Here is a 1,153,433-nt window from a genome sequence, read left to right on the forward strand (position 1 = left end):
ATGAAATGAGTTGGGTATGAGGAAAGTACTTGAATATGCATATCCCAATATCTTCCTTTGGCCAGCATTAGCCTAGCAGCAACAAGGAGCTTGTCTTGTTTGTTTCCTATTGTTCTGGGAGATCAGGGAAAGCCTGGGCCAAAAGAGTCAGGCATGGAACAACTGGCAATAAGATGTTTCAGGTAGTGCTCGATACATAAACCAAAACCGGTCTGAAGTCCATATTGTGATATCCGTTTCATAATTTTCTGGGCTGGCCATATAATGCAAATCATGATGCGTGTGTGCTATGCAAAAATCTGAATGTGGGAAAAACCATGATGCCAGCCAATGCCTCCACACAGTTCCATCCTTATATCAGTATATTGTGACATTTAGCTGGTGATGTGTCACAATGTTGAACACCAGATACAGTGGTGCCCCGCAAGACGAATGCCTCGCAAGACGGAAAACTCACTAGATGAAAGAGTTTTCCTTTTCGGAGGTGCTTCGCAAAACAAATCTCCTATGGGCTTGCTTCGCAAGACGACAATGTCTTGCGAGTTCCTGCTGGTTCCCCCCCCCCTTTTCTAAGCCGCTAAGCCGCTTATCAGCTGATCCAATCAGCAGATAAGCCGCTAAAAGCCGCTAATCCGCTAATCCTTCAATGGGCTTGCTTCGCAAGACGAAAAAACCGCTAGACGAAGAGAATCACAGAACGGATTCTTTTCGTCTTGCGAGGCACCACTGTATTGCCCAATCCTCGTTTTGGGTATGGCAGGAGGAACAACGTACTTCAGTATTGGGGCAACAGCAATGGAGACAGTCTCCCTTTGGGGAACCTTTTATTTTTTTACAATCAAGCGGTATGAAAATGTAAATAAGATAGCCTTCCAGTAAAGCACATACGTTCTATGCCAGCCTACAATGATAACAGACAATCCTTACACTCTAGCTTAGCTGGGCTTCCAGTGCCAAAGACAGGTCTGTAAACAACACAGTTTCTGGCCCTCGAAATGAATCTCTCGCAGGGTCTCTCTTCTCTTCTTAGAGGTGCACTCCTCTTAAGAGAAGAGTTTGGATTTGATATCCGGCTTTATCACTACCCGAAGGAGTCTGAAAGCGGTTAACATTCTCCTTTCCCTTCCTCCCCCACTACAAACTCTCTGTGAGGTGAGTGGGGCTGAGAGACTTCACAGAAGTGTGACTGGCCCAAGGTCACCCAGCAGCTGCATGTGGAGGAGCGGAGATGTGAACCCAGTTCACCAGATTACGAGTCTACCGCTCTTAACCACTACACTACGCTGGCTCTCTTAAGAGGGGCAAGTGCCCTGCAACATTCAGATGTGGGGTCACGATGGCTTCCCTCTCATTTCTGACCCTCCGGCAGCTAAGTGAGAAAGGCAGCCTCCAGGAGGTCTAGCAACTTGTTTGAAAACAAAAGCAAAAGGGACCCTTAGAATGAGAGGGCACGGCAACCAGAACTCATCCAATGCTGCCACCTCATGATGCACACTTACCTGGTCGTAAACGCCACTGAACACAGCTGGGCTTACTTGTGAGTAAATATGCATAAGGACACACTGCAAATAGCGCACACTATTGCAGGGCGGCCCTAGCCCTACCTCTAGGCCCCTCAACATCACATTTAGGCGGCTGCATTGAGATGAAAACGAGAGCAAAGCTAACGCCTGGTGAGAAAGCTAAGTGGAGATCTTGGGCAAAGACGCAAGCGAGTGATGGAGACTTTTTTTCAGGGGCGGCGGCTAGATGGGCGCGCGCGGCGGCGCCTCTCCCCTTTGTCCTCCCGCCCATTGTTCATTCATCTCGCACGACGCGCGTTCACACAAACAGTCTGCGGCGAAGGAGCCGCCGAGCGCAAAGCAGGGCGCAAAGCGAGGGTGGCACAGCCCAAGCAAGCAAGCAAGCAAGCAGGCAGGCAGGAAGACACCGGCCCGCTCCGGCAGGACTTCCTCTCCCCAACCCCGCTTAGCTCACGCCCCTTCCCCGATTTCCCCGCTCTCAGCGCCCCCCCGCGCGCCTTCCCGACGTGCCAGCTGACCCAGCCTCCCTGCTCCTCTGTGCGCAAGCGTGGCGAGGGAGGGGCGGACCATCTTCGCCCCATCTCCACGCTCCTCTGGCTCGCTCGCACTCTCCTTCCTTCCTTCCTCGTCTCCCACCAGCGAACTTTAAGACAGTGTGGCACAATTGGGCAAGCCTCCCCTTCTCCTTTCGTGGCCAGCGGCCGTTGCCTTTCCAGCAGCCATCTCTGCCGGAGGGGAGAGCGAGAGCCAGCGACCCTCTGTGCCAAGGGAGCTCTGCTGCTTCTCCCCTTCCTCCCCACCACCACCACCATCATCTTCATCATCCTCAGTACCACCACTATATGACTCCTGCCTGCCCGTCCTCCCACCCCCCAGAGTTGCGTCCTGTGCACCAGCCCAGTTCGGATTATAAACTAACCAAACCCAACACCTTTCCTTGTCTCCGGAGGCGCCGGTGAATATCTCGGCGAACCCAGCGGATGGGGGGTCGCTCCTGACACCCAGATGGCTGGCTGATGGTGAGTCCTTCGGTCTTCCCTCCCCTCTGCAGCTCGGGGTGACGCGTGTCTTGGAAGGGTTCCCGCAAAACCCCTGTCTGAAGCCAGGGGTGGCCACGGGTTTCTGCAAGCTGTGTGTGTGTGGTCGGGGGGGGGGGAGAGAGAATCAGGAGGGGCATTAAGTTTTTTCTTCCCCCCCCCCCGCGCATCCCTATTTTTTTGCAAATAGCTGCAGAATTGGTGTGTGTGTGTCCTTCACAAGAGGTGGTTGGGGTGGTTTATTTCTCGTTTGCTTATTTAATTATCTCCCCCCCGCCGCCGCCGCCCACCTTTGCAGCGGAGCTAAAAATACAATTTCGAAAAAAGGGCAAGCGGATTTAGAGGCTGTAAAAAGACAGCGGCGAGCCTGGCTTTACTCCTTTGTCTTAACTCTGCCTCCTTCTGTGTCTCCCAGAGCGCATCTGCACCCGGAGCAGCCTGTTGGGTCTCCAAATGTGTTTGAACTTGCAGCTTCCTTTGCCTCTCTCTGCTTTTCTCCCTCTCCGTCTCTCTCCCCACATCTTAAAAACCTTAATTAGAAGACGAGCTGGAGAGGCAAACTCTCTTGCCGAGTTCTTTTGATGGTGCCTTAAGGGGGCAATTGGTTAGTTGGTTGGGTTAAAAGAAGAAGAAGAATTCTCTGGAGGCATCCTAGCTCAGCAGAAAAAAAAAAACTTTGAGCTTGGCATAGTTTCAAATTAGAGAGAAAGTGTAATGTGGTGGCATCTTCTTAACCCCTTGGCGTGTGTGGCACAACTGGTTTTTCAGTTAAGATCTGGAGCGTGGGAAGCTGCCACATATATATACTCAGTTAGTCCCACCTCTTGATCCCAACCCTGAATGGCAAGGGTTTGCCAGGGTTACAGGCAGGGAATATGCTTGCTGGGTGACCTTGGGCCAGTTACGGTTTCTCAGCCTGTTGAGCATCTTGGAGGAAAGTTAGGGGACAAATGGGATGGCTAAATAAATATCCAGCCCTAGCTGGAGATGGTGGAGATTGCACCAGAGGACCTTCTGCGGGCAAAGTGTCTGCTCTTCCACTGAGCTACAGCCCTTTCCCTGAAAGCAAAGGCCTTAAACGAGTTGTGAAGCAAGGGCCTGACATGCCTTGTCCTGTACAGAATCCATGCACCTATGATGGCAGGAGGTGGTGGACCTCCAGATGGTGTTGGAACTGCAGTTCTCATCCAACCAGCATAGCCAATGGTCAGAGAATGATGGGAGTTACAGTCAACAATTTCTAGAGGACTGCTGGCTCCCCATACTTGCCACAGTTTTTGCATGCACTCTTTTATCATCCAAGATAGTTCAAGGCCTTGCTTCATAACTAGTTTAAGGTCTTTACCTTCAGGAAAAGGGACACAGCTCAGTGGTAAAAGGTAAAGGGACCCCTGACCATTAGGTCCAGTCGGGACCGACTCTGGGGTTGCAGCGCTCATCTCGCTTTACTGGCCAAGGGAGCTGGCGTACAGCTTCAGGGTCCTGTGGCCAGCATGACTAAGCCGCTTCTGGCGAACCAGAGCAGCGCACGGAAACGGTGTTTACCTTCCCGCCAGAGCGGTACCTATTTATCTACTTGCACTTTGACATGCTTTTGAACTGCTAGGTTGGCAGGAGCGGGGACCGAGCAACGGGAGCTCACCCCGTCGCGAGGATTCGAACCACTGACCTTCTGATCGGCAAGCCCTAGGCTCTGTGGTTTAACCCACAGCGCCACCTGCGTCCCTTACCAGCTCAGTGGTAGAGGCCAGCTTTTTGGCTTTTGAGTTTGGCTCTTGCACTAGCAAGTGAGTTTTGATTTTGTGCAACAGAGCAATCCAATGCAGCTGTTGCACTAGTGGAAACCCATGTGCAACAGATTGTGCAACACAGTTACTTTATGCATGTTTGCTTATGCATATATATTTTTTGCACAGCGGGACTTTATAATGCTTGACTTCCTAGAGCCCTCCTTCAAAGTTGGATCAGCTTCTAGTAGTGTAAGAAGACCACTCATCAGACTCATTGCAAGAATTGGGAGACAAGATGCATCACACACTTATTTGAAGTGCTGGAGAACGTGAGGTAATATGGTTGGGGGCTTTCCCTGCTGCTTCCTTGAACTTTGTAACAGGGAACAGCTGTAGCTTAGTGGAGGAGCACATTCTGTGCATGCAAAAGGGCCCATGTTCTCAGTCCCTGGTGTCTCCAGGTGGGGCTCTGGGACTTGTATTTCAAACCTTGAGATCTGCCAGAAGTCATCATAGAGCTGTCTTCTTCAAACCTAGTGTCTAGGATAATGGGAGTTATAGACAGCATCTAGAGCCATGGTTCCTAGAGTGGGGCACACGTCCCATGGGGGGCAATTTGATTTTTAAGGGGGGCAATTCGAGAACAAGTTATTAACAGTTAATGGCCTTTTAGGCTTTCTCCATGTGAATGGGAGTTCACTTTTTGAATAATAAGAATTATATGTCACAAGAGGGGGAGGGCAGCAGGATTTTAGAGATGCTTAGGTGGGGCATGGCCAAAAAAAAAGGTTGGGATCTAGAGCAATGGTTCCCCATTCCATTGCCCCCAATGAACTACAGTGGTACCTCTGGTTACATACGCTTCAGGTTACATACGCTTCAGGTTACAGACTCCACTAACCCAGAAATAGTACCTCGGGTTAAGAACTTTGCTTCAGGATGAGAACAGAAATCACACAGTGGTAGCGGGAGGCCCCATTAGCTAAAGTGGTGCTTCAGGTATTTTATCCCTATATATTGTATTTTATTGTGTTACTGTTTGAATCCCATAGAAATCAAACTGTAATGCAATAAAATACAATATTAGGGATAAACTAAGCAATTAAAAAGCAATGTGAATATTGAATGTGGACATGCCATGGATCTCCTGAACGAAGCTTGCAGACCTCTGGTTATCCATGGACCACTTTTTGGGACCTCTGGTCTAAAGGGTCGTGGCTTCCTCAGGTTTGAAGTAGAGAGACTGGTGGTCTGACTTGGCAGCTTCTTCTGTTCCTACTGTTTCAAGTGCTTCTTGTTATCTGATCTTGACTGGAAAGCACTTTCATCCTCTTGAGTTTCTCTGCTCTCCTCTCTCCCCCAGTCAGCGCTCCCAACCATCAGGATTCCGCCACACATTCTTCAAACTCTCCAGGGTCACTTCAAGCTACCATGCTTACAACTTTGTCATTTTTATTAATTTACAACACAGGTATACAATTTTATCCAATTTTTAACAAATACCGTATTTTTTGCACCATAACACTCACTTTTTTCCTCCTAGAAAGTAAGGGGAAATGTCTGTGCGTGTTATGGAGCGAATGCCTGCGGGTGGCGGGGGGGATCTGCTGCAGTCATGAGCAGAGGATCCATGGTTCCCCTTCCTTCCCTCCTCCATGGTTACAAAGCATGGATCCACATGGATCCTCAGGATTTTTGCATTGGGCTACTCCAAACTCACTGTCAGATCACATGTCTGTGGCCACAGCATGAACCACAAAAATCATATATCCACTATTTTGTTTAGAATATTTTTTTTCTTGTTTTCCTCCTCTAAAAACTACGTGCGTGTTATGGTCTGGTGCGTGTTATAGAGCGAAAAATACGGTAATTTCTCTCTTTTTGGACTTCCTTCAGCTTCTCTGACAATCATCCATCTTTACCTCTTGATTACGCATTCCTTCTCTTTAGTATTGCCATTAGTCTTCCCTCCCACTTCTATTATTTTTAATAACAATACTTCTCAAATTTCACAGTTAGCTAAAGTGGTGCTTCAGGTTAAGAACAGTTTCAGATTAAGAAATCTGGAGGTCCTTTCTTAATCTGAAACTGTTCTTAACCTGAAGCACCACTTTAGCTAATGGGGCCTCCTGCTGCCGCTGCGCCGCCGGAGCACGATTTCTGTTCTCGTCCTGAAGCAAAGTTCTTAACCTGAAGCACTATTTCTGGGTTATGGGAGTCTGTAACCTGAAGCGTATGTAACCTGAGGTACCACTGTATTGGGATTTTCTTTTTATCCTTGTGAATTGTGGGAACATTCCTCCACTTTAATTCCGGGGCATATTTGTATGATCTTTGAAAGCTGTTGCTTTTTAAAAAATTTTAAAGCACTAATAAAAGTTTAAATTCTTTTTGTTCAGCAAAGGCAGGCAATCACTACAAAAACAGACTAGGGAAGGGGAGTTCAGGGGAAATTAGGAATCATTCACACGAGTGCTCATATATTTATGAAGTTTGTGGGTTGAAATCTGATAGATCGCACCCAAAAGGGATGCTTTGTTGGGCTTGAATGTACTGATTTCCTCTAGTTCTGCACTAGTTCACACTTGAGGGAATTACTGCTGACTCCATCCCGTATGTAGAACATTTTGTCCATGTTTCTAAAGAGTGGAGCTTAATTTGCCCCAGAGGGTCTCTGGCAAATCTTGTTACTTGAAGTAAAGAGGAGGACGAGGAGTTCTAAGAAACTGTCGTTGGTGCGCATTTGGGTATCACTGAAAGGCTTTGGGGATACATGCAGGCCTTAATCTGATCTGTAGCTCAGTATTTGAACCTGCCTTCAGGGCCAGTGCTGATCTGTGAAGGGCACCTCTGAGCATGTTATGAGTGCATTTCCCTCACCCATAAAAAAGACCACCACCTTCACATCTGGAATGCAGAAGGCCAAGCAAAGTCGGTGGTACCTCAGGTTACATACTCTTCAGGTTACAGACTCCGCTAACCCAGAAATAGTACCTCGGGTTAAGAACTTTGCTTCAGGATGAGAACAGAAATCGTGCTCCGGTGGCGCGGTAGCAGCGGGAGGCTCCATTAGCTAAAGTGGTGCTTCAGGTTAAGAAAAGTTTCAGGTTAAGTACGGACCTCCAGAACGAATTAAGTACTTAACCCCAGGTACCACTGTAAAATGCTGTGTTAAATGCATGATTGCAGTGAATGTATCTGTGCTTTAGTAGCACCTAGGGAAAGGGACACGGGTGGCACTGTGGGTTAAACCACAGAGCCTAGGACTTGCCAATCACAAGGTCAGCGGTTTGAATGGGGTGAGCTCCCATTGCTCGGTCCCTGCTCCTGCCAACCTAGCAGTTCGAAAGCATGTCAAAATGCAAGTAGATAAATAGGTACTGCTCCGGCGGGAAGGTAAACGGCGTTTCCGTGCGCTGCTTTGGTTCGCCAGAAGTGGTTTAGTCATGCTGGCCACATGACCCAGAAGCTGTACGCCGGCTCCCTCGGCCAATAAAGCAAGATGAGTGCCGCAACCCCAGAGTCGGCCACAACTGGACCTAATAGTCAGGGGTCCCTTTACCTTTAGGGAAAGGGAAGGAGTTGGAGCCATGGAATGCTGGAAGACAGGGTTTAACCTTACACGGAAGTCCTAATGAAAATCTCCCCACCACACTTATTGGAGGTGGTACTTGCCATGGGCAAGAACCTGCTATTGGTTTCTGTTTTTCAGGGTTTTGCTATTAGAGGTTTTATTTAACTCCCCCGCCCTCCCGCCCCCAAAAATTGTTTGTGTATGTGCTAGATTAATCATATGGGGTAGGTAGCCTCACACACACTGGAACTGTTGGTTTAGGAAACTCTAAGGAGCAGGTGGGCAGTGTTTTGTTTTCCTTGCACCTTGAGCAGCGTTAAGTCACCCAGATAGCAACAGATAGTTATAGCTCTCTTAAAACCTTTTAATTTGCATTGTAAACTGCTGTTAAGATGAATGAGTATCTTGAGGATCAAGGATGAGAAGTCTTGTTGCTAATGCTTTGAGAGTCTTAGCTGCACCTGAAATTTCAGACTTACTGGGAAGTTAAACTTTTGAAACCTTTTAATTTGTCTTCTGTCTTGTGGTGATTGTGTGTGTGTGTGTGTGTGTGTGTGTGTGTGTGTGTGTGAGAGAGAGAGAGAGAGAGAGAGAGAGAGAGAGAGAGAGAGAGAGAGAAGTTTGCTCTTCATTTATTCCAAGTTGCCTGAGAAGTGTGTGATGAATGAATAAGAAATGGGAGGGAATTACCTGGGAGGGAATTTTACTGAGGTAAAACCTCAGCGCCCAGGACTTGCTGATCGCATGGTCGGCGGTTCGAATCCCCGCGGTGGGGTGCGCTCCCGTCGTTCGGTCCCAGTGCCTGCCAACCTAGCAGTTCGAAAGCACCCCCGGGTGCAAGTAGATAAATAGGGACCGCTTACCAGCGGGAAGGTAAATGGGGTTTCCGTGTGCTGTGCTGGCTCGCCAGATGCAGCTTGTCACGCTGGCCACGTGACCCGGAAGTGTCTGCGGACAGCGCTGGCGCCCGGCCTCTAGAATGAGATGAGCGCCCAACCCTAGAGTCTGTCAAGACTGGCCCGTACGGGCAGGGGTACCTTTACCTTTACCTTTAGTGGCAGTGCAGATGTTTTGCATAGAGACGGGCCAGGGTTCCTTCAATGCCTGATAAAGTGATCTTGCTTGAAACCCTGGAAACCTGCTGCCAGTACAGTGGTACCTCGGGTTAAGAACTTAATTCGTTCTGGAGGTCTTTTCTTAACCTGAAACTGTTCTTAACCTGAGGTACCATTTTAGCTAATAGGGCCTCCCGCTGCCACTGTGCCGCCCGATTTCTGTTCTCATAACCCAAGGTACTATTTCTAGGTTACTGGAGTCTGTAACATGAAGCGTCTGTAACCCGTGGTACCATTGTATTAATAGACGGCACCAGTAGACACTGTCACAACACACAACCTGCTGTGTTCCAGTCCAGTGCTGGATACCACAGAGAAGGCCTTAAGGCTGGAGGTGAAGCAAAGGAAGAGGAGGCTGGGGGTTGAGGCCAGGCAAGTCAGAAATTACAGGACCTTGGATAACTCAGGGTGAAGCACTTGCACCAATGAAGCTTAGGAGCAAATGGAGGCCTCTCTCACCAGGCTACCTCCTCCAGGCTCCACCCCTTCTTGGAGAAGGATAGAGCCTTAGAGGTCCAACGCCCCTGACCTGGAGACGGGTTCTCCTCCTCTCTTCTCTAGCCTTCCTCCAGATGCACTTGAACTGGTGAAGTGTGGTTGGAGGCAACTGGTTCCTCAGATTCAGGTGCCTGTGAAGGTCCCAGTTATGGCCCTGGTGGTTCCCCTGGGAGCTTCTGTCTGCCATCCTTGGTCATAGTGGTCCCTGATCTCCAGAAGCTGACTCAAAGCCCTGAGTATGATCTGATGCCTTAGCTGGTTCTTCTGTGCAGTGCCATAGCTTTGGTGGGGCTAGCCAGTTTTGTTTTGTTTTGACCCAGGTGAAGCCTCCAGAGGGGTGCCATTAAGGCTCCCAGCCTGTGTGTATGTACAGTGGTGCCTCGCAAGACGAAATTAATTCGTTCCGCAAATCTCTTCGTCTTGCGGTTTTTTCGTCTTGCGATGCAGGGTTTCCCATAGGAATGCATTGAAAATCAATTAATGCGTTCCTAGGGAAACCGCCTTCAGACCAGGTCCAGGGACAGTCTGTCCCCAGACCTCTTCTGAAGGCTGGGGGGGGGGGACAAGGGCTTTTCTTCTCACCCCCAGCATTTTAAAAAACCCTGGGACAGCGGAGGACTTCTCCGCTGTCCGGGCGATCTTAAAATGCTGGCGGGCGGCATTTTAAAATCGCCCCGGACAGCGGAGGACTTCTCCGCTGTCCGGGGCGATTTAAAAGCCCCTGGGAAGGCAGGCAGGGGGGACAAAGACTTTCGTCCCCCGCCCGCCTTCAGAAGGTGTTCCCACCCCCCCCCCGCCCGGCTTCGCAGCAGCGTTCCGAAGCGGGGTGGCTGGGGCAGGTGTTCCCACCCCCCGCCCGGCTTCGCAGCAGCGCTACGAAGCCCGGCGGCTGGGGCAGGTGCTCCCGCCCCCCCCACCCCGCTTCGGAGCAGCGTTCCGAAGCGGGGTGGCTGGGGCAGGTGTTCCCACCCCCCCGCCCGGCTTCGGAGCACGGGGAGATCGCTTCTCCCCACCGCCCCTTGCTTCAAAAGAGGTCCGGGGGCAGCGGGAAGCGCTCCCGCTGCCCCCGGACCTCTTTTGAAGCAAGCGGCTGCGGGGAGATCCCTTCTCTCCGCAGCCGCTTGCTTCAAAAGAGGTCCGGGACCTCTTTTGAAGCAAGCGGCTGCGGAGAGATCCCTTCTCTCCGCAGCCGCTTGCTTCAAAAGAGGTCCGGGGGCAGCGGGAGCGCTTCCCGCTGCCCCTGGACCTCTTTTGAAGCAAGCGGCGGTGGGGAGAAGCGATCTCCCCCAGCCGCTTGCTTCAAAAGAGAAGACCCGCTGTCCCCGGGGCAAGCTTCGTTTTGCGAAGCAAGCCCATAGGGAAATTCGTCTTGCGAGGCAACTCGAAAACGAAAAAACCTTTCGTTTTGCGAGTTTTTCGTCTCGCGAGGCGTTCGTCTTGCGGGGTACCACTGTACACAAATGCAAGTTGGGTGTTTGCCAAACTGAGTCTTTGACCTGGGTGAAATAAAGCCCAGTTTCACCCTTTCTCTTTCTGTCTGGATTGCTGCTGATTCAGGAGTCATGATACAACCCTTTCCCGGTGCTCCACTGCAGTCTCCCCCATCCTGGTTCCTTTTGGACTACAACTCCCATCATCTCTGACTATTGGCCATGCTGGCTGGGCCTGCTGAGACAATGCCGGGCTGGGGAAGGCTGCACTATTTTGTAATCAACAACGTGAAAGTGAAATGAGCTCCTTATTTGCACTCTGCCTCCATCTCCCTCCCCTTCCTCTGCTGTCTCCCCTGGGTTGAATTGTAGATTGGAAACTCCTTGGGGCAAGGACCTGACATCGTGTACTTTCTAATCTTCCATGCACATTGATAGCTCGCTGTAATAAAAGGAATATCTCTGGAATCAGACCCATTTGTCTAAGGTGCTTGTCATATTGGATTGGATATTGCATAGCCTTATTCAGTCCTTTTCAACTCTTCCAGTTATTGTTGTGCTAGCAGAAAGAAGAAGAGTTTGGATTCAATATCCAGCTTTATCACTACCTGAAGGAGTCTCAAAGCGGCTAACATTCTCCTTTCCCTTCCTCCCCCACAACAAACACTCTGTGAGGTGAGTGGGGCTGAGAGACTTCAAAGAAGTGTGACTAGCCCAAGGTCACCCAGCAGCTGCATGTGGAGGAGCGGAGATGCGAACCCAGTTCCCCAGATTACAAGTCTAACGCTCTTAACCACTACACCACACTGGCCCCTTCCATATGCTGTCATTCCTATAGCACAACATATCTTGGGTGCTGAATGTCTGCAGTGTGCAGCCTACTCAACTTAAGGCCTGAAGTGATTAAGGGCCCCCTCCACTGGCGGAGGAACAGGGGTGCGGGGGGAGCGCACCGCCCCCGGCGGCATGATCCTGGTGGGGTGTCATCGCGGCTGCCCCCCACGCTGGGTGCTATGCCCCCGGAGGCGGCGCACCACGCCCCAGAACGCGTACCACACCCCTGCGGGCGGCATGCTGCACCACCAGGATGCACAGCCCACCCCTGCAGGCGGTTGTCACGCCCCTGGGATGCGCACCAGCCATGCCCCCGCCTGCTCTCTGCCCCCTCCGCCGGAGCTTGAAGCTCCGCCACTGGCCCCCTCAGACAACCTTTTTATTATGTGTTCATGACAATCTGTGGTCCTGTTTTGAACCCTGTTCGTGCTTGCAAAGGTTTTGGGGCAGGTGTACTGCTTGTTTCTAACTGGGGCATGTGTCAGACCTTCCAGATGAAGCCCTGTAACTTTCCATCCCAAAACTGTTTCATTGGTGTCCTTCCAGCTGCCAGTAATGTTATAACAGGGATGTCCAACTGGTCGACCGCGATTGACAGGTCAGTCCCCGGCTGATTGTGGTCGATCACGGTTTCCTTTCCTTCTTCTGGGGAAGAATAGCTGTTTCCAGCCTTGGCCCCTTCCAGAGTCCTTCACTTGCGCATGCTTGCTAAGACGGAAGACAGAGCTTTTGCTGGCGGGTTTTTTGGTGACCGGTTTTCCTCCCTAAAAATAGATCTGCAAATGTGGTGTGTCCCCAAAGTAAAGCTTTGTAATTTTGGGTTCCCCCCTAAGGAAAGCTCAACAACTTTGACTTGCCCCCCTAAAAAAAGTTCAGCAAAATGGGTAGATTACTGCCATTTTTTCCCTGGCAGTAGATCACAGTCTCTTGGGAGTTGGATGCCCCTGTGTTGTAACACTGGGGAAGCATCATAGAATTACTGATTGTGTGGTTGGCCCAGTATAAATCCCCCGCTAATGTGCTATCATGGTGTCGATGGCATGTTGCAGAATATACCTGCAGAAAAACCAACATCAGTAGCCTAGTGGGGCCCTAAGATTTCTGGGAGGTCAAGTTTCTGAATTCCTGGAAAATCAAGGTTTTAAATTGCACAGGGAACCTACTTGAGTAGACCCAGCTACAGTCATTCAGCCCCCAGCACTTAGGGCAGGGTGCAGGAAAAGGGCCAGCTGCACTCCGTATCTGAATAGGATAATGTGTGGTCCACACATTGATAACCTCAAGGCTGGATTACTGCAGTACATTTTACGTGGGACTGCCCTTGGGGTCTAGTCAGGAAGCTCCAGATGGTGCAGAATGCAGTGCCTAGACGTCTGATGGGGGCAGACAGCTGGCAGCATGCGACACTTCTGCTAAAACATCTACACTGGACAGGTTCAAGGTTTTTGTGTTGATATACAGAGACTGGAATACCTTAAGGACCTCTTGAGCCCTTCATCCCAGTCCAGTCAGTGAAATCATCCAGAGGAGCATTGTTACAGAGGCCTCACTGCCCTCAACCAGAAACCAGACATTTCGTGTTGTTGGTCCAGTGCTTTGGAACACTCTTCCAGCATCGTCACTTTTACCTCTTGAAGACGTTTTTATGCCAGCAGTCCTGTGAACTTGTTTAACATTTTATTGGGAAGCCAGAAACTATAGTTTGTGGTGTGTTGGAGGATGAATGAGCACTCTCTCTGAACAAGAGAGCAGCGCTTGTTCCTGTGTTCACTTCCTTTGCAGCATCCGGTTATGGGTTACTTTCACCACAGGGTGGAACGCTAGATAGAAGTTTAGCCAGATCACAACCACTGTGCTTTTTAGAGAGCTTCAGGAAGTTCTGTTACCTTCGGAGGTGAGTGTATGTTTAACTTACAGTAAGCATTCTAGGATGCAGGGCTTGGGGCCTGCTCACCTGGTCAGATATCCTAGGATGATGACAACTGATTTTGCTTCATCCTCTGAATTGTTGATATGTTCAGGAATTAATTGGAAGCTGAAGTGGGTTGAATGTTGAAAATACATGGTAAGATTTACTACATTTCTGTCTTGCCTTTCCTACAAGGAGTTTTACATTCCCCCCCCCCCCGACCCATTTTATTTTTACAACAACCCTGTGAGGTAGATTGACTAGTGTTTGGAAAGTTAATTTTAAAAAGGAACTGCTTTTTCCAGTTTATTCTGTGCAAAAAGTTCCAGTCATACACTTGTAGTATAAAATGAATTCATGAAAACCTCATCCATGACAATATCCCCCAGCGCTCAGAATGTTACAAGCTGCTGTGCTGAAGTGTAGGATCTAAAAATAAATCAGGGGCAACACATAAGTAAGAAAATGTCTGACAGATGACTGTCAGCAGGTGCAGCTTTCCCCATAATTGTATTTTCAGACTAAAAAAGGTTTACCCTGTTTAATTTCTGCCTGCCACACAGCTGTTAGAGGCACAAGGCATCACTTGGTTCTTGTACCTGTATTTCCTGCTACAAACTGCTCCTGTGGGAAAAGAACAAATATCCTCATAGGGGAATATACAGTCATACCTCAGGTTACAGCCGCTTCAGGTTGCGTTTTTTTGGGTTACAGACAGCCAAAACCCCAAAGTACCGGAACGGGTTAATTCTGGGTTTCGGTGGTTGTGCATGTGCAGGTGCTAAATTGCTCTTTGCGCATGCGCAGAAGTACCGAATTGCAACCTGCACGTGCGCAGACGCGGGTTGCGAACACTGCGGGTTGCGAATGTGCATCCCGCACGGATCACGTTCGCGACCCGAGTGTCCACTGTACAGGGAATGCCTCACAGTCCTTCCTGGTCTCCCAAGTCCTAGTTCAACCACTATGTCACACGGGCCACTTCTATGGACCTCTCATTGCATGAAATTGGGCTGAAACTTCAAAAGTGTTTGTTGACAACCATATTCTTGGGTGCCTGGGACAGGGAAGGAGGGAGAGATTTCCAGAAGGCAAATAGGGGAATGTAGGAAGAGCCCTGCCGGATTGGATCAAAGGCCTAAGAAAAGCAACAGTCCCAGTACAAAATCCACATCTTACATCCCTCCATGGTGAGAAGTGTCCGTTTATTTCCACTCTGGTGGTTCATAAAAAACTGACAAGGGAAATGGTTAACCTTATGGCTTTCATGGTTGATGTTCATTCAAGAAAATGAATGCAGGAGGTGGACAGACCAGGGAGCTGCTTCCCTTGAGATGGTGTTAAAGTAGTGGTACAGGAGGAATTTATAGTTCGTTATTACTCTGAGATGTGGGCAGCTCATTATATGAAATAATTTATCTTCAGTCTTGTCCGGGCTCATCTCCCATGCAGGAGGAGTGTTCTTAATAACTGCTTTGAGTTAAGTTCTCCAGTGGCTGTGCTGTATCTTGGAGTTTGGGCTGGGCCTGGAATTAGTTTTTAAGTTTATTATTTTATTTCATTTCTTTGCACATTTATCACCCACAATTTCATACAAAATTATCAACGCGGTGTACATCAGACAGTAATAAAATCAGCAAAAAGCATTAATAGGAACATCACTGAAAATCAACCAATGTTGATTAGTTAAAAAGAGAAAATTCATATTGCAAATGGCCTGTCAAAAAAAATAGAGGTTTCATAAATTGTCTGAAAGTAGGGGGAAATGGTTCCCGTTGAATTTCTATTAGCAGGAAGTTGCACAGGGAAGGGCGTGCCACATTAGAAGTTCAGTTTCTTGTGGAGGCCAACAGAACCTCAGAGGTGTAGGGATCAAACAATCCTGAAAGTACTTTAGGGCTTTGTGAATTAACACAAGAACCTGCCGCATAGGTATTGCTGGGGGTCAGCTGTGGATCGAGTGAGACAACTGCAAAGAGTGCCTTTGAACATATGAAGAGTGCATATGAAGAGTGTCTGCTGTTCACATAATGCTAAGCCATGGTTTATTAAAGCAGGGTTGATTGGATTATCCTAACCATGCCTGTGGTTTGTTTACTTCCAACAAACCACAATCTGAAACCGTGATTTGTTGCTGGCCTATGAACCTTGGCTTGTTTTAACAATGGCTTGCCATTACAGCTCATTACCACAAAGTTATGAGGCAAGAGCAGCTGGATAACAAGCCAAACTTTGTAGAAACAGGACATAGCTTGTTTGAGCTGTGGAACAATATTTCAATATTTGTGGTGTGGTAAAACTGTGATTTAGCATTCTGGGTGAACCAGGTCACTGTATAATACATCCACCCAGGTCCCTGGGTACATTTCCCAGGCAAGCTAGAGTCTCTTTCAGGATGTACTGACTCTCTCCCATATCACACCTTGTGGGGAGCTCCCTTTCAGTTCTGCAGGATTTCCCCCAGATAAATCTGGCCATACCATCCCTTTTCAACAGATCCATACTGTATAGTTTGTTCTAAAGACCTGTGAGTGGAAACAAAAGTGGACACTAGCATTGCTGTGCAAACACCAAAGATGTCACAAGTGCTAGCAAAGGTGAATTCTGCCGGTGTCCCTGTGTGCTTCTGATTATGCAAGGAGAGTGAAATCTTTGGATCAGTTGTACTTTTTCCACACATTTATTATTATTATTATTATTAATTAATTAATTAATTAATTAATTAAATTTATATTCTGCCCATCTTGCTGGGTTTCCCCAGCCACTCTGGGCAGCTTACAACATACCGTATTTTTTGCTCTATAAGACTCACTTTTTCCCTCCTAAAAAGTAAGGGGGAAAGTGTGTGCGTCTTATGGAGCGAATGCAGGCTGCGCAGCTATCACAGAGGCCAGAACAGCAAGAGGGATTGCTGCTTTCACTGCACAGCGATCCCTTTTGCTGTTCTGGCTTCTGAGATTCAGAATATTTTTTTTCTTGTTTTCCTCCTCCAAAAACTAGGTGCGTCTTGTGGTACGGTGCGTCTTATAGAGCAGAAAATACAGTATATAAAAACACAAAAAGCATCAAGCATTAAAGAACAAAATATCCTATACGAGCAACAGACAAATCAATAAATCAATAGTAACCAATAACAACAGCAACAGTTTGCAGTTATAACCAAATTAAAATAACCGCCAACCCCAGATAAACATTTAACTAACATCAACCCGACAAAAACAAAACAGAGGAACCAAAATTGGAACCGTTTAAGACCCACCCCAAGAGTGCATGCATGAGAAAGTAATGTGGGGTTTTTCTAGATCTGAATAAGGAATGATCTGACTTCTAGCTTTGATGATGTTGTGTCCTGATGGCACATGTCCTGATAAATACTTGGTGCCTATATCTTCCCCCTACTATAATATGTGCCTCCGGTGTTATTTCCTTATTCTTTGAGAATATCACAAGTAGCGACAGAACATATCAATGCTGGTTAATGCAGGAAACAACCCTGTACTACAGCAGAGGGGGCCTTTGGATCCCTTCTCACTTTGATGCATCTATGATCCAGGGAACTTTTGGGATGTTTTGGGAAACCAGCGCTGTGTAATCATCTTCTGAGAAGCCTGGCTTGCAAGTGGGTCTGACTGTAAGTTCTCCATTGAGGGCCCGGGCGAAGCCCCCGCAGCAAAAGAGCAAGATTCTAGCGCAGGAGTCACCAACCTTTTTCAGCCGTGGGCCGGTCCACCATCCCTCAGACCACGTGGGGGGCCGGACTATATTTTGAAGGGGGGAAAATATGAACAAATTCCTATGCCCCACAAATAACCCAGAGATGCGTTTTAAATAAAAGGACACATACTACTCATGTAAAAACACACAGATTCCCAGACTGTACGCGGGCCAGATTGAGAAGGCGATTGGGCCACATCTGGCCCCTAGGCTTTAGGTTGCCTACCCCTGTTCTAGCATAATCTTTCCCGACCTGATGCCCTCCAGATGTTACCAAACTATGTAGAAGTTGCCATGTTTTAATCTGTTTTTATCTTAACAGTTGGTCTTAGTTGTATTTTGATTTTCTTAAAATATCTGTTTTTAACTTGGCATTTGATTGGCCATATGAATGCTTTCTTTCTTTTATTTCTTGTAAAGTGTTTAGAGGTTCTGTTTACAACCAAGCAGTGTATAGTACATTCTGTTAAAATAAAATGAAGCTGCCATCTTCCTTGACCATTGACCAGGCCGCTTGGGGTTGATGAGAGTTGGAGTCAAACATGTGGCTGGCACCATGTTGCGAAAGATTGTTCTAGTGAGGGGTGTGTCCAAGATGTTTTCGGCGAGGAGAAGATGTCCCTGGCACAGAGATGAAACGATGGAGGACAGGTACACCAATTTAATGTCTAGAAATGTAGCAAGCCGCTTTATGCAAGGTCAGATCATTGGTCCACACTGACTGACAGCTGCTCACCAGGGTTTTAGATAGGGAGCACCTCTGGTCTTGATTGAACCTGGACGCCTTCCTCAGGTAAAACATGAGTTTTGCTACTGAGCAACCGTCTCTCCCCAAGAGTCATTTCTGTTATTGCCGTTGGCTCTTGCAGAAGACACAAAAGCAAAGCCAGCCTTATTGTTGTTGCCCTGTTCTTCTTCTGAGTCAACAGCAGATAGAAAAAGTGAGATGTGAAACCACATGCTGCATGGTAGAGTCATCTGTTGAAGGTGCCAGCTAGACACACCCCTTCCTGGGTTCCTCCATTCTCTTTCCATTCCTCTTTTTCCTCCTTCTAGCAACGGTTCTCAACCTGTGAGTTCCCAGATGTTGTTGGACTACAACTCCCATCATCCCTGAGCGCTCTGGCCTTGCTAACTAGGGGTGATGGGAGTTGTAGTTCAACAATATCTGGGGACCCACAGATTGAGAAAGGCTGCTCTAGAGACTTCTTGGGGTTCTGTGGTCACTTGAGCATGCTTAGTCCTCATTGGACCATTTTGAGTTTTCTCTCCCTCCCATAATTGTCTGCATGTTTCTGATAGATCATAATGTCCTTCCTTCTCTCTCTCTTAATTGTTTTTAAATTATTGGTTCCCCGATATAATATCTGTAAGCTGCCTTGAGTCTCTTGTCAGGGGAAAAGGCAGGGTATAAATAAATGTACCGTATTTTTGCGGCGGGAATTGCCCAAACTTGTTTAGCTTCTTTTGGGGGGAGATTGCCCAGAGTTGTTGAGCCCGCAACTGAAAATCGCATGCATCACCTTGACCACCAATCGCCTGCATGCTCACAGCCAAGAGCCCACTTGCCCACTCGACGCAACCACAGCCAATTGCACACACGCCTTGCCACTGATGTAAATCACCCACCCAATTGCCGCAGCCAATCAGCAGCAGGCCTTGCTGCAGCAAACAATCACATGCCCAATCACCGCTGACAATCTCCTGCTGGCTGCTGCCACCAATCGCCTATCCCCGCTCTGCTTTCCATGTAGAAGATGACCCGCCATTTTCCCCTATTATTTCTAAGGAAAAAACATCATCTTATTCACAGAAATATACAGTGTAATTATAAGTATTTTTGGTATAAAATGAAAGATTTTGGCAAGAAAAGATAACTTGCTTGGGGTTTCCCTAAGCCTGTAGATATCTCCTTTTTTGTGCATGCATGTTGATATTTTGGCTACATACAAATGGGCACTTGGGAGACTGAATTTATCATTAATGCATCGGATGTTGAGCTAGTTGGACCATACAGTCCAGCCAAGCATGGATGCCTCTTATAAAAGGGGAATACAGGAAAAACCTGTTGGGTCTGCAAATAAGCTTTTACTTGCTAATACTCATAAATGTCTGAGTTTGGGGGAAAGGTTGTAATTGCAAGGAGATGTTCAACTAAGTTTTACTCAGAGTAAGCCCATCAAAATCAATGAATCTGACTGTTAGGTCCGTTAGTTTCAGTGGGTCTACTCTGAGTAAAATTTAGTTGAATACAACCCCTGCCCTGGTATCTGAAGATACATAAATTTGTTTAGTTTAGTTTGCATTTTCTGAAGGGAAGGATTTTGTCCATTATCCAATATGACCTTCAGCCTAGTGGTGTAACCTCTAGCTCTTGAGTAGCAGCTGCTACAGATGTTGCATTATTATTATTATTATTATTATTATTATTATTACTACTACTACTATTATTATTCACCTTCCATGTATGTCCCAAGGCAATGTACAAAATATAATAAAAGAAGATAAGTTTATGAACACCCATGGCAGAGACAGCAAAGATTGTTGGAGCAAAAATATTTCCCAAGTGTTTCTGATGCGTGCCATATCTCAACAGGAATGCAGTCCTACAGGTCAGGGGCTTTACAGAACAGGATCATCAGTTACTTAGGGATTTGGTTCCCCACTACCACTACATTACTGCACCATCATAAAGGGCCTATCTGTCATTAAAGCAGACAAAACCAGACTCAACAATGGGGATGACACATCACAGAGTTCATGTAGGCCTTCAGGTGTCTTCCGAAATGTTTTAATGTGCCGACTGCAAAATGAGAGATTGCTGGGTAGGCCATTTTGAATGAATAATTCCACAACGAGGGTGCCACCACTGAAAAAAGCCCTGCTTCCACTTGCTGTGGCACCAAACCAGATCTTCAAATTGTTACCTAATCAATTTGAAGTGGTGAAGAGGTCCTCAGAGAAGATGCCTTTTCCTCTTTCCCCCTCTTCATGAACTATGTGTTATCTATTCATTGTGGAAATTAAGAGAGGAATGTGCCTCCACACCTTTTATTTTCATTTCCCTCACCTTATTCTTCTATTCTTCATTTATTTGTGTTTCTGTTGGGGCTTTTTTTTTAACTAACTGGAAACTGCTCTGTAGGTGGGTTGCCCACCATTTCTTTACTGAGGAAACAATGAGTAATTCTACTGTATCGTTGTTTGCAGTCGTCCTCCTAGGCCCCATTTGCACTATACATTTAGAGCAGTATCATACCACTTTAAACAGTCATGGCTGCTCCCCCCAAATCAAGGGAACTGTAAACTAGCTTATTAAGGTCACTAAGAGTTGTTAGGAGACCACCTATTCCCCTCACACAGCGACAGTTCCCAAGAGTTTCCTAGGAAGAGGGATTAATTGTTAAACCACTCTGGGAATTGTAGCTGATGGGAGTTGTAGTCCACAACATACGGAGGGCATCACATTGGCTACTTTGGGTGTAGAGAATTTTGAGAAGTCAGACCTTTGTCTCTGACTTTGACAAACCATATTAACCCCTCTCCTTTTTAGAAATGATATATCTCTTTGTATCTCCCTGGGGTTCTTTGAGTGCTGGATCAATGTTTTTTCTACTGCTCAAATGTCTGCCCATTTTCATTGAGTTCTGTTTGAAAAATGAAGCAACCATAATGTTTAGTTGATTTATATATGGCTTTTCTATAACATCCTTTGTTCAAGGGGCTCAAATCGATGTACGTAGCGTTGGAGCAGTGTTTCACAACCGGTGTTCCGCGGCACACTAGTGTGCCACCGGACGTTGCCTAGTGTGCCGTGGGAGGGAGGCGGGCGAGTCGGGCTACTCCTCCGACGAGCTCCACCTCCAGACCCATTGCTCAAATCCTTTAACCCAGGAGGGCGGGGAGGGGGGGGAGAAAGAGAAAAAAGAAAGGGTGGAAAAAAAGAAGGGGAAGAGAAAATATTTTTTTAAAAAAAGGAAAGAGAGGGGAAAAAAGCGAGGGATGGAGGAAGGGGAATAAACAGAAGGGGAGGACAATGAAGAGGGGCGGGGCTTGGCAGGCAGCAGATAACTGGGGAGGGGGGCGTGGCTGGCGGCGGCTCAAGGCAGGAAGGGAGGAGCTGCCTCGCGGAGAGTCTTGGGCTGCAGAGATTTCCCGTTCAGGAGCGCGGGAGGCCACGCCGTGGATGGGAATCTCCTCCTCCTCTTCCTCCTCCTCCTCCAGGAGAGAGGGTGGTCCGCCCCACCGAGTCGGGCCTGCTCAAGCGTGGGAGCCTATAGTTAGAGCTCAGCTCCTTTTCTTGCCTTCCCCGCCCCCCCACGGAGCACATTTTCCTCGCCCCCCCAACCCCCGCATGTAGAATAGAAGCCCTCCAGCCTCCACGGTGCACAAACTCTCCCCTCTGCAACGAAGCGCTTTGTTGTATATCTTTGGTGAGGTTTTTAGGCAGTCTTGGTGCACCTTAAATCAGCGCTAATTGCGCCTGGACGCAGTATTTACTTCCGAGTAGGCCCCCTTCTCCCCCCCCCCCCCCGGTAGCACCTGACGTTGCTATTCGTATCATCAGGTTTGTTTGTTGATAATTTAATTGTTTTAAAAGCATCATGCTAAAGAGCTCTCTCCCACCCCCAGACCCTTGGGCAAAACAGAAACACACACATACACAAACACAGAGATTGAGCCCTGCAGGTTTTATGAAATGAATGGATGATTCTGAATGCCTGTTTCAGTGGCTTGTCCGCCTTAGGCTGCTGGGCCAGACACCTGTTACACGGTGCAGTCCGTAAGCTGTGAGCGCTGCTACCTGCCGCTGAGACCACTTAACGACAGTCTTGAAAGACCTACATTGGCTCCCAGTACCTTTCCGAGCACAATTCAAAGTGTTGGTGCTGACCTTTAAAGCCCTAAGCGGTTTCGGTCCAGTATACCTGAAGTAGCGTCTCCGCCACCATCGTTCAGCCCAGACACTGAGATCCAGTGCCAAGGGCCTTCTGGCAATTCCCTCACTGTGAAAAGTGAGGTTACAGGGAACCAGGCAGAGGGCCTTCTCGGTAGTGGCGCCCGCCCTGTGGAATGCCCTCCCATCAGACATCAAAGAGATAACCATTACCTTCTATGCTGTTACTATTTTTTAAATTTTTTTTACATAAGTAAAAAGTGACCTTTCCCCATCTGGCATGGTGGTGTGCCTCGAGATTTTTTTCATGAAACAAGTGTGCCTTTGCCCAAAAAAGGTTGGGAAACACTGCGTTGGAGAACCTGTGGCCCTCCCGCTGTATTGGACTTCAATTCCCATCAGCCCCAGCCAACATGGCTGATGCTCAGGGATGATGGGAGTTGTGGCCGAACAGCTACTGAAGGGCACCATGATTCCCTGGCATACATGATTCCCTCTATTTTAGCCACACACAGCCTTGTAAGGTCATTTAGGTAATTGGTCCAAAGTCACACAATGGGTTTTGTAGCTAAATGCAGATTTCTCTAAAGTCAGTTCTATTTAAGAGACTGAGACTGGTACAGTGTAGGTCAAGAGTACAGAGTCCTATATCAGCTCAGGACTGCATTCCCTCAGTGCCCTGAAATAATTTACGTAACTGAAATCAGAGAAATGAGAATTCCAACTCAAATGAATAACCTAATATTGAAACCATGTCATATTATAGCTATGGAGACCACTTCCCTATTGAGGGTTCACATCTAAGGTTATTACTGGACAATATGGATCTAAATTTAGTTAAGAGGATCAGAGATAATGGGCAATCCCAGAGAATTCTTCTCACTTTTGAAACTAAAAAGATTTTGTCCCATCATAGGAATGAAAACTGAATTGATTGAGAAGGGGGTATTTCCTATTGGACATTTTGAAGACACACCAGTTGGATCTCTGCTGTCGGTCAGAAAAGGAGGTCTGGGTGGGAAAGCATCCTGAAATTCAAACTTAGCAGGTCACAGATCTTATTCATGGGGATGAACCAATCATAGCACCTCCCAAAAAGAACACTGATAACCTACAAAAATTGTAAGTTGGCCACTCAGTTATTTGCAGATGAAAGCAAGTCAGTACCTAAGAATTTAGCTATGGATTTGCCAAATTGGTCAGAGCTAGCAGAAGAAGATTTGATCCAGCAAGTGAACAACAGGATATTATAAGTAGATTAACTAAGCTGCTGGAAAAGCTGGCAGAATAGTCATGCTAAAGTACAGGAAACAGTTGTAAATCAGTCTTGACAAGAAGCTGTCACACCCAAATGTACACGGAGGGGAGGGTTATATTGGTGCATTCAATCTCCTAGATGTAGAACTGCAAATTCGGCCTCTTTGGAATATTCTGGGCAAAGCATAAACATACAATGCAATTTCAAATGACTGGCTGACCTATCAAATCCTAAACTCTCTAGAATTATGTAGTTCTTTACCACACAATGAATGGCAAATGAAATGGCAAATAGTGGCACAAATTATTCATTAGGAAAGCTCTCCTTTTTTTGTTCTTAAAATTGTATAGTGTAGGTGAAAGTTAGGGAGCTGTTTTCAGAATCAGGGCATCATTCCTTCATGGACAACCTCCTGAGCAGGCATAGGCAAACTCCGGCCCTCCAGATGTTTGGGACTACAATTCCCATCATCCCTGACCACTGGTCCTGTTAGCTAGGGATGATGGAGGGCCGGAGTTTGCCTATGCCTGCTCTTGAGAATGAGTGGGTTTCGCATGGCTTTTGTACAGTAGGCTACAATCCAGGCATACACATTTTTCCATCTATGCAACATTATCATAGTTCAAGAATGCACTTCAGCCAGGCCAAAGCACCCGAGGTGGGCAGGGGGATTGGAACTGGTGGGCAGAGATCCAAGGTTGCAGGATGAGGGGTTGAAGATCTGCTGCTACTTCTGCTGCAGTGTCCACAGCATCCTAGAACCGCTCAATCAGCATACAAGGGAACCCTTTAGCCAATGAGAAAAAGTCATTTCGCCCTTTGTGCTGATTGGAGCCAATTACCGTATTTTTCGTCCCATAGGACGCTCCGTCCCATAGGACGCACCTAGTTTTTTTGGGGGGAAATAAAGGGGAAAAAAATTCCCTTTATTTCCCCCCCAAAAGCAGGTCGGGGAAACAGAACCAGGTCGAGGAACAGCGGGATGGCGGCGCTGCGCCTCCCTGCTGTCCCCCGAGCTTGTGGGGCTGGCCAATGTCTGCCTCGCGCGAGGGGCGCTCTGCATCAGGGCGCCCCCCCCCCTGCGGGGCGGCAGGCTGCTATCCGCAGTGTGGGGAGCCTTGTGGGGAACTCCTGCAAGGCTCCCCACGCTGCGGATGTCTGCCTGGCGCGGGGGGCGCTCTGCTTCAGGGCGCCCCGCCCGCCGGGCGGCAGGCTGCTATCCGCAGCATGGGGTGCCTTGCGGGGAACTCCTGCAAGGCTCCCCACACTGCGGATGTCTGCCTGGCGCGGGGGGCACTCTGCTTCAGGGCGCCTCTCGCGCTGGGCAGCAGGCTGCTTTCCGCAGCCTAGACATCCCTGCGGGACCTCCCGCAGGGCTGCCTAGGCTGCGGATGTGTTCCTGAAGCCTGGAGAGCGAGAGGGGTCGGTGCGCACCGACCCCTCTCGCTCTCCAAGCTTCAGCAAAAGCCTGCATTCGCCCCATAGGACGCACCCAGATTTCCCCTTCATTTTTGGAGGGGAAAAAGTGCGTCCTATAGGGCGAAAAATACGGTAGAGTGAACGGAGGCAAGTTCGCAACTGTGGATTGGCTCCTAGGGTCACTCTGGAGAAGGCACATAAGAAGCACACCGAGTTGGTGTTGGTATTCCATATGCTCCAAACTAAGCCCTTAGGAACACTGCAAACACAAGGTGCTTCAGTTTCAAGGGAATGGTGTGCAGGTTCTGTTATGCACAAAAGGGAAATGCAACTTAAGTCACTCTGCAGTAAGATATTGGAGCTCTCCATGTAATTTGTCCATGTGCATGTACAGAAATTACCAGATCTAGCTGAATGGCCACACTTTGAGATCTTTATTGATCATGGCAATGCATTCCTAATTATTATTATTGTATAATTAGAAGATTGTTGCATAATCTTAGAAGGGGGCATGGCTGTGAGGGTGTGTGTCTGTGACTGTCATGAAAGGGACCCTGAACTTCTGAATTTGCCACTACACTAGTGCTGGTGAGTACTGATGGCATTCTGGGGTGGCAGGAGTCTCAAGAGTTAAGATATCAAGCTTTGAAGGCTGTATTCACCCAGTGGATTCTCACCTCTGGTGCAGGTACTTCTGTGCCAAGGCTCAACAACAGCATCATCAGTGTGGGATTTATGTATAAGCTAAACAAGCTATAGCTTAGGGCCTCACTCTCTTGGGGCCTCCCAAAAAAAATTAAAGGAAAAAAAAACTGGATGTACATTTCCGAAATATAAGATAAAAAAACAAATAAAATAAAACCTACATACAGTTTGAGCCCTAAACGGCCTCGGTCCTGTATACCTAAAGGAGCGTCTCCACCCCCATCGTTCAGCCCGGACACTGAGATCCAGCGCTGAGGGCCTTCTGGCGGTTCCCTCATTGCAAGAAGTGAGGCTACAGGGAACCAGGCAGAGGGCCTTCTCGGTAGTGGTGCCCGCCCTGTGGAACGCCCTCCCATCAGATGTCAAAGAGATAAAAAAACTACCTGACATTCAGAAGACATCTTAAGGCAGCCCTGTTCAGGGAAGTTTTTAATATTTAACGCTGTACTGGTTTTAACACTTGATTGGGAGCCGCCCAGAGTGGCTGGGGAAACTCAGCCAGATGGGCGGGGTATAAATAATAAATTATTATTATTATTATTATTATTATTATTATTATTATTATTATTATTTCACTGTTAATATACTTCTTCTTAGTTATATTTCAGTTCAACAATTACTTTGATAAAATACCTATTTTGTTTTGTGAAAATGGCTTTAGATACCTATTATGTTCATAAATTACCATATAGCATATATTTAACATAAAAAACACCGACAATTTGTTGTTGACAAAGGACAGCTGGACATATAAAGGGCCACACTACCTTCAGTAGCATAGGGCCTCATCAAACCTAAATGCGGCCCTGAGCATCATACAGATAATTTTAACTCTGGATTTTTCAAGCTGGTCTTTGACCGTAATAAATTCCATGTTTCAACCCTAGATTTCCAAAGGTTCTCAGTTTGCCCCTTTCTCCCTGTGGGCAACTTAGAGGGGCTTTCATTGTATCTTGCTGTGTGTTCTTCATAGCTCATTTTCAGAAAGCAATGACTTGTTTTGCGATTAAGCAACCCCTCTGATAAGAAAATGGTAAACGGTAAACTCTTAACAAAGGCCACCCCCACCCCAACAAAACCAGCATATGTGGTGATGGTAGGAAAATTAAGTTTATTGGGAGGACAGTTTCAGCCCCACTCTTTACCTAAATGAATCATCACTCGGTGTTTTGGAAAGTCCTCCTGGCTCATTGACTGTATGACAGAAAAGAATGGATGCCTATTCTGGATTACATAAAGAAATACTATAGTATGATGAACTCGTGAGCAGGATTTGAGCTATGAACAGCAAAATTAATTAGATTCTAATATCATGGTTATGATTGAATAGATAGAAGATAGGATGCCACAGAAGGGAAGAAACAACAACATCTCCATGGAAAATGGGATAGGAAGTTGATGTCTACCCAAATGATGTCTACTCAGAAATAAGCCCTGCTCACTTCAGTGGGGCTTCCTCCTGGGTTAAGTGGGGTTGAGGATCGCAGCCTTAAAACCGTATTTGTAAACCTATTTCCTTGTAATTGGAAATGTATCTTATTTCGTCTTTACAACATTTTATTTGCTTTTCCTCGCTGTAATGAACTGTGTTAGCCTTGGGGATTCCCTGGATAACATTCTTCAGAATGGCAGACTTGACACTGGCAATTGGATTTAAAGAGAGAGTCTTTTTAAACTTAAAATATGTATATATATTCATTGGGGAAAGAGGTCCCTGAGTGGTTCTTTCAACTTCTCATCTGAGTCCTGATTATTTGTAAGGGTGTTTTAAAAAGTCTCGTCCTGACCTGCCGCGCTTCTGGAAGTCTATTTGGTTTGTCAGCTCATTAATTTTCAGGGCTTTAAAAAAAACCCCAAACCACCACTCCCATCCTCTGAAGGGAGGGAAAAAGTATTACTGAACTAGTTGTCATGCTTAAAAATTGAAACTCACATATGAACTCCTTCTATGAGTGTTGTTATGGAACTATCCTTGCAAGTGTTGATAGTGTGGTAACATTCTCATTGTTGTAAGCTGTTTTGAGCGTAATGGTTTTGTGATAAGCTGTTATTGCAAAGGGATCATGGCCACGGTGTTCTGATAAGGAATACAATTGAATGACTTTGCCATTCCTTCAGTCTTCCTTTCCTCTTGGCAGGTTTGACTTCCCCCAAAACATTATTTTCTTCAGAAGCTGACTTTAAATGGAACATTACGCTTCCTGCTGTGTTCCTTAAGCTTTGCACAATGAAATTAGGACATTACACTGATGGTCTTTGCAAAGAAGGGTTGCTTTTCCTTCCGTGAAATTCCTGTTGCCGCCCTGGACTCCTTGGGGAGGAAGAAGGCAGGGTTTAAATATAATGAATAAATAAGACAGGGAGTGTTCCAGTGAAATAAGAAAAAGGATGAGGTCAGTGGGATGTGCCCCCCGCTCCACATGCCGTACAACGCTTGGGTCTTAGGCAACCTTGGTTTTCAGAGGACAAATGGGTTCTGAAGTAATGTACTTTTTAAGTGCAGGGGCAAGGAAGACATCTTAACTGGATGTAGGACAAGTTATGAAACATCTTTCCATGCCCAATAGCATTTAGTTCTTGTAGGACCCTAACGAAACAGAGCAGTTGTTAAATCAGCAGACCTGGAGGTAAATTTGGAAACGACGGTAGATACAGAGTCCTTTTGGGTTACATTGCCACACGGTAACCAATATGAAGTGGAACAGGTGTGGGGAACTTGGGCCCCCAGATATTGATGAACTGCAACTCCCATCAGTCCCAGAAAGCATGGCCAATGGGCAGTTCTGATGGGACTTGTAGTCCAGTAACATCTGAAGGGCCGGTGGTTCCCTCACACTTGGTGTTGGGAGTGTGAAGCAGATCATGGACCTGTTTAGCCCAGGCTTCCTCAACATCAGCCCTCCAGATGTTTTTTGGCCTACAACTCCCATGATCCCTAGCTAGCAGGACCAGTGGTCAGGGATGATGGGAATTGTAGTCTCAAAACATCTGGAGGACCAAGGTTGAGGAAGCCTGGTTTAGCTTTACACTGATTGGTCTCAACTATCCGGGGTTTTAGATAGGAGCTTTTCTCAGCCAAAGATAGAACATGGGCCTATTTGCATGCAAGGTCTGTGCTCCGCTAGTAGTTGTGTCCTCCGAGGTATTCCTCAATGTGTTGGATCTCTGTGATTCTCACACAAAGGACCGTCATATTCTGTGGAACTTACCCTTTGGGTGGAAAAATATGCTGTGCTTCAAAGAAGCTGTGCAGAACAAAGAGAATAATATCAGCTTCTAAACTATAATTTTTGCCCTCTGGAAGTACACAGAAAAGTTACTAGGAAAGTAGCACATAACAATTAATACTTTTTTGTATCAGTCCATTAGCACTGTTAGTTCGTGACTTATTTTCCATAGGAACTTAACTGTGTCCTTAAATCAATGACCCTGATTATTTTTCAAAGCCAACTTTGGAATTTGGTGACTCTACCAGCTTCTTATAAAAAGCAGCTAAAAATAAGGGAAGACGATCCACAGGTAACATAGTGTACACAAGTGGTTCTCACTGAGAAAACCAGTGATGGCTCGAAAGCTTCCCTGCTTCTAAGTTTTCCTTGCAATGAGCAGGTGAATGCTAAGTCCTCTCTAGTGCACTGATTCTCATTGTGAATTGAACATCTCTCTTAAAGCATGCCCCAGAATCCCAATCATTGTACAGACAGCTCAGTAGCTCATTTCAGATGTAATTATCTCAGTCCAATAAACTGGTTTATTAGATCAAGATCAAATGTTGTGTCTGCACACACCTCCTTTCATTAGTGGAAAACTTTTGCAGTTCATTAACTCAGTTTCCTGTTGCATTTGAACCAGGAAACTGTGGTTTGACCATTTCCCCGATTCAGATGTAATGAGAAACTGGCTTAATAAATAGTCTATGTTTTACATTAAGCATGTGAGAGAAGGGAGGGGGATGATGGAGTGTGTGGACACAATGCTTGATTTTGGTCCAGTAAACCGTGGTTTATTACGCAGAGTTCATGATGACTGAGCCAGTCTGATGCGGAAAGTGATTTGTGAAAGTGGAAAGCTGGGAAATTAGGGGCACGTCACTCACAGTTGTTTTGTCTTGCATGTAGAAAACAAGCGGGAGCTGAAGCCTTTTCAAAACAGTCACTCATTGCACTCAGATGCAGGTAAATGATAAAGAATTAGATTGTTCGACTGTCTCTTCCATCTTAGATGATGTATGTATCTGCCACCTGGGGCTTGTGAAATGTAATACATTATTGCTTGTAATGCATTTGCGATACTTAGATGGAAAGTGCTATTGAAGAGCATATTATTGCATTGCCCACGTTCCCAAGAGGCAAAGTTTAGAAATAGAAGTCGAATTTCCTGGCTTATATTGCCTCCTGCTAGGCACTCGTCATTCAAAGAGGCCTTGCCCAAGATAGCTTTTAAATGACCCAGCCATCAATAGCAATCTTTTTGCTGCTTGCTAGTTTAACTTGTTTCCATCCTGGAGATGGTTTCAGAATGGGAATGCATTGATTTCCACCTTCCTTGCTTTCAGGCTTGGCGTCTGAGAACTTTTCTTTCTCCTGACACCTGTCCTATTATAATAAGGAGCAGCAGCGGCTTTTTGCTGGGGTAATTGAACAGTTCGAAAAATTACATAGCCTCACACACGACTTTCTTTTCTGGTGCTTGTGGCAGCAGATGTGCTTGCTTTGGGGCTGTACAAATTGTTGGCAGGAATGGAGAGGCTTTGACCCTCAGGAAGTTGCTGAATTACAACTCCCACCAGCCTTAGGAAGCATGGCCAATGGCTAGGGGTAATGAAAATTGTTGTTCATCAACATCTGGTGGCAGGGACGCGGACTTATAAAAAATATTGGGGGGCCCCGGGAAAGCTCATGAATAATAAATAAGCTCATGAATATGCAGATAAAGTGGCGCCGCCTCCTCGTGAGCGAATAGGGGAGAGCGTGCTGCTCCTATTAATCAGCTCCGAAGGTGGAGCTTTTGCTCGGGAGGGAGGGCAGGAGGCATGCATTATGGGCTGGGGGAGGGGCGGCGATGGCGCTCTGCTGGAGGGGCGCCGGAGATTATTGGGGGGGCAGAGCCCCCCCAAACGAATTTTTGAGGGGGCTCGGGCCCCCTCAAGCCCCATGGAGTCGGCGCCTATGTCTGGTGGAGTAAAGGTTAACAAACTAGCAATTACTTCTTCCCTGAGAAGATTTTGATAATTATTTCAGAGATATATTCACATGTAGCGCTAAGCCAAAGCATAGTTTAGCAAGAACGAACAAGTGTTCGGGGAACCGAGACGAAAAATAGTGTCTGCTTCGCTCCTCCTCTTGTTCTGCTGCTTCTGTGCTTCTGCAGCTATAACTTGCCTTATCAGAGTTATAAGCCACCACAGCCTGTGGTTTGTTTCCTGCAGAGAACAAACCTTATGTTACAGCTTTTGGGTTTTGGTCGAGTAGGGATGGGCTAAACTGTCAGTTTCTGTTTGTCTCGTTCCCTTTCTCCCATGTTAATTTCAGTTCCCCACATTTCTACATCAGTTTGCATTAAACAACAACAACCAAAAAAACCAACCTTCGACAATTCACCAGCATTTTAGTGCAAATTTCTCCAATATTCAGCTGTTCGTATGCAATTTTGCCTAATGAACACATTTTTTGCAATAATATTCTCTAACATATTGCATTTTTGTATGCAATTTTCACTAATATATATGCATTTTTAGGCATACTTTATACCCATGTTTGTACCTTGCAAAATTTGTGAATTTTGAAGGATGGCTGTGTTTTGGTTTGTGTCTTGTTTTGGAAAGTGTACATTATGTATGTTTGCCCTCAGTGTGAACTGAATCCCATCCCTAGTTAGGAGTGAGAGGCAGTGTGGTGCAGCAGTTAGAGTGTTGGAGTTCAAGTCACCACACAAGACCAGAGTTCAAGTCACCACACAGCCATGAAGCTCACCGGGTGATCTTGGGCCAGTCAGTGCCTCTCAGCTTAACCTACCTCACAGGGTTGTTGTGGGGAATTAAATGAGGAAGGAGAAAACCATTCATACCACTTTGAGCTCCCTGGAGAAAGAAGTGGGATATAAATGCAATAATATTTCAGTCTGCAACCGAAATAAAGTCTGATACTGATACTGAAGTAAGCAAGTGAGTGAGCTTATTTGGCTAAGTGGTCAGAAGGCTAGGCTGCATAAGGGCTATGAAAAGGAGCAACTCCTAGCTGCAGGCTGTCTGGGGTCAGAGAGAGTCCTGGATAGAGGCTTGAGCCTTTCAAGAGAGCCAGTGTGATGTAGTGGTTAAGAGCGGTAGTCTCGTAATCTGGTGAACCAGATTCGCGTCTCCGCTCCTCCACATGCAGCTGCTGGGTGACCTTGGGCTAGTCACACTTCTCTGAAGTCTCTCAGCCCCACTCACCTCACAGAGTGTTTGTTGTGGGGGAGGAAGGGAAAGGAGAATGTTAGCCGCTTTGAGACTCCTTAAAGGGAGTGAAAGGCGGGATATCAAATCCAAACTCTTCTCTTCTTCTTCTTCTTCTTCAGTCAGGCCAGGAAGCAGGGGATTCAAGTGTCTTAGCTAGGCTTTCATTCTGAGACCCATTGCTGCAGCTCTCAGGGGTGGGCAGATCTCAAGTGTGCAAAGGATCAATTTTTGTTGACATGGCATACTTGGAGTCTTAAGATCCACCAAAGGGACTCAGTTTAAAACGGTGTGCTTTTGGGGAGAGAAGGGGTGATCATAGCCTAGGAACAGGGTACCTTTTTATTCTCAGTAGCAGAACTGAATTTCACAGTTCTCTCTCACAGAAAAGGCACTCCTGGCTCTCTTGATTCTAGCAGACTAATTTAATGTGGCTGTTGCTGCTTTTAAGCAAGTGTAAGTCAAGAAAAGGGGACGCCGGTGCCGCTGTGGTATAAACCACTGAGCCTTGGGCTTGCCGATCGGAAGGTTGGCAGTTCAAATCCCCGCAACGGGGTGAGCTCCCATTGTTCAATCCCAGCTCCTGCCAACCTAGCAGTCTGAAAGCATGTCAAAATGCAAGTAGATAAATAGGTACCGCTCCGGCAGGAAGGTAAACGGCATTTCCGTGTGCTGCTCTGGTTTCTCCAGAAGCGGCTTAGTCATGCTGGCCACATGACCCGGAAAAACTGTCTGCAGACAAACGTTGGCTCCCTTAGCCAGTAAAGCGAGATGAGCGCCGCAACCCCACAGTCGTTCGCGACTGGACTTAACTGTCCTTTACCTTTAGCTTTAAGTCAAGAAAAACTCCATCTGCCAGAGATCCCCAGAGATCTGGAAGCCAGTCTCGTTTCTGCCTTCCCCTGATATGGCTGTGAAGTAAGGCAATGTGGCTATCGTGGGAGATCCCCTTGGCCATCATCGCAGCTTTCTGTTTCAGAGAAAGAAACTCAGCTTCTCATCCTGACAAACGCTTTTTAGTTCTGTCCAGCTACCCTAAGGAGTGCTAGGCTGTGATCTGTCCAGCTCTAGCACTGAGTCTGACATAATGCTTGAAAGGAAGCGGCCTCTCTCCTCTTGGGAGTGAAACTCTAAGCTGTTTTGCTCTTTTCCGTATCTGGTGAGACCTGCCAGATCCCTTGATCTGGGTCCAGCTCCAGGCAGGAGAGAGGAGTACTCCCTAGCACTTTCAAACATTTGCATCCCTTAAAAGCAGGCAGAGAATGTTAGATACCCAGCTAGCGAGGGATGGCCATTGGCCATGGCAGTGTCATCACCGGGAGTGTGAAGTTTTTGCCGTATTTAACCGCCCAGCAAGCAAGTTTTGCAGGAGGGAGGCTCAGCAAAAACTTAGGCATGTGTTTATGCAAAAACCTGAAGCTATGGGCAAAGATTCCAAGTAGCTTGGTTTGTGCAGGTTTCCGCTGGGAGGTATAGCCAGAAAATCTGCTTAGTTTAAGAAGTTGTGTGATGGTTGATTGCATTCCTGGATTTGCCCACCCTCCCAACACACAAACACACACCCCTTTCTCAGAAATACTGGCTCTAATGAAGGTATAAATTGACATCCTGCTCTTCCAAGAACCACTTCCTCTGGTTTCTTTTCTTTTTTAACGTTACAATATTCTTAAATTCCAGTGGCTGCAAACAAGTTTCTCCCACAGTGGTTACAGTTAGTGCCACCTTCTGGCATGAAACCTGAGGTGTATAACTGGCGCAAGAGGCTAAGTGTGTGTGTGTGTGTGTGTGTGTGTGTTTAAAGACTAGATTGGAGAGGATCAATAGGTAGGAGTGTTGCAGTAGGAGTGTTGCAGCAGTAGATTCCCCCATCGGCATCAACAGTATTTGCAAGCAGTGAGGCTGAAAAGTTCTGTTGCTGTTAATGAAGCTCTTTCTAGAGAGTCAGTGGTGTGGTTGTGGCTAGATTTCACCTTGAGGTGTTTTTGGTTTCATTCCTTATTTGGGGCATGGTAGGTAGGGAGGAGGCAGTTGCATGTACTTTGGCAGTTCAGCTTTCTTCAAGCATGCAAATAATTTTGTGGTTTAGCTGAGGAGGGCCAGGCACTGTCTCAACACCATTCAAACCCTCTTAACTCTGATTTACTTGGACTCTAAGGGAGATCTCTCAACCCTCTGCATGTCTAACTAGTCCCAAAGCAGATGAGAATCTGAGAATGGGAGGGATCCTAAACTATTGTTTCCCAACAATGGAGGGTCAGGGGAGAGGGCTGGCAGATCTGTTTTGTCTTCTCTATCATCTAGAGACAGAAGGGGAGGACCTCTCCCCTCCATCTTGGGAGGGGGGGGGCATCGTCAGGCCCCACATCTATTCCTTCTTCTTCCACTAACCAGGATTTATTTTGGGCCAGCCAGAAGACAGCTTTAATACCACATTGTTTAGTGTGACTTTTCTGAAGCATTTGGCTTTGTTAGTAGTTGGGACTTTTGGGGGGAGAATCAATTGATGCAATTGTCTTGGATGATCACCTTAATGACTCACCTGCCACTATGCTTGAATGTGGTAAATGTCAGGTGCAGTGTAGCCAAGTCTCAGCACAACAGCCCTCTAACACATTATTATTTTATTTGTAAATGAAGTCCTTGTGGAAAATGAGCAAGTTCCTCTTTCCAGCCAATTCATGCACGTATGGGTCCAAATTGATTTTGCATGAAAATAAAGATGTGTTCAGGGTGGTTCTGAGCCAACAGGGGACAGATAAATGCCCTGAAATTTCCAGGACACATGGGACAATGCTCTCTTTATCTTCTTCTTCCTTGCGACAGCTGGTTTTTATCTTACGCTTTTCAGTTTTGTACACAGGGTGATGAGGGAGGGAAGTAAATCCAGCACCTTCACCTCTGGAGAGCTGTTAAGCATAGAGTGCTCTGCAGCTGCAGTTTCTCCTCCAAAAAGAAAGCATTGTATGAGATGCTGGGGTGAGTGCTTGGTGGTATACTGCAGCCTGTGTGGTGTACAGTGGTGCCCCGCAAGACGAATGCCTCGCAAGACGGAAAACTCGCTAGACGAAAGAGTTTTCCGTTTTGGAGGTGCTTCGCAAAACGAATTTCCTATGGGCTTGCTTCGCAAGACTACAATGTCTTGCGAGTTCCTGCTGGTTTTTTCCCCTTCCCCCCCCTTTTTTCTAAGCTGCTAAGCCGCTTATCAGCTGATCTGATCAGCAGATAAGCCGCTAATAGCGCTAATCCGCTAATCCGTCAATGGGCTTGCTTCGCAAGACGAAAAAACCGCTAGGCGAAGAGAATCACAGAACGTATTCTTTCCGTCTTGCGAGGCACCACTGTAATGGTTAGTGTCGAACTAAGACCTGGGAAACCCAGGTTCAGATCATTCCTTCAGCTATGAACCCCCCCCCCTCTCTCTATAATATATGGGGATGGATGATGACAATGAACTGAACACCCCCGCCCCTTTCCTCTACATAGAGGCACAGTTCAGATGCAAACAGTAAAGTTCAGACAAGCCCTGAAGTGGAAAGAGGCTGAAAGTTGCTAATATGAACATGAAGGAAAATGTTAGCAGAACCATATGGTATGGAATATGCCAGGTACAATTTGTCCTGTGGAATCACTGTTGTGTGCTGGATGAATGGCCACCTGCCATGAACATATTATTATTATTATTATTATTATTATTATTATTATTATTATTATTATTATTATTATTATTGCCCTTTAGTTGCAAAACGTTTTTGTGAACTTATCAGAAAGTGCTGTTTCTCAAATGGCATGATATCACTTTTGTACATTTAATTTCCAATTTTTAAGTAGCCAATTAAATGTTTCTATAAAACAACTCTTGGCTGTCTCCACTGAATGTACTCAACAATGCCATTCAGGGTTCTTTCTTTCTTTACAGGTTTCCCCAATATTTTTGTTCCCCAAAACATCTCATCCCAGAACTGGGCAACTTTGAGATAGCCCCACCACATTTGTGTGAAGGGACCTACAAATCCCTTCCAGCGAGCTTCAGCTTGTAAAGGATGCTGAGAGTTGTTAGGAGACCCCCCTGTTCCCATCCCAAAGTAGCTTAACAGTCAATCCCTCTTCCCAGGGAACTCTTGGAATTGTTGCTCTGTGAGGGGAACCGAGATCTCCTAAGAACTCCCAACACCATTCAGAAACTATAGTTCCCAAGATTCCTTGAGGGAAGCCATGCTTGTTTAAAGTGGTATGATAACTGCTTTAAATGCATAGTGCAGTTGGGGGCCTAACCTAACTTTCAGGGTTATTGTGAGGCGAAAAGAATTCCTCTGTGAATTAGGCATGGCTGAGATGAGGAAGGGGAACTTGACACATCATTCTGAGCTCCTTAACGTACCAAATGCACTAAACGCACTAGCGTACCAAATGCACTAAATAAATACAGTTTAAATTAAATGAATATAAAAAATAAATGCCCTGCCCATCCTGCATGGGGAGGGAGAATATGCAAACTCAGCTGTTCACAGGCTGCTGCTTTCCCTTAATGGTGAGAGAGATCGTGCTAAATCCATTTGGATACAGTGGTACCTTGGGTTAAGTACTTAATTCGTTCCGGAGGTCCGTTCTTAACCTGAAACTGTTCTTAACCTGAGGTACCACTTAAGCTAATGGGGCCTCCCGCTGCCGTCGTGCTACCGGAGCACGATTTCTGTTCTCATCCTGAAGCAAAGTTCTTAACCCGAGGTACTATTTCTGGGTTACTGGAGTCTGTAACCTGAAGCACATGTAACCTGAAGCGTATGTAACCCGAGGTACCACTGTATTATTTGGCTAGAGAAGCTCAATTGATTTTATTTTGTCCCTTCTTCTTTCCTGCTTCCTGATTAAAATTGACCCCAGTTCTGAAAATATTCAAGGACTTACTGGGAATATCATTCATGCAGAATTGTAGAGTTGGAAGGGACCACAGGGGTCATCTAGTCTAACCCCTGCAGTTCAGCAGTCTTTTGCCCAGTGTGGGACCTGAACCCGTGTCCCTGAGATTAAGAGTCTCATGCGTACTGACTGAGGAAGTACGTTGTATGCTGCTGGATTCTCTGCATGCTAATTCCTAAGGATTTGTAAATAGGGAAACAAAAATAAAAGCACATTTTAGAAAAAAATATTTGGCTCTAAAGCAAAAAGAAACTGTATCTCCTTTGGCCCCGCTTGCAATGTTTTGCAATAAGTTTTCCTTTTGCTGGAGTCTTAGAAAGCCATGAAAAATTATTGAGAATTGCACTCTGAAATGGTTGTTTTTACAGTATTCAGGAAGGAGTTTTTTTCTTTTTTACATTGTTTTATTTTATTTTTTGGTATTTTTAAAAAAGCATTTCTCCCCTTTCCCCTCTAAAGCTGTCATTTTAACTTGAGCTCATCATATTGGTATCCTGCTCTCTCTATGGGTGAGGCTATTGCACCATAATTATTAACATCTGTAGCTTTCATTTGGACGTTGTTCTTGCACAGCCGCTCCCTTTGAAGGCATCCTCCTTACACTCAAAATATTAAGGTCCACTGGTTTTGTTGTGCAAATTGATCAGATCTCTTTGGGCTGGCGGGTGGTTCAGATAAACCAGTGTTCTCGTCATGCTTGTCTTGAGGCGTGTGCTTGTGTGAGTGTTCCTTTTTTTCTCAGCACTTATCCAGACACATCCAAGACAACATTGGCTCTCAGCGGCTGCCTAATACATCATAAAACAATTTGTCCAGTCATGTATACAGACCCTTCAAGTGACCCTATTTTCCAGGGTCAGTCCTGGATTTACAGAAGCCGTCCCAGTTTCTGATTTGATCCCGGAACATCCCCTTTTTCCTTGGGACGTCCCTATTTTCATTGGAGAAATGTTGGAAGGGATGGAGTTATGCAGTCCCTGAGCCAAGGAGATAAGTAACTATGCAACCTTTTAGAAGGCATCTGTATAGGAAAGTTTTTAATATTTAATATTTTATTATGTTTTTCAATATGTTGGAAGCTGCCCAAGGTGGCTGGGCCAACCCAGTCAGATGGGCAAGATAATATATACATACATACATGCATAAATGAATGGATGGAATAGCACGTCCCTATTTTCATTGGAGAAATGTTGGAGGGTATGTGTATATAACCTGAAATGTCAGTGGTCTTAGCCAGATACCTTTCTTGTGACTTAATTTTTTTGGGGATTGGTTTTTAAACAAATACAGTAACCATTAAAAACTTATCCAGCAGTACAACTAATAGGGTTTGTTTCCTCCATTGCCGATAACCAGCAAAAACTGTAGCCCGTGGTGGCCAGAGCCCATTTAGACTGGTGGAGCAGAACACTGCTGGGAGCCCAAACACTAGGCAGAGCCTGAGCCGTTGATAGGCAGAGCCAAATAATTGTCATTTCCTCTCCCTGCATGGTTCTACAAAGGCAAGACTAAAGAGGAGGAAGCTAACAGGTTGTGCCACCTTCTAGATTGGTTGTAAATAAGGCAGGCAGGTGGGGGCAGACTGAGGTGGGTGGGGGAAGACTTCATTTGCCCTAATGACCTAGCCTCCACTGGCTGTAGTCATCAATCACTCTGCTCAACTTTTTTTTTTGGAACGACTTTTGTATTAGTTCACAAAAATGTGTTAGATTAGTAGATTAATATCAAAGACAACATAGTTCCTAACTATCATACATGTAGTTTCTTAATCTGTTAATGAAAACAGAACAAAACGTATCGGTGACAAACATTTCAGATTCTTAGTTGCACCTTGCACCAGGACATGTGTTGTGGAGTACAGTGGACCCTCTGGATACATAACTTTTGGGTTATGAACGCAGCAAACCCGGAAGTGTATACTTCCAGGTTTCATTGCATGTGCAGAAGCGCTCAATCACGCTGCGTGCGTGCACAGAAGTGGCGGATCTGCCTACGGGCTTTTTGGGCTGCGGACGGACCCCTGGAACGAATTAAATTCGTATCTGGAGGGTCCACTGTATAGCTCTGCTTGTTTCTCCTTGTTGTTTGCTGCTGTTCTACTCTGTTGTCCTTGGTGGTTCTGCAGTTTTATTTTATTATTTTAATGCAAATTGTTTCTAATCCTGACATTTTTGTAACCTGCTCTGGGAACGTTTGGTGGAAGGGTGGACTGTAAGTGCCGATATAATAAAGTGTAAGTGAAGGTTGACAGAATCTTCCGTGTACTTGGGAATTTATTAGGTGTACTCTATCGTCCTTTTTACCAGCATGCAGAGGTCTGAAGTGGCTTCCCGTAGAGTCTCTCTTGACTGACTGTCTTTCTCCTTCGTCAGCGCTCATGATGTCCTAATCTAACCCCGCTTGCAACAGGATCAGCAAGGAGGAGAATAACCCTCTCTGTGGTGTGTGTGTGTGTAAGGCATCAGGGGAAACTGTAAAAACAATGACATCAAGGCTATAGTTTTCCATAGACTCTCAACCCCTAGGCTTATAACGTCATTATAGTAGAGCTTATTGGCCCGCCGGCTAATCCCACGCCTTTGAAAAGCAGCAGATAGCATTAAATATAGGCCACGGAATCATGTCAAAGACTTTGCACCAGCCGCATGAGCACACGAGTGCATTTTCTGCAGATTGCGCTTTCTAATCTTACAGGGCAGGCAGAATGGAGTGGAGGGAGGGAGGCGTGGAGAGAGAGAAAAATGCTGACCTGCATTCAAAGCTACCTAAAGAAGTTCAACAGCCACTTTGCCAAATGGACTGGAGACCGTGGGAGGAGAATAGCTGCGGCATCTTTTACCGGGGTGGCAGCACAGTAATCGCTGTAGCAGCAAGCGAGGGGCTGGCAGGGTTCAGAAACTGCGGTGACGGATGCTGCGGCAAGGCCCAAGGCGGTTTCCCTTTATTCGAGCAAATAGCCAGAAACCAAGGTTGCCCCATAAATAGATGCTTCTTCCTGAATGGCCGGTGCAAGGATACATCATAGCTTTCCTGCTAGTGCTGAAGCCACAGGTGTGTGTCACCGTAGCAGGCAAAAAACTAGTGTTCTGTGGTTATCACTTGGGATGTTTCCGAACAGAGCTGGTGGTGTTAGATTCAGTATGCACATCGGAAAAAACTGGCTGGGTGTTTGTGTGGTTTGAGCTTTCCCAGGCTCAACTCTTGAAACATAATAATAATAATAATAATAATAATAATAATAATAATTTTGAGCTTTGTTGCCTAGTGGGCATAGCTTGCTTACCAAAGACACCTAGCCCTGATAACTCTTGTTGGAGGTAGCCATGAGGCAAGGTGAGGCGATTACCCCATGGACATAGTGGAGGTTTTTTGTGTGGAGGGAGGATGAGGGGCAACGACTTTAAAAGGCAGCAGAGCTAGTGTCACACAGACCTAAGTTTAGTGAAGGGATGGCCCTCCAAGCCTTCTGCCTGGCCCTCAGGACTCCCCCCAGACTACTTTCTCCCCAGCCCTTCCTCCATGGCCTCCTTGAGTGCTTCTGCCACACCTAGATGTGTCCTTGAACTTTGATATTGCCTCTTGCTTGGCAGGATGGAGAGACAGATACAGAAGCCTTGGGCTTTTGTGTGACTGGAATATAGCCCAGTTTACAAAAGGTCAAGAGTTACATCTGTTTCTCTTCCTACTTTTGCTTCTGGCCTATGGACACTTTCACTACTAGCATGTGGTCCTCAGAAGAAGGCCTGTGAAGGAATGTGATCCTTGAACGAAGAAAGGTTCCTCTCCCCTTGCTGAGTGGATTGAGTGAGAGATATGACAGTGCGGTGTAGTGGTAAGAGAGCTTGACTAGGGCTTGAGAGACCAGGGTTCAAATCTCCACTTGGCCATGAAGCTCAGTGGATGAACTTTGGCCAGCCGCTGGCTCTCAACATAACCTACCTCATAGGGGTTGTTGTTGGGAGAATTGATGAGGGGGAGAACGATATATATGCTACCTTGAGAGCCTTAGGAAAAAAAGGTGGAATATAAATGCAATCAATCAATCAATCAATCAGAAAGAACAAGGCCTGAGGAAAAGCTGCTTAAAGTCTCGATTCATCCATGAACATTACCTGGTGACCTTGAGTTAAGCGTCACTTTTACCTCGCAGGCCTGCTTTGTTGTTTTATTAGGAATATTTATAAACCACTAAACAATAAAATATAAATAGAGGTGCAGAGCGGGCACGGACACACACATTCTTTTTTCAAAAAATTAAAATCAGATACTGCCCATGAGTAAACTCATCTTTCTGGGAAAACCTCAGATTTTTATTTTTTAAAAAGCTTTCAATAAAATGTGTACAATGCTGGGGCCTGCCTAAGGCCCCATCTACAGCATAAATTTAAAGCAGTGTGATACAGCTTTAAAGAGGCTTTGTTTTCCCCAAAGAATCCTTGGAATTATAATTTGTTAAGGGCGCTGAGCGTTATTGGGAGACCCCTATTCCTCTCATAGAGCTACCATTCCAAGAGTTCCCTGAGCAATGAGTTCCACAAGGCAGGTGACAGTAGCCTGAGCTGCCGTGGAATAAATCTCCAGTTCATTTTGCACCGCAAGGAGATGACTCCAGTGCATGGACAGGTATACAAGGGGTGTGAAGGAAGAGAGTTTGATAATTTTGGGTTTTGATAAGATGGGGTTAATTGCTTTTTCGTATGTGTGAAAATCTAAAGGTCAGTTCGTTGGCACTGCAGTGTCTGAGGAAGGGGGAAAACGTTTTAGCTTTGATGCTTTTTTCAGTTTTGCAGAAAGAGCTCGGCAGAAGGAATGCAGGAGGGAAGCTGAATGTCCGGGAACCCTGAGAACTCTGACACTAAGATGTCGCTGGGAAGAACTTGAATAAGTTGCAGTCTAGGTAGGAATAGCTGTATGCCGTTAACCTTCTTATTTTCTTATCCTTTTGCTCTTTCGTTTTGGGTGTGGGTGCTGCAATTTATTCAGATGTTAAAATTCTTCCCCCCTCGCTGCCATGATAATACTTTTCCAGTAAACACTTTAAATTGTTTCTGTGAGGAGAATCAGAACTTACAGGGTTAAACAGTTCTGTGTGACGTCTCACATTCTGAGGCGTGGTTTGGTTCACATAGTCTTATTGCACTTTCTTCCACTGAGGCTGAGTTCAGTGCGTTGTCGGATTTGTGCAGGGAGTTGGACTTCTACCGGTGCTTGATCCAAGAGATCTGTGGGGATTGTTACTTGCCCATAACGGTTTGGGGAGACAATCAACCTTGTCTTAGGTTGGCAGAATCTGGACAGTTCAAGTCCAGAACCAAGCATTTGGACATACGTTTCCAGAATGTATGTCAGAGTGTCCAAGCAGGTTGGATACGGCTCAAGTATTGTTCGAGCTGGGAGAACCTAGCTGATGGGTTTACCAAACCCTTGACCTTCCAGCGACATGGGGAGTTCTGTGAAGGGTTGTGTTTGGGGTGAGTTGTACTCACAGTTTCCCTCAGGATGCGAGACGAGAGGGGGTGTGAGGAGAATCAGAACTTACAGGGTTAAACAGTTCTGTGTGACGTCTCACATTCTGAGGCGTGGTTTGGTTCACATACGGGAATCTTTCTTTGTGTGTGAGTTTTCCTTTCGTTTTTGGCTGAGAGACGAAAGAATGTCTGCTCTCTCACCGGGACTGATTTATGATGTTTTTCTTCACATTAAAGGCTGTTAGAGATTAGCAAGAAGCCTGCATTCAGTCTGATTTATTATCCACACACAAGGCAACGCTTTCTACCACTGCTTAAGAACTCTGCTGAGAGCTGCAAAGAGCTCAAGATTTCTATCGGCACGAGCGTCCAAAGGCACAGAGGAAGTGTGCCGGGCGCCATCTTATCTCACAGTTTCAGCGTTATGACCTTTTTGTGTGGTTTACATGCCACACACCTGAAAGCCAACCCTCACAGTAGCTGAAGATTCTTTTTAAGAGAGCCAGAAGGTTTGGGGCTCTTTGGTGGAGGCCGCCAGGGCCAGGTAGAGAGAGTAAGACTTCCAGGTGTCAACGGAAACATCATGGGTGTGAGGTGTGGAAAAGGGCAGTTAGGACCGGGACACTTGGTCATGGGAGGGGGAGGACCAGGTACATCACATCTCATGCTCCTGAAAAGAAAGGCAAACATATGTCAAATGAATAAATAAAACCTAAAGAATTAATTCACTTCTGAAATAAATGCGTTTGGAGAGGCCATGGGGACCCTTCTTGGCCTAGTCAAATGCACAATGCTTTTCCCCTGCAGATACACACGTGTGCACACGCACACACAAAAAATGGTGGCTGTGGATATGTTTGTTTAGCACTGGGGTGGGGCCATAGCTCGGTGAAGGCCACATGCATTCAAACCACCCCAGGTTCAGTAACAGCCATTCATGTATCTATTTAGAAAATTAGTTAATCGCTCGGTCAGCAAGGGCCTCTGGGTGGGTGAGACGGAACTCAAGCAGTATACAATTAGAACATTAAATAAGCCAATCAATTCAATTTCGTGCCTAAAAAACCAGCACAGACAGCATTTTAAACCCAGTAATCTTTTTACAAAGGCAAAATGTCATTCTAAATGCCTGGGGAAATGAAAAGGTCTCTCTACCTGGTGTTGAAAGGCTCTTAATGTAAGTGCCATTTGAGCCTCGGTGCACCCCATAATCAAGTTGCCTATACTGAAAAGGCCCTCTCTGTAGCACCCGTATGACAAATTGGTGGAATGTAAGAGCTATCAGTAGCTACTGGCTGTGATTACTTCCTGTTGTACGCCTCTGAATACCACAAGGTTTCCCAAACACGGGTCTCCTCCTGGTTTTGGATTACAACTCCCATCATCCCTAGCTATCAGGACCAGTGGTCAGGGATGATGGGAGTTGTAGTCCAAAAACAGCTGGAGACCCAAGTTTGGGAAACCCTGGAATACCAGTTTATGGGAATTCAAATGGGGAGATTGCTGTTGTGCTCATGGCCTGCTTGTGGACTGCCCAGGAACATCTGGCTGGCCACTGGGAGAAGAAGATGCTGGAGTGGATGCCCCTGACCTGATCCAGCAGCATTCTTCTGCTTGTATGTACCTTATCTGTTTAGGTGGGGGACTTGGAGAAGATCCAGATAGGGCTTGGAAATCCAGGCTCCTGCCAGTCCGTGTAGACAACGCTGAGCTTGATGGGCCAGTGGGCTGACTTGACTTAAATGGAACTTGCACCTTGGATGTTGACTTTGACTGCCCACAGCCCAAGAAGAGCTGTGCATTAGCAGAGCCCAAGTCCTCTGCTGGCAAGTGACCGTGGAGGGGAGGATATTAAAGGGATATAAATAAACAGATGCAACTCAGAGCTGTCTCTCATGGCCTGGCCAGAAGTGACAAGACAAAGCAGCCCTTTCTGTGGCTTCATCAGACACCCTTCTCTCCTTGCTGTGGAAAACAGTATGTAAATAGACAGTGATTTGTCCAGGCGTAGAAAGGGAATCCCATGAACGGCGAATAAAGGGCCTTATCCAACTAACTTCTACTCAGAACAGACCCATTGAAATTAATGCACCCATCTATTACTTTTAGTAGGTCTGGCATTAGATACATCCCAGTTTCTCTCCTCCAGTGGCATCATCACTGATTGTGGCTGGTGCAAGGTTAGGAAGCAAATGTTACTCGAGAACACCCTGCAGTTGTTTTTGGACTGCAACTCCTGTCAACTCCAACCAACTTGGCCACACTGAACAGGAACTGATGGGAGTTCCAGTCAGATATAGATTCTTTATTACGCAGTCAAAGATTTTAAAAAACCCACCCCTAAAACCAGCAACTGTACAAGTGAAATATCGCAACATGCAAAATACCTGAAAGTGGGTTGTAATATATAAATGATATAAAATATCAGGAATATAAAAAGCATGCCTAAAATTAGATAAACAATAGGATACCATAAAATATGAAAGTTAAGAGTGAGTTGGGGGATGAACGGATGGACACAACCAGATTAGAAATTGTAATTAATGTATGATATGTTTAGTTGGGGGGAGATTTCCTTTTGTGTTTTTGCAGCCCAAAAGACAAATCTAGCAATTGTCTCTGCTAATAATTTAGCAGAAACATAGCAGTGCGAGACAGATCTTTGGTGGGAAGAGGTAATTCAAATCATAGAGCTGGCAGGGACCCTGGGGATCATCTAGTCCAACCCCCTGCAGAGCAGGACTATGCCGCTGTGGGGATCAAACCTGCAACATTGGCATTTTCAGCACCACAGTCTAACCAACTGAGCTATTTGTTCTAATCTGCGAAAAAGTAGGCAAGATACTTATTCAGAAGTCCTAGCTGGAAATTTTGAAATTTCCACTCTAAAAAGGGGTGAGGCACTTGATTTGTTTGCCAGGCTGGATCCTTATTTCCCCCACCGTCCCACAGGCAAGGTTTGATGGATGGGTTGTCAGGGCTTGCATAGAAGCCCCAACCATCAGCTGATCATTGATGCCTTGCACTGCTCTCTGCAACCCTGAAGACCGCGCTGTGCATGGAAGCTCTCATGATCAGCTGAAACATCTGGAGGACATTGAGCTGGGAAAGGCTGCCCAAGATATTTGGTCAGTGCTCTCCTTGTGCACATTGAATATTGATACATGCAATTAAATGGGCATTTATTACATTCAGAGGTGACAGTTCCTCCTGTGTTCATAAGGGCTTGTTGTGGGTTGGTAAGACTATTTTCCATATCTCATAATAGCTTTGCTGTCCCTGGTTGGACACAGCCACTGCTTGTTTGCCTGTGAAGTGTTAGATAGAATCACATCTGGGCTGCCAGGGAAGAGAAGCTTTTGTCTTTTGGAAGAAAGCCAATGTAGCTGTTGGAGTGCTGGGCGGAGCTTTATTTTTTCCAATGTAACATTTCTGTTTCATAATCCATTAGTAACAATGAATGGATGCCAGTGGTGAAGACAACAACTGGCACACTTGGCAGTTTTCAAAGTTTTTAGCTTTGGTTATGAAATGTAAGTGAAACATGCCAAATTGGATCACTTGCCCAGGAAATTTCCCTGCACAAGTTATTCTAATTTTCTTAGGAATTGTTTTCCAGAAAACCCAGATCACTGGTGCTGGATTTGGGCCTTGGAGGCCCGGGTTCAAGTTACGATTCATGCACAAAGCTTACTGTTTGGCTGTGAGCGGATTACCATTTCTCAGCCTAACCTATTTCACAGGGTGCTGAGGAGGCAAAAAAGGGGTGTGTGTGTTTGTGTAGCTGTGTAAGGTTGGGTGCTCAACACCTGTCACTCTGAGCTCTTTGGAGGAATATGAGTGGATGAAAACATAAGTGTTATGCTTGTGAAAAGGAAGAACACTAACATCCTTTCCGTGAATCTGTTTCACAAGGCCGATAATAAGCACAACAGGTAAAGGACCCCTGGACGGTTAAGTCCAGTCAAAGGCGACTATGGGGTTGCAGCGCTCATCTCGTTTTCAGGCCGAGGAAGCCGGTGTTTGTCCACAGACAGCTTTCCGGGTTGTGTGGCCAGCATGACTAAACCGCTTCTGGAGCAACGGAACACTGTGACGAAAACCAGAGCGCACGGAAACGCCGTACACCTTCCCACCTGTTTATCTACTTGCACTGGTGTGCTTTCAAACTGCTAGGTTGGCAGGAGCTGAGACAGAGCAACAGAAACTCACCCTGTCACAGGGATTCGAACTGCCAACCTTCTGATCGGCAAGACCAAGAACTCTGTGGCTTAGACCACAGTGCCACCCACTCTCATTAATAAGCACAACAAATGGTGTTGAAAATACGCTGCCATGCTTTGGTTTTGGTTGTTGACCTTTTGGGCTGTTGAATCTATCCAAGGATCTCCCTCTGGACTCCGCTGTGAGTCTTGCCCTACTGCTCTGTTCCAAAATCTCTTTGCTTTCACTTCCTCACTGAGGAGGCACCCTGGGGCTCTTGCTGCTGTCACGCTTGGCACTAGGTTTTCCCCTCTGCACTCATCTCAGTGGCATTTAAAGCTGCCTTTGCAATCTTGCTCTCTCTCCTCTGCTTCCCCCCCCCCCCACTCTTCAGTTAAGCTTTGCAGCCACTGATTGGCTTCCTTGGACATGAAGCTTTTCAGATAAACAGGGCTGCACACCTGCTGTTTAAACCCCAAACAGCTTGCTTGGGTTTAGTGCTATTTTGGGATCTGCAGGGGAGGGAAACACTTCCCCTTGGTGTGCTCCTTTCTTTGCTTTGATCCAAACCAGTTCCATGTTACAAGGCGGACTTGTTTTCGTTTTGTTCTGTAATTTTGGGATGAGCTGCCTAAGAAGTCTATAAGTGGCAAATTATGAGATCAGCCTGCCAATCATTTCTGATCAAAGAGAGTAAGGTGTGTAGGACGGGCATGAAATAAGGGGACATGCAGATGTGATCAAAGAAGCATATTTTAAACTGGGTAAGTGAGGGTCCATTCATAGGAAAAGAGAGTGCTTCCTAAACAGACCCAAGTTTGTGATGTAATTCTCAACATAGAGAGAATAGAGAAAGTGTTCAAGCTATCACATTTAAAATGGGCAGATTGGGTGCATAATCCAGCATGATCTGCATCTATAATTTTTCTAGACTTTGGTTCAGTTCTCCACAATTCTGCACCAGTTCAGATCTTTCTTCTTTTAAATTGTCACGAAAATTCACCCGCGAATTTCTCTGGATATACCATTTTTGCAAGATTCCTCCCCCCCCCCCATATATTGGATTTCCCTATGCTATTTTCACTACTATATGCACTTCTTAGACACACTTTCCTGTAATATATGGCGTTCTTATACACATTTTTGGTAGGCAAGCTGTGTTTTCTGTTTGCATATTTTTTTTCAGGTAGTGCAGATTAGGGAGCTTTGCATTGAAATGCACACAGAAAAAGCGCTTGAAACTGTGATACAGTACAATATACAGGTATATAAGTAGTACGGTTATTCTATAATAATAATAATAATAATAATAATAATAATAATAATAATATTTATACGCTGCCCGTCTGGCTGGGTTTCCCCAGACACTCTGGGCGGCTTCCAGCACATATAAAAATAAAGTCAAACATTATTCTAACAAGTATAAAATTATTAAGAAGTCATTGCACTTTTTACAAATGCAGCCAAATAACATTAGAATTTTCCATACACAAACTACATCTAAAAGCCATCATTCCAAGTGGGGCATGGTTTTGTCTTTTCAATGACTCAATATCAGTCTTTTAGCAGAAGTAAGGGCATGAAGAGTTTTTTTATGTTGACCCACTGTTAAACCACATATTGTTGGTATGTGATTTTTGATAATATTATCACCTGGCAATTTTAATCCTCCCCCCGGCCCCCCGCGTAGGATTTATACATCTTAATACTCCGAAAATTTGTAAGCATCAGACACTGCAGAAACATATGTTTCAAAGAAGCATTATCCTTATTCCATCTCCTGCAGCTTCTTGTCATAGATTGCCCCTTTCTGTACAAGTGGGTGGTCGGGACGTGGGTGGGGCTGTGGTCTAAACCACTGAGCCTCTGGGGTTTGCTGATTGCAAAGTCGGCAGTTCTAATCCACGCAATGGGGTGAGCTTCCGTTGCTCTGTCCCAGCTCCTGCCAACCTAGCAGTTCGAAAGCATGCCGGTGCGAGTAGATAAATTGGTACCGCTGTGGCGGGAATGTAAATAGTGTTTCCGTGCACTCTGGCACTCATCCTGGTATCTCGTCATGCCAGAAGAGGTTTAGTCATGCTGGCCACATGATCTCGAAAGCTGTCTGTGGACAAATGCTGGTTCCCTTGGCCTGAAGTGAGATGAGTGCCGTACCCCATAGTCAAGTTTGACTGGACTTAATCATCTAGGGGTTCTTTACCTTTACCGTTTACCTTTATGGTCAACGTTGGATACAACCAGTGGCTTGCAAGCAGGCTTAGTGATACGGTGGTACCTTGGGTTAAGAACTTAATTCGTTCTGGAGGTCTGTTCTTAACCTGAAACTGTTCTTAACCTGAAGCACCACTTTAGCTAATGGGGCCTCCTGCTGCCGCCACGCCACCGGAGCACGATTTCTGTTCCCATCCTGAAGCAAAGTTCTTAACCCGAGGTAATATTTCTGGGTTAGCGGAGTCTGTAACCTGAAGCGTATGTAACCCGAGGTACCACTGTATATAAAATGCAGTGGTACCTCAGTCTACGAACAGCCCTGTTAACGAACGCTTCGGACACCAAACTCCGCAAAACCGGAAGTAAGTGCTCCGGTTAGCGAACTTTGCCTTGGAAGACGAACGGAAGCCAAACACTGGCGGTGAGAGGCCTCATTAGGGAATGTGCACACCTTGGTTTAAGAATGCTTTGGTTTAAGAACGGACCTCCGGAACGGATTAAGTTCGTAACCCGAGGTACCACTATATTTCAATGGCGCTTGTGGGTTGCAAGCTCCTTCCTTTATTATTATTATTACTGTCCTGGCAGGGCTCCTGTGCCTTTTAACATCTGACCAGCCTTGGTAAGTAGGGTAGGGGAAATGCAACAGCTGAAGATCCCTTTTTCAGAACTAAAAGTAATAAGCTTCTCAACAGCTGCGGGTTGAAAAGAGAACATTCTCTCTCCCAGATTGCAGACAGTGGAAATCCCTAGCTTTTAGGGACCAGGCATTCTTTCCAGACCAATTGCCCGTTCCGCTCCATCCATCCTGCACAATGGCTGCATAGAACCATGCTGATTGTATCGCCCTTGCACATGTCGAGCTCCCAAATGTCCCCGCGCACGTGTGTCACAATGGAGTTAATGTGGCAGTGTGCAAGAAGTGCACTGTGAAATTGACTTCATTGTGAGCTCTCAGAGGCATATAATCGGCAGCAGGTGTTTACTCCCATTGTCCCTTACTTCGTATCTGTGAGGTGAAGCAGTGCAGGAACTTGAGGCAAGAAGCAGGGAGGCAGAGAAACAAGCTCCTTTTGCTTGGGGATCCTTTGGGGTTTGGGAAAGGCCGCTGAATAGGCAGGCAGAGAAAAACACAAAAGCAATACAGTGGTACCTCGGGTTAAGCATTTAATTCGTTCTGGAGGTCCGTTCTTAACCTGAAACTGTTCTTAACCTGAAGCACCACTTTAGTTAATGGGGTCTCCTGCTGCTGCCGTGCCGCCGGAGCACGATTTCTATTCTCATCCTGAAGCAAAGTTCTTAACCCGAGTTACTATTTCTGGTTTAGCGGAGTCTGGATCCTGAAGCGTATGTAACCCGAGGTACTACTGTACCTTTGTCTCTTGCGTCCTGTTTTTCTATTCAGATAGGCAGTTGTGAGATACGTCAGACTCTAAAATCACAGGGTAGCAAAACAGCTGTGCAGCTGTGTCTGAACAGAATGGCTCTGATGTCTTGGAAGCTGTGCAAGGAGGGGTTCTGTTTGGGCATCTTTTTTTGGGGGGGGTATTCCACAGTGCAGGGCAGCCTTCCAAGAAGGTTCTTCTCTACTTCCCAGCAAGTTTTGCTTTGCAAAGCTTTCCTATGTTTGCTTTTGACACACAGTGCAGGGGGAGCAGGGGTGAGATCTGCAAGCGGGTGGGAGGGATTAATATATTTTATAAAACTTGCTTCACAACTCTCGAAGCAGCATGCAAAAATTATAACTCTTAAAAAACATAAACATAAGGCAGCTTATGCTACAGAATTTCGTAAAATGGCACAGTAGTTCGCTGATATTAGCAATTCAAGAAGGCACGAAAAACACACCATGGAGTCGGCACCTGTCTGTTCTTCAAGAGTTAAGAGTATTTATCTCTGTCCATTAATTTTACTTTGCAACTACTCCACCGACCTCCCTCATTTTACAGGTTCATTTTGTATCCAGGTTTCTGCTGGCTGAAGAGAAGGGAAACAGTGGGTGAGAGTGAGAAGGGGAAGGTAGTGTTGTATACTGGTTAGAGTGTTGGACAGACTGGGTAGATCTGGGTATAACCCCTGCCCCCACTTGGCCGTGAAGTTAACTGGGGGGCCTTGGGCCAGTCTTTCTTTCTCATCCTAATCTACTTCCTGGGAGGAAAGGGTAGTTGGGGAAGGCCCCTATCCGCTGCTTTTGAGTTTCTTAGAGGAAAGGCTGATGTTACAAGAAATAGGCACTTGCTACCACTTTCCCCTTGCAAATACCCTCTTTTGCCCCAAACTCTGTAGAGATAATTGTTTGCTTAACAACAACAGCCTGCTTAGATGTTTAGGGATCTGTAGAGAATCTGCATTTTCACAGTTCCTGCTAGAAGAGAACAAGAGAGGCATATTCTAAATCCAGCCAAGATGGCCTTTTCCTTTTCTAATGCATTAGCAACCTCACAACCCATAAATATGAATGTGCGGCGGCGGCAGCAAGCCTGCGCCATTGTCGAATGTTATCAGAGTGAACAAGAACTCCCAGTGTGTTTCTAAGGCAGTGGAAAGGACAGCACTGGTTTCTCAAGGGTAGTCAGGGGAGGAAGTGGATTAAAGGGAAAGTAGAGAGAGCTGCCTATCAGCAGCAGGACTAGGGAAGGGAGTTTTTAAAAACAAAAAGAAAAAATCAGGTACAGTGGTGCCTCGCAAGACGAAAAGAATCCGTTCTGTGATTCTCTTCGTCTAGCGGTCTTTTCGTCTTGCGAAGCAAGCCCATTGACGGATTAGCGGATTAGCGCTATTAGCGGCTTTTAGCGGCTTATCTGCTGATCGGATCAGCTGATAAGCGGCTTAGCGGCTTAGAAAAGGGGGGGGAGGAAAAACCCCGCAGGAACTCGCAAGGCATTGTCGTCTTGCGAAGCAAGCCCATAGGAAAATCGTCTTGCGAAGCACCTCCAAAACGGAAAACTCTTTCGTCTAGCGAGTTTTCCGTCTTGTGAGGCATTCGTCTTGCGGGGCACCACTGTACTTGGGCAGGGTTGAGTGTGGCAGAAGAAACAGGACACACACGTTTCTGTTGGAAAGTTTGCAGTGATGACAGTCCCCATACAAACATTTCGCACAAAGGACTCAGAAATCTTTGGTCATCCTTAAAGATGGAAATCCAGCCATCCATTATTATTATTATTATTATTATTATTATTATTATTATTATTATTATTATTATTAAGATTTTCAGAAATCCAGCCATCCTTGATACACATTTGCTTATTTGTTTAAATCTGGTTTGCAAACTGTCCAGCAGATGAGAGGAAGAAAGGGTGCCATTCTGATGCTTGTCTCGGAATAACACTTCACAAAAAGAAGCAGCTGGGCTGCCAGTTGCACCTGTAATTTAGGTAGATGTGCTTTCTTTGACTTTGCTGAGCTCAAGAGGAAAGATTCACAAAAAGGTGGGTATTTTGAGGAGGGATTTGATGGAAGTGAATGAGGTATCATAAAATCGGATGGCCTCCCCCAACCTTGGGACTCTAGCTCCCATCATGCCTGACTTTTGACCTTAGCGGCTGAGGCTCATGGAACTTGTAGTCCAAAATGTCAACGTTGAGGACGGATGACGACGGAGTTATGAGAAGGCTATTTCAGTTATAAGGGGCAGTAAGAGTGGATGGGCAGAGGCATTTAAATGCACCTGGCAAGGGGTGATTTAAAACCAGAAAGCTGAACCAGAAAGGTCTCACTCTGTCTCCAAAGAACACTTTGAATTTTGCAGAATGCAGAGCTCGTAATTGGATTATCTTGCTAATCCTTTCTGAAGGCTGGAAAACCTGAATATTGTTGCACTTGCGGAGGGGAATGAAGAGAAAAAAATTCAGGTGGCATCCCAGAGCAGGCTGGTTTTTCCTCCCAGTGGACTTACTTTAGGGTGTGAAACCAGTAAAAGCAGTTCACCTGCTACACTCCCACCGCTTCCCCAGACAGGTGCAAAGCAACCTTAGCTTCAGAAAAAAATATTTCTTAAGATAAGAGATGATGCTGTTCAGTGTTGCGAAACATAAATTACCTGCTCCTTCCCCATTTTCTTGAAGGTTATCGTGCGCATCTCCTCTCTTGTCTGTTCCATCACAGGTTTTCACTGGCCACTTGTAAATTAGGAAGTTAAGGATACATCATATTTGCCTTGCCCTCTGCTCTCAAGGGCCTCTAGCGTAAAAGTAACTTGATGACGTTTGCCCTAGTGGTGGGAGTTACTAGGTCAGCAATAACCTTTCTATCACCAATGTGGGTGATAATTTGTTTCCAGATGCTGGAAATTATTTGTTTTCTGCAGCTTTAATGGAGGAGGAAGGTCACATCTTTCAGTGGCTCTGCTTGGCACCCCAGACATTTTTGCCAGTCCAGAATGGGTCCTTAAACTCTGGTAACATCCCTTGTTTGTTTGGATGGATGGATGGAAGCTAGCGAGTGTGTAAAAATTGGCCAGCTGTAGCGAGGTAAAATTTACATTTATTGCTCCTCCTACTTTTGCCTCTGGTCTTGACCACCACTGGAATGTGGCCCCAGGCTGGGGGGTGGGTGGGAATCCATAACCTTGCATCCTTCTTGCACATCCTTCTACTAAGGGGATGTGGCCAGACATGACGACACTGGTAGAGGAAGGACCTGACGCTGCTGGATTTTGGGATTTCATGGAACAAGGAAAGAAAAGTAGTTTGTTTTAAAAAGACCAATTAGACAACATAGAGTGTTTGTTTACTGAATCTAATTTCAAAGTTTCCAGAGGTTTTAACGGCTAGGAAGAGAGCACTTGATATGCTATTATGAACTTCCTCGGATCCGGCAATTATTTGGATCTGGTAGCTATTCGTGACAGAAATCTGGGCTGGGCAGACCATTTGCCTCATAAGAAATCAGGTGTTGTTGTTTGTTTGTTTTTTAAAAAAATAACGATTTCCGCAACTAGATGTTGTTTTGGAAAACTTAAGTGAAAAATTCAGCAAACATTTTTTCGGTAACGAAATGGGGCTGCTTTTGTTATGATGTTGAATGTTGAAGAGGCAGAGTGTGAAGAAAACCAGATGGCGGAGGGGAAAGGTTTGTATACCTCTCCTTTCTTTTTTTAAAAAGAAAAAAAGTAAAAGGCCTTGAGCTCTGCTTTTGATGGAGAAGCTGTCTGGAATCACTTTAAGCAAATAACAGGGAACGATGCTTGGGTGGTAACACTGGCTAAATGAATATTCCTGTGTGGTATAGTCATTAGAGTGCTGGAGCTAAGAGATCAGGGTTCAATTGCCCACTCAGCTATGAAGCCCACTGGGTAACCTTGGCTTAGCCACCGTCTCTCAGCCTAATCTACCTCACAGGGTTGTCGTGAGGATAAAATGGAGAGAGGGGAAATTGTTGTTGTTATATAGTGCGTCAGATTTCTTATTATTGCCCACATCAACCCACAGGCATTATAGGTTCTGAAAACTGTTTACAGTGGTGCCTCGCAAGACGAAAAGAATCCGTTCTGTGATTCTCTTCGTCTAGCGGTTTTTTCGTCTTGCGAAGCAAGCCCATTGACGGATTAGTGGATTAGTGGATTTTAGCGGTTTTTAGCGGCTTATCGGATCAGCTGATAAGCGGTTTATCGGCTTAGAAAAAGGGGGAACCCCGCAGGAACTCGTAAGACATTTTCGTCTTGCGAAGCAGCCCATAGGAGATTCGTTTTGCGAAGCACCTCCAAAACGGAAAACTCTTTCGTCTAGCGAGTTTTCCGTCTTGCGAGGCATTCGTCTTGCGGGGCACCACTGTATGTGGGTTCTTATCCAACGCTGGGACAAAGTCCTGTCCTGAATGCCCTCTTCATTGCAGAATTCACACAGAAGTAGACCTGTAACTATCAAGGAATATACTCACACAGTATATAATATGTCATGTTAAAATGGTACAGAAGCTGCCAAACTAGGGTGTTTTTATTTAACTGGAACTCACTGGAACTCTTGGCGAAGAGTTCTGGCCCCTCTTTTTCTAGCACTGGGGTGTACCCATTCCATGGCCAAAAGGATACTTGTGCAATTGTGGACTGTGACAATATACTTGCTCTTTCTCTCGCTGCCTGCTCCCTCAGATTCCTTAAAAAAATTTAAATTATTAATTTTCAATAAACATAACAAACAAACAAACAAACAAGAATATACAACAACACAACAGCATAACAACAGTATAGAAAAAAGGGGAGAAGAAGAATAACAGATTTGACGTACCTAAACAGAAAAAAAGAATCAATTAATTAATTAAGATCCATTTTCATAAACATTTTAGTTGACTTCCTCTAATCTCCTTCATCTGAATTTCCTCTTAAATTGAATGTAGCAGTTTCCAATATAATTATTTCAAAAAACAATATTACAGTTATATTCCACTTTCTTTACCTTTCTTATTGTGCATTTTCTTAATTATACATATAAATCTAATTTTGTCCTAGGCCTAGTTGGTTCTTTCAAGTGGTTACATAACTTTAATGTTAGAATATTTATTCAAATAGTCTTTAAATTTCTTCCAATCTTCTTGGTAGTCCTCTTCTTTCTGGTCGCGGATTCTCCCAGTGAGATCTGCCAGCTCCATGTATTCCATCATCTTCATCTGCCATTCTTCTACCATTGGTAATTCTTGTGTTTTCCATTTACTGGTTAGTAAAATCCTAGCAGCTGTTGTGGCATACAAAAATACATTCACATCTTTTTTGGGCAGTTCAGTACCAACTATCCCAAGGAGAAAGGACTCTGGTTTCTTAATAAATGTATATTTCATCATTTTTTTTTAATTCATTATAAATTTCCCCCCAGAAGTCCTTTACCTTGGGACAGGTCCACCACATATGATAGAAGGTACCTTCTTTTTCTTTACATTTCCAACATACATTGTCACAGTTATGATACATCTTTGCTAATTTGACAGGGGTTAGGTACCATCTATACATCATTTTCATAATATTTTCCTTTAGCAAACTACATGCGGTAAACTTAACCCCTTTCTTCCAAAGTCTCTCCCAATCCTCTATCATTATGTTGTGTCCCACATCTTGTGCCCAAGCAATCATAACCGACTTGACTTGTTCATCTTTCGTGTGCCACTCCAATAGTAAGCTATACATCCTAGACATATTCTTAACATTAGTATCTAACAACTCCGTTTCCAATTTGGTTTTTTCTGTTGCAAAACCTTTTTTTTGTCAATCTTAAATAGCTCATTAATTTGATAATATTGAAGCCAATTTATTTTATCTTTAACTAAATCAAATGGTTTTAATTTAAATCTCTCAGCATCCTCTATCAGTAAATCAGAGTATCTCAACCACTTATTCTCCATATTTAACTTTTTTTGTGTCTGGGCTGCTCCCTCAGATTCCTGCAGTGAAAATGCCCTCTCCGAAGCAAACTTTATTGCAGGGGTAGCTAAACTTTTGTGTGTGTGTGTCCTGAGGGCAGTGGTAGGTGTGGTCAGTGTTTGTGAAGGCACACACACACACACGTATACCCTCAGCACACATGCAACATATACACACACACAGAGCACATGAACACTCACCCGACAGACAGTCACACAGCCCTCCTTCCCACTCATGCACTTACACGCAGTCACACTTGGAAATGCGCAGGTACGTGTGCAGCATTTCCAACAGGTGGGCAGGAGGCTGGAATCTCTTCCTTTTATTGTACACCGATCATTTAATAAGGGGCGCAAGTGCATTAGGTGCTTCACACCAGTGCTCAAGATTTTGCCAGACACTGCCAGTGTTGAGGTACAAAATAAAACGAAGCATCCGCAGTGTTCTCAATAAGCAGAGGGCTCAAATGGCACCTTGCCTCGGTAGGGTGTCAGCTAACATTTCTGCGTTTTTCAAGTGCTCCCTGTCTTTCTTTCTCTCCACCCTCCACCCCCGCACCCCCAGCCTGGTAACCCGCTTCACTGACTCCAGCAGAGCCTCACAGCTCATTTGGCCTCGGTTCTGAACTACAAAGGCATTGGCTGCCTTTCAGTTTTCTATATCTCTGCAGATTCCTCCCTGTTTTGTCTCTAGAGACTATATATCATCTTAATTAAAAGTTGCCTATGCGGATCTGGCAGGGCATGTCGGCCTCCGTCTGAGAGGCAAGCCCTCCCACTTGGCTTTTGGAGACGGACGGATCAAATAGGAAGCCTTCCTGAGGCGGCAGGACTCCTGTTCACTTTTTAACTCAAGTGGTTGGAACAAATACAAAAGCACACAGTTATCTGTTCGGAGCCAGGAGCCGATGGTAATGGGAAGACGTTGATGCTGCCAGATACACTTTGTCTCCTTTGTAAAGCTGTATGCGGAGATGATTTGGCTTTGTCTTGTATAGATGCCGGGCTGAGGAAATTAATGTTTTTGGATAATGGAGTTGTCACTGTTCGGACCGCTGCCTGTGGAGGTCTTTTGTCAGGGTTCAAGGAATATCGCCTATGCCAGGGATCGCCAACATTTTTAGCCCGTGAACGTTTGGAAATTTGAGTGCATGCCTTTCTAATCGTTTCTGTCCCCCAGGTGAATTCCTTTACATTTTCTGATATCCATGCAATTTTAAACTATTTCCCTGGGATATGAGGATCGACAGCAGGGCAACAAAAGTGGGTTTTGGAAACCTCTAGGGATGCCCAGAGTCTTCTGCTTTGAGTCTAGACAGACAAACACCCACCATTATGATCCGAAGACATTGCTGCCCTTGCTACACTGAAAGCATTTATTACAAATGCAATAAGTGTGGAATTTGTTTGGGTATCTTTGGGGACATTTGGGTGGCATATACAGTGGCACCTCGGGTTACATACGCTTCAGGTTACAGACTCCACTAACCCAGAAATATTGCTTCAGGTTAAGAACTTTGCTTCAGGATGAGAACAGAAATTGTGCTCCGGCGGTGCAGCAACAGCAGGAGGCCCCATTAGCTAAAGTAGTGCTTCAGGCTAAGAGCAGTTTCAGCTTAAGTATGGACCTCCGGAACGAATTAAGTACTTAATCCGAGGTACCACTGTAAACTGAGGTGGTTGATGGTAATTGTCTTATTAATGTGAGCTGCTATTTTTCTCTTTTCTTTTTCTTCTTAAACTTGCTTGAATGAATGAATGAATGAAAGTCTCCCCTCCCCCCATCACCTCCACCTGCAAAGAGTGACAGAGAGAATGCATTTGCATACACACTTAGGTTTTCCAAGAGTAGCAGGCAGATTCAGCAAAATTAATCTGAGCCAAGAATAGTACATAGAGCTGAAAGAGGAAGTGGGAAAGAGCAGCACTCTTTCCACTTCCTCCTTTTGCTCTATGTATTTTTCAAGTGAAAGAAAGGCAACCACCATCTCCGCCTCATGGGAAAGTGGGCTGTGAGGGGGAAGGCTCAAAGGCTTTGTGGACAACCAGGGGAAGACCTCAAGGACGCCATTGTGCCACAGATGCCACATGGGCAAACCCAGGCCTTGGCTTTTGGTCTTCTTGTAGTTCCCATCTTTCATCTCAGCCAAATAGCCACGTATAGGCCTGATTTTCTTCAGATATTGGGACTCCTTGTTGCCTTGAGTGCTTCCACCCAGGACCACAGCATGTTTTGAGAGCAATTAGATAGGGTTGCCATATTCTGAAGAGCGAAAAAGAGGACGCATTTGCCAACTTTTAACTATGGATCACTATGAGGACTCTCATTTTACATACCCATGAAAAGGAGGGTGTGTCCTGGAAAAAGAGGACATATGGCAACTCTTAAACTCTTCCTAATACTCAGTCAGACCATTACACTCCATTTAATGCAGTCCTGCCTGTGCTGGCTGGCAGTAGCTCTCCAAGATTCCAGAAAGGAATCTTTCCCAGTGCTACTTGCAGGTGCTGAGGATGGAACATGGGACCTTTTGCGTGCAAAGCATGTTCTCTACTGCTGAGCTACGACTCTTTTCCTGGAAGATATGCATGGCTGGGCTTTCCGAGAATGAGCTAGCTGCTTGCTTGGATGAAAACCACCCCATTACTACTCTGAGGTTCTTAGATGGATGGTGGAATACAGCTGTGACACAGATTAAAGGGGCACATCCTTTCAGGAGTGCTTGGACAGCAAATGCAGTGTAAACTGTAAAGCACTTGGGAAAATGTAATGCTTCTAGAAGGATGCAATAATTTTTTTTAGGAAACTCCCCCCATTGCATGTAAATAATGCCGGTTGCTGAATTGAAAGTGTCCCTGGGCTTCACTTGCTATAGCTGGGAGACAGTCGCTGTGTTCTGCACACAATGTGTGCAATATTCCTCTTGGCATTTGCAAAAGATTTTATCCAAAAGGAATTTCAACAGTTGCTCAGAGGTTAAGCAAAGATGCTATAATGCTGTAGAGTCTGTTATCTTTTAGAACAGGAGAGCAAAGCTTGTTTGTTTTCTCTCGCTTTTAAATTCAAGGGTTTTCAACAGCAGGAATGAGAAACAGTTGGCCCTTCAGATATTGCTGTAATTCTGATTTCCATCATCTCTCACCATTGGCTGGGTCTGATGAGAGTTGGACTGTTCAGAAGGCCACATGTTTCTCCTAGGTGCTGCAGACAGACTCAGCATATAGGTTCCCAATCCTTGGCTAATGCTCCCCCTTCCCTTTTGCAAAAACAACATTGAAAGCTTGAAGCTCTGCCAAGGACAGCTAGGATGATAATTGTTAATTGAAGATCATTAATCATGGCAACACTTGGGAGGTGATTTATTTACTTAGCTCTGTATTCTGGCCAAACAACTAGAAAACACACCATTACTGTGCAATTGGACCCTTCCACTTTCACAGGACTCTGGCCTAATATCTTTGAGAGAGCTCCTGCTTGCTATACAGTTATTAAAGTTGCACCTTTTTAAATGGCCTGTAAAATTGCACCTTTTTAAGTGTACTGTAGCTTCCAGGGACGTGGGTGGCGCTGTGGGTTAAACCACAGAGCCTAGGACTTGCTGATCAGAAGGTCGGCAGTTCGAATCCCCGCAATGGGGTGAGCTCCCATTGCTCGGTCCCAGCTCCTGCCAACCTAGCAGTTTGAAAACACCTCAAAGTGCAAGTAGATAAATAGGTACTGCTCTGGTTCGCCAGAAGCAGCTTAGTCATGCTGGCCACATGACCCGGAAGTTGTACGCTGGCTCCTTTGGCCAATAAAGCGAGATGAGCGCCACAACCCCAGAGTCGGCCACAACTGGACCTAATGGTCAGGGGTCCCTTTACCTTTACCTTAGCTTCCAGGGCACCTTGGGGAAGCACATGATAGTTACATTGGCTTGAAACTGATTTAAATTCCTGGTACAGCTGCAATCAAAATAGGATGGGAAATTGCAGACCCTCTCAACTTTCCTTTTTGCACAATGCAATCTTTTCCGCATCTTTACACTTTTCTGCTGGAGAATCTCTCCTAACGTGTGCCCCTAAAATTTCATTTAGCAGAAATTATGGTGTTTTTGATCTGATCTGAGTTCACTAGGACTGTTTCCTAGGATGGCTACAAGAGTGATCAGGAAACTATTTATCTTTGCAAGTTGCTCGCAGGCTATTCCATGTGCAGAAATGTGTTTCTCTAAAAAGGGAGGTTGTTATTGCTCAGTGGCAGAGTACAGAATTTGCATGCACCAATAATAGAAACATAATAAGCACATTTTAAAAGCATAATAACAGACAGAACAACAGCAGCAGCAACAATAACAATGATAACAGCCCCCTCCACCAGGCCATAGATTATTTAATGGCCAAAGGCCTGGAAAGATGAATGCTTTTGCCTGGTGCCTAAAGACATGTAATGATGGTGCTAGGCAGGCCTTTCAGAAAAGAACATTCCATAGTTGGGGAGCCACCACAGAGAAGGCCCATTCTCTTGTGTCCCCCCCCCTCCGGGGACATAGAGAAGGGCCTCAGATGATGAGCACAGGGTCCGGGTCTGTATGGGGAGAGGTGGTCCTTAAGGTATTGAGGTCTTGAGCTATATAAGGCTTTATAGGTCAACACCAGCACTCAAAAACTAATTGGCAGCCAGTGCATAGAGCTCCCATTTTTCTTCAATGTATGGTATGGATGTTCTGCTGCTTCTCATGACGTACTGTCTGGCCTTTTCAGGACATAGCTACACTGCAAAAATCAAGGCAATCTCTAGAGAACCCTTCAGATTCATTATTACTATTCACAATAGTAGTAGTAGTATTAAAATCATTCTTATACTGCTTGATTTTTTTAAAAAAAATCTCAAAATTGTTTATAACCAAATTTAAAGAATATGACATAACAGTACAAAATATCAAAATAAAACTTTAGAAAAGAAGGTCAAAATCAGAGGAAAATAAAATATTCTCTTAAGCGTGATAGAGAGATAGATATAGATGATAGATAGATAGATAGATAGATAGATAGATAGATAGATAGATGATAGATACAAATTCAAAAATACAATGAAACCCTACAAAACGATATAATTCGCAACGAAACCAAATAGTTGAAATGGAAGTTGCACTCAGCTCCCTGCCTCATAACCTCTCCCATGTAATGGTGATTGTAGGACTGTGAGCCAACAGTGGGGTAGGCGGCACAGCAGTAATTTCCAATTAGGCTTCTTAGCACCTGCACTAAGCTACAGTTCCCAGATTTATAATTTTTTTGGTGGGGGAGAGAACTGATGCATCCTCTTTTCTTGCCCTCTTTCTGTTTCCTTGGGCACTGGTTCAGCTGGAATGTTAATTTATTGGGTCTTGATTAGGTGTGAAAGAATAAACAGCTGAGCTCTTGGAAGAAGGCTTCTGGCAAGGAAAATGCTGTCTCAGTTTGGTGACTGAGGAGAATTGTGTCAGTGTTTAGCAGATCCAAGATTATGATGCTAGACTCCTGCTGTTCATCACCTTTGAGCCATGCCAGGTTGCGTGCTCTCTCTCTCTCTCTCTCTCTCTCTCTCTCTCTCTCTCTCTGTGTGTGTGTGTGTGTGTGTGTGTGTAGTTTCTGGTTACTGTGAGTAACTGAGGCTGTAACCCTAATCCCACAATTTTGAGTAAGCCCCACTGAATTCAGTAGGGATTATTTCTGAGTAGACGTGCTTGTGATTGTACTGTTAGTTACAGGTCAAGGATGAGACTGCTATATAAAACCTAAACTGGTCAAGAAGAGCTGCTCATGTTTTTAGGCTGCAGAGAATCTAGCATCAGGTTTCAGATTCTGGGTCTTGGAAAATTGCAGCTTTCACTTCTGTTAAAACTTGTACCCCTTAAGTTTATACGGGTTGATTAGTGTGATTACTTTTATTTACATACGCAAATGATAGCTTGCCTTCTGCATACTTGGCTTTTGATAGCACCAGGGAAGATTTCACATGATTCCCAGCTCTGTGACGTTTGCTTATTGAAACATTTCTACCCGGAAAGACTGGTTTTTCTTCAGGGCTTGCCTGGAAAACAAGAAGGGTTTCTTCTTCCTCTTTGCCCCCCCCCCGCCCCCCGCCGCTTGCTTCCTCCAGTTTTGCTCACCATGAGTTGTCAGATTCAATCTTGCCTTGAGCACTCCTGAAACACATCTTTGGAGCCTGTGGGTTAAAGGGGACGCTCAGAAATGCAGTCAGGTGGGTCTGCCTAACATAAGTGAGTGTTGCACCAGAGTGGCAGCTTTTGGAATGCAACTAGACAAAGCACATATTGTAACAGGTACAGCAGGCATCCGAATCAGCCTTGTAACCACCAGAACCGCACTGTTCCACCTTGTATTTCCTGGGTGTCTCCTGCCGTCGTTCTGCCTTCACCCCCTTGTTCTTCTGACATTTGAAGCCTGCAATGGGAAGAAAGGAGAGACATGTCTACCCCTCCAATACTTCCCTCCAGCCCCAGAATGGAAAGCCCAAAAGAAGCTTTATTTAGATGCTCTGTAATGACATTGGGCGGAAGCCTCCTTTAGGAATTCAGTGGCACAGTGCTGCAGTCCATTGCAGGCAGTGGTGCTATCAACATTGGGCTTTGGGGCAGGCCCCCGGGGTGCTCCTGCTGGACCACCGCTGGCATTAAATGCAGCAGGGCTGGTTTACCACATTGTACTTAGTAAACACAAGTATGTAGGAGCTGCCTTATACTGAATCAGACCATTGGGCTACAAGGATACTCCTGGCTCAAAAATGGAAACAGCAGGAACTCCCAAGACTGGAAGATTGGCAGGTTAAGATGGTGGAGTATGTAGAGCTGGCCAAGTTGACGGGGAAGATCTGGAATCAGCATGACAAACTGTTTCAAAAGGACTGGAACAAATTTATACTTTATATGAAAGAAAATTATAAACATCTGAAAACGTTTGTAGGTTCGAACTGAAATGTTTTGTAATGTAAATATAAGGAACTGATTTACTGATCAGTACTGGAATATTATAATAAGATAGAAGGTAAACATGTGATTATAGAAATGCGGAGAATCTAGAAAAGTGTGTGGAAGTCAGAAAGAGGGAGGGAAGGAGGTCGATGCTCTTACAGAGTAATGTGTTTAAGTTATAGAATTATGTAACAAAATGTGATTATGATAAAAGTGGGAAATTTAATAAATATCATTTTTTTTAAAAAAATCAGACCGTTGGGCCACCTGTCAATGCCTACTAACCATGATAGATGGCTATATTCTACCTCCACTGCCAGAGGTATCAACTGGTAGGAATAGCAGGTGAGCAATGTCCAACTTACAGGCTTCCCACAGGCCAGCCACTGTAAGAACAGCATGCTGGAGTAGATGAGCCTTTGGCCTAATCCAACAGGTTTGTCTTATGGTCATAGGTTATTATCTCAGAGGCTGGGATAGCTCAGTCCGTAAAGCATGAGGCTCTTAATCTCAGGGTTGTGGGTTTGAGCCCCACATCAGGTAAAAGATTCTTCCAACTCTACAATGATCTGATTCTATACGGCACACTCTGAAACAGGCAGATGCCGACCATGAACTGCCTGTCAGTGGCTCTCCAGGGACTCAGCTGGAGGTATCTCTCAGCTCTACCTGAAGATGCCAGGGATTGTTCTGCATGTGACACAGGTGTTCCACCTCTGAGCAGCAGCTACAGATAATGTAAAATAATATACATTCTCATTTAAATAGCCTCTCTTCCTTAAGCCCATTAAGTCCAGAGTCTTAAAATTACCTAATTGCAGCATAGATTGCAGGGAAACAAATATTAGAAAATTGGGAGTATATATAATTTGCCCTCCACCCAAAGGCTGCAGGGTGGCAATATACACACCCTAGACTAAAATGAAAGAATAAAATGAACACACTTTTAGGCCACCTGCCCAAGTTTCTGGCATTTCCTACATTTTAAGGCACCTTGTATTTTCCAGAAGATTGTTCATTCAACTGAGAGCTTAAGTGACGTAAGAAGTGAACTTCTAGTATGCTTTCTTAATTAGCATAATTGTCCTTTGGGCATGACATCTTGCACATTTTGCTACGATTAAGCCTTCTAGCACATTACTAGCATTCTCTACTTAACCATGGACTATGGGATAGATGAGGAGAACCTCATCAAGGGAGAACCATGGACTTGGGATAGATGAGGATAATTTAATACAGTGCGTTTTCAGTATCCACAGGGCTTGATGTAATTATCTTAATACTCTTAAGTTTCATTAAAATATTTATTATCCCACCTTTTTTCTTAAAAAAAGAAAACATTTCCTGCTGACACAGTGAAATAAAATAATAATAAATACACATAAATCTGCTTCTCAGATCTGAAACAGCACGTGACATAAGAGTGTAAGGATCAGCATAGAAGGTGAAACATTTACTTAAGAGGTCTGGGAAAATAGAATTGCAGACTTGGAAGGGATCCCAAGGATCGTCTATCTAGTCCAACCCTCTGCAATTCAAGAATCTTAACACATGGCCCCCCTATCCAATTTGAAAGCTTAGCTTTGCTGGTGTGCTAGCAGTTTTACTGCTGCACCACTAGGAATCCCTCACCTGGCACTAACTTCACCAACAATCCTATCAGGGTAGGCCTGTTTTATTGCACTATTAGCATGGTGGGAACGCAGAGGCTGAAAAGAACAGTTGCTACCCTAAGGTCACCTTGTGAATGTGTAGCAAATGGGATATCACAGTTCATATCCTTAGCCACCTTTGCTATGCCAACTTCTAGAATCGCCTCTACACCATACATTTAAAGCACTCTTCTTAGTATAGCAATGCTTGCCCCCAAAGAGTCCTGGGAACTGTAGTCTGCTAAGGGTGCCGAGACCCTCCACAGAGCTACGATTCCCAGGCCCTCTAAACTACAGTTCCCACAATCCTTTGTGGGGGGGGGAGCCATGACTGTTATAGAGTACTTGAAGTGTGTGATGGGGGGCATGAACTGGAAAATGAAGGTGTTTGCATCAGTGGTATGATACTGTACTGGTCTGTGGGAACAAGTATCTGTAAAGGTTTGAGTATGGACAGAGCCTCACAAAACTCCCCGGGTGGAATGGAAAAATCTTGTAGTGCCCCACCTCCATCTGTCTCTGTATCCTTTCTCCAAGTCTTAAGACAGGTCAGGGAGTGGCTTGGAGAGAACACTTAAGTAAGGGCTTGGTCATTTACAGCCAGAGGGGAATTCACCTCTCCTCTTCCAAGTCTCACTCCTGCAAAGTAAAAGCCTGTGCAGCACCTGCAATAGGCACCAAAGTGAGTATTTAGCATTTTGCAGTCTTTTATCTGGAGGATTAATTGGAAATGTGATTAGTTGGGTGGCCGGCGGGGGGGGGGGGGGACAGGGTGGAGTTTATGAGCTGAAAATTCCTCTCGCAAATGGGGTCTTCTCCATTTCTGTCTCCATATTTCGGTGTGTGAGTTTGAAAGTCTTCCTCTCCCCACGTGAAACCTGTGGCCCATGCAAAGATTGTTCTACATCAGGGGTCAGCAACCTAAGGCCCATGGGCCGGAAGCGACCTGCGGGGGTCGTTTGACCGGTCCACGAGCCACCCCCGAACCAAGCTGCCAACTCTGGCGCTAAACCGGTGGTGCGGGGACTCACTTCCGCAGTGCCAGAAATTGTGTCTGCGCAGACGCTGAAAATTGCGGGTGCAATCCAGCCCACAGAAGGATCTCTGTGGGACCCATCTGGCCCAGGCAAGATAAACCTTGCTGACCCCTATTCTACATCAAGGGAGAACCCTTCATGTGGGGGAAAATATGCCCACTTCAGTGCCCTGCAGGTTTAGCAAGTGTGATTAGCCATCTCCTTTTGAGATAGGAAAACAACAACAACAACAACAATATCTAGATGTGTGATCCTCAAACTACTCTTAGATGCCCTCTCAATTTCTCCTGATTTGCAGACCCTTCCTCTTTTTCCACTTGTTTAACATCTGCAGAGTGGGATATATTGCATTTGGCATCTCAGCAGGGTCATACTTCCCAGCAGCTTTTGTCCATGGTGTAGGGGTAGAGAAGCGCAGGAAGAGTATTAATGCTTCTTGTTTACTCCAGCAGCTGCCTTCCATTGCCCTCCCTGCCCATCCGTTTCCTGCCTACCTGCTTCGATTTCTTCCTCTTTGCTTTTAGTGGCTCCTTGACGAGACCTTAGTGTTCTCATGAGGGAAACCATGGTGTAAACATGCCTAAACAAGATTGGAGTCCTTGTGTCATTGATGGTGGACGGTAGCTGTTTGTATGAACTGTTCAGTTTCTTCCGTCATGCTGTTGACTCGTATTCGGGGAGTAGTTTAGATAGATTGGCTGGATTTCAATTAACCCAGATTGTCAATATGCAGAGCTAATGGGTGCTTCAGCGATGAAACTTCTGTTGATGCAGTACAAATATTAAACCGTAGTGGTGAGTTAGAAATACTGGTTACCGGTATTAAAATGTTGAAAACGTATACAGAAAATTCTACCTAGCGGTGGACGGATCTCCCACCTTCTCCATAGCCATCTCACAGTCAGGTGTTTGTGTGGCCAGCCCCTCTACATCCTTTGGTATGACCCTATCAAGGCTTACCCTTGTTTCTGTCCACAAACTTTGGAAGCAGTTTGTAGCTTTGCAACTAATGCTTAAGCTCCTGAACATGACACTTATTTATTTTTTTGTATATTCAGCACTGACAAGTGAACTATTGGATTCTCTCTCTATGTAAACTGATTTCTAAAAATGTAGTTGTCCAGCTGTCCCTGGTGTTTGCAAATCACTTATTGCAGAGGCGTTCAGCGTGACAGTTAATCTCCCGCTGTTTACACAGTCTTTAATGGATGTAGGCGTCTTCTCTGTGAATTTAAGCACATTAGTAAGATTATTATTTTTCTCCCCTTCATAGAAATAACCATGTGTTTAACCCTGGCTGAAAGCCAGTCTGGGTAATTGCTTTTAGTGCTATATAAGTGGTCCCCTGCTGTGTCAGTGGGGTTTAAGTGAGTGGGTGGGGAAGGGGAGGTTTTCTTTTTCCTCTTTCTTTCTTTCTTTCTTAACAAGTTGTGACCTCCTTTTAAAGGTGGTTGCATTTCAGAAGCTAGTTGGAGTATTGTATGTTTCTCAAACATTGAAGCAATAGCATTGTCTCTCTTTTTGGGACTCTCTTGCTGGTGCAAAACTTGAGTTATTGTAGTTCAAAAATTCTAACAGCCTACCGGTAATTTAGATTTAGGAAAGCCTTTTTGTAGCTGCTGTTGCTAAACCATTGGGAGATAGAAAGCCTTTCAGAGCTACAAATAAATCATTCACTCCTTACCGGTAGATCCTGATCTGCCTCATGTCTTGCTCAGGGTATAATTGGGAAATTTGCCTGGGGTAATGGCCCCTTAGGTGTTCCCTGAAATTCCAGGCCTTCTTTTCTTCTGTTTTATCAGCTGCACAATCACCCACAATGGCTTATCCTTTCCCCCCAATGGAAAAGCAGGTCCACTTCCTTTAATTTTATGTGAAAAAACACCTCCACTTAATAAACACAAATGGGCTCTGGGTGTACAACCATATTAAGGTTTTTCTTTTTAAAATCTTATTCAGGTTTTAAATATTCAGTTACTCAGAATATATAGGTTTCAAAGAAACAACTCTTGTTATATGGGAGGGGCAGCTAACCTGTAGCCCTCCAGATCATAGTACACTGGTACCTCAGGTTACATGCGCTTCAGGTTACATACGCTTCAGGTTACAGACTCCGCTAACCCAGAAGTAGTACCTCGGGTTAAGAACTTTGCTTCAGGATGAGAACAGAAATTGTGCGGCAGCGGGAGGCCCCATTAGCTAAAGTGGTACCTCAGGTTAAGAATGGTTTCAGGTTAAGAACGGACCTCTGGAACGAATTAAGTACTTAACCCGAGGTACCACTCTATTGTAAAGTTGGGAGGGTCATATAGTCCATCCCTGCAATGCAGGGATCTTTTTGCCCAGCCTGGGGCTCAAACCCATAACCCTGAGATTAAGAGTCTCATGTTCTATGGACTGAGCTATCCCTGGCTGCTGTACATGCTGACTGAGGCTAATGGGAGTTGTCGTTCACTAACATTGGGAGGACAACGACACAGGTTTCTTGTGGAGACTGTAGTGTAAACTTCCTTGTAGTGTCATGAAAATATTCTCCATCACGCCTTCTTATCCTTGTTTTTCACACTCGGTTGGCTGTGCCCACCACCCACAACTTCAGTTTCGATTGCAAGTTCCTTGGCAAAGCCTGGGACTCTCTTTTTTAAAAAAACATTTTTGTTACGTGGGCTATAACTAAGTTATACCCAGAGTAAATTGGAATTAATAGACTGAACCTGAGTATGACTAGAATTGAAGACAACCCTGTGTGCATCGATGGCATTATGTTATCAGTAATACGACTATAACTTTCTGTAATACTATGGCTTCAGAACTCAACATATGCCAGAAAAATATTCTGAATGCCACCAGACTAATAAGGACTGTACGGTAGAAAGATCTGCTCCAGAATTTGGTACAGGCCTGGTGCATGTTAGAAACTGAGTTATAAAACAGGATACAGTACTTGTTAAATAGAAACAATTGTTGTGTGTGTTGGCAACCTGTTCCTTCAGTCTTAGTCTAACTGCTTTGATGGTTCTTTTTTCAAAAATTCATTTTATAATGTATATGAAGCAGAAAGAAAATGCATAACAACAGGTGGAGATAAAACCATTAAACTGTAAAACAAGTACATTTACATATGGGAAAAGTAACAAAATCCAGGTTATGAAACACGGGGGGAAAGTAAGAATAAAAGTTGTCTTCACATCAGGAGTGGATATTAGTGCTATTTGATTGCAAAGTATAGTCCCAGATTTGTCAGGTTTATGTCGATGGGTTTCTTGAAAATGACAGTCCTGCTGTATAATAATAAAGGAATGCCAAATCTGTATGTTCTAGTTCAGGGGTCAGCAAACTTTTTCAGCAGGGGGCCGGTCCACTGTCCCTCAGACCTTGCGGGGAGGCAGACTATATTTTTGGGGGGGAAGAAAAAAAGAATGAATTCCTATGCCCCACAAATAATCCAGAGATGCATTTTAAATAAAAGCACACATTCTACTCATGTAAAAACATGCTGATTCCTGGACCGTTCGAGGGCCAGATTTAGAAGGCTATTGGGCTGGATCTGGCCCCCAGGCCTTAGTTTGCCTATCCATGTTCTAGTCCTTCTTGGTGCTGAATCTATTGCAGTCAAAACCAGGGCCACTTTCCAACAAGAACATATTTATATTGATATGACAACCTGGATAGCTCAGTTGGTTAGAGCGCAGTGCTGATAACACCAAGGTCACAGGTTTGATCCCCATATGGGACAGCTGCATATTCCTGCAACTCAACAGTTTTATGATTGTGTTAAATAGTTACTACACTGACCGTGCAGCAGGGTCCATAGCTTGTACTACTCTCCAGATCAATCCATCCCTCATCCAGTTCAGCAACTTAACTTCTATGGAAAGTGAAAAAGAACCTTTGAAATGTGAGGCAAAGCCATTAAAAGCCCGATCGCTTTTCTCCAAAATCATTAATGCATTTGAAAAGATGCTTTATCTCCGCCTCCCTTTCCCTCCAAAAGGCTAAGGACAAAGGCTGCCTTTTGCATCAGGGGACCGGGCCGCACATCCCAGGGAGGAAATGTGACAAGCGTTCTCTGTTCAGCATTCCGAGACTTCTGCATTTTGCAGCCTGCCCTGAAAGCTCCAGAACTGCTAGTTTGGTCAGGCCTATGTGGGGCAGGGTGATTCTATGCACTGCCTAATGAGGGATGCCAACTTCCTTTGTGCCTCATCCAAAATGGATGACCTAAATGGAGCCGGGACACAATGGAGGATTCCTTTCGCCTCTCTCCCATCCTTTTCATGGCTGGGCTACCAAGTGAACTGATGGGCAAGAATTGGTTGGTGCCAACTCCCCGTGGTGGCTATACTATGATTAGGACCCTCTCCCCTCTCTCCTTTAACAATTAATAGCAATAATAAACAAAACTGCTCCAGGAAAAAAAAAATTCAGGTCATAATACTCTGCAACAAAATATGACTTAACATAAAATCACAATGTTTCTGCTTTAAAAACCCCTCAATACCTGCTTGAAGTTGCTTTTGAGGGAGATAACTTTTCTTGGGGGAAAAAAACATATAAAGGGTAACCAGTTTTCTCAGAATTTATTTCCACATTCACTTGCAGTTCTTGCTCTTAGGTAATATGTTATTTATGCCATTACAGCCAAATCTCAAAGTTTATTAAGCCACACATTCCAAGCTATGTAACTTCCCAGTTTTGAGCAATTAACATTCTTGCTGCTGTTAATAGACACAATGTAAGTTCTTTATGTTCTTTCCTTAGGATATGCAATTTATAGATCAGCAATATCAACACTGTATCTAAGGGAACTTCACATTTCAATATTTTTGTTACTTTTCTAATAATCCTCTTCCAGTATTTTTGTACATAACTACAGGTACATGTCAACCAAATAGGATAATTTGCTCCATTCTTCTCTTCAATATGCTCCATTCTTCTCTTTAACATTCTTACATGGCTTCTTTTCATAAGGAACATTAAAAAACAAAACAAAAAACCCTACAATGAATGGGAGGAACTGCTAGCCCTACTCAGAGTAGACCCATTTAAAGTAATAGGCGTGGCTAACTTAGTTTCATTAATTTCCGTGTGTCTACCATGAGAATAAGTGAGTTGGATAAAACTTGGCATCAGTTTCCAGCTGTTCTTAAGGAAGGGTGCTTTAAGATGGTAAATCCTCACCATCAGTTATGAGATCCTTCTGTTTTTTTGTCGTAGTACAGTGGTACCTTGGTTCTCAAACTTAATCTGTTCCATAAGTCGGTTCGATTCCCGAAACCATTCAGAAACCAAGGCATGGCTTCTGATTGGCTGCAGGAGCTTCCTGCACTCAAGTGGAAGCCGCTTCGGACATTTGGCTTCCAAAAAATGTTCGAAAACCAGAACACTTACTTCCGGGTTTGTGGCGTTCGGTAGCCGATTTGTTCGTCAACTAAACCACTGGAGAAACAAGGCTCCACTGTAAATTAGCATCCTTCTAATACTCATTACTTTTGGAAAAGCGTGCACAATTCCAAAGTATAAGATTGTGTCATTCCCCACTCTCATGGAGAAAGCCTGTGTGGTGTAGTGATTTGAGGGTTGGACTAGAACTAGAGAGAGCCAGCGTCAGAAGCAGTTTTCTAGGGTAGCACAACCGATGCGGTCGCACTGGCCACTACCCTGCAAGGGGCGCTGAAACAATGCTGTAGAATGGAGTACAAGCGCTGAATTTTAGTGTCGCGCCATGCGCTGCTGAAATTTGAGAGCTCAAATTCCGCCGCTGCCAGTATCAAATACTGCTTGTCCACAAAGTTCAGTGTGGGGGCTTGAGCTAGTCCCTATCATCTAGTGTGAGGTGCCTGATGGGGGTTGTTGGGATAAAAACTGGGGTGGGGAAAAAGAGAGAGATGCCACCCTAAACTCCTTGAATGAAGAACAGGCTATAAAAGTAATAAATGGTAAAGATTGGTGTAAAACATTTGCAGGTCCCCTTGCTTTGGTAATACAGTCATACCTCGGGTTACGGACACTTCAGGTTGTGTTTTTTCAGGCTGCAGACTGCTGAAACCCGGAAGTACCAGAATGGATTACTTCCAGGTTTCAGCGGTCGCACATGCGCAGAAGCGCTAAACCACGCTTTGCGCATGCGCGGAAGCACAAAATCACAACTCGCGCATGCACAGACGTGGGTTGCGAATGCTGCAGGTTGCAAATGTGAATCCCGCATGGATCACGTTCGCAACCCAAGCGTCCACTGTAGATGTGCTCCAGGCCAGGGATGGGGAACTTGCCTCCCTCCAGATGTTCTTGGGACTACAACTCGCATTAGGCCTGCCCCATTAGCATTGCTCCTGCCACAGCCACCTGTTGGCTCTGCCATGCGCCGTAGGTTGGCCAACCACAATCTCAGCAGTCATTAGATCATGCAAGCGCCGAGCATTGGCCACGCTCCCAAGAGAAGGGCACACCTGGCAGTCCAGGTGCTGTGCAAGTAAACAAGGATCAAAAGGGTCAGAGGCCGATGGTGTGTTTGCAGGTAGGCTGATGGCCAGAGTCTGGAAAAGATGAGGCAAGGGATTCTGCCTGGCTGTTGAAACAAGATAAATTGGTCAGACTTGGCAGCTGATTTGGATGCAAATGCATGTCTCTATTGGTCCGTGGGCTCAGTCAACACAGGCTAATACTGCAGCGTAGAGGGTATTTTTTGATCCGCGTATCCTAAACTGCCTAGTTTACTGAGCGACCAATGCTAGAAACTAGTTGGCAGAGTGCCTGGTTCTTGAACCCCGTCAGGGCTTATTAGTAATGTCCTACATTTGGTGGCACTGTGGGTTAAACCACAGACCCTAGGACTTGTTGATCAGAAGGTCGGCGGTTCGAATCCCCACGACGGGGTGAGCTCCTTTAGCTCTGTCTCAGCTCCTGCCAACCTAGCAGTTTGAAAGCACATCAAAGTGCAAGTAGATAAATAGGTACCACTCTAGCAGGAAGGTAAACAGCGTTTCCGTGCACTGCTCTGGTTCGCCAGAAGCGGCTTAGTCATGCTGGCCACATGACCCGGAAGCTGTACATCGGCTCCCTTGGCCAGTAAAGCGAGATGAGCACTGCAACCCCAGAGTCGGTCACAACTGGACCTAATGGTCAGGGGTCCCCTTACCTTATCCTTACATTTGGTTGCTTCCTGCAAGGACAGATTTATTTAAACCTGTTTGTGACAACATAAGAGCCTGTTGAATCAGACTAATAGCCCATCTAGTCCAGCATGCTTATCTCACGGTGGTCAACCAGATGGCAGTGGAAACTCTCAAGCATGGCCTAACCACAAGAGCACTTTCTGCTCCTGCAATTTCCAGGGGATCCCTGGAATATTATGCTTCATTGGATATCCCTGAGTTCTGGTGTTAATGAGAGAGGGAGAAGAACCTTTCTCTGTCCACAGGTGCCAATAATGGAATCATTTCTTGACTATGGTAAAAGGTAATGGTAAAAGACCCCTGGATGGTTAAGTCCAGTTAACCTTGACTATAGGGAGTAAAACCTGACTATAGGGTACAGCGCTCATCTCACATCAGGCTGAGGGAGCCAGCATTTGTCCGCAGACAGCTTTCCAGATCATCTGACGCAATGGGACACCGTGACGAGTGCCAGAGCGCACGGAAACACTGTTTACCTTCCTGCCGGAGCGGTACCTATTTATCTATTCAGACTGGTATGCTTTCGAACTGCTAGGTTGGCAGGAGCTGGGACAGAGCAACAGCCTGTCGTGCAGATTTGAACTGCCGACTTTCTGATCGGCAACCCCAAGAGGCTTGATGGTTTAGACCACAGTGCCACCCGCTTCCTGCTGTTGCCTGAGTATAAACCGCAGGTAGCTGATGTGGTGCCCCCCCAGGTGTCATTGCTGGACTACAATTCCCATCATCTGACAGTTGGCCATGCTGCCTGGGACTCATGGGAACTGTAGTCCAGCAATTCCTGAGGGCACCATGTGGGCAAGCCCTGCCTAGGACGACAGTAGTGCCCTGTCCCAGCCCCCTTGCACCTGTTTATATTTTACTCCATCCTTGTGAATAATACAGAAGTCACAAGCTTATCCCCTGCATCAGACAAGAGAGCCCAGAGGGCAAGATTAATGGGTGTACCCAGGGGAGAACAATTGCCTTTATTATCCCAACAAAAAGCCATGGCCATCTGTTTTCAGAGGGAGGAAACAAAACTGCCAAATCACATTTGAGGGAAAATCCTTTCTGGCTCCTGTGTGGGCTAATTCTGGAGCATTATATGAAGATCCCTTCATTAGCATTTGAATCTCAGTTTTAAAACCAAACCAGAGGCAGCCTAAAAAAATCTGAAGTTTACTTGGGCTTTGAATTCCTTGCCTCAGAGATGTGGAATAGAGGTGGCCTGAGCAGAAGCAGGCTAGCTCTGCAGCTTTGGCGCAGCTTGGGACATTGGAAAGGCTTCTGGTGTTTGTTTATTTACCTAATTGGCGGGATTTTGGTAACCTCCAAGCTCTCTCTAATGCCAGGCAGAGAGGGTTAGATGCAGGCATAGTTGTGACAGACAGCTCTAGCTTCCAATCAGGGAATGACATTTATCAACAGCCTTTACTTCTAAGCACAATGTTTTGGGAAGGGGAAGTAGAAAATCTTGTGACTCTTTAGTGCAAATTGAGTAGAAAATAAAATGTATTCATAAGTGTTAAAGCTCCAGAGACTTTTAAATGCATACATTGCCCACACAACATATGGGAAGGACATTAACTGTTTTAGAAGGAAGGAAGGCTCAACATTTAACTGCACCTTTTTGTCTGAGTTCTTCGTTCCCTCTGAAAGGGCTGTGATGCCTGTAAATTTCACTGAAATCTTCCACACACACAAAAGCGTAGGTGTTTGTTTTCCCATTGCAGTCAGTGGGGAAGACATTCAGTGCTTTGGAAAAGAAGGCAAAGCAACCCTCTGCCTTGAATCTGAGACCATATACTATAAAAAGAAACTGGTGCCTGGAAGGAATTTGCATCACTTGTTGCTCCAAGCAATGCTGGATTCTCATGTTTTGAAACCCCCTTCACCTTCCCACAGATTTTAATTTCATGGGAACATTGTCCAATGTTCTCTCTCTCTCTCTCTCTCTCCAGTGGTACCTCAAGTTAAGTACTTAATTCATTCCGGAGGTCTGTTCTTAACCTGAAACTGTTCTTAACCTGAAGCACCACTTTAGCTAATGGGGCCTCCTGCTGCTGCCATGCCGCCGGAGCATGATTTCTGTTCTCATCCTGAAGCAAAGTTCTTAACCTGAAGCACTATTTCTGGGTTAGCGGAGTCTGTAACCTGAAGCGTATGTAACCCGAGGTACCACTGTAAAAAATAACGTAATTCTTGAATGAAAATAATATTATTTCCAGGCACATCCTTCATTAAAGTTCAAGGGCTTTAATGATCACGAAGGACTGGTGATTCAGTGGGGGAGCATCTTCAAAAAGTCCTAGGTTCAATTTGCAGCACCCCTCCTCATGATCTGGAAATGTCCCCCATCTGGGTTTCAGAGAGAGCAACAGCCAGTCAGAGTAAACTGTGCTGAGCTAGACAGAACAATGGTCTGACTCAGTATAAGGTAGCTGTCTAGGATGCTGTGCTCCTAGCGTTATTTTGTTCATCGAGATTCGCACAGCTGACTTTGGGCTGCAGGCTGTTAGCTAGAAGACAGTTGTAGTTCCTGGAACAAACATGGCAAAACAGATTGTAAGAGAGGATGGAGGCTTTATATTCCCAGCTTTTACAGGAATCCCACTGCTGTTTCTCACATGGGAGCTGCACATATTTGCCGTACCAGTGAAGAATAATCGTACGAAGTTTACAATCGTGCTGGTAGGCGCAGCATTGCAAGCTCTGGAGAGGATTCACAACCACTTGCTATGCCTTCTCTGTGAAACTTGTTTGATATTCCATCTCATGGCTGCGAAGAAAGAGTTTAAAATGCATGGGCAGTGTCTGAAAAGGATTCAGAAACCAGTGTAAGGCAGAGCAGTGCTCTCCTCCCCAGCAACCTGAATACAGAGCTTCTGATCTCTTTGCAATTTGTAATTCTCCTAACATAGCTTCGTTTCCGTGTTGTTTGCTACCCTCCTGGCCCTTTCCATTGGCAATCCAACCTCAGTTCACCTCCCTCCCATTCAACTCTTGTCAACAATACCTTCTTAATTTTTCTTGTAAACTTCCAATCTTTTTGTAGAATAATACATGCAGAAGGGGGAAATAATACAGACAAGTGTACTTCATTTGCATGCTTTGATTCTAAGTGGGGATTGAGGGTACTTTGATCTAGAAGTGGGATTTGATTATTATTTGTCTGTTTGTTTGTTGATTGACTGGCCGTGTGCAAGTTAACTGCAATGCGTTCTGGTCTTTGTTCAGATTGCTTTTCTGAAGGCTGTTGACAAACCTAAAACTATAAAGCAGCATATCTTATGCTGTGCAGCTTGCATAACTAATAAGTAATAAAGGAATGATTGCAATAAACGGTTGCAGTTTTGTTTATGATTTTGAGATTACAGCCAGTGTCAGTGGTCATTTGAATTGCCCTCCCTTGTTCTTCTAAATAACCTCTCCTTCTGGGATTTAGCCACAAAGTCTTGTTGTGACATCCTTAAAGACTTACAGATTTATTGTGGAGGAAGTATGGACTACAGCCAACTTCATCAGATGTTTGCTGTTTATTCTCAGTTGATAGATGCATATGTGTTCATAAGGAAATATGCATATCCTTCCCTAAAACCATCTTGGGTGCTAGATCAGCAGACAATGTCCTCTTGGTTGTTCTATCGCCTTCAGAAATTTGAGGGGGGTGGCTTGGGAGAGGGAATTTTCTGTGGCAACCCCTAAGTTGTAGAACTCTCTTCCCACAGAGGTGTGTCTGTATAGGGAAGCTTTTTAAAGTTTAGTGTTTCGCTATGTTTTTATATGCAAATAATAAATTATTAGTATTAGTATTTGAGATGAAAATTTAGGACCCCCCCTATTTTGTAATTTTAAGTTGTTTTAAACTGTTTTTAATATTGTGTGATATTGTGTTTCAACATTTATGTTGTGTTTTAATTGTTGCAACCCATCGTGGGACCTTAGGGTGAAGGGCAGGTAACCGCCACCACCATCACCACCACAATATCATCAATAAGTTTGAGTTTGAGTGGTTCACAAAAGCTTACACTGCAATAAAATTCATCTTAAACTGCTACAAGACTGTTGGTTTTGCTGCAAGGGATTAACAAGGTTACCTCTATGGAAGACACAAGATTTACCCACTCTGGAAGAATGGCAGATGAAGGTGATTGACTACATGGAATTGGCAGAAATGACTGGCAGAATCCGAGACCAGGGAGAAGAGTTGGTGAAAGAAGACTGGAAGAAATTTAAAGACTATTTACAGAAATATTGTAAAATTAATGAATGTTAGAAGGATGTTGGATAGAAATTAAGGGGTTTCCAGCTGTAATGCTTTAGGAGATACAAAAAAAAAGGTTTATAAATGGGTAAAAGCTTAACGGGAAGGATTTGCTGAACTAACAAATTGAAGTGGAATACAAAGAAGGGAGGTATGAGGAGGTCTGGGGAAATAAGCGTAAGGAAGATATGTTATGGAAAATTATTTGTTTTTAAACTGTTTTTATGTTGTATTTTGTATTTTGTTTCTTTTTATATATTTTTTTTCATTGTTATATTTTAAAAAACTTTAATAAATATCTTTTGGGGGGAAAAACAAGGCTACCTCTATGGAAATAGGTATATAACAGCAATAACAAACAAATAACAATTAGTAAAACCTCATAACTACATATCCTAGTATTCTGCTCATGAAACTCAAATGTACTGCATGAATTGCTCACAGGCAGAGCCTGGTTTGTATTGCTTTCCCCTGTCTCATGTTGTTCTTATAAGGCATTTATACACGGGTGAATTAATATATAATTTCCAAGCATTTGTAATAATTCCACATGGTCACATTTTGGGGGGAAACTGTCTTTCTCAAAAATTTTGGAACACTTTCTCTGGTGTGTGTAGATATTCCCCCACAGATCTAACTGGCAATAAGCTTGAGAAGTATGCAGTTGTTGTTGTTTTAAATGAAGGTAGAGTTCAAATGGTTATAAAGAGAGGCAAAATACTCTGGGGAAGGAGGAAAAAACCAACCGCGAACCCACCCCTATCATGGATATCGTAATTTGGTAAGAAGAAACCATCCATTTAAGAAAGAAATCTACCGTATTTTTTTTGTTATGGAGTCCTTGTTTTCTTCCCTGTAAGCCTTCTTAACTGTTTCTGACACTTTCCTCCCTGTATGTGCTCCTGTTTCATAAGGAAACTTGCTATCTTCCTCAAAGGGCAATCTGCCAGCCTTGCCAGCATCTGGCATCTCTCAAAAAGTTGTCAGAAAGTTGCTATAACAACCGTTGCCTGATTGGTGGAAGTATATTGTATTTTGTGTATGTGATTTATAACTGGCAATACACCAGTCTTTGCTAAACTGCAGAGTTAACTGTCATGCATTTTTAAAGGTGCTTCCTTGTGATGATGTAATGCTGTTTGGTCCTAATGCACTTGAATTGCCTTTCGACACTCAGAATCTGGAGTAAAAGAACAGATTTCTCCATTTGTCTGATATTTATGTGAAGTGGCTCCCATAATCTGTGGTAATGTGTACAAAAACAGAAGGCAATACTTAATGTGTGTTACGATGTCTTAAGAGGCTCTTAACTTAGTTCTCTTCCCCTATGCTGCACTTGAGAAGCAATAGCTTTTAAAAAATGTTTTTAAAAATTCATGCTGGCATAAGCAATACCTATAAATATGTTGGCTTTCCAGCAAGCCATTCATCTAAATATTCTGGTGTGTTGCAGGGTAAACAACCAGATATTCTAATTTTACTAAAATGCAAATAGTTTGAAATGTGTATGTTGTAGATTAGGTTTGTGTTTATGGGGAAGAAACCACATACTTACTGCTTTAGTTTTATATTAAGTTTTAAAAAATATAAAATGGTAGAAAATCTTTTTTCTTTTTTTTAGTGTTATTTCTGTTCCCAGACTTTGGTACTAGGGAAGTTGAGCCAAAATTAGAAAAGGCTTTACAAAGAAAACTAAGTGTTTTTCTTTGAATTGCCCATGCTGCTCTGTTTCTGTATTACTCAGAATATATTATGTTTATTGTGGAACTCAATGGCATGTTGCAGAATATACTTGCAGAACACACACACAACCCATTCCGTAGGAGCCCTTACATAATTCACCCTCCTTTAAGAGCCTCATTTCTGAAAATAAGCGAGGGCTCTGTGCGTCATGTGAATTCTGTTGTCCTTTCCCCCCACCCTGCATATTTCTTGAGATGAAGTTGTCCTCAAAACGGACCTTCTCCTCTGAACTGCAACCCTGTCTGCAGTTTGCTCAAGCAGATGAGAGCTGGAGTCATGTGCCTGCACGGGTTTCGCTATGAATGCACACATTGCCTTCATGAAATGCCTCTTGCTCTGTTGAAAGCACCAGCATCCAATTGTATCCTCACTCCAGAGAGAATTTTAGCCTCATTAAAGAATTCTATAATTCATGTTTTTTAAACAACAACAATAAAGCTTCATTTGTTGCCAGTGACTTTGATCTAACCAATCCTTGCATTTTTAGAGGATTATCTTGGCCACATCCTGGTTCCTTTCTGCTTTAGGGAATAACCTTATGCTCTTGCCTCTTGTTTACTGGACCAGCTGATGTGTTAAGTACCAAATGGTCCCGTCTCTCCCCCGCCCCCTTGGCCTTCTGCCTGGCTCAGTGCTGTGGCCTTGTCTTGAACTCATAAGTAGAAATAAAGTTTGCCGTTCTCTCTTTGGGTTTATTTTATCCTTAATTGTGGCAATGAATGTGTCAGCTCCGCAGCTATAGGCATTTTTTCTTTTTAACGTGACTTATGTCATCTTGCTCTTCTGAGGCTCAGGGAAGGTTACGGTATGAAAAGCATACAGTAAAATATTAATTAAAAGTGAAGCAAAGCAAAACACACAAGCTAATCAATGTGATGGATGGTGACTTTCCTGCACTTCTGAGCTCTTGGTTTCTGCATGTGCTTCTTAACTCTCTGACCTTCTGCAAGCCTCTTTACGTCACAGTGGCTTTTTCTGATGTCACAACAGGTCTCTACAAACAGAGAGGTTGTGTCTTCCCTCGGTTTGCCATTGACTTTGCTTTTTTGTTGTGGACAGAGCAGCTTCTCTGCTTAGAACAAGTAGTAATGGGATTTGGAAAAGGTTAGAATTTTCTGAAGTCAGTGGCGTAGCATGGGGGCGGACACAGGGCCAGTTGCCCTGGGCGCAAAATTGCTAGGGGGCACAAAAATTCAACAGCTGGCGATGCCTCGGTATAGCTACATGCTTCCATTGCTGGGCTCTATTGAAAGTGGCTTCTCCATGAGAACCAGGAAGTGAGCTCTTCAGAAAATGGAACGACTCTTCTTTTCTTATCTCTGCAGCTGCAATCTCCTGGGTGATGTGGACACTATTACACAGTTGAATGTGCATGTGTACTCCATCCATTTCCCTCCCTTCAACTCCCCCTCCACTTTGCCCCAGGCACTGGCAACCCACGCTATGCCACTGCCTGAATTCCTTGAATGCTACACAAGTATTGCTCAGACTTTTGTATGACGTCTTTTGGGATTCTGTAGGAACATAGGACTATAATGTTTGGCAGTTTTTCTATGTTTTTGGTGTTCTTATTTTTATCTGTAAGCCTCCTTGATTCTTTATCAAGGAAAAGAGCAGGATATAAATAAATATATAAGATGACAATGACAAGAAGCTGTCTTATACTGAATCAAACCTTTGGTCCATCTAGGTCACAGTTGTCTATGCTGACTAGAAGGAGTTCTCCAGGGTTTGGGGCAGGCAGGAGTCTCTTCCAACTCTGCCTGGAGATGTTGGGCAAGATGCTCTGCAACAGAGTTACGTCCTTTCCCCATTGTAAGTAAGCAAGGTAGATAAGAAAATGTAGCCAACTTGCTCGAGAGGAGCTTTGAGACATCTATGGAGCTTGAAAGTTGTATTCACTTAGTATAAAGTTGTATTCACTGAGTATAAAGTTGTATTCACTGAGAGCCAGTGTGGTGTAGTGGTTAAGAGCAGTAGACTCGTAATCTGGGGAACCGGGTTCGCGTCTCTGCTCCTCCACATGCAGCTGCTGGGTGACCTTGGGCCATTCATGCTTCTCTGAAGTCTCTCAGCCCCACTCACCTCACAGAGTGTTTCTTGTGGGGGAGGAAGGGAAAGGAGAATGTTAGCCGCTTTGAGACTCCTTCGGGTAGTGATAAAGCGGGATATCAAATCCAAACTACTACTACTACTACTATTCTTCTTCTTCTTCTTCTTCTTCTTCTTCTTCTTCTTCTTCTTCTTCTTCTTCTTCTTCAAGAGCTTTTCCAGATCCTTATCCCATATTTCCAGGCACATCTTGTTTTTGTTTTAAACATATTTTTTATTAAAGATTTCTTAGTTTACAAAAGTATGTGCAATGTCTCTTTTTTCAAGTTACGTTTTCTACAGATCAGGTTCATTTGTTGAGACATTAGTGTTACATTAGGAAGAAAGGGGGGGAGAGGTGGAGGGGCCCATGGTGAGTTGGGGTGGAGTCCGGGTGGCGATGTTTCTATTTTACTTAACGTATGTGTGGGGTTTTGTGTCAGCGTCGCTTGTGTGGGTTCTCTTTACTATTCGCTTGTGTTCCTTTGGTGGTGAGAGAGGTTGGGGCTGGCCTAGGGTGTGGTTGTTCGTTTGTGATTGGCTGTGGTGAACTTTGTTATCATGTGTGAGTGGGGTTGGTGGATGTTTTTGAATCAGGTTAGCCCTATTGATTCGTATGCTATTGGTGGATTCTTGTCGTCGTCTTGTCAGGCTGTGCATGTGATAAAAGGGAGCCATACCGGGGTGAAGGTGCCTTCTTCCATTTGTCCCCGTGTCAGTTTCAGTTTATTGGTTATTTTTTTCTAATAAGGCTGTTTCCCATACTGTTTGGTACCATTGGTCCATGCTTACTCCACAACTTGTTAAAAAAGGAAAGGAAAAAAGAGCATTCCTCTTGATTCGTGAGGGACTAGAAACCTTAAGAAAATTTGAGATCCACAGTAATACTAATGTTGTGCCCATGACATCACAAGACAAAGCACTCTGGCAGTGGCCAGACGACCTTTTAGTATTCTTACATGGAACTTTTACCTACCTTGTTATAATTTATTTCCTCTGCTATTTATGCAAGTTGCTCCATAAAGGACAAATGGGTTACTTTGAAGTTTTTGCTTGAGTAACTGCCCAGAAAATTAAAAGGAATTATGTACAACCAACCGCAGTATCATTTCGTGGAGGTAATTTGACAGGAGAAAGTTTCACACTGTTTAATAATAAGTAGCACCTGCACTGGAGTTGGGAGTTTGTATTTTACTGACTGAAAGTAACCACTGACGTATGGGAAGTTATTTCCCAAGATACATAGCTGTAATTATATTCATGCTGGGAGTCCCATTATTTTGCATCAGCCCGTGGTTTTCAGCAGGTGGAATATACCCAAAACTTCTTCCTGGTTTTTGTAGATATCAAAGGATCAGACAAATGCCAGGTCCCAGAACAAAAGTGCTGTATATTACAGTACTCGCTGTCTTTCCATTGGTGCTGAGTGAGTCAGAGCCCTCTAATAAGGTAGCTCTTATTAGATATCTCTGGTAAGAAGGAACAGATGGATCTTGCTCAGGGCATTTGATCTGGCAAGGGACTATTGCATGAGTGGAACTGCTGGGAAACAGCTTAATTGTTATGGTAAAACGTTTCCAATGTGCTGTACAGTGGTACCTTAGGTTAAGTACTTAATTCGTTCCGGAGGTCCGTTCTTAACATGAAACTGTTCTTAACTTGAAGCACCACTTTAGCTAATGGGGCCTCCCGCTGCTGCCGCGCCGCCACCGCACGATTACTGTTCTCATCCTGAAGCAAAGTTCTTAACCCAAGGTACTATTTCTGGGTTAGTGGAGTCTGTAACCTGAAGCATATGTAACCCGAGGTACCACTGTACAGTGGTGCCCCGCAAGACGAATGCCTCGCAAAACGGAAAACCCGCTAGACGAAAGGGTTTTCCGTTTTTGAGCTGCTTCGCAAGACGATTTTCCCTATGGGCTTGCTTTGCAAGACGAAAACGTCTTGCGAGTGTTCCGATTTCCCCCCGCTTCCTCCCCCTTTTTCTAAGCCGCTAAGCCTTTAATAGCCTTTTAGCCGCTAATCCGCTAAGCCTTTAATAGCCGCTAAGCCTTTAATAGCTGCTAAACCGCTAATAGCGCTAAGCCGCTAATAGGGTTGCTTCGCAAGACGAAAAAACCGCTAGACGAAGAGACTCGCGGAACGGATTAATTTCGTCTTGCGAGGCACCACTGTATTGTTTTTTCCCTTTGGAAATCTGATAAATTCTTTCTCGGCTTGTGAAGCATGTTGGGATGTGGACATGGAGCAAAATGTGAACTACAGTGGTACCTCAGGTTAAGAACTTAATTCGTTCTGGAGGTCTGTTCTTAACCTGAAACTGTCCTTAACCTGAAGCACCACTTTAGCTAATGGGGCCTCCTGCTGCCGCGCAATTTCTGTTCTCATCCTGAGGTAAAGTTCTTAACCTGAGGTACTATTTCTGGGCTAGCAGAGTCTGTAACCTGAAGCATCTGTAACCTGAAGCGTCTGTAACCCGAGGTACCACTGTATACTGTGCACCATGAACAATGCTCTCAAGTGACATCAATTACAGGGACAGAAGCTATTTTATTCTGAAATAAATTAATATTTTATATCCTGACATTAGTGTGCTTGTGTAGACACATGTTGGATCACGGATACACACGGAGTGAATACAGCAAAAAAACAAGGGGGGGGTCTGATAATTGTGGATTAGTTTAATGCAGCAAACATCAACTCAGATAGACAGAAAGTCTGATGGCTGGAACCCAAATCCCGTGAACCGAGTTAAGTCAGAGAAATAAAGAACTGTGTGTATTGCATGGTGACCGCAGGCACACAATGTGCCTGCATAGTTCTGCATAGATACCCACAAGGTCTCCTCACCCTACTTCTTCTCATATTGAAAGAAGGCTTGGCCCACTGGATGCTGGTCCATTCGGGCAAGTGGGATACTTCCCTACCAACCTGTCTGCCTCCATCTGTCTGCCTTCTTACTTACAGACAGTCCAGGCCATGGCAGCAGAACAGCTGAGGATGGGGACAAGACTAGTTAACCCTGCCTGCTGTTGGCTTGGGCACTGCCTACTGCTTGGGCTCCCTGTGTTCTGCTCCAACAGTCTTGATGGGCACCAGCTACCACTGGCTTGAAAGAAGCACTTGCTGCGGTCAGTTGGGTGTGGGGTGGTGTCCACGACAATTCCTCTGGTTTGTGAATGTGCTGCAGCGCTTAAGATAATGTTTGTAAGTGCATTAACTGATCTAGAAGTTCTAGCCTTTAGTTCTTCCTCCACCACCACCTTGGATGTAATTCTGAAAAGCTCAATAAAACAGAATGCTGGAGAGCGGTGTGAGTGTACAGAAGGTTGCACTGATCCTAAATGTATTGCGGAAGTGCATTCAAGGGACTGTCAAGTTTGAAGCCACAACGAAAACCATGTGGCTGAGAGCCACAATGACTTCCCCCCACTTTTCACTCCCCACCAGCCCTGCTTCTTTCCTCCAGTTCTTGCTGCTGTTTTGCATTCCCCCCCCCATCCTCTTTCAACAAGGATTCACCACTTCTTTCCAGTACTGGGCAGCTATCTGCCTAACTCTTATTTCACCTATCTCACCCATTATAAGACCCACAACTGCTCTTTGTCCCTGCACCTCCTCCTTAAAATGCAATGATGCTTAAGGAGTGCATAGTGCTTTATCATGTTCAAAGGAAGTTGCATTTTCTAGCTGTAAACCTTACAAAAACTTTTATGAGATAAACCAGTATTACTAGCCACTCTCCCCTTCATTGCAAGGTGTTGTGCTCTGTGGCGCAGCAAGGCTCTAAGAGGGTATAGGGCAAGGCGAGATTCACAAGGAAAGGTGAAAGAAGGTTCAGGGGGGATAACAAGGCAAAGTGAAGCAAGGCAGAGTTCACGCTGAATGCAAGGCAGAGATCAGGGTGGCAGGAAGGCAAGGATCAGGCTGTGTTCCAGGGGAGACAGAGCTCTAAAGTTGCCCCAGCAAGGAACAAGCTGAAACTGATCCCTGCAAAGCAGATGTTCTGCCACTAAGCTTATGGCCCTTCCCTAGTTTGAGCTTGAGACTTCCAGATGTGTAGCTCAGTCTCTATGCCACTGCACTGTGCCCTGTGTCAGCTTTAGCTGGGTATAAAGCATATCTTTAAAGCAATTTGCCCCTCAAAGATTCTTGGGAACTGTAGTTTACTCCTAGCCTTGCTGCTAGTCCCATTGTGCAACCCAGCCTTTCCCAACCAGGTGCCCACCAGATGTTTTGAACTGCAGCATTCATCACTGATGGATGTTGACCTCCAAAACAGACCAGGAGGCAGCAGGCGGCTGTTGTGACCCATGAATTCAGAAGACTTAGGTTTGCTTTGACTGCACTGGAACTAACTGGAGATTGCAGTTTGGACTCAAGGTTGAGAAATTCTGTAAACCGAGATATGCTTCCTTTGGTTTGCTTTGAATTGGCCTTGTAATTATATGGAATGTTTTTAAAAAGCCCGTTCCAGGTTCCAGGTCTCACAGTTGCATTCCCTCCCTTTTAACATATCTAAATGAATCAGGCCTGTCCACCTTGGAAAACATGGATTGTAAATGTCAGTGTCAGTCTTATCCTTGCACTGCTTCTCAGAAGATAGAGCTTGGCAGGATGTGTGCCTATGAGCAGATCTTGGTGTTCCAACAGTTTAGCTAATTCTATTGCAGATTGATAGGGGTGTTTATAGGTGGCCATTCATTTTGGACCATAAAGAAGGCTGATCGCCAAAGAATTGATGCTTTTGAATTATGGTGCTGGAGGAGACTCTTGAGAGACCCATGGACTGCAAGAAGATCAAACCTATCCATTCTTAAGGAAATCAGCCCTGAGTGCTCACTGGAAGGACAGATCCTGAAGCTGAGGCTCCAATACTTTGGCCACCTCATGAGAAGAGAAGTCTCCCTGGAAAAGACCCTGATGCTGGGAAAGATGGAGGGCACAAGGAGAAGGGGATGACAGAGGACGAGATGGCTGGACAGTATTCTCGAAGCTACTAACATGAGTTTGACCAAACTGCGGGAAGCAGTTGAAGACAGGAGTGCCTGGCGTGCTCTGGTCCATGGGGTCATGAAGAGTCGGACCACGACTAAACGACTAAACAACAACAACACCATTCATTTTGGATGGCTTCTGGAGTGGGGAAGAAGTGACAACAGTAAATGCCTCTGAAAAAAAATTCTTTCCAACACCCTAAGTGCCTTGAGACTTTCTTTTGTCCCCTAAATACATTTGTGCTGCTGTTTGTGCTGACCAATGTAAAACTATGTTGAATGCAAAGCTGAATTACCGTATCTCCCTATTCCTCAATATTTATATATCTAGAAATATCATCCATGGTTTTGCTCCCTCGGTTGCTTGCAGCTGGTCTGTTGCAGATCTCTGTCCCCAGTGTTGTAAGGCTCACGACATATTCAGAACTTGAGTTAATTCAGGTTCAGAGTTTCAGTTTGCAGCCCGCTGCTCATCTCCCCATAGTTCTTTCCTCATACATCTCTGCCCAAGACCTATACTCTGAGATTTTCCTGTTCACTCGAAGTCTCTGCCCTGCCACCATGGTCTGTATGCTGTCTCTGAAGCTGTCTACCTGTGTGACGCAGCCTCTTTTCCTCCTCAAAACTCAGCTCTTCTGTGGTATAAACCTCCAAGTTTCCATGCCCAGTTGTAACTTGGCCCATAGCTAAACTTAAGCAGGCACAATGGAAACAGCCACAAATTGCTTCTTTGTTCATCCCATTTCTGCCTTCCTCCTCTCCTGGTGAAATTTGGATTGTAAACTCCTTGGGGCATGGACTTTTCCTGTAGTACATACTGATGGCACTACACAAATTCTACCACTGTAGCTACTACCAATAATTGTAGTTAATAATGATTAGTTCACAAGACCATGGTGCATCTGTATGTGTGTGTGTAGATTTGTTAGTGTCTTCTCCAACACTGGTGCTCACAATCCCTGACCATTAGGCATGCTGGCTGGGGATGATGGCAGTTGTAGCCGAACAACATGTGGAGGACACCAGGTTGAGGAAGGTGGCAGTGGGGAACCGTCCATTGGGTCACATTATTTAAAATGTTATTGAAAGTGAGAAGAAAGATAACAGTAACAACAGACATAAAAATCCTGATTCTCCCTTCCGTCCACCCTTTTCCATGAGCATTATGACTATAATTTTCTTTCCTTAGCAGCAGTGCTGCTACTTATCACAGTGTTTTCAGGAAGCGTAACTGTAATCTTGTCATTTGCGCAGGCACGTTTTCCTTAATTTTTGTTATCTCTTTTCTTTCAGCTGGGCCTCAAAAGCTTGGTGTGGCCTTTCAGATATTTTCCAGGAAGGGAGGTGCATATTTCAAGAGGTCTTGAACTTCTGGGAAATGAGCCTGGAGGAAAGGGGAAGGGCCTGACGGCCGCCACCCCTGGTGTAAAGCATTTCCTGAGGGATACGGCAAAACTGGTAAGTCCGGAAATAAGGATTGCACGTGAGACTGGCACACTAAAGGTTGTCTCCACTTCTTCAGTGGAGTTTCCTGTTCAGGGGAAGGGGTGGCAGCATAGCTGTCAACGTTTTCCCTTTTTTAAGGGAAATTCCCTTATTCCGAATAGGATTCCTCGCAAGGAAAGGGAAAAGTTGACAGCTATGGGTGGCAGCCATGTCCCAGGAGCACGGCCGGATTTACATATAAGCTAAATAAGCTATAGCTTAGGGCCCCACTCTAGGGCCCCCCTAAAAAATTAAAGGAAAAAAAGATGTACATTTCCAAAATATAAGATAAAAAACAAAAATAAAACCTACATACAGTAACAGTTTTTTGTGTTGTGTAGGCTCCTGTGATGTAAGCAATGGGCCCTGCCTGCTAGCCTGCTCCCTAAAATATCACTGGTTTGCTCATTTCTATATATAGGGTGCCTACATTCTGCATGTGCAAATGGCTTTAGATACCTATTAGGTCCATAAATTACCATATAGCATTTATTCAACACATAAAACAGCGACCATTTGTTGTTGACAAAGGACAGCTGGACATATAAAGGGCCCCATTACCTTCAGTAGCTATGGGCCTCATCAAACCTAAATCCGGCCCTGGCCAGGACGCTTCCCCTCCTGTGTCCAGACCAGTGGAAGGGAGGTGATTCTGGAGGCAGGAAAATACACTCCTTTCCTTTGCCTTCCTCCTGAAACATCCATATATAGCACAGGGAATTGAGCTGTCCCCCCCTTTTTTTAACCTCATGACTACCCCCAAATCCTGTCCTTCTACAGGACGCTTACTGCAAGCTGTTAGGGGCTGGAGCAAGACAATTTGCTACCCTGGGCTCCTTTTGAGGAATGGCAGGATATAAATTTAACATACAAAAAAATCAGTTCCTTTTATCCTTGTTCCCCCAACTTCACGTCTGCAGGGCTTTGTTACCTTTCTGTTTACGCTTTTTCAGAAGTGTTCACACCTTGGCAAGAGATAAATTAGAAACAGCTTAAGGAGGCCAGTTAGCGTGAAGCTGGTTTGAGAAGCAGCACCTCAAACAGTAGCATTTCATAACAAAGGGCATGATGTATTTGCATTTTTGTTATGTGATCATGGATTAAAAACCCAGTGAGTGTGCAGTACATTGGAGTGTGAGCACAGCCTAATTGTTCTTGCTGCCTTCTGTTATTTTACATTTATTTGCACTCCACACACCATGCAGTTATTCCTCCCTCCTCCATCCCTGCAGCTGAATGGACACACTCTTTTAAGTCTTTGGAAATCTTCTGGCATGTATGAGAACTTTAAATCTCTATTATCCTTTTGCCTAGTACATTCTGGGGGGGAGTAGGAGTCGAACTTGCCAACCACAACTTTAACCTTGGCGAATTCCTTTCTTTTTGCTCATCTTTTTGCTATTGTGTATATGTAAATGTTTAGCCTTGGTCAATGTGGAGTTGTGCCAATTTGTGGTGTTATATGCACAACATAAAAAGAAAATAAAAAATTTGGGTGGGGAGGGGGTGTTGAGGAGAAGCAGATGATGGCAACTTTGAAGATGGTTATGAATCTTATTTCGTACTAAAGCTTTGTTTTGAAATAGAGAGGCTTGGTAAATCTTTAGCTCCATGGAAGGAACAGGTGTCATAGTAGCTTTGTGGCAGAGTACCTCTTTTACATGCAGAAGGTATGAGGTCCAATCCTGGCAGCCCCAGTTAAGTGGATTAGGTACTGTAGAGGTTCCGAGAAATACCCCTGCCTCTGAGATAGAGATGGGCCTCCACCGGTCAGTATTTGGGCTAAAAGACCAGTTATTTGTGTCATGGACAAAGAAGGAAGGAAGAAACCAAACATTACACATTTATTTATTTTGTCTCTCCTCTCCTCGGCTGCAGCTGCATTCAGCTGCAGGATGTATAGTGTATGCATTTGTGTGTGCGTGCGTGCGTGTGTGTGTGTGTGTGTGTGTGTGATAATTATATTGCCCATGATGTTCTTGAGCAGCTGAACAAACGCAAGAAATTGCCAGCAAAACTGCCTTGCTGGCTCAGCCAGGATTCTGTAATACTGCATATCATAAAGCATGAGAAAGATCCCACAAATCCCCCCCCCCTTTTTTTGAATTAGCAACACAGCTGGTGCAAACCTCTTGGTAGCAAGGAGGACTTTTCACCTGCAGGACTGTTTATTTTGAATGCATGCAATCCATGTAAAATAGTCGTTGCCAGCCTACTCAGACCTTGGGGCCCCTGGATAGTTCAGGATTTGCTGCCCTCTTCCTCCTTCTTTACCGTTTGTTTGTGGCCATGCTGTCAGGGCCTAATGGGAGTTGTTGTCCAAAACATCTGGAAGGCACCAGTCGTGAGTTCCACCCCAACTGGACAAAGGCCAACGATGAAGAATTAAGTTACAGTGGTACCTCTGGTTAAGAACTTAATTCGTTCCAGAGGTCCGTTCTTAACCTGAAACTGTTCTTAACCTGAGGTACCACTTTAGCTAATGGGGCCTCCCACTGCTGCCAAAATTCTGTTCTCATCCTGAAGCAAAGTTAGGTACTACTTCCAGGTTAGCAGAGTCTGTAACCTGAAGCATTTGTAGCCCAAAGCGTTTGTAACCCGAGGTACCACTGTATATCTATTGTACAATTTGTAAAGGATAGATCTGGGCTCACCCAACTTTTTGAGGCTGGGGGCACACTTGGAAATCTGAGACATGCCATACAAAACACCCCTTTCATTGAAGAAAACGGTTTCATGTTCATATCCTGCCCACAACAAACAAAGCAGAGACCAAAAGAAGTCGGCACACCTCACCCTGAAAAAACAGGAAAACCCTGTTTGCAAAAAAACAAAACAAAAAAGAAGAAAACCCCAACAACCTCATTAAAACTAAATAAATAATGGGAGGGACTTGGGAGCTTGAAAAGCACCAAGGGGATATGAGGGCACCATATTGCAATGTCAAGAAGCTTATAGTTGGATAGGGCTTAAGAGTACTCAAAGTGGTGTTCAGAGCCAGTTCAGTCTGCCAATATCTAGTCAAACATTGAGCAATTTCTTTTGAAATAGGACTCTTTCGTTTGTGGATGTACTTGTTTACTTGATTCCTTCATGCCTGTGGGTCTGTTTGGTTTGGGCCATGCGGGGCTATTGATAAGGGACATTACTTTGTACCTTGGCCAATACCTGTACAGCGCTTCGTTTGCACAAAACTGAGCAACTGGAGGACTAGTGTCATGTTTACAGTAGGTGTGTGCGTGTGAACACGTCACATTGTTGAAAGCCAAATAAATGCAGGGCATTACCTAACTAAACTTGAGGCAGCACAATAAAGAACTGTGCTAAAGTATATTTCAAGTAGGTTTAACATAATTGCTGTATGATTCGGAGCCATGCTGCATAATGCCCATTAGTTTCCATAGCCTAGAGCAGGGCTCCCCAAACAGTGATCTGCTGGCTGACAGTGATCTGTGAGCTTCGTTCAGGTGATCCTTGGTGCCTTGTGCTTGGAGACGGGAGACGTCACATCCCTCACGCTTAATAGTCATATTGATTTTAATTTCTTTTATATTTTGCTTACTGTCAGGGCTGCCTCAGGTCTCAGCTCACAAAAGACCAACGCCAAGTTCTTCTTATATACAAGGATGTTTATTGCAGTTCATTATTGGTTCCACAACCGAGGCGTGCAGCCCCACGTCTGTTACGCTTAGACCGCTGAAGTCCCCTCTGAATCAGTCCCTCCCCTGCACCAGTTTAATAGGCTTACGCTGCTCCACCTCTTCCTTTCTTTCCTTTTCCGCAGGGTCTTCCTGCCCGCTGGGGTTTCGCCCCTCCTGGATTCCCCTGCCGTGGAATCCCCAGACTGCTCTCCCTCCCTCCTGCGGGCTTTGGGACTTGGCTCCTCCTCCGGGCTCCCTGTTCTTCCGCGCGCCTCCACATTTGAACTTGGCGCGCGCGCCCAACCTCTAACCTTCCTTTTGACAGTTACACTACTCCCTTCACTACTCCCCTCCCCTTCCGGGAGGGTGGCTTGCTCCGACCCCCCTTCCCTTTCTGCTGCCAGAGCTGCTTCTCCTGATACACTGGAACCTCCTCCCCCTTCGCTGCACTCTGGCGGGGAGGCTGGTCCAGACGCCCAGCTGCCACTTTGGGATCTCCCACTGGCCCCCTGCTCCTGACACGTCCCCCCTGGGGCTCCCCTTGCCTTGACCACCGGCGCCCCCTTCTGGGAATCCTCTGATTCGCTGGAAAGACTCATGGAATGCCTTGAGTCATTGTCATCCTCTTCCTCGCTGTCCTGCGATTCATCCCCATCGCTCTCCATCTCCTGCCTCCCCTGTACCTCTGTCCCTGAACCCCTGACACTTACATTTCTTGATTCTGTGGAGTACAATATGTAAGAAATAAAAGATGCAATAAAAATGCAATTTTTTTAAAAATAACAGTAACAGGAGGTTCTCATGTAAAGAGAGTCCTTTCATGCAATCGGCAGCATAGCACTGGTTGCTGGTGCCTGGGGCAGGCACACATGCACTGGGTGGGTGGGGCATCAGCCCAGCCCTTGATGCTGCCAGAGCGACCCCATCCTCTCCTCCACTGGTGCAAAGTGGGGCCATGCTGCTGGGGGAGCCCAATCAGCTGATGTGGTCTTTGGTGGGTGGAGAGGAGCACCGGGCTGGGATGCGTTGCGGCACCTGCCTGGGGGCTCCTGGTTTGTGCCCCCTCAAAAATTGTGTGCCTGGGGCTACAGCACCCCCGCACACACCGCCCCCCACGCTACGCCCCTGTGTGCAGTACTTTTCTGTCCGTGGAATAAGGCCAGCCACTTTATATGTGCTGATTGTGATGAGACATATATGTTTGCTTTTTAGCCCAGGGCTGTTTGCTCCAGGACCCAGGACACAGCGCGGCATCCAGCTAAATCATTGTGCGTGCGTGATGGCTTCTGTGAGCACAATGGAACTTCTCCTTCCCTCTCATATCCCTGTCCCCAAATCTGCTCCGGAGGGTTAGGGGGGAAAAATGCCTAGAGGGCATTTGGGTAGTGCAGGGGTGGGGGAGGGAGAGAGAGAGAGGGAGGGGAAGTTACGTTGTGATTGCAAAAGCATTCAGCACGTGGGATGGTTTAGCCGAAAGCAACCCATAGGCCACATTAACACCATGCATTTATAGCAGTATCATGCTTTCTCCAGAGAATTCTGGGAGCTGTAGTTAGTTAGGGGTGCTGAGAGTTGTTAGTAGACCCCTATTGTCCCTGTAATATTATTACATAGTGGCTTAGCAATCAGTCCCTCTTCACAGGGAACTCTGGTACAGTAATTATAGTTCTGGGAGGAGAATAGGGGCGCCTTACAATTCTCAGCACCATCATCAAACTACAGCTCCCAGAACTCTTTGGAGAAAGCCATGGCTGTTAAAAGTGACATGATAGCACTTTAAATGTATGTTGTGAATGTGGTCATAGTCTGAAGGTATGCAATTATCTTACTTCTGAATCAAAGGGCAAATAGGAATTTCGTCACTGCCCGGAAAGGGAACTCCCCTAGATCCTTATGCTGTGAGTAAAATGCCTTGCCTTCCATGGAGGAAAGGTAGGATGAAAATATAATAAGTCATATCTGGTACATTGTTTCTCCTTGTCATCATTTGTAAGGATGCGTAATCCTTAATTCTCAAACCCCTTATGTGGATTCAAGGTAAATAATCTTAACTCCTGTTCTTGTCTGAAGCTGTCTTCTAGCCTAGTACACTAGTTATTTCTCAGTTTTTTTTTCTAAACCAGCCATGTAACAAAATAGAACACATTTCACAGTTCAGTGAATTGACATCTGCAACAGGATGCTATTCCCCCCCCCCTTGTCTTAATTTGTTGTTGGTTTTTTAATTGAATTCGGTTTGAATTCCATTTTTAATTGGGTTGGTTCACGCAGAGTTTTCTTTTTTGAAAGCAACAACAGCGATATTGCACCATGTTTCCCATTTCTGCTCCTGGCAGATCAGCTTCCATCTCAGAGTCTTTCCTACTTAAAGCATTTGCAGAATTCTGTTGCACTTCTCCTTCGTACCAGCAGCTGGGCAGGTGGCCTGAGGATTTGTCAGTGTTGGCGACTGTGTGCAGAATTTTAAGTTTTGGAAACCAGGCTGCAGGAAGGACCAGGAAGGTCAAAATCTCTGGGTGCACTACCCATGCTGCTACTTCCCAGCCCCCCCCCCCCAAAAAAAAAGACGGGGGGAAAGGGAAGAAGAAAAGAGCAAATCAGCTTAATCTGGCTAGCCTGTTATCAGTTAGTTAGACAAAACAGACTGTGCTAAGTAGAGTCTAGGGAGACCTGTATTTTAGATGAAGATGACTCTGGTTTACACATGCTATTATATGCATTAGTGACCTCTACTGGAGAAGGACAGAGCAGAGTGTGCCTTAGCAAGTGTGTTGTGTTTAGCTTAGTGATAGCTTTTGCTAGCACATGGCTGCTGCTGCCTAATTGGACAGATTGAGCACTTCAGTGGTCTGGGCTGGAGGGGGAGGTGGGACTGCCTACAATAGCTGCACAGCAGTTGGAGCAAATGTAAGATTCCTTCTAATCCCAGCACACTCCTATGCAACAAAGTTAATGTAACAAGGATATAGGAAGGAAATTCTATAGATGCAAGAAGTACAGGGCTGAACAGCTTGGAGCTTTCTGCACTGTGTTGTGGGATGCCTTAGGTTGTCTCTTAACTGTGACCTTGAATAGGATTGGTCTAGACTAGGGGTAGCCAACATGGTGCCCCCCCAGATGTTGCTGGACTCCCAACTTTACATGAGCTCCAGTCGGCATGGCCAATACAGTCGTACCTTGGTTTTTGAACAGCTTAGTTCTCAAACGTTTTGGCTCCCGAATGCCGCAAGCCCAGAAGTGATTGTTCCGGTTTGCGAACTATTTTTGGCAGCCAAACATCCGACGGGGCTTCCGCGGCTTCCAATTGGCTGCAGGAGCTTCTTATAGCCAATCAGAAGCCGCACTTTGGTTTCCGAATGTTTTGGAAGTCAAACAGACTTCCAAAACGGATTCCGTTTGACTTCCAAGTTACGACTGTATTAAGAGAGGATGGCAGTTAATACTCTGACAACATCTGGTTGGGGAAGCCTTTTAGACCATTCTCCTCCTCCTCCTTCCTCATAAGATACACAACAAAAAACTATAATACAGCACATTAGTGAGCAGTTTCAAGCTGTTGTGATGACCCTACATAGAGAACATCATATAAAACTCTTTGAAAGCTATTCATCCCTGCAGTCTCTAACTACTGGGAAATAAATATTTAAGAATAAATATTATGTCACACCATAGCATTGCTAAGTGAACCTCTTGGGTCAGAGATTTTGTTGGATCATAACATTTATGTCTAGACATTTCAGCAATGTGCCACCCTAGACAGCCCATAGTGGGAAAGCGGAGAAACCTCGTGACATCCCTCCAGTCTTCTTCCAACATGTAGTCCACACAAATATAAACTTCAATAGTACTTTGGCACAGAATCACTTGTTAACTCTCGGGAAAACAGATGTATGTGGGGACGCCAACTCATAAAGTGCCGTTCAGAATTGGTAAACATTGTAAAAATATAAAACAGAAAATAAAAGTGGAAATCCTAGTTAAACATTACTTACAGTATGGGTGCAGGGCATGAGATAGGAGATTTTGCTTTGCTGAGCAAGTTGTTCCTATAAAGAAGGAATATATTTAGATATAAACTCCTCTATGTGGATTACGAGGCTTCATACTAGAGAAGGCTTAACGACAAAGCATAATATTTGTTTCTGTTAAGATAAGAGTATGAGTTTCCTTCGGAAACATGATAGTAATACGTTCCTTCACAATGGGGTCACCTCAGTAATTAGGGGTGCTGCATTTTGGGGGTATCTGTACTGCTTTTGATTACAGTGCAGTGGCTGTCAGTCAAGTCATAGCATGATAAATGTGAGATTTGTGGTGTGGTATGTGAGTTATAATAGAATAAAAATTTACCAGATTATCAACCTGTTATTTTAAAAAGCTGGAACAAGGCCTTTTGAAGTTACCGGTAGTTAGGGTTAGCTGTTTTAGGATACAGTGGGTTATATTTATATCTGTGTATGAAACAAAATGTGAACCAATTTTGCTTGGATATGCTGCATCAGAAAAATTTGTCATAAGCAGTTTTTATCAGGAAGCACTACACAAGTTTTGAGTTTTATTGTACTGTGTGTGTACAGTATATAGGCTGTTGGGCTGGGGGGACGAATCGGTGTTTATTTTTATATGCCTTTGAGGCTTATCTGATTCTCTGTAGTTTATTGCAGAGTGTGTTGAATATTGCTTACAAGTTGAGGGTTTAAACCGTATATATTGTGAAAATTATGGTTTGAGACTGAAGTATTTGTTCATGACAGCTTATTAGGTGTTATACACTTCCTAGAGTGTGTAATTTTGTATGCTTTTACAACCCCCCCCCCCGATAAAGAGTTTCGTGAAATTGTGTTGGGACCACATCTACTTGCACAGTTATTTTTGTTTTGTCTTTGACTGTGTACCCATGCTTATACCCTGTAACTTGTAAGGCAAGTGTTTGCATTTTGAGACCCAGCATGGCATACCATCCAAACACTGATGAAAATAGGGCTGTCCTATTCCATAATTAACTATTTATACCCTGCCCATCTGACTGGGTTTCCCCAGACGCTCTTGGCAGCTTCCAACATATATAAAACACATAAGAAAGCATTAAACATTGAAAAACTTCCCTGAACAGAGCTTCATTCAGATGGTTTAGTGGTTGGATAACTCCATACCCTTCAACATTTCTCCGATGAAAATAGGGACATCCTACCATACCCTCCAGCATTTCTCTGAGGGAAGTAGGGATGTCCTAAGGAAAAGCGGGACATTCCAGGATCAAATCAGAAACTGGGACAACTTCTGTAAATCCGGGACTGTCCCTGGAAAATAGGAACACTTGGAGGAGCTGGTGTGGTGTTCTGCTGGGATGAGGAACCTGTGGCCTTCCAGATGTTGAAGGACTCCAGCTCCAGCTTCCATCAGCTTCAGAGTAGCATGGCCAATAGTCAGGGATAATGGCCCTCGGATTCCTGGAATGCCACAGGTTCCCCATCCCTGGTATAGTGGGTAGGGTATGTGTCTGGGAGGGGGACCCCTGTCTGAAACCCAAGAGAGTGACTGCTGGTCAGTGCTGACAACAATGAGTTAGATGGTCTGACTTTATATAAGGCAGCTTCCTATGTTCTTTTGACCCCTCCTTTCCGCTTCTCTTTGATCAAGGTGGCCCAACTTTCCATACCAAGTGGGCCGCAAGAGTACTTCAACACAGAACCCGTGGGCCACAAACTGAATTAAAATTCCATATCGTAGATTAAAGTGTTTGCAATATATTTAAGATGATTTAAAATACACAGGTAATATATGCCCTCAAAGACACAATTAATTATTAAACAAACACTTTCGATAACAATGCACTACACAATAAATAAATTTCAAAGGCTTTAATATGTTTTTTTCTTGAATGTTGAAGACGGCCGCGAAAAAAAGGGCCGCAGGTTGGATTACCCTGTCTTCGATATATTTATTCTATTATTTCTACAGCCAGGGTGGAGAACCTCTGGCCTTCCAGATGTTGTTGTTCCAGATGGTCCTTGACCATTTGGGCTGTGGCTGATGGGACTTGGAGGATGGCAGCTTCCTCATCCCCTGCTCTGCAATCTTGCAGGCATTAGCTAGGCTGTGCTTCCCTTCAAGAGGATCACTGTGTTTCTGTTTGCTAGCTAAAAGGACAACTATAGTGGTTACAGGTGAGAAGGCATTGCAGGCAGACAGGTGGGCAGACTCTGCGCCCAGCATCGAAATGCCACAGAATTCTGCAGGAGGGATAGTCCCATTTTGATTCTTCTTTTGCCAGCCCTCAGCAGGCTAGTATTTCATTTTCGCAGGCTACATAAGTTTTGTGGGCTTATTTGTAACCTTAGCAGCTGTCATCACTTTCCAACTCACTCCATGCTGTTTCACAATCACAAAATCCGTCCATATAGCCAGAGAAGAAAGAAGAAGATGTCGGTGGTATAACATATCCAATCACATTTTCAATAACGTGCAGTCTCTCTCTACTCTCCCTTAATTTTTATTTTTCATTTTTGAATATGTCCACTAAATGTGGAAAATGTTGCCTTTTTATTTTTAACATCTCCAGCAGGCTTTTATTGCTGCAAAAATGCTGTTATTTAACATGAGCAGTGATCATGTACTAGACACAGATTCAAACAGATAGATGGGGTTTAGACAGATTAGAGGGCCAGTTGTTCTTAGGAATTGATAGCTAAGGCTCCCTCTGCTTCTCACCTGTATTGAAATTGTTCCTCAGAGGCAGTTGTACATTTTTGCCTATATCTATCTATCTATCTATCTATCTATCTATCTATCTATCTATCTATCTAATTTGTATTTGTTTCAAACATCAGTATTTGTTTCAAACCCTATGCCCAGGTTTCAGTGTTTGAAACTCCCATTGTTCTAGGTCAGGGGTCAGCAAACTTTTTCAGCAAGGGGCTGGTCCACTGTCCCTCAGACCTTGTTGGGGGCTGGACTATATTTTTTTTTTGGGTGGGGAAATGAATGAATTCCTATTCCCCACAAATAACCCAGAGATGCCTTTTAAATAAAAGCACACATTCTACTCATATAAAAACACACTGATTCCCAGACCGTCCGCAGGCCAGATTTAGAGGTGATTGGGCCAGATCCGGCCCCCGGGCCTTAGTTTGCCTACCCATGTTCTAGGTGCATTTTGCGACAGGGAATTTCATTAGTGCGAGCAGCTTCTGAGCTCTGGACACAATACTGTGCTTAAGATTTCAGATTAAAACTGCAGAGTGGAAGGAAAGGCAGACCTTTTTCTGCCTCCCCACTTCCAGCTACTCTCTGAAGACTGGAGAAGAGGCCCCCTTAAGAATATTAGAGGGGTGGACAGGCGAAGGACTACCACCCCATGTGAAAAATGAACATAATATTTTAGCTGCAGCTCATTCATTTTCAGGTTTGTATTCTTGTTATAAAAAAGCGCCCCTAGACATTTCATTGTTGCACCCATAACCTCGGTTTAAGGTGTCATTTAGCTCCTGGCTTTCATATCTCAGTTTTTAACCCTGCCAGGTTTTCACAGAGCGTACAAGTAGATAAAAATAAATGTAAAATATCTCCAGTAACTCAATAGACATAGAACCCAGATAGACATAGAGCCCAGATAGAATGAATGTAAAATGAAGGGAAACATTCCCTTTGGGCCGTTACACTACCTAAACGCTTTATTTGGGCTGGAGGTCACCAGCCAGCTGCCTCTCGTTGTGACCCGGCATTATAATTTGGTGACTTATTAGGATGTCAGGATCCACCTGAGCCTCTTTTAAACTGAGTAGGACTTAGCATGCAGTTTGCACAAAGTGTGAGTGCGGCTGGGGCAATGAGCCGTTCTGTGTCCTGCCATTCCTGGAGTCCTGGAGCCGTCGAGCCGTGCTGTGCTCTTGAGATTGCTTTGGCTGACTGCCTTTGATGCAGCAAACCTTAGCAGAACCCGCCAAAGGCATTTCTGCATGAAGCCGTGTCACTTCTCTCCTCAGGATTTGGAGAGAGCATGCTTGTTTTCTTTGGTTGCAGCTCGGTGATTCACTGGGCGGTGAGTGAGCTACTTATCACACATTAAGCCCGGGGACTTTCAGAATAGTTGACGTTTTTATAAACATCAACTAATAGCAACAGCAGTGTGGCATAGTGTCAGAGCAAAATTGTAAGGAGACCAAAAAGTTGATCAGGCCTGGGTGGAAGAAGGAGGACTTCGCTGGCTGGCCCTGGAACAAAACTGGGAGTGGTACCTAGCAAGGCTCCTTGGGGAAAATGTTCCACAGCTGGCGCACCGCAGCAGAAAAAGGCCCTTTCTCCTGCCACCACCCACTTCAGAAGGTGTTGGGGAGAGATTATAAAACTTCGGCAGGTTCTTGTGGGTAAACTTCAGCAGTAGACATGAGGGAGAGCAGGACTCCTCTTTCAGGTATCGGGAAACATTGTTGGTAGCCTTGTTGTTTTTAAATCTATCCACCTTTCTGCTTAAAAGCTTCTGAGGTAGCTGACAACTTTAAAAACAAATGAAAACGATACCTCCGCCTTTAAAACAACATTTCAAACCAACAAAACCAGGCATTCCGCCTTGGTCTCCTTTGACAGAATTAAAGCAGCACGAGCTTATGGTTTTAGTGTGTTTCTTATGCTTGTTCAGGTATGTGCCCTCTCTGCCATGGCTGCAAGGAGATCGGAAACTTTTGCTACCAATTTCAACTAGCCACAGTTTAGTGTTATGCCTGGATCCTAAACTGTGGTTTATTATAAATTATGATTAGTTCAGACAAGCCAGGTTTATAACCTATTGGTTGAATCAATTAGTCATAATTAAGGCGGACCGTTGCCTGTGTGAGTTTAGAAATAATGCCGCGCTATGTTTGAAGTTGTGGTAAGGCTTTGCTGTTGTTGTTAAATAAGGTTATTTGAGGGGGGGCACTCTTGGCACTCTCGCTTTAAAATTCTTCAAATTGGCTGCCCCCCTGAAAATCTACAAATACCCCCCCCCCAAGAAAATAGATAGAAGACACATGGTCCTGTGGAAGCGGACATGCTCCTTTCCATTCCTTCCCCTACCTCCCTTTTCCATTTTTCTTTTCACCAGTTCACACTTAACATTTTGTAGTTATTGAACATGCCCCTTCCTCATTGGACTATAAAATAATAATAATTATTTAATCTTTTAAATCATTATTTTGCACCTCAGGTGTGTTTTTCTAAACACTTTTTTAATGCTTCTGCAAACCTTGGAGTTCCCTTTAGCATGTTGATATTCCTCCCCCCCACCCCCGCTTGGTAGTCCTGTTTTGGCTACAATATTCTCAGGCTGCTATTGAAGGAACAAGATGGAGCAGGACCCATTGGAAAGGGTGGCAATCCCAGTCAGTGTGTCACTGTTATTAGTCTAGGCTGACTCCCCCCCTCTTCACCTTATGACAGCTGATCTGTGCCCATGCAATAAGCAGATCTTATTTGCTTTCTGTTTAATGTACTCCAAAGTATGCAGCGAATGTAATAGCCATCTGAGTATGTGAAAATATGGCTTCCTCCTAATGAAGTTGGAAGCAACTACGGTACGTAATGAAGCCTTGCAGCATCCCTTTGAACTACATAGCATTGTTATTGTTTTTCTTTTACAGATGGGGAACCTGAGGCACAGAGAGTCTAATAATCTTGCCCAAAGTTTCCCACTAGCCCAGCTGGAAGGAGAAATCAGGAGTCCTGCAGCTGCTCGACACCACTGCATTGCATAGTGTGCAAGGAGGGGTAAGCAGAGCATTGTTGGTAGTGACTGGAATGAATGGACTTATTTCCAATGACAACTGCATTGGATATGCTTTATTAAATGTTGTCTGCCTGTCTGCCTCATCTGGACGATGTCTACTAGGGTGTTGGCAGGAAAAAAACCTCGCAGAGAGAAAGGTTTCACCGTGGCTCTTTGAGTTGGAATTGGTAGGAATAGACAGGGAGACTCAGTAGGCTACCTAGATATATGTAGACCTTGACTGCTTCCTTGGTTCATCTAGTAGAAGCTATTTTCACCCTTTCCCCCAGTCAACCATGCGGACCAAAGTATAACAAAAGCTGTGATTCTCTGATTAAAACCACCATATCCCTTGTTCCAGAGGCCAGGCCAAGTGATGACTGATAGGATTGCAGCTATGTAGAGTTTTAGTGCCTTATCAGGATATAAACATTCCTGTTTACAATACAAAGAAATCCTTTATGCAGTCTTTGCAGCTAATTGCACAGTGGCCTCAGAGGGAATGGTTGAAGAAGAGGTTGTCATCATAGCTGATACTTTAAAATGTGCTACACAGACAGTGGTTATTGGGGTGCAGTCTACAGGCTATCAAGGGCTACTAGCAAGGATGGCTATTTTCCACGTCCACTGTCAGAGGCAGGATGCCCCAGAACGCTAATGCTTAGAGAGCTGAAGCTCTCAGGTACTGCTTTTGGGCTTCTCGTGAGCATCTGTTGAGCCACTGTGAGAACAGGATGCTGGATAAGAGGGGTTGTTGGTCTGATCCAGTGGGTTCTACTCATGGTCTTACAACAGTTATGGAATCTGGCATCTTGAGCTCTGCTCTGGTAAACTTATGCTGTGTGGCAGAACTTCTCAATCCAGGTCAGAATCTGGTAGGTGCAAATTCCATAAGCATCCCAATTTCCCCCTCTTCTCTCATTTTTTTTGTGGCACGCTGAGACCAGTTCCCACAAGCTTTTCAGCATGGCAGGATATGAGTTATCACAAAACATGGGTTGAATTGCAACTGGCTGTTTGGGCAAGCAGTTACCTATCCTTTTGTCTTTTATCCAGATTTGTGACTTAACCCATGAGAAACTCTTCTACCTGTGGTGAGATTCATGTTCTGTCTCCATTTCTGGAGCCTCTCTGGGAATGTTTTAAACAAAAGAAGAAACAAGAAACACAGATTCCTTTGTGTTTCCTGTCCCTTCTGCCTCCTCCCCACTTGTTTAAGCCCATTTCTACAAAGGGGTATTCTCCTTGTGTCCAGTTGCAACCCCCCAAAAGCCATCAAACGCCAGGACTTATTGAAAGGTTTATGTAAATTCAACCTTAGCTTGAATGTGTACTGTGCTAAGGGACGGAGCTTAGTGGTAGAACATTTGACTTGCATGCAGAAGGTTGTAGGTTCAATCCCTGGCATCCCCCAGTAGGACTGGGAGAAAGACTTTTGCTTGAAGCCCTGGAGAGCTGCTGCCAGTCAGTGTAGGAAATGCTGAACTAGATTGACCAATGGTTCTGACTCAGTATGAGGCAGATTCCTAAAGCAACACTCAGCTGCCCATTTCATTTATTTACTGTATTTTACTGCCTGCCCAATTCATTTGCATTTTTCTTTGTTTATTTCTCCACAGACAAAAAAAATGGGATTGTAGATTCCCAGCCCATGGAGGTGATGCTGTCTTGGTTTGGGAAGGAGAGGACTGTAAGTAAGTAAAGTTTTAAAGTTGCGTTATATGGTAGCTCGAAGGTGATTAGGAAGCATGGAGACGTGTGAAATGGGACAGCAATGTGTTTCTCTCTCCCAATTTTATTTCTCTCTACGATGGGCATGTGGTGTGCTTTGGAAGCAGATCACAGTTCACCTCTGTGTCATATATTTCGCTGTACTGAGGTGATAACCAAGTGTCTCTCCATTGCAAATATAGCCAGGTTTCTTAAAGCCAGTTGGGACCCTGTTTGGAATTAACACGTACTAAGTGGGAACCGCAATAAAAGTGTCCTACATTTATAGGACATGACTCCCCACCCCCTAAAGAATTCTGGGAACTGTAGTTTGTTAAGGGTGCTGAGATTTGTAACTGTGTAAGTGGTGAACAACAGTTCCCAGGATTCTTTGGGGGAAGCAATGTGTTTTAAGCATGCCCTAGATGTATGGTGCATATACAGCTCCTGTTCAGGATTCCATTCAACTCCATTCTAATCCCCTCCCCAAAAACCAGCCCTCATGGGGTTGTTTTACCCCCCCCCTTAAGAGTCTCCCCCCCACCCTGCAAGCCTTGGGGTTTTCACCAAGAGTGCTCGTACCTTCCACTTGGTTGGTGGGTGGTGCTGTTTTCACTACTTAAAGAGCAGCATTCACAGCTTGAACGTTAGAAACCAGAAGACAATGAATGTTGTGTCCTTCCTTGCTTAATTTGGAGCCAGGTTGATGGCAAAAGAGTCCCTCTCCATGCTTCTTCTCCCTGCTAGAGAAATGTACATATGCAGGCTGCGTACATAGAGGTTTCCCACACTGTGGCAAATATTAGTGGGGATGGGGATTCCCTCCGCGCACTCTTGGAAGTTGCTATTTGCCAAAATTAAAAGAGACCCAGGAGATCAAATCTGACATCTCAGCTGCCTTACAGAGTTTATCCCTTACTGTGCCCATTTTACAGATTGAGGGATTGAGGCTGGAAGAGGAAAGAACAGCTTGCTTAAGGCTACGTAGTGAGTTCATAGCAGAAGTGATTTCTAAACCAGGAACTTCCTAACAGCTTGGTCTCTTCTCTTCTCTATTGTACCAGTTGTTGTCTTTTTAAAGTGGTCAGTGGTTATTCAGGTATCTTCACATCCCTTAGTATTCACGTCATTGGATTTTAAAAACAGTAGCATTTTAGACTACTTTTTAAAGTATATGTCTGATACTCCTGTTAAAGATTGGATAGGCACCACCTCAGTTGTTTTTTCCAGCACCTAATAAAGACCTTCCTCTTTCAGCAAGCATTTTAAAGTAGAGATCATTCCCAGTCTGTATTGGCATTGTTTTAAAATGTTTTGATTGTTTTATCACCTGTGTATTTGCCACCCTGGGCTCATTTGGGAGGAAGGGTGGGATATAAATAAATAAAGTATTAGTAGCATGCGTTGCAAGAAAAAAATGTTTGTGGAATGTCCTGGGTTTAAATGTAAGAATATTAGAACTTTATTCACAACTTACACTTGCAAACAAAGGTTTTGTGCTTAGAAATAGGTAGCCTTGAAGCTCTGACCTCTTGATCCAGACATAGCCATGGTCATGAGGCTGGAAGCTTGTTGCAGACTCAGCAACGATGCTTAGGAAATAGGAAGCTTGCTGCTGGAGTTAGTAGTTATGGTGATGCTGCACTATCTACAGCAATATTTAGGATTGTTGGCTTTTAAACCAGTGGTTGAAACCAGAGTTCAAAGCTGCTGGCTTGCACTAACCATGGCTAGTGCCCATTCAGGTAATGCTGCACCATAATTAACCCTAACGAGAGAAGGGAAGGTGGAATTAGCACAGGTAAGAGAATGGAGATCTGTGTGAGCCTGGCTTACGCTCCCAATATCCTAACTCTGCTTGGGAGATTATTAGTGTTTACATCAGTACTAGGGTTGTATTTGGAATCCAATAACAAGAGCTTCCAACATGTGATTGTTATCGCTTCAGAGCTTTGGCACAGAATTAGCATTCCTGTGTTGTTGCGATGTAGATCCTTGAAACACCCGCCTATTCAATGTTGACTTGGCATATGATACCTTTTGGTTTCTTTATTGCATGGTAATGGGTACATATTGCTGTTGGAACAATGACCCTTATTAACGATCACTTAATGATTATTTTGTTACCACTTAACACCTTTTAGCTAACATGTTGGTAAAAAGTAAACACACTTTTATTCCTTCGTTTGGTGCATGCTTATGGATGCATTGAAAACACGAAATTTTGTTAGTTATTGGTATTTTACCCTGCCCGTGACCCATTTTTTTTGTCATGTTGCATTATTTATGTGTGTACGATTTTGTAACAAGAAAATAAAAAACCAACTTAAAAAAAAATAGTAATGTTATGAGTCTTGAACTAAGTGCTGCTGTTTATCCCAAGTATTTTAAGATGCAGTCCAAGAATAAGCATATTTAATTTTCCTTCTGCCGAATAAGTGGCACCAATGTAGCTCGTTTCCTCCCTGTCCTCTCCTAGTGACTCTTTTGATGGCTCTGTGTGAAACATCTGAGCAAAATTGCAGCTGATTTAGGTTTGATGAGACCCTAAGCTACTGAAGGTAATGGGGCCCTTTATATGTCCAGCTGTCCTTTGTCAACAACAAATTGTCGCTTTTTTGTGTTGAATATATGCTATATGCTATTTATGGACCTAATAGGTATCTAAAGCCATTTGCACATAACAGAATAGGACCCTATACAACACAAAACACTATTGCTGTATGCAGGTTTTATTTTATTTGTTTCTTATATTTTGGAAATGTACATCCAGTTTTTTCCCCCTTTAATTTTTTGGGGGGCCCCCAGTAGAGTGGGGCCCTAAGCTATAGCTTGTTTAGCTTATATGTAAATCTGGCACTGGGTGTAGGGCATTATTAGTTGTGGTATTAGCACCTAAACTTACATATATTGCATAGTTTCAAAGACTTTTTTATGCTGACAGCCCTGTGCAGTTTTTTTTATGCTGCTTTATTGTGTTCTTATACAGTTATACCTCGGGCTACAGATGCTTCAGGTTGTGTTTTTTCAAGTTATGGATGTGCCAAAACCCGGAAGTACCGGAATGGGTTACTTCCGGGTTTTGGCGGTCGCGCATGCGCAGAAGCACTAAATCGTGCTTTGCGCATGTGCAGAAGCGCCGAATCGCAACCCATACGTGTGCAGATGCGGCACTGCGGGTTGCGGACACTGCAGGTTGCGAACGTGCTCCCCACACGGATCACGTTCACATCCTGAGCGCCCACTGTATTTCTGTACTCCACCCTAATATGAGAGGGAAGTAATTAAAAGCTTTTATAGCACTGCTAGATAAGATATTCTGGGTGTATTCAAGCTAAGCCATTTGCATATGTGAACATGCTCTTTTCTCGAGGGCGTTTGAGCCAGAGGACATTGGTACAGGTGTGGCTGTTGAATGCCAGAAGTGCATGTTAAAAAAAAGGCACTTGTCAGCAAGATAAGTTCTCAAAGCAAAAGTTAGCTTCACCATATGAAAAGGTGTTTACAGTGTGAATCAGAAGAATGGCTTTGCCTTGGCTCTTGAGGAGATTCAATTGCTCTGCATGTGTGCACCTTTCTTGGTAATTTGGTGGCAGAGCTTTTCTTGGTTCACATGCTCTGCAATGTTACACTGCTTGAAAATCCACCCATGAAAATAGACACAGCTGTCATCAAAAGCCGTTAACAGGTATGTGCACACCCATTTTTAATACATTGGACACAGGACAGGAAGTAAAGAGTCTGTCAGCTTAAATAATGCTTCTTGAGAGTGAATAGCAAAGGTTCATGCATGTGATGAGGAACCCTTGTTGGTTGATGTGGCTTTCATTCCCCCTTCTATGTTACCTCCAGGCAAGTGGCGCAAGTAGCAAATAAAGATTAAATTAATTTCAGGAGGGCAGTGGGACTCTAGAATTCTCTTCCTAACTCAAGCTTGCTTGCAAATCTATGAAAATATCTTCTAAATTCAGTCCTTTTTGTTAAAGTTCTTAGATAACAGATGCTGTTTACTTGAAGGTGCTGAAGACAAAGATACTGATTTGGGTTGTTGTTGTTTTTAAAAAAGAAGCTATTATTACAATTTGTAAGTGTCTCAAAAACTCAGTGAATTTACTATTCAAAAAAATAACAAGAGCTGTTGCAAATGATAGAAGAAGCTGCACCTGTAGAATTTCTGCCTAGATGTCCCCCCCTCCACTTGTTGAGCTGAATAACCAAGATGTGAGGGGGCATGGAATCTAATCTGTAAGCAAGCGTAATGTTTAAGACCGTACTAAAGTCTTGGCTGCTGATGTGGCATGGGAGTTTGTTCTTTACTTTACCATTTCCGTATTTACTGAAGCTCAGCTGGAAATTGTCAGCCTTAACCTTCATCTTGAACCAAAGCTGCTGTTGTTGTTTTTTTAAAAACACATTTTTAAAATGACACAAATACTTAAATGCCAACACTGCTAATGCATGAGCTTTAACAGGGGTTGGGCACCTCAAGCCAGGAGCCAATTGTGTCATTCCAAACTCTTTTGTCTTGTCCTTGGGACTCTTCCCCAGGCCCCAGCTCTGACTGGCCCTGTTTTGCATCTTGCATAAATGGGTTTTTGTTTCTGTTTTTGCCTGGCTGGAATGTGTCCTTCCGGTCTGACAATGCCTCTTGCTTGCTTGCCTGAATGAATGAAAGGCAGAGAGCACTGTGCGAGTGTAAGCGGAAACTAGCCTACTGTACGAAGATAGTATTTCCATTCGTTGCTCCACTCATTTTTGCCTCTGCACCACCAGCCTACACTGATGACAAAAGGTTCCTCACCTTTGAGTTAGAAGGAGAAACTATTTTAAAGGCCATCTGATTTGGTGTACAGGGGTGAGAGCTCATGGGTTCCTGTGGCTTGCAGGGAAGGCAGTCTTTTAATGTCACAATTTTTTCCTTAAACCTTTGTGGCTTTTTGCTTATGGCCACCCCTGCTGCCAACAAATTGCAAGGGGCAGGTTTCAGAGCTTTCTTTATTTAACCACACCAGTTAATCAATTAAAGTTTTCAGCCTTTGGCTTACTACACCCACAGATCCCTGGTCAGATAACTGCCTGTATTAGCATATCTTTGTAGCCATTGCAAACGTGGTGTCCAAAAGCAGCCTTTACAGTGCTGCTATGAGTGTGTTGTGTGTGTGCGCACGTGTGTGCGTCCCTCGGCTGTGAAATTTTCCCCAGTTGCTGACTCCCAGTGGAAAGGTTGCAGCTGTAAACAAGGTAACTATGATAAACACAAGGAGGGGGTATCCAGCAAGCAGTCAGGCTGCAGGTGTAGCTGGACCGCTGAAAAGATCACCTGCACGCAGATTAGCACAGCTAAGACACCTCAGGTAAGGCAGAAGCCAATTTTGTGTGAAAGTGGCCTTTTGCAGTGTGTGGGAGGTGTCTTGTTAAGGTAGTGATTTGTGCAGAAAACTATGGCAGATACAAGACATTTTAGTAGCTGCTTGGGAATAGGGGAAACTTGTTTGTTTGAGATTACAGTGCTGGTAGTCACAAAGGGTGGCCAGCTTGTGGCGGGAGAACGGTCACTTTTCTTGTGATGAAGGTCTGGAATCCATGGGAGTAAGTTGTAACCCTACCCATTGGCAAGCAGTCAGGCTCTGTAATAAAACTTGGTACAAGCTGACAGTTGAGTCAGAGTTACAGAGCATGTGTATATAGGGGGCACTGCGTGTTAAGCAGTGTATCAGAACATGTGGGATTTTTTGGTCTACTTGACAAAACTTTTCTATTCCTTATCCTCAGCAATTTTTTCTCAACCATGCCTAAATTACCATTGGTTACAGTTTTCAGAGATCAAGTAAAATTGCACACGGGAGGGAGCAATGCAGCCCACGGACTAGCCTTCTGAAGAGGAAAGTGAACTTACCTGCAAGCTGTTGAGATTCTGTTATAGTTTTGTTGATTAGAAGGATCTCACTTTTGGCACTGATCTGATCTGTCATCTTGACCATACAGGATCTTTGGCTGATCCTTCCTTTCTCAAAAAAGGGGAATATCTATTTATTTAAAATATTTTAGAAGTGCCCTTCATACAAATGGATTCCTTCAGTCCAAGGGGCAATAATAAAACAGCATAACATTCTGTTTAACATGTGTTGCTGGAAAAGTGGTTGCAATCTGCTCAACAGGAGCCTGCATGTTTGCACTAACATTGTGTGCAAACTCAGTCTGTTCTTATGGGAACATTACTTAAATACTCCCAGCCTTATTGTGGATTACATTTTAGATAAGCATAAAGTGGGGGGATTAGTACCACTTCACCCAATTCACAGTTAACCTGCAACATTAATAGCTTAAAGAGGCTATGACAGCCAATCACTAGCATGAATTAGATATATTTGTGGAAGGTATATTTATCATTGTTTATAGCCATAATAGCTAGAAATGCAATATCCCTGTGTTCAGAGGGCAATAACCTGCATATTACCAGATTATATTATAATATTACCTTATTAATAGGACCCTGATGCATGTGTCAAAATTTGCTACATGCTACATATCTGAAGCACATTTTAAACCAGCTCACCTCTTTCATGGATTCACCCATGTAATTATCATCGACTGTAGTTTTGTAGGAGTGCTTAGACACTTCTTGGGAGTCACAGAATAATTACCTACAGTATTTTAGTTTTGTAGAATATTTATACTTTGATTACCATACAAATTTCTTATTATTCATGGGGTATTACAACATTTAGGGTAGAAACTAGATAGGAAGCCATTTACACAATTAGCAATTTGTTTTTTTGTTTGTTTTTTAAAGTGAATAGCAAGCACAAAGGTCTGATCCAGATCAGGACCTGGGCTTGCAGGGCAGGTTGCTGGGGAGTTAACCCCTTTCCCCCAGTTGTAGCCTAGATCAGGCCAGTCACAACTGCTATTTACTTTTTTCTATTTAATTAGCCATTGTCTTTTGTTATATTCTGTTGGAAGCCACCCAGAGTGGCTGAGACAGCCCAGTCAGATGGGTGGGGGACAAGTCATAAATAATAATAATTACTATTATTAAATCACTATTATTATTATTGGGAGCTGCAATAGGGAACTGATGGGTTCTGAGGGGATTCTGAGGAGACTGGACAGAGAACAGAGACTGGGGAGATTGCAGGACAGGGGGGAGAAGGAGCTGTCCAGAGAATATCATGATGGGGAGGGTATCATCATCATCATTTTATTTGTATGCCGCCTTTCCATAGCTGAAACTATGCTGAAGGCGGCTTACAACACGGCAAGATTTTCATAATTACAAACATAACAGAAGCCAAACAATAAATAAAACACATCAAAAAGTGTACAACCAAATGGAAACAATTTCCACATAAATCATAAGATCCAAAACAACAAAAATATCAATAACAGCAACATGCTCTCTCTCTCTTTTTAAAAACATTTTTATTAGATAATTTCAACAAAACAAATTATCAATCCAAATAATCAACTACTGTACATTATTTTACCCCTTTTTATTCCCCCCCCCATCCCTCCCTCTCCTCCCCACAAAGACTTCCCTCAGATCCCCTCTCTGGTTTGTTTGCACATTCCTCTTCTCAGCATGTTAAAAATGGTACATATCATTACCTTGTCTATCGTATATTCTATTCTATTAAAAAAATTGTGGATGTTTATTAGCAACAAGCTCTCTCAACCCCCCCCCCCCCGTAAACAATACTCCAGCCCAAGGATCTGTTCGACAGCCTCAGATTTTGTAGCTGGAGTCAGTCACCACTCCACTCTCCCAGGCCAGATGGGAAAAGGCCGGCAAGGCAGGGTGCAGGCCTTCCAGGGCTCACAGCTGACACAGATAAAAATTTAAAACAATACAGATAAAAATTAAAAAAAAACAATTTAATAGAGGAGCCCTCTCTGCTGAGCAGCAGCTGCAGGCCTTGTGAAACCTGTCAGGCCCCACCCCAAGCCAGGTGGAGAGAGGCAAGGGCAGGGCCCTTCAAGCCCTCAGCAGACAGCCCTCCATCACACAGCTGTGCCCATTCAGTACCCTGCCAGGGTGTATGGCCGAGCCAAAGCTTACACCAGCGTGTATCCCAGGACTATGTCAGGTCTGCCAGACTCTGAATGCTCTCTTGTGTCAAACTTGGCTATTAGATTGCATTTCCTGTTTGCTTGGGGTTAGTCCATATTTTTGTTTGTTTGTTTGTTTGTTTTAATTTCTATACCGCTTTATATTTTTAATAAAAATCTCAAAGCGGTTTACAGCATATTAAAATCAATAAACATTAGCCGGGCTATGTTCCTCCAGCCTCATGAGGAGCCTCTTCAGTGGGGATGGGTGAGTGTGGGCCTGGCCCCCCTAGGCCAGGTGGAAAGGGCCTTGCGGGCAGCGGCCTCCACGCCTCACAATCAATCAAAATGTTTATTCGGCTTTACGCCCATCATAAAGCACAACACACAAAACAAATCAAATAAAATAGCGGTCTCGTACAAGCCACAAGTAATATAACACAATTCACAGCTCACAAGGACAAATATTGGCAATTCAAAAGCAAAATTTAAGATTAAGATTAAAAATTTAGGCACTACGCTAAAAGCACGCCTCACAAGCATTAATTGTGCCTTTAATTCCATTGTTCTCATATTAAGTATAGTTTCACACACGCAAACACGAATGGCCAGTGGTGTGCATGTGGGGGGTCCATATTGGGACTCTAGTGCTAGGGTAGGGTGGGGCTTTATTTAAATGCCCCTCCCATACAGTGGCTGAAACAGATTGAACCTTGGTTTTTGTTTTTGTTTTGCAATGCAGATTGCAGTAATAGGCTCCTCAATATGGATTGGGACCATAGGGTTAAAGCCCCCAACCCCTCTATAGAAGGGGCCTGATATGGACTCATGCTGGCAGCTTGTAGAAACAGCACACTTTGCTCAGTGACCCAGTTAAGTTCACTGCGTAGCTTGAAAGGGACTTTAAATTATATACCTACCTGAGTTGTTCCTCTTGCTTTGCGTCCTCTATTTTCCTGACTGTTAAATGAGTCCTAGGTTTGTTCCCCCACTTCTCTGTGAAGCTGTCCATTAGTCTCTCCCCCCCCCCCATTCTGGAATCATGGAGGCTGATAGGCCAGGAGGCACTGTGTATTATTTGGGAGAAGACGTGCTGGCACTCCATCTCACTGTAGTTTGAATTCCTATCCCATGGTTCCCTCCACCAAAAAAACCCCAAGCAGAGCAACAAATAAATGTCACCATGTCTCATTCTGCCCTTGCTTGTACCCTTAAGGAAGCAAGATGGCAATATAGAATTAAAGTGTCCGCCACTTCATTAAAAAAAAATATGCAAAAATATTAATATTTTTGTTCTTTGAATTTGGCTCGTCTTGACGTTGTAGGAAGGGATGGTGACTTCATCCAAACAAAACCCCAATAGAGGTCTGGTTCTGACATGCAACTTATATGGTGGTGTTGGTGAAGTCGTGTGTGTGTGTGTGTTTTAAATAAACAGATAAATTTTAAAAAGCCTAATTAATCAAACAGGAGCTGCCACCTTGACATTCCGCTGTTATAATTTATAATCCGAAGGATAACATTTGAAAGAATGGAAGAGACAGAAGAAAAGCACAGTGCTCTTGAGGTAAGAAGTTGCACATTTTTCCAGGAGGTAATTTGTGTTCAAGATAGGTGGTTCTGCACAATTTTGCACATGGGTGTGGCTTATATGTGTCATTAAAAACCGGCCCAGATTTCTAACCCAGGAACTGCACACATGCTATCAAATCCTTACGGACAAGTGTATAGTGACGCTGGGCAGTTTGGTGCAGGAAGTTTGAGGCGTGTGCTTGCTCCCCATAATCAACCATTATACAACATCCTTGTGTTGTCTGTGCTTGACATATTTCTGAGAGCAAACCTTGGAGCCCTACTTTTTCCATTAAATCTATGCCAGTTTCCTGCTAAATGAACATTTCCCTTTGAAACCCATCTTTCAGTGTCATTTAGACAACAGCTGAATTAGTACTTGCCAGCAAGAGCTTGCTCTGTTTATCTTTAGAAGTTTTTCCCTCTTTACAACAGTGCTTCTTAGCACTTAAGTAACATGTCCTTTCTTCTTCTTTCAGTGCATGCAATGAATCAGTCAAACTCACTGGGCTGTAAAAATGAACTGCAGTCATGACTTGATTGATATCTCTCTAGATATTTGTTATTATTATGAAGTGAACATGTTCTCTGGAAGGGTTTCTAGATATAATTTCTGCCACTCCTAGCTACGACTCAGTCTCATGGAAAATGCTATTTGCAAAGCCTATTTGCTTGATTACACAAATCTCTTTCCCCGAAATCATGTGCTGATGTGACCACAGGTTCAAATAAAGGGAATAATGTCCAGTATATTGTAATGTGCACTGTTGAAATTACTGCATAACACTCATCCTGACATCTTGCTACTAGAGTTTTGTATTTTTGGAGTGCCCTTTAACAGCTCTCCCACACTTTGCCAGCATGAACCAGTCAGCTGTTTGTAAACATTTCGGGTAACAAAATAGGCTGCAGGGACCATGAGATGATGTTCATAGGCACACATTTCTTATACCAGTTTCAGGACCTGCTTGGGATATTTTAAGACATCACAGGATTTTGCTAACCGGCGCTCAAGCCGCATGAAGGGTGTTTGCAATGGTGTGCAATGTTGCGAATTGTCTGACACCTCAGTCACTGTGGACAGAAGTAGAAAGTGGACTGCGCATCTTCATTGTGATTCTGGCTTTTAAAAAACCGGCTGCATATTTTGCATGCTAAGTTCCAGCTTCATGATGTTGAACACCCAGTTTACTAGGTTTCATTGGCCTTGTCCAGACATCATTCTTCTTGTACAATGGGGGGGGGGGCTAGCAGGGGTGTGCCTCATGGCCCCACTGCTGACCCTGCTGCCCTCTACTCATTAGAAGGCCAGATACCTGCAGCATGGAAACTCTTTTACCTTGGAGAACTTCCAGTGTGATTCAGAACTCATATGTTCAAGGTTCTAAACAGGGTGGGGATTCTCCAGAAGTGCTGCATTTTTCCCTGTTGCAGACATTTGCTCTCCAACCAGTGCAGGAAACCTGGGACAGTGCTAGGGACGTGACGGAGGGAACTGACTGAGCCAGCACGTCCCCTTTCTCCCCTCCTAGAATTCTAGTTCAACAAGGGGAAAGGACACTTGCCATAAAGCTGAACTCTCCCATCAAAGTCAACTTCTGCACTGTTGTAGCTGAGTTTGCTAATTTGCAGTCTTTAAAATACATGCTAAAAGGGTTTTTTTTAAAAAATTGGGCATGTATAAGAATGAGAATATAATGGCAAAGGGCCCTTCCCCATGCATCTCTGATGGTATGGTAAGTGTTTGCTGATGTGCTCTGTAATCTGTATTCTTGCTCATGTGGCTGTGGTAAGCATGACTGTACTAGAACTGTGGGGAGCAGGGCAAGGACAGCCCCATAGGCATATTTAATTTAATAGGCAATCAGATCTGATTTCATAAGGGGGTGGAATTGAATGAGAATCAACACGTTGTAAGATTTTCACTTGCATCCACACACTGCAGTATTTATCCACTCATATGCTGAGTTGTACATTTGGGACACCTCTCTGGGCACCCCCACAACTGGAAGCAAGGCAGGTGGCAACCAAGGAGAGAGAGCTTTGTTGGTGGTGGCACCAAAATCTGTGCTTTATCATGTGCCTTGTTGTCTTTGTTGCTGTTTGTTAGGTATAATATTTGTATTTTGAAAGACGCTTTCAAGCTACCCTAAGAGTGCTAAGTTGTTATTGAAGGGTGGGATATATATATCAGAAATAAATAAGGGTCCTCTTCATTAGCTGATAATACTACACTTGCGGGACTGTAACACTGAAATATATTCAGAGGGTCAGGGGAAGAATGATGTCTTCCTACTCACTGGCAGGCTCTTGCATCTTGGTGATGGGTAGATAGCTTAAGTTAGGCTAAAAGCTGGTATCACTAAATTGTGGAGCTATCACTCAAGGAATTAGTTACTCCCTGCAAAAAAAAACATTGCTGTGAAGGTAGTGGCATTAATTTGGAGATGTAAGTGCTCAGAAGTTCAAGAAAAGTTTCCCTACTGAGTGAATTTGGCTCCTGTGTGTTTCAGATGACACTGCACCCATGCTGAAGGAATGCGTAAGGATGGTGTTTGGGGCTATAGTGCCTAGCTCTGCATGTTCAGAGCACATTGGAAGGAGCTGTTCATGTTTACCTGTAATGCTGTGCGGGATGGGGGGATACGACTCTGATTGAGCCAGGATCTGCCCTCAGGTAGAGAAAATCCATGCACTTATACATAGATATGTGCATAGAGTCTCTTCTAATGCACTTGGAAGCCATGTAGTGTGGGCTGTAACTAGCCAGCATGTTCCCCTCACATAAGTGTTGTGGGGAGGTCACATAACAGCCCCCACAACATTAGTCAGTAATGGATCCCTATTGGGTAATGGATTCCAAATGTGCTGTTAAGAATGAGCTCAGGTTCAGGAGAACAGCTTACTGGTGGAGTAGCCAAACCACATTGGTAAGTATGACGTATTGTTATTTGTCATCACTCAGCGAAATTAAGTTTGCTCATTACTGGGCAGTACAGCCCTATAGAATTTCTTTTTTTTAATGAAACAGGATGTCAGGATGACTTACAGTGCTATATATATATATATATGTCTGTAACAAATGTCAAGCTTTAAAATAATTTGAGTCATATAATTAATAGACCAAATGCCGTTTGTGTTAGCTGCTGCCCTGGGTAAATCCACAAGTGACCTAATGACGCATGTTTTATTGCAACATAGTAAAATGTCACAATGCTTGGAACCTTTCCAAGTGCTGGTGAATAAATCAGAAATGTGAAGTTAGAATGCTCTTTGCAGAGTTCATCATAATTATTTTATCATTGTTACAGGACATAGTTCGATCCCTTAATGGAGCTGGAATATTTTTTTTTTATAGTGTGTCTATTTGCATATGTTGTACATACTCCTCACCCCAGCCCGGCACATTTCCAAAAACAAATCTTTCCCTAAGCGATCTGCCCAACCCTTTCATCTTTACATAGAAATATTTTTTTGGAAGGCTTCCATTCATTTTAAACCTTGAAATGCCTCCTATATCTGGCTTCATTTGATGTTACTTTTTCAGTCTCAGGGAAGCTGTCTTAGAGACACTGTGGCTTTTAAAAACTTGTGTTGGCTGAGAAAAAAACAATCTGTAATCCTACACTTTTTTCGTAGACAGGTGTAGATACATCAAACCTGTAATGTAATATGGCCAGGAAAGAAACACCCTTTGTTGATATCAATCTCCACAAGGTAAGGACCTTGCCAGTCAGGCCTGCGGATCAGCAGAGCTTTTCTTGCTTCCGTTACCTTGTTTCTCAGGCTGGGGTTAAACTTTCAGTTCTGAATGTCAAGGATGGAGGTGGTATCAATGTGCGGCAGCTGAGGAAAAGGTGAATTATATGCTCGGGATCGTTAGGAAAGGAACTGAAAATAAAACTACCAGTAGAATCATAGAACTGTAGAGTTGGAAAGGACCATGAGGGTCATCTAGTCCAACCCTGCAATGCAGGGATCTTTTGCCCAGTGTGGTTCTCGAACCCATGGCCTTGAGATAAGAGTCTCGTGCTTTACCAAGAGAGCTATCCCAGCTGTTACACAAATTTATTGTCTGACCAAAATTGGAATAAAGTTCACGGTTCCTATCACCTCACCTCGAAAAAGGATATTGTAGAGCTGGAAGAAGTTCCAAAAAAGGCAACCAAAGTGATCAAGCGTGTGGAACAACTCCCCTTTGAGGACAGATGACAACATTTGGGGCTTTTCAATTTAGAGAGGCAACATGATAAAAGTGTATGGAGTTATACATGGTATGGGGAAAATGGACAGAGCAAAAAATGTTCTCGCTCATAACCTGACATCATGGACATCCAGCAAAGGTGAATGTTGTAAGCTTTTCTTTTTATGGGGGACTTATTTTTATGTGGAATAGCACTGGAAACTGGGATCCACTCCTCAGCTGCAATTGGCTCTACGCTCTCATCCTCATCCCCGTCTGCATTATCCTGTGTGTATAGGTTTGACTTAGGGTTTGATCTGCACAGGTGTTGTTGTTTGAGGGAGCCTGTTATTTGAGGAGGCATAACTTTCTGGCACAAAAATCAGCTTGGAGTGAGTGTAAAACTAGAACACAGGATGGTCTCACTATGACTGGGGTTGCCACTTGTCCTGTATAATACAGGACTGCCCCGTATGTCAATGTAAAATGCTACATCCTACATTGATTTCATACGAGATGCAGTTTGTCCTGTATCTCTGCTTCTCTTTCCCTATCTCTCTCTCTCTGCCAAATGTGTGAAAGTGATCATGTATTAAAGCTCTGGGCAGCAAAGTACAGTGGTACCTCGGGTTACATATGCTTCAGGTTACAGACTCCACTAACCCAGAAATATTACCTCAGGTTAAGAACTTTTCTTCAGGATAAGAACAGAAATCGTGCAGCAACGGCACAGTGGCAGCGGGAGGCCCCGTTCCTTCATTTCAGCCTAAAAATTTCCTCTACTCTTATTTCCTCTCCACGGTTCCTGAGTTCACCCTTGTGTACCGCATGGTATTTTTTCTCCAATCACTCCTTCATTGAGAGATTAGGGAACTCAAAAAGATTGTCTCGCTCAAACTGGCTTGCCAGTGTCTCTTTGATCAGAGGAAGGTAATCAAAGCAAAACATGTAGACTGGTGGACTGGTAAGAAAGGCTCATGCTGATTTTGAGGACAGGCTGTAGTTAAATCATTCAGTGGTTTGGATGAGAGAATATGAAATGAGACAGAGAGCGAGAAGACAGACTATTGCACCTAAATAGTTATTCATACCTGTGTTTTCTCTCTCTACACATCCTGTGTCTCAGCCTTGTGCACAGAAAACTTGTGTTGCAGTGGTTTTTGACAGCTGGAGGCTATAAGTAATGCTCTGCTCTCCCTTTTATCTACAGTGGTGCCTCGCAAGACGAAATTAATTCGTTCTGCAAGTTTTTTCTTCTTGCGAGTTTTTCGTCTTGCGATGCACGGTTTCCCATAGGAATGCATTGAAAATCAATTAATGCGTTCCTAGGGAAACCGCCTTCAGACCAGGTCCGGGGACAGTCTGTCCCCCGACCTCTTCTGAAGGCTGGGGGGGGGGGGACAAGGGCTTTTCTTTTTTATGGAGGCTCCTGCCATAGGCGCGCGTCACCTCTCCAGCCGGGAGAGGGTCGCAGGGGGCTGCTTCTCTGCTTTAGCCCCGCGCGCGCTCTCCCAGCTGGAGAGGTGACGCGCGCCTATAGAGGCTCCTGCCATAGGCGCACGTCACCTCTCCAGCCGGGAGAGGGTCGCAGGGGGCTGCTTCTCTGCTGTCCCGGGGAGATTTTAAAATGCTGGGGGTCGGCAGCGAACGCTTCGCTCCCGCCCGCCAGCATTTTAAGATCGCCCGGGGCAGCGGAGAAGTCTCCGCTGTCCCGGGAAGGCAGGCGGGGGGAGCAAAGACTTTTGCCCCCCGCCGGCTGTGGGCGAAAGTCTTTGCTCCCGACCGCCAGCAATTTAAAACAGGTCCCCGGAGATTTCCCTATGGGCTTTCGTCTTGCGAAGCAAGCCCATAGGGAAATTCGTCTTGCGAAGCGCCTCCAAAATAGAAAACCCTTTCGTCTTGCGGGTTTTCCGTCTTGCGAGGCATTCGTCTTGCGGGGTACCACTGTATCTTATTTCTAGCAACATATATTCCCCTCTGCTGTTTCTTCAAAACTCTGTTTAAAAATGAAGGCAAGACCCAGCAGTTAACAGTCCTAGATATTGCACAGATTCACAGCAAACCCTGACATATACTCTCCTGTTCCCACTTGCAAATGCAGAGATCTTTGATTATCAAAATGTACCCATCAAAGACAAGACGAGCTTCTCTTTCACTGTTCCCGTCAGCCAATTCTGTATTCATGTGTTGACCTCTATGCATGTTTTATTGGCCAAGTGTAGTGAGACTTTTGGTTTAATCTGCAGATTTGATATCTTTCTCATATATAAAAAAATTTCTATTGAAAATTTATTGCAACATAAAAATACAATAGAAGTCAAAGTAATCTAAAGAAAATAAATTTTACAAAAGCCAAAATAAAGAAAGATCAAGAGATAGAAAGAAAAACAAAGAAGAAAGAGGAGCTTCCAATTCTCTATCCGCCAATTATATATATAATACTTCGGGTTACAGATACTTCAGGTTGCACATTTTCGGTTTGCGCACCATGCCGAACCCGGAAGTACCGGAACAGGTTACTTCTGGGTTTCGGCGCATGCGCAGTAGTGCTAAAGCATGCTTTCCACATGCGCAGAAGCACCGGATCGCTACCCGCACATGCGCAGACACGGCACTGCAGGTTGCGTACGCTGTGGGTTGCAAATGTGCCTCCCGGACGGATCACGTTTGCAACCTGAGCGTCCACTGTATTCAAAGCATTCACTAGTAAGATACCATCTAGCTATATCATATCATATATAGGTGCTTATCAGTCTGCCAGACATAATTCTTCTCAGGCACCACAAATTAATATTTTGTCACTCAAAAACTCCAAAAGTAGTTCTTGATTTTTTAATTTTTTTTCATTATTTCCATTTACAGTCCAGCTCAATAAATCCTTTCCAAGGATTCCATCAGATCTTAATATTATAATCCTGTCATTTGTTTTGTAACAATATCTACCTTGAAGACTGAGATTTCAGAATGGTGTACCCAGTCGGAACAGAATTCTGCATATTATGCATATGTATACATTGGGATTTCTGTTATGGGGCAGTGCTACTTAAAAAGAAACAACAACAACAATAAAGCAATTTTAAAAAGAAGAAATGGCAATAATCTTCCAGTAAAGAGTTAGCCTTGAAGCTGCTAGTATGCCGCTTCTGTTTGTTTTTCTCATTCTCTGATTTCCCCTGTGCTAATCTATTAGAAACATTTTTAAAGCCACATTATCAGGTTGTCGGGAGTACTCAGGCAGATAACATAATTGCTCCTGTTCTGGAAAAAGTCTGAGAGCTGTGTTCCCATGTTCCCTGTCCGCTGCGTCACCCCGATGGTGTGGGTGTTCAGCATCTCAGAACTGTGATAATGCACTAAATGGCTATTTGGTTGCTTTTTAGGCCCTAACAAGACATGACAAAGGACACGTGGTTGTTGGTGGCCCATGTCACTCATTAATATATGTGTGTATCTCTATATGTATCTCTATTCCACCTGCTCTATGCAATGGACAGTGAATTTGAGCACAGGTAGAGAAATGGTGAAAGCCATTTTGGGTAATGTCTTTTGCTAGACATTACCTGAGAGATGCATAACCTACATGTGATCAGCCGCCGCCATGCATTTCTACAACATACACTTTGATCCTAATTGTCAAAGATTTTTCCAGATTTCTAAACTCTCATTGCCGTGCATAGATCATGGGTTGCGGTTTGGCTTCTTTTGCTGAGTGCATTTGAAGTCACGTGGTTTCAATGCTAATAGTGAGAAACCTCCAGCCAAGCCGGCTTGCGTGATTTACAAATAAAATTGATTTTATTGCATTGCAGTCCATTGATCACACTATTTGTACATACTCACGGTGTAGCCGGCTAAGACTTCTCCAGTCAAGTGAAGTATGAGGCTGCGTGAAGGGATCTGGCACGTCGGGGTCACCAGATGTAGGAATGAAAAATCACGGGAGACGAGAGAGGCAGGTATAACATGAGGTGTCTGTCAGGGCGGGCCATGGGAGCCTATTTTATTGAACATTGCAAGCATTGCCACAGGTGGGCCTGTGGCTGATTGGTTGATACATACACAAAGAAACTTGTGATTGGTTAACATAAGTACTAAGGCGGGAATTACATGCGAGAGGTGGGATTTACATATGATCATTTATTACTGATACATTAAAGGCTGAGAATCGGAGCTATAACTAGACAGGCATGAAGCCTCCTAATTAAATTGTAACTAGAGATTAATATGGCACAAACAATTACTAATGATTGATCATAACATGAAACAATATAACAATCAAGTTCTGTAGATGTGGTCAGCTAGGCATGAAGAGCAGGTACAGTTTGTTTTCCATGAGCTTAGGATGTCTGTTACTAATGATTGATCATAGCATGAAACAATATAACAATCAAGTTCTGTAGATGTGGTCAGCTAGGCATGAAGAGCAGGTTCGTACAGTGTGTGCAAAGCAGAGAAAAGCCTACAAGCAAGGCTTCCCAGAATGCAAGAGAAAAGAGGAGCAAGGCTTCCCCATAATGGAGCAGTTTTGTGCAGAAAGAGAACTAACAGTTATATGCAGAAAGAGGACTTCCCTTTAGCTAACCAGCGCTCAAGCCGCATGAAGGGTGTTTGCAATGGTGTGCAATGTTGCGAATTGTCTGACACCTCAGTCACTGTGGACAGAAGTAGAAAGTGGACTGCGCATCTTCATTGTGATTCTGGCTTTTAAAAAACCGGCTGCATATTTTGAATCCTAAGTTCCAGCTTCATGATGTTAAACACCCAGTTTACTAGGTTTCATTGGCCTTGTCCAGACATCATTCTTCTTGTACAATGGGGGGGGGGGTTAGCAGGGGGGTGCCTCATGGCCCCACTGCTGACCCTGCTGCCCTCTACTCATTAGAAGGCCAGATACCTGCAGCATGGAAACTCTTTTACCTTGAAGAACTTCCAGTGTGATTCAGAACCCATATGTTCAAGGTTCTAAACTGGGTGGGGATTCTCCAGAAGTGCTGCATTTTTCCCTGTTGCAGACATTTGCTCTCCAACCAGTGCAGGAAACCTGGGACAGTGCTAGGGACGTGACGGAGGGAACTGACTGAGCCGGCACGTCCCCTTTCTCCCCTCCTACAATTCTAGTTCAACAAGGGGAAAGGACACTTGCCATAGAGCTGAACTCTCCCATCAAAGTCAACTTCTGCAATGCTGTAGCTGAGTTTGCTAACTTGCAGTCTTTAAAATACATGCTAAAAGGGTTTTTTTAAAAAAATTGGGCATGTATAAGAATGAGAATATAATGGCAAAGGGCCCTTCCCCATGCATCTCTGATGGTATGGTAAGTGTTTGCTGATGTGCTCTGTAATCTGTATTCTTGCTCATGTGGCTGTGGTAAGCATGACTGTACTAGAACTGTGGGGAGCAGGGCAAGGACAACCCCATAGGCATATTTAATTTAATAGGCAATCAGATCTGATTTCATAAGGGGGTGGAATTGAATGAGAATCAACACGTTGTAAGATTTTCACTTGCATCCACACACTGCAGTATTTATCCACTCATATGCTGAGTTGTACATTTGGGACACCTCTCTGGGCACCCCCACAACTGGAAGCAAGGCAGGTGGCAACCAAGGAGAGAGAGCTTTGTTGGTGGTGGCACCAAAATCTGTGCCTTGTTGTCTTTGTTGCTGTTTGTTAGGTATAATATTTGTATTTTTAATAATAATAATAATAATAATAATAATATATTATTTATACCCCGCCCATCTGGCTGGGTGTCCCCAGCCACTCTGGGCGGCTTCCATAAAAACCAAAAATACAGTAAAATATCACACGTTAAAAACTTCCCTGAACAGGGCTGCCTTAAGATGTCTTCTGAATGTTAGGTAGTTGTTTATCGTTTTGACATCTGCTGGAAGGGCGTTCCACAGGGCGGGCGCCACTACCGAGAAGGCCCTCTGCCTGGTTCCCTGTAGCTTTGCTTCTCGCAATGAGGGAACCGCCAGAAGGCCCTCGGCGCTGGACCTCAGCGTCCGGGCAGAATGATGGGGGTGGAGACGCTCCTTCAGGTATACTGGACCGAGGCCGTTTAGGGCTTTAAAGGTCAGCACCAACACTTTGAATTGTGCTCGGAAACGAACTGGGAGCCAATGTAGGTCTTTCAAGACCGGTGTTATATGGTCTCGGCGGCCGCCCCCAGTCACCAGTCTAGCTGCCGCATTCTGGATTAGTTGTAGTTTCCGAGTCACCTTCAAAGGTTGCCCCACGTAGAGTGCATTGCAGTAGTCCAAGCGGGAGATAACCAGAGCATGCACCACTCTGGCGAGACAGTCCGCAGGCAGATAGGGTCTCAGCCTACGTACCAGATGGAGCTGGTAAACAGCTGCCCTGGATACAGATTTAACCTGTGCCTCCATGGACAGCTGTGAGTCCAAAATGACTCCCAGGCTGCGCACCTGGTCCTTCAGGGGCACAGTTACCCCATTCAGGACCAGGGCATCCTCCACACCTGCCCGCCTCCTGCCCCCAAAAACAGTACTTCTGTCTTGTCAGGATTCAACCTCAATCTGTTAGCCGCCATCCATCTTCCAACCGCCTCCAGACACTCATGCAGGACCTTCACCGCCTTCACTGGTTCTGATTTAAAAGAGAGGTAGAGCTCTTTAAAGACGCTTTCAAGCTACCCTAAGAGTACTAAGTTGTTATTGAAGGGTGGGATATAAATATCAGAAATAAATAAGGGTCCTCTTCATTAGCTGATAATACTACACTTGCGGGACTGTAACACTGAAGTATATTCAGAGGGTCAGGGGAAGAATGATGTCTTCCTACTCACTGGCAGGCTCTTGCATCTTGGTGATGGGTAGATAGCTTAAGTTAGGCTAAAAGCTGGTATCACTAAATTGTGGAGCTATCACTCAAGGAATTAGTTACTCCCTGCAAAAAAAAACCTTGCTGTGAAGGTAGTGGCATTAATTTGGAGATGTAAGTGCTCAGAAGTTCAAGAAAAGTTTCCCTACTGAGTGAATTTGGCTCCTGTGTGTTTCAGATGACACTGCACCCATGCTGAAGGAATGCGTAAGGATGGTGTTTGGGGCTATAGTGCCTAGCTCTGCATGTTCAGAGCACATTGGAAGGAGCTGTTCATGTTTACCTGTAATGCTGTGCGGGATGGGGGGATACAACTCTGATTGGAGCCAGGATCTGCCCTCAGGTAGAGAAAATCCATGCACTTATACATAGATATGTGCATAGAGTCTCTTCTAATGCACTTGGAAGCCATGTAGTGTGGGCTGTAACTAGCCAGCATGTTCCCCTCACATAAGTGTTGTGGGGAGGTCACATAACAGCCCCCACAACATTAGTCAGTAATGGATCCCTATTGGGTAATGGATTCCAAATGTGCTGTTAAGAATGAGCTCAGGTTCAGGAGAACAGCTTACTGGTGGAATAGCCAAACCACATTGGTAAGTATGACGTATTGGTATTTGTCATCACTCAGCGAAATTAAGTTTGCTCATTACTGGGCAGTACAGCCCTATAGAATTTTTTTTTTTAATGAAACAGGATGTCAGGATGACTTACAGTGCTATATATATATATATATATATATATATATATATATATATATATATCCAGCGGTGTAGCGTGGGTTATCAGCACCCGGGGCAAGGCAAGTAATTTGCGCCCCCTAACCCGGGGCAAGGCAAGTAATTTGCGCCCCCTAACCCCTAACCATGGTCATTAATACTGACGGCTCTACTCTGGGGCAAACGTCGTGGTGACTACTGCCCTCCGTGGTGTTGTTTTTGCAATTAAAGGACCCCTGCCACAAATAAAGCATCTTGGGGATTGGGGACTGGAATTTGCCAAGGGAGCTGGAAATTGCAGTTCAGTGGCGGGTCAGGGGGAGAGGGTCCCTTCCGCGTCTGGGTGCCACGGGCCCCTTTGCGCCAAGACGCGCGTCTTTGGGCGTCGCGGTGCAGCCTTCTCGGTCTCCCTCCCCGGCCCGGCTAGTCCCGACGCGGCTTATTTCTGGCGCGGGGAGGGGGCAGCTCTGGGGCCAGTGCGTCGGCCGGCCTCCGGGTGGGGGGGGCCGTCGGGGCGGGTGGGCGGTCTTGGCGCACAGGCGCTAGAGTGCCGCCGATGGCGCGTTTGGCGGGCTGCGCGCGTCCAGACAGCAATCCGAGCCTGGGCGGCGTGGCGCTTGGTGCCGGAGCCTCCGCCCGCAGTGCCCCGTCGGGAGACCCGGCCGGAAGGAGCCTCGAGCCGGCTATCGGACGCGGTTGAAGCAGCCAGGGCGGCATGGCAGGCGGCGGCGGTTCCTCGGCGACTCCACGCGGCCAGCCCAGCGCGCTGGCCGAGCCCCGCAGGCGAACGCTGCCCGTTGGTGAGGAGGGGCTGCCTGGCGCGCCCTCCGCGGCCCTGACGCGCCGGTTCCATGAGACATGGGGCTCTGCTACAGCCTGCGCCCGAGGCTCTTTGGCGACTCCGGAGGCAGCGAGCGCGCCCCCCCAGAAGTTGCGCCCGGTGCGGCTGGCCCCCCCCTGCACCCCCCCACGCTATGCCACTGTATATATCTGTAACAAATGTCAAGCTTTAAAATAATTTGAGTCATATAATTAATAGACCAAATGCCGTTTGTGTTAGCTGCTGCCCTGGGTAAATCCACAAGTGACCTAATGACGCATGTTTTATTGCAACATAGTAAAATGTCACAATGCTTGGAACCTTTCCAAGTGCTGGTGAATAAATCAGAAATGTGAAGTTAGAATGCTCTTTGCAGAGTTCATCATAATTATTTTATCATTGTTACAGGACATAGTTCGATCCCTTAATGGAGCTGGAATATATTTTTTTTATAGTGTGTCTATTTGCATATGTTGTACATACTCCTCACCCCAGCCCGGCACATTTCCAAAAACAAATCTTTCCCTAAGCGATCTGCCCAACCCTTTCATCTTTACATAGAAATATTTTTTTGGAAGGCTTCCATTCATTTTAAACCTTGAAATGCCTCCTATATCTGGCTTCATTTGATGTTACTTTTTCAGTCTCAGGGAAGCTGTCTTAGAGACACTGTGGCTTTTAAAAACTTGTGTTGGCTGAGAAAAAAACAATCTGTAATCCTACACTTTTTTCGTAGACAGGTGTAGATACATCAAACCTGTAATGTAATATGGCCAGGAAAGAAACACCCTTTGTTGATATCAATCTCCACAAGGTAAGGACCTTGCCAGTCAGGCCTGCGGATCAGCAGAGCTTTTCTTGCTTCCGTTACCTTGTTTCTCAGGCTGGGGTTAAACTTTCAGTTCTGAATGTCAAGGATGGAGGTGGTATCAATGTGCGGCAGCTGAGGAAAAGGTGAATTATATGCTCGGGATCGTTAGGAAAGGAACTGAAAATAAAACTACCAGTAGAATCATAGAACTGTAGAGTTGGAAAGGACCATGAGGGTCATCTAGTCCAGCCCTGCAATGCAGGGATCTTTTGCCCAGTGTGATTCTCGAACCCATGGCCTTGAGATAAGAGTCTCGTGCTTTACCAAGAGAGCTATCCCAGCTGTTACACAAATTTATGGTCTGACCAAAATTGGAATAAAGTTCACGGTTCCTATCACCTCACCTCGAAAAAGGATATTGTAGAGCTGGAAGAAGTTCCAAAAAAGGCAACCAAAGTGATCAAGCGTGTGGAACAACTCCCCTTTGAGGACAGATGACAACATTTGGGGCTTTTCAATTTAGAGAGGCAACATGATAAAAGTGTATGGAGTTATACATGGTATGGGGAAAATGGACAGAGCAAAAAATGTTCTCGCTCATAACCTGACATCATGGACATCCAGCAAAGGTGAATGTTGTAAGCTTAAGGACAGGAAAAAGAGTGTAGTGTATTATTCAACTATGGAATTTGTTTCCGCAAGAGACAATGATGGATGGCCACCAACTTGGATGGCCTTAAAGGAGGATTAGGCAAATTTATGGAGGATAAAGCTAAGTTCTGCCTCTACTGGTTTTGGGTGTGAGGAATTCAAATCTGCTGTTATTTTTGGGATTGAACAACATTTAGCTTGGTAAGCCTACATTTGATGAAGAAGGAAATAAACTTTGTGGAAAACCAAATAATTTTAATTTTACCTTTTGAAAATGTCAGGTAATGCTAAATAATAATATAATAATAATGTATAATTGCAAGTACCTGGCAGTCATTTTAAATTACTTCTATGAAATTGTACACACATTTTACTCACTAAGCAAAACTAGATTATATTAATATAGCCAAAATATTTTTTTGAAATCCCAAGTCATGTTACAACTTTTTAAGCGTCCCTCATTTTTGGAATTTGAAAGGTGAAAAATTCAATGCGCCCTATTGGGTCATGAAGAAGAAGAAGAAGAAGAAGAAGAAGAAGAAGAAGAAGAAGAAGAAGAGGAGTGAGCTCAATTGGTAGAGCATGAGACTCAATCTCTGGGTTGTGGGTTTGAGCCCCATGTTGGTCAAAAGATTCTTGCATTGCAGGGGGGTTGGACCCTTGTGGTCCTTTACAGTTCTATGATTTTATGCTTGCTGGGGCTGATGGGACTTGTAGTTCAGCAACGCCTGGAGGGCCAAAGGTTCCCCACACCTGCTTTAAGTATTGAAGGAATGCCTCTGCGCAAGGGGAGCTTCCATTAACTGCCTGAGTCAAAGAAGCATCCAACCTGTCCCATCATTGGTCTATCTAGTCCCGTGTATTATCTGTTCTGGCTATTAGTACCTTTCTAGGGCTTGAGGTAGCAAGGTACTTTTCCCATCATCTGCTGCTTTTGATTTAAGGTACCAGGGACTGAACCTGAGATCATTTGCGTTCCAGATCTATAGCACATTCCCACAGCTCCCATGTAACTTGAGAGACTGAGCTCTCAATCCAAGCAAAATTTATTTACTTAGCAATAAAACTTCTGAAAGGAAAAGGTAAGCTACCTACATACCTGACACACCCACAGGACATTAAATTTGCATCACTGTAAAAATTTACTGAGGTGATATAACTATTTCCTTATTGGATTGAATGGTAAACCTGGTAAAGTGGAGGAAAGAACATATATTTGCATATGTCAAAGGGCAAAATATCTGCTTTTATTGCTTAACAATAACTTTTAAATATTGAACCTGGTACAAGACAATAAAAAGAAGTTTATTCAGCCCTCATTGGGTGAGATTGTATGTCTTCCTGATGCACTGTGAAAGAGCTTTCCATGGCTTTCAAAATATGTGCTACAGCAGGGCAAGGATGACAGTGTCCCTTGCACTCCTACTGTTCTGCTAAATATCTTCCCACTTTCTAAAACCACACCTGCAGAATCCTGTGCCTCTGCTGTTCTGCTATAGTAATGTCCCGTTAAGGCCAGTGGCTTGAGAACAGACTTTTGAACTGTTGGAGCTAAATGCAGTCAAGTTGTCTTGCCCTTTGCCTACAGAGCTAAGGACAGTAAATATAATGCAAAACTAGGATTGAGCCAAGATTCCCAGAAGCTGTGTCTTGCAAAATACACTTCCATGAACCAATGTCCCCCCTCCCTTCCTGTTTTGACCAGGATTTATTTGTTTGTTTCACCTCTAAAATGGAAAGCGACTATTCTCTCATTCAGTAGCCAAGACCTCATACTGATCTGGCATTGTGACATCCCACTGTCACATGTGAGTCATGATCATGAATCCATAATCCTTGATTGGCTGGATCATTAGCCAACTTGAAGAGCCTGAAAGCATCTGCCAAGAGGGATGGTGAACAGGAGAAAAATATTGAGGGGCCATCAGAATATTTGGGAAGGGTCAGACTCCCTTTTTCCTATCCAAATTCTATCAGCCCTACCTCAGAGCAAGCAATATAATTTACTTTCATGTGTTCTTAACTAAGTTACTTAATTTTCTATTAAAATTTTACTTGGTCAGTAGAGAGCAGCAAGGCTGAATACTCAATGGATTCAAATAGTAAGCCAACATGGCCAAAAACGATCTGGGATTGAACCTTTTCTTTTTATGGGGACTTATTTTTATGTGGAATAGCACTGAAAACTGGAACCCACTCCTCAGCTGCAATTGGCTCTACGCTCTCATCCTCATCTCCGTCTGCATTATCCTGTGTGTATAGGTTTGACTTAGGGTTTGATCTGCACAGGTGGTGGTGTTTGAGGGAGCCTGTTGTTTGAGGAGGCATAACTTTCTGGCACAAAAATCAGCTTGGAGTGAGTGTAAAACTAGAACACAGGATGGTCTTACTATGACTAGGGTTGCCACTTGTCCTGTATAATACAGGACTGCCCCGTATGTCAATGTAAAATGCTATTACCTCAGGTTAAGAACTTTTCTTCAGGATAAGAACAGAAATCGTGCAGCAACGGCACAGTGGCAGCGGGAGGCCCCGTTAGCTAAAGTGGTGCTTCAGGTTAAGAACAGTTTCAGGTTAAGAACAGACCTCCAGAACAAATTAAGTACTTAACCCGAGGTACCACTATACAGACAGATTTACAAATTTGTGTGTGTGTGTGTGTGTGTGTGCGTGCGCGTGTGACAGATTCCAGAGAGGCCGTCCTGTTAGGCTCCAAAAGATTGTGATGGATTGTTTTGAAGTCATTTCAGCACTGCACCCTGCCCTGTATTATGCCAGAACAAAGGTGACAACCCTACATGAGTCAGATTATGGGTACATCTATCACAGCGTTGCCTCCACCAGGGGCAGTGAACTTGTGGCTTTCCGGATACTGCTGCACTACCCATCTCTGACCATTGAACATTTGAACATGCTATGTGCTATTCTGGAAATACACAGTTTCACCAACCCTGGTCTGCACTGAAGAGCAGCAACTTTCAAGGGTTTCAGACAGGAGTCTTTTCCAGTGTTACCATAGAGATGCAGGGGATACAAATCTGGGACCTTCTATATGCAATGTATTTATTATACTATTGAGCTTTGGCCCAATAGATGCCCAATGTATTTATTATACTATTGAGCTTTGGCCCAATAAAAGGTGTTGGAAAATAGTTGCATTAATCCACCCACAGTGAAGTACAGATAGCACTAAATGCAAAGACTTGTTGATGGAGAAATTAGCAGGGAGTAAGGATAGTGATGCAATTTTACCAGAGGCCCTCTGAATGATTGAAACAGAGAGAGATGGCCAGCCCTGGATTCTATAAAGGATGTTGTTCTGGAATGTTGGAGAACTATGGAGGCTTGAAGGGAAAAATGTCTAGGCAGTGAAAAAAGTCTATCCTTTGGATATAAGATATTCAAGAGCCCATGACTCTACCATGTCACTATTCTTTTTTAATTTCCCTCTTCCGAATTCCCTTATCTTACAAAGTATTTTAACTGGGTCTCTAATTTGTGTTTGATACAGGCATTTCACCATTTTGCTTTCAGCAGTCAGAATGCACCAATGCGATTGGGCATCTATCTCTGTCCCTCTATCATCCCATTGATGTTTCTTGCTGTCAGGACACCTACCGTTCCTTCATTTCAGCCTAAAAATTTCCTCTACTCTTATTTCCTCTCCTGTTCTCCAATCATTGAGAGATTAGGGAACTCAAAAAGATTGTCTCGCTCAAACTGGCTTGCCAGTGTCTCTTTGATCAGAGCAATGTAATCAAAGCAAAACATGTAGACTGGTGGACTGGTAAGAAAGGCTCATGCTGATTTTGAGGACAGGCTGTAGTTAAACCATTCAGTGGTTTGGATGAGGGAATATGAAATGAGACAGAGAGCGAGAAGAGAGACTATTGCACCTAAATAGTTATTCATACCTGTGTTTTCTCTACACCTACTGTGTCTCAGCCTTGTGCACAGAAAACTTGTGTTGCAGTGGTTTTTGACAGCTGGAGGCTATAACTAATGCTCTGCTCTCCCTTTTATCTATCTTATTTCTAGCAACATATATTCCCCTCTGCTGTTTCTTCAAAACTCTGTTTAAAAATGAAGGCAAGACCCAGCAGTTAACAGTCCTAGATATTGTACAGATTCACAGTAAACACCGACATATACTCTCCCGTTCCCACTTGCAAATGCAGAGATCTTTGATTATCAAAATGTACCCATCAAAGACATGACAAGCTTTTCTTTCACTGTTCCCGTCAGCCGATTTTGTATGCATGTGTTAACCTCTATGCATGTTTTATTGGCCAAGTGAAGTGAGACTTTTGGTTTAATCTGCAGATTTGATATCCTTTTCATATATAAAAAATATTTTTATTGAAAATTTATTGCAACATAAAAATACAATAGAAGTCAAAGTAATCTAAAGAAAATAAATTTTACAAAAACCAAAATAAAGAAAGATCAAGAGATAGAAAGAAAAACAAAGAAGAAAGAGGAGCTTCCAATTCTCTATCCACCCATTATATATATAATAATCATTCAAATTACAGTCATACCTCAGGTTACAGACGCTTCAGGTTGCATGTTTTTGGGTTGCGCACTGTGCCGAACCTGAAAGTATCAGAACGGGTTACTTCTGGGTTTCCGCGCATGCGCAGTAGCGCTAAATCACGCTTTGCACATGCACAGAAGCGCCGGATTGCGACCCGCACGTGCGTAGATGCAGCGCTACAGGTTGCGAATGCTGCAGGTTGCGAACGTGCCTCCCGCACGGATCACGTTCGCAACCCGAGCGTCCACTGTATTCAAAGCTTTCACTAGTAAGATACCATCTAGCTATATCATATCATATATAGGTGCTTATCAGTCTGCCAGACATAATTCTTCTCAGGCACCACAAATTAATATTTTTTCACTCAAGAAGTCCAAAAGTAGTTCTTGATTTTTTATTTTTTTCCCATTATTTCCATTTACAGTCCAGCTCAATAAATTCTTTCCAAGGATTCCATCAGATCTTAATATTATAATCCTGTCATTTGTTTTGTAACGATATCTACCTTGAAGACTGAGATTTCAGAATGGTGTACCCAGTCGGAACAGAATTCTGCATATTATGCATATGTATACATTGGGATTTCTGTTACGGGGCAGTGCTACTTAAAAAGAAAACAACAACAATAAAGCAATTTTAAAAAGAAGAAATGACAATAATCTTCCAGTAAAGTGTTAGCCTTGAAGCTGCTAGTATGCCGCTTCTGTTTGTTTTTCTCATTCTCTGATTTCATCTGTGCTAATCTGTTAGAAACATTTTTAAAGCACATTATCAGGGTGTCGGGAGTACTCTGGCAGATAACATAATTGCTCCTGCTCTGGAAAAAGTCTGAGAGCTGTTCCCTGTCCACTGCGTCACCCCGATGGTGTGGGTGTTCAGCATCTCAGAACTGTGATAATGCACTAAATGGCTATTTGGTTGCTTTTTAGGCCCTAACAAGACATGACAAAGGACACGTGGTTGTTGGTGGCCCATGCCACTCATTAATATATATGTGTATATCTCTATATGCATTTATGAATGATGCGATCATTCACCATTTCTCCACCTGCTCTGTGCAATGGACAGTGAATTTGAGCACAGGTAGAGAAATGGTGAAAGCCATTTTGGGTAATGTCTTTTGCTAGACATTACCTGAGAGATGCATAACCTACATGTGATCAGCCGCCGCCATGCATTTCTACAACATACACTTTGATCCTAATTGTTAAAGATTTTTCCAGATTTCTAAACTCTCATTGCCGTGCATAGAACGTGGGTTGCGGTTTGGCTTCTTTTGCTGAGTGCATTTGAAGTCACGTGGTTTCAGTGCTAATAGTGAGAAACCTCCAGCCAAGCCGGCTTGCGTGATTTACTAATAACATTGATTTTATTGCATTGCACTCCATTGATCACGTTGTGCTTCTGCACTACTGAAGAGATCATGGCAGCAGTTAGCTTTTGCAAGTGTGAATGACAGATCCTCGATCGGCAAAATTCCAAAGTAACCCTAACTAATAATATAGACTTGCCTTGTAGGGTTGCTGTAAACTCAATGCATTTGAATAAGCAGGGGTCACATAACTGTTAAGGTGTATAAGCATATTTCAAAATTTGAGGAACTCTCAAATTGGCCAATTTCTCTTCCCTTCCAACGTCTTCAAACAACATCCAGGCATTATTTTAATATACACACAGGCAATGCATTTGCCTCTGCTCCAAAGCACAAAATCGCCCTCCCACAAAATTTAAATAAGCCACAATCCCCTCCCAGGCATTCCAGCACTCCTTCTCTCCTCAGACCCTTAAGAAGCAACCATGTGACATATTTCTCTTTTTATTTAGTTCAGTGCATACATAAATAGATACATACAGGCACCTTGGCTGAGCACAAGCAAAGCGCTAGCTTGGTCTGTCCCTGGTGGAGTTCAGATGCATTCTGGGGATAAGAAAGCAAGATGGCTGAGTTGGCTGCAAGCTAGAGCTTGTCTCCTAAAGGTGAAAAAACTAAGCAAAACCACCTCCCTCCAAACTTCCAAAAATTAGAAGAGGCCTTGGGAGGGTGCCAGGGGAGACTTTGGGGGCACTAGGGAGCATGCAGACAGCCACCATGTTGGCTGCTATAGCAGTATTATTATCTGCAGCTTAGGTTCTCTAGTTCCTTTGGAAGTTAGACTCCTCTGTCAGTGCAAATTGACTTTAGGATGCTGTCCATGAATATATCAGCTTAGGGCCAGATGAAAGCTGTGTTTACGTAAAAGCAAGCTTTGGGTAGAATTTAACTGCATGTAGTTTTATAATAATGTGGCTAATTCTGCTGATTTCTGTTGGGAGGGGGATTTTAGTTAGACTGATTTATTTTGTGTGTGATTGGGGTTTTTTAAGAAATCTTTTTTTTTTAAAGAAGGCTTGAATTTCAATCAGTAGGAAAGGAAGGTATTTTAAGCAGCTGAATGTTCCTGCAAAAAAGCTCTAGAAGTGGTGCTCAGGGGGTGATTACCAAGCAGAACCAGTGGCTATTTCTATAGCACTCCTATCTGTAGTTTGCTGTAGAGCCTTGAATGCTAATCATTGCCTTCCTTCCTTTTATTGTTATTTCAAAGACTCACTTTTTCTATTTTAATTTGGATGTTCCAAAGTGGTGTGGAATAACATGCAGTTAAAACATCCAATTAAAAAAAATCAGTATCCCAAAGCAAACTGTAAAAGCAATGGTGGTAGTAAAAGTTATATAAAATACCAGGTAAAACAATTGAGTTTTACAGCAGGCAACATCAAATAAAAAAGGTCTTGTCCCGGCATCTGAATCATAACAGGGCAATCCCTGGGTGGGCCTTGTTAGGAGTGAAGTTGCATAATTGGAGTGGCACCATTAAAGTCCATCTGAAAGCAGATGGATTCTTAAAAGGGACTCTGAAGAAGATCTTGGATCTCTGAAGATTCCTAGGAGAGGGAGCAGTCCTTTGGACTGTGTGGAAAGGAAGAGCACCTCATCATAACTCACCCTTACTACTTGGTCTCTGAGCGGGGGTGCATAATTAAAGCTATAATTCATTGCATAAAGTAACACACCTAAAGCAAAATAAAAATAATTCCTGTGGCACCTTACAGGCCAACTAAATTTGTTATTGGTATGAGCTTTCGCGTGCATGCACACTTCTTCAGATACCTAAATTACTAGATTACTAAAGCAGTAAGCCGGTTCGTATTGATAGCCCGTAAACTTAACAGCAGTCAAGTACCTGAGCTCATAACCAGTTCTTGACATGAAGCCTGAAACAAATTCGGAGCTGGTGCCAGGTGGGCTCAGAGGGGAGGGTGTTCCATAGCTGGGGTGCCACCATAAAGGAGGCCTTGTCTTGTGTCTCCACATAATGTTTAGCTCCCAAAGAAAGGGTGCGGAGAACTTTCCTTACTTAATATTCGTTCAGGACAATTGTGAGTGTTGGAGAGGAGGAGAGAGAGATTTCTTCAGGTCCCTAGATCCAAAGTATGCTCAAGAACACACACAAATTGCAGCACCGCCTTATTGGTACCACTTAAAATATTACCGTGTGTGTTTTCTGCAGAGTATTACACTACCAACTTTCAAGAGGAGTGCAACTTGATGGCAGCCATTTTGCACCCGTCCCCATGGTCAGGCTGGTATTAAGACCCAAGGGTGTGGCATTGTTTCAGAAGTTTATACAGATATGTTCCTTAGAGGTCACCTGGCATCATTTCCCATCCACGCCCTGTACAATTGCCTAAAGAAGCAAGCAGTGCCCTAACAACCCAGGTGGAAGGATTTGTTGATTTATGCCTTAAGTTATATCACACGGGGCATGTTCAAAATCCAGCCTGCCATGGTAAAATTAATCATTTTTCTTTCTTTCTCGCAAGATGGGCTTTTTTTTTAAACTAAAGGATCTGCCAAGGGTAACTAAAAATAACCACTGCACTCCTCCCTAGCTCTGATTCTCAGATCTACCTATTCCCAGCATGCACTTTTCTGGGATACATAAATGAGACTCCCATGTTCCTGTGAATTAAGAAGCATTCGGAAGTTAACTTCAAGAAGGCTGATGGATTTTCAACAGTGCTTCCGTGCAAGAACTTGCTCCCAGGTAATGGCAGGGATGGTTTGCTATTTTTAATGGAGAGGTCAAAACTGAAGGAGTCTTGAGATTGATTTAAAAATAAATAAATACAGAGAACATTTTGCAGGTGCCTGGTGACACACCAAAACCTATGCATTCTATCACTCCTGCATTTGAATACACACTGCACATTGAAACCCCACCCCCTTGATCCTGAAAACTGTAGTTTGTTAAGGTTGCTGGGAACTGTAGCTCTGTGGTGGGTATATTACAGCTCCTATGATTCTTTGTGCTTTAAATGTATGGTGTGTACACGTTCTTTAGCACTTGTGCCTAGATCTAAAAGGCTGCTAAAGACAATAGTGATCCTTTCACATTTGTGGTGTTTTTTAAATGGACTTTTTAAGCAAATGGGAGATTTATTATAATGACACCGAGGGTCTTCTGAGTAAGCATGCATAGGATTCCACAGTTTAAACCCGTCCCCCGCGTATCCTTCTCTGTCTTTTGTTAGCCATCTTTTCTTGAAACTCCCAAATCAGATTTATAAGAAGACAGTATCGTATAGGTTGCACATTGTCTTGGTATTTATTATTCCAAACCATAAGGAACACAGTAGTAGATAGGTAGCCGTGTTGGTCTGCCATAGTCAAAATAAAAAAAATTTTCTTCCAGTAGCACCTTAAAGACCAACTAAGTTAGTTCTTGGTATGAGCTTTCGTGTGCATGCACGTCTTTAAGGTGCTACTGGAAGAAAAATTTTTTTATTTTGACATAAGGAACACAGTCCATTTTCCTGTAAACATTTCCCCCCTTATTTATGCATATTCTCTTAATAGTAAGTTAATTTTATCATTGTTACAGTGGATCACATTTTCCCAATCCAGTTGATTAAGGATGGTGCATTACTGTTTACCCAGTTCTTTGCCATACTTATTTTTACAGCTGTTAATGAATTGATTACTACCTTCAAATAATTGTTATCTACCTTGAGTCTTTGGGGTACAGTTGGGCAGAAATGCATATCAGTCAGAAGGTGTGAACAGATCTGTATGGGTTTCTGTCTTTCCATGTCAATATATGCATTCAGCATATAGTATTTCTGAAGGAATGCCTATTATTTTATCCAGTCTCTAAGATCTGCTTCTGTTACTATCCTGTGGCTAGAATGACATCTGGCAGTGCCTTCAGGATAGATCTGTTTCCATCATGGGGCTGAGATTGTGGAACATTTTTTCCAGAGAGAGAATCTATCAGACTCTTGTCACTGCTTAGTTTTTAAAAAGTACGGGTGGTATTTTCTTTCTTTCTTTCTTTCTTTCTTTCTTTCTTTCTTTCTTTCTTTCTTTCTTTCTTTCTTCCTACAAGATTTCTCATCCCTGTGTTTTTAATAGCAACTTGATTTTTTAAAATTACTTATTGATACCCACTGTGCATTTATTATTATTACTCACAATATTTCGTATGCTGTAGTCGAGATTTTGTTTTAACACAAATAGCGTTGGGAAGTGCTGTACTCACAAAGTACATTGGCGTTGATTGTGGCTTGCTGTGGTTTCACTTCGCTGAAGTCTGGGATCGGTGTATATCAGCTTGGAAGATCAGATCCTGTTTTTAAAAAGTTCAAAGTTATTTTGAGCTTCTGTATCTCTTGCCACACTGGTCTCTTCACCCAGTTTCTCATTCCACCTGTTGTGAGACAAAAGGCTAAAGTCTGGCAGGAGGGGAGACTGAATAAAAGCACCTTTGTGATGGGCGTTGCAGCAACTATCAATGCTCTGTCTTTGCACTATGCTGCACAAGGCTGTGATCTTTAATGTGCATTTGTTCTTTAGGTTTGCTTGGCGATGTTTCAGGTCATAGCCTTTCTGAATAGCTCTCAGAGTGAGCAGGTAAAATTGTGGGATCTACCACAATTTAGTCTACAGCTCTTGTGCTGGTATTCTTCTCTGAAAAGAAAATTCTGTCTGAAGGTGATCAGCAAAACCAGGTAAAGGCTATGTTCAGCTTCTCTCCTGAGTATGCTAGCTCACAACATGCAGGAATCTGTTTTATTTTACTGTGTTGGGGACTATTAAATAAATGCAGTGCTCCATCTGTTTTGTACAGAAGCGCATCCCAGAATTGTTATAGCACCTCACTCCTCATTTGCCACAAAGTGTTAACTGTCCATTAATTCTCAGCTTAGTCTCCCACCTAAGTTTTTCTTCTTTTCTCTTCCCATCAGTTATTTGAGTTCAGTTCTTTGACATAAATGTGCAGGCACCTGTAAAACGTCTTCACAAAATCAGAATTGGGGAAGGCTATATTCCTCCTTCAAGGTTAGTGGCAATCCCTTTGTCTTTGGCCTTGAATCAAAACTGCCTTGGCATGTGGGAAGCAAAACTTTGTTAATCCTGAATGGAGGAAAGAATCACAAAAGAAAACTCTTTACTCTGAATCAGTTTGCTCAGTTAAATACAGCTTAATTGTTTTCCTCCTGGTGACTTTGTGCTGAGTTTCCCTGTGAATTCTGCCAGATTGGTTCTGGTTTTATCCAAACCAGATGGCATAATGTTTACATAAACTCAATTTCTCTGTCTTTTTCTCCCTGCCTCCCCAAAGCCATGTCTATTTTATTTGGGTCCTGCAGCTTAAGCAACCACAAGATTTTCTAGCCCCACTACTATTTATGTCTATTTGAAAATAAATTAATTACTCTCTGTTATTTACATAGGTTTTTTTTTAAATACAGCCTGAATTCTAGCCAGTCTTAGTCTTACAGTGTTGTAAAGCAAGCCACTATTATAGCTGTTGGACAGTGGTGACTGAGTAATCATGACTTGTCTGAGGCCATATAATGTCTTGCAAACTGATTTTATTATGGTCAAGTGCCATGTACATTTTGTTAAATATTTTTTGTTAAATAACCAAGAAGGACCTTGCATATGGAAAAGAATATGAAACCTATATGTCAAACTTATTAAGTACCGTAGTGTATTAAGTAGATAGCAGTTTCCTGGTTCAGAGAAAACCTTCAATCCTGGTTTATTTTCCATTAACCCAGTGGAACGTCGCTTTCCCATTGATATTAATTTTTTACCCATAAGCATTGTTTGGAGCCCAAGTTGTAAGTGGGTCTTTCAGTGGTGTCTTAAATATATCTTACCTTTTTTTTCTTTTTTGCCGGATCATACTTAAATATTTTAACTTGTTTGCGATCTTCTTGCATAGGCTGAAACCTCTACCTGTAGCATCACACAAGCTGTTAAAAGGTCAGGCCAAGGAAGTCTTATATTGCTTCTAGGAGACACCTGGGTTTGAGTTTTGATGAATATCCAAATGAAGGGACATAATCTGGCTGGGAAGCAGCCACCTTGAACCTCTCTCAACTTGCCCTTACTGGAGTGGGCAGATGGATTTACCGTACTGTTATCTACAGTCCCATGTAGTTCCGTAAGCTATTTTATATTTACAGGCTATGGGGCAGACTACACATGTTGTTATTCACGCTCTCCCCCTTTTCTTTTTTTAATCTCATACCACCACATGATTGCTGGACTGGGAGTCAAGTCCCATTTTAAGCTTAATATAGCTTAAGTTTTTTTTTACAGGTCTAAAGAAAAACAGTTTCCCTCCAATATTATGAGCTGTGAAGTTCCCTTTGTTCAAAACTCTACTCCTCCATTGTCCTCATTTTAATAGGCAAATAAACCACTAACTTCAAGCCACAGCATTCCTCTTAAAAATGGGGTATAATCATGTTGACTTGACTTACAAGAATTACTGAGGTCGTGTATGCAAAGTGCTCTTAAGAACGTTAATGTTTGGATCAGCCATTTGCAACCTGGTGCCCTCTAGATGTTTTGGACTACAATTCCTATCATACCTGGCATTTGGCTGGCTGGGATTAATGGGATCTGGAGTCCAGCAACATCTGGATGGCACCAGGTTGGGAAAGACTGGCTTAGATGCTTATTATTATTATTCTTAGGGATGGCTGAATGTGTAATACTGAGTGCCTCTGGTTTTGAATTTCCAGAAAAGTTGGCTGCATTGTATCTTACTCACCTTTCCCTCTGCCCAAGGTCCACCCTGGAGTGGTAAATCTTCTTGATTAAAAGTGACAGCTGGCATTCATCCTTTCAGAAGGGGAGGGTGTGGTGGACAAAGTGATTGAGTTCAGGGGTTGAGGGTGGAGTAGTGTTTAGATTGAGACTAGAGCCTGAAAGTTTCAATTTGCTAAAGAAACCCTGATATACTTCGCCGCTGAGGAAGCTAGGCAGGTTTCCCTGTTTCATTGGTGTATAGAGAAAAAGGATACTGGTAGATTGGTTTTCATTCGTTTTTAAAATAAATAGCAAGCAACACAGGTAATCCATCTCATTTGTTTTCATTATGAAAATGAAGGGGGTTCAAATGAATAAATGCTGATTTTTAAAAAAAATAAATGATTTGGCTTCTGTTTGATTTATTTTTAAATCATTTCTATTTTTTGGGGGGGGGGGTTATCAATGCCTCTGGAGACCACAGAAAGGCTGCAGGGCTGTATGCAAAGAGGAAGCACAAAGATATCAACCAATATCAAATGGGCTCTTTAAAATGAGAATCATTTGTTCGATCTATATTTGACAGGTGGCATGATGCCTGGTTTATGAGGCTGGAGTTCACGTAGAATGCCTGAAACGTCATGCTATTTAGATGCAAGGCATGGAAATTACGGGTAGCAGAAGATTAGTAGGGAGCTCCTGTTGAAATAAATGGGGGAAAGCAATGAATGCAATTCCTATTCATGGAAAACAAAATGAACGAGACTTTACCAGTGAACATGCCCCCACTCTTAGGTTTGTATAAATGTAAAACCTGTCTCAGCTGCAGCAGTTTGTGCACGTTTACATCCAGACAGAGGTGCCAAGGTGGTGCCACACATGATGTGGTGTGGCTGTTAAGAAGTGAGGGAAGTGAACTGTTCTATCTATAGCGCCCACTCCCCAAAGTCAGCTCAGCCCAAGTCTCTTCTTTGCCTAATAACAGCAATGTAAAAAATCCAGCACCGCATAATTTAAGCTGCTGTGTTATCATTACAGTGGTACCTTGGGTTATGTACGCTTCAGGCTACATGCTTCACCAAGCCAGAAATAGTGCTTCAGGTTAAGAACTTTGCTTCAGGATAAGAATAGAAATCGGGCTCCGTCGGCGTGGTGGCAGCAGGAGGCCCCATTAGCTAAAGTGGTGCTTCAGGTTAAGAACAGTTTCAGGTTAAGTACGGACCTCCGGAACGAATTAAGTACTTAACCCGAGGTACCACTGTACTGTTATTTGCTATTCTTTTATCCATGTTCTTCTCTAAGGAATTTGGTGGTGTGTTGGCCTCAAATCTGCAATGAAGGTCAGGTGGAGAGATGGTTACACTTTTCACCAAGTGTGGGCAAAGGCTTGTTTCCAATATGTGTGTCCTTGGGAGAGTGACCATCCACTTCTTTTATATCTGGGTTGACTCGTGCTTCAGTGGCAAAGAGGTCATCTGATATTTCATCACAGGTACGATAAAGCTTGCCATGGCAAGCAACCTTAAAGTGGGTTGGCTGGTGGTTTGCTGGAGCTTATGCTTGTAACAGGGCTCTCTGGCATACTCCGCATCCCAGGTACAAATTAATGAACCACTCGAAAGATGCATGAATCAACCCTGATTTTGCTAACCTGCACGGTGGCTGTTAAACCCAGTGGTAGTTATTCTGTTTCAGGATTCTCTTTGCAGGGGACCCTTGTTAACACACATCAGGGTCATAGCAATTTCACTGTAGTTCAGTTTGTCTGTCATTGCATCACATGTTGCCTTATGTTGCTTTCCACTATTCTGCTTGGTACAGAATATTATCATGAACCAGTTTTCTTCCATTTTCATGGTATGCGGCAGGTGTGGGGGGCACACACTTTCAATAGTTGTAGCACAGGTTTCTGCATACCATAGCTGTCAACGTTTCCCTTTTTTTAAGGGGAATTCCCTTATTCCGAATAGGATCCCTCGCAAGAAAGGGAAAAGTTAACAGCTATGCTTCATACTCACTTCTGATAGTGTGGTAGAAGTGCATAACTAAATATATCTGAGAGGTTTTAGAAAATTAAGAACAGAGGTGGCAGAACAGTACTGGCTACGAGAATGCCATTGGGCAAACTACGTTGATGAACCCTGAAAGGAGCCGTTTTGGCAGAGGATAACCCACATAGGATTCGCTCCTGATTTAGCAGCAGTCAAAGGAGTGGAAGGTGAGGCAGTGCTGCTTAAGCATAAGCCATCAAAGTTGGCAGGCCTTTGTGCTTAAGGAATAATTGAAATGGAAGTGCTTGATGGGACCTGAGAAAAGCTTTGTCAGGTGGTTGATGGATGGGGCTTCTGGGGATCTTACGCAGTGTTTGGATTTGTTATATTTTTGAGGCTTAGGGTAATTCAGACATGCATGAATTAGTACCTTTGGGTTTATACTGGGCATAGATTAATTTTTGTTTGCTTGTTTAGTGCTTTGTATTTTTAAATGTTAACAAGCGAGTGATGCAGTGGAAAAAGGAAGTGTGGTTGCTAGCATATTTACCTGCGTCCACAGCTGCTGCTCATTAAACTGATCAACATCTTTCTGTTTGTTAATATCCAGTCGGCGTGTGCAAGCTATTACTGTATGCAGAACTTGTACATTCTTTATAAATGATGCATGTTTGTAGTGTCTGTGCATGAACAATTAGTTTGCTTTTCAGGTCTTTGATCCATGTTGACTGTTCCTGTGTTTCCAAAACCCTATTGGCTACCATCCTCTAAATCTTGAGCTGCTAAACTCTTTTTTTAAAAAATGTCAGTCCTCTTCCTGATGTTGCTCTGCATGTTTCTCAATTAGCCTGTGGGAATGGAAACTTACCATTTTGCCCTATGATGTACTTTGCTTACCTAGCTGAGTTCAGCTCAGGTTGCCTTATTCCCCCTCCCATGCCTGCTTTCACAAGAGATATTTCACCATTCCTCTTCTCCTCTTCTGATCAACCCCTCACCAGGCTGCATTTCTTTTTCAACTACCATATATTTGATGATGTTTTAAAAATGTTTTAGGGGTCGCCAACACTCTCCACTGTTTCCCATTAAGCCTGTGTGTAAATATCCCCTCAAAAACCCACAATACCGTACTGTTTCCTCTTCCTGCTCAGTACTTGGTTTGTACTGGCTTGTCCTCTCCTAACAGAGTCGGAAGGGACCCAAGGGTCATCTAGTCCAACCCCCTGCAATGCAGGAATCTCAGCTAAAGCATCCATGACATATGGCCATCCAACATTGAACTTGCCCTCTTAAGCATGCCCACTTGCCATTGGATGCCAGGATTAGACACACGTCCCCTTTCATTCTGAATAGAGGGTAGTTACAAGAGTGATGGTGGCTGATGTCTTTTTTTCTCCATTGATGGGGAGGCATGCCTGCACAATTTTATGTTACAGCACCTTTTTATGTTGTTTAGGACGTGGCAGCCATTTTGTGTTATGCCACGTCCTCCATAGCCCACATGGTCAGCTTTCTGGAAAGCACTGTATGGGTAAACTTGTGAGTGAGGTCAAGGAGCAACCCTGGATAAAGGGGAGCTTGCCTCTGAGAAAATACAGTAGTACCTCGGGTTAATAACTTAATTCATTCTGGAGGTCTGTTCTTAACCTGAAACTGTTCTTAACCTGAAGCACCACTTTAGCTAATGGGGCCTCCCGCTGCTGCTGTGCCGCCAGAGCACGATTTCTGTTCTCATCCTGAAGCAAAGTTCTTAACCCGAGGTAATATTCTGGGTTAGCGGAGTCTGTAACCTGAAGCGTATGTAACCTGAAGCATATGTAACCCGAGGTACCACTGTAACCTGGTCCAGGGAGGAGGTCCAGCCTGAGTTGTCTGGCTTAATCCAGGGATGTGGAACCTGTGGCTTTTCAGATGTTGTTGGCAATGCAGGCTGATGGAGATGGAGTCCTGAAGCAACTGAAGGACCACAGATTCCCCAACATTGGCTTAAGCCTTCAGCGAGGCTAGGAGGGAGATGTGAAGTGACTTCCAGTGAAGTGACTGGGCTTTCATTCAAGGACCTTTCCTATGTGTACATCCATCTGCTTGTTTATTAAGACCAATATTCAAGGCTGGAATCCATGTGCCCTTGCCTTCTGAAGTGGTCCTCTTTAGAGAGGACCTTTTTGGTTGTTTTGCCTAATATCTTGGCACCAGATTTGCTGTTTTAGGAACCAAGTTTAAATTATGTATTTTTAAAATGGTTTCAAGATTGGCTTCCAGCTGCACTTGAAGCGATAGCTCCTATTAATAATAACAGTTTTCATTTCATTCAGTGTGAGGTTTTGCCTTTTTTTTAAGGTGGACTTGTCTCAGCCAAAGATAACAGTATGAGTAGAAGAAAAGTTGTTTTCTGGATCCGTGGCTTCAATCCTCAGTGGTGAAGAGCTGTTTTGTATATAAATGTTATCATTTGAAATAATACGCTTCGGTTCATTGAAATATGTCAAAGGAGGCACATACTTCCTCTAAGCTATACACCCACTTTGGCAAAACCAGAAGCAGAATTGAAACTGAGGTTTTTGGCTCACGTGGGTGACCCAAGTAAGCCAAAATGAAACTCTTAAGCAGGAGGAGACCCAACCACAACAAAACTAATGAGGTCTGATCTCCCCTTTCTCTGTCTCAGCTTCCTTGCTTGATAGAATCCTGTGTACCTAAATTGCTTAAGTATCAAATCCATAGCCTCTAGTTCTGCCTGTAGTACACTTTCATATTGCTGTAGACTGGATCCAACACAACAGTCAACCATATGGTGTCTCTCAACCCCCTTGAATATTCAGCTATTCACTGTTTTTGAAGTCTTTGTTAAGACATGAATGCCTTAAATAGCAGATAATGGGCATCCAGCTTCTATGTGTTTTGCTTAGGGCAATATGGCAGTACAGCAAAATGTGGTCTTTTATTTACCAGCAGACATACGATTGGATCTTGCATGCCTTCTGAACCATGTTATATTCTGTATTTAGATTTTTGTATTTTTAAGCAGATACAGTTCCAAAGTACTTGCCTTCCACACCCCTCTCACAGGACAAAAAACCCTGCCATTCTCTACTTGCCGTTTCTTTATCCATCTATTTTTGTTGCCAGCTAATTGCACATCCCATGCTTTATATGCTGCCATACTAGGACTTGTAACTTAAATAGAAGAAGGGAGAAGTTGCAGTTGAAGATTGCAGTAGCAGCCATTGGGAAGATCAGTCTTTGGATATGTGTGTGATATAATGCCATGTGTTGTGGTGGGGACAAGAGGAACAGAACCTCTTAGGTTGCTGAAAAAAATATTTTTTTACAGGATCATTGCAATTTCAAGCAAACACTTTTATTCAAGGCAAAAATAATAGTTCCTAATGTTTAGGTGTATCCCAATCCCTGATAACTCCCAAGTTCCCAGGATCTTCTTTTTTTGCTAGTTTGACGGTGTTCCCCTTTTTCTTTTTCCACTGCCACTTGATGGTATGTATTTTTGAACTCACAAATACAACATTTCTCTAGTTTTTACAGGCTTGATAGTGGAAGAAGGTGTTAGATTCTGTAATTGAAATGGGCTGAGGAATCTGGAGGTCTTTCCATAATTGTATCCTCCCAATCTTGAATTGGATTATAATTCTCTTAGCCATGTAATCAGCATGACATCTGGGTTCTTCTTCTATCTGTGGGAAGATTTTGAGCCTCTTCCAGACTCCCGTTAACTTTGGTTGTCTATTAGCTCCAATAGCCAATCTGTCCTTAATTAGTCCAAGTTCTAAGAATTGTGCTTCTAATGTAAAGCAGACAAGAGATGGTGATGTGGAATATTCTGAACTTGCAGGATATCAGAATTTCAGCAGATGCTGAGGAAATCAGCTGTCAGGCCAGTTTTGCTATGATGGAAGACCAAGGTTAGACTGAGCCCTGGTATGTTTCCTTGAGCTTCAGTTATTATGAGGGGAGATAGAAAAACAGAAGGGGAATTACAGAACATTGTGGAAGGAGGTAGGGAACGGGAGCCAAGGAGTAGAGCAATCTAGCCTAGGAGAGATCCATTGAAGACAGAACACAGAGGACTTAGAGGAAAAACGTCAATTGATTTGGTCTCTATTAGCTTGCACAGGGAGCAAGCAAACTCTGCACTGGTGGAATCAGAGAGGGGTCCCAGGTTTCCCCATTGGAGCCTTCTGCCTGTTGGCCCATGCTGGCTTTGCACAGTATTCACCCATACTGACTAATTTTATCCAGTCCATGCTGCTGCATGGATTGATTTCACCACACCACTGAGGGTGTTTTGGTGGATGAAGAGGAAGCACAAACGGTTGCTGCCCAGGGCATATGGAGAAGGAAGTGGGGTCTCATGGTCAATAACACAACCACTGCACTCTTGCTCTCGCTCTTGCTGTGCCACATGGATTTAGTGATGGAATTTGACCTTTCATCCTCAGGTTCCTTATTTTGTGTGCACACAGAACTATAAACTGTGGAGGCTTGCAAGCTGTTAGGAATCCCAAAAGACAAACCTTGTTCTTATTTTAAACCCTTTGCATTGCCCTGCCTCCAGCCAGTGTGTTTCTTTTTCCATGATTTTATCGTAAATGCCTGGTGCAGCTGTTGTGGTTGACTTGCCCCGGTATCAAAGAGAGCCGTGAGCAAGTCAGCATAGGAAGGGAGTGGCTTGCCTTTTGGCTAACTGTGCAGATCTGAGCTGAGAACTGACTTCCGTCTTTTCCATATATCGTATTTTTCGCCCTATAGGACGCACTTTTCCCCCTCCAAAAATGAAGGGGAAATGTGTGTGCGTCCTATGGGGCGAATGCAGGCTTTCGCTGAAGCCTGGAGAGCGAGAGGTATCGGTGCGCACCGATCCCTCTCGCGCTCCAGGCTTCAGGAAGCTATCTGCAAGCCTCGCAAGGCTTGGGGCGGCAGCCCAAAGCAGGGGGCCAGCTGCAGAGCCTGCCCCCTGCTTCGGGCAGATGTCCATAAGCCTCGCGCGCCCGGCGGGAGGTCCCGCCGGGCGAGCAAGGCTTGGGGCAGCAGCCTGCAGCCCGAAGCAGGGGGCCAGCTGCGGAGCCCGCCCCCTGCTTCGGGCAGATGTCCGCAAGTCTCGCGTGCCCTGCAGGAGATCCCGCCGGGCGCGCAAGGCTTGGGGTGGCAGCCTGCTCTGGGGGCTGGGGTTGGGGGAAGTTCAGGCTTCCCCCGCGCTAGCCCCTGCGCCTGGGGAGGAAATAAAAAAATTTCCCTTTATTCCCCCCCCCCAAAAAACCCCTAGGTGCATCCTATGGGGCGGTGCGTCCTATGGGGCGAAAAATACGGTATTTGCTATCTGCATTTCCTTTTCATGCAGAACATCCCAGGTTCAATCCCCAGTATCTCCAGGTAGTGCTGCGAATATTCCTTGTCTGAAACTCTGGAAAGCCGCTGCCAGCCAGTGTAGACAATACTGACCTAGATGGACTGATGGCCTGACTTTCCCAAGAAACTTAATTTTATGACTTAAAAACTTTTGAACCTTCTATTCAGTTTCCTTTATGTCTTTTTTGTTGTTGTATATTATGTCTTTATTCTGTTCTTTTCCATTTTTACTCTGGAATAAGGTGAGTTAGATGCATTATATCTTTCAAGTCCATTGTGTCATCATATGGCATGTTAAGATTGCATTCCCCAAATCAAAAGTAGTTCCCTTCACTTTCCCCATACTACCTTGGAGGGGGTAAATGACTCAAGGATTGTGGCTAGCATTTGTACTTGACTTCCAAGAAGTTCTTAATAGATTTGGTGTGAACAGCAGTTTTGGTGCGAACAGCAAAAGTTGCTTCTCTTCACCCCACTCCCAGCAAAGGTTGCAACATAAAGAGGGGCAGAAACTGTGGTGGGAAAATCCGGAACGAATGAAGTACTTAACCTGAGGTACCACTGTAGTTTTTAAAGGTTGATTGATTCACCCTTAAGAGCTTGGAAAAACTAATTCTTAAGTAAATAATGCAACACTCTGTTGAACTGTGATGTAATTCAGAAACACTATGGTTGTTGCCATATATAAATACAGTGGTACTTAATTCTTTCCGGAGGTCCGTACTTAACCTGAAATTGTTCTTAACCTGAAGCACCACTTTAGCTAATGGGGCCTCCTGCTGCCACTGCACCACCGGAGCACGATTTCTGTTCTCAACCTGAACCAAAGTCCTTAACCTGAAGCACTATTTCTGGGTTAGCGGAGTCTGTAACCTGAAGCGTATGTAACCTGAGGTACCACTGTAAAGCAAAAACAGGAAAATACCACGTATTATTATCCTTCTCCAACCTGATGCCTTCCAGATGTTTTGAATTACAGCATCCCATCAGTTGTAGCCAGTGTGGTTGATGGTCAGCTGTGATGGGAGAAGTTCAGAACATCTGGAGGGCACCAGGTGGGGAAGAGACTGTTTTTGGTTATAATCCTAGCCCTACTTACTTCTGAGTAGATATAGGTCAGATAGTGCTGTTAGTTTTTCACCCCCTGGCTAATCTCTTTTGATGTCATAGAGGAGCTTTGGGGGAAGAGATGTCATATATTTAGCAACTTCACTGTTACAGAAGAGCTGGGCAGCCTGTGACTGTTAGGAGACCTTGAAGCTGATGCCTTTGAGCCACTGGTTAGATCTAACCACTCCCTTCATTACTTAGATGCCATGGGCGGTTTTGGAGCCTTTTGATCAAAGACCCAGGTGGTACTTGCTGTTTATGTGTTACACACTTTTGAAAAGTGTAGGTAAGTCTATGTAAATGTTAGAATAACAGAACAGGACATAAATCTAATATTTAGAATCTCATATTTAAGTCCACGAGATTCTTTTACATCTCTACAAATACTCGAAAATCTTTGGTGGCATTTAACATTCTAAGATTTATAAAACAAGGTTTTAATGCATCTTTGGAAGGAATATTGCAGTTCACTTTGTTTCTGGAATTTTGGTTGCATTCTGAGAAGGTTATTGAAGTAAATGGGGAAGGATTTTCTTCCTGGGCAACTAGATTCGGAACCCAGCCCACATGCTCACACTTTCATTCTCAGTCATTCTTTACCAGGTTCTGCAAACCAGGCCAAATTAAGTTAATATCTTGGGTGGTGTCAGCTGATTATAGCCCAGAACTTTTGGAGGGCACCATGTGGGTAAAGGCTGCTCTGCACTCAGTGGTAGCTGCTTTCCAAGACTTCAGGCAGGTGTCTTCTTTGGTCCAAGGTGCAGATGTGGGGAATTAAAACTGAGACCTTCCTCACGCACAGCATGTACTTTGCCATACTTCCCCTCTGTTATAGCCAGTTTCTCCATACCTGGCTACAAATAGTTCTAGATCAGGAATGCATCTCACCACGCATGACTGCCAGGTTCTTATCTTGTGTGCTTTGCTACTTTCTTAGTGCCTTTTAAAATACATGCAGCCTCCCCAGCTTTCCTTCCTCAGTCAGTAGAATATGAGACTCTTTAATCTGAAGGTTGTGGGTTCGAGCCCCACGTTGGGCAAAAAGATTCATTCATTGCAGAGGTTGGGACTAGATGACCCTCATGGCCCCGTACAAGTCTATATGATTCCTCAGTTTCTCTGGCTGCTTTCCCCCGACGTGTCTCTAGGCTTTCTCAAAAGTCCTGCTACTGCAGCCAGTTCTAATCTTGAGTCATCTGCTGGGGCTGATACCTCCTGGCTGCTCTAGTACTTGGTGGTTGTTGTGTAGAAAAGAGTTGACACAATTTGTTCCAGAAAATGATTGATCTGAACTAGGCATGGGGATGCCTTCCATTAAAGCAACCCCACAATGGTTTACTTAGCAACACTAACAATCTGTTTCTGTTTATCCTCAGCCTCTGTTCTATGTGCTCTTAGTGGTTAGCTGCACTGCTTTGTTCAGGATGGGTGTATACATTTCTCCTTTTGATTCCCGTCACATCCACCCATAATGCCCCATATCTTATTATACAGATTTGTGCCCTCAACTATTTCAAATTATTTACCTTCCCTATCAGAATGCTTAAATTCATTAAAATAGTTCCCAGGCAGCACCTTTGTAAACCTTATAAAGCATGCACCTGAATGTGAAGACTAATTCAAAGTCCGGGTCCTTTGCCCAATAGTTTCCATGGTGTTTCTGCCATACTCCACTACTGTCGTTCTTGGTCCATTTAACGTCGTCTACCAGATTGTAGCATCTCTACAAGGTTTCAAGCAGAAATCGTTCTCAGTCTATGCTACTATTCATTTCCGCCAGCAAAGCAGGGATTGGATGTGAGATCTTCTCACTTAAAACATCTTCTGGAATGTTTTACTGTGTTTCATGTTTTTATTTGTTGGAAGCTTCCCAGAGTGGCTGGGGCCATCCAGTCAAGATGGGTTGGCATATAAATAAATGAAGTATTTTTATTTTTATTCATTCAAAGTGTATGCTCTCCCACTATGCTACCATTTAGGGTACCATTTGTGAGTAGTCTATAGTATTAACTGCAATAGAATTATGATAATGACAATAATAATTTATTTATACCCCACCCATCTGGCTGGGTTTCCCCGCCACTCTGGGCAGCTCACAGCAGAATATTAAAAGCACACAAAACATCAAACATTAAAAACTTCCCTAAACAGGGTTGCCTTCAGATGTCTCCTAAAAGTCAGATTGTTTATTTTCTTGACATCTGATGGGAAGGTGTTCCATAGGGCGGGCGCCACTATCGAGAGGGCCCTCTTCCTGGTTACAAGCCTACTATCAATGGGGTGGGGGGAGGAGATGGCCCTATGGGAAGGGCTCAATAGCTTTTATCTGCTGGACCAGTTTCCATTATTGTATTTTTATTTTAGTATTGTTGGTTGTTAATAATAATAATACTAATAATTGTTGGAGGGGATGCACAGTCAAAGGTACATATTTCCATATGTGGTGGCGTTGTGACATCATCAAACACTTCTGGAATGTTGTCTTCAAAGAAATAAGCTTGATATACAACAAAGCAATTGAAATATCCCTTGCACTAAGCACTGCTTGGGCTTAAGATAAGGTCTGCTCATGATTATCCTAAAGATGACCTCTTAGCCCTTCTGTTGACTGCTGCTCGTATGGAGATAGCCAGATGTTGGAATATGAACATTGATTCTTCTTATAGCAGAGTATGGTCAGTAGCACTGGCTGAGAAACTAATGTGCCAGGTGAGAGTGGAAAAGGGCAAACACAATCCATATTCCTTTTATAACATACGACAAATGCTTATTGAATACATAAATAGTTCAGACTGTGGTAGCAATCCACCCAGCACTCATGGGAAAATTTGGTGTGATACTTTAGAGTTATCAAATGAAACTTTAACACATGGCATGGTAAAAGTCTGTAAGTTTATCAGACAAGTTACTTGTTGTTTACTGTTGTAACAATTGTTTTCTCAAAATTTATCTTCTGTACTGTGAAAATAAAAACATTATTATTATTATTATTATTATTATTATTACAGTGGTGCCTCGCAAGACGAAAATAATTCGTTCCGCGAGTCTTTTCGTCTTGCGATGTTTTTCGTCTTGCGAAGCACGGTCCGTCGCAACTGCGCCTCTTCAAGCGGCTTTAAAAAAAAAGCGCAAGACGTTTTCGTCTTGCGAAGCAAGCCCATAGGGAAATTCGTCTAGCGAAGCAACGCAAAACCGAAAAACCCTTTCGTCTAGCGAGTTTTTCATCTTGTGAGGCATTCGTCTTGCGGGGCACCACTGTATTTCCTGCCCATCTGGCTGGGTTTTCCCAGCCACTCTGGGCGGCTTACAGCATATCATCATCATCATCATCATCATTAGATTGTGATATTTTGATTGCTGTAAGCCGTGCTTTAGTAATGTGAATGCATTTGAAGGGTAGGTTATAAATATTTGAACTGAATAATAAGTAAAATATTTTTGGCAAGAAGATGAGAGGATGAGATATCAGCTCGATAGGCTTAGGAAACTGACACGGGGATCTAATAGTAAAAAACGTGAGTGCTGTTGTTTTACTATTGCAAAATAGGAACTTGGCCATTCATTTTGAACTGCTTCTGGAAGAAAGAGGCATGTGTTGCCCCAAAGTAAATTAACATCCCTTTGGATCAAGACAGGCGGCTAAAAGTGCTGTTCCTGTTTTGCTTAGGGTTGTAGTATTTCTATAATTTATTGCCATAATAACAGCTATACAGAGATTCATAGTTTATGTGCGTCTGGGAGCTTAGAACACCTGCTGTATACAAATAAATTGCACTGAGTTAGGGACAATCCCAGGGACTTTATTTTATTTTATTTATTTACGGCTATTAGCCCATAAAATATGTACAAACATAAAAACACAGAGGCATAAGGACCGATATATTCGACACCAAAGGGTGAACATCACGGTACTAGGGTGGGTCAATGAGCAGAGCCAAATAACAGCTTGGGGCCCAGAGAGCTCCAAGGGACGGATCACAGAAAAAGAAACTGAAGACGAGGTCCGACATGCACTCTCATCGTAACTGTCCGATTAGTTTTGGTGTTGTTGTTGTTTTTTAGTTGTTTTTGTGTGTGAGATAACCGCGTTCAGGAATCTCGCCACCTGCAGAGTTACCGAGGGATCTGTATCCTGCAAAAGTAGTGCGGCGTGTGACTCAACAGGCCGGCCCACCAAGCACAGTAGAGCAGGACCTAGGAATTTAGTCCTGGCTATGCTATGTAGGGGGCAGTTGAACATTATATGTGGAAGAGATTCAACAGTTTTCCCGTCACACACGCATAACGGAGACACCAAACCCTTAGAAAATCTGTGGCTCAGCAGGTTCGATGGAAGGACATTGAACCTTGCACGAATAAATGCAAGTCGGTGTGGAACAGATGAAAGAGATGACATGTATGATGGAAGGCCAAGTGGTGGGGTTATTCCATGATACCTGGGGGAGCAAACACCCCCACCCCAAGCCAGGTTGTGTTGATATTCAATGTCTGCTAATCTTTGCTCTATAAGGCTTTTGGCTGAGCATAAGTTCATCTTTAGGGAGTCCGCTGGAGAAATTCCGATGCTCAGGAGTTTGGCATGGATTTTTCCTACCCACGGATTGACAAAGTCGTCTCGCCAGAGGCACTGAAAAAGGTAATGGTCGGGAAGCCTATGCCAGCTGGACAGCCAGTAGCCAAAGACTCGCTTCCAGATGACTGTCTCCAATGATGCAATCCTTAACTCCAAACGTATGGCTGCGTTGCTCACACACATGGGGAGTTTCAGGAGGCGACGGAGAAACTGATTCTGCAATGTCCCAAGCGATGTTAAATTGGACCCTGGGGCCCAGAGCGGGGCAGCATAACAGAGGGTGGAAACCACTTTTGCGTGGTATACCTTCAAAGCAGAAGGGATGTGGGAGGCTCCGTCGGCCGCAAAAAATTGGAGCAGAGAATAGAGTATTGTTTTCCCTTTGTTTAGTAGATACTGAATCTGTGGCTTCCAGCTTAGGTTGTAATGAAAAAAGACTCCTAGGTATTTAAATTTGAAAACCTGTTCTAGTTGGACTCCATCTAACTTCCAGCTGTAAGTTTTCCGAGACCTGGTAAAGACCAGGACTTTAGATTTCCCATGATTAATAGTCAGATGGTTAAGTTTGCAGTAAGCCGCAAAAATCTTTAGAGCTCTGCATAGACCGACTCTAGAGTAGGAGAGGAGCGCTGCATCATCGGCATATAGAAGCAGAGGGCAACGAAAATCAGCTAGGCGGGGGGCATGGATGTTGGCTTGAGACTCATTCAGAAAGAGCCTCATATCGCTAATAAACAAGTTAAAGAGGAGTGGGGCCAAAATGCAGCCTTGGCGCACACCTCTATTTATTGGGACCTCGTTGGATAGGTTTCCCGCCGGTGTGAGTCTCACTCTAGCTGACGACCCGTGGTGTAATTGAATTATAAGCCATAACAGCCTTCTATCTATGCCCCATCTCTCTAATTTCTTCCATAGACAGTTTCTTGGGATACTGTCAAAGGCGGCCTTTAGGTCTATGAAAGCGACACATAGGCGCCCCCGACTCGGGGCAGAATATTTTCTGGCAAGATGATACATAATTACCATATGGTCAGTGGTCGAATAGTTGTTCCTAAAGCCCGCTTGCTCATGGCCAATCAAATTTGAGTCGTTTGCCCAATGGGACAGCTTAGACAGCAAAAATTTTGCATAGATTTTCCCGATGATAGACAAAAGGCTGATGTTCCGATAGTTCTCCGGGTCAGCAGGGGGACCTTTTTTATGGACTGGCACGATCACGGCCATCTTCCGTGACCTAGGGATAAGCCCCGTAGAATTAATCGCATCAAAGACTTTGGCCAGGATTTCAGCCCACCACCTCGGTTGCGCAACAATAGCCTCAGCAGGGACTAGATCCGGCCCGGGGGCTTTGCCCGTTTTCAGATCTAATATCAAGTTCATTATCAGGTCTGGGTCGGTAGAGGGCCACAAAGGTAGATGGTCAGCTCGGAATTCCGTGGATGAGTTGGATTCCTCTGCCAAGGAGAAATATTTACTCAAGAATTGTTCCCATGTGGGCGCAGGGATAATCGTCAGTGGGTACTTCCTTCCTCTTTTGTTTATCAAGGCCCAAAATTCCTGTGGTCTGCGGGATCTAGAGGCCGCTATCAAGGCTCGCCAACGCTTTAGATACCACTCACGTTTGGCCAGCTTTAAAGTCTGTTTGTATGCTCTTTTGGCTTGTAAATAGGAGGATGGTAAAGCCTGGGCATTTGAGTTTTTATATTCATTATAGATGGAGCGAAGAAGGGATCTTGCTAGCTTGCAAGAGGTGTTAAACCAAGGGGCCCCAGCACTGCAATGCGCCACTTTCGCCTTCTGAGGAGGTGATGTAAAAAAAATGGTGAGGTTTGTTATAAGAAGGTTAAAAAGATTCAAAACCGAACTGGAATCTCCCAGGGACTGATGAGCTGTACTGACTGGTAAGGGATGAATGGTAACAGTTGGGCTGTGGGAAGAAGTCTTCAACTCCTGGAAGCTATATCAGATCAAAGAATGAAAGCATATAATTGAAAGTACATCAACATAATGTATTGTCAATATGACCTGACATCAGGTGTACAGTCCAGAATAATTGAGTAGTATTTCGCTGAGTTTGCATATGTACAAATTTTCTGCTTTATAGCACCTGCTGGAAGCTGTACAAGCTCATTTTGCATATATTTTCCAATGAAGTGAACCATAGTTTCTTGATCTTTAACTCTGTTTAAATGTTCATAAGAATTATAGAGTTGGAAGGGACTCGAGGGTCATCTAGTTTTCTGCTGATTAATATCAATTGTTTTTTCCTTTAGATAAGCACAATTCTCTCCAATGTCCTTTCAGTCTTTTGAACCTGCAACAAAACAAAAACAAATCTTTTGAGGTTGGATATATCAGCCACTGATGGCGCACCTCTTCACCATTTGCTAGCTTCTTCTTGTAGTGTAGATGGGTTTTTTTTAGTCTTTGGGGAAATCTTATGATACAGCCAGCTGTGGTCCATCTTGCATTATTAGCTACCACAAATTATCACTGTCATAGGCCAGTTAGCAGAGTCTTCTCTCACCTGCCTTTGGCTTTATTAGTGGCTCAGCAGGGAGAGGTCTTAGAGGTCTTGGGTCTGTGTTTGCCTTAGACACACCTGCCCTCTATCTAGGATGAATTGGTGACAACTAGTGGAATGTGTCTTGACTATTTCTCATTCCTAACCTTTTTCTTTTTTTGAACAACATTGTGATGAGTGAGTGGCACACCTGGTTTGGCGTGGTATGTAAGTGGCATGAGGCTTTCCCCCTCCTTATTCAATGAACTCGGGTGGAGTCATCTCCAGCATATTAGAATGACTCTGACTTAGGGCAGATTACTCCTGCCAGTGGTGATACCCAGTCCTTTTTTTCTAGAAAAAGAAGTGCCAGAACCCACCATGAATGCCTCCCTTGTTCTCTTATAATGACAATGCCACCCGCCTGAGAGGCGCTGGAACCGAGTTCTGGTGCGTTTCAGGCTGGAAAATGGCCTTGGTGATACCATTATGTTGTTTGTGGCGTCTTTATTTCCCTTTGCTGGAAATGCTGGACTCCTGTCATATTGGCTCCAGCTTAAGGCAGTTGCCAAAGGGCTAAATCAGGGGTCACCAACCTATGGTCCGGGGGCCAGATAAGGCCCAAGGGACTCGTTTATCTGGCCCACAGCAACCCACTTCCAGGTCGGAGGAGCATCGGAAATAGCTTGTGCGCACACGCACGGGCCTCCTCCGGCCCGGAAGTGCGCCAGAAATAGCGTGGGCGCGTGCTATCCCGCCCTCCGGCCCACCATGCAATTGTCACTGGAGACACCGGCCCGAGGCAAGGAAAGCTTGGAGACCCCTGGACTAAATCCTCCTTTCTTTCCCCTGATTTTCAATCAATTTTTCCCCAAGGTGGCTTACAACAAATACAAACAATGTAAAGCATTAAGAATAAGAATAAGAACACCCCACCTTTTCCCCTGATGATACTCAAGGCGGCTCACAGATTAGAAAAGCAATAGCTAAAAACATCGGAAAAAAGCAATACAGTGGTACCGTGGGTTACATACGCTTCAGGTTACATACGCTTCAGGTTACAGACTCTGCTAACCCAGAAATAGTGCTTCAGGTTAAGAACTTTGCTTCAGGATGAGAACAAAATCGTGCAGCGGCAGCAGGAGGCCCCATAGGCTAAAGTGGTGCTTCAGGTTAAGAACAGTTTCAGATTAAGTACGGACCTCTGGAACGAATTAAGTACTTAATAAAGTACTTATGACAATAAATATATTATTATTCTTATTATTATTCTTGTTCTTAACCTGAGGTACCACTGTAATTAAAAACCAATTGAACATTAATGGAATTAAAAATATATGCATATATAAAAGGTACTTAAAACTGCCAAACACCCTTGTTCCTCTGGTTTGAGGTAGAGATCAGTGTCCTTTTAGTCTGGCTTCTGCAGTCTTGGGACAGTTGGAGTTAGAGTATGCTTTCTGACAGAGATGAGAGAAGGGATGCTTTCTATAGCTTTCCCTTCTCTTGCTGGTGGATGGGGCAGGACTGGATAAGGTGCCTTATGTGTTTGCATAAGAGTAACAGAAAGGTTCTATCAATGAATGGAACTAAAAAGAGAAAGAAAGGGCTCTCTGTGACAGGGAAATAAAAACTTTCAGAGTTTATTGCACTCTGCCGACGGATGTTTAGTAACTGTTTAGTATTGGCTAGTGTTCTTTTGTTTGCCCAATGACTTTTGATCCTGTATTTATCTACCCTGTGTCCCTGCTGCCGTTTAAATAGACAAAATTATTATGTTGACGGCAGCTGGCTGGGGGAGCTAGCAAGATGGTATCTGTAAGTAACCATGAACTGCAGTTTAATACAATGTAGATACCGTAGATTCTGGCATATAAGATGACTTTTTAACCCCAAAAAGGAGGTTAAAAAGTTGGGGGTCGTCTTATACGCAGGGTGTGGGTGGCGCGGCACGGAGCCCGTCCACTGTTGCTTCAGAAGCAGTTGGCAGCGGGCGGCGGGCTGCGCTCCGCCCCGGGTGGCTTTCTCCTGGCATGGAGCTGCCCAACGTATTAGGCGACTGGGCTTATAAGATGAAACCCCAAATTGCAGCTGCCAATTTGGGGGAGTCATCTAAAACGCCCAGTTGCCTAATACGCCAGAATCTTCGGTATTCATCTCCCACCCTCCTCATGTGCAGCTGGTAGGAGGACCTCTGCTCAGTTAGTTTCACCTTTAAATAATCTTGCTTTGCCTTGGTATAAACCATGGGTCCCGATTTAAATAAAATTCTAGTCAGTTTCAGGACTAGTTTTCTTGCACTTGCAAAGTTCATAAGTTAGTTGCATTTCAGGTCTCTCTTTATTATGGTATTGATTTATTACAGCTATTGTTTTTATAAAAGCTTACTAAGCATGTGTACACAAGAACCACCTTGTTAAACATACATATGAAATACTTAATGAACTATATTCATTTAGATAAATATGCACACAATGCTGCTTCTTAGCAAGTGGATTAGAAGTTTACCTTCCAGCAAAAAGGTTTGCAGGCCATTTATCAGTTTGATTGCTTGCCCTGAATCTGAACCGAATGTCAAAGTTTATTTACTTATTTTTGTCTGGTGGAACTGACGGTGGGGTTTAGTAGGGCTCCTGGGTGACTTTCCACCTAGGCACCAACCAAAGGCAGTCCCTGCTCAGCTTCAGCCCATGCCCGGGGATTAGAATAAATTGCATGACTGTGTCTTGGCAGTTTATCTGCCAACTCTACAATTTGTATGTCTTATCAGAATAGCCCCCATGGAATTAGACCTTCCATCAGCATCTCATTCCATAGCCCTTTTTAGTTGTTCCGAGTACTGGGGCAGTATCATAGTAACAGACTCTGGGTTGTATCCAGCTTAGTTCTTTTCAGAGTAGACCCATTGGAATTAATGAAGTCCATTAACTTCAGTGGGTAGAGTAGAATTAGCAATGGATGCAACCCTCTGATTCTACTCCATATGCATATTCACCATATGGAGGGAGCTCTCTATGTGTACAACTGTGGGACTGTGTCTTGCAACGCCCTTTCTAATGAATGTGCATAGGTTGGAAGCAGAAACCATTATCATTGCACGCACCTAGAATTAGGGATGGGGGAGAAATGCAGTTTTGTTTGCATTTTAATGAGAGACTACCTGATGCACTCTTTTCGAACCAATACGTACATGAACTGAAGCACAGTTGTCCTTTGAAATTTGCAGTTCTCAGAACTTTGCAATGCCTTTCCCCAGCCCATGTTTGCAACAATGCATATATTGGAGGACACTGCGCATAAAATGTGCGCAAGAGTGAAGGTAATGTTCTAAAGAGCATCAGAATAGGGGAAATTGGTATTTTTTTGGGGGGGGAATGTGACTATTTGTCGAAGCTGCATACAAAAACGTGTACTGTATTTTTCGCCCCATAGGACGCGCCGCCCTATAGGACACACCTAGGGTTTTTTTTTGGGGGGGGGAATTATCCCCCCCCCCCAGGCACGGGACTGGCGATGGGGAAGCCCAAGCTTCCCCCGCCCCCAGAACAGCCTGCTATCCGCAAGCCTAGGGAACCGTGCCGGTCTCCCCATGCTTGCGGAGGGCTGTGCGAAGCCCGGGCGCACTCTTCAGCGCGTCCGAGGCTTCAGAATGCAGGCAGCTCTGTGCAACCCTCCGGAGCCCGGCGCAGCTTTGCACTGGGCTCCCGAGGGTTGCGCACAGCTGCCTGGAGAGCGAGAGGGGTCGGTGTGCACCGACCCCTCTCACTCTCCAGGCTTCAGCGAAAGCCTGTATTCGCCCCATAGATAACACACACATTTCCCCTTCATTTTTGGAGGGGAAAAAGTGCGTCCTATAGGGCGAAAAATACGGTATACTGTGAGAAAATTGCACTAAGATGCAATTTGCTGTGGAAATGTGTGGAACTGGATATGTGAGAAACTGAAATGGACATATTTGCCGATCCCTACTTAAAACAATTGAAAAGGGCAGTGGATCCTGTTGATCTAGTGAGTTCTGAAACTGGGTGAGTTTCCTATTACACTGTACACATTCTTTGTCGAAAAGATGTCAGATGACAGGTAAAGCTTTCTATTGTGTGCAGGTTTCTGAATGTCAAGCAGCTTTTAGAAATGTTTTGTAGTTTCGTGTGGTTTGCAGTAGATGTTAAATGCTTCTGCCAAACGAGCCCCACTCCAGCCCTCATACCAGACTCTTCAATCCTATGGAGGTTAAAGTCAGCAAAATAAGCCTTCTAAGTCGGCACTACAGTCAGCACCCTTGTTTTGGTTCTGACGGCACTAATAAACCTGCCCTTCCAAGGGAAAGATACTTGCCTCTGCTCTGCTAGTTGGCTGAAGTAATACTCCTCAATGAGAAAGAATGACCTTCTGGATTTTATTGATGTGTTTATAGCCTGCATCAAAACCGAAGGACTATAAAAAGTCGAGAGAGAGAGAGAAGTAGTTGCTAAAGGGGTTATTTGAACATGCTGAAAGTCTATTGATTGCCCATGAATCTATTGACAGCTAGCCTCTATGGGAAAATGAATTCAAAGGCTGCTTTCTAGTTAAACAAGAAAAAGAATTGTGATCTGTTATTTTTTTAAAGCATTTTATAGTTAATAACAGTTTGATTTATAGCTGTACTTTTAAAGTGACATATTCAGATTATGCTTGTTGGTTATTCACCCCACCTCCTCCACACATTGAAGTGATTTATTTTTGTGTATCTCACTTCATTATATGAATTTATGAGCTTGTATAAGTGCTATTTTGGTGAATGGCTATGGAATCCTTACTTACTTTGCAAAGCTATAAACGTTGATATGCTTATTAGGTACCGAGCTTGTTGTCTTTTCAATGCCAGTCAAAAAACCTTTTCTTTTTTCCAGGCCTTTTAGATTATTGTTTTTAACTTGGATTTGAACTGGTCAGATAATTATTGCTTCTTTGTCATAGGGCACCAATTTTCAAATGAAAAGCTCTGCTGAAACGGAGTCTTGTATTGAAAGAAGCTCACAGGCAACTTAATGTTCCCCTTAAGCACTTGGAAATGAAGAACAAAATTGTGGTTTTTAATTTGCAAAGACAAATGTCTTGTCCCTGCCTTCTTGGAACATTTCTCTTGAGTCTCAGTGGTTGATAGCTGCTGCACAGGAACCTCTGCTTTTTCCTGTCTCCATGTTCATGCATTTCAGACGGCGTGTTTATACAAAATGGGATGTGAGGGGACCCCAACAGCACTTTAGATGTATCGTATAGATGTGACTAACTACATTAACATTTCACCAAAACAGACAATATACCACACCGTTTATGAATGTATTGTATATCCAGCCATAAAGAAAGCACAATTTCTGTCAACCCCAAGGGAACGCAGTAGTTCCATACATTATCCCTCATGACTAGGCCACTGGAAATATGTGGGTCCCTAAGGCTTTTCTGTAGGCCTAAAAGGATGCTAATTTTGTGATGTTCAACTGGCAGTGAGTTCCAGAGTTTTGAGGAGTTTTGATGGTGGCAGTGAAATGAAGAGAGCTGAAGAAGGGTGCATGGAGCTTTTTTCTGAGCTGCTATTTCACCCCTCGCAATCACACCCCTCCCAACCTGTTCTTCATTCTCTCCCAGTTTTAAGTCCACTTTTTCCTGCATTTAAAAATCCTAGCATATAATAAATGGTCAGCAGAGAAAGGGTTAAGCGCCCAGTTCTTACTACTTCTCTATTTACCATGCTTTACCCCCCAAAAAACTTTAACAAGCCTTGTACTGATGGCAGGGGATAACACACAGGTAAGGAAGGAGACTATCTTCGTGGTTTGGAGTGAGCTTTGTTCAAATTTGGGCAGGCTCATTTGGTTTTGGGGAGAGGAAGTAACCTGTCTTGTTAGCAAGCCAAGCCCAGCTAAGCTAAGCATAATGAGCCCACCAGTCACTAACCAAAGCCAGTGTTTTGCTTTAATCAAAAAGACCCGTGGTCTCCTTTAGCATGCATTTGGGTGCAATGTGTGGTTTAGGCTTAAGATGTGCTGGACATCACTCGAGTCATCATAGGTGTGTTTGAAAGTAAACATTGAATGTGGGCAGGGAAACTTCCTTGTACATTTTCTGAGCCGCATGGCAATGCAGTGTTGAAAACCCTTAGTGGGAGACTGGGCATACAAGAGGCAAGTTCCACTTTTGCTCAGTCATGTTGGGTGCACCCACTAAGGAAGGAAAGCAGCAAACATAAACCCAGAGGCCCTTTTGAGAGACTGACTTCTTCGCTCTGATTGAGATGACCGAGCTGGAGCAATTTGATTCTTTCCAAGTATGTTGAGTGTCACCTTTTATCCCTGCTTCTTTGTCTGCTTTATGAGGGATCCTGTCTGAGGTGTTCAGCGGCTACAAAGCGTACTGAGCTGTCTTGTCTGGTGTTGGATGAGGGCTTGGTGACGTTTCTGGGTATTTGGGGTTGCGTCAAAACAGAATGTTTTTGAATATGAACAGTAATGAATACGTGGATGTCTCTCCTTTAATTGCCCTTGCATGCTTTACATTTGGAAAACGAAACACTGGACTCTTTCTTTTGTAATGTGTTTGCATATCAGTTGCCAGCCAATTCCTTCCAGTGAGAAGCCTCCAGCAGATGGGGGCAACAGGTCTCCAATATTTTTTGTCCCTGGCACCTCTGAAGCAAGACGTTGGCAGGGATGAACTCTTGGACTGATGTAGGGACAGCCAACATGGTACCCTCCAGATACTGTTGAACTCCCATTCCCATCAGCCCCAGCCAGTTTAACCAGTGGCCGGGGATGATGGAGGCTCTGTACCCCAATAGCACTCAGAGGGCACACTATGTGTGTAAATACATGCATTCACATATTAAACTAAGATGAGATATGTAAACTATATAACTTTATAAAATTGCCGAAATAGTTGCAGAAGAAAGCAAGTTACAAACTGAAATCAGAGCTGGAACAAACAGTGCTTTTAAAAATATAACTTAAATGTAGCTTTCTTAAGTATTTGATTAGGGGTTGGGTTGTTGTTGTTTTTTTGAGAAGTTTTATTCTGAGTTCAGTCTACATGAATTTAAATGATCTTGCATTAACATCTGTTTTGATTTTCAATGAACATTTATGATTATGCATATTTAGAAAACAAAACACAATTCAGAAACGTTTTCACATATTCAAGATTCATTGAAATCAAAGGAGCTCAAGAGCTTTCTTTTTTAAAAAACAACAAACCTATGTAAACCTGTTATTTTTAATTCCGTGCCAGAGACAAGAAGAGTTTCCCCAACCATAGAATAAATCATCATCAAACCTTTTATTGGCATCGCATACAAACATCCAAAACAAATCAAGACAGAATTACCACTTCCCCAGTGGCACAAAACATTTGCTAAAAGAAAGGAGGCAGAGCAGTAGAACGAGTGCAGGCAGCTTTCCTCTTCAAGATTTTTACTTTCCCACGCTGTGTACCCTATGCAGCCTTGTGTCTAGAGGGAGGTCAACACAGGGTAGAGACTGTCGCCTGGGCGAGATTTCTTCTATGCTAGTTAAACATCTGCCTTACATCAGATAAAGATCCTCTCCTCAGTGAAGTTTTGTTAGATCCCTTTCTTTCCCCAGGGCTACAACAGTTTAACAAGAAGGTACAGCAACTTGTGCTGTCTGTGGAACTTTTGTGATTGATGTCCCTACCATCTGCCAAGGCTATAATAAAAACTAGGTTGTGGGATATTGACAGTAGCAGCAGAGAAAAAATGTTCCCCTCTTTATTTTCAACTTTCTTGGGCACATGAAACTAACCATATTTACCTTGAATTTCCTCCTTTGGGGAAGGTTCTCAGGCAGGGTGGAAGGAGAAAGAATTTGCCCATGTGAAGACCACCTGGTGGAAACTCTTACACATATGGCTCTCAGTTGTAAACCTTAGAATAAAAGACAAAAAGATGAAAACTCAGGAAACAATTGCTGGGATTAAGCTTGCATTTTTTGCCTGGTTTGGGTATGATTTTAACCAGTTTATTAAAGTGTGTGTTTTATCATCTGAACCTAGCCCATCAGCTTAACTATGGTTTGTTGTTGTCTTACAAACCCTGGTTTGCTTTATTCATGGTTTGGTATTCTAAATAAAAGCAGCACTCTTATTTAACCATGGCTTGTCCCCCCCCCCTCATCCCACAAGACAAGAGAAGTTGAAACTAAACTTTGGAGAAAGAATCATCAGTTGTTTGATTGTTTGTGGGGCAAACCATGGCTTATTAAACAAACCATGGCTTAACATTTTGTGTGAGACAGGCCTTGGTTGGAAAAACAGCCTTTTAGGGGGCAACAACTTGTAGAACAATGTATACTCCCTTGAATAAAGTACATTTTATATATTAAAGTCTTTCTCTTGTAAACAGTGATATTTGAATAGTGAACTGTTGCTGTCTGTCTCCTTGTTTGTTCATGAAACTTCTCGTGTTGGGAGGGAAAATGCAGTCACAACATCTCACAGTTATTTGAGCTACCCTACATTCTGCAACGTGAGATTCTTAACATTCTTATCAGGAGAGTCTATGAAAGCTCTAGATACGGTGTCTGAATGCTGTGGTGGAGTGGATGAGGGCCAGTAAACTGCTTAAATCCTGAAAATACAGGGACTTTTCAGTGGGTGGTTCCCATATGCAGGAAAATGGCAAGTTACCTGTTCTGGATGGGGTTGCTCTCCCTCTGAAGGAACAGGTGTGTAGCTTTGGAGGTACTCCTGGATATATATTTGTCACTAGAGGCCCACAAATATCCTCTGTGGCTCAGAGTACCTTTTACCAGCTTCGTCTGGTTTGCCAGCTACGGCCATTCCTGGGCAGGGATATCCTCACCACTATAGTCCACATGTTGGTAGCTTCAAGGCTGGATAACTGTAATGTGCTCCATGTGGGGCTGTCTTTGGCTCTGGTTTGGAAGCTCCAATGCTCCTATATGGAATGCGATGGCCATATAGAACATGTGATGCCATTGTTAACACAGCTGCGCTGGCTGCCCATCTATTACTGAGCCAGGTTCAAGATCCTTGTATTAATTACAAAGCCCTTAACAACTTAAGTCTAGGGTAGTTCAGGGATTGCCTGAACCTTAGATCTCACCTCGATCACTGAGATCATCCGCAGAAGCATCGTTGGTTGTTCCCTGAGTTGGCGAGGCTCACTTGATAACAACAAGAAATGGGAGTCTTCATTGTCATTGGTCCAGTATTGTGGAATACAGTGGTACCTCATGTAACGTACCGCCCCCCCCTTACGGAAGCTTCGGGTTACGCGCTCCACTAACCCAGAAGTAGGTCCCCTTGTTGCGAACTTTTCCCACGGGATGCGAGCGGGATGCGGGCAGCAGCAGGAGGCGCCATTAGCGAAAGTGCGCCTCATGTTATGAGCGGTTTCCGGTTACGAACGGACCTCCGGAACAGATTACGTTTGTAACCGGAGGTACTACTGTACTCTGCCAGTGGAGACTCAGTGGGCACTTTCTGTTTCAATTCTTAAATGCCTGCTGGAAACTTTTCTATTCCACCAGACCTATGCAGGCAACTAAGACTTTATCTTTCTGCAATGGTTAGTTGAGGTCTGTTTTTAACTTTCGTGGGTATGGTTTTCTGCATTTTGTGACAAACGGCTTTGATATTTTTAATCATGTAGCTGTGTGTGCATATCTTTATTAATAAATAACTCAAATAAGCATGTCTTCTTTGTTTTCCAGGTGGCTGATAGCAGTTGCAATGAGAGCAAAAGCCACAAGACGATTCTTCATCTGCTGATAAAAATGATCAACAAGTCTCGTAAGTCCAAGTGTTGTGCCATTCCCCTTTCTTATGCTACACATATCTGGAAGCAAGTGTACTTGTGATCTGGACAAGTAAGGGTGGGGTATGTGATAGTGCAGTAGAAAATTATGTTTTAAAAAATGGTGGGTATAAGATTGGCTAAGGACTGTGGCTTGCTAGGAAACAAGAAAACATGTTCCCTGGTCAGATGTGATACAAAGCCAAGAAAGAGTTCCTAGTTTGTTTATCCCACCTGTTTCAGGGGATGAGCAAAGTGGGAACTATCAGTAATCATATCAGTGTGTTGCTCTTTCCAGATAAACCATTCTAAATCTTAGCTTATCATTATATGAGAATGCGGCTGATACAGTGACTTTTGTCTTCTGGGTTTCTGGGGTTTTTCCTGTTGTTATTCTGTCTCTCACAGCTACAGTAAAATTTACCTACTAGTAAAATTATGGATTGGTCATTTCTTCGTCAGAGGGCAAATGGGCAAATTTAGCAGGGGATCAAATACTTTCCCCCCTCACTGTAACAGATGTCACCACCAAGGTTTACAGTCATTAAGAAATACCCACCGTGCAGGATTGGGAATGTTAAAGAAGAAGAAAAAAGTCAACCTTGACTTTAGCAAAAGTGATTGTGGGCAATGGGCCTTGGAAGCTTCTTTCACAAATGGATGCCCAGAAAATGATTTCTCGGCATTGGATAATGGTGTGGATTCAACTAAAAAGCACCCTGTCTGAGGTCATATGGAAAGGCTTGTTGTAGGTTGAAAGAAGGAGGTGCCTTTAGAAAATGAAGATACAGGTTCCAAAGAGGGAAAGGATGCATTTGGAGGACAATGCCAAATGAGCGGTGGCAAGGGGGAAGGGTTCCCCAATGTACTGTTCTCCAAGGACCCATGAAAACCTATAGCCTCCCTGAGGAGACTGCAATCTCAGCAAAGCAAATTATTCCACACACACACACACCCCCGACACCTGTAACCTGGCCTCTGCCACCGCTTGAGATCCCATCCACACTAAACATGGCTTGCCCCAAAGAATTCTGGGAATTGCAGTTTAAGGGGTGCTGGGAATTGTTGCTCTGTTGATGGTAAATGACAGTTCCTGGGATTCTTTGTGGGGAAATCATTTGCTTTAAATGTATGGTGTGGGTGGGATCAGAAAGGTTTGTAAATGCTTTTAGGTTGTTTATTACAACTTTGTGCTCTTAGGCTTCTATCTTCAGAATCCATTGATTTAGTCTGTATAGGATTGCTGTTTCACTATGCTTTGCCCTTGTACTCTTATTCAGGTCTTCACCTGAAAAACTGTTGAGGGAGAAGCAGGGTTGCACATCCCCGTTGGTTGCAACCTCAGACCTTTGTGGATTGGGTCAAAGGTCTGATTCTCTTGTTTGTTCAGCTGAATGCACACTGAATTCTCTCTGCAAGGACATTGGGAATGTGGGCTAGAACAGTACACCTGTACCCCTTTCATACATTATTATGCCCACATGTTCTTCAAATGCCCCAGATACGACCTAAAATATGTCCCGCCTTCCTTTGTAGAAGATGATGACATCTCCGTACTTGACCATCTTAGCCTTAGGACAGGTGGCTGGGGCTGATGGAAGCTGGAGTACAGCAACACCTGGAGAGCCATAGGTTCCCCTACCCCTGATGTACAGTGGTGCCTCGCAAGACGAAAAGAATCCGTTCCGCGAGTCTCTTCGTCTTGCGGTTTTTTTGTCTTGCGAAGCAAGCCCATTAGCGGCTTAGCGGGCTTAGCGGATCAGCTGACAAGCGGTTTAGCGGCTTAGCGGATCAGCTGATAAGCGGCTTAGCGGCTTGGGAAAAAGGGGGGGGAGGAAAAAACCCCTGCAGGAACTCGCAAGACATTTTCGTCTTGCGAAGCAAGCCCATAGGAAATTCGTTTTGCGAAGCACCTCCAAAACGGAAAACCCTTTCGTCTAGCGGGTTTTCCGTCTTGCGAGGCATTCGTCTTGTGGGGCACCACTGTACAGGTGTCTGCCTTCTTGTTACATCCCAGGTCCTAAGTTTGCAGGTTGGCTTCGAAAGAGGCCCCAGAGCTGAGCCCTAGTGAATCCAGGCTCAAGTTAAACCTCTCTCTCACTCTGCACTCTGGCATTCCACCACATGTGTTTTAGGTGTTGTGTGGCTACACTTGACTGGCTCAGTGTTAACAGTATTCTGTCTTTTTTTTTTGTTCAGGATGGAAGATACTTGGAGTATTGGCTATATTTTTGGTGATGGTGTGGTATACAAAATCCCGGGAGGAAAGGTACATGCAGCTGTGAGATGGTTTTTCTTTTTTCTTTTAAATGGGGGCACATGGGGTGTTTTGGGTCGTTATCCCTGCCGTCTTATTAAGGTCAGATATATTACCTGAATCGGGCCTTAACTGATTAATAGCCGTTGTTCAGAAACATCGGCTAGTTCAAAATGGACCCTCAGGGCTTTTAACTGGGAACAATAGGTGAGAACATCTCTCACTTATTCATATGGGTGACAAGTCCATTCCTAAGCGTTGTTCAACTGCTTTCCTTGCAAGTAGTGGTGAGGAGTCTGTAGACCTCCAGTTACTGCTAGACTTCCAACTCCTGTCATCCCAGTATAGCCAGTGGCCAGGGATAATGGGAGCTGGAATCCAACAGCAAGGCTACAAGTTCCTTGTCCCCAATTTAAAGCCTTGGATGGCTTGGAAGAAGTGTGTGTCAAAGCAGTGCCTTATCTTACATCTACCAAAGAAACCAAGTGGGCTGCCAGAGGAGGGAACCGCCCGCCCCCCCTTACCCAGTGTAGAAAAACAGCAGGAACCCAGAGTAAAGACTGAGGTCTCAGTCCATCCTTTGCCATTCCCTAGCAGGCTAGTAAAAACTTCCACAGGCTATTTACTTTTGTGGGCGTCTTTAACCTAGCCAAGTTAAACTGTGACATTTTCATGGCCACTAGTTATTTACAAGTTTCCTGCTTTTGAATTGTTGCTCTTATCTTCTTAAAGTCAAAGTCTCTCTCTCGCTCTGTGTGTGTGTGTGTGTGTGTGTGTGTAAGCCATCCATATAATATTTATTTTGGCTCTGGCGCAGACATTTTAAAAATAAATAAAGCAAAGTGAGATAAAGGTTTGGCAATGCTGCTCTTTGATTTAGGGACCCTTTCTCCTAATCTCGAATGCATGTGGACGTCATGTAGTATGAATCAGTGGCCAGAAAAGTGCACTCTGCACCTGCTCATAGGCTCGCCCATCTTTTCATAGGTTCCAGGAAGGAGTCCTGGCATTGAAAACACCTCCCATGGGTACAAATGAAGCCAGGAAACTGGGAATGAAAAGTTTGCTTGAAGGGGGAAACCAGATTATAGATAGTGGTGTTCTGGACAAATGAACTGAGCATGCTTTCAAATCCATATCTCTGGAGAGAGGAATATTTGTCAAAATGTTTCTTGGACTGTTTTTATCCTGGCAACTCAACCAGAAGCCATTGTGAGCTTTGGGCCAAACCAGGGCTGGGCAGTATCTGGTTTTCAACATTGCATTATATCACCAGCTAAACATCACGATATACTGATATATCAGAATGTCTGAAATAAGGATGGAACTATGTAGAGGCATTGGCTGGCTTCACAGATTTTCCTGCATTGCAATTTTTGCATAGCGCGAGCAAACGCGCACACCCCATGATTCGCAATATATTGCCAGGTCAAAAATATCATGATATGGACTTCAAACTGGTTTAGGATGATGCATCGATATATCGCCCAGACTGCACATTAAATTAGTCCCACTTTTTAAAAAGCTTGCTTAAACTTGCTCATTTCAAGAGGAGTCCAGATTGGGGCTAGTGCCTGTTTCTCACTCAACGCCCCCCCCCCCCTATTTCCCACCAGTGGTTTTGATACCACATTTGGGGACAAATAAGAGAAGTTGGTGGTGTTGATGTTTGGTAGTAAAGCAACATGGGGCTTCGATCCATGTAGAAAGCATGTTCCCTGCATGATCAGGGCCCCAGCATGGTTGCTTTTCTTTTGAAATAAAAGTGGCCAGCTTAAAAATATTTTCTTTGAAAGTGTAAGTAATGTGGCATGACGTTTGGCATTTTGAACCAAATAAACATGGATTCCCGCTTTTCCTTGCCATGTCTTGGGGAGCCACGTAATAAGCTATAGACTGTAAGCAATTAACAAAGACCAACCACAAAAAGTGGTTGTGCAGGTGACAGAGAGCTCTTTTCACCCCTTTCCACCCTGTGGCAGCTGAAAGGTCATCATCCCTGACCATTGGCAATGCTGCCTGGGGCTGAATTGGACCCAGAGACGGTAGATCCCCTCTCTCTGGTTTGCAACAGTAAAGAAGATTTAGCAACAAAAGCAAAGGCTATACAAAAACACACTTATCAATAAAACTTACGAGCCCTGCTCACTTCTGTCCTGCTTGCAGCCATTTGAGGAAGGGTGCTTGCCTATGTAAGCACCTCTTCTCTAATGCTTAAGACACTTTTATCTCCCATTACCTTCCAAATGCTTGGAGCATCACTTTTCATGCTCTGTTAGTGCACTGGCTGGTCCACCACTCTTGGAAGTGTAATCCTGGGCTAGGAAGGTGCCTTTTACTTAGGCACACATGTAAAGCACATTACCTCCCCCGAGAATCCTGGGAACTGTAGCTTACTCCTCCCAGACTTGCATTTCCTAGGTCCCTTAACAAACTACAGTTCCCAGGATTTTTCAGGGCATGTTGTGCTTTCAGTGTATGGCGTGTATGAATATTGAGGCCACCTATCTCAGTAATGTCTGCACATTTAAGTTGACAGGCTGTGACTCTCCAGGGATTTAGGCTGCAGTCTTTCCCATCCCTCCCTAACTGGAAATGCTAGGGATTGAACCTGCAACTGTCTGTATAAAGCGCATGTTGACTACTGCTGAGCTGCAGCCCCTTTCCAATAATGTGGGTCTTAGGAGAAGCTGTCATTTCTGCACAGCCTTGCTGATCCATGCTGAGGACTTGTGCCCCACACATCAGCCAAAATGCTGCTCAGTGTGGCTTACACACAGTCAGTTAAGATGAAACAGTCCTTGCCCGGAGGCTTACAATCTAAAAAAGCATGATACACAAGGAGAAAAGGACAGAAAGGGAAGAGGAAAAAAGCAAACTCAGGCATTGGTTCTTAAATAGTAGTCCTTATCTGGCATAGAAACAGTTCACGGGCAAGACATGCCTGATGGACTCAACCTTTGGCAAATCTGATGGAATGAGCCCTGCTTCTCGTCTGTCCCATGGAGGCACCCTGATGGAGTGGTGGTTTGTTTCACTTGTGGCTAGCAGGTGATGTCCCAAACCAAACCTCTTTATTGCAAGTCCCTAGAGCGTGGGTGGACTATGGACCTTCAAATTTCAGCAGTGGCCAAAATTTGGTGCACCTCCTCCTCTTGTCTTCTGTTCTGCTCAGATCACTATGTCATAGTTGCGATGCCCTGCGGCATCCCCTAGGCTCAGCGCCCAGGGCAGCGGAACCGGTCGCAGTGCCCTAAATCTGCCCCTAGCCTAGAGGCTTGGATTGCACAAGCACCCACTCTTAAATTGTGCATCACTGAGACAACTTGGGGGGGGGGGTAAGGAAACAACAGCAACAACACTTAACTCCCCCACCCCATTTCCCTTTGTTGTTTGTCTTACAGTTTTTATTTCCCAGTACAAAAGATGACTTGTCCTCTGGGAGAGGTGGAGAAGAAAGCTGCACAGCTCATTGCAAAGTAAGTAACGGGACTAGTTGTATACTGTGTGAATGGGGTCTCTCAGATCTCATCAACCTGTTTCTCCTAAGCTTGGGGGGGATAGGAGGAATGGGGTGGGATGAGATAGAGTGAGTCTAACAGGAGAGGGAGGCTCTGAATATATAAAACGCCAGATTTGCATGATCTTCTCCTCTGCATTCATTGCAGTTACACACGGGAACATCCACTATTTTTACAGCTAAAGGATTACTTCTGGGTAAAGACCCCTTCACCCTACGAGCTGCCATATGGTACTAAAGGAAGCGGTAAGCAAACCAGCTGTCTCTTTTCTTCTAGCAAGCATCTTCTGTATTTATCTCTCTATTCCATGCTTTCCCTCTCATTTTTCTTGTGGAAAGTTTGCTCTGATTTAGTAGCCATCTGTTGGACTATTTTTCTAAGATCATATATATCGTTCTTCACACAAAGGTAAGTCAGGTGTTTCCACTCTTTCTCCAAGGAGCTCTGAACATCTTAAGTTTCCAGGTGGTCTCCCATCGAGACAGCATATAGGGCCCATGCCTCATGGCTTCTTTCACCGCAAAAGTACACCCAATAGAATACCTTATCTTTGCAGTGTGCTCAGTTACTGAAGGCAACTTTCACCAGATCATCTAGTTTGGGTTCCTTATCCACACAGCATATTTTCTAGCCCTACTTTCTCCTCCTATTACAGCTCCCATCATCCATAACTATTGGCTATGCAGCCTGGGGCTGATGGGAGTTGTAGTCGAAGAACATCTGGAAGTCACTACTATCCCTGCTGTAGCCACATGTTTGTTCGGCCAGTTGTGATTGCTAAGGGCCAATATCAGCAAAGTTGTTGTTTCCTTAGCCTCTTATCCACAGTATAAACTATAAGGAAGTGGCAACTGTGGAGACACACAAGAGCCACAGGCAGTAAAATAGCAGAATTCATAGCTGTAGCCACTGATTCCCTCCTTCCTTATAGTTTATGGATGTTGTTGGGAACCTCACCAACAACATCCGTAAACCATCAGTTTGTTATCAAGGAAAAATATAAAATTAGCACATAGTTAGAAAACAGTAATAAGGAGCTCTCTTTGCGCCTTTGTGGAGGAAGAGAGGGGAGCATGTCAACCTGAGACTCATCACATCTCAGTCTCGTCACACTAAACTTTGATTTAGTGTGGTGCTAAAACTGAGCCAGAGATAAGGAAAGACATCTGTGGTAGGTCCAGCAGAATGTGTTCATCAATCATACACTTTGTAATCTATAGTTCAGCAGATAAATAGGTTGGCTCATGAGAACTTCATCATATCAGGTAACTTTGGCATTATTTTGAGACAATGGACTTCATTCCAAGAGGCAAAAGTATAAATTGGCAGGTGTTCATCCTCCTTTAAATGGCTCTCTCATAACTGTTGCTGTTGGTTGAAAGTTGACTGACTTTAATAATACAAAGGACTGCATTCTACTTCTGTTGAGTGACTGGCTGTACCATCGCATTTGTTAACAATTGGCCGTCAGATTCTTTTTAATGCCTCTCATTTTCCCAAGGAGTTCAGCAAGGTGGAGGTTCCCAAAATAAGCACAGTTCAATGACTTTATGTACAAAGCTGGAACTCTTCCTTCCCCCTCCTTTCCTTGTTCCAGACAGAACCACTATTGTGTGCAAGGTGCAGTCAAAGGGTCTGTTGTTCCAAGATGTGTTGGGTTCTGCTTATGAACTGATAACATCTCGTCTGCATCTATCCGTAGAGGGATCTGACTGTTGTCTTTCCTAATCCGCTAGTACATGACAGCGAGAAAAACACACCGTGAACACGCAACGCGAGTTGAGTTGTGTTGCCTCATGTCATGGCCGAACATTAAAAAAAATTATTGGTAAAGTATAATAGGCTGAGCCCTTTTAAAAAACTTTTAAAATTTCTGCACACCCACAGCAGACATTCAGGAGGAGTTAGAGCACTTCATTCCTTGTTGGTGTGAACTAGGCCTGTGGTGCACCAACCCAACCAAGAGCAGGACTCAGTCTGTACTCTACGGAACCAATAAGGGCAAGCTGAAATTGAGCATTTACATAGTAGCAGCAGCAGGTGCAGCCTAATTGTTAGCACCACCTGCGCTGCAAGATGCTGCTCTGTTAAAGGACCCAGCCTTCTCCTCTTATCTCCAGCCACAAAGGAGCAGGGAGCCTCAAATCTTTTGGGGTCTTCTGCAGCTGAGTCCTCCAAGTCAGAGGATGGTAGCACTGCATCCTCAGGCCAGACGGTAGCATTAGTCCAGCAGGTCCACCTAAGAGCACTTTGGGGCCAGCCCTGCATAGCCTTCCCCTTCTGCTTCAGAGTCCCCTCCCTCATCACCTGAAGATGAGAAATCCAACTCCAGGGTTGTGACATGAGTCTTGTCAAGACCCTGGTCAACAGTGGACTTTGGAATTTTCAAGATACGTCTAGATTTATGTAATTTTAGCAGAGAGCCTGCTGTGGAAACACACTTATTGCACTGTGCATGCTGCTTTCTCTCCCACATTGAGTTTAGCAGGCACCATTTTATTTACTTTCCCCACAGAATTTGTATTTAGGGTTAAAGCTTTCCCAGGGCTAATCTTCGTATTTGTGGCTGTGCTGAGTGGCTTTCCCCCTTCCTTGCCAGAGTAATTTTTCTACATAAAAAAAATTACTCCTTTTTTAATAGGTTAGGAGACTGTACCTACGGTACTTAAGAATGTAAAAAGAAAAGAAAAAAGGGTGGTTTGCTTGAAGCATGATGGGTTGGCCACGGTGATTAAACCTTTGATTCGATGTTCATTCTGTCTGTCAAATGCAGTTAAAAACTTTCCTAGTTTGGGTGTTGTCAGTATTCTTTGCAAGAGGGAGGGCTGGGTCACCCCAACACATTTTGCTGCCTGAGTTGGATAAGATGAGGTGAGCAAAATATGTAAGCTGCTTCCCTGCAGTTAGGTGTCAAACTACCAATTTTTTTTTTTTGAGAAACTCATTTGGAAACAAATATTTAAAAAACAAGGTTGTTGGGTTTTTAAAAACCTTGTCTTTCCACACAGAGCTTTCCAAGGCAGTTAACAAGAATAAGGAACAAATATAAAACATCAAAAGAATGATTGTAAAGATTACTATATAAACTAAACACTATGCGGCATAAAAAACCAAACAATCAAGCTATAAAGCAGTAAGAAAAGAAAAACCCACAAAAAACACAAACCAATAAAGTTGTAAAAGCAGAAGACAATATAATATATGAGCCCACAAATGCATTCTCCAGGTTGCAAGTGGTGACTGTAGATGGTATTCAACTAAGTTTTATTCAGAGTAGACTGGCTAAAACTAATAAATATAACCAAGTTAGGCCAATTCATTTCAGTGGGTCTGCCCTGAGTAAAACTCAGTTGAATACGTCGCTGTATCTTTCCATCTGGTGACAGCTCTCTCCAGTGCTGAGTGGAATACAGAAGGCTTGTCCAGTCCTAATGCCAGTTGGATGCACTTGGATGCTGTGAGAGCTCTGATAAGTCCATGCCCTTCTCCTGTGTCTGGAACACAGGAGAAAAGTGGGACCTTTAAAACCAGAGAGTCCTCTCTTCTGAGTTCCTCTGGAGTTAGCATGGCGTCAGGCAAGAGGCAGGTTATATAGTAATGCTGCCTGCACAATTCTGCTCTCCACTCACCCTAAGTAAGTTGTAAGAATTGCTTTGCTACGTCAGAACAAAATTCCATCGAGTTCATCATTCTGTTTCCAGCACTTTCGTCCTTTGGGCTGATCCATCGGGGCAGCTCTTACGTTCTTAATGTCTGAACCGAGGCAGCATGGACTAAGCCGGTTAACTGCCTACATTTTCCTTTGCAGAGGAAATTCTCTTGCGAGTTCTGGCGATCACAAGTTATGCTCTGCCTGAAAGCTTACAAAGGTAATGCCAGTTCATTCAGAAAACGGGTGGGTTCAGTTCTTTGGGCTTTTCTCTCCCATTTATGGAATTGGTAGCTGCAGAGCATGGAGTATCTCTTTTCTCCACCATAGTTACTCAGGGCAAGTTCATACATGTGTATTACAGAATGAAAATTTTACAGGAAATATGTGTATCCATGTGTTTTGGAAAGTTGATTGTTGGCTGTATATATCAACACCTCATAAGATACCATATCCAGATTTTGCATGATGGGTCCCGAGATTAAGGAGCAGGTCTATGTTGTCTATGTTGGCATACAGTTGAACACTGCCTTGAATCAAGATGGCAGACAGAGCTTTACAAAACTGTTGGTGTTAACCGCTGATTTCAAAACTGCGCCGATATTTTAGTTTCTTAAGAGTTCCCAAGCAATGATGGAATGAGAATTTCTCTCTTTCTGTAAAGTCACAAAGAGGTCAATTCAGCGGTAAAAGAATTCAGAGAACCCAGAGTCCTGACCCTGCAATCAGAGTCAATGGTCAGGGGAGGATACTCAGAAACTTGCCATTTTTACGGAGATTTGATGGCATGAGCATGAGTGGAGCTTGTGGTTTGTGTGGGAGGTCCCTCTTTCAGTCCACAGCATCTCCAGTTAAAACAAACAAAAAACTCTTAAGGTGACAGTGCTTTTGAGAGCACCGCTGTTTGGAAGGTTTCATTCCCCTTGGAACAATTTTTTCACGCTTCAGCCTGTGCTGCAGGTATAGTTTTTAAACTTAAATCCTGCAAAACCTGATTACCAGAGGTGAAACTGTGTGTGAGTCTGCACTGTACAGTCACATCAACACCACTATGCATCTAAAGCAGGGGCTGTCAAAGTTTTTGTGGCTTGGGCCGGTTCACAGTCCCGCAGACACCGCGGTGGGCTGGAGTGTGTGTGCACGCACGTGTGCGCAAACGCATTTCCTGCACGCCTTCTAGCGCAGAGGAGGTGTGCGCAGCTTCCCATTGGCTGCAGAAGCTTCCTGTAGCCAATGGGAAGCTGGCCAGTGTCACGGAAGGCAGTCCCCGCTCTGCTCTGCACCGATTTAGCATGGCACACAGCAGCTGACTGAGTGGGCGGCAGGGGTCCATAGGCCAGTTAAACGACCCCCATGGGCCTTAGGTTGCCGACCCCTGATCTAAAGCATATTTACAGCATATATAAAGCACATAGCTTCCCCCAAAGAATCCCGGGAGCAGTAGTTGGTTATGGGTGCTGGCAATTGCAGCTGTGTGAGAGGTAAACTCAGGGTTCTTTGTGGGAAACCATGTTTGTTAAGTGTGCCTTAGATGTATGGTATAGAATGCGACCTAAGAGTGGCAATCCCTCTTTCAAATCTTAACGTGGGGAACCTAGAAAGTTGCTTTAACCCATGTCAGGCTATTAGTCCATCTAGCTCATTTACAGGCAGTGTGACTCTCCAGTATTTCAGAGTGCCAATCTTGATCAAGTCTCTGATGCGTGGTTCCATCCCTTGCTTCGGGACATGAAATCGTGGCACTGAGTCACAGCCAGAAGTCTGACGTCTGCCTGGAAATGAAGTCAGTGCTCTGGAAGTCAGTCTGGGTATTTAAAGTGAAAAGTAAGAAATCCACAGGAGAGTAAAGGAAATGTTGGTTTTGGCAGAGGTGTGAGAAGCTGAGCTTCCAATCAGCCAAAGCTAGGATGAAATAGCTAATGTAGGTGTGTGCAAATTTGTGGCTTAATCTATCAAGCTGCTGGCCTAGTGTATTAGCATGTCGGTAAACCAGGTAGACCTGTGCCTTAAATCCCCATTCAAGATAGAAATTAATTGTATTGGCCTAGCACCTGGTTTCCCATCTACAAAATAGTATTGAAGTTGCATATAATAACTGGATAAAAGCACCATATAAATCTCTGCCAGCAACCATTAGGGAATGTTCACTAAAAATTGTGCATGGTGTATAACACTGATGTGCCTATCGTCTATAAAGCCCAGTAGATTCCCATTATGTTGCAGAGGATGCCAAATTATGGGTACTTACCGCCATTTGTGGTGGGAATGTCCACACATTAACCTCTGGTGTAATATAGTCTGGCAAACAGCCATAATGGAAACGCCACAGAAATTGAAGGTGGCAAGGGGAGAGAAAAAAACAAGATGATTTATACACTTGATGGTATACTTTTATTAAATATACAAATGAAGCAACACAGAGACAAGAAATGCCTACAACATATATTGTGATATGGTGTAGATAAGTGGGTAATAATACTCTTACTATTCTGTGTTTTTCCAAGTTAATTTACTGAAGTTGGTTTACTGCAATCAGCTCATTACGATTTACTGTAAAATGATGTGCTGTATTTTACCCTCCTAGTGACCCATTTTTTTTGTCAGTCGTATCATGTTTTATTATGCTTGTATGATGTAACATAAATTTAAAAAATAACAACAGAACATGCAAAAACCTGGCTGTGTTACCAAAAAGCCGGTATTAAAGACCCTATGGGAATATTTGAAGTGGGTAACTTAACAACACTTAAAACAAGCTTCTTCAAACTTGGCCCTCCAGATGTTTTTGGCCTACAAATCCCTAATTAAAGGGAGAGTGCTGTTGCACCCATGCCTTGCTTGCAGGCTTCCCATGGGCACCTGGTTGGTTACTGTGAGAATAAGGTGCTGGATTAGATGGGCTTTTGGCCCGACCTAGCAAGGCTTCTCTTATGTTCTTAAATTCATAAGGGATTATTTACCGTATTTTTCGCTCTATAACACGCACCCGACCATAACACGCATGTAGTTTTTAGAGGAGGAAAATCCGTAGGCATGCCACCCGTAGGCATTCCTTCCATAACACGCACAGACATTTCCCCTTACTTTCTAGGAGGAAAAAAGTGAGTGTTATGGTGCAAAAAATACGGTAAATCGATGTTAATGGAAAAATGCAAACAAATTTAAGCAAATCAGTACTGTAAAAGACTGAGATATAAGAATACTTTGTGTAAAAATATAGTTTCTTACAAATGGTTAGTATACTCTGCCATTGTGCTCTGGTCCCCCCCCCCCTTTAGTGTACAACTAGTCTACCCCTGCAAACCCCACCCTACTGGCACTTCATATATTGTCAGGTGGAGTGCTTAAAATAGCGTGTGTCCCCGCTTTCCAGTAAGTGGTCGTAGCATTTAGGGAAGGGCCGTAGCTTGGAAGAACCTTTGTTTTGCATGTAGACAGTTCTATCCCCGGCGTTTCCAGGTAGAGCCCGAAGCCCTGAATAGCTGCTGCCAGTCAGTGTAGACAATACTGAGCTACGTGGACCAAGGCAGCTTCCTATGTTCTTCTCTGATTAGCCAGAGACGTTTCTTCCCTGTCTAGGAGTGTATAATGGAGTCTCCCTTTTCTCTTTCGCAGTTTGAAGTGCCGGAGATGTGCAGTAGTAGGAAATGGACACCGGCTCAGAAACAGCTCTATGGGAGAAGCTATTAACAGATACGATGTTGTGATCAGGTACTTAGATGCATCGGGGTCTGTGATCTTTCACGGCAGTGCAGCCAGTTTCTCTGAACGTAGCATGGTCCTGTTTTGCCACGTGGAACTGAATGGGGCTGTTTGCAACAGCTGCATCCTCCCAGTGGATCCTTCCTCTCTGCAAGTCCTACTTACCTCAACTACTCACATCACCACCTTCCACTTTTCCACCTTGCTACCCCCAGCAGCAGCAGCAAATAATGTGAAGGAGGAGATGGGGAAATGCACAGCATGATAACATCAGAGCACTAAGCACACACACACCCTACTGTATTACAGAGCAAGAAGAATATGACTAAGTGATGTTATTTTTACTGGCAGCCCAGTGCTTTTCCGTAACATATACGTGTTCTTGGGAAGAGACCCATAAATGTCCTCCGGGTTTGGTTGTGCATTATGGTTTCCCTCTGAATTGATGGATCAGCAGATAAAGTAAATGCTGAGTTGCACTCTAGCTGAGACGTGTTCTTGGACTCCAGCTCCCTTCCTCCTTGAGCTTTGGCCACTCTCACTGGAGCTGATAGGTGTAGTTGAACAACATTTGGAGGATACTCCTCTTGGCTGCTTCTGCTCTAGCTTGTTCCAAGTCAAAGCAGCGGCTAAGCATAAGAGAAGAGGTTAACTGAAGCCACCCTGTAGTATATAACGTGGACATGTGGCAGATACCCATCGGTCAAACTCCTGCACATAGGTTCGTTCTCATAAAACGACGAAATGCCTGCCTATGTTCTGCCAAGGGTGCAAACTCCTTTTCCTCCTCTCTGCCCCACTGCAGATTGAACAATGCACCAGTTTATGGTTATGAGAGCGACGTGGGCTCCAAGACCACTATGCGGCTCTTCTACCCGGAGTCAGCACATTTCAACCCCCAAAGAGAAAACAATCCAGACACATTGCTGGTGCTGGTGCCATTCAAACCCATGGATTTCCAGTGGATGGAAACAATATTGCACGACAAGAAAAGGGTAAGTTACTGGGAGATGAAGACTAGTGCAACTCCTGGTCCCCTTCCTCTGATCCAGAAGCCATTTCTTTTACCCCCAGGGACACAGGAAGCTGCCTTATTATTGAGCCAGGCCATTGGTCCATCTAGTTCTCAGCATTTTCTGGAATGAGTGGCAGCAGCTCTTTAGGGTTTCATGCAGGAGCTTTTCCCAACCCCAGCTGGGAACACCAGGGATTGAGCCTAGGACCTTCTACAAGTGAGGCAGATGCTCTACCACTGAGTTTCATTCCTCCCCCTGAGTATATTCTTCAGAAGCATGGCAACTGATTTTGTTTGTCCATGCGACTCTGCAGGCAGTGTATTGGACTCAGCTCTGGAAGACCTGCTTTTGCCATGGTCTTCTATGGTAGACTTGAACAAACACTAAATTCTCAGCTTATAAAAAATGGGAATAGCAACCTACCTCCCAGAGTAGTGGTGTGGGTAAACATGAGAACCAAGGCAATTGAAGTAGGTATGGAAGAGCGTGCTGGTCTTGCTCAGAGATACTGTGATCTCCAGGCGGCCTAAAGATACAGAGAGAGTGTCCCATCTGAAGCACAGATATCAGATCCTGATCTGGGTATATAGGGTATAACACCAGAAAGCCACCAATGGGAAAAGACTGCTTTTGCTTCTCCACTTTTTCCTCCTCCTTAAACCCAGTTCAGCTCTCTTGCTTTGATTCTGCTCTTGAGAGTAAAGAGCCCCTGGCTAACCTTTCTTATTCCTCTTTTCCAGGTTCGGAAGGGCTTTTGGAAACAGCCTCCCTTAATTTGGGATGCGAATCCTGAGCAAGTGCGAATCCTGAACCCGTATTTTATGGAAATAACCGCTGCCAAATTGCTTAAGCTTCCAATGAAGCAGCTGAAGAAGTTAAAACAGGTAAGAGTGGTAAGCATGAGAGAGAGGGAGAGAGAAGGGACAAGTTACAGGAGTTGAGGTTTATTCCTAAAAGGAGCAAAGCACTCTTTCTCTTGAAATTCTCAAGATGATATGGTGCTTGGTCGTCTCCAAGCTGTGATCTCTCCTGTAATGTGGCACCTGGATATCTTGGGACCCAAATACACATGATGTGGGTGGTCTGTGAGTGGATCTCCAGGCGGCTGTCTTTAAAGCTTAAAATCAGTGGTGAGAGTAGAGTGTAAATGGCCTCAGAACAGTGGTGCCAGGTGTATGTCTCTGTGTTAATCCTCCCCCCATGTTATATTTCCTTTAACGTATTTCCCCCTGCCCCCAAATCTGTTAGACCGGTGGGACAAGGGGGTGGGGAAGTGATACAATATGGATGCCTGTATCTCTTTCCCCTGCCCTCTAGCAGGATTTTGATTTTGATTGGGGAAAACAGCACAGGAGGCAAAGTGTTAATTGTGACCCTTTCCCAGCGCTGGTGTCCTGAGACATTTCACTTCTCAACTTGTAACTGCCACTTATTTTAAGCATTTAAACACACTGTCTGTGTGTCTGTCTGTCTGTCTGTCTCTCTCTCACACTGTGTGTGTGTGTGTGTCTGTCTGCCCTCCCCCTACCTCTCTAAACACAGATCATCTGTATCCCATGCTCCTAGGAGCATCCTTTAGCCTGGAAAGTAGCAGATATGAATGTTGTCCATGCAGGGCAGAAAGCTAATTTTTGAATCAGAAGTATGTTCAATTAACTGACATTTCAGGTGCAGATGTATTTATTTTTTTAGTCACAGTTTAAATGTCACTTGGGTGGGGAAAGCACCTCAGCTCAGCCTGCACTGCTTTTCCAAATCAGGGTGAGGCGACTTGTAAGATCTTTCAGCCTAGTTCTCACTGAGGTGGTAAAGTCTCAGGCTGCAGGTGGGGGCTTGCATGATGAAATGCTTCTTTGTGCTAAATTTATTTAAATACATCCCTGCAAATAGAAGACGAGTGTGTTAAAGGCTAGGATAGAACCCTTCCCCCCAGATGTGCTAGTTGTCCCTCAAATGAGCTGTTTTTGTGTGGAGGAGCATTTACTCATGGGAGTCCCAACCTGTAGTCTGAAGTGGTACAGCCCAGGAAGATGTTTACCACTTCAAAGACACCTGGGCCTTAGTTCATGTCATCTCAGGACACACTGCTTTTTACGTTCAGTGTTGTTTGCTATCCTGTTGGCAACTTCTACATTGGACAGGCTGTACGTCTGCCAGTGTTTGCAAAGGTGGGGTGTCTTGTTTTTTACCACTGCCTTGACAACTTTAGAACTACTTTTTTATGTGCATGGCAGTTGTCAGGAAGCATTTCTATGGCTGACGTTTCAAAGCCGATGAGAAACGCTTCTACCAAGGTTTCGAAGCTACACTTTATCTAAGATGCTGCCATCACACCTGTGCAAACACAGACATTGTTTTGGGACACTAAAGCTGAGCCCGCTGATATTCTTTGTTTTATTGTTTTAAGAAAGTCTGCAGTCTAGGGATGGGGAAAGCCTCTGGAATGAATAGGAACTTCCCCCTCAATACTAATTACAGGCAAAAGGTGTGTGCGTGTGAAAATGTATAGATTAAGAGCATAAGGAGAGCCTGCTGGATCAGGCCAGTGGCCCATATAGTCCAGTATTCTGTTCTTACAGTGGGCTGAACAGTTGCCTGTGAGAAACCAGCAGGCAGGATTCAAGCACAAGCGCACTCTCCCCTCCTGTGGTTTCTAGCAACTGATATTCAGAAGCATTGCTGCCTCCCTGCTGTGGTCAGAGGCAGGGACCGGCCAAGGGTCACCCAGTAAACTTTGTAGTTGGGAGGGGATTTGAACCTGGGTGTCCCCCCTGATCAGGGTCAAGCCTTCTGGCCCAGCCTTCCTCAATCTGGTGCCCTCCATATGTTTTGGGCTGTAACTCCCATCAGTCGAAGGCTGCTCCAACCACTAAACCATCCTGGCTTCTCAAGGTACGCTTTGTGCCAAGAGAAAGTCAACCCAGCATCATGTTCCTCTCTCTTCCTCTAGAAACCAACCACAGGATTAGTGGCTATCACCCTAGCATTGCACTTCTGTGACATAGTTCATATTGCGGGCTTTGGATACCCTGACTCCAAGAAGCAGACCATTCACTACTACGAGCAAGTCACATTGAAGTCGATGACTGTGAGTAACCATTGCGTCTCTTGTCAGATGAATATAATATAAGAAGCTGCTTGTATAGGGAAAGTCCACCGACTTAATAAACTGAGATGTGAACAAGACTTTAGCCACTTTATACGAGCCAACGAACAAATCAGAAAGTCTGCAGCTAACTGTAGTTTCACATTTTGTCTGGATTGGGAAATTACAGCCTCAGAACAAGCCAGGATGTCAAACCAGGTTTGAACCTAGTTTAATATTCTGGCTTGTAAAACAACAACAACTATTAACCATTCACAGATGAAAGAAAGAAAGAAACTTTTTCATTAAAAAAAACCCAACATTGTGACTAACCAGTTTTCTTAGGGCATTAACCTTTCATGGACTAGCTTTAATCAGATTTATGAGTGGCATGTCCTATGTATATATACAGATGAGCATAAATTAGGGACAGGGAATCTGTGGTCCTCCGGATGTTTTTGGACTCCATCAGCTCCAGCCACTATGGCCAGTAAATGATGGCGACAGGAGTTGTAGTCTGACAGTGCCTGGAGGGCCACAGGTTGCCCATCCCTGGTGCAAAAGAAAAACAGGTTGGAAGTAAATAGCAAGTATGCAAGATGACCCTTCACAGCAGGAGTAGAGAACCCTTTTTCAACCTGAGGCTAAACTAATGATTAGCCACATGCCACAAGCAGGTGTGGTTATTCTGTACTTCCGTGTGAGGGCATGCATGCATGCACACCCACTGCACATCCGGAGAACACATACAGCACACAAACCACATGTACAAGGACATAGCATTGGAGTGTGATGTGCATGTGAAATGTTTGACTTTTACACTTCACAGACAGATTTTATCTCCCCATCTCTGTGCTGATCACCACAGTGCTGAGATGGAAGAGTTTTTTTATGCTGTTTAACAGATTGCTCTTTAAAGAGCAGGCAGAGTGCTTTATCTCCTGATCTCAGTTCTGAGCACCAGGAAACAAGGGTTGGCAGTCTCCATCCTCTTGGCTTGGCAGACTGGCTCCATCCATCACGGCATACATTTGAGCTCCAGTTCCCAGTTGTCACAGATTTTACTTTTTTTTGCATATCACTGAGGTTTCACTCCAACCTTTAATTCCTCTCCCCTCTCCCTGCCTCCCTTTACACCTAGGCTGGGAGTATCTTTCTCAGTTACCAGGTTTGCACCGCATGATAAGCCAGCTATGGCTTGGTGAGAATATGCGGGCTTCCAGAAAGATGATTGAACAGCTTGAAAAGAGGTTTAGAGATAAGACTGGGAAAGAGGGAGAGAAGGGAGAGGTGGTGGCATGCCTCTGAATACCAGTTGTAGGGGAACATGTGTGTGGAAGCATTCTTGTGGGCTTCCCTTGGGCATGTGGTTGGTCATTGTGAGAACAGAATGCTGGACTGGATGGGTCCTTCTTGGTCTGATCCCAGCAGCTGGGCTCTTGTTTTCATTCTGCTTGCTCCTCTCCCGAGATGGCAAAACAGCCCTAGGCAGGGAGTGGCAGATGGGTGAAGAGCAGAGATTAAAACCCGCTTTGTGGACGTTTGTGGCATTGTGGTTTCCATTGCCTCTTAAGGATGTAAGAAGCCAGCTGGATAAAACAAAAGTTCCAGTCTGGTTCAGCCTCTTATTTCCTACCATGGCTAACCAGATGCCTTTTGGACACACACAGGCAAGGCAGCAGCATGAGCCCTCTGAGGCTGTCCATATGCCATTCTGAGTCGAGTCTGTATACAGTGGTGCCTCGCAAGACGAAAAGAATCCGTTCTGTGATTCTCTTCGTCTAGCGGTTTTTTCGTCTTGCAAAGCAAGCCCATTGACGGATTAGCGCTTTTAGCGGCTTTTAGCGGCTTATCGGATCAGCTGATAAGCGGCTTAGCGGCTTAGAAAAAGGGGGGAAAGGAAAAAACCCCGCAGGAACTCGCAAGACATTTTCGTCTTGCGAAGCAAGCCCATAGGAGATTCGTTTTGCGAAGCACCTCCAAAACCGAAAACTCTTTCGTCTAGCAAGTTTTCCGTCTTGCGAGGCATTCGTCTTGCGGGGCACCACTGTAATTAGTACCATCTTGGTTCTTCCTCTTGACCCTCATGCAAGTATAGCTGCATCCTGCATTGTAGGTCCCGTATTAAGCAGGTAGTTGGACTGGATGAGCTTCTCAGTAGTTTAATTTGTCTTAGAATACAAACTTTCTCCTTTAGGGACTCTTGAAAAGCTGAAAACCAGCGAACTGCATGGTAGGGCTGGGCGATAACCTGTTTTGGGTATCTCGATATATCACCAGCTAAACATCGTGATATATCAATATTCTGTGATATCTGAAATAAGGAAGGAACTAAGCAGAGGCAAACAGGACAGTGTCCTGGCAACTGCTACTACTTAAGGGTCTAAAACTGATAAATGATGATATTATTAATCATCTCACTTGCAGCAGCAGGCAAGCCAAAATGCATCCAAATGAGACTTTTGGTTTTGGGCTTGCTACTTACTTTTCTTCTGAGGTAGCTGAGTGTTGGGGACGCAGGTGGCGCTGTGGGTTAAACCACAGAGCCTAGGACTTGCCGATCAGAAGGTCGGTGGTTCGAATCCCTGCGATGGGGTGAGCTCCCGTTGCTCGGTCCCTGCTCCTGCCAACCTAGCAGTTCGAAAGCACGTCGGAGTGCAAGTAGATAAATAGGTATCGCTCCAGCGGGAAGGTAAATGGCGTTTCTGTGCGCTGCTCTGGTTCGCCAGAAGCGGCTTAGTCATGCTGGCCACATGACCCGGAAGCTGTACACCGGCTCCCTCGGCCAATAAAGCGAGATGAGTGCTGCAACCCCACAGTCGGTCACGACTGGACCTAATGGTCAGGGGTCCTTTTACCTACCAAATGGTGGTATTCAGAACAATCCAAAGTGTGGGGATGAGTCATAGTGAATACAAATAATCTGGGACTGACAGCAAGCCTTCTAGGTGGCAGCAGCTTGGATGTGGCATGGACAGTGGTGGCCTGCAAGGCTCTGTGGCGGTGATAAGAGTGACAGAAGTAGCAGCAGCAGCTGCCTCTGTATAGTTCCATCCTTATTTCAGACATCGTGGTAGATTGCAATGTTTAGCTTGTGAGTTGTGATATTGATAAGCAGGTATCGCCTAGCCCTTACACACATTGTGATTTGGGATGTATTGCTAGCTCAAATATTATGAAACAATTATCACGATGTGAACTTCAAACCAGTTTTGGATGATTTATCAATATATCGCCCAGCCCTACTGCATGGCCTAATGTGTTTCTCATTGCCTTCTCTTACAGGGTTCAGAACACAATATCTCACATGAGGCATTAGCAATAAAAAAGATGCTTGAACTGGGTGTCATCAAGAACCTCACCTACTTCTGATGGAAAATGGACTGCCGTTTTGAGGGGTTTTTTCTGAGCCAGCTGCTGGTCCAACACAGCTTCCCATGGCTAGCTGTCCCTTGCCCCCCCCCAACATTGACTGGTGTGGAGACCCTGTAGCTTCACTTGAAACACTGGGGTGGAAGTGTGTGACCCCTAGATGTATTGGCAGCAAGGGATGGAGATGGTCTGGGAAGTGGTTGGTTGATGGCAGCAGCTGGAAGCAGGGTGGATGCTGCCTTCTACAGAGTCCTCTTTGCACGGACTGTTGCAGGATTTTCCCTGCATCAAGTTGAGACTTTGAGAAACAGAAGTTCCCGAAATCTTCACTCGTGGCAGAGAAGAGCCTTTGGGAGGCCAATGACTGAGCTGCCTGTGGGCCTCAAGTGACATTCCCGTGGGGGTGGGGGTGTCAAATTATCACCCCTGTGGCACCTTGAGATCTTAATCCCTTTTGCCTTCTGACTCTGGGAAGTGCAGTGGCAGCTGCTGTTTCTGTTGAAACGATGTTAGGTGTCACCGGACGGAGCAGGGGGGTAATTGAATGAAGGATTATTAGCTGCCTGCCATATTTAATGTTTCTGTTTGAATGAGACAAAAGTGTACTGGTTCAAGTCCTCCGTGCAGTGAAGGAGTTTGGAATACCCAGGAGAAAGCTGTTAGGGATGGTGGGAGTTGATAATGTTGATTTCTCTCTCTCATCCAGTTCTTATTTTTTGGAGTCTGTGACATAAGGGGAGGATACCCTACAGTATTTGATAAATGGTTTTTTTTACTTAAAAAAAGGTGCCGAGCTGAACATGGGTGTTTCTGGGCACTTCGTTGGAAGTAAATCCTCCTTCTGTGAAGGGTGTGTGTTTGTGTATGTGTGTGTGTGTGAGAGAGAGAGAGAGAATGAGAGTATGTCCGTCCAGTATACGAAGTCTGTTCTTAAATATAAGCTGTAGGCTTTTTTCCCCTCTAGCATTTGGGAGTTACTTCCCATCAGACATAAGACTCCAGTACAAAGGAAATGGCATAACCAAAGCTGAATGTTGAAGGAAAAAAGGAGGGGGGGGGGAGACAGTTGGGAATTGTGTATCCGTTTTGTAGGGGGGGGGGAGGAAAAAATGTTTTATTATTCCTTGCTCACAAAACCTAAATTCTGCACTACACCTTTGTCTTTTCTAGTAGCAGGATGAGTGTTCTGGTCATTTAGAACAAAGGCTTTTCTCATGCGCCTAAAAATGGGGCAAATTTTGAAGTAAGCTGCCAGTTTAAGTAGGCAGAAAATTAGGGGGAGTGGTCCAGACATTTCAGAAATGGGCCTCGGGTCAAATGTTCTGGTCTTGCCTGACAAGTGCTTGGAAGAGACTCTCCTCCAAATATTGTTTGGGGCTAGTTGTGCAAGAATCAATACTTTAACCCCCCCTTCTTTTAATTTCAGCTTTGAGATCAAAGTATATCTCTTAAATTTGCTTACTGTTGGTTAAAGGGTCTGAATTGATTGCTGCACAGTTTGGAACCTTGTATTTCATCCATGAGGGGAAGAAGAAGACGACAAAGGGAGGAAGGTGACAATATAATTTCCCTGTCCACCACCCGCTACACCTTGTGTGCACAACCACCGTGCCTTAGCTGTGATTGCAAGTGCCCAACTTTGAAGGGCCTGCTGGGAATGTAACCTCCTTATGGCTTAGGCCATCACACCTATTGCCAAGAAGGCAACTGACTGAATTGAGTTGCTCATGTTATGTCCCTTTGAGAATGCACATAGAGCTTCAACTTGGGAACTGGTTTGTTGCGGAAATCCAGACTGATCCCCGGAAGAAAAAGAGTTCTTAAATGTTGTTATTTCAAAGGAGTTTGAATCCTACAGAGAATGTTGGAAGTATCTTTCCTGGTTAAGCAATTACTGCAGTTCAGTGTTAAATAATTTAATAAATTAAATTTAAAAATACCCTTTGCAAATCATGCATCTTTTGTAGAATAAGCTTGATATTTATTACCAATGAAGTTTTCCTTGCGGTTTAGGATAATCGAGCAATTTCATGCAGTGTGGTGGTGATTTGGGACCATCTCTTAGAGGTGGAAGAGGATTTTTCACCTACAGCTGGTTTCTAGCCCCATAAAGGGTGACAACAATGATGGATTGTTCCATGTCATATCCATACAAAGCAGGAATGAAACTATGGAGCAAAGCACAATTCATTGCATTGTTGGAACTATCAATACAGTCATACCTCGGAATGTTCGACTTCCAAAACATTCGGAAACCAAAGTGTGGCTTCTGATTGACTGCAGGAAGCTCCTGCAGCCAGTCGGAAGCCCTGGAGGACATTCAGGTTCCAAAGAACGTTCGCAAACCAGAACACCAACTTTGGGTTTGCGGCATTCAGCAGCCAAAACGTCTGAGTACCAAGGCATTCAGGATCCAAGGTACGGCTGTATTGTTAGGGTTTTTTTTAAATTATAAGTTGCCTTGAGGGTCCTTTTTGGTCTGAAAGGCAACTCCTAAATTCTTTTAGAAATAGATTCCCTGGGGATTGAAGGGAATTAGTACTCTTTGCTGGAGTGGCAAGTATGGACAGACTTCAACCTTTGGCAAGAGTGCCACCACATGGGAACCAAAGGATCAGCTGAAAGAATGACTTCTCTGTTGCAAGGCTCAGCTGCATACACCATGGGATACAGCTTATGACTGGATGTCTTAGGATTTGACTCTTGAGGGCTCATAAGTTGGAATAGTCTTACGGGCCTATTGGAATTGCAGTCTCCCTGGATATTACATCTTGAAAGTTTTAAAGTTTTAAATGCTTTGCTATTTATTTAAGTTATATTCTGCTTCTTCTCCCGAAGGAGCCCAGGGTGGCCAGTTCACACTTTTCTCTGCAATCATGATGTGCACTGATTGGTTTTCATCACAAAAAAGCCATAGGTTCTGAAGGGGAGACACATTTCTCTGTACACTTGTAAAGATGAGTGGATTTAATTCCTAGTTTATGCTGCAAACACAACTTGGCCATGGGGCTGGTGGCTTCAAGAGCCCTTTCTCAAAACACATCTGACATAAACAACTGGAGGATCAGCTTTGAGGAACTTTTTCAGTTGTGTATACCAAGCTTCCTGCCCAACCAGTCTGTCAGTTTGGAGACCTATGAAATTGGATTGGGTCTGAAATACCATAGCCTCCTCATCCTTTATGTATGTATTTATTTGAAAACATGTATGGACGTCTGATAACAAAAGGTTTCAAAACGGTATACAACATATTAAAAACAACATGAAATAACTAATATTCAGAACTCTCTACCATATAGAACTACAAAAGCAAACAAAGCAGCGTTGCTACTCCTAGAAGGCTTGAAAGCAGCCAACTGTTGACTAGGAAGTGTGTGCCATCATGCTAAATGCTTTTTCTGGCTGCCAAATGAACTTTGGATGTACGTGGCACCACCAGATGACCTCCGTGACCAAGTCCTGCATGGTTTAGGGCCTTACAACCTTTCTCTCTAGTAGGTATAAAGCCAAAAGGAAACAGGACTGGCAGGTTTCTACAGGCAGGTAATTACGAAGCAGAGAATAAACATGGGGTATTCCTCAGCCCTCCAGATGTTGCTGGTCTTCAACACACACCATCCCTAACGGATGGGAGTCTGAACATCTGGAAGGCACCAAATTGCTGAAGTCTGATTAAAATGTTTTCAGACTAGCCAATTGTCAAGCTCTTAAAATTCAGGGCTTTTGTTTTTTATGTTGTTCACCAACCTTAGAGTGCTACATTGGAAATTCAGATTTTCATATATCCTCCATGTATGAAGACAGTGTCTTCAAACACAGCAGATGTGTTGAAAATTTTTGATATTTGGGTGAATTTTCACTACTTTTGACTAATTGAAACAATATCGCCTGTACTAGAGATGCATATTATATATTTCTTTAGAGCAATTTTATCTCACTGTTTAGCCAAAAACAGCTTACAGGCAATCAATTAAAACAAGACAGGTTGTGCCCATAGGGTTACACTGTAAAAAACCCAACACTCAATGAGAAAGGGATATGGAAGAAAGAGGGAGGGTAAAAGAATTCAAGCGCCAATCATTAAAAGTTAAACATTCTTATAATGATCAACTGCTAGGGAAAGAACAATGGAGCTGTTTTTTCAGCAGAGCGGATTGAATGGGCTTTGTTCACCATCTGTCCCACAGAGACAACCTGCTGTAATGGCTACTACCAGGTGAAGAAGAGAAGGCCCAGGGATGCTACTTATTGTCTCACATATATCATTCCACCCCATTTAGTCCTGTCACTGTAATGGACTTCTGTAGGAAAGTAAATATTGATGACCATTTCCACTTGGATGACATAGAAGGCATAGTGTGGAACTAAAAGAAGGGTAGACTTCACGTGCAGGTTGACACAAGTCTGCAGTTTCCAAAATCCTGCATGTGCAATGGGCCAAAGCTGCTTATGGGGTGTGTCCCCATTATTCATTATTCTCATTTTTAAAAAATAATAGGATAATAGCCTGGGCTCACATTCTTGGCAGCATCCTGTGTTCAAACAAAACATTGGGTTTGCTAAGAGTGTTGAATCTAGAGCAGGCATGTCCAAAGTCCGTTTCGGGGGCCTAATCCAGTCTCTGTGGCAGTTTATTCCTGGGGTTGTAGGGTAAAATCCTTAAGAAAGCTCAACAACTTCAGTCCTAAAAAAAGAGGTTAACAACTTTGGTCGGCCCTCACGGCCCTTCACTTCATCAAATCTGTCCCTCTGAAAAAAGTTTGGACACCACTGCTAAGGATTAAAGCGTTCAAGAGAAGCAGAGAAGGGGTGCTGGATACTGACCCCCCCCATGCCGCTTCCGTTGGGAAAGGGGTGTGGTTTAAGCAGTCTGGTCGCCCCACCCCTTTCCATTGTGCCCTGCCCCTTTCCCTGCAAGGGTTCAGGTGAGTGCAAAACGCCTTGGGGTGCAGCAAGCTTTTTGGGGGGCTGGGGGGAGGATGCAATGCCAGTGGGACAGTAGGTGGGGGAGGGAGAGAGAACCTCCCCCCCCCAAAATGAAGGGAGGTGGGTGTGCAGCTGAGGTCCGTCCCCCCATTTAGCGTATTCTGATAAGCAATATGGATACTGTACTATAAACACATGCAGAAATACAAACGTTTCCTAAATTTCATCTGAGTTTCCTGCATTCCGGGGGGTTGGACAACCTATTTCTTAATAGGTTTAATTGGATTTGGTGCTTTCTCTCTGCATGTCATTCCTTGAACAGCTTCCTGTGCAAAGGTAAGGCTTGCTTTCATTGCTCTGTTCATTTGTACATTTGACTAGTGTTGTGTGGAGAGAAATGCAGCCCCTGGGCTGAAAAATGTCCCCCTCCTGCCCTCCTTGTGTTTGAAATTCTAGAATAAGACACTGCCTCTTTCCCTCAGTTGCTATGTCTGCTTGTGACATCACAGGAGACCATACATAGACATGGCGGGGGAAACTAGGCCTTGTTAATAAAGAAATGATGACTGAGGGACCCCCCCCCTTGTGACACGTGTGGCATGTGGACTCCATGGCACCTTCAGAAACTCTGCCTGGCCCTCCCATTTTTAAAGAGTTTCCCCAAAATCTGTTAGTTTTTACAGTGCTGCAAGACCGTTTGTTTTGGCAGTTGAGGGATTGGTATTATTTATTCATTTTGCCCTTTGTGAGAGATAAACAAACTGGTTCCTTTGACTTAAGGTCTCTGGATCCTTTTAAATAAAGTGATCTGGACAAAATGGGTGAATTAGGAAAACTTTTTATTATACACACTTGCAAGTGGGGTAACCCAAGATCAGGCACATCTTCATCAGGAAAAACACATCCTATAAAGTCACTTGTCCGGCCACAAGTCCCTCCTTCCATGCCCACAAGAAGGGCGTTTGCCTCATTAACATTTTACCATTCCACTTCCCATGTTAATCATAATACAATACAATACAGTACAGTACAGTACAGTACAGTACAAATACCTTCATTGGCATTTCAAGTTAAGACATTTCAAAATGGCATGAGATACAAAGTCTTTCTTCTTCCTTTTCCCGAGAGTTTTGAATAGGGAAATAATAACAATAATAATAATTTATTATCCTGCCATTTGGCTGGGCTTCCCCAGCCTCTCTGGGCGGCTTCCCAAGGGGAAGCATTCCTGTTCAAAGTGTCTTCATAGCACTTCCAATGGATGGTGCACCTAATGTGGCCTAATGTTTTCTCCCTTGTTTTCCTCTCTCCCACTGCCCCATCACTTGCAATGCAGCACATGTCCGCCTGCAGTCTCCCTTCAAAGCTCCTTCTCTCAGGTATGGCCACGGCCTTGTCCATTGCTCACTGCCAGTATTTGGCGTTCATTTCTCTGAAGTAAATAGGGACGTCCTGCAGTTCTCTTAATGACTTTGAAGGCTGGACTTGGGGAAAACCTCACCGGCTCCAGACATCCCAGTAAGGCAAAGGCAAACAGGTGAGTGGGATGGCCACCACCCGACAGCGTCCCCCCAGACTCCTCCTCTGTTTGGCTGCCTGTTAACAAACAAGGCTTCCAAACCAGTCTGCATCCATCTCAGCCAGCGTAGCCTCGTGGCATCCACTAGCCTGAATGCAAACTCTTCTGACAACCATCCACCAACTGCAGCTTCGCCAGGTCCATTGCCAGACATCAGCCAGCTTCAGAGCTGAGTATCAGTTGCCTTCAAATAGCAATCCCACCAGCAAGTAAATTTTGTACTTGCCTTCTCCTTGCTCCACAGCATCCCAGCACTGGGTGATTGCCTCCTTCCGCTTGCCAACTTGCCGCCACAGAGCAGGAGACCACCAGTGCTGACTGCCACCGAGCTGCCCATTTCATTCTGGGGAGGCCAGCTGCCGAGGCTTACGCTTTGGCCCACATTTATACCCACTCAGCTGCCAAATGTTTTTGTGACATCACAGTCAACCCACAGACAATGGCAGCAGCTGGGGAGGCATCACCATCACCCCCCCCCAGCCCTCACAATGGTGAGCACAGCTTAGCAGCCAAAACACCTCCCCCCCCAAGTTGTGCCAATATCTGTGAAGGCCACACTGGAAACCCAAGGGGGCAGGAGGGGGATATTTTTCAGCCCAGTGATTGCATTTCCCTCCAGTAGCTGGGGATAAGTAATAAAATATTATTTATTTAACTAAGAGAAAAGTTATGAACTAAGTGCATGAACAAGATGTAGGTGTGCACCATTTCATGTTCTACAGTGGTACCTCGGGTTAAGTACTTAATTTGTTCCGGAGATCCATTCTTAACCTGAGGTACCACTTTAGCTAATGGGGCCTCCCGCTGCCGCCATGTCGCTGCCGCACGATTTCTGTTGTCATCTTGAAGCAAAGTTCTTAGCCCGAGGTACTATTTCTGGGTTAGCGGAGTCTGTAACCTGAAGCGTCTGTAACCCAAGGTACCACTGTACAATGGTACCTCGGGTTACATACACTTCAGGTTACATACGCTTCAGGTTACAGACTCCGCTAACCCATAAATAGTACCTCGGGTTAAGAACTTTGCTTCAAGATGAGAACAGAAATCGTGCTCCAGTGGCAGCAGGAGGCCCCATTAGCTAAAGGGGTGTTTCAGGTTAAGAACGGACCTCTGGAACGAATTAAGTACTTAACCCGAGGTACCACTGTACTGGAAAACCTAAGGTCACTGTTAAGTGGCAGGCATTCCCCTTTGAATCTGCCTTATGACTTCAGCACTGCCACTACAGAGTGACAGTGTCATCATAATTTCACCATGGCAACCAGCTGCTTCATTTCCACTTATTTGAAAGGCAGGTCATTGAGTATTTATTTTATTTATTTCTTTTTGTACATAATATTTATTAAGTTTTCCATTTTAATAATCCAAAAAGAACCACATTAAAACATTCCAAATTACAATACAATCAAAAAGCCAAGTATAAATGCCAAATTCTGTATCTTTGGGTGGCTTCCCAAGCTCTGAATTTCACAGAGTGCTAATAATCTAATATCACATTGCATTTCTTAATTAGTGAACAAACCATTCTGATGTTAATGCTTCACTTAATTTTCATTTATGTTTACAACCACTGGTCTGCTCAAACTTCCGTCTTCATAGTTCTGTGTGAAATATTTTTGCCAACAGGAGCCATAATACGCCAGAGTCCCAGACAAAAAGACACCATTAGCTCTGGGCAGCCATCCAGAGTTCCCTTCCGTAGTCTCGCACCATCTCCCAAAATGCTGGTACCTCTGCAAAAACAAAGTAGCTCCAGTCCAGAATTTTTTCCTTCCACCGAGGAGATAGCAGCAGTGTTCTTTCAACCCCCCTTGCGTATTTCAAACCATTACCTTTCGGGAGAGGTTTGTCAGGTAAAACTGCAAATACATACATTTCAAAAGAGAATAAAAAAGACTCACTTCCCCCTGGGGTATACAATTAATCCATCAATTAATTCAGCGAGTGGGTCAGTCCTTTGTACTGTTGTTTCTGCTCCTCAGCGATCTTTAGTTTCATTTTCTACATGCAGAGATATTTTAACTGCATCATAAAAAAAGGTAAAGGACCCCCGTCCAGTTGCAGACAACTCTCGGGTTGCGGTGCTTATCTCGCTTTACAGGCCGAATACCATCTTCTAGGTAGCCACCCCTTGGAACTTCAGAGGGTTAGGAAAACTAACCAGAGGGCCCCTTCTGCTCAGCGTCTGAGAGGGCCTGTAGGGAAGGAGGTGACTTTAGATGCGTGGTGGGCAAACTTGGCCCTCCAGATGTTTTGAGACTACAACTCCCATCATCCCTAGCTAACAGAACCAGTGGTCAGGGATGATGGGAATTGTAGTCCCAAACATCTGGAGGGCCAAGTTTGGCCACCACTGCTTTAGATATTTGTGGGCTAAGGCTTTATGTACTAATGTGAGGGCCTGGAAGTGAACTGACAACCAGGGCAGCTGGCCATTAATCCAGTTGTCGCCTTTTGGACAAGTTGAAGTGTATGGCTATAGGTGCTACAAGGCATATGAGGGAGGTTCTGAAGGAGGATGGTTGGTGGCTATTTGGGAAAATGGCTTCCATAGACATACGCAAACCTGCATATACCTACTCAATCTCTCCACCCCAGGTTGAAATGAAACCAGGTTGAAGCACAACAATACTTAAGGAGATCACCACTCCTTTAAGATGATTATAGGCTGTGTAAAAATGTTGAATTTCAGTTTCTCTAGGATGTGTTTCGGTTGCTCATAAAATGTGTGATTCAACAGAGCTGCAAAGGGTGTCCTTATTGAAGCTAGGCAGATGCAGCAACTATTTTAATTACGTTCGTGATATCGCAACACTATTAAAAGAAACAAAAGAACAGTCACATTAGCTCTTTTATAGGACAGTGATGAGGCTACATTCTCTAATTAAAGACCTGGCCGCCTTATGCTAGCTGATAAATAAAGCAGACAGCATAAATGAATGCCAACAACCCCACAGACAATCTCAACTTGTTTCTCAAAGGCCCTTTTTAGCACTCCCCCCCCCCAACCTCCCGGAGCTACAAGACCAAATAAAGTCTTAGATCTCACCTCAGCACCGATGATCTCAGACACATTCAGACACACAATGCTCCTATTCTAGTCATTTCCCCTTCCTGTTCCTGCAGTAGAAAGATATTAATAAGTTTGTTATGATTACAGGAAGACTATATGTGCCCACAATCCTCTAAAGCACAATAAGACTGCTAAGAACTGATTAAAGAAAATGTTTTTAATATCTAAACATACATCACAATGCTTTGGATCCTGTGTTTGAAGACTGGTGTGTCCATTAAAACGCAAGCGTGAGGAATCTTTCTTCAGCCCAAGGGACACATTCCCTTCTGTGCAATCTTGTGGGGGCCACATGTCAGTGGTGGGAAGGGCCAGAGGCCAAAGTGGGCCTACTTTTTATACTTTTTTTAAAAAAATACAGTAAGCTGGTTTCTACATTCATACACCCTCCATATCGTCAATCTAGTAAAGCAAGAAGCATGATCAAGTGTTCAAGGCAGGCTCATTCCAGCCCGGCAAAAAACACACAAAGAGGCTGCGAAGTCGGGACACTGAGGGGGTGAGGCCTGGAGAGATGGGGCGTGGCTTGGGGAGAGTCCCAAGGGCCACATAGAAAGGCCTGGGGAGCCGCATTCTGCTACTGGGCCTGAGGTTCCCCACTCCTGCAAGGTAGCCATGGCAACCGTGGTGGCTGGTGCCCAGTGAGCCAGTGTGGTGTAGTGGTTAAGAGCGGTGGACTCGTAATCTGGTGAACCGGGTTCGCTTCCCCGCTCCTCCACATGCAGCTGCTGGGTGACCTTGGGCCAGTCACACTTCTTTGAAGTCTCTCAGCCCCACTCACCTCACAGAGTGTTTGTTGTGGGGGAGGAAGGGAAAGGAGATGGTTAGCCGCTTTGAGACTCCTTCGGGTAGTGATAAAGTGGGATATCAAATCCAGACTCCTCTTCTTCTTCCCACGGAGAGAGGCAGGCCAAGAGGAAGTGGAGCCAGAACCAAGAACAGGCAGAACCAACTTATTTCAGTTCTGCTTCCACACTGTTCTTCTGCCCAGTTGAGTTTATAATGGCACCATTGAGATAGAGGAAGATGACTGCCATGCCCCTGCACCCACCGCCCTTGACTGACTGTAAAAAAGAAGACAGGCAGGTGGGGGGGGCAAGCTGGGCCCCATTCATATTAACGGACCACTCTTCCAAGGAGTGGAAAACATGGCTGCCGTATCAGGAGTGAAGTGACCCTTCAGATGGTGGCTGCTGAAGGATGGAGAGACTGGGGAGGAAGAATGGCTGCTCCCTGGACTGGCTGTTAAGTAAGAAGGCATGCAGGTGGGGGTGGGCTAGCTGGGGTGGGCTGAGTTTTTTTGTGGGGCGGTGCCCCATTTGCCCTACAAAGTAGCCATCAATTGATTTCAATGGCTTCAAGTTGCAAGAAAGGAGATTGTGGAGGAATAAACTGTCTGACAGTAAGAGCTGTTTGGCAGTGGAACAGTCTCCCACGAGGGGAGGTGGGAGGTGGGAGGTGGGTGGACTCTCCTTCCTTGGAGGCTTTTAAGCAAAAGTTGGATAGCTATCTGTCATGGATGCCTTTAGCTGAGATGGCTGCATTTGCAGCGGGTTAGACTAGATGACCCTTGGTTCCCTTCGAACTCGAAGATTCTATGATTCCTGCACCCTATGAGCTCTGTGGGCTGTTTTAGTCCTCACATTGCCTGAGGCTCCAGACACATGAAAACAACACCATATATATATATATATATATATATATATATATATATATATATATAGTGGTGCCTCGCAAGACGGAAAGAATCCGTTCTGTGATTCTCTTTGTCTAGCGGTTTTTTCATCTTGCGAAGCAAGCCCATTGACGGATTAGCGGATTAGCGCTATTAGCGGCTTTTAGCGGCTTATCGGCTTATCGGATCAGCTGATAAGTGGCTTAGTGGCTTAGAAAAAGCGGGGGGGGGGGGGGGAACCCCGCAGGAACTCGCAAGACATTTTTGTCTTGCGAAGCAAGCCCATAGGAGATTCGTTTTGCGAAGCACCTCCAAAACGGAAAACTCTTTTGTCTAGCGAGTTTTCCGTCTTGCGAGGCATTCGTCTTGCGGGGCACCACTGTATATATATATATATATATAACAACTAAATGTAATTTTATGTCTGTACTTTATTATTAAAAATACCCCACTCTTTCATGAGTCCTCCATTTAGCATAATCATAAGAAGTCTTTGAGAATGGGTTGACAGTGACTGGACCAAGATCTCCCTCTGGGCTGTCATTGAGTTGAGATTTAAACCTGGATTCCCCCCCACCCCACCTTTTTATATTCTAACTGCTAAACCTCATTGGCCTGCAAATTTTCCACAAAGTAGTACCAAAAACTACATTGTTTCTACCCAGTGTGCAATAAATATTTTGGTATTTGTACTTGACATTGCTTTATAAGCAATACGCTTCCATTTACTTTTCATAACATGTTTTATATTTTGTGGGATTTTGGTGTCTTTTGGCGACAAAATTCTCAATATTATCAGACCTAATAAACTACACTGATGTGTTAATAATGAAAAATTAAATTAAATTAATAAAATAAAATAAAATAAATAATAATATTTAGGAGCAAGGTTAATTTGCCCTCATTCTGTCCAAGGACAAGCTGCCTGCTTGTCTTACACTTCTCACACAGGTAGAATTGCAGTGGAAAATTTACTCAAATAGTTATGTGGATTTATTTGTTGTGAGGGCAAATTTATTAATGCCTCTCTCATGTGAAGGAAATGTCTTCAATTTTAGCAAATCCTGTGCAGCGCCACCCTGTGGCTGGATAGAGTATGGAATGATGGCTTCCAAAAGGAAAGTTATCAGGCAACAGCTGTCTTTTCATGCATAAACTGCGGATGATTAATTCAAACTTTTGTTCTCTGAATCCTAATAGAAAGAAATCTCCACAACTCAGTATAACTGATAGAGGTTTCTGGCTTACTTGGCTGTATGTCAAGCCCAAAGTACAAAGTCTGAGGCTCGATCCACACAAGCGAAGTCCAAAGTCCTAAATCCAAATGTCAGGAAACGAGGTTCAAGGCCAACCCAAGTAGCCAAGTCCAGCAGTCAGGAAACAGTCTAGAGTCAAACCCAAAGTGCAGTCCAGGCACATCCAGTTCAAGGTCCATCAACATGGATAGCTGAGCAGACACAGCTTCTCAGCTCTGCTGCCCTTTTATACTTTGCATGCCCCTTGTGGCATCTGGGCTTGATGAGGCAGATGACCCTCACCTGTCTACTCCAGCTGAGCAATCACACACCTCCTTCCAGAGCTAGTGAGCTCCACCTGGCCAGCTAGAGAGCTGGGCTGTGGGCCTTTGCCTGCCTCAGCTTCGTGGAGCACCCTTCCTGCTGCTTCCTACACCTCAGAGCCCACTGTGTTCAGGGAGACAGGGCCCCCCAGCTCTGGTGATGGGTCCTGCTGCTCTGGTTCCTGACCTCCACCCCCTCATCATCTTCTGTCACCCCGTGAGTACTTCCTACACTAACCTTTCCTTCCACATCCGCAGCTTGCCCTGATGTGTCCCAATCCTGGCTACACCCCTCGCCGGGATTCTCTTCCCCCAAGTCCTGCCAGCTCATGACACCTTGCTTCAGAACCACACAGTTTTTGTGGTGTTTCCTGCAAGCAGGACAAACAATTGAATGGAATACAATGAATGTATGTTACACCTTTCCCCCTCCCTCTCTTGAGTGGGATGTGAGACTAGGCCCTGCTTTGGACCCTAGAATGTTGAATTTAACCCTGAACCAAACTGCACGCTAGTAGCTCAGGATTTAAGGGATTATATTGTGTTGCAAAGAAGTTTCAAGCAGTTTCAAACAGCTGAGTATAGGCAAACCAAGGCTTTGCTTCATTTACATTGGTGCCAAAGCTCTATAGAGAAAGATACCCAAATCCTTAGAGCAGCTCCATTTTGCTGAGGAAATGTCCATAATTCTCTCAGAGCTGGAGCTGGCTGTGGCTCCCCGTGGAATGCACACCCAATGACAAACCTGGCTTGCTAAGGTGCAGTGTGTCAATGATCCTCACCCAGTCGTAGCTCCCTGGCAAACATGCCTGTCTGTAGTATTCATGCTTAGGCCTATACTCAAAATGTGTACGGGGGGGGGGGGACGGGACAGAATAACTCTAGAAGAGTCTGGACGTAATAAATACATGTAGCACAATATGTTTAGTTTTGTAATTGCGTTGCTACTTGGTGAACAATTGGATTGATTTACCTGCACATTTTTTTCTTAATCGCTCCCCCCCCCCCATGTAAAAAGGGTTATACAGTAGAGCAGTGTTTCCCAACCTTTTTTGGGCAAAGGCACACTTGTTTCATGAAAAAAATCTCGAGGCACACCACCATGCCAGATGGGGAAAGGTCACTTTTTACTTATGTAAAAAAAAAAAAAAATAGTAACAGCATAGAAGGTAATGGTTATCTCTTTGATGTCTGATGGGAGGGCATTCCACAGGGCGGGCGCCACTACCGAGAAGGCCTTCTGCCTGGTTCCCTGTAACCTCACTTTTCACAGTGAGGGAATTGCCAGAAGGCCCTTGGCACTGGATCTCAGTGTCTGGGCTGAACGATGATGGCGGAGAAGCTACTTCAGGTATACTGGACCGAAACCGCTTAGGGCTTTAAAGGTCAGCACCAACACTTTGAATTGTGCTCGGAAAGGTACTGGGAGCCAATGTAGGTCTTTCAAGACTGTCGTTACTGTTCAGTTTCTGTTAATTGGTTCTCGTGGGAAACTTGCAGATTCTAGCTTCACCAATTAACTCAAGCTGGTGTCAATTTACTCTTGGCAGAAAGCCCAGGTCTGCTTGACCTAGAAACTACTCACTCTGATTGGTTAACGAGCAGCACTCAACTCTGTTATCTAGGATTGCTAGCTCAGTTTGGTTTGAGGTGTGTTAGGAGTTAGAAGTGCTGTGTATGGTTTTGAGAGAGAGAGAGAGAAAGAGAGGATTTATTTTGCTTCTATTTGTATGCAGAAACTCTGCTGGTTTTATTTTTCCTTTTAATAAATCCTGTAAATAGTTCTTCTGAGTCTAGCTGACTAGTCATTACTGCCGCAACTAGCTTCCTCGCTGTGCAGGAAAACTCTGCTACGTTTGGGCTAAAGCCAATAGGGCTATGCCTGACACTTCAAAGTTCCATGAGGTTATGGGCATTGTGTTGCCGGCCTGAGTTGCGGTGGTGTCAGCAGCAACGGCGTTGGTTCCAGTAGTTCCAGAAGTTGTTGGACTCTGGCTGGTTCCTGACCGTGGTGAGCTGGTGACGCAGCGGATACAAGGACAACAGCTGCAGCGTGTGAGTGCTGGGTGCTGTGGTTCCTGTTTTCTCTCTCGGTGGTCGTGAGTAGCTGGTTCCGGGTTCCAGGGACATCGCTCTCAAGATGACCTCACAACCAGTTCAGATGGCTTTTGAGCGTCTGAATGACTCCAATTACTTGCTGTGGTCGGAACGCATGCAGGCAGTGCTGCAGAGGGATCGTCTCTGGCAAGTGGTGAGTAAGTTTCCTACGAAGCCTGATGATGAAGACCTCGATAAAGACCAAAGAGCAAGGGCCACAATTGTCTTGGGGCTGGAAGATTCCCAGTTGCCGTATGTGAGGGGAATCAAGACAGCTAGAGGTGTGTGGCAAGCACTTAAAGAACTCCATGTGCGTGAGACAGCGGTTTCCAAGCTGTTCATTCGCAAGGCATTGTACAAGGCAATGTTACAGCCCGGGGTTACAATGCAGGAACACCTACAGTTTACAGTTAAAGTTTGCTGCGCTACAGGAAAGAGACTGTGCGTTAGACCAGCAGGAGAAGGTGGCTATTATTTTGAGTTCTCTCCCGGAAAGCTGGGATAATTTAGTTTTGTCTCTAGAAGGCATGCAGGAGCATGATTTATCAGTCAGTTACGTTACTGGGCGTTTGATTGAAGAATGGCAGAAGAGGCAAGAAAGGTCGTTGGCTGCAGAGGCTTCTACTGGTGGGCGGTTTGGAAGGAGTTCTCATGCCGTGCCAGAGGTGAAGCAAAAGCAGCGTACCGGTGAGGAGTCAGCGTTTGCTGTTAGGCGTTGTTTTCGATGTGGGTCTTCAGCGCATCTAAAACGACAATGTCCGGAGTTGGTCAAGTCTCAATTGCCGGTGCAGGAGCAGAGACGAGATCAGCAGCAGCAGCAGTGTAAAAAGAAATTCTTCAAACAAAAACAGTCGGCTCAGCTGGTGACCGGCGAGGTCAAGAGTGCTGATGAGAAACAAGCGGTCTGGGTGGTCGATTCTGGAGCGTCTCGGCACATCGTGAATTCAGATGAATTGTTTGTTTCCAAGAACTCAGCACAGCGCAGCCAGGTGGCTCTAGCAGACGGAAGTACTTCCGAAGTGATTTCGGGGGGTGCAGTTTTTGTTCCTTGTCTTCGTGAATGCCTGCAAAATGTACTTTGTGTGCCGTCATTAAGGAGCAATCTGATGTCTGTAGATTGTTTGCTAAAAGCTGGGTTTAAAGTGTATTTTGAAGGAGACAGTTGCATTATTAAGAAGGCTGGTGAGATTTTAGGCACTGCTAAGTCAGAGGGAGGCTTGTTTTGGCTTAAAGCAGGATCTCATGTTGCAGCAGTAGTCAGTAAATCTCAGCCTGCAGTGAATAACAAAGCTATACATGACAACTGTGTGCACTTATTGCATAGGAAAATGGGGCATGCTTGCTGGAAAAGTGTACTAAAAATGTCTGAATTGGCTGATGGGGGTAATTTAAAGAGTTGTAACAAGTACCTTGATTGTAATGTGTGTAAAAAGGTTAAAGCCCACAGAGTCTCTTACCCCAGAAGTGACAGAGTTAGTGAGGCACCGCTACAGCTGGTTCACATGGACGTAATTGGTCCATTTGCTGTAAGCAGGGGTGGATCGCGTTTTTCACTAACAATTGTGGATGACGCCACGCGTTATTCTTGGGTTTTTCCCATGAAGAATAAGGGTGACGTGTTCACTAAGTTTAAAGGCTGGGTGGCATCTGTGGAAAGATTTCTGTCCATTAAACTCAGAAGGATTCAGACGGACAGAGGTGGCGAATTTATGTCAAATGCTTTTAGAGATTGGTTACAAAAGCGTGGCATTGGGCATAGAAAAACGAACGTTTTTTCCCCAGAGGAGAATGGCATTGCAGAGCGAAAAAACAGATCTTTACAAGATATGATGTTTGCCATGCTTGATGATGCTGATTTGCCCATGTCTTATTGGGGGGAGAGCATGCTCACCGCGTGTTATCTCCAAAATAGGCTCTTTCATCAAACAATAGGTACAACCCCGTACTTTAAATTGTTTCAGAAAAAACCTAAAATTGACCATTTGCATGTGTTTGGATCAAAAGCCTGGGTATTAATTCCGAAACAAATGAGAAAGAAGGGAGATCCTAAGACCAAACAGTTAGTGTTTGTGGGTTACCAGGAGCTGGGAAAAGGTTTCCGCTTTGCTGAAGGGACAAATGGCATTGTGATCTCCAGGAATGCCAGTTTTTGTGAACATAGTGGCTGGGAGAGACTACATGCCAATACTGAGGTTTGGTTTGAACCTTCCCAGGAGCTTTATGACTCTGAAGGTAGACACAGAGAATCAGAGTCTGAGGGGGAGGAAAGTTCAGATAAGAGCTCTCAAGAAAGTGGAGTTAGCCAAAGACCAGTTGCTAAGCAACAAAAGAGAGGTCGCAGTTCTGAGGAGGAAAGTGGGTCAGAAGAAAAATTTTCTCCCAGAAGATCTAAAAGACAAAACAAAGGAGTCCCTCCGGTGCGTTTTTCTCCTGATACTGCAAATGTGTTTAGTGTAATTGCAGAACCCAAGAGTTTTCAGGAGGTGTTAAAGTTACCAAAAGAGGAGGCAGAGCGCTGGAAACAGGCAATGGAGGAAGAGATGTCCTCTCTGAATGAGCACAAGGTCTTTACACCAGTAGCAGCGCCTGAGGGGGCAAAGATTGTAGGCTGCAGGTGGGTGTACAAACTTAAACCTCTGGTGACAGGAGAGTACAAATACAAAGCTCGTTTAGTCGCTCAAGGATATTCTCAGAGGCCTGGAAAAGATTATGACGAGACTTTTTCCCCTACTGCTAAGGGGGACAGTGTAAGGCTGATTTTAACGCTTGGAGCAAAGAGAAAACTCCTGTTAAACCATTTTGATATCCAGACTGCATATTTACATGCATCAATATCAGAAGACCTGTATCTAGCCGAACCGCCTGGTTATGAGACAGGTTCCAATAGAGTGTTAAAATTAAACAAAGCTCTATATGGTCTCAAACAGGCTGCAAGATCTTGGAACAAATGTTTCCATGAGGCCTTAGTGTCATTTGGTTTCAAGCAGAGTACAGCTGACAATTGTGTTTATGTACGTGGTACAGGCAGTGATCAAGAGTTTTGTCTGATTTATGTAGATGATGTTTTGTATGCTTGCAAAACAGATAAACAAACTAAAAGGTTTGCCAAGCAATTGTCCAGTAAGTTCAAAGTGAAGGACTTAGGCCCGGTTAGGACATATCTAGGGTTGGAAGTGTGCTGGGCCCAAGATGGCAGCTGCCTAATTAGTCAGCAGAACAAAGTTAAACAACTACTGACTACATACAGGATGCAGGATTGCAAAGGGGCAGCGGTGCCTATGGATCCAGGTTTCATAAAAACACTTCACATAGATGAGAGTCCTGAATTTGAACATCCTGATGTATATCACTCTGTAATTGGAAGTTTATTGTATCTAGCACAGTGGTCCAGACCTGATATTAGCTACGCAGTAGGCATATTAAGTAGATTAGTCTCAAAACCCACACTAAATGCCTGGAAAGGGGTAAAACAAGTTCTGAGATACCTTAAGCAGACAATTGGCTATATGTTACAATTAAATTCTTCAGAGGACGAAATGTTGAGTTGCTACTGTGATAGTGACTGGGGAAATTTGCCAGATAGAAAATCTGTCACAGGACTAGTTATAATGGTCGGTGGAGCTTTAATCAGCTGGCGGTCACGCAAGCAAGACGTTGTAAGTGTGTCATCAACGGAATCAGAGTACGCCGCATTGAGTGAATTGTGCAACGAGGTGATTTATTTCAAGCATTTGTTAGCAGATTTAAATGTAAATTGTGGAGAACCAGTACAAGTTTACATTGATAATCAAGCTTGTATAACCTTAAGTAAAACAGAGGGCTTCAAATCGCGTTCCAAACATATCTCTGTAAAATACCAAAATGTACGTTGCTGTGTACAAGACAATGTAATCACCTGTACTTATGTGTCAAGTGAAGAAAATGTAGCAGATGTGTTAACTAAACCATTGGCGAAGATAAAGAACAAGCGAATGTGCAAGGGTTTAGGTTTGCTGGAAAAATAATCTCCTACATAGGTGTATTTGGTGTTAATTGTTCAGCAGAATCTGTGAGGGGGTGTTCAGTTTCTGTTAATTGGTTCTCGTGGGAAACTTGCAGATTCTAGCTTCACCAATTAACTCAAGCTGGTGTCAATTTACTCTTGGCAGAAAGCCCAGGTCTGCTTGACCTAGAAACTACTCACTCTGATTGGTTAACGAGCAGCACTCAACTCTGTTATCTAGGATTGCTAGCTCAGTTTGGTTTGAGGTGTGTTAGGAGTTAGAAGTGCTGTGTATGGTTTTGAGAGAGAGAGAGAGAAAGAGAGGATTTATTTTGCTTCTATTTGTATGCAGAAACTCTGCTGGTTTTATTTTTCCTTTTAATAAATCCTGTAAATAGTTCTTCTGAGTCTAGCTGACTAGTCATTACTGCCGCAACTAGCTTCCTCGCTGTGCAGGAAAACTCTGCTACGTTTGGGCTAAAGCCAATAGGGCTATGCCTGACACTTCAAAGTTCCATGAGTTACGTGTTCTCGGCGGCAGGTAGCAGCGCTCACAGCTTACGGATTGCACCGTGTAACAGGTGTCTGGCCCAGCAGCCTAAGGCGGACAAGCCACTGAAACAGGCATTCAGAATCCATTCATTTCATAAAACCTGCAGGGCTCAATCTCTGTGTTTGTGTATGTGTGTGTTTCTGTTTTGCCCAAGGGTCTGGGGGTGGGAGAGAGCTCTTTAGCATGATGCTTTTAAAACAATTAAATTATCAACAAACAAACCTGATGATACGAATAGCAACGTCAGGTGCTACCGGGGGGGGGGGGGGAGAGAAGGGGGCCTACTCGGAAGTAAATACTGCATCCAGGCGCAATTAGCGCTGATTTAAGGTGCACCAAGACTGCCTAAAAACCTCACCAAAGATATGCAACAAAGCGCTTCGTTGCAGAGGGGAGAGTTTGTGCACCGTGGAGGCTGGAGGGCTTCTATTCTACATGCGGGGGTTGGGGGGGCGAGGAAAATGTGCTCCGTGGGGGGGCGGGGAAGGCAAGAAAAGGAGCTGAGCTCTAACTATAGGCTCCCACGCTTGAGCAGGCCCGACTCGGTGGGACGGACCACCCTCTCTCCTGGAGGAGGAGGAGGAAGAGGAGGAGGAGATTCCCATCCACGGCGTGGCCTCCCGCGCTCCTGAACGGGAAATCTCTGCAGCCCAAGACTCTCCGCGAGGCAGCTCCTCCCTTCCTGCCTTGAGCCGCCGCCAGCCGCGCCGCCCTCCCCAGTTATCTGCTGCCTGCCAAGCCCCGCCCCTCTTCATTGTCCTCCCCTTCTGTTTATTCCCCTTCCTCCATCCCTCGCTTTTTTCTCTCTCTTTCCTTTTTTTAAAAAAATATTTTCTCTTCCCCTTCTTTTTTTCCACCCTTTCTTTTTTCTCTTTCTCTTTCTCCCCCCCCCCTCCCCGCCCATTTGAGCAATGGGTCTGGAGGTGGAGCTCGTCGGAGGATTAGCCCGACTCGCCCGCCTCCCTCCCACGGCACACTAGGCAACGTCCGGCGGCACACTAGTGTGCTGCGGAACACCGGTTGGGAAACACTGCAGTAGAGTGGGGAGGCACATGTGGCTCTCCATAACTTGTTGGACTTTAACTTCCAACGTTTCCAGGCAGCATGGCCAATTTTACCTGCTATGACACCTATGCCCTGCCTCCATGGTTTGGGGGAAATATACCTCTCAATACCAGTTGGTGGGAATCGCAGGTGGGGAGTCACCTTGTCAGCCATTGTGATAACAGGAAGCTGGACTAGACCGTGTGTGTGTGTGTGTGTGTGTGTGTGTGTGTGTGTGTGAGAGAGAGAGAGTGAGTTTTGCAGTTCTGCCTCAAGAATCTTGTCTTGTGCTGGCTCTGCTCTCTGTCTGATAAACCTTTACAAGAAGGTAACGAACCTGTGCTTGCCTAGTTGCTGTTGAATTCCAGCTCCCACCAGTCTCTGCTAGCATGGCCCAAAGGTCAAGGACAATGAGCGCTGTGATCCACTAACATCATAGCAGTCAACTTTTCCCTTTTCTTGCGAGGAATCCTATTTGGAATAAGGGAATTCCCCTTTAAAAAAGGGAAATGTTGGCAGCTACGACTAACATCTGAAGGACCACAGGTTCCTCCTCCTGCTTTTGAGCATTGCAATGAGGACAAAAAGGAATAAACTCATGTCATGCCATCTCTAGGTCTGTTAAAGAACCACAGGAAATGGATATGGAGTGCTCAATGCCAAGACAGCAGAGATGGATCAGGGGCATAGCCAGGATTTATGTTGGGGAGGGGCAGGCTTCATGTTTGGGGGGGGGGGAGCAGAACCCCAGTTAATTAAGTTTTTTAAAAAATGATTTACTTGATTTAGCCCTACCCTTGGCTATGCTCCTGAGTTGGATCCTTGCTGGAATGAGGAGTTTGAGGGAAATGGGACAACGTGAGGATAAGCAGGGAAAAATAAGGGGTTCCGAGCACAGCTGAGCTGAGCTGGGCTGGGCAGATCCCACTTGAGGCCTCAGAGGTTGATGCCTAGCCACACTTGGTAGATTCCCCACCCCGGCACCCTGGCTGCTTTTGTAACCAGCACCCAAGGTCAGGAGGTAACAGAATTGGAGGCACCCTCCAGGCAACTGGGGGGGGGCAGCCTACCATGACTTTTAGGCTGGAAAGAAAGAAAGTCTCCTGTGCAGCTTACATATCTGGGCTGAATGGACATTTCTGCATTTTTGCTTACGGGAAGGGATCGTCTCCTCCCTACTTCCGAGAAAGATGCTGCAGCCTGGCTCTGAACGTGGCTCACGGCATTCCGTTCCTTTGGATTCCTGATGAATTTAAGGTTTAATGAAACAAACAAGCGCTCAAAAGGCTGCTCCCCAAGCAAATTGGTTAATTTGCAGCCAGTTTAATTGCTTATCACTGTTGCTTGTTACATATTAATGAACAGATGGTTGGAGAAGCTCCTGCCGTAGACAGTAAACTAAAGAAATATATATACTGGCAGGCAGCTGGGTCCCTGAACAAATCATTAACTGCTCGCGAGGGGTGATCGGCTGCCAAGTATTTGCATATTAATCAAGCTTCATGAATTATGTGTGAGGTAGAATAGCGAGGGCCCTACACCGTGGTTTCAGCCAGGGGACTTTGGGTGCTGTATGGATAGCAAGGATGTAAGGCAATTAGGAGTTTGCGATTCTTGCACATGACCAGTAGGTGGCAGCAACAGTATGTTTTCAGAAAAAGAGGGTGAGAGGAAGAAAAGTCACCCCTCCCTTTTCCTCCCTCCCTTTTGCAATAAATAATAGAATTAAAATTAAAAATCTCCTGTTCTGTATTGTTGAGTCCAAGCCTAATAATGTTTGGTTAGTGCAAATATACAATGTAAGCACCTGTCAAGTTTCTTTTGCCAAGGAGGGCTTGTCTTGTTTCCATGTTCAGTTTGCAAAACCAGAAGCAGCGCTGGCATGACAAATAATTAAAAATGCAACCTGCTATCCAGGGATTTTGAGTACTGTCGACCTAAATAGCTCACCCAGTGCCTGGTAAGCAACAGGAAAGCTGCTGTAAGATTGATGCACAGCCTGCTGGCTTAGTGAAGTGGAAGGTTCTTCAGCGTGAAGCATTTTACGAGCTGTTTAATTGTCTGCATTGTTAGCTGCCTGTTGGCCATGTGCTGTGGAGGTTAGCTAGCTTCACCTCTGACACTGCAAATGGCCCAGGGTTCACAGAATAATAGAATTGCAGAGTTGGAAGGGACCGCGAGGGTCATCTAGTCCAACCCCCTGCAATGCAAGAATCTCAGCTAAAGCATCCATTAACAGGTGGCCATCCAGTCGCTGCTCCAATGAAGGAGAGTCCCTAGCTTCCCAAAGGAGACCGTTCCACTGTTGAACAGCTCTTACTGTCAGAAAGTTCTTCCAGATGTTTGCAAATAATTTCCTTTCTTGAAACCATTGGTTCAGTCCTACCCTCCACAGCAGGAGAAAACAAGCCTTCTCCATCTTCCATGTGACAGCCCTTTAGATATTTGAAGATGGCTATCGTATCTCCTCTCACTCTCCTCTTTTCCAGACTAAATGTACCAAACTCCCTCAACTGTTTCTCATAAGGCTTGGTTTCCAGACCCTTGATAACCTTGGTCCCCTTCCTCTGCACACCTTCCAGCCTGTCAATATCCTTTATAGACTGTGGTGCCCAGAACTGGACACAGTACTCCAGGTTTGATCTGGCCAAGGCAGAATAGAGAGGGACTATTACTTCTCTTGATCAAGATACTGTACTTCTATTGGCAGGAACGCGGGTGGTGCTGTGGTCTAAACCACTGAGCCTCTTGGGATTGCCAATCGGAACGTTGGCAGTTTGAGCTTCCTTTGCACTGTCCCAGCTTCTGCAAACCTAGCAGTTTCGAAAGCATACCAGTGCGAGTAGATACATAGGTACCACTGCAGCGGGAAAGTAAACAGCGTTTCCATGCGCTCTGGCTTCCGTCATGGTGTTCCATTGCACCAGAAGCGGTTTAGTCATGCTGGCCACATAACCTGGAAAGCTCTCTGTGGACAAACGCCAGCTCCTTCGGCCAGAAGCGAGATGAGTACCACACCCCATAGTCGCCTTTGACTGGACCTAACCATCCAGGGGTCATTTACTTCTGTTGATGCAGCCTAAAATAGCATTCACTTTTTATTGCTGCTGCAGAACACATTTTTCATCTTCAGCTTGTGGTCTGCTAAGACGCCTAGATTCTTTTCACATGTACTTATGGCAAGCCAGGTATCCCCCATCTTATATTTGTGCAGCTGGTTATTCCTGCCTAAGTGCGGAACCTTACACTTGTCTTTATTGTACCCTTGAATTTGATCTAGAATCCTCGTTGTACTTTTCTCATGGCAGTGTGCATTAGGTAAGGGCGGGGCTGTAGTTTAATGGTAGAGCACATTTCACATGCCAAACATTTACACTTTTGCACACCTTGCATGTCAAAAGTTGCTTCCAGTGTGGACCAACAGGAATTCACATGGTGCCCTCCAGATGTTGTGAATTGTGGCTCCCATCAGCCCCAGCCAGTGTGGCCAAAGGTCAGGGATGATGTGAGTTACAGTCCACAACATCTGAAGGGCATTCTACGGGCTGCCCCTGCCATAGTCAAAGAGCAGCAAGATCTCTGTTGAGTCCTACACTGCTGGAACGGCTGTGTGGACCAAGTCTGTGGCTGGGGCCAGGCCTGGTGAGTCCCTTTGGGCTCTGCCAGAGTCCTTTCCCAAAGATAATGAAACTGAAATCTGTAGCTCAGCCCCAAAGAGTGGCGAACAATATGGAACTTCAGGGTAGGCCTGGTACAAATAACAGCAGCCGTGGTCTACTCAACAGGGCTGTCCTTTCTGTTTACTTCCCTTCAGTTTTCGTCTCCCACTGATCCAGCAGTGCTGTCAGGGCAGGACTTTGGGGCAGAAGTCCAGGCCTGACCCCTACTCACAGAAAGAGCAAGCAGGTCTTGAAGCACAGCAGATGTGGGCTGGCTTATCGCATTCTGAAGTGAAGTAAATTGCCCTTTATGTCTAACCTACCTCTCAGGGTTGATGTGAGGGTGAAATGAGGATGGGGAACCACTTTGTGCACCGCTCTCTGAGCTGCATGGTGGATGCACCTGCCCTCCGTAAGACCAGTAAGTCTAAAGAGTAAAGTTGCATCACTCACTGCCCCACTGCTCTGGCCACACTGGGTCCCTAACATTTAGGGGTTGGTATGCATCAGTACAGCTTTGCCCTGGCAGGCTGTGAGGGTATGCATCTGCTGCAAAAAGTGAACATGCATCTTCTTGGTCCCTAATTTCAAAAAAACAACGAAAGGAAGAAACCCTTTGTTATTTATGCAGGCTGCATTTTTTCTTTCTTTCTTTCTTTTTGCTGAGACACCCACCCTCCCCAAAAGCTCCTCAACTGCTTCCCATGTTATCTGTGTAAGCAGTAAAAGGTGACTGTGTCCTGTGTTGAAAAGGCTGTCAGAGGACAGTCCCATTTGAAGGGCTGTCCAGCTCATGTCTGAATTAAAGATAATGAAGGGGCCTCGGATTTGCCCTCAATCAAAATAGCAGGCTGAGAAGACACACAGGTCACCTGTTTAAAGTCTTGTTCCCTTCTATGGTATTTCTATTTCTAAACTTGCGTCTATATGTATAAATTAGCACATGCAAATTTCATGCAAATCTCTGCTGTTTCTGGCTGTCCAAAAGTGGCCTCTAAAGAAAGAGCATAGCATACTGGGCAACAGGGAAGAAAATAGTATTTCATGATACACATGGTGATAATCAGCGAAATGTGATGTGCTAGATCAGGCACCATCCCCCTCCCTTCTCTCTATATATGCCGTTCTTCCAGACATTAACAAATATGTTATCCCATGCTCACACCCTGCCCCCTTCCATCAAGAGGAAGTCAACCATCAGTCACTCCAGTTTGGATGTTTGTGGACTTCCATGTCTTGTGGACAGTCAATCTGAAGATACGCATTTCGTGGACCAATCTGTTTTTCAAAGTGATTATTATTAAAAAATTTTTTAGCTTTCCTGTACCAGACAGAGTTCTCATAAAATCAAGACACACCTCCTTATCTGCTGCACATTATGTGAAAATATAAACTTGTGCACAAATAAATTGTTCAAAGGCTAAAACCCTTAGTGAACAGCTGCTAGGAAGGAGGTCAGAGATATATTATGCATCTGATTCCCCCATAGTCACCCACCTGGGTGAAAGAATGCAGCAGAGAGGACAATCATGGCACAGGTGTGACTCTTTTACCCCACCTGGGCCCTGCTCTGTTTGCTGATGCATTGCCATTGAGGAGAATCCCAGCAAGAAGACCTGCTGCTTGAGTGTTACCTGCTGGCCTGAGAAGGCCAGAACTTCCCAGAAGCCAGGTGGGTATTTTTCTGGGTTGGGGGAGCCCCTACAGGAAGTGCCAGAAGTACATCTTTGCTAGTATTATTAGTAATGCTGGGTTGTTGATTTTTATTTTTGGCTGCTACAGTGTAGATTGTTAAAGCAGATTTATGGGCCTTGTTTTGCAGGTCTTTGGGTGGCCTTTTCTCATCTCCCGGTTGGTTCTGAGTGAATATTGTCACGCTTACTGCAGTTTCAGTGATAGATATTTGGGGATCATTGTTTTGCTACTATACCCGATGGTCATTTTATAACTGTGTGTGTAAGTCGTCTAGAAACATTTTGTATTAGGCAACAGTTGGTTACCGGGTGGTACTGATAATGCCAAGGTTGCAGGTTCAATCCCTGTATGGGACAACTGCAATTGCAAGGGGTTGGACTAGATGATACTCAGGGTCCCTTCTGACTCTACAATTCCATAAAATTAATTTTATAATAATAATACTTCTGGTACATTTTGATCACCTAGCCCATGGGTAGGCAAACTAAGGCCCGAGGGCTGGATCCGGCCCAATAGCCTTCTAAATCTGGCCCATGGACGGTCTGGGAACCAGCTTTTTTTTCATGAGTAGAATGTGTGCTTCTATTTAAAATGCATCTCTGGGTTATTTGTGGGGCTTAGGAATTCGTTCATTCCCCCTCCCCCCAAAAATATAGTCTGGCCCCACACAAGGTCTGAGGGACAGTGGACCGGCCCACGGCTGAAAAATTTTGTGACCCCTGACCTAGCCACTACTTGGCATTGAATGGAGGGCACTTCCAGACTTGCCCTTGTTGGGGGTGGGATACAATCACATACTGGTAAATTCAGGTTGTACAGTTATGGTTGGTTGGGAGTCCTTGTGCAGCAAACCAACTTCCCCCAAAGATTGGACTTTTTGCATTGAGGCGAGTGATGGTGAAATGTATAGGAAAGTGTCAGACAACACTTGCTTTGATGCAATGTCACCTTAACCCCTGTGCAAACAAATCAGAATGAATGTTCAGTGAATAGGGTATCTGGAAGAGCCCTGAGACCGTGGGGCATTCTGTAGGTACCCTTCACCCGAAAAGGTGTATGTAATTTCTCTTTCGCAATGGAAACCTTCTGTTTGACAAGCTTTCAAATGAATTCACTGCAAAGGCACTTGTAACAACTCTTGTATTAATTTTCCAGTTGTGCTATTGGGGGGGAGGGGGTAAGAGAATAGGGCGGGGGGAGGAAATACACAAGCAGCAGTAAGAAAATGCTCTATGTTCACTCGCAGTAGCCCCCACGGGAAGGGCCTTCTCTGTGATTGTCACACGTCACTCAGATTATGAGCTCAGTCCTCTGTCCACCAACAGTTCCTCTGCAGCTGATCCAGACCAGAGCGTTCCTGTTGTGCGTGTCTGTCTGTGTGTCTGTCTGTCTGTCTGTGTGTTCTGCTGAGAATCCACACTTTAAAAGTTTTCAACTCCAGGTTTTGTTTTGCTTTTATAGTCCAAAGACACACTGTAATATTATGAACACTCAACACCAAACAAAAAGAAAGTAAAAAAAAAGGACGACCAGAATTAAGCAGTCAGTGCACACTAAGTTACACTAATGACTGTTCCTCTCCCCCCTCTACGGAACTTCCTTAAAAGTAAGCCAAACTCTTTGAGGTTGCTTGAAGACATTTTTTTTTTGTGTGATTGCAGTTTGCAAATGGGGCTAAGCGGCAGGAAGGGCAGTAGACTGGCAAACTTGACAGCTTTGAAGGTGTGCCGTCTCCAAAATGTCCAGTCAGGAAGTGATGTCATGGAGGAAGAGGAAGCGGAGGGGAAAGACACCAGGAGCATTGGTCACTTTCTCTTTGTGAAGTGACCAAGAACAGAGGACTTGACAGGTAGCATGTATGTCCCTCCCCATCAAGTGAAAATGGGAGAGGTAATCTTCAGAGGAATCAGGAAATACAAAATTGCTGGTCAACAGGAAGACCATGTGTTGTCTCAAAACATCCTGCAGCCAGAAGAGCTCATATTTTATGGAATGAAAGAGGGTTCTCCTGTGGTTCTCCTGTGGTGTTGAGTCTAGAACCCCAACCCTTTCCCTGAAAGAGGATGCCGTTGTTACACATATGGAAAAGCAACCAACGAAGCTTATGGGTTTTGTTCCGACCTACAGATAATCAAACGAGTTGCCTGTCTTTGGGCCTTCCGTCGCTCCCATGGCCCCCTAAGCCCAGTCTGCTGCAGGAAGAAAACAGACTTTGTTGTGCTTAAAATTAGTTTGGGTTCAGCTGCCGTAGGTTCTCCCCACCTGCTCAGTAGGGTCAACAGATCCAGGAGGGGAAGATACATGTCTCTTTGTATGGACTATTTTACCTGCAACACAGACTCCTAGTCCTAGCTCCCGTCACCTTGTGTGTTGGGCTGCACTTTCTCCTCTTAAGTGAGGAAGAGGGGAGAAAGTGCCTTGAGGCCTTATAAAGAAAAAGTCACTAGAATGCAAATAAAACCACAAAACAACCTCCACCCACCCAGAACCTGCCGACCTCAGGAGGCCCCTCCACCTTGGCTGGCGGCAGGGCTGGGTTTCAGGCTGGGAGGGGAGCTTGCCTTCTTCCAACGTCCCAGCCTGCTGCTCCTCTTCCTCCTCCTCCTCCTCCCCACCACCGCTTCCATGTCCCAGTCCCATCCTCCTCACACATGGGTCTGCATTCTCCTCTGCAGGGGCCGGGAGGGGTCTGAGTTTTGAGAGGAGGACTGGGAGTGGTGGGAAGAGGAGGCCGAGGCCTTGCTGGCCTTGTCAAACTGTACGTAGCCATCCTGCTTGCCGCTGCTGCTGACGCTGCTGTCGCACTGCGTGTCCAGGAAGGAGCTGCTGTCGCTCATGGAGCCCCGCTGGAATTCCCGCTCGCACAGCTCGATGGAGCTGCTGCCCATGCCCAAGACGAAGCGCTGGCTGTAGTCGTAGAGGCGGTTCTGCCCGCTCAGGGTCGTGTAGATGTTGGTGAAGGACATGCCCGTGGGCACGCGCTGCTTGTTGGCTGGTCTTAGGTCCGGTTGGCAGCCTGAGAGGGAGATGGTGGGAGTGGAGTGGTGGTCCTTGAAGGTGTTCACACTGTAATAACCATTAGTGGGATCCTGGAAGAAAGGGGGGGGAGAGTTATTTCTTGGCTCAGGGTGCGTGTTTTGTGTTTTAGACTTCTTGGTTTATGTTATGAACTGAAGTTCTCACCCTGGGCCAGCAGGGGATACTTTAGATAGTTATGCAAATAAGGGATCGAAAGTGACGTTCAGTGATTGGATAGTTTTAGAAAATTGTTACAGTTACGTTGTACTGGAGCTCTATATAAGCAGGCTGACTGAACCCTTCAGTTCAGTTCTGTTCAGGCCTGTGGATAAACAAGAGCTGTTTGAAGAATCGCTGTATCGTCTGATATGTTCACCCACAACTTAACAGTTTATACTGTTGGCTGCGCCTTTATTTAAGAGTACAGTCATACCTTGGAAGTCGAACGGAATCTGTTCTGCAAGTCCATTCGACTTCCAAAACGTTCGGAAACCAAAGCACGGCTTCTGATTGGCTGCAGGAAGCTCCTGCACTCAATCGGGAGCCCCGTCGGACGTTCGGCTTCCAAAAGAACGTTCGAAAATGGGAACACTCACTTCCGGGTTTCGATCATTCGGGAGGCAAGGCATTTGAGATCCAAGGTACGACTGTATTTTTTTACCCCAGCATTCAGCCAGAGTGGCTTACACACAATAAATTTAAACAAGGCAGTTCCTGGCCTGCGGACTTGCAATCTAAAAAACACAACATACAAGGGGAAAAGGACAGCAAGGGAAGTGGGAGGGGAAGGAAATTCAGGTGCAAATTCTTAAATAGTAGTACAAGTAGGAGCCATTTTAGGAGTGTCCAAATGACATGTGATCACCGACACGCAGGTACTTTTGGACCTGGAAGAGGGAAATGGTCGCCGCCTGTATTTCAAATCATGCGGGCAGGGAAGAAAGGACACCAGATATCATTGCGGCATCAGGTGATTGACAAGCAAGTGGCCCCACCCACCTGTCACACTTGGCCTGCAGGGATGGTGGTGGCAGATAATTGTTAGGATATAGTTCCGTTCCACCTTAAAAGGGAACAGGCATGACTGTTGTGTCACATGCCTGTTTACTTCCAGTACAGTCTGCTGGGAACTTCTGTTTGTATATAGCTTTTGGGTTACTGCTGTTTTGCTGGAGACGAAGGGAAGCAGATATGTTTTCCTTTGTTCTTGAACTATGCTGAATAAAATGCTGTACATTATGCTTACACATTTCTCTGTGAGAAGATTTACACACTCTGCTGATAGAGCGTGCACGGGTCTCTAAACGTATATGAGGCTCGTGTCGCTGATTGATGCTGTTCCAAAGGAGACTGGCTGCTGGCCGGTGGCTGGAGCCAGTTGGGGGCCTGCCTGATGTCCCTGTCTTCCCAGCAGTATCCCAACAACAATAATCAGTTCCCTGCCTATGTTTTAGTATATCTTATCTACAATGAGTTTTGCATTACATGGTTTTAGCAGATATGCATTGAGTTTGGCACATTGTTCCCCAACCTGCCGCTGGAGGCATTTGAGCACTGCAGTAACTACCGATTTGAATACTAAACTGGGGGGCTGTTGATGTAACCACAGGATGATGCCATCACATGCTGAACTCCTCTGGGCTGCACTCTCACCCATGTTCTCAATATGATTGAGTCTGGCTCTGTGAATTGCCCCAAATTTCACTTTAATTGCTTTGTAAAAGGTGGCAGCGCTGGTGGTTACCAGCCTCTCAAGGTATAATGAAGAAACATGGCTACCTGCTGTGATAAGTACTTGAGCTTATTGTATTGATGTTGATTCTAGTGGCGCTTCATCAGCTTAAACCGGACTTGACTTGTTTTCCTTACCGCTTGCCAGATACAGGTGACTAAGGAATCCCTGGATCTGTTAACCCCAAGGTAGCATTGTTGCCTGCATGAGTAAAGTAGTAAGTATCCTGTTGCCCAGGAAAGGAGCCCCTGTGGCCTTACAGATGTTGTCTGGACTACAAGTCCCATCAACTCTGGGCACTGTGTCCACACTGATGGGAACTGAAGTCCAGGACCATTTCCAGGGCCACATGTTTCCTACCCCTGCTGTAGTCAATTACCTTCAAATTCTGAAACTCCTTCTCTTCCTCCTTGAGCACTTCCAGCTGCTTGAGGACTGAATCCTGCTGGAACTCGCTCCTGTCCATCTGCAAACAGGAGAGGCAGATTAGCAAATACTGTTGAAGCACCCATCCATGGAATTAATCTGGGTTCGTCTTTCAGCCTGCGGCAGCAGGAACATTGTCAGATACCTCAATGGCACTGCTGGTTGTGAAATGCCTTCTTCCCTCTCACCCCCATATCCAGCATTTTTGGCAGTTTGGACAGGGAGCAGGGTAGAAAGGAGGATGGAATCATCCAGCTGCTGTCAGCAAATCTCTTTCTCCTCCTCCTCTTAGATCTGGGTTGTAGCAGAAGCTCAGTAGCGCAACTCCTCTGCTCAAAACCACCCCTTCCTAATTGAAGTGAGTGTTGAGTTTTATATGCACATATTTGCAGAGCAGGTATGGTTTGGCTCTGAGCTTTTGCAAGGGGTCACCGATTCTCACCTGCACCGGTTGAGGGGTCTGAAGTCTTTAGCACCCAACTATTCAGAGAGCTTTTGTCTCATTTCCCTCCTCTCCTGCCCCAAATTAAAGACTGCTTTCTATTTTACTTTAGACAGACGGATCCACAAGGAAGAACCCATTCTCCCAGCCTCATTAGTTTTTCTGCAAAGGATGCTTCTGATTGGGGGCAAAGTACAAGTTAATTAGAATATGGCTTTAATTACCCTTCTTTCAGGAAGGTGGGATGCACGAGATCTGAATAGTTATCAGCCAATTTCTCTGTTGCCTTTTATCTCCTCTAGATATTGATCTCTTCTCTTCAGCATTCCCATTTTTCTCTTTGCCACTGAAGTCTGGGGCTTCTGGTGGAATTACCGCTGCTGAATGCAGAGGCTAATCACAATTCTAAATCTACAATACAGTCCTGATTGTTGCTTGGCGTCTAGCTTTTCCTTTCCTTTCTTTTCCTTTTTTTTAAAAAAAAGCTTGGCAAATGGTGGCAGAAATCCTTCCCCTGCAGCAGTTTCTCTTGATCTGTCAGAAAGTCTTTGATACAGCTATTTAATGCAATAAATTAAGGCACCTGTTTTTTTTGTTTTGCTCGGAGGTGGAAAAAAAAATGCTGGTAGCATCAATTGATTCAATAGAATAAATACATGTGTCAAAAGTATTAAATCTGGGGCGGGGGAGAAAAGAGAACACACCAGCCAAAATGAGCAATGTGGCCTCTCTGTGGGCTGAATTTCCAGTTGCACTGCAGTCCTGGCCTCTCAGTTTAAAAGGATAGGGGTAAGGGAATTTGCAACCTGCATTGTGTGTGCATATGCAGAGAGAGATCTCTAGGCTGCTAATTTTGAGGGTCACGAAAGGGCTGTAAATTGTTAGTTATTTAATTCAACACTATCTTACTGCCAGGGAGTAGGGAGAGGGGCTTGTGGAATTTTCTGCACCAGCTGTGGTTGGCCCTGGATACACTATAACCTGGCCTGGGATTAGGGTTGGACGGATCTGTCAGTTTTGGTTCTCTCAGTTTCCCATTTCCCTCCCATTTTAAATTGAGCTCTCCACATTTCAGCAGCAATTTGGGGATTTTTTAAAATAAAATTTGACAGCATTTCGGTGTGAATTTTCTCCAATAAACCTATTTTTGCATGCAATTTGACTCAGTGTACACATTTTTTGTTGCTATTTTCATTAATATGTGCATTTTGATGCACACTAACCATTGTACAGTAGTACTTTGGTTCTTGAACGTAATCCATTCCGGAAGTCTGTTCGACTTCTGAAACGTTCGAAAACCAAGGCGCAGCTTCCGATTGGTGCAGGCGCCCTGGAAACAATAGCCGACAACTGCATTGGACGTTCGGCATCTAAAAAACGCTTGAAAACCAGAACACTTCTGGGTTTTCTATGTTCGGGAGCCAAAATGTTCAAGTACCAAGGTGTTCAAGAACCAAGGTATATGCATTTTTATGCATGTTACTTGCTGGGTAACTGCACTGCAAAATGTGGAGATATGCAGATTTTGAAGGAAGCTGTTTTTTGGGGGGAGGGGATTGTTTTATAAAGTGTGAATTTGATAGATTTGTGTTTAAATGTAAACTTCATTGAATTTATCCCCCATCCCCCCCAGCCCAGCCCCCCCCCTCTCTCTCTCTCTGTGTGTGTGTGTATGTGTATTGGCATTGGCCATTTGATGCTGTCTCAGGCAGTACCCAGGTGACTACAATCTAAGGGGTTGTATCTGATGCTAGTCCTACTCAGAGTAGAGCCACTGAAGTTAATGAACATTATTAACATAGGTTCCTTAATTTCAGTGGGACTATTCTGAGTAGAATTTCGTTGGATACTACCCTGTGCCTTTAAATAGCTTGTGGTTTCCTTGTTAATCCTGAAGAATGTCATTTTGGTTCCTTTGTAAAAGGGCTGATGATAGTCAATCCCCTGCTGTCTTTGCAATTCAGATCCCAAAGCAGGGAAGGGGAATGTTTTTGTGTTTTTGAGGGGACCACATTCTGGCAGTGGGCTATCTCTCCTTTCAGCCAGCCTAGTGATGCTCAGGACTGAATCTGAGATCTTCTGCATGCAAAACATGTACTATGTCTATGAGCTGTGGTCCCGTCTTAAAACTTAATTGTGTTGAAGTCAGCAGCTCTGCGTGCTCAGGTTCAAGCCTACAGTAAATCTTGGGCTGATCACTTGAGGAATGAGAAGCAGGGATTTAACCCTTGTGCCACCACCATCCAACACTAGGAGGTGCTGTAGTGTGGGTTAGGAAGTCCACTCAGTGGTGGCTGTTGCTCCATGGAACTGATGGGGTGTAAGGCAGGGAGACCAACAGTAGGTGGAGCCAGAGCCTATGAGAGACAGAACCATCTCCTGATTGGTTGTAAGAAGGCAGGCTGGTGGGGATTGGTTTAGCGTAGATTAAGGTGGCTGGGGCAGTGCCTGATTTGCCTGAATGGATCTGCCTCCATTGAGTCCACTGCTTCAGAGCTCATCCCAGCCTAGGTGGTCTTCGGCAAGGACTTATCTTTGTGGCTCCAGACAGTAGTTTTGAAAGCTTCTCTTCCTTTTGGAAGCTGAAGTGAACAAGCATGTATGCAATTTTCACACAAGGCAATGTACTTGGGCACACTCCCCACTCCCTTCACTTTCAGTAAGCTTATCTCTCTGCACATCCATCTCTGGAGCAGTTCTGAGATGTAAATAGTGGCATTAATCAGCAGGTGGCAGTATAACCATATCAGCTCAACACACTGTGTGTATGTTAGAGAGCTGGTTAGCTCCAGAAAAGCACAGTTGTTCACAAAGGAAAAGCCACATGAGTTAATTTATAATTCTAGAATTAAGCCATTCATTAGTGTGACCTTTAATAAAGTTTACACTGCGGTTTAGTTCAATATGATCTCACTCCAGCAACTAACAGCTGGAGGCTCATTCCCCCCTCCTTTCCTTTATACTCTCTTCCATTTCCACCTATTCCCCAGACCTGCCCCTTAAATTCAGTGGGTTGATATAGGTATATATATTTTTAAAGCCCCGCTGGGTGCAAAAGAGGGTCTTCCTCTCAGCTGATCTGCCTTAGCAACCTGATACACCTTGAGGGTTTGGGCACGGCAATTAGAAGACTTGATTTTAGTACGGACAGGGGAGACTGGATAAATCAAAGACAATGGAACTGTGATTCCCCCTTCACCTATTAACTATGGAGCACATGGCTTATGGAATAAGTGCTATGTATTATCTTGCATACTAGTAGCAAATCCATTCTCTGAGTGTCAGTACGTGACTCAGCCAAACCAGCACTATCCACAGGCTAAAGGGAGGTATCAACAGGCTCAGAAGATGGGCAGCTGGGAGTGCATCTTGCTGCAGCAAAGGAGCAACCAAGAGCCCACTTTGAGCTGCCAACTGTCCCTTGGAAGCCTTTCCCCACCCACCCCTGATGTGGTTCAGTGTGGTACCTGAATTTCAAGCCTTGTGCAAAGCTCTGTAAGTGTATACAGTCATACCTCGGGTTACAGACGCTTCAGGCTGCGCATTTCAGGATACGGACGTGCCAAAACCTGGAAGTACTGGATTGGGTTACTTTCGGGTTTTGGCACTCACACATGCACAGAAGCACTAAATTGCGCTTTGCACATGCGCAGAAGACCAAATCACAACAGACGGGATGCAGACGCTGCGGGTTGAGAACGTGCCTCCAGCACAGATCACGTTCACAACCCAAGCGTCCACTGTATTCTGAAAAGGATTGCAATGGGAAAGCTCTGAATTAAAGAAGGTGGACGCACGTGTGAATTTGGAGAGCAGGGACAAAAGCTAATGTTGTTAATAATAATAATAGGACTTCTGGATGCACAGAGGAATAAAATGTGTGTGTGTACACGCTCAGGTTTAGTTACTATCTACATTAGTGCTCAAATAGTGGGGAAAGCTGGTGTGTGTGTGTATTTCCCTTAACGTTACTGATGAGCCTTACCCTGATTCTCCACAATTTTGGTCAAATTGTCACACACACACACACACACACACACACAGCTGCTTTGAGAGGAAGAGCACAATATATATTTACTAAGTAAAAACAATAAATTCATAGTGAAAGGATTTGTTGTAAAACAGGGTAAGGGAAGGAACAAAATAAAAATTCGGGGACATGGATACAGTGTAGTATCTTGATGAAACCACAGAAAAGAACAGCAGTAGAGAGTTCTTCCTGTTCTACACAGATGCATTATGGGAGAAATGAGGGAATCCATTCAAGTCTCTGAAACTTAGTCCACTGATAACTAAGCATGTGGCTGGTTAAGCTAAGAATGTGACTGACAACTCAGATGCCTTCCAGCCTCTTGGCCTGCAGCTTTGGGACGATGAATCATGTTAGAAAGGATCCACTGCAGCCTCAGATCACAGCTGGGTGTGCCATACATAACAAAGCACACTCTTGGGAAACTTTGCTTTGAGGAACACATGCAGAGTCCAGGGCCATACTGGTGGAGCTCTCACTTGAATCTGTTCACAGCAAGCAAACTCCAGTCTCAATTAGCAAAACCACAATGGCAACAATGCAAAATGGATTCAAAAGGTGACATGACCTGGCAGGATTAGCAAGTATCAGGGAAATGCAGCCAACCTCTTCTTACTCTCTTGCCAAAATACTTGAAATTGGCAGACTTCTTCCTTAGGCACCGAGTTTGTTGCACACAGACCCTGCCTTCTAGAATCATGGGGAGCTGTGTTCTACTGAGTCAGATCACAGATCCAATTGTATACAATGACCAACAGTGACTTTCTATATTTCAAGCGGAGTTTCTCTTGGTCCACCTGGTGATGCTGGCGATTGGACTTGAGACCACTGGTCAATGTCCCTTCCTGGCTTAAGGGGAATATTGATTTGATCAATGCCCTTTGTTCCCTTGCTTCAGGACCTCCTAGGATCTGTCCTGTCGCTCAGGGCCATGACAAGGCTATGAGTGGCCATCCTTGAATCTAAAGTGGTGCATCCATCTCAAGGCCACTGAAATCAGCAGCTTGAGCTGGAGAACTTGAAGTGCAGCAAGCATCAGCCCATTTTAGCGGGCAAAGGCAGAAGTCCTGACTCACTGCTATGATCATGCTATTTATACCATGTCTGGCCAATCCAGATGCTCCATACTGCCAGCCAATTACAGAGGGCAATGTTGGCCACCCCTATAATCCCTCCGTGCCTGAGCGTGCTGTGTGCCTGCAGCCCATAGCACCTCGCTAGGTTTCCTTCCCATCCCAGAGTTCAAGCCCAGAGATCCTGAAACTACACATGTTTATTTAGGAATAGATGTAGGTGCCTTATATCAGGCAATGACATTTGTCCATCGAGACCAAATCTGCTGTAACAGGGGCATGGCAGTTCCATACAGGGAACTCCGTCACCCACCTGATAACTTAAAATGCCTTTTCCTGGTTGTGATTGTGATGTACCTGCAAAATCCTATGAGCTGAATTGCTGCCTGTGCTGCTTTCTCATGAGGAAACTAACCAGGCGGTTTGTGGGCAAGTGGGTCAGGTAAGCAAAACCAGGAAGAGGAATCTTATTGCTACATGTCACACTGCTGACAAAAGCATCGATTTTGCTATTTAGATGTTGGTGAGATTTAATGAAAAGCATAAAATGGAAAGTGCTTGGCTAGATTATCCCCGTGAACAGAATACTCATCAGGAAGCACTCAAAGCACATGTTTGGAAGAAGGGTGTCAAAAAGAATGGGAGAGTTTTGGCCCAGCAGTCAACATGGAACTGGTCTACTGGCCAGGATGGTAAAAGGGACTAAGAAGTAAAGCCTTTTGTAGCATCAAGGGAACGGGAAGGTGTTGAGAGTGTTTTGCAGAATGGGGTGAGGAACAGGTTAGAGAGATTTATTGACTGATATTTTCTGAAAAGGCCTTCTCTAGTGCTTTAACCTCTAAGCACCTGACAGTAACGCATCTCAATAATAATAAAAAATTGCTGCAGTCATAATAAAACACCTAAAATCAGCATTAAATGGTTTTTAGCTTTGTATAAGTTATCACTGGCAGTTCCCTCGCTGCGAGAAGCCAAGTTACAGGGAACCAGGCAGAGGGCCTTCTCGGTAGTGGCGCCTGCCCTGTGGAACGCCCTCCCACCAGATGTCAAAGAGAAAAACAACTACCAAACTTTTAGAAGACATCTGAAGGCAGCCCTGTTTAGGGAAGCTTTGAATGTTTGACAGACTACAGTCATACCTCGGGTTGAATACACTTTGAGTTGAGCATGTTCGAGTTGTGCTCTGCGGCAACCCGGAAGTAACGGAGCACGTTACTTCCAGGTTTCGCTGCTCGCGCATGCGCAGACACTCAAAATGACATCACGTGCATGCGCAGAAGCAGCGAAAAGCTCTGGAACGGATCCCGTTCATATCTAGAGGTACCACTGTATTGTATTTTAATATTTTGTTGGAAGCCACCCAGAGTGGCTGGGAAAACCCAGCCAGATGGGTGGGGTGTAAATAGCAAATTATTATATCTATCTATCTATCTATCTATCTATCTATCTATCTATCTATCTATGACAGCCTTCATGGTTCTTCATGGTTCTAAAAGGAGATGATAATAAAGTCTGCATTGGCAAAGTGGAATGCCCTTAATAGAGTTGGCCGTGTGTTAATGATCTAGCTGGGAGTCCTGCGTTGAGATTCTTGCATTGCAGGGGGTTGGACTGGGTGGTCCTCAGATTCCCTTCTGACTCTGCAGTTCTATGATTCTGTGGAAACATGGCTCTCTTGTTGTGTATGGACCCCAAGGACAACCTTGTCCTGTTAGCTGTCAGGTAAGGGATGTGCCTCCCTCTCTGGGCACCTGCTTCTGTATATAATGCAAACTCTTCTCCTGGACTCATTGGCTCTCCCTTCCTGGCCGCCATATGGCCAAAGATTCCAATATGCTTTTGAGCTTTGGTTACGCTGCTGTCAACACAGATGGCTGGCGATAAAGCTACCCACAGACCTGTTAAAGTTGAGTAGCTGCCATTAACTTATTGCCAGGACCGTTGAATTCAAGGGCATGTCCAGATTTTGTGGGGAAGTGGAGGTGGAGGGAAAACAAGACAAATGGCTCCTAATTCCTTCTGGCACCGTCGCTCGCCAGCAAACAATGTCAGACTGGGAAGCGAGTGGTGGCCGAGTTGGGGATTAAGCCAGAGAGCCACTCTGTGGCTCAAACTCAGCAACCAAGTAGGGATTGTTTTGTTTTGGAAACTGCCGCTGCCTACCCCCCCCCCCCGTTCCTGGAGCAAACAAGGTCTTTGCTAATCAATTTAGCCAGTGTCCTCGAGTTACACCATGGCACAAGCTGGTGTTGTGAAGCCTGATGATCATACAAACTTCCACCATTGGAAGGCAGCAGTTGGCTGTTTTTAGAGAGGTTGACTGCTGCTGCTGGCTGTTTTGTAGTAACAACAACACTCACTGTGTGCTCCAAGTGCCTTGCCTTGCATTTATTAGCTCAGCAAACATTAAAAATAACTCTGTAAGAGAGGGGATAATCATCCTTACAGACTCTCTCTCTCTCTCTCTCTCTCTCTCTCTCTCTCTCTCTCTCTCTCTCACACACACACACACACACCCCTATGCAGGACATATGGGCAGGACACAACCCAAATATGCAGGATGTAACCAAAATGTGCAGCCAGAAAAGTGCACCACAAGCGATACCTGCAATAAAATGTTGTAGCGCCAAGTGCTCCTGTTCCCTCTACCAGCCAGCCTCCACCATACTCTGACAGATTCAAGCTCCCCGCTCCCTCTTCCTTGTGTGGGTTGAAATGTTTGAGATGGGGTGGGGAAGGAGCACAATTCATCCTTGCGTGTGAGTACTGGGTGGGAGACAGCAACCTGGGTGTGACTGACAGGTGGCAATCTGTATTATTTTATACAGTTCTGTCAGTGGATGGTATCATTGTTGTCTTGGTGTTTTTGTCATATATTTCAGGTTGAGTAGAAAGATTGATTGGTGATGTAGTGGGAGATAATTGGAACTCCTGGGTGGGATGGTGTGTTTGTGTGTACTGATGAATGCATGTGAGGTGTGGGAGTAGAATGGGTTGAGTGATATGGAACAAGCAGTTCGTACTGTGGTTTTGTGTAACTGTAAGGCAGAATTTGGGTGGGATGTCTTTGCGTTAGTGGGATGAGTGTTGTATAGTGAGGGTCAGGATGTGCCTTGCAAGAGGCGGGGTGAAGAGGGAAAGGATCTCTGATGCTAAAAGATGTTTCAAAATGTGCTGCTATGTTTTCGTTTGGGTTTTTAAAAGTTGTTTTATGCATTATGTTGTAGTTTTCTTTTATACTGCATTGTATTTTATTATACAGTAGTTTCTCTGTTGGAGATTATGCATACTGGCTGGAGAATGAACAAAATACAGTTAATATAAACACATTACTTACGTATATTGACCAGGAGATGTGCCCAATTCCTTCTTTACAGAAGGATTCTGGACATATACTTCCTGAAGCCTGGTGAGTGTGCACAGTGGCTGGTTATTATGCACATTAACTACTCAATAAGTGAAATAAGTGATGCTCAGGACTCGGCCACTTTGAAAAAAGCCACTGTTTCTTGTTCCATCAAAACAAAACAAAACAAAACTTTATGTGAGTGTGTGTTAACTGGGCACTTGGACTTTCACTGTGGTTTCCAGTACAGCAGCAAAAGTCACACCCTAAACTTGGCAAAAATGCTGGGGTGGCCCATCCTGCAAGCATTTAAAACCTGGTCTTGGTTCCACTTCTACATGCACTACTTTAGCATCCTGTCTGGCAAATTCCCATTACAATCAGGCACATTTAAGTCAAGCGTTTAATGGGCAATTGCAGTTGTTAATGTGTCAGCAGTGCAGCTGAGGTGATACCTTTTCATTCTCCACGTTGCATTTTTAGAGTTAGGTAACAAATTGAAAACTTTCTGCAATTCGCATAATCATGCCCTTTGACATTTTTTAAAAAACAATCATTTACATCAAACACTGACTGAGTGTCCTGATGGTGGTCACTGTATAGTTGTGGCTGGATCTATGATGCTAGTTCTGACCTGCAAGGATGGAAGGCTTCCTATCAGCAAAGTGACATGTAGAGGTAGCCTGTTCAATAAAGAAGCAGGAGCAGCTCATTTTTTCATAACAAAGTGAGAGGCTCAAGCATTCTTAAGCTAAAACTGGTGTGGAGCCTCAGGTCCAGAGGCCAGATGTGCCTCTAACTGGCCCTTGGGACTCCCTTCAGGGGAAACCACACCCTTTCTATCCAGACCACACCTCTCACCAGATTTGCTTCATACTCTCTGAGGTTTTCTGTTTACCTGGAAGGTATCATTGATTTGTGATAATGACTCTTGTTGCCTAGATGGAGGATAGGCTGTGTGTGTGTGTGCGCGTGTGCGTGCGTGTGCGTGCGTGTGCGTGTGTGCATAGGAACTAGCCTACAGTACAAAGGTAAAAGTTGCACTTGTTGCTCTACACAGTGATGCTCATGGTACTACTAGGCTCACATTGATCATAGCTCCCCACACAAATACCAACCAGCTTTCTATTGCACAGCCTGCTCCATTCTCTGCTGTTGGTTTAAACATGAAATATGTTGTGCACCAGTCACTGATCCTTCTCATCTCCTCTCCCTTCTTTTTCTCTCTCCCCACAAATTTGCAATAACTGTGGGGAAGCTTCTTAGAACACTTCCCACAGCTCCAAATGAGCAGTGTTTTGATCTAGAACACAGTTGATGGCTATCCAGGGTCGCTTTGGGTCATGTGAGATGATAAGGTTTCTGAAAAGATCCAGGCTATTAATGTGATTACTAGCATCTGCTGGGAAGATCCAGCTTTCCCAAAGAGGTAGACTTTCAGTGAGTGACAGCCTGATCCAAAGTAATTTCAGGACCTGGCACCTGAGGCTTGTAAAGGATGGCAAGATATGCAGTGTCAAAGGGAGGGGGTGAAGTTGGAGTCAATCCACTTTAACTGCACAAGATTATGAGGCAGACAGGCAGAGAATTCATTGACAAAGGCGGAAAGGATGAAATTAATTACAGCTCTAAAATCAATAAAGACTTGATCTCTTTCTCTCTGGTTTTTTTAAAAGTTCTTGACAATGAAAGTGAAAGAAAAATGGTGGGGTGAAAAGGACATAACACAGACTTGGGGTGTGTGTTGTGTGCAGGCATGGATGGTATTGCATGCGTGTTACGTGCATGTACAGTACACACACATGTATGGCACAAAGCAGAGTCTTTCAAAACGGGGGGAAATGGCAAAGATCAAGCTCTGACTTCCACAGTCAGAAGGAAAGAGAGGAGGTATATGAGAAGAGGAGACAGAAATTATCATCCCATCCTAAATATGAGAGTAGTTCTGTTGATGTGGAACAGCTCACCCTATTGTAACAGCAGCTTAATGTATTTCATCTGGCTTTAAGGCCCACATGCTTCCAAGCACAGCTTCACAATAATAAGGGCTAGAATAAGGGCTGTTGTTGTTTTTTTCATGTACAAAGGCTGAGATTTTCTGGAATCTGCTCCTCAGCAGTCAGTGGCGTTGACCTCCCAACAACTGAGCCACTGCTGCTTACCAGGAAGGAGAGGGATGAAGCAGCAGGGAGGTCAGTGCAGTACAAATGCACTGGCAGAGCCAGCTCCTGCCTCTGCCTCAGCCCCACACCAACCTCCCTACTGGCTCCCCACTTCTTCCTAGTAAGCAGCACCAATTCAGCTGCTGGGAGCACTGCTGTCCACTACTGCTGCTCCTGAAGTCACATCCTGCACTTTTACAAATTGCAAAATATGCACACAACCCAGTTACCAGAGGTCTGGTGAGTGTTCGTTTCTGATTTAGCTGGTGTTCTGTCTGCCATACTTCATTTGCAACTTATGCTACACCTAGGGATTTGAGATAAATTTGATTTCGTTTGCACTTAAAAGCAAACCTACCGAATTTGCACTTTCTGAAACAATGTGTGGAAAAACACACTCCCTGGAAAGTGTGTGTTTGTTTGTTTGTTTATGCATTTTAAACCCAGCTTTCTTCTGAGGAGCACAAGGTGGCATGCATGGTTCTTCTCCCTCTTTCCATTTTATTCTTACAATGACCCTGTGCATGGTAGGGTTAGGCTAAGAGACAGTAACTGGTCCATGGTCACCTGGCAAGCTTCAAGGTTAGTAGGGACTTGAACCCTCATCTCCCAAGTTCAATACTGTAACCACTACACTATACTGGCTGTCTTGGTGTTACTGCATGATGCTTTTGAATTATGGTGCTGGAGGAGACTCTTGAGAGTCCCACGGACTGCAAGAAGATCAAACCTATCCATTCTGAAGGAAATCAGCCCTGGGTGCTCACTGGAAGGACAGATCGTGAAGCTGAGACTCCAATACTTTGGCCACCTCATGAGAAGAGAAGACTCCCTGGAAAAGACCCTGATGTTGGGAAAGATTGAGGGCACAAGGAGAAGGGGCCGACAGAGGACGAGATGGTTGGACAGTGTTCTCGAAGCTACCAGCATGAGTTTTACCAAACTACAGGAGGCAGTGGAAGACAGGAGTGCCTGGCGTGCTCTGGTCCATGGAGTCACGAAGAGTTGGACACGACTAAATGGCTAAACAACAACAACAACAAACTACATCACCAGGGTCATCTTAAGCATATCCGGCACCATGGTGCAAAGATCCTTCCGGTGCCCCCCCCCATTTCCCAGAGTTGTCGACCTTTTCCCAAGCCTCTGCAGGGATCGCTCTCTTCCCGCGGAGGCTTGGGAGGCAAGCTGCATGCCCACCAGCCACATGGTTGATGGAGCACAGCTGGCAGGCGTGCAGGCAAAGGGGAAGCTGCCAGCAAAGCCATTCAGCTCCTCCCTCGCTGGGGCACCCCTGAGAGGCTAGTGCCCTGGCACAACAAGACAGTAAGCCCAATAGGAAAGACAGCTCTGTACATCACCCTGGGACTGCTTCTTGCATTTTCAGCCCTCCCTGCAGCTCCAGTTCCTTCTCAGCATGCCACATCTGGAGTTTGCTGAGCTTATGATACCCCTGAATCTGCTTGGTCAGACCACTCAGACTCTGACCTTTGTCTGCAGATCACTGCCACTTTCCCAGCTTACTTGTCCATGGACCCTGGAAACTGGATCTCTTGACCCCAGATTTTGCTGGTCTTGCTGTGACTGACTCCTCCTAATGTAGAGATGAGGAACTGGATCCATCCAGTGAGACCTACTCCACCTCTTGCAGGCCAAGTTTGACAGGTGGGTGGGGACTCCCAACTGTCAATCACCAGATGACACAGTAATTTCACATGGCTTGATTTTGCCCACACAGATTTGGCTGATCATTTGGGCTTGCAAAGCACTGTGCAGGATGCTGTGCGAAGCTCTGGTAGCCAGCTGGATCCCCACCCATAGTGGGCAGAACATTGTAAGCTGCTTTACTCCAAGGTTAGATGGCTGTCCATTGATTCCAGTATAGTCTACTCTAACTAGCAGCAGATCTCCATGGTCTCAAAGGTCTTCCCTCCTTCTTATTTGGCACTGGATCATTTGAACTGGCAATACCAGGGATCTTTTGCATGCTCCTAGCATGTCCTTTCCCACGGAGCGATGAACTGCCCCAGGAACCTATAAGTACCTCTTTATACAATTGTAGTGCAATTAAATACTTTAGGTAAAATATATATAAATATAATAAGGGAGGGAGGCTGACTTGAACAAATATGACTTGCATTTCAAGCAGGCAGCCTGAGCAGTAAGACTGCATCTAGGTGTGCTAACTATTAATTAGGAAAAGGGTTTGAGAACCGTCGTGCTGATTGCAAAAGCAGTGGAGAGGAATGAGCATGTGATACTGTTTTTTAAAAAAAATGAAGAAAAAGGGATCCTGGCAGTGTTTATCCAATAGGACCTCAATAGTGGAAAACATTAAGAGAAGTTTCCTAGGGGACAAAGAAAACATTAGCAACGGGCGACCCATCGTGTTGGGAAGGAGCAAATTACATAGCACAAACCTGATTGCTTTTCTGATGGAATTACAATATTAGCAGTTGAAGGGAGGTGCGGTTGCTATATGTAATACCTTTAGATTTTCAGCAAAGTTGTTTGGATGGTGTCTCGCCAAGCCTCCTGTAGGTAATTCAGGCTGGTTTGGAAGCGAGCCCTGTTGCGTGGATTGAGAAACGCGTGAAGGACAAGCAGAAAGGGTAATGGTGTTCTGTAATGCATTGAGTGCCGGGGAGGTGTCATCTAATGGAGCGCTGTGTTGGCTGATGTTCTGTCTGCTCCTATTTAACATTTGCATTATATGATCTCTATGTGAGAGGACTCGGCATGCTAATCATACTCACAGCTGATATTAAATGGCGAGGTGTTGTGAACATCGGAGAGGGCAGAGAGATAATTCAAAGGGACACAGAGAGGTTAGAAATGTGACCAGGAAATACAGGGAGTAATGAGATTTGGCTTGAAGGCAGCCTGCTAAGAATGGAGGCAGAGCATTTGGGTGCGCGATTTCCCTTTCTCTCTCTCTCTCTTTGGGTGGAAAACAAGTGTGAGAAGCAGTAGCAGCCCATGTGGCAGGGCAGAGACACCCTGCAGAGACCACTGTCACTGCAGCTTACCTGGAGAAGGATCATTATACTGGGCTCTGCTTTGGGCAGCTGTGGAATATCTTGGTCCAGAGTGGCTTTGGGAGGGGCCTTCCTAGCCATTTCAAACAAGCCGTGGTGGTTTGCCTGAACAGTTTGTGTCCAGAAAGTGTCTTGCATAGGGGAGTTGCATAGGCAACACCCATGTCTTCAGCTGCTGTAAATTTGCTATGCAAGTTCGTTTTTGAGATATTGCGAGCAAGTCGTGCCAGCCCGGCATAGAAGGTGGTGGCGGGAGCTTGCTTGCAACACCTAGAGATGCTAACTATGACAGGCAGCCGATGGGTGCAGATGACAGACCTCCAAGAAAGAAGGATTGGCGTGTGGTTGTTGAGTCATAGTCGTGATTGGAGTCACCGCCTCCCCACACTGCCATTTCCCCAGAACCCCTGGCTCAGTCTACCCACATCAGTTTGTTCTGCTACCTTTGTGCCATCATTGTACAGCTTGCTCCCTTGCCAGGAATTCATCATAGCTGCTCATTAATGAGGCTGGATTCTTTAACTTGATCTGTCAGCTCATTGACAAATTTTGGAGACTATTATTAGGCTCTTATTGAGGATGCACAGGACGGACGTTTTATTGCTGAAGGCAGCAGCTTGTGCGTGGCGTAGCGAGCAATGAGAAGGAAATGCACAGAGGCTTTTTAATGATCTGGAAGGAAATCTTCATTAGCACTGAGATCCTGCTATCAAGAGGGATAGTATCCCAAAGAGAGAAAAAGAGAGAACTTCGGGGCATCAAATCTTGCATAGAGCAAGGATGGACTCATCATCCTCTTTAAGAACAGAGTTCCAGCCAAACTTTTGCAGTGGAAGAATGTCTATTCTTGGGGAGAGTGCCTACTATTTAGGGACGGATGGATCTGTCAATTTTGGTTCTCAGTCTTTTGATCTTAAATTTAGTACTCCACATTACTGCAGATTTTTGTGACTTAAAAAAAAATCCTTCATGAACATGTTTTGGTGTTTTTTTTTTGCAAGAAAATTCCCCTAATAGAATGGCTTTTTGTCTGCCATTTTGTATGCCCATCAAATAGAAGGGGAAGAAATGGAGGCAGTGAGAGATTTTACTTTCTTGGGCTCCATGATCACTGCAGATGGTGACAGCAGTCACGAAATTAAAAGACGCCTGCTTCTTGGGAGGAAAACAATGACAAACCTACACAGCTTCTTAAAAAGCAGAGACATCACCTTGCCAACAAAGGTCCGTATAGTTAAAGCCATGGTTTTCCCAGTAGTGATGTATGGAAGTGAGAGCTGGACCATAAAGAAGGCTGATCGCCGAAGAATTGATGCTTTTGAATTATGGTGCTGGAGGAGACTCTTGAGAGTCCCATGGACTGCAAGGAGATCAAACCTCTCCATTCTGAAGGAAATCAGCCCTGAGTGCTCACTGGAAGGACAGATCGTGAAGCTGAGGCTCCAATACTTTGGCCACCTCATGAGAAGAGAAGACTCCCTGGAAAAGACCCTGATGTTGGGAAAGATGGAGGGCACAAGGAGAAGGGGATGACAGAGGCTGAGATGGTTGTACAGTGTTCTCGAAGCTACCAGCTTGAGTTGACTAAATTGCGGGAGGCAGTGGAAGACAGAAGTGCCTGGCATGCTCTGGTCCATGGGGTAATGAAGAGTCGGACACGACTAAACGACTAAACAACAACAGCTAAGTCCAGCATCCTGCTCTCACAGTGGCTGACCAAATGCCTACTGGAAACCTGCAAGCTGGACATGAGTGCATCAGCACTCTGCCCACCTGCAGTTCCCAGCCTCTCCCATATCGCCTGGCTCCGCTTGCCTCACTGCCACCAGCCCAACAGGGCCAGCATGTGGGCGCTGGGAAAGGGGGTACTGCTCAGTGCTCATGGGGTTTTCCTCTCCTCCCACTCCACGGCCAAGGGGACAGGAAGGAGGCCAGGAGTGGTGCTGGAGGGTGGAGGTTTCTGGGGGAGCCTATGCTGGGGTATACGCCAGGCTGAGGAGAGAGGCTCCTCCCGGTCCTTTCGGTGGCTTCTCTCGGGGGGGGGGGGCATCCACACTGACTTGGGGTAAGGAAGCGACAGCAGCTCAGCCTTCGAAGCTGCCTCCAGTTTCTTGCCCTCTCCAGCTCCTGGCTCAGAGCTCAGTGAGATGGGGCTGAAAGTTGGACCGTCTCCAACTTTGAATAACAAAAACAACCCCTGCATACCATTGCGTACTACCAGAAAAAAAGCACTGGGGATCAGCAAACCTGTCCATTTTGCTTTCTATCTGTTTCTCATTCTCCCCATCTCATGTTTATTTTGCCACTTCAGTTTGTGATTTCTTTTAATTGATTAATTAATTTCTCAGGCATCTATTGCTAAAATTAATCTCAGGGTGACTTGCAACATAAGTGTGTGTGTGTGTGTGTGTGTGTGTGTGTGTGTGTGTGTAAGTGTGTGTGTAAGTGGTTAAGAGTCCATAGCCCTTCTAAATACCTGAATATCTGAGGGTCAGTCAATGGTCTTTATCAGGAAGGCTGAACATGAATAGGGGGAGGCTTGTCTCTTCTCTCCCCTGACTGGAACACAGGTAGCAGCAGGCGTCTACATACCTAGCAATTGTCTAGTTCAGCCTCCCAAAAAACCATTGCAATTGGAATGATTTTATGGTTTTTTTAAATCTTGTAACTTGTAACTGCATGCTAGAAAACTATTCACTATTATTATTTTATTTGAATGTTGTCATGAAAATTCACCAGCAATTTAATGTGAATTTTGCCTAACATGCACCTTTTTAAAAATGCAATTTTAAAAATACAAAAAAGCAATGTTCCCTAATATAGTTTACTTTTGCACATTATTTTCACTAATATTTTCATCTTTGTACACACATTACCTTAGTGCATTTCTCTGCCCAGTACTTGGCTGAAGAACTGCACTGTGAAATTCATAAAAGTGAGAAACTTGAACGGCGGCTGTGGTTTTGGTTTATGTATCATTTCAGGAATTGCGGATTAGAAAAGTTTGCCTCTAAATGCAAACTGAACCGCAGCCCTCCAGCCGTAATGCAACACTAAAATATCTACTTTGCTTATTTATTTTTTTATCCTGGCCTTTTGCTCCAGGCTGAAACAATCTGGGTGTTTCTATTTACCAACTTCCATTTGGGTGTGGGGCAAACAACAGAGGAAGAAGGAGAAACGAGCATGTTGGTCTCTATCTTACGGGGACCTTTGAACTGAAACAAAACAGCAATTTCAGAAGCAGCACCAGCAGAATAACAAAGCAACGTGACGCCTCTGCCGTTTAGCTTCCTTTCAAACTGATTTCAAGGGCTCCACTCTGTACATGTGTACCATCTAAAATCGATTCTGCCCACCCCACAAAGCATCCCCTCTCAAACCAGGGATTTCATTGATCGTTCACAGAGCACCCTTTCCCAGCCCAAATGAATGAATGTTGACGAAAGGTGGCTGTAAGCCTGCGGTAGTAATGGTTGGAGGTGTGCTTAAAATCAGTCTGCTTGCTTCCTCTCTCCCTCCCGTCCTGTTTTTTTTTTTTTGCATCTGTTCTCTGCTTTTATGGCTGGATGGGTTTATTTTTTTACGGTTCAGTGTTCTTTCCATTTGTTTTGCTTGTATTAGTCATTTATAACGTGACATCGGCAGGCGGAAAGCAAAGCTGCCATTTGGATGCAGAACACAGCAGTCGCAGGGAGCTGGTGAAACAACAGTCTACAGCTCCATGTATTAGCAACAGTAGAGATCAGAGAAATCCTATGGGGCCAATTCTTCAGCCAGCTTTATGAGCATTTCTCCCTAACTCTTGTCAACTCTTGGAAGCTTGCATGTGTAAGTTTCATTTGCAGGCGGTAGCTCAGTGGTAGAGCACCTGCCTTGCAGGACAAAGGCCCCCGGTTCATTCACCGGCATCTCAGGTAGGGCTAGGGATGTCTCCTGTCTCAAACAGTGGAGAGCTTCTGCTAGCCAGAGTTGACGTAAGAAGAGCCTTCTATATCAGCCCAATGGCCAGTCTAGTCCAACATCCTCCTCTCACAGTAGCCAACCAAATGCCTGTCGGAAGCCCAAATGCAGGACACGGGCACAGCAGCTGTCCCGCCTCTTGTGGTTACCAGCAACTGGTACCGCTGGTTGCAAACGGGATCCGTTCCAGAGGTCCGTTCACAACCTGAAAAGAATGCAACCCGCGTCTGCGCGTGGCGATTTGCCGCTTCTGTGCATGCGCATGATGTCATTTTGAGCGTCTGTGCATGTGCGAGTGGCGAAATGCGGAAGTAACCCTTTCTGGTACTTCCGGGTCGCGCGGGATGCTACCTGAAAATGCACAACCTGAAGCTAACGTAACATGAGGTATGACTGTATTCAGAAGCAGGCTGACTCCAAAGGTGGAATACAATAATGAACTAGATGCATCAGTGGTCTGAGCTCAGTATAAGATGGCTAAGAAGAATTCACAGGAATTTACCCAAACATATCCTGGGATATAGCTGTGCCTGGAACCGGGTGCCTCAACATGGGACTCCCAGCGGTCAGGCCCTGGTGCCTTGCATCACCAGCAGTCTGTTTCCATATCAAGCCTGGAATACTGAGCTCTGTGCTTTGAAGGGGCAGTACCAGATCGCTTGAGTACTCTGTCAGCTGACTCCCAGGACCAATCCTGGTCCACCAGGCCCTATAAAAAGAGAGCAGGGCTGCCCTACCCCAGGTATGGTGAAGAAGCCCACCTCAGGAAGCAGATTTTGAAGCACAGAATTGGGGTGGGGTGCGGAGCAGAATTTGCCAACTTCTTAAATTTATTATATAATTTTTAACACCATGGGATTAAAATTTTCAGATTCCTTAGCACCAGGAACCAAACTGTCTTGGGTTATCTCTGAGAGAAAGGAGAGGGTGAGGTCATTGGGACTGCAGGCATCAACTGAATCTCCAAGAGGATTAGACAAACTTGTGGAGGATGAGGTTATCAGTGCATATTTTAGGATAAAATGCATTTAGAAATGCATACATTGAGAGAAAATACATATTTACATTTTGCGGGGGGTGATATTACATATTCATATATTAAAATATGAATTTGGGCCTGGATTAAAAAAATAAAATACAGATCAATGTGCATGGCAATGCAGCAAAACAGATTTATGAAGGGCCAAGCAGAAAATGACACATATAGGTAGTAGGGTGATCTGCCCACCCCTAAAAAATCACAAATCTGCCAGAAAGGCATTAAGTTGGGGCAAACTTTGCTACTGGCTGGCTACTGTCAATGACTGATAGTCCTAATGGCTTTGATTTGACCCCATTGCTGGAGGCAACATGCATCTGAATACCAGTGGCTGGGAATAGTGAGTGGAGAGAGTGCTGTGCGACTCAGGCTCTGCTTGTTGGAGCAGAGGGCTGCACTAGATGAGCCTTTGGTACTGATCCAACAAGGTTGTTGTTAAGTTCATCAACAATACCACTTTTTCAGCTGTGGTGATTTGACAGTAACGAGGCCAGAGATATATCCCATGAAAGACTCGCCATCTATCTATCTTGTACAGGAGGCCTTTTCAGTCTAGCTAAGCTATTAGTGCCTAATTAGTTGTTACTACTGTTACTACTACTACTACTACTACTACTACTACTACTACTACTACTATGTTGCTTAGCTTCCCCTTCTCTGTCCATTTGCAGCCACATCAATTTCCCTATTGAGGGCTTGGATAGGCCTTTCTGTTTATCAGAGACTGAAGGCTGTGGTGCTCTGTAGCAAACCTCTCCTGGCTTCTTGTCTTCATTAGCAAAGTTGCACTCTGGGAGTTTCCAACAGCGGTGTAACTTTAACAGCTCTGAGCGATGTGTGAGATTTCAGAAGAGCATACTTTGCCTTTGGTGGGCTTTTGCGCACTGAACCGCACTGCGCCCGTGCTCATTACTGTCAAAGGTTAGACAGAGCAACAGATTAAGGAAAGAGAGAATAAATCCTCACCATCAGCTGCTTGATCGTCGGGTGCTCCTCTGTTTCTCTGCCTGAGGCAGACTCCTTGTGAACAATCTCAACGCGGATATCGTTCTTGGCAGAAACCACACCTTTCAGATCTAAACAAAAGAGCAAGAGAGTAAAAGTTATCCCCCCACAAAGCTGCTCCATAACATTACACGGATCCTAGCAGAATAGCAGTAGTGTCTACCTCTGCCCGCATAGGTTCACACATTAAACTTTAACAAAAATATCTTCATTCAGCTAAAATGCAACCTTGACCTTTTGATTAGAAATGCAAACCACCTTGCAGAGAAATGCTGCTGTTTAAACTATTAGCCCGATGTAGGGACCCTATAAAGAAAAAAAAAAGCAAGGAAGTACCCAGCCTCTGATTATTTCCAAACATTATCCAGTTCCCTCTATGTTAGTTTATCACAAACAAAAGCCTAACTTCCACCTCATTCACTTGCCAGAGCATGGAGGCTCCCTCAGTTATCCTGGTGCTCTGGCAATGAGATTATTGCTCCTGCTTTGGGGAAAAAACCCCAGTATTGCACTCCTCCAAATTCTCCCTCTAACACATTCCTGCATGGCATGCTTTTCTCTGGAGCTTTGACTTAGTGCAACTTTCATCGTCTAGGAAACCGTTTTCTCACCTGCCATTGTACCCCAGTGTATTGGAGAGAATTCCTGGAGGAATTATAGGGCAGGGTTGGGGAAACTCAGAGTCAGGGGCCAAATGTGGCCCTCCAGGCATCTCTATCTGGTTCTCGGGACTCTCCCTGCACAACACCCCAGCCAGACCCCATGACTCCCAGGCCAGCCCTTGCTTTGCCTGGCGGAAATGTGTCATTGAGCTCTGATAATGCCTCTTGCCTGTGTGGGTGGAGAGCAGAGAGGGATTGCACAGAGGTAAAATTTACATGTGTTGCGCCATACATTTTTTATTTTGGCCTGACCCATTCATGGCATGTGGCTCCCAGAACTGGGAGAGAAAAAGTTCCCCATCTCTGTTCTATGGCACAGATGTGATTTATGTAGGGACTCTAGAAAACAGCTCAGTATTGCTCCCCTTGACTGGCCGTGGCTCTCCAGGGTTTCAGACAGGATTTGAATCTCACACCTTCTGCATGCAAAGCATGACTTGCTTAAGCTATTAAACCTCTTGAACGAAGAATACAACCAAGACCACACAGTCTATGAGACCCATAAAGACAGGTGAATCCCCATTCAACAATGTGTGCATTTTTTTTTTTAAAAAACCCTTTCCCTACAATATAACGAACATTGCAATAATAAGACAACAATCATAAACAAGTTTCAATTCTCATGACTCTAATATGTTTTAATTGTTTTCATTATGAATTTTTTAGCTGTTGTAACCTGTTCTGGGACTTGCTGATGAAGGGCAGGTAATAAATACAACAACAAAGACAACAACACACTAGCACATTCCAGGATTGCATAGGCATCTGATATCTAGGTGAATTATATGGGGATTTGTTAATCATTAAAATATTTCACTTTGCTACAGTTGTTAGTTTATTTCTTTATGCCTGTTTCCCCCCTTAGGTAATACAAACGTGCTGGGGTGTACGGGGTGTTAGGGGAGGGGAAAACTGTGTTCCTTCTGGGGTAGTTTGTCCACCTTTGGTCCCCAACCTGCGCTCAGCTCCTGTTAGTGGCTCCTTGAAGCTGTCAGCATGTGACAGTGGCCACACCCTGGGAAACAGCTTAGACTGGCCGGCTAACCCAGGTGAAGGTAGCTGATGGGTCTTAAATCCTTGGTGAGTAAGAGACTTCCCCCACATGTGAAGACAGGCTCTGGTGGACTGAGAAGATAAGGCCAATAGTGGGTCCACTGGTCAATAAGGTGTTTTCTGCATGCGCTGTAGAGGGAAATGGGACGCAGATGAGGCTCGTCAACCTGGGAAGCTAGGAGAAGGAACACTATGCCTTGTGGGATATCTTTGGGAGAAGAAAAGGCTAAAGAGCGAACCCTACACAAATCTGGAGTGGAGCCCCTCAGATAGCTTCTTGTATGCCTCTTTCTGGCAACTCCTACAGCTAAGTTAGTGACAAACATATTGCTCTGCTTTCCTTTGGACCATATCAGCAAGGCCAAGAGGGGAATCTTGTTTTCTGGGCAGCCCAGAACCTCCATACACGCTACCCAGGCTTGCGTCCCAGGGGGCAACTTTGTTGTTGCTAACACAGCAACCTGAAGGCACACTTGATTGTCTCTCAAGACAGATGGATGCCAACAACAAGGTTGGGGCTGATCAGAACTGTAGTCCAAACATCTGGAGGCTGCTAGGTTGGAGAAAGCTGTAATAGAACCTTTCCAAAATGAGGTGAGTGGCAGGGGGACAAAAGTTTAAAGGCCCTTTGCTTATTTATTTAAGTAATAAATGGATGCTTCTTATGCCCATCTTTGCAGTTCCTGCACATCCTGGTTTGAGCCAGACAGCCAAACTGGAAGCACAGAGTGTCCATATGTGCAACGTGCTCTTTGTTTGCTCAGCTATTGCATCTTAGTGAATCAGAGACATTATCTAATTAGTTATCTGCCCAGCAAAGTAGGTATGCTGGGTATTCTCAAGGAGAGCACTGCACAGTCAGCGGCAGATGCTGAGCTGGAAGGGGATGGCCTGCTTTCATGCAGCAGCTAAGAGAAAAGAAGGGCAGTGGGATTTAGCGACTTGCGTTCCAGCCCCAACATCTCCCGCCAGTTTCCCAGGAGGAGAATGATGCTCTTTGAAGAGACTGTTTTTGAAAAATTAAACCAAAGATACCAAACAGCAGGCCTGAAAGGAAAGAAAATGCTTCTCTCTGTGTGTGCCTAAGATTAAAGGCAGCAGAGGAGGTAAACCTAAACAGCTCCAGGCTTTGAAGAAACACATTGAGAAATGGGTCTGCAATTCATAACTGGCCTTTGTCTTTCTTAGGATCTCCCAAGCTAAACTCCAGAGCAGGAATGGGGAACCTACAGCCCTCCAGAACATTGTTGGACCCAGCTACCACCATCCCTGACTACCGGCCGTACTGGCTGGGGCTGATAGGAATTGGAGTCCAACAACATCTGGAAGGATATAAGAAGGCATCCTTTTCCATTCCTTCCTGCATTTGTCTCATGCAGCACTGTTTTCATTCCCCTGCAGTTCACCTTCTGCCCAAACCCACCTTATTTGTCTTGCTGCCTACTGTGGTGAAATCGCATAGCTTACACACTTGAGAATTGTAGCCATGCAGGAAGAAGCAGCTCTCACTTCAGGCAGAGGTTGTGGGTAGTATTAATGGGAGATGGAACTGGACACTGGTCCAAACAGAGGACCAGATTGCAATCAGGCAGCCCCTCACCACCTGCCTGCCTTCTTCTTTATAGCCAGTCCTGGGGGTAGCACTAGCCTACGTAGTCTCAATTTTGCCCTTGTAGAACTCAGCAGGGAGGAGGATGGGGCAAAAATAGAATGAGTTGGCTCTGCCTCTCATTTGTTCCATCTCTATCTGTCATTGGTTCTTTCTCCATGTACCATGTACCTTTCACCCTACAAGTCTCAGTGGGTACCAGCCACCACTGGAAAGTCTCAACCACGACTTTCAGCAACTTCTTCTGTTCAAGCCTTGTTGAAATGAATGGGAACTGTGGGGCTGGCACAGGAGAAGGTCTCCATGGGCTGTGCTCCATGCTAATTCGTGGGAGGAGAAGCCATTTGTGTTCGTCCTCTCAGGCAGTGATATACCTTGAGCCATTTCTGAATGCCGCCAGTCTGTTTGCTTAAAGGTGCATGCAAACTGGCATCCTATTAAGCTTTTGCAAACTGGCATCCTATTAAGCATGTATGGAATTGGGCTGAATTTAGTCATTTATGTTGGTGTCCTTGATTTCCTGTTTGATTGCAAAAAATAATAATCATCCTTAAAAAATGGGGTCAGGGGGAAAGAGAGACCTGAAAAGTCTTCAGCATTTTTCTCATCACATCCTGCAGATTGCAGCTGGGGGACTTAACAACTTGAGCGACTCGGCAAAAGGGGGCACTTTACAACCTAATCTGGAGACACATTGGAATGGGAGTTGTTTTGAAATCCCTATAAATAATGCATGCTTTCAAGTGACAGGCTATGAATCATCTCTTTGGCTGGTTTTTTGAAAGATGGAATACTTTATAGGAGGCACTAACTCAAGTGTTCATGTGTCTGCTGTTCAGTCTATCATCCAAACAAGAGGATGCTTGTGGCTTCCAAGAGGCAGAGAGATAGCAGAGATGTTGAAAGAGAGGGAAGGGTATGGGGCAGGACCCCGGTGCCAACTTGCACTTTCCATCTCATTATTGCTCCAAGGAGGCCCACACTCAAGACCTCCACAATGCTGCTTCCATTCATAAGCACCGAAACAAGCATGTAGGAAGAATTACTTGCAGTGAAAGAGGATTTAACACAGGTGGCAACAGTTGTGCACAGGGCAGCCTGCACAAAAGAATCTTCAGCAGATGGTCATACAGTATGGCTACCATCCCCAAGCTGGTGCACTCCAGATGTTTTGAACTACAACTCCCACCATTCCTGACCATTGGCCATGCTGTTTAGGGCTGATGGGAGTTGGAGTCCAACAGCATCAAGAGGCTGCCAGGTTGGGGAAGATTGATATGTGCTGTTTAGCATTTATAGTGCCTGAGGTGACAGCACATAATGGCTGCCATGGGCAGCAGAAAAAGAGGTACCCGTGCTCTGTACCAGTGAGTTTCATCACAATAAAAGCACTGCAGCCAGCCATTTTTGTTTTCATCCCAAAGGTGAAGAAAGGCATGCAAATGCTTGTCCAGCAAGGAAATGCAGAGGGGAAAAATATAGGTCCCTTAGTTGTCACAAGGTAAAAAAAAAATATCAAGGTTACTAGTACCTGGAGTGTGTCTGAATTAGCATCCCTTCCTCCAGGGCAAAGGCTCCTTAATTGATAACCTGGTGCCACCAGCCAAATCAATACTTAATTTACTGATTTTCTTATACCTTTTTCTTGATAATGTGTTCTGAGACCACTGTTGGCCTATCCTCCAGGCATCTACTAGTAATGGGTTTATGAACACATCAAGATGGAATTTTCCAAGCTTCATGATGCAGGAAAAGCATTTCTCCCTTCTGGTTTTGTCCCCTTTTTCTTTCTTGTAGTTTATTGCTTCTTCCTGTTCTCTGTCCAAGAGTAGAAATAATGTCCTGAGCGCCAAAAGCCTCAGCATTTAATCACAATGAAAAGCCAATTACGGCCTCATAGAGTCCTCTCTTAGGGACGTTACTCCTTAAATAACTTGTGGCTTGTAATGTCATCCAGGAAACAACAACAGATGTGTATTAAGCCCGTTAAAATATGTCCCCTGAGGAATCTCTCTGCTTACTGTATACATAATTTGCTTGTGATGCCTTTTGCTTCCTCTCATTAAAGCGGGAGTGAGAATCGCCTTCTGTGATACCTGCTCTACCGCCCGTGACCCGTCATTAGCTTAGTCAGGCTTTTCCTGATTCCTAGCCAAGAAATTGGAGGCTGTGAGCAAGCAGATTTCAAGAGTGTTTTTGCTTCAGGATGGAGGAGCCCCCAACCACTGACTGCTGAGTCACCTAGTAGGGGCTCTGGTAAACCTTTATTGAGGTGGTTCCCCATGGTACCTGCTAATGCATTTGCAGGGTCACCTAGTGGGACCCCTGGGAAATCAATGCACAATGCATTTGACCATAAAGAAGCTAGGCTGTGATTTGGAGCAGTTCCAAAAATAAAAAATAAAAATAAATAATTTCTCTGCTTCCCTTGGGAGTCAAATCCACACACTCTCCATAGCAGTTAATTCATTTTTTTCAAAAGTACATTAAGATTTCTAAAAGAATACACAATCCATAAAAGAGAGAGGAGGAGGGAAATCATACTATTCACTACCACAACACATTATCCCAAAAGTAGTTAAACTAGAAATAAATGGTTTTCTACATTATAATTGGCTAGGTACTTCATGCAGAAAGCAGATGATCTAAATTTCCATTAGTGCCAAAATAGCTATTTCAGAAAGTTACAAGCTTTGCCTATGTTAACTGAAACGTATCTGATCCCTCTCAGTTTTCCCAGGTCCTAACAAAATTTGCTAATTTAATTAATGGTGGAGTTTCTCCTCATCTATTGATCGGATTGCTGAGGCTTTCCATGACTTCACTAACTTCCATGACTGCACAGTTTTAAAAGGTGTCAAGTCTGGATTCTAAGGCTTGTTTGTCTGTTCAAGCATACCCCAACCTGGAGCCAACAGCAAAAAGGTATTATGTATGATGGAAATGGAGATCAAGAGCTCATTGGGGATAGCATTTGAGTGCGTTGCTGGGAGGAAAAAAAGTTGTTGTTTTTTTTTAAAAAAACCTTGGAATCTACAGCAGCAATATACATTATATGAGTTGAGTGCTTGCTCTACGTATCCTTCCAATTTTGAATCAGAAATATTGTGTACCTCTTTGAGAAATGCCACCCCAAGGTGTATTTACAAGTACAGCTCTATGGAAAAACTGTTGCACTGGAATTGGCCAATAGACAATAGACTGATGTTTTTGTTTACAAGTATATCCAGATTAGTCTACCCATCATTTTTCCTACGCAACATCTCTGGCTGCTTGAAAGCCAGAATTCTTTCATGCGGAACAAAGACTGCTGCACGGGGCGATTTCCAGCCCCAAACGCATCTTGTGTGCTGTTTGTTGAATGACAAATGCTTGTGTAGGTCTTCTCTGGAGAAGGGACAACATCTGCTGGCCAGGCAGGTGTCCCCCAGAAAGCTGCTTCTACAAACTGGACGGACTCTTTCCCTCCCTACTCTCGCCCAGAGAAGGGAACAGATAATGTTTGAGGAGGTTGCCAGGAAGAAGACGTTATGAGTGACAGATGGCCATATGGTGGCAAATGTGCCATGCTGAGCATTGGTATTCTATGTGTTTTCCTCATCTGAGCAGCATATTTTGCAAGCAGTGAGGGATGTAAGACAAAACACTTCTCTGAGGATATCCTCTGTGGGTTATGGAAGCATGGTTGCACACTCCTATTTTAGAGAAAAAGCCATTAAACTGCAGAGGGGTGGTGGGTGTCTCACACAACTCAAAAAGTTGTCTCAAAAAACTGCAGAGTTCAAAAGTCTGCTGAGGCCAAGCCTAGAACCTACAGGAGGTTTGAATGGGTGATGTGAGGTATCAGGCAATGACATCAGCTGTGTTTTCCCCTGTGCTAGCCATAAGACGTTTGCCAACAAAGGTCCGTATAGTTAAAGCTATGGTTTTCCCAGTAGTGATGTATGGAAGTGAGAGCTGGACCATAAAGAAGGCTGACTGCCGAAGAATTGATGCTTTTGAATTATGGTGCTGGAGGAGACTCTTGAGAGTCCCATGGACTGCAAGAAGATCAAACCTCTCCATTCTTAGGGAAATCAGCCCTGAGTGCTCACTGGAAGGACAGATCGTGAAGCTGAGGCTCCAGTACTTTGGCCACCTCATGAGAAGAGAAGACTCCCTGGAAAAGACCCTGATGTTGGGAAAGATGGAGGGCACAAGGAGAAGGGGACGACAGAGGATGAGATGGTTGGACAGTGTTCTCGAAGCTACCAGCATGAGTTTGACCAAACTGCAGGAGGCAGTGGAAGACAGAAGTGCCTGGCATGCTCTGGTCCATGGGGTCACGAAGAGTCAGACACGACTAAACGGCTAAACAACAACAGCCATAAGAGAGATTGGCTGGGAATGATGATCACTTGCCTAGGAAGAATCTATCCACCAATGAGGTTGCTTCCTCTGAGCCTGGCCTATGGATCTTTGATGACAAGTCTCTGATAGCAATGAAGATGACACAACTCTCCTGAGAATGGGGTCCGCTTTGCATCAACTCTGCTTTGACACATCCCACTGCTATTACACTAATGAGTTGGCACTCCAGTCTCAAGTCTTAGTGGTACTTGCTGGGCTTGTGGCACAAATCCTACTGTGGAGTCAGCTGGCCCATCAATGGATGCAGTTTTCTTCAGCAAAGTGCACACCTTCAATTTTCAGCTACTTTTAAATCGTAAACACATTTACTGGAAATGTGTGGGCTCAGTAAAACTCAGACCTTTTAAATGTAAGCGTGTTCATGTTTGTTTGTGAAATTCTTTCCCAAGGGAAAACCACCTGATTGGTTGAATTGACTCATTTTGGGAAAGCAGCAAAAACATGGGTTTTGTGTGTGTTTTTGCTACGCTTTGGGGGCTCAGTACTCATTTTTAGGAATTATCTCTTGCTTTTAGGGTGCTCTTGTTTTTATTGGTGGCTTTTACACATCTTTTAGTCTACCTTTTATCCCCCTGCCCCAACATATTCTTAGTTGCTACAGAGAGCTGATGCTAGCAATATAGAAGAAGAAGAAGAAGAAGAGTTTGGATTTGATATCCCGCTTTATCACTACCCGAAGGAGTCTCAAAGCGGCTAACATTCTCCTTTCCCTTCCTCCCCCACAACAAGCACTCTGTGAGGTGAGTGGGGCTGAGAGACTTCAGAGAAGTGTGACTGGCCCAAGGTCACCCAGCAGCTGCATGTGGAGGAGCGGAGACGCGAACCCGGTTCCCCAGATTACGAGTCTATCACTCTTAACCACTACACCACACTGGCTCTTATAGGAACTGATCTGTTCCTCAACTCTGCAACAAATGTGTGGTCCAGAAAAGAGTTGTCCTCTGCATTTTGCACTTCTCCTAATTTTTTTATTCTCAACTGCCTGGCGCTTTCACAAGGAACACTGCCACATAACTGCAAACCTGGACCAAAACTAACAAAATGAATTTCAATAGGGACAAATGTAAGGTTCCGCACTTAGGCAGGAACAACCAGCAGCACAAGTATAAGATGGAGGACACCTGTGAAAAGGATCTAGGGGTCTGAGTAGATCGCAAGCTTAAACTGAAAATCGTGTTATGCAACAGCAGCAAAACAAAGCAAAGCAAAACAAGCAAACAAAAAGCTAATGCTATTCTAGGCTGTATCAACAGAAGTATAAGTGTCCAGATCAAAGGAAATAATAGTACCACTCTATTCTGCCTTGGTCAGACCACACCAGGGATACTGTGTCCCATTCTGGGCACCACAATTTAAGAAGGGTATTGACAAGTTGGAACGTGTGCAGAGGGTGACCAAGATTATCAAGAGTCTGGAAACCAAGCCATTTGAGGAACAGTTGAGGAAGTTGGGTATGTTTAGCCTGGAAAAGAGACTGAGGGGAGATGTGATAGCCATCTTCAAATATCTAAAGATGGAAGATGGAGCAAGCTTGTTTTCTCCTGCTCCAGAGGGTAGAGCCCAAGCCAATGGATTCAAGTTACAAGAAATGAGATTCTGACTAAACAGGAAGGACTTTGACAGTAAGAGCTGTTCAACAGTGGAACAGACTCCCTTGGGAGGCGATGGGTTCTCCTTCATTTGGGTTTATAAGCAGAGGTTGGATGGGATGCTTTAGTTGAGATTCCTGCATTGCAGGGGGTTTTACTAAATGATTCTATCATAATGTTCATTCCACAATTGCAAGAAATTGGGATTTTAGGCCACCCCTGCACTATAAATTTAAAGCAGTATTGTATCACTTTAAGCAGTCCCCCAAAGTATCCTATAATTTGTTAAAGTGCTGGGAGTTGTTAGGAGACTCCACAGAGCTCCTTGGGAAGAAGGTTTGATAGTTAAACCAGTCTGAGAATTGAAGCCCTGTGGGGAATAGGGGTAACCTAACAACTCTCAGAACCCTTACAGTTCCAAGGACTTATTAGGGGCAAGCCATTACTGCTCAAAGTGGAATGATATTACTGTAACTGTCTAGTGCAGATGGGGCACTAGCATGGCAACACTTATGCTCTGAAATTCCCTGACTACAGTGGTACCTCTAGTTACGAACTTAATTCGTTCCAGAGGTCCGTTCTTAACCTGAAACCGTTCTTAACTAGAGGCGTGCTTTCACTATGGGGCCTCTTGCTGCTGCTGCGCCGCTGGCACACGATTTCCATTCTCATCATGAGGCAAAGTTCTCAACTCGAGGTAACTCTTCTAGGTTAGCGGAGTTTGTAACCTGAAGCATTTGTAACTTGAGGCACCACTGTATTGATATTAGGCAGGCACCTTTATGGCACAGTTTTCACCACCTACTTATTTTATTTTGTTTTGTTTAAGCATGCTTACTCAGATATGTCAGTATATTACATACATTTGCTTTTAGAAACTGTTGATTATCCTGTATTTTGGCAATTTCATTATTATTTTTTTACTGTTTTATCACTTGTTTTGAGTGCATTTTTAATGAACATTTTACACCACTTAGAGATTTCTTTTGATTAAGTGGTATAGATGCCTTGTTAAGTACAGTAAAATATATATTAGGATAAAATACATTTAGAATTGTGCATTTTATATCTTAAAAGTATGTATTTAAACAAGAATTTTCATGCAAATTGATGTAGAAATTGTTTGGGATGGACTTATGAATGAACACTTGCAAAAGTGATACAGCCTACAAATACACTGATCCCATGATACACAGACACATTTAATGGAGCAGATTCTCCTTTAACAAGGGCTCCTTTGCTGCATGGGAGACCCATGGAACTTGGCACTGCAGTTGTTAATATGTCTAGAGAGAATGAGAAAATACCTGTCAGCAAGGACTAAATCCAACCTGTATTGAATTCCAATGGAAACAGAAATGGGAGTAGAAATTGCCAATTTTTGTTTATTCATGCCATGTCTGTAGCAGAAATCTACTCAGCAAATATAATCAGTATTCACTGTTGTTCTGTTCAGTCTACAAATGATATGTAATTGGCTACACCTCTCTCAAATTCATGTGTTTAATTATTTAAGTAAATTACATAATTTTGCCACAGCAGCTAGCAGGAGGAATAGCATAATTTTTGGCAGAAGACAAACTGCAGCAGAATGGAGACAGCACTGCATGGGATTAACAAGAGGGCAGAACAGAAAGCAATGCTTTCTTACATCCATGTCAGTTAGCTCAGTTTGTTTTGAGTTCAGCATGCAGATCTGCTGAAGGAGATCAGCATGCAAATCAACACCAACACCACCTCATGCACACTGTTCATGGATGTTTGTAGCTTGTGAATCAAGACAGAGTAGACCCAAAGGTTTCATTTAGAGCCTTGGGAATGCCACTAGCTTGGCTCCAGCCTCCAAACATCCGGTGCTTTGAAACTCTGGCTTTGCTTCCTAATCCAAGCCTTGGCACCACTGCTGCACGCCTGATCTGTCATCATCACAAATATACCAATGTTAGATGTTGTGTGCCCTGCAAATAATCCAGAGCCATCTGGTTACATCAAATAAGGAGTAGGTAATGAGCCACATGTTCTCCCTCTGTCCCAGGATCACAGGAATGATACAGTGTGCTCACATCTATCTTAAAAGAAAAGAAAAGAAAGATGAGGGGAATGTGCAGACGAGACTGATTATGTCTGACCGTTGACACCGCAACGACGGGTTGGCCCGTTTTCTATTGAGCAAGCTTGAATGGTGCCATCATCGCTGAATGATTCCACTGAAATTGAATTGGCCTCTTCTCAGGTCTTAGCCGCGCGCCTGCCCATCAAAAAATACTTACCAAAATGCAAGATTAATGACTGCCAGATATTTAATTTGCTAATACCTGAAAGAGCCGCTTAATGGGGTTTGGGAGAGTCATAAAAGGGGGGGGGAGTGGGGGGAAGCAGACACAATTATTGCTGTTAAGAACAAACTAGTATGCAGGCCCAGCCATTCATTAAGCAAGTCCAGGGAGAGCTTCTGGCTCTTTGATTTCTTTGCAAACAATCCAGAAAGAACCAACTGGTTTTTTTATATATATTGGCACCGCAACACAGGGATTTTGCATAGCGTTTGGCTTATTTGTCTTTCACTATCCCTACAGTTAGAGGCATGGTTGAGGACTGCTTGTTCTCTCTTGCTGTCTCAGAAGCTCAGAACAATCACTCTTCCTTCCCCCGATGGTTTGATCCCTGTTCGCTCAGCCAACAATCATTCTTTAACTTCTATGCTTTTTTTCCTAATGAGCTGCTCCTGTTTACCTCCACAATCCTTTTCTTGCATTTGTGATGTTTATTTTAACATCTGCTTCGTCGACTCTGCAGCAAAGCCAACAGCATTACGGGCTCAGCAAGGGATTCGAGTATAGATTTCATTTTAAATGTATAGCCTTCCTGATCCCTGCAGGCTCAGAACGGGGAGCAATGTTCATAAAACCAAGACGTCTTTTAGTATAAGATAAAAGCAACACGTTAATACGAAGCTAATGCGTATTTCTGCTGTATTCTCCATACATTTGGTCAAATGCAAAAGAAGAAGTCTGATGTCACCTCCAGATGGGGTTGGTGCTGCAACTAGGGAGGAGCGGGCTGCCCAACCCAGGGCAGATATTGGGGTCCCATGAGAAAAGCAGTAAATGGCACTGTCTTCAGGTCTGAGAGCCACATTTTAAGAAGGAGATTGACTTGGCTGATGAGGAGGTCTGGAGAAGCCAAGTCTGTGGAAGAATGGTTGAAAGAGCTGGGTATGTTTGGTTTGGAGAAGAGAAATTTAAGAGGAGGCATGGTCAATGTCTTCAAACATCTGAAGAGTAACAGCAATGCTTGGTGGCTGGTGCAAATATTAATCTTATCTATCTATCTGGCTGTCAAAGAGAAGGCGCAAACTGATCATTTCTCCAGATGGCAAGATTAGCACCAATTGGGTGGAAATTCTAGGAAAGCAGATGACAGCTAAGATAAGAATAAATCTCCAAATGGCAAGAGCTGCTCGATGGTGGAGATGGAAGTATGGATGTCAGAGAATTCAGACAGAAACAGGAGCAGAAACTGCCAATGTCTGCTTATTTGTCCCATGTCCAGAACAGAACTCAATCTAGCAATTATAATCAGTGTTCACTATTGTTGTTCTTAGTCTGCAAATGATATGGAATAGTCTCTCTCTCTCTCCCCCACTCCCCTTTTTGCATTGTGGTTCCTTTGCATTGAAATGAATGGAGTGGGATAATGCAATGAAAATATAATTACATAATTTCACTACAGTGGACAGTGAGATGAATAATGCAACTTTTGGTGGAAGACAAACTGCAGCACAATGGAAACAGTGCTGCATGTGGCAAATACAGTACATGGCAGAATGGAAAGTTCCTTCGCAAGTGTATTCTGCAACATGCCATTGATACAATAATAGTGTGTGAGTGGTGGATTTATACTGGACCATGCACACATCATTCTGCTTTACTAGTTGTTCTGTGATTTCCCAATGTTGCTGTTTTATTTTCATCTGGAAGGGCACTCTTGTGCTATAGCACAACAAAAGTGGCACAAATAAACCAACAACCTAAAACATTTGCAGTATGAAAAGTTTCAGGATTTCAGCAGGGAGATACAGGACATGAACTGACTGCAAACAAAGAGTACATTTGCCTCAAAACTGCTGCAGGTGCAAATGGTGCTGAAAATGGGATCATGCATAACTGTCCCAGTACCATCATGAGCACAAATAATCATGAATGTACAATGAAAAGGACACCTGGAGAGGCCCTGAAATGCAGTGCTGCAACAGCATGCTGAAGTTTACATGGGATAACTCTACAATGTACTTCCTTCACATTACTTCCCATATTTATGGCATGGTTTAATGGTGGGTTGAAGAAGTCACAAGGACAACTTAAGCATGTGTACAAAGCAAGTTGGATTTAGTCAGCCAATAATATGGTGCATCCACATCATGTTCACCCTGGAGGCATGTGCAGCAAGAGCTCAGAGCTATTCTACACATTGCACTTAAGAGCACAGCATGTGTAAAATAGCTGGCACCTGATGGTCTGCCTTAGCACTGAGTCAGACCACTGGCCTATCTATCAGCAGCAAATCTTCAGGGTTTTAGGCACGGTATTTCCAAGCACAACCTGGAGATGTCAGGAACTGAACCTGGGCCTCTCTGCATGCAACACATGTGCTCTACCATTGGGTTACATTCCCTTCTCTTAATTACAGATAGAGCCATCAACCTAATCTAATGAAAGTTCCCTTCACTATAGACTTGACAAATGATTTTACCTAGCCGAAGTTGACTCCTCCCAAGCTGTCTCCATCCCAGCGTCATGACTGGAGGGATAAAATGTTTATCATAACCAGGGAATCAAGGCCAGACGGGTCTTTGAGGACGTCACAAGAAGAGGCAGCTTTGGATAAACTTGCATTACCTCTCCATGTGGTTTTCCTAGGCAGAGAAGAAGGGCTTCCAGACTTCCAGCATGATATGGTCAGAGAGTCAATTGAATAAAAAGAAAGTGACTTACTTCTCTGCGAGCGAGCACAGCAGAAGGCCACAATGGTGGCCATCAACACCAAAAACGCCACACCAGCTCCAACTGCCACGCCTATGATGACTGCCATTGGCACTGACTCTGGAAAAAACAAGAGAGCACATGAAGTGGAGATGGGCTCCGGATATCACCAACTTTTGTCCTTCCTCATTGCCCCCCATTCACTACCAGGGCCCTGGTTGTCTATTATCAGATCCTCCTACAGTCAAACATTAAGGCCACATCTGCACTATACATTTAAAGCAGCACAATACCACTTGAAACAGTCACGACTGCCTCCAAAGAATTACGGAAATTGTAGTTTCTTAGGGTGCTGAGAGATATTAGGAAACCCACTATTTCACCGCACAGTTATAGTTCCCAAAGTTTATTGGGAAGAGGGATTGAGAAACCACTCTATGAACCGCAGCTCTGTGAGGAGGTTTCCTAACAGCTCTCAGCACCCTTAAGGAACAACAGTTCCCAAGATTATTAGGTGATGAAAGTGGTAGGAAATTGCTTCAAATGTATGGTGCAGATTGGGCCTCAGATTAGTGCCGAACCAACAAAATGCAAGGGTAGCTTGGTGAATGACACATGGTATACTCAAATGAGTTGGTTGGGGACTTGTTTGTTCAGAGGGAAGACAAATGGAGATGTGTGGCTCATGTCACTGACCCCTGGATCTCTCACATTTGGCAAAACAAATGCAAACATTGCTGGTAGAGGCCAGGGAAGGGTGAATGTGGGTGATTTAGTCAGTTTAGTGCAGGTGAATTATTTGAAACATTAAGACTTTTGCAGAGGAGACAGGCTCGATGGGAAATATTATTAATAATAATAAAAAATCCAGGCAGCACACATTCTGGGCATGTGTAAATTTGCTGCACAGGTATGTAATTTTGATACTAAGCAAAGGATGTGGCACACTGGAAACCCCAGCTTTTGTTTCAAAATCATAAGGAAAGAAAGTTTATGGTTCTTACAAAAATCTGTGGCGATATAGTGAGCATGAGCCCAGGAGGTGGCGAGGGTCAAGCACACAGGACTAAATTCTGAGAACATCTTGACCTCCATCCATTCATCTTCTGGATGGACCATGTGTTGGCTTCCTATGGGCTTGGTGTTTGGTGACTAAAACAACATCATTTATACTCATTTAGCATGTCTGGTCACAAATCTGACCTACCAAACTGAAATACATTATGGTGGAAATGTGTAGTTTTCCTTTATGAATGGCTGGAGGCATCAGATGCTCCATACAGATTCAGTCGCCATGTAGAGAGTTTATAAGCAGATACCATCAGCACTGGCTGAGAGATGCAAGAACAGCATCCAGTAGGAGCAGCAGTTTTTCCAGTTCTTGCCCAAATCCTGTGGAACGCCTTTCCCAAGGAGAAGGCTCATTTGACTCGGGCATTTGCCTCCTCTCAGAGACAAGTAGGAACATTTTTTTTTCCTGGTATCAGGCCTTTGAAAACTAGATCCCTGCTTATCGATTGACATTGTGGATTGATCCTGCTGTTGACTGTTAATTAGGTTTCATTGGTTTTGTTGCTCTTAATAGATTGTGCTTAGTTTTTTTAAAAAAAATACTGTATGTTGTGTAATCCCCTTTGTAAGTTAGATAATTGAAAAGCAGTGTAAACAGATAGGAAACAAATTGTCATCGGAATCTATCTTGAAGGAGAGGTGGGTTTGCTTTTTTTAGCACTTTCTCTGGAAGCTGGAGTAGTGCGGCAGAATTATCTAGCACTGAAGCTTTTCCCACTCCAATCAGCAATCAGTCAGTGCACAGTTTCGATGTTATGGCTTGGTTGTTCATTAGCATGTAAGTCAAAACACAATCACCATCCCAAATCAAACTGTTCATTGTGTGGTCCAGTGCGCTTATGGTGACTAGAGCATTGGATGAAAACTGACGAGACCTGGGTTCAAATCCCCATTCAGTCCCAAAGCTCACTGGCTGGCCTTGGCCAAGTAGCTAACGAAAGCTTTGGCTTGGGATCCAAATATTTGAAGGTCTGTTTCCTTCCATATGGTCAAGGGTGGTGGATGTGCTTTTTATTTCCAGCAAGCAGTTCTCCAGCATTGTGCAGGCTCCCTGACTGCCCATGCCTCCTGATCTCAAACACTTCATGGGTAGAGCTACTGCATGATGAGTTTTGATTGGGGCATGGGCACCTGGGGAGGCTGCAGTGTGCAGCTCACTGGTGAGATGATTTGTAGAATGGAAGGAAGGACACTCCCAAACAACAGTTGGCTACCTAAAAAGCAAGGCAAGTACATAAGAAATCCTGCACCCCATTCATAAGAATTTCACTGAAATTTTATCATGCCTTAGGCAAAATTTTGAATGCAATTTCTTATCTCATTAATTGATGCATAATAACTGGGACGGGGGGAAATGCAGGAAGTATTTTTTTGACACAGCACGTATCCCACCACTTTTAGAAGCACAATTGGTTGGATGCAAGGCAGGGCCTTTTCCACTGTGGCACCCAGGTTGTAGAATTCCCTTCCTGGATATGTCTGGTTGCTTGGCACTTAGTTTTAAGCGTCAGGTGGAGTGGATAAGACCTTAGTGTGGCTTGAAGTTCTGTCTCCCATTTTTATGCTGAATTGTTTCACATGGCTTGTGGTTTTAATGTATGACAGATTTTAGCCATTTTATTACAATTTGGCAGAACTGGACACTAAATCCACCCCGATGCATACAACAGAACTTGGTTCAGGCTAGAACAGCAGGAGGGATGTGAATTAACATGAAGGGATGCTGCGTTAAAGATGTAGCAGATGAAGGGAATCAGGTAGAATGCTACCTTTATATAGTGTATACTATATACACTGTGCGAGGTGCTGCAAAGAATGCAGAAGCGACCTGAACTTCATGCTAACCTACTTTACCGCCAATGTGTTGTTGGCTTAAGTTTCTTCAATCCACCACTTCTCAGTTTGCAAAGCCAACCTGCTTTTTATGGTTTAGGGAAAACATTTTATCAATGAGGTTTATTTATTTTAATCACCATTGCAAGGATGAAGGAGTTTAAGCCCCAGCTATTCTCTTATTGAAATGACATTTTCCACTACAGCACAGTTTTGCTTGACTTTTACAGCAAACGGTGCTCTTTATTCCAATTAGTTTCTGCCTTGAACACTCTGGTGTTGTACCACACAGCCACAGAATGTGCTAACTGCCAAAAGAGGATATTCATTGGTTTTGGCAGATCCCACTTAAATTAGAGGGGAAGAAATGGAATATTTAAGAAAGGGAGTCTGTGAAATTGCTGTTCTGTTCTGTGAGCATGTGGTTCTTGTTTCCTTTCTCAGTACCTGTTTTCTGTTGTGTACTTAGCTGTTGTTGTTTTTTCACAAGACTGTCTGGTTCTGATTGACCTGGCAATTTTCTCCACTGGGGTTTTGTGTTTACAGTAAACGGTACCCCTGGCAGAAGCAATCTAGGCTTTATTTAACCCAGGTCAAAGACCCAGTTTGGCACACCCACACATACACTTTTGCGTACAGGCTGGGAGCCTCAGTGGTGCCTCTCTAAAGGCTTTCCAGCTATCTTTTATAAGCCAGGGTGGGCAAGGATCAAGGAGACAGGTGGTTGGTTTCACTCGTCCAAGCAGTCTGTCCACATCTTCAGGGGTAACAGATTGGAATTGATCCCACGCAACCTGACTAAACAGGGCTCTAGCACTCTCTCGCCCCGGCCCTGCTCCCACAGTGAAGTCTACCTCTTCCTGAATCTGAGCGACTTTATCTTTGCAAAAAAACTTTGCAAAATCATTGCAGGAGATCATGTGGCCTCTACTGGGCCCTGATGGAGCAGGTGGTTCCACTAAATTGCAAACCACCTGAAAGAGTCTCATGCCACTGTTTTCCGCAGATGCAATAGAGGCGGTGAAGAAGGTCTTCTTCACCATCACTGTTGCCATTTGGTAGGCTCGACACTGAGCTCTAACCCATGTCCAGTCAGATTCAGAATGAGTTATCCGCCACCGGTGCTCTAGCCGTCTCAGCGATTGTTTCATTGCCCTCAGATCCTTGAAGCCCACTTTCCATCTTGGGCCTGGGAGCGGGGCCATACTCCACCACAGATTACAAGGCTCCAAGGAGGCCTCGGGACATTGCTGCTGCTGCTCTGCCTGTGAGTATTGGGCCTAGGAACCAGGCAGAGGGCCTTCTCAGTAGTGGTACCCGCCCTGTGGAACGCCCTCCCACCAGATGTCAAAGAGAACAACAACTACCAGACTAGACGACATCTGAAGGCAGCCCTGTTTAGGGAAGCTTTTAATGTTTGAGGCATTACTGTATTTTAATATTGTGTTGGAAGCCGCCCAGAGTGGCTGGGGAAACCCAGCCAGATGGGCGGGGTATAAATAAATAAATATTATTATTATTATTATTATTATTATTATTATTATTATTATTAACCCTGCTAGTGGCACCCCCTACCCCCCATAGCTACAGCACTGCCTCTGGTGGCAAACAGTAGCTAGGAGGGGCACATTTTAAGTGGAAAACTGCTGTAGGTATGGAGTAAAGGTTTAAACCCCTTTCTCCACATGCTGTAGTACTGATCCCAATCAGTACCCTGTAATTGTTGCTTTTACCTCAGGGGAAAAGTTGCCTGAACTAAACACGTTTTTTTAAATAATAAAGAGGATGATGCCCTGAAATTGAATGACCGTGTGATGAATCAGCAGGTAGAGGGAAAATTGTTTCTGCAGTCAGCTCAAATGTGTAGAATTGCTTTCTGTTTGGAAGACTCACAATCCATTATTATGTGGATTGCATATACTGAAAAGGCTGCTGTTGTATATACCAGGGAGGAAGAGAAAAACAACCTCATAGATGCTATGTACCAGATCTGGGGGACTTCTGGGCCGACAGGTGTTGCTAGATTCCAATGGCCATAATTCCTGACCTTTGGCCGCACCTGCCAGGATTTAGTTGAAGTCCAGTAACGTCCAGAAGGCTACGGGTTCACCAACCCTGACATATACCTATCACAAAAAGGGTAAGAATTCTGTCTGCTAACTGTTGTGAGGGGTAGGTCTCAAAACTGTTCACATAGAGGTAGGGGGGCAAATATTGTTAAGGAGGATACAGTGGCAAGACCACCAACATTTGCAAGTGGCATGTAAGCTGGATGTCTTTGTTGACATAAAGGATGCAAAAGTATAGCACAAGATGATGGCTGTTTCGTAAAACTCTATCTTTCATTTGAGTTGATAATGGAAAGGGACTGGCAGCTACAGGCAAAGGATAGATCCTCTTAGATCTTGGGCAAGGATGGGTGCATCTGTCAGTTTTGGTTTCTCTCAATTTCTTATTTTTCCAATCTTAAATTCAGTTCTCTACATCAGTTTGCATTTTCTTTTAGAACATCTCCGCATGAAAATTCACCAGCATTTTAAGGAGAATCTATGCCAATCTATACATATTACATGCTGTTTTGCCTAATATACACATATATTTTTTTTGCAAAAAAGCTCCCTAATATAACACATCTTTGCATGCTCTTTTCATGTCTATATGCATTTATATGGGCACTTTAGTATATGCAATTTTTGTATGTATTTCTTGGCTGGAAAACTGCATTGGCAAACCCAGAGACGTGAGAATTTCTGTAGAGGTCTGTGTTTTGTTTGGTGAATTGTTTCAGAAATTGCAAATTAGGGAGGTTTGCCTTCAAATGAATCTACATTCTCTCCCATTCCTAACTTTAGGTTACTTTCTCCTGTTACAGATAGGTAGCCGTGTTGGTCTGCCATAGTCAAAATAAAAAAAATCCTTCCAGTAGCACCTTGAAGACCAACTAAGAACTAACTTAGTTGGTCTTAAAGGTGCTACTGGAAGGATTTTTTTTATTTCTCCTGTTGTTTTGGTTAACAAGAGGCCCAAGAGTATATAAGGGCTTGTCCTCTCTTGCCCAGCTCCCCATTCCCAGTTACTGGATTTGTAGTTCAAATCCATGCATGGGTTTATCATTACTGCTCATGGGGATAGACAGAATTATCCCAGCTGGAGTCCAAGGGAGACTGGGGGGGGGGGGGACACTCCCCAACCATTCCTTCACCCTCAGTGCAAACTGAGCCAATTTATTGTGGAATCATTAAGACAGAGTGAATATATGAAGTCCTACAATATCATTGCACACTGTCTTTTTCTCTGGGGGCTTCTTTCCAATCGGATTTTATTATTATTATTATTATTATTGGAAAAACCCCTACTGCTAGTGTCTCTGGGTGTGCTCTTGCTATTTATCCCCTATTGGCAAGGAAGGTATTGCAATGAAAGATTTCATTATCTGGGTCCAAGCTGTATGCTATATGGAGCTTGAAGTTCTGCAATGCCAGAGGCCTCATTTTTGAATTTGACAACACTAAATTGAGTTTGAAACCTGCTTTCCCTTGCAATCGAAGCCGACTCCCCTCCTTCCCAATGTAAGAATGTGTGATTAGTTATTGCAGCGGCATGACAGCAGCCATTCCTATTAAAATGCCCCATGCTGTGTTAAGGCTCAACAGGGAGCAGAAGCACAAATAGTACAGCATTTGGCCCTCGCTTGTCCCTGCCTGCCCACACTGCAGCTGGGGGTGCTTGTGAGATGGCGCCTGTACAATCTACATCACACAATTCATGTTTCTGGCAGCAGGCATGGAACTTACCTGCTGTGTCAATTTCCTGTCCCCCGTGCTAAAGCTCTGAACTGACAGTGGTGTGCAGATTTGCTTACATGGAGCCACTACCCAGCCCTTAAGATTATAGAGTGCATGATTTCTTCCTCTGTGTGTGTGTGTGTGTGTGTGTGTGTGTGTGTGTGTGTGTGTTGGCTCCTTGGGCTGGATCCAGATGGGCTAGTCACACTTGGAGTAGACCCGTTGAAATTAAAGGGTCTTCAGTGAGTCCTGGGTCTACTCTAACCTGGATCTGAATCCTTTGTTTGCATATATTTGCTGACAAATAGATTTGACAACAGTAACGAAAGGTCCTTGCCTTATAGAACCAAACCATTGGTTCATCTATTCCAGTTCCATTTATTGTGACTGTGGTGGAGGCTGGTACATTCAGGCAAACAAGGTATTGCCCCACCAACCTCAGCCTGCCCTCAGCCAGCTCCCACCCACCTGCCTTCTTACAATCAATCCCGGGCAGAAATGCCTACCCATTTGTTCATCCTTAGTCTCAGAGTTGCCCTCGCAGAACTCAGTGGGGAGAGGGGGACAAAATGAGAGTTGATTGGCTCTGGCTCTGCCTACTGTTTGCCTCTCTTCTTCCTGGCCTACCAGTCCCAGTGGGCTGACTGGCAGTAGATTTCTGGTCTCAGGCAGAAATTTCCCACATCTTTGTTAATTGAGATCCTTTAAGCGGAAATGCCAGGGATTGCATCTTTAGCCATTTACTGTCAAGCAAACACCCCACCAAAATTGCATCTAGATCAATACTGCTTAATAATAATGGCAGCAGCAGCAGCAACAAGAACAACAACAACAATAAGCCAGAGATTTGCTTAAAGAACCTGGGCAATAAAGATTTTGCCTTTCACACATTTATAGCATTGGCTCTCATCTTTTATTTTGGGAACAGATAGATAGACAGGAGTGCACAACAATGGGTGTTCCCAGGTGGACATGGGGCAGTTTAGTGGGTCTCAGAAGATCACTGCAATGAAGTTGCTCATCAACAATACACAGAGATCAGCGAGCTGGTCTATATTATGGAGGGATAAAGTAGGGTGCAAATGACACTGGAGGGGGTGCAGTACTCACCTGGGTGCAAATATTTAATTCAAGGCAAAGCTGAGGGTGAAAGTTCACCATGTTGAAAAGGTATTGGGTTGCATCCAATGGTAGTTCTAACTCAGAGTAGACCAACAGTACAGGGATAGCTAGCTAAGGTTCATTTATCTCAGTGGATCTACTCTAAGTAGGACTTGGCTGGATACAACCCTTTGACAAACCCTTTGCAATTCCTTGTCCATTCTAAAGAAGCAAGGAAGGCCTACTGACGAGGGATGAGTTGGCATGGGCAACATGCTGCTAGCTCTGAAACATCAGAGGAACACACAGAGAGATCCAGAGGCAAGTGAGAAGATGCTGATGGTGACAGGGTTGAGTCCTAGGTTGAGAAATGTGAATGGAAATAAGAGCCATAAAGAAAGATGGTGCATGATAGAGACAATGGTTTGTGACCAATGCTAGGCCTACTCAGAGTAGGCCCACTGAAGTTAATAGACAAAATGAACTTCGGTTCATTCATTTCAGTGGGTCTACTCTGAGCAGAACTTAGCTGGATGCAACCCAAATGTCCAGAGTGTGCTGTGTACAGTGCGGTAGGGTCAGCCAGATGGAGATAATTGCCGCATATACTGAAATTCAGGGAAATGAGAAGCCAAAGCCAAATGAGAAGTTAGCCAAATAAACCATGCAATGGAACTGACTAAAGAACATGGCCACCTTCATTTCCCTCGGGTGTCCAATCAAGGCCTTGTGGGAGGCACTTAGAGACTGGATGGATTTGGAATGGAGTCAGCAATAAACTGCTTCTAAGATTGATGGGCTCCCAAAACCTTTCCCTGGACCACAACAATTGGTGTCTTTTTCTAAGATGACCATTGCTAAATTATTCATTGTGGGATAAGGATAGGCTATACCAGGAATTTGACTTTGCTACTGGTTGCTGAACATTGGATTGAAATCCAGTTCTAGAGTACAACCGGCAATTTTAGGGCACCAGCATGAAACGGTTTAGGGGTCATGGGCAAATATATGACAGATTGCTACACAGCTGGATTAGCGAAGACATGGGTGTTTTCCAGCTTTAGATCTATGGATACTTTCTCTTCCTAATGTGTTGCCATTTCCCCCTTCATCAAAGCAGCAAGAGTGTTAATTTTATCACGACCCCGTTTAGAAAAATAGGAGGACCTGAGCTTGGAAGGCACCAAAAAGCCATTTCAATGGAATTTGAAAACCAATATGGTATTTCATTCAAATCATTCTCCCTTCCTAATGAGTCGTTTTACCTCCCACAAGCCTCCTTTTCAGGGGAGGGATAACCTAGATGGATACAGCTTCATTGTTTGGTTGGGGTGGTGGTGGTTATAGAACATAGCTCCGGGGCCAGTCATATAGTCACCTTCACTCATGATTCCATACCTGCTTCCATACCAGCTCCTGATTTCATTTCCGTACCTGTTTGAAAATAAAGCAAGTGTCTACAGCCTTGCCAAATCCCAACTGTGCAGTTATTTCTATTTAAAACTTTTGCCAGTTTCTTCTTTTTAAATCATACGATGTATATGGGAGTTCCTCACCCACCAATTCCAAGGGCAGCTGCTCGGGGGTATTTAGAGTTCTCCATTGCAACGTAGCCACTGGAGGCCGGGCAAGTTTCTAGCCAAGAGAGTTTCAAATATGTGCTTTGGTGGAAATCGCTGTGGGGACTTGGCGGCGTAGTCTGGCACCGAGGATTGTCCCTCTTCAGAGCCCCATGTTAAAAACAAAGGACTCCCTGCACATGGAATGTTAGCATATCAGGGGGAAGTGTTTTTAACTTCTCCCTTCAGTTATGCTTTTTAAACACAGGGGCATATCTAAATATGCACTGCCCATCTTGCATTCTGAAAAGGTACAGTCCTGGCTGGTCTGTACCATATGCTTTTATCTGGATGATTGGATTGACTATTAGAGAGGCAGTTGATAAGGTCTCTTGCCTACTCTCTTATTGGTTCAGTCATTAAAAATCAATGTTGATATTGTGTTAATTGTCAGTGATGCGGCACTTGCAGGTTTTCATCCCAGGATTAAATTTCCCCCTTTCCCAGCAGAGCTCCTCTGCAGTGGAGAGCCCCACTCTGCTGGTGGGCACTTGGCAGTCACCCTTTTCTTTATGAGGCGCCCGAAACAATGACCCTGAGTCAAACGGTCTTTAATTGTGCTTTTCTGCATTGTGATCGGCCGAGAACCCCGTGTAGAGCTGCTTGGCGGGAGCCACTCCCTCCACAACACAGAAACATCTGCTAACCCAGACACATTTCTGTGCTTAGGCAGGAGGCAGGAAAACAAACCAGGGAGTTGATCTGCCCTGGATAGAACCCAAGGCTAATTTTAAGAAGTTCATTTAGTTCCAATTTAATTTGGATGGCAGCCTTGCCTATAAATCAAAGCTTGATGAGAGCAATCTACCAGTCTGCCCTAGCATTTAATGGAGAAGGATGTAACTGGAGAGCCTCCAGATGAAGGTCCAGCCTTCCCTCTGGGACTCTCCCAGCCTCTACGCCCTTTTGAGGAGGGGAACATAACCAGGGTTCTAGTCAAAGGGACTGTGCTTTGGGGAGATGTTGGTTACTCTCACACTAAATAGGCTTCATTTGCCCCTAGGGACATCAACCAACAGCTAAGTCTGATTGGCTATACAGGGTCGTGATGTTATCACATCCAGTACATGATCCCTGATTGCTTGGGATCACTTGAGAGGGGGATGAAATGCAGGGAGGGAATGGCCACGAAAGCAGCAGCAAAGTGGGAGAAAGTGACTGCAAATAGTAGTGAACATTCATGAAAAAGACAGGATAAGGTATGTCCCAAACAACTATTTTCAAGCCAAAAAGCAAAGCTGAAATACGTTCAGCCCTAAATCATAACCCCAATGCCCTGAAGCCCTTCAATGTGAAACCATTTCTGCCCCTGTTAAGAGGGAGGTCCTCTCGTTTTCAGTGGTTAAAGCTTACTGTTGGGCGACTCAGCTTAACACTTTAATAAGCAGCTAAGCAGGGTACTCACTAAAGCAGCTATGCTAAGAGTGACATCCCATCGCTATGACATGCTCATGACAGCACAAAACAATGGGATGCAATGGCAGCAACTTGGAACTTCCCAGTCATTTTACTCTTCATTTGGCTTCTGCTGAACTAGTTCCTCCCACTCTGTTCCATTTTTCTGGCATGACAGCATTAAACCCTTCCCAGACACTGGTTACAGATCTGAGCTTGGACTGTAACTGTGCAATGTGCCAAAGGACAGATGAATTAACATGGTTTGGGTTTACTTTTTTCTTTTCATTTTTTGCAACAGGAGACATTAGGCTGGGTGAAATACTTTAAAGGCTTGTTTACTTCCAACCAAAATAACATTTCAGGGCTGAAGGGGGAACGGTTCTTCCCCTTTCCCCCAGTGCTACTGCTGAATTTGGGAGAAAGTATTAAAAAAAAGGAGTAATAGACGATGAGAGGTAAAGATAGCCAACTTGTTCACAAATTGCACAAAGTGCAGTGGTTGCTGCATGCCATGCATTTCCTTCCTTCAACTGCTCCCTCATTCAGATATCGCAATCCTGATCCTCCAGATGATTGTGGTTGAGAATGAGAGACTGTAATGAGTGCTCCTTCCTCCCTTTTCTCCAAAACACTTCCTCATTTCCTCAAACCTTAGTTTGCCATGTTGTCCTTACCAGCAAACTGTGGCTTGCATGATCTGTGCAAACTTTGTTTGAATGGGATTGCACAAACCACAGTTTGGCAGGTACAGTTTGAGGAAATGCTCTACCAAGCCAAGTGAGGGAGGCAGGGAGTGCTCAGATCTGCCACTTGTTCCTTGGTTTGGAGGACTGGCAGCAGGTTATCTGTAACACAGTCTTGTGTCTGCATATATAACTAGAAGTGGAAGAGCTCTGCCTAGTTGTGATTGCTTGTGTTGCTGCCAGTCAGAACAAGCTATTGCATGGGGAGCCAACATGGTGCCTTCCAGATGTTATTGGATCCAAACTCCCAGAAAGCCTCATATAGCATAGTCAAGGGTGATGGAGGTTGTAGTCCAACAACATCTGGAAGGCACCATGTTATTGACCCTAGACTATCCTCAATTGAAGGTGTACCCACTGCAGACCACAAGTTAGCAGCTTCAAAGCCCAGGTAATTTCTTTTCAATCAAAGAAAGGGTGGCTTGTATGGAAAAAAACCCCAATGCACATACTCAGGAAGTGATTGTTTCAGTGTTGTGGAGGTGCTAACCACGAACTGCAGGGTTTAGGGACAAGCCAATGCAGCAGGGAATTCGAAATTAAGCTAATCCTGGTTAAGTTTCTAAGACTGGTACCTTTGCTTCAGAAAGGAAGCAGCAGAAATAAACTTGGATTGAGGTTAACACCACTTAGAGTTGTGCAACATTTTCAAATGGTGCGAGGTTTCTCATGTTGCTGCTCTTCAACAAAGTGCCTCACTGCTTGACGTGAGCACTCAGACCCTCCTTACCATTCTTTGCTGTCTCTTTCTAAGGCCTCTGTCTGATAGATCTCAGCTGCACTGGAGTTGCTTTCATACCTGCTTCCTGTGCCACTCCTGTAATGTCTGAAGGTCAAGATCGCAAGAGAGGACCACATCATGTGGTTCCTTGTCCTTACCCAGCTATAAGTCCAAGCCACACTGGTCTTACATCCTATTTGACATTTACACACCTTCCAACCCCTTCTCTCCATTTCAGCAAGCGGCTCTTTCCCTTCCAAACATGAATGCCGTGATAGCAGTTCCCACCTTGTTCTTTCAGGCGTATGATCTCGGTGTCTGAACCAAAACTGTTCCAGGCAGTGCAGTTGTAAATGGTCTGGAAGTCAGCCCGCACGATGTTGCTGATGGTTAATGTGGAGATTACGCCTTCATCCGTGCTGACGGTCTCTACCGTGTAACGCCCTGAGGTACCTGACTCCAGGACATTCTCCTTCCAGGACCAGGCCTGCGCATCAAAGCAAGCGGGGATTAGCCACCCTCGGTAATGTTCTCTCGTGCTAGAAATTATTTATCAAGTTTTTGCCTTTTACTAACGAACAGAAACATAGAAATCTGATATGCAAAAGTGATTTAGGGGTGGGTTCTGGCATGCTCTGTGAGCAGTTTTTACTTATCCGAATCAGTATGTTCATACGCAAAGGTGAGAGATGAAGACTCTTTCCTGGTTGCCCCACTGAGGGAGGTGTGCTAAGTGGTGATCTGGGGAAGGAGCCTTCTCAGTGGTGGCTCCTCAACTATAGACCTGTCTACTGCCTACCAGGCTATTTTTCTTGTACACACAAACACACACAAATCCCCAGGCTGGGGGAAAAAATAGCCCTGAATCTGCAGTGAGTTTATTTATTTATTATCTGCTGGATCAGGCCAAAGGCTTATTCAGTCTGGCACTCTGCTCTTGCAGTGGCCATCCAGTTGCCCATGAGAAGGCTGCGAGCAGATCCTGAGTTCAGCAGAACTTGCCTCACTTGTGATTCCCACCAACTGGTATTTGAAGGCATACTGCCTCCAGCAGTGAAGAATATAGCCATCTTGGATAGTAACCATTGGAAAATAACAAAAATTAAAAAAATAATTCCCCCCTCCCTAAGATGTACATGGTAACATAAAAAGCTGAGACTGAGAACACAGAATACTGGTAGCCTGAAGAGTATTAGAAAATCATTAAAAACACAAATGAATAATATGAGAATTTAACAAAAACATAATTAGTAACACAGACAGTTATTAGAAATAAATTATTAGAAATTAACCTAAGTTATCTCCCCTCCCTTTTAAAAAAATAGGCAAATCAGAAGAAATCCTTACTGCAGCAAAAAAAAAAAAGGGAAGCATATGCTTGTAAATATGCATTGCTTTTTATGCTGGTTTTATCTGCTGTTTTATTTATTTGTTTACTTGTTTTCGTACATTTATACTCTGACTTCCACTATGGAACCCAAGGCAGCATACAGAGAGTGCTCAGGTGGTCACGCAGGCAGGCAGGCACTGCTCAGACCCAGACCTGTGTAGCTACAGCAAGAAGGTGGCCTCCTGTGCCTTCGGATGCTGTTGAACTACAGTTCCCATCAGCCTCACCCAGCATGGCCAATGGTCAAGGAAGATGGAACCTGCAGTCCCACGAGACCTTGGCTACCCTTGTTCTAGAGCGCCATTCATCCTCATGAAGTTGTACAAGCAAAAACCAAAAAAAGCAAAATAGGCGGTTTGGGTTTCAATTCCCCAAGGTGCCAAACAATCCTCCAAGAAGTGGAAGATGCCTTCCACATTATCCCTTACCTTATACTTTTCTGCTGGATGGAGCTCACAAATGCAGGAAGTCCAGTGTTGGAACCTTCCTGGCTGAAGAGGGGCAACATGGCACCCTCTAGGGGCTGTTGAACACCATCTCCCACCATTCCTGACCTTTGCTGGCCGAGGCTGATGGGAGTTGCTGTCCAGCACATGCCCTTTGATTTGTGCTTTGATTATGCTGTTCTAATATAATGCAACATAAGCTGTCCTAAACAATTTCTTTTGAAGGGCGGGATATAAATGAATGATTCATTTCCCTTGGGCTCTGGCTGCTATTTACGATGCTCAGGGAGGTGCCTACTTACAATTCGGTCCGGTGGGGGCGTGCTGCGGATGAAGCATTTGATCTGGCCTTTCTCCCCGTGAAGAGCGTGCTGCGTCTGGGTGCTGGAGATTATAGGTGGTCCTGTGGAAAGGGCAGAAACAGAGGAAAACGGGGAGTGACATAGTGTTGCATTCCTCCACCTGCCCCTCGCATACACAGGATAGAGCTCACAATCCCATACAGACAGGAACATGGGAGTCAGACCATTGTTCCATTTTGCTCAGTCTTGCCTACACTGACTGGCAGCACCTCTCCAGGCTTTTGTAGCAGGGGACTCTCCCAGTTCTACCTGGAGATGTCAGAGACTGAACATGGGACATCCTGCTTGCAAAGCAGATGCTCTACCACGGAGGCATAGACCATGCAACTGAGAGCAGCACAGAACTCCTTCCTGATGAGAGCTATAGGCTATAGTGGGTAGAGAGAGCTATAGAGGGTGAGATTGCAGGGCTGGCCCTTGCTGAGCTAAACTGAGCTGGCTGCCTCTTGCAAATAAATTTGGATTCTACTAGGTAAAGGTACCCCTGACCATTAGGTCCAGTCGTGACCGACTCTGGGGTTGTGCGCTCATCTCACTCTAGAGGCCGAGGGAGCCAGTGTTTGTCCGCAGACAGCTTCCAGGTCATGTGGCCAGCATGACTAAGCCACTTCTGGCAAACCAGAGCAGCACACGGAAACACTGTTTACCTTCCCGCCGGAGCGGTACCTATTTATCTACTTGCACTTTTGATGTGCTTTCGAACTGCTAAGTTGGCAGGAGCAGGGACCGAGCAATGGGAGCTCACCCCGTCACGGGGATTTGAACCGCCGACCTTCTGATCAGCAAGTCCTAGGCTTTGTAGTTTAACCCATAGCGCCACCTGGGACAATAAATTGATTCTTCTTCTCGTTCTTATTATTTCCCTTGGACAAGTGCCTTTTGGATTTTGCTTGCCTCGGGCTGCACAAGATCCCAGGAAGGGGTCTATAAGGCTGCATACACACCATACATTTAAAGCATAAGGCTTCTCTTAAAAAATAAATAAAAAACCATGGGAATTGTAGTTTACCGCTCACAGAGCTACAATTCCCAGCACACTTAACAAACGAGAGTTCCAACGATTATTGGGGGAAGTCATGTGCTTTAAATGTATGGTGTGTACGCAGCCTAAGAATCTTCCCCTTCTTCCTTCAAAGCATAACTAAGGCTCAAATTGACAGGTGATTTGCTGGGAGCCAGAAGAGGGTGCTCCTGCACAATGCAAGTGGGTCCTTCCACCCTACAGCTCAGGCTAAAAAGACTGCAAAAGATTACCGCTTCCCCAACCCAGTTCTGATCCAGCGTCTTTTGATTTTTGTGTGTGCTATTCGGCTTCTTTGCAGCGGCGGTCTATCTCTGATAAATGCCATGTGGCTGTGTTAATATTTCTATGACTAATTAATCTCATTAAAGGATCAACACTACTCCTCAGGATATTTCTCCTTCCTCCATTCTTAACATCCAACCACAGAATTTTAGTTTAGCAATCAGTTGCATGTTTTCTGCTCCCAGGGGAGGAAAAAAAAAAAAGATCTTCAGCCCCAGGAATGCAACTTCCACACAAGTTTTCTGATGTAAATTTCTTGAAGTTTCAAATATCACACCCACCCACCTGGCATGTTGCATTTGCAGTTGGTGTGGTTTTCCAGTACAGTGGTACCTCGGGTTAAGTACTTAATTCATTCCGGATGTCCGTTCTTAACCTGAAACTGTTCTTAACCTGAAGCGCCACTTTAGCTAATGGGGCCTCCCACTGCTGCCGCGCCGCTGAAGCACAATTTCTGTTCTCATCCTGAAGCAAAGTTCTTAACCCAAGGTACTATTTCTGGGTTAGCGGAGTTTGTAACCTGAAGCGTATGTAACCCAAGGTACCACTGTATACTGCCAATCCAGCCCACTCACTGGAAAAGGGCTAGCCTGCCTGGGCATGTTGCAAGAAGGGATGAATGAATCTGTCCCTTTTGGTTCTCCCAGTTTCTCCTTCCAATAGTAAATTTGGTTCTTCACGTTTGTGAGCAATTTGTGATTGTTATTATTTTTTAATCCCCATAAAATTCTCCAGCATTTTAGTGCAAATTTCTTCTTATAAGTACATTTTTGAATACAATCCATTATTTGCTAGCAATTTCTCCTAATACGGTGCAATTTTGTAAGTCACTTTCACTGGTAACTTCCCTTGGCATGCTCACTTTCCCCTGCTAACTTTCCCAGATCTATGAATTTTGTTTGGTTGCAGAGAATTGCACCACAAAATTTGGACCAGTGCAAATTTTGAAGGCCAGCTGGGGATTCAGTTCTATTGTTTTGGAAAGTAGGAATTTGATAAGTTAGGCCTTAAATGTGAACGGAATCAAATTTATCTCTCATCCCAAGCTGCAAGGGACGTTACCTTGGAGACTGGGAAGCTGTTGTTGCAAGAGGAGAAGGGAGGGGTAGTGGGGGGGGGGGAGTCATCCAAAAGTGGGAAAGAGGTGACAAGGGAAAGAACAAAGACCACTTCCCCAACCCCTTTAGAAAAGCATGTCAAGGGAAGGAATAGGACTACACTATTCTGCCTTGATCAGACCCCCCTGCCCTGGAGCACTCTGTCCAGTTTAAAGATACTGACAAGTTGGAATGTGTGAGGAAGATGATCAAGGGCAGACATAGGCAAACTTGGCCCTTTAGATGTTTTGGGACTACAATTCCCATCATCCCTGACCACTGGTCCTGTTAGCTAGGGATCATGGGAGTTGTAGTCCCAACACATCTAGAGGGCTGAGTTTGCCTATGCCTGATCAAGGGTCTGAATACACTGGTGGAGGAAGAGGAGTGCGGGAGGGGGGAGGGAGAGCGCACCACCCCCGACAGTGCAATCCTGTTGGGGTGCTATTGCGGCTGCTCCCCGCCTGCGCTGGGTGCCACACCTCTGCAGGCGGCATGCCCTGCCCCCAGGACACATGCCATGCTCCTGCGAGTGGTGTACCACACCCCCAGGATGCACGCCACGCCTCTGCAGGTGGTGTGCCCCGCCCCCAGGATGCGTGCCACACCCCTGCGGGTGGCGCGCTCTGCCCCCACCTGTTCTCCACCCCCCCCCGGTGCTGGAGCATGAAGCTCCGCCGCTGTCTGGATACCAAGCCTTATGAGAACAGTGGAGAGAGTTTAGCCTGGAGAAGACTGAGGGATTATCCTCACTTCCTCTTCTGCCACTGCTTTCCGCTGGAGAAAACTGCTCTTTAGTGCTCAGTTGGGGCAAACAGCAATTCAAGTTATTTTGACCACCTGGACTCGTGCTTTGTAGGCATGCCACAAGCGGAAGCATGAACAATCCCTGAGAGGTCATACGATAGCCACCTTCAGATATCTGAAAGTCTGTCACAAGCTTAGAATTGCAGAGTTGGGAGGGATTCCAAGTCTCATCTAGTCCAACCCCCTACAAAGGGGGAATGCTTGTTTTCTGCTGTTCCGGAAGGAAGGACGCAAACCACTATATTCAAATTACAGGAAACGAGATTCTGACTAAACGTTAGAATTTTCTGGTAGCAAGAGACAGTGAAAAGCTGGTGGGTTCTACTGAAGGCTTTTAAACAGAAGCTGCCTGGCTATTTGTTTGGGATCTTTTGTTGATGGATCTCAGCGAAAACTCTCTGCTACCGGCTGCTTAGTCTGTGTAGTCCAGGATGACGACTCAGGAACATAACTTGCTGAACAGTAACTTGATTTGTATTTGCTTTTATTATATACAGACTATAGCACAGCTTTTGTACAAGTTACTATATACACAGACTCGATTCAAACTCTACACTCCAACTCCAAACTACTGCGTCATGCTGCTTAAAAGGGAAAAGTTTTAGCCAATCGCCACCTGTTGCTAGGCTTCCCTATCTTCCAAGCAGACTTTCTCACGTACCCTAGCTTTACTTGGCATCTTGCCAACTCACTAATTGTCCACTTCAAAGCTGCAGTTTCTCACAAACCTCAACATCTTTAGCTGTGAATTCAGCACTGCAGGAGGTTAGACTAGATGACCCTTGGGTTTCCTTCTAACTCTACAATGCTGATTCTATGTCCCCCTTTTTTGGTATAAAAATGACCATGGAGAGAGATTTCTGTGGGGATGGGGGTGGCAACAGCACAAGTTTTGCCCATGTTTTGTCATGCCCCTACCACTAGGTTAAAAAGGAGAAAGTTGCAGGATTTTTATCAGGCTGATATTTTTTAAAAAATAATGTTTCTGCCTTATGTAACCATGATCTCTAGAGAGTGTCTGAGAACAGAAAAGGGATTAGGAATCAAAGAAGGATGCGAATCAGACCCTTGACCCCTTGAGAAAGCATTATCCAGATTTTGGGGGGAGGACCATTTTCAACCTGAGAGCCACCTTCCCTTCTGGGCAAATTCCTGGGGACCATGTGCTGTGGGTGGGCGGGGCCAGAGGCAAAAGTGGGTGGAGCAACAAATGTGAATTTCACCTTTATACAGTAGGCTAGGTTCTGCACACACTCCCACTCCCTCCTGTGTCCTCCACCTAGGCAAGCAAGAGGTCAAGGACACATTCTAGCCAGCAGAATGATTTAAGGAGGGCTTGGAGCAGGGCAGGCGAGGGGAGCAGCCTGTGGGATGTTGGGAGGTTTGGAGAGCTGCATTTGACCCCCCGAGCACCTCCATATTTAATCTAGGTGAAAAGGCTCTCCAGGGTTTCAGATGGGAGTCCTTATGGCCATTTCTGGAGATGCCAGCTGTGGAACCTGGGATCTTCCTGTGTACAAACCACATCCTCTGTCACTGAGATGCAGGCCCCTCCCTGTTAAGGGGAGCAAAGAGCAAACAGAGTAAGGAGAACCGGGTGCCTTCAATTTTGGTAGTTGAAAATATGTGGCTTATAGAAGCAGCGGGGAAGCTGTGGATCTCCAGATTTTGTTGTACTGCACCCCTTCTATTGCCCCTGACCATTGGCTGCACAGGCTTAGTTCAGCATCACCTGGAGGGCTGCAAGGGCCGCATCCTTGGCTTAAAGGGATAGGACAAATGAAACAAGTGTGTTCCTACTCCAGTGCAATCTTTGCATGCACACATTCTCCTCTCCCATCAGTGCTTCTGCTATACAAACCCTTCCACTCTGTTCCTCTGCGGACAGTCAGTGCGGGGCAGAGGTTAGTGTGTGTGTGTGTGTGTGTGTGTGTGTGTGTGTCCCAGGTTCAAATCTCCACCTGGCCATGAAGCTTTCATGAAGCCAGTCACTACCTGCCAGCTTAGCCTACCTCACAGGGTTGTGGTGAGGATAAATAGGTGTTGGAGAACCATGTACACTGCTGAGAGCTCATTGGAGGAAAGGCGGGCTGCAAGCAAATTAAATGAATGAAAAGCAGCATGCTGAGGGGTCCGAGGAAACATAGCTGGCAGTAATTCACCTGAAGGAACTCTGTGGAACAAATGAGATGAGAAAAAAACTACCAGTCAGGCAGCCTGAGTGCAATTATGTGCCCCCAGTAACTCTTGGCGCATGTGTGAATGCACATGGAGGGAGTATAGGTTGCCTCTGATGGAGAAACTAATTGTTGGAGCATTTGTGCATTGAAACCTCAGCTTCTCTCTTCCCAGGAGCGAATTGGCTGGGAGCTATCTCTGAGGGAAGGAAGGGGGAAATCCAGGAAGGAAATCATTTCAGGGGAACAACAAAATAGCTGGAGACATAATTGCTGTCTATTAGCCCCCTTCATTAAAATAGATTTGCATTTGCATGAGTGGCTGTGAGCAAGGAATGGAAAACAATGTGCTACCAACCCAAACTCTCTCTGTGTGTGTGTGCTGTATTTGGGAGGGCAAAGGCGGTTTGCTTGCTGGTATGAGGAATGAAACAAGGGGGGGCTGTGCACACCGTATCATGTCTCTCTATCCGCCCCCACTTTCTTCAATCTAATGTTCTACACAATTGTTTCATGCTAAACTGAGTGGGAAACAGACCTGGCTGACAGCCTAACATCCCTGCATGCCTAATACACTTGAAGGACTGGTGCAGCAGGGAATTACCAAGGTAAACATTTGTGTTGTGTGCCTCATTCATAATGAGGAGCGTTGGTCACAGAGCAAGAATGGAGTGAAAAGGGAAGCTGGCACGAGTGTGTGTGGCACACTCTCCTTGCTGCTTAAATGTTTAGGTCCTGCCCCTTAATCTTAAATGTCGGTGGGCTGCTGTGGTATATGAAATGGAGTAGGGGAAAGCCTTCTCTATGCAGTTAGAGGTGTTCCCATTCTCTATTTATTATGTCACACACTTGAGGGCTAAGAGTGCTGGCAACAGTAGGAAAATGGCTCAATCTGAATCCCTGCTTTCCTTCCAGAATCAGGGTGAGAACCTTCCTTGCTAAACAAAGCTGCAAACCTGAGTTGTATTCCTGACAGTGGTGACTGTTGCTCACTGGGACTGCAAGGGCAGAAGGCAGGAGGACCAACAGTAGGTGGCGCCAGAGCTAATGAAAAGAAGAGCCAGCTAATTCTTGCTTTGTCCCTCTCCTCCTCCCTGCTGAGTTCTACAAGAGGTGATGCTAAGGCTAAAGAGGAGGAAGCTGGTAGGCCTGGTCTTGTTGTCAGAAAGAAGGTAGACTGGTGAGGTTGGTGGGGAAATGCCCCCTTTGGCCTTCACTGATTCCATCCTGGACTGCACCCTTGTTTCTGATGTCTGTATTTTATGCAGTGATAAAACCTCATGCAATTCACCAGTCCTAAAGAATCAGACCATCTTCGGGATGTGCTGTCAGGGGCTCGATAAGAGTGAAAGAGCAGCACTCTCCATGCCAAGCCACAGCAATTTCAGTGATGTGGTGAGCATTTTCATAATCAAAAGGAAGGGATTCAATTCCACCCACACCCTGCTAACAAAGTAGATTTTAAATAGCACCAAAACAAATGGATTTGGGATGATTATATTGCCCCAGGAGTTCAGCATCTGTGAGGCTTATCACCATGATAACAGAATATGACATAAGAATGATTTCTGAGAAAATGAACAGCCCAGTGGAGGTAATAGACATTTTGCAATTCAGGACTGGAGTCTGATTCCTCAGTAGGCAGTGTTGGTTAGCAAAGGATGCCACTCCCCTCACTTGCCAATTCTGTGCTGAGTATTTGGGCAGTGTTGCTATGGATATAAATGGTGGCCGTATCGGCTGCAACTGTTTTTCGAGCTGCTGTGTGGATAGTGTCGTAATACAGCTCAGCCACAAGGTGGCACTGTTCTTAGTACGATTTGGGTGGGAACAAAAGTTCCCTGCTCAGTCTTGTTTAAGAGGCAGAGAGAGGAAAAGTTATTGTCTAGCTATTGTGTGTCTTTTAAGTCTTCCATGACAGCTTTGGTGCCAATTTATTTATGCAGCCCCAGAGGCTCAAACAAAATGAAAGGCAGGTTTCTGGTTTCAGGGACTTTTTCTGGAATCAAAGGGAGGGTAGAAAGTTCCAGGGAGAATGGGCATCTGACTGAAAAACATGTTTTCCTATGAAACAACTGCTAGCATCTTGAGGAAGGACATTCCTTTTCTTTAGTTGTTGTCATGCAGAAAAATATATATGCCACATCGGCACAATCTATTTAAAGCACTATGATAGCACTTGAACAGCCATGGCTTCCTTCAAAGAATCCTGGGAACTGTAGTTTGTTAAGCATGCTGAGAGTTGTTAGGAGAATGGGGATGCCGGGATCTCGATGCTTGAGATAAAAGGGGCAGCGCCAGTAAGGGGTTGTGAAGCAAGGTTTACAAATTAACTACTTCCCCCTTGCCAACTTTGGTAACATAAGGAGTCTATCATGCAACTGGGGATATGGGCTGAGTAATGAGACTGCAGCAGAAAGAGAATCTCCAAGAACCTGAGACTGAAGCATGGATGGCTCAGCTGGAGTGCTGATAACACCAAGGTTGAAGGTTCAATCCTTGTTTGGGACAGCTGCATATTTCTTCATTGCATTGATAATAAAAATAAAAATTATTTATACCCCGCCCTCCCCAGCCAAGACCGGGTTCAGGGCGGCTAACATCCAATATAAAACAATTGATCAAAATACAACTTAAAAAACAAGATTAAAATGCAACATTAAAACATTAAAATGCAGCCTCCTTTCAGTGGAAACTCAAATCAAAACTTTTTGGGGGATAAAAGCGTCACGTCTTCACCAAGGCCAGCTATCCAGACTGGTCCTACATGGGCCAGAAAAAAGCCAGGGAAGTCCCCAAATAGGAGTTCCATCACAGAAGGAGAAAGGAATAAGCAAAGAGGGGGAGGGAATCAAATTGATTCCAAGCCAAAGGCCATGCAGAACAACTCTGTCTTTCAGGCCCTGCGGAAAGAAATCAGATCCTGCAGGGCCCTGGTCTCATGAGACAGAGCGTTCCACCAGGCCAGTGTTGAAAAGGCCCTGGCTCTGGTTGAGGCTAATCTGACTTCCTTAGGGCCCGGGACCTCTAGGGTGTTGCTATTTATGGACCTTACGGTCCTCCGTGGGGCATACCGGGATAGGCGGTCCTTAGGGACCCTTCCAACTCTACAGCTCTATGAATCTCAAGTTTGATGGAAATATGCAGGCTGCTGGACATAGAGGTAGCTCAAAATAAAGCTTAGGGCAGATAAATGAACATTGGTGGCAGGTGGCCATTGGAACTGGCAGGAGCGGAAGGGAGGGATACCAACAGTAGATGCAGCCAGAGTCGGAGCCCGTGATAGGCAGAGCTAACTAACTGCAGTTTTGTCCCTGCCCTCCTCCCTGCTAAATCCTACACTATAAACGAACATCATTTCTGCCTGTTGGAGTATTCCTCCTGTGCTACCAAAGCAGCCCCCAGCCCCAGGCACTAATCTGGTTTGCTTGGTGGTACAATCACAGTTCCTTTTGTTAAGACCATTGTCTGGTTCTTGGGATTAAAAACAGGGAAAGAAGGATTCTGGATAGAGGGACTGCTTGACAAGATTAGCTGCAGCAAATTGGTTTGTGCTGTATCTTCCGTTCCAGGCAATCGGTCATTTATCCTTATTATTACATTGGTGAGGGCCCGGTGCCTGATAACATCGCCTCTGCACAATTGACAGGAATCTAGGTTTCTCTCTCTCTGTCTGTCCCCTCCTCCCCTTATCAGGGCAGGTGGAAGGCAGAAGAGAATCATTTTCTTCTCATATGCCAAGATGTGTTTTATTTCCATCCAGGGAGAGGATTCTCCCACAAACAGCCAGATGGGTGATCCGAACTGATGGGGACAATAGCTGCAGATTAAATGCAGAAGGGGAAAACAAACAAACAAACAAAACCCAGGAATTATCTTGGGCATTCTTCAGATGCCCTGTTGATAGAGCCATGGTTTGCTTGCACAAAATATAAGTGGAAGTTAGACTACATTCACTCTTCGTTGAACAGTCATTCTAGGTTGTTTGTGGCGAGGATACAGGGTGATGGGTTTTGCTTGCACAGGGGGTTATACGCCTTTCCAAAATATATTTGCTCATTTGCCCCCATCCTTTACAGTGCATTTCCCCTTCATGTTCCTAACAAAACAGTGTAGGGAAAAAATAACTGGAATTTGCTGAACTAGGGCAACAGAGTGCTGCAATCCACTTTTAATTTCTGGTAGCTGCTTCAATTCTTCTCACAAAACACTGATAGTCTGCAGCTGGCCTAATACCAGGGGGGTGTACCCAGTGCTAGCCCTGCTCAGAGGAGATCTACTGAAATTAATGGACATTACTATCTTTGTTCCATTAATTTCAGTGAATCTTCTCTGAGTAAAACTTAGTAGGACACAACCCAAGGGTTTTCCCCTCAAACCAACAGTAGTGGGTGTAGCAATGGATTAGACTCTTCATATTCTTAGTGGGCTACATTCCAACTATGCCAAAGTCAGGTCTAGGGCTGGCTGAGAGACAGTTGGGTGGAGTTCTATTGCACAAGCACAGCTCTTCACATTGATGGAGCAAGCTAGTTAGACACTGCCCATGAAGCTGAAATGTACCATTCCTCACAAGTCCCTCCTCTCATTTCCTCCTTTATCACTTTCCACTACATAGCAAGCAAAATCAAAACCTGGTGAGAAGCTGGGAGGCCACCATTTCCCGTCTTGCTGGCTTTAAACAGTGCTCCAGTAATTGACTCCTTTTACTCGGAAATTCCAGGAGGAGAGTGTGTGCGCGCACGCATAGCAAGGTTCTTTGTTTTCATCAAATGTATTGCTTTGCTTTCTGCAAGCTATTTGAATTGTAATTAAACTGCAGCAGCCAAGAGGGAAAAAGGGGACTGCAAGGGAAGGTGCTCTGAGCAGAAGGCAAGGGAGTGGTTGATTCCCGCCCCCCCCAATGGCCCTGCTGGGTTGCCCTTGGCTTCTCTCTTCTACATTATCTGCATTTAAAATTAAATGGTGCAAATGCCCAATGAATGAATATTAAATGGGGCTGCTTGAGGGAGAGGGTGCCTTCGAAAAGTAAAACAAAGTAAGCATAGATTCCCCCGCTTTTATTCTTTCATTCTTCGTATGCTCCTGGGAAGAGCTTTACTCTTTCTTTCTCACTGTCTGGCTCAAAGTCGGGGAGACCAGACAGAGAACCAAGAGACATGACTCTGCTTTGCAGCACTCCAGAAAGGGGAGCAGGCACTGTGCCTACACCCAACAATGAAGTCAGTTTTAAAGTTGTTTAACATTGTTATGGTGCCTGGCCTAGAAAACCTGGGAAGATGTCATGACTTTGAGAATGGAGTCTCCCCGTAGGACCATAATCACCACATCTCGTGGCCAAGAGCATAGAGGATTTGAACCCAGATGTGTAGGCACCAGCCTACTCTGCAGAGGGAATATTAATATTCATGGCCCCACCCACTTTTGCCACTGGCCCTACCCACCATGGGCATGTGGCCCTGGGAAGGTTGCCTTCCAAAGCAGTTATGCATACAAATGCATGGTTGGAAGTACCCTTCCTCTACATCTCTACTCCAGCACTTTAAGGCAAAGCTGCACATTATCTTGAGAAAGGCAGAGATAACAGGGAAAGAACAATGGGTTGGAGAAGTGTGCAATCATAGGTGGGATTCAGCGACAGTAGGGAAGGGCACTTAATCCTAAGAAGAGTCCTGCTGGAATAGCATCTGGCTCTAACAGTGGCCAATCAGATCCTATGGGAAGCCTGTATGAAGGACTTGAATGGAACAACACTCCCCTCACTTGTGCTTCACAGCATACAGTCTCCAATTGTGGAGGTAGAATACTACTGTTTCTTCCCTGCAAATACCCTGGGCCTCCCATTTTTAAACCCACTGAAAAGGGTGTTAGACAAATGCACAGGGATATATCAGGACCCTCCTTATTGATCCGAAGGGGCACTATTTTAGATGTCTGCAAAACAGTTTGCTTTGGGGATTCATCTTGGGGAGGGGGGTGGAAATAAAAGGAAGTGTTTTGCTTCTGAGACAATCACAGCTTTCTTAGGTAAAGGTAAAGGACCCCTGGACGGTTAAATCCAGGCAAAGTTGACTGGAGTGTGGCGCTTATCTCGCTTCAGGCCAAAGGAGCTGGAATGCTTTTGAACTGCTAGGTTGGCCACTGATTCGAATCCGCTTGACAGTGGTGAGCTCCCGTTGCTCTGTCCCATCTTCTGCCAACCTAGCAGTTCGAAAGCATACCAGTGTGAGTAGATAAATAGGTACCACTGTGGTGGGAAGTTAAACGGCGTTTCTGTGTGCTCTGGTTTCCGTCACGGTGATCCATTGTGCCAGAAGCATTTTAGTCATGCTGGCCGCATGACCCGAAAGCTGTCTTTGGACAATTGCCAGTTCCCTTGGCCTGAAAGCAATATGAGCACTGCAACCCCATAGTCACTTTTGACTGGACTTAACCATCCAGGGATCTTTTACCTTTACCTTTCTTAGCTACAGCATCTACCAATGGCTAATGTGGGACAAGGAAGAAATATGAAATCACAAGGTGATAATTCAGGGAAACTAGTTTTTTGGCCCAATACCTGCACTTCTGTAAACTTTTATTGGGAGAGAAGACCGGTGACTAAAGTTCAAGAAGTGTAAAGATGGATTAAGTTAAGTACCATTGACAGTCAGAGATACTTCCCGTTCTCCTGCACCCACACGTGGAACTACGGCTCGGCACACGTATTTCCCTGCATCCTCTTGGCGCACGTTCTTTAGCGTTAGTGTGTTCTCGTTGCTCAGGACCTGAAAAAGAAGAGAGTCAGTTTGCTCCATGTGTCAGTGGTCAAGTTAGAATGCCACCTATCTCTCAATACACATTCTAGGAGACAGTGACGTTACCTCCACAGCTATGAAGCTACCTTACTGTACATTGGTCCATCTACTTCATTTTTCCAAAACCTGGTTACCTCTGGATGTTGTTGGACTCTTAACTCCCACCAGTTCCATGGTCAATTGTCAGGGATGATGTGAGCTGTAGTCCAACATCTGGAGCTTGGACCAGGTTCGGAAAGCCCCATCAGAGTCTACTATGATGACAGCACCTCTTCTGGGTTTCAGACAGTCCTACCTGGAGATGTCCATGATTGAATCTGTGATCTTTTGTATCCATGCATGTGCTTTGCTCAACCACTAAGCTATGGTCCCATCCCAACAGGTAGATCAATAAGTGCTATATTCAATCAAATGGAGTTGAAAGGTTCCTTTCCATTTAGAAGCTCATCTCAACTTTGAAATACACCAAACCACAGCTGCTAATAAATTGATTTCGGCATATGAAGGAGAACAGCAAACACTGGCAATATGTTTCAATGTTTAAACTATAGATTATATTTGGGAAGGCTTTGGGACATTTGGTGGCAAATACAGGTCTGGGAACCCTGGAAAGTGGCTGCAAAGTGGATGGATATATTCATTTGCTGGGGAGAATACAGTATGTGAGCAGGGAGTGCTACATCCATAGCCCACCTGCTGCTTTCCCCTGAAACTCACTCCAATCACCTTCCCACCACTTTACATAAGAAACACGGTTTGGAAACCCAGCTTAGGAAGAGTAAGTTGCGGGTGTGTGTGTGTGTGTGTGCAGTGGAAGGCTGCGCTCCCTGTGTTCCCTGCAAACTTTATTCCCCGTGGCTTCAAGGTTGAGAATGGCATGCTGTGTTCTCACACCTACTGCATTATTGTCTGTCATTTCACCCTGAATTTTGTGAATAGCATCAGGAATGCATCTAAAAGATTCTACAGCAGTGTGGTTTTTCACATTACGTTTCCTGTGAAATATCTGAAACAGGTATTGCTTTGGAGACCACAACCACACCATTCAAATGCAACATGTAAAACAGCCCTGAGTCAGGTAGACTGATGTGGGAGATGGACACTCTGAGATTTGCTTACTCTCTGCAGTCGGTCCTGCCCTGGCAGAGATTTGCTGGCTCCCTGCCTCTTTGACCCCTCTGCAATCCACACTGCCAGGAACATGGCCCTCTTGCCCACATCGGGTGCAATCAGCAGCTTTATTAAAGCTTCCTAAGTGCTGAATCAGGGAACTTTAATGCAAACCAGTCAGAAAAATCCAAGCTCCTGTGGTATTTAGAAATATGATGAGTCTAAAACAAATATGGCCTTTAAGAGTCAACTCTTTCTAATTGCCTGCAGAAACAGTTGAGGCTCGATGGCTAATTTTCCACATATACAAGAACTGTCAGGATCTATTGGCAGCTACAGCAGGCAGACATTAACTTTCAGTGTTGGGATTTACATGTCGGGTGATGCTGCCCCTTCACCTTTCTGCACAGGGCAAAGCAGAGGCATCTGTCAACCTTCCCCTGCAGGAGTCTGGATGGTGTCCCGACAGGCCTGCTTCCTTTTGCCGTTCCAACATGTGCTTGCTATGTAAACACAAACCCACACGTTAGCTGTTGGCATTGCCGAGTGTCTGATCTTGCAGCCAATTCCTCTGCTCATTCTGGGAATTTACACTGATGCTTAGCAAACCACTTAATGCCCTTAGCAGTACTCAGAGATATTGCAAAGGCTGCTCATATCAGAACTACTGTGTTTGCAAAAGCATTGAAACTGAAAGAGTCTAGTTTTTTGTTCTTTTTAGAAGTGACAAATCTAGGGCTCTGCAAATGTCCCACTGCACTTTCCAACAAAGCAGGGAGCAGGGATTCAGGAACATCTATGTCGGTGATGGGGAGAAAGTAATTTGACACCTGGCCGCGGAGAGGTTGTTTAGGTAACTCCCAGACCTACCTGAAACCTTTTGCATGCTTGCTAAGTATGTGCTCTGTCACTCAGCTATGACCCTTTACAGTTGTAAAGTGATCCAAAGATTTTTTCCTCCATTTCACCCTGCTTTCCAAACTTCTTTAAGGGTAAAAGCCACATAAAGAGAACTGCATTGCAAAATTCAGAGAAAAGCCTTCCGCCGATGAATGGGGAATAAGATTGATGAGTGCAGAGGCTTTTTAAGGGGCCCCTGCCTACTACAGGGAGCAGCAAGACAGCATGAGAAGGAAATTGGGATGCTCTGCCTTGAGAGGAATTGAGCAGGCTCAGGATAAGGAATGGGGAGCAGGGCTATCTTTGGAGAACAGAGCCAGGACTGAAGCATGGACGTATAATTTCCTCAAGTGTGTTCAGGTGAGCTGATTATTCTCTCAGAACAGCATGGTTATTCTGCCTTCCCCTGGCAGAAATGGATCAGCACTAACGCCTTTTATCATTTCTGTGTAGGCTGTCATCTGGTCTAGAGCTATGTGGTCCTTGGAGTTGCACAGTGCAGTCATTTGTCAGCTAGAGGGAGCTAAAGGAAAGGCCATGAGGTCTGCACAGCTGCCTTTCCAAGGCAAGTCATTTGTAACACCTCCCAACACCCGAAAAGACAGACTTCTAACTTGATTTGCTCAAGGCTGAGAAGGAGATGCTGAGCAGGATGTTTCAGAACCCAAAAGAAAGAAACGAGATAAGGGTCATGAAGAGGGGTGGTGGTTCCCTTTACCCAATGAATACTGAAAAGAAAAAAGATAAATGATAAAATTAGAAGAAAACAAATGTCCAGTGCACTTTTTTGCACAGGGAAGGGACATTAGCTCTAACATTGAAAAGGGCATGAATTCTATGCTGTGGAGGTGATCTGAAGGACAGCAACAGTAGAACAGTTCTTCAAAGGCTAAGCAACACTTGGAAGGTTCTGTTCAATCACTATCCAAGATGCCTAAGACACAAAGTCTTAGGAGACCCAGCTCACTTGTCAGACCAGCTCAAGTGCTGTCCATGGCGCTAAGCGTAGAGGTGAGTTTTCAAGTCAGTTGCGGAGTGGCCCAACATCACAGGCCCAAGGCCAGGGAGTCCTTCCTGGCTTGTTAGTTTCAAAAGGGCTCTATCCTTCCTTCTGCAGCAGCAGAACACATGTCAAGTTATTGACGTACAGCTGGGGTGAGTGACTACTAGTGATATCCAATATATTCTGAAGCTTACTTCCAGGTAAATGTACATAGGAATGCAGCACAATTCCTCCCAAGGGTCCTAGTCAAGAGGAGGGAATGGATGAGAAATGAATGGCTTGGGGGAACTAAAAGAAAGGAACAAAAGTATGTAAAATGAAGGACTCTGTTCACTGTCCGCACCAAACTGTTTTGGTTCTGTTGGAGGCCTGATGCTCTTGTTTCTGTAAAATAAGTCTGATTTTATGGTCCACAGCCCCACAAGCCATTTGTAAATCAAACTGCCCATAGCACAGGAGTGCATTTATCTCCACATTCCACTTTGGGATTCCTGCATACCCAGATGAAGGCTGCAGAATGGATATGCCTGAATGAACCATGTATCTGAAGGTAACTCAGGCATTGTAAACAAGGGCTTTAGTTTTTTGTAAAACCTGCAAAGCTGAGTTCAACCTCATGAGTCCCCAATGCCTACTATTTAATATTATCTGTATTGTTTTTATATGTGCTCATATTGTTTACCACTTCTGGCAGACAGATTTGTATGCTTGAGGAGACCCTGAATCATGGGTTCTGAATTCCTGAAACTCCATAGGAACTTCTTCTTGTGCATGCATATTGTGTTCAAGGTGTTTGTTACACTATATCATGGGGTCAAAATAAACACAAACATAGAAGGTTTCTTGTTACCTGCTCTTTTAAGATCTGTTTGCCCACTCATTAATATTTAGGATGTAGATGGCCTTGTAGTATCATACTTTGAGCTCCCTTGCACCCCAAGAAGTACACGTGACTTCCCTCCATTAAGGTGTAATGTGACTTTCACCTGCTCTAGTTACTCACAGCACTTTCACTGAAACAGATGTACAGGTATAGATAGGATATTAATAAGTGAATGTGAAAATCCAAGTCCTGGGTTTTATCTCTAGCATGACCGGGGTTGGTTTATACTTGCATGCTAGACTCTTGATTTCTCAACACTTACTTCTACTCTACACTTGATGATTAGCCACCAGTTTGCGTGAATTAACTCCTGAAAACCACTGTATAAGGGGATATTGATGAATGCTTTCTCTGCAATATTCAGTGGAGGATGGTTAGTTCAGCGTAATGAGGCACTGCCCCACCAACCTCAACCTGTCTTCTTACTTACAACTAATCAGGGAGTGGCTCCACCAACTGTTGGTCTCTCTGCCTTCCACCATGCTAGTCTCAATGAGCACCAATGACTGCTGGTGATACAGCATCTGTGATGGACCATCCACACATGCAAGTTATCACTGCATTCTGAAACTCCTAGGTGATGAATAGGCAGGCACAGTCCTAGGAAACTGGATCCAGGACTGGGTTGATGCCAGGAGGCTATTTGTCCTTAAGCTTTAGCTGTGCAGTGCTCTGTAAGCAAGGACTGTTCACAAAAAGAGCCAAACGTGGAGATGGTTTACAAAGTTCCACCTGTCACAAAGAGGCAAAGCGGTTGCCTTGGCCTTTGGTTAACCCAGATGCTGCTCATAATGGGAATCAATTCAACTTCTATTAGGGTTACTTTGCAAAGATCCCCTTTGAGCAGCGGAAATGTGGAAAGTGCTGTGACTGCCATGGAAACGTACCTTTCATTTTTTTTTATTAGTCCAGTTATATAAATCAGCCTCCTTGACCTCTGCTCGGTCTAAAACTTCCCCTCTTTGCTTTGAAAGTGCTGAGAACATTCACTGCCATCTCTGGTCAGCCACCACTGCCTGCTGCCACCAGTGCAGTTTGCAACTAAGGAAGGTCGGCCTTTCCATTAGGCATGGCGAGGCAGGCACCTAGGGCGCCAGATGCTGGAGTGCAGGTTATGGTGGAGAGAGGTGGCAGTACTGTTTCTGCCAAATGGCTCCCTCACCTAGCTTGCTGACCCTTAATGCAGTGGAGGACACCACTCCACTGACAGTGTTGAATGCTAGCTCGATTAGCTTCTGTATGTGGAATGAATGGAAGGGGCACCATCTTGACCATCTCAGGCAGTCCAGTGTAATTGGACTGTTGCTCTTATCTAGAAGTCCAAAAGTGATCAAACACGTCCATACATTTGCCAGGCCCAGAACTCCAGGCAGTGAGATAATGAGCCTCTTCACCACACAGCAGCAGAATGGAAAGGGCAGGTGATTGCACAGTTCTCAACACTGGGATAAAATCCGGGGTGGTTCATCCCATTTCACTGGGGCAGAATGAGAAAACTGTCGCCTCCCCAGCCGCTAAAGCCTTGTTGACTGGGGTTCTACGGTGGCAGTTTCTGGTGAGATCTCATGAGATTTTGCCAGAAGATGCTGCCATGCGAACCTGGTAGCAGGGTGGGGTCCCTGTGGGGGTGCTTCCCTGCAGTATTCTGTTGTCCAAGGTGGCTGCTCTAGTTTGCCTCCTGGATGGGCCAGCCCTGGTTGTGAACACTGGGATAGAATCACACATCACATGAAAGCACAAAATGTGGAATTGACTACACAACATAAGTTTCCTCAGAATCCCAGCTCACCTCACAGAGTTGCCCCCCCCCTTAGGCTACAATAATGATGCTCTGAGTTAACTGCAGGATGCAACAGGCATGCCCAGTTTTCTATATTTCAAGGTGGGCCACAGATCGTTCACATGTTTGATCTACCAGCTCAGCAACAGCTTGTTGTCCCTTCTGAACTGCAAATAACACTGATATTTGATCCTGCTGCTGTGGGAATCGCCAGCAGAAAGCAAGAGCAGCGAGGCTGAGAGCAAAGGATTAATCCAATGAACAAATCCAAGAGTCCACTCCATGACTTAGACTTTGCTACTACTCAATATTTACTTTCACAGGCTTTCCACAACCACTCAAAGAACCTCACATGGGATGTAGTGATATGGTACACAACTATCTCCTGTACTGCTCAGTCTCCTGGCATTGTTATTATTAGTATTAGTATTGAGTCTTTAATGTGCTACAAAACAGCCCCCCCCCCCCGACTTCCTGCTGCAGATTATCTCTCTGGAACATTACAACTACAGTGAAGAGCAGCCCATTATCCTTATCCCTGCCTTGTAGATGGGCAGGTGGGGGAAGGGCTGGTGATGAGGCAGGAGATTATCAAAGGCTAACCCAGTCTTAGGGATGAGCTCAGATTTAAATTATGATTCATGTTCATAGCTGCTACACTTTGTGAGACGAGCATGATATCTACAATGCACAGAGCACCCACCTGCCAAAATACTCTAGGCAATAAAGGCAGAAAGAGAATGATGTCATGTGAGTTGAAGCCACCATTTGCGCCTGCAAGAACCAGTATTGAGGAGAGGCTATGCCTCAGTCGCAGAACACCTGCTTTTCATACAGAAGGTCCCAGGTTCAATCCCTGACATTTCCAGGTAGGACTGGAGGAGACGCCTTCCTGAAATCCTGGACAGTCACTGCCAACCAGTGTAGCCAGAACGGAGCTAGATGGACCAATGGTCTGACTCAGTAGAGCATCCCTTATATTTACGATATTTACATTTATGATGATTTGCACTCTTGATGCTATTGGGGTGGTCAAACTTGATCTTGCTTTCAATGCTGTTTGCACCTCCAGTAGTTTCAGGGTATTTATATGACTCCATTGTCAGTGCATATCCTGTAACTTCCTGCTGAAATCCTGTAACCTTTCCTACCACAAATATTATGGGGGCTTTTCTGTCCCACTTTTACTGTGCCATAGCCTTTCCAGACAGCAATCCTAGGAAGTGTAGTTTATTAAGGGTGCTGGGAGTTGTTAAAAGGTAAAGGGACCCGTGACCATTAGGTCCAGTTGTGGCCGACTCTGGGATTGCAGCGCTCAACTCACTTTATTGGCCGAGGGAGCTGGCGTACAGCTTCCGGGTCATGTGGCCAGCATGACTAAGTCGCTTCTGGTGAACCAGAGCAGCACACGGAAACACCTTTTACCTTCCCGTCAGAGCGGTACCTATTTATCTAATTGCACTTTGACGTGCCTTCGAACTGCTAGGTTGGCAGGGACTGAGCAACGGGAGCTCACCCCGTTGCGGGGATTCGAACCGCCAACCTTCTGATTGGCAAGTCCTAGGCTCTGTGGTTTAACCCACAGCGCCAGAAGACCCTATTCCCCTCCCAGAGCTACAATTCCCAGAGTTCCCTGTGAAGAGGGATTGATTATTAAACCACTCAGAATTGTAGCACTGTGAGGGGAATGGGGTCCCTTTACAACTCTCATCTCCCTCAGCAAACTACAGTTCCCAGGATACTTGGGGGGGCAAGATTGTTTAAATTTATATGAACCGCCCTGAAACCTCTGGATATAGGGTGGTATATAAATAATAATAATAATAATAATAATAATAATAATAATAATAATAGGTGTGATACTGCTTTAAATGTATAGTGCACGTGTGGTGGCACTAGGGAAGTATTGCAAAAAATAAAAATAAAAAATAAAGCAGAATGATGTGTGGACGACCCAATATAAATCCATCACAACATTGTGTCAAGAACATGTTGCAGAATATAATAGCAAAAACAACACAACACAACACAAAACACCAGTCTGGAGGGCACTCGGTCGTCAGCCCTCAAACTTCCCCTGAAATGTTGAGCTGTTTTTAAGCATCCTTACCACACCCGAGCCCCGCTTCATCCAGACGATGGTCAGCGACGGGTTTCCAATCCAAGCACAGTTAAACACAGCGTCCGAGCCAAGGTCAACAAGAAGGGACTGTGGTTCCGTCATCATGCGTGGCCCAACTATAATAACAGATATGTCACAGAATAGGTATCTGCAGAATAGGACAGCAGCGGAACGATTCTTCATAGCAGGTAAGGGAAGGAAAAGGTGATAAGGGACCATGCAATCACCCAAGGGGAGACATAATACATGAATTAGATCTCTCCCTTGTTGTGGCTTTGAATTCTTGACTAGAGGAAGAAATGGAGGCTTGAAGCCTAATCCAGAGACATTTATTCCATCTCTTCCAAAGTAGCTTTGAACATATGAACACATGAACTTCACAAAAACAGAAAATCATTCAGATAGGGTGACTAAGGCGTCACTTTCACAGTTCTGGAACTGTGGGTCCCTAGGAGTTACGAAAGAGTCCCAGGCTGTTGGCCTGAATGGCCATGGCAGTCTAGCCTGGAGCAGCCAACTTGCCACATGGGCAGGTGGTACATGCTGGGCATGGTCTGTGGTACAAAGGCACTGCCAAGCTACAATTCTGCCTGCCTCTCCAGTGCTGCATTAGTTCTGTGCACCCTGGCTCAACACACTGGGTACTGGGTAGGCATAGTAGACAAAATTGGATCAAAGCAGAGGGCAGGGGCGGAAAACTTCTGGCCTATGGGCCCCATTTGGCTCAGCAAGGTCATTTCCCCTGCCCACCTGCCCCACACCTGACAGGATATGCCTTGCAGGTGTGAGGAAAGTAGAGATGAGGCTAGATTGGCTTCCTCATGGGGAAGAAGCTTTGCAGTCCCTTGCTCAGCACTGACAAGCATAGGGCTGACCCCAAAGGCCTTGCAATGTGACTCCCAAGCACCTGGAAACCAGTCAGCTGGTGTGAGCTTGGGATGTGCAGTGCCAAGGACTTTGACAGGTAGGCAGGACAACCTGATGTCAGATGATTGACAGGTAGGTTGTCCCATCCACTTATTGAAGCTAGATTGCAGGGGTGGGGACAGATGAGGATCTGGTGCATTGAGCCAAAAAGAGTCCCCACCCCTGTTGTAGAGGGTTGCATCTGTCCCATTCAGAGCACTTCATGGTGACTTGCTACTGTGCAGGACAAAGCTTTTCCACCTTTAGCACAAAAGGCTGATGTGTGCCTGGTTTTCCAGGTGAAGGTTAACTAAAACAACAGCTGGACCATTATTATTTAGGTCCTTTCTCTGGCTTCCTTTTTTACCACGGATGGATCGATTGTCCATCTCATTCCCTTAAGAAACTGCACTGTTATCATCCACAAGGCAACTCCCAAATGACGAAGGATTAGCCCTATCACACAAACTCAGGAGTGTGGTGGAGTCTCCTTCTTTGGAGGTCTTTGGAGGCTTGACAACCGTATGTCAGGAGTGCTCTGATGGTGTTTCCTGCTTGGCAGGGGGTTGGACTCGATGGCCCTTGTGGTCTATTCCAACTCTATGATTCTATGATTCTATGATTCTATGATTCTATGATTCTATGATTCTATGATTCTATGATTCTATGATTCTATGATTATATGGTCCAGCAGCTGAGCTGTACTTACAATAGACATCGACTGTCCTGCTGATGTTGGTGCTGCCTAAAGCGTTGGTCACCTCGCAAGAGATTGGTTCAAAAAAATATGTATGGTCAACAATGGTCTCATAAGAGTCCCCCGATGCTTCCTTTATAATGTGTCCCTTTTTAGCCCACCTGCAGAAAGACAACAAGGAGAAGAGCAGGGCTGTGTTATAAAGGCATTGCCACGTAAAACAGGTTTCACTGTACAAGGACCATACAGGGAAGGAGATGTCAAAAGAAAACCAAGTTAAGGACACAGGGATAAAAGTCCAATTCAGGCCACTCCCCTGATACGCAAGCACAGGTTGTGATGTTGCACTCCGTGTGAAACACCATTGTGCAGAAGCTCCTCCAGCAAATTTCTCCATGCCACCAAATGCTGTTCATTTCTGGTGGCTTGCGGAGAGACGGATAAAAAATGCTGGATCAGCCGTCAGTCAGTCAATCACAGATTTGTTTAAACCCATGTCAACACAGAACTGCTGGTTCAGCATGGTGAGTCACTGCGTGCAAATTGCTTGCCCTTTATTTATTTATTTTATTTAGTACATTCACCCCCACCTTTCATCTTTTTCCAAATGGCAGATTCAGGAATCTATGACAGCCTCCCATCCAGACCTTGACTTGCTTAGCTTTCACAAAGCAGATGCACTATGCACTCGCTGACCATGCCATAGAAACTCAACATGTGAAGCAGCCTTCATGTCCGTGGCATTATGAGTATCCCTCAAAGAGCACCTTTAATGGCCCTCTATGAAAAATAATCAAGGGATTGCCTCCTACTCCTCACAATTGTTGAATAACAGTAGCCCCATCCAAGAGGTCCCTCTCATGTTTTCCCATCATGGGGGAGAGTGGGGGGGGGCAGGCATAGGCAAACTCGGCCCTCTAGATGTTTGGGGACTACAACTCCCATGATCCCTAGCTAACAGGACCAGTGGTCAGGGATGATAGGAATTGTAGTCCCAAAACATCTGGAGGGCTGAGTTTGCCTATGCCTGGTGTGGGGGGTGCTTGCTGCTCCTACACCTGGCAACCCAGCCCCACCAGCATCCATGCACTGGGGCTAAATGCCTGAAGCAGGAAGCCAGCACTGCATGTAGAGGATCCTCAGGTGACTTAGAGCCCTGATTGGTGCAGGGTTCTAAATGGTGCAGCCAGCCTCTAAAAGACTGGATCATCAGGAATGCAATGGAGGGGACAGAGGTCAGCAAGTGTGTCCTTCCTCTCCTGACACACATGATGGAAAACACCTGAGGGAGAATGTCTGGATAGGGATAGACAGTGCAGGGGTGCCAAGCCTTTTTCAGCCACATTCCCTTAAGGGCAACATTGTGAGGGCCACATAACAGCAGTGGGCAGGACCAGAGGAAAATGGGTAGAGCAACAAATGGTCCCTTTGTATAGTAGGCTACTCTCCCCCCCCCCCGCCATCTCCATCCAGACAAGCAGGAGGCATTGCAATAATTCAATGGCATTTTCCAGCTAGGCAAAAATGGTTGGAGTGCAAAGCAGGGTCAATAAGGGAGAGGGGCATGACCTGGAGAGACCAGGTCAGACAAAGAGAGGCAGACAAAGAAACTTGGAAGGTCGTGTTGGTCCCTGGCCTAGAGTTCCCTTCCCCTGGGCTCGTGAACCAGTGTGGTGCACTGGGTCAAAGTGTTGGGCATACAGCAGTCAGACTTGGGCTCCAATCCCTATTCATTCATGAAAGTCACTGGGTATCCTTAGGACACTCATTTCCCTTGCTGCTTAACTCATATTATTGGGTTGCACTGAGAATGAAATGGGATAACCCCATGTGAGCATGGAAACCACCCCACATTGAGAAGCAGCAGCAAACCAAACCAAAAGTGAAAAAGGACTAAGAAACAAAGAAATAAGTTGTTGAAAGAAATTGCAATTGCTTGTGCTGTAGGCCAGGTGATGCATGTAACGTGTAACGATTGCTCTTATATTGTATTTTTTTATAAGGGTTGGCCTACAGATAATGTAAATTAATGAACTGAACTTAATGAAACAGACCTTTTTAAAAAAGTATGCATTGCGTACTCGAGTCCAGTGTAACCCTTGGACATACGTGCTATTCTAAACCACTTGCATTCCAATCACATGTGGTCAACATCACCCAGATTCTTCTGCTGGGGATATTTTACCACGACAAACACCTTTTTCTCAGCCACAGATGGCTGAATCCGCAGACAATGTGGAATTGGAATATATCAGCAGTAGAAGATTTTGCTAAACTATCTCCTGGGGTTGAGACCATCTGTAATGCAGATTCCAACTAAGTCATCCTAGGATGTTCATCCATCTCTGCTAACTGAACAAGTTCTCTTATAATTGACTCTTTCTTGACCTACTTATATAACCTGTTGTTTCTGGCAATGTAGCAGAAAGCCACCAACTGTTATTTGTTATCCAAAAAAATGTGTGAATGGGGAAGGGGGCCGAATTGCAGGGTTTTCACATTTAAAAAGAGCAGTTCCTAAAATAAACTGGGTGAGACCTCAGCTCAGGGGTAGCACATGTGATTTACATACAGAGAGAGAAAGACCCAATCTTCAGCCTTTTGTGATAAAAAGATCTCAGTGTGTAAGGCTGTGGGAGATGTGGAATAGAGGAGAAATTCATTTGGTCCACATTGTAAAACAGAGTGACCTAATTTGTTGGTCCCAGGCTTATGCAGGGGCCAAGAAGCAGCTACCCATTGGATTATGCATCTTTCCTGATTTTGCAAAACAACTCCAGTTAAAAATGTGTCCCCAAATGGATATTTTACGGGACAATTGCATTTTGTATAAACTGTGTGATTTGGGGGAAAGTGTGAACAATTTAAATGTGATTTTTTTTTGGGGGGGGGTGTTTGTTGTGCATTTTTATAAACAATCCACAAAAGAAAGCATGGAACAGACCTACAATTGTGAAATTGACCCCAGATAGAAATAGGTTGGTTCATCCATTCCTAGGGGAAAAAACCTCTGCTTGGGACATTGGAAGAAAAAGTCATAGATACAACATACACATGCTCACTTCTCTCCATGTGCACAGATGTTTCATTTTCTGGAACCAACTTGCGGACATATGTTATCGCAACAAGAAATTTGTACATAAGAAGTCAGACAGACACCGTGACAATTGTAACTCTCACCACAAGTCGGCAGGAAAGCACACCCACTGACCTTCATAGCAGGTAAGTGCCTCAGGCTGTAACCGCACCATGCATTTAAACCCGTATCATGCTACTTTAAACAGACACGGCTTCCCTCAAAGAATCCTGGGAACTGTAGTCTGTTAAAGGTGCTGAGAATGGTTAGGAAACCTTTATTTCCCTCACAGAGCTACAGCTCTTAAGCATTCTTTCTTCCCAGAGAATGAGTCCCTCTTCCTGGAGAACTCTTCGAATGGTAGCTTTGTGAGGAGAATAGGAATCTCCTAACAACTCTCAGCACCCTTAAGAAACTACATTTCCCAGGTTTCTTTGGGGGAAGCCATGACTGTTTCAAGTGATACAATGCTGCTTTAAATGTACAGTGCAGATGAGTCCTCAATGTCAAAGTTAAGACATGGGGTAGCATGTCTCTCTACGTCAGCGATGGTGAAACACTGACCTAGGGGCCAAATTAGGACTCCTGTTGGTTCTTAATTTCACCCAGGAGGCCATTTTCCTTCAGCCATGCCCCTCTTCCCCACATCGGTTGTCATATGACAGGCTGCAGAGAGTCTTAGAATGCACTTGTGATTTTTCTACTGCAAGTCAGTGCCTTTTAAATTTGGTGCCAATAGAAAGTCCCACTGGGATGGGTTCAACTCAGGAGCTCCTGAATGGAGCCAACACCAGCCCAAAACTGGGTGTGCATTTGGCACTGAACTAACCCTCATTTCTGCAGCAATCTTTGCACCTGGGGCTTGAATTCAAGAACCTTCCTTCACAGCTGCAAAGGAAAAATAAAAGCACCAGGAGTGCACTTCATGAATTGGGCCGGGAAACAAAGCAGTGCTATGTGTTCACGCCTTCTTGTTCCTGTGAACTATCTATGTAGCTGCTGCCTTCTGCGCTAGCTGCCATTTCTGGACTGTCTCCAAAGGCAGCCCCATATACAGCACATTACAGTAGTCTAAGCTGGAGGCTACCAGAGAATAGGCAGCTGAAGCCAGGCTATGTTCTGTATGAATCACAAATAAAGGGCCAGAGGCCAGAATAGAGATTCAGCAAGTGAATATGCACATTTATAGCAGAAAGCAGTGCTCGTTTAATCATGATGCTTGCAACAGGGACAAACTGCAGGGTAGAAATGAGCCTAGCCATGCTTACCTGGATCCTGCCCTCAAACATTCTATCAAGGGCTTTCGCTAATATGAGCACCTGGTGCTTAAATGCTCACAACACCCGTACAATGGATTCCAGCAGCTCCTGGTTGCAAACCTGGCTGATACCGACACACACATCCTCTAAATCACTGCTAAGCGTAGAACAAACAGGGGAGAATTCTGCCAGTCATGATGATTATTGGACAGGCTGAGCTTCCAGGCTCATAAAAGCAAGAAGACCCGTAGCCAGCCCCAAAGCGCCTGGGAAAATCCAGTCCAAGGTTTGCCAGTTCATGCACTCAGGTCTGTCAACATCAAAACACACAGTTCAGTTCCCCTGGGCTCCCCCCTCCTCCTTTTTTTAATCAAAGGGAACTTTATCCCTTTAAGGCAGTTGAAATAACATTATACTAGAAAGCCAAGCTGGCATTTGAAACATTGCAATGTGAAAATTGTCTTTTGAGGACAAGCTGTCAACTCAGCACTTAAATTAAACTGCTGTTTACCAAACAATAAGCAAATGTGACCTAATGGGGCACCATCTGGCATCCTGCCACACTGGGGATGTCAGAGATGGATAGATGGAGGAACTGACAGTATACGAGAGATTAGATTAAGATGATCTGGGGGACAGGTGGGTGCGGGGCAGAAACCTAAAAAACATGGTGGCATCTGCAATCAATAATAATAATAATAATAATATGGATGCCACTTTTCTACATAATGTGCCTAAAGTAGCTCACAACACAAGAGGAACACCACATTACCAATACATCATTACAACACCAGATTAATGTACGATACATCAATGAATAATTCATTTCGACAATATGGGTGTCGTAAGATTTTGAGTTTAGTACAAAGTAAACTATCAGTCATATAAAAATCAACTGCCAATCTAACTTCATAAGTATCTGCTGGCTGAAACTCATCACTCAGTAACTTTTGTCTTATGGAAGACGACGACATGGTTCAATTAGGCCTGATACCCAAAGCAGCATGCATTAAGAGGCAGCACTGGTGGAGCACTGAAACACACACACACACACACACACACACACACACACACACACAGTATCACTGCTATCTGTGGGTCATAATCAGAAATGCAAATATCTAGCACAAGGCAGGATAGTGCATCACACATAGTTTCTTCCTGTTACATAAAGATGTAACCACATGAAGAAGGAGGGGAGAGGCACCTCCTGTCCTGACTCTTTGCCCCTGCAAACCCATCAGTGTAGCTAAGCTTTGAGCAATGGAACTGGAGCGTATTAAACCGACTTACTGTTGCTAAAAGCAATGTTTATTTATTAAGGACATTTTAAACCTGACTTCATCGATTGATCTCAGGGCAGGTTTACAAAACCACTTAAAAAATTTAAAACAATAAAAACCATCATCATAACAAAGTAACAGCAGTTAAAAATATAAAATTAAACTTCCAAACACACTGATTAGAGCAGTGGGCTAACATCCCAGAAATGCCCAGGGAAACAGGGAGGTTTTAACCTGGAGTTGAAACACCATACTTTCAGGGGGAGGGCACTCCATAATCAAGGGGCCACCATGGAGAAGTCCCAACTGGTGCTGGAAGGAAATGCACTGTGTTTGAGACTAGTTTCACACTTTATAGGGGTGCCAATTTGAATAAAATATTGTGGGGGGCCAATGTAAGCCCCGCCCCAGAGTGCACCCCCCTTTTGAATGGGAATGCTAATCGCGGCCCCTAGGAGTTGGCTCCTATGACGTTTGATGTATCAACTATGGCATACTGATGTTATTTGCAGCAAACACAGTAAGGGGAATGATACATGGTTGTTCTTATAACATGTGAGTGGTCCAACAAAGGTACCCGGGTTCTGATCGCATTGTTCCAACTGGTTAAAAAAAACCTGTTTTGATTGTCATGTTTCTTTCTTTTCTTTCTTTCTTTTTTACAACCAGCTTGTTTTATTATATATTTTAATTAAGGATATTTCAATGCCCTGATGGTGTTGTTATTGTCCATGTCGGCAGTGTCATTTTTGCCTATTTCCCTCAGAAATAGCCCAACAATTTTGGGGAAGAAGAAGCGCAACAACTTTTCTGGCCGGATTTTCACTTTTTGAACAGTGGCAACCCTAGCTTAGAAGCCATTTGGGCATATAAGTGGTATACAAATAAGTAAATAAAAATTGTACAGAGGTAGTTAAGTACATACACACCTGTCATTCCTCTGTTACAAGAGGAGTAACAGTACAAGGCAAGAGTGTAACAGTACTATACATAATTATCACATGAAGTGTGGATTCCCTGTTAGAATCAGGGTGTGGGCAATGGCGGAAGAAGGGGTGTGTGGTGGGTGCGGTTTGTCCTGGGTGTCATCCCTGAGGGGATGACATCCCCGTCCCGATCCCCCTGGATGCTCACCGTGGGCGGCACCCCCTTGGGATGCTAGCTCCGCCCCTGGGTGCACAGCATGTGACCTGTCTGGGTGCTGGAGCAGCGAGTTCCGCCTCTGGGTGTGGGGCCGGCTTTAGGGTTTGCCGAGCTTGGCATTTATCTTGGGCACCAAGCTGGGAGGGCCACCAACCTAAGCCTAGTGGCTCAATGTTCGGTGAGTCTACTGAATGAAGTGAGCTGCAGGTGGTGGGAAGAGGAGAGGGGAGGGGAGGAAAAGCCACTTCTGCCCTGCAGAGGAGGTGGGATTGTGGGCGTATTGGTATTGTTTTGTAGAAGGAAGAGGGGAGGAAGCGCCATCACCTGCCCCGCATATTGAAGGGTAGTCCGATAAAGGATTCTGTGGCGCGTGGCCCTGTCCGAAGCCTATGGAGGTGAGGGCCTAAGGCACGCCCCCCCAGCGGTGACCCCGGGGGAGTTCCTAGTAGTTGATGTGCAGCAGCAGGACTCCCCCTATTGGTGGTTAACCCTTTCCGGATTTCAAGCGGACAGGCTGAAGCCGGATAGTCTGTTAGGACCAATGCCTAAGCCAATACCGCTCATCACCTGTAACCAGTAAAGTTGTGGCCATATTTAGCCCATTAACCTTAAATAATTGTGTCATGTGTCTTTATTTCCACCGGGGGGGGGGACTCACCACGCAAGGGAAAGAAGGGAAAGGAAAGAACTAGCAGCAATTCTCAACACACTCCACACACACCCCGCCCCAGTTGTTTGAGTACTAACTCTGAAATAAATTTCCATCAATTAGCTTTTAAAGTACGCTTCCCTTTCAGTCTCTAGTTTGATGTCATTTGTTCCAGATAAAAATCAGCGGAATGCAGCTTCACTTTGAGGTGACATTATGAAGCCCTAAGCACTACAAATGTGAGCGCTATAAATAGGAATAATAATATTAACCTGTGAGCGGAAAGGGGTCAGTTTCAAATGTCGACAGCTTATTTATTCGTTTGTTTGTAACTTTCCTTTGTGTTTGCGCCTTTTTAAAAAAGAATGAATGCCTCACCCCGAAACGGAGCAGGAGAGCAGGGGTGGCAATGCAGCAAAAGAATGAAAGGAAACTCCGTCACCGTTGCTGGGAAAGCGGAGTTGAATCTGCTAGCAAGGCAAGGGCTTTCGCAGTCCTGCAGAAGCCATACAACATGGCAACACTGCAACCCCGTCTAACAGAAGATATGCCGGAGGGACTCTGCATCCGCCATCCAGGCAAGCAAGAGACCTTGCCAGAGTTCAAGGACACATTCCAGCTAGGCAAGAACTGCTGGGGTGCAAAGCAGGGCTGGTGATGAACATGGCCTGGGGTGAGTTCTGAGGCCCAGCCAGAAAGGCCTGGAGGGCCATGTGTCCCTAGGCTAGCAGGGTAGTAAGGCACATGCCTTGTAGGCAGGGGATTCCTGATCCAATCCCTGGTATCTCTGGTTAGGGCGCTCAAAGGAAACGTGCTGTGAAAGACCTCTGCCTAAGATCATAGAGAAGTGCTGTCAGTCAGATCAGAGCAGGGGTGGGAAATCTGTGGGCCTTCAGAAGTTGGTAGACATTGTTAAGACTCCAGCTCCCATCAGTTCCAGCCAGCCTGGCCACTGATCAAGGGTGAAGGGAGCTGAAGGCCACCAGTTCTCCAGAGTTGGAAGTAGACAATACTGGGCCAGATGGACAAATAGTTTGACCTGGAGGGCCCTGTAGCTTTCTCCATTATGAATAACAATTGAAGGGACAGAGGAATAAAAGAGAGACACAACAGAGAAATCTTCATGTTTATTTCAGAAAGTGAGGCTCAATTGGTGGTGCTCAATAGACCAGGGATGGGGACCTCTGGCCCACCAGATGTTGCTGGACTCCAGTAGTCATAAGCCCTATTCAGCATGACCTAGCCAGGGTTGATGAAATTGTAGCCCAGGAGTATCCGAAGGACAACAATTAGCCACCCCTGCTAGTGAGCCTTCCCCTAACCCAGATCTGCCCTTAACTGAATTCAGTTTAGACTTGGTTTTTTGGCACTTGGATGTAATTATGATCCACTGCTCTGGTCTAATGCTGCCATTCTAACTCTAACTCCAACCATGCCCACTTCTAGATGCATGATGCACCCAATTCCTACAGTCATCTTGCTTTCAGGCCGGGGGAGCCTGCGTTTGTCCACAGACAGCTTTCTGGGTCATATGGCCAGCATGACTAAACCGCTTCTGGTGCAACAGAGCACCGTGACATTTACACAGCATGGGTGGCACTGTGGTCTAGACCAATGAGCCTCTTGGGCTTGCCAATCAGAAGTTCAGCTGTTTGAATTCACACAATGGGTTGAGCTAACATTGCTCTGACCCAGTTTCTGCCAACCTAGCAGTTCGAAAGCATGCCAGGGCAAGTAGATAAATAGGTACTGCTGTGGCAGGAAAGTAAACAGCGATAACAAAATGGTGCACTGCTGTCCCCTGCTCCTGGACCTGCACAGCCACCCCACCCCCCCCCCCCAGTTTGTCAAAAAGGCTAGAGTCTGAGGCCTGTGATCTGTATGCACATATACTTGGCTTGTGCAAATGCCCTCTCTCAACAGTGTTTCTGACCATAAGGAGAGAGACTGTCCAAAAGCATGCAGAAGAACAAGTCTTGCTGAAGCAGAGCCAGAATGGCTTTTGCAAAGGTAAGTCCCTTTCACAGCAACAAGCATATAGATGGAGGTGATGCATATGACATTGCGTACTTAAGACTTTTAAAAAGCCTCTGACAGTGCTGCCTCAAAACTCTGGAGTAAGTAAGCTTAGCAGTCGTGGAACAAGAGAGGCAGAATGGGAATAAATGGAGAATTCTCCCAATGAGCAGATGTAGAAAGTGGAGTGTCCACCCACCAAAGAAAAAAACAGAACTTGCACTTTTTAACTTGTTACTTCTTAAGCTGTAGCCCTATCTGATGCTGATGGGAAGCCTGCAAGCAGAAACCGACTGCAATAGCACACCTTGCCCTTGTGATTCCCAGCAACTGGCATGCAAAAGTATACTGTCTCTGATGGGTAGAACATAGCCATTATTCAGCGCACACAAAGCCCAAGAATGCATGCAGGTTAGCAGTGGTGGTTGGTGCCCATTAGGACTGGTGGGTCGAGAGGCAGGGAGACAGAGCCATTGACAGCAATAGCCACCTAATCCTAGCTTGGTCCCCAACTTCCTCTCTGCTCAGTTCTACCAAAGCAACACTAAAAGAAGCTGGTAGGCAATGGTATCCTCTGGACTGGTTGTGGGCAAAGAGGCAGGGTAATGGGGGCTGATAGAGTAAACTGAAGTTGGTGGGGCAGTTCCCAATTTGTCCCAATGGATCAGCCCTCACTGCAGGTCAGGAGCAGGAACAGTGGGGTGTGATCCTGGTTCTCCACCTGCACAGCTTCAGCCTGTGTCTCTGACAATGTGAAAAGGGGTTGCAGAAGACCTGAGCTACCAATGGGGAAGGGAAGCGAGAGCCGCCAGATCCGGACTACTGCCAATCCTGTGGTTAAAAGTCCAAATCCGAAGGGTGGGGGGCTGGGGGGGTGGGTTGAACAGCAGGGCTCTGCACTCCAACTGATGACACGAGCTTTTCAAAAGAGATATATTAACGGTACAGATGTGAGCTCAATTTGTATGCATTTATCTCCTTTCTTCACTCATTTATCTTCACGCCTCCAACAGATGCTGACTAGCCATTTCAGCTTCTCCCCCCTGCTGGGTGATTGGGGTGTGCATAGAAGTAAATCAGCTCCCTCTCCGCCTCCCCCCTCCCCCGCTTCTTCCTTTAATAATTAATCCAGTGACTTTGCTTTTATTTTTGGCCTTGCATTCAACAAGCTCATGAGAGAAGCACTTTTTTGTGCTTTGAATGCCGCTCTCCTCGTCCTTGCTGTAAACCGGAGTGTCTACCTAAGTTTGGAATACTATGCATTCCCCACTTCCCTGAGAGGTGAGGCATTGCCAAGGTTTTTTAAACAATGGCAACAGCATCAACAACAACCCACTCAATTAAAAATAAATACAGTGGTACCTCGGGTTATGTACTTAATTCATTCCGGAGGTCCGTTCTTAACCTGAAACTGTTCTTAACCTGAAGCCCCACTTTAGCTAATGGGGCCTCCCACTGCTGCCACGCCGCCGGAGCACAATTTCTGTTCTCATCCTGAAGCAAAGTTCTTAACCCGAGGTACTATTTCTGGGTTAGCAGAGTCTGTAACCTGAAGCGTCTGTAACCCGAGGTACCACTGTAAACCGGGGGGGGGGGGAGAGAGAAATGTGGCCCTTCCAGGCTTTCTATCTGGCCCTTGGGTCTCTCCCCAGCCACATCCATCACCAGCCCTGCTTGGGGTTTATTGCATGGCTGGAATGTGCCCTTGAGCTCTGATAGTAACTCTTGCTCACCTAGACTGAGGATAGAGTGGTGTGTCTGAGTTTGTGTGGAAACTAGCTCACCGTAGAAACATTCTCGTTCTTCTCACTTTTGCCTCTGGCCCTGCTGACCACTGGCATGTGGCTCTTGGAATGTCGCCCAGAAGAAAATGTGCCCTCAGGCTGAAAATTGTCCCCCTCAGCTCCTATGTTCATGATTCTTCTCTAAAATGGATCTGGGTAGATGCCTAAAATCCAGTGGTCACCCAACTCTCCCTCATTTTGCCGTCTTTACCTCCCAGTTGAGTTTTCCCAGGTTAAAACAGAAAACAAACACCTTCCCCCTGTCCTTCTGTTTGTCTCTTCTAGGGCATTTGCAAAATGCCTCTCCTGCTGCTCTTCACCTTGCCTTAAACCCGCAAATGGGAAGAGTAAATGAGAAGCTCGAATCCATGAAATGAAAAGCCAAAGTTAATTAGTTCCTATCAGCATGATTACAGAATGCTTCGGGGACCGAGCACCTAATTGTGCAGAAAGTCCCATTTTGGGTGATTAAGTTAAAAGCAAGTCTTTTACGGGGCACAATAACTAGCCTCCCCGTGTCTCTTCCCTTCCTGGGCGTGGAGCACAATCAGCAAATAGGGCTGCTACCAGTCTGCGTGGGAAAGAACATTGTGGTCGTTCCAGCTAGCTTGTGATCCGATTGCAAAGCCCTCACTTTGCAAGAGGTGAAATGTGACAGGGCCTATGGGTGCCAGTGTTATGTGATGATAAGGAACTGTGCATTTTGATGAAGCACGCTTGGTAATCCACTTTGTCTAGCCTGCTGCAAGATTGACACCAGACACCTAAATGTAAGGACCAGAAATATCCCCTTAGAAACAGCCTTTCTAGAAAAGCTAACCAATAGACTGAAACTGACACGGGGAGAAATAGAAGAGGATGCCTTCACTCCAGTATGGCTCCCCTTCATCACATACACAGCCCAACAAGACAATAACACGAACCCACTGACAGCGTATGATTCAATATGACACATGCACAAACAAATCCCATTGCAGTCAACCAAAGACAATCAACCACACCCTAGGCCACCCCAACATCTCTCATCACCAAGGAAACATAACAAGGGAATAGAAAGAGAACCTATCTAAGTGATACTGACACAAAAAACCCATGTATACACTAAGTAAAAGAACACAGGCTTTACCACCCCACCCCCTCTCTCCCACCCCCCTTTTCTTCCCAACCCTATACTGCATATATCACCAATGTCTCACAACAAATGTAACTGATCTGTAGAAAAGAGATCTGAAGAAAGAGACAATGCATGTGCCACGCCACGCCCCCAGGTAGCCAACCAACCAGGTGGAGGCTTGGGGGCGGGGTTTAGCCACTCAAATGCAGCCGCAGCAGCACTTCCCTTCCATTCCGCTGCACGACCCCCAGTGACATCAGGGGGAGCTTTCAGTTGTATTTGCATCAACAGGCTCCTCCCACTGGTGGTTAACCCTTGTTAGACTCACCCCTCCCTGAGGGGGTGGAGTCACGCTCTGTTGTTTTATCCAATGCCTAAGCCAATACCTCTCACATGCTGTAATCAATAAAGTTGTGGCCTTTTTTAGCCCATTAACCTAATATACTGTGTCCATGTGTCTTTCCTATCCCCAAGCAGGTGGTGGGTCCTTGAATCACAACAAGTTGAGGGGCATCAAATTGGTTTGGACCACTACAAAAAGCAGATCAAGCCAATTCCTCCTCCATCTCCTGTAGTGATGGATCGGGATCCTGGTTCATTGGCCTGAACCAGCTGGCCTCTTCTAATGTTATTATCGCTGTGTTGGAATGGAGGATGCCTTGCTGAGTGCCAGCTCAGAGGTCACACAGAAGAACAGAAGCCAGACTCCTCTAAAGCCACTCCACACCTTCATTTGAATCTGTGTGAAGAATGTGTTTGGGTGCCTGTCATTTATTTATTTCCTCCATGCTGGATGATTATATGAATTAAAACCCATGGCAGGCTTTGTACCTGAACACAGTGAGATTCAATGAAGACATATCTGAGAATACAGAGCGGCCTTCCCCCTCCCCACCCCCAGCTCCAAAAGGAACACTCTGGAGAGGAAGCAAAGCCTTAAGAAGGCAGCTGCTGTGGGAGCTGCCAGCAGATGTTCTCCTTTATGGACAATGATGAACCAGTAATTAGAGCAAGGAAGAGTTTGCATCCGACAGCCGAGAAGTTAGTTATACTGACAGTTCTGTAAGGGATAATTCAAGGAAGACGCAAATGACTGCAAGGAATGCAGCCATTCCTGTTAACAGCCTTCACAAAGACCACCTGGGAGAATGGGAGTTTCTCATCTACTAGTCAAACCACAAGAGATCAGCACATGCCTTGCAAACAGGCCAAGCTGGAGTCCCATGTAGTTCTCAAGTGTGTATCGAAATATGGGTGAGTCTGAGAACCAGGGTGGATCAACCAAAGAGGAAGCAAAAATGTCAGAGGAGTTGTCAGAGCAGAAATGGTCCCGGTGGGGTTGGAGAGGAACAGAGATGGAGGAAGCAAGAGGAAGGGTTGGACAGGGCTGGAGTCTGTGGTCCAAAGCCTTAAGAGGGGAGAGTGTGGCCCATTCAAGGGAGGAGACAGTAGGGGGGGTAATGCAAATGTTTGCAGCAGAAGGTGGGGTTAAGGGTTTTGATTCTAGGAAAAGAACCTCAAGGAAGATCTCCTTGTAGGGGGAGAAAGTGGGCCAGTAGCTCAAAGCTTGATGGGGCAGAGAAATCCTAGAGAGCAAGCAAGGTAAGAAAGGGATCAGGCTGAAGTGACCACCGTACCTGCTCCTATGATGAGTAGTAAAGCTTGCTTTTCTGTGAGTGAAAACAGGGGACTTTATGACATGGCATTATCTCACACAAGTCTTGAGGGGACAGGATGTTTCCAACATTCTCCTCTTCCAACTTTCTCCACAGAGTTTGGAGTTCCAAATGGTCCGATCTGGTCAGGAAAGTGGAACTAATGCAGTAGAAATCCTCCATTGTTCTTTTCTTTTAAACTTTTCAAAATAGGGATACTTGAAAATGTGAACACCCTTGTTCATTTCCTTGTGGGTGCCCTACCAACACTCTTGAGCCTTTTGCAATTGCCCAAACTGAGTGCATGCAAAAGCCTGACTCTTTCTGATCAAACTAAAGTGATGTTCATGCACCAACTGGACACAACTCCCCGATCCTCTGTGCTTTTCCTCCCTCATGTTTACTGATTGCACACTGCTACAGCACCACAGAAAAACAATATTGCTGCACATGATTCTCTGCAAATTATTTTGTGTGCGATGTTTTACCAACCCACAACCCACCTTTCCTCCAGGGAACAAAAAGTGGGATACATTGTTCTCCCACACAAACATTTTTATTTCCCAAGAACCCAGTGTGGTAGTTAGGCTAAGAAACATCCAGTGAGATTTGAACCTGAGTCTCCCCAACACAACGCTCTACCCTCTCTACTGCAATGACTCTTGAGGAGGGGTGGGAAAAGCTACAAAGAGAAGACAATGATGTGCAGCAGCTAGAGATAAGAAGTATTGCTCTATGTAATAAAATAAATCCATTTGAAACAACAGCAAAATGAAAGGCTGAAGAAACAACCTCTCTCTCTATTTCTTCAAAAAACTGTATTATGCTGAGTCGGACCCTTGGCCCATCCAGTTCAGTGTTGTCCACATGTTTGCAGACAGTGAGTCTTTCCCAAATCTGCCTGTTGGGGATTGAAACTGGGACCTTCTGTATGCAAAGCGGATGTTCTAGCACTGAGCTGTGGTCCTTCCCTTCATGGCTAATGGCACCATAGACCTACCACCCCCACCTAATGCAACCAAAGTCCTCTCCATGATAGCCCTGCCTATAGACACCCCCCTTTTCTGGCTCCTAAACCTTTATTGTGACATTTCCTCTGTCACATCCCTTGGGAGTCCCTTACTGTTGCTCTTTCTACTATCCAGCCAGCTTCATTATCTCTCTCCTTGGCTTGAGGCCATTACTCTTTGTCCTATGATTTTCAGAGATCACGGGCAATTCCTTACTTTCATTTATATTGTTGCCTTGCAGGTATTTATAGATTGCGATGGTGTTGCCCAGGGCTGTTTCTGGACTATATAAATTTCCCTCTTGCAGCAGTTCTTGAGATGACTTACCCTGTAATCCTAGTGTCATTCCTCCCCTGCCTGCTGCCCCTGCGGCTGTTGCTACTTTCCCCTCTTTCCTCCTTAAACAAAGCAATATTTCAGGTGTGGAAGCTGCACGGCTGTGCTCCACACAGATTGTACAGTTCTCTTAAATGAATCAGAACCCTTATATAAATCAGTTGCAGGGCAAACATTTCCCAATCATTTGTCTCCCCTGTTGCTCCTTTCTGTCTGTTAAAATTACCAAGGGATAGTTCTGTCAGAAGAGCATGAGATTCTTAATCTCAGGGTTGAGGAATTGAGCCCCATGTTGGATGAAATATCCCTGTACTGTAGGTGGTTGGACTAGATCAGTCATTCTCAACCTGTGGGTCCCCAGATGTTGCTGAACTACAAATCCCATCACCCCTAGCTAGCAAGGCCAGAGCTCAGGGATGATGAGAGTTGCAGTCCAACAACATCTGGAGACCCTCAGAGAACCTCTAGACTAGACTATCCTCGTGGTCTCTTTCCAACTCTACAATTCTATGAATTGGGGAGGGGGAGGCACCCACAAGATTACGCAATGCCTTCATATGGAAAGTGGCTTAAAAGCCACATAGCTAGCAAAGAACACTATTTGAGAAGCCTTGCTGGATATCACATTACAATGTATGTTGCATTTTTCTCCTTCAACTTTTTCTTCTTATTTTTAATGCAGAGTTCAAGCTGAGGATCAGACTTGGAAGGTCAAATGATGTCCTGGACATGCCCATTACTGACTTTCATGCTGATATATCAGCCTTCAAGGCAGAATTTATCTTTTTGCTTCAAAATTTGGGGGGCACTGGAAGGGGAGGGTGAAAAGTTTACCAAAGCTGCTCCCTTAGCTGCCCCCCACTACTTGTTCAAAGGCAATGAAGGGAAGGGCTGAAGTTCAGTGGCAGAATATATGGTACCAGATTCAGTTCCTGCTGCCTCCTGGTAGGGCTAAGAGAGACCCCTGCCTGAAGCAACACAGTCAGTAAGTATAGACAATGCTCAGCTAGGTGGACCCATGATAGCTTCCAGTGTTCCTAACTTGTGTACAAAACTCACAACTATAACTCACAACACTATGTCCAAGCAAACTGCAGTTCTTCATTAGCACCACTACCAACAACACATCCAAGCTACTTGAGAGGCCATACCTTAGTGGTAGAGTGTTTGCTCTGCATGCAGAAAATCTCATGTTCAATCCCTGGCCTCTCCAGGTAGGTATGGGAGAGACTCCTGCCTGAAATCCTGGAGTGATGCTGCCAGTCATGTGGACTATACTGAGCTAATCTAAACCCTGATTTGGCATTGTGCAGTTTCCTATGTTCCTATGATGGCTAGAGATCTATGGGGTATAGGTAGGGCGGTATGCAAATACTACTACTACTACTACTACTACTACTACTACTACTACTACTAGTGATCTAGAGATACCCAGTGACTGGTAGTCTCTTCCACTCTGTTCTGTCCCCCTAGGTATCCTTAAAGCAGCCTTCCCCAACCTGTGCCCTTCCAGATATTGTTGGATTACAACTCTCATCATGGCTGATAGACATAGTAGTCCAAAATATCTGGGATGTACCAGGCTGAGAAAGACTGCCTTAGAGTGATGGCAGATTGCCCTTACTCTGTCATAAAGCCAATCTCCCTCTCTATCATCTATCTATCTATCTATCTATCTATCTATCTATCTATCTATCATCTGTTGATTGCATTTATATTCCACTTTTTCTCCAAGGAGTTCATGATTCTCATTTATTCCTCATTTATTCCCAACAACAACCCTGAGAGGTAGGTTGGGCTGGGAGGTAAAGACTGGTCCATGATCACCCCATGATTTTCGTAGCCAAGTGGGGGAATTGTTGACCACTTCACTCTCTTTCACAGTTCTCGCCGCAAATCACCAAATGACCATCCCTCACAACTTTACACCCAGAAAATGAGGTAGGGAAACTGGGGAACTGGTATTTAAGCAAGAGATGCAAAATTGCTTCCTGAACGTTTATATAAAATCTTATCTTGCTATTTTGAAGTGAATGAGCATTCTCGAGCAAGCAGAATAACAAGCAGACTAGTTAAACCACAGGCCTTTGCTTGGCCAATTAACTGAAGGAAATTCAGTACTGCAAGGCATAATGACAGATACTGGTTTAGGTGGCTTTCTAAAAGGATGAAACAATTTCATACAAGAAATTGAGTGAGTTTATAGTATTCCACAGAACACACTATAAAAAGGTTGGAGGCTAGTTCTGTGGCCTTGGGTGTAGCTGCAGGTAGTTGTGATCCTCTAGCTGCACCTGCATGATCCTAGACTGTCAACTGGAATAAGAAGGCATGGACATATTAATTCAGTAAGTAGTAAGAATAATAAATAATAACACTGGCTCTGGCACAACTGCCCAGACTCAGAGATCATCATCTGAGGCCCTTCTCAAGGTCTGGGCAGTTGTGCCACAACATGATGGGGAAAGGCAAGGCAGTGAGAGAGATGTGTGGGAATGTTGAGGGTGGAAGGAGATGATATATTGTTTATTAATATCTTTCCTAACTTGTGCTAGCAAGTTTCTTCACTTAGCAGAGTGCATTCCCTTTCTTACGCAGCAGAAAGCTGGTTGCAAACACGTGTGAGTTTCTTAAGACAATAAGCAATTCAATCTGGCTTTTCCAGATTGAGATATGTTCTAATATTCCTGGTAAGACCCCTTTTGAATCCCTCCTAAAAGAATAAAGACACCAAGCCTTATTCATAAGTAACAAAATGTAGTCTTACTCATGATCTGGCAGAGCACAGTGTGATCACTGAAGGCAGGCTTTAGGCTTAAAGTTACAAACATGTACAAACAGGTTTACCCCCATATGGGAGATAACCTGGGGGACTGCTGTGGCAGCCAGAAGTCCAGTCCAGGTGATGCAGGAAGCAGGCAGGACGTACAGGAAGGTCGAAAAAAAAGGGAAGAGGTAGCAGCATGACTTGGCCTTTTACCAGGTCTGGAAAGGTCACGCTCACCTAGTAGTCAACTGCAAGGAAGGATGCTCTAGGCCAGGAGGAACAGGAAGTTTCGACTGGCTGGATCAACATCCCCTGCATGACCACTCTAGCAAAACAGGTAATGTTGTACTTGACTGCTCCCAGTGGATTACATCCCACAAGATGGAATGCCAATCTAGTAGGAAGACCGTATGAGGCAGTTGCTCCAAATCCTGCCACCTCTGAGGGAGGTCTGGATGGTGACAATGAGAGAACAGGGCCTTTTCTGCAGTAGTTGCTTATCTATGGAATGTTCTCCCCAGGAAGGCCCTCCATCGTTTCAGCACCCGGCAAAGACCTTTTTGTTTTCCTGGGCATTTTGGGACAGCACCAATGCTGAGTAGTTTTTTTTATTTTGACCATGTTTTTAATATGTTTGTATATTTTTATTATTGCATTTTATTATTGCTTTGGGACTTTTTGTTGTTCAGTAAGGTTCAATAAACTTAGCCTATCTTGTTGTTCATACATCTTGCCGCACCACCTCTCTAATTATCCATCCATTTTTCTTTCTCTCTACATACACAAGATCAGGACAAGAAGCCACATTTCAACTGTTTTAGTTCATAGGGATCTCCTCCTGTGGTGTTAAAGGAAGGCCTTGCAGATCAAGGAGTTTTTGTGAAAGTTTCCCTATCAGGAGCTGATCAGCAGGCTGCCTTCCTTAATCAGCTACCCCTCCTTTGCTGTCACACAGTTTGAGGCTTTCTCCCATCTGACATCTGGGAGTTTAGCTTAGCAGAGGAAAAACCCCAAACCATTTCACACCTTTCAGTGCCTGCCTTCTGCGATGGAAATAGGTGTTTTCACAGTCCCCGAGTCTCTCACATTCTCAGGATTGCTTCTTGGGCTCTAATTCATGTGGCCAAAGAGTTGGAGATAAATATATCCTTTCCCTAGTCATAACACCAGAAAAAAAATTCAGCTACTGTCTCTCTGCTCAAACTGTCAGCTAGACAAGTTTCTCAAGGGCTAGAAAGTAACAGAGTGTGGTTGGTTTTTTCCCCTGGAAAGGGTGGTAAAAGGAGCACAGAGAGAAAAGCAGCAAAGAGATAACTCTATCTGCCCTCCCTCCCATCATGGCGAATTCATGAATGATTGCAGAATTCCACCTTTTGCTGTTGCAGGGTATCAGTTTTGTTGGCACAGAATTTAAATCTCTCTCACACACTTATGTACACTGCAGAGTGTACATAGCCCTGAATATAGAAGTATAAATCTCAGAATATCTTCTCATTATCCTTTAGCTCCTCCCTTTCAATACACATCACTCACAGTGCTATTTTAAATGCACCCTGCCAATAAATACAGATCTCAAATAAATTTTGATGAAAACGGAAACTAGAGTGGAAATCGCCGGTGTTCGCTTACACATCCCATGTCTCCAACAAAAATCAGTCTAGTGAATGCAATCAGTATTCACTGCTGTTTCTGTTACTGCTGCTGCTAATGTTTTCAGTCCACAAATGATATCTCTGGGCACCCTGTCCGGGATTGGGTCCTTGGCAAATGTCCAGTCATGTTGAACCTTGGCGTTGATCCTGTGGATATCCCAATCAATTTTCTATCAGCAATCATCCCAATTTCTTCAGAGTTTTCTTCTTTTCAGGTATGTCATACTGACCATAAAGTCTCTTGCAGTGCTTTTTCTCTCTCTTCATCCAAATTTCTGATGTGTCACCCTCACTCCTTTCTTTTCTGCTGCTTTTCTTGCCCACATTTCTAACCTTTCTCAGTCCCTATATATTAGTTTATTTGTTTTCCTCCTGTTCTCCCAGGGGCATCAGAGAAGCACCTCCCAACTCCATATTTTCTGCTAATCTAATTGGCGTGCATGATGGAGGAAGAAAACACATTTCTACCAGGAAACTGGTTTCTAGTTTCAGGCTTCAAAGGAGATTTTATAAGCAATAGTGTGAAAACGGTGATTAAAAATATGGGGCGGGGGGGCTTGGCTGAGCCTTTTTAAAGTATTCAACATTTATACATAAAGGTTGAAAAGGATTCTGATAAAAAGCCTTTCCTCCCAAGGAACAGCATTTTTTATGATTTGACGGATTACTTTTCAGAGAGTGCAAGTTGGAAAACAAACAAGAAAAAAATATGGCTTATGGCAGAGTGAGGAAACTTGTGGCCTTCTAGAGGCTGTCAGACTCCAACACCCATCAGCCTGAGCCAGCAAGGTCTAAGACCAAGGATGATGGGAGTTGTAGTTCAGTAAGAGCTGAAGGGCCACAAGTTCTCCACCCTGGCTTATGGAATCCATTGCCACAAGATGTGGCTTATAAAGGGTTAAAGAAATTCAAGGAGATTCCTAGCACATTCATATTATTTGATGTTTCAAACTGCCTTGAATAGCTGAGTGTTCCAGATCAGCCTCTTATAGAGTCAACAGGCCAAGCTCCACCAAAACTGGACTCTTGTTATTCCATCCTCAAGCAAAGTCTGTTATTCGGTCACCCAGGAGAGGGCCTTCTTGGTGGTGGTGTTGTGGCTCTGGAACACTTTCCTCTTCTAGTTCAATGACTGCCTTTTATACGTATAGCTGTGTTTTTAGATTTGCATTGGATGTTCTCAATTGCTTTTAAGTCGCTATGAGAAAAGGCACTACAGTGGTACCTCAGGTTAAGCACTTAATTCATTCCAGAGGTCCGTACTTAACCTGAAACTGTACTTAACCTGAAGCACCACTTTAGCTAATGGGGCCTCCTGCTGCTGCCGCACCACCGGAGCAAGATTTCTGTTCTCATCCTGAAGCAAAGTTCTTAACCTGAAGCACTATTTTTGGGTTAGCGGAGTCTGTAACCTGAAGCGTCTGTAACCCGAGGTACCACTGTACTAAATATTGTAAAATTATTATTACTGTCAATAATAATGCCACCGCCACCACCAGCATTAAGAACAACAACAACAATTTTAGGCACCATTGGAAGTGACATCTTTGGTAGGGAGGGGTCATGACTGAGGCGAGGTTAGCATTTTGGCAGGAACAGATTGAGTGTGAATCATTTGATGCGAATTGTAAATGGTTCTGGTTTTATTAGAACCCGCTCCCTTAGTATCACTGTGTGCTGGTGGGTGGGGTATAGATCAGGCAAATAAATCCCATGAAGATAAATGATGCAGCTGCCTCCATTAGGTAGTTTTTGGTGTTATGCAAGTGGCTAATTGTTGCTTATTTATTTGTTAGTTATTATTGCCATATGTTTATTATCAGAAATTGGGAGGGGCACTTGTGGGATTTGCTCAAAATAATCTGACTGCGGGGATGCCAGAAGACAGCAATTTCCATTCCAACCTGCCTTTGTCACAATTAGCCCTGTTTCTGTTCTGCTGCAGTTTGATTTCTGCCAAATACTATGTTATTTCTCTCACCACAAGACAGCATGATCTATGTAATCATTTCCAGAATTTATGTAAGTTGTGAAATGATACAACTATTTCCACACCATACATTTCAACGTCAATGAAATGCAAGTGGAATTTAAATGGGGGAAAGGTAATCAATTGCATATTGTTTGCAGGCTGAAAAGAAGATCAGCAGCAAATATTGATCAGTATTCACTGGATTTCCATCCTGCACATGGGATGGAATACATGAACAGTCACTGGCAGTTTCCACTAGTTTTCCATTAGAATTCTCTGACATCCCGACTTGACTGAAGCACCAAGACTAGGGGAGGCGATGTCAATGGGCCAGCCCTAAAGGTATGTGTTACTGGATGTCCTCTCTGGAAGATGGTTCATTTACAAATGCATAGGTTGAGCAGATAGGAAGCAAGCATTCACACAGACAGGAGTAATTCCAAAGCAATACCAGACCAACCTCCTAACATTCTCTCAAGCTGCTTCTTAGCCAGGAGCCTATTAGGAACCTTCCCCGCAGCAACTCCAAACTCAAATGATTTTCTTCTCTTAGTCTCCTTGCCATGAATGATCGGTCTGCTGCTCGCTTTGTTCTTCTCACCGAAATGCAACTTCTCAGTATGCAAAAAAAAGGGGGGAGGGGGGGAGCTGGTAATGTTGGTGGAGGCGATTCAACACAGCAATACAATTATTTGGCTCCCTTGCAATCTGTATGTTAATTTCTGCAACGTTTATAAATGGAGTTCATGTTAACGTACAATCACCTGGATTTCTTTGCCTCTTTGCCACTTTTATTTGGTGTGAGAGGTTTTCCATTATTATCAGCTCCTATTCTTTTGTCAATCCGCAGATTATATGTTGACAGAGCTGTTCCTGTCCAAAACCTAGCAATTACAAGTTTCCCAGCCAGAAGCAAAAATCATTGGGCATTAAATAAAATGTCAAAACCGTATTTAAAATTTCTTAGTTCTTGATTTCTCTCTCTCCAAACTAGTGGAGGAACACCAGCTGCATTATTTTTGGTACTTTAATGTATGAGATTAAGGGTGGGGGAGAAATTCTGTTTGTGTTTAAGGGTGTGTTTATGAAATTCTCACTTTTCAAAAGAATATAAGAGCTGAAACATAGCCACCCTTCAAAATTCGCACTTACCCAAATTTAGTTTTTCAATCAATGTTTACAAAAAGTGAACATATTAAGGATAGTGTGCGTAAAAGCGAATCTGTTATAAATGCATTGTAATGGGGTGAATGGCTAGCAAAAATGTGTACAATACGCAAAACTGCATACAAAAAAAATGTATCTACTAGGAGAAACTCACACTAAAATGCTGAAGAATTTTCAAGAGGATTTTTTTTACATAGCAAATTGCTGTAGAAATATGAGAAATGCATTTAAGATTAGAAAAATGATAAACTGGGAGTACTGACAACAGCTGTTGACATCCTTCCATTCCTGTTTGAGATATTCCCTGTGTGAGATATTCCAGAAAGGCTGCAGCTTCTCACACAGTCATTGCATAGGCAAGTACTTTTGAAAACACATGCCCTGTTTCCCCCCCCATTCCACCCTGATCAAGTGAACTAAGTTTGGAATGTGAACCAAGATGGAGCAGGAAGTTAGATAACTCCAGACTTCAGCAGGGCTTCCAGGACCACCACCATCCCACTTCACCACCCGTGCTGCCATGTACTCATTTCTAAAGAGCAGGGAGAGAGGTTTTATCTCCAGTCTCAGGCGGTGGGGCTAGCAGGACAATTTCCACAGCTTGCTGGGATGGCCCACAAGTTAGCAGCCTTGATTTCCATGTAAAAAGGGGCTGGGGTGGAGGCTAGGGACTTCTGTGTGTGTGTGTAGGCAAGTAGACATACCTGGCAACAGCCACAAGTAAGGCTATTCTATGGAAATCATTCTGCAGCTGTGGTGTGGAGAAGCTGACATGTCCATCTCTTGAATATTTATCCTTCCAGTCAGACACACCACATTTTCCAAAGGAAGATTTTGAATGCAGAATTTGTTTCAAACTCTTTCTCATCCTGGTCAGCTAGCCCTTTCTCTTCCTCCTGGGGTGCATCTCTAAGAACCCCCGGCCCCTTTTGCTCAGAAGCATCTGCATAGATTGCCCTGTCTGTCTGTCTGGCTCTGAACCTCTTTGTTTGAATGAGCAATCTTTAAATTTTTCATCATTATATCTATTATTCAGCACCATAGATTTTCCCCTTTCTCATAGGCAGGTGATATTCTTTTATTTAGGTTGGAGGTTGCAGTCAATGAACCCAGCCGTTTTACATTCCAGATTGGGTTATTGGGAATATATTCCACATGTCCAACTGAACTCTCACTATTCACCAAGAAGTTTAAGGTTAAATACCTGGTAAGTTGGACCCAGGAGTCATGTTCAAGTAAGAACTTAAAGAGATGTTTTGCTTGATTTAAGAGCAGCTTTGCAGATGAATTTTGCAAACCTACCTGTCTTTCTTCCTCTCTGGCCGCTACAAATTAGGAAAAGTATTGCAATCCTATCATAGCTACATAATATCTTCCTATATTTCCAGCTATACAAGATTGAACTGCAAGGCTTCGATACTATGCTCACCTGGGAGTAAGCACTGTTGAACACAGCGAAACTTACCTGCAACCCTGCCCTTTACCTGAAAGTCCCAGAGCAGGTTACAGAATATTGCTTTGAGTTTGGTGGGGTGGGTAGACAGTATGCTAAGACCCTTCCAATTCCTGGATCCAGCTAGTGTTAAAATCTTAGCAAGGATTCAAATTCCTGGAATAGTCAGGATAGCTTCCTGGTGAGGTGATGGCTTCAGTATGGGCCATTAAGTTAGCAAAGGAAGTGGCTCTATGCCAGACAGCAAATGGATGGGCCCTCTTCCCTCAACTTGCTGGTAGTTAGATAGACAAAGGCCAGGGGGAGAGTTGAGTTATGTGAGCAGGCTTCAGTAGCTATATTTGATTTCTTTCGAAATCCAAGGCTGTGGCTATGGGAGAAACCAAACCCTCTCCAGGTGTTAATGCTGTGAACCCTTTCATCTTAGGCTCAGGTTGTATATATGTGTAAATAAACCATATATCATAAAGATAACAGTCTGCACTGTACCTCATTCCAAAGGAAACATGCACCCTAGGGAAGTACCTGGAACCCCTGGAGCTTCTGAAGCCATGAGGGTCCCTTTGGTCTTAAGTGAGCAGTTCTTCTTCACACCAGCGCAAATTTCCAAAACCAGAACAGAGGTCTGAAAACATACCAAAAACCACTCAATCCACATGGCATCTTGCAAATATCTTAACATTTGTTGGAGTAGGGCAGGCATGGGGAATCACTGACTCTCCAGATGTTGCTGAACTACAGCTCCCATAATCCCTGGCCATTGGCTATGCTTGCTGAGACTGAAGGGAACTGCAGTTCAGCAACCTGAACTACACTTGAAGTAAGGCCTTTTCTGTGGTGGCACTGAACCTATCAGATAACTTCCTTGATGAACTCCATCTACTGAACTTGTCTCCAGGAATTTAAATAATTTAGGACAGGCATGTCCAAAGTCTGTTTTGGGGGCCTAATCCGGTCCATTGCTCAATTTAATCCGGCCCCCGTGGCAGTATATGTCCTGGGGTAAAATCCTAAAAAAAGCTCATTAACTTCAATCCTAAAAAAAGCTGAACAACTTTGGTTGGCCTTCATGCACATTCACTTCATCAAATCTGGCCCTCTTTGAAAAAAGTTTGGGCACCCCTGACTTAGGATATGATTCAGCCAAATGAAGCTTAAATATGCTTAATCCACAATCTTTAATCCTTTGATCTGTGGCTTTTTGTCAAGAGTTTAGCTTTAAATCTCTCAGCTTGTGTCAAATTATACTGAATTCTGTTTATTGGGCTGGCGGGGATTTTGCTGCACCCCTTTCTGTACAGTTCTTATCTGGGGCTTTCCCCACCCTGCAGATGTTTTGTTCCAGTGGTGGGAAACATTTCTGTCAAATCATGTGGTTACACTGACCAAAGTCAATGACATCAGAGAGCAGTGCACATTATTGCTGGCTCACGTTGGAGCCTCTACCTCTGTTTCCAAAACATCCTTTCTTAAATCTCTAAACTGGCTTCCTGTTTGCTCCTGGATCCAGCATAAGCACCTTCCCCTGACCTTGAAATCATCACATGGCCTTGTGGCTCCTTATTTTTCTGCTCTCCCCACTCCAATTTATTTGATTTCTGTATATTTTACTGTGCAATCCTCTGTATCAGAAAGGAGACTCACTGAGTTCAATGAGTCTTACCCCCAGGTAAGTGTGTATAGGATTGTAGTCAAATTGTCTTATTTTATCTTGTTTCATTTTCTTATCTCTTCACTTCCTTGATCGATGTGTTTGGAAAGACAATATATAAATAATAAAGTATCACAGACCCCCTAAAGAGTTGGTGACTCCATGTGGTGCCACTAAAACTTGTACTGAGCCAAAGTCATTCACAGTGTGCTGCAGTCAAGGGAATCATTGGAAGCAACCAATCTTTGTTCCCTGGAAAACTCAATCAAATATGCTTTGGGAATGCTTCTTGCTGGACAGTGGCCAATGAAGAAGAGTTTGGATTTGATATCCCGCTTTATCACTACCCGAAGGAGTCTCAAAGCGGCTAACATTCTCCTTTCTCTCCCCCCCCAACAAACACTCTGTGAGGTGAGTGGGTCTGAGGGACTTCAAAGAAGTGTGACTAGTCCAAGGTCACCCAGCAGCTGCATGTGGAGGAGCGGGGATGCGAACCCGGTACACCAGATTACGAGTCTACCGCTCTTAACCACTACACCACACTGGCTCTCTCACACAATGTAAGTTCTATGGCACATCATGAGTTAATAAAACGGTTTTCTAATGTTCTATCCATGAGGAAGAAATTGCAGGCGGCGGCGGGGGGGGGGGTATCATATAAAGCAATTTCCATCAATTTTGAACAGTGAGCGTAGAGTTTTGTTAAACTTTGTTACCTGCCTCCCTACACTCCTCTGACTTAAATATACAACAAGCCTCTGAGTCGCCTCATAATTGGATAATTCTATACAGAGGCAGATTTAGGGCAGTATGACTGATTCCTCCACAGAGGGCACAGAGGCCAAAAAGGTGCCTTCCTGCCTCCTTCCCAAAGCATAGTAAACACTGGGCTTTGGAAAGGAAGCAGAGGGGCTCTGACAGGCTCCTAGAGCCTCGTGCCTCCTTCCCAAAGCCCAGTGCCTCCCTTACCCAACTTTGGGAAGGCTGCTTTGGGCTGGTTGTGTGTGTCAACTTTTGGCCTTGCACAGGGCACCAGATCAGCAAGGTCCACCCTTCTTCTATGCCAAAGCTTTAAAACATGCCCACACACATCCAAAAAAACATAGCCTTTGACAGAATCTCCCTGTCCCTGTAGCTGAACCAGATATTCTTTTCTTCTGCGGCCTGAGTCGCTAGAGACTATCTTGCCCCTGACTTTGTAGCAACACGCCCCCCCCCCCCCCGGCTAGGTACTGATCCCTTGTGCAAATGAGGTCTAATTGGTACGTTCTTTGTAATTACTTCTTCCAGAGGTGCCCACTCCATCAACTGCTCGTTGGCAATTGCATCTATATTATTGATTTTAGTTTCCAGCCATCAATAGCGCAGCACAGATAAATGCAAATACAGTCCAGGGCCATCTTCCTGATTGCTTTGCATCACTTTGGTCGTACCTGGAGTCATTTTACTATTGTCCGTGTCCTTCCTCACAACAAAATGTTGCTTTTTAGCAGTTGATGCTAGTTAGACTAGACAATGATCAATCAATGCACAATTTATGAACCTAGACTCAGGCAAAGCTTGTGCAATGTGAAATGAACCTGATTCAAAAGTCTGGCTAAGGCAGGGGCAAACAAAGTAGTGCCCTCCAAATGTTGTAAACCACAACTCCTATCTGTTGGAAGTTTCAGTTCAATTCAGCTTGTTGAGAGGGGTTTTCATGGGGTTAAGAAAGGTAGAATAAGGGACCTCCAGATTCCCAGACTAAGCTGTCAGCTAACCTCCCTATCTTTTTGATAATTATCTTAGGTTGCATCCTTTTAACAACTTTCTCCTCCTTTTCTTCTTCTTCCTACTTCTCTCTCAGACCTCAGAATGTGAGATCACCTTGGATCTATCCATGGAGAACAAAGGAGCAAGCATGACTGCATTTGTCTTCTTTAGATCAGTTAGTTATGTAAAGGTAAAGGGACCCCTGACCATTAAGTCCAGTCGTGACCAACTCTGGAGTTGCGGCGCTCATCTCGCTTTATTGGCCGAGGGAGCCAGTGTATAGCTTCTGGGTCATGTGGCCAGCATGACTAAGCCGCTTCTGGCGAACCAGAGCAGCGCACGGAAATGCTGTTTACCTTCCTGCCAGAGCGGTACCTATTAATCTACTTGCACTTTGACGTGCTTTCGAACAGCTAGGTTGGCAGGAGCAGGGACCAAACAACAGGAGCTCGCCCCGTCGTGGGGATTCAAACTGCTGACCTTCTGATTGGCAAGTCCTAGGCTCTGTGGTTTAACCCACAGCGCCACCCGCATCCCTAGTTAGTTATGTACTTCCTATAATAAACTACTTCCTTATTTTCTTACTGGGCTCAGTGTCAATACTTTCTACCCTGACCATTGGCCATCATGCTGTCTTGGGCTGATGGGAGCTGTCATTCACAACATCTGGTGGGAAACACAGTGGCTAGCCCCGTGGAAACAAGACAAGCAACATAAGAAGAGCATTTTTTTAAAGGTTGACTGTGTTTCAGTTCATGTATTATTCTGGAAACTGTGAGTTAGGTAGGTTCTCTTATAAATGCCAACTGAACTGACTTTCTCCTCCATCCCTACTGTACACAAAGTCACATGGTTCACCACAGTCAATGGAATTAAATGAGGACAAAGGAGACCAAGGACTGTGAGGGCAAAGAGGGAGAAGGTAAATGGCAAAGAGAAGCAGCCATAACAGCAAGGGGAACACCATGGTGGCAAGCAAGTGAAATGTAACCTATGGAAGTTCAGACGGCAGCTTTTCAGCCTTGCTTTCATTTGCATTGAATATGCTGTTTTCCAGGCAAGTATCATAATTAAAGACTTACTGAATATCAAGATACTCTTTCATTAAAAAGTATCAAGGATACTCCTTGAGTGTCAACAATCAGTATTATTATTTATTAAATTTGTATATCACCCTTCATTCCTAGAGCTCAGGGTGATTCACAACATAAAATTAGAATTGCCTTGTTTTTTTAATCTTATTTTCAGCAGCAATGAATTATTTCTTTCCAAGCAAGCATCTAAATTAGCAAACAACTATTAGATATTTTTTTAATCACCTAGGAAGCATCTGCTCTTGTTCTAATCTCTATGCTTTCGTGTGATTGTTTTAATGCCTTTGCCTTCAGACGGAGATGAATATATAGTGTTTTTTGTGTGTAAAGAATTAATATATTCTGGGCACACACACATCCCAATGCCCAAATCTAAGCTCAATGTTTGATGAACGTCCCTATAGTCTGAAACAACGCCTGGCACAATTTCAGGAAACAGTCCGTAACAGGGTCAAAGGGAGACAAAGAATAAGCTAAAGTTCCCAGCACCATTTAGCTCCCAGGATGGTTTGGGGGAAGCCACACACTTTAAATGTATGATGCGGATGTAATCTTAGATCCAATTTAAATTTATTTATTTATTATTTTATTTAATTCATTTATTCATTTTTGCTGATAAAAAGGAACAGGGTACCTGTTAGGCAGGTCTCACGCCCAGTTTGAAAGCATCCTCAAATTCAAAATCTGCCAGTAGAGGTGGAACATACCTATCAGGGCTAGCAGTCATTGATAGCCTTACCCTCCAGTAATTTCCCTAATCCTCTTTTAAAGCCATCCCCCTTGGTGGCCATCACTGCCTCCCATGGGAATGAATTCAATAGTTTAACTATGCACCGCACGAAGGAGTAGTTTCTTCAGTCTGTCCTGAACATTCAGCTTAACTGGATGGCTCTGGCTTCTAATGGTATAAGAGAGTGAGAATTTTTCTCTCTGTCTACTCTCTCCATACATGCATAATTTAATACACTTCCATGCATTTTTGGGTGTGTGTGTGTGTGTCTGCAGCTCCTGAATCACTGCTCCACGAGTTTCCTCTTTGCAGACAGGCCCTCAATGCAAGATCAGTGTAGGGGCAGGGTCGAGCCAGGATGTGTTGGCGGAGCGTAAGACATCCTGCTTTCTCTCCACATGATGATAATCTTGTGGAGAATGACTGGCTGGTATTTAAGCCTGGTATGCAGTGGACATAATTGTACCCAGAAGCTACGCGCTAGGTGGGGTGGAGCTGATCCTTTTCCTACTGGGAGAGAGAGGGGAGGGAAGAGTGAGGAACTGGCAGGACTACCAAATTGGCTTTGCCAGTGCATTTTCATTGCTTCTAAAATCAAAGAGGAATTTATATCTAGGCTTGAGGGAAACCAAGTCAGCAAATATTAGATGGGTATGAACTTTGATGCAAATATCTGGTTTCAGTGGGACCTGTTTATTGATATTAATGTCAGCTCCCATTCACACAATTTCACGGTCACATTGGCAACAGCAAACAGCACCAGGGACAGCTCTTTTGCAGAGAAGTGACACCAGGTGCAAAGGATCTTGGGAGAAGCAGTAGCTGGGGAGAAAGTTATATGTAGGAAGCAGCACTGACAGCAGCCGGGCAAATATCTTTGTGGCTGAAAATGAACATCACATCACGTTCTATTTCTGTCTTTGCTGGAATGGAATTTTCTGAGAAGTTAAGCTAAGAGCAAAGCAGCAAGGTGGACGACATCTCAGGGCCACCACACATGACCTATTCTCTACACAGAAATAATGAGGAAGACAAACTGTACAGTGGTCTCCTGACCCATAAATTCATGGCAAAATATAGGCACTTGAACTGACTCCACACCACAATGTGCACGTGGTGGCGGCAGCTGTTTTTAGTCTGCCCTCCATTTTTTTCAAATACCATGCTTTCATTTTTCCACTCCTTTAGGAGTAAAAGAATGGGGGGGGGGAATACATAGCCCTCTAGATATTGTGGGACTCAAAGTCCCAACAGCCCCAGCCAGCATGGCCAATAGTAAGGAATGGTGGGAGTTAAAGTTCAGCTGTATCTGGAGGGCTACAGGTTAGCCACTCCTGAACTAGAGAAACATTGACAACACAGCTGTCTACAGTATTCAAGGCTGTTTAATGCAAATTACTTAGCCCCTGCCAATTCAATGCATGTGGTTATGAGGCCAGGGTATGGTCTCATTCCTGACCAAATTATAGTCAATCTCTCACGGAGAAAAGAGATCCACAATGTAATCTCTACACAATGCTTCTTTGCATGCCCTTGGTGGTGAAATTTTTTTGTGTCCATGTACAATTTCTAAACTATGCACTCTAAACACATTTTGGCATATTTCTCAAGCCAAGGCTGAGTTACAAAATTTGGAGCAGTGTGAAATCTTATGGATAATTATGTTCTAACCCACGCATTAGTTTGGGAGGTGCAGGTCAAGTCAATTTGCATTGGAGTTCACAGAAATTGAATTCCTCAAGTATCTTAACAACAACAGCAACAACATGTTTGGCCACTTTCCGTAGAAAGACCCTGGGAGAGACCCAATGTTAGTAATACTTAGATTAGACCTACTGAAATCAATAGATTTTACTGCGTCTGCTCTGAGTATGACTTGCTTGGATTATCACTCACTGCCAATTAAAAAGTCCTGACTTGTTAGGCCTGGTCTAGACAATTGGCAAAGTTGATCCTGGACCAAACCACTTCATGCTGTAAGGGAGATTTGTGCATTTCTTTGAATATTCTTCCATGGGATAAAAATGCTTACAAACATACAGATGGAGAAGCCCAGGTTTGAAGACCAGGCTAATTTTCTGTGAGAAGAGAGGGGTGCACATGGAAGAAAAAAAATCAGTTATGTAGTTCCTCACCCACTTTCTGAAATGGTACACTACAGGAACAGTCTTTGTATACTTGGCCTTAGGCAGTGAGGATTATCTTAGCCAGCCCTGCTTACTCAGAAGTAATCCCCACCAAATTCAACTGGACTAACTCCCCAGTGGTATTATAACTTGTTAATTAATTCAATCAGTTTATATCTGCACTAACTTGTTTATGACCAAAATGGTACTATTGAAAAGGGGAAAAATAACCTCCCTATTTTATCTAAGAGTAGACACTATCCTAGAAGAAACATTTCCTCCTATAATAAAATGATGGAGAGATGCCTCTTCTAGGATGGATGCGTGAATCTGAAAGTTTTTATAGTACTTCTGTTAAAAGTTATTAACTTTTCTTTTGGGGGAAAAAGGGTTGTATCAGTGGTGTTGTTGTTGTTGATTAGTCATTTAGTCATGTCCAACTCTTCATGACCCCATGGACCAGAGTACGCCAGGCATTCCTGTCTTCCATTGCCTCCCACAGTTTGGTCAAATTCATGTTAGTTGCTTCGAGAACACTATCCAACCATCTTGTCCTCTGTCATCCCCTTCTCCTTGTGCCCTCAATCTTTCCTAGCATCAGGGTCTTTTCCAGGGAGTCTTCTCTTCTCATGAGGTGGCCAAAGTATTGGAGCCTCAGCTTCAGGATCTGTCCAGGTGGTATTGAACCCCAAACCTCATCAGCCCCAGCCAGCATGGCCAATGGTCAGGGATCATGGGAGTTGTAGTCCAAAATTGGTTCTCCCATCAAGGCAGCAGTGGAAAGTGGAGACACTTGCACCAAGTGAGGCCTCCAGTTTCTGCCAACTCCCCTCCACCTACTGCATTCCTTTGTGTCACCACCCTACCCTACACTGTTCTGGAGGGTCCCCCAACCCTCAGGGGTAGCTTTTCATGAGATACAAGGGGTAAGAGGTTTAAATGGGTTGCCCTAACTTGCACCAAATCAAGTATTTTCTAAAGCCACTGTTGGATACAACTCCAAAATGGGTTGCCTGATTAATCAGGGATGCCATTTCAGTCAATTAATTTTTTAATCAATTAATCTCCCTGATAGATCAATTAAAGGTTGCATTCCCAGAGCCATGTATGTCTGCTAAGGACTGCAGCTCATGTTAATGAATCCAGAAAGCAATCCCCTCCTTGGCTCTGTGTTTCAAATTTATCAAGGCTGATTAGAAGCCTCACTTCACCCAGAAGCCTTTACTGCAAGGTTGGAGGGGTGGGGTGGGGGAAGAAATAGCCCTTTTACCTCTCTCCAGCCACCTGATTGTTAAGGAATAATAAGGTGGTTAAGGAAACCAAGAGGCAACACATCTGCATTAAGCAATATTATTTGGTATGCACCCTGAACATATTCACACCAAGCAGAGCTGTTGCATAATACAGTGCCTATTAAGCAGCAGTCATCTCTGTTTTAGGTCTTTGTGACAAAATTGCTCCCTTGGAAATGTCCCTGCACAGCAGCCATTTTGATTAAGCATGTGCCATTTAAATGGAAAAGGGCTGTACTTTTTAATGATTGAAACACACACACACACAAAATCCCTCGCTGTTTACGCTGAGCTCACTCAGAATGATCTAGAAGGAATAAATATTTTCTTGGACAAGGTTTTTTTTTTTTTTAAAAAAAATATCGCTCGATGAAAGCACCAAGAACACCCACAAATACTTCAAATAGACGCATGACTCACCCTGTGAATTCATTAGCATTTCCATCCTGGGAAAGGTCTATCAATTGCTGTGCAAAGTGCCTGTGGAATGGAGCTATTTGTACTCATAGTAATAATCACAACTGGTAATGTGGTGATTTGTGATCCCCCCCCACTTTCCCTCTCATGCAAGGATATAATCCACATGGGACTGTCAATATGTGTTCAGTTGGCGGTGGGCTACTTAGAGAACTTTGGCAGGCAAAAGATGACTCATGGGTTTGCTTTAAAGAAGCAAGGTTTCATACGGTTCTACAATGATGTTCATGTTTACATATCTCAGTACCACTTTTTACATTGAGCCTCCTTTATCTGTGATTCTACAAACTAGGGATGGACAAATCTCTCAGTTACAGTTTCTTTCCATTTTTAATTCCTCCCCCCCCCCCAGTTTTAAGTTCAATCCTCCACATTCCCACATTAGTTTGCTATTATTATTTTTTTAATCCCCATAAAAAGTCACCAGCATTTTAGTGTGCTTTTCTCATACTGTACACATTTTTTTTTGTATTAATAATACATTTTTGTATTTTTTCTAATACACACATTTTTTTGGCAAGCATTTTTCACAAGTGGAATGCATTTTGTGTGACATTTTCATTAATATATGCAACTTTATGCACACTTTATCCTTGTTTATGCATTTTTGTACACATTACTTGGCTGGGAAACTTCATTGCAAAATTTGGAGAAGTACAAATTTCAGAGGATGGTTGAGTGCCAGTTTGTACATTGTTTCAAAACGTGTAGGTTCTGAACTGCTAGCAGAATTGAATTTCTTCCCCATCCCTAGTGTAAACTGTCTTTTGAGCAAGAAATCTATGAAGGGCTGGCTCAAGTCATCAACACTTTATTCTGAATCTAACAGCTTCTCTTGTTAAGCTGGTGCTCCTGATAATGCCTTTTGCCATCTTTGTAAGCGAAACTGTTCTCAGAGTTTATCAATAGGGCAGCTTTATTTTACACATTTTCTATTTTGAAAAGTGGAGAATCTGCATTTTTCATCTCAGCATTCTCAGGTGCAAGATGAAGCTTGCATAGCATGGAAAATAGTCCGACCTATTAAATCTGCCACCTCTTCATTGACTCCATCTCAAGACACAAATCAAATGCAGACTTTATGGCTTTGACACTCAACCAACTTTTGTTCTTCCTTCCCTTTCCCCTCTGCTTTCTTTAACACCCAGCGTGGTGAAGAGCCCTGAAAAGCTTGAAAGCTTGCTCACAGTTGTGTCATTTTGGTTGGTCAAATTAAGGTATTTCCCAACTGTGGATTTTGGAATTATTCTCAGAGGAGGATGTTCAAAGATTGAAGGGCTGTAGGTCAGTGGTAGAGCATCTGCTTTGCATGCAGAAGGTTTAACCTCCAGCATTTCTAGGTAGGACTGGGAGAGACTCCTGTCCTGCCTGAACACTAAGACAGCCACTGCCTCTAAGTGTAGAAAGTTCTGACCTAAATGGAACCATTGGTTTTGTTCAGTACAAGGCAGCTTCCCATTTTCCTATGTCAATCTGACCCCAATGTATGAAATGTACACTTTGGAACAATTCAGTGAATTCATGAAAAGCGAAAGCAGTAATCATAGAATCATAGAGTTGGAAGAGACCACAAGGGCCATCGAGTCCAACCCCCTGCCTAGCCGGAAACACCATCAGAGCACTCCTGACATATGGTTGTCAAGCCTCTGCTTAAAGACCTCCAAAGAAGGAGACTCCACCACACTCCTTGGCAGCAAATTCCACTGTCAAACAGCTCTTACTGTCAGGAAGTTCTTCCTAATGTTTAGGTGGAATCTTCTTTCTTGTAGTTTGGATCCATTGCTCCGTGTCCGCTTCTCTGGAGCAGCAGAAAACAACCTTTCTCCCTCCTCTATGTGACATCCTTTTATATATTTGAACATGGCTATCATATCACCCCTTAACCCCCTCTTCTCCATGCTTTGAGCAAGAAGGGAAACCCAGCCAGATGGGCGGAGTATAAATAATAAAATTGTTGTTGTTGTTGTGGCAAGAGACTTCTCCAGAACAACACCAGGCCATCTGATCCAAAGTCTCATCTTCTGCACTGGGCTGAAGAAAAAAAGAGTGGAAGGGGTAGCCTTCCTCGGTTAATGGAGCTGTTTCCGAGGCTGGGGATACTTTGACCCCACCCCCCGCTGCTGTTGGACTACAACTCCCATCATCCCTTGACTACTGACTATGCTGGTTGAGAATGATGGGACACGGCCCAACAACACCCGGAGGGCCACAGGTTCCCTGTTCCAGGACCAGGCCATCAAGTCTCGGCTTCTTCCCTCCTTCTCTCACTCCTGTTGGTCCCAGAGCATGAGCTGAAGTTATATGATGCAGGATCTGCACTGGAATGGAATAGTTCTGGAGCCGATCAGTGTCTGAAATAGGGGACTACATTTATCCAGTCTTGAGTTCGTAAAAGAAAGACGGGATATAAATCTAACTAGAAGAAAAGGAAAAAATCCGGAGGGTTGCGCAGAGCTGCCTGCATTCCGAAGCCTTGGGACCGTTGAAGAGCGCGCCCGGGCTTCGCACAGCTGTCCGCAAGCCTGGGAAGACCGGCGTGGCTCCCTAGCCTTGCGGATAGCAGGCTGTTCTGGGGGCTGGGGTCGGGGGAAGCCTGAGCTTCCCCCGTGCCAGCCCCGTGCCTGGGGGGGAAAATATTTTTTCCTTTATCCCCCCCCCCAAAAAAAAACCTAGGTGCGTCCTATAGGGTGGTGCGTCCTATGGGGCGAAAAATACAGTAAGTGAGGAGAAATCCACACCTTACATTTAAAGCACATTTGAAACATGTCTTCCCCCAAAGAACCCTAGGAACTGTAGCTGACCCCTCACACAGCTACAGTTCCCAGTACCCTTAACAAACTAGTTCCCATAATTCTCTGGGGGTGAGCAAAATGTGCTTAAAATGTATTACGGTGTGTCCGTCACAGTCTGGCTGCTTTCTGACAACCTCTTCTTTCCCCACTTCTTCCTGTTATTTTCCACTGCCCAGGCCTAGCACCAATGCTGGCAGGAAGAGGTGGGGGTGAGTAGTGGAGAGCAGGGAGTCTGGCATGGCTGACAAGCAGCCACTGGGGTGCTTGTAATGTATAACAGTTTGCTAATACGGACGAAGGCAGTCAACTGTACTCTTGCCAAAGGCCCTCTTGTGAGTGACATGCTAACAGGAGATGATTGACTGGGCACCCGGGACCGAGTGTGCAGTGGGCTTCCTCTTGCATGAGCCCAGTATGATGTATTGAACAAATTATTTCTTTATTAAGAGTAAATTTCCATAATGGTGATGTATTGTGTTATTCTTCTCACCTTCCACCCGCTTTGCCTGCCTCCCTCCCTCCTAATGAAGACGTGTGGCCTACCGGAAAGCCAGGCGCGTTCCCTGAGCCACACGCTCTACTCTTTCGCTTAGCATGGGTACAGCTGGGTTCATTTATCAGATGGCACAGACCTTAATCTCCCTGCCATCTAAATTACATGGCTGGCCCTTTAAGATTGGGATCACCAGAGCTTTAATCATGTCCAGAAGGGTAAAGACCTAAACTAAGATTGCATGCATTCTTTGCTTTGCTGAGTTGCCCCAAGTGCAACTGGGCAAATGGAGCTGGGCAAGGGGATGGCCAGGATGCCTTCGGGGTTAAAATAGGGATGGTGTATTATTGCCGTTGTCATCATCATCATCGTCGTCGTCATCGTCATCATCATCATCATTAGTCTCTGCCCATCTGACTGGTTGCTCTAGCCATACTGGGTGGCTTCCAACATATATAAAACATAATAAACATTGAACATTAAAAAACTTCCTTATACAGGGCTGCCTTCAGTGTCTTTTAAAGGTTGTATAGTTACTTATCTCCTTGGCTCAGAGATCACAAAACTCCATACCCTCCAACATTTCTCCAATGAAGAGAGGGATGCCCTAAGGAAAAGCTAGGGACGCAGGTGGCACTGTGGGTTAAACCACAGAGCCTAGGACTTGCCCACGAAGGGGTGAGCTCTGAACACCAGTTGTTGGGGAACACAAGAGGGAGAGTGCTGTTGTGCTTGTGGGTTTCCCACAAATTGGCCACTGTGAGAACAGGATGTTGGAACAGATGGCCCATCCAGCTCTCCAGCTCTCATTATGTTCTTCCACCAAGCACTAATTAGCAGAAACCGTGGCTTGCCAATTGACATCTAACCATGGCTTCTTGCAATGGTCTTGCTTGCAGATAATGGTCTGTCTGTTCAGAAATCACAACAAACCATCATTATGCTCCCATAGTCATTGTTTGGTGTGAATACTGAACTGAGCCCTTATTACTATTGTTATGAACAATTAACCTCCTTCCTTGGAGGTTTATAAGCAGAGGCTGAACGGTCACCTGTCATGTATGATGTAGCTGAAATTCCTACACAGAAGGGAGTTGATGACCCTCAGGGCCCCTTCCAATTCTATGAGTCGAAGTAGTTCAGCATCCTATTATATATGCCAATGACTCAATTCTCTTTGCTTCAGGGGAAAAAAAGATTGTGTGGGTGATTGTCATATGGTGATAATATTGCTATAGCTATTATGAGGTATGAAAAAGTAACCTCAAAATGCTCTTTAAATTAGGGATGTTTACAAAATCGTTTTCCCGACTTGCACTGAGTGCAAGAATCATGAATTGGAAAAGGGTTGTCATATTTTGAAAAGCAAAAAAGAGGATCCATTTGCTGGTGCCTGGGGTGGGGTGGGGGCAAGGGTGTGGGAGTGGGTCGTGCCAGGGCAAGCCATGGGCGGAGGTGTGAGCTAGAGTGACATTTAGCTCCCATTAGCTGTTGACATGGCCATTGCCTTGGATGATGTTAAAAGAGGATTGGAGAAGATTGCTAATCATGTTGGCTGTTATACTCTCACTGTTGGAGGCAATATGTCTCTGAATACGATTTGCTGGGGAGAGCACTGTGATGCTTGTAGGTTTCCCATGAGTATGTGGTTGACGATCATGAAAACAGGACAGTGGAGTAGATGGGCATTTAATCTGATGCAGCAGTAGGGATCTTCTCATAGTCTTCAGTGGCTGCTAGTCATGATGGCTATATACTACCTCCATTGTAAGAGGAAGTACGCCTCTGAATGCCAGTTGCTGGGGATCACAATGGATGGGAGTGTTGCTGTACTCCTGTCCTGTTTGCAGGCTTCCCATAGGCGACTGCTTGGCCACAGGATGCTAGACAAGACAGGTCTTTGGTCTGCTCCAGCGTGGCTTTTCTTGTGCCCTTAAGTTCCAGCCCAAACTGCCAATGCACAGCATGCTCTCTGCACAGAACAGAGTGCCAAAAGAGTTCTTTTGGGTTTGCAGGCCAATTGCATTTCTGTTGCCTGACCCCCTCCTCACCAACTGCATGGCCGAGCCAGCAGCATCCCAGGCCTGATTACCAATTAGCACCTCTGATTCACAGCTTTGCAGATCTGCTTGTGAAGTTTAATTAAGAAGCCACAGCAGAGAAGCGGAGAAACTCTCTTCTTCCACTGCTTTTGCAAGAGGCGATGGGAGAAAAGGGAGGAAGCAGCCGAGGGGTGGGGGGTAGGGGGTGGGAAGGCTGCCTTGCTTTGTTAGAGGTGTCAGTGGCGAGGATTTATTGTGCTCATTTTCCTTTGCTTCAAACTTCATAGCCCAACTTCTAAAGTAATTGGATTATTAGTGTCAGTGGCTGGAGCCAGCAGCCCAGCTGGATGGATCAGAGAAAACAAAAGCCCCGGGGGGGGGGGAGGAGCATGTGGAAACAGGAGGTCAAACCCACAGGCTGCCACCTCTGGAGAAAAAGGGGTTCAAATGCAGTTACCCCTGGCAGGGAAATGGAAACTAGGAAGGGGATCCAGGAGCGGCTTTTGTGCCTCCCAGTTGCCTTAGAGACAGCTGATAAAAAGTCCTGCTTGCAGAACACTCTTTTAACTCACCTTTCCCTTGTGACTTTGATGAAGAAAAAGGCTTCATCAAACCTTCTCTGGACCAAACGTTCAGAGGGAAAGGTTGTCAGGAGTAAAACAGCAGTGCTTATAATAAATTACCTGAACCAGTGGGGGGCAATAAGACAGAAAGGCAACACCCTCTTCCATCATGTGTTGCTTCCTGAGAAACAGAATGTTGCTTCTAAGGCTTTGACTTCCTTCTTGCTGCTTCTCTAAGCCATTCAGGGTTAGATGTGGTGTGACCCTTGTGATGCTTACATGGAAGCTTGTACTCAGAATGGCTTTGTTTGCCAGGAGTAATGAAGTTTCTTTAGTAATGAACAGATTGAGGCGCAAATAAAGGCAAAAAAGGGAAAAGCCTGACAGCCTACCCATAACCAAATAGTTTGAAACTTGCATTGGATTAGATGATCAAAAGTCAGGCCAGCATAATGGTCCCAGAGGGATAATATTAGCATGCTGATTCTGTTCATGGAAGGAGAAACATTACATTAAAGATATGCTTCAATTTTATCTGGAAGGATTGCAAACAAAATACCCACCAGCCCAACTCCAAGCAACTCCTGAATTTCAAGAGCTTAGATTATCCAGCTAAAATTATAATGATATTTGACATGAACAGGCTGCTGCGTCGTACGCCAGTCCCATCCCATGCCTGATTGTTATAAAACAGACTCTGGCTTTGATGATAATCACTAATCCTTTCGATAGAGAAGCGACCACTGTCCTGATTTCCCATATAATTTGAACTTCATCATTCCCTTCCTCCCTACGAACAGTCAGAAACTCGTGTGCATTTGATTGCTCATCAGTGAGGAGGTCTTAAGGGACAAGTGTTTTAATAAACAGCCCCAGAACCTCTTTTTGCTTGATGGCGGAAAGTATGTATTTGGGATGAAGTATGGCAACTGTTCTCTATGTGTCCTTGAGGCCAAGGTCCTTCAGGGGACTGTCCCCTGAGAAATTGCCTATGCTTTCCCCAACATGAATGCAGCAGTATTCAGTTCAGTCCACACACTCTCTTGCCTAAATACCTGCAGATTCAGGCAAATTGACTGATGCAGTCCTAGGCAAACTGCACCAGGCCAGCAGGATTGACTTCTGAGAACATGCACTGGATTGTGCTGTAAAACTCTCCAGTGGGTTGGAAACTGTACCCCCCCCCCACTTTAATGTGTGAGGGCTTGAACCTGGAAGTGGCAGCCATAGGTGAAAACATGATGCACTTGCAGTTGCTTGATGGATCACACTTGAAATGCTTGGACTTAAGATGTCTTAAGGACATCCTTCTATTTTTTTATTGCATTTATATCCTACCTGTCCTCCACAGACCTCAAGGTGGTGTAGATAGTTCTCCCTGCTCTTCATTTAAGACCCACAACCACCCTGTGAAGCAGGTCAAGCTGAGAGGCAATGACTGGACCAAATTCACCCAGTGACCTTCAAGGCTGAGTGGGGATTTGAACCCTGGTCCCCCAGGCCTTTGTACAATGGAGTTTGGTTCCAGGGCACTAAATCAGTGGGGTGGCAGATGTCAGGGATTGGTTAAATGATGAGAAGTAGTTGGAGGCACCAGATGGGGAACCCTCAAGGGAAATCCCAGAGAAGGAATGCTCAGAGCCAGGGGATTGGTGGTGGGACACTGAGGAGAAGTAAGTGGGGAAAGATTGGGAGGAGATACTGGATACTGAAGGGGCAACAGGGTTTAGTGAGCAGGAGGAACCTGTGAGAGGGAGCAGTTCAGACTCCAAGGATGAAGCAGAGAAGATGAGTCAAGAGACTGCTGAAGAATCCCGGGACTGTACCTCTCCTGCTGCGATAAGCTCCCCTTCCTCCGGTCTCCAAGAACATGCAGGATAATGAGGAGAGCAGAACAGAGGTCAGAGGTGAGCAGACACAGTTTGAGGCTGCTTGGGAAACATCTGGGAGAGGAGGAGCCTTAGAAAGGGTGGGAGGCAGGGACCTTCAGTCCTGGCAACTGCTCTATAGGGGCAAGACCAACTGGGAAGTGTTGCTGAGTTGTATGCCATTTCCTTGAATTAACCTCACTGACAACTGATTGCTTCTTTATGTTGACTCTAGCCCTGACTCCATCTGACAGCAGCTTCCTTCTCCTTTGTCTCAGTGTTTCCCATGTAGAATTCAGCAGGCCGGAAGATGGGGACAAAGCTAGAATTAGCCTGCCATTGGCTTTAGCTCTACCTAGTGTTGGGCTCTCTGCCTTCCTACCAGTCCCAATGGGAAACAGCTACTACCACTGCGCTCCAGACAACCTGTTCATTCAGCATTTGTCTTGATTTGCTAGTACAAAGCCTATGCGGTGGTTTAGCATTCATTCTATGTTGATGAGCATTAATCTTGCATTCATCCTGATATGTTTGTGGGGTGTTTACACCTTTTCCTGTTAGTCATTTTTTCATCCCACACTTTCAGTGCATTCCCCTGTCCCTTCCCAAACCATATAATGTTCTTTTTTTTTTTTAAAAAAAGTGATTTTATTATGCTAGGGCAGCAGAGTGCTTTAATCCACTTTAAAGGTGCAATCTCAAGTTCCACAAAATAGTGTCAGTCTGGAGGCACCCAGAATGCTATATTACAAGCAAAGGCGGCATCAGGTGGGGGCAGATGGCTGCTTCCCCACTTAGCAGAATGATTAGGAGGGCCCTTGGGGCAGTATGGCTGGCTTACCGCATTTTGCAGTCAGTGAAGTAATACATGTTAACACTTGCCACCCCCCCGCAAATAACACAGTTAAGTCCAGGGTCTAAAATTACTTCACTACAACACTTTTTATACAGCTCTTTAGCCTAGTAGTTAAGATGGATCACCTCGCTGCTCGTATTGTATTGACTAAGACAGAATACAATAGATTCATTTAATAGGTTTACTTTTGTGTGTGCAAAAAAACCCCCCACAAAAAAACCCAACAGATGGGATAATCCAATTTCATTCACATCATGACTCTTCTTTTAAGAAATCATTTAACAGGATTATTCTCCAGTTAAAATCCCCCCTCCCAAATCTTAACACAATTTGCCTAGTCAGATTTACAATGATTGGCATATAAGACCACTAATTCTACTACTGTGGATTTGGGGTGCTTAGTGTCACTGAGGTGCATTTAATAATGCCAAGAACCTGATACATTTCTGCGGGTTCTTTCTCACACAGTACTGATGAATGGGAAAAGATTCCCACAGAGGAAAATATAAGAATGATAAAGGGATTATAGAAGGCAAGAGTTGAGTTGAAGGAACGTTTTAGAGGATGTCAAAAAGAACACAGAGGAGAATGGAACACCCGCAAAATAGAAAATAGGTAGCAGGAAGTCTTATAAACCACTCTGGAACAATGCACATTGCTGAATCTGGATATAGGTTCCAATTCTGGCATAGATTCCTGGGTTGCATATTCTCTTGGCCCCTCCCCACTAGGGTTTATTGTGGTTGAATTCTGCAACAGATCACTGATGCAATAATGGCACATTAGTGGTGGATTTTTGTAGGACTGTCCGCCAGTCCTTCCAGTTTCCTAGTTGTTCTCTGATGCTTCCCCAAAGTTACTGCATTATTGCCATCTGGAGGTGCACTCTTGCGCGACAGTGTGACAAAATAAGCTTGGAGCATCCGTAGCATAAAAAGTTACAGGATTTCAGCTGGAGGTTACAGGACTATGCACTGGTTGCAAATGAAGCAGTGTGTCCGCCCCAAAACTTTGCTAGGGCAAAGAGTATTGAAAGTGGAATCATGTATAAGCATCACAGTACCACCAAGAGTACAAATCTCCACGAACGAACAATAACAAGGACAGCTGGAGTGTCCTTCTGTTGCCACCATTGCAGTTTGCAACAGGCAGGTCTATGCTCTGTCCTGATCTCTGATGCATTTAGGCTAATACTGCTAGGCTGCACCTTCGCCCTATTTTCACAAATATCTTTGCTTCCCATGAAAAAGTGGGGTCTTTTCCTACCACACCTGAAGGGGAATGAGAAATTTGTTGATTTTGGGTGGCTGGGGGTGATGGGGGTCCATAGGCACCCAGGGCCACTCCTCTGCTGCTCTGGGCAACCAACATCTCCTTGCCAAGGGCTTAAGTGGTGGTGGTGGGGCACTGGCGTACAAAGGGGGGGCAGGGGGAAGGGTGCCAGTGTGGCCACTCCCCCGGGACGCACGCCGCATGCCACACAACCTCAGACGTGCACCAAACCCCCACCGGCAGCGTGCCATGCCCCCTGGGCAATGCGCCACGCCCCTGGGACATGTGCCACGCCCCCACATTGCTTGCCACGCCCCCGGGACATGCGCCACACTCCCACAGGCGATGCACCACACCCCCGGAATGTGCGCCAGCCATGCCCCCACCTGTTCTCTGCTCTGGGGGCTGCAGCATGTTGCTTCGCCACTGAGGGAGGCACCAATACAATTCCTTGCCTAGGGTGCAAGGCAGCCTAGTTATGCCTCTGGCCTCAATGTACCAGGAAGACTAAACTCTATGGATCAAGAGTGCCCTCTAGGCTGCAGTTCCGGCAAGGGTGGTCACTTGCACATTGAGAGAGAGAGAAGCAATGCATCACCAAATAAGATGAAAGAGGACAGGACTGCATATGCAAACTTATATATATGGATGCAAATTTAAAAATTATTGCTAGGTATTAAAGAGAAATGCAGTACATCTCACCCAAGCAGGGGAGGCTGCTGTCAAGGTTGGCTGTAACTCAGTGACAGAGGTTCTGCTATTCATGCAGAAGGTCCAATGTTTAATCCTTGGCATCTCCAGGTAGACGTGGGAAAAGTCCCTTGCCTGAAAGCCGAGGTATGGATAATACTGAGCTGGACCACTGGGCTGACGCAGTATAAGGCAACTCTCTGTGCTTCTGTGTGGCCTCCTTGAGGTTGTGGTTCAAGACCTCTCCCCCGCCTTGGCACATCGCCACAACTTCTAAAAATCCCTTTGCCCATCTGCACTTTCTTAATCCTGCCATCACTCCTTTCCCCCCTTCCCCAAACTGCCTTGTTACTATTCCTTCTGAAGAAAGAAAGGAAGAAAGAAAAAGAGCCAAGTCAAAGCCACCCCAAATCAATGTCTCATTTCAGCTCTTGAAGCGCTAAGAGGATTAATTATTTATATTGCAGAAACAAAAAAGCTTAGCATATTTAAAGCTGTCTGAAGTGACTTCAGTCCAACCTTTGTTCACTGTTTTTTTGAACAAAACACGTGGAGACATCTTGGAATTAAGAGGGGACAGGAAATTCTTCTGAAGCAGAAACAAAAGGAGGCTGTGTTGGCACATGAGAGAGAATCCCTTTTGACTTTCTCTTTTATTCTTTCTGGAAAACAATGTTTATATGGCTCTCCCCCAGTTCCATTCCTAGCCTGATGTATTCTCTGGGCAGCCAGGGTTTCCTGCTCGCAAGTGTCACTGTCACGCTTTTCCAGAGCTGCTCACCATCGTCTTAGAGCAACTTTACTTACGGAGGAGGTGAGAAGTTTGGAATGGAGTATTAACATGGGTGAATCAATAGTTTAGCTGCCAATATGCCATTATGACAGCTCTTTGCATGTTCCAGCTGTCATAATGTCTTCCCAAGGGTTTCACTGAGATCCATTCATTCATTGAGATGCAACGAGGTAACATGAAAGTGAGGAGGAGTGTTGTGTAGTGGGTACATAAGAGATACCTAGACTAATAAAAATCAATGAATTTTAGAGTTGGAGGGGATTTCAGTTCAGTTCTTAATTGGGATCCTATAGTATGAGAGAGCCAGTGTAGTGTAGTGGTTAAGAGCGGTAGTCTTGTAATCTGGTGAACTGGGTTCAAGTCTCCGCTCCTCCACATGCAGCTGCTGGGTGACCTTGGGCCAGTCACACTTCCTTGAAGTCTCTCAGCCCCACTCACCTCACAGAGTGTTTGTTGTGGGGGAGGAAGGGAAAGGAGAATGTTAGCCGCTTTGAGACTCCTGAAGGGGAGTGAAAGGCGGGATATCAAATCCAAACTCTTCTTCTTCTATGATAATACCCTAGCCTGTACTGGAGTTCACAATTTAGTGGTGTAGGATCTGTCTTTTTAAAATAATATAGTTGACTTTGCAATTTATGCACATTAAACTTGTGTGAATTCACCTTTATGTGCTTGGCTAAAAATCTGTTTCCAAAAAAATTAAAGGGTGGGGGATCTCCACAAAAACAAACAAACACACATTGCCATTCCCACCCACCATTGCATTCATTTGGGAGAGCATTTGGAGGTGCAGGGAGAGTGTGCGGTGGCCTTCATAGACTCGCCATATTTCAAAAAGTGAAAATCTGGACACAAAAGTTTTTGAGCTATTTTTAAGGAAAACCACCCAAAAGGACACTGCCGACATGGGTTGCCATATATCTGGATTTCCCTGGACATTTTAGTGATTCCCACCCAGATACTGCTTCCGATTGCAGTATTCCAGCTATATCCGGGAAATTCTAGTCCTATGGCAACCCTAACTTAGGACAGCATTCAGAGGTGCAGGGATTGTGTGTTTCGACAATACACAATTTTGGCTTTATGCAATATAGCCAGAATGTAACCTCAGCATAAATTGAGAGCCAACTGTATTGCAGAATGAGCACCTTTCATCAATAATGTTGTTTTATTTTTTTGATGTTTCAGGTTTCATAATCTTTATGTTTTTACAATTGCAAGCTGCTTTGAGACATTGTATAGGTGTTGAATAAAAGAAATAAACAATAATACTAATCACTTCTGCTAACGCAGAAGGTTGTCTGGTCCACTCTACTGTTATATTCAAGAAACCTGCCTCTTCAATGGCCATCAAAGCCTTTGCTTAAATGCTTCCAGTGAAGAAGATCCCAAGTTCTCCTGAGGCCATTTATTTCATTGTAAGTGTCACTTCACACACAAAAAAGGATGTCTCTAGATGACTTGCATTGCAAACAGCTTCTCCTTGCTGTTGTTCATCAACATCAACATTGAGTTGTTGCCATGTCCTCAACTATCTCCTACTTCTCATGACCGACTGATGGGAGTAGCCAACATGGTGTCCACCAGTTGTTGTTGGACTCCAGTTCCCAGCAGCCCCAGTCAGTGTGGCCAATAATCAGGGAGCATGGGAGAAGAAGTCCAGCAATGTCTGGAGAGCACTGTGTTAGCTACCCCTTCCATACAGAAACTAAGTTTGTAACCAAGTCTAGACATGTGTCACCGAAACATTTTCCTGTTTAGTCTTGACTCCACTTCCCTGCTTCTCTGTTTTCCCTGTCAACTTTCAATTGCTAATTCCATAGGGCAAGGACTTCTTTTGTCCTCAGTAAAGCATGGTGCACCCAGGTTCTGCTTGCAGGTGTCCTTGGGCATCTGGTTGGCTACTGTGAGAACAGGCCTTTGTTCTGATTCAGCAGAACTCTTATTATGTTCTTATGATGGAACTAAATGATGACGATGACAATACCAATAATTATGCAATTGCAATAAACTGAAGGAATGTTGACTTTTAGATTCATTTATTTGGTTTCATGTTCCCTCAACCCTTTTGTCGTTTATCACACAGATAATATGAACCAAATTGAAGATGATCATATCTCAGCATGACAATCTAAGAAATGAACATGGCCTTTGGACTCGCACACAGCTGCTTCCCTTCTTTCTTCATGTGAGCAAGTAAACAACCCAGGAAGTCTCCTATTAACTACAGTTTCCCATTTCTTCTGACTAAAGGAAACAGCTTCAGAACAAATCGGACTATTAAACCACAATTAGAAGTTGGCTTAATATCCTGGCTTCTTCTAGAGCTGCTAACCTTAACTTCTTAGTATAGATGAAACAGAAAGCAATAGTTTGTTTATTGCCTTGTTCATGTCAAGGGAGAAATGAAGGGTTTGCACACATGTCCAAAGGGCTGGTTCATATCACAGTTTTTAAAGCCAAGATATATGATTGCTTGAACTCTTATCTTGACAAATGAATAAGGAATTGCAAGGCAGTGTGTTCCCCTGCTAAGAAAAGGCACCTGGTGCCCTGCCCTAAGCACATCAGATTGCTCTAGGAGGCTTGCCCTGACTAGAAGCTGTTTCTACTGGACTTGGCCAAATCTGGTTCTACCCAAATCTGCCCTGTTTGGTTTGAGCTTCTGCCAAATCTGGTGCACAGCCCTGGAAAATGACCCGTGAAAATGTCTCTTCTGCTATACCAAACAAAGAGATCCTGGGTTTCTTTGTAAGGGCTACCAGGAGAGACTAGTGAAGGCTCCTTATCACAATCTACTGTATGCAAAACCTTGTGTTGTTCAGATGTAGAAGAGAAAGGTTTTCGTGAGTTTTTCTCTTACATTTTCAATTTAGTTACAGTAGCCTCTAATTTCCTTAAATAGGAGGCTGTCTTTTGAGACTGCTAGGAAATGACATGGGAAAAGGTAAGGGGAGAAAAAAAAGATGTGAAGAGAAAGAGGGGTGTGTGGGCAAAAAGTAGCACTCTTGTAAAAGTCAGTTTTGACGGGGGAAAAAAATCAATTTTCTTGTGTGACACGATTTGCTTAAGGCTTTTCCATCTATGAAATCAGCCCATCATCCTCTGGAAACTCATGAACGAGGTGGCAAGCATGGCTCAGAATAACTTCTATTAAAGGCCACTAAATTAGGCTTTAGGGGCCCCCTCTTGTGAAGAGTAAGGGAAGCTCACAACAGGACCTCTAATCCTGCCCTTAAGCCAAGCCGCTACGAATATATGTAGGAGGCTGATCTGGCGTGTCCCCCCCCCTTTTGCCTACTATAGATGGGTCACCTGCCCAGCAGAGAAGAGGGCTGAAGAAGCAGGAAGAAAATTGTCATTCCTGCTAGGTCTCCTCTTCTCCAAAGAGAAATTGGCAGTGCTGCTTGCTCTCAGATCTTAAAGATGCCTGTTACAAGCTTCCATTTAGAGGCAGTCAAGACATCATTAAAACCCATCATGTTAATGCAGCACTGATGAGAATCTTCTGCGAGTTTTAAACTGCAAGGCTATTAAGCCTGGGGGTAGGGATGTTGGAGAATTTTAACAAAAATGGAAAGGGAGCCAAAATTGTTGCAATTTGTGTGGTCAGTCAAGTGAATATGATTGGTATTAATCCACACTGTTGTGGTTGTTTTTAAGTCAGGAAATGACGTGTAATTAGTGATTTAAAAAACCACATTGTTCTGCCTTTCCTTGATATTGAAATCAACACAAGTTATGTAACTTATGTAAATGGTTATACAAATTACGTAACTTACAAGAAGCAGAAGACAGTGAGAAGGACAGGGTAGCATTTGACAGTAACTGAACTGCAGTGAAATGGAAACAGTGCTGATTGTCCTGAATACAGGTTGGAACTGAAATTGCCACCTTCTTACTCCCTTACCTAGGGGGAAATTGCATCCTCCATCTTGGGCATTGCTCATTCCAGGATTTTGTTGTTGTGGTTGGGGGAGGGTCTGTGTGTGTCCTTGGACAAGGTCAGCCCCTCTACTCAATACCAAGATACTTGCTTGCACTCTCCCTTGGGTCCAATTCATACAGCCTCCCAGAGGGAGAGCACAAAGGAGGTGGAGGTTGCTCCTGTAGTTCCTCACCCGCTGTTGATTGCATGCTTGAAAATGACAGGTGAACACAGTTAGTGAAGTATGGAGCCGTGAAGTGCACACCCTCCCATTTTATATACTGCTGTGCCTCCTTCTGAACAGTTGATAACAGAGTACAGGATAATTTTGTTTCTCTGCGGAGCGTACACCACCTTGGTTTTAAAACCACTTCAAGACGGGGCTAAAGGGTAAAGGGATCCCTGATCGTTAGGTCGTCGCGGACGACTCTGGGGTTGTGGCGCTCATCTTGCTTTACTGGCTGAGGGAGCTGGCGTTTGTCCGCAGACAGCTTCCGGGTCATGTGACCAGCATGACTAAGGCACTTCTGGTGAAACCAGAGCAGCGCATGGAAACGCCGTTTACCTTCCCACCGAGCGGTACCTATTTATCTACTTGCACTTTGACGTGCTTTCAAACTGCTAGGTTGGCAGGAGCAGGGACCAAGCAACGGGAGCTCACCCCGTCATGGGGATTCAAACCGCCGATCTTCTGATCAGCAAGCTCTAGGCTCTGTGGTTTAGACCACAGTGCCACCAACGTCCCTCAAGATGGGGCTAGTGAAGAGCAAATGGATGCAAATTTGGACCTGCAAAGTAATATGTAATGAGGGGGTGGACAATCTGAGAATACAGGTGTTATTTCCATCTGTGAAACAGTGGGCCAAACTACCACAACATGGTGCCCTCTAGAAGGACTACAGCTTCCATCATCCTCAACCACTGGGCATACTGTCTACGGATGATTGGAGAACACTAGGTTGAGGAAGGCTGCATTAGACAAGATGTCATCAATCTGGGGGTTCCTCTGGTCTGGAAGGGGGCAGAGCAGTAACTGGCAGTAGAATGCCATACACATCTACTAAGAAGAATGTCCCATTGAGGTCAAAGGAGTTTAGTCCCAGGCAAGTGCTTATAACAAGGGTAGCCAATGTGGTTCTCTCTAGGTAAGACTGGAGTACAGTTCCTACCACCCCTGACCATTAACCATGCTGGCCAGCGCTAGTAAAATACAACAGCATCTGGAGGGAACCAGAATGGCTTCCCCTGGTGCACAGGCATGCAGTCGCAAGCATCAGTACCTGGAGAAACCTCTTCCTGTATATGCTGGGGTAGGCACACACAAGCCATCCTTAACTGATTTATTTCCGATGGCACACAGCATGGAATACTGTTCTGCAGGCTAGCAGCCACCACAGCATCATCCGACATTGATAATTCCCTTGGCCCTGAGTTAAGGTGCCATGTCCTTGCCACCCCCACAAGCCAGCAGCCCACAATCTGCTGAGCTAGCCCAGACTGCCAGCTGCTGAGAGCTGCCTCTCTCTCTCTTTTGTATCTTTCTCCATGGCTGAGCGTTGGTATTTTCTTTTCCCCGTTCCATGCGGCTGCGCTGCGATGTAAAGCCAGCTGTTGCAGTGATTACATTTTAATGTCTCAAGCTGGGAGTTCGCATTTTGGCTATACACACTCAAAAAACTGTTAGCTGTTAATGGTTACAACTACCTTTTGAAGTCAATTCTCTCGTGTGTGTCTGTGTGGGTGGGTTAGGGAAGGGGGGTGGGGTGGGGTGTCGTGGAGGATATATGTGTGGCCCACACTTTTCCTGGTGCCGGCAGCTCCATCTGCTTTTGCTGAAGGCACCAGCGCCTTCCAAATCCTTGACAGCAACCCCCCCTTTAAAATATTAATATAGCTGTGATTGTGATTTTTTCTAAAAAGAGCTTAATATAGCAGATCCCTCTTAACTGGCACAGACTGCAAAGAGACACAAATGTGCCAGTTTTAATCAGGGTGCCAACGACACGAAGTTCTGGGAACACCATGCAAGGAGGCAGGCTGACTTTCACTTTGCAAGAGAAGGAACACAACTGTGAAATATGGAAGCATTCAAAATGTGTGGTTTTTTTAAAAAAAATCTGTTATTTGGAGAAACTAGACAGACTCTAAGAAATAGAGCTAGGCAGTCTGGGTGTTCTGTTGGGATGAAAGCAGATATCAGAAGGTTGAAACCCGTTTGCCAAGCACATCCTCTGGAGGCTCTGATGCCGAGTCCCAATTATTTGTGGCTGGTTGTTTAGACTTGTTGGCGCCAAAGAAGTGTTTTGTGCATGCTCAGAGAGACTCTTGTGTGTTCCAGAGCTAAGCACTGCCACTGGAAACAGGTTCTAGGATAAAGCCCTGGTAAGTTAATTTAAGACGGGGGGAGGGGGGGACCTGTGACACCAGATGGTGTTGGACTCCATCTCCCATTAGCCCCAGCCAGCATTGCCAATGGTTGGCATTCTGGCTAAGAACATGCCATTGGCATTGCTCATAAGTTGGCGGGGTTGGAATCTGTGCTACATGCTGCAACCATGCTTGCCCAGAAATAACCTAGGCCTCTACTTGATGCTGTACTTCAAAGAAGGGTTACTTGCCTATGCTTTTCCAGCCAGAGACACCTGTGCTCTGAAGAACAAGTTGAACAAGTGCAGCTCTCCTCTCTGGAGCTGCAGTGATGGGAAAACAAAGGAAAGATGCCTTATATCCACTGGTCCATCTTCTCAGTATTGACTACACTGATTTCAGTGTTTCAGGCAGGGCTCTCTCCTTGCCCTACCTGGAGATGCCAGGAATGGAACCTGAGATCTTCTGCATGCAGAATAGATGCTCTAACACGGAGCTACAGCCCTTCCTCAGATAGACAACACAAGTTCCTCACAATCATTGAGTCATTAGCAACACAGGAGCATTTGTCAGGGACATTTTTTAAAAAAGAGTGTCTGGGCTACTGCCAGATCCCATCCTCCTCAGAGGTTGCCAGGGTGCCCAAACCTTCTTTCCTACGCTAACAGGGCTCTATCAAATGGGATGAACAGACCGGAGGGCATTGTAGGAGACAGAAGCGGCGCTGTGATTTCCATTTGTTTCTGTTCCTTAACTAACAGCTGCCTGTTGTGTCTCTTTATTTTCCCCCAAGCAGATCAGAAAAGGAAGCAGGCAGCAATTTCCTTAGCTGTCACAGAGGCATATTCAAGACCCACTGACTTTAAAGGAAACCTCTTAAGCAGCAGCTGAATTGGTGTTAATATTTGATGAGCCAACCGTTCTGTTGGTTCAGAGATAAAAACAATGCTCCAGGAAAAAAAGACCTCTGCTGAACAAAGCCCCCTAAGCAAACAAACCCATAGAAACCCTTACCTCTCAATCTCCCCCTCCCAACCGCTGTTTGTATCCCTTGAGGTTGCTAGATGCAGCTGGGAGAAGCTGCAGCAAATAATGCAAGCACAGTACCAAGTATCCATGTGGTTGCATCAGAATGACCCTGACTCAGCTGAAGAAGCCAAGAGATGCATGAGCCTTTGGCTTACCTTCTCAGCATATACCATGATTAAGCCAATGGCTATGAGTCACAATGGCTAGGTTCTACCTTGGAGGCAGTATGCCTCTGCATGATGGGAATCTCAAGGGGAGAGAGTGCTCTCGCACGCAGGTCCTGCTTTGCGGCTTTCCACAGGCACCTGGTTGACCACTGGGAGAACAGGATGTTGGACTAGATGGGTCATTTGCCTGATTCATTGTTCAAAGGGCACCCTTGATCAATCTCAAGAGTCAATGATGACACAAAAGGATGAAGCTACAGTGTTTACTATTTATTTATTTATTTATTGCCCGCCCTTCACCCTGAGGTCCCAGAGTGGGTTACATTAAAACACAGTATTGAAAATGGTTTCTATGTGGGCAGCCATGTTTCCCCCTTATAATTCCTCCTGAGAGTGACAGAATATCATCAAGGGGAGCTTGATGTATTCACATTCAAAGGAAGTGGCTGGCAAGGACTCCCTGCGCTGGCATCTCTAGGTTGTGGGAGACTGGGTTGCCAATTTTTAAAGATGGAACCATTTTTATTTTTGGAAGGGAGAGAGGCAGCAATGAGGTTCTCAGACTGCCTCATACATACAAAAAGTAAAATAAAACCACCTTTGTGTTTCTGCACAGATTTTCAAGGATCTTCCAGTAAAAATCCCCACAGAAACAGGCTAGGATGAACTGAGGCTGTGCACATACTGCCATTTATTCTGGCTCCAGTGTGCTCCTGCAGCAGGTTTTGAAGCTGTGGACACATGACGTTAGCCACAGTCCATCAATTTCTGTAGTTTCTTGAGAAACGCTGCTGTTCAATGTATTTCCCCTCAAGCCAGCTTCCATCTCATTTGAAAACGTAAGCCACTTTCACTTTGCAGTTAAGCCAAGGTGTGTATGTTTGAGGCAGCCATGGTGCACGTACAGATGCCAACTTTATGATTAGGAGTTGCGGGGGCTGCAGGTGCGTAGAAACCAAATAGGTAATGCACATTGGCTGAAGACACCCACGCTCCTGCTCTGTGTCATTGTGACTTGAAATGCAGTGGGGGTGGGGAATTTGCTACTGTGTACATAGCCTAAGTCCTACAGAACTTGGATGCATGGGGCTTTAATGGGTCCACCCATCCCTAATTCAGTAGAAGTTACTTTTCTGTAGAGAAGCATAGGATTGTGCTGTTAGTCTTTAAGGTGGCACAAGAGTCTTGGTGCCCTATCCATCATCTGTCAATGGTCCCAGTGAACTTTGGTCTCTCCTCCCACCACTTCCTCTGCAGCTCATGGTGCCTCTTGCACCTTTGTCTCTACTGTCATGTTTCTTTGTGCTTCAGCACATGTGAGGGAAATACACTCTGTCCGTGGTCAGAGGCTCTCTTCATTATATAAATGGCATAGGCTTTGTGGCTAACTCCTGCAAGATTCACCCCCCCCCTGAAGTTGTAAGCTGAGCCCTAATTCAAACTAAGTGCTCGCTTAAGGAGACTGCTGTGTGAAAACCCATGGGCATGGCAAGTGGCCAGATGATTTGGCTAACACTAGCAGTGGTGGTAGCGGGGAAAGAATCAGGAGTGGAGCTTACAGAGTTTGTAGATTGTGGGGTTTGCAGATTTCATTAAATGCCCCCATTAGTTCAACCATGAATACTGACCCTAGAAGCTCCCACCCCTTAATATCCCCTCTGGCTTCACAAACCTTTTCACTTAATACCACCCCTCTCCTGTTATCATGAGGACTAGGAGCTGATTGTTGTAAACATAAGATTCTTGGTCACAGTTTGCTTCAAGGTGTGCACACGTCTCCTCTTACCCTTGCATGCAGCAGAGTCAAGAGCCCGCATCTCCAGCTGTGATAGATGATAGCACCCCCCCCCCAATCCAACGCTCTTTACTCCAATGGGTACAGGCAGTTGCTGCTCTTTGTAAAGGTCTTTTTGGAGCGGGAGACACTCTATCAATGTGAGAGCTGGAGGCATTTATTACTGTCCTCTCTCTAACCAACTCCCAAACGTTTCGCAAAAATAACACTAAGCAACACCAGCACACCCTGGGAAAGAAGGCGAAGAGGCTGGAGGACTGGCACAATATTAAAACTTCCCATTTTAGCCTTCCACTTTAAAGATTCTCTTTCTTACAGCGTGCAATAAATAATAACGGGGGAGGAACCCCGCCCCTCCCGACACATGGCTGACATCAAAAAGCCACCAGACAATCGGCAAATAGAGAGATCTGAAGAGAGGCAAAGGGAGGGACTAGTTGAAAGTCAGTTCACGTCGCTCTGACTTCTGTTGCTTCACATTAATTTTACCCACCATCACAGGTGGTGGAACGATGGCAGTAACTAATTACACACACTCACTCACTTGCGCGCTCTCTCTCTCTCTCTTTCTCTTGCTTACTCGCTTGTTTTGCATTGTTGGCTGGGAGCAACACGAAGCAGCTCCATTTCAATCCCCTAAATTTCAGCTCCATCCCATCCCTCAGGATATCCATGGATAGCCCTCCATGAATATGCCAGGGTGCAATCGTTTAGCATTCTCTGAAGCACAATAAACCACCCACCCACTCATCCAAGATAGTTCTCCAGATTTCAGGTCCTCCGATGAGGCACTTCTGGGAGTTCCCCTGGGGTTTGGTTGGCCTTCACTAGCCACTGACCCTCAAGCGTTAAGGCCTACTGGTAGAGATTCAGCAAGAACCACCCCTGTCTTCTTCCAGACGTCTTCTGAAAAATGGTATTGCTTAGAGAGACTTCACAACAGGATTTTCTGCTGCTGTTTTATTGATGTTTATAATTACATTTTATGGATATTTATAGACTGATATTCTTATTTTTTTGTATGTTGTAAGTTGCCTTGATATATTTTATGAAAGTGAGGATTATGAATATTTAAATCTACCATATATTTTGGAAAGTGGTTTGCCTGCCTGGCCATCTGTTCTTTATAGGCTCGGTTTCCTCTCATGCCAAACTTAGCATGAAGATTCTCAAAGTGGGGGTGGTGATTTTCATCACCATTGGGCCAGCAACAGCCTTTTTGAATCAAGACCTCTCCCATGTCACAATTCCCAGTTCCCTTGGGGAAAGGAATTGACTGTTAAACTACTCTATGAACTGTAGCCTGTGCACACAATAAAATACAATGTCTAGGTAGGCTTGCTTTTAAAAAGGAAGTTTTTAGTAGGTGGCAAAACACTACAGTGAGGGAGCCTGCCTAATATTTATTATTATGTTAAGCACCAATTAAGTGTAATTGGATATTATACACACCAGGGAAAGTGATCCAAGATGACAAACAATATAATAGAAAAAAGAGCTATCTAATTCTGTCATACATTTAACAATGAGGCAGACCAAAGAGGTCAGTGCTTAGATTGAACTAGTTCAGTTAAATGAAATTCACTGAACTAGTTCAAAAGTCTTTGAATGATGCCTGAAAGTAATTCCCATAATTGCAGGGTAACTAAAGATGAATTCAGTTCATTTTGGGGGCAGAATATTGAATGAGTCACATTCAGACTCATTTTCTGTCTCCCCCGCACCTGGAAGCCTAGACTATTATTTTTCAGTAAGTCAATCCGACATCTATAAAGAAAGTTACAAAGCAAAAGGTGGATGAAAAGTTCCAAGGTTTATTAGGCACTCCTGTTGCTAAGATCACTGTTGCAAAGCAGTTTGAAGGAAGGAACATGAGGCATTTCCTGTATCTTCCCTGCTGAAGAGATTCAAAGAAAGACGTTTAGGTACAGGAACAAAGCGAATGAAGCCTTGTTCCTTTAACAGATCTATGTCTGCCACAAATTAAAATGAGGCAAGCCTTTTCTAATGGGGCAATATAATTATGGGGAAAGCTTAACCTGTTGGTATTTTGTCTTTCTGACATCTTATTACTTGTGTGCACCCCAACTTACTTTTGGAACCTATACCTCAGCATACCTGCTTGGAACATTCTGAATGCAGAATTTGTGTGTCTGTGTGCGTGCGTGCCAAGGATGAACTTAAACATTCATCTGGATGAACTTGAAATGAACTAGTTCATTTTTTGACAGGATGAACCTGAACTAGAACTAATTCCATTTTAAAATGAACATTCCAAGTAGTGAAAAAGCAATCTCAATTTCCAAAGCAACTTTCTAAAAGAAGAACATGTGTACACACACACACACACACACACACACACACACACACACACACGGTTTATGGAAGTTGGAAGTGGAGGGAGGCATCCCATATCCACTGCCCATGTATTGCACCCCTCTTCTGCATTGGTATTCATAAAAGAATAGCTGTCTTTCTCTCTTCCTTTTTTAAAGAAACCTCATTCAAAAATTGTTTTTGTGCTGCTCCTTCTCCCATCTTTTGTGTGCTGAACTTGTGGTAGGAGCCGAAACACGTAGATACAGTAGATGCTTGGGACTACAACTGCAGCCATTCACTCCAAAATCAAAAGGCTCATTACCTTGAGCTAAAAGGGACAACATGCTTGGCTGGCGCTAATAGCAAGTCACACAGCTGGCTGAGCCCAGTCATTTGCACACAAGACAAATGGACCTCCTCTATTTTTACAGAAACTGAGACTCTCCTGGACTGCGCTATCATGTGCATGTCTACTCTCCAACTATTCCTTTAGAATGTGAGGACGTCTTATACTGAATCAGGCCTTTCATCCATCTAGTTCAGCATTGTCTACTTCGACCCGCAACAGCTCTTCAAGGTCTAGAATGGAGGAGACCTTGAGATGCCATCTTTACCCAACCTGCTGTCCTCCATGTGTTTCCAACTACAACTCCCACCGGAATGATGGGAGTTGTAGGCCAACAACATTTGGAGGACACCATTTTGGAGGAGGCTGGGTTAAAATGTCAGACAAGGGGTACATTCACACCCTACATTTAAAGCACTATGATACCACTTTAAACAATCATGGCTTCCCCCCAAAGAATTCTGGGAACTGTAGCTTGCTCAGGGTACTAAGAGTTGTTATAAGATCCCTTTTCCTCTCCCAGAGCTACCATTCCCCGAGTGGCTTAAGAACCAATCCCTCTTCCCAGGAAACTCTGGAAATAGTAGCTCAGTGAGGGGAGTAGGGGTCTCATAACAACTGTTAGCACCCTGAACAAACTGCAATTCCCAGAATTATATATCTGCTCAAAGTGGAATCACAGTGCTTTAAATGTAAGGCATGAATGTGTCCTAGAACCGCAGAGATCTAGAGTCAACTTCCCACTCAGCTATAAAGCTCATTACATGACTTTGGGTCATTCTCCATCCTTTGCACAGGGATTTTGTGAGGTTATACAGGGGGAAGAAGAATTATGCACACTGCTTTGGAGTAACTGTGTGATTTAAATGCTTTAAAAATGTATTTATCTGCTCACCTGCCTAATCATTTCTAACTAGAGATGTCAAGGTTGAAAAAAAAATTCAAGTTAAAAAAATCCTGTCTCTTCCATGTGCCTTTGGCCTAGCAATTATTTGGCTGAGTAGCATCTTTTGAGGATGGATTCAGCCCATGGACCACTGGGGAACTGGGTGTGGAAAATCTGAAAATTCTAGCATTTGGGAAATTCTAGTATGTGGAAATCCTGTTGGTGCGATGAACCTTTATGCAGCTATTCATGGTGTCTGAATCACATACTGCTTGTTTGCTTTTTAAGACAGCACAGAACAGTATTTGAATTTAGGTTTAAATTCCCAAAACCATTTGAAGAGCATGTCAATCTCATGGAAATAAAATGGCACACACTGTTTGTTTGCTGCTATCTCACAGGAAGCAAAGCAAGGGTATGGATTTTCATCAGAAAAATGTTGAAAGATACAGCTGATGTCCTGCACAAGTCTCTGCAATTCCTGTATAGGCATAAGCCATGAACTGTGCATTCCCGCCTTCCACCATTCACGGCTAGCATCCCCCAACTGCACCACTCCAAACAAACTCCTCCCTCCTCAACTTAACAGTATAAGCAGGAGGGGATGCTACAGAAAGCCCAAACTACCTCCTTATCTAGCAGCAGCAGCTGTCTTCAGTTCCTTGGGCCTGCCTTCTGCAATAAGCAGTTTGTAATCCAAGGAGTGGAAGAGAGTGCAAAGCTAGGAGCAGAAAATGAATTTGTCCCTGGCTGATGTGAATCAACAGCACGCAGATTCCAGCTCCATTCAGATGAAAAACCATGGAGATTAGCTAGCCACCGATAGCCGGGAGGCTCCACAGGCTACTGCACTTCCCGGCTAGCTAGTAAACTAAGCTCCTGTTTCTCTCGTCACTGACCACGCATGGATTAGCTGGATTATGTTGGAGAACCTCTCTAGATGCATTTTCATTTGCTGAGTGGTTCCTTCCTGCTTTCGTACAATCTCCTTATCTTCAATTGGGTAACTTTTCCCCCTACTTGTTCCTCACACACCAGCTCTTTTGAGAGGAATTTAATACCTTAAAAATAAATTAAGCCCTAAAGTCATCAGCTCAGTATCTGGGCTTCCCCCCACATTCCTGTCTGCCTTTGTTTTTGAAAGTTGCAAAGCTAGCTTGGATGGGAAGAGGTAACTGTTTTTTTGAATAAGAGGGAGCCCCAATGAGCCAAGGGAAAATGTACGTCTCAACTGTGCGAGGGGCGGGGCAAAGGAAGTGAGGGCCACACCACAAGTTTAGGGCAAAACTAGCACAGGCTGACAGAATAAACAGGAAGCTGATTGTTCAAATCTCATTTTTTTGTATGAATTCACGTAAGCAAGAATTCAGTACCACAATTGAACAGGGATTCCCTCCTAGGGGATACTTGAAGATTTCAATCTTTTTTATGTTCTGATATGAATTGCCCTGATCTGACTGGCATCTCCCAACCTAATGTGATTGGAACGTTCTTAACCACCTGCTCTTGAACCTTCTGAATGTGTGTGTGTGTGTGTGTGTGTGTATGGTCAAAAAGAGTGGAATGGACTTATGGGTGCAAACTTTGCAGAGTGGGAACATTCTCATCCTGAATTCCACATTCATTTCTAGACAACCTTCTAGGGACTACTGGCCAGTACAGTAGCAAAGGTGGGCAGAGCAATAAATGTGAATTTTACCCTTGTACAGTAGGCTAGATTCTTTGCACTCACACATTCCTCTCTATTTTCCTCCCAGGCAACCATAGGGTCATAGAAAGCTGCCTTAAACTGCATCAAAACATTGCCCTACCTGTCTACACTGAGTTCAAGGAGCTCTCCAAGGTTTCAGACACTGGATTTTCAGCCTTAGCTGGAGATGCTGGAGATAAAGCATGGGATCTTTTGTAAGGCTCTATCACTGAGCTACACCCCTTCCCCAGAGGCATTAGAAGAGTTCAAGGACACATTCCAGCCAGGCAAGAACGCTCACGGAGGGTGAAAAGCTCAGGAAGGTATGTAGACTAGGGAGAAGTCTGGAAGGTTACATTTGGTTCCAGAGCCTAAAGTACCCCATCCTTGCTAAAAAATAAAAAATAAAAAATTCTCCTCAGCAGCAAATTTATGCAGATGTCATTAGTCAATCAACTAACATTCATAAACATAATTGACTGGCATTTCTTTAATCAGCCCCCATAACAACACCCCTTAGCTGTCGTAACAATTGCTGAGCTAACACACTCTAAACCACTGCAATATATGAATGTTATATGAAGCCAGCCTGTTCAGAAACTGCGTAAGAATTTGCCATCCTTTTTGAATGCAGGACCTGATCTTCCACTGATTGGTCATGTTTATTGTGCGTGTTCACTTGGCTACTCTCGCCATGCTTGTGACACGCTTTGGACTTTTCCTCCTTCCCCCCTCCTTCTTTTGTGATAAATATGAAAACAGAGCTATTTGTATCTTTGACAGTAATTGACTCTTCAAATTAACAACACTTCTTTGTAACTCAAAATGCAATTATGACTTTATTGCGCGGAGGGCTAGATTTGCAGCCGGCAGGAATTGCTGCTACCAGCAGTAGTACCAGCATCCTAATTAAGCTGTAAAATTCTAACAGGAGGTAGGTCATGATAACCTGTCCCCAAAAGGTACAGAGTGTTGTAGATTCCCTACAATGTAAAAAATAAATAAAAATGCTTTGTGTAAGTGAATGTAACATTCAGTTGGTGATGATGAAGTGCAGTTTACAGATATAAACTTAATACCAAGTATTACTGGCCACAGTACCAGGATATGGTGGAGAGGAAGGGTCTTAAGTACATGGGGTAAGTGACTTAAAGGAACTGGTAGTTTCCCCCCACCTTGCCTTCTGCTTTGAGATTGGAAAGCTGTTGATGCAAAAAGCATGCCACTCTGATCCTCTTCTGTGATGTGGTTTGTCTTGTGTCATTTAGAAGATCACAATAATATCTGCACTATTTGGTATGCCAGCTATGGAAGATGCTAGTGCATTAAACAAGGAAAGTCAGAAAGTCACAGCTAATCAACTAACAGAGCAATCCTATGCATCGAAGTATAGGAATCCATGCCACTTGGAATAATGCGCAGAGAGAGAATGGGTTGTATCTAAGTACATTTTACTCAATGTATACCCATTGAAATGACTGGACCTAAGGAAATCATGCCTATTAATGATAAAGGTCTGCTCGGAGTAGGGATAGCATTGGCCACAACCCAAGATAACAACAACAACAACTTTTTATTTGTACCCTGCCCATCTGACTGGGTTGACTAAGGTGCTTTGAAATGCCTATTTTGAGATAAAATGTTGTTAGAAATGACTATTTAAATATGCGTTTACTGCAAGTTTTATTGCAGATTCTTTTTATGAAAAAGCATGGGAGATGAATGCAGGGAGAAATGTCACAGGATTTATATTGGACCTGCCTACAGAACTCCAAAAGGCAAACTATCATGGAAAATTGTGGGACTGGGACAGGGAGCAGGGGACATAATCTTAGCGGGAAGCATTTGACTGGTGGTGATCCATGCTTAGCAAAGTTGACTTTTCACTGAGGTTGAATGAGGCTTTGTACAACAGAGGTCCAGACTCAGCTGGATATTCCACTGCGTCAGCAATGACATTTGCAGAATTTGTGGAAGGGTCTTGACTCGAATGCAGGGTGGGCTGTTGCTACGAATGCTGCCTATTCATGTCACTTAGATGGCAGCAGATTTAAAGGCTCTGTCAACAGAACTATATCCTACCACATTGTGAAGCTGCTGGATTTCCACCGCTTGACCTACTTGAAATGTAGGCAAAAGAATGTGCAGGGAAGAACATGCTGGGGTACAATTCAGCCCCAGCAGGAGATGGAACAGAGAGCATAAGAATACTTTACCATAATGTCTCTGCAAATTCTCTGCTGAGAATTTGGTTAAGAGCTGATGCAGAAGATGCTGAATGCAAAGAACACAGAGGGCCTATGAGGAAACAGAGGTGTGTGAATTTGCCTCCCTTGGCTTTATTTTACTTGCCCATGTGATTCAGCACCATTGTTTTCAAATGGTAACCTAGGGATTTTTACTTTAAAAAAATTGTACATTATTTTTAATGCATGTTACTAGGCACAATAATTTGGTTTTTGAATATATTTTTTTAAAACACCCATATGGATGTTCCCTGTGAAGAGGGGCCGATTGTTAATCCACTCTGGCAACTGTAGCTCTAGGAGGGATATAGAGGTTTCCTGACAACAATTAGCACCCTTAACAAACTACAGCTCCCACAATTATTTGGAAGAAGCCATGACTGTTCAAAGTGGTATCACAGTGCTTTAAATGTACAATGTGAATATGATCTCAAAGCTAGATTCCTTGGAAGAGCTTGCTGGCTAGTTGCAGGACCCTCACTTTATTTTTCAGTGCTTGACTTCCACAAGGCTGAAGAACCAAGGGACCCACCCTCTTGAGTCTGAATACGGCGGTGGGTCTCCCTCTTCTATCCAGGAGGCTCCTGAATAAGAAACTGACAATTCTCCACCTATGGCAGCAGTCTGAACTTCATCAGAGTCCTCTGTTCCACAATGCATGGTCCCCAGGCCAAGAAGCATGGTAACTCCTCCCTTGTGTACTGTAAAGATTGGTACAGAACTACCAAATACAATTGTTTGACAGCAGCTCCTGATCAAAGCTCCCAGATGTGCTCCCCTTGTGAACTTATTAACTGTTTTTTTAAAAAACGTTTTGAATTGTTATGCTTTTTAATTGTTTTGTCTAATTGTATATTTTAATGTAAGATGGTTTAATGCCATTGTATATTTTAAGCATGGATTCATTTTATAGTTGTAAAGCGCTTAGAAGCCATTTTGGCATGTAAGTGGTTAATCAATCTGGGACATTTTCTGCAAACCTGCTTTGCACTTTCTGTCATCTACCTTCCATGTTGCTGATCGCCTGTTGATCGGTCTTGTGCTTGGGCCTGAGCAGCTGTATTAAATATCAGCAGCATTATCTATGCAGCACTTAGCAAAAGTTTGTGGGAAAGTTAGCCCCTTTGGCAGAACTTCAGCAGTCGAATGACTTTTTATAACATGCTTTTTTCCCTATTTTATTTTTGTCTGTGCCAACAAGATTTAAATTGTGCAGCTCATAGATTCAGCTCTTTAACAAGCCCCGACCTTTGGAGTTAATGCTCTGATACACTTGAATAAACTCAAATTAAGAACCTCAACCCTGATACAAACAGAAGCACAAACTCTCTCTGGGATGCTGCTGCATGGCAAACAGAAGGACACTGAGGGGAATGCATGACTACTGTGCTGTCAAGAGGGAAAGGCCTTGCGAGGAACTAAGTCGTCAACTGATGCAACAAGGACATGGGCAGGCCTTGCTGCTTCGCTAACTCAAATTTGCTAAATGTTGGGGTTTCTCAACTGGGATGGGGCTGTCTTGGCCAAGCAGCATCCTTGCCATTGGAAGAGCAGATCCATAGTCCTGGGATGGGGAGCCTGTGAACCACCTGTTGCAACTCCAGCCAGCATAGCTAATGGTCAGGGATGATAGGAGTTGTAATCCAACAGCATTTGGAGGGCCACGTGCTTCGTCTCCTTGCCTTATCTCTTGGTTGATGTTGCCTGATTTCATTTACTTCTGCTTCTTCAGAACGCCTTGTGCACAGAGCATGGCGTCAACCCAAGTTCCTGCCATCTTGGATTCTGCCACTAGTGCACATGCACTGCCTGATTTCACATAACTCCTCCAACTTGGAATACAAAACCAAAGGGAAACTACAGAACCTCATTTTTGACTGCTCAAAAAAATTAGATGTTCATTTAGTAGGAATGAACAGAAATACAAATAACTGCCTTGCTGGGTCAGACTAAGAACCATCTAGCCTGACATTCTGTTTCCAGCAGGGGCCAAACAGACACCTCTGGAAGTTGATGATATATTTAGTGGAGTTGTCGTACTCTGCTCTCCAGTTATTATGGGTTTAATTTGCCTCTCATTTTCTTATTTCTTTTATATTTATTTGTTAGTTTTATGTGATATCTGTATGGCAATTGAAACAGTTTTTATTCACACTATTGTACACCGCCCTAGAGTCTTTTAATGAAGGGCAGCTAAAAATATTTTGAATAAAAGTTGCATGGTATATTAAATACATTGTAGCCTTAATGCATCTAAACACTGAACTGTGCAAATTAGTTGGTTCAGCTTAGTTGAGGCAGCTGGCAGATTCACCAGATAGGCTCAGTCTATCTTTTATATCCATATACCGATAAGATTTAATGATCTTGTTATGCTACAACAGTATGCAGAACTCTTGAATATCTTCCCCTGCTTTCTCTTAGCTCATATGAAGACATGTGGTCAATGCAGCCTTCTGGTATTTCAAAAATTCCATTTAAGAACCTGGAGGAAATATTATTTCTACCCTCACCAATAACATAGATTATCTAGACCCTTTTGGCTTCAGCCAAACAGGCTTCAGGCCTGGTTTTGGCACTGAAATAGCCTTGCTTGCCCTGATTGATGACCTTTGTCAAAGTGGCGGGGGGACTGTGACCCTGTTGGTTTTCCTTGATATCTCAGTGGCTATGATGCATCATAGACTATGGCATCCTTCTGCAAAAACTCAGTGGGATGGCAGCTGAAGGCACTGTATTACAGTTGTGAGTAGAACATCTGCAGGCTCATCACCAGGAAGTGGAATTAGAAGACTGTTGCTGAGCCCAGTGGGTTTTGAGTTGTGGTGTCCCAAAAGGTCCATTCTGTCTCCTATGATATTCAACATCCATATGAAACTGTTGGGAGCTGTCAACTGGGGATTTGGAGCATGGTGCCATCAGTATGCTGACGACACACAGCTCTATCACTCCATTCCACCAGCATCAGGAAAGGCTGTGAAGATGTCAGATCAGTGTCTGGAAACAGTGAAGGGCTGGGTGTGGGCTAATAAAATGAGGCCGAATCCTGATTAGATGCAGGTGCTTTAGGTAGGTAGTTGCCTTACTCTGTGATTAAGGTGCTGGACCTGTTTGAGAAGAGGTTGCACTACCTCTGAAGTAAAAGGTTTGTAGTTTGGGAGTATTCCTAGATTCCATCTTGTCAGTGGAGTCTCAGGTGGCTTCTGTAGCCAGCTGTGCTTATGCCCATCTTTGCTACTGCTATTTCTGGACAGGAATAGCCTGGCCTTAGCTGTCTTTCTCCTTAGCTGACCTCCTGCTTTGACTTCAGATGCCTTAAATATACTTTATTTTATATGAAATTGTATTGTTTTAACATTTTGATGTTTGATGTCCTGTACTCCTTTGGGAGAAAGGATGGGATGCAGAATTTACAAACAAATAAATAAAACGCATGTAGCTTTGCAATTCTTTTGTGGTAGCCAAAAAACTCTGAGGCCACCCTTATGCTGCAGCTATACCACAGCAATCTGAACCCTCTGCCTTTTCTGCCATCTCTCTACCAACACTATAGCCCATTCTCTCCATTTCATCTGTCACTAGAAGTTCTTCTGAATTGTTCTTCCATTTATTTTTAATACTGTGGCTGGTAATGAGTACCAGAAGTCAAAGCATATGCTCTGTATTCGGAGGAACTCCAAAACTGAAAACCCAAGAGAAGGCTAGGCAACTGCTGCCCAGGATGGCTCTTTCCAAGAAAGGGTACATTATCCAAAAAACAGAGCCACTAAGACTGCTTCTAAAGAAAGATCTGCAAATGTTTTTCAGGGAAACAAGACACTCTTTGAAGTTTTGATCACCCCTCTGACTTCTTACTTTATAAATGTAGATTCTCTGGCTGCATGCATGCAACATTTTATTCCAGAATCAATGGAGACAGAGTACTTGTCTTTCCTACATAGTCCAAACACAATCTACTGTAGATGTATTGCATATTTTATTGCTTCTTGAGAAACTACTTTCATTCCAAAAATAAAAGCTCATTGCAGATTAATTCTTCATGACCCCCACAGTGTGTCCATATGAAAACAGATATAGGCGGTCCCAGTAATGAGGTATGTGTGCATCCACACTTACCCTATTACATTGTGGGTGGGTGCAAACCAAAACACAATCACCACTTCCTTCTTCATTCGCCTGGGAAGGAGGAAAAGGCATGGAGGACCTAATCAAGGGGAAGGTTTTCAGACATGTGTTGAATAACCATGCCCACCCTTGCGGACAGCAAATTCTAGAATCAATCTAGATTGAAAGCAGCATGTTGAGGATGGGCATGAACAATTCTGGATTGAGAAAAACTACGTTTTTGTGCTACAAATGGGTTAGCGTGTATACAGACTATGAATCATAGATCTGGGCGATCGGGTGGCAAATGTTGGAGCAACAGTGTTTGGCGGCTAGGAATAGCAACTGCTGTCTGCTAGAGACAGCTTGTCTGCTTTCTAAAGCCCATGATGCTATGGCTGCTGCCAGTTAGGATGGAGAAATGTGTGAAAACCACAGCAATTCCTCCTCACCTTAGCAGCACAGGGCCTGGCAAACAGTAAGGCAGTCTCCTCTCTACACTTCTGCTGGAGTGTGGTGGAAGGAAATATTCTCCTTTCCACAAGACTGCAAAGCATGCAGACAAACTGGATATTTCTTTGCAGATTTGGCCCAATGTTCAGAGAGGAACTAGCACATCCCTGGCTACATAGAAGGCCACCTCCACTGGCCCCCACCTGTACACATGAAGATGGATGGTCCAAATGATATCTACACAGATACAGTTCAATAAGCATAGGTCAAAATCACATGGTTGGTCCCCTGATTGAATTAGAAAGTCAACCATGTGATTTTTTGCCAAAGGCTGCCCTTACAGGTATGGGTAGAGCCAGAGCACCAGGTGAGCACCAGGGGAAAGCTGTGTATACTTGCTGCTCTGTTCGCATTGAGGCTGGATCAGGGGAGGTGGGGTGGCCCGGGCAGAGGGTGGCACAGATAGCACATGCTCCTTGTAGAACGCAAACCAATTCTTTATACTAAGCTCTTGCAAACCTGTAAACGTGGGACTCCCAGGCTGACGATAGCACCTAACAGCCTCTGAGAAAGAGTGCCAGCCGCCATGCAATTGTTAGAAGCAAGGCTGAAAGTTGTAATCAAATGAAGCTAATGAAGTTGTCTATTTCGGAATGTAAAAGATTATGCAGGAAACATGTAATAAAGCAAACCTCTCCATAACAGAATGCTCATTCGGCGTGTGTGTTCTGCTAGTGGCGTCCCCGAGCAGATGGTTCCGCTAGCTCACTGCCAGCGCTCTCTAAACAGCCGCCACATGCTGGATTGGGAAGGAGCTCCCGTGCATCTAACAGTGGCAGCTTCAACAAAATGCACAGACGGCTGCAATGCTGAGACAATTGGAGCCCATTACCATATAACAACATTATCAGCACAAAGGGTTTTCACTACAGTGTTTGGTGGGCCTATCGCTGGCTTCATCGGCTCAGCCTGAGGATAAAACTGAGAAGTTTGTGGAGGCCTGCTGCATTCTGGGTAGAGGGCAGAAGTGCTTCCACACCCCTGAGTCTGCACTGCAGTGAAGAAGAATGAAAGGGCTGTAATTTGGTTCAAAAGCCCTCAGCACTGCCTTGGTAAAAACAGTAACGAAGCCAATGAATACTAACAATGGCAGTGCAAGCCAACAGAGCATCTCCATGTTGCTTCTCAGATGTTCCAGAGAAACAATGAAAGGAACTACAAGGACCAGAACCAGGAATCCAACCACACTTCCTGCACTGCTGCCTCATGTGGCTGCTGGAACCACTGCTAAGATCTATAGAAGGGTTGGGCCATTTGGGCCAAGCCACACCCAAGTTCCCTGCACCTGGTGTCATATATGACAAGTGTGGAGCAGGGAAAGAAGCAGCTGGGTCAAAGTAGGTTTGCAGACATCACCAATCAGCTGGTGGGTGGTGCCTGCAATGCTCTGTGCACAGCTCTTTGTGGGCATCAGCAATCAACTGATCTTTGGGCTTGTAAAGTCCTCAACAGCCCCCATGATTAGCCCATTGCAGAGGCTTGCATAGCTCCATGTACAAAGACCCCATGCCCTAATTATCAGCTTACTGTCAAACGTGGCCTATAGAGGGGTGTGGGAAATAAAGCTCTGGCCCACTGGCTAGATCTAGTTCCTTAACTCTGCACTACAGGCTGCAGCATTCTCTAGACCAGCCTTTCTCAACCATGGGTTCCCAGATGTTGTTGGACTACAACTCCCATCATCCTTAGTTGGCAGCACCAGTGGCCAGGGATGATGGGAGCTGTAGTCCAATATCATCTGGGAGACCCATAATTGAGAAATGCTGCTCTATGTTATAAAGGGTTCCTGGGCTTTGGTATGGCTCTCCCTATCCATTCTGGGTGTTGGCAAACTCTCATAGGCTTCCTGTTCAGGCTGATTTGCAATGCAAATCTCTCTCTCTCTCTACAAAGAATAAAACAAGAAAAGTACATAAAGAGCACAGCAGATAAAATACACAACATTAAAATCTATTTAAAAGCAACAGGTAAAAATAACATCAGCAGGCAAAAACTTGCTGGAATAAAAATGTTTTTTGCCAGTTGGCAAAAAGACAACCAGAGAATACACCATCCATGCTTCAAGGAATAAAGTCTTCCACAATATCAGTGTAGCTACTGAAAGGCCATGCCTCTTATCATCAGTGGTGCCTCTACCTTTGGTGAGACACAGTCAAGAGCCCAAACTTCTGATCTCAGGGAGTGACTGGTACAATATTCTTACTGCTTTTCTGGAACATTTGAAGCAGCTCTAAGACAGGTTACTCCCTGACACATGCACCCAAATTCATTTTTTGAACCAGCCATGGCCTCCTGTTTCCCCACCAACTCATCACCCTCCATGCCTTACATTTGTAACGTAAGAACTGCAGCACTTGCATGTCAAATCTGCAATTTGGGACAGATGTTCCAAGTATGCAATGATTGAGCTGGCTCTGATTACTAATCATTTCGGCTGTGAGCAAAAGCAGTGACTATTTATTTATTATTATTATTTATATATTAAATTTAGATACCACTGTTGACCTGAAGATCTCAGGGTCGTTCACAAGATTAAAAATACAGGATAAGAGCACAAGATAAATGGTTAAAAGAAAAACAAAGCAAAACAAAACAATAACCCCGGCTCCCAAGCAGTTCTGTGACACATTCCAGATTATCTTACCTGTACTGGATAACAGCAGGGTTGGCCTTAGCAGAGCAGTGAAACTTTACGGTGTTGTCTTCAAGGACAGGCTGAGGTTCAACTGACAGATTGACGAGAGGTGGATCTGTAAAGAGACAACAGCCAATCTATTAGCTATCACACCTTTGTGTGAGGAACTGTATCTTTCTGCAGTATTGCTTCCCCATTTTGTCCGGCTGCTGTGATGGATGATTGTGTACTAACTAACCAGCATACCTGTTTGACCTTAGAGTGCCAGAAGTCTTGTGTCCCCAAAGTGAAATCCCTTTTTGTGAGCGAATGATGGCTTTAAGAGCAGAGCAAGTCTGGGAGCAATTATTTCTTGTTCTGCAATTTCTTTTCTGAGTGACTTTGTGAAGGTCACTTTGCTGCTATGTGTGCCTGCCTCTTTATAGGCCTGCGAACACAAAAGATCTGTTGATCCAAACAGTTAACGCAGTGGACCAAAGATTGTAACACATTCTTGATACTGTGTAAGAGCTAATCTTTCACATACTGTATCTAGGATTGGGGGAGAAATTGGAGTCAGTTCACATTTAAAGGCGAACCTACTGATTTTGCATTTTCTGAAACCATACACATACCAAAAGCCAGTTATCCTTTGAGCCTGTGATTTGAAATTTGCAGTCTTCCAAATTTTGAAATGCAGTTCTCTAGTCAAGTAATGGGTGCACAAATGCACAGTAGATTGGGGTGTGTGCATAAAAATGCATATATTAGTGAAAACAACATACAAGAAAGCATTATGTTGGGGAAATTGTCTTGCAAAAGGTGTAGAACTGTGTACAAAAATGGGCATATTAGGAGAGATTCACACTAAAATGTTGGTGAATTTTCATGAGGACTGTAGTCTGTGGCATAGTGGTATAGTCCAGGTACAGTTTTACCACCTCTCCTGCACCACCAGGCAGTGGTGGTTGGTGCCCACTGAGACTGGTGGGGTGGAAAGCAGAGAGACCAACAGTAGGGGGAGCCAGAGCCAAATGACTAGTGGAGCCAACTGATTCTTGTTTCATTGCCTGCTGAGTTCTACAAAGGAAACATGGAGACTAAGGAGGAGGACGAAGAACCTCCTGGACTGGTTGTAAGTTAGAATGCTGGCAGGTGGGGTCTGGCTCAGGGCAGACTGAGAGTAATGGGGCAGGGCCACTGAAGCTGCCTCCTCTGAGACCAGGATTTGCATCTGGCTTATGAAGTAGCAATTGACACATAGCCATAAGAATATAAGAAGAGCCCTGCTGGATCAGGCCAGTGGCCCAACTAGCCAAGCGCCCTCTTTTCCATTAAGGCCACTCAGATACACGTGGGAAGCCCACAAGGAGGACATGAATGCAACAGTGCTCTCCCACTCACGATCTCAAACAACTGGTACTCAAGAGCACGCTGCCTCTGATCCTGGTGGTATTAACGTCCGTAATAATCAGCAGCCATTGATAATATTACATGCGCTGACAGTCACATTTAGTCATTTGCTATGGAGTATTCCTTGCGTCAGAAAGCAATAACTGAATTGTCAGCAGATGGGCATTGTTTAAAGGTAAGATGCCTTCAACAGCTTCCAAGGGGGCTTCCTTAATTTGTGAATCAGTTAACAATTGTTTCAGTGTATGTATCGCCCTTCAGCCATTCTGGCCAGTTGTTGCAGGGGGGAAAAACCAGGCTGCTGGTGAAAAGGGAGTTAATTCCTGTGTGGCAAATTAAGTTGTCACACAGAAAATTTGAAACAGGAGGCTCTTGTCATCTCACAGATCTGTTCCCTCTCTGCTGTCTGAGCCAGATTGGCTCAATTTCCCAATTGTGTTCTGGCTGACACAACTGCTGGAGGCGGATGATCCATTATGCTCCACTTGGCACCTCATACCAACTGAGATATAATCCATGTGCCCTGCTGGTGGGCAGGTCAGGAAGAATCTCTCTCTCTCTCTTTCTCTCTCTCTCTTACACACACACACACACACACACACACACACACACTCCCCAAAAAACCCAACATGTTTTCCATTCCAACATAGGAGTATAAGGATTGAAGACTGGTGTCACTCTGAAGATGACAACACCGACACGACTAAGCTGGGATCAGAGGAGGCCACCCTGGCAATATTTCTCATATATCTGGAGTTCCTTTCCTCTTTATTGTACGGACTCAGATATTAGTTTTTAGAATGTCAAATCTGTGGGCTATTAATAATCTTGAACTTGAGGCCTTTGCATTAAGGCAAGGAAAATAACCTCAAGGTAAGAAGAGCATTGCCAGTGGCCCATCAAGTCCAGCATCGTGATTTCAGAGTGGTCAACTAGATAGCTATGATAAACCTGCGGTCAGGATGAGTGCAAGAAAAAGCTGTGGAACATGCAAGTGGCCAGGTAGAATCTAAAGCAGAGCTCTCCAAACTTTTCATGTTGGTGACACACTTTTTAGACATGCATCATTTCACAACAGAGTAATTCAGTTTTACTAGCAAACTTGAAGTTAAACTAACCCATTTCCAGCCCGGGGAGGAGTGCAGGGAACATTTGTGTGACACTGCAGCCAACACACTATTGTGTCACAACACAGAGTTTGGAAAGCTCTGATCTGGAGGATTGAGAAGGGTATTGGAGGGGAAGGTTGGACCACTGAGGATCAATGAAACCCACAGTATAAGGGGTGGGAAACCTGTGGCCCTCCAGATATGGTTGGACTGCAATGGCCAGTGATGATAATAGAATCACAGAATCATAGAATTGTAGAGTTGGAAATGACCACAAGAATCATCTAGTCCAACCCCCTGCAATGCAGGGCACAGACCCACAACCCTGAAATTAAGAGTACCATGCTCTACTGACTGAGCTATCAGGAGGACAAAACTTAGTGCAGGAACAACTGTAATTTGGAGTGACACAGGTTCTTCACCCCTACAGTATGGACAGGAAAACATCAGACTATAGGCACTTTATTGAGTTCTCCAATCCAGGGACTTAATATTCTCTGCCTATCAATGGTTATGATAGTATTTTTTGGGGTGTGTGTGTGTGTCTCCTACTGGGAATGAAGAAGGTTCAGTGCCATGGTTCACCAGGTTCTGAGGTCCTTTTCCCAATTCTGCATATTTATTCACTCTGATAACCCTGTCATAATCTGCACTGGTGGAATGAACCCTACTGAAGTAAAGAAAAATGCCAATATGTGCTGTGATTGCAGGATGCTGGGGTGAAAAGTAAGCAGTTCAAGGTGGCTTCACCAAGGTGATTGTGTATGGGCAGATTTCAGGTGAACATATATCCCTTGTACCAGAGGTGTAGGAAGCCCAGGTGGTACCCGGTGCAAAAGATTTTTTGTCACCCCCTTCCTACGCCTCTGCACCCCCACCTCTGTGACTCCTAAGTACCCTGAGCCGTTGGGGAAGGGGGGGAGCTATGCCGCTTTGCTGGGGCTCTGGCCAAGCTGCGCAGCTTGTCCTCTTGGGGGTCACAGCTCCCGTCCGTCCTCCTCCCTCCCTCCCTGGCTCGCTGTAAAGCGGCAATGCGGGATTTGCTTAAGGTGAGCCAGGGAGGAGGGATCCCACTGCTGTCCGTATGGTGCTCCAGTGGTGCCAGTGGCAAACCACTATGTACAGTGCATGTGTGGTGTTGCTATGCACAGCGCATGCGTGCAACAGAGCGCATACTTTGTACATGGCAGTTTGCCACTGGCGCGGCCTAAGAGTCGTATGGATGGTGGTGGGATCCTCAGCGACAGCGGATGGAATCCTCCGCTTGTGGCTGTAGCGGCGCCAGAGGCATCCCACCGCCATCCTTATGGTGCTCGGTAAGCGCTGGCGGCAAACTGCTATGTACAGTGCATGTGCGGCGTCACTACATACAGTGCATGTGTGCGACACCGCGCATGCGTTGTGCGTAGCTGTTTGCCGCTGATGCATAGCTGTTTGCCGCGCATGCGTTGTGCGTAGCTGTTTGCCGCCCCCCTGCCCCCCTTGTGACGCCACTGCCTTGTACCTTATGATCATTCAATAACTTGGCTTTCAGTGTGAACTGCCTCTTTTGAAAAGTATTTTAGGTGATGTGTAAGGAATCTTGAGGACTTTGGTTGTTCTGCATTTAAATGCAAACCAAATCGATTCACACACACTCAAACCACTGCACAGAATGGAGTGGATTCCATTGGGCATTTTGCCCAATTTTGTGATGCAAGTGTCTGTTCAATAATAAGCAACCTGCATTAAATACATGCAAATAGAGTATGGCTAAAATACATATACTTTTCTCGAATATGCAAATCATGTATTTTAAGTATATTTGAATGCAATTTTTGTCCATTTTTTTAAAAAAAGCTGTTCAATACAGGAATGGAATGGAATGAGTGAATGTGCGAAACAGAGCAAAATGGAAAAATACATACATGTTTATTTATTTACCACTTAATGCCAAAATAGATTTCTAAGTGGCTTACAAAGTGTAAGAACCAAAGTACATAGCGTACGTTACACTTTATATTTTGCTACATGGCATGATATTATTTCTTATATGAATAATGAGGGACACAGTGCCACCACCATATGGCTAAGAATGTATAGAACCTTTATACTCAATATTGATGGAACTCACAGGTGGGATGTGTATGTGTGTGTGTGTATGTGTGTGTTTGTGTGTGTATTCTACACGGAGTATTTGTACAATCTAACACTTTATTACCCCTTTGGAGGTGCACTGTATGTTTGTACTTTTGTCCTTCCCAGCTGTGACGCTTTACACTTTACATTTTTTATTCTTTCTTTTTGTTATTTTTAATTAAACAAACAAACAAATCAATAAAACATTTTAAAACAAGCTAAATTATACATATGAAAGTTCTGCCTCTAGCATTTGATATGTGATACCTGCCTCACACATCCAAGTAATCTCTTGAAACTGATGGCATAATGAATATGCAGATGGAGAAATTGGCCCTCCTATTAACTACTGAAATCCTTAATTCCAGGTGTGCGGTGCGATTGTATGCATGCTTACTCAGAAGTCCTATTCTGTTCAATGGTGCTTTCTCCCAGATAAGTGTGCATAGGTTTGTAGCCTGAGACTGCCTTACCCTAGCTTCAACTTCTGCAAACTGAGAATGCCAGTTAACCTTCTCTGATTCCTCTAGGTCAGGCTTCCTCAGTCACGGCCCTCCAGATGTTTTGAGACTACAATTCCCATCATCCCTGACCACTGGTTCTACTAGCTAGGGATTATGGGAGTTGTAGGTCAAAAGCATTGGAGGGTCGAGGTTGAGGAAGCCTGCTCTAGGTTTATCAAACCCATGCCCTCTAGATGTTTTGGACTACGACTTTCATCATGGCAATGCTGGTTGGGGCTGCTGGGAGGAGAAAAAGAGTCCAACAACATCTGAATGGCATCAGCATGGGGAAATGCCTAAAGCACCCTGCATTTAATGTGCATGTAACATTACACAATGAGGGATGCGGGTGGCGCTGTGGTCTAAACCACAGAGCCTAGGGCTTGCCGATCAGAAGGTTGGCGGTTCGAATCCCCGAGATGGGGTGAGCTCCTGTTGTTCAGTCCCAGCTCTTGTCCACCTAGCAGTTCAAAAGCACATCAAAGTGCAAGCAGATAAATAGGTACCGCTCCAGCGGGAAGGTAAACAGCGTATCCATGCGCTGCTCTGGTTCACCAGAAGTGGCTTTGTCATGCTGGCCACATGACCCGGAAGCTGTCTGCCGAGAAACGCTGGCTCCCTTGGCCAATAAAGCGAGATGAGTGCCACAACCCCAGAGTCATCCACGACTAGACCTAACGGTCAGGGGTACCTTTACCTTTAGCATTACACATGAAAATAGAGAGTGGCTATGAATCCTATTGAAGGGGGGGGGAATCACTGCTTCAAATTGCTCCCACTTAACACTGCAGTGCACAATGGTTTTGGGGGAGCACCTGCTAATTTGAAAAAAGGCATTTATTCTCGCTCATCAGCCTCAAAATCCCTGCCAAGCTCTTATTGGTGTCATATTCCTTTCAGGTTTTAAGGCTCTAGCTTGCCTTTGTTCCTTAAAAACAAAACAAAACCCTAACGTAATATAATGACAAACATCTAAGTTACAAGGGGTGCAGAGAAAGGGAAGACAAAGTTAAAAGGGTAAGAAAGGGAAATAAGAAAACAAACAAACCGCACCCTCTAATTTGTATGGATGGTTTGGCTTTCAGACAATGGAGCACTGCACAACATAGAATACTATGAGATCACTCCCATAAACCTGAGCCAGAATGGCCAGTGGACAATGGTTATGAGATTGGAGTCAAAACATATTGAGGGAACCTAGGTTTGGAAGGCAGGCATAGGCTATGAGGCTGAGTCCCTGAGCTGAGATGTAGTCCCCCAGCTCCCAACCCCGCTAGATGGTCCAGTAGGATACCATGGTCAATGGTATCAAAAGCCGCTGAAAGATCCAGCAGAACTAGGAAACAGCTTTCACCTCTGTCCCTAGCCCACCGAAGATCATCAACAAGCATGACCATGGCAGTTTCAGTCCCATGATGAGGCCTGAACCCTGATTGGAAGAAATCCAAATGGTCTGCATCCTCCATGTGTGCCTGGAGTTGGTCAGCGACCACCCGCTCAATTATCTTGGCCAAGAATGGAAGATTTGAGGCAGGGTGATAATTGGCTATGATGGCTGGGTCCAAAGATGGTTTTTTAAAGAAGCGGTTTAATAACCACTTCTTTAAGTGGGTCTGTGGAGATTCCCTCATAGAGGGAAGCATTCATCACCCAACAAAGCCTAGCCCTGCCTGGCTCCCTTTTATGAACCAGGATGGGCAAGGATCAAGGAGACAGGTGGTCGGTCTCACTCGTCCAAGCGGCCTGCCCACATCTGAACCAACTTTCACTGAGGGGAACCTGTTTTTATTGCTGGGGCTCAGCCTAAGTGCATGTGAAGTGAGAAGGAAGTTGGATGCACCACTGAGCACCTGCACTGTTATCTCCTTCACCAATGAGTGATCACAATCAGCCTCTGCACATTGGTGAAAAAGAGACAGACTAGAGTTCTCCAACCTGTCACTCTCCAGCTGCTTTGGACTACAATTCCCATCAGTCCCAGCCAGCATGGCATTAGGTTGGGGAAGAACTGTGATATAAGTTTTGTATCAGAGGGTACAAGTCCCAGGCAGTTTGGAGCCCCAGCACCTCTCATTTTTAGAAATTCTGCACTAATTATGGTGCAGATTGATTTGCTAGGCTGTGCTAATGACTGCTCTTCTGTTTGCAAGAATGTCTGTAATGGTTGTTTAGCAGAGAACAAGCACCCAATTCAACACTTCTACTGGCCAGATGGAAAAAGAACCTTTTCTGAATGGTCACCCGTCCATCTGCTTCTTATGAATATTAATCAGATGATTGGCAGAGCCGTCAGTGCAGAATGGAGTCGGTCCCTAAAGTTAGTGTGGCTCCTTGGAACGTGGCTGTAGAGGGAGAACGAGAGAGAGATGGTGGTGGGAGGAGTCTGACCGCTTAGACTTTTGGAGCCCTTCACTCAAAAGATTGCAGATTATTCATGATCCACCTGTTCTTCTGCTGACAAATTATCAGCTCTTAACCAGAGCAGAAGGGAGAAGGAGCCAGTAACTTCTGTTCATTTCTCCAGCAACTGGCCTTATTGTCACACCAGATCATTTGTGTATTGCTGAAATCAAAGCTGCCATAAGGGCAAGAAGGACTTTTGCAAAGCCTTGCTGAACAGAAGTGACAGTCAAGCTTCACAGCCCCATTTTGTCCCCACAATATCACCTCCGTTCAGTGTCTCCATTTTGTGTGGAAATGTTCACTGGCAAGAGCTAACAAAGGAGAGCAGAGTACATTTTCAGGTTCCATTGACACCCTCTACTGATGTGAAAAAGAAAATGTCCCACCAATATGTTCACTAGTTTGGGAACTCTACGAAGTGCCAAGCAGAATCTTCTCTGCTTCCTAATACAAGACAACACTGTACCACTTACCACTTATCAATTAGCAACTGAGCTATTGTGGCCAACCAATTAGTTCCAAGTCCACCCACATGCAGAAACCACCATCTAGTAAAAAACAATAATAATAATGCAGAGAACCACTCAAATTTATTGATTTTTTTGCTTATGCATCTGGAAATCTTCCTTTTAGTTGCCACCCTAGTCTTTGCAACCTTCTGCCTTTGTAATAATGTAAAAGGTCTTGGATAATTGAAACCAATACAGTGGTACCTTGGGTTAAGTACTTAATTCGTTCCGGAGGTCCGTTCTTAACCTGAAACTGTTCTTAACCTGAAGCACCACTTTAGCTAATGGGGCCTCCCACTGCCGCTGCGCTGCCAGAGCACGTTTTCTGTTCTCATCCTGAAGCAAAGTTCTTAACCCGAGGTACTATTTCTGGGTAGGTGGAGTCTGTAACCTGAAGCGTATGTAACCTGAAGCGTATGTAACCCGAGGTACCACTGTATTACTGGGCGATAAAGTCTGACTGATTCTTGAAGCTCAGGTTTTCAGTACCTTGATGGACTTGAGGAATGCCTGCTGGTCTTGCTTTCTTTTGGATTCACCTTGATATTGAAGACCCTCAGTCTCTCTCCTTCTGATGTTTGTTCAGGCAGATCATAAATCTAATTTCTTCTTTCTTGCTTTCCAGCACCCACTACTTCCCTTTTATCTCTCTCACTCACTGTTCCTCGTGAATCACTGCCATGCCAGCTCTCCTTGTGTCTCCCTCTCTTTCCCCTCCTTCTTGAGACAAGCCCATCAGCCCCAGCCAACATGGCCAATGATCAGGGATAATGGGAGTTGGAGGCCCCAAAACAGCTGAAAGGCCACAGGTTCTCTACATCTCTGTAAGATGACTTTTGCATCCTCATTTTTGTCTGGTTACCATAAGAAGCTGCTTCAACTGAGTCAGACCCATAAACAAACAAACAAAATAATAATAACTCTGAGCAGATAACAGCAAACCAATCTCTATTTCTGTCTTTATCCACTTTTTTACACCAAAAACGTTCAAAGTTTATTCCTTGAGGGGCCCCTTGGCCTGTTGATATGTCTGCTTTGGCTCTCCTGCTTGTTTGCTTTCAAGTTCTTGTCTGTTGCAAAGGATTCTAGGAAATATTCTATGGCACACACTCAACTCACAGGAGGCACTGCCTGCTGGGCTTCTCTGTTGCCATCTGTGAACTAAGAGCATTCCCTAGAAATAGTCCAACACTCCCTGCGCCTACATGTGAATCACAAGAGGCCCCATCTGTATTGGCACGCTGCTGGCTTTTGAAAATGCATGTGTTTACACAGACATACCCTTGATCTCTTAACCCAAGTATCCTGTTTTAATTGCTTTGCTGTTTTCATGATTTTGTTTTATTGCTTATGGTTTTTTTAAAATGGGTGCTTTTTAATTATGGATGTTTATATTTCAATGTTTGTGTAACTGGTTGTTATACTTTGCAAACCTCTTAGAAGCCTGTCAGTCAGTCTTTCATAGAAGCTCATCCACAATGATTGATATCCTCTTTAAAGAACCACAAGGGTCTCCAGAGCGCAGTGTGGAAACCCATGTTTTTACATGGAGGAAGGAAGCTTCAGCTGGCAATGGCGGCAGTAGCAAAGCTCCGAAAGGAAGCTAGATAGGAGGGAGAGAATAAATAACTGGACTGTGGTAGGCAGTGTGGCTTGTGATAGGCCATCCTTTGTTGGCTACAACTTCATCAAAGCTGCTGGTACTTTACCAAGATTCCTTCTTTGTTGGGAGTGCAGCCACCTGCCTTTTGGCTGGGAAATTATGATGAGAAATTATAGGTATTTTCAATTTAGCCTAATCTCATTTTAAAATGCGCAATCCAAACAACAATAAAGGCAGACACAGGTTGGAATATAAATGAGCTGTGCTCCCATAACATCCCTGAGATATATAGCACACTCCTAATTCATTTGCAGGCATCCTGACACTTCCCCATTGTTAGACAACAACAGCTAATCACCTTCCTTTGTTAAATATGAATCACATTTCTCTTTAGTAGCTTCCCCATTGTTTGATAGTTTAGTAGCTGTGGTTAGGATGTACAGGAGAATCCTCTTTGTATACTGAAGGAGAGCAAGCACCCTCTTACTCTGAAAGTTGTTCATTTTTTTTAAAAAAGCAAATTAACAATAAGAATGAATGAAAGTCTTTGAACTTTCCTTTGCAAATGGAATCATGATTTCTAATGATCTGGTAATGGCATGCCAAAGATTCCCCACCAGAAATAAAGTAACATTTACATAAGTGATCGTTCAACATAATGTAATTCCACTCGGTTGCAACTGATAATTCATGCCTGGCTTTTTGTAATTCATTTGAATTACCAAGTCTCCTTGGCTCATTTTCTTAGCTTGTGAAGAATGCACAACCTGAATGGCCGAATGTTATAAGCCACGAACAATTGTCTTCCAAAGTCCTAGTACTGAGAAACACATTTTTTCCTTGGGAACTATGATTCATTCCTCCAACCGTTTTAAGAAGGTGAAAAAGCTATTTACTCTTACAGTGCAATCCCATATATGTAAACGCAGAATTAAGTACAATTGTATCCAATAGGACTTACTCCCAGGTAACTGTGTCTAAGATTGTAGCCTTAGTGGTTCTGTGTGAGTCACAGTTCTGAACATGTCTCTTGATTGGGAGAAGACAGCCTTCTGTAACAATGGGTGACTCCTGTGACTTTGTGCAGGGAGTGATTGAATTATCTAATCACCTTCAGATTCAGATATGCAGAAAATAATTGCACCCAACTTCAGGGCTGATTGGAAGAATGCAAGGCTACATTCATGAATCATGCAGAGATCCAGTAGACAACCTCCCCTTTTGATGTATTTATGTTATAGACTTAAAAATAAAATAAAACCCTGCCCTTCTAATGCATATGCATTACTCAGGGGAGATTACGGTGAGTAAAATAACAATTGGTGGAATTCAACTGTGCACTAAAGTGATCTGTAAGTGCAACTATTTCTGCTTTCCTGACAAAACGCCTTTCCTTCTCCTCCCCCATGCCCTGTTCTGTGGGTTCTCAGAGCAGATTTGGGAAGGAGGTGAGAGTCACGTGGGGGGGAAGAGTAAAGTGCCTTTGGGTTAGCAGGACTCATTGTGCTAGCTTCTGCAACAACTTAGTTGAATCTGGCGCAGACTCATTAAAAAGCAATGCTACCAGTACAAAGTATAACTGAGGCGCAGTGGCTAAAATGCAATTTTGAAATAAAATCATAATCTGTGTCATGGCCAAAGTCTGTTGAAATAATGTCTTCAATAGTTGGCAGAAGACAACCCAAGAGGAGGCAAGTTGTTCTACAGTATAGCCACTGAGAAGGCACTGTCTCTTGTCACCACCAACCATGCATGGAAACCTTAGGTGGGACACAGGGACAGGCCTTTCCCTCTGAACTGGGTAGAAGTTGGTATGGGAGAAGGTGGTCCCTATAATTTCCTGGACCCAAGTCATTTAGGGCTTTAAAGGTCATCCACACATTGGACTTCGCCTGCAAATGAAGTGGTAATCAGCCCACCCTCACTAACATCCTTACTCTTGCATTCTAGACCAGGGTTTTCCAAGCTTGGAGCTGTTTTTGGACTACAACATCCCTAGCTAGCAGAAACAGTGGTCAGGGATGATGGGAATTGTGGTCCAAAAGCTGTTGGAGACCCAAGTTTGGGAAACCCTGTTCTAGACCACCTGAAGTTTAATTTATGCCATGGGGAAATTATTCAGGTGTAATTTGCCCCTATTCCAGACTCTGTTCAGGAGCTGGCTGAGCTAGCCTGAACCTGGCAGAGGGTCACATGACAGAACTAAATGGAGATTGGAATGCGGGCAAGTCTCCCCCACTACTCCATCACACCCCAACCACACTCGCCACTCCCCTTTGGGAGTGTCATTTCAGCTGGCTTTGGCTGAACTGGCTAAGTCCCAGCTGAGCAGGGATGAGAGACTTCAGTTTAGCTCAATATCCCTGTATTCCAAGTTTCCTCATGCTAGCAGATCTTGGATTGGACTGCACAGTAAAATACACATTACCACAGCCAATCTGTTTTCCTCCACAATGGACAGAGCTGATATATCCACCCCACACTGGATGAGTTCTTTGGGCTCATAGGACACAAGCATTTATTTTGTGGCCTGCTCCTCTGATTGGGGTAGATGAAACCACGTGCTACTGCTGCCATTTTAAAACTTCTGTTCTTGGCTGTTCCTTTTGCATTTTGTTCTGATTTTGGGTGTATGTTAAATGGTTTTATTATGCTTGTTTCATCCTGCTACTGTTAGCCGTACAGTGGTACCTCGGATTACAGATGCTTCAGGTTACAGACGGTTCAGGTTACAGACTCTGCTAACCCAGAAATAGTACCTCGGGTTAAGAACTTTGCTTCAGGATGAGAACAGAAATCGTGCAGTGGCGGTGCGGTGGCAGCGGGAGGCCCCATTAGCTAAAGTGGTACCTCAGGTTAAGAACAGTTTCAGGTTAAGAACGGACCTCCGGAACGAATTAAGTTCTTAACCTGAGGTACCACTGTATTTACAATCTCTGAACGGAAAGACTACCTCTCTTAACTGCTATCTTAGTCCCGCAAAGCCAAAAAAGTGTCCATCAAGCCTAGGGCAGAGGCTGAAAGCAGGTCTAAGGTAAAGGTAAAGGGACCCCTAGCCATTAGGTCCAGTCATGACCGACTCTGGTGTTGCAGCGCTCATCTCGCTCTATAGGCCGAGGGAGCCGGCGTACAGCTTCCGGGTCATGTGGCCAGCATGACTAAGCTGCTTCTGGCGAACCAGAACAGTACACGGAAATGCCGTTTACCTTCCCGCTGGAGTGGTACCTTTTTATCTACTTGCACTTCAACGTGCTTTCGAACTGCTAGGTGGGCAGGAGCTGGGACCAAGCAACAGGAGCTCACCCTGTCGCGTGGATTCGAACAGCCAACCTTCTGATCGGCAAGCCCTAGGCTCTGTGGTTTAACCCACAGTGCCACCTGCGTCCCTCAAAAGCAGGTCTACTAGCTGCCTAATGAATCCTCTGTGAGACAGGAGTGGTCTTGCAGTGGCCCTGAGGGCTAAAAATTCAGCAAATGGCAGGATTTTGAAAGTTACCTGATACATATTCTTGCAAAACCTGGCTCGCCTTCTTGAACTCCCATTTCCACCTCAAGCCTCCCCCACCACCTTCAGGCACATCTCCAACTCACCAACAGGCCTTGAACATTTCCTCCCCTCTCTCTTGCTTTTGGAAACAAGCCAAAGTTGCTAATGCAAACTCAGGAGTGTTAGCGTAGCAGGAGAAAGCTGTGAATGCTGGCGGAAGAGTCAGGAGTAACCTCGCGCTGCTCCTTCCTGGCACGCAGGATATGAATTTCCATACAGCCACTGGGTTCTGGCAGTATAAATAGTTTATGGCATATCAAACTATTAAACATGATTTTAATCCCACTTGTGATGTTCAGCACATAACTCACAGGAGGCCTGCTTTGATGTGGTTGGTGGAACGGAAATCACTTTGAACAGATGTTCCAACTGGAGTTGCTTAGTCTCTCTTTTTTTCTTACAAACCCCAGGTCTCTTTTTAGGGGTGTGGGGTGGAGAGCTGGATTGACTCTTCAGTTTAGTGACAGCTTAGGGCTGATTCTCACTACCTTCTGCTTGAGCACCAATGGTTCATCTTAACCAGGATTTTTTCCCTTATCATAAAAACGTGAGGTTTCGCTGAATTTATCTAACTAGAGGGATCCTAAAGTGAGGGACCCTTGTTGCCAGATATTTCTGATTGGCTTTTAAGCAGCAGAAACATTTTTTCTGCCAAGTCATTTATGGAGCAATTGATTCACAAAACGAATTCATTTCTTACACCTTTAATCTTAAAAGCAGAGACCACCAAGGTTTGATGTTGTGCGCACAGTGGAAGCTGGAACATGCACACTGCAGCTTCCTCACTTGGCCCAAACAGCAAAGGCCAACTTCTTAAGCATCAGCCAGTTGGACCAAGCTGCTTAAGAATTAGAGAGCTTCATGGCCCTAATGTCATGGGCAGTGTTTCTGAGGAACCATCCCCTTTCATGTCAGGAGAGAGTCCCTTGCCAGATCAGAAGTGCCTGGCATCTAGTGGGCTGCTTTTGCCTTAGGAAGAGACTTTGCCCAAGTTTTTTTAAAAAAATGTGGCAGTGCTTCTCATCCAGCTGTGCCACTTAAAGATATGCAACTGCTTTAGACAAAGCCAAAATATTGAACTATGTGCTTTGGTAGCTTTCTGGCTGCTGTCTGAAACAAAATGGGTCTTCTGGGAGGTGCTCTGAGTTCACATCCACTCCATACATTGAAAGCAGGTGACTTCCTCACAACAATCCTTGGAATAGTAGTTTGCTAAAGGTGCTGGTAAGTGCGGCTCTGTGGGAGATAAATGACAGTTTCCAGGATTCTTTGGGGCAAGCCACATATGGTTTAAATGTGCTTGTGGAGGTGGATGTGGCTGTGGATGTGGTGTTGTGAAGCAGGCGGTTCCCAAAGCTTTGCTTTCTCTTTGAAAAGGACAATCAGGTGAAGGTTGGTACCCTTTCTCTTAGGCTCTCCACAAAATAGAAATTGCTAAGCAGGCAGAAGATGGGATGGAGAGGATGAGAATAGCATGTGGCCCCTGGAAAGTTGCTTGTGAGGCTGGGCTGAAAAATGTTTTCACTCCATTACAGATATTGCACATACAGGCACAACCACTAGCTTATGTGAAGTTTGAACTGGCCCTTCAATTCCCCTTTGGAACTCCCTCCTGCTACAGGAGCTGCCTCTCTCATCCTTTTGGCACCTGCTGAAGACTTTCCTCTTTCAAAAAGTCTTCCAAGTGGAATTGTCCCCCCGCTCCCCATTTATTATCCTAGTCAGTACTTGTACTGGCTATGCAACTTTATTTATATATGAAATTCATGTATATATAATGCATTGTGAAATCAGTTTGAGAAGGGAGACATTAACTGAACGAACGAATAAACAAATAAATACATCTCAATCAAAGTGTCATTTCCACAATATAGTCAACGGGGAAACATGATGTTTCCAGCTATTCTGAAGCAGGACTCTGCTTTGGATCTTAACCAAAGTGAGAGGACAATTTGAAGAACTGGACCAAACTGGGCTGCTGCTAAAGACCTAAAGTGAATTCTAAAGTGACTCCTTCCCCCTACCGCCACACACACCTCTAATGCTGCTTTCACTTCAAAATTGAAATTTGCTCCAGAAAGGAAACTTTCCATTCTATATTCAGGGATGCACTGCTGGCTCAGAAGCAGCACATGAGGGTTAAATTTTTATTTTTAACACGGTACTTTTGGCCTGGGCAGTTCTGCTTCTCAGCTAGTCCCACCAAAGCCAAAAGCAGTGTGTGAAATGCTACTTTTTATTCATATTCCCTCTGAGGCCTGCTCTCCTTTCACAATGGGAGGGCAGCTGCCAGGTCAGGGCTGTCAGCAGAGACTCACATGCCACTTCCAATTAGAGGTGGGGAACAGAGGGAATTGCAAGTGGGGACCTTGAAACTTCGAGGTTGCCAAAGTTGCACAAACTGCGGCGGACATAGGCGCAGCCTCCCCCATCCCAACATGGAGCCGTAAGTTCTCACAAACAGCAACTCCATGCAAGTGGATCATGGTTGCAAGCCCATTAGCAGCCCTTGCCTATTTTCAAGGCGCTCTATCGTACCCACCATACATGTGAGCAGAGACCAAGAAAAAGACAATTAGTTCATCCCTGTCCATGGTGCTGAAGGAAACCACAAAGCTCCCACCTAGGGGTTGATGTCTGCTATCTCAAACCTCTTGCTGCTGCAGAGTGAAGAATTCATCCCTTTATTATTATACCCCTCTCCATCAACCAGCCACTGCTGCTAAACTGATAAGCCCATTAGAGACCATTAAAAGCAAAATTCTTTTAATAGCTGGATGGGATATTATTATTTCTTTCGCAGCGTGGTCTACCTAATGGTTTGGAGTAAAAATTGGTCTTTTATTGAATCTCCCCTTTCTGAATTGGTTTCTGCTGCCTTTGGGGATTCAGCTCACGTTGCTGGCCTTATACTGTACAGCACGCCATAATGATGCCTCAAGTTCTGTGTTGTTGTTTTCTCCCTGCGTTTGAAGCTGTTGTAACTGTTTGCTGGCTGCGAAATAACCCATACCATTATCTCATTTCATCTTGCCAGTTCTGTCAGGACATGCTAAAGAACAACCTGAGAGCCTGTTAATCTTGCAGTGAAATGGTTGGAAGTTTTAAGTGGTGAATTTTCTGCTGCACTCGAGTTTGTTCAGCCTGTTTTTAATTGGAACCAAGAAAGCAGCTGGCATGCTAATATTGAATGCCCCGCAATTGCAAATTGATGGCAAATACAGATGCAGGAATTTACGAATGTGGCTGATGATGGGCTGGGGGAGGGGAGGGAGAGGAGGGGAAGGTCGGGCCCAATTTGACAGCAGCAAATACAAAAAAAGAAAAAAGATGGATGGAAGGAAGGAAGATGTATATCTTATGGAATTCCTTGTGCTGCCTCTTAAGAAAGAAAGGCTTTAACGAATGAATCAGTAGACTTTGCACAAATGTCGCTGCTATTGGAGCCAGTCTGGATTGATTAAAAATGCATTCAGCACAATGTGCTGGAAAGCTTAACAAGACCGTGGAGGACATAGCAGCAAGGGAATGGCTGCTTTCTGACAATATCTTCACCATGTGGCAAACTGAGGACCAAAAAGTATATCAGCAGCGAACATCTGTTTGTTTGGAGGAGCTGTATATACCTCCTGTTAATATGGAAATACAAAAGCAGTGGTTTGCTGTTTCTTAGGATATCGAATTCTAGGGGCAGGCTGAAGAGCCCCAGCCTCTTGGTTGCAACTGTGGGATTTTAGTCCCTTCCTTAATATAACCTGTCAAGACCCTGAGATCTTCACTGGAGGCCCCTGTCCAGGTTCTCCTGCCTAATGAGGTAAAGTGGGTGACGATTACAGAAAGAGGTTTTTATTGTGGTGGCCTCCCAGTTGCAGAATGTTCTCCCCAGAGATGGTTACTTGGCATCAGTATAGTGTAATGACCTTTTTTAAAAAATAACAAAGGTATAGTTCATTATAATTCTTGTAACTATTTTGTTCGTTTTAATGCTGTGTTAGTTTTAGTGCTGATTTATATTATTTGTGTTTATCTTATGCAGTTTTGTGATGGTTTCATTCTGGCTTTATCTTGACATTTGTGCTGCCATAGGTGGGTTTTTTGTATCTTTTTTTGGTTTTTTAGGTTTGATTGTATTTTTTTATTTTATTTTACCAGTTTTAAATTTGTGAGACTACCCAGAGGACATACAATGGTTGAAGGCCATTGGATGATAAGAGCTGGGAGAGATCCCTGCCTGAAATCCTGGAGAGCCACTGCCTGCAGGCATTTAACCGAGTTAAATGGATTCTCCTGCATTGTAGGGGATTGGACTAAATGACCTTTGGGATACCTTCCAAATCTACAATTCTATGATTCCATGGCCAATCACCTGACTCTGTATATGAGCGCTTCCTATGTTCCAAATGTTCCTGTGTTCATTGTTTGAGCCTTATATGCCTACAACAGAGATTTAAACCAAGATCTAAGAAATATTTTCTCACAATTCAAATGCCTTCCACAGATCACCACCACTGGAAATGCCCTTGATCATCTTTTAAAAATTCCTTCCCACCTTCTGATTCACAACTTTACATTCAATAATACATCTAGGACTTCCCCACACATAATCCCCAGCTTTGCTTCTCTTGTTCCGGACTGGTTTCCTACTAACAACACTAAGAAGCTATTGTGCTTTTCTCTCTGAACAGTTGACAGGCGACATCCTGTCAGCAATTTAAGCTCATTCTAGCCAAATAACACTCTTAAACCCCCTCCATAAGTTTTCCTCACTTCAATCACAACAGACAACAACGCCATCAAGATTTGTAAACTCAGCATCACATCTTCACCTTTGCCCTTCACGTCTCTCTCCAGACCTTCATTTTCCGGCTGCTTCTGAATCTTGTCAATTCATCTGGCAATAACTGCTACTCATTCAGAGAGCTAAATCATTGAGACTATGACTGTCTTGCATTTCGATGACTACTGTGAACATATCTCTCTGGCCTTGACCAGTGGAAGACTGCCTCATTAATAAATACATTCTAAATGTTGCCACTAAGGTAATTTCTCTACGTCATCTCTATGCATACAACACCTTCACTTCTTCAATTAAAACAAACATAAACCACTTATCTCCCCCCCCCCCAAGGTCTTATGTGCTCCATTGATAACTCTTATAAGTCATTCACTGACACATTCCATTCTGGTGTCGCCACGGATGTCCACAGCAACATTGAGACTTTGGCTTGTGTGTTACATGATACAGTGGTATGGAAAACTTGTTCCCATGTATTTTAGTGCACACCATTCATGTTTACAAGGGAAAGATCTCACACTAGACAGAAATCCAGGGGCAACTGATTCCCATTAGCACAAGTGGGGCAGAAGACAGGAAGAGCAACAGTATGTGGAGCCAAATCTGATGGCAGACAGAGCCCTTTCTCCTTCCTACTGGGTTCTACAAGGACATCACTGGGACTTAGGAGGAGGAAGCTGACACTCAGTGCCACCACATGGACTGTATGTAAGTAAGAGGGCAGCAGGGGGCTGAATAAGAGCCGATGGAGGTTCATGGGGCACCACCCCATTTACCATAATGGACCAGCCTCCACTTCAGAAAAATGTCTTTATTTTCCATCAAGGCAATCACAAATTGGCCTATTTAGACTATCCACCTCTTAGAAATAATTTTTCTAATGATAGGTATGGCAGAGGGAGAGGGCAGTGATTGTCATCAGGATTACTGTGCATGTGGATGTGAGGTTTACCCCTTCCATTCCCAGCTGTGAGCCAGATGAAAATTATTCTGCCGCACAACAAGGAGCGTCAGAAAAAAAGCTACCATTGGCACCAAGGGGAGTCTCTCTCCTACCCGCAATAAGCCTCAGAGTGCACAGGAAGGTAATACAATTCAGTACAAGCTTAAAGGTAAAGGTACCCCTGCCCGTACGGGCCAGTCGTGTCCGACTCTGGTTGTGCGCCCATCTCACTTCAGAGGCTGGGGGCCAGCGCTGTCCGGAGACACGTCCGGGTCACGTGGCCAGCGTGACGAAGCTGTTCTGGTGAGCCAGCACCAGCACAGCACACGGAAACGCCATTTACCTTCCCACTATAAAGCGGTACCAATTTATCTACTTGCACTTAGGGGTGCATTCAAACTGCTAGGTGGGCAGGAGCTGGGACCGAAAGACGGGAGCTCACCCCGCCACGGGGATTCGAACCGCCGACCATACGATCGGCAAGTCCTAGGCACTGAGGTTTTACCCACAGCGCCACCCGCGTCCCTTTTTCAGTACAAGCTTAGAGTGATGTAAAATATCAGAAATGGCTACTGAGCACTAGCCCTGCGCCAGGTGACCTCTTCCTTATAGGAAGGGATTTTTTTCAACGAGTACAACAGCATACCCCAAGGCAGCAATATATTTTGTTGTTCTTAGTCTTGGCTTGTTTTTCACCCTCAAAGAAATAAATTGATTACTTCTATGTTGTTTTAAGAGTGGTAGGGCAACAGATTCTGTAAAATGAGGTTGCAGGTGCAGGTTGCAGAATGCATCCCAACAGGAAAAGGTCTTCCAGATAAAATGGCAAAGGATGACTGCAATGAGTTAACCTACGCTCAGGTGGCGCAATGGGTCAGTGCAGCTGGCTGTTAACCAGAAGGTTGGTGGTTCAAGCCCACCCAGGGATAGCTGTGGGCAGGATTCCTGCCTAGCAGGGGGTTGGAGTAGATGACTCTCTGGGTCCCTTCCAACTTACAATTCTGTGATACTCACGTTGAATGTCAATGGTGACAGAGGTCTCCTTTCCATTGGGAATGGCCTTGTTGGTAGCTCGACAGACGATGGTCTGGCCGTTCTCAATGTCGGATGGGGAGACAAAGAGTGTGCTCATAATGCTCTCTCTCTTGCCGTCACGAAGCACTGTCTGCAGAAGAAAACAGAAGTCAACAGTTACCACTTTGGGGAAGAGATGACCGATCTACAGCAACGTGTTGCAGGTTTTGGAACAGGACCAGCCTTTGGCTTTGGAACTGCACCTATTGATTGAAAGCCTATTTCCTTGCATTTTCATTAAAATAAATGCCCAAGGCAGCTAACAAACAGAACACTGTCAAACCCAACAATAAAATACACATGCACACAACTAGCTAACTATAAAAGAGACAAGAGGGAGCAGATAAAACATTTCAATTACCGAGACAAGAGATTAAAAGTGAAAGCTCAACATGCCAAATGCGTCTTGGAATGCCATCAGATTTTTTGGGGGGGGGATGGGGGTGGTTAGACAAACCTTCCTTGGCAGTTTCAAAGTCTACCTGTAACCTACTTAATTAGCAGTTTCTGCAACAATATACGAACCAAACCACAGGCATCCTTCAAAATCTGCACCACTCCAAATTTTGAGGCGCCCTTCTCCAACCAAGTAATGTTTACAGAAATGCATGTGCATTTAAAAAATGCATATATTTAAGAAAATAGCATACCAAAAAAATTGCCATCCTCTGGAGCCAGACCTGCCCTCTTGCATTAATTTTGAATGTTTGTCACTTATTCCAATGTGCACTTTCAGTCGGCACGTTTAATCCTGTCTAGTCAGACAGGCCAGGCATATGAATAAAATAGAATATTTAAAAGCTCATTAACACACCACACTGAAGGTGCTTCTTCACGCCTATCAAGAGGGCACCCGTGTCTGTGGTGCTCCAGAGCCAACCCTTCACACTTCCAAATACCAGAGGTTGCCCAGGTGTGCTCACTGGGGAGCTGGAATTCTAAAGCTTTGCCTTCCCTGTAATGCTTTATGAGAGGAGCAGGAACACGGCTTGGCACAGAATTAATCTGCTGTCAGATTTGATCTGAATCTTTCACTTGGCTTCCTGGTAGCTACATCGGGCTCTGGGAATTGAGATATATTCAGCCCAGACAGGTGCCCAAGTGCAGGCAGTAATGCTCACCTGCCTGGGCCTTTCGTAAAGCTAATCTCATCCCATGCTAAGAAGACAGTGGCAGACTTTGGGGTCTCAAATTTCAGTGGTGTCCTGTGCAATGCCAAAATTCAGTGCCTTCTTCTGCTTCTAAATCATAGTTGCTGTGTCCTCTGTGCAGCCCCAGAGGCTCAGCGCCCAGTGCAACCAAACTGGTTGCACTCCCGTAAATCCGTCTCTGACTGTGGGACCCTGCAGGGCTTGGTAAGGCCCCAGGGAGATTGCAACCACTGTGGTGCCCTCTAGAGGGTTTGGACTACAACTCCCATCATCCCCAAATGGGGGCTGGGAGCATTATAACATCTGGAGAGGCTCACACTAGCTACCCCAGCCTCTGAGAAGTTTGATTGCGACAGACATGCTTCTCTGTGGACACATGCAGTTTGGCTGGAGAAGTGAGTGTTTCTGGGCATGTGCAAAATGACAATAGCAGCAGCAGCAATTTTGATTTTATTTTTTTACTTGCCCTTCACCATGAGGTTCCAGGAAGGGTTGTTGCTATTGTTGTTGTTAATTTATTTATTAAAGTTGCCAGTCACTTTGTACAAAAGAAGAACTCTTAAAGCAACTTAACAAATAAAATCAATTTATTGTTTTAAAACAATGGTTTAACGATTTAAAACTGCACTATTTTTAAAAAATCCTTTCTGTTTGTTTGTTTCTGAGCCACTGCATATGCCCCCTGCCCCACAATAAGAACATAAGAACATCCTGGATGGATTAAAGCAAAGCAGCCTCTCTCTCCCATCAGTCCCAGACAGCATGGTTAATGGAAAGGGATGATGGGAGCTGGAGTCCCAAACATCTGGAGAGCACCAGGTTGGAAAAGGCTGGCCTAACAGTTCATTTAAACCAGGGATGGGGAACTGGTAGTCCTCCAGATCTTGATGGACTCCAACTCCCATTATCCTTGACCACTGAGCATCTTGGCTACGGTTCATGGAACTTGGAGTCCAACAGCATCTGGAAGGCCACGTATTAACCATCACTGATCTTGACCAAAATTCTGTTTCCAGCAGTGGCCAACCAATGGTTTGGGGGGAAGCTACAAGCAAGGCACCATGGCAGCTACTGTCCTTATCTAGCTCCTGGTATTTAGAGGCATACTGCCACTAAGCATGGAAGCTCCATCTCAATATCCTATCTAATAACCATTAATTTTGTTTCAGAAGCTTGGAAATCACAGGAAATCTTGATCAACTGCCCTTGCACACATCTTAATAAATTCCCTTTCTCTACCTTACGGACATACCCAACTGTGTACTTCCTGGCTGTTTATCCTTGCCATGGATAATCAGCAAAGTCTTCAAATCAGAACGATTTGAAGGCACTGAAAAACCAACCAGTCTGAGCTTCCTTGAGAAGTTCAGGGTTAAACCATCTGGAAGTGACTGACGTTCCATGCAATGGAATTTTACCATTCCATTCAGCGCCTTTTGGATTGACCCACCCATTGTGCATCCTTGTAAATGCAGCTACATAGATCTCAATGCATGGCATTATCTCAAAGGACTGGGGGGAAGCACATACAATAGGAACATAAAAACAAGCCTGAAGGAGGCCCCAACCCGCTCACAGGTCCTTGTATGATCAGTGGAAACAGTTGGTCCTGGCAATTATTAACCACTTTCAATTCCACTCTGATAATTGCCACCTGCCCAGATTTTAACTTGTCTGAATTAATTTTAAGATGTATTTTAATTAATTGATGTCTGTTTTTATGCTTATTGTGTTGTTTTTATGATGTTAGCCACTCTGAGCCTGGCCTCGGACGGGGAGGGTGGGATACAAACAAACAAACAAACAAACAAACAAACAAACAAATAAATAAAATAATAATAATAATAATAATAATAATAATAATAATAATAATAATAATAATAATAAAAAATAAAAAGCAGCCTTGTACTGAGTTAGTCTATCTAGCTCAGTATTGTCTACACAGACTGGCAGCAACTGGCAAGGGTTACAGAGAGCCTCTTCCAGGACATCCGGCAATGCAAGGGATTGAACCCAGGGCATTCTGCAAGCAAGGCAGATGCTCTACCACTGAGCTATGGCCCTTCCCCTAAACAGGCACTGGCTGGTGCTACTACACAAATCACATGCTACCCATTCCAACCTGCTGCCATTTTGACTCTGTCCTGATTCCCCCAAAGCCAGGAGGAATGTTTCTACCTGGGCTGGGTTTTAGCATGGTGGAGTTCAGGCAGTGGACTAACATCATGCTTATAGCTATTTAACTGGACTTTAATTGAATTTTAATAGATTTTTAACGGGACATGCAACATTTTATAATATTTATAGAGAATATTAATCTGTTGCCAACCCCCCCCCAAGCCTTTGGTAATGAGGAAACGGAGCACTGAAATAGGAAGGCGGTTTTAGGAGATGACAAGTGGATGCATATTCAAGCCTACAGGAAGAGGAACTTAGTAGGGGGCAAATACTGAGGAGTGTGTGAGCCACAGCTGCCCATACGAATATAAGAAGAGCGCTGCAGCATCAAGCCAAGGGCCCATCTAGTCCAGCGCTCCATTCAGAGGCCAACCAGATGTCTGCAAGCACAATTGGAGGGCGACAGCACTCTCCTCACCCACTGCAATTTCCAGCAACTGGTACTGAAAGGCATACTGGCTCAAACAGTGTAGGTGGAGCTATTCTTTTGGTCTTATGCTGGCTTCTTTCTCCATCCTCACTTTCATGCCTTGCTGCATTCCATTCTTCCTCCAGGAGGGAACAAGCCTACAAAAAGCGGAGGCGGGGAGCAGAGGAGCATCCAAATGCAAAATGCTCTACCAGAACCAGGGGAAGGAAAAAAAAACACCCCCTTTTCTTGACAGACTTGCATATTAATGGGCTAGACAGGAATTAATTCCATCCAAGCCAGAGGAGGGGGGAGGTCAGCCCTTTTGCGGTTCTAATTAGCATCGGCTGCTGCCCGAGATTCCGGGAGACAAGGTCAAGCTGTGGACTTAATTGTTCTGCTGTGTCCACATGGCATTTGGGGAAGAGGAAATGTGTGCTTGTTGTGTTGATCAAGATTACACAAGAAGGGGGTGGGGAGGAAATATTCTGTGAGAAACACAGGGAAGGGATTTGAAATCGCCACTGCACAAACAGTGCCATCATGCTGCGCTTTAAAAATCAGTGGTCCCCCACTCCCACCCCCACATCATCTCACATCCACCTTCTTTCTCCTGCAGCTTTGGTACACAGCAACCCGTTGGCCATTTCCTGAGAGATTGCTGATGGCAGGAGAAATGAAATGTCTTAGGATTTGGGTGCAATAAAGCAAGAATCCTCCTATAATACTGCAGGCAAATCAGATGGCGGTGAGAGAAAGGTCACGCCGCTTATGCAAATCAGATGCTGGATTCTCCGATAGCAAGCAGAAGGCCTGGAGGATGAGGCTGGCTAATGCAGATGAAGCTGCAGGCAGGCAACAGAGGCGGCCTGGACCAGAGCATGCTGCCGCTAGCCAAGGACTGAAATCCAAGAGACGGTTTGTGCATCTTATTTTGCAAAGGAAGGATATGGGATTTTGTTTCTGCCTTCCTCTCCTGCCCCTGATCCCTGGACAGTGTTAGTGTAAACTGATCAGCATGCAAATCAGCTTTTCGAACAACCTCCCTCCATCATGAGACTGAAAACCCACACTATGTTCACTAACAATATGATAACGTTGCTGGGCTTTAGTCATCATTCGCTCTGTGAAAATGCACTGAGTTCGTTCATGGCTGCTGCCCACATTCAAGATTCCTGTGCATTCATCAGAAGGTAAGAAGGTGTTAGGAAAGAATTGTGATTCAATAGCAGACACAAAAGGTCCCAGGGTCAATCCCTGGCATTTCCAGGTAGGGCTGGGAGACATCACTGTCTGAAATCCTGGAGAGCCGCTGCCAGCCAGTGTATTGAGCTATGGCTTTGACTCAGTGTAAGGCAGCTTACTATGTTCCTAACAGAACATGCACATGCACAAATGTATGCATCTAGGCTGGATAGCTCAGTTGGTAGAACATGAGACTCTTGATCCCAGGGTACCTGGGATCCTGCATTGTAGAAAGTTGGATTAGATGATCCTTGTGGCTCCTTCCAACTCTACAATTCTATGATTCTATGCATGTAGGGTCTCTGTGCGGTTGGAGACTCAATTCAGGGTCCCTAATTGCACGTGGTCATTTGAGCAAGACTCTTGTGACAGCCTAAACTGGGTTCTTAGATTATAGGTCAAAGTGCAACATGCTGCTGCAGAAGGGACCAGCACAATTAGGGATGTTTGAAGGCACTGCTTTCCTTTCTGCCCTGTATTAGCCGCATGCAGCACTGTTTCCATTTTGCTTCAGTTCGGCTTCTGACAAAAACTACTTTATGCACCTCACTGTCCTCTGTGACAAAATTACACAATTTGCATACCTTATGTAATGAAATATGCAAATTACATGAACTACATAAATTAAACTGTCGTTACATTATTCCACTCCATTTTAGTGCAAAAGAAACACATTGCAAATGGGGAGGGATGTGATCAATTACATATCTCTCAACTGTAGACTGAAAGCAACCATGGCAAGAGGATCTCAGCAGCTGAGATGGAAAATCAGGCAGTCTGTAAGGTACTTGGGGCCCAGATTGTGGGAAGAACATGGGACAAATAAGCCGACACTGGAAATCTTAGATTCTATTTCTGTTTTCGTTGGAATTCGCCAACATTCCTACCAGCCCTTTGGCTCATTTCTGCTTTGAAATCTGATGTTCATGAACGCTGAAACATCTGGAAATTGATGTCAGAATTAGTTATCCTTTTATCTTTCCCAGGAAGTAATCCATGTGCAGGATGAGACAGGAACATAGTACAGGAGGATATTAGCTTATTGAAATACGTTGTCTATTCCGTTCCATAGGCTCGAGGAAGGTCATCATTTTGTTAAATAAAAATACATATTAAAATGTGTGTGTGCTCCATTAAAGTATATGTAGTACAAATTAAAATCCAATTAAATAGGCATAAAAATAACATTAACTGGCCTACTCCTCTGCTGCCTTAACCTCAGAGATACCATAAATAACCCCTTTCACTTTGCCTCCTTGCAGTGCAGATGTGGCACATAGTTTCTACCAGCCCTACTTTCTTGGAAAGGCTGTACCCCAGAGCATCCACCCTGCATGTGGAAGATCTCAGCATCTCTAGGTAGGGCTGCTGAAATTCTGGAGAGCCATTGCCCATCAGTGCAGGCAGCACTGAGCTAGGTGGACCCATCTGACTTAGTTTGACTTCATCTAAGGCAGCTTCCAATGTTCCTCTGTCCTAGGAAAGGCCAGGTTAGTAGGTACCAAGGATAGGGCCTTTTCAGTTGTGATCCTACATCTTTGGAACTCCCTCCTCCAAAAGTTTCCTTTGGCCCCCTGTGGGTTTCAAACAGATCCTTTGAAGTTTTTTTATTCCATCAAGCTTTTCAAATATTTTGCCGCTGGCTCACTACATTTTAGCCAGGTGCTTTTTAATGGATTGTTTATAATACATGTCAAATTAATGTTTCAATCCCAGTTATTATTATTGTTTTTTAAACTGCCTTGTGAGGGCTTGGCCCTCAAAGGTGGGATGCAAAGAGGACAGGTAAAGGGTAAAGGGACCCTGACCATTAGGTCCAGTCGTGGATGACTCTGGGGTTGCAGCGCTCATCTCACTTTGCTGGCCAAGGGAGCAGGCATACAGCTTCCGGGTCATGTGGCCAGCATGACTAAGCTGCTTCTGGTGAACCAGAGCAGTGCACGGAAACGCCATTTACCTTCCTGCTGGAGCGGTACCTATTTATCTACTTGCACTTTGATGTGCTTTCGAACTGCTAGGTTGGCAGGAGCAGGGACCGAGGAATGGGAGCTCACCCCATCACGGGGATTTGCACCGCCGACCTTCTGATTGGCAAGCCCTAGGCTCTGTGCTTTAACCCATCCAGCAAAGAAGATGCTCTACCCCTAAACTAGGGGCTTTCTCCAAATATTTGGCAAAGGGATGTAAATATGCACTCAGACTGTAGCAAAAACTTCAAGATGGCCAAAGACAAAGTTGCGCTTGAAAGGTATGAAGGTGATATGGGCATCTCAGTGATTGTTACGTATAAATACAGAGAGATCACTGTGGTTTCTTTTGCTCCCTGTGCTCATGCACTTCTCACCTGCCTGAGAGGCACCTTAGTGGCATTTCCAGCAGAAGAATTTTCTTTTCAGTGGAAACAAACTCTTAGAAACTAATATAAATGCTGCACTTGGGCACAGAACACTCTTTGAGAAATTGTAGCCTGGTGTCAAGCTCACAGCAGGGGATGTAAGGAGGCTACACAGACTGGCTAAGGCCTCCACACCTGCACTGGAGACCATTTTGCCCTGAATAATGTTTATTTTGTCAAAATGCTTGCTTTAAAAATTCTGTTCCTGGGCTCGCTCACAATCCATTTCACCAAGCTGCCTGCCATCACCTCTGCCCATATGCAGAGGCAGTTTCAGGCCATCCGAGAAAGCTTGTAATGTTATTGCTGCAATTAAAATGCACTGGCAGCCTTATAACCAACGCTGCTCGCGAATTCTAAGAAACAAAGAAAGAAAGATGACAACAGTTTTGAAATTAGCGGTTTAAATCCGTACAGTATTGAAAGGTTCGGTCCACCATCTTGAGTCAAAATGGTATCCATTTATGTACCTAAACAAGGGTGAAAATACGCTCCTTGATCTCAAAAATCATGTTGCTAAATTTGGACAAGCTGTCCAAATGCACTGCGAACAGAGAAACAAAGCACTTTTCAAAATACATAGTAGAAGGGGAGTTTCTGATCATTAGGAAAATAATAATAATTTCCCTCTCTATACTGATTAATATAGAGTTCCCTTCTCTCTATACCAATTAGTTTCTGGGCTCAATTCAATGTGTTAGTTTTGACCTATAAAGCGTTATGTGGCTCAGGACCCCAATACCTCAAGGGCCTCTTTTCAATGGCTGGGCTTTTATATCTGTGTGTGTGTGTGTGTGTGTGTGTGTGTGTGTGTGTGTGTGTTTAATCATCATTTGTTATGACCTTGGAGATCTGATCTCCCTCCTCTACTTTTCCCCTCTCCTCTCCTTTTCTTTTTCAAGAGGGGTGACCCTGCTAACTTTTACTGTTTTTGGTGCAGTAGAATCTAGAAGCACCTTAAAGAAAAATGGATTCATTATGGCCCAAGCTTTGGGGGACTTCAGTCCATCAGATGTATGAAGTGTTATCCTGAGAGACAGGTATGCATACACACACTTGGTTTGTGGCAATGGGGATTGTAAACAGTGAGGTCAGAGGGAAATGAAACACAGGAAAGTACAAGCATTGATAATCATGTAATTAACTGCAGCCATTCACAGCTGATATCCTGGCAATTAACAGATACAGTGAGATGTTTAAGGGGAAAAAATCATTGATCTCCAATCAATCAATCAATCAATCAATCAATCAATCAATCAATCAATCAATAGCATTGAACCTCCTGCTGTATTGTGATTTAGCAGACCTAGAATTCTAGTGTTAAGCAAATTAACAAATACAGTGTGATAAAAACTCCTTCCTCAATTCAATCCACAGCTGATAGCATCAAACTCTTGATGTGTTGTAACTCTGCAGACCTGGAATTCTATTGCTGTGAGACAGGGAGAATATATCTCTGTCCCACCACAAAAAGTCCTCCCAGTCTAGGATGTGAGGGCATTTGAGGCAACTTAGCTAAGCGGGTCTGGACTGGGTCAATGCCTGGTTGAAAGACCCTTTGGGAATGCTATGTATGGAACCTCGAGTTCCATGATGGAAGATTGTAGAAATATAATTTTTTTTACTAAAAATGTGACTTGAGTTCTCCCTGTGAAGGTCCATCTCTAGGACAGGCAAGTCATCACCACCTGGGTGGGTCTTAGCTGTCCTCTTTGACACCCACCCTGACCCCAATTCCAAATCTCAGACCCTTACCTTGGAATAGGTTGCTCCATTTATTACTTCTCCTCTCCTCATCCAAATAATGGATGCTGCTGGTTTAGCATTGTCTGCGTGGCAGGTCAGATTCAGAGGATCTCCAGCTCGCAGACTAATGACGGGCCCTCCAATAATTATGGGATCATCCGGAGGCACTGTAGAGAAAACAGAGTGTGGTGCAATTTATGAGCTTCAGAACAAAACCCACCAGATTAGAGAGAGGGCAGGATATACCGATCCAAGAGAATAAGCATGACACAATATGCTGAAATCCACACTTGATCTGCAGAATGAATCAGCCAAGCTGAGGAGGCATAAAAAAGAAAGAAAGATTGCTTCTGGCAGCATCAGCACCAGCCATGTCGCCAACAGTACAATAACAAGGTGTTGTACAATAGGGGTGCATTGAAATATAGTTTCATAATAAGGCACTTCATACATGGAGAACTTGCTGTAACCCAATAAAGAGACGTACACAAAGGGATTTAAAGCACATTGTATAACATGCTTTGATCACATATTTGTTCCCCTATTCAAGGCATTTGGTTAAAGGGTGATACAGAGGGTGAGTTTTCTCCCAACTCAATACTTTTTGTCTGGTGCTGCTGTTATTCTAGTGCACACAATTCCTGATTTTTGAGGTCAAAATGAAAAATGTGCATTTATTCGGGACTAAATCATCCAGAACTTGAAACGTGTGCTTTTGTGGAAGAAACCTCCATTGTACAGGGTGCGAATACCAGTTTGGTATGCGAATATGGAAACTAATACATGGGGGAGGGATTTATTGTAGATTATGAATACAGATTTTTTATTTAGTTTAAAAATAATATGAAAAAAGTTTCTGTGGTTAGCTGGGTTACCATTTGGAGTGCATGGGGAATGCTGAACATGGCTGCTTATTTCTCCCACTTGCTCAGCCCCACCCCCTTCCTTTATTTTTCCACATGTTACAACAAAACAAGGAGAGGGAGAGCAAATGTGATGTAGGTGTGCACCCTCTTATTTTGTTATTGCAAGAGTGATTTGGACTTACTGCCTTCCCAGTATAACTTACATGGGCTGTACTAAGCTGGAAGGGTGAACATGTGAAGAAGTTGAATCTTATTCAGTTTGATTGATTCCTACCTCCTAGTATTTATTTATTCATTTACTTACACATGCTGTGACATGTTCCTTATCGCTGCCCAAGGTCCCCAGGATCCTCACAGCCCCAGAGTGAGTCTTATCTCCAAACAGTGAGTCCCTTACTCTTAACATTTGGGTCCTCTTTTCATCAGTAGATCCTGCTTCCATAACAAACTTCCTACAGCTCTCCTACCTCACCACTGGGGTTGCTAGATCCAGATCCAGCTCTTTGTTGTTGCTTCCAACCACCTCCTCCTTTTTGCTAAAGCTGTCCTCATGATCTAACCTTCTTTCTGCCTTCTGCCCCCACGGCTCCAGGCTCCTACCCTCTTTGCCCTAGACTGTCTCAGCCATGTCTGAGGATCAGACCTGCATAGCCAAAAAGATTCCTCACCCCGGGTTTTTAGGAGAGGAAGGTGGATGTCATCAAAGGGACATGCTCTCCATCAAGGCTGTTGGTTGAAATCAATCATATTTAACAGCCTAAGGTATTTAGGGAACAAAGAATCTGATTTCCTTTCAATACATTACTAAGTGTACCAGCTTATTCCACAGATGTTCTATTACTGTTTCTACACTAGACATTTATGGTATCTGCAGGTAGTCGACAGACAGTTTAGGCTTGGGATGGGTTTTCTTTCCTGAACCTTTATTGTCTGAGTGAGCTTTAGATATGAAAGCAATAACATATTTCCTCCACTTTATTTATTTACCACATCGCTGACGGGCTTCTCCTGCTGAGGTGCACACATATTACTTTATGAAGGCCGGGGGCAAAAGCTGTCATTTAGTCCAGAATGCAAAGCAAGAGATTTGGTCTAAAACAAAGAACAGTGGTGTATAACTAGATTATTTCATTCTATTTGAGACATGAATCAGAGCACTGGGCGACAGCTTTCGCAGCTGAAGCCGTGAATATGTTCATGTAGCTCCGTTTGTGTGTCTGTTCCAGGACGATGTGGAGCATCAATTTTAGGTTGAAATGGGATGTTACAAGAGTCATCAAGAACCCACTGCCTAGAATCACTTCTCTGCTATTTCTTGTAATGTCTACTGTAACATTGTGCAAGCACTGAGAGCCCTGCATAATTCCTTCAAATTGAGAACTCGGGTGGTTGAGTGTCGACACTATTGCATGCAGAATGGCAGTACCGATAAATAAGAGGCAGGGATTAGCATGCCTGGGAGAATTCTGAGGTATGCAAAAGTACTAAATATTAGGAGGAAAAACCAAAGCAAATGCGCACCAAGCATGCTCAGTGGTTTCAAGGAGCCACAGAATGTTGGGTGTCAATTGTGCAATTCTGTTAAGAGGTAACTATCCTGACGCGGGTGGCACTGTAGGTTAAACCACAGAGCCTAGGACTTGCCGATCAGAAGGTTGACGGTTCGAATCCCCACGATGGTTGCTCGGTCCCTGCTCCTACCAACCTAGCAGTTTGAAAGCCTGAAGTGCAAGTAGATAAATAGGTACCACTCCGGTGGGAAGGTAAACAGCATTTCTGTGCGCTGCTCTGGTTCGCCAGAAGCGGCTTAGACATGCTGGCCACATGACCCGGAAGCTATACGCCGGCTCCCTTGGCCAATAAAGCGAGATGAGTGCCGCAACCCCAGAGTCGTCCGCAACTGGACCTAATGGCCAGGGGCCCCTTTACCTTTACCTATACTGTGGCTTTTTGTTCCAGGTCCCACTACTCCTCTGTCTCCCCTATGATACAAACTAATGGGATGTATCTAATGCTCTTGTGCTAGCAGATGGGTGGGTTTTAAAACTGTGCAGCAGAGGAAACCAAGTCACCAGCTGTGCCAGCAGAAACTAATTGCACAACAGATTGAGCAACCAAGTCACCAGCAACCTAGACATGCATTCTCTTGCTCAACAACTTTCCCCTGGTGCCAAACATTACACCAGCAGAACAAGGATAGGACTTTAACTAAGTGATTTTAACTTGGCGCTACCTTGGATACAGACCAATTTGTTTATTTTAACAGATTGTCTTAATTTGCTTTAAACCTTAGCTGCATCGTGCACAGTTCTTTATTTAAAATCCTATTCATTGCCATTCCCTGTCGCCTGAAAGATGAGCATTGGTCCTATTTTCTTCACAAACCTTGATTTTGACATTCTTCAGATTATAATATCATTGAATCACCCAAGTCTATAATTCTGGGGAAACCAGTCAGGCCAGTAAGGAAACCACTTAACAAGAATCGGCCAGAGCAGGTCATATAGTATTTCCTAATTTATTTATTTTTTAAAAAGCATTCAAAAGCCACTTGCTCAGTGGTCAGAGCAGAAGAGGATTCTCATAATGATTTGGAACAGGCCCACCAATAGTCAACAAACAAGTCTGAGGAAGGTACAATAAGAAGCCCTAAACCCAACTCTTCAGCAACGGTGGAAAGGCAGTTCTTTATACTTATTAGCACAATTGCAGGGACTATTTTTGTATTGTATCACCTGCCAACCTTCGCTTAATAAACAAGAGGCACTCCTCATCTCAAGGGAGGTTCTGCAGCTATCTCTCTTATCAAATAAGACTTTGCTGCGAATTTTGACTCAGATGACATCAGGGATTTTTCATCCTTCCTCTAGAAAAAAAACCCTCCATCATTCAAATTGCCATCTTGACAGCTTGCTAGGAGTGTGTGTGTGTGTGTCTCCATCCCACATTACAGGCGCAAAAAAAAAAAGAAAAGAAAAGAAAAGAAAGCATTTTCAGAGAAGCTGAGGCCTGGAGAGTTTATAGCACCCATGTGCCACTAAATTCTTACACTGCCATATATCTACGTGTCTTTAGATTTATAACCCACTCTTTCCACATAGGCTCAGAGCAAGCAGCAACATTATAAAAACAAGCTAACACCATAAAATTAGTGATGGGCAAATTCCCCTTGGCTTGCCTCAAAACACATTTTTTAGAGCTTTCAGAGACATTTTTTTAAAAAAACCAAACTTTAAGGTCCCCCCCCCCAAGTATTCTCAAGGAAAGCTTAGAGGAAAATGAATGAACAATGGAGGGCACACCCCTTCCTTTTGAGCTGCTTGTACCCTCCTCATAAACAGCACCTCCATCTTTCAGAAGGGAGGAGGAGTAAGCAGTGCTGAGGAGAGCTTGCTAGAAAGAAGGGAAGCATTTTCAACCTCTCTTTATATGAAAGAGACACTCCCAGGCATGTTCAAAAGTGTCGCTTCCTGCAAGTAATGTGGGGATTGGAAATTGCTCTGCCTCCAGATTCAGACTCTGTTTTGAGCCAGAGCCACATCATATCCCTCAACTGTCCTGTTTTAAGTGGGACATCCCAGAGTGAAAGAAGCCATCCTGGCTTCTGATTGGATCCTGGAATGTCCTTTATTTTGGTCCAGTGCTGTGGTGCAAGTCACCTGGCTCATACCAGAGCACCGGACCAAAAAACCTTTGTTTGTTTGTTTTGTGTCTCACCCTTTTGTGTGAATCAGTTAGCTCCCACGAGAGCTCAGGACCAAAAAAGGAGCAGGTTGTTGGAGGGTATGCCACATTTGAAAAGTTCTGGGTGTATGCTTCTAGACAATGAAAATGATGCTAGTCCAAGTATGGTTATATGCTAGGAAGGGATGGGCAAATTTGTAAATACAGTGGTACCTCTGGTTGCGAATGGGATCCATTTTGGAGGCCTGTTCACAACATGAAGAGAACACAACCCACGTCTGTGCACGTGCGGGTTGCGATTCGCTGCTTCTGTGCATGCACATGACGTCATTTTGCACGTCTGTGCATGCACAAGTGGCGAAACCCGGAAGTAACCCTTTCCGGTACTTCCAGGTCACCACGGGATGTATCCTGAAAGAACATAACATGAAGCAGACGTAACATGAGGTATGACTGTATCAGTTTCTCATTTTTCCAAGCTTAGGTTTCGTTCTCCACATCACTTTGCAATTTTTTTTTAAAGTCCTCATGAAAATTCACCAGCATTTTAGGGCAAACTTCCCCTGATGTACACATTTTCGTGCATTTTTTCCTAATACACAGTTTTGCAAAGCAATTGTGTCTAATATAAACCTAAGAGCTTGCTGGAGCAGTCCAATGGCCCATCTAGTCTAACATCTTGTTTTCACAGTGGCCACTCGAACGCCTGCTGAAATCTCACAAGCAGGACCAGAACACAAAAAGCTTTCTCCCTTACTGTGGCTTCCAGCAACTCTCTCACTGAGCTATGGTTCTTCTCTGTATTTACAGCTTTCCCCCCAGATGATGGAGAACTGGGAAGCTGGATACCTGGGTCAAGATGCTGTACCTGAGGTGAAATGGGATAAGATTCAGGTGGGCTTTTTGTGGTTATGTATTTTAAACCTCCAGAAAGGTGAATTGCTTATAGCACGGATGAGAACCAATTTAGAATATAAACACAAACTTTAAAAATTACACTATTAAAATAACATTAAGTCTCTTCATTAGAATACTGTACATGCGCACGTGCACGCACACACACTTTTATACCCAGTGAAAACATGGAGACTATACTGAGCATGAGTGACGAGTGTTCAGACCTAACTAAAATATGTGTATTAGCTGTGACTGCTCACTCTAAAGTATCAGAAACTTCACAAGAAGCTTTCCATTACTATGCTGAAATTAATCTGAAACCACTACGTTTGCCAAAGAATGCATCATGCTTCAGAGGTGGGAATCCGGATCTCATTTGTTCTGACTAGTAATATGTAGAGATGAGCAGATTATCCTCCTTTTCTTCTCCTTGAACTTTCCTACCAGAAATTCAGCTTATCCACAAAAATTCATAAACTTAATTTTCGAAATGCGCCGAGTTCCTTCAGCTCATTTCAGACTTTTTTCCCATTGACACTGATGCATATTGCTGAAGCACACTGCAAACAAACAAATCATATTGATGGGATTGCTTATATAATGGGTGAGGAACCTTGTTTGCTCCATGGGCCAGATTCTTATTGGGCTCAGCCTCATGGGCCAAATTTAGCAGGTGGATGGGATCATCCACCTGGCAAGCACATGACATCACAATAATGTCATGTGCATGACACTTTCAAGTGCCAAAGTTGGGACTTCAAAACACTTTGCAAGGCACTGTTAAAAAGAAGGCTTTCTTCCCTTGTTTTAGCAGGGGTTTCCATGGATCCCCTCCTGAAGTGATGGTAAAATACCCTCTTTTTCAGCAGGGTATAATGCACACCTTCTTCCGATTCAAGGAACAGTGCACCTGAGATTTGTCTGCAGAATGGGACCCAACCATTGTTTTAGCAGGGGATCCTATGCCGGTTTTCATGAAATTCATTGCTAAAACAATGATTAAGGTAGAAGTAAAGGTACTCCTGACCATTAGGTCCAGTCGTGGATGACTCTGGGGTTGTGGTGCTCATCTCGCTCTATAGGCCGAGGGAGCTGGTGTTTGTCCGTAGACAGTTTTTCCGGGTCATGTGGCTCGCATGACTAAACTGTTTCTGGCAAAACCAGAGCAGCACATGGAAACACCATTTACCTTCCCACCGGAGCAATACCTATTTATCTATTTGCACTTTGATGTGCTTTCGAACTGCTAGGTTGGCAGGAGCAGGGACCGAGCAACGGGAGCTCACCCCGTCGCAGGGATTCGAGCCGCCGACCTTCTGATCAGCAAGCCCTAGGCTCAGTGGTTTAGACCACAGCGCTACCTGTGTCCATTAAAACAATAGTTAAAACCCCTCAATTTTAGCAGGAGATCCTGATGCACAACCCTCCCTAAACAAGGAAGGAGTCTTATTTAGAATCCTCTGCTAAAAAGAGGGTTCTTATGATTTTAGCAGGAGATCTCACACACACAGCTGTACATGGAAACACCACAATGGTTGAAAATCCCTCTGTTTCCACAGGCACCTCTGTTGCACACCCCTTCCTGATTCAGGGAGGCACATGCTTTAGAATTCCCCACTATGGGGGCAGGTTCCCATCATTTTAGCAGGGGATTCCATGCAGGCTTGCATGGAAACCTCATCTAAAATGATGGAGGGAACCTTCTGTTTTAGCTGGGAATTTCAATGCAAGGGATCCTGCAGAACTGAACAGGATTTAAACCTTACCTAGTGCCCATCTGATGGTGTCATGAGCAGGTGGGTGTGGTTTGAGGAAAACGGCTTTGCAGGCCAAGTTAGACCCTCCTGGTGGGAGGAAAAGTAATATACAAATGTATTAAGTAAGTAAATAATGTAGGAGCATGTGACCTGCATGAACTGAAAGCTCCAGCAAACGCTACAAACTCTGCAAATAGTAATAATATCAATTTAGCCCTATAAATAATAGCTTCAGCCCTATAAATCAGTGAACTATATGTGCTCTCTATTGAAAAAGATCTCAAAGTCTTTTCTCTGGTATGTTTGAATGTTTTTCCATCAGCAGTTCTTGAGTGGAGGTTCCACGAGAACCCCTACTGTCAAAGTCCCTGTGAATCTGGAGAGGTGCAATTGATAGCTCATGTTCTTATGTAATGCTCTTTTTATCATGATAAACGTAATATTTTTACTTGATGATTTTTATGGAAAACCCCAGGACAATCAGATACATGTTTGTCCTTTTCTACTCCTTTCAAATCAGAAGGCATCAATCTCTTTCAGGGTGTCAAACATTGTGCTGCTGCATATAAAAAACCCCAGGGGTTAATTTTTGCAAACTTACAGTTTGTTTTCTATGCCTGGCATTCTATAGTATGATACAGTTATTAGTAATTCTACTGTTATGGTTTTCTGTTATGTTTTGTTTGGTATTCTTTTATATATGGGTACAAAGTTTATTTTTGAATATTGATTGTGGTCCCTTCCAACGCTACAATTCTTTGAATCTATGATTCCGTGTCACTGACCATAGTAAAGAGATTGATTCACTGAAGAAGTTGAATAAGAATAAAATGGGAGGATTCCTATTTCATCATGTTCTGTATAGGAACAAAACAAGTGCTGGTTTTGACCTACAAAGCCTTTTTTTTATATATAAAATATTTATTAAAGTTTCACAAATTATATAATCAAACACAACAATACAAACAAACACAAACAAGAAAAAACAAGTATAATTTCAAATCCTTATTTTCTTAAAACTTACTTCACCGACCTCCTCATACCTCCCCTTTCTGCATTCCAATTTCAAATATTCAGTTCAGCAAATCCTCACCCTTAATTTTATCTAATTGTTAACCTTTCTTTTCTTTTAACTTAATCTTTACAGCTGTAAACCACTTAATTTCTAAAGTCGCATCATTTTAACACTCATTGATTTTACAATGTTTCTTAAGATAGTTCTTAAATTTCTTCCTTGACCTACAAAGCCTTAAACAGCTCAGGACCTCAATATTTCAAGGACCACCTCTCTCCATATGAAACTACCTGGACCTTGAGCTCATCATCTGAGGCCCTTCTTCACCTGCCTCCACCATAAGAGGTCTGGAGGGTGGCAACATGAGAACAGGCCTTTTCTGCAGTAGCTTCCCATTTGTGGAATGCTCTCCCCTGTGGGGTTCGGCTGGCGCCCTCATTATACATCTTCAGGCACCAGGTCAAAACGTTCCTCTCCAACTAGGCCTTTGTGTGATTAACCTTCTATACCCTTTAAAATGTGTTCGTGTGAGAGGGAGAAGAATTATTGTTTTGTTTTGTTCTTGTTCTTATTAGATGCTGTCATACCTCGGAAGTCAAATTGAATCCGTTCCGGAAGTCCATTCGACTTCCAAAATGTTCGGAAACCAAGGTGTGGATTCCGGTTGGCTGCAGGAAGCTCCTGCAGCCAATCAGACCCCACGGAACCTGCATTGGACGTTCGGGTTCCAAAGAACATTTGCAAACCAGAACACTCACTTCCGGGTTTCTGGCACCCAGGAGCCAAAATGTTCGATTCACAAGGCATTCAACTTCTGAGGTACGATTGTATTTAATATTTCTTATCTTGTCTTTTTATGTTTTGAACCACCCTGAGGTCTACGGATGAAGGGGGGTATACAAATTTAATAAAAAAATTAAAAACTAAAAACTAAAAAAATCTAGGGGGATGTTTGCATAAAAAGAATTCCAGATGTATCCCTAGTAATGTATGGATGCAAGGCAGGCAGTTTATTCCTTACTGAAAGCATGATGTCTGGGGAGGAGGGTTGGGGACGGAGCAGGGGGTTCATTCTAAGAGTCATCTTTGTAGGACACACATTAATCCAATTGACAGGTTTTCTTCTAGGTTTTAAATACAACCACTTAGATGCTGCTAGTAATGTTAATGACAGCAATAATCTTCTTCCCTGAAAGGGACAATAATTGCTGTATGAATAATAATCAATATTTAGCTTCATCTTAAGAGGATTTCTAAAGGCTTTGCACATTTTATTGCACTAAGTGTCGCAAAAGTATTAGACCCATTTTATGAGTCGCAGGAGAGTGGGGGAGGAGAAAAGGACTTAACCAAGGCAGGAAAGCAAGCTGAGCAAAAATCAAGAAGCAATTCCATGGCAGAGCAAGGCTCAGCAGAAACCCTTTCCTTATGTTCTCCTTCTGGATAACAGAATTGACTACTGAGGCAACAGAGAGAGCGTAATGAACACTCACACTTTACATTGTGGGTGCCCTTTGCGGGATCGCGCGCGGAGCAACAGTTCCTAGGGAGCTTACTGGCAAACAGGGACTGGCTTGCCTCTCAGTACTAATTTTTGGAGTTTCACACCCAGCCTCACTAATCAAGTTTCTTGCTGGGAGGTGGGGCCAGTCCCAGTTTAAATAGGTAGTGGAGCTGACAACAGACAGGCAGCCAGCTCTGGAGATTCACCCTCCCTATTCTCCCTTTGTTTAATGTTTTCCAGTTTGCAGGTTAACTTTTTTGTCCTGTTTAGTGGGTGCTGCTACGGTCTTTGACTGGTTGCTGCTGAAGGACCGGGAAGAAATTTTCCTGCATTGGCAGGTTTTGTCTTCCCTGTAACAGTTCATCACAACTTGGGCAGTTATGGCCTTGGGTGGAATCATTTAGTCTTTTCTTCCCTGTATGGTGTGTGTGTGTGTGTGTGTGTGTGAGAGAGAGAGAGAGAGAGAGAGAGAGAGAGAGAGAGAAGTGGTGACTCACCCCCCTGTGGTGGCGATTCCAGGGGTTATATATATAGGTGTCACTGGACATACACTGAAAGGCTGCCAGTGAACTACCCTGCATGCTGGGATAAGGGCTGGGTTGCCTACAACACATACATCTCGCATAGCACCCTCATATCCCATTTACCTTGATGTGCCCCAGTTCCTCCCCGGCTGGGGGGCTATGAGGGATACACAACCAAGGCCTAAGCCAAGGTCTTCCTACATTCGGAAGTTTAATAAAGTTGTGGCCTAATTTTAATTCCATATAATGTTGTCAAGAGTCTTTATTCCTTCCTTATGATCCCTGGGGACTGGGGCTGTTGCCGCCTGGTCACGCAATGACTCCATGTGAGTGCTTGCAACCAACAGGCAAGTCAGCAAAATGGACTGCAGGACGACACTGGAATTCACTGCTGCAAGAAATAGTGATACCAACTATCTTTAAAAGGGGATTAAACAAATTCATGGAGGATCTTGGCAGGGGCTGGGTGGTCTCCCCCCACCCCCACCGCCCTCTCTCCACAGAATGTGGCTTGGCTTATTTTCTGGAGACACCCTAATGCAGCACCATGTTCACACAAACTAAAGTTGGGCAAATATCAGGTTGATCATAGGACCATTTCATCCCATTTTAAGCATTTTGTGCAGACTTTAAAAAAAAACGTAAGATGTACATTTTCAATCCTTTTCAGTGCATTCACCCATAAAATAAGCAGAGATTGCAGAAATGCTTGCTACACTAAGTTGAATATAGATATATGGGATAGTAAGGGGATGTGCTGGTGTCAGATGAACATCTAAAGCTTAAGAAATTTGATTAGCTGCCTTATTTCTAGCTGTACTGAGAGGATTAATTACGTGTATTGCCTGTTGTGCCATAAACCAGCGATTTGCACATGCATGGCAGCAATCTAAACAGTAAAGCCTTTGGAACGAATCCTCCTTTGAGTTCTTGTTTTTCAGCAACTAGAAGCCAGAGCAGGGAGCTGGATTCCAATCTGTAGGCAAGTTTGGGAACATCTGATTTTGTCGTTTTTGATGTCAACAGTGGATCAAACTAATTCCTTCTCCACCCACCACACAGTCAGTGTTTACCAATCTCCGTGCTGGTTCAAACTTCACAACCCCCTCCAGCAGGTTAGTGATGGGCAGGACTTGGAAATGTGTTGGAAAACATCCCAAGCCTGCTAGTCTTACTGTGAAAAGAACTTCTCTTCCCTTCAGGAACCTCTTGGGTTCAAACGAAGTAACTCTCCTCTTGGGCAACTGAATACTTCTTATGCATGCTTATGAAATGGCATGCATTTTGACTGCGGCCAACTCAGAATGGTGCTGAAGTTTTGAGAGTTCACAAGTTTAAAAAGCCCGTGGCGTGCTGTGTAAGATGGCAACAGATCCAAGTGTGGAATAATCCCATCTCCCATACACTGACGCAACCACCTTGTTTTCTAAGCTTTTGTTTGATGCCTGCACTGGTCTATTGGATTACCCGGGAGTTAGAAGAAGCTGATAAACAGATAAGAGTCTCCCTCGGAGAATGAGGCCTGATTACATCTTTCCAAATAAGTGGTTATCATCCCCCAGTTATTCATGCAGCTATGAATTATTGATTGGCTCCCAGCTCATTAAATAGGAGATCCAAGTAAGGGGGAGGGGAAAATGGGATGAATAGAAATCAGCGGCAGCTCTTAACATCTGTAAGTTGGCGAAATGATGGTAACTCATTACCTCCCTATTCAAAGTCCATCAGAGGAGAAGAAGAGAGAGATTGAGGGAGAATGAACAGAACCGTTGTCCATTATCCATTCAACGCAGACACAGGTCTGATTTTTTATTGAGAAGCTATGGCTTCTAATTTTTAATCACACACACATAAAAGTTAGCTCTTCCGCTGTTCATTCTGAGTTTCAATTTTTCATATACAGTATGTAAAAACTCAGGAGACGTTGCTTCACAAAGCAGTGATCAGGTTAACATTGTGAACATTTGCGCAGGTGGGCAATTCAAGGACAAGACGGCAAGACCCGACCATTTCCATGTACTAGCAACTGGATCATAACTTCAACACTTCTGATGGCTTACAACATCCTGCAATGTATCTGAGGAGAACAGGTAAGGTTAAGGTGCCACAGCGTTCTGTCCTGCAATGCCTTGCCATGCTGCTTCTTGACCCCCAGGATCTATCCATCTGAGGGGGCAGCCATACTCAGTCAGAGGAATTCACCACTATACACACTGAGAATGTTTCATTCAGTTTGTGTCAAACTGGAGCTCAGTCTGGGGCTGAACTGTTGATGAGTGCATCTCCTCAAAATACAGCTTTCAAGCTGCAAACACAGCCTTTTCATTTCTGAAAGCAGGACCAGATGTCTGCAGAGATTTGAATGCTCTAAGAAACTGAGAATATACAGCAGAGGTGGCTAAAATTACATCCCACATCTGTCCCCTGCCCCCAATTCAAGATACAGTGGTACCTCGGGTTACATACGCTTGGGGTTACATATGCTTCAGGTTACAGACTCTGCTAACCCAGAAATAGTGCTTCAGGTTAAGAACTTTGCTTCAGGTTGAGAACAGAAATCGTGCTCTGGCGGCACGGCGGCATTGGGAGCCCCCATTAGTTAAAGTGGTGCTTCAGGTTAAGAACAGTTTCAGGTTAAGTACAGACCTCCGGAACGAATTAAGTACTTAACCCGAGATGCCACTGTACCCCAAAATATGTTGTTGTTTTATTTTTATTTTCATTGGGCATGCCCACTTTTGGTAATGGGCTAATGAAACTCTCATCCCAAAAAAGGTCAGCTAGCCCTGCAGACCCAGGACTGAAGACATTGATGATTGGTCATGGGGGTTCTTGCAAGCTTGAGGAATTTGAATTCCTTTTTGAAATGTCTTAATCCAGACCAATTGCTGCTGAATTTAGGGATCTATTCACTTTTGCACTTCTCCCAGTGTGGAGATGCCATTCCAGACTGTTTAAACTCAGTTTGTGCTGAAGTTTTTGGTCAGAGTTGTTTTCTAAAAAGTGATTTCACTGGGTGGGGATCAAGTGAAAATGCCCCCAAAGATAATTGTGGTGGTGGGATATATTATCTGAAATATCCTGGAGTGGGGCTATGCTACCTGCAAAAGTAACAACATCCAAAAATTACAAGTTGGGAGAGGTAATTTATTATAGGGCAGAACTGGTCCTGTGCTTTAGAAAGATGTTTTCACTGAATATATTTCTTACTACAGCACTGAGAGTTGCCCACTCCAGATAGCAGCTGATCAGCACTGTTATATGTTTATCCCAGTATTACTAATTAGTCATTATTATTTTATTGCTTTCCGTCATGAAATAGCCAGCTGGACATCACTGATGCCTGAGACATTCTTAATTATTATCTACATTTCTTTTGAATTGCAAGTCGTTCCCTGGAGACAATCCCCTTTTTGAATGCAGAGGTGGGGGAACGAGGAAATGACACCACACAACGAAATCTCCCTCTAATTAATTCTGATTGCTGTCTTCTGCATCACATTATCTATCAATTTGTGCAACATGCATTTTCTTTTTAGGGGGGAAAAAAAGTACTAACGGAACTATCCCAGATGCTCATTAATGGAAAATGGCCACATGGCTGCTGGAGTGGAAACGTATATACCGAATCCAACTTTTGTCCTCCCTTGCTTGCTTTCAAAGAAGGTGGAGAGTTTGGGGAGTTAGTATAATAATCAAAATATGTATAGACCGCTTCAGTGAATATACTGGAGCAGGAGTGAGGAACCTGCAGTCCATGCACAGGTTTACGAAAACAGTGAGAACTAGGCCTTAGTGAGAGTCATTAAGTACAACCAGTTCATTCCTTCTTTGCCTTTGGAGCCTACGTGTGTGTGTGTGTGTGTGTGTGTGTGTGTGTGAAGGCAGCCTGCACTTGGAAGCTCCGATCTGGTCACAACACCATGTTTGTGTATTCATGCATTGCCTTGTAGGCTTGTCAACTAGGCATGTTTCCTCTCCAGGAGACAAGCAGAGATGATGAGGGCACCACCATGGACTTGCTCTGTATCACTGTTCACAGACCCCACCTGTCATCTGTATAAAGTCACTTGCTATCTTCAAATATTTTAGATGTATGGTTTTCTTCCTTTGGAAAGGCTAAGAGGTTTTCATTTTGCCAAACTCTACTTTGTTGGGTATGTGCAATTCCCATGCATCTTGGGCCCAGACCTGGCTTCTACGTGATGTAATCTTAATTTATATCATGCACTTCAAGTATGAGTTGACTGAATACCCGACAATCCTCTGAAGGATGATTCTGAACAGATCTGAAGGAAAGCAGCCGTTTGATCTATATTAAGGACTCTATGTAAATAGGGCTGATGGGGGGGGGGGTGAGTTCAACAATAAGCTCAGTTTTCACAATGAGTTTAACAAAGCAAATAATTAATTAGCTCCTGCACTTCTGTGAACAGGCACTCGCCTTGACTTCGGAACATCCCATTTACAGTTTAGCAACTCTCCAGGTGTGACTTCCTTTTGAAGCTGGAGTTCAACATTCACTGTACCCAGGTAAAAGAAGGAACCATCCTTTCCAAAACAGGTGAAAAAGGAACAAATGAACAAGGCAGGGCTCCAGTCATCCTATAGCTAGCCACAATTCCTAGGGAAATATTTTATATATATGCCCAGGAATGGCAGGAGTTTACCTACAGGTGTGGGAGAAATTCAGTGCAGTGAGCCTACCTAATTCACACTTACTGAAATAATACACAAACTTAAACACAGCTGCCCTTCGAAATTTGCAAATTTTCTTGTGATTTTGCCGCAAAAGCTCAACAACTTTGCCAATAAAAAGCAGCTTAAATCTGTCCAGATATTCACTTTTTGAAATATGGCAACCCTAAAAAAACATAGAAAGTGGATTATATTGGGGGAAATTGCTTGCAAATTTGTGTAGTGTAGTGAAAACTGCATAAACACATGCAATGGTATGTTTATTCGGAGAAATTCACACTAAAATGCTGATGAATTTTAGGAGGATTGAAAAAATAAATCGGCAGTTGTGGAAATCTGAAGAATGAGCACTCACACTTTACATTGTGGGTGCCCTTTGTGGGATCGTGCGTGGAGCTATAGTTCCCAGGGAACTTAATGGCAGTGTTATTATTTGGAGAGTCAGGCCCAGCCTCAGTAGTCAAGTTTCATTGCTGAGAGGTGGGGCCAGTCCCATTTAAAAATAGGGGGTGGAGCTGACAGTATCCAGGCAGTCAGCTCTGGAGATTCACCCTCGCAACCCTCCCTTAGTTTAATGTTTTCTTGTTTGCAGGTTAACTTTTTCTTTCTGTTTAGCTGGCACTGCTATGGTCTTTGACTGGTTGCTGTTGAAGGACCGGGAAAGCGTGTTCTCCCTAACAGAGAGCACGTGTTGCGGTTGGGGAGCAGGCCGCCCAGCCATGACTAGGCAAATTAATCTGCAACCCTGGCCTTTAGGGTTAATTGGGTTGCTGGGGAAAATTGATTGTTACCAATTGGGAGGAGGAGTCAGAAGTTATAAATAGAAGGGCCAGACTTAGGGACGTCCTCTTGGCCGTTTTGCATCGGATCACCCGCCCTCCCTCCCTTTAATAGGGGGGTTTTTTATTTAAGTTGATAGCTTGACCTTGCTATGCCTGTCATGGTGTCGTTCGCCTTGGTGCGGGGGCACGGTAGGAATTTTGCCATTTGGCTGATTGGCTGGTGCCATTTGGTTTTTGCCTACTGCGTAGCAAATCGTCACAACTTGTTAGGTTGGCGGTTAGGCATTGGTTAATTGGTGCTTGGAGGGGTAAGTGCCTACCCCTCCAAATGATGCGATAAGGGAATTCCGTTAAAGGAATCCAGGGGCTTGCCATTCTTTCGTCCTTGTCCGTGGAGCCGGACTTGGGCCGTGCAAGCCCCACCGGAACATGAGGGTGAGAAGCGAGGGCCTGTTTCCCGGCCTCACTCCTCATCCAATACTTGTTTCCCACGCTGGCTTCCGGTGGAGTCCGGAAGGGCCAGCACTGTCCTTGAGGGCTAGGACAGATAGTCAAACCAATGCCTAAGCAACCACTCACAATTTTTTGTATTTTAAATAAAGTTGTGGCCAAAATTATGCCAAAAACCTTAAACAAAATTGACGTGTGAAGTGTGTAATTATTTGGGGGGTGGCACTGCGGAACTCAACACGCAAGAAATTTTCCTGCATTGCCAGGTTTTGTCTTCCCTGTAGCAATTTGTTACAATTTTGGCGATTTATGGCGTTGAGTGGAATCCTTTAGTCTTTCTTCCCTATAATGGGGGGGCATGAAGTGGTGACTCACCCCCCTGCGGCGGTGATTCCAGGGTCCCCCTCTTAATGGGGTTTTATATACATGTCATCTCTTTCATCAGTACCACACCGACTTGCATTTATTCGTGCAAGGTTCAATGTCCTTCCATCGAACCTGCTGAGCCACAGATTTTCCAAGGGTTTGGTGTCTCCGCTATGCGTGTGTGATGGGAAAACTGTTGAATCTCTTCCACATATAATGTTCAACTGTCCCCTACATAGCATAGCCAGGACTAAATTCCTGGGCCCTGCTTTACTGCGCTTGGTTGGCAGGCCTGTTGAGTCACACGCCGCACTGCTTTTGCAGGATACAGACCCCTCTGTTACTCTGCAGGTGGCGAGATTCCTGAATGCGGTTATCTCACACGCAAAAACCACCAAAAAACAACAACAACATCAAAATCTAATCGGGCAGTTATGATGAGAGTGCATGTCGGATCTCGTCTTCAGTTTTCCTTTTTCTGTGAACCGTCCCTTGGAGCTCTCCGGGCCACATCCTGTTAATTGGCTCTGCCCAATGACCCACCCTTGCATCACAGTGTTCACCTTCTGTTGTCAGATATTTCGGTTTTTAAGCCTTTGTGCTTTTTATGATTGTACATATTTTATGGGCTAATAGCCGTAAATAAATAAATAAAAATAATAAATAATATATGGGTGTCATCGGCCATACACTGAAAGGCTGTAAGTGAACTACCCTGCATGCTGGGATAAGGGCTGGGTTGCCTGCAACACTTACGTCTCACAGAGCACCCCCATATCCCATTTACCCTGATGTTCCCCAGTTCCCCCGGCTGGGGAATACACACCCATGGCCTAAGCCAAGGTCTTCCTACATTCGGAAGTTTAATAGAGTTGTGGCCTAATTTAATTCCATAACACACTGTCAGAGTCTTTATTCCTTTCCTATGATCCGTGGGGGCTGGGGCTGTCGCGGCCTGGTCATGCAATGGCATTTAAGATGAGGAACAAGATGTGCAGATGTGTCTACCTGTATCTCCATGTGGGGGAAACCTCGGATAATCACCCTGCATCAAAGCCCCAGTACTACAGCAAGCTTAGCATCATAGTTAAGCCTGCTCTGTGTATCTTTCCTCTCCTAGCTGCTCTGGTGCCATTTCTCAGCCTTCCTGCAAAAGCTTCTGACTCACTCTTGCATGTGATAGAGCTCTTTCTTTGCAGTGATTCACTGAAGGTCATTTGTTTGGAAGATCTCTTGATGGCAATAAAATGTAGCATGTGAGGAACAAAATAATCCATTACTCCTCTCCCAGCTCCCAATGCAATAACCAGCCCTTGCCTTCATGCACGATCCCACTGTGCTGTGATATTATGCAAATGAAAAGCATTAGACCAGTTGCATAACATCCATTGCCTCCCTTTCTTTATGATTAAAGCTGGTGGTCTGTGGGGGTGATGGATCTCTAGCACTGTTTCCCAAACGGCTGAGAAATAAGGCTCATTATTATTTGAATTAAAAATGAAAGCACACATCACCCTTACGCTGGAAAAGATTTACTTTTTAGAGCGTGTAAGAGGGAAGCCCATTTCTCCTGCAATTCTGCTTGAATCATGTATCTGGGCATGCAGAGATGCAGTGGGCAGCCTCCTCTAAGTCCATTGTGTCTATGCATTAGGAGTGATTGATCTGAATGCACCTGAGGTATTGACACAGGTCGCTTCCAGAATGCCACAATTTTGGGGTGGCATTTAATCACATCCCGGCAAATGAAAGCTGAACAAGTCAAGCTGAATTGGGAGTGCTTGAGAAACAAATCCGCTTCCCGCCCCCCCCCCCCAATAATGGATTTCTTGCGATAAGTAAAGTGATGGGGAGATACAGTGCAGAGTGTGGGATAGCACTTACCACGCACAACAACTTCAGCCAATCTCTCCTCAAACAAATTGAGACGAATGCTCAATAAGTAGTTAATGTGGTCTAATCTCTACACAAACATATCAGGCTGAAGGCTCATTAAACCAATTGTCTGAAAGTGACCACAGAAGAAACATTTGTCCACCACACCCCCTGGACCTTGGCTAGAAGGAGCAGACTTCTTGTTTAGGCCTTCCATGAGGGTGAAGGGGACAGCTACACACCCCCATTCCTGATCAGCCATAACCCACAGTTGCACAGCTTTCATTTCCTGAAAAGGGCATGTTTCTCATGGTTGTGGGACCTGAGATATGAGACAAAATTTACAGCAGAATTATTCTTATGGGTGTGTGAGAAATCAGCATGCTTCCTCACTTTCAGTGTTTTACTTTGGCCTACCAACCGACCCCAAAAAAGTCCTGTGTACGTCCATGCTAGCCATTAGAAATTTTGTAGGGTGGGGTCTAAGATGCAGAACATAATTACATTTAGCCTGATATGTTTAAGCCCACAAGATGCCTGAAACAGGAGAAAGAAGGAAGTGGGATGGTTTTGTTCTCTCAAAATAGGCCAGATTCAGTGCTACATTCACTTCAATGTCCAACATGGGAGGGAGAAAATGGGGTGGTATGAGGTTTTTGCTAGAAGTAGGATGGAATCCCACTGCACCCTGTCCCACATCAGGCTCTGGTTGTGTCAACGATGAAGGAAACAAAATGTAATTTTATTGTATATAAATATAAGGGCCAGGTGCTTATCAGTGTTTGCTGCATTCATTGGCCATAATGTGGGAAGGCGGGAGGCAAGTTTATATGTCGGTGAGCATTTCAGTAGAATCCTGAATGCATTCTTTCTTTCATCTCCCCACAATTAATAGAGATCATCACCACCACCACCACCATGATCATACCTGTCTACATCCAGTGTCCAGCATAGAAACAACAGCAGAATTTATATTCAGTGCTATTTTTTCTTTTAAAATGTTTAGGGGTACTCTCATTTTCCAGTCATATTGAAACACTGCCCTTCAATGAGGCCAAACCTAGATTCACAAAATGTTTAGGGGTATGTGTACCCCTGCGTCTCCCCAGGAAAAAAAAAGCACTGGTTATATTATATTTTATGGTGGTGAACACCATGAAGAAATAAAAGTATTCAAGCAAAACTGTTTGGCTACTGACTTCTTCAGCTATCGTGAAGTGAAAGCAGGTGCAGAACATATGCTGAAAGTTTGAGAAATGGCCTAGAATGTCTCCTCATCCTAGTTATGATCCTGAGAAAGAGATAAGAGGCCTCAGGAAGCCTCTTTGGGGAGCGGATAACAGGCCTGCCAGAGCCTTTAATGATTTCATTCACACACTTGCCAAAGTACAGGTTGGGCAAAAGATTCCTGCCTGCATTTCAGGGAGTTGGACTAGATGACCCTCGTGGTCCCTGCCAACACAACAGTTCTATGATAATATGATTAGAGTGCCCTCTGGTCTGTAGAATTACTTGCCTAGTCGATATTTAGTACCTGGACTTTATACATTTTCTATGGAATTTTAGATGAATTTGTCAATGGTATTTTTGTGTGTGTGTGTGTGTGTTTGCATGTCACTTAGAGAACGTTGGATAGCAAGTGACTAAAAAGAAATAATAATAATAATAATAATAATAATAATAATAATAATAATAATAATAATAATAATACAGTTGTATTGGGATGCGCGCGGAGCAAACCCGGAAGTATTTTACTGGGTTCGCCACGTGTGCATGTGCAGAAGTGGTCCTCAGGCTGCGGAAACTTTGGGATCCGACTGGACCTCCAGAACGGACCCAGTCTGCAACTGGAGGTACCAATGTAGTAGTAGTAGTAGTAGTAGTAGTAGTAGTAATAATAATAATAATAATAATAATAATAATAGGTGTTGAAATGCACCAAGGGCAGTGGGCTTCTTTGCAGGACAAATGAACATACATAGCAGGACTTTATTTTTACACCGGAACCCATGGGTTAAAAATAATAATAATGTAACAGCACTGCTTCTATAGCAGCATACCAATGGCAGGCTGTCTTCCTAGGGATGAATGGAGAAGGGAGCAAAAAAAGAACAGAAAAGAAAGACGCAGGGGAATAGAGCGGTCTTGGGAGAGGGAGGAGCTGCTGAAAAATAAATCAAAAGGAACTCGAGGACAGCAAAGAAAAATAGCGGTGAAAGTTTAAAAGGTGCATCTCTCTCTTCGGCCTATTTGTCTTGTGGTGAGTTTCTGTGTGGATGTGTCTGAGAGGCAGAAAGGGTGGGTGGGAGGGAGAGATGATGTCTCACTTCCAGCGCTAGAGGGAGTGACGAAACGTATCATGCTCCAAATATCTTAGGGCTTGGCGGAGAAACACTGACATGAGCATTTTTTATTACTTGGCTGTCCGGAAATGGGGATTGCTGCATTGATATATAAAAGGCAGAAAGGAGAAAACGGAATGAAAAAGCAAAGGAAAGGGGGGAAAGCATGCAATACTTCCCTGTTATTATGCTCATAATATGTTTTCCGCTCTCATAGCTGAGCACACGTGCTTTTTATTGCATGGTGTGGACATAAAGGCTGCAATCTTACATGTCGGGGACAGGGAAGTAGGAGTCCTCCAGGTGTTGCCGGACTCCCAGCTCCCCTCATCTCCACCCATTGGCCATGCTGGTTGGGGCTGATGGGAACTGCAGATCAGCAACTTCAGAAGGACCACAGGCTCCCTGTCCCTGAAGTACACAGTGACACCAAGCAAGTGCCACTGAAATCAGTGAGACAGAGTCGAAATGTTTTTAATTGGGCTGAAAGTGCGATTAAAGGCTTACTGTTTTAAAATAGCTTTCTGGAATAGCTCTCTGTTATGGGTGCTGAGAGTGGTTAGGAGACCCTTGTTCCTCTCGCAGAGCTAGAGTTCTATCACACTTCATATAGAACTCCGGGAATTGCAACCCTGTGAGGGGAATAGGTAAAAAGGTAAAGGACCCCTGGATGGTTAAGTCCAGTCAAAGGCAACTATGGGATTGTGGCACTCATCTTGCTTTCAGGCCAAGGGAGCTGGTGTTTGTCCACAGACAGCTTTCCAGGTCATGTGGCCAGCATGACTAAACCACTTCTGGCGTAATGGAACACCGTGAAAGAAACCAGAGTGCACGGAAATGCCGTATACCTTCCCGCCGCAGTGGTACCTATTTATCTACTTGCACTGGCAGTCTTTCAAACTGCTAGGTTGGCAGGAGCTGGGACAGAGTAGTGGGAGCTCACCCTGTTGCGGGGATTCGAGCCATCAACTTTCTGATCGGCAAACCCAAGAGGCTCAGTTTTTTAGACCACAGCACCACCTGCGTCCCCTATACAGGTCTCCTAGCCAGAGGCATAGCATGGGGGACCCAGCAGGGGGCGGTAGCTCTGGGTGCACAATTTTTAGGGGATGCACACCCACACAGGGATCCCCACCCTGCCCCACCTGCCACCGGGGGTCTCTGGCCTGGCCTGGCCTCATCCTTCACTGAATGGCAGTGTTGAGGGGGGGATTTGCCTGCCAAGGACACCATTGGCTGGATGGGTTCACCCCTGCATGGGTGGGCAGGAGCACAGTGCAGCCCTGCTTGGCTCTGGTGGCTTGGGCTAAGCTGCCACATGAGTTCCATGAACCTTCCATGCCCTGTGCATGCATGTCCGGTGGTGTTGGTAGTGAGGGCTGGCCTGGCCTGGGGGGTTCTGTTGTCCCAGCTTCACCCGTCCCCACCTGGCATGCGCGCACATGTGCAAGCACCCTGGGCACTAGGGAAGAACGCCACACTGCTGCTCCTAGCAACTCTGACCATCCTTAACAAACTACAGCTCCCAGCATTCTGGGGGGAAAGCTATGGCTGGCTAGCATAGTGCTTTAAATATATGATGTGAACGTGGCCTAGCTCTGAATAGCACTGTCCCAGTTTGGCTTTTTTAATGTGGCTCATGAATAAACACTCCTTTAAATTCTGTATTCAGCCCTGAGAAACTTTGGAAAGAAGTATGAGCCATCTCTCCAAGCATTGGCACAGCTCAAAGAGTTCTGCTGGGCTGCTTTTTCTGTGCCTGTGAAGAGCTGCCCGTGCCCTTGGAGTGCTTTCGTTTCAACTGCAGGGGTGTTGGAAACCATTAATGAGAGAGCTAAATGTCTGACCTTTGGTGGCTGTAACTAATGGCTGCAATTCGGGCTGTTAAAAAATGAAGGGAGGTCAGGAGGAGACTATCCATGTGTGAAAGGAATGATGAGAGGGCTGAGCGGAGTCCTGGACTCTCCAGCTGGGTACTCACATGCTTCCCATTGCCATAGAAACTAAGCACCTCTCAGCCAATAATGGATTTGTCTCCTTTTAGCAAGGGAAGTGCCATTAGCTCCATTTCACAGATGAGGGCCCTGAGGTACCGAGACAGTATGGAGTTATAGCTGCCACAATCACCTCGTGTTTTCTGCAGGCATTGTAGGCACCATAGAGACCACAATATCCTGAGTGGTTTTTTTAAAATCATAACACTGGTTCACTGAGTACAAACAGCAGGGGCATGTGGAGGTATTTATGATGGTTGCTCCAGAATATAAAACTCCCTCTCACCTCGAGCATGGTTGGGGAACATGTGGCCATTCAGATGTTGTTTGATTATAGCATCCGTCATCCCTGATCTCTAGTCATGGTGGCAAGGGCGGAGGGAAGCTGAAGTCCAACAACTGATTGTACAGATCCCTTGTACATGTGTAGCAGTTCATGTGTTGGACTTTTACAGACTTCTGCATGTGACATGTGGTTACTGACATGAGAAGGCACAATGGTGGAGCAAAAAGGAAGGACCCACTGCTTATGAGTGATGTGTAAAGATAGTGTGTGCCAATGTTCAATCAATTGGTGTGCCAATGCTACAGGCTGTGTTGTGAATTGTTGCATCCCCACCCGGCTGCTACCTACAGGTAGGACAGATATTATAATAATAGCTCAGTCGGTAGATTATGAGACTCTTAATTTCAGGGTCATGGGTTTGAGCCCCAAGTTGGGCAAAAGATTCCTGCCTTGCAGGGGGTTGGACTAGCTGACCCTCGTGGTCCCTTCCAACTCTGCAATTCTAGGATTCTAAGAATCACTGCTAGACAGGATGCATGTGAGATTAGACAGACCTTTCTAAGGGGCCGTAAACTAAATAACCAACAACAACCCAGTGAGTGTTGTGTTGCTTCTGCTGTTACTTTCCCATGAGTTGCAAATGGTCCACAATCACTCTAGGGGACTTGGCCGGCAGGTTTCAATTTACCAATCGTAGCTGACTTATATAGGAGGGGGAGGAGATGAGGATATAAGGAGGCAGCTATTTCCATACCACCCTGTTTTCATCACGATCAGCAGTGCTTCCATTCTACTACAGGTCAGCTTCTGCTAAAACCTACATTCTTTGCTTCACTATTCACTACAGCTAAAACTCATGGAATAAACTATGTCCTTCATTACGTAATTTATTTCAATGGAAACATAAAAAATGCAGAAAATAATGTAATTATTTGCATAGCATTTGCAAACTAAAAAGCCAACAAGAGCGAATGCCACTTGTATACACTTGTGTGTTTTCCATTCCTGACCTCCAACAAACATGTGAATTGTGGCAATTTCCTCTCTGACATAGTTCTTCAACATCCTCTTGGCATTTGGTGATGGATGTTGGGCACTGTCACCCGTGAGACTGAAAAATTACAGGCACACAGTGTCATGACTCAATTTTAATTTGGAGATAAGTTTCTCCTATTTTGGGACTGGGAAGGATTGATTTTTAACAAAGGTGAATGGATGTTTTCTCTCCCCTCCACCCTGCCTTCTCCCCTTCTCTCTCTTCTATCTAAAGGGCAAGCATTTATTTGAAACAAAACAAATCAAGAAACAAAGCTTAAATCTAAATTGCTCGGCTCGGGAGGGGTTGTGTGTTACTTGTGCTCAATTCTTCTGTCCTGGGAATAATAGGCAAGTCTAGATTTGGTGGTTGCTGAATTTTGATAATAAAGAAATAAAGAAAAAGAAAATAAAATAAAAAAAGAGTGAACAGCAAAACCTTGGCAAGGGTGAGTAAATCCACTCAAACTGCTTCACCTGGTTTTCCAAAGGTCATTTAACCTGTAATTTCTCCACCGACCATCCTATCCATTTAGAGTCCTTGGTACTTAATTTGTAAAGTAATATGTGGCAGAGCTTAAAGCTGCACAAAGCAAAATGAAGCTTGAGCTTGAAAGCTTGTATGCTAAGGAACTATTCTCAGAGTTATTAGCTATGACAGCAAAAGAGATCTCCTGTGTTCCAAGGCAGTGTACTTGGAGCAAACAATGGGGCAGGACAATTGTCTTCATACCCTTCCAGAAGCTTCAGGCTGGTCAGTATTAGAAGGGAGAGGAGTCTTTCGGGGCCTTGAAGATAGGTTCAGTTGATTCCATTCTGGAAACTCTATGCACACGTCACTAATGTGCAGGACAAATTCCTGTACAGACTGGAAGAGGGCTCCCTCTCTTAGTGTCCAATGTCAGTGTTTCTTTTTCAAAAAACCGCCACAGGTCCAAACAGGAAAGCTGATGCAACAGTGCTTCCCTGCTTCTGCACAACTGGGACAGCTGGTCGTGTGAGTGTCCCAATCATGCAGATGCCCTGCAAGTGAGGAGGTTACAGTGTCGGGCCAGGACCTTGGAGACCAGAGTTCAAATCCTCGCTCAGCCATGAAGCTGACTGGGTGACCTTGGGCCAGTCACCATCTCTCAACCTAACCTACCTCCCAGGGTTCTTGTGAGGGTAGTCTGGAGAGGGCAGAGAGAAAGCCATGTATGCCACCTCAAGCTCCTTAGAAGGAAAGGTCAGCTAGAAATGTAATACTAAAATCAACACACAAAAAATAAAAGCAAGAGATGATATAGGGGGCAGGGCTAAAAGTCTGTACTTGAACATACACTATGGTACATAGGTTTACTAATTCACTAGAAACATGTCAGGATCCTATTCACTACAGAGACATGGGAAGACCTCTTCCCAAAACCCTGCTCCAAGGACCTTGAGGAACCCGCTGCAGTACAAAGCCAGTCTGAAGAGCCTCTTCTTAGGCACTCATGACCCTATCCCAAGCCTGGCCTTGATCCTTGATTCTTTCCCATTACCACCTGGGCTTTGGAAATGAAGAGTGAACCCAGTGGAGCTTGGGGGAGCACATCTTCCCCTCTCCAAGGTATCATGGCTGTCCCAGCCAGTCTTGCGATGATGGTGAACTTTTGTTGGGGTGAAATTTCTAAATCTGTGGAGACCCCCTCTGCTCTGCCAGGGTTCTCGGTGACCCTCCACAGATACCCAAAGAGTCACATGAGCTGATGGGGGAGGCTAAATGCACATTACCATATTCTATCCAGTCCAGTGGCATAATGTGTGAGGGGAAAGGGGTGGTTGTCCCGGGTGCAAAATTATTAGGGGCGCAAAATTGCACATCTCTGTGGCTGTGCTCTTCTGGGTGACGCTGTTAGGCAGCTGAATGTACTCCATTCATTTCCTTTCCTTCCACCCCCCCCCCCGTGAGGCCCTGGGCACTGGCAACCCATGCTATGCTACCAAATTCATTTGTCTCTGGAAAGGGATCTAGAAATCTGTTTGTGGTTGACAATCTTTGAAATTGCCTTAAGTGTAGGCTAATGGTGTTAGGTAGATTCTTCACATCCCCATTTATTTGTCTCACACTGTCTGGTTATTAGAACCAGTGTCCTGGTTTACAATTTGTCAATTAACAGGATCTTGAGTAATCTGTCTGACTCAAGGATTAAAAATGTGAAGTAGTAGCACTTTTGGATGCTTAGGTGACATTTATGAGCCTCTGGTAGGGGTATAAATCTCTGGAAAACCTGTGAGAGACTCCTTTCCTTTCTGACATCTTACATTGAAACTTTTGGTTTGTTTGTTTTGGCTTTTGATTGAGGAAAGCCCTTGGGCTATGAAAACAAATGGTTTTGTGCAATACTAGTCAAGGTTCCCAGGTGTTAGTTTGGATGAAGATATATAGGAATCATCCCTGATTGTCACGGTTTATTAATTCATAACAGCGAATGCCACATGGATTACTTTGCAATGGAGAAGTTTCAGACAAGGATAATGCTGCTTTCCAGTGGGTCTCCTGAACACAGTGGCAAGTTTTCTTATGGAACTTCACAATGGGGTAAGCATGAAAACATAAGAAGAGTCTGCTGGATCAGGTCAGTGGCCTATTGAATCCAACATCCTGTTCTCACAGTGGCCAGGCCAGATGCCTAGGGGAAGCCCGCAAGCAGGACCTGAGTGCAGAAGTACTCTCCCCATCTTCATATTCCAGCAATTGGCCTTCAGAGGCATACTGCCTCCAACAGAGGAGGTAGAAGATAGCTGACATGGTAAATAGCCACTGATAGCCTTACCCTCCGTGATTTTGTCTAATCCCCTTTGAAAACCATCCAAGTTGGTGGCCACCCCTGCTACTTTTGGTAGCAAATTCCTAAGTTTAACTATGTGGTGCATGATAGCTTAATGGCACCCATGTCATTTTGAGCAACAAATGGCACTCCTCCCTGTCTTCAGTTTACATTTATTTATTAAAAAGATGACTGCTACCCATGGCCAGCTAAGCTATTCAGGCATCTGAGGTGGAAAACCCCACCTGGCAGTAAAACCATAATAACAGCAAATGAAATAATTATTTGCTGTCATTTCACGACGCCCCAAGTCAGTTGTCTGAGAGGCAGCTGCTCCACTCTGTCTAATGGAATGGCCGGCCATAAAAACACATTTTTTTTGCTGTGTTTTTTTTAGATGTTTCTCTTGATAGGTGTTGCAAACACTGTGGCTGTCTGAGAAAGCGAGAAAAGGGAGTCATGTACAGACAACTGCTTGAATGAATTTGAATGACTGATGGAGAAAAAGATCAGGATAAATGGAGAGAAGGATCTAATTGCACACTTTTTGTGCGTATAGTTTCATCCCGGAAAATCTCTGACTGCTGGACCTTGATGCTAAGGAGGAGGGGGAAAAATGATCTGATGGTATTCCATCAACTTTCTTACAAATTGATCCTGAAAGATGTTTTCCTGACAAGCAGTTTATAGCTCGACAACTGCTAATGCTGTGATATTAAGAAGCTAAAGGTGTAGCAAAGTACATACATAATTCATTAACTATATAAGTGCTTTTACTGGCTTAAGCAAAAGAAAAATGGAAATGTTGAACTATAAACCAAATGTCTTAAGATGCCAACAGGCCACAGCAACATGGTGAGGTGATGACCACTGACAATATCTGCACAAATGATTAATTCACGGGAAGCGTTGGGCCACACATTTCTCAGTGCAGGCACAGGTTAGTGGAATGTATGGAGAAAACTGTCTACATGGCAAGTGACTGCACATAAGAATACTTTGAAGCATTTTGTATGCCACTGTTTAGTCAATTAAGCCTCCTGGAGTGGCTTACAAATGTCAATGATAATACAGTCCCTGCCCACAGGCTTACAATTGAAAAAGACATGGCACAAAAGGAAAAGGGGCTGAGAGGAAGGAGAAAAAGAAGCAAACTCCGAGTTGCATATGCTGGCTGTTTGTATCAGCATCGATGTGCAAGAATTTTAAGTGGTTCCTCTTCCACAACGTGTTCGTTTACATCTAAGAGTACTTGGGGACCCATCTCACATCGCCTCATCTGCACTAGGCATTTATAGCAGTTTCATACCTCATGAAACAGTCATTGCTTTCCCCAAAGAATCCCTCTTTCCAGGGAACTCTGAGAATTGTAGCTCTGTGAAGATAGCCCAGGAAAACACATGGTGCAGAACTTTCTCCCACAAGCCTGTAGTTTTGTGAGCTTTTGACTGCCAGAGTATTGTTCTTCTATCAGGTCCCCTCTAAGCCTCACGGATTTCTCCTAGTCTTTCCCTGAAAAACCTACCACACTGTGACAAGGCACCAAAATTGTTAGGAGACTCCTATTCTCCTCCCAGTTCCCAGGGTGGTTCAACAACCAAATCCCTCTTTACAACTCTGGGAACCGTAGCTCTGGGAGGAGAATAGGGGTCTCCTAACAACTCTCAGCACCCTTAAGAAACTACAGCTCCCAGAATTCTTTGGGCGAAGGCATGACTGTTTAAAGTGGTATCAAGGTAAATGATCCCTGGACAGTTAGGTCTGGTCAAATTCGACTATGGGGTGGGGAACTCATCTCCGCTTTCAGGCCGAGGGAGCCGGCGTTTGTCTGCAGACACCTTTCCGGGTCATGTGGCCAGAATGACTAAACCGCTTCTGGTGCAACAGAACACTATGACGGAAGCCAGAGCACATGGACATGCCATTTACCTTCCCGCCGCAGCAGTACCTATTTATCTACTCATGCTGGTTTGCTTTCAAATTGCTAGGTTGGCAGGAGCCGGGGCAGAGCAATGGGAGCTCACCCACTCACACAGATTCGAACTAGTGATCCTTGGGGCTTTGTCAAGGTCACACCCCCTCAATGGCTCAGATAATCCCAGCATGCTCCAGAGGAAAACTAGGGTGTGTCTTTTGGGGCCTTGCTCCCATATGAGTTATGTGACTGGTGCAAGAGCACAGCGCCCCAAAACATGCCTCTTTCAGGGATGTGATGTCACAGGAGCCTGGTGATTGGCAAGAGAGAACGGCCCCTGAAAACGGGATGTCCCAATTAAATCAGGACAGTTGAGGAGTATGGTCTCTGCTCTGTACTCTGCTCTGCTTTAGTGATTTTATCTTGAATGTGTCCTCAGCTGTGATAACACCTCCTGTTAACCTAGATGGAAAGTAGTGTTTGTCTGGCCACACCCACACGGCTAAGCAGCCCCTGGAACACTGCTGAAGAGGGAATCATAGAATTGTAGGGCTGGAAGGGACCCCTGCAATGCAGTGCAGAGAATGTGGCCTCAGGCTGAAAATAGCTCTCTGTCCCTGGTATATCAATAATAAAATGAACTCTTATCAGTCCTCTGGTGACTCCTGAGTTTCTCCCAGCATAAATATTAGCAGTATCTTACAAAATGCTACAACTCACACTATCCTCAATGGGTGCTGCAGGTGGGGATACAGACTGAATAGTAAGGTTGTGAATTTGCAATGAGAAAAGCAGTTATTTTAAAAAGAGCCCAACCTTTTCCCCCCTCAGGTCTATTTGGCACATGTCCCAGTATGACTGGATATGGCTATTAACTGCGTGCGTTGTTCAGGCAGACCCCTTGGGTATCTGCCTCTTCAGCTGGTGAAATAGAGAATGAGCCCATGCTCATTTCCAATGAATACTAGCTGAAAACCCAAAGGTTGAAAGGGGCAACTCCCCCCCCCCCCAGCCACTGCCTTGTTTTCATCTGTCTAACTTTCAGTGCAGAATCTGAGGCCTGGGGCCTGACTGTGCCCCTTTATGCCAACGGACACGGGTGGCGCTGTGGGTTAAACCACAGAGCCTAGGACTTGCCGATCAGAAGGTCGGCGGTTCGAATCCCGGCAACAGGGTGAGCTCCCATTGCTCGGTCCCTGCCCACCTAGCAGTTTGAAAGCACGTCAAAGTGCAAGTAGATAAATAGGTACCGCTCTGGTGGGAAGGTAAATGGCATTTCTGTGCACTGCTCTGGCTCGCCAGAAGTGGCTTAGTCATGCTGGCCACATGACCTGGAAGCTGTATGCCAGCTCCCTCGGCCAATAAAGCGAGACGAGTGCCGCAACCCCAGAGTCGGCCACAACTGGACCTAATGGTCAGGGATCCCTTTACATTTACTATCTGCCCTCAGAACTCTCCATACCCCTCACTGGTTCTGTTTTTACACCACAAAAGCTTTTGCTTGACTGGAATGTGTCCTTGAACTCTGATAAGGCCTCTTATTTCTCAGGATGGAGGATAGGTATGTGCTTGTGTGGAGAAACTAGCAGGAAGGTAAAATTTACTTTTGCCTCTGGCCTCACAGTGGCATATGATTCTTGGCAGCTTGCCCTCAGAAGGAGATGTGGCCTTCAGTCTGAAAAAGCTCCCTTACTCCTATTCTAACCTTTTCAAGGGGCAAAGCAACACTGGGATCTCCTGTCTCCACGCAACTGAATGTGTCACTCATGCAAGCATCATTCAGGCAGGGCAGAAGACTCTGATTAGAAGGTGTATTTCTGAAAATGTAGCTTCTATCAATCACTTTCTGTTTCCCACTGCATTGAAAGGAAGAGGTCCAAACAGGGAGGTTTGCTTACACTGGAGATGATTGAGGAATTGGGATCTTTGTGAATTCTGATATAAACTGATCTGATTTGCACCTCCCAAATGAAGGTGTGGGTGGGGAAGAAAGTATGCTTCTGGTTTTGCAGTGCATTTCTTGGCTCAAAAACCATGCCAAAATGTGCTTTGAAATAAAATACTTTTAGAAATGCAGACCTTGAGATAAAACACATGCAGATACCAGAATAAAGTGAGAAACTATGTCCAAGAAACATAAAGAAATAGGAAGCTGCCTTATACTGAGTCAGCCCATTGATCCATGACACTACAGATGACATTGAATACCAGTCAATGAATACCAGACCTCGGAATACCAGTTGCTGGAGAAGAGCAATGGGAGAGGGCTATTGCCCTAATCTGCAAATGTGTGAACTTCCTAGGGCATCTGGTTGGCCACTATGGGAATCAAGTTGCATTGGTTTGATTTAGCAGCACATCCTATGGGTTATGTGAGCTTATTTATATTAACGAAGGGGATCAGCAGCACAAGTAAACATATACTCTGACCAGTTGCCCTGTAGAAGGTCCCAGGGGGAGGCCTGGAAGAAGGCTTCTGCTAGCAATGCCCAGGAGTTTGGAGGCTACCTTCCCCACCCAGAGATTAAATATGACAGGAAACAATTATATAAGGCCAACAGCATCCACATGTCAAACAAGGGGACAACATATTACCTGGAGATCAGCAGCTAGGGATCTAGCTATCACTTTTGTTTTTTCCCTGTCTTTCTTTTTTTCCTTTCTTTTTCAATCTTCAGCTCTCCACATTTCCACATCAAAAGACCTCATCAACATTTTATTGTGCATTTCTCCTAATAGACACTTTTTTTACACACTTTCCCCCCAATGCAATGCATTTTTGTATCTTATCTTCACTAATATTTGGATTTTATGCACGTTTTACCTTACTGTATGCATTTTTGTACACACTGCTTGGCTGGAGAACTGCCTTGCAAAATTCAGAGAAGTGTAAATTTCGAAGGACAGCTGTGTTTCAACTCACATTGTTTGAAAAAGTATGAATGAGGTATGTTTGACTTTAAATGCAAATTGAATCAAATTTCTCTCCCTGAATCCCTATCTGCAGAGGGGACTATGGGGTTACATCCTGAGCAGGTGGGGTAAATGGGGGACTAAGCAGAGACTTCTCCTTTAACAGCAGTGGATCAGCGAAGGGAAATAGATTGCAAACAGTCTCTGAAGAGCAGCCAGATGCTCTGTAGGGATGCAGCTAGCGCTGTGGTCTAAACCACTGAGCCTCTCGGGCTTGCCGATCATAAGGTTGGCACTTCAAATCTGCATGACGGGGTGAGCTTCTGTTACTCTGTCCCAGCTCCTGCCAACCTAGCAGTTTGAAAGCATACCAGTGCATGTAGATAAATAGGTACCGCTGCAGCAGGAAGGTAAACAGTGTTTCCGTGTGCTCTGGCTTCTGTCATGGTCCTCTGTGCACCAGTAGCGGTTTAGTGCTGCTGGCCACATGACCCGGAAAGCTGTCTATGGACAAACGCCAGCTGCCTTGGCCTGAAAGCAGAGATGAGTGCCACACCCCATAGTCGAATTCATCTGGACTTAACTGTCTGGGGTCCTTTACCGATAAGGGATTCCCTAGGTTTGGCACTCAAGTGCTTTGGGACATAGAAGTGTGGAAAGGAAGCCTTCTGAGTTTGCCTAGATTGCATATTGAGTTTCTTGGGGTTCAAAGGTGGGGGGTAGCGATTTGGGAAGGCGTATCTTACCACCACAGGCATGGCGATACACTGCTTCTGGCTCAGGGCGGGGCAGGGCCCCCTTAAGGAGGGGTGCTGGGTCCCAATGCTGCGTCTTTCTTTCTTTCTTTCTTTTATTTTTTTCAAAAAAATTATCTGCCCAGTTGCCGCCGCGGCCAGCCGACGGGGCGAAAGGCAACCTGTGACACCAATGCTGCATCTTTCTAAATGAATTTCCACAGTTATTAATTTAGTTGTGGACCTCCTTTGTTAATACTTTAAAAGTTGTGGCCCGAGTTAACTTAATATACACATTGTGCTTCTTTATTCTGGGTGTGGGCACAACTAAAGTGTCTTTAACCATCTTAGAGTTTCTCTGTGCATTGGGTCATCCAGAACACACAGAGATGGCAGCTGTTTTAATCTTGCAGGGGAAGTAATGAGGATAAATGTGGCATGAGAATCCTATGGGGAACATATAAAAACCACAGGAAAAATGCAAAGGACCAAGTGTTTACTCAGACCCTCTTTCTGGATGTGTCTTAAATCTTTACCCAGAGCTTGCTTGCTTACTTTTCCATTCCTTTCTTTCCACAGCATTTATTGGACCCTGGAGTGCTTTTAAGGGTCCCCTTGACTCTTGGTGAGGCCAAGCAGATGCTGTTATTGCATTCCTCTTGCAATTTAAAACACTAGGCTTAAAAGATACGTGTGTTCAAAACCTGTTGCAAATATAAATCCATACAATTTCCGTGTGTGTGTGTGTGTGTGTGTGTGTGTGCGCGCGCGTGTGTGTATCAGTAGCTGGTTAAGAAACAGGAAGCAGAGAGTGGGAATAAATTATCAATTCTTGTAATAGAGGGATGTAGAAAATGTGGTCCCGAAAAGATCAGTATTGGACCAACAAAAAAGGATTGTGTAAAGCCCCAAAAGGATTTATCCAGACTGTAAGTAAGTGTTAAGTGATGCAAACTGGAAAGTGTGTGTGTGTGAGAGAGAGAGAGAGAGAGTGTGTGTGTGAGAGTGTGTGTGTGTAATCTCCTAACTTTACTTAATAAATTTATTAGGTCTGGGTAAAAATATTAATGCAAGAATCTGAAATCACACTTTGCTGCCAAAACTGTAGTGCCTATTTTGGGGTGACAAACACCAATTTTGGACTTAAAATTTGAACATCAAAATTGACATTGATTTATTTATATCCAGATCCTTTCTTATTTCCTTCCTTAGAAACATTTCAAGGGTCGGATGATGTAGATCATGGGTAGGCAAACTAAGGCCCGGGGCCCAGATCCGGCCCAATCGCCTTCTCAATCTGGCCCACGGACGGTCCAGGAATCAGCATGTTTTTACATGAGTATAATGTGTGCTTTTACTTAAAATGCATCTCTGGGTTATTTGTGGGGCATAGGAATTCGTTCATCCCCCCCCCCAAAAAAAATAGTCCGGCCCTCCAAAAGGTCTGAAGGACAGTGGACCGGCCCCCTGCTGAAAAAGTTTGCTGACCCCTGATGTAGATGATGAGGATAGAATCAGAAGACAGGAAAGCAAACAGGAGCTACTGAAATGTTGGCAGCATGGCACTAGTGCAAAATGATATCTACCCTCCAAACATGTGGTTCATCTAACATAGACACCATTCTGCAATCGTTCAGAATCTTAAGAGGCGTATGTAACTTTTACTCAGCAACTGCTACTGGATCACACTGTAGTGTGACCAAGAAACGGAACCGAAGGCAGGGCTATGCAGATGAAGGGGAGACTCAATTCCCAATGGCTCTTATTAAGCAGGATGGGAAAAGTATTACGACTGCAAAGCATGGGGAGAAGAACTAGAGATGCTCAGTTCAGGAAACTGAGGTCATGGGAGGCAGGTTTGTGCCTCCAATAGTGACACATATACACACATTTTTACTCTCTTGCATGAAAGTGAACAGCTTATAAAGGGAGTTGAGTTATTTTACATTTTGGATTAAAATCCAAACCAGAGAATAACTTGTTATGCTTGTCTGAAACTAGGGCTGAGTATTGGAAATTGCTAGGTAAAGGTAAAGGGACCCCTGGCCATTAGGTTCAGTCGTGACCGACTCTGGGGTTGCGGCACTCATCTCGCTTTATTGGCCGAGGGAGCCGGCGTTTGTCCGCAGACAGCGTCATGTGGCCAGCATGACTAAGCTGCTTCTGGCGAACCAGAGCAGCACATGGAAATGCCGTTTACCTTCCCGCCAGGAAAGGCGCTTCCTTCCCGCTATTTATCTACTTGCACCTTGACGTGCTTTCGAACTGCTAGGTTGGCAGGAGATTGGAAATTGCCAAGGAGGTACATATCCCAAGCCAAGTAATGCAAATTTCAGATGATGTTCCTTATTGTTGTTTTGCTTAGCGACATGAAATCAGTCTTTCTGCCATGTGTTTTATTTACAAATAAGTGTATTTTGGAACTTGAAATGAAGGATTTTAGCAAGGAGGGATTGGGAATGTTTGTGCTGTTGGGAACTCAGGAAGCTGTGCTAATACTAAGTCAGACGGTAGGTGATCTAGCTTAGTAGCATCCATACAAACTGTCAGCAGTTTTCCAGGGTTTCAGGCAGGGGAGCTTCCAGCTCTACTCAGAAATGTTAGGAACTGAATCTTGGACCTCCTGCATGAAAACCACATGCTCTACCAGAGTCCAACCCAAGGGGTGGCAGGCTCTCTTGCCAGACTTAAGGTTCCAGTTATTGCTTGATCTTGCCACCCTCTAACCAGCTATGGTAATATTGTTAAGAAAAGCGCCAGTTCAAATGAACAGAGAGAAAGAGTGAACCTCAGAAATGCAATCAGAGAGTCCCTCTTTCCTTCTTCCCAAGGACAGTAATCTGGGGCTGTCACTGTCTCAAGTTCCGAACACGGCAGAGCCTCAAAACACAGAGAATCTCACACAGCCAAAGACTTTATTTTACGATTCTTTCACATCCCAGGCGACACCATGGCACATAAGCCTCTGAAGGGATTGACAGAAACCACCCAATTAAGAGACTGAGGAGCCCAATGTAAAAATAAAGGAATGAAATTTCATTACTTTCCCAAGTACTGCAGAAAGTGATGGTTTTTTTAAAATAATAATGATAACAAACTTTCAGTTAACTCTGTGTCGTTTGGCAGAGTCAACACTCACTTTTCTTCCTCCTTGCGCTTACAAAGTAAACGTTTGTCGGAGAAAAGGAGGCAAGGTGAGATTTCTGGCTTCCTGTCAGCCTCCATGACAGGTGTTAACCTTTTGGAATGGGGATCGTTGGAGGTGCTTCTGGTTACACTGCAAGAGCAACTCCATGGCAGCAAGATAGATTTCCCAACAAGGTTTTACAGATAGAAAGGCTGCCTGCATTACCAGCAGTATCTATCAAAGTCCCTGTACTGTCCATGAAGGGTTTAATCAATTTTGGCCATCCATGGTCAGGCCGAACCTCCTCTATTATCATTAAGCTACCCAAGGGCAGGGAGGGAAGGAGGGAGGGAAAGAGGAGAAAAAAGACAGAAGAATTAAAGACCCAAGGACAAAAGATTGCATTACGTACCTGAGGTCCAACACGCAGAAGGACTGATGCACGAAGCTGCTCTATGTGCATGTGCGTGAGAGCAGGAATGAAGGGGAAACCCAGGTGACATTTATTTACTTATTTGAACATTATCCCTCCTTGCTAAGGAAATGCCCAAAGGGCTTACAAATTACGGCAAACAGGAATGCTCACACTCTGTATCAACCATTCCCAAGATGGTGCCCTCCAGATGTTGCTGGATTGCAACTCCCATCACCCCTGAAGATTGGCCATTTTGGGTGGTGGGGTTGATGGGAGCTGGAGGCCAACAACATCTGAAAGGCACCAGTTCTGCCTCTCTGCCCTTGTTTCTCACTAGAAGTCAACTGTGGCCTCTGTTCCTGCAACTCTGCCACCCTCAGACACTCACAGGTCTCCTCCCTTTTATCTCGTGCACCAGTTATGATAATGGTGGATAGGGACTTACGACCTGATAAAACAGATGCAAGTAATTCAGAAAGTTTATCAAAACTGAGGTGTAGAATCTACCTCCCAGAAAGGTATACTATTCAGTTAAAAAGTGACCTTGATTCCTCTGCATTCCAAAGCACGTTAAGCAATCCCTGCATACCAACAAAAAACAGCTCCCTGCAAAAAAATCTGAATGAATGCCCAAGAAAGACCGGGCATAGTCTAACCTGTGTGGAAGCAAATCAGAATCAATGTTCATTAAACAGATCACCCAGAGAGGCCCTGAAATTAGGGATGGCTTGTGAGAAATTCAGTTCACATTTAAAGGCAATCCTACCTTATCTCCACTTTCTGAAACATAGCAAAACACAGACATTCTTAAAAATGTGCACTTCTCTGAATTTTGCAGTGCAGTTTTCCACCCAAGTAATGTGTACAACAATGCATATATTGGGGTAAGTAAGGGGTGCATAAAAAATTGTGCATTAGTGAAAATGGCAAAAACAAGCCTATCAGGCAAAAATGCGTACAGCAATTAGGAGAAATTTGCACTAAAATGCTGAGGAATTTTCATAAGGACTTTTTAAAGGTCACAAACTAATATGGAAATGTGGAGGACTGAAACTTAAGATTGGAAGAATGAGAAATCAAAAGAAACAGAAATTGACAGATGTACCCATTCCTTCCATCCTAAGTTTTGTACTAGAGAGGGAGAGAGATGAGTGAACTCTGCATTGCAGCCAGAATTCTGGCTCCCTATTTCACAGCAAATGGTTCACCCCCATTTGGTGACATTCGCTGAATGCCCAGAGTACGCTTGAAGCAAGCCTATGAAATCCTGTCATGTTGGGACATACATCTACATCGTGCGGCGCCACTGAAGTTGCTCCTTGGTCTGAGAGAAGCAAAGGTGCTGAATCAATCTATCATGCAGCCTCCTGAGGTCTGCGTGGGAAGAGGAGTACGGCGTGAAGTAAGAGGGCTATTTTTTGGGTTATTACAATTGAATTGCCAAACTGCAACTCTTTAATTGGCCATTTCCAAGGCGACTGCACTCAGGAGTGTGTTGGGGCTATCAAAACATTTCATATTGCAAACTCTCATATTCGACTGCATAAAGTTCTTTCTTTCTTTCTTTCTTTCTTTCTTTCTTTCTTTCTTTCTTTCTTTCTTTCTTTCTTCTCTCCCTCTTCCCGCCCCAAAGTCTTGGAAGAAACAATAGTTTCAGCTTCTGTGCATCTGCCAATCATAGCTGAGCTGTTCTGGCTAATTATTTTTATTCTTAGTAACCTGTACGAAATGCAGACAAAAAAATAGGACGTATTCTCTCTCTCTCTCTCTCTCTCTCTCTCTCTCTCTCTCTCTCTCTCTCTCTCTCTCTTTTTCGCCAGTGTGGACTAATGATTCTGTATAAATTAGAGCTGAATGTCAGGAGGATTTCTATCAGCTGCATGTCAGCAAGGCAGCTTTTCTGATGGGCTGCTCAGCTTGTATGCTTCTCCCATTTTCCATGAAACCCTGGGAGAATTTTTTGGCTATTTCCCCCATGGCACACCCTGCTCTGTTTCAACTGCCCATTCTCATGCTAAGTAGCACCAGCAGAACAAGGTGTGTGTGTGTGTGTGTGTGTAAGAGAGGGAGGGAGGGAGGGGGGAGAGAGAGAGAGAGAGAGAGAGAGAGAGAGAGAGAGAGAGAGAGAGAGAGAGAGATGGGGGTAGCTAGGCAGGCAGGCAGAATATGCACAGACAAGGTGCAAAGACCTGAGTTTTAAAAACCTTTCCTGCAAGCTAGAAGAAAATCCAGTCAACCTCCAACACACTCTAAGGCAGTGGGGGGATCCTTTTCTCATGGGAAATCTAGTGGTGGGTGGAGCCAGACGCAAAATTAGGTAGAGAAACCAATGCAACTCTTGCCTATGTGCAGTAGGAGACATTCCAGCTGAGCAAAAGTCAGTCGTTTTCACATAGTCTCATGCATGCCCGGACACACACATATTTGCATTCAGAGGCATGGTGCTGGCACAGTTCAAGAGCAGATTTCAGACCAGGCAAAAGCATTCAAGAAGGGGCCAGAGCAGGGCCAGTGAGGGGTGTGGTCTAAGGAAAGTCCTAAGGACCTTGTCCCCCCACCCTGTTCTAATCAATGACATAGAAAACTAATATATACAAGGCATGAGCCAACAATGATGTGGCGAGGCGTCAACAGGGGCAAAGAGTTGATGCCACGTACCACTTGTAGGGCTCATGCTACTTTCTTGCATGCTTCCCACCCAGGACTTGGCTGGGTGAGGACAGGAAACATTGGTTCCTCCTCTTGCCCTCACTCTCACTTGATCTCATGATGAAAGTAAGGACAGCATGATCAGTGCTGCTGCCAGGACTCTATTAATAGGTGGCACCAGTGTTTTTTTCTGGCGGTACGCAGGGGTACGCATACCCCTAAACATTTTGTGAATCTTTCTACTTTTGTCCATTAACTGCATTTATTTTCCCCGATTTGAACTATAAAGTGGTGATTTTCTTGAGTGAAAATGTACCCCTAAACATCTTTTTAGGGGGGAGCACTGGGTGGCAGTAGCAAAAATAAAATGCAAACAAAAATGTGCACCCCCCATAAAACTTTTCACCCCCTCCTGCCACATGCAAGAGAAAGCTGTTGATTCTCGAAGTTCTCAAAAGAACTTTCTGCTCATCTCTAGTAGATGCACAAAATTCTTGGGAGAAACTACACATTGCATTTAATGTGTAGGCTACAGCAATGGGCCTGCTTTTTCTAAAGCAAAGTTAAGCACTAGGGGTTTGATGCAGATTACAACAGCAGCACCCGGGGAGGCTTAATCCTTAGTTTCACAGTTGCACCCCACCAAATTCCATCCACATGCAACAGTTAGTTACAGTAAAAAGAAAAGGCTCTCATTTGAGCCCATTTCAGCTTTCTTCTTCTCTTGTGTATGTGTATGTGTGTGTTGGTAATAAGTTTCAGGGAGTTCACAGCTATGTGGGAAGCATTCAATCTCCACTCCCTGCACGCTGTGGTCCCAGTCTGGATTTGGCATTACACACTCACTTTTGATTAAGAAAAATGTGCCTGTGTAGCTGCAGGCTATGTGTTAAACTAAACGTGCCGTTTGACCTTCAGTCTAAAACAATTCATTGCACAGGTGCAGACTGAGCTGGCTTTGGACTGCCTGCTTGTTTCCTGGCTTGGGCTGCTAACTTGCCTCCAGAACACCAGCACTGCTACTATCCAAGGCAATAATCATATTTCACTCAACTTGGGCAGCTATTCTGATTTGGGTGTGCGTGTGTCTAGTTGCCACAGGATGTTGTTTTCTGGAATACCCAGCTGGAGTTCAGCTTCTTGACATCTGCGGGAGCTGGTCCCTGGCATATAGCAATAATCTATCGGGGCAATGGCTTTGCACGGGGAGGACTGCTAAGGGCAGGAGAATGGAATACTGCACCAGTTGTATTGGGCTGTGACCCCAGCTTGATGTTCTCTGTGTAGCTTTGTGGATTTTATCTCACTAGTGGCAGGTGGGGTTGATTTTGAAAGGTTGGTGGGTTCCCCCTCCCAGGATTGTTCCTCCCACTGCTGTAGTCTCTAACAGCTCATTAATGCAAGAATGGTGCATTGGAGATGGATTTATACTGGAGTGTCTACACATCACTCCACTTTATTAGTTGTTCTGTGATGTTTCCCCACTGTTATTGTATCATTGCCATTTGGAGGGGCATTCTTACACTGTAAGCTCACTAATGCACCATGAGCACAAATAATGATGAATGCTTCGTGAAAAGGTCATCTGCAGATTACCCCAACATGATGCTCTCCAGATTGGCTTTGGCGGCTGGCTCTGATGGGTGTTGAAGTCCAAAACAACTGGAGAATACCAGATTGGTATCAGGCACTAAGTTACAGTCAGAAGTCTTTCCCAACCCTACCTGGAGACACCCAGGACTGAACTTAGACTGGAGTAGTGAGCTAGAGGGACCAATGGTATGACTTGGTATGAGACAGCTTTCCATGTTTCATTAGGCCTGAATGCTACTGCAAGTGCATGGTAGAGGGCTTTTGGAAATTGAGGAGTGAAAGCCATTCCCCTGTACAGGGAAGTTTTTAATGGTTGATGTTTCATTGTGTTTTTAATATGCTGTTAGCTGTCCAGGGTAGTTGGGGCAACCCAGTCAGATGAGCAGCATATAAATTATAATAATAAAATGATTATTAGTCTGCTATTCTCTTCTTTAAATATATAATATAGCAGCATGATTTTCCTTTGGATGCAGCCCCTCCCAAAGAGTAGAGGTACAGATTTCATGATATCGTAGTGACTGGGAGTTCAAAGGGCTGGAACACTGGGATTAACATCTTGCAAAGATATAATGAACACTCCAATTAAATATGCCTGCTGCTTGCTAAGGTCTCATTCATATGGACGTGTTTAGTGGACAATGCAGCATCAGAGTCTGTTGTTTTGCTAATTGTTGCTCCCTTATTCTCCTCTTTCCTTATCTGAATGGTGGTAGAGAGAAGTATTCCTTTCTGCTTCCAAGTCACTAGAATCCATGGTCGTCCACTGGAATTCTTTGGCAATAGATTCCCAGCAGACAAATTAAGGTGGTTCTTGATTCACTGCTACAAGATGTAACAATGGCTACTTGGCTTAGATGACTTCAAAGGGAGGTTGGGCAAAGTCATTGAGGATAAATCTATCAATGGCCATTAATCATGGCTGAGCCTTGAGGTTCAAAGGCAAAATGAAAATGAGTACCAGTTGCTGGGGAGGTACTGCCTTCATGCTCTGCTGGTGGTCTTCCTGATGGACCTTTGATCTTCTTATGCTATGCTCACTTTAATAGAACACGGTTCTGTCCCCGTTAGCAACACTGAAGGATACCCAGTGAGAGGCAATTGCAGGGGGGAAAACAGCAGTGTGAAATGAATCTCTTTACAGTAAATTGAACTTTCTGTGATGCTGGTTTTAATATACTTCGTTTCTGATGCAAGTAATTTGCATCAATGATAAGCATGTGACACCAAGCGTGGGTGGAATGTGGGTGCGGATTGACAACTCTGGACATGAGGGCCATAGGAAATCCATTCCAGGACTCTGAGAAATCTTTTAACAGTTCGTAATGGTTGGTATTTAAAGTAGTGAATGGCTTGGGAACATATGGATGCCCTGAACATAAGAACGTAATAACACTGAACATAAGAACATAAAATAAGAAGAGCCTTGATGGATCAGGATAGTGGCCTATATAGTCCAGCATTCTGTTCTTACAGTGGCCAACCAGATGCTTATGGGAAATCCACAAGCAGGACCCGAATTCAAGAGCACTCTCCCTTCCTGTAACACTGCAGAAAGAGAGAGATGGCCTTGCTTGGATATTGGCCAATGCTGGAATTTTCAAGGGGCTACTCTATCCTGTTCTGTAGAGTGGATTTTGCCATGCTGTGCTCATAGGTGGTCAGCCTTTGTAATAAAGTTTATCAGCATGACTGGTGAATGTATTATGTTATTCTATATTCAATACTCAAAGAAAGATGTAACACTGAAGCTTAATCCAGATGCATTCAACTTGTGCTAGATTGGGTAGCAGTCTGCTTGAAAACATAGGTTCATAGTCTGGAGATTTCTGGAAACAGCTTTGCCCCTGAGAGTTCAAGTGGCAGGTCTTGCTAGATGTGCCTTTGCAGAGTTTAAGATGGTGCACCATCTGCACCCACTGAACTGTATCCAATATACTCTGTCCACTAATGCAAGGGCTTTTGCACTAGCAGATGGATGAGTTTTAACATTTTGCAGCAGATGAATCTAGTGCAACAGCTGCACTAGTGAAAACGTGTTGTACAACAGATTGCGCAATCATTTGCCCAAAGAAGTTGCAAGCAGCCTGCTTGTCCCTTCTCTTGCATGGCAACATTCCACTGGTGCAAAACATTTCGCCAGCAGAACACATGTTCTGCTAAGTAATTTTAACTTAGTGCTTCACTGCATACAATCCATTCTACTTCTCACAACTTTGGAAACCAGTAGCAATTTCTTAATGAAGTTATAAGCAAAATTTGTACTATGTCCTGATTTAAATTTGGGAGTGTTGCAAGGGGTCAAAGCAAATTGCTCACATGAACCACATTTGACTCATGGGCTTAAAAACTTAGCAGGCATGCACACACACACACACACACACACACACACACAAACAAAAACACACACTATGTAAAGTAGAGTTGCTTAACCAACCTCTGTGATTCAAAAAGCAGAAAATGAGAAGCCAAACGTTTGGAATGTGGACATAATTCAAGTTACCAAATGCAAACTTCATGATTTGGGATGCAAAAAACAAATATATATATATTTTTAAAAAAATGATAGCTTGGTATCTGAATTAAGAAACCTTTGAGTATTTTGCTTTTAAAACTTGGTAGCATGTTTAGCAGCCAATCTAGTAATAGCTGTTAACATTCCCTACAGATCTGTAAAAGCAGCATATCTACTTACTGACACTGCACACACAAACAAACACACACAACTTGTACAGACTCCAATACAAATGCTAACCTCCTGTGTAAATACAACCATGACCAGTCCCAACCAGTGGCGGAGGAACCCTCTCCGGCACCTGTGGCGGGGCGAACCGCCTGGTGATGTACACGCGACATCCGTACGGACTGCGCACGTGCGGCATCCCATATGGAGTGCACTTGCACAGCGACCGTACGGGCTGCCGCTCGTGCACGCTGTCCATACATGTGTCCGTATGGGCTGCCACACGAGCAGCATCCCATATGGAGTGTGCATGTGTGGCATCCCATACGGAGTGCGCACATGCAGATTTACACGGATGCCCATATGGATGGTGTGCAAGGGCGGTGCCCATACTGACTGCATGCGCCCTCGGCTGCTCTACAGGTGGGATAGGCAGGGGCCATCTTGTCACCTGCCAGAGTGGCACCCGAGGTGGACCGCCCCCTCCGCCCCCCACTTCATACGCCCCTGGTCCCAACAGACAGGTAGTTAATAGCAAGGTTAAGAACAAAATGCCAATTCCCAGGCAAGTCACTGTTTCTTACATCTATAGTTTATCAGTACCTCATAGTGACAGTCACTAAAAAACCCCACAGCTCTATAAGACCAAAGTATCTCCCCTCATTAGTTATCCATGAATGGCAGCCACAGGAAACTCAGAATGGTGCAGGCTGCCTTTGACTGCAGCGCAGCATTGTGACTCTCCTTTGAAGGGGGTCACCATCGGAATAATTGCCTTATAATTATTTCTCTTGCCATTCAGCACTTGGGCTTAATCATCCCCTCCATTCAGCTCAACTTGTGAATGGAAAAGGGCTCGACCCCCTCCCAGCTCCCCTGGGGACTCAGTGTTCCTGTCCCTCTGGGTTGCCAAAGTGGCCTAGCGGGTCTGAACAGGAAGCGTCAGAACACCGCTGCATTCAATCTGGGCACCTGGCCTCAACGGCTATTGTAATGCGAGACAGATTAACACGCTGCTTCGCCATGACCTCCTGTTCTCTCATCACGCAGCCTCGCAGAACAATATCGGGGAGGAAATATACAGGAAATAATTAAGGCTGACAATGCGCCATGGAGAGAGAGGGCCTGGCATTCTTCGTGGGGAACAAGGTGTTAAAAAGGACCGGGGGTCATGCCAGTGGCAGAGCAAACAAGAATGCATTAAGCAAGTACACAGTCCTCCTCGCCTCCGCGAGAAACAAGATTGGGCTACCTCCGACTTATTTCCATTTGCTCCATTAACTCCTCTTTGCTCGGGCAACCCGAGTGACAGGCAAAAGCTGGCACTGCTGGAGAAACAAACATTCTCTAAAAGCCAAATTCCATTTGCTCGGGGGTTTCCCCATTTTGCACCAGGTATTGGAATTTTGCATTGTTTAGCATCTCAAAATATGTACTGGGCATAATTTTAAGAACAGCGCTGAGTGCATGACCCCCCAGCTGCCACTGAATAGACTCTGGCCCAGATCCAGGAAATCCCATTCTGCATACATAGGATTTTATTTCCAAAACCCTTTCTTGCCCACTGAACAGAAATCTACTTCGCTGACAACCCCCCCCCCCCAAAGTTCAGAATCAGCTGCTGATGCAAGCCTGGGGAGGCTGCTGTTGTGTGTTTCAAAAGGAAACTAAAATGCCCATAGCATGTCTGTTAGATCAAATAAGCCTCCAGAATAACAAATGGGACAGCTGGCAGATGTCTTGTAAATTCGAACTGAAATCAGATCCAAACCAAAGGGGTTGTGACATACTTCTCTCTACCATGTATTTTAACATCTTTTCCTGTGTATGTGTAAAGTCAGTGCATTTGGTGTTTGAATCAGAAAGGGCAGATTGTAAAAACCCTTCCACGAAGTGTTTCCCCATCCTGGTACTTTCCAGATGTTTTTGACCAGCATCCCCCAACCTGGTGCCCTCCATATGCTTTGGTCTACAGCTTTCGTGGCTTGATGCTGAGAACTTTCTGCATGAAAAAGTGAGTGCTCCACCACTCGGCTGTGGTACCTCTCCACATTTGATCCTTGGGGCCCATATTTTATTGCTGGCATACCTTACAAATAATGTGACTCAGGAAAAGTAGCCTCAGAAATAGCTTCTACTCACTAACAGGAATGGAAGGAATTGTTGATTTTGGTTCTCCCAATTGCTCAGTTTTCCAATCTTAGATTCAGGTATCTACATTACTAAACCAGTTATTTGAATCCAGCCCAGAACATTCCAATTTGATGGGTTCCCCATAAAATGCAAATTGAAGCACACTTCTTCCCCATCTTTAGTCACAACCCTGGGGTGTGCTAGGATCTCTGTGTCTTTAACAATGCTCCATCTTCTGCAGAATGAACTATTGATTGAGAACATTAACTGTTACACTCTTTTAATAAATTGGCACCTCCTGTAGAGCAGAAAGGTGAGGCACTAATCAGTTATGAGTGTCTAATTCATTATTTCCCTGATGACCTCTAATCCTATGTTCTGAGAAAAGCAGCTCCACTGTCACTCATTCTTCTTTCATGGATCTTGCCAAAGCCACTGTTGGGAAATTAGGCACTTGAACAAAAAACTCAAGGTGTGAGGTAGGTGCTTAGTGGGCTACTCTGGGCTGTGTGTGTTCAGGTCTCAGAACCCGTTGCAGATGCAGAAGTAAGTGTGCAGCTATAGTCCCAGCAACTAGCAGGCAGTAAGAAATCTCTAGCTGTGCTCAGGCCTTGTCTTCTGCCATTGTCTGGTCAACAGAGCAGTACTTTTCTGCTTGCTACACTCTAATGTCCTTCCAGCATTTCCATATATTTCAGGTCACTGACCAGGGGAATTCTAAGTTGGAGACCCTATAGATCAAAGGTGGGGAACCTGTGGCTCTCCAGATGTTATTGGGACTCCAACACCCATCAACCGCAGCCGGCATAGACAACGGCCAAGAGTGAGGGGAGTTGTAGTCAGAATGGAAATCACAGGATTTCTGTATTGCTGTCTGGTTACACTGGCCTTTTCGAGTTTAGGTATTTGTGATGTTTTGTTGCATATGTGCTAATTAGTGTGGTGCCGTGATTAGATTGTTCAGATTTGCTTGGGGCTGCACCAAAATCTGCTCAGTGGGCAATGTTGGACCAGGAGCACACCCTCTTTCACAGTGTTGTTTTGGGGATACAATGGGGTAACCAATATGTATACCACTGTGGGAGGATATAAAGTAAGACTTCTTCTCCAGCAAGTTATCTTGGTCTTGGCCACAGCCAGCCGGAGAATGGAGTGACCATGAAATTAAGCAAGTGGGAAGCAACTGCCTAAAGAGAGCGCAGCAATATTTCAGGGAAACAAAGTGCTATAATAGCATCTGTCTTTTTACAAAAGCCTGGCACACATGCAGACAAAAAGTTGGCAAACTAGGGCTATTATTTTCACAAACCCACTTTCGAAACATCAATACAATAAATTTAAAAGTGGATTAAGTGGCTGCAGGTCACCTGGAATAAGACAATAGTCTTGCCAATGTTTGTTTGGAAGGAGGAAAGTAGGGGGAAGAAAAGAGAAAGATGTTGAATGACTGGCTCTGGTAGGTAACCTTGCTCAAGCATTGATCTTCCTGAAATGATTTATGAGCCTTGCTAATGCATGAATCATCATCAGTTTGTTTAATGGTCTTCCACGCAGCTTCCTTGTGTTGACACTGGGAGGAAAAGAAGGTACCCTTTCCATAGGGCTCCTCTGCACTCACTGCAAGAAGCTAGTTGTGTAATTTGTGCAACCCATCATACACCTCCCATATCCCCAGCTGCCCCTCTCACCTATTGTGCATTTCCCATATGAACCTTCTTGTGAGGAAGAGGATGGAGCCAGTCCTAGACTCCCTTTGGCCTGAGCCAAAGTGGAGGGACCTGGAATCTCTCCCACCTATATCTAGCAATGTTCTGACATACACCTGTGTTTGTACACCAAAGGAGCGGTGTGTGAATGGGCACATCAACCCACTTCTTGTCCTTGCCACTTTCTTATATTTGTCCCCACAATTCTCCTCTGTATTAATCTGCCAAAAATAAAAAAAGAATCCAAAAATATTGAACATTCACATTTTTTAAAAATAATAAGAATAATACAGATTTTCGAAGTCCTTTCTCTCAAAATTCCATATTTTTACACTTTATGTCAGTACATGTTTTCATCCAAGAATATCATCAGAATATTTGGGAAGTGGGAAAGCTCTGCCGACTGAGCTATCCCAGGATTAAAAAAAAGTTCAAATCTGCACATTCATCTGGGATGTGCAGACCATATCAGTTTGATCCCCGTCAGTGTGATATGGGAAGAGGCATAGCTCAGTGGTAGAGCATCTGCTTTGCATGCAGAAGGTCTCTGGTTTGATCCCTGGCATCTCCAAGTAGGGCTGGGAAAGCCCTTATGCCTATGCAAAAACCCCAGAGAAGCACTGCCAGTTAATGTGCAGGGTAATGAGCTAGATGGACTAATGGTCTGTCTCAGTATAAGTCAGATTCCTATGTTTGCATCAGAATTTGCAAATATCGGGTCCCCCAGGCTTTGTTGTGAACCCATGCTGAGCCTTCCACATGTGAGTTGCTTTGGGGATGGGATGAACAATTCCTTCAATTCTTAATCAATGAGCTAAAGAAATAGGAAAAAAGAGCCTGGGCAAATAACCAGTCAGTTAATGAAACAGAGTTTTCTTTTGATCTCTTTTAAGGGCCTGTGCTGTTGAACATCTTCATTAGCATCCTGGAAAATATATCTATATCTAGTTGAACAGGAAAATGGCAACATTTCCAGATGATGAAGAAAAGGAATCAAAATACTTAAGCTTCAAGCAGATTGCAAAGACTTAACACTCGATAAGGCGGCATGAAAATGGCCCATGAGATGTGAAATGTCGCAAAATGATGCACATCAGGGGAAAATAATAATAATATCACACAATGCATTGTGCAATTTGGGGCTCTAAACTAGCTGTCATTACTCAGGAAGGATATTTTGGAATAATTCTAGTTAGCTTGCTGAAAACAAGAGCTTAGTCAGCTGCAGCTGTCAAAAAGGCAAATAAAATGTTAAGAATTATTACGAAGGGGGTATAAGAGCAGAAAACATAATAATAACTCTATAAATCAATTGCGCACCCACCAATGCCATCAATTCTCTGTGCATTCTCAGTCACCCCATGTAATGCATGCCAGGGAAAAACAAGGGAAAGTTGCTGTCAAGAACTTAAGAGCCTGATGGATCAAGACAATGGCCCATCTAGTCGAGCAGCCTGCTCTCCCTGTGGTCCTCTAGATGCCCATGAGAAACCAACAAGCAGGATGCCTATGGGGAACCCCAGCCATGAGAGCACTGTCCCCTTCCATGGCTTCCAGCAACTGGTATTCAAAAGCTTTATTGCCTCCAACGCTCAAGGCAGAACATACCATCCTGCCTAGTTAGTAGCCAGTGACAGCCCTTACCTCTGTGGATTTGTCTGATCCTGATTTAAAGCCGTCTACATTGATGGCCAGGGACGTGGGTGGCGCTATGGGTTAAACCACAGAGCCTAGGACTTGCCGATCAGAAAGTTGGCGGTTCGAATCCCCGTGATGGAGTGAGCTCCCGTTTCTCCTGCCAACCTAGCAGTTCGAAAGCACGTCAAAGTGCAAGTAGATAAACAGGTACCGCTCCGGCAGGAAGGTAAACGGTGTTTCCGTGTGCTGCTCTGGTTCGCCAGAAGCAGCTTAGTCATGCTGGCCACATGACCCGGAAGCTGTATGCTGGCTCCCTTGGCCAATAAAGTGAGATGAGCACCGCAACCCCAGAGTCGGTCACGACTGGACCTAATGGTCAGGGGTCCCTTTACCTTTACACTGATGGCCATCACTGCCTCCTGAGGGAGTTCAATAGTTTAACTATGTGTAATGTGAATAAGTACCTTGGGGGGAAAAACACTCTCCTGAAGCCTCCAACACTCGGAAGCCTCCAACATATCCATGAGTTCTAGTGTTAAGAGAGAGGGAGAAAAACTTTATCTGCTTACTCCATGTTCAACCAGTCTCCTTCCAAGGCAAATTCTATGGCTCTGTAAGGCAGGGATGGAGAAGCTTTTTTTAGCTGGAGGGACACATTATCTTCTGGGCCACATGCCAGCGAGGAGGGCAAAAACAAAAGTGGGCAGAGACACTAATGCACTAATGCACACACACACACACACACACACACACACACACACACACACACACACCCTCTGTCTCCAAAAGAGAAACTAATGCACTTATACACCCCCCCTCTCCATCCAAAATCCAGACCAACAAGAGGAATTGTAAGAATTCAAGGGCAAATTCCCACCAGGCGGTAACAGTCAAAGAAGCAGGACCCATGGGGTGTGTAGCCTGAGGAAAGGGTGTGTGGCCTGGTGAGAGTTCCAAGGGCCTGGATGGCTCCATTCAGCCTGGATGGCCCCATTCACCCTTGCCTTATTAGACAGAGCTAAAATGGAGTACATTCATCAGAAGAATCTCTATGTGGAACACCTAACCTGTGCAAGGTCCACGGGCAACCCTGAGGCAGCTTGATCTGGGAACCAGCCAGAGGTCCTCTGGGCCCCTCTGGACTAAATGTATTTTCCCTCTCAGTTTCACATTTTATACTTCTTTAGGTATGGTTGTTAAAAAACAAAACAAAACCAAAACAAAATTCAAAGACGTGCAAAGTCTTCCATACCATCGCAATCAAAGAGATGTGGCTCTGATCCTGCCACCATTTGTAAAGAACATATTCCTCGAACACTCCTAACTAAATCATCCAGTGCCCTCCATGAACAACCAATGGCTCTTTTGTACACTTCCTTTGTAGCAGTTAAAGTAGCAAAAGAGAGAGTGAGCTGACTGGATCTTTGGTTTCGTCAGAGCAGGCTCTAATGAGTTTTCACCTCTTGTCTAATGGTGAAGCTGAGCCTGAGCTGAGCGTTCACAATAAACCCAGAGGCAAGGCTTATGAGAGAGAGAGAGAGAGAGAGAGAGAGAGAGAGAGAGAGAGAGAGAATAATGAAGATGGGAGGGAAGAACACCTTCCTACCCTTCATCTACTCTAGTTAATTTTAGCTTAATTTAATTTACAAAGTTCTTCTGTAAATATCATTCTTTCCTCAATGTCAGAAAGAACAGAGACACCGCAATTGTTAATCTAATCACCCAGTGTATCATAAAAAGACTTTCACTGTTAATTGTTAGGAAGGACCAGAGTTATTTTGTGTGTCAGGTATGGGACAGCAGAGAGAAATAATTACAATCAGATCTAATTAGTAATTATAACCAATCTCTCATAGAAATTGTTTTTAGTGCGATATTCCCATAGATGCTTTAATAGACTTTTTAGTGCTATTGTAAGGAGTTCTCCGGATTGAACACTGAGACTGTGACTTGAATACAGAAGTGCTGCCGTCCAAGTAACTCTGGCCCTTGGCTCCAGACCATGAAAACTCTCTTACGTTGAGTAGCACACAGCTGCTCTGGGAAGCCATCTACCGCTTGGCTGCTCTGAAATGTGAACAGCTGACTCTTTGAGGATGGTCAGTTGCTTTTGAGCTGGGCCAGTTCAAAAGGGAGAGCTACACGTTTTGATTCTTCTGGCAAACACCAGTTTTCGGACCTGCATTGAAACTGCCTCCCAACAAATTCTAACTTCACAGCCTGGTTTGCAAGCAATGAAAGGAGTCTTGACTTTCATTGATCTTTTCAGCTCGGCTTGTAAACAGGGTTGAAGTTTCACCCATATTAGCAACGAGACGGAAGGGATGGGGAAACACGCCAATTTGGTTTTTCCTCCATTTCTCAGTTTTCCAGTCTTCAGTTTAGTCCCCCACATCTTTGTATCAGTTTTCAATCTTTTTCTTTAAAAAGGTTCTCATGGAAATCCATCGGCGTATTAGTGCAGATTTGTGGATCGAGGGCCCCGACCCTGCTAAGTGAAATAAATACACATGGACACGTGGTATAAGGTTAGTGGGCAAGAAAAAGGTCACAACTTTATTGATTACAGCAGTGAAAAGGTATTGGCTTAGGCATTGGATGACTATAGGTGGTGGGTTTATTCAACAGTAGGTGGAGCCTGTTGATGCTCATCCAACTATAGGCTCACCCCCTGATGTCACCGAGGGTCGTGCCATGGCCTCCCGCCAAGCAGGCATCAGACGGAATACACGACCGCCAGATTCCTTTAACGGAATAACCCACGGTAGATAGCATAGGCGATGGCCACACCTAGCCCTTGACACATCACAACACATGAATCCAATGCCTAACCTACCCACCAATACCACAAAAGTTGTGACGATTGCTATGAGGTAGGCGAAAAAACCAAAAGGCCTAATGCCAACTGGAAAAATTCCTACCAGGCCCCCCAGACAACCGGGGTGACCACCTAAGGTCCATAGCAAGGCCAAAAACCTAGACCCTGAGCAAAATGGGAGTGGGGGGTGGGTGACTCGCTGCGGGACGACGAGGACTGAGGGGGAGGAGAAGCCGGCGCCGCAGCATTAAGCTGCTAAACACGCCCCTCGGAGGCACCTGGTTGGCTGCCCCCGGTGGGCGCGGGCGCCGGCCGGCCAGGTAAGGAGGGGCAGGGGCTAAAGCCCCTGCCAGGGTGGAGTCCAGGCTCCCGCCCACAACCACTCCCCTCTCTTGCAGGGAGGAGAGTCTTTCTCAAAAACCCACACATTTTTGCATGCATATTTACCTAAAGCATACATTTGTGCAAACAATTCCCCCTAATACAATGCATTTTATGTATGTTATTTTCATCAATGTATGTATTTTATGCACACTTCACGCTAGTATATGAATTTTTGTACACATCACTTGGTTGGAACTGCATTGCAAAATTTGGAGAACTGCAGATTCCAAAGGATGGCATTATTTCAGTCCTTGTATTGTTTCAGAAAGTGTGAATTTGCTAAGTTAACCTTTAAATGGAGACAGGTCAAAGGCAGTTCCATTCCCCTCCCTACTGCACACAACTTGCTTTCCAGACACACAGTATTTTCTCTCTTCTTACCAGGGCCAGCCCTGCCATTAAGCAAAAGTGAGGAGGCTTCTTCTGGCAACTGATTTGGGGTGTTATGAATGGGCAGCAATATAGTTAATTAATACATTTATTTCTGCTGAATTTTCCCTGCCAGGGAGGGGAAGAGGGGCTTTTATTTCTGCTTCATTTACCAAAACAACCTGGCCAGCTTTGGATGACATGCACCTGACCTGGAGGGCTGAGGGAACAATTTGCTGTTCGGCCTTAGGCAGCAAAATATATTGGGCCTGCCTTGCCTCTGGGCCTTCAAGAGTGAGGGCAATGGAATGCAAGATGAGTTGGCTACATTTCCCTCCCCAACATTGCTGCAAATAGCCAAATCTGACCTAAATGGTTCAACACTTTCATTGTCTTGGTTTCAGACTAACACATTGACAAGAGAGATACTCTGATGCAGTACAGTATGTGAACTACAAAAGGTTATGCTACAATAAAGTTGTTAGCCATCAAAATTTCACTTTTTGCTTCAGAACAGGATAACAAGTCACTCTTCTGAACTTCAGGAAACTACTTATTGCATGATATATTGTCCCAAGAATTATGGTGGAAGACCTTTCACTGGCAATGCCAGGAACCAAACCAGGGACCAAATAAACAAAGCACGGGCTCTCCCATTGAGATAAGGGCCCTCCCTTATGCAAAGGAGAACAAAGCATCACTAGAACTATATAGAACAGCCTGAAAAGGGCATATTTCACCATTAACCTCTGAGCACTCTAGCTGCCCTCCAAATACATCTTCAGCATCTGACTTGTAGGACTATAGCCATTTAATCAATTTAGAGCTGGAGTGGTTCCATCTGAATGCAAATTCACTGCTCCAGCTCACTTTTCTTGTTGTGTCTACAATAGGAAAAACCTGTATCATTGGTAGCTTTGGAAGCACAGGTGAGGGGGGCGATATTCACACAGCTTTCTATTCATGGAATGAGCATCCCTGGATGGAATCAATCCTTTCTGTGTGCTCTAAGCAAGCACAGGCAAAGGAACCAAGGGAGTCCGTGCAGAACTCAGACACTTGAGCTCAAGCTGTTGCCTCCTCACCAGATCCTCAGCGGAGTGTCCTTTCCTGACAAGGTAGGCACTGGAGCTACAGTTCCCAGCACCTCGGATGGGAAAGTAGAGCTATTCCCGTTACTTTCTCACAGAATCCTGGTGCCCCAATTGGAAGGAAGCCACCACAACTTCCTCCTTTTCCACTACCATCTCCCCCTTCTCCTGTCCTGGACAAGGGTCTCAGGGGTTCAGGGAAAGAAAGACACAGAGCCATGTCCTCAGAGTTCTGGCTGAGCAGACCCTACTCATCATTGCCACTCAACCTCCACCTACTTGTGAATAAGGATGGGCAAACCTTTCAGTTTTGGTTCCTCATTTCATAGATACCCTGTAAATTGCAAATGGATTTGGGAAGGTGGAGAACTTAACTAAAGACATCTGAAGGCAGCCCTGTTTAGGGAAGCTTTTAATGTTTGATGGATTACTGTATTTTAATATTTTGTTGGAAGCCGCCCAGAGTGGCTGGAGAAACCCGGTCAGATGGGCGGGGTATAAATAATGAATTATTATTATTATAAAGATTAGAAAAAAATATCACCAGCATTTTATTATGAACGTAAACATATTTCTGTGCCATTTTACCTAAAATATACATTTTTTTGCAAAAGCAGAAGCCCCTAATATAGTTTATTTGAATATGTTGTTTTTAATAATATAAACATATAGCCTTTTGTACACGTTACTTGGCTGGAGAGCTGCATTGCAAAATTTGGAGAAGTTTGAATTTCGAAGGATGGCTATGTTTTGGTTCATGTGCTAATTTGGAAACTGTGAATTAGCTAAGTTCACCTTTAAAGGTGAACGGAATTGAATTTCCCCCATATCGCTACTAGTGAGTAATTGAAGCTTGCTTTGCACATGTTTCCTAACCTCCAACAGCAGCAACACATCCAGTTCAAGGCCCCTCTGAAGCAAAGTAATTCAATTAAGCCTAGTTCACAGAGAGTGCTAAAAAAAGAAGAAGAAAAAAACAACTCTCACGAGAATAATTTTCTTCTATGGATTTTTTTAAGACCAGCGGCTGGAGAATCACTTTCTAGTGTTTGTGCTGCCTCTTCAGTCAATAAATAAGGCGGAAATAAAGGATTTGAGAGAAAACAGAATGCAGTCAAAAGGTAAATTGTGGTCTTTAATGCTCCTAAGAGACTGCCACCAACTTTGAAATGTTTCCTAGTTTGAGAGCATTTCTTCCCTGCTCCATGCATCCCAGTCCCCCAATTTACATCTCTAGGAGGTAATCTTTAAAACTGATTTCCCTCTGGTTGCATTTCATTGTCAGAGAAACTAAACAGGCAGCTGCATTACAGTAATAATGTCAATGTTTCTCAACCACTTTTGCCTTAATTATTTTTTGTTTTTGTCAATGGAACCAGTTAAATAAGATTTATTTGGGGGGAAGAAAGGAGGAGGTGTTGACAGCGTATATACGACCATCTAGCCGAAGCGCATTGTGCTGCTTTGCATTTGTGAACACACGCACACAAAAAGATGCGATAAACAGTTTGAGACACGCAAGAAATAATATTGTCAGCGGTTCCCCAGCCTCTCTGCCTTAATTATGCCTTTTTGCAGCCTCGCCACCTGAACCAGTTTAGATAAGATGTCTGGATGGATAAGAAGCAAAGGTTTCTATTCTGCCTAGCAGATAAGTGGCTTTTTCAGCCGTGAAGAGGAAGAGAGAATACAGTTCGCACAGCTATTCACAGATCTTCCCTGGATTTCCAGCAGCTTCTCAGTTGTAGGCTGACAAACTTTAGAGCTCATAACAATTTGCAAACTAATAAGGAAATAATAAAATAGACCATCAATTTAAATAACAAATTTTATGCCTTTCTGATTCTGCAGATTTATTCCTCAGCCATCGCCTTTCACAGTCAGAATGCACTGGAAATGGTAAACAGGGAAATTACCCCCTTCCTCTTATCACCAGTGATGAAGTTCAGCCGCCCATCTCATACTATAAGGTTAAGTGGTGGTAGGTTATCCCATTTCAAATGACACACCCTTTTCTGAAATGAAAAACTGAAGGCACTTAACGGTTACATCTGGAAATATTTTACTTTGGGGGCCAAACTATATGCTACATTGAAAACTTTTTTTAAAAGAATATGCTTAGCAGCAGCCATATCTCTTTCATAATAATCCTCAGAGACTTTCAGTAGGGCTGGGTAAACCTTCAACCCTGGAGAGATGCTGCCAGTCAGTGTGAGCTAGATAGAGCAGGGGGCTGATTCAGTGTTGGACAGCTTCTGGTGTTTCACAGAAGTCTCCAGTTACAGTGGTACCTTGGGTTACATACACTTCAGGTTACATACGCTTCAGGTTACAGACTCCACTAATCCGGAAATATTGCCTCGGGTTAAGAGCTTCGCTTCAGGATGAGAACAGAAATCGTGCAGCGGCTGCGCAGTGGCAGCAGGAGGCCCCATTAGCTAAAGTAGTGCTTCAGGTTAAAAACAGTTTCAGGTTAAGAACAGACCTCCAGAACGAATTAAGTTCTTAACCCGAGGTACCACTGTATTTTCTCATAGTATACAGTGGTACCTTGGGTTACAGACACTTTCTTGTTACAGACGACTCAGGTTACAGACTCCGCTAACCCAGAAATAGTACCTCAGGTTAAAAACTTTGCTTCAGGATAAGAACAGAAATCGTGCAGCAGCGGCTGTGGTGGCGGCGGCGTGGCAGCAGTGGGAGGCCCCATTAGCTAAAGTGGTGCTAATGGGGTTAAGAACAGTTTCAGGTTAAGAACGGACCTCCAGAACGAATTAAGTTCTTAACCCAAGGTACCACTGTATTATCATGTGTAAGGGAAGGCAACAATGGATTTAAATCAAAGAAATTTGGCAGAGAAGTGCAAACTTCCTTGCTCTGTGCTATCAGGACAGCTTCCAGGAGGAGCAACAGGCAGGCCTGAACCTTGCTGCTGCACAGCACCCTCCCTGGCAGTGGTGGGAAATGGAATTGCAACCAGTCAGCCGAACAGGCATCAGGGGACCCGGAATATGCTGAGCACACATGTTCTCTCTGTGTGGAAGAAGAATGCTAGCCTTGTTCCCTTTATCTACCTGCTCCAGAAAATGGCAACCAGTCTATTTCAGACTACATTGTCTGCTTTTGGATTCTTGTTTGCCAATTCTGAAACACTGCCCACCTGCCCACATGAATAACACTATTTGCTGCTGACCCCACTGGGCCCCTGACAATGAGCCCTGGAACAATTTCACACAGCGCATGCTCCAGCTACAGCATACATTTCTCCTTTTTTAAAATCCATGGCATGTGTAATTCCCTAACATCATCTCAGGAGTTTTATCAGAGAGGAAGGTAGGGATGCCTTAATAGTTAGTTAGACATAATATATTATGCTAAAAGCACAACTGAGGTCACAAATGGGTCTCATCTGATGTCCAAACTCCACAGCAGCTCTCAGCATCATTTCACACATCCTTAAACACTGCTGGGGGAAAAAATGTGGTAAAATGGCAGTCACTATCCATCCTTTGTTCATTTCTAAAATGAGTTCTGTTTACAAGGCTGACTATAAATCACATGAAAATGATCTTCCTCCTTAATCCCACATGTGATAGTTTCATGGCGAGGGAAAGACAATCTGAACATGCTCAGAGGTGTCTTTTTCTTTACCATTCCAGGCATTGCACCATAACCATTAAAACAGATTTCTAAGCCATGGTTCAAATCTTTGAGCTTTACCATTGCATCTGGTGGGCCACTATGAGAACGGGATGCTGGGCTAGATGGGCCATGGGTCTAATCCAGCAAACTCTTCTTTTATTCTTAATGCTGTAGTTTCCTGCTGTGCAGAGTCAGTCCCCTCCTCTGGCATCAGAGTGGTGGGGAGTGACCAGAGCTCAGTGGCTGAGCGCACACTTAGCATGCAGAAAAATCCTGTTGTCAGGGAACTGCCATCGGTTCAGGAGGGAGAGAGGAAAAGCCTAATGGATTATAGAGAGCCTCCAGGGATCGTGGGAAGCAGCTCCTCTTCAACGGAGGAGAGTAAACATGCCTACAGTGGAGAGGAGCTGCAGGAGTCAGAAGAGGCGAGGCGGTCCCAGGACTCCTTGCCTGGGCAAAGCAGGGAGGAGAGGGGTCCTCCGTTACCCACGCCCTCCTTGCACAGAAAGCATCCGCGCAGAGAGGGGAGGCGCAGACTGGGCGTCAAGAAGCTGCTTTGCTGGGGAAAGTTTAGGAACCACCCACTCATGGATTCTGCCAGCGATTGAGCCAGCCACGGGAGAGTGGGGCTCTGGACAGATAAGGTTTATTTTGGCAGTAAAAGCAAGGCTTCACAGCCAAGCAGGGAGATATTTGCCTGCTTGCTCTCGAGCAACCCCTTGGAAACCTAACAGCTGTACTAGTTTAGTTTAACATTATTGTATTAATCTACAAGAGCCTTAACAACTTCGGCGCAGGATAGTTTAAGGGCCACCTGATCCCTTAGACCCCTGTCCTAACACTGAGATCTGTGAAGTCCTTCGTGGCTCAGCTGCATGACCCATAATGACTGAACGCCATGCACACAATATGGAACTCCTGACTGAGATGAGCCGAGTACCCTCCTGACTAAGGGTGGGAAATATGTTAGTTTTCTTGTTTATAATGCTAGCACTTCTGTTCCATTTCCCAATGTTCCCTTCACATTGCAGTACCTGTTGCACTGTGGAGCTGTGGACATTTGACCAATATGTGGGCATGCCATGTTAAATTTCATCCACACTCGTGGGTGTGGTGTGACACAACAAGCAATGAACATCACTGGGCAGCATCTACTCCCCCACCCGTTCTGCACGTGTATTCATGTGTCTGTTCTCTCATGATCCTCCCTCAAAAATATCAGGAAATTAACACAGGAATGAGTGCAAAATGTTATGGTAGTTTTCAGTGTTACGATGACTTTTTAATTGTGTTTTGTTTTCTATATGGGTTACTTTTATGCACACCTCTTAGAAATGCTAATGATCCAGTGGTACAAAAATGTATCAAATAAAAACAAACAAATAAACACAATCCCAGGTTCAGTCACTGACCCCTTGGGTTAAAAGGATAAGGGAGCAGTGGATGGGAGAAGTATTTTCTGCATGAGAGCCAGAAAGAGGAATTACAAGTGGAGTAGACAATAGCTGGAAGGTGGAATTGGCTGACCTAGCGTAAGGCAGCATCTGATGGTGCTCTGCAACTCTCTCAGAACATCGTTGCTGCAGCAACTACCGCAGAATCCCTGCCAAGCAGCGTATCTTCAGCTGCCAACACTCTTGACATCCCTGCATATGGAGGCGGCTGTGTGTGTACAAACATTTACCAACACCTTGATTGATGTGTGAAAATGTAATGGGTGTTCGGCTGCCTTCCTATGTTGGGGTGTGGCGAAGGAGGAAGGGTGCTATACGGCTGCTTATTTCTTTGCTTCTATTAAAAATTAAGCATTCAACAATGCCATCAGAATCACGTACAGGCCTGAGACGGAGGGAAATTAAGGAAAGCAAAGAGGCACAGAAGCCACAGAAAACTAGGCTTTTAAAAAATGGATCCACGTGGGAAGTGAGTGAGGGATGTTATACACCTGTGGAATTCTGTCGTGCATCAGAATACTGGGATGCAGCAATTGTACCTAATTCAGCACCAGCTTAGAATGACTTTCAGACATGAAGCTGCTGTAGTTTTTAGTCTTTACAGGCATTTGTTGCACAAAGTCTATTTTGCTGACTGCATTTTCATTCTCAGCACTGACACCCACCAGGGATTTGTTACAAGTCCTGGGTGATGCTAGAGTTCTGAAGTCCTGCCCCCTTGGTGGAAAATGGGGAAACCTTTTGGCTTGAATCCTGGCACTCTATGGCCTCTCTCTTAACTCTGGTTGGGCAACTTACCTGCAGTTCTGCACAGATTCAGTGGCATGATGGAAAGTTGGTGGGGGTGTGGCCAGGGTGCTAACCCTTCAGTGGGGTCTGCCTCAGAGGTCCAGTGACTGAGGGTTCTGGTTCTGGGTTCTTGGATTCAGAAGGTACCTGGCTGCTGCCCTAAGTCGTGTCAGGGTCCAGATCCAATGCCTCTATAGGTTGTGCTACTAGCCTTCTCCCTCTGATTCAGTGCCCAAATCACTTTAGGAACTCTGGGTCATGACTACGAAGAGACGGATTTATCCATTTCAGTCTCTCATTTTTCCCATCTTAAGTTTGTGAAGTTTGCTATATATATTTTTTTTAAAAAAAGAAAAAGCTCTCACGAATATTCGCCAGCATTTTAGTGTACATTTCTCCCAACAGAAATATTGCAAGCAATATACCCCTAATGTATAATGCATTTTGTATGGTGTTTTTTTGCTAATCTGTGCACTGTAATTCACATTTGCATTTCTACGTACATTTTCTGGCTGGAGACCTGCAGCATAAAATTCAGAGGCATGCAAATCTTGAAGGACATTTTCGTGTTGGTCCATGTATCCCAGGAAGTGCAAATTAGGTGGGTGTGCATTAAACTTCCTTCCCCTACTCCTAGTCATAACTCCATCATAATGTCTCCCACATCCAACTTTTTCTTTGGTGACGCACTGAAAGCAGGAGCAGCAGTTATTTCCATGACGAAGTGCCCTACACGTTCTGAATGCCCCCCTCCTCCTGCCAGACATCCTTGTTCTGCAGATCCATCACACTTACTGATACTCCACTGGTCCTCCATTTTACACAGCTTCACCTCTCTGCCTTGGGAACATGTGGGATTATATTGGGGCTTCATCTGTAAGTACAGCCTCCTGCAGGCCTAATCATGTAAAGTGGCTATTTGAATAACAGTTTTCGGTGACTGTACTTTCCTGTAATTTCCAAAAGGAAACAAATCTATGCAGACTGCAATTTTGTGCCTATGAATTTTGAATGAATATCACTAAGTGCCTTTTGTGCGAGCTCAATTCCCTGCTTTTATCCTTCCTGGCTTCCCTTTCCTGAGCCTGGCAGATCACTATGAAAACTGAATGTAATTTACAGCTTCCGCCCGCAAAGCTTTGGAGAAGGCCAGGATGACCAGATCTGATAAAAGGCAAAGTATCTCTTAAGAAGATACCTTATCACAAAGGAAATCTGGGCAGGTGAAGCTTCCTTCACCCCTCCAGCACTGTTATGTTCGCCAGACCTTAATCTGGTCATTGTGTCTAAAATTTCCAGTGAGCCAAAGCAAAATGAGAGGAAAGCAACTTCACCGGCAGTAGACGAGGGTACAAGAAAGAAGGAGGACTAAAGAAGGTGGAGGACTAAAGGACCCTGAGCAGAAGCAGTTCAGTAGAGGTAGAGTAGTGAGCCACTGTGATAGCTTCATTGTAGGTGGGTCTTTCTAGGAAGGAAAGATGAGGACAGCATGGTGCTAACATGTTGGCAGGAGTACTGGATTGGCTATGCCATGACTAATGTCACAACTAATGCCACACTCAGAGCCATCTTACCCATAGGTGCTAGGGGTGCGGGGCACCCGGGTGCTGGGCTCTCAGGGGTGCCAGGCTGTGAGGGGCCCGAGAGTTGAGTCTGGGGAAGAGCCCGCCCATCGGTCGGAGCGCTGCGGTGGGCTCTTCTGCTGTGGGCAGCTCTGCGCCGTGAGTTCGGGGGCAACCAAGCCAGTGAGACGCTGAGGCAACCGGCCGGCTCCACCCTCCTGTGCCCCTGGGACTGGGCAACTTGGGGGGGGGGGGCTCTGGGCGGATCTTTGTACCCTGGCACTGCATATGCTTAAGACAGCCCTGGCCTCACTCCTCCCCTGTCGGTAAGCAACAGTGACCCGCCTGCCGGGAAGCTAGCAGAGTGGCTCCACTCTACCTGGCAAGCCACTCTTTATGCTCATTTTGGATCTGATGTGAGCCCCTGACACTTTTGGCCCAGGGATATGTGTCTTGGTGACATCTCCAACTGAACTTGCCAGCATTGTCTCCTTCAGTTTAGAGGCCACCTTCCAGACAGACGTGAGCCTTAGAATATATCAAGTTTTAAAATTAAGCATCAAGCAGTACTCAGTACCTGAACTGAGGATGTTCATCAATGAAGGGCAGTATGCAAATTTAATAAATAATAATAATAAATAGTAACAGATTGTTGCTCTGAAGAACACTGAAAGAAGTCTTTGTGGCTTCCTTGCTTTATTTGTTGAATTCCTCCTCTGTTGGCGTGCCTTTTTAAAAAAAAATGTGCTTGTTTTAAATGCATGGTTGTTTTAAAGTGTTTTTACAACTCTCTTTTATTGCTGAAGTACTGCTGGGCCTCCCTAGCGCCTTGAGCGTGCTGAAGGAGGGGGCACATTTGCGGCAATTACACTGTGCTGCCGAATCACTTGCTGCCGTCTTCTAGAGGGGTAGCCAGAATTTAGCAGCTGATGAAATGCTTCCTATACAGCAAGGTTCCCCCTCCCCCCCAACTTTAAAATCTATAGATGTATAAAGCAGCTTTGTGATCACAGCAGATAAAAGGCACTATATAAAAGGTAAATCATTATCTTTAAAAGCCTTCTGCATCTTTTAAACCTAAGTACTGGAATATAATAAAAACAAGAACAGTTGGGTATATTGTGTGTACATGCTGAACTGAATCAAAAATCATAGAATTGTAGAGTTGAAAAGGGACCCTGGGGGTCATCTAGTCCAACCCCTTGTAATGCAGAAATCTCAACTGAAGCATCCATGGTAGATGGTCATCCAACCTCTGCTCAAAAACCTCAAATGAAGGAGAGCCCACAACCTCCCAAGGGAGTCTGTTCCACTGTCAAACAAACTCTTGCTATCAGAAAGTTCTTCCTGATGTTTAGTCGAAAGAAGTGAACCTGGGTGATGTGAGATTATAATGCTTTTATTTTTCTCTTTGCAATTGGTGACCCAATATCTGATTTGGAGGCAGAAATGTGTTGAGATGTTGTTGATGCTTCCCTAATTAGCAGTAAGTTCAAAATGCAACATTACGGGGTTTAAAGTTTTCTTTGTATGAGAGATGACCCTGAAGTCCAGACTTCTGTGTTTTTGTGATATCTGCTTATTTTCAAGCATAACCTTTGGACACAGGGGAGCAGGCAAGCACTCAACAGGTAGTGCTAGAGACTATCAATCTATTTCAGATTCCCCCAGAGCAACAGCATGTCTTTCTGGAGCCCATCACTGCTGTGGATCTTACTTGCAAGCCAGCTGCAAGAATCAGGTCTCTCTCTGTCCTGTTAGTTGAAATGCCAGCAGCTTTTGCAGTCGCACACATACACACTCTGATGGAACACTAATCACATGGCTGAACTACATATTTGGTGATAGACCAAACTTGAGTGCAGGTACAGAGTGGGTGCAATTCAGAGGGGAGCAGTAGTAGGTGGGGGACATAATTATTCCTCCCACCATCAATTCTCTTCTGCACCTTCATCCTCTTCTTTCTTTCCACCATCTAGGATTCCAGGGCATGATTTTACTGTTGCTGCTGGGAGGGGAAGAGTACAAGAGACAAACACTGAGTGGGGAAAAGCAAAAACACCACACTTCCTGCCTGCTTTTTAATTAACCTACTTATTAATAATTCCTCCCAAATTGTACCTTTTGCCAATGGTGGAGCTTCATGCTCCAGCACTGGGGGTGGAGAGCAGGCAGGGGCAGGGCTGGTGCGCATCCTAGGGGTGAGGTGTGCTGCCCGCAGGGGCATGGCACGTGTCCTGGGGGTTGGGTGTGCCGCCTGCAGGGGCATGGCACCCAGCGTGGGCAGGGGGAGCAACCGTGATGGCACCCTGGGGGTCATGCTGCTGGGGGCGGTGTGCTCCCCCCACACTCCTTTTCCTCCACTAGTGCCCTTTGCAGATGACTGCCCAACCTCACCTTGCAGTTAAAACATGCAATAAAAAATATTGGGGTTGTGGGGTACAGAAAAGCAAGGTGTGTTTCAGGGCGAGGGTTGAGCTTTGATCAACACATTAGATTTCTGGGAGTAATCCCAGTATATTTCACTTCAATGCTCCCACCCTAAATGCGTTTCCTCTGAATCAAGTCCTAATGGTTTGTACCCTATCTCTGGAATTTCAAACTGCATTATGAATTTATTTATTTTTTTAAATCACGACCATTTCAATGTGAATAAACATATGTAGTTTTAACAAAAATATTTTTTCAAGCAATTTTCACCAATATAATGCATGTTGTTGTTGTTGTTGTTGTTGTTGTTGTTGTTGTTTTTACTAATATATGCATTTTGTATACATTAACTGATAACTGCTTTGCAAAATTCAGAGAAGTGCAAATTTCAAAGGATAGCTGTGTTCATATATTGGTTCAAATTATGTAGTTACTCCTTGAATGAAAACAAAAATTAATCCCACCCCACCCGCCCCATTCATTGCATTGATATATCATTTGATTATTACCCCCTCCAGGGAGTCAAGTCAGCAAAAAGAAACTCTGAGAAAAATATGCTCCCTCTGTGCTCATGGGACATGGGGATTTCATTTAAAGTCTTCATTTCCATATTAAGCAGTTGCTTCACCATCAAGTCCATTGTCCTCTCAGGCAGGTAACTTAAAGCAAAGCTTGCCAACAGCTTTAGCCACAAGTTGTAACAGCTATTTGACTGCTTGTCTTGCAGGAAGGCATTTTCATAGTTTCAACTTGCAATCCAGCCTGCAGCATACCAGGTGTAACAGGTTTACTTCTGGGTTCCCTTTTTCTCTTTCTAGCTCACGGCTCGATAAGAGCCTTAAGAAATATCAATAGGCTCGCCTGCCTCCATCACTGCAGAAGAGGCCAGTATATTGACTACCTGTGGGTGGAATTAACCTAATCGAAAGCTCCATCTTCCTGGCTGACAAACCAAAATGGCTTGGCCAGCAGGAGCAGCGGAGGCGAAAGGATGGAGCAGGTAACTGGGGGAATCAGAGGCTCTAATGGAATAGCAAGGCTGGCTGGAAAGCACCATTACAGGGTAGAGTCCATGGGGAAGGGCCATAGCTTAGTGGTGGAACATCAGCTTTGCATGCAGAGGGTCACAGGTTCAATTCCCAGCATTTCTAGGCAAGGCTAGGAGAGACAGCTGCCCGAAATCTTCGTAACTACGGGAAGCTGAATATTCAGTGTTCCAACCCTATGGCGCTCCCTCCCAACCTAGATTAGGTAGGCGCCTTCTTTGCCAAACTTCAGGCACATGGAAGATGCAGCAAGTTTGTTTTGTGCTGCTTCAGAGGGTAGGACCATAACCAATGGATTCAAATTACAAGAAAGCAGATACCGACTGAACGTTAGGAATAAGTCCTGAGGGCAAGAGTTGTTTGAAAATGGAATGGACTAGCTCTGGAGGTGGTGAACTCTCCTTCACTGGAAGTTTTTAAACAGAGGCTAGATGGCCATCTGTCAGGGATTGTTCACCTCTGATTCCTGCATCGGACTAGATGACACTTGGGGTCCCTTCCAATATTGGGGGGGGGGACGACCAATAATCATAGTGAAAATAACCAACCTGCATCTTCTACTCCAACCTTTAAGTCTTGCAACTTTGCAGTGAAAACCTGGACACACAAACATGGCCGTTCTCCCTGGTTTGCATTCTGCCTTGCTTCCAGCCCTAACACTACCTTTGCATAGATCACTGTTAACGTAAGACCAGTGCCCTCTCTGAACCTACCGAAGCGCAGCACTGCTTATTTAAGTAAAACAAGTGTTATCTTTCCCACCCTCCCACTGCCACCCCCCATTTAACAAGATGCTCATAAGTTGCAGCCGCCAGCTACCCAGGGGAGATCTTCCATTTAGTTCCCTTTTCCTTTTTCATTTCATGCTGTAATGAAGATTCATTGGAGTTGTTCAGTCCATAATTCACTATGAATCCCTTGCCTCTCCCATGGGGGTCAAAAGGTGAGTGTATTACGGAAGTCTAATTCTTTAGATCTATGATTCTCAAGGCATAAGACGAGCCTCCCAAAGGAGGGTGTGCAGTTTTTCCTTAATGGGCATCCAAGAGCTCTTTACACTTTACAAAATTCCACTTTGTAATCTGCATGCAAACCGTGTGATGATGACCTCACAGACAGGCATTTAACTATTTGTGTACACACTCTGAGAAGGGCAACAGTCAATCACATATTCCCAATATGTTGTTATTTATTATTATGTGTACATGGCAGCAAAATATATCTATGCAGTGGTTATACCCTGCAGTCTCGACATGAGCTGCATTCTAAGTCTTACATGGAGCAGCTTTCTGTGTACTTCGAGAGGTTCTGCATTCGAACTGGAGGAAGAGAAAGAGGAGGAATGGAATTGACCCTTTCCACACATTTCCACCAAATGCAAAGGAGGTAGCTGTGTCCCTCCCCCCACCCAATTTGTTTTGATGGCCGGTGATCAAAATACTATTTTTCCCACACCACATTACGTTGTTGGATTTTGGCAAAGGTTTCCATGCTCAAGGACACCACACACATGTCTGGGAATAGTATTCCTTGGTTCAGTTGAAGAACTGAATGCAGTGGTGCCTTGCAAGACGAAATTAATTCGTTCCGCGAGTTTTTTTGTCTAGCGAATTTTTCCTCTTGCGAAGCACGGTGTCGGAAAAGTTTTGGAAAAGCTTCAAAAATCACCAAAAACCTCAAAAAAGGCTACCACACCGCATTCTATGAGTTGCTCCTCGAAGTCAAGTCGCAACTGTATTAACGGTGTTAAGAAAAAGGAAACAAACTTTCAAGACGTTTTCATCTTGCGAAGCAAGTCCATAGGGAAATTCGTCTTGCGAAGCAGCTCAAAAACGGAAAATCCTTTCGTTTAGCGAGTTTTCCGTCTTGCGAGGCATTCGTCTTGCGGGCCACCACTGTGGATACAACTGTTTATGAAGCACACTGCTATTCTTTCCATTCCACAGATAGGAAAACTGAGAGAGAGGGAGAATTCTCAGGTTTCAGTAACCAATCTCTAGCGCTAGCCACGGTCCATCTGATGGGGCAGTGACATGGAGCTCAACACCAGCATCACTGCAGCTTATCTGGATAAGGCTAGAGCAGGGCATGGCAGGGGTGTGATCAGGGCTGGGTTGGTGCCCCCACCTTGCCTCACAACTGAATACTAAGGCGGGTCTGTTTTTTATACAAGATGGTGGGAATCACAAGTGGAGAAGTGCTTGCAGGAGACATCTGGTTGGTCACTACAAGAAGAGGATGCTAGACTCGATTGGCCTTTGGTATGATCCAGCAGGGCTTTTTAATGTTCTCTAGCCATACAAATTTGCTTGGGAACTGTTGGCAGCTTAGCACTCTTTGGCTGCTGCAATTCAGGCTCCAGCTTCCATTTGCTCGGAGACTCTTGGCTGGAGAATGTACCCCCCAGGTCTAGACTTGAGTACAAACACCCTCACCCTTAAGCCTAGTCTTGACACCCCTCCTCCTCCTCCTCCTCTTTTTTTTTTTTAAAGAGTTGCTGTTGTAACCCTCCCAAGCATTACTTTCATTTTTCATTAGGCAAGATCGATAGAAAAGCGGAGGTTTGTTGCTCAGATGATGTCACGCTCCGAGGGCTTCATTCTTCTCTGCCACCTGACACGGGGAGAAGGAGTCAATACTTTTGTCAGGTCACTAACAACCCAGCAAGCTCTTAACACTGACTGATTCCTGGTTTTAGAGCCCAGGAGTTTCGGCGATCCACAACTGAGTGATGCCATTAATCCAAGCAGGAAGGGTGATGTACAACAGGAGGGCATGTTAACCGTGTGTAGGGGATTGCAGCCCTTGGATGGAAATAAAGGGCTGAATGCACCTCTGCATTCATTTGAGGGGGAAAAATCCAAGTGGAAGAGACTGCCTCAAAGGGTGGATGTGTTTAAGCAAAGGCCCAACTAGTGGCTATGTTCTGCCTCCCCTGTCAGGAAGCAGTATGCTGGGAATTCCATTGGCGAGGGTGGCTGGAGCAGGTGCTGCACTTAGCAGGTGTTGGGTGGGTTGAACTACGAGGTCCCTTCCAACACTATGATTCCATCCATGCCCACTCACTGCAGCCTGCCTGCATATATTGGCAGCGGTGGGAGCAGTTGCGTGGTGAGTTTCCACCTCCCCCCAGTAGGTATAAAGACACAGGACACCATTATTTTAGGTTAATGGGCAAAAATTGGCCACAACTTTATTGGTTACAGGTGATGAGCGGTATTGGCTTAGGCATTGGTCCTAACCGACTATCCGGCTTCAGCCTGATTGCTTGAAGACTGGGAAGGGTTAACACCAGCAGGGGGAGCCCTGCTGATGCACATCAACTAGGAACTCCCCCGGGGTCACCGCTCGGGGGCGTGCCTTGGGCCCTGGCCTCCATAGGCTTTGGACAGGGCCACACCCCCGGAATCCTTTACCGGACTACCCTTCAATATCCGGGGGAGGTGATGGCGCTCCTCCCCCTTACATCTACATAACAATACCCATACCAATGCCTAACCGCCAAACCGAGAAAGTTGTGACGATTTGCTACGAGGTAGGCGAAAAACCAAATGGCTGGTGCCAATTTGCCAAGTGGAAAAAATTCCTACCAGGCCCTTAACGGCGACCAACCAAGGTTCATAGCAAGATCAGAAAGAAAACTTGAAGGGCGGGCAGGTGGGAAACCGAAGCAGCTGAGTGGCCAAAGAGGGAGATTCTCGGCCGCGCCTGCCTTAAATGGGCTGGCCAGGGGATGACGCGGCCGAGGATTCCCCTGATCGTGCGGTGGCTGAGAGCCAGCCACCGTGGGCATGTTGGGGGCGTGAAGCCCGCACCACCACCTCCTCCTTAGATCAGAAGTGGCTATCTGAGGTGCTATTTTCAGAAATTCATTATGGCAGAGGAAGCAGTGGTGGGAGCATGGTGGGGGAACAGAGAAGTTTCAGGAAGTTCTGTTGTAGAAGACGAAGGCAGGGCGAAAGGAGGAGTGTGAGGCAGAAAAACGCTGTTGAGATTGCATAAAACTACTGAGCCAGGTGGTTGGCCTGTCTAGGGCAACAGGTCCTACACTGCCTGGCTCTGGCTCCCCAATATCCCTCATGATATTGTGGGTTGTTGCCAAGCCCCATTGTGTGAGATCCTTTTCACCAGAAATGTCATGGATTCAACATGCCATGGTACTAGGGATAAACCATTTCCCCTAGGGCAGGCATAGGCAAACTCAGCCCTCCAGATATTTTGGGACTACAATTCCCATCATCCCTGAACACTGGTCCTGTTAGCTAGGGGGTCATGGGAGTTGTAGGCCAAAAACATCTGGAGGGCTAAGTTTGTCTATGTCTACCCTAGGACAATGCATCTTTTGTATTCTATAATTTCACTAATATAGGAACACTTTACCCTACCCAGTACAGTGGTACCTCAGGTTATGAACTTAATTCATTCTGGAGCTCCGTTCTTAACCTGAAGCCGTTCGTAACCTGAGGCCCGCTTTTGCTAATGGGGTCTGCTGCCACTGCTGCGCAATTTTCGTTCTCAACCTGGGGCAAAGTTCGCAACCCAGAGCAACTACTTCCGGGTTAGTAGAGTTTGTAACCCGAGGTACCGCTGTATATGCAGCCGAAGTCCATTGCAACATTCAGAGAACAAGTGTGAACATCCAAGGATGGCCGTGCTTCGATTTGTACATTGCTTTGGGAAGTGCGAATTTGGGACATTTGCCTTTAAATGAAAACTGAATCACATTTCTGCCCCATCCCTCCACCTTGCAAATGCAGAGCACGTCCCCTGCCACTAAGCTGCAGACCTTTCCCCAGGTTGAGCATGCATGAGTCTGTGTATGATTGGGTGCAGTGCTTTAACTGGGAGATAAAGTGGCAAAGTGAGCAAAAAAACTACTTAGGGAGCGAGAGATGCTGCAGGGGATTTGGCGATTTCCATAGACAGCAAGGAGTCTCCCCTACTCCCCACCCCCACCCCTCCACCCAGCTCCAACTCAGACAACACATTTCCTTGCTTCTTGCCTTTCAGCACTGGCTGCTAAATGATTATCTCTTGCTAAAGCCATATGAAATTGGAAGTGCTGCTGGAGGTCTGACTTAGGTTTGCAAATCCTTGTGCTAACTCTCCCCTCTAGCTGTGCAGCCCAGCTGGGGCCCAGCTGCTCCCAAATGGCAGCAGCGGCCACGGCTGTTTAGGAGGAAGCGGCCTCATTAAATGCATGCCCCTTTTCGCCATTGGGGAAGCAGGGAAGAGGTGAGGGGGTCTCCCCATCACAGACTCTGCACAGCTGACGGTGGGTAGTAATGTGCGCGCTGATCCTGCCCCCCTCCTGCTTGCCTCTTTAACCACACCTGGGTTTCTTCAATTAAACATATAACTGCTTGGGAGGACTGCCTCAAGAGCAGCAGAAAGCCACATGGTGACTCACAAAGGTGAAGCCAGAGAATTTTCATTGCTGCAGACTCATTTCAGGGCGGTTTCAACATTACACCTGAGAATGGCTGGGCCAAAGCTGGTATTTTGTTCATATCCCTATAGGACACTGAGTATACATGGGCTTGGTTCAGATAATAAAGGGAAACAAAGGTAACCTCTACTCTGCCCTCTACTCTCTTCCTTTTTCACAGGCCTGAGGAGAATGCACTTGTACCTTGGTTGTCGAATGGAATCCGTTCCGGAAGTCCATTCGACTTCCGAAAATGTTCAACAACCAAGGCACAGCTTCTGATAGGCTGCAGGAGCTTCCTGCACTCAATCGGAAGCCACAGAAGCCACATCAGACATTCAGCTTCCAAAGAACGTTTGCAAACTGGAACACTCACTTCTGGGTTTGCGGTGTTTGGGAGCCAAAACGTTTGACTCACAAGGTGTTTGGGATCCAAGGTACAACTATACTGAGCTTTCCAAAGTGTGTGTTGCATCAGCTGCAGTGTGTAGGTGTGTTGCAATGACCAAATGACCACGTAAGCTGGGTGTGGTCAGTCCAAAGCCTGGGGACACTTCACAGCCCTAGAAGATCATCCAAACTGTAGCTCAGGTGGCAACCACACATAGACCTCCTGGTGATTGTCTGGCAGGCAATGGAAAACACCTTGTGTTTCATGTTAGAATCATAGAATTGTAGAGTTTGAAGAGACCCTGAGGATTATCCAGTCCAGACCCCTGCAATGTAGAAATATGCAGCTGTCCCACACGGAGGATTGAACCTGCAACCTTGGCATTATCAGCACTATGCTCTGGGCACTTAAATGTCTTGGACTGGCGCAGCCTAGCCCAAATTTCAGTAATAATGCAAATGTAACTAGGGCCACTTTTGCCATCTGTCAAACTCAACCAACCTCTACATTGCCAGCACCTACAAACCCAAACCTGCTATAGGTAGGAGTGAAACTGCCCACTCGTACCTGCAACCCCCCCCCCAATAAACCACCCTCCTTATTTTCCAGCTGAACGCTGTGGAAATCCCTGTAGGGCCCTTCACAAAGGTGCTTTCAGCATATTGTCAGCAATTGGACATGCCATGCTATTCGCTGTCTCATTGGGCTTCAAACTATGCATGCAATAAATAAGGAGTGGAAGGAATCAAGCCTGGGAATGAAGGCTCAGATGCTTAAGTGGATTTGAGTATGAGCTGCGGCAGAGGGGGAAACGGGGGCTTCCTTGTCTCGCTGTTTCATGTCACTCCCCCGCCCTGCCTGCCCACACACAACTTTCCTCTCCCTATCCAGTTTATTTGCTGCACACACATCGTGTAAAAGTGTTATTGTACAGTAATGAATTTGGCAGGCAGCAGGGCTGCCAAATAAATGAAATACGGCACTTCAAACTTGTACCATGCGCCTGGCTAAGAGAGGCTTAATAGGGATATAAGTAAATCAATTTTGCCTGTCTTCTGTGGAGGAGCAAAGGAACGAACTTGTGTGTGTGTTTTCATGCACATGCATGCATGTATGAATGTTAATCTGCTGTAACCTAAACACCTTAAAGACAAACACATTTATTGTGACACAGCCTTTTCTCACTGAGAGTCTGTTCCCTAAAATGCATGATAAATAACTGTGATAGTGGACATGTCGAGTATAATGGCTAGTTTCCAAACAAGCCTAATTTTAATCCACAGATGTTTATCATATTTCTTGAATAGTAGCCCCCACCCCACCCCACCCCCTACAGTATGATGGCAAATCTGTTTTGAAAGTGAGGAGAGCTTGAAGAACAGCTTGCCATATAAAACAAAGAGTCTGTTCAGAGAAATGATAGCATTCATAAAGTGCTTTAGTGTTTTCAAAGCACTTGGCAATCCTTGCAACTACCTTGGAAAGTAGGCCAGTTCGATTAACCCCCATGTTGGAGGTGATGGGAAGGGGACTAAGGCTGCAAAAAACAGCAGTTTATCCAAGGCTTCCCAATGAATCCATGACTGGATTGAGAGTAGGATGAGAGGATTTTCCTGCTCATCACTCATAATCTTAGCCACTATGGCAGAGTGGGTCTCTCAAAGATGGAGGAATGGGCAAAATCCCATCTGGTCATCTTAAATTAACAACTCATGAAATCATTGCTGGATCAAGCCAGAGACCTGTCCAGTGATAGACCTACATTTTGGGGGCCCTGGAGCTCGAACTGTTATGGGGGCCCCTTTGCAACCAGCAGCGAGGTCTGGGTAACCACTGTTATCTTCTGTAGAGTTGTTCCACGACAGATCACCAAATCTTTACAACATCTGTGGGATTGTTGAAATATATATGACAAAAATTAAGTCTGGGATTCAAATTGGGTCTACTAGACCCAAAGTTTTAAAGCAATGGGAACTAAAGTCGCTTCTGGGGCCCCTTCGGGATTAAGGACCCTGAAGCTTAAGCTTCATTAGTTCCATAGCAGATCTGCTCCTCGGCTCCATCTAACCCATTATCCTGGTTTCACAGTGGCCAAACAGATGCTGATGGGAAGTCAGCAAACAGAACTCTTCCCACTTGGGATTCCTAGCAACTGGTATTCAGAGGCGTATTGTCTCTGATAGTGGAGGTAGGAGATAGTAGCCACTGGCTAGCAGCCACTGATGTATTATCCTCCATGAAATAATACAATCCTCTTTTAAAGCTATCCAAGTTGGTGGCCGCCACTACCTCTTGTGGCACTGAATGCCATAAACCACACCCTGTGTGAAGAAATCCTTTCTTTTGCTGGTCCTCAACCTTCCAACACTCAGCTTCATTGGACAGGCCTGTTGTTGTTTAGTCGTTTAGTCGTGTCCGACTCTTCGTGAGCCCATGGACCAGAGCACGCCAGGTACTCCTGTCTTTCACTGCCTCCCGCAGTTTGGTCAAACTCATGTTAGTAGCTTCAAGAACACTGTCCAGCCATCTCGTCCTCTGTTGTCCCCTTCTCCTTGTGCCCTCAATCTTTCCCAGCATCAGGGTCTTTTCCAGGAAGTCTTCTCTTCTCATGAGGTGGCCAAAGTATTGGAGCCTCAACTTAACGATCTGTCCTTCCAGTGAGCACTCAGGACTGATTTCCTTAGGAATGGATAGGTTTGATCTTCTTGCAGTCCATGGGATTCTCAAGAGTCTCCTCCAGCACCAGAATTCAAAAGCCTCAATTCTTCAGCGATCAGCCTTCTTTATGGTCCAGCTCTCACTTTCATACATCACTACTGGGAAAACCATAGCTTTAACTATATGGACCTTTGTCGGCAAGGTGATGTCTCTGCTTTTTAAGATGCTGTCTAGGTTTGTCATTGCTTTTCTCCCAAGAAGCAGGCGTCTTTTAATTTCATGGCTGCTGTCACCATCTGCAGTGATCATGGAGCCCAAGAAAGTAAAATCTCTCACTGCTTCAATTTCTTCCCTTTCTATTTGATAGCCCTAAGCTCCAGTATTGCAACACAATGGAGAAAACTCATGCCTATCCTATTTCTACACACCATTGATATATATCAGGCAAAGAGATTATGGTTTGTCAAAGGCCACATACTCAATTCATGGCAGGCAACTCCTTTTCGGTTCCTCACCATGGGGTGTGGGGGTGTGCCAGGGAGTGGGGAAGCCTTGAACACCTTGTGTACATCTCATGCTGTTTGAGTTCATAGTAGTGTCAGCTCTGGAGGCACCATTTTATAAGCCAACTAGTCACTCCCTTGAGCTGAAAAAGGCAAGTATTTTGGATCATGGCCTGGTAGCTGATTTTGGACTATGCATACAAGGCAGATAGCAGCCTGCCATTTTACTCAGTCAAGATGGACTCCAGAAATCTCTTCTACACCAGAGCATTCTCAGGAGTCCTGTCTCTGTTCATGCAGGAAGTGTGATCACCATACCTAGGGTAGATATCACCCTGAGCCCACCTTGAACCCCTCCAGATGGGGGCATTTTGAGGGGGTATTCTGCAACATGCCACTGATGCAATAACAGTGCATTAATAGCAGATTCATTCCGCACCATCCACACAATGGCCACATTCACACCATACATCGTGACACCACTTAAAACCATCATGGCTTCCCCCAAAGAATTCTGAGATCTGTAGTTTATGGGTGCCGAGAGTTGTTAGGAGACCCCTAGTCCCCATCAACACGCTATCATCCCCAGAGTGGTATAATGATCAATCCCTCTTCACAGGGAACTCAATGAATGGTAACTCCATAAGGGGAACAGGGGTATCCTACAACTCTCATACACTTCAACAAACTACACTTCCTAGGATTCCTTGGGGGGGGGGATTTAAATGCAGAATGTAGATGGGACCCAAAAGGGAGAGAACAACTGATTAAGATTGGCAGGGGGCAGAAAGGTGTGTGCGTGCGCTTGCATGCAAACAAGAGGGGCGGGGGGAGAGGGAAATCCAGTTAGTTATGCAATGCTGTGTTTCTGGAAATGACAAGTCCTCCAATATTAAGAAGCGTACAGATGCTGGAAGGAGCAGAAGGGCCAGAAGGAGTTCCTCCTCCTTTTGGATTAAGAGGACATGAGGTTTCCAGGGCTGTAGAGTTTCCACCTCGTGACAAGGAGCTAGGTGAGAAAGCAGAGAAAAGTAACTACTTACCTTTCACTGCAGTTGAATCTCTATAAGTACCTCATTCCACCCTTGCTTGTTTCTTTGAGTAGAACACGTGGCATGGGACTCTCAAATGTGGAGCTACCCTCTCCCAGTCAAGTTGTAGGCAAACCAAGCCCTACAAATGTCTTTCTTCATCCATGCCTTTGTACTGATTGGCCTCGGAGTGCCAAGGGCAGAGCATATCCCCATCTCTGGAGACACCTCGAACCTTCACCATGATTAATGCTATTACAATGAATGCTAAATGATTTAGCAGCGACAAGTAGCTTATTGTAGGAGAGCCTCATAAATCATCTGCCACCTCAACAGATAAAGCTGAAATGGTCCAATATGATATTGTACAAGGGACCTACACGGCACCTTTCTCTCTGCAGTTCTGAATCACTGTGTATGATCTGGGCATTGCTGTATCAGCCAATTTTAGATAGTGTATTTTAGTCAGTGTGTGGCACTTCGTGAAGATTGAGCTCTCCCTCTGCTGTTGAGAGATATTTGCCCACTTCTACAGCTGCTGATTTTGCCCCCAGATTGAATGGCAGAGGCTCTGTGCTGAGCTGCACTGAGACGTTCCTCCTAGGCTCTCACCATACTGCTTTAGCACACATCCAACCTGGCCTTGCATTCGTCCTGATTAAGTCCTGGCTCTTTCTGCTTGACTCCACATTTTGTGACACTCCCCAGGTTGTGGGGTTGTAATAAATCATTTGCTTTAAATTGCTTTAATGCTGTGTTATATATTCCTGATTCAGGTAGGTAGCCGTGTTGGTCTGATGCAGTTGAAATAAATAAAAAATTGTCCAGTAGCACCTTAGAGACCAACGAAGTTTGTTCTGGGTATAAGCTTCCGTGTGCATGCACACTTCATCAGATACCATATATATATTCCTGTAACCCTACCTGAAACCTTCAGTTGAATGGCGGGTAACAAATCTAGCAACAATAATATTAACAATACTAACAGGGGCTCAAGAAAGCCAATTCTTTTATCTTTTTTTCTTTTTTGACTAACACACATTCTACCATCCTGGAGGTCATTGGTCATTGTTCACTCCTCACTGAGGTGGGGATTTTTTTGGGGGGGGTGTATGTGTGTGGAGGTTACTCTCATGTGTAGGTGTGCTTTACTATTTCGTACCACTGCATAAGTACTGCTAAATCTCTCATTTCACAATAGTCCCTTATTCATTATTTATAGCCCCACCCATCCGACTGGGTTGCCCCAGCAACTCTGGGCAGCTTCCAATATTATTTTTTATAAACAATTTTACTATTTATTTATTTATTTTTATATGATAAAACATTAAAAAAAAAAAAACCTTTCCTATACAGGGCTGCCTTCAGATTTCTTCTGAAGGTTGTATAGTTACTTATCTCCTTGGCTCAGGAGTCGCATAACATACCCACCAACATTTCTCTGATGGAAATAGGGACGTCCTAAAGAAAAACGGGATATTCTGGGATCAAATCAGAAACCGGGACGGCTTCTGTAAATCCAGGACTCTCCTTGGAAAATAGGGACACTTGGAGGGACTGCACTTCCCCATCTTCCTTGTGTGTGGACGCAACTGGGTGTGGAGCTCCAGCTTCAATTAAGCCCAGGGTGTGGATTTGTACACAGTGGGCAGTTCTTTTAAAGAGCAAGCTTCTTAGTACGTGCTAAGAAAATCCCCCCCTCCCCACGTGAGGCTGTGCGCACACACATGCACACAAGTAAAACCCACGCAAATAAGAGGAAGAAGCCTATAGAGTCTGGATGTGGAGCACATCTCAGTAATGCTCTAATTACTATATGCATGTAACCTAGTAATACTTAATGACAGGGTGCTTTGTACATCAAGGAGTGATAACGCTCTGATGAAATGCTTCTGCTACATTATTTCCCCCCCAAGGGCATCTATTTCTTCTTCTTCTTCTTCTTGAAGTCCTCTGACCACCCAGGGAATGTTCCCATTTTCCCTCCCCTCCTGCCTTCAGTTAGATGTCAAATTAAAAGACAGAAGCTCTGTGTCTGAATCGACTTAATCTGTATCATTAAATAATTCATGTTGATTTAGGAAAGCTTCATTCCTAATGGGAGTTAGAGGAAGGCAGAGTTAATATTAAAGGGGGGGGGGCTTAACAGGGGAGGAGGGGAGCGGGGAAACAGACAGCAAAAGGTGGATGTCGAAATTAATTGTGCATCAATTATTAATCGTACATTCCTAGAGCAAACGGCTGCACCTCCCCAGATGTCCTCTTTGGCCCCTTATAAGCCCCCCCCCCCGCCTCCAAACTCTTCAGCGCCACCCAATTCCCACAGAAAATCTTCAAGCACAGCACAGGGCAAATAACAACTTGTAAGTCTGTAGCTTTGAGATTCACTGCCAAACACAAAGGGTGTTTTCCCTCCATGTCCGTTTGAAATGGTAGCGGGTGTGTTTGGATGTTTCAGAATCAAGCTTTGGGTGTGAAATTGTTGGGTTTTCGCACAGAGATAGAAATGTGAGCAATGGTTCCCTGCAAAATGTGCATCTCAAGATGGTCACACCACTTTGAAATATGTCTTCCATTTATGGGGAGGAAGGACAGTGCTCTGGTCAGACGTTTATTCAATTGGGAGCAGGCTCCCAATGACGGAGAGGCGGGGTAACATCAAGCCAAGTTGCAGACTTGTAACTGCTGCTGAAACTTCCCAGTTCTCCAACTCACTACTAGGCTTGGGCTAATCTGTCAATTTTGATTTTTCTCAGTTTCTCATTTTTCCAATATTCAGTTCAGTTCTCCTCATTTTCATAGCAATTTGCAATCTAGTCCTCATGCAAATCCATCAGGCTTTTAGTGTGAATTTCTCCTAATACGCATATTTTTTAATGCAATTTTACTTGATATACACTTTTCTGCAACATGGCTTCCCCAAATAAATTGCATTTTTCTGTGTTATTTTCACTAATATGTGCATTTTTGTGCATACTTCCTCCCCCCTTTTTGTACACATGCATTGCAAAATGTAGAGAAGTGCAAAGTTTTGAATTATAGAATTGTAGAGTTGGAAGGGACCACAAGGGTCATCTAGTCCTGCAATGCAGGAATCTTTTGCCCAGTGGAGCCCACAACCTAGAGATTAGGAGTCTCATGTTTTGAGACTGAGCTATCCTGAGTTGTCTTATTTTGCCTTGGCAATCAGCTAATTGTTAGGGCTTCAAAGTGCCACTTGGGTGAAAACTGATCACCTGATGTTTGACAGAAGAATCTAGTTACCCACAGGACCCAGTTTCCTTGCTTTAAACAGTGAGCACCCCTATAAATGGATATAATTAGTGGATGTACACTGCTATTGCCCTCTACCTCTCCAAGAGATCTTTCCACTTCAGAGTCATCCATTAACTCCATAATTTCACACAGGCCTCTTGCATGCTGAGGCTTCTAACCCCCAGTGCCCCTTGACTAAATAGGAAGAACCAGACACAACATACCTTATTGGGGCAAATAAGGTCACAACTTACAAATGTAAGAGGTTTGGCATACATGTTGGGCATAACCATGGACCCACCTGCCAGAAGTGAAACCTGGGTCAACCCAACAGTGGGGGAGTCCTATGACCTACATCACAAAGGAGGACCCCCACAGGAATCACCATCTTGAGGAGTGCTGTGGCCCAAGCCCCTGCCTGGGCATATGGACAGAACCAACTCCTCTTGGATCCCTTTAGCAGGATACCATTTCATCTGGAGGGGCAGGTGGAGACTACAACCTCCCCTCCAGCCAAGACTAAGGTTTACTCAATGCCTAAACCACCAAAGTTGTGACGATTGCTTTGAAGTAGGAAAAACCACCAGACTTGGGCCAATTGGCCTGGCGGACAAATTCCTGCCCAGCCCCAAATACAACAACCAACAGTGCCATAGCAAGGTCAAATTATGCAAGACACAGAATTAAACAAAGGAAGGGGGTGAGTTATCTGATGAAGAACTGAATGTTGGGGCCAGGGCAGGCTGCTTAAATGTCCTGGGACCTGAGGAAAGCCTACGTGCTTCATCAGGGTCACCCCAAAAGCCAAACCCGCCTACTATTGACCAATCTGCAGGCAGGCTTGCATCCAGTTCCTGGCTGGCCAGGTGAGAGTTAAGTTTCCTTGCCAGTTGGACAGCCCCAGCATTCAGAAACTGCTCCGGGTCACAGTGGGGGTAGTGGTACCACCCCACAATGCCACAGAACCATGTAAGAGTACGCAAGACTTGCCAAAGACGGGTCCTTTTTGCTCTTGGTTATTTTGGCAGATGCATGGTTACAGATCCATTGACCACTAAGAAAGTTAGTTAATGCAAGACAAAGAGCCCCCAAAAAGAAAAGAAAAATGCCCTTGAACAACTACAAAGACTGATAGGTGTGAATTTGCAGCTGAACCAATCTCAGAGGACAGCCTTTGAGAGAGAGTTTATTTTTTCCAGCTACCAGAAAATTGGAGCAAAGATTATTCTCCTTGCATACAGCCGTCACCTTGATGCAATGCAATACTTCCGTTAGCTGCAATCTGGTTGTTGTTGTATATAGTCTGAGGCTGTCAAATATAATCCACTGTCATAAGTAACAGCATAATGAATTTTCTAAGGCATTGACAGGAGGCAAGAGGCCAGAGTTTCTGGATAATGTTGTTGATGATGATTAATTATGAGCTTCACTTACATGACATTCCAATGTGCAAAGCTGTGGAACCATCAAGGTTCTCTGCTCTCTCACCTAGGGAAAAGAGTGTGGCTCAGAAGCACATCACCTGTGCTGCATGCAGAAGACCCCAAATTTAATCCCTGGCAGCCCAATGCATCGCTGGGAGAGACAACCTGTCTGGAACCCTGGAGAGCGCTGCAACTCAGTGTATACAATACTGATCTAGATGGACCAATGGTCTGACTTGGTTAAAGGCAGCTTCCTATGTTCCTGCCTCCCCATAGTGCCATGGCCCAGAGCCTCCTTCTCCTCTCAGCTAGAGGAGAGCTCTAAAGACACTAAGGACAGAGATATTTGGGGTGCTGAACCTACACAGGATGCAGTCTTCTAGCCAGTGACTCTGCTTCCATGGAAGAGCAGCGCCCAGCTTTGTCCTTGGGCTCAGATGCCTCCTCTTCAGAACTATCTGCAGCCAGTGCCCGAAATTCACCAGGCACGTTTTACACCTGGTTATCAGCCACTTGCAACCAAGTGATGATGCCGAGGCACCAGAATGGTGCCTGACCTTTCCACCATCTGGAGGTGCATGCTTGGGGATCCCTGGATCTTGATTGCTTTCACACACTAGCAATACATCCTGTAGAATTCAATCCGTGGCATTTTATCACCACAATCGGGATGAATTTCAGGAACCAAAAAGTCATATTGAAAAATATGACTTAGGAGCTGCCTGGCCCCAAAATGGCAGCTAGGCATTCCATTTTGGCGACTGTAACCCTGGTTTAAGGAGCCATTTGGTACCTAGCTTATATATCTGCATTTCTAACACTGCCTGCAGCCCCAGAAGACATTTCTCCTCCACCCCACCATGTCCAGGGGCCACAGGACGCATTTCAGCACTGTTTAAGGACAGACCTATGGGGTGGAAGGTAGCCCCTTTTTACTACCAAGCAGGATCTCGCCAGCCAGCCAGGCTTCATTGGGGAAAAGATCCAGCTTCACCTACCCAGCAAGCATGGGACCCAGCTACCTATGGCTGCCATGAGTTGGTGCTTCTGGAGGATTAGGTCACACTGTCAGAGCAACAGGAGCTTCATGACCCTCTCCCTTCCTCTTCCACTCTCATCCCCTCCCACCTTTCTCTTCCTCGCGGCAAAGCAACTGCTCTGTTCAAAGTTTCCATTCGCCTGGTTGCGTCTGAGATCTGGAAACTCAACACTAATTAACGTGTCTGCAACCCCCAGCTTGCCCGGCAGGGCCTGGAATTCACTCATGCTCCCTTGAGTGCAGCAAGATCTACAAGGTAGCCCTCTGGCTCCTTAAACTGCGCGGCTGGCAGATGCATATTTTAACAACACGCATCTGTTGGCTATACAATCTCTCGTCTTTGCCCTCTCGGTTTTGCGCTTTGATGGAAGACCTGGGGGAAACCTCCACTGGTTACAGCCAAAGTGTTTGCTTTGCAATTTCATACCGAAGCTGCTGGATTTTATTTTTCATTCTCTCTCTGTCTCTCTCTCCCTCTCCCTCTCCAAGTCCTAATCAAGCTCTTGCTTTATTTAATTAATACTCCCAACTTAGTTAAACAGATCATAAATTAGCATGCTCTCGTATGTGTGTGTGTGCATGTATGAGAGATATACACAGAGAGACGTGGCAGGTAGAAAGGAGGCCTCTAGTGGGTTCCAGAGGAATTCCCTGCTCTGCTCTGCTTGCTAAATATATAGATGTGTGTAGCATGAACCTAGAGGGAATGTTTTATGAAGAGTGAATGAACTGCCTTTGCCCCTAGCAAATGTCTTATGCAGCTCTATGCCTGAGCTCTACAGTCTAAGTCAGATACAGGAAATAGGCTAGCTGAGAGTAGGGAGGGGAGGAAAAAAATGTTTCTAAATTCTCCAACCAGAAATATATACATCACGTATATATGTGTGTTAAGCATTATGACATTTTGGTACCTAGAGAAAACCTGTTTATTTCCCTGGGAATTTGGGAGATATTTAGTAAACTGCTAGGCTTTATGCTGGTACTTTTTGCTCTTTATTTTGAACCTTCTCTTGTTTGTTTAAGATGGCTATGCACTTGTTATATTAAAATTCTTTAATCTGTACTGTGATCTGTGGATGATGTGTGGACAAAAATGTTCTGAAACAGATAGATTAGTAAAAATAAAGAACAATATATATATATATGATTGTGACAGGGAAAAATTCTTGCCCAAATATGTACCTTAGGGGAAATTACAAGCAAAACTTCATTTTCAGGGGAATTGTGGGGAAAAAATGCATATTATACAATTAAACAGTAAAACAAGGTGACCCCTGAAAGGCTTGTATAAAAATTTAAGGTTTTGGAGCTTTCCAAAACCCTGAAGCATATTAACATGACACAGTTTTGGACAGAGAGAATTATAATGCTGCCAGAAAACCATGGAGAAAGCCTGTTTGTTTGTGGCCATTGCCCTCAGTAACCCAGAAAGTGGATGCTCAAAGAAGGTCTCTGATTCTGACCTCAGTGTGTGGGCAGGTTTGCACACATGCAGGCAGCCTAACATATAGTTTGTGACTAAACTGTATAACTGGGTCCCAAAATACACTGGCAGCCAGCAATGCTGGTATAATAATAATAATAATAATAATAATAATAATAATAATAATAATTTTATTATTTATACCCCGCCCTCCCCAGCCAAGGCTGGGCTCAGAGCGGCTTACAAGCAATAATAAAAACAAGATGAATGATTACAACTTAAAAACAAAAATAAAATACAACATTAAAATAATGGAACATTAAAATATTAAAATGTAGCCTCATCACAGGAGGAGAAAGGAAAAGAAAAAAGAAAGAGAGGGAGGGAATCAAATTGGCTCCAAGCCAAAGGCCAGGCGGAACAACTCTGTCTTACATGCCCTGCGAAAAGAAATCAGATCCTGCAGGGCCCTGGTCTCATGAGGCAGAGCATTCCACCAAGCTGGAACCAGAGTTGAAAAGGCCCTGGCCCTGGTTGAAGGCAATCTAACTTCCTTAGGGCTTGGGACCACAAGGGTGTTGCTATTTATGGACCTTGAGGCTCTCCGTGGGGCATACCGGGAGAGGCGGTCCCGTAGGTACGGGGGTCCTAGGCTGTGAAGGGCTTTAAAGGTCAAAAGCATCACCTTAAATCTGATCCTGTACTCCACTGGGAGCCAGTGCAGCTTGAAAAGCACTGGGTGAATATGCTCCCATGGCAGAGACCCCGTGAGGAGCCTCGCTGCAGCATTTTGTACCCTCTGGAGTTTCTGGGTCAGCTTCAAGGGCAGCCCCGCGTAGAGCGAATTACAGTAGTCAAGCCTGGAGATGACTGTCGCATGGATCACTGTGGCCAGGTTGGGGCGGGAAAGGTAAGGGACCAACTGCTTGATGCGGCGAAGGTGGAAAAATGTCGCCTTGGCTGTTGCTGTAACTTGCGCCTCCATGGAAAGGGAGGCGTCAAGGATTACACCCAAACTCTTAACAGAAGGCAATGGCACTAATTGGCCCCCGCAAGAGAAGGGAGTTGGTCCCTCATCCCCATGCCATCCCGACCTAGCCATAGGACCTCTGTCTTCGAAGGATTTAGTTTCAATCGGCTCCCACGAAACCATCCAGCCACAGCTTCCAAGCATCTGGTCAGTGTGTTTGGGGCCTAGTCGGTGTGGCCATCCATCAGCAGATAGAGCTGAGTGTCATCAGCATATTGGTGACAGCCCAGCCCAAAGCTCCTGATAATCTGGGCAAGGGGGCGCATAAAGATGTTAAAAAGCATCGGGGAGAGAATTGCGCCCTGCGGCACTCCACACACCAAGGAGTGGCGCGATGACATTTCCCTCCCTAGTGCCACCCTCTGTCCCCGACCAGAGATAAAAGAGCACAACCAGTTACGGGCTATGCCCTGTATCCCCACGTCTGTGAGGCGGTGGTCCAGAAGATCATGATCGACCATGTCAAAGGCTGCTGACAAATCTAAAATGATCAGCAGTCCTGACCCGCCTCGATCCAGTTGTCTATGAAGATCATCTGTTGGGCAACCAGAGCCGTCTCCGTCCCAAAACCAGGACGGAAACAGGACTGAAATGGATCTAATGCCGATGTTTCCTCCAGAAACCCACCAAGCTGTTCAGTAACCGCTCTCTCAATTATCTTACCCAGGTATGGAAGATTTGAAACTGGGCAGTAATTGGATAGGTCTAAGGGATCTAATGAATTATGACTGCCTTGTCCCCACTGTGACTCTGGTGGCCACATTTTCGACCAGTTGAAATTTGAAAAGCATTCTCAAAGCTAGCTCTATATAGCACAAATTGCAGTAGTCTAATATGGACACCACCAATGGATCAACCAAACACTGCCAGGCCTGTCTATGCCAATCCTTGGTATTAGCTCGTTTCTCAGGTGAACAGTGTCCATTGCCCAAACACCTGCAGATATATTTCAATGTCAGCACTTAGTGTTGAATGGAAGAAGTGATGGATTTGGTAGATCCAGGTATCTCTGGGAGGTGCCTACACAGTTTGATTTTCCGACCAGTGGAGACAGTTAACATCCATGAAGCAAATGAGAGATTGGAGGCACCCTCACAACATTACTTTAAAGGGTGAGTAGGTTCATTTGGGAGAAGACTGTTCTTTCTGTACCCTGGTCCACAGCAGATTAGAGGTGTAAAGGTTAAAACATGGGTAGGCAAACTAAAGCCCGGGGCCGGATCCGGCACAATTGCCTTCTAAATTCAGCCCACAGATGGTTCGGGAAACAGTGTGTTTTTACATGAGTAGAATGTGTGCTTTTATCTAAAATGCATCTCTGGGTTATTTGTGGGGCATAGGAATTTGTTCATTTTTTTCTTCAAAATATAGTCTGGCCCCCTACAAGGTCTGAGGGACAGTGGACCGGCCCCCTGCTGAAAATGTTTGCTGACCCCTGGGTTAAAACCTGTACTTTGAAACCAGAAGCTGTTTGGCTGAAGAAGCTCTGGATGAAGTCAATTTGCTGCCTTAGCAAAGGACAAGCAAAGGAACCCTCTGTTCCACATATAGAAGCTGACTAGAGTTGAATGCTACTTCAACATTGGCAATAAGGTTGCATCTTCCATGGCACCTGAGGCCAGCAGGCTAGCTAAGGGGAATGTTGCCCCAGCCTCCCAGTTTCTGCCACCTGTGGCAGTTGCCTCATTCTGCCCCTCAGTATAGCCAGCCTTGAGTTGAAGAACTCTAGCCCTGTGAAAAACAGAGGCATATGTATTCCCATAACTTGACAGGGCAGAAATTTTGTAGAAATGAATGCTGGCATGGATTTCATGTGAAGAGGATATCTTTTCCCATTTCTCTGGGAACAAAACTCTAGTCCCCTGAAGCCAATGGAGGTAAGTGATCCTTGCAGGCTCCGTTGTTTGAACAATTGGACTTCCAAAGGCTTATGGAACGATCTATTCCACCACATCTAACTGTGTAGATCTAAACCTAATGTGACACGTTCTTAAATATTTAATTAAAACACTGTCTCTCTCTTCATTTCGGAAGGGGGGGGGGAGGAGGCAGCATCAGGCCCATCAAGCTGTTGTCAGACATGAGTGGCAGGAGTTCAAAAAACAATTTAGACAGCATTTGGGGATATCTCAGGAGCAGCCACGCATAAAGTTAAAGGCTGAGCATGTGGAATTAGGCAGTTCACATTTTGGCAAGGAGAATATGGGAAGCTAAGCTAGAAAGGTGAAGGCATTTTGAGAAGACAGTAAAGGGAAGTAGAGGGAGAGGCCAAGGGAAGGCTTTGGGAGACAAGAAGACACCAGGGGGGTCTTCAAACCTTCAGGGGGATGGAGTGCTCCTGCTCAGGGTTCCAGCCAGCCATGCCCCCTTTGAGGATACACCATTCTGTTCCACTCCCTACCATGGGATTCTCCCAGGTTTGCTGATACCTCTGTCTTTTGTGCGTATGTTGCTGTATTGGCAACATAAAGACCCACAGTTAGAGAATGAATTTGCTATTAGTCCCTAGGATGCGTCAGTGCATTTCCAATGGCTGTAGGGGCTGGCAAAGCCTTTCCCAATTCAGTGTCGAAGAAAAAGAGCCAATTAAAAATGGCTACCACATAAAACTCATCTGGCACCATGGGGATGAATCAAAACCCAGTGCCAAAATGAAGAGAATGAAAGAGACCTATGCTCAGATCTCCAGAATTTTTATATATCTATATCTATTGATACAGACAATGTAAACTGGGGTGGGGTGTGGGGGTAACCTGTGGTCCTGTTGGACTCCAGTTCCATCAGCCCAAGCAAGCATGGCCAGCAGTCAGGGATGATGAGATTTAAAGCCCAACAACTTCTGGAGAGCCATGGTTCTCCAAGCCCAATGTAAAACATCCCCCGGGTAGCTCTGTTTTTGATTGGAGCACCAGTGCTGAGGCAGGGGACATTTTGCACTTGCCCCCCCACCCAGTTTTCCCATTATAAAGCAGCAAGCAAAAATTGGCATTAGCCCCACAGTGAGAGGAATTCAGGAACCATGCAGTTGTTCCTGCAGCAGGTCTAACTGCAGCTTTACACCAGGGTGTGTGCGTGTTTGATGCGGAGGATGTTACTGTGAGGGGACCATTAAGCACCCTCTTCCCCAGAACTGCTGCTCTGATCCAACCTGAAGCACACTTCTCTCCACCACTGTGGCAGCTTTAAAGAATAACTTTTTTTTAAGGAGACCTGATTGCTGATCTCTTGACTCATGTCTGTTTTGACTCTATCAGTGATAGGTACAGAGAGGATAATGAACTCCAGGTGCTAGAAATGTACTTTACTCCAAATGTGTTTTGGAAATTTCCTCCTTCAAGAGAACATTTTTCAGAATACAGTCCTACCTCGGTTCCCGAATGCCTTGGGAGTCAAACGTTCCAGCTCCTGAACGATCAAAAACTGGAAGTGAGTGTTCCAGTTTTCAAACGTTCTTTGGGAAGCTGAACATCTGACGGGGCTTCTGCGGCTTCTGATTGGCTGCAGGAGCTTCGGAAGTTGAACACTCCTGTATCTGGCTGAAGGCTTCTGGGCTTGTGAGACTGGAGTAGGAATAGGTGGATAAGTCTATTTCCCGTCCTTGTCAGTTTCACATGTGTATGTTCATGAATTCATCCTAGTCTGTTTCCAAATCAATTTAGGATTTGCTACCTCCGCCCACAAAAAAAAAACAACCCATATGAAAATCTGTATTTAAATACACAATTTCTTACAAAGCATTTAAATACTGATTATTTTTAACCTATGGAGAAATGTAACACAAAATTCAGTGGATAAGCAAACACAAAGCATAATTACCTTCCAAGCCATGCATTAGTCCAGGAGGTGTAAATTAGTTCAGTTTGCTTAAAAGTGTGAACTGAATGAAATTATCTTCCAGGGTTGAATGCAGTCTGGGAATGTCCCCAGCCAGTCTATTGATAAAACAGACTCCAAATCCGATGGAACAAGGCAGAGCTCAGACACGTTCTGGATATTATTCTACTTCTGTCAGAAGAGTAGGATTTCCGGCCTCTGCAAGAATGCCAGTATCATCTTTGCAGGGAGGGAATTGTGGATTGTTGTTTTTAAAAGTGTGGGTTTTACTGCACACCTTGAGGAGCTCTTGCAATCAGTGGCCAGCCTCTCTTAGGGAGAATATCAGTTCAGTTTGCATTTTAATGTGAACTTTCCTAATTCACATTTCCTGAAACAATGCACAGACAGAAATGCTTTCTTTCAAACTTCACACGCCTCCGGATTTTGCGTTGCAGTTCTTCAATAAAATAATGTGTAGGGCAAGAATGCATTAGGGAAATAGGATCCAAATTCAACACTGGTAGAAAGAAAATTCAAAGCCACGGTGGATATTAAGAGACCATATGAGCCAAGTTTTAATGCTTTTTTTTTCATGATTCTGAAATTGGCATTGGCATCACACACAGAGACACATACTAAGAGTTCTTCCCTAAGACTTTCTTTGACTTCAATGTAGCATTTGGATCTAGTGAAAGACACTAAATATTGTTCACTAAATATTGCACCACCCTGGCACCTGGGCATGTTCACTTGGTCGCAAGTGGCCAATAGCCAGATGCATAATGTGCCTGGTGCCTAGTGAATTTTGAACACTGCCTTCATTACATAGTTTTTGTTGCATATTGAAGACACATTTCTTTACTCTGGGCTTTGACACTTGAGATATATGCTGTTGGATCCACCCTATTCTCTTAATTGTTTTTAATATTGTATTGCAACCTGTCCTGACACCTCATGGTAAAGGGTGAGTAAGAAATATAAATATAAATATTACCCACAAGAACAATATATGCTCACTATTTGTGCTAGACCATTTCACCAATGCAATGCCACTCCCTCATGCCCATTTATTTTACTCCTACTGAAAGCCCATTAGAAGTTTGTACTTCCACATGCAGGATGCAAGGTCTGGGAAACACCCTTGACCCTGCTTTCCTCAATCAGATATTTGTGTTGCATCCAGAATCAGCCATACTTTGAATAGGTCTACTCTAAGTATGACTAACTATGGTTCCCACCCTTAGAAAACATGGAGACTTTACAAAAAATCACCCAAAGGGTGATTTCATGACTTTAAATGTCTCTAATCTGAGAACATGTGTTTAAATTTCTCTCCTTGAAGTCAATGGGATTTAATAGTGTTCTGTTCTGGCAGGATTATTCCCACTGATTGGGTTGCTGCCTATTTAATGCCCATCCCCCAACCTGGACCCAGGGGTGGAGGAAGGCGGTGCGGTGGGTGCAGGTCACCCCGGGTGTCACCACTGAGGGGGGTGACAAACTGCCGGGCAGCACTCAGCGCTGGGCCTGCAGCGCACCCGAGCCACGCGTCTCTCCTGGGAGAGATGCGGTGGCTTGGGCGTGTGCAGGCTTCGGGCTGCACAAATGGTCCGCCCACTGCCTCCCCCCCAGCTGTAGGGCAGCTGAGTGGGAGGAGGCAGGCAGACTCAGGAGGCCCCGCGGTGCGCCCTGCCCCTATGCGCGGCCCACCCCATTCCTGGGCCGCCGCCCCAGGCGCCTGAGCGGCTTCCTCCACTTGAAATTTGGACCTTCCAAATTTCAGCATCATGAATAATTTGTGCCAATATTTTTGCTATGCATACTTTAATTGTTAGATAAACTAAATTCCTTTCACAAGGTCTTGTGAACCTTAAAATTCCATTAAGGGGTTGTTTGGCTTTCCTTATTGCAACAACTGAGGTCTGATTATCAGGCAAGTAGGTCTAGGAAGCAAGTTATGTACCTAAGGATGAGAAAGAAGAAGAGCAGCTCAGGTGGCTTCCTATTATTTTCCAACACATTTTAGTTTGTTGATAGAGCAAATACCAAAATGTTGGCTTCGTTACGCAACAGGTGTTCACCTTCTGTTCTGACAATACACAAAATTGTCTTTCTAACCGAGGTCTCTTTTGGGATAACAATATCACATCATTTGAATGCAATACAATAACCATCATTTTAAAGGCACAACAAAGTCATCAGTCATATTTTAGCAATTGCACATAGAAAGGGGGAGGGCTGCAAACTTCCCTTGGCTGGTAATGAAAATGTGCAACCCAGAATTCCTTGCAATGTTACAGAGCTACTGGTGAAATTATGGTGAGCTACTAGTGAAAAGGGACACGGCTGACGCTGTGGGTTAAACCACAGAGCCTAGGGCTTGCCGATCAGAAGGTCGGCAGCTCGAATCCCCGTGACGGGGTGAGCTCCCGTTGCTCGGTCCCAGCTCCTGCCAGCCTAGCAGTTCAAAAGCACGTCAAAGTGCAAGTAGATAAATAGGTACCGCTCCAGCGGGAAGGTAAACAGCGTTTCCGTGCGCTGCTCTGGTTCGCCAGAAGCGGCTTAGTCATGCTGGCCACATGACCCGGAAGCTGTACGCCGGCTCCCTCGGCCAATAAAGCGAGATGAGCACCGCAACCCCAGAGTTGGCCACGACTAGACCTAATGGTCAGGGGTCCCTTTACCTTTACTTTACTAGTGAAAAGCAAGGGGCCCCTTAATGTTCCCAATTCCCAACCCTCAACTCCCTTCAATTTGACTCTAAACCTTAATCTTCTAAAAGCAGCACCTAAAGTCTGTCATAGAAGGTGAGCCTAGGGCTGCCCCTAGTTATTTTGTGCATTGTCACAGACGATGCTGGGTTCAACTCATTCGTCATTCATTGCCCTTACTTAAGGCTGCCTTAGCATGAAGACACCTTTTGCTTCCATCCGTTTTTGTCACTGTAGACTTGGACAGCTTTTCTCTGTCTCTCTCACTTTTGCATTAACTTTTCATTTCATGGAAAGCTCTCAAATAAACAGCATGAGCCAGCCCCACAGCTAAGCATTTTGAAGTCACATTGATTTCTACAGTAGAGGTCTAAGCACTTGCCTAGCTGTCCCATCAATGGGACTTAAAAGGGCTTATCTTTGGCTGGATCGTGCCCAGCCATAATAAATGTCAATCAATAGCCTTATTTCTAACTATATAGAATTCATTGAGAATAGCTGTCAGAAGAAAAGACCACGCTTAGCTTTAGCTTTATTGCATCCTGTACAGATTCCATCCTCCTCTTGCCTGATGTCTCCCACCAGGTGTTCAAACACTAGCCCATTGTTATAAGCACCAGGTCCCCTTTTTATTGCACAAAAGGATGACTGCAAGGCTTGGGCAGAAAGAATGCCCCATGTTATTTGTCACCCCCAACCAAATAGTTATTATAAGTAACAGGACACTGAGCAGCTCAATTCATTTCCAATTTTTCTGTTTCTAAGTTCCTAGCTGATATATTTGTTATGAATTTTGCTATTATGAATTTTTTAATAATGCTTTCCCCACTCTTCCCAAATTTATAAAGTGGCTCTCAACACACATTGATTAAAAACCAAGCAAGAAGCAATAGCCATAATTCCAACAACATATCCATAAAGAAAATAAAGAGGAAAGGAAATATAAACCCAAATACCAAAAAGGAATCAACACCACAAATGATCAGATAAAAGCCCTGCTGGATAAATAAAGTATGTTTTGACCTGGCATTTTAAAAATATGAAACTTGGTATCTTCCTACGGGAGATGTATGGGAGAGTTCATTCCACAGTTGGGGAGCCAGCACTGAAAAGACCCTCTCCTGCATTACCACCCATTTCACCACAGGAGATGGGCTCCTTTTGCAGATTTAAATATTGGGGGTGTCTGTATGGGAGAAGTTGGTTGTGACAACATCCCTCAATAAAGATAGATATGAGTGGCGTAATGTGGCAGGATTCGGGTGCTTTAAAATTAGGCACTCCCTGTCAGCAACACTTGAGAGGTCTGATATTATCTGCATATGGTAGCGTGTCCCAATATACAGCAGCAAGGAGTTCTAATAATGTGAAGGGAAAACCGCTGACCACTTATCCCTCAACCAGAAGATCAAAGTAATGATGAGGCACTTAGCATTGGAATTTAATTTAAATACACTCAATGAAGGTTAATGGATACTCTGATGAGGCACAACTCTTGGTTTCAGTCAAAACTTTTTACGGAGGTAGTTAAGAACTAACTTTACTTAAAGCCCCCACTGTAATGTGTTTCTGAATAAACTGATTTGTGTCAGGTTCCAATTTTCAACTCTCCACTCGCTCTTGATTGGATAACACTCCGCCCAGCCCTGATAGGCTTCTGGGCCCATAGGAGGAGGTTGCACACTCTGTCCATCAAATGCATCTCCCCCCATTTAGAGCTTAAAAAATTAAAATTAGCACTTGGAATTCAGATTGGAATTAAACTGGCGGCCAGCGCAGATCATTCAACACTGCTGAGCTCTTGATGACCACCAGCAAGTCCCTACACCAAGTCCCTGGGTGCCAAATTCCAAACCAGCTGGAGTTTCCAAACCATATGCAGAGGCAACCATTACAGTAATATAATTCATGTACACTATTATCTTGACTCTAAGTAGCTTTTATATACAGATGTACCTTGGTTCTGGAATGCCTTGTGACTCAAACATTTTGGCTCCCGAACGCCATAAACCTGCAAGTGAGTGTTCCAGTTTGCAAATGTTTTTTGGAAGCTGACCATCCGATGTGGCTTCCGAGGCTTCCGACTGAGTGCAGGAAACTCCTGCAGCCAATCGGAAGCCGCGCCTTGGTTTTCGAACCTTTTCGGAAGTTGAACGGACTTCTGGAATGGATTCCGTTCAAGAACCAAGGTACGACTGTATATACTTTACCAGAAGCAGCCTGGATAGCTCAGTTCATTAGAGTGTAGTGCTGATAATGACAAGGTTGCAGGTTCGATCCCCCATATGGGACAGTTGCAGACTCCTGTATTGCAGGGGTTTGGACAAGATCTTTTCCAACTCTACAATTCTATGATCCTATTTCTTCCTCATGGTTCTAAAGCAAGTGTGGGGAACCTCAGACCCAGGGGGCAAATGTGGTCCTCCAAGCTTCTATATCTGGCCCTCGTTATTCTTCCCACACTATACCCCCTTCCCTAGCTCCACCATCTCTCCCCAGGCCCTGCCATTCACTGGTCCTGCTTCATATACCCCATTGCCTGTTTAGAATGTGTCCTTGAATGCTGTCAGTGCCTTCTGCTTGCTTGGATGGTGGATGAAGAGATGTGTAGAAACTAACCTCCTGTAAAATTTGCACTTATCCACTTACGCTTCTGGTCCCACGTGGCATGTGCCCTCTGGAAGGTTGCACAGAAGGAAAGGTGCCCCCCAGGCTGAAAAACCTCCCCACCCTTGCTCTGAAGCTGCCTTCCCAGTGCTGGAGGCTGTTCTGTTAGGGCAAATGGGGCACTGCCCCACTGACCACAGCTTGCCCTTGCCTGCCTGCTTCCTCACTTACAAGTCTACAGGGGCGGCACTGTCTGTTGGCTCCCTCCCCCTCTTCCTTAGTCTCAGTGTTACCTTTCTAGAACTGAGCAGGGAGGAGGATGGGAACAAAGCTAGAATTAGTTGGCTCTGGTTGTCATTGGACCTGGCTTCACCTACTAAGAACAGTAAGAGCTGTTCAACAGTGGAATGGTCTCCTTCAGGAGGCCGTGGACTCTCCTTCCTTGGAGGTTTCCAAGCAGAGGTTGGATGGGCCATCTGTCATAGACGCTTTAGTTGAGATTCCTGAATTGCAGGGGGTTGGACTTGATGGTCCCTTCCAACTCCACAATTCTATGATTCTATGACTGTTGGTCTCCCCGCTTTCTGCCAGTCCCAATGAGCATCAGCCACAGCTGCTCCCTAGTGAAAACTCCCCAGTTAGAGGAGTTTTTGAAGTGAGCTGCCTGTGGGTGTGTAAGTAAGTGAATAGATAGACATAAATATCTATTGTGGACACAGAGCTGCTGGTCTGTTTGTATGGCAGACTAGTTTTACAGCAGCCCTAGGTACACTTTTATTGGGCTGTATTCCCCCAGAATCATCCACAGCAGTGTCACTGCCTTCTATAAATGCAGCCGGGACCCCTGTAAATAAAGAGAAATCACCGGCACTGGGGGAGATGGCTGGTCTCATTACCAGTCACCACACGAAAGGAAACAAGGCCTTGGTATCACCACCAACTTCATGAAGACAGACAATTCTTCTCTTGCTGACTCTGACATCTATGCTCTCTGCAACCTTCCCCGCCTCTGGCAAGTGCGTCATTTTCCCCACGACCGAAGTTCCATTATCCACTTTCATCTTCTAGCTTTATTGGCTTCCTGTGACTGTGTTAATGGCCCTTGCTTTGGACAAGCCCATGCAATAAGACCCCTTGGAGCATGTCATATGGTGACAGGCAGGACACTCTGAACCAAGCGGCACACAGAAAAACACTTCTAGGTAACTTCCGTTAAGACTATTAGAGACTACTTATTTGTTGTTAATAGAATGCAAAGGCTCCTGTTCCTAGGCAGGATAATCTTATTGCTATAATTCATATCCTGGCTCATTGAGAAAGAAACCTGGAGGGAACAGTAGCTAGTGGAGTGCATCTGCTGCGTCAGTAGTAGAAGGGAATGTATATTTGCATCTTGGAATATTAAAAGCGGCACCAGAAGCAAAAAAGCATAACTAGCATTGCACAAGGAAATCTGCTACACCAGCCTTCCCAACCTGGCGCTCCTTTAGATGTTTTGGGGTACAATTCTCATAATCAAGATTGGCTCTAGGGTTGGATTACACCAGGATGTAGCTCAGCTGGTAGAGCATGAAATTCTGAATCGCAGAGTTGTTGGTTCAGGCTCCATGTTGGGCATTGCAGGAAGGTTAGATTTGATGATCCTCATGATCCCTTCCAACTCTACAATTCTATGATTCTTTGATTCTACTGCAATGCACTCTATGTGGGGCTCCCCTTACACTTGATACAGAAACTGCAGTTACTGCAGATTGCTGCAGTATACCTTGCCAGCAGGAGTGAGGACCTGTGTGCAGATACACCTCTTCTCAGAGATCTACATTGGTTGCCCATTTGCTACTGGGCCAGGTGCAAGGTGTTACTGTTATTATATAAAGCCCTTAACAGCTTGGGACCAGTTTACTTGAGAGATCACCTTGCTCCATATATGCCCAATCAGCCTGTAGAACTGCTACTGTTACAGGTGACACATAATACCTGTTCTACACTTGTAATAAGCTGATCTTTAAGTGTGGCAGCACCAACATTTTGGAAGTCCTTGCCTACTGGAATCAGACAGGCACCTTCTTTGTATTCTTTCTGCACCTTCTTAAAACATATTTGTTTAGGCAAGCCCAACCAGGTCTGCAGTGCAGCTGTGCCCTTTTTGATGGCAAGAGTGTGCTTGATGTGATTGTGCAAGTTTGAAAGCACAGTAATGTACAACTACTGGCATATTCCTGCCTTTGTAAGTGTGATATCCTGTATAGCTTTTTCAAAGGACACCTAATCCTGCCCCCTACCTTAATTTTGTGCAGTGCAGTACTGAAAATATTCTACTAGATACAAAAAGCATGGCAAGTGCCAATCTTATCCATTTGTTACTCTCTGCAAAGATGCAGATCACAAGTCCAGAATTTTTAAACGGGGTGGGGTGAACTGTCATTTTCAATAGCTATTTCCTGAGGTAACACTCCTTGAAGTAATTTCATCTTCTGCTTTATTTACACATTTGAGGGTCAACTCAAACATTGAAGGAAGCAGAAAGAGAATCAACAATCTCCAGAAGATCAAAGGTTCCTGGTTCACTATTCTTTATCTGAGGATAAGTGGTCCTGTAAACAACAGAAGGTATTGCTGTGTTGTGTGGAGTACACAATTCCAGGAGAAAGAAACCCTGTGACTTGTGAGAATCACACTGGATACTATCTGGCTGTGACAAAATAATGTCTATAGCTGTTGTGAATAGCAAAAGAACTTAGCAAACGGTTAGGGTGCTCTTGCAGCAAAAAAAGCTAATTCTATTCTAGGCTGCATCAACAGAAGTTGAGCATCCTGATCAAGTGAAATAATAGTACCACTCTGTTCTGTCTTGGGCAGACCACACCTGGAATACTGTGTCCATTTCTGGGCACCACAGTTTAAGAGTCTGGAAACCAAGCCTTATGAGGAACGGTTGAAGGAGCTGGGTATGTTTAGCCTGGAAAAGAGGAGACTGAGAAGAGACATGATAGCCATCTTCAAATATCTTAAGGGCTGTCACATGAAAGATGGAGCAGGCTTATTTTTTCCTGCTCTGGCGGCTAGACCCCGAACAATTTTTTTATGTAACTGGCAGATGGAAAATTAGAAGTTGTTGTTGTTGTTATTATTATTATTATTATTGCTTCTTTCCTTTTTACTTTCCTTTCCTTTTGCTTTGCTATGTTTGGGACCTCTGTTTGGGGCCTTTATTAAGGTCCAGGGATTGTGTACTCATGCGGGTGGTAGATGGTTGATGGTGGGTCCTGGGTGGGAGACAGGGTAATGTTGGTCTCCCAGGGTGAGAGGCTTAGAGGAGAAAGGAAGGACCCCTGGTGAGAGCTGGAAGGGGCTGCTACCTTCTATGGGTGGTGGGAGCTGAGAATTGCCTTTAGGAAAAGTCTCCGTATTTTTCTTACTCTGTTCATATTTTTTGTACCTGTTTTCTTATTGTATTGTGAAAAGCTTACATAAAAATCTTATTTAAAAAAAAGGAACGAAAATCTGTCAAGGAAATACACCTGACATTTGTTCACATCATTTGTGGGGTTTTTTAAGCCTGAAAATTATATGTAGTTATTTTTTTCTACGTGGCTTCGGTGTTTCCTTTGCATTGAAATGAATAAGCAGTTATGTAAGGTACATGAGCTATGTTAAATGGTGGACAGTGAGACTAATATAGTATTTAGTGGAAAATGAACTGCAGTGGAAAGGCAACAGCGCTGATCATGACAAATACAGGTGGGAATAGAAATTGCTGTCTTCTAATATCCCAGCCTCCAAGGAAGTGTTTGTGGTTGCATCCCAGTTCAAGTCTTTACAACATGTAAAACTTCTTCCAACTTCCACAATGTGGCTCCACATTCTCAGTTCCTTTATTATTTTGCCCATCTGAACATTGACAGAAACCTTAAAGGGGTGGGGGTTGGACCGGTCATTTTGTACTCTGTCCCCTTCACAATACTCTGGCTTAACTAATCAATCCCTTGCAGAATTTCAAATCTAATCCTGAATAGCAAAACGGCATGGGCTTATAGAGGAAGGGAGCGCCGAACAGCATGTATAATGAAGTGACCAAATAATGAACCTCAAAAATAATGAAGTGCACAAATCATGACCTACCAGAGGCTGAACCAGCATGTAATGAACCGTCGAATAACAAGCACATGCTTCAACTAATTCTGGCAAAGAGGCTTTTTGAATCCAAACAATGATTTTGCTTCAAAACCGTACTTTCAGACACAGGGTTTCAATCAGATTCAAGGAACTGCTGTAGTAGGGGCACCATTACACACAAAAACTCGGACACTCAAGCATTATTTCCTTCTCGGGTAGAGCAAGGCAAAATGTTCTTTGTTGCAGTGTGCGTGTCCACCTTCTCCATCTAAGTTACTTTGCTGTTCTGGATGGGAGAGGTACTGTCAGAAAGTGAATGGGAAGGAGCAATAATAGCTGATTCCGGAAAATGCAACCGTTTGCTTAGGAGAAAGCCTTAAAAAGAAGCAACCCCACATTCCATGACAGCCTTCTTTAACTCTGGGTCCCCACATGTTGCTGGACTACGATTCCCATCATTCCTGACCAGCTTGCTGGAGGTAATGAGATGATGGGATATGTAGTCCAATGATATCTGGAGAGCAACACATTGGCTACCCTTTCACTGACCACTTCTTTTTCTTTGGTCTCTGCTTTTCTCTTCTGCTGGCCACCACAATAATCCCTTCTAGGCTTCTTCTCCAATACCATAAGCAAGGTAGCACAGGTGATTCACGCCTAGAAATCTCCGATCTTGAAATCTCCATCTAGTACCCCTCCCATGGCAAGTGAGAAAGCAACAGCTGGAGCAAACCACCCCCTGTATTCCCACTCCCCTTCATTGGCAGGCTCCTTTCATATCTTTGTGATACAGAAGAAGAGCAACTCGTTGGAATTATAATGAATGAATTTCAGCTGCTATTCTCTTTTTCATACAGACTCCACTGATAAACACTTTTCAATCATAATAACATCTCAGCTTTTAGTAGCTGCAGGGGGCTATTTCAGTGGTATATTTTTCTTGTGTGTGTTTGTACATAAATCATGCTTCTGCAAAAGCTGAGTTACACACCCCAAATCACCAGGAGTTGTTATAAATCTAAATCAGGCTCGTCAGAAAAAAAAGAAATACTTCTTAATATACCTTCCCCCTCCCCAACTGTATACTTTTGTCAAGTGCAGGAGTGGGATGAGGGTTAGAGAAAGATAGAGAGATGGGAATCATACTTTTTATTATGACCTTTCCAGCAACATTTAGAAACTCTATTTCAATGAATTACAGATACATCTAATCCCAAATACAAAAACCAAATGGTTACTCGAGATGTCAGAATCAGGAAAATAAGTGACTTGTTCCACTGCAGTTGGGTGACAAGCTACTTACACAAATCTGTGTGCTTCCTTGTGCTCATGTTTGCACATTTATTTTTATTTAGAAAATATATGTTCCCTGCCTAATTACTAAACTCTCTGAGGCAATTTACAATGGCTTGGAATTGGGGCTAAAGGGTTGGGTCCAATGCTAGTTCTAATCAGAGTAAACCCATTGAAGATGATCGATACAGCTAACTTAGGCCCATTGACTTCAGTGGGTCTACTCTGAACAGAACTTATTTGGCTACAACCACAAAGTTCATCGAACTTAGTTCCCATTGAACTAAATGGGGCGTAAGTCATTAATAACTTGATCCATTGATTTCAATGGGACTGAAGTTCAACTGACTTAGACAGGATCCAAATCAATGATTTCAAATTCTAATGAGAGAGACAAGAGTGGCTACAGAAGGATGAAAAGTGTGCACAAGCACACACACAAACACACCCCGCCTTATCTTCAGATGTGCCTGCTACCACTCTGCTTCTTGCTCTCTGAGCCATGGAAGGTTTCATACAAAATGGCGGCTGAAACAGCCGAATGGTTCTCCCTCACAGGGGCAGGACCTCCTCACCCAGACTCCTGCCACCTCTCAATGTGTTTGCAACTTAAACTACTTGCATAGTCAACACTGCACTCAGAATGGAACTACATGAAATGCTAGGCATGTGACTATAACTAGCAGCAAGCAGTCACCTCCACATTTCCCATTCTGACATCTCCACAGGCTATATCCCCACACATCCCCATTCCATAACAGTGCTTGATGTTGATAGAAAAGGGCATGCATGAGATAACCTGGGGTAACCAAACCAAAAGTGCCCTTCAGGTACTCCTGGACTCCAATTCCCATCAGCCCCACTCAGAATGGGCAATCACCAGGGATGTTATGAGCCTAAAAACACACTTGGTTTTTCATCCGCTGAAGAAACTCTCTTTTTAAGCAGTGCACATACATTCTTTCTCAATGAGCCTTTTAACTCATTTCAAGGTCAAGGAAGAAGAAGAAGAGAGAGGGGGAATTGTGCATTTTTTTCCAGTGAGAAATCAGATCCTTACCGAGAACGGTCAGCCGGGCTGGTCTGGAACGGATGGCTGCTTGAATGGCCTGGCACTCATACAGAGCATCATCTTGGAGATCTGCTCTCAGGATCTTCAGGTGATGCTCCCCTGACAGATGGTCCCCCACAACCAAGTAGCGTGGGTAACCTTTGGGGTACAAAATGCAAAGAAGAATAGAGCTGAAAAACAGCACACTGTTTGACCGAGTCTTAGCACGGTACTGACAGAAGTTGACTGCTATGGGCTTCATCTCCCCAGTTACCTATACTGTCATAGGGATAGAGACGCCCCCCCCCCAAAATCAGTCCTTCCCAAGTTTGATGATTAATGAGCTGTGAAGCCGAGGCAGCTTGGCACGCTCTCCTGTCCCCCCCCCTGCTTTGTTTTTCAAGCTATCAACAGCAGGATTTGCTCTCATGAACCACAAGAAATACAAATGAAGGGTTTGTTTGTATTTAGCTAATTAGATGACTAGCTGAGCTGGTATCGCACAAGCAAGCAGAGACCCAGCTTGCTAAAGCAGACCCAGCAAAGTTAATTGCCAAAGTTGCTCAGAATGATACGTCAGCCATATTAGCTCCTGTTACTCATTTCCTGTTCTGAACTTTGCAGAGAATGGCTATCTGAAGATATCCATAAATTTATCCATAAAGATAAATTCGCAATCAGAGGAACGTAAAGTATGTGTGTGTTATACTGTATATCCAGCTTGCTGGCTGCTTCATATTCTGGAAACTGGAAGCAGAGAGAAGTACCATGGAAAAGAAAGGAAGGAAGGAAGGAAGGAAGGAAGGAAGGAAGGAAGGAAGGAAGGAGGGAGGGAGGGATAAAATGCTTCCCCTTATACCTTCTTGACGTCATTCATTGGAACAGAGCTCAACTTTTGCAATGCTCTGAAGAAGCGCCTCTCTGATACACCAATCACCCCCATGGGTACAGTAAGAGAGTGCCTCAAATCATTGCTCTGAGGCATGGAGAAGTATTCCCATTTTACAAGAGACTCCTGAGGCCTAGAGAGAGTAAGGACTGGAATTTTTATCAGTTTCAGGCATACAAGGGGCTGAAATTCTGATTCGCACAACATAGCAAAATGATGTGGTGCTTAAACCCACAGAGGTTGCTCCATGTAACAAGCCATGCATGTGTGCACATGTATGTGCAAGGGCAATTCCCTATGCTGCTCCAGTCACTGGACCTTAATACAGAGACATGTGGATAGCTGTACAGGTAGCTGGAATAGATATCAGGAGGGGTAAGCCAGGTTAAAGCAATGCATGTTTTTGTAAACATTTTAACCAACTTACAGGTTCTATTTACAATTAAGCAGTATATAATGTTTTAAGAAATAAGGAAATTGTGGGGTGCAGAAGACTTCTTGCATTTAATGTCAGTCTTTGGTAGAGTTTGCAGACCCTCAAAGAAGCAAAGTAGCCCAGCTTTCCCACTCTCCCAAAGGCCTGCTTGGATGCTCATCAGCATCACATATGAGCAATCACATCAGCGGGAAGAGGCTGAGTTGCCAAGCCTTTCAGTTGCCAAGCATGCCATATTTATATTGTGTAGAGCCCCCTCCCATTAAATTCTGAGGGCAAATGTTTGCAGTAATCGGTAGAGCGTGAGACTCTTAATCTCAGGGTTGTGGGTTTGAGCCTCATGTTGGGCGAAAGATTCTTGCATTGCAGGGGATTGGACTAGATGACCCTCGGGGTCCCTTCCAGCTCTACGATTCTATGAGCCTCCTCTGCTTGTGGAAGGTCTCTGCATAAAGCAGGGCTCTACATCACTCCTTGAGCCTGCTCCCCTCCCTTGCATGATTGCTCACACTCATGCATGGTGACTGCATCAACAGGGTTCATGTCTCCCTATATTCCAAAGCTCTGCCACAAAAATCGCAGTGCTGGAAGAGAGGGAATCATTTCTTTGTTGGCACAATACATGGTCCCTTCCCCCAGTACATGGAGGCAAACATCGCCCAACTTAAAATAGACTAAGGGAGGCTGGGTTTGACAGCCTGTTAATAGGACTGTGACAATGTGCTTCAGTTTATCCCTTGTTGTAAACTTCTCGGAGCCTGAGCTGTCGATGAGACCGTCCCCCACATTCCAAGTTTTTACTGGAAACAATTCAGAGGCTTATGTTCTGAATGTCTTTCAGATGTTCATCAATAAAATCTAGGACCTACCATGCACCATAGTCTCCAGGAGGACTAACAGGAACTATAAAATCTCTAGTTTCCTCCATTTCCTCCATCCCTGCCATGTATGCTGGGACCCTTTTACCACTGAGTTATGGCCCCTCCCTAACTTCTCTCTCTCTCTCTCTCTCTCTCTCTCTCTCTCTCTCTCTTTTACTGCACTAGCTAACTTTTTAGTGAAGCTGAGACTCACTCAGTTCCCCCTCTCAAATACTACTTAATACATATTTCATGTTTAAGCTTCACTCGTTGTTCCAACAACCCACCTCCAAAATGGGCTGTTGTTTTCTTTCGCTGCATCTAATTTTCCAGATGCCATGCAAGTCTTTTGTGATCCCTGTTAGGTTCTATAACTTGATCATTGCAGTTGAGCATCTCAGTCTGAACTGCTGCGGGTCTTGCCCTGGTAACCTATGGGGTGTCAGCCTGTGTGCCAAAACCACCTCTGGTCAAAGGAGGGAATGGCAAGGAAATAGACTACAGCAGTAAGGATGCCTATTTACACCAATAGGCCAGAACACATCAGGGACTCAGCTACAATAGTAAAGAGAAAGCGTTTTGGATGCATTATAAACATGCAACACCAGATGGCGCTGGAGAGAGGAGAAAATTCTTGGCAATTTTCCATAGTGGTTTTTTTTCCTTTTGTTATAACAAGTTAATTTCTGACTTACTTATAGTGGTTTTTTTCTGTGTGTAGATCTACCCCAGGTGACACAGTATATAAAATGTTCCATGTCAGGCGGGCTCATTTATACAGGACACTCTGTCCTTTGTATTCCCTTGCTGGCTTTGCATTTGCCATCAGTGTTCTTCCTGTCTCCCTGCACCCCGCCTCACCCTGCCCTCGGCTTAACAGCAGCTGGAAGTGGTCAGCATTTGTTTCTCAAGCCCATATGTCATAACACGTAACAGGCGCTGCCGCTGATGTAAGCAAATCTAGAAGGCTTACTTGAGAGATCCCGGCCTACGCCGAGAGCGAGTCCATCTTTAATCCACAGCACAATTCCATTGTACTCTGGGATAGCACACAGCAGGGTCACAGGCTGCCCGGCGATCACTACCTGGTCTTGAGGTTGCTGGGTGAAAGAAGATGCTGGGCCTGCAGAAAGAGGGAAAAGGGGCGTAAATTGTTGATGCTGTTATTTATGAATTTATATACCGCTTAATGCCACAATAGACATCTGATACAAAACAAAACAAACCTCAGCAACAATGATACAAGAATTAAAACACAAATATGTCCCTCAGCTTAACTTACTTCACAGGGTTGTTGTGGGGATAAAATGGGGAGAGAGACAACCATGTATGCCACAAGGATTTCCTTGGAGGAAAAGTGCCATTTTTTATTGAGAGAGAATGGCAGCAACTTTGGTTGCTGTGAACTTACACAATATCACAGACACCAAAATGACCACTATACTCTCACCCCCCCAAAATGGGAAGACGGTATCTTGAATACAGTGGTACCTCAGGTTACATACGCTTCAGGTTACATATGCTTCAGGTTACAGACTCCGCTAACCCAGAAATAATACCTTGGGTTAAGAACTTTGCTTCAGGATGAGAACAGAAATTGTGCTCCAGCGGCGCAGCGGCAGCAGCAGCAGGAGGCCCCCTTAGCTAAAGTGGTGCTTCAGGTTAAGAACAGTTTCAGGTTAAGAATGGACCTCTGGAACGAATTGAATACATAATCAGAGGTACCACTGTATTGGTTTCAAAGTGTTGGAGGGTATGGGGCATGTCTGTACAGGTGAGTGTGCCTTATATGCCCAGGCAACCCCCACAATATCATCTCATAGGACCTCTTAGCCGACATGGAATTCTCTAAGATTCAAGGCCTATTTGGGCATTCCCCTTCACATGATTAACAACTGGATGAGAGGGAAAGTGGCGCAGGGACAACAAGCACAGCCCCCACTGTCACTTCCATGGCCTATTCTTGCCAGGAATTCCAACAACCATGTCAATGGATTTGGAACTAATATTTGCAGTTCCCATTCTTGGCCAGAGAAGGAAAGTGATGTGCCTGGCACCAGTTCAAAACACAAATCTGGACCTCTTCACAAATGTAGGAAACACGCAAAGCGGGGAATCTGGATTGTGTTCGCTGTCTCCACATATTATCTCCTGCAATTCATCTGAAAGCCTGATGGAGGCTACATATGTATAAGTTGCAAATGCATAGGTGCAAAGGACAGGGCTCTCAGGTGAAACATGTAAAGAAAGGGTCCCATCTACTGAATGGTTTGCTCCGTTTTTTACCATTGTTATTTATTAATATTTATTAAATTTATATACTGCCCTTCATTCGAAGATCACAGGGTGGTTTGTGGTATAATAACACAAAACACATAACATAATTAACAAGCCCGATACTTTTGAATTATTATTTTATTAAATCCTATACCACCCTTCATTACATAGTAACGATTAAAAACAATTACAGCCCCTCCCCAGTTTAAAAGGCTATAGGCCTGCGATAAGAGGAATGTTTTTGCCTGGTGCCTAAAGGTATTTAATGAAGGTGCCAGGCAAGCCCTCCCTATGGAGAGCATTCCACAAGTGGGGAGCCACCACAGAAAAGGCCCTGCTCTCATTTTGCCACCCTCTGGACCTCTCATAGAGGAGGCACATGATTTAGCAGTGTCTTTGGGATTAGCCCTGCTGGTAGAACAATCTGATCATTGTATTAACTCTAAAAAATTGTTAATTCTAATGGCTACTTTTATCTTCAAGCCCATCAGGGATTTTATCTTCAGACCCATCAGGGATTTTTCTTTTTGGAGGGGAAATGGTGATGCGGTGGGGGGGGGGAGTATCCTTTAAATTAGGGGTACTGCCAATACAATACTAGAAGGCTGGTGGAAATTTTGTCTATAGTGTTCAGTTTGCACAAAGTCACTCTGTTTTTTTTATAATATTTTTTTATTGCTTTTTTCCAAGGTCCAATAAATCGTCAGTAACTCAACAAAAGCGACTTTACAGAAGAAAAGAAAAAGATTAGAAAAAAAAATATTCACATTTTCCAAACAGTTTTTCATGATCCACTGGACTTCCCCACATCCTCCACACCCTGCGTTCTTTACAATAAAAAAATAACAGCAAATTGATACCTTATTTCATGTGTTTTTGTACTTTCATCTAATTGTATTTTAGATTTAAAATACAATTTAAAGTCACTCTGGGGACTCGGCTACATTAGTCAAAAAACAATGTTTTGAATGCGTTATAAACATACAACACCAGATGGCGCTGGAGAGGAATAAAACTGTGATTTTAACATTGCTTCCCCCTTTTTATAACAATTTAATTTCTGACTTATTTACAGCATTTTTTCCCTGTGAGTAGATCCACCCATGCACTGTTGTCTCCTTTTATTTTTAAAGCCAAGCAAACTAAAGGCAAAAATTTATACCTCTAAATTTACATCTATTACACGCATGATACATATAAAAGATACTCCCACGCAGAACAATATTTCGGCAGCATCTTTAAAATTAATGCATGCATATTTTAATACAGTTATATGTATACTTGTATGTGCCTGTTTATGGTCTAGTTAGTTTAGGAAAGAAATGGAGGACATTTTCCAACTGGAAAAATTCATGGCAACAGGTGCTGGAATCATACATGCTAGCAAGAGGTAACACAACTCACAGGCTTCAACTTGTTTCTGTCCATCTGGTAAGAAGCACTTCTGAGGCAGATTCACATTTCTAACCCAACATGAAAAATGGCCCAGTAGCCATTCTCCAAAGCTAGAGAAATGTCTAAACTACAAAGGGAAGGGAGGAATGAGAGGAAGAAATTTTATTATTTCTGATTGGATGATTTACCTGGCTTTACTAGGCACTAACTGCAGCACCTAAAAGCAGCCTTAGCTTTGACGTGAAAGCAGATTAGGGTTCTATTAAGGTGTTTAAAACTTTCTTTTTAAATCCCCTTAGCTAGTTTTGAATTAAGGGGAAACGTTGGGGGAAGAGAAAAGTTACAATTTTCAGCTTAAAAGTGAGGGGGGAAATTCACAGGATATAAGTCCTGTTCATAAATAACTCTCGCCATTGAATGAACAAAAGCTCAGCATGGGTCTAGTCCTCCTTGAGGAAGAGCCGTGCAGATGGAGTAGAGGGGGAGAGCCAACAATTATAAATCCCAAACTTAAAAGCAAACAGAATGTATCTTTTGAGCACGCTCAGTTGGCATCTGCTGTGATTTCAGCAGACTAATGAGGCCTCACCCCATTCGATGGCATCACCAGGGGGGAAAGTAAAACGGCACATATTTTTCCATGTGCAGGCTTATAGGCACTGCTGCTGCTGGGATAATATGCATGAGGGATGCGGTAAGTGGCTCATTAAGCAACTTGACAGCATCCCTTTGTACCCACAGATGAATACAAAAACTGCTCAATTATCACGAAGAGAGCCACCCCTACCGTCTAATATTAGAGGCTCCTGATTGTCTCTCCACTGTGGGCAATGGCCCTCATTTTCTTCTCCTTCTCCAATGCAGAAGGCACAGTAGAGGCCTATTGTGGAATAAAGCCACTAAGAGAACTAATTTACCACCACAGTTTAAGCAATAATCTTCCCCCTTCCCTCCAGTTTCAAAATGCAACTGATCAGCATTGGACGACGCTACACTGCAGACAAGATGGCAAGCGCGAAGCAGCGGCCTCAAGCAAACCACCGTCAAGCCATCTGCCACGACAAAAGCTGAAGAATCCACAACGCCAGAGCTGAGATGTTCCCCAGCAATTGGGATCGCTCCAGCAGACTTTTAGAAGCATGGCCAACACCATGGGAAGCATTTGTAAACTTGAAGACAAGGGGCTGCAGGTCAGTGGTAGAGTATCTGCTCTGTGTTCAATCCCCAGCATCTCCAGGTTGGGCTGGGACAGGCTCTTGTCTCAAATCCTGGAGAGCTGCTGCCAGTCTGTGTAGACAGCATTGAGCTAGGTGGACCAGCTGAATGGCCGACCATTGCCCCCCCCCCAAGGCTGCATCCTATGCCCCCCCCCAAGCTCCAAAAAATTACAGATGAAAATAGGAAGAACTTGGATGTTGAATGCCCTTCCTTACCCTTGCCATCACCACCTGAACTTCTCCACCTACAGGTATGCACACACTTTTTTATTAGCTGTATATCCCAGATTTCTTTAAGGGTGCCCCATGTAATCCATACGGGGTTCACAAGTGGTCTGTCATTCAAACATTTACCATACATGGATCTGCTTAGCTTCCAGTGAGGTTGCTGGGTCATGTGTCTTAATGTCTAAGAACCCCTTCTTCTCTTTCTGTCCCAAGTAGCCTTTCCTACAATGGACTGCACTCAACTTCCCTCTTTACAGATTCCTTAAAAAGAAAAAAGAAAATGTAGTATCACAAGAGGTCTGATTATAGCCTTATTATAGAAAAGCTGCATCTCAACTGAACTCCACATTTACTTTCTGGGTAGGGAGTTAAGGTGGTGCCCACCTTGCATGATCAGTCCTCACTGGCCTCCTTGGGTATGTGTGTTATCTTTTCTTTCTCTAAAGATTTGATTTTACTTCTGCAATCTCTGCAGTTCCCCAGAGCTGGCTGATAACTCACCCCCCCCCATGTGTGTGGTGCCATTATGACAACATAAGCATGAACATCTGAAATAGAAGGATTGGTCCTCTCACAACAATCAAAGCATGTTGTTGTTGTTTAGTTGTTTAGTCGTGTCCGACTCTTCGTGACCCCATGGACCAGAGCACGCCAGGCACTCCTGTCTTCTACTGCCTCCCGCAGTTTGGTCAAACTCATGTTTCTAGCTTCGAGAACACTGTCCAACCATCTTGTCCTCTGTCGTCCCCTTCTCCTTGTGCCCTCCATCCTTCCCAACATCAGGGTCTTTTCCAGGGAGTCTTCTCTTCTCATGAGGTGGCCAAAGCATTGGAGCCTAATCAAAGCATATTGCCACCACAAATAATTTAAAACACTTGAACTTCCCATTTGGCAGCCTTTTTCCTCCTCTGGGGCAGCAATGTTCAAAGGGGAACAGTTAAGTTCAGCCAGGTGTGCCCCTTAAACACCTTCCATAGTGATGGACAGGACCCGAGGCTTGCTGCTCAGGGCTATGGGACCCGATAGGGACCACACTGGAAGCTAATCTGAATCATTTGCCTGGAGTTATGGGGGTGGTGATTCAGGAAGGCCTCCCTACTCACCCTTTGGGTGGCTAGGGAAAGCACGTGGCAATGTATCTGTACTCCATTTCCCGTAGGCAGGGTTTGTCACCCTACTCGTAGAAGGCTTGGACTGGTATATTACCGTTAAGTTCTACCACTAATAGTTTTTCCTCTGCAGGTGGCTTGTGTTTAAATAAAGCAGGCTATAGTTCAACCCCCACGCTGTGCCTGACTCTTTTATTTCCACCTTCAGGTTGCATGCATCCCATACTAATCCCAGCACGAGGCACACTTAATATAGAGTATCAGGATTCTTCCTTCCCCACTGTCCCACTGATAACTACGTGAGTGAAACCAAGCAGTCCTTGAAAATGTGAATGAACTCAAATAGAAAGAATGATTATGGAGATGAAGAACCTTTCATCCGTGTGTGAACATTATTCGCAATGTGGCCACTCCATCTCTGACTCCTCTGTCCTTGTCCTTAAAGGAAACTTGTTTAGACATGGCTGGGAACTGAGACCTCTAAAAACCCTGGCTTCTTCAACAACCACAGGAGCATAGGAACCACTGCTGATTAAACACTTTCCCCAGATTGTTCAGTGTGCTAACATGAAATGACAGAACATCATTTTTATTATTAGAATGTAGGTGGAATAATGTAAATACCTTTCAAGTTACAGATAACATTTTCATCAGCTGCCATTATTATATTACCTGCCTAATGCATGTGGAGGGAACCCTTTTCAGCTCAAGGATCACATTTCCTTCTGGGCAATCTTCTAAGAGGTTGCATGCAATGTTGGTCATACTCAAGGTAAGGTAAAGGTAAAGGGACCCCTGAGCATTAGGTCTAGTCGTGGCCGAGTCTGGGGTTGCGGCGCTCATCTCACTTTATTGGCTGAGGGAGCCAGCATACAGCTCATGTGGCCAGCATGACTAAGCTGCTTCTGGTGAACCAGAGCAGTGCACGGAAATGCCGTTTACCTTCCCGCCGGAGTGGTACCTATTTATCTACTTGCACTTTGACGTGCTTTCGAACTGCTAGGTTGGCAGGAGCAGGGACCGAGCAATGGGAGCTCACCCCGTTGCGGGGATTCGAACTGCCGACCTTCTGATCAGCAAGTCCTAGGCTCTGTGGTTTAACCCACAGCGCCATCCGCGTCCCCCATACTCAAGGTAGACCTATCAAAATTAATGAGCACGACCAACATGGCTCCATTAGTTTCACTGAGTCTACTCTGGGAAAGGCTAATGTTGGATCCAGTCCAGGTACTACATTCCACTGATGGGTGGGGCTAGAGGCAAACCTGGGCAGACCAACAAATAAAATTTTTACCTTTGTACAGTAGGCTACTTTCTACACACATCCCTCTCAGTCTTCCCCCCATGAATGCAAGAACATAGCCAGCAAGTGTCCCAGAAAAAAGGAACATTCTGTTTTTTGCAAAAGGCCATGGCAGCCATTTTGGGTGCTGTGACCTCATGCCATAATCTAGCCTTAAAAAAGTGCTTTTTGGGGGAAGAGCGCGAGGTGGGTCCTGTGACTCACCTGGGAGCACATACCGGAAGACACGCATCCCAGTTTTTGATCTGTATTCAATTCCTGCAACTTTCATGCGTATTCAGCCACAAGTCTGCTCTAGCCTGCTTCGGCATCAAATTGCACTAATTTCACACAAAAGTGAACATTAATATATATATATATAAATATCTGTTTCTATAACCCATGTTCTCTCAAAACATGCATTTTAAACACAAGATATACGTATACTGAGCTGAAAGCACTGTCAGCTACCGTATTTTTCGCTCTATAAGACGCACCAGACCACAAGACGCACCTAGTTTTTGGAGGAGGAAAACAAGAAAGAAAATATTCTGAATCTCAGAATCCAGAACAGCAAGAGGGATCGCTGTGCAGTGAAAGCAGCAATCCCTCTTGATGTTCTGGCTTCTGGGATAGCTGTGCAGCCTGCATTCGCTCCATAAGACGCACACACATTTCCCCTTACTTTTTAGGAGGGAAAAAGTGAGCCTTATAGAGCAAAAAATACGGTATTTTGGAAAGTGCAAAAGCCAGTCGGTAACTAAATTCTGATTCACATAAGAAGAGCCCTGCTGGACGAGACCAAGGGCTTATCTGTTCCCATAGATCAAAAGCCTAGTCTGTTCACACAGAGTCCACCCAGATGCCTATGGGAAGCACAAAGGCAGTGGAAGCCCAAAGGTCCACATCTCTGTCCAGGAGACAGGGATTAAGTCAGCTCATGTTGGAATGCACAAACATCCAGTTCCAAACTCCTGAAGCATCCTTAATCTTTGGGAAGTATTGAAGGTCAGGGGATGTTCTGGAGGGATTAACCAATGGACTGTGAGGTGCTGCATTTTTGAAAGAGAATGAAGAAAGTCCTCTTATCCAATCCCAAATAATGTCCTGTAGGTATATGCATAAGGCTCTTTGGATTCTGGCCCTTATATGCAAGTATTTTTTATTTTTTTAAAGAAAAACACCAAACGATTCTGCTTTCCTTTCTCTCCAAATAATTATAGGATTATTCACTAGTAAATGTGTTTAGCATTGCAGTGTTATCCTATTAAGTAAGAAGCATATTCATGCTCATACATAATCAATTGTGGCAATAAGTTGAGAAAAATCAATGGTGCAACAGAGCAGAAATATTAGGAAGTGACTGAGATGGGAAATGTTCATCAAATCACTTTAAGGGCTATTTAGTCAAATGAATGTAAAATTGACATTCTTGCCATATATCATGGTTAGCTTTGAACGTGCATTTGCTACGTCTCAACTCATGTACTTGGACATGTGGTGCTACCAAGCATGCATACAAATCCACATTGAAATTGCATGTTTCCAGCATTTCTGAGTATGTGCTTGAATATAACTAGCTTGAATCTGATATAGTCAATACACACCCAAAGCCAAATAAATCCGGCTTAGCCAGGTAAAGGTTAGAGAGACAGGAGAGAAACCCCATTCAGTTCAAATTTTTATTGAGAACCCATCAAATTTGCATTTTCCAAACCAATATGCAATCCTTCTATCCTTCCAAACTTCACTTCTCTGAATTTTATGATGAAGTTCTCCAATCCAAACAATGCCCATGGAAAGCCACAAATTAGGGAAAAGGTTTGCATACCTTTGCATATATTGATGAAAGTAACATATAAAACACATTTGGAAAATTGCTTGCAAAATTCTGTATGTTGGAAGAAATTTGCATTAAAATACCGATGCATTTTGAAGAGTACTATTTTTAACAGAAATGTGGAGAACTGAACTTAAGACTACAAAAATGAGCAACCGAAATGGACAGATTTCCCCATCCCTAAAAATAATCAACTTCACTAAAAGTCTTATGAAACCATCTGCAAATGGCAATCCTTAAAGCTGTGCTTCTCAAACTGTTAATCACTACCCACAGGTGGGACCTGACATGCTCCTGGGTAGATCACCTTAGGATGACTTTTTTTCCTTTGAGAAGAAAGGAGTGAAGGCAGTATGAGCAACCAAAAGACAAGGGAGAAACAGGTTGTCAATATTTTTTTAAAAGTGTTTTATCAATACGCAACACATTTCACAGTTCACAAAAAGCAAATGGAAATCAAGACATGTCAGGGAAAGGGAATTTGCACATCACTCATTGCTATCAGAAGGGCCTGCAGGCCAGGTCAAGACTAAGAATGGAAGAATTGGTCCTTTTCAGTTGCTCTCAGTTTCTCATTTCGAGCCAAATTTCTCCCCTATTCCTAGACCTCTTGCTGCAGACTATGGGCAGGGACAGACTTGTTAAGTTAATAAGAAGGATGCAGTCCACATAACTCATGCACTCTGGAAAAACCCAGTTCAACATCATGTGTATTTTCTTTTCTCTCCCCTGCCCTCAGCTTTCTTCCATACTTTCAGTTGATGTTAAAATGGAAAACTGATGGTGAGATGCTTCAGTGCAGACATCCTCAAAGGCACACCACAATGTGCAATCTTAGATTCCAGGGGTTCCAGGAGCTTACCCAGGATTCACGTTTCCTTTTGGAATGAGGCACATTGGAAACTGTGGTGTCTTTATGATATATTGCTTATTTACACATATATACAACCTGAGCCTACGATGGAGGGGTTCACACCATTAACACCCAAAATGGGTTTTGTTTCTCCTATAGCTGCAGCCTTGGTGTCAAACAGAAATCAAACATTGCTCTGTCTCTGTTTCTCCAAGCTTGCTGATTTTTCCTCGATTCACATCACTTTCTTTGTTCCTTTAATGGCCCATCACCCAGGAGATCACCTCATCAGGAAGCTAGTCTGTCTTATACTTTAACACTTACTGGATCCAGGGGTTAGAAGGGTCTCAACATACAGCCTACGTCCCACAAACTCATAACAATAGTTTGGGGACAAAACACACACTTTAGATGCAGACGGTTGCAGGTTCAATCACTGGCATCTCAAGTTAAAATATGTCAAGTAGCAAAGCTTAGAAAGACCTCGGATTGCTGCTATAAGTATTAAGTACTTGAGACAGATCAGAGAACCTCAGGGCTTCCTTTACCAACCTCTTGCTGCTATTTTGACCGCAGAAGGATCCAGTCTTGGAAAACGAGTTTGCCATTTCTATAGAGCAGCAATGGGGACCACGTGGCCCTTCATAGATTGATTGACTCCAGCTCCTGTCAGCCCCAGCCAGCATGGTCAACAGTCGGGGTGATGGGAGTTGTAGAGCAGCAATATCTGGAGAGCCAAAGGTTCCCTACCACTGATGGTTCAGTAGCCTCACTCAGCACTGGGCACTTTCACATACGCATTCGTATCTCTTTTTCCTTCATTGCTGGCAATGGGATCTGGCTGTGCTCATGCCGCTCTGGTCCACAGCCAACGTATTTATTTCAGCTGGCAACTATCCTGTGCTAATACTGATATTCCCTACAGCCTAGCATTTTAATGAGGCTGCTTTAGGAAGGCCATCATAGATAAAGTTTCTCAAGGGGGTTTGTGAGGTTGTGAGACTACTTCAGAGGGTTGGGGTGGAGGGAAACCATGGCGTCTGAAGGACAACGAAAAGATAACTTCTACCAGCAACATTAGGAGGAGCAAATTCTTTTTGTTTTGTTTTGTTTGTGAATACTGTCAACTCTGGGGGCATCAAAACATACCTCTTTGACTACTCCTAACTCCCCCGTGGTCCTAGGAGGAAGATTAGTTGCAAACAGCTCTCACATTTTTGTGACCTGATGAAATTCCAGTTCAATCTCCAAGGAGTCTCATTAAAAATCAAGCTGGCCTTGAAGGCTGCTAGTAACACTTTTTTATTATTCTGATTTAAAGCTTTGCTAATTTAATTTTAAGACAACTCTAATCAGCAGCATCCTCCCGCCAACACACATATTCTGCCCCGAGGTCTTTCGAGTTGCAGTGTTAAAAAAAGAATAAGGCAGTGGGAACCGTAAATACATACAGACATGATGGTTAGGAAGTGGGGTGGTGCAAATCATTTTGTTGTTTTCTCCCTCTGTCTTCCCACTAACTAAACATTTCACAGCCTGCTCCATAATCTAAACAATTCCCAAGGCAGCTTAGCTGCAAAGGGACAATGTCATAGCACATCAACAACTGGGGTGTGGGTGTGGAAGGAACGGCAGGGGAAGAGATTGTTTTATTGGCAAGAATTATCAGGTTGTCAGCTGGGAGCAGCGTAGGCTATAATGAGAAAGCAGCCACACAAAGTGGTGTCCATGCCCTGTGAAAATGCCCATTAAGTGAGGACTTCATTTGGTAATTGCCTCTGAAAGGGAAGAACTTTAAAAGTTTTTGTTCCTCCGTTATTTGTTTTAGAGAGTGGTTGATACGACGTGGAAAACTGGAATGGGAATGTCAAATTTGTCTCCTCCACCTCCACATTCCTTTATACATCTTCCCACCACCCCACACTTGATGAAGCTAAGAAATGGTACACAAAATGAATCTCTGCCAGAAGCTCCATCTGTGCTTCTGCCAGCACCAAGCCACACAACGTGGGCACAAACACAGAGAAAAAAGTGAAATGCTATATAGATGTAGCATAGGCCCTCACAAATAATCTCAGATGGATGTTGACTTAATCTTGGTTTGTAACAGATGCTTCAATTTTATGCATGCAGCTTCCTGTACAACTGAAAGTTTCATAAATATCACCCTGTCATGATCTTGTGCAGAGAAGAAGAAACTGTGGCCCTCCAGATGTTATTGAACTCACTCCTGTCAGTCCCAACTATCTTGGTCAATGGCTATGGATGGATCTACACTGATCTTAAAAAAAAGGCTAATAATCAATACAATTTTCCATTTACTGCTATACAGTGCCCCCTGGTGTCACATTTTTATAATGCATTTATAACATTGTAACTCACCAGTGTAGATTAGTCCCTAGGACTGATAGAAGCTGTAGCCCAGCAACATGCAGGTTCCCCATCCTTTATCCGGGGGCTATTTAGACAGGACCAATCTGAATTCTTAATGCTTGGGGTCAAAATGGGAAGGGAGTAGATTTGCCAAGTGAGTCAGTTCACTGTCTCCTGTAAAGGGGAGTGGCCAGCACTGGTTACAAGATCTGCTTACCATCCCTTCCCTTGGGTAGTCTACTGTACACCAAAAGGGACACCACCATCTGTACATGTGCACATGTATGCACACACACACACATTAACACTGCATGACAGAGAAGAGACATCATGGAGAAAAGTCAGAATCTCAAGGTTTACAGGAAGGCGGGCGAGTCTCCGAAATCCCCTTTGAGTTCCATACCGTATGTGAGAATTTCCATGCCACTATTTGTAAAGCATTTCTCTGCATTAGCTGTCACAACCCCAAAAGCCGTTTCTGACCTCTCATAATCCTGAAAAGCACCTCAGCTTGAGTTTCATACTCAGAAGAATTTCTTGTCAACTTTTGAAAGTGTTCAATAAATTCACCTGCAAAATTTGATGTAAGTGCCATTTCACAGTCACTCCAAAGTGGTTTAGAACGAGCCCAACCCTTACAGAGAACGCAAATAAGCCTCAATTTCTATTTTCCTGAAATATGGAAGTACAGACAAATATAGATTCTCTGAATGTACATTTGCTTTTCTTTTTCGTAATAAATTAATAAATGCGTAGATCAGCATGAAAATCAGGTATTAGCTAGGCAGCTTGGAATGCTTCCAGCATGAAACCCAATTTGTATCTGTGAAGGGTTGACAAAAATATTCCCCCCCCCAAAAAAAAATGTGTGTGTGGGGGGGGCTTTCAGGGAGATTTAAGTGCTTTACTTCACTGTTCATTTTTAATATTCCACCCACCCATTTATAGCAGTTGTTTGCCCTTTTTGGGTTGCTTTGGCACCACTTGCCTCACAGCTGTCCTTTCCCCCCCTGCATGATTCAAGTCAATAATAAATCACATAATAAATGTGATGGCATCGTCATAACACCTCAAACCCAGTGAGACTGAACTACATGATTATTATTATTTATTAAATTTATATACCACCCTTCACCCATAGATGAGTGGTTCACAGCATTAAAAACACAAGATAAAAACACAAAATACAGAACAAACCAATAACCCTCCACTCCCAGAAACACATTTAAAATGATATAGGATGGGATTAGTCAGCCAAAGACCTCATTGAAGAGGAATGCTTTCACTTGGCACTTAAAGGGGTAAAATGAATGTGCGAGACGAACATCCCTGGGGAAAACATTCCACAAATGAGCAGCCACTGCAGAAAAGTCACGTTCTCGTGTTGCCACTCTCCAAACCCGTGTGGAAGAGGCACACGAAGAAGGGCCTCAAATGATGGTCGCAGGGTCAGTTCTCATGGGGAGAGGCAGTTCCTGAGGAATTGCTGTCCTGAGCTGCATAAGACTTTATAGGTCAGAACCAGCACCTTGAATTGGGTGTGAAAACTAATTGGCAGCCAGTGCAGTTGGGCGAGGATTGGTGTAATATGCTCAGATGGTCTTGGCCCAGTTGTAGCCTTATTGGAGTTCACCGATTGGGTCTGTGTTGCTCTGGGACAGGAGGAAGAAAGTCAAATGACACCGAGGTTGGTTCAAAGAAAGGGTTTATTCTGCTCTCTGGATAACAGAAGGCACTTGCGTGGTGAGTCCACAGCAAGTCCAAAGAAAATGAGAAGTTTCATGCAGTATATATATCCTCCAGGCACCCTCTCCCTCCTTCCCTAGGAACCCAACCACGTCAGCCTATGTATGCAGGTTGACATCACATATGTTCCTGCTCTGGTATTCTTAACCATAAAAGGATCTTCCTTCCTGTACTTCTGACCATAAAAGGATCTTCCTCTTCCTACTCTTATCTTGGAGGAAGAGGTCATCATCTCCGAGAATGCACTGTGGCTTTGTTCCCAGACTTAGGTCTGTGCGTCAGGGTTGTGGTAAGATAAGACCTAGAGTGTCATCTCTGTTCCACTTTAGAGTGGACAAGGCCAGCCTTATTGTCACAGACTGATAAAGGAGAGAACCTTGTTTATGCAGCTGTGTTCTTGTTATGCATTTGCTCAACAGCTCAAGTTAAAGCATTTTTAGAAATGCTAAGAAGAAAGAGGGGGTTGAGTTAGTTTTAAACTGACTGCACAGAAGAAACCCCATTCCTTCACAGTGATGTCAGGAAGCTAATTCAGAGAGAGGGTGAAAACCTTGCCCTCCTTCTGTATAGTTTTTACTTCCTTTGCAATGTGGCCAAAATGTGTTTGGATGGGCATATGGGGTACTTTCATGGAGATCAAAGCGGTCATCCCTATTTCAGTTGATAGCTGTATCTACAACTGCAGCTGCTCCTGTTGCTGAAGATGTTTGACAGCTCAGACTAAATTTACTACTGAAGATAAAGCTTTGGTGTCACAAGAAATTTGAGGGTCCTTTGATGCTACAGACAATGTATTTCTTTCTACCTATTGGGCTGCTAAAAACTGTTTAAATGTCCATTTACATAAATTGGATTGTTTTAAATTATCGTTTTTCCCAAAGGCATTAAAAGGAAAATAACGTTTATGCAAACTATCATGAGTACATTCCCAGGGTTTCTGCTGCTCTAAGTACTAGAAACAATAGGTAGCATGAAATATTTTTAGCGCAGCAACTACTTGGTCTTCTTAGATGAGAATCGCAGGTTATTACTGCCATTATTTGCAGAACAAGCAGATTTTCACACTCTGGAGGCCTGCTTCGAAAACTTCTGAGCACCAAAATACACACTATTTGTGAATTGAAATCAAATGCACACGTCACACGAACTCAAAAAGGTTTAGGCTGCAGTCCTATAAATAGTTGTCTGGGAATTCAGTGGGGCTTACCTCTGAGTAGAAATAGTAGTAGCTTGAAAACAGTAGAAAATCTGCTGAAAATAGGTTTAAAAACAACTGTGCCATAGCCAAATAACTTAACCATGTCTGTTAATTTCAGTGGGTCTACTCTGAGCAGCAGCAGCACTGGATATAACAAAATGAACAGGGGACCTTTTCACCCAGCTGGAAAAGCTTGTTGAAGCAAACGAACAAAAAACATTTTCAATTGTTTCTGGAAAGAACTGATGGCAGACTCCTGTTTTATTTCTGAAGTCTTACTGGATTAGTCTTACAGTATTGCTGAAGTCTACATGTGCAGTGAAAAAGTACTGCAGGAAACAGCAACCATGATGTGATTGTCTGCCAGAGTGCTTGAAGATTCTCACTGTACAGTGTTTTACCAACACTAACACATTCTCCTGTTAGTTTCTGTTCTTATCACTGAGCAGCTGCGTGGAGTCACAGGACTCTGTTTACATTCCAGAGACCTTGCAGTCTCACGGGAAAGGGAGACGGGATGTGACGTTAGTGGTTTCCTGTTTCCTTTGTTCCTTTGTTCAGTTGCTCTCTGCTTTCATAGAGAGAGGATGTCTTTTCTGTTTTGCGTAGTTTAGAAAAAAAACTCTTTACAATGTAGCCCAACCACTCATCTCTTCCCTGTGCTTGGAACCCTGCTGGATAGAATGTGCTTGAGGCCTTATCAAAGGCTCAGGTGATTAAACACGTTGGAGGCGATTTCAAAGGCTCGGCTCGGAGGAAGATGAGGCCTTATCGGCTTGGCCGAGCAGAGTTGCCTTTCCTTTACTGATGTGTGGATGCGAACTTCTCTGTCCACCAGATTTCTCACTTCTCCAAAAGTTACAGCTTAGTTCTAGGCAGTTTAAATGTATCAAAATATGCATTTATGCTGCAAGTCTATACACACCTGCTTGAGGGTTTAGCCCTGTTAAGCAGACTATGGAACTTACTTCTGAACAGACGTGTGTTGGATTGTGTCATGGCATACTAGCCTCGAGAAAATGCACAGTGAAATATGTATTTTGAGAGAAAATAGTCAAACATTCACAGAGGAAAGTAGAAATACAGCCCTCATCAAGCTGGGGCCCTCCAGATGTTCTGAGCTACAACAGCTGTGCTGGCTGGGACTGACTGGAGATGAAGTCCACATCCTCTGGAGGGTGTGAGGCTGGGGAAGGCTATGGAAATAGACTAAAAAGGAATTGTGGATGAACCTACAAAAGAGACATGGACCAGAAATCAACAGATTTTTTCCATTCCTCCATGTAAGTAAAATACCGCACATATTGATGCACATGTATGTACAAATCACAGCAGCACTGAATTCCCTTTGTAGGCTGATTTGTGCACCAGTAGAGGCACTGAATGAAAATTAAGTGAAGGGATCAAAGACTACAGCAAACTGCATGTGCTCCAATTATGGGATTTTTTAAAAATGGAATTTTCTAGTTAAACTGGAAAGAGGAGAATGGAAGGCAGCAAAGAACATAGAACAGCAAAGAAATGGACCAGAGGAAATAGCCTTTCATCCCTATCCACTTGTTGTGCATTTGCATGAGTGAATTGGAAGGAGACATGCTCAGAACAATAACTTGTGGAGAGATCCAACAAGCTGTCTCTTCTCAGGGTAAGTCATTCCTCTGTGCTGCTGTATTGGGAGTGATCTAAACAGTCCCAATGCATATAGATGTCAGAATAACTTGTTCCCAACAGAGACTGATTGGAAAGAGATGAGGCCAGAGCAATGAATTATGCAGAGGCTCTGTGGGCAAGTATTCTGAGCTCATGGGAGCTTTTAATTACCAAGTTAATTTACATTGCATGGCAGACAATGTTTGAGTATGACTGAAATAGGTTAAATTGGGCTTTTCTTGTTATGAAGTACAGCTTTCTCCAACACAGTGTCCTCCAGTTGCTTGGGGTGACAGCTCCCATCATCCTTGACCATTGGCCATGCTGGCTGGGACCCATGGGGGTTGGAGCCCCAAATATTTGGAGGGCAACAAATAGGATGGACGCACTCTTTAATCCAACTTGGGTTGCTTCCAGGTGACTTGTTTATTGAGCATTCCTTCTGATATGTTTTCAGGGAGGTTAGACGATATTGTAAGTAAATGTTATCCCACATTTCTACTGCATTCCCCCCTCATTTTCCTTATTGCAAAATATCTAGGTGTGTTTTCTGTGGCACAGGTGCACAGAATCAACTGCATTTGCACACCTGAATTTGCTTACATGTGGTTGAATTCTATCATAAAACAGTGACAGCGCCCTAGGATTCCAGAATATCATTACTATGTGCAGACTAGCTTATTTCAGCGGAGGGGCAGGACAGTTCATGTTGGGAACATGGTTAGTTGATGTGGTCCCACTCACAAATTGAGATGGGCCACGAGCAAAACATCTGCAAAGGGTTCTCTAGGAAAAAATGATGGAGATAATATGGTATAGAAGGTATAGTTCAATGCATAGTTTTGCAGTCTGAAAGCCATCCGTACAACCATGCATACCCCCCCAAAATGCACTGGGAAGGGGTAAAAAAAATGAAGCGCTGGTGCTAATATCTTGATAATAGTGCCATGGGTGCTGACACAAAAAAGAAAGGGGCTAGTACACTGTACCGGTGAGTATCATTACAAATAAAAGCACAGCATTTATTTCCCCTGCAGCTCAAAGGCAAATAATTTTGCCACACATTTCCTTCAGGATTTGCTCGACTTTGTGCAAAAAAACACTTTCCTCAGTACCTTGCTTTCCTTTTCTGACATTTGACTGCCTTGTCTTTAGGGCAGGAGCTGTCAGTTACTGTTCATAAGACACCCAATTTTATGAGGTGCCCAGAACAATGGGGCCTTTAGGGTTTACTATCATGACGTGGGGAGGGGGGGGGAAAGAAGAATATTAAATTATATTTGACAGAAAGCAATAATATCAACAGTGTGTCAGTTGCAGCCTGGATGAAGTAGCTCAGAGTGGTGAGAGACTTTCAACACTCTAAAAAGCAGGACGGTCCAAGACATTTTGCTGCAAAGGATAAAATGGCACTTCCACCCACGCATTCCTAATACATGTGGAGTAGCAGCTGTTGAGTATTACAGTAGCAGTGGGACAGCATCATCTACTACACCTGAGGCCAGCAAGCTAGGTGAGATGCAGGGCAGACCAGGGAGAATGGGATGGGCTATGTAGCACAACAGAGAGAAATGCTCAGGTGGCCTATGCTGTCTCATCCCGCCTAACAGTAGGGCTGGCTCTGCTTTTTAAAAAAGTCAACTTAATTTGCATTGAATGCATTTGACTTGAAAGGCATAATGGAGTATTTTGACATTGTCTATTCATTAAAAAAAAAATTCTTTATTCATGGGGACTAGAAAGTTAATACCACTTTCTACAAAACAGGAGTGGGGAGCCCGCAGCTCTCCATATGATGTTGGGCTAAAAGCTCCTAATATCCCTGACCATTGGTCATGCTGGCTGGGCTCTGATGAGAGGTGGAATCCAACAACACCTGGAGGGCCATGGATTTTCCACCCCTGGTTTAAAAGAATTGCTTGGACCAGCAGACTCCAACCTGTCCATAGGTTTTAGGTACCACACTAATCAGCCCCAATCAGTATGGGTAATGGTGAAAAATAATGGGAGCTGTAGTCCAAAACATCTACAAGGCACCAGTTATGGGAGGGCTGACTTGCATTACAGAATTATTTTTTTAAAAAGCATTAAGGAAAGGTGCATTTAAAAATGCATATTTCAAAATAAAATAGATTTAGAGAGGCATATTCCTGCTGAATTGCCATTCTGTGCTGCTGTTTTGTTATTCTGACACTGGATGTTTTTAGATTTATGACTTTAATGTATGCTTTCCTTATTTCAATTGTGAACTTCTTAGGACTGTTTGATGTAGGGTGGGGCTAATGGTGCAAAGAATAAGCCAATAAAATATATTTAAATTTGAATCTGTGTGCATTTTAGCAACATCAACAACACACATTTACAGATTAAGGTGGAAACAAAAATGGAATGGGCATGTGACCAAACACACATGAAAATGCAATAGGCTACAGATAGACTGATTTGTCCATCCTTATTTGAAATGACACTTTTCCATCGTTTAGAATAGCTGCGGCTTCTCTTCGTTTTGCTTAACCTAATCAAATGGGAGGAGGAGGAATCAGATGGGCTGACATAACATATGCCGCCATTTGTCAGGAAAAGGAACGTGTCATGTGAGACAAAATTAATTAAGGAGAAGTTGTGGAGTATATTGAACATAAAAGTTCCATTGGAAGGTTTAGGAATGTGAATGTTATTTGCAAATTGCGGGTGGCTGTGGGTGGGGGCGAGAAGTGCTGTTTGTTTCCATAATTGCAGCAATACGCACTTGGTTCTTGCCAGCTGCCTGCCTCTGTCTGCATTTTTTGGCAGTTTGCGGAAAAGCCTATAGAACCACAGCAATAAATGTTGCTATCTTTCTGCCAAGATCTGAGCCCAGCCTTTGAAATCCATTGGGCACACAGAGAGTATGTAAATGGTGTCTTAATCTTTTAGGGGATGCCGGGTGTGTGTGTGTGTGCAGGGTAGGAGTACCTGACTGATTTTGTTTTATACCCCATAGAGAGGTGTGATTCTTCTGCCATTAAAATGTGATAAATGCAAAGATGACCAGCAGTCAAATACAGTGGTACCTCGGGTTACAGACGCTTCAGGTTACAGACTCCACTAACCCAGAAATAGTACCTCAGGTTAAGAACTTTGCTTCAGGATGAGAACAGAAATCGCGCAGCGGCAGCGGGAGGCCCCATTAGCTAAAGTGGTACCTCAGGTTAAGAACAGTTTCCGGTTAAGAACAGACCTCCAGAACGAATTAAGTTCTTAACCCAAGGTACCACTGTATAGGATTAAGGCTAAAGACACCCAAATATATGATTAAGGCAGTGACAATTACTTAGCATAGTCACTGCCCTCCAAACGCAGCTTTCTGTCCTGCAGAGGGTTTGGGAAGAGGGCAGGCACCCTGTTCTGATTTCAGCATGGTTTAATTTGAATGGAGAAAAAAAGTTAATGTGCTGATTGTTGCCATGACAGTTGAGTCACATTGAGTGTCTATGACTTCCCCCTGCCCCTCCAAGGGCAGATCAGCTCTGTCTGACCAATAAAACGTAATGTGTGTTGTGAGGACCAGTGGCGTAGCGTGGGTTGTCAGCACCCGGGGCAAGGCAAGTAATTTGCGCCCCCTAACCCGTGGATTTGCGCCCCCTAACCCTAACCCCCAGATGTTGCACCCGGTGCGGCCGGCCCCCCCTGCACCCCCCACGCTACGCCACTGGTGAGGACGTATTTGTTTCACACATTACACAGCACCAAAGTACAGTTCACCACTGATCACATGTTTATCAATATGCTTGTTTTTAAATTATGCTGATTTTATATGTTTTTTTGATGTAGCAGGGTGGAGGTGAGTTTGGGGCTGAGTAGACATACTGGCAGAACCAATCCAGTACTCCCACTGGTATGGTTGCACAGTCCTGAATTTACTGTCACCTTGGCCCACTCTAGTCTCATCCAGCTGAGCTGAAGCAATGTTGGTGTTCGGAGACTAGTCCAAGGCTCCACCTCGCCCTACAATCCACTACTAAGTGTAATGCAAGACATATGTGTTTGTTTCAGTTTGATGTATTTTGCAGCAGCTTGCAATCCAGTTACAGTCTCCAACACATTTCTGGGCCCGATTCATAGTGCTGGCCTTAACCCAGGAAGCCCCTACATGGCTTGGGATTCCGGAACCTCATGTAGCATCGCTTTCCATATGAACCTGCCAAGGCTCTCCTTTGGGTCCTCCTTCTGGCAGACGTTTGACAGTGGAGACCAGAGAGAGGGCCTTTTTGGTGGTGGCCCTTCATGCTCTCCCAAAAGTGGTTCACTTGAACCCTACATTAACAACTTTTCAGCATCAAAGACCTTTCTCTTCTCTCAATGTTGTGTTAACATCTCTATTGCTGCTGATATAACCTTATGATTGATTAACTTTTACTGGTAATTCTGCTTGGGTTTTGGGAGAAAGCAATTTTGACTTTTGTGTGATCACTTATGGTGCTCCAGCTGATTATCTGATGTTTTATGTAACTTTTTAGAGTGTAGTGTGTGTGTTTTTTTTATTGAAAATCCCCTCAAGACTGATGTAAGGCAGCGAATAAATCAAATAAATGATGGTGATTGCTAAAGATGTTTTGCAGATCCAATCATAATATTCCTCAACCTGCCACTTGTTCAGAAACACTTATCGACAATAGCAAGTGTAAAATCTTCCTTCAAAACTCAGAAACATCATGGATATGTGCGTCATCCTGGTTTATCGCAGATAAAGGTGCAAAGGCATCATATTCCAGTCTGTCTGCATCATTTTACACAATGCTAGAAGCCCATCCAAGTATTGACTTCACCTAACTTTTCTTATCTTAAAAGCTTCGATGAAATCAGCCCCCATCGAAAGCAGCTATTTCTGTAATGCGATGCATAGAAGAAACCTCAGCAACCCACTGTGTCCATTAAGGAGCTTTAAATGTAAGAGAAGGGAAATTTTTGAATAAGATATTAGACCTTTCAGAAGTCTGTTTGTCTATTAGTCACACTGGCAAGAGTTCTGAACTATTGAGTCTTCTCCAGCTTTGATACCTGCACGAAATCCCAGCTCAGCTTTCAAAGTCACTGTGAGTAGTTTGATCAGCCATGCAGAAAGGGTTTAAATGTCATCTTCCACTCTCTTATTAGTTACCAATTGGAGAAATGTGTAAGAATACATTCAGAACAGAATACTTATTGCTACCATCTTTCCAGCTCTGGCTTTGAGAATTACCTTTTGTGAGATTTAATAAATGCCTCCTTCCTTCTGTATTTCCACTGCCAGGAAACAAATCTGATGAGCCATGGCGGATGAGAGAAAGAAAAGATTCTCCCCTTGAAAGGGATATTGCAGGTGCGGGAAAGGGAAGATCCTCTCATTTAAATGAATACTTTTGTGGAGAAGAGGGGATTCGAACCTAGATCTCCCGAGGTCCTAGTCCAACACTCTACCCACTACACCACATGGTATGTTCCCAGACCACAGAGCTCTCTTCAGGCACATAAGGGAATAAAGGTGGGCAACATCAGGTTAGACTGTCAGATTACAGCTGGGAATACCTGGGCTCAAATCTCCTCTCACTAGATGACCCTGGCCCATTCAAGTCTCCCAGTGCAATCTTCTTCACAGGGTGGTTTTGCAGACAAAAGGAAGAAAGGGCCCTGTGCAGTGTCTAGGACTTATTGGAGGAAAGGTGGGATATGAAAGAAAGAATGAAGACACCTGCAGTCTGAAATCTCTGGACTTGGCAGCACTTGTTGATATTGTTCAAAATGTTGGTATCTGGGCTGGGTGCAAGAACACTCCCAGAAGTATGGTGGGGAGCTGGGTTAAAGCTATAAGTAGCTGTATTATTACCAGACAGACCAAGGGTCTATCTATTCCCCCAATTGACAACTCCACTCCAGGGCTTTAGAAGGAGAACTTTTAATCAGAGATGTCAGCAGATGAACTTGGGACCTTTGCATGCAGAATATGTCCTGCCCCTCCAACCTGCGAGAGTGACAGTGATTCATGTCATCTTGCTGAGGCAAGCTCCATTGGCTGGCAAGTGGGGGCAAAGGTTAATGTTTAAGAAGCAGTTATGCAACAGGAAATGAAGTATGAGAGGGAAAGCCAGGGGTGAAGAAGCCAGGAACATTGAGGTGGAGGCATCTGGTATGGCTTTTGGTCCCAATTGCCTGTGTTCTGATTCTGCAGGGGTGAGCATCTGATGCCAAGGTGCAAGGAAGAACTTATCAGTCGGTGCCAGAATCAAGGCAAAAAAGCCCTATAGATTTATGGCTTCAGTACAGGAGCACATTAAAAACTAGGTCATATTCAATCTTTTCTGACCCTTGTTAGTCTCTCCAAGTCCTGCCCTACTCTATACCCTCCTCAAGTGCTTTTGCCTGGCTGGAATGTGTCCTTGAACTGTGATTGCTTGCCTCGATGGAGAAATATGCAAGTATGTGTGGAACATCTTTTGCTTGCAAGGATGTTGCCTATGGAACAAAGGTAAGAGTCACATCTATAGGCCTACCCACTTTTGCTTCTGGCCACCCCACGCACCACTGACTTGTGGCCCCTGGAAGGTTACTTATGAGAGAATGTGGCCCTTGGGCTAAGAAAGATTCCAGCTTCCCTATTCTATGACATGAGGAGGTTCTCAGGATATTGGTGAAAAAGAAGAGAAAAATATTGAATAGATGGATTCTGTTTTTGGGTGAGTGTTTCCTTTTATTCAATTGCATGTAGCACAGTTTCCTTTCCTCTGCAGTTCACCTTCTGCAAAAAAAACCCTCTCTATGCTATTCATCTCACTGTCCGTTGTGGCAAAATTACATAACTTACATAATTAAATATGTAGCTTAAGTAATTTATGTAAATTATGTTGTCACTACATTGTTCCATTTATTTCAGTGCAAAGGAAACACAACACAAATCGGGGGAAATGTAATCAATTAGGTATTGTTTGCAAACTAAAAGCAATAGCAACAGTGGATACTGATTGTATCTGCTGGGTTGATTTCTATTCTGAACATGGGATGAAGAAGTGAACATCAGGCATTTTTTCTCTCCTTTTTTTAGTTTTCATCAAAATTCTCTGGCATCCCTAGATGTGAGGGGCCCACCATTCTTTTGTAGTAAATGGGTGAGACCTTGCCACATGCCTATTGTGAAGATAATGGAAAATAATTATGCTGCGGGTACCACCAAAAAGTTTTCAATAAATCCCATGAATCCTGTTGCACAATGTTGATCAGAAACCCTTCTTCAAGGGAGGAAATGCCTTTGTATTATTAGCAGAAGGAGAGGAATTTCCCCTGCCCTTCAATCGATTCTATCAGCCGCCCTCGCTTCACTTGGAAATTGGCAATGACTTTAACAAATACTTTTGCATCAGTGCTCGTAAGGAACATCTCACAGACCAATACATTACCATTTGGGCCCCTGTCAAAGTATTACCACGTTGGCTGAAAGTCAAGATGCCAAAGCCACAGGGCTCATTCAGGAGGCAATGTTCTAAGCGAGAGACAGCAGTTCCAGTGCTAACAATCCTCATTGCTAAGGGATGGTTTGCTTTGCAAGGACCAACATCTGGGTGTTCAAGACTTTTTTTCTAGAAGTTGCAAGACAGGAAGTACAAGTACAAGAGATAGACAGTCCATAGCTAGCAAGGAGAAGCCAAAATATAGCCTTCTTCTTAATGAAAGGAGCAAGGATGCTTTTAGTCGCCTAAATTGTGCTGGTCATTTTTATAATTGCTGCTTACCTGGTGTTATGGGGAAGCTGCAATTTATAGCTCAGCTACAGCCTAGCTTAGGGGCCATCCAGAGACAAATGAGACTGTTGGGGGAAGTCAAAAGTCTCCCCCAGCAGCTGTATATTTTGGTGGGAGTGCCATTTGAATGGGCAAATTGGGAAGAGCTTGGAGGTGGCCCTGACTTCACTTGGGCTAGCCCATATTCTATAAAGTCTAGTCATGCCCAGGCCTCCCAGCTCAGACTGTCATTGGACTTTCCCTCTTACCTGCCCTGTTTCTGAGTGGTCCAGCCCAAAGGTCTGCAGGCAGGGCTGTGTAAGGACCTTACTATGGAATACTCAGTCACTGTATTCAGGGCCAGGGAGGAATTTCCCCTGCAGACAAACTGGCCAATAATGGATACCCCATTAAAGGGGTCCAGGAAGGTATGTTTCTGTCCAGGAATCCACACAGGGGCCGATGGGCCATAGCTCCTAGAGAGGTGGCAACTCTGATGGGCCGCCCTGATTTGATGTATGTCATAGGGTGACCCTCAATCCAGGGATGGCCCAGCCTTTTATCAATCAGCAGGCAGACTGGTTAATGCCAGATACAAATCCAATGCTCAAAGAGCTGCAGTTGGTTGGTTATAGGGAGCATATGACTCCCTTGTTACAACTCCACTGGCTACTGGTCTCTTTCAAGGCACAATTCAAAGTACTGGTTATGACCTATAAAACCTCATGTGCCTTAGGTCCAGACTATTTGAAAGACCGTATTCACTCATACAAACATGCCCAGGTTCTGCAATCTTTTGGGGGAAGGCCCTTCTCTTGTTTCCACCACCCTCCCAGGCATGCTTGGTGGGGACGTGGGAGAAGGGCTTCTCAGTGGCTGCTCACAGACTTTGGAACTCCCTCCAAACCAAAAAAAGATTGGCTTTCTCCTTCTTGTCCTTCCACTGGCAGATGACAACTTTCTTATTCCAACAGGCTTTTGGGAACTGACTACTTTCAATGAAAGGGATGATGCTGTGCTGTTTTTATTTTAATGATTTGTGTGTTTTAATAGATGTGTGAGAGAGTGTGTGTGCATACATGTATGTTTTAATTTTATTAACGTGTTACGTTTTTAATTCTCACTCCCCTGTTCCTATTTTATCTGTAAGCTGCCTTGAGTCCCTCAAGGTCCAAGTCTGAGAACATGTACAGGGCTTTGTCTATAATTTTCCCTTCTAGCCATGAGTTGAACTAACTGCTCCCCCCAAACCCCGCATCAGATGCACATTACATAGAAACCTCAGCGTCATGGAGAAGCGAGAATTAATTAACAAATTAATGCTGTAGCTGTTTGTTAAAACTTGTCTATGAGAGACCCGTTGTGTTCCCTCTCCACCGCTGCTGCAATCCCTCCCTCAGCACAGAAGAGGCACTTGAGAGACTCCAGCAGAAGTTAAGTGGGCATAGCTTTGCCTCTCTCTATAATGAATCTGCTTCCAACACCACGTCCTGGAAATGGGCCATTTGTTTGAGGCTAACACCATCTATTCCATATCTCCCTAATCTGCATTCTAGCTTTTCTGGTGGTCTGCAAATGGTTAGCCCTGAAGCACCATTTGCCTGGGCTGTGAGGACATATACTTAAAGCAGATGACCTCCTAGGAACTGTAGTTTGGGGGGGGGGGCTGTGAATTGTATCCCTGAGAGAAAGGAATCTACAGTTTCCAGGATTATTTAGGAGAAGTTGTGTGCTTTAAATGTATGGTGTCTACCAGTCACAAGAGAGAGAAGAGACAATCATCTTGAACGGAACGTAGAAGGATACCTATGGTTGAGCACATCTCACCCTGCTATATTTACATTAGGCCCAGAATAGCTCTCTTATCTCAGAAGTCACCAATCAGGTGGAAACCTGACCATTTCCCTAGTGAGATTTAAAGACACCTGCATTTAAAAATGTTTTTAGAAGTAAAAATGCATACTTAAGACATGACTGCAATTCAGCCACAAGGAAAGGTGTATTACACTTTATTAAGGGCAAAATCTGTGCTGTGTCCTCAATGTGACCTTCCAAAAATAGATAATACTATTAACAATTTTTTATTATCAGTCTAAAACGTAGTCCAGTTTAAGAATCACTTCCATCTGACTTACGCCCCTCCATTGGCTGAAGAGAGAAAGGGAATACATTGACTTCCCTCCCTCCACTGTCCCATGAACAGTGTTTTACAACATCCTCCTGCATGGATATCTTTCTCCTGCAGATGTGCAATCTACCAGATTTTTGGAATTTCCTTATATCTCAAGGACATTCTCTTGGAGTAATCAAATAAAACTTTAAGATACGGCATGATAAAGGTCTGTAATTTTATCAGGACAATTTACTTGTTGTTTACTGTTGTAACAACTGTTTTCTCAAAATTTATCTTCTGTACCATGAAAATAAATAAAAACAGTATTATTTTCTTAAAGGACATTTTAAGGACATTCATCCGTTTGTGATCAGGCTGGGGTGTGTCCACAGATGAGAGCTCAAAACTAGTTTTATATCTTAACAAAAAAAGGCCCCCAAACTGGGGAAATAGCACTCAAGTTTGATTATTTGTTAATCATCATTGATTTATCAACTGCCCTCTAAACCACTGCTTCAAAGCAATTTACTCCTAAGACAATTTAAAACTGTTAAAAACAAAAAAAAGAGCAACAAAAATATTTAAAAAGAAGTCTAAAACCCTAAGTAGATGGTAAAGACCCATTTATTCAGCTGGGAAAGTCTGGTAGAACAAAGATTTCACCAGTAGTTTCCAGCAAGCGCAGATAGGGGGTGCTTGTCGTATCTTGACAGGAAGTCTATTCCACAAAACAGGATGTGACTCTTGTATTTGCACGGTAGGCTATATTGTAGCCTTGTGAACACTAGAGGTTTCCACATACCTCTCTTCATCCAAGCAACCAAGAGGCAATCAAGGGCATGCTCTGGCCAAGCAAAAACATCCAAGGAGGGCACAGAGCAGTGTTGTTGAGAGGTGTGGCCTGGAGCAAATGAGTGTGGTCTGAGAATTGTCCCAAGGGGCAGACAGAGAGGCCTATATTTGGCCGCCAGATCTCAGATTCAGCCCACATGATTTACCAGTAATCAATGTCAGGTGCTGTTTCTGTTCTTGTTCTGGCAAGGTGCTACCCCATACCTCTTCCAGGCCTCTGAGACAAAAAGAAGGGGATACAACAATCATACTAATTTAAAAAAAGCTGTTTGCAGCTCACCGCCTTATGCAACCCAATAAATTACCCAGCACCCAGCTGCCAGCTCCGACTAAGCCCGATATTGCCTGCAGTAATTATTTGGATCAAATGCAGTTTATCTGCTTCATATTTGTGTTGCTGTGCTCTCCGGTAACTTATAAATGTCATTGCAGTGTTTATTTGTTATAATGAAACTTAATGGCGTTTGAAACCAATGGCTACGCTTGTGGGCTGCAGGTTTGAAATAATCTCTTCATCTCAGGAGCAGGACGCCTTAAGATAACATTAAATTCACCCTATAGGAATTGAAGATGTACGCACAGACATATTCATGACTGCATATTATTCATCAGAGGGATGACTAGCAATCAGCTCCAACGCCGAAGGCTACAGGCTGAAAACATTGTCACCCACTAGAGGCAAATTTTTCCACCCAAATGGGAATATTTGACAAGCTATAAGCCTACACTGTACTCAATCTGTTTTTATTATACCTCTAGAGGAATTCTGGGGAAAGTTGCATGTGAGATGGCTGCTGACGGGAGGGAGAGAAGAGGAGAAGATGCTGGATGCTACAGTTCAGTAATCTACTGCGTCTTTTGGAAAATGGTTTGACTGTTCGTTTGATCTCAGTGCATCTGGACTGCTCTTGAGATACCATCACTCAATGGCAGGATAGTTCCCAAGGTGGAGGAGCCAGTTATCATCTAGATATGGACGCCGGACAACATTCCGAATCAAAATGGTGGACCAAAATGTAACCTTGGCATAGATATTTCCCAGTTTGATGTGACAGTTCTAAGCTGTGACAATTTGTATGCCTATAAGGATATCATTACCCAGTTTGGTGTGCTAGTTCCTGAGAGTGAGGAGAGGGTTTGGGGGCAATGCTTGGATACCATCAGATGCCATTTTGCTGCACCAGCATGTTTCCCACAGGGAATATGCTGGCAAATCAGCACCCAGCAGGATTGAACCTTCCTGCTCTATGCGGTCTGGTCAGGAGGAAGGGGAAAGGAGACACACTGTCTCCTTCCTCTGCCCCTCTCCTTACTGTGCAGGGCTTAAAAAATCCTAATTAAACATCAGCCCTTTCCCCAAGTTGATTCTGGGCCAGACCTGAGTCAGTTGTTTCCCATATCAGGTTGGGGTCCTCAGTTGGGTGATGGTGGTAAACTAACAAATTGCACTATCTCAATTTTGGGGAGTTTCTTAAAATTTTCAGGCAACACAGAGTACTTTCAACTAGGTTAGGGTACATCATGGGTAGGCAAACTAAGGCCCAGGGCCCAGATCTGGCCCAATTGCCTTCTAAATCCAGCCCGTGGACAGTCTGGGAATCTGCGTGTTTTTACATGAGTAGAATGTATCCTTTTATTTAAAATGCATCTCTGGGTTATTTGTGGGGCCTGCCTGGTGTTTTTACATGAGTAGAATGTGTCCTTTTATTTAAAAAGCATCTCTAGGTTATTTGTGGGGCATAGGAATTTGTTCATTTTTTATTTTCTTTCAAAATATAGTCCAGCCCCCCACAAGGTCTGAGGGACAGTGGACCGGCCCATTGCTGAAAAAGTTTGCTGATCCCTGCTGTACATTTTAGAAAACTGTTTGTGCATCTGTTCTCTGGGTGTTTGGAAACCTCATAAGATACCATCATCAAATTTGCCATGATGGTTCCTGAGAACAAGGAGCAGGATTTCATCTATGTTTGGATACTGTCAGACCCGTCTTAGAAACGGAAACATGAAAGCTATGCACTAAATGGCACCTTAAACCTAGGTTATGGGTGCAACAATGGAATGTCTAGGTGCCCTTTTTTATAGCAACAATGCAAAGCTGAAAATAAATGAACTACAGCTAAAATATTATGTTCATTTTCCACATGGTCTAGTCCTTCCCCTGCCCACCCCCCTAATATTCTTAAGAGGATCTCTTCTTCAGTCTTCAGAGAGTAGTTGGACATGGGGAGGCAGAAAAAGGTCCTCCTTTCCTTCCACTCTGAAGTTTTATCTGAAATCTTCGTGCATTACTGCGCCCAGAGCTCAGAAACTGCTTGCGCTAATGGAATTCCCTGTCACAAAATGCACCTAGAACAATGGGGGTTTCAAACACTGCATCAGACACCATTTCCAATCAAGATGGAGGACTGAAGCTTGGAAAAACTGCACTGTTTGGACACCTCTTAAGATGTTGTCACCAACTTTGGCATGATGGTTCCTGAGATGTAGGAGCAGATTTTTTTGTGCATGTTTGCATACCATCAGATACCATTTTGAACCAAGATGGCAGACTGGACCTTTCAAAACTGCACCGATTTAAACCACTGATTCCTGAGAAATGGCAAATATGAGCCTGCTAATGCTTCTAGAAACAAGAGTATGGATGTTTTGTATCACCTTGGATACACTATTTAGCACAAAATTCAGAATCCTAAGGAAACGCTGCCGCCCCCAGGACATCATGGGCATGAAGAGTCACAGCAAAATCTGTTCAAAGCTAAGAAACAGATTTTGTCTGTTTCTTCAACCCCCACATACATGGAGAAACTCATTTACAAGGCATCTTCAAAGCAAACACTCCATAACTCCTATTGGCATGTAGAAGGGCCCAGGTTCTTTCCATGGCAACTCCAGGTAGGGTTGAAAAAGGCACCTTGGAGAACCATTGCTCATCAATGAAGATAGACCAGGAGTGGCTAGCTTGTGTCTCTCCAGATATAATTGGACTTGAACTTCCATCCGTCCCAGCAAGCTTGGCCAAGGTAAGAGATGATGAGCAATGGAGTCCAGCAACATCTGGAGGGTGGACACTGACTAGCCTAATGTTGGCCAGCTGATTCCAATTCAGAGCTAGATAGCTCTAACTTGATTTAAGATGCTCTAACTTGATTTAAGGTAGCTCTCTGCATTCTTCCTATAGATGTGCATCCATGTAGTAGAAGTGGCCATGGAAACTCACATTGCCTGGTCCCCTCTCCCTTTTGTTCTCATCCCTGTTCCCTTTAAAGGGAATGAGGCTGCATGTAGACTTCTAATACCTCTTAATATAAGCATTTTGTCACTTCAAATCCTTCTGTGTTTAACATCTGTTCAGGGTGGTGGTGCAGAGAAGACATTTCCAGCACACATTCTTACAATTCAGGCACCCTTTACCAGTTCAAACGCAAAATTCAGCATAACAGTTTCTTTTTTTTAAAAAAAACCACACCTTCTTCAATCATGAAGCTCACCAAAAGCAGGGGAGCAAATTCTTACCTCCTCTTTCTGCAGACCTTAGCTTGCCATCCATCCTGAGATAGAGCAACAATTTCCACTGTTCAGTCACATAGTTAAAAACAAACGCAGGGAGACTCTGCTTGCATCTCCCTTTGATCATTCTTCAGTCTACAGAACCTCTCTCATTCTAGTCTAAGACTTAGCCATGTGCCATTTCTGTTCCTATTGTTAGCCTTCTTCCATCAGCAGCATATTTCCTTCTTAAGCTGCCGTGGTGAACCATGACCCCACCCAATGCTCCCAGAGTGGATGTATCAGGCCCAGGTAAAGGAGCCATATTACTGTTGCTTCATTACCTCAGACTCTATTGGAGCGAAATGCTCACTGCAAACTAATAGAAACATCTTTCAGACTGTGCTTCTTTTGTGCCCTGTGGAATAACCTATTAGTCAGAGAACTACAAAAACAAAAAGAGCCCCATAAGCCCTTGACAGGAAGGATCTGCAACTCGGCACACATATCCAAGATCTTCTGATGCAGACCACTTACCCTTTAACACCTTTCAGCTACCTTGTAAACTGAGCACTGTGTCCAGTTCTGGACCTTGCGCTTTAAAAAGGATATAGACAAATTGAATTGGGTTCAGAGGAGGGCAATGAAGATGGTCAGTGGTATGGAAAACAAGTCCTGTGAGGAAAGGTTGAAGGAACTGGTTATGCTTTGCCAAGAGAAGAGAAGGCATTGGAGACCTTCTTGCAGAGGCTTCTAGCTTTGGATTCCCAGCATCAAGAAAGGGGTTCAACAAAATGACCTACAGGGCTCCCCCATAACTCAATAATGACGAGTCAGTTCCAGGTGTTGTGAGTCTATGAGCATGGGGCTACCACAGCATATATGCCCAGCATAGAAACACTGCATTCGGTTACAGTGGTACCTCCAGTTACAAACTTAATTCGTTCCAGAGGTCCGTTCTTAACCTGAAACCATTCTTATCCTGAGGCGCGCTTTCGCTAAAGGGGCCTCCTGCTGCCGCCACGTCACTGGCGTGCGACTTCCGCTCACATCCTGGGGCAAAGTTCACCACCAGGATAAACTACTTCCGGGTTAGCGGAACTCCTTACCCGAAGTGTTCATAAGGAGGACAGTATGTAACCCGAGGTTCCACTGTATTGAGCCACTGAGCTCTGCACTGCTGTCTACAATCACTTTCAGTGGCTCTCTAGCCAGAGATTTCTTCCAGTCCTACTTGGAGACATTGGGGGTTAAATCTGGGACCTTCTGCATGCAAAGGAGCTGTTGTACCACTGAACCAAAAATACCACAGTACTCTCGTTGTTTCTGCAACAGACTAGCATGGCTACCTCTCTGGAAATTGTTATATAGAGAGCTTCTTGCAGCTGATGCAAGCCAGTGAGTTGAGGCTGAAAACAAAGGAGCCCTTCTGATCATGATGAGCTGTCCAAGTCTATCTAAGGCCCAGGTAACCTAGTGACAAATCTCTCCCCGATCACATTACAGCTCTAATTGCATTCACAAATCCACGTCGCTGGCACATTGTGTAACTGAGAGACAATCGCTAGAGAGGGCCTGATAATCAAAACAATATCCACCAATAACTTATTCAGTGATCAAGAAAATTGTGAATAAATTATTTGATAAATCTCATCCGGACAAAAAATTGGAAACAAATTGAATGCAATTTATTTCAGGAGAAGTGGGAGGGGGTGACCGCCTTGAGCATACTATGTGAGTCTTATTCATCGAGCCTTGCTAATTTCTCAAATTGGTATTTAGTTAGGAGTACATGAAGCTTAAGATTTTGGCTCTTGAGGGGTAAAGGAAGCCAAATCAGTATTATTCAAGGTGTATGGAATGGAGCAAGACTCGGAAGACTTTGGACAAGGTCAGCTAAATTGCTCAAGAGACTGGAGCATCTTCCCTCTAAGGAAAGGCTAAATTCTTGGGGGCTTTAGAGACTGCAAATCTGCTTTATACACAGAAAGTCCCAGGTTCAATGCTTGGCATCACCAAGGACTCAGCTAGATTGGTAAGGAAAAAGCTTTTTTTATGCGTTGTATATGCAGTATAACACGGTGACACCAGATGGCGCTGTGGAGTCCCGTCTTTCCCTATCAGATTTCCCTGTATGGTTTACAACGTGTTGCTTCTTTGAGGTGTCTTGATCCATTCCAGGTGGGCCTGGGAACGACTTCCTGTCTGAAATCTTGGAGAGCCACTGGCAGTTAGTTTGAACACTACTTAGCTAGATGGACCAGTAGTCTGACTTAGTGTAAGACAGCTTCCTCTGTTTCTAATCCTGTACCACTTAATTAAATAATACTTACTTCTGAGTAGACCCCTAAAGGTAGTTTAAGAAAAAGACCAATTAGGAAGGCCATGGAAGAGAGTTACAAAAACGGGAAGGATGTTGATAAAGCAGCAATATTTCCCTCTCTTCTTTCATACCACTCTAGGACATGGAACGGGACAACCTGTGGCCCTATTTATGTTGTTGAACTCCAGCTCCCATCATCCCCAAATATTGGACAAATTGGCTAGGTCTCATGGAAGCTGGAGTTCAGCAACGTCTGGTGGTCCACAGGTTCCCCACCACTGGTTTATGGACTTGGTTCTCAACTCACAGGATGTATGGTACTGTTTGGCAAGATAACACAGATAGCCAAACTATTCCAGTCTGTTCAGAAGGAAGCTTGAAAGTATTAGCAAGCCTAGATTTGGAAGCAAGTGATCCAGGCAATAGTGTGGGCTGCTGGGCCTAACAGCCGCCAGATTGTGTTGGCTGCTAATTACAGGATAATCTGCTCACATATCCTCACTACAACAAAAAGTACAGGAACTAAAGCTATCAACAATGACATGTGTAGCAAATATACCATTATTGTCTCCCCACCCCAGATTTCATCCATGGAGAAATTTACAACATCAGCGTCCAGTCAACAAATACTGTATGTGATTAGGATCAGATCTATGCAGCATGCAAATTAATCATATTATATGATAGGACTAATGCAAATTGATAATAACCATACATGATTGTATGAAATGCATACAAATCATGCAACAAAGTCATGAAATGGGCTTCAGATGCATTTTTTAAAAATCGGGTTCTGAGTCCTTTAAACAGTCCAGTACATGTCCTGGATTGAACTGGAGGTGAGAGTTTGGAACATTTATTTCCAGGCTATCCTAAATATTTCATTTCACATTTGCTTCCAAAAATATCAGAGGGTTTCTCTCTCTCTTCCTCTCTCTGATAAAGGCTTATATGTGATACAGTTGGTATCTCATAAATACTGATGAGAAATGTTAGTCATGCAATATTTCACTATCTTCCTACAGCAATCTCTATAAAACCACATGGTCTGCCAATCCGCCAACCCCTGGTTCAAGCTAAGAATTGAAATATAATTCACTACTTGATGCATCAGTCTATTTATAGAATGCACAAATAATCAAACATGGTTTGTAGAGGTGCTATAGCAAAAGATCTTTTCTGGTGTGATGAAACTCCCAGCTGTTCATGAAAAGGTCAGCACACAAGCAGATTAGAGGTATTCTATACACCTCCATGGATTCACTGCACTAACTTGTGCTTAGAGATGGGTGAGTCTGTCAATTTCAGTTCTCTTGGTTTCTAATTTTTCCAGTCTTAAACTCAGTTCTTCACATTTCTGAAGCAATTCACATTCATTCATTTATTTTAAAAAAGAATCCTCCTGAAAATTTGTCAGCATTTTAGTGAGATTTTTCTTCTTCTTAGTATGCACATTTTTGTATGCAGCTTTGACTAATGTACACATTTCCAAGCAGTTCTCCTCAAAGCATTTTTGTAATATTGTATATGCATTTTATGTACACTTGCCCTAGTCTGTGCATTTTTGTACACATTGATTTGTGGGAGAGCTGCATCACAAAATTCAGAGAGATTTGAATTTCAAAGGATGGTTGTATTTTGGTTCTTGTATTATTTAATAATTTATTTATTTTAGATTGTCTTTAAATGTGATCTCTCTCTCTCTCTCTTTCTCAAACACATAGTTGGAAGCAAGTTTCTACCTCTAATGGTTTGTACAATAAGATCTATAGTATATTGTCTACAGTGTATTGCATTGTCTATAGTACACTCACTACACTCTAGGGTTTCAAGGAAGAAGTCTTTTCAAGCCCTACATTGAGATGCTTGGGATCAAATCTGGAACCTTTTGTATGGAAAACATGTCCTCTATAACTGAGATATAGCCCAACCCTATGGGTAAACATTTGCAAAAAGGGCATGGGCATGGAAATAAAGAGATTTGCCTATCTCTAGACTCACCATGGCAGTTTCCCAGATTTGGATCCTAGTTTAGCAAGCTGGGATGTGGGTGGCGCTGTGGTCTAAACCGCAGAGCCTAGGGCTTGCCGATCAGAAGGTTGGCGGTTCGAATCCCTGCAACGGGTCCCAGCTCCTGCCAACCTAGCAGTTAGAAAGCAGGTCAAAATGCAAGTAGATAGATAGGTACCACTACAGCGGGAAGGTAAATGGCATTTCCGGGCACTGCTTTGGTTCGCCAGAAGCAGCTTAGTTATGCTGGCCACATGACCCGGAAGCTGTCTGCAGACAAACACTGGCTCCCTCGGCCAGTAAAGCGAGATGAGCACCGCAACCCCAGAGTCATCCGCAACTGGACTTAATGGTCAGGGGTCCCTTTACCTTTACCTTAGACCATCATGGCAGTTTCCCAGAGTTGGATTCTAGTTTAGCATGCTAGTATTCATCCAGCAATGCAGAAAGTGGATGTGGTTTTGCTAACAAAATAGTGATTCAAATGCATGCTAACCATTTTCAGCTCTTGGTGAACATCTTCAAGGCAAATGAAGAAATACTGTAAAAATACTGCAGTTTGAAGCCTGAGGATACTGTAGTTTCATTTTTAGTTTCTCAGAGAGGCTAAGACAGATCACTGGAGGATTTATAGCATCATTTTAAGTTGGCTTAATGGTATAAACAGACCTGGAATAGCAGGTTCTGGTCCAGTAGAGGCTGAGTCAATGAAGTGACCTGCATTGTTGATGAAATATTACCCACTGGGAAACAGTTTATCATGGAATCCAGAGACATGGAAGTGAATGTGAAAAGGGCCATGTACCTTAACGGATAGGACAATTATGCCTGAATAGGTGCTATTAAGAGATGTCTGGTACCTTAGTACATTGTTTCAGAGTGAAGGCTTCGGTGCAGAGAGATAGGAGGGCATAAGAAGAGCCCTGCTGGACCAAGTCAATGACCTATCTAGTCCAGCATCTTGTTCTCACAATGGCCAACCAGATGCCTACAGGAAGCCCACAAGCAGGACCTGAGCACAAGAGAACTGGAAAAGAATGACAAACTGGAAGCTCACATAGTATCCCCTCTTGATTTTGCACCTCTCTGAATGTTGTGATGCAGTTCTTGATAATTTTTGAAATTTGGTGTTGAGCACAGATGATGTTTCCTTACTTTTGAAGCTTATCCACACGTCCCTAAAGTGAGAGGGCATTCTTCAGCGACATTCCTGGAGTGGTGGTGGTAATGCAACTTTTAAGGATATAACATGGTATCCTTCCAGTGCCACTTTGGGTGAGTATGGATGGTTGGGATGGTTGCTGACCACAGTCAGTATAAATGATATAAAAGGAAGGGTGTCAAGAAAAGAAAATAATCCAGACGCTTCTGCCTCTGCCTTTGCTGATAGGCCTATCTCTCCCTCCATAATTGTTCAACTCTCCTTTGCCTCCTGATAAAAACACATTTCCCTCCTCCCACTTTTGACTTCCCCCTGAAAAGCCCCCCAAATAAGCCAAAAAATGGAATCTCCAGGACAGTGGGTGGCATCTAATGTTAGTCAGATCAGATGCATTGAAATTAATGAAGCTGAGTAGATGCAAAAGTAACATGGGCTAGAAATAATCTATTTTGCTCATCCCTATCTGTAGATTCCCTTTGCTGTTTTGGAAGTAAGGCTGAGCTACCATCACCCTACTAGGTGACATTTAAAAATTAATAGTAGGCTCAACAACTGGTCTGGCATTCAATAGGTGCTGTATTCAACCACTGGCGGAGGAAGGCGAGTGGGGGGGGTGCGGTGCCACCCCCCTGCTCGCTGTGCGGGCAGCACCCCTGGACACTCACTGCACAGGCGGCAGGCCACTAGGGGCGATGCTTCTGTGGGCGGCTAGTGGTGCCCCCCGATGCTCGCCATGCGGGCAGCAGGTGGCTAGGGAAGCTCACAGTGCGGGCAGCTAGCCCCGCCCCCACACCACTCCGGATGCCAGGGCAGGTAGCTCCGCCCCTGTATTCAACACCCACCTGCCAGACCTGCAGTGCCTCATTGTACTCCAATGTCACCTACACCCAATGCACAAATATTAGAGAAACACTAACCACTGCCACATACAACCTTGATCTGAATTGCAGCCATGCAGTTTCCATGACACATCTGAGAAGTTCCCATTCCTTCCACTAGATGGAATTGCCTTTTTGCAATTATTGCTGTAAGGAGTCCGAGTGCACATGTATGTGCAAAACCCAACCAGTTTTGCCCCGGAGAAAGTCCACTCGGGTGCAGCATTTTGTCTTTTTCAGAGAGGTGCCTGCTTTTGCCCCAGGAGGTTTTCGCCAGCTAGCCTAGCCAAGGCTCCTCCCTGCTTGACGCCAGGCAAAACAAAAGATTGTTTTCTGTTCAGGTTTAACTTGTGTCGACATCTCATTTGAGTAACGTGCATGTCGAGCAAAAGCGAGAGACTCACCAACGGAACACCCTGATGATAAAGATGCATTTCAAACCAATTCTTGGGTGCTCGCCACAGCCTCCCCCAGCTTCCATTAGAATTCCCTTTGGCAGGCAAAGAACAAAAGGCTCCGTTCAGTTTATACAGGAGCTGCCTTTCCTAATCACTCGCAATTGCATCTCATCGGCAAGATGAAAGTGACATGCTTGGAGTAATGTAAGCATCCCCCATCACACAACTGCCAAGCGGCAGAGCGGGCAGAACCTTCATTTCCAGTGACAGATGGGTAAAAGACAAAGTATGATTGGAGATTTTTACCTAACAAGACAACAGGAGCAAGCAATAAAACTATCTGGAAATCCAGTGCAAAGGTCCTATAAGCAGAATTGGTGGTGGTTTGGGGGAATCATGTGCAATAACGAGACAGACACACACCAAGGCTTACATTGCCTACATATTCTTTATAAGGTATGGGAGCCCGAATGGCTTTCAAGTACTGTGTGATTTTGTAAGGGTTTCGTGTGTTAGGGCTGTGCACAGGGAATTGTATCTGTACCGCAGCGTGCAAGCATTAGCAATCCATCTCATTTCTCTCCCGCTCCTGCTTGATTTTACTAATTACTTAGGATGTGCAAGCAGAAACCTGCTTGCTCTGAAAACGAATTGCGGTAACTGAACACTGAAACACCGTGAGAGTTTCGATGTTGATTGGGCCGCTCACTGAGTGCCAACGCCCATCCACCCATGGGGTGGATGAGTGGGGTTGTCATCCAGCAACATCTGGAGAGCCACAGGTTTCTCATCCCTGACTGAGTTTCCCTTTGGATAAGAATGAAAACTGAGCCACATGATGCTATGAGAATCAGTGGGGAACCAGCGCACAGGCTGCGATGCTGGACTACAGGGGTTGAGAACCTCAGAACAACAGACCTAGTATTTCTGATTCACAAAATGATAGCTTTCTGATGAGATTTGAGATGACAGAAATTGATTTAGGGCTGAACCAAAACTACTCACAATTTTATGGTAAATATTTTTGGTGCCATCTTCTCTCAAAAAAAGAGCCCCTCTTTCCCAATAACTTCCCCAACATCCTCGTTTTCTTACTCATTTACATTGGCCTTATTTGCTTTCACTGGCCATCAGTGAATTGTTATTTAGGATCGTGACACATTCCTGTTCATTGTGTGGCTTGATGATGCATGTGACTGATCAATAATAATAATAATAATAATAATAATTTATTATTTATACCCCGCCCATCTGGCTGGGCCTCCCCAGCCACTCTGGGGAAGGTCTCTTCTCTCGGTTGTCTTCAGTGACATTGTGATGCAGCCCAGTGTCCCCAAGTCCAGTGACTGGGGTGGCTCCTCCTCGTGTAAGAGAATTAAAGTGGTGAGATGAGAATTAAACACGCATGTTGAGCTGCAAACCATGTTCTGATTTCATTGATAAGTTGTGGCCCTGGTTTATTCAACATTCTTGCATCTTATGATTTGGTTTTCAATTGATTTATCTGTTTGCATTTTGTGTATAAAGTGACTAGCAAATACTGTTGTTATTAACAGCAGCAGCAGCAACAACAACATTAATTATTCCAGGGTGCATTCACAAGTGTGTATTTGCAGAATTGTTTTGTTTATGTCTTTTCTTCTTCCCTGTCCTTGAAATGGCTGTTCTTGACTCAAAAATCAAAATCAGAATATTTGAGCATGGCCCCAATTCCATGGTAATAGCCATAATTTGGCCATTGCAAAAGCCAGTGCTGTTGAGGAAAATTGGTTCTCTGGCTCCAGCTTTGGAAAGGAGATCTGGAGGCAGAAGCCTGGATAATGGGCAGTGGTACCATGTTTTGAAAAGCCTCTTTTGTAGCAGGGAGACTCTGAGCACCACCGCTGACAGGACATGCACAATCAACTGCCTGGGAGGCTTCTTGCTTGAGGAAGCTAATAAGCCTTAGTCCAAAAAAGCAACCTTTCATTGACAAACCATTCAGCCTCCTAAGTGTTCTCTCAATAGTGCTGTTCCTCACCTTTGTTTTTGTTCGTGTCATTTAATAGCCTTGATTTGGTGTTCCTTTGGCTCAAGGGGAACTTTTTGCTTATAAAGCTCCTCCCCTCCTTCTCTTCTTCTTTCAAGTTTTCATTAGAAAATGGAAAGAGATACCGAATTAACAGAGAAACAAATGGGAAAGGAGAAGAAGCTCTTTCTCTGTTGACAACAGTCACCCCATTAGATCCCTTTTAGCAGGACAAATAAGCCACTCAGCTGCACAAGTGGGCTTTTATATTTATCCCAAATTAGAAACAAAATAATTGCCGCCTCGTCTTTAATGGACGCACCAGTTAATTGTTCTAATAGCTCAATGACTCCAGCAAAGGGAGGGGGTGTGCGCATGTATGCAAATGTGGGCACCTCTGTTGCCACTTCACCAGTTGTGCCGTTCAGACCAAGGCGCATTATGCAAACCCAGCTTGAACTCCCCCTTTCTATCATATGCTCCGTGGCACAGGGCTGCCGTTCCAGATCAATTATTAATATGCACGCGTTATAATTATTTGGAGGGTTGGTACAAGATAATTATAAACCATAAAGCAGCTTTCATCTGCATGTATAAGTGCCTGCACCCCCCCTCACCCCCCTCCAGATCTGAATCATACATAATAAGCTAGGAACAGGGTGGGGTTCAAGGAGAAACGTATTTTTAAAAAATCTGATCTATTCTGTGATGTTAAGAAAATATTAACTAGCCTGTTATTCATTGATGGGACATGGTGGAGGCATGTAAAATTATGAAGAGTGTGGAGAAAGTGGAGAAAAAACAAGATTTTTCTCTGTGTTTCATAACACTAGTGTTTGAGGACATTCAGTGAAGCTGAATGGTGGAAGATTCGGGACAGATAGAGTGCGCAGTCAAATTATGGAAATCACTAAAAGAAGATGTGGTGGTGTAGTGATGGCCACCAACTTACATTGGCTTTTAAAGAAAGACAAAGTGGTGGAGGACACGATACAGATGACGGAGGAACACCTGGTACTGGGGATAACAGCTTCATTGATTCACAGGAAATGAAGGTGGTGCTACAGAAACCTGTATACCTGAAGCAAGAAACAGACACTGAGATCCAGCAGCAAGGGCCTTCTGGCAGTTCCCTCACTGTGAAAAGTGAAGCTACAGGGGAACCAGACAGAGGGTCTTCTTGGTAGTGGCACCCACCCTGTGGAAAGCCCTCCCATCAGATGTCAAGGAGATGAGTAACTGTATAACCGTTAGAAGACATCTGAAGGCAGTCCTGTATAGGGAAGCTTTTTAATGTGTAATGTTTTATTGTTTTATATATGTTGGAAGCCACAGATTGGCTGGGACAATCCAGTCAGATGGGTGGGGTACAAATAACAGAATTTATTATTATTATTATTATTATTATTATTATTATTATTATTATTATTAATTACAAGAAGGAAGAAGCTGGAGGGAATGGCTCATGGTTTCAGTTGTCTCTATACTAATGCATAGTGTATGGGCAACAAGCAAGACAAATTTGAACTCTTAATACAGGGTGACAAACATGATCTAATAGGCATTACTGAAACCTGGTGAGATGAGACTCAAGAATGGAATGTAGAAATTGAGGGGTATAAGAAATAGATCAAACAGGAAGGTATAAGGGGTAGCATTATATGTTAGTAATACCAGACTAAAGTCCTTGCAACTGTGCTATGATTCAGGAAACTGGCCATCAAAACCATAGGCATGCTTCATCCTGGAAGTTATCCCTTGTAAGTTATCCTTACAAAAAAAAACCAGAAACACAAATAGAAACTGTAGGGTGTGCTTTACCATTTGCTATACTCTTGGTTTAGATGAACTTTATACATAGCAATGATAAATTCTACATGTACACAATCTAACCAGCTTGATATAGTTTCCTGCTTGGCAGGGGGTTGGATTCGATGGCCCTTGTGGTCTCTTCCAATTCTATGATTCTATGATATTTTGGTGTTTACAATGAGCTGTGCATTCATTTTTGTGTAGACATTATAGAAACAGTGTGGCGAATCATTAACACTGCCCCATGTCTGTGTTGCTTATGGAAGTCATTGTGGATGTGTTTGTTTTTGCACATTGTCCCATACTACAGCACAGCAAGGCAACCAGGGTATAAGACAAGTTGAGATTCAGGTTGGACATAAGGCAAGGCAGAACACAAGGCTGGGTGGACAACAGATCTCTGAAGCTGCTGTGTCAAAGGGCAAGCTAAAACTGAGCCCTTCCATAGTAGAAGCAGCATGTGCAAGTATGAATGGCATGGGTAGCTCAGTTGGTAGAGCATGCAATTATTCTTAATCTCAGAAGCATGGGTTCAAGCCACATGTTGGACAAGAGATTTCTGCGTTGCAGGGGGTTGGACCGGATGACCACGATGGTCCCTTCCAACTCTACAGTTCTATAAGTCTAGAAATGTGCACATTGAGATAAATACTAATAAGTATGTACAGTGCATACTGTACAGTATGTACAGGGGGGAAAGGTGTCGGTAATGCATACCCCTGAGTACTTCCAGAAAAAAGTATGTCTTTTTTTTTTGACAAAATATGCATTTATGTACATATTTGAAAATAAAATGTGTTCCGTTTCTTTGTAATTATCACAATCATCACCATAATCAGAGATTAATTTGGGAACGGGACAGCATGGATTTATGAATGAGTGCCTGTGAAACTGATCAACCCATCCTTAGCCACACTGAGGAGCAAGCCTCAGTCTCATGTTCCTTTGAATTACTCCTTACTCATGTCTCTCATGTCTAAAATAATCCACTCACTTTTCATGGTGGACATGAAAAGTGGGGTCGGTTTGGTAGGCATTACTTGTGTACATACCTGTTTAGATTAAAGGTTATAGAGATGGAAAGGTATGTGTGCTGAGGCTTGCTCCTGTGGATGTTCCATGTGCATAACGCATACAGACAATGCAAAAGAATGCGCAAAAGATAATGACAACCAGTTATGCATCTTACACCCACATATCATCTACATGGAACTACCATGAATAAATATTCCCTCTGACTTACAAGGTCTATTTCTGATGTTTTTAAGCATAAATGCACACCTGTAGAATATATTAGCAAAGTAGGCGAATGAGAAACGAATAATAATTAAGAAGGGAATAGTGGCTCGCCTGTGCTCTTGGTCTTTTGCATATGGGAAAGAGGACCTGAGTACCAACTATCAGCCACCGGCTTGCTGAACAGGTGGCAGAGGAGTAGGCTGACACCTCCTTGTGCTTAATAGTGCTTGTTAGTCATTTTATGAGTCACTGCCAAAAAAATGCTATAATTGCTGCACTGCCGATTGCTAACCAGTCGCTACAGATCTGGCAAGAAGTCAGATGCAGGAGAGCGTGAGTAAAATAGGAAGTGAGACCTCATCTGACTGCAGTGCTTGCACAGAAGTAAAGAACATGTCAGAGTCCTAGTTCTGTGGGAGAAGGGTATGGTTGGGCTGACAGGCAGCTGCTTGATGGCTGGACTTACGGTTGACAGGTATAGTGGCATCCTAAGCCAATATGAAACAGCAACGCCCTCTCATTATTTGATGATTTCCATCGCATCACATTGCTCCATGGAGCAGCTATGGAGGGATGTGTCTAATCTATTTCAAACTTATTTATCTAAAAGTTTTGCTAAATTAAAATTTGCTCTTAACTTTAAGCTCTGCCAAGAAACCACCAAGCTGTTCTTAAGTCAGGAAGGTCAGCACCGACTCCTAGGGATGTGTGATTTTGCCCTCCCTATGGCAGTGTTTCCAAGTGCAATCCTTCCTGGAGATTGGGGAGAAATTCGACTCTATTTGCATTTAAAGGCAAACCTACCTAATTTGCACATTATGCAAACTGGACATTATCCAAAGTTTGCAATGCAGTCTTCCAGCCAAGGAACGTGTACAAAATAAACATACTAGAGTAAAACGTGCGTATAAATGCATATATTAGTGCAAACGCAAACTACCTTGTGATCTTCAGATGAAAGGTGGTATAGAAATAATAATAATAATAGCATGCAAAATGTGCAATGTTAACTGCTTTGCAAAAACACACAAACCGTCCTGTGATCTTCAGATGAAGAGTGGTATAGAAATACAATAATAACATACAAAATGTGTAATATTAACTGCTTTGCAAAAACATGCATAGTAGGCAAAGTTGCACACAGTGGTACCTCAGGTTACATATGCCTCAGGTTACATACGCTTCAGGTTGCAGACTCCGCTAACCCAGAAATAGTACCTCGGGTTAAGAACTTTGCTTCAGGATGAGAACAGAAATCGTGCTCCGGCGGTGCGGCGGCAGCTGGAGGCCCCATTAGCTAAAGTGGTGCTTCAGGTTAAGTATAGTTTCAGGTTAAGAACAGACCTCCGGAATGAACTAAGTACTTAACCCGAGGTACCACTGTACTGAAATAGGTATATTAGGAAAAATTAGCAAGTTTGAAGTTAACATGAACTGCTTCATGCAGTTGGTTTAATGCCGATGCCTATGCCTTCTTGCGACTCACCTGCTTTAACACATCTGCCAAGCCTTTGAAAATCCCTGTTTTTATCACCAGGTAGCAAACGTAAGAGGTTGATGCAACCCCTTGTGAGCCACCATACTGTGGGCCATGGTTTGGCTTGGTAGGCCACTAAATGTGGCCTTAGACTTTATCCTCAGGTAAAGTCATATTTGCATATTTGCCCATGGAGAAGTTCTGACTTTATCAGGATCGTTCTCCAGCTGGAGAAATGGCACGTTCCTAGTGATTATGTATTTGTTTCTGAATGTTAACAAACAGTCTGCAGTGTCTGATTGAGTGGGTTATTAGTAGAATGAAGACAGATGGTGGAGGATTAAGTATAACGCTTCTTTACATCAAGGCTATCATTACCCAACAGCTCCATCGCACTTCTGTTCAGACTACAACTGTCACCAGTTTAATTTCCTCCTTGTATCTAGTACCCCTGAGCTACCTTGTGATCCAGACACAAAGAAATAATGTCAATCTTTAATCGGGCCACAAGGAAAATCAGAAAAGCAACTCCTTTACTGGAACAATACATCTACATTACCCAGCAATCCCCCATTAATCATATGGCAACAACCACAACATTTTTGAAATGAAAAGAGCAATATAAATGCTATGAAAGGGGTATGAAGTCTCACTAATATTATACCACTCAGTATATTGTTATAGATCTGTGGGTGTTAAATGCTTGGGTTTAATAAATGTTGGGATTTAATCAGAACTGGTACATTAGGATCGGTAATAGCCAGATTCATGTGTATTTAAGATGTGGGGTAGCCACTGTTAATCCCCTGGAATCAGCCTATGTGGAGAGTTGATTAACCTAGGCACATTACCTGGGCTGTGTATTGGATATTTTAATCTTAGCCAAATCAACAAGTGTTAATGAGGTCACACAGACTTGTTTGTGAGGTGACTGCCCATAGGGATCGGCAATTAGGGAGTTCAGAGCATCAAAAGATTAGGTGTTAACACAACACAGGATCAAATTACATAGGCATGAGAATGCAAATGGAAGGCCTCTCCCTGAGGTAGAGAAGGAAAGCTAAGAAGCTATGGTGTGGTAGGGTTGGGAGTGATGTAACCAGGAAGAAGAGAAAGCAACCATTAAACTGGACTGTGCCCTGCAGTGCAGGTTAGGCTGCAGAGAAAGGATGGTGCTTGGGCTTATTGTTGCTGCTGCATTTTTGGGGTGCTGCTGCTGTGAGCCCCTTCCTAAGCAGGCTCAGGTTGATGTGTAAATAAACCATTTATCATAAAGACACTCTAGCCTCTGTGGTGCCTAATTTTCCAAAGGAAACACAATCCCTGGCTGAGCACCTGGAACCCCTGGGATCTTGTCACACCTTGGAACTTAGGAAGAGCTTGGACAGAATATGCAGAAGATTTCTCTTCTAAGTGGTAAGAGCAAGCAGGGAAGGGTGATATTGCCCTTAGCTTGATTTGATATTGCAATAATTTAATGCACAGTTGGGCATGTCTACTTTTTTACATGTCCGAGCTGCTCCAGGAAAGTGCTAGCAGTGAAACAGAAGTGGGTAACCTCTGAGTCAGGGGCAAAAATTCTACCCATTTCACTGGGGTTTCTTGCATAGGAGGTTCTACCAAGAACGAGCTCATGCCCCCATTTATTAAAAAGCAAATTTAGTGGTAATTTAACAAAACGAAAAGAGTTTCTTGACCCTTGTACTAAAGAAACCAACTCACGCGTGTATTTTGTCTCTTACTATTAGGGTTGCCATATTTCAATAAGTGAACATCCGGACACAAAAGTTGTTGAGTATTTGAGCTTTTCTTTTTCTTTTTTCTTTCATTTGAAATTTGCCAAAATGTACACGCCTGACATGGGCTGCCGTACGTCCATATTTTCCCGGACATTTCAGCGATTTTTGTCGAAATGCTGTTTACGAGAGCCAAATACAGGCAATGTCCAGTAAATTCTGAGCAACAAATCACTGGTGATTACAGAAATCGTCAGGAAGCTGACTGATTTTTTTTGAGACTTTGTCAGCAAATTTGAAACGGAGACTGATACTAACTAATGAGAGACCTTCAGTATTACATTTTAAAGGCAATGCCATGAATTTGTGGGTCTTTGAAAACAAAGAGCAAACGCTTTAGAATAGGCACAGGAATTTAAAGTTCACCAGCTTCTTACTGTGCTATTCCTTTACAAGCAGGTGTTTTGAATGTTGACAGAGGCTTTATGTGAAGCCTGAATAACATTTGGGAAAAATACACAGTGCTAATGGAAAATCTCCTCAGGGAGAACACATTTGGCATGACTCACGATGGCCTCACAAACAAAATGGCTGCCATTCTTCTGAAGAAATGCAACCTATAATGATAGAAGAAGGCATGGGATATGTTTAATATGTGTAGGTCAGCATTTTAAAAAAATAAAAATCCTGGGAAATGCCCCAAACTGTCTGGAAGGGTTGGTGCAGTCTGCATGTGGTCTCAGGAGGTATTCATGATTAAGGCTTCACTTCCAGGTTATGCTGCAGGAAAATAAATTCTTAATTAAATAGGCACTAGCCTCAGCATGTTCTCCTCCTTGAGCTTGCTGTTCCAAAATCCTACTGCTTTGTCTGAAGTGGGCCAGACAGAGACCACATCCATGCTACACATTCAGAGTGGTTTAATGGCCAATCCCTCTTCACAGGGAATTGAGAATTGAAGCTCTGGGAGGGGAATAGTGGCCTCCTAACTAAGTTAAACAACCTATAGACTTCTTTGGAGGAAACCAAAAAGCGTTATAGAAATTATGACACCAGAGGGCGATGTAGAGCAGTGATCTGTCACCAATGGGAAATTGCAGTGGGAGCTTTTTCTTTTTCTTTTTTTTACAGGATTTTTCAGATCAGTGTAGATCCAGACCATGACCGTTTAAAGTGGTATCATAGTGTTTTAAATGTGTGGTGTGAATGTGGCTACTGAAAAAACCGTCAATAACTGCTGAAACTTCTTTCTCTCCCCACCCCCCTTGTGTACTGATCATTGGATGAGTTTTCTGCATGCCTAATAATACACATACCTCAGATTTTTAGGGTTGAATTAGCATATATGATCATTGCTGTTGAATGTGTGAAATTGCACATCACTATTATATTTATGTTCCCAAATGTGATTATATATATATGCTATGTCTCTGGAGAGCCTTCTAGCTTGAATCGGTAATCTAATTAGCATATTGTCTGCTCCAACTTGCTTCTTCTGTTTTATTTCCCCCCCCCAAGCCCAAGTAACTCTGTTTCAAGGAACTGATTAGCCCCAATCATCCAAGGCATTTTGTCAGCTGTTCGTTGGGCCTTTCCAAGTTATTCCTTTCATGCAGCAAACACACAGTTGTTACTTGTTCATTATGAAAGAACCGGACCTCTTCCCTTAAGTAATAATTTCTGTTGTGGGAACCTCTTTGTTGTCATTCCTTCCAACACTCAAATCACAACATCATATTGCTGGGAAATGCAATCCCCCCCCCCAACTAGTGCACCTGTTTCTATAAGCAAAGTACAAACTGCCCCTGGTTTAATTCAAAAATGTCTTGATAATTACAAACACCTTGGACACAAAAATGAAATAAAATTATTTTATTCCACAATAAGTTCTAAATTGATTCACAAGTTTCTTTGTACTATATTTTAAATCTGAGTCCTCAGCGTAAATTGCTATTCAGACAGTAATTCTGAGCAAACACCACCAAAGCAGACTTTTTCATGGCACAGGGTAGAGAACTGTAGAGAAAGCTTAGAAACCTTCAGAGTATTAGGAAGTGTGGAATGTATTATTACTAGAGCAGTCAAGTACAATATTTTCCTGTTGCCTAGAATGGACACACAGGACAATGTGGCTCCAGACAGGGAGGACTTCCTGTCATACCTGCTCTGGAGCTTCCTCCCCCTGCGTGTGACAAGGTAGATGGGGGTGACCCTAGCTGACCAGATAAAAGCTCTGGCCCCACAACCATCTCTCTCTTGGACTCTTACTCTTTACTCTTGGACTTTCACTCTCAATCTCTTGGTTCTTAGCCAGCGCACGGCTCAAGCTTCACATAGGACAGAGCCCACAAGCAGAAAGTCTGAGATGTAGCCCAGACTTCTTTTCACTGTAACCGCAAGCTAAAGCCTGCCTTCAGATTGCTGCTGTGAACTGAATGTGAGTACAGTGGTACCTCGGGTTAAGTACTTAATTTGTTCCGTTCTTAACCTGAAACTGTTCTTAACCTGAAGCACCACTTTAGCTAATGGGGCCTCCTGCTGCCGCCGCACCACTGGAGCATGATTTCGGTTCTCATCCTGAAACAAAGTTCTTAACCTGAAGCACTATTTCTGGGTTAGCAGAGTCTGTAACCTGAAACGTATGTAACCTGAAGTGTATGTAACCCGAGGTACTACTGTAATAATAATAATAAACCTTATTCTGTAAAACCTTATTCTTACTTTTACAGAAGACTGTGTTGAGTTATTATTATTTTAAGAAGGAAATAAAAGGGGAAACTTATCAGGAATAATCCATACTGGACAAGTCAGACTGGATTGCTTAATTAACGGATTCTAACGAATCATCAACTTGCTTCTAATAAGTTGCAAAGGGAACATGCTCCACTGTTTACTCACTAGCACGGGTGAGGAGAGATAATATCAAAACAATATATCCTCTCCCACCTTCCTTAACATTCCCACAGGAAGGTATAGAGAGCTTGTGTTCTCTATCCTTATCTGATTGAGCACTACGCCCAACCCAGGCAGACATTGGCTTTTGTGAAAGCTTTCTTGTTCATTCCTTGTTAGCCATCTCCCTAGCCTATATTTTCTTGGCCCTTTCACTATATGATGAGGCAGAAAGTGAAATAAAAGAACTCTCCTTCCAGAATTTGCTAAATGCAAATTAAATCAAAACTCTCTCTCTTTCTCTGCATATATGCAAAGCCTCATGAACGGCTAAAGAACACAAGGAAATACAGTTATATTTGCGTTGCATTCCAATATTACAACTTTTAAGTTAGGCAAATTTGTATTCTGAACCATGTAATTACAAGGTTTCATACCTATTCCTCTTGTGATTACATTGTGAAATGTGGTTGGTTGAATATAGTATCATAAGCTCTTACTGGGTAAGGGTTGTAGAACTGTTGATAAGCTACTATTCTTCTCCCTTGCTACAGGCTCAAGGGTCAGAAAACCTTGCCAGCCCAGATGTTGTTGGGCTCCAACTTCTCTTAGTCCCTGCCAACATAGCCAAAGGCAATGACAGCTGAAGTCTAACAACATCTGGAGGACCATGGGCCCCCTACACTTGCCACAACTGCTTTGTTTTATAAACTCTAACTACATAATTTTATAAGGTTTGCAGAACACCATGTACATGTTGCCCTTTTGCCCTACTTTCTTCCTCAGAACAACCACCCTCTTTCTTAGGTTTGGCCAGCCTTTCTTAACCTTGGGTCCCCAGATGTTCTTTAACTACAATTCCAATCATCCCTGACCAGTGGGTCATGCCGGCTAGGAATGATGGGAGTTGTAGTCCAACAAGCTCTAGGGACCAAAGGTTGAGAAAGGCTGGGCTAGGCTGTGAGACAGTGACTTGCCCAAAGTCACCCAATGAGTGTTATGGCTTGAGCCAGGATCTGGCAGATCAAAGATAATATCATTGTTGAAGAGAAGGAAAGATGAATGCCCTTAGCTTGAAGGGACTTTTCATAAACTACCTAGAGGGAGGGGATCACATAGATGCAACCATTTTCCCTGGTTTGTACCAGACCCTTCTGTGGAACCAGCAACTTGGAATGTAATTATAGTCAGAAAGGAAGACGTACTATCAACTTCTGTGGTCAAGGATAAGCAATTTGAAGATCATCTCTGCCTGTTTCCACTTTTGACACCAATGACATTAAATATGGCAGTGTTAGAGACGCCATCTGTTGCATCAAAACAGCAAGTGTCAAAGCTATAGGCTGCTGAGATGCTAACTGAGTTTACTTGCAAGTGTTTTTAATGGTTTAATGATTTCTGTTCACAATTACACACATCTATTGAAACAGTTAATCAATGGTTGCTTATAAGATGCTTGGCTGGTAGAGGGAATTAACAGTAATATACGTTTGCATTTTGTAGGAAAGAGCTCACGTGGGCCCCATGGAACCATCAACATCCCTGAGAGGGATGCCTGTTTGGGCAGCTTTAAAGCCATGATGTAATGTTGCTTCTCTGTTCTAGAGCTACAGCTAAGCACAGATTTTGCAAGCTGAAGCCTCCATCTGCATTTAGAAAAGGCTTTTGACAGATATTTTCTGCAATAAAGCTGAAGAACCCTCAGGTACCGAGTGAAATTACCATCCTAGCTTCCAAGTTCCAGCCAGCAGCTATAACCCAAAGGCCTTAATCTTCCAACCAAATATAAGACTTGAGATATACATAATAGGAACATCGCCAACAGTTGCTCACTAACTCTTTGACCACAGGGAGAGGTGGGTGAGCAAGGAAGCAGCAATGGCGAGGTGGAGCAGCAGCAGCAGAAGGCCACAGTTCCATCTGGGCAACCTCATGAGGCCTGCATGTGGGGCCAAATGCAAAAGTAGGTGGAGAAACCAGAAGTCTAGTTTCTACACACACACACACACATATCTTCCATCTAGGCAAGCCAGAGGCGTCACCAGAGTTCAATGACACATTTCAGACAGGCAAAAACACTCAGAGGGTATGAAGCAGGGTTGGTGAGAGCTGTGGTCTGGGAAGAATCCTAAGAATCATGTAGAGAGGCCCGGAGGGTGACATTTGGCCCCAGACCTAAGGCTTTCCACTGCTGATCTAAGTGCAGTGGCTCATAAGAGCGTAAGAAAAGCCCTGCTGGATCAGGATCTACAAAGGAAGCAGGAAGTGTTGGGACAGGAAGTCTATGGGAGGGTACTCTCTCTCACAGGACCAGCCCACCCATGAGGCAAGGTGAGGCAACAGCCTCAGGCAGCAGAATCCACAGGGGTAGCAGATCCCAATGTTGGGCTTTCTTCCCTGCTTGTTCCTGATCTTCCTTCATGGTGGGGAGGAGTGGCACCATTTTGCGATGCGCCTCTGGTGCCAAAATGTCTTAGGTTGGCCCTGCTCCCTTACTGCAGTTTACTCAGAACAGACTTGCATGAGCACACCCAGAATTGAGTAAAGAACTTGCCTCTACTGTTCAAATGTGACCCAAGTTAACAAAACAGATGGAAGTGGGTTGAGGGCATGGGGAGGAGAGTGGGCAGAGCAAGTGAAAATAACAGAGGCCAAGACATTGCACTAACCTTCAGTCATTCGCCGGTACTTATCCTTGAACATGAACCCAAAGACCAGACAGCATCCTCTCTTTGGGAGACCAAGTTCTGCAAAAGACAGCAAAGTAGATGGTGATCAGCAAAACTGTTGACTAAAAATGGGAGGCATTTGCAAAAAACAAAACAAAAAGAAAAAAGTCTGGATCAGAGTAGAGACCCTGGTTGGAAGGAAACTATTAAAATAAAGTTTTTATTTCTTACACTTAGGTTATAGAGTAGCCTTGCTAGATGCCAAGGTTTCCCTCTACCAACAGGGGAAGGAGATGTGCTTTTCTGCTGTGGAGGCCCCTGCACAGCTGCACCTGCCGAAAGAATGGCAAGGCACTCCCTAAAGTGTCAGCAGCTGTGGTCATAAGGCCCTGAAGCAGGAAGTTAACAGCAGTGGTGCAGGAGCAGCACCAGTAACAAATCTACTGGATCCAAAGGCATTCCATTATTATTGTTTCACCAAGAATTTCCCTATAAGATCAGACCCTATTCTTTCTGACATCTTGCTTTTACCTGTTCCTGTTTTTATGTGCTTATTTATTTATTTATTTTGGCTTACTGATTTTATTATACTGCTTTATTGTTTGTTTTCTATATCTCTTGCAGTTTTTTTATTAAAACAAACAAACCATTAAGTGGTTTAGAAGTGCTTCCCAATAAAACAAGCAAACAGACAATGTTTTCTGTTTCATTAGCTGCCACCTATATTGAAAACATGGGGTATATATTCAGTATCCATATCTGTCTTGTCTATCTATAAACACATGCATACAGGTAGCATGTAAAGATATAAACAAAAATTCCATGGGCACTTTGCAATCAGATGTGACCAAAATCACTATAATTCAGGCACCAATTCATTTCTGTGCTTTCATTCTATGCCTACCGTATTGCTGCTTCCCTATCCCTGGTATATTCAAAGATATATCTGGGCTGTGATGCAAAAACCAATCACAGGAACTGGGTGACTGTACTAAATCCCAGCACCAACTCTTCCATTCCTCCCACCTGAATTGCGTATGGATTTTTAACGAACAAATCCAGGCCCCGTCCCCCCCCCCCCCCAGTGCCCAGCTAACTTCCACTCCCCAATGGAAACTCCTTCCCTGAGTGTTTGCTTCAGACGCTCTGTTTATGTTCAGGAGGAGGCTCAATAAATCTCTGCTCTTCAACACATGCAAGTAATGAGAGCTCTCTAATCCCGTTCACTTAGCAGGCCGTGTGATAAAATAGAACATGGGACCTTGAAGGAGAGATAAATCTGTCTTCAGGCTCCATGCCCTTTCAAAGCAAAACAGCTGGCCTGTAAAGTGGCTGAACGCCAAGGCCTGAGGAAGTACATGTCTTTGATCTCTTGCTTTCTTACAGGAGCTGCCTGGCTATCAGCAAAAAGGCAGAGAAATGGATCTAAGCATGGGTTTTTCCAAAAAAAGGGAGACGGCCGTCTCTGTGTGTTTGCCACCTTCACCATGCATCTGTATGTGTATATATATCTTGCGGTGCGTAAAAACACCTTGCAGATTCTTCAAACAAAACCACCTCATGGCACAGCAGAAAGAATTAAGGCAGCGCGCTCTGCCTTGCCTGTGGCCCAGACATATACGCCTGGGTCTCTCTCATTTTGTGCGGCCTTGCTGATCAAAGTTCTTTTGATGTTTGTTTAGTGTGCCTGTGGTCCTTTTTTATATCTACTACTTCATTTGCAAACAGAGAATTACTGGGTCTCAGGGCAAGCAGGAATCGATGCCAATAACAGGGCCCAAAGCAACCTTTCCACTACAAATTTCAGATGGAGAGAGAACGAGCTGTAGTTAAGGGCATGAGAAAGACATGTGTTCATGGAAGAAACTTTTCTTTCTAGCCCATGTGAGATGAATGGGAACTTCTGGCCTTACAGGTGTTGTTGGATTCATACTCCTATCAGTCCCAGTCTGAATAGCCAATAGTCAGGGATGATGAGAGTTGGAGTCCAATGACTTCTAGGGGGCCATACGTTTGCCATCGCTGCAGAATGGAGGAGCAGAGGGGGAAAATTGCAGCAACTGAAATATGATGAATGTCATTTTCCACAATCTAGCACAGGTAACTCTGGTATCTCAAATGGTTCCCAAAGGCATAAGACTGGTGACCAGCCTCAGCTAAAATGAAAAAGAAAATCTGGTTGAAGGATCTTCTATCATGTTTGACCTCCCCCAATACTTGCTGTCATATCACCATTCCAAATCAGTGAGAAAACTGCTGATCAAGCCAATTATAAACAGTGTTTGAAACAGGTCTGTGTTTCACAAAACACTATTTTTTTAAATGGTGAGGATGCTGCCACAGCCAAGCCAACATGAAGGCAGTATTATTTGTCAATGCTGCCTCCAAAATTTGCAACATAAAAAGTGATTCACTGTGAAAGGTGGTCACTTTTAGTGATACAATTTTCTTGGAGAGATGAGCACAGGTCATAGTGGGCCATATGGGAGCCACTGCAGCTAAAACAGGAATGTGGGATGTGTGGCCCTGCAGATGTTGTTTGGCTCTGACTCCAGTTGTGACTGACTAGCATTGGCACTGCTGGCTGGGGTTGATGGGAGATGGAGCTGACCAGCATCTGGGAGACTACAGGTTCCCAATCCCTGGTTTATGGCATCTAACAATCCTAGTTCCCGTATCCTGAATAGCCTCACCATTTAGATAGCAGGCTCCTATTGTAAATTTGTTTCATGAAAAGTTCATGAAACATCTTTACATAGGCCAAAAGCCATTTTCAGTCCTGTTGTGTTCAGCTTAAGGAAACCACCATAAAATGGACCTTTGGGACTGCCATTTGTACACGGCTGCCCCCAGGTTCAGAATTAATCATTTTTTCCTCCCTTTTAAACAAGTCCAAGCAGGCAGAGGCCCATCAATAAGGCTGCAGTAGCTTCCTCATTTCAGGATCACTTGTCTTATCTGTATAAAACTGGAGAAGTAAACAAGCTGTTATTCATGCCTTTGCTGATATGAAACCAAAGGTATCATTGATCCTTATCAAGCCTCTAATGAACTGCCAAGGTATCAAAATGTAATTAAAAGCACCAAATTAACTAAACTTATCAGCCACAATAAACAGTGGCTTCAACAACAGAGCCAAACAAATCAGCTTCCCTTCCCGCTTTCCACCTTTCCTGCTAATTGTGAAATGTAATTACATAATTACCCATCTCTTTTGCATGGATGGGGTCCTGTTTATTGCTGTTGATTGATGCGGCTAGTGGATGAATCTAGAATGAGGGCCCATCAATAAAGGCATATGTAAAGTGAAAACCTCTGCAAGGTCTAAGCCATAGAAACAGATTCTACTTATTGGAGGGCCAACCCTACTGTTAAGCAGAATGGGGCAGCTGCTTCGGGTGGCAGGGAAAAAACAAAGCAGTATTCCATGCAGCCTACCTTACACCCCTAAGCTAGTCTGTTACCCTCAGATGCAGTGGGATATATTTTATTTATTGACATCAAATCATACATAATATCTATACAGTGTACAGCGGTGGCAGCGGGAGGCCCCATTAGCTAAAGTGGTACCTCAGGTTAAGAACTATTTCAGGTTAAGAACAGACCTCCAGAATGAATTAAGTTCTTAACCCGAGGTACCACTGTATGCAGAAAAAATTGTAAATAGGCTCTCAGGTTACAAGGCATCAACTCATGAGCAACTGAGCTAGTGCCTAAAAGGCATGGCCAACCCAACTGCACTGGAGGTCTGGAGATCCTCATTAGAATCTAGGGGCCGCTAGCCCATTTGCCATTGATGAAGTAAGATGCAACAGACAGTCTAGTAATCCTCTGCACATGGAATGTGGGAAGTCGGCATCTTGCCCTTTGCCTCAGGCAGCAAAAGAATTTGGCCCAGCTCTGATGGTGATTTTTGGTGCCATGAAAGGGCAGCAAATAGCTGGTCATTTAACTGTTGCATTTTTGCTGCCTGGGAAAACAAGAAGGGCTTGTAGCATTTTCTGCCTCAAATACAGTAATAACTTGACCAGCCCTAGGCACCTCTGTTAATTGACAAAGCTCTAAACAACTTGGACCCAAAGCAGCGATGCAGCATGGGTTGCCGGCGCCCAGGGTGGGGCAGAGCTGAATGCAGACTTGTAGCTAGGATGACCTGTATCCAGTAATATCAGGTCAGAGGGACAGACAGGAACTAGAGAACACTAGGAGTGGGCATTGTGGTCAGAATAAGCAGCTTCAGGTGAGATTCATGGGAGAAAGCATCACATGTGAGGGGGAGAACATGTAGTACAGGCATAAGCAAACTCGGCCCTCCAGAAGTTTTGGGACTACAACTCCCATCATCCCTAGCTAACAGGACCAGTGGTCAGGGATGATGGGAGTTGTAGTCCCAAAATATCTGGAGGGCCTAGTTTGCCTATGCCTGATGTGGTGTTTGGGCCTCTTTGCCAGATTCCCTACACAGGTTGGCTCAACAATTTTGGGGTCTTCCTATAAAAAGCTCAACGACTTTTGGGGTGTTTTTAATTTTAGAAATGTGGCAAAGAGCTGAGGTATTGGCTTCCCATCCTTTAGATCTGCTACTGCATTGCACCTGATCCCTCTGGAGGCTCCAGCCATAAAGGCAAAAGTCCACATTGTAACATTCAGGTTTCAATGGATCAAAGCATAATTCTGGATTTGAGGTCTTATTTCAAGTTTGCTCTCAAGGGGGCCTTCTTTTACACTTGTAAAAAATACGTTGCTACCCTCATGATGAGACGGAACAATGCAAGCACGCACAGCATTATGATAATTCATGCTGCAAATACATTAAGAGTTTGCTAAAGCTTTTATAGCTAAAGGCATATTTAAATGCTTAACTGCTCCTTCAAGGTGTCTCGGTGCTGCTGCGCTGAAGGCCTGAATCTCTGAGCTGGGTTCCACCCCCAAGCCCTTTCATATGCAAGGGAAAATCTACAGCTCAGAGAGCAAAGCACACAGCACTTAACAATGCTTTAGATATAGGGGACCATGGAGAATCAGATGGGTCTTTTTTTAAATAGCCAGACATGTGCATGAGTTTCAAACTTGGAATCACCCCCCAGGTGTGCCAGGCGCACACTAATGTTGTCTGGAGCAGCATCCCAGCTCCCTCAGCTGCCACAAGTCTCCCAAGGCAGAGTCACAGTTACCCACAGTGGTTAGGTAAAGGGATCCCTGACCATTAGGTCCAGTCATGGCTGACTCTGGGGTTGCAGCACTCATCTCGCTTTATTGGCTGAGGGAGTCGGCGTACAGCTTCCGGGTCATGTGGCCAGCATGCCTAAGCCACTTCTGGCAAAGCAGAGCAGCACACAGAAACACCGTCTACCTTCCCACTGGAGCAGTACCTATTTATCTACTTGTACTTTGGCATGCTTTCGAACTGCTAGGTTGGCAGGAGCAGGGACCAAGCAATGGGAGCTCACTCCGTCGCGGGGATTCGAACCGCCGACCTTCTGATTGGCAAGTCCTAGGCTCTGTGGTTTAACCCACAGCACCACCCGCACCCCCCCACAGTGGTTACTCTTCACCTTTGACCAAAAAAAGATTACAGCTGTAAGGGCTCAACCCTCCCCACCACAACATACACAACCTAGGAGGAGCGGTGGCGCTGGGCATTTAGAAATCTGCCAGAGATTGGCAGCCAAACCACTGAAGCCACTGAAGCCAATGAAGCTGTATTTTTCGCCCCATAAGATGCACCTGACCATTAGATGCACCTTCTCCTGCTGGAGCCTTGGCAACGGGACAGTGCCTGCAGCTCAGTCAGCCTGCCTCCAAAGGCAGCAGCAGTGGCGGCGGCGAAACTGAACGCATTGGCTTTCCCGGCGGCTGCACCAACAGCCGCCGCTGCTCTTTTCAATGAGCCTCATTCTCCAGCCACAACATCTATCTCCCTGGGCAATGTTTGCTCAGACATTACTCAGCTCTGGAAGTAGCACCTCTCTCTCTCTCTCTCTCTCTCTCTCTCTCTCTCATTTGCCTCGCATTAAGCCGCAGGAAACTCCTGCTGCAACTATATCCGCTCCCCAGGAGGGAGGCAGCCGGGGGAGAGGGGTGGAGAGAGGGAGAGAGAGAGAGAGCTTGTTCAGATCAGGTGTTGTTATTGTTAATTTGTATACTGCCCTCCATCTGAAGATCACAACATAAAAATGCAAAACAAAAACAGAGCAAAAGTGAAGGTCGCCGCCTCACCTTGCAAAGAAAACCCAAAAGTGTTGCCTGACAGCCTTGCTTGCTCATCCAAGGGATAAAGAGACCCGTTTCCTCTACTTCTGGGCAACGTCTCCCTCAGAGCCTTCAGACGCACATGGGCACCTGGCAGCTAAGCCTCGGGGTAAGAGGCAAATTTATTGCTTGGCGGGAGCTCCCCATCCCAATCTGACAGAGCGCATGAGGGAGAAAGATCTCCCTCCGAGCTGGCTCCTGGCTGCTCTCATGCAAGTCACACAGCCCCTCAGATGGAGGGAACTTTAAAGAGTGTTCTAAAGCCCTCTCCCCCCGCCTCACCTCTCCCTCCCCCTCGCACGGGCCGGGGACGCTCGCGTGGGTGTCGCCATTAGGACGCGTGCACGGGCGGCGTGCCACGTCCCCGCCACTCCGGGAACCAAAGTCCCCAGCTCCGCCACTGCCAGAGACCACACTTTCGCTCCATAAGATGTACAGACATTTCCCTTACTTTTTAGGAGGAAAAAAGTGTGTCTTATGGAGCGAAAAATACGGTATACAATGGGGGGGGGGGTTGGAAAGTTTAGTTTTAGTTTGTTTGTTTGATGAACAAATATAATGTGTGGGTATGTATGCAATATGACTATGAGTAAAATCAGTGGGTGTGCACCCTAATGAAATATGCATGATTATGGCACCACTTGTAGGCTTCCCAGAGGCACTAGGATGGGCACTACATGGGAACAGAATACAGGACTAGATAGGCCACCAGGGCTGCTCTTAGGCAGTGGCGGAACTTCATGCTCTGGGACCGGGGGGCAGAGAGCAGGTGGGGACGGGGCTGGCGTGCATCCCGGGGGCATGGCGCGCCAACCACAGGGGTGTGATGTGTGTCCTGGGGGCATGGCGCCCAGCGCGGGGGAGGGGGCAGCTGCAATAGCACTCCACCGGGATCGCACTGCCGGGGGTGGTGCGCTCCCCCCCCCGCACTCGTCTTCCTCCGCCAGTGCTCTTAGGATCTGGTGTTCTTACTTTCCAGCAATTATCCCTCCATCCCAAAGCTAATAGGAGGAGGAGGGGGAGGAGGAGGAGGAGGAGGAGGAGAAGGAGAAGGAGAAGCCTACACAGGTTGTCAGAGGGATGAACAGCTCTGCAGGCAGTAGAGAAGGGCAAATTTATCCATTTCATGTCCCCTTAGCATCTTTCTGGGGTGGTACACACTCCACTCAGCAACATAAGGCACTGCCTTATATAAAGTCACACTGTTAGTTCATTTAGCCCAGTAATGGCTTATAGCCCAGAATGTCTCGAGTGAAGGGCAGAGGTCTTATCTCAACAACTGGCACCTGCTCTTTCTAACTTCAGATGCTGGGGATCTTAAGTGCTCTACTATGGAATTATGGGGCGGAAGATGACAAAGCTGGAAAAGGGGCTCAGGTTCTGTTGAGTTGCTCTTCTTCCCTTCCTTCGTCAACCCCTCCCTCCTTTCCTTAGCAATTTTACAGCTCACTTTGAAGGCAATTATGTTATACAAAAGTCATGGAGAGCTTGAGGTTTCAGATGAAGCAGCACACAAAAATGCTATTGCAAAGGGGTAGTAAAGGTTTATTAACGTCATCATAATTTGTGCTTTTGTGCAGCTGAATCCCATCAGGAATGGTAATAAATGTTTAATAGCCCAATAATACCTGTTTAATAATTTTCTGAGCTCATTCCTGCCTAATTGCAAGTTTATTAAAGAACAATAAACTTTATAATCGCTGTAAAGACATAATTGCAATTCCAACACTTATTTAATATTGAGTTAATTATATTACAACTAAGTTATTTTTCCCATACATATTAAATATCAATTAGTTGTTTTAAACTATTGATTTGTATTTAATTAACTGTGCTATTATATACTAATTAAATTCTTATACAAAAAGTTAAAACAGCTGGTCCCTCAAATTAAATTTAAAAAAGCAAAAACACAAAACACTCATTGTATTGAAATAAATCACACATTTACATCAATTCATGGTTTCCTTCCACAGTGATGAATATTCAGAAACTGTGGTAATAAATGCAGGGTTCCACATGCTCTACCATAATTAAGTTACTTAAAACCAAAGAGATCTTTATTTTCTATGACAGCTTTTGCCAACCAGATATGCAGGACTACAATTCCCACCAGCCCCAATCAGCACAACCAACAGTAAGGGATGATGGGAATAATAGTCCAACAGTGTCAAAGAGCGAGCCAGCAGTAGATTGCTCCATTCAAAGTTGGAGTTAACTCTTTATTAGCAAAACCACAACCTTCACTTGGCTGAGTGTCAGGCCTAATGATACTGAGGCCCTTCTTCGCATCCCTCCTCCTCGAGAGGTCTGGAGGGTGGCGACATGAGAACGGGGCCTTCTCTGCAGTGGCTCCCCATTTGTGGAATGCTCTCCCCAGGAAAGTTCGCTTGGCGTCTTCATTATACACCTTCCTGTTAAAAACGTTCCTTTTAAACAGTCCTCCTGTTTCAGCCCTTCTTTGAACAGGCCATTCCTGATGGGAATGTGACCCTGGATCCCCAACCCAGGTTTATGGAACAGGATAAGATCTCAGTGCTGGACTGTGTGTCATGGAAAGGTGGTGCCTGGATGTCACAAGGCTGATAAGGAAATGCTGGGTCTCCACAAGTCAGGGAAAGGCTGGAGACTTGGAGTGCAATTGACTTTTACTCGCAGAAGGTCACACAGCTAGGTCTCCCAGGCTCGACTGCATCAGCTTGAGACATTGCTGAAAACTGACCTCTGGCCCCGCCTTTCCCCTCTAGCTTCTCACTCTAGAGCCCTTCCCAACAGATGGTGTGATGGAGTGTGTGTGAGCTCCTCCTCTGGGCCTGTCTGGCCCTTTGCTCAGCAACATGCAGGCCTTTGCTGGAGAAGGGTATGAGAGGAGGAGAGCCAGTACGACGGAAACTGTCTTACTGCGGGATGGCAGGCGTACCCTACCATTCCTCCCTGTCCGCATTTGCACTCACACTGAGATGCTCAGCCTCCAACTCCATCCTTCTTCTGCCCCCCCTCCACCAATTCTCCAACCTGCTGCTTCCAGGACCTCTCAGCTCACCCCTTCCCCAGCCTCCTCCCAGAGTCCCACCACCAGGACCCTGGGTCAAAGTTCTCATCTTCACTGTCCTCCCTGTGGGGCACCTGGGTTCCACCACTCCTCCCCATCCAACCAGTTCCTGACACTGGGTTCCAAAGACCCTTCCCAGGTTCAAGTTTTGAATTCGTAAGTGCTCATCCAGCCTCTTTCATTCCCCTCCTGCCCAGCTGTGTGATTTGTCCGACTCCCACCCTGTTACTATATGGCTGTTAAACAGCTGCTGTTGTTTTGTACCTTGGGTGAACCTAATCTTTCACCTATTATCATGTTGTGTTTTACAGTACTTTGCTAAGCAGGCAAAGCTGTATGAGGCCCTTTGAGATAACACCGTGTCATATAAAGATGAGTTATTATTATTAAAATCTTTGCCAGGTTAATTCTTTAAAAATATGCTTGAAAAACAAAAAACAAAAAAAATTAATATAATATAATACAATAAAAAGACCAGCCTGATAAACAAATGAGCATATTACTGCTTGAAATATGAATGAGGCAGGGAAGAAATGCGCTTAAACACTTTAGCTCTGCAGCATTTTACTCCATACTGCACTGCTAAAAGGTTGCATTTATAAACCTATTCATTTTGTTATGTACTCGCAAACCTTGTCATCCATTTATTGCACAAATAAAATCTTAAAAGCGGAGGATTAGTTGAGTGTGTCCCTGTGGGACCACAATGGGGCTTTAACGGATCCATCATTGGTGCTAAACAGATGGAACAGAGATGGTTGCCAGCTCATCTTGTTCCACATCCTAAAAAAGTAGGGAATGTGCCATATGTGCAGGAGAAAGGAAGGAAGGAAGGAAGGAAGGAAGGAAGGAAGGAAGGAAGGAAGGAAGGAAGGAAGGAAGGTGTTGGGCTTCTTCTTGGGCTGGATGAATGGAAACAAAACACACTTTGGTCAAATTAGTTATCAAACAGTTGGTTTCATAATGCCCTAGTTGAAAAGCAGGTACATTGTAAGAGAAAAATGTTATCTAATTTTGTTGTGAAAACTCTCTGTGAAAAAAGTAAAAGTAAATTAATCTCAATACATTCTCTTTCCATGTTTAAGTTTTTACTTGCACTGAAAAGGGAAAGGGAAAGGTTTCATTTTAGAACAAACCATAGTTCCTTGCTTAGAACAAAATACGGTTTGCTCTAACGAAAGTAAGTTAACAAGCCAGAAGGGTCACAAGTTGTCCCACTTTATAGAAGGCAGTCCTGTAGATCCTGGGCTGCCCAGATGACAAGACCCCACTCTTGGCCTCGCTGATGTAGTCCAAAGGAAAGCAGAGCAATACATTTGGCACCAGCCTGGCTGCAGGGGGTGCCAGAAGGAGGCATGCAGGGTACCACCCAACCATCTTACAGAAATTCTTCTGGATTTGTGTAGGGTTTACTCCCTAGCCACTTCTTCTCCTGAAGATATCCCACAAGGTAGCAGAGATTTAGCACAAGCATTTCCCTTCCCTTCTTCTGAATACCAGTTTCTGGAAACTTCAGGAGGGATGAGTGTTTGGATCCTGTTTGTGGGTTTCCCACAGGCATCTGGTTGGCCACTGTGAGAACACGATGCTGAACTAGACAGAACATGGACTGATCCCTTCCTTGTTCTAATGGGAGTCCTCTTGTTTCAGCTCTTCTTTGAACAGGCCATTCCTCCCCCCACCCCAGTTTTCCAACTGATACTTGGGGTGGTGGTGGTAGGGAGGAGGCAGCCTCCTGAGGTTTTCCTCAAAGTATGCTGATACCCTTCTCTCCTTTCTTGGTGGGCCTGGTTGGCTCCATTTCTGTCACCTATTGGGGGCAGTGATGCTGGCACCCACCCCACTAAGTCTCCACACTTGCAAGTCAGTTACCAAGCATCCTAGTGTCTGGCTCAAAAGGTATGTTTTAAAATCTGGACCAGGCTCTTCAGAAGAAAAGATTCACTGAAACAGCTCCATGAATGAAAGCTAGAAAGTGGGAAGCAGCTCTCAGTATGAGGATAGCTTCAGAAACCATGTAATATCCTCTCTCTCAATGAGTGCTGTTTGCCCCAGCCTGCTGAGTTTGCTTCCACCGTAAGAGGACACCTTCACTCTCATCCGAGGGAGGTAAGGCGACCAGAGGCCTCCTTCCTCCTTTCTGCAGCAGCGAGTCACATCTGCTTCGTTCACACTTCATTGGCAACACTTTCCCAGCCAATATGGACTGTGTCTTCCCTGCAAACCTCTTCAACTCTACCAAGGCAGAAATAACAAGGACAGAGCAGCCTCAGCAGAGGGGACACATGCTAGCTCCTTGCTCTGTCCATCTGCTACAAGTCTCTCTCTCTTTCTCTTAGCTTGCATCCACCCCCACATCTGCAGTCCCTGATGCCTCTGAGCTGTCTCTCTTTTGCCTCCTGATCTGCTTTGCAGCTCAGTCCTGAACTCCAGTTGCTTGGGGAGCCAACTTGACAGAGGCTTTAACAACACAGACGCCTTCCAAGCTACTCCTTCCCTTTGATTCTGCCCAGGATCTGGCATGGAAGTCTACAGGACTCAGCTAAATAATGTCAGCTGTGGTTAGAAAACTGGTGTTATCCTCCTGGGAGAGCACATGGGAAAGTAAGAAATAACGGCAGCATCTGCATTATATATCTAAAGCACCATTTTGCTGAAGTGTACCACTTTAAGCAGCAATGGCTTCCCAAAGCATCCTGGAAGCACTAGTTTGTTAGGGGTGTTGAGATTTGTTATGAGATACCCATTCCTCTTGCAGGGCTACAATTCCCAGAGTGGTTTAACAACCAATCCCTCAACCCAGGGAACTCTGGGAACTGCGGTTCTGTGAAAGAAATAGGAGTCTCCTAACAACTCCCAGCATCATTTCCAGACTACAGGTCCCAGGATTCATTGGTACTGTGCAAGTGGTACGATACTGCCATACATGAAGGGAAAGAAGTGGCCTATGTCAGAGGCTATGGAGCCATACTAGCAAGCAGAGCAATTGCCAAAGGAGCTGCAAGAAATTAGACCAAGGATGCCCTCTGGCTGCAGTTTACCTACTCCTTGTTTAGACACTTAATGACCAAGGATTGTGCTTTGAATGAGAATTGAAAACAAAGGGGCAACCAGCAAAGATGAAAGATATCTGGAGCAAATATGCTGCAGATAAATATATTTGGACTTGAGAGAGAATGACAGCTACACCGTGGCCAGTCATGATCCACCAGTCTGCAGGGCCTTGACCACTGCTCTGGTTTCTCCTCACCACACCTGTGGTCCCTCTGAACTAAAGCTCTCATTTAAGCAGCAAAAAAGAAAAAAAGAAAAAGAAAAAATGTATTCACATATACTGTGTTTCATCATTTGGAGATGATCTGGCATTCTGAGGCAGGGAACCCCATGGACCTTCTATTACTGAGAAATCATGCTCCAGCCTCACAAATGCCATTACCGCTCTGTATCTTATAATTAAATTGTATTTGGCGGTTACCTCACAGCATGCCTGCAATTCTTACTCATCTAAGGGTTTTGTAATTCCACCTCCCCCGCCTCGGATTCCATTATTTTTGCCCTAAGATTTCCCTCTCCCCCCACCCCCCCCCCACACTTCTAAAAAATAAAAAAAATCTTGGCAATTTCACAAAACACTTCAAGTTTCAAAAAAAAGAGAGAGATGAAAAGAATGAAAGAGGACTGTGCTATATTAAAAAAAACGGTCAGATTCTTCTCTTGCCATCTCCCGCTTTCCATGCTTCAAGTGGTTAAGAAAGGGGAAATGGAAATGCTTGTGAAAAGAATTCTGGTTGTGGCTTTTTTGTAATTAAAATGAAAGCACAACTAAGAATTGGGCAGCCCATAGACAGTGCATACTCCAGGCTTTTGGGCAGGAGCAGAGGCTCTCCCTGCCCTACCTGGGAATGCTGGGGATTGAACCTTTGGCATTCACTCTACCACAGAGTGGTACCACCTTTCCCAAAATTAGTAATGCACCTGACTCTCTAGAGAGGGCTCTCCCATAAGACCTCTGCCTCCAAAAGGAAGCCCCCAAAAGAGGGCTTTCCCATAGACCATCAAGTCCAAGATTTAAAATTACCACCTAAAGAGAGCCCCCCCCCCAAAAAACCACACCATTAAGTCAGAAGTCTGAGATTACTGAACTGCACAACTATGCAAGGCACCTGGCTCTTTGGATCCATCCGCTCTTGGTGACAACTGCAACCTGGCATGGGAGCTATAAATTATAACTTGGTTACCTGCTGCTGTTTTCGCTCATGTGAAAGTAACATTTCACTCTGGCCTGCTAGACCGGACAGCAAAGCCCTATCCTGGTTCTGAATGAACAAGGCCCCTCTGCGGGGAAAAGCTGAGAGAAGGGAGGTGTTCTTTGTTTCTTTCTTAATGGCAATCACTCACTGCAGAACTAGTGCTTTGATTGGAGGTATTGAAGCTTTCGAATCTGCAAGCAGGAGGGCCATTCCAGTTGCTGGGTGGCAATGGAAGAGGATGTCAAATGCACAGTGAAGGCTTAAATGCCACACCACTGGGTGTTGATTGCAGATATGAACTGCACAAGGCCTCCAAATCGGTGGCAGCAGGAGATCCTCCCACAAAAAGGAGTGGCCTGTCATTTACATTATTTGGCGATAGCACTTGAGACTGCAACACAGAGAGAAAAGTTCAGACAGGAAAACAATTAGAAAAATGGGTGATAAGTAGCACTAGCCTGGCCATAAGGATAAATGATATTATTTTATTTGCAACCCTTGTCATGGGTTCAAGGGTTGGCAATGATGGGCATCTGCCAAGGTTCACTCCTGGGCTCAGGGCCCTTCTCCTTCCTCACTGTTCCAACTGTGTCACTGCCCCTCCATTTGCCCTCTAAGAGCATGCAAGTAATGAAGAAAGTGAGAGGATTAGAATATGCAAATTGCATTAAGACACATCAAGTGGTCTTCACTTTGCATAGCCTGTCTGGGATTGTGAGCAACATCTGGAAAGTCAATGGAGAGGCCGCCCTGTGATTTTCTGGTGTATGAAGTGAGCTTGGGCTCAAGGGAATTGTGGCTTTTCTCTAGAGATTGCTGATGGGCTATCATTTTTGAGCCAGGCCCAGTGTCTCATAAGAGTATTCTGGACGACTGTTTGCATTTGTGTTCTCACGGCTGAAAGCACCAAAGCAAGCAAAAACAGAAATTATTGAATCAAACCCCATAAGGCTTCAAGCTTGAGAGATTTCCAAGAAATCTTTTTGAAGGGAAAAAAAATACAACTTGCAAAGTTTTTATCTGCAACCTCCACCCCTTAAATTCCCCCAATTATTTTGGCTTCTAAAACTAATCTAAGCAGAAATTAATGACACAGGGTTGTTTGTCCAATGCTAGTCTTAGTCAGAGCAGCATTTAAGTTATGCATGGGTCCATTTAAGTTAATGGACACAACTAAGATTCATCCATTTTAATGGGTTTGCTCCGAGTAGAACTTAGTTGGATACAAGCAAGAGAAAACAAAAATGCAACCTTCAGATTCGAGGCAGAGAAGGGTGAACTCCTTCAGTCTCTTAAACCTTGTTCCAGTCTTTAAAAACAGTGGTGATGGGAGGTTTCTCCTGGCTTTAATACAAACCATTTGCATGTATGGTTCGTTATGTCCACTGCCATTTATGGAAGGGGCAGTGTTTCCACTCTGAGCTAATAGAACTCATCCCTGCCTTTTGGTGATGTCTCTGTGGAGTTATTCCAATGGCACTGCTAGGCCTGAGGGGCCACTGGAAACTATGCCTCTCACCCCTCCCAACCATCACACTCCCCCCTTCAAACACTGCCCTATTCACTCCTGTCTAGGAAAGGGAATGAATCTTCTACATTAAATTGTGATATGCTTGTGAAGATTGAGGAGAAGGGAAAGAAAGTGCATCTATGAAATCTCACATCCCTAGCCTTAGAACTATGATGTGGGGAGAAGAGAACGGGCCCCCTTTGCTTTATTTTCCCTACAAAAAGGGGGGGGGGAGATAGAAAGAGAGACTTGTTCTTCCACACCCTCTCGCTAGGTGGTGCAGTAAAGGTAAAGGACCTCTGACCATTAGGTCCAGTCGTGTCCGACTCTGGGGTTGTGGAGCTCATCTCGCTTTATTGGCCGAGGGAGCCGGCGTACAGCTTTCAGGTCATGTGGCCAGCATGACTAAGCCGCTTCTAGCGAACCAGAGCAGTGCACGGAAATGCCGTTTACCTTCCCGCCAGAGCGGTACCTATTTATCTACTTGCACTTTGGCGTGCTTTCGAACTGCTAGGCTGGCAGGAGCAGGGACTGAGCAACGGAAGCTCACCCCGTCGCGGGGATTCAAACTGCCGACCTTCTGATCGGCAAGTCCTAGGCTCTGTGGTTTAACCCACAGCACCACCCACATCCCTAGGTGGTGCAATAGAGACCCTTAATGCCCCCCTATTTTTTTATATTCAAAACATCTTAATTGTGGGCTCCTCCAGATGATACAGTGGTGCTGCTGAGACTGACAAGTTGTGCAACCTACAATGGCAATGGGGGGGGTGTGCTCAAAAGTGTCATGATGTTGGAAAGCTAATAGACATTTGGTTTGACAAGGGTCTTTAAAAAACTGCTCTTCCTCGCCACATTGTGTGTCTTGCTTGAGTTAAACCACAACTTGGAGCTGATGCTGTTCTGCCCCTTTACCTGTGGCTGGTCTGATACCAAAACTATATAACTTATGGAGGGCACTTTGCTCACCATTGCCGGGAGCCTCCCCCCCCACCTGCACTGGCCATAATGTGAATGATATGTGAAAATAGCTCCCTTGCCTCTCTTGATGTCAGTACAAGGCTCCCAAGCACACGCACTCTCAATCCCATTAAAACTAATGGACTGAGATTGTCCACCCCATTACTTCCAATGGCTGCATTTCAACCAGACAGCCAAAAGCTCCCCTATCCTCCCCAACAGCAAGGGTGGTGGTTTTGACCCTCTCTATGCCTCATTAGCTCTTGCAGGAAGTAATTCACATAACATTTTTTAAATAAAATAAAATAAAATATTATTGTAAAGTTGATGGTGGCCTGTGCTGAATTTTGCTAATTACACCAGGAAAATAGAAATATACTATTCTCACCCCAGACAAAATACTCATTTGTATGGCAGTTTCAGTTCTTCAAAACAAAATCTCTAGGCAACAGGGTCCCCTGTCTTTTCCAAGGGGGCAATGTTTCCTTGCACAAGAATTAGGAAATTGGCTAGCTTCGCTTCAGCACTACCACTTAGAGGGTTTTGTTTGAATGCATGCAAGGGCAAATGAGAACATATGGATGAGCCTCACCCCTTGACGACACTGAGTATACTGGACACAATCCCTGGCCAATGAGTGGTTGGTGTTAATCTGAAGGGAGCCACCATCATTGTAGAGGTGAATTTAGGGGAGCACTATTGGTTCACCTGCACTGGGTGCCAAGCCGAGAGGGTGCTGTAGGGGGCACCACAACTATGATGTAGAATGGAAGCTGTTGAAAGTCTGCCACTGATAATTGTGCTGAGGATTTCCAACATGGGCAACTGGAAGCTCAGCCAATCTGGCTTCTCACCCCTCTGTTGAACCCCCTTCATGTGATGAAGGTAGCCTCCTTCAGACTCAGCCAGTTGTGTGTAAGCTTGGAAGTGCTGCAGGTGCTCATTGCATCAGCGCAGGGGTGAAGCTAGCCCTATGCATTCCCAGTGGTCCCTTTACACAAGCAAGTCCTAAAGCTGAAAGTGGCTTGTTCAAGGTTGCACCATGACCAGGTTCTGGCATTTCCCTAAGCCATGGTTTAAATGACCAGGAATGAGCTATGCCAAGCCTCAGATCAGATCCTGCCTGAGGGTTTCCCACAGATGTCAGGTTGGCCACTTTGAGAACAGGATGCGGGGCTAGACGTGCCTTTGGCCCTGATCCAACAGGATCTTATGATGTTCTTGTGAAAAGAGAGTTAGGTAAAGGTAAAGGGACCCCTGACCATTAACCCACTCCCGCCGGAGTGGTACCTATTTATCTACTTGCACTTTGATGTGCTTTCAAACTGCTAGGTTGGCAGGAGCAGTTTAACCCACAGTTTAACCCACAGTGCCACCTGTGTCCCTGGGAAAAGAGAGATAGCTGAGGCCAAATCATGCGGGCCTTTCCTCTCAACTCAGATGTCGTCTGTGCCAGCTGTTGAAAAGTAATGGCAGATACCCAAGACACTTAAGCAGCCTCAGGAGGGCCACAGGTTCCCCATCCCTAATTTATCTTAGGATCATAGATGGAATGGTAGAGCTGGAAGGGGCCACAAGGGTCAACCCCCCATGCAATGCAGGAATCTTTTGCCCAGTGTGGGGCTCGAACCCACAAGCCTGAGATTAAGAGTCTCATGCTCTACCGAGTTACCTGAATAAGCCAGGATAACAAACCATGGTTCAGAGATGGGTTGTTCAGGGAAAGTATAGTTGAACCACAGATTCTCCACAACAAACTATGTTCAGTTGAATTTGGAAGCAGATGCTTTTGACCTCTTTCCAGCTATGCTGCAGGAGGAGAGGATGCAGAAGCCCAAGGCTCATTGATGTATCACTAAACTACAGTTTAGCGTACCTTTTCCCATTCTGGTGCCCTCCTGATGTTGAGAGTTCAACTCTCATCATCCTTGGCCATTGGCCATGTTGGCAGATGGCACATTAGAGGGCACAGGATTGGTGAAGGCTGTTTGCATCAAAACACAGCCAACATGGATATGATTTGTGTCTGACCTTCTCCTATGCGTTATATATGCATATATGAGATTTCAGTTCTTTGTTCTGTACAACCTTCTATGCACAGGGGAAATGCACATTTTATTTTATTTATTTATTTATTAAATTTCTATATCACCCTTCATCTGAGGAACACAAGGCAGTTTACAATATGTAAACACATAATTTTTTTTAAAAAATGTTTCCAATTGTCCGACTAAGGAGGGGAAATCCTCTGTCATATCAATTTCAATTTTTATAACACAAAGCAACTTGAGCCCTCCCCTCCATAAAACTCAATTTTGAGTGCACAAATGGAGGCACAAGCTGAATCTGGCAAATATTCAGATCACATCCACTGTTTGTTTCTGCTCTATAAACAATGGTTTCCCGGAGTGCGTCTGTGTCCATGATACTGAGATGAACAGCCGCTCTCTCATTGCACAGCCAGTTAACAGGTGTGCCTGGAGGGCGGCAGGAAGAAAGTGCCTGGGGAATATAACCTCCTCAGCAACTCAAGCAGAAAAAAAGAATACCACCAACCCACACAGAGCAAGTGCGGCAGAATAAACAAGCAGTGTTGTCGGTTAACACACCCAGCAGATTCATGTGGGAAAGCTTTTACCATACCAGATTGGGGGCCCAAGCCCTTCCAGATGTTGGACTGCAAGTCCCATCAGCCCTAACTAGGCATGCCCAATGGCCAGTGCTAATGGGAGTTGTACTCCAGCAACATCTGGAAGGATACAGTTTATCCATCCCTGTGCCAGACTATACCACCTTTGACAGCAGGTGGGTAGATTCAGATTGTGTGTTTGGTTGCTTCCCAGGGGAGAAGGCAAATGAAATTCCACTGCATGTTGACAACTAGCATGTCAGGAACAGTCTGGAGTGGTACAGTCCAGGTAAAGGAGGATCTGTGGCCTTCCGGACATTGTTGGACTCCAACTCCTATCAGCTCTAGCCAGCATGGCCATAATCAAGGACAGTGTATCCCAAACTTGGGTCTCCAGCTGTTTTTGGACTACAATTCCCATAATCCCTGAACCCTGGTCCTGCTAGCTAGGGATGATGAGAGTTGTAGTCCAAAAACAGCTGGAGACCCAAGTTTGGGAAACACTGGTCAAGGATGATGGGAGTTGTAGTCAAGCACCATCTGATGGGCCACAGGTTCCCCTTCCTGATTTATACAATGGTTGTGTAAATGAGTGCTTAGAAGAGACTTACAAGCATGAGTCAGTATAAGTCAGGCCATTGGTCTAACTAGCTCAGTATTGTCTGCTTGAATAGTGACTCTCTAGGGCAGAAGTCGGCAACCTAAGGCCCATGGGCCAGAAGCGGCCCATGAGGGTCGCTTAACTGGCCCATGAGCCGCCCCCGAACTGAGCCGCCTGCTCGGCAAGTCCCCTCACTCTGTGCTTAAGCGGCACGGGGACTCTCTTCCGTGGCTCCGGAAATCGCTTCTGTGCATGCCCAGATGCCGAAAATCGTGCCTGCACAGAAGTTATTTCCGGTGTCTGTGCATGCGCAGAAGTGATTTCTGGAGCCGTGGACATGCACAGATGCAATTTCCAGCATCGCACTGCGCCAATCCAGCCCATGGAGGATCTCCCTGGGAGTGATCCGGCCCATGCCCAGTAAGCCTTGCTAACCCCTGCTCTAGGGTCTCAGGCAAGTGTCCTTTGCAGTCCTGCTCCCTGAGATGCTAGACACCACACCTAGGACCTTAAGTATTTGCTCCACCACTAAACTATGGTCCCTGCATTAGGAATGTAGGAACTATGTCAGCCATACACACTGAGACTATCTGCCCATCTGGTTCAGTATTGCATACTTACTGGGAGCATCTCCTTAGGCTTTTAGATAGAGGTCTTCACCACCCCATCCAAGAGATTCCAGGAACTGAACACGATACCTTCTGCATGTAAAGCAGATGCTCTACTGCTTTAGTGATCTTCTGTTCCTATGAGACCTCTAGGGCAGAAGTTCAACGGGTGCAGCTTCTCCCATTACATTGCACTTGCTGCAGGGAGGGAAAAGTACACTGGCTGAATGTCACCTAACATCTGACTTTTTGCACATTAGAAACGTTTGTCCTGAGCTGTCTTGCACCAGTTTAAATACTAGGGCTCTCTCGGTCCAAAGATATTGAGCTGCGCAGATTTTTCTTGCTTGTTACACTTTAAAAGACACACACACCTTGCAAAGCTCTGATGTGCTGGGATAGGTAGATGTCCCTGGTCATTAAGGCTTATGTGAGCAGCTTTAGGCAAAAGAAGCAAAGGGGAAGCTTCCAGAAACAAATTGTGAGCACCAAATAAAATAAAAGAGGCTTAGATACAGAGGAAGTAAAGCTGATAAATCTTCTCATTTTAGCTGACATTTTAAAACGCCAGACAGGTTTTCTCAGCACCCAAAGGGCAATAGAGGCACCAGAAGTCCTTATTAGCAAATTTTTCTAGCCTCGGCAACTTCATAACAAAAAAGAAAAACAGAATACCATTAGGGGGAGGGGATGCCTCAAAAAGATTTATCTCTGAAGTGTGGGTTTTTTTCTCCACCGCATCCACATTGACCAGCTGCACAGCGCCAAGGATTTAGAACATAGTCATCTGGCCTTTAGAAGGATGAACATCTTATTTATAATCAATAAGACACAAGAAGCCTGACTTGCCCTCTTTCCCTCAGCTACCTGAAGAGGAATAGCAAGGAGTGGGGGGAAGAATCTCCTGTGTGATAGCTAACTTTTGCTGGAGATGATGGACCAGACCAAAATGTTAATACGTGTGTTTGTATTTGTTGCAAGGTAGGGATGAGCATATCTGTCAATTTTTATTTCTTTCAACGCCTCATTTTTTCCACTCAATTTGCAGTTTACCCCATCCATTTGCAAAACATCCTCATGAAAATTCATCAGCATTTTACTGCAAATTTTTCCTAATATACATATTTTTAATGCACTTTTTCCTATTATGAGCATTTTTTTCAAAACAGTTTCCCATCATATAATGCATTTTTGATGTTATTTTCACTAATGTGTGCATTTGTGTGTATGCGCATGCATGCATGCATGCATGCACACAAAGTATACACATTTCTGTACATGTTACTTAGCTGGAAGAGACACCCATTTAAAAAGACCCCTGTGTTTCAGTTTGCATATAGTTTGAGAAAGTTCAAACTAGGAATCAAAATTCTGCTCCATCTCTAGTGTCTCAGGAATGGGACTTGGTAACAAATGCCTCACAAGTAACACCATCATTTTTCATTTAATTTTCGCTGTTGATGCTACTGTTTTTATTATTTCCTGTAGGTTCTGTTTTCCAATTTACAATCTAAAACAGGAACACTAGTTCCCATCAGCCCCAACCACATGACCAAAGCAGTGAAGGATGCTAGGAGTTGTGGTCCACGACATCTGCAAGTAATGAATATGGGGAAGGCTTCACTAGATGCTGTACTAAATGTTAAAGCTATTTTTTGTCAGGTTACAATTCAAACCTGGGGGTGAAGAATCTGGTGTCGGTTGTTGCTGAACTCCAGCTCCCATCAGGCTCAGCCAGCATGGCCAATGGTCAGGACTGTCTCACTCTGCTTAGTGGTAGAGTTGGCCTTGAGAAGATGAGGGGGGAGAGGTTCCACTGAGCATAGACAGATATGGTAGAGAAATGTCCCATATCCTCCAATATTTCTCTGATGAAAATAGGGACATCCTAAGGGACGCGGGTGGCACTGTGGGTTAAACCTAGGGCTTGCCGATCAGAAGGTCAGCGGTTCGGATCCCAACGACAGGGTGAGCTCCCGTTGTTCGGTCCCTGCTCCTGCCAACCTATCAGTTCGAAAGCACGTCAAAGTACAAGTAGATAAATAGGTACCACTCCGGCGGGAAGGTAAACGGCGTTTCCGTGCAGTGCTCTGGTCCGCCAGAAGTGGCTTAGTCATGCTGGCCACATGACCCGGAAGCTGTACGCCAGCTCCCTCGGCCAAGAAAGCGAGATGAGCGCCGCAACCCCAGAGTCGGTCACGACTGGACCTAACAGTCAGGGATCCCTTTACCTTTACCTTAAGGAAAAGCAGGATATTCCAGGATCAAATCAGAACCTGGGACAGCTTCTGTAAATCCGGGACTGTCCCTGGAAAATAGGGACAACTGGAGGGTCTGATGTCCTGCTTGACCTGCTCAACAGAAAGTAGAAGCAGGCAAGGAAGGAGCTCTTTCTTTTATGCACACTTATTTCTAAGTTGTGGCAGCTCTGATGGGCCAAGAAGAGTTGGATCTGTCATGAAGCACACCAATTGCAAACCAACATGCTTCTGAACTGTGTAATATTCCCATTCTGGGTAACCTTCAAGGTTTATGAAGTTAAATAAATAAATAAAGCTCATGTCTCTCTGATGCAAAGGGAGGGAAACTTACTGAACTATGAAAATGTTGCCTCTGCTTATGTTAAACACACCCACACCCACACATATTTTTTCAGAGGCTTGTTCCTACTGTTGGAAGCTGTTGCATCAGCAAAAATTACTGCTGGGGAAGTGAATTTGCTAGCTATTTTAGCAAATCTCATTCCAGCTGGAACCCCAGATGGGCCTAAAGCAGGTGGAAATACTACAAGAAAGCGCCAGATCTGAAACGTTTGGTACTCCTTTTTCTGTATAAGCAGGCAAACATAATTCTTTGGGGACTAGGTTCATGTTTTTTACTTATTTGAGCTTATTTTTCTACTCCTAACTCTGCCTCAAGGATAAATGCTGCAGCGAAGGGATAGGTCTGCAGATTTTGCTATTTTCTGGCCTCTGGTCATGAGAAGTGTTTGATGCCAACTGTTGTTGAATGACACCTGTCAGGGAACTGCCATCAGAGCATCAGGTGGTGGAGGGACTCAGGCAGGATGAAAGAGACTCAACTGCGGAAGCAGGAACCAGCAGGGGGAGGAGTGGGTCTCTGAGGGAATGCGAGCAGGAGGGAGGGCTCAGGGAGGCTTCCAGCGAGAACAGTGGGGAGGTATCGGAGTCTCCCATAGGGAGACCCACACCTCGCAGGAAACTGTCACGCCGTGAGTCCAGGAGACGCGTTTCCGTTAAGGAACTTCTTTGCTGGAAACGCTTCCGCAGACAGCCACTGTCGGACTCTACTAGTGACTAGAGCAGACATGTCTGAGGAGCTCTGTCACACACGGAGGTTTGTGGGGTCGCACAAACTCTGAGGGAGCACGTTTTCACGCACAAGCAGCTAATCAAACCCTCACAGCAGTCCGACAGTCTTTGTACGCTGCCTGTGCAAGAGAAGGCATCATGAGCGAACCAACCGGAACCGGAGGAGCAGGGGCTGGAGCTGGTCCAAGCTTGGAAGATAGATACCGAGCGTTGGAGGTTCAACTGGCCCTGCAGACGGCGAGGTTGGAGGAGAGAAGGGCTCAGGATGCAGACAAGAAGGGGAGAGCCACGCAATTCCCCAGAAAGGTACCAGGATTGGTGCAGAAATTTGGGGGGGACCCCAAGGAATACCATGCTTTTAGGACAGAGATGCAATATGCCCTTAATGTGCAGTTCGATGAGTTCCCTGATGAGGAATCGCGAGTTGCTTTTGTAATTGGGCATCTTGAGAAAGGGGCTAGAGACTGGGTTCGACCCCTAATGGCAACGCACAATGACATACTAAAGGACACAATGAAGTTCTTTCGTGCAATGGATCTCATGTTTTCCAGCGATATTGAGGAAGGGGTGGTGCGCAGACAGCTAATGGCTTGTAAGCAGGGAAGTCGATCTGTCCGTGAATATTGGACTGAGTTTACCATGCTGATTCACAGACTGAGTTGGGATTTATCGGCGGCACCCGTTCAAATGCTATTTGAAGAAGGTCTTTCTTCGGGGGTGAAAGACGAGCTGGCACGGAGCCCCAGGGCGGAGTCTATGGATCAGCTGACCAAATCTGCGCTGACCATAGGAGCGCGGCAGGAGGCAAGAGCCTTGGAGAGGCGGGAAGGGAGAGGGGAACGTTGGAAGGAATTCCGCATTCCAGACATTCCTGAGCCAGCTTTCCCGCCGGCAGAGCCGATGGAAATCGGAACAGCGCGCGCGCGCGCATTTTCAAAAACCAGCGAGGGAGCTAAGAAGGAGGGAAAGGGCCCCCGGAAATGCTATCTCTGCCAACAGCCAGGCCACTTTGCCAGAGTCTGCCCCCAGAGGAAGGAATGGCAAGGGATGGTGGGAGCTGTTGAGGGGGGAGAAGAAGGGGGAGCGGAGCAGGTAAAAGCCAACGCCTGGTTGCCACAATTGGGGCACTGCAGCCAGGCCAAAGAGCAGTGAAAGTGCCCGTGCCAGAAGCTCCTCGACCTGCTCTAGTGATTGAAGTGTCGCTAGAGCTGCAGAATGGGCACCCCCTAAAAATAAAGGCGCTATTGGACTCAGGCAGCTCCTGCAATTTTATGAGCAAGGAGTTTGCTGCTGAACACCAGATACAGACCATCCCTTTAAGCAACCCCCTGCAGGTGACCACGATTGATGGCAGGGAGTTGTTGGGAGGAGGAGTCCGCTTGCAGACTGTCCCAATGATAATGAGGGTGGCAAGGCACACAGAACTGATAGCGTTTAATGTGGCCACCCTGGGAGGCGCTCCCATTATTTTGGGAATGAGCTGGCTAGCTCTACATGATCCGCTGGTTGGCTGGCATCAAAGAGTGGTGTCCTTTGGTTCAGCACATTGCCTAGAACACTGCAAAGGGGAGAAGGGTTCAGCAGGGGCCCAAACCACCCTAGCAGGGACTGAAGTAATGGGGAAGGTGAAGGTACCACCACAGTATGCAGATCTCAGCGACGTGTTCAGCGAGAAGGAAGCTGACCAACTACCACCTCATAGACCCTTTGATTGTCAGATCAATTTACTCCCAGGAGCACAGCTTCCCGTGGGCAAGTTGTATGCCATGTCAGACAGGGAAATGCAGGAGTTGCGAGGGTTCATTGACAAGAACCTGAAGAGAGGCTTCATCAGAGAGTCCAAAGCAGCAGGGGGGAGCCCAGTGTTCTTTGTGGACAAAAAAAATGCGGACAAGCCGAGACTTGTATGTGATTTTAGGCGGCTGAATGCAGTGACTGAACCGGTGGCGTTCCCTATGCCCAGAATTGATGATATTTTGACCAGGGTGAGGAAGGGAAAGATTTTCACAAAGCTGGATCTAAGGGGGGCGTACAACCTGATACGCATAAGGAAAGGGGATGAATGGAAAACCACCATGTTTACCCCTTTGGGGGCGTTTGAATACCTCGTTATGCCATTTGGATTACAAGCAGGCTCCGCGTGTTTTCAATCTTTTATGAACCACGTGCTGGGCCCTTTGCTCTACAAGAATTGCGTTGCATTTCTAGATGATGTGTTGGTGTATTCTGAGAATGAGGAGCAACATGTGAGAGACGTCAGAGAAGTGTTGAGCAGACTGCAAGCCAACAGGCTGTGGGTCAAACTGGAGAAGTGTCGGTTCCATACCAAGGAGGTGGAATTCCTGGGGTACCGCCTGTCAGACAAGGGATTGGCCATGGATCCCGGCAAGGTACAGGCAGTGCTGGAATGGAAAACACCCAAAACCAAGAAGGATGTGCAGAGGTTCCTAGGGTTTGGAAACTTTTATCGTAAGTTCATCCGCAACTTCGCCCATCTGACGGCGCCCATCACTGACTGTCTCAGCAGTAAAAAGAAGTTTGTATGGACGGCGGAGGCGGAGCGAGCGTTTGAGGAACTGAAAAGGGCCTTCGCCTCTGAAGAACAACTTCTGCATGTGGATTTACGAAAGAAGCTAAGGGTTGAAACAGACGCATCTGACAGAGCCATAGGGGCGGTGCTTCTTCTGCAGCCGGGGAAGGAGGAGTCAGAGTGGCGTCCGTGTGCCTTCTTCTCACGGAAGCTGAACAAATCCGAGAGGAACTACACGGTGTACGACCGAGAACTGCTTGCTATTCATGAGGCGTTCCGGAGATGGAGGCATCTGCTAGTTGGTGCACAACATAAAGTGCAAGTGTGCACGGACCATAAAAATCTAGAGTACTGGAGAACGGCGCGAGTGCTCAACCAAAGGCAGTTGAGATGGGCCCAAGAGTTCTCCAAATTTAACTTTGAGATTTGTTATGTGCCAGGCCCAGAGAATGTTAGGGCGGACGCTCTCTCACGCAAACCTGAATATTTGGAGGGGGAGGGAGCACCCGAAGAAACCCATATCATTCCAGAGGACCGCTGGGTGTGTGGGGCGACTTTGGTGGGGCAAAGGGAATTGGTAGAGGGTACGGTGCAGGATGCATACGCCCAGGGGAAACTCAGGGATCTCAGAGGGGAGGAAGACAAATCCGGTGGTTTTGAGGAGAGAAATGGGGCGTTGTATTATAAGGGAGCGTTATATATACCTGAAGGGGAATTGAGGGAGAAGGTACTCAAGCAGCTGCACGATAGCCCCACAGCAGGGCACTTTGGGCAACACAAAACCATGTGGCTGGTTACCAGGGAATTTTGGTGGCCCAAGGTCAGGGAAGATGTGCGGGAGTATGTGAGAGGGTGTGAACAATGCCAAAGAGCCAAGGGGGAGAGGCAGGCGCCGGCTGGTTTATTAGAACCACTGCCCACACCTGAGAGACCGTGGGAAGCAGTGGCAATAGATTTCATGACTGATCTGCCAAGGTCTAGAGGGAAAACAGCCATCATGGTTGTAGTAGACCTGTTAACTAAAATGGCCCACTTCATAGCCTGCTCACATGCGGTTACAGCAGAAGAAACCGCCAAATTGTTTGTAGAGAATGTGTTTAGGTTGCATGGCGCCCCCTTGAGGGTGGTTTCAGACCGAGGGAAACAATTTACTTCCAGGTTCTGGAGGAAGCTCATGAGCTTACTGCATGTAGAGGTTAATTTCTCGACGGCCCGTCATCCTGAAACCAACGGGCAGGCGGAAAGAGCAAATGGGGTTCTCCAACAATATTTGAGGTGTTATGTTAATGACAGAGAGAATGATTGGGTGGAGAAGTTGGCGTTGGCAGAATTTGCCTACAACAATGCAGAGAACGTGTCCACGGGGATGAGCCCCTTTTTGGCTAATCACGGGTGCCATCCCAGAGCCTTCCCAGGGGGGGAGGGGGAGAACTGGAGCGTTCCAGCTGCAGAACAGTTCGTGGAAGAAATGGAAGCGATCCATCGCCAGCTTCAACTCAACTTAAACAGGGCTAAGGAGGAATATAAGAGGCAGGCAGACAAAAACAGAAGGGAAGGTGAAAGCATCAGGGTGGGGGACCAGGTGTGGCTGTCAACCCAAGGGTTGCCATTCAAAGGAGGTTGTAAGAAATTAAGACCCAAAAGGCTGGGTCCGTTTGAAGTCATACAGCAGGTCAATCCAGTGGCTTTCAGGCTCCGGTTACCGAACCACATGAAGCTGCACCCAGTTTTTCACAGGTCGTTGCTGTCACCGTATAGAGGAGACAGTGAGGGGAGGGTCACTAGGGGACCAGCAATGGAGGAGAAGGAACACAGCTACCATGTAGCGGAGATCCTCGATTCCAGGTGGAAGGGAGATCAAGTAGAGTACTTGGTAATGTGGGAAGGGGAACCGGAGTCGGAAAACACCTGGGTTAGGGCAGAGGATGTCAATGACGAGGTTTTAATAGAGACTTTTCATCAGAGGTTCCCACGTAAACCTCAGCCTGTAGAGAGGTTCCGAAGGGAATACTTTGCCACCACCGACGAGGAAGAGGAGTTGGAGGGGTTCCCAGATTCTGAAGAGGAGGAGGATTCAGCTGGCCAGGACGACGATCGATGGAGAGAATTGTTCGAGACGTCAGAAGATGAGGAAGATTCGTTTCGGGGTTTTAGCCCTTCACCTCCCAGGGGGGAGGAATTGGGAGGGGGTGAGGGGGGCCCTGGAGGGGAGGTGGATGTCAGGGAACTGCCATCAGAGCATCAGGTGGTGGAGGGACTCAGGCAGGATGAAAGAGACTCAACTGCGGAAGCAGGAACCAGCAGGGGGAGGAGTGGGTCTCTGAGGGAATGCGAGCAGGAGGGAGGGCTCAGGGAGGCTTCCAGCGAGAACAGTGGGGAGGTATCGGAGTCTCCCATAGGGAGACCCACACCTCGCAGGAAACTGTCACGCCGTGAGTCCAGGAGACGCGTTTCCGTTAAGGAACTTCTTTGCTGGAAACGCTTCCGCAGACAGCCACTGTCGGACTCTACTAGTGACTAGAGCAGACATGTCTGAGGAGCTCTGTCACACACGGAGGTTTGTGGGGTCGCACAAACTCTGAGGGAGCACGTTTTCACGCACAAGCAGCTAATCAAACCCTCACAACACCCTAGGAAGAAAGAACATTGAAGGGGTGCTGGGAGTTGTTAGGAAACCTCTATTCCCCTCAAAGGGCTACAATTCCCAGAGTTCCCTGGGAAAAGAGACTGATTGTTAAATTACTCTGAGAGCTTCAGCTGTGTAAGGGGAGTAGGGGGTCTCCTAGCAACTCTCACTGCCCTTAGCAAACTATAATTCTCAGGATCCTTTTGGGGATACCAAGACTATTTAAAGTGTTATGATGCTGCTTTAGATATACAGTCATTCCTTGGATCCTGAATGCCTTGCGAGTCGAATGTTTTGGCTCCCAAACGCCACAAGCCCAAAGTGAGTGTTCCAGTCTGAGAACGTTCTTTGGAACCCGAATGTCCAACAGGGCTTCCACAGCTTCCAATTGGCTGCAGGACCTTCCTGCAGCCAACTGGAAGCTGCACCTTGGTTTCTGAAAGTTTTGGAAGTCGAACGAACTTCCGGAATGGATTCTGTTCGACTTCCGAGGTACCACTGTACAAGTGAGACCTAAGAAGAAAAAGGAAGTCACTAAATGCAGGAAGAAAACAAATAATGCTTCCTGGTACTTCTTCAAGGTACTCTTAAGCACAGCCAACTTGGGTCTCCAACTGGGGACTGAAGCTGGGACCCAATTCATGCAAAAACATAGGCTCTGAGCTAGAACCCTCCCTCAAAAGTTACTACTCAGCTATGGCCACTCTCAAATACTTTCCAATAGTGCCTCTCCCTCTTATTCTGGCACAGTAGTTCAGGAGAGGAGGAAAGGCAGTATTTCCAAAAAAGTTTAGACATCAGCACTGTAGACTAGGAAAATGTCCATCACTTACAATGGGTGATGTATGTTTAGAGGGACACATCTTTCTTGTACACCCATAGGATCCCTGACAGTGAGGCCTGGACTTCCCAGTGTCAGGGCTGGATGGCAGGTTCCTCTCTCACTGTCACAATATCCCCAAGTACAGCACTTCATAAAAGTGTAATACTATTAACAATGTTCCCCCATAGAAGTCAACGGGAGCCATTGGGAACCAAAGTAGCCTCTAGGTGCATATAGGCTCCGACCTGAATGGCATTCCAGGGTTGCGAACCACCCTGAGATCTACTGGTATATTGCAGTGTACAAAACAAATAAACAAATAAATCCTCAATCACGCCAAAGTGTGATTGAATGTTGGGAGTTGGTTTTTATGTACTCCATCACGATGATTTAGCCACAGAGACTATAATTCTACAGTAGTGGATGGTGTGAGCTGATTTCAAATGAATTACACCTACTCCTTCAATAACAACAATAACTTCAAAAACAAAGACCAACTTGGCTGTGAGTGCTGGAAGACTCACTCCCTACCTTACAGGCCTTTTCCCACTTGGCCTGGGTGGGCAGGGCCCGGACTGACTCCAGCTACAAAAGCTGAAGCTGCTGAACAGATTCTTGGGCTGGGGTACTGCTTTGAGGTTTTTGTTGGGGCCGTGGTTGTTGCTGTGGAAATCGTTCAGTTTGGTTTAAGATTTATTTATTGTTTATGATTATTTTTGTAATGTTGCAGTTATGTATTCTTTTCATGTTTTAAGCTGGCTTGAGCATAGTTTGAGCTGTGGAAAGGCGGCAGACAAATAAAATTATGTATGTATGTATGTATTACTAGTTAGCCCCAAATCAGCCTTTAAAAGCACTGGAGAAAATAGAAGGTTTGCTTTGCATTTCTAAGAAGTGGGTAGAGGATGTCTTAGGAATACTGATGGATTTGTGTGGGTGATCCCTGGCTTTCAGAAGAAGATGCTCCACACCATTGTTTTAATCAATAATGCATCCTTCTCTCTCCCCCCACCATACTTTGTTTCATGCCCTCATGTTTATTATGTGTAAATAGGGATATTCTGCACCCGCCCCCCACTCCCTAATGCCAATTATCTGGATGTGTTCAGTAAATGTAGCTGACATAAAGCATGCAAAATGTGTCAGCTGTCCCTCCGGACCGCTAGGAAAATGAAATGATGCTTCATCAACAAAGCCACCCTCCTGAGTGAAAAGGGGGAAGGAAAAGAAATAAAGGAAAGCAGACACAGAAGGATGCAAAGATCAAAGACGGAAAGCTTGCAAAGAACAAGTATTTTTTTCCCTTCAAAAACAAAGGAGAGCATCTTACACTGATATTCAGTCTATCACTTATGTTATTTGTGAAGGGAATGTTAAATATTATTGTAACCTTAAATTGAAGTGCTCTGAAGGAGGAAGGAGTTCCTTAGAGCTTGCTTGCAAAGGATTTCCAAGCACCTTCTAATGACAAGTCCAGTGTGGCAAACTTTCAATGGGGTGGGAATTCCCCTAGGTGCCGTTTAGGCTGCATACAAACAAAATTTTATTTTATAATCAATGGTGACTGATTACTTAAAAAATATATCAAAAAAACATTCCAGATCTCTTGCATATTTCCCCCCCCCCCAAAAAAAAGTGCTTCTAGAAAAATGGGTTTCATTCAAAAAATCAAAGCTATTTGCAGATTGATTCTGCATTACTCCACAGTGTGTTCATTTGAAAACAGCTGCAGACAGAAGTAGGTGGTCCTGGCAATGGGGGGTGTCCATACCTGCCCTTGCCTTGGATGAGGTTGGTGCGAGCATCATGCATGCCTGAGACCCATAGCATGAGGAGGCCACTGGAAGGCAAAGGCAAAGTGTTGGGGATTCAAGCAGACTTAGGTGACTCAGTAGCATTTGGTCTACTATCCTCTGCAATTGGATGCCACCAATGAAGCTGGCCAGATGGAGGTGCTGCAACTATTGACTTGGTGGTTATTAGGTGCCACAAGGGGCCACTAAGTTTTCAGTAGCCCAATAAAAGCCTTAGACTCTGGACTGACCCATAGTCTGAGCAATTTCTGTTTGGTGTAACAGACAAGCTACTATTCCCCTAAGCCTGCTTGCCAGCATAGCAGCGTGCCAGCTTGCCTTCATAGTGTCTGCCTCATGGTGAAAAACTGTGAGCAGTTTTAGCTCAGCTCGAGACAGAAACCTGTGCTTAAACCAGCCATCCATCTCTTCTTACTGAGCAATATGAATTTGCACTGTTGTTTCCTTTAGAAAAAGAACATGCACTGCAAAAATATCAAAATACTGCTATTTCGAAATGTCAATGACTGTATTTTAGCACGCCTGGCAGTGGTTGTATTCCATGGTAGAGAGCTGCCTTCAGAAATCAGCCGAACCTTTTGCAAAGCGGATGAAGAAATAAATTAGGCTGGCAGACACACTATAATACATTCAGAAATGTTGAGAAGCATTGCAGAGCCCTTGTTTACTAAAAGCACTATATTAATGTAAATGGTTATGATAATTGCTGAAAGCCTCCTGCATCTTTTAAACCTGCCACATGGAAAATTGGAAAACCAGGCATCTGGTTTTCAGCATCTATTTTTGGAAACAAATCAGGGAGGCATTTATTTGGCAAATAAATGCGAAATCACAGAGCCTGGCCGAATTCTAGCCTTCCTAATAGTATTCAGCCTCCTCTTAATTCTTTTTATTATTTCAAATGGATTCAAGTACTTTAATTTACCTTTGTTTTTTGTTTTCTTTTTCTTTCTTTCTTTCTTTTAAAAATAATAATCCTGTGGTATGTGTGGTTTCACCCTGAATAGCAAACATTGGCTAGGGGTGACAACTCACATTATTTTTTAACAAAATGGAGACTGGTACTTCTGCCAGGGAAAAGAAAGAGAGAGAAAGAAAGAGAAGAGAACTTTAAAAAAAAAATGCCATATGTGCCTTTTTTCTAAGAAGCATTTTGCTGGATCAGTCCAAGGATCTATCTATTTTGTTTTTAACAATGGCTAGCTAAAGTTGTTGTTGTTGTTGTTGATGATGATGATGGTGATAAATACCTGTTTCTACCCCACCCTTTGCACAAAGAATAACCACAGCAACTTACATCAATGAGAAAGAACAATACATTTTAAAGTCATATCAATGCAAAATATATAAAAAACCTAATGCAATTTGAAGGATGTAATCAAATTAAAAATCCATTTGAAACAGCTGCATACAGGCTATATTGAATGCCTGTTAAAATAAGAATATTTTCCATTTTTTTCTCTTTAAAATGGGGGAGGTATTTCAGAATCAGGGTGCACCGACTTGGCCAATAGCCCTAGATGATGGCTGTAATCAGATAGATGGAACCAGACAGCCCTTGAGGTAATCAGGTCCTAGACCATTTAGGGTTTTAAAGGCTATAACCTGCATTTTACATTGAGCCAGGAAACAGAAAACCAGTTGGAACTGATACAAGACTGGAGTTCTATGCTCCAGTAGTCAGGTGCCAGGCAACAGTTTGGCTGTCTCAATTTGGACCAGTTGATGTTTCCAAGCTGTTGTAAAAGGAGCTCCATGAAGAGAGCAGTATGGTGGTCTAGTCTGGAAAGTCTGCCATTTCTATGGATGCTGCAACTGATGAATCAGTCAAAGCTGATATAAGAGGTTCTTGGCACGCATCACCACTGGATCCGATCTTTGAGCAAGGTGCAGCCTATCAAGAGAATGTTTCACATCCTCTACCAAATGCCAGAACCGCTGACCAATACTGGTTTAAGTAGTAGATAGGTAGCCGTGTTGGTCTGCCATAGTCAAAATAAAAAATTCCTTCCAGTAGCACCTTAAAGACCAACTAAGTTAGTTCTTGGTATGAGCTTTTGTGTGCATGCACACTTCTTCAGATATCTGAAGAAGTGTGCATGCACACGAAAGCTCATACCAAGAACTAACTTAGTTGGTCTTTAAGGTGCTACTGGAAGGAATTTTTTATTTTATCAATACTGGTTTAGTTTAGGTTTCAGTTTGTTCACCCCCAGCAACTCCTGAACTGGTGCCAGATACTGACATATCTCTTCCACCATCTTCCTGGGATGGGATAACACTGGAAGCTCACAAGGGAGACATAACACTGATGACTTTTCCCTGCTCTTTGCCCCCACCTGATAATCAAAGATATACTTTGAAAACTGAGGTTATGCCTGATCTTTAACTCTGTGTGCCATCATCTTGCACTGTTGGGCAAGTGAGTCCAACAGGCAAGGCTTTCTCCGTGGTGGCACCACAGCTCTGAAATATCCTGCACAAATGTTCAGCATTATTTCTAAAAGCATTTGTACACATGCATGCTGCACACAGGGGGCTATTCGGAGAGCTACGCTAAACAGAAAGAGAGTGGCCTACTGAGCAGAACAACCTTGCTTCCTTCTCCATGCAATTTCAGGGTAAGTATGATGATAATAATAGGTTAAATTCTTACTAAGGTTGTAATCCTAATCTAGTTTACCTGGGAGTAAACCCGAGTGAATTCCAGTAAGGAGTAAGCCCCAGTGAATTTGTTTCTGAGTAGACATGTTTAGGATTGCACTGTGAGTGAGTTAGCTCCAACTGATATTAATGAGGCTCAAGTTAAATCATCACAGTAAACTCATCTCATTGATTTCAGTGAGTTATCAGTTCAACTGACTTAGGATGCTTCCAACCCAATGTGTACAACTGACCCACGGACTATGATTCTGGCCTAAGAGCATTTGCATGGAAATTTGGAGAATTTGACTGCATGCCGCTAGGACATAATCCTGCTCTTGAACTGGAAAGGGTCATAACATACCCCACAAGTGTCTCAGAAAAACCAGGGCATCTTGTTTTTCCCCTTGAGAGCATGACAGCCATTTTGGTCACAATGATCTTGTTTGATTTCACACTGAGGTCTCACCCCCCAAAAAGCACTTTTGGGGGGGCCATGATCTCACACAGTTCCCCAAAATGTGCATTTTTTTGGTGCCATGGTAGAATTGCCCTGGGAAAAGCATGTATTTGGAGCTCTGTGACCTCATGCAGTTTACATGACTTGCACAGGAGCACAGACAGTGTCCTGGTTGGGGGACTCAATATGTTGGAGGGTATGTCATTGCTCAGTGGGAGAGCATTTGCTTAGCATGCAGAACGTTCCAGGTTAAATCCCTGGCATCTACAGGTAGAACTTGTAATGTCTCTGGCCTGTAATCCTGGAGAGGTGCTACTAGTCAATGAATAGACAATACTGAGGCACAATTATTGTTAATTGAAAATCAGTGGTCTGACTCAATATAAAGCAGGTTCCTAGGTTCCTGTGAATTGGAGGGTGATTGCCTCCATTGAGGCCAAATCCCTGATCTCTCTCCCTCCCACCCCGCAGCCCCCATGTGATGGGCTGGAAAATGCAGCACAGAGGAAGACAGACCTGCCAACACAAACCATTGCGTTAAAATATTGGTGCTGCTTTATCTATCTAAAGGAGCATAATGGGGGAGATGTTCATTTAACATCTTTCTGCCTTACAAACGGCTTTTGCTTTTCACTAAATTGAAAGTGAAGTGCAATATATGTGACTGATTAGGCAGTGTAATACATTCTCGCTGCAAATTTGGATTAGGAATGATTATGGCTGAAATAAAATAGTTGAACAAGATTCTTTGTGCTATCTATCTTTCTCCAACTTCCTAATGCAAGTCAGGGAAACTAATGAAAAGAAGCGGAGAGTTGGTGAGAGGGGGAAAAAGAAGCCAATTCGAGGGCCAAATGCTGGATGCAGACAAGGTAAAGTTTACTGACCTGGTCTAGGATATATTTGAGAGCTAATTTATATTTTGGACAGGGGCACCATCAGTACCTAGCATACTTGGTTAACAGTCAGGGACAATGGGGGAGCTATAGTCTAACAAGATCTGGAGGGCTGCAGGTTTCCCATTCCCTGAGTGAAGTCATATAATGCAGTTTTGCAAATCTGCCTGCAGAGCAGATCTATACCATGGAGGATTGGGTGGGGAAGGGTGTGCATATACAGTGGTACCTCGGGTTACATACGCTTCAGGTTACAGACTCCGCTAACCCAGAAATAGTACCTTGGGTTAAGACCTTTGCTTCAGGATGAGAACAGAAATCGTGCTCCAGCGGCGCAGCAGCAGCAGGAGGCCCCATTAGCTAAAGTGGTGCTTCAGGTTAAGAACAGTTTCAGGTTAAGAACGGACCTCCGGAATGAATTAAGTACTTAACCCAAGGTACCACTGTACACCCTTTCAGTATATTTGATCATAGGCACTCCAAGTTGTTGGTGTGAGGTGCTCATTCCCATGAACTCAAAATCACATCCACAGCAAGAAGTACCTTCAGTGTTGAGTCTGAAAGTATATATCTCACAATGCACAATGTTCATCAGGTTTTTAGGTGATTTCCCCTCTCCCTGCTCCAGTCTACTTACTAATTCAATTTCTTAATTCAAATTCTTGAACCATATTTGGACAGCCTGCAGCCAGAGACCCTGGATACCATGATTTTTGCCACAGGAGGGAGCTTTTGGACTGTAGCACTTAATACTGCAGTTGTGGGTGTCTGAAGCACCAGTGGGAAACCTGTGGGTTTCCAGATGTTCATAGAAGCACAGAATTGTAGAGTTGGAAGGGATGCCAAGGGCCATCTAGGCCAACACCCTGCAATGCAGGAATCTCAGTTGCAATGCAGTAATCTCACTGGCCATTGGCTAATGGGAGTTGAAATCCAAGAATATCTGGAGGTTCCCCATTTATGGCTTTTGCTCTAAACTCACATGACATACAGCAAAATCCTCTTAACATTTGGCAGGGTAGCACAGATAACCAAGCTACCCCAATTTGTACAAACGGGAGCCCAAAAGTATCAATAAGCTTGGATTTAGATGCAAGCAGCAGTAGACCTAGAGGAAGGCAATGTTGGCTTGTGTGTGTCCAAAAACCACACCTCTCCACTGTTACTTGGAGTGGCTAGGAGCATGCGTAGCAGTCCACACACTCCTTGGGCCAATCGTCTGCAGCTCTGAGTGGCTGGGCAAGGCACGCAGGTCAGAATCTAGTCACCATTAGAAGTGTGAGCGGAGTGCCCAGCGGAGCTTGGAGGGAAGAAAGATGGAGAAAGTGGGTGAGAGTTGCAGGAGGGGTGAAAGGGGAGGAAGGAGGCAGAAGGGAAGGCAGGAAGATGGACAGACCAATGGAGGAGTAGGGGAGTTGGAGCAGAGCAGACCTGACCCCAGTGGCCACAGAAGAAGTCACTGACGAAGCGCAAAAGGTAACCAAAAGCAAACTTTTGGAGTTTCTGGTCCATGGTCTCTCCCGGCTTCTGGTCCAAATGCCCCCTCCACAGTTAGAACAAAAAGCCTAAAGGGTGATACTGCTTCTTACCAACTCGGCAAAGGTGTGGTGATGCCCTGAGCCAGTGGGATTCTACCTGGTCCCATAAAACTGCTGACCCTGCTCTGACTCCTCATTTTGAGCTTAGCAGATCAATTACCTGCCAGCTTTCAAACTCCAGACTGCCAGCCCTCACACACCCAAAGCGATTCATCTCCCTCTCATAAATCTCTAAGTAGAGTTGAATCGTGCTTTGTTATGCAATAACAGAAATGGGACAGGGCCTATGTAGGACAAGAATGGCACGTCAGGGAGAAATGAGTGATGAGAGAGCTGTGTTGGGTCCCAGAAATGGAAACGCATTGACTTAATGGAGTATAAATGGCTGACCTTGGAGAGACCCCGATAAGTTACTACTTACTAAATCATTAACTCCTCCTAAGCAGGAGAGTGTTTTAAAGCCAGTCGGCTGAACATGGTTACAGCTTGCACAATCAAAGAGCATTATATTCTGGATAAAGACAGCTTGGCAGTGCATGATACTTAAGAAGGCTACCAAGTAAATGTTCCTTAAGAATTATAATGAAAATTTTCAGAAAAACTACGAGCAAAGAAATAAGACACAGAAGGCTATTCTGATACAGTCCTGCCCTAGCTTTCTCTCTGTCATGCTAATTTGAATGAACTTTTTTAAAAAAGGAAGTATGAAGGCATCTTGCAGCATACAACCTTCCACTTGCACTCTAAAGTGGTAGAGCCCAGCAGTGGATACATCACAGGGGGCTGCTGGTTGTGTGCTCAGTTTCTGGCTGGAGACAGATGATAGTACTTTAACTTAAGAGAATTGGAAGTGGCATCGGTGGTGCATTCATTCATTTTTTATTGCTCTCTTCCTATCATCCATGGCAGAACACATTTTACAGGCTTCTGTAGTGCTTCAGACAAGCAAGCAAACAAACAATTGTGCAAATCTTGTTTCCTCTGTGAGACCAAGGGAATGTGTGTGAAGATAAGTAGATTAGGCCCCTTACCCCAGCCCATCCAGTGTATCATCTGGGATGCGGCCAAATGCACTGGCCAATCAGTGGCCAGTCAGATGAAGCTGGGAACCCCACAAGAAGGACCTGAAAGGCAACTCCTGTATTGTTCATCCCCAGCACTTAGTATTCAGAGTGAGACCTCCTTTGAATATGGATATTCATGGGTAAGAGGCATCAATAGCCCTGCACCATGTTTATTTTTTCAATCCCTTTTTACAGCTGGTAGCCGTCACTGCATCAAGTGGTGATGAATGCTGTGGCTTTTTCATGCTCACCACCTCTATCATTTTGTCACCTAGCAACAGCCATTCCATCAAGATACCTGTTTCCATCCCAGCTTGTTATTAATGAACATTAACTTTAAGTACTTGGACCTGAGCTTGCTCCCCCCCCCAAAGGTGGATTTAGGGAAGTATGACTAGTTTGGGCACACTGGACGCCAAGCCTTGGGGGGAGGGTGACACCACAACTTGTGCCATAACTATGACATCCAACAGAAGGCAAGAGGTGGGAGGTGCTGGATTTTGGCACAGCACAGGGCGCTACTGAGATTTGATGCTCCAAGGTCCACCACTGGCCCCCTTTACTTGTATTGCCTTTCTGATTGTAAGTTCAAAAGACAAGCAGTATCTTACTACTGATTTTTGTAAACTGCCCTGGGAGCTTTATTAGCTAAAGGGTCACATTTTTTTAAAAAAAGCTTTAAATAAATAATAGGCTACCTTAAACTCTCTTGAAAGCAATTGCTTCTTAAGGCTCATCATGAAAAAGCCTATTTACAATTTAGCGTCATCACTAGAGAAGGAATGGGGAACCTGTGGTCTTCCTTGATGCTAGAATCATAGTATTGCAGAACTGGAAGGGACCCAAGGGTCATCTAGTCCAACTCACTGCAATGCAGGGATCTCAACTAAAGCATCCATGACATGGCCAGAGATGGCCACCAAACCTCTGCTTAAGGACCTCCAAGGAAAGAGAGTCCACAACCTCTCAGGGAAGACTGTTCCACTGTCAAACACCTCTTACTGTCAGAAAGTTTTTTCCGTATGTTTAGTCAGAATCTCCTTTCTTGTAACTTGAAGCCATTGGTTCGAGTCCTGCTCTCCAGAGCCTGAGAAAATAAGCTGGATCCATCTTCAATTTGACAGCCCTTAAGATATTTGTAAATGGCTATCATATCTCCTCTCAATCTCCTCTTTTCCAGGCTAAACATACCCAGCTCCTCCAAGCACTCCTTGTAAAGCTTAGCTTCCAGACCCTTGATCATCTTGATTGTCTTCCTCTGCACACGTTCCAGCTGTCAACATCCTTCTTAAATTGTGGTGCCCAGAACTGGACACAGTATTCCAGGTGTGGTCTGACCAAGGCAGAATAGAATGGTACTATTACTTCCCTTGATCTGGATACTATACTTCTGTTGAAGTATAGTGTTGTGGACTCCAACTCCCATATTGGCCATGTTGGTTGGGGGTGGATGGGAACTGTAGTCCAAAGAAATCTGGAATGCACCATGTTGACTATCCTGTCTCTATATTAACAGCCATGGGTTTTCAGTAGCACAGAGATGGAAAGCTTCCTCATGGGACAATGCCTTGATGGGTTGAGACAGCTGCCACACAGAAAGTAAAAGCAGTCTCCCCATTACAGCCTGTAGCATCTGAATCACAGATCTCTCCTGCAGAGCTGACACAGAATTTGCATTCTAGTGATTCCACAGTCTCTCAGCCAGTAGAAATGATGATGTTATAATTGGCCAGAAGTAGCTGTAGCTCGTGTGCATCCACACATGGGTATTATACCACATCTCCCCCCTTTGCAAGTTCTTTTGTCTCTTTCCTGTGATATCTTTAGTGCTTCTAATAGCCCTTCGTTAGTGCCACATAATGAACTTTTACTGGCTGAACAGCAATGGTGGCCCATCTTGGGGGTGGGGGAAAGAGAGAGAAATTGTGGACTTGGATTACGGTTAAGCAGACTGTGACTGTAACCTTCAGAAATGAAGGTCAGCGCTGGCATGACGGGGATGTGATTTGCTTCCATTTATGCCTTGATAGGAAAGTGATGGAGGGTGTAATTGCTGCCATGGTATTACTTGCTGCCAGTTGCTGGTGTCCTGTGTCCAGGAAACTGAACACAGGCAAAGGAACTAAGAGGAAAGGATTTTCCTTACCTGGCTCTTTTAACAGAAGCAATTGCAGAAATCATGTTAAAAAGTAGCACTAACAGGGGCTTCAGGGCTAACACAGACTAGGTCATGGCAGAAAGAGATCTGGGACATGGCCTCCAAGTACTCTGGGGGTCAAGGAGATGCAATGATCAGAGTTGGGTGTGAGTGGAGTTCCATGCATGGCTGAAGGAAACAGAGCACTGTGCACAGCCTATCTTCAAAGCAGCCAAGGGAATGCTGTTAGGTTCTAACCAAAACCACTAATATTGTTGCACATTTGCTTTCCATGGTGTCAAAAGGCATCTCCTCTTTTCAACCATTTTCAACATTTGCTGCAAACAGGTTTGTGCTAGTTTCAATGATTTTGTGGCACCATCTCCCTCTGACCGTAGTCTGATGTACCACATTGGCATTCAACCCTATTGACTGTGGCAACCCATGTGACCCCATGTAAGATATTTCATAGAACCAGAGAATCATAGACTTAGAAGGGACCCAAGGGTCCAACAGATGGCTATCCAACCTCTTCTTAAAAACCTCCAAGGAAGAGAGTCCACAATCTTCCAAGGGAGACTGTTCAAACAGCTCTTACTGTCAGAAAAGTTTTTTCCTGTATGTTTAGTTAGATTCTCCTTTCTTGTCACTTGAAGCCATTGGTACAAGTTATACACTCCAGAAAAGGTCAAAACAAGCTTGTTCCCTGTTCCATTTGCTCAGCAGCTGATGATGGTGCCTCAGTCTGGGCTGACAGTCAGGTGGAAGACTGTCCTCATTACCTCACAGGACACAGGATGCACACCAGTGCCTTCTGGAATCCCATTGCCCCACTTGCCTTTTGGCATCCGCCTGTCTCAGGAGACAATAGAGGAGTGCACCTTTGGGGGTGAAGTCAAACTGTTGGAGAGTTACAGCGCCTGCTGTGAGACCAATATGGGAGAGGCATGTGTTGTTGCAGCTTGCCTAAGCAGTAAAGGTAAAGGGACCCCTGACCGTTAGGTCCAGTTGCGGACAACTCTGGAGTTGCGGAGCTGATCTCACTTTACTGGCCGAGGGAGCTGGTGTACAGCTTCTGGGTCATGTGGCCAGCATGACTAAGCCGCTTCTGGCGAACCAGAGCAGTGCACAGAAACGACCTTTACCTTCCCGCTGGAGTGGTACTTATTCATCTATTTGCACTTTGATGTGCTTTCGAACTGCTAGGTTGGCAGGAGCAGGGACCGAGCAATGGGTGCTCACCCCGTCACGGCGATTCGAACTGTCGACCTTCTGATCAGCAAGTCCTAGGCTCTGTGGTTTAACCCACAGTGCCACTGGCGTCCCCTGAGGATCAGGTAGTTTCATGTAAAAATGTGAATCAAACCAAATTTCTCCCCCATTCCTAAAGACAACAAGAGGTGCTTTAACCTTAACCCCCCCCCCATCACATCGGAGGCTAAGGTGGCAGTGTGATAGGGGTGGGCATGGCAGACTCTCCCCACCAGAGAGTCACACTGCTCTCTGTCTGACATGGCAATGTTACAGACACAATCTGATTAAGTGGCAGTGTGAGCAAATGAGCCTGAGGACCAACAGCTTCAAAGCAATAGGAATGTTTGCTGAAGTGAGTCCTTTTTCCAGCAATTTGGCCGTGTCCAATAAGTCACTTTCAAAGCAAATATTAGAATTACAGAATATGCAGCCAGGCTGCAAGAACAGCAGGGAAAGCTGTGGCTCCCGACCCTTAAGGTGCCAAATTCAAGATTGAGAGAGTCTACAAGCTGCAACATTTCAAAGGTCTGTTTGCAGACTAGTAAAAATAAATAAATAATAAAATAAAATGTATGTATTGACTTTGAAAAGAGACTTTTATAGTTCTGGACAGAACACAGATGGGAAAGGCCACAAATAGGAACAGCTGAATATAGTCTTCCATCTCTGAATCTGTCATTGGTTAGAGATCATGGCAGAAATAAGTTACTTCAAAGGAAAAGGGGGGAGTAATTTTACCAAATAATCACTGTAGAACATTCTCTCTAGATGCTGCTCTCTAGACATTTACAACTACAACCAACCACCATGACTATAGCAATGGATGGAAAAATCTCAGTTCTCCCTGTTTCTCATTTTTCGAATCTTGAATTCAGTCCTTTACATTTCCACAACAATTTGAATTGCTTTTTTTTAAAAAAATCCTCACTAACATTAGCATTTTTGCTAATAGTCACAATTCTTTTGTACGCAGTTTTGATTGATGTACACTTTTTGATGTACACTTTTTCTCCTAACAGATGCATTTGATTTAACTGTAGAACTGCATTACAAAAATTGGAAAAGTGTGAATTTCATTTCACGTATCATTTCAGACCCGTGAATTGGGTAGGTTCGCCTTTAAATGTGAACTGCATCAAATTTCTCCTCTACTCCTCGCTTTGGAGGACTGCTGTAAAACTGTATCTCTGTTATTCCAAAGCACTTGTTTCACTGAGGGACCCTCTTCCACAGCTGCTTCCAACAAGAGCTATTGCAGATTGATTTGTATGTAACATGGCAAAACAATCTTATATTGACCTCCGTTTCCCCTCGTCACATCTCTCATCAAAGTGATGTGTCATGTCCGGTCATTTCTTCATCTTAGAAATGAAGTGACTGCCACAAGTCCCCCTTTCCCTTTTTTATTTGCTTGTTATATCCACTCTGGTCCCTTCTCCTCCCCCGGCAACCCCTCCCCAGTACAGACAGAGAAAGGAAGGCTGCAGGCAAAATGATTTAAAAGGATGCATGCAACAAACTGAGGGTCCAAGGAAGCTCCTTTGCTCTGGGCGGAGCCTAGGGATGTTTGAGGAATTCAGTTTCTATGAATTCCAGTGTGAAATGACCTGGTCAAAGCCAAACTGTATTGCATGCAGACAGAATACTGCACATTCTCCATATTACACAATTCTCCAAATTCTGCAACTCAAAAAAATGCACCAAATTAATTAAAGGTGTGATGTCAGGATAAAATACATTTAGAGATGTGCCCAATGAGATAAAATAACATATTTATATATGTATGATACAACACAGCTTTCCAACAGGCTTTATTCCGACAGCCTTTGGGGAACTGACTGAATTTATTTATTTATTTTTTAAAAAGGGAAAAGGCTTTTAATAGTGCTGTGCTGTTTTTAATATCTGTATTTCAATAGATTTGTTTTATACTATTTTAATTGTATGATCGTTCAATTAATTTTTAACAATTGTATTTTATATGTCTTTAGCTTTTATGTTGGTTTAATTTGTGCAAGTTGCCTTGAGGCAGGATATATAACAACAACAACAACAACATTTAAATACCAATTTTCTCACAGGTTAAAAAATAATAAATGCAGGAACAGGACAGAACAGACTTATAAGTAATCGATACGGAAAAGGACTATCGGTCCATGCCTAAAAGAACCAGCATTGGGGTGGATGGGATGAATGAAAAGCGAATTGCCTTGAGGCACAGATGGAAAATGGTAAGTATATCTGTATTTGGTCTTCCCATAAAGCTATCACACATATTGCCTGAGAGACTGTATTAGGGGACACCAAGAAATTGTTTTCATTCCACTAACTCCTGCTCCACTACGTATAACAATCTGAAACCTGCTGTTCATCACAAAGTGTGCCATGTTTTTGAGAGGTGAGATCACTTCTGATCAGAAGGCTGTGGAAGCCTCCCTTATGGAGCTTGCCATGCCTCTTCCAACTGAGAGGAGGCTGCTAACAGAATCCCTAAAGTTGCATCTTAAATATTAGGTCTCACTGCTGTGATCCAATCTGCACTATCCCAAAAGGCCTCCAAGAAGCCTGGGTAAGCTTCAGCTGCACAGGGTTGGCAGGTACTGATGATCAGTCAGTGGCTAGTTGCTGTGGAAGTAAGGCCTGAATCTTCCTAACAAAACTGCCTGAGTGCATGAGAAAGGGAAAAGAACAGGCAAGCGGTGATTGAAAAAGAGGGCCACCTGGCTGTATCATAACTACTCAGCTTCTAGCAAATTCTGAGCACGTGGCTTTTTCTATAAGGCCTTTTGGGATAGTGCAAATTGATTTGTTCGCAGGACTGTCTGGCTGTCTGATGTGCCTTGGCTGCCCTGCTGCGGTTTTTCTTTTGCTACACTGGTCAGTTTTGTCTTTATTTATTCCTTCAGTGATGTATTGTATCGTCATCCAGCCATAGTCATTCCAGCAGGTTGCAGCAGCTGGATAGATGGGAAGAGGACCATTAAGCTTTGCCAAAAGACCAGCTCTGTTAGGATCTTCCTGCCTCTGAACCACATCCATTGCAGATGGTCATTATAAGAATGTCTATCTAACTTTAAGAACTGGTCCTTGAGTTTGCTTTTTTCCTCTTCCCTCTCCATTCCCTTTTCCTTTTGTGCAGTGCCATGTACCTTGTAAAGACCTGTGAGCAGGGACTGTCTCATTTTACTTGACTGCATACAAGCCACTTTTTTGGCTGAAGACTCTAAATAAATAGATAAATAAATGCTAGAGGGATCTGCTAAATTCAGACAGTGTTGGGAAACAAATCCATTTATGAAATAACAGGGATAAAATGCTCTCTTTAGGAAGCAGAATGGTCCGAAAGGGTCTGCAGGAGGCTGTGCTCAGGAAAGCCATATTTTCAGGCTGCTTACTGAACCCCTATTGTCTCCCAGACATCTCCCCACCAGCTCAGTAGGTAATTTACTGATTCATTAGTCACCACCTGACTTACTCAGCCATTGTTAACTAGCGAGTCGGAAATTACCTTTATTTTGTTTTGTTATCAGTGGCTTGCAGGGGCCTCTTCTGGTTTCCACTCCAGTTGTTTTCATTCAAACCATTGGACACGGGTAAGTCACAACAGCCAGCAACACTGACACTCTTTTGCATGCCGAGAATGAGAGAGAGAGGAAACGCCAGAAATGTCACAAGCGTGTGCCAGATTGCACACATGGCTAGCTGAGCATGCAGACAGATGCTCACTCCAGGAACACACTCTTTTGTTGTGATTGTGTCACAACCGGCACCATGTTAGCTTCTAACCAGGGGATAATGAACCTCAGACTTAGAAGCTAACTGATGATGGCAAAGGCAATGGGCCGGAAGATCTCTGTGTGTGGACCTTTGTGCAGCATTTAAGACAATGAAGAAAAATGGAAGAGCTTTGGAAATCAGTGCCCCTCACCACCAGTGACACTTCAGAGGCACCTCTCTCCCACACAAACTGGTCATGTGAAAGCAGCTCCACTAGTAACCTTGCTATTCACTATTTGTATTTATTTCACATATACCACCCTAGCTGCACACTCCGTCTTCCTTCATGAGTTGGCGTGTGAGTGTCTGTCTGCAGGAGCGGGGGGATTGTTCTATTTACTGTAGGCTCCCTACGTTATATAGAATCCTCATATTACAGGGTTCTTCATTGTGTAGGGACCCTACATCAGTATTCTTTAGCCTCAGGTCCTCAGATGTCGTTGAACTACAACTCCCATCATCCACGGATGGGCAAATATGTCAATTTCAGTTTCGTGGTTTTTTCTAATCTTAAATTCAGTTCTCCCCATTTCCATATCAATTTGAGCATGATTATTATTAAGAATTCCTTATGAAAAGCCACCAGCATTTTAGTGTGAACTCCAACTCCAATCAGCCCCAGCTGGCATGGCCAATAGTTAGTGATGATGGGAGTTGTAGTCTAGCAACATCCAGAGGACCGCAGGTTCCCAATCTTTGTTCTAAATGGAGGGGTGGTCCAGGACCCTGTAGATGAAATTCGGCCACTGCTATTTTACTACCCAAACACCAAGGTCTTTGCCATAGTGTTTCAATCGCATCCCAATTTGAGTTGCTTTAAACACAGGAACAAAGCCGTATCCTTGGTGATGCTATAGCAATGTGCAAAGGCCCATAGCTCCGATTCACAATTACTGATATGAAGGGAAGTGGGGCTTGGGGTAATTTTTCTAAATCTCCTTGAACAATGCAGCAGCAGTGACAGGCTGCGCTCAGTAGAGAAGCGAGGCTCGTTTGCTTCCAGAGAGGGTTCTCTTTCCTTTTTACTCGTATAAACAGAAAGGCATGAATAAATTGTGATTTATGGGGTGTCAAAAGCGCTGGGTGCCTCCTCCTGAAACCAACACACACACACACATGCACACACGAACTCAATATATTCTCTCCCCCTCTCCCCCCCCCCACCCACAAGCAACTGTTTTCAGACTGCAGATGGATTGTTAAGAGCAGTTGGGATCTCCTTTGAGAGCAGTCATAAACTGCCAGCTAGAAGGGGAGATGAGAGGGAGAGGGATAAAGGGGGAATGAAGCAGAGAGCCCTGTGCTTCTTCAGCGTGGTCATATGGTGGTAAATGGGAAAAGGAGGATGTTCACATGATCCTAACATTTCAGCCATCTGCTGAGAAGGTAGCAGTCAGTAACGGCTGTTGGGGCAGGATGGCACTGTGTTCTTGACCTCCCATCACTGCCATTGCTGTGCCAAATGGGGAAGGCAAGGAGGAGCAGGGAGGTGGCGGCGAGACCAGTGCAGTGCATATGCACCAGCAGAAACACTAGATTGGCTTCACTGGTGCACCACATAATCTTTCGCCTACCCCTCTCATTGGGTCACAGCAGCAAAAGTGATGGAGGTCAGATAAGCAGTGCCTGCCTGCCTGCCACCAACCACTGCTGGTAGCAGTGTAGCTTCAAAAGGATGCTACCTGGGAATGCCCATGATGTTCCTTTCAGCAAACTTGCTTTCTTCCCAGAGGCATGTTCTTCCAGGGTGTTGAAAGTTCCCAGTACTTGTGTAATTATGGGCAGAGCAGGGCTCTTAAGGAGGCAAGCCAGCACACACATACACCCAACCTAATGAGGACTGAGCATGCTCAATAGCCATGGAATGTTGAGGGTGAGTTGGAAAAGCAAAATGAGGGGTTGGGTGGAACAGCATATCTTGCGGAAGGGAAGGATAAGTTGGCTGGAACTGTACATGGGAGCATTTCTTGTTAGAAGGTAAGCAAACAGGACAAGGGGAATTCTGGACTAGAGAATGCTGGTTTACATGTAGTGTGCAAGGCAGCAAGGATAGCCCAAGACATGTTTCTGTCTAAGTGATCCATTTGCCCTTTAACGTACCCCCCCCCCTTTGCATTTCCTGAACCTAAGAGAACGGAAAGCCATCTGTCCTTCAAAATTTGCACCTCTCCCAATTTTGTGATTCATGCACAACCCACATTTGTGCATGAAAATGTATATGTTAGTGAAAATAACACATAAAGCTACATTACATTGTGGAAAATTGCTTGCATACGTTGGGAGAAATAGATTTTAAAATGCATGAACATTTTCATTTAGTCTTTTAAAAGAAAACAAATCACAAACTGATGTGGAAATGAGGCAAACTGACCTGAAGGGAAATTGATCCATTCCAATATGAGGGTCTCAGGCTTCTGAAAACCCCACCATGACTTCACTTTTATTGATCCAAGTTATAGCTTTGCCCATACTTCCATTCCTTCTAGGCTGCATCTGCTACTCTAAGGCTCCTTGTGGCTAAGGATGACTCCTTCCCAAGCACTTATGAAAACAATATAATATCAACTCATCTGGAGTCCTCCTGCAATTGTTACCATGAGATGACCTGCCCCTGTGGGTTCAGGTCATAGTGTGGAACAAACTTAAAGAACCAAGGGTGCTCCTTTATCCACCAAACAGAAAACTCGGAGAATAGCTGATGGAGAACGGCTCCTATATACAAATTCTGCCAAAGAAAGCCAGCTATACTGCCAGAGAGAAACTCCTTATGAGGTTATATACCTCCTCCAAATAATAAGGATCTTGTCTTTCTGCCTCTCCAAACTGCTTCTCTAGTTTCTTTTCCATTTGATGGAACAAAAACTACTTTTTTCTCATTTACCGTTTCACAAAACCTTATCATTTCCCTGTTTTGTCTCTCTCACAATGCCTCCCTTCCTCTTCTTCCTCACTCTTCTCTCACCTGACCCCTGCCAACTTGTTTGTCTCCAATGACACTCCTTACAATCAATTCTTGAAATAAATAATAAAAGCTGAATAAATCCAGGCAGCAATTTCCCCCCTCACTTTACACAAACTAAGGCTTGGGGTACCACAATATACTATCTTGTCTGGGGGGGGGGCATACATCTCAAGCCTTATTTTTCAGGAAAGACAGCTCTTGTTCAGCCACAACATGCTTTTTTCAAGTAGAAATGTAACTGGGAATATAGTTGAGATTACCTAAGCAGACTGATTTGCCCATGAATTACCCACTGTCATAGAGCCAGACTGGATGGCAAGTCCATACCCTCCAACATTTATCCAATGAAAATAGGGACATCCTAAGGAAAAGCGGGACATTTTGGGGTCATATCAGAAACCAGGACGGCTTCTGTAAATCCAGGACTGTCCTTGGAAAACAGGGACTCTTGGGGGGTCTCCAAGCCTGTGCTAGCTACGTGAGATATATATCCAGCTACATGGGCTATCCTTCACAGTTCACCAACTGGGCATGGTCAAGTGTTATCATGAGAATGTATCAACATGTGAAACTGCCTTATTGGTCAAACCACTGGGTCATCTAGTGCAATACTGTCCACACTGACTGGCAATGGCTCTCCAGATTTTCAGACAGGGGTCTTTACCAGCCCTGGTAGAGCTATACCAGGGGTTAGACAAATACCGTAAGCCCTTTTCACACGTCCCTTGAGTGTAGGCAACATCTGTGTTGGGTCATTTTCCTAAAGCAGTCATATGCTGCCTGCAGTTGTTTGCCGATAGGCTCCAATGTATGCGCACCTACTTGGATGTAGGAGCTCTGTGCGATTGGGGCGCCCGGTAGCATAGGTGTCTCAATCATGCAGAACCCCTACACATGACTAGATAAGCATGCAATGGAATTTCTTTGCAGATAACTGTGTGCAACACACAGTTGTTGTAGGAAGAAGACCCAGTGGTGGGCTTGAGTCTAAAAGTGTGGCCCTACTCTTCCACTGATACGTATATGCTCTATACGCAAGTAATAGGTGAATAGGACTCTGGAGGAAAGCTTATTCATGGTCTAGTTTGGGAAAACTGGTATCAAAGTGTTAATAAAGCCCTTCCCTGTGGAACAGCAGTAAACTGAGACTATGTGTCACACCAATCTCATTGCCACAGTAGATGCAGCTGAAAAATAGAAATCACTTTGCACCCACTGCGACTCTTCCTTTTGGTAGCAGAGTATCACTTTTGCAAGGTGATGGTCACACTTCAGTACAGACAGATGTGATTCACACCAGCCCAAGTGTTCAGTATAATGCAAAGGTCAGGACTGTGCCAAATCTGGAGCAAACAAAACAAAGTCATATGGCTTAAGAAAGGAAAGTTGCTCAATGCTGTCTGGTACCAAGTACTTTGTGGATGTGTGGACAATGTGGATACTTCCTCTCTTCTGTATGAATGGTATTGTTTTGACTACTTAAGGATGCCAGAAATAGAGGGAATGATCTAAAGGAGCAGAACACCACAGGGTGTCTTTGGAAGTCTAAATAATCAGAGCCAGACTGCTTTTCTTACGGTGTGTGTATAACACATAGTTAGGCCCCAGTCTTTTGACCAGACTATTCAATGCAAATGCACATACATTAAGCAACATTTCCAAGATTTGTTTGTGAATTTTGAGCCTTTTAAGGGAAGTTATGCAATCCCTCTAAATCAGCTGTAATGGGGAAAACAGGAAATTCAATGGAGACTGTTGAAAGACTGACACCTTTTCTAAGATTAAGTGTCTCTTAAAATTTTGAAAATAAACTAATCTCAAAAAAAATGCATTGCACATGCAAATCTATTTTTCTTTAAAAAAATATGCATTTTCAATTTTACAGTATGCCATACACATTTTACCTTATACTATTTCACAGACTTCCCAACCTAACCTCTTAATTTGTTGCATTCCCATTGTGTTCTACACCTTATTTTCATTCTACCAGTTCCTTCATTTTATTTTACTGTTGTTCAAAGGGTTATACCTGCTTGCACATCAGTTGGAATAACCTTTCTTTTTAGGTACTCTCTGAAATATCCCCACTCAGCCCTTGTCCTCCCTTCATCCCTTCATCACAATCCCTTATTTTAGCTGTCATGTTTCCTAATTCTGTGAACTTTATCAGTTTATCTAACCATTGCTCTTTGTTGGTATAGCTTTGTCTGTCCAGATCTTTACATACATAATTCTTGCAGCAGCTGTGGCATATAAAAACAAGTTACACATCTTTTTTCATAGCTCCTCTCCTATGATGGCTAGTAGAAAGGCTTCTGGTTTTGGCAGGAAGGTGAATTTCAATATATACATATTTAATATATATTTGCACATATGCATCAGGGATCCTTCCTTCTCTGAGCATTTCCAACAGAGTCTAGAGCCCTTTTTATACATTTTGAGTTTTGTGGGCATCAGGTACCACCTATACACCATTTTTTAATATACCTGTATTTTCCTTCATCTGGTAACAAGCTGAGAAATTAATTGTTCTGTTCCATAGTTTCTCCCAGGATGAGATTTCGATATTGTGTCCATTATCTACCACCCACTGAATCATCACAGTCTTGACTAATTCGTCTCCCACTCTAATATATATATATATATATATATATATATATATATATATATATATATAGGATTTGAGTTGTTTGTTATTCCGTAGTACAGTTTTCCCTCTGACCCATCTTCCACAAAACACTTCTCTTCGTCTCTCCTGAAAAGCTCATTTACTTGGAAGTATTGGAACCAGTCTGTGACCATAGTTTCTATTTCTCCCCTAAGACTGACACTTTTTGTCCCTAAACCATTCCCATGCCATCTATTTAAGAACTACTGTTTAAGAATTGGTACAATCAATTGTGTTAATTGATTGTATGCAAGCCCCCCCTGGAATCCTTTTCAGCTGAAGGTTGGAGCAAAAAACAAAACAAAAAACTCTAAAGAAGCAAATGAACTGGTGCCTGCATGCATATTAGCATATGTATGTGCAAAACATGTCAGAAATGGCTGGGTGTAGGGTTCTCTATTGTCACCACACTGTGTGCTCTCACAAGTAACGGGTTCAAATATTAAAACAACAACAACACAACAGCAAAATTCTTAAATAAAAATTACACTCCACCTTCCAATGTGCTTCCTGTCAAAGCTGTCTCTGTCCTTGGAATAACATAACTATGCCTCTAAACTGCTCTTTTTTTTTTTACTGTACAACTTTAACAAAAAGTCTTTACTGGAGTAGCCCAGGATCTGCAAATGGGGGGGGTGTTCTTCAACTCAAATATCGTTATGTGATAAGCATTACCAGCAGCAATTCCTGAGTGCTGAAGGGCCTCCATTCCCTTCAACACAGGGGAGCTGGCAGCCTCATCTGAATTAACTGCCTACTATCCCATTTTTTAATTAAGCTCCTATTGTGCTTCTGAAAGGTCACAGATTACTTGGTCCTGTCTAAAACTAGTTTGGAGACACTCCCAAAATCAGCATATTGAGGTATGGCACAGACCATTTCTAATATTATGAGACTAGATACAGGGCTGGTCCTACGTTAGGTAGAATGAACCAGCCACTTCAGATGGCAGATGCTGGGGTTGAGTGGTAATTGGTGGCAAGGTAGTGGAGGTCAGAGATGCCTACGTCACACAGCCTACTCTGCACCCTCTAAAATAATCTGCTGCTCTCAGGTGTTGTGGAGCACACTATCTCATCACCAGTGTTAAATGAAGATTAAACAGCTAGTCTGGTCAATTTATGTATATATAATTGGGATGTGTGCATCTTGCCCTTTTTCTTGGGCAGTAAATTGGGCCAATCCTTATTGGAGAGACCAAAATTCTTGATAGCAAAGGAATGTCAGGAAGATACTTTGCTTTTGGATTATTTGGCATGCTAATTTGGCATACAAAAGAATGAATCCCACTCAACACAGTCAAGAGCCTTCCTTTACCCTGAGTGGGCCACTAATGTATCTGATTACTGCCTTGTTGGCTAAGTTACCACAAACCATTTTCCTTTACTCAGCTAGCAGCACAGTTGTTTTTTGCAGTCGAATACAAATCCTGAGTTTAGTTTCCACTGATAAAGCAAGCTTGTGTTGGGGTTGCACTATTTCAAACTCATATATTTGTTTCTCCAGGGTGGGAGCCTGCACTCTACTTATTATAATATGGAGTTAATCAGTATTTTGTCTGTTTTCTGGTTTACTGTAGTGGGAAAGATAAATTGTTTCTCCCCCCAAGTCAAATGCAGCAGCAATCAATATAAAGCAATTACTTATATGTAAGAGAGCAAAGTAGTCCCCCTGGGGTACCAATGGGACAAAGGCAAAACCCAATTCTACTCACATGGCCAAGCCTCTTCATATGAATAGCCATATCATGAGATTTGTTTCTTGCTCATGCTGAAATGTGATAGAATATTTCAGACACACACACACACACACACACACACACACACACACACACACATTGAGGGCACATTCTGCTTAAGTCAATTGGAAAGAGTTCATTGATTTTAGTAACTGGCGATTGCATCTTTATTTAGGAAATGAAGTGGTTAGAAATAAGAGATAGGAATGTTGGATGTTGCCTTTTACTAAGCCAGACCTTTGGTCTCAGCCCTATCTAGAGATGCTGGTGACAGAACCTGGAAACTTATGCATGCAAAATAGATCTCCTACCACTGAACTACAACCTGTTTCAAGTGCACACACAGGCCAGAGCCACACAAAAAATGTACAAAGAACAGAAGTGAAATGACCCCTTTTCTGTATTTACTCCCCAAGTATTCCTAAACCTTTCTACCCCCATTTCATGTTCTCCTCCATGGGCTGACTTCTAAACTGACCTATACTTGGCATAGCCACTGCCAACCATGCCATCCAGATTGCCTCTTGGTTGCTGTAATCTTTCTGTGATATCCAGCATCTAATCTCACCTGACATATTTTCATTAACAGTTTATTTCTTTCCCTCTTGCATACATGCCTCTCCTATGTTTTTTTAAAAAAAAATCCAGGAAGAGAAGAACATTGGAATGGAACATGGGTTAAACAATGTTAACCAACATCCCTACACAAAAGCTCTGGGGAACTGGAGGCATTGTGGGAGCCAGGAAGTCATGGAAAAGGCTTGTAGCGCCATCTGGTGCCTCGCTGACCTCAGTGACCTGCATGTCCGTGCCTTGCAGTGTATTAAGTGCATAGCCTTATATGGAGTTATGTTCCCCCTCTGGGCAGTATAACCTTATATGGTTGTGGGTGGGTATAAGCCATGACCGGATGTAGGTAACGTGAGACATTGGCAAACGGCCATGCGAGAGGAGAGAACAAAGGATAATAAAAGTTATGGGAGAGAAGAGAAGTTCGAAAGGAGCTGCTCATACCATCCTGAAAATATTGCTGGCTCTCTGTGTCTTTATTTTATGCTAAACTGCGTCATTTGTGATGGCTGGCTCTGTCAAGGTTATAAGTACTAAAAAGGTTGTTTTGTTTTGTTTAGGAAAGACATGAAGGGGAAATGTTGGAAAGAAAAAAGTTAATATTCAGGATATCGTAGATGGGAAGATATGACTGTAGAAGTGGACAATGAAGAAAGAGAAAGAAAAGATAGATAAATGACCAATTGTAGCACTTGAATTTGAGGAAATAAACTGTGATGCCCTAAAATCGTCTTCTTTACAATGAGATATAATGAGGCTAAAGCTATTCTAAAATTATGGCATTTTAATATAACATTAGAGGTTTTGTTTGCTTGATTGCTTTTCTTGCTGGATTGTCATTCTGGGGCATTTCTTGACATTAAAATGGAGGCTCACAGAACCATTTGTATGGGCTGAGGGAAGGTGTCAGCCAGTCATGGAAAGCATGGTGCAGTGGCCGCACTCCCCTGACCAGGTTGGTTGCAAACTGCTACTTACTGAGAGGTAGAGGGGGAGGAGTTGGTGAAGCAGGTGTTGTGCAAACTCACCAGCAGTCTTTCCAGTGCTCCCGCTAGTGTGGTTGCACTGCACCAACTTTGCTGCCACCTCACCTCTCCTCCTCTACACCGTCGTAAGCCTGTAGCAGCTGGAGGTCAGTTGAGTGCTGCCACGCCACCCCACCCCACTGTCCTCTACTGTTATCATTGCTCTGGATCCCTGGCAGTTGTTCCAGGCTGCCCACGTCTGATGTTAGGCCTTCTAAATTGACAGTGTTTCTTTTCTACTTCATTTTCTAGAATAATCTTAGAGTCCCACACCAGATAGAGATTTAGTTTCTGCTCCCTTTGTTTACTATTTTCCATTTATAACAGTATGTACAGAGGAAGCAGTCAACAACTTCTAAAAAATAAAATGAAATGAACTTCAGTGGGCCACCCATTGTAGCAGTTAGAACAAAGAACTGGCTCTGTGTCTCTTGATGTATAGGGCTCCCTTTTTCCTAATCTTTGGATGTATCAAAATATTCTCAAGCTTGCCTGAATGAATTCAATTTGGCTACTGGAAGAGGATCCAACTCTTTGAACTAGAACAAAAGTATCACGTACTAAAGACATGGTAGCCCCAAGGGCCTAGCACCAGAAAGAAAACTCTGAAGAAGATTTCCAGTCTGCTAATCCTGTGATAGCTCACAGAAGACAAATTTGGAATGATGAGGCCTTTTTGTAACACATGGAAACACTGGAGTTGCATTACAAATCTATTTGAAGGTGTGACAAGAGGAAAGATTCAGCAAAAATTGGGTTCAGAAGGGAACAGCAAATTCAGACGCTCCTTCTCTCCAGTATATTGTGTTGCTGCTGCTGCAATGGTTATTATTGTTAATACTTATTTGACACTTTTTGAGGTTACAGATCAACATTAAAAAACAAGTGTATAAACAAGAACAAACCAACCTACAAACACCAATTTTTTTTATTATAACTTCTGTCTATATAAAATGTTATATATAGTATAATGTCATAAATATATGAAAAGCAGATCTAACTCAACCCTACCCCAATACAAGATAAGCAGGAAATTTAAATCCCAAAGCCTGGGAGAATGATCCTGCTTTTGCCTGGTGCATAAAAGCAAGTAATGATGGTGCCAAGTGTGCCTATCTGAGGAGATAAGAAAGTCTGGTTTTGTTTTCCCACCCTGTGCACTTCCCTCAGAGGGGACACATGAATAAAGGCCTCAAACGGCAAGTGCAAAGCCTGGGTTGCTTCATGTGAGAAGAGGCTGCGTAATGATTTACAGGTCAAAACTAGTGCTTCGAACTGAGTCCAGAAACAAATTGGTAGCCACTATTACATGTATTTGGAAGGTTCCACTTTACTTCTGTAGCGAAGACCTACAGTCCCCTGTCTGGAGCCCCAGAGAGCTGCTGCCAGCTCAGTGTAGACAATATTGAGCTAGATGGACCAATAGTCTGACTTAGTTTAAGGCTGAGTCCACTATGTTCCTACCCTGAAAGTCCAAAGTTTGGCGAATGTCAATATTTACATATGAATGTTGGTAATCCTTGACAACTTTAGGGGTTGTCAAAAGAAGTCAGTTTGCCCTCCTCTGGTGGGTGGTTTTGCGGGTGGGCACCAGGTCTTCCCTGTGAATTAGCCTCTAGTAGGCTGGATTGTCCTACTGCCGCCGAAGTGGTCAATGGCGACGGGAATGTACGGGGCACAGTGCCAACTGACCAGTAGCAGAGCTTGACACTGTGCCCAGGGGAAGGTTAAATACCTGGCCTGCAGGGCCTTTGGGCCTCTTGCTCTCAGCAGTGACTGTCTTTGTCTCCACTTCACTGGTGTATGTCCAAAGGTTGAGGAAATAACTGTTTCCAGAAAAACTGAAAATTCATCTGGGATTGACAAAGTTCACGTATAAATGAACTTTGTCACCAAAAGATGGATAAGTTTTGAATTGAAAAGTCCATGTGTAAAGCCAATAGGTTGATTTGAAATTTATCGTTTAGTTTTTATTGCATTTTGCTTGTGTAAAGCGGAAGGGTGTGTTATAAACAAAATTAATTCGGTTTTAATGCAAATATGTTGTACTGAGTTCAGATCGTTGATCCATCTAATTTATCATTGTCTACACTGATTGGCAGCGACTCTCTGGAGTTTGATGGGGGTCTCTCCCAGGCCTACCTGGAGATGGTGGGGATTGAACCAGATGCTCTACCATTGAGCTACAGGCATTCCCTGTAGCATCATTGCTAAGGGACCCTTTGGGAGGAAAAGAGTAGCATCTGCCAGCTAGCTGATTCTGCCAGCTAGCTGATCTTGCTGCCAACATTACTTAACCTCCCAATTTCAATCACATTTCATATGTCCCCCTGAAAAACTTCCAACTCCCCCCCCCCATTTCACTGCTCATGGATGGGGCAGCAAAATGGGAGGAATTTAAGCTCAGCTGTGCTAATGCAGTGTGTTCACTGATGTTAATACACTGCCTTACATATAGGAATATATTAAAATATGATGCGTTATTTTTGAAATTTATCTAGTATTGGGAACAACATCATTAGAAAAATCAACTTAGCAGGATAAACATTATGTAAATGAGCTGCAAGCTTGCGATTCTTTTCTAGAACTTACTCATTTATTACATTGTGTCTTCCCCGCCTTTAAAAATGACTCAGTCTAATTGTCCTTAAATGGATGTATTATGGAATTAGTTTGTACTTTTGCAAATTAATTGCCTTGAACTTCATATATTTTGTGGGGAGGGAGTATTATTAAATAACTTTTTTTTAAAGGAGGACAAAAAAATTATGCAAATTGAGATTCACGGAGAGAGGCAGGAGTGATCCTGGGACCAAAGGGAGGCATAAAAGATAGTCAGATACTTCCATATTATGTGAGCATGTGTGTACGCATGTACATACACAGAGAAAAATGCAACAACTTAATTGTGCAAATGAGACTAAAGTAAGACCGAAGGCACAGCTTGTCTCCCTACAGCTGTGCTGTTGCTGTGTGGCTAATGAGGCGTCTGCTCAGTCTGACAGTCCTCATCTGCTGCCACTTGCCTGCTGTTGCCAAACTCCCAGCAGCCCCTGCTCCACCAGGCCCAGACTATGCATGCAGCCACTCAGGTGTGCACCATGCACTGCACCCTATCTGCTTCCCAGCTGCCACAGCACATCTCGCTGGGATTCTCCAGTGCTGCAGCACACCCACTGCCATGACCACCCACTGCCATTTGAGCACTATCAGGCTGCATTTAGACAAGCATTTAGAAAATTCTGTTTCCCTGGCATTTCCTTACCTGATAATTTTTGTGTGTTATGTGATCTTTCACATTACGTAAAAGCCAGTTCTGGAAATTCAGTGGAAACTAGCAAAACTTTAGCACTGATTTCCATGTTAATTGCTTCTAGAAAAAAGGGGGTTTGCAACCCCATTAACTCAGAATATCATAGGAGTTTTGCACTGTAATTTCGCCATGGTTTTCCAGGATCACGTCACTGCCACTCACACGTTGAAGTGTGAAGTGGCATTCCAGAATACATTTTCCTCCACTGTTTTCATGGGTGAATCGTGGGGGGGAAAGAAGCACACATGTGCACGGAGGGTGGCAAGATGTCTGTTGATGTATGGTGTTGAATCACCAAGTTTAAATGAAATTTAGTGCAACATGGTGGTAAACTGATAAAAAAAAGTCACAGTTCCACAATGCAACAGATAATGCAGTGTAAAGGGACATTATAAACTGTAGCAGAAGCTCTAGCATTACACCCAGGAAAACTAAAGCAAGAATACTCATGTCTGAATGAACCTTTAGTCAAATAAAACATTCACACATGCTTAGTCAACAAGGAGAGTTGCTCTGTCTAACGGAATGACCAGTCTTGTAACACAGAGGGTTGGTTGGAATGGGGTGATCATGCAAGCTTCAAATTGCTCCCTGTGATGCTGCAGGTTTATTTTTTGTCCCCAAATGGCTCTATCTCAAAGGTTCTTATACACTGCTTAGTCTATTATTATGTGACAAGTAGATTGACATGTTGACTGTAGACCGTTGGGATTGCTCACCCCTTCTCTGGCTACATGACTAAAGGGCATCATCTTTGACCTTATCAGGGTGTCTCTAGACAAACAGGCACAACTGTCCTGTAACGTGACATTTCTTCTGCTAATGAATATTGTTTGTTAAAAGAAAGTCCTGTTTATATTCCAAATAGCCATCAAACACTGGAACTTGCCTTTCTTCTATGGAATCTTGAAGAACCACCTCCTCCCAAATCCACTCTTCCTTCGCCCGTTCAAACGGCTCGTGATTGATTAGTAATAGTATAAAGGTAACAGAGCACAGATGAATACATGTATACTCACAAACTCTTCAAACCCTTTTTGCAAAATCATAGGTGCACGACACCATGGCAAATATTACAGGGTATAGTCTGAAGGGAACATGATGCAGCAACATTGTTGAAGCTCAGCAAGTCTGGGGGGTGGTCAGAGTTTGGATGGGGCACTGCCTGGGAACCCTCCTATACATATGCTTCCTTGAGTTCTGCTTAGGAAAGATGGGATATAGCTACCCAGTCAAAGATATCCAGCCCCCCCTCTGATCGACAATTTCTGCTGTGATCCACAGGGAGATAGAGGAAGCCCAGACTCCACAGATCACAGATGTGAATTTATTATGTTTAAATTCAGAGCTGCCCATAGATTAGTAAAAGGGCTGAGTGTGTGGAGGGAATACTTGAGGGGTAAAAAAGGTTAGACTGGTTAAAGATGTAGGCAGCATCCTTAGCATTCATAAAGCCTATCTAATTGCTTGAGCATTCAGTTTGGGTTGCTTTATGTGCTGAACTCTGAGGATTACAGGGGAAGGGGGGAAAAGCAGGTAAAATGTGCTCCTGAATCAATGAAAGATCAAATAGTACTTTGTACCTCTCACTCCCAACTACAACACTCTTGGCTCATTATTGCTGTGGTGTTTTTTTTAATAACAGGCACAGAGAAAGAAACCACAAACATAAGTACTATGGGGAGATATTGCCTTGTTATTATTAGTAATAAATTCCCCCCAGCCCTCAAGTTAATGTTTTAGACAAGCAGCGGGTATGAAGTCAAGATGAAAATACTACAAGTGGGGGGAATGTTCCATGGCTGAAATACAGACCATACCGGAATTAGAACTCTCCAGGTCTGTGCATTATGACACTGCTAATCTGCATGATTCTGAAAATGGAAGGAGACAGGAGCTTTATGCAGGCGTCTTACTCCTGTGTTGTCCTATCATGAGAATGGAGCTATGCTGCCATGCTATGCTGCCATACCCAGCCCCAATGTCATGCACAGTGGCTAGCCCAGCACTCTAGCATCAACATGCAGCACCAACTGCTGGGAGGGAGACTTTGCATGTATGTGCAAAGGCTCATTCCCTGCAGATGCCTTTATGAATGGATGGCAGGGTGTGTGGCTACTTGGTGTGCACAGTATTGGGGGTGTGGGCTACCTGTCCTAGCCCTGTTCTCCACTCATGTATTGGACTAAGGCATGAGTAAAATGCCTGCAGAGAGCTAAGGACATGGTTGGTGGAGAGACTGACCACTAGCACCTGGGTGTCACTGATGTGTTGCAACAGTGCCACAAAGCTGCGCTTCCAATAGCTCCATTGCTGCCACGTACTTGGATGGGGCAGTGGAAAGGTTGGGGCTGTGTGGATGTATCAGAGGAGCCCATCCAGTGCTCACACCAGTGCACCCACACAGTCTTGTTACTGCCCCACCTCTGCGCTGCAAACTCGACCCTCCAGATGTTTTGGGACTACAGCTCCCATCATCCCTAGCTAACAGGACCAGTGGTCAGGGATGATGAGACTTGTAGTCTCAAAACATCTGGAGGGCTGAGTTTGCCTATGCCTGCTATAGCCACTTGATACAAAAAATAATAAGAAAAGAAAAAAGCTGTGGCTTTGTATGCATCATTGACCTGGCCTTGCTTCCTTCCCATTCGTCTTCACTGTATCTCTCCATTGGGTGTGATTGGGAAAACTCAATCATTCCTAATGGAGAGATGAAGCCATAGTATCTACAATTAGAAAACCCTGCTCCCTGCATGAGTCACTACTCTGGTGTTTGAATCCATTCAGTCAGGGCATACTCAGAACAGTTTCCTGTTCCAAGCTGGGAAACTCAGTGGAGTACTGGCAAGAGTTAGAAAGAGATCATGAATAGTTGCAGGAAATCAAGAACCCCAGTCAGCTGGATGGCAACACATGGCAGGAAGGTAGTGATGCTGTTCTAGCACAGCAATAACAACCTATGGCCCTCCAGATGTTCTGGATTTCAACTCCCATCATTTCTGACCAGTGGCTATGCTGGCTAGGGTTGATGGGATTTGTAGTCTACATCTGAAGGACACCACATTAGCTCCCCCTGCTAGAGCAAGTTTATTAATAGTCCTGGTGCTAGGCAGATATCATTAGCATAAACCCCTTTGAAGAAAGCTGCTGCAACTTGAAGGAATTGTGCTATACTCTTCAGGTGTTGGTGTCCTTGTGTTGCCCCTTGCAGGGTTTTAAGAGGAACCTTCTTCATCAGAGAAGGGGTGTTTGGCTCACTGAGTTATCCAGCTTATAGGAGCTGTTCAGCAAACTGACTATTTGGAGGGACTACCTCCAGGCATGGTTCTTCTCACTCCCAGTTTTCCCCATCATATGTGCCTTCAGGCCCACAGTCCATCACAAACATTAAGTTGCACAAAAAGACTGAGTCAGGCTTCAGTGCAAGTTTGATCCTATGCATGTCTACTGCATGAGTTCAGTGAGATGTATTCCCAGGTAAGTGTGTATAGGATCACAGCCTTAGTATTGCACAGTCTTTTCAGCAGAAGAGTAAGACAGGGGTGGAGAACTTGTCGCCCTCCGACTCCCATGAACTCCAGCCAGCATGGTCAATGGACAGGGATGATGGAAGTTGGAATCCAGAAACATCTGGAGCACCACTGGTTCTCAATCATTGGGGGAAAGTGCACCTCCAATTTTAATTCAGACAATAGAGTGGCATATTTCAGCTCTTGGAAACCTAGGAAACAATTATGTACAGTGGTGCCCCGCAAGACGAATGCCTCGCAAGACGGAAAACTCGCTAGATGAAAGAGTTTTCTGTTTTGGAGGTGCTTCGCAAAACGAATCTCCTATGGGCTTGCGAGTCCCTGCTGGTTTTTTTTCCTCCCCCCCTTTTCTAAGCCGCTAAGCCACTTATCAGCTGATCCGATCAGCAGATAAGCCGCTAAAAGCCGCTAAAAGCCGCTAATAGCGCTAATAGCGCTAATCCGCTAATCCATCAATGGGCTTGCTTCGCAAGACGAAAAAACCGCTAGACGAAGAGAATCACAGAACGGATTCTTTTCATCTTGCGAGGCACCACTGTACATCGGATCAGCTGATAAGCAGCTTAGCGGCTTAGAAAAAGGGGGGAGGAAAAAACCCCAGCAGGAACTCGCAAGACATTGTCGTCTTGCGAAGCAAGCCCATAGGAAATTTGTTTTGCGAAGCACCTCCAAAACGGAAAACTCTTTCGTCTAGCGAGTTTTCCGTCTTGCGAGGCATTCGTCTTGCGGGGCACCACTGTATGTACTTTAACAGGCAGCAGCCTTCCAGACTTACATAAGCAAGGGAAACTTTCTCAGCCCTGCTACATCCTCAAGAATGATTCTTGAGATGAAGATACCAAGACTGAAGCTTCTACATCCACACCATGTATTCTCCCTTCCCCTGTGTGTGCCTTCGTTTCTTCACTTGCACAATGAAGATGGCATCCCACACCATCAATAAGCACATCACAGGGGATTGCAGCATTAATCCACACAATGGAATTTCAGGTGAAATGCATCCTAGCCATAAACCTCTGAGTGTCTTTAAAAAGGCAGATCAGTGCCATTTCCCTCATTTTCAGCCCAAAGAAAATGAATCAGAAAATTCAAGTAATTTACAGATGTGTTAAGTGACAGCATTAGCAAGGGAAAATGAAGCCCTCTGAATTTCAGAGCATATTGCATTATTATCTTTGTGCTCCTTTTCTAGCCGCGGCCACTATCACAGAATGTACAACCTCATCTCCCTGCAGCTGAGAGATACCTGGATGGAGCCTAAATGTTGATATTGCCAATGCAAGAAGAACACTTCACATTGCACTCGTCTCTTTTACCACTGATCCATGCAGTCTCTTTTCATTAACCCGAGACCCCATCTGTCTCTTCCATTTCTCTCTGACGTTCTCCCAACAATCCCCACGCCTGTTAGCTTAACGCAGTAGCATCTAAATAAAACCGAGGCTTCACCAAGCAGGTTCTTAAATCTGAGGCCCTCCCCTGACATTTCCAAATTTCCACGCTTTAATGCACTGTGTTTAAATGTACTCATTTTGAAAGCCAGCAGGAAAGGCAATTTTCAGGTGCATGAAAGACGAGTAATGATGCTCCCGTAACCCCAAGCGTGCAAGCCACCTGAGTCCATGGAATTACATTAAATATAGGACCAAAGGGGGGGGGGAAAGGACCATCCAAATAAAGCATACAGAGTGGAAGACTCTGGGCAGGAAAAAAAAGAGTGGAGTGGAGGCAAACCCAAAACATTGAAACAAAGAATGAGCCAAGAATCCATTGGTATAGCACTGCTAGTCCAAAATACACCCAGCTGAGAAAACTGATAATGCCAACATTGATTAGGAACCTGCTTTTAGAGAGCCGATGTGTTATGACAGTTAGAGTGCTGGACTAGGACCTGGGAGGGCTGAATTCGAATCTCATTCAGCCATGAAGCTCAGTGTATGGCTATGACCTTGGGCGAGTCATAGTCTCTCAGAGTAACCTACCTCACAAGGGTGCTATGAGGAGAACCACATATGCCACCTTGAGCTCCATGGAGGTAGGCTATAAGAATTAAATAATGTGGAATCATTCATGTTGTCTGCTTACAATGATGAAAATGAGCCTTTTTAAGTCAGTGAAAAATTATATTCAAGTCATGTTTTCAAAGATGTGGGCGCTCCCTTCTATGGATATAGTGGCAAACTAATTCTTATTCTTATTCTTCTTTTTATTCTTATTCTTATTCTACACCACCTTTTTGCTGATGGGACTCAAGGCAGCTTACAGATAAAAACAAGAATTGTTAAAAACACACACAAAAATCATTAAATGTTAATAGAATTAAAAGAAAATATCATAGCATTGTAGAGTTGGAAGGGATCACAAGAGCCATATCTAGCCCAAGCCCCTGCAATGCAGGAATCTTTCGTCCAATGCGGGGTTGAAACCCATGACCCATGCTCTACCAACTGAGCTAAAATACATATATAAAATCTGTTTAAAGCATACAAATAACTACAATAAAACCACCATGGCACCACCACCCCAGTCACTAAAAGCAGTCAATTCCCCAAAGCCTCTTGGAAGAAGGTCTTCATTCGCTGGCAGAAGGACAACAAGGAGGGAGCCAGTGTAGCATTTCCCAGGGAGGGAGTTCCAGAATCTGGGAGCAGCCATCAAGAAGGCCCTTCCCCGCATCTCCATCAAGTGTGTCTGTGAGGGTGGCAGGTCTGAGAGAAGGGCCTCCCCTGAATATCTCAAAACCTAGGCAGGTTTGTATAAGGGAGTACAATGTTTCAGATAGCTTGGACAAGCCATGTAGAGCTTTATAGGTCACAGCCAATGCTTTGATTCGTGGCTGGAAACAGACTAGTAGTCAGTGGAGATGTTCTAATAAGTGATTCTCTCTATATCTAGCCCCAGTAAGCAATCTGGCTGCAGCTTTTTGAGCCGGCTGAAGTTTCAAACTATGAGATGTTCTGAGGAGACTCTTCTCTGTGTTCAACTGTTCGGAAAGCTTATTACGTAATGACAAGGGACAGATTCTCCTCTGTGGTTTGTGTCTCGATGGTGGCATGCCTTCTTCTCACAAGTACAACAGGCATCCCATTCATTATTATTCTAACACCAGGTTAAAACTTATTTCTTTTAATTTGATGGTTGGTTGTTTCAGCCTGCTCTGCTTTTTATTTACACCTCTTCTTCTTCTTTGAATTGTGTATCTTTTTGTTTTTGTTTTGTTTTTGCTGTGTATTTTATTATTTGACTTACATCCCATACCTTGCCCTGGTATCTGAATAGAAAAGGGAAGGGTGAGTTTAAAATGTTTTTTAATAAAGAAACAATCCATGACCTGTGATAGATGAGTCAAATGCACTAACTAAAACATGTGCAAGTAAATCACCAGGGACACTGTACAGGGGTTTGTCTGTGTGCAAGATTATGTCTTTGCTTCATTATGCCATTAATGTTTGCTATTAGAACCTTTCTTTGTTTCATTACTCATTTGTTCAATTAGCATTTGTTTTGTAATAAATCTGTTTGCATTATTTCAGTTAATTTCATTCTTTTTTTCTTTTGTCTCCCCCCTTACTTTTTGTATAATCCTTTCACTACCTCCTTTGGCAGCCAAGGAGACAGAGCTAACTTCTGATGTTATGCCTAAAAGCAGGCCAGTGCAGAGCTTGTCTAAGGCCCAGGGCAGGAGTCTTGTTAGAATAAAGTTATAAACTCAAACACAAAAACAGGCAGTCCCTGGCAGGTCTCCCTGGTCAGCTTTGCCCTCCAGTGCCTGAAGCAAGTGTTCCCAGCCTGCCTAAAAGTCACAATTTTTCTCTCTCTCCCCAAAAGCCTCAGACACTGCATCATTCCAAGGCATACTGGAGTGGGGAGGAAGCCAGACATCACACTGGTGACTTCCATTTCCTCCCACAGAATTCCCAGAATAACACAGCTGGGACACCCCATAGGTTGAGAAAGCTCTTCACTTCAGACCATCACTCTCTCTGATTGTGGGGAGGATGTGTGGGGCTGGGACAGGTCTAATGCTATTGTCTTCACTCTGTTTCTTCTTGTGTAGGTTTTACCTAAGCAGGGTTTGTGAGGGGCAGTCAAAAAGTGCTCAGCCCAAGTCCAAACTAGGGATGAGGGAGACATTCTATTCCGTTCTTATTTAAAGAAGAACCTATCTAAAGTCCTTCAAAATCAACAGTTCTCTGAATTTCCCAGTGCAGTTCTCTAACCAAGTAAGGTGTGTAACAGTGGATATACCAGGGTAAAGTGACAATAGTATACTAAATGCATTATATTATGGGGAAAGTGTTTTGCTAAAATGAGTACATATTAGGCAAATTTGCCTAGAAAAATTGCGTATAGGAGGAGAAATTCACATGAAAGCTGATGAACTTCCATGAGGACTTTTTTTTAATGTCAGAAGCTCATGTGGAAATTCGAGAAACTGAACTTAAGATTGGAAAAGTAAGAAAATGAAAGAAAACAAAAATTGCCAAATTCACTCAACCCTAGTCTAACACCAACTTCATTCAGTTTAGGCTGAGAACATGTCAGGCAAGTGGGTGGCTATGCATTGGAGCAGCGCTTACAAGGGGTATAAAATGCTGGACAAATACTGATTTGTTAGTCCCAATTTAAACATGATGAGGCCAAGTGCAAAGCATTTTACTCTTGTAGGTGTTCCATGCAGTTGCCATCTCATTTAAAAGGCACTTAATCTATGTGCTGGGCCATTTGTATGAAGCTGTTTGCATGCCAACAGTGTGTTTACCCAGGCCACTGATCACTGGCATGCGAAAGCTGAAAGCTATCAGCCTGGCAAGCACAGCGAGGACCTTTTTTTAAATGAGATGGCAGCTGCATGGAAAAAACCCTGACATGGGTAGGTACTTTCCATGTGGCCTCATCGAGATTAAATGGGGCCTTCATCTGATCTGTAAATCTGCTTTGGCCGAAGCACCATAAACCGTGGCTGGTCCTTTCACTATGAAAGCAGGCAGTATTTATTCTAATGCCATGGGAACTGTTCCCACTTTTGGCTACTGATCTCTGGGGCTCCTACTGATCTGGAGAATTACCCTGGGAGGTCTAGTGATGTGCAAAAGGAGCACTGGTGGGGGGGACCACTGGGCAGGGTTCCTTCCCACCCAGTCCCTTGTAGACTTATGGCTGCTGAGATTCAATGTATTGTAGCCTGTTCTGACCTCATTGCTACCACACCAGTTGCACCGGGTGCCTGGCTGTGAACAGCACAAGGCAAAAAGTAAGAACATGGGGCAGCTGCCTTTTCTCTCAGCCTGCTCATTGACCTGCACCAAGGGTGGATGGCTCTGTGGCCCTTCAAATTTTGAACTGCAGCTCCCATCAGTTGCAGCCAGCATGGCCAATGGGAGTTTTATTCCAACAGCACATGCCAGGCCACAGGTAACCCCAACCCTGGTCTCTAATATTTCAGATGTATATTCCTCCCCAGCAGTACTTGAATGCCAGGCCTGAACATGGGACCTCTAATTGTATGTATTTGTTTAAGTCAGAAATGCATCTCCTTCTTTTCACTTTATGTCTCAGAATGGCCTATAGAAAAGAAAACATGCAACATATGGAATTTTAAAAGTTCAAAAAATAAAATAAAATAAGCCATTAGAACAATGTTCAAAGTGGAAAGGCATATTGTAATAAAAACATTTTAAGCTGGTGCCTGAAATTTATCAGGAATGGTGGTTGCCAGATCTCGTGGGAGGGAGTTCAATAGCATTGGGCTCACTACACTGAAAGTTGACACGAGTCGTGTTTCTGGTCCAAAGCTATGGCTCTTCTCCCAAAGATCCTCTTAATTCACTTGCTATGTGTCCTCATTATGTATCTGCTGGCATATAAGCTCCTAGGCAAAGGCTTTTCTTCCCCTGCTCCTCTCTCTCACACACAAAACCCCCCTTTGTATCTCACAATTCGGAAGCATGTTTTATCAATGGTTTGCTTTCTCCAGCTCACAAGACAGCTAATTAAAAATCAGCAAAGCCTAGCCCTGCACTAACTTCAGCTCCAGATAATGAGAAGAATCCTGCCCGCTGGATGTGTGCAGGAGAACAGGTGCTGGTGGCGCGACTCTCTGCCTCCTCAGCTTTGTTCATTACTGCGTCACTTCATGAGGCATTTTATGAGATGCCCAGTATTTATAACATTATGGCAGCATTGTGTGATGATGGTGTTGCAGCTACTGATAAAGCCCTGTTGATTAAAGTCTCGCTTTTTCATTGGTTTCATTACAATCCAGCTATTTCAAGACATACGCAAACAAGTTCTGGCTGCCCAGATGGGAGCTGACTTGAGTACATCCTCCTCCCCTCCCCTGGTCCATTGTTGCTGTTGTTTTAATTTGGAATGATTATAAACAGGCAATTTTATTGCTCAGGGCATCACTGGTGCAATACAGGGCTTTACATAAGGAACCCAGGAACCAATGTTCTGTGCTAGAACAATCCTCCATTCAAACCAATATGCTGATTCCAAAATCAACCACCACCAGCTGCTTCAGAGGACAAATATATAAGGAATGTGTGTAAAACCTACAGGAAGAAATTGTATTTTCAATTCAGGTTTTTTATCCTAAGCAATGAAGTTTAGTTAATTAAGTTTAGTTTTAAATTCATCTACCAATTCAAATTTTAACCAATTCCAGTCACTCTTTAACTCCATTAATAATCAAAAGCGTGGAGGATTTCCATTTGACCACTACATTTTTTTTCAGGCCAAAATCTAGCATTCCCGAAGCAGCAATATTCATCCTGAATGCTGCTCTTTGCCAATTCAGGCAGCAAGTCCAATAAGAGGAATAGAGATTGGGAACCCATGGCCCTCCATATGTTGTTGGACTACATCCATCTGGAAGGCCAAACATCCCTTGCTCTTGCCGTGTAACAAACCCGGGATAATCCCATTGTGTTCCATGATCTTGCAATTCCAAGTCTACCCACACCACAAGTCTATTGACTAAAAGCCTGCTATGTGTCCTCCTGAGAATCTTGGTCTCATAGAATGTAATCATATAATTTCATATGATACAAGCAGTGGACAGTAAAACACTAACAATGGGGTCCTCTTGATACCCTGCAATCAGGACTCCTACAACTGGTATGTGTTTGTACTTCTTTGTGTGTGAGAGAGAGCATCCCCCCTGCATTCCACAATATGCAAGTAATGCCAGTATTGGACAAGGACCCCCATATTCTGCTTTTATGCAGTTGATTCCATGTGGCTTTACTCAGAGTGGCTAAGAAAGGAAGATTGGGCTTACAGGCGCCGAGTTGTGCCCAACGTTGGGGGGCGCTGATGTCTTGCATGCAATTTGTGTTGTCTCGTATGATCGCTATGAAATCAATGCGTGCTGTGGCTAAATAATTCCACGGTGCATCTCCACCTGGCCTCCCAGCAGCCTTGAATGCAAAGGAAATTTGCCCGCAAAACAGATAACACTTGAGAGCAAGTCTTGTCCCACTGAGATTCAGAGGAAATGATAAGGAAAGAACCAGTCAATTGATTTGTATGGCAGCTGGAGCAAGACTATATGACATGCACGCACGCAGTTCTTATTCTGTTAAAACCCTTTTGGGCTCTGTGGAAGTTGTGTGACAAGTGGGCTGTCCAGAACTGGGCAAGAGTTAGTTCTCTGATCATCCATGCATGTACAGAGCCCTCATCAGACAACGTGTGTGTGTGTGTGTGTGTGTGTGTGTGTATGTGTGTGTGTGTGACTTTGCAATCAACCAATGGCTAGATAACTATCTCTAAAACACTTTGCTGTCTAGAACTCCCTTCTTGATGCTTTTATTCTCACTCACTCCACCTTCATTTATTTGGCCAGGCTCTGCCAGATGAATCTAGTATTTTCCCTAGTTGCTGCAGCATTATAATTTATTTGCAATCATCTCCCCCCCCCTTGCCCTTTTTTTAAAAAAAGGGGGGATGCAACAGAACAATCAAGCAACCAAAGCAAACATTGCCTCCTTTCAATCTCTTCTTGACAAGTCCCAATATTTTAGCTGATCAAATAATCCCTGCTGCACCAGGAGACCTAATATAATTCTCTTCCAAATATGCATTTATGAAAATATAAAACAGATCAACTATATATATATAGGTTTGTCTTTTTCAAAACTCGTGATCCAAAGCCCACCACATCTCTTATTTATTTCAAATTACCTTTCCTGGAAATTTAATACAAACCTTTCCTGGTTATTTATTTATTTACCTAACCAGCAGGGAAGTAAACCTGGAGGGTTTGGATTTTGAAGCTGTGTGTTTAGGACTTTAATGTTGTTCTTCAAAATTAGTTGTGGCTCTTGATGTATGGCAAAGTTCCTTTCACTGAATAATTTTCAGGAAAATATATGCAGCTTCTCCTTCTACTAGAAAAGTGTGTGGGGTGAGTGTGTTTGGTGGGATGAGGAATATTTGCTATCAGGTGCCATGCATTTTGTAACAGCGAACTTCAGGGATTAGAAGATTCTGCCCATCAATGATTTTTTTTCTAAAACCATTATTGCTATTATCTTTGTTTTTATTCTTTCTGACCTCACTCTGTACTTTCTCTTTGTGCCAGAGTTGTTCTAGTAACACCAGTCCAGTTTACTAGGACAGCACCTTTCTGCATGTTCCTATGCTCATGAAATGTCTTACATCGTGCTCCCAAGGAGGAAACAGCAGGGGGAAAGAAATGGCTATTCATCCCCTGATGAAGGGGAGTCCAATCCCTAGCAGGGTCATGACAAACTGGGGTGCTGTTTGATTTTTCTGTCCTTGCCCAAAGAACTCTGAGAATTATTGTTCTTTCTTTGAGATCTTTCTCATCTCAGAAAACTACACGTATCCTAGTTAGGAGGAATCACTATTAAAATAAGTTTGAAATTTGTTTGCATTACAGCAGATAGCCTAGGCAATATGCTTTGGAACATTGTCACTTGCTCACAATTGCCTGGAGACTGCAATCGACAATGAGGCTTGTATGTGGAAGGAAATTTTGCTTTTCTTTGCTTGCAAGAGCACTTGATCACATGAGCTCCCACCTGTGGTCTGAAGTGGTACAGCCCTCATCTGTTGTTTGTAGGATCTAGGTCTTAGACAAGGAATAAAGAACCTCTGGCCTTCGGACTGTTGTTGGACTACACTTCTGATCATTACTGACCATTGGCCATTCTGGCTGTTGTTGACGGGAGTTGGAGTGGAACAAGATTGGGAGGTTCAAAGGTTCCCCTTCCTTGGCTTAGCGGCAATAGTGCAAAAGCAACTTCCTCTGATAAAGAGGAGGGAAGGGTCTTGCTGAAATTGCCCCTTACTAAAATCCCAGGACCAATTTCTGTGATATATATGTCTGTCTCCTGCAAGATTTGATTTTCTATTCATTTTTAGCTTCTAGGACTTCACAAGGTCATTCTGCCTGAGGTGGTGATATGGGGGCAGGCAAATGGCTGAGTGATTAATAATAAATACTTGTTCTTTCTGTGCCACAGGAATTTGAGGGGGCGAGGGTGACATTCCCGGACTGATTTATTTAAGTCAGTCCTCCCGTCTGGGACCTTCCCTACTGTAATGACCATTAATACTAATGGGCCTGTGGGCATGAATTGGAAAGGGATGCTTGTTGCCTGGTGGGGGTTAAAGAAAACACAAATCAAAAATGTGGCGGCTTGCTATGAGATGTTAAAGTGAGTTAGGGAGAATAAAATGCATGGCTGGTTTCGTGGGTGTGCGCGCTGCTTTATGGCATCCCATCTGAATCGCATGTCACGTTTTTATTGCTCTCCATCCCTTGTTAGGAAATGCTGTGTGCTGGTGTGTGGACAGAGGTGCACAGTTTGGTAACATGAGAGAATATTTACAAGACATTGATAAACAAAGCAAACAATAATGGGCCGCTTCGAGGAAGAGAACAGGTTTATTGTGCTGGGACAGTTCATGCATCACTTGGTCCTTAGATTTCCTGGTCTCCTGGGGCTTTTGGCTCCCAGGCGAAATGGGCACTGTCAGGCCAAGTCAAGCAGGTTAAAGTCCACCCAAACTCAGCCAAACAAAGTCAATGCATGTCTATTTGCATAGAAATAAGGACCATGGACAGTTCCCAGTCTGCACTCCTGACAGGAATGGAATGATGTTGCCTCAGCAGGGAGCTAAAGCCACCTGAGGCCTGTTTTGCATTAAGTCCCATGTCCTTGAAAGAGACCTTTTGTCCTTAAAGGATCATTGCCTGATTGTGTATATTTTGACTTTTGCAAAACTTAGGAGATGGAGAGACTAATGAAGACTATTCTCGGAGTTCAAGGATAAGTCCAAGCATGTTCATACGCCCACATCTTCCATGAGAAAGGGCATGTTAGAAGGTACTGAAGGTTCTTCCCTGGAGAAAGTGGCTTGAACCTCATTCTCATCTTTCTCAGAGCACTATGGAACCTCAGGGTTAGCGACCATGACACCAGGCTGTAACTGGCCTAAAACCAGGAGCAGGCCTTGGGCTTATATGTTCTCTCTGTCACAGCAACTCTTACTGTGAAGAGAAGATAACAGGATACACTTGAGACTTCCCTGGGACCTTTCTTGCAGAATTAGGGAGATCCAATGTTCAAATAGGTGCACAATTTCTAACCTGTTCTAGGCTGAAGCCTGCAAGGGCATACCAGCAAAGCATAACATGAATCCAGGATTGCATCCAGGTGAACCAGATATTGGACAGCTCACTAAGGGGTAGAGTGGAACAGAGTTCTTCAACTTTGTGTTCCCAGATCTTATTGGACTAATACACCCATCATCCCCAGTCAATTTAATGATGGGAGTGTAGTCCAATAACACTTGGGACCCAAGGTTGAAGTAGGCTGAGTTAAAAAGTCAAGCTGAATACGAAGCAAACAATGAGTGTTTCTCCAGGGATAATCTGAAGTCAACCATGGGTTTGGGTAGTCCTGTAGCAAGGTGAATGCCTCAAATTCTGCCTCCTCTGAGGAAAAGTTTGGGCTTAAAGGGCCTGTGCTTCAATGGGGTATGGTGTAATAGTGGGGTAGTGTTCTCCCAAGCTGTTGGTGGTTCTCTTAGTCCAGTGTTTCTCAAACTAGGGTCCCCAGTTGTTGTTGGACTATAGCCCTCTTCATCCCCAACCACTGGTTCTGCTAGCTAGTGATGATGGGAGTTGTAGTCCAACAACATGAGGACAGGGATAACTCCTCAGGCAAACAGGGCTGAGACACTACTGCCCTTTTAGGAGCCTCTTCTATGGAAGTATCAGTTGAAGGCTCCCTCCTGAGCTGGTTTCTGTGCTATTGGGCCACTCCAAATTGAGAGGTTGGAAGTCCTAGACCATGGCAAATTTCTGAATGAGTTACTGACATCTTCCTTCAGTGAGAGGCAAGTGACAGAGAGAAGTGCATAAACTGAAAGGTCTGGTCCCATCTTGCCTTACCACAGGCATTCAAGATTTAAACTTCACCTGTTTCAATATTCTGATCAAATCAGGAGGTGGAGTCTACTAAATTAAGGCACTTCATCTTCGCACACACTTTTGGATTGCACCCTAAGTTCCAACTCAGCTTTGAGTTCTTAAATAGGTAATGAGCATGCCTCCGTGAATATATGCAGTAGTGTGCCATATATAAGCCTCCTGCAATTAGGAGGACCCAGGCACACGGAAAATCATTATTAACATTGAGTCCCTCCAGGAATTTAGTAAGTGTTTGCTTTTTTGCTGCACTGGGGAAGATTGCCCAGAATAATATCATTTTGTGTGTTCAAAGACTCAAGAGTGTGCTGAGTATGAAAGGAAGGGTGGGGTGGAGGGAAATCATATTTCGGTAAGTGAGATCTTAAAAGCCTGTGCGAGGTTTAAAAAGTGGATCCATGTAGAAAATAATACACTATTATTTAAAAAGACTAAATTGCCCAAAATGATACTTTTTTGTTACGCTGCCTTCACCTAACCCTTCCCAGCTGAATCTCTAATGTGGTGTTCTTTTATTATTTTATTTTTCAGTGGTTTTTTTTTTGAACTTTTCTTTTATTGCCACACTAAAATTCCACAAAACTATGCTGCTTATTTACCAAGTGATTAAACCACAGTAATTTATTATCATTTTACTAGAATATTGTTTTGCTGGGTCTCCAGAGGCTTTTATTGTCTAACACTTCTCTCTCTGCACTCCCCCCCCTTAATATTCCAAATTGCTTTGATTCTATTGCCTGACATTTTTTCCCTTTTCTTTTTTTCCTGTTTTACATAAAACTCACAGCTCTAATGGGCTTTATAAAACAAGATGTATTGGCACAGATCCAAAAGCATATGAAGATAATTATCTTGTCCATTTGTGTTTTCATTACAATGAAGAACGCTTCCCTCTCCCCTTGGCCTCCCACAGTAATCTTGATTGCACAGGTCTACATATACGTAACATATACACTCGTCTTCTTCATAAGCTTGGTACTCTCCAGATGTTTTGGACTACAATTCCCATCAGCCCCAGCTTGTGCTGGCTAGGTCTTATGAGAGTTGCAGCCCAAAACGTCTGGAGGGCACCCAGCTAACGAAGGTGGATATATATGTTTTGGAAGTGCATTGCACGCTCTCTCTCTCTCTCTCTCTCTCACACACACACACACACCACTTTTGAAGGGGGAGAATGAAGCTGAGGATAGTTTCAATCTCATCTTCTTTTGTTTTAATAGACAATGGTTCATTAATCACATTGCAGGGAAAATAGCATGGGGGGGTAGCACATTTTCAGCAGCATGGTGCAAAATGGAGCTGGCATGAAGATGTTGATTCTTCTGCTGGGGTAAATCAGGAAACAGGCCATTAAAGTCAATGGAGGACCACCTGAAAGGGAGAGGAGAATCGGTCTTGTGGTTGTCGCCGGGAGCCAAACCACTGGGAAGAGTCTAAAACATCATTTTCATGGAGCTCACTTTAAAAGCAAAACAAAGTACCTTTCTCGGCATGAATTTAGCACTGCTGAAAGGCACCACACAGCCATCCCCAGAGAAGGCATTTCTGAGTTTCTAATTGTTGAAGAGACAGAAACCTACAAAACAGCAGGAGCCACAGCCCCCAATACTGCCTCAAGCCTGTGAGACTGGAGCCGCAATCTTAGGTGAAATGTTTTTTGTCCCATTACACCTTTGTAGCCTATTCAGCTTGCTCAGCTGGCAAGGGGAAAGAGGGCGGTCCCTGGGCGTGCCTGGCCTTAAGTAGGCTAGGCCACGCCTCCCCAGCCCGCCGATTGGCGGGCCGGGTCGAAGGCACGCCCGGGGATTCCCTGGATCTCGCGGGGGCAAAAGGCCAGCCCCCGCGTGTGTGGGAGGGGGTCGCCCGCAACCCCCTCTCCTCCCAAGCTCGGAAATGGCTTTGTCCCATTACACCTTTGTAGCCTATTCAGGCTAACCACAATGGTAAGTATTGCTGTATTCACACTTCTGTTTACTCCACACTCATTGCATTTCCAGGGCTGGGTTCATGCAATGTTATCACAAGCACCAAATTTACCCAATGTCACCAGCAAATGAAGGAAGTCACTTGGAAAGCACAACCTTCCTTAGACCATTTTGGCTGTGAATCCTGGAAGACCTGCTCTCTGCCTTAAAGGCATAGGAGCCAAGGAATCATTGCCCCGCAATAAAATATTTGAAGGGGCTGGGGGGGGGGCAAAGTTGATGGGGATTGCCATTCAAGTGTGTGTGCACGCGCGCACACACACACTGTGTCATGTGACCAGTTATGCAGGGCAGAGCTTACCTGCCCCCCCCCATATTTTATTCAAGTTGGCACCCCTGCTTGAGGCCCATTCACATCTGTCCTGGTAGGGCAGGGTCCTGACTGACTCTAGCTAAAAAAGCTGAGGCAGCTGAGCAGACTCTTGGGTTGGGGTATTGTTTAGGGGGTTTGGTTGGGAGGGGGGGGTTTGTTGCTGTTGTTATTGCCCTAATCATTTAAAATGGTTTACCTTGTTTTTAACTGGTTTTTAACAGGGATGTAAGATGTTCCTGTGAAGAGAGAAGCTGGGGAGAGCAGGAGTGACCCCAATTGTGGGGAGTTCAGCAGGCTGGGTAAGGGGCACACATCACAGGCAGTTAGTGACTGTGTCATGCGCCAGCCCCTTCTCCAACCTGGGGAATTGCAGTTGTCCTATCAGCCAATCGTCAGGTCTGCAGCTGCTGTTGCTGAATGCCAGGTCAGCTTTGAGTGTGACCTCCCTCATGCCTAACATGATTATGGATGAGGAGGCCAATATGGTCAGTATCACTGAGGCCTGAGTAGGATAGAATTGGTCTCAGTCAGCTGTACCCACTTGGGTATTCAATGCAGCATCAGGGCAGACTTGAGGAATGGGGATGAGGAGTTGCTGTAGTCTATGCCATCTCTCTTTCCAGGCTCTCTATCCAGGTTTTTTTTTTTGGGGGGGGGATCCTAGAGTATGCTGGTTTACTGCCCGCCTCATTGCCCAGCAGTCTCCTTACTTGAGCTGACAGAGCTGGTCTCAGAGACATCATTGAGGACTTCAATATCCAAGTAGGAGTGACAGGCTCTGGGGTGGCTCTGGATTTCATGGCTGCCATGACAGTCATGGGGTTGTCCCAACCATAGGTCCCAAAGGGCCACAGGTCCCCACCCCCTGCTTATTGAAACTCTCCATAATTGTGATGAAGGACCCAAATCTAAATATACTGCAGGGGAGCTGTGGCCATGTGTCCACTTACTAAACAGGGGGTGCAGTTCTCTATCTCAGGATTGGGAAACATCTGGAGGGCTATATGCTCCCTATCTCTGCTCAGTTTAAAAGGCTGTGAGACAGCAATCCTCTATTTGAAGGCATTCTCTGTTTGAAGAGCTGTCCAAGTCTTGTTTAAAGAACCGAAGGAAGGGAGAATAGGAGTCTTGAACTTGCCCAGGAACAGATCACACATAGACAGACACACAGTGTCCTAATACGTAAGTGCTGGGAGTCACATTATGGACTGCTAAAGTCAGATTACTTTGATGCTAAATACTGCAGGCATTATTCATTATCAAATAAGGCCATATTTGATGCAGTCACTTTGAAGCATAAGCTTTTAGACTTCATTACGCAATGTCACAGCCATTCATTCTTCAGGTTTACCCCAAGACAATTGCCCCATTTTCATCACTAAATGCTGTCTGTGCTGGCAATGGAAGTGAGAATTCCACGACTATAGAATATCCCAAGAATCGTGAAATATAAATGATCAATATAACAGAGTACAATCTGACAGCTTGCACACTGAATGGCCTCACCAATTTTTAACTCCCTGTGCGTTACACTGGAGATACATACAGACACATTCAAGCTGTCTTTTATTGGTAGCCATCCAAGGCACGTTTCCAAAAGGAAGAGAGGAGAAAGCCAGGAGAGGAACAGCAGGGAAAGACAGATAGGATTGTGGTGTAGCTTGAGGGCATCCATGCATAGTGAAGGATGGCTACTGAAATAAACAGAGTCTGGAGCCAAAGACCAGGTGCTTATTTTCTCTTGTGCATAATAGAAGTGGACAAGACAGCTTGACGCAGCCTTTGATGAACAGGGTTTCTCACTTGGAGCATGTTATAACCTTGATGGATCTGAATTAGGGCCAATCTCTAGATAAGGTCAACATTGAGCTGTTTGTGGCACCCTTGGTATCTTGGCCCCAACATACAGTATTTATTTACACACACATAACTTTTACAGAACCACAAACCACAGCGCAAAACTTCAGAGAGGGCAACATGTCCACAGTAGTTGTATTTCCCAGGGCACAACTTCCAGCCTCACCAGCGATCAGGCAAGACACAACTCACCCTTATCTCACAGGTTATCTGGCATCTGCCTCTATTTCCTTTTCTGGAAGCTCAGTGGGAGAGCATCTGCTTTACATGCAGAAAGGTCCGTGGTTAGCTCTCCAGAATCTCCAGGTAGGACAGGGATGGATCCTGGTCTGAAAACTTGGAAGGCAATACTGACCTAGATGGACTGATGGTTTGAATCAGAATAACTCAGCTTGCTTTCTATACAGCCCAGTTTGAAAGTCCTTAATTGCCATGAAATAGGTTGAAACTAACTAGGCTGTTATCGATATTGTTATTGGCTATTCCATTAAACATAATCTCTAAGTGATTTTCTCAACTCTAGGATTAAATGAAAAGTTCTCAAGTGAGAACTCTGGGGGTGAATTCTGCGAGGGTGGGAGACATATGTTCCCTGAAATCTGAGGGTGATTTCTGTCTTTAACTGCAAAAACGATGCTCACCCCCCTGCCCCCCAAAAGAGAATCAAACATTCATCCCTTTTGAAGAATTAAATGGTTCTGCACTGATGTTATCAAAACTCGATTTTCATTGAATTTCCCATGTATTTAAATACCAGGTTCACTTTGAATGGTAAACTACAGTTATTTGGGACCATCAACACCCCAATAAATTTTAATACTCTTTTGAGATTACCTTTTGGCTTCTATCAAAGTTTTAACAAAAGAAGATCCCACCCTCAAAATAAAATTTAAAAGAACTGCATCTTTATTATTTATTTATTTTAATTTACAAAATTTTAGCAGTGGGGTAAACTGCACAATATTTGTTTCAGTAGAACTCCTCAATACAATAAATGCCACAACTCACTATGTGAAGATGTACTTCGATGAAAGATTTGAATGGCAAAAATACTTGTATATGAATGTCTTATTGATTGCTACTTAATACTTCCTCAGAAATCAATGAGATGAGCTCCACAGCTGATTTATTATAAATTAAAGCCTTGGTGAACCAACAACCATAAATAATGTTTCAACCAGCTAATACAAGAGCCACAACAATCTGTCTGGTTGAGTCTGAGAAAGCCACGAAGTCGATAGGCTGATTCTACAAAGGTTATAATTTAGCAACTGCTATAGAAGGAACTGCTCTTCACTGCCTGTCCAGCACAGCACCAGGTGATTGTCTTCAAATAGTTAGACTCCCTCTTTGTTTCCCCTTCACACACTCAATGGACATCAGCTGTGTAATAATCTCTTTGTGTGATGGATTTTAAAATTCCAGCGCTTTCAGGTCAGCTCTGCATTTTAAAAGCATTGATTGCCTGGCCTCCAGAAGTTTCAAAATCAACTCAGGGTCACCCAGCCATTTTGTGTCCTAATAGCTTGCCCCTTCAGTATAGGAACACCACCCCAAAGGACAGCGATCACGTAGATGTGGGACAAATGACAAGCTGTTTTCATCTGAAAGCTACTCCCATTAGGTGTCATTTAATGAGCAGAAAGATAAAAGGAGAAGAGCTGTGTTATATGATATTGATGGCCCATTCTAGTCCACTGTCCCCTTCCCACAGAGATGAATCAGACACCTCAGGGAAGCCCAGAAGCAATAGGTTGGGAGCCAGACACAAGAGGGCAGGGCTCCTGCACCTTCAGTAGTTGTGCAGAAGAATGAACTTCAGCAGGTGTAGCTTTTCATGAAATCTGGCTGTTCCACTGGAGTGAATGGGGTTCTGCCCCACCAACCTCAGCCTGTGCTCAATCAGCTCACTCCACACCTGTCAAACTAGAGAGCAGTGGCACTGGCTGTCATCTTTCTGCTGTTTGCTTCCCTGCTAGCTGCTCTGCTGGTCTCGATGGGCACCAGCCACCTCTTTCTTCTACACAACAGTTCAAGGTGCAGGGCCCTTCTTCATTCTTCTCCCACATCATGAAACTGGCATTCAGCGGTATGCGGCCTCTGAGCATGGCAGATCCATGTATCCAGCATAGATACAGCTAATTGACCTCTGTCTGAATTCCACATAAAACAAAAGACACCATAAGAAGCAATGCAATAAGGAGCAGTTGTGTGATGCTGTCTGGGGAACCACCTTCCCTCTATTTACTGAGAAGAGTATTGATGGGAAAACCCACAAAGTTAACGAACTGAAATATTGCACCCCATGCAGTGTGACTTAATTCGCACCAGTTACTTTAGATTTTGGGGTAGGCTTCTCTTCCCCTCCCTCCCTCCCTTTTTCTTGTAGTTCCAGAAACTACAAGTAAAACAAACTAAAGTTGGCCTCAATAGGTTTACAGAGGAGCTCCACATACACCTCCAGTATGTTTTAAATGACCCTGACAGATAGCTGTGGTCAGCTAAAGCCCCAAGCTGAGTGAGCAGGCCGGGGGTGCAAAGGTCCATAGAGTCTGGATCTGTGGACAGACAGAATTCCCTATTACAAGATATGACTATGGCAATTGGCTTAGATGAATTTCAAAGCAGCAAGTCAATGATTAGTAGCCAAATGGAAAGGAGGGTGGCCACTCATATATCATTAAAAATAATAATAATAGAGGACCAAGCAGGATATAGGTTTGCATATGCAAATTTACATGATTTTAGAAATAATTGCTATCATTTAAATAGTAGTGCAGTGCATAGCTTCACAGTGAGGAAGGCTGTGACCAGGAAACCTGAGTATCTGCTGTCCTCAGCAAAATCAGGCAAATGGCACAAGGGGTTAGAGACAAAAGAAAAAGGGAAAGCTATGCTCATCATGCCCTGCTTGTGAGCTCTCCAGGGCTGTCTGACTGGCCATAGCTGGAAATAGAATTCTGGGTTGAAAGGGATTGTTGTCCAATTTAGCAGGGCTCTTCTTAGTCCATGGCATGATTTTCTCTCAGGCTGGAGAAAGCTGCTTAGATCTAGGTCAGGGACAATGTCGGAGAAGGGAGCCTCAAATAGTTAAAGCGAGTGCTCCAGGGAGCTGAACTTGGATGCTGCCCTCGACACCTGGCTGTCAGAGCATGCTTTTCTTTAATTAAAAATGTCATACGTGCCCTCTCTCCACCACTGTGACTGATGTCGCCAATTTTGCTGTACTTTAGATGTGTCATATCGCGGTGCATCATGTCCTAATTAACACGTCTTGTCAGGTCCAGCAGTTGGCTCTAGCAACATGCTTCTTGCAGCTGTCGCCGGGACTCAGCTTAGGGACTGGGTCAACAGGAATCCATGTGTGGTGTGATTGCTCTTTAAAGGAAGAGAGATGGAGTGCACAGGAAACAAAAAACGAACCAGTCCATGTCAGTTTTGCACATTTTCATGCATAGGTTCATTCCGTCCCCCAGCCACTGCATTCTCTCCTCAAAAAAATCTTCCTGGATTTTTCCAAGAACAATGCACAAAACTTTTAAAACATTTTTTTTCCACAGAATGCACATTTCTGTACACATTTTACCCTAAAGCATGCAAAAAATTAATAATAAATGCATGCATTTTAAGCATTTGGGAACATATTTTGAGCTGAGAACTGTTTTGGAAAAAGTGGAGTAGTGTGGAAAACCAAAGGATAAGAGCGTTCCAATTTGTGTATTATTCCAGGAAGTGCAAAACAGGTCAGTTCATTTAGAAATATGAAGTGAACAGATTTCTTAAGGTTCTCTTCCTCTGAAGCATAACCCGTAGAAAGAGATGGTGCAGTAACAGAGGAAAACAACATCTGCCCTGGTAAGTTAACGGCAGAATGCTGGACTAGGACTGGGAAGACCTTGGTACAAATCCCCACATAGCATAATGTTCACTTGCATCAGTCACCGTCTCTCAAGCTAACCCACCTCACAGGATTGTTATGAGGATAAAATGGGGTGGACTCAAATAAATAAATAAATAAATAACTCTCCACACACCAACCAATCTAATTCACACATGACCATCTGCACGTTTCAACTGATCAACTAACTGCAAGCCAAATTTTGCAATATAGCACAGGTGCCCTGGCAAGCACCTGCTCTAGTTATCCGACAACAGAACCCGGCAAATGTAGACATAGGAACACATGCTTCCTGGCTCTCCTTTTTCTTCTTCTACACACCAAACAATATGATCTGCTAATGAACGTGGAATATAGTTCAGGCGACCCTTCTAGACCAGTGGTGGGACTTTGGGGCAGAAGCTCAGGCCCCCATTGGCAGAATGAGCAGAAGGGCTTTCAAACATAGGCAGCGGAGCTTCCCATGGTTTGAAGATAGCTGCTTTATATAGAGTCACATCACTGGCACATCTGGTTGGTGCTGTGGGTTAAACCACAGAGCCTAGGACTTGCCGATCAGAAGGTCGACGGTTCGAATCCCCGTGACGGGGTGAGCTGCTGTTGCTTGGTCCCTGCTCCTGTCAACCTAGCAGTTTGAAAGCATGTAAAAGTCCAAGTAGATGAATAGGTACCGCTCTGGCAGGAAGGTAAACGGCGTTTCCGTGCACTGCTCTGGTTTGCCAGAAGCGGCTTAATCAATGCTAGCCACATGACCCAGAATCAGTACGCCAGCTCCCTCTGCCAATAAAGCGAGATGAGTGCCGCGATCCCAGAGTCGGTCATGACTGGACCTAATGGTCAGGGGTCCCTTTACCTTTACCATGACAAGCAGCAATTCTCCTGTGCTTGAGACAGGAAGTCTTTCCCAACCATTTTGGAAGACTCTGGGGACTGAACCTGGGACCTTCTGCATTCAAAGCAGATGCCCTTCCCAAAATAAGTAATGCCTATGACCATCTAAAGAGGGACTTCTCTCCTGTAAGACCATTAAAACAAAATTTTAAACTTACCATCTGAAGAGGTTACCTAAAATTACCTAACTGCACCACAGTTCTGGGCACCTGGGTATTTGCTGGAAACTTTTGCCTATCCCCTGATAGAAATCAGGAGCATGGTGTGGGATGTGGCTGCTGGAGTGTTGGCCCTGGGCACATTTTTTAAGGGGGCACTGCACAATTGGCTCCTCACGCCACTGCCAGCCCTGTGCAGCTTTGTGAGGCCAAGATTTGATCTGAATGATTCGCCCTCGCTTTGCAAGGCTGGGGTCGAAGGGCACATGGATGCTGCATCTGTTTCATGGTGCCCTGCCAGCCTCGAGCCAGTCCTGAGCCACTTTGTAAGGTTGGGGTGATCCAAGGGTTTCCCTCTGCGCTGGCGGGTGGCGCAGGACGACCCCTCTTGGCTAGGGTGGTTGCTCCAGTGGCGTTGGTGGCAAGGGCTGGGCTGGCATGGCGGGCTCTATTCACCCTCCATGGGCCTGCAAACTACGCTACGCTATTGATAGAAATCTTGACTTCTAGCTTCTTCTGATAGATATTCCTTCCACAGGAAGAGCTGAGCAACAGATTTAAATTTAAAAGTAGGATGTGGAGGAAATGTGAGGGTTTACTTGCATTGTCATTTTATTCTGAATTTTAAATGAAACCTCATAGGTGGCAGCAGGTGGAGGGGAAACAAGAGCTTCTTTTAAAACACTTCTCATTTATTGGGATTGTTAGCACTTTAATGGAAAACTGGGCCATTAGAAGTGCCAGAGTGCTCTATCCTTAAGGAAAGCATGCAGGACCCAGTGACCCCATTATATTCCATCATTGCAATATCTGTGGGTTTAGCTGAGCCCCGTGTGCAAAGGCAGAGTGACACATAACTTTTGATGTGGTGAGATCATTACAATTTCTTTTTTAAGCCTGATCAGTTTCCTGCAGGAGGTGAATTATTTCCTATGAATGTGCCTTGGTTCCTGCACACAGTTGGCATTCCCTGCATTGTAGAGATTCTTTTTAGGGGTCAGTGCACTCCTTACCTGGGGGGGGGGATCTCGGATTGCAAGGGAAGAGGTGCTTTTATTTACCTTGCTCTTCAGTGCTCCCCTTCCCCCCCCCCACAAAAAGGGTGTCACAGAAACTTGCCATGACACAAAATGAAAAGGGATTGGGAGAGAAGAAGAAAATAATAAACCCAGGCACTAGTTCTCAGTTACAGCATCCTTATTATGACCAGCTGGAATGGTCACTTGTTTTCTTGCAAACTTTAGTAAACTTGGAATCTCAGGGCTTAGTCTGATGGCAAATGCTGTGTGTGTGTGTGTGCGTGTGCACACACACCCACACACCCACACACACACCCTGCTGAAGCTAGGCTGTCTGGGTTTGGTCAGGACCTGGATGGGAGACTGTTTGGAAATTACATGTCTACCACCTTGAGTTCCATGATGGAAGAAAGGTGGGATAGAAACATAGTAAATATATAAGTAATTTAGGACTAGGCTGCTCTTTTCTGGGTCAGGAGATGGGGGAAAGTGTTCTGTGCATCATGTTTTGGGGTTGACGTTCCCACCATGTGACCATACTGCTGTTTTTGCTAAATAGTTCCATTTGGTTCCCAAACAATAGCAGTTGACAAAATTTGGCACCACACTGAAGTGAATGGTGGGAAGGGAAACACACACACACACACAAACACACATTACATCCAAATCAGGGGTAGTGAACATGGTTCTTGCTAGATGTTGTTGGATTGCAATTCCCACCATCCCTGACCATTGGCCATGCTGGCTGGAGCTGCTGGGAGCTGAAATCCAAAAGAATCTGCAGAGCAACATGTATCCAAATCTATCCTGGTTTACTTTTTGTGGCCTTCAAGCATTTTTTACATATATATTTAACCACAATCTCATACAGACCTCTCATTATTAACATTGGCATCAATACCAAAGCAAGCTTGCTAGTTGCTTTTTTATCTTTTCATGATTAAGAGGCAGCAAAAACTGGGGACTCCCCAGCTGAGTAAATATGCCAAGCCATTGGAATTTGTAAATCATTGATAATGAGCATCTAAAAGGCATGGCCTAATGAGAAAGATCCCACAAACAAGCAGCATGCCTTTTAGTTCTAACTCCAGAGCCTTTTTCATCTCCCTCAGCTCCTTTTAATGACTGGGATTTCTCACTCTGAGGCCTGTGCAGTACAAAAAAGCCCCACTTTAATATTCTTTTTGATTAAGTGGGATTCCCCCCCCTTTCTTCCCCTTCCAAGCCAGCATTAGGGCTATCATTGTAATCTTTATATGAAGCAGTGCACCCTGCAAGATGCAGAGATGGAGTTGTGCAGAGAAAGGGAGAAAGGTGGAGGTTATGGGGGTGGGGACACCAAAGACGGGGTAGGGTCTTTGCACCCTGCTGCAAAAAGCATTGCACCCTGCTGCAAAAAGGAGGATCCAGCATCACCAGAAAAAGAGGACAGATTTGCAGAAACATTGGATCTGCAAATTTAGAGATAATGAGCCTAAATTAAATAAAAGCACAGCACATTTCATTGTGATGAAGAAGCAGGCTTTGACCATATGAGCTCAGTCTGCTGTCCAAAAGCTCACCGTCAGTGAGCAGTTTCAAGGCCTCTCTAACTCTCCCTCCTTAGGGTTCTTTAAACTGGATTAGGCAGGACTCTGCTCTGTTAATGTATATAGGACACATGGCCATGCAATTAGGAGATAGAATAAGGATGAGAAACCCCCAGACTACAACCCCCAGACTATTCACCAAGACAGGATAACCAATTGGCAGGGGTGATGGGAGTTGGGGGTCCAATGACACCTGGAAGTCCACAGCCCCCATTTACTGAGCTAGAGGGAATGGATAGGTAGTGGCATCAGCAGTATGTTGGTCTTTCCTTTGAGGCAGCCTGGCACCTCCAAACAACAACCTTACCCAGCCCCCTGTCCTTTGGTGTCAGTGTTCCATGCCCTTCTTAGAACACAAGCTGTCATTCTGCCATTCTGGATTACTACTCAGTGCCACCATACCCTTCTACCGTGTTACTAATGTCTTGGTGATAAAGGCCAGAATCTTCAAGGACCCAGGATAACGTGATCTAAGCTGAGTTTCAAACAAGTACTTAACTTGTGGTCTACCCGAGTCCTACATGGCCCCCTAGTCCTCTTTTCAAGGCCCTGATCTCACTTCCTTAAACTGGATTTGGACTGAATTGGACAACCTTTCAAACAGAGGACTCCTTCAAATAGGGGATTGGATACATGACCACCCTAATCTTAGGTCTGAAATATGATATGGAACAAAAGGAAGAAGATGTAGTAAATATGTGAGTGGCTTTGGATCATGACTACAGAAATTCATGACATGTAGTTTGCCAGTAAGGGGTCTAGGTCTGGCACTGCTGGATCAGTGAAACAGCTTTTACCAGCCCAACCATCTCTTCCCCAGTTATGACCTGTGAGCTCTTTTCAGTGATACTATGTTTGAAGAAGAGATCTCAAAACATAATTAACAAGAATCAAATTTGAAGGCTACAAGACCTTGGTTAATTGAGAGGAAAGAGAACACAAATGGGAAATGCCATGTGTTTGCTTAAAAAAAATCAATCATGTTACAGTGTCTCATTGCCCCCTTTGGAACAACATGACCCTCTGTTTTGTTTCATCCTTTCAACTTGCTGAGATGAGTTTACAATTGCAATAAAGCACTGCCTCTGTCAACAACCCATTTAGATGATGCTATTCAGTCCTCTCATTCGGGCCAGCCACTACCTTTCCTCAAATTAAGGTCAAGCACCATTTCCCCATGTTTTAGCATTTAGCATCCAAAACTACTTAGAGAAGCCTAGAACAGGTTTATAACCCCATTTTTAAAAACAACAACAATGCAAAGTGGGGTGTGTGTGTGTAAATTCTGATGTGTTATATGGCGAAAGATCAGTGCCAGCCCAAAATATTTTGATGCCTGAAGCAGAATCCAGATGTTCCTCATCACTGATAGGAACAACAATTAAAAAAAATATTGCTGTGCATTTCAGACGTGAATTCCTGTTTTCATCCATTTCAGCTGCTCATAGTTACACCTGAAGCAGATCACTTCACTCTTTCATGGCAGTGCTAGTTCTGTTTGTTATTTGAGAATGAAAGTTTTCTAGAGGAATGAGGGATTGGAGAAAGCCGGAGGCAGGTGTCAGCCAGGAGGAAAAGGATAATCTTGACTATTCCCCACAATGGCTATAAACTTCTGCCACTGTCTGCAGTATATTTCTGGATAACATTTGCTGGCAATTACCAGCAGGTGAAGGACTGTTCCACTTGTGGGCTTTCCATAGACTTCTGGTTGGCCATTGTGTGAACAGGATGCTGCACTAAATAATCTAATCCAGCAGGGTTCTTCTGATCTTCTTCTGAGAAGGAAAACTGGTGAAGAGAATGATCAGGGAAGAAAACTGAATGTCAGACGTTTAAGAGGTGAGGAATCTCATACCGATCTGTAATAATAATCAGCCAAATCTTTTGACTGTTGTTGTTTAGTTGTTTAGTCGTGTCTGACTCTTTGTGACCCCATGGACCAGAGCACACCAGGCACTCCTGTCTTCCACTGCCTCCCGCAGTTTGGTCAAACTCATGCTGGTAGCTTCGAGAACACTGTCCAACCATCTCGTCCTCTGTCGTCCCCTTCTCCTTGTACCCTCAGTCTTGATCACTGCCTTGCCGTGGTGAAGGGGCTTGAATAACTCAGCGAAGCTATGAGCTATGCCATGCAGGGCCACCCAAGATGGACAGGTCATAGTGGAGAGTTTTGACCAAACGTGATCCACCTGGAGCAGGAACTGGCAAGCCACTCCAGTATCCCTGCCAAGAAAACTCCATGGACAAAGACAAATCTTTTGACTACAAGCCCACAAAAGATCACCCCCCCTGCCCCTTTTCGGCCCATTCTTTCCAATCTCTGCAGGGATCCTTGGTTCTCTCTCGTCTTTGTCTGGGAATCATTTGTGGGATCCCATGAGAAAACAGCCATTAGTCACACTCATCATACTAGAGCTAATTTTTATTTCCACTCAAGTCAGCAGGACATTTCTTTTGCCTCTCAAAGAAAGGATGGATGTATTTGGCCTATTAGAGTGATGCTAGTAGATGGAATGGTGCCCTGATAATGAACATTCCCTTTTACTTCCCTCCACAAAAACTCAAGCTGGTTTGGGGGCTGAGGAAGGAGGGTCCCCCATCTCCGCCAATGGCATTTGAGAATCCTTTAAGCAGAATAATTTTATGGTCCTTGACTCAGGAAGTCGGTCTGAACTTTGGTTGTGGAGATAAAAGAACCGGCAAAGCATCCCTGCGGGAAGCCAGGCCTCGTTTGCATTCATAAATGTGAAGCTGGCGCCGCAGCCCACTTCCTCGTGCTAGGAATTACCTTTGCTCAAAGGTTTTTCTATGTTCACTTATCATCTAATGAGCAGTGTAAGAAACTTCATTTCAAGAGGGAGAGAAAAAGAGCGAGCTGGCAAGTGGGATATATATATATACATCCATTTCCTGATGGCAGCCTCAAAATCATAATTCAATTTCTCTGGCTGTCTCATATCACTGGCAGCGAATGCAGGAAGGCTTAAAAAGACAAGGGTTGAATGACAAAGAAATTAAGGGGCACAGTTGTCCCTTTAAGCAGGGATGGGCCGGTTGATGAGAGCGAGCCTACTCTGAGTGACATGTTGAAGAACATGGTGGGAGCAGCACAGAGAGGAGGTTTGTGTGTGAGCCATGGAGTGTGTTGGGCTGAGGAAGGGAGGCTGATGGAAAATGCCACCTGTATCCATAATGGTAATTATCCCCTGGAAAGGTCAGCTCCTATTCTCACTGAAGTGTACAGCACATTTCAAATGGAAAGAATATGTCAGAGATAGCTGGGTAATTATCATAATAATGCTCTACATTTGGTACTTGTCAATTCCAAGCTCTTTGCAAGTTTTAAGCGGGGAGGCCTATCACCTCCCACCTGAAAATGAAGTCTGTTCTGGCTGAAGTTATATGAAGCTGTTTGAAACATCCCCCCACCCCTGAACTTTAGTGCTGACTGGTATATTCAGAAACACAATACAACATTTCAAGTACTTTACTCTTTGTAAAGGCAAGTGGGGGAATCCCATGATGGAAAGTTCCCTAGCCCCCGCCCCCAAATGATTCACTGATATAGAAGATCTAATATGTCTAGGGGAGGTATTCTGGCCTAGCTTTCCGCTTGGCATGTTAGATTTCAACAAGCAAAGAAATTTTCATATCCAGTGTCTGGGGAAAGTGTTCTAGCTTAGCTTTCACGTTGACATGCTAAATTTCTTGATGCAGGGAGGTTCTCATTTGGCTAAGAATTTGTGCTGTGATCTCCCAAATGCATTCTGAAGAGGTACGGCCCTAAACAAGCTGAGACACATGGCTGGACCACAGAAATGCAGGCTATGTCATGTACCTGGGGCGCTTTGCATACTAAACATGAAGGCTTCAAGTGGGAAAAGCAGCAAAAAAATTCCCTGAAGGTACTTCAAACTGTTCCAGATGTTGTGCTACATAATGCAGATAAACTCAGAATCACTGCATTGGTGACAGTCACATGACTTGGTTATGTAGTCAGTGTGGAAGAGGCCCATAGTGCAGTGTGTATTGGCATGCTGAATCCAGTGTCTGGGGAGCGGATAATGAATTGAGAATCAAGCTGTAATCTCTGTGACAGCTCAGCTAGAGAAATATTTTTACATGGCAGTATTATATATTTCATAAAATATTAAGTGTTAACTTGAGAAGTTTTGAGAGAATTCTTCTAGCAGGTAGAACTTAGGTTCCCTAGATTTAGGCCAGGGGGAGCTCTGTTTCCTTCTAGAAACTGGGTTGGGGGACAGTGAGAGTAGGAAAGCATAAGAGACTAATGAATGCGAATTTTTTACTATTGCTAAAAACAAATACTCTTGTTTGGATTATTGCAGTATTCCAATATATTAATAAAAATGTAACCTTTGCAAAGCCATGTGCTATACCCCTAGCTGAGTTGTACTAACAGCCAAGTTTGCAGTTCAGATATTTCAGTTTGCAGGATGCCTAAAAACTGAAGGTATATTGTAAAGAAATCTCTCTACACCCCAGTTATAAGATCACATTCTCATAAGGTGCATTGTGGTATTTTCCCATAAATACCAAATTTACTGCTTGATTAAAATTTGTTTTTAAAATTACAATTGCTGGACCTTCCATTGATAGCCACTTTGGACACCAACACATTTGTTGTTGCTGCTGTACTGCCTGATCCCATTTCCCCTTTCCCTTCTTTTCCCTCAGTGTCCTCTGGTTTATTTGCCCACACTGTGTTTAATAATATTGGCTGCAGCAACTCACACAGCTTTGTCAATGATGTCATGGTGCTATAATCCATGATGCCACAAACATCCATAAACAAAACATTCAGGAATAGAGAACTCTACATGTTCTTGGTCTACAGCTCCCATCCCCATGCTGGCTGGGGTTGATGGGAGTTGTAGTCTGAGAATATCTGGAGGGAACCATGTTGGCTACCCCAATGTAGATCACCCTAACTAAGTGGATTAAAAGGGAGTTTCAGCAAGTGTGAGGAAAACAGCACCGAGATGCAGCAACAATCTACTAGGAAATAGTATCAAGCAATTTGAATGCTTATCAAGGGAAGTATTTTGCTATTGTTGCTGATAAATTTGTTGAGTTGCTTTGAATGTGTTACTTTCAAAGTAGTATCTGAATTAGGAAATATTTGCTAAAACTCTACTAGAGTAATATATTTTTTTAAAAAGCCTTTACAACAACAGTAAATTGTAGAAGATACTTTTAGATGCTGGTGAAAGCAAAATTATCTGTAAAGTTGCTTTGATGGCACAAAAAAAGACACAGTGGGGCTGTTTTGTTTTTTTATTAAAAAGATGGCAATGGATTCTGGTGATGAATATGAATTGTGCAGCCAATTTAGGTATCTGAATGACTGACCAAGCACACCTCAACTTTCAGACCGATTTCTGCCACTAAGGCCAATTAATAAGAGAAACTAGTCCTCCAAACAGTTCGCATCAGACTGCTTTAGGAACATTAGCCAAAAATTGCAACGAATTACAGTGAACTAAGGTGACCTTAATAAACTACCGAGCACCTCAATTGCACTCGCTATCTAATCATCCAGCAGGCATAAAGGAGAAAAAGCCTCACTTGCCGCATTTATCAAGGTGGTGAATCCTAGCACTTATTCTAGTTGTGCAGTAAAGCAACTCAAACCTTATTTTATTCGAAGTACTCTCAAGGTCATGGCAAAACAAGATCTTATTTCTCTCTCCATTTGTCCACTTTCTTCTCTGTCTCAGCATCTGTACTTATGAAACTCCTAACAGCTTATGTATTCAGGCAACTCAGCCTGAAGCAACTTCTTTTAAAAGGGGCAATCTTTATCTTGGCTGCTGCCCGACAGAGCTGAACAGAGTGGTGGGACCATCATCATATCTGCTGCCTTCCTACATATGGTGGCCAGGGAAGAATGTTAGGGGGCACAGGGATATCATTGTGCCAGTTTGGAGCTGGTGGAGTTATCAAGCTGAGATCAAGCCTGATTCTGTCACCTGATGTCAGTGGGGTTGGCTCAGGACCCAATTGATCACAGGCTGCCTCTGTGCCTCACTGCTCCTGGATCGCTCCCATTTTGGAGCTTTCTGCTGGCTGCCAGTGATGGGGATTCAGTCAGCAGAACTCCTGCTAAACCTCAAATTTGTTGGGCAAAAGAGGGCACACCAATGGCGTGAAACTGGTTTCATGCCATAGATGTTGGCCAACAGGCAGCTGGCAGAGGCCAGCCGGGCCAGGTAGAGGAATACATCCACTCTATCCAAACCCCTTCCCCAGATAAAGGAGTTTTGCTCTGATCTGGCTCCACGCTTTAATAGCCAATAATGGATGCTGCAGACTAGGAGTACAATGAGATCCATACTTTACTGATAACTGCTGGGGAAGTTTTTGTAGGTGAGGTAACTGCCTCAGGTGGAAGATGCTAGGGAGCAGTGGTAGCCCTCTTGGCTGTTCTTCCAGAGCCCCTTGATCAGAGCTGCGTGTGCTACACATCCTGTCATGTACTTCCAATAACTAGCCTGTTGCTCTCAGTGCACTGGAAGGCACTATTGTATGGCCTGTGTTAAAGTAGGGTTCAGCTGCCAGTCCTTCCAGTTTCTGTTAATATTGGGGGAAGAAACCACCCTGTCATTTGCCTCAGGTGGCAAAATGCATTGTGCTGCCCCTGATTGGAAAATTAGTCATAACACATTTCCAGAGAAGAACCTGTTACAAGCTGCACAATCTCTAGCCGCAACATCACAAAGCTCAGCCAAGGCACTCTCAGTTTACAGAGTCCACAAGGTGCCCCACTCTGTGGTACACCTTCCAGAGACGTCACTGTGGTTGTGTCCTGTTCCATAGTGTCCTCCATCACTGAGAAGAGGTAGCAGGCCAAACAAGATGGTGAAAGGATGGCTCAGGGCAGCCTGAAGCAGTTTTATGCTGGGGTGAGGTCAGAAACCTAAACAGGAACAAGTGTGCTGTGTCAGAATGCAGGAGCTAGGGTTTCAGGACCATGGGCAGCAACCTTGAAACTGGGAAGTGGAGGGAAGAGTTGCTTTCTTCAACTGCCTGTGCTTTATAGTCTGGCCCAGACAGAATCCTTGCCTTCTGGCTACTGCTGATGGCCTGCATTTGGGATGGGGGTGGGGGCAGGAACAGAAGGCATGTTCTTCAACCTGTTGACTTGATGTCTGGAGGTTCAGAGATGGCCAAATCTATTTCTGGTTCAAATCACTTTCACACATTTTAACCCTCCATTGCTTCACATGTTCCATTCCTACATTAACTAGTATTTTTTAAGCAGTTATTTCAAGCTATGCATTTTAATGTATACTTTTTCTAAAAATACTGATTTTAATGCATGTTTTGATACATTTAACCTGCTGAGAACTGTAATGTAGCATTCAGAGAAGTGAAAAATCTGCCGGAGAGTTAAATTATCAGCCACACATTAACTCAAGGGGGTGGATCAGAACATTTTGAATAGAAATTTGCAAATATTAAATTCCTCAACCATCTTTACTTGGGAAACAGGCTAAATTCACCCATTTATCACAGTAGATTGGACCAATGTAGCAGTCCTAAATTTACCTGTGGGTTGAGCCCCAACTCCTGATTGTATTACTGTATACGCTTTTCCAGATTTTGCAATGTAGTTTTAGTGCATTAAAAATGTAAACAAAAACATGTATTTTATGGTTAAAAGGTATATAAAATGTTGATTTTATAGGAATGTGCAGTGAAGAGCACTGAAAAAAATATGCATATGGGGAAAGAATGCAACAATTAAAAGAATACAACTCCCATCAGCCTTAGCCAGCATGGACAATGGTCAGTGTTGATTGGAGTTGTAGTCCAAAACATCCAGAGGGCAGCAAGTAGTTGAACTTGTCTATTTCATAGGAAGTGTTGACACATTTCTCTAGAGGAGAGATAGAAGCTTTTGGTAGTAACCAGTGTCAACCTTACTCACAGTAGACACATTTAAATTAATGGACATAACTAACTTAGGCCCATTCATTTCAATGGGTCTAGTTTAAGTGGTGCTTAGTTGGATACAATCCTCTGTCCAATCCTTTGTGTTTAAAGAATGTGGACAACAAATTATTATTAGATTTTTGTCTCCACCAAAACATGTATGCTAGAGGACAATATACTCAACATATTAGGTGGTTGTAACTGAGGACATTTTGGTTACTTCAAGGTTTATTTTAGTGAAAGATCAGCTGTCTGAAATTGCCTCTGCAATTACTATTCTCAATGGCATCAATTTTGTTCAAGTGTATTGCTCTCATTAATCACAGAATTCGTGTCATCGATAGAGATCAGTCCATTACAAGCTCGTGGTTGGGTGTAGATTTTGGGTTTTCTTTGTTTTTGTTTTAAACTGAGAGTGTTCTGGAAACCAGTGTCAAATGAATGTACCATTTCAACTATGACTTCTCTCACTGTCAATTTAGCAAGGTGGATTCCTTCCTTTCTGTAGTCATTACATTAAATCCAACTGATGGAACTGAAATGGGGCACCAGATCATGTACCACTAGTAGTAGTTCCACCTCTGAGAAGCAGAGTCAGGTCAAACATAGGTCAGGTTACAGTAAGGCACAGTCAAATCCAATAGAATAAAGATTTATTGCTTATAGCCATAAACCATTGCCAATAATGTCAAATGCAGCAGAGGGTAATGTCAGATAAGCAAGCCAACTGGCCAATGTGACTGGCAGGGCAGAAGGCAGGGAGCCCAAAAAGAAGGTGGTCTACCTCCAAAGTCAAGGAGAGCCAACTAATTAAACTTTTGTCAACATATTCTTCCCTGCTGAGTTCTACAAGGGGTGACAGGGAGACAAAGGTAGAGGAGGAGGAAGCTAACAGACAGTTATCCCCTGGACTAGTTGTAAGAAGGCAGGCAGGTGAAGACTAGTGGATAACAGGCTGAGATTGGTGGAGCCATGCCCCATTTGCCCTAATGGACCAGACTCCACCGCATGGTGTGGAAACAGGCAGGGGTTTATTGGTGGTCACTGGTATGAAAAAAATGTTCTCTGAAAGGAAGAAGCTTGAAAACCATTCTTTGTACCATTGCATGGCAATTATTCATATTGTCATCTACTCAGAACCATTGTATGGCAGGCTATCAAGTACAGCAAAATATCACTTGCCAAACACACTTGGTTGTAGCCAACTAAGTTCTATTCAGAGTAGGCTGACTGAAATTCAGTCAGTCATGCCCATCAACTTCAATGGATCTACTCTGAGTAGGACTAGCATTGGATTATACAACTCTAGATGCTTAACTTAACTGTAGATGCTAATCAGAAGGATATTCATGAAGTCTTGGCGAAAATATCTGGATAATATTTGATTCAATGCCACACTCTGTAAAGGAGAATCTTGGGGAGCAATTTATTTTTTCAGTTCAAGTGTCTGTCATGCAAATTGGACACCCAGGTAGATGATACAGGTGAAGGGCCCATTAGGACTGCTCTTTAAATCATAAGCTTGTCTCCATCCTAAGCAAGCAAACCCAGCCACTACACCTCTGAAATGAAGGGAAAAGGTCTTCCAGTTCAGAACTATGGTCCCAGGAGACTTGAGCCATAGTATTATTATTTTATACATATATAAAGGCTGTGATTGTCATCCTCATCATCTTTCTAAATGTTAAGTAACTCATTACACTGTTGGAACTGTAGCTTTATAAAATGTGTCTATTTAATGAACTCTTTTTGGGGTTGAAGTACCAAGTGAATTATCATGTGAAAAGAATATATATCTTACTAGAATTATGAGCTATAACTCCAGAAACTGATCAGATTTATGACTAGACCACCTCATTATGAGAAGCTAGAGCTGTGCATAATACAGGAAATAGAATGTTGAAGACAATAAGTAGAACCAACCAGCTCTTTAAAAGTATCTAAGGGTGCAATCCTATGGCCCCGGGGAAGGCATCCCAAGAACTGTCCATGCCCCTCCAATGTTGGAGGCATGTCTCTGACATCAGAGAGTGAAATCTGATATCAGAGCTTCCCTCTCCAATGATGTCAGCTCCTCTGAAGCCCAGGCCCAACCTAAGAAAAAGCTCTGATGTTGGTAGAACCAAAAAGGGTTTGTGCCAGGAATGCCAGGAAGCAGCTTAGATCAAAGCCCTCCAGGTCCTCTATCATGTCCACAAACTGGGATGTGTGGAAATTAAGCACATTTCTAATTATGCCTAAATCATGTTTTGAATAGGAGTGAAAATGTAATAGTAGTGGTAGCCATAATAATATGCTGTAGTCAACTAAGCTATACTCAGAGTAGACACATTGAAATTAATCAACATGACTGTTCCATGAAATGCAATTGGTCTACTCTGAGTAAAACTTTGAATACCACCCATAAGTTTTAATAATTTCTTTACATTATTGTTCAACTAACGAAGTATTCCTTAAGTCATATATTTATATCATACTAATAATAGCCATAGCTGTCGTAGCATCTCTTTTATTTATTCCAATACAAGATACTGGATTGCATCCAATACTAGTCATAGAGTTGACCCATTGAAGTTAATGGACACGACTAATTTAGGTTAATTAATTTCAGTGGAATAGAACTTAGCTTGATATAAGCAAACATGTTTTTGAAAACTAGGATACATACAGAGGAATGAAAGAGCTTGAGAACAGGATAAGGCAGTTCAATCACCATCAGGTTCCCCCGCTCCCCTTGTCAATAAATTAGGATTACAGTCTAATAAAATAAATGAACCCCCCCCCCAAAAAAAACCCTTGATTTGAAAACATATTTTATTCCTGATAAGTGTTAAGGTTTACATTATTTTAACCTACAATTAAATTAAGGCAACTGGAATCTTCTCATTTCTAGAACCTATTCAGTGATGATGAGCAAAATGGTCTAAGACACCAGCAGCCAGAAAGTGTAACATTTTCTGCAGATTTACCAAGGCTGCCTGCCATATTGCATCAACTTTGGGTAACCCCTCACATTTCACAGATGTCCCTGAAGCACCCATTAGTTATGCAGGTGCATTTTAATGGGCTTCTCTAACAATATTCACTGGCACAGCAAGCATTAACTATTTGGAATATTTGGCAGATTTACAAGCTTGACTGGCCTGCTTTGCTACCCAGGGATGCAGGATGTCAGCATGCTGGCAATTGGTATCATTAACAATAATCCTGTGTGTGATTTTCCCAATAGGCAGCAGAGCTGAAGGCCAAGGGAGTTGATGCTTAAGAAGAAAAGTTTTTCTTTTTTTGTCCTTTTAATAATTAGATTTGGGGATTTAGGAAGTTGGAGACTTGTTTCTTAAGTTACTAAAGCACAGAGTTATTGGGGTTGAGGGTGAGGAATCCAGGTCGTACCTTGAACTAGAAATGTACAGTAGTAACCAGTGGCATTACTCTGATGACAGAAGACTCTCTGATCCAGCAAAGGATTTTATCAACAGAATGGGGAAGGAAAGCTTTTGCTGTTTTTGCATTTTTAGCCTGCTCCCCCCCACCACTGGTGGTGGTGGGCTTCAGGAGGGAGAGGATAACCAAGCCAAAATAGACTCCCACTCCCATTGTGCTGACTGGAACATTCAATAAGTGCAAGGACAGGTTTGGGTACCAACCCAAGTAAACATACTATTTCCCCCAAAATACAAAAAAGAAGGGAGTGATAGGAGTTGCTTTTCTTTGCTATTCACAAAGCAGGCAACTTCATAGCAGTTGTAGACAGAGTCTGAATAAGACTGATCAAGTTCAGCCAATGTTTGGACTTTCTATGAGAAATTACCTAGAGCTGCCACCATGAAACCCTGCACCCCAAATACAGAGGTTTCTGCTCAGGCATTTTCCCCCCAAGAAAATTGGAAGAAAAACCATCACAATCTATTGAGAAAATCTTCACGAGGATTCCACACATGCACCACCCCAAGTTTAGGAAAGGCTCAGTGGTAGACCACATGCTTTGCATGCAGAAGGTCCCAGCTTCAAGTCCAGTCTCCTTTTTGAAACCACGGAGATGTGCAGCCAGTCAGCACAGACACTTTTGTGCTAGATGGGACAATCGTTTGGCATGGCATGTGACAGTTTCATATGTTCATAAGCTGCCCTCTGCCTTTCAATACCATAGGTGTCCTGTTTAGAAGCCAGAATATTATGGAATACCCTCAACACAGAAGTCCATTTGACACCAACAGTATTTTGTTGTCCTTTCAGCAACAAGTAAACACAATTAACAACAACAACAACTTATTTCTACTCTGGGCAGCTTCCAACAGAAGGTTAAAAATTCATTAAAACATTAAAAACTTCCCTAAACAGGGCTGCCTTCAGCTGCCTTCTAAATGTCATATAGTTGTTTATTACCTTGACATCTGATGGGAGGGCATTCCATAGGGTGGGCGCCACTACCAAGAAGGCCCTCTGCCTGGTTCCCTGTAACTTTGCTTTTCGCAGTGAGGGAACCGCCAGAAGGCCCTCGGCGCTTTACCTCAGTGTCTAGGTTGAACAATGTGGGTGGAGATGCTCCTTCAGATATACAGGACCGAGGATATTTAGGGCTTTGAAGGTCAGCACCAACACTTTGAATTGTGCTCGGAAACGTACTGGGAGCCAATGTAGGTCTTTCAAGGCCGGTGTTATGTGGTCTCAGCAACCGCTCCCAGTCACCAGTCTAGCTGCCACATTCTGGATTAGTTGTAGTTTCCGGGTCACCTTCAAAGGCAGCCCCACACAGAGCGTGTTGCACTAGTTCAAGCAGGAGTCCAAAACTCGTTGGGTCTTTTAGACATAATTCTAGTCCTGCTTATTGTTTTAATTTGTTTTTTAATATCTTGCTACCTTTGGGAGTTTGTGTTTTCATGATTACTCAGGTTTGAATTACTTGCATTTTAAGTGTGTGTGTGTACTAACCACCATGGGAATTTTATTCAAAGGTGATATAAAATTAGCTGCAATAAAATTACTAAGCAAAAAAACCTTCCCCACAGTCAACAAAATATACTAGAGTTTGTGAAATTTTAAGCCATCTGAAACCTGGGGGATCCTGTTTGAAGGAGTTTCAAGAGTTGTAAATAGAACAACATTTATCAGGGAGCACCTGTACATCTCTAGAGTTTCCACCCTCCTCCTCTGCTGCCACTTTTTGAAACAACTACCAGTATTTGTCCCTGAGATCTGGGTTCATCCACTGCTTGATTAGGAGCTGTCCATGGTCCTTAGATTCCTGTACTGTACTTGAAAGTGAGATGTTTATGGCTTGGTACTTCCAGATGATTATAGTCTTTAGGGCAGGAGAGGGAAACCTCTCCTAGATTAGGGTGGCTCTCTAGATAAGGTTGCTTCAATGTGTGGCCTCAAGGATTTTTTTGGCAGCCCTTGACAACATTTGATGTCCCCCACCAGTCCTGCACTGCCTTCCCAAAGCCAGGTAAGAGAGACTCTAGGACTCTGTCAGAGCCCTCCTGCCTTTTCCCCAAAGCCTAGCTAGTTTTAGGAAGGAGGTGGGAGGGCTCTGGGACCCTGCCAGAGCCTTGCAGCTCCTTCCTAAAGCCTGGCACCTCACTTATCCTGTTTTGGGAAGGAAACTGAAGGGCTGGGTAAGGAAAATCAAATGTTAGCCTTGCTCCTCAGCCCCACATGACAAGGTAGTGTACAGCCCACAGGTTCTGCATCAAAGTACTCTTGTGGCCCACTTCGTATAAAACATTTGGCTACCCTGCTCTAGATGTTGCTGGATTCCAACTCCCATCAGTCCCAACCAGCCTTGCCAATGATCATGGATGGTGGGATATATAGTCCATAAACAACCAGGGGAACAAAGGTTCCCCATCCCTGCTTTAGGCCTTATTTACAAGGCCAAGATATACAGCATGTTATCTCATAGTTAAAAAAACCAACAGCACACAAGGAATTCCAGTATTTCAGTAATACTCGCTTGCTGAGCCTCACTCAGTAAAACCTCCAAAAGTCATAGAAAAAAGGGGATTTATAGGAAACTGACAAAACTCAGAGCTGGTTAATTATCCCCCAAGCCAGCTCATAATCCTGCCTTCCCAGGGCACTGTTAAAATAATTTCACAGCAGCTAGAAATAAACAGAGATCTATCTAGGTCATCTGCTCATTTCAATGTCACAGCACAAATGTCTGTTCAATTAGTGGTGCTATCCTAGGTAAACTACTGTGAGTGGAGGGCTCAGTCCTGTCAATTTTCAATTGCCTGTTTGTTTCTAAATGCTTATTGCCATCACCCTGGGGTTTCCACATCTCCCTTCACGCAGACAGAGGAATGGGTGCCAATTAGGTGGGAAAGCATGATGCATTTAAACTATTAATAAGGACACTTCCACTTGTGCAACAGAGCTTTCCCCACTCTCCTCCCACCACCCTGAAATTGTCTCAGGGGGTCAGGAGAACCCCCACCTCAAACACTGTGGGGAAGCAGGGAAGGGAGGATCATTCCATCTGGAAAGCTGATATGCTTTTGCAAATGGATTGTTTGTAGTAGCACAATGCTTAATTCCATCCTTAGTCATCGCACTACAGGGACATTCAGAGACATGTCCACCTTACAGCTGAAGGTAGGCAGGTGGGCCTGTTTCAAAGGCTCATTCCCTTTGGAACACAGATATAATCAGAAGTAGCCTATTGGCTACCCTTTCCCCCAAAAAGGCTCCCTGTAGGCACTGCTCTCCAGTGTTCAGGAGATGCCAAAAGCAAAATAGCCTTGAGCAACTTAATGAAATAATTTCCTCCCTATAGAAAAACCTTGAGGTTTCACAATGCCTGCTGAGTCAGAAGCAATTCTCAAGATTTCAAGCTGAGGCGAAGCTGGCTGGAAACTATAGGCAACAGTGATGGGGAATCTGTGGCACTCCAGATGTTGCTGAACTCCAAGTCCTATCACCCTGACCACTGGGCAATGCTGGTTGGGACTGATGAGAGCTGGAGTCCAATAACATCTAGAGAGTCATAGGTTGTCCATCCCTGAAACAGAAGCTTGTAAACAGACACCATTATGGCAGGTGGGGTGGGGCTGCTTCTAAAAACTGTATAGAAGTTTCAGTTAATGGATTTTTAAAGAAAGTAGTAAGATATTTATTTGACTTTTTTTTTTACCCACCATTTACCACAAGGTCCTAGGGTGGGTCACAGCAATGGGGGGGGGGAGCAATATTAAAACCAGTTTAAAACAAATAAGAATAACAAAACACACGAAAGTTTCTAAAATATACAGTGGGGGGGGGGAGTATTTGATCCCCTGCTAAATTTGCCCGTTTGCCCTCTGACGAAGAAACAACCAATCCATAATTGTAATGGTAGGTTTATTGTAGCTGTGAGAGACAGAATAACAACAGGAAAACCCCCAGAAACCCAGAAAAGTCAGAGATTGATGTGCATTATAATGAGCGATATAAGTATTTGATCCCCTATCAACCGGCCAGATGTCAGGCTACCTGGTATCTTCACTATATGTAAATGAGCTGAGATTAGAAGTACCTGCTGTAAGGGAGAGGTCTTACCTATAATCCCAGCTTGTTACAGTACCTGTATGAAAGACACCTGTCGACAGAAGCAATCAATCCAGCAGATTCCAAACTAGCCACCATGACCAAGACCAAAGAGCTGTCCAAGGATGTCAGAAAGCTCAGACGTAGAAAGCACAGATCAGCCAGTGCAGGGATGGCGTATAATAGGAGAGATGGAGGGGGTGGGACTTTACTCGGAGCAATGCCATTATCCAAGAGAGACGGCAACATGTCTCTCTCTCCGTGAATATTTAATAAAATGCCTTGGTAAGAACTTCTTGTTTTCCCATTTCTGGCAACCAGCCGTGAGGGAAGGGGATCGGATTCCCTGACGCCTGACACCTATGATAACAAAACTAGAATTAGTTGGCTCTGCCTGTCATTGGTTCTGGCTTCTCCTACTGTTGACACCCCCCCCCTCCGGTCTTCCTCCCCAATAGTCTCAGTGAGCCCCAGCCACTACTGTGCACAATTACCAAGCCTGGAAATTAGGCATTCTTCACTCAAACCACTTCCAACAATTACTTTTTCATTTTGTTCAGAAATTAGTTCCTTTCCCTTTTTTTTCTTTCGCAATGCCAGTGAAGAACTAAATAATTCCATGTTACATTCCGTTCCAATATAGTGTGTTTTACTGCATGTTTTATGTGGATTTGAAGACAGTAATTTTAAAAATGTTTACTCCAGGGATTACCTTTTTAAAACCTAGATTTGCTTCCTTCCCAGAAGACACTTGTAACATGCAGAAGCAGATAATTAGTTCTGTGCGATTGCTAGATGTTAGCAGTGCAAATTTACAAAGTGAAAAATGCTTTCGCTTCCTAGAGGCCTTGAACTCCGAGCTACCTGGACTTGCTTTGACTGAACTGCAAACAATAACATTTACAGAGAACCAAGGCTGAGGATCTCGTTTAGTGCCTGGCTCTGTTTGCTGAAATTGTTCTCCTGTAATCTTACAAGAGCACTGCTGTATTGTGTAGCAGAGTATTGATTAGCCACACTTTCCAAGTTTCCAGAATGTGGATACAAGATAATTTCATTATCTACCTTTGTTTAAATGATAATTTTATTTACTTTGTGTACTGCCACATTGAATCCTGCAAGCAGACGGTAAAATTCCTGGTAGCGTTTTAGCATTTCTGCTAATTTTCAGTGCTCTGTTATGGCTAAGCATGACTCATTTTTGCTACCATTTATACAAGGGGTGGGGATTCTGAAGCCCGGGGGACAAATGTAGCCCTCTTTGCCTCTCCATCTGATGCTGTAAGGAATGACTACATGTGACTTAATGCCCTTATTATGTATATATGAAAACTGGACCTATATGCAAACCGTCTCTCAAAATTCCTCATGCTATTTGTGGGCAGAGAAATTACAGGAACCATTTCATCACCAAAGAGAAATTCTCCAGCAGCTTCTTGATACTGGGGCTCACCATTAGTAGTGGCAGTAGTTCAGTCCTCTTCTCTCTCCCCCCCCAATAAAATATATTTAAAAATGGCAATGCAAAAGGGCAAATGAAAATGGAGAAGCAATGGAAGTGAAGAGCGCAAGGGGAATATTCTTCATTCCCCACCCTGCCAGTTTCCTTCCTGCACATGCAACTTTTCCCTCTGCATGTTTTGTTTCAAATAGATTTGTGTTACTTTTATAAACAGGATACCCCCAAATTGCTTGTTTAAGCATGACTACTGGGATATGGCTCAGATGCTGGTAACTAACAGGCTTCTTTAACAGGGCTATATCAGACTCTCTAGCTGGGCTCCAAACACATGCCTGCACAGGGTTTTGCCTAACCCAGAAAAGGGTGAGTGAGAAGGCAGGGCTGTTTTTAAGGAGACAGAGCACAAGTATGCCTGAATTCAGCACAACCCTCTGCAGACTGCTTTGAACAGTAGGCCCCTATCTCTCACAAGCAGGAGCCTGGTTCTCTAAGCAACATAGGGAGAACATTTTCCAATCTGGGTGCCACCACTGAGAAGGCATTTTTCCCAGCTGCCATCTGTCACAGAATACCTGACATAATGCCTCCAAGCATAAAGGTGCCATTAAGCTTTAGAGCATCTTACTCTCAGGGTTGTGGGTTCAAGTCCCACATTGGGACTTGAAAATATTCCTGCATTGCAAGGGCTTGGACCCTCATGGTCCCTTCCAGTTCTATGATCTAAAGATTCTATGGTACTAAAGCCACAGACTACCCCTTCCCCCAGGAGTAGATCTTGAATTTATTTTATCGTATTACCCCACCTGATTCATGCCATCTACATTCTAGATCCTCCTCAGTTTCCCTACCCTTCTGTGTTCCAATTATGGAGAAAAGTCTGAGAATAAAATGACTCTCTGTTTAAAAATCCAGTATACCTTCAAAATGTCTAGTCCAAGACATTTTGCTGCCTGAAGCAAAAGACAAGGGAAGGTTGTTTATACCAAATCAGACCATTCATCCATCTAGTTCAATACTGTCAACACATAATAAGAAGTAGTTCTCCTGGGTTTCAGATACAAGTCTTTCCCATTCCTACCTGGAGATGCTGGGGACTGAACTCAGGATCTTCTGCATACAAAGCAGATACTCTACAGTACCACTAAGCTATGGATGTGATGAATGATTATGCCTCTCTGTGTGTATTGAAGCAGACTGGACTGGAGCTGAATCTTACTTCAGTGCTAGCAATGGGACAGCATTCTCTACTGCACTCAAGAGCAGCAGACTAGTTTAGGAGGAACAGCGCAAATTACATGGCACACAAAGTTCCAACAGATCACTGCTGCTCATCACCTCCCAGCAAACATAGCCTGAGGTAGCCATCACATTCTGTTTAATGATAGGGTCGGCCCTGCCTAGTTTCTCCATTTCAAAGCATCTGCTGTGTCCTGTCTCAAACATCTCTCAAATATATAGCATAGAATCCCTTCCATCCCCACTGAAGGATCCTGTCTAATAGGGGCAAAGAGGAAACATCTCCTACTTCATGTGTTTTACTACCATTACCCTGAGCCAGAAAGGCATTAACAACCCATCTCCCCAGATGCTTCTTGCCTACAAGGGGTTTATTTTGTATGACATGTGCAATCTCCTTGTCCTTTACTTAACACCATGGATGATCCATCCTCCTCACAAGGATTCCTCTTTAAGATTGCCTACTAAAGGCTATTCCATTCTTTCTTTCTTTCTTTCTTTCTGCTACCTATCTAAGTTCTCCCTCAATTGTGATATTAACAAAGCATCTTAATGTTGGAACTCAGTTCAGCAGATCAAGAATGACCCCTTTGAGTGCCAGATTGCTTGTTCCTGCTACACACTTTAATGAAGGGGAGATGAGAGGGAAACAGATTGAACTCAGCAATGACCAGATATTTAACTGGCACTTGCCCCCTCCCAAATGTAAAATTATCTCACAGATCATGGAGTTCCCCTCACTCAAGATCTAGGGTGGCCACTTATTCATCAATAAAAAAGGACACAGATTTTCATAATAGTTCCACGAGTCAGCTTATATTCATAATTAGAAAAAAATATTCTAATTTAAATAGAAATACCATACATCTTGGGATAGTGGGGGAGACTGACCAGATGAACCTTGTTAATGATGATGTTGTTGTTACTGATCAGTCTAATATTCAAGTGCTTAGTGTTGATGGGCAACTTCAAGACTCCAGCTGATCTCTCTTCTTAGGGTTCTGCGTCTTTAAGCCAAATCAAATGGACCAGGTGACCATTCAAATAGAAGATACCTTCCATTAGAAGACTTCTTTGACAGCCCTTCAAAGAGAGAACCACTTTCCATTAAATCGAAAGACTTGGCCACCATATCAAGGCCTACAGCTTGTGTTATTCATGGACTAGAACTCCAGCCAACCCTAGTCAGCATAATCAATGGCTAATGAAAGCTATAATCCAACTACACCTGGGATGCCACAGGCTGTCTATCTCTGGACTAGAGGGAATTGATTGATAGTGGCAGCAGCAGCAGTATGCTGCAGTGCTGTGCCTGGCCTTACCATCTAGAAAGCCAGACAACCCCCTGTCCTCTGGTGCCAGTATTCCATACCCTTCCCTCTTTACAACCTGCCCTTCTTGATTACTATTGTCCTGCAACTACATCCTTCTCCTGTAGCATTAATGTCTTGGTGATGACTATCAGAATTTTCAAGGGCCCATGATAATATGAAGTACAAAGAAGTACCATGTATAAGACTTGTTTTTAGTAAAAAAAAAATAAAAAATAGTCCTATACATGTATGGTGAATGCACTAAAAGGCCAACAACTTGGGGTGATCTCCCAAAAAAGCTCAACAATTTTGTGTGATCTTGGGTGTTGCTGGCCCAAGGCACCAGCGGGGATTGCTACACTGGTGCCGGTGCTTTGAATATTTAATAAAATATCAGAGTTGATCTGTTTGATGTTTAAAATATTGATTTCTTAATTTGGAGTAAAAAAAAAATAGGGGTCATCTTATATATTGGGGCGTCTTATACTTATGATACTTAAACTATGATTTACCTGAATATTTCATGGCTTCATGATCAGGCTTAGCCTGTGTAGAGAAAATTCTTGAGTCTTAAGTAAAACCTGGGTTAAGCTCCTTCTAGAATGCTAGGAGGAAAACATGGAATGGACTTCTAAGCATTATAGTCACCTGGCTTTGGACTCTTACGGCACACATATCTACTCAGAAGTGAGCCACATTAAGTTCAATGCAACTGACTCTTCAGTAAGTGCATATAAAAAAATTGAATATAGCCTGGCAACTTGAGCTTTTCCCTGACCCTATTCTATGGAAGCATAACCATTTAGCTCCAGTCCTGACAAGACATTCTGCACTGTGGCTTACATTGTCAGTAGCACAACTGCAGACCAGGAATAACTTTGGCTCCAGCCAGTATAGCCAATGGGCAGACATGATAGGAGTTGGAGTCCAACCATGTCTGAAGGGCCACAGGTTTCACATTCCTGACCTAACATATTTATAATTAGTCCAGGAACATTTAGCGATCCCAGATTTTGAATCTCAATAAAAACTGTTAATGAAAATATATATATATCTGAATCATAATGCAACAGCCTTAGATTTCATTTCATTGCATGAAGGCCCAAAGAGAGCTTGCGTGACAAGTTGTACTACTTTGGTAGCACTTTAAAAGAACTATCAGTGGTTCATGCCTAATTACTCCTGTATTAGCTAGGTGATTCATCAGATCTGATTATGGATGCATAATGAATTTACCAAATCCGTATATATTAGCAAGATTAATTCTATACAAATCCCCACAATTCAGCCATGTGCTATTTGTTTTTGTCTCGCCTCCCCTCTATTCCTTTTTTATAAGCTAATTAGCTCAAATTATTTGTGTTTGAATAAGGGCTTGAAACACACATAAGGAATGATGAGCTTCTAAGTAAGTAAATGAAAATGTATGCAGCCTACATTAATTGTGACGGAAGCTTCATAAAGAATTAATATCTTTCAGCCATCTCCGTTTTCCGTCATAATAATAGGTCTAATCGAGATGAGTGGGTAAAACAATGCAGAGCCCATCACTAATGCAGCTACACATGGATTACTAAATGAACATCTTTAGGCACAGTTCCTGCTTTTGATGTTGTGCACAGCAGAAAGTTTCCCCTTCCGCCTACAGAAAATAAGGCCACTTTTCTCCTAGGAGTTTTCATTGACTTTCTCCATCTTTCCTCCTGAGCACACAAGAAGGGCAAGGAATATTTCCTTTAGCCCAAGGTTTGCATCCCCTCATAGGAAATGTGTGTGTGTGTGTGTGTGTGTGTGTATCTGTACCTGTGCATGCCAGTGGTAGGTGAGACCAGGGCTAAAAGAGGGTGGTGCCATAGAGGGTGACTCTTACCTTTATACAGTAGTCTACATTTTGACTACACAGAAGCACCCACCCTACCTACACATCTCTCCATCCCCCATTCAGGTAAGCAAAAGGAAGTATCTCAGTCTCAGGACACATTCCAGGCAGGCAAAAGCAAGGGAGAGGGGTATGGTCTAGGGCAGGGGTCTGCAACCCGTGGCTCCGGAGCCGCATGTGGCTCTTTTACACCTTTGCTGCGGCTCCGGGGTGGATACTAGCGAGGGGAGGAGGCGCATTGTGTGCCCCGACACTCCCCACTGTGGCGGGCGCTGTACTGGCTGTGACGTCGCATGGGGGCAGTGCGTGTGTTAGTCACGCACCGTCCCGACGTCACCTTCCCGCCCGCCCGCCCGCTACATTGTAAGGGGCATGTACGCTGGTCACTGTTTTGAAGGGGAGTGAAGAACACACACACACAAAAAGGTAACTTGTTAATTTAACGTTTATTTCTATGAGGAGGAGTAATTCTGAGGGGTCAAACAAAGAAATAATAAAAAAGTGACAAAAAAGTTGTTTTTATAATGACGAGTTTTGCGGCCCCCAGTTTTTTTTTCTTCGGAAACGGGTCCAAGTGGCTCTTTTTGTCTTAAAGGTTGCAGACCCCCGGTCTAGGGAGAGTCTCAGCAGAGGCGGTTTTAAGGTGTGTGGCTGCTGTGCTGCAGAGGGCGCCACAACAATGCTACAGAACCGTGTGAGAGAGGCAAGAGGGCACCATATTTTAGAGTTACATGGAGCACCTCTGAAATTTGAGAGTCCAAAGTCTGCCACTGGTCTCAGGAGCCAGAGAGAGAGGCCTGGAGGACTGTATTAGGGCCCCAAGTCTGTGCTGCACCTATGCTGCACAACCAAGAAGACTGGAGTTCACTAGCTGAATTACTTTATGTCAATGGCTTTCAAACTATATCACAGTGGTACCTTGGTTCTCAAACTTAATCTGTTCCGGAAGTCCGTTCCAAAACCAAAGCATTCCCAAACCAAGGCATGCTTTACCATAGAAAGTAATGCAAAACAGATTAATCTGCTCCAGACTTTTAAAAACAGCAATTTAACATGAATATTACTATCCAACAAGACCATAAAGCGAAACCAATAATCAATGTACTGTATAATTGAATAAATAAGACCATATTGTAGATGATAAAAATAAAAATAAAAATAATTTTTTATTGTACTGATGATTGTCATTGTTTGGATGGGGGGCTTTTATCCATTTCCAGTCACACAATCAATCAGTAGCTGAACTGGGTTCCACACAGTGACAAAAACAAATTAACTGAAAAAGCCTCAAGAACAAAAATGCAAAATAAATAGCAAAAACAAAAGTACCAAACTTAATCTGTTCCGGAAGTTTGTTTGACTTCCAAACTGTTCAAAAACCAAGGCGCAGCTTCTGATTGGTGTAGGTGCCCTGGAAACAATAGCCGACAACTACATTGGACAACCGGCTTCCAAAAAATGTTCTAAAACTGGAACACTTACTTCCGGGTTTTCAGTGTTTGGGAACCAAGGCGTTTGAGAACCAAGGTACCACTGTATATGGAAACTTGGATTCCTCAATTGGAAGACAGATAGTGACAGATGGACAACAAGAGTGTATTCTGCAAGCTCTTATTTTGGCAAAGAGACATATTCTAAGGCTGGAAGAATAAGCAGCCATCATCTACTATTCAGTGGCCCAATGCTCTCACTGAGCATATGGTTTATAAGACTGGCAATGTGGGCTGCTTATATTAATCTAGGATTGATGTTGATAGAATATTTTTATTGTTAATGTTGGTGGGCAATAGAGATCAGGTGTATTTCGTTCATGTATTGTTTCAGAAAGTTTGAATTTGGTAGGTTCACCTTTAAATGCAAACTTAATTGAATTCTCTCCCATTCCTAGCTAGCTGTATTTATTTCCAAATTCTTCCTTTCTTTTTGTTATATTTGCAAATAAAAATTTAAAGAAGAGAAAGTAAAAAAAAAAAAAGTGGTGTGCTGTTGCCATATTTCTTTCCCCGCAATGGGAGAGAAAAGCAACACAGCTAGGGTGGGATGGGGTCCCTGCCAAAAAAACAACAAAAAAAACCAAACACTTTCTCCAGGGTTCCTCACAACCTGGGCTTGGAATCAAATGCGGCACACCCTATATGAGTCGGGCTCAACAGATGGCTGTGTGAGTGAAGTCATCTGCTATCAGCCTCAGACGTTTGATTGCACAGGTCTGCAGGGATTTCCATTCCTTTCATTCCCTTGGACCCTTCTTGGCATCTTCTTCCTCACAAGCTTTTGTCTATATGAAGATACTGTACTCTGGGCAGCTGGCAGGCCAGCGTTTGCTAACAACAACAAAAAGTCCTTCACATATGCTGCATTGTTTAGCTCTTATCTATGTTGGCTTTCAGCAACAGAACAAATCAGCTTATGGGGAAGAGGATTCAAATGTAAAGGGATGGCCAAAGGGGGCAGTGGCATGTGCACAGGATTAAATAAAAGAAGATGGGGGAAAGACAGGACAATAAAGCGTTGAAAGCATATTTTAAGTGTGCAAAGTGTGTTTACTGGATTATAGCAAGGATGGGAAACCTCAAGCCTGGGGGTCAAATGCAGTCTACATCTGGCTCTTGTGACTCTCCCCAGGATACATCCCTCACCAGTCCTGTTTTGCACCATCCTTGATTGTCTTTGTAATTTTTCCTTGAGATCTGATAATGCTTCTTGCTTGCCTGGATGGAGAATAGAAAGATAGTGGTGTAGAAACTAGCTTACTGTACAGAGGTAAAGTTCATATTCATTGCTTTGCTTATTCTTGCCTCTGGTATCATTCTCCACTGGCATGTAACCCCCAGAAAGTTGCCTGGAAGGGAATGCAGCCCTAGGGCTGAAAATGGCTGCCCATTACTAGTTTAGAAGGAATGAAAACAGGTGTGACACAAAGCAAATCTCTCTGTCTCTCAGTCTCTCCCACACACAACTTCTCACTTCCATTCATTTTCAGTCAACCCCTCCAATACAACTGAGGTTCACCAAAGTGGGTCACTGACAGCTTTGCCAAGGTGCTAAATGCTTCCCTCCTCTAGTGCCCAGACAGTTCTTTTCATGGCAACTTCCTCATTGGAAAGGGGGGGGGGAATGCAGCCCCTGCTTTCAACCTGGGCCTGATGAAATGATTTGATTTAGCAATGGCTAGCCAGGAGTGCGTTGGAGAAGAGTCCCCATGCTAGCATCTACATCAATGCAAATTGTATATGTAATATAATTAAGAGATTAAGGACTTCAAAGACGGGTGTCAGGCCTGAAATGTTAAACCTCAAAATGCGGTACTGATGATAGGCCCATTAATGATTTTGATAGAGCGAATTCCATTTGATAGCATTAGTACATGTGAGTTTTGCAAAGGGATGTGCAAGGGATGTAGCATGGCAGTTTGCAAGCTGAAAGCAAAGCAAAAGCAGCATTACACTAAAACACACCCTTGCAAAGCCAGCAGATACAGCCCCAAATATGCATTGGTGAATGCTAAAGAGTACACCAGACTTTGGCTAATTAAACAATATACAGCCTTCTAAACTGTGCATTGGGGGCGGCATATTACTGGGTTTTGTTTGTTACCATGTTGTGCATTATTATGTTTTTATACTGTAAACTGCCCTGTGATCCTCAGATGAAGGGCGGTGTAGAAATTTAATTAATTAATTAATTAATTAATTAATTATAATAATACCACTTAAGAACGGAGGTGCCTTGCCAGCCCATTGGTGCCTCTACCATAGTATTGTCTACCCTGACTGTCAGAGGCTTTCCAGGATTTTAGGCAGCAGTCCTTCCCAGCCCTACCAGGAGATGCCACAAAATAAACCTGGCCCTTCTGCATGAAAAGCAGTGACCCTTCTTCAAATACATTTTCGAGTGTATCGCTTGAATTTCAAACGATGGATCTTATTGCTGTGTATCTGACTGCAAAACATCAAACACTTAACCTATTGATCTAGCTTTTCCACCCTCAAAATGTGCCATAATTACTCATCATTTACATCTTATTAGGTTTGTGGATGCTTGGAAGCATATGAGAAAACAACAACAACCACACATCACTTAACTGGGCACACATCACTTTTCTCCCTCATTCTGTTAAACAGGATATTTGCTTTTCCTGTACAGGTAACATGCAACGTAGTAGATGCTGTGATACAGAGGGGTTCTTTGCACTTTTTCCTCAATTTCCAGTGTTCAGACAATGAGTGTCATTATTATGCAGCCACAACAGCATCACCCATGTAGAAAAAGAAGGTATAAACAAGGGACAACAATGTTTGCAGAAGCACAAGAAAGGAGGAAAAAGCTCTTAAGTGGAAGAAACCAAAACAATCTAATGAAGACTAAGAAGAGAAGAAGAGTTTGGATTTGATATCCCGCCTTTCACTCCCTTTTTAAGGAGTCTCAAAGCAGCTAACATTCTCCTTTCCCTTCCTCCCCCACAACAAACACTCTGTGAGGTGAGTGGGGCTGAGAGACTTCAAAGAAGTGTGACTGGCCCAAGGTCACCCAGCAGCTGCATGTGGAGGAGCGGAGACACGAACCCGGTTCCCCAGATTACGAGACTACCGCTCTTAACCACTACACCACACTGGCTCTCTACTGTTCAGCATGTTCAGCACACATTTGCATGTTCAGCACACATTTGGTGGACATCTTGTGCTGGGGTCCCACTTGTGGATTTCCCACAGACATCTTGTTGACCACTATGAGAAGAGGAAGTACAGGCCTAGCTCTCACATCTTCATCCCCTAGATAGATCAACAGAACTAGAGGTGGTGATGTCCCCCCCCCCCACAAAAAAGTCCCTTCGTTCCTGCAGATATTTTATACTCCCTGCATATATGGCAGCACATCTTATGTTACCCACAACTAGCTTAATTATGTATCATGCTTCCTGCTCAAAAGCATAGGCATAACTCTTAGCATTATCACTGCTGCACACTACATACACCATTAACTTAACAGCACAACTGCGTTGTAACTTTTGCACCCAGTTCCCACTTTTTTGCAGATCAAACAGTGGCTAATCTCAGGCCAGTTGCCTATTCAGGACCCTTCCACTATAACCCTACATACAGCTACCAAAGTTTAAGCCAGACTGAAATCAACAGGTCTTACTTCTAAGTAGATTGCACTGTTATTAACAGCAGCAGCAGCAGCAACAACAACAACAAAATGGAGTTTTTGCTTTGGGAGCAAAACTTACGGATATGGATACCATTTCCTAATTAGAAGTTAGCCATCATATCCTCCCATTATATTTCCATTGCCAGCTTTCTGTGAGTCCTATAATATGCATAACACATAATGGAAAGGGAGGGGGATAAAACCAAACTTGAACTAAATATATTCATTAATAGATGGTGGCTGGACGTAGCAGAAGACTGGCATCTTGTCAAATTTAAATTACATCATGCATGAACTAGGAACAAGCTCTTTTCTCAAACCATTTAAGTCACCCTTTTGTAAGCAAGCATCAAAGCACAAACATATTTTCACCAGTTTGATGTATTTACTTCTGGCAATCAATGCCTGCAGTTAACACACACTGTCATTTTGTTGGGACCTCCCCCCTATTATTTTTTTAATAATGTCAGCACCTGGAGGAAGGGGTGTCAAATCTCACACCTCTGCAACAACATACTTGACCTAAGACCAGTGCTTTTTTTAAAAAAAATATTTTATTAAGGATTTTCTTGTTTTACAGAAGTAAGTGTAATGCCTCATATTTTTTCCCCATGTAACATTTTTACAAATCCGTTTTGTTTGTTGAGACATTAGGGGGAGAAGGAAAAAAAGGGGGGAAAGGGGGGTGGAGGGAGGGAAGATGGATGGGGGTGGGGTCGGGTGTCAATGTTTCTATTATGCTTAATGTATGTAGAGTTTGGTGTCAGCGTTGCTTGTGTTGTTCACTTGTGTTCCTTTGCTGGTGAGAGAGGTTGGGGTTGGCATAGGGTGTGATTGTTTGTTTGTGATTGGCTGTGGTGATCTTTGTTTTCTGACCAGTGCTATTTTTCTAGAAAAAGAGGTGCCAGAACTCACCGTGAACATCTCCCTTGTTTTCTTATAATGGCAATGGCGCCCACATGAGAGGTGCTGGAACTGAGTTCCAGTGAGTTCCTGCTGGAAAAAATCCCTGCCTAAGACCATTAGCAAGAAGGGGAGCTGTCAGCCCCTCCTCTTGTTTCCAGTGTTGCCACTGATACTGCATTTGCAATCTGTGTACTCATCTTTCTCCTCTTCTCTGCTGCTTTGCAATTGCTGCAGAATAAAGCATTCTGAAACATAAAAATGCTTTTTTTATTAATTTATTCTATAAAACCCAAGCTTAATGCCTGAGAGGAGAAAAGGAAGGGAGGGATGCAGAGAGAGAGAGAGAGAGAGAGAGAGAGAGAGAGAGAGAGAGAGAGAGAAGGAAGGAAGGAAGAAGTGATTGATTGACTGACTTTCTAGGTTACTTTACTCTATAGCTCCCGGAGGTGAAAAGACTCACTCAACTCCAGGACTTGAAGCAATCGATCTTTTCTTCAAACTCTTTATTTATATGCATAGTGTGGGTAAGCAATACACAGCATGATGAAAGATGTACCTCATAGAGTGATCAAAAGGTGCACGTCTGCCTATGACATAGAAGACATTAACACAGAGACATGGGCTAAGTGGGGTTTTTAAATGGGAGGATATCAGAGTGCTGTATCAGAGATGTGTCTGTTAAAAATCACCGCCCATTCCCAGTGGTGCTGTGGTGAATTCTGAGCACAGAAGCTCATCATGAGAGCCTTCGTAGTTTTGCCTACAAGCAGAGCTCAAAAATGAAGGATGCTGTGCCAGTCCATTATTTTATACACACATGCAGCCGATGCTTGTTACTTTATACTTTTAAGTCAAGATGCCAGGATTTGAACCTATGACCTTCAACATGCAAAGCAGCTGTTCTACCACTGAGCAATGGCCTTCCCTTGAATGCAGGATGGTACATTTTGCCAGATCAGGCTACCTGTTCAAGGAAGCTAGTGCTATCTATTCTGATTGCTGCTGTCATATCATTTGCTATTTTTGTGATGACAGAGACTGAACCCAGAACCTTCTCTTTGCAAAACAGGTGGTTATTGTCCCTCTCTTTCACATACCTGTCATCCCCTGGGCATACAACATGTGCATCTCAAAGCAGTATTCTGGTTTGGATACTGTAAAATACTATTTCCCATTCTTGAAAGGCCCAAGAAGCAGGGCCAGCTCAATACATTTTTTTCTGCCCAAGGTAAAGGACAGAAGTGCACACACGTCCCATTCCATATGTAGAAGTCAACTAGCCTGACAGTTGCATGTTAGTGTCCTCCGTGGCCCTTGAGTAGCAGGCTGTTTAGTAGGTGTAGTTTAGGGAAGCACCCAAAGGCAACTGGCTAATTTAGGGAAATGCTGCAACCCCAGCATTTGCTACCTGAGGCCTTATTCTCCCTAATGATAGGGCTGGCCCTGTCAAGAAGCAGGGCTTAATAGACAATACATATCTTGTCAAGCAAACAGCTACTGTACATATGGGCAACAACCAGCAGGCTAAAAGGATGTCTGACCTGCCCACAAATAAATGGGTGGATATTCATGGAATACCAAGTGGTGATTTACAACCACTTTTGCTATGAGGCAAGCATAGTAGCTGTAAAAGCAGCTTAGGCAGAGAGGGGCTTCTGGGTAGCAAGAGGAGCGAGGAGGAGTTTCACGCCAAAGATCTCATGGCAGCACGATTTCGTTTTGTACATACATAGCATGCAAAGACAAGGTGACTGGGGAAATTAATAAGGTTGTGGCTGCTGAGGGAATTCCAAGGGCAGCACGCAGAGAAAAATCAAATCACAGCTTAGTTTTTCATTACATTTTCCATTAATATCCAAGTTGTTTGGGGGCAATTCAGATTACAGCACATCACATGAGCTTCTCTTACAAGGAGTGTTGCTACCTCTTAGCTCCACTCATTCAGAACAGCCTGTAATTGCAATGTTGATTTGCAATACAATCAGTGGACCTGTCTGATGCAGACAGGAAACAGATGTCCTGGACTTATTCATATTTTTCCCCCAAAGCAGAGGTCATATCCAAATCTAGACCTTTAGCCCAGTGTCCCTGAGGTCAGTTGCTGGAGCTTTCTGTGTGAGGCTGTTGTGAGATCAGTTGCCGGCTCAGGTTGTAAGAGGAAGAAACAATGGCTGTGTTGACCAAGCAAGGGCAGAAGGGCAGGATTCTGATATTTCCATCAGCTTCCCAAGCAAAAGCCTTTATACAACCAACATATAGGGGTTGATGCTGCACATCCTTAATTCCAATCTGCACTTGCAATGGGTTTTGAAGCCTAAGCATTGGTGGTCGAAGATAGCTCAGCCTCAAAGCCCCAGAGTCAGTAATTCCCTGAGGGGGCAGTGGAATTACCAAAGGGGGTGCTAAGAGGCAAGGGGGCAGCAGGGGGAGCACTGAAGATATAAATGAGTAACAGACTTTGAAAAGTTGGCATCACTGGATCAAATTCATCAGTTTTGTTGGATTATTTAAATTAAATATTTTTAATTGGATTTTGAATAAATGTGCAATCGATCATTACTATTTCAAATTTATTGTGTTATTATCACTATTCCTATCTGATACCAACAGCACCAAGGGATAAAGGCAGGCCTGTGGTTGCAGGACTATGGAGATCTTCAAGTAAGCAACTTGCTCCAACAAAGGCTGGAGGTGAACAGAGACCTTTACAGCACCCTACAGTCCACCTTTCCCAAATTCTATGCTCCCAGCCCAAAGGCTGTGGTTCTTAAAGGGCCAATCCACTGACCTAAATATGAGCAGGTGTCTTTCTGTGGCCTCCAACATAGAATACTCCCTGTGCTGTTGGGTAGTTAAGTTCATGGAGAACTTGATTTCGCCAACAGCTTAGTGTCCAGGGATGGAATCTGCAAGGATCCTAGTTCAGGCTCTGCTGGCTCTGGACAACAGGCCTTAGGTTCTTTTGGCTCCAAGCTATCTGTCTTGGGCTCTGTTTACTATACATTCAATCCATGTGCAATCTGTACATGTAACTGGTTCAGTTACTCACATGCAGTATTCAGCAAGTGTACAGTTTGTGTACCTGGGTACACAAATAGTTGAGCCATCCAAAGCAATGAGGGTACACTCATTCACACAAACAGTTGCATGTGTGTAGAGAAAGATCATACCTGTGTTCAGTTTTAACATCTGAACAAGGCTCACGTCACCTCCCTTTTGTAACAAATATATTTGCTATTTTCGGCGCAAAGCAGTGGTTTTTATTTATAAAGCCCTAAATCAGATTACCTGAAGCCTTCTTCCATATCATAATCCTGCCCTTCCACAGAGGCCTTTCTCATTGCTTGGCATTTGAAGTCCCCCAGTTATTTTGGCTGCTGTGGAATTTAGCCCATCTCCCAGCTGTTGCTAATCTGCTCAGCAGCTACTTGAAATATTAGACAACTTACTTTTGGGGGGGAGAGGGGTCTGTGTGAACCAGTGCTGGATGCTATCAACACACATCATTAGATAATTGTTTATGATCCACTACTTGATTTCATGCTTCTATCTAATTTGAATATCAGGAAGTTATGCCGCTGAAGAAAGGCAAAGTTGTCTCTTCTTGGTTTAGGCACCTGTGTGACTTTTTACAATGCTGTCTCACCTTAGGGAAATAACAAAGTTCATCAGCATCATTATGTTATTTGAGTATCGAATGAATCTACTGAGCATCTACAGTAGTAGAATGTATTTATTTTGGGGGATTGTTGTATATCTAATATATAGCAATCTCCAAATTCTGACTCACCGGTTGGTGACCTGTGGGTTATTACTTTTCAATACATATTTAATGCCGTGAACATTAGAGGCAGAAGGCTGAGTTCCTCTATGAACATTTGGGTCCACTCAAGATGAGATAAATAAAGGCAGTTTAATTCACACCAGTGCTCCCACATACAATTCAGCAAACCAACAAACAAGGACTAAATGATGCATTAGGACCAGGTTAAGGGGTTAAGGGGAATCCTCAGATTCTAAAGGAATAGCTAGTACTAAGTACTATTAAAGGCTGAGGAAATAAAGTGAGCAACAAGGTGGTCTGGAATGTTACAAGCACAAAAAGATAGGTCTGAAAACCGAATGGCATCTAAGCAATCAGCTAGTCTACCACTAATGAATTCAATAGCAGTAAAGCCCATTTTCTTCTGCCGGCTTTTCTATAAACAATTTACAGTGCAAATGTATTTTTGAGGGATACAAATTCTCCTGTATTAAGATTCTTTGCAAACTGTTTCTAGATAACGACAGCCATGAAAGGCTGTAAACAGTTTTTGGAGCTACTTTGAGAATACTTTTTTTCTTTTTTTAGTAGATGAATTCTAAGTTTTGAGAGTTGGTTCAAAGTATAAGTGTGTTTAGCAGAAGGAAATGATGGCAGACTGAGAACAAATTTGAAAGAATGCATGCATTCAGTGATAGGCCTGCTGCTACAAAATAGCGTATTGCTGTGAATGAAAATCCAGGGCATAATTCCTCTAAATTGACTGTATGAGAACTCAAAAATACTGCAGGAACTTTCCAAGTGACTTATCGGCAGTTGCAGGTGTGTACAGTGTAATGTAGAAGACTAACATAACGTACTTGGCAATGAGTCCCACTGTTTTAAACTGCAAATGCATTTTGGATCAGGGTGTAAGCGAGCTAAATCCAGGCATCCACTGGATTAAGTGTGCTGCACTTCTCATTTGTTTCACATTCGCATTAGATACTGGTCTTTGGGGTGAGTTCGGGTGACCATGAACACATTTCCAGTTTCAAATGAGCACTCACACTTGACATTGTGGGTGCCCTTTGCGGGATCACATGTGGTGCTACAGTTCCCAGGCAAACAGGGACTGGCCTGCCCCTCAGTGTTAATTTTTGGAGGTTCACGCCCAGAATCAGTAGTCAAGTTTCATTACTGGGAGGTGGGGCCAGTCCCATTTATAAATAGGGGGTGGAGCTGACAGTAGCCAGGCAGTCGGCTCAGGAGATTCACCCTCCCTACCCTCCCTTAGTTTAATGTTTTATTGTTTGCAGGTTAACTTTTTATTCCTGTTTAGCGGGCATTGCTGCTGTCTATGGCTGGTTGCTGTTGAAGAACCAGGAAGAAATTTTCCTGCATTGGCAGGTTGTGTCTTCCCTGTAGCAATTTGTCACAATTTTGGCGGTTATGGCCTTAGGTAGAATCCTATAGTCTTTTCTTCCCTATATTGGGGGGGGGGGGTGAAGTGGTGACTCACCCCCCTGCAGTGGCGATTCCAGGGTCCTCCCTTAAAGGGGGTTATATACTGTAATGGGTGTCACTGGGCATACACTGAAAGGTTGTCAGCGAACTACCCTGTGTGCAGGGATACGGGCTCGGCTGCCTGCTACACTTACATCTCACAGAGCACCCTCATATCCCATTTACCCTGATGAGCCCCAGTTCCCCCCAGCTGGGGGGCTGGGAGGGATACACACCCAAGTCCTAAGCCAAGGTCTTCCTACATTCGGAAGTTTAATAAGGTTGTAGCCTAATTTTAATTCCATATAACGTTTTCAGATTCTTTATTCCTTCCTTATGATCCCTGGGGGCTGGGGCTGTCACCGCCTGGTCACGCAAATAAGAAATATGTAACCGCAATGTTTCTGTGTAGAGATATAGGAACTGTTTTAAAATCTGCAACCTGTAAAAGATAATATATATTGACATCTGTCTATAGAAAAACATTTAGATCTCTCTGTAGGTATATAATTTGAAAATAATCAACATGTTCAGAGTTGCATAAATTCATTAGACTACATCCACCCCATCCTGGGCATACTTTATTTGGAATCATGAGGAAGCATAGTGATGCACAACCAACTTGAATGTCTTCAAAAGAAGATCCATGAAGGATAAGGCTGTCAGCAGCTACGAGGCATAATGGCTATGATCTACCTCCACTGTTGGAAGCATTATTCCCCTGAATATCTGTTGCTGCGAATCAGAAGTGTTGAGAATGCTCAACGCTCAGGCCTTTCTTGAGGGCTTTCCACAGTCATGTGGCTGTCCAATATCAGAACAGGATGCTTGACTAGTTAGACATGATCTAGCAGGACTCTTCTTATTCTCTCAGGAACAGTGCAATGTAATCGACAGGGCCATGAGAAGTCACACCCAAAGCTAGACCTGGAGGGTGTGTTTACTAGCCTATGGTCTGTGCAGAAAGCAGGCAGAAACTAGAAAGATACCCATGCTTGATTTGTGATGGATCCAAAGCTGTGATTAATGGAGAAGCAAGACCTGTAGAGTGTTAATGCTGTGAGCCCCTCCATCTTAGGCTCCATATATCCACACCATATATCCCAAAGACACCACAGTCTTTGCTGACCTTCATTCCAAGGATAGCAAACCCTGGTTAAGTGCCTGGAACCCCTGAAGTCTCTCACTCCTCCCTTATGGGCTGGTGTGTGACAATACACATGAGTTGAGGAGGCCAGGATCTATACTATTCAGAGAGGTGTGAAATCCAATGGGATAATTATGTTCCAAACTTTGTGTTAGGTTGTAATCCTAACCATGTCTACTTGTAAGTAAGTCCTGCTGAATTGATTGGGACCTACTCCTAGATAAATGGAGTTTGCAGACAAGTACAAATTAGGCTTATTTAAAAATACAGAATAAACAGAACTCTCCACCATTCCTACTTCTATGTTTAAGTATTTATTTGAGGGAGGGGGATGCATCAAACTGGCAATTACGATGAGGCAATGAAATATATTAATGTAAAAGTGCCAGCAATCAACACAGATAAACACAGAGATTGTTTTGACAGATACTTTTAAATGCATCCCATATCCTACATCGGAGATAAGCTCTTGCATTTAAAATAATAATAATCTTTCAACCTTTCAGGTCTAAATTGTTTTCTTTCCATTTATTTCAAATGTTTTGTACTGCATTAAGCTTTGGGAATGAAGCTAGTTTGATATGAGAAAATGATGGCTAAAGAGGCGCAGAGGAACTGCTATTTTTTCCGATCCAATGATTGTATCCAACATTAGTCATACTCAGAGTACGCCCAGTGAAATTAATGGCCATGACTAACTTAGGTATATTAATTTCAGTAGGTCTACTTTCAGTATAACCCAGTTGGGTACTACCCCAAGACCTCAACAAAAGAAGGACTGTGTCTCTGATAGAACTAGTATTTAATTATATAAATGTGTTTGGTATGTTTTCCATACTCAGATAGCATTTACAGAAACACAAAAAAGGAGGAAGAATAAGAGTTTAGTGATAGAAGGCTATTCAGCTAACATTAGAACTAATCCTGGCTCTGTGATTGGCAGAGGAGGTCCTTCTCATTGCTCCATCAGTGGGTGTGGTTTACTTGGTGGTGACACAAGATACAGTCTTCCCTGTAATGGTATCCCAATTGTGAAATTCCCTCCCGCTGGAGGCACAGACATTCACAACATTACTGTGATACTAATGCCAGGTTGAAACATATTTTCTCTGTCAGGTTTTTGAAGGATTTGGTCAGGTTGTTCAGAGTCTTAGAAACCTCTGTGGTATTTGTTGCTTCTGGTGGTTTTTCTAACTGATTGATTTGTTGTTATGTTTTACTGATTTAAATTATGCTGTATTATTGTTTTATATAATGGGGTGATATTCATCATGTGCCATACTCAGTGCAGACTGACTGGAATGAGTGGGCAGTGGTTTCAGTGGGTGTGCTCTGAGTATGACTTAATTGGATGTTTATTTGATGAAGGACAGTCTAAAAGTTTAATAAATAAAACAAGTTGTGGTGCATTCTGTTCAGTTAAGGTGTGATGGCCTTTAGAACATGACTTTCACCTAGAGGAAGATTGGCTAACCTATGCCCATCCCTATGTTGCTAAATCATAGTTCCCATCATCCCTATAGACCATGATCATTGGGCTAATGGGAGTTGTATTTCAGCAACACGCAGGTGGCAACAGGCCAGCCCACCCTGACTTAGAGAGCTTTATTAGCTTCCAAAGTCCTTGTGTAACTACATGGTAAGACATGGGAAACCGAGGCACTGAATATCTGGCTGGCATTTGCTTCAAACAAGCAGTCCGGCTTTGTTTATATTTTCATTGCAATAATCCTTTTAAGAATTCACTGCTGAGCTATGAGGAGAGGACCATATTATTGTACCTATCTCTGAGTAGGTAGGTGTGAGATTTGAAGTATAATTTCATCTCTCTTGAAAGCCTTTACTCTTCTTTACAATGGACAGGTTACTTTTTAAAAATATAACTTCCTTGGCTGACAAATGGGGATTGCATTCAGGGATGTTGGAGAACCAGAAGAATGATTAATAAAGGTATTATTAGGAATGCAAAGCTGGGCCAGCATCAGGAGCTTACATATTGATATGATTTATATGCCACCCTTTGCACAAGCCAGAGAGCAATTTACAACAAGGCAAATAGATAAAAATCCATAAAATCCATAAAAACAACACAGCCCCTTAAAGACACAGCAAATCCCCAAATCACAATTGCTAATAGCAGCAGTAGCAATCAGAACTCTCCTCCTAGAAATGGCCACCATTAACTAGCTGCCTGAAACTATCAAAGCTTGGTGCCTGACGCACCTCAATAGGGAGGGAGTTCTACATACTAGTAGTCACTACTAAGAAGACCCTTTTCTGGGCTCCCACACCATGTGCTTCTTACTACAGAGGGGCCACCAGGAGACCTTATCCACTGATCTTAGAGTGTGGGCCGCTTGTTGAGGCCCACATCTCAGCAGAGAGCCCACCACGGACCTCTGAAACCCCTGGTCTAGCTGCTGCTCCCACTTGCTGTGACTGCTTGTTCACTTGACCTCTCTGGACAAGCCAGCAGTGGCAAGGTCTAGGAGAAAGAACAGGAGCTTTGGCTAGTATTGCATTCTTTCATGCAGTTTGAGCCCAGAGGAAGAGAATGAGTAAAAACCACAATGGTGAAGAGGAGATGGGAAAGGGCCTGCTATAGGCACCTTGCACAAGGGCTCCTCAAAACCTACAAACACAGCTGCAAAGAAATGGAGCTTGGTCACTGTGTTTATGCCAACAGATTAGGGACTTTGCCTAAATACTTTTTACAACATATATTAGAGAGGTATACCTTGTAGCTATACAACTTTTGGGTGGCAGATAAACACTGTTGCACAAGCAATACAGTGGACGCTTGGGTTGTGAACGTGATCCATGCGGGATGCACGTTCACAACCCGCAGCGTTCGCAACCTGCAGCGGTGCGTCTGCACACGCGCGGGTTGCAATTTGGCACTTCTGCGCATGTGCAAAGTGCTATTTAACGCTTCTGCAAAGCGCAATTTATCACTTCTGTGGATGCGCGACCGCCGAAACCCGGAAGTAACCCGTTCCGGTACTTCCGGGTTTCGGCGGTCCGTCACCCAAAAAAACACAACCTGAAGCGTCTGTAATCTGAGGTATGACTGTACTTATCATCACAAAATGTAAACCAAGAGAAAAAATAGACTCACACGAGCTGGCTTTTATGCCAAAGGTTGTGTAAGATGTCCCTAACAAATATCCCTAATCTCAAAATCTTCTACCTGAGGAAATTCCTTCAAATTCATCTCACATTTCAAGGTAGGTAAAATTCTGAGGCAACTCTAGAGATGCCATACAACCCTCTCTGAGAAATGTCCCACTATGGGAACTCCCTTAAAAGTCCAATATGTCATCTGAGCAGCCCTCAGGTCCTTCCCCAGAATGGGCAAAGCAGTTAAGAAACAGAGCAAAACAAAGGAAGACACAAGAATAGATATGTTAAGTTCAAAAATGGCTACCAAGTGTGTCAGCCTTACCCTGGAATTTCTGCTCTCACATTGTTACCCTTTACCACCATAGGCTTGAACAATAACCTTCCCCCTTTCCAGACACCCTATCATTTCCCCCTCTTTTAACAGAGTCAGAGCTCCCCACTGAACTAGAAAAAAATGATTCATTGGCCTCTTACACTTGAACTACAACACAAGAAAGCTTGTTCTTCCACACAATCCCTCCCACTTTATTCGACTTTGACCTATTTCAAAAAAACAGATTCAACCCAAAGGTTATGCAGTTTTTTTAAAAAAGGGAAGCAAGACAAAGGATAAAGGAAAGAAATATGATAACCTGGATTATCCTTCTCCAAATCCCCCCCCCTTCAGACACACATACACATACATCTCTGATAATCAGAGGAAGATCAAGTTACCCTTCAGCAGTTGCATGGATTAACTTCACACCTTTGTGAAAGAGCTTTCAGACCCTTCCAGAGAGATTTGATGGGGGTGGTAGAACAAGCCTACTGTCTCAAAAATAGCTGTGGTGTCTGGCTTTCATGCTATTACTGAAGTAAGATCCTAGCCTCCCACTCCCTTGCATTGGGAAAGAAGCAGAAGATGGAAAGATCCATTTAAAGAAGATGTCCATCCCACACATTTTGTCAGAAGAACCCAGAGCTTTTGAAATGCCATGGAGAAGGAAAGGGGAGCATGCTGAAATGATAATAATAACACAGTACAAAGGAGGAAAAGGGGGGGAACCCCCATTTCTAAAAATGGAGGGCTATCCTACGGGTCAGAAGCGTTGTAACCTCAAAGCAGGGATGGGGAATTTGTAGAGCTCCAGATGTTGTTGGTCACTGATAAAGCATTCCCAGTGGTTAGGGATGATAGGAGTTTGAATCCAGCAACATCTGGAGGGCAACAGGCTTCCCATTCCTTCTTCCCTAAAATAATAGGATGCTCAGTGATCACCACATGACAATTTTAAAAAGTAGTGTAATATAAAGGTTGAGAAATGGTTTAAAAAAATTCTGGAGGGTTATGTTTATCCAGGGCTTAGTAGTTGGGTGTGCGTGTAATTGGGATGAGAATTCCCTCAGTGCAGAGGGAAATATCCATCTCCACAAGCAAAAGCCCATGTGCCACTGATGCAATTGATGCTCCTCTTCCCCCTTATCCCTCCTTTCCCCCACTCAGAAGTTTTTTTAAAGTCTCTAAACCAGAATTTTCCTAGTTAAAAACATTCTAGAAGTGTCATCAGATTTTTACAATAATGCATGTGCAGAGAGAAGCGCAAAGTAAGAAATTGCTTAATGCAAGAAACACAAACTCCAAGTCAGCAAAAATTGGGGCTGCCACCATCTATTATGCGGTTTCTGACAAGCCAGTTGCCATTAAAAGGAATTGACAAGATGCAGACATGGAGCGGCAGGGGCGGGGGCTTTGGGGCACAAGGAGAGGAAGAAATGGAAGGCTAGACTTTTAAGCTTTTTGTAACTTTCAAAATCCAGCAGCTCTGAAAATTAGATACAGACTGATGGCATTTTCATAAACTCCTTGAGTGCCCGTACGATGCTATGCTAATTCCTGGGGCACTCTGTGAAGAATGAGGATGGGACACCAAAGGCAAGGAGTTCATAATTGCTTTTTAATATATTTCCAGAATTCATTCTGCCACACGCTATCTATACTACAGGCTGAGCCGGCAGAGTGGGGACAATGTCGGACGGAATAAATAGGACCTCATAACTTTCATCAACCTGTATTAAATTGTACTGAGCACTACAATAAACAAGCAAGACCAAGGAAGCTCATACAATAAGGGAATAATTCAGGCACCATGGTTGCAAATCTTCTTCTGAGCACCTCATTAATCATCACCATACTCATTTATACACTTAAAGGAGCTATAAACAAAGGCAGAGATGGCTCATCTCATTATATATTTTTTATTGAGTTAACTTTCAGAATATTTTATAACACCAGCCTTATGGCTGGTGATGGAGTCTCCTTACTCTAACTTGATCGGGGGGGGGGGGATAAAAGAAAAAAAGCTTCTCTTCCTTGCAGGAAACAGAAGGCAGCCAAGCTCCACATAACAATGAGTTGTGGTTCGAGGACCCGACCCCCGCGAAGTAAAATGAAGACAAAGGGACACGTGATATAAGGTTAATGGGCTAGAAAAGGCCACAACTTTATTGATTACAGCAATGAAAAGGTATTGGCTTAGGCATTGGATCGCAAAACAAGTGGGTTTATTCACCAGGGGGTCAACACCTGTTGATGCTAATCCAACTATAGGCTCACCCCTGATGTCACCGAGGGTCGTGCCATGGCCTCCCGCCAAGCAGGCTTCGGACGGAATACACGACCGCCAGATTCCTTTAACGGAATACCCCTATAAATTGAAGGCATAGGCGATGGCCACACCTAGCACTTCGACACACCACAACACATTATTCCAATGCCTAACCTACCCACCAATACCACCAGAAAGTTGTGACGATTGCTATGAGGTAGGCGAAAAAACCAAAAAGCCTAACGCCAAATGGAAAAACTCCTACCAGGCCCCCCGGGCAACCGGGGCGACCAACCTAAGGTCCATAGCAAGGCCAATGACCTAAGCCCTAACTCAAAGGGAGTGGAGGGTGGGTGACTCGCTCAGGACGACAAATAGAAATGAGGCCAGGGAGAGGCTGGCACTGCAGCATAAAGGCTGCTGGACACGCCCCCCCATGGCACCTGGTTGGGCGGCCACCGGGGGGGGCGTGAGTGCCAGCCAGGTGAGCTGGAGGCAGGGGGCAACGCCCCCTGCTAGGGGCGGTGTTCGGGCTCCCGCCCACAACCACTCCCCTCTCTTTCAGGGAGGAGAGTCTTTGTTTTCAAGCATAAGTTAACTATGCACTGCCCTCTTAAGTTTAGCCCACCATCCAGATTCCCCTCTGTCGTTGTTTAGGAAAAACTCTGTTTCAGCCCTGTATTTAGTGTCACACAAGTGAGCTATGTATCACTTTGTTTAAAAAAGCTATTAAGTTACCAGTACTGTGGTGGGACATGAATCAGCAGCCAAGCCTGAACATTATTTAAACAACAAAGGAAACAGGCTAGCATGGAAATGGCTACCTGAAATTCCCATACAGTTACTCTGCAGTTCCAGTGTTTTAAAGCTATTGGTCCTTCATATCGTAGGTTGTGACCCAACTGCTAGTTATACCCCAGTCTAACAGCAGCAAGACCATTTTCTATTGACTTTCCCTACAGATATGCAACAACTAAAAGACAAACCCAGTTTATCCACAGTGGTACAGATAAGCATCACATAGGGGAATGCATATGAACCCTTGTTTCCAGGTTGGCTGAGTAGAAGCTGGCTTTCACAAACTCATGCCCTTTGCTGAAGGAAACATAATTTATTTGTAGGCAATGGAATCCCCCAGATGCTTGGAAATATGAGAGAGAGTAATGTCCAGTTTCATAGGAGATTGAATTTTACAGAAAAAGCCGACAGGATATGGTGAAGACAAGTCGAAAGCAGGACCTTGGACAGCTCTAAGGGTACCCTGCTTGCAGATGCATTTTCCGCCTAAGGTAGTTACAGAAAGAAGCTGTTTCTGCAGGGAGCTAGAGCCAACTGAAATCTTAAGAAGGCAGATAAGACTGAGAGCGTGGTAGGCTCTGTCTCTCTACAGGAGCTGATTAGATAGCGAAGGGGTCTTCACCTTATTTTGCAATCTTTGGGGGGAAAGATGTGTTGCAGAAGGCTCATCCCCAATCAGAGAAATCCCCTAGCCAAGAGGCCTCTGAATTGGGTACTTCTGTTTCTCCCACCAGGTAGCACCTTATCCTCATCAGAGTCCACTGCAGTGGATTGCACAGTCCCCAGTCATGCTAGCTCTGCCCCTTCCATTGCTCATCTGATCATAGTAAAGAAGCTGAACAGATCTGTAGTGGCAAGCCTTTTCTACTTCTGCAGGATATCCACATAATTTATCACACTGAACATGCATAGTTCTAAAACACAATAGGAAACCTACACAAATACAGCAGGCTCTAGTAACAAGGATGATCACAGTGATGTGACAGAGGGGCAGAGCTAGCCTGTGACTCTTCTCACCACTCTCTACTTCATTACATGGCGGGTGCAATATCTGAAGAGGGCAATACTACTTCAATTAATCATGCAGCCCTCTTGGAGAGTGTGGCCTTTGACACCTCACTAGGAACATGGTGTGTGTGGGCATGTGAAAATATTCAACATGCACAATGTTGAATATGTTATGCAGCATAACACTGTTATGCTGGCCACATGACCCAGAAAGCTGTCTGCGGACAAACACTGGCTCCCTCGGCCTGAAAGTGAGATGAGCACTGCAACCCCATAATCGCCTTTGACTGGACTTAACCGTCCAGAGGTTCTTTAGCTTTACTTTTTTTTTACCATGCAGAGGCAACATGTAAAAAAATATTTCTGCACCACTTCTATATATTTTTGTAATATGCGCTTGGTGTGCAGTCATGAAGTTCTCTATTGATTGGAGTGAAAGACAATTTTGCATAGGGCAGTGGGAGTTGGAAACAGTCTCTACACTACAATTTTTCCTCAGGTGGTCCCTGTGGAAACTAGATTTCTCCTTTGGAAATGTCAAAGCAAATGCTCAAATGTACAGGTAGATTTCTTTGGTTCATGCTGTTAAGCAAAAACATTGCTTGTCTTTTCTGACACTTTGTCTAGAGGTTTTGCTTTTGTTTAAAAAAAAGATGCATGGGGTTATCCTCAGTCTTTAGAGAGGGTCATATGCTTCCCCTCGATTATTAATTGCTGCTGTCATTTGCTTCCTACTAATAAGACAAACTATGACTGTATTTACAGCACAAAAACAATGCAGAACTCTATCCACTTCATTTATCATAAAGGTTTTTGAAGTGGAGAACTTGTGGCCCTACATTTCAGGGTAATATAACAGGGCAGGAATGGGAAGCATAGAACCTTCCAGAGGATGTCCAACTCCAAATCCCATCACCTCCAGACAGCATGGACAATGGGCAGGGATCAGGCGGGTTGGATACCAGCAGCATGTGGAGGGCCACAGTTTCCCTATCCTTCTTGTCCTTTTGGTTGTTCTTTCTCTTATGTCATAGCCCAGCACAAGTGACTCTGTACGGTTGGAATAGACAGGAAGACCCTCTCCCCCACAGTTCATACTATTTACAGTTAACAAAGTCATGCAACAAGTGTGAATTGTTACATACCAAAACAGCAGATATGGAGAACCTTTTACATGGGACTGCTCTTGAGGATTTCACACTGAATATTCTCAAATGCATTTCAAGAGTAACTCTTGTCTTTCAGAGGCAACTTAGAAGCAAGCTCATGGGCTTGCAAGTTTCATGACAGAATGGCAAACATTTTTAAAACATATATTTAGTTGTCCAGTATAGACTGTTTATACTCATAGAATCATAGCGATAAAAGGGTCCATGGAGGTCTTCTTGTACAAGTCCCTGCTTGATGCAGGATCTGCAATAGAAGATGCACCTCCAACATCACTGACAGATGACCATCCTGCCACTCCAATGAAGGACAGCTCACTACTACAGAAGAAGTCTGTTCCATTGCCAAACAACTCTTCCCTAATGCTTAGCCAGAATCTGCTACTCTGGAATTTCTCCCCATCATCACTGGAGCAACAGATAACAAGTCTTCTCTTTCTTCTGTTTGATGGCCTTTCAGATATCTGAAGAACTCTGTTATGTCTCCTCTGAATCTTCTTCAGCCTAAACATACTTGTTCATAGGATTTGATCCCCCTCACTCCACTATCCTTCTTGCAACATGTTAGGCATATCCATTGTAAGTATGAGTGACTTTCCGAATAAACCATAACTTTTCTTCACCATCTTTGGAGGTTCGCCTTCTTGGGCTATATCAGTGTGACCAAGTGTATCTTAGGAAGTATAGGTACAATGTACTACATGAACACAATGGATCTATGATTTGAGCACAGTTCCTCCTAATATAAAGAAGAACTGGGTACCCGTTCCACCAATCTGAGTCTGAAAATAGAAGCAAAATTTTACCTGCGGAGGAAATGGCAGAACCACTGACACATTTCACGTGTCATGTGCACCTCCAATCTGGGCCAATATACATTTCACTATGCCTCATACGCAACACTGTCAAGTAAGAAGATTAAGCGATGTTAACTTAGTTCTAATATGAGACTCTGTAATAAATTTCATTAGAAACTGCTGGAAAAGTGGGGAACGCAGAGCCGCTGCTGAGTGTCAGGTGGCTGGCAGCTCTAACGTATATCTTAGGGAACTTATCATCTAATTATAAAGAATAAAGCATATTTTTTCCAATGTGGTTACATGTGGTAATGAAGCATGCAGGAAGCCTCGCAAGATAGATGGGGGCCTTCACTGCTGAAGCTGAAAACTTGCTTAACTTAATAGTCTATTTATTACATTTATTCCCTGAGCATACAGAACTCGATTAATATCTTCTATCTTGTCCCGCACTATACAATTAAAACTAGTGAAATGCATTTGCCTGGGCAGGCTTCACCGTGGATGGAAACGGAAGAAGGCAGAAGCTAAACGACTCTTCCAGGAGACAGACGAGAAGTTGTGAAAGGTCTGAATAATGAATGTCCCAGCGAGGGTCTTGGGATTGCAGGCAGGCAGGATAAAGATAAGTAAAGAAGAGAGATTATAGCGGCAAGAGGCAAGCGAGAACACATGACTTATGAATGCTGCATATGAAAAGGATCTGAGGAACTACACCAGACCACTGGTCCATCTAGTGTGGGACTGCATAAACTAAATGACTGGTAAGAGATCTCCAACAATTTCCAGCCCTTCTATCCAGAATCCTTTAACTGGAGATGTTAGGGATGGAATTTCTGGTGTTCCACATCAAAGCATGCACTGTGTGAGTATATCAAGACTGACCAACAAATAGACACTTATAAGTAATGGCTCTCAATCAGGGTGAGAAAATTTGACTCTCCAGATTTTGCTGGATGGACTACAACTCCCATCATTGCCCATGCTGGCCCTCGTACAACATCTGGGGGCTACAGGTTCCCCATCCCTGAGAGAGGGAGGGAAGGTGGGGTATATTTCTCATGCACATATTTTTATTGGCCCTAAACAAAGTGAAAGAACATACAGCACTTGGTTAAGGGCTCAGAAATACAGGTTAGTGGAGCACAGGGTAAGTGAAATTTCAAGTTTCAATAGTGAGCTGGTTGAAGATATTTTACAAATGGAAGGCACTAATGTGCCTTTATAAAACAACACTTTTAAGACATGTCTTGATGGCTTAGATGAGAAATGGTATTAAACCATCCTTGGGTGGAAATACGGGGGGGGGGGGAATTTGCTAAAAAAGGGAAAACTGTTGACTGGTCAAAATTAGCATATGAAGCAATAATTTGAACAATACTATCATAATGCCAAGTGCATGTATGTATGAATGTGTTTAGGAAGCATCCTGCAGATGTTGTGCTCTCTTTCATGAAGGCTCGAATATTCAGGAAAGTATTTGCACATCCCTATTAAGACATTTGTTAAGCATAAAACTTAGGACTCGTGAATGGAAGGACTCATGTGTGCAAGTGTTCAGGGTTTCTCAGTGATTCCTTGCTCATTTTTACATAACACCACACAAATACAGACACATGCACCCTTCCCTTGGTAGAAATTACCTAGAGAAAGAACATAAATATATGCAAGGATAAAATATTCCCATTAAGATTAACATCTGTGGTAATTGACTTAACTGTGGGATTTTTTAAAATGCCTTGCAAGATTCCCTCTGAAGGAAATAAAAATGTAGCACTGAGAGCTTGCAGCCATGAATTTGTTACTGAAATAATATGTATATATCAAGAGAAGCCCATAGCTAAGACTTTAAGGCGCTGATTTCAGGGGATTTAATAAGAATGTAATTTGTATAATTAGCCATTCATCAATGTCAATTTTATTAAATGAATGCCAAAAATATTACCTTCTCCAATATGACCTAACAGGATTGGAATACATTATGTGCAAAACAAACACTTAGCAAGTTCTCTTGCCTTTCTCCTAGGTCCCAGTCTGTCATAATCCGCTTTGGAAAGCTGTGAAGTATTTTTTTCTTCTGTTCCAAAAAAAGTAGTTAACAAAACTGCCTGAGGAAAATGGTAGACTTGGATAGCTATTAGCTTAGCAATTGGCATGGAAGTTTATATCAAAACCTTTCCCCCCGGAAAAAAAGATGACGGACAGAAAATCCCATCACCCCTAAGAATAATATGATTTAATTACATAATATCAAGGGTGGAGGGTGAGGAGGTCTCTAAAACCCTACCCAGTCTCCATAATCATTCCCAGGATTGCGCTCTGCCAGTGTTGGTTATGTCCCAATGTAAACTAGTGGAGTGAAGAGAGGTGGAAGACTGAAGGAGAAACTGGGGTGGTGGAATGACTCCTGCTCATCCTTGGTAGAGACTAGGCCTCCCTTCCCCACTCCTGCATGTCCCCTCCCACCTTCATGCAAGCTGAATGAGATAAGTTGCTCTATTAGCATCCAGTTAGAGCGGCCTTGTGTTCTAATTTACAATCTGAATGGCTGTGTGGTCCAGGTGTGGCTGAAAGATAAGTTGCTTGTCAACAGTTAGTACACTGACCCAGCAGGCACTCGCAGGTCAGCAGTTCACAGCTATCCTCACTATGATGAGTTGTATTGCATTTCTATTTAAATTATAGCAACTGATATATAAATCTGCACCAGTAAATATAAATGAGCACATGTAGATTTTATGCAAAGCTGTTTCCCTCCTTTTGGTCAGGAGAAGTTGATGAGGGGAACCACTCTGCATTTTGCCTCCCAGAAGCAGAGTCACTAACAGGGTCCAGGAGGGAGAGAGAGAGGGTGAAGTGATGAGGAGGTGTATTGGTAGGGATGCCAGATTGGCAAAACCAACGTGTCTACACAATGCCAACCTTTCTGCTGTCTCTACTCTCCTTCCCAGCAAGCAGCAGTGACTATGGGCTTATTCACACTTACCTTTTCTCTGCTCTTTTCAGGCACACTCCATGTTTTATAAAGCTCCATGTCCAAACACCATTCTCTCTCTCTCAAAACTTTCCCTACTAAAACCCACTCTTTAAAGCTCAATCAGAGCAAACATCAATCTGCAGAAAACCTGGATTGACATTTGCTCTGATTCAGCTTTGAAGAGCAAGTTTTTGTGGGGAAAGCTCAGGGCAAAAAACAAATGCAAGCTCGGACACAGAGTGATAAAATGTGGACCTCTGGTTGGAAAGAGCACAGCAAAAGGTTAGTATGGATAAGCCCAAGGGTAATGGAAGTCCAGGTATGCAGTGCCACCCCTCCTCACAAACCACTCCTGTTTCCTCTTTTTGTGTTGATGCATACATAGGTAAAAAAGGTAATAGTCACCCTACTCACAGTGAGACATAGGAGGTGAAAAGTTACACCATGGAACTAACTTTCCCAAGTGTTCAGATTATGGAAGAAATAAAAGTTTGGGGTCAGGAGGCTTGTTTTTGATTTAGAGCTGGGTCCTATGAAGCCTCTTGGTTGAAATCGGAGCCAGGCTCGGATAAACTCCCATGCTATCCTGAGGTTTGACCTGTAAGGGCTTTTAAGCAGTTCTCATTAAATCTCTCCAGCCCAAACCAAGACTCATTCATAACAATCTGATAATAATCATTTAACAATATAATAGGGAGCACCTTAGGCAAACCTAGCCTGAACTATTCTTTCCCACTCCTGTCCTTCCATAAAAGAATAATAGCAATGCACACCTACTGCTGAATGCTCACCATTAAAATATCAAGGATTTTGCCTCTGCAAGCAGATTATCTCTGCTGCAAACTCACCCTCCTTTTTTAACAGATTAAATCAGTGCATTAATAAGGCAAGCAAAAAAAAAAAAAAAAAAGACTTGATAATGTCAGAAGTTCTGGAAAAATCACAAGAGGTTGAGTAACCATGAGGCTTGCTGCAGGCAGAGGGCATACATTTTGTGTCTCTTAATGATGGCAACCCAAGCTCTCTTAATTATAGGAATCAAGCAAGAAGAGAATTGAAAGCATCTATGGAGGGCTAAGAATGTCCATGATATCACCAAGAATGATATCACCTATACTATGAACTGGCACCCTGGGGAGCAATTATAGTATTATACACATGGTAACATGTCACTCCTTCTCTTTAGCTCAGGTGTGTTTATACCACAGTTTGTTATTGCCAACCTAGCAGTTTGAAAGCACGTCAAAGTGCAAGTAAATAAATAGGTACCACTCCGGCGGGAAGGTAAACGGTGTTTCCTTGCACTGCTCTGGTTCACCAGAAGTGGCTTAGTCATGCTGGCCACATGACCCGGAAGCTGTATGCCGGCTCCCTTGGCCAGTAAAGCGAGATGAGCACCATAACCCCAGAGTCGTTCGCGACTGGACTTAACAGTCAGGGGTCCCTTTACCTTTACCTATATGGTCTCAAGATCATACAAACAGGAGAGCCAGTTTGTATGCAAACGGGAGAGCCAGAAACATGTTCACAACAGACATGGATTTTAATGCACCTACTACCACACCCCCAAATATTTTGAGCTTAGCAAAAAATAAAAATAAAATCTTGTAGGAACTTTAAAACTAATTTAATTCTGACATATGCTTGGATCAGATTAGTGTGATTGGCACAAAGGACTGCCATAACATTGGGCTTCCAAGCTGAGCGCCATAGATGTGTGGGTATGAATTCTATCCTGGGTCGTACTTTGAACTCTAACACAGAGAAACATCATTTCTGTAATGGGAACCTGAAGTGGGGTACCTGTACTGACTCAGAGCCAATGCAACTTTTTATGAACTATACCACTTCAGAGAGAAATTGAATGAGCAGTAGCTTACTTAAGACAAAAGCTAAGTAAGCTACAGTTTAGGGCTTCAGATTATGAGAGACTTCATAATCTGAAATATCCAAATATGATTCAAATAATTTTGACTTAGAGCAAACCCATTAAAAGTAATTGACTCACGTTAGCCGCATCTATTCATTCCAGTGAGTCTACTCTGAGTAGGACTATCATTGGATAAGACCCTTTGTTTTCAGTTGCATTCTGGCCTATGTACCAGTATTTATGTAAATATAAAGCTTTATTATATCTATTTCTATTTCCATTGTCATTTCCGTTAGAATAAAACTTATCTTTTGGGAATGCTTAAGAATGTCAGTGAAATGGAAACAGGACATTGCAAATGTTCGCTTATTTATCCCATGCCCAGCATGGAAATCATTCCAGTGATGGTTATATAGTTGCTGTTGTTTTCAGTCTGCAAATGTAATTGATGACTCCCCTCCCTCATTTGCATTGTGATTCCTTTGAATGGTGTGCAATAATGTTATGATAACACAATTAATTTTGTGATTAATTATATAAAATCGCATCACAACAGAAATCAAGATGATAAACATGTGCTGAACACAAGCTGGAGCACAAATCAATGCCTTCTTACATCCCTAGTGATGCCAGTGGGCCTCTTAAACTTGGCACGGTTTTTGGCCTCAACACGTCTTAATTCAGCCTCTGTGGGAGATTTATGTGCAAATGGTGTCCCAGACAAGAAAGTTCCCATTCACAGAAAACTAGAACATGAGGGGAAAAGGGTTCTACTCCTCCAGTGTACTAGTTCTTCATGACTCTAAAATTTTATTTATTTCAAGTCCAGGCTAGGAAATGAAGCTATCCCGTGCAACAAAGATCCAGGTTTCTGAAACTAAGGAAAAGTTAGATGTAGATAGCGAGTACACTCCCATTATGTTGGAATTATCTGAAAAATAATCTAAGATTCATCCATAGAATGAAGCAGGGGAGAGGCTGAGCAGCCTTGTGTTAAGGCTGGTGGATTTGCATGGGAGGAGGAAGGAAATAGAGGGAGGAAACTCCACACTTCCTAGACTGTCTTGCTAATCTAACCTATGCTGACCTTTCCTCAGGTGCTAGACTGATAATCTGGGGGTTGCTGATGTCACTTCCTCATTCTTCTTAGACCCTCTAGTCTTTGGGGAAAGACACTTTGGCTATTTCTCCTGCAGAGATGAAAACCCAAGCATGTCTCTTTGCATCTCTATCTTAGATCTAGGATCTTTCCCATCCAACATGTATTTCCTATAACAAGCTTAGCTTTCTTATTTTCCATACACAAAATCTCAGTGTGACCACATCCAGAGAAAAGCATATTTCTCTAAGCAGCGATTCAGTGCACAATTCAAGCTTCTGCTGATGCATTTGAACTCCAAATGCTATCACAGGCTACAGAAGGAATCAGCAAAGACACTGCTGATAGTGGGTTCTCCATCAGTTTGCACAAGAAATATTAACTGCTTTCCCATTGCTATTCACATGAAAAATGCAGGAAGCTGACTTATACTGAGTCAGTCTGTTGATTCATCTAGTTCTGTATAGCCTACACCAGGGATAGCTAATGTGGCACCTTCCAATTATTGTGAACTCCAACTCCCATCAGCCCCAGCCAATATGCCCAGTGGTCAAGGAGGATACTAGTTGGAGCCCAACAGCATCTAGAGGGCACCATGTTGGCAGCTGCTGGTCCACAATGACTGGTAGCAGTTTCAGAGTGGGCTCTTTTTCCACTGTACCTGGAGATGTTGCGAGTTGAACCTGTACCCTTTGCATGCATAAAATGTGCTCTGTCACTGAGCGGTAATTATATGGCACAGAGTAGGAATTCCCCCATCACTGAGGAGGAACTGAGGGTTGAGCAAGGACTCCATGGGATGAAATTGCAATGTACGGCAGAACAGAACCAAGAGCAGTTCCTTCTTGTCAGCCTGTGGCAGCTTTATCACATTGCCAAGTCAGGCCAGTTGTGTGAATAAGCCATATGACTCCCTGTCTGCTATGCTAAACCATACATGTCACTTCCAAGAAGCATCTCAGCTGGTATACAACTGGTAGAAGAATTTTAATCACCACTGTGGAGGTGTGTATGGGCAGAACACAGTTCACTTCAACATCTTTTAACAGCCTGAAAATGATGACAATTTTTTAAAAAAGCATATTGCTGTTGCTTAACATAAAATAAATGTATTTATGAGGGTGGATATAGGCTCCTCAGTGTTTTTCAAAATAAGGACCCATTCGTTTATTTCTAATTCATCCCTCCTTAATTGCTGCTTATTTATCACTCCCCTACTTGCAAAGTAAGTATCCCGCATTCAGGACTACTGGGTGCCATAATGGGGGGGGGGGGAAAGGTGGGCAGGAAGAGGAATACCTGCCTGCTGTTGACTGAGCTACTATGAGGCTAAGAATCTCAAGCTGCCACAAATAGACAGGATCAGATCCTACAGGGAGAAAGAAAAACCCTGGGTAAAGAGGTGGAGATTTGGGAAAGGAAAGGCATTGGTGTATGGACAATGGATGTAGGCAAAGGGGTTTTTGAACAAGAGCGTTAGGTTCACACTAACCCATTTGTAGCACAAAAATGTAGCGTTTCCCCCCAGAGCTGGAACCATTCATCCTTGTCCTCAACTTGCTGCTTTTATTCTGGACTAATACTAGATCCTGACATACACAACGGTGGGTGTGGTTAATTGATATGAATTTGACAACCCTCCCTGTGATCAGGTTCTTGACACCTTTACCTCTCTGCACATGCCCCAGGTGAATAAAGAAGGAAGTGGTGATTGGTATATGCCCACCCACAACATCATTGGGCAGGTGTGGATGTGCACACACACACACACGCACAAACACACTCTACTGGAATACATTTATCTGTTTTCAAATCCACACACAGTAGAATCAGTCTACAATGAGCTTTTATTTTCTGAATGAAGCCAGCTTCCCAATAAGTACTTTTCCAGGTGCAAAAGATATTGATTGTGTGTGGACTACATAGGAAAAACAATTGTTTTACTTATTTGTTTGGAAAATGCCACGTAGGGGTGGATATTGAGCAACTGCATATGTAACGCACTAGGGAAGCAGAAGGCAAACCAATAAATAAATATACAAGGGAAGGGAAGGATTTACTGTGTACTAAAAAGGTGGAGCACATTTAAATTTGGGAGATAAATAATTTTATTTATGGCAATGCCAAGATTAGAAGAGGGGAAAAAATGAAGAAGATACATGAGTTTCTGAAGAATAGCTCCTGTCTTTCCAGAATGGCCAATGCTGAAAGGCTTGTAAGCTTTTTTATTTTCTTTTTTTAAAAAAGGAAGTTATTTATTTATTTGTTGTACCTGAAGATAGATGTGCCCTAACGGCATTGTATTGTCAGCCTCGTAAATTAGGCGTGCAGGAAAGAGATCATTTCACACCCATCTTCCTTCACTACCCGCAAGCTCCCTTGTCAAACTTCCCCTGAACTACTGCTGCAATCATACTTTCTTTTCTTTTCTTTTCTTTTTCTTTTTGGTCCTTTCCCCCTTCCTCTTACTGCTTGCTTGCTTTGGAAAAGCTCTCAAATAAATCCTCCAATTTCCCATTTCTAGCGTGAGCATGTTGCACATTATACATAAAGGAGTATTGATTGCTAATATGCTGCTGACTGGCAGACAAGCCTCTGTGGAAATGTTTGGGGAGAGGGGAGGGGAGGTGGAAGAGTAACTGCAGAAATACAAGGTGTTTGGGATGTGCCAACAAAGGCTGTACACCTGCTTACCTGGGAGTGAGCCCCATTAAATGCAATAGGACTCTGTTCCAAGTAGACATGGTTAGGAGTGTGCAGCAGAACTAGTAGTGGCACAGAAAACCCCCGCCACCGTTCCCTCCTATGGTGCGAAGTGTCAATATAACATTTACAGCCAAGGAAAGGGGACAAAAATCACTAACATCACAAGCCCCACTAAGGTGTGAACTCTTTCTCTTCCTTTTTAATAGGAAAGCTAAAGATTGCTACTTGCAGTGTGGCCTTCTCTGAGTAGCAGCTGTTGTCCATCTACAGATTTACTAACATTCAAGCATAATTAAACTGCTGAGATATATTGCTTTCTGTTCCCTGAAATAAATAAATAAGCGAGGAGGAGAACAGGACACACACACACACACACACACACACACACACATACACACACCAGTCTCTCCCTGCTGAAATGGAAGCATAAAAACAGGGTGTTTTATTGGAGCTGCCATCAGCTTCTCCATCTGGAGCGAAAAGTCGCTAAAAATATTAAGAGACAGTAGCCAGAGGAAATAACTCTGGCAAAGAAATCCAAACCAATGCTACTTAAGAAGCAATTCACACAGAGACCACACTATGAAAGGAAGGCAGGAAGTGGGGAGAAAGAAAAAGCATGAGAAAGAAAAAGCAGTGGAGGTGGGGGGGGGAAGGTCATCTGCTTTTCTTTCTTTTTTCATTTAAGACCACAAAGGGGCTAGCAGCACCTCAAAATTAAACACAGCACAAGCTCCTGCTGATCTAAGTGCCCCTTCATCAGATACAAGAACTGCCAATTCAAGATCATGTATCCAATGAGGTGGACTGTGATCCACAAAAGCTCACTCCGTATTAAATCGGCCAGCCTCCAAGGTGGTTTTCCATTTGACAAATTGGTTTGTGTGTGTGTTTCAACAGGCGGATGCCCAAGAACCACAAGCTTTTGTTCATGTGCACTGACAACATATTTTGTTTTCGTTCCTGTAATATGACAGTGTCTTTCTGTGCTGACATTATTAATAAAATAATCACAAATAAAACCACCTACATTTCCTATGTGCCTCTTAGAGTTGGACAGAAGAGGAAAAGAGACTGGTTGACGCCAGATCAAATCATGCCCAATGGAGCCTCACTTTAACTCACATTTGCTTTTTGAAAATTCCCTCCCGCAAGGCGTAAATCTCAGGCAACTTGGCAGCTAAGCCACAGGCAATTTGACAGATGAATGCAAGATGTCTAAAACAGTGTTGTGATGGATTTTCTTGCACGTTTCTGTACTGCGATCAGCAAGGCCAGCTCTACCATTAGATTGAAAGACATGACTAACTCAGGTGGCTGATTCTTAGTTATTTAAGGCATCATAATTATGGTTGGTCTGTTGTATTATTTACTGCCATGCAAGGAGAGATCTGCATCAGGTGACAAAATAACTTGGCCAGTTATGGGTATTAATATGCACCATGGTGGGGGATAAACCATTCACTGCTTTTTCTCAGGCAGAAAAATTACATGGAAACATAGGAAGCTGACTTATATTGGGCCACACAAGGTATGTGTGTATATTATATTGGGCTCTCCCAGCTCTACCTGGAGATGTCAAGATTGAACTTGGGGTGTTGTGCATGCATTTCCCCCTCCCCCCCGTCTCGGACCTCAGTGGAAGTTTGTTTGTGGTGTCATTGGTAAAGAGCGCATGGCGGCAGTGCTGGTCTGAGAAGGAGCCGGGGGTGAAGGCAATGGGGGCCTACAGCGTGGAGAAGGCTTCTCCCGTGCCCTGCTGCTATCCTGCCCATCGAAGTTAGCAAACGTTTTGGGTTCCACACACTGCCCTTCTGCTAATCTCTCAGTACCAGAAGGTTCATCTGGGATGGTCATTGTTGATGTTTCCAGAAATCCCGACCTTCTTTTATTTCATAAGAGCAGTTCCTCTGCTCCTGATGATGCCATATTAGCCATAACGAATAGAGAAAAACTGAGTGTCTATGAAAGTGCATTTGAGGAACACTTCTCTATACTGGAAAATGACCTCTTTATCAAGAATACAGTGGACATTCGAGTTTCAAATGTGATCCGTGCGGAAGGCACGTTCGCTACCCACAGAGTTCGTGACCCGCAGCCCCACGTCTGCGCACATGAGGGTTCCGATTCAACGCTTCTGCTCGTGCGCAAAGCATGATTTAGTGTTTCTGTGCATGTGCAAGCGCCGAAACCTGGAAATAACCTGTTCCAGTACTTCTGGGTTTGGTGCGGTGCACAACCCAAAGCATCTGTAACCCAAGGTATGACTGTACTAGCAAATGGTTTGCTGGAGAATACCAACTTGTTCATTTTATGAGTAAAATGTGTGTGCATCAAGTCTTCCTTAGCGTACCTAACCCTTGGCACTGCCCTTCAGCCAATCTCTCCATACTAGAAAGTTCCTCTGGGATGATCATTCCTAATATATTGAACCATTCCAATATTATTACTTTATACAAAAAGAACTATTCCTCCTCTGTTTGGCAATACATCTTGAGCATAGCCAAGGGACACCTGAATCACAGTGTTGGCACGTACGAAGAGCAGTTCTATATATCTGACAGTGGCCTTGCTATCAAGAATGCTTATGAAGGACTTGCTGGAGAGTACCAGCCTGTTTATCAGCAAAATGAATCCTGTGTGCTTCAATTTTTCATTAATATGCCTGTTTCAGGTTCAGGACGCACACATATCTGGATCTACATCACACCAGGAATTGCCATCATTTTGCTGCTGTGTTACATAATCTGTCAAAAACTAAAGAGAACAAAACCCCATTAAACTTGCTGCTTAGCAAACATAAAAGAAAAGTGGAAGAGGCTCATCCAGCAGAAAAAAATGGAGACTCTCTCATCCCTGGGAACAAAAACTTCACAGTGACTGAAGAGCAGAAGATGAAGGATCTCGACCTCTCTGTGCTTTAGAGGTATTTATTGTTGTTGTATTTGTATCTTTATTATAAATCTCATTGTGGTTTATGCGGAAATTGTTCACTTTGGTTGAGTATTTGTTTAATACTTTTATGTATTGTTTATGACTACTTTTGTTACTTTCATATTGTAAATTGCCTTGAGCACGGTTTGAGCTGTGGAAAGGCAGCATACAAATAAAATTATGTATGTATATGTGCATGCAAAGTAGATACTTGGGATGCGAGTGGCGCTGTGGTCTAAACCACTGAGCCTAGGGCTTGCCGATCAGAAGGTTGGAGGTTTGAATCCCCATGACGGGGTGAGCTCCCGCTGTTCGGTCCCAGCTCCTGCCAACCTAGCAGTTCGAAAGCACGTCAAAGTGCAAGTAGATAAATAGGTACTCCTCCAGCAGGAAGGTAAACAGTGTTTCTGTGCGCTGCTCTGGTTTTGCCAGAAGTGGCTTAGTCATGCTGGGCACATGACCCGGAAAAACTGTCTGTGGACAAACGCTGGCTCCCTCGGCCTATAGAGCGAGATGAGCGTGCAACCCCAGAGTCGTCCATGACTGGACTTAACTGTCAGGGGTCTTTTACCTTTACCCTTTTAGTCTACACACTTAGGTAAGTTAAGTCCTAAAGAACCAGCAGAGTCATGCATTTAACCAAAACACCAACTTGGGCCCTAGATTATGGATGCACCTGCGACATAACATAATGTCATGATGTCACAACGTCATGTTACGTCAGTGCATTGCAGTGGTGTTTCTGAGGCCTCATGGGGCCTCAGACTTCACGTCGGATGTCTCATGAGGCCTCCAATGCAACTTCTGGTAGAAACCAGAAGTCGCGCCAGAGCCCCGCTGTGTGGGTGCCCAGGCACCCAGGACCTCCTAGAGTTGGTGCCGGTGCATTTAACTATGATAGCATCACTAGTGGCCTCTATGCACTTACTCATAAGTTTGAATCTCCTCCAGTATCCTCCATAAAATTATCTCAGAATTTCTCAGATGTTTTCCTTATGAGTAGCTTCCAAATGTGGTTCAATTTTTGCTGAAGGCAAAATCCAGTGATAGTCTATAAATGGTGCTGATGGGGAAGCCTGCTATGGCCACTGCTCAAAACTCCTCTGATTTTTCAGGGGGAAATGGAAAAAAAAGTTGTTTTAGTGGCAATTCTTGTGGAAACACTTCACACCCATCCTAATTCCTCAGACATTTTGTCCAAGCATGAACTTTACAATACTCAACTTCTGCTTTGTACACAACTTTGTTGTAATTGTACTTATTTTTGCAGAGGAAAATGACTATTTTCTGATGGTGTCACTTCTGCAATGTCAGCTGGAATGCTTAAATATGTCTTCAGTTCTGTTTGGAAATTAAAGCACACTCTCTATGTCAAGAAGGGGAAAAAAGAACATCTGCATCCTTCAGTTCCCCAAAGCTGGAAGAGTTCAAATTTGCAATACTGTTTCCAGAATGTCAGTTTGGCATTTCGGATCTATTGAAGAGTGTGTGCCATGTGCTCAAAGTGATGTAAGCATGTCTAATCGCTCCATCAGCATCCAACACAGAGACTCAACAAGATGCCTTGTTAGGGGACTACCTTAGCTGGAAGGGTTTATTCCTTCTAGTTAAGTTGAGCTATGAATCAGTGAAACAGTCTACCTAGATGCCTGTCACTGTTGTTTTGTTTTGTTTTGCTTTGCTTTTTCCACTCACCTGAGCTTTCAAAGGGGATAGCTTGAGACTGACAGTTGAGCACCAAAGGCATAATCTGGTAGTCAGATTTCACACTGATGCACTAGAAATCCGTAACCCCCATGGCAGGTAGATTGAATAAATAGGGAAAGACACTTGCTGTTAACTGCAAATGGCAAGTAGCACCTTAAGAAGCTAGTTAGCGACAGTGGCTGACAATGATAAGAGCAGAATGGGATAAATTCAATTCATATATTCCACAACCCTCATGGAAACCCAATCTCCCTATTGAAAGAAATTGAGAGGAATTCAACATCACACTCTTCCATCAGCACACAGTCATTTCCAGCTTGCCTGATGAAGCAATATCTCTTCTGCCTCCACATGCTGTTATTGGGGTTCTCCAGACCACCAGAGATGATTTGGAGGGTATAGGGGGAGGAGAGGAGGAAAGTGCCATTGCATTAGTGGAACCTGTTGCACTGGCTCCTGCTAGCACACCTGTGTTGTTTAATCCAGCGCATTGGTTCCTGCCACATGGAACATACGCCCTAAAGCAAAAAATGACACCTGAATTTTGCTGCCCAAGCTAGTTCCTTCTTTCTTAGTTGTGTTGCCTTTTTGACAAGGAAAAGGGGCCTGTGGCACTCCAAATATTACTGGACTGTAACTCTCATCATACACATTAGTATTGAAGTGCCTACACTTTGGAACTCCTTGCCTATTGAAATCAGGCAGGCACCTTCACTGTACTCTTTTTGGAGATGCTTAGAAAGTTGAGGTAATTTTTATCTGTTTAGTACGTTAACTTTTGTATGTTTTAAAGTAGAGCTGCAAATCTTTTTTGGTTTTACTGGTTTATCTTATTTAAGCCACTTTGAGTTTTTTGTTTTTATAATCATGTGGTATATGAATTTCGTGAAATAAATAAATACCTAAACATAGTACCTCCTGGCTGCCAGGGCTGCTGCGCAGTAGAGTCCAACAACATATGGAGAGCCATGTGTTTCCTTTTCCTTTTTTTCCTTTTTGAATAATTTTTATTAGAATATAAAGACAAATACATTGCTTATCATTCAATATTTTAAAGAGAAAGATGTTGCAAAGAGCCAGAAAAATTCCAGAATATTAGAAAATATTAATTAATAAAGAGTTATATTGGGCTTTCTGGGTGATAAAATTAGAGTGGGGGGTCTGGGAGGGGGGTTGGGGGAAATATCATCACGCAGAAGATATTATTTGCAGCTAGAAATGTTCTGGAGTGCAGATGTTAATTTTTTTGACTAATTACTTTTTATATAATTGGCGACAGAGAAGCAGAAGTACATTCTTTTTTTCTATTTCTTTTTTTTCTATTCTCTTTTCTCCCTCTATCCTTTCTCTTTCTTTTTTCTTTCTTGTTCTTTTCTTTCTTTCTTTTCCCTTTGATAAGAAATTTAGATTAATGTTTTACCTTGGAGGAGAAAAGGGATATTGGCTGAGAGCCACAGGTTTCCCAGACAGAAGAAGCATTGAAACAGAGGCAGTTTTAGGGAATCCCAACCTGTTCAGGCACACTGGGCCCAGAGCCTCAGGGTACGGTTGCCATATTTTGAAGAGCAAAAAAAGAGGACACATTTGCCTTCTTCTTCTTTTTAACTATGGATCACTATGATGACTCCACCCATGAAAAAGAGGATGTGTCCTGGAAAAAGAGGACATATGGCAAACCTACCTCAGGGGCGCCACAACTGCGATGCATAATGGCAGGTGAGAGGCGCAGAGGGATGTGGAATTTTGGCATTGCACAGGGCACTGCTGAAATCTGAGACCCCAAAGTTTGTCACTGTTTGAAACCACAAACCCTACCAATCAGCAGTTTGAAGTAGTACAGCCCAGAATTCTATAGCCCCACAGTTCCTTCTGATGTTACTAAAATGGCATTGGAGCCACAGTTCTACAGCTCCTTTCAAGGCCATGAGGTTCATGTCCAAAGCTCCAGACCACAAGGGCTCCTCCCCATAAGGTAAAGGACCCCTGGGCAGTTAAGTCCAGTCAAAGGTGACTATGGGGTTGCGGCACTCATCTTGCTTTCAGGCTGAGGGAGCCGGCATTTGTTCACAGGCAGCTTTCCAGGTCATGTGGACAGCATAACTAAACCGCTTGTGGCACAATGGAACACCATGATGGAAGCCAGAGCGCACAGAAATGCTGTTTACCTTCCCACCGTAGTGGTACCTATTTATCTACTTGCACTGGCATGCTTTCAAACTCCTAGGTTGGCAGGAGCTGGGACCGAGCAACGAGAGCTCACCCCGTTGCGGGGATTCGAATCACCAATCACAGACATCACAGACAGGTGAAAACAACAGAAGAGTGTTTGGAGCAGGACTGGTGAGAGGTATGGTCTGAGGTGAGTATTGAGAGCCAGGTAGTTAAGTTTAGAGGGTCACATTTAGCTCCCAGGTCTGATACTTACTGCCTTTGTCTCAGCCAGTGTGGTGTAGAGGTTAGAATGTTGGATGTGGGAGACCAGGACTCAGATCTCAACTTAGCCATGAAGCTTCCTGCCATGACCTTGGGCATGCCAATGCCTCTCAGCCTATTGTACCTCACAGGATTGTTGTGGGGATTAATTGAGGAGGGAGTGAACCATGCAGGAGCCACACTGAGCATCTTCAAGAAAAAGGCGGGATGTAAATATAATGAAAATAAATGATTAAATAAATAAAAGCTGTTCTCATGCCATTTGTCTAAGATGAGAGCAGGCTCTGTGGCACCATCTCTCCCCATCTGCTGTGGAATAACTCTTGGGCTACATTCAGGACCCAAGCGTCCTGTTTCAGAGCCTTCCCTCTCCTTGCTCCATACTTACTCATGCAATGAAATATTTAGTAGCTTTCCCATCTCTGAGTGACACAGCAGGAAGCCCAGAATGGCCAAACAACTGCTGATAAACAGATTGTCAGGAGTGATAAAGATACACATGCTTTGAGGGGCCTATGGTGGAAGGTAAGAGTTCACCCTTGCCCGATGTAACTAGATTTTACCTGTAGGTGACTTTATCTGATGAGCTTCATAAAATGAACTCCCTGACCATTTCCTGTATTATTTATTGCTCCTGCATGTCTTGCTGATAAAACTTAAAAAGCAAAGCAATTTACCGATTCCATATTTAAGTTACTTTCCTCCATACACAATCCATATAACTTCCTCCCACTTCTGCTTCTGCTTCCAAGTTTATAGGCAGAATATATGAGCCCTTGGAGATATGATTGACTTGGTGGGGTTTTGAAGGAAAAGGGTTTTACAGCTTTGGAAAGGACATAAATGAAAGGAATCTGGGCTTGTTTATTAAAGGAGGCTTCCATTCAAAAAAGAGCCCAGCATCCAAACTCGCTGTGAGTTTGATTGAAAGCCAGGGCTTGAGATAGGGAGTACAAAGAAAGCAAAGCCAGAGGGGAATCAGAAGTTGACTAAAGAGGTTATTACTGCAAGATAAACAGACTTTGCACTGGTGACCTATCTGCATGCTTACACAGTCCCCATTACAAGAGATTCTAGGGGAAATGACTTAGGAAATTAACATGCAGTTGGTTCTCTGACTTGGAAAGAGTTTGGGACAATGTCTGCTGCTCAAGGCGGAAGCACTGAGAGGGATGGGCCTCTGTCCATGGGTGGCGGTACGTACATCATTTGATTTGTATGCTGCCTTTCCATAATTAAAACCATGCTCAAGGTGCTTACAACATAAAAGAAATTGCATAATTACAAATGTAACGAATGTAGTCATAAACTATAAAGATGTTATTGAAAAGTAAGCAACCAAATTAAACAATTTCCACATAAATCATAATAAGATTTAAATTCAAGATGCAAAAATAATAATATCAATGAAAGCAACCACCCCTCACTATCTCCCCTAAACAATATCCCAGCCCAAGAGTCTGTTCAGCAGCCTCAGCTTTTGTAGCTGGAGTCAGTCAGGGCCTTGCCCTTCCAGGCCCTATTCTTCCAGGACTCACAGTCAAGATGGTAGTAGGGCTTAGGAGAGCTCCTACAGTCTGGACAAAAGATGGATTTAACAATCAGCAGGCTGACAGTAGAGATGAGTATGTTGAACTTATCATGCATCTAGGATGGAAGAAGTCAGGATCCTGGGCAGAACAGCATGAGCGCCAAATGCAGTGCTAGGTGCTAAACTAAAAGTGGCTGCACCCACTTCTATGACTTTTAAAAGTAAATAAGAGACATGGTTGGGGGAGATCTATTTGGATTGGCACCTGGCAGAAGTAGTTGGGAGGATTGACCCTTTACCCTGCTATTCGTGCTGGAAGGAAAGCTTTCACTGGCACACATGTGGTGATCCTCTTACCCTTACACATCTTTGGGGGGGGATCCCACTTTATTTAATGGAGTGGAAAGAATCTCACAGATATAAGGTGTTTGGGAAACACTGATTTATACTGTGGGTCATATCCAATTAGATCTACTGGGCTGCACCCAACTAATGCATTTGCAGAATAAACCTACTGAAATTGGTTAGCCATATCAATAGATACCCAGTAGGTCTTCTCTGAGTAGAATGGGCATTAGACACACCCTATACTTCTAAAGGCTGGGGAGGGATGGGAGAGAAGATGGTGTTTAACTAAGAAGGAAAGGGTCAGGCCCACTTTCCTCTTTGTTACCAGTCCCCTGGGCAGCAAGAAAGAGAACCAGCAATTACATCTATATTCTTCTAGCCCATTTATGCTATATTGGCTTTCCTATACAAAGCAAAGAAGGGCAAAGGGAAGAACTAGGCATAGCTAAAATCGGATTGCTATGACAGAGGTTTTTAAACAATGGAGTAAAAACAGGAGGAGGAGGAGGAGGAAGAGGAAAAGGAGGAAAAGGAGGAGGGGAGCTCTGTGCAACTGGGCAAAGTTTGAGCGAACGTAAAGTCGAGCACAATAAAGATTTGAGCAAAATGGGACAGCTGAGAAGGAAATAACATTATGAACACACAAACCTTTAAATGGAGCGCAGATGGGAGGGAGAAGGGTAATCTTCTGGAAAAGCCTCTAATTGTCTGCCCACACTAATAATTTCAGAGAAGTCTCCCCTCTCCCCCTCCTGCGTATAATTACACCATTCCATCTGTCTATCAGCAGGTTTTTTACAGCGCCTTACGGCTGCACCACGCTCATCCTCACAGCGAGATGAGGGTTTTTTCCCTGAAGATTTAAGAATCCTTCTGACACATATCCCGAAGAAAAGGCACTCAGGAGAGGTAAATCCCACTCCTAGGCCTGCTAAGACTCTATTTAAAAAAAGAAAGAAAGCCATATATTCTCTATGAGCTCCATTTTTTGTGTCAAAACAGGAGATAGACATAAAAGGGAGGGGCTATTTCATTTCTTCCACTTTCTCCTCTTTCTGCTCAATAGGGTTGCCTCCCCCAGGCCCCCCAGTAAAATATTTCATCTTGGCAAATCAACTACAAAAGGAAAGCCTAGGCAATGGCACACATCTCACAGGCTGAAGTAAAGGCTGGGAAATGAGCCCAAGCAACACCAAGGGCACTGTTTGGCACAGGCATATCCATTTTGGTTTTCCTCTGTTTCTCATTCCCCCCCCCCCAGTCTTCAGTTCTCCACATTTTCCACATCAGTTTGAAATTCTTCTTTTTTTCTTTTTCTAAAAAAAAGTCCTCATGAAAATTCACCAGCATTTTAGTGTGGATTTCTCCTAATATTCACATTTTGCCCAATTGTTGCAAAGCAATGTTCCTTAATAAAATGCATTTTTATATGCTATTGTCACTAACAGGTGCCTTTATATGCAAAGTATTTGGCTGGGAAACCCACTGCAAAATTCAGATAATTTCAAAGGATGCCTGTGCTCAAGTTCTCCTAATCAGTGTGTGGGGAGGGTGCAAGTGGTAGAGAGGAACAGATGAACAAGCATTGAAAATCTGAATTGTTTGCATGTTTCCTTAATTTACACATTTTGTACACATTTATTGCTTTAAATGTGCATTTTTGTATGCTTTTCAGTACCGTGTGTGTGTGTGTGTGTGTGTGTGTGTGTGTGTAAGAACCAAAAGTGCATTGCAAAATTCAGAGAGGTGCATCATCTGATTGATAGCTATGCTCTCATCCACATATACAAATTTATCCTTCACCCACAGTGCCAAGTCCTTCCACTGCAGCACAATACAAATCCTGGTTTCATCAAGACTGCGATGCAGAGGCTGTGCCCAGTGAAGGAGCTGGAGCTTAAATGTAACCCACAAAAGCCACAATTCATCCTGAAATATGCTTTTGAGAATGTCAGTTTCCCTGTGCAAAGAAGGAATGAGGGTAGGAGCGGGGGGAGAACATGGCACCAGACATTTGAGCTAGGTAGCGGTAAGTTAAGCAATTTCAATGCATTTCAATCATTCCTCAACATCAAGGCCTATTTTTCAATATCATGGTTCTTTTGACAATAAATGAATTGCCTGATTTGGATTTTTACCCCCAACCCGTTCATGAACAATTTCTCGATGAGAAACGTCAAAAGCAATCAGTCCATCTATCGGCGTAAAATCCAAACATCAAGCTGTCATGTGCAAAAATAGTGCTTTCCTCAAATTCTCTTGCCTCTAATAACAGATTATGCTTTGGAAATGAGATCCCCCATTTTTAAAAGAAAAAGAGAGAGGTAGGCATTGAATTGTTCAAGGTAACATGAATTTAAGAAAACAACCAATACAAACGGAATTCAAATTTCACCAACAGATTTGCAAATGCAAGTATGAAGGATGGGGCACAGTTGAAATAGCCAAATGAATTCCCCTTTTGCTGGGTTGGAATTAACACTGGGAACTCACCATGAAATTCCAAGCCCATCTTGCTGCAGTAAGATTCAAATTCTGGGTTAAATACACATGTCTAAAGCAGCAGATGATGTGTTCTGTCGATAGAATCCAGTTGCTTTTAAGATTAGACTTTTCCCTACTTTTTTCCTATTTATTTCAGCAAACGTATGTTTTCAACTCTGATTAAACCTGTGCTGGTTCCAGAAAACAGACAGAAGGATAGTTCTTTTGGGAGGTGATGTGGTGGCAATGTATAGGTTAGGCACCTCAATGAAGGAGGCAAGTATGCAAACCAGTATTATTCGCTTGCAGCTTTGGATGATCATGCCTTTATTGGGATTATTGCAGAGCTTTGCTAGATGATGCAAATGACAGCCCTCTCTGCCCTCTAACACCAGCTATGGCTGTACCCAGTTGGTGGACTTTAATTCTATAGATTACTCTCTTTTCTTAATGTTCTTTTCTTTTCTTAATGATCTTTTCTTAATGATCTTAACAGATTTATTTAAAAAATATTTATATGTTTATAGCCCACTCTTTCCAGGACAGGCTACAGAACACAAAATAAAGGCAAACAAGCAAATCCTAAGAAGACATAACAGACCAGCCTTCACCAATTTGGTGCCTCCCAGATGTTTTAGACATCAACTCCCTGGCTGGGGCTGATGGGAGATGTAGTCAAAAGCATCTGGGGAGCAACTAGTTGGCAAAGGTTTGCCAAACAATAGCATCTTGATAACGTTAGTGGGAGACCACCGTCCCTCAGTGGTGCCTCCAAAGAAACAAGCGTGAGGGGTTAGACAGCTGACACAACTCATCCTAAATGGTCTCAGACAGTCCCTCCCAGAGGCCAGTATAGCAATGCTATGGAGCTCAATCCAATCTTTTGTTCTCTGTCATTCTCTTATCCTCTCTAAGCTGAATTTAGCAGCTGGGGCATCAGCTGGTAGCTGCAAAGCTTTAGGGAATGTACCCTGCTGAGCGTGGACACTGCAAAAAGTTTCCTGTCATCGTTCTACAGAAGTTAATAAAGAGACAAGGCTCCCTTGACACACCACAGAGGGCTGTGCTAGCTGCAGTGAGATGCAATGCTGAGCATGTGAGTCTCTGGACTTAAAATGTCTCCGTACATCTCTCTCTCTCTCTTCCCATAGCAGATTGGAGATTTTCAAAAGGGATGCATGCATGAAAGAGTCAGAGAACTTTTAAAAGTTTTGTAAGTTAACAACTAATGTTAGAGCTTTATCAAATTACACATGGTGTGGATAAACTGGTTAATAATATGTTTCTCCCCATCTCTCTCATAATGGCTAGATTCCAATAAAGCAGACTGGCAGTAAAATGAAGCTAGATAAAAGCAAATACTTCACCCAGTACATAGTGTGCTTAAGGAATTTGCTGTCTCAAGATGAGATATTTCCAACTAGTTCAGATGGCAATAAATTGGGATCAGGTTAGTGCATGGAGAAGTCTATCAATGGCCCTTAGTCATGATGCAGTCTCCATTTTCAGAGGCATTATGGGTTGCATCCAACACTAGCACTGCTCAGAATAGCCCCACTGAAATTAATGGGAATAACCAAGGTACATTTATTTCAATAGGTCTCCTCTGAGTAGAACCTAATTTGAAACAACTCTATGCCACTGAATAGTAGTGATGCATTTGATCTCTGAAAATTCATATACAAACTGATCTGCATCTCATAGAGTTACATGTGGCTCAGAACTGATTTATCCACCACCTTTAACATTACTGAGCCTTACTGACTCTCAGCCAGATTCTAATCCAAGCTTCTTAGTAGCTTCACAATGCAGCTAGCTGGTCATTAATCAGGCCTGCAGGCCACAGGGTTCACATACAAAGTCTCTGCCTACATTTCAGCTGGCTTTCGGGTTGAGTCATCCCTCAGAAATAACAGAACAGACGTTCAAATGAGAGCTGTTCAAAAATATTTATATGGATGCAATGTAGACCTAACCACATACTATTTCCATGTGGCACACTGCAAAGGCAATTAAAAAACAAAACTAAAGCACCACCTGATCAGTACCTGGCCATCACACCTTTATAGCTCACCCTCACCTATAATACAGAACTAATTTTATTAACCTAACTTACAGCAAAAGGATAGTTGTACCTTCATAGTGGCGGGTTTAGTGGAAAATTTTTTGAAAAACCATCACAGGCCATGTAAAGTGTGTTGCACCTTTGAAATGTTCTTAGCTAATTCTCAGATTACCAATTTATGCCATGAAGTCCAGTTTGTCATAACTGACTCAGCAGTGTTTTCACTTTTGGTTTTCTATAGGCACCATTATGGTAGTAAATCAGGGGTGGGGAACCTCAGGAACACAGGACAAATGCAGGCTTTCCAGGTCTCTCTTTCGGACTCTTAGATAATCCCCAGCTACATCCCCTCCTGAGTTTGCCCTTGCTGAATTCAGGAATTTTTGAGTTTGCTCAAATTCTGATCCTTCACTGAATGTAAAGACGATTATGGGGTGTCTGACACCCCCCCCCAATTCATAACCCTGTCTCTCTCCCTCTCTCTCAATACATTTTTAACAAACAAAAAAATTGCAGATTAATGCTGAAATGGGACTGGACAAATTTATGAATGGACACAAGCAAAACTGACATGCCCCAGAAACCAATTGCTCCATCCTTCTGTAGCTCAGTATCTCCAAGACAAATACATAAGGTCACCATGTTCCCAGTCTGCTTTCAGAACTTTGCCGAAAGTTAAGAAGCTGGTGCTAACTACAAAGCCTCAAGAGAAGCTTCTCTACTTGCTGAACTGAGCCTGGAAAATGGGGGGAAAGCCACTTTATATACAAGTTGCTAGGAAATTCTTTCCCACATGCCCAGTTACCCTTTTGAGAACTGCTCCCAGAATCCCATTTTAAAGAATATGCTGTGTGTACACCCAAAGGGTTTGGGGATGAGAGTGTTTGACTTCAGGGATATGGTATGCTTCAGTCCCCTTAGATAATGAAGGAATGATGCCTTAGGACATGACTCATGGATCTTATTCGTATTTTCTTTGGATTCTAAAATTCTCCCCAGCCTTGTTATCTCAAACCAGGTTTGCACTGAAAGCAACAGTAGACCTGAAATCTGTATTTGTTCAATATCAATACCTTAGGAACGTTGAACCAATTAGGAAATGTACACATTTATATTAGAGGGAAACCTATATGCCCTCCCCACACCAGATCCCCATTCAACACCAACATAAATATACTTAATTTCAGGAGCAATATATTTGGCACCAGTTTGTTGCCCATCTGGACAGTGTCCATGTACCTCTTGCTTGCCTGGATGGAGGATGCAGAGGTGTGTGAGTGCATTGTCTACAGAAGGACATTCCATGCCTCTAGAGCAGCAAATGACAAGGCCTTGCTTTTCATGGAGGCCAGTCCATGGAGTAGGAAGCTTGAGTCTTCCATTGACATTAAGATATATGGTGTTTGTGTAGGTTGCTATTTGGGGAGAACAAGGTGGCACACCTGGATCCTGTTTGCACAACAAAAAGCAAGATCCCACTGATCGAAGAAAATCTGGACATTCTACACTGGGAACAACAGATTCATTATTATTCCTTGTGCATCTGGCACATATGGAAGTGGACACAAAGTACAACCATGTTGGAACCTTCATTTGCTACCTCAGCATGTAAGTGAACTCTCTTGATTAAGAGGAAAGAAACATTGCCACATGATTTGGTTTACTCATTTCCTAAGCAATGGGGTTGTGATTCTTTAGGAGTGGGACTATTGTCACTAGTGCAAAGATTTGCTTCTAAAGAGATCTGGAAGGAATGAAAAATAGCAATTCTCCCTGTGGGTAAGTGTGCCGATTTCTGTCTCCGAGTACAAAGGAATGTGGTAGAAGTTACCAAGCATATTGATACCAATAAAAGGAACCCTCCACAAATCTCCTAATGAGAAAAGAATGATTCCTTACAGCTCCAGTTAACATGAGTGCATATAGGAGCTTGGGGAAATAGATTCTTAAATGGTGCTCTCCTTGAATAACCAACCGTCACCTCTCTTAGTTATGGAAATGCCTTCCTCTCTCTTTTCCTATGGCAGGCTCAAGTCTTCCTGTGGACCCAGAACTCCCAATCCATCAGCATAGAATTAAGTGTCTCAATTAAAGGTTTGATTTCCATTTAATAAGAAAGTTAGTCAAAGTCTAACAAAACACCAGTTGTGAAGAATGTAATTATTGAAGTTTAACACCTGTCAGAACTACACACTTTAAAAAAAAAATCTGCAGAGTAGTTAAACTTCAATAAGTGTCCTTTTAATAATTAATTAATGTTTAATTAACAGACAATAACTGTTGCCACTTGATGGATCTCCGCAGGCTTAATCCAACTCTTAGCCTCCTATTCATTAGCTGCTTGAGTGACTCCAAATGCAACTGCTCTGTGGAGCAGAACACTTTTAACACCATCTCACAGTGATGCTAGGAATATGTTGCGTCTGGATCTATACAACTAATTCAGTTGATCAATCAGTTCATTTTTCTGTTCCTATCAGGAATCTTGGCCCAAAGCTAAGTGTTGGGCAGGGTTATGGTTCAGCTGGCATCTGTTTCTAGAGAAAAAGCAATGACAAGAGCTGAACAAAAGCTTGCACACAACCCTATTTAATGAGATTAACAGTGACATGAGGTCCCTCTAAGGGTCATTCAGGTCATGGGCTTTTGCTTGCATTTCTTTTTAAAATCACACTGCACATTAAAAATTGAAAAATTAAACCCAAAATTAATGAGAGAACATTCAATAGAACAAGACTATACAGCCAAGGGGAAAGAGGCTTAGCCAATCTATTCTTCTTTGAGTAATGTTATAAAAGTCAATAAAAGAAAAGCCACGTTAAATAAAAGTTAACCACCCTATTCCCTACAAAATATATATATAATGTTCCTACTGGTTGTGAATAAATAAATAAAGATGCATTACACCCACATCAAATTTCAGACAGATCTGTGGCATGGCAGCAATGGAGCTCTCTCCTCAATGACATCTTGCTTCGCAGACAAATGACTAGACATTTGTTTTTAAGTTAAATGCGCAATTGTTCATTCTCTATAATCCACTGAATATTACTTAAATTACAATTCTGAGGTTTGCATCCAACCAAGTGCTAACTGAGGATCCCATCAATAAAGGATCTCTGCACATGCAATGTGACTTTCCCCCATCCCCCCTCTCTGCACAAACATACTCCAAAGGGTTAGGGGAAACCCCAGAACAGATTTAGGGGGTGCACAAGTGGGGAGAGAGGAATCCCATTGTACAACCAGAAATCCTTGTACTGATAGAATGCTGAAATCCTTCTCGAGCATATTGCCAGATCCATTAATTAAATTGCTTGCATGGGTATTTTTCCAACATTTGTTTTACTATAGGCTTGTTTTCTTGTTGCAATGAGCACAGATACAAGCTTTCTCTATGCATGCAGAAGCGTTTGTAAACAAGTGTGTACACTTGTTAAATTGCAGAGCTTAACTATTATGTGCACAGGGACAAAGACTATGCACTCACTGAAGATGTAATTTATAAAAATTATAAGGGTTTATATACTGCTGAATCATCCAAACATCTAAGCAGTTTACATAAAACAACATAAACTATGCATTAAAAATACTGGAAAAAATAATGTTACAAACAAGTTGACCTATCGCCTAAAAGGCACAGAAAACAACACAGAGCACATAGTAACTGTATGAGTGTTCAGCTCAACTGTTAGTGTACACATGTATTTTACACTCCCTGACTGCAATATGTGGACATTCTTCATGTTACCCATTATGAAATATACATCAATGAGGGGCTGCATCAGCACCTGGTGTTATTGGACAGCTGTCATGATACTAGTACTCCATAGGGCCCACCACTGATGTTTACCCTTCTCTACTCTTACTTTACTTTTTCTTTATATACAGCACTCCAAGCAACATCAAATAGCTGGGTCTAGCTTCCATTTTAATTTCAATGCACAAAATTAGAAAGGTGGCATAGCTGTCCAGTGCTCTCGATGAAATGTACCTTAAAAAAAAGTTCTGCAAATTTGAAACGAGTTCTGCTATAAAATTATTCTAAACTAAATTTAAGGCATACTTTAAAAATGACTGCCTACCTTAGAGGGTTAATGCCAATTTCACAGCACCAGTTTAGTTAAATCTACTTACTCTGTGAAAATCTTATTGCTTACAATTAATAAGATGTGAAATCCCTGCTTGGGCCATTCCCCTCCTCTTTCCATGAATTTGTCCAGTGGAGTGCAAAAAGGCAGCCTTTTTTGTTTCACCCCAGTGTGAGATACAAAATCTGCAACACTCATTTCCCAGAGCATGGCAGGGCACCTGGGGAATCTCTGGGGTCAGCCTGCTGGCAGAACAGCTGTGCAACAGACTCTCCTAGGCATGCTTACGTTTAGAAATGCAAGGCCGCCACTCAGGACGGCTGACAGCTAAACGACCACATGGAACCATTGGCCTAATCGGAAAGGGAGAAATGATAACGAGAAACTGCTCCGAACAGAGATGAAAAGGCTTTTAATGGTGACAGGCAAGAGGAATCACAGCTGTGCTGGGAAGCACAGGTTGGGCATAGCAGCTGCCTTGCCAATCAGAAAGAAAATGGAGGGGGAGAAGCAGATATAGAACACCATGAAGTTAGGGTGTAGGCAGGAGAGACTCCCCATTTCAAAATATTGCTTGGGAAAGTGAATTGTATTGGATTACAATGGTCCAGGAACTTCCTGAAGATATGACCACCCTTCTAGAGTAGCCATTAAATTCTACTTAAAGTGAAAACTGGAGGGTCCCATAAATCAACAACAGGGGTCAGCAATTTTTTTTCAGCAGGGGGCCGGTCCACTGTACCTCAGACCTTGTGAGGGGCTGGACTATATTTGGGGTGGGAGGTTGCAAGAGCACCACGAGCCCCGGTGGTTGCTTACCTGTGTCTTGCGAGTGGCAGGGGCTGGCGTTGGCGTCGGGACAATGAGAGGCGCCAAAAGGGCTCCGGAGAGGGGCTGCTTAAAATGGTGGCCGCTCGAGCGCTGCTGCTGCTGGCACCAACAAAGCCCAGCCCCCTTTCTCCTCTAGGCAGGGCGGGGAGAAGCCAGGAGGAGGGAGGGAGGAGGTGCTGGTGCCGCCATGTGAGGGAGAGGGAAAGAACACATGCGCTGGCGATCCACGCGGCGATTCCTGGACCATCCACGGGCCAGATCCAGAAGGCAATTGGGCCTGATCCAGCCTGCAGGCCTTAGTTTGCCTACCTATGGTCAACAACATCACACAACAGAATAATAGGCTTGAGTTAGAAGGGAACTTAGGAGATTGTCTAGTCCAGCCACCTACTCAGTACAGGATCTGCAACACAGGATGCAACTATGGTAGCCCTGATAGAGAGCCATCTCCAGCATAAGATTGCCCACATTCTCATGAGGCAGTCTGCTGCATTGTCCAACTGCTTTCATTGTCAGCTTTCTTCTGATGCTCAGCTGACCTCTGCTTTCCTGAAATTTACACCTATTTGTTCTAGTCCCGCTGTCTAGAGAAAAAGGTAACAAGTGTGCTCCATATTCTGTGTTGCACCCATTCAGATGTTTGAAAACAGCTTTCATGTCTCACCTTAATCTCTTCCCCAGGCTAAATATGAATGAAATGAATCACTGGGGGTTCTTTCCATATCCAGAGTTGCCACCTTTTCTTAGATAGACTTGCTCCGTTATCATTAACTACATGTGGACAATCAACAGCTTCAGCTTTTCTCTATGCTGGGAAATGGTAGCCAAGCTGGTGCCCTCCTGACTTTGTGGATGACAACTCCCATCACCACTGCTGGCTGGGGCTGGAGCTGATGGGAGTTGCTGACTCAGACTTAACATCTTACATGACCCTATAGGGGTCTATAGGGGGGGCAGCATACATGACCCTATACATGACTCTATAGGGGGCAGCATTCTATGTTAGGAGACACCTGGCAGAATCCAGCAGGCCCTGTGGCTTCTAAGCTCCAGTGTGGAGATAAAGACCTTATCATAGTGCATGGTGCCTTCTGATTGACAGCAGTTCTTCAGGGTCTCAGGTAGAGGGTCCTTCTCACCACCCGCCTGAGTCTTTTAACTAAGGGAAGCCAGGGATTGAACCTGGAACCTTCTGCCTACAGATCATGTGCTTAACCATCAACCACTACCACTACCACTACAAGCTGAAGTTGCACCTCGGCTTGGCACCACAGCAGCAGGGGCCTAGTGGTATAGCCTTCACCAGCCATGGCTGGCAAAAGGAAAAAAAGAGAGAGAGGCCTATATAATGAAGGGAACTTTGCTCCTCTGTTAATAAGCTCTACTAGACTTGGATGCTCACGTAACAGAGTGTGTGTAACCAACTGGGAGATGGGTAATGAGAGGGAGCAATGTAATTAGAAAGGAGCTCTCTTTTCTCTCTGGCTAAGCCTCCATTCACTGGCCTCTGGGGAACAGGGTTTCAATTTTTAAAGTTCTGTCACAACAGGTTAGAGTATTAGCGATCACGGTTCACTACCATCTGTATTTCTTCCGTTTGTGGCATTTATGATGGTTATCCACATTAATTATTTCGTTGCTAAAGTCCTTTCTAATTTCAGAACATTGTTATTTCTAAGAAAGATGGATATTAAATATGCCACACATCAGCGTAGGGTTCCATTATACCACACTATTAAGTTTCAATGCTGTAGACTTGGCACACACACAAAAATAACTTTGCTATTTGTAATCACTGCCAAGTGTTTTAGTGTTGTGGCTCAGAATAAAAAATACAGATGATGACAGGAACTGATTTCATATTAGGAAGCTGAGCAGGCGTTTGCATAAATCAGAAGGGCACCGATAACTTAATCCTTCGGTTCCTGGCATTGCCCAGGTGGATGCCTGAGGCTAGTGATGCACAGAGACGGTCTCTCAGTGCCTCCAAAGCTCCCTAATTCCAAAGCAGGAGAAAGCTCTGTGATCCCAAATTCTGCAGAAAATGCTACACACATAAATTAAAATTATGCAGATAGGTTTTATTTGCATAGCTTTGCATTTAGAAATCATGTGTGCTTGTTGTGCAGGACAGGCATGGAGAACTGGTGGCCTTCCAGGAGTTGTTAGATCTCAGCTCCATCAGCCCTTTCCAGCATGGCCAATGGTCACGGATGATGGGAGTTGTAGTCCAACAACATTTGGAGGGCCACCCTAGTTTAGACTGGTGGTGTTGGTGGCAGAATTTGAGGTGCATGGTGATGATCTGTACAGGAGACACATAAAGAGATGTGCTGTGAACTTTTTAAAAAACCCTCTCTCCTTTCCCAGGTTTTCTTGCTCATAGTTTCCCCCAAGTGGCTAATTCCCACCTCCCCAATATTTCGATCAAATAAAAGAGTGAGGCCCTCCCTGGGAAATATTTGCTAATCTTCTTATGGCATTTGGAGCTTTCCTGAGGACAACAGCTCTTTCCCATTGACTGCTAGGTGACTGTACCAGATAGTCTTTTCCCAATGAGCACTTCCCAACGGGGACCATGATGTGGCTTCAAGACAATGGGACAAAATAATTACCTTGTGCATCCCGTCATTGCTTTTTCTTTTTTTTTAAGGGGAGGGGAATCTCCCAGTTGTACATGCAAAAAATATGGTTCAGATTTGCATAGATACACAAATATACCATACCCTCTAATATGTTGAATCCCAAAACCAGGATGCATGTATTCCCAGCAATATTCTTGCATGAGATCATGGAGCCCCAAAGACACACTATTTTGTATCGCACCCAAAACCACACATTTTGGAAAGCTGACAAGATAGTGGCCCCAAAGAAAGTGCTTTTTGGGGGGGGTGAGATCTTGGCATGAAATCACAGTGCCCCAATTGCCACTGGGCTCTTGTGCAAAAAAAAAGGGGGGAAGGGGGTGTACTGGGACACTTGCATGGTATTAAATATATCCGTAGAAATTGGAAGAAGATGGGAATAAATGGTCAAATAAAGGAATGAGTTTCTCACAACTTTCTTAGTATAATAAATAGGAGATCTGGAAGTAAAACAGCACATTAGAGTGTTGCAAATTTTAACAACCATTTGATCAAGCATGTACAGCCACAATCCTGGTCTGTTTCAGAAGCATTAGATCCCATAGATCCGATGCCTTTGGTGATTCAGAAGAGGAACAGCTCTCTAGGGTTTCAGACAGGGAGTCTTTCCCAGACTTACCTGGAGATGCTGGGAATTGAACTTGGGACGTTCAGTATGCAAAGCTGATGCTCTCCCACTGAGCTATGGCTGTTCTCCAAAGACAGCATTCCTAGGCTTCTATCAAACCAGGGGCAATAGGAAACAAACCTATTTACATGGCAGATTCTTGGATGAGTTTTTCAGCTTCATTTCCCTCTTGCTATTTTTGTTTGGGTGGGTATGAGCCAAAATGTGTCTGTGGGGGGGTATTCCCTCTGCATTTGTAGAATTATCTTCATGCAGAAAAATTAGTACTCAAAAGAGTTTATGCACAGACTGCTTCATTCAATGCACACAAGCCAAAATCAGATTTGGGGGGTTGACCCACCCACCCATTCACACCCATACCCACTTCCACTGTAAGAAGACTTTAAAACCAAAAAATAAAAAACAACAACAGACTTCTAACATCTCAAATCATCTCACCTATGCTTAATCCCCCAGCCAGCCAGCATTTCCTCCTTGGCTCAAAGAGGCATGAGGATGAAGAATGTAACTTTGCATGTGCCCAGAAGAAAGGCAGGAGATGCAGGGGCATAGGCATGCTGGCAGTCTCCACACATTGTGTGCAGGGTGGGGTTTGGCTGAATATATAACTACAGATGGAGGAATCTGTCAACCTTAATTTCTCTCAGTTACCTACTTTCCCAACCTTAAATTCACTGTGCCCAATTTCTTTATCCGTTTGTGATTTTTATTTATTTCAAAAGTGTGCATTGAAATCTGTATGCAATCTGGGCTACATTTCTTCTTGATGGATGCATTTTTGCATGCAATTTCCCATAAGAATCATGGGGTGGTGGTGAATGAAGTGGCCCTACTTCCCCGGTGAATGAAGTAGCCCTACTTCACCCAGGTGTGTTTCTCATTGCCTCTTTCCCCCCCCCCCCACATGCAAGCGCAGCTATCTGCCAGCTTTGTGGGGAGCAATCCAGTCATTCGCCACACCAGTGAAGCAAAATTAGCAGGGAGCTAAGGAGCTTTATTGTGACCACAGTATAATCATGGATCTCTAGTAGTCACATCATTTTAATTATTTAAATACAGAGTGGGGAAACAGATCACGAATGCCTAATGATTATGAGAGCCCTTTATTATCCTACACTGCAATTTCAGCTTGAAAAACAAAGCCACACTTTGGATTATTGTTGTAGAAGATTAGAACATTGAGGGGGAGGTCCATAGCTCACTGACAGGGGCATGTCTTCTGAAGAGAGAAGTTCCCAGCTTCTGTTCCTGGCATTTCTAGGGTGTCAGGTAACAGGACTGGAAAAGACCCAGAGACTTGTTGTTAGTCAGAGCAGCCAATAAAGTGCTGGATGGCCTGGCTCATGATAATAAGCCAAATCTGGACACTGATAAATCAACTTAGCAATATTTCAATGTACTATCAAAGAGCTTTGCACAATACTGAGCATGCATACGACATCTGGGCAACAAAACACAGTCCCCTTAGTAAGCTGTCATTCAGCAGCCAGAGTGGAGGAGGATTTAATGTTCAATTTGATATAATTTATACATTAATTCTAGCATTCTGGCTTAATGTCTTGCTCCCTTTTAAAACTGCTGATTGCTGGCTCAAGTCCTCTGAAATGGGCAGGATATAAATTGAACTAAATAAGTAAATTTCCAACCGCATTTTTTAAAAAAACAACAACAACAACCCTGAAGCCCTGTTGGTTTATGAAATCTGACATGAGCAAAGAGTAAACTTGGCATGCCTGCAAACAAGAGGGGAGTTTACAGGCAGAAGCCATTGCTGCCTTCATTTTCCAGGAGACTAGGTTAAATTTATCTCAAGCTTTCCTCTTCAAGACAGAGAGGAGGAGGAGGGGGAGTCACAGCTGTGCACCAGAATCTTTCTCTCCCTCTCTTTTAAAAAAATAAAATAAAATAAAATAAATCTATGGTGCTGAGTGGGCTCTTTGCACTCCTGCAGCCCTGGTTGCAGTGGAGTGCCTCTACTGTAAAGCTTCCATTGAACAGGATCAAGATCCATTTAACCTTCTCTCATGCTCATCAAGGGGGTGGAATGCATATTTTGTGATCAGTAAAGCCAAGATTGCAAACAAAATCACTGCATGCCCCTATTTCCCAAGAAAACAAACACACCTAGGCCAAAACAATAGCAACAAAGCCAAGGTGGAAAAAGCGACTTTCATCATAATTCATTCATCTAATGGATGAGATCTGAAATGAGTTAGGAGGCAGATGGGCACCCTGGAGGTACATTGGTTTGTCATTCCCTATAAAGGCATCTCAGAGAAACTGCTGCACTGCTGCACTTGTCTTTCTTGGCAATGGAAGACTTAAAAAAAAATAATGAATTTTTTCTTAGTTTCCATGGGTCACTTACTACATTCATCAGGCGTCTCTTAGTTACACAGGAACAGACTCAGGGAACAGCCTTGAACTGAGTCAGGCCACTGGTCCATTTAGCTCAGTATTGTCTACACTGGCTAGGAGTGGCTCTCTTGGCTTACAAAGGTGCTAGGGATTCATCCTGGAGCCTTCTGTATGCAAAACAGATGCTATACAACTGAGCTATGGACCTTTGCTAATACAGCCCATACCTCCCCCATGGACCTTGAATCCTACATTGGGCTTCTCATGCAATCCTCATCCATTGCCTTCGCTGAACTCTTTGTGTGTAGCAAAGTGATTGGGGGCGGCAGGAGGGAGAGAATGGGGCCAGCCAAGGGTTATTTATCCTGCCAGCACAATGCCACTGAGGCAGGAGGCTTGTGCCAGGCATGACATACCGTGATGTATGAGTTAGGACAGCATGGTGCTGAGAACGCCATGAAGTATTAATCTCAAGGAGATGCTGCTGAACTCAAGAGAGCTTTAACATCCATGCGGAGAGATCAAAGATATGATATCTCTGGCATAGCGCACTATCAGAAGCGATCATAAAGCAAACAAAGGGGTCATTTTAGTGTCTAGCGTATTAAGTGGAATAGCTTGAAGCCCAAGGGTGGAGGCAGACAGCAATTTTTCATGGATGGAGCCAAACACACACAAGGGAGTTCTGGACATTGCTCTGCATCATCTCACAGGCCACCAATAAATGAAGGCATAACTATGTCAAAGCACTCTCCTTATCTAACCTATGAGCCATGCCTAGATATTTCAGAACAAAACAAATAATAAAAAAACCTTTTCAAGGTTTTTCTGCCAGCCTAACTGAAATGTGTGCTCTTATAAGAAAAGAACATAAGAGCCTTGCTGGATCAGGCCAAAGGCCAATATTGTCTAGCACAGTGTTTCCCAACCTTGGGCCTCCAGCTGTTTTTGAACTACAATTCCCATCATCCCTGACCACTGGTCTTGTTAGCTAGGGATGATGGGAGTTGTAGTCCGAAAACAGCTGGAGGCCCAAGGTTGGGAAACACTGGTCTAGCATGCTGTTCTCACGGTGACCAAACAGATGCCTAGGGGAAGCCCCCAAGCAGGACCTGGGTGCAAAAGTGCTCTCCTTGCCTGCAATTCTCAGCAACTAATATTCTGAGGCATATTGCCTCTAACAGTGATGATAGTACACAGTTATCTTGGCTAGTAACCATTGATAGCCCTATCCTCAATTAATTTGTTTAATCTTCATTTAAAGCCATCTAAATTGGTGACCATCACTACCTCCTGTAAGAGCTAATTCTAGATACATATATCTCTCCTCTTTTAATCATTGCCATGCCCAGTTTGCTTTCTTTCTCAGATGCCACCCTCTGGTCTCCTCCTCTTTCCCCTCATGACTCTGGGCCAATATTTTCAAGGGTTATTTCCCCCCCCCCCCGGCTCCCTGGTCTCTTCTTTTCTTAGGTAACTTATTCTTCTTCCCCTCTTTAGGTCCATTGTATTAACTGCCTCTTGGTAGGATCTAAGAAGCTCAGTCAATGGGAACAACAAACCATTAAGCTTAGGAGCAGCTCAAGTCAATGGCAGCCAGAGACACTGGGTCTGGCTCAGTCTGTGGTTTTAAGGCAAATTCAACCAATCAATCCCAGAGGCTTCATCAAGACCACCAAATCCATTAGTGCATTTAGAATAAAGGGAGCTTGAAATGAGTATGGGGAGATGTTCTAAACAACAGCTATATTCTTCTAACTCAATGTAGAGTGGCATGGTCCAGAGTCCTGGTAACCAATACAATCCTATTAGAAGCCTAATATAGGTGGATGGCTTCTGTGTAATTTACCACTATAACTGAGAAAGTGTTTGCTGGCCTATCCTTACAGCTGTAATGGCAAAAAATGAATTAACCCACTAAGACAGCAAACCTGAGAGTAGTTCTCATTTAATTCCATGGACTTCTGAATAGACATGCATAGAATTATGTGGCAAAGGGTTCATCATCTTACTGACATAGCAGTTAAAAGCACAAATAGGAAAGATCAGAAAAGAAACAGGTGAGCAGTCGCAAGCTCATCTTGGATTAACTCAGAAATTATCTCAGAATGGCCGGGGATTCAGGGCAGATGACAGAAAGGACTTCTTCACACAGACCATAGTTAAACTATGGAATTCCCTCATGTTCTTAAACACTGGCATGAGGAACGCAACTGCCATGTTCTCCCACCACAATCCCCCATAAAGTCTTGATTGGTCTACTGGATTTGATTTTACGACAAAGATTAGACTAGACTATGAGACCTGCCTTGTCCTTGTTTTTTGAGATGTTGCACTTCCGTCTTAACCGTGAGTACCCACCTTGAACCCAACCTCTCCTAGTACTCCAATTTGGGAAAAACTTTGAAGGTTAGAAATAACCAATCAGGTACTATACTTTCCCATCTATAAAAATAAAGTTAAAGGGGGGCATCTTATACATGGGGAGTGCGGGGGGGGGATGGGCGATTGGTTGCAGCTGCAAGCAGGATCTAGCAATTGGGTGGGTGAATGGTGTCTGTTGCAAGGGCTGCTTTGTATTGGCAGCTGCTTTGTCAATTGGGTGGGTTCTTTGCGGATGTGGCAAAGGCTGCTTTGGATTGGCTGCCACTTCAGTGTGGTGTAGTGGTTAAGAGCGGTAGTCATGTAATCTGGGTAACCGGGTTCACGTCTCCGCTCCTCCACATGCAGCTGCTGGGTGACCTTGGGCCAGTCACACATCTCTGAAGTCTCTCAGCCCCACTCACCTCACAGAGTGTTTGTTGTGGGGGAGGAAGGGAGAGGAGAATGTTAGCCGCTTTGAGACTCCTGAAGGGGAGTGAAAGGCGGGATATCAAATCCAAACTCTTCTTCTTCTTCTTCAGCAATTTGGCTTTCGTCTCTTGAGATTGTTAGTGTTTGCCAGTTGGGTGAGTGATTTTTCACATCCCCCCCCCCACACAAAAAATGGCTCAACAACTTTGGGCAATCTTCCCCCGTTTTCTTTAATTTTAGTCCCCCAAAATATACACGGGGACATCTTATACACTGAAAAGTACAGTATTTGGCTGAACACTTCAGAAGGCTTAACACTTCAGACATTTCGTTACATATCAGATGGGTCTCATTGTGTTCATTTGGCCTTACAATTGTGCACAGCAAGGGTAGCTAACTGGTAGCCCTCCAAGAGTTGCTGAACTTTAATGCCCACCAGCTCCAGCCAACAAAACCAATAGTCAGGAATGGTGGGAGATGCAGCTCAGGGACACCTGGACAGCCTTTGATTAGCCACCCCTGGAGTATAGGATTGCAGTTTTAGTCAGCTGCAGAGCAGAGGGATGGGTCTGCTTCCCTTGCCATCTCTCCACACAGTCAGATGTCATAAAGAGGAAGGCATTGATATTCAACTTTTCGGCTTCCATCATCATTAATATTCTCCAAAGGTTCTTGGTAACACCTTTTTTCCCATAAAGCTACATGAGCTGTTTCTACATTTACTTTCTATTTAAATAATGACTTTAGCCAAGACTTTGATGCGCTGTTTACTTTAATTACTGTTCTACCCCTATCTGTGTCTTGACACCATGTCACTGAATATTGGATGAGTGTTCTTGACTCCTCTAGCTTTTCCCAATGTGTGCTAACTCCTCCATGTTTCCCCCACCCCACCCCTCACAGCCTGCCTGGCTTTATCCCCACTTCACTCTCATCCCTAACTTTTCAGGTGGTTGCTGTCAACAAGATGTGGCATGTAGTTGAAATTATCCTCCCCTGATGATTGCAAGGGGATAAATAAGCTAGTAAGCAGCTGTTTACCAAGCTGGCACAGAGAGCTGGCATTTGCTAAATCAGGGGACAACTGGATAGGAAGGCAGCTCTTGCCCATTGCTCATAAGCTCACTCACCATAGTCACAGGCATAAAATGACTTGGGTTTTGCTGATGCACATAGGGGCATGGCTGGAAACAGGGACAGGCATACCCATTATGATAATCATAAGCAAAATACCTCTCATTATGGTGGACCATGTCTTCGTGTGGACAAGGAAGGTTTCTGTATTGCATTGATCCCATGGTGCAACTAAGGAATTTCAGACCCTGGACTTAACAGTCTACCTTGGAGGTAGGAGGAGGCTTTAGGCAGCTGTGTATATTACTTCAGTTATGTTTTCCCCTGTGTGGATTGTATCTTTGAACTCTGAGGGTTTTGCTTGACTGGATACAGGATAGAGAGGACTGTGTACATAGTAGTCACTAGCTTACAGTATAAAGGTAAATTTGCATTCATTTCTCCACCCACTATTGTTATGTGGTTCCCCAGAAAGTTCCCGGGGGTGTGTGTGAAAAAATGTTACTCTTGGACTTAAAAAGATTCCTCACCTTTTGATGTAATTGGTGAAAAGTTGCTCATTAGTAACCTGATAACATGGGAGACATTGAATCCAAAACCAAATCAAATTCAGCTTCATATCAACCGGGAAGTTACTGGCAGATAAGTGCTAGTGGAGGATTAGCTAAGCTGGTGCCCTCCAGATATTTCCACTAGTGCCTGGGAGACTAAAGTTCAAATCCCCACCCAGCCATGAATCTCACTGGGTGTCCACGGCCACTCACTTTCTCTCAGGCTAACCAGAAGACAAAATGGGGAGGGAAGAGCACATCAACTTTTAGCTCCTTGCAGGAAAGGGGGGATATTATTGTAATGAGAACAATAACTAAATAAACTCTCACCAGACCCAGTCAGCTTGGCCAATGGCCAGGGACAATAAGAGTGGGAGTCCAAAACATCTCAAGGGCACCTTGATGGATACCCCCTGGCCTAAGTACCTAGTAAAGAAAGCAGGTTAAAAACATAATGCCATTAGAAGGTGCCATGTAGAATCCTGCAAGATCCCTGCTGGATTCAGTTCTATAAGTTCTGTAGCGCTAAGTTCTAGAGAACCCTGATTTCTTCTTCAAAATGCCAAGCCGTTTTGTGGCATGTTGTGACGAAACTAGCAGCAAATTTCAGAGGAAGGAGAGCTGTCCTAAAGGCCATGGAGGAGACAAAGCAAATGACAAGACAGGAAAGAGATAATAAGGAAAGGGGAAGAGAAAAAGGTGACAGGAGCATTTCATGGATAGACACTAAAAGCCACTGCCAAAATCTCTCAGGCCTGTTGCAGTTGACGTTTTGTTCAAATTTAATATAGGCACCAGGAACTTCACCGTTTCCCCCCTTTTTTTCTTTTTAAAGATCAATAAGAGAAGAAAGAAGCTGAAGACTAAAAAGTCTCATGGGATGGGCAGAATCTTGCTGAACTCCAAGTAATATGTACTAAAGGGAATTTGAGAAGCTGGCTTGGTGGAGATTGCAGGCAGCCGTCATGTGGCAAAAGAGAAAACAGCATGTGCAATGCTAAAATGACTGAGGCTTGAGACGTAAGATCTTTGGTCAGGTCTGACTCCCACTCAATGAAGATACTTTGAAGGCAGATGGAAACCTGATATGGAGGAGGTGTGCGACAGACAGGACATGAAGCAACCGACTCCACTTTCATGCAAATTGGGAGGGTGGGGGGAAAACCTTTTTGTCACAACAGGTTTTATATTGATCGAACGACTGCAACACCATCTGATCCCTTGTACATAAAAGGCGCTTGCAAAGGCAGGCTGCTGCTAACAGCCATGTATTCCCTGGGAGAACCTAGTTATAACTTCTGCAAGTTATCTTCCAATCACAGAAAGACGGCCTGGTCCAGCAGACTCCTTTTCTTTCATCTCAGCAACTGGCCATGTCATGCCATCTCCTTTCCTCCTCTTCCACTTTCTGCACACCATTATACACCTCTATCATGTTCCCGCTTATGTGCCTTTTCTACCTGACTCATGGGTGGGGTAGATGGAACAAGTTCCTCTGTATACTTTTGCCCTTTCACCATTGCTTCCCAGGTGGTGGTGGGCAATCCTGAGTTGCATCCAACTCACATTTATTCAGAGTAGACCCACTGAAATTAGTGGACCTAAGTTAGGCATGTCCATCAATTTTAATGGGTCTATTCTTAGTATGGCTAACACTGTATGCAACCATCTGTTGGAAGGGGGAGAAGTAGTTGGGAAGATCTCCCCAACTCCAGCAATCCCGACTGCCTCACCCTGTCCTAATCATTCAGCATCATCATAGCACATGAATGGATGTGAAAATGTTTTCCTCAACTAGAGATGCACCCTTGGCAGGGAATTCTGTACTTGATTCTGCTTGCCCAAGTTTCACCCACACTCTGGTCTCATTATTTAGTATCATCCAGCACATCTAAAATGATTCATTCCTTGTCCCCAGTCCTTGCTATACTCATTTGGAATTACCCAAACAACTTGTAAGGCTGGTCATCCAACTGACAAGGCTTTCTGACAGCACATCATGTCTGCATGAGCTATTCCGCATGCTAGAGAACAGAGCAGTCCCTTGCTCTGATGTCAATGTACTTTTTTGCCTGCTATTCCACTCAGTAATTCTTAAGAGCATCGGGCAAATTAATTTATCACTCAATGAAATTGCACCGAGCATTAATGAAGCCATTTAGCATTCATGCAGAAGTCCTCTTGATTTCCACAAGTGCTCTATTGTAGTTCAGCATTTGTTGGGCAGTAATTAATGGTACTTAATCCTTAAAGCCTTAAATTGTTTCTAATTTGGTAAGCAGTAAAGTTGGAGGAATTAGTTTCTTAGTTGCTCTCCCTGCTTTGCCTCCACACCCAATATCCTGGCAACCCCTCTTGCTTTCTTGGGCATTTTAAAATCTGCCATTATACCCAAGTGGTTAACACATACAAGGGTAAAGGAGCAAGTGCTATGGATTCTATCCAAGTTTGCCACAGAGTTAGAGAATGGCCTTTAGCAAGACACTCCAATACCTTGTGGCTGCATCAAGGAAAATACTTACAGAAAAACATCTGTGACACGAGGTTGAGCTTATAGATGCAATGTATTTGGCACCTCTAAAACAGACCGGCTAAGTCCAATGCCACATTTCTCCTTTCATCAGAATGCAACGTATTTGCGAATTTGCATGGAAATTGTGTTTTCCCAATTTGCTTTCTAAAATACATATGGCATTGGGGCTCCAAGGTAACATTGTTCATGTATATCTTTCCATGGTCATCAGCCTATAGAGCAGAACTGGGAAATCTGTGGCCCTCCAAATGTCTCTGGATTCCATCTCCCATAAACCCTGACCACTGATCTTGTTGGCTGTGGCTGATGGGATTTGGAGTCCAGCAACATCTGGAAAGCCACAGGTCCTCCAGCTGTTGTAAAAGAAGCTTTATATTGTGTAATGTTGCTGAATCTTGTAATTGCTCTGTTTAGAAAATGACTGTGGTAAGTCCACAGATAACTTCTCTACCTACAGGGTTCTCTCTATTCATTGGTAGCAGGGCCCCTCAAAATCCACTTTGAATGGAGGGCTAGGAAGTCTCCATGCTAGTTTCTGTTTTTTGAGAACCTTCATGCAAGTTGATATCAGGGGGGTCCTTTCCCTGAAGGGGTCCATATCCTTGTCGCTGCTGCAATTCCCTACCACCACCCTTTCTTTCCAGGGGGCAGGGTGGAAGGCAGGTGCAGGACGCTGCTTTGTCTCCTCACTTCTGTCATAGCATGCATGCTCATAGCAGCCTCATGCACCCAATCAGTTGCAGGAAAGAGAAGCAACAGGGTCGGGGGTCTGCAAGTGACAGCAGTGGGGCTCAACAGCACAATGCTGATTCCTGATGCCAGCCATGTGAAGCCAGCTCAGACAGGACCTCGAGACAACCCATAGCGCTAGAGTGGAGGCAATAAGCCCATAGTAGAAGCGGGACTGGGGACACTAGTGTCCCAGATCCAAGACCTAATCTTTCCCCATCAAATAACAACCTCAAGCTTTCAGTGTGCCAAGCACAGGCATGTTTGGGGAATTCAGCCAAGGACAGCTGGCTCATTTCATGATTCATATTTAGCTGCACTGAGTACTAGAAATCTACAGTCCTTTTCTGGAGAGATATAAAAAAGTGTTCAGATTTGCAATCATCCTGGGGACTAGATGAGAAGAAGCACTTACAATATCTTTTGACACTGCACTTTGATCAATTTGACGGGTTTAATATTATAGAAATATTTCATTTTTGAGTGTGGAAGAGGAGGGGAAAAAATCTAATCATCTATCTATCTGAACTCTAGATTTGTTATGATTCGCTGCAAGGAAAAAGGGAGGGGGAGCCCTGACTTAAAAAAAAAAAAGTTTTCCTTAATTTGGTCATTAGTTCAAACTGTGCTGTTTCTACTTTCCTGTTTCATAAGTCGCTGTGTTGTTTTCAAAGGTATTATTTAGGCAAAGTGGCATCTAATTATGTTTTCTCTCCACATTCTCCTTTTTTGAAAGGTAGATAATGAAGGCTATAGAGGAAAGGTGTACAACTGATTAATTCATGGGGAGACAGATGGGGTAGAATTGAAGCCATAGAGAGGGGGGAAATGTTTCTGTTTTGTTTTTTCTTTTAAAAAAAGAATGAAACCGAAGAAAAAGCCACCTAGGAAGCACAGGCTGCAAAGTTTGCATTTAAATAACACACACACACACACACACACACACACACCCAATCACTGAATGAGTAATGGTAACTGTTGTTTGCTAGGTAGAATACCTACTCAAGCAAAACCTAACTATTATGAAATTAACAAGACAGCCATGAGGAGACCCAGAAGACCACCAAGGTCTAACTAGAGATTAGGGAGAAATTTAAAGCTGCTTTCATTTAAAAGTGAATTTACCTAATTTTCACTTTTTAGAACAATATGACAACAGAAACACCGCCATCATTCAGAATGGACACTTCTCTGAATTTTGCAATGCTGTTCTCCAGCCAAATCATGTGCACAGAAATGCATACCCTAAGGTAACGTGTGCATATAAATGCACATATTACTAAAAATAAGAAACAAAAATTCATTACACCAGGGGAAAATTGCTTTGCAAAAATGTGCATATTGGGCAAAATTGCCTACAAAGCTGTGTGTAGGAGGAGAAATTCACACCAAAATTCTGATAGATTTTCAGGAGGACTTTTATTATTATTATTATTTTAAAAAAATGCAAACTGGTGTGGAAATAAGGAAGACTGAATTTAATATGAGAAAGTGAGAGAAACCACAACTGACATATTTGTCAATGCAGAGCAGTCCTTGAAAACAGCAAGCTCATGCCTTGTTCCCTGCCCCTGAAAATGTGTAGTGATGTGATACCATCATGTGGCAAATTTCCCTGCTGATGCAAGTAGGAGCCAGTGAACCAGAATGGTGGCTGAGAATAGTGTCCAAATGGAAGGTTTGAAGAGACTCTGGACAAAGCCCCTGGTGAACCTTCTCCTCCACCAGTGGGCCCTCCTGGGCTAATATATTAATGGAGGGTAATACTCCCCTCCCATCCACTGGGATATGACCCTGACTATCCTTAGTCATATTTATGGATCAACATCACTTACTTGTTTGAGGGAATGTAAGGCTCAGAGGACATATTTCCACATGTGGTGGGAATACCAATGTGTGCAAACATTTTGGAAGAATATGTTTAAGGAATGTAGTTTTATAGTAAAGAAGGAAACACAGATGGATCCAAAATTAGTAGCCAAAATGTTGAAATCCCCTATTAGGAAATGCTTATTTTGTGAGTTTATAATGGCACATTTATTAGTTGTGAAATGCTGGAGGAATACTTAATATCTATTGACAGAAACATGGCATGACAAAGTGTGAACAATCATACTAGCAGAAAAACTGATGAAACAACAAAAGGAAATAGATTCATTTTTAAAGGAAAACTTGACCTGCTTTTCTTGATTTTATTAATAATCAAGATGAAAGGGAGGAAACCACCAACACCAACATACAAATTATTATTGAGCTTTTGATTAATGTGTTTTGGTGAAAGATTTTATTTTATTACTGTTTGTGACCATCTTTGGTGTATTTGGTTAAAGATGAATACTTATTATTATTATTATTATTATTATTATTATTATTATTACTACTACTACTACCATAATTTATTATTTAAAAAGAGTGCTACAGGCATTCAGTTTAGTGACATGATCTGTTCTGTGCACACATTTGTTTAGAATCAGACTTATTTATTATTACATTTATATGACACTTGCTTCCCAACTACCTGAAGTTGTCCTCTCCCTTCCCATTTTATATTTGTGACAACCCTGTGATGTGGGCTAGGCTGAGAAACAGTGACTGACCCAAAACACCCAGCTAGCTTCACGGCAGAGCGAGGATTTCAACTCTGGTATCTCAAGCCCTAGCCACTATACCACACTGGCTCCCATGCCTTCTGACTTCTTAGGTAGCAAGCCTGAGACATGGTAATGTGAGATCTTGGAGAACTGATGCCAGTCAGAATCAAACTCATTCAAAGACAGTTTCTTAAATCACCATTTCCTAATTGCAGCCACAAATAAGCGGGGGGAGGGTAGCAAAACAGGACGGCAACACCGATCTACAGTGTAAGATGATGACTGGGGCTAGCAACGCATCACAAAACCCCTGACCGCTTGACTTAATGGAGGCGAGTAAATAATGTCACAGACAGGCAATTCCATGGACCATTTACTCTGTTCTCCTGCACCTGCCTCCTCTCTCCACACACACACACCCAACAGCACGGTACAGCCAAGCCAATGCTAGTATGTGTTTAACACTGCTGTCCCCATTCTCCCCCAGCATCCCTGATTTAAGCTGCCATTTCATCATTCTACCCCCCCTCTTTATCCTTGCTTCTTCCACCTCTTTCTCCCTCCTCCTGCTATTGCCCTGGTGAGCTATACATTACCACCGAACACTGTAATTTATTCACCGTTACAATGTCATTAATTATGCTACAGTTTTCTGTAATTAAACTGCCTACCATCTTGCATTATTAAGCTTGTGAAGCACCAGGGGGATGCAAAATACAAGCAAGTTGCTAAACCTGCTTGGAAAGTGCTGCACCAAATAGACAATTAGATAGCAGTAAATGGAGAAACAAGAGTTATTTATACTTTGTGAGACAGAATTCTTCAAAGCTTTCTTACTTAAATGCCATCGGAATCAGCATTTTGGAAGTACAAGCCATGCAAAATAACATTTTTTGGAAAGAAAAAAAAAACCTTACAGAGAATGCTAGAAAACCTGTAAACTCAGTGCGAATTCCAAGGTGTTTAACAGCTGACATGATTGGATTTTTTAGTACTGCTGTCTCAACAGGATTTGGACCCCAAGTTCAGTAAGTCAAATTTCTCTAATAGAAGCGAAGAGGAAATCACCCAAGGGATGCCACCAATTTAAACTGGTACAGAGCTTGAACCGGAAGCCACAGAGTTTGAGGCTTTGGAACATGGGAGTGGCCTTATACTGAGTAAGACTATTGATCCACACTGAATGACAGCAGCTTTCCGGAGTTTCAAGCATGGGTCTCTCCAAGCCCAAACTGGAGATTGAAACTGGAACTTTTTGCCTGCAAAGCAGATCCTCTTCCACTGAGCTACAGCCCTTTCCCAAGACTTTGCCCTACCTTAGTGTACTTCTAAAGTGTTGCAGGTATTTTGACAGACTAAGAAGACCAGCACTGGGTCCTTTCAAAACAGGGATGGGCAAATCAGCATATTTCCAGTCCATATTGCTTTCATGCATGTAAAGGAATCTGTTTTGCAAACAATACGTTAATCCTTTTTGTCTTACACCTGTATGAATTTGTGAGGTTTTTCATTTTTTCAAAAATAAAAAATAAAAAATCTGCATGAACTTTTTCATTTAAATATAAATTTCTCAAGTTTATTTTCTCCCAAAACATGCACTTTAAATTGCATTTTGATACCACAGGGGTGTGGAGGCTGAGACCTATGTCAGAAAATGTGAAAGCTGATGTATAATAAGTTCAAATTAGTCTAGGAGGCATGGATCGTGTCAGTGCAGATCAGAATTCACAAATATCCAATTTCCCAAGCATCCTTATCTCAAAAGTACTCACAAGGTTTCCTGTTCCTGATCAATCACTGACAGCCTTTTGGAAATGCTTTATTAAACATTTGTTTGTCTGAGTAGCTGGATATGCAGAGTTCACCCTCACCCCCACCCCTACTCCAATTATTGGCTGATGAGACTGCAACCGTATGCCCACTGAACAATGTGGAAAATCACATCTAAGAAGACATACATTGAATTGCAGTGTCTCTCTGAGTGAAGGGGTAGATGCATTCTCTGTCTCGTGATCATATATTCATCTATATTACTGCTAAGGCACCTTGCAGAACATACACCATACCATTGCACACACAACCACTGCTGAGCTCTATCTCTATGTCACAGAGTCACTGAGTTGGAAAGGGACCTTGAAGGTCACCTTGTCCAAGCCCCTGCTGAATGCAGGATCTGCAACGCAGGATCCAAAGGCAGAATCCCTGACAAATTGCCATCCAACCTTGGCTTAAATACTTCCAGTGAAAGAGAGCTCACCACCTCCCAAGGCAGTTTACTCTGCACCATTATTAATGAATGGCTTGAACTGCTGATAACCTACTGTAGGGTGGTTATATTTTTTGAGTACATCTTTTATCTCCAGAGCAACAGCACATTCATGGACCGAGCGCAGCTCAAGATACATCAGGTTGAGTAGAGTCTTCAGAAAATTGTAATGGTGGCAAGTGGAGACCTTGGCAGCGATCCTTCAATAAGAGTGTGGGTCTTTAAAGTGTGTCCAAATTTTCATGTTGGAAATACTGGAAGTATACAAGAGGCATTATGTGGTTGGATTTGGTGGGAGGTCTTGGAGAGAAATACAAGCAAACTCAAAGCAACCCCTGAAACAGATGACCTTAGAAGCCGCATTTGGAGGGGCCAAGGGATGCAGAGCAAATAAAAACAGCAAACAAAACATTGATTTCCTCTCATTCCTCCTTGTGAACCCTTCCGGCAGTTTTCCAGGGCAGCCGGATAAGATACGTGCCCTTCTGTGGCTTAGATGCTATCTGTTCTGTGAATGCACAAAGACCTCTTTTTCTCCAAGGCTGTCAGTCAAGTGTCTTTCACAAGCTTGGCACACACACAAAAAAGAAAGCCCCAAACAAAACAAAACAAAAATCCCTGCAATTCGCCCAGAATGCTTGTGTCTATGAAGATCCAAGCAGAAACGGAAACTGAAAGCGAAGCATAAAAAGCAACGCTCTGTGTGGTGATCAAAGACCCATCTTGGCTTCTTATAAGCAAAAGTTCTTTGAAGGGGGTGGGGTCAAAGGTGCTTATTCTTGCAGAGGAGCAGATCCACACCAAAGAAAAGCTTAATGCATGAAAGGGAGCTGGTTTCAAACACACACTAGGGCTGACACACACACACTGCATAGAACCAGACAGTGAAAAGGTACCAGAAGGCCTGTATGTGCCATCTTGGTAGTCAAGACAACCCTGGGATTGTTATTTACTGCAAGAATGAGCTCACATATGTTTATCTGCTTGCTTTGATATAGCGTATTGCTTTGCTTTGATGCTACGCTTCTGTATCTGTTGGTTTGGGATGCTTGGCCATTGGCATAGGGAGGAGAGCTATTGATAAAACGTGGATGCCTGCCACCCATGGAGCCAACTCCTAGGGGCCGAGGTCCCTTTGGCTCCCCAATAAAATATTTGAGGTGGCCGCCCCCACCCCAAGTTGAGGGGCATTGCCATTCAAACGGTGTGTGTTGTGCCTGGTCATCGATTATGCAGCAGGGGCTTATCTGCCCCTCCAATATTTTATTCACTGTTTGGGTGTTTAGCCTGGCAGCAAGTCTTTGCAGGCTTCTGCAAGTTTACACTTTTTTTCTAATAACACACTGAACTGATCACTGGCATTTTTGGCACCCTTCTTTGGCACCCCTGCATCAAACTACTCACATCGGCCATCCTTTGGGCCTGGGGATCAGGACATTTACACAAATATGGGGAAATATATGTCCAAGCATAGAAGATGGAAATAGTCCCCTGTGCTCCAACGCATTGTATCAGCTCAAGCATTTCTACTTGCCTGATGGAACAACATCCACTCTCCTACCCTCACACACTGTTCTGAGGATTCTCCTGACCCTCGAGAGTGAATCATAGCTGTCAACGTTTCCCATTTTTAAAGGGAAATTCCCTTATTCCGAATAGGATTCCTCGCAAGAAAAGGGAAAAGTTGACAGCTATAGAGTGAATTTGGGCCAGGAGTGGAAGGTGGAGAGGGGGAAGCCCTGTTGTGCTAGTAGGAATACTTCTGCTGCCTTCTACTAGCAGAACAGGGTAGCTTAAAATGGCCCAGATCTCTGAAATTCCAAGCTGGCTTTAGCAACAAGTTCATAGCTGTGATCCAAACCAACCCAGGCTAAGACTATTTGGCCTTCAACTGCAGCAGATCATAGGTCTATCTGTCACGAGAGTTTTAAGCCATGTAAATAAACAAGTTCTTTAAAAATCCAATAAATATTAGCGGGGAAGCCCAGAGCAGTTTAGAGCATCATGGCAGAAGGCCGTCCTTGCTTGCCACAGGCTTCTGTACATTAACATTTTGCTTCTGTTTGCTTATTTCCCTGACTTCCCTCCTATAACTTGGCAAGCTTTTTCTCAACAGGAGACGGCTGTGGCCTGGGGAAGTTATGAAAAGCAATAAAAACTTAAATGGCATTTGGGTCACTGTAAGATTTGGTCCCCCATGGGTTATTTAAACAATAATATATCCTAGCCTCAGCCAAGCACAGGACTCACTCCTGAAAGGTTATTCCATCAATAATTCCTAAAATGTCTAATGGGGCAGTGAAGGGTTTTTGAGTCAATTTCCAGAACAGTTTTCCTGGATCAAACAGCTTTGTTCTCATTTTCCGTGCCGAAGCAGTAAGTGGTCAGTGATATTCAATGAACAAGAACTGAACTACTATTTATGTAGATGATAGGGATGGGAAGAAATTCACAGGGAAAATGCTCTCTTTTGTCTTGGATGGGAGCAATCTCCTTCAATTTGTCATTAGCCCTTATGACACTAAACTCATCTGAAAGCAAGGTAGGCCCCCATACTAATAACTAAATTATTTATTCTTATTCTTATTAATTCCATTAACAAATCACTTCCTATAAAACATCTCAAAGTGATTGCACAATACAATAAAACAATTTCATCTATGAAAACAAAACAACTGCATTAATGAAAATCATTTCAAATCCAACACAGATACTGACAGGGATAAAATATCCACTTAGAAGGCTTGTTGAAAGAGGAAAGTCCTTAGCAAGTACTGAAAAGACTGTCTGCCTGCTATATAATAGGAGGAAATTCCAAAGAATAGATGCCATGTTAAATATAATGGTGTCCTTGACATTGAAATAAGAATGCCTAAATATGTATTGGTGAAAAGGTTTAACTTGGAAATTTTCCAAGAGGCTATATTGAAAGCAAGAAGAGCTCTTTCTGAGCTGTAACTAGTTAATGATTACCTGTTGATTGTTTTTTCTACTCTGTGCTGAGAGTGAACCTTTGATCATGTGACGAAGGTATTGAGTTGCAAATTTGCTCTGAATGCAACGGAGAACACAGCATATGATAACGGCTCTCAAAGAGCTGCAGGCTAAGGCATGTTGGACACAGATTGGATTTTTGGAATTATCATTTATTTCTAAGATGCTGATTCTGTGCTGGACAGCACAAGATACTGTATGGTTATTTTTGGATTTATCTTTGCTGCTTATGTTCTGTTTTTGAAGAGTTCTGCTAGTAAAGTTTGAATAACATTTTTCAGTGATTTCAATGGACAATGATTTCTTCCAAAAGGAGTCAATTCTTATGCTTCCAATCGCTTCAGACTGTGCAATGTTAATATCTGCGACATGCCACCATGCCAGGATTCATGTCTCATAACAGCCAAGGGGAGATTGGCAGAGAGTCTTATTGAGAAGATCAACCATAGGCCGAATTGTTTAAGTTCAAATCCTTCTTGACACTAAGCTAGAGATGGAGAACCAAGCATGGGCGTAGCCAGAATTTTTGTTAGGGAGGGCAGGCTTTTGTTAGGGGGAGCAGAAGCATAGATTTGTATTGATCAGGGGGGAGCTGCCCCCCTGTCTCCCTTGGCTACACCCACGGAACCAAGATGGATCCTTCAGATGCTATTGGACTCTGACTCATGAGAATCCAGGCAGCATAGTTCAATGTCAGGGTACTGGGGGTTGGAGTCCAATAACATATTGAGGGCTCTGCACTAAGTCATTCAAAAAACAAACAACGACAATGAAAATGTTAATGTTGTGGATAGTTGATTGAGGGTATCAAACATATGTAGGTTGATTTCCTCTGCTATTCTCAATAACCCAGAAAGGATTGATATACAAAATCCTTTCTGGATGGATATACAATATACTTTTGTAGCTCCATTTGCAAGTTACAAAAGCAGAAGTAGTGCTACTTCAGTTATTTTGGGGTGGGGGGAGGGAAGACACAATTTTTCAGATAGAACGTTCAGGTCTATGCCGGCAGCCAGCATCTTCTCCCTCAACAAATGTCCTGTTCTAAGGGATGCTTTGGGAAGAGGGGGAGATGGTGGCTACCAACCCAAGGGAGCTGCCAGGGACCTTTAGTCGTTTTCAACCCACTCCTACATGCAAAAAGAAAGGAGTTTCACCTCTGCTTTGGTTCCTCCAAAACTTGGAAGATCCCTTTCATATGCATTTCCTACTGAGGACCAGTAAGGTAAACATCAACTCCCTCCTGAAAGCATCACAGTAAATTCTCCTGCAACAGCACCTAACCTGGTAGTAAGCATCATTACACAACAGATGAAACATGTATGAACGGTTTTTCAAAATATTATTCACATCTTTCTTTATGCTTCCACCCCCCAATTTTTATTCAATGCCCCCCCAACTGCACCCAAGGCTACTACTGCCCCCCGATTGTTCCACCACCCCCTCGGGGGCAGTATTGCCCACTCTGGGAAACACTGATCCAGCAGTTCAACATTCCTGCTATTACACAGAAGTTTCAAAAACGGTTAGTGATGGCTGCATCTCTACATTTGATTGACCCACTGAACAAACAACACTTTTAGGACTCCTTGCTGAAAAAGGACTTTCAAATGTTTCAGAATATATAGAAAAAACTTCAGACATTTGTTCCCAGAGTTCAACTGTGCACCTGCCAGGCATATTGCTTTTGCAACACATAGTTTTTTCTCCATTTAACCCAGATCTCTATATCATCTGCAGCAAATGAAACAAGCTAATTGATGCTTGGAAAAAAATAGATTTACTATCAAGGATCAGAACAGCATGTGAAATACTTAAGAAGTTGCTTTCAGCTCAAACAAAACTTCCATTTTTATTTTTTTTATTTAAGTGAAAGTTCAGAATCAGAAGCTATGGATCTTTCAGACCCCAATTCAGCTTAGACAAATTATTGAGTTACAGTAGTATTTCAAGCATATGTTGTTTACTGGGTTGGAAATATATTTAATAATATTTCGAGCATATGTTAATTACAGGGTTTGCAAGGTTATTTATTGAGTTGGGGTATACAGAAAATGAATGAGTTTGGGGTAGCTAATTTTGTCTTCAGTTGCTATGACACTGCTACTTGCAACATTGGTTATACTATTGAAGAGTTCAGTACTATTGTGAAATTTAACAAAATATCCAAATTTATTGCTATGCTTTCCTTATACCATAGGGAAGTTTATTTTTTAGCTTTGTTTCTAAAATGTGAGTTTTGTCTTTTTCTGTTTGCCAATGCTAAAAGCTATATACTATTGAGCTGCATATTACAGAATCTTGCAACTCTAATATTATTACAATATTATTTGTAAAAATTGTAATAAAAATAAAGCAATTATTAATAATAATTTCTGGTGTTTATATATTGTTTAATATTCAAAATTTCTAAGTGGTGTAGTAAAATCTTTTTACTAAACAAAACAAAAACCGTATGAGGAATAAGAACAATTAAAATTCATCCTAAAATTGAAGGCTACTTTAAAATGTTTGCTGAAATAAGAAAGCCTTTGTCAAGTGCCTGAAGTGCAGCAGATAAAGGGCACGTCCAATTTCAGTCAGAAGGGAATTTCACAGAAATGGTCCTACAATACTGAATGCATGGCTTCTGGTAGTCGCAAGCCGTGCTTCTGAACTATAGGGGACCAAATATCTCAGTGATAAGAGTTCCGTCAGTCTTTCAGGGATCCTGGACCCAGACCTGCCTGCCCATGAGGTGGGCTGAGGTGGCCACTTCAGGTAGCACCCCCCAAAGGGTGGCATGTCTGTTGGGCTACCCAGTTTCACCACTGGTCTCCCTGGTCTCAAGGGGTAGAGAGTCAAAGAGAGAGGAGGCATTCTGAAACCCAGCTTTGCCATGGGGGGAGCAGGGAGATCTTCCCACCCTGCAAGACAGTGCAGCAGGCCTTTGTGCTGGCTTTTCCTGAAGGGAGGAGTCAATGCAAAGCCCTGCTCCTAGGTGGGAGGGGAGAACCAGAAAGAGATCCCCACTCCACAAGGGATTCAAAAGTCCTTGTTTTCCCTGCTCATTGCAGGTGTAGAAGTGGGGCATTTCGCCTCAGGCCACCCTTGCCTGTTCCTAAGTTGTTAAAGGCTTTGCAAATTAATGCATGATACTTGAACCCGGCCCATTAACATAACCAGTGCAAACTTTTAAGCCAGGGGTCAGCAAACTTTTTCCACAGGGGGCTGGTCAACTGTCCCTCAGAACTTGTGGGGGGCCGGACTATATTTTGAAGGGGAAAAAACCCACCCACCAACTCTCCCCTTCCTTTTCCACAGCACAGGACGAGCCCCAGTGGCTGCTTACCTGTGCCTTGCGAGTGGCAGGGCCTGGCGGCAGTGGAGGGATGATGAGTGGCATGAAAGGGCTGGCTCCAGTGAGGGGCTGCTTAAAATGGTGCTCAGCCAACCGCGCTCAACAAAGCCCAGCCCCCTTCCTCCTCTAGGCAGGGAAGGGAGAAGCCGGGAGGGAGGGAGGGAGGGAGGAGGCACTGCCGCAGTGTGTATGGGCGGGGGGAATGGCACAGTCCGAAAGATCAGAATTCCCACGCCAATCCACACGGTGATTCCCAGACCGTCCACGGGCTGGATCCAGAAGGCAATTGGGCCAGATCCGGACCCTGGGCCTTAGTTTGCTGACCCATGTTTTAAGCACTGGATAGCCTGTCCCCATCAACACACCAGCTGCAGCATCTTCCACCAGTTGCAGCTTCCAGAGCAGGCCCAAGTGTAGCCTCTCAGAATGGTGCACACAATTATACAGGGAAACAGAAACAGGAGAGCAAGGACAGTGAGGGTTTGAAAAAGGAGGAAAATGGCATGAAGCAGCAGCTGCTGCCCACAAAGCATAAAGATGCCAATAGGCAATGGAAAACCAAAATATTTTCCCCAAAACAGTACGCTTAGCTGTGTCTGACATGCTACTTTTAAAGTAAATGTGGAAATTATATAATATTTATTGCAGCACTTTCTAATCATTCTCAAATGTATATACCTATATATCTCCCAGTGTTCCTTTCCCCTTCACTCAGAGAATAAACTGCGTGATTCAAGGATGAGACACCGCCCTGAGCCAAATGTTCATCTGGTCAGCTTTGCTCATCCTTGACAAATAACCACCAATAGTGGGTTGTGCGTTGCTGCTGGGAGATTTATTCTGTTCACTTTGGAAATATCGGTGGAGCATTTAATTACAAGACAGTTGCCATATGTTACCAGGTAATTCCAACGTAAGCATCATTTCCATAGACAGCAAATACAGCACATGCTTCCCTCTGCCCTCTGGACCACATTGAGAGTTCCATGGCATTTACTCTGGGATTTACGGAGACTATTTACCAAGTATAAAAAAACCCTTGCAGTTCAAGGGGGGTGGTCATGCTTAACGAAGCACTGCCAAGCTGAGACTCTGGAACCCAAATACTCCACTAGGGTAACCCCTGATTCTATAGAACTAGAGATAGAGGGAACAAACTTTTCTAGTTCATGTCAGTACCACATGTGCTCATTCATAAGCCTGTTCCGTCCCATCTCTGCATCAATGTACAAATTCTTTATTTCTCGACAAAAGTACAAAAAAATGTATTATTTTCTAACCTTCCCTCCTCACACACAAAATATGCATTTTACCCAGAAACGGCAATCTTCTATATGCATTTTTAACAGAAAACATACATTTTTGTACATATTTTAACCTTTAAAAAGCATTAAACTTTTGGGTGGCTTTTGATACCATGACATCTTTATGGTGGGTTCAGAGATGGAGGCACCATGCTATTATGGCTCTGCTCCTATCACTGGGACTGCTACCACAAAGTTGCATTGGGGAGCTTCTGCTTGGCCTTGTGTCATTTATGCTGTGGGATCCTGCAAAGTTCTATCTTGGACCCAATGATTGGTAACCTGCAGGCTGGAGGTGGGCAAATGTTGTGCCCATCTTCAACAGGGGGAAAAAGAAGACCCAGTTAACTAGCAACCAATGCCTGCCTAGTTGGGAGAAACGTGCTAAGAGGAAGGCACTCTTGGCAAATCCACACCGTGATCAACTCCTGCCCGGAAACCAATGTCCCCACTGTGGAAGGACGTGTGGATCCAGAATTGGCCTCCACAGTCACTTACGGAATCATTGTTAAAACCGTGTTTATGGAAGACAATCATACTCGGCTACGAGTGATCACCAAAGAAGAAGAGTCATGCCTTAAGATCTGTGTGGGAGACCCCCATCATGGCCCCACCAATGGGCACAATCCATTGGGTGCTGATGCAGGATAGGGCCTTCTCTGTGGTGGCACCTGACTCTGCAATCCTGTCCTCATACATCTGCATTTATTCCCTACATTTTCATCATTCTGATGTCAATTGAAGATGGACTTGTTTGGTAAGAATGGGGTTTGGTAGCCCAGTATTTCTTGTCTGCTACAATATGCAAATTGATTCGAGCTGATATTGTCTTGTATGGTTGTTTCTCAGCAGTCCCTGTGATGGTGGCTTGTTCAAGTGACCATAATGTTTAAGCACATCTTACCCGCATGCCTCAAATGAGTGGAGCATCTCCACATTCACACTGTACATTCTGTGGCACTGACACAGAGCCATAGCCTGGATTTGGACTGAGCTATCAGTATAGAGGCTTTTCAGCATTATGACTGCAAACTGAAGTACTAGCATTTGGGAAATGTTCTAAGTGGGCCACGATATGCAGGCTGTAATTAGTTACCCCTGTGTCAGTAAGAATAGAGTTCAGGTCAGCTTCATACCATTGCTCTTTCTTGCATGGTTCCCAGAGGAATCTGACTTGACATTACTAGAACAAGATGCTGGATGATAGTAATAATAATAATAATTTATTTATACTCCGCCCATCTGGCTGTGTTAAAAACAACACAGCATCAAATATTTAAAAACTTCCCTAAACAGACCTGCCTTCAGATGTCTTTTAAAAATAGGGTAGCTGCTTATTTCCTTGACATCTAATGGGAGGGCGTTCCACAGGGCGGGCGCCACTACCAAGAAGGCCCTCTGCCTGGTTCCCTGTAACCTCACTTCTCACAATGAGGGAACCGCCAGAAGGCCCTCGGCACTGGATCTCAGTGTCCGGGCTGAACGATGGGGGTGGAGACGCTCCTTCAGGTATACAGGACCGAGGCCATTTAGAACTTTAAACGTCAGCACCAACACTTTGAATTGTGCTCGGAAACATACTGGGAGCCAATGCAGATCTCTCTGGACCAGTGTTATATGGTCCAGGCAGCTACTCCCAGTCACCAGCCTAGCTGCCGCATTCTGGATTAATTGCAGTTTCCGGGTCACCTTCAAAGGTAGCCCCACGTAGAGCGCATTGCAGTAGTCCAAGCGGGAGATAACTAAAGCATGCAGCCCTCTGAGTTAGATGGGCCTTTGACCTGATCCAGCAAGGCCCTTCTTATACAGCCATCAGGAACCATGATTTTGCCTTTCTCCATTCAAAAAGTGCTTGAGTGCTGGCCTACAACACAGCCAGATTTGGAGAGCAGAAGTCTTTGAGAGCAGATGCCTGAGGGTGGCAGAGGGTCCACTGTGGAGGTCTTTGGAAACCAAACACCATGTAGTTTTCCTTCCCCCTTAGTCCAGAGATGGGGAACCTGTGACTCCAACTCCCACCTTCCCTGATTATTGATCATGCACCCTGAGCTGATGGGAATTGGAGTCCAACAGCACCTACAGGGCCATAGGTTTTCCACCCCAGATTTAGCATACTTGCACAAGTCATTGGACAGAGGGCTTCTGAGTATACTGTCATTGAAGTTGGTATGCCCACTGCTGATTAAGCAGGGCTGGGGGAGAGGAATTCCCCCAAATCCTGTTTAAGCACAACTAGGAAATACAGAAGGAAGGTATTCTTTATGAAGGCAGCAATTTTTACCTGGCGAAGAAAACCTATGGCAGAGCACTGATAAATGCCACATAAATTATACTTTAAAATTCACAGTAATTCACAAGGACTTGTTTCATTGATTACATCTAAAAATGCCCTTTAGCCTTAAGAGGATTTCTGGAACTGCTGGAAGTACACAATCAAATCCAAAGCACTGAAGCTTCAAGGTTAAAAATGGCCAGTTTCCTCCCTCATTGCTAGCAGAGCAATGAAGGGAAAATTGCTTGCACACAGAATGAGAAAAGAGATGCAACTTTCTAGACTGTTGTTATTATTTCAAGCTATTTGCCACCTAATACAAAATGTCTGCAGGCACATAATTAACCCCATCAAGTTCCATAACAAAATAGCATATTTTTAAGCGCAGAAACAGCAATATACATTACAATCAAATTCCACTTGGGAGAAGAGGTGTGCTTCAAGCTGATGCCAAAAGGATGTTAATGATGGCTGCAGGCAGGCCTCACTGTCGAGAGCATTCTATAGACAGGAGGCCACAACTGGAAAGGCCATATCCCTTCTTGTCAGCATCATAGAGTCATAGATTTGAATCATCATTGAATCCTTCCCACAGCTGTCCCTTTGTGAAACAAAATAAAAAAAATTCCTTGCAGTAGCACCTTAGAGACCAACTAAGTTTGTTATTGGTGTGAGCTTTTGTGTGCACGCACACTTCTTCAGATATGCTGAAACAGAAGTCACCAAACCCTTATAGAGGGTGGGGAGGGATATTACTCAGAAGGGTGGTGGGCATGGGTGATTGCTGATAGGTGTGATAAACATGTTGATGACTGTTAACGACTGCAATTGGTCTTACAGGAAAAAGCAAGGGGTGAGATGACTAAAAATAGCTTTATTGTGTATAATGAGATAAGATCCAATGTCTCTCTATTCAGACCAGGTCTCTCCATGGTTTTAAGTTTGGCAATAAGTTGCAATTCAGCAACTTCTCTTTCCAGTCTATTTCTGAAATTCTTTTGTAATATGACAGCTACTTTGAGATCTTGTATAGAATGTCCTGGGAGATTGAAGTGTTCTCCTACTGGTTTCTCCGTCTTGTGAAGCTCCACCACTGGGTACATGAGATATTCTGTACCCCCTAAAGTAGCCTGCTGCCCTCAGCTATGCTGGAGGGCATTCTCCTGTTGCCAATATTGAAGCAAGACTCAACTAGGAATGGATGAGAGAGAATTTTGATTCAGTTGGCATTCAAAGGTGAACATACTTAACTTGTGCAATATGTGAGGCAAAATTTGCACAGAATTTTGCAAGGCATTTATCCCGTTAAATGGTTATGGCTACAAAAATGAATATACTAGAGTAAGATGTGCATGGAAATGCTAAAATATTATTAGAAATGCATTACATATGGGGAAATGGCTTTGCAAAAAAAAAGAGTGTATGTTAGGAGAAATTCGCATGAAAACGCTAGTGAATTTTCCTGAGGATATTTTATAAAATCATAAACTGATACAGAAATGTGGAGAACTGAACTGGAGATTGGAGGGGGGAAAGAGAAACTGAAATTGAGAGATTTACCCATCCCTAGATTCTATTTCCAGTTAACAGCTGCATATGGAATGGGGCATGTAAGCTAGCTTGTCCTTTGCCTAAGTTAGCAAAATATCATAACATATTTTGCTCCAGTCCATTCTTCTGCTGCATTCACTGTGAACTAACTTACCGGGTATCTGTCTGCACTATCTCTTTAAATATTCTCGCTCATTCTGCTTCACTTGGATTAGGCTAAAACCTGCCACTTGCCTATGTGAGGAGTCCTGCTAAGGAGCTGTGAAGAACCTATTGAATAAAGCATTTAAATTACCAGCACCTGTGTGGAGCCTGAATAAGCAATCAAGACAACACAGTCCTAAACCAGTAAAACTGTTTATTTTGAGTATTCCTATCATTTCCTTCATTACACACAATGCACAGGTGATAAAGAAATCACAGGCTCTGGGGTGCATTCAATAATATTTTATTTATTTCTAATTTATAATCAGTCCTTTTCACTGTACACCTATATTCCAAATTAGGCATTGAGCAGTTAGTTACAGGCTTATATGCCTAGAGCCCATTGAAGAAATTCCACCGGTAATTTCATTTTCTTGTCAACTAATTTGCACAGAGGGGGATTTTGTTTTTGCCAAAACCAAATCCAGCTAGTCCTCCATGTGGATTTTTTGCTCTTCATTTTGTTTTTGTTTTTAGGTTGTTTGCTTTAATTATTGAGTTAATTCTTGGGTGAGTGCTTTGCGTGTGGTGGCAAAGAGATAAAGAGTTTCATGGAGTCTTCATTGTGTGCCACTGCACGAGCCCATCAACCACAGCTCTTCATGCACACACTCTATGGTTGATTCCGTAGCAGTTATGATCAGCATTTCATACCACTAGTAAGGCTGCAAGCCACTCATATGATACCGACTGCATTTCTTTCCTCAGCAATACTGATATATTTAACATGTTTGGGTAATGCATACTGGAGCATACATGAACATGTATTACTGTAGCATGCTCTTTATTGGGCTGCCTTTGAAAAGTGCTCAGAAACTTCGACAGGCTCAAAGAGCTGCAGCCAGATTGTTGACTGGGGCTGGTTATAGGGAGCATTCAACGCCCTTGTTACGGCAGTTCCACTGGCTACAGGTCTATTTCAGGGCACATGTCACAGTGCTGTTTATGATTTAGGTGCAGGCTATTTGGAAGACTGTATTTCCTCATATGTACCTCCCCAGGTTTTGAGATCTTCAGGGAAGGCCTTTCTCTCAGTCCTGCAACGCCTCCCAGGCACACTTGGTGGGGATGCAGGAGAGGGACTTCTTGGTGGCTGCTTCCAGACTTTGGAACTGCCTCCCTAAAGAAGCTAGACTAGTTCCCTCCTTGCTGTCCTTCCACCAGCAAGTGAAGACTTCATTGTTCCAACGGGCCTTTGGGTACTGACTGCTTTTAATGAAAATTGTGGTGCTGTGCTGTTATTATTGGTATGTTTTTAAACAGATTTTACACATGTATATGGTTTTAATTCTATCAGTGGTTGATTGTATTTGAATGATTGATTTTTTTCTATGTCTTTAGCAGTGGCTTTTATATGTAAGCTGCCTTGGATCCTGTTAGGGAAGAATGAGGGGTACTAATAATAATAATAATAAGAAGAAGAAGAAGAAGAAGTTGCATTTGAACAATCCAAGTAAGTAGGGGCAGCATAGCAAATGGGGGGGGGGGGAGACCAGTTGCATTCTTTCCTCCATAAAATGGACTGGACCCAGCTTGTTTCTTAGGGAAGGACCATGGCTGAGCATCTGCCTTGCACGTAGATGGTCCCAAATCCAGTCCCCAGTATTTCAAGGTAGGGATGGGAATTCCTCCTGTCTGAAACCCTGGAGAGATGCTGCCAGTCAGAGTAGATAATACTGAGATGGCTGGACCAAAGACTGCAGCCTCGTGTCTTCTCACGTGCGTGTAGGGATAGCTTAAGACAATACAGTTCTGGGCGCTGCAATGGGAAAAAGATTAGAAGTAGTTGCTATACAAATAAACCCAACTACAGTATTAATAGTCGACTGGCAGTGCTTTGCAGCCGGTTATCACTACCCACCCAGGCTGTTTATTGTCTTCTTCATCTTTTATTCCTTAGTGGAATCTAAACCCCCTTTGTATGATATTTATATTTCCCTCGTCTACTGCCTATGATGAATGAGGCAGAGAATTCATCTTACAAAGCCCTTTACAATGAAAAAGAAAACACAAGTAAAATATCAAACACTATTTTCCTGGTTTATACAATAAACACTGCAGCCCTCTTTAAAAAAAAAAACACAAAAAAAAAACAGTAAAGCTCATGTAGAGGAAATATTGGATCATGGCTGCCTGGAAAAATGAGACTAGTTTTATGTACTCTTCCCAAACCTCTTGTGATATTGCTAATATTTCAGCCCCGCTACCAAGAGTAATGTGTTTTCTAAAAACCTGCGGATAGGAAAGTGTGAATGTTCAAAATCTCCTTTGAATAATGCTACCTTAATCAGTAGTGGGTTTGGTACAAGTTACTTTATAACTCGGGGGGGGGGGAGTGGGGAGGCTGCCAAAATTGCATCATGTTAAATAAAGCACTCTTTCTGAACACACATAGATGAAATTTAGGGTAGGTGCCTAGAATGTACAAAGAGCTTGACATAGGCAAAGGCTGAGACCACAAAGAAACCATATCTGGATCTCTGTACCTGGTAATCTTCCTCCTACACCATGGATAGGAAATATGAATGTTCCCCAGCTCCCATAATCCCTGACCACTGGCCATGATGGCTCTGGCTGATGGAACTTGAAGTCCAATAATATCTAACACTGGCGCGGGAAACCTTTGGCCCTCTAGAAATTGCTGAACTACAACTCCCATCATCCCTGGCAATTGCACATGTTTGCTGGGGAGGATGGGAGCTACATCTGGAGGGGAGTTTCCAAAGGATCTGAACTGAGATTGGGATTCAGTTATATATTTGAACAACCTATTAGTGTCATACACTCCTTTGGGAAGAGCTTCAAGGGCACAAACACAGTCAAACACATACCCCACACAAAAAAATGTGGTTACTTTGTTTAAAATGTGTGTGGAAGTGCAATGACCAAATGGGCTTTTTAGCTATTTTAACTGTCACACAGGGAACACAAACCATTCAAGTTGAAAAGCACATTAGTTTCAAAAAGTTCAATGCAAAAATAATTTGTAGCCTAGAGAATAAGAAATCATATTGATTGAGGGCCTGGACAACCTATAGATGAGATTTTAAAACAATGAAATATAGTGCAGCGTATTAATACAGTGCACCAACATTACAAGTTTATTTAGAATATTCAAAAAAAGAATTGAGCCCACTCTCCTCTAAAATATTCATAATTCATCACTTATTTCTGAACTGAACAGAGAGGAGCTTAGGTAAAGGTAAAGGTACCCCTGACATTTAAGTCCAGTCGTGAACAACTCTGGGGTTGCGGCACTCATCTCGCTTTACAGGCCGAGGGAGCCGGTGTTTGTCCACTTCCACAGACAGTTTTTCCAGGTCATGTGGCCAGCATGACTAAGCCGCTTCTGGCAAAGCCAGAGCAGCACACGGAAATGCCATTTACCTTCCCACCAGAGCGGTACCTATTTATCTACTACTTGCACTATGTGCTTTCAAACTGCTAGGTTGGCAGGAGCAGGGACCGAACAGCGGGAACTCCCCCCATCGCAGGGCCTCGAACCGCCGACCTTCCAATCAGCAAGCCCAAGCAGCACAGTGGTTTAAACCACAGCGCCACCCGCGTCCCTTTGAGAGGAGCTTAGTCATCACTATTGCCAACTGGTGGAACACAAATGCTTTGGATGGGTGAATGTTCACCTAGTAGATAGTGCATCTACCTCTGCATCACATGATAATTGCATCATTTTCTAATACTGAAAGGGTTCTTCTTGTAGATTAGGGGTGACTTGCATCAGCCCCAGCAAGCATGTCCAGTAATCAGGAACAATGGGAGTTATAGCCCAGCAACATCGGGAACCATGGTTAGTAGCCAATGATAACCCTTATCATTCAAGAATTCGTATAATTCTCTTTTGAAACTATCCAAGTTGGTTGGGCATGTAGGGCCAGCTTAAGAAAACCTTCCACCCCATGAGGTTGTGGAGCCAGTATCCCTCTGGCCTAAGGACGTAGCAATACCATCATCAGCTTTGGCGTGTTCCACCACGGAGGCACCAAAGAGATTAGAGTCTCTCCTGCTGTGTTGGAGCAGGGACTGATAGAGCAGGCAGAAAAGGCACCTTCTTGTGAGGGTGTGGCTAGCAATGGAGATGCCACAACTGCTATATAGTTTGATGGTTTCTGAAGCAGTGTCAGAGCTCTGCACTACATCCAGTCACAGTCTAGCATGGCAGCAGGCTTGCAACAGTGCCCAATCATGCCACTTGCCTCACAACAATGCCGACCTCTGATACCAGTTTTATTTCTATGACACGTAGATGATCAACAAGTGAATTCTTCCCACCACCGACGGAGAATCTGTGATGGTGAGAAGCTGGGCCTGATGCATTTCTGTCTGTCGCACACAGCTATTCAATCAAGACCCAGCTGCTAAAAGAAAAAGCAGCAACCTTATTTATATATGTTGAAGCAGAGCTTCCTCTGCACCCTACCCTGGTCCAGCAGCAATCCTTTTTCTTTGAAACTGGAAGAACTGCTGGAAGGATTGCTTCGATTGACAGTCTTGTAATAAAACACTGAGGAAAGGGCTCCTCTGTAAAACTCAGAATGCTTAACATTCACAGCAGACTTTAGCCAAGCCTCACACCATTTCACACATAATCATTAAGCTCCGACACTTTCTCTGTGCATCATCACACTTATTTTGCAGAGCTGGTGAAGGCCACACTTCCAGTCAATGGTAAAACTCTCTGACAGAGCTTGGTTCTAACTGTTGAGGCTGTTGCTCTCCCCTACACATTAAAGCGGGGGGGGGGGCAGACCCAAAAAAGTGAGATAACATAAACTAAAAATAACGGAAAGCTGGCTCAAACAACCTCCGTCTTCCTGGGTGTCACACACTACCTGCTGGACAAGAAACCTGAACTCCCAGCTCAGTTTCTGCCCAAGGATTTAATGTGTAAATCAAATTGGTACATAGGCAAGGCACTGGTTACATGGTGCAACAGGTATGTAAGAGGTATAGATACATGGCCAAGTGCATGCTAATAGCAACATGCCTCTTGCACCTTCCTTTAGAAGAGTGGTGTGCGCACAGCACTTCGTATGGCAGAAAGCTGGAGTCCAGGGACTGGTCAAGCAAGTGGGAACTCCTTTGAGTGGGTTGTGTCAGTGAGGTTTCTTCATGGCAATGCTGGCATCTCCATGTCACTGGAAACAGTGTTTGCACCAGCTCAGCATCTGATTTACTATCATTTGCCTCCCCTGAAGAAGGAGGCTCCTCACTGACAGGAGAAGGTGCCAATGAGTGGCTCCACAGCAGTAGGTATCTGATTAGGGGTGTTCAGTGATCCAGGGGCAGAACACTCCTCTTCCAACTGACTTGGTCACTCCCCTGGATCCAGCTCTTTGTTCCCTAGGGCATGGGTCTCTTCTCCAGGCTCAGGCACTTTGTGAGGTCCTGATCTCACCTTTCACAACCTGATAGGACCCTCCCCAGGGTTGTGCAACTTCAACTCTCTGAGCCACTCTCACTTCTCCTCAGTATCTGACCCCACCTCTTTGATACCTCCACAAGGCTCATGACAACTTGCAGGAAAGCAATCACACAAGCACAGCCTACATTCAAGAACATTTGCTAGATTGTATTATTACCTCACTTGTTTCATATAACTGAGCTATAGAGATGAGTTGAGTTGTTTGATATATCCAATTGTTCCTGTGTCCTTGTGACTTGGGAGGAGATTCCAGCCTAGATCTACTTTTCTGCAATGGCAGTTGAGGAGCTGGGATAAGGAACATCATGATTGTGCGGAGATTAGTGCACATTGTGTGGTCATGTCAAACCCAAACTGGCCCAATCTCTGTGCCATTTCCAGCCTAGTGTAATTATCTGACTCTTTAATTCCAGTTATTGCAGTAGGACTGAGGGTGTGACAGTGGGCCCCAATGTAAAGCCACACTGGGCTGGGGATGGGGGCACCTAGGGCTGTTCCCTAAAGCCGGTAGTTTCTGCATATCTTTGCACCTTCAGTGTCCATGGTTAAGTTTATCTTAGGTGGTGCCAGTTGAAGTAGACAGTATTGGGATAGATGCCACAATGGTCTTATTCATTAAAGGCAACCACATATATGTCCAAGAATAGAAGAATTCTAGTGCAAGAATCAATGGAATCCTCACTACAGCCCTGATAAAGGGCAGGAACTATGGAACAATGGAGGGTGGGAAGAAGCCTCTCTCTCCTGTCACTATTTATCACTCCTGGTTAACAATAGAAGATATATGATAGGAGCAACACAATTTGGTGGCAGAACATCATAAATGAAGTCTGTTTTCCCTGGAAACTGCATAACCATTTGAATTAATTTAATTTGATATTTCAAATTAAATTAAACTGTAGCATAATCCCCAAGGGAAAGCATATTTCATTTGCAGTGTCTTCTGATGGAGTGTGCTCTGCCAAAAGTTTTTTGCTATGCATCTGGCTGCAAATCTAAATTTATTGCATTAGCTCTGGGAAGACTTTTTAATAGAAAGTGAGATTAAAAGGGAAGAAGAGAGATTCAAGTTGTGCGTAAGGCAATGAGAGAAAGAAGTAGCAGTGTGAAATGGAGCTGACTGTGTCAACAATAGGGGATGACTCTGATTAAATGTGTAGCAAAGAGATGGAACATTAGTTTGGATGTGCTTGTATGAGCAGTGCGAACGCACATGCAACAGGGGCAAGGGCAGGATGGGTGGGTGGGGGAGGGTGACTTCTTTTAGAGCACTGATTACCTTCCAAATCCCATCAGGCTGCTAGAGACGAAGAGAAGAGAAGCAAGGCTGCCATCAGCTGGTTCAATCAGGCTCCTCCCTCTATCAGTGGCCACCTTGCAGTAGCCACTCCACCAAGCTACAGCAGAGAATGAGAAGGGAAGCAGGACCACTCCATTGGCTCTCTTAAGAAACCAGCGACATTTGGCACCTTGTCTCCTTGAACTCCCTTCCATTCTAGCTGGTTGTTATAAGAACTAATGCCTGGATTTGCTTTCATCCTTACCCTCCTCAATTCCTTTTGCGCCATGTCCTTTAGATTGTAAACCTCTGGGAAGAGGCCATTTTAGGGTAGCGCAACTGGTGCGGTCCCATTGGGTGCTTTGCTGCAGGGGGTGCCACAACAGTGCTTTAGAATGGAATGCAATGTAAGTGGGGGGGGGGTGCCATTTTTTTGCATCGCACAGGGCGCCACTGAAATTTGAGAGCCCAAAGTCTGCTACTGCTCTGCGCAAGGGATGTCTTACTGTTTTCTCTAAATGCCTCCAGTAGCCTTCTTTGACTGAGTAAAAATACTTCAGTTGTACATAAAAATGAAATAAAATTCTGTTAAAGTAGTTGATTAATTAATTAATTAATTTTATAATGAATGATTTTAGAGTGTTGTTTATGCTATACTTTTATACTGTTTTATTGTTGTTAGCCGCCCTGAGCCCGGCTTCGGCTGGGGAGGGCGGGATATAAATAAAATTTATTATTATTATTATTATTGATCAATAATCCAAACAATTTAGTTGATGCTAAATGCTAAAGTATGCATTGGGGCCACCTTTTCCCAACATACCTTCAGATAACTACACTGCCACATAATCCCACAGCTTCCTTGTTTCTCCAGGGTCCCGCCAAGGGAGATTTATGAGGGTACATTGAGTTATGGTAAAGACCATGGCAGCTAACCCATGGCCCTCCAGATGTTGTTGAACAACAGCTCCCATCACTCCTGGCCAATGTGGTCAATGATCAAGGATGATAGAAATTGTAGTCCAAAATATGTGGAGGGCCACAGGTTAGCCACCCCTAGCATAGACCTGCATTGAGTCATTCTAGAGACTGGCTTGACACAAACATAACTTTTGGAAGTAGCCAAGCATGTGTCCAGTGGTTGCAAAATTTTGGACCATGAAAGAAGATACATGAAACTAGGTCCTTGGGTGCAGCTGGAGGCAGTAAGGTTTGGGTAGATGAGCTGTCCTCTTCTTATTACTAATAGACTCCCATAATAACCACCCAAATAAATGCATGCCTGTGCAGCATTTGAAGCTGGAATATAGTTCAACAGGTTGGGGAAAGTGGGAGGCAGCAACCCCATCCATTTTCAAAATAAAAGGTCAAATACAAAAAGCAGCACTTACAAAATGAAGGGTATTGCTTTTCACGGCAAGAAATTGAAGAAAATTACAGTTAGCAGTGGTCTATAGGTTGAAGCAGTGGGAATAATCTATTTCTCCCCTCTCCCCCTCTGTCTATGAGCAAATATACAGGAGCAGCTATTGGTATTGGAGGAGGATTTTCTCTAAAACAAGTAATCTTATCTCTTTAAGAAAACAGTTCTTGTAGTGAACAAAGGCCAGATGATTCCCCAATTCATAGAAAAGGAAAGGTGTGTGTGTGGGGGGGGGGAGATCTCCACATACCAAGGCCCTAAGGTAAGCAGCATGTTAATCAAATCAAAAGCATTAGGACTTCAATCTCTGGCACTTTAGTACCCTTCCTGGTTTGTTTTAAATCTTGATTGGAAGAGTTATCCTGACAATAAAATTAGTCGTAAGTCAATAAAACTCTAGCTCAGAGATAGAGCCTCAAGTGACTGGCGAGAGAATTCATTTGATCGTGCACACAAAAACGCACTTGCGGTGATGAACTGACTTGGCTGGGCAAAGTTCATTATGATTTTAACCATGAAACCATGAAGAGCAGGTAATCATATTTAAAGAGATAAGAAACACAACCAGCAAAGGCCTTGCCTTTGTCAGAGAAATTTCTCATTTACAGCAGTCACGGGTGGAAAATCAATAACTCCACTTTGCCATGCAAAAGGAGTCTTCAGCTTGATGAAGCTTTTTTTTTTTTTGGTCCCTCTTTTCATTAATCTGAACACATACATACATACACCCCAGGATTTGCATGCTGGCAGCGTCCTAGGCTTCTCTCCTCTCTGGCCTGATGCACAATACCTCAAGATTTTCTTCAGGAACAGCTTTGTCCTATCTATCCTTGTCAGAGTAGATCTCTCTCTGAATTTCAAATAAATGATCCTCATGCCGCATTTCCAACTCTCTCTTGTACACACACAAACATAACCACATATACAGGCGCGTGCGCACACTCACTATTGGGTATATCTCACCATGGAATCCCCAGTGGGAGTTCATCTTCACCACGGGAGAGGGGAAACTTGCTGATTAAATGTGTCTGGTGAAGGAAGCAACTGATAATTCTCATATGTCTTAGGGCGGATCAGAAAGGGGTCATGATGATTCTTTCACAGTCTTCTGTTCATTCATACTCCTTATGGACTCAGTGGCTGGTTCAAAGATAATGGGAAAACATGGTTTTATGCTGCATGAATAAGCCCACATGAGCCTTGTTTACCACTTTTCCATTCAGCTCCCCTTCCATAGCCTTGAATTAAACAAATGCATTTGCTTCTGATTTTAAATAAGCTATTGTTCCCTGTAGTATACAATCTTGGAAAGCTGGGGTGTTTAGAAACTCTAGTTAGTAATATCCAACCAGGATCAAAGTATGGTTTCAGATCCTGGTTTGTTCTGGCTAATTGGTTTAAATAAACCACCATTACCCATGTTTAGATGCCAAGGGGACTTGTGTCTTCTTCCCAGGAAAGAGGATGAGAAGAGGAAGCACTAAGTCTGAACTGAGCCAATGTGTTTGAATTCAGTAAATTGTGCTGTGGCCAAGGAAGTACAGCATGAGTTCTGGGGAAGTTCTGTTGCATATGAACATAGTGCTCACCGTCATTCATTCCAATGGGCTCTTGTCTGGCCTAGGACATTCCAAGATGACTCATATCATGAGTCAGCTGACATATGTTAAATATATAGCAGACTTAAAACCATGTTTTGCCAAGAGTTTCAACATTCCTTATATGGGGTTTCCTCACATCTCAAGTAAACAGACATACACTGGAGTGCAATATTTATATGCCAAGTCACAGTTGTTGCTTCAACTAGGCAACAGTGCAAAATTTCACACACATGCACTCACTCCCCACCCCACTCCCCATACCTGCTTTATGGAGCTCATGGTAACTTTATCTTCACAACAACTTCATGAGAATGTGCAAATGTCAAGTGTCGTGTCTGATCTGGGATTCAAACCCATGCCTCCTTTGGTCTACATCCCCTATGATGTATTTGTTTCTTAAAGATGGCTCTTCAGAATGGCCTTGTGAGGTGCCATTCCATGACACCAGCTCATTATAAGGCACTTTGAAAACACATTTGATCAAATTCAGATTTGGCAGTAGGGGGGTTGAATGCTGGCTGCTGCACACTGTTCCTCTTTAGTAGCAATATTATTCAATATTTCACTCTGATGCAACAGATCTCAAAGGGTAGCCAGCAGGACAAAGTTGAATCCAGGCCTCCAGCCCAGAAGAAAAGCATGCACAGCACAGCTGGCAAACTTATTTGCCCAGCTGACCTTTCCATAAATGGAAAGATGAATTGAGCAAGTTCAGGAGCCGGCCTAGAACTGAACAAGAGAATCCGAAAAACAGGCAAGCTTCAGCAGCCCTGGATTCAGACTCTTTTTGGATGCTCAGTTGCAAATATCTGCCAAGATGCGGGGTGCCATCTCCTAACTACTTTGGCTGCAAACCTCTTATTCATTTCTTCATATGCCATGTTACACACATCATCTCTGAGTCTTTCAGAGCCCTCCGCATTTCAGAGGCACCAGCAATCAAGCAGAAACTTCTGGGGCAAGCTGTGAAATCTCTGAAATGAAAATCAATTCCATCTCCATTTCACAGAGACTAATGTGGCATTTACAACATAAACAATCATTTCTGTTGGGCAAGAAAATTAAAAGCCACACTACATAAAAAGGAACACTGTTTAAACTTCTGGTGGAAATGAGGGCTTGCATTGGAAATGATTATAGAGGGAGGGAAGTGTGTTTGGGGGAGGGAAGCTAGCAGATCAAAGAGATGTACATAACACAAAGCTTGAAGTTGCAACTACTTCTGCATTGGCATAGCTCATGCAATGGCTTCTATGAAGGCAAAAATAGTTCATTAGATGTGCCATGCAGTTATATCCAGAATTAAGATTCCAGCTAGTGGATATCTCTTATTCACCATTGCCTTTAAACAAGTTGTTGCACTGGCCAGACAGGGACCACCTGGGCACTTAGATCACCCTTAAATTTACTTGCCCAAAGGCAGGGATAGGCAGCTTAGAATCAAAGAATTATAGAAGAAGAAGAGTTTGGATTTGATATCCCACTTTATCACTACCCTAAGGAGTCTCAAAGTGGCTAACATTCTCCTTTCCCTTCCTCCCCCACAACAAACACTCTGTGAGGTGAGTGGGCCTGAGATACTTCAAAGAAGTATGACTAGCCCAAGGTCACCCAGCAGCTGAATGTGGAGGAGCGGAGACGCGAACACGGTTCACCAGATTACAAGACTACCGCTCTTAACCACTACACCACACTGGCTCTCTGTAGAGCTGGGAGGTACCCCTAATGGTCATATAGTCCAGCCCCCTGCAATGCAAGGCTCTTTTGCACAATGTGGGGCTCAAACTGACAACCCTGAGATTAAGAGTCTTATGTTCTACCAACTGAGCTAAGCCCTCCAGTCCTGTTGGTCTACAACTCCCATTGTTCCTGACAATTGGCCATATTGTCTGGAGCTGATGGGAGTTGAAATCTAGCAACAACATCTGGAGATTCACCAGGTTCCCCATTCCTTGCCCAAAGTACATAGCCCGAGTTGATTTTTTAAAAAATTGATTTGTTAAGAAAATTGTGTGAAAGCTATTGCCAATAAAAGTTGCAGTCTGTTTTAATTCAGTCTCTGGCCAGGATTCCACATAACACCAAGTTAAGGTTTAGTGTGAAAGTGCTGGGCCCTAGGAAGGAGTTTGCAGCCTTGCTCCTCATATTTTTAGCTCAGCACAACATGACAGCTAAATATAATAAATCTTGGATGCTGATGGTGGTTTAAGTAGGGAAGAGCTGAACCACAATTCCAGGTTAAGTCAAACCTTGGTTCAGCTGTCATGCTATACTAGGCAAAAAGGATAATGGAAGAGCAAAGCAGGTATGAGCTCCTCTCCAGGAGTCAGTGTGTTCACGCAGTCCCAATAAGAAATAGTTTGGCTTATTGTGATGTGCAAACCAGGTGATTGCAATGTTCCTGTTCAGTCTCACTCCCATGCTGCTTCGCTCTCTGCTGTGGGTACAAGCATATTTCAGGGGAGTGGGAGCTCACCCTCCACAAAAAAAGATAAAAACTAGAAAATTTTTGCCACATTTTTAGTTAGGCCAGTACACAATGTAAAGGGACGCTCTTGTCAATGGAGTAGAAAAAAAGTGGAAATAGTTAATTTTCATATTAGTGTGAAACAAGAGCTATATTGGGGCATTGCTAGTTCATAAATGATATCAAGTCATTATGCAAATTGCAGATTTACTTTGATCAGTATAACAATTTACAAGAATCCCCCTCCGACCCACATGACGCAAAGCATGCTGATAATTCCCACCCACCAATCACCTTCTGTGCACGCAGAATAAAAGGTAGAAATGAACAACAATTTGCTCCAAAATTGCTAATCAGCTGCAAACATCTAAATCATGGTTCAAGGAAAGCTAACATGAGAAGGCAAGCAAACAACATTCACAGATGCAAAACTATTATTTGGTGATGTCAAAAGTAACTATGGCATTTGCATAGGAGCGCCTTCTGTGAAACTGCTTTGACTACAGAAGAGAAAGAAAAAATGTGTTGAGGAGGAGGAATGAAGAATCTGTGACTTGAACTAACAGGGGAGTTTAAATGACACAATATGGACCTTTCAGAGTCTCTGCTCCATTAAATGCATTGGATCGTAGGGCAAAATAAAAGCAAGCTTAAAGAAAATCTCAAAAACAAAACACCAAGTGCCCTTCCTATCTGTTCCTCTCACAGCTCTATTATTAGTGCCAATCACTAAAGGGGTGCATTAGATAATTGTCCTGAACTTAACAGCCATGGCTTTTATGATAGACTCAGGACCGCTGGATATGTATATTATGGAAACCTTAGACATTAATCTTTGGCCCTCCTTGTCATTCCTTGCTGCTTAAGCAACATCCTTCTACCCTTTCTTTCGCCACTGGCATTTGGAAGAATGTCACATTGGAGAGGCTGGAGGTCATTTCTTACCACTCATCCCTGAGTACATTAGGGGCAGCTAACAGGTAACCCAGAGGCTAGATACAGTCCCTGGAGTAATCTGGTGTCTCTTCCAAAAATAGTTTACTCTCTGTACAATGTAAGATTGTGGTATTCAACGAAGTGTTGCTCTGACCCACACCATATAAAATGTGCCCCTCAGAACTAGAGAATTGGATAGCTTTTTTGCAAAAAGCTGTGGTGGCAAACTAGGGACCCAGGAGACAGAGCATGCCTCCTGAGCAACTTTATCCAGCTCCAACTGCATGCTAACCAATATGCGGTAAAGCATAATCTCTCACAAATATGACCCCACCCCTAAAAAAAGTTGTAATATGTAGCTCAATACAAGTTTCTAACGTTACATCTCTCTTTAAATTGTATATTGAATGCCACAATAACCTGTAAGTGTTTGCAGCCAGATTCACACCAAATGTTTAAGCACATTTAATGCATATTAAAATCACATGATGTCCACCAAAGAATCATGGGAACTGTAGTTTATATCTCACTGAGCTACAATTCCCAGCACCCTTAGCAAACTACTACTCCCAGGATTCTTTCAGATGTCGAATGTGCTTTAAACATATGGTGTGGATCTTCCCCATATATCCCAGCAACTGTGAAATCCTTGTTGCTAAGTGGTGCTGAGCCATGAAATGGTTTGTATAATGGGCAATATATGCTTTTACCAACGCAGGCTACTTTCTGGAGAATCAGCTGGCCCCTGAGAATGTGAAAGTCACCCTTCTCTAGCTTAAAAATCTTGCAAAGGAATGGAGAATCACAGAGAATACAGATAATAAGGGCACAGATAGGAAAAAAGTATGAGCTCTTGCTTTAATGGCAAAACTGGCATATTTCTTAAGCGTACAAGAAAAAGGCAATGGCAAGAGAAAAATACAATGGCAAGATTTTTTTTAACTAAGTTTGAAACCATTTATTGAATATAGCATTGAAAATTATTACTTTAAAATAAGGGTGCATTTTTCTCTCTCTTCATGCGAAAGAAAGAAAGAAAGAAAGAAAGAAAGAAAGAAAGAAAGAAAGAAAGAAAAGCTTGCACAGTGTCCAGGTAATGCACATTTCTGGATTTATGAAGACTTTGGTGATGTTTATGTGACGCATACCCAACGTGTGTCAATTATTGATCACAAAAGCTTGAAAGTAGTGAATGGCCTATGGACATCTCACAGTGGCCAGCACTCAAGCTGAACTAGCTAGACTCTCTCCCCTGTTGGCACAGAGTTTAACAGCATTTTGTTTCAGGGGGCTCCTGATGGGAGAGTGATTTTGCTACGTGCCATGGTAATGGAACACAGCTCCAGCCCTTGAAGGGCAAAAATGATGGGAAGCTTCCACATGGCTGATGTGTCCTGGCTGCACCTGCTTTTAGCAGCCTGAAATCAGCAGGAGAACACAGTTTGCTCTCTCAGTCTTCTTGCTCAAGCTATCCAGGGATTGAGTTGTAAAGCGAGGTTTCCTGTTCGTGCTGCTGTGCTGTAAGGAACAAGGGGATCTCGCAAAAGTCAAGCAAAAATAGAATTATTATTTTTTTAGAATTCATATTGGAGGGTTCATATAGGGCTTTTTGGAGGATGAAACGTGTGAAAACAGGAATGGTGCCAGTTTTAATTGGAGCTGCCATGGCATCATCTGAAGCAACATTCCAAGACCTTTTTTAGAGGAATATTGAGGGAATAATAAAAATAAGTTATGTCAAGTGAGATGCTCATGAAGGCTCCTTATACCCACACCCTGGACCCACAAAAAGCAGGCAGCTTAGGAACGTAGCTGCCTTATACAGTGGTACCTCAGGTTACATACGCTTCAGGTTACATACACTTCAGGTTACAGACTCCGCTAACCCAGAAATAGTACCTGGGGTTAAGAACTTTGCTTCAGGATGAGAACAGAAATTGTGCTCCGGCGGCACGGTGGCAGCAGGAGGCCCCAATAGCTAAAGTGGTGCTTCAGGTTAAGAACAGTTTCAGGTTAAGAACGGACCTCTGGAACGAATTAAGTACTTAACCTGAGGTATCACTGTACTGAATTAGGCCACTGGTCCATGGAGCTCAGTATTGTCAGCACTGACTGGCAGAAGTTTTCCAGGATTTCAGGCAAGGGTCTATTCCAAACAAGGCTGACCTAACCATGACACATGGTGAGGTGGTCAGCTCAGGGTGGCAGGCTTTGGATTGCTGGGAGAGGCATTGAAACTGTGTGCCCGTCTGCCCATGTGTGCATTGCCATCCACCTCTCTCTCGCCTCCTTTTACACCTTGGGCAACCTTCAGGTGGCAGCAGCTGCAGAGGAGGAGACAGTGTGTGTGTGTGTGTGTGTGTGTGTGTGTGTGTGTGTGTGTGTGTTGCCTAGAGCAGTGAAACGTTCTGGGCTGGCCCTGCTCACAACCCTACCTGCAGAAGCTGGGGATTGAAACCTAAGACCTTCTGAATGAAAGCAGTTGTTCCCCCACTGAGCTATATAGCCTTTCTCTAAACTTGCCAGCCATGTTGCACTGTGAGTACTATTTGGCAGAGGCAGTGACAGGTTTGGGGGACCCTTGGCAAAGGTGAGCCCGCATCTAAAATGGTAAGCCTCACTGGCCTGGTGGCAGTCAACAGCAGCAAACCTGTGATGAACACTAAGTGATTTGGAACCACTATTCTCATTTCCCACAAAGCCCCTGGCACAATATCATTCAATGACACTGTGGGCAAAAATGTTTTTAGTAAGTCTGAAACTGCAGTGGAAAATGTCTTGAAATGAAAGGTGGTTTGGGGGGGATTTTTGTATTATATGTGAAAATAATGAATTAGTTTGTGTGCTTAAGTATTAAAATAAAAGAAAGAGAGAAAAAAAATAAGAGTGGCTAGGATGGTCACTCATGCATTGCAAAAGAGAGAGGATATGCATCACACAAAAGGTGGGGGAACACAAAAAAGGAGCCAGGTTTGTATATTTACACATGCAAATTACACAGACTAATTTATATGCATACAACAGTGGTGGGAAACCTCCAGGCCTAATTTGGCCCAGTATGATTCCTAACACGGCCTGTGAGGCCATTTTCCTAAAACCATACTCACCAATCTAATACCTGATGTCATGTGTGATGTCAGGTACGAGAAGAAGAAGAAGAAGAAGAAGAAGAAGAAGAAGAAGAAGAAGAAGAAGAAGAAGAAGAGGAGGAGTTTGGATTTGATATCCCGCCTTTCACTCCCTTTAAGGAGTCTCAAAGCGGCTAACATTCTCCTTTCCCTTCCTCCCCCACAACAAACACTCTGTGAGGTGAGTGGGGCTGAGAGACTTCAAAGAAGTGTGACTGGCCCAAGGTCACCCAGCAGCTGCATGTGGAAGAGCGGAGACGAGAACCCGGTTCCCCAGATTACAAGACTACCGCTCTCAACCACTACACCACACTGGCTTACGAGATAGGTAAAGGCATGCAGAGGAACAACTGGAAGCCTTAAGGTGCACTCCTGTTTGTTCCTTAGCAAGTGAGGCTTGCATCTGATGCCTCTATAGCAGGGGTCAGCAACCTTTTCCAGCAGAGGGCCAGTCCACCATCCCTCAGACCATGTGGGGGGCCGGACTATATTTTGAAAAACAAACAAAGATGAATGAGTTCCTATGCCCCACAAATAACCCAGAGATGCATTTTAAATAAAAGGACACATTCTACTCATGTAAAAATACGCTGATTCCCAGACCATCCGTGAGCCGGATTGGGAAGGCAATTGGGCTGCATCTGGCCCCTGGGCCTTAGGTTGCCTACCCCTGCTCTATAGGTTTGGTGCCAAATGTGAGCCCTGTTCTTTCTTGGAAGACTGGCAGCCATAGAAACAGTTCTTTGAAGATTGAAAGTTTGAAAACCACTGCTGTATGAGGACTAGGGGTTTTATTGAAAGTGGTAGCGTTTTCCTACCCTTTTTGCAACATTTGGGAGGGAGGGGGGGAAAGCCATAATCACTAAGGGTTTATCAATCTGATTATCAATGTCGATCTATGGAAAACCTGAACTGATGTCTGCTCCAAATGAGTGAGTGCTAAAGAGTGGGTTTTTGCTGGGAAAGCTCCAGGACAACCCCCACGCCACTCCTCAATGCTGGGACCTAGAGCTTTAAAGTACAGACCTGTAACTGGAAAGAGTGGGTAAAAGATGAGTGTAGATAAGCTCTGAGTTCATGCTATGTGAAAAACTATGGTGCTCTATTATGGCAAACAAGCCAAAACGCACACACTTAGATGTGTTTCGATGGCAAAACTTTTTGAAATCCCACAGAAGCATTTATTTCCCTAAAGCCCTGAGTGCACATTTTTGCATTCAGATCTCCTAAATTGATGCATTTTGTATATCTCAGTCCCCAAATACTAATATTTCAAGCATTTCAAAATTAATTATGCACACTAACCAAGTGATGAGATCCAGTTCCCAGGACACACAGTCAGCAGCACACCAGCCAAACATAGATACAGAATCAGAGGCAGAATCTAACCACACATTACAGATAAATTAAGCCAGAGAATGTGTTACCCCTCAATTCTGTACTCACATTAGTGAGCAGATATTAAGATTGCAATCCTATGTCCAGTTTCCTGAGAGTAGACCCCTCTGAACTTACTGGGACATACTTTTCAGGTCACACGTATACACTTGTGGTATAAGCAAAGATGAGGAATACTGTGTCTATACTGTGTCACATACTGTTCTGACTCATGTTTCTGTTGATAAAAAAAATCTGAAAGATTCAAATGTAAAATGTGCACATCTCGTACACATTATCTTGCTAAAATACACATCCTTGTATGTTTTTCAACACATTTTCCAATGAAATGCACATCAAAAACAAAGCAAAACTGCAAAGCACAATTCAGAAAAGTACACAATCTGTTTCATTCACAAGGACTGATAAGTTAGGTTGGCTCACTTCAGAATGCAGATGGAACAAATTGTTCCTTCATCCCTATCTTACCTGAGAGTGTGTATTCATTGAGTAAGGGAAGTCATCTGCAAATGACTTGTTTTAGCACCCAGACTTTGCATGCCAAATGGAGGCTGAAATATGCTAAGCACCCCACATTAAGCAAAGTTCATTATGTGCCAACATAATCATAGAGAATGCACTCAAGTACCTCAGATGAACTTTAAGGGCAGGGAGCATAGAGGCAATGGAGCTCAAGATTGATTTTCTATAGATCTGGGCCTCAGCTCAGCTCTTCACAGCTTTATGGCTTCTTCCTTGAGAGCCTTCCATGATCCTTAAGTCAACAAAGCTCTCTCACTCAGAGTGGACAGAGATGGCTGTCTGTGGCTTTATGACACCCTGAAGGCTGACAGCCCAAGTTAATATATAGATTGATGGTGTCCTTAGATAGCACTGCCGAGAAAGGGGAGAAAAAATCAATTTGTAGCAGCCTGAGGGAAGAGTGGCCAGGTTCATATATGGATTTATGAAGCTAAGAGTATATTAACTCAGGAACACTGGGGGGTTAGGTGAAGGAATGGGGGATGGGCAGACAGTATAGCCAGACATGTACGTACTTACGTGATCACACACACCCAGTTCAGATGTTCATTTGCACCTAAGTAGTGGGAAAGAGCTGCAGCTCAGTCCTTTATACCCAGGTGGCCACACCGGTCATGCTAACCTAAAAACACCTCTGCACCCACCACTGCCATGTGGGCCCCAGAAAGTTAGCAATTAGCAATATTCATGCCTTGGATTACCCCGAAAGTGGATCCCCATCCCTGGCCTATAAAGTCCAGCATTCTGTTCCCACAGTAACCAACCAGATGTCTATGGGAAACTCATAAGCCCTCTTCCAGTCTCACTCAGGCAAGCAGGAAAGAGAGTCAGGGCAAAAACACTCAAGGATAGTGCAAAGCAGCATTGGTGAAGGACGAAACTCAGGAGGCTGTGTGGCTTGGATTTGGTCCCTGGGCCTGATATTCCCCATCCCTGAGACAGGTCCTTTGGTCTGATTGAGCAGGACTCTTCTTCAGTTCTTAACCTTGGACGCTGCATGGGCAAATGGTATGGAGAGCAAGGAACACCAGCACATTCAGAGTTCCTGTTAGTGGGCCCTTCTGTGACGCTGAGACTTTGGCAGCTGCCTGACAGTTCTGGCTTGCACACTGATTGTCATTATCCCAAACACGATGTACAGAACAGACCCATTGCTTTTATCTCAAGCCTGGGGAAATGAACTCATGCATGTCCATAGCGCAGGCACATTAACAATTCACCTGCAGACTTCTGTCATGGCAACAACGGGCACAGCAGAGTATCACTGCCCTTACAAAACACCTCTGGGTCCTTGCTGAATACATTCTAGAGGTCAGCCCAAGTCAGCCAAGAGGTGGTCCTCATCTGGCTCAAGCAGGCAGCCCTCCAGGTAGTCAGCAGCCTGGCTTGCAGGATGCAACACAGCTGCTTGTCTAGACACTTGTCTTTTAAAAGCACAGAAATGGGGGAAGGGAACGCCCCCCCTTACATTCCTGCCCACTCAGCGGCTGGCCGGAGTCCTACACCTTAGGCCTTGCAATCAGAAATTGCCATTAAACAACAATGCTTTCTTTCCAGTTGACATTCTGAATTATCAAGGGGGGGTGGAGGGCTTCTTGTCTCCATTCCCAGCCCCGTCAACCCATTTGAAGTGTCTCTCTGCCTTTACCCTTTCACGAGGGCAAGGGGAGGCGGGGCAGCATTTGCTTACTGATATTTCAGAATCTCTAATTAATGGGAAAGATTATTCATGCATTTAAGCATTTAGAAAAAAGGTATTCAAGTCAGAGCAAATACAATTTCCAATTAGTGGTTTTTGATTCCCCACCCTGCTCCTAAAATACCACCTACTTTCCCCTTGGCAAGAAAGGAAATTATGGCATGGCATGGACGGCAGGGAGAGGAAATATTGCAACCGCAATGCTACTGTCCCTTTTTGCTGCCTGGTTCTCAGATCAACAAGAAGAAAAACATCGTCTTGAACATTATGTATACAACAGAACACTTCTGGTGGAAAGGGAATAGCACAATAGGGATTTCTCCCATTACTCAAGCAGCTGACTTTTAATTTTTTAATATATATATATATATCTGGATGCCACCAGAAGCCAGTAGACTCCTGCCAGAATAGCCTAATCCCTTCCTGTGGTGCAGAATTTTAGGAGATATCAAGGCTCTCTGTGTAGCTGCCCCACGTGTTGAACTTCACTTCCTGCAAGGTTCTGGACTGGCTCCACCCACCTTGGTTAGCCGTTGGACCATTCAGTTTGAGGCAGGAAGGGCAGAAAAAGGCTTCCCACTTTGGAAGGGGCTTGCCCAGGCTCTTCTTGGCTCTTGTGCACTTCTCTGTGTTACCTAGCTCTGAATTCCTGGCATGCACACACACTGCAATGTCCCTTGCCCTCCAATTTTCAGAGATACTTGCTGTTGGTTCAAGGAAAAAATAGAGGTGTGTGTGTGTGTCTATGTATGTATGTATGTATGTATGTATGTATGTATATCTATATGCTCACATATACATATATTGTGTACACACACACACACACACACACACACACACACACAGACATACACACCTATACACATTAATTCCTGGATGCCAGGATCTATGTTTGGCATAACTACTCTTTGGTGAGAGATTTAAAATCACAAAATATGCAGCAAATATAGATATTCTCTTGAGATTTCCAAACCTTCCCTCTTCCCCTAGCATAGAAAAAGACCACACATTTGGTAAGTTTAAATTGGTTTACTTACAAACTCTTCAAAGGACAGATTCATGTGTTTTTCTATACACCCTTCAAAAAAAGTTGCACAGGCAGTAAAACTTGGTTTAGCTTGGTGGTGAAAGTAGCTAAATCATTGGTATGGGAACTCAAGAGTGGCTTGTAAGAGTCATGCAGTCTGAGCTACAGCAACCAGCTCAGACTTCCTCACACATTAAGGTTCTCTGGTAGACTGGAGGGTGAACAATATGCTTGATTGCTCATTTCCTCCCAAAGCAAGCTAAGCCTGGCAGAACAGCTTACTCTGTGGCCTTAACCCATTCATGTATTAATTAAACTTAAGCATGTTGGTTATATAAGGCTAGTTATCCCACAGTTACGGCTCAATTTTTCTCACACCTAATATCAATTAAAGAGTTCTCACACTCCACTACTCACTGCTGACATCACCTTCTTTGCCTTCTGTGTGTCATGTTTATATACTCCAAGGGTAGTCAACATGATGCCCTACATATGTTGCTGGACTCCAACTCTCATCAGTTACAGCCAGCATGGTCAATGGTTAGGGATGATAGGAGTTGGCTACCCCAATATACTTTGCAACAGCTTGCCTTATACTGATTTCATCCATTTATTATTTATTTCCAGGTGACATACTTTTCTATTTAAAACAAAATGCCCTCAGCAATTTGCAACTTTAAATGGCCTGTTTGTGTTGGGAAATAATTTACATTTGTTATTTGAAAAACAAAAAATAAAAATAAAACAAACAACTTAATGTCATTGAGGTTTTAAATCCAGATGTGCATGGAGCTCTTTAAACACAGCAACATGGCAAAGTGTGGTTTTAGAAACCAGGATATCATGCCCAAAACCAGGTATGAGGGGAGTGCTGAGGCATATACTTTATTCTAGATTGATAAGCCATGCCTATTTGACTGAGACTATTATGTATAAAAAAATTCCTTCCAGTAGCACCTTAAAGACCAACTAAGTTAGTTCTTGGTATGAGCTTTCGTGTGCATGCACACTTCTTCAGATACACTGAAACAGAAGTTGCCAGATCCTTCTATATAGTGAGAAGGTGGGGAGGGGTATTACTCAGAAGGGTGGTGGGAATGGGTGATTGGCAGATAGCTGAGATGAGCCTGTTGACGACTCTTAATGACTGCAATAGGTCTTACAGGAAAAGGCAAGGGGTGAGAAGGTGAAAAATGGCTTAGTCATGTATAATGAGATAAGAATCCAATGTCTCTGTTCAGACCAGGTCTTTCCATGGTTTTAAGTTTGGTAATGAGTTGCAATTCAGCAGCTTCTCTTTCCAGTCTATTTCTGAAATTCCTTTGTAGTAAAACAGCTACTTTGAGATCTTGTATACAATGTCCTGGGAGATTGAAGTGTTCTCCTACTGGTTTCTCTGTTTTGTGATTCTTGATGTCTGATTTATGTCCGTTTATTCTTTGGCGTAAGGTTTGGCCTGTTTGTCCAATAACGACCTATTGCAGTCGTTAAGAGTCGTCAACAGGCTCATCTCAGCTATCTGCCAATCACCCATTCCCACCACCCTTCTGAGTAATACCCCTCCCCACCTTCTCACTATATAGAAGGATCTGGCAACTTCTGTTTCAGTGTATCTGAAGAAGTGTGCATGCACACGAAAGCTCATACCAAGAACTAACTTAGTTGGTCTTTAAGGTGCTACTGGAAGGAATTTTTTTATTTTGACTATGGCAGACCAACACGGCTACCTATCTATAACTGGAACTATTATGTATAAACAGGCTGTTTTAAGGATCAGCAGCAGCAACAACAACTTTATTATTTGCATCCCACCAATCTGACTGGGTTGCCCCAACCACCCTGGGCGGCTCTGCAAGATATGGAAAGGAAACAATGTGCTGGCATGTTTTTGCTATTGGTGTACATTTATAATTAGATGCATGTGCACACTCAGTATGTATCACCTACCCTCCGCCCCAAGGGATATTTTATTTGTTTACTTGTGGAAGAGGGATGAAATCTGCAGAGATATCAAGCACACATATGTGCAAACAATGAACATGATAAGTGGATATCCCTGACAAGGGCAAAACTATGGCAATGTTTTACTAGCAGCAGATACCCCCAAACAGATACTGACTTGGTAAATATGAACAGTATGGTGATTGTGGGCTCACATAACAGTCAGTATAGGGCATGCACAACTGAACATAAGGCAGTTGCTAGTTCTTAGCCTAGTCTTCTTCACAGAGTTGTCAGATGAAAGGGGAAGTGTCTACACTACCCTGATCTCTTTGAATGAAGGGCAAAATAAATGAAGGAGAAGCCTATCAATGGCACTATCCATGGTGGCTAGGTTCTACCTCCACTGTCAGAGGCAGTATTCCTGATGCCTGTTGCTGAGAATCACAGATGTAGAGTTGTGCTGTTGTGCTTAGGTCCTGCTTGTGGGCTTTCCATAGGCATCTGGATGGCCGTTGTGAGAACATGACACTAGACCATGAACCGACCTACACTCGTCATGTTTGACATTAAGAATGTGTTATTACAACGTGACACCAGAGGGCGCTGTAGAGCAGTGAGCCTTTGGGAATGGAAAACTGCATTGAGAATTATTTAATGTTATATTTAATAATGTTTTACAGATCAGGGTAGGTCCAGCCTAGGGCTTTGCTTACGTTTTTACAATAAAATGTCACATAGTACATGGAGGCAAATCCAGTATGGCCACTGAATATTAATTTACACTGAGTGCTCACACTGTGTGTATGTTTAAGTGTCCATTTAAAATATCTTTGGCATGGATTTTTTTCAGCCAGGATGCACTGGAATGCACCTTCTCATGTGGGTACCATTGCCATTATAAGAGAATGAGGGAAGCATTCATGGTGAGTTCCGGCACCTATTTTTCTAGAAAAATAGCACTGATATTTGGTATATATATATATATTTAAAAATTAGTTGTGAAGTGTTGCAGGGTGTGTGTTGGTTTGTTTTTTTATAATAATGACACATAGAGAGTATTTTGGGGAACTTGGCTACCACTGGGGTGAAAAGAACAAAAAGAAAGATTTATGCAAGGCAGCAATGCGAACACCAAAAAGAGATGGATTGTACTTTTTGTTTTGCAACACATACCTAGAGGCTTTGTGAGTTCTGGCAAAAATAGCAATGAAGTATGTTAGAAAATGTGTTATTAGCTAATATGCTTTCATTAATGTGCCATTAAGCATCATTTCACTTCGAGCCTAGACAAAGACAGAGTAATTCGAGGGGGGGTGGGGGAGGGGAAAAATCAATCCCCTGAAGAGGCAGTATCTCAATTTTTACATACAGGAAAAAACAAATCTTGTGGCATATTCAGATTGTTGAAATAACGTATTTACGATCTAGTTTAACTCCATCAGTGCCATACTACAGGCTTTCTTTCTGACTGATGCAGCCATGGTTACAAATGCATACATACATACATACATACATACATACATACATACATTTGCTCACTAACCCACAAACCCCTTTGCCAACCCTTTTCCCCCACACCTGACCAACCCCTCCTCCCTTTACACCTGACCAAACCTCGTTACTTCCTCTTCCTCCTCGTCACCTCCTCACAGTTCCCCCAAAGCCCATCCCCTCACAGTTCACCCCTTACTCCTTTTTAAAGAAGGGAAGTTCTTCAGAGAGCTGTTTTCTGAAGCATCTCCCCCCTCCATTAAACCTCATTGCAACCATGTTTCATGGAGGCGGTAGCTAACACTTTACAGAGTGGTATGCCAAACAGCTCTATGAAATGCTTCCCCCCTCCATCAGCCAACTCACCTGGGCTGCCTGCCACCCTGTCATCACCCCATCATCACATTGCAGGGAGGCAACAGCCACACATTTTTATGTATATAAGAAATAAAAATGGCTCTGGCTGCCACAATGAACAAGGCTGCTTGGTGTCCTGGTATGCAAAGTTGAGGACAATAATAGCACCAGTTTCTGCTCTGCTGACAGACCCAGCAGCCAGACAGCATCATGACAATGTGATCTGAACTGAGAATCTAGGAGTACCACCTGCCTCACTGTAGCTTGGAGGTTGTCAACAAGGTATCACGTATGTTTTCCAAACTTGGGTCTCCAGCTGTTTTTGGGCCACAACACCCATCATCCTTCACTAAGATCATTGGGAGTTGTACTCCAAAAACAGGTAGAGATCCAAGTTTGGGAGATAATGCCCTCGATCAGTGGTTCTCAACCTGTGGGTCCCCAGATGTTGGACTACAAGTCCCATCATCCCTGAGCTCTGGCCTTGCTAGCTAGGGGTGATGGGAGTTGTAGTTCAACAACATCTGGGGACCCACAGGTTGAGAAAGGCTGCCCTAGATGTTCCTGAACTACAACTGCCATTATCCCTGACCAGTGGCCATGCTGCCTTGGACAAATCAGCTATGGTAGGTGTTGCAAATCAATACTAGGAGGGTTCCTTCACAGCTCACTGCAGTTTCCTCCTTTGGCCAGAGTTGAATGATTGTGCAGAGGCTGGGGTAATCAATACGGTGCTCTCCAGTTGTTGTTTGACTCCATTCCCATCAGCCTCAGATGATGTTGGGAGCTGTAGTCCAGAAACATCTGGAGAGCACCACATTGGCTATCCCTGGCATAGGCCAGAACCACCACATCTTGCAAATGTGGCTACTGTGCTCCCCTCCTCCACGCCAAAACAGTTTAGATAAATGCAGAATTTCTTAATCTGTTGCTGAGACAGCTGGAGAGCACTGTGTCTTCTCCCTCTGCTGGTGCCAGTTTGAGTCCTGGTGGGCTCATCCTTTCTAGAAGGGAAGGGGAAGCTGTTTCTGGGGCACCATTTGGAGAGGGAGAGGCACTAGCTCCCTGCTTTTCTGGACCTCCTGTAGCGTTTATTCTCAGGAACAGCTCTATCTTTGGCTATCATGCGATATTAAAAGTAACCCACACAAATGCTCTTAAAATACTTTGCTTGATTTGCAACTTAATCATGAATATATCCCCAAAGCAGGCTCTTTGATTCTGCTGTGATGCTTACATCCATGTCAGGTTGTAATCGTTTTGCTCCTGTGGGTCTCTGACCTCCAATCCAAGGTCTTTTTCCACTCACTATAGCATCCAGCAGGGCACACCATCATCTTGGCAATAAAGCTTTGACAGGCAACCTTTTCTGGCAAGGGTAATGTCCCAAGGACAAAACAGTGATTACCTTTTGGCTTGTTTGTTGCACTGCCAACTTAAATGGCAACAGTGAGTCTTCTTCCAATGATTGGCATTTTCGCCTATGATGCAGTGGTAAGCAGAGGAGAATTATGGGAGCGAAACTAAAGGATTATGGGAGAGTTGCTTCCAGGCTGCAGCAACTTCAAGTATTGCTTGCTGCTGCAGCAATTTGTTTCACATCTTCCCATGTTCCACCTCCCTCCATCCCTAAAAGAGGATTGCCGAAATGCTTCCCTAAAACAGCCTGCAAAGTGAGTGGGCTGGACTAGCTCTAAACTAACCTATTTCTCTGCATGCACTGATTAAGTGAGGTGTGGGCCGTGTGGCAAATGGCTACCGGGAAGAGGGGTCCGTGAGTCGTGACATCCTACCTCTGGACTACCTACCCCAGTGAGGCTCACCTGGCACTTTTCTCAATGTCCTCCCTGAAAGGTAAAGGTAAAGGACCCCTGACCATTAGGTCCAGTCGTGGCCGACTCTGGGGTTGCGGCACTCATCTCACTTTACTGGCTGAGGGAGCCGACGTTTGTCCGCAGACAGTTTTTCCAGGTCATGTGGCCAGCATGACTAAGCTGCTTCTGGCAAAACCAGAGCAGCACACATAAACTCTGTTTACCTTCCCACCGGAGTGGTACCTATTTATCTACTTGTACTCTGACGTGCTTTCGAACCGCTAGGTTGACAGGAGCTAGGACTGAGCAATGGGAGCTCACCCCGTTGCGGGGATTCGAACCGCTGACCTTCTGATCGGCAAGCCCTAGGCTCAGTGGTTTAGACCACAGCGCCACCCACTCCACCTACTCCAGCACCACCTACTCCAGACAAATGTATTTATTTTCTCTCAATAAGTTTTACTGTTCACCTTAAACAGGTGTTATTTTCATGGTTTGATTTTAATCTTATGTTACATTTTTAGGATCTATAGCAGTCCATGGCTTTTTATTATTAGTTTAAATTTGTTTTGTTAGCTGTCTTGGGGGTATGTGTTGAAGGGTGGGCTATATGTGGCCATAATAAATAATGTTTCACACTGAGACACATGGGATTTCCAGCCCCTGCCCAGGCATGCGACAAATTCCTGCTGCCTGTGCCACATGCTAGAGAGTTTTCAATACCCACAGTTAAGAGACTTCCATTCCCTCTCTTGCTTTCTTCCTCCATCTTACATCCTCACTGGATCACTCCAAACAGTGGCACTCCACAGCAGGCAGCCCATCAGATGTTCCTGACAGCTCCAGTGCTTTAATATGGACCTGTCAAAGCTGCTCCGGTAATGACAGCTTTGCAGAATTAGCGTGCTCACTCCTACGTAAATGGAAGCAGGAGGGTTGAGGAGGAGGAAGAGATCTGGGACTCAGGGGGGTTATTTGCCCCTCCCTCTTCCACAAAGATGCAGCCATGTGTGTTCATCTTTATTTCCCTTTCATGGCGGGTGGGGCAGGGGAGAAGAGTGAGAGAGGGGGGGAAAATAACTGAATAAAGGCTCCAAGGCCCACATGTACGACATTGTTCAAACACTCGGGGTTTTGTGATATGCCCATTAAAATCAGATTATGAGATTTCGTGGTGCAGCAAATAGCCTGTGCTCTCTAACAGTGTTACAGAAGCGAGGCGGTTTCCCACCCACCCTTGTTTGTGCTGGGCTCATTGCTCTAAATCAGTGTCTGTCTCCTCCCATTCAAACTTTCTACCTCTTAGGGAACACTTTCCAAGCTGAAGTGCCTGTAGTGGTTGCATTTAAACCAGAAGCCCTGCTTGGTGCAAATGATTCTTCATTTGCTCCTGGGTGACTCTGAGATCACCTCCCTTTCATTTTGATAAACTTGGGTATCCCATGAAGGAGCACAGGGCAGGGATGGCAACACTGTGCCAATCTCCACTGCAATCCTGCAGTGCACAACTGCAGTGTGCTTGCATATTAGGTCTGAGCACTGGATTTGGCCAAGTTCCAAATCAAATTGGTTTTAGGGACTATAGGCATCAGTCTAGTCAGGTTGAGACAGATCATTGAGGGTTATATTGGGCATCCCAAAGTGATCTGTGACTGTCTAGGGGCAACCTGGACATAAGAAGGAGAAGCAGGTGTGGGTAGGAAGAAGGAGAAATGGCAAAAAAGGGATCTACCAGGTGGCTGCATCTTTGCAGGAGAAGGTGGGTGCTGGGTGGGTGAATTCCTTTCCCACCCAGCCTTTCCTTTTTCTCACCAGGCCTCTCCAGGGAAAGGAATTTTAATATCAAAAAAATTCGTGTTTAGAAGCAGGCAGTCCACACAGGCAATAAATTAGTTAGCAGTCTCCAACACACATACTTAGACATCCTCTGTAGGGAGCACAGATTTAGACTTGCCACCAACACCCTGACTCTTGTTAATGGATATATATAATTTTAGGACTTGTCTGGAGTTCACATGTATGTGCCTAGAGAGTAGGATGGGTAGGTGGTAGGCAGCGAAGGCAGCAGCAGCAGTTCTCTTCTTCAGTTTGAAAGGGACATCAGGGAGATGTATACTGAAATTTTGTTGTGCATCTTAACCCCTTACATCAGGGGTTAAGCGCTTGCCACTGGATTATTCTCACAACAACATTTCAAGTGAATGTATTGATGCAAATGATACACAGGCTGGCCACCTTCATTTCCATGTTTACTCAAGGAAGAACAAGAAGGAGCTGACACCTTTTGCTATTGCAAGATATACTCTGAACATTTATTATCTCAAGAGTTTGCCTAGAGACACACAACAACCACCCAAATGTAACTAATCTTATCAAAATTAATACAGACTCACCTTGAAATTCCTACAGCTATTTTTGCCTAGCCGGGTCCTTCCAAATTCACATTGACTTTAGTTTTAGGTGATGAGCTGCAAAGCTACCTTTGTCTCATGTTCTTTTAGCCCACTTAATCAATGGCGGCATCTATAGTCATGCAGGGCCATTTATCTTCTCCAATCCTCCAGGCAAACATGAAGATGTGGATGGCTGTGCCAAACTTGTTTCTCAGGGATGCCATGCAGTGCATGCTGAGATGTAATCTGGCTTTCCATATGTGGATGAATACTTTGCCAGCACCCATAATCCACTGATGTGGCAGCTTCATATTGCACCAGCGTAAATCTGCCTCTGATAAGAAAAGATTTTAAGCAGCAAGTTTCAGTTAGACTTCTCATCAGATGAAAATAAATGTGCACATTCCAGGATATTACATGTATGAGTGGCTTACTCATGAGATCCACTCTGGAGTAGTGCAGTCTTCTTCAAACTTAGGTCTTCAGATGTTGCATTTCAACTCCCATCTTCCCTGACCACTGGCTACCTGGCAGGAGGTGATGTAGCTCAACAATGCACGGGGAACAAAGACTGAAGAACACTGCTTTGTACTATACATGTACACAAGTTCGAAAAACACTAGCATAGTGGTTAAAGTGGTTGGTTAGAGAGTGGGGAGATCTCCCCAGTCACAACTCTCTGTAATACAGAGGCATGCTATTTGCAATAGTGGTGGCAGAACTTAGCCTTATCCATAAATTTGTCTACTCTGCTTTTAAAGCTATTCAGGTTAGCGGTTATGAGACTCACCACCATGAGGTGACCTTGCACCCCACAGATTGCTGAAGATAACAAATATGGGCCATCAGAGGCACCTTGAGCTTACTGGAAGAAGGGTGGGATCAAAACATAATAAATAATCATGTAAGCAGAGCAGCATCAGTGAAATTAACTTAACGAAGTAGCTGCTTTTGAGAGCAGAGACATCTGCATTCCCCAGGGTGCCCTTCTCATAGAAGGCACACCTTCCATGAATCAGCTTCTCCCATGTTATACTACTCATGCAAGGAGAGACTGCTTACATTAGCAGATGTTCCCTCACATTAAAGCCAATTCATATTGTATGATCCAAGTTCAGCAAGACCTGATGCATGACTCATCACTACAGGGGAATTGGAACACAGGTGTGGATTTCTAAAGCTTCAATTAAAAAAGCCCTTTTTTAAAAAGGACACAGCAATAATTATAAAAAGAGGGAACACTGTGCATCATGTTCCTTGCAGGTAACTGCTTAGCTAGTTCTTTCTAACCAGGTCTGTACAACCTGACATCTTAAATTCCCTCTAACGCAGGCCCAAATTAAGCTCTTGGCACAGCCTACGATTTGCCACCTGTGACCAACTTGTCACCATCTAAAAAGGCGTTGATTTAAAAAACAAACACATACAAAACAGATTTTTCAATGCAAGTATTTATTATGTTGTGTCAGAATATTCTCATTTGGATGAGGCATTTTCTTGATTTATTTAAAGATTTTAAAAGCTCGCTCTTGATCAACAACAAGCAAGACAGAGCCTGCCCTCAGGCTTACAATCTGAAAGGCATGTCACGAAGGGGGAAGGAAGTAATGGTGGGGAAGAGAAGAGGGGAGCGGAATATCAAACTCAAGGGCACTAAATGGGTTGTTAAAAACTAAATCAGGCGCACGCACACCCGATTTAAGTAAACTGTAAAGTGTAAGTAAACAAGTAAACTATCTGCATTTATAGAGCTGCTTTCCATTTACAGTGTTTTACCAATTTATCCACAGGAATTACTTTTCCCACTTGTAAAATGTGCCTCCGTGAAAAGTAGGAACACCAGATCTTTAATGGGATACATACACCACAGCCACAAGGTGTTTTGACACTGGAACAAGTGATCAACTCTCTTTCATTAAAAGGGATTTAAGAAGAGGCTGGATGACCACCTACCAGGGATGCTGTAGCCATGGGTTTTCTAATCAACCTTCAATGCCTATTTCAACTCTAGGATTCTGTTGCTCTATTCAAAGCAAGGTTGCAGAAGAGTGAAGGACAGCACAAGACTAGAGTTAAACTAACTTTGGTGGACTAAACAGGGCCGAGTGCCAGCAGTCAACCAGATTGGGCACTGGCTAAAGGCACCATGGGTTCCCAAGGTCCCATCACTAGCCTGATCTGGCCATGCTGCCATTTACTAGGGCTCTAGGTGCTTTTTAGCGGCAGGAAACAGCACCTCTTCTGAATTAAGCTCTAATCTGTGGTTACCACCTTAAGTTGCAGTGCCCTGGCCCACAGCCAGCCCGCAGATCTATAATCTAGATCGCTTAAGATGACAAGTGGCTATGATAGATGGGAGCTGAACGTAGGTCCAATTCTGCCACCCATTCATTGCTGAAGCATGCTTGGAGGTCCAAAGAAAAGTGGTGAGAGGTGCAACATCAGAGAAAGCATGCAGTTGGGGGGGGACTTGTCAGATGGAAGGCACCCCCGAACCCCGCCAAAGTCTGGGTCCAGCCCTGCCCCTGCCTGCAGATTGTGTGGATATTCCCCTTTTCTCAACCTAGTTTGGTGCCATTGTTTCCCATGGCTGCTGCTGCTGCTTCCTTTCTACATTAGTCACATCGGTGATCTCAGCCTATAGAGGACCATGCCAGAAGCAGGATGACATCCCAATGCTAATACCCAGTGGAGTATAGGGCCAGGTTTAAGGTGCTGGTTTTGACCTTTAAAGCCCTATGCAGCCTAGGACCCTCGTACTTATGGGAATGCCTCTCCTGGTATGTCCCACAGAGGACCCTAAGGTCCATGAATAATAATAGCTTAAAGGTCCCAGGCCCTAATGAAGCCAAACTATCCTCCGCCAGGGCCAGGGCCAGGGCCAGGGCCAGGGCCAGGGCCAGGGCCAGGGCCAGGGCCAGGGCCAGGGCTTTTTCAGTGACAGCTCCAACCTGGTGGGATGCTCTGTCCCACGAGATTAGGGCCCTGCAGGACTTGATCTCCTTCTTCAGGGCCTGTAAAACAGAGCTATTCCGCCTGGCCTTCAATTTGAATTAGTCTGATGCTCTATTCCCCTTTCCTCTTCTATGAAGAAACCCTTTCTGGGACCCCACATTTAAATTCTTCCCTGGTCTCCTTTCTGGCCCTAGTAGGACCAACTTGGCCAATTAGCCCTGGTGATCATTTGATGTCTACTGACTGGGGTCCCCCCCCCCAAAAAAAATGACCCCTGGATTTTTGAAAGTTTTTGATATTGATGCTGCATTTTATGTTGTGTTTTATGCTGATTTAAAGTAGTATTTTAATCAATGTTTTATATTTGCTGTTAGCCACCCTGAGCCTGATTTTTAAACTGGGAAGGGCAGGGTATAAATAAAAATTTATCATTATTTATTATTATTACATAGGTATGTGGTATATCAAAGTTGGCTAACCACACCCCACCCCAAAAAAAGTTGTGGCTCAGCTTCAATTTCAAATAAAATCTGTTAATTAAACTATAAATCAATTAGCATTGCTAAAGGTAATGGCTATACTGCCCTGATTAAAAATAAAGTGAGTTTTTTTCAATAAGGTGTGCGAACAGTCATCCAAAATGCATGGTGAAGATTCAGGTAGCATTCTCACCAGGGATATCAGAGAATTCCTTTTAAAAAATGCAAAAAGAAGCAGAAATTATTGGTGTTTGCTTATGTATAGGTCTGAAATAGAATTCAACCAGTGAATACAATCCATACTTGCTGTTGTTGCTTTCAGTCCGCAACTGATACACAATTGATTATGCCCCTCCCCAATTTGTATTGCATTTCCTTTGCATTAAAATGAATGCGATGGTATATAACATAATGACAAACCAATTTATGTAATTAATTACATAGATGTCTGCAAACGTGACATGAAGGCTGACGACATCAGCCCTGCCATGTGAGAAGCCCTTGCAGACGACCGCAGTGCCTGGAGACAGGCAGTCAAGTCATGTATCAATAGCAGTGACCAGAGGAGAAATGACCACTGGCAGGAGTGCAGAGAGAAGAAACACCAAGGTGCATCTGCAGCAGCATTACTGGATGCCTTCATCTGCCCCAGCTGCAACAAAACATGTCTCTCCTGCATCGGTCTCTACAACCACAGCAGGTGCTGCTATCTTCCAACGGCTTGACCTCACCCCCAAAGGTGCACACCTCCATTGTTTCCCAAGACAGACAGATGTCAGCAAAAATTACATAAGTTCCCCATAGTGGACAACAAGACAAATAACTGAATTTTGGTTGAAATTTAATGTGTCAAATAGAGGGTGGAACGGAAAAGGCATTTGCTTATATCCCTAACTCCTACCTTGCTTCCAAATATGGAAACAGGGTCCATGAAAGGTGGTGGACATGAGGCAAAATTATATTTCTTTTGGAAGGGGGCATAGCTCAGTGGTACAGTACATGCTTTGCATGCAAAAAACCCCCCAAAAAAACCCTGGCATCTCTATTTAAAAGAAGTGCCAGGTAACAGGTGATAGCAAAGAGGCCTGCCCAAAAGGCTGGAGAGCTGCTGCCAGTCAGAGTAGATATTACTGGGCTAGACCAGGCTTCCTCAACCTTGGCCCTCCAGATGTTGTTGGCCTACAACTCCCATGATCCCGAGCTAGCAGGACCAGTGGTCAGGGATGATGGGAATTGTAGTCTCAAAACCTCTGGAGGGCCGAGGTTGAGGAAGCCTGGGCTAGACTGACAAATAGCCTGACCTAACACAAGGCAGCTCCCTATGATCCCATTTCACTGCCTTGTGAGCAACGGCCTTTGACAAGCAATTCAAAGGAGAAAGGGCATGTGTCCAGCTTGAAAGCGCCATGTAAATGACAGAGGAAGGAATTCTGTGTCTCTCTGAGGTCAGAGAAAGAGAACTGGGAATGGCAGAGGAAAGGGAATATAGGTGAGTAATCTCCCCATTCCTGTGGCTAAGGCCTGAGGTTCCCCCTGCCCCACAACATGCTTCAGTCTCCAATATTATATTGCATATCTTTGGAAGGGAGAAAACAGACTTTATGACATGGGTATATAGTGGACATTGATTCACATGTGCAACGTAGGAAGGTGAATTTAACCCTTTTGTCCATTTAGCTTAGTACTGCCTACACCGGGGTTGGAGAGAACAAGCAAAAGCAAAGAAGGTTGGTGAGGGGTAGGACTGGGCAGGGCCTCAGGAGAGTGTGTGTGTAGTAAGGAGTGAGTCCTGAGGACCAGATAGAGAGGATTGGAAGGATGCATTTGGCACCTAAACCTGGTGTTCCTCTGGGACCTTTTGCATACAAAACTTGTGCTGTACCACTCAGCTCTGTCCCTTTGGCGTGGGACAACACACTGATGATGAGGACTCATCCCAGGAAGGCCTTCCTGTCCTAACAAAAGTAAGTGCTGGGATGAAATTCAGGTAAGATGAGTTTCAGGAACTTTATCTATTCCAAGGCAGTTTAACACTAGCAACATAATTTCCAGCCTCCTACACACCTCAGGTGTGTGTAGGTGAAACAGAGGAGGTGAAAAAGAAGTGAAGATATACAGAACCGTCTTGATAAAGCCTTCATCTTCGTTCCCAGGAGTGACAAGATGCAGCCCAATTAATGTCAATCATGATAGGGAGACTCACCCAACTGGCTCAGAAGATCAACCTGTTTGTCAGCCACCAAAGAGTTTAGCAATTCTTGGTGACACAGCCCAGATTTGAAAGTGACCAAAGAGCTGAAAAGCACAGGACCACTAACCAGTTAGCGGTCTCCATTACAGCACAATTAGCCCCTAATTAAGGATGTCTTTGTTGCACAGCAAGAAAACATACCCTCCAACATTCCGCATGTCCCTATTTTCAGACAGAATGTTGGAGGGTATGAGAAAATAGCCTTATAAACTGCCCAAAATGTTGAAAAACCAACAAGAACATGAGGGGAGTACAAATCCAGAAACCTCTGAAGGGCACCATGTTGGCTAACTTTGCTGTTATAAGGTTCTGGATGGCCCTAAAATGAAGCTGAACCCCCACCCCACCAGTCCCATACATTTTGAGGGGATGCAAGTAAATATATTGCATTTCTAGTAATTACCCTCAGTAGTAATTAATTTCCAAAACTAACTTGAAAGCTTCATCTCTTGTTGCTTTTTTTCCTTGTGTCTCCCACAGAGCTGCTTTAAATTAAAAATATTTTTCTCCAGGGTTGTTTTTGTTTTTGTACTTCTTGCTTAGATGTCATAGCAGTTGGGAATCTTGGAGGTTGCTTGCCTGGTTCTTTAGCTCTCTTGGAATCTTATGTCCTGCATAAAATTATCCATTCTTGAGTTTTTATTGTCAGGATTGATTGTAGCTTTACATATAACAAAAATCAGGCTCAGCTATTGTAGCAATGAAAAGTGGCTTGGTGATCTCTCAGTTGCAATAGGCTGCTTCTTAGTTCCAGAAGTTCAGTGGAGTTAGATAGAGGTCACCAGCTTCCTATGGCAACCTGCAAAAGTTCTGAGTAAATATCCTATTTAAAAAACCACACTTTGCTGTTTCTACTCAATTTCTGTTTGCACTAGCCCAGCCTCTCCTACATTGAATATGTCCACTTAAACATGTCCATCTTTCATTGGACAAATGGATTGCATGCCCACCCTCTCATCTCTTCTGATTGGCACACAGGTTCTCTCTGCAACTGCAGCAGTGCCTTATGTGGTTGCCTTATCTCTCACTGAGAGAGCAGCTGAGGAGGGGGGGAATACCCACATCATCCTATTTTAGATGTGGCAGCAGCCATTGTGACACATCTGCATTGCAGCCGTTTTGTGATTACTGCCCATAGCACTTCCTCAACATTTCAAATGTACCCCACTGGCGCAAAAACACTGGCAATCCTCAGAGCAAAGTTTGTTCCTAATTTTAATTCAAAGTTGGGTGCCATGTTGTCCTAGAATGCCTCAGAAGTGGAATTGGAATTACTGTTTTATATATATAAATGTGTGCATGGAATGGATTAATGGGTAAAAACATGAAATCCACAGACTGGAAATGGACAGATTCATCCATCCCCACTGCCCATATCCAATTCACCTAATTCACCTAAGTGTGAGTAGCAAAGAGCAAGTGCTTAAGTTTGTGTAATATATAGCCAGATAATACAGATAATATACAGCCAATGTGGTGTAGTATTCATAGTGCTGGACTAGGACCTGAGAGACCAAGGTTCGAAACCCCAATCAGCCATAAAGCCCACTAGGTGACTTGGGGCCAGTCACTGTCTCTCAGCCTAACATACCTCAAGGAGTTGTTGTGAGGATTAAATAGAGAAGGGGACACTGCCTTGAGCTCTCTGGAGAAAAGGTGTGATAGAAACCAAGTAAATCAATCAACCAGTCTATAGTCTGGACCCAAGAGGTCTGGCTAGTGTTGGGGCCCATGAAGCCCTTGCTTATGTAAGACACCATTGTCAACATACTTCATTAGGCAGCAAGTTCTCTGAGAGCAACTTGCACATGTAGTGCTTGAGCAACTTTGTGAGTGGTTCTGGACCCTCCATCAACTTCCCTGAACTTCATTGGAATTCCTTGCTATGCCACAAGCCAATTAAGAGTGCAATGTACAGGTCCTGCCCACCCTTACTGCTGTTGCACATAGGCCTGGAACTTCAAGCTCTTATTAAGCCTCCCTTAGTTCCCAAGTCCCACTTGTTGCTTTCCCTCTGCACTGATCCATCTGCCATCACTGAATTCTGGCCTCAGCCTGTCCCTTTGTTTCCCTCTCTTGATCCTTGGCAATCCCTTGGGCTCACCTTTCCCCACAAGCATGGATTCCCCAAAGCATAACTGGCAGTTGCAGGTGGTGGTTGGGTATTCCCACCCCCCTGACACTGAACCCACTTATGCTGTTCTTTACTCATTTAAAAGCCCTCCTTTGGCTCACTCCATTCAAGCAGCAATCTGGAAGAGAGCCTCCCTCCTTGAAACAATCCACTTATAATAAATGAGCTACAAAGCATCCAGGTGTTGGAAACGAAGAACAAAATTAGGTCAAAAACTTGCCAACGCAAGATAAAGTAAATAAGAGCAGCTATTGTTCTGGTGTTTGCTTTCTTAAAAGAAATTAGGTTTCTGTGCAGGGTGAGTTCTTCTTCTTCTTCTTTTTTAATATGTGTGTGTGTGTGTGTGTGTTTGCAAAATTGTCCTCTCTCATTTGAGACAAGATTTTGGCTCTCGGTGTATATGTTTTTAAAGTTCCATGCAGTAACAAAGGCAGATGGAGGAATGGATCCATCCTAACAACAGTGGCAGTCTATGTTTATGGAAATGTGCAGCTGAGGGAACGAACGGCTGATTAATGAAACCAATCAATAAACAATAGAACTGGTTTATTGTCCCTTGCTGAAATGGCTCATTTTCCACCATCTGCAGGGGATGAACATGAAAGCATAACAGGAAGGTCTATGCTTTCGGAGAAGGTTTCTGTCCCCCTCCCTCCAATAACTGGAAACATTTTAGGTGGCACATTTTATTATTCTCTCATTACCGTTGCATGCCAAAAAATAATTAAAGAGGAACAACAGCCATCCTTGCTAACATATTGCAAAGCAATATGTGGATTTGATAAGAAAAAGATGTTGCTGAAGAAATCATGGCAAGCCATCTCAAAATGCCCATGTAAGGAATATTGCCTCCCTCCTTCCCTTCCTTAGAAAGCAAACTATTTCTATGGCCATCAACAATCCCTATAAAAGGGAAAAGGAACTAACCAACTGGCTGGCAGGTCCAGTTAGAATTCCCTTGCTGCACCTTAACTTGATTTGTGATTTCTGCTGCTTTCTTCGCCTGGGTCGCTTTGGCCCAGCCTTTCCTAAACTAGTACTGCTACAACATTGCTTCTCATTCGGTTTTAGCTTTCCAGATCTTGTGACAAGACCCTCATCCACAGCAGCAGCCTGGGATCTGACTCAGAGAAGGAGGGGACCAGGTAGATCTCACAGGTCAGTGGCAGAGGTGCTGGAAGCCAACCCAAGGTCCTAGCACCATAACCGAGGCTGAGCCCAAACACATCAGCATGGAGACTCTTGAGACAGGGACACCTGAGTGGTCAGCAGAGATGGAAGGAGGCATAATTTTCTGTGCTGCCCTCTATTTGTTGCATGCTGCACTATTTCTTGTTCTGCTGCAGTTCATATTCTGCTAAAAAATTATGTTACTCATCTCACTCTTCATTGTGGTTAATTGACATAACTTATGTAATTATAATACTGTGATTATATTATTCTATCCCATTCATTTCAAGTCAAAGGAAACATAATGCAAATGGTGGGGTTGTAATAAAGTACCGTATTTTTCGCCCCATAAGACGCACTTTTTCCTCTCCAAAAATGAAGAGGAAATCGGGGTGCGTCTTATGGGGCGAATGCCTGCAAGCCTCGCGCGCTCGGCAGGAGGTCCCACCGGGTGCGCGAGGCTTGGGGCGGCAGCCTGTCGCCCGAAGCACGGGGAGCCCTCGGGAGGGCTCCCCCTGCTTCGGGCGAGTGTCTGCAAGCCTCGCGCACCCGGCAGGAGGTCCCACCGGGTGTGCGAGGCTTGGGGCGGCAGCGGACTGCTTGCGCGCACCTAGAAGCTAGCAGTCCGCTGCCGCCCCAAGCCTGGCGCACCCGGGTGTGCCAGGCTTGGGGCGGCAGCGGACTGCTAGCTTCTAGGTGCGCGCAAGCAGTCCGCTGCCGCCCCAAGCCTGGCGCACCCCCTGCCGGGTGCGCGAGGCTTGGGGCGGCAGCGGACTGCTTGCGCGCACCTAGAAGCTAGCAGTCCGCTGCCGCCCCAAGCCTGGCGCACCCGGTGGGACCTCCTGCCGGGTGCACCAGGCTTGGGGCGGCAGCGGACTGCTTGCGCGCAGCAGTCCGCTGCCGCCCCAAGCCTGGCGCACCCGGCAGGAGGTCCCACCGGGTGCGCCAGGCTTGGGGCGGCAGCGGACTGCTTGCGCGCACCTAGAAGCTAGCAGTCCGCTGCCGCCCCAAGCCTGGCGCACCCCGCAGGAGGTCCCACCGGGTGCGCCAGGCTTGGGGCGGCAGCGGACTGCTAGCTTCTAGGTGCGCGCAAGCAGTCCGCTGCCGCCCCAAGCCTGGCGCACCCGGCAGGAGGTCCCACCGGGTGCGCCAGGCTTGGGGCGGCAGCGGACTGCTTGCGCAGAAGCTAGCAGTCCGCTGCCGCCCCAAGCCTGGCGCACCCGGCAGGAGGTCCCACCGGGTGCGCGAGGCTTGGGGCGGCAGCGGACTGCTTGCGCGCACGTAGAAGCTAGCAGTCCGCTGCCGCCCCAAGCCTGGCGCACCCGGTGGGACCTCCTGCCGGGTGCACCAGGCTTGGGGCGGCAGCGGACTGCTTGCGCGCAGCAGTCCGCTGCCGCCCCAAGCCTGGCGCACCAGGCAGGAGGTCCCACCGGGTGCGCCAGGCTTGGGGCGGCAGCGGACTGCTTGCGCGCACCTAGAAGCTAGCAGTCCGCTGCCGCCCCAAGCCTGGCGAACCCCGCAGGAGGTCCCACCGGGTGCGCCAGGCTTGGGGCGGCAGCGGACTGCTAGCTTCTAGGTGCGCGCAAGCAGTCCGCTGCCGCCCCAAGCCTGGCGCACCCGGCAGGAGGTCCCACTGCTTGCGCGCACCTAGAAGCTAGCAGTCCGCTGCCGCCCCAAGCCTGGCGCACCCGGTGGGACCTCCTGCCGGGTGCGCCAGGCTTGGGGCGGCAGCGGACTGCTTGCGCGCACCTAGAAGCTTGGGGCGCGCTGAGCTCAGCAGGCCCCAAGCTCCTGGTATAGCGCAGCGATCCGCTAGCCCTGGGAGAGCCCCGCGGCTCTCCCAGGGCTAGCGGACTGCTTGCCGGCACGTAGAAGCTTGGGGCGCGCTGACCTCAGCTTGCCCCAAGCTTCTGGATTAGCGCAGGAGTCCGCTAGCCCTGGGAGAGGCGCCCTGCTCTCCCACGCTAGCGGAGACCTTGCCTGCATGCAGAAGCTTGGGGCGCGCTGAGCTCCGCACGCCCCAAGCTCCTGGTGTAGCGCAGCGCACCTGGGGGGGAAATAAAAATTTTTTCCTTTATTTCCCCCCCAAAAATCTAGGTGCGTCTTATGGGCCGGTGCGTCTTATGGGGCGAAAAATACGGTACATATCATTTGCAGGCATATCATTTGCAACAACAACAGTGAGCATCAATAGCATTTATCAGACTCATTTCTTTTCAGGACATGGGACAAATAAGTGGACATTGGAAATTTTCACTTCCACTTCTGTTTTCACTGGAATTCTCCAACATCCCTTGTGGCCAGGACCTCTGAAGCCCATATCATCAGAGCCTGCACCCCTCAACCCTCTCCATCTCATTCTCTTCATCCTCATGTTGCCTTATCTGCAAAGACAAAGGGCCTGGAAGGAGCTATTGACAAGGAGGAGCGTTAGGTGTCTAAGCCAGAGGCTTGCTCCTTTACGGTTTTCTGCTTCTCAAGGAACAGGTGGAGCCATGGAGGGTTGCTCTAGCCCTGGAAACATAAAAGGCTCCACTCCACTCTTAAGACTTTGTCAAAGGAAGTTGCTCACTTGGAGCTTTCCAGAGTGCTGTTCTGTTCCATTGGGATTGTTTTCAAGGTTAGGACAGTGCATCCTGCCTGAACCAATCCCTTTGGTTCCTCAGTCAGCTTTTATTTGTTTTCAGCATTTCTACCCCAAACTTCAAGTTTCTTAAGGCAATTTGCATACATATTATTTAAAATAATGTCTCACAAAATACCAATAGCAACAGATACACTAAACATAGGCTGCTTTCCAAACTCAAGAACCCGAGACATACAACACTTATATCTCATATGGATTCAGCTTCATTGTATTGGTCCGTATGCAGCCCATTACCATCTCCAAGTAATCACCACTCTCCAAACCCTCTAATGACATGCCCCAGCAACTTAATATAGGTGTTAAAAGTCATGGGGAACCTTGTCATGTGCTAGCTGTGCAACACTTTTGAGTCCAGGGCAGTTCTCTTGAGAACAGGATGTGCCAAGGTTTCCTGAAGGGCCAGAGGCATGATGAGTTGTTTCCTGGACACAACCCAACCACACCTTTCTGGCTAGCTTTTGTAAGTCATGATGGGTAAGTATTGCGAGGACACTTCAATCAGCTTGTCCACAACCTCAGACTACAACAACTGAAACTGTTCCCAATCAAGTGTGGCTTTTACTTTTGCAGTTGCTATGTTCTTCCTTTCCAAAAGGTAACTGTTTTGTGTTTAGTTAAGCACAGACCACATGCCCACAGGACTATCTCAACTGAAAACTCATATTTGTTCTGTGTTTCCACATAAGAAGAAAAATAAGTCTGAACAGCAGCAAAATCATTTTGTATGTGGATGAAATCATTCTCCCTTAGGAAGGAGCTGGGAGTGTTAATGGGCCTTTCTCCTTAGATTCGCCAAACAACTCTGGTGCTGATGTAGACAGAAATTAGTAATAGAAAACAAGAGACTGAAAAACCAAGTCCATTTCCTTTTCTTTCTTTCTTTCTTTCTTTCTTTCTTTCTTTCTTTCTTTCTTTCTTTCTCTCTCTCTCTCTCTCTCTCTCTCCACGGTTCCAGTTTCATTGGGTATCTGGATAATGAATTTCAATAAAAATAAATCTGGCACTGCGGATGAAAGAACCTGATTGCACTCTGCAAGCTATTTGCTCCATAGTAGTCCCAGTAAATTCAATCAGGCTGCTCAGGAGTAACTGGGTTGTGAGACTGCAGCCTTCAAGTCCCATCCTCTTCAGTGGCCATCTGTGAGTTGTTTCAACAGGAGTTCATCAGCTATAGAATGAGCCCGGGAAGAATCCAGTTAAAATCCAATTTAGCCTTTTACTTCAAGAATGGCTCTCTAGTAGGGAAGCAAAGTTGGCTACTTTTTTTAAAGGAGAGGTCTGAAATCCAAAACCATTCACCGAAAAATGTACTAGCAGTTGGCAGATGTCAGCAGCAAGTTGCCTTTATAAAAGGAATGTCAGCTTTGCAGAGGGTTTATTGCTGGCGCGAATGCCATATGCTGCAACTGTCCCAAAGTACGAGGAATAGCTCATCTTTTCTGGTGTCTGTCCCTTGTAAATAACTCTCTCTGTTCTGACTACTGGAAGATGATGCGGTGCCTCTAATAAGTCTAGGAGGGCAGGGGAGGGGGGCTTAGATGCCATTGTGTGACCAAATGCTCTATTAAGCAGAGTTAAGTTGCTTTTGAAACGTGTTAGTTGTTTCCATCCAACTCCCTCCTCCTCAAAATGTGGTCAGTTTGTTAATACAGCTTCACCTCCTCGGCAGCAGGATGGGCTGCATTGTGTGTGTGTGTGTGTGTGTGTGTGTTGTGTGCGCACGTGCAGAATTGGGTTAAGCAGCCCACTTGAGGAAGTTTGTGCTGCCCCCTAGCAGAAACTGAGCAAAGGTGTTAAGCATTGCAAATCCTCTTGCAACACACCTAGCCTGCTGAGCTCAGGAACAGGCAACAGAACAGTGAAGGGAAGGGAAGCACTAATATAAGCCAGTTCACAGGCTTTCATGCTCTGGTTTAGACATACCACAGTTTCCTGCCACATGTACTAATTGCGGCACCCATGCCAACTTGCCATCAATGTTCTCTTGCAGTCTTTCCCAACCTAGAGCTTTCCATTTCCCCTTGAACGTTGCCTATGCTGACTGAAGCTGATGGGAACTGGAGTCCAACAACATCTGGAAGGCAGCAGGTTGGGAAAGGATGTTCTACTGCCTCTATGTGGCCTCTATGTAAAGGAAAAGCAAGTGCAAATATGAAGTGTTTCTTAATAGTGAGACACCCTGGAGCACAATCAGCCTTTCTCGGCTGTCAACAACTGTAATAAAGAAAACAGGTCCCAGCTACCTCTAACAGGCTTCTCCGCATAATGCAATCAAGAGCCTTCTTTGCAAGTTGATGAGGTATAATTCCAAAGCCCAGCAAAACAAGATGTCCCTATCCTTGTGAGGGGGAAAAACATACTACATCCTGCATGCGGCTGCTTTCTCTGATCCATGGCTTTTGCAACCCATGATATAGTTCACCACTGGATCTGGTGCTGCTCTACATGGGTCAAAATATCCAAGAGCGGAGTCACATTCTGCTCATGTTGCATGACTCTTTACACTTTCCATTTCTCTACTGTGTGCTGTGCACACATCCATATTTATAGATTAGTTCTGATTTGCTTATTCTGAGAGTTGATTTTCCATGCAACATTATATTTCAGATGGATTACTGAATATTACTTTAATTGATTTAAGTTGTTTATTTTCATTGTGACTCATTGGATGGGATTGTTACAGAAAGAATGAGCTTTGTTGTCTGTGTTGTCATTTCTGCGGCTTGTGTATAGCAAAGTCAAACGGCACTATACAAATTAAAAATGAAATGGGGGGGGGGAATGAAAATGAAATTCATACCAGACTAGGATGCTACGCAAGTGAGGAGGTTATGGTTAACTGCTTATGTATATATCTTACTTCAAATCATTCGGATATGTTCCCAAGTGAACAAAACTCAACCGACTTTCCCCCAAAGCCAACAATGCATTCAGTGCTGCTCTCCCCCAAAGGGGGGGAGAGTTTTGGATCCAGTTGAGGCCATTCCCACTTTCCACACTGTCTATAAGGAGAACCTGGAGCAGCCAACTGGGTGTCTTTGAGCTGTACACTGGTTGGAGGATAAGGCTGAAGGAGGAAGGGGAAATCAGCAAAAAAATATCAACAACCCTCCATTAGCAGACTCCTCCATTAGATTAAAAGCTCTTCCGCAAATAAAAGGGCATTGAATGCAACCCAGTGTTGTTTCCTCTTTAAGGACAATCCTATCCCTTTAAATCATTCATGAACCTACCCTAATCAGATGCAATATTAACATACACACCCAATCAGCACAGTGTAGAATTGTTTCCTTGTACTCATGTTAGTGGATTCCCACTCTCTGGTATACTTATTTGTTCACCTCATTATACATGCCGATGTAAACAGGTCCTCAGTCTGTTTCTCAGCAGTAGAAAACAGGTATGTAGCAATTGCTACAAAATGCTAACAATCACCAACATATGTTGAATAGACAACTGCACATGCAGTTACCATGCTTCACAAAGCTGTACATATATACAACACATATGGATATGAAGATTTGATCACTCCAGATTTATTTGTGTTTTCTGATACCTGCACATGTGCAGTGCAGTTCCATGTAAAATCACAATTGAAACCACTTGCACCATCTGACATCTGCACAAGGTTCCTAACTCCTGTGTTAACTTTCTCTTCTGTTAATGATGGGTAGCATTTTGGAAGAATGCAGCAGACTTGTGCCTTTCAAACGTCTGCCTGAGGAAAAAGCCCCTCCTTTCAACATAATCATTTAGCTGCAATTTCCCACTGTGTAGTAGATTCTATTCAAGCGTACCGTGAAACTTTACATAGTCTATTAATCTTTCTATCTGGGGAGGGAGCACAATTTACCCAAGAGACCTTGTCAGCCTATGTTCTCACTCTTGGAGGTAATATTGGCGGAGGTCCATTAGATTATTTTACTGGAACACAGCAGACCCCTGCTATGATAATGGCCAACCTGATCCATCTTCAGTGATATAATATGAGGAAGCATTTTCCCATGTCATAATTCTGTTGCTATTGTTGTTTGTGGAAACAAAATAAAAATATATAATATTTTCACTAAAATAAGCAGATTGTTGGGAGACAAATATCAAGCAGAACACAATAATTAAGATTGCTGATGTAGATCTACCAGAATTTCATTGAAATTAGTAGAGCAGGGATGTGGAACCTGTGGCTCTCCAGATGTTGAAATACAATCCCCATCATCCTTGAACATGTTGGGTGTCGTTGTTGGGAGCTGGAGTGCAACAAAGTCTGGAAGCTCACAGGTTCCCCTCCCTGGATTAAAGTTAAAAGAATTGAGATGGGAAACAAGGAATCTTGCTTGGTTTCTGCTTATCTTCCAAGCTTCATTTCATTAATTTGACTCCTCAGATACCAATAGCCTGTTAATTCCAAAGTAGCAAACCCTCTGCACAGATATCTAGCTAAAGCTCTAACAGTGCTCTGTAGACCCATCAACCAGGTCTCGGTTGTCATCAGCTCTGAAAAAGGCCTTTATGTTCTGTCTGGGTCTGAGCTGAAATGACTCAATGAGATTGGAAAAGATCACCCATGACACATCATTGAGAGGGGAGGAGCAGACAGGGAAAACAATGTTAAAAAATAGGATAAAAAAGAAGTTAATATTTGCACATACATTCAGAAGAAATTTCCATCATGATTCACAAAGAATACAGTAAGCCCACAACTGAAGCGGGGGCTATGTTCCAGGGACCATGCCTAAAACCAAAATCACATATAGCCAAAACACATTGGGTTCAATGACAGGTAGGATTGCCAAAATCTTTATACCTGGACTTCTGCCCCCTTTCCGCCGTTTGTTTGTTTGTTTGTTTGTCTGCCAGGTGTATAAAGCTGAATGTGTACAAGTTCAATGTACATAACTTGCATGCTTACTGTATTCACTGGTGAGCTCCCATTGCTCTGTCCCAGCTCATGCCCACCTAGCAGTTCGAAAGCACACCAAAGTGCAAGTAGATAAATAGGTACCGCTCTGATGGGAAGGTAAACGGTATTTCCGTGTGTTGCTCTGGTTCGCCAGAAGCGGCTTAGTCATGCTGGCCACATGACCCGGAAGCTGGATGCCGGCTCCCTCGACCAGTAAAGTGAGATGAGCGCTGTAACCCCAGAGTCATCCACGACTGGACCTAATGGTCAGGGGTCCCTTAACTTTTTACCACCAGGTGAAAGTGCTTTCCCCTCTCAAAGACTGCTCCTCACCAAGCTCTTTTGCATCTCCTAGAAAACCCTCAAGGTTGCATAGAACGTGGCACTAGATGTGGGATGGTATGTAAAGAAGACCACAATGGTTTTGTGAAACAAGACTAAAAGTTTTCTAAGAAGGATAAAAAGTAGTTATTAGGAAAAAGATTTTAGCATAAGAATGGTTACATGGACACAGAGCATTCCTTCCAATGCAGCAAAAGTACATCAAACTAAATGTAGATTTAAACACAATCCAGCTTTCCCTATTTAGACACAGTCACTAAAACTAAGGATTTGCATCAGTATTATCATGTCTTATGCCCTCCAGCCTGGCCTGTTTCCCTCGTATCATGAGTTCACACCTTGATCAACTCATCCTTTCCTCTGGCTCCCTAATATATATACCCTCTGGCTACATGACTCCCAATCCACAAACACAAGGAAGCTAGACTCCCCCCACCCACCCCCAAAACAACAGGCATTGCCTACATGTTATCTGCACAGTTGTCAATGATTTTACCAGCTTCCAATCTGATCCCTGAATCCCCAAACCATATGCAGGATGCATGGTTTCACCAATATAGCTCAGTCAGCAGAGCATGAGGCTTTTAATCACAGGGTTGTGGGTTTGAGCCCCACGTTGGGCAAAAGATTCCTGAATTGCAGGGGGTTGGACTAGATGACCCACATGGGGTCATCCAACTCTATGATTCTATGAATCCGTTTCCTTCAGGTACGGGTTTTCCAAATCCTCTGTAGATGTTGCCAACAACATTTGTACATTCATTAATTCCAAGTTTAGCCCAGTTTTCCTCCAAAGAGTTCAAGATGGAGTGCATGGCTCCCCCTCCCCATTTTATCCTCACAACAGCCTAGTGAGGTAGATTAGGCTGAGAGATGGTGAGTAGACACCTAATGAACCTTGTGACTGATGGGGCGGGGTGGGTGGGTTGATAACAGTATAATGACAGTGTCTTAATAATGTTCCTTAATACAATTTTCCTCATTGACTTTTAAGAGAAAGTTAAAACAAACTGACTTCCCCCTGCCTAGATGCAGCTGAAAATTTTATATGAATACTCTGATACATGCTAGATCACAAATTACAATCACAATCTGCAGTTCAACCCAGGCTGCCAAGTTGTTCACAAAGATGTACTGCACTGCAGTTCAGCATGTGTTGCTGCGTTCACAAGACCCTGGAATACAAAACATGAAAATAAAGTCTAGCTGACTTCACCATGTATTAAGGAAACTTTTCTGCAAATCCTTAAGACTCTTAGAGCACACGGAGCAGAGGCTGAGAATCACTGCTAAATATATGGAGACACCAGGAGCATAAAAGATCCACTAAAAATAATTAAATTGTGAGTTTTAATTGTCCATAGGGAATGAATAATTTCATATCACGTAGCTAGCTGCAGATCAGGTGTCATCACCCATTCTGCCTGAAAAGCCAACTTCATTTCTGTCCTGTAAACAAGCAATAGAAGCATGAATAATATATATATTTATATAAAAAAGCTTCATCCCTCCCTTGCAAAACTATTATATTGGCTTATTATTTTTCTATGCACGCCGGCAATAATAAATCACATCAGCCAAGCTGTTGCCATTTATTATGCTGTTTAGAGCAATGCAGAGTTGACCGACATTTGCATTAGGTCCACGTTAGTTAAACTGGAGTTCTGCTCATAACATTGGGATTGTGCAAACATACATTCCATCGGGCAGAAACTACTATGAAGCATCATAGTGCTCCCAGAGTCATGCTAAGAGGGTCTGCTAACAACACAGTATATCTTGCTCGGCAACAAGGTGATTTTGTTAAGTGGGCATAAATGAATAAGCACCAGATAAAAGTGAACTCAGAAACACTTCAAAGCTAGCTTAGTTCAAGGTTATGGGATTTCCCTGCCTCATCTGGCTACTACATAGAAGGTGCCTTGCTGATTGGCCCAACTAGTTATAGCTCCCTACATAAAAGCAACATCCAGTGTCAGCCTTTTATTAGGCAAAGTAATACAATGGCCTCAAATGACAGATTCTGCAGTGGGGCAGTGATAGCAGTCCCCTGACTGTTTCTCTTGAGCCCCCTCCCTACTATTCTTCTCTGTTGGAGATCAAAGCTATACATGTCACACAGCCTGCACAAGTAAAAAGGTAAAGGTAAGGTAAAGGACCCCTGGACAGTTAAGTCCAGTCAAAGGCAACTATGGGGTTGTGGAGCTCATCTCACATTCAGGCCGAGGGAGCTGGTGTTTGTCCACAGACAGCTTTCCAGGTCATGTGGTCAGCATGACTAAACCATTTCTGATGCAACGGAACACCATGATGGAAGCCTCAGCACACGGAAATGCCGTTTACCTTCCTGCCACAGCAGTACCAATTTATCTACTTGCAATGGTGTGCTTTTGAACTGCTAGGTTGGCAGAAGCTGGGACAGAGCAACAGTTCACCCCATCACTAGCCTGCTGTCCTCAGGTACAGCAAAAGATACTATTTAGTTTTTATTTATATACCACTTTTCAGACGCACCTCACAAAGTTATGTAAATAATATTATTATGCTACCCCGTTGCCAATGTAAGAGTAAAATTCAACTTAATCCAGCCAGCTTCCAAGCATGGAAGGGTGTTTGTGCCATAAAGTTTATGTCAGGCAGCTATCAAAATCCCATTATAACGCAGCAAAATAGTTGAAAGTGACCTCATGGCTCATCAAAACTCTATCCCAACAGCAAAGGAAATGCTATGAAAAACATATTCTATGATGCGCGGGGAGAGAAAGCTTTCTACACTAAATATGGGATGAGGTTAGATCTAGGAACAAATATATTGTCCAGACCATCATCTTTGATTCAGTAGAAATCATGTGGCTAGTTCATGCAGGCACAGTCATATCTAGAGGTTATTTATCTGTTCACTAATTTGTGTCCTATCTTTTGATCAACATCACTCTTACTTCGCCAGACCTTTATTAGGCATTACAAATATAGGCCATCATAAAACAGCAATATATAAAATTTTAAAATATATACAAACATACAGGCATGTAAAAATATGCAATAACAAGGATTTTCATTGGAGTTTCTTCCTGCAAAATATTGCCATTCACCACTCTAAAAGATACTATTGATTAAAAACTCATCCATCCTTGCAGTTACTTCTGGGTTAATATCAGACAGATAGAATCTGATATTTTCATTGTGCCGTGATGTTAGACTACCCAGAAAAGGGGATAGCACAAGTTTGTGTAGCTGGTTGTACAATGGACAGTAGGAAAGAATATGTTCTGGCACATTCAAAAAACATCCGCAATGTCTATAGTTTCTGGGGATGTTTAAATATCTGCCCTTGTCAACAGCTGAGGGGGAAATGTTCAATCAGGCTTACTGAAAGGCCTGGCGTTGGACTGGAATTATTAATTTTGAAATATAAGTGACCTTGTTATCTGTTGGATTTAAACCATAAAACTTGGGGGAGCAAATTTTATTTACAGCTGACCCAGTGTTTTCTTTTTCAATGCCCCTTGATCTAATTTAAATACAGTGGTACCTCGGGTTACATATGCTTCAGGTTACAGACTCCGCTAACCCAGAAATATTACCTCGGGTTAAGAACTTTGCTTCAGGATGAGAACAGAAATCGTGCTCTGGCGGTGGGGCGGCAGCATGAGGCCCCATTAGCTAAAGGTTAAGAACAGTTTCAGGTTAAGAATGGACCTCCAGAACGAATTAAGTACTTAACCCAAGGTACCACTGTATTATGATGAATATCAACATCACTCAAGGTAACTAATCATTTTTTTAAAAAAATGCAAACACAGTAAAATGTAAATACAACAGGTGATCTGATAAGCTGATGCGTCTGCATCAGACACCAGAAAGCCAGAGAACTCTCAGCTCTGTTTCACTGCCCCATGTGACAAGCCACAGAACTGCAGCTTTAAGCACCTCATTGGGCAGCAAAGTACAGTGGTGCCTTGCAGGATGAAATTAATCCATTCCGCGAGTCTCTTCATCTTGCGGTTTTTTCGTCTTGCGAAGCACGGCTATTAGCGGCTTAGCGGCTATTAACGGCTTAGCAGCTTAGCGGCTATTAATGGCTTAGCGGCTTAGGGGCTTTAAGAAAAAGGAAACAAACTCGCAAGAACTCGCAAGACGTTTCATCTTGCGAAGCAAGCCCATAGGGAAATTCGTCTTGCGGAACGACTCAAAAAATGGAAAACTCTTTCGTCTTGCGGGTTTTTCATCTTGCGAGGCATTCGTCTTGCGAGGTACCACTGTACTGTCAGTTTCAAGGCAGGACATTCAGGACAGGACATTCAGCCCTCCTGGAAAGGAATGACTTGAAAAGGCTTCCAGTTTGGGATTCTTCAAATAGACTTCCCAACCTAGTACCACCCAGATGTTGTTCCCCAGTTCTGGAATGATGGGAGTTGTAGTCCGACAACATTAGGCAAGCACCACGCAGGAGGTGGTGGTCTGGGCTAGAGCAGAAGTGGGGAACTTGTAGCTCTCAGATGTTGTTAGACAGCAACTCCCATGAGTCCATCAGTCCCAGCCATCATGGCTGCTGTAATCCAGGAACATCAGGAGGGCACCAGGTTGCAGAAGATTGGTTATAAGCCCTGCCAGTGCCAGGTTCCATCTCTCATGAGCCTGCCAAGATGGCAGTCTCAACAGAGGCACCTAGAAGCCCACACTATCTAACAATTTGCCCAGCAACTCAAAAACTGAAGTTATTTCCACTGTCTATTGTACCAGGATCTCCATTATTTCAACCATTGTCTGCTATCATCTTTTATTCAGTCATACAAGCTGATTCCCACACCACAACCCAAGTAGACATTGCAACATTCCCATTCAGAGGGCACCATCACTACTCTTTCAACTCTGCCACTTTCTCTCAACCCAGAGTTTCTATGCCGTGCAGGAAATGATGAATCCATGATTGAAAGACAAAAGAAGGGAGAAGAAGAAAAAATGCTCATTAAGATATCTGTACAAGGAATAGTATACCAGAGGTACAAAAGGTTCAGATACCTTGATTATTATTCAACCACCGTGAAGCATCAGAGAATATATTCCGTTTGTAGATCTGGAAAAGTTTGCACTCCACATCTGCTGTGCTAGGAATCTTGAATATCAGGAGCTGCCACCCCTGACTTTTGTCTCCTTACTTTAAAGCCTCAAAACATTATCTTATGGCATTTTGACCTGCAAATTTTACCATCAGAATAATGAACATGGGACAACATTTATGCTGGCTCTATTGTGAATTTTGATGGGGGAGAGGTGTAGCTCTCCTGTATGAACAGCAGGATATTTAAACGTTTTTCATTTGTCTTCTACAGGGATGGAGGAGAAATTCAATTTAGGTAGCATTTAAAGGCAAACCTACCCACTTCACGCTTTCCAAAGCAATACACAAAATGAAACACAGCCATCCTTCAAAATTCATACTTCTCTGAACTCTGGAGAACAAATGCTGTTCTCCAGCCAAGTAATGTGTACAAAAATGCATATATTACGATAAAGTGTGTATCAAAAGCATATAATTGCAACAATAACATTAAACTGCATTATGTTGGTGGGAATTGCTTCGCAAAAAAAGTATGAATATTAGTCAAATTCACAAATAAATTTGTATATTAGGAGAAATTAGCACAAAAATGCTGTTGAAGTTTCACAAGGACTTAAAAAAACGGAAATGACAAATGGAAATTTGGAAATCCATCACTCTCTAGTCTTCTAGTGCCCAAAACACATGTTAGATAGCATGAGGACTGCAACCTCTAGCAAAGCTAATCTTAAAAGGTAACTGGTTATAAGTTTTAATAACATCATCCAAGAAAGCTCAAGTATCTTTTGGATGATCTTAGGGTAGCTTTTTGGTGTCAGGACTATTGTTTTAGCCTGCCTTAGTCCAATTTTAATTAGTGATGCTGCAGATATCTGTGAATTTCAACTTGCCAAATCGAAGGTAATACAATATTGCAGATAAGTATCTTAAAGAGGCAATTCAGATGCTTGTAAATACCTCTATGACTTCACAGCAGCTTAGCCAATTGCTATGAGGGGTGATAGGCTCTAGTTGTGCATGAAAATTATGAGAATTCTGTTATTGTTTGTGCAGGCATGAGCACATACCTCTCCAATCTAGCAGTTTTGGAAAATGGGAGTGCTAAATACGTCCATAGAACATCACTCAAGTAAAGATGTGCAGGTGAAGCAGTATGGATGATTCACCTATACAACAACCTTGAACTGCAGCAATTGCACACTCAACTTACCCAACATACACATTCATTACTACACTGTAGCAAAATTTATACTGCAGTCATTAGATAAATGGGTGAAAATACTGCTGTACTTGGTATATTGTAAATAAAATGTGGAATTCTACTACCTGCAACCTAGTGCTTTAGAGGCTCATAAAAACCGGATATTACAACATATAAAAGCATCACTTTGGCAAGAAAGTTGTGAAAATACTGTTATTTGTGTTTGTATACATATATAGTAGATGATACAGATACAAATACATACACAATCATTACTTACTCTGTAAGGAAGCAATGTTTACTGTATTTGCTTGCTATCAACCTAAAAGAAGCTGTTCGTGCAGCCCCTCCCCTTCCAAGTTAGCATCTTGATCATTGCATAAGCTGGCTATAGGACCACAAATCTCTGTGGACTTAAAAAAAAAGTACTTGTCTTATTTTGTTGACCTTTTTGTGTTTGTGTTCTCTCTGTTTTTGCTGCCAGCTGAATGCACTCTGAGGTAAGGACTCCTTGGGGACCACCAATAGCTACCTCCATAAATGCAACAGAGAGACAGATTTGTTGCTAAGGCAATGGTTAACAGAGGCAAAATACAGCAAGGTCCCCTTTACAGAACGGAGCACAGCTGCCTGGCAAGGCTCTAGCAAAATTGACCCAGAAGGAAGGGAAAACGAATCCTCTCAACTGAAACCAGGGGGCTTCCTGGGTGCATGGGCATGGTTTTAACAAGGGACCCCAAAGGGCCTTCATACATTCCAGCCTGTCCACAGGTGGCACTGATAGCAAATAAACCAGGCAAGGGAGGAGCACAGACCGTGGAGGTCTCAAGGCAATGAGGAAATTACAGTTTGAGACCGTGTGATTTTCCCACTAGCTGTCAAGATCATTGTACGGTAAGTTCTATGGAGTGCAGAAGTTTTTGCAGTGACCTTTTGCAGGCAGGAGTGAGAGTTGAGAAACCTATTACTGCGAATAAGCCAATTTGCTAGGTAAGTGTAAGTGGCAATTTTCCTCCTTAAATACATTACAGTGAAAGGTAAATGGTGATAAACAGAAAGTTGTGCTTCCTTCTCTCGCTCTAAAACGATTTCTCAGAGTGCTGTTTATAAGGCATCGCCTTAAGAGTACCTTCCTGGGAGATAGCTTTTGAGGGGCACTGATGCAGGATACAGGTACCTCTCTGTACTGATTTAATGACACACGTGTGTGATTTGGGGTTAAAAATTGAGGCAATGCATTTGCAGGTATGAAGAGTTGAGGCGCCTTTAACAGGAACAAGAAATGAAGAAGAGTGCTCGGCTCTTCATTAACATGACTCTTGCCTGAAATTCTGGAGAGCCACCATCAGTCACGGTAGACAAGATTGCAAAAGATGGACCAACAGTATAACCCAGTGTTTTTAAATTGCATTGTAAACTCTTTGCCTAAGACTCTTTGACAGAGATAGTAGGTGGGATACACCTTTTTCAAGGATATTGTTCCCCAACAGATTATACTGTGCAATTGGAATGGAAATGTACAAGGAAGGCCATAGGCAGAAAGTGTTACACTTTATACCCTCCCAGCTTTATACAAGTGCACTGTGTGAATGCACCCATGCCTGTGAAGTAGTTAGTATGGAAATCAACGCACATAAACACTAAAGAGCAACACATTGAGCAGCCTGCCATTTCAAATACTTCAAATGGTGTGGCTCATTTTGAACGCTGATAATTTTTGTGTCACAGTCCCCCTCTCTAAAGTATGTTTAACCAAAAGGAACAAAAAACCTAATTTGCATTTAAATCACTGCAAGACAGGCTATCCTAGGGTAAATGAATACTGGGTATGAGTAGAAAAGGGCCTTCAGCAATCTATATTCTAGTGTGTAGGTCACTTAGGAACCCTTCTTATAGGAACCTAACAGTACTAGAGCATCTGTTTTAATTTGTGAATTCTGGGAGGGTATTTTTTAAAAACATATAATCTGCCCTTCCCCTCAGCAGCTCAGGTAATAGCAGCAGTACATATTCCCCTCCACAATTTTACCCTCACAGTGAGGTAGGTTAGGCTGAAAGTTAGTGACTGGTTCAAGGTCATATGCTGAGCTTTATGACAGAGCAGGGATTTGAAAATGGTTTCTCCAGTCCTATCCCCAGTGGTGTAGCATGGGTTACCAGTGCCCAGGGCCACATGGAGAAGTGGGTGGGAGGGAGGGAAAAGTCTGCATCGCTCAGCTGGTACTTGCAAGGATGAGAGTTGTCCGTTGCTATGCTTAGCATTAAGGGACGCGGGTGGCGCTGTGGGTAAAACCTCAACGCCTAGGACTTGCCGATCGCATGGTCGGCGGTTCGAATCCCCACGGCGGGGTGCGCTCCCGTTGCTCGGTCCCAGCGCCTGCCAACCTAGCAGTTCGAAAACACCCCCGGGTGCAAGTAGATAAATAGGGACCGCTTACTAGCGGGAAGGTAAACGGCGTTTCCGTGTGCTGCGCTGGCTCGCCAGAGCAGCTTCGTCATGCTGGCCATGTGACCCGGAAGTGTCTGTGGACAGCGCTGGCTCCCGGCCTCTAGAGTGAGATGAGTGCACAACCCTAGAGTCTGTCAAGACTGGCCCATACGGGCAGGGGTACCTTTACCTTTACCTTTATGCTTAGCATTGATAAGCTTAGCAAGCGGAAATGCACTGCCGCAATGGAAACTCCATTTTCTGATTAAAGCTCCTTAATTGATAGAGCACCTTTTAAAAGTGGAACCATAGGGGGGTCACTTATGGCCTGGATGCTGCTCATCCTGAATCTGCTAATCTACTCCCAACTCCAGCAACTTCTATCCATGTAGCAGTACAAAAATGCACAGCAGCGAAACGTTGAATTTAATCAGCTGCCTTCCCCCATGTTGATTTTGATTGCGTTGTCATTTGCGTTCATTAAACACCACGCTGGGCACAGGGCTGAACCTCTTTATTTGGCACTTGGGACTTCTCCTGGTCACAATTATTTCTCCTGGGGACCTGGGTTTCCAGGCTAAAGTTAGTAACTAAAAAGAACATGCTTTCCGTAAAGTAGCAGCCTCAGTTTCTCTCATGACAGCTATTAGCAGCTGCTTCACTCAGCCGAAATTGCAGACCTATCAACAGCCACTGCCCTGGACAGGGCAAAAAAAAAAAATCCACCGTGGGGAGCGTCCCACTAAAATTTTAAAAAGGGTTTCAGAGAATGAGGCTGTGACATCACAAATGCAATTATGTTTGAATGCACAGGCTAGTTTGAAGATCTGCTGGCTTTGTGTTCATTAAGAGCTTTCCCAGAGATATCAAACAGACACAGGACTTGGTTAACTTGTGTTTTTTTCAAGCCCTACGATAGCCCTCTTCAGACAAACAGGGCACACTGAGCAAGTGGAGGGGGCAGCAGATTGCAGTAGCAGCTCCTGCCTTGCACACTTCTCGGCCTATAGAGTGAGATGAGCGCCGCAACCCCAGAGTCGTTCGCAACTGGACCTAATGGTCAGGGGTACCTTTACCCAGATGTTTGGAAAAATGAGGTAATTTAATCTGTGTTAGTATTTTAACTTTTGCATGTTTTAAAGTGTGGTTGCGATTTTCTCTCTTGATTTTATTGTTTTATCTTTTTGTAAACCTTGGCCAATAAAGCGAGATGAGCATCGCAACCCCAGAGTTGGCCACGACTGGACCTAATGGTCAGGGGTTCCTTTACCTTTACCTTAAACCACTTTGAGGTTTTTTACAATGAAGTGGTGCATTACCAGTACATTTTGGTTCTCGAGCAGCTTGGCTCCTGAACAAATCAGTTCCCGAATGCTGCAAACCCGGAAGTGAGTGTTCCAGTTTGTGAACGTTTTTCGGAAGCCGAAAGTCCGATGCGGCTTCTGCAGCTTCCGACTAAGTGCAGGAAGCTCCTGCAGCCAATCGGAAGCCACACTTTGGTTTTCAAATGGTTCCAGAAGTCGAATGGACTCTCAGAACAGATTAAGTTCGACAACCAAGGTACCACCGTCTTATATAATACAAGTTTCCATATAATTAATTGGGCATTTTATTTTATTTTTTAAATACTGTACAACAATGAACAAGTGACTCGAACATAAGCAGATATTTGATGCAAGGTACAGTCCAATGCTGGCAAAGTTCAGTTGGGTTAGAGCCACCAAATTCCAAGTATAAATATGTTTTAAAAGCATTCTTCTGACCCAACTCTTAATTATCTTATCTTGTTTCCAAAGTGGAATCCTCCACTGACTTGTTTTTTTTCCAGTTTCCAGTTTGCAAATAGGTTGTGACACAGTTTGTAGTAGCTTTCAGTTCACATTGCATTTTCCTCAGACTTTAGCACCCATCAGAATACATGGTCGGGGGGAGGGGAGAAGCACTCAATACACTTTTGTCAGTATGCAGAGCACCAAAATGAATCCAGGGTGGGGAAAAAATACCATTTGGTGAGCTGCTTATCTGCACTGGGCACATTTATAAAATACTGCAAAAAAAGAAGTAATGTTGATACTTTTGCCTGCCTGCTTGTATCAAGATTACTTTCTTAAAGAGAGTTTTATTGATTTACACATGTGCATTTTTAAGGCATGTTGTGGGGGAGAGCCAAATAAATGGAAGGGACTGAAAGCTGTGATAAACTGCCCATGTTCCAATTCCTAAATGCATTATAGACATTCTCCTAGCTAAATTGGAATTCGGGAAGAACGGAATGCAATACAGAGGTAGTCCAAATCTTGCTGTATTCCAACTCCCATCAGTCTCAGCCAGTATGGCCAATGGTGAGGGATGATGGGAGATGTAGGTTAGCAAAATCTAGAGGGCCATGGGTTTCCATCTCTGCAATAAAAACAAACCAGAATGTGTGATCGCTTCATCCTTGCACACTCATCCTATTCCTGCTGCCTGTATGGGAAAAGTAACCCATCCATCACCCACTGCCCTAAGATAAAGAGTTCAAAAAGATCCCGTTCAGTCTTCAGCTAAAGTGTTCTGTGCATCAGTGGGATTTTTGTGTGAATAAGGACCCAATAGAGTTGAACAAGATTGATCCTATGAGGTTGCCTTTGTGTTTGCTTTAACTTTCATGACCTCAGGCACAATGTTCTTCCCTGCCTCCACCACCACATGCAGTTTGCTGAGCAAACAGGTATTCCAAGTCTTTTCCTAGGTACAAATCAATTTTAATTACAACAAAGCCTCTCCACAATAGCACTTGCAGCCAAACGGATCCCAAATTGTGTAGCCTTCCTTTCCTCACCCTCTAACTATCTCAAATTAAATGGAGAATTGTATTGCGGCTGGGGTATTGTCATGCAAACGAAGAAAAACAACTTTCTTTCCAATTTTCTCATGCAAATAGAGACAGCATTGTTGAGACAGAGAATATATTTTGCCATCTCAGTGGTTCTGCAGGAGAGATAAGGAGTGTTGCGCAAATTCTGCAATTCGTAAGCTGGTAAATTGCTAAACATATATGTTTTTTAAATTGCGCACACACACAACTAGCATCCAAATACAAATATTTAAACAAAATTACAGGGTCAGCAAGCACAATTTAATCAGGGTTTTCTTATGGTATTTTCACTCATTATATATATTCATATCTATTATTGCCTCTATCTGTTTCATAAATAAGGCTTAGCATTTTCAGAATGGAAGAGTAAGGCTACTCTACTGTCACAATCAAGGTTTGCAAAATAAAGATTATAATTCAATAGCACACATAAAGTCTGCCTTCCTTGGGGAGTGAGCTAATCAGGCTATGAACAAGACTGCAATTCTATGTAAAACTGGCTGGAAGAAAGGCCCATTGAGTTCAATGGCATTTATTTCAGATTAAACATGCATAGGATCAGGTTACTTGGCCCATTTAACATCCCCCTTCCAGTTTTTTCTTTTGGTTGCCCAATGTCAGCATAAAAGTTTTCAACTCTGCTCCTGAGCACACAGTTCTAAAATTATGACTAAGTACTTAGGGGGTGGTGCACAACCTTCATAACAATATCATAGGCAGGGAATAGGAGATATGTAGAGCACTGGTGCCAATCCTTTCAGACCACTGATATTGACTGGCCCCAAATCATCCAGAGGACTTTGTGGCTTAATGGGAATTTGAACTCAGTCCTCCCCAGTCTAGATTTATCTCAGTATCATGCAGGCTCTCTTTCTGCAGACATTTCACACTTATTTTCCAAGCCCATCTCAGACCCTTCAAGTGTCCCTATTTTCCAGGGACAGTCCTGGAAGTATAGAAGTTGTTCCAATTTCTGCTTTGATCAAAGAATATCCCACTTTTCCTAAGGATGTCCCTATTTTCATCAGAGAAATGTTGGAGGGTATGCCATCTTGGCAGCCTTAAGGACAATATCTGGTGGCCACCTCCAGCAAATGATATTAGGCACCACAAAGGATGTTAAGTTTCTATCAATTTAAAAGAAGAGAAGAACTGGGAAGGTATTTAAGAGAAGAAGAAGAAGAGGAGGAGGAGTTTGGATTTGATATCCTGCCTTTCACTCCCTTTAAGGAGTCTCAAAGCGGCTAATATTCTCCTTTCCCTTCCTCCCCCACAACAAACACTCTGTGAGGTGAGTGGGGCTGAGAGACTTCAAAGAAGTGTGACTGGCCCAAGGTCAACCAGCAGCTGCATGTGGAGGAGCGGAGACGCGAACCCAGTTCACCAGATTACGAGACTACCGCTCTTAACCACTACACCACACTGGCTCACAATAACAATAACACAATAACAATAACAACCAAGAGTTGTGATAAAATTGCCCACTTCTAGAGTCATCCCGCTAGAAGACTATATCCAGTGCACATTCCTGACTCCATCTAATAAAGATCCAATTACCGTAATGGTGAATTAATTAATTAATTAATTATTTTCAACAAGTGTACAATCTGGGTACCCAGATTGTTGAGCTGCACATCAGTATCATTCAACTTGTGTACTGTTGAGATACATATCAAAAAGTGTACACTCTTTCACACAAACATCTTAATAGTATGTATAGAAATAACTTCTACCTGTGTTCAGTGTAGTGTGTGAACAAGCATTAAAAAAGAAATTAAAATCAAGTGTGGGAGAGGGAGGGTTAACCATTCCATGCTTGGTTTAATCAATCAATCAATCAATCAATCAATCAATCATTATTTTTAAAATTATTTTACTTAATAGAGTTAAGCGTAGTTAGGCTGCAAGTGGTTCTTGCTCCCAGAGAAGGCAACTGGTCAGGTGTGAGAGTGGGACAAAGCAGGATAAAGTCAATGAAGGCACTCAGCATTCCTGCCTTGGGAAACAACAAGGTTTAGGGAGGCTTAATCCATGCCACCATGCCAAATAGTTCTCTGTCTTATGGCAGATGCCACAGTTTTTACCTGGAGCATTCTGAAATCAAAGTGTGCATCTTTTGCAGAATCATCCCTATCATTAGACACTGTGGTGTGGCTACTTCAGGTGGCAGATGTGGGTGTGGGGAGGCAGTGGCAGTGAAATATTGGAAGAAAGGGCTGTGTGCATCACATGGCCTCTCCTGACTCTCCTAAACTAGCCTGGGGTCCTTAGGTGAGGAGGAGGGAACCATTGTTGAAGTAAGACTCCATTGCTAGTCTGGTCAGATTCTGTATGAAGAATTACAGGGAGTACCATCGGTTTTTTTCATCTCGAGCAGCAAAACATATTGGGCCGGCCATGACCTTTTGCTGAGTTGAAGACCATATTTTATGTGTGTAGAATAGTAGAAAATCACTCACGGAAGAATCCCCTGCAGTGTCTACCTTCCAATCACAAATTGTAGGGTCACAAAATGGGGGCCATTCAAACCAGGGCTTGAACATCTCCCTGTGAGCCAAATAGGTTTCCAAAGCAATATTCCAAAAGTATTCCACTCCCTAGTAAAAGAGGTCCACAGGACCGATGTACAGACATTTCCTTTGAGTACTACACTTTTCATGTTCCCAGACTATTTTTATATCCTTAGAACCTCGATCAAAACTCAGATGCCTCAAATCATAAAACCTTGGGACCCTCCTTCCATTCTTCTAAATTGTTTCATCTTCACAGCTTTAGTTTTCCACCTTCCCTTTTTATCTCACTTCCAAGAAAGAATAACTCAGTTCTGAGTTAGGTTTACCACAATGATTACATGGATGAAGCAGTAGAGCACCACTCTATTGCTTCTAGTGGAAAAGCTCCACTGATTACTCTTCTAGGCTGTACAGCCAAAAATGGCAGGTTCTCTTTAAAGGAGACATTTGTAAAAGGACAGGATCATAGGAAGCTGCCTTGTACTGAATCAGACCATTAGTTTATCTAGCTCAATATTATTCACACTGACTGACAGCAACTATCCAGGGTCTCAGATAGGGGTGTCTCCCCACGCTACCAGGAAACGTCAAAGATTGAACCAGGGATGTTCAGCATACGAAGCTCCATCATTTGGTTACGGCCATTTTCCCGCAGAATTGCATGACTTTTACCTTAAGCTGTACTTTTGTATTTCATGGTTAGTGGGAATGTAAAATAAGGATTGAAAGGCTGGTGGACGAAACAGAGATGGGGATTAATTCTGCCTCAGCAGAATTCAAGGCGAATACCAGACTTCCATCTTGCATAGCCAGGGGCCTCTAGCACTAGTGAGAAATCAATGTGACACCATCAATACCTTGCCATGTAGAAGGCCTTTCTGCACATACCCAGATGCCACAATTCGTTCCAAGTTGTTGGAGCAATGGAACGGAACTATTTTGAGCTCCATGTTTTAGAGTGGAAGCAAATCATGTCTCTCTTTTGGGTTTTCAGATTCATATAGTGCTCTTCAAAGACCAGCTTGTATTTAGATGATAAAGTGTCATTGCTGACATCTTAGCAGGGAGGGAATGTACAAGCTGCATTGTTAGTATTTGTACTGTGTTTGTTAGAAAATGAATTTTACAGAGAATATATTGTACTGGGGGAAAGAAAGCATATGTAACAGCTGCAAAATCTTGTGACTCCAATTAAGGCCACAGAAATCCTGAATTATTGCCTTGTTAATTTGCTAACTCCCTTTAAAAGTGAGTGTGTCTTAGTTAGGAAGGATGGGAGCTGGAGGTTAGGCGGGTTTTTCATTTTTATTTTGCTGAGTGTGGAAACTTCAAGCAGGTGCTGTTTCCAGAGGAGTTTGTGAGGCTAGACAAGCTATGGACTGATAACTTATGGACTGCTTTGAGGGAGTTTTAATAATAATAATATTTTTTAGAAGCAAGAAGACCCTCTCTTGGGCTCAAGGGAGAAAAAAAGCATTGTATTGGCCTTTATGCATAAATACTGCTACTTGTTAATAGATACCATCCTGCAAGTAAAGAGTCATCTTCAAAGTCTTGTGTGTGGAGTCTACTTCACTAGGGCTTCAAGGGTGAAATCGCTGCATCACTGCATAACTCAGAAAAATAGCTAGCATGTATAACATCCACTCAGCAGGTGTTCTTACACTCAAAAATGGAAGAATTGCATAAGAACAGAAGAGTTCTGCTGGATCAAGTATCCGGTTTTCACACTGGCTAACCAGATTCCTCTGGAAAGCTCACAAGAAGGACTTGAATACAGCAGAAGTCTCCCCATTGGTGATTTCAAGCAATTGGAACTTTGAGGCATAATGAGGCATAGAGATCTTGGGTAGATGATAGCAAGAAGCTGTAGATGTATTGGGCTTTGTATGCAGTAAGTTAATTCCTATAAAGCTCATGACTACACTCTTGGGAGAATTATGGAAAGCAATTGTAGTGTCTTTTCCTGCAGCTGTATTGTGGCAGTAGATCAGCAGCACTCCATAGGCAACCAAATAACATGCTGCAGAGAGGCTGATTGAGTAGTATGAACACTGAGATTTGGCTTCTGTCCACTGCATCATCATTTAAGTGCTACTAAGCCTGACTGTTCTTCGTGCTGTGTCCAGGCCTGGTGCAGCATCCAAAAATATGGGCACATGGTGCATTATTTTACAGAGCTTTCTCACATCACAAATACTTTCTCAACTGAAAGTACTTCTGATCCAGCTATCTGCCCAAGCAAAGCTGCCTCAACACATTCCAAATTAGTGGACTGTATTACAATAAGAAAACAGTTCATGTTCACCAAACATGCCTGTGATATGCTCCAGAGGAAGCAAATTAAGTGGCATGCTTCCAAAAGAAACACAAAAATCAGAATACTCCCACCCACAAAGCAGGGCATTCATAATGGAAATTGTCTTCTGACAAAGAATTAATGCTGCAATAACCTACCAGAAATAACTGGAGTTCCACTGCTGCAGACAAATATCCCAGTTCCTCCTTATGCTTGATTCTATCCCTCTGAATTCTGTTCTGAATAGAACTGTGTGACAATGGCCTCTTAACATTCTCCACCCTATTTGTGATCATAGAAATTTGAGGGATTGGTTCACCATATTTTCTGGGGGGATAAGGAATTATTCAACATATTTTACTAGGGGTGGGCAGGCTTGCCATTATCTCCTTGCCGATAATTGAGAGTTCCCATATCTATTCTACATACAAGATATCAATTAAACAACAAATTTAAGTTGGGTATCACCTGCAATCTCTACAGCTGGAGAGATAAAAATTGCAATGGCTATGCTATCCCATGCAGTTATCCCTGGTAGTTATGTGAACGTGCAGTGGATTAGAATAGACTATCAGTTTGTGCCAGGAAAAAAACCCCAACAAAACATTCTTCTTAATTTTGAGCTAATTTTGAGCTAAACACTTACATTACAATTTTGAGCTAAACACTTACATTACAAGTATAGGTTTTAAATTGAAATTCTGTGTTCAAAAACTGAGTGGCCAAATTTGATGTTTTGGAAAATACTGAATATTTGTGAACCTTCAGTTCCTCTATAGGCAGATGGATGTTTCCTTAATATGTCTTATTTTCTCACTTGCCAGACATCAAGTGGCTAATTTATAACTTTTAATGTGCTAGATATTTCACCTGTTGTTTTGTGGCCTGGAGCAGAGCCTGCCTGGCCACGAGGCAGCATGAAGCAGGCACCTCAGGTGCCACCTGAGATGGGTAGCACCTGGAGGGGAAGAAGAGGAAGAGGAAGCTGTTGCCCCACTGCTTCTTTACACTGCAGGGTTGCTGTAGCCACTGTATAAAGCAGTGGTGGGGCCATGGCTTCTTTTCCTCTGCCTTCCCCTCCAGCTGCTGCCCCTTTCCATGCAAAGTTGGTGAATAGGATTGCTGCTCTCATAGCCTATGTATGTGAGGAGCAAGCATATTCACCGTGGCCACCCAGGAAGCCTATAGGCTTGCAGCTCTCCAGGTGGCCTCAACAAATAGGTTTGCTGCTGCCTCCTTGCTTGCCTGCTCATTCCCTCAGTCACTCGCCTCCTCTGATTGTCTGCTCTCTCACCCACCCTGTCCGTTTCTTCACTGGGCTGGGAAAGGTTCTATGCCTGAAATGCTGGAGAGCCACTGCCAATTGGTGCAAACAATACTGAGCAAGATGGGTCAGTGTTCTGACTCAGTTATAAAGGTGTTGTGAGCTTGGAGAATCTATGTAGGGAACAAGGACTGGAGAGGCAGGGAGTTCCTGGCTGGAAAGGAAGGAGGCATCAAGAGAGAGAGAGAGAGAGGACTTCATATTTCAAATGTTGTTGGACTACAATTTATTCATTGCATTTATATTCTTATTTCAGGAGCTCAAAGTGGTGTACATGGGTTCCTTCCCTCATCATTTAATCCCCAGAACACCCCTGTGAGATAGGTTTAAACAGAAAGAGGGAAGAAGGCCCAGGTCATCCAGTGACCTTCATGACCGAGTCGGGATTTGAAATTTGGTCTCCCAGGTCCTAGTCCATCACTCTAACCACTATACCACACTGGCTTCTCAGTGTCATGCCATCCCTGATGTTTGACCATGCTAGCTGAGGGCTAGTGAGTGCTTGGTGCTGTACAAATGTGAAAATATTCATCTTTATTATAATTATTACCAGGGGCTCAGTGCTGAAAAATGCAATAAAATAAAATAAAAAATATCATTGTTGCTGGTGTGTGTTTGGTGCTGCACAAACATGGTGCTGCCCTGGTCTAGAGTGACAGAAAGCAGCCACTCCATCTTCCCACTTGGCTAGAGGGTGTGTGTTTGTGTGCACACAGCTGTACACGGATGGGGAAGAAATCCATTCAGCTCACATTTTTATGTGATACTATGAAATGTGCACTTCATGAACCAATACATGAGATCTTTGAAAATCACACTTCTCTGTGTATATTAGTATGTGCAAGGAATGCATGTATTAGTGAAAATCATTTACCAAAATGCATTCCCATAAGGAGAAATTCCTTGCAACAATACATGGGCAAAATTATGTATCTTAAAAGAAACACGTATGAAAATGTATACAAATTTTTATGCAGACTTTTGAAAGGAAAACTGCAAATGTATGTGGAAAAGGGGCAAACTGAAGATTAGAAAAACGAGAAAGACACCAAAGATCTACCTATTTGTCCTTCCATGTGCGTGTGGAGGAGAAAGAGTATAATTCCTGTGTGTTCCTTATTTCACATTTGTATCTCTGCTAGAAATAAGTTCCTTCCATTCTTAATGGCAGTAGTGGGAAGGGTTAGGGTATGATGTTGAGTCACTGGCCATACTGGGCTAGCAAAGTGAGAGTGAGAGAGGAGTGATGAGAAAGAAAGGAAAGATTCGTGTGCTGAGCAGCTGTCAGCTCTGCTTGCTGGCATCTAAAAGCATGTAATTCACAACTTGTGTAAGCCGGGAAAGTTATCATTTGGAAGCTGTAGCTCTGCAGTGGCTTGACAGTCTAACAATACAATATAAATCTTCTATTCATGCCACTCTGGCAAGACTGAATCCCAGAAATAGGCAGCAACAGCCAAAGGTGGTGATAAGTTCTTGTTACAGTAACATTCCCTTGCAGCAGTTGCAGCCCTTTCCTCATTACCATATATTATCTTATTGCACATGCTGAAAGTCACACTAGTGGACTTCATTGTTGCTGCCCCTACTTTACCCCTCCCTTGTGTTGAAGCAGAAAATACTTTATTTTCCCCCTCCCCACCCTGTAAGCTCAAAGCCCAAGCAGCCTTCGCAGATAACTCTGGTTTTGAAGTGTCTACGGCTTGCAGTATTTTCGGACGTTTCTTTGGCTTGTGGATTGAAGCTAAGCAGCCATCAAAGCCTTGTAAAATGGGATTCAGGATTGTCAGAGAACAGCACTTTCCTGCCTTGGTGTACTCAGGGTCTTAGTGCAGGATTGTGTGCAGAATATTAAAGCGGTCCAGCCACCCAAAGGGATATTAGGTTTATCCCAAAAGACGGCTGTTAAGGAAAATAAGGGTTCAAGAATGTATTGAGAGAACCAGAAAGAGAAAGATGACAAATTCGCAGCTTACTGGATTTGAAAGAACAAATTAATCAGAGTAAGCAAAGGCAGAAGCCCTTTCATGTATTAGGAATATCCTGGCTGTACAGTTTTGCAACCATTAAACATGGGGGGGGGGGGGAGGAAGAAACCGAACATCTTCTTCTTTTAAAAAATATGTATGATTCCAACTTTAGTGTGTGTAGTAGAAGCAGAGGCTGAACACACATGGACAAACATGGACAGACAAAACTTATGAGGCAAAAAATAAAACCAGTTATCTGCCTTTGGCGCTAAAAGAATATTCTCTTGTTTTGATTATGGATAGATGGAGTAGCTTATTTCTGTTCCGTGTCAGTTTTTCATGCACTTAAAACACAGCATCGTTCCATCCTGTTTTAAATATCACATTATATTGCAGACACTTTCTACAAATTTTATACACATTCTTTTCCAATTTCCATTTTTTATATTCCCCCCCAATGCATTCTCCCCTAAAATACACATTTTTTTTGGAAAAACAAAACTGTACAGTACAGCAAAATTTGTAGAAATACCAGCAGATTATGTTGGTTCACTTTAAAATGCAGAGGGAACAACTTTCTTCCCAACCCCTATTTCTGATTAATGTGTAAAATCTAGCAATTTTTGCCAGACACACTTGGAAATATATTCACATTTTCCTTGACACCAGTCTTATTCAATGCTGCTGACGGTTGCTGCCATGACATCACTGCACACACACACACAGTTGCACTTGCTGCTTCTGCCTTCCTGGATCAGTTACTTGGCTGGAACAATAAGGAACATCACACAGTGAAACAGGGTGCTGTCACTGCGATGGAGCCATTCAGATTTGGCTAAAGGATGCTATCAACACAAATGCATTTTCGCAAAGTATGCTAAAAAAATATGAATAAACCAATAGAGAGATCATTTAGAGCACTGGAAAAAACCATTCTATTATATTTGTATTAAAATCTTCTTTTACTGGGAACTTATGAGAAAAATCATGGCCTGCTCCATCCTGACCCTGGGCTCTGATCTTGCTATCGTTTAGGATCCTGACTCCCAGCAAAATCAGATCCAAGTCTCTACGATCTGTTATCTTCACTGACATTTTGACTTGGTAATTACAGACAAAAAGCTAATTTGTTTTAATAGTGTAAAAGTTTCCCAAGGGCTGATACACATGATCAATGTGGATTTGCAATGCAGTTTTCCTGCTAATAATTAGATGAAGATGCTCATCAACTAAAAAAACCCCAACCCAAATCAATATAAGATTTCAATTAAGTTAATGGGTCTGAAGCAGATAAAGGCTTTACCTGTTTGACACCCCCTTATACAGCTGATACAGGTTGTTTAGTTTCCCAGGCTTCCCACAGGGTAGAAACAAAATTGTGAGGGGAAGAAAAATCCCCTGTCTATAAACCTTTGCTTTAACAACTTCCAGGGAGGCAAACTGTTAGATTGCTGGAGTCAGGCAGATTAAAGAGAGTTAGATATTTATTGAAAGAACATTAATTACAACCTCTGCTGAAAACAACATCCAATGTTTTAAGAAAAACAAAATACTTCAAACTTGAAAATTAAACCAGCCTTCACATTAGAAAACAAAATCACCCCAAATCAACAAGCCATAAGTAATATAACCAAACCATCAATGAAAGCTGGAAGCCATGCTTACTTTACAGGTGGGCAATAGGGATGGGGGACAAAATTGTCTCTGTTCAGATGTTAATGCACACCAAGCAAAATAATATATGATCTGAAACAGGGCTATCCTTTGTAATTGTTGCATTTCTGAATTTTGTGATGTCGTTCTGCAACCAAATATATGCATACAATGTGCACATGCAGTGGTACCTTGGGTTACATACACTTAAGGTTACATACGCTTCAGGTTACAGACTCTGCTAACCCAGAAATAGTACCTCAGGTTAAGAACTTCACTTCAGGATGAGAACAGAAATCATGCGGTGGAGGCACTGTGGCAGCAGGAGGCCCCATTAGCTAAAGTGGTGCTTCAGGTTAAGAACAGTTTCAGGTTAAGAACGGACCTCCAGAATGAATCAAGTACTTAATCCGAGGTACCAATGTACTAGTGTAAAGTGTGTATAAAAATACATATATTAGTGAGCGCAAAATATGCCTTGCCCACATCCAAATTTAAGTACCCTCATCTGACGGCATAAGTGCAAGCAATCTGCAACTCCTTCTACATGGAGGTTGCCACTGTGCTTGCCTCTTCAAACTCCAGCAAGGGTGGGGGTGGCAGGGATGCTGCTGCTCACCTCCCTTCTGGTACCATCTCTCCCTCTGCTCCTGACACCTCCTGTCCTCCCTTCACCTCCAGCTTCTCCCCCACATCCTGCACCTCCTTCCCCATCTCTGACTACTCAGACCCCTCCCAATCCTCCAGCTCTGACTCCTGCCTCGTGTGGGGCACAAACCTGAAGTGAAGGACATGAGACAGGAGTTGGTCATGCAGGTGAGCTGTGCATAAGCAAGCTGCCAGCTAGCTCTGCCGAGGCTCTTTTTATTAGCACAATATGCAAAACCGGTCAGATACATTTTGGACTGTGCCCTTTACACATTTTCCAATCACGCGATCGTGGGGTGGTACAAAGTTATTTTGGCACCTGTTTCTACCGCGTCACTTTCCCCCTGAACAATGCTTAATTGAAAGAGACAAAGGTCACAGACAGGGCATGGCAGACTACTAAGAGAGCAAAGGTAAGATAGATGATGTTCAGACAGCTGTGGCTTGTCTACGGGTGGAAGTGTGCTCCACACCTGGCGGTCATTCCTTCACAAACATCCATAAATGCCCCCTTCCTCTGGATCAGCCCCTGGCCTCACTACCTCACCCACCCACTCTGCCAGTTCCTGACATCTGACCTGCCCACAGATTGCAAACCTGAACCTGCCCAAAGTTTGCCGGCGTACTAAATTCCAGTATTTTTTGATTCTAAGCCCAGCCAAAAACACCAGGAAAAATGTAGCGGAAAAGGCTGAAGCAGGAGTGTGCATGTATGTGTGTGTGAAAGAGAGAGAGAGAGGGGTCACGAAGAAGTTTCCAGCTTCAGAACTGCAAGTTGCCGAAGAAAAGTTTCAGGTTGGCTGGGATTTTAATTGAAGTGACTTTGCCACTTCTTAGTCAAGGGATCAGCACAAGGATCAGGCAATTGTGAATATTTTCCTACAGTCGGATGCTCTTTAAGCAGGCGTCATTTCTTGACAGGCGCTTGGAAACATAATGCACTGTGGGTTCTATTTCCTTTCTCTTAATAGAATGCAAAGCTCTGTTTTCAAAAGAATATGCTAACGTTTTAAGCTCTTTTTGTTAGTATAAATGATAATGCAGTCAACACAAGGGCCTCATCGTCCCCTTGAAGTATTCGTACATCTAATTCCTATTCACCTTAACACAAACGTGCCATGCTGGGGGATAAACCTTAATGCCTGCATGGCTAAAAAAGCAACTTATTTGGAGATATTCAAAGTGTTTGTGTACAGATAAAAGATGCAACCTTTCTATTGGCTGGAGAGAGGAGGGGAACACTGTGACTGTTGCTATAGGACTGGTGATTTAACGTCAAAGTTGTTTAGTGGCAGTGCCAAACAAGTTTTCCTTCCTGATGCAAAGCAATCAATTTTGCCCCAAGCTGACCACTCATAGGAAGCTGCCTTATACTGAGTCAGATCATTGGTCCATCTAGCTCAGTATTTTATTGTTGTTATTTCTATTTAAATTTCTATACCACCCTTCATTGGAGGATCACAGGGCAGTTTCCAACATAAAAACACAAAAATACATAATAGTAACAAATAAAACAATACCCCCCACAGTTTGAAAGTTTATGGGATGTTTAATTAGCAAAAGCTCTAGAACAGGGGTCAGCAAACTTTTTCAGCAGGGGGGCGGTCCACTGTCCCTCAGACCTTGTGGGGTGCTATATTTTGTAAAAAAATATGAACAAATTCCTATGCCCCACAAATAACCCAGAGATGCATTTTAAAGAAAAGCACACATTCTACTCATGTAAAAACACACTGATTCCAGGACTGTCCGCGGGCCGGATTTAGAAGGCGGTTGGGCCGGATCCGGCCCGCTGGCCTTAGTTTGCCTACCCATGCCCTAGGAAAAGGAGGATGTTTTTGCCTGTTGCCTAAAGATATATAATGAAGGTGTCAGACGATCCTCCCTGGAGAGAGCATGAGGAGAGTTCTGACTTCACCACACAGACAGGCAGAAGCTCTCCAAAATTTCAGACAATGAACCTTTCCCAGCCTTGCTTGGAGTTGCTGTGAAATGCAGGTGGGACTTTCTGTATGCATAGCAGATGCTTTACCACTGAGCTGTTGGGTTCATTCATACTTCCACTTGTCCTGCTGCTTACCCCCCGCCCCCGGGAAACCCCACGTTTTACTGCAGAACAAAGTCAATCATTTTTTCTGCAGATTGGTGTTTGTTCCAATGTAGCCGTAAACAGTAGGTTTCCCAGGGAAAGCAGTGAGACAAACAAAAAACAACTCACACTCACGCCTAGAAAGCATAGGACAAGCAGACGTGTGGACAAGCCCAGTGTTGTGAACATACACATTGTAGAAAAAGGTTGGGCCAGAAATAAAACAATCTCTGCATAGGTTATGCCACTACACACTCAAAGCATGGAAATAACTCTAGTAACCACACACACACACACACACACACACACACACACACACGGAGACTAATGGTGACTAAACTACTCCCCTCCCCCATGTATGAGTGTACCCTGAACCACTAAAACCAGGCCAAAATAAACTATGTTACAATGCTCTCTAGAGTTGCTGTAGACCTTTCAAACCTCATTCCATATAACCGGTTAAGTGTCTCCTTGATTCCACTAACTGCCTTTCCAGTGCTAGTGTGGTAGACTGTGAATATTATGGCAGCAACACCTACAGCAAGAACTTCTTAAGTGCTCCATCCGGCATGGGGATCAACTGCAATAGGAAGGACATTTGTTTTTTGCTGGCATCCTTGTGGCAACTGTAACACTTGCACAAGTTTGTAGCCAGCATGGACAAGTGAACATCTTGGCTCCCTTGCTCTTACAGATCACAATGGGGATATAGGCAATGCTTTTTTTCCTAGTCGTACTCAAGGGTGCGCAGTACTGACACCTTCCCCCTCCCTAAATGTTAGAAGTGTGGCACTTGCTGTAAGAACTTCATGGTGAGTTGTTATTTTTTAAAAAAGCACTGAATATAGGATAAGGGTGTAGTACAAACTGGAAAATTTAGATTTCTGTTGCCAAAGTTCAGCTGTGGACCATGTAAAGAAAAACAATGAAGAAGTGAGTGTGAGTGAGAGAGATCTTTGAGTATGTACGTATCAGCTTCTCATCACCACTGGGTATTAATAGAATGCATATTCCATAACTGTTCCATAACTGGAGTTCCCTGGGCAGCTTACAATAAAAATGACAAAGTACAATCAAGCCATATAAATACACAAACCGCTTGGAATTTGTAAACCGCTTTGAGGTTTTTGCTGCAATCAAGTGGTATAGAAATTTTATGAAATAAATTGTGACATAAACGGAATGAAGTGACAGAAAAACACAGTGTGAGACCTTGACTTCTGGACATGCTTCATTGCAAGTTGTATAACCTTCCTTTCAATAGCGCATATGAAAACATCTTTGTAGTGTATCAGCTGCAGCAAACATGTATTTATTGCAATTTGCTTTAAGCAGTCTCAGTTTTTAAGCATGAACCTTTTGTCGAGAGTTCAACCCTTTTCTTTACTGCACACATCCCCATTGCTAACACAGGTGAGGATTCCTTGACATGAGTACATAGCTGAAGGCTTCCTTTCATCATTCTTGCATAGGACTAGCATCTCCTAGCAAGCATCTCCCAACCCTTGCTCATTCAGCATGGCATTGTATGCATCCTCGTAGCAGACGGTGTGCAAAAAGTAACTCCAGCACCACTTACAGCTGCACATGATTGATTGATCACAGGATTGATCCTCCTACCATCTAAAACCAACCCCTGCACCACAAATCTAAGGGATTGTGGTGGCTTTGGCTATGAGCAATGCAATCTGTATCCATGAATACACATCAAATATTAGGGGGAAAGTTCCTAAGCTAATGGGTAAGATTTGAGGGTGGATGTGAGCCTGGGCATTTTACAAGCTGTGCTTGTATACAGTGGAGGCTGGTCCACCAAAACAAATGGGACCCTACTAAACCCCAGTTTGTTTTCCGCCAGCCCCCAGCTGCATACATTCTTATTTAAATCTACACCCTTGTGCAAATTAATTGAAACCAAGCATTTTTTCTATCTTACTCGTAATCTTGTACTCAAACATGAAAAGTCACTTGATCATTGGTTGCAGAAGTCTGCAGCCAGTAGAAGGAATGACGAGCTCATCACACTATATTGAGGTGCCACGAAAGAGAGTTATTCCAGAGCTGGAAAAGAGGCATCCTGACAGTACTGGGATATTGCAGCAGGAACTATCCCCCTGTCACACATCAAAAGTGGCGAAGAAATTAATGACAGAACAGCAAATACAGATACTTGATTGGCCAGGGAATTCCCTGCACGTAAATCCCATTGAGAATTTGTGGGCTATATGAAAAAGTCGTCTCCGTGCTGTAGACTGTATGACTATGGAGAAGTTCATTCAGACACTGATTCAAGTGTGGTACAGGGATCCAGAAATCAACAGTGACTGTTCGAAACCAGTAGACGCCATGCCAAACCATGTTCAAATGCTGCTTAAAAATAGTGGAGGTCATATCCGTTACTAATGAGTGTATATGTGAGATTTATACATGTACAGTGGTGCCTCGCAAGATGAAAAGAATCCGTTCTGTGATTCTCTTCGTCTAGCGGTTTTTTCGTCTTGCGAAGCAAGCCCATTGAAGGATTAGCGGATTAGCGCTATTAGCGCTATTAGCGGCTTTTAGCGGCTTATCTGCAGATCGGATCAGCTGATAAGCGGCTTAGAAAAAGGGGGGGAGGAAAAAAAACCAGCAGGAACTCGCAAGACATTGTCGTCTTGCGAAGCAAGTCCATAGGAAATTCGTTTTGCGAAGCACCTCCAAAACGGAAAACTCTTTCGTCTAGCGAGTTTTCCGTCTTGCGAGGCATTCGTCTTGTGGGGCACCGCTGTATATGTGAGTTTTGTACAATAAACTACATTGTTTGTTTCAATTAATTTGTGCAAGGGTGCAGACCAGTGGGCAGCACTGACTGTCATCTTCCTCTTCCTTACTATCAGTGTTGCTCTTATAGAACCAATAGGGAGGAGGATGGGGACAAAATTTAAATCATATAAAAAATAAAAAAATTGTCCAGTAGCACCTTAAAGGTAAAAGTAAAGGGACCCCTGACCATTAGGTCCAGTTGTGGCCAACTCTGGGGTTGTGGCGCTCATCTCGCTTTATTGGCCGAGGGAGCCGGCAAACAGCTTCCGGGTCATGTGGCCAGCATGACTAAGCCGCTTCTGGTGAAACCACAGCAGCGCACGGAAACGCCGTTTACCTTCCTCACCGGAGCGGTACCTATTTATCTACTTGCACTTTGACGTGTTTTTGAACTGCTAGGTTGGCTGTGTCTGAAGAAGTGTGCATGCACACAAAAACGTATACCAAGAACAAACTTAGTTGGTCTCTAAGGTGCTACTGAGGGACGCGGGTGGCGCTGTGGGTAAAACCTCAGTGCCTAGGACTTGCCGATCGCATGGTCGGCGGTTCGAATCCCCATGGCGGGGTGAGCTCCCGTCTTTCAGTCCCAGCTCCTGCCCACCTAGCAGTTCGAAAGCACCCCTAAGTGCAAGTAGATAAATAGGTACCGCTTTATAGCGGGAAGGTAAACGGCATTTCCATGTGCTGCGCTGGTGCTGGTTCGCCAGAGCACCTTCGTCACGCTGGCCACGTGACCCAGAAGTGTCTCCGGACAGCGCTGGCCCCGGCCTCTTAAGTGAGATGGGCACACAACCCTAGAGTCGGACATGACTGGCCCGTACAGGCAGGGGTACCTTTACCTTTACCTAAGGTGCTACTATATATAGATAGATAGATAGATAGATAGATAGATAGATAGATAGATAGATAGATAGACTGTGTCAGACCAACATGGCTACCTACCTGAATCTAAAATTTAAAATTCAAATCAGTTGGCTCTGCCTGTCATTGGCTCTGGCTTGCATACTATTGACTTCTCTGCTTTCTGTTCTACCCTTTCTAATGGCCACCTACAACCACTGCTTGCGTAACATTCTTTGGTGGAGAAGATAAGATCAAGCTTCAGAAACAGCTGCTGAATTTAGCTGCAGCTGTTTGGAATTAATGGACCAAAGATAGCTATGTCCATTAACTTCAATGGGTCTACTCTTGAGTAGGACTAGTATTGGACACAACCCACTACGCCCTATTGCAGTCATCCTAGATCCTTTGGAGGAGAATGAAACCCTTAGGAAGAGTAAGTAAGAAAACAAAACAAAACTATTTTAATTGGGAACAGCAGCATTCTGTACAAAACAAAAGAGAAGGAATCAAGCAAAGGAAAGATGGAAAGATATCTGAATTTTAATGACTTTGTGGCATCCCTATTTGCTATGCATCTACTGCGGAAATGCCACATCCTGTTCTTGTGATAATTACTGAATCTCAACATTTATGGGGGGGGGGACCCAACAAAAACAACAACATATACAGTATGGAGATAATTGCCCAGTTGGATATTTATGAAAGATGCAGTTTCTCTCCCTCCCTCCCTCTTTTCCCTATAAATACAGAAGAGATTTGGTAATTATCACTACAGCTACTTGTTAAAGTATCAGAAAACACAAACAAACACCAATGCGGTTTATTCATTAAAATTCACAAAGCACATCATCACATTGATCTCAAAATTACAAATGGTTGCACTCTGCAAAAAAGAAGAAGAGAGAACTCATGAAGTTTACAGCGCAGTTTCTTGTAGCAGCCCAAAGGTTTGCTTCCAAGGGATTATGGAATAATAATTGACACTGTGCAGCATTTATAGGTAAATCAGTGCAAAACGGAGGCTGCCAACATTCTCGAGGTTTAGCACAGATCAGATAAAAAGCCTTAAAGCTGGGACATGCATGCAAAGAACTTGAATCAATACGATGGATCAGAGCTGGAGAAAACACAACTAAAAATCAGCAAGCTCTGTGAAGCTTGCATAAGATTACCTGTGCATCTCTGCTGCTCTCACCACCCCAAAACCCAAATCTGCCACCCCACCATTTGTGTTGCACCCCCTCTTTTGTTCTTACATCAATGGTGGGTGCAGCAGTGGAGGCAGGATAGAGGAGTGTTCCCCATCTCACTCCATCAAGCTGACCAACAGCACGCTGAGGGACAGAGGAGCATTGGTAATGTAGTTCACCCAGGAGCTCCAGCAACTGAGGCATCTCTACCCTCAAGGAAGAGAACTGGTGGTCTTATAAGTGTATTCAATGCACATTAGCCAAGCCATCTTTATCATGATCATAAGAACTTAAGAAGAGCCCTGCTAGATCACGTCAAAGGCTCATACTGTCCAACAAGCTCTCCTCACAATGACCAACCAGATGCCTACAAGCAATACATGAGTACAACAGCATTCTCCATACTTGTGAGTCCCAGCAACCGTTATTCAGAGTTGTGTCTCCTCCAACAGTAGAGGCAGTATATGTTGTTGTTATTTCACTTATTTATAGTTAATTAAATAATAATCACTTACAAAGCACATAACAGTTCTAAGTATTGTACATGTATTAAAAGATAAATCCTATCCTACTCACAGGTTCAAAGTCTAATAGTTATAATGCCAAAGGGGGAAAGGGTTGCAGGGGGAAGAAGAAAGAAAGCTGAGCAGCAGCTGCTCCTTCACTAACCAATGGATGGGACCAGGTTGGTCTTCCCTTTGATATGATGACTGGGCACAACCTCCCAGTGGTTCTCTTATTCTTCTGGCCATTGCCAGGAGCCTTAGTATATGTTCTTTTGGTTCAGTAGTCCTAGGGCAATGTGGACTATTGGGTTCTTAAAGCCACTTAGCAGGATACTAGTTCTCCACAAGTGGAATGTTGTTACACAAAAGAATGCATAAGCAGGTTGCTGGTTAATTTGCTGCACAACAGATTGAACATTCTGCTGCACAATAATTTCCTCTAGTGTGACAGTTGTGTTGGATTCCTCCACTTTGCAATATTAAGATCCACAATTCACTAACACAAAAGCTTTTGAACTTGTGGACAAAGAACACTGTAAACAGCCCATACTCTTGACACCCATTGACTTCTCTTTTGTAGTAAGTTCTTGAAATGTTACATATTCACCAATAACAGCACGACAGCTATACCACTTTCATTTTAATAATAAAAGGGACTAGAATTTTTTGAAACATGGGGATATTATTGTGACTTCAGTCACTCCTACAGGTACTGTGGCATGACATGCTTGGGTTTGGTTTTTCCCCATGCACAATCAGATGCACAAAAGGAAAGCACATTTATTTAATGGGAGGACTGGTTGCTTTGGTTGAATTGGTGTGAAGGCAAATTCTCTGCTGCATAATTAAAGCAGTGGCAGTAGCCACAGTTGTAGGTACACTGTGGGTGCTTCTCAACACAGGCATGCCAAGGGAGAGCTGAGGGGTCTTTAGGTCCCCCAATTTTTCAAGGAGGGGGCTGGGCTCCCCCCCAATCCTGTGGCCCTGCTCCAACTCCCTGCCTGATGTCGCTCAGAAAAGAGGAAGCCAAGTGCAAAGGCCAGCTCCACATTCCCCATTCCCCATCTGGCATTGTGGTGGTAGGACATTCACATGTTCCGGCCCAGCGCATGAGCACTCATGTGCTAGGTTGGGGCAGGACATGTCACATGATGTGTAATGTGACACGTCACGTGATGCACCCCTGCAATGTGGGAGGCAAGTCGGTGCCCTTGTCCCAACATTTAAACTCCCTAAAGAGAGAGAGAGAGACGTGGAGCTGGTGCTGTTAGTCTACAAAAGAATGACAGAAGAAAATTTGAGCCAGCAGAGAATATGGAGCAGGCACCAACACTAGCAACACTTTTGAAGCTGCCTTGGGAAATTATGAGGACATGTTAGCTGACTGCAGAACTGCATTGCATGTGCAAATTTTGAAGGGTGAACTGTATTTCTGTTTGTATAGTGGTACCTCAGGTTAAGTACTTAATTCACTCCGGAGGTCTGTTCTTAACCTGAAATTGTTCTTAACCTGAAGACCACTTTAGCTAATGGGGCCTCCTGCTGCTGCCGCGCCGCCGGAGCATGATTTCTGTTCTCATCCTGAAGCCAAGTTCTTAACCCGAGGTAATATTTCTGGGTTAGCGGAGTCTGTAGCCTGAAGCATATGTAACCTGACGCGTATGTGACCCGAGGTACCACTGTATATTGTTTTGGAAAGTGCAAATTAGATAGCTTTGTCCTATTTGCTTGTATATTGCTTACAATATTTATATGCTGCCCAATAAAGGAAGTTATCTAGTTGGTATAAAATATAAAATAAAATAAAAACAGTTAATAGCAGAAGATACACCACATTGTTCTGCTTCCGTTCTATTTGCAGTACAAATGGGAATTTCATTATGTGTAGGATGACCCAATATAAGAATTGATGGATTAACTGGGGCTGTGGGGAGTATTCCTGAATGCAAAAATCTGAGGTTCTGTTTCCTAAAGGTGAAGCTGCACAGAGGAATATCGTGCAAATGCATTTTACCTCATTGCTATGGATTCTCAGCTTATGTCTCAGCATTGACTCTGCATAAGAGATATTAAGTGCCACCCCCCTTGGGAACTTGCCCCATTGTTATTCCAAAAGGCAAAGATAACTTCAAATCAAAAAGGACACTGCAGAGTCTTGATATCATTTAGCTTTCATTCATGTACAAATATCCATATTCAGAAGTTTAATATCATAATAGGCTATGCAGAGAAGGGGGTTGGGTGCCTGCCAATCAGTGGGGAAGATGCCATTTCCCATAATTTTTCATTGGTTGAATTAATAGATGGCACTTCCAGGCTCTCTTCCAATTAGGGAGTGTGCAATTAAAAGTAAGCCAAACCACCCTCCATAATTCCTTCACTGCACCTAGCTAAGGAAAGGGAGCATCTTTTGCACTCAGCTGTTTATGTGGAGACACACAGGGGCTTTAGTAACCTCCCCACTTTATATTACTGATACACATAAGGTAAAGGTAAAGGTACCCCTGACGGTTAGGTCCAGTCACGGACAACTCTGGGGTTGCAAGCTCATCTCGCTCTATAGGCCGATGGAGCCCAGACAGCGTCGGGGTCATGTGGCCAGCATGACTAAGCTGCTTCTGGCAAACCAGATCAGCACATGGAAATGCTGTTTACCTTCCCGCCAGAGTGGTACCTATTTATCTACTTGCACTTGATGTACTCTTGAACTGCTAGGTTGGCAGGAGCTGGAACAGAGCAGTGGGAGCTCACCCTGTCGCGGGGATTTGAACCGCTGACCTTCTGATTGGCAAGCCCTAGGCTCTGTGGTTTAGACCACAGCACCACCCACGTCCCACCACCTGATATGTATATCTATTATTAAAACTGTAAAAAACTGATTTAATGGTTTATGATTGCCTCAAGACTCATTTGGTGTGGTGTTTCTTTCCTGGTGAGCATATGTACTCCTGCACCTACATAAGACACAACACAAATCTGGAAACAAGCCGTCTCTGGACTAGAGATGGACACAAATTGGTCAGTTTTGGTTTCCTCCAGCTTCTCATTTTTTTCCAGTCTTAAGTTCAGTTTGAAATATTCCTGCATTGGTTTGCATTTAATAATAATAATAAGTAGTTCTCACCAACATTTTAGTACACAAAGGGGCATATTCAACTAACCTACTCAGAATAGCCCCACAAAAATTAATGGACTGAAATAACCCATGTCTATCAATTTCAAAGGGTTTGCTTTGAGTAGGGCTCGGATGGATACATTTCTGTTTGCAATTTTGTCTAAACACATTTTCTCAAAGCAGTTCCCCGTAATCCTTTTGTATGTTATTTTCCGCAATACAGTATATGTGCTTTGATGCACACTTTACCATGTCATATGCATTTTGTACATGGGTTTGCTTGGAGTACTGCATGACAACATTTGGAAATGTAGATTTTGAAGGATAGCTGCATTTTGGTCTGCATATTGTTTTGGGAAGTGTGAATTAGGTCCACAGTAAATGCAACGCGAACAGAATTTCTTCCCCATCCTTATTTCAAGCTTTTAGAGGTGAATGCATGTAGGCTTAAAGACAGGAGGCAAGTTGCTTGCATTTCCTACTCCCAGTGGTCCTGCATGCTTCAGCTCCACTTCAGAGCTTTCTGTGTTGAGAAGGAAAGACTGAAGGGGCATTCTAAGCACTCCCAAGTGATTATGCTTAGAATCTCAGAACTTCCCTCTCTAACCAGGAAGATCTAGTTTGGAGTGGAGCTGGCACAATAGCAACATTCTACCACTCAGGGCTGGTCCTATCATTAGGCAGGGTCAGGTAGCCACCTTAGACAGCAAATGATATGGGGTGGAGAGCAAACAGTGCAGTGAGTACCTCTTGGCCTGCCCTATGCAGCCCAAGTTAAGTCTACTGCCTTTGAATGCAATGGAGGACTCTGTTGCATCTCCAGGATTGAATGTTGATTGAATCGCCGCTAATGTCAGGGTGTTCGACTTTTGTAAATGGAATGAGGAGGCACCATCTTCCCCTTTGCCCCAAGCAATAAATTGTCTTGGATTAGCCCAACTACTGCTTTATTTTGTGCCACACAGTGCCATGTTAGGGGAAATAATACTCTGCAGCCATGTTGCCTTCTTTGAGGCCAAACTCCAATTACATACGTAATTCCATCATTTCCCCAATTCTTGTACTTCCATCCAGTCAATTTTTGCAGAACCAAAGCCCTGTCCAATGTGTTCTGGGATTGCATCCAGGAATTCATGGGTGGTCCTAATCAACACTGGTGGGAGCTTCCATGATATTTACCAACATAATGAACATGACTTTCCTGAAGTAGCTTTTGAAATAAATATAATACGTTGCTGGGAAACAGTGGATTGGTTTACCATTGCTCTATGTCAAATAAGCATGCAGTCTGAAGAATGGTAATTCCCCCCTCAATATAACCCCCCCTTTTTATTGCAAAACCACAAAACAATATTAGGGAGGGGGGAAACAAATGAACCTTCTGGCATGCAATGAAACAGTCATTTTCAACTTTTGCTGTTGGCTGGAGATCTTATTAAAATATATGTGCCCAGTATTAATGGGAAACAAATTGAGGTTTGGAGAGTGGGAACCAAGGTGGCCAAGATTTAATGGAGAAAGGGATTTCTTGGCACTCACAAGCCATTTTAGAACATGACAGGCCTGGTTCTTTTTCTTGCCCTGACAATGTTTTAATGGCAGACCCCAGCTGAGCGTCTTCAGGATGATTCTCTGCTTTGCCGAAAGGGATGCCAAGTCAAGAACACAGCACTATTCAAAACAGGATATGCAATAAAGCTGAGATAGTGATGTAATATTTCTGCAACTGGACGAGGAGAACCTTTCCTACTTCTTCTGCCCCATGCAGAGGATGCAAAATAGGAAGAGCATTATTCAGTGATAGTTATGGGAGTGGGGAGTTTTGGTTTCCTCCAGCTTCTCATTTTTCCCCAGTCTTAAGTTCAGTTTGAAATATTCCTGCATTGGTTTGCATTTAATAATAATAATAAAGTAGTTCTCACCAACATTTTAGTACACAAAGGGGCATAGTCAACTAACTTCTACTCAGAATAGCCCCACGAAAATGAATGGACCGAAATAACCCATGTCTTCCCCACAGTGCATCTAGAACAGGTGTGGGAAACCTCCAGCCCTCCAGATGTTGCTCCTATCCACCCAAGCAAGGATGGCCAATGACCAGCATCTCCCCTCATACTGCTGAATACAACATCTCTGGACCACATGAAGAAGCAAGGGAATTTTCTTTAAAAGATAAATGTTAAAAATGAAGCAAACAGCCTTGGCTGATTCAGGATACTTACCCAATGCCTATGTCAAAGCCTCCTTACATCTATAATCAATAAAGGTTGTGGCCATTTCAATCCCAAACTGTTATCCTGTCATTATTGTAACCCTCATGCCTCGGCTCACTGTGTCTGGACCCACAAATTGATGCACTTAATACAGCAAGTTTGGTGGGTTTTGATGTACTTAATGTCGCTTTGCATTTTTGAGTTTTCCAGCACATAAAAGCAAATAGAAAACTAGCATATCAGGATGTCAAGATACATCACACCCTCTCACTGGATTGACAGCCCTCCTTTGAGTCTAAAATGTTACAGTTTCACATTCTAGCACCTTACTATATATCCTCCTGTCTGCCTGGAGACACTCTCTTTCCGCTCTTCTCCACCAAGCCAGCAATGTGACAACATCTGCATGTCTGAGCTCCATGCTAAGACTCCATTTTTAAACTAGACTTAAGTATGTCTTTATAACTGAATTACCATTTTAAGTCTGCCTGACCAAAGCAGCTGTATCTATTACTCTTCAATGAGCATACAGAGTGAGTAAATATTATGTTTACCTTTTACAAGACTGTGTGATTGTTGTTTTACGGGGGACAAAAGGGGGCAATACTAGGAGAATCCAGTCTGCCTTAAAACATTTTGGATTACTTAAACTAAATACAGTGATACCTTGGGTTATATACACTTCAGGTTACAGACGCTTCAGGTTACAGACTCCAGTGGCGTAGCGTGGGGGGTCAGGGGGGGCCGGCTGCACCGGGCGCAACATCTGAGGGTTAGGGTTAGGGGGCGCAAATCCACGGGTTAGGGGGCGCAAATCCATGGGTTAGGGGGCTCAAATTACTTGCCTTGCCCCGGGTGCTGACAACCCACGCTACGCCACTGACAGATTCCACTAACCCAGAAATATTACCTCGGGTTAAGAACTTTGCTTCAGGATGAGAACAGAAATTGTGCGGTAGCTAAAGTGGTGCTTCAGGTTAAGAACAGTTTCAGGTTAAGAACGGACCTCCAGAACGAATTAAGTACTTAACCCGAGGTACCACTGTAGCTAAAACTAGCCTATGAAAGCTTCCCTTTAAGTTGCAAAGGGATGGCACTCTACTGAACTCACAAATGTGAGAAAGGAATCATCATGTGGTGTGTCTCTGCAAAAAATGTCAGCCAGAACAAATAGAGGCCATGTGACTAGCCAGAAGTAATCTCATTTGGAGATCCCTTAGGCATTTTGGATTTTACAATGCAAGCGTAACTGCAACCTTGGCCGCCATGCCCTTTGATCCACATCAGCAATTCACATTGGAGCAGCTGAAGATGGCATTAGCTGACATGTTTTAGGACTTTAATATCTGTTATGTTAGCCTGTGTAATAAATGCATGGTTTTAGTGGTTAACTGCATCCTTCCAGGATCCAGAACAAACTTGTCTGAAGTGCTAGACAGTGTTTTGAAAAGTGTGTGTGCACAAACACACACTTATCACACCACAGTACCAAACTTTGATGCTGATTTAATCTGAAAAGCCCCACCAGACTAGCTCTCTATGCTTCTAACTCCAGGGCCCCATCATCAAATTGTTTTCCTTTTGCACGCTGATCCTTGTGAACTCCTCTGCTCAGCTCTCTCTGCCCAGAGGGGACAGGGCTGGAAATGGAAGCACAGGTTTCCCCTGGGTGCAAAGCTGTCAAAACCCACTCGGTAAGCATCAAATCTGCCTCCTCTCTCTTCACTGCATTGAGACACAACTTTTGGAGATGGAAAACAGAAAGAGACATTTCCGCCCACTACAGGGCCAAGCTTTGGCGTTACACTTTAAATGGGAGCAGGGTGGGTGGGTGGCAGGCAAGGTGGGGGAGAGCTAATCATGAGAATGTGTCTGTTGCCAGGCTAGATTCAGAGCAAGGTTTTGAACATTGCAATAAGTCTCCTGCTGCCAAGGGCAACCTGTAAATGGGAACACAACCAATTTCAATAAGACGTGGTTATTTTATGGAACCATAAAAACCAGTCTGCAACATTGTGCCACAATCTAGTATAACCAAGAAGCCGAGAGAGATACTGGGACAATGTAGCTCAATATTGTCTGCACTCGCTGGCAGAAGCTTTTTAGATTTTCAGACTGATGGGTTAAAGAAATATTCCCTACCTGGACATGCCAAGGATTGAACCTGAGACCTCCTGCATGAAAAGCCCTTCCCCATTGTTTCAAGCATTTTAAGGGGCTTGAAAGGCATACTTGTTTTGCAACTGTTTTCTCCTCGAAGGATTTATCTTTCTACGGTTTGGCACAACATTGTTTGGACTGTTAAGTGCTGATGAGGCTGGGCTGAAGGTTGCTGCTGCTAGTGATACTGCTGATTTATTGGAATGTTATTGTTAATCCCATCACTGTTATGTGGAGACTTATGGTCACATTTGGTTTCGATTGTATAGCTTGTGCTTTTTGTACATCGGAAGCAACTCTCAAAGGGGCTGGCTTTTAAAGGTGGCCTAAAATCTTTTAAATACATACACAAATAGTGTGGAAGTCAGACATCCAAGAGTAAGGTACACCTGGATCCAAAATGTACCTCTCAGACCAAAAAACAACAACCTTGGAGCCTCATTTGCAGGCTCTGAAATTGCATGGTGGTGGCAGATTTTGGAATTTTACAGGAAGAACTCACCTGAACTCTCTCATAGCTCTGATTTACTAGAGGCTGCCACCCATCAAATGGCTTTGTGATTTAAAACAAAAACAACAAGGCAACTGCTATTGGGGGCTATTTTAGATCTCCTGAAAATGCAAAAGAGGGGGCAGTTTCACTTGGTTTCATCCCCTCATTTTTCAAAATTTGACCCAAACGTCAGACAGCTTTAATGTTTGCCTCAGCCTTAAATTCTATTTTTTTGCTGGACTACCAACAATGTTATGTAAGTCAAAATCCAAATTCATTGGAATGGAGAGCAAGTCCTTACCTTAGAAAATGCTTCCCTAATTAACTTTTTTTTTAAAAAAACCAACAACCTAAAACTACTGGCTGCAATTCAGAGTGAAAATGCAGCAAGCTCAAGGACCATAAAAAGCTTGGAAGAAGAAATGAGTTTTCATTACATGTCTAAAAACAATAGAGCTGATGAATGTCTATAGAGAAGAAAGCCTCTCCCCCCCTCCACCTCATTTTTTATTTGCTGGATCTACCCCTGAAAATTCACATAATGCTTCTTGGTTGAAGACAACAGATGCCCATTCCGAGCACTCATCATCCATTACCTTTGATCTACATACACACACTCAGTATCCTGAGATACAGAACACTTGAATTAAACTTCAAAGTGATGTGCTGGTCCCCCATGGCCCACCCCCAAGCAAACAGGGCCCACCCTATCATTAGACAGAGTGAGGTGAAGTTTATAAGATCTGGGACAAGATCCAAAGTGACATTTGAGACAATTATGGGGGTTTCTTCTCAAGTAAAAGAATGGAGAGGTGCCAAAGAAAGGTTTTAGCAAGGCTACTAATCTCCCTCCGCCCCCATTTCACACATATCACGCGAGAGTTAGATAAATTTGGTTTGGTTTCCATCTTCATGCAAAACCACATAATTTGCACTTCATAAAAGAATACGTGAACCAAAACACAGCTATCCTTGGTTAATACTTGCATCTCTACATTCTCTGATGCAGTTCTGCAACCAAAATATTGTGCACAAAAATGTGTATATATTAGAAAGAAAGTGTGCATAAAAATGCATACGTTAGTGAAAACAAAATACAAAATGCATTAGGCTACAGAAAATTGCTCTCCTATCTATGAATGAACTTTATTACAGTCACAGACCAGCATAAGAAAAACATATGAATAAAATAGCAGTTAGGATTTAAACAGATAATTGTTAGAGCAAATAAGAACAAAGTAACAAGCAGAGGATAAAACATGTGAATAGAATACGAGATTAAACACGGGTAATGGGTGTATAAAAACTGATAATTAAAACAGATAAGAACTAAAGGGCATGCAGTTAAAACAACTATAAGAGGTAGAATTTAAGGGAATACAGGTCTTGCAATATGGGCCTTCAACTTAGGACTGGTTTGTAACACAAACCATCCTTCGGCGAATATCCATCATGGCAGCGCAAAATCTAGCAACTGATTATGTGGCATCTGGGCTTTCATCCTGGAGCAGTAGGAAGATGTTGAGTTGTTCTGTACATCCTGGGAATTTATGTAGGACAGGCAGGATAAACCTGGCCCATATGTCTATATAATTATGCCAGTGGAAAAAGGCATGTTCCATTGTTTCCTGCTGCCCAGGGCCACATGGTATGGTGCTCTCATATATCAAGCAAAATTTCAAACAAAATATGTGTGTATAGGGAGAAATGGCACAAATTTTCACAAGCACTTCTGTTTAAAAAGCAAACTGGTACAGAAATGCGAAGAACTGAACTTAAGATTGGAAAAAACTGGGAGAAACTGAAATGGAAAGAATCACCTCTCATGCAGGTTCCATACAGGTACAGTCCATTCGACTCCTGGAACCATTGGGGGTGGGGGGAAGCGCAGCTTCCGATTGGCTGCAGGAGCATCCTGCAGCAAATCAGAAACCGTGGAAGCTGCACTGGACTTCAAAAAATTGTTCAAAACCGGAACACTCACTTCCAGGTTTCAATCATTTGGGAGCCGATTTGTTAGGGAACCAAGGTGTTCGGCTTCCAAGGTACGACTGTATATCTTTTATAAAAAGAAAATAGATGTCTGGCATTGCATAGCAACAAGCTACTTATCAAGGTCACAAAAGAAAGCTTTATCATAATACAGATCTCTCCTTTCACGTTCTTTTTGCTTTGTGGCACAGTAACCCTTTTCCTACTTACTTATTAACGTGACACAAAATAACTGCCATCTTGCCAGACCATCGGATTTCCTCATTTCCCCCCTAAGTGTCCAAGAGGGACACATCAGCCTTCACTGTGCCCTTCATTGCTTGGGCTGCTGTACTCAAGTCTTTTGCCAAGACTTTTCCTTCCCTGTGCCTGAGCCAGCTGAGGCTCATAAAAAAGAAGAGAGTATTTGCAACAGTTGCTGCTTTACGAGCATTGGCATCCGGCTTCCTCGGTGGGGTGGGAAGAAAATAATGTAGTCTGTAGCCGCTGGAAATCAAATTACCCTCTGGCTCACGTGCAAAGCCCATTCATGAATTAACAACCTCTTGCTTAATCACTGCAAGTTGATATTTATCACAGGTACGTTTTACAAGATGAATTCTGTCACCAGAGCTGGCAGACAATTGCCAAGTCCCACCAGCAGCTGCAAATGTTCATTAGTAAGGGTTTGGTTTTGGCTCCAGCCTGCCACTTCCCATCCTCTGGCATCATAAGTAGGGAGCGAGATCTGTGTGCAAAGGGGGTGGCAGCTCAGGCATTTTAAATGAAAACAGATGTTGAGAAAATCCATTATCTCTTGCACACTATAACAGATAACATCAACGTTTCTAAGGGATGGGACATGAAAACTGGATAGCAAGACAGATGCATGGTGCAATGAAGATGCGGGAAGCAACAATTTTAGGTCCTATGTGGCCATAATACTTAACTGTGTTTTGTGCATTACATTGAGAACTATGTCTAACTATTTAAACAATGTGCAGATATTTAAACAAATATTTAAGCCATGGTGTAGTAATGGCCACAAACCAGGATATCAAACTGTGCTTTAAAGCAGGTTTGTGAAGAGCGATTGCTATGGCATGTATCCAGCTACATTCTTCTCAGAGAATGCCCATTGAGATTAATGAACCTGTTAGTAGTCTTCTCTGAGTGGGAGTAGCATTGGATACAACCCATGTCTGCACTGAGCAAACTGTTGTTTACTTACACTGGGACAAGTGATTCATGAATGTCTCCCTTAAACACCCTCCACCCAGACGGGTTTAGTTGAGCAAGCTAAATCTTTGGCTTTATTTGTACACAGCACTGAACCATAGTTAAGTGCTATGCATACAAACCAGCCTCAGGCTCATGCACTTCCCCCCTCCCCTTTCCCACTCTCTTTGGGAGGAGATCTGAAGAGTCCACTCCTATTTTCACCTTGCTACTGTTTGTTCTTTTGCCTAGACCAGGAAAACTGCCATTACATTTCTTAACTCTGCTTTATCTGAACAAACCAAATCCAAACCACTGTTTACAAACCCAGATGAACCATAATTAAAACTGATTGCAGTTCCCAAAATGACAAACTGAAGATGGAGAAGGATGCTTCCAATCTCCTACTTGAGCCTGCACAAGGGAAGGAGAAGAAAGGAAGGAGAGGAGCCTCATGCATGCAGTGTGAAGCTATGATTTGCATTATTTCTGAACCCAACCCATTTCACCATGGTTAAGGGGGGGGGGCAACAACCATGGTTAGGGTTAACCATGGTTGAGTATGATTGCTACACCAGGCATTAGCCTACAAAGAGTAAGGAACATAAGATCCAACAATGTCTCAATAACACAGGGGGCGGAGTAGAGATGGTCTGGGGCAACATCAGAGGTAGGCATTTTGGGGCTCCTGCCAAGGCCTACTACACCCATGTAAAGAGCTCACTGACAACTCCCAGAGGGCCCTAGCTATTTCTTCCTATCTTCCTGCTTTGTTTTGAGGATGCAAGTGATGACATAGAGTAAGGAGGAGAAGCAGCAGCAGCACCCTTCACATCTTTTGCACTCACTCTCTGGGCACTTTTGAAGATTGGGATCAGAAGGCTAAGGGAAAGGAAGGGGAAGGGGGAGGACATCATTGAGGAGGGAGGAGCCTCTCAGGGAGGGGAACCCAAAAAGGGCTCAAGCACTTTGCAAAACTGGGAGCTGACACTGGATAATGTATGCTCTTGCCAGCTCCATTGACAACAACAGAATGACCGCTCCGCGCTTAAAACAGGGGGCGCCCTTTGCGTGGACACGCGCAGCCCCTAGATCTGGAGCGGCTCCAACAGCATAGGCTTGGTTTGCCTTCCCTCAGATGGGATATCTGGAGGTCTCCGCCTATCTCAGTCATTTGTCCAATCCCACCTGGGGGAAGCGTTGCCAAGGAGACCAGGCCAGGTAGGGGAGGGATTACCTGCCCACACAATAGAGGGAGGATCTTACCTGTGAATCCTCACTTGGCTCCAGGGCTTCTCCCACCCTACCCACCCTCAGTTAATGTCTTATTTGCAGGTTAACTTTTCTTCACAGGTTTTGCAGGTTAACTTTTCTTCACAGGTATGCGGGCGCTGCTACGTTAAGGCTGCTGTTAAAGGGCCGGAAAGGAATTTCCCTGCATTGGCAGGTTTCGCCTTTCCCGTAGCAAAACGTCACAACTTTGGCGGTATCAGGCCTTGGGCGGAATCCTTTAGTCCATCTTCCTCTTTGCGGTGGCGATACCAGGGTTCCCCGTTAAAGGGGTTTCTGAAGGGAGGCTTTGACCGTACGCTGAAAGGTCGTCATTGCTCTCCCCTGCGGCGGCGGCGTAACGGGGGCGGCTATCTCTGCTTGAACATATGTTCTCCAGAGCCAGCCCACCCCCCCCCCGCACACACTGGATAACCCTGATGCTCCCTAGGTCCCCAGCTGGGGACTGGGGAGGGAGAACGCCCAATGCCTGAGCCAAGGTCTACCCACATTTGAAAGTTAATAAAGTTGTGGCTGATTTAATCCCATAGCACGTTGTCATGAGTCGTTATTCCACATGACGGGGGGGACCGCGCGGGATCTGGGGACTCCACCTGTCCACGCAATGAATTTGACCAAAAGATTCCCTCCTCCCTGCTGGCAGTTCAAGCTTACATATCCATCATCGAGGAAACCCAACCAACTATAAAGTTATTTTTAAAAATAGAGATACTAATGGGGAGTTTTAACAGCTCTGCTTAGCAAAACACTGTATAAGCAGCAAGGTTAATAAGGTAATTTACATGGTAAATATAGTTGCTACATTATTTACATGGCTCCAATAGTAATAGTGGCAGGGTGAAATGCACTAACCAAGTCAAGCATGTGTAGGTCTAAATGACACTGGCACTTCTGGATTTTATTTAATGACTGAACAATTCAGGCCTGCAGACACTGGATATATATATTATTTTATTTTTACATCTGCATGTGTATTTTTCTTTTTGCGTCCACATATGGTAAACAGGCACACACACACAATTTTATTTGTATGCCGCCTTTTCATAGTTAAACCCATGCTCAAGGTGCTTACGACATGAAGAAGTGCATACAGTCGTACCTTGGATCCCAAACGCCTTGCGAGTCCAACATTTTGGCTCCTGAATGCCACAAACCCGGAAGTGAGTGTTCCGGTTTGCAAACACGCTTTGGAACCTGAACGTCCAACGCAGCTTCCACAGCTTCCAGTTGGCTGCAGGAGCTTCCTGGAGCCAATCGGAAGCCGTGCCTTGGTTTCTGAATGTTTTGTTAATTGAGCAGACTTCCAGAACAGATTCTGTTCGACTTCCAAGGTACCACTGTAATTACAAACATAACAAAATTAGTCATAAACAATAGATACCTCAGCTCAAATGTCTGTTCAGCAGCCTCAGCTTTTGTACTTGGAGTCAGGCAGGCATGTCCAGTGGGAAAGATGATACGTACAATTTCACTCCTCCAGCTCATATTGCCTCTCCCCACATGGAAGTTAATCTGAATTGAGTATGGGTTTTCATTTATGAATCATTTGCTCATCCACATAGTGGGGAGCGAAGAATGTACCTCCCACTGTCCCCCTGAATTGATAGATGTCCATGCAAGGGCATCCGGTCTGAATAGGGCCCAAATCAAATTTGCTTAGTCTCAGCTTGCACGGTCTATGCACAGATAATATCTGCTCTATCATCCTTATGCACCCAGACTACACATGCTGTTTTTGTTTTTTAAAGTGTAGGGTGCAGGGTATGATTTAAAAGCACATAAAGCCACCGCCATACGGATGTCAAGCAGTTCAGAGCCTGGTCAGTGCCTAGATGGGAGACTGCTGGTGAACAATATTATGTTGCCTTGGGTTCCATGATAGAAAACAAGATATTGGGATGCCTGCACAACCGCATGCCCTGATTGCATCAAGCCTCTACTCAAAGGCACGTGCTTACAAATTGGAGTTTTACCATAGAAAACCAGATACAACATGTGGTTGCTGCTAAAACGAATAATGATGGCAGTGGCAGGACTGGCAGGACTCCTTCGTTATCATGGCAACGCCCTACATGAGAGCCAGTGTGGTGCACTGGTTAGAGTGTTAGACTAGGACCTGGGAGACCAGGGTTCCAATCCCCAATCAACCCTGAAGTTCACTGGATGACCTTGAGTGGCCAGTCACTGTCGCTTAACCTAACCTACGTCACAGGGTGGTTGCAAAGATGAAATGGAGAGGAAGAGAACAATGTATGCCACCTTGAGGAAGAAAGGTGGGTTATGAATGTAATAAATAAATACATGTAATGCCGAAGTAGGTCTAGAGACAACTTGACACTAACTCACACCAAGACAAAAAAAATGGAGGAATCCAAACATTACAGATCTTAATAATAAATATATTTGCATCTAACATACTGAAAAGATTAACTTCTCCCAGTGGTGATCTAGTTGCCCCTCACGCTATTGTCATTTAGACAACACCTTAAAACATATTTGCTTGATCAGGGCTTTGTTTTACAGCTGGTGTGGAAGTTAACAGTCCAAGTAACACACTCTGCTGCAATGTATTGTATTGATACTGGTTTTTTTTTAATTATTTTATGCTGATTTGCATTTTAATATTGATTGTTAGCTGTCTTGCCCCCCCCTCCTTCCAGGAAGAAGGGTAGGCTACACAAGCAAACAACAACTTTCAGATTATCAAGGAAGGAAAGGTGGCTGCTCATTGTTACCACACATACTTGAAGTGTGAATGTGAAAGGTCCCACATCCAATTCCCTGGCATTTACAGGTAGGACTTGCAAAGAGTTTTGCTTGAAACCCTGGAGAGCTGCTGTGACTCACTGCAGAAAAAGCTAACCTAATGGATGAGCCACTAGTCTGACTCCTGTCATGACAACTTCTTATTTCCCTAGCACAGGGGTAGTGAGCCTGTGGCCGTCCATGCTGGCAGGGGATGATGGGAGCTGGAATCCAACAACATTTGGAGGGCCACAGATTTTCCCACTCCTGCTCTAGAGAGAAGTGGCATTTCTTCTTTCCATGCAGTTATTTATTACTGTGGGTTATAACGTTTTCTCTCTCTGCTTTTGTGTCTTGGTCTGATCAGATGTCAAGATGTTTCTGTGGAAGTACAACTAGTATTAAGGGCCTTACATTAAAACTGAACTCAGTCAGGAATTTTGAAATATAAAGCCACTCTCCTATCTCCTAAATCAACTGAATGCTCTTTGGATGCTAGTGGGTGTTTTTTTCTCTCTCTTCTCCTGCTGCTGTTATCTTAGGATAACAGGATCACTCAAGAGCACTTATAAAAGCCACTGTGATTCTCTGCTCATAGGTTTTCAGAACAATCAAGAAATGTGTCACACAACAAATACCCTTCCATTTTTCAAAAAAACAAACATTAAGCCATTGCCACAAACCAGGAACAACAAGGGGCATGCTCCCCCCCCTCCAAACCCAGTATACACTTGCCTCGGGGAACCATGTTTGTGCAGTTTGCTTGGGTGAGCAAACACATTGGAGGTGCTACTTCTATTAGGTGGAAATGCATCTTGGAAAGTCCCACCAGACTCAAGAGAAAGGGGTATTCCCTCTTGGTATGAGTCACCCCAGAGTCCTCACTTTGAATCTGTCCTAGTAAAGACAAACTCAAATGCAATGACAGAATAAATAGGCACATGCATTGTTTGATAAATGAAAGGGGGATATTTCGTGGGAGGCACAAAAAGGGCAGGGTCCAGCCAACTCCCATCAGTCAGCATGGCTAATAGTGATAGATGATGGGAGTTGTAGTCAAGCTACTGAGTGATGGTGGTCCTTCTTCTCCCCATGTCTTCCTGTCCACTTTCCTCCCCCCCCCCCAAGTCATGTAGCTGCAGCATTTTTGTCGCTGTCTTGTAATAAGATGTCTACATGGGTATTTTTATTATGTCTGGGAGAGACAGGAGGGGACAGTGACTCCAGCTGCTGAAATGAAGGAAAAGATGGTTAATGAAATAGACGTTTCTACCAACATGTTTTAAATCAATTCGCAAAGGCAATTTAAACAGCTCATCCTGTCATCGCATTTAAAGCACATTGATTTTTTCATTCCCTACTCCCTGCACACCCAGTCTGGGCCATTCTTTCTTTTCTTTTTTCAAAAATAAATAAATAAAATCTTTGGTTCCTATCATGAGCTAGTAAAAAAAGGAGAAAAAACCAATCATACTGCAAAGACACAATGCTAAACTAACTCCAATGACAGAGTGCCCCATTTAGAAAATTCCTAATAAATCACCAAACACAATCGCAGCAACAATGCCACATTTGACAAATTGAAAATAAATGGGACGAACCCCGAGAGCCGATTGAGTAAGTTCAATATTTTCTCCCTAAGCTATTCACAGAAGAGGCTGCATTTTTGTATATAGAAAAACCCAAAACCCACGCCTAATCAATAGTCTATGTTTTCCCAACATCTCTATTGGAATAAATTTCATCATGGCCATATACCATAAGGTACCTTTGCCCATGTACACTTACCACTTTGTATACCACACAAGTGCATCTCTATATTCTAGCCAAATCCCTTAAGGACTTGTATAATGTAAGACCATCATTAGAAAAACTCCTATACTCTGAAAATCATCAAATGCACATTTATAAATTTCTCAATTAATAAACTTATAGATGTATCATTTTCCTCTCCACGCACAATTTGTCAAACAAAATGGAAACTCTCTGCAGAGAAGTTAATTTCCTATTACAATCATGCAGGTTTGGAATTAGATTTGTAACAACAAGTGACAGTAGATGTCAATTTGTCCATACATAAGCAAACAGATGGAAATCGCAACAGTGATAATTAATAACTGAAATGTAAAGAGCAGTGCAGTGTTGAATCTCTGATGGTTTAGAGAAAGGGGGGGAAGTTTGCAAACTTTCTATTGTGAATCTGGTACTTATGCTGAAGAAGAATTTTTAGACTGGTTCACAAAAACACTTGATTTCCCTACTTGGATAAAGCCTATCCTCCTCCCAGGAGGGGAGGAGTTGTGAGCGGGAGACGATTCCTGCGTCATGCAGGGGGCGCTCCGCCCCCTGCTTCAACTCCAGGGCTGGGGCCATGCCCCTCCCTGGTTGGGCACCCAATAGGGAAGCTCGGCAGGGGCGTGGCTTGCTGCTCAAACGCAGCCGCGCCAGCCATCCCCACCATTGCACACACATTTTCTTCGAGTCACCCACCCTCCATGCCTTTTAGATTAGCTGTTCCTGAGACTTTGCTATGGACCTCTGGTTGGTCGCCCTGTTTAACCTGGTAGGAGTTTTTTCCAATTGGCTAAATTGGCCCTGCCTCTTGGTTTTTTTTTCGCCTACCTCGTAGCAACCGTCACAACTTTCGTGGTATTTGGCGGTTAGGCATTGGAATGTGTTGTGGTGTGTGGAAGAGCTAGGTGTGGCCATCGCCTATGCCTTCAATTTTTGGGTATTCCGTTAAAGGAATCCGGCGATCGTGTATTCTGTCTGATGCCTGCGTGGCGGGGGGCCATGGCACGACCCTCGGTGACATCAGGAAGAGAGCCTATAGTTGGATTAGCATCAACAGGCTTCCCCTACTGGTGGTTAACCCCTCCTCAGACTCACCCCTCTACGAGTGGGTGGAGTCTAATGTTCTGTGGTCCAATGCCTAAGCCAATACCTTCTCACATGCTGTAATCAATAAAGTTGTGGCCTTTACCTTACCCATTAACCTTACATTCTGTGTCCACGTGTCCTTATTCCCCAAGCGGGGATCGGGTCCTCGAATCACAACTCACAGCTGTCTGTGTGAACCAACTTCTTTGAAAAGCAACACGGATTTCTGAGGATGGTGGAGCAAGTGGTACTGTGTGGGTTGCCAACACCTGGGGAGCGGCAAGCGTTGCACCCCCTGGTGGACTGGGCAGCTAGGGTGGAGCCACAGGGGAAGCTCAGAGCCCACACAGAGGGAAGAATGACTTGGCCCAACCTCGTTGGCTAGCTCAGGGATGGGGTGCACATGGGCTCCGTTTGCCAGCCAAGCAGAGAAGGAGTTGCTGCCCCAGGCCCAAAGGCCACTCCCAGGTGTGACTTGCCTCCCTGTGGCTCTGGAAGGTGGCAGGAGCTCAGCCACACTGAGGGAGCCTGTTGTGGGGGCGCCTGGTTGCACCCCTCTCAGAATTTTGCATCCAGGGTCAATGTCCCTCTGACACTCCCCCCATGCTACACCACTGGGTGGAACTACCAAGGCGGGGCCCCTCTGCTGATCTAAGCACCCAAATGGGTCTATAGGGAAGGAGGCAGTCTTTCAGGTATTTTGGACCCAAGTCATTTGGGGCTGTAAAGTTTAGTTGGAGCCAGAAACAAATTAGCAACCAGTGCAGCTGTTTTAAATAGGGTTTATATGATATCTAAATGGAACCCTAGCCAGTAATCTGGCTGCTGCATTTTGGACTAGCTGAAGTTTCCGAGTCCTCTTCAATTGCAGCCTTGCCTATGGGGAAATTGTTGTTCATTGTGGGTACCTTGTCCTTAGAAAACCCAGCCCTGATGCACCAGCTTTACTGACGCAAACTCAAGCCCTTCAGAAAAGGCTAGAAGTCCCGGCTGTGCCTCCAGCTAACAAAAGGACTAGAGAATAAATATTGCTCAAGCTACATGAATCTAGGTTCCAGAGCGACCCTATTAAAAAGCCGTGCCTCTTCCATTAAAAGAAGCATAATTCTGAATTGGTGCATCCCAGGCAACAGTCCCCTGCAATTGTGTTTCTCTCTCTACTTGAGCTAAGAAATTAGTTATCTGCCTAAAACAAGCCGGCAGTTTCAAATGGTGTTTTTGTGTAATTTGCATGCCTCAATAATGTTTTATGTATTATGCTGCTTATAAGCTAAAATGTACATGCACGCTCCTGCAAATTTAGGTAAATTATGAATAAATTAAATCTTATCTAAATAAACAAGTGTCTTTTTGAACAGAAATGCAAGCTGTCATGAATATTTAAGTGGACAAGGATAAATCCTCTCCATACACTATTACTTCAAAGAGGATTTTCTAGCTTCCTGGTTTTTAGGGAGGTTTTTTTCTTAGTTAGCTTTTTTTTCCATTACAGAAGAGAGAGTAAAAAAGAGCAAGGAAGGAATGAAGGTAGGAAGAATACACAGCCCTAAAGTATAATTACTCATTAGGGAAAACCATACTGAGAAATCTGTTATGGTAAAAGCTAGGCACTGAGAAAACAGAGCAGTAATCATCATCATCATCACTTACATATGCTTTTGCATTCTTCAACATATGTTACAGACACTATCATCCCTTTTAGACATTTCTTTGGGGTAAAATGAAAGCACATAGGGTTGCTAGACCTACTCAGAATACACTCATTATAGTAAATGGATATCACTAAGTTAGATTCTTTGATTTCAATGATTCTACTTGTGCAGCAATAAAATTGCTAGCACATCTGCAAAGCTAAGCAGGGTCCAGTATGGTTTCAAACTGGATAGGGGACAGTGTGTTAAGATTCATGCATTGCAGGGTGTTGGGCTAGATGGCTTTCAGGGTCCCTTCCAACTCAACAATTCTTTATTTATACCCCGCCCTCCCTGGCCAAGACCGGGCTCAAGGTGGCTAACACTGAAAATAAATACAGTAAAAACATTAAAAACAAAACAAAACAAAACAAAAACAACCCCCCCAAAAAAAGTTGATTAAAATATAAGTTAGAATACAGTTTAAAATGCAGCTTGAAATGTAAACAAAGGGCACCAGCCAGTCTTGTTAAGAACCTATCCTGCTTATCCAAGACTATTGGCTGTATCCAATATAGCATTAAGTTAACATAATTTAGCTGCGTATTTGTTCCACTGGTGAAATGTTTTGCAGCACTGGAACAATGTTGCACAAGAGAATGCATAAGCAGATTGCTGATAGTTGTTGCACAGTTATTGCACTGAATTCCTCTCTTGTGCAGGGTTAAAGCTCACCCCTTTGCTAATGCAAGAGCCATAGTGCTAGCAGACAGAGAATGTTGGCTACAGCCCTATCATGTTTTCAAAAGCATAGGTAGCTACCTTATAATGTAGCAGACCATCTAGCTGGGCAATATCTGCATTGCTAATTGGCAGCAGCTCTCAAGAGTTTCAGTTTCTTTCCCAACCATGCCTGGAGATGCCAGGGACTGAACATGAGACCTATTTGCACGCTAATAGTGTGCTTTTCCCACTGAGCTATGTCCCTTCCCCATTGAACCATAAGGACTATTGCCAATCAGGATACATTCAAATCCTGTTTTCTGCCATAACAAAGCAAGTCACTGTTATGTTGGATTTGCATGTTGGAAGACCCTGAAAAGCACTTATAGAAATTATTCATGGACAAGTTGAAGAGAACATTCACATGATGACTTTATGGAAGAGTTACTTCTCTGCAAAGTCTCTCCTATGGGATTGGCTTCCTGTTTTATATCAGTAAGTTATGGATGCTGAAAGCTCAAGTATCCTTCTCACACTAGCATTCTACAGTCACAGTGGCCTATGATGCTAACAAAGGAAGCACTCAAATTATTCAGGCTACCCATGAGATACAAACAACCCTATAGTTATACAGTGGGTTTGTGACACAGTCACACTGGTTTTAGTATAATGAAGAGGTATATAAATGTTGTGAAATAAATAAATAAGGGAATGTGTGAATCAGCCATGAGGGCTTGCCCCAAAATACAGTATTCAATTGCACCCTCACTTCACACAGGTTCTGTGCAAACTAAGAGCACTCTCTGGACTCCCATTTCATCACAAAACTGGTGGCACACATGGCTGGTCCCCAAACCAGACTTAGACCATAGCAAATACCTAATGTTTGTGGTGGTCTGGTCTTCACCACCACAATTGTATGATTCTATTACAGTGGTACCTCGGGTTACATACGCTTCAGGTTACAGACTCTGCTAACCCAGAAATAGTACTTCAGGTTAAGAACTTTGCTTCAGGATGAGAACAGAAATCGTGCTCCGGCGGTGCGGTGGCAGCAGGAGGCCCCATTAGCTAAAGTGGTGCTTCAGGTTAAGAACAGTTTCAGGTTAAGAACGGACCTCCGGAACGAATTAAGTACTTAACCTGAGGTACCACTGTATTCTATTCATCTAATACCCTCCATTCTCCAAGATCTGGGTTCCACTTGACCACTCTAAAATATGTTTACATGTTTCAGATACATAAATACACATTAAGCATTTATTAAACTCCTATATTGGCAATACTCAGCAATCAACTCCTCATTGTGCCCTTAAATAATATGAAGCCAATATGAAGTCCACCAATCTGGTTCTATCCAGCTCCCCATTATTCACATGAATAACTGTCGTGCATCTACCTGCTTTAGGAACACTAATTACAAGCTGCTATAGAAAGCCCTACAATATTTAATTGAATGTGTTTATGCCTTATCAAACCAAAGGGTGCTAGAGAAGGACAAAGTGTCATTATCAGCTGCAGATAAACCCCTGATAATCTTCTTTCAGCAAGGAATCGGATTTCTCTTAATACCCTCTCGGCATTGCAATAGTTCCCGATTAAGACACATCTGGAACTGCAGTGATGCAGATCTGTCCTATGAAAAAGAAGGGTAAGGAGGGACAGTGTTCTGTTGTAATTATTTATTTGCTACCCTCATCTCATGTTCAGCGGGAATATGGCCTTGAGTGGTATGAGATTTCATGTCAAAACAAGGCTGCTGAAAGGGGATGGGAAACCAGATGTTGTTGGACTACAACTCCCATCATCCCTGACCTTTGGCCATACTGAATAACTGATGGGAATTGGAGTCCAACAATACCTGGAGCATCACAAGTTCCTCAGCCCTGTTGATGAAAGTTAAGGGTAAATAACACTTAGCACCTCAGCCCATGTATTAAAAATTTTGGAGGGCTAATAACTTGTGTAGCATCGGAACATGCCTGAGCCTGCCTTCTATTTGATAGGAATACTTGAGGAATTTTATTTCTGTGAATTCTGGTATAATGTGACTGCCTTTCAGACTAACATGCAGATCAGAACGCAATAATCCTTCATTTGTCACACTTCTCCGAATTTTGTAATAATGTTGCGATTAAATACTTACCTACATACAAATGGGGACTAAATACCTGAATTTTCATGTGCATTAGATACCAAGGAGTGCATACTGTATTTTTCTGTGTATAACACCCCCCAATGTATAAGACGACCCCTATTTTTTGGGACTCCAAATCAAGGAAATGGGGGGAGATTGCCCAGAGTGTCAGAGCTTTTTGGAGGGGGGATTGCCGAGAAGCGCTCACCCGCCTGACCGCCAGTGCCAATCACACGCCTTGCTGAAGCCAGCAAACGTATGCCCACTCACTGCCAGCAGCTGCAAATCGACGGCCAAATTGCTGCAGAAGCAGCCCATAGCCAGCAGCCCTTGCTGCAGACACCAATCACTCGCCCAATCACCACTGGAAATCTCCTGCTCATGGCTGCCAACAATTGCCTGAACCCCCTCTGCACTATCCGTAGACGACCCCACATTTTTAACATTTCTTTATAATAATAAAGCCTCGTCTTACACAGTGGTACCTCGGGTTACATACGCTTCAGGCTACATACGTTTCAGGTTACAGACTCCACTAACCCAGAAATAGTGCTTCAGGTTAAGAACAGAAATCATGCTCCGGCAGCGCGGCAGCAGCAGGAGGCCCCATTAGCTAAAGTGGTGCTTCAGGTTAAGAACAGTTTCAGGTTAAGAACGGACCTCTGGAACAAATTAACTACTTAACCCGAGGTACCACTGTACAAGAAAAAATACGATAAATTGTTACAAAGTGCTAGACAAATGGCAATGTTGTTACAACTACTACTATACAAAGTGATTCAGTATTGGAAGTCACTTAGCAAAACATGTTGCATCTCCCTTACAAGAACCCTATAAAGTCTGCTTGTATTGTTTTTCCCATACTACAGATGAGGCTGCAAGGCAGTGGGCATGAGCCAGTGCTCTGATCCATTAGTGAAAGGATTTCTGCTTGTGCAACTGAACTCTCCCTCGCCCCCCCCCCCCGTCATCTCCCCATGGCACAAACCATTCCCTCTCCATATCTGCTCTGGGAGAGTGTGGGGAACCTTCAGAACAGGTTTAAGGCATGCATGGGGGGGGGGGTCAGAGGGAGGGGAAGTTCCATTGCACAGCCAGAAGTCCTTGCACTGACAGAAAGGTTTGTTGAATACAGGCCAGCAACTTTCTTAAGGCTACCTGTGGGGAAATGGAAATAGCTCAGCAGTAGAGCACATGCTTTGCTTGCAGAGGTCCAAAGTTCAGTTTTAACAATCTCATGTCTAAAAGTTCCATATGGCAGGTAATGTGAAAGACCTTCATTTTAGATCCAGGAGAGCCACTTCCAGTCAGAGCAGACAATGCTGGGCTAGGCAGACAAATAGCCTGGGCTAGGCAGGCAATAGTCCAAACCATGATCCACCTTCCTTCTCTTTGGTGGACTGTGCAAACATGTTCTCTGCACATATACCCAGCTAAGAAATGAAGTCTGGTGATAAAAATGCTGACACAACGGGAGCAAGGGAGTAGTACTCTAAGATGCAGCACAGCAAACCAGGTCTCTCAGAAATGCTGTTTAGATCACTCCTTCTCATCTATTTTTGTCCCTTGTGACATTTAATCAATCAAGGTAGGTTGGTAGCAGGCTCTGAACGAAAACCCTTAAAGATGCCTTCCATTTACCTTCCCTGACACTGCCAGCGAAAACAAACTTGAGAGAAGTGGGGAAAACCTCGGCAGGAGATGACAAATGAAACAGTTTGAGAGAGGAAAATGAGCAGTGTCCCCCACCTCTCCAAAAGTGATGCCTTTATTTAAGAACATATAGTTGAGGAGTCTAATCACAGAGCACTCAGCTGTGAGACCTATCCATTATCAAAAAGACTGCTAACACAGAAACTGGTGGCCAGACCAGGAACCTGACTTAATAAATCAAAGCTGACAAGTGCTCCCAAACTGATATAAAATAGGCCCTTTAATGTCTGTGACCTGCATAAGTTCTATTCATTTTACTTTCTAAAATAATAGATGAATAGCAATCAAAAACAATCTATTTCCCTCTGGCGGGAGTCTCATGTCTTCATTTTTCAAGCAGGCAGTGAGTTTGAATGAAGGAACTGTAGGTATGCACAGCACCACACGGGCAAGGGGCATCTACACGCGCAGATTAAGAGCACAAAAGACCTACTCATGTCCGACATGAACTTCTGAATTTACTCAGAAAGCAAATTTGCCGACAGACTTCTAAAACCTTACTGAAACCATAGCTGTCAAGTGTCCCTTATTTGAAGAGATAGTCCCTTATTCCAGCGCCATGTCCCGCTGCTGTCCCTTATTGATGGATGTCCCTTAAATTTCAAAGGAAGCAGCTCCTCTCCCTCCCTCCCTGCCGGCCAGGGAGGAGGGAGGCTCCAACTGTGTTGCTTGGCTGTGTTGCTCACCCAATAAGAAGTCTAAGAACAACTGGGGGGTGGAGCTTGCATGCCTTGTGTGTGGCTAGTTAATGCAAGCTGAGAAGGTTTTTGAATGCTGGACGCCATTTTGTTGCACATGCTGCTGCAAACTTTGCAGTGCAAAGCCAGGCCGGGGAGCCATCTTAAGTTGAGGCTACATAGGCCTTGTGGTGCATGTGATTCAGATTCTATTCAGTTGAACCTCTGGTTACAAAGTTTTCTCGAAGCTACCAGCATGAGTTTGACCAGACTGCAGGAGGACAGGAAGACTGGAGTGCCTGGAACAGGTGAGGCTGCAGGTCCCTTATTTTGGCTGCTGGTCCCTTATTTTCAAGGCTGCTGGTCCCTAATTTTCAAATCTGTAAGTTGACAGCTATGACTGAAACACTTCAGGGCTTCCATGAAATTCCTCAAAAATATTGCCTGGAGAGGAAACCTCAAGCTCCTTTCACATATCTTAGGGCTGGAATCTGATGACCATTTAAAGGGTGTTCATATGCTACCTTCAAGGAGTGCACACTTTTTGTACCTGTGCATGTGAATGGTTGAGCTGAACACTAGTACAGATACTCTTGTGTGACATTCAACCTGTGTACAGCCTGTGTACACAAAAAAGGGGTTTTCTCAGGAAGGTGGAGGGTGTGTGTGCTGTGTCCCATTGGTATAGTGGTGGTGGAACTTGCCCTTCTTCTGATAGGAAATGCTCTGCAGGGGTTTGGGGGGGGGCAAAAAAGGGTGTCAAAGAATAGAGGGCAAAGTCAGTTGCAGGGGGGTGAGAAATGTCCCTATTTTCATCTGAGGAATGTTAGAGGGTATGAAAAACCGGTTTGCCACCCCCAGGTTTAGAGTATGGATTACAGGAGGAATAAGCCCCACTGAATTCACCTGAGAAGACATAGACAGTGAGTGTGGAAAGTTGAAATAACTTTACTGATTTATGGACGAAGCAGCAGCAATTCTTACTTCACTTCTTCAACATAACTGGAACCTGGTGTTGTCCAATATTTCCTATTGGCAATAGGTTCAGGACACACAAAAGGAAGCTTTCCTTTGCGCATTGCTAAGCATACTTTGTGGCATGGAGTCCCATATTTAAAGACCAATGAATTAAATGCTTTTTACAGACAAATTATGCCCGTTAATGAGTGAGTAGGCAACTGTTGACTATTAGCTGTTTCACCAATATTCCAGGTGCTTGCATGCACTAACAGAAGGCAGTTGACCCAGGCCAGCTTTTGACACATAGCAAGACTAGGTAACCCTTTGGTCTAATGACAAGTTTTTCACAGCCATTGTATTCCTCTTGCCAACACCACTTTTAATGGATGCCTGATTCCCCATCACTGTATGCTTCAACCTCTGCAAAGTTCCATGTTTGCATGGTATGAGTGGGGAAGGGCTGTCGCTGAATGGTAGAGCACAAGCTTTGCATGCAAAAGACTCCAGATTCAGTCACCAGCATCTCCAGGTAAACCTCCTGCCTGAAAACCAGAGGGCTGCTGCCAGTTAGTGTCAAAAACACCTGGCCAGAAGGAGCTATGGTATGACTCTTGATGGTTGACCTCATAGTATATCTTCCTGGATTTCACTTTCTTTTTTTCAAAAAACAAAACCCACAGTTCACAGATATTATCAGATTATTACTTAATCTATATGATTTATGGGGTTTAACAAGGAAAAAATAATTTTCACATTGTAGATTTCTAGCAGGAGGGAGGGGGCAGGCAGGGGAGGGACAAGATTTCCAGGAAAAGGAAGACTATGTTGGCTGAATTAGATAGGATTTCTATAGCACAAGCCTATTACCACTTGCCTTCTACAAATCCTCATCAGAAATGAAAATGTTCCCTCTGGCGGGGGATAGTACTCCTCAGGGAGAATTAAGTTAGCACTCCAAAGTTAGCAAAAAGCTTAAAGATTTGCTATACCAGCAGCAATGTTGTTTCTTTTCTTTTTCAAGAGAGAGTTTTGCCTGCTATCAATTTCAATCAAATTATACACAATACAGAACTGCAAAAAGAAGGCTTAAATTGCTTTGTGTGTTTCTACCCACACCCTACCTTTCAGCTTTCAGAAGGAATAAGGCTTGATCTTTTCAAATGTAAATCAAGCAATTTGCCAAAAAAAAGAAGAATAAAAAATATGTATTTTGGCATTTAGGCAATACAGCTTTCAAAACAAACCTGGGTTTTTATTGATTTTGTGAACTGTCATCTAAATGAGTTATCTATGGCTTGTAATTTGCAACATTAATGAGAAAGGATTATTTTCATTTTTAATGGCTGGTAAATATATATATATATATATATAACCCCCTGAGTTCACATGACTTCACTCCTTGGATCCTCCCATCTTCCCACTTTCTGGCAAGCGGGGGGGGGGGGGCGAGGCTTAGGAAAGCATTTTTAAAGGTCTAAAGCAATGTGTTTCAAACTTTGCCTTATCTTCCACATAAACCCTGCATACTGTTGGAATGTCAAAAGCAGAGACGGAGGCACTATCAGCTGTTGGGATTCACAAGGAGGGAGATTGCTATTGTGTTCATGTCCTGCTTGTGGTCTTCCCACAGGCCACCATGAAGAGAAGATGCTGGAACAGATGGACATTCTATATAGTCCAGCAGGGCTCTTATTATGCTGTGGATTCTAATCTGGGGTATGTTTTATGGCACACAGTCTTTTAGACCTTCCTGTTGTATCACTTAGTGCAGGGGTGTTCAAGAGGTGCCCTCCACAGGTTTTGGATGGCAATTTGGGTGGCAATTTTCAGCTATCATGGCCAATGGAACGCTGTGGGTTGGAGTACCACAACATCTACAGGGCAGCACCTGTCCTACCATGGATGTAGCCAATACCCAACACTCTAATGTAGAGAAGACTGGTAGTGGTGGGTAAACAGACTTTCCTAGAAGCTTAAATCATTACTACCAGGCTTCTCATGGAGGAATGCTGACCTGATCAGCTTTCAAAGCACTCTAGGGTTTCCTGGAATACACTTTAGATCACGAGACTCTTAATCTCAGGGTTGTGGGTTTGAGCCCCACATTGGACAAAAGATTCCTACACTGCAGGGAGTTGAGCTAGATGACCCTCACAGTTCCTTCCAACTCTACAGTTCTATGATTCTATTATTTTCATATTGATTTCTACAGCCCTAAAGCTGCAGACTAATTTGGATCAGCAGATAAAGCAGGCAAAGGTTCTCACACTGACTTTGTTTGGATGATACGAATTTAAGTTTTACTGGTGCATGTCCCTTTGTGGAAGACAACAAACAAAGCAGGAGGTATTCAAGAACACGGCTAGCTAACCTGTGCCCCTACCAGACATTACTAAACTACAACTCCCATCACCCTTGACCATTGACCATGCACACTCAGACTGATGGGTATTGTAGTTCTGGAGGGTCACATTACCCCACCCGGCCTGATAAACACTTTTTTGTTTCAAGTGGAAAACTATTGTAAACAGCTTCAGGATATTAAATCAACTTCATGTTCTAGTTTTATAGCCCGGTCTTCAGATATTGTTCCTGCACACCATTAGAGACATAAAAACAGGCAAAGAAATCCCAAAAACTGGTGATGACTCTTTTAAAAAGAAAAAGGAAGCACACAAGGCTGACCTAAAACTACTGACATAAGCTTTGTGCTTATTTTCATGAACTGTCAAAAACCACCTCTCATTTAGGGTTATTTGTATTGACCTGATGGTATCCAGACTTCCTCTTTTCCCCTCTGACTGGTGATACTTTTTGGCAACATTTCCCTTCTATGTCTTCACTGTTCCCAACCTCATTTCAGTTCAACTGACTCTGTTGACTCCTGTGATTATGTGAATAATGTCAAAACAGCACATCTAATTTGAAGACTGCTTTAAACCTACTTTGTTCATCATTTGTACTTAAAAAAAAAAAAGAAATTTTAACATCTTCTGTTTATTGTTTTGCTGCATCCATTTTCAGTATTACATTTTGCTATCCTCTTCGATTAAAAAAAAAATCTAAAGAAAGCTTAGAAATGTTTAAAACAAATACACAAGCAAATGTATTTGGGTTGCCACAGCTAGTCAGACTAATGACAATGAAACAAATTTACCCAGGAACAAAGGAGATGGAAAAAAGCAGCACTGATAAGTATTGCACAGGGCAGTACGAAGGTGCTTATTGTTGTTGAAGAAGAAGAAGAAGAAGAAGAAGAAGAAGAAGAAGAAGAAGAAGAAGAAGAAGAAGAGTTTGGATTTGATATCCCGCTTTATCACTACCCTAAGGAGTCTCAAAGCGGCTAACATTCTCCTTTCCCTTCCTCCCCCACAACAAACACTCTGTGAGGTGAGTGGGGCTGAGAGACTTCAGAGAAGTGTGACTAGCCCAAGGTCACCCAGCAGCTGCATGTGGAGGAGCGGAGACATGAACCCGGTTCACCAGATTACAAGACTACCACTCTTAACCACTACACCACATCATCAATTTTTGGTGTGGTTAGTTTAGCTTTGCTGAACAGGTTGCTTTGAAATGAACACCAAAATTAGAAAAATATTCAGCACAACCCCAGTACTCTTATTTCTCATCAGACACTGCCCTTCAGTAAACCACTAGAATTCAGTCTCTTTTCCCACAGCTGGTGCCCCCTCCCACCTGAAATATTTGTGTTTTTTTTTGTATTTAGAACATTTGTTGACCACCCAACCAACTAACACTTCTGCACAGTTCACACAGTGTTTGGACAGGGTTCAATGGCAGCATTAGCCATTAATTAAAACAAAAACAAAAAAATCAGTTTACTATTTAAAAACCAGCACAAGCATCCATAACAGCATTTAAAAACAAGCAGAAGCAATCTGGTTCAAGGGCAAAAACAATAACAGCATAGTTTTTAAAGGCTTGGGAGAATGAAAAGGTCCTCACCTGACAATGAAAGGATCTAAATGTAGGTGCCAGGTCAATCTCCCAGGGGGAGACATGTGGTGTTAATATGCTGGGCAACTCCCGGGATTGTTGCACAGGTTACTGAGATGAGTACTTTGAAAAACTGCAATATCAATATACTAATTACTATATCACCATTGACAAAAGGTGTGAAGTGCAAATCAGGATAGAATTACAACAAATAATGATTGCTCTTTCCCGTGAAACTTGGCAAACACCATTCCTGTATCTTCTTTTTTTTTCTTTCTAAGCAGCAGCCATTAGCACGTTGATAGACCCGTCTAGATATTGCCAATAGCTAAATGGATGGCAACAGCACATTTAATTAACATTTCCCCCCATCTTGAGGGATAACTTTAACTGGAATTAAAAACCCAACTTATTTTATACCATTGGCAACTTCTCATTTACCAGCCTTCACACATTGACAGATAACCTATAGCCCAGGCATTAGCAAGATGTGTCTGAGCTAAGGGTAAGTTCCGTTTCTGCTTCCACTGGAAGTTTTGCTGCCTCCAAACTTTGCAGTATGGTCACAGGAGGAACAAGTATTACCCCCTTTTATTATTATTTTATTATTTATTACTAAATTTATTTATTAAATTTGTATACTGCCCTTCATCCAGTTCTCAGGGCAGCCCACAACATTAAAAAAAGATAAAAGCCACAAAATACATCATCATCGTCATTAATTGAATTTGTTTTATTATGGTTTGATTGTTGCCTTGATTGAGCTTGGCATTCCTTCAATGCTGAGACCATGCTTGGACTACTGAATATCCCCTGGTGTAGGTAAAAAGGTAAAGGACTCATGAATGGTTAAGTCTAGTCAAACTTGACTATGGGGTACGGCACTCATCTCTCTTCAGGCTGAGGGAGCCAGCGTTTGTCCACAGGCAGCTTTCCAGGTCCTGTTTGCCTTCCTGCCACAGTGATACATATTTATCTGCTTGCACTGGTGTGCTTTCGAACTGCTGGTTGGCAGAAACTGGGACAGAGTAACGGGAGCTCATCACCATTGCATGGATTCGAACCGCCGACCTTTTGATTGGCAATTCCAAGAGGCTCAGTGGTTTAGACCACAATGCCACTCACGTTCCCGGTGTCACACTGACACACACACACACACACAGTTCCTACATCCCACAGTTTTTAACCTGAACCCTAATGCACAACCATACTTTTATTGAGAAAGCATTACTTCCTGCCATATGAGCAGTTCTCTTTAAACTCAGTGCTAATCCATCAGCATTACACATCAAATTTCTATGGTTACTGTATCACTTTATTGATGCAGGAAGCAGATAAGATAGACTGCAAAAATGATACTTTCTACTGTGGTACATATCCCTTCTTCACCCATGGAACTTAAAATAATGGAATGGTCCAGGAGATAACCAAGCATAACCCAAAAAATTGTATATTCTATTCTGCTTAAGGATTGGGGGGGGGAAATAGTCTGGACTTGCAGCAAAAGTTGCATATCCCAAATAAGCAGCACATGGAATAAGTTTTGAATAGTTCAGTAGTTATTTGTTCAAGTGCCTGGAAATTCCAAGCCTCTCTGTCCAGTTCCAAGGAGTAAATAAACTTGAGGTTCTCTGGTTTTTATTTTAAAAATAACAACACAAGCATTGGGAAGAACGATCATAGTGCTACTCATCAAATGTAGCTTGAACACACACAAACGATGCAGAATTTTGCTGGCACACACTAGGGATGGATAATTTTGTTTGGTCTACATTTTAAAGCAAAACAATCAAAATCACTGTTATTGGACTGTGTCAGCTGCACTCAGAAACTCCATCAATTGGTTAGACTGTGTGGTGCTGATAATGCCAAGGTTGCAGGTTCTGTCCCCATATGGGACAGCTGCATATTCCTGCACTGCAGCCGGTTGGACTTGATGATCCTCAGAGCCCCTTCCAATCCTACAGTTCTACGATCGCACGTTCTATTTGGTTATAATGAAACCTGATGTGTCTATGCATGTGCATATGTGTGTCTTACATCAATGCCAGGATTTTAGGGGGTTGTAATATCCAAGAGGTGTGTGTGTGTGTGTGTGTGTGTGTGTGTGTGACTTCCTAGTAGCTCATTGGAGACACTGCTTCATTTCTGGCTCAGGACAAGCCCTTGGGTGTGAACAAACCACCTCCTCCTGTAACCTTTCATACAAAGACTTCCTGTGCACAGGTACACTCACAACTATTTGCTTGTTTGGCTAGACTGGAGAACAACCTGGAGCATGGGCTTGGCTTGGGGCTCTTACAGCCAACTGGGGGAATAGGAATGACTTGAGCTGTCAAGTTCTTTTCTAAGCTTACTTAATTGGGAGGATTTTCCTTTGGGAAATGGAGCCACTGGTAATGTATGGAATGCCTCCCTGACCCAAATATGTCAGCTTTGGCTGGGGAGAGAAGAGGAGTGAGTTAAATGGAACCTGGGGGAAATAAAATTAGAATGATTTCCCCCCTTTGCCTGGCTATGGCCCCTGGACCCAAAGCTTTGCCTGTAACAAAAGTGGTCAGGGAGCGTGTTTAGTTCCCCTGCTCTGCCTATAATATCTTTGTGCTATGTGTGCTGAAAAAGCATTTTTGTTGTTTATTTTATATATCATTTACAACTTTCTGCCATGATTTCCTAGTTTTTCTCCATTATGTGCAGAAAATAAAAGCAAACCACTAAGTACATGTATGTGAATGAAAAGGAGCTACCCTTTCAAAACCCTGCCACCCAAATTTGCCAGGTAACTTGAGTTGCCAGCCAACCAGATGGAAAACTGGCTCAGCTAAGTCTTTGTGACTAGCTTCTAGAAAAAGTAAGAGACAATGCATTTTTTTCTCCCAGGTATGTCTTTTAAACTTGTGTTTTAGGTGGCTGTACCACCAAAACACTGGAATTTGATTACAGTGGTACCTCAGGTTAAGTACTTAATTTGTTCCGGAGGTCCGTTCTTAACCTTAAACTGTTCTTAACCTGAAGACCACTTTAGCTAATGGGGCCTCCTGCTGCTGCCGCACCGCCGGAGCACAATTTCTGTTCTCATCCTGAAGCAAAGTTCTTAACCTAAAGCACTATTTCTGGGTTAGCGGAGTCTGTAACCTGAAGCGTTTGTAACCTGAAGCGTATGTAACCCGAGGTACCACTGTATAAGAGTTGGAATAATCCTGTAGACTCTTCACTGGAGTCAAATAGAGGAGCACTGAAACTGGAAATTCAGGACAAAGGGTAGTGCTTCTTCAAAAAGTAACAATACACCTGAGGAATTCACCATGGCAAGTTTTGTTGATGGCCATTGTTGAAAAGGCCTTAAAATGAGCTTAGACAAATTCCTGCAGGATAGGTATTTCATGGGCTATTATAGCTAAATGGACCATTCATGTACAGAGGTAGCAGGCCACCGAATGTAGTTGCCCAGGGTGAGCAATAGCAAGTGTGGGCTATTGCCTTCATGCAGAGGTTGGATGGCCATCAGTCATGGATGCTTTAGTTGAGATTCCTGCATTACAGGGGGGTTGAACTAGGGTGTCTTCCAGCTCTACAATTCTATGTTTCTATGACCTGCTAGTAGACTTTATTATTGTGATTGACTAGTGTGAGAAGCAGGGTATAAGAAACATGGGCCCTTGGTCTGATGTTCTTAAGAGAGTTTTGGCAAGACTAGTTAAAGGCCTCAAGTTCAAGCATTAGCATCCACAGGTGAGTGGTACCAACTGAGACAGGTAGCATGGAAAGCAAAGAGGTCAACAGTAGGTGGAGCTAGAACCAATGACAGGTAGAGTCAATTACTTACAGGTTTCTCCCCATCCTCCTCTTTGCTGAGTTCTACAAGAGCAAAACTGAGACTAAGGAGGAAGGTGACAGCCATGTCCCACCACCTGGACTAATTGTAAGAAAGAAGGCAAGCAGGTAGAGACTGGCTGTTCCAGATGCATCTTGTGTTCAGGGAAAGATGGCATTGTCACTAGGAACGGACACGTTCACTGCAAATGCCGATGAAAATGTGGCCTAAGAAAGCAAGAAGACATTCTCCTCCTCTAATGAATTAACAGGATCTCATTTAGAAGGCATTGGAAAGACTTTTACTTGAGGTCTGGAGAAACTACCATCAGAGGAGTCAATTCTGGATCATAGGAGCCAAATGGATTTACTCATTACACAGCACCATCTCTCACATCCTATTCCTTGTTCACAAAGACAATGGATGGAGGACGAAATGGATGGAGGACGACAATATCATTGCCGATGAACAGGCGGGTTTTTGGCCTGGAAGATCTACTACAGACCAAATATTAACCTTGAATCACCTGGCGGAAAAGTATGCCGGCAAAGCCCCAAAGGTTCTTCATGTGGCTTTTATTGACCTTAAGCAGGCATTTGATCGGATCTCTAGAAAGCAGCTATGGACAAAACTGGCTGCAACAAATATCGATCGTCGTCTCCTTCATCTGATTATCAGCCTCCATACAAACACCTTTCTGAGAATCAGGCTAGACAATAAAGGCCTAGTCTCCAACCCCGTTACCACCACTAGAGGGGTAAGACAGGGTTGTTTATTGGCCCCAGCATTGTTTAACTTTTACATTAACTCACTGGTGACTCACATGGCCAACGATGCTTTCCACCCCCCCAAATTAGCAGGCCGATCTCTGAATGTTCTTCTGTATGCGGATGACGCCGCACTTCTTGCTAGATCCCCTATTGGACTGAGGAGAATGTTGCAAGCTCTACATGAATACTGTGATCAGCATGAGCTCCAACCCAACTATGCTAAGACCAAGATCATGGTCTTCTCTGCCCGACCGAGACTCCATCGATGGTCGATGAACGGGACCCCCCTAGAGCAGGTTAACTGCTTTAAATATCTGGGACAAGTAATACGGTCAAATAGGTCTTTTCTGGCCCATAGAGACTATATAACAACTAATGCATCTAAAGCAGCCATCCAGATTAGATCTCTATATGCTAAGAATCAGGCTGATTCAGTGAAGATAGCTTTGAGACTCTTTCAAATGAAAGTCCTCCCCCTTCTTTTGGTGGGCATCTCTTTAGGCTCCCGTAGGGACTTTTTGAAACTGGATTCTATCCGAACGCGATTCCTTAGAGCCATCCTTAGGATTCCCCCTCGGTAGCGGGTGCAGTTATGAGATTAGAGGTCGGCTGGCAAGCTCTACGGTATGTGGCCTTGAAGACGAAGCTCTGGCTATGGCTCAAGCTTTGTTTTAAACCAGTGGGTATTGCCCCCTTGATATTGAGGGATGATTTCCAATCATCGTGGGAAAGGGAGGTCACTAACGAGGTTCAATCATGCGGATTGTCTCATCTTTACTTTGAGTCTATGACGTACAATCAAGCTAGAGCTGTGATCTCCCGGAGATTGAGTGACATTGCTAGACAAGAGGACATAGCCCAGGTAAAACCAGGGATGTTCCTAGGGGACCAGATCTATCGGACCATACCAGCCCCCTACCTTGCAGAAATCCACTATGTGGAATACCGCAGACTTTTTACAGCGGCTAGATTAAATGTCCTTGACTCTGCGATATTGTGGGGAAGGTACAGGGGAGTACCATACGCCCAGAGAACCTGTCATTGTGCCATGGGTGTGGTTGAGTCCACTGAACACATTCTCTTGACTTGCCCTTTCTATGCAGAGCTTAGACAAAATTTTATAGACCCACTTCTATGTCAATTTAGCTCCCTACCTGGAGAAAACCAGGTTTTACACTTGCTGAATAATGTCCCTAGAGCTACACCTTCCTTGGTGGCCAAATTTCTTTTTTTAGCTTTTAAGCGCCGCAAGACTATAATTGACTGTATTGATATGGGGCTATCTGTTTAGCCCATTTTTAGTGTTGGCTAAGCTCTAAAATCTTCTTGGATGTTTTAACTGTGTATTGACAATTGTACTTTTTTCTGACTGACGGTCGAATAAAAGGTTGATGATGATGATGAAAGACAGAAATAAGGGTTGCAATGATGACACATGAGCACTAATGTGCTTTGTTTATTGAGAGCTTTGTTCATTGTGGCTGCATACACACTTTTAAAGCACATTCGAAGCATCCCTCCCCCAAGAATCCTCGAAACTGGAGTATGCTAAGGATGCTGAGAATTGCAGCTCTGTGAGGGTAAACTACAGTTCCCAGAAGTCTTGGAGTTGGAAAACTGCTGTGAATAAGCTTTAAAGCTATGGTGTGTACATAGCCTAAGTCAACATGTTATTTGTTTCCAGGAAAGATCCATTTGTAAATAATATGGAAATGAAAGCTAAACTTGCACTGCATTCCATTATAAGTGGCTTTTACATCATGTGAAAGCTCAAATGAAAATGAATTAAACTGCCACATGAATGCAGCCCAAGAGCAAATCCTGGTTCTCTGTTACGCCATTTGTTGCATTACACAGCAATTTTTTAAAAGTACACTGAAAAACTATTTTTTGTGAGGTGGCCATAATGGACAATAAAAATAGAGAAGAACTGATTCTTTCAACCTGCTTTTAAATCATCATTGGTCAGGAGGAGAGGCAAGGCAAAGCTTCAGCTCCATAGATCCTCACAACCTGAGGGAAGAAAGAAAGCTGGCTTTGATGCAGAGAAGGTAACTAGCTTCCTCCCCTTTTTTTTTCTCTGTGCCAGTAAACTCACAGAAAAGGGGGGGGGGTAGACAGCTTCACCTCGTTGCCACTCCACAATTCTCTACACTCAAGACTCTTCTGGAACCAACAAAGAGAGGCACATGCCAAGGCTGGCAAGCTTACAATTGAACCGACAGATGTTTTCGTCACCTTGCTGCCAATTTAGTTAACAACCTCCCATCTACTGGAACCGATCAGCCAGGAAGCTGACGGAGATATAATGAGTCTATGAGCGGCTGCATAGCCATGCAATCACCTGCTGCTAAATGGAAATGGGGAAACCGAAGAGATACCACAGCAATCGGGCTGGCAAGACCTCCTTGGCGTCTGGAAATTTCTAACCTTACAGCCCAGCATAATCTTGGGGAACTTTAAAAACAAAAACAAAACCTTTAGTGATAAAACCTCTCACTTCAAAGCTATTGATTCAGATCCAGCGCTATTGGGCATGGAAGGCATTTGCTAGCTGAAAGCTGTTTAGTGATACAGAGTAGATGAAGCATGCTGGCTCTGATTTGGGGTTTTAAGAAATCCAGCTCAATAATTCCAGATAAAAGGTACTGCAAATGTCTGTGACTCTCCACTGCCAAATCAATCAATCAACCAGTGCATATTTGCTATGTGAATAAGTGTCCTGAAAATTCACAAATTGTATGTTTCCCCAGTTACCACTTGGAAAATAACCAGGGAAATAACTAGAAAAAAACAACAACCATTATAAGGGACCCTGACCCTGGCCTAGCTTCAGGTCATGGTCCACTATTTATATGCAAAAGTCTATATCTCTGGATGCTGTTGCTTCTCCACTGACATTAAAACATATATCCAATGAGTTCGACGGACTCTTTGAACCAACATCATTCTAGCAATGTGCACTCAGAGGAGCAGCCCTGCAGGGTATTTATTGTTGTTGCTGCTATTTGTTTGTTTTTGTTATTACTTTTATTATGTGTTTTGTGTTTTTAATTCTGTAATTTTATGATGTGAACCGCCCTGAGATTTATGGATGAAGGGTGTTATACTATATATATATATATATATATATATATATATATATATATATATATTCATTCCATGCCTGTTTCCTTGATGGCACTCCTGACGGCTTGCAACAGCAGGGCACCATTTCTTTCATTAACAGCAGTCACTTTCCAAAAGCCTGTTTGGTCTTCAAATGACTGTCAGAAGGTCTTCAAATGTCTGCCAGAAGGATAACAAGGAGGAAGCCAGCCTAGCTTTTCCAGGGAGGGAGCTCCAGGATCTAGGAGCAGCCACCAAGGTCTTAACATGGGATCTGAAAAGGATTAGCAATGAACATGGATTTCTCTTGCTGAATTGGGACTATAGTTGTTGAGTTTCCTTAGCCTGATGAGACATCAGTGTTTGATCTCCCTTTTTTTTCTACCATTATAGTTAATCACAAGGCCTAGAAACTTGTTGCAAAACATTGAGCTCAGGATTCCAAGATTCGACAAAAAGACTACACAAGTCATTCAGTAACTCTTCTCTTCTTCACCCAAAACACCATGCAAACAAATCCTTCCTGGAAGCTCAGCATTTGTTTTCAGATGACCTGCTGGAGGCAGGCAATTCCGTGTATCAGTTGCACTATAGCACTGACAGTATAGTTCGTCAATATTTGCAGAAGGGCGTCAGCATTTCTGTTAGACTGAATTTGGAGTTAGTCACCCATCCATTGCAATGCATTCTCAACTCCTGAGCACAAAGCAGCCTCCCCAAAAGCTTTGAATATGCGTAATTATTTCCCCACTCCTCCTTATAATCACGCAGTTAGAAAATTAAGGCTCAAAAGCCGCGTCAATGAGTAAGTGCATTCCAAAAAACAGTAAAATTAATAAATTCCCTCTGAATCTATAATAGATACATCTTTGTTCAGCCACAGAACTTTGATATAAATTGTAGCTTTTTAGGACTGGCTGTCAAAAGCACAACATATATCATCCAGGAATGGGTAAGGAGTTCAAAAGTACATATAATAATATAATTAAGATAGCTTGACAAGAATGTATTTTAAAAAGTATAAAATACCTGCAGGTATAATAGCTCCATAAAGTCTGTCAGATTTACTTCTGCTGTGAAGAAATTTAAAATGTTTTACTTTAATGCAATGCAAATTAAGTCAAGGATATTCACATAACACAACCGTTTTAGAGTGGGGAGGGGCGCAAGGTTGGGACTGGCAAAGTGAGTAAAAAGAATAAAGAGTCAAGTACAGGCCAAACATGACATTAAACTTTCCAGGTGAGCTGCCTACTAGATCAAACAAACAGATTTCCAGGCAAGCCGGAATTGTTTATTGAACGCGCAGATTCCAAATGTGTTTCTTTCTGGACTGCTGCAGAAAAGGTAACAACCATATACTTTTTATTGCAAATTAACGTAACCGCCTCTATTCTTTCTCACACACTCAAAAAGCTCCTGATACGAAACTTAAATGAGAGCAATTTTTTAGGTAATTACCAGTGCATCTTTTTACAAGGTACTAAAAAAGAAGTGGTTCTGGGTGGGCAGATGGATGGAAGCAAAGGGAAGCACAGAATGCAAAAATAGAAGGTTTGCGAAGACTCATTGAATCATGGTGCAGCTTGCATTTTGTTTGCTGAATGGGCCTCATCCTGGGCCTGATAACCAGATGCAACTTTTATTTTTGAAACAGGGGCAAGGAAATTGTGTCCAACCAGCTGGGTACACCATTCCTTGAAGACTTGGGGCCAAATTGTGCCTATTATGTAGTTGGGCTTTAAAGTGCAGGCATTAATATTTTGTTAAGTATTACTTGATTTCCAGTAATATATGACAATTCAAAAAAGAAAGCATATCATAGAAGGTGTGTTTTGTTTTTTTTAAAAAAATGTAAACTACCAGAATTGGTGTGTGTCCAAATCAGGACCATAGCATGTGTGTTAGGGTTTTGTTTTTGTTATTTTTTTTTAAAAAAACTCTATCTCCCCCACCCCTGTGGTTCTGATCCTAATCAGGGGCCTCACACTTGCAATTTTCACTGAGGGGGAAAAATCACATTCACTTCAATTGGAGCATTGGAATTGGGTTATTTGAACTGGGAACTTAGAATGTGAAGACTCCATACACCACTTGCTAGGGTCTCAATCACAACAGGGCCAGCTAAATTAGCAATTTTCTAAAAAAAAATTCTCCTACACTTGCAGGAAATGATACATAGCTAACATAACATGTAGTTTGGCTCTTAGGATAATGGTTTGGAAGAATGAGGTGAGGTGGCATTTTATCCCCTCCTCCATAATCAGGAGCACCTACATTTCTCACACACTTAGAAGTTCTATACCAAGGATAATTGTTCTAAGATTATAGGCTTATACCTATAAATAATGCCTATAAATAACACTAACCCTGTATGATTACATGGATCTCTCCTATTGAATTGAAATAATGGTTGTTAGGCGCTTTTATCCAGTCTGCTAGCACTCCAATGGTTGGCCTCAGTTGCCTCGTTTTTATTCCTTCCCCATTCTTTTCCTTTAATTTTGTTGTTTTCAATCCTGAGGTCTAGAAACATGTTTCAAAACAAACACAAAACACGAGTCCAAGTTCCCCAGAGCTGACAAACAGGTAACAGCTGTAATGTAGGCCAGTACAGTGGTACCTCGGGTTAAGAACTTAATTAGTTCCGAAGGTCCATTCTAAACATGAAACTGTTCCTAACCTGAGGTACCACTTTAGCTAATGGGGCCTCCCGCTGCCGCTGGGCCCCTGCTGCGCGATTTCTGTTCTCATCCTGAAGCTAAGTTCTTAACCCGAGGTACTATTTCTGGGTTAGGGGAGTCTGTAACCTGAAGCGTCAGTAACCTGAAGCGTCTGTAACCCGAGGTACCACTGTATAATTATCACCATATTTCAGATGAGGTTACTGAAGGCAAAGAAAAATAAAAGGGATTGCCTGGGTCAAGTGTGGGTAACTTTTGGTCCTCCAGATGTTTCTGGACTGCAACTCGCATCAGCCCCTGCAAGTGTGGCCAATGGCCAGGAATGATGGGACTTGTAGTTCAGCAATAGCTAGAGGACTAAAGGTTCCCCACACCTGGCCCCGGATAAGACCACATCATAAATTAATGGCAGACTGAAGTTGAACTAAGGAACTTTCTAGATCACATTAAGCATCAGCACTGTAGCCTGCTTGAATAGGCAACTCTTGGCAAACTGAAGGGTCTCCAAAACAACAATAGTCACCATTTCTGCTCAGTTATATTCAGAATATATGGGGCCATATGGGAGCTGCTTCAAAAAATAGTTATTTGCAAATTCCAATACAAACACACCCAATCCACAGTTCTCAGGCTAATGAGTGGATCAGAGCATAGCCATCCTTTGGAATTTAATCTCCTCTAAATTCTGGGATATAGTTATTGGTTCAAAAATGCATTTAGAAATGAGTACATTAAGAGAGGCACTCAGAAATGCATATTTTGTGAAAAAGTACATTTAAATATATATATTTAAATACAAATTTAAATGCTGTTTCACACAGAAACAGGTGAAATGAGCTTAGGCATGTACACAAGAAAAGTGACAAGGACTACAGAAACACAGATTCATCCATTTATCTCTCTAATGGGCACTTAAGGTTTGCATGCAAAATCATGTTCCTTTCTTCTCAACATTTTATTTAACACAGCATGTGAGGGATTCCCATTTCCTCAGTTTTTGCCAAGTTTCAGGAGACAGGCAGGGGACGTCTGCATCCCCACAACAGGTGTTACCAAACAAAACGAGGCACTCTTTAGTCAACAGGAAACAAAGATGTTTGCAGTCCACCGGGAAGAGCAGTGGGATGAAAATAATGTTGCTTCCCAAATACGGTGCCATATGGAAACGCAACAACCAAAACCTTACTAGTCCTGCTCTAGCATATGAAACTTCCTCTATTCACTGACAAACAAAGCTTGGAGCAGATAAACGAACCGGCCTTTGACAGATGGACTTCTCAAGAAATACTGGTCTAGGGTGTGGCCTATGCAAAGTCAGATCCCCCAGGAACAAAAACATGTAGACTGCAGGACTACTTCTCAGCTTCTTATATTCCCAAGTCAGAACACTGGCCCATCCAGGTCAAAACTGTCTGAACCAACTTTTCCCAACCTGGTGCCCTCCAGATGTTTTGGAATTCAACTTCTATAAGCCTCAGCCAGTATAGCCAGTGGTCAAGGATGTTGGTAGTTGAAGTTTAGCAACATCTGGTGGGCATCAGGTTGGGGAAATCCAATCCAAGGTAACTGGTGCAAGTCTTTCCCATCCCCACTTGGGGATGCCAAAGTTTGATGCTGGGATCATTTGCATGCCAAATTTGTGCTCTATCGTGAAGTGACTGCCCTTTCCTCTCATCTTTCTTGAGCCCACAGCGGTTTCCATGCAAAGCTACTCAAGGTGACCTCTCTCTCTTTTTCTTTCTCGTAATTAAGAAGCTACTGATGTCAATAATTTAGCACCACCAGCCTAGTAATATACTATTTGCATTCAGGGTGCTTTTCTTCCAAAATCTCTATCCCGAACCCTTTTTTTTCTAAAAAAACCAACCCTCCCCTCCCCTATGAGATGGCTACTGCTTAAAAAACAACAACGAACACGTTTTCCTTGTTTTCAGCTTTTATTGGCAATCCATTCTCATTAAGCTCAACACATTTGTCTTCATAATGTGTACATCACAATTACAATATCAAAGGGTTTGTATCAACATAATAAACATGATCTATAGGACAACACAAAGAGAAGGCATAATCATGGACCACCATTGTTAATTGGGAGAGTGGGAGGTGGCAGTATCATTATTTCAAAAGGGGAATGGAGCATGCAGTGCCTTATTTTGGAGGCTCTGTTGCTTTTAAGACAAACACCAAAATTAGAGAATTAGGTACAGCCCTAACTCTCCACCCCATCAGCAACAAGCTATCATGTGGTAGGTGCATTGAGGGCCCTGTTAAAAGCTATCTTTTGCCTCTGCCAAAATCAATAACTTATAGTAATCTTTTAAAAAGAAGTCAAGTGCCACAGAGGCCTGCATTTAAGGTTGTTGTTGTTTTAAACAACCAACATTTTCTCTAAACTTCTCTACATTTCAGGATTCACTCATCCATATTTGATCTTGATATCTTAATCTTCTGGGCTTTTGTCACATCTGCACCACCATACATTTGAAGCACATTCATACCACTTTACCTTTCACGATTCACCCCAAAAAATCAGGGAACCAATAGTTTACCCCAAAACTATACTTTCCAGCACCCTTAACAAACTACAGTTCCTATTATCCTTTTTGAGGGGGAATACATGAGTACAGTATAACAGTTACAGATAGGTAGCCGTGTTGGTCTGCCATAGTCAAAATAAAAAAATTCCTTCCAGTAGCACCTTAAAGACCAACTAAGTTAGTTCTTGGTATGAGCTTTCGTGTGCATGCACACTTCTTCAGATGCTATCTGAAGAAGTGTGCATGCACACGAAAGCTCATACCAAGAACTAACTTAGTTGGTCTTTAAGGTGCTACTGGAAGGATTTTTTTTATTTTTACAGTATAACAGACTCCCTGCTGCAGTAGCTTCCTTCCAAACACATAGAAGGCAACAGAGGTCACAAAAATGATGGAATGGAGAAGTGTAAGTGTGTGTGTGTAGCTAGCAGGCTCATCTTTCCTCTCTCCCTATTCATGTGAAGCTTGAACATCTGAAGGCGGCTCATATATAGTCATTTGGGGCAGCTTTAAATTTAACATAATGAAGTTCAGATTACAAGTCAAGCTTGGGAGAAAACACGGGGTGGAGGGAGAGAAATAGCCCTGAGTTTGGGTTATGTTTAAGGATCATGGAGTTGAGCAAAATCAGTGCCTCCAAAATCAGTGGCACTAGTGTGAACGAAACATTGGAGGGGGCTGCTTTGCCCTGTCCCACTCTCCACTTCTGTTCCCTTGACACACCCTGCTCCTTCTGACCTGGAGGTCGGGCGAGCATGTGCCCAGGCAGGCACAGTGAGCACAGACGGTTGGTGGTGGCAGCAACAGTGGCACCATGGCCACTTTGCCTGCCTCTCTCTCTGTCTCTCCCTCCCTTGGTCAGCTGCCTCCCCACAGAATATCACCAGCTTCTCTTAGGCCCACTGGTCAGACATGCTCATCGGCGCTCAGGTGGCTACTGTGGTAGTTTGGCTGGTGTTCCCCGAAGGGGCTGCTGTCCCTGCCACAGGACAGCGCTGCCTCTGCTAGCTTGCCCACCTGTCTGTGCAATTCTGCTGGGCTGCTCCATGCCAAGCTGCACGGAGGGAGCAAGGGAGCAAGCAGAGGAAGGAGCGACTGGCAGCCATGTGGGGAGGGGGTAGTCAGGTACACACTGCACACATTTCCAGACCTGTGGCCACTGCTCTCTCCCTTGCTCGTCCTGGAAAGTCGGAAACAGAGGGTAGCAACCAGCTGGGGGTAGGGAGGCAGCAGATTGAGTGAGGGAAGCAGGAAGGTGGGTAGGTAAGGAAAAATATTGAGGGCGCTGGGCCCTCATAAGAGAATTATTAGGGGGGGACAATGGCCCCTGGCCCCATAGAGTTGGTGCCTATGAACAAAATGTATATCCCTAACCAATCTGTGGAATATAATCCCTGTCGAGATATGATAGGCACTCACTATCTCCACTTTCTGAAAAAAGGTGAAGATAATTTTGTTACTACAAGCTTTCCCTGCTTCTTAGATGGGTCTTTAATATGAATGTAATATTATTATTTTTAGGTTTTTAGTCTTTTAATTTTTTGTTGTTTTGTGTTTTCAGTTATCTTACTTGTAAATCACACTTTAATAAATTAATTGTAATAATTTCCAACACCACAACAAAAGAAGCTTGTTCATTCATTTATTTTTAATATACTTGCATCCTCCTTTTTAGAAATGTGTCTTCAACATAGCAGCTAACAGAGAGTACACAAACTCACAAACAATACAGAAAAAAACTATTTTAACTATTACTTTGTTAAAAAAAACAAAGCAACCAGCACATAAACAACAAACAATCCATCACAATCATATAACAACACAATAAAGCAGTGGTTTCATTATAGTTTGCATTCAGTGTACATTAATCTTGTAAAAAGCTGCAAGGACTTACTCTAGGGCAGCCTTTGCAACCCCAGTGCCCTCCACAGACACTTTGGACAGCAACGCAGGCTAAACTAATGAAGGGGGCCAGCTCTTACATGTGCTTTCATTCCAACTTTACTTGCACGCTTGTCATTGTAAGAGGGAGGGAGGGAAGAGCAACTATGAGAGAAGGGCAGAAGTTCAAAAAGCCTTAAAAAAAATTCTAGGTGGCATTCATCATTTTGGTCCAGTCTTAATGAAGATATTTGCAGTTAGCATAACTCCCAGTAAAGATAATCATTCTATTTAGAATTTATATACCTGTTTAAGAGCATTCAAAACACTTCATGTGCATTATCTCTCAGCAAACATTTACAACAAACCTGTAAGGCAGGACAGCATTACCAGTGTCATATAGTATAATGATGGGGTGAGACTGACAGACAGATAGATAGATAGAGAGACAGTCAGAAAGAAGGCAACTGAAGCAAATTTATGATTCAGGTTATATTTGAACCAAGAACTTTCTGGTTCACAGCTGACTTCCTTAGGACCAAATACCTCATTTCATGTGATGGTAATAATAATAATAATAATAATAATAATAATAATAATAATAATAATAATAATAATTTATTTGTACCCCGCCCAACTGGCTGGGCTTCCCCACCCAGCTTCCACAAAGACCAAAAATACACTAATATGGTAGGCCAACAGACCCCCTTTTTCCCTTAAAAAGCTGCTTGGGGCAGTGGACAATTGGAGCAGAGGAACTGGAGCAGAGGAACTGGGCCATTTTCCTACCTGCCATATAGCTTGGGAATTGCCAGAACTCAGGAGGAGAGCACATGCTTTGGCTGTAGAAGGGTGTAGGTTTAGTTCATAGCATTTTAAGCCAAAAGGATGCTACTGATTTAAGAATCTATAGACCTCTCTCTCCAAGTAATGAACCAAAGATACAAAAATAGGCAACAAACACATTAAAACCACCATTAAAGACCATATTAGAACAGTATATATCTCCAGCAGGAGCATTTCCCAGCCCTAAGAAATGACTCCATTTCCCTTAGAAAAAAAAGTATTTTAAGAAGTCTCTTTAGTGAGGGAATAGGAGAAAAACAAACCAATAGCAGGATGAAAGTATATGAAAAATGCATTTTGAACCTTTTTAAAGATACTACACTGCAATTCAGTAATACTTTGAAAGTAACACACATTTAAATGCAAATTTGCTGCCAGAAAAAAAGACTTTAGCTAAGGAGACTTTTTTTGTAACAAAAGGAAAAATCCTCTATCTGCAGCAATTTGGTAATGGCTTGCTGGGGAGATTGGGGTGTCACTGGGGAGATGGGTATAACAAACTACTAAATGTTGAGCTTAGTGATGTCAGGAGGCACATTTATACCACACTGCTAGATCTGTAAAGACTGTGGAAGGAGGCAGGATATAAATCCGGCTTGGAAACAGCACCTGGGACCGATAGTTATTAATAGCACGCGTCCCTTTATGATGGGAACAGCACAAAGGCTTAAAAGTGAAGTGGAACTCCAGGCTTTAGTGACTTTAGAAACGGATAGGTGTTCAACAATAATGCAACACTGAGAGATGGTGCAGTGGTTAGAGTATTAGACTAGGACCTGGGAGACGAAGGTTCAAATCCCTCCTGAGCAATGAAGCTTGATGAGTGCCTTGGGACCAACCACAGTATCTCAGCCTAAGGTGCATCACAGGGCTGTCATGCAGATTAAAATGGGGAAAAGGAGAACCATATATGCCACATTTTTAGCTCCTTGGATGAAAGGTGGGTTCGGACAGAAGTACCTCACCCTAGATCTTCTCTCCCTCTTTCCATCTCTGCTTAAGCAGTTTGTAATATGTCCACCAGATTAGAACTTGCACAATAATGGGGTGGGGTGGGGGCTTCATATTTGCTGTAGCATTATAGCAGGCTGATCAAATGAGAAACAATTACCTCTCTCGTAAGGAAAGAGAGGCCCATAATCCTTGTTCAAACTATGAGGAATTGCAGTCAAACTCGCTAATGAATTAATTAACTGCAATAGAGATTTCTTCAAGGGGACGTCAATGCAAGAAAAAGAATAGCAACAGGAAAACTAGGAGCCTGTACGGATACCACATCTCCCCTTCATCAAGTTAATATGAAGCGCAGTGGGTGACTTTGGACTAGTCACAGTCTCTCAGCCTAAGCTACTGTACAGGGTTGTTGTGAGGGTAAAATGGAGGGGGTGGGAGAACTATGTACCCCACCTTGAGCTCCATGAGCACCTTGGAGGAAAGGTGGGATATTATTATTATTATTATTATTATTATTATTATTATTATTATTATTATTATTCCATATAGGTATGACTCACTGAAGCTGCTGGGCAAGGATTCACTCGAACCAGAAACAAATAAGGACAAAATCTATTGTCTGTGCTCAATAGCTCCACGATTTTCAAAAATAGGATGAGAATTGCCAGAAAGTGTTCAAGCACTGCACATGATTTCACCCTATCTCCAGCTCTCTCCTTTTTATCATTGGCCACAGGGCTTAGGGATTTACTCTGTTGCAGATGTGCAAAGGTATAAATACCAGATCTAATTTCAACGGAGCTGTATATAGGGCACAAGCCTATAATCATAACAAACATACAGATGTTGAACACAGATGTTCTTGTGCCCAAGCCTGGGCACATCCTGTTAACATATTTGTTGAGGCTAGTTGTTAAAGCCGAGTTAATGCCAATCTTCTTAGAAGATTAATAATATACTAACATTGCATTACCAAACCATTAAACACACTTGAAAATGCACACCACTCGCTTCATCTTTAATACATCTTACCAAAGGCACTGGCTGAACAAGGTCAGAGTTACTTATTGTGCCCCTCCCGTTCCACTAACACTTCCATGCATGCAGTTAAATCGCAGCCAGCTCTAATCTCCACTACTACTGTCAATGTCTGAGCAGAGGGCATTGAAAGGCTCACTCTCTTCTGAACAGGGAGCCCAGTCAAGAGACGTTGCATGAAAACAAGAGTTAGCACCTAGGATAAACTGAAGAATGTGGTTATACACCAGATGTGATTTGGTTGCACCCATCATTTCAAGGAAGCAGCTGAAGTTGCTATATTAGCTGCTTTATTGCTAGCAATTCTCTCCCGGGTTGCTTGTAATTCCTTAGAACTGGGAAAAGTAAATATCTCACTTATTTTTACAGAAGCTGCAATACACCCAGGGGCTACATTTCAAAGGTATTGTGCATGCTAGTCCTGGAAACCATTAGGCTTCAACTCGTAGGTCATAACCCACCCTACGCCCAAGTCTTTCCCCATCTAAGGTGGGGAGATGGAAAAGAGAAAGCAGGAGAGAGATGTGCAAAGAGAAGATGGCATATATGGAAGAAAGTCGGAAGGGGCTTCCAAGTTACAAGTTGAATGAATAAAACATGGAAGTGCAAGGCATTTGCCCATCTAGTACAATACTGCCAACTCCAAGAGGCAGAGCTGCCAAGCTCTGTCCAGTGTCTTGGGCAGAGACATTGTACCTTAGTTGGCTCTTCTGCATGTACTCTTTCACTGAACTATGGTTCATCCTGAATCTAAACAGGCTGGAGACCACTGATACAGGTTTCAGGTCCAATATTCAGTTAGAAGGCTCTTTGCTAATAAGGCTGGGACAGATCTCCATCTGAGACTAGAAAGCTACTGTAACTTAGGAAAGACAACCTGACCAGTGGTCTGAATTGAGTTCTTCGTGCATTGACAGAGATCGGAGATTCCCTTCTCTTTAGTATCTCACAGTAGCAATAGGGGGTGGAGGCTCCCCCAATCAGATGGCCTCAATATGTTTTAGACTACAACTCCCATCATCCCACATAACCCAGGGTATAGATATACAGCCACAATAAAATAGAAGCAGATGCCAGTGGATAAACCTCTCTAGTTAGCATAATACAATGAGTAACTGATTGATAGAGCATTAATGGAGGGGTAGCCAATGGGATGCCCTCCAAATGTTGCTAAACTGCAGCTCTCATCATACCTGAAGAAGAAGAAGAAGAAGAGGAGGAGGAGGAGGAGGAGGAGGAGGAGGAGGAGTTTGGATTTGATATCCCGCTTTATCACTACCTGAAAGAGTCTCAAAGCGGCTAACATTCTCCTTTCCCTTCCTCCCCCACAACAAACACTCTGTGAGGTGAGTGGGGCTGAAAGACTTCAAAGAAGTGTGACTAGCCCAAGGTCACCCAGCAGCTGCATGTGGAGGAGTGGAGATGCGAACCCGGTTCCTCAGATTACTAGACTACCACTCTTAACCACTGCACCACATCATCAATTTTTGGGGTGATTGGTTTAGCTTTGCTGAACATGCTTACTTTGAAATGAACCTGGTTCCCCAGCTTACGAATCTACCGCTCTTAACCACTACACCACACTGGCTCTCAATTGGTCATGCTGCCCATGACAATTGGTCATGCTGCCCAGGACTGATGGAAGTCAGAGTTCAACAACATTTGGAGGAAGGCTTATCTAGTTCTCCAAACCTCCTGGACTGAAGCAGGAGTCTCTCTTCCCCACTACCCTACAAATCAACCTTCATAATGCTGCACAATATTTGGGCTGTGGAATCAAAGCAGACCTCTGGCTGTCTCCAGGAGCAGCCCTGTCTCTTTTCTGGAAAGAGTTTGGTCCTGGTGGCAGTATGCAGTGAAACTTGGTGACATACTTAACACAGATCCCTTCTCCAAACAAATAGTCTCCTTCAGTGATTTTCTTTGACTACACAAGTGTGTTCCCTCTCATTCCCATCTCACAATATTTCATTGCTATGGGAAGGCCTATTGAATGAACATGAATGAGATTGTCGTTGTTTTTTACTCCTTCATGCTTGGCTCTTGTAGAAAGGAAAATAAAATCCCATTTGGAATTACTTCTATTCTTCTAGACAATACCTCTCCCATCGCCACAGGAGTAGAGTCCTTTAGAAAGAGCAGAGGAGAGGAAGAGCCAATATATTGGCGAGGTGCTTCAGCAAGACTCGCTTTATTGTAAAATGTCATTGTGAAAAGCACTGAAATAAATATAAGAGCAGAGAGGGCCTCTTCTGCTAATGTAGAAAGCTAAGTAACAACAATAATGCTATTTGTCCCCGTCGTCAAAAGAAAGTTGTGCTTGATAGCTTAGCCAATATAACACACAGCATATTTACTCTAAGCATTAAATAACTATTATGCAAAGAAGTGCTCCACCGTAATGTCTACGAATATTTATGGAAAGCTAAATTATATTGCCAGGTTTATTTTAGTCCAATGTAGTCCCATGGGGGAGAGAGAGAGTGAGAGTATTTTGCATCTTTATAAGTAAACTTGGAAAGAGAGGGGAGTGAGGTAGAGAGAGCCTTTGCGGAGTGGCATGCACATTATACCTGGATAAATCACAGCACAATTACACAGTAAACTTTTCTTAGATGAGGCAGCAATGTGATGGCATGTAATTACTTTCCCCCCTTTCCCCTTCTTGGTTCTGCATCATGTGTTTATCAAAATGTTAATGGAAGCGTAATAACAGGCTGGATGTTTGTGCCAAAAAAATGTCAGAGCCTTCTAGCTGCCACTCACACATATGAAGGGGGGGGGAATCACAATTGAGCAAAAAGGGATTGATGGGCCCATTGACAGCAAGTGCTCAGCTAACTGACACACTTGCTATTTCCTTCTACCGCAGCACCTTCCAGCTGCAATGCATCTAATAGGAGGAGAAGCAGAGATCTTATTAATACAAATGGAGTGGACCTGCCTATGTATGGAAAAGGAGCCGGCAGCATTTATGTTATGCAGGAATTACAACTGGGAGCGTTCTTATGGGCTTTTCTGTTCTTATTTACAGCTGCAATATTACACTCTGCATGAGCTGTGTGAGTGTGAGTGAAGCCTTCTCAAGCCTTCAGCCCAAACATGCAGGGGTAGAAAGTATTCAGGAGGTCAAGAGGCATGTGCATTGGTCCCCAATGTCCCTGTGCATGTTGGGATTTGGAGGGCCCTTCAACAAGACCTCCTCCAGAGATCCCTCCTCTATCAGTGATTCCACTTCCTCACTGCAGCAGGTCCAGAGGGTTCTTGTCCATGGGTCCCTTCCTGTGAAGTGGGCCCTGGCAGATGCCTGACCATGATACCCCCTTGATACTGATGCTGCCCCACATTGCCTCTCTTGACCACTCAATGTGGGAAGGTCAGCGGTGGAACAGGTATTCTTGGTATTCATGGGGACATTGTGGGCGGAGTAGGTACACATATCCACACTCCACTACCCACTCTTTGCCCTTTTATGTAAGGCTCAGTGCCTGAAGAGGGCTACTCTGATTAATGAATCAAAGCACTGGAGCCACACAGGAACCACAGAGGGCTACTGCTATTAATGAACTGAAGTGTTGGATCAGATAGATTGTTGGTGACTGTCCTTGGGTTCAAGGGAGTTGATGTAAGGAGCCTGCAGACATAGGTACAATCATTCAGAAGAATGAAGGTTGATTGAGTCACATTTGCATGGAAGAGTGAAAAATTCACCATGAAGTTCCAAACAGATCACATTTATAGCCTACTGCTGGGCTTTTGCTCCATTAGAGTCACAACTTTGCAGCACATTCCAGAAGAAGAGGTATGGCATTGCTTTCTGCTTTAGAGAGATGTGGCCTCTACTAGCAAGAGAAAATAGAACACTGCACAGAACAGCACATCCAAAAGGCCCATGTTGTACAGAGTGGCTCATCATTAATGGATGTTTTGAGGATTCAAAGCTGACACAGAGTCAATGGAAAAGTTCTATCCATGAAGAAAAAGAAGAAGAAATCCCACCCAGTGCAGTCTCTCTTGTGGGAGACAATTTGGCTAAATCACAGAAGCCCATTTTGCTAAACCTATAGCCTTTAGTCAGGGCAGGTTTTTTCATTTATACCACTATTGTCTAGTTACAGGTGACAAGATATAGTCCTGATCCATGCCCTATGCTTTGCAGATGTGGCCAGATGCAATCAGGCAGTTTATGTCAAGCAGAACCTCTCCCAGCCAAACATACAGTATCTCATTCTTCCCCTGGTGCATACAACATTTCTCCAAGAAGCCAGGATACAGCCACACACAGAAAGAGCAGAATGCTGGATGTTCTTAGGTGTGTTAAAAAGGACCTCCACTACTTCCTTGGCACAACTGGGGTACAACAGGACAGCTGTGGTAGTGCATTGATAGAGGAAAATAAGGTACCGCTAGCACAGTATGGGAGATGATCCTTGTTCTGTTGCTCATATCCATATAGAGAACAAGAAAGTGTTCATGCTCTGTCAGGTAATTTGATCTAATAACACACACACGCACACACACACACACACACTGGATGTATCTACTGCCAATTAGAAATCCAGAGAGGAAGATGCAGAGATAGCATTCTCACTAACACTTGGCAGATGTTACAGAAGCTTGGAGCAATGTTGCCGCTTAGTAGATGGCTAGGGGCAAGCAATTGCATTTGAGACAGTGAACACATTTGGGATTTTCATAGAATCATAGAACTGTAGAATTGGAAGGGATCTTGAGGGTCATCTAGTCCACCCCTGCAATGCAACTAAATCTAAACTAAAGCATCCATGACAGTTTTTTGTAACTTTAAGCCATTGGTTCAGGTCTTACCCTCTACAGCAGGAGAAAACAAGTTTGCTCCATCTTTAGATACAGGTGACAACCATTTTGCATGGGAATTATGTCTCTCCCCCCTCCCCTGCTCTGTTATGCCCCCATTCTTCCCTCTTCCAGGTTCAATAAGGACCCACATGTTGGCACTCATGCATTCATTTGGATGTGTCTAAAATGGTTGCTGCCTATATTGGAAGATGGCTACCATCAGACTCCTCTTATCCAGGCTAACAATACCTAACTCCTTCAACCATTCCTCATAAGGCTTGGTTTCCAGATCCTTTACCATATTGGTTGCCCTCCTCTGCACACATTCCAGTTTGTCAATATCCTTCTTAAATAGTGGCACCTAGAAGTGGACACAGTACTCTAAGTGTGGTCTGACTAAGGCAGAATAGAGCAGTACCGTTACTTCCCTAGATCTGGACACTATACTTCTGTTGATGCAGCCTACAATGGCGTTGGCTTGTTGATTCATGTTAAGCTTGTGATGTACTATGATCTCTAGATGTTAAGCTTGTGATGTACTATGATCTCTAAAAATCCACCTAATAGTTACTTTATCCAGCCTCATTTTACCTGCTCCTCCACAAGAATATCATGGGGTACTTTGTCAATAGCCTTACTGAAATCAAGATACACTATTTTTACAGTGTTCCCATGATCTACCAAGACTGATAGAGTTATCAGTCACCAACATGACTACTCTCAAAGAGAGGCTTTTTGTATCTCTCATTTGTTCAGAAGAGACGAGACAGTGGGTGTCAAGTCCTGGAATCCAATGAAATGTGGGCATGTTCAAAGTAAGAGATGTCAAACCAGTGCATATAGGATCCGAGCAGTCTGTTGTACATCTGTTGTACATCATTCATATTTTAGGGGATATTTAGTGAGACCTTTCACAGGCAACATAGAAGCTACTGAGAAGGAGACTGGTGCCTAAGGGCACCATATTTGTGATCCCTAATGCAGGAGACATATCAGTGGCAACTCAGTCCCTTCCAGTTGGGGCATGAGGTCAGACCTGACTTTGCATCACAAACTTTGCAGTTCTGGTTAAACTGTTTGGTTTCACAGAACTCATACAGTATCAAAAAGCAAACTACACAGGGAAAGAAGGTTGTGTGATAAGAGCAAAGCTTCAAGGCTCTCTACTAAAAGAAGAGGCAAAGAGCAGCTGTGATCAGGCCTTTCATGTTTGGAAATGGGAATGTTTCATGAAAGAGACTAATCAAAAAAGTTCAAGTCCATAGAGAAGGAAGAATTGAGGTTTTGGAGGGGAGGGGTGGTAAAGAGAAGAGAGAGAAGAAGAGGATCAAACATACACACACAAAACACTGGAGACAAAAAGCAGGCACAGCATGGGCTGCAAATAAAAGATGTGTGGATTTCGGGAAGCCTTGAAGAAAGGGAAGAGCAAATACAGAGGTATGTTTAATCAGATGCCCCCAGAAGCTTTACAAACATCTAAGGAACTAGCATGTAACACTTTATGCTTATGCAGCACCCTTCATCCAACATCTCAAAGCACTTGTCAAACAAGGCGAGTGGCACCCTACGATTAAAAAAAGAGAGGGTGAAACAAACAGGCACTCAAAAGGGAAGTGGACTTCTTCAGCAAGAGGCCAGGCAACCAATGCTTACATTTAAACAGCTTCCTTGGAGTTAGAGATAAATGCAGCAACAGAGTGAAGGAAAAGGAGACGAGGACAACAGATGCATTGCAAATTAATCCTAATTTTCTGTGCCAAGAGTCAAGGTGGGCAGTCTTTATTTCCACATTTAGAAGCACACAGAATGTGCTTCTCAGTTTTGTAGCTCCATCAATCTCATGATTCATGGAAGTGGCTGGTACCACTTTGCAGGACCAGTTTATTGACAACACTGCATGCATGTGTGCTGATTTTGCTTGAAGACACTGGCTGCATTCATGTATAACACTAAACCATGGTTTAAGCATTACAACAAAGAGTCACAACAAGTCTGAGGCCTGTGCACTTCCTTCCTCTTCAAGCACAACCATGCATTTGAACCAAATCTTATTTATTTCATATTTGAATACTCCATCCTTCCTCCATATTGGAGCACAGAGCAACTTAACAGAAATCTAAAATAATTGTACCATACAAAACCCTAAAAACAATGCATTTCATGTCCCAAATGCTTGGAGAAAGAGGAACATCCTGAACTATTAGCTATAGATGTCAGCTGCGAGGATAGACTAAATGTCACCGGGGAGGGAGTTCCATAGACAGGGTGCCACCACCAGGAATTCCCTCTCCCATGGCACTATCACCATTCTAGTTTCTACTGTGGATGGCACAATGAAGTAGCAGGAACAATAGCGATGGTACAATGGTAGCAGGAAATACATTCCCTCAGGCACTGGAATAAAGCAGCAAAGTTCAGAAAGAAAATCCTGGTAAACATTTACTGAACAAACTGGGAAAAATCCAGTATACAACTTGAGCACAAAGAACCAGAGGATTTTTGCCTTTTTTACAGGCTTAGATTCAGCTTATCATTCACAAGGAAAGTCCCTCAGCTGGACAATCTATGTGAGCACCTTGGTAAAGTTCATGCCACCTTCCCTAGTTGCTATGCAACATCTCTGCCTGTTCCCTCTAAGTTGGTAGACCTACCGATTTAAGGTTAAGAATTAACTCTTATGTCTCATACTGAATGATTTCCGCTGTGCACTTCTAAACATTTTTGACATATAATATATCATAATCCTCATAATTATGGTGACGAACTGGAAGATATTCCAAAGATGCAGCTGGGAAATAAATATTGTGAAAGAGACAGCCCTTCTATTAATCTCTTGCACATCTCATGACCTTTTAAGTTGTTGTCCCACATTGAACTATTCAACAGAACAACTGCCCTGTGAAATAGTCATCATGGCCTAACCAGCATGCAAACGCTGCCACTTACGTGGTGATATTTTCCTTATATATTCTCATTTTGTTTTGCTTTTCTCAAGTATTCCCTTGGGTAAAAAGAGGATTGAAAAGCAATAAAAGCTGCCCCAGAGGTTTTCCTTGAGTTGGAACCTATTCAAATGGCCCACTGAGCTTGCTGAAAATTTTAGGGTTTTTTTCTGATAATAAGGTGAGGGTGTAGATTAGATGGGAGAGAGAAGGAATGAAGGTGGAGGAAATCTGTACAAATATCAAGGGTGATGGAAAGAACTGAATTTGTTGACAATGGGAACTCCAATGAGCACAAAAGAACCCTATTAAGCGGGGGATAAAAAGGATTAAGCTCTCCTGCACCCTTGGATGTTTTGCTAGGGCAATGGTGACTGGTCCATTAGGATGAATGGGGCACTGCCCCACCAAGCTCAGTCTATCCTCTGCCAGCTCCCACTTGCCTACCTCCTTATTTACAACCTGTCCAGGGTGTGGCACCAGCTGTCAGCTCCTTCCTTCTTCATGCCAGTATTACCCTTGTAAAACTTGGCAGGGAGAAGGATGGGGGCAAACCTTGAATGAGATGGCTCTGTGTGTCACTGGCTCTGGCTCCACCTTATGCCCCCTCCCCCAGTCCTAATAGACACCAGCCACCTCTGTGCTAGGAAGCTACTTGGAGGCCTCACCATTAGACAGAATGAAACAGCCTCCTCAGACAGTTCATTTTGGTTGTAATAAAAGGGTAACAAATTGTGATTTACTACACTGTTTGTTATTTTGCAGCGGTGGGCAGTAGCAGACCCACATCTAGGGGGCTCAGAAGCTTGAATGTTAAGAGGCCCCCTTTGCAACCAGCAACGAGGTCTGGGTAGCCACTGTTGTCTTCTTCAGTGGGGTTGTTCCATGACAGCCTTTACAACATCTGTGCCAAACTTTGGGTTTGTTGAAATATATACAACAAAAAATTGATAGATTTGAGTTGTGTGACTCTAAACAGGTCTACTAGACCCATTTTTTAAAAGCAGTGTAGACTAAAGTTGCTTCTGGGGGGCCCTCTGGGATTAGCGGCCCTGAAACCCAAGCTTCATTAGTTTTATAGTAGATCCACCCATGATGGTCGACAAGAATTGTGTCTTGTGTTTTCTGACTCAGATGATAAAATAACATGACAAGACTTGGATATAATGTACCTTGACTTGAGGTAGGGGTGGGGGACATTTGTTGTTCTGCCTTGGGCAACGTAATACGTTGGTCTGGTAGAGATTTTTGAACAACCCTTAAAAGGCGCATTCCAACTTGTTCCTAGATTCAGGTAGGTAGCCGTGTTGGTCTGACGCAGTTCTTACACGGGAAGACACCCGAAGACACCAAAACCTGCATTCCTGTACCCGTGAAAATCTACGAAAGCATATATATATATATTGTCCAGTAGCACATTAGAGACCAACTAAGTTTGTTCTTGGTATAAACTTTTGTGTGTATGCACACTTCTTCAGATACATTGAAACAGAAGTCACCAGACTTTGGGATTGTTGAATCTCAGGAGGGTAGTAGGAAAACCCCCAGCCCACCCTCCCACTATATATAAGGGTCTGGAGACTTCAGTTTCAATGTATCTGAAGAAGTGTGCATGTACATGAAAGCTTATACCAAGAACAAACTTAGTTGGTCTCTAATGTGCTACTGGACTCTATCTATCTATCTATCTATCTATCTATCTATCTATCTATCTATCTATCTTTCTCCAACTTGTTGCAATATATGATGGAGAAGGAGATGATGCAATACTTGCATATATGCATGAAGTGACACCTTCTAATTTTTCTGTTAGGAATAGCACACTAGGTCCATTTACAGTTGTTGATCTTCTAGGTTAGGAACATAGGCAGCTGCTTTATACAGAATCAGGCCATTGGTCCATGTCTACGTTGTTTACATTTACTGGCAGTGGTTCTCCAGGGTTTCAAGGAGGGCTCTCCCAGGCCTACCTGGAGATGTTGGGGATTGAACCCGGGACCTTCTGTACTTCCATTGAGCTATGGACCTTCCCCATAAATGAAGTTCTGGTCTTAGAGTGATGTTCAACTAAGTTATTCAAAATAGGCACATTGAAATAAATTAAGATATCTAAGTTAAGTTAATTAAGTCTACTTGGAGTAAAGCTAACTTGAACATCACCCTTAAGGTTAGTCTTTGTAAAGAATGCCAGCATCAGCCACAGACCATCACTGTTACCACTAGGACAGGCTTTCAGTTAAAATTAATTGGGAGTATTTATGTGTTCCTTCCTGGCCACACAGAATTCACTAACAATTTAAACAAAGTGTCCAATGATAAATGCTAATGACCACCAAGGGAAAACATGCGATACTCTGCTGCATATCAAATGCGTTCATTAGTATTAAGGCTATTGTGCCGAATAAAAAACTGACCTTGCAATCATCAGTTGCTTGAAATGTTATGACTTAAAAGTTTAGAGGGACTTGCATTACAATGTAAAACTAATTAGCAGCACGTCTGCTAATTGCTACATAATGCCGAGGTACTGTATATAAAATAAATGCATGATTAATACCCAGAACCAGTAGGAAGTGAAATTTACCAGAGTGGTGGCAGCAGTAGACGTAATTTACGTACTGTTGTGGGCTCTTAAAAATGTATCAGCATGTATCAGAATGCTGAACACCATTGTCTTCTGCAACCTTTGTCAGTTAGATTCCCCAGAGTCCTCCATGAACACCAGCAAAAATTATCAGTGTGTTCAAATCCAATTGGAAACAGCTATCATAGAACATGGGAAACTCCTAGGCTAAAACCATTTAGCCTAACTCAGTTACAAGCAGCCTCCAACAAAGCTGAGGCTATGAACCATTCCATTCCATTGACTACAAGTTGTGTTTGCAGCACCTGAATACCAGGGGCTTATTTCAATGTCATCAGCAGAGTGCCTTGGGACATACACTTTTCACAAACATCTGTTCTTAATGCTAAAAGTGCCCCAAGAGCAAATTAGCTCCAAGAACATGCTGCAGGAATTAGCAAGGAAGAGTTGTGACAGGGCAGTGGAATATATTTTACATAAGCTTTTTAAAAAACTTAATTGGTGTGGGGGGACCCTTATACAGTAGCTGATCACTGAGAATAACCCCAGAGAAAATGATATGGAGTATGTTACACTCACACACCAAATGGAAGGATTACTGGCAATATGGAATGGCAGCAAGGTTTAAAAGTAAATCATCCTTCCACATTCTTGCAGATTGCCATAGAGCAGGGGCGAGGGCTTCTATTTAAAAACAAACAAACAAACATCTATGTCCACATTTGTCCTACTCTGGTTACTTATTTTATTCTTTGACTTCCTCACTCTCTTCCTCTTACCTTTTCTGCTTCCTTCCATCTTTCCCCTACATTATTTTCATTCTTCCCTTTTTTTAAAAAATGAGAGGGAGTGGTGGAAGGACAGGACAATAGTATTGACCCACCTTTTAGATCTGGGTACAACCCTATGTAGAATTATTGAGTTGGAAGGGACTCCAAGGGTCATGTAGTGCAACTGTTGTGCTGGGGTAGCTCTTAATCTCAAATCTGCGGGTTCACACCCACTTTGGGGGAAAGATTCCTGTGTTGCAGGGGATTGGACTAGATAACCCTCGTGGTCCCTTCCAACTCTACAATTCTATGATTCTATGAACTCTAATGTTTAGGTCATAATTCAGCAAATGAAGACTTATGAACCTGCTGCTAGGGACTATGGGGAGATGGTCTGGTGTCTTGGAAATTATGCATGCTGCTAGACCTAAAATCCATTATTGTGATTCCTTCTCTAGCTCTCTATGTTTTTAAAGATTGAAAGATCGATAGACAGACCGACAGACCACACTTCACCCAAATATGGATTTCAGGGCAATATGCAAAGAAACACTATAGGAACACTGTGGCACAAACCAACAATACAAGAAAATTAAGAGGGATAAATCTATTCACCCAGCTAAATGTAGAATAAACTAAATCCAATTATTTGCCTGGCCAAATAAAAATGTTTTAAGCTGAAGCCAACAAGACTATAGCTTCAGCACCAAGTGGTACCACTGGGATACCACCACAAAGAAGGCCCTTTCTTTTGTATATACACAATGTAATTCTCCTAAGATGGCACACAGAGAAGGGCATCTTCTGACAATCTTAGGGTCCAGGCAGGTGAATATGGGAAGAGGCGCATTGTGTCCCTGAGTGCTTTAGGACTTCAACAGTAAACAACAGTACACTGAATTGGGACTGGCAGTCAACAGGGAGTCACTGCAGGCAAAACTGCATTAAAAAATGGATATGTATTAGGAGAAATGTGCACTAAAATGCTGATGAGGACTTTTTAAAATAAAAACCCCCACAACTGAAGTAGAAATGCAGAAAACTGAATGTAACAATGGAGAAACTGAAATTGACATATTCACTCATCCTTATTAAAATGGATATTCAAAGAAGCTTGTGTATAAAATGAAGGGAATGAAAGGAAGAGTGAAAGAGAACTGCAAACAAGTACACACAAGTATTAGCACAATCAAAGACCATAGTGCTCCAACAGAAGCAACAAATGCTCAAAGTTACAAATACCAGAAGAGACAACTTTATAAATGCCTTTGCTCTTTATTTTGTGTATGTCCTTCCTCTTTCCATCTGTCGCTTTCAATAGTGGGGGGAAATTGAGCTGCTGATAATTAAAATTGAATCTTTGTTCTGTGCCATTTCTATCTGTGGGAAGCCACAATCAGAGTGGCACAGCAATATTTTTGATATTCATATAACACACACACACACACACACAATGCAACCAACGATGGCAAGCCAAGCTATTTTATAAGTGCTCTTTGTAATGTGTGGTATCGAGGGGAATCTTCTTAGATGTTTCCACGGTGGCTTCAAAACACGTGCGGTGTTAAATACGGAAACTAGATACTGAATTAATGAAGGTAGCTTCAAAGATTCCTCCTCCCTTCCGCAAGCCAAAGATCTGAAGGCGATCTCGAAGTGGGTGACAAGCCTTTGAAAATTATGCAGAGCAAACAATAAACCTCATTAAATAAAAGTCAGCAAAATCAGCTTGGAAATCCAATAAAGGAGGAGTTGGAGGCGAGAGAGAGAGAGAGAGAGAGAGAGAGAGAGAGAGAGAGAGAGAGGTGTATAGGAAGTGGGACCTGATTGCTACTTTTTCTAGTGTTTCATACAATCATAAAATCATAGAATTGGAGAGTTAGAAGTGCCCCCAAGGGACATCTAGCCCAACCCCCTGCAATGCAGGAATCCTGCCCAAAGCTGCCCTGGGCAGGCTTGAACCATCAGTCTTCTGTTTAACAGCCAGACCTCCTAACCTACTGCACCACAGAGATCACAGAGGCCAATGAGAATGGTTGGGAAATGGTGTCCCACTCACAACTGCAATCAGCAAAAGCCCTGATTTTCTGGACCAGACAAAGGGTCTGTCAAATTTAACATCCTCTATCCAACAGTAGGCAGCAATCTGGCTGGATGCAAACAGATGGGGCATGAAGTTCATGGAAATTCCCTGCTGTTTCCCCCTGTCTCTGGCATTCAACAAGACGTTTCCTCCATATGTAGACATTCAATTAAGCCATCATAGTTGACTAGAATGGAAGAATCTGCCTGTTTCGGTTCTCCAAGGTTCTTTCCAATCTTAAATTCAGTTCTCTGCATTTCTGCAGCGAATTCATCGGCGTTTTAGTTCAAAGTTTTCCTAACATGTTTTCATATGCATTTTTGGCTAACATATGCAGTTCTGCAAGCAGTATATGCATTTGTGTATATATTGCTTGGTCAAAGGACTCAATCACAGAATTTGGAGAAGGGTGATGTTCAAAGGATAGCTGCATTTCTGTTTGCATATTTTTCCTCCATCCATAGATGTGAATGGAGCTATTATCAACCATCCACATCTCTATGCATAGCTGAACACAGGAAGAAGAACAGAGATGGTTACTGTTGTGGGCCTTTTGGCTTTGACAGGATCTGGCATGATTTGGCAGGCCTAGGAACAAGATGAGAAGGAGCAGATTGGGGACTGGAAGGTGGGCATTCAGGGAAAGCAGATGTCAGAGGGGAGGCAGTGTATCTACTGCCTCTCTCCCCTGCCCCTCCTGTGGAGCACACAACCTCATCAGGGAACGTGGAGGTATTTGAGCAGCCAGAGGGGGGAACTGAACAGGAGGAAATGGCATCAGAGTTGAAGGCAGAAGGGCAAGAGTCAGTCTTGTGCCTGAGAACCAGGCACCACCTTTGTAGATGGAATCAGATGCAACTACCCTGATGGCGTATGTGTGTGCAGTCTGATGGTTTGTGCAGTAGGCACATAGGGCAAGAGAGTCCCACAAGTGAGCCTGCCCTGCCTCATCATTAAAAGCTTGGCAGCAGGGATGTGTCAACTGTTGGGATATCTTCATAGCTTCCATTTGTTTTGAACCTGTGCGGTTCAAATCTGTGCAACGGGCTGAGCTCCTGTTGCTCTGTCCCAGCTTCTCCCAACCTAGCACTTTGAAAGCACACCAGTGCAAGTAGATAAATAGGTACCACTGTGGTAGGAAGGTAAATGGCATTTCTGTGCTCCCTGGCTTCCGTTGTGGCTTCCATTGTGCCAGAAGCAGTTTAGTCATGCTGGCCACATGACCCGGAAAGCTGTCTGTGGACAAATGCCGCCTCCCTTGGCCTGCTGGACACCCCATAGTCGCATTTGACTGGACTTAACCATCCAGGGGTCCTTTATGTTTACCTTTACCTTTGCTCATGTATCTTGGGACCTTGCCTTCTGGACCTTGTGGTTACTGCTGTGCCTGAACCACTCTTAGTCTGAATAAAAATATCTTCTTTATTTGCAAGTAAGAGTTGCTATTGTTGTGTTTGGGATGAGAGTCTGATGGTGACAGCATTCAAGGGGTTGGTTTTATTAAAGTAGCTCCAGGGGAAGCAAAAATGTGGAGTTTGGCCTATCCAAGTATTTTATGTCTGCTGTCTGCCTAGGTTTATCCTGGGGAAAGAGTGAGCCATAAGTAGGTTCTGGGAGACAAAGGTTACAACCCTATTTGCCTCTACCTGGAGCTAAGTCCCATCAAACACAGTAGGTCTGATTTCTGAGTGCATGTGCATAGAATTGCATTGCGTAACAGGGACTCAGGAACACTGGATGCCACTTTTGAAGATAACAATATGGAATATGGCTCATCATGTTGCACTTTGGGTTATGACTGAGTGTAGATTTGGTGCATCCCTTCTGCCCAAAATGGCCCTGCCTTTCCAGGGTACCTCCAACTACATTCAGCAATTCAAAATATAAAATTGTCTTGTTCCCTGCCTTTTTTATCTGTTTCTGAAATGAAAGCAAATGGTTCCTTCCATCTGATATTTGTTAGAGGCTTGCCGTTTGGGCTCGTTTTTTAAAACTAATTTTATTCTCCGCATTTGTTCACAATTTATGCAGCAAATGCAATTATTGAAGATGAACGCCTGCAACAGCTGAAGGCTAAAAAGTGCCACTTCCTTGGAAGCCAAAGGAAAAGAGAAAGATGGGATAGTAGAAGGAAAACGAATATTAAAAAATATAATCTCTCCACAATACTTCTCTGAGAGGATACATACACCTTCATAAAAATGTAATTTAATTTTCCCAATGTGGTGCAAAAGGGAGATCTAATTATCCTCTTCTAAATTGCTTTCTTAATTTCTTAAATCTTCGCTCTTTGTTTATTTCTTTCCCCGAGCTCTGCTTCCAGTGTGTAATAGCAGCTACTTCCATGTGTGGGTCAGTGATAAAACTACTTGAAATTGACGCCCTTTTGATGCAAGACGTCAAAGCCCTAATTCTCTGCGTGCCTCCTCTGTCACTCTTTGGCGCTTTTTCGAGGGCCTCGGCAGGGTAGAAGAGTAACTTGATTTGAATGCATTCTCAGCTAGAGGCAATGTGGGATGATGTAGAAATCAACCACCACCTTCCTGCAGCTTATGCCTAGACTAGATACTTCAACCGTACTATATTAATATTCACCAGTTTTATTTTTCTTTATCTTCTTTTACTTATATTTCCTCAAGGCTTCACAGTCTTCTTAAAATGTGGCAACGTGGGTGAGAATCTTTCTCACTAGAATAGGGGTGGGGAACCTCAGGCGAGGGGGGGATCAGGAATGCAGTCCCCTCCAGACTTCTTGATCTGGCCCTCAGGACTACCCCAGGTCTACATTTCCTCAAGAGAGTGTTGCTGGAGAATTTGTGTTGCCTGTGGAGCATCCCATGGGCCAGACAGAGAAGGCTAGAGGGCCACACTGGCTCCTGGGCCTCAGTTTCCCCACTCCTGCCTTAAACCCACACTTCCAGCAGCATCAATGTTAGAAAAAATTTTTTTATCTCTATACATAGACAGAGAGCTGGTTAGTTGAGCAAAACCAATCTCAAGCATATCTGAGTGATAATCACTTGTGATCTGAAGCACAATGTTAGGGTTGGAGTCAGGCGTGGGTCAGCATTAAAGCAACCAGGCACCAGTGCCAATGAAGTTAGCTCTATATTCAAGGAAACAAAAATAAACTCAGGCCTAGTGGTCTCAGCAACTCATCCTGGTAGGCCTTGCCCCAATGAAACAGTTCTGAGGACTCAAAGTCCCTGCCTTCCCACCCCTCTCTAAGTCTCCTCTCCAGGGTTTTCCCCACATAGTCACAGTCTCAAACAGAGCCTGCACACAACTAATCTCTGTTCTGCTTTTTTCATTTCTCTGTGCATTCTTGGAGACCAGGGGGAGGGGAGCTGGTCACAGCAGGTGGGGGAGACTCCTTGGATTCTGCAGCAGCCTCTTGACCCCCTTTCTCTCCAGCTTCTGCTTCAGCCTCAGAGTCTGCACCCCACTCTGACACAGATTCTTCATGCTCACTAACCCCTGTTGCTCCTCCAGCTTCTGACACCTCTTCCTTCCAGCCTTCTCCCTCTTCTCCCTCTAACCATTCATCATTGTCCCAATCTCCTGGCTCTGAGCCTTCTTCTCCTGGGGGTTCCCCAGCTGGTGCCTCCCACCATTTCTCTGCATCCAACCAGTCCATGACATCCAGGAGCACCCCTCCCACACATATGGTATATAGAGTGACAGCCAATATTAGGGTTGCATCTAACTGAGTTCTACTCAGAGCAGACCCATGAAGATTAATGAGCCTAAGTTGGTCAAGCCCATTAATTTCAACGCATTTCCTCTGGTAGGATTAAAACTGGGTGCAATCCATAGTCCTACACAGAGTGGGTCCACTGAAATTATTACACTTAAGTCTACTGACTTCAATAGGTCTTCTGTGGGCATATCCAGTGTTGGAAATCACCTTCAATGTGTGCTGCAGATCGTGCCAAGTGAATAAGTTTTCCAGGCCCAAAGAGACCAGGTTAAGCTGCCATTTTCGCATTGCTTTTTAACATTCATGCTGCCTCGTCTTCTTAAGCATGTGATGCATCCTGCAAAGTCAAGGATGAAAGCATCCAATGGGATTGCCCTGAAAATTGCTTTCAAAAAATATACTCTTGCTCTTTCTTCATGGAAGCATTACATTTTGGGTTTATTTTGCAGGGAGAGATGTGAGTTGCTCCCTCTAGGATCTGCAATTCAAACCTGATATGCACAGGTCAAGGACTAAACTGTTTCTAAGTACACAGGACTGAGCTGTCAGTTGATTGCAAAGCTTGGCTGCAAAGCCTGGCTGTTCAATAATGCTCTAATTAACTACCGCAAACGGCAGAGGACCCAGCTAACTATAATTGAGAGATCAACAGAGGCTGTGATGGAGTTAGATGTGCATACTAATTACTGAATTATCTAACACCTGCTTTGGAGAGAGGATCTGAAAAAAAATTACTATAGCATGGCCCTTACTTTTAAGACATGTGAGTTGGTGTCACGCAAAATCGGATCCTCTTGAGATGGTTGAAGTTTGAAAAACGGAACTTCCTTTTTAGCGCCTGCAGACTCTCTGAAGTTGTTCCTAGGGTTCACACCATGAAGCTGCTTCCTTCTGTCACCCTCTTTTATTTCTTGACAATCAAGCCTGCTTAACGATGCTCAACTTGTGAAAAGCTATCAAACAGCTTTTCAAACATCAAATCAAATGCTCCCACAACAGTGGTGAAGATGATATATCTTCTGGGAATCCAAGCAAAAAAACTTTTGACTGTTAATCTCCTCCCGCCCTCCCTTTCTCCTCTACCTATCACTTTCTGCCCCAAAACAATTTTCTGGTGAAATATCCAAAACATCTGCAGGTCACTAGGTTGAGGGAAGACGAGTCATAACTGATGTCTCAAATATTTCAACCAGTTTATATAGTATTTCACTTAGATGCCAAAGGTTTCTACTCGTTTTTAATTGTTTTTACATTGTTTCTGAAACACACTGAGCTATAATAAATGTTAACAGTTGGCTGGAACTTTTGAGAACTAATTTCTCCTTTGGAATTATTTCAGCTTTCTGTGCCCCACCCTCCTGTTTTATTTTTGCTGTCCTTGCCCACATCATCTATCATAATATCAATTGCATTCCGTGGCTTCTCCTGTTGGGGTTGGGCAGGGGCCAGCTTTTCAGCTCTTCTGGGGAAGAGTAGGAAGGGCAACTGAAGTTGGCATATAAGGCATATGGTACAGCACTATCAGAGGCATGGGCTGTCTTTGGTTTAGGGGTGGGGAACTTCCAGCCCATGTGCCAGTCTTGGCCTGCAAGGCCTTTCCCCCCAAACCATGCCTACCTGTCCATCAGCTGAGATCACTGAGTAAAGCCAACTGATGGGCTGGAAGACATTATTCAGACTTGCTGGTATCTGTTTTCCCAGTACATTTCCCCTGGGAACATGCTGGCAAAGCAGACCCCTTGCAGTCAGCAGGATTGCACTCTCTGCTTGCTAACTGGTTGAGTGGAGTACAATCCCACCTGACAAATTTGGCCCTCCAGGGCGGGGAAATAATGATCTGTCCCATCAGTGAGAGAATGTCCCCCAACCAGCTCTGGTGTCTTAGCAGTTTTTGTACCCTTGCCTTCCTTTATGCAATGCAGTGTTAGCCAGTTGCCTTTGGAGAGGAGTAAGGTTGATTTTTTTTTTAACCTATCTGCAGATTGTCACAACTGGCTAGTCTTTCACCTACCCAGTGCTAAATAGTTGGGGACTGGTGAGCATCCTTAGTGGTAACAACCTTTCACGAAGTTTATCCAAGTCCATTTTGGCAGGTTACAGTTAAGCTGAACACCATTAGGCAATTTTTACAGTGAAAGATTTGTCACAAGATTTGGTTTCTGGGCTAGGAGGCCTGTTGGAAGGGTAAGGATTGGCACTGGGGCTAACTTTTACCACCTGCTTGGAGTTGTGGGGGCCCCAAGAGAGGATAAATCGGCAAAGCATCCCTACCCACCAGAAAGGATGGCACTATGGGAAGGAGCAAATCTTACCACTGTCCTGGGACATGGACAAGTCTGGCTGAGTTAGCAGAATTTTTTAAAAAAAATAATTATATTTTATTGATTTTCCATCAAAAAACATACAATTACACCACATTACAACTTCTAAAATTTTTTCCATTTTTTGACTTCCTTCAGCCTCTCTGCCAATCATCTGAATTATAACTTCTTTGATTACACATTTCCAAATTTTCCTATTGCCTTTATGCCTACACCCCATTTCTATTTTCCCTTTTTACAATATTTCTTATGTTATTACAGAGCTTCTTTAAATGCCACTAACGTTATTTCATTATCACTTATACATTCCCAATACTCAGATAACTTTCCCCAGTCCTCGATGAACTTTTGATCTCGTAAATATCTGATCTTCCCAGTCAATTTATCAAGTTCTGCATAGTCCATCAGCTTCATTCTCCACTCCTCCAACGTTGGTATTTGTTCTTGTTTCCATTTCTGGGCCAGTAATATTCTTGCCGCTGTTACTGCAGGCTGAGTTAGCAGAATTTAATTACACCCACACAGATTTGTCACCCCAAAGATCTTTGTAGACAAATACAATAAATGTGGTCCATGTTCTATCTTGTTCACTCGTCTTCTCTCTGCTTATTTTCCTGGTTATGGCTGCAATCCATTTCACAAGTTTGTTTATTTTTAAAAAGAAATGAAAGGACCCTCTTGGCGTCACACCAATGAGGAGTTCACAGGTCCATAACACTGTTATGTTACTTGAGTTTTGTAAAATACCAAAGAGAAAACGCTGCGACAGATTCGGTGAACAGGGTATTCTACCGCTCAGATAATGCAGAAATAAAGTGCATTTGTAACCGACAACAAAAAGGATTATCCCCCATTCATTTCAAAGCACCCTTCATTCCACCCAGGGATTACATTTTCCCTTTACTTATCTTGCAAATGCTTTTTCTCCCCTCCCTCTCCCAGAAGAGCACATGGCTTACAGCAAATATCAAAAATGTGACTGGGACAATGAAAGCAAGTTTGGCTGGGGGTATTTTCCCATTCTTCCCTGTGCATTTTACGGCTATAATCTACCCAGAACAGAGGAGAGGAAGCGAGATCCTTTTGACAAAACAGCAGCCTTGAATTGCTCAACTTTAAAACCCAAGCACAAAAAATGGGAGGAATCGTTCTTCAGCCCTAGCAAAATCTTCACCACATTTATTTAATTATTACTAGGTGAGAATGGATTGCCAATTGCACTTGCTAAAGAATTTCAAAGAAACCAAGAGGGATTATAACCTTTGGCAGATATAACCTTCCAACCCTTAGCTAGGAAACAGCCTTTTGTCAAGTCATACCACCAGGTGGCATGGTGGTGGCATGGTGACACGGGTGGCACTGTGGAATAAACCACTGAGCCTAGGGCTTGCCGATCAGAAGGTTGGTGGTTCTAATCCCCGCGACGGGGTGAGCTCCCATTGCTCAGTCCCTGCTCCTGCCAACCTAGCAGTTCAAAAGCACGTTAAAGTGCAAGTAGATAAATAGGTACCGCTCCGGCAGGAAGGTAAAAGGCGTTTCTGTGCGCTGCTCTGGTTTCACCAGAAGCGGCTTAGTCATGCTGGCCACATGACCCAGAAAAACTGTCTGCGGACAAACGCCAGCTCTCTCGGCCAGTAAAGCAAGATGAGCGCTGCAACCCCAGAGTCATTCGTGACTGGACTTAAATGTCAGGGGTGCTTTACCTTTTTACTACCAATCCATCTAAAGGTTGCCTTATCAAGAATGTATAACTTGCTGCTGAAATGGAATACACAAGATGAAACAGTTAAATCGGCTATGATTAAGTGGGCACAGGACATTGGTCATAACATTATGCTTGCTGACTGGGAATGGTTGTGGAACACCGGTATGAAATTCACGGCATGTAATGCCTTAAAGGAAAACATTATGAAAATGATTTACAGGTGGTACATGACCCCAGTCAAGCTAGCAAAAATCTACCATTTGCCTGATAATAAGTGTTGGAAATGTAAAGAGACTGAAGGTACTTTCTATCACCTTTGGTGGACATGCCCGAAGATTAAGGCTTTCTGGGAAATGATTTATAATGAAATGAAAAAGGTACTTAAATGTACTTTCTCTAAAAAACCAGAGGCCTTTCTCTTGGGCATTGTCGGCCAATTGGTGTCAAAGAGGGACAGAACTTTCTTTATGTATGCTACAACAGCAGCAAGAATACTCATCGCAAAGTATTGGAAGACACAAGATTTACCCACTCTGGAAGAATGGCAGATGAAAGTGATGGACTATATGACATTGGCTGAGATGACTGGCAGAATCCGTGATCAGGGGAAAGAGACGGCGGAAGAAGAATGGAGAAAATTTAAAAGATATCTTAAGGACTACTATAAACTTGATGAATGATAGAATGTCGAGATTTTCAGGAAAAAAAGGGATACAGTGACATAAAATCAGATTATAGAAAAGATTAAGATGACAGAGGTTGGAAAGGAATATTTAGAAGTTGCTAAAAAATTATGGACATTGGGATGCAGAAAGGGGGGGTATGGGGGAGTCCCGGAAAAGAGGTTGATGAAAAAATGTTATGAAACTATACGTGTGTGTATGTCTCTTTAAGTGTTTGTTTTGTCTTTAAAATTTTTTGTAAAACTAATAAAAATTTTATTAAAAAAAAAAATCCATCTAAAGGTTGCCAATGTGGTGCCTTCTGGATGTGTTGAACTCCTATAATCCCTAGTGGCGTTTAGTTTGCCCCCCACCCCAAAAATATTTTATTCAAGTTGGCACCCCTGATCCAGAGATGCCATGGACTGAACCTGGGAAATCCTGAATGCAAAGCAAATGTTCTAGCATTGAACTATGGCCCTTTGAGCAAACAATCAAACACTTAGGCACCACACACATAGTGAAGGCATCTCAAAACAGTCTACCCTAAGTCAAATTAGACTAAATAGCAAAAAAGGAAAGAACACATTCCCTATTCCTGACACGCGGATGGCTAGTCTATACAAATTAGTGTTGTACCGAAATATTTTTTCTGCATTTCCCCCACTGACCATTCTCTGTCAATTAATGAGAAAATAAATTGCATTCAAAAATTATCAAAGAGGAGAGAATATTTCAGTGAAATTCTCATGGGTGAGTTGCAGGGATTTTGCCGTGCTTACCTTACTTTCCAGGTTGCTAAGGGTTGCTATCTACATGTGTATTTTCCTGCCATTCCACAAATTATCTCATCAGTGGTCTCAGCCTTCCTGTGTGCCTCAATTTCAATCAAAGCCCAGGAGAAGGCATCACAAGGCAAATCGCCCCATTGGACTTTGTCAAATCAGGAAGTGCAGGAAGCTGGGAAGGCTGCAAAGTGCCAGAAAAATATTAACTGGGAACATACATACACACTCACACAACATCCTAGGTCACATCACAATGATGTGGTAAGCTCAAAATGCTGCAGAGACTGAAATTCAAAGGTAAGCTTTAAGTGCCCATAGAGTGAAGAAGGACAATGGAAGCCTCTTTTGCAGGGAACATGTTTTTAAAGGACATAGAATTAATATAACAAGCAGATCTTGTGACACAACTGATCACTTCAGACAGCAGGTGTTGTGATTGGAGGACCAAACGTTACCACATGCAACCATAGCTGTCAACTTACAGATTTGAAAATAAGGGACCAGCAGCCTTGAAAATAAGGGACCAGCAGCCAAAATAAGGGACCTGCAGCCTCACCTGTTCCAGGCACTCCAGTCTTCCTGTCCTCCTGCAGTCTGGTCAAACTCATGCTGGGTAGCTTCGAGAACACTGTCCAACCAACTTTGTAACCAGAGGTTCAACTGAATAGAATCTGAATCACACGCACCACAAGGCCTATGCAGCCTCAACTTAAGATGGCTCCCCGGCCTGGCTTTGCACTGCAAAGTTTGCAGCAGCACGTGCAACAAAATGGCGTACAGCATTCAAAAACCCCCTCAGCTTGCATTAACTAGCCACACACAAGGCATGCAAGCTCCACCCCCCCCCCCAGTCGTTCTTAGACTTCTTATTGGGTGACCAACACCGCCAAGCAACAAAGTTGGAGCCTCCCTCCTCCCTGGCCGGCAGGGAGGGAGGGAGAGGAGCTGCTTTCTTTGAAATTTAAGGGACATCATTTAAGGGACATCCATCAATAAGGGACAGCAGCGGGACATGGTGCTGGAATAAGGGACTGTCCCTTCAAATAAGGGATACTTGACAGCTATGCATGCAACACTCCTTCAAGTATAAACTACGTGCCAGGAAGAAGACTTTTAGCAAAGACTTCTCCCTGATGTGCTAGCTTTCTAGGTACTGGGGGGGAATGTTGTGCGGAGCAAACACGCAAAAAAATTGAAGTGGTTTGAAGAGGTGCAGTTCAGAAACAGGTTTGCCAAATAATGCAAGTTTGCTTGAGGAGACCAGCCCAAAAATAGTACAGTGGTACCTCAGGTTACAGACGCTTCAGGTTACAGACGCTTCAGGTTACAGACTCCGCTAACCCAGAAATAGTACCTCGGGTTAAGAACTTTGCTTCAGGATGAGAACAGAAATCATGCGGCGGCGCAGTGGCAGCAGGAGGCCCCATTAGCTAAAGTTGTGCTTCAGGTTAAGAACAGTTTCAGGTTAAGAACGGACTTCCGGAACGAATTAAGTTCTTAACCCAAGGTACCACTGTAATCATATCAAGCTTTGGTTATAGACTTACACAGGGAAGAACCAAAAAGGGAAAACGGGGGGGGGGGGGAGATAAAGCATCAGTACAGGATACAGTTTAAATACAGAACTTAAACTTTTTAAAACTTCCAGTAACCTTTATTTCTTTCTTTTAAAAAAGTAATTACATGGCATGTTCTTCAGAAGCTCTGGACTTCAGAAGGCTGTTATTTTGTCGTCTTCATCGTCCCCCCTCCCCCCAGTTTGGAGTTGGGGGCATGAGAGGAGATTTAAGATAATGCCCCCAAATTCTTTAGAATAAATTAAGCTCAAGAAGATAGTGAAACCCATTACTGGTGCCTTTCAGCAAAGACCAGGCATTCTTCTAAAGTCAAACTTTAAAGCATAATGTGCAGTGATCTTGTTGAAATCTTTCCTGTAATGATATTTAAGTGACAGAAATATGTATCAGTGGGTTCAGGCCCTGTATTGATTACATACCTTTAGGGATACTGAGCCCCATCAGAGTACTTTTGGTGGAAGAAATGCGTACAACAGGCTTTAAAAAGAAACTTTAAAGGGGGGAAAGGGGAGCAAAGAACTAATTATTCTGGGAAGTCGTGACAGTTTAAAGAAAGGGGGAAGAAGCAGGGAGGAAGTAAATCAACTCAGGGTGGGGAAAGGATGCGCCTTAAGGAGAGAAATATGGGACACAGAGCCCTAACGGGTGATGGGGAGAGCTGCCCCCACCCCACACAGTCAGCTCATGCTTCCTGCATTCCATTTAATATTCCTTTCAAACTCACTTTTCTCTTTCTGCAAGAGAAAAGCTGACAAAGGAAAAAACCATCTTTAAAAGAAAAAGGCTTTTTGCGACTTCTAAAGGCACAGCGAGGCAGCTTTTGAGAATGTTGAATACTCGCTTCCCTTAAAAAAAAAAAAGACACACACACAGAGAGAGGGAGGGAGGGAGGGAGGGAAAGGGGTCCTCTAGTCATTGCTAGCATGATAAATGTGCCTGTCATTAATTCATTTATAACAGGGGTCAGCAAATGTTTTCGGCAGGGGGCCAGTCCACTGTCCCTCAGAGCTTGTGGGGGGGCGGACTATATATTTTTTTTGGGGGGGGGAATGAACGAATTCCTATGCAAGAGCACCAGGCAGACCCCACAAATATCCCAGAGATGCATTTTAAATAAAAGGACACATTCTACTCATATAAAAACACACTGATTCCCAGACCATCTGCAGACCGGATTTAGTAGGCGATTGGGCCGCATCTGGCCCCCGGGCCTTAGGTTGCCTACCGATGATTTATAATATTAATTATTCTTGACATTGTGATACTTGTGTGTGTGTGTGTGTGTGTGTGTGTGTGTGTGTAGAGGGGTAATCAATGGAGTTGCCTCCCCGTTCCTAAAGCACCATTCCAAGGAATTTGGGTGGTGGCAGAGGAAAGTAAAATTTGCTAAGTGAAGATACTGCAAGCAGCCCTCAAATATATTAAAGGCCATCTCCTTCCCTAAGATCAGCAGAGGGGGCCTTCCTAGTTCTGTTGCCCTCAAAAACTTGGGAGGTGGTGGTTCAGGATAGGGTATTCTCTGTATCAGCCCCTAAACTGTGGAATCCCCTCCTCACAGAGATGTACCTTCATTGCATAGCTTTTCCTCTTCACCATGGCCTTTGACAGCTGTTATGTAGATAGAAAGTTAGGTCAGTGGATAGATTCACCCTATTATTCTAACTGTAAATTGTTTTGACTGATTTTAATATTGTTGTAACCCACCCTGGGGCTATACGACAAAGGGCAGGTCACAAATCTAATAAATAATAATATCAACTTCCATCAGTTGCTCTACTGAAAGTTCAGTTCCGTCAGGCCTCCACTTCCTCAACTATCACCTGCCTGTAGCAAACCTGCAAGCAGGACTCGAACACAAGAGCACTCTCCACACACCCCCTTCTTTGGTTTCCAGCAACTGGTACTTAGAAGCAGGGCTGATTCATCCATAAGGCAAGGTGAGGAGACCGTCAGGGGTGGCAGGTTCACAGGGGCAATAGCTCTGGACTCCAAGATGTGCAATCCCTGCTGCTGCTGCTGCTACCACTGAGGTGGCAGCAATGGCTGCAGTGCATTCCTTGGAGGTCAGATCTGCCGCCTCCTTGTCAGCCCTCCTGCCTATACAGGAGCCACTTGGTGAATAGGTGAGTCAGCCCTGTGAAAGCAGGAAATAGCATGGCCATCATATCCTCCCTGAATTTGCCCATTTTTTTTTAACAAAGCCATTCAAATTGGTGGCTATCACTGCCTCCTGTGGAAGTGAAGAAGTATTTTCTTTTATCAGACCTGAATCTTAGAGAATCTCCATAAGCTTTTTTCCCTGAACCTTTTCAGAGGACAGCTCAGCTCGTTTTGGCAGACGCTGGCTCCTGGCCCCACAGTAAAAGATCTCCAAAAAAGGATTATATAATTATGCGTAGAGGAAGCTGCCTTGCACTGAGTCTGATCATTTGTCCATCTTGCTCAGTATTGTCTATACTAACAGCAGCTCTCCAGAATTCCAGGTAGGGATGTCTCCAGCCCTGCCTGGAGATGCTGGAAATTGAACCTGAGATCTTCTGCATGGAGAGCAGAAGCTCTACCACTATGGCCCTTCCCCAAATTGCTATTAGCTAACCCTGTGAAATATGTTAAAACTGCTCCACAAAAAGTTGAGGAGCTATATAAAGTCTAAAGCCCCACACAGAGCTTTTCATTCAGTAGAATAAACTTTCTAATACTCTGTCCCCAACGTAGACTAATTAGCAAACATAGAATAAGTGTCGTTTGGACACTATAAATATGCTTCTGGTTTAAGACATTATTATCTTTTTTTTAAAAAGCCTTACAGCCTTCTACCATGCATTTACAAGAGTAAGAAAAAACCAACACAAAGCCTCTTTCGCAATTAACACTTGCTACAAACTTTTGAAGTCTAACATATTTTCTGTTAACAACGCAGGGGACATAGTTACGTACTTATTAAGAAGAGACCACTTCTTTTCAGCCTAGCCCAGATAGAATGTTGGTTGTGTGTTTAATTAAAGATTAAGGCCTAAGCATTGAGTAACCAAAACTGCTAATGAATTAGAAAGCTCAACAAAGATGATGAATGCTTCCACCCACCCTGCAATGTTTTGATCTCTCCCTGCCTTCCATCTGTGTTGCTGCATCTGATTTATTTCTCCCCGCAACCAGTTCATTGGTTGGTTGGAGTTGACAAAATATCACATGACTGGGGTATGTGTATGCAGGGAGTAATGTGTGGTGGAGTACATGTGTTGAGTACTCTAGATCTGAGGAGCAGATACTGACAATGTCTGTTAAGAACATGCCACCAATGATTCATCCAAACCAATAAACCTGCAGCCCTCCAGATGCTGTGAAAGTCTAAATTTCATCATCCCTCACCACTGACCACACTGGCTGGTGCTGATGCAAGTTGTAGCCTGAAATCATATGAAGGGCACCAGGTTGGCAAAGTCTGTGTTGGATGTGGGGAGGGAGCGATTGCAGAATCTGTTTTTGATTTTGAAAGAAAAGAAAAGTTGCTCCATTCCCCCCCCCCTTTCCTGACCCATATAAATATTTTTTTGCAAACAGTAAAATACCCCAGGATGTTTATATCAAGCAATATCTGGCGGACATTGCACACTGGATGATGAATTTCAAAGCTCAGTTTGCAGAAACTGCAATGGCTTAAGACAATATTGAAAGTAAAAAAAGCTCTGCCTTTTTATGGCCATTCCATCTTGTTCCTCTCACACCCCCAGCCTGAAACTTATTATTTGATTTTGTGCTATTTGGTTAAAACGAGCTTTTGGATACTTACCGCTGTCACCCTAAGGTCTAATCAGACAAATGGCTAGCTGAGATATTTGCAGCCGGGAAATGCAGGTCTTTTGCTACAGCAATTGCAGTCTAGCAGATTTTTAGATGCAAAGCCTTTCATAAATAAGAGGTCATATCTAATAACATTTGCTTAAAAGTTCTTAGCAAAGCTTCTGTTCTCTGATACCACTGGCTTTATGGGTGTAGATTTAAATAAATACAGTATGCCTGTCATAAGGGGTGTGGGGGTGGGAGGGATGTGTGAGTAATTCCTCACCACCACCACCGCCCCCCCCCTTTAAGCTATCATCTGCTCAATGACTGAACTTATCAAACACTCCCATACAGAGATTGGTGCATATCAGAGGGATAATGAAGGCTGGACATCTGGGTGAAGGGAATTTATTCTGGGAAGCAGTAAGGGGCTGGGGGTGGGGTGGGGTGGGCTTATCACCCAGAGCTTCAAACCACTGTCATTGTCTGTCCTTAATGTGCATCCCACTGGGCAAAATATAGGCTTATTCTTTGACAAGCAATAAGCTATAAATCAGCTAGACACAGCTTTGGTAACATGTCCTGAAAAATGATGTTCCAATGGCAGATGGATACAACACTAGCTAGGAAAAGATACAGGGAAACATGTGTAGCGTTTAGATAGTACAGTGGCTATGCTGATTCTCAAACAAACAAACAAACAAATAAATAAATAGCAGCCTATTAAATATATTTTTGTCTGTCTCCAAACAAATATTAAAAGCATCCAATACGTTAGACATTTATTATGTGTAAACTCTATAGTGATACAGTACAAGGTTCTACTAACAAGGGCAATGCAGAATGAATATAGAAAGCTGAAAGGTGTAGATCGGGGTTGTCAACCTGGTCCCTCCTGCCCACTAGTGGCCGTTTCAGGTTTCTAGGTGGGCGGTAGAGGGTTCTGTGGCACAAGCTGAATCCTCCTTCCATCGAGCACTGGGGGGGGGGGGTAAGGAAATTTTAACCATCAAGAAAGATGCATGTGGGTGGTAGGTATAAAAAGGTTGAATACCCCTGGTGTAGATAATAAAAAAAATGGAGGGGGGGAGCATGCTTATTTCCACCCACCTCTCTCTGTATGCACTTAATCATACCTATTAGTCTACTAAGCTCAGTACTGTCTACTCTGACTGGCAGCAACTCTAAAGACAGAGAGAGAGGCTTATATCAGGCCTGCTAATGAAATTGCTTGCATCAGGACTGGGGAATCAGTGACATCACAGTTGATGTTGGACTTAGAGGTGATGGCAGATGTAAACTAACAACATTGGTGGGGGCACAGTTTCCCCAGATCTCCTTCAGACAGGGCATTCCATATGCAAAGCACATGCCCTGGCATGGAGCTACAGATTGTCCTTGGAAGTCACAGGAAGCTTCTCATGTTCTTCTGCTTCCTGATTTGGCAGTTGCAATAAAGAAAAGGTGTGTGTGTGTGTCAGATTGCAATACACTACAGCCACAACTTCTGCAGGAGTTACGTTTCAGGGATCGTACCTGAAGCTAAAATGCTTATAGAGCCAGTGTAGTGTAGTAGTTAGGAGTGGTGGACTCATAATCTGGTGAACCGGGTTCGATTCTCCGCTCCTCCATGTGCAACTGCTGGGTGACCTTGGGCTAGTCACACTTCTCTGAAGTCTCTCAGCCCCACTCACCTCACAGAGTGTTTGTTGTGGGGGAGGAAGGGAAAGGAGATTGTTAGTCGCTTTGAGACTTCTTGGGGGAGTGATAACGTGGGATATCAAATCCAAACTCTTCTTCTTCTTATAGTCCAAACCCATTGGGTTCAATGGTGGGCAGGATTGCCAAAGTAATTTTTCCTGGAACCCCACACCCATTTCATTATTATTATTATTTTAATGTGATGTGCATAAACCTGTTAACTGCATGTAAGTTGCGGGCTTACTGTATTTGTTTCCCCTGTGGAAACAGCACTGAAATCTTTAACCATTATTATTTGTTTTCCACTTTACGGTAAGGTATGCATATGTATTACCTCATGTGTATTGATGTTTGTAATATAATTTCAAAAGCCACACACCAGACATTTCTTGCCAGCTTTAGAACGCAGTGTCAGAAATACCTTTTGAATTATGGCTGTCAGAAGCCAATGATTTTGCCAAAGCGGAGGCCCACCCCAAACTCCACATTTCAGACCAAAAATGATTATTCTTCAGCAGCATTTGTATCTCTTTGCCAACACACTCATTATACCCATTGAATGACTCATGTTGTAAACAGCTAAAAGATGACGGTGAACTAACATTTCCTTTTGCTCAAAACAGGATGCCTGTTTGACGCATGTTGACAAACTGTGTAGTTTTGAGGGTTCAATGCACACCACCCCCCACACCACACAAAATGGATGCAGATTGAATGCATACAAGAAAATGTGTTGATTTTTTTCCATCTTACTCCAGCCTAAAATTCTGAAATGGCACCCACTGAAACTGTATATGGTTTCTGGGCACGAGACTCTGCTTTAAATCAACAAATTTATGCCCTCTTCAGAAAAACTATTGGTATCAGGGGTGGCTAATCAGTGGCCCTCCAGTTGTTGCTGGACTACTGGTCATGCTGACTATAGCCCATGGGAGTTCCAGATGTCCAACAACAACTAGAAACTTCAAGTTAGCCACCCACGCACTACTTCATGGACAGCAGATGTGTGGCCTTCTAGATACTGTTCAGTCTACAACTTCCATCACTCCCAGCCCACCTGGCCATGTTGGCCAGGACTGATGAGAGATGGAGTCCAACAGCATCTAGGAGGCCCATGGCCCATCCCTGCGTCACATATTCAAGGAAAATATAGAGCCTGCAGGTCTTACTCCCAACACAAACATCCCTTTTCATTCCATCCCTTAGCTTCTATGCATTCAGAGGAAGGTTTGAAGAGGGAGCCTATAAACACAATTCTCTACATGTGCAGACTCCTCTATGCATAATCAGCAGTTCTGCACAATAGGAGTTTTCAGTTGCATATATGCACCCCCAAATGGGAATGTGGGAGCACAGGGCATGATCTGTGGGCACACCAATGATGGCGCTAGGAGTAATCACCCCTCTTCATCTTGCACATATTTATTTAGGTATTTCTATGCTGCCCAATCAACTGTCTCCTCTTGGTGGCTCACAATGTGGGCCACTATGCCATGGTTCACACGGTGCAAATTTTTGAAAGGCTTGAGAGCCAGATGTACCAGTTAAAAGAGTCAGTTCCCCTTCCCAACCACACCTGGTGTTCTAGACTATATGCAGTAATTAATCCACAGCATCTATTGTTCAGTTGATTGGTTCAACACACAGAGTGATAGTTATAAGCCATTAAAATCAGATCCGCCTTTCAGAGTCAAAAGGACAAATTTTCCACTTTTTAAAAAAGAGGTGCTTGTGTTGGAAATATGCATTACTTGAATTATTTGGGGCATTAAGAAAAATCCAACACAGGCTAGTTTTTTTGCAATTTAGTTTTTAACACATCCAAGGGCAGACCTTTGATCCTTGCTGTGAATCTTGCTTTGCCCTACTGAGAACTTTGCCTGTCCTTCTGAAATGTCCTTGAGTCCAAATGTCCACCTCCTAATTCATTTGCAGCCCATATTTTCTCCCCACTCCTCCACAGCTTCTGCCTGGCTACTTCCCATTTGTGGACAGGAAAGAACATGAGGAAACAACCCTTTCCTCCATCTCTGTACTCACTCCCTCAGCTAAGCACTTCCCATATCACTCATGCCACACCTTGCCTGTGCATTACTAGCCTCCCCCATAAAAGTGCAAATATTTTATGAAACGCTAAATAATACAATTATGTAACTAACCATCTCCAGCTGTATACACATTCCAGCTGTACAAATGTTCACAGGTACATCTGCAATGTGCCAGGACACATATGTCCATATGCACAAAGGCATCCTTTAACACTAGTAACTGTGGCATAGTAGAATTAGCCCTTTTACTTATCAGAGAACAGCTTGTTAAGGAGGTGTCTGGTTTTGAATCAGTTTTATATAATCCTGAAGGTGGGGATGGCCCTACTACCTCCCTGGAAGCAGCCACTGAGGAGGAGGAGGAGGAGAACTGTAGTGCTGTAATAATGGTTTAAGCCTTGTGGGGGCACGTCAACAATAAGACAATGCCAAAAAACCAGAGAGAAGCGGGAACTCTCTGGCAAGTAATGCAGATTTATTGTTATTGCTTGGCTGCTATTGCTGCTATTAAGTTTTTAGGGCTTTTGCGTGCGCAGGCATGTACATATTTTTGCACGATAAAGGGAACACTATAAAGTGGATTGCTTTATTTTATCATTTCTGATTTGGGTCCAGTATAACTGCATGCCATCCACTCCACTATAGGGACGCAAACAAAACAAACAAAACCACAATGCTATCCCTTACATGGAGCACTGCATACACTTGTAGGTGGACGGCGGATGTGCCCGAGAATGCTGGTGTAGTCATGCTTCACCACAAGAGTTCAGGCGGAACCTGTCATCTCAGCAAGAGGTCGCATCCACACCATACATTGAAAGCACTCTTATACCACTTGCCTCCCCAAAAGAATCCTGGGAACTGTAGTTTGTTAAGGATGCTGGGAACTGCAGCTCTGTGAAGGAGTCTCCTAACAGTGCTCAGTACCATTAACAAACTCTTATTTATATATTTATTATGGTTATTATACCCCACCCTTCCTCCCAAAAGGAGTGTAGGGTGGCAAACAACAAATATTAAAACATTTTTTAAAAAAAATCTTTAAAACAATTGCAACACAGATGCAGACTCCGAAGGATCTCATCTTGAAAGGCTTGTTGGAAGAAAAAGGTCTTCAGAAGGACAACATAGATCACAGCTGTCCAATGAGGGCCTCACCTGCACAGTGACTGATTGGATATATAAGGAGTGAGATGATACTTCAGATATCCTGGTTCCAGGGTACATAGGGCTTTATACACCAAAACCAGCACCTTCAATTTAGCTCAGTAGCTAATTGGCATAATCCCAGGATTATTGGGACAGGGGGCAGATGACCAATGACTATTAAAGGGGCATAAGAGTGCTTTTAATGTATGGGGTGGTTGTGGCCACAAAGGAGCACGAGGACATAAGAATTCGCTTTATGCAGAGCCAGGTCTTTGGTCCATTTAGCTCAGTACAGTAATGTCTAACACTGACTGGCATTAGCTCACCAGGAGTTTCCTACCTAGAGATGCCCGGGATTGAACTGGGGACCTTTTGCATGAAAAACAGATGCTCTACTACTGAACTGTGGCCCTTTATGTATACAGCAGCAGGCTTCTCCTTTGCATCCATTAAAGCAGCATGCAACCATTTCACGAGCCCCCCACACAAGGGATGCAAGCAATACAGGAGGCAGCTTCTCTACAACCAATGGACAGCAGCTAGCCAGAAATCAAGAGATCAGAACAGGTTTCTTGCCAAGCTGCACATACACAGCACATACAACCTCAGTGAGCCAAGAGAGTGTTGCAAAGGGGCTGGGGCACTGATGCAGAATTTCCCCCGATGCAAGCACGTAAATGTCAGTAAGCAGCACAGAGATGAAATGGGACTGACAGACAGAGCCATCCTGTTTTTTGTGTGCCTTCAAAGTTGTCAGTTCAGGTCTCCAGGTCAAAAATCATTTTATCTGCTAAACCATATGCTTTGTAGAACAAAACGCCTGGCAGACTTCAAGGCAGATGTATTTTAAGGAGCCCAATAATGCAGTGAACATCCCTTGACACTTGCTTCTTAGTTATTAGCATGTAGCTGTGAAAGGAGAGACAAAAAAAGAAGATCCTTTTACTTTTTTATGTCTGCCCTGCAGAAGTTTTATTAACATTTTTCTGAGAGTTTTCTCTTCATTATGTCCCATTTCCCCCTGGAGGGTAACATAAAGCTTTCCATCCCTCCACTTCCAAGTTGAAACAAGTCACTTAAAAAAGAAAGAAAATGTTTTGATCAACTTTGTAGTAGCAAAACATTGTAGCCTTGGGCCCTCCGGATAATGCTGGACTATAGCTCCCACCAGCCTCAACCATATACTATGTTGGTGGCAGGGGCTGTTGGAAGTTAGGAGTTCAGGAACATCTGAAGAGCCACAGTCAGCAAGGACCCAGAGAGCTCAATACCTCTTCCCAATTTTTCTGTCTGGATCTGAATAAACATAAGTGGGTTATTATATGGCTACGGGACAATTTTGGTTGAGTGGGTCAAAAGTTCTGCTGGTGATTCCAGTAACTTGATGAGTGCTGCGTTTGCCTCCTATGAGTGTATCTAAGATTTGCAGCCCATTGACTTTGTCGGGTCACTGAGAACTGAACAAGCCTCTGCAACAGGGACAGCCAACAAGGTGCCCTCTAGAGGGTGTGGACGACAACTCACGTCATTCCCACACAATATGGCCAATAGGGATGATAGGAGGTGTTGTAAAACATCTAGGGTGCACCACATTGGCTACCCCAATGTGCCTCTTTGTTGGTGTGATGCACATTTTCAATAAAGCTGCTATTTACTACTAATATTAACAACAATAATATATCTTTTTAATAAAAAAATCAACAAGTTCTACAGCCTTGACTACCTATGACCTAACGGGCAATTTCTACAAGCATTTTCATACCCTGCTCAATCAATCCTTCAGTTTCAAAACGTGCAGAATCTTTCTTGTCAAGTCTGCAAGATAGGCAAGCGGAGGGGCATGTTACAAGTTTGTTCCAGATAAGCCCCCAACCCACTTTTTGGCCTGGGCTTCATTGTATTTGAGTTCATGGGACTCTCCTTATACTAGGTTTCTGTGATCTTCTGTGACATTTTACATTTCCCCAAGTTGTGACACCTATTAGAATGTTGATATCATTTTACTCAGTGTTATTGTTTGTGTTACTTTACCATACATGCCTGATATATTTTAATAGTCTGTGCTTGCAGGTTGTCATTCAGTGTTTGTTTCTGTTACAAGGTGTGAGCTTCTGTAAACTATCCCACCCCCAGTGAGGTTCATCCCTCATTAGCTTGTTTTTTAGGTCAAATTCTAGAATACCTCAGAAATCCACTTCCCTCCAAAGTAAAAAATGGAATACTCTATCTGCCCCTAGCAACACATAGCTCTATTACATAGCTGTTTCAGACTTGAATTGCAAATATGAAAAAGCAGAGATGACTGATTTCCTGTCTTTGTCTCTTTCACTTGTGTTCCCCATCCCATTTCTGAATTAATCTGCAATTCTTTTTTTAATACAACAATTTAATACTTATTTTGTGCCTCACACATTTTTTAAAAAAGTATATTAGGAGGGGAAATGTTTAGAAATGTATATTTTGAGAAAAAAATGTTTAAAAGCATATTCTGAAACTTTTCTTTTTTTAGCCAAGCAGCACGTTGGATCATTCTGAGAGCAGAGAAAGCTGTTGCATAACTTTGTTTGGATGTGTACATTAGTCCAGCAGATGTGGATTAGTGATGGACAAAACCATCAATTTCAGTATCTCTCTGTTTCTGATTTTTTTTCAATTTCTGCATACATTTGAGACTTGCTTGTTCATTTAAAATCCACACAAAACTGGTCTGCATTTCCATGCTCATTTATCTTAAAATACTTACATTTGCCACATATATGCGATTTAGCAAGCCATTTCCCCCCAAGAGAATGTGTTTTCATATGCTATTTCCACTAGTGTTTATATCCAGTTTTCACTAACATTTCGGTTTTCAAACGCCATAAACCTGGAAGCAATTGCTTCAGTTTTTGAACACGCGTTAGAAGTCGAACACGCCACGTGGCTTCCACTGAGTACAAGATCCTGAGGCCTAGCTGTCGGCTATTGAGTTTTCGGTTTTTGAATGTTTCAGAACTCGAATGGTCTTCTGGAGCGGATTATGTTTGAAAACCCAGGTACCACTGTATTCCTTTTGGTATACATGCTTTGGTTGAGAATCTGCACTGCAAAACTTGAAGAAGTGCAAATTTTAAAGGACAACTGTGTCTCTGTACACATATTGGTTTGGAAAGTGAAAATTTGATAAGTTTGCACTAATATGTAATTAAACAATTCCCGGCCCCCCAAAATAAATAAATCCCTACCATGGATCAGGCCAGTTTTTACTGGAATTCACACCTATTGAATTCCTTAACCATCCTTCCTTGTCAAAGCATACCAGAAATAATTTGGATTTTCCAGCAAAATATAACTTAGCATAGACCAAGAAGATCATATCATTAAAAAACTAAAGAAGGATTTCATAGCTGGACACATGAAAAGACATCAGCAAAAGACCCCAAACCCATCTAATAGGGAAGAGTTTTATATAGCTATCCCTGCTACAGAGGCAGTGCAACAGTAGATTGTACCTGGAAGGCATCCTTTGATTCCATGAGTGCCACTCCCTTGAACAATTGCTACAGGAATTGAAATTAGCAAAGCAAGACGCAACAGCTGTGAGAGGACACATGCTTCAAGATTTAAAGAAATCTATTGCTTTGCTGCTGGAGCTATGCTTCTAATGAACACATTTGGTCGAAAACAGTTAAAGTCCCAGATGGTTCTTGAAGTAAGGATGTTACAGCCTAAAACAGAATTTGGGACAACTTTTTGGGTTCTGTCAAAGGGAGAAAATGTGGTCTGAATTCAGAAGTAGATTTAATTAAAATCCACTTTGTGGTGGATCCGCTGCACACTAAAGCTCCCTGTGATAGAAATGGACTTTACTGCCACGGAATGCTCGCATATATTATGGGAATTTATACCTTGCCAGAAGGTATCCCTGGGAAGGCAGCCCATCTAGGGGAAGGAAAACTCTGGCCCTAAACCTCTGCTGCCTTGTGGGACATCCTTGGAAGAAGAAAAGGATAAGGAATAAATCCTACACAAATCCAGAGTGGATTCCCTAAGATGGTTGGATGGCACCTTGTACGCCTCCTTCCGACAACTCCTGCAGCCAAGCCGGTGCTAAACATTTTGCTCTGCTTTCCTTTGGACCACATCAGCAAAGTGTTGTGTGTGTGTGTGTGTTTGTCTTGTTGTATGGGTAGCCCTGGACACTGGTCAGGCTTGAACCCTGGGGAGGTCACGTTGGTGCTGCTAACACAGCAGTTTGAATTCACCCCTGGAGGCACACTCCATTCTCCCTCAAGACAGATGGATGCCAACAACCACTTTGTTGGAACTTATTTAGGGAGAATAATAATAATAATAATAATAATAATAATAATAATAATAATAATAATAATAATTTATTATTTATACCCCGCCCATCTGGCTGGGCCTCCCCAGCCACTTTGGGCGGCTTCCAAAAGAATATTAAAATACTATAATACATCAAACATTAAAAGCTTCCCGAAACAGGGCTGCCTTCAGATGTCTTCTAAAAGCCTGGTAGTTGTTGTTCTCTTTGACATCTGGTGGGAGGGTGTTCCACAGGGAAGGCGCCACTTCAAGCTGCATAGGAGCAGCTTGAAGTTCTATCAGGTACCCAGAGCCTAATATAGCATCAAGGCATAAGCTGGTGAGTCTAACCACACACCTCTCTCCAAGGGTGGGGAATTTAAAAGCGCTAAAGTTCCTTAAGCAGGTATCCCATGATTGACAGGGGAGGTCTATAAAAACAGACAGGACATGGGCAGATTGAGGGGATCTCTCTTGATGTACAAAATATGTGGGAAGCCTAGGAGAAAAAATTCAAGGAACAAAGGCCTACTTGTGAGTGAGAAATCCTGTTAAAAGCCTTAAAATTTAGTGATGCTCTAGGCTAGGGCAAGCGGATGTTTTTAACTAATTTTAATTTGCTTTTTGCTCCAAAGGGAAATGGGGGATATTCTGTTTCTTTCTCTTAAACTTTTACATGGCTCTTTTTTATCTTCATAAACTTACCGGTATTTCTTGTTTCATAAACTTGTGCGGCCTCAGCTTATTCTAAACGCTCTCATGCCTGTTGCTGTGATGTTATGCTACCTCAGGAGGCTTCAGAGAAACCTGATGGAACTTTTGGAGGCATCTTGATAAGGAGCAGCCTGGTAAATAATCAATATCATAGCTGATGGCAAAGAGTACTTCAATTGGAGAAAGGCAGGGTATACAAGAGAAGTACTATTTGTTGTGGCCAGGGCTCCCTTCCCCAAGTGGCCTGGGATCCAGAGTGGTTAGGTTGTAGCCATCACACATTCCTTCAGTTGTTTCTCTCCATGTTACTGAAATTACACAGAAGGGGATTACAGGAGAGCCATCTTGGCCTCTGGACCACGGGTGCCCGGGACTGTGGGTGCCATGCAACATGCATGGCCCTGGCACCAAAATTTGTGGGTGCCCAGCCCCTTCATGAGGAATTTTGTGGGTGCTCAGGCACCCAGAGCTCAAGGGAGCCAGCAACTATAGAGGGTTAGCAGGACTTTGCCCAAAGTTTGAGAAGGAATATAGCATTTCCCCCCAAAAATGGCTGAGTAAAGAAACTTGCAATGGGATTCTTCCTCGATTTGAAAGTTGGCATCAAATAGCAGCAAGTTTAACATCTCTCCCTATTAAACAAAAAAACGACAATTGCATCTTAACCAAGATCTACTCAGGAGAATGTCCCACTGAATTTACTTCCTGATTTCAGGGTTGTATCCAATGCACCACTGAAATAGGAGCTGGTCGATTTTTAAAGCTGCTCACAAAACGCTAACCTTCATTTTGTTTTCAGCCTTCAAGGTCTGACATCTCTAAAGGCTCACATTGTTTCATGCCCCTGTGGGCACCTGATAATTACTGTCAGTGTATCATAGCCTTGTCCCTCCAAAAGGGGGGGGGGACACAAAACAAAAATCGCAGACAATCCGTCACCACTAGACACAGAGAAAGCAGCTTCCCAAAGTCACGTTAATGGTCATTTATTGTAATGATCAGATGTCAGGATGGATCAATGGACATGGACTTGCTGCTAAGCTTCAGGGTCACCAGTTCAAAAGCCACGCTAGGACTGTAGTTTAATCACCAGGATAAAACCAGAAAGGAGTTTAGCAGCTTGCTATTGTGTAAAAGCATCTTTGCTGTGCACTTAATTTCACACACATGGCAGAAAGACACAGAAGAACCAGAATGCCGGGACTGTTGTGCTGGATTAGAGCAACATGGTGAATTCCATGCATTTTGTACCAAACTACACATGACTCTGAAATAGCAGGTAGGTGTGATTGCATGTATACATGCACAGAGGGGGTAATCACAATTGAGGTATGCAGGGAGGGGGGTTAAAGCCTTTTCTGGTGGGCTGTGGTCCTGAATGAAAATCCCGCACTCCACTATTCAGGAGCTTCCCTCCCAAGTCAAATAGTGTGTGGGTGTGTGGGTGGTGGGGTCGTTCTGTATAGCAGTACATAGCAGGCTACAGGTTGATGGGAATTGGAGTCCAATAACATCTTAACATCTTGGGGAACATCGGTTCCCCAAACTTGGTGTAAGAGATGAATTCAACTGAATGCACTCAGTCTTCCCACTATTGGGAACCCTGCATTATAGGGATTCCCAATTGTCAAGGAGCTTCTAAACACATTAAGCCATACATTCTTGAAAAGCCCTCTAGACCTTGCTGTGTGACATGGGAAAGGCTGGAGTTGAAGACACAGGTTCATTTGGGGATGTTGGGGGCAGGGGCAGCATAGGTAGCCCTGAATGCTCTACACAGTTCATGCTTTCATGTGTTTTGCCTTCATACCTGAAGAGTGCTTGAGTGCTTGTAATAATAGGCTATGCCAAGGACTGACTATAGCAATCCAGCAGCTACCTCTACTGAGACATAAATGTAGCATCAACAGCCTCTCCAGGTAGGGCAGGAAGCCAGTCTGAAAGCTGTGAGAGCTACTGCCAGTCAGTGTAGACAACACTGACCTAGATGGATCAATGGCCTGATTCAGTATAAGACAGTTTCCTATGCATCTACTGGAATGATGACATAATGTAAGTAAATTAGGTTGATGCTCCATGTTTTCTCTTCTTCCCTATCTCAGTTAAGCCCAGCTGTGTACTTGTTGGCTCAAGAGTCCTGTGCCTCTAGCAGAGAGCAGCCTAATCCTTTACTGGAGACAGAATACAGGGCACGTTGGGAATCACATTGTTTGCTTGATGCTTGGTAAATGCCCCACAGATTTTTTCAGGTTTCCCCCATGCATTGCAGCACAAATGCAGACATAGAAAACTCAAGCCTAGGCAGTTGCCTTCTTGCTGTGGCAAGCTTAAGATAAAGAAAAAGAGCATTAACATGGTTCCTGGCATTCTGTCACCCTAGCCCCACTCCCTGTAGACATCCTACATTTAAACACATTGTTTAAAAATCCAACTGCATGGCACCTCCATGGGAGAAGAACAAAAATAAGCTTAGAAATGCATGTTGATGGGCAGTTATTTCCCTTCTCTCTCATTTCAGTCTTTTGGACTCCACTCCCCAAACAGCTTTAATTAGCAACCTCCCACACTGACTGCGCTCCTCAAGCACCTTTTCTTTTCAAAGCAACTGCCCACTCAGACTTGTCTGCGAGGTGGCTGACATTTCCCCTTGACAACAGAAAGGTCCCTTGAAACAATACCAAGTAGCTCTTTGGGAAGAGAACCTCCACCCTTAGCTTATAGGCCTAACAGATACACAAAGCCTCAGCTTTTTGATTAGAAAGAGAAAAGCCAGTTGGAGGAGTATAAATGACCGCTCCCCGCATAAAACGGGGGGCGCCCTTTGCGTGGATGCGCGCAGCCCCTGGTTCTGGAGCGGCTCCATCAGCATAGGCTTGGCTTTGCCTTCCCTCAGGTGGGATACTGGAGGTCTCCACCTTCCCCAGTCAGTTGTCCAATCCCACCTGGGGGAAGCGTTGCCAAGGAGACCAGGCCAGGTAGGGGAGGGATTACCTGCCCACACAATAGAGGGAGGATCTTACCTGGGAATCCTCACTTGGGTCCAGAGCTTCTCCCACCCTACCCACCCACAGTTAATGTCTTATTTTTCAGGTTAACTTTTCTTCACAGGTTTTGCAGGTTAACTTTTCTTCACAGGTATGCGGGCGCTGCTACGTTAAGGTTGCTGTTAAAGGGCCGGAAAGGAATTTCCCTGCATTGGCAGGTTTCACCTTTCCCGTAGCAAAATGTCACAACTTTGGCGGTATCAGGCCTTGGGCGGAATTCTTTAGTCCATCTTCCTCTTTGCAGCGGCGATACCAGGGTTCCCTGTTAAAGGGGTTTCTGAAGGGAGGCTTTGACCGTACGCCAAAAGGTCATCATTGCTCTCCCCTGCAGTGGCGGCGTAATGGGGGCGGCTATCTCTGCTTGAACATATGTTCTCCAGAGCCGGCCCATCCCCCCCCACACACACACTGGATAACCCTGATGTTCCCTAGGTCCCCGGCTGGGGACTGGGGAGGGAAAACGCCCAATGCCTGAGCCAAGGTCTACCCACATTTGAAATTTAATAAAGTTGTGGCCAATTTAATTCCATAGCACATTGTCTTGAGTCGTTATTCCACATGACGGGGGGAGACCGCTTGGGATCTGGGGACTCCGCCTGTCCACGCAAAGAATAACGAGAGAAATGCTCAACTCAGATATGAGACATGGGACATCTCAACACCACAGGTTACCTCACCTCACCTGGAGCTTGCTTGGAGCATACCTACAATTTGGCAATTTGCTCTTTCCTTGCTTCTACGGATGCGTGAAACCTTCCCTATTATTTCTATGGCCATCTTTATTTGGCTGAAAAGAAATATTTCAGTAATGTGTATAGGAAATTGCCTTACAATAAATTGCTGCGTATAGCTTAGTGTGTTAGGGGTAGCCAATGTTGTGCCCTCCAGATGCTGTTGGACTCTAACTCCCATCAGCCCCAGCCAGCATGGGCAGTTATAAAGAATTACAGGCATTGTAGTCCTGTAGGGGGACTACACTGGGGGATCACACTGGTGTACACATTAATTGGCAGCATCTCTTCAAGATTTCAGGCAAGGATCTTTCCCAGCCCTACATGGAGATGTGATAGATTGAACATCAAGGTTGCAACAATATACAGTGGTACCTTGGGTTACAGACGCTTCAGGTTACAGACGTTTCAGGTTTCAGACTCCACTAACCCAGAAATAGTACCTCGGGGTTAAGAACTTTGCTTCAGGATGAGAACAGAAATTGTGCAGTGGCAGTGGGATGCCCCATTAGCTAAAGTTGTACCTCAGGTTAAGAACAGTTTCAGGTTAAGAATGGACCTCCAGAATGAATTAAGTTCTTAACCCGAGGGACCACTGTACACACTTTCCTGGGAGTAAATCCATTTAACTCAATATAATATATACATAGGCTCATTATGTAGTAGACAAATGGGCAGGAAACACTGGTGACTCTCTGAACTAAAGAGCGAAGTTCTGCAGATGAAGCAGAGTTTGTAAGAAAACTTTGCCATAGTTCAAGGCAGTTCTTTATGTCAATTAAAGTACCATATGAGGTGGCTGTAGAGTCTGTTGCTCCTGTGAGCTCTCCTTGAATATTAGAGGTTAGGCATAAGAGCACTAAATCTGTGCTGCTTTGTGGTCTCCAAGCGACATCATGGCTCTAACAAATTGCCAGCTTTTCTCCTCTCTCACTGATCCTTTTAAATGAATAGTCCGTTAGGATCTAGGAAACATATTGTTTTAATTAAAGTAGTGCCACCTCATTGTGTCATGGGCTGTATATCTGAATCAAGCAGGACACCCTGTAGCACAGCTAAGAGGCATCCTAAAATGGCACCTTATCCTTGAGAATGTTGCACAAAAGGCCAATTGCAAAATAGCCAATCCATGGGCAGAATTGGACTTTGTAAGTACAGCAAGGCTAAGATGAAGAGCTGGAAGTTATCAGTAATGCAGTTTGGCCTGAAAATTGCAAGGCAGGTGACATTCACATATCAAATTCCGGAGGAGGGTAGTGAAACCATTGGGGAAGTTTAACAATTATGGAAACAATCTTTCTCCCTCTTTTTTTGTCACTGGTAATTCCAGGAACCACCACCTCCTACTCCAAATGCATTGTTTTCCGTAGACGTTCTGAAAGGCAGCCATCAATGGGGATTGCTATCACCCTCCACCCCTGAAATTCTGGAAAAATGCCAGGACAATTAGAAGTCACACAATTAATCACTGTGGTTCATAGGAAATCATTTTCACAAGGGTTAGTCCCCACTACTACCATCCCTGAACAAGGCAAACAGCAATTGCCTTTGATGGAAACATGGACTCACTTACCTTCAAAAAGAGGAAAAAAAGAAACACACTCTAAAGAGGTACATTAAATATCTAACACGCTTTCACAGCTGCCCCAGGCAGATTCCACATTAAAATGGGACAGTGATCAACACCAGGAGAAACAACTTCAGTGAATGAAGGAAACAATTATATAGTCTAATTAAAAGCAAATCTAATATAGTACCGTGTGTGTGTGTGTGTACACACACACACACACACACACACACACACACATGCACACACACCCTATATGTGAGTGTATACACACACATGCACACACACACTGCCACAACCAATGCTTTGGCCATCAGAAGTTTGTATGAGCCAGCAGGCTATATGTGTGCTGTTCCAGGAAAGGAACAAGGCAAGCACCCAGATTACACCAATTAGATGTGAACTCTCACCACCAGTGGTTGCAGACAGTTCCCCCCTCCCCTGCCACCTTAGGCCTTTGCTGAACTTTTGAAAGTTTAGCATAAGTTTTGTTGCCTGAGAGGGGAGGCCAAAGAAACAGGGTTGGCAAGGTCCCTCGGACAGCAGGGTCCACCAGGGCAGCAAATCCTGACGATGATCTTTCTGTCCCCACTCCCACTTGTTCCTGATGTAGATTATTTTTACAAACCACTTTACAAATCAAGTGGTATATAAATGTTGTGAGCCAATTAAAGAAAATAAACAATAAATGAAGCTGAAGATTATATGTAAGAGGAGGAACTTTTCATGTAATGTGCATACTCTGTTCCACTTTTACCTCTGGCAAACAGATTTCCCACAGGGTTTCATTCGTTTTCCAGAACCTGTTTAACCAGAGGATAAAAAATAGTGGGGAATGGTGCTTCTCTCAAAATATCTCTCTCTAAATATTATTTTCTGTCTCCAGGCAGTGTTTCCTTGGCATGGATGTTGTTGTTTTTTTAGATTTACCTGTTTGCACACAGCATCAACTTTCACCTGGTGGCAAAGGGAAATGTGTCACCTTATAGCAGCAGCAATCAGTACCAGTACCATATTTTGTCAGAACATATTTTGCACATCAGAAAAGATGCTACATGCTCAGTAAGAGACTAACAATTTAGCACTGGTTAAGATCAGCAACATAGTGGTACCTACCACCCCAGTCTCTGAGTGATGCGACACTCCCAGGGTCCAGGCACTTACCCAGGGTTTGTGTATCCTCTTGGAATGAGGCACAGCAGAGATTGTGGTGTCTTTATGATATAAGGTTTATTTATACATATATCTTTGGGAGAAGAAAACCCTACACAAATCTGGAGTGGAGACATAGCTCCAAAATTAAGAAAACAAACATATTCCCTATTCTGTCTGAAGGAGCACATGCAAAGACTTCTCCTCCTAATCCTTTGCTATCTAGTCGATTATACAAAACAGGATAGAAAGCTGGATAGAAAGCATGCACCCTTGTAAAGCATTTCCGCTTCCCCCCGCCCCCATCCCCAACCTTACCAGCAGCCTAATTATCACACTCTCTCTTTTAGCTCCTGTTGTCACCCTGCTCTGAAGTAGAGTCCATTGGGACTTGGTGCGATAACAGATCATGGTGATAAAAGGGCTTGCTGCCACAGGCCCATTCGTTATCATAATTGCAAATCCTATTTTATCATGATAACAGGCCAGCCTCAAATGTGGGATAGCAAGATCTGGGGCAACAGTCAGCAACTCAGATTAAAAGTCTGCTCGAGAACACTTATTAGCGCTGTGCCGAAAGGGCTCCACTTTCGATATTTAGGGTTAAAGCTACAAGTCATGTCAGGATGGAAATTTCTTCTAAAAAAACAATTAAACACACGTGTTTGCACTCTTTTTAAAATACTGTTCATCAACACTCTTCCCTTGGCTGCTTCTAGGATTCATCACATGGCAGGTCAACCTCATTCAGGGATTAGTCAGGATGACATCATGATACTGCAATATCCAATCAGATTTGGTTATCTCTGACGTGTCTTAAGAAAAGTGAGGGCAAAGAGAACAAGTCTACAAGGAGTGCAAAAAAAAAAGTCAAACAAGGGAGGCTTTTTCAGCTAAAATGCATACTGATGGTTGCAAGTTTCCACACAACCCTCTTTATTATCTATACACACACTTCTAGGATCCCTCTAATCAATTACAGCCCCTGAATTTCTTTTGAGAGCACATATAAATCTTGGGTATTGAGAAGATCACACTGAAGTAACTTATAGACAGTCTGCACTGCAAATGGAATACCAGACATGGTATTGTCCTCCAGTGACTAAGGGGGCAAAGGGCAATCAATCAAGTAAGAAGCAAAGATCCATCTTAGCACACTGAACTCTAGATTGGGACACTCTGAACCACCTACTTAGCAAAGTGCATTTTATCGTTATCAGTGGGCACTGCCAGTTATATCAAAATGCTGGCAAAGCATTAACTGCAATTTGTTGTGTTCTCTACTTTAGAAAAAAAGTGACAGGAAGGTAGCCTTGAATTTCCTCCCTCAGGCTCAGAGTGCTAACCCTGGGGGGTTTTATGCTCTCTCTAACCAAGGAGTCTCTGCCACAATGGGATCATGAACCTAATCACCAAGAACCATTTATATACTGATTTTCTGCATGCTCAAAGCACTTCACATGCATTCCCACTAATCCCAACATCAGCTATGGAAAGGAGAGCTATACTGCCCTCAAATTATACACTGAGTGACTGAGGCTTCCTTCAGGCCAGCCAACAATTCACAAGGCTGGCATTTGCACCAAGGACTTCATGGCTGACTATCTTCCAAGGCCATCCTAACCCCCCCCCATGTCCGTTATGAAGCAAGCCCTGTTGCGTTCAATGGAGCTTACTCCTAGGTTAAGTGTGTATAGGATTGCAGCCTTAATAATCTGAGCAGGGACTTTGAGCCCCCGCTTCCTCCCTTTTAAACCTGGCACTGGAGCCAGGTTTGCAGTGGTCATTGGTGCTGACTGGGACCGGCAGGGCAGAAGACAGGAATGTAGAGCCAGAGCCAATTGCAGGCAAAGCCAACTAATTCTAGTTGTGTCCCCATCCATCTCCCTGCAGTTTTACAAGGGGATAATGCTGAGACTAAGTAAGGGGAAGAGGAGGCTGACAGCCAACGTCTCCTCCCTGGTTGTAACATGACTGGTTGTTAGAAGGTTGTCAGGTGGAGGTTGACCGAGGCTGGTGGAGCAATGCCCCACTGGCCTGAACAGACCAGCCTGTAATGCAGGTTTTCGTTCAATGGTGAGACAGCTCTGGAGCTCTCTTTCTCTACCCCCCCCTTCCTTCTCATCTCCTCTCCTGCCCAAGGCTGTTACAAGTTGGAGTATTTCACTTTCATGTTGGAATGAAAATATCATGGTGTACAAATTATCACTTTATAATTAATTATGCAGAATAACTGAAGAGAACATGACTTTGGTACTAAAGTAGCTTTGAATATTACTACTTTTATGAGTTAATAAGTAATGAATCTTTCTGCCATCGTCCTCTCCCCCCCCCCCCGGCCCCACACGCACTCTCTTACTTGCTGGGCTTGTACATAAGATTTGCAAAGGTTACCTTTACAAAAAGGAGGTTTAAACAATTTTGCAGTGATTACAGCTGCAAAGAATGTAGCGGTGTGGAAGAGAAGATGACTGGAACAAATTAATAAGACTTAAGATATTGCCAAGACAACCACCCTGTTAGGTTCTTATGCCCAACAAGGGGACAACATTTATTTTATTGTGACTTACATTTATCCAACATAATTAAAAAGTGCAGCAGCAGATTTTACACATAGTATTCAAGAAGTGGGGGTGGGCAACCCCAAATACCTCTTATGATGAGTTCATAGCACGTTTCTCCAGTTTTCAGGTGCCTTGAGCAAGGAGGCTTCTCCAGTCTTCCAGAGAGTATTTTACAATGGTATTGTTCAACCTTGGGGTCCCAGATGTTGCTGCACTAAAATTTCCATAATTCATGACCATTGCCTAAGCTGGCTAGGGATGATTGGGGTTGTAGTCCAACAATAACTAAGGACCCAAAGTTGAACAACCCTAATGTACATGTTAGCCTTAGGTTCATATTTCTTAAAATATAAAATTATGTCTTCCGGGAAAGGCAATGTGCTTTGGCGTGAAGCCCAGAGGTGAATGAGTGGAACCTAGTCCATTTGGGCCTGAAGTTTGAGCAACAATTAATGAATACAAGTAGAGCAGTAGTCCCAATAGTAGTAGTAGTCCCAGTAGTCAATCTAGGCTGATCTTGGCTGTGTGGAAAGTGCGGTTTGGCTAAGTAGCCTTGAAGAAAATTGCCTGAAAACACCATATGAGCTACCTTGGCTTTCAATGTTATTTATTTTATTTTTATTTATTTAACAAAACTGATGTGCTGCTTGCTGGAACAAAAGACCTCTAAGCAGTTTTCAAGACAGTCTAAAATATTCATTTAAAATGCCAATAAAAAATAAACACTGAAAACAAGTTTCATAAAAAAACCCTATAAAAAGAATTTTAAAACTGTAATTTTAAAACCCTTATACCTACTAAAATCATATGCCTGGGTGGTTTTGCTGGAAGAAAATACTTCTTGCTTGCCTGGAGGGAGGATGTACCAGGATGTTTGAGTGTGAAAAAACTCGCATACTGTACAAAGGCGAAATGCTCACTTTTGTCTCTTGCTCCACCCACCATGGGGTGGGTGGTCCTTTGAATATTGACCAGAAGGGAATGTGACCATTGGGCTGTAAATGGTTGGGCTGATTTATCCTTACTTGAAATCCCTGGAATTCTGACAGCAGAAGTCCATAAACTTATCCAGATTTGGCTGTCATGATAGGGCAGTAGTTGAATACAAATGCTTCTTAGACCAAGACATGCCACAAAATCTTGGTTGCATATATCAGCTCAGTACTTTTATCAGAAGGTCAAGCAAGCTTGGCAAAAGAAGAGACAGCAATACATGTAATCTGCATCTTCCACTCCTGTTTTACTCTGCCTGCTGAGAACATTCTGTTCTAGCAGCCAGAGCGGTCTGTACAGAAGGTCAGCTCACAAATGTATTATTTACCTCCCAGCAACACAATCACTCATCATAATTCAAACGGTGTAATTGAATGTCTCCCCCTCCCACTGGCCCTTGCTTATTCTGATTAGCACGTGCATGCATGATCCAACCTGAATGCCATCAATATTGTCTGCTACACCACATCCCATTGGAGCAATGACACACAAAAGCAGATGTCAAAGCCTCTGAGCTGCCTGGAGTAAGCCAACAAGCCTGCCTTATATTGGGAGGTGGTGTGTGTGTGTGCGCGCGCATGTGTGTGCTTGCGTGGTGACTTCAGTAGATAGGCAGATTATGTGGATATGTAGTTTAAGGGTGGCCGACTATGGCAGATTGGTGGGATTTAGGGATGAGCGAGAAAGGATTGTCAGGTTCAAACAGAGATCAGTGCGAAGATTGAATTGGAGAGCAGATGTCGGTGATTTCCTTGCTTCCCTCCCCACACCCAACACAAGCATTATCCACTCAGAACACTGATGATCTCCCCCCAATCCTTCCCCCTTTTTCATTTGCAGTCTGAACTACACTGGCACCAGCCACATCCCAAATCCACAGCCAGAAAACACAGTTAATGTGAAAGATTAAAGGTGTCTATCTGGCTGCCTTCCCCCATTTCTTTCATGCGCCTTGCATGTCACAGACACTCTTCATCATTCCCACACAGCCCATCCTTTACCCTTCACTTTTAACCTCACATATAAGTTTCTCTTGGGTGCAATGCATGGAACCCGATGATTAAAAACTGCAGAACACCCTTCCTAGACTATTTTTGTGGGTCAGTACACTGAGCAGCACCATAAAGAAGGCTGATCACTGAAGAATTGATGCTTTTGAATTATGGTGCTGGAGGAGACTCTTGAGAGTCCCATGGACTGCAAGAAGATCAAACCTCTCCATTCTTAAGGAAATCAGCCCTGAGTGCTCACTGGGAGGACAGATCCTGAAGCTGAGGCTCCAATACTTTGGCCACCTCATGAGAAGAGAAGACTCCCTGGAAAAGACCCTGAAGTTGGGAAAGATGGAGGGCACAAGGAGAAGGGGGCGACAGAGGACGAGATGGTTGGGCAGTGTTCTCGAAGATACCACCATGAGTTTGATCAAACTGCGGGAGGCACTGGGAGACAGGAGTGCCTGGCATGCTCTGGCCCATGGGGTCACGAAGAATTGGACACGACTAAGCGACTAAACAACAATATCACACTGAGCAGCATCCCATAGATCTAGAAATATTCTTCCGGTTGTAAAGAGGGGAAGTGAAAAGTGTTCAGAGTGAAGGCCACATTCTCTTGTGGTGAAACTTCCAGGGGCCACATGTCAGAGACAAAAACAGAGATTTTTATGCACACACATACCTCCATGCTCCATTCAGCTTGCTTATAAACATACAAACAAAGAATAGGAGTTGAGATTTTTTGGCTGGACTTCTCTGCAATTGGGATACATCTTTGTTGGACTTCCCAATTTCTCCCAGGGAGAGGGTGGCTTCTGCTTTGTAGGATGTCTCTGTGCTCCCAAGCCTTTTCCCTACATGACTCTCCCCCTCAGCTGGATGAGGGTAGCTTTTCCATGCTTTGATTGAGAGTGGTGTATCTCGGTCAAAAACAGTTATCTTTCCAGTTGTCATGAGATCTTCTGTTTACCCATTAACTTCCATTTATGAAACATCAGCTGCACATCCTGAGCTATTTATTGGACAGTGAACTGCTTAACAAAGCAATGGTTGGTCAATAATCATATAACAGCATCTTCTCAGCCATAAGAGATGCTTGCTTTAAAAACAAGGAAATAAACATCCACAGGACACTGAATTTCAAACTCACCTGCTTATTGTCTGCTTTTCCAGTGGCTCTGCAGAAACCATGCACATAGGCCTCCTATCTATGATTTTAGGGTCCAGAATGTAAAAATGCAATGAGCTTGCAATCCACCCGTAGCAGTTTTGCTCTAAATACACAATGCATGAGGGGGAAGGTGGCATAAGCTGCTTATACAATAGGGAAATATTATATACAATCTGCACAACCCATTCCTGATAGTGGAATGGAAGGCCTCATAGATTAGCTTTACTTCAACCTGTAACAGCCCTCAATGGAAATTTTTCTACAACACTGACATTGCATTGTTTGGATGCTAGGCACATCTCTCCTGCTAAGAAACAGGCTGGTACTTTAGAGGCTTTTGAATAGTGAGGAAGACAGTGTTTTGGCGGGTGGGGTGACGAGGGAAAAGGGTCTGAGCCAAAAGGCATTTCAAGAGGTGCAGGTTTAATTCTGCATAAATATTTAAATAAGTGTTCATCTGAGAAAATGAAGCAAATATGCAGAGAGTAGCCAGCTGTCTCGTCATCGTAGGCTGCTCTTGAATCTCCATCTTTTACTCCCCTCTCAACATTTGCATCTTTGTGATAAGGGCTAAGAGAGTCTGCAGCCAAAGGCAGCGAATTTAGTCTAGATTAAGGGTGGTTAAAACCTTGGGAGATTGAATCAATTGAAACAGGAGCTTTAAAAAACACGCACAAGGCAAATTATCTATTGAGTTATCTCCTTACCCCCATCCCCACCCTCCCCCACATAGCCTTCTGAGTGCCAAAAACACACCAGAAACATTGCAAGGATGGAAGGAACAGATGTTGCTTAACATTTAAAGCTAAACCTGATCAGATCTGGGAAGGGCATGCATGACAGGAGTTTCACACACTGGTGTCTTGATCCTAAAAGCCTTTACAGCTGAGTATGATTTGCCAGCGTGATATAAGTGTAAAGCCAGCACAATGTCAGCAACATAGGAAGCTGCCTTATATCAAATCAGACCATTGGGTTCATCTAGCTCAGTACTGCCTACAGTAACCGGCAGTAGCTCTGCAGGGTTGCAAGCCCCATCTGAAGATGCTGGGGGCTGAGCCTGGGACCATCTGCAGGCAGAGCAGATGCTCCACCACTAAGGCTGGATCCAGACACATCAAAAAAGTGATTCAGTTAAACACATTGTAAACATCATATATGGAAATCCCATTGGTGAAAGACAGAATCCCATAGCATCATCTGGTGTCACAGTGTTATAATGCATATAAAGCATTTTTTTTTCTTTAACAATGTAGCTGAGTCCTAAGTGAGAGGTGGAAGTTACAGGGCAGGTTATGACTAACCACCTGGAGAAACCTCCTCACAGTAAGCACTGTTGACTGTCTCAGGAAGAAGTCACTGGAGGGATTTAAGTGGACGACGGACAGCCATCTGACAACGATGCTGGAGGTGTTCTGCTGCATTGTAAATTATGTATTGAGCAGGGGTTGGACTAGATGACAATCATGGTCCCTTCTAACTCTATACTCGAAGTCCTAAACTGTTAAAATGAAATTGCAACCAACACACAGCTTAGCAAAAAACAGACAAATGTGTCATACTACTTAGGCTAGATTCATGCTGCACAAACAACATCAACCTCTGGTTCTCTCTTTTAAAAAAGTGGGGGGAGCTCAATGCTTCTAATCCATTTTTAATGAAATTATTTCTCTCCCCCCCCCCCATGCTATTCAAAAGTTTTGGAGCGGAAAGAGGTTCAGAGACAGATGCTAGCAGTTATCCTTTCAAAGCTTCCTCTCTTACGAAACTGGCCTTTCATAATAATTAAGAACCCAAGTAATAAATCACACTGTCCCCTATTAATTTCTTATTAATTGACTGCTAAGCAAAACTGATAGCTGAGGTGCGTGCCAGTGGCCTACCAATGTAGTATGTGTTCCTAAGCATCTATGTGTGCAAAGAGTGATGAGCAAGGAAATTAGATTCTTCTGTTTCTCAAACCCACTGTCACATTTCACTATGCTTCTGGAAGAAAAGAGTCTGCAGGATGACAGGCCTGATCCTTTAAAAAAAAAAGATGCTGAGTTCTTCCAACTTGTATGAGTTTCAGTAGGGTTGGTTTAAGGGGCTGGAACACAGGCATTCCAAAATATTATGAAAGTACTAAGGGCTCCTCGCCTCTCACCAACCCTGCTGCTATTCCCCCCCCCCATATTAATCCCCTACAGCAGCCTTTCTCAACTTTGGGTTTCCAGATGTTGTTGGAATGCAACTCCCACCATTCCTAGCCAACATGGTCAGTGGTCAGGGATGATGGGAGTTGTAGTTCAATAACACCTGGGGGACCAAGGCTGCCCTAGAGCTTCCCCTTTGATAATTTTCAAATGTAAATGTCTTTTCCCATTAATTCATGGAGAGTGATCAAAAGCACACCTATAACAAACTTTCGGCACAATATACGAGTCCCTACACCTGCACTATAAATGTGTGCTGTAGATATGCAGCGAGGCCATTAATTGCTACAGTGTGCTACTATAGCCACTGTTAGCCTGTGTTCTCTACTTCTGCCTCAATACACTTCCCCACCATGACAAAGTAAATCTTTGTAGGCAGATACCCATCCAAACCAGAATTGCTTTTGCCGTACCTGAGTTCTCTAGTTCTCAAAGATGAAGTTCAACATGTTAGCATATGCTGGCATATTTTAAATATCAGTAAAATCAGGAACAGGGAACTGGTGACCCTCCAGAAGTTGTTGCACTTTATCACAGAGGCTACAGAGGTCTGAAAATGTGAATGCTTCCTTCGTGCAAAAAAGTGGGGAGTGTTTAATGGGGAGAAAAGCACGCACTCACACACTATTAGAGAAAAGGTTCTACACTCTGCTCCTCCAACATGCAGGTTATGTGCATGAAAGGAATGCCCCCTCTCTCCTTTAAATGTGTGGAGGAATTAAAAATTCAATTTCCCCCTGAAGTTTGCAGCTTTATAGTGCAGGGTAGATGTATCATGTAGCATTGCTGATTGGCTTGTTATATATGTGGTGAGCTACACAAAGCACTTTACCAAGCACAGGGAAGGAGGAAACCAGATGTTGTACCACCTCCATCGTTCTACCCGGACACTGAGGTCCAGCACCGAGGGCCTTCTGGCGGTTCCCTCACTACGAGAAGCCAAGTTACAGGGAACCAGGCAGAGGGCCTTCTCGGTAGTGGCGCCCTCCCTGTGGAACGCCCTCCCACCAGATGTCAAAGAGAACAACAACTACCAGACTTTTAGAAGACATCTGAAGGCAGCCCTGTTTAGGGAAGCTTTTAATGTTTGATGTATCATTGTATTTTAATATTCTTTTGGAAGCCGCCCAGAGTGGCTGGGGAAACCCAGCCAGATGGGCGGGGTATAAGTAATAAATTATTATTATTATTATTATTATTGTAGGGCTACTATTCCCATGTTCATTAAACCATTGGTCATGCTGGCTGTAGGTGACAGGAGTTGGAGTCCAACAACATTAGAAGGGCTACAGACTCTCCAGCTCTCAACTATCTGGTTCTACTGTAGCAAATGCCAATTTCCTTAATGTAAAGATTTGGGGTGGGAAGAAGCAGGAGAACAGACAGCAGGTTATAGGAGTTTATGTTGCAGAGCTTGGAGCAAGCCGTTGACTGCACACTGATGTTAGGAAAACAAGAGAATAAAATTGCTTACATCCCAGACCAAAGAAGGAAGCATAATTCATCTCCATCAGGCACAAATAAGCTGTCCAACCATTAAGAGTTTAATTAGTTTCTTCAATGAATGGATGTGGAGAACACTTGGGGGGGGGGGGTGACACAAAAATGAGGTCTGCATACAACAAAACCCATTAGATATTTAAGGGAGAGGGAATACTGTTAGGAACGTTCATGAAAACAATCAAATGTTCATATACAATAGAAGCCTTGTTCACTTCGGGTTTATACTGATTAAAGGATGGCAAAATGGAGTTTGATTCCTTTTCTGAATGACTGCAAACATTTGACTAGTGGCTAAAGATCCTATTGCCTTCTAGATTTTGCTGGACTACAACTCTCATAATCCCTAAACATTGGCTATGTTGACTGGGCTGATGGAAATCGAACAACATTTGAAGGGCCATAGGTTCCCCTGAACCTATAGGTTCCACATAAGTAAACTGTAGCTCCTAGATAGCCACGATCTACAGCCATGTTCAATCATAACATAATAGATAGTCTATCAATGAGACTCCAAAAATCTGAATAATCCTAAATGCAACAATAGGCTTGGATTACTTGGATGACTGCTCACTCCCATGCAAGTTTGTTCAATCATTAAGATCTGTCTCTCAATTCAGAGAAACAGTGGGCAACAATGCACAGCACAGCCTTCTCCACTGTGGTGCCTCAACTTTGAAACTGAACAAGGTTACATCACAGCACATCACAACACTCCCAAGGCATTCTGGGAAGTGTGGCTGGAGTCAAGAAGCACAAGGCTTTCTCCATAGCTTCCAACAGGCAACACTTATTGATGAGACCCAGTAAGGTAACCAAACAACTCCTCCTCAAAAATGTCAGGGAATTTTCCTCTTTTATACTTTTCAACCCACCCAGAAAACTGCCTGCTTCTTTTCACAAGAAATAAATATCTTTGGGAAACCGAGGAGGGAGATTTTGAACTGGCCTTTCTCTGAATGCCATTTCTTTCCACACTTTGTGACATCAGAAAAATAATTATTTATGACATTTATATGCTACTCCATTATGCAAGTAAGTGAAATAGAACCCCACTGAACTACAAATTTTGTTTCTTTTTTTATTAAGCAATATTTCACATACCAATTAATCAACAAAAACCCCAAGCAGTTTATCTAAAATTGTTTAAAACAGTCATTAAATGTAGCAATCAAAACAGTCTTTAAAAATAGTAGATGAAAAACCAGAGAAAAATCAACAGATTTTAAAAGCCAATTCTACCTAATAAAATTACATGTCTCGGTAGGCTTGCCTAAACAAAGACATTTTTAACAAGTGTCAAAAACATCAGAATGAAAGTGTCTGCCTAATGTATCAATAGGCAAGGCGTTCCAAAGTATAAGAACAAAGGAAGACATACAACCATTAAAAAAAGAAGAAAACCTACATCAACGTAACAAGTCAGTGAGTCCCAATCTACTCCTGCCAGGAATATAGAACAGCCTCTATGAGAAAGCACAGAAGTGGAGAACACCCAGTAGCTACCTTCTATATGCTCACTTCAAAGCAAGTACTCAGGACAAATGCACCATCTGTTCAATGGATAATGCTGATGGCAACGCCATTGTCTTATTTTCCTTTGTACTCACTGAGATTGTATTTTTTTAATGCAGTTGTAAAAGGGGGCAGGGCTATTAAAATAGAGCAGACTTTAAGCTTCCAGTAATAGCTCCACATATCGCCCCTGTATGCAGGCTCTGGTGGATTGAGCGGACGAGACAAATAGTGGGTACAATGGTCAAGAAGGTGGTTTCTGCATGTGCTGTAGAGGAAGGTAAGGGGCAGATGGAGCTCAACAACCTGGGAAGGGAGCTCATCTAGGAGAACGGAAACTCTGACTCTAAACCTCTGCTACCTTGCGGGATATCTTTGGGAGAGGAAAAGGCTAAGGAATAAGCCCTACACAAATCTGGAGCAGAGTCCCTAAGGCGGTTGGATGGCACCTTGTTTGGCATTTTCCAGCAACCCCTGAAGCCAAGCTCTTGCCAAACATATTGCTCTGCCTTTCTTCAGTCCACATCAATGAGGCCGAGTGGGCAGTCTTGTCATCTCTGCAGCTCAGGACCTGCTTGCACACTGCCCAGGCTTGTGCCACAGGGAGGTCACTTTGGTGCTGCTAATGCAGCAATTTCACTTCACCCCCAGAGGAGCACTCTCTTGTCTTTCAAGACGGAAGGATGCTAACAACAAATTCCCCCCATATCACATTTGTGTTTTGAAAAACACATTGGATTTGTTAAATGGAACAGTAGTTGTTAACATTATGGGGTGGTGCTTCCCACCAAGAACTAACTTCCCTACGTCTTCAGCTGGTATGAATCTGAATGCTACCAATGTATTCAGCAAAACAAGCCCCTCTTTTCCCAAAATGAAAGGTGGACATTAAGATGTCTTCACAGGGAGGTTATAGGAAGACATAAAAGCAAATTTTAAAAGCCAAACTGCAGAAGAAATTTATATAATGAATGTTCATAACTGATATTTATAAGGAAAATGTTTTACCACAGTGCAGTGCCCCAACCTTATCGTGTGGCCATTGACATCAGCAGCAAACGTGGCACATTAAACCATCTGCAGAATGATCTACGTGGCCCCTTCCTAACACAGCATGGGAGCATTAAAGTATAAGATGGGTGAAAGTTTCTTATCTGATTCAAATTAAAATAAATTCAATAGATGAAGAAAAAAAGCCTTTTGTAAGGTCTGCTGAGTTAATGGATTCATAATGACTTTTAAAGCTTCACTTGGGTAAGAAATACTGTTCATTTCATAATTGCATATAAATATACTCTCTCATAATCTAGGACAGTGTGGCAAAAGAAAATCTACTCGCTTAATTATAAATCTTTTTATTTGAAACCCTGCTGGAGAGAGAAAGGGAGGGGTGGACCCTTGTATTGTTTTTATCCAGGCAGAAGCAAGTGTACTGAAGGGGAGAGAAAGCATCTTGGTGTTAAATTAGTCATGAGGAATTAGACTATCAAGGTTTTTTTTTATTTATTTAGGTTTGAATGGTGCGCCCACATGAAAGTTCAACAAGTATGTTATGCAATAATTTCAGGGGGCTTTTAAGAAATATGTACAGCAGCGGTACACACTCAACAGGCAGCTAAGTCAATTCTAAGTCTTTGATGGGTATTTATTTGAGTCAAACAAAAATGGCTTCCCAAAATTGTCCACAGTATTTGTGGGCAGTGAAACTGGAGAAGCCACTGAGGTGACAGAACTCTCCCAACAGAGAACTGTCTTCTGAGGAATTTCAGGTCAGTTAATACGAACAACTCTAGTTGATAATGGTGGACAAAGTAAACAGTGGGCTAAGAGAGGAGGCGGACACTATTACTTTATTCAACAATAATGTGTTTTATCCATGGTTGTGCACAAAATTATGCACCCTCTTCAGGGGAGAAAAGTTGGGGTAGGGCATTTTTACACAGGAACACAGGAAGCTGCCTTAGACTGAGTCAGATCATTGGCTCATCTAGCTCAATACTGACTACACTAACTGGCAGCTGCTCTTCTGGAGTTTCAGAAAGAGGTTCTCCCATTCCTACCTGAAGACACCAGTGAATGAACCTGGGACCTTCCTGCACACAGAAGAGTTGCTCTATCACCAAACTGCAGCCCTTCATGGCTATTACTAAACAGCCACACACAGAGAGCACACTACTGTGCGGTTTGCAATGCAAGTGCTGTAGGATGAATCCACGCAAGGGAAATGGACACTGTTGTGGAGCTGCTTAATATTCTGTGTGCTTTTTCCCCTCCACGCTCTCCAATTTATTGAAAATGAGCATGATGGATGCATCAAGTCTTCTCCTCCGTTGTTTCCCCCCAAAGCCAAACCAAGTTGGATCATTCCAAAATGCCAGTGTGTCCAGCCTTCCCCCTGCTCCCCCGCCCTCGTCACTATCTCCTCCATCCACAGCAGCCTCTTGTAACTGAGGTTCAGTTCCAAGACAAATTAAATCACCCTGACAGACACTGTCTGCCTCTGGTTCTCCATTACTCTTTCACTTTGAGTTGATCCGGGATGTGACAAACCGACTCTGACACCTTCACAGCTTCTCAGTCTCATTTTCCATACTATCTCTCCTCCCTCCTCCCTCCAGCCTTCCTGTCTTTCGCTTTGTCAGGCCATTCCATTTTCATTCCCCCGCCCCATTTTTTGCACATCGACAAACCTATTTTGATCTACAGTGTGTTTTCTTAGGCTTAGAAATGCATTGGCTTTTTAAGATGACAGGCTGGTTTACCAGAGCAAAAATGAAGGCAATTTTTCAAAAAACAAAACAAACATGAAGGCAATTTTTCAAAAAAACAAAAAGAGACAAGAAATATCAATAACATATCTGGATTTGTATCTGTACCTGGGGTACAGGAGAATGTAGTCAACCATATTTTTGTCATTGCATATGAACTTTTACCAGATTGATGTTAGCATTTTTAAATAAAAAAGCAACAACACTTCACTTCTTGATAATGGCCCTTATGTTCACTGCTGCTTGAAGTAATCCCCTTACAAATGAATGCCTTTCCTTAACTTTTTTTTTCAGATACCAGTTTATATTGCCTTGTGATGTCTTGCTTTGCCATCATACAGCAATCTAGTTTCAAAAGCTCCCAATGCTTGTAGGATTATGAATGCACTCCAGTTTCCAAAAACTAAGAGATACTGTATTCACAGAATGCAGGAGCTGCTACTCAAAAGCTGAGCCTAGTAGAAGGCAGAGCAAGGCCATTAGACATGCCAGCCCACCCACATCCAATCAAATCAATTTCTCATTCAATCACTCCCAGAAACACTTTTGGGGAGTCCCATCTTTCCAAGGTTGAAAGAGCAGCTGAGGAAGCATAAATTTGTATTCTGACTAGAAGAACAGGCAGTATCAAGTAGTTTAAGAAAATATTCTCCTTCAACAAATTCTCCCATTTCAACTCAACACCTCCCCAAATTGTTTTTTGGGTTTTTTTTAAGAAAAAAACCCCAGACACAATCAGGAACAATACACTCATGGGTTTTGTGTTGCTTACTTGAACTTCTAGTTTGGCATTAATCTTCTCTTTCCCCAAAAGACTTTGAAACAATTGATAAGAAAACAGAACATTTTGCTGTGTATCAAAGGCTGCTTTTACTTTCTGTTTCCTATCTTTTTCTGCATGTTATCCAGTGTCAGATCTTCCCTTGCCTGACATATTTGCAGTTGGGATTTGCCTACTGTTGTTGCAATAAAAGACCTATGTTTTGTTGGTATTTTGAAGCAAACTGGGGGTTTTTGTTTTGCTTTTATACTGTCAGTTTGTTTGTGTTTGTGTTTGTGTTTGTGTTTGTGTTTGTGTTTGTGTGTGTGTTGTTCTAACGTCACATTAAACCCCTTTTCCTGGTTTTCCACACCAAGTGTTTCTGGGGAATATGAAAAATGTGTTCTAGATTCTCGACTTTCATTCGTACAAACTGCCGTCTTCTTAAAACAGTTTTGGAAGTGCTGAAATCTCTCTCTCTCTCTCTCTCTCTCTCACACACACACACACAGAGAGAGAGAGAGAGAGAGAGAGAGAGAGAGAGAGAGAGAGAGAGGCTAATAGAGAACATGGTATCTCTTGGTGTAATGATGAAGCAGGCTTCGGATTTTAATCCAAAAAAGGTGCCTGTATCTCATAGATCAGAAGTCTGAGGTACACTGGTTTAAAACAGTACCCCTAAGCAATAACAAATGGGAGAAAACGGGCCTAAAGAGCAAAAGAGGGAGAGTAATCAAGTGAAAAGTACAGATGATTTATGGGAAACCACACAAGAGAGTTAGCTTCAATTTAAGCACACCTCTCAAATAATGATGTGGGAGACATTTGCTCAGTTCTTTTTAATGCAATCTTGCCAGATATGAACTTCCCAAATCAATATGGGTACAAAAACCTAGATCTCTCCTTTATAATTCACAGTTCTCTGAATTTGATGATGCAGTTCTCCAACCAAATAATGTGTACGAAAATGCATATATTAAGGGGAAATTACTTGAAAAAAGGAATATACTAGGCAAAATTGCATCCAAAAATATATATTAGGAGAAAATATAAAGTTTTATTTGGACATTTGATTTTTTTAAAAAAAAATCACAAATGTATGCAGAAATGTAGTGAACTGAATATAAGATGAGAAAAACTGAAATGGACAGATTTGTGCATCCTTTCTCTCAAACCCCTGTTGCTCTCAATGACTTGAAGATCTTTGCAATCTTTTGCCTTATTAGGCCATTAAGAACAATTTCCATCTCTATGCTGTGGTCCCTCCGCCTTGTGTTGCTCCTCTCAACTCTTCTGTCGCTTTATGTCTACCTACCCATTCATCCCCTTCCTTATCTCTGTATCTTTCTCTTTGTGTTAGTGTTTAGAATGTCAAAATCATTCCATCTGACAAAGTCTCAGCTTGCTGGCATCTCCCTTGTCTCCCCAGATTTCCATCAGTCCCTTTTCCACTCATCTAAGCATTTTAATGACATATGGTTTCAGGATGGGGGAGTGTAAGAATGAGAGAGAGAGAGAGAGAGAGAGAGAGAGAGAGAGAGAGAGAATGCGAACATGGAGTGTGTGTGTTTACTGTAATGGAGATTCTTCATTCAATTTGGGAACAACAAAAGAAATAAAATAACACCCACTGAACTATTGTAAGGACAAATTTTGGACACCTTCCTGGAGCACCATTGTTGTAGTAATGCTTACAAGTGATGGCAGAAATCAATGTTTGTTTTTAAGAGTACAGTGGCTGTGGGCTTCTTTCACTCTCTTCCTTCAATGCATCAAATCACTAATTTGTGTATTTTTCAGCTCTTTCCAGTGTACCAGCTCAATTGCCTATTTGCAATTTTTTTTCTGATTTGCAGATATCTTTGATCATATATCCAGCTCCTTCATGCATCCTTAAAAAATGAGAAACTTCTTTTTTTTTAAAAAAAAAAATGTTCTTCTTGTTTCTCTCCCCAACCTTTGCTCTCCTCCTTCTGGTTGTTGCTATGAGAGCGCATGGGGTGGGAAGGGGGAGAAATCAATCCATCAGCTATCAAGGCAGAGAGAGTTTCATCACAGGAAACATTGTAATTGATTACTACATTTCATTTGTAGGATGTTATTTTACTGGCGTGAATTAGAGCCCGTAGCAATACATGCATGTCTCTCTCAAGCTGTAGCTTGACAATTAAATGTTTAATTCTGTTATGAATCAAAACCTGAGCTCCAAGTGATGTCCGAAGCAAATCAGATAGTTTACTTTTACAAAGGCAGTTCAATATTAATCCTTTGCATGTATATCAGCTATGAAAGTTCCACCATGTGGAGTCTAAAACAAATGTTCACAGTTATTAGAAATTTGGCCGAATTTCATAATTCACGTATTGAACGCGAAATTTCTAAGTCATATCTAAGTTACATATTCTTTCAGATTGTGGGTTTTTAGACAGGTTGACATATCATATGGCTTTGATCATGGCAGCCATCCCTTTGAAGTCTCAAGCTATTGTTCAAGCACGGTGAAATTCTAAGTAATATTGTATGCCAGCTATCAAATACCAAAATCAAATGTCATCAGATGTCAAAGTTGAGTATCAGATGCTCAGAAAATACTCAAGTATTCAGATATCATCTGGAGAAGATGAGATATAAGGCATATACAGAACTTTGTCATGGGGGGGGGGCGAGAATGAGTTCATCTCCATTACGAATTTTTGTTGTGTACTAGATCAGGATTGGGGAACTTGTGGCCCTCCAGACATTGCTAGACTAGAATGCCCACCATCCTCTATCATTTAGCATGCTGGCTGGGGCTGACAGGAGTCAAAAAAATATCCAAGAGCCACAGGTTATCCATTCCTCTACTAGATAAATAGGTCAGGTAGGGGTAAGGAGGTGCAGCCTTATATTTTCATCATAAGGCATCCTGTACTACCCCAAATTCCTGCACTGGGATTAGTAGCAGCTTTAAGTAGTTTAAGCTCCTCTTCTCCCAAAACCATGGTTCTGATGAAAAAATGGAGACCCCTATACCTAATTTAACATTTATTTGTTTTGTTTTTAAAGAGATGAATTCAAATCATAGATCTCTACTTGTGTAAGAGAACATGACACTCAGCAACTTCATAGTTAAACTAAAATTGCATGGGAGGGGATGCAATTACCCAACTCAGAACTCATGCTCTTGACCTGCATGCTACATTGATGACACAATAATGTTTGTGCATAAATAGATGCACTATAATTATAATAGGTGTCTTCTTCTTTCTTCTTCTTCTTTGGTGATCACTCATAGCCGAGTAAGACTGTCTTCCATAAACACGGTTTTAACAATATGGGAAGCCTCCAATTAGCAATAGATTGACGGATCACACAAAAGCTACAGCCCACTCCCAGCATCCTTTCTGTTTTATTTCTGTAATGCATTTATATCCCAACTTTCCTCTTCCTCCCCATTTTATCCTCACAACAATCCTGAGAGGTAGGTTAGACTGAGAGTCTGTGACTAGCCCAAGGTCACTCAGTGAGTTTCACTGCTGATAGGGGGTTTGAATCTTGGTCTCCCACCAGTCCAACTCTCTAACCACTACATCATACTGACACTTACTCATACTGTTTCACAATGCAGACAGGTGAGGAACTGGTCCAGTGATGCATGTATAGTGAATATATAGTGGACATGTACTATATGAAAAGGCTACCCTAACTCAATGTCTGAAGAGGGGGAAACTGCTGCTCATCAGTATTTAATTGGAATCCTTCTAGTCTATAAATAAAATAAACCACTGGCAGAATGTGGAATATTGGTGTACTTTGTTGAAAGCAGAAAACAGGTGAAAACAGGACGTCTGATATAGTTTTGTTTTTTACTGCTGATTTATTGGCCATGGCGGGAGGGATGGCAGATGGATGTTTATCCAGCCAGCCAGAAAGTGCTTATTTCTGGAAGGCAGAAATCAGGAGAAGAGGGACAAATGATAAGAAAGATACAAGGCAATGCCAGAGGGTTTCTCTTTCTCCCCCTCTTTTGTAAGAAGCATCTGAACTGTCAACTACAAAAGAATAAAAATACTTACATTAAGTTGGCTGTCTTCCAGCAAAGCGGCAAAAAGGGAGAGATAGCTTAATGGCTACAGAATTTTGGTTTAGCTTGTGAATCTCCATAGGAGTGGAATCCAATACTGAAGCAGAGTAGTTTCTGCCTCATTATGACAAATCATAAGCCTTCTCTGCCTGGTCTTATCTGGCATCTCAACTGAGATATATTCCATTAGGAATTAGTAGGAATTCAGCTCTCAGTTTGGATTTTAGTGCAAACCTACCTAAGTCACACTTTCCCAAAAAAAACCCTATACAAACTGAAATACAGCTATCCTTTAAAATTCACACTTCTCTGAAATTTGTGATGCAGTTCAATTCTCCCACTAAATAATGCATATAAAATGTATATATTAGGGTAAAGGGTGCATAAAAATTGTGCATTTTCACAAGGCCTTTAAAAAAATGCAGAAACTGATGCAAAAATGTTGAAAACTGAATTCAAGATTGGAAAGATGAGAAACTGAGATAAAGTGAAATCGACAGATTCATCTATCCTTGTATTCTATCCATAACTTCAAGAATACATTGTGGCATTACAAAATAACCAAATTCCTAAGCAACTCCAACAAAATTGTTTTCTGCCTTTGATCTTAGCTTTTTTTAGATTTACAAGGAATAGATTAGGGAGTTATAGTCCAGAAATATCTGGAGAACACCAGGTGTTCCATCCCTTCTAGGGGCCCTTCCCACATTCCTAGTCTGCCAATCTTAGAGAAACATCAAACAGGAATTATGTGATTCCTGGTCTACCAAATGGATTGAGATGAAATGTTTAGCATCAACAGCATGGAGAACAGAAACTTCTTATGTAGCATATATATTTTATACTGTTATGAGTTTGTGGGTGCCAGACCACTATAACCCCCTGACATAGCTGGTGTTAGAATTTAATCAAAGTCTTCTAATTCCGGGAAATAGCCAGGCTACCCTGGGGTGCTAAGCTATGTGCTAGACCTCTCTAATTCTTGGATCAACAAGTGACAAAAGCTAATTAAGACTCACTAGTTTCATTTTGAGATGATAGCCTGGGAGATGGGCCATTAAGAGAACAGAGGAACAAAGGGACTTGGTGGAAGACCAAGATAAGGTGAGGCCCTTCCCTCAACAGTTAAAGCCAGAGGTTAGAGTACATAGTTAGAAGCAATGTGAGTTAGAAGGTTAGGTTAGGAAGCAGTGATGTGACGGAGAAACAAAGCAGCAAGCAGGAGACCCAGAATAATATTTGAAAGCAATGATTGAGGTCTGTTTGAATCCAGGGCTGTGGCTATGGGAGAAGCAAGACCATTTTGGGATGTTGATGCTGTGAACTCCTCCATCATAAGCTCAAGTTGAATATGTGTAAATAAGCCATATATCACAAAGACACCACAGTCTGTGCTGTGCCTCATTTCCGAAATTTAATACAAACCCTAGATAAGGCACCTGGAACCCCTGGAATCTCACACCACCCAGAAACTGGGGTGGAGTGCAACAGTATTTTCACAAGCTTTGCCTCTTTCTTTTTTCTCGGATATTGTTTTCTCGGATATGCCATGAGTGGGTGTGAGTCGTTTGTCCAATTCTGGCAGCTACTGAATAGTTAGGCTGGCTCTTTTTTCTTTTCAGCCTTGCTTTTTTTTCCATTGCAGGATATATGCCAGGGTTCCAGAATGTACAGATCAAGCAACTTCAAATAATCCAAGATGGCTAACTCCAAATGAAAAGGACATTCACGGTGCCATCTTTACCCAGAAATAAATCACACTATGTTCAATAGGGTTTACTCCTAAATGTGCATTGGATTGCTGCCACAAATACTGAGCAACTAAAGCATGTATTTCCCTTGTTCCTTTATGCCAGACTTCCAGAGCTGGTGCCCCCAGGTGTTCTGAACTACAACTCCCACCATCCCTAACCACTGGCCATCTTGGGTAAGTTGATAGGAATTAGAGTCCAACAATTTCTGAATAATACAAGATTGAGAGGTGGGGCATAAATCTGCCTTCATGAGAAACTCTCTCTATATATTTAATAAAGACATGATTTTATTTTATATTTTGAATTTCATGCTATTCCCATTTCTAACAAACAAAAATACTTTTTCATCTTAGCATGGGGTAGACAAAAATCACGCAGAATATGAAAAATTATTCCACAACCACAACCTAATACTGCTTTGGTATTCAGCAGCAACACAGCAAAATTCACCTAATGAATTCGGTTCTTTCTGGCCCCCCAAAACTTGTGCCACTTTCTAAAGACATGACAAAACTTTATAAAAAGAAGAAGCAAAATGTAAAGTTCATAATCTTGCCTGCTTTCATATATATGCTCAGGGATCTGAGCTGGTAATGACTGACCAGAAATGAGACCTCAGAAGATACTGGGAATACTGTGTATAGTTCTAGTTGCCTCACTTCAAAAAGGATATAGAAACTTTATCCAAGTTTCAGAAAAGGGTAACTAAAATAATCAAGGGGTTTGAGCAACTTGCCTGTGAAGAAAGGTTGCAGTATCTGGGACTTTTAAATTAAGAGAAAAGTAACTGGTGACAGGATAAAAGTTTATAAAATTATGCATGGCATGGAGAAAGTAGATAGAGAAAAGTTATTCTCTTGCTCTCATAACACTAGAACTCTTTGATATCCAGTAAAGCTGAATGCTGGAAGATTTGGGGCTGATAAAAGAAAGTACTTCTTCATGCAGCTCATAGTTAAACTATGGAACTCATATTCACAGCTGGGTCACCAACCCAGATGACTTTAAAAGAGAATTAGGCAAATTCATGGAGGAGGGAGCTATTGATGGCTACTGGTCATGATGGCTAGGCTCTGCCTCCATAGCTGGAGGAAGTAAATAGCTTGAAACCACAGGAGGAGAAAGTGCTTAAATTCTGCTTGCATCTTGTTGGCCACTGTGAGAACAGGCCTATTAGTTAGATGGGCCACTGGGTGCTCCAGCAGGATCTTGTGTTCCTCCTATAAGCATGCTACTTATTCCATGTTCTACAAAACAAAAATTGCACCATTATGCCAGGGACCCATGCCTACTCGTCTTTCTATGTGAGTTGACCAGAGGGTTTTTTTTTAATTTTGTTTTAAGAACCTCAAAAAACTTTGTCAGGAAAAGCAAACATAGCCCAATAACTATCTGCTTCCCACCTCTATTGTTGAAATGCTGTTTTCCAGCCAAGCAGTATGTACAAAAATGCATATATTAAAGGCATGTGCAAAATTGAAGCAAGCAGAGGTAATGTTTAATACTGGGAAGATTCTGCCCAACACTCTTTTGATATTTGCCCATAGGAGGTGAGTGAATGAGCCCTTTGTTGTTTGTTTTTGATCAGAAGGGAATGACTCATAATGCTTAATCAAAATGTCTTCCCATTCAAACCTTTGTTCGGTTGAAAGATGTGGGATGGGGAGAGAACAGACAATGATGCAAAGTTGATGTTAGAAGCAAGAACCTCTGGTGAAAGAGAAGAGAAAGACTGCTACAGGAAGGCAAAAAGAAACCAAAAGGCCAGTGAAGCCCTGTTTCATTGTAGAATGTAATCATCGGATAAAGAAATATATTAATTCAACACTATTGAGTGATTGTCTCATAAGCTGTTGTATATACACCATCTTAACTGCTACTGATCCCAAGCTTCCCAGTGTCATTCCCTTGCTCATCAAAGATAAAGTAGGAAATATTTTCAAATCCAAACAATTTATCTCATGCAATTATCAAAAATTGCAAAAGGCTCCCCTGATTTCTTAAAGATTTTCAGGGCTATGGACATATACCTATAATATGAATGACAGCTTGGAGCACCCTGGAGTTCCTGTCAATGGATGCTTTCCAAAAGAAGGTGGAGAAGAAAAATACAAACATATGCTTGAAAGAACAGATGGAGTTCTCTGTTCCAACACATAGAGTCTTGAAGAGCCACAGGTGGTCACAGAATTCTCTCTCTCATCCAACAGACTGCAAATTCCTCCCTGGTGCACTGAACAGACACCAACTCAGGCTTCCTTCGTCAAACTCCCTACCAGTTCAGCTGATAAATCACTTCAGTGAAAATGCCAAAGGGAGTGCCTTATTTTATGCTATGCAGATTTCTCAAGTTGCAGCAAGATGACAATCAAATCATGGTGGAGAAGCAAGATGGCAGTTCTAAGGTTAAGCAGTGTTGGGGTATTTCTACTAAAAAACTGGGGTAATGTTTCCCAAACCACCATTTTGCCACAAGCAAGCCCACTCATATAAAAGTTTGAGCACATAGGTTGAAATTGGCCTTCTCTGCCCCAGAACAGTTTATTTGAAACAGCAACAGCTTTTAAAATGTTACATCCATCTCACAGATAATAATTTGATTGGGCTGCATCCAAATTATGTATTTAGTATTTATTTATTTTATAAATTCTTCTATACCACAATTTCACCAAAAAATCAAAGCAGTTTACTGCAGTTATATATATACACACACAATAAGAAATGCATAGGTTTGTATCCAACTAACATGCACTCAGAGTACACTCACTGAAATGACCTAATTTAGCCATGTCTGTTAATTTCAATGGATCTACTCTGAGCATAGCATTGGTTGCAAGCCGTAAAATTAAAATCACAAATCACCAGAGATACATTAACAGTTCTGTAATTATCTGTGTAAGCCTGGTGGCACTATATAAAAAGAAACACATCTGAGTCATATGCAGAGTGAACCCACTGAAATCAGTCATAACTAACTTGAGTCATAGGTTTCGTTTGGTTACTTACATTATATACAATGCAACCCACTGTAACACGGCAACTGTTATCACAAGCTATGCAGCTCACTTGGTGATGGGAACTAAGGCTGCATTGAACTTTATCCCATTAGGTATTTGTTATTTTCAGTCCAATTTCCAGGGGTGGGTATGTACAGAAATATTTTCCCCAAATGCTCAAAGAGTAAGTATTTCTCCTGCTTTTTTCTGCTTCGGTACTTCCTCCTGCTCCCAATTTCTTCTTTTTTGCATTACTCACAGGGGTGATCCCAGTCAATCAGGGTCCAGGACAGTGAGACATCAGAATGTTATATAGCTAGATTTCATAGAATCATAGAATTGTAGAGTTTGAAGGGACCATGAGGGTCATGAGTCTAACCCCCTGAAACGCAGGAATCGTTGCCCATGTGATGTCATTGCTGGCAAATCTCTTACCTGCCTAAATGGGAAACTGTCCTGGAGCTGTAGAAAGGTTGGTGGAAGAACCTTTGGAATAGCACAGAGTATAAGTGTGAATATAGAACTGTCCCTATGTTGGCTGCATCCAAAAAGGGAATTGCTTAATTTATTTGGAAAGAAATATTGCTGGTGTTTGTATGTAGAGCTATATTTATGCTTGGCTTTTGCACATTTTCTTGAAATAAAACAGTTTGCTAAAAGAAAAGAAAAAGAAAATTAGGCATACCAGCTTATTCACTAGGAAAGTTCTGGAGCCATGGGTTTAAATTCTAGCAGGCAAAGATTTATAGCCTAAACAGTGATGGACCCATAAGGGATCTGTCACAGTTTGAGACTCTGGGGTTCTAAGGAGCTATTGATTTTTGCCAAGGACAACATCATGATTTATTGTCCAGAGTGAGGAATATTGAGTGACGTGAAGGCTTGCTCAATATCATCCTAAGGGATAATAAATCTTAATGGTGAACAGAAAGAGTCAATCTAGATTTGATATTACATATCTGGCCAATGCTTTAAACAATAATGGTATGCTATCCGTAACATGCTAGCGGTCAAATTGCATCATGGTTACCATACCTTGGTAATCAGATCCTTCCTGTAGAATGTTGCCTCTTTCTTGAATCTGATAGTTGATTCTATGAATTTTACTGGTCATGGCAGCTATGTTGTGGCTGGCCTGACATTTGGGCTTTCCATTCTAAGAAAACCTGAACTCTATTACGGGACATCAGTAAACCCAACACTCCATTGAGACATTAATCCTGAACATGGAATCCAAACATGAGTAGGAGCTACCAGTGGCGTAGCGTGGGTTGTCAGCACCCGGGGCAAGGCAAGTAATTTGCGCCCCCTAACCCGCGGATTTGCGCCCCCTAACCCTAACCCCCAGATGTTGCGCCCGGTGCGGCCGGGCCCCCCTGCACCCCCCACGCTACGCCACTGGGAGCTACACATGAGCTCCGCCCACTCTAGTCTAGCCTTCTTACATTGATTAGGAGGGTCTGAAGGGTGTTTCTGAGTAAACATGCTTACAAATCCCCTTCAGACATTACCATTCAAATGCAGAAAGGTTGGTGGAAACAGCACAGGAGGGAAAAACTGAGGCTAATGCATTCCATCCCAGTCACACAGTACGGGTTGAAAACGGCAATGCCTTAATAACTCTTATGGTTTTTATGGGTATTTTGTTAATTGCCACACATAGTAAGAGGCCTGTTGGACCCATGTGCCTGATCTATACACATATGGAAAGCATTATCCTTCAGCCCACCTTTGCTTTTTCTCCATGTACAAAAGAATATATTTGTCACAGGCACAAAAGCAGATTCCCTGTTTAATCTTAAGGGATGGTGACTTCTTATCATGAGCATGCTGATTGACTTTTAGCCATCTCTTGCTTTTGCCATCTTAAAAATGATTGTGAGGCACCAGATGATCAATAGTGGTGGGGTGAGCATTTTTCCACTGAAATGTTTAGGCTGCTTTAGAAAAGAACTAGGTACCCCATCCCATCCCTTTTCTCTCTCTCTCTCCATCCTCCTTTTTTTAAGAATAAATTTTATTAGAGTTTGGAAGAAGGAATACAAAGATTATTATCTGTTTATTTGTTTTCATCCCATTTTATCCCATCCCATTTTCTGGGCTAGATGGGCTGTAGGTCTGATTCAGTGCAGTGGTACTTTGGCTTACAGATGCTTCAGGTTACAGACGCTTCAGGTTACAGACTCCAATAACCCAGAAGTAGTACCTCGGGTTAAGAACTTTGCTTCAGGATGAGAACAGAAATTGGGCGGCGGTGGTGCGGTGGCAATGGGAGGCCCCATTAGCTAAAGTGGTACCTCAGGTTAAGAACAGTTTCAGGTTAAGAACAGACCTCCAGAATGAATTAAGTTCTTAACCCGAGGTACCACTGTATAAGGTAGCTTTAAAAGTTCCTAAGTAGTGGTTAAGCTGTAGGGTTTTTATCTTTTTTAATTTTTACTATACAAAATCCAGGGATTTCTGTATAAGCAGGATGTTAGTTGAATCAATCAATCAATCAATCAATCAATCCATGCACTAAGAGGAAAGCACAGCCCTGATTCACATGCAGTTGAAAACCCTGATACAAATCTACTTGACACACACATATGTCAGCGCAAGACATTAGTTTGATTGACAATGCCATGTGTGTGGGGGGAATAGTTTTTGAAAGTTTAAATATCTAAATTGTGCAAAGTAAAATTTACAAAAAAAAAAGGTGTGTTGAAAAACTAGTGAGTAGATACCAGCTTGACATCCTGTCAGCTGCTCTGTGGTGCCACACACAGCATCTCACAGCTCTCAGAGATCTTAATAAGCCAGGGTTACTACTTGGGAGGAGGGGAATTGTCAGATTGAAAATATTGATTTGTGTGCAACACTGTCAGGTTCTCCCAACCTCAGCATATTGCCTCCCTCTAATTTTCATCTTACAGGTAAAATATGAGCACTCATAGTCCCACAATAGAACTGATGTGCAGGATAGCTATAATTCACATAGTATGAGCTCTCAAATAGATATAAAGCACAGTGAGTTGAGCGTAGAGACCCTGCTGTATTCTACAGTGGGGATAACACAAAATGCAAAATAAAATAATAAATAATAATAATTTAGGCATCCAGTAGGAACAAATTCATGTTAAGGATTTGGAGGGGGTGGGAAACTTTGTAGAAACTCAGGAATCCACTCAGCTGGTACTTAAAGGTGTATCTACATGCAATCTTCTACATGCATTGAGAAGATGCACATGTACAGGAAGAGTTACAAAACCCACAGGCCAAAACCAACATTCCAGGAGCAACTGGTAGTCAGTCAACATACCCAATAATGTGCAATCAGTGGCAAATGACAAAGACTGATTAACATGCAGGTGGCTGCTGAAATAATGGCCTGATTATACAATGTTTCAGCCAGACTGACAACTTTGTAGTTAAAGCTAATGGGTGGTTACAGCTAATGGTCTAATGGTTTGTTAATGGATAGTTAAAACTAGTGGGCTAATGGTTTGCTCCTTCTTTTTTAAGTACTCATAAACATTCTTCAGCATTTGCGCACATTTTCCTTATCCTATACAATTTTGTTCACATTGTTTGGCTGGAGAACCAAATCCAGATAAGTGCAAAGGTCAAAGGATAGCTACCTTTTTATTTATATGTTGTTTCAGGAATTAGGAATGGATGAATATATCAGATGCCTGTGGGAAGCCTGCAAGGAAGGCATGAGAACAGCAGCACTTTCCTGTTTATGTCTCCACCAACCAGAGTTATCATGTACTTCTGACAGAGGAGGTAATATAGTCATCATGGCAGCCATGGAGCATTAGGCTCTATTAGAATCCATAAGTTTGTCTGCTCCCCTTGTAAAGATGTCCACTTTCATATTTGTTATTTCTGATGTCTAAAATATTATTTCACATATTCACAGTGCCAATTTGCATTTAGTTCAGCTGTGCAAATAATTTAGTAGTCTGAACTATTTCTGAACCTGGATGAGGGGGATCCATTATCTCTAAGCAGGAACTGAGGATATCAGATTTCACTCTAAGATGTGCCTTAAGTAGGAGCATAGGCACTTCACTTTGAAAGTCTATTTTTTATTAGAAAAAACTACTTTCAAAAATCACCTTTTCTTACATCATTCCATCTGTGCAGAATTAACTGCATTACCATGCTGCTTAGTATAGAAAACATTGCAGATGTATGAGCTGTCTCCTACAGCATTATTCAGATGGTCTGCTTTGAACTTCTCCTTTTACTGTACAACAGGGGCAGTTAACCTTTAGCCTGCTATATGTTGCTGGATTCAAACTCCCAGCAGCTGCAGCCTGCCTGTCCAATCAATATGAATGGCAAGGCTTGGTCCTCCAGATGTTGCTGTACTACTAATGGTTAGCCACCTCTGCTAAGCAATTAAACCAACAACAGATCACGATTTCAACCAGATGAATTTCTCCTATATCCAGGCCAGAGTTGTTTCTCATTGTGCAAGCTTTGGAACAAATGGATGTTCCGGAGCTAAAGGGATATCCAATTGCATAGTCATATGATGATAAACAGTCATACATGTAAAATAATACTGGCTAATAGTACAATAGAAATCAAGGAATCAGCTCAACAGGGGATTTCAATGTTGGCACAAACACTTAAAACTTAATATGAGAATCCTGTTAGATGAGCAAATCCCATTAGTTTCAAGGCCTATTTAGGCAACTGAGGGCAGGGGATACACGAAGTTGTTCACAATTCAACTCCCTGCATTCCCCACTGTGAACTCCAGCAAACTTTCATGCACTAAGTGGGAAAGTCTGAAGGGTGGGAAATTCTAAATGCACTCAGTCAAACACACTTAAAAAATCCCCACATGATTCAGTGCCCTCTGTTATCAGGGATCCTAAATGCATGAAGGCTTGTAAGCATGTTCACCCAAACATAAACACAAGCTTCCTTCAGACCATACACATGCAACCTGCATCGAGTGTTGTTATATGCTTAGGATTTATACATCCATGGTTTTCAAGTTGTGGATTGAGGCTCCTCAATGAAGAGATCATAAATGGTGGCCAAGCTTCACTGAAAAAATGAGACAGCTTGTCCTCCACAACCAGTTTCCCCTTGAAACTGCTGGGATAATTCCATGTATACTGCAGGTTCACAGGTTCAAAAGGCTTTGTTGATGCACCAAAGAAACTGTTGTCACAGAATATGTAACACACTTGGGGTGTCCACAGACATGCAGGGTTCCCTCAGTACACAAGACAATGTGAGAAAGATCCCCAGTGCATGGGGGGGGGGTTAAAAATACTTCAGTGCCTCCTATCATAATAAGCTGCTAATGTATTAGGATTTGCAGAGGAAGTCCTTCATTGTGAGGTGACATGGTGTCCCTTGTGGTGACATCCAATTTATGGAGCCTCCTTTCCTTGGAGGTGCAGTTGGCCCCATCACAGTTTATGTGTGAACACTGGTTGACGACACACCTGTTCAGCTAGGCCTTTGCTGGGAGTTAACTCAGAATGATGGGTGTCTCTTTGTTGCTTAGTTAAGATTGTATATTTTTTATTCTTATGTTTTAATTGTAATACTGTTTCATTCTGGTTGCTTTAATGAAATTGGTATTGTACGTTTATGTTGTAACCCATCCTTGGGATCAAGAATTGGTGAAGGGTGAATCTAGAAATTAAACAAAAAGATAAATCAGAAGGGTCTATATTCCACTCAACACATGGTACCATCATTTTAAACCTTGCTGAAATCCGGAAGCAGAAATATTATACAGTTGCAGAAACTAAGATAAGTGAAATTCACACAGAAACTTATTGCGTGGTTCTCCATATTGCATCATAATATTGCCCACTTTATCTTAATCGTTTGTGGGGGGTTTTTACACAGTACGCTGCCCATTCCTTATTGCAATGTGTTCTCTTTAAGTACCTGCCTTTGGAGTGAACCCAAGGGAGCAGGAAGACTGCCAAAAGACAAACTCAAGCCCTTTATGCCCACTTCTGAAAGAATATCCAATTGCTAGCAAAGCCTGAAAACAAGCCACCAAAAAGCACTAGTTTTCAGCAAGGGAATGCAACAGGATATTGTTCAACTAAAGCAGCAATTTGTATTACATCCTTGCATATGGCCAAAGTGAAGATGGGAATTTTAAAAGGGAAAAAACAAACAGAGAATGGCTCCATAAATATCACATCATGGAACAATACAGCTGTCTTTCCTGGACTAGCAAAGCTAAAGAATTGTTAAATACCCAGTGAAGACAAAAGGAAAGCTGTTAAGGGAATGGTGGTAACAAATTTCCCTGTTACGTGTTTTTCCCTATATTCATTTTGAGTATTGCTGGCAAATGAGCTGATGGAAATAAAAATGATTATGTTCCAGATACTGGGACATTACAGAATAGGTAGTATAAAGTTAAACTGAACAACCCTATAGAGAGTTCTTCGGGAAAGCTTTGAATAGCAACCATACTAATGAGAGCTAAAAGACCATTCTTAAGTTTCAGTTTGTAGGGTCATGGAGAGACTGCAGGCAGAACTTGACACATGCAGAGAAAGGAAAATGGCTGTATTCTAGTGGTTTCCATACGAAGACCCCAGACTCAATTCTGGGTATCTCCAGCTATGGCTGGGAAAGAATACCTGGAGAACTTGCTGGTAAGTCAGTAAGTCAGACAATACTGAGCTAGATGAATCAATGGTCCGACTTTGAATAAAGCAGCTTCTATACTGGATGGACCCCCCCCCCTTACAAACACATATGACCAATTAAAGAAGCCCTGCACTCACTCCAAATTAGTTTAGGTTTCCCTCAGCAACTTAATGTTGCCAAACCTGATGACTTACATAGCCCTTTAGAGCCTTCATGCTCCTTGATTGGCTGGGAGCATTTTGGGATGGACTAGCCTGTAAGGACTTGAAAGTCCTAACCAGAGGGGGAAAAATGGCACTGAAGCAGAAGAGAAGGAAACAAATTGCAGGAAACTGACTGTAAAATGACAATAATCAAAGGGCCTTTTAGGAAATGATTATTCCCTCCATTTTAGCCCAGATTTCAAAATGGGGAAACATTGGGAATGGTTCACCCTTATGACATCGGTTTGGCAGCCAAAAGTAGTGGATCATTTAGCACCGCAGTACCTATACTTGGGGAAATTCCCCCCTCTGTATTAGGCAAGCATCTTTGCTTTGTTTAGTTTTAGATGCCAGTTTAAAATGCTTTTATTTACACAAGTTACCCTGCCATGAGACCCAGCTTCTATGTTCTTTGGAGCTTTGCCTTTTTATGTTTTTACTTTTGATTTCATGTCGGTTTTATGTGCAACACTCAGAAAACATCATTTTCTTTGTTTAGCAGCATAGTAAAAGGTAAAGGGACCCCTGACCATTAGGTCCAGTCGTGACTGACTCTGGGGTTGCGGTGCTCATCTCGCTTTATTGGCGGAGGGAGCCGGCGTACAGCTTCCGGGTCTTGTGGCCAGCATGACTAAGCCGCTTCTGACAAACCAGAGCAGCACACGGAAACACTGTTTACCTATTTATCTACTTGCACTTTGACGTGCTTTCAAACTGCTAGGTTGGCAGGAGCAGGGACCAAGCAACGGGAGCTCACCCCATCGCAGGGATTTGAACCGCCGACCTTCTGATCGGCAAACCCTAGGCTCTGTGGTTTAACCCACAGTGCCACCCACGTCCCTTTTAGCAGCATAGAGATGTATGTAAAAACAGGCATACAGTACATGATGCTCCATCCAGGACTACTGGCTAAAACAACATCCAAGAGAAGGTTCAGGTGTGATGTTATGGCCAGATGGGAAAACACTAAGGACCAGATGTCTACTCCTAAGTAACTCAGAACCTAAGAAGAGCCCTGCTGGATCAGGCCAAAGACCCATCTAGTTCAGCATTCTGTTGTCACAGTGGCCAGCCACATGGCCAAATACTGGATTAGAGGTACCAATGACCCAGCTATGCTTAAGAAAGGGTTCATGGGTTCAGCAATCTTCGCCTATATCTGAATGAGATAACAGAGGTTGCTAATTGCATTTCTAAGCACATTTGTCCCCATGCAGACATTTTTTATGGTTTTAGGGCAGCTGAGCCAATCCGCCAACACAACATTAGTTACTGCATTACAATATTGATTTGCTAATGTATTATTGACCTGGGCGACTTCATGCTCAAGTTCCCCTCTGACTTTAAACTATGGTGAGTTTAAGTCCAGCCACAGTTCAAGAAGACTGAGAGGCTCCCCATCTCATTTCTGAAGGTTGCCATTTCTAATGTCCACTATGTAACCCAGGGAAAGTAATGGAACACAGCAACATTTACTGCTCCATGATAGCACAGCATTTTGACTGGGTGCTGTGGCCCATCTGTGCTAATCAGTAGTAATAGGGAGCACTTGTCCATGCAGTATTACCCAATCACAGCATTTTAAAGACCTGGCAATAGATGTCACATTCCCTTCTCTTGTTATTGTGAATGGTGTCAACTGCTGCAGGAGTGTTCATACTTTATTTAGACACAAGCCAGCAATCTCTGTTATGTATGACAACTGTCTTGCGATTTCTGTCTCATTAAGTTGCAAAATGTAAAACAAATGAGCTTATCTGGTTTGCTGTGCAGCATTCTCTCTTGAAATGCCAAGACCTGTGACTTTTTTTTTTAATGGCCCTTCAATCTCAGAGGAGGGCTGTCATTTTTTTGGACTGTGATTGAGGTCAGTGGCATTTCCAGATCTGGATTAATTCACAGAAGGAAAGTGGGTCCTAATGGTAGTTAAGCAAAAGGGGAAAGAAGGGTGGATGCAGATATGTCATTGCCATACCTTTCACCATGCTTAATTCCTTCACCTGGTCAATAGGCTGCTAAAATCTTCCATGTGGAAGAGTCTTCCAATCATAAATGACATATGTTATGCTCATGTACAGCTTGCAGTCTTCCCATGGGCATCTGGATGGCTACTGTGAGAACAGGTAGACTAGATGGGCCTTTTGGCCAATTCAACATGGCTTTTCTTATGTTCCAATGGTAAGGTTGGTCCATATGCTTTGGGGCATACCTATGGGATTGCTCCATAGAATGACATTTAAATATGGGTGAATCAGACCTATGAGTATAAGAATAACTTCTGCTTCTGTAATGAATGAAATGGCTTTCTCCATCTTAGGTTGATGTGTCACCTGTAGCCCATTTTATGCATAGATAGCCACACCACAGCAATCCATGCCCTGATAACATCCAGACTTCCTTACTAAACTGCATTGTGCATAGGGACTGCCCTTAGAGGATATGTAAAACATCAGTGATTTTGCATTATTTTTAATGCACTGCTTTCTTTAAAGGTAAGAATACAGTCATACCTTATGTTGCATCCACTTCATGTTGCATCTTTTTCGGTTACAGATGTGGCAAACCATGTGCAGAAGAGATCTGCGTGCTTCACACATGCACAGAAGCACTCTACCACGCCACACACATGCGCAGGAGCAGCACTCTAGTTGCAAACTTTTCGGGGTACAAATGGCACCCTGGAATGGATCGAGTCCACAACTAGAGGTACCACTGTACATTGCTTAAAAACAATTAACAGGTCTTAGGTGCACATTAGGCAGCTTCTGTGTTTCCTGAACTTTGGAAAGTCCAGCCAATATATCAATAGCTGGGAATCATAGGTGGGCAAAGTGCTGTTGTGCTCATGTCCAGCTTGCAAGCTTCACACAGGCATCTCGTTGGCCACTGTGAGAGCAGGATGTTGGACAAGATGGACCATTGGCCTGATCCACCAGGCTTGTCTTGTTTTTATGAATGCAACAAAAATTCTCAAAAATTGGAATTTCACCCATGCACCAGAATTTCACCATTTCCTCTTCCCTTTTGAATTCCATGCTATTTCTTTTCTCACTGATGAGAAAAAGACACTTTGGCTCAAGGCTTCCAACAGTGAGACATTTAGTTTTTATGTTCAGCACGGCTTTTTATCCTTGCCTCAAAAGTTGGCAGAAGTAAGATCCATGGTACTTTATCAGCATCAAGTTGCAAAATGCACTTTGTCCTTGGTATGCCTATTGTGTGCAAAAGGGAGAAGACAAGCAGCAAGAATGCTGCAGAGCAGACTATAAATGCAGCCGCAGATGGTTTCTGCAGCTACATTAGGGGGAAATGTGACGAACAATGAGAAGAAAAATCAACCCAGAAAATGTAATTTTCTGTCAGTGGGATAAAACCTAAAGCTGGCAGACAAGCTAGAGAGTCATGAACAAAGACCCCAACTCCTATAGGTATTCTTAACAAAGCCTGCAAAGAAGAACTTCCTCTAGAATAAAATGAAGAATTTAAACAAACTTTCTTTTCCAGTATGCAACATTTCCCTTGACTTTTAGGTGTTTGTACCCAAGTTCAGATCATGTGCATCTCTGGGCACAAAAGAAATGGGAGAGAGAGAGAGAGAGAGAGAGAGAGAGAGAGAGAGATCAAGCAAGACTAAGAGTGATTTATTGATCCATAGATAAAAGCCAAGAAGTTAGTTTTTTTAATTGCATACTAAAAAAGGAAAGGCAGCTTTTACCATTTCAAAAAGAAAGCAATGCATGCAATTTTTGCATTAGCAATAAGCACTACATAATGGTGTATCAGCTTACAACATCCAGGTAAATAGTTGTTCTCAAAAATCAGTTCCCAGGAAGAGCCAAATAAGAATTAAGCTCCTTTCTTAATTCATGTGATTGTTATTAGGTAAGGTAAAGGTAAATGACCCCTAGACGGTTAAGTCCAGTCAATGGCAACTATGGGGTGCAGCACTCATCTTGCTTCAGGCTGAGGGAGCCGACATTTGTCTGCAGACAGCTTTTCGGGGCATGTGGCCAGCATGACTAAACTGCTTCTAGTACAACAGGACACCATGATGGAAGCCAGAGTGCACGGAAACACTATTTACCTTCCCACCACAGTGATACCTATTTATCTACTCATGCTGGTATGCTTTCAAACTGCTAGGTTGGCAGGAGCTGGGACAGAGCAACAGGAGTTCATCCCATCGTGTGGATTTGATCCGCCGACCTTCCAATCGGCAATTCCAAGAGGCCACAGCACCATTCGCTCCCTTGATTGTTATTAGCAACACCCAGGTCACCAGAGGTATCCTAACCCCAATGGCATCCAAATACATTTCACCACTTTCTTATACAAGTGAATGATTGCCATTTATTCCTATATAGAATGTAAGAGTGCTGCCCTTGGGAGAGGGGAGGATGCGAAGAGAGAACAGTGAAATAGCAGGGACCTCTGGAGGAAGAGGTCCCTGCTATCTATAAACTCTCTTACCCACACAAATGTGTCACCTATCACACCAAGGGGCTTACTGCAAGTTTCTTATGACACAAATAGGTGCATTCTTCAGTGCTTACTGAAAGGAGAGCTCCCAAGACAAGGACACCTCATATTAGTCCCAATGGATCTTTGAAACAGCTGAAGAACAAGTGATGGAAAACTGCCTAATAATGAGCTCAGCTGCAGTCCTACAGCTGAGAGAGGCTGAAGGCCATCAGGATATGGTAGACAAACTCTTCAACATGCTTTGAGAATGTCTGCACTGGACAGGCTTAGGAAGGACACAGGCAGCTCAATATTGCTTCTACTGATGCAGCTCCCCAGATGTACTATACAATTGGGACTTGATTCATCATTATTTCTCTCTCTCTCTCTCTCTCTCTCGCTCTCTCTCTCTCGCTCTCTCTCTCTCTCTCTCCCCTCTCTCTCTCTCTCTCTCTCTCACACACACACACACACACAGAGAGAGAGAGAGTAATTGCAGAGAAGACTCCCAGAAGGCAGGAGCCATTGGGACCAAGTCTCCAAACACTTGAACACATTTACCAATGTGTTTCATTAGGAAGAGTGCCAGCATAAGAAGTTGTTATGATGAACTCAAAGCAGACATAGTAGGAGACACAATACTAGTGTTAGCATAACACATGCACAAACCAGCAGTAGATTGAGAGACCAACCATCGTTCGACTATAGCTGGCACACAAAATTGTCTCAAAGCTGTTAATCTTGTTTATGAGCAGAAAACTTATGAAGATCTTTTATTTGCAAAAATTGAGGAGAAAAAATTATCCCAACCATTTCTTAGTGGTTGGGCTCTCTACTGAGTAATGTGTTACTGCTACAGGTTTGCTTCCACTATTATCTATCTTGAATAGAATTTCTTTGCTTGTTCATTCATTTGTCCCAGGGAGTGTTGATGTGGCCCCCATGGGCACCCACAGAGCTGAAATAAGGCTGGAAAGAAGTATTTTATAGTTGCCAATTTCTCTGATTTGCAAACGTAGGGCCCAAATAGACTGCCATCCCTTAATCTACTCCATGGAGAACCACTGCTTAATATTGACACCTGCTCTGTGTGGGTTGTTTTCCAACCATATCCCAGGGCAGGAACCTGCAGTATCTCTAGCAGGACAGAAGGACACTTCTGCTGGCAGAAACCTGACTTCTTTCCGGCATAATGCTGCCTGCTATTTCAAACTCCAAATGGAAACGGAGAAAGAAGAAGAAAAAGAAATGCTTTGTTAATATTCAAATCTATTCAACCCTATTTCAATTTGAATTCTGTGCATATGATCAGACAGAATCAATGCAAATGTATACTAATGCATCCCTAAGAAGAAAACAAACAAGGGAGTTATGCATAATGGGATTAGAATCAGCTCAGTTTCAATCCAGGGTGGGTGCAATGGAAGACACTCTGTAGGGTGGGACCTTTTGCTTCGGAGCATTGACAGATTAACCTTTATTGGAAGCTGGTCACAAATCAGACAGCTTTGGATGCAGACTGGCTTGAAAAGGCTGCTGCTATCGCCTCTAGGAGTCTGATTGACAGGTGGGAAGGACAGAGGCAAAGCTGTTCCATGTGCATTGATAGTGCAAATGAGGATACACATACGTACACCCCCCCCTCTCACACACACTATAGTGGCAAAATATAAACTAGGATAATAGTCCTGGTCAGGAGGAAGGATGCTCATCAGCATGAACACAGCTTTATTCTATTGCTAATTGCAGCAGAGAGGGGTGTGTGCGCTTGGATCACACCTGGGAAGGGTTAAAATCTCCCCTTCCCATATGCTGTAGTCCAAATAGAAATATCCCTCCTTTCCCCTATGCTAAGGGTTTTTGTTTTCTTTTTAAATTCCCTGATGTACCTTCAAACCACACAATTAATGCAACAGGTAGTAGGCTCCTTGTCAAGACTGGTTGCATTTTCTTTCACTCTCTCTCCCTCTCTGTGCCCTTAAGAAACTTGACTGTAGCTCCCCTGTGCCACCTTTTCTTCAAAGCACTGTTGTTGTTGTTTTATATATTTATTTATACCCTGCCTTTCCCCCTGGTGGGACTCAAAGCGGCTTACAGATAAAATCAAGCATGACTAAATACAGAAAAATACAACCAAACATTAATAGAATTAAAACGATATACATATAAAAAATCCATTTAAAATGCAGTGTTTTTTTTTCCTTTAAAATGTTTAGGGGTACTCTCATTTCCCTACTCATATTGAAACACTGCCCCTCAATGAGGCCAAACTTAGATTCACAAAATGTTTAGGGGTATGTGTCCCCCTGCGTCCCCCCAGAAAAAAAGCACTGCTAAAATGTAATACTTATGTTTGGCCAGTGTCTAACCACAGCTAGATCGGCTGTTTAATAGCCCTTCAGCCCTCCCTCAAGTACTGTGGAAACCGGTCTTCAGGCAGTAACTCCAAAGAAATGGAGGATAACATATGAAATTGGCTTATGAGGAGTTAAGCAATCTGCCTATCCGCTCCAGTTGGTCTCCCAAGGCTTCAGGCAGTCCTGTTACCACAGGTCTTCAACCTGAGATACCAGGGACTGAACTTGAAATTTAGCATGAAAACCATGTTGTCCACAACAGAGTTCCTATCCTTCCCCCATAAGAACTTTGATGTAGTTAGACACGCAGGTGCCTGATCCTCCACACATGAACTGAAAACATTTACAGTTCAGATGAAGAGGTTTCAGAAATGCTTGCTGCTTCATGCTTGGAGTTCCCAAACCCATCCTTTTATTGTATTACATTTTCATTTGAAGTAAATATCTATTTTCAATTAGCACACATTTCAAGAGCGACATGCATCATTTAGAGTGCTAGTTTCTCTTCCCCTCATTATTAGAATAGGAGTCATTGAAGTTTAACTAACAGCATTTTAAAAGACTCTGCTTTAGGATGACTGTGCTAATCCACCACACACACACACACACACACACACACACACACACACCCCCTTCTCCATGCATCTGAAATTCTCTTACCTATCACCAAGGGAATGAAATATGACAAGGGATTGTTGCCTGGGCAATTGTCATGATACTATCTGAACACTGGTTTTATGAGGGAATCAACACCTCTCAGGCACTCAGTCTTGGGACATACTGTAGGTGCAATCCACATCTTTTCTAATGGAATTAACTTGTTCCCCTATATCAGTAAGAAAACCAGAGCTTTGTACAATATCTTAGTCTAGAAATACTAAATGAAATTCCTCACACTCCATAGAGGTTAACTTGTGATTGCCCCTGATGCTCAGTTCAAACACATGTCAAACTATAGTTTGGATTAGCCATAGCTCAGAACTAAGATCATGGTTTCATCTTTTGCTTTCTTATCTGCTCAGCCCTCTTTTCCTCAAGTGCAACAGCCTGTAGAGCTGCGACAAGGAACTTTGACCCTCCAGAGGTTGCTGACCTACAATTCCCATCAGTCCTAGCAAACATGTTCTACAGCCTAGGATTGTGGGGGTTGTAGTATCGTAACACCTGGAGGACCATTGGTTTCCCCCCATCTGCTCTAGAGAAGCAACGGCACAGCTATGCACCCCCCTTTTGCCCTTACAACCCCTTGACTGCTCCAGCAATGCAGAGCTTTCCACCATTGCACTAGAGAGGCCTTATAGCAAATTAGGCCATTGGGACATCACCTTGCCAACAAAGGTCCGTATAGTAAAAGCTATGGTTTTCCCATTAGTGATGTATGGAAGTGAAAGCTGGACCACAAAGAAGGCTGATCGCCGAAGAATTGACGCTTTTGAATTATGGTGCTGGAGGAGACTCTTGAGAGTCCCGTGGACTGCAAGAAGATCAAACCTCTCCATTCTTAAGGAAATCAGCCCTGAGTGCTCACTGGAAGGACAGATCCTGAAGCTGAGGCTCCAATACTTTGGCCACCTCATGAGAAGAGAAGACTCCCTGGTAAAGACTCTGATGTTGGGAAAGATGGAGGGCACAAGGAGAAGGGGACGACAGAGGACGAGATGGTTGGATAGTGTTCTCGAAGCTACCAGCATGAGTTTGTCCAAACTGTGGGAGGCAGTGGAAGACAGGAGTGCCTGGCGTGCTCTGGTCCATGGGGTCACGAAGAGTCGGACACGACTAAACAACAACAACAACTATCCACATTGATAGGCACTGGCTCTCCAGGATTTCAAATGGGGTTCTCTCCCAGCCCTACTTGGATATGCAGGAGTATACATGATGCAGGACATCCAAAGTTAAGTTTCCCACTTCAGCACCCATCCACTCCCCTGCCACCACCAAAGGTCACATTGGAAGGGGTAGCCTATGAACTGTCAAGTAGTTATGTGGCTTAGCTCTCTTCTGAAAGGAGGGAACTATTTGGGATTTGGATGAACTGGGAGAAGTACTTAAAAATAATAAATGCTAATGACAGAAGCCAGCCCCTTTCCCATTGTTTTCAAGTACAGAAGAGAGTTAATGGTGGCAGTTTCTGTGTGCCCTTTTAAAAAGCAAACTACGTATTAGCGGAACCTGCAGTCCAACAACATCATAAGACCTTCCCCAACAGAAGGTTCACAGAGAATGTGCTCTCAGTTTCCATACCAAGGCAAGGGGCACTTCAGGATGCATTGCAAAATGTAAGGAGGCTTGTAACTGCTCTATGTGCTTTCAAAACTCCAAAACAACATTATAACAGCAACACAAAGTTAACAATATGTTACAGTATACTGATCCAAAAACGCACTTGAAGAAGGCAGCAAATGCACTTTATGCACACACCCTAAGGGTGGGAAAACAAAAAAGAGAAACTGACACAATTACCTATCCCTAGTTGTGACCAATACTTTCCCCCATCAACCCCCACCTTTATTTATTGATTTCCATTTATGAATTGTTTCCCATAAAATATATCAAACTGATTCACAGCAAGAAACGGTTGTACCATTTCATTTATAAAAACAATCTGAACAATAAAAACAAAGACATCACATCTAAAATAAACTTCAGATCCAAAACACACAAAACAGAGAGAGAATGGGAAAAGATCCCCACTTAAAAGGTTTGCTGAAAAAGGGGGATTTTGCAATGGGAGCCGAAAAGTCAACAGAGATGGTGTATGACTAATATATACTAGGAAGGAGCTGTGAAAGGCTAGGTGCCACCATGCTAAAGGCCTAATTCCTACATCATAGGAAATAGACCTCCCAATGAGATGATATCTGTAGGAAGCCCTCACTGGCAGAGCACAATGATTGGTTGTTATACCCTCTTTGCCACTGCAATTGAATCAAGATTTATAGGATTTGGCCATCCACAGAGGTTGCACCCAACAGAAATCCTTCCTCTATATCCACAGAGTCAGCTCTCTGCCAATGAAGCGGAGTTATAAACATAACAGCACTATTATACTTCACTCATTATGCCTCATTTTTATTGCAGGGCCTCATTAAGTTAAGCAGCTTCGGTGCTTAACTGCCTCTCCTGGCCTCTTAGCCAGGGGGGCCCTGGCCCATATTTTGTCATCAATCACCACTTTATTAAACACACAAGACAAAAAAAAATTGCTATTCTGTACACTCCTGCCCATCAATCAGGTCTATTGCCTCTCAGGACCTCTGCTTGCTTCCTCAATGCACGGGGGCCAAATGAATGTCAGCAGCACCTTTTTAATCATTGGGAATTTCTAATGTAATTATGAGCAGATTAAGGGTTCATTCCAAAGAGAGAGAAACGCAAGTCACACCTCCCTTTTGCATTGTCTGACAGAAATGAATCTATCAAAGCAGAATGGAAGGAAACAAAAGCAGGTGGCAAAACACAAACATCCCTAAGCCAAGGGTAGGAATACTTAATTTCTACCCCTCCTTCTGTTTGAGAAGGCTCTCCAAGATAGCTTAGGTGGGGAAGGGGAGAGAGAATCAAACCATTTAATTAAAGAAATGCAATTAAATCTACAAGTTTGCTCTCCATTTTAGAAATGGCCCTTATTTTAATACACCTCTCTTACAGGAACATAGGAAGCTGTGAGTCAGAGCGTTGGGTCCACCTATCTCAGTACTGCTTTCACTACACTTGAGTAGCAGCAGCTCTCTAGGTTTTCAGATCGGTACATCTCCCAAGCCTACTTGGAACGGTGCCAGGGATTGAATCTGGGACCTTCTGCATGAAAAGCAAGTACTCTTAGTGCTGAGCTACAGTCTAGGTCAATGTCCCCATTTACAATTTGGAGTCTGTCTTCATCCACCCATCCAGACATCCACTTCCCCCACATACATATTGAACCTCACCACCTTTAAAGCAACACCTGCCCCACATTCATTTTAAATATGCTCTCTGCACCAACTCCACCATACAGAATACAGCTTGGCTAATGGTGGAATAAATATGCTTTTAAACACACAAAAATCCAAAGGCAACAAAAAAAATTGACAGGATGCTAGACAAAATATTTATTTAAGATTGTATCTTGGCTTCAGCTGTCTGCAATCTACCACAGCAATCTACCACCCATCTACTATGAATTTAAAGTTTGAGTGCCATAAAGCCTAGTGATAAATACTTTCATCAACTCATCCTGCAGTTTGTGCTGGTCTGACATTATTGCAAGCTTGTTCACAATATAGTTCCAGAAACATGAAGTGCACTGGGCTGGTTGAAATGGCTTAATTTTCTTATAGGCAAGAACAGGGCTTCAGCATTTGTCTCTATCAGCCTGGAAGGATTCAAAGGAAAGTTCGGTGTAAAGGCCTGGACTAAGTGCATTCTCTTAAAACCACAGTGGTTTTGAGGTAAGAGAAAAGCATACAATGCTGATCTTGAGTGGACATGTAAAGGTAAGGAGTTGGGACCGAGTAACGGGAGCTCACCCCATCGCGGGGATTTGAACCATCGAGAGCGGACATGTAGGACTTAACAAACCACAATCCTGCAGTCAGGGTTGTTTTTTCAGCTGGAACTCAGTTCTGGCACCTCTCAGGTGGGTTCTGGCACTGCTAAAATGGGTGCCATTGCCATTCTAAGAGAATGAGGGAAGTGTTAATGGTGAGTTCTGGTACCTCTTTTTCTAGAAAAATAGCACTGCCTGCAGTGTATCTTCACCTAAAAGGAGAGCTCCAACTAGGATTCCAACCAGCCATATTCTTTTCCAGGATTCTGCCTCAACCCCATTTTCCAACCGATGTTCAATGGCTACTGAGCATGCTCAATCTTCAGTGGTACAGTGGTACCTCGGGTTACAGATGCTTCAGGTTACAGACGCTTCAGGTTACAGACTCCGCTAACCCGGAAATAGTACCTCAGGTTAAGAACTTTGCTTCAGGATGAGAACAGAAATCGTGCTCCGGCGGTGCAGCAGCACCGGGAGGCCCCATTAGCTAAAGTGGTACCTCAAGTTAAGAACAGTTTCATGTTAAGAGAAGACCTCCAGAACGAATTAAGTTCTTAACCCAAGGTACTGCTGTATTTTTAAATTTTGGAGGTGGTGGCAATAGGAATTTGCTCCTATAGGCTTTAAATTATTCTCCTGAGCATGTTGATGCCTTCCCTCTTGGGTCTCAGTGGCTCCAATTATGTTGACCCTCGCCAACTGAGTTCACTATTATTAGAAGAGGGAAGATATCCCCCTGGAGTAGCTTGCAGCAGCAGGGGAGGTAATTGACAGTACTTCAGTTCTGCCACTTTTGTGTGCCCCCCCCCTCAAAGTCTGATCCCAGTGCTATGCTTAGGCCACTGTCTAAATACACATATTTAAACATGTGCAAGTGGACACCTTTGCCAAACTACAATATGCTTACAGCTGCTAAAATAAAGGGTGTTGAAAGATTGCTTCATGTAGATCAATGGAAGGATTTGCTTAGTAATTCAGCATTGTAGGTTGCACAATAAATACATAACCAGGGCTGCAGTGGGAAAACGACGATATCCATAACCAGCAGCTCATCATTTCCATCTCTATGCCAAACTAAGCATCCAAGAATAGCACCCACACAAAAATCCTTGGTTTTCTGTAGGCAAGATGTTTTGGACGGCAAGTGGAAATCAGTGGGCAGTACAAATGGGGCAGCGGAAAGCAAAGTAAGAAGAATCCAGGTCAAGGTCACTTCGTATTATGATTTGACTTTCCATTTTAAGATGTTTCCAGAATACCCACAGAAGAGTAAAGTGACAATATATATATAAAGGCTGCAGCGTTCTGTCTCAGGATGAAAGGAGGCTGTAGGCACCATTGCAAAAGGCAACAAAAGGGCATTGAGCCAGTTTGCAGAATCACACAGCCTTTTATTCTCCCCACGCACGGTGTACATTGACTGCTGCTTCCCCCCACCACACACACACACAATACTTTTCATTTTGTTTGGGTGGCCTATTCCCCTCTGGTATGATCCCACTGTATTAAAAAGATAAGCATTTTAGAGATCAAAAAGGTACAATGGAGGCAGAGTGGAAATACAGAACCCATATATAGCAAGTGATACAGCACTGATAGAGTGTGAGGCTTTGTCGGAGGGAGGAGGGAGGAAAAGGATGAAGGGGATGTTAGAAATGAAGACAATTTAGAAGGGTCTTTTGTACCTCAAATGCAGAAATCCAAGTGACCAGCAATTTTCCTTTAAGACAACTGATTTGATCAAAGAGGGCTTTGAAGACTTGAAAGAACTCCACATTACCTAGTTTTATCTTAAATGTACATCTTAAACCAATATTTGGAGCATGACCAGAGAGAGAGAGAGAAAGAGAGAGAGAAAGAGAGAGAGAACATTTTCAGAAATTGTTCCTAGCGCAGGAGATGGATGCTGCCTACATGCAAAAAATATTGAAGACATGGAGAGGAAGAGAGTGTGTGTTATACAGCATGCAGACACTTACCCAACTGAACAGTGCTACAGCTATTAAAGCAGCATTGGATGACATTTCAGCTATCATGGGGCCCGAGAGCAAAAGCATTTCTGATCTCCTGGAAAGCCTCATCTGACTTCTCTTCTAAATGTAAACGAGTTGCACTTCTGACACTGAGCTGCCAACAACACTTCAGCCCTTTCACAAGCAGTAGGAAGCTTTAACTTTGAGCACCAGCCTGGACTGGTTAAAAAAAGAAAAGGTTATAAAATATCCAGCATTTTACTGCATGAACTATGGAGGAACAATTTAAACAGCAGATATGGCAAAGCTGGCCACCTAGCTCAAGTCTTGGTCAACACTTATCTTCAGAAATACCCCAAAGCATCAACCTGGGTTTTAAAAAGCAAACAAAAACAAAAACAAAGAAGCAGACCTGTCGCAGCAAACAACTTGCTGCTCTTTATTTATGTAGTAGGTGCTGTATGGAAGTGATGCAACAAGGCAAGGATAAGAGTAGAAAGGAAATGGACTGTCAATGAGCAATGGGGAGTTATATAACAATGAAGAAATCAGTAAGGCAGCAAGGATGTGGCAGATGAAGAACAGATTAAGGGGCCATCCATACTTTCACTTGCCCCGTATTTTGATTGGCTTGTGCACCAATTAATTCACCCATGAGAGCTTTTTATGCTGTTCTGTGGCTGTGCCATAGGAGTCTTGCAAAAATCTGATCAGAGGAAGATTTAGGGCAGCACAACTGGTTTCCCCACACTGGGCATCAAGATGAGAAAGGCACCACAGGATCAAAGGCGGCGCAAGCTGATCGGGTGCCTGGGGCGGTGCACATGCCCTGCACCCAGGAGCGGGGCCAGCCAGAACAGAATGCTCCGCAGGGCCTCCAAGGAGTCTGCCTGCCTTCTCCCATTCAGCCACCCTACAGTTGAGGGGGAGGCAGTGGGCGGACTGTTTGGAGCAGCGCAGAGCCTGCAGGCGTCCAAACCACTGCATCAATCCCAGGAGAGATGCGTGGCTTGGGTGCGCTGCAGCCCTGCAGTGAGTGCTGCCCAGCATTTTGTTACACACACCCAGTTGGTGACACCCAGGGCGGCCTGTACCCACCGCACCCCCCTTCCTCCACCCCTGCACAGGATGTTACAACTATGACGTGGTGCACACGCAGAATGGAAGAAGAGACGTGGGGGGTATGTCACATTTTGGCCTTGTGCAGTGTGCCACTGAAATCTGAAAGACCAAAGTCCTCCCCTTGTTTGATCTTGGCAGATGTGTGGAAAATCTGAAGAGAGATTTGGCCTGCTTGCTGAACCAATGGATCAGGTTTCTTCAAAGCTCAGAGTATTGGACTAGGACTTGGGAGACCAAAGTTAAAAATCCCTTCTCAGCCATGAATCTCACTGGTGACCTTCAGCCAGTCGCTGTCTCAGCCTAACCTACCTCACAGGATTGTTATGTGAATAAAACAGAGGGGGAGAACCACCTTCTTGGAGGAAAGGTGGGTTATGCGTGTAATAAATAAATTAAATAAATCAGGCACAGCCCTAATGAAAGATAGGAGGGTCAGAGCAGTAGCTGAAAATGGAATTGCCAAAAAGAAACAGTTTGGATGTAAACTGCAAGCCTGATCAGTCTTATTCTCCTTTTTGCCTCAGCACTTTGGATGGTGAATCTGTCGCTTTTTATCTCTCACTTTTCCTGTCTTAAGTTCAGTTCTTCACATTTTTGCATCACATTGCAGTTTCTTTTCTTAAAGTCCTCATGAAAATTCACTAGCATTTTAAAGGTAATTTATCCTATTATGCACATTTTTGTATGCAATGTGGTCTAATTATACACATTTTTCCAAAGCAATTTCCCCTAATATAATGTATTTCTGGATGTTATTTTTCACTGATGCATACATTCTTATGCTCACATTACCCTGGTAGAAACACACAGCTAAGTGCTAATTTTCATGGATTGCTATGTTTTAGTTCACACATTGTGTCATGAAGTATGAATTAGGTAGGTTCACCTGCAAATGTGAGCTGAATCCAATTTATCCCTGTCCCTACTCAACACCGGGACATGGGGGGCGCTGTGGGTTAAACCACAGAGCCTAGGACTTGCCGATCAGAAGGTCGGCGGTTCGAATTCCCACGATGGGGTGAGCTCCCGTTGCTCAGTCCCAGCTCCTGCCAACCTAGCAGTTCGAAAGCACGTCAAAGTGCAAGTAGATAAATAGGTACTGCTCTGGCGGGAAGGTAAACAGCGTTTCCATGCGCTGCTCTGGTTCGCCAGAAGCGGCTTAGTCATGCTGGTCACAGCATGTACGCCGGCTCCTTGGCCAATAAAGCAAGATGAGCACCACAACCCCAGAGTCGGTCACAACTGGACCTAATGGTCAGGGGTCCCTTTACCTTTACCTTTTTACTCAACACCAACAACTACTGCATTGTTGAGATAAGGCTGTCAGCCTGAGTCAAGCAACAAGAAGGAATTCCAACCTCCAACATTCAGTGGTTCCCAATAAACAGTGAACCCACCCACTAAAACATACTGGGGCACTCCACATTAATCTCTCTCATGATCGCTTTCCAGAACTTTGGTCACAGGTCTGAGGCAATGCTCCTTCCTGCCAAGAGCTCAAATCACTGCCTCCTTTTTGCAGGAGCCAGAAAACAAGCCTCATCTGATTGCCCGCCTTCTCCACACAGAGCAACTTGTTCAATCCCATAGAAGCGCTGCTGCTGCCACCACAAGGCCAACATTAAAAGAGCAGTGCTACCACTTTGCAAGCTGAATTAATATTCCAAAGGCATGTGTTTTATTTAGGGGATGGTGGGGAGAGAGCAATCTCCCTCCTTTCAATATGCCTGCATTATTAAGGCACCCCACATTTGTATCTGGGCTCCTTTCTAGCGCCAGCAAGTACACAGCTGGGGGAAAAAGCCGCCGATCATTTCGAGTTCAGTTTTGGGGAATGGCTATTTGAGTCGCCTGCAAATCCCTTAATGGTGGGCAGTGACCAATCAGACCCCAATCAGGAAACATTCTTTGAGTCACTAAGGGCTGCAGCAGACAGAGCACAGCAGTAAAGGACATGCTGGAAGGAAACAGGCTTAATGCAACTGGGAGTCAGGAACGATTTATTAGGAAGCCCAAAATGGTCTTTCCACTTCTAATCTCTACAGCGCTGGCAGCAGCTATTCTGGCCCAGCTGAGCAGATGTCAAGACTGCAATCAGCCGGAACAGAAGCAGTTCTGTATCTACAAGAATGAAACGTAAGATCATTTTGATAGGTTTCATTCTCTCCCTCCTTCCCTCCCTCTATGTGTGTGTGTCTTTCTCCCCCACCCCCAACCCTCGCATTATTTTTCTCAGCTCATGAATGACAAGCTCCAGCCGAGACATAGCAACCAATGATACCACAGGGCAGCTGATGGAGATGCAAAGTGATGGGCAGCTATGAAATTCTTACAGGCTCTTATGCAGGAGACTGGAAGCTAGGGGCTTTGTCTGTTAAATAGCATCTTGGCTTAATGGCCTAACATTAATGCTGCCAAACCAGGGGCCGTTTTCCCACATCTTTTTTGTCTCAGGGCTGGCTAATCTATGGCTCTGTGGATAATGTTGTAGTACAATTCCCATAATCTCTGGCCATTAGTCATGCTGTCTGGGCTGATGGGAGTTGTAGTTCAACAACATTCAGAGGGTTGCACATTCTCCACCCATTGTAAATCATCCTGCCCTTCTTCCATGGAACTTTGGACAGCAATACATGAGGTCCTTATCATTAACAACAGACATGTGAGTTAGGTTAGGCTGAGACATACTGAGTGACCTTGAGCTAATCACTGAACTTCAGGGGTGATGCAGGATTTGAACCCAAGTCTCCAGTTCAAATCCAACACTTCATCTGCAACACATTTGCCCTGCAATTGAAAACTAGATCCAATGTGCAGCCAGTACAACTCAAGACACCTGCAGTCTACAGTGGAAATTGCACAGACTTCATAATGTGGAATGTGAAATCTCTGCATAGGGAATTCATGCAACACGCCTTTTACCCAGAGGCCCTTCACAGTGCCCCATCTCTGAACCAAGAAGTTGCTGTGAAGCTGGAAGCCATTGGATCATCTGCCAATACTGTTGGAAGAAAGCAGACATTCAGTACCCACTAAGCAGAGGCCTCCAGCAGTTTCCCGCAGACACATTTGGTTTCTGCAAGTCACATTGCTTATGCCTTGTGCACCATGAAACAGATGAATCAAAAGCAGAGAACATCTGACAATCCAGCACCTGACTTGGGGACACAGTTTCCAAGTCACATTATGAAAAAACAAAACAAAAAACAGAAGGACTACAGATAATTCTCTATCCGCTGAGCAACAAGAAGCTCAAACACTCATTCTGACCAACGCTTTCTGTGTGCCTCACATAAGGACGCCTTTTATAAAAACCAAGTCTACCACACATGACTAAACACAGCACAGTCTACCAGCCATGAAGGAGAGCTCAGCAGAGGTGCAATGAACCTTTGGCTTTAGCTACCTGTCTGAGGAGTTGTCACACTATATTACTGGCTGGATTCAAGTTATGCAGGACTTCTTTTAAAGGTGCTCGCAAGCTAGAAACAAAAAAGCCCAATGAGAAGTTCTCATCTGTTTTGGCAAAGCCACAAGACTTTTATGATGTTCACTCAAAGAGCACTAGTTACTAAAGCTTCAATAATGACATAGCGCTCATCATTTATCCTTTAAAGCACAAGGATCTCTGTCTGTCAAGGGCTTAGTGAAAAACTGTACAGAGGACATCAGAAATTGCCACAATTAGAGGGAGACAGGATGTATGGTAGAAGCCCACAGATGTGCTCAGAAATAGTTCCTTGGGATGATTGATCACTCCATTTGAGAAAGATTCTCCTCCCGCCTTCCAGGTCAAAATGGATATTGAACTCATTCCCTTTTGGCCCTCCCCTGCAAAGAGGACACTCCCCTATTTATATGACTCATCTGAAGTTATTGTAATACAGACTCCTCTTCCAGTCCACCTGCTTTTTACCATTGTCACATCATGACCCAGAATTGAAAAGAAATGGGGTGAGGGGGTGTTTATATGCTGGGGAGTGGGTAGCTGTTTTTTTGGTAGAAGCCTTTTGAATAGGTGTTGTTGTGGTGGTGGTGGTGGTTGTCGTTTGAATTTATATACCACCCTATACCCAGAAGTCTCAGAATTTTTGATTCCTGATGTAGAGATTATTTGCCACTACAAGTAAATGCTTCTAGTAAAGATAACACTTTACAGTGTACTTTCTGAAGAAAGGATAGGGGCAAGAAACCATGTTTTGTTGCACAATTAACCGCACAGGGTGAAAAGTTGTAGCTGAGCACCCAAATGCAATAGCCGGACTGACAGCACTTGGATGGGGAATTATACCCACTTCTGCTAGGATGTTAGCTAGCCATTTGGAAAATCCTACAATTGCAGAAAATTGAAAAACTACTTTTGCAGATAAATGTCTGGAACATGCAATGCCACTTTTTGGCAAGGCAGAAACATGGACACTTTCACACGTCTCAAATCTATTATTCACATCTGAACAGCTGCTTCCCAGGGCATTTGTGAAAGGAAATTCCCCAGCAACCAACACCCCTCCCAACAACGTGTCTGAATTAACTGTGCCAGAAAGATTGTTTTCTCAACTACTGCAGAATTAGGACACTTGTCTTCATGGCCCAGTGGCTTCCCGTAGACATGCGCTGAGTCCTCTTCCCTCCCACCCAGACTGAGCTGTAAATATAGACATAGGCCAGATGCTGAAATTGCTATAGAAGAGGATATCAAATACACCTCCAGCTCAGCTTGATGAGGTTTTGATGCAAATAGGCATCTTCTGAAACACACCACCTGTGCACTCATGCAAGAACATTAAGGCCTGTTGGCTTCTGTCCAAAAACAATCATGAATGACTTAGCAATCTTCTCTATCATCCCTTTCACCTGGGATACAAGTATTTTCTATGCTCATACAGAACATTCCACATTGGCCCACCCAGCAGTACAATTCCTTTATGTTGTGTGTGTTTCAAAACAGCTCAACATATGCTAAGCCATCCACTGTTTAATGGCAGCAGCATTCAACTTCTTACCCCACACTTTTCATGCTATCCAAAAAAATGAATCACCAAACACTACAACACCAATTAAAATATTTTTCTCACCCCACAGCATGATTTAGTAACTTCCTTCCCAAATTTTTAGGAGTCTGAGGCGGTCCCACCCACATAACCTACTATTGTCCTGTCAGTCCAAGTGCTTAAACTACAAATGAATGCACACTTATCTTGCTCAAGTACCATCATCTGCTAAGAGCAGCAACCCACTCTTCTAAATGAACATCTGACAGCTTAAATACTACTGCTTCACAATTGCTGTTCTAGAGCAGACATCCCCAACCCTGTGCACTGCAGATGCTGTTGGACTACAACTCCCATCAGTCCTAGCCAGCATCCTCCATGGATAGGGATGGTGGGAGTTGTAAGAAAATAATAATAATAATAATAATAATAATAATAATAATAATAATAATAATAATAATAATAGAAGGCACCAGGTTGGGAAAGGCTGTTCTAGAGTTATCTCCTATTATATAGATCCAAACATGATGGTGATAATCCATACAAATTAACCAGGAGATGATTGCATGAAATGAACTGCTTTTCCTTGTTCTCTTTCCCATTCCCCCCGCTCCCCTCCGAAAGGAGATCTGCTTCAGCCAAACTGGTCATTATGCAAGTTCAGTCAATCTAGCTTGTTACTGAGCACCCAAGTAGCACTGACATTTATTTAATCTTCATAGCACTGTTGACTATGTACTTAAATATTGCACAGTTATGGAAGACATTTGTTTCCAAGAAGCTTATGCTAAATCGCTGTGATATAAAGGAAACACTTAGCCATTATTGACATTTACTGACTCCTGGCAGTATATAGTCTATGTTCTCATTTGTGCCATAGAATATATTTGGAAAGAGTCTGTGGTAGAAAAAATAATCAAGGCTCTTCATTTTTATTTCTTTTTAGAGAGCAACAGCAAAAGACAATCAGTGAGAAGTAGCCAGCTCTCCATAATAGGGCAGGGTGGCAGAGCTCAATAGATTTTATGTAATGTAACATGCTGTCTATTTCCTTGGAGTATGTGGGGAGGGAATGGGCTTGGAGAATCATCTGTACATGGAAGAAGGATTAGCATGCATTTCTTGAACTTGGACAAAATCGTGTGCACAAATAAGGTTCCCAGCAAGAAGTGGCAGCCAAAGCTACATATGCACAGCCTGGCAAATACTTGCAATACTACTGACTGGCAATTTGGAATGGGATGCAGATGACTGGGTTTGGCCACCACATCAAGACAAATAACTGATTGCATCCAACTAGTCCATATATCACAGCCCCAACTGCTGAGTGTGCGTAGAGCTGGATTGGATCTTCTGTTCAAGGAGATAGGACCCCAGCAATTTTTATGGCTTTCTGTAAGGCACAGTGGCGTAGCGTGGGGGGTGCAGGGGGGCCCGGCCGCACCGGGCGCAACATCTGGGGGTTAGGGTTAGGGGGCGCAAATTCACGGGTTAGGGGGCACAAATTACTTGCCTTGCCCCGGGTGCTGACAACCCACGCTACGCCACTGGTAAGGCAGCAGGGTAAAAGTTTGTAGATCAACCCCATTGTTTACCCAATGCCAAGTAAGCAAACGGTGACTAGTTTTCCTTCAGCACAAGCGTTCAATCACACATGGCTGTGAGTTAATCATTGTTCACATCACAGTGAAGTTTAAGGAAAGTGATGCAGTTAGGGCCGATAATAACACAAGAGGGAAATGCTAGTTTTGGTACTTAGATATACTCTTTTTCCTTTTCTTCAAGAATGGAGAGAGAAAGTCCAGTTTCCTTGCTTTCAATCAAAGTTAATCAGTACCTCAAAAAGCTAACATGGGAGGAGGGGGTTTGCTAAACAAAGGTGGCAAAAATGGCTGTATCTAGACTACAAAATTATAACCAGTTAAACTATAATTGATTCCATTTAAAGAATCAAATATTTTATCAAGATACAGAGAATGTAACTCTCACTTCTTATAGATTGCACTCAATTTTCACTAGGATGGAGGTACTATAATTAAGTCAGTGTGGCTGGGCCTAAAAATGTTTTTGGGGAATACAACAATGCAAATATGAGTAGACTGCATGATCGTTTTAACCATGCCTCCAATAACAGCAGTATCAAGATCATGATGTGTACATAACTACACTGAATGTACTCATGTTTAATTTTACCAAAGAGATTTACAACACACCCTTCCACTATTAATTTCTTCCTCCATTCTCTTATTCAGTGCATATTAATGTGCCCCACCAAGCATAGAATAGCCACAGGGGATGGGATTGGGGACACTGGGAAAGCCTGTGCATGTTGGCTACCAGCCCACAATGAGCAGATTGTGTTCATCTACCATCGAAGCAGCACATGCAACAACTGCTTGCTGAGTATTCATGTTGGCTTTTTAGAAGATGAATCCTGTGCATGGCACAGAACTTACTAGTCAAAACCTAGAACCAACTTGCAAAATATTTTGCCTTTCACTGCTACACACTTCGATAATCATGTGAATAGGGTAACATATAGAAAACGTGGAACTTCAGCATATGTTGATTCTAGTACATTGTACAACAATCTTCTCTATTTGGGTACCCTCTAGATGTTGTTGGACTTCCTTTCTTATCAACCTTGGCTAACATAACTGGCCACCAGGGATGGTGGGAACTATCTTTCAAAACATCTGCAGGGCACCAGTTGGAGAAAGGCCGAACTACAAGATTAAAGTCTGTACACACTACAGTGTTTCAATGAGTAGTCATGAGTTTCACTTCTAGAACAAAACAAGGGGGGGTGTCTTTTGGTGTTAGAAATGGGTAGAGACTTTGTCCTATGCAAAAAACTCAAACCACACACATGTATAGTGTATTTGTTGGAAGGTAATGAACTCTACTAAAGCAATTAAGTAAGGGGAAACCATATTAATACTTATTTCTGAAATCATTAACATAGATTAATGCAAGCTATTCAGCAACTCAGGAACAATAATGCCTTAAAAGCAGTGCATTTTTTAAGGAAAGAAAGGTGCCGGTACTCACCATGAAGTTGTTACAGTAAGTGACACACTTTTAACATCTGAAGAAGAAGAAAGGTGCAGGTACCCCTGCAGTACCCCTGGAAAAAAGCACTGCTAAAAGTATTTAACTGGAAGATTGTACTTAATGGGGAAAATACCTTCTCACATGAGAACCTAGCAAGTGTGATCTCACAGCAGACATTTAACACATGTCAGAAAGTTTTAGACAGGGAACTGGCATAATAGTTGCTTCTGAAAAACTAACAGCTGCATCAAATATTTAAAACTTCTAAGGCACAGCAAAGTTAAGGGCAAATGTGGCAAACATGTTGTTCAGCACAAAGAGGTGCAGGAAACTCCTTGGTAAGTGTACGTGCATGGCAAACCTGTGGTTGCTTCCATGAGAAATGTGATAAACCCTTAGAACACTCAGGAGACAAGCCTCAGTACATACAGAGTTAATTGCTGGAATTGGCTGCCAACATCAATCGAAAGAGCTGGTTAGTACAATTGTAGTCAATTGGTCCACCTCCATAGCCCCAGCTGCTGAATGTGCGCGGACACCATGCATCTAGGTGGGAATCTAAAGACCTGTGTGGCATGTTCTGACACATTACAACAGCCTCTCAAGGAGTCATTGACCAAGCAGAAGGGATGTTAACATTTTCAGGTATATATATAAGGAGGACCTGGGAGGTCTCTGCTCTCCAGGGGCACAACCATACTGGATCGACATTTGGTTCCTCTTTGGTTCTTAGAGAACTGAAAATGTTAGCATTAAGTTGCAGAAGAAGGTAATGGCAAGGAGGGGAATCATGTTGAAGAATGCACCTCACAATAAGAGGCAGTAGGGGGAAGGTTGCACTGTCGCCAAATGCACAAACACAAGGAAAAGCCCACCTATGGGTTCAAAGGAGGAAATTAACAGTTTTGTGGAGATCTTCCAACATTCTGTTTAAGATTTCTTAAGAGAGCTCAAGAGCAAGATGGATTTCAGCCTTGGGGTGGAGGTGAGAAAATAGCTGGTGCCACCCCTCTCCTTGTAAGTGATCCCTAGCTTCATATTTCTTGCAGTGCTGTTCTATAGGGCAAGGGTTGGGAGCCACAGGCCCCTGGGCCAAAAGCAGCCCTCCAAACCTCTCTGTCTGGTCCTCAGGACTCTCCCTGGGCCACTACCCTCAACCACAACCCCTACTACCTCTGCTTCGCACCCTTCTTGAGTGTTTTTGCCTGTCTGGGATGCGTCCTTGAAATCCAACAATGCCTCTTTGCTTCGTGGATGGAGGATAGACAGGGTGCCTGAGTATGTGTAGAAACTAGCCTAGTGTACAAAAGCTTCCCCTTCCCATTCATTGCTCCACCCAATTTTGCCTCAGGCTCCACCTATGTCTGATGTTTGGATCTTGGAAGGTTGGCCAGAAAGGAATGCAACCCTCTTCTGAGGGAGTAAGTTTCCCACCCCTGTTGAAAAGTTTTAGTGAGTTGCTGTTGAATTCTGTAGTTGTATTTTATGGCCTGTAGTTGTTATGGGTTGTTGGTTTTTCAATGAAAAGAAGTATATAAATGTAAAGAATACGGACAGTAGTAGGCTTACAGTGCAGCAGTGGACAGAGATGTTAGAACTCTGCCAGGCAACTAGATCTACCCACCAGCTTATTTCCTCACAATACCAGGGACACTGTGAACATTAAATTGGTGACTAGGTCAGAAAAATAAGTCCCCTGCTGCAAAGTGAAGTATCAAGTGTGGGGCCCAAAGGCAGGGAACCAAAGCACTGGCAGGTGCCCAAGGATGTCAAATGCTGATGCCAACCATGCTCAAAGGAATATTGCGAAGTTTACATTTAAGGCTATCAGCAAATGTTCCAGGAATAAGCTGGTGTATTGCTACAAGTGTCCTCAGAGTTTGATCAGTTATTGGATTGTTTTAAAAGCTCAAAAGTTAACTTTGTTTCACCTCATTGCACCAGTGGACAAGTCTCTCCCCTTTATTTGCACTGTGTGTTATCAAGTTGTCTCCAGTACCAGACAAGGCAGAAAACCTAGAAGAGTCTGAATTAAAGGCATAGCCCAGTTTGCAAAGAATCAGATGCACAAAAGCAGCAGATATGATTCCATGAAGATTCTTCCTTTAATTAATGAATTCTTCCAAGAAGAAATTAAAGGTGAAGTAAGTTCCACCAAAATAAATGGCATTTACTTCCATGGGTTTAAGAATGAAGCAGCAGTAGCTCAATGTAAGCATGTCAAGAAGGATTGCACTTCAGAAGTTCTTCTCTTCTGAAGTGCATCTCACGAAATGGGAAAGAAAAGTCGACTTCTGCATATTGTATACCCTGTTAACAAAGTACTTTAAAGCTAAACAGGGCAAAGCAATACACTGTCTTATGCAAAATACCTTTTCCTAACTCTGTCATCTGCCTGCCCCTGCAAGAGCATTAGCTTCCTAGGAGCAATCTGAAATTTTGCATGGTAACTACAGCTTGCTGCAAGTGTACCTGACCTGTGCACACAAAGTACTTAGTATGGCAATGTATCTCAATCAGGGCTGCAATTCACTCTTTCATGTATTTGCTGTAGGGAATTCCATTGTAGTAACACAATACACGCAGCAAAAATTGACCGCCATGAAGTTATGGGGTTGGGAGGTGAGAAGCATTAGCATCACTTCTCTTTTTGAACTCTTTTATGCTCAGTACATACATGTAACCCCTATCCTGCAATTCTTAGAACTTTCCCCTACACAGGAGACTGGAGTTTTCCCATATGAAAACTTGGAAAACATTGTCTCTTTGATTTAGTTACACTTACTGTGACTTGATGTAAGTATGCAGATACTGCAAAAATGAATCCCCTCTTTTGCGCTGGGGATTTGATTCCTTCTGGAAGCACGTCTTCCATTAAGGACTAAAAGAAAATACTTTATAAGACCTGCAACACCCTTCTCACCAAGTATCAAACACAAAGACAGCTAAGGAATAAGAACTCTGTAACGCTGACAGTCCTAGCTCCACTTCAGCATTATCAAGGAAGTCCTAAGAAAAATCGGGCTCTTAATGTAGGCTTTAAGTCCTGCATAATCAGAGCTTAATTGAAGGGCCATGCTCCACTCCAACTTATAGAGAAACAAAAGGGCATGTATCACAGTTCTTGTGAGAAGTGGCTCTTTCTTCCATCCTGATCCCTGATCAGTTGCTTAGTAGACCATTCCTTTGTCCTTTGGGGATTCTTAAATCTTCAAAGGTGAATGGTGGCAGGAGCAAGCAACAGGAAACTTTGCTCCCCTGCCCTCTCTCCCTGTGGAGATTGGCCCCAAGAGATATGGCAAATGAATAAGCTGGGAATAGTGCAGCTATTGTTAGACTGTAATTCCCATCATCCCTGACCATTGACCATGCTCTCTGGGGATGATGGGAGTTAGGAGCGTATCATCATCTGGAGGGCATGACAATGACTACCTCTGGAATAGGCAGAAACAACAACAGGGAGGAGGTGGTAGGCTTCCAAACCCACCCAGGGTGGTAGGCTTCCAAAACCTGGAGACATCACAGAAATGGACCTATAATGAGGTCCTTATGGTAAACCACAGCCCATAATATCTTACATGAACGTGATGTACCTATGCCTATACGAATTCCTTTGTTTTGCAACCTGGTGTGATTTAGACCTCCGTGCCTCCAATTCTCAATATATGGTTGTTGTTTTCTCTGGTGTTCAAGTGGAACTGGAAAAATGCCAACCCATGCCCCCCCCCAAGTATGCTCGTTTTATCAGAGTTAGAGTCATGAGTCACAGAAGAAAACCCCCCAAAGGATCAACCACAGCAGTGCCAGGGGCTCCCTGTGTGTGTGACAGCAAAGTTCTACTCAAGGGCACAAGGAGGATGTAGTTCAGCTGTGACCGGACGTCACCACACTCCAGATCTGACAGACGGCAGGGGGCCTCTCTGTTTTTGTTGTTCCCATCCTAAAAATACTTTCATACCAAGGAATGAGAATGAGATAAATAAGAGGGCAATGGGGGGGGCACCCTACAGCAAACACACACATACACAAACAAGAACTTCACGCTTTTTTCTATGACAGGGTCACTTCTCTTTCCACCAAGGCACACGGTTGATGCCTCTTGCTAGCAGGAGGTAAATTGCCTTGTGACATTATACCAGTTTTTGTGAAGCACTATAGCCCTGACAGCTTAGGGAAAGCAGCAGCACAAGGAAAAACAACCAGCAGGAAAGGAGGGAGGAACACACAGAGACCAAATATACGCAACACTGGCAGCTGTCAAATTTCTGAGCCAGGACCTGGTTTTCTCATTGCCAACTACAGAGACAAGAACCCCACCTCCCAACACACCACACAAAGTCACAGAGAAGAGGTTTCTTTCCCTGTGCCATCTAAAGAGAAGCCAGAGCCTGACTGTTCACATCAGTACATTTTAAATATGAGTCTTTAGAGATCACATCCTTAATTATTTCATAACCTCTCTTAAGACCATAGGCGCAGGGGGGCGGAAAGGCAGTGAGACCAGGAAGTTGGCACAGTGGATTTGCCACTGGACATTTACATGTTGTAGATACGATTGAAATCTGGCTTTGAAGAGCATGTCTGAAAATTATTCTGCTAAGAGGCTTTAAAAAGGCTCGGCGGGGAAGCAGAAATGTATTAGCAGGCTCTTCTCCAAAAAGGTAGCTGCACTTTACATAGTGAAACGCCAGCTGAGACAGGTCAAACTGATACCTGTTTCGCCAGAGCTGAGAACGCACAAAAGTATAACATGCTTAGGAAGCAATTATAATAATAAAGGACTAGAGACTCCCACAATATGGGTCGGGGCTATGTGCCAAGTTTCTCCCCCCCCCCACACACACACACCAGACATACTCTCTCCTAACGTAACATCCCACAAATGCAAAGAAATGAACAGGTGCACTTGTTTGGCCAAGTGTAAGATGCTGCAGGATAGCCATCATGCAGACCTCTCAAACACCTACATAAAGAACCTCCACTACATTTTGCATGTTGTACTTCTATCCACATCCCTTGTGTGCACACAATAGTTCCTTGCAGATCTGAAGGGAAACCTATTTGGCTTCAGGCCAGACTCCCAAGCATTGAATTGCATACTCTTGAAGCAAGCTGCTGTGTGTATGTGTATGTGTATGTGTGTGTGTTTGTGTTTGCCAGCAAAATACTGGATGATCTTCACATGGGACAAGACTTTAGAAGCTTGTCATGTAGCTACAAGGACTAGAAACGTACTTGTTTCCAAGCAATTTGTTAATCGAGACCTCTGAAATTCTAACAAGATCCCACAGGACTCACAAAAAGCCACATATAGTTTGAGTAGGACACCAAACAACTGAAGTGCCATTGTTGTGACATTGTGGCAGTCACTTCATAATGCAAGGCAAGTAAGAGGAGAAAATTACATCCATATTTTCATCACCACCTAAGTGTTGAAACATAGTGCCTTTACGGATACACGTCTACTTATGGACAGAAGTCAATATGAACATCAATCGGGACTGTATGCAGCAGCTGAAAGGAGAAAGCTTTCTGAACACATCTCATCCCACTAACTCCTTTAAAGTAGGCTTCAAGTGCCGGCTTGGTATTAGCCACCAAGCTGATCTAAGCAGTGATGTAATAATTGTATCGAAGCCAGCTACACTCCAGTGGGCTAGTAACCCAGTTTCATGCCATCAAACCTAGCTGCACACCAATGAAATTAGGTTCTTCTACAGGAAGGAGCAGTAGCAGCTCTGAGAAAAAGAGACTTTGCCATCACCTCGCCAGACACTAAGGAGCTATTAGAGGCACACTGGACAGGAGAATCATATCCAACCATGCTGAACAAAGCAGCTGCTTTTAAATACCATCATCTTTATTTTAACAGAGCACCAACTTTTTTAAAAAAAAGAAGAAATAAGGTGGAAAAAAGAAACTCAAACTTCCAGTCTCCCCTACATATCCATTCCCAATGGTACCTAAGAGTATGAAGGGAAACTGCTAGTTCTTTTAAAGGAGGGGGGAAGAGTTCTATATTGCAAAAGGACCTGAATCTCCACTACATAGAAAGCATCAGCTTTGGTGCGGGCTTATCAATTTAGTAATTCTTTGTTTTAAGTGCAAGAGAAGCAGCATGGAGAAAAGGCACTATGATACAACATAGGCAGCAAAACTAGAGCAGTTGTAAACAAACTGATAGCTGCACAGTCTCATGCTTTCAGAAAAAGAGAATGTGATGGGGTACAAAAGCAATTTCTCGATTAAGCACCAAAGCACTAACTTTTCTTCTTAATTTAATCAACAGATGGACCTGTTGTGTTCATTTTGAAAAAACAAAGCACGCACACTGGTCCCCAAGAGCTATGCTGGGATGGTGGGTGAGCAAAACACAGATGGCACTCAGCTTTGGCACAAGGTGATGGTGGGTGTTTCCAGGGCACATGGAAAGCTGAGTTATCCTCACTCCCCTTATTCCACAGGTGAGTGCTTTTGCCCGCAGCCATGAACAACATTATAATAACCCAGAATAATTTATGGGTCTATTCTCCAGACATCTATAAAAATGCAGGAACAGTTGCTGTGGAAAGATGCAATGCATGTAGGTGACCCTAAAGGAAAAAAGCACCTGCCCATCAGTTGTCTGCACAGTGTTTCAACGTAGGACATAATGGACTTCAAACCCAAATCATGGTAGGTACTGGGTGTACCTACTGCTCCCTCTCCTGTAGAAGCAGACAAGTCAAATTCAAGTCAACGTGACACCCCAGGAAAAAACGCACGGCTGTTCTCTGTGCAGCCTTTATGTATCCAATGGACACAGATACCTGAACAGAAACAATCAGGAGACTATAATTACTGATGCCTAAGAGAGAATGGTAACGCACCTTCCCGCTATGCCGCTATGCACGCTTGCTGGGAGGGTCTAAGCGGCACTTACTTCCGAGTAAACGCGCAGAGGCTCGGAATGCCTATCATCCTCTCATCATCATCATTTTAAAAACTCATCATCACCTCCTCTTCAGTCCTACTCCTCAGAAGCCCCCCCCAAAAAAGCACCCCCTCCTGGTTTGGCTATATATGGAGGAACAGAAACATTTGGAAGCCTTTTTTAATAATAATAATAATAATTTTTTTTAAAAAAATACACGCCAAGATCTCCCCTCCCGAACAGTAGCTGAAGCATAACAATAGCAAACTCATTCCGCCCGTCCATCCCCCCGTTTTTCTTTTTGGTGGGGGCAGATTTACAAAAAACACACACCAGCTGCTTAAACCCTTCACTTCCAACTGAAACATCGATACGCCAAGAAGAAGCGGCGGTTGGGGGCTGGAGAGGAATAGCAGGGGGATGAGGAAACCAGCTCCAAAAACAAAAGTCATCGGAGTTCCTTCCTCCTCCTCCTTTTGCCCAGCTGCGAGAGACACATTGGCCGCAAATGCCTTCATCGCCACCATCATCATCCCCAACCCACCTGGAAAGTTAAAAAGAAAGAGAGAGCGAGAGAGCGAGAGAGAGAGATACATATATAGATGGGTCCTACCTTGACTGAAGAGGAAGAAGCAGAGGAGGACGAGATCTGTCTGAAAAGCTTTCATTCCTTAAGAGTTCGGCGGGGAAATAAGAGAGACGAACTTGCGCGCTTAAGCAGTTTCGGGGGCTAGCTTTATCTGCCTCCCGATGCTCTCGCCTGCCTTCTTCTCTTGCCGAAGCCCTCTTCCTACACACCGGCGAAGCGTTCGCTGGGTTGGCAGCAATAGCGGCGGTGGCGGCGGCGGCGGCTCCTGCTTCTGCTGCTAAGGCGGAGATGGAGTTTAGTTGCTCAGCCTCGCTCGCTCTCCCGGCGCCTACCTCCTCTTCGCTCATGTACGCGCTCTTCTCCGCTCCATTCCCTGGCTCTCTCAGCCTCGCCAGCCTCCTCCCGAGGAGCTCCTCCCACAGCCGCTGCCTGGACTGACTGACACGCCGACTGGAGTAGTCTTTAAAGAGGAACGACTTGCGAGCAACCTGAGAGAAGGAGGGCGGTGGGGTTATTCTCTCCCCCTTCCTCTTTCGCCTCGTCCTTCTTTACAAAATCTGTGCTGCTATTATTACAAGTTCAAGTAATATTTTTGTCGTTGTTGGTAGTCCAGCCTGAGACAGCCCCGATCCCTGGGCATGTTTTGCTCTGAAGAAGCAAACCCCTACTGAATTCAATGAATCGCCAAGCTCAGGGAAGCCTGCCTGTGCACACCTGCCGGAGAGAACCTCGCGCGGAAAACGCTGGAGTTTACTTCTGAGGAAACGGCCCTTACGCGACTATTCCAGGCGTGCTTTCTCAGAAGTAAACCCACTGCGGTCAATGAGATTACTCTCTAGTAAGTTGGCATAGAATTGCAGCTGTAAAGGGTTGGTAGGAAGGCTTCTCTTCTACAGGAATGAAATTAACATCTCCCCCTCCTCCCCTCCCCCTCTGCCCGCTTTTGAAAGGGAATCTTGCAGCCCGATCCGATGCATGTATTTATTTGCTCTGGAAAGTAAGTCCCATAGATTCCGATGAGACTTCCTGCCAGGTATATATGCTTCGGATGGCAGCCTTGCCGTGCCGATCAAATACACGGTTTACGCTGAAGCAAGTTCCACAGAGAGCCCAATTAGAACTTACTCTCAAGTAAGCGCATAGACACGCAGCTCCCGGCACAAAAGAAAAAAGACCCGATCCTGAGCACACATGCTGGAAAGTAATTTCTACGGAAAACTCGAAGCATGCATGTACGTATAAGGTTGGACAGGGAACGTGGCTCAAATGCCGGGAGCTCCTATGCCTTTTAGAACCGCGCAACAGAGAGAGGATGTTTGGATGTTTTAGCAGGTGCAACTTCGCTCCCTCCATATAGAATGCAAGATGGTTCTAAGAAGCAGAAGAGCACGCGCCAGTAAAGAAGCTGGCAATCCTCCTGAGCTACAGTTTGGATCCCAGGCAGGAAACAGAGGGAAAGGATGGTTGATAGTTACGACTGAGTAAAATAAGCCTGCATTGTAAAGAAGTCTCCTTACTTGCTTTTAAGCGAAGTTCTCTTTCTCCGGTTGTAAAGGGAAAGACTTCAAAATGAAACAGCTATCAAGAGCGCAAAGCGCTACAGTCCCTTAATGCCGCAAGTTCTTGGAAAGGGTGGCAGGTGAATAACCTGCTTGATTACTCTTGAGACTAACACCTGAGCTCTTGAAGATTACCTTTCCTGGAAAGCAGTGCTGCTGACGAGGAGGGAGAAAAAGCTGTCTGAAAAGTTATTGTGAGGTATTTAAAGGGCTTAAGGCACAGGCCCCTAGCAGACGTTTGCATATACTTTATAAAAATTCCTCCTGAAAATGTAACAGCATTTTAACTAAAAAAACAACAAGAGAAAGAGGTCCTGGAGCTCAAGCTCCCTGGGCAATTTCTGTGTCTCTTGTTTTTCCAATCTTAGGGTTCAATTCTTCACAATTCCACACTAGTTAAGATTATTTTTTAAAGTCCTCATGAAAAATCATTCAGCATTCTAACATGAATTTCTCCTAATGAACACATTTTTGTATGCAATTCTGCCTAATATACGCATTTTTGCAAAGCAGTTCCCCCACCACTAAATATAATGCCTTGTGGGTGTTGTTTTCAATAAACTATAAAATACACAGAATAATGTTTGTAATGGCATTTTAATGCACATTTTACCCTAGCTGGATAACTGCGGTATAAAATTCAGAGAAGCGAGAATTCCAAATGATGGCTGTATTGGTTTTTGTGTAGTTTCAGAAACTGCAAATTAGGTAGATTCACTTTTAAATGTGAACTGAATCAGATTTTACCCTTGTCCCAGCCTTCAAAGCCCTACTAGCTTCTCCCTGTCTTTCTTTTTCCTTTTTAACTAGATCTCAGCTGCTCTACTAGATGAAAAACACACCAGATAATGTTAATCCCTATCCCTGCATTTCAATGCCATAAAAAGATTTACCTGTTGAATTTCTGACCTGCCATGGAGCAAGCCAGCACACCTAGGAGTACTTGGTGGAAGAGTGAGGGGAGAGTAGATGGTAGGTACACACCCTGTATTTTTCCTATTTTATTGGTTATTGTTTTTATACCATCAGAACTTAAATCCTAAACTTAATAATTTTGTTTAGCAAAATAATAATTTGTTTACTTATTAAGGGAGTTCTCTGTTATTATGCAGGGTATATGGATGGTTATATAAGTACTGCTTGTTCTGATTTCTTAAGCGAGTCTTGACACCTGAGTTGCAATCTTATTGTTAAATGAAGAGTGTTCTTCAAAACAAAATAATTATTATTTGATTTTTTTTCACATAAGGGTTTATGTAATCCTTGTCCTCATTTATCCCTTTCTCTTTATTGTTTCTACTGGCAGACATAAGAGAAAAGTGAAATAATGTCCTTAAAAAACACAAAAAAACATTATTTCTGAAATATACTCAGATGAGCTTCCACAGGAAAGCAATTTCTGAGTTGTAGGAAAGCTGCTGGGAATATATATATATATCTTCACTAGATGCAATTTCTTATAATTCAGTATGTGTGTGGTTGTTATTAGGAGAGATCCTGTGGAGTAGAGTTGTTCAGTCTAGACCCAACTGAGCTCCTGTTTCATGTACTGCAGCCTTTGCCCTCCAGATGTTTTAGACTATAACTCGCATCAACTCTAACCAGCATGGGGCTGATGGCAGTTGCAGTCCGAAATGTCGGGTGGTGGGGGAGAGGCACCGGATTGGTGAAGGCTAATATAATGTTAATAGATATTTCACCAGCCACTGCAGGTTTTCTTACTACAATGTTGCCGTAACAAAACAAAATCCATCAGGGAAAGGGGAAAGGCCTTGTGGTAGATCCCATGTTTTGCATGCAGGTGGTCCCAGGTTCAATCCCCAGCATCTCCAGGTAAGGTTCAGGAGGACTCACATCTGAAACCCTAGAAACCCACTGCTAGCCAGTAGCCAATACTGAGCTGGATGGACTTGGCATAAGATTACTTCTGATGTTCATAGTTCTCATTTTCATTAATCTTAAAGCAGACCTTCACAATTTGTGACATGTCAGAATGAATGCCATCTGCCATCTAGGCCAGTCCATAAAATCTACCTAGCAACCTCCTGAATTTTATGCCTGCCAAGGACTGGGGGGGAAATGGATTTCAAAAGTATATGAGAGGCCACAGTATATGGCTGGTGGTGCAATGCTTAATCAATTAACTGGTTAGATTAACCAATTATGAAATCTATTGATCAGCTGAAAAAGGACTTCAATTAACTGGGCTGATTTTTTTAAAAAAAGAATAATTTGTATACTAGAAGCAACTTTAACAAACAACCAAACACCTAATGAGTATGAATTTAAAATATGTATTCCTCTTTCTACCCCATGCAGAACGGGATGAGTCTCCTAAGGATACTTGCTGAATGTGCATCAGCACAAAGGATGATGTGTGTGTGTGAGAGAGAGAGAGAGAGAGAGAGAGAGAGAGAGAGACAGACAGACAGACAGACAGACAGACAGACAGTGCTTTAGATCAGTGATAGTCAACCTAGTGCCTTGGACACCAACTTCCTGACTATTGGCCATGGTGACCGGCAGGGCCAAATTTAGGTTTGATGAGGCCCTAAGCTACTGAAGGTAATGGGGTTCTTTATATGTTCAGCTGTCCTTTGTCAACAACAAATTGTCACTGTTTTTTGTGTTGAATATATGCTATATGGTAATTTATGGACCTAATAGGTATCTAAAGCCATTTTATTTGTTTTTTATCTTATATTTTGGAAATGTGCATCCAGGTTTTTTTTCCTTTATTTTTTGGGGGGCCCACAAATCCAGCACTGGTGACCGGATATGTTGAGAGTTGGAATCCAGCATCTGGATGGCCACTCCTGCTTTAGATCAGTTGTTTTCCTTGCATGCAAATTTTAATTAAATAGTTAATTGACTAAAAGCCATGCAATAAATCGGTTAAGATTTCCAGTTAGATGACTGCCAATGCCCTAGTCACAAATTGTGCAGGGGCAAAATGTTTAAGCCAGAGAGTAACCACTTTGGGTTAAGGCAGGGATGGGAAACCTCCAGAGGTTGTCTGAATCCAGCTCCTGTCCTCTTTAGCTAGTACGAGCAATGGTCAAGATCAAGGATGTTGTGTGCTAGAGTCCAACACCATCTGCAGGGCCACAAGATCCCTTGATTTAAGGGTTCCTGGTTTGACATATGGAAAGAAGCAGTTACCTATTTTATTTTATTTTATTTGGTTTTTCTTTGAGGGGGTAGGGTTTTGTCAAACAGTAAAGGTCACATTTCTGTCTGATGTGTGTGCTAATCCCTACACCTCGGCATCTTGTAGATTATAAATCAGACTGTTCTTTTCTTGCAGACACTTAAATCTCCTCAGACAAAAAATCAATTTGGAAAATGACTTTTTATAATCAACATAAATGTATACGGTTAATATAGCGCAGCTTTATATATATATAAAAGAACACAGAGAGAAGTTATTAACTTTATGTTCTTAATCAGGGAGTGCTTGGTTGGGAATTGTTTTTGTGGGTCAGCCCTAATTCTAGAGGGCTTTGCCAACCTTGTGCCCCCAGATGTTTAAGACGACAGCTGTGCCGGCCAGTACTGATAGGAGTTGTAGTCCAAATTATATGGAAGGCTGGTGATGGTTGCTGCAGGTTAAGAAAGGGGAGGGTCAGTGATTTTTTAAAAAATGCACTACATTGTATTTGTGACAAGGAAAAAGCTGATGGGTATGTTTTTTTCCATATAATAGTGCAGAGCTGAGAAGGGGAATTTATGACTCTCTAGAGGTTGTCTGACTCCAACTCTCACCAGCCCCAGGCAGCATGGCCAATGGTCAGCGATGATGGGAGTGGTGGTCTAGCAACAGCTGCAGAGCCGCAGATTCCCCATCCTCGTAATGGGGCTGAGTACACGCAGTACATTTAAAGCACATGACTTCCCAAAGAATCATGGAAACTGTAGTTTACCTCTCACAGAGATGGAAGTCCCAGTACCCTTAGCAAACTACAGTAGTCAAGATTCTGCAGTGAAGTCATGTGCTTTAAATGTACCTTACATTTATGGTATGCAGCAGCCAGGGAGTTGGAACAAATTTTTGAAAAAATGCACTTCCTGGCTTTTTCTTTGTGGGATCCACAGACACAAAGATGGCCCAATGACACATCCAGAAAGTGAAATAATTTTTCCTTCCACTTACTTGTTTTCCTGTTGTTGGACAACCTTCTTGTCCTCCCGTCATTTCCATGTATTTACAATCTAGCAAAAATGAAGTTCCTCTGTTTAATGCCTAGACCGTTGGGGAAAACAACCACCCAAAGCTGTTCCTTTTTTGGTTTTAGTACAGCAGTTCAGGACATAGGAGCATTGTCACAAAGATGCAGGTGGCAACCTTAATTTCCTTGCTCCTCCCTCTGAGCGGCAGACAATTTGGCAGACAGGGCTTATGAGAGAATGGGGGAATCCTGCTGGGTGTGTGATGGACTGACTGCCTTTGTGAAAGATTCCCTTCTATAATCTTAAAGATTATAGTGTAGTCCTATATAGTGCAGTCCTAGGCATTTCTTAAAATCTCACTGACTGGGCTCATTCCCAGGCAGATAAGTATATGATTCCATCCTAAGGGGAGGCCAAAAAATTGTGTGGCTCAGGGAATAAAAGTATGTTTCACAAATTTGGTTCAACTAACCAGCAGCTTCAGCATGTGGCATTGAAATGGCAGTTATTTGGGGCAGAGAACCAAAAGGGGCATGTGCTGCGAAAAGCATCCATTTCAACACGCCTGGCCACTGTTAAAAGACATAGGGGCATGGAACCGATTAAAAGGTGCCAAGCGTCCACTGAGACAGAGCAGGGAGAGGAATGAAAAGTTAGAAATTGTCAAGTTTCAAGACTAGCCCTTCCCTCTTCTTCCATGACCTAGTGCAGAGTATCTGCTCTTTGTGTGTAGAAGGCCTCTGGTTCAGTCCCCAGCAACTACAGGTAGGACTGGGAATGTTCCCTTTCTGAAACCCTGGAAAGTCGCTGCCTAGTCGGTGTGGACAAGAGTGAGCTAGATGGACCAGTGGTGTGAGTTGCTGTGAGGTAACTGCCTCCATCTTGTCTGCTGCTGCCCACTGCAGTCACAAGTGAAACGCCTCAGAATGTTCCCTCAGAATTTTCCCGCCAAAAACCCAAGCTGGAAAGAAGACCCAAATTAACTCAGGCTTCTGCTGCCTCAGATTTCATTCTGTGCACATTGTAAAGGGTGTGGGCAGGAGCTTCTGTGTGGGTTGCGGTGGTGGGGTTAGGGGGCAAGCAAAGAAAACCACTGAAAAGGAAGGGAAGCAGGCTAATTTCTCACCGAAAAAGGAGAATAACCCCTGTACATTTTGTCTCATGTTTCAAGTTCTACAAATGCTAGAAACTTACCCTTTTAAAAAGAAAAGAAAAAATACAGCGGTACCTCGGGTTACAGATGCTTCAGGTTACAGACACTTCAGTTTACAGACTCTGCTAACCCAGAAATAGTACCTCGGGTTAAGAACTTTGCTTCAGGATGAGAACAGAAATTGTGCAGCAGCGGCGCGGCGGCAGCAGGAGGCCCCATTAGCTAAAGTGGTACCTCAGGTTAAGAGCAGTTTCAGGTTAAGAAGAACAGACCTCCAGAAAAAATTAAGTTCTTAACCCGAGGTACCACTGTAATGGGAATAATGGTTTACTGGAGGGTGAGTAAGGACTGTCTCTTTTACCCCTACCAGAGGCCCTTGGGTATTTAAAATACTCTAATTTTGGAGGCTTTTTCACTGTACAGCTTGCAATGAATGCTGAAGACCCACCTCTTTTACCCTGACCTTCGATGCCTGAGACACATGTTTTCAGAGCCCACCCTGTGATTGTGATCTGTTCTAACCGTTTTTAATGTTGAGTTTTGAAATTGTTGTAACCCAGCCTGAGACCTGCTGGTGAGGGGAGGGTAATAAATCTAATGACATGGACAACAATAGTACAGTTGCTTCCCAGTCACTAGTAAAAAGAAAAAAAAAAGAAAAAAGAGGGGAAAGTTCTCAACACTTATCTTCATGCCTCTTTTACCTGCTGTTTTATTTGTTTGTTAATATTTTTTATTAAAAGTTTTCAACATGCAATACCACAAAAACCAAGCTAATCTAAAAGAAAAAGCAACAATAAAGAAGAGAAATAGATATAAAAACCCTCTATCTCAATTGTTTAGGGAAGTTTTTAATGTCTAATGTTTTATTGTATTTTTAATATTTTGTTGGAAGCTGCCCAGAGTGGCTGGGGAAACCCAGTCAGATGGGTGGGGTATAAATAATAATAATAATAATAATAATAATAATAATAATAATAATAATTGCATATCCTTTATTCCTCTACAGAAAAGTGGACCTTCCCAGCTCTTACCTGGGTGTTTCTGTTTCTTCCCCTAGCCTTCCACCCTGGGAGATCCTTTTTCCTCTATCTCCCACACAGAGCCCCTCTCACCCTCCTGTGTATATCCCCATCAATCCATTCCCTACTGTTTGCACAGGCAAGTACGTTCTGCATGTTGCCGTCAAACTCTCGGCCAGGCTCTCCAGCATTTCTGTCTGCCCCTCTTTCTCCAGAGGCTCCGCAGTTTTCTCATGCTTGCCTACCATTTCTCCTCTGCTTCTCCTCTCCTTTGTAACCAACCCTTCCCCCAGGCTCCTGCTTTTTTTTCCGGGCATTGTCTTCTTTGGCCTTTCCTGGCAAGCACCCCACCTCTGGCTTCCCAACTTCCTGGGACTTCCTCTTTGTAAGCTTTCATCCAGTATTCCTATTTTGTATACCGGCACAAACTGCTCCTGCTGTCCAAAAACCTGTGTGAGGATTCTTTCACAGCAAGCGATTGGTTCTGCATTTGGTCATGGAAGTGACAAGCTTTCTAATAGTGAAACTAGGCAAAGTGTTGGAGATTATGCAAGCATACTTTAGTTTTGTTAGAAGCTGTGTGTGTGTGTGTGTGTGTGTCTGACTTGTAAGAGAGCCACCATTCTTGGAGGGGGGGTCCTCCCTTCTCCCTCATCCCATTTTCTTAATTTAACCCCCCGTGTTGCTAGTAGATTTGGGGGTACAATTACAGGTACACAGTTGGCAGCAGCTTTCAGGCAGGGGGGAGATTTCAATCCAGGAAATGGGAATGGTGGGAGAGGAAGAAAGATAAAGCTACCTCTTTTTTTCTGGATCCCACCCCTAATGGCTGCCCAGAAACTCAGTTTGAATTGCACGTGTTCTTGTTACTACACAGATCTCAGTCCCTAGATTGCAGTCACCATTGCCTACCGTTCTCTTGGGGCCTGGATGTACACTGTGGACCAGTTTGCGGCATGTGCACTATCTTATACAAACAACAAAGGAGGTGGTAAAATTTTTCATGCATTGTGCAACTTTAGAGTGCAGGTGGGCAGTTGCATGGTGGTCACCTTTCCCATGGAAGATACATATACAAAACTAGCTTATGTAGGGAAGGGAAGGCTAGAACTCTTCTTCCTGTCATCTTTTTTCTGGTGTTGTAGGAAGTTTTCTTTCCAAAGAGGATGATTCTTGACTCCTTCAGGTGGCCTGTTTATTGAACATTCATCTTGATTTGCTTGCACAAAGCTTACACAGAGGCTAGACTATGTCTCGTCTTTGTTGAGCATTTGGTCTGACTTGTTTGCAGGAAGGTTATATGCCCATGAGCATCCGTCCTGATTTGCTCACACAGTGGCTATGCAATGGCTAATCATTTGTTCATCCCACACTTATCAGTGCATTTCCTCATCACTTTCCTAATTGCAAAAAAGTGTGTGTGTGTGTGTGTGTGTGTTGCACCAGGGCAAGAGAGCATTTTGATGCACTTTAATTGTGCAAATCTAAATTTCCAATATGTACTTGACTCTCTCCTGCAAAATACTGAGGACAGATTCACCTGTCAGTGGAAACCGCATTCACAGACTTTCACTGTACAATGCAGCTTTCCCCCCTCCCCCCCATACTCCCTGAAATTGGCTTTGTGCAGGGTTGGGAGAATCCTCAGAACATCACATGTGGGGAGGAGAGCTGGAGTCATTCTGTTTGTGAAGCTGAAAAGCTTGTGCTGATGGAACATTCAACATAACGTGATGGTAATTTCCTCCCTGACAGTCTGGAGGCAACCTCAGCCAAGGAAACTGTCATTTGCAGTCTGGAATGGTACAGGCCAGGAATAGTTTTGCTGCCTCATCTGCCATTTGTGTGAACTAGTCCAGGGTCCATTGCCACTCCCATGGAGCAAAGTAACACAAGGCTGCTTCTCATTTCCCACTTGGACTGCTGTTGCCATTCCCATCTTCCCTTGTTGCCATCTCTGCATTCTTGAACATCTGGAAGCAAACTCTGCCAAGTTTGTCCCTGCTTCCTCTTTGGTGCATTAGCAACTGAGATCAACAGTGCATGTTATGGAGGCATCCAGTGCTGTTCAAGAACAGTAGGGGGTGGTGATGATGTGGGTTCAGTTTATTATTATGCAGTCTATTTTTAGGATGATTGTCCATCACAATCTCAAAGCAGTGTGCAAAAACAGCATAAAGCATCATAAAGATCAAAATCAATAAAGTGCCAATAAAAACAGACATCTAGCAATCCATGAAAACCATAAAAGTCCCTTCAAGAGGAGCAGCATAAAGCCAGAGCCTATGAGAACAATTCTGAACTCCTTAAATCTTTTATTTTTAGTGAATGGGGTGCGGGGGGGGGGGGAGCCCACTTTGACTTGGACGGTGAGCTCCTTGCATTCCTTGTTACCAGGCCAAAGATGATGTACAGCTGAAAATGTCCCCTCTTTCATTAAAAAAGAAAAGTGGTAATGGGCATTTATCATTCTGCAGCCTGATAAGGAGGTTATTCAGGTGCCCTACTCATGTCAGTGGTGAGAGCTTCCAAACACAGGTGAAAAAAGTTGATGCATTGCAGCCTTCTTGTTCCTCTGCAAGTTTTTCCTATTAGCATTCAGTATCTAGACAGCTGCTACCTCCTGCTGCTGCAGAAGGAAGATGGCACAGCCCTTTTCACAGAGTTTTGGAGAATCTGTTGGAACTGCAATATGTGTTCCAAGGCTGTGCTCAGAACTCACACTGGTCTCCTCACAGCAGCTAGAGGGCAGAAAGGTTTTTAGCAGTACATTCCAAGTGGAGAGTGTGGAAAGCTGTGGTTGGTGGAGGTGCCCATTCAACAAGGCAAACTCTTGTTATTTTTTGCCTCTTATCAAGTTGACATGTGTTGATTTGGCACAGATTGTTTGGCAGTGTCTCCTCTGCAGGGTAATTTTATTGAATTACAAGCAGTAGGAAGCTTAACACACACCTCTGGACTGGACACTCAGCATGGAAAAGTTGACACAGGGTCTTGCTACCAGAAAGCTTCACCATAATTTCTCAAAGTAGGTACCTCCCTTTCTGGAATGTGGAGATTGGTTGCTGATCATCAAAAGCTTCTCTACTAATAATAAGTTGGGTGGAACCCATCATGGAAAGGCGGGGAAGAGGGACTTGTGTTGGACTCCAGCTCCTGTTAGCCTCTGATCAAATACCACACTTATGGTGTGTTCATATGGCATTGACAGTGTTTGAACTACCCATGAAAAAATTCAGGATCCTAATCAAAGTTTTCCCTTGAAATCCTTCAAATATTTTGCCTGATGGTCCTCAAGGTTGGTCCTTGAGGATGGTCCTCAAGGTTCACTTATTGAATTGTTTTTAGGCAACCTTGGATGTTAACTCTTGTAAAATAAGCACATTTCCCCAACATAACGCTTTTCATTGCAGATTAGCTAAATATTCAACTGTGAGGCTTCATGTGATAGAGAAAAAAAATATATAAAGAACTTATATATATGCATATATCAGCAAGCTGCTAGACTGGGGTCTCTCCATCCCATCTTTTTTGGGAAAAGTGGCAGTTCTGCTTTCCAGGATAAATTGTTTTGTTGTGAATTGAGATCAAATTCAACAACTGCAAGTGAAACCAATGTTCAGTGTGGTTCTAGTCCAAAAGGTTTGGGCCTGTTGCATGACTTCATCCTGGTACAAGCCAGGAAGTCAATGGCTGAATGGCTTTAGCCAGCTGAGCACAGTAATAATCACCTAGTAATGAGCTGCCTGAAGTCTTACTGCTTTTATGAAATGGAACAAAACACACACAAGAATAAGGAATCCAAGGAACCCATTAGAGACATGGAGACAAATTATGCGTTCAACTCATATAGAAAGTAGTAAGGGTTCAGCAGAGCTATTGTGGATTTACATGGGTAAATTGGAGCTGAAATTATCAAGAGCCACAGAACCAGCAATGCGTCCAAAATGCAAAATCTATTTATGGTGCAACCTTTAGCTCAAAGGAACAGGGACTAGGTTAAGCGAGTATCTGGGCAATGGTGCATAGCAAATACAGTTCATCTTGGGGAGGTAATGATGAGACCAGCAAACAATGTTGCAGTCAAATTTATGTTGGAACAGCAGATAATTTCAACATGGTTTTTAGATGGCTTTTTAAATGCATGTGACTCCAATTCGGTTTTTGCATTTCCTGGGTTTATGCATGAAGATACTTTTATGCTAAATCAGGCTACTGACCCATGCTGCCAGTGGTGTCTGTGCTGAGTAGGGGTGACTCTCTGGGGCAGGCATGGGGAACCTCAGGTCTGGGGGCCACATTCCATCCTCCAAACTCCCTGGGGATCCCTCCTCAGGCTACACACCCTGGCCCTGCTTTAGAGCATCCTAAGTGGAATGTGAGCTGAAAGCCTAATAATGCATCTTGCTTGCCTGGATGAACTCATGTGTGGGTATGTACAGAAACTAGCACACTGTGCAAAGATAAAATCTACATTTACTACTCTGGCCTCTCTTCCCAGCCATCACTGGAATTTGACCCTTGGAAGATTGCTGAGAGTGTGGCCCTCAAGTAAGTGTGTGTGTGTGTGTGTGTGTGTGTGTGTGTGTGTACATACTATCCCAGTCTTTCCTCAGATCCTTTTATAGTTACTAGGCACTGAGCATGGGTTTGAATGTATGCAAAACATGTACTCCATTACTGGGCTATGGTCTTCCCTTAACAATTTGATACATATGTGTGTGTGTGTGTGTGTGTGTGTGCGCGCGTGCGCGCGCGTGTGCGTGTGCGTGTGTGCATGATACAATGTACATTCAAGGCTGAACCCACAGATTTGGGGGGCACCCAGCCTTCATCTTCCTAACCTAAATTGGAGTGGAGGAGAAGACAGTTGACACTATCAAAGTTGGCAGTGCTGGGCTAGATTAAACTATCACCTGACTCTGTAAGACAATGTTCAGTTTCCATCAATTTAGAAGAATGTCGAGCCCTCTCAGATCTACCTGAGAAGAGCTGCCATTGTTTAGATCTAGCAATGGAAGGATCTGTGAATTTTGGTTCTCTCAGTTTCTCTTTTACATTCTTAATTTCACTTATCCATATTTCTGCAGCAATCTGTGATTTTTCTTTTAAAAATTCCTCAGCATTTTAGTGCAATTTTCTTCCAATAAGTTACATGGTTGTATGCAGTTTTTACTAATGTACACATTTTTGCAAGCAGTTTACTTTAACATACTGCATTTTATGTTATGTTCAGCAATACTTTATTACTGAACTTTGGTAAATATTAGAGTGCTGTATTGCAAAATTCAGCTAAATGCGAATTTTGAAGTGTTGTTGAGTTTGCATTCTTATATTGTTTCAGAACATATGAATTTCATAAATTTGACTTTAAATGTGAACTAAATAGACTTTCTCCCCATCCCTATTTGTAGGGAAATCTCTCTGCTGTCACATTTCTATAACACATTTTTGATGTTTTAATTGACCAGTGTAGATTAGTCCAGTGTTAGTTATAGTCAGAGTAGACACACTGAAATTAATGCACATCACTAACTTAGGTCCATTAATTCCAGTACATCTACTCTGAGTATAATCCAAAATATTTATATTGATAACCTATTTATTGATCATCCTGATTTGTCTGTAGAACATTTGTGGGGAGGTTAGACAACGTTGCCTATTCAGTACAAATTTGTTTTTGTTTGTTCGCAGGGAGATTAGATGGCACTTTATTTATTTATTTATTTATTTATTTAATAAAATGTATATACTGCTTGATTCCAGTAAAACTTCTAAGTGGTTTACAGGAGTTTCTTACTGTGCATTTCTATTGGCTTGTAACACACACACACACACACACACACACACACACACACACACACACTGTATACTGATACCCTTGGAGATTATTTAATTAGCCTGGGCTGGGTCTTTAAGTAGGCTGATTTTGGGTTTTGATTCCTTTCCAGAGACGGGGGGGGGGGAGCAGCAGATGAGCACCATGGGCCATGTTTACAGGTGAATGCGGGTTTCTGCAGCTTGCAGATGAGGTCAGGGCAAGGCTCACTTTGGGCACTACCCAACAACTGTTTATCCCAAAAGCTTTTGACTGGTCTTTTTATTTCATGTCTCTGCTTACAACTCCTGTATAGCATGTGTCCTGTATTTTCATGTATTATGGCCCTAAAATATGCAAATACAGTGGTACCTTGGGTTACATATGCTTTAGGTTACAGACGCTTCAGGTTACAGACTCCACTAACTCAGAAATAAGAACTTCAGGATGAGAACAGAAATCGGATGGCGGCAGTGCGGCAGCAGCGGGAGGCCCCATTAGCTAAAGTGGTACCTCAGGTTAAGAACAGTTTCAGGTTAAGAATGGACCTCCAGAACGAATTGAGTACTTAACCCAAGGTACTACTGTAACCTGGACAGAGCACCTTTCCTTTTGTTTATGCCAGGAGTCTTCAAACTTTTTCAGCAGGGGGCGGTCCACTGTCCCTCAAACCTTGTGGGGGGCTGGACTATATTTTGAAAAGAAGAAGAAGAACAAATTCCTATGCACACTGAGAAGCATTTTAAAAGGACACATTCCATGTAAGAGCACCAGGCAGGCCCCACAAATAACCCAGAGATGCATTTTAAATAAAAGGACACATTCTACTCAGGGAAGCCACACCCCCCACGACTCTCCACTCCCTTCTCCACAGCACTGAACGAGCCTTGGTGGCTGCTTACCTGTGTCTTGTGAGCGGCAGGGGCTGGCAGCAGCGGGATGATGAGCCCTCTGGAGAGGGGCTGGCAGCAACAAAGCCCTAATTGAGCCTGCTTAAAATGGCGGCCGCTCAAGCACTCACACTGTGCTGCTGCTGGCACCAACAAAGCCCAGCCCCCTTCCTCCTCTAGGCAGGGCAGGGAGAAGCCAGGAGGAGGGAGGGAGAAGGCGCCTCCGCTGCCGTCGTATGAGGGAGAGGGAAAGAACGAGCACGCTGGCGCAGCCCGAACAATCAGATCCATGCCGATCCACGTGGTGATTCCCAGACCATCCGTGGGCCCGATTTAGAAGGCAATTGGGCCAAATCCAGCCCGCAGCCCCTAGTTTTCCAACCCTTGGTTTATGTTCTCCTCTTCCATTGCCTTCCCAGAATTCATGTTGCCTCCTTTTTCTCAATGCCTTGTTTGGCAGGTCCACTTTCAGGCCCACATGTGCCAGCCATCTAACAGATGAGCTGGATTTGAATGACTGGGGGTAAACTTTTATTTTATAGCTTATTGCACAAGCTAGCTGCGGCCTCCCATGTTTTCTACCTGCTAACTAATGTGTGGTTCTGTTCTTAGAAGCCAGAGGTAATGGCTATATATAAAACAAGCAAATCCAATTTATAATTGCAAGAAGCAAACGAGTTACAAACGTGAAAGACATGTTTAAAAGCCCACACATTTCCATCCATCATGTGCTAGAAATAATAGTTCACAAGGCTAAAATGCTGGATTGAAAACAAAATATATCCCATTTCTTTGGTTTTATCACAATAAAGCAAACTTACCACCTGCAATGATTCCAAACATTTAAGACTGCAATGCTGATGTAGGAAGAATTTATTTGAAGGAAGGCAGTTTTCTCCTGCCAGCAGGGCAAAATTGACAACAGCGGAGCGCTCTTCTGTCCTGGCCACATTACCCCCTCCACAATTTCCCCCCTTTCATTACTATAAAAGAGACTGATTTATTCCATCAACAGAGCTGGGGGGGGGGGATTCTCCAAAATTCGAGAGGCATTTTGGGCTGCTGTGAAAGGACAAGGTCCTTTGTATCCAATCTTCCTCCCAACATTCTCTTTCCCTGACATTCCCCACCCCCTTTGGCCCTATCAACATTTATTTATTATCATGATTTGTTCTTTGCATTCATATCCTACCTTATTCTCCAATGAGGCATACATGGTTCTCCTCCTCATTTAATCCCTATAACAACCCCGTGAGATAGGTTGAAAGGCAATTAGTGGTCCAAGGTCACCCAATGAGCTTCATGGCCAAGTAGGGATCTGAGCCCTGGGCTATCCAGGTCTTAGTCCAGCACTCTAGCCACTACACCACATTGGTGTGCTCTCTCTCTCTCTCTCTCTCTCTCATTGGCACTCAAGAAGCCATAGTGGTGAGGAGAGAGGGGCTGAGACATGGGTTCTCCCACTCTTTCCCTACAAGCTCAAATATATCTTCCTAACCTTAGACAACAAGAACAGACAAGAACATAAGAAGAGCCCTGCTGGATCAGGGCAAAGGCCAGCCTAGTATGGCATTCTGTTCCAAAAGCAGTAGTCTCTCCACCTGTGAATCCTAGCAACTGGTCTAAAGAGGCATATTGCTTCTGACAGTGGAGGTAGAACATGGCCACTGTGGCTAGTATCCTGTGAGCCCTGGACGCCATACAGTCTTTGCTAAATGCTTTGGCATTAAGCATAAAGTGCCCAAATCATAAGATTCCTCTTAAAATGGGTGTGAGTGGGTGGGTGTGTCTTACCGATGATCCAATTTAAATATTACATTATGAATCTATGTATTTGTCAAGAAAATGTATAGTATAAGGAACCACACACACCTAGCAAAACAGCTGTTAAACAAAGTGAGGACTATTTTGATATCTTCTGCCTGTGAAAATAAACTTGTGAATTTGGTTGAGCTTTCTCAGTTTTGTTTTATTTTTTATATAAAATCTAATTTCTGTATGCACTACAAGTACTTCAGGTAATAAGAATTGCAAATTATAACCTACAATTATACGCCAGATTCTTAAAATAACCCATCCGAAAAATATGTTGTCTTTATGCAGAACCCACAGAATTCATATTACCCAAGCAGTGTCTCTGACATGGCTACACTAAGTTGTGTCCAACTAAGTTCTACTCAGAGTAGACCCATTGAAACTAATGAATATAAGTATTTTCATTAGGTCTACTTGGGGTAGGACTAACATCAGCTATAACCTATTATTGCTGAAGTTTCATGAGTGTACAGGATTGAGGATTGAGTGTACTGGAAACAGTATTTACCCCATTGACACGGAATTATATAAGAAGGTAAGAGAAACCCTGCTGAAAAGGTTATTTTATTCAGTATCCTCCTTCTCACAGTGGCCAGCTAGATGGCTTCACCAGCTAGGCATGAAGGCAACAAGCTTTATTGTTTGCTTCACCACAGCTAGTATTTAGTAATATACTGCCTCTGAATCTGGAGGTTCCATTTAGCTATCATGACTAGTAGCAATTGTCAGACCTGTGCTCCATGAATTTGTATTGTATCATTTGGACCCAGGGTATGTAGCCTAAAGGCACGTGACACAGCAACAGTGGCATAGTTAAGGAAGTTTAGGCTCTGGACTTACCGGTAATGGGCAATAGCCTGCTAACACATTCTGTCCACAAAAAGCTTTCTACAGGTACTTGCACAACAGAACTTCTTCCTTCTCCCCTTACCCAGCAGACCACCTGAATCTGTTCTATGGGTTTCCCCAACCCTCTGGGGCAGATTTAGATTGCAGGGAGCATGCAGAGAAGGAAAGAGAATGTAATTCCATTTTACAAGTGGAAAACCTGGAACTGATGGGCACTGTCCATTGGTCTTAAAGGGACCTATTCAGATAATGTTTACTGCTTCACACACAGGCATGAACTTACACTGGGGTGGTGTGGTCAAAACGGAAGATCATCAGAGGTGCTGATGGAAGTCCAAAAAAGATTATATAAGTGATGAAGTTCTGTGGTATGTATTATAATTTATATGTCACAATTAATAAAAATTATTATTATTAAAAAAAGAACTTACACAGGGGTGACATTCCAGGGATAGTACCTGAAGTCAAAATTGTATATAGACAAAACACATTGGCAATCCCACCCACCATTGAACCCAAAATCTTTTTTTCCATACTCCTGCCTCCTTTTTTGTCAAGTGCAGAAAGCTAAATGTGTACAAGTTAAATGCACGTACTGTAAGCTGTGAGTTATCGGTACTTCAAAACACAGCCAGCCAGCCTTGTTGCATTTGAGGATGACCCTTCTGCTCAGTCTGTGGAGTGAGTGCCCTAGACCAGTGTTTCCCAACCGGTGTTCCGCGGCACACTAGTGTGCCGTGAGACACCGGCTGGTGTGCCGTGGGAGGGAGGCGGGCGAGTCGGGCGGCGAGAGGCGGCGGCGGCGGCGAGGATCCGCGTCGAGCCGGGGGCGGCTCCGCGGTGCTGGTGCCGAGCGGCGGGGCAGCGCGCGCAAAAGGGAGGCGCGCGAGACAGCGGAGGAGGAGGAGGCCGGCATGTCCGGGCAGCAGCAGCAGCAGCAGCAACTCTCGGCGACGGCTCCTCCTCCGCCCGCTATCGCCGCCACCACCACAACAGCCGCTGCCGCCGTCCCTCAATCCCTCGCTCTGCTGCCTCCTCCCACCCCGGCAAGGGGAAGGGAAAAAACTTTAACTTTTGTGCGTCCCTCCCGGCGTGACGCTGCGCGCTGACGTCACGGGGCGGGGCTTTAATGGTGGTGTGCCGCAAGATTTTTTCCCGGTAAACAGGTGTGCCGTTGCCCAAAAACGTTTGGGAAACACTGCCCTAGACTGTTGCCCCCAAAGTCCCGCCTTGATGAAATCCCTGTTTAGCCATGTGTGTCTCTTACAAAGTGGGAGCTTTCCCATTTCTGTTGTATTCTCAGTAGGTGGACACAATCTGTTTTGATGGTTAATATTTGCCAGTGGTTGAGTCATGTCTGAGTCAGGCTTCTAAACCTTGAGAAATAAGACAACAGAGTATTCTGACTTCTGTGTGCAACATGGCTGAGAGAGAGAGAGTTCATTCAAGCAGATTTTTATGTGTGCCTAAACTGTTGCAGGGCAGAGCACAGCTGTGCAGGATTCCAGCAACTGCCTTCCATCCCTCATCCCATTTCACTTTCTACACACACACCATACAGCCTCTGAGCATTCTGTGACCACTGGGTATGCTTAGTTGCAATGGTGCTCTTTTGGGGAAATCCCCTCTCAACCTGTTGATACACATACCAGAATTCATGGTTTCCATACTATACAAAATATACAAAAGTGTAAAAACAACAACAGGTACTAAAACCCCCATAGATTTATTCTAAAAGCAACAGACAGAATACTTAGGTTAGTCATGCCCATTAAATTCACTGGGTCTCCTCTGCATGCGACTAACTTTAGATACAACCCAAGGTCTGGAAAGGCATATATCCAAAGAGGCATTATGCACCAGGATAGGGGATCTGTGGCCCTCCAGATGTTGCTGAGTTCAAGTCCTATCAGCCCTAGCTAGCATAGCCAATAGTCAGGGATAATGGAAGTTGCAGTTCAACAACAGCAGATGGAAATAGTACTCCCTAGCAAGTTGTTTGGAGGGCAGAGCTGTGTGTGCTGCACAACCTGCCTTGCACCCCGACATGAAGATTGCCTGCTGTCCCCAGGTTCAGTGGAGACTGCTTTCCCATCACCAGTCTTGTTGGTTTCAATGCCAATGTGAATACAGGTAGCTTCTGAATCTGCAGAGGATGAAGGAGACCATCTTGTCTTTTACCTTAAGTAGTAAAATATCTTTGGCTTGCTCTGGCTAGCCCTGCACCCTGAGTCTCACTTGCATCCTAAGCCTCACTGGGGCAGAAGTAAGTCGTATTTTTTAACACCAATGAAGCCTGCACAAATGTGTTTCCCAGTTAGTAGGAACAGCTGGACCTCTGCACAGGTCTTCCAAGAAGCGAGTGTGCAGAACAACCTTTTGGGTTTGCTAGAACAAAGCACCAGTTCTGCAAATGTTGCCTCTAGTGATAATATTCTCAGCATAAAGAATATCTGAAACTGAGCCAGTTCCTTGTGGCACCTCCAGAAAACATAGATAACGGGGTGCAAGCGAGATCTCCCTTGTGCATGGATGGCTGCCAAAAATTCTTCTCTTGCAGCATGTGATAAGCTATTAGACAGTGTGTTAGGGGACAGTGCTGACTTGGAGAGACAAGCAGGCAGTCCCTGGGAGCAATGCAAGTATGAGAAGGCAACAAGAGATATTTGATGACAGTTTGTTTTATGCAAACATGGCAAGGAAGCTTGACCCTTCTACCCACTCAGGGTTCTGCTCTTGCTGCATTCTACAGGATAAATAAATAATGCTGATAAGGGCCAGATACTTATATAGCTTACTTATAGAAAGACTAATTGCTTATATTAAGAGGATACTGAAAATGTTGATAACAAGGGAAAGTGTTTGAAGCTGCAACCTTAAGGTCACTTAACAGGAATGAAATCTCACTGAACTCAGTGAGACTTTAAAAGTAAATATGCTTCCTAGGATCTTGCTGCGGAACAAGAGTATGAAGGAATGATTGATGACCCAATCGTATTGAATGCCATGGAGCTGCTAAGTTTAATAGGGCACTGACTATAGCTCTATTCAAGCATTATATTAATGAGGACATGTAACACATGGAGATGGGTGTGCAAGCTCTGCTAGCACCATTGCCATTCCCCACTGCCAAATTGCAGAGTGACCATTTGCAGCAGGGAGCTTGCCTCTACTCATGTAGACACCCTGTGTGACTTGGAACTTCCTGATCCATACTGTGTTAAGGCAGGACAACAGGTCCTTTGAATATATGACAGTGTCACAAAAAATACCTACTTCAGTAAGGGGATAAAAGGGAGCAGGAGAACAAACAGACCACCATCACCACAGGAGGACTGCATTGAGCAGGGATGAGGATCTCTGTGTTGGAGATTCATTCCCCATGTCTGCAGTCATGGGATTGTTGTCTATCACATGACAGTGTATGCATTTATGCCGTCATTGTTTCATCTGTTGAATAGCTAGTAGAGTAGAAAGCTCATGGTATCTCCCCTGCTCCCCATCAAAGTCTAGTGCCTCAGGTGGTTGCCTGTGTCTAGTTCCATCTCTGAGAGAAAGCAAGTATGAAGTAACATAAGAAGCTAGAATGCGGGCTTGGGGGTGAAATTCCCTTTCACTACTATCTGCACTGCCTCCAGAATAGTGATGGGAGGCACTATATATGCCATAATCCCATACACTGCTCAGTGTGGTCATTTTATAACCACATAGAATATCTCTATGGAGACTTTTTACCACAATGACTCTCCATCAGCCAAATCTTAGCATGAACTCCCTGCTCCAGCCTGTCACCAGGAGTTCCTACATGACGTCTAATAAAATGCTCTGATTCAACTCAAGAAATGGTTGCAGTCCACAGAGGATCAAGCTAATTAGCTTTCCAAGTGTCCTTTTGCCCTCTGAGAGACAAAATGAAGATACACAGTCCCTTGTGAGTGAGAAGTTGTAAGGAACGAAGGAAACTGTGACCTAATTGGCATTGCTAAGACCTGGGGGATAACACATGAGTGGAATGTCAAAACGGAGAGTTTTAGTTTATTCTGGAAGGACAGGAAAAGGAGAGGCTGTATAGCAGAACCTGCATATCTCAGTCGATGGAATGAAAATTCCTGCAGGTGTACATCAGGGATGGGGGACTTGTGCCCCCCCCCAGATGTTTGATGGATAACTCCCATTATCCCATACCATTGGTCAAACTGCCTGAGGCTCAAGGGAGCTGGAGTTCCCCAAAAGAGAAAAGAATGAAGGGTCGCAGGCTCCCTGTGCTTTATTTAAAACATAGGTCTGTTAAAGCAATTTAAAACACCAATATGAATTACAATCCAATGGTACCTTGGTTGTCGAATGGCTTGGTTCCTGAACAAATCGGCTCCCAAACGCCGCAAACCCAGAAGTGAGTGTTCCGGTTTGCGAATGTTTTTTGGAAGCTGAACGTTTGACGCGGCTTCTGCAGTTTAGGATTGAGTGCAGGAAGCTCCTGCAGCCAATCGGAAGCCGCGCCTTGGTTTTCGAACAGTTCTGGGACTCTTGGAATGGATTAAGTTTGACAACCAAGGTACCACAGCATAGGTAACAGGCCTAAGTTTCCTTAATTTGCTTTTGAAGAATAGGCTTCCTTAAGAGAAAGAAGTTTGAAAAATATGGGTTTTTCAGGCCCACTGAAAAACCTGTGGTGCTAAGCTATATGCACCTTGTGGGGAGGGAGTTCCACATACTAGGGACCAGTACAGAAAAGGTCCCATTTGTTTCTCTCTCAAGTTTGCCATCCCAAGTTTGCCAACACGTAAGCATAGAAGCAGAGCATCTGAGGCAGCTCTTAATACCTTGGCAAGCTTATATGGCTGTAGGCGGTCCATAGAATAACACATCCAAAGCCATTTGGAGCTTGGAAGATGAAATCTAACACTTTGAATTGGGCCCAGAAATGCCCTGGCAACCAGTGAATTTGGGGTCATGTACTCCAAAAACCTTGACCCCAACAATGGCTTGAATTAGCCATGGTTCCCTGTGGCCTTGGAGAGGGAATCTTATTCAACTTGTGACCTGATTTTCTGTAACTGGAGACTTTGAGGACTGAACCCATGACCTTATGAATGCAAAGAATTTGCTCTGCCTCTGCACTATGGCCTCTTTCTTTGGCAAAGTCATATACTTCGATAAATTTCTCATAGAACCACAAACTGAAAACTAGTAGTAAGTTTGCAATCCCACGCACATTTACTAGCGAGCAAGTCCCACCGAACCCAGAGGGAATGGCTTGGAAATTCAGAGCACATATGCTTAGGAGCACTTACGCTTTTTCACTTGAACTATAAAATACCATTGTAACTTATCAATAAAGCTACACGCTTATGCATAAAATATACTATACACTATACAAATACACTACACTATACTATACACTATATACTATACAAAGTTACTGTCTGCATTTGCTATGGGCAAAACTCAAGCATAGCCCAAGCATGTAAACAACATATTTGCCAATTTATACAAATTTCATTTTACTACCAAATGAAGTTGCATCAGGCTAGAGTGTGAACTTTAAACATTATCCCTGATTTCATGAATTGGATTTGCAGCTTCAGATGTTACAAACAAGCACCAACAGCTGCCAAGGGCAATCTCTGCCCCCTTTGGCTGGCAGGGCTTGCTTGTGATGTTTGAAAGGAGAGATTGTACCAGAACATTGTGGAACCTACACAATGTTTTGACAAAATTTCCTCTTTGGACATTGCAGACCAACTCCACAAGCCAAAAGGAGAACGTGCAGGTGGCCAGTACGTCTTGTTTATAACACTTGAACCTTCCTGACCTGAATTCCAGGAAGAGCCAGGCACCTGTATGAAGGACCCATTGGTAATTGAAACTGCAAGGTTGCCCAACTTCCTGATTCAGAAGTGGGGAACTTCAGGTCCAGCTGCCAAATGCAGCTCTCCAGTTCTCTCTATCTGGCCCCCATAACTCTCCAGATTCCCCTCCTCATTGCCCCTGAATGCACATGTGCCTAAACCAGGAGCAGCCAATGTGGTGCCCTGCAGATGCTGTCAAACTCCAACTGGAGCTAGAGCTGATTGGAGCTTGGAATCCAGCAACATTTAGAGGCCTTCCCCATCCCTGATCTCAAGAGTTCCCTTGCTTGGTCCTTTTTCTGGTAAAAAGAATACCTATTTCCCCCTTGGGAACTCTGCACTGAGAACCATGATGTATGATACCAGTATGCCAAGTTTATGTCTATTCGGATATGTGGTTCCAAGAAGTGCAGGAAAGATATAAATATAACAGTGATGATGATTGGTGATACGCAACAGCTGCCACCTGTTTACTAAGTGCATCAAACTGGAAAGGGGGGAAAGTACCAACATTAAGGGAATGGCAGAACAAATTATTAGATTATGCAGAAATGGCTCTATTGACAAATAAACTAAGGGGTAGTACAAAACAACCATTTATTAAAAAATGGGATATGTTCAAGAGATATTTACAAAAATGTAACAGTGATATAACATCTATGGCAGCGTTCAAATGACTCTTGTGTAAAGTAAATATTAAGAAATAAGGGAAAATGGTACGGCATGTTGTAAGACAGTACTAGAAAATATATTAAGAGTAAGGTAGTAAATCTTAGTACATTCAATATTACAAATGTCAATTTAATTGGGAAATGATGGGAAGTCTATTTTATTTTACTTTACTTTATCTTATTTTATCTTAGTTTAGTCAGAAAATAAGTGGAAAGAGTAATTTAAAATTTAACTGTAAATTTATGTAAGGTTTTCTTTTCTTTGCATGTGTGGATTTAAGATACTGTATGCTACCTATGAATTCCAATAAAGTGTTTTTTTTTAAAAAAAAAATGATTGGTGATAGTACCACTGATCTAATATCAAGGAAAATCTGATTTGAGAAACTGGTTTTCTAAGTTGAAGCTATTGCTTCTTCATGAGAGGAAGTTATGACAAATATTGTATTAGTTTCCATGTGCTAATTGTGATTTTAAGAGCTGAAATGTATACATATATCCCCCCAAATATTCAAAGTTTTATGTTACTCCCAAGTTTCCCTCTCTGATTGTGCTTGTGTAACTTTCAATTTGATGGATTACAAATGTGAGTATTTTAGTGCCTAACTACACATTATGTTACATACAACATTTTCAGCCACATCAGGGAATGTTTCCTTTAATTCTAGGCATGGGGACCACTGTTTCCATGGGCACCATTGCACATGGGGTGAAGGCCTTTAACCCTTCACTCTCCCACTATGTTCCTTAAAAAACCACCCCCACACTGCAATTAGAACTATGGGAAGAAAGCTTCCATTGGCACCAATGGAATCATGATGGGGGAGGGAAGTTAAACATCCCCTCCCCATGCCCTGTGATGCTGACAGAAACTACCCCCTGCTTTTTAAAAACACCTCTTGGCATCATTGCAAACTATGTTTTCAATGGAATATGTAGTTAGACCCTTAAACAGTTTGGCATGTATTGATGTTACAACAGGTGTGCATCGCATAAGCAGTCAACAGTCAAATGCTACGTACCATTGCATGCCATTTGAAAAAACTTTATCACACTCTATACTATAGAGTGTCAACCATCCAATGCTAACACAATTGCACACCAGCTGTTAAATACTATCGAATTTGTTCATCACTAAAACATGTCTAATATTAGTTGTAAAATATGAAAAATGAGCATTGGAAGATATGAAGTTCAAATAGCAAATAAACCGCAGAGCTCCAAACACCCCCAAAATAATGGGAAAATATTAAAAATCAGCAGTGGACAATATTGAAGAAGCTATTCCCTCTTAACTCTATTTAAGATGCTATTAAAACAAATGTTTGCAAGAATAAGAGCATGCTACAAAAGTAAGAAGCATTAGATATTCAATTGTCCCCCTGCAATTCATTTCCATTAAAATGAAGTGGACCTCTGAATATTCATTGTATTATTGGGGACAGGTGTTCCTTGGATTGCTCTAATTGGTAAGAAATGATACACTATTAGCAAGTTGTACATCCTCATAATCAGGGGTGCCAACTTGAATAGAATATTGTGGGGGCCCAGGTAAGCCCTGTTCCACGTTATCGATCACATGACGCAGTGTACACACAGCATTTGAATGGGAATGCCCATCAACATTGGGGGGGCCTGGCCCCCTCAACTATTTTATTGTGGGGGCTGGAGCCCCCATGGCCCTTAGGAATTGGCTTCTATGCTCATAATTGCATTTCTTGAAATTTTGGTAGTCAAAGATAGAACTGCAGGTTGTCTTCCACCAGTTGAACAAGAATAAAATTGCAGAAACTACAAATGTTTGTATTTTAAAACACCAAGGAATCCCATTTCTCCTTGATTGGCATTTTAATTAGCTCCTGTCCTTTGACTGCCATTGTAATCAGATTGAGGAGAATTGGGAAGCTTGCAGACAGTTACACTTATCTTTAGATTACAACATCTTAAAAAAAATAAATCTTACAAACGTGAATACTTGATGGAAGCAATACAGTCAAATCACCACTTTCTGACTGGGACACAGGTTTAATCTTATCATGTTAACAAGGAATTACTGAGCCAAGGGTTTTTTGGGGGGAGGAGAATGAAACTTGCTTGTAAAACCTTTAGTCTCCCAGCCTCATCAGTAATGCAGCAAAGTCTCTGAAGCAACAAAGGCAGCCTTGAATTCACGATCTCTTGCAAAGGAACAAAACTCCTGGATGCTTTTAAAAGCTGATTCTCTGCCATCCTTCCATTTGTTTAAGAGGAAGTATGCTTCTTTCCAGGCTGCACAAAATGGTAACTCTGTATGAGGAGCAAAGTACTTTGGTCACACTAAGGCCTTGGGAGCCTCAAGTTTGGGAAGCTGTCAGGCCATTGCTCTTTTCTAGCTCAGAATTGGAAATGTGGGGCCCTCCAGATGTTATTGGGCTATAGCTCCCATAATTCCTGGCCACTGACCATGCTGACTGGGGTGATTGCAAAGCGTGTTCTCCTTCATGGAGAGCACGTGTTGTGGTGGGGGCCGCCAGGACACTCCAAAGTTGGGGGCGGGCTAATTGATCGTTGGCCACTGATGCAATTGGGCTTCCCTTGTTGTTGGGAAGAGGTTAATGTTTCCATTTGTTGATTGACAGCCAGAAATGCTAAAACTCTTTGCACGAGGCTAGGGCTTCCTCTTTTCGCCCGTGCATCGGATTGCCTGTTTCCCCTCCCTATATTTAGGGTTGTTCGCTTTGACCTTGCTATGCCTGTCATGGGGTCGCCTGTTCTTGGGGCAGGGGCCCGGTAGGAATTTTGTCCATCTGGCTGATTGGCTGGGGCCATTTGGTTTTTGCCTACTGTGTAGCAAATTGTCACAACTTGTAAGGTTGTGGTTAGGCATTGGTTTATGGTTTGGTTGGTTGAGGGGCATGGATTGGCTGTGCCTGCCCCTCTAATGCTGCTGCTGCAAGGGATTCCATTAAAGGAATCAGAGGCTAACTATTGCTTGTCCACCCTGTCAAGGGGGCTCGGGTCATTGCAAGAGCTCCTGGTTGCATTTGGGGAGGGCTGAGGGCAGGTTCCCTGCTCCATCGCTACCCCCAAGTGTATTCCCCTTTTCTGACTTTCGCAGGTATGGGGAATGTCAGTCTGTCCCCCATGGGGGGGGGGCAGATAGTCGCAACCAATGCCTAAGCAACCACTCACATTTTTGTATTTTAATAAAGTTGTGGCCAAAATTATGCCAAAAACCTTAAACAAAAATTTCTGTGTGGTGTGTGAGTTATTGGGGTGGCCCTGGGGACCTCGACACGCAACTGTTGTCCAATAACATCTGCAGGACACCACTGGGGTTGCAAGAAGGAATTGTTTTCCATTTGCCCTGTATTTGTTGCATACAGCATTGTTTATGTTCTGCTGCAGTTTGCCTTCTGCCAAAAATGGCATGACTGCTGTGGTGAAATTACACCATTTAAGTAATATATGTACCGTAATTAATTACATAGACTACATAAGTCATGTTGCCATTATCGTATTCCACCCCATTTGTTTCAATGGAAAGGAAACACAATGCAAATTGTGGTGTGTGTGTGTGTGGCATAATCTGTTGTCTATCATTTAAGGACAAAAACCAAACAGAACAGTGAAAAGCGATCGCTGGATTGATTTCTGTTCCAGACATGGGAAGAATAAGCAAACACCAGCAATTTCTGTTCCCATTGATGTTTTTGATGGACTATTCCAACATCTCTAGGACCACACTGGCAGTGTCTCTCCATGGTTAGAGTTGGTTTTAGGGTAACTCAACCAGTTCAACCTCACTGGGCATTGCCCTGCCAGAGGCCCCATAACAATGCTGTAGAACATAGCAAGAGAGGCAGGGGGCACAACAAATTTTAGTGTTGCACAGGGCACCACTGAAATTTGTGATCCCAGAGTCTCCCATTGCCATGGTTTCAAGCAGGGGCATTTCCCAACTCTGCCTGGAAATTCCAGAATTCTGCCTGGCACCTTCTGCATACAAAGTGGTTGCTCTCCCTCAAAGTCACTGTCTAGTGATTGGGTGAGGGCTATGGGGACTATCCAGAATTTTCAGCGCCCTTCAAACCAAACAAACAGATTTAATGTGAACTTTTTTGGGGGGGGGGATATATGCATGTCATGATGGCACAAAATTTGCATTGTTTTGGAACATGACTATAACTTTTCCCCCTGTTGCACAGGACATGTAGCTCTGCCTATATTTTTCTTTTTAAATAAATATGCAGGAAGTGAAACACACACACACCCCTGGGAAATGTTACATTGTCATGTAGCGTTGCTCCCAGATCATGTCTGGGCTGGGAAATGTTGGCTGTCAGCCAACAGCTGCTGGGAAGAGCTCTCATTGTCACTGTGCTACTGCCAGTGGTTGTGCCACTGTCGCTGGGAAATGGGTGAAGTGGACAGGACACAGTGTGAGCTGTATCACCTCCTCCTCCTGTTATGAGTAGGGATAGGCAATCTACCGTATTTTTCCATGTGTAAAACAATGCTTTTTGCTAAAAAGGGGGGGGATGGGTGTCACCTTATACATGGATAGTGAATGCAGAGTGGGGACGTACAATTAATGGCAGCAGCAAGCAGGAGATTGACAGTAGTGATTGGGTGGGTGATTGGTGGCTGGATTGGAGAGCCAGTGTGGTGTAGTGGTTAAGAGCGGTGGACTCATAATCTGGTGAACCAGGTTCAATTCCCCGCTCCTCCACATGCAGCTGCTGGGTGACCTTGGGCCAGTCACACTTCTCTGAAGTTTCTCAGCCTCACTCACCTCACAGAGTGTTTGTTGTGGGGGATGAAGGGAAAGGAGAATGTTAGCCGCTTTGAGACTCCTTCGGGTAGTGATAAAGCGGGATATCAAATCCAAACTCTTCTTCTTCTGCGGCAAGGCCTGCTGGCAAATGGCTGTGGCTGCGGCAATCGGGCAGGTGACTGGCGGCTGTGGTGAAGCAGGCAGGCAATTGGCGGCTGCAGTAAGTGGGCGGGTGGGCTGTTGGTGGTGGCAAGTGAGCAGACAATTGGCGGCTGCGGTGAGGTGTGCGATCAGCAGCAGCAGGCAGGTGGGTGGGTGAGCGATTGGCGGAAGTGGCTTTCCCCACCCCACCCAAAAAGCTAAACAACTTAATTTCTTAATTTGGGGTTAAAAGAAACAAGGGTCGTTTTATACATGGGGGCATATTATACATGGAAAAATACGGTAATCTATTTCCAGTCTGTGTATCTTTTGCATGTGTTCACCCATAAATCATTTCTGCCTTCTTTTCGGCAATGATCTGTAATTCCTTAAATCAATAAACAATACGTTGTTGTTGTTATTCCATTTCTCTCAAAATGCACATTTCTAAAAATACTTATTCCCCAAATGCATGTTTTAAATGTATTCTGATATAGGTTTTGAGCAATTGGGTTTCTATGGATTGACGTTTGTTCCATGTTAGAGTTAAAGTGCAGGTTTCCCTGGAAAAGGAGCAGGGCAAGGGGAAACCACTCAGACCTATGCTTTCTAGGTACAGGACAAGGGAAAGCCCTAATTATCAAGTGACATATTCAGGTACGTGTTGGTCTGACGCAGTTATTATTATATATATAATTGTCCAGTAGCACCTTAGAGACCAACTAAATTTGTTCTTAGTATAAGCTTTTGTGTGCATGCACACTTCTTCAGATACATTTCTCAAGTTGAGTTTTCCACTATGTGAGGCAGGACTCTCAAGTGGGTTTCCACCTGACACATGCCACTACCAACTTTGCTCTTTAAAACTTGCTCTTTAGAAAGATAGAAAACTCTATGCTATGACTGTATTTGGTATTGTATGTATTTACTTAGAGAAGTACTTCCTGTAAAACAGGTGCAGTACAGATATGCCCCAAGAAAGCCAAAAGAGATACAATGAGAGAAGAGAATGAGAGACAAATTAAACTGGGTTCAACACTGCAAGTTGCAGTTAATGGTGGGATCCAGCTCTGAATAAGTGGAAGACTCCTGTCATTGAACATAGACTGACTGGATGAATTTTGAGGGGGGAAATTCCACGTTACCTTGTGTCTGGGATTGGACTGAAGAGGAATGGTGGAGGATGCCTCCCCCCCTCCTGAACCTTTCCGAGAAGAGGAGGGCAGTATAGATTTACAACGGTGGTTTGCAGAAGGTCATGACTCTGAGACAGAAGAAGGGCAGAGCTGGGAGATAATGGAAGGGGAGGAGGGGGAAGCAGCAGAGCCAAAACAGCTGGCTGACACCCCTTCTCCTAGAACCAGGAGGGCTGTGAAAGTGGGAGAGCAGAATGCAAACAGACAAAGGGTCTTATGCAACCACCATATAAGGGGTGGAGCTGCTGGTGACTGAGAGTAAAAGTGGGGAGGAGATTGCTCAGAGCAATGCCATTACTGCAATGTAGAGACACTTTTCAAAGACTCTCTCTGTGAATAGTGAATAAAGGACTTGGTAGGCACTCTTCTTCTATACAGTGGTACCTCGGGTTACAGACACTTCATGTTACAGATGCTTCAGGTTACAGACTCCGCTAATCCAGAAATAGTACCTCAGGTTAAGAACTTTGCTTCAGGATGAGAACAGAACTGTGCAGCAGCGGCATGGCAGCAGCGGGAGGCCCCATTAGCTAAAGTGGTGCTTCAAGTTAAGATCTGTTTCGGGTTAAGAACAGACCTCCGGAACGAATTAAGTTCTTAACCCGAGGTACCACTGTAATGATACAGTGGTACCTCAAGTTACAAACGCATCAGGTTACAAATGCTTCAGGTTACAAACTCCGCTAACCTGGAATAGTTACCTTGAGTTGAGAACTTTGCCCCAGGATGAGAACAGAAATCATGTGCACAGTGGCAGCAAGAGGCCCCATTAGCAAAAGCACACCTCTAGTTAAGAACAGTTTCAGGTTAAGAATGGACCTCCGGAACGAATTAAGTTTGTAACTAGAGGTACCACTGTAATAATAATTTATTATTTATACCCCACCCATCTGGCTGGGTTTCCCCAGCCACTCTTGTTATCTACTCCTTGGCTGCCCACTGTGGGAGGGATCAGATTCCCTGAAGCCTGACACCTTGAATGGAATAGTTACCACCAAATCTGTTGCTCTCTCTCTACTCCAGAAAACCCACCCACAACATTAGGCTAGCAAAACATTATCAGTCATTAGCGGTGAAACCGAGCAACCCAATTCCATCCTGCTTCAGTCTTGCTGCCACTCAATCATAGTGCCATTCCAGCTAGTTTTGTGCAGATTCTTTTAAAGAACACACAGAACTTCTGCATTTAGATAGTATGCATTTTGTGGGCAGCTTTCAGAGTACAGTGGTACCTCAGGTTACATACGCTTCAGGTTACAGACTCCGCTAACCCAGAAATAGTGCTTCAGGTTAAGAACTTTGCTTCAGGATGAGAACAGAAATCGTGCTCCAGCGGCGTGGCGGCAGCAGGAGGCCCCATTAGCTAAAGTTGTGCTTCAGGTTAAGAACAGTTTCAGGTTAAGAACGGACCTCTGGAACGAATTAGGTACTTAACCTGAGGTACCACTGTATCCCCAGTCCAACCTGAGAAGGTCTAGGGCCAACTTGGGCCAACTCTGATCCAGGTCCCAAGCCAAACTGGAGACCTTGTGCAGTGTTTAATTAGGGCATTAAACCATAATTGCCACACACATTACTTGGAGTGTCATGGAGTAAACCCCAGAGGTGGCAAGAACAGCACCACTGAAGTTAACATATAAACCAGGCCCAAGGATGTGATTTTCAAGGGCAAATTACCTTGAATTTCTGCAGTCATGTAGGCTTCTGCCTTCCTAGTTGAGCCAGGCAGACTTTTCATCCATCTACTCTGAGCAGGAGGACCTGTCTAGGACTTCAGAAATAGATCTTTTGCATTGTCTTCTTTCTGATCCTTTTAATTGGACCTGTCAGGGATTGAACCTGGGATGCACTACATGCAACGGTTGCACTCTGCTGTTGAGCTGTGGTCCCTTCACCTTCTTTAGAGGAGAGCACAGCTTGTCTTCCTCCGCCTTCCAAAACACAAATCACTATCCAGTGTGGAAGGTTAGGTGTCAACTCTTCACACCTCTCTTACCCTCCTACATTAAGAAGAATGCATACAATAAAACAGATCTCCCATGATCTGCTCCTTTTTCCTCCTGGGATATTTTCCCTTTCATAAGAGTTTGGTAATGAGCCAATGCGGGACTGTACAGTCTCAGGTAAGGCTTGGATGAACTGTTAAGAATAACATCAAACCACCACCATGAACATGAAAGCAAGCAGCTCGCTAGTTCCCAGGAGCCTGGATGAGACATACTCTTCCTTGGTTTTATTTTACAGATGTCTCTGCGCTCACCAGGCTGATCTCTAAAATGTTAAAGCACCACGAGAAATGATGTTCTGGCAAGATTTCGATATCTGGGTGTTTTTTCCCCTCCAGTCCCAAGTGGTTTGAAATAACTTTCTATGTTTCTTCTTCTTTGGGTGTACTGCCAAATACTCCCAATCCCCCATGGGGCTCACCAGACAGTTGTTCAGAGTTTTACTGGAATGCATTTCAACTTCTATAGGTCAGCTATTGCACCAAGCAAGCAGACATTCAAGAGAAATTTATGACACTCCCTGGCCCCAATTGGACCGGGCACACAACGGAAATAGGAATGAACTGGTTCTTCATCTTTAGAAACGTGCAGGCGAACCTGTTGTTCAGGTTGTGAACAAGTCATTTTATGAGTAGTGGAACTCTTGAAACTCTTATTTTGTCTTAAGAACATGAGAAGAGCCTACTGGATCGAGCCAAAGGACAATCAGGGCAGCATCCTGTTCACATATTGGCCAACTAGATGCCTATGACACACATGGATAGATCTTCTTTTCCCCACTTTGTGGCTCCACATCAGTCTATCACTGTAAACAAAATATATGCGATAATGACCAACCAGAGAAGGATGAGACATGACATTGTTATGCACAGGGTGGATAAAGAATGTCTGATTATGCATGACACATTCTGGAGGTGCACTATGGTAACATTCATGGATAAAAATTCAAAAATGCTTTGAAAGGTCATCATGCAGGAGAACTGTCATCCAAGTTTATTAATATTAGGCTTGCGAACCAGCTGCCAGATTCTGAACCAGAGCCCTGAAATTTGGTACATGTAAACTCCAGGATACCTTGATAACCAAAAGCATCAGAACGGGGAACATGTATGTCATGAACAGACAATGAAAAATGTGATTGGGATTGGGAAACCTCCTCCCCATTTGCCACCACCACAAGAAGCTCCCATAAAAATCTTTTTTAAAAAAAAAAGATTAAAAAAATCAGTAGTAAAGGTAAAGGGACCCCTGACCATTAGGTCCAGTCATGACTGGCTCTGGGGTTGTGGTGCTCATCTCGCTTTATTGGCTGAGGGAGCCAGCGTACAGCTTCCGGGTCATGTGGCCAGCATGACTAAGCTGCTTCTGGTGAACCAGAGCAGCGCACGGAAATGCCGTTTACCTTCCCACGGGAGCGGTACCTACTTATCTACTTGCACTTTGATGTGCTTTCGAACTGCTACGTTGTCAGGAGCAGGGACTGAGCAATGGGAGCTCACCCTGTCGCGGGGATTCGAACCGCCGACCTTATGCTTCTGATCAGCAAGTCCTAGGCTCTGTGGTTTAACCCACAGCTAAAAAAATCAGTACAATAATACAAAAACAACATACAAAACAACATGTGTACTACATAAACATGCTTATATAGATAACACACACACACACACAAAAGAAAATGAAAGAACCTTTGTGGGACACAGTAAGAAATTATATTGTCCCACTTATATTATCACACCTCACTAAAAGGAAACATGAGAGAGAGATGGCTAAGGTCCTCCCAAATTGGAATTAATATACGAGAGAAAAAGGATGCGGGCTTCATGAAACTGGTCACTTTTTATTTCACCTTTGGGTAGTTTATATTGCTGGTTAAGTTTGACAAAGTTTCCAGCCATACCGGGTCATACCATCATTGAAGAGTAGGTTGTCATTCATGTTCCCAGGAAATGCAGTCTTCATTTGTGCAGTTGTGAAGAGATGGATAGTTAGCAATTTACAGAGAATACCTTTATTTGCTCCTCACACAAATAAAGATGATGGAACCTGTCCCAAAATCAACTTCAAAGTGTAAAATATCAGAAATAGGTCTGAGAACCTCATCCCAAAACTTACTATCCTACATTCCCACCAAACGTGTATGTGTATACCTTGCAGCCCCTCCAGCAGAAGCTCACTTTTGAACTGAAAGGGTTGTCTAGAAAAGGTTTGACTCAGCCTGAATTAGAAGTGGAGCCATGTTGCTGTCAAGGGTTAAAGGTTATCCTGGAACTACTCCTTTAAAGCTTTGCAAGGGATCCTGCAGTGTATTTCAGATAACGCACTACTACTTCAGATAACCTACTGTATAAAATCACCCATTGGCTTATTTTTTAGCTAGTTTCCCTGACCTGCAGAGTAACTTGTTTATACTGGGAATGCAAACCATGGTTCAATGTGGATTGAAAGTAGATTCAAGTAGACTAGATTCTTTGAATGACCCTGAATGCATTAAAGGGCATTAAAGGGCTGTAGCTTTGCATGCCGAATGGCCTAGGTTCAATCCCTAGCATCTCCAAATAGGGATGGGAGAGACTTGTCTGAAATCCTGGAGAGTTTCTATCTGCCAGTGAAGACAATATTGAGCTAGATGAACCCCTTGTCTGATTCAGTATAAGGCAGTTTCCTGTGAACCTTTGGACCTGGGGTCCTAGGTTAAACTCTCTAGATCTCCACCTTGTTTATTAAAAAAAACAAAGCAAAACCCAAGCGCATATCAAAACCTGGCTCATAGCATTCTGCTGTCCTTATTGGAATTCATTATGCATGGTGCTAGAGGATTATTGGCACCGAAGGGAATGAGCACGTAGTTGATACATTACTGTGGCTCCCTGTGGGATACAGCTGCTACCTTCAGCTCATCGGGGATGGTTTAAAAGCCAGCAAAGGACTATGTCGTAGTGTAACATAACTCCTGCAGCAGAAGCCTGCAGGGTTGATTACCACCTCCTCCTTCCCCACAAGGTTGCTCGTCGATGCTGACTCAGCACTTTTGAACTTAATGATGATGTCCCTGGGGAAATCAGCACAGTGATTGATGGGGATCTTGGGTGGGAAAGGGAAGAAAGAGATGCCTGCCCCATTCATCGCCTCCCCTTCCCCCTCCCGCCTACTTCTTCACTGCATCACATTCCTGACTAAAGGTTGCGGCTAATGATTCAGACTCTGAATTCATTGGCCTGGTTGTACAGTGCCAAGGGAATCAATGAAAGTGTTCTGAGAGCCTTGGCTCAAGGCAACAGCAGGAGGGATAGCCAGAGGAAGGAACTGCATAGCCCTTCAAGATATATCAGGCAGAGCTCTCTCTGGGCAAGACCTTTCTTAGGCAAAGCCAGGTGCTCAGGAAGAATCAGTCGCTCCCCTGTTCCTTGCCTGAAAACTCCTGGGCCTGCTACTGTTGCTGTTAGGTGTGAGCCATACAGCAAGGGTAGTCAACATGCTGCCCTCCAGATAGTGCAGACTAAAAACCCCTCAGCCAGAGTCAGCTAGCTCAATGGTCAGGTGATGGGAAGCAGCACATGAGCTACCACTGTCATATAGGGTAGCCAAGTGGCTGTCTCTCAGTGACAATTGAACAGTTCACCTGGCTCACCTTCAGTCAGTCTTCAGTGCCTTATGCCTTCTTTCTCCTGTACCCACCACAAGCCTGTCCAAGAGAGTTCTGTCCTTTGAATGCACCATTTTGGCTACCATCAGACTGCCTGAGCACCAACTGTGGGACTTCAATTTGCTCAATCGCCTGATGCCATTGTGACCTCAGGTGATTGGCAGGTAGGCAACCCTGCTCATCCCTCAAATTTGGCTTGTAAAGTTAGATCCTGATAACGATCTGGCATGTGGAGCCCAAAAGGTTCTTCACCCCTGATCTAAAGAGGAGTCGCACACACACCTTGCAGATAAAGAGGGAAAGCTCTGAGAAACCCTGTAATGGAGAATCTTCACTTACCCAGTTGCACTGCTATGCTCCCTTTCCCAATAGCTGTTCTGGAACTCCTGAGAATTGATTGCTGCCTTGGAACGTGACTTCCATCAGTTTAGAGCTTTGCTTATGGCCTGCTTGGATTGACTGGCAGATCCTGCCGGGTCCTGTTCTGGAGCCCCACTGTGTAAAGTCTCAGCCTTGCCTGACAGCCTGCTACACATACCTGCTTACTTGATTACTATTTGTGGCCTCCTCTACCTCTTCTTTGCTAGTCTGCTTCTCCTACGGGACTCAACTGAGACTGCGGGACGTAGGATGCTGGTTCTGTTTCAAAGCTGCAGACAGAAGAATGGAGAGCACTGGCAGGATGGATGCAGTGGGTGTGGTGCTCAAGCACTGACACATTCCATTCTGCTCCCTCTATCCCGGGGATGGGGAACTGAGGCCCGGGGCTGAGTGAAGCTCTCCAGGCTTCTCTATCTGGCTCTCAGGACTCTTTCCAAGACACACATCTTTCCAGGACATGCCCCCATCCTCAAACTGCACCCCTCAATGGCCCAGCTCTGCACCCTCCTCAGTGTGTTGAACATGTCCTTGATCTGTGATATCATACTCTCCAAAATTTCCCCAATGAAAATGTCCCATTCCATAATGATAATTTTACTATTTATACCCCACACATCTTACTTAAGCACATCAAAGTGCAAGTAGATAAATAGGTACCGGTACTCCAGCGGGAAGGTAAACAGCGTTTCCGTGCGCTGCTCTAGTTCGCCAGAAGCGGCTTAGTCATGCTGGCCACATGACCTGGAAGCTGTATGCCGGCTCCCTCGGCCAATAAAGCAAGATGAGCACCACAACCCCAGAGTCGGTCATGACTGGACCTAATGTTAAGGGGTCCCTTCACCTTTAACTTTTACCCCACACATCCTACTGGGTTGCCCAGCCACTCTGGGCAGCTTCCAACATATATAAAAACATAATAAAACATTTAAAAACCCTTCCCTGTGCAGGATTGCCTTCAGACAGCTTGGGGGTTGGATAACGCCATACATTTCTCCAATGAAAATCCTATCATACCCTCCAACATTTCTCCAATGAAAATAGGGACATCCTAAGGAAAAGTGGGGCATTCTGGGGTCAAATCAGAAACCGGTATGGCTTCTCTAAATCAGGGATGTCCCTGGAAAATAGGGACACTTGGAGAGTCTGTGATATTGCCTCTTGCTTGCTGGATGGAGGCTAGAAAAGTGGCGGTTCGGGGTGTATGTAGAAACCTCTGAATTTTACTATTCAAAGGTGACAGGCGCACCTCTTGCTCTGGCCCAGCTCACCACTGGTATGTGGCCCCCAGAAGGCTGCCTATGAAACAATGTAGCCCACAAGCTGCAAAAGATTCCCCATCTGTTTTACTGCATTAGAACCAGAACATTAGAGCCATTCTACCCATTAACTAAGGGATGCCGGTGGCGCTGTGATTTAAACCACTGTGCGTCTTGGACTTGCCGATTGGTGGTTCGAGGCTCTGCAACGGGGTGAGCTCCTGTTGCTCGGTCCCTGCTCCTACCAACCTAGCAGTTTGAAAGCACACAGTGCAAGTAGATAGACAGGTACCGCTCCGACGGGAAGGTAAACTGCATTTCCGTGCGCTGCTCTGGCTTTGCCAGAAGCGGCTTAGTCATGCTGGCCACATGACCGGAAAAGCTGTCTTCAGAAGCAGACAAATGCCAGCTCCCTCGGCCTGTAAAGCGAGATGAGAGCCTCAACCCCAGAGTCGTTTGCGACTGGACTTAACTGTCAGGGGTCCCTTTACCCATTAACTAGAAAGAGGAGGCAGCAGACTGAGGCTGTAGAATTCTGCAGTGTATTATTTCAGCTCCAAATAAAGGAAGGCCATATTTTTAATGGCCTGAAGATGGAATGTTTCGTGCATGCCTTAAAAAGTATGTCAAGAAGCAAAGCCTTGGGATATATACTCCCTCCCAGAACTTTACTCCAGACTTCTACCACATTTCGCCAAAGTGCTAAGAAATCACTCTTATCAGGGGAAAGGGGAGGGAAATGAAATGCAGATGTGCCCCTTCGTAAAAAAACACACACACAAAAAAACCAAAACCCAACCTAACCCCTCTACTTATTGTTGTAAATAGGACTTAGGGAAGCGAGGAGAGCAACATATATCCTCCAACCTGTCCAGCCCAAAACTCAGGATGTGTGTCTTCCAGGCTACACTCCTGGGCAAGTCATTTGACCTGTACAAGATCACGACCTGGAAAAAAAGAGGCTTTTTTTCCAGGATGAGATTGTGGCACCCAAAATGGCTGTTGTGCTCTCATGTGAATAAACAGGATGTCCCAGTTTTCCTGGGACAGTTGTGGGGTATGACAATGGTGTGTTATGTCCTTTCCATTAAAAATAGACTGTTTTACATGGCCACTTTCTTCTGTTGTTCAGTTGCCCCTGCCACTTTGGCGTGCCTCAGTTTACCAGATGGCATCATGGATTTAACTCGGCTGACCCCAGAGGAGTAGTTGCTGCATAGCCTGATTAGTTAATGTTTTATAAAGTGCCTCAAAACCCTCTGTCGGAAAGCAGTCTTCATAATTAGACCATATTAATCCTTTCAACGACCCACTGTGCCGTGCATTCAGCTTCTTTTCCGGGATAATGAAATGGGTGTGTTTTTTTGCTCTGCCTTTCTGAAGTGCCTGGAAATTGCCACAGCCTGTTAGGAATACATTTGCCTCCTTCCTCCTCCCTGCTCCCCAATCTGCCTGCTCCCTTGCCCTTCAGAACGAAACCCCGAAGCATATGCCTGTCCTCCATGTTTATGTGTACATTTTTTTGAACAGTCAAAACTGTTTCTCAAGGAGCATTCCCTGTGGCTTGGAAAGCAAGATTAATCAGCCCTTCCTGGAGAGGTTCCCTCATCTGTGCATTCGCTACAAAACACCCCTCTCTCTCGTGAGAGCCAGTGTTTTGTTACATGCAATTAGGCCACACACGCAATGCTGCATGGGAGCTCTTAAACTCACATCGGGGGATTGTGGCCTGTTCTCCAGGAGGGAAAGACGTAGCGGTTGAGAAGACAGCTGGGGATGCAGATGTAGGCTGAGCGAACTTCTCTGAAGACCCACTTATAGCCCCAAAGAGTCTCATCCCAGTGGGAGATTTGAGAGCTGCAGCTGCAAGGCTAAACAACCAGGGAGGACTGCTTATGCAAGAGCAGCTGAAGTGAGCTAGCATGCTATCTCTGTTCTGAGGTGGGTGTTCTGAAATCCAAGTAAGCTCTACTGATTAACATCAGGTGCCTAGTACCACAGCTCTCCCTGTGTAATAACAATAAAAATTAGTAATAGCAGCCTTTTGCACTATGTAAATATAGTGGTGCCTCGGGTTAAGAATTCGTTCTGGAGGTCTGTTCTTAACCTGAAACTGTTCTTAACCTGAGGTACCACTTTAGCTAATGGGGCCTCCCTATTCATTCTTGCAAAAGTGAAAGCGTGTCTGTAATTTGGAATGGTTAAATTTTGCAAATAGGGTGCCAAAGTGTCAAAATGACTAGATGGAAAAAAATCATACCATGGGCAAAATTTCCTTATTGTGGTCAAATTATTCTGTCACTCAGTATCATGTCTAATTAAATTATTAGCTTTACTGAAACCCAGTGTTTGTAACTGTTGTGGTGATAAACCAGAAAAGTAAAGTTTTTGGTTGACAATTTTAGTCCAAGTGCTCTCATGACAATCTTGCGATACTAAGGGTAGTAGACCAGTGGGGTTTAAATTTAGGCGAAGCCAATAATTAAACGTCCTGCACCAAATCTGTAATTCAACAGAGGGGAGATTAGCCTCTAAGTGTAATGAAGCATTTGGAACACAGGATGGAACAGGGGGGGAAATTGCCTTAGGAACTTAGATTGAACAGCTTCTGTAGATCCAAGGTGAGTGCCTGTCCAGATCTGAGCCCCATATAATAACTGTGCTAGGGGTTTAGCTTTAAACACTTCAAGTGCTGATGGTATGTGATTGCCATCTTTTGTATGGAAAAAGCATGTCAGAATTTTTGGACGTGAGGATGATCTGGCTGCGACATCTGTCACCTCATTGATTGCCAGGGTTGATTCAGCTGATCTGGCTGGCTAGGCTGGTGTGCCATTCCTTCCTCACCACTCCATGTGCGTCCCTTCCAAAGCTGTGCGCTTGGTGGAAGATGACGACCACCACAGATGGAAGGAGTATACCGTTCTGTGGTCAAGGCTATATGATAGCCGTGCTCCCCTGCTAGAACCTCCAAACTCCAGGGTCAATCCATGGCAATTAAAAAGAAAATGATGTAGAGTGATTATGGGAAAGACTTGTTCCTGATACCCTAGAAGTGGTGGCTGGTGCATATTGGGACTAGTGGAGTAGAAGGCTGGAAGCCCAAACAGTAGGTGAGGTCAGAACCCATGACTGACCAAATAATTCTAGTTTTGTTTCCATCTTCTCTGTGGAGTTCTACAAAGGCAACACTGAAGGGAGGAGGAGGAGGAAGAAACTGAAGGCAGTGCCACCCCCTGGACTGGTTGTAAGGAAGAAGGCAGCCAGGTGGGAATTGGCCGAGGGCAGTCTGTGGTTTTTGGAGCACTGCTCCTTTTGCCTTAATAGAGCAACCTCCACTGGGATGGTCAGAGTAGACAACACCTAGAGAGATGGGCAAGTAGCCAGGCTTAAGTATCCGGCAGCTTCCTCAGATATCTAACAGACATTGCTCTTTAGGCTTAGGGCCAGGGAAGGGGAAAAGGAAATACAAATACATTAAACACTAGGGACAGCCATGGGATGGAGGGAATAAATTTAGCTCACATTTAAAGGTGAACCTACCCAATCAGCACTTTCCAAAACAATACACGAACTGAAACCAACAAATCCTTCAAAATTTGCCCTTCTTCCAATTTTGCTGTGTAGTTTTCCATCCAGGTAAGCAAAGTAATGTATACAAAAAAATGCATATACTAAGGTAAAGCTTCTTGCACAAAGCCCCCTGTCCTTTGTTCTCTTAATGGTCCATCACCTGTTTATGTTGCAAATTTATTGTAATGTATGATGTTGGTCTTTTGTTTTTGTTCTGCTTTGGTTCTTGTCTGGTTTTTTTGTAAGTTTTGACGGTTTTAAATTTGGAGGTTCAAGTACATTATGTTGGTATGGGAAACTGTCGTGTGACGGGCCAATGGCCGTAATAAAGATCAATCCAATCCAATGGTCCATCACCCAGGCAATCACCTCAACACACAAACTAGCCTGGATTACCATATTTTAACACTTGCTGGATCCAGGGATTAGATGGATCTCACTTACAGCCTACTTCTCCCTTCTCAGATTGATAACAATAAGATCCGAGAACTCAGTGCGTGTGTCTGATCCACTGAGCATGCTCACATGCTCTGAATGTAATATTACTGCTTACATTTCTATCCCATCCTCTCTCCAAGAAGATAATAGAATATAGAATAATAGAAATGTAGGATTGGAAGAGACCCTGAGGGTCATCTAGTTTAACCTCCTGCAATGCAGGAATCTCAATTAAAGGGGCAGGGCAGCATAAAAGATTTTCTCTCTTACACCCTCCATTATATCGTCATAACAACTCTGTGAGGTGGGTTAGAACGAGGGACTTACTGAGGCATTCCTGCGCCTAGCCTCAAACTCTTAACTACTTCACTACAGTGACTTCCACATCCAAATACAGCAGTATGATAATGCTCCAGGCTGGATCCTTCTTGGTGTCTCAGGACTTTCCTATTCCATTACAAGACCTTTGCAGGAGATGCGCATACCTGCAGCTGTTGTTCTCGAGTGTTGTCACAGAGTTCATTTTAATGTTTTCAGTGCTATTTTTGGTCCTTTCACTGTTGTGGTAGATCTATGAGAATGCCTGAAACGTCCTTGACAGTGGAAAGGTGTCGTATGCGTTGAATATACAGATAAACGAAGATCCTGTTTATACAAACAGCAAAAAATGGAGTGGCAAAGTTTTCATCCACTGTATTATCTCAGTTGTAGGGGAAGTGTGGGTGGTTGAATGCAGTGAAGGCTCTGAGTTTTGGAATGGCTGGCTTGGATGAGAAACCATCAAAGGGTCCCCTTCCCTCAGTGAGCCAAGCCCCCTCACTGCCATCGTCACTGGCTGCTTTTGCTGCTCTTCTTCATCATCCTTGATAGCACCTGCTAACTTACCATGCAGAGAACCAGTGAACAAGCAAGAACTGGGAAGTTTCTCCTCTTTGTCCACCTCACCACCTCTGCTTGCTCCCTCTTTGCAAGAGTGAGGGGTTGGTTCAAGAAGCAGCCTGCTAGGGTCCAGAGGGCTCTCAACAAATACCTGATCATGCTGACTTGTGACGCCATGTGAAACCCCATCAGCATTTGAAAAATAAAGCATTTGGATGCAGTGTATGGTGGATCAAAGGTCTCTGGTTCAACCTCCAGCATCTGCAGCTAAGGATGGGGGAGACCTATACAGTGGTACCTCTGTTTACGAACTTAATCCATTCTAGAAGTCCGTTCTTAAACCGAAACCATTCTTAAACCGAGGCGTGCTTTCCCTAATGAGGCCTTCCACCACTGGTGCCCTTCCACCATTTGGATTCTGTTCTTAGACTGAGGTAAAGTTCACAAACTGGGACACTACTTTTGGTTTTGCGGAGTTCGTAAACTGAATTGTTCGTAAACAGGACTGTTCTTAAACCGAGGTACCGCTGTATCTGAAACCCTGGAGAACGGCTACTGGAAAACATACTTAATATTGAGCTAAATACACCAGTGGTCTAATTTCATGTAAATAAGCTTGCTATGTGCCCTTAACTTCGACATGGCATATTTGTGGGAATGTTAAAGATAGTAGGAAAGGATATATTGAATAAGTATTATCCTTCCTTCACTCACACTAGTAAGCGATGTAGCAGAGCAGATTCCCTCAATATAGCTGGAAGCTAGTTTGCAGATTTGTTTGAATCTCTTAATTAAGTTTATTCCCTGGTGTCCACTTTATTCCCTCTTAAAAGAATAAAGACACGAGAGTAAAGTAACAAAAAGTTTACTCACATTTCAGCTCACGATATGATCCCTGAAAGGCAGGCTTTACTTGGTAGTTGCACAAAGAAACTGTGAGTTAATCTCATAGGGAGACTGAACTCATGTGCTGCTGGCTGAGAGCCAGCAGATAGCAAAAATTACATTAATAGAACACAAAATGGCTGCAGGAGAGTAGCATGGCAGCAAAAGATAGAACAAGACAACAGCAGTATCAAGTCGAACTGGAGACAGAAATTGGCTGCATGACTCGGCTCTTTTAAGGAGTCAGGCAGGGCCACGCTCATCTCCCAGATCACATGCAGGAAGAAGAAACTCCAGACCAGTGGAACAGGAAGTTACACTGACTGGATGTCCCCCTGCTTGTGCCCACTCTAGGGAAATAAGGAATGTTGCATTTGACTGCACCAATGGATTACATCTCACATAATTTGTACATGCAGAGATCTTTGGTCAAATGAAAGATTTTCTAAAAAGTTTTTTTTTTTTAATGCAGCCACTGGCTTGCAGTCCAAAGTGGCCATCCCACATCACTTGATTTGGCTAAATTTCTGAAGTTGCCCTAAGCCACAACCAATCAAGCCACATGCAGGCAAAGAGCATTCTGTTCACAGCATCCTTCCTGATACAGCCTGAGAGACATCATATTTCCCCCCCGGTGCGTGATAGATTTTTGTCCTAGCGTGGGTCACCGGAAGCCTAACATTGACGGGTTTCATTTAATTTCAATTACTGGCCATTGAAACATTTGCACTTATTCACCAAGCCTTTTCCAAAAAGCCATCAATGACAACCCATTACAGTGTCATTATTTATTGCAGAGCACGTTAATTTTACAAGACCACAGGCCAATGACTCTCGGCTTGGCTTTAGTGAAAGGAATAATTCATTGGCGCTTTTATGTTCGCCGACATAACAAGCACCTGTGTTCAGCAACCTCTGGCAGGGAGGACTCTTGAGTGAGGTTTGAGTGCAGGGAAGAAATGGACAGATATGCGTAGACAGTGATTGGTGCAGCGGGTGATAATCACAATGATGAGATGTTTACTGGAAGACAAGGTGTCACCTCTGATGTTCAGATTCTGATGGCAAGGGGCATCAGAGAAAACTTTCAAATCTCACGCTCTTAGGAAAAAGAAAACCCTGAGATTTCCTAACAGGTATGGTCCTTCCCGTTTTGCTACCTGAGGTGAAACAGGAATTGTCATCTCCTACCCCCGCCCCTATTCTACCTCCTTTTGCTGCTCCACCTTTCTCTTGCCAAATTTGGTGGGAGCTGGGATGTTCCTTAAATCACTACTACTTGCTTAGCTTCTCTGTCTGAGGGGAGGAAGATGAGTGGCAGTGATGTGTGCCAGGGATACCATGCACTGGAATGCCTCCCTCTCGGCACTGGAAGTGGGATGCGCAGAGCCCTGACTCTTTTTTAAAAAAATGATATTTATTGAAAAAAGATTTTTTTTAAAATTACAAAGAGATAAAAAGACAAAATTACAAAGAAAAAAGACAAAAACAGAAAAAGAAAAAATAAAACCATCATTTTCAAATTCTCCAATTTCATTACCTTCTTTCCATGACCTCTTCCTCCTCCTCCCATCTCTTGTATCTTGATTAATAATTGTCACAGCAAATCCTTTCCATAATTCATAGTATTCTGTCATTACATTACCTTACTCTATTTTCATCTTATCTTATAAAAAACCTTAAAACTTAAGACTTAAGTCTTATTTTTACCAGCTTCTCATAACCATAACCTTTTTACCTGATTCTTTAAACATTTTTACAAGAGCCAAGTAATTTCATTTCAACATTTTTCCAATGTTCATAAAACATTTCTGATAATAAAAACAAAAACAATAAAAATAAAAACAATCCAATCTTCTTCCAGCGTCCCCTCTCCTCGGTCCGGGATTGTCAGTCCTTTTTTTTATCCCATTAATCTGGCACATTAACCTGGTGATCTTATATCCGAGGCCTTCAAGTCTCTTCCATGTCCCTTCCGTAGCTCTTCTTCATATTTTCCTTTCACTCGTGGGAACTCCAGCTTGGTAGTGTTTTTGACCCATTTCAACAAATCAGCCCCTTTCTCATAGTCCAGACTAGACTCCATGTGGTATTTTAAAACATGTTTCAGATTCCCTCCAAGATTGGGAGTCCCAACAGCTCCAAACCTCTGACGGCCCATTGCCAGACTCGGAAAGTCCAAACATCCCTGCATAGGGGGGTCAGTCCAACCCCCCATTTCCAAATCAATCCAAACTTTGTCTTTCCAAATCTGGTTTTTTCCAAGTTCATTTGTCAAATCCAAAGGCTCATTTTCCTGCTGGGCCAAAAGTCCCTCCATCCCTGGCGCCCAAGATTCAGCAAGGTCCTCTTCTTTCAGTTGTTCTGTCATGGCACGCTCCTGTTTTGGTTCCTGAGTGGGCAGAGCCCTGACTCTTTCGCTTGTACCTCCTGAGGCACGCACTTCATCCTGCCTCATGGGAATGCTGCAGCAAGGCTCCTCACGGGGTCTCTGCCATGGGAGCATATTCACCTAGTGCTTTTCCAGCTGCACTGGCTCCCGGTGGAGTACAGGGTCAGATTTAAGGTGCTGCTTTTGACCTTTAAAGCCCTTCATGGCCTAGGACCCTCGTACTTACGGGACCGCCTCACCCAGTATGCCCCACGGAGTGCCTCAAGGTCCATAAATAGCAACACCCTAGTGGTCCCGGGCCCTAAGGAAGTTAGATTGGCTTCAACCAGAGCCAGGGCCTTTTCAACTCTGGTTCCAGCTTGGTGGAACGCTCTGCCTCATGAGACCAGGGCCCTGCAGGATCTGATTTCTTTCCGCAGGGCCTGTAAGACAGAGTTGTTGGCTTGGAGCCAATTTGATTCCCTCCCTCTCTTTCTTTTTTCTTTTCTTTTCTCCTCCTACATTTTAATACTTTAATGTTTCAATATTTCAATGTTGTATTTTAATTTTGTTTTTAAGTTGTAATCATTCAATTTGTTTTTATTATTGCTTGTTAGCAGCCCTGAGCCCGGCCTTGGCTGGGGAGGGCGGGGTATAAATAATAATGATGATGATGATGATAATAATAATAATAATAATAATAATAATTGGTAGGCTGCTCTGTCTCCCAAGAACATAAGAGCCCTATTGAATGGGCCAAAGGCCCATCTAGTCCAGAACTCTGTTTTCATAGCAGCCAACTAGATGCTTATGGGAAGTCCACATGCAGGACCTGAATGTAACAACACTCTTCCCATTTCCCAGCAACTGGGATTCAGAATAGGGCTGGGGGGGGGATGCATTTTAAGGGAGCCAACTTAAAGTGATAAAGGAATTCTGGGAAATGATATACATTGAATTGGAAAAAAAATGTTTAAAATAACGTTTGTTTAAAAACCAGAAGCCTTTTTGTTAGGAATTGTAGGTGCAGAGATACCAAAGGAACTGAAAAGACTGTTTATGGACGCTACAACAACTGCAAGGATGCTCCTTGCCCAGAGATGGAAAGATGACAAGATTCCTACTAGGGCAGACTGGCAGATGAAATTATTGGACAATGCAGAGATGGCAAGATTAACCAGGAAAATCAGAAATCAGGAGGATCAAAACTTCAACAAGGAATGGAATAAATATATAATGTACTTGAAAGACCACTGTAAACACCTGAATTCTTTGGCAGGCTTCAAATAACTCTTGCAATGACACATAGACTTTGGATACAATGGAGGATGATAAACTGGACAGATCCATGATATGCAGTTTAAAAAGTTAGTTAAAGAACCCACAAAGAGGAGGAGGGAAGTCTTGAGATTCGGAAGAATCTTGCGTAGAGTTTAATATTTTTGATAATACTACTTGTGTGAATGAATTTGAAAAAAATCAAATAAAAATTATTTCAAAAAATAATAATTACAGGAGCCAACTTAATTCACACTTTCTGAAACAATACACAAAAGGAAACACAGCCATACTTTTCTCAGTTTTGTAACACAGTTACACACACCCAGAAGACCATAGAATTGCCCATGCTTCCAATGAACCGACTGTTCTTGCAGAACTTCCCAGCCTTGATGTATTAATCATAGTACTGGAGGCCTCCACACCAATTGCATGGCTCCCAGCCAGAACTTGCCCCTGAGTCTGGGCAGCACATCTGAAGTCTTGGGCATTTGCTAAGCTTTGTTCTCCTCCCCTGAATGCTGCTTTGGATCTTGACTATTATCTCATTTGACTAGACCATTTCTTTTGGCCCACATGGACTGACAGCCAGTTCCTCACAGATTCCAGAATCTGCCTGCCTGGAGCTTGACCCTTATCAAGGTTTGACATTTCCCCCAGAGCCCATCTGGCTTCATAACAAGCAAAAGGGAAGATTGTGCTGTGGATATAAAGCCACTGCTGGACTGCACTCCCTGATGACCATCCATAGTGCTGAGCATTGATTGGCACCTGGCAGGCCTAACTGAGTACTAATGTCCTGTCTATCTAATGGAGAGCATTGGGAATAGCCAGCCATTTTACTTTGTTAGTTCCGCTTTCCACTATGTAATGCTTTGTTTATGGGATAATATAAGTTCAATTAAATCAGCACAAATGGAGTACAAAATGTACAAAATTGGATTTTGGGAAGTGTGCCAAAGGTGGGAATAAATGGAGATGATGCACAGACTGAAACAAGGTCAGAGATAAGGCATAAGTTAAAGTCAGAGGAAACACCTGTTAATTTGTTTAATATTTTTTCATATTTATACATCTTGGGGGATCTGGTCCCTGACTTGCCAGCCTCTTCCTCTTGGTCTAGGAGGGTGGGCTCTGACTGACCAGCTATGAAAGCTGAGGTAGCTGAACAGACTATTGGGTTGGGGTATTGTTTAGCTCCCAATGAAAAAAGTTAGAATCGTAGAATTGTAGAGTTGGATGGGGCTGCAAGGATCATCTATAATAATAATAATAATAATTTATTATTTATACCCCGCCCATCTGGCTGAGTTTCCCCAGCCACTCTGGGCGGCTCCCAATCTAGTCCACCCACCTGCAATGCAGGAATCTTTTGCCCAACATCTCAAACTCACAACCCTGAGATTAAGAGTCTCATGCTTTATTTAGAGATGCCTCAAAATACTCTGATGATATCCCATTTACTACATGATTCCTGTCTGGTTGGCATTACCCATCCAGAAAGGAGGATGTCCTGTCTTTCCCTGGCTGAGTTCAGAGGTCAGAGGGAAATGGGCTACTTTTGTGGTATCTCTTAGCATGGCGGCATAACAACAGATGTGGCAGAGTCGTGTTCAGGTGAGGCAATGTCACACTGAGGTGAGGCAAAGTCAGAACTCTGAGCAGAGCACTGGTTGTTTTCTTCAGCAAGCTGCAAAATGAACTGCAGCCATTGCTGCTTTGCCATGGGGGTAATGTGGGCTGCCCTGCAAGTGAGGCTTCTGAATCTGAAGAGAAAGCCATGTCTTTTGGTCTGGAAAGATCTGGTAGCAGAGATGGAAGACTCCTCATCCATGTCATCCACTGAGCAAGTTATGACCTCACATTGAAACCGGCATCTATTTAGTGCAACCCTAATTCTGTTATTCAGTCAAATCAGTTTTTTTAAATGTTGTTTTCTAATCCCTAGGGACATCAACCAGAACTTTAAAAAGTGAAGTCTCCCATCCTGGTTGAGGTTTTTGACATATAACATCCATCCTACATTGATGCCTTTGAATTATGGTGCTGGAGGAGACTCTTGAGAGTCCCATGGACTGCAAGAAGTTCAAACCTATCTATTCTTAAGGAAATCAGCCCTGAGTGCTCACTGGAAGAACAGATCCTGAAGCTGAGGCTCCAATACTTTGGCCACCTCATGAGAAGAGAAGACTCCCTGGAAAAGACCCTGATGTTGGGAAAGATTGAGGGCACAAGGAGAAGGGGACGACAGAGGACGAGATGGTTGGATAGCATTCTCGAAGCTACCAGCATGAGTTTGACTAAACTGCGGGAGGCAGTGGGAGACAGAAGTGCCTGGCGTACTCTGGTCCATGGGGTCACGAAGAGTCGGACACGACTAAACGACTAAACGACTAAACGACAATCCATCCTACAAAGGGAGAACTCAGAAGCTCTTGGCCGAAACATCACGATGGAAAATAACAACACTAGTTCTCAAGCTGTGAGATATGTCTTCTTTTTTTTCCAGACGCAGGTGGTAGTTGCTAAGGAAGGCATGAATAGGGGTTGAAAATACAGGTTGGGAAGAATATAGGTCTTGAAGAAGGAAGAGGGAAAGAGAGGGAAAATAACAGTCTGAGAAAATGAGATAATGTTCCTGAGAGCGTATGAAAGTCACTTCTCAGAGTATATTTGGTATTGAATTCAGCCTATTGCAGTATCAAGCTACCTGCCTAGTGATCTTTCCTCCACTAAATCAGGTTGCATTCATATGGAAAATTGTCAGAGAAGCTTTGAATGACCAGAAAGGTGGGGATAACAGGAAGCTCAGTGGGCCTCTCTCATCCTCTCTGGACCTTGTTTTCTCAACTGGGCAGGAAGAGGGTGATCTGTGCAGGAGGTAGGGGTATCTTGTCATAATCAGATCACTTCCTGTTGAGTTTTCAGCACCTTTTTCTCTCTGTAGAGGTGGGGGACCTATTAGTATGGTCTGCCCTTGGAGGCTCATGAATCCAATGAATTTCCAGGTGGCTCTGGGGGATTTTCTGGTTGATATGAATGGTGCTCCTGTTGAAGCTCTGGCGGACCTCTGGAACATTCAAATGGCTTGACCCATTGACAAAATTGCCTCTGAGAGCAGTCTCCCACTTTGTGGATCCTGTTTGGCTCTCTGGTATACCCCAGAGCTTAGGTGAGAAAAGAAGTTGGGAGACAGCTTGAACATGAGTGGAGCAAAAATCCAGTTGAATGCAATGAAACACTGGTGAGTAATAATGCAATCATTAAGCATACCCAGTGGCAGTGAAGGTAGCAAAGAAGGCATACTTTGCTGCTTCCATTGCATCCTCATTCTGCTGCCCAGTGGAGCTTTTCTGGGTAGTGTGGGCCTTTTATACTCTGGTCCGAGGGAGGTGATTGATTTGCAAAGCATTTTGAGGATAAATTGCTTGCATCCACCAGGACCTTGACTTCACTGTTATAGCAGTTGAATCTCAAGAGGTGTCCAGAGCACTGTCTTGTCCTGTTTTATTGGATGAGTTTCAGTTAGTAAGTCTTGAGGATATGGACAAGGTGCATAGATCAGTCAGGGCAACCACTTACATTCTGGACCTTTGCACCCCAATATAAATTAGCAGGGAGGGGACAGCTGGCTGGGCCAAAGAGGTGATTAATGCCTTCTTGCGAGAGGGGGTGGTCTCTGCCTGCTTGAATGTGGCAGTGGTAAAACCACTCAAGAAACCCTCCCTGGATTCAGAACATCTAAGTAACTATCGGTCAGTTGTCAGTCTCGCCTACTTGGGCAAGGTTATTGAGCAGGAGGTCGTGGACCAGATCCAGGCATTTATGAAGGAAACCAATTTTCTAGATTCATTTCAATTAGGATTTAGGTCTGGTTTTGGTCAATATTTTGGTCACCTTGTATGATGACCTCTGTTGGGAGAGAGACAAGGGAAATGTGCCCCTATTAATTCTTCTCAACCTCTCTTTTGTCCTACACCTCTTTCCCACCATGCAGCCATACTGTCCCCTCGAAAGACTCTTTACCTGGATGATGTCTTCTTGAAAGTAAGAAGAGAGGGGCATTTGAGCTGGAAAAGGACAAGGCTAATGGAAAAGGGCATTCTATTAATAACTCAGGGGGATGAGAACTCATTTAACGTAAAGGTGAGCTACCGTAAATTGCCGATTTGCACTGGGAAATGTCTCGTAATATAATGAAACTCACTTAAATGGCATTCCCCCTAATGGGAGATGGTCTGTGGCTCTGAGCTTGGAGCATCTCAGGCGGAAAAGAGATGAAAAGTTTCTAAAAGGAGGAAAACATTCCAAAAAATTCAAATGGGTCCAGGCCTTTGTGTAGCATATCGTAAGAAATGCAAGACTTCCTCCAACCACTGAATGAAATAAAATGGTCACTCCCTAGTTTAGAGATGCAGGATCCAGGAAGACTGGGAAATAAAAATGGAACAGAAAATGAAAACCAGACCAAGGGGATCCCCTCACTATGTGGGCAACTAGAATGTAAGATGAGCCTTCCTGGAGAAGACCAAAGTCTTAGCTAATCAAGATGCTTCAAAGAAGGTAACACACAGTTACCTTCACACACAGGTTGTAGACTTTCTCTACCATTGATTTTTAATAATTAGGTTTTCATTCAGCATGGACAAATTTAGGCATCTCTCTATTTTTCATGTTTTTCCACTCTGAAGTAGACCTCATCACATTTCCACACGTTTGAATTTTTAAAAAACAGTCCTCATGAAAATTTGCCAACATTTTAGTGTATATTTTTTCCAGTATACGCATATGCATATACACATTTCTGCTAGAAATTCCCCCAAACACACACACACACACACACACACACACACTTCCCCCTGATGTGCAAATTCTTTGGTTGAGGAACTGGATCACAAAAATAAGAGAAGTGCAAATTTTCAAGGAATGCTGCATTTTGGTTTGCATTTTTTTGGGGGGGGGGAAGAAGTGCAGATTAGGTAGGTTAATGTTTGAATGTGAATTGAACAAAATTTCTCCCCTCTACTGCCTCTGAACATGTATGTTTAATACAGCCATCCATGACCAATAGCCATCAATGACCTGCCCTCTTCACCTCGAGTTTGTGGGACCTTGGACCAACTATGGCATTCCAAGCCTCTTTATCTGGCCTTTAAGGTTCTCCACAGCCCTCCTAGCAACTCTTTTTGTACCTTCCTTGAGTATTTTTAACAGGTTGGAATGTGGCTTGAACACTGATAATGCCTCTTGCAGTGCCTAGATGGAGGAAAGAGAGGTATGAGTTTGTATAGAAACCACCCTACTGTACAAAGGCAGAATTTGGATCTGTTGCTTTGTCAGTTTCTGCCTCTGGCCCCAACCTTATTGGTTTGTTGCCTCTGGAAGGTTGCCCAGAAGGGAATGCAGCTCTTTGATTGAAAATATTCCCCACACTTGATCTACTTCTCTCTTAAAGCTGTGGCCTTCACTACACCTTCTGGCAGTGCCTTTCAAACAGGAATGACCTATTGTGTGAAGAAGAATTTCCTTTGTCCTGTCTTAACAGATGACTGCAGTGCGTGCTCCTGCATGTGCAAAGGCACCCAAAACAACAAAGTGGGTCTCATTTGCTGTTAACCAAACTTTCCTCAACCCCTTTGCTTCCCAATCCAGGCAAATGGAGGCTCCAACCCCAGGAAGCCCCATTGCACTAAAGGCCAACCAGGGGCAATTTGCTTTACCCTGCGTTCAACTCCTTTCCTTTCCCCATTAATGCCTATTTAAGGGTAATTTCCCACCTCTGATTTCTTTAAAGTTGTTTTATTCCCTCTGCTTTGACATTCAAGGTTAATTCAGTGCTATTTTCTCTACTCTGGGTCTCTGGAAAGGCTATTGGAAGCGGCAATTAACTGAACCCTGTTGCAGATAAAGCAAGGTCTCCTTTTGCGGGATGGGGAGGGGAGAATATTGCCTTACAAAGGGAGAATGCAAGTTGTTAGAGTTAAATAAAACTGAAGTAGGAGCTGGTGCATTCTGCAGAAGCCAGATACTGCCATTATATATAGTCACCAGGCCTCAGAAATACTACAGGGAAGCTGTGGGTGCATGTTTAGGGGGAGTTTATTTTTTACCATCTCTCTCTCTCTCTGTGTGTGTGTGTGTGTGTGTGTGTGTGTGTGTTACTTTTTGCATTGTACGTGAAAGCCAGACATTTGGAGTGATACTATGGGATTTCATCTCAGCTTCTATACAGTGGTACCTCGGGTTAAGTACTTAATTCGTTCCAGAGGTCCGTTCTTAACCTGAAACTGTTCTTAACCTGAAGCACCACTTTAGCTAATGGGGCCTCCTGCTGCCGCCGCGCCGCCAGAGCACAATTTCTGTTCTCATCCTGAAGCAAAGTTCTTAACCCGAGGTACTATTTCTGGGTTAGCAGGGTCTGTAACCCGAAGCGTATGTAACCTGAGGTACCACTGTATGTCCATCTTTTCAACGCTGATAAGAACACAAGAGCATAAAAAGAGCCTGCTGGATCAGGTCAATGGTCAATGCAGTCCATTATTCTATTCTCATGATGGCCAACCAGAAGCCTGTGAGAAGCCTGCAAACAGGATCTGAGCCCAAGAGCACTCCTCACCCCAGTGGTTAACATCAGCTAGTATTCAGAAGCATCACTGCCTCCAGCTGTAGAGGAAGAGCTAGTAGCTATCAATAACCTTCTCCTCCATGAATTTGTCCAATTCTTTTTATAAGCTACCCAGGTTGATGGCCATTACTGTCTGCCATGGGAGTGATTTGCATCGTTTCACTATGTTCTGTGTGAAGAAGTACTTTCTTTTATCTTTCAGCTTCATTGAATATCCATGAGTTCTCGTGTTATGAGATGGGGAGAAAAAACTTTTCCCTATCCACCTTCTTCATGCCATGCTAAATATTATACACTTGAATGTTACGTGTGAATAACATTTTATGAGTGCGCAGCTCAAGTAGGGCTCATTTCACCAACTTGGCTAAAAGCGCACTGTGCCAAATGGTCGTTACAGGAACAACTGTTTATAAATTGGTGTCTGAGGTTTGATATTTCCTCTTACCTCCCTGACCCTTTTTCCTTGTGTGTAGTTTTTTTTTAAAGATTGTAAGCCTGCGGGTAAAGACTGTTTTGTTTTTATTGTGTGTGAGCCACTCTGAGAGCCTTTTGGGCTGAAGAGCGGGGTACAAATGCTCTAAAACAAAACCAGCCAACCAACAAGCAAACACTTCTCTTATGTTACCTCTTACTTGCCTTTTCTCTAAACTAAAAAGCCCCCAATAGTGCAAACTTTCCAATTCCTTTGATCATTTTGGTTGCCCTTTTCTGAACCTTTTCTCAGCTCTACAGTACAAGTTTTGAGGTGAGGCAACCATAACTGTGCACAGTATTCTAAACGTGGTCACACCACAAATTTGTATAACAGTATTATCATATTGGCAGTTTTATTTGCAATTCCTCTCCTAATGAACCCTAGCATGGAATTCACCCTTTTCACAGCTGCTGCTGCACACTGGGCTGAAGTCCTTACTGAAATTTGTCCTCTTCTACCTCTTGTTTGTTTCATTTCATTTAGTATGCTTCAGGTGGGGAGTCATGTCTGGTCCTGGGTGATTCTACGGAAACAGAATATGGTCTAAATCATGGAAGACACAAGATTTACCCACTCTGGAAGAATGGCAGATGAAGGTGATCGACTATATGGAATTGGCAGAAATGACTGGCAGAATCCGAGACCAGGGAGAAGAGTTGGTGAAAGAAGACTGGAAGAAATTTAAAGACTATTTACAGAAATATTGTAAAATTAATGAATGTTAGAAGGATGTTGGATAGAAACTAAGGGGTTTCCAGCTGTAATGCTTTAGGAGATATGAAAAAAAGGTTTACAAATGGGTAAAAGTTTAATGGTAAGGATTTGCTGAACTAACAAATTGAAGTGGAATACAAAGAAGGGAGGTATGAGGAGGTCTGGGGAAATAAGCGTATGGAAGATATGTTATGGAAAATTATTTGTTTTTTAAACTGTTTTTATGTTGTATTTTGTATTTTGTATTTTTTTATTTTTCATTTTCATTGTTATATCTTAAAAACTTTAATAAATATATTTTGGAGAGGAAAAAAAACAGAATATGGTCTAAATCAGAGATAGGGAACCCTTACTTCCCAAGGGCAGCATACCTTGCCTAGCCCTGAACTTGGGGTACCAGACATGTAGTGTGGAGTTTGGTGGTTATAGAGTTAACCTCCTTGTGTTCTGCCCTGGGGTCGTGCTTCTCAGAGTGTGCGCAAGAGAAGCGTGGCTGGACGGAGAAAGCAATAAATCTGCAAATGTAGTCCTCAGAAGATGAACTAAACACCCATAGATTGAGGACCTTGAGGAGCAGGCATGGCCACCTGGATCCAATGCTGAGGGTACCCTTGAAGGGTCCTTCAAGTTGGTTCCCTGAAACTGTCAGAGGAGGTGGTGGAGCCTCCGCTACCTCAGTACTTGAGAGAGCCAGCACCAAAAGGTTTGGGTCCAAGGTGAAGAGCTTCAACAACATGGTATACATCTATGGATCGAGAGTCTGCAGTCTTCTTATGAGTAAGGGGTCTGCTTGTGAGTAAGCAATCTCTGAAACTCATTCACTTCCAGTAGCTATGGTTAGCAAGTAGTTTTGGAAGCCAGAGTGTAGAAGGTCTACTGGGCCGTGACACAGCATTGTCTTAGGGGCCATTTCCCAATGGTGCATAGGGTCAGAGGCAAAAATGGCTGGAGCAACCAATGTAACATGTTAGTGTAGCAGGTGATGTTCTAGCCATGCAATACCCAGAGTTTCTTCACTGTTCAATGACACATACTAGCCAGGCAAAAGAACTCAAGGAGGGCAAGATGCCTGCCTTTGACCTAGCCTAATATGTAGATTTTAGGTGCTAGGCTAAGTCTTCTTTAAAAACATACACATGTATAATGCTGTTATCAATGCTGGTCTCAGTAATAATCTTTGGTTTGCTTGCATGTGTCATGCTTAGGGTTTCCATGATGGATTAGCATCATCAAGCAGGACTGGGGAACCTTTTTCAACCCAAGAGTTGCATATCCTTCTGGGCAACCTTCCAAGGGCCATGTGGTCAGTGGTGACTGGATCCAGAGGCAAAAGCAGACAGAGTAATAAATGCAAATTTCACCTTTGCATAGTAGACTACACCTCCCTCTCACTATCCTCTATCCAAGGAAATGAGAGGCATTATCACGCCTTAGGGTGTCATGGAAGGCCAGTAAATGGTGTCACCTGGGGATAGGTCTGAGGATCAGATGGAGAGTCCAGGAGGGCCACTTTTGCCTCCAGCTCTGAGGTTTCCCACCCCTCATCTACTAAGATCCTTGTCCTAGTAGGAGACTACTGACCCTGCTCCACCTCCCCTTGGTTAGCGGCTCCTGTTTTTGCACACTGAGGCTGTGCACAATCCCCTAACCCCCAACCATTCCCCTGGTCTGTTTCGATACAATTTGGTTTGGGATTTGGCCAGAGCTGGTGCATGGCCCTAGTGCAAGCTGTGGGAAGAGCAAGGAGAGGGAGCAACAGCATCTACACGCCTTGCCCTCTGCTTCTGGGCAAATTGGGCTCAGAGGGATTGGGCAATGGTGACAATGGAAAGGAACGGGACAGTACAGAATGGCATCCCACTGAGAGCCTCTTGCCAAAGGGGGCCTTCCCCTCCCCATCTGTAGCTAATGCTGGACACAGTGCATGTTCTTTGGAGATCGGAATGACCAATCTCCTTGTCTACCAAGGGCTCCCTATCTGAATCTGGGTTCATTTTCCACATTAGGCAGTTTGTGATGCTGTGAATCAAATGCTTTAACTCCTGTAAGAATTTGGCTCATCTCTTCTCAAAACTGAGGACACTTTCAAGAGCAGTAAAATGTAGCTAGCTGCAAATTGGTACTACAGATGATCTTGGAACCAATGTCATATTGTGTAAATTTTTGCAGCTAATTCCCTCCCTGCTTTCTGACTCGGCACATCGCAAAATCAAGCCACTAAGCATAAGAAACTGTGCTGCTAGATTACACCAAGGTCCATCTCATTCAGCTTTCTGTTTCCAACAGCAGTGAATACCAGCAAGTACTTACAAGCAAGGTATGAGTATAATGATTCACCTCTGTTTTCCCTGGCATTGAGTATTCACAGTAGAGGTAGAAGATAATTTCATTCTGTCCACATTTTTAAGTAAACTGAACTAATTCACACCTCCAGGACGATGCACAGATTGAAACTTAATTATCCTCTGAACTTCTTGCAGTATACTTATTGGCTCAAAAAATGTTCAAGAATGCATAAAAATTACATATTATAGGGCAAAATACATTACAAATATGTACATTGAGGTAAAATACATATTTAAATGCACATTTTGTAATAAAATATACATTTAAATATGTACATATACATTTAAATATACATTTGCACATGTATTTAGATACAGTATATATTTGATTATAAATTTTGTACAGTTTTTGAAAAAGAAATCACAGGTGAATATGGAAAAGGTGTAGATTGGACTTATGAATAAACACATGCATTTTACAAAACACTGAATAGATCACCTCCATCTGTATGCTTGTTGCCTCTAATAGCTGCCTTGACTTTGCTCATCAACCATGCTGGCATCCTCTTGGCTATGGTGGTACATTTTCCGATCTGTGATGTACATTCTAGCAGGGCTTCTGTTACTGCAGTTTTGAACAATGCCCAAGCCTTCTGGAAATATTTGACCCACTTGGCTATCATGAAAGGGGAAAGCATTAAAAAAAATCCAGTTTTTAGAATTAACAATATAGTGGTCACTCATACTTGTAGATCATTCTCCTGTTCTCCCACCTACGCCAGTACTTTTGCATGCAATAATGGCATGGCAAAATAGCAGAGTAGCACTATGGGCACAGCTTGTTTTTCCGTTCCCCCCTCCATACCTGCTACTAAAATCATCTCTTGTGATTTCTTCTGAAAGCTTTTCCATTGCTGCAGAGAAGAAACGCTCATATCAGCAAACAGATGGCAGCTGAGGCATGTAGCATAAAATATATTTATCAAGGCAAACAGCTGTAGCCCATTCCGTTCTGAAGATTTCTATTAAAAGTTCTTTGGAGCCACAGGCAGAATCAAGCCAAAGGGGCAAACGGCTCTTACAGAGACTTCTTTCTTTCCAAAAGCCTCTGCTTTCCTGTTCACAGGCTCAGTGAGAAAGGGAACAACTTGACTGTGTTTGTGATGTTTAAACCTGATACAAGAATGAGGGGAGAACCTGGTGGAAACACAGATACACCCCTGATACCCCTGGCAAGTTGGCAGAGACCAAAGATCAGACTTGCCCATCAGCAAAGTCATTCCCATGCCCTGTTGCAATGCATTATCACAATTCCAGGTTCCGTGATCAAACATTTCCAAAAAGAAAAATGAACATTCACTGAGAGGGCATGAGCAAGATTTCAAATTCCTTGCCTCCCACAACACATTTGCTCAGGCAGGCGCATTATGTGTCCCATGAGAGCAGCAATATATTAAGACTGTACAATGGTGATGGGATAAAATTGGGCCAAATCTTTATTGACAGCAGCAGGCAGGGAAAGGGTTGACATGGCATTGGGTCCCGGGATCAGTTCATTATTCCACAAGCCCTATGTTGATGGAATGGATCTGCTGGGTTTGGACTGCTCCAAACCTGTTCCATATGAGTTGAACAGTGTTTACCCTTGCTGTGGTGAAAGTCAAATAAGCAAGTTCTAACCAAAAACTAACCAAGTGCCAGTCAGGTGTGGGGTGGGAATCATGTCTGGCCCAGTGAGCCAAAATTGCTCAGTGAACGCTCTAACCTGAGGGTGGGAAGCTCTCAAGACAGAATGGCCCTGAGCTCCAGGGAAAGCAGCCTTATATAGTCCTTCCCCTCTGCTTTGCAAAGGCTCATGGGACAGCTTTGCCCAGTATTTTGCTGCAGTAGGGATGCGGGTAGCGCTGTGGGTTAAACCACAAAGCCTAGGGCTTGCCAATCAGAAGGTCGACGGTTCGAATCCCTGCAACGGGGTGAGCTCCCATTGCCCAGTCCCAGCTCCTGCCAAGCTAGCCATTCGAAAGCATGTCAAAGTGCAAGTAGATAAATAGATACTGCTCCGGTGGGAAGGTAAACGGCGTTTCTGTGCACTGTTCTGGATCGCCAGAAGCGGCTAAGTCATGCTGGCCACATGACCTGGAAGCTGTATGCCGGCTCCCTTGGCCAATAAAGTGAGATGAGCGCTGCAACCCCAGAGTCGGCCACAACTTGTCCTAACAGTCAGGGGTCCCTTTACCTTTATAGGCCACAGCACTGCTGGACAATGGGGTCCCATGCTTATTGGGCATGGAACAGGGCTTGAAAGGGGATTGGTTAAAGAAGAATCTTACATTAAGGCATGGAAGCTTCAGTCTGAAAAGCTCCATTCAAGGAAGGACTGTACCAAATGAGGAAGCTGCCTTGTTAGTTGTCCCCTGTGTTACAGAGGCTCAACTTGCCTGTAGCAAAAGTTAGGCATTCAGTGTCATGGAATACTCTTTCAGCAGGAATCTTTGCTGTTGACTTTCAGGCATCTGCTGAAGACATTTTCATGTTGACAGGTCTTTGGGGTTTTTTATAGGACTAGCCAGTTGTTTCAATTGTCATTTTGTATTGAGTTTATGATATATTATGTTTAATAGTGTTTATGTATATTGCTGTACGCAGCCTTCGTATTTGACCTAAGATGGTGGCATTTGGGAAGTGCAAATGATATTTGTATTAAGTATGTTAACGCTCTTTAATACGTATTTGTAATTTTATTATTGTATTTTTACGGTAACTTTCTTCTAAATCATTTTAGGACTTGTTAGTGGGAAGCAGTATGCAAAAATAATAGCCTAACCTAACCCTAAGATCACTGAACGTTCAGGAAAAGTGTTTCAATGCAGGACAAGGAAGCCTGTGACTCTTCAAATGTTGTTGGACTCCAATTCCCATAATCCTGGGTCACTGGACTTTCGGGCTGAGCTTGATGGGAGTTGTTGTTGTTATCGGAGTCCAGCAACATCTGGGAGGACCATAGATGTTCCATCCTTGTTTTAAGGTGACCCAGGAATCTTCTTCATGGTTATCTCTATGGCTTCATGCTGCTGTCTCCACTGTCATGGGCACCATGCTTTTGAATACCAGTACCTGGAAACAGCAGGAGGGGATAATGCTGTTGTGCTCAGGTCCTGCTAATGGGCTTCCCAAAGGCACCTGGTTGGCCAGTCTGAGAAAAGGATACTGGCTTAGATGGGCCAATGTTCTGATCTAGCAAGGCTCTTCTTATGTTCTTATGAGATACAGGTTTTATGTCTACAGCTGTGGGTATGAGAGCTTACAGGAAAGTTAGAAGCTTCAGCAATGCAGTTTCTGAACATAGTCTAAAGTCCTAAGCTTTATTTGTTTGAGGCTTCATTCCAGATCAGTGGGTACCAGCTCTTGACTTCTGGTTTGCTTCCAAAGGACTGGCAACACTGTTTTTCAACTGTGTTTTACAAATCCCAGCTTTCTGCATCATCTTTGCCTACCACTACCCTTCTACCAATAACTTTCTTTCTAATGAGCTGTAGACCTCAGTGCAACATTCACCTCTTGGTTTAGAGTCTGAGGCTACAGAATTTTAATCTGGGTTGTTTGAAGTACCCATAAAAGTTTAAAGTATGTGCAAATTTAAAATGCAAGCCTCTCCTGCTCTCTCAAACAAGTCCATTTTTATATATATATAAAAAATAAGGAGGGGAGAAAAAGCATGGGATCACAGGCAGCATATGCACCAAATAATATATTCCTGGCAGCTGAAGTTTCTAATTGAATACATTTTCCCTAGCCAACTCTTGTACATTTCATCCCAAAAATTCAGACTTCTATTTTCAGTCTAGAGAGCAGAAGTGGGATGAGAAGTTTGCCCTAAAAATGCGCTCAGCGGAATGAGGAGACCATATGTGTTCAGAGATATTAAGAGTCTGTCGCCAACCTTTCTGAAAAGTGAAAGTTGTATGGAACTTCAACATCCCCCTCCCCTCATTTCGCCCTCTCTCTCTTGCAATGGGTGTTAGCACTAATTGGAAGTCAGCAATTGATTTTTATAACCTGAAACATGAGAAATTGTGGGCTGTGTAAAACAGAGCAATGTGTCGGCAGAGATTGCCACTTGCCTGGGGCGAGATTGTCAATCATAAATGACTGTGGAGGGCATCATTTTTGTGACTGTGCCGCATGATGCAAAGCAATATCCAAAGAGCACTCCAGGATGGTCAATGGCTGGAGGAACGTTATGACCCTCACAGGCAGAATGAGTATTCACAGCAGGTCCAAAGAAGAAGCAGCATAGCTCATTCTCCGCTTCTCCCTAGTAAAGTCTACTGTTGCAGAGCACATGGTGTGACACCATTGCACTCTTGAGTTTCCACAAGCCTGCAAGTAACAGCCAATGAAACTGTGCACGGGAAGGAAACTTTAGAGCAGTGTTTCCCAAACTTGGGTCTCCAGCTGTTTTTGGACTACAACTCCCATCATCCCTAGCTATCCCCTCCCTCTCCCCTTCCCACAAACACATTTAAAAGGTTATAGGATGCAGGGTCTGTGTTGGCTGAATTTTCATCTGATTTAAAAATAAATAAACCACTAACTGAATTTTAGACTGCAAAAATGAGAAACTGAGATAAACAGAAACTGACAGATTCATCCATCCCCACTGGAAACTTCATAGTAGAAACTGCAGGAATTAAAACACAGATTCCAAGGTACATGCGTTTGCTTTCAGCGAGGCAACCACAAAAACATTCAGCCATTCACCCTGGCCAATCTGGGAATGAGATGCAAAATAGAAAACAAGAAGATGCAAACCCTCCCAGTTCCCAGAAAATGGGCAGTCAGCCATGCCTACAGTGGTTCCCATGGACAGAATACTGCTGTCTCTAATTGCCCTCCAAAACAGGGAGAGGAGGGTGAATATGTCTTTTTTTTAGTAACAAAAGGGGGAGGTCTGCCCCTGGCTATATGGGCAACAGCCCAAACCTCATCAGATACACACAAGGGAGTGGTCTTCAGCCATGACATTTACATGCAATGAGTTTAAAAGGGATATTAACAATGACTCGTCCACGTAAGACACAATTGAACTGTGCTGTTCTCTGTCAGTAAGTAATAATGGCCAGAGGTATTATTTTACCACACACAAAAATAGGATTACACAAATATATGGAAAAAATGAAACACCAGTAACAGTTAACTATGGTACTAGGAATCTTGTGTGAGCCACTGAGATATTTAAGGAGGTACTCCTTCCTAATACCTGGGAGCAAATGACAAGGAATAGCGAGCATGGATTGTATTGCTACACTGCAAATGTATACTGATGTTATAGCAGTTGTGGCTTCCCTCAGAGAACACTGTAGCTGAGCAAAAATCAGAGCATTCTGTTAAGAGATTCCTCCCTCCACAATATCAGGAGGGATGGAAACAGGAACTTCTCACCTGTGTGATAAAGTTCTGCAGCTTGACATATCTTCCAGGGAAGAGATGTGATCGTGGGCTCTTGACTGGCCCCACCCACCAAGACTGGCCATTGGTTCCTCCTGGATAGGAGGGGTCATAAAGGGCTTCCTGTTTGGACTTGGACTTTGCCCAGGCAGTAGCATTCTTCCTGCTCCTGGTTTGTTTTGGTGTGTTCTTTGATTCTAACTCTAGGTTGGAGTCCCTCAATATCTGGAGGGCAAAACAATGGCTAGCCCTGCAGTAGAATTTCTTCCTGCTGGTTGCCAGAATTATACTGTAGGTCACCACTGCCTACCCAGTGAATTTATCTGTGGACCCCTGCGTATACCAACCTTTTGGTGTCAGGCTGGTTTGTTGGCTTGTGGAACAAGCAATGTATTTCTATGTGTCTACTCAGCAATAGGTCCCACTGAGGTCAATGGTTCCCAGGTCAGTGTGTATAGGATTTCAGTCTAAGATTATCTTAGGCTGCTCTGACCAGCCTTCATTTTGTCTCACTCTATACTAAACAAAAGTGGGTCTCACAGCAACACATATCCAGTAGAGTGAATAATAGGATCTAATCTTCTTTCTCAAAATCCATAATGGTTCCAAAAGTTGAATATGATATATTTAGTAGTACTAGGGTCTGAGATAGAAATCATAACACATTTATCTTAATTATTGCAGTTTGACCTATTCAAGCAAACTTCCACCCACACCATGTTTTAGGGCCTGTGAGATTGTCTTAACAACCTTTGATTGTGATAATTGTTTAACATTTTCACATCTTGAAATAGAACTCTAAATATTTAATGCCCTGATGCCTATACACTTCCAAAATGTGTTACACAATTTCGAAATGCCATGTTCAGTTATGCAGGTTCAAGCCCATTATTTCATATTTGGGTTCATTTATTTTATGTCCTGAAAATGGACTGCATTGTTAGGCTAATTCTACAGGAACTGAAGGAGACGTCAAAGAACTGTAACTAACAACGTCAAGAGTAATAGCATAATTTTAATTTTTACCTTTGATGCCATGGTCCCAGGAGACACCATTACAATAACAAACCAATAACCCTGTATGGGACAGCAGCATATCACTGCATTGCAGGGGGTTGCGCTTGGTGATCCTCAAGGTCTCGTCAAACTCTAAAATTCTATGATTCTATAAAACAATAGCTAGCTAGCTATATTTTCTTATACACGCAAGTCCCTCTGTCCACATGCCCACTATCCAAAAATTCACTTATCCACACATAAAGAATTATGTCCAAATTTCACTATATGCTCTTCAGATTCACATATCTGCACAGTCAACTTCCTTACTAGTTGTTGTTTATGGCTAGATACCATTGGACACCATTTCGAATCAAGATGGCACACGGATCTGTTCCAAACTGTGATGATTTGGACACATCTGAATATATCATTGCCCATTTTGGCATGACAGAAGGAGCAGCTTCCTGCCTTTGTTAGGATGCCATTGGATGCTATTTTGAATCAAAATGGTGGATTGAAGCTTTTGAAACTGCTCAACTTTTAAACAAATTTGACAGGAGAATAACGGGGCTGTGCATCTAATTCGGCTGAAGCCCAAACCTAATTGGGCTGATTCAGGCGGATCCAGACTTGACTTAGTCAAGTGGAGACGGTCCTGGCTCAGACCACCTGGAGTGATGCAGACCTATCAGGGTATGGGGTGTTGGGCAAGAAGAAAGAGAAGCATGTAGTCCCTGCAATGAATAGAACACAGATTTCAAACATCCCCACACTGGGCATTGACTGCACATGTGTCTTCCCATCAGGAGAATACATGTGCACAGTCAAACTCAGCAGGATTGAACCTCCTGCTCATCAATTGGTGAGTAGAGGGTACAATCTTACTGACTGCAGGGGTTGGCTTTGCCAGTGTGTTACCCACACATATTACACTGCTACTCCACAAAGCTCCGCCGAGCTCAGAGGGAGAGTTGGGATTACTCTGTAATGAAATAAATCAGTTAATACATAATTTGGCTGAGTTTTCCTATTACTGTATTCATTATTCTATGTTCTTGCTGCTGCTTTGGGCTTCCATTTTAAAGAAAAAGTAGAATAATGATGATTAATCAAATAAATGGCTACAGTCTGACGCCATCATCCAAAAGTGGGTCCACACTTTATAATAATAGTATTGAGAGTGGATGAGAGATTCGTGACTGATTTGGTTTTTGTGAAACATGTGGTGCCTTGACCTGATCCCCACATCCCAGACTAAAGTGTGGTTTGGAATTATTTATCCTTTTGATTTTGCACTTGTCAAATTTTCTGATACAATTCTTGGCTCAAAAATATACAAAAATGCATTAGCATTTATTCATTCATTCAAAGGGTAAGAGGGGGATAGCGACCAGAGAACTTATTTATTGAAAAATGGAGCAATTCCATCACGTTCTGGTGCACTAAGACACAGGATAATGCACAAGCACACAGTCTGTAGGAAACAATATAGTAATGGTTTCACCTCATTTATGCTTGCCAAACTGAAATATGAACGTCCTTCTTTCTCCCTGTGTGCATGTATGTGTACACATACATATGCATGTGTTTTTATATTAGTGTTTAAATTTATCTAGAAAATCTATCTAGTATCAATTCTTACTATAATTAACTATTATCATCTGCTTCAGAAAACAAAACTCAGTTACAAATAAAACCATCAATAACAGAAATTCAGATTGCCTCCTCCTTCCTCAAACACCTGAGCAGAGAGGCAAAACATGTTCGTTTCAGGATAAAACACATATGTAAATACATATATTGTGATGAAATACATATTAAATTCATATTCAAATGCAAATTGTTGTGCAGATTATTATTATTTTTAGTTTTTAAGTTTGAGAGATTTGTTGCACAGGCACAGGCAGAAATGCTCTCTCAGATGAAAAGTTCTGATGAGCAGCCTGAACAGCCCAACCTTACACAGGAGTCATCTGAACTCTCTCCTTTAAGTGTTTTGGGAACCGCATCTTGAAACGTTCCTTTTAAGTGAGATAAGTGGTTGACAAGGCACGGCAGTAAGGGGAATTTACTCAAGGTATTTATCCTTCCCTGGAGGAGTCTGAATCTCTCCCAGGTAACCTATTATCTCATTACACCTCTAGTAAACAGCTCTGCTTCTTGAAGAACAAGAAGAAGAAAGCACCCCGCTGGTACCTATGTGTATCTCAGGCTGCTGGGAGCATTAGGTCATCTGAGATGTTCGACAAAAACAAGGCAGGTGTTGGCTTTTTTGTCTTTGGAGCACTAGTTTTTCTGTCCTTTCTTTCTAGGTATGTAATGACGGCAATAAGCAAATACCTCCCAGGACTCAGCTAAGTTGCTTTGCTATGATCTGTAAAGATGAGGATGTCTGTGAGTTTACAGGTTGCTCTTGAAGCCATATCTACATCTGGTTATGGTGTGTGTGTGTGTGTGTGTGTGTGTGTGTGTGTGTCAATGTAGGGGCAAAAGCCAAGTTCTCCTTGTGGAATGTCAGCTGGGGCTGAACCGAAACTGCTCAGAACATGTTTATCTGAGAAAATGTATGAGATTCTTCTTTTCCTACCTCTCCCAACCCCTAGGCCACTCTGCGGAATTTCCTCTGAATATTTCCCAACATTTTGGGGGTGGAGGTGGTGATGGCTGCAATTCCACCCCACCCATGGAACTCTGTGTGGTCTGGGGCATTGTGCAGGCTGCAAAATTGTAGTCAAAATTTTCATACACTTGTTGCTGCTGCTGTTTGCATTGGTCGTAGGCGGGGGACTTAGTGGGAAATAATCTGTGCTACTACCATAATGAATGCCCCCCCCCTAAAAAACTGCTGCAGAATTTTTCCTGTCCCTGAAGAAAGCTGGTGAAATGACCTTGACACAATTTCTCTGCCTGCGAATATGGTAGTGAATTTCGATAAGCCGTTTCAAACAGCAGCAGTAAAGTATATGAATTATTAGAATAAATACAATTTGCACCCAGCTCTAATTTCCACCAGTTGATTTCCAGCATGAAATTATTTCATTGTGATAATTACTTATCCCTAGTAATGAATGCATTGGTGCTGGTGAAGAGGTATTCAGATATAAATATGAAATGCAAATACATGCATATTCTAATTACAGACCTTTCTCCTGCATCACATGCAAATGAAGTGACTGTTATTTGTTATGTGCTATCTGGCGTGAGGGTGAAAGCTCAGGAAAGTAATACCTATTTAGTTTAGCAAGATTGATAGCACCCCCAAGTGCTCATTAGTGCAAATAAATTTACATTGGAAACTTTAGTCTGGCATGGTACAACAATTTGTGCTATGAAAATGGAAGCCCTGTAGCAAGAACTAGAGGCCAAATCCCCAGGTGTGTGGATTATTTATTATTATTTATTTTATTTATTAAATTTGTCTACCGCCCTTCATCCAAAGATCACAGGGCAGTTCACAACATAAATTACTGCTTCTGCTACCATCATTACTATTAATATATATTGTGCTATCACCATATATGACATTTCGCAGCATAATAATATAGAAGAATGAGTCCCATGTTTTTCATAAGCTCAGGCCCATAAATGTTTGGGTTCTTGCAGTGAGCTGTAAATACAGAGGGTCAAAGTAGAAGTTATCACAGAGAGGTAAAAACTTTGAATGAACATGCTTTACCTCCTTGTGTGGCTGAGTTCGCAAAAGGGCTACTAGCTAGAGTCAGACAACATCACATACAATTTTACAAATTGCCAAACATTCCAGAACTTGAATTCGATTTCAAATGTTGAATTCGCTGATTTTTCAACATTAGATCCTAATGTCCTAACAGACACGGTGCTTGAGGAATTTTATATTTTGCAAATTCTGACCTGATCTGCATTTCCTCAACTAATGTGTGGACCGGAACTTTGTTATCCACTGAATTTTGATTTCTGAATATTCTGATACAGTTTAGGACTCAAAACATGTTTCAGGATACATATGTGTATTCTGGAGAAGAAAAACACCATTAAAATGTGTTAAAATGCATTTCTGAATTAGTCTATGTATTTTAAATAATGGTAATAATAATCTGCAAATAACATTTAAATAGGTCAATATATTGTATGCATATTATTATGATTATTTAAATTATATAATTATTTAAACTACATAGACTAATTTGGGGTGTATGGGGTGTTAGGTGAAGGGTGGTACATCTGGTAGGGGAATACATCATGCTGCTTCTGGGGTAGTTTGTCCACCTTTGGTTTCCTAACCTGCACTCAACTTTGACTTGTGGCTCGTAGGAGCTATCAGTACACGACAGAAAACATACCCCGGGAAACAGCTTCAACTGCCATTTCAAACCAGGTGAGAGTAACTTATAGATCTCAAACAGTTTCCAGCAGATTGAGTGGACAAGGCCAATAGTGGGTCTAATGGTCAAGGAAGCAGTCTCTGCACATTCTGTAGACAAAAGTGAGGGGAAGACGGGGCTCATCAACCTGGGAAATTAGCCTGTCTAGCAGGAGAACTCTGATCCTAAACCTCAGCTGCTTTGCGGGATATCTTCAGGAGAAGAGAAGGCTAAGGAGTAAACCCTACGCTGATCTGGAGTGGAGTCCCTAAGATGATTGGATGGTGCCTTGCACACCTCCTTTCAGCAATTCCTGCAGCCAGGCTGGTGCCAAACATTTTGCTCTGTTTTCCTTTGGTCCACATCAATGAAGCTGAGAGGGCATCCCAGGACCTGCATACATACTGCCCAGGTTTGTGTCCCTTGGAGGTCACTTTGGTGCTCTTAACCAGCGGTATGAATCCACCCCCAGTGGTGCACTCCATTGTCTCAAGTCAATGGATGGACAGATGAATGCCAACATAAACAATAGGCTAATTCAGAACCAGAGGGAAATGGTTTATGAATGCACACATGAGAAAGTGAAATAGACTAGAAAAAGACAGATTCTTCCATGCCAAGTCAAGCATTAGCTTGTTAAATACAGTGACTTGAATCCAAACATGGAGGTTCTTACAGGCATCTTTAGCAGCAAGAATGGAATAAAATGGGCCTGAAAGTTGCTGGTCTTTCAGCAGAGCTGATGGAAGAGGCCCTGCTGTCCCATCTCTGTCCTCTCTCACAGCCTGATGGAATAGCTGCTATAGGTGACAAATGAATGAGGAGCTTGATACAAATGCCTGTGAGAATTAAAATAAATACTTCCTAATTAAAGAGTGGCTTCCTCCCTCTCCCTTTGTGATAGATGTTTGCCATTTGATCCATACTGAAAATAAATATGAGAATACTGTCCAGGACTCTAATATTTTGACTCATCCTAATTTTGTTTCTGCTAAACAATTTATTTCAATTTTTCGAAAATAAAATAAAAGGATTTGAAGTCATTTTGCCCATATTGTGAAGTTTGCAAAGCCTATGTGGTGTTTGGTAGTGTGTGTTGCCTGGATTTTTTAAAGGCTATTTTAATTAACATGCAGAATAGCTGAGCCTGTGAAAGATTTCTGTTCTGGAGTAGCAGCTCACACTGTTAGCAGAACATTATCTTGCTTAGCCTAATCGCCACTAATGTTGCTCAGGAAAATTAAATGAAGACATTAACACTTCATAATACTTTAGGTGAAACTGATTACAGAAAAAGTAAACGCGGGCGGCTGCCTGAGAAAGAGAGAAAGTTGCAGAGAGGAAGATGAGCTCTTCGATAATGGGATCTCTCTCCAGACAAAACAAAGAAGCAAAATTAGCAGGCTTTTGTTTCAAGTTTCCTTTTTATGTCTGTCTATGAAGTTGCCCCTTGCCACTCTTAGCAAGGATGGAAGCAAGCAAAGGTACAGTAAGAAGGATGTGGTCTGTCAATGGCCAGCATCTACTGTGGGACTTGAAGGAAGAATCTGAGCTAGCGAATGGAAGCTGAACAATAAGGACCTCCAGTGGGGAACTGTTGACTCACCAAGGGTCAATTATTATTATTATTATTATTATTATTATTATTATTATTATTATTATTATTGTACCCCGCCCTCCCTGGCCAGAGCTGGGCTCAGGGTGGCTAACATTATAAAACTAACACAGTATAAAAGAACATAAAAACATAAAACAGGCAATCAATTAATTAAAATACATCTTAAAATTAGTTCAGAACAAATTAAAATCTGGACAGATGCAGTCCACAGGTAAAATTGAGAGTGGTTAATATTCTCCAGGGCCAAATTTTACCACTGGTCTTATAAAAGTCCTGTGAGCGGGCTAGGAGGCCTCTTTAATGCTTGTTCTTATACAGAAAGAAAAGAATCAGACTGAACCCCGACCAAAGGCCTGGCAGAACAGCTCCATCTTGCAGGCCCTACAGAAAGATGTCAAATCCCACAGGGCCCTGGCCTATTGTGAGAGAGCATTCCACCAGGCCAGGGCCACGGCCGAAAAGGCCCTGGTTCTGGTCGAGGCCAGTCTAATCTCCCTGGGGCTTGGGATCTTCAGAGTGTTATTATTTGCAGACCTTAAGGTCCTCCATGGGGCATACCAGGAGAGGTGGTCCTGTAGGTACGAGGGTCCTAGGCCACATGGGGCTTTAAAGATTTAAACCAGCACATTAAACCTTAAACCTTAAACTGACACACTTCTGTCAGTATGTCCCTGAATCAGTTATGTAGTATGGAGGGGGAGGGCTGCTGGGGCGACTGACCCAGGCACATTTTGTGGGGGATGCACACTGCTCATGCAATCCTCCCTGGGCCAACCCTCCGCTGCTTTGTGAGGCTGGCTTGGGGAGGGTGGTGTGAGGACATGCACCCTTCATTTCCAGCCTCACCCTCGAGGGGTTGGGATCAAAGGGCACAGGGATCTGTTAGAATTCCTGCTCCATAATTGCAGTCATAGGATTGTTGTCTATCACATGACGGTACGTGTTTTGACTCCACAGAGTGGGAAGTGACGGAGACAGGAGGTTTGTGTTACTGTGTTCCGTGAAGTGGGACTATTGTCCTTTGTTCTTTTTCTCTTTGCTGTCTGATGCTAGAGAGGAAGCCATGTTGCAGTACTCTGTGTTTATACAGTATGTAAATAAAGTAGATTAGCCAAAATACTGAGTTGCTGAGGTCTGTCACGCATGATGTGCAAACTCTGCGGATCCCTAAGTGTGCCGGTGTCGGTTGGCATCGGTCACTGTTATGTTCAGGCTGAAGAAAGCTTATGAAGCTCCCGAACGATCGACCAGGAGGGAGGGAACATGCCAGTTGGGCATGTGTCTCTGCCAGGGTCCTACTCGAGTGTAGGCTGAATTCCTGACAGGATCTTCTTCCTCCTTCTGAGTAAATCCATCCTTCTGAGAATGCTGGCAATAGCCTCTTTTTGCTATTCAGTTATTGCTTATTCAGCCGATTAGCTTCCACTATTAAAAAAAACAACACAAAACAACTCAAAACACAACAACAACAACTGCCTTCTTTGCCACTCACTGTGGGCTTTGCTACTTACTATCCGGGCAGCAGCTGATTATATACAGGGAGTAGGAATACTTTTTACATCATTCTCCAGGAGTTTGCTTTCTTCAAGACTTGCAATGTTAAATAACCTTCCCCAAAAAAAGGTGGCAGCTGAATCAAGCTTGTTAAAAATAGAGTCATAGCATGCCATTCCACACTTCCTTTTTGCACTTGAAGTACTTAAAAAAAGGACATCTTGCAAAAAAAACAAAAAACCCAACAACTTAGTTTAAAGCAGAAACAAAGTTTAAAAATGTGCCCTGTTGTTTCCTGGACAGTTTTATTAGATTTATTTTCATTATGTGCCAGATGGCAAGAGTCTAAGGGGAGGGAGGGGTCAGCCTTTCTTTAATTATTAAATGTTTATTTTATTTCTCACAGACACTTCTATCAGGCTCCTCCCTCAATTGTCACCTATAGCAGCTATTCCATCAGGCTGTGAGAGAGGACAGAGATGGGACAGCAGGATCTCTTCCATTGGCTCTGCTGAAAGATCAGCAACATTCAGCCTCATTTTATTCCATTCTTGCTGTTAAGTACAAAATCCCTGTAACAAACCCCTGTAACGATGCCTTATGAGGAACGGCTAAGGGAGCTGGGCATGTTTAGCCTGGAGAAGAGGAGGTTAAGGGGTGATATGATAGCCATGTTCAAATATATAAAAGGATGTCACATAGAGGAGGGAGAAAGGTTGTTTTCTGCTGCTCCAGAGAAGCGGACACGGAGCAATGGATCCAAACTACAAGAAAGAAGATTCCACCTAAACATTAGGAAGAACTTCCTGACAGTAAGAGCTGTTCGACAGTGGAATTTGCTGCCAAGGAGTGTGGTGGAGTCTCCTTCTTTGGAGGTCTTTAAGCAGAGGCTTGACAACCATATGTCAGGAGTGCTCTGATGGTGTTTCCTGCTTGGCAGGGGGTTGGACACGATGGCCCTTGTGGTCTCTTCCAACTCTATGATTCTATGAAACCCCATGGTTCTTTGGATTCAAGTCGCTGTGTTTTACAAGCTAACCCTGGGCTTCAAATGCATTTTGAAGACTTGTCTATTTACCCAGTCATCTACTTAATTGTTGAGAATAAACTTCCTCCCTCAGTGGACTGTATATGATTTTGATGTCTTCTTGCTGTTGTTAGACTTAGATACTTTTATATTATGTTTATATTGTTGCGCTGCAGTCTGGGCTTTTGTGTGTGAAAAGCAGGCTAGAAATCTCCTAAACCACAAAGTAAAATAAATAAATAAATAAAACAATTTCTCCTCAAATAGCTGGGTTTATTTATTTAAGGCATTTTTATAACAATCAATCATTACCATTTCTAAGTAGTTTTGTGAATTTGAGGTTGAGCAACCTTTTCTCACCTGCTCTAAATTCATTTAAAACAACAACAACAAACGTATCATAGTGTAGACAAGTTCTGGAGATTTTCTGTCATTGGAAGATCTGTCGAACATAGGCAGCCCACACAAAGGTATCTTGACCCCATGAAAATGCAATTAATTTTCAAAGCCTCGGAGGGAGGTATTTCAAGATGCCTCATATTCATAATATGGTGACTGTGCCCTTGTGTCTGTATTGACTTTTCTACAGTTAACATCTTCATTCACCCTTCAGTATGTTGTACCTGGCAGGCAGTGAAGAGGTTTCCTTTATAGTACTCTAGATGATTCCCCCAGTCACTTTACCATGCTGCACATGTACTCAAAAGGCTCTTCTCTGAAACCCTGAAAAATGGCTGCCAGCCAGTGTTAACTTGTTCTGAGCTACTAGGGCCAATAGCTTGACTTGGTATAGCATCCAGACCACCATCCTACTCTCACAGTGGCCAATCAGCTACCTGTAGAAAGTCCTCAAGGACAGTGGCGTAGCATGGGTTTTCAGCACCCGGGGCAAGGCAAGTAATTTGCACCCCCTAACCCGTGGATTTGCGCCCCCTAACCCTAACCCCCAGAAGTTGCGGCCGGCGCGGCCAGCCCCCCCTGCACCCCCCACGCTACGCCACTGCTCAAGGAGGACTTGAGTTGAACACCACTCTCCTCACTTGTGATCCCCAGCAATTGGCGTTCAGAGGCATATGGTGGTAGAACAATAGCTTGTAGCTATTGCTAGCCCTGTTGTTGTTGTTTAGTTGTTTAGTCATGTCCGACTCTTCATAACCCCATGGACCAGAGCATGCCAGGCACTCCTGTCTTCCACTGTTTCCTGCAGTTTGGTCAAACTCATGTTAGTAGTTTCAAGAACACTGTCCAACCATCTCAGCCTCTGTCTTCTCCTTCTCCTTGTCCCCTCAATCTTTCCCAACATCAGGGTCTTTTCCAGGAGTCTTCTCTTCTCATGATGTGGCCAAAGTACTGGAGCCTCAGCTTCAGGATCTGTCCTTCCAGTGAGCACTCAGGGCTGATTTCCTTCAGAATGGATAGGTTTGATTTTCTTGCAGTCCGTGGGACTCTCAAGAGTCTCTCTCCTCCAGCACCATAATTCAAAAGCATAAATTCTTCGGCAATCAGCCTTCTTTATGGTCCAGTTCTCATTGCTAGCCTTATCCTCCACAAATCTGCCTATCGGACAGAGATGTACTATTTCTCTGTTGCTTTGTCACCATTTCCCTAATAATGCCCTTGGCATGTTCTGCCTGGAACCCCTTCCTTTGGCTCCCTGACATCTAAGCAAAGGTGGAGCCAGCAATTCAGCACCTGTGACTTATCTCATCCTCCTACACCATCATGACCCCGAAGGCAGAAATGTCACATGTATAAGACTAGCAGTTTGCAGACTGTTTTAACCGGAAGTCATTCCTTGGCAAAAGAGCCAGCTCCTGACCCCCACCCCCACCCCCTTTTGCTAGCACAAAAAGAGCAGATTCTCACCACTGTGAACTTGCTGTCAAATCCTCCAGCAGAAATAAAGAGGTGGTAATACAGCACAGGCTGGAAGGAGGGAATGAGATTAAAGGCAAGCACTGGGGAACTCAGAGCTTGTGGGGAAAGAGGGGGGTGGGTAGAGAATTGAACAAGGTTTCAGTTGCCTGTAAGAAAAGCTGACAGACACAAGCCTTTGAGGTTGTTAAAATAAGAACCCTCATTACATCGTGCTGTTATAATGAAAGCGAGCTTGGCGGGTTCTTTAATTTGGACTAGGATATTAATTTTTCTTTTGCTCTTAGAGGCCAAGCTAGGCAAGTTGGCAGGTACCTGATGTGTGCTTTGTGGCTCAGAGGTCTTAATTTACTGAGGAGAGATAGGTTGTTAGTGGGTGTTTTTCCACTCTAGAGTCTAGGAGGGCAGTGAGCAATATATTTCATATGGACTGGCAGCTTGGTTAAGCTCCTTAATGAGCTTCATCATTATATAAAGCTAAAGACAGCTGCATCATTTTTGAGCACATTTTTTTTGTGTGGTCTATCAGCTTACCTTTGATAGAGATGGGGAAGAAAAGTGGTTCTGTTTACATTTAAAGATGAGCCTACCTGAACTCAGAAGGGCTAAAGGTACTTTCCTCTCCTCCAGTGAAGCACTAATCACTTCCTTGACTCACCCGGTCAACCCCGTATGGCTAGCTCTAAGAAGCCAAGGTGGGCAGGGGTCAAGGGAGCAAATGGTTGAATGCACTTTTTCCAGCACTTTGTCCACATCCTCAGGCCACAATAATCAAGTACAGATGAATCAGATAGTGCTCTGGAGCCCTGCATTTGACTTGCTGTAACTGTGGCATCCAACTCTTTCTGAAACTGAGCTGTTGTGTCCTGTACAGTGCCTCACAAAATTGTTTACAATAAGCTGCCAAGGGTGTAAGTGCAATGTTGTCTTGGCCACACGAGAAAAGTCCATTCACCACTCAGAAAAGCACTGCCAGACAACTACTTGCTGATGTAATGGCGGCAGAGAGGTAAGCTTTCTCCATCACTGCTGTTAGGTAAAGGTAAAGGGACCCCTGACCATTAGGTCCAATCGTGGCCGACTCTGCGATTGCGGCTCTCATCTCGCTTTATTGGCTGAGGGAGCTGGCATACAGCTTCTGGGTCATGTGGCCAGCACGACTAAGCTGCTTATGGTGAACCAGAGCAGCACACGGAAACGCCGTTTACCTTCCCGCCAGAGCGGTACCTATTTATCTACTTGCACTTTGACATGCTTTCGAACTGCTAGGTTGGCAGGAGCAGGGACCGAGCAACGGGAGCTCACCCCGTCGCGGGGATTCGAACCGCTGACCTTCTGATCTGCAAGTCCTAGGCTTTGTGGTTTAACCCACAGCTCTACCCACATCCCATCACTGCTGTTACCAGTGATGTAACCTCACCCATGTTCGGCCAGGTTCTGACCAAGATTTTCACCACCTGCGTTCTTAGCTGCCAATCCTCCGATTGCATTGCATGCAGCTTACTAGAGTACCAACATAGTCTATGTGCTCCACAGTGACATATTGTGTCAATGGTTCTACAAATCTCAACATTCCACAGTCAGACAAGAGGGTTGTCATGTGTGCCAGCCATGTCAGTCAGACCCCCTCCCTGAGCATTTTAGGGATCCATCAGATTCCACAAGTCTTTGAGGGCAGAGCATCTTAATGCCCCACCCCACCCCAGAGAGTAGAGTAGCCACATATTCAGCCCAAATCTCACCAGGGATTGAGTCGTCCATGGCAACAGACTCACAAGGAACCCACCACCCCACCCCAATCAATGGAACATTACTAAAATGTCCAGTGGAAGCCGCCCAGAATGGCTGGGGCAATCCAGCCAGATGGGCGGGGTACAAATAATATACTATTATTGTTTTGTTATCGTTATTGTTAAGTTGGTGTTTTGTCCGGCCATATGTATTAGGCCAGTGACAGACTGAGATAGCCCATGGCTGTCATGAGATCCTGAAGTCCCAGGCCAGCCTGTTTGAGGCAGCCTTGGCATGGATATTGAAGTCCCCTAACTTTTGAATTATGGTGCTGGAGGAGACTCTTGAGAGTCCCATGGATTGCAAGAAGATCAAACCTATCCATTTTAAAGGAAATCAGCCCTGAGTGCTCACTGGATCAACAGATCCTGAAGCTGTGTCTCCAATACTTTGGCCACCTCATGTGAAGAGAAGACTCCCTGGAAAAGACCCTGATGTTGGGAAAGATGGAGGGCACAATAAGAAGGGGACAACAGAGGACGAGATGGTGGGCAGTGTTCTTGAAGCTACCAGCATGAGTTTGACCAAACTGCAGGAGGCAGTGGAACACAGGAGTGCCTGGAGTGCTCTGGTCATGAAGAGTTGGACATGACTAAATGACTAAACAACAACAAAACACCACTGTGAAATGGTTCTCTAACACCACAAATGATGCAAAAAGTGTGTATATTGGGGGGAGGGGAAATCACCCTAAATTTTGGTGAAGGTCTTTTTAAAAATTGCTAACTGTGGAAATGTGGAGAATTGAACTTTAGATGGGAAAACTGAGACAAACCAAATATGACAGATTTATCCACCCCAACTTTTGAAAGCTGTGAATACCCTTATACCTCTTGTACTATGCAAATGTCCTAACACAATTCTGTTCTTCCCTTACACAATAACTTTCAATAATAAAAAAATGGAAGGGATTCAGTCAGCCACTGACTTTTTAACAGAAGAACCCTCCTTCCTTTCATTTTACAGCTTCTTCAGCTCTCTCTTGTTCAAAAGCTAGTTTATTTGGGGAGACTTCTACAAAGCTGCACATTTCTTTTGCTTTGGGAACTAAGACATGCAATATTCATTGTTTCACTAATTTTATGTTGTATTCTTCTCTCTGGTTGATTTTCATGACATACATTTCTGTACATCTCTATGCACGTCAGTTGCCTATGAGACTTTCTCCCGTGTAAGGATTGCATATATAGTATTGGTACCCTAAGAAGTTTACCAGATTTAACATTGCTATCTACTTGCAGGAGCTGTACTAAAGCTGACACTCAGCAATAGGAAAACAAACAAGACTTGTTTCCCCTATGTGTGGGAGGGGATGTAACAAAAGAGGAACCAAGTCCCAATGAAATATGGCTTTATTTGGTATTAATAACATTTGTTTTGTATTCTTTCTGTATTAGGTTGTTTTTTGCTGTAACATCTAATTCATGGTGTGGTCTTTTGAGAATGTACTTTATTTTATGAAGTGATGGCTGTGAACCCTGGGTGGGTTTTTTGGTACTATCCCCCCACCCAACACACTTTTTAATTTACTGTATTTCATATTGCATACTGGATTGTTATTTTAACTTCATAATAAAGTATTGGAAATCAAAAGAAGAAAAAGAAAACATACTAACATTAAGCTGCTTTCTGGGGGTGTAAATTAGCAGTGGCCCAAAGCTTTTGGCAGATTTTGTGTTGGTACTTTCAGAGTGCATGTGTGCCCACCCCATACACACACACACACACACACACACACACACACACAGACAGACACCATCCTTAAGCTCCAGTAGCTTTATGGCTGCTTCAAGACACAGCAAGGCTCTTTTTAGATTTTAAAAGGAGCAAAAACTTGCAGAAGTCTCTGCTGCCTTCTATGATATGGTAAGTCCTTTGGCACAGAAAAATATATAAATTTATACAAACTCCTCCCCAACCCCACAAAAAAGTGGCAGAAAGTGTGGATGTTCCACAGCTGAGGCAGCATCCTTGGAAAATGGAATTTGCCCTTACCCCAGTCCAAATTACTCTTTTACTTTAGATTTGCCCTTAACTACAAATATTTGCAACAAAAATCGCTCTTCATAGGGTAGAAGCGCACTGGAAGCTATTTTCCAATCCCTTGCACTGTAACATGACTCACTAGACATCAACGATTCCTGAACATGTTTTATTCAGCTTTGCCAATGAAATATTCCACGACTTCTGAAGGCAAACTTTACTTCCATTGCTCTGACCGTATTGAGAAAACTTTCCGGCATCTCAGTCTCAGTTTGGCACTGTACAGTTTAGAGCATACTTTACTTCTGAGGAATTTTTTAACAGGAAAAATTCTGGACTGTTTGATTAAGGAACAAACAAACAAAAAAAATACAAAACACTCCGTGGGACCAGGCAGCTGTGATCCTGCAAGAGGAAGGGAAAGGAAGTACAGTGGTGCCTCGCAAGACGAAATTAATCCGTTCCGTGAGTCTCTTCGTTTTGCGGTTTTTTCGTCTTGCGAAGCACGGCTATTAGCGGCTTAGCGGCTATTAGCGGCTTAGCGGTTTTAAGAAAAAGGAAACAAACTCGCAAGAACTCGCAAGACGTTTCGTTTTGTGAAGCAAGCCCATAGGGAAATTCGTCTTGCGGAACGACTCAAAAAACGGAAAACTCTTTCGTCTTGCGCGTTTTTCGTCTTGCGAGGCATTCGTCTTGCGAGGTACCACTGTATTAAAATATCAGGCTTTGAAACAGGGTTTTCTGATTCCACCATCTGCACAATTTAAAATAGTTTCTGCAAGCAGCAATTTCTACCGCTGACCACCCCAAAGCAGTGTGTCTGTGTGTGTGTGTTCAGTGGTGGAGCTTCATGCTCTGGCACAGGGGCGTGGTGGGCGTCCTGAGGGCATGGCGCCCAGCACGGGAGCAGCCACAATGGCACCCCACTGGGATCGCGCTGCCAGGTGCGGTGCGCTCCCCCCGCACTCCTCTTCCTCCGCCACTGTGTGTGTTTGTGTAAATTCACCTTCTACTTGGCAACAACTGGGAGGCTGATAATGATTTAGTGCTGACAAGCTTTGCTGACAAGATAAACCAATAGTCTTCCATAACAAAAGCAGCACTATGGTGCTAATCTGTGTGAATTTTCCTCCAATATCATCTCAGCATCATTCCACTGATATGTGGCTGCACTTGGAGCACTTAGCCAAAGACAGATTTAGAGGGCTGTGACTGGTTCAGTCCTGCTGGGTGCTGAGTCTTGGGGGCACTGCAGAGGGCTCTTCAGCTATGATGTAGAATGGAAGGTGAGAGATGAGGGCACCAAATTTTGGTGCTGCACAAGGCGCTGCTGAAATTTGAGACCCCAAAATCTGCCACTGACATAGCGTTGGTGGCCAAGTATGATTACCTGCCTTATACTACTTGGTGACTTGGAGCTAGGATAGCTCAGCTGGCAGAGCACAAAACCCTTAATCTAAGGATCATGGAGTCAAGCCCCACACTGGGCAAAAAGATTCATGCAGTGCAGGGGGTTGGACTAGATGACCCTTGTGGTCATTTCCAGCTCTACAATTCTATGAGCCAATTCATTGGCTCCCAGTACGCTTCCGAGCACAATTCAAAGTGTTGGTGCTGACCTTTAAAGCCCTAAATGGCCTCGGTCCTGTATATCTAAAGGAGCGTCTCCACCCCCATCGTTCAGCCCGGACACTGAGGTCCTAGGGCCCTCTGGTGGTTTCCTCGCTGCGAGAAGTGAGGTTACAGGGAACCAGGCAGAGGGCCTTCTCAGTAGTGGCACCTGCCCTGTGGAACACCCTCCCAGCAGATGTCAAGGCAATAAGCAACTATTTTACTTTTAAAACACAACTGAAGGCTGCCATGTTTAGGGAAGTTTTTAATGTTTGATGCTGTATTGTTTTTAATATTTGGTTATTATTATTATTATTATTTATAAACTCAGCGCTATGAACAGAAGAAGAGCCTGCTGGATCAGTCCCATGGTCTATCAAGCTCAGCATCCCATTCACACAGTGGCCTGCTGGATTCCCATGCAAAACCCACAAGCGGGATCTGAGCACACAAGCAGGATCTGTGCTTTCCAGCAACTGGTATTCAGAAACTTTACTGTCTCTGGCTGGAGGCAGAGCATAGTCACTGTGTCTAGTAGCTACAGGGAATGTAGCATAAACACACCAGGAGTCAAACATCCCTGATAAAACCCAGCAAAGATCTTGCAGCAAAATGGCATCTCTTCCATCACCAGTCTTGAAGCACATATTAAGGACCATTTCCCTGCTTTGCACATCTTCTAAACTGCATTCACTGGAGATGTTTTCATGCAAGTGATTTGAAGTATTTACAGTCATGGCATTGCCCCCAGTAAGGCTTCTTTCCCCCTACCCTGGTTTTTGTCATGGTGATGGGACCTTGGACATGAAGAGATTAACACTCCACTCAGCCACTCTCCTTTCCCACGATGAACAGCGCTTTCTGTTTATCTCCTGAAAGCAGACACTTTGGATTTGGTCCCTAGGGGGATTTAGCAGGGCATCCTGAATCTAACTCTTCCTCTTTCTCACTCCCTCCCTCCTTCACACTTGCTTGGCCTTAGACACAACACCATGGCTATGTGCATACTGAAAAGATTCTGCAGGGGGCATTTCCTCTGCCCTATGCCAAACCAGAGTTGCCTAGAGGGGGTGGGGAGCCTCTGTGTTTGCCAGGTTGGCACAAGCTTGTCAGATTACAGCAGCTTCCATGGCTAGAAATGTTTTTGCCCTCTCCCCAAGTTTCTCCAAAATACAGCTTGCTAAGCTGGTTTCTGGGGAGCGATGGGAGAGGCATTTGATTCAGTTTGCAATTAAAGTGAACTTGCCTTATTTGACTTTCAGGAAGGAAAAGTGAACCAAAACAAAGTCATACTTTGAACTTTTCTGAATTTTGCACCAAAGTTCTCTGGCTAAGGAACATGTACTGTTTAAAGACATATAAATGCATATATTAGTGATAACAACATAGCAAAATGCAAATGAAATTTGCTTTTTGGGGGAAAGTCCATATTAGAAAATTGCATTTAAATAAATGTATATTAGAAGAGGTTTGGATAAAAATGCTGGGGAATTTTCACAAGAACATAAAAAAGTGGAAACTTAGAGGACTGATATGAGAAACAGAGATTAACCAAGATAGACATATTCACCCATTACTCTTTGTGGGTTGGAGTTCTGCTGTATTTTTTGATGTATTACAGTATTTTAATATTTTTTTGGAAGCCACCCAGAGTGGCTGGGCAAGCCCAGCCAGATGGGCGGGGTATAAATAATATATTATTATTATTATTATTATTATTATTATTATTATTATTATTATTATCTCATCCAAAGCTACCTGCTTTCCAAACTGCCACAGAACTTAAAGGAAAGCCTTCCTAAAGGTTTGCCCACCATCTCTGTCAACTACCAGCCATGATGGCTATGTTCCCCATCTACTTCCAGATGCAGTATGGTTCTAAAAACCAGTTGTTGGAAATCACAACTAAGGGAGAGTGCTGTTGCACTCAGTGCTGCTTGCAGACTTCCCATAAGTATCTGGTTGGCCACCAGTAAACCTCAACTCATTAGCCCATATTCAATTAATCATTGTGCTCAGACTTTGGTAGTCACTTTGACATCAGCTGAAAAGGAATGGTAGGGCTGGGGTCTCATCAGCATAGCACTGAAAAGGCAGACCCCAAACTCCAGATATCCTTCTGCAGCAGATTCAGGCAGATACCTCGTTTGAATTTTTCAGGGCATCATTTTCATGCATCCCTCTGCGCTCCCTTCCTTCCTTCCTTCCTTCCTTCCTTCCTTCCTTCCTTCCTTCCTTCCTTCCAGACAACCCTTCTAAACCTTTTCAGGAAATCTCCTTCCTTTTGCTAGAAGCATCTCTGGCCATCCCTTGCCTTTGTATTCTTCCTGGCAGATCATGTTCAGGTATGGCATTTCACAGCTAGCTGATCTGTAATAGAATTCCTCCCCCCCCCCCTTAACTGAAAGTTACTTTTCCTGGCTTTTGGTTCTGATTATCAGAGGCAAATCCTGCCCTGCATGTTAATGTGCCTGCATGGCACACGTCATCCCCATGTGTCAGCCAAGATCAGTTGCTGCTCACACAGCCCTCAGAAGCAGCTGGAGGCTGGAAGCAGGACACAGTCAGCTGAAGAGAGCTCTTAGCTCATGGAGCTCCTGAAATTGATCAGGCATGATGTAAAGCACATTTTTATCCTCTAAGGCTGGGATTTTAAAAGTGTCTGCTGCTGCTTGCTATAGGGATTTTCTTTAGGTCACTTTGTGTCCTTTCCTTTTTCTGTTTGACCTCCATTTTTCCCCCTCTTCCCCATTGCCAAGGTCTCCCTCCATCCAGTCAAACGGTTTCAATTTCTTGCTTCTCTGAATCCCTTATTTCTATCTGTACCAAATAGCTCTACTATAAAACTATTGCAAAGGTGGGGGCCCCGTGGTCGTCCAAATACTGTCAAACACCAACTCCCATCAACCACAACCAGCATGACAAATGGTCCAGGATGATGAGAGCAGAAGTCCAAGCACATTTGGAGAGACGCAGGTACCTCCCTGGGCTATTGGATCAAAACTCCCCCAGCAGTTTATGTGTAATAATAATAATAATAATAATAATAATAATAATAATAATAATTTTATTTATACCCTGCCCTCCCCAGCCAAGGACGGGCTCAGGGCGGCTAACAAGCAATAATAAAAACAAGATGAATGAATACAACTTAAAAAGAAGATTAAATACAACAATTAAATTATTGAAACATTAAAATATTAAAATGCAGCCTCATCACAGGAGGAGAAAGGAAAAAGAAAAAAGAAAGAAGGGAGAGGGAATCAAATTGGCTCCAAGCCAAAGGCCAGGTGGAACAACTCTGTGTTACAGGCCCTGCGGAAAGAAATCAGATCCTGCAGGGCCCTGGTCTTATGAGACAGTGTTCCACCAGGCCGGAGCCAGAGTTGAAAAGGCCCTGGCTCTGGTTGAAGCTAATCTAACTTCCTTAGGGCCTGGGACCACTAGGGTGTTGCTATTTATGGACCTTGAGGCTCTCCGTGGGGCATACCAGAAGAGGCGGTTCCGTAGGTACGAAGGTCCTAGGCCGTGAAGGGTTCAGTCCATAGATTTGAGTGCATTTGTGTGTATTTTTACAGATCCATAACTGCTAGAATTAGGGAATATTAGAAATTAATAAATGGTAGAATTTAGATAATATATGCAGTATTGAAGGGAAGATGCCAGATGCCAGATTTAAACTGCAGGCTAAACTAGGAAATTGCCTGGGGAGAAGGGCCATCAAGGTATAATTACAGCACAGTGGCTGTTCATTGCCTCTCTGAGATCTGGGTAAATAGCAAAGTTAAGAGGAGGAGGTTACAGGAGGCATGATGTCACCCAGGAAAAATGTGTCCTTTTGAAATCTAGAGGGTGGGGAAGAAGGGGAAGAACTGTTATGAGCTGCTGCGAAGGCCAGAACCATCTTGGCTGGCTGAATGGCTGGGCGGCTCTCCCTGGCAGGCTGGGACAGAGGCACAGAGATGTTTGGGAATCCAATGCTGGACTTTTGTGAAGGATGGGCTTCTCCTGAGATGTGAATGCTGTGAACTCTCCCCAAAGTAGACCCAGGTATAAATATGTGTACAATAAACCATATGTCTTAAAGGCAAAAGTCTCTGCTATGCCTTGATTTCCCAACAGAAACACAACCTTGGGTGAGCACCTGGAACCCCTTGGAATCTTGCTACAGCTTGGCAGTGATGGGGGGCTGTGCCCAACCTTTGTAATGCTATATATATGCCAAGTGTGGTTTAAGGCAGGGATGCTTACCTGGTGGGTGGTTTTCAGTGCCTGCCGAGTGATAATGCTTCAGGGACTGAAATGGGTGAAAGGCATTTGAAAGAGCAGATGGGTAGTGATGGATTTCTGTTCTCTTCCAGTTCCAAACTAAAGCAGTCTTCAGACTGGGCTAAGTTTCACTCATTCTCACACTCCCATGTAGACCAATATCAATGCAAAACAGAAATAGGGAGACATTGCTTGCCTTCTGCCATGGTTGGGTCTAGCAGAATTCAGATGTGTCGTAAGCATTCTGGCTTATGTACAGAATGGTTTGCATTCTGTATTTTGTTCAGGCTTCTACTGAGATTCACAAATCTACCCCATAAAATATCCTATGGTCTTCCATACTTGAGTAACTTCTGGAGTTTGTGAGACTCATGGGTGTCTCTCTGTGCTTAATTTAGATGTTCTGTTTCCCATGATACACTTGCCCCATCCAAGCATTCAGAAGAATGCCTGGGGATTTAAAATGGGGAAAGGAGTGGTAGCTGTGTGCCTATCCCCCCAATGTTTCAGTGCATGGGTACTCCACCTCAATCCTTCCTGAAAGGTCTGAAAGAAGTTTGTACATGCATTTGGCATAACACACCTACAAGCATTGGGCTCAATTCACTTGCATTATAGTCAGGAATCCTAAAACAGGATTCCAATAATAATAATAATAATAATAATAATAATAATAATAATAATAATAATAATAATTTATTATTTATACCCCGCCCATCTGGCTGGGTTTCCCCAGCCACTCTGGGCGGCTTCCAACAGAATATTAAAATACAATAGTCTATTAAACATTAAAAGCTTCCCTAAAGAGGGCTGCAGGGAGGCCTCTTAAGTACATTCAACAAACATGCTTCCAAGTTACCTTTCGATCTTCAGTATGCAAAGTTCAGGTGCAGAGCAAACACCTCTGCTCCCCATTAATAGGGAAAATAAGCATATTGGGTAACCAGGGTTAAAGGTAGGCAGGATTAGGGATGGGGGCGAATTTCAATTCAGTTTGCATTTAAAGCTGAATTTATCAAATTTGTACTTTCCAGTACAATTTGAGAACCAAAACACAGGCAGCCTTTGCATTTCACTCTTATGCAAATCTTCCAAGGGAGCTGTCCAACCAAACAATGTTTAAATAAATACAAATATTAGGAAGAAATGTGCATAGTAATGAAAGTACTCATGGCTATAGCATACAAAAGAGTGCATATTTTTGCAAGCAGTTTCCCTAAAACAATACGTCAGTCAAAATTGCATGCAAAAATATGTTTATTAGGAGAAATTCATCCTAAAATGCTGAAGTATTTTCATGAGGGTCTCTTTCTTAATGCAAATTATTGCAGAAATATGGAGAACTTGTTATGAAATATACCAAGAAGAAAGCACACCAAGAACTCAGGCCAATTTCAGTAGTGGGAGTGGTCCCTACTCACAAATCAATAGTCTATTGTAACAAAAACTAATCCATTCAAAAGTATGTATTCTGACAAGGATTACAAACTCAAATAGAGATTACAAACTCAAACAGAGATTACAATCTCAAACTCCAAAAATAGAGAAGGGCATTCAATATTAAGAACTCTTGTATTTTTAATAGCTGGATACAAGAAAATTATAGTAGGTGCAGTTTATCATGCAGGGGCAAGAATCAACTAAACCCTAAGAGGAAAAGTCACACCATTTGTGGCTTTTTAGTTGAGAAAGGTGCATAAAGGAGGACATAACAGAGGTGTCTAAGATTATGTGTGGTGTGGAGAAAGTTGATTAAAAGCAGTTGACAGAAAGACAGTTTCCCTCCCATTCTCATCTTACTGAAATGCTTGCAAGAGGAAGGTCTTAGCCATATAAATTTATTAAACAGATAATGGTACAGAATATTTTGGGCACATGAGTTTTGATGGCGTGAAGTAACCATAGATGTTCAGTAAATTTAAGAAATAACTAATACCAAGGCAAGGAAAAACTTTTGTATATATAGAAAACAAAAATATTTTCATTGATCAGACAGGAAGTGAGTGGTCTTAGCAGAAGTTAATCTGATACATCAGGATATGGTTAGGTCAGTTTATGGCCATCTGCAGAACTGGGAAGCATGAGCTAAGGTGAGATCATGAGGGAATTTTTACATGACATCATAGATGATGCTTCAAGGCTGGACCTAAGTCAGTTTTGAATGAAAAGTATGTCTGAAACACAGGAAGGTGTCTTTTCTTCAGAACGAGAAGTCCCACCTCCAGATGTGTCAAAATCCTTCTTCTATTTTTGCAAGAATTTAACCTCTGGCTGTATGAGAAGAGTGTTTGTCAGTATTCCTAGCTAAATAATAAAAAAGTATAAGTCTACATTTGTCTGTCTGCTTGTTAGCTTTGTATCAACTCTGGCTCCATTTGATGTGTCTATTGATCTTTCTACCTACAGGTTTGGGGAGCTGCTGGTTGCTTCTGAGCTGTAGCCCTTTTTGCAGCTCTTGAATAATCAATCATTTTAGTCCTTAACACTAGATATAGCTGTTTTCTGATACAGGATACCACCCGCCCTTATGATGACATTTCCCTAGGTGAGGGACAGACAACTTGTGCATTCTTGGGATGCAGCTCTGTTCTCCAGACAGTGTCCTGGGGCTGAGAGTGCTCAGTTCCATCATATATTTGGCACCCATCAAGCCGTAGCTTGGGGCAATGTTCAGCTATGTAGCATTGGCACAGAAGACCAAACTAGATGTGACGTTAACTGTGTGAATGCAATTTACAAAGCATAAATAGCAGCTACAGGAGATCCCAAACGACAATCGAACTCAATGGGTTGGGGAAGGAATTTTACCCCTGTTCTCCTGCCTGTTTTCTAGTCAAAAATCATGCCCCTTCTTCCCAAGTGCCAATTAATGCTGCTATTTCTATTAAGAGGGAATCCTCTATTGATGCCAGTGGAGGCTCCTCTCCCCAATGTAGACTACAGATTAAATGGCGCAATTTTCATTGGCAGGGACAAGTTGCTTCTTCTTTTTGCTGATTAATTTTTATTGCTTTTCAATTTTTTAAAACAGATGAACATCAAATTAATGCAAATTTAATGCAAATTTAAAAGTTGACTTCCCATCCCTCTGCATTGATGTTTCACTTCCCGCTCTCAGTTGCTGCTCAGTATCATACATTTCCAAATTACATTTCAAGAAAATTAACCTATTTTAGCATTTTATCCCTATTTTTTTTCTATTGTCCACTTCTTCATTTCCCATCAGCTGCTCTTTTTTGATTCCTGCTAGACGTTTACTTAACTATACCCAAATATCAAGAAGAAGAGTTACTCTTCACTTTGTCAGCCCACATAAATCCTTAGTTATAAATCAATAATCCATACGTACAACCCATCTCTCCCACTATTTTTCCATCCATAAACATCTGACTGGTTCTAATAAGCACAAACTCCTCTGCATTCCCAGCATTCCATTCTTACAGCACACAGATATCCCCAAGGTCTCTCATTTCTCATTGTTATGCAGCTCAGTGATATCAAATTCCCAGGCTTCAAAATAATCTCTGGACCATCCATTTTAACTCCGTCCCTGGCAGGGACAAGTGATTTGCCAACTCAAAATAATGAATTTGGTTCTCATTTACATATGATAGACTAAAGCAGGGCTGACTGTCCTGTGATCTTCCAGATGTTGTTGGGCTCCAACTCCCATCATCCCTGACCATTAGTCATACTGGGGGGGGGGGGGGAGAGATGGGAGTTGGAGTCCAACAGGTTCAACCCTTGACGTGGGTGAATCTGTTAATTTTTGCCAGACTTAAATTCAGTTTCCCCCTTTCTACATCAGCTTGTCATTTTTATATTAAAAAATAGTCCTCCTGAAAATTCATCAACATTTTGGTGTGAATTTCTCCCAATCTACACATTCTGGAAACCATATTTTGCATAGTATAGCCCATTTTATATGTTATGTTCATTAATATTTGTTTCAGCTATTTGTATACAGTGGTACCTCGGGTTACATACACTTCAGGTTACAGACTCCGCTAACCCAGAAATAGTGCTTCAGGTTAAGAACTTTGCTTCAGGATGAGAACAGAAATCGTACTCCAGCGGTCCGGCAGCAGCAGGAGGCCCCATTAGCTAAAGTGGTGCTTCAGTGTTAAGAACAGTTTCAGGTTAAGTACGAATTCTGGAACAGTTTCAGGTTAAGTACGAATTCTGCAACGAATTAAGTACTTAACCGGAGGTACCACTGTACTGGTTATTGAAGTTTCGAAGTTTCTAGTATACATATATGAACAAATTACTTGGCTGGAGAATTGCCTTGGAATTTTGGAAACCTGTGAATTTTGAAGGATTGCTGTGCTTCAGTTTGTGCATTGTTTTGTAAAATGCAAATAAGGAAATAATGATAGGTTTGTTTTCAAATGAAAATGGAATTCTCCCTCATCCCTAGCCAACTCTAGATTTTTATTTTTTGGGGGAAAGAATACTTGAATGAGTTTCTTTAAACTACTTAGTGCATTTTTTTCATTAGCAAACTGAGAGAGGGAAAAGGGTTTAGAAGCAAGAGCAGTCTCTATAAATAAAAGCAATACACTGAGGTGCTAATGAAGAAATCGGTATTGGGCCTAATTGCTTGAAGCTGCGATCAAATTAGTAAATTATTATCAAATTAGTACAGATTATTGACAAAACGGTGCTAGGGCTCTGTTGAGTAAAGTTCCAGCTTAAATGTTTTTATTCAAATATTTGAGATCCAACATACTATACTAACACGAAAATAAATGTGTTAGTATAGTATATATAAAACACGAGAATGAAAAGGTGATTGAGATTAATTTAACAAATGCTTAACCTGTTGGATATTAGATCAGTATAAGACCTGATTTTACATTTACGGTTAATTGAGTGTTTTTTCCTTCTTAAAAATCCTTCACTTGCTACTTGTGAAGTGCCGTTAAGAATTGCCACTGGAAGTGAAGTGTGTATGTTGAATCTGTCAATTTCAGTTTCTATCATTTTTCTCCCTCTTCCAGTCTTGTTCCTTTCTCCCAGTTTCCATATCAGTTTTCTCTTTTCTCTTTTCTTTTCTTTTCTTTTCTTTTCTTTTCTTTTCTTTTCTTTTCTCTTCTCTTTTCTTTCTTTTCTTTTCTTTTCTTTTCTTTTCTTTCATCATGGTAACCACTGTCCTTTATTTTTCATAGAAGGATCTGGCAACTTCTGTTTCAGTGTATCTGAAGAAGTGTGCATACACACGAAAGCTCATACCAAGAACTAACTTAGTTGGTCTTTAAGGTGCTACTGGAAGGAATTTTTTTATTTTGACTATGGCAGACCAACACGGCTACCTATCTGTAACTTTATTTTCAAGTTATGGATGCACAGCATCTCACCAGACCCCTTCTGGATTCCCTTGAAATATCTCAAATGTTTTACACAAGGGGTAGGGAAGCTCAGCTCTAGGGATTAACTATGGTCCTCCAGACTTCTCTATCCAGCTCTCAGAACTCTTCTGAGACCATACTTCCTCTCTAGGTGGCCACATCCTTCATCAGCACTGCTCTTTGGCCTCCAAGAGTGCTTCCTTAGTACAGTTTCCTTAATACATCAGATTGTTTCCTTAGTACAGTGACAATGTCTCATGCTTGTCTAGATGGATGGATGGTAGAGAGATGTGTGCACCTCTGTATTTTATATGTCCCTGTTGTGCGAAGATAAGAGTAACATTTGCCTCTCTTCACACCCACTTTTACTTCTGGCTGTAGCCACAACTGGCAAGCAGCTCCCATAATGTTGTCTACAAGGGAATCACACAATCATAGAATTGTGGAGTTGGTAGGGCCATCTAGCCCAATCCCTTGCAATGCAGGAATCCTGCCCACAGCTGTCCCTGGGTGGGCTCAAACCAGCAACCTTCTGGTTAACAGCCAGATGCACTAACCCACTGCACCATTGGGGAAGAATGTGACCCTTGGACTATAAAAGGTTCTCTACCTCTGTTTTATACATATGAGGATCCATAAGTTACCTTTGAAACACTGTTTTAAGGCTTTTTCTTTTCTTTTCTTTTTTGGTTGGGGTAGCACCAGCTTTTCCAGGTGTGTAGGGAACTCCCTTCTACAAGGCCAGATTATTTGTCCATGTAGCTCAGTAATGTCTGTTCTGCCTCATGGCCGCTCTCCAGGGTTTCTGACAGAGAAGCACCTTACCCATCACTTGTTACCCAGACCTTTAAACTGGGGACACCAAGGATTGAACAAGTGGTGGCTGGTGCCCATTTTGAGTGGTAGGGTGGAAGGTAAGGAGGTCAACTGTGGGTGGAGCCAGACCCATCCTCCTCCCTGTTGAGTCCTACAAGGGCAGCACTGCGACTGAGGAGGAGAAAGTTGTAGGTTCATCCTTCTAGGTTGGTTCTAAGTAAGAAGGCAAGCAGTTGGGGGTTTCCTGAGGGCAGAGTGAGTCTGGTGGGGCAATGCACTATATCTCCTACTGAGCTGCGGTCCTTCCTCAGAACAGATGTGTGGTTGTCACTCAGAATAACCACTCATAACTGTTACCAACTTAGCACTTGACATGCACCCAGTGGATCATTCCATATATATGACCTGTTTTTTATTGTGTTTTTCTAAAAATAATAATATTTAAAGATGTATTTTTACTCTAATCAACTTTTTTTAACTGTCTTAGATCTGTCCCCCCGACCTGCTGATACTATTTTTAGCTGCTTCTGCCATTATATTTGTTGATGAATTGTGTTTAGAATTATGATTTTATTATTTTAGAGACAAAATCTTGTGTTTTAATGTGTTGTGAGCTACTTGGGAAGGGTAGCCTATGAATGAGTGAATGAATGAATGAATGAATTAATGCCAGGTTCCTGCCTGGTACCTATGCCCTCTTAATAACACAACAATAATGCCATCCTATCTAAATGTCAGCAGTAAACACATGAAGTGCTCCATCTCCCTGAAATACCAGTGATGATTTCTCAGAAGGTTAGAGTTTCTTTGTCAATAACTTCCAACTGGTAACACATTTTTGCTCGCAGACACCACATTGGCTACATCTACACACTGGCCTCATTGCTCATGAAACAACAATCCCAGACAATTACTCTGAAGCCCAAGGGAGCCCCCTGCAGGCTTGACAACTGCCTTGCAATGTGGGGGAAGCTCTTCCATTTGCATTTCTTGCAGAGTGATGGAAGCCTTTGTCTTTCTAAGCGCTGCCAGAAGCCCTATTCACTTGCCATTTGTCATTTCAATGTGCAGTTCCCTGTGGCAGAATTATATATATATATTTTAAAAAACCCACTGCTTGATCTCGGAACAAATCCTCCTAAACATCTGCCCTGTTTTAAGTTCAAATGATAGGCAGCATGCCTTCTTAGCAGGAGCATAGATTACAGTACTTCAAACTCTCAATCCCTTTTCTAGAATACAAAAGAACCGAGGTCTGCTTTACACATTACAGGAGACTAAGGACCAGACTATCCTCAAAACCAGCAGTTCTCAAAGTCACCCCCCCCCACACACACACCTCATGGGCCACTTGGAAGCTGTTCTGGATCTTAGCATCTTTTAATAAAAACTTCTGTTGTTGTTGTACTAATCAAAGCAAATGCCTAATTCACATTTCACAAGTACTAAATGCTTCAAGCGCTAAAATCCTGAAACTAATCTGGCCAAGCCCCAAATGTATTTTATGGAATTATTTGATATGTCTTTTGTTAACCTAGGCAACAAATAAATGTAAATAATAAGCAAGCAAGCAAGCAAACAAACAAACAAACAAACAAACGAAAGGCCATAAGAACATCGCAGGGCAAAAACACATAAGCTGGGATAAGAGCAGAGCTGAAAATCATCAGTATCAATTAAAAAAGATATAAAAATAGACTATTTCATGTCAAAACAATATTCAAAAACCCAGTAGAATAAAAATATCTCCACAAGGTGTTGGAAAGACATGTATACACTCTTTCTATACATACATATAATCAGAATGTTTAAAATAGCTTTCAAAACACTCCATATACATTCAGTTATCTCTACAACCTTGAATAGAAGGGCAGTGGTTCCCCCCCTCTTTCAAAATCATATTACAGATGTGAAGCTGTGACTGGTAGAACAATGGGCTTGGCTAAGGCTGAGGAAGGTGTAGATAGTTAGCTCACTTTGTCTTTTAGTGTGTGCCTGCCTGCCTAATTCTCACTTGCATGCCAAGGCTCCCATGACCTACAGTTCGTTGATGCACAATAAACACACAGACATAAGTATTTTGGTTTATGGCTTCAAATAGGCCATAACTTTACTGGTTACAGATGTGAGCAGTTTCGGTTAGGCATTTGGGTGAAGCCAGGCTATATCTTGGCTCCCACCCATCTGCAAGGTGTCCAACTAAGGGTAAAGCACCAATAGGGGGAACCCTGTGGCTTAATAGGGCCTCCCAGGGGTCCCTATAGGAGTTGTGATATGGCCCTAGGCCAAGTCTGGGCATCAGACAGAATCTACAGCCCTGGATCCCTTTAACAGGGTACCTTACTGAGGAGGGGCAGGCGAAGGCTACATCCCCCCCCCTTCATCCAAACAAAGGCTTACCCAATGCCTAAGTACCACTCGAGTGAGAGATAGGATCCTGGCCGGTCATGTCACGCTAAAGTCTCCAATGGCCACACCCCCTCCCAGCACTGATTGGTCCAGCATGGCCATAGTGGGCGTGCCCTGCCCAGCGCTGGCGATGCAGCCGGGACGATGCAGAAAAGGGGTGTTAACACTCTGACCCCCCACTCTCGGCCGGATTACTATTGGGTGCTGGCTGCCTAGCTGCAACACCACCCACTGGGAAAGGTGAGCGGACTTCTTGAAACATATATGTTCTTGGAAAGTCACCCCTCTCTGAATTTTGCAATGCAGTTTTTGTAAACAGAGAAGAAATAAAAGGCATATTTTAATGAAAATACCGTAGCATCCCAAACTCCTCACAATGTGCTATATTGGGGAAAATTGCATGCGAAACTGTATTTATTAGGCAAAATTGCATATGAAACGATGTATATTAGGGGGAAAGCCATACTAAAATGCTAATGGAGTTTTGTGGGGACTTAAAAAAGAAACCCACAAAAGGATATGCAAATATCACAAACTGAAGATTGGAAAAATGAGAAACTGAAGCTGACAGATTTCCCTTGTCTATAGCATCCTTGTGAGTTTTGCAGCTGAGGCGAGAATACCATGGAGGGAATTGGTTTACACTTTTATCTACTATTTGTAGCCCAGTCTCAGGGTTCATACCAGCTCCAATTTTTGAAATATGTAAACACTAAAGTTGCAAGATGAGGGGCAGTTCTGAAGAACCATATACAAAGGTAATCTATCTTTCTATGACAGAAAAGTGGGTCCCTAACAGCTCAGTTATTTTACAACTGCATAATCACATGGATAAAGTTATCAGCCTGAAATCACTGCAACTTTCCCCTATTTCTCCCCAAAAGAAGCTTTATAGAAGGCATCTCAGTGCTGTATATAAGCTTATTTCCACCACATATCCCATTAGATTTAGTCTGGGGTCTCTTTATTTGACAGTTTTCTTCAAATTGCCAAGATGAGTTTACAATATACAGAAACACAGGGGGTTGCTGTCTGAAGGTGAAGGAAAAGATGGTGCCTTCTGCAATTCTCTGTATAGAAGTCAACAGGACAGTTGGATCTCACTGACTCCATCCACCGCAGCGGGGGCAACAGATTAGCTGAGAGGGCACAGGGCTGAATGTGTGGCACACATAACTCTGTCATTGCCACCACATCCATTACTGAGGTGGCTGCCTTACTCTGCCTAATGGTGGGACCAGCGCAATAAACATGTGTCCGTGCCAAACCCATGCTAATGTAATGGCATGGGGAGTGGGGGCAGGGCTGGTCTTTCCATGCATCAGGTTGAAGCCACCTGCTTTGAGTGGCACCGTGAATGGGTAGTGTTGAAAGCAGAAACTGATGTCTGAATGCTATAGCAAAACTGAATTTTGATTAAAATAAAAAAAATTCCTTCCAGTAGCACCTTAAAGACCAACCAAGTTAGTTCTTGGTATGAGCTTTCATGTGCATGCACACTTCTTCAGATACACTGAAGAAGTGTGCATGCACACGAAAGCTCATACACGAAAGCTTCTTCAGATGTGTATCTGAAGAAGTGTGCATGCACACGAAAGCTCATACCAAGAACTAACTTAGTTGGTCTTTAAGGTGCTACTGGAAGGAATTTTTTTATTTTGACTATGGCAGACCAACACGGCTACCTATCTGTAACTGAGTTTTGATTGAGTAAGATGAGGGAGTGTTGACATTCACTTGAAGCAGCTGAATGTCTTGGGGCATCATGATAGAGAGGCGAAGGAAGAAGTCACAATGGAAGAATTCAGGAGGAGAAATTCAGTTTGGTTTTGCCTTCTGAAAAACAGGATGGGAATCAAAATAAGGAATCCTTCAAATTCCAAACTTTTTCAGATTTTGAAGTTCAGTTCTCTAGCTGACAAATGTGTACCCCACAACATATAAGGGAAAGTACATAAAAAGGCATATATTATGTTAGGGGAAAATTGCTTTCAAAAATGCAAATACTAGGGGAAATGGGCACTCAAAAAAACTGATGCTGAAATGTGGAAAACTGACACATTCTCTCTCTCTCTCTCTCTCTCTCTCTCTCGCTTGAAGGAGAAGCAGAAGCAAGTGGGCACGAGGTGGGCAGAGGCGTATGCAGACAGAGAGGCTGGACGAGAGACAGAAGCCCTGCGCACTGGCTCCCTGAAAGCAAGGGCTGGTTTGGGTCCAGAGAGAGAAAGAGAGAAAGAGATGGTGCTGGGCATTCCAGGTTCCAGCCCTCAAGGAGAGGACTGCCTTACCCCGCCTCCCTGCTGTAAACCTATGAGCTCTCTCACTGAGTGCGGAGAGGCTTACTCCCGAGTAAACATGCGCAAGGGAGTGGGGGACCCTTCCTGGCTGCTGCCATCCCGCCCACGCGGGGAGGCTCACACACACTGCCCTGTGCGCTGGCTCCTCAGAGAGAGAAAGGGCTGGTTTAGGTTTACTTGAAAGGAAGGAGTGGGTTGGATCTAGGGGAAAGGGCTTCTACAGGTTTCATCCAGTTCTTAAGGTGGTGCTTGAAGGCTGTCAACTCTGCAGTTCAGTTTACCCAATTTCTGTTTGGAACTATGGGGGAAACCACTGTGGCTGACATGTGTCCCTGCCTCATTTGGAAACCAGCAAGAAGAAGAAGAAGAGTTTGGATTTGATATCCCGCCTTTCACTCCCCTTCAGGAGTCTCAAAGCGGCTAACATTCTCCTTTCCCTTCCTCCCCCACAACAAACACTCTGTGAGGTGAGTGGGGCTGAGAGACTTCACAGAAGTGTGACTGGCCCAAGGTCACCCAGCAGCTGCATGTGGAGGAGCGGAGACACGAACCCGGTTTCCCAGATTACGTGACTACTGCTCTTAACCACTACACCACGCAGGCAAGAGTCCTGGGGTACTTTAAAGACTTAACACATTTATTATGGCATGAGCTTTTGTGAACAACAATCCCTGCATCATGTTCTGATTATGTAGGACCCTGTCCTCAATGTTATTTTCATATATTATTAGAAGAACTCAAAGTATGTATTTTTAAATATATATTATGATGAACTTTTCAGGTTTTATGGAAGCGACTATCATTGGTTATTATTTTTATCCTAACCTCAGTCAAATATAATATGTTTAAGTTGAAGAATGGCAATAGGAGACTGTGGTAGATCACTGCCAGTTTTTTTATATCGGGTGGTAGATCTCAGGCTACTTGTGGTTGGACATGCCTGTGATAGAACATTGCTGGACCAGGTCAAAGGCCCATCTACTCCAGCATTTTGAGAATGCCACAAGAAGGAAATGAGTGAAATAGGTTTCTTCAAGGTTTATCCACCTTTATCGTCAGCATAGCAATGAAAGCTGAGGCATCGTGGGAGGATGACAGACACCTTTATGAGGAAGTAGTGGAGGCAGGAACTCATGGATGTATCTAACCTTTTATCATGTGAAAAGCCCATCATGGCAGCTGTGAGAAAGTGCCAGTCACAGAGTTACTCTCTTAGATGAAACTGTGCAAAGAAAAACACATGCCCTTCAGCCAATTAGCAATTTATATGTCAAGCTAATGAACTTAGATCTTTCAGAAAGGTTACGAGCACAGGTGTTTTTAAGCTCAAATTGGCACTGTAGCCCTTAATCACACTCAAGGTGTATTAGCGTATTTATCTGTGAGAAGAATCAGACAACTAAGCTCTCCTCTCCCCCCCTCCCCTCTTAGTACCCTTTGATAGGGATCCAGTGGAAGGTTGCAACATGTAGTAGATAGTTTTATAGCAGCCTGAGTGTCCTCCACCAAGCTTCTCCAACAATGCTGGTCTTGCTGCCCATTCAGACAACCTGCTTCCTCTGGAATCCCACTATCTTGGTAACCATGTTGACCATCACATTGGTCATTGAGCAATAGGTGGGGTGAGGGACTTCTAAATCCACCTTGTTTACCAGATATTTACTAAATTTCTTTTGTACATGCATTATTTTTTCACCACAGCCATCTTAATGTTATCCTTACTTGTACATTATGTAGAACAACCTTAAATAGTAAATACTAGAGGTGTGTACAGGACCCAAGATTTTGCCTTGTATCTATATCGGTGTGTTGTTCTGATCTGCTTCTGAATCACTCTGGGCTTCCTGTGTTTCAACATGTGTTCCAAGTTCCCAGCCACTATGTATATAACAAAGCTCTGTGTTCCCCATGCAGCATAATGGGAAATCTAAAAACCGTTATAACTTTCCTCTCTTTTGTCCAAAGTGGATGACATTACAGGTACAGGAACCCCTCCAGAGTGGATGAAGCCTATCAAACTGTAGATGTGTGCAGATCTGTGCATTTTCAAAACCATGGAAAAGTGGTCACCCCTTGTGAAATTTTAGAATGATAGTTGCAGTCAGTTCCTCTGAAGGCAGACTTTAGTGTTTTGGGGTGGGTACTTTAAGAATCATGGGGGCACTGAAGAAATTACTCTCCCAAACAAATATTTGGGAACTCTTCTCTCAGGTAAAGAGATACCTTTCCATTGACTTACATGGGAGAAGAGGGAGGTGGAAAATCCTCAAGAAAGATTGGAGTGGGGTCATCCCTACTAACAAGGACCCTGTAAGCCCAAGATTGTTGAAGATGAGTAGGCTTCTGCCTCTCCCCTATTCTTTTAGGATTTGTTGTTGTTGTTGTTGTTTAGTCGTTTAGTCATGTCCGACTCTTCGTGACCCCATGGACCAGAGTACGCCAGGCACTCCTTTCTTCCACTGCCTCCCACAGTTTGGTCAAGCTCATGCTGGTAGCTTTGAGAACACTGCCCAACCATATCATCCTCTGTTGTCCCCTTCTCCTTGTGCCCTCCATCTTTCCCAACATCAGGGTCTTTTCCAGGGAGTCTTCTCTTCTCATGAGGTGGCCAAAGTATTGGAGCCTCAGCTTCAGGATCTGTCCTTCCAGTGAACACTCAGGGCTGATTTCCTTAAGAATAGATAGGTTTGATCTTCTTGCAGTCCATGGGACTCTCAAGAGTCTCCTCCAGCACCATAATTCAAAAGCATCAATTCTTCAGCTCCCTAAAGCCTCTCAGTTGACTTGCGTAGGAGAACGAGTGGCAGAGGAAAGATTCCCTGGAGAAACAGGGGGGGAATGTCACCTACCACGTCTAGGACACAGTTGCCTGAAAGGTGGAAGTGGAGAGGCATCAGAAGGGTACAGTGGAGATCTCTCTATTGACTTGCAGAGGGTAAGGAATAGACCCACGTGAAAAAGCAAAGCAGTCTTTAATTCCTCACCCAAATCCATGTAATTGGAGAACCCTGAGGAAATAATTCACCATGACTGAAAGCTAGGCTTGTCTGTCAAAGCAAAATTTCCCTACTTCTCCAACCCTGGCCTCTCCAGCTCAGCTTGGTTTTGTTTCTCAGGATGGGGCAGGGGAGAACCACTTGTTTTTCTGAGAGCTGAAGCACTCAGAAGGTTAGGGAGTCCCTGATCCACCTGAAGACACCTTGTTGATGGAACAATGTGACTTGGAAAGCTGAGAACCCTCCATGAATCATTCTGATTCACCCAATTTGGCATATGCACAGAGCCAATGTGCATCTGATAGCACCGACATTCTGGCATGGTGCACAAATTTCACCCTATTCAGTTTTGAATACCTGTAATAGATTTGGCACATCAATATTCTTAATGTCCCCCCCCAAATGTATAAATTGTAATTAATATTACACAAAGGAGCTTGCCTACTCTCTCCCTTCCTTCACTTTGACATTGTTAGATGGTTTAGCTATTGCCGAGGGGAAAAACCTCATTCCCTTTTGCAAGGAACTCTGTCAGTTCTCCAATATTTTCATGGCAAATCTATGCTGCAACAATCAAACATGACACATTTCTCTAATTTCTGTTGTTATATCTCTAAGAAAATGCATAGCGGTTCGAGACTCTGATTTAACCTAGTTATTAGAATACTATTTCAGATAATATTTGCCCACAATGTTTTGCTAATGAACATGCCCACAATTTATGGGAAAATTGTGCCTATGTCTTTCACATAATTCTAATTTACAGGACTATACTTTCCAATAATGGTTTGAAGTTTATTTGGGAGGTGATATACCTACTTGTCATTATTTTAATACAGTTTTCTCTTAACATGGAACAGAAAGGTAGGAATATTATTCTCCTTCCATATACATTCCTAGTGATCATAATGCATCTTTTTACCACAGTCTCGGGCCTATTTAACCAGATATAGCCTTGCTTGTTCTGTTTCACACTCTTTTCAGACATCCCTTACTTTAAGAGGTGTCCCTTATTTTAAAGGGGTTTATTTTATGTTGAAATATAAAACTTGATGGGCACCCTCAATTTTAGATTACTTTCCCCTAAAACACCATGGACTGCTCTTTATTCCTGAAATGATGATAAAGTAAGTACTATAATACTGAACCTGGAGTAGGCTGGAGGGATGCAGTAAGATGCAGAGCTGTTTTATTTTATTTATTTAACAGGCTTATATGTCACTTAATCACTGAAATCCTCTAAACAGTACAAAATAGCCATTAAAAATACAAATGGAATCAATCGTAGGGTGAAAGCTATGATTATATGAAACCTATGGACTACGTCCAATGATCTTTGTCCACTAGGGCCTTTTGCACCAGTGGATGGGTGAGTTTTCATTTTGCACAACAGAAGAATCCAACATAGCACTTGAGTTAGTAGAACTTCATTGTGTGTGGGGGAGCAAATTAGTGTATAATAATAATAATAATAATAATAATAATAATAATAATAATAATATATTTATTTATACCCTGCCCATCTGGTTCGGTTTCCCTAACCACTCTGGGCGGCTCCCAACAGATTAAAAACAGAATTAAACATCAAACATTAAAAACTTCCCTAACAGGACTGCCTTCAGATGTCAGATAGTTGTTTATTTCCTTGACATCTGGTGAGAGCGCGTTCCACAGGGTGGGCGCCACCACCGAGAAGGCCCTCTCCCTGGTTCCCTCACTTCTCGCAGGGAGGGAACCGCCAGAAGGCTCTTGGAGCTGGACCATCAACCTGCTTATGTGTTTTCTTGCACACCAGTGTTCCACTGGTGCAAAACATTTTGCCTGTGGAACATGTATACTACTATGAAACTTAAATTTTATCCTGCATTGGATATAACTCTATACTGATTCAGATATTTCCTGAGATTGAAGGGAAGCTTGCCTCTGCCTTGAGTTATGTGGGGCATAACTTCTTTCCCCATAGAATAACTTGCTCCCTTCTCTTCCCACCTTTCTCCTTTGTCTTTTTTTCTTTTAAAAACTGAAAATTGTTTCACAGCACTAGCACAACATTGTAGACCTTTAATTATGCAAATATGCCAAGACAGCCATGTCATAATAATCTTTTAAATGGAAATAACATGAGGCCCTTCAGCCAAAAGGAGGGGGAAAAAGTGATCTGCTTTTCTGCATCTCTCTGTCTCACAGCCGGAATTGGGATCAAGCGTGATGAACCCAAACCCAGGATGAAAGGACGCGGCAAGAAGAAATTAGCAGAAAGAACCAAAACATCACAGGCACTGAGGCATCTGGAAGCACGTGGGAGAAATGCAAAGGGCCAACATCAAACAAAAGAGCTTAAGAAAATGCAGGCACTATCTCGGTGTGTTCAATGGTTATCTTATTTACTTAGTAAAAGGGTTCTGTCCTGCCTTTCTGCAAATTCAAGGCAATGAACGACCAATAAAATCAGACAACATTGACAAAAAGAGTCAAGGCAAAGTGGGACAGAGTGGGATAAAGATAGTCCTAAAACATATACCTCGGCCTTATTGATATATGAATTGCCTTTCTGAGCCTGTTTAAGGTCTGCACTAGGTCAACATTTTGTTTACAAGAGCAGGTGCCAAGACTCGCCTTCCCCAACCTGGTGTCCCTTTGGATATTTTAGGCTCCATCCATCATCCCTGACTTTTGGTAATGATGGATGGAGAAGATTTGCATAAGATGTTGGTTGTTCTTGTTGCCAGTGTGGTGTCAGACTAGGACATGGGAGGTAATGATTAAGGGACCCCTGACCATTGGGTCCAGTCGTGGCCGACTCTGGAGTTGCAGTGCTCATCTCGCTTTTTTGGCCGAGGGAGCCGGCGTACAGCTTCCGGGTCATGTGGCCAGCATGACTAAGCCACTTCTGGCGAACCAGAGCAGCACACAGAAACTCCGTTTACCTTCCCGCCGGAGCGGTGCCTATTTATCTACTTGCACTTTGACGTGCTTTCGAACTGCTAGGTTGGCAGGAGCAGGGACCGAGCAATGGGAGCTTACCCCGTTGCGGGGATTCGAACCGCCAACCTTCTGATCGGCAAGTCCTAGGCTCTGTGGTTTAACCCACAGCGCCACCCGTGTCCCATAGGACATGGGAGACTGGAGCTCAAATACCAAACACTGCCATGAAACTCACCTTGGGCCAGTCACTGTTGCTCAGCCTAACATACTTTCACATGGTTGTGGGGATTAATTGCAGAGGGGGATGAACCATGTATACCACCTTGAGCTTCTTGAAGAAAATGTGGGGTATAAATGTAATAAATCAGTAAATTATTATTGATTGATTCACAAACATCCTTCAGCATACAACTAAAATACTGTATTACATAAAAGAAAATGCTTTATAACAATCAGTGGCTTCTGTTCAGCAAGGAGGGAGCCAGGCTAGCCAGTTCACCTCATTCAGTTTTCCCTTCTCATACTGGCAGAGCTGTCAAACCAAGGGTGCTTGTGATGGCTGCTACCTGATATCCTCTTTCCACTGGAGATGTCATTGCAGAACCAACAATCTTAAAGGCACCCATATTCCATTTTTGGTGATATGTGAATTTATTCACATTTGACAGGTAATATACTGGATTTATTTAAATGGAGATAATTAGCCAATTAAAATCTCTTTCATTGACTGACAGCCCTTAGCTTCACATTTTAAATAGAATCAATAGCAGGGTTGGCAGCAGTTGTAACAACAGTAGTTTGCTCTCCCCACCATCTGCAGAGTGGTTCTGTTTTGTAAAACAAAATTGGTAACTTGAACAAGGCTTAATGCCTACCCTCTCCATAACAGTAACACAAGTAGGTGTGGATCTTGAGACCAAAATCCAGGTGTGTCTCCCCCCCTTACTTTCAGAGGAGGGAGACAAATATCCTGACTCTTTCATTCCCTCTCTGGCCCTGAATTAAGACAACTACTTTAAAAGCACAAGAAAAAGGGAACAAAATGACATATGCTAATTTGCATTCATAGATGCACATTTAGAAATAATTATGATACCTTATGCAAAAATGCAAGTCCCATTCTGCCACGCCGATCTGTTCAGTATTGGGCAGCAGGGCATATTTGTGGTCTGCCAGGCTGATGGGAGTTAACCTTCCAGATGCCACACATTCCTATTTAAGGGCTGGCTGGCTGATACTGCTCTCTCTCTCTCTCCATTGTACCACCCTCACTCCTTGACGATCAATGTGATTCTTTGGTCACTTTGGGGCAAGTAGGAACATTGGACCCACCCACTGGGGGTTGGATTTTCACCTATTCCATGCTGAATAGGCAGTAGGTGGCATTAGTGGGCTGCTGTTTGTGAATAGGTTGACTTGGCTACTTTTGGTGGTTAAGTATGGGGAGTGGAGTTAAGGAGATCTCAGCATGGTAAGAGGCAATTCCCCCATGGTTGGCTTGTGGGTCTATAGGGCCTGGGGACCACCTCTGAGGCCAACTGCTCCTGGAGCCCAGAGAAGAGTGACTAGTGGGGTGCCACAGGGTTCTGTCTTGGGCCCGGTCTTATTCAACATCTTTATCAACGACTTGGATGATGGACTCAAGGGCATCCTGATCAAATATGCAGATGACACCAAACTGGGAGGGGTGGCTAACACCCCAGAGGACAGGATCACACTTCAAAACGACCTTGACAAATTTGAGAACTGGGCAAAAACAAACAAGATGAATTTTACCAGGGAGAAATGTAAAGTATTGCACTTGGGCAAAAAAAATGAGAGGCACAAAAACAAGATGGGGGACACCTGGCTTGAGAGCAGTACATGTGAAAAGGATCTAGGAGTCTTGGTTGACCACAAACTTGACATGAGCCAACAGTGTGACGCGACAGCTAAAAAAGCCAATGCAATTCTGGGCTGCATCAATAGGAGTATAGCATCTAGATCAAGGGAAGTAATAGTGCCACTGTATTCTGCTCTGGTCAGACCTCACCTGGAGTACTGTGTCCAGTTCTGGGCACCACAGTTCAAGAAGGACACTGACAAACTGGAACGTGTCCAGAGGAGGGCAACCAAAATGGTCAAAGGCCTGGGAATGATGCCTTATGAGGAACGGCTAAGGGAGCTGGGCATGTTTAGCCTGGAGAAGAGGAGGTTAAGGGGTGATATGATAGCCATGTTCAAATATATAAAAGGATGTCACATAGAGGAGGGAGAAAGGTTGTTTTCTGCTGCTCCAGAGAAGCGGACACGGAGCAATGGATCCAAACTACAAGAAAGAAGATTCCACCTAAACATTAGGAAGAACTTCCTGACAGTAAGAGCTGTTCGACAGTGGAATTTGCTGCCAAGGAGTGTGGTGGAGTCTCCTTCTTTGGAGGTCTTTAAGCAGAGGCTTGACAACCATATGTCAGGAGTGCTCTGATGGTGTTTCCTGCTTGGCAGGGGGTTGGACTCGATGGCCCTTGTGGTCTCTTCCAACTCTATGATTCTATGACCCTGGGTTGGTGATGCTGGAAAAGCTTACTTAACTCACCTGGAGACTGAGAAAGGGGGGTGGACAGTACTGCCATACCTCCATTTTCACAGGCAGGGGTTAGTCACCCTGTTGGGTGCAGGCTTTGCCTGGTGTTTTCGACACATTCTTGCACCTATAGGTCCCCCCCCCAAATGTATTTATTTCAAATTTAGTAACCTAATGTGTCCAACTCTTCATTTGTCCATCAGGTTACAATTTGTATCATCATAGTGTGGGAGAGGGTGATCTGCATGTCTTTTAAAAAATAATAATAATTTTTATTTCATTTTACAAATCCATTCACACAAATAGTATTATCACAAATATTAAACTTTACCCAAGATTCTTCTGAATCTCAAGACTTCCCTCCTCCCCTCCGTGGGTTCTTTAAGCAACTTTTTAAATTGCATATTATAAATCTATCTAGTTTATCGTTCTCCATTGTATCCAAAGTCTATGCATCATTGCAAGAGTTATTTGAAGCCTGCCAAAGAGTTCAAGTGTTTGCAGTAGTCTTTGTCCCATTTGTCCCATTCTTTGTTGAATTGAATTGAATTTATTACGGTCCCAGACCAGACTCACATACTATACTAAACAGATCAGAAACACAATAAAAATAAGTTTAAATTAACAATCAACATAATGATAAATAATACAATTATGGCAGCAGTTAAAATATGGTTTAAGTCTTAATCATTACAATATTATCAATAATTTGATTCTAAGACCTTTGTCTTTATAATAGCACAGCTTGTTCCCTAAGTTTTATGGCAACCACACAAATTTTGGCCACGTTTAACATGATCTCTGGATCCTTGTCCTCTATCAGAGTTTTTAAACACTGGGGTTCAGGCCCACTTGGAATTTTCTGTATAACAGGGGCGATAAAAACCGAGTATATATCCCTGTAAAAATGGCATCATAGCAGGACGTGAGAGATGGTTTCCACCTCTATTGCACTGCAGGGGCAAACTTGTTCCACATATGGTTTACCCGTGTATCTGCCCTGCAACACGGTGGACGGCAGTACATTGACTCTAGTAAGGGTAAACGGCCGTCTATATTTAGATATTATTCTTTGTTGAAGTTTTGATCCCCCTGATTTCTGATTTTCCTGGTTAATCTTGCCATCTCTGAATAGTCCAATAGATTCATCTGCCAGTGCACCCTATCTTGTCATCTTTCCATCTCTGGGCAAGAAGCATTCTTACAGCTGTTGTAGCATCCATAAACAGTCTTTTCAGTTCCTTTGGTATCTCTGCACCTACAATTCCTAACCAAAAGGCTTCTCGTTATTTAACAAACGTTATTTTAAACATTTTTTTTCCAATTCATTGTATCTCGTTTCCCAGAATTCCTTTATCACTTTACAGTTCCACCACATGTGATAAAAAGTGCCTTCCTAATCTGCATGTCTAGAAAGTCTGCTGTCCAAGTGCTGATGGTCAGCGTCAACACCCTCTTCTGCTCTCCCTTCTTTGAGCTGGACTTGAACCAGACACAGAGCATGATTTCATATAGAGAAATGTTCTTTGTTTACTAAAACATATGACCACCCAAAGGTGGGTCGCTCAGGCTATTGGTGCTGCTACTAGCTCACTTGGATTTTTAAAACATGGGGGGGGGGGTGTGCAGTTTAAAATCCAGGTGCATGTCCTTGAGTGGCAGTTTTACTGAGATCCTGGAGGTTGTCACAGCAGCAGCCCGGGTGACAATTTGCTCCCATCTTGCAAACAGAGGTGTGATGAAGTGGGAAAAGACCTACATTACGTAGCATACTTTCCTTCTAACTTCCTGGAATAAAGGACCATTTTCAAACTGGCTGTGGGCTGTCTGGGCTGCTGCTGATCCTGACACTGGAGAAAAGTGTGGTTGGGTAATGCCAAGGAGGCAAGCAAGTGGTAGTTGTGATGATGTTGGGAAGAAGCAGTGGTAGTGGGAAGAGTGGTCAAGGTAAAAGCCCTCCCCCAAAGAGAGCAACTTACCTAGGGCTTCCTCAAATCCAGGGGCAAATCCAGGGAAAGAAACACATGGGATCATAGAATTGTAAAGTTGGAAGGGACCACAAGAGTCATCTATGCAAGAACCTTTTGCCCAATGTGGGGTTTGAACCCACAATCCTGAGGTTAAGAGTTCTATGCTCTACCAATTGAGCAATCCCAGTTTACGAAACATTTCCCTCAATCTCAGTATCGGTTCCGAGCACACACACACCCCTCACCAATATTTGAATCCCTGTCCCTCCCTAGCCCAGGAGCCTTGCTCAAGCTACCTTGTTGAGAAACAAGGCTATTTTTGTAGAAAAAGAGGTGTCTGAACTCACAATGAACGCTTCCGTCATATCCTTAGAATGGCAATGGAAACCAGCTGAAAGATGTCAGAACTGAGTTCCGGTGAGTTCTGGCTGACAAAAAAAACCCTGTTGAGAAGTAGTCCCTTTGTATAACATACAGATTGCATCTCTCATTCAGTTTCCAGGACCTGAAAGCTCCTATGAGATAAGGAAGCTTGAAGTGTATACGGATCACTGAACCAGGGCAAAAAGCAAGCAACATGACTCAACACGATGAGCCAGCAGAAAGCTTTCCTTCCTTCCTTCCTTCCTTCCTTCCTTCCTTCCTTCCTTCCTTCCTTCCTTCCTTCCTTCCTTTTCAATAACCCATTTACATTTCACAGCAGTTTCTGCTGTGCTCTGCTCTCTTACCAATATTATTTCACTTTTATTAACCCAGGGATTCTACTTCTTGCTTGCAGAGAGAATAGATTTTCTTTTTTCCCCCTTTCATGTTTTACTCACTTTTCATTGCAGCCATCAGCAGATTCACATGCTTCAGAACTGGCGGATTGCAAGAAAATACCTTATTTAATTGTTTTCAGTTACTCTAAATGTGGTCTTTAAAATTCGTGTTTTATTTGTACTTGTGATATGTTCAGGATGTTGTAAACTGCTGAGAGATTTATTTGAAATATGAAAGCAGTATATAACTTACATTCTTATTAATATCTTATTGTACTACTCTATGATTATAGTACTAGTAATGCATTTATATATTTAACATTGTCAGCATGGTTAATAATACAACGAATTAATAATAATTATTATTATAGTCATAATTGGGTTCTATGTTATAACATTGTACACCAACCTGATAGTCAATAATATGACAGTATAGGAATACTTTTATAAATAAATATAAAATAAATAACTAATATTTATTTTTCTTTCTTTCATAAAATTTATGTACCACTTGATTGTTAAAAAACACCCTAGCCCTCAGAATAATTTACAAAAAGAATAAATCAATGGCATTTTCTGTAAAAACAGTTTAAAAAGCAACGGATTAAAATCTTAACAAGCAATTAAAATAATTCATGCATGTGTATATACATACATAATTTTATTTCTTTGCTGCCTTTCCATAGTTCAACGATCTTCAGGGTGCCTTACAAAATGAAAACAACAACGACATAGCAAAAGTTCTTAGCATCTGTCTGTCTCAAGAGACAATGGAGTGTGCCTCTGGGGGTGAAGTCAAACAACCTTGTTAGCAACACCGAAGAAACCTTCCTGAAGTGCAAGCCTGGACAAAGTATATGGAGGTCCTGGGCTGCCCAGATGACAAGAACCCACTCACAGCCTCACTGACGTGGTCCAAAGGAAGGCAGATCATTACTTTTGGCAAGAGCTTGGCTGCATGAGTTGCCAGAAGAGGGCATACAAGGTGCCATCTAAATATCTTAGGGACTCCATTATGGATTTGTGAAGGGTTTACTCCTTAGCTTTTTATTCTCTGCAAGGCAGCAGAGGTTTAGGGGCAGAGTTTTCCTTCTCCTAGATGGGCTAATGGGCTGCGTTCCTGGGTTGATGAGCCCCATCTGCCCCTCACTTCTGTCTACAGAATGTGCAGAAACTACCTTCTTGACCGTTTGACCCACAATTGGTCTCAACCACTCAATCCACCAGAGCCTGTCTTTGCATGCAAGGGAAATCCCTAACTCGCCGAGTTACCCTCCCCTGGTTTAGCCGGCCAGTCAAAGTTGTTTCCCAGGCCAGTGTGGTGTAGTGGTTAAGAGCAGTGGACTCGTAATCTGGTGAACCGGGTTTGATTCCCTGCTCCTTCACATGCAGCTGCTGGGTGACCTTGGGCTAGTCACACTTCTCTGAAGTCTTTCAGCCTCACTCACCTTACAGAGTGTTTGTTGTGGGGGAGGAAGGGAAAGGAGATTATTAGCCGCTTTGAGATTCCTTAGGGTAGTGATAAAACGTGATATCAAGTCCAAACTCTTCTTTTTCTTCTAGTTGCATGCTGACAGCTTCTAGGAGCTACATGTGAGAACTGAGTGCAGAGTAGGGGCCAAAGGTGGACAAACTACCCAGAAGGAGTATGGCATGTCCCCCACCAGAGGTACCCCACCCTCTCCTAGCACACCATACACCGCATAAGAAAAGTAGTCATAGACGATAAATAAAACATCAAAACTGCAAACAATTTGAACAATTTGTGCATAAATCATAATCTAAAACAAAGCTATCCCCAAATAACAGCAATAGCAGCAACAGATCCCTAGACACAAAGCCCCCTAAACAATACCCCAGCCCAATGGTCTGTTCAGAAGCCTTAGCTTTGTAGCTGGAGCCAGTCAGTTTATAAAGCAGCTACCTCTGTCAGCCTCAAGGAAGATGTAGTCTTAATCTATCATCTAAAATCAGAAAGTGTGGGAAGAAACAGCCATTTCTTCAGAAGGAGGGAAATCCACATCAGGGTGCCATAAGGCCTTGCTCCATGCAATAGAAGTAGATTTACTGGTTGACTGCTCTAGAGTTCCAGTTCAACCAGATCTTGAGATCTTTGGAGAAGGTTTTCTCCTTAGTCCAACTGCTGCAGAGAAGTTTGCTATGTGGTGATATGAGATAGAGCCTCCTCTGTGGTGGTCCCTGATCTGTGGAATGCTCACTCCTTCCAGGTACAAGAGGCTCCATCAATGCTATTATTTCAGCGCATTGTTAAGATTCATTTATTTGCCCGGACATTTTAAGGTTATTTTGGGCGAGGCTTTCACCTGGTCTGACAATTCTTACATGCCCTCTTTGTCAGATGCTGTATTCTAGTATGTATTGTTGCTTATTTTATTATGTGGAGGGCTATCTTTATTTTTATTATCTGTGCCGTGCCCTGGTATCTGTATAGAGGAAAGATGGATTAGAAATATTTCATAGAAATAAACAAAATAAAGTAAGAATAAGCCATATGGGACCTCGTGGGATTACTCTCTGAATAAATGTGCATTCTAGCACTGTAGGTGCTCTTAGGAGATAGATAGCTCAGGGTTGGGGAACATCAGGCTTAGATGCTGTATGTGCCCCATTTTTCCCTACCTGGCCCTCAAAACTTTCTATAGTCCACACCCCTTCTGAGGTTACACCCACCCTTCTTATCACAGGCCACATTCATCACCACTGCTGTTCTGCTTCTACCCCAAGTGCTTTTGCCTAGCTGTGTTCATGCATTTTAGTTGCCTGTATGGAGAAGTGTGTGGTTGCTTGTTCACAAAAATCTCTTGTTAATTTTCTCTTAATGGCTGCCAGAATGCTTTTAACCCATCACACTGGAAGTACTTACAGAGGAAGCCTCTCCGGAGCGCTGGTATGCTAAAGTCTAGTTTCTGGCAATCTCAGGGAAAAATTAACTCCAAAAGTGTGCCTACTTAAGGGACAGATTAAAAGAGACACATTTTATTCCACATGGACAGCTTTTTATTGAGTACACAGCAAAACAAGACTTTATTCATAAAGTCTCAGCAAGATATGCTATTCAATAGAACCAGTAACTAGATGACACTTTCAGTTTTTATGAGCTGGGTGGTCTCCAGGGGAACTTTGAGGCTGAATAATACAGCGACCCTGTGCAACATTAAGAGAAGTTTATGAGTATCATTTAGATTTTTCCTTTCCTTTCCTTTCTAGCTTTGTGCTTTTTTGCATTTTTCTTACACTGATTTCACATTGTATTGCACAGAATGTATGTAAATACTTACTTCTTTATTTATTAAACCCTCTGAATGCTGCCTATTGCACAAAGGCAAGAACCACTTCTGGGCCTGCTCTCCACTGGTTTGAGGCTCCTAAAAGCTTCCTTGTCCATTAATTTATTACCATATTGAGCTGATTATAAGCCACATTTCCCCTCAAATCTAGCTTGTATAAAACTGGATTGTGGCATACAATAATGTTTTTTTTCAGGTAGAGAAGCCACAATTTCAGAGATCTTGTTTTAGGGTGTGCAGCCTATATTAGGTATTGGCTGATATCTGCACCAATACAGAAATCAATTGACTAGACGTAGACCCTGCCTTTCTATTTCAATATCCAAGGCTTATGTCGAAGCGAAATAAAAACATGGCAACTAGCAGCAAACACAACTAGGGAAAGCACAGGAAAATGAGACCATTTGTTAACCTGATACCTAGAATCAAAGAGTTGGAAGGGACCACAAGAGCCCTGTGCAATGCAGGGATCTCAATTAAAGCATCCATGACAGATGGCCATCCAACCTGAAGGTGAACTCTTTTTGAAGCTGGTGTTTCACAACTAACCGAGAAAAGTTCTGGCTCCTTGTAGCCTCTTACTTAACCTCCGATGACAACCTTAGTGAACCAGCATGTTTGAACTCAACAGCAGTTACTTCTGAGTAGTCGGGCATAGGATTGTGCCATGAATGATGCAGTTTCTCTACTGATTTTCTTTAACATCATAATTTTTTGTTTCTTAAGGGTTTTTATTAAATAGTTCTCGTTCCATGTCCTCTATGAATTAGTATTCTTTCTACAGAGACATCTTGCTGCCAGAGAGAAATTGTTAATGATACTGTTACTTCTGCTTTTAGGACGTAATGGCTTTTATAGCCATCATTATTATTGTATTTTTTGATAGACACATAAAAGACGCTGGATGGTGCCTTTCTGCTCTCCAAGTCCTTCCATGCCCCCCAACCCTCCCTTTGTGGTAGAAAAACGTGACTTTCTTGGGGCACCTAGCCGCCTCAGCTTTTAGGGCCAATCTGGTTTCTCGTAAACATCTCTTTTAGCATACGAGATGGTTTATGTGAATCATAGGTCCTGATGGAGTGACACCAAAATCCTGACCGCAAAGCTTTCAGTGGTGCTCTTTGTGCCGCTGTTATATAGTTTTTTAAAAAAGGGCTCAGAAAGAATAATGTTATTTGTCCCGTGCCTGGAATGAAGATTTGACAAGACAGGAATTGGTAAGAAGGTTATGTTAATTAAAATATCACAAGGAAGAACTTGCACAAAACATATCTAACAAGTGGGAACAGGTGTAACCTTCATGGGCAAGCACAAAGTACCCTGCCTATGGCTAAGGGCCAAACCACCCTAGATCAACTCCATTACCCACACAGGGAGGCAAATAGCATTTTACTATAAATGGAAGTCATGGGAGTCTGCCCTGCCAGGTGCCAGCCACTACTGTTCAGTGTTCAGTAAGTGGCACATGCCACACCCTGGGAGACCAGATCCAACACTTCCCCAAGCTGGCTAATGACAGGAGGTGGTCAGTGAAGTGCCCTCAACCTAACCTGCATCAGGGATGGATGCAACAAAGGAGGAAGACATTGAAGAGGAGGCAGCTTTCTTCAGGCAACCCATCCCTTGATCCTATTGGCTAATGAAGACCATGCGAAATGAGTCCTTCATCCCCATCCTTTGGGATGTGGTCTTGAGAGGCTTCCTTCTTCATTGGGGTGGGACAAACATGCTCCCCAGCTAGAGGCTGGGGGAATGATAATTGCTGAAGGTTCAGTTACTGCATGCCTGTCAAGAGGCAGGTTCTCTGCTGATGTTAACACCTGCTGGTTTTGATGACACTTCTGGAAGAGAGAACCCACAGCACTTTTAATGGAATTTAATTGCTAATGAACAATTAATTGCTGGGAACAATCTGCCAAAAAATGCTGTTCTCTTGTGTCCAACGAATTCAGCAGAATTGGCCTAAAGCAGGAGTCACCAACTTTTGTGGGAGGAGGAGTGGGCTCATTTGGAATATGGAGAAAATACTGTGTGTGCCAGTCACAAATTAACTACAGTACTGGGAAGATGTGACTAACACATGATGGCTGCCACATCTAAAAAAAACAAAAAACAGGAAAAGTGACAGGGACACAAATGGGAAGCCCTCACTCTCCCTTCATTGGACAGATGGTGAAGATGGACATCCAATCCTGGTGTCCAATGAAATGTGGGTATGTTTAAGAAGCCGTGATCAGTGTAGAAAAGTCTGAGGGAGTGCAGATAGAAACTGAGGAAAAAGAGCCAACATTATCTCATGTATATGATTTTTTTAGGGGATATTTACTGAGACGTTTTGTGGGTGCTGTCAGAGATACTAGCAGGCACACTTGTGCCTTTGCATACCATGCTGGTGAAAACTGACCTAAACCAATGATGATGGGGGCTGCACCTTGAATTCTATACACATTACTGCTGAAAACAAGTTTGGAGGCAGTGTAGAAAAATCCCTGTCTTTAATGATGTACTGGCACTCCTCATGAATATGTCCTCTCTTAACTGACCTAATTTGGCCTCTGTGATGACATCACATAGTTAATCAAAATCAAAAATCAAAATGTTTATTCGGCTTTACGCCCATCATAGAACACCACACAACAAAACAAATCAAATAAAACAGCGGACTCGTACAAGCCACAAGTAATATAAGACAATTCACAGCTCACAAGGACAGATATTAGCACTTCAAAAGAAAAATATAAGATTGAGATTAAAATTTAGGCACTACGCTAAAATCAATGTCTGTCGTCATTATAGAAAATTCTTATAACTATCAATAATCAGCTAACATTCCATTTAACATCACATAGTTAAATTTGACTGGCCATATAGCATAGTGACATCATATTATTCACTGCGTGATTTGTGACAAGCTACACTCATGTGACTAATCCAAGAAGCATGACCTCATTCCTATTGACTCCATTTGCTGATGGCTGCACCATCATGTAGCAAAATACTACTGGCATCATCATATCAACCCTGACTGGCTAGAACAGCCCATTATTATTTTTAATCACATAACTTTGTAGTTGTCCTCTGTGTTGGAGGTGGCATAAGATAGGCTTTGCTCAGCATGATATATGTACACATATCCAACTTCTGACTCTGGTGGTAAACAACATGCAAATCCTCTTTGACCAATGGGACAAACCGATGTGTTTTATGTACCAAGGACAAGGAAGCTTCTTTCTTATCTTACCACTTTAATCTCCCTTAAACACTCTCATCGCTTCCAACCTTTATTAGCTCTAAAGACATCTGCTCCGATCCAAATACACTTTGAAAAGGGCTTTGTTTATCTGAATGCCCACAATCATTCTTTGTTCTACCTCTTCCCTCCAGGACATCTAAAGAGACCCATTACCAGCCTGATGGGGCCCATTCCAGCTTCTCCAGCCCCTTTTGAAACCTAGTCTAAGGAAACATTATTCCATATATGTGATGGTTGAGCTTGAATATCAAACAAATTCAAACTTTTGAAGAGTTATTGAGATTGAGGGAAATCCCATTTGTCTGTGAGAGTGAAGGGAAAAATCCATTTACTTCATTCCAAGGTCATTGAGGCACTAAGATTCTCTGCTGCATATGAAGATCGCAATCCTGGAGATCAATAAAGTAATATCATCTGCAATTATGAATATGCAATTTAGAGAGTATTAGAAATAGGGCCCAGTGCAATGCACTTTTGCTCAAAAGTACATCTTGCTGAATCCACTGGGGATTACTGCCAAGTCATGCAGAGGAGAACTATCCTCTAGATGAAGGTTGCCAAATTTTGAAGGAAATGACTCCTATAATTGCATTGATTTGATTGTCATGTGTTGGTGACAACTGGAAAGCTCAGGGCACATTGTAGGAGGCAAGTGTAGTCAGACCAGTGAGCATCCTCAGGTAGCTTGACTGAAAGGTAGCTTTCAGTGGATCTACTATGAACCTAATAAAGCTTAAGCTTCAAGGCTCCTAATCCCTGAGTGGCCCAGACATGACTTTAGTCCACATTGCTTTAAAACTTTGTGTCTAGTAGACCCAATTAATTTTTTGTTGTGTATATTTCAACAACCCAAAAGTTTAAGAGTCAGTAGATGCTGTAAAGGTCTGGTGATCTGTCATGGAACAACCCAATTGAAAAAAGATAACAGTGCTTCCTCAGACCGTGTTGCTATGAAGGGGCAATCATAACAGTTCAAGCTTCAGGCTCCAAAAATGTAGGTCTGCCCACTGCCCATTTCACCAGTTTTCACAGCCGTCCAGCAAAAATGGATATGGGGATGGCTCTAGCCTGTTCCTAGCTATTTGGTGCCTCCCCAGGTTCCCCTCGGCACTTTTGTCATAGATGCATGGGATCTATGCATTTGGGCATTGCATTTGGGGTGAATTAAAATGGCAGGTGACCAGCGCAGCTGATCTTGGCTTCTATTTACAATACTTAAATGGCCACTAAGGGGCCTGACAAGATGGGTGGCAATGCTTTGCAGGGATGGCACAGGACACTTTGCCACTTATGGTAAAGTGGGGGCAATTCCCCACATGCTCCTCTTCCACAGCAGCAGCACTCCCCTTCACAGTCTCTTCAATAGCTGCCTGAGGTGACTGGATGCAGCCCAGGGAATCCCTGGAATACTAAGGGTGCAGAAGGCTAGAGAAGAGTGGAAGGTGGAGGCAGTGGAGGAGGCAGCAGTGGGGAGCTGTGGGGGAGGAGGCTGACAAGCACAAGAGGTGGCAAGTGGCCAGATCTCCCAGCCCTACCAGCTGCCACCTGAGGTTATTGCCTCACCCAGCCTCATGGGCAGGCCAACCTTGATGCTTAGCCAGGCTGGTAAGGGGCCCTTTGAGTTGCCGGGGGCCTTGGCCAACCAGGTAGACTACTGGTGCCAGGCCTGCTCTTCAAAACTTGGGATGAGCAGGTAAAGAAAAGCATGGATCTGATGACTGACTGATCTGGTGAAGCCCATACTGTTGGAATGGAGGTATATCTATATCTATATCTATATCTATATCATCTATATCTATATCTATATCTATATCTATATCTATATCTATATCTATATCTATATCATCTACCATCTATCTGTCTATCTATCATCTATCATCTATCATCTATCATCTATCATCTATCATCTATCATCTATCATCTATCATCTATCATCTATCATCTATCATCTATCATCTATCATCTATCATCTATCATCTATCATCTATCTATCTATCTATCTTGGAAAGTTTTTACTTGCTGCAGATCTCCATAAATGTCAATAATACCATTTAAAGAAAATCACAAGTGGGAAGAATGCTGTTGTGTTCAGGTCCGCTTTGCACAGCCTCCTGGTTGGCCACTCTGAGAAGATGACGCTAAACTAGATGGGCCCCTGGTCTGATCCAGCAATGTTCTTCATATATTCTTCAGGGGCCACAAATGCCCCTGCATTATGGTGGGGGTGATTTGTACAGCCATTGTACAGAGAAGATAAGGTTGTCGCCGAGCATCTACTGTAACAACATCTTTTTCATAGAATGCAACATACGTTAACATCTCTGTCATGACACAGGGCATATGTGAGCCAACTTTTCAACATGGGCAGAAACAGTCATGTTTGCTAGCTGCTCTTCCAGCAGATGTTAACTTTTTAAGTAGGGAAAACAGATTAAAAAATATGAAAGGCAGCTCTCAGATAGACTGGTTGTAGGGCAGATTACTCAGGTGAACTGTTTCCAATCTCCATCCACATCAGGCCAGTGGGTGCAGAACAGGTAAGTTTGCGTAGGAAACCAGGCCCAGCAAATCCCTCCCCACTCCCTAATTTTTAAACTCCTGAATAGGCCTAGGGTGTCTGGAACTAGATAAGTACATCACAAATCTTACCTTTCTCTCTATTGTGAAAGTTTTTGAATGGCTTTGACATTCTTGTTCGAAAGGGAGAGAGAAAGTCTGAAACAGAGCCTCATGCTTCCTTACAGGTATTATTTTCTCTTTCTTTAAAACCGCATCTGATCTCGCCGGTGCCACTGGAATAGGAGGGAAGAAATGTAAACTGAAACACAAGCAGCCTATTTTTCTAGCAAATATTTTAACTGGAGGATATAATGACAAATGAGGAATAAAATTGGAGCTTGATTAAACTGCTTTCAGGTGTGCCTTGCTTCAGCTCTTTGGAGTCGTGAGAATTTTTCATGATGCAGCAATTGGTGGTACAAAACACTCCTCAGCAACAAATAATGTGACCTTAAGATTAAGATGCTGAACTTGCTATGTTTGCTCATAGTCCTCCCCTTTCTTGTTTCAGTAAACCTGCCTTAGCCATGCTTGCTGCGCTTTTATTTCCTGTCTCCAGAGTTCATGGTGGATATTTAATTAGGAGTGACTGTAACTTTTCAGTGGCCTTTCTCACTTCATAGTGGAACAAAAAGATAACACAAGACAGCAATGGGTGCCTTTCGCTATCTTTAGGCCCCAGTCTACTACATGGATGGATCTGTCATTCTGAGTTTCTCATTTTTTCTACCCTTAAGTTCAGTTCACCCCAGTTCCACATCAGTTTGCAATTTTTTAAAAAAAGAAAATCTGCATGAAAATCCACCTGCATTTTGGGATATGTTTCTCTTAATGTATACATTTTTCTATGCAATTTTGCCTAACATACTTTTTTTTTGCAAGCAGCTCTCCTTAATGCAAAACAGTTTTGTACATTTTCTTTAAACTCATTGCTTTTCTTCTTAAAGGATAAGCAACAACACATATACAACAACACACACATCCATTAAAAACTCCGATACAGCACAAAATCTAGCCATTTTATGTAACATATAAAAAAAGAATCCAGGTTATCCAATACAATGAAAGAAAGAAAAAGAGCACAATATCAGAAATCAAACCAGCTCTCCCTACCAAATATATACCGTATTTTTTGCACCATAACACTCACTTTTTTCCTCCTAAAAAGTAAGGGGAAATGTCTGTGCGTGTTATGGAGGGAATGCCTATGGGTGGCATGCCTACGGATTTTCCTTCTCTAAAAACTACGTGCGTGTTATGGTCGGGTGCGTGTTATAGAGCGAAAAATAGATACAGTATATCTGCTGTATGGATGAAGCTGCTTTGTTGTCCATCTTGTTCATATGTGCAATAACTGTTTTATTACAGTTTTATATGCCACTTTTACTAATATATTAATTTCTAGGCACACATTTGGGTTAGGGAGATGCATCACAAAATTTGGAGAAGTGCACATTTCAAATTTGCTTCAGGAAATGCAAATTAGGTGGGTTTGCTTTAACATATGAACTGAGCATATTTCCCCATTCCCCTGTATAGCTAAACTTAACTGGGGCAGGAGAAAGGGAAGGCTCTAAAAGCTCCATTTGGCATTTCTATGTAAATCGTTTGGGGCAACCAGGATGCTTCCTGATAAGGTTCCATTGCCCTTTGTGGCAAGCCTCTCAATGATCCAGAGAAAAATATGAAAGAGTTACATTATGCTTCCAGGAGCCACCATAGATCCACCCATCCAGCAAGCCCATTGATTCTCCCTGACCTGACCTGACTATAAATGCTTTTGGATCAAACCTGGACTTCCTATGTTCTTTCTGAATACATACAATATTCATCCCTCCCACCTTTCCTGCCTCCCCCAAGTCTTTATACTTCTCTGTCCTGCAGACTTTGGATTGCAAGATCAGCCACAGCATTTCTCTCTGTGCTCTGATCCCTTTTTGCTAGGATTCAGACACCCTTTGTGTTCCTTCCTGCTGGCATCCCAGCATGGATATTGGGGGTGAGGTAGAAATCCCATTTAAGACCAGCACAAAAACTTCATTGTGCCTTCATTGCTCCATCCTGGTGCAAAGAACAGTTCCTTAGGGATGTCTGTGTCAAGCTGGGTGGTAGCTCAGAAGCTCCAGGAGAAAAGATGACAGGGAAGAGCGACCCCCCAAAATATAGGCATTAAAGGCCTAATAGCTGAGTAGTAGTAATGATAACACATTATGTCAACATCTGTGACAAAGGAAACAACACTTGGTGTATTTATAGAGCTCACTAAAACGACAGATCCAGGTGCCACATTTTGACTTTGTACCACCTTCTCTGCTGGGTTTTTCTTCTGCCTGAGGATTATTTTGGAAAGAGCTATTATTATCCGTGATTTATCACTCTGCACTAGGGGGAACTCTTACTTTCCACAGAGACAATTACGGAATCCTTGCTGAGAGCCACTTAAAGGAACAGTTGCCTATTTTCAGTCTCCAATTGGAGAGAGGCAATTTAACCTCCCCTGTTTGTCTCTTTCGGCAAGTTCCGCATTCTTACCAAATAAAATTGCCAAGTGGCTGGGGAAGGAAGCAAAACAAAACTTTTTGTTTCATCTGCTCTGGTCTTCCTAACAGGGGTTCAAGCTGCAAAAATATGTGGGAGCGTTCATAGCATGGAGGTGTAACTTGATTCCCTTAATTATAGCTGTAGATCAAATGGCTGCTGAAAGTCCAGCTGCAAGAGCCAGTTCAAAAATTGGCAACCTTGTTATTGAGCATTAATCTTGCATCTTCTGCAGATTGTTAAATGAATTTTATAGTTCTCTGAACATTGTGCAGGCTGTGTTTTTATTATTATTTAATGTTTTTCACATTGCAATATTATTAACGGCTTTTGCGTACATTCAGTCGCATCCTTGAACAATTTAGTCATGGTCTGGTAATGCAAGAAGAATCAGCAGGGTAAGGATAAGTGGCAAACTGCCCAGAAGGGCAGAAGTCTTCTCTGCCACTTGCAGTGTTGCTTACACAGGTTCATATTCCTCACCATCTATTTACTTATTTAGAGACTTATTTGGAGTTGAAATATGTCTGCATATACCTTTCTTTTCCAGAGGCAAATGTATTCCTACTTCCAGTTAATGAGAACAGGGAGCACAAATTCCTTTGACCATGCTTGTCCTCTTCATGTGAGTAATGACTCAGGGGGCCTTATGCTGCAGCAAACAGGAATATATGGTGGCAGGGGTGGCTAACCTGTGGCCATCCAGATGTTAGCCTACAACTCCCACCTTCCCTACTATTGATCATGCTGGCTGGAGTCCAACAGCTTCTGCAGGACAACAAGTGATCCATCCATGCCCCGTGGAAATATAATACTATAGAATTCATGCAAAACTCAGGAATATGTAATGGAACTAGGTGATGTTGAGCTTTACTGAAACTAGTAAAGTAATATGTTCTCCATATTCTTATTAACTGACAGCAGGAATACATTTACCTCTGGAAAAGACATGTACACAAGTATGCAGACATAGTTCATCACTAAATAAGCAAGTAGATGATTACTGCATTAATTTGTTGGTCTTATTAACACCGGTAGAAAAAAAGTGGGGAACCATGTTTCTGAAGCATGTCAGTGGCCTTTCTGGAACCATCAAATGGCAATTGCAAAGGGAGTGTGCCTCTAGGGCAGGGGCAGCCCTTGCGATGCCATACAGATGTTGTTGGACTATAACTCCCATTACCTCTGATCATTGGTCATGCTGGCTGGGGCTAGTGGGAATTACAGCCCAAAAAACATCTGGAGAGCATTGCACAGTACTCCTTCTGTAGAGATCTTGAGCTTGAGATGCTGGCAAGCATCTTAGAGACGGTTTGGAATTCAAATGTTGAATTCATGCCTTGAATAGATGCCACAAATATAGGGATGATGATAATGTACTTGCAACTCCAGGAGCCTGAATTGTGCGCAATTCCTTTTTTAAAAAAAGTGTCAGGCATGTCGCACATCAGTGCTTTCTCCTGGAAAGCATTTGTCAGCACAAGTTTGAAACCATGAAATGCCTGCAGGTTCTGAGTTAAGTATGACAAAGAAGGTGTCAACATTAGATCTTCCAAAACATGAATTGTTTGCAGTCTTGTTTTTAAAATTATTCAACAGACTTACCCCACCTCACCTGTAATTAGGTTCCCAGCACAATTCATCTTTTGGTAGAGATAAACAGTAGAAAAAGATTTTTGTGGGGGAGAGGGAATCAACCAGAATATAATACTAATAGCAGAATGTCATAGCAGTATGGATTGTTGCAATGCACTCTACATGGAGATGCTACTGAAGATGTATTGGAAACTTCAAATGGTCCAAAATGCAGTGGCCATGTCTCCATTTCTGGACCCAATTCAAAGTGCTCAAATTGGTGTTTAAAGCCTTTCAACTACTTAGCCCCAAATATCTGAAGGTATGCCTCCTTTCCAACAGTCCCCACCAGGTGTGGTCAATATATCACCATCATTTTATAGCATCCACCATATGCTGAAGATGTACCTCTTTACCCTGTCCTTTGACACCTGATACGTATACTTTTTAAAGAATCTAACCTATTCTTCTGATAGTAAATTGTTTCAAGTGATCTCAGTATTGTTGTTCTCTGCCCCAATAACTTATAGTGAGGGGAGGGTAAGAAATCTAATTAATCAATGTCATTGTCACTATCAATAGAATTAATGACTGCAACCGCTGCAGCTCTTGGTGAAAGTTGCAAAAAACAGGTAGGGCTTGGATGTGAAGATGTGGACTTCATTGTGTCATGCAGGAGAATGAGCTGGCATCCTTGGTTTTCAGATCTTTCCCTGTTGTGCTGAAAAGGGGAAAAAAACACCTCCAGCATTCACTTCAAAACTTCTTGAAGTCTAAATTCACCCAGCCTTCCCTCCCTTTGCTGGGGAAGACAAACCCCACCCTCTTCCTTTCCACCAGTCAAAAGCACACTGGCTGCTTAACCTCTCAAGGGAAAGATTCACCCTCTCATGGACCTTTGGAGAGAAGTAGTACAGTTATCCAATTTCCTTCTAATTACACTAACAAGGATGAATTAGGACTTTCATCAACGGGCGCAAGTGATCAGTTTGGAGTCAGCCATGGGCGACGGAGCTGCAGATTAAACAAAACTACCATGTTAACGTCTAATAATACAACAGCGAGTGGAAATTAACTGCAAGACAAATATGCCGTGCCGGCGACATTGGAGAGTTTGTTCTTTAAACACCACATTCTTTTAAAAGCCGAAGCTATTATTAGGGCCATATAACTTAATTTCAAAGGCATAATAGAAAAGAAAATGTGCTCCAGTTGTGCTTCACCCCCTCCCTTCAAGAGGTCTACAAGATTTTTAAAGTAACTATCCTGGCTGAATAATTCTTTGATATACGCTAATTACCCCCCAAATGTAACAGAGTAATTTATTCTAAACTGTAGAGTGCTTCTTAGCACACAAAAAAAGACCTTATAAATTTGTCTGGTGGAATTTAAGTCTGCCTCTGTTCATTCTGCGGCTCTGACTTGGGGGCAGACTTTGTACCAACCTCTGCAATTTACAGAATGCAGCAATGATGTAGCCTACACTCTTCTGGCACACTTAGGCCAAATGCTGGCCTGTTAGAGCATATATACATATATCTAGGTATGTCACACGGATACACACATGGATTTTGAGGAAGTCAGAACTAAATAAAAGGATGAAAAGTCCTCCCCTCTTCTACATTTGGCTAATGGGTGTTATGAGCCACAAGTCGGTGGCCCAATGGAACACAGAAGGGGTCTCTTAGAATGAAGTTCAGGATGCTTTCACAAGGGGAGAAGCACCAGTACATTTTAGGGCAGGAAGATACAACCGACCACCATCCTATGACACAAAAGATGTTTCTCCGATAGTACCTCTCTCTCCCCAGTTTCAGAAAAGTGAAAAATGACAAAACAAGGCAGAGGCCATTTTAACTACTCAGATAGATCCTCCAGGGAAGCAGTACGTATAACATTCCAAACCTTGTTGAACCGCAAAGGTCTTCAGTTGGCTCTGTAGTTCCCACAGAGACATCTTCCTGAATCTGTTTTAGGCAGGGAATACTTCAACCAGCAAGGTCCACTTGGAGCTGTCCAAGGTCCTGTTTTTGTCTGCCCTCAGCTTTCATTTGGCTATGACTTTCAGAAGTGCTTTTCTGTTAGCCTCAAGATCCCATGGAACTGGAAAGTGCAAGGCTGAATCTGACGCTCCTCCCAGATTTCCAAAGTTTGTAGCTACCAATTTGTTTCCCCAGTATGTCTCTTGTAACAACTCTGCATCATTCTGGGCCATTTCTGGAAAGGGAAAATGACAGCTGCCAGCTAAGAGGAAAATGAAGGAATGACTGCAAGTTTTATACCACCTTTTCTTGTGCTATATATCATCACGCTGTAGCTTGCATGATCATGGAACAAACTCGGTGTTTTACAGATGAAAGGGTGCAGTGTTGCATGTAGCAACAAGCTTGATTCTCATGTATAGGAGTTTCCTAGGTAGCAGGCAGATTTAGCTCTAGCCAGTAATGTGCACCCCTTTGCTCTGATTAATTCCTAAAAACTGGACCCTCAATGCAACCAACAATCAGATAAAGTAGTTAATAATAATAATAATAATAATAATAATAATAATAATATAAGAAATCTCAAATATAAATGTGCTGAATCAAATGTTTTCTGTCTGCTAGCAGAAGGGCTCTTGCTCTAGCAGATGGGTGATTTTGATTGTTGTGCAACAGAGGAATCCAATGCAGAAGATGCACTAATGGAAATTCACTGCACAACAGATTGCATGATCTATTGTGCAACAAAGTTACTGGCAACCTGCTTATGCATTCTTCCATGCAACTATGTTCTACCGGCACAAAACATTTTGCCGGTGGAACAAGGATACTGCTAAGTGACTTTAACTTAGAGCCATGTTGGATACAACCCTATGTCAGACACAATTAAAAAACAAAACAAAACTGGAGGCAATCAAATTAGACCATGCTGAACAAATATGCATTGAAATAACAAGGTCTTTAGTTGACTATAAAAGATGCTGAGACAGGGGCTTTGGAATGGAGTCTGAGAGCTCAGAAGCCACCCTAAAAATGGCCACCGCCCATGTAGTGATCATCCATAGTGGAATATGAGGCACAACTGTTGGACTCTGATAAAATATTTTCCATCATTAGCGACATCTTTGGTAGTCACTTAACAGCCAGATTGGCAATATGCAAAACTTTCCCCTTTCTTTTTACAAGTGTTTCTGTCATCCTCAACATGAACTTTGCATCTTCAGAACATTTATCCACAAAGGCAAATATGCAGTCCTTGCAGTGATATGACGTGGACAGTTCTTGAATTGTAACTGCACATTGTTGTTGTGTATTGTGGGTGCAGTTGGCTTAATTATGCATTGTTCCTCATGTGAAAGCAAAGTCCTGGCTTAATTGTGCGTTGTTCAATTCAGAAATGCAGAGCAGGCTTTACTGCACATTCTTCCCCAAATAAGCACGGCCTGACTTCCCTTCATATTGCTCTCCATTTTAAAGTAATGATCAAATGCCAATCTGAATAATTGTTCCTCAGTTGTCTTGAGCTGCCGCCGTATTTTTATCCACAATAGTCCACAATAATTATACACATACCTGTTGCTTCTTTGGTGAACATCTACAAAGCTATTACATGACTTTCATATCAGGGGTAGAAAATCAAGTTTATTCACAACATCCCTAGCTGGGATCTCATAAACTGGGTTTCTCTGAAACGTCAAATCTATGTGCTGGAACTTTGTTGGTCAACAACAGCTAGTTGTCAAAAGCTTGTTGACCATGGAATTGATGGCTTTTACCCCTTCAGAAAAATATAGTCCAATGTGAGTGGCACCACTCAGTAATCATAAGACTTGCTGGGGCAGTGGAATAAGGGAGGGCTCTGATTGTCTGTATCTACCCGGTTTCACAGTGAAGATCTGTTTCTGAGCTTATTGGCATGTACAGTGGGAGTCTTTTCTGATAAAGCTAATGTTTTGACTGCAATCATGAAATTCAATCTGGAGATCAATACTCTGAGTGTTAGGATCAAATTTCATTGTGCACAGAATTATTCTTTGCAATAGTAATTTTTCCATTTATTAAGCTGCACCAGAGGTTGTCTTTTGTATGCTAGCCTCTCCACAAGCCCTCAAGGGAGCCTCTTAAATGAGCTGAAGAAATGCAAACCTATTTCTTTATCAATACTTTCCATCTCCAGACCACATCTCCTCCACTCACCCTCTGCAGGACGTCCAAGTGTTGTGGACTGACTGTAGATTCTATCAACCATTTTAGGTGTTAAGGAGAGCATGGAAATGGACTGACCTTTTCTCCTGCTATTGATCTTCCAGTTCTCTACATTTTCTTGGGCCTGATGTGAAGGACAGAAGAACTGAAGTCGGTACACTTAGTGAATAAGTGATCCTGTATCCAGCATATTTTTAGGCGTATCTTGGGTCACATACATTTAAGGTAAAATTAATGTCCATTTAAAACACATGACTTTCCCCAAGGAAACCTGAAAACTGTAGTTTACCTTGCTTGTTGTTGTTGTTGTTTAGTCGTTTAGTCATGTCTGACTTTTTGTGACCCCATGGACCAGAGCACGCCAGGCACTTCTGTCTTCCACTGCCTCCCGCAGTTTAGTCAAACTCATGCTGGTAGCTTCAAGAACACTATCCAACCATCTCGTCCTCTGTCGTCCCCTTCTCCTTGTGCCCTCCATCTTTCCCAACATCAGGGTCTTTTCCAGGGAGTCTTCTCTTCTCATGAGGTGGCCAAAGTATTGGAGCCTCAGCTTCAGGATCTGTCCTTCCAGTGAGCACTCAGGGCTGATTTCCTTAAGAATGGAGAGGTTTGGTCTTCTTGCAGTCCATGCCAAGAAAACTCCATGGACAAAGACAACAGTTTACCTTGCACAGAGCTATAATTCCCAGCACCTTTAAAAACTACAGCTCCCAGGGTTCTGTGCTAGAGGCCATGTGTTTTAAATGTGTTGGGAGGCTGTGACTAAGCGTCGTGTGTTAAATCAGCTTGAGAAATTTTGCTCTGCATTTTACCAGTCAGTGATATTAGACAATGATGATAATGATGACTACTACTGCTACTTCTGCTTATTATTATTATTACATTTATATGCCACCTTTCCTCCAAAGAGCTCAAGGTGGCATACATCGCTCTTCTCCCAGCTTCATGACAACTCTGTTGGTCAGGCTGAGAGACAGTGAATGCCCAAGGTCAACCAGTGTCCTTTATGGTCAAATGGTGATCTGAACCCCGGTATCCCAGTACTCTAACAACTACATCACACTGACTCTACCCACTACACCTCACAGATAAGGAGATGTTCCTTGTCAGTCCCTTTTCTGTTGTGACACTTACCCTTTGGACTTATTTCTTTGTAAAATATCCACTGTTGTGCAGTGAATTTCCCCTAGCGTTACTGCTGCATTGGATTCCTTTATTGTGCAGTGTTAAAACAAGCTTATGTACTGAAAGCATGGATGCAAGTTTCTGGTCTTCTGTTCTAGGGTTGGGCCTGCAGGGACATTCTGACCAGCTGCACAAATGGTCAGCATCAGAGAAGTTCACAGAGATAATTATGTGGTGATTGATGATAACCAATAATAACTCTTGAAGAGAAATTCATTATACATATTGGACCAGAGAAGGATTATTTTGGACATTTAATGATAATAATCATTGAAGAGCTTCTTTTGGACTTTTTGGGTAGAAAAAGGTGAATGATTAAGAAAACAATGCCTAGCAGATTGAGAAACAGCTGGACATAAATACAAGTCAATGTTATCCTAGAATGCATACTTTGAATATTTTGAATTATTGTCATACACATAATCGGCAGACAGAGAATCGGAATTTATTATTTTATTTTAAATTTTATTTTAAATATTATTTTATTTTAAATTTTATTTCTCTTATCTTATCTCTTATCTTATCTTTCTATGATCTCTGATTCTTGTTTCCTTTTTGTTGATTCTATCTATATTTATGCTTTGTTTTTTGAGGTTTTGCATCTTTGATTAATGAAGATACATACAGGAGGGTGATGGAAGGAAGATAAAGGGCAGATAGAAGGGATCTCCCAGAGTGTGGGAGGCTGGAGTAAGAGGGGGAAGCTCCCAGGTGAGAGCTGGGATGAGGGGTTCACTCTTTCGTGTTTGAATAAAGGTTAATATATAATTGTGATAGAGGACATTGTATTCACTTTCTCTTCTTTTCTTCTTTTATGTCTTCTTTATTTTCTTCCTTTTCTTATTCTTCCTTTTTTATTATTTCTCTTCTCTAGCTTAGTTTGGCTTTTATTGTATTTTATGTTGAAAACTTTTAATAAAAATTGATTTTTTAAAAAATATGTCAGAAAATTGCTTTCTGGGAAGCTTCAGTTCAGTCCAGCTCTGCTTCCCAGGAGTGACCCGATTTAAGAGCTAGAGCACACAATTAAAAGAGGTTCATTAGCCAGTATTTGGAGAAAAGAGGTTCTGATCCAATCTTCTGCAGAGTGGGTGCCACCAAGTTTCTGGGATTCCAAGTTCTTCTAAGCTGGTTATATTACACCTACAAATCTTGCACATTGTGCATGCAGATTCTGCTCAAGGCAAACACCTTGCAATCTGCCTCACCAGCCTGTGAACAAATTTGCAAACCAGCTTCTGCTATAAAACACACCCACACACACCCACACCCAAAGAAAGAGACAGTTTCAGCTTGAGATACAACCTGTGGGAAGAACCTGGTTTCTGGTCTATTTGCTGCAATCCATTGGAGGTAGCATGGTTGTTAATGGCCCCACACTTAGCTTTTCATTTCAGGCAAATGAACAGAAAGCTCCTAAAGGAAGCTGATTTTAAATTTGCTATTGCAAGCATACAGTAAACCATGGATATGGCAACCCTCCCATGAAAGCAAATTTGGAGAAACATTTTTAAAAAAAACCAAAAACAAAGCTTCTCATGACTTTAAGTGTGGGTTTTGATGATAGAATGTGAACTTGCTGTAAGTTCTGGAACTTGCTGTAAGTCTCAGACTTCAAAACTTTACAACAGGTGGTATCTTTTAGGAGAAGCTTGTTGCTGACTAAGTACCAAAGGGAAGTATAAGAAGATGATACTTTCTTAACTGATCAATCATTGGCTGTACATATGTTGTCCAAGATTTAGCATAGGGGTAGGGAATCTATGGCTCCTGGGTATTCTTGAACTTCAACTCTCATGGTCAAAGATAAGAACACCTGGAACATCAAAGTTTCTCCACCCTTGTTTTAGTGCTTATCTGCATTCCTGGGGGTGGATTTCTCATGTCTGTTAACTTGATGACCCTCAGCCAAAAAATGTATATCAGACATGGTGAACCTATGGTCCTCCAGAAATCACTGGACTCCCGTTCACATCAGCCTCAGACCATATCAGGGATGCTGGGCATTATAGTCTAACACCATTTGGAACGCCACAGGTCCCCCATCTCTAGTGTAGACTGCTTCCATTGAAATTATTATTGTTTTTGAGTTGACTCTGAGTGATTCAGATGTTGTCTCTGTGGTTGTTGATTCATCCCACACAATTTATTATTTGGGGTGATACACTGTAGCCAGTGCATGTTTAGTGACAGAGGTAGAACTATATTGAGCACCTTCACACCAGTCTTCGGGCATATAACACACTGGGTGTGTGCTGTGGGAAGCGGGACAGTAAACTGAGCAGGTGAATGAAATGGCTAACACAGATCAGTGAGTCCTTGGGGATTAGATAATATGTTAGGCAGGTTGCATGACGGAATGCAGGTGGAATTCAAACTTATGAGAAAGTTGTTCCTAAGGTCTTAGGAGCTGAAACTGCACTGCTAGCTTGTACCAGGTTGGGGGCAGCCATGTCCATCTTAGAACTGAATAGAGTAGAATTGGAAGGGATCCCAAGAGTCATCTTGTCCAACCATCTGAAATGGAGGAATCTCAGCTAAAGCATCCATGACAGATGCTTATCCAACCTCTGCTTAAAAACCTCCAAGGAAGAAGAGTCCACAATCTCCTGAGGGAGTCTGTTCCACTATGAAATAGCTCTTACTGTCAGAAAGTTCTTCCTGATGTTTAGTCTGGCGCCCTCCAATTGATTGGGGCTACAATTCCCATCAGCCCCAGACAGTATAGCCAGTAGTCAGGACTCTATGCTGCTCATGTCCTTTCTGACCCTCTCCCTTTGAACTTTCCAGATGCATACTGGTTGAAACAAGCTAGAGCTGCATTTTTCATGGATTCTCCTATGTGGGTGTGCCACAAACTCCTTCCAGAACTAACTAGCTGAACCAGCTGAACTAGGTAAACAGAGACCCATCATGGTCCATACTATAAGATAATATTTCTGCATGTGCATGTGTGCATAGAGGTTTTGCATCTTGTTGATTAAAATTAAGATTAGGTTGCATGTATCTTGCTCAACTGACATAAATGGAAGTAAGTTCTGTAAAACTCAGAGACAAAGATGCTCATCAATAGATTTGACACTTTGATTATTACTAATATGTGATCATCCTCATCTGATACCCCTCACCTGAAACCACAAAGGTCATGATTATCAAGGAAACTCAGAATACTGCAGAGCTCTACTCAGACTCACTCAAAAGTAACCCGCCACCCAAGAGTTTCCCCACTCTAAGCTCAGGTTTCACTTGAGTCATCTGGTTCCTCTCATGTACACAAGAGTAAGAAGAGCCCTGCTGGATCAGGCCAAAGGCCCCTCTAGTTCAGCATCCTTTCATCACAGGCCAACCAGATGCCCGTGGGAAACTCACAATCAAGACCTAAATGCAACAGTGTTCTCCCCACTTGCAATTCACAGCAACTGGTAGGCAGAAATATATAGTGTTCAACAGTTGCAGTTTGGCTGCATAATGGCAGACAGATTTCCTCTGAAGTTCAGAAATGGAATAGAATACGATATATACAGTACATACATGTGCACAAATGTGCACGTGCAAAGCATCTTTCTCGGAAAATTTCAGATTGCATTTGAAAAGAAAGAACCAGATGAATTTCAAAGCAATTCCCGAACCCCATCCCTTTCTGCCTCATTGACAGTAAAATGCATTCTTCCCTCTTCGCTACATATAAGAGTGCATATTAAATGGAATATAAAATTCCATTCTGAAAACCCCAGAGAGGACTCTATTGACTGTCCTTTAAATAGAATTAAAATTGACTCAAGACACATCTGCAAATCTATTGAATTATACAGTCTTTGGTGTAGCTACTCTTGGCGTTTCAGGACAAAGAGAAGCTTGGAGAAGAAATGGATCAGACATAGTGGTCCTGTAGATTTAAAATATCACCTAATGAATCCAGTTGGTGCTCAGTTTCTGAAACCTGGAGGTGCTGCCTGGAGTTCACAGCATTTGCCCTGGGGATTCTCCTTAATTCGAGGTGAAGGTGCTAATAGACTCTGAACATGCTCAGAGGAACTCTCATAATTGTTACTTCATAAGTTCCAGTTTGGGGAAGTGCCATTTGAAAAAGACTATGGGGTTGATTCCTCAGCCAAATCAAGCTGCATTGTTTCATAAGAATTATAAGAGACTTGGTTCTTATCTTATTCCATGAGTATCCAATGTGGTGCCCTCCAGATGTTGTTGGACTGTTGGCTGCACGGCTGAGCCTGATGGGATTTGGAATCCACAAGCATCTGGAGGACATCCACACTAGCTATCCCAATAGAGTAGCCATTGTGCTTGACCCATACATTTAATTATTTTTTTATTGTCCATCTGTCACTTCTCCATTGCAATATGGAACCAGAAGTGCACGGACTTCCAATTCAGAAGTGGCAAACAAAATACACCTGCACTTACTATTTTTCTCCATCAAAGTCACCCCTCCAGCATGGTGTAGTGCTTAAGAGCAGTGGGCTTGTAATCTGATGAACTGGTGTCAGGAGTGCGTTCAGGAGTTGGGCCCTGTGACTGGTAGGGCCTTGCAGGACTGGGGCCTTCCTGAGTTTGACCTGGAAGGGCAAGGCATGGCGGCACAGGTGAGGCCTGACAGAAGACTCATAGCACCTGGTGGCAAGGGCTGGGAGGGGTATATAAGACCAGCCTTTCCCCCTGGCTCTTTGCCACAGCAACACACTACCCACCTAGCTGTGCTTTGGCTTCCTGACTCCTGGTATCCTGACTCTTGGACCCTTGGCTTCCTGACTCCTGGTTCCCTGACATTTGGACTCTTGGGTTCCTGACTCTTGGTTTCCTGATTCATGGACTCTTGGCTTCCTGACCCCTGGACTGCTGACCCTGGACTGCTGATTCCTGCTTCCTGACCTCTACCTGGGTCCCGATGTACCAAGCCGGAACTCCGACTGGGCTAGTGACACAAGTCTCTCAGCCTCACTCACTTCACAGTGTTTGTTGTGGGGAGGAAGGGAAAGGAGGAAGGGAAAGGAGATTGTTAGCCGCTTTGAAACTCCTTAAGGGGAGTGAAAGGCAGGATATCAAGTCCAAACTCTCCTCCTCCTCCTCCTCCTCCTCCTCCTCCCCCTCCTCCTCCTCCTCCAAGGTGCTTTTCACTCAACAGGTGAGCCATACTCATGTTTTAGAGGTGACTTTTATGGGGAATGGGAATGTGCTTCTAAAACTGTGACCCTCCAGACCTTATTGGTCTATCCCAGCCAGTATAGACAATGTTCGGGGATTAGGGGAGTTGGAGTCCAGCATAATCTGGAGGACCACAGGTCCCCACTCCCTTCTAGAAAGATGAAATTGACCAATCCTTATGTCCACGTAGCACATGCCAATCAGACTTCTGCATTCCACCTTCTCTTTCAGAAAGCCCTTTATTTGATTTGCTGATATGTTTGTACTCAATGAGCTCAGTGTAACTATGATGAAATCTGTGCAGTGAATTTATCTGGTACTTCCTTTTAACAGATGCTGTTGAACTCCGACTCCTGCCACACATCAGCCAGTGTGGCCAATGGTGAAATATAATGGGAGTTGTGGTCCAACAGCCAGTGTGGCCAATGGTGAAATATAATGGGAGTTGTGGTCCAACAGTACTTGGAGAGTCACAGATCCCCCCAGTACTTCTTTACAAGCTACAAAACATTCCCCAGCCAATTCTCTGCTGCTTTTCGAAAAGACTACTTTTATCTACCACAATGTGCTGAAAATAGCCCCTCTATTAACCTTGTTGTTGCAGATGTGGAAGGAGGGATGTATGCAACTGCTAGGTAATTCTTTTAAACTTTTGAATGGCATATATGCATATTGTGCCTGAGTGCATGGCTGTCTATCTATAGGCCTCCTAATAAGCTCCGGTGGGATATCATACCATATTCCACAAATCAGGAAGTCTGAAAACTCATCAGTGCTTGGGGCATGAGTGGCATTTTTAAAAAACTACCTTTTTTAAAAAAAGGAAACCTTTATCATGAGTGGAGTTAACCATAGATGTCCCTTTGGAACCTGTTAGCTATTCTATTCAGAACCCCATGGACAAGAAAATAAAATATGCATCCCCATTTTACCTTTAAAAAAAACACGTCTAGAGGGCATTTTGTACTAGTCAAGGTTCTAGGATGCCAAGAGACAAAATGCAGCATTATACTGCCAACTCGCTTTGCTAGCAGAGGGCAAAGACACTGAGGCTGGTACTGGATGTGCCACTGTAAAACACAAAATCCTCCAAGCATTTTCCCCGCTTTGGTAATGCTTCTTTGGGGCATCTACCTCATCCCATTACCATCCAGAAGAGGGTTAGAATTTAAGTACACATATAACACTGACGGGAAGCGGGTGGCACTGTGGGTTAAACCACAGAGCCTAGGACTTGCCGATCAGAAGGTCGGCAGTTCAAATCTCCACAATGGGGTGAGTTCCCATTGCTCGGTCCCAGCTCCTGCCCACCTAGCAGTTCAAAAGCACATCAAAGTGCAAGTAGATAAATATGTACCACTCCGGCGGGAAGGTAAACGGCGTTTCTGTGTGCTGCTCTGGTTCGCCAGAAGCGGCTTAGTCATGCTGGCCACATGACACGGAAGCTCCCTCGGCTAATAAAGCCAGATGAGCACCGCAACCCCAGAGTTGGCCATGACTGGACCTAATGGTCAGGGGTCCCTTTACCTTTTTTATAACACTGACAAAAGGAAGGCTGTCTCTTGGCCTGCATGGGTCCTTGGCATAGTGGCCTCAAGTGGCTCACCCTCCTACGTTAATGATACCTACCATGGGCCTAGCAAACTCAACTGCAGTCTGCCTTTTACATTTCTCATGATGCACTAGTACAGAGGTGGAGAACCACTTTTGCTCAGTGGGCAGAGAAAAAAGTGGCCTGCTCTCTTCAGGCCACATTTGACTGATGGGCAGAACTGCTCATATGATGCCAGGTCCATCTGATATCGCCTATTAAACAATGCCAATTGGAAGCCTAATGTAAAGGAACAGTCGGTAGCTCACTCTCAGTCACACACTCCTTGTTGTTCCTTAGCAGCTACAGCTTTGCCCACAATGCACCTGATGCCATATGACATCATGTGAGTGACAGGTGGGTATGGCCAGCCAAAAGCAGCCTCACAGGCCAAATTGGGTGGCATGGTAGGCATAATTTGGTTCACATATGCAATCTGACCCATGGGCCAGAGCTTTCTCCATCCATGTGATGTGTTGCTTTTGGAAGCAAGTTTTATTTTATTTTTTAATGAAATTCATATCCCACCCCTCCTCTGAAAAGGAGCCCAGGGCAGAAAACAAGAAGTGATAAAACAATTTAAAACCAATTAATTCATATGCAGGCTGGGAAAGACCTCAAATGGAAAGCTTTGTTGAAAGAGGAAAGTCTTTGGCAGGGGACAAAATGACAACAGAGACAGTGCCTGTCTGATATTCAAGGGGAGAGGAGGCTGGGATTTTATAAGCAGGTTTTCCAGTGACACAAATTCCCTATCAGATACTCCACACACAAACACAAAACAAAATGAACACAAAGTGTGCCTTGCACATTGCTTACACATCAGTGGCAGTTTCTCCATACAAGATGCTGTGATGGTTACCAGTTTAGATAGTATTGAAATATCATTGGAAAAGGTCCGGGAGGAGGATTCATCCATGGGAAAGCTGTGGTTCACCAGATGTTGCTGGACCACAACACCCATCACTGCTGACTATTAGACATGCTAGATGGGACTGATGGGAGTTGTAGTCAAACAACGTCTGCAAAATACTAGGTTAGGTTCACCCGGACATATAATACATTTTGCTATACGTTACAGAGGATCAGAATACAACTTGAAGAAACTACTTTTAATGGCTCTCTTCTGTTTCACAAAATGTACTATTCTGCCTACAAGTTTCTAAGAACTGACTGGCTGCTATTCATTGTTGTTTTCTAAAGGCAGGCTTTGCCCACAGATTTCACATCTAAATTGGCATTTAGCACTATATTAAACTTCAGATTAGCCAAATATTATCTATCTATGTGTGATTTATTTTGATACATGGCACCATCACATAATGATGCTACATTTAAAAGTTCTGGGCTTCTGAGGCCCTGCACATTTTCCACTTCCATTTTTATACACAATCGAGCTATTTCCATTTTGAACAGAATCTCGCCTTGAGGGTTTCTTTCTTTTTTTCCCTTTTCCTTTGGCATCTGATTAGTAAGCACTCATATGAAACACCATTTTCCTTTCCTGTTACTATTCTATCATTGCATTGCCAGCTTCATACCAAAAAGCAAGAGGGAGAGGGAGCCTCTGGTTTACTCTACATATGATATTGGTTCTTACAGAGGGGATAGTGGTGGAAGCATTTTTACATTTTCTTCTTCTTTTAAAGCTTAGCAAGATGCTTTCAAATCCTCTTTCAATTTCCCTTCTATATTTCTTTTCCCTTTTTCTTTTTTTAGTATTCAGTGAAGAGCATTAATCTTTGTAGTACAAAACAGTTCTCCTTAAGATTCAGAACTTGCCAAGTGTTGGATAAGCTGTAATAAAGTCTCTTGTTGTAACTGTACCCTGCTGACACAGACGCTGATCTGAAAAGAGGGGGGAAAGAATTAAATTCTATTCACCGAAGGTTGCAGAGCCTTCCCGGGCATTGGATTACAGAAGCTAGGAATGCCAGATCGTAAGTACTCGCTGCAGAAAAGTTTGAAGGTATCATGTTTGCTTGGCAGATAGAAAGGTGAAGGTGTGGGTGGGGGGAATCATGGGATCAAGCTGTGCAGATTAAGTCTGAATCTTATTCTTTACATATTGTGATATGGCAGTTTGAGGACCTTCCAAAAACTGTCTATCGCCTATGGAGACAATACCTCTCTCATTTAATAGCTACAGACCAGGAGTGGGGAACTTCTACTCTCCAGAAACATCTGGGGGACCACAGGTTCCCCATCTGTACTCCAGCTCAACCTTCCCCAAACTGGTACCCTCCTGATGTTTTGGACCACAACTCCAATCATTCATGAGCATTGGCCATGCTGGCTGGGACGGATGAGAGCTGTAGGCTGAAATATGGAGGGATGCAGGCCCCTCATTGCTGCTCTCACCCAAGAGAATGTAGCTCCTTCTCTCATGTAATAGAAAAGTAGGGCAAATACAGTTCTAAAGCATGGTCTTGATAGACTTTTCTTAATGTAGCATGAATGTTCTAGCTTGAGTGCTAAAGAGGATGAGTGCATAGGAGAAGGAAATAAGGCAGAATCTGAGTGGAAGAATTAAAATTATGGAATAAAGGAAGGAATCAGATGCCTAGTAGGGCTTGAATGATTTACCCACTAGCCTGTGGTTGACCCTTCTAGCTATACTAGGAGCAGCTCCTCCTCTTGATCTAAACGGTGAGGTCAGGGAAGGGCTCGGATGCTGGAGATGTTTGAGTCACCTTACCAGAGCCCAGGCACAGACAGACTTCTGGCTCTGTAGTAGATAGGGCTGTACCTCTGGCCCTATAATTAGACAGAGTGAGGAGGCTGCCTCTGGCTGCAGCTGTTGGGACGCAGCAGTGACAGCTAGGCTGCCGTCCATCCTAAGCCACACAGTTATTGCCTTCCATTAGTTGTTTGTAGCACATGCTTGCTCTGCTTCTATTGTGTGGAATGGCAAGGGGGCATCATTGCCATTTTCCCAAGGCACCAACAAGTCTTGTGCTGTTCCTGGTGCTAGAACCCCAAGGTTTGCCAACTGGAGTCAGGTGGAGAAAAAAGACAAATGCTGAGGGCAGAGTCAGATGCAAGATGGTATCTCTGAGAGTCCTGTTATGTAGGTTAAAATATGGACTTCATGGTCAAAGGGGAAGTATCTGACTCCCATCAATCCCAGCCAGCATGGCCAATGGCCTATGATGATGGGAGGATGTAGCATCCTGCTCTCACAGCGGCCAGCCAGTTGCTATGTGAAGTCCACGTGCAGGTCCTAAGCACAGTAGCAGTCTACCCCTTTATGATTCCCATCAACTGGTATTCAGAGACATACTGCCTCTGACAGTCATCATGCCTAGTAGCCATTGATAGCTGCAAAATGTTGTGTGGCTAGAAATGCTACGTGATTGCCTTCATCAGGGCGTTTTTTGCTCACCTGTTTACAAAATTCCTCCCAGTTTTTAGTTCCTGCAAACTTGTTTTTCATTGAAATGCACCATTTCACTGATGAATATCCCTTAATTCAATGTGACTTCAGTTTGTATAATTTGTATAATTACTTTAATCTAATTTGTGTTAGTTAGAATGAAATTGACACAAACTTTTGAAGGAACTATGGTTCTAATTAAAAGAGAGACATTTTCCTGCAATCTTTTTTCTTTCTTTTTTTAAAATTGTAATCCAGTAAACTCTTCATTCTTGGCATGTGAATTAAGCAAATAAAATTTGAAAGTATGAGGAGGACTTGATCTTCTGGGTTACACCATTCTAATTTAATAAGCTGATACAAGCTGCATACAGGCGCGAATGACTCCCTGGTTGATCCTGCTGGCACGAGGAGGGTGGGCAGTCCTCCCTTCTGTACCCAGACATCTGGCACCAGAGGGACAGGGACATTTCCTGATAGACTATTTGGCCCCTTCCCTGCATCAAGCTCAGTGCTCTCATCTAATTCTTCCTCTGCTTCTGAACAGTCCTGCCAAGAAGTCTGCATGTCATGGGTTCCATCTTCCGAGTCCAGGGCAGGGCACAATCCCTTTATCCGCTGCTGTGTTTCAGCTTCAGGCAGTTTTTCCTCAGCAACAACTGCATCTCTATTTATCATATGAGCTATGGAAAAAATAACCACAGCAAATACTCATAAAATGTATTCGGGTCTTCCTTCCTTCCTTCCTTCCTTCCTTCCTTCCTTCCTTCCTTCCTTCCTTCTTTCTTTCTTTCTTTCTTTCTTTCTTTCTTTCTTTCTTTCTTTCTTTCTTTCTTCTTTCTTTCTGCAATCTAATATTTAATTAATCCAAGTGTAGTCTTTCAAATCATGATGTGAATTCCCCCATCCCTTGCCCTAGACTCAAACCTGTGTGTAATCTTTCTTCATAGCAGTGCTTTGTAAGTGTATGAAAATTGAGCATGTTAGCTCTCCGACACAGCGAGAGAACATTGTCTGTGGTCAAAGGCACTTTGGAAAAGGTTGAAGGGAGCGTCTTTGCTAATGCATGATATGGAAGGCTCATATATTGTGTACCTTTTTGCTGCATTGTGGACTGGATGCTCTACCATGGGGGGGGGGGGACTCCAACCCGTAAGCCTAATTAGTCCCATGAGGCTTCCCCATGGGAGGCCGTTTCATCTAGGGCATTCCCACCTATCCTATGCTGGCCATCACATATGGTATCATGGTGTGGGGCAGGTAAAGGCTGAAATGGGTTTTGCATGCACTGCTGATTCATCCTCTGACTTTGAAAGGTCTGTGCAAGGGGCTGACTCTAACACAGGTACTCAAAAAAAGTGGAAATTGAGCTCACATTAAAATTGGCACTTAAAAAAAAAGAATTATTTTCTCCCTTGTCTGTACAAGCTTGAAGAACCCTCCACCTCATGTTCCATCAAACCCCTTGTTTCCATCTTACCACCTAAGAGTGAGTAAACAGCCATTTACCAGACTTTATTTCCTGCCACACCCCTTCCTGTTCCACCATTAATTCAGTCTTACTTGGTGGATGGTTGTGGATGAAAGATGAAGAACCAGTGATCTAGATAGACAATTGGTCTGGCTTTGCATAAGGCAGCCGCCTCTGTTCCTGTCCCACCTTTCTGTCAAGGCAGCTTACAAAGCCCTTTCCTCATTTTTAACCTCATTCTCAACAACTCTGTGCAGCAAATTAGGCTGAGAGGCAATTATTCACCCACAGTTGCTCAGTGAGATCTGTGTCTGAGTGGAGCTGATTTTACTTGGTTCATTCTGGGTTCCCCGCCCCAAATGTAAAAAGTGTCCCTCATTTTTGTGCACTTGTTACAAACACATTCAATATCATTTTGATGCTGTACTTCCTAGGACCATTTTTAATCACCATCATCATTATCGTGGCATCATCATTGTGACATTATCACCATGAGCTCCTCCTTGCCACCTTCCACTTCTTGCAGTGTCCATTCGTCCACACAAATAATTACCTCTTATTGGCTGTAGAAATCCACATTTTTTATGTTTGCTGTTGACATCCATGATAATACTAGATATTTTAGAAACCTTTTTAAAAAATCACTTGGACCATCACAGCCAATCAGATTAAATGGCAGAGTGAGCAAATGATGTTGTGGACTGTAACAGAGGAAGAGGAGGACATGCAGTAACTGCTCAAAGGGAAAGAAAAAGGTCTAAAGCAGCATTGGAACTAAATAAATGTCCAGAGAAGGTGATGGTGGCAATCTGTCCATCTGTGTGGTGTGTACTAATTTTGAAGCAACTCTAGACCTTGGAGGCTTTATTGGAGAACAACTCAACTTTGGGCCCTTACCTGCTGGCATGGTTTCATTTTCCCCATCTCCTATCCCCTTCTCGGCTGGCCATCCATCAAGACCACAACAATCTCCTGCTTCAGCTGCTTCACAGATAAGAGAGGAGCAAGCAGTCCAGAAGGGATAAATTCTCAAGTGCTTTTGATTTTTGATTCCCTGGAGGGCTCCAAACTGTCAGTGCTGGTAGGAAAGATGGCAGACAGTTTTGACAAGGGCCTCCGTGTGTGAGAGAGAATAAAGAGCATTCAGAACTAAGCATCAAGATTATGCTTGAGGTTATAGATCATTCCTGGCTCCAGGAGACTTTCTCTCACACCCACCCTCCCACTTTCTCTCTCTCCTATCTTGGCATGGGTGAAGCTGTCCATTTAAGTTTCTTTCAGTTTTTCATCTTCTTCTTTTTCCAGTTCACCACATTTCTGCATCCATTCATGATTCCCGCCCCCCATTTTTTAAAAAAAAATAAACACATCGTTTTAGTATGTACATTTTTGTTGTTTAGTAGACACATTTTAATAAGTCATTTCTCCAATATAATGCATCATTGTGTGTTGTTTTCACTAGCATATGCATTTAAATGCACACTTTCCCTCCAAAGTATACATTTTTAATGCACTTTTTTAGCTGGAGAACTGCAATGCAAAATTTAGAGACTGCTGCTCCCCTTCTAGAGGGGAGGGGAATTTTCTACATCCTTCCTCCCCCAAAAGAAGAGGAGAGTGGTATGATGGGTAGGAATGGGCTATGGGCTATCTAGCCCAATGAGGTAAGATGTGGAGACCAGGATATTTAAACTGACTCCACCCCACACTCTTCCTTCTTTTGGCACCTGTCTTTTTGCCCTTTATAGTGTGGGCATTGCTAATATCTGAGTAGGATCTTTTTTGCAGGAACCCCTGATTAGCCTCTGAGAGTCCTATTTTTGCCTATTTCACACTGTTAGGTGTTGCCAGTGTGATGGGAGGGGCATTTCTTCTCAATGGTATAGCATGAGGAGTGCCAGGGGGGCCCGTAGCCCCAGGCATGTGATTTTGAGGGGGTATGAGCCAGGTGCCCCCATGCAAAGATCTACAGCCTACCTGCCAGTGGGTGTCTCTGGGCCCTGGAGGCCACCCTGCCTTGCTGCCACACCTCTGATCCCTTCATTCAATGGCCACCTGGCTAGTGTTGGGGGGATGCACCTGTCCAGGACCATGTGGGCTAGCTGGGCTCCCCCTTGCGTGGGTGGGCAGGTGGTGCAGCACAGCACCCGTCCACCCAGCAGTGGTATTGAGGGATGGGCTGGTGCAGTGGGTTTTGTCACGCCCACTCCCTGGTCCTGCCTGGTGCATGCGTGTACACATGTTCGTGCGCCCCGGGTGCCAGTAAATGATGCAACACCACTGCTTCTTCTGAATACGGCTCAATTTGCATTTTGCCATGCACTGCCTTTGAACCGGTGCATGGCCCATTCATTGCTTCATTGGCTATGGCTACAGTGCAAAAGTAAAGGACTTGCTTATAACTGGTGCTGCTCAGCTGAAACTTGAGTGATTCTTTTAAGGGCAAGTTACATTTCATCTGATGAAAATAAATAAAATAAAATCTGCATTTTGCCCAGGCAGGTAAGAATATTTAAGAAATGGGCACTGCAACACCCGAGGCATTATTTTGTTTCAGTACCTTCCATGGGCTCTGAGTTGGGAGTGTGGGGTTACTTTTCAGCTTGGTATGCACACCAGGTTGAACACTGACTGGTGGGACTATGGTGTGCATGTCGGGTTCACACACCCAAGCTACACAGAGCAGGGAAAGAGAGTAATTTCCAAACCTTGCTGCATGGCCACAGTGTGCGACCGTAAACATGGTAGGGATTGTATGCCCCACCCCCTTAATGCATAATTCACCTGCCCAGATGAATTTGATTTTGCTAATCTGGGTAATTAAGTTTGTTTGCAGATTCTCTAATTTTGTTATATTTAATAAACATAATATGCTTAGCCATAATGTTGTATCTCAAATCTTGTTTCGGGTGTGATGGCAAGTGTGAATTTGGAAGGATAGCTGCGTTTTTGCCTTCTTGTTGTTTCAGGAAGTGTGAACTGGGTAGGTTCGCATTAAAATGCAGAAGAAACTGAATTCTCCAGACATCCCTACTCCAATCACAAATCCATGGGTACTTCTTCCCTTAATTCTCCCCTGGGTTGGGTAGTTGTGACCAAGACATTTTTAAAGGAAACAGTAGGGCATGGATGGGAAACCATAGGTCTGGGGGCAAAATGTGGCCTTTCTGTCTGCTCCATGGCTCTTCTCTGGCCTCACCCTCTCCCAAATCACATCCCACTCCAAACCTGTTTTCTATCCTTCTAGGGTGTTTTTGCATCGTTAGAATGTGTTCATGAACTCAAATAATGTTTCTTGCTTGCCTGCAGGGGCAGGGGAATAGAGAGAGAGGTGTGGAGGAACTAGCCTATTGTAGAGGGGTAAACAACAACAACAACAACAACAACAACAACAACAACAACAACAACAACAACAACAACAACAATGTTATTTTAGGCTGCATAGAAGTATAGTGTCCAGATCAAGGGAAGTAATAGCACCACTCAATTCTGCCTTGGTCACACCACACCTGGATTACTGTGTCCAGTTCTGGACACCACAATTTAAGAAAGATATTGACAAGCTGAAACGTGTGCAGAGGAGGGCAACTAGGATGATCAAGGGTCTAGAAGCCAAGCCTTATGAGGAAAGGTTGAAGGAGCTGGGTATGGAAAAGAGGAGGCTGAGAGGAGATATGATAGCCATCTTCAGATATATCCAGGGCTGTCACGTGGAAGGTGGGGCAAGCTTGTTTTTTCCTGTTCTGGAGGGTAGGACTCAAACCAGTGGCTTCAAATTACAAGAAAAGAGATTCCGACTAAACATCAGGAAAAGCTTTCTGATGGTAAGAGCTGTTCAACAGGGGAAGAGTCTCCTTTGGGAGGCTGTGGACTCTGCCTCCTTGGGGTTTTTTAAGCAGAGGTTGGATGGTCATCTGTCATGGATGCTTTAGACGAGATTCCTGTATTGCAGGGGGTTGGACTAGATGTTTCTTGGGATTCCTTCCAACTCTACATCTCTATGATTCGATGTTTCTGTGAATAATTGCTCCACTCACTTTTGCTTTTGGTCCCTAGAAGGCTGCCCAAATGGCAATGTGGCCCTCAGGTTGAAAATGCTTCCCCATCCCTGCTGCAGAGTCTCAAAAAGAAGGGATCACTGAGAATACCTACTGTGAGTTTTGGAAGGCGTGGCAAAGAATCAAGTGATTCGAATTCCTCATGTGAAGTTCTTTTGTTTGCTCTTCTGGCTCGAGGCTCTAAAGGCAGGCAGCTATGATGGTGGCTTTCAGCAAGGCACAGATATAGAGACACTTCATAGCCTTCCTCTAACATCAGGATTTTCTGTAATATCCTTTTTGTTCAAAGAAACCCTTGACGTTTTCTGCGCAGAAAGTGTCATGAAGCAAACACCACACAGAGGATGCATAAAAAAGAACAACTTTAATGCACGCTGCCCTTGGAGGAAAAAATGTGCAGCAGTCTGACGTTTGCAGTAGAGAACTAAACGTGAAAGCACTAATGCCCAAGAGATGGCTCAGGCACATCCTGGTATGGCAAGCCACAATGAGAAGTGCCAAGCTAGTCCATGCTCCTTGGTTGTTCTGGACAACAACTCTCATGAGCCCCAGCCAGCTTAGTGAAGGTTTCACTGCACTGTGCATGATAAGTGAGGTGGGGTGTATCCTGCGGTATAAGGTAAAGGTCAAGGACCCCTGGGCGGTTAAGTCCAATCAAGGGCAACTAAGCGTGTGGTGCTAATCCTGCTTTTCAGGCTGAGAAAGCCAGCGTTTGTCCACAGACAGCTTTCCGGGTCATGTGGCCAGCATGACTAAACCACTAACCCAGAGCACATGGAAATGCTGTTTACCTTCCCATCGCAGGAGTAACTATTTATCTACTTGCACTGGTATGCTTTCGAACTGCTAGCTTGACAGAAGCTGGAACAGAATAACAGGAGCTCTCCCCATCGGACGGATTCGAACTGCCAACCTTCCGATCAGCAAGCCCAAGAGGTTCAATGGTTTAGACCACAGTGCCACCTGTGTGACCTCAGTTCTGAGGTGTAGAGAAAGATGTGAGAGGAACATTCTGTGAGAAGGCCAAACTTTGTCCAATATTCTGTCTACTCTCAAAAGCAATTTTAAAGTCAAAGGTGGCACCTTCATGTCCCAGACACTGGCGGAGGAACGGGAGAGCGGAGGAGGTGGACCACCATTGGCACCACTATTCCAGTAGGGTACCATTGCAGTGGCCCCCCCGGACACGCACCGCACCCCACCCACCCACGCGCCGGGCACCATGCCCCCACAGGCAGCATGTCATGCCCCCAGAATGTGCACCACACCCTCACAGGCGGCGTACCATGCCCCTGGGATGCGCAGCATGGTCTTGGGGGTGCCAGCCATGCCCCCGCCTGCTCTCTGCCCCCAGTAGCGGAGCATGCAGCTTCGCCACTGGTCCCAGACCCAGGTGCAGTTATAGGCAACTGGACGTGTCTAACAGCTAGTGCTCCTGGATGCTTTTGAAATCGAATTTGTTCATTGGATGTGGGGGCGTGCATCTCAGATCTGCATTCACAACAGACATGGTTGGTTACCATTTTCAGCAGCGTTGAAATTTGCCAAAAATCTCAATGTTGAGCATATCTGCCCAGTTTTTAAATTTTATCAGATTATTTGATCTCAACAAGAAGTGAGGCTTTTTATTACAGGTTCTGCTAAATATACAAACAACTATTGCACAGTATATGCATTATTATACACTATTTTTTGTGTATGCATTATATACATATAGACATAGATATATGTTTCTGTGTGATAAATATATAAACTCTAGGTTTCCTAAGGTAACCAACATACCACAATGCATATACAGTCGTACCTTGGGTTACAGACGCTTTAGGTTACAGACTCCGCTAACCCAGAAATAGTACCTCGGGTTAAGAACTTTGCTTCAGGATGAGAACAGAAATCATGCAGCCGCGGTGCAGCGGCAGCAGGAGGCCCCATTAGCTAAAGTGATACCTCAGGTTAAGAACAGTTTCAGGTTAAGAACGGACCTCCAGAATGAATTAAGTTCTTAACCCAAGGTACCACTGTAACTGTATAAACAGGTGTTAATATTTATAAAATGAAGTTGTAGAAATATACCACCACTTGGGACTTGAATTTGAAATGCGTATGATGCATGTGAATTCCTATATATATATATATTTCACAAGCAGGTGGAGCAAGTGGTGATCCAGTAGGGACAAAGCTTGATCCATTAAAAACATCAAATTCCTTGCAAAAAAAGAAGATCAGTTTAAAACAGATTCCTTTTCCACCTCTATTTACTTACACATATTTATATTGTTGTATCTCCCAGAGTTTGTCGTCATTGCAGTTGTGTAAAGGGAGCAGCACTGAAGAGCCCTAATGTGATAAGAGATAGCCAAGGATCTGGGCATATAAAAGGGAAGTGACAGCAGGAAAGGAAGAGGTTTGGTTGGTTCAAAGGCTATATGGAATGCTCCTCTTGATTCTCTCTTTTTCCAAGCAAAATGGGCGTGAAGAGGAGTAGACAGCAACATTTTTTTTTTTAATTTTTAAAATAGCGAATAAGAGCTTCCCATTTGTTTCTAGAATTTGTGCTCATCATTAGTGCCCCAAATAGGCTCTGAAAGAAACTTACGAAGAAACCATAAGCAAACCAATAAAACCACAATAGAAATTAACAGCATCAATTAAAATAATAAAACAGCAAGCTACATCCATAACATACTCAAAATGCAGAAGGAAATGGCGGGTGCCCCCACTTATGCATAACCAAAAATGAAGACCAAATGATATACATATTTGCATTAAATTGCTTGTGTCAATTTATATAGATTCACATTTAGAAATACTTGTGGTGCTTTAAATAGAGCTACAGATGCATTTCACCACAGTGGAAATGAGGCTGCAGCCAGATGCCCCATGTGCCTTTTCAGTCTGCTATCCTGGTGTTAAGTGTTGGTGGGTAACCAAAGCCCTTCCCGCTCCCTCTGTCTAGCGGCCTTTACCATAAACCAGATCTAAACAGTAGCCTTTCGAACAGAGGGCTCCTTCAAACAGAGCACTGTGCTTTATAAAGAAGGCCACATGGATGGCCACCCTGGAAACGAGCCTCCAATTACCCTAAAAAGCTTTCCTGATCAAGAAAGTCTTTGTGCAATTTTCCAGGTTTCCTACAGGCAACAAGCTGGAGGCAATAAGATTTTGAAATGTGCACATACAACATGAGATATTACTCGACGTGGCTGCTCTTCTTCTAGGAAATAAGCTCCTTTGCAAAGAAAGAAGAGTCTGAAGCAGTGACTGGGAAACTTTTGACTCTCCAAATGCTGTTGGATTCCAACACCAATCAGCCTCAGGAAGCATGTTGATGGTCAGGGATGATGGGAACTGTAGTCCATCAACATCTGGAGGGCCACAGGTCCACCAGCCCTGGCCTGCAGTCTTGTTCACTTCAGCATTAACCTTTCAAGCCTGCAGACTACCTCCATATTCCCCACCCCACAATAGTAGGCCTTGCTTTGATGCCCAGAGGAAAGAGGAAAGATCCAGGCAACTGGGGAGCTAGGGCCAAGGCATTTTGTAACCTTTAACAAAGGAGAACCATGGAACACTGAGGGTGATATTCAGCTAAGCTTTACTCGGCCTTGGTCCTGTATACCTGAAGGAGCGTCTCCACCCCCATCGTTCTACTCGGACACTGAGGTCCAATGCCGAGGGCCTTCTGGTGGTTCTCTTGCTGCAAGAAGCCAAGTTACAGGGAATCAGGCTGAGGGCCTTCTCGGTAGTGGCACCCGCCCTGTGGAATTCCCTCCCACCATAGCTGTCAACGTTTCCCTTTTTTAAAGGGAAATTCCCTTATTACAAATAGGATTCCTCGCAAGAAAAGGGAAAAGTTGATAGCTATGCCTCCCACCAGATGTCAAAGAGGAAAACAACTACCAGACTTTTAGAAGACATCTGAAGGCAGCCCTGTTTACGGAAGCTTTTAATGTTTAATAGATGATTGTATTTTAATATTCTGTTGGAAGCCGCCCAGAGTGGCTGGGGAAACCCAGCCAGATGGGCAGGGTATAAATAATAAATTATTATTATTATTATTATTATTATTATTATTATTATTATTATTCAGAGCAGTTCCAATGAAAGTTATGATTAAGGCCTCATCTGCACCATACATTTAAAGCAGTATCATAGCACTTTAAACAGTTATGGCTTCCCCCAAAGGATATTGGGTGCTGCAGTTTGTTAAGGGTCCTGAGAGTTGTTAGGAATCCCATATTCCACTCACAGAGCCAAAATTCCCATAGCTCTCTTCCAGAGCAATTGATTGTGTGATTGCTGGCAACTCTGTTGCATGATAGATTGTGCAAACTGATGCACAATGAGTTTTCTACTAGTGCAACTGGTTACATTGGATTCCTCTGTTGAGCAATATTTAAAAATTCACCTGTCTTCTAGTGAAAGAGCCTTTGTGCAAGTGGGCACAGAACACTGGATGACACAGCCCATGCTCATCCATTAGGACTGGAATGGCCTACCTCTCTTTTGGATTTTGAATGTTGTTTGTCATTGAAGGAGAACCCATTGTCCTCCAGAAGTTGTTGTATCCCAGCTCCCATCAACCCAGACAACATAGTCAAAGGTGAGGGATGATGGGACAAAGATCTGGTGAGCAATATATTCCCCACCTTTCTTTTATGCCAACATGCTTGATATGCAGCTGATCACTCCTAGCTCTCAGACCACAGTTTAGAAAAGACAGTGATCACAAAGACAACAGAAGCTGCCCATCACTGCACTAAGTGAATTACATTCAGGGTTCTCATGGCATGCCTTGTGCATATCATGTCCCCCCTCTCTGCCGTTATTATTATTATTATTATTATTATTATTATTATTATTATTATTATTATTATTATTATTATTATACCACCCTATACCCATAGGTCTCAGTGCGGTTCACAGGATAAAATCAGAATATAAAACCACAAAGTACATAATCAAAATAAAAACAACAATCCAATAACCTCCACAGCGCATTTTAATAGAGCATAGGATGTCAATCAAATCAACCAACTTACCTTTGTTTGTTTAGACAGGCCTTTGGCCACTAACAGTGCTGTTTTAATAGGGTAACTTATTTAGTCGTTCTTTAATATTTATATTTATCAGTTTGTTTTTAAAAAGTTGCATCTGTTTTTATTCATAGAATCATACAATTGCAAATTTGGAAGGGACCACATAGGTCATCTAGTCCAATCCCCTGCAATGCAGAATATATTTTTTTGCCCAAGTGTTGCTTGAACCCCAAACCCTGAGATTAAGCATCTCATGCTCTACCGACTGAGCTATCCCAGAGCTGCGACAATGTTGTGAACTTCCTTGGGTTCCATTGTGGGTGAAAGGCAGAATATTGGACTTTTTGGGAGAACATCACAAATCCTGTCCTTGATGTAAAGTTCCTTTTGGAGAGGGGGAAAAAATACTACATACAATAGCAATTGATTATTATTTGTTTAAAAAATGTGTGCACACAGCTTTGATTACAGGGTTATTTATGGAGACTGCTGGAGGAGATAGCCGTTATTCATGGACACCTATAAATTAGAACTTACTATTAGCATATGATTATTATCTAGTTCACTTGAGCACAAAACACTTTGCAATATTTTTCCTGCCACAATTTCAGGTGAAAGCTACTTAATAAACTTCAGTGCTTAATGTCGACTGTTCTCTTACAGCAGGGACTTGCTGCCTGGCCAAGTATTGCTACAGAGGGGAGACTACTGGAACCAGCAAGGGGCAAGTATATCCCCCTGCCTTCCCTCCTTCCCTGGCCTGGGACCCTTATAAAGCAAACTTGGTGCCCGGTTGGTATTGCTACAGGGGAGAGGTTGCTGGAATCATTGTCAGCAGGCTGCAGAATGGTGGATGAGAAACTAATGGGGTTTGAGAAGGAATAGTGGAGCTTGCAATCAATACACCGTGTCTCTGGGAAGCAACAATGACTTGTGTACAGTCATACCTCAGGTTACAGATGCTACATGTTGCGCATTTTTGGGTTGCACACCGCGCCAAACCCAGAAGTACCAGAATGGGTTACTTCTGGGTTTTGGCACTCATGCATGTGCAGAAGCGCTAAATTGTGCTTTGCGCATGCGCAGACATGGCACTGTGGGTTGCGAACGCTGCAGGTTGGGAACATGCCTCCCACACGGATCATGTTCGCAACCCGAGCGTCCACTGTATAAGAAAGAGACCGACTCCAATCTACTCAGATCAGTGGCGTAGCGTGGGTTGTCAGCACCCGGGGCAAGGCAAGTAATTTGTGCCCCCTAACCCGTGGATTTGCACCCCCTAACCCATGCATTTGCGCCCCCTAACCCGTGGATTTGCGCCCCTAACCCTAACCCCCAGATGTTGCGCCCGGTGCAGCCGCCCCCCCCCTGCACCCTCCACGCTACGCCACTGACTCAGATCACTTGTGGTTGCTGAACTGTGAGGGTACATGGAGCTTGAAGAAGGACTAGCAATCTGTACTTCCCCAGGTGCCTGATGGGAGGTGATTGAGGGTGGAGACCCAAATGAAAGTCAGGAGTTAAGGCTATGTAAGTTAATTGTGTTGAATTTCTGTGGAACCTTATGGCATGGAATTGAAGCAAGCATTAGTAAAAGATCAGTGTCAGTGTGCATGCATTTTATGCAGAAGGTCCCAGGTTCAATCCATGGGATCTTCAGTTAAAACCATCAGGTAGCAGGTGATGGGTACGACATTCTGTCTGTGGTCCTGCAGAGCTGCTACCAGTCGGAGTGGGCAGTCCTGGACTAGAGGTCTAGTTTAGCTTCTGAGAAGATCAAACTGGGCTAGGTGGTCAACTGATCTGGTAGAGGGCAACTTCCTACATACCTTGTTGTGTGGGACTAGAATAGGTGTATGGAAGCACCCTGTGTAATTGGCAGACCATGCTAAGTCTCTGGGTTGATGAAACTTGGTATCATATTGCACAAAGATGGCCCAAGGAATTTTGCTGCCTGAGGCAAAAAGTCAAGCTGGTGCCTGCTCCCATTCCATGTACAAAAGCTGAGCAGACTGACAACTGGATCATGCTTCAATGCTGCTGCTGGGTTTTCCACTACACCTGGTGACATTACACTGTCGTCCTGCATCTGCCACCTGAAGGGGCCATTTCACTCTGTCTAATGATAGGGTTTACCCTGATGTTGGAAGACTTTCTTTCTATGGACAACATGCCACTATGTTCTGCTTCTTCCCTTCTAGCTCCAGTAAGTGAGCATGGTGAACTCAAGCCGGAGAATACCAACTCCAGATCTAGATATAAGTACAACTACCTGCAGCATGGATCCAGATGTGACAGGTTTTGACTCCCTCTCTCCCCGCCTCCCCCTGCCCCTCTGAAAAGAGTCATAGTTAGGTTGGGGAATGCTCCACCCTCTCTCTCTTGCTTTGATCTACATGCAACACACCTTCTAGCCTATCCAACGAGCAGCTTCAGCAATGTTGGATAACATAAACCTGCTCAAAAGACATCTCATAATCTTTTGAGCAAGTGGGAGGTATGAAAATACTTTTTAAAATAATTGCCAGGGAGCTGAGATAGGATCGGAACTGAAGCTTTACACTTGGTAACAAAAATGAGTATAGCTTTGAGGATCTTTTTCTCCTCTGCTTTCAAAAGGGTGGGAAATCTATAGGCCTATATTATATTTTATTTTGTACAATGGGTAATGATGACAGTAATTGTAGATTTGTCCTTGGTATCAGGGGTAGTTATCAGAACTAAAAATGGGTAGGCACAGCTAGGTAGGGAGTACCACTTGTCCTGTATAAATACCAATGCTTTTGGAAGGAACTAGGGATGCAAGGGAAATTAGATTCTGTTTGCATTTAAAAGTGAATCTACTTAATTCACACTTTCCAAAACAATATGTGAAAGGAAACACAATCATCTTTGGAAATTCACACTTCTTGAAATTCTTTGCAAAGCAGTTCTTCAGCCAAGGAATGCATACAAAACTGCATAAACTGGAATAAAGTATGCATATGAGTACTTATACTAATGAAAATATCATGCAGAAATACATTAGATATGGGGAAATTGTTCTGCAAAAATATGTAAAAATTCTGATGAATTTTGATGAGCACTTAATTTTTTGTTTTTGTTTTAGTCTGCAAATTCTTGCAGAAATATTGAGAAATGGATTTAAGATGGGGAAAATGAGACCCTGAAATTCACTGATTTGCCCAAAAGCAATGACAAACCTAGACAGCATGATAAAAAGCAGAAACATCACCTTGGCGACAAAGGTCCGTATAGTTAAAGCTAATGTTTTGCCAGTAGTGATGTATGAAAGTGAGAGCTGGACCATAAAGAAGGCTGATCGCCGAAGAATTGATGCTTTTGAATTATGGTGCTGGAGGAGACTCTTGAGAGTCCCATGGACTGCAAGAAGATCAAACATAAAAACACATATTAAAATTTTGTATTTATGCTGTAGGTCCCGCCCCCCGCAAAGATTAATGTGGAAAAAAGAATGAGGAGACTTATGAACAAACAAATGAAAACGTTTGTATGTGCATGTGTGCATGCGCAAAACTGGGCCAATGAGCAGTGTGTCCTGGTAAGAGTTCCAAGGGACTAAAGCTTGGGGGCTGATATTGTCCCCTCCCACCAGGCCTGAGATCCTCTACCCCTGATCCTATAGGTTAAAGAAGAAAAGGCATTTGAAAGGAGGAAAAAACCTAGCGGGAAAATGAGGGGCAGAAAGGAAAGGTACAGGCAATATGAAGGTAAAGAAGGCAGAAGTTTGCCTACTGGTTTCAAAAGATCATATTTTTGGCTGTTGGCGTCTTATTTCTTTTTATATAGCCCAACTCCTTTTAAAGAGAGAATGAAGCGCAAGTCTTTGAATCGCTTTGCGGGGTTTATGCAAAATTAAAAACTGTTTGATTTCTTGCATCTTCAGGCTGATTGTACTCAGTTACTCAGAGAACAAAGGAGGTTTTACTCTGTGGATGAATGTTTAGAAGCACTACATTTCCATCAGATCTTTCCAGAGAAGTGATGACTCATGGTCCAGCACGTTAGGGAAAACACTGCAAGGAAATGATATGTATGTATGCATTATCGGTTTTAAAGAAAATAGACTGCTTAATATAATAATAATAATAAATTCTAAGCGGTTTACATAGAACTGTAGAATTGGAAGGGACCCCGGGGTCATCTAGTCCAACCCCCTGCAATGCAGGGATCTCAGCTAAAGCATCCATGACAGATGGCCACCCAACTCATACTGGATCCCACCGCTCTCCAGGAAACACACCTTTTAAATCTAAATTTAGCAGTCAGTTTTGATTCCTTCCTACCAAAAGAGATTCACCTTAAAACAAATCAGCTGAGAAAAAAAATATTTGCCTGATCTGACACATGCATGGCTCATAGAAAGTAACCTTAGAGAACAGCAATCAGTGTTTTGCACTCTCCTATACTACAGTTTCAGAAAGGGAGAAAATGAATGAGCTAGAGACACTTTTGCCCCAACAGCATTCAAAATATCTGCACTGGTTCCCCATTTGCTACTGGGTCAAGTTCAAGGTGTTGCTATTAGTATGCATGCGTGCATGTATGTATATGTTTGTGGGGGGGGGAGAGAGTGCTTGGGACCCTGGCTACCCCTTCCCTCTAAGGAAAGGGTCATAAATATGGTAAGTAGAAAGGCATCTGCTTTGCATGGGAAAAGGTCCCTGCTTTGATCCCTGGCTTCTCCAAGATTGGGCTGGGAGGGACTCTCTGCCTGAAGCCCTGGAGAGCCACTGCCAGTTTGTGTAGGCAGTATGGAAGAATATGGACCAAAGGTCTGACTCACTATAAGGCTGCTTCCTATTATGTATGTATAACATTGAAATTTCTTCTATTGCGTTTTAGTTAGTCACGATGTTAGCAATCATTTGGCTGTTTGAAACACCTGTCTTAACTGTTTTTATTGATAATTGTAATGTTTTATATTTGTGTAAACAGAGGTTTCTTTGGTTATTTTATAGTCAGGAGTATACATTTTGCTAAAGTCAGAAAACATTTAAAGAGAGAGAGAGAGAGAGAGAGAGAGAGAGAGAGAGAGAGAGATAAAAACCTTCAACACAACTGTACATCACAAATAAAATTAAGGAACAGTGTGCAAAACAAAACAAAACGTAAAAATCAAGAGACCATTAAATTTTAGATAGACACAAAAGTTTTAAAGAGGCATTGCTGTCTCTACATTATGAATTCCCTAAGGGAAAGCATTCCAGAGATGGGGTGGCACAAAAAAAGTTTGCATTTTTATTACAATGCAATTATAATAATTGAAGTGCTCCTTCTTGCATGTATGCTCTGGCTGCACTTGCAATGTGAAAGGATTTGGTTCGGTTAGATACACTGGATTTTACACAGCATCACTTACCGTATGTGGAAGGACCATGGCAAGACTCAGTGGGGTGCTCAGGGTTTTTGCATCAATCCTTTCACTTGGGCATCAAAGGAAGAGGAGAAGGGTCAATAGTTTCAAGAAAGTATTCATTTTCCTCTCCATGTGTCAGCATCCATCCTATCTGTGGGTAGAAAAACTGAGGTGGGGGTATTATTACATACCATACGCAATGCACACTAATTATATGGATGCTTCCAGTTAATTATTGTATACAGTTCTGGTTTAATTATGGCACACTGTATATTTAAAAATATTGTGTTGTCTGCAAGCCATTCAGGGAATATTGATTTATGGGCAGTGATGTGCATTTAATAAAGAAATAACACTGGCAACACCCACAGCAGGAAACTCTAGTTTATGTTTTTGGTGATTATTCAATAAAAAGGAAATGTGTTCATTACCACAGATTGTTTTCATTTATTACTTGAGATATGAGATACCCCTCCTGCTCGTATCAAAAATGAACCATGCCTTTCAACTGTTCAAGTAAAATGCTGAAGAAACATCAACACAAAAACAAACGCCTTGAGGTTTTTTTCTTTCTTTCAAGTATTCCATTTCAGCAATTGAAAACCCAGTAATTCTCCAAGTTTCTCTACTTCTGCCACTACCCTCTCCTCCCTTGCCAGTTACCCTTGAAACGAGTTACTCTTGAGTATTGCCTTCGTGGTGACTTTGTGCTTTCTACAGTTTATATCACATACCAATGGCCAGTCAGTATTCCCACAGCAATATACAGTGGTACCTCGGGTTGAGTACTTAATTCGGTCCGGAGGTCTGTTCTTAACCTGAAACTGTTCTTAACCTGAAGACCACTTTAGCTAATGGGGCCTCTTGCTGCCGCCGCGCCGCCGGAACAGGATTTCTGTTCTCATCCTGAAGCAAAGTTCTTAACCTGAAGCACTATTTCTGGGCTAGCAGAGTCTGTAACCTGAAGCGTATGTAACCCGAGGTTGTTGTTGTTTAGTTGTGTCTGACTCTTCGTGACCCCATGGACCAGAGCATGCCAGGCACTCCTGTCTTCTACTGCCTCCTGCAGTTTGGTCAAATTCATGCTGGTAGCTTCGAGAGCACTATCCAACCATCTCGTCTTCTGTTGTCCTTGTGCCCTCCATCTTTCCCAACATCAGGATCTTTTCCCAGGAGTCTTCTCTTCTCATGAGGTGGCCAAAGTATTGGAGCCTCAGCTTCACGCTCTGTCCTTCCAGTGAGCACTCAGGGCTGATTTCCTTAAGAATGGAGAGGTTTGATCTTCTTGCAGTCCATGGGACTCTCAAGAGTCTCCTCCAGCACCATAATTCAAAAGCATCAATTCTTCGGCGATCAGCCTTCTTGATGGTCCAGCTCTCACTTCCATACATCACTACTGGGAAAACCATAGCTTTTACTATACGGACCTTTGTTGGCAAGGTGATGTCTCTGCTTTTTAAGATGCTGTCTAGGTTTGTCATTGCTTTTCTCCCAAGAAGCAGGCGTCTTTTAATTTCGTGGCTGCTGTCACCATCTGCAGTGATCATGGAGCCCAAGAAAGTAAAATCTCTCACAAAAGCTGCGATGGCTGGTGCTCACTGGAAATGGTAGGGCAGAAGGTGGGGAGATGAACAGTAGATGGCACTAGAGCCAGTGACAGGCAATTCTAGTTTTGCCTGTATCCTCTTCCCTACAAGTGGCAATACTTAGACAATGGCTTCATTCACATGGCAGTTTATTGCATTTCCTTGACAGTTGATTTCCACATTATGTTTGAGCTTTCACACTATGTAAAAGTCACTTCCAGAAATATGCAGCAGAATATCCAGAAACGTGCACTCATCTTCTGTTATGTTCCACTATATTTCTGAAAGATCAAACATAAATACTTCCTTCTCTGATTTTTGCCCATACCAAGACCTTTTACAGAACTCAGTCTGGCAACTCGCACTGCTTACTGGAATTTTTTTCTTGCTCTCAATCCAGCAGATTTGTTATTTGCATCCTTAAAAAAAAGAAAGAACCTGCCGAGTTTGATTGCCGCAGGATCTGCAGCATCATTTGGTGCATCTATCGCCTGGCACTTTGATACACATGAAAAGTGCTTTGCAAAAAAATCAATAGGAACAACAGAACTCTGCACCAATGCCCATTCATGTTATGTTCTCTTTGATCTTGCAGTCACTGTTGGGATAGCAATGAGGATAGTAATGATAATAGGAAGGCGGCTTTGTTCTTACAGAGCACCCCTCATCTGAACCACTCAAAGAACTTGACTAATTATTTAATTAAGGCCAGACTACATTCCGGCTGGAATGGTAGCTGTGTATTGCAGGCTGTGGTCTCCACCCTTTTTATTCAGTATTAAATTCCACAGATTCCACAGACTGGTCAACCTAATAGACAAAGTCCTAGGATGTTGCTAGTAGCAGAGACTTTTATCTGCTTATGATGCTAATGAAGAGAAAAGGAGTATCATTTGCAGGCTTATTTTGCTTCTGCCATTAAACTTCAGAGCTGCTGCAACTGGTATTTTTACCCTCCCTAAAGCAAAATTCAAAGTAAATTTGTGACTTTCTCCTGAGGCAAAACACCTGGTGGATCTCGAGGGGCAGCCGAATAAAGTTTCACTAAGACTGTGTTTCTCAGTGAGCTTCCACGTATCTCTAGATGATCACCAGATTTTTTTTTTATCAAAAGAGCATTTTCAAAGCTGATTAGGAGGTTGCTCCTCATGTAAAACTTCTAAGAAATGTTAAGGAAAGCAATGCAACACACACACACACACACACACACACACACACACACACACAACCTTCAAGCTGGACTACTATGATGTGTTCTAAGAGGGCTGCCTTTGGAGATAGTCCAAAAATTGCAACTAGTGCAAAATATTTTGACTAGTAAGCTGGTAGTGGGAGATATTGCTCATTTATTAAAACAGCTATATACTGGTTGCCAATAGTTCTCCAAGCCCAATTCAAGTTGGTTACTTTGGCATTTAAGGTCATTGGGTCATATGAGGAATATGGTATAAGGATCCAAGCCTTAGATCATGGGTAGGCAAACTAAGGCCCAAGGGCTGGATCAGGCCCAATTGCCTTCTGGATCTGGCCCGCGGATGGTCCTGGAATCACCGTGTGGATCGCCAGCATGTGTTCTTTCCCTCTCCCTCCCTCACACAGCGGCGGTGGCGCTGCCTCCCCCTCCCTCCTCCTGGCTTCTCCCCGCCCTGCCTAGAGGAGGAAGGGGGCTGGGCTTTGTTGGTGGCAGCAGCAGCAGTGCTCGAGTGGCCACCATTTTAAGCAGTCCCTCTCTGGAGCCCTTTTTCACGCCACTCATCGTCCCGCCACCACCAGCCCCTGCTACTTGCAAGACACAGGTAAGCAGCCACTCGGGCTCGTGGGGCTCTTGCATCATTTTCCCCCCTTCAAAATATAGTTCAGCCCCCCACAAGGTCTGAGGAACAGTGGACCCTGCTGAAAAGGTTTGCTGACCCCTGCCTTAGATGCATGCTGTGGTCCCTCTGTATTGATGTTTGGCTTGACCTCTTTATCATTTTACCTTTTTCTGGCGGGTTTCCACAACTGACTGATCTAGTTGCATGCAATTGCCATATTAGGACTGTTGAGCTGGAATGCGCTGGTAGCTTTAAATAGCTATAAATTAATATCTGAAATGAATAAAGTCCTTCTTTCTTTTCTTTTTTAAATATTTGTTTCCTGCCTCTACAGAACTCAGAATGTGCTGCAATTAACGTTAAAAACAAAACAAAGCATTAAAACCTCAAAATAACAAAAGCACCGCCTAATGTGACTCTCAACTCAAATTAAAACAACTTTTCTTGTTGTTACAGGCTGACATAAAAAACAGATTCTCAGGTGTTGCTTTCCCCCCCTTTGCAATGTCAGATTTGGCGGGTGTTATTACCACTTAACTCTCTCTCTCTCTATATATAATATATAAAATCACATGTGTGTTTGCATACATTAAATCTTGTGGAAAGGCTGTGTAACATTTTGATTTTTGACAACCACAGTCTTTTTAAAGTTCCACAGATCCCTATGGAAGAGTCTTCAATATGTGTCCCGAAAAACAACAGACATGGCAATTGCCCGATGTGCTAGGGAAGGGAGTTCCAGATTGCAGATGACACCAGACTAAAGGTCCAGCTCCTTCATCAAGCAGAATAGACCTCCTGACAAGATGGTATCTGCAGAAGGGGAGTGATTGGATGTGCATATAAGGGGTGCAGTGACATAGGGGGGGGGAGGCTGACCACGGCCCTGGGTGCAAAATTCAGATGGGGTGCAACCAGGTGCCACATCGGCCAGTTATTCTCCCCCCTGCGGGGGCAAGCAGAGCAGTGTGGACCCACTTGGCTCTGGTAGAGGAGGGTGCTCTGATGCCTTGCCCGCCCCAGGCGCCAGCAACCCGTGTTACGCTGCTGAAGGGGTGAGATGATCTTTAAGGTTCTGTTATGGTCTACCCCAGGTAAAGAACGTCCTAGGAATGTCTCTGTTGCTGCCCATGAAAGGGGTCGTAAAATGGAGGGTCCATTTCAGCCCCATTTTGGAAAGGATTGGTAAAAAAAAATCATGATGGAAGGGAATGCATTTCTGCAGTCACCACTGATTTTGCATAAAGCAAAAGTCAACATGAATTGGGACACTACTGCATGAGAGAAACCTAGTAAGAAGATATGAAGGAAGTTCAGGATTGGAAAATAAAATGTTGAAAGGGATTCCGTCCCTCCCCTGACTTTCGAGTTTAACCTGAGCCTTAGTGTGGTTTACACTTTTCCTCAACAAGCACCCATTTTAATGTGATTGCCTCCTAGGCCAGAGGATCCATGGGATGTGACGAACCATAACACATTACAAAGGAAGTTCAAAATTATCTATTGGTAGCATTTGCTTAATCCATCTTGAGGGAAAAGGAGAAATTCTCCTTGCTTTCCGAAAGCCCAGCCAAGCCAGTGCTTCTCATTTCCCTGCCTATGTGCCTGCTTGTCACTTTGATTTCTCAGTGTTTTATTTTTCTGGGTCCAGATACAGCATCAGGTCTCACACACATTATCACCAGGTCCACACATTTCACATTGCTTCCCTTCCCTTCTCATGTAATATTGAACCAATAAAAATAATAAGAAAGGACAGGGAAGCTTTCAATTTGTTATCCTCTGAAGCCTGGATTATATCCAGACCTCTTGGCTAGATATAAGGAAAGAGTAGACACAAATTCAGCCAGCACTACATGATAAAGTTTTGTGTGTGTGTGTGTGCTTGCACTAAGAAGCTGGGACTCAGGGAAACTATCAAATTTATTTGAATGTTGGTGTGTGCACAGAAGAAGAAAGTTTGGATTTCATATCCCACTTTATCACTACCCTAAGGAGTCTCAAAGCGGCTAACAATCGCCTTTCCCTTCCTCCCTCACAACAAACACTCTGTGAGGTGAGTGAGGCTGAGAGACTTCAGAGAAGTGTGACTAGCCCAAGGTCACCCAACAGCTGCATGTTGGGGAGTGGGGAAGCGAACCCGGTTCACCAGATTACGAGTCCACCGCTCTTAACCACTACACCATGCTGGCTCCCAGGAACAGGTGACTCTGTCAATTTTGCAACCATAAATTCAGTTCTCCATATTCCCACATCAGCTTGCCTTTCAAAATTATTATTAAAGTCTGGAGAGTTCCTCATTAGGTAGAAGGTTAAGCACATGCACACATTTAAACAAACACACATCTATGTCTACACTCAAGATTTTATTCCTCTCAGAGGAAGTGCATGTTAGAGTCATGTATGCACTGAACACATGGGTTCAGATATACGCATGTAACAAAGTTGATCAACAAGTTACATTGTGGGTATAGAATCAAAGCAATATAGAGATGGAAGGGAACTCGGAGGTCATCCTGGCAACCTCCCACAGTGCAGAAATCTCAACTCAAGCATCCGTGGCAAATCCATTAAACAAATAACCTTTTTCACTGGTTTCTTTAAAAGTAAAAAGGCTCCACCAAAAAGAAAACAAAAAGCTGGACAGCTGTTAGGAGCATGGGAGACAGCATCTCCAGCTTCTCACACTTACCAGAAAGTCCGGTCAAGTGGTGGAGCTTCATGCTCCAGCAATGGGGGGCAGAGAGCAGACGGGGGCGGGACTGGCGCACATCCTGGGGGCATGATGCACCGTCAGTGGGGGTGGGGCACCCAGCACGGGAAGGGGGGCAGCCGCAATGGCACCCCACTGGGATCGTGCTGCCAGGGGCAGTGCGCTCCCCCTGCACTCCTCTTCCTCCTCCAGTGCGGTCAAAGACACCATGGGGTTTTCAGAAAGAGCAGGCATTCAGGAATACTGCATATTGCAGGCCACCAGAGATATGATTTGGCTAGCTCAAAAGTGAGTCCAGCCCATGAGAATTCAAAGAAATTTTATTTGACTGAACACAATTTCTTTTATTAGTAATTGGTGGGGATCGTGTGTGTGTTGGGCGGTGTTGGGGGGAGGCACGTGAAAGACAATTTTGGCACAAGACTGATGAAACTCTCCAAGCAGGAGGCAAAGCTGTTTTTAACCTAAAACAAACTGTCTGGGTGACTCTGGTTGTTCTTGATTGGAAACTTATGTGAAATTTCAAGGAAAGCCCCAGAAAGCTTCCAAGATTTCTCTGGAGAGACCAGCACAACTCCAAGGTTTAATGTATTGCAAATATCATCACAGCTTTTCTTTAATCAATACATAGACCCACCCATCCAGACACATGCGAGCAAAGATATTTGCTGGAAATGGATTTTTCCCCCAACACTGTTCGTGAAAGGTACAAGATTGGAGCTAATGAACAGAGGAAGTCTGTAGGTTTGATATTGAGTCGTGTACATGATTAGAGTTAACGGTGATGTTCAATTAAGAGCCATCTATATTGAAATGGCAGAGGTAATGCAAAGCAGCAGAGAAAAGCTTTCAGTTGTCTTGGGCATTTCCCCAAAAATTAAGGAGTGATTTATTTTATTTTATTTTTTAAAATGCAGTTGAAGAGTGTAATGTAATACATGGTCTGCCAATTCTTTCCCTTCAACTCATGGAGCTTGCAGTAGTGCCTCTGTGCTACCCACAGAATCAGCAGGCTGAGAACCAATGTAGCATGGTGAGTAGAGTATTTGAGTACGATGGTTTGAGATCCAGGTTCAAATGAACCTCTTGGGCCAGTCACTATCTTTCATCCTAACCAACATCACAGAGTTGTTGTGAGGGTTAAATAGATGGGGCAGACCATGCATGCTGCCTTGAGATCACAGGAGGAAAAGCAAGACATAAATGCAATAACTAAATAAGAGGCAGAATGCCTCTTATTCCGCAGTTGCTGGGGAATGGCAGATATGAGCAGGATGGTCTAACACAGGAATGGATAAGCTTCTTTCCTCATGCTGGTGGATTGCAACTCTCGTCATCCCTGATCATCAACCGTGCTGGCTGGGATTGATGGCAGATAGAGTCCAACAATGTCTAGAAGGCTGCGGGTGTCGGGCTTTGGGGAATCAGATCCCTCCCACGGTGGCAGCAAAAAAGCAGAGAAAAAACAAAGAAGAATTCTTACCAATTAGTTGATTCAATAACCATAGCGAGAGACAAAAGAATTTGCTCCAATTAAAGTCCCACCCACTTCTGTCTCCACTATGTCACTCCTGCGTTGGCTAATCTAAGCTTTCTGCTGCTGAGCTCTCTGTTCTACTGCCCTCAATGGCTGCCTGGTCCTGGGAGAGGAGGGCGGGTCAGGAATGCTTTCCAAGGACACTGAGTCTGTCAGCTGTCTCTCCCCTGGTGCTGCTGCTTCCCCCTGCTGTTCTTCTTCCAATATTTCCCAGCTTCTGCCCTCTGCAGCCTTTGAACTATGCCCTTCAGCAAACCACTGTTCTAAACCTATACTGTCCTCCTGTTCTCGGGAAGGTTCAGGAGTAGGGGGGATGGTCCCCACCATTCCTCCTCAGTCCGGCCCCTGACAGCAGGTAGTTGATGATGATTATTCAACCACTCACAAGGCTTCTTGATGCGAGGAGCAACTCTGATTGGCTGATTAGTGGGGTCCATTCACTCAGCTGTTGAATGTGTCGCTCTTGAGAAGTGGGACTGCCCAGTGTGACTCCTTCTACTCTTTCATATGTTTTCAAAACATGAGTTGGGGGAGGGGAGAGATAATCCTCCCTTTGTGTACTGTGTACATTGAAAAAAAATCTGTGAGCATGGGTGATGATCATAGTGAAATGCATTTTATAGAAGAGCAATAAAATGAAACGTTGGAATTCAATTCAGCACCAGCCAATTAATGCCCTGTAATCCAATTGTGTGTGATGCAAGGGGACTCCTTCAGATTTCTTTATCTTCCCTTTCCCCCCTTTCTCTACAATACAAATACAGCTGCCAAGAATGGCAAACACCATGCCCTACCTGTCTGTTTTACCAAGAAATCCTCTATAAAGGCAAGCCATTCCTGCCACTAAGATCCCCAGTGCCAATTTTATTACAGGAATGGAAACTGAAGCATAGCTCTGTTGTTCCTGTTCATCTGTCTGCCGGACTGAGTGGTATGATGCAAGGGAACGTACGTGTATTTATACAGCAAATGGGAAAATACATTTCTTAAGATGGATGAGGTTGCTTTCAAGCTTGATGCACCCAATAAAATAACCCGGTATCAAGAGAGAGGTTTATTTTGAAGCTTGGACGTGTCATAATATCAGCTCCCAGCCAGGGCCAACAAATACATAAATCAGAAAGTAGATTTAATGGAATAGTTGGGACAGCAGCAAATGGTGAATGAGGCTAACTAAAGGAAGCCATTATGTTTATAACGTAAATGATGCAACATTGCAAACACCTATCAGCCATTCCTACTGAAACACCTATTTTCTCATCATCTATAAACCAGCCTAGAAAATTGTTTGTTTTCAGACCTCATCCAGCCCCTTAGGTAATTTTACTTGCTTCATTTAGATCCTGCCGCTTTTCCTCTGCAGAATTCAAGGGAGTGTATATAGAGCATTCTTAGTGGGTCTCCTGTTCAGGTACTGAGTGGACCCAGACCTTAATAATGTTGCTGTATCAGGCTCTGCCATGAGACTATCTTATGTGAGTCACCACCCAGTTTCAATCAAGGTATATTAAAATTTTGGTCTGCAGTTTGACTCAAAAGGAAAAGGATTTAAGTTGCAAGAAGCAACTTCAAGCTGAAGTACAGTTCAATGTTCCAGTTCTCTTTGGCATTTAATATCTTTTTTTTATTGCATTTCTATCCCGCCTTTTCCTCCAAGGCATGGTTCTCCCCCTCCTCATTTAGTTCCCACAACAACCATCTGAGGTAGGTGAGGCTAAGAGTTAGTGACTGGCCCCAGGTCACCCAGTAAGCTTCAAGGCCAAGGGGGAATCTGAACCCTGGTCTCCCAGCTCCTAGTCTGACACTCTAACCACTGCAGCATTATTATTATTATTATTTCATTATTTATTAAATTTGTATACTGCCCTATAACCACAGGTCTCAGGGCAGTTCACAGGATAAAATCACAATATAAAATCACAGAATACATAATTAAAATAACAACAAGAACAACCCAATAATCCTCCCCCAACACATTTTAACAGGGCATTGAATGTCAATCAACCAATGGCCTGGCTAAAGAGGAAGATTTTTGCCTGTTGCCTAAAGGTGTATAATGAAGCACCAGGTGAATCTCCCTGGGGATAGCATTCATCAAACAGGGAGCCACTGCAGAAAAGGCTATCCTTGTCTGAACACCCTCCAGACCTCTTGTGGAGGAGGCTCATGAGGAAGGGCATCAGAAGATGATCTCAAGGTTCGGGTAGGTTCATATGGAAAGAGGCAGTCCTTGAAGTATTGTGGTTCTGAGCCATTTAAGGCTTTATAGGTCAAAACCAGCACTTTGAATTAGGCCCGGAAACTAATTGGTAGCCAATGCAGTCAGACCAGGATCGGTGTAATACGCTCAAACCACCAGGCCCCGGTGAGCAACCTAGCCGTTGAATTCTGCACTAGCTGAAGTTTCCAAACCGTCTTCAGAGGCAGCCCTACATGTAACATATTGCAGTAATCTAACTGTGAGGTTACCAGCGTATACATGATAGTAGTTAGGCTATTCCTGTCCAGATAAAGACGTAGTTAAGCCACCTGAAGCTGATGGAAGGCACTCCAGGCCACTGCCTTTCATGGAATGTGTATACAGATGAATAAGACTAATGTACAGGGATGCGGGTGGCGCTGTGGGTTAAACCACAGAGCCTAGGACTTGCTGATCAGAAGGTTGCGGTTCGAATCCCCACGACAGGGTGGGCTCCCGTTGTCCGCTCCCTGCTCCTGCCAACCTAGCAGTTCAAAAGCACTTCAAAGTGCAAGTAGATAAATAGGTACTGTTCTGGCGGAAAGGTAAACGGAGTTTCCGTGCGCTGCTCAGGTTCGCCAGAAGGGGCTTAGTCATGCTGGCCACATGACCCGGAAGCTGTACGCCAGCTCCCTCGGCCAATAAAGCGAGATGAGCGCCGCAACCCCAGAGTCGGTCACGACTGTACCTAATGGTCAGGGGTCCCTTTACATTTACATGAGAATCATTAAGTATTGTTGTTGTTGTTGTTTAGTCGTTTAGTCGTGTCCGACTCTTCGTGACCCCATGGACCAGAGCATGCCAGGCACTTCTGTCCTCCACTGCCTCCCGCAGTTTGATCAAACTCATGCTAGTAGCTTCAAGAACACCATCCAACCATCTCATTCTCTGTCGTCCCCTTCTCCTTCTGCCCTCCATCTTTCCCAACATCAGGGTCTTTTCCAAGGAGTCTTCTCTTCTCATGAGGTGGCCAAAGTATTGGAGCCTCAGCTTCACGATCTGTCCTTCCAGTGAGCGCTCAGGGCTGATTTCCTTCAGAATGGAGAGGTTTGATCTTCTTGCAGTCCATGGGACTCTCAAGAGTCTCCTCCAGCACCATAATTCAAAAGCATCAATTCTTCAGCGATCAGCCTTCTTTATGGTCCAGCTCTCACTTCCATACATCACTACTGGGAAAACCATGGCTTTTACTATACGGACCTTTGTTGGCAAGGTGATGTCTCTGCTTTTTAAGATGTTGTCTAGGTTTGCCATCGCCTTTCTCCCAAGGAGCAGGCGTCTTTTAATTTCGTGACTGCTGTCACCATCTGCACTGATCATGGAGCCCAAGAAAGTAAAATCTCTCACTGCCTCCATTTCTTCCCCATCTATTTGCCATTAAGTATTAGTCAGCAGCAATATTATTATCAAGCATGACTGTTTAGGTGGGGTTCTTGTTGGCAGCTGTGAGAGCAGCATGTTACTCTAGATGGGCTCTTTTTATGTTGTTTATTACACCTTTGTCCAGCTCTCCAATACCCTTCTTGAAGTACAGTGTCGAGAAGCATACATAGTATTCAAAATGTGGCTGCACCATAGATTGGTATGAAGGCATTATCATTTTGGCAGCTTTACTTTCAATCCCCTTCCTAGTCATCCTTAACATTGGGTTGTAACCAGTGTAGCACTGAGCAACACATTCCCATACCTTTCAAGTTTCCCGATTTCCCTGGGACATTCATGGAATTACAGAAGCCATCCTGTCTTAGAATGCCCCCCTTTCTGCTCCAACATCACCATTCCACTCGGAGAAGAGGGTGAGCTGGTGCTTGCAGTGGAACTGTGCTGTGCTGGTCCCCGGGGGGCGGGTACCGTGAGGCATGGTCAGAGTCCGATCCTGGGTCGAGAGTCTGGAGACTATCCACCAAGGGTGAAGCAGGGTCCAAAGCAAGAAGCCGGGTGTGGACGGGAACTCCGGAAGAACAGGTCTGGGTGCTGGCAGAAACAGGTTTCCAACGACGTTGCTCCCGCAACTTGGGACTGGGCTGACTGGCCTTTATCTCCTCTGAGGCCAGGGGCAGTCCCGGCCCACAGGTGACCCGCCTCTCCTGGCCTTAAGGCGAGCACTCCTCCTGGGAGAACCCAGTTCCCTCTGCCTCTCTGCCCTGAGCCTCTGCAGCTCAGGAGAGGCTGGAGGGTTACTGGACCCAGGGGCAGCTTCACCTTCCCCTGACAGGGCTGGGAGAGGCACACCTGCAGGCAATGGGTCCTCAATCACCTCCGGAGCCAGAGTGGATACATCTGGTGTCTGCTCCTGAGGATCCGGCACACGTGCAGCCCCTTCAGATTCAAGGCCCTGCCACGGCTCAGCCGGCCCTGGAGGCGGGGACTCCTGTGCAGGCTGGGATTCCTCCGGTTTAGCCTCTGAATCAGATTCCCAGGCCATCACATGTGCTTTCATGCAAGTCCACTAGCTCCCCCAAGAGTGTGGAACCCCGTGCTCTAATGTGAGCCAGCTAACTTGTGTGGCAGCACACAGAGCCGTCTTTCCCATAGGGCTTAGTGGTGCATTATGCCAGGGCACTGGCCTCTCAGGGGCACCCCAGTAAGTGGGGGAGCTGCGTGGCTTTACAGGTAGTCTCCCCTTGACCTGCACGCCCACCAGCTGCACCCCACCAACTATAAGGCTGGTGGGCATGCAGCTTCCCTCCCAAGCCGCAGAGGCTTAGGATGAAAGCTGCACCCTGCCAACCATATGGCTGGCTGGTGTGCAGCTTGCCTTCCCAACACTATCTGTGGTAATTTGGGGGCGCTGGGCTGATATTTGCACCCCGGCGCCGCATCTGCTAAAGACAGCCCTGGCAGCACAGCACCAAAAGACACGCGTCCCAATTTTCATCAGAAGAATGTTGGAGGGCATGCCCTCCGTCAGAGCAAGGATTTCTGCCCATGCAACCAAGCTGCCTCCCTTCCCCACTCCCTAAATCTGTTCTAGGGGTTCCCTCAATTTTCTGGAATGGATTAGGGAGGGCCTAAAGTGGGCAAACTACCCCAGAACGAGCACAACCAGTCCCCCACCAGAGGTACTACCCCTCCCTTAAAACCCCATACATCCCACCAGTCCAAGAATGCTTACAGGAATTGGGGGGAGTGTGGATACAAATGAATATATTAGAGAAAATAACATACAATGATGCATTATATTGTGGGAAAGTAGTTTGCAGATGTGTATATTAGAACTGCATGCAAGAATGTGTTTATTGGGAGGAATTTGCACTGAAATTCTAACAAATTTTCATGAGGGTTGTTTTTTAAAAAATAAATAAAAATTCTCAGATTTCTTCAGAAATACGAATTTAAGATTACAAGAATGAGAAATTGGGATAATTGAAAATTACAGATCTACACATTTATAAGTGTTCAGGCTGTATGACAAAAATTGGTTTACCTTGTAATAAGGGCTTCACAGATAAGGAGCACTTGAACTCAGGCACAACCATGAAATAATATACACAAAATCCAAGGATATTCTACACTTAATGTCAGCACCATCTGGGCCAGTTTCAACCAATTTATTCATCCTCTTGGATCACCAGATATCCATGTTTGCATAGGACCTAAACATGTGAAACCAGAAGCTTGATTATTAGCAATAAAGCAGTTCAGTATGATAGCTTATATGAGGCCTATGCTGGTTCTCTCTGGACCAGGTTCTCTGATCTTTGCTGGTTCTCTGGATCAGGTCCTGATCCAAGAACATGCTTCCAAGTAGCCCCACATGTACCCAAGTAGTACCATGTGCACATAACCAGGCACCTTGACAGTGGTTGTGAAGCTCTTGCCTGGCTTGCTGTTGCCTCTGCTGCTGCAGCCCAGTGGAACAGGAGTAGTCAATACAGTGCCCTCCAGATGTTTGTGATGCAAGCTCCCATCAGCTCTGGCAACTGTGAATGGCAGGGGATGCTGGGAGTTTTAATCTACATTATCTGGACAGCACTCCCCCTGTGAGAGATGAAGTGGACCCAAACACATAGGGTGTCATATTATGGATCATATAAAGTCTGGGCAAAAAGAGATGCATATGAAGCACTTGATGGTTGCTGCTCCACATACAGCAGATGGAAGGGTATTAAAAAAAACAACAACAGGGACAATAGCAGAAAATGTCCACTTTCAGGTCATTGTCCTTTAATGTTCTACTGGGTACGGTGCCACAAATGGAATTTTCAGAGTTCTAGGAAATGGCAGAGCTGAACCCTGGCAGCTTTATGCCTTGATACTTAACTAACTGTACTATTTTCTCTTACAGCTTCTGAAAATGAATCTATTTTCCTTACGATTTTGCTGTACAATAGCATTTTAGCACACCTTGATTCAGAAAGGGCTTCCAGAAACCAAATCAGGACTTGCATCTAACCATAGATGCCAAATGAACCAGCCTTCCCCTACCTGGTGTCCGTTATAAGTTTTGGATTACCTACTCCCCTCACCCCCTCACCACTGGCTATGCTGACTGGACCAGTTTCAGCATGTTAAGGGTGGATGGGTGGAATGTTGTTATTTAGTCGTTTAGTCATGTCCGACTCTTCGTGACCCCATGGACCAGAGCACGCCAGGCACTTCTGTCTTCCACTGCCTCCCGCAGTTTGGTCAAACTCATGCTGGTAGCTTCGAGAACACTGTCCAACCATCTCGTCCTCTGTCGTCCACTTCTCCTTGTGCCCTCTATCTTTCCCAACATCAGGGTCTTTTCCAGGGAGTCTTCTCTTCTCATGAGGTGGCCAAAGTATTGGAGCCTCAGCTTCACGATCTGTCCTTCCAGTGAGCACTCAGGGCTGATTTCCTTAAGAATGGATAGGTTTGATCTTCTTGCAAGAATTCTTGGGTGGAATAGTGGGTACCAAATTGTGGAAGACCGTAACGATACTGTAAACCATGCTGAACACACACAGAGAAAAATTAGCGTGGTTTTTCTTGCTATAAGTTTCTGTGTGGTCTCATTCTCTATAAACTGGGTTTGAAGCTATGGTAAATTTTTAAATTTTAAAAATCTAAATATAATGAATACAAAGAAATCACCTAAGGCTGGAATGCCCTCAGGTATTATTAACTTGTCCTTTAGGTAGCCATTGTGGAGAATAAGACTGAGAGGTAAAGAGATGTTGAGAGAAAGAGAAACCCAGGAGCTGGGCTGGCAGTACGCATCGTAGAAAGCAAGGCGCATCATGGCATAAATCACACATGCCATAAAAATCTGGAGGCACTGGGATTTATCTCCTGTCAATAAGGGGTGAGAGGCAAGTCATCGCTCACTCATTCCCTGCCTCTTGAGTGAGCGATGGTACCAGCTTGGACATTTCTGTCCCCAAGGATGCTGAGTTCCACATCATCTGTTTTGTCAGGGCCAGTGGGCTGGTCATACGCTGCTCTCCACACACAAACACACACACATCCCTTGCTGTGCTAGGTTATATACCATATGCTGGCATTTACAGTGTTGCAATAAGCAGAACGGATTCTTTCTAACCCTGGACATCCACATACCCCTTTGTGAACTGAATGTGAATGGGGAAGAGTTGTAGCTCAGCCGCAGAGTCTCTGTTCTGAATGAAGAAGTTCCCAAGTAGCCTTCACAGCCTCATCCTACATGGACTTGGCTAAAACATTTTGAAAGTAATCCATGTTGATGGCCAGCACTCCAGCTTGAGAAAGTAAGTTCTGTAGTTTAAAATCAAGGTTTCCCAAACTTGGGTCTCCAGCTGTTTTTGGACTACAACTCCCATCATCCCTAGGTAGCAGGGATGATGGGAATTGTAGTCCAAAAACAGCTGGAAATCCAAATCTGGAGAACCCTGATTCAAAGAAGTACTTCCTTTTTGTCTCTGTCCTTAATCTCCTAACATTCACCTTTTTTTTTCTTGTCAACTACAGTACTTGTGACATAAGGATGGCCTGCTGGTTCAGGCCAATGGTTCATCTAATTCAGCATTCAGTTGCTTTGAGATGCCCTGGGTGAGATAAAGAGACTGACAAATTTAATAACTACCGGTAACTAAATAAGTAATAAATCCTGCTCCCACAGTGGCCGGCCAGATGCCTACATGCTGGACATGAGTTCAGCAGCACTCTGCCCACCTGTGGATTAGATACGCTTTGTGACTTTCCTGCTCAGCTGATCGTTTACATACATGGCCCGTGGTATTTGTGACTCTGCTGTTGTTTTGATTGATTATGATTTGTTGCAATTCCTGGGAGAGATTTTCTGATCACTTGCTGATTTTGAGAGTTGATTTTACCATGCAGCATTATATTTCAGATGAATTGTTAAAAACCACTTAAACAAATTTAAGTTGTTTATTTTTATATTCACCCTTTTCATTACTGCTTATTTGCACTCAGTTGGGTTGCCACAGAGATGTGTGATCTTTGTTGCGCATTTTGTCATTTCTGTGGCTCGTAAACTGCCGTGTGCACAACAATGCAGAAAGGTGATATAGAAGAAGAAGAAGAAGAAGAAGAAGAAGAAGAAGAAGAAGAAACGAAACGAAAATTCTGCAAGTAAAAAAATGTGGGTGCAAAGTTTCCACTACAGTGGTACCTCGGGATGCAAATGGGATCCGTTCCGTAGCCCCGTTCGCATCCTGAACACAACATAATACGCGATGGCGCGTCTGCGCATGCGCGGGTCGCACTTTGCCACTTCTGTGCATGCGCGTAACGTCATTTTTAGCGTCTGCGCATGCGCGAACGGCGAAACCCGGAAGTAACGTGCTCCATTACTTTCGGGTTGCCACAGAGCGCAACTCGAATCCACTCAACCCGAAGCACATTCAACCCGAGGTATGACTGTATACAGAAAACAAGAGGAAGGTCAAAGTTTCTTCTATGACATATACCTTCTGTATGTCAAGAATAACTAATGCTCTGACCTCCAGATATTGGGTGCAATCCCCAGTTACACCTGACCACTGACCTTGCTGGGTGGGGCCAAGGAAAGGGATTGGAATCCAACAACACCTGGAAGGAATCAAATGGTCTACTGATGCCTTATGCCATGCCTCCAAAGCCTCCTGGCAGGATACAGTAACTGTAAAGGAGACATAAAAGTCAGAACATTTGTATATGTGATGTGCTACCCCATCCACCATCTGCCAAAGATGCTTGACTGGTCACTTGTGCTCTAAATCTATTTCTTCTTAGTATTTGTTTGCATTGTTATCATCACATCTGTATTCGCTAGTCACAACCGATTTGTCTTACTTCACATATCTCCTTTGGAGATGGGAAGTTTTATTTCCCACACATTTTCCCCCTTTGGATGCACCATTCTTTTGATTTATTCCCCATTTGGTATTTATCTTATTTCTCCCCATTTTCCCCTTTCCTCCAATAGATGTTCTATATATTGTTACTGCTACTTTCCCTCACCCCAAAACCCAAATCTATCTTTTTTCTAACACTTATTTTACTTTTTTCTATCTTCTCCCTCTGCAGTTTTTATTCTTAGGATTTATCTTCTTTATCCCCACAGTCCACCACAGAATTCACTGCCTTCATATTTTCCCTCTTGTATTGGTTTATTAATAACATATTTGGTGATGGTGGGTGTTTGTGTGGATCCTTTGCTTAAGTGTCCCCAGTCTAGAGGGAGATCCAGGGCCTGCAGCCTTGCAGATGTTAATGGACTACAACACTCACAATCCCTGGCTATTGGCCACACAGGATGTGGCTGATGGGATCTAGAGTCTAACAGCATCTGGAAGGACACAGGTCTGCAGTCAGACATCGTTGACTAGGGCTTATTATAGAGAGCATGTGACTCACAGGTTATAGCTGCTGGTCTGTTTCATGACATAATGCAAAGTGCTGGTCGTGACCTATAAAGCCCTCAATGGTGTCCTGAACCCCTGGCCTACCTGGCAGCAATGTCAGTATGTCAAGTCCCCAGTCCAGGGTCAGTCCACATGTACAGTCCAAAGTAAGCACAGTCCCCCAGAGATTCTGAAGCATCCAACCTGAGGTCCATCAAAATGGGCAGTTGAGCAGACACAGCACCTCAGCTCTGCTGCCCTTTTATACCCTGCATGCTGATTGTAGAATCCGGGCTTGATGTGGATAGCTAAGGCTGCAATCTTATAACCACTTGTTACACACTTACCTGGCATAAACCCCCCATAATGCCGTGGGATGTATTTCTCAGTAGACACATACAGTATGTTCCACAGGGATCATGGAAACATGAAGTTGTGAAGTTGGAAGGGAACTGAGGGCCATCTAGTCCAAATCCCTGCAACGCAGGAATCTCAACTGAGACACCTACTGCTTGTAAAGATTTATACATGAGTTCAGGAGGTACAGAACTGACCACTTCACATCTGAACTTTGAAATCTTCAATTCTACATCCATATCTCCTTGCAACACATCCCTCTTCCCCAACTGCAAGTCCGTGCCATACATACAATCCTGTCTCAAGAAAGAAAGGAAGGAAGGAAGGAAGGAAGGAAGGAAGGAAGGAAGGAAGGAAGGAAGGAAGGAAGGAAGGAATTTTATCTGAAATGACTTAACTATTTCCTATCATTTTCCAGCCACTTTTTCCTGACTCTTTTTTATTACAAAACCATGACTGATCAAACTTCCCTTGCAAGTCAACAGACAAAATTACAAGCTGACTTAAAGCACTTTAATGACAACAGAAAGCTTTCATGTTTTGATGAGTGCTAGCTTGTGCAAGCGTCTTTCAGCTTCTGCCACAGTCATGCAGTTTTGATGCAATCTATAGGGCTAGAAAATGATTCTGATGTTGTGTGTGTGTGTGTGTGTGTGTGTGTGTGTATGTGTGTGTGTGTGTGTGTGTATATATATATATATATATATATATATATATATATATATATGCAGGTTTTGCTACGAAAGCAAATATATATATAAATATATATATATGTAGGTTTTGGTGTCTTCGGGTGTCTTCCCGTGTAAGAGTTGGGGTGTCTAGGCGACGTTTCGACGAGGTCTCACTCGTCATCTTCAGGCTGGTGCTTTCGGCTTCTTGTTACTGGAACAGAGCAGGATCTCAGTGTTTGAGTTCCTATAAATACTGTTGAGGGGGTGTGGTGTATATCACTCAAGAAATCACTCAAGATATCCCTCAAGTAATTAAGGAACAAAAGAAGAAAAGACACACTAACCTGGGAACTTCCTCTCTGCCCAGAACGTTGGAGGCTATACACCACACCCCCTCAACAGTATTTATAGGAACTCAAACACTGAGATCCTGCTCTGTTCCAGTAACAAGAAGCCGAAAGCACCAGCCTGAAGATGACGAGTGAGACCTCGTCGAAACGTCGCCTAGACACCCCAACTCTTACACGGGAAGACACCCGAAGACACCAAAACCTACATTCCTGTACCCGTGAAAATCTGCTACTAGCCATGATGGCTGTGTTCTACCTCCACTGTTGGAGGCAGCAGGCCTCTGAATAGTTGCTGTGGAATGGAAGTAGGACAAGTGTTATTGCATCCATGTCAGGCTTGAAGGCATCTGGGTAACCCCTGTGAGAGCAGGATGCTGGCCTAGACGGGCCTTTGGCCTGACCCAGCAGGAATTTTCTTATGCTCTCATGTTCTTAAAATAGATTTGGGCAATTTTCCAAATGCAGAGTTGAAGATTTTATATTTCAGTTCAAACATCTCACAATGAAACTTTCCAGAATGATCTGTGGGGTAATTTGTGAAGGAGACATTTAAAAGTGTCTTCCAGTTCCTGAGGCTCATGAGTGGCATAACATATTTTCGGATTCAATGGACTGTACAGCAAATGTTCCTGGTTGCTTTAATTGATCATCTGATTTCCAAATAACATTATCCAAAGTTTCATTCCTGGGTGCATGCCTGATGTAGCTAATGATAAATATAACTCTGAGTAGGAGTACTGAATAACTGCTGGATAAATGAGGTGGTGGATCACAACTTGAAGGGTGGAAATGAATCTTGCATGTTTCCTCCTGGGAAACCAACAAACTCCAAAGGCAAAACAAATTATCTTTTTATATTTGCTGTTTTCTTTTTCATTCATTTTGTCTTTGTAGATGTGCACCCAGCTTTGAACTGCAGTGTGTAATTAAGAATCCCAAAGGGGATTAGCAGATCCTAATAAGGCATCTATTTTGGTAACCACCATCTCAATATATTTCTCATGGATTAGGTATGAATTCTTAACCCTTTACCAACAAGTCTACGCATTCTGAGAACTATTTTCAGACCTTTTCTTCTATTTTAATAAACTTTTCACCCTCATTAAATTGGATTCTTCCCTTCTCCAACTGTTGAAGGTTTTTACCCCTTTTTTTAGGTCTGTGATTTTACTTTCAGGAAATAAAACCATCTCCTGGTTTTTGATGGCTAGATCTTTCTGAACTCCCTATTAATAAATGCATTTCTTTTCAAAGATTATATATAAAAAGCAGCAAATCCTTCTGATATGTTAAACAGCCTTTCCACTCTCATCATCCAACATCTATCTCTAGTTGAAGTTTAGGCCTCTTTCTCTATTAATTACACAGCCTTAAAGGCACCCCTGTTAAAGACATAGCAATTCTCAGTAACAACACTCGCCCACCCTCTCTAACAACCTATTCCCTGAAACACACCAAAACGGTATCAAAAATAGAAGTTCCCAAAGATTGCAATTAGTCATACACTTCAAGAGTGTCTAGGGTAATTCCTATTTTATATGACCTATCCTGGGGGTGGGAGAAATCACTGGATTGTATCCAACTAAGTCCTACTCTCAGTAGACACATTGAAAATTGTGGGCCTGTTCAGGGCAGTGAAACACGAGACCTGAGGGCCGTATGTGGCCCTCAAGTCCTTTTTGGGTGGTCACTGGCAATGAGGGCTGCAGAGGAGATCAAATTTTTGGTCTTGCTCAACAAGGCAGTGTGTGGCCTGCAGGTTCCGTGTCAAAGTACTCTTGCGGCCCGCTTGGTGTGGAAAGTTGGCCTAAGTTATGGAGCAGGTGTGCCAAATCTTTGGTGTGGTGAATATCCTCCAGATATTGCTGAACTAGAACTCCCATTATCCCATGCTCGCTGAGGTGGACAGGAATTATAGTTCAGTTACATTTCTAGGGCCATCCTTGTTAAAAAGCATAGACTTAAAGAATCATAGAATTGTAGAGTTGGAAGTGACCCCAAAGGTCATTTAATCCAATGTCCTGTCATACAGGAATCACAGTCCAAATCCATCACCAGCAAGGTTCTACAGAGTGATAGAGCTACCACTACATCTGAAGAATGGTAGCACATGGCAGTAGCAGAAGGTAGGGTCAGGCAGATTGGGCCTGATCCCTGGGCCTACTGCATGCTGGTGCAGTGATTGGGCATCATACCAACCAAGAACTCTCCTTCGTTGGAGGTTTTTAAGCAGAGGTTGGATGGCCATCTGTTATGGATGCTTTAGCTGATATTCCTGCATTGCAGGGGGTCAGGCAAGATGGCCCTTGGGTCGCTTCCAACTCTAATAATAATAATAATTACATCCTTGGAGATGTAATGGGTCTAGACAGAATAGAGCTTCATTGTCCAGTACTCTTTTTTTGTATATACTAAGGTCTGTCATGCCTTCTTGAGTTACTCACCAACTCAGCCTATACATGACCCCTACCAACCCCAAATCCTCCCTTTATACCCCACCCAAACCCCATCCCCTCACAGCTCCTTCAAGTCTCCCATCCTCCAGTTTCTTCGCTGCTCCTTCAGCCCTCCACAGCTCCTTCAACCTGCCACTGGCGGAGGAAGAGGAGTGCAGGGGGAGCGCACGGCCCACGGCAGCGCGATCCCAGTGGGGTGCCATCGTGGTTGCCCCCTGCCCACGCTGGGCACCACGTCCCCAGGACGCGTGCCACATCCCTGTGGGTGGAGCACCATGCCCCCGGGACTGCTCTCCACCCCCCAGTGCCGGAGCATGAAGCTCCGCCATTGCACCCTGCTTCTTCAGCACCCTGCATATCCTTACCGCTCCTTCATCTCCCCCATATTTTTACAGTGCCTCCAAGCCTCCCCATATCTTCACAGTTCCTATGTGTCCCTCCACCTTGACTTTATTCAAACCTTTGCAGTTGTTTAAAACCATCATCTCTAAAACCTGCCTCCTCCTTTGCTCCCCTCCACTGCCGGACCTCATCCAAACCCAAGATTGTGATGAGCTGCTACAAATCCTCCAATGGATGCTGCACAATGACAGATTACATGTGAATATTTCTAACCTGCTCTTCACCAGACGGTCCCAGGATGGGGTACATACAAAATCAAAATAACAAATCAGAACAGCTTCTAACATAAAATTAGCACCATACTTTTAAACCATCGTGTTTAAAAGTGGAGGAACAATAATTTCATCTGTTGTCCCTATTTTTACTGTCAAGAGATGCTTTGTTTAAAAAAGAATAGTGTGGGGTGACTAGAACTGAGCTGAAATTTCTCAAATAACATTTCCCACCCCCTAAGATTTCCCTATTTTTCCACCCCTCCCTAGAGTAAGACTGCATTGCAGAATTTCCTCAGAATATTGTGTGTGTGTGTGTGTGTGAGAGAGAGAGAGAGAGAGAGAGAGGGAGGGAGAGATATGACTATCACCCCCACTACAAAAAAAAGAAAAAAACACACAAACAAGATTTGCAGCAATGATCAGGGCAATTTTGAACATGCAAAATTATGGCCTTGCTCCCAATACAGCTGCTGCTGCCGCCACTTGCAAAACATGAAAGGAAGGAAGGAAGGAAGGAAGGAAGGAAGGAAGGAAGGGAAAGGAAGGGAAAGGGAAGGAAAGGAAAGGAAAGGAAAGGAAAGGAAAGGAAAGGAAAGGAAAGGAAAGGAAAGGAAAGGAAAGGAAAGGAAAGGAAAGAAGATTCTCTTTACCCAGAGAAACACAGTAAAATGGTCTCCTCAATTTCAATATACCAGTTGGCATTATCTGGGGCAGATGTCACCACTGGGGTGCGTGTGACAAAATGCTGGGCAACACTCACCGTGGGGCCTGCAGCGCACCCGAGCCATGCTAGAGACACAGCGGCTTGGGTGCATGCAGGCTCCACGCTGCCCAAACGGTCTGCTCACTGCCTCCCCCCCCCAGCTGTAGGGTGGCTGAGTGGGAGGAGGCAGGCAGACTCCAGAGGCCCCGCGGTGCACCCTGCCCTCGCCTCACCAATGGGCACGCCGCCCCAGGCACCCGAGCAGCTTCCTCCGCCCCTGGGCGTCATATTGTTTCACTATAGCAAACAAGTTGAAGACTTCTGAGAGATCATTTGAACACAGCTTCAGAACTGGTGGTGTTGTCATTCACCAGAGTTGCGCTTCCTTCCTTGGGGTCTCTAGAACTTGATTCTTGGCATTTGAATGAGGAATGGATGCATCTGATCCCCAATGTGTGGTTATTTCTATATTTACATGCAAGAGTTCTGTACTATCCATAAAAAAAAATCATCTGGCAGTACACAAATAAACATTTAAACCTTGAAGAAGAACATAGGCACAAAATCTTAAAACAGTTAAAAGAGTATCAGAATTAAAAGAAAGAAAGAAAAGAACAGCCACAGAAAAGGTCCTCGGAAGGGCCATAGCTCAGAGGCAGAGCATCTGCTTTGCATGTGGATTTTAATTATATTTGGATATATATATATATATATATATATATATATATATATATATATATATAACAAACCTGTTTTTTTAACTTTGTCTTTTTATTAAAAATCTGAAAGTTTGTTTTATTTTAAATCTGTTAAATAGAACTTGGAGGTTCTATTTAAAGACCAAGCAATACACAACTTGTGTTAAATTAATAAATGTAGAAGGTTAAATAATAAATGCATAAGGGTTCGATCCCTGGCAACTCCAACCTGCACTGGGAGAGATCCTGCCTCGAGAGTTGCTTACAATCGGTGTTCATAATATTTGAGGTGGTTTGGTACAAGGCAGCAACAGTAGTGCTTAAAGAGCACTAAAACTATTGAACCTAAAAGGGTTTTCAGCTGATACCAAACAGTCCAGAGTGCAAATCTCTCTGGGAAGAATATTCCACAACTGGACACCACCAGTGAATAGGCCTTGCCCCTAACAGACACCTCCCTCACCACCTTTGGCAGGTGAACCCCAAGAAGGACCTTCAAAAATGACCTTAGAGCTCAGGCAGGTATATATATACCAGATGGTATCTTAGTGCTTTAAATGTATAGTGTGGATGTGGCCTCAATGGTAGAGCACATGTTTTGCAGACAGACAGTCTTGAGTTCAGTTTCTGGGTATTCCAGGTACGACTGGGAGAGACTCTTCTCTGAAACCCCAGAAAGTCATGGCCAGACAGTGTTGAGCACACCATGTGCTGGCTGGGTTTGATGGAAATCATAGCCCAAAGCACCTTAGGGCATCAGGTTGATGAAGGATGGTACAGGCAGTACTCAGCTTAGATAGACTGATGGTCACACTCACTATACGGCAGCTTTCTTTCAACATTATAGAGCACACAACTTGCCATTTCACCTTCTGCAGCTGCTGAGCTAATCTTCAAATGTTGTTGCTGGCATCCGTCTGTTCCCCATCCATCCAGCCATCCATAAAGCTTCCATTGCCACTGTGGTCATCATTTTCAGACCACACAGCATACAAACCTTGTATATCAAAGCCAGGACTCAATGTTCAATCACACATTGATGTGATCCAGTTACAAAATTCAGAGCAGGATTGGGCTTCTAAAGCATGGCATTGCTCTACCTATGGCAATGGGCTTTCCCTCTCCCCTTCACCACCTGCCTGTCAGTCTTGATGGACCTTTTCACTGCTGCGTAATAATGAGGATGAATTTCTTTTCAAATCCTTTTGATGTCTCCTTTAAAGCTGGGGAGGCAGTTACATTTTGAGCAGCAGGTGTTGGCTTTGTAACCTAAGGACCAGATTCATTCCATGAAAAAATAATTTTAAACTTGTAATTAAAACTATATAGGAACGAGTGTGTGTGTGTGTGTGTGTGTGTGTGTGTGTGTGTGTGTGTGGCTGAGTAAGGGAAGTGGCTTAGTAGTAGAGCATCTGCCTTGGCTGCAGAAGTTCCCTTGAAGTCACTGGCATCTCTAGGTAGGGCAGTGAGAGACCCACACTTGAATAAACCCCTGGAGAATGATTGCCAGTCAATATGGACAGTTCTGAGCTATATGGACCAATACTCTGACTTGGCAACCTGCCATGTCCCCATGTCCCTAACCTGTTGTGCCATCCATCCCTTGATTAAAGCATATCACACATGGACAAAATAAGCAGAGAAACCCCATCCCCTCCCTCCCTCCCCCCTGGGACTGGTCAAAAGGGAAATTAATCAGGAGGAGGAGAAATGATATTAGATATTTCCTTAATCAAGACGTTTGAAAGAACCTGGTATGCAGACACTGCACTCCCAATTTATTATGATAACAGAAGCCTGGCACTACTAATGAAATGGCAATCTGATCAAACACAATGGTCTATTTCTGGAAGGACTGCTGGCTCAGGTTGTGGGCAGCATAATAGAAACTGAAATGTAGAAGAAGGGCCATTGTGTTCCTAATCTTGCTATTGTCCCTCCCTAATTACTAGATCTGATGAGGACAGCAAAGTAGGTGGAGTGACTCTCTGCTACCTCATGTTTCAAAGGTGCAAACACAGAGAAAGGACTTCGCAGGATCCACAAAGGTGAAGACTCAGGAGGAATGCACTCGGAGGTGAATGAAATAACCCTTCAGAGCTTCACCCTTTAGATCAGGGGCAGCCAATGCAGTGGCCTCCAGATGTTGCCGACTACAGTACCAATCAGCTCCAGCCAGAACAGCCCACACCATCTGGAAGGCACAACAGTGGCTACGCCTGCCTTTGATACTGAGGCTGAAAATGATGCTGGCCAAGAAAATAATCATTCAAGTTTGAGAAAGGCCTCCTTATGGAAGGTACGGATAGCTGTTATGAGTGGTAGGTAAAAAAAAGTAGTCCAGTCAATGGTGACTATGGGGTGCAGTGCTCATCTTGCTTCAGGCTGAAGGAGCCGGTGTTTGTCCACAGATAGTTTTCTGGGTCATGTGGCTAGCATGATTAAACTGCTACATGAGTGGTACCATGTCTCAGGGCATGGTATGGGAAGATGATGCAGCTTTGAAGAAACTAAGCATGTAAATGTCACAATGGAAGAAAGTCTTGATACAAATGTTCTAAATACTGTCGTCGTCCCCTTAAAGCCTCTGAATCTGTATCCTGAAGACACAGAATAGTCACCACCTTCCTCTCTCTTTGCTGAACAAAGAGTGTGGTTTCTCCAACGATTTGCTTTCTTTTTTTAAGGGCAGGTAGATGAATGGACTTGATGTAAACAAATACCTAACAGTTCTTATGTCTCATGGAAGGGGCAGGGAAGCATTCTGAGGGTGGTTAGCTGCAGATTTCTTCATTTTGTACTGTAATGTTAACAGAAACATTTCAAAAAATAACCTTAGGTAAATCTCACCGAACAATCCCAATTCCTTGCAGAGAGCTTGTTCAGAATGCTATTCTTTCTGGAGGGGAAGTTAAACATTTTCAGTGAGACCAGACAAGTTTTGACCTGTCATTATCTGTCAGACTTTTGCACAAGGTCAAGCCAATCTTTAAAATTCAAGACATGTATTATGCAGGGGAAGGGCTCCAGGATAACCTAAGGCTTCCAGCTTCTCCATCCACCCACACAATCATCCCTATCCATCCATGCTTCTGCCTACTCATAAGTAAACCCCACGGGTTCAATGGCATTTCCTCCCAGGTACAGCCAGATAAGATTGCAGCCTAGGTGTTTTCTTACTTCATCAGCCCTTTCCAATGAAGTATCCCTCCTGGTTTGGAACAACACCTGCATCTAGGTGGGTTGCATTAGAAAAACTCAGCACGGTTTCTCCAGTGTGGAACTCTGCTCCCTATGCTGGGCACATATGCTTGATGGATGGCTCTAGTGTCCCTCTATTTGTGCAGCCAAAAAGAATTATACCCTCTATGTGATGAAGACCGACGTGTAAAGCAGAAAAGAGGTCCTACTGTGAAGGCAAGATGTAGGTATACCGCAGGGTTTATACAAAAAGAAATAAGATAAAATAATAGCAACCCAATTTAAAGGGCTTTGCTCGAGCATAGGATCTCAGAAGGGATCTGGCTGGCCATTTCTAACTATGCAGCAAGAGAGTGCTACAATTCCTCCAACAATATTAGTTGCATAAAGAGGGAATTTCAGCATGCGCTACTGGTCAGTTCACCATTACCCTTTTAAAATCCTCTGCTGGATCGGAGGCGGGAGGTGGAGGAGAAAGCTGCAACATTGCCCGAACCATTTCCCTGCCAGCTTTTCAGTGCGTCTCCCCCACCTTCTGTCTGGCATGGGGAGAGCCTTGCTCATTAGAGGGAGAACTGCTGGGGAAGATTGATTCAGCAATGGCTGGAAAGGGGCGAGGGGACTCTTCTCACTGTCTCTCAGCCGCAATTCTTTGTTTGCCACATTTATATATTAGGGACAGTCAAATATGTCTGTTTCACATCTGTGTCCCTTTTGAATCCACATCTTCACTCCTCATTCCATTTCATTTTGTTTCCACATTATTAATCAGCGAGGTTCTTTCTTAATCCTTTGAAAATACACATTTAAATCTCTGTTTATGTGTGGGTTTTCTCTCAATATATGTAATTGACTGTGTAGACCTGTGCATGTCTCCTGGGAGGTGCTTCCCATGGAGTTCAAATTACACTCCTGTTAATTACCCCTCCCTTCTCTCCACCCCCTGCATCCTCTTCCCCAAATATCTGGTCTGGATATTTGAGGGACTATTCTGAACAATTATTTGGGGGGCACTAGGGGCTTCATGGGGAGGGTGAATTGACAGAACTTGCCCCCTACTCCATTAGCAGACACCGGCATTCGGATATAGCCCTTAATACAGGAGTGGGGGACCTCAGGCTTGGGGGCTAAATTTGGCATCAAAATATCTCTATCTGGCCTCTGGTGCTCTCCCCAGATCATACATCTCAATGCCTTCCTCTGGGGCATTTGCCTGGCTGGCAATACTGCCTCCTGGAGAGATGTGTGGGTAGAAACCTCTGATTTTATGTGTCTGGAATGTAACATTTTGCACAAAGGAAAGAGTCTTGCCTGTTGCTTCTTCAGCTTTTGCTTCTAACCACACTCACCCCGGCCCCTGGCAGGTTGTCCTGTTGGGCAACGTGGCCCACATCTGTAGCCATTCATCCCTTGGATGTAGCCTTTAATGTGTACTCCCCTCCCAGCACCATAATACACAGTTTAAATGTGTGCTTCGTCCCCATGTTCTTATTTTAAAATGTGTATTTCCCTTCAAAGCATGCGTTTAAACTGTGTATTTTGACATGCTGAAACTGCCAAGAGCTGTGTCACAACATTCAGAGAAGTGCAAAATCCGGTGGAAGGCTAAGTTCCGATCAGCGGTTTAGTTTGAGAGTGTGGCTCAGGACTTTTTGTATGGAAATTCCTAAAGGTAGAATTCCTCAAGCATTCCTGCCTCATCCTTCCTACTACCGTTCTAGAGGCAGATTGCCAAGATGGGAGTGCAATACAGCAATAGGAGCTTTGCAAGAGCAGGTTCCTTATTTATCTACTTAAACATGCACATCACACCTTTCTCTCTCTCTTTTTTGGAAAATAAACCCCTGTAACAATGATTAAAAATATTTCCAAAAACGCTAATGGGGAAAAAATTTGCAACTGTCTTTCCATCATTTTTAACACCAAGTGTTCAAAGCATATTAAAAAAATCTGCCATGAAATTCTGTTTGGAGAAGAATGTTTTCATCTGTGTGTACCAGTCCTCGTGTTGATTTATCAACAGATGCTCCAGCTGTCCTTATTTTCCAATGACAGTCCCATTTTTTCCCCTACCAGTCTCCAATAAATCTGAAGTATTATTGTGGCCTGTTCTGGATGAAACATTTTAAGAAGGATGGAGATATTGGAGGCAGATCCATTAGGGCAAATGGGGCACTGCCCCACAAACCCCAGTCTGCCCTCAGACAACCCCTACCTGCCTGCCTGTCTTCTTACTTAAAACAACTAATCCAAAAGGTGGTCCTGTCCATTAGCTTCCTTCTCTTTAGCCTTAGTGCTGCCTTGTAGGACTCAAGCTGGAAGAAGGATGGGAACAAAACAGGAAATAGCTGGCTCCACTTAGGCTACATCCACATGGCAGTTTATTCCATTTCCCCAACATTTCCCTAGCTGTCAATTTCTGCATTATATTTGAGCATTCAAGTGAAGTAAAAGCCACTTCCAGAAAACAAATGAACACAGGGCATATTTAGTACTCATTTCCATGTTATTTGATTCCGAGGGGGTGGGACAATTTGCAATCGCCTTAACCTGGAAAATCACAGCAGTAAAGTGACAAAATTTGGGGTGGTATACTGGCATTCAGTTCTATTATCTATCAATCAATCAATCAATCAATCAATCAATTAAATGTGTATACATTTTTCTGCTGCTTTCATGGGAGAATCATTGGTGAATATATGTTCAGAAAGGGGTGGGGGAGTAGCAAGATTGGCCATTGACAATGAAGGAAATTTACATGCCAGTATATCAGTAAAAAGCCACAGTTCTGTAGCACAGCGGGTGCTGCAGTGTGAAAGGAAAATTAGAAAGCAGGACAGAGACACCAACAGTATAATATGGAAAACTTACACAGTATTCCCCACATCTGAATGAATCCTTATTAGTGCCTCTGGCTCCACCTACTATTGGACTTTCTGCCTTCCACCTCACCAGCTAACACTAGATGTAAACAACCCAAAGTGTGTTCAGAGGAGGTCAACTAGGATCGCTGAGGTCATGAAATTAAGGACTATGCCGATGAGGAGCAGTCGAAACATCAAATCATGCTTAGATGACAAGAAATTAAGGAAAGGTGTGATAGCCGTCATCAAATATCTGAATAGTTGCCTTGCAGAGTAGGTTTTCTTTCCGTTGCTACAGAAGACAGGACTGGAACCAGGACAGGTTGGAAGCTGCAAGGAAGTCAATTTTGTCTATATATGAGGAAAAGCTTCTTAAAACCTTCCAGCTACATTACAATTAGGGACACGGGTGGCGCTGTGGGTTAAACCACAGAGCCTAGGACTTGCCAATCAGAAGGTCGGCGGTTCGAATCCCCGTGACGTGGTGAGCTCCCGTTGCTCGGTCCCTGCTCCTGCCAACCTAGGAGTTCGAAAACACATCAAAGTGCAAGTAGATAAATAGGTACCACTCCGGCGGGAAGGTAAACAGCATTTCCGTGTGCTGCTCTGGTTCGCCAGAAGCGGCTTAGTCATGCTGGCCACATGACCCGGAAGCTGTACGCCGGCTCCCTCGGCCAATAAAGCGAGATGAGCACTGCAAACCCAGAGTCGGCCACGACTGGACCTAATGGTCAGGGGCCCTTTACCTTTACTTTACATTACAATTAGTTCTATCTTATCTAAACCCCAAATCTGCCTGAATATATCTAAAGAAAGTTATTTTGCCTGTGTCCTATTATGATCTGTGCTCTATCATAGTGCCACTTTGTGGAATGAACATAGGAAGAGTCTTGATGAACCAAGCCAATGGCCCATCTAATCCCAGCATCTTTTCACAGTGGCTAACCAAATGCCTTTGGGAACCCTGCAAACAGGACCTGAGTTTAACAACACTCTCCCCACCGTACTGGATGTAGTACACAACCATTGATAGCCTTTATCCTCCTTATCCTTTTTTCTGTGTTTTGTGATCTATAAATAGCAGTTCTAGGGGAAGGGGTATGAGACAAAATACTGAGCATCCTTTCCCCACCCACCCACCCACCCCAGCCCCAGCATTTTAGCCATCATTAAATGAAAAAGGTGATGTCTAATTCTGACCCGTGATCCCTTCAGAGCAGAATATAGTCTTTTGATACCTGCTGTGCTAGCTGCTACCTTTAAGCTGCTTTTACAGGTGCTTTGGGAAGGGTTACCTGCTCATGAGGATGTTGCTTAAAAGGAAGGCATATGGGGACACAATTCATGTCATGTCAGGGGGTCCCTTTGAAGATTTCAGCAAGAAAAGTGCTGTGAGGAAGCAAACAGAGATGCGCTAGGAACAAATGGAGAGAATGGCAGGGGAGAAACATGTTCCTTTGGCACTGAACGGCAAATGCCTGTAGAACAGCAGAGAATGTCTGTGGAACGCTGTGTTTTCAAATTTTATGTAGTTTGGCATATATGGTCTTCTCTGGAAAAATCCTCCCAATTTACTTTCTGCTTCAACAAGTAAAGGGGGAGAAGTAAGGAAACATCCAAATGTTCCATGGGAAATAGATATAATTTTTGAAATTTGCAGATCCACTGTACAACATAGCATCATAGGTATCTGTCTTATACTAAGGAAACCATCCATCCAGGTCAGTATTTTCTACACTGATTGGCAGTGGTTGTCTGGGGTTTCAGGCAGAGGATCTGCCAGTAGGTCTTTACTTGTATATATTTCATAAAATTTGCACCCCACCTGATTGCAAAGCTGTTTACAAAAAGTGGTTTATCCACCTGCAGAGTTGAGAGGCTCACTTCAAAAGTGTCTCGGTCCATAGAGACAAATGAAGCTGAGAAGATAGTCTAAAAATGTACTGGATTGATGTTTGCCAGGTCCAGGACTTCTGGTGGCTCTTGTAAGAATTGCATAGAAAACAGGTGAGGCTTTTTCTATTCAAATGAGGCAGTGCTATGAAGAGAAGTACCTGGCAACCTTTTCTCTTACCACAGTGCTATCCTACGTGCTCTCACTTAGTTCAATGGAACTGAGTCTCTAGTAAGAATGTAGACCTGATATGGAGAACCTTTGACTCTCCAAATGTTGCTGAACTACATCTTCCATCATCCTTGGTCATTGGCTGCACTTGCTGGGGCTGATGAGAGTTGTAGTTCAGTAGCATCTGGAGAGCCAAATGTTGCTCCTGTCCCTGGTGTAGAGAACTGCAGCTGCTGCTGAGTGAAATCGCCCATTTTCATGGTTCACAGACCAAAACATGTAGCTGATTTTTCTGGGAGGCTAACTTTGTACGTTGGAGAGTCTCTACAACAAAAGTCACTACTGCAGCCTGGAGCTCATCATGGTGGCTGCAATTGTAATACATTGTGCCCACCTTCCCTGCCCTTGTAATGCACTGTGCATGATGCTGTGTGGTTTTTAATTATATTTCCATTGCTTCTTTTATTTTTTATGTTGTATTTTATCGTAATGCAATTGGAATTTCACAGAATTCAAATTGCAACAGAACGAAATAATGCAAGAAGCAATAATGAAAATACAATTACAATCCACGTGAATTTTCAATTCAGTCATGCTGCAGGCCTTTTTGCATTCCAGGGGGTTGGACTAAGTGACCTTTGGGGATACCTTCCAATTTGACAGTTCTATGAAATTCGTGGACCACTGGTGATCCATTGACTACAGTTTGGGAACCCCTGTTCTAGAAGGGAATAAGCAGGCCAGATTCTGCAAACTATACCCAATCTTAAGGAACAATTTCTCAAGAGCAGCTCCCAATATACATTTTGTTTGTAAAAGAATAAAATAAAACCCACACACGTACACAACAGGATAAATAAAAAAAACACTGGAAGCAGCATCTGGCTACCCAAGCAACAGGTGATTAACCTGAGCTGAGAACAGAGGTGTGGTATTGTCTGTGAGATAGGCTTTCAGGAGTGAAGCATATTGCTTCATGCAGGCCTACTTGAGGAATATATGAAAGCACTCAAAATCTCCTTGTTGCATAGCTGCATTCAACACGTTTCACTAATCCTTTATTAAAACGCTGTCGCTCTTCTAATTCTCCTTCAGGTCTGAAACTTTGCCACGGGAAATGTCATCTTTGGAGATGCGGCAGGAAGGAAAGAAAAGCAGAACTTTTTAAAATCTCATCCCCCCCTTGCTGTTGAAATTAGAAAGTCCTTCTTGCATCTATGCTTTGTGGGATAAAAGAAGAAGAGGAAGAACGAGGTGCACCGGCTTTTAAATTGCATGCTTGGCTCATAGCTGTACATTTTTACTTTTTAGTAATCTCAGCTGTCATATGTTCACCGTGAATCTGTAATTGGGGGCTGGAACAGATGGCAAAAGCTTAAAATGACATATACTGGCAGCGCTACCTTGACAGAGTGCAGCAAGAATATACTGGGAAGGAGTCAGGGTATATGAGAGAGAGCAATATTCATGGCAGGGGATTCAGTTACATTATGGAATCCAAGAATGAGGAAGAAGCTATTCCCGCCATCTGTTTTAACCTCTTCCCTTGTAATAGGGGGATCCAGGGCCCGCCCACCCAGTTTACAGACTACAGCAGAGCGGCAAATGCCTTACCCTTTCTGCCCATGCCCATTCACCACACTCATTGGGACTAGTTATGTCACATTCTCCTGATGCCCTCTTGGCATTGCCTCACCTGCACTGTGAAACTCCCTCCCATTTAATATTAGGCAAGTATGTATGCTGCCATCCTTCAGGTGCTTGCTCAAGCCCTTTCTGTTCACTCGGGTTTTCCAGCATGGTGTAATGGTTAGAGTGTGAGACTAAGGCCTAGGAGACGAGGGTTCTAGTCCCCACTTGACCATGATGCTAGCTGTGTGACCTTGGGCCAGTCACAGTCTCTGAGCCTAACCTACCTCACAGGGCTGTTGCGAAGATATATTAATGTTAATATTTCTGTCCTGGATTCTCGACCATCTGAAAGAACATGCGGCTTTCAAATGATTAGTCGCTGTTCCACCAAAACATTTAAAACAAGTGTTAGCAACCTTTGGCTAACTGAAGTTACTGAAGTACAACTCCCATCATCCATGGCCATTGACATTGCTTGCTAGGGCTGATGGGAACTGTAATTCAACAACATAATGGAATGCTAATGGTTCCCCAAATATGGTTTAAAGGGAGGAGCCATAACTCAGTGGAACAATACACATTTTGAATGCAGAAGGCCTGTCTCCTAGGTTCAATTCCTGGCAGACCCATGTGGAGCTCAGAAGAGCTTTTGTCTGACTTCCCTGACCTCTGCTGCCACTCGCAGCAGAGAATACATAGTCTGTATAAGGCCTTTATAATTTTCTGAGGAATTATTTCTAGACTTTGCTGAAAAACCTCCAGAGAAGGTGATTCCTTTTGGTAGACTTGAGAAAGGACCACAGTTCAGTGGTACAACACATGCTTTGAATGCTGAAGGTCCCATGTTCAACACTCAACATTTCACATTAAAAGGAAAGATCTATCCCTGAGAACCCAGAAATCCTCTGCCAGTCTGAGCAAACAGCACTGGCCTAGATGAACGAATAATCTGAGCTGGAATAAAGCAGATCCTTGAATTGGACTTCTTTCCAACTTATAACCTATAACTCTCTTCCAAGCATGCAATTCCATTTCTTCTTGCCCTGTCATTTCTGTTTAATGTGCAGCTAGCAAAGTCAATTCACAGGAGCTCATGCATTCTCAAAGCACCATCCAGCCTGTTAGTAGCTATTCTTGATGTCCACTTTGTGTCACTGCTGTAGATATATAAGACATATCCCACACTTGTTTGCATCTACATTCTGGATTAAATCGAAAGCTCCATCTGCCTTGGCTTGCTGCACACCAGCCTTGTCTAATGATCAGTTCAGCAAAGTCCAAATGCCACAGCCGGGCAAGCAGCAGTCTGGTATCTGGATGGCTGAGTTGGCTGCAAGAAGAAAGCAGGTTATTGTTGTTGTTGAGGACACATATATTCTCCAGCATAGCACCAAAGAAATGTTAATCCTAAATTAACATAAGGGATTATAGATAGAAGGAAGGGGGGGTAGGATTCTGCTCAAAAAACTTCCGAAGTCAGCAATTGGGCCAGATTTTGAAGCTGGAACAAATAGGACAAATCAGGGCCAAGGTAGACCATGTGTTAGATGTGTGACGATCTCATTTCACATACTTGTCTGGGGTTTTTTAAAAAAACCCATACACAGCAGGAATGGGGCTCTCTAATCATATTGAGAATCACTGTGTCCAAAGTAGAGGCCTTAACCCAGGATACAGAGCCTCATGCCTTGCTGGTCCTCTCCATCTGATTCTCAGAACTCTCCCCAGACCATACCTCTCACTGGACCTCCCAAAGTGCTTTTGCCTGCCTCGGATGAGTTCTTGAACTACAATCATGCCTCTTGCTTTGCTGGATGGGGAGCTATGTGGAGGTAGAAACTTATGACTTTGGCCTGTCTGGAACTTAGCCTGCTATACAGAGATGAGAGTCACAGATGTGACCCTCATCTCTGTTGCTCCACCTACTTTATGCTTCTGGTCCTGCCCACTGCTGGCATGCAGTTCCCGGAAGGTTGTCCACAGTGAAATGCAACAATCATGTTGAAAACAAGGTCTCCTGGGTTAACCATTCCCCTTGCACCACAGCATCAGCAAAGGGCAGCTTCTCTCCCAAAGGAATAGCAAGAAGGCAACTTTTCATGGGGACATCTATCCCATGTGTTGTGGTCCAGATCTGATCACTACATCTACTGTTTTTACTGTTTAATTTTTTTTAAAAAAGAAAATATTAAATGTGATCATGCATTTTATCTATTGCCTACTTAGGTCCTGAGATGCATTTATTTCCTCTTGTGTAAGCCTGCATAATTTCTGAACCACCTAGTAAAAGTCAGCCCATCAGTCATTAGGGATGGGTGAGTGGATGAATGAATCACTCTGTTTCTAGACTCTGTCAGTTTTGCATCTCTTCATTCATAAGCCCATTCTATCCAATTTCTGCATTAATCTGTGTATTAAAAATAATCTACATGAAACTTCATGTAGACATAAATATTTTGAAAATGTTTTCCCCTCAATGTGTATGTTTTTAAGCATACTTTGTCCCCAAATAGGCATTTCTATATACAGTCATACCTTAGAAGTCAAATGGAATCCGTTCCAGAAGTCCATTCGACTTCCAAAGCATTTGAAGACTAAAGCGCGGCTTTCTGATTGGCTGCAGGAAGTTCCTGCAGCCAATCAGAAGCTGTGGAAGTCCCATCAGATGTTCAGCTTCCAAAAGAACTTTCATAAACTGGAACAGTCACTTCCAGGTTTTGATCGTTTGAGAGCCAAAACCAAGGTACGCCTGTACATTGATCCCATTCAGGTTGGGTTTCCTATTCTGTTAAATGACTATGAATAGTCAGGCACCTCTTTCAAGTCATTGTGCTGAATACATGAACACCAAGAGGTTGGACTCAGAGATGTATGTGGTGTTGGGAGAAGATCCAGTCACGTGGTCTGTTTCTGTTTCTCCAGCTTGTTAGTAGCTATTCTTGATGTCCACTTTGTGTCACTGCTGTAGATATATAAGACATATCCCACACTTGTTTGCATCTACATTCTGGATTAAATAGAAAGCTCTGTTTCTGTTTCTGTTGAGTACCTTTGAGGTATGGATGATATCTGAAAAGTGCTTTTATCTCATAGTCTACTAACAGTCGCCAAGATCAGAGCTAGGCATAGGGGGAAGAAATTTGATTCATTTCACTTTTTAAAGGCAAACCTAGCCAGTCTGTACTTTCTAAAACAATACATGAACAATACACAGCCATCCTTCAAAAGCCACACTTTGGTGAATTCAGCAATGCAGTTCTTTAGCCCAAGCAATGTGAAAATGCATTATATTTGGCTGGGTGGGTGGGGAGTTGCTTTGCAAAAATTTGTATTCGGCAAAACCGTTTTTTGAAAATGGTTAGGAGAAATTTGCAGTAGAACACTGAGGACTCTTTAAAAATAAATAAAGAAATCAAAGATGGATGTTGAAATGTGCAGACTTGAGAGTTGGGAATGAGAAAGTGAGAGAAAACAAAGTAGATAGATTTCCTTATACTGAATCAGAGCCAATCCTGCTACATAGCTTTTCATCGTTGTCTGCACATCTCCACCTGGTTTCCTTGTGTGATTCTAGGATGTGATACATCTTTACTTTTGCTTTTAAGTTTGTGGCCAAGAAAGAGAATGTTGAGAATTGGCTGTGATAGCTAGATAGCTAGATACAAATATACATTGATGATAAAAAATATGGGCTGCTTTAATTTGGCTATGGATAAATCCTGCAGCTCCATTACATTCAAGGTCTTTCCAGACCAGTCTGTGCTCAACCTTTCTCAGCCGGCCCTTTCCACGTGAATTTCAATTATACCACTTCCACTTTTGTACTAGTTTTCTGCCATAAATATGGCAGAGGAGACACTTCCATTATGAGCCTCTGACTTCCAGGAATTGAATGAACAGAGCTGGCCAAAACAAATTCAAAGAAATCAACCCACTGTATCTTGTAATGAACAGATTCAAGAACAAAATCACTGACCTGGGTCATTCTGTGGTAGCTTGCATTACAACAAAGAAAAGAAAATGTGAAATAACATTTTGCTTTGGAAGGTTGGATTCCTACAGCCCCTGGAAGGGCATCGTAACCCCCTCCCATTCCTGCTGTCATGGAAACATCCACAGCCATGGTCCTTACTGACATCAGAGCTCTGATCTTGGTGGGGGAGGATTTGGTTTGGTTCACACAACCCTTTCTAAGCTTTCTGAAACAATGTGCAAAACGAAATGCCACTATTGCAAACTCACCCTTCCCCAGGTTTTGAGATTTCCACCCCCAAAATGGATTTAAATTGCATATATTGGGAAAAGGTGTCCATAAAAATGGATGTATTACTGAAAATAACATACGAAAACACATTATATTAGAAGAGAGAATGTTTTTGACAGTGTGTATGTTAAACAAAATGGCATGCAACAGTTTATATAGATGAAAAGAAATGGGTACTCAAATGCTGATAAATTTGCATGAGTACATTAGAAAAAAACAACAATAGCAAACTGACGCACAAGCATGGGAAACGGAACTTTAGAGGGAAGAAAAATGGGGAACTGGGGAACACTGACTTTTTTGGAATCATCCATTTCTGGTAGGCGTATAGTCAACAAGTGTACAATCTGCATTCACAAAGAGATGCTGCACAAATCAACAAAGGCACACTCTTTCACACAAACACTAGAACATCTGTAGAAACAGCTGGTACCTGTGTTTAGTATAACATGTGAACAGATCTTAGTGTCAGGTTGGTTGGAGGGAGTGTCAGGAAATGGCTCCAACCCAAATCTATTCAACACGCCCCCAAACAAAGAAGAGATTTAGACATGCTCATGGCTATGTCTAGATCTCCCCATCTTTTCTCTTTCCCATTTCTGAGTCTTGTGTCAATGTTGTTTGGTGAGGATCAACTACATGTGTAAATAGCAACTTAATGCTGTTGTCATCAAATCATGAACATGCACATGTGAACAGGGTTCTAGAGGCCTTTGCACCACAAGCCCAAGGCCACCCATTGTGAGTAAACATTTTGCAACATTTTCATTCATCCTAGCCTTCCAAGCCTAGTAGTTGAGCCATTGCACCACATGAGAGATCTAGACAAGCATTCTAAATGTATTTCTGTCGTGATTTCCATAATAAAAAACCCATTCCTTGCATATTGAAGCTTCAGTCATGTACCATTTACTTACTCATAAATCCTTCTGACATCAGTGGGACTTATACATGTATTAATGATGGCAGCGTGGTATCCTTACATTGTGAATTAATGACCTAGATATTAACCAACACTGGTCTCGGGGATGGGTGGGTGGAATCACAGTGCTGTTTAAGGTGTTAAGACAAGCTGAATATGATGTATGTGTGTTGTCTACACTCTCTGTATTCTTGCATTTTTGGAATAGAAACCAATGGGACTTCAGCCCAAACAACGGTATTGAGGTTACCAGGCATTCAGGATATATCTTCCAATGTGGCAAAACTTGTCTCATCATTGAACTCCATACAAATATAAACTACTGATAGCCGTGGCAGTGGAAAATGATCAGAATGGATCTTTTTTATTATAAGCTAAGTAAAACGTTAATTTGCAATGTGTGAACCATTAACCACAGTGACCCCTTTAATTACACTATGACGCTTGCTCTAACACCCCAAATGGGAGCCATATGTTCTTTCCCGTGAACTCTGTAGACTTCTGTGAGATCATCACTTCCATACCATAATAGTTTACTCCTTTCATGAGACTTCTAGTCCAATAAAGATACCTTCAGTAATTAAACTTCTCTCTTTCTCTCGCAAATGGATCCAAGCTTAGGCAGATCAAGATGAGAGAGAGAGAGAGAGAGAGAGAGAGAGAGAGAGAACGTGTCTGATTAAAAAAGATAACTTTTGTGCCAAAACCAGGACCCCTGACCTATTGGTACAATTACTCAAAGCTTAATATGGTTTATGGCTCACTTGAGTCCCCATCCATTGTGACCTAGTAAAAGTGTTGTACTTTAGAGAAACCTCTCTAAAGGTCAAATGATTGGGAAGGCAAATTGCTTAGCGATGAACAATGTATTTACTAGATGTGTTGCAAAAGGAAAAGAGGGAGTTGTAAAACCTGGAATTACATTTGGGATCATTTTCTGTTCTCAACCTGCTTTGAATGCTGCAGAGGCACATAATAATGGCTTATGGATATAAATGTAATGTGTTTGGCGTTCATATTGGATTTCTGCTGTGGCTTGTGAAGTGGAATGCTAGTAGGAACTGCTAGTAGTTTCTGCTGGATGATCAAGGAGGGATGGGAGTTCTTATCGTTGCCAGAAATTAGTGGGAGGTGGTGCTGGAGGAAATGGATACATCACTTAGGGCTGGATGAATCTGTCAATTTCAGCTTCTCATATTCTCCAGTCTTAAATTCACTTCACAACATTTCTGCATCTGGTTGCATTTTTAAAAGTCTTCACCAAAATCCATCAGCATTTTAGTGTCCATTTCTCTTAATATATACATGTTTTGCAAGCACTTTTGACCGATACGGTGCCTTTTTGTGTGCTGTTTTCACTAATGCAACTTCCCCTTAATACATACCTTTTAGTACAAATTATTTGATTGGAGAACCTCATCACAAAGTTCAGAGAAGTGTGGATTTTGTAGGTTTCCGTCAAAATATGAACTGAATCTGATTTCTCCCACATCTCTCACTGGCATCGTGGAAGTCTGCAGTTGTTGACTGATGGCAGCTATTGACTCAGCAATTTCATTATTGGACAGAGGTGCCCCCTGCCATTACTTCCCTCACTTATGGGAAAACTCTAGTTCCTCCAGATATTGCTCAACTACAACTCTCATCATCTCTGACTACCCCTCAGCCAAAAACACTTGAAGGACCACATATTTTCCACCCACTGATTATTGAAGTTCATTTAACTTCAGTAACCACTAGCAGTGACATGTGAAATAGTTGGAACTACAGTCTCCCATTGACTGTTTGCTCCATATCCTGATGAATTTCCAAGAGGACCTTAGTATGCCCCCCCACACACACACACACAAATGAGTGGCTGGTTTGCATTCCATTCTATGGCAAAATCAATTGATAAATAATTGGTCTTGTGGATTCTGTTGTCATGAAGGTCAAATGTGCCTTCTAACCTTGACACTGATGGGCCAGCTCTCATTGGCAGAGAACTTGAGAGGGTTGTGGTGCCATTTGCCTCTTTGCAAAGGATTCACAGAAACATATTGAATCCCCCATGTTTCTTACATATATACAGACTCATTCTCTAGACATTCCCTACTCATCATAATGGAGTACACTTCATTAGAGGTCCTTTTATTCACCATCAGCCAGTTGGTTTGGGGCAGGTCTTATGAGCCAACTGCTATTTTCAATACCATCATTAACAATATAGTGGTACCTCGGGTTAAGAACGTAATGCGTTCTGGAGGTCCGTTCTTAACCTGAAACTGTTCTTAACCTGAGGTACCACTTTAGCTAATGGGGCCTCCCACTGCTGCGCGATTTCTGTTCTCATCCTGAAGCAAAGTTCTTAACCCTATTTCTGGGTTAGCGGAGTCTGTAACCTGAAGCATCTGTAACCCGAGGTACCACTGTACGCAAAATGCAAAGATTGTCATGTGGGAGGGTGGGCATAAGGAAAAATTCCAAACTCCACAGCTGGGTTGTTGGGATCAACCCAAAATATCACAAAATAATGAACAAGTTTTTAAAATATATCTATCTATCTCCAATTTGCCTTTTTATTACAGTACTTTATTGCAGTAAAAAAGATCTGATAAGATAAGGTGTGTGTGTATGCACCCCATCTCACCTCGTTGGGGGGGGCACCTTTTTCCTCTTAGCGCACTTGACCTTGGAAATGTTTAGAGAGTACAAGACAAGAAAAATGTCCTATTTTCCAGCACTGTCATCCATTACTCAGCTGAGCGGAGACTTGCCATCCAAAAGTGGGAGAGGAATTAAAAGAGAGAGAGACTCAAAGGGAACACAAATTACATTTGCTGTGATCAGATAACAAGGAAATACAGTCAAGTCCCCCTCATGCCCTGAGGGGAAACACGTCTAATTACACATTCAGCAGTGCTAATATTTCCTTTAAGGCAATGCGTAAGGAGACAAAACCAGGGTGGCAACTTGCAAAGACTTTTCTTCCCTCCATCTCTCTTTCTTTTCCCCTTTTCCCTGACCCCAGTGGTTATCTCCTGATTTATCAGCAATACTAGATGGATTTTTTCACATCAGTAGGCACCATCCAGAAAAAAAAACCCAAAACAAAGCAAAGCAAAACAAAGCATAACAATCACAAAGAAAATCCAGGAAAAATAAATCAATGTCCACAAAGAAACTGACCAATTTTGGAAAGACCAATTTATTCATAAAAGCTATAGTCTGCAAGAGGCACCTTCCTTCTCTTCCATCCATAATATCATTGAATGGTGGCCCAAGACACAGCCAGAGGAAATGGTTGTTTGCTAGGTTTTCTATTGTTTCTCTCTAAGAGCTTCAACTTTCTTTAGCTTATGTTCTCCATCTCTTTCTCTCTCACACACCACTTTACATTTCAAAAAAGGCTTCTTAATGAATTCTGGCTGATCACTATCCTAATTAATTTACGATAGCAGCGAAAATTGAGCTCGCTGAATAGATACAGGGGGGTAGGCTGGGGGGGGCTCCCCTGTGCTCTGCCTGCAAAGTCCAGGCTGCTGCTGCAGGTAAACCTGTTCCATACTTGGGGATGTGTCCCACCATTGCTCTTCGAAGGTCGCAGTTGCGCCTTTATGGGAGCAGTGTTTTGCAAAAGACCCAGGCGACGACACGCTCCTACAATCTTTCTTGTATTAATTGCTCATTCTCCCCTCAGGGAGATTGCATCTCCTATCTTGAATATGAGAGAGAGGTTGTTTGGGTTTCTTTTCAAAGGAGCAAATGAGTTTTCGTTGTCAGGGAAAGAAAGGCTTTCTTAAATTCTTCTCACTCGTGCACCGGAGATGTGTCAAGCGCTCCAATAGCTCAAGGTTTTTTTTGGGGGGGGGGCAAATGAGGTTAAGGAGTCAGGAAACTGATGGATTTACAGACTGAGCACAGCAAGAGCTAGCGTGCACGTGTGTGTGTGCGCGCGCGCACGCACGCACACACACACACCCCGTGCAAGAATGAAAGAGAAGTAAAGACTTTTGAATGGACAGCCTCTTCTTAAGGATCACATCACAAGCTAAGCTTTCAGGTCATCACACCAGCTTCCAATAGTGGTTGCCACACAAAATAAATAAATAAATAAATAAATAAATGTTTTTATGAAAATTCTGTAACGTGGCCTCATTTTTCTCAAGAGCGTGGTGAGTTGATAAAGAGGAAAATTCAGAAATTTCCCCCCCAAAAAATGAATATTTTGAGAAATTTTGGTTTAGCGTTGGCATCAGGACTCCTTTGACGGGTGGCTAGCTCCCTGTGATGAGAAAGCAAGAGAGATGCGGGGAGACAGACAAACAAAAGAGCTGGCAGTCTGGGAAAGAGGGATATGCGCAGACCAAAACTTGGAAGCCAACCATACAATGCACAAGGGATGTTGACAAGGCAAATGCCCAAGCCTAATGAGAAGTATTCATAAAGAGAACAATCCAGGTCAAGAAAGACCAGTGGGCTACATAGAAGTGATGTTATAGTGCAGCCTTTCCAACCTTGGTTCCCCAGATATTGTTGCACTGCAACTGGTCTGATGGCCAGGGCTGGTGGGAATTATAGCCCAACAACATCTGGGAAAACAAGGTTCTGGCAGGCTGTTTTGGTAGAATATGGAAAAGCAGCAACATGGCCTTTCTCCTCCAATCTGTCCCCTTTTACTCTTCTGCAGTCATGCAGACTTAGAGTGCCTCAATTCATGTCCTGGATATGCTTGACTTGAAAAGGAAGGAAGGAAGGAAGGAAGGACCCATATTAGAGGTGGGGAAATCATTTTAGTCACAGAGCATGGTTGAGAACATAAGATTGTGCATCTGAAATTTCTGAAATGTGCAATCAAATCTTCATTTCTGTGAGACTCTTCCCCCGCCCCCTGAAATTCGTTCCTGACCAATATGTTTGCAACCTGGAAACTGTCAAAATGTCGTAAAAGGGAGGGCCTGTCCTGGTAAGATATGCACCACTAAGTAAAATTGCTTCCTTGAAGCAGCAGGAGTCTGTTGGGATAAGTATTAAATAAAGCAGATGAGCCTTAGGACATTTATTCCCTCTGATCATATAACGCCCAAATCCTTTAGAGCTTTGCTCATCCCCTATGGAGACTGAATTAGCTTCTTTACACAAGACAAAAATAACAGACCCTTCATCCCTATTACAGAAGAACTCCCCCTCCCTTTCTCTCTGTCCCTATGGAGCTTTGTCCATTGTCACAGGAAAAGAATTGTGATTATTACAGCTGCAGTGTTAGATCAATCAATCAGTTAGATTAATCAATTAGAAACATTTGGATTGACTGAAAAGGTGCCCAGGAAAAATCAGCCCGCAGATTATTATCATTTTAAAATCTTAATGCAAGTACTAGTTAACACTGCAGATGGCAGGCATCATCTTAGCTGAGGTATTCCTTCCTGGGAGCGAGCAAAGGACAAAGCGATCTTGCATTTCATCCCATTAGAACTATTACTGTATTTTGTATGCAGTTATATGTGGATTGGATCAAGTAAGAAATAAACAAAAACTCGTGCAAAAAACCAGCCAAGATTTATTTAATTGGTGGCAGCCCTATATTTTAAGAAAGTTTCCTCCCACAGCAGTGACTTCTAAGGATAGTCAGGGATTGTCAAAATGGTGCACTCCAAATGTTATTGGACTCCCGCTCCCATCAGCCATTGGCTGTGATCAAGGATGATGGAAGTTGTAGTCCAGTAGCATGCGTGGGACACCTCATTGTCTACCGGTGATGTAAACAAATAAATATCTGAAATGTGCATTCTTGAAAGTAAATCCTATTGAAATAAGTTGAATTTCCATTTAAGTAAACAAGGTTAGGACCAAGGCTGTAAGAGCTGTTGGACTATGTTTGTTCGGTTCTATGACAAGATATGAAGGTGCAGATTTAGTAAGCTTGGTTTTTCTGGGTCTCTGCACCATCCCGTCTGAGAAGATGTAGCTGGTCTTTTCCTTTAATTTGTTTTTTAACGGCTGAACAGGGATATTCCTGCCTGTCAGCCTGGCTTCTGACAATATCCCTTGCTGCTTATCTTTCACTCATCCTCTTCACTCCATCCCAATACTGGCAGCTGTGTCCATGTCACACCACCTCTGGTGAGGCAGGCGGGGAGATTAGCTGTGCCTGAAGCTAGTGCCAGGACTATATCCTGGATTAGCTTGGCAACCGCTCCATGCTACTAAGTCACTTTGGGCTCATCCAGACTTCCTTTTGCACCACTTTCCAAGCACACATTTGTGCTTTAAAGCTCCACCTCTCTCTCTCTGTGTGTGTGTTTTCCCTCTAAACATTTCCCCTGGAAAAACCCTCATTTTACCGCTGAATGGGAGCAAACAGCCATCCACAGAAACCCATTTGTTGTTTGTGCCGGGTTTTCACAGGGAAAGGTCTGGGACAAAAAAAACCCCACCATACTCGGACACAGAGCTTTAAAGCCCAGATCTGTGTCTAGAAATGTGCTGCGAAAGGAAATATAGATGAGCCCTTACTGAGTGTCACAGTTGTAGCATCTTTGGGGAAGGTTTGTGAAGAACTAGTGGTACCGCAGAATGCAGGGAAGGGGAGCAACTCATAAGCACGAAGGTCCCCATTATTTCAACTGTTAAAATGTTCAGATGGGCATGTGGTATAGGCCTCCACATGGCTGCACTATGACACCTCTGACTGCACACTTGGGCAAAACACCTGCAGGGATTTCTTTTTGAAGGGCAGTGGTAGGAATTTCACACACCTTTGATGGGTGGTGAATATTTCATCTGAACCCATCCTCCTGTGGGGAGAGCAATGTATTTACCAACAGATAGTGAACACTTGCTTGTCTAGTCACATTATATATATATATATATATACACCCTTTCTATTCTTGAGGGGGAGAAATAAGCATCAAACAGCAAGATTATAAAACAAAAACAGAGCATCATTAAACACACACATACAAACAATAACGAAATATAATAGTAGCCAAAAATACAAAGCAAAGCAATATCAAATCAGTGAAAAGCAACGAAAAAAAGTGAGGGTTGTGGGGTTTAATTAAAGGGTTGCAGCCAATATGAGTCCTACTCAGAGCAGACCCATTGAAGTTAATGGAGATGACTAATGTAGGACAATTAATTTTAATGGGTCTATTCCAAGTACATGTTAGTTGGATATAACTCGCAGCCCAGTGAGAGAGTACTTGGGGGTTTGCAATGCGTGGGCAAACTGAGTGGAGATTCTTACATTTTAAAATATAAGATACCTCCATGACCTGCATGCAAAAGATGTTAAAATGTCACCTGTCTCTTGAGGATCAAACCAGCCTTCAGATCCAGACATCATCTGGCACTAAAATGGTATCATTTGGTATCAATGGTATCAAAAATGCCGAATTCTTAGAAGGAATACCTTCAATATCAAACTTACTGCCTTTTTTTTGGACAGATTTTATAGTGTTCCATACAAAGACAGTATTCATAGGGAAATGTGTGGATTACGACACAACCAAACCATTTGTCATATATATATATATATATATAGATGTGTGTGTGTGTGTGTGTGTGTGTGTGTGTGAGAGAGAGAGAGAGAGAGAGAGAGAGACTGTTCTGGCTGTCAAGCAAGACTTGGGACGAAAATGACTGAAAATATTCTTTCCTTCTACCTCAGTTGAGGGAAGGAAAGTGTTAAGACCTGCCACAGTCCTAATCACTGTATAAAGAGGGGACATCTGGAATGGGATGCTTCAAAATCCAAACAGATGCTCAAACCTAGCCCACCAGATAGGGCCAACAGCCGAGGCAATTAGGAAAAAAATGTCATTAATTCCATCAAAGGTAATTCCTTCATATTAAGTTGAATTACACTAGCCACGAATTTGGCCTACAGTTTTAGAAGTGCAGAAAGTTTCTATCTTTTGAGTATATGTTTGCTCCTTGCCATCAGAAAATCATGCTAATTTGAAGGCCAGGAAGGTCATTTGATGCCAGACCTATTCTTGTGTCACTGCCAACTGAGCTCAGCCCTCTCCTCCCAGACTGGGGGCTTTCTATTCAATTCCAGCTTGTTGCTGGAATAGAATTGTAGTCACTATTCCTGTAAAAGTGAGCAATGATGGGACCAAGCATATCTCTCTTGGGAGCTATTCCAGCTGTTGAATGCCAAATATACCCTCTTTGAGTCCCTACATACTGTATATGCAATGTAAGTCACAGAGGTGACAACTTGAATAAAATATTGGGGAGGGGGACTGTGGCGTTTGTCCTCCTATGTGTGTGACATCATACTGGGTTCATAGGGAAAGGGTTAACTAATTGTAAAATGACTAACCAGTGGGAACCCAGGGGGCAGAGTTAACTGTGTATAAGGTTTAAGCACAGAGGTTTTTTGAGTTAGAGTTGTTGAGAAGACAGTCTGGAGTTAGAAGAGAAAGACAAGATAAGTCTGTGGGTTGGGCTAGACTGGTGTGAGAGAGTGATTGCTAAGAGGAGTCAGTCAAACAGTTGAGATGATCAGTCAGAAGGTATTAGGAACGTATAGGCCGGTAAAGAAACAAAAGTTAAGATACTGACAAGAATATTATCCGAGAAACCATAAACTTGTTAATGTTTGTAAAATAAACTTGTTTTTTTGGTTCACTTTTAACAACTGACTGGACTCAGTGTTTTACCAGAGAGTAACTGGCTGGTGGCAGCGGGGAAGTGAGCACAGTGGTGGCACAGGGATCAATAGACCGTTAAACGTCCGGGGACCCTGTGTGATCGCCACAGGGACAAGTAAGCCCTGCCCTGCATAAATGATCACATGACGCATTGCATGGGGACCATATGAATGGCAATGCCCCTCAACTTTGGGGGTGCGGCCCCTCAAATATTTTATTTGGAGGGGGGCAAAGACCCCTCAGCCCCTAGGAGTTGGCTCCTATGATAAGTCCCCCAAAAAAGAGCCTAAGAAGAGAAATGGAGTTGTTGGGTAGGCTCAAGCAGGGCATGGGCACGAGAGACAATTTTTTAAAATATTCCGGTCCTAAGCTTTAATATTTAAAGATCAAAACCAGCACCTTGAATTGAGCCTGGGAGCAGAATGGGAAAGGCAAACAGGCCCATCTGATTTGTGCTAGGTGAACAAGCTACTGGTAGTACAATAATCAGCAATGGGAACCATTTCCATGAAGTGTGGGGCTTGTCATGTCAAAGGACATTTGGAATATTAACACACTGATTCATGTTTCTCCTCAACTGGCAGATAGGGTGGGAGACTAGAGGTGAAATGAATCATGTCATGATCTCAGGGCTATAATGACTGAGGGTGGGGAGGCTTTTTGGACAACCTCACTCAGAGCTGTATCATCCAGCGCTGCCATTCTACTTAGGCAACATAATTCTGTGCAACAGATTTTCCCCATCCTCTCCTTTCCCTTGCACCCCTGCAAAATCTGTTCTAGAGGATCAAGGGACCCCATGGAGAAAATTTTAGGGGTATGCAGGGAGAGGGGATGAAGGGGTACGTCCTGTTTTGTGAGTGGAATGCCACTCACACAGGGTTGGATACAACCCTTAGTAATTTGCAATATTCATTAGTATAGGAAATGTACACATAGGAGATGTTGCTTTAAATATCACTGGGTCTTGGGGGCGAGCTGCTGACAGCTACCATGTGGCAGCAACAACTTGTAGGGCCTTTACAGAGGAGACGGAAGAGACTAAAGATTCCATTGAATGCATGTTACATAAAGAACTGGGGATGTAATCCTGGAGAACTTAAGGTTAACACACTTTGCATTGCTTTCGTCTGACTGTTCAATAAGATTTTTATCGCTGCAGCTGCTAAAACAAAGAGCTTTCTCCTCAAACTGATGAAGTGAATTTGAGTGCTCTCTTTCTCCACCTACGATACACATTTGGATTTAAATCCTTTCCCTTCGGAGAGTTTCAGCGAACTTTGACCAATTGCAATAATTCACAATTGCAATAATTCACTTAATTTATCATTCACAGGTTGTTACATCATGACCTCGCAATTTGGAATCCATAATTCATTAATTCATTAATTGCAATCATGACTGTAATGTATTATTTTGGTATTTAAACATGGAGTCATATAATAGCATGCAGAGTAGTTCTGAAAACCTGCATGATGTTGGATGCAGTTGTCATTGATCATCTGTGGAGCACTTTAACTGTGGAAAAGCACCGTACAACACAAAGCTCATCCAGTCTTCTACCCATAGACACACAGATGCCATATTTTATTTGTTTTAGGGATGCTTGAGGATTTCATTTCATCTGTATTTTAAAGGGATGTGACCTGGTTTGCACTTCCCAGACTAATACCCAGAGCAGAATGCAGTTATCAGTTGGCTTTCACACTCCAGTGACTTTTGCTAAACACTTCTTGGCTCAAATAATGTACCAAATGCACATAAAAAATGTATGCTTTAGGTTAAAATCCACATAAAATGTGTATTTTAGGATAAGATGAATACAGCAATGTATATTTTAGGATAAAATGCGTGCAGAATAATGTACATTTTGTACGTTCCTTGAAAATCACAGATTGACACTGAAATGACATGGAACAGAATTATGAATGAACAGATGTGAAACTGACACAGATTGAAAATAGACTGATTCATAGCCATCTCTTACATGATGGTTTTTCCCCATCCACCAGGCAAGTAGCATCTTTGATGTGGGGTGATTTTAAAGAGGAAAATAGCACGGAGAAAGGGGGTTAACCCCCTCCCTCAGTGCTATGATCCTGATTTTATTTGCACTCCCCCCACCCCCAAAAATATCTGTGGTTGCTCATACATTTTTTAAAAAAGTTGCACCAACACATACACAAGATCTTGGGGGGGCAATTCACCGTTGTTTCCTGTGTCTCAGTGAGCAGCTGAGCAAAATAAGAATAATAATAAAAATTAGAGATTTGCTGAAAGCCTTCAAGTGAGGTTATTCTGGATTGCACTTGGACTGTTGCAAATATTTCCAGTTTCCACTTGTCAGGCTGAAAACAGTGACTGGGGCCCAATGTAGACATATTCATTCAGTTTTGCAAAGCCTCTTTAATTTATCTTAGCTACCACAATTTTCACCACTTGGTTCTACTTCCTTTTTCCTGGATTTGCATCATGAGTCCCCACGGTCAATCAGGGTTCCCATAGCATCCTAGATGGCACCACAAGGCTGAGTAGCCACCTGGATTTGGCAACATGATGACATCACTAAGAGCAAATCAGGTCAGTCGAGACAGTTGAGACTGAAGGCAGTACTTGCTTAATTAGGCATGCAGGAGGCCCTAGCCTAGACAATCAGGGACCAGGCAGTGAACAGGACATCACTAAGCTACATAAACAATCAGATTTAGCTGCAGCATGGTACCACTTAGGGCAAATTAATTTAATTAAAGGAAGTGAATGAGAAGGTGCAGCAGATGGTAAAAGAAACAAGAAATGGATGAACATTCTTGCAAACAATATTGAAAAAAATTGGGAGTAATACATTGAAGAAAATTTCCCTCCAAGCAATAAATACTCCAATACTACTTCCATGCAGCAAGGGGGTATGTCTGAATAATACAACCATGTGAGATGAAACAATTGTGCGGGACTTTGGCAATCAAGTGGCACCTTTCAGACGGGGTGCAACTAGCTGGGCATGACACATGAGCTTGCCTTCACTCATGTTGTGTCGCTTTTTATCCTCATGCTTGCCCCTAAAGCCTGGGCTTGTAACCATGCTGCTGCAGCTAAGAAGTTGTCTTCTTCTACCTCCAACACCGGACTGTTTTATTGTTGTTAGCCGCCCTGAGCCCGGCTTTGGCTGGGGAGGGCGGGATATAAATAAAATTTATTATTATTATTATTTGTCATAGGGTTCTGCAGACAAAGCCCCATTCCCCTGCTGAGTAGGAGCGGACCTCTCAGATCAGATCTGCAGTATTTCCGGACCTCTGCCTGCAAAAAGAAAAGAAAAAAGACCACAGTCCGCCTTGGATCTCACTATGCAAAGCGTACTTATTGAAATCAGCTGAATTAAAGCTTCTCTTTCAATATTTCTTTTCCACGTGGGTTACTACTGACAGAAACTGCGTGGAGTGAAGATGCACTCGCTGCCTAACTCTGTTAATGGATTATAATTCTGCGCTGCAAAGCCGCCTGCTGTTCTCATGCACTCTTTTTCACCCCACCTCTGCTGGTCTGCCTGCTTTAGCCATGCGCTACATGTTTTCAAGCTGACAGACAGAGAGGGGGGGATATTATTTTTTAAAGACTATGGGATACCTGTATTCAAAAGTTGTAGTCTCAAGTTGAAGGAAAGCACACACAACCAGAAGTACCATAACTGTCCTACTATATCCCATCTTTTTCTTCAAGGAACTCAAAGTAGAACGCATGGTTCTCCTTGTCCTCATTTAATTCCCACAAGAACATTGTGTAGGCTAAGAGGCAATGCCCAAGTTCACCCAGCTTCATGACTGAGTGGGGATTTGAACCCTGGTCTCCTGGGTCCGAGCTGGACACTCTAACCACTGCACCACACTGTCTCTCTTGTATATAGTTTTGCCTAATATACTTATTTTTGCAAGCAACTTCCCTACTATGTGTCCCCCCCCCCAATATAAGCATTTCTATGCACACTCCAGACTAGTATATATATACTTGTACATATTACTTGGATGGAGAACTGCCCTGCAAAATTCAGAGAAGTGCAGCTTCCATAGAATGACTGCAGATTGGTTTAGGTATTGTTTCAGGAAGTGCAAATTATGTAGTTTCACCTTTCAGTGTGAAATGTGTTGAATTCCTCCTCCGTGCTTACCAGGGAACAAATAAATCTGTTTCGGGGGCTGGTTCCATGCAGTGTGCTCCCATCTGGTGATCCTCAGCACAGGTCAGGTGAGGCAGAATTTACATGACTGGTTGGCTTGCGTGAAACATAGAGGTGCTTTTAAAATGGAATTGTCCCTTACGGGACAAACTGGGTACATCTTGAAGTAAGTAAATGAATAAACCCATCTTGGACCTAATCTAATTAAGTATCTTGTGTTGTTGTTTGTGTGGCTCATTCATTTCTCTCTCCTCTTTCCCTCTCTTGTAACCAGCTGTGACCTAGAGGTTGCTTGTTGTATTATAAAAAGGGTTTTTTTCTGTCTGTGTTGTACAAGCAGGAATAAGGGAGGCAGGAATGAGCACATTGTCTCCCTGCTAATTAAAAAAGATGCCTGGAGGTTAGCCTCTCTCACACTCGGGAAACCGAAAAACAGAGTGATGAACCCCATTTCAAAGTGGAATAATAATAAAAAGTGTGTTTTGAATTTCAAAGGAACTCATAATTATTGGAAGGACCAGTGCTTATGGCACACCTGATGCATGCGAAGCCCTGGTGTCACAGATGGTGAAAGTTTCCAATGGTAAGAAGGTCTTTACAAGCAGGTTAGAGGGATGGTGATAAAACAACACCATGGAGGTAAATCAAAGCAAATCCTCTATTTTATTTTTTATTTCTTTCCTATTGAACCATCTTTATGCCTCAGTACCTCAACATCTTCTGGACCACCTCTCCTGATATGAACCTCTTCTACCCTTAGATCATCACCTGAGTCTTTCTTTAGGAAGATGATGGCAAGGGAGGGCATTTTTAGTTGTGAAATCCCCATCTGTGGAATGTTCTCCCCAGTGAGACCTACCTGGTGCCTTCAGTGATGTATTTTTGGTGCCAGGTAAAACCTTACCTCCCTCCCCCCCAGGTTTTTGTTGGACTGTGATGGTGATGTTTGCTGGTAGTTGTGCTGCATAAGCTTTCTGGTGCTGTTATTGGGGGTTACTTGTGTGTGTGTTTTTTATGAACTGAATATGTTTCTGTGTAAATGTTTTTTTCTGTAAATGTGTTTTTTATTATAATGTATTTTTTTACTTATGTTCTTAAATATGTTGCAAGTCGCTCGGAGACCTTTTTGTGTAGCGAGTGACTAACAGCTTCAAATAGTGATGATGATTGACATCTTCAAATATCTCAAAGGCTGTCACCTAGGCAATGGAACAGTAGCTAATGGGCTCAAATTACAAGAAAGGGAATATCAGCTAAATATTAAGTAGCTCCTGAGGGTACAAATTGTTGGACGGTGAGACAGACTGCCTCAGAAGGGGGGCGTCCCTCAGTGGCCTTTCCTTCATTAGAGGTGTGCAAGCCGATCTCGATGATCAACCTCAAGCATGCTGATGCAGCAGATGGACCCAATGGTGTTTGAGGTCTGTCTGTCTATCCACTTATCCATGATCAACATGAAGGGTTGACGTTGTTGGGGGGAAATTGGGACACCTGCTGGAGCATCTGTGCCACGTTGATCTCACATCCACATTGCCACACCTCCTCTCCAGCCCAGGATGAAGCAGTGACTCAGCAAGAGGGAGTTCAGGGAAGCAGTGTAGTCCCACCACACTGTCCACTGTTCATACCTACAAAGATTCTGATCTCTCTCCCATCCCACCGCCTGAGCCTCATGACACTTCTGCTCCACTTCAATGCTGTCTTGAACAGCAGATACTCAGTTTGTCTTTATTTATCTTTGCTGCAAAATAAAGTGGATGGAATGGGGAGGAACTATCATGTTGTGTTCAATCAACTGGGTCTGGTGCTCTGTCTCATACAGTGGTCAGCTTGCAAGCAGAACAGTGGTGAGGAGAGATGTCCACCATCGCCTCTTTCTTGTGCCCTGGAGACAGTCAAGTCAACATCTGTTGACCAAGAGGGGAGGGCCAAAACTGATACCTTCAAATTACATGACAGGGGATTTCAGGTAACTATTAGGGAGGACTTTCCGACTGAGTTCTTTGACAGTGGAACAGACTGTCTTGAAGTTGGTGGACCATCCTTCATTACAGACTTTCATAGTAAAAAATTAAAACATAGTCCAGTAGCGCCTTAGAGACCAACTAAGTTTGTTCTAGGTATAAGCTTTCATGTGCATACATAGAATGAACTTAGTTGGTCTCTAAGGTGCTACTGGACTATTTATTATTTTTTTATTTTGACTGCATCAGACCAACACTGCTACCTACCTGAATCTAGACTTTCATAAGTAGAGGTTGGATGGTCACCTCGCAGAGTTGCTGGAGCAATGCATTCCCTGCATTGGCAGGGTGGGGCTTGGACTGAATGAATGAATTTATTATTTTGGTCACAGACCAGTTCCAGGGGCTTGGATTAGATAGCCTTTGAGGTCATTTCCAGCATTATTCTATATTCTATGAGTAGAGGACTTTATTCAGCCCAAAGGCCATATTCACTTCTGTGCAGCCTTCCAAGTGTCACGTGTCACAGCGGTTGAAGGTAAAAGGCAAAAATGAATGTGACAAATAATTTGACTGCACAGTAGGCTAGTTTTTTCACACACTCCCTTCACTGTATCCAGAGAAGTAAGATGCATTAACATAGTTCAGGGGCATATTTCAGCCAGACAAAAACTTTTGGGGTGCAAAGTAAGACAAGTGGATGCTGTGGTTTGGGGACAGGATGTGCAGCCTGCGAAGAGGTCCGATAGAAAGTTCTGGGGTGTTGCATTTTGCCGCTGGGACTGACATTCTGCCCACCCCCATATTCTAATCAGAATGTACATATAGCTGTTCTTTAAAAACATATACAAAGATAGATAAAACAATTGTTGGGGGGTGGAGAAGACAGGAGAGGAGCAGGAGGCCAAGAGCAGCAGTGAAGTAGAATATAAAAGCTTTTGCTCCCCCTTGGCCAGATAATTGAGGAGGTGTCAGCTTGCATCATAGTGAAGTAGAAGCACTGACTCATTGCCTCCCCCAGAAAGGAGGGAGGTTGAAGACCTCCTCCTCCTCTCCCAATACCAATAATACAACAAAAGAATCGGAAACCTCTGCAGGCATTTATGTGGCTTGATTAAACAGACACCACAGCCTCTCTGCTGTGCCCTGAAACCTCCTTCCTTCCATCCCTTCCTTCAATTTTCTCTTCCTCGCCAATCCTTTTGAAGATGCATCAGGTCTGGAGTTCAGATTAATCCAACTGCTAGATGTATTATTCATTTCTATGCTTTAATGATGTGATAAGGTTTCTGGAAATAGGAAAAGGCTCATTAAACTGTCATTTGAATATAGATCACAACTAAATTTGGAGGGAGAGATGGAGCTTGCCAGCCAAGCGTTCTCTCCATCCCACATCCCCGCTTTGCACACATGCCGTGCGGGCATTTCCAGAGGAGAGAGCACAGAGATTAGCACTTATACACTATTGATTCTTCAATTAATTAGTAGAAGGGGTGCAAGGAAAGGAGGGAATTTGTAAAGGGGGGCAATGCCTACAGACAGTGAGATCAGTAGAGGCAGGTCTGTCAATTTGCTATCTCAAAAAGGGGGGAAAGTAAGAGAACCATATTTCTCTGGTTGGTTGTCTAGTAATATCACAAAAAGCTATCTCTCACAGTTCCTCCTGGTTGGATGTTATTCTCCATTTTCTAATACAAGAAGCCAATGAAAACTATTTCTACACTCTCTCTCTACTCCCCTACCTGCTTCTTTCTCCCTTTCCCATTCTTGAGTCCTCTCCAGCTGGTACTGAAGATTGGAGATGTTTCAATATTTTTGAAACTTAATGAGTGTTTTGCCTCCTCTTCTTTATTTCTGAAAAAATAAACCCTTTGGAACCAATGGGATGCAACATATGGCTGCCTCTGAAGCTTTAGGTATGGGTTTTTGGCTGGCACCCATCAATCCCAAACTTTTGTTGGAGCTTCCAGAGCTACATCACCTTGTGCTTATCCACTCGTACCCTTGATAATGCTTCTTGTGGTCTCCTTCCTCCATTCCATCACAGAGTTGGAAGATGACTTGGTAGTCATCTCCTCCAGTTTCCTGCCAATGTGGAAAACCCATTCCCATGGCATCCCTGATAGGCAGTCATCCACTCACTCTTTGCTTAAAAGCAAAGAAATGTTGACTGCTCAGTTCCACTGTCAAGAAACCATCAGGACATCAAATCAAATCTTTATTGTTATGGTTAGGAAATTCTTCCTGATGTTTAAGTTGAAATCCCCTTTCTTAGTATTTTATCCAATGTTAGCCCTACTCAGAATAGACCCATTGAAATTAATGGACATGACCAAGTTAGGGTTTTTAATTTCAGTAGGTCAATTCTGAGTCAGACGTGGTAGGATACAATGTGAACAAATTACCAGTGCTTCTTTCGGGGGGGAGGCAGGGGTACACATACCCCTAAACATTTTGTGAATCTAAATTTGGCCTCATTAAAGGGCAGTATTTCAATATGAGTAGGAAAATGAAAGTACCCCTAAACATTTTTTTTAGAAATAAATAGCAGTGCCTATTAGTATAGGTCCTACCTTTGGAACAGCAGAAAACCAACATGCTCCATGATTGTAGATGTGGCAGCCCTTCGAATTTTTGAAGAAGGCTGTCATTACCCATCTTAATCATTTCTTTTCCAGCTAAACAGATCCAACTCGTTCAGTTTTTCTTCAAAGGACTCACTATCTTTGCTGTCTTCTGTTGGGCACATTGTGTGTCAATATCCTTCTTAAAGCTCATTTCTGCTTCTTCCTCTCGCCAGTGCTTGGAATCTCCAGCTGATACTGGCGATTTGACTAGATACATTTCAGTACTTCAGGTCTAGGTTTTCACATGGCAGCCATTCATTTCATAACCCTTAAGAATTTGCAGAGCTACATCACTGGAGTACACAATTAGACTCATTAAGGGAGTCCACTTAATGTGACCTGATTGCAGCTCTGGTTTCCAGAGTCAATTCAAAGTCTGATTTTGACCTATAAAGCTTCATGCATTCCAATAATTCAAGGACTACCTCTCTCCATTTAAACCAGTCTGGACCCTGTGTTCAGCATCTG

At 43.8% G+C, this 1,153,433-nt stretch overlaps 2 protein-coding genes and 5 long non-coding RNA genes across 36 annotated transcripts; 5 read left to right on the forward strand and 2 right to left on the reverse strand.

Annotated features, from left to right (window-relative positions):
• The first annotated feature begins 1,753 nt into the window (after positions 1–1,753).
• On the forward strand, positions 1,754–186,869 carry ST3GAL4 (ST3 beta-galactoside alpha-2,3-sialyltransferase 4). 28 transcript variants are annotated; one of them, XM_083480702.1, is made up of 16 exons: positions 2,083–2,542; positions 41,776–41,890; positions 87,416–87,580; positions 100,866–100,992; positions 102,610–102,684; positions 112,220–112,316; positions 164,246–164,324; positions 166,528–166,597; positions 169,990–170,064; positions 170,254–170,351; positions 173,915–173,975; positions 177,371–177,466; positions 178,263–178,452; positions 179,214–179,357; positions 181,424–181,561; positions 184,844–186,869. In XM_083480702.1, exons 6-16 carry the CDS (start codon positions 112,281–112,283, stop codon positions 184,928–184,930), a joined length of 1,074 nt encoding a protein of 357 aa, XP_083336828.1. In that variant the 5' UTR covers positions 2,083–2,542; positions 41,776–41,890; positions 87,416–87,580; positions 100,866–100,992; positions 102,610–102,684; positions 112,220–112,280; the 3' UTR covers positions 184,931–186,869. The 28 variants fall into 28 exon arrangements, with proteins under 28 accessions (XP_083336826.1, XP_083336811.1, XP_083336827.1 ...); XM_083480692.1 differs by having other exon boundaries at positions 170,285–170,351; XM_083480703.1 differs by having other exon boundaries at positions 2,084–2,542; positions 102,610–102,693; positions 112,265–112,316.
• On the forward strand, positions 125,126–130,797 carry LOC310695887. Its single transcript, XR_014520336.1, has 2 exons — positions 125,126–128,853; positions 128,938–130,797. It is a non-coding gene; the product is annotated as an uncharacterized lncRNA (long non-coding RNA).
• A 5,742-nt stretch (positions 186,870–192,611) lies between the features above and the next one.
• LOC310695926 lies at positions 192,612–195,480 on the reverse strand. The gene is made up of 3 exons (XR_014520354.1): positions 194,683–195,480; positions 194,485–194,555; positions 192,612–193,294 (listed from the first exon to the last, which is right to left on the reverse strand). It is a non-coding gene; the product is annotated as an uncharacterized lncRNA (long non-coding RNA).
• A 16,414-nt stretch (positions 195,481–211,894) lies between these two features.
• On the reverse strand, positions 211,895–952,958 carry KIRREL3 (kirre like nephrin family adhesion molecule 3). 3 transcript variants are annotated; one of them, XM_083480502.1, is made up of 18 exons: positions 952,868–952,958; positions 947,180–947,643; positions 536,249–536,326; positions 485,269–485,418; positions 482,120–482,269; positions 384,386–384,543; positions 375,193–375,343; positions 355,266–355,371; positions 286,417–286,565; positions 284,790–284,917; positions 276,847–276,973; positions 264,760–264,860; positions 262,910–263,108; positions 259,539–259,574; positions 250,363–250,470; positions 236,007–236,116; positions 215,901–215,987; positions 211,895–213,860 (listed from the first exon to the last, which is right to left on the reverse strand). In XM_083480502.1, exons 2-18 carry the CDS (start codon positions 947,232–947,234, stop codon positions 213,417–213,419), a joined length of 2,337 nt encoding a protein of 778 aa, XP_083336628.1. In that variant the 5' UTR covers positions 947,235–947,643; positions 952,868–952,958; the 3' UTR covers positions 211,895–213,416. The 3 variants fall into 3 exon arrangements, with proteins under 3 accessions (XP_083336628.1, XP_083336630.1, XP_083336629.1); XM_083480504.1 differs by lacking the exon at positions 259,539–259,574; XM_083480503.1 differs by lacking the exon at positions 952,868–952,958 and having other exon boundaries at positions 947,180–947,680.
• Positions 234,770–239,365, forward strand: LOC310695885. The gene is made up of 3 exons (XR_014520334.1): positions 234,770–234,933; positions 237,374–237,483; positions 238,949–239,365. It is a non-coding gene; the product is annotated as an uncharacterized lncRNA (long non-coding RNA).
• Positions 532,978–535,283, forward strand: LOC310695840. The gene is made up of 2 exons (XR_014520273.1): positions 532,978–533,124; positions 535,083–535,283. It is a non-coding gene; the product is annotated as an uncharacterized lncRNA (long non-coding RNA).
• A 180,451-nt stretch (positions 952,959–1,133,409) lies between the features above and the next one.
• LOC310695890 lies at positions 1,133,410–1,150,000 on the forward strand. The gene is made up of 3 exons (XR_014520338.1): positions 1,133,410–1,133,431; positions 1,148,870–1,148,957; positions 1,149,925–1,150,000. It is a non-coding gene; the product is annotated as an uncharacterized lncRNA (long non-coding RNA).
• The last annotated feature ends 3,433 nt before the right edge of the window (positions 1,150,001–1,153,433 follow it).

Source organism: Podarcis liolepis, assembly GCF_965112155.1.
Source record: "Podarcis liolepis genome assembly, chromosome: 16".
In the NCBI taxonomy this organism is placed as follows: domain Eukaryota; kingdom Metazoa; phylum Chordata; class Lepidosauria; order Squamata; family Lacertidae; genus Podarcis; species Podarcis liolepis.

Excerpts from the sequence above, each read along its gene's own strand:
- ST3GAL4 (XM_083480698.1), top strand. The coding sequence starts at position 134,874 with ATGAGACTCCCATGTTCCTGTGAATTAAGAAGCATTCGGAAGTTAACT. Across the intron at positions 179,358-181,423 it reads AGCTGAAGAAGTTAAAACAG|AAACCAACCACAGGATTAGT; the intron begins GTAAGAGTGGTA and ends CTCTTCCTCTAG. Across the intron at positions 181,562-184,843 it reads TCACATTGAAGTCGATGACT|GGTTCAGAACACAATATCTC; the intron begins GTGAGTAACCAT and ends CTTCTCTTACAG.
- KIRREL3 (XM_083480502.1), bottom strand. The coding sequence starts at position 947,234 with ATGAAAGCTTTTCAGACAGATCTCGTCCTCCTCTGCTTCTTCCTCTTC. Across the intron at positions 284,918-286,416 it reads CAGGACAGTCGATGTCTATT|TTGGGCCACGCATGATGACG; the intron begins GTAAGTACAGCT and ends CTGTTATTATAG. Across the intron at positions 259,575-262,909 it reads CATACGCCTGAAAGAACAAG|GTACGGAAATGAAATCAGGA; the intron begins GTGGGAACTGCT and ends ATTTTCAAACAG.